At 43.2% G+C, this 1,153,433-nt stretch overlaps 4 protein-coding genes and 2 non-coding genes across 8 annotated transcripts; 2 read left to right on the plus strand and 4 right to left on the minus strand.

The window, feature by feature from the left end:
* Window positions 1–11,851: 11,851 nt before the first annotated feature.
* Window positions 11,852–50,489, plus strand: RARS1 (arginyl-tRNA synthetase 1). The gene is made up of 15 exons (XM_053567491.1): window positions 11,852–11,957; window positions 13,599–13,733; window positions 20,437–20,625; window positions 22,807–22,915; window positions 23,424–23,524; window positions 24,677–24,798; window positions 26,610–26,730; window positions 29,013–29,142; window positions 31,548–31,652; window positions 37,794–37,972; window positions 38,475–38,584; window positions 42,997–43,102; window positions 47,584–47,756; window positions 48,607–48,854; window positions 50,281–50,489. Exons 1-15 carry the CDS (start codon window positions 11,913–11,915, stop codon window positions 50,388–50,390), a joined length of 1,983 nt encoding a protein of 660 aa, XP_053423466.1. The 5' UTR covers window positions 11,852–11,912; the 3' UTR covers window positions 50,391–50,489.
* Window positions 50,490–82,280: 31,791 nt separating this feature from the next.
* FBLL1 (fibrillarin like 1) lies at window positions 82,281–84,860 on the plus strand. The gene has a single exon (XM_053566788.1). It carries the CDS (start codon window positions 82,421–82,423, stop codon window positions 83,390–83,392), a length of 972 nt encoding a protein of 323 aa, XP_053422763.1. The 5' UTR covers window positions 82,281–82,420; the 3' UTR covers window positions 83,393–84,860.
* A 10,774-nt stretch (window positions 84,861–95,634) lies between these two features.
* Window positions 95,635–127,566, minus strand: PANK3 (pantothenate kinase 3). Of its 2 annotated transcripts, XM_053566927.1 has the most exons (8): window positions 127,236–127,561; window positions 126,599–126,672; window positions 116,751–117,103; window positions 113,504–113,757; window positions 110,763–110,939; window positions 107,055–107,178; window positions 104,599–104,724; window positions 95,635–103,156 (listed from the first exon to the last, which is right to left on the minus strand). In XM_053566927.1, exons 3-8 carry the CDS (start codon window positions 117,084–117,086, stop codon window positions 103,106–103,108), a joined length of 1,068 nt encoding a protein of 355 aa, XP_053422902.1. In that variant the 5' UTR covers window positions 117,087–117,103; window positions 126,599–126,672; window positions 127,236–127,561; the 3' UTR covers window positions 95,635–103,105. The 2 variants fall into 2 exon arrangements, with proteins under 2 accessions (XP_053422902.1, XP_053422901.1); XM_053566926.1 differs by lacking the exon at window positions 126,599–126,672 and having other exon boundaries at window positions 127,236–127,566.
* Window positions 127,567–211,952: 84,386 nt separating this feature from the next.
* Window positions 211,953–889,944, minus strand: SLIT3 (slit guidance ligand 3). Of its 2 annotated transcripts, XM_053566757.1 has the most exons (36): window positions 889,317–889,944; window positions 842,714–842,785; window positions 837,037–837,108; window positions 763,699–763,770; window positions 436,672–436,743; window positions 393,454–393,525; window positions 370,001–370,072; window positions 364,327–364,490; window positions 352,152–352,293; window positions 341,622–341,693; window positions 335,606–335,677; window positions 332,046–332,117; window positions 320,187–320,330; window positions 318,745–318,908; window positions 308,823–308,973; window positions 307,520–307,594; window positions 294,542–294,685; window positions 293,285–293,428; window positions 290,521–290,684; window positions 289,287–289,419; window positions 274,737–274,805; window positions 272,504–272,575; window positions 271,853–271,924; window positions 262,596–262,667; window positions 261,037–261,200; window positions 257,987–258,111; window positions 250,881–250,978; window positions 247,510–247,649; window positions 244,483–244,576; window positions 231,748–231,885; window positions 229,913–230,153; window positions 227,593–227,723; window positions 219,376–219,530; window positions 217,381–217,666; window positions 215,675–215,883; window positions 211,953–212,565 (listed from the first exon to the last, which is right to left on the minus strand). In XM_053566757.1, exons 1-36 carry the CDS (start codon window positions 889,511–889,513, stop codon window positions 212,330–212,332), a joined length of 4,572 nt encoding a protein of 1,523 aa, XP_053422732.1. In that variant the 5' UTR covers window positions 889,514–889,944; the 3' UTR covers window positions 211,953–212,329. The 2 variants fall into 2 exon arrangements, with proteins under 2 accessions (XP_053422732.1, XP_053422733.1); XM_053566758.1 differs by lacking the exons at window positions 436,672–436,743; window positions 763,699–763,770; window positions 837,037–837,108; window positions 842,714–842,785; window positions 889,317–889,944 and adding an exon at window positions 393,853–393,913.
* A 90,485-nt stretch (window positions 889,945–980,429) lies between these two features.
* Window positions 980,430–980,536, minus strand: LOC128569366 (U6 spliceosomal RNA). Its single transcript, XR_008375329.1, has one exon. It is a non-coding gene; the product is annotated as a U6 spliceosomal RNA (small nuclear RNA).
* A 98,015-nt stretch (window positions 980,537–1,078,551) lies between these two features.
* On the minus strand, window positions 1,078,552–1,078,654 carry LOC128569353 (U6 spliceosomal RNA). Its single transcript, XR_008375316.1, has one exon. It is a non-coding gene; the product is annotated as a U6 spliceosomal RNA (small nuclear RNA).
* Between the last annotated feature and the right edge of the window lie 74,779 nt (window positions 1,078,655–1,153,433).

Genomic DNA, 1,153,433 nt, shown 5'->3' on the forward strand with positions numbered 1-1,153,433 from the left:
GTCTTGCTCTGGCTCAGGCTGGTCTCAAATTCCTGAGCTCAAGCAATCCACCAGCCTCTGCCTCCCAGAGGGCTAGGATTACAGCTGTGAGCCACCACACCTGGCCTACATTCCCAGTTTAGATTGAGGTTGTTGGGCAGCGCCTGGGACTCTGTGAGTAGGGCACTGGCCCCATATACGGAGGGTGGTGGGTTCGAACCCTGCCCCTGCCAAACTGCAACAACAACAAAAAAAGAGCCGGGTATTGTGGCGAGCACCTGTAGTCCCAGCTACTTGGGAGGCTGAGGCAAGAGAATCGCCTAAGTCCAAGAGCTAGAGGTTGCTATGAAATGTGATGCCACAGCACTCTACCAAGGGCGACAGAATGAGACTCTGTCTCTAAGATAAATAAATAAATAAATAAATAAATAAATAAATAAATAAAAACCTAGATTGAGAATGCTTTCTGTACTCCCCAGCCCTACCCCGCCATCACGGGCTTTCACCCCACATGCTGAGAATTGACTTTACAATTTCTTCCTTTGAGCATCTATCCTTATTGTCCCCAGCTCAGTTGTAGTACGTCCTACAGCATAAGGATTGTGTTCCTTGCTGCTCCTGTGGCCCCTTAAAGCCTACAAAGCTCAGAGCTTTGGGGAGGCTGCAGTCCTTGCCAACCCTGTGGCCTTTTCTGCTTTTCCATTAAGGGCACTGGCCACCACAATGGGGCAGAAGACCCAATGGTCAAAATGACCTATCCTTCAGCTACCATGATTGGACCAAGGATAGGCACAGGGCCCCAACCGAGCTAACCAGAGGCCCTCCCTCATATTTTCCACCTGAAGGTTAGAGCCATGGTTCCAGCTTCATGGGGCCAATGGGATTAGGGGACAATGAGGCCTATTTATGGAGAGAAGAAGGTGCGAGAGGAGGGGGATAAAGGGTGTCCTGGGGCTGTTGGGGGCGGGATTTGTTGACACTAAAGGCAGCAGTATCCTTGCTCTATTTGTGGTCCGTTTGGTGAGCCAAGTCGAGATTGCCGTGGCATTTCCTTTCTGTCACACATCCATCTGTGTTCCGCTTCCCCAGCAAGGGTCAATCCCTGTCAGCCCCACAGCATCAGCTTCTCCTGTGTGTGGAAAAGGCCACATGGAACAAATCCTCCTGCCTGGAGAAGTGTGTCTCGGTGTCACTTCCACCGACGGAGCATTTGTGGGGAGAACCAGACTGCCTCTGCCGAAGGCAGCAGACTCGAATTCTCTGTACGCGCTTCAACGGCAAACCACCAATGCGTTCTGCGTTCTGTTGTTTGCCCCGAGAGAAATTAATAAATAAATCCCCACACATCATTGTGCATGTGTCTTTCTCAGAAGCTTCAGGAAACAAAAGCCCAGAAATGGGAAATGACCTGCTCAGGGTCACACAGGTAATGGCCAGAGCTAGAATGTAAATCTCATCTTTCAACTGCAAAATACCACTTTTCATTCAGTTGCTGTTTTGTGGTGTTATTACCACACCACATGTGTCCCTGATTGCAGGGACTTAGAATTCTTGGTTTTGAAAAATTAAGTCATGAAATCCTGGGGTGTCTCTGCATAGGTGTGCTAGGATACCAGTCTTGCAGAAAAACTCCACAGACGTCACCGAGTCTGGCCCAGTCCTAAAGCCAGCGTTTGCCTTTCTGACTGCAGATCTTTTGCATTATGCAAACTGGGAGTCTGGTGCCTTCTGGCCCTCAGGAAGGCTAACAGTAAGATTCTCCCAGGTAACCCGTGCTAACCAGGCTCCAGCCACACTGACGTTTCATGTCTCCTTCCTACCACCTGGGTTTTGCAATCTCAATTACTTCTGCCAGGTACTTTTCCTCTATGTCTTCACGGTGATTTTATACCGCTGCTCTTTCTCACCCTTCAGAGAACCCTCTGCACCCTGGGCCGCCCCGCCCCTCAAGTCACTCTAACTCAGAGAAAGTGGTTGGTTTGTTACAGGGCACTGTTCGTTCCTCTGTGCAGAATCTTGTTACACCTTCATCCATCTTTCCCCTTTAGAATGTGAGCTTCTAAAGCAGGGTCATTTGCCTTGTTTTTTGTTAGGTCTGATGCACAGTGGGTCCTTAATATTTGTGGAATGAATGAATGAAAAGAAAAGTTCAAAAGTAGTCTATTTCTTTGTCAATCCTAATTAAGAAGCCAGGAAGGTTCTGGGTGAACAGGCGTACTGAAGGCTGGTCTTGTTGGGGGGCAGGGTGAAGGCCCCTCTAATCCAACACAGGGCATCACCCCAAACTCCAAGCACATGTTTGACCCTATAGCATGAAGTGGTTGGGAGCTAACATACACATACACATTTACATTCTTTTTTTTTTTTCTTTAGGCAGAGTCTTTGTCACCCTCAGTAGAGTGTCATGGCATCATAACCTCACAGCAACCTCAAACTCTTGGGCTCAAATGATTCTCTTGCCTCAGCCTTCCAAGTAGCTGGGACTACAGGTGCCTGCCACAGCGCCCAGCAATTTTTGTTTTGTTTTGTTTTCCACTTTGGCGGGGGCAGGGTTTGAACCCGCCACCCTCAGTATATAGGGGCCGGTGCCCTACTCACTGAGCCACCCTGCCTCCCATACTCTTTAAGAATAACTGATGTATTGAAAGCTCAAAAGGGAGAGGAAAACAGCGCAGCAATTATCCCTCCCGCTGCATCGAGGCCAGCATCTGTGTCAGTGTTAGTCCCCACAGCCCGGCGTCTCCCGTTACTGACAGGAGAGGCAGGTCAGATCCGTATGCACTCTATTTCTGCCACACGACTCCTGCAACTTAGACAGCAAGATGCCAGCGCTATGCCCACTGCCCCAACCCATCTTCTCCAAGTGCAGACCAAAAGGCCAGAGCCATACCTACCACCTGGCCTGGAGGTGAAGACACAGCCTGCCCCTCTCCACCCAGGGTGCGGCTCTGCCTGTGGGACACCCTTCTCCCTCCAGTACCCAACCCAAATATCACCTCGAGCAATCTCCCTCCACCACTCACCACCAACACAGGCACATTTTCTCCCGGTCTCTAAAGATTCTTTAAACAGAGGTATCTCCCACCAGACCAGATTGTTACCAGAAAAAGAAGGTCCGGCTGCCTGTCACTGTCAGCCAAATGCAGAGATGGAGATTGGGTCCAACAAGCTTTATCATCAGAAGGCCTGGCTTGGCGCCCATAGCTCAGTGAATAGGGTGCCAGCCACATACACTGAGGCTGGCGGGTTTGAGCCCGGCCAGATCTGCTAAACAACTACAACCAAAAATAGCCAGGTGCTGTGGTGGGTGCCTGTAGTCCCAGCTACTCAGGAGGCTGGGGCAAGAGAATACCTTAGGCCCAAGAGTTTGAGGTTGCTGTGAGCTGTGACACCATAGCACTCTACCAAGGGCGACATAGTGACACTCTGTCTCAAAAAAACAAAACAAAAAAAGGACAGAGATTCTGGAGAACAGTGAGAATAGCCTCTCCCAAACTGTCTGCCCTTCCATTTCCAAAACCACAGTAACCCTTATTTTAAACAATATAAGTTTAATTTAAACATGTTATATTATACATGTAATTATATTAAACATTATATTATAAACTAAAAGTTGAAAGCAAAAACCACATTAACCCTTATTTTAAACAAAATAAACAGCATAACCCACGACCCAAAGCAATATTTCCAGTTCAAAAGTTAATCACTCGAATCAATCATCCTAAACTACTCAACATATACATTTTTAGGTTAAAGCTAAATTTGCAAAACAAGAATAGAAGACAAGACTTGGTGCCCATAGCTCAGTGAGTAGGGCGCCAGCCACGTGCACCGGAGCTGGCGGGTTCGAGCCCCGCCTGGGCCTGCGAAGGAACAATGACAATTGCACCCAAAAAAATGGTCGGGCATGTGGCGCGCACCTGTAGTCACAGTTGCTCGGGAGGCTGAGGCAGAATAGCTTGAGCCCAGGAGTTTGAGGTTGCTGTAGCTGTGACATCACAGCACTCTACTGAGGGCGACATAGTGATTCTCTGTCTCAAAAAAAAAAAAAAAAAAATGGAAGACCTGATGTGAAGGTTACATAGGACCCAAACAGACCAGACCAGCTGTGCTGTGTTGGCCTTAGCCTGACTGACTCCATCTATTCTCACTACATATGCTCTCAAGACCATGAGCTTCTTGTGGGCAGGGACTATGTCTAATTCATCTGTGTCCGCAGTGTCCAGTACCCAGGCACGGAGGATTGGTGACTATGGAAGGACTACGTCTCTGAGTCCCAAGGGTGCCTTTTCAAGCTGGGAGGGGATAGTGCAAGGCAGCCACTCTGTAAGTCCAGGACTTTCTCTGCTGTTTCCTGCCTGTCAGCCCCTCCTGCCTTAGTGTGACACCTGGCCCAGGTAAAATGCTGAACCAGCCATAGGTGAAGAGAGGCTGGGACCCTGTGTGGACAACCCCGCTACCCATCTGAGAGGGAGCAGGACCTATCTCCTACCAGGTCAGGACTTTTTTTCAGCCCTTTGTCTCTCTGGAAGAGTCACTCTATGCTTGGGGCCTTTTCATTGTGCACAAGAGAGTAAGAAAGGGCCTTCTGTCACCCAGAGCCTCCGTATGTGTACTTAGCCCCCACCTTTTAATTTAGATGTTGTTTTCAGTTATCATGTGAGTAATGAATATACATTGTTAAGTAAAAATTATAGGAGCCCATTGTTTCAGACTGCTGGAACAGTTTCAGTAGGCTTCAATAGACCAGAACAAAAATAAAAATGGAGTTACCCAGACTCAAGTTCTAGGCCACCTAATCTAAGTTGTTATCCAAGCTTCTGAGAAATCAGGAGAGAAACAGCTAATTTCCCAACAAGCCAGTTTCAATCTTCTCTTGGCATGATAATGAAGTTACCTCTCCTTTAGTCCTTACCTAAAAAAGGTAGCCTGAAGTAACCTGATGTTAACTAATCAGTTGTTTTGCTATTATCCTGTCTGCCTATCTAGGTCTTATAAGAAAAAATAACTTTGAAAGGACTAATATATTCTTTGTTCTTTGCTTCTTTCGTCAACCCTTCTCTGTCTATAAAGCCAACTTCTTCTGCTCAGCTCGTTGGCACACATTCTATCTTAAGAGTATAGAGTGTTGTCTGATTCTAGAGTCACAAAAGACCCAGTTGAGAACTTTAATTTCATTATAGTTTTGTCCTTGAGAACATGGTAAATAGGCCAGGCAAGTTGCCTGTAATCCCACCACTCTGAGAGGCTGAGATAGGTGAATTGCCTGAGCTCAGCACCAAACAAGCCTGAGCAAGAGCAAGACCCCAACTCTACTAAAAATTGAAAAATTAGCTGGGCATTGTGGCAGGTGTCTGTAGCCCCAACTTTCCGGGAGGCTGAGGCAAGAGGATCGCTTGAGCCCAAGAATTTGAGGTTGCTGTCAGTTATGATGCCATGGCACTCTACCCTGGGCAACAGAGTGAGACTATTTCAAAACAGAGAGAGAGAACATGGTCAATAAACATAAGTGCTAGAGAAGGGTATATGCAATATGCATAAGACACCTTTGCCTTATGGAATCTCCTATTTACAATAGTTATCTGGTGATTTCCACTTTAAAAAATTGGCCTTTACCCCCCTCCCCTTTTTATTTTGGAGACAGAGTCTCACTTTGTCATCCTGGGTAGAGCGCTGTGGCATCATAGCTCACAGCAACCTCAAGAGATCCTGTTGCCTCAGCCTTCCAAATAGCTGAGACTACAGGCATCTGCCACAATCCCCAGCTAATTTTAGAGATGGGGTCTCAGTCTTGCTCAGGCTGGTCTCGAATTCCTAATGTCAGACAGGCCTCCTAGAGTGCCAGGATTACAGCAGGAGCCACCTACTTTACTTAGTTACATTATTATTTTGTATATAGTTTAAGACAGAGTAGCATATTTACATACTGTTCTATAATTGTGTGATCATAAAACTTCCTCTGCTGTGAGTAGATTTGAAAAATTAATAACTAGCAAACAGTATTTATAGATCAATGGTGAAGTAGCATTTCCTTTGGAAACATAGTATGATCAGATGTGGGTCTTTGAAACTGTCATTGGAAGGGAAATTTAAGGATCTAACCATCTTTTCCTTCCCTATAGCTTTCTTTTTTTTCCCCTTCCTTCCTTCCTCCCTTCCTCTTTCTTTTCTTTTCTTTCTTTTTTTTGACTGTGGCCCTGGGTAAAGTACTTTGGTGTCATAGCTCACAGCAACCTCAAACTCTCGCATTCTAGTGATCCTCTTCCCTCAGCCTCTCAAATACCTGCTACCTCAGGCTCGTTTTTCTACATTTTAGTAGAGATGGGGATCTTTCTCTTGCTCAGGATGGTCTCAAACTCCTGAGTTCCAGCAAACCACCCTCCTCAGCCTCCCAGAGTGCTAGGATCACAAGTGTGAGCCACCACACCCACCCACTTTTGAATTTTTTTTTTTTACTTTCTCATAATAACACTTAGCTTAAAACACAAACACATTATACAGACTTACAGAAATATTTTTATACCCTTATTCTGGAAGCTTTTTCTATTTAAAAATTTTTTTTTTGTTTTTTTTGAGACAGAGTCTCACTTTGTCACCCTTGGTAGAGTACTGTGGCGTCACAGCTCACAGCAACCTCCAGCTCTTGGGCTTAGGCGATTCTCTTGCCTCAGCCTCCCAAGTAGCTGGGACTATAGGCGCCCACCACAACTCCCGGCTATTTTTTTGTAGCAGTTTGGCCGGGGTGGGGTTTGAACCCACCACCCTGGGTATATTGGGCCAGCGCCCTACTCACTGAGCCACAGGCGCTGCCCTAAAAAAATTTTTTTTAACTTAAAAACTAAGACAGACACACACATCAGCCTCGGCCTAGAAATGATCAAGGTCATCACGACACCTCTTGGTAACAGGATTTTTTCAGCTACATTACAATCTTATGGAACCACTATGGTGTACGCAGCCATCGTTGACCAAAATATTGTCATGTGGCCCAGGACAGTACCAGAGATTTAGCTCTTGCCTCGTTTGCATTTGCTGTTCTGCCTAGAACTATCCTACTCATTCGATTAAGAAGCAATTGAGGAGCAATACCCTGTGTCAAGCACAGTCTAGACTGAGATAGAAGAACAGCCCAGAGCAGTGTGAAGAAAGGGCAGTGCACAAGGCTGCTCAGGCCCAGACACTTGAGCATGAGACTTCAGTCACGCCCTGCACCCAAGCCATGGGGTAAGGGTTTAAAGGCATTTAGTTTTTTCTTTCCTTTTCTGTAGTTTCAGACTAGCTGAAAAATGATCTGTAATCCTAGCACTCTGAGAGGCCCAGGGGGGCAGACTGCTTGAGCAAGGAGGTTCCAGACCAGCCTGAGAAAGAGCAAGACCCTGTCTCTACTAAAAATAGAAAAACTACCAGGCGCAGTGGCGGGTGCCTGTAGCCCCAGCAACTTGGGAAACTGAGGCAAGAGGATCACTTGAGCCCAAGAGTTTGAGGTTGTTGTGAGCTGTGATGACGCCACAGCACTCAACCCAGAGTGCAGAGTGAGACTGTCTCAAAAAAAAAAAAAAAGCCCTGACCTATAACTGCTGCTAATCAGAGCATGTGTTCAGGGCAACCTGAATCTGTATCTCGTGGGCTACAGACTTAAATCTTGACCCACATAACTCCTTAATTGTATTGATTTTGCTTCCATGTCTTCATTTACATCAACAAAATGAAGCGTCTTCCAAACTGGGCTATTATGTACCTCAGAGTATGGGAAGATATTCTAAGGGTTTTGTGGAACTGAATACATTAGGAGAATTTATTTCTGAATCCTAAATTTTTTTATACCCTTTCCTAAAATTGATTTGCCTGCAAACTCATTTTCGCAATTCTCCTTATTTTCCCCTTCCACAAGGAAAAGGATCACACTGCTCCCATTTCCCTGGGTATAAACTAACAGGAACTGAACCAGGGGCACGTCAAGAAAGTATTTCTCCCGAGGATGTATGCCTGAGCACTAAACAAAGGGAGCTTAGCAAAAAGATGGCTCTTCCCGGCTGTATCTTCTTTTTTTTTTTTTTTGAGACAGAGTCTCAAGCTATCACCTTGGGTAGAGTGCTATGGTGTCGTAGCTCACAGCAACCTCCAACTGGGGCTCAATCAATCCCCTTGCCTCAGTTTTTCTACTTTTAGTACAGACTACAGACGGGATCTCTCTTTCTGCTTAGGCTGGTCTCAAACCCGTGAACTCCAGCAATTCACTCACCTCAGCCCCCCGGAGTGCTAGGATTATAGGCGTAAGGTGGAGCTCTGTTTATTCCTTTGTCCCCTCCTCTCAGCTTATCCATTCCTCTGTCTTTCTCAGAATTTAAAAATAAAATGTCACAGGATCACATACAATAGCCTCTCCTTATCCACAGTTTTGCTTTCCAAGATGTGTGTGTGTGTTTTTAGAGACAGTCTCACTCTGTCACCCTCGGTAGAGTGCTGTGGCGTCACAGCTCACAGCAACCTCCAACTCCTGGGCTTAGACAATTCTCTCGCCTCAGCCTCCCAAGCATCTGGGACTATAGGCGCCCACCACAACACCCAGCTATTTTTTGTTGCAGTTTGGCTGGGTTGGGTTCGAACCCGCCACACTTGGTATATGGGGCCAGCGCCCTACCCACTGAGCGACAGGCACCGCCCTGCTTTCCAAGGTTTATTACCCATTGTCAACCACAGCCTGAAAGTATTGCATGGAAAATTCCAGAAATAAAATTATTTATTTATTTATTTATTTTGAGACAGGGTCTTACTTTGTCACCATAGGTAGAGTGCCATGGCATGATAGCTCACAGTAACCTCAAACTCTTGGGCTCAAATAATCCTCTTGCCTCAACCTCCTGAATAACTGGTATTACAGGTGTCTACCATAACACCCAGCTATTTTAGAGACAGGGTCTCACTCTGGCTCAGACTGGTCTCGAACTCATGAGCTCAGGCGATCTACCTGGCTTGACCTCCCAGAGTGGTAGGATTACAGGCCTGAGTCACCACACTTGGTCTAATTTATTTATTTAGACAGAAACCCACTTTGTAGCTCTAGGCAAAGTGCCATGGCATCATAACTCACAGCAACCTCAAACTCTTGGGCTCAAGTGATCTTGCCTCAGCCTCCCGAGTAGGTGGGACTACAGGCACCTGCCACAATGCCTGGCTAGTTTTATAAATGGGGGTCTTGGGCCAGTGCCTGTGGCTCAGTGGGTAGGGTGCTGGCCCATATACCGAGTGTGGTGGGTTCAAAACCGGCCCCAGCCATACTGCAACAATAACAAAATATAGCTGGGCGTTGTGGCGGGCGCCTTAGACTCGCCTAAGCCCAGGAATTGGAGGTTGCTGTGAGCTGTGTGATGCTATGGCACTCTACCGAGGGCAATAAAGTGAAATTCTGTCTCTCCAAAAAAAAAAAAAAGAAATGGCAGTCTCATTCTTGCTCAGGCTGGTCTCTCGAACTCCTGATATCAAGCAATTCATGAGTTTTCAATCTTGCTCATGAGTTTGAGACCCCGAGCAAGAGTGAGACCCATCTCTGAAAAATAGCCAGGTGTTGTGGCGGGCACCTATAGTCCCAGCTACTTGGGAGGCTGAGGCAAGATGATTGTTTGAGCCCAAGAGTTTGAGGTTTTTGTGACCTATGATGTCATGGCATTATACTAGGGGCAAGAAAGTGAGACTCTGTCTCAAAAACAAAATAAGTCCTGCTCGGCGCCTATAGCTCAAGCGGCTAAGGTGCCAGCCACATATACCAGAGCTGGCAGGTTCAAATCCAGCCCAGGCCCACCAAACCACCATGACAACTACAACCAAAAAATAGCAAGGTGTTGTGGCAGGTGCCTCTAGTCCCAGCTACTTGGGAGGCTGAGGCAAGACAATCACTTAAGTCCAAGAGTTTGAGGTTGCTGTGAGCTGTGACGCCACGGCATTCTACTGAGGGCAACATAGTGAGACTCTGTCACAAAAAAAAAAAAAGAAATCCTAAGTCCTCCAGTAGATTGAATGGACCTGTTTTTGACCAAGAGGACCTCAGAGAAGCCTTAAAAACTCAGTTCCTGGTTAGCATAGGATAAGAAGTTAGACATTATATCTTTATACCCTCTTCCTTGCTGATAGCCATTGGTGTTTTTTTCCTGAGGATTAAACAGAAACCAGCTCTTTCCAAAGATTGCTGGACTCCCTACCTAGATGACCAGTGTTCCTCCCCCCACCCCCCACCGCTTTCTTTTTGAGACAGAGTTTTACTTTATCACCCTGGGGTAGACTTCCCTGGCGTCATCATAGCTCAGCAACCTTGGACTCTTGGGCTTAAACAATCCTCTTGCCTCAGCCTCCTGAGTAGCTGGGACTACAGGCACCTGCTACAATACCCCGTGAGTTTTTCTATTTTTAGTAGAGATAGGGTCTCACTCTTGCTCAGGCTAGGCTTGAACTCCTAAGCTCAAGCAATCCACTTGCCTTGGCTTCACAAAATGCTAGGATTCTCAGCATGAGCCACCTCACCTGGCCCAGCATTCTTTTGTTTTAGAGACCACCAAAGGTAGGGTGGTGCTGGACAGTTTACATAGGCTATGTGCTGAGTGCCTTCGTAGCCTCTGCTGCTTCGCCTTTTGATGTATAGATGTTACTGAAAGTTTAGCATTTATTCCCAAGGCCACATCAGAAGAACAAGTGTTTTGAGGAAAAGGCAAAGGAAGTTTATTAATTTGCCAGCAAAAGAGGAGGTTGGCAGATTCCCATTTTAAAGTACCAATGTCCCAATCATATATAAGCAGAAATACAGACCTTTTATTTTATTTATGTATTTATTTTTTTGAGACAGAGTCTCACCCTGTCATCCTGGGGTTGACTGCCATAGTGTCATAGCTCACAGGAACCTCAAACTCTTGGGCTCAAGTGTTTCTTTTGCCTCAGTCTCCAGAGTAGCTGGACTACAGGTGCCCCCCACAACATCCAGCTACTTTTTAGAGACTAGGGCTTGCTCTATCTCAGGCTGGTCTCCAACTTCTGAGCTCAGGCAATCCGCCTACCTCAGCCTTCTAGAGTGCTGGGATTACAAACGTAAGCCACCGCACCTGGTGTAATAAAAAAGGTTTTAACTCAAATGTTCAGAGATGCCTACTGTCACTCTGTCACAGTAACTTCCTGGCCATTAAAAGTCTCTGAGATCGTTGTCCTTTTTTTGTCTATTATATCCCTCCACTCTAAAATGTAGCCACCACGGGAACGGAGACCTAGTCTATCTTGTTTTCTCTGTATCCCCAGAGTCTGAAAGTGTCTGGCACATCAATGCTGTTTAAACAAATGAATGGATTTGTCCCATGTCCATTTCATAGAGGGGCAAACGGAGGCCCTTGAGAGACAAGCGCTCTAGGTAAGTGCCTTGGTGCAAGTCAATCCAAGCACGGGGCAGCTCTGGCCACTTCGTTCCTTCCTCTGCTCGCCCCGACATCCCAGGGGCTGCAGTCACGCTCCTGGCTGACCGTTTTTTTTTTTTTTTTTGAGACAAAGTCTCACTTTGTTGCTCTTGGTAGAGTGCCGTGACGTCAAGCTCACAGAGACCTCCAACTCTTGGGCTAAAGCGATCCTCTTGCCTCAGTTTTCATTTTCAGTAGAGAGGGGTGGAGTGGGAGGCCCAAGCTAGTCTGGAACTCCTGAGCTCAAGCGATGCACCTGATGCGGCCTTCTAGAGTGCTAGGATTACATGCGTGAGCCACCGCGCCCCGTCCTCCTGGCCGTCTTTCCCGTGGGTTTTCCTCGCAGTATCGCCGGGATCCCGCCAGGAGGCAGCAGGGGTAGAAGCGGCGGCGGCGGCGGCAGCTAGTCCCACCGCGACACCAGGCCGGTGGGGGTTTCCGTTTCCGGGAGCGGCTGGTTGCTTCCGCTTCCGGCCACTTGGCGTGTGAGGCGCAAACGGGAGAATGGACTGGCTGGTGGCTCAGTGCTCCGCGCGGCTGCTGCAGCAGGTCGGGTGTCATGGGACCGGGCGGAAGGGCATGGCGGGGTGGGAGCGGGCCCTGGCACCTGCCGGAATAGCGTCGGGCGAGTGGGACAGCGAGGCGAGGACAGCCTGGTCGAATCAGACCCTGCGGCAGGGTCCCGAGACCCTGACGTGCGCTGCCTTGGAGGCACACGCCTCCCAAGAACTCGGTTGCCGCTTCTGTTGGAGCTGGAAGGGGTGGGCGAGGAAGAGCCAGGCTCGTGTGACTGTGACACTCTGCGGAGTGGAGAGTCCCACCCTCTCCAGACCTCTCTGAGCTGGAGCCTACCATGTTCCGCACAAGTCTCTTCCAGGTCCACCTCCTCTCCTGCGCACACACGTGCTTTCTTGGAGGATGCAGGCGGATAGGCAAGATGCGGTCGGGTCAGGAACCCTGGGTCCTGATTTGCACCGTTTTCTCTGACATCGAACAATGCTCCTGTCCATTGTCAGACAAACGGAGAGTTTGCTCTTTGCCTTCAGCATTGGTGGGGAAAGAACAGTCACAACTTAACGCAGTGGAAGTGGGACGGTTCTATTAGCTATCCTGTTACAAAATAGAGTTATTCTTTCTCATTCTTCATGTTAAGTCAACGATCACAAAGTACAAGTTGGTCAAGTAAATTGGCGAGTTCTTTGCCGTTCCCAGCCACGTATTCTTCATTGTGGGGATGTGAGGACTGGCTTACTTGATCGTGATGCTTATAAAGATAATTTCTGGAAAGTGTTTAACTCAGCGCCTGAATATAATGTATGCTTATTTATGGCAACTTGGCTTTGGCTGTAGCTTTCTCCTGGTAAATATTCTGAAATATCAGGTGAGGAATCTTTCCCTGAGCTTTGCAGTTAAGTTGGAAGGTTTCTTTCTTTCTGAATTGACAAGTCTTTAGTTTTAAGTATTAAAGAACAAAGCCTGGTCTAGGCCCAGCAAATCCTTGACATTTGGTTTTTATTTATTTATTTTCTTTTTTTGAGACAGAGCCTCAAGCTGTCACCCTGGGTAGAGTGACAACCCACAACAACCTCCAAGTCCTGGGCTTAAGCGATTCTCTTGCCTCAGCCTCCCAAGTAGCTGGGACTCCAAGTGCCCACCACAATGCCCAGCTATTTTTTGGTTGTAGTTGTCATTGTTGTCTGACAGGCCTGAGCTGGATTGGAACCCCATAGCTGTGGTGTATGTGGCTGGCACCTTAGCCACTTGAACTACAGGCGCTGACTGACATTTGTTTTAAGAGTCCCAAGTCATAAAATTTGGGAACAAAAGTAGGTTGGTCCCCTTGGAACTTAACTAGTGTCCTCTCTAAATCACAGTAATTTAATTTATTAAGCCAAAGAAGGAAAGGCTATGAACTTATCCCATTATATGCTTAACACTACTAATCCTTTCTCCCAAAACACACATCCTACACAGGGGAGCTTGTACATGCTTTATGCTTTGCACATTAAAGACAGTATGCAAATATCAGCGAAAATCTATGAGGAGAAAAAATTACAGCTTGCCAAAGGGAAAATCCTTCATTCCCCTGGTCCCTGCCATGCCCTAGCAGGGAGGGGAGATGGTACAATTCATCTTATCTTGAAAGTCTTTGACCCTACTGGACTGAACAAAGTGCTTTTCCTTTTATAGGAAAAAGAGATTAAATCTCTCACTGCTGAAATTGACTGGTTGAAAAACTGTGGGTCTTTAGAGGCTTCTCCAAATTTGGAGCAATTGAGAGAAGAAAATTTAAAACTAAAGTATCGACTAAATATTCTTCGAAAGGTGAGTACTCTTGAGTTTCAGTTTTATTCTCCTATTTGAATTACATCTCTTAAAACCTTTGTTACTAAAGATTCTGAATGGAATTTGGAAAAAGGATAGAAACCCAATCCATTTCCCTGTGTGGGACAAGTTAGGACTGAGTCAGTTGGTGCAAATAAGGAAGAAGCTGGCATTATTCTGTGTTTCCAAGAGCCTTTGAAATGTTTAATTATACTAAATGTTTAGCTAGTGGTTTATAGTAGGCTTTAGGTATAGTTGATACATTTCTTATGCTCAAGTTTAAAATTTTTTTTTTTATTTTTAAATCTTTGACTATTTTGAAGGAAATATTTGAAAATACATTGACATACTTCTCTGCCTTAAGTTGGTTATTTTACAATTTCATTTTTATATTTTATAACATCATTTGGATTTTTTCCACTTAATATTTCAAAACATTTCTTTTCTATGAAGCTTGTGCCGTATCTATTTAATATCCTAACATTACCAGTTTTGTCAAAAAAATGAACTTGCTTCAGTCTTTTGGCCGGTCTTTCAGGTTTACTAATGGTATATCCCAAAGTATGACCTCATTCTCATAATTATACTCCTGTGTGTGCATATATGAGTACTACTTCTAGTTGTACTGGCATTAATATCTTTTTCTCAAAGCTGACTCCATTACTAATTTTTTTAAGACAGTTTCACTTTGTGCCCTGGGTCACAACAACCTCAAACTCTTGGGCTCAAGAGGTCCTCTTTGCCTAAGCTTTCCAAGTAGCTGAGACTACAGGTGCCCACCACGACACCCAGTTAATTTTTCCTTGAGCCACAAGTGCCGCCCACCCAGTTAATTTTTCAAATTTTAGGAGAGATGGGGTCTTGCTCTTATTCAGGCTGGTCTTGAACTCCCGAGCTCAGGCAGGCCACCTGCCTCAGCCTTCCAGAGTGCTAGGATTACAGGCGTGAGCTGCCCTGCTTGGCCTCCATTACTTATCTCAGACTCTGCCCTACTCCTATGAACTCTCTGTTCTTTTACCTGTTTGTGATCTACTGTGCTTGAAGGAGCTTGCTCTTAGAGTCTTTTAAAATTCTGAAGATTCCATGGCAAGATTCTATGGCCATGGAAGCTTCCCAAAAGATTCTCACTTTTCTGGTTATATCATGCATTCAGCATTTTATTTATTTATTTATTTATTTGTTTTTTTTTTTTTTTTTTTTTTTTTGGCCAGGGCTAGGTTTGAACCCACCACCTCCGGCATATGGGACCAGCGCCCTACTCCTTGAGCCACAGGCGCCGCCCGCATTCAGCATTTATTTATACTTAATTCTGTTGTATTTATTTTAATTCAAAAGTATTATTGAATACCTCATAAGTGTTAGAGACTATGAGGGAAAAGATACAAAAGGAAACTCAGTGTATTCTAATAAACATTTCTGTAATACAAATTAGCTCTCGTGTACATCAACGTAACATGGAAGGCATGTTGGTTCATGTGCAAAAGCTTTCTCCTACTTAGTGGGCAACTGAATACAAGGTATACAACACACCTAAAACCAGCAAGCTACAGAGGAAAGAGAGTATTGCCTGTGATGGCCATTCAGTCTACCTTCTTTCCCTGGCTCATGTCAGCCACATCCTCTGACTTGGAAGCATCACTTGTGAAACAAAGAAAAAGCATTGTATTGATGATAATCATATTAATTTTCATGGTATAGAAATCAAGTACAGTGGATTTTGTGTGTATTATACCCGCATACATATATAACAGGATCCCTGTCCTTTAAAAATAAAATTTTTTTTTTTTTTTTTTTTTTTTTTGTAGAGACAGAGTCTCACTGTACTGCCCTCGGGTAGAGTGCCGTGGCGTCACACGGCTCACAGCAACCTCCAACTCCTGGGCTTAAGCGATTCTCTTGCCTCAGCCTCCCGAGTAGCTGGGACTACAGGCGCCCGCCACAACGCCCGGCTATTTTTTGGTTGCAGTTTGGCCGGGGCTGGGTTTGAACCCGCCACCCTCGGCATATGGGGCCGGCGCCCTACTCACTGAGCCACAGGCGCCGCCCCAAAAATAAAATATTGAGGCTCGTCACGTGTAACTCAAGCAGCTAGGGTGCCAGCCACATACACCAGAACTGACGGGTTTAAATCCAGCCTGGCTCACCAAACAACAATGACAACTACAACCAAAAAAATAGCCGGGCATTGTGTCAGGTGCCTGTAGTCCTGTAGTCCCAGCTACCTGGAAGGCTGAGAGGCAAAAAAATCACTTGAGCCCAGGAGTTGAGCCCTTGGAGGTTCCTGCAAGCTGTGACACCCTGGCACTATCCAGAGCGACAGCTTGAGACTCTGTCTCTTAAAAAAAAAAATAAAAATAAAATATTGAAATTTATTATAGTAAGTTTTGGATCTTAAGATGATATCTAAATAATTTTAGTATTTGGAAATCTTTAGAGTGTGAAAAACAGATTTGTATTTTTTTTGAGTATGTCAATGAGTGGAGTCAATTATTGATTACTAAAAACCTAAAATCAGGATTTTTGGTGAATTTAGATATAATTTCTTTCTGTTTTTTGAAACTTATCTTTTTCCTTGGGCTTGAGTGCTGTTCATCATCATAGCTCACAGCAACTTCTAACTCTTGGGCTCAAGCAATCCTCCTGCCTCAGTTTCCCAAGTAGCTGGGACTACAAGTGTGCTAGTTTTTCTATTTTAGTAGAGAAAGGGTCTCCCTCTTGCTCAGGCTCAAACTCCTGAGCTCAACTGATCCTCCTGCCTCTGCACCCAGAATACTAAGATTACAAGCTTGAGCCACCATGCCTGGCCTAAATATAATGTCCTGGGGTTTTTGTTTTTTTTTTTCTTTTTGAGACAGACTCTTACTTTGTCACCCTTGGTGGAGTACCATGGTGTCATAGTTCACAGCAACCTCAAACTCTAGGGCTCAAGTGATCCTCTTGCCTCAGCCTCCCAAGTAGCTGGAACAACAGGCACCCACCACAACACCTGGCTATTTTTAGAGATGAGGTCTTTCTCTGGCTCAGGCTGTTCTCGAACCTGTGAGCTCAGGTAATCCACCTGCCTCGGCCTCCCAGAGTGCTAGGATTACAGACGTGAGCCACCGCATCCAGCCGATATCATTTCTTAATTATCTGGGCTTGATGCCATGTGCCTGTAGTCCCAGCTACACTGGAGGTTTAAGCTGGAAGATTGCTTGAACCCAGGACTTTGAGGTTGCATTGAGCTGTACTGACAGTACTGCACTCCACCAGAGTGACAGATCGAGACTCTGTCTCAAAAAAAAAAAAAAAAAGAGTATAATTTTTTCATTTGATAGAGAGGGATGATGAGGAAGCAGAGAACTAGAACTCTCTCTCTCTTTTTGTTTTGAGACAGAGCCTCAAACTGTCGCCCTGGGTAGAATGCTGTGGCATCATCGCTCACAGCAACCTCCAAATCCTGGGCTTAAGCGATTCTCTTGCCTCAGCCTCCTAAGTAGCTGGGACTACAGGCACCGCCACAACGCCCAGCTATGTTTTGGTTGTAGTTGTCGTTGTTTGGCAGGTCCAGGCTGGATTTGAACCCGCCAGCTCTGGTGTATGTGGCTGGTGCTTAGCCGCTTGAGCTACAGGTGCCAAGCCTGAACTCTCTTTCGATAGACTTGAATTTGAATCTGGGCTTTTCTGTTTAATCTTATTATCTTTGACAAGTTCCTTATTCTGTAGCCCATAGGGAGATAGTGAAAATAGTAACTACTTCAATTTTGTTATGTGGATGGATAAGATAATAAGTATAAATAAAGCACTTGACTCAGATCTTGACATAGTACATACTTAAATATTAGCTTTCATTGTTGCTATTAATATTTTACAACATTGACATTTTGACTAACATAAAATTGTAGTTAGTGTATAGACACCATTTATTTGGAGTCTCTCTTTTTTTTTTTTTTTTTTTTGAGACAGAGTCTTAAGCTATCACCCTGGGTAGAGTGCTATGATGTCACAGCTCATAGCAACCTCCAGGTCCTGGGCTTAAGCGATTTTCTTGCCTTAGCCTCCCAAGTAGCTGGGACTACAGGCGCCCGCCATAATGCCCAGCTATTTTTTTTTTTTTTTTTTTTGGTTGTAGTTGTCATTGTTTGGCAGGCCCAGGCCGTATTCGAACCTGCCAGCTCTGGTGTAGGTGGTTGGCGCCTTAGCCGCTTGAGCTATAGGCGCCACCCTTTTTTTTCTTTTTCTTTTTTGAGAGAGTCTCTCTGTTGTCCCAGGCTAGAATGCCAGGTTGTCAGTCTAGTTCACAGCAACCTCAAACTCCTAGGTGGTTCTCAACCTTCCTAATGCCGTGTCCCTTTAATATAGTTCCTCATGTTGTGGTGACCTCCAACTATAAAATTATTTTCGTTGTTACTTCATAACTGTAATTTTGCTACTGTTATGATTCGTAATGTAAATATCTGATATGCAGGGTTGTCTTAGGCAACCCCTGTGAAAGGGTTATCACAGGTTGAGAACCGCTGTCCTCAGCTCTAGTGATCCTCCTGCCTTAGCCTCCTGAGTAGTTGGGACTACAGGTGCCGCCACAATGCCTGGCTATTTTTAGGGATGGGGTCTTGCTCTTGCTCAGGCTTCTCTTTTTTTTTTTTTTTTTTTTTTGTGGTTTTTGGCCGGGGCTGGGTTTGAACCCGCCACCTCCGTCATATGGGACCAGCGCCCTACTCCTTGAGCCACAGGTGCCGCCCTCAGGCTTCTCTTGAACCCATGAGCTTAGGCAGTCCACCGGCCTCAGCCTCCCAGAGTGGTAGCATTACAGGTATGAGCCACTGCACCCAGCCTTTGGTCATATTCTCTTAAAAGCATGGGTGTTTATTCATTTTTTGATAACCTGCCATATGGCAGGTACAGTGTAAGATGCTAGGGAAAGAACCAAGATTTAGATACTTTCCAGGCATTCAGCAGTGTGGTGGTGGAGCTAGATAACTTCGTGAAGGTATGACAAGTAATAGTGATAACTTTATGCTGTCTTAACCTTCTGACTGCAAACGATGGTATAAGCATTCAAACAAGTTATTCATTTGGTGGTAGTGATGCTTTAGGCACATTTGGTTTTTGAGTGTGCAGCAGTCAACAGGTTAAGTGAATATGTTCCATTTCAAAGGAAATGAAAAATAGGAAGTAAGAGAGGTAGGAGTAGGTCTAATGTGGTATTAACAGTAGGACAAAACTACTTATTTTTATGGTATATTAACATGACCTGTTTTGTTCCCTTTCATTTCCTGCAGTCTCACTCTGTCACCCTGGGTAGGGTGCCATGGTATCATAATAGCTCACAGCAACCTCAAACTCCCAGGTTCCCGTGATCCTCTTGCCTCAGACTCCCCAGTAGCTGGGACTACAGGTGCCTGCCAGAATACCTGGCTAGTTTTTCTATATTTTTTAGTGAAGGCGGGGTCTCTCGCTCTTGATCAGGCTGGTCTCAAACTCCTGAGCTTAGAGGAAATACTTGCCTTGGCTTCCCAATGTGCTAGGATTATAAGCATGAGCCACCTTGCCTGACCTATAGGACACATTTTTTATTTTTTTTTTTTGTCCATTGAGTTTTCACTTTTAGTATTTGATGTAAAGTTATTTTGTATTGATTTTATACCTTTTCTCAGAGCTGAGAATTCAGTCAGTTCTTTTTACTCCCTCCTCCCACTTCCTGTTATGCTAAAAGAAATGCAGAAAGTAACACCATGGGACATTTCCCATGGATGTCTTAGAAGCTTTGCGACAGATTCTTTTTTTTTATTAAATCATAGCTGTGTACATTAATGCAATCATAGGGTACGATGTGCTGGTTTTATATACAATTTGAAATATTTTCATCAAACTGGTTAACATAGCCTTGACGCCATTTTCTTAGTTATTGTGTTAAGACATTTATAGTCTACATTTAGTAAATTTCACAGTACCCTTGTAAGATGCACTGTAGGTGTGATCCCACCAATTACCCACCCTCCACTCATCCTCCCTCCTCCCCAACCCTCCCTCTCCCCTTTCCCCATATTCTCAGGCTATAATTATATGAAAGCTATAAATTGGTTTCATAGTAGGGCTGAGTACATTGGATACTTTTTCTTCCATTCTTGAGATACTTTGCTAAGAAGAATATGTTCCAGCTCCATCCATGTAAACATGAAAGAGATAAAGTCTCCATCTTTCTTTAAGGCTACATAATATTCCATGGTGTACATATTCCACATTTGGGGACAGATTCTTTGTACTATGGGTCTCCACAAATTCCAGATATGAGAGCACTACACTATGAATGCATGTTTTCTTTTCTTTTTTTTTTTTTGAGATAGAATCTCAAGCTGTCTCCCTGGTAGAGTGCAATGGCGTCATAGCTCACGGCAACCTTAAACTCTTGGGCTCAAGCAATTCTCTTGCCTCAGCCTCCTAAGTAGCTGGGACTATAGGCGCCCACCACAATGCCCAGCTATTTTTGTTGTTGTTGCTGTTGCAGTTGTCACTGTTGTTTTAGCTGGCCCGGGCAAGGTTCAAACCTGCCAGCCTCAGTGTCTGTGGCCAGCGCCCTACCCACTGAGCTATGGGCGCCACCCCATGTTTCCTTTTAGTTCTTTTCAAGATATTTGAAGGTTTCTTAAAGTATGTGAGGTAATTTTGTAGATGATAAAGTGTTATAGTACTTTATTGACATATTTCCATTCTTTTCCTACAGAGTCTTCAAGCAGAAAGGCACAAACAAACCAAAAATATGATTAACATCAACAGCCGCCTGCAAGAGGTCTTTGGCCGTGCCATTAAGGCTGCATATCCTGATTTGGAAAATGCTCCTCTGATAGTGACACCAAGTCAGCAGCCCAAGTTTGGGGACTATCAGTGTAACAGTGCTATGGGTATTTCCCAGGTGATGTATTATTATGATTTGGCTGTTTGATTTTATTATTATCTTCATTACTATTTATGGAAGTAATAGCACATTATCATATCTATAATGAAAAGGCCAGTTTGGGGCGGCACCTGTGGCTCAGTGAGTAGGGTGCCGGCCCCATATACCAAAGGTGGCAGGTTTGAACCTGGCCCCGGCCAAACTGCAATAAAAAGATAGTCGGGCACTGTGGCAGGTGCCTGTAGTCCCAGCTACTTGGAAGGCTGAGGCAAGAGAATCACCTAAGCCCAAGAGCTGGAGGTTGCCGTGAGCTGTGGTGCCACAGCACTCTGTCTCTAAAAAAGAAAAAAAGAGAGAGAGAGAAGCCAATTTGAAAAACTTGAGAAAGAACAATGTATGTTTTTTGTTGAGATAGCGTCTCACTTTGTTGCCCTCAGTAGGGTGCCATGGTGTCTTAACTCACAGCAACCTCCAGCTCCTGGGCTCTAGGGATCCTTGTGTCTCAGCCTTTCTGTAGCGGGGACTATAGGTACCCACCATAATGCCCAGCTAGTTCTTAGAGATGGGGTTCTCGCTTTTGCTCAGGGTGGTCTTGAACTCTGGCCATCTCGGCCTCCCAGAGTGCTAGGATTACAGGCATGAGCCATCAAACCTAGCCCTAGGTATGTTTTAAGTTTTTGTTGTTGTTGTTTTTTGAGGCAGAGTCTCAAGCTGTCACCCTAGGTAGAGTGCTGTGGCATCATCACTCACAGCAACCCCTAAGTTTTTTGAAATGTATAAGTTTTAATTTTGGGTTAAATTTTATATGTATTCTCGGTATTTGAGGGCAATAGTTGGCACTGTTTTGTTTTGGTATGTGTTTCCTACTGTGCCCAGGATTGCAATGTGGTGTTGATGAGCATTGGAAGGTCAGAAATTAAAAGTTAGCCATTATCCCTATCAAATATTTGATGTACCTGTGGTGCCTTTGAGACAGGCTCATGTATTTTAATTTCAAAAAGAGGAATTCCTCACTTAGTTCAGCACCTGTAGCACAGTGGTTACAGTGCCAGCCACATACACTGACGGTGGCAAGTTCAAACCTGTAGCCTGGGCCAGCTAAACAACAGTGGCAACTACAACAAAAAATAGCCAGGTGTTGTGGCAGGGGTCTGTAGTCTCAGCTACTTGGAAGGCTGAGGCGAGAGAATCGCCTAAGCCCAAGAGTTTGAGGTTACTATGAGCTGTGATGCCACAGCCCTCTACCAAGGGTGACATAATGAAACTTCTGTCTCAAAAAAAAAAAAAAAGAGGAATCCCTTATTTATTTATTTATTTATTTATTTATTTATTTTGAGACAGAGTCTCACTTTGTCACCTTTAGTACAGTGCTGTGGTGTCTTAGCTCACAGCACCTTCAAACTCATGGGCTCAAGTGATTCTCTTGCCTTAGCCTCCCATATAGCTGGGACTACAGGTGCCCATCACAATGCCCAGCTGTTTTTAGAGATGAGGCCTCGCACTTTCTCAGGCTGGTCTTGAAATCCTGAGCTCCTGGGATCCATGCATCTTGCCTCCCAGAGGACTAGGATTACAGGCATGAGCCACCACACCCAGCCACAAATTCCCCCATTTTTATTAGCTATGTTGTCTGTTATGTTTGTGGTTAACTGTATCTGGCTTGGATCTTTTTGCTTTCCTTTCTTTGATGAATAGGAAAAGGTAACTCGAAAAAGTATTTCTTTTTTTTTTTTTTTGTGCTTTTTGGCCGGGGCTGGGTTTGAACCTGCCACCTCCGGCATATGGGACCGGTGCCCTACTCCTTGAGCCACAGGCGCCACCCCGAAAAAGTATTTCTTATTCCTCAAATCTTAATAATCCACGTTTTCATTATTTGAAAATTAGAAATGTGAGTATAATAGGCTTTGTTATGTCTGTTAGTAAGGTGAGCACATGCACAACTCACCTGGAAGTGGAGATCATGTGGTTTCACACTTCGTGTGCACAACTCACCTGGAAGTGGAGATCATGTGGTTTCACACTTTTCTATTCCTCACGGCTCCATCCATGCTGTAGTCTGCCCATTCACAAGGTCTTTGGACTTCTGTGCTTCTGCCTTTTGATGTAAAATGTAAAATGCATCTCTTCTTTGTCAGTTATGTGTTTCCCAGCACTTGCTGAAACCTGCTGTGTAATGAATCATTTTGTATTGTGTTACAGATGCTTAAAAGCAAGGAACAGAAAGTTAATCCAAGAGAAATTGCTGAAAACATTACCAAACACCTTCCAGAGAACGAATGTATTGAAAAAGTTGAAATTGCTGGTCCAGGTATGATACAGTATTATCCTTCTTAATATTTGTATTGATGATGAGTTATTTTTGATATTAAAAAAACCATTTTAAATACAGGGTTAAAACTTACATACTGAACAAGATAGTGAAAGCATTTCGCATTGAGAGTTAGTAAATTCAGGTTGTAGTCTAGGCTCAACAACCACTTACCTGCCTGATCTTGGATAAATTACTTTGCCTCCCTGTTCAGTTTTTCATAAGCAAAAAGAGGTTAGGTAATGTCATATAAGTCTGTGGTAAAAGAGCCCTCTGTTTCTCTATTGTTTGCTGAAAGTTAAAGGGCCTTGAAGTAAGTAGGAAGCTTTCAGGAGAGTGGTAGAGGTTTGAAATAGATGGTCAAGACAGGCACTTAAAAGAGGGCTCAAGTGGTATTGGAATTCTGGAGAATTTCCCTGAAACAGATCAACATCTGGAACAAATCCTTGGGAGTGAGCATTCATTCAAGATAAGAGGCTATCTGATATTTTTTTCTTTTGTCCATTAGGTTTTATTAATGTCCACTTGAGAAAGGACTTTGTATCAGAACAGTTGAGTAATCTCCTGGTGAATGGAGTTCAACTACCTGCTCTTGGAGAGAATAAAAAGGTATGTGTACAATTTTGTACTGATATATTAGTATTTTAGAACTGCGTGAAGCGAGCAGTGGTTTCATGTGCCTATAGTCCCAGCTACTAGAAAGGCTGAGGGGGGAGGATGGCTTGAGGTTAGCAGTTTGAGGCAGGCTGCAGTGGGCCATGACTGTGCCTGTGAATAGACACTGCACTCCACCCTGGGCAACCTAGCAAGACCCTATCTCACAGGAATGGCTTTCACTTTATTATTATTATTTTTTAAATAGAGACAGGGTCTCCCTATATTGCCTAGGCTGGAACTTCTGGGCTCAAGCTGCCAAGTAGCTGGCATGATAGCCACACGCCACCACACATAGCCGGCTTTCACTTTTTATGTTGAGATTTACTCTTTGATACTTGGGATAATAAACATAGTTAGGAGTAAGTAACCTTTCTCCTAGATCTGATATGTGGTATTTTTATTTTTCACTTCATTCCAAAAGGCATTTGAGGTAGCCAAGTGATTTGTTGTTGTTGTTGTTGTTTTTGAGACAGTCTCACTTTGTTGCCCTCGATAGAGCACCATGGTGTCACAGCTCACAGCAACCTATACTCTTGGGCTCAGTGATTTTTTTTGCCTCAGCAATTCTGTTGCCTCAGCTTCCTGAGTAGCTGAGGCTCCTGCCACAATACCCAACTATTTTTCTCTCTGGCTCAGGCTTAGCCAAGTGATACTTATGCAGGATTGCTGAAATGGAGAATGGAAAACTTGTGTAAATTAATTTGATTCTTTTTCAGTTAATCATGTACTAGTAGATCCATTAAAAAATCTGACATAGTGGAATTACAACCCAAGTTAAAGTTTAAGTCTGAGTTAAGAATAAATGTTTATGGCCAGGCGCGGTAACTCACGCCTGTAATCCTAGCACTTTGGGAGGCCGAGGCAGGTGGATTCCTTGAGCTCATGAGTTGGAGACCAGCCTGAGCAAAAAGCGAGACCCTATCTCTACAAAAAATAGAAAAAACTGAGGCAAGAGGATCGCTTGAGCCCAAGGGTTGGAGGTTGCCGTGAACTCTGATGCCACAGACTCTACCCAGGGCAACAGCTTGAGACTCTGTCTCAAAAAGAAAAAAAGAATAAATGCTTATGCCCCCTTAAAAATCTTTTTTTTGTTGTCCTTCCCAGGTAGTTGTTGACTTCTCCTCTCCCAATATAGCTAAAGAGATGCATGTAGGCCACCTCAGATCAACGATCATAGGAGAGAGTATGTGCCGCCTCTTTGAATTTGCGGGGTATGAGGTGCTCAGGTATGTGCTCTTGCCTTATCGTCCTACTTCCTTTCCTCTCATTTTCTTATTTTGGAAAGTTCTATAGAACGTGAAACGTCTCACTTGAGAAAAATGTTATGGGTGGATCATAAGCTTAGTTCTGGTTTATGATCATCCAATAAGCTTTTTAAATATGTCCTAGATCTTTCCTCTGAATTTTTTACTTTCTCTAGACTCTAGAGGTGGAACCAAGGATAAAGCGCCTTCATTCATCCACAAATACTTTATTTTATTTAATAATTAATTAATTTATATATATATATTTTCTTTTTTTTTTGTACAGACAGAGTCTCACTTTATGGCCCTTGGTAGAGTGCCGTGGCGTCACACGGCTCACAGCAACCTCCAACTCCTGGGCTTATGCGATTCTCTTGCCTCAGCCTCCCGAGCAGCTGGGACTATGGGTGCCCGCCACAACGCCCGGCTATTTTTTTTTTTTTTTTGGTTGCAGTTTGGCCGGGGCTGGGTTTGAACCTGCCACCCTCGGCATATGGGGCTGGCACCCTACTCACTGAGCCACAGGCGCTGCCCTATATATATATATTTTCAAGACAGAGTCTCACTATGTCACCCTCGGTAGAGTGTCATGGCATCATAGTTCACAGCAACCTCAAACTCTTGGGCTTAAGTGATTCTCTTGCCTCAGCCTCCCCAGTAGCTGGGACAACAGGTGGCCGCCACAACGCCCGGCTATTTTTGTTGTTGTAGTTCTCATTGTTGTTTCACCTGGCCTTGGCCGGGCTTAAACCTGCCAGCCTCGGTGTATGTGGCCAGCACCCTACCCACCGCCCCCCACAAATATTTATTGATGACTTCCTGTGTACTAGGGGTTTATGTCCTAGTAAAGGTAAGAGGTAGGCAAGAAACATTACATTGGGCCTTGTAGGCCATTGTAAGAAATGGAGATTTTATTTTAAATATAATAGGAAGCCATTAGAGAGTTTTAATTAGGGGAGTGGTGTGATCAAATTAAAGATTACTCTGACTGCTTACTGTGAAGAAGCTAGGCAGAGAAGGGAGACTCTAGTAATAAGTGAGGCGACTATCATAACCCACTTGAGAGGTGATCTGGTGGTTAGCGGTTAAAGAGCGAGAAGTGGTTGGATTGATATAATTTCTTCTCTTTTTTTTTTTGAGACAGGGTCTTACTCTTATCACCCTAGGTAGAGTGCCATGGCCTCACCCCAAATTCTTGGGCTTGAGCAATCCTCTTGCCTCAGCCTCTTGAGTAGCTGGGACCACAGATGCCCACCACCGTGTCTGGCTAGCTTTTCTATCTTTAGTAGAGACAGAGTCTTACTGTTGTTCAGTCTGCTCTCCTCAGCCTCCCAGAATGCAAGGATTACAGGTGTGAGCCACTGTGCCAGCCTGGATTGACATTTTTTTCAAGAACTTTGTTCATTGACGTTTGGAAGCCATTGGTCTAAATTTTATTAAGATAATTGGTTAAAAAGTTAAATTTTCACAAAACTGTGGGAATGGCCAACATTGGCTCTGCTGTCATTGTCCCAGGTAACTACACAATAAACAGTTTATATTCCATTGACAGGAAATTAATTCATTTAGCAAATCCTGAATGCCTGCTATGTAGCCTCTGTTACTGGGTATATAGAGCTAAATATCTCTTTGTCTTTCATGGAGTTTGCAGACCAATTGAGGAAATAACCAAAATAAATGGTGACGTACTGGCAATTAAATGTTAGTGGTTTCAATGAAACATAATTCTTCTAATTTAATGTAAATATCTTTATTGTTTTAAAAGTGATGTTATCTTCTCCGGTTGGTATTAGGTTAAACCATGTAGGAGACTGGGGCACCCAGTTTGGCATGCTCATCGCTCACCTGCAGGATAAATTTCCAGATTACCTAACAGTTTCACCATCTATTGGGGATCTTCAGGACTTTTATAAGGTTTGTTACCATTTATTGCTATCTTATTTGTGTGTTTACCATTCATCATAATCATCCATTTTCTTTAGGGAATTCAAAATGTTTTTTTTTGGGGGGGGGGTTTGAGACAGAGTCTTTTGCCTCCAGTAGAGTGCCATGAGGGGGGAGGAGGGGTCTTGCTCTTGCTCAGGCTGGTCTTGAATACCTGAGCTCAAGTAATCTACCCGCCTCAGTCCCCAGAGTGCTGGGATTACAGGCATGATCCATCCTTCAAAATGGTTTTAAAGCTCGTGTACAATTAAAAGAAAGTTGGGGAAACTTCTGAAAATACTGTGTATATGTGAGAACAGTTTTTAAAAATACAAATTTTCACACATCATCCATAATTTTATATCCTCTGCTGTGGTCATCTTTCTTTGCCTCCTTGATATATGCATGTGCAAACATTTATTACATCATTTTTTCATTATAATATAGCTTCTGTATTACGTTCTGTAACATTTTATTGTAAACATTTGTGTGATGCTTTATGTTATGACTGCACACTATTTTGTTGGATTGGTGTATCAGTGTTTACATTAATCCCCTGTTGAATTTTTTTGTCTATTTTGGGGGCTATAATCTAGTAATAGCTTTGTATAGGTAGGTTTTATTCTCTTTTTAAAACTATCATATGATAGACAACTTCTTAAGAATAGGATCACTTCATTAATAAGTAAACATTTGTAAGGTTTTTTTCTCTTGGTTAACTATTTTCTATAGAAAATAAGTTAAAGGTTTACTGGTACAAGACTGGTAAAATAACTGTTTATGGTCATCTATTAGAGTTCTATAATTAGAATATAAAGGCAAATGTAAAAGATTATAAAGAAATAATCTGCAATAAAGAAAAGCCATTTCTAATATTTTATAAAACAGAATTTGCAGAGAAATACTTGGAAGTGTACACTAAATATTATCATCACTGGTTAGTTTAGGGTACAGTTAACATTAATTTTTTTATAGTATGCAAATGTTGCTTTCAAAATAGAAATAGAACAATGAAAACAACTATCTTTTTATTAAAAAAAAAATAAATGATTCATTTAGGACCAATCCAAAATGGAAATGGCCTGTAGAAAATTCAGTCATACCGGTTAGCTACTCTTCATTAACTGTTCTTGAAATAGAAGTATTGGTGTGAAGCAGACTTTTGTGAATTACGAAATTGAAGGGAGGGTTGTGGTGAAGTTTCTGTGTTTTCAGGAAAATCGATGTCTTTTTTTGAGACAGAGTCTCACTTTGTCACCCTTGGTAGACTGCCGTGGCATCATAGCTTATAGCAACCTCAAACTCTTGGGCTCAAGCAATTCTCTTGCCTCAGCCTCCCTAGTAGCTGGGACTACAGGTGATCACCACAGTGCCGGCTATTTTTAGAAATGGGGTCTTACTCTTGCTCAGGCTGGTCTCAAACTTGTGAGCTCAGGTGATCCACCCACCTCGTCCTTCCAGAGTGTTGGGATTATAGGCAAGGAAAATGATTTCAAAAGAAAGAAGAAAAAAATAAACAAAAGAAATAATAGTGTTCTTTAGCATGTTCATTTGGAACAATATTCTTAACTATTGGTGTAGAGCACTTGTTCTGGTGTTCTGAATTTTCACTCTTTTTGTGTGTATGGGTATGTTTAGAAATGAATACATTTTTATCTTTTCTTTTTTTTTTTTTTTTTTGTAGAGACAGAGTCTCACTTTATGGCCCTCGGTAGAGTGCCGTGGCGTCACACAGCTCACAGCAACCTCCAACTCCTGGGCTTAAGCGATTCTCTTGCCTCAGCCTCCCGAGTAGCTGGGACTACAGGCGCCCGCCACAACGCCCAGCTATTTTTTTTGTTGCAATTTGGCCGGGGCTGGGTTTGAACCCACCACCCTCAGTATATGGGGCCAGCGCCTTACTGACTGAGCCACAGGCGCTGCCCTTCTTTTTTTTTTTTGAGACAGAGTCTCAATATGTCGCCCTCAGTAGAGTACCATGGCATTAGCTCATAGCACCCTCCAACTCTTGGGCTTAGCAATTCTCTTGCGTCAGCCTTCCAAGTAGCTGGGACTACAGGTGCCCACCACAACGCCTGGCTACTTTTTTGTTGCAATTGCATTGTTATTTAGCTGGCCCGGGCCAAGTTTGTACCCGCCAGTCTCAGTGCATGCAGCCAGCGTCGTAACCACTGTGCTACAGGCACTGAGCCAGAAATGAATAAATTGTTTTTCTAAAAATTCAAGACTGCATCTTCTTACAAACTTTCCTTTTTTGTTTTTCTTAAACATAGGAATCTAAGAAGAGGTTTGATACTGAGGAGGAATTTAAGAAGCGTGCATATCAGTGTGTAGTTCTGCTCCAAAGTAGAAATCCAGATATTATAAAAGCTTGGAAGCTTATCTGTGATGTCTCTCGCCAAGGTGGGTTTCTGGTCTTCATTCATTCATCCAGTAATCAGTATGCATACAGTTTCCTGAGTCTTTCTTCAGGATTGATCTTCAACATTTTAAACTTTTAAGTACAGACAAATTGATTTTTTCTTAAATACTTTTCCAAAACTGAAACAACTAAGAAAGTTAAAGAGGCAGGTATAAATTTTAACTTTCTTAGAAGTCAACAAAAATTAATCACAAAGTATGGGCGGCGCATGTGGCTCAGTGAGCAAGGTGCCAGCCCCATATACCGAGGGTGGTGGGTTCAAACCCAGCCCCGGCCAAACTGCAACAAAAAAATAGCCGGGCATTGTGGCAGGTGCCTGTGGTCCCAGCTACTTGGGAGGCTGAGGCAGGAGAATCGCCTAAGCCCAGGAGTTGGAGGTTGCTGTGAGCTGTGTGATGCCACGGCACTCTACCGAGGGCGATAAAGTGAGACTCTGTCTCTACAAAAAAAAAAAAAAAAATTAATCACAAAGTAGAGAACAAAAGAAAAGATTATTTTATAGTGTCAACCAAAGCTCTAAAATACTTAGGAATAAATTTATCTAGAAATATATGGGACCAAAATGAATAGAAATATACAACAGGATGTAATGGAATTTTTTGATTTTTGGGTTTTTGTGTTTTTTTGGTTTTTTTTTGAGACAGAGTCTCCCTTTGTTGCCCCTGGTAGCATGCCATGGCATCACAGCTCATAGCAAAACCTCCAACTCTTGGGCTCAAGCGATTCTCTTGCCTCAACCTTCCGAGTAGCTGGGACTACAGGCGCCTGGCTAAATGCCCTGCTATTTTTAAAGATGGGATCTTGCTCTTGCTCAGGCTAGTCTTGAACCAGTGAGCTTAAGCAATCCACCTGCCTTGGCCTTCCAGAGTCCTAGGATTACAGGTGTGAGCCACCGTGCCGGGCAGTAATAGAATGTTTTTAATAGAGTGCCATGCCAAGTTCCCTACTTCTCCAAAGTAATAGAATGTTTTTAATAGAGTGCCATGCCAAGCTCCCTAGTTCTCCAAATATCACTTACAGTTTTTTTTTTCTTTTTTTTTTTTTTTTTGTAGAGACAGAGTCTCACTGTACCACCCTCTGGTAGAGTGCCGTGGCGTCACACGGCTCACAGCAACCTCTAACTCTTGGGCTTACGCGATTCTCTTGCCTCAGCCTCCCAAGCAGCTGGGACTACAGGCGCCCGCCACAACGCCCAGCTATTTTTTTTGTTGCACTTTGGCCGGGGCTGGGTTTGAACCCGCCACCCTCAGTATATGGGGCCAGCGCCCTGCTCACTGAGCCACAGGCGCCGCCCATATCACTTACAGTTTTATGACAACTTCCAAGTTCTCAAACCTGACAAAATAGTTTTTAAGGTTACTTTATACAGTAAATGGATACGAATAGCCAGTAGATCTTTGAGAAAGACTGGTTTACTGTGCTGGGTTGTAAAATTTTTTTTTTTTTTTTTGAGACAGAGTCTTACTATGTCACCCTTGGTAGAGTGCCATGGTATTACAGCTCACGGCAACCTCAAACTCTTGGACTTAAGTGATTCTCTTGCCTCAGCCTCCAAAGTAGCTGGGACTCCAGGTGGCTGCCACAGCACTCAGCTATTTTTTATTGTTATTGTTATTGTTGTTGTTGTAACGTTGTTTGGCAGCCCCAGACCGGGTTGGGACCTGCCAGGCCTGGTGTATGTGGCCGGTGCCCTAGCCGCTGAGCTACAGGTGCCAAGCCTAGGCGGTAAAAAGTTCTATAATGCTATGTAACGATGATATGTGGCTGGAGAGACAGGTAGGTTGTGCAAATTAGGAAAAACTAAGAAAATTCAGTAAATATTTCATCACTAAATAGGAAATGCATGTAACAATACTTCTTATGAAAACGAAATTATCAATAGTAGAACCCATTGTTAATATTTTGATGTGTTTGCTACTATATTCTTCTCACTTTTAAAAAAATGACAGTATGGAGGCTGGGCATGGTGGCTCAAGCCTGTAATCTTAGCACTCTGGGAGGCCGAAGTGGGTAGATTGCCTGAGCTCTCTGGTTTAAGACCAGCCTGAACAAGTGTAAGACTCCATCTTTAAAAATAGCCGGGTGCTGTGGTGGGCGCCTGTAGTCCGAGCTACTTGGGAGGCTGAGGCAAGAGGAATCACTTAAGCCCAAAGTTTGAGGTTGCTGTGAGCTGTGATGCCATGGCACTCGCCTAGGGGCAAGAAAGTGAGATTCTGTCTCAAAAAAAAAAAAAAAAGACATATGAATATAATGTTCTGTGTCATACATTTTTATGTAATTTTCATCAAAATGTTTTGAATAAATAATAAACTTCTTTTAATGTAAGATGCATGTTTCCTTTTTAAATTCTTGTGCATTTTCTTTATTTGGTGGCGTTTTCCCCTAGAGTTCAATAAAATCTATGATGCACTGGACATCTCTTTAATAGAGAGAGGGGAATCCTTCTATCAAGATAGGATGAATGATGTTGTAGAGGAATTTGAAAGTAAAGGTAAGCTCTCAAATGCTTTTTTTCTTGATTTTTTATTATGGAAATTTGCAGAAATAGGCAAAAGTGGAGATTTATAATAACCTCCAATTTCATGTACTTATCACTCAGCGTCAACAGTTATATAAATACTGGCCAACTTTACTGTATCTGTACCTTATGCATACTGCTCACATAGAATTTCATATATAACTACTTTGGTATGTGTCTTTGAAAGAACAGGACCTTTTTTCTACCCTGAAACCACAGTACAGTTGACCCTTGAACAACAAGGGCTTGAATTGCACTGGTCCACTTACACATGGATGTTTTTTCAACCAAACACTCATCACAAATACAACATTCTTGGGATGTTATGTTGGAGGGCCAACTTTTCACACATGTAGGTTCTGTAGGACCCACTGTAGGATTTTAGTAGGTATGGATTTTCATATATGCAGGGGTCCTACAACCCATCCCTTGCATATACTGAGGGGCAACTGTACTATTATCACATCAAGAAGATTAATAATTTCTAAATACTATTAGAATTTAGATTTCCCAAACTGATTCATAATTTTTTTTTATGAGTCAGAGTCTACATCGCCCTCAGTAGAGTGCTATGGCGTCACAGCTGACAGCAACCTCCAACTCTTGGGTTTAAGCAATTCTCTTGCCTCAGCCTCCCAAGTAGCTGGGACTACAGGCCCCTGCTACAGCACCCAGCTATTTTTTGTTGCAGGTGTCATTGTTGTTTAGCTGGCCCGGGCGGGGTTTGAACACGTCACCCTTGGTGTATGTGGCTGGCACTGTAACCACTGTGCTACGGGCGCCAAGCCTGAATTCATAATTTTTTAAATCAGAGTGTGCACTTCACTTAATATTTGTTTGATTTTTCTTGAGACAGAGTCTTGCTGTGTTGCCATCCTGGCTGTAGTTACAGTGGTGTCATCATAACTCACAGCAACTTCAAACTTGTGTGCTTAACCGATCCTCCTGCCTCAGCCTTTTAAGTAGATGGGACCACAGGCCCATGCCCCCATGCCTGGCTCATTTTATTTTTTTCGTAGAGATAGGGTCTCACTCTTGCTCAGACTGGTCTCGAACTTCTGAGCTCAATCCGTCCTCTTGCCTCAGCTTCCCAGAATTACAGGTGTGAGAAACCATGTGGAGCCCATATACATCTTAAGTTCTGTTAAGTCCATGGGTTTCTCCCTCCCCCTTTTTATTTCTCTTATTGAAAAAGTGGGCCGTCTGTCCTGTAGAATTTCCCATGTAATGTTATTTAACATAATTCCTCTATCTCTGTTTTCTATTTTTATTATTATTAAATCATAGCTGTGTACATTAATGCAATCATAGGACACCATACACTGGTTTTATATGCCATTTGACATATTTTCATCATGCTGGTTAACATAGCCTTCCTGGCATTTTCTTAGTTATTATGTTGAGACATTTACATTCTACATTTAGTAAGTTTCACATGTATCCTTGTAAGATGCACCACAGGTGTAATCCCACCAATTGCCCTCCCTCCACCCATCCTTTCTCCTTCACTCTTCTCCTCCCCCTTCCCCATATTCTTAGGTCAAATTAGTTTCATAGTAGGGCTGAGTACATTGGATACTTTTTCTTCCATTCTTGAGATACTTTACTAAGAAGAATATGTTCTAGCTCCATCCATGTTAGTCAAGCTGAAAAAACAGTCAGGGACTATATTCCGTTCACAGTAGTGCCAAAGAAGATGAAATATTTGGGCATTTAACAAAGGATGTGAAAGATCTCTATAAAGAGAACTATGAAACTCTAAGAAAAGAAATAGCTGAAAATGTTAACAAATGGAAAAACATACCATGCTCATGGCTGGGAAGAATCAACATCGTTAAAATGTCTATACTACCCAAAGCAATATACAATTTTAATGCAATCCCTATTAAAGCTCCACTGTCATACTTTAAAGATCTCAAAAAAAATAATTCTTTGTTTTGTATGGAATCAGAAAAAACCTCGAATAGCCAAGACATTACTCAGAAATAAAAACAAAGCAGGAGGAATCACACTACCAGACCTCAGACTATACTATAAGTCAATAGTGATCAAAACAGCATGGTACTGGCACAAAAACAGAGAGGTGGATGTATGGAACAGAATAGAGAACCAAGAGATGAACCCAGCTACTTACCGTTATTTGATCTTTGACAAGCCAATTAAAAACATTCAATGGGGAAAAGATTCCCTATTTAACTGCTGGGTGAACCTGCTGGTGACCTGTAGAAGACTGAAACTGGACCCACAACTTTCACCATTAACTAAGATAGACTCTCACTGGATTAAAGATTTAAACTTAAGACATGAAACTATAAAAATACTAGAAGAAAGTGCAGGGAAAACTCTTGAAGAAATTGGCCTGGGCGAATATTTTATGAGGAGGACCCCCCCAGGCAATTGAAGCGGCATCAAAAATATATTACTGGGACCTGATCAAACTAAAAAGCTGCTGCATAACCAAGAACACAGTAAGTAGAGCAAGCAGACAGCCCTCAGAATGGAAGAAGATATTTGCAGGTTATGTCTCCAACAAAGGTTTAATAACCAGAATCCATAGAGAACTCAAACGTATTAGCAAGAAAAGAACAAGTGATTCCATCTCAGGTGGGCAAGGGACTTGAAGAGAAACTTCCCTGAAGAAGAAAGGTGCACGGCCTACAGACATATGAAAAAATGCTCATCATCCTTAATTGTTAGAGAAATGCAAATCAAAACTACTTTGAGATATCTACCTCCAGTAAGATTAGTCCATATCACAAAATCCCAAGACCAGAGATGTTGGCATGGATGTGGAGAAAAGAGATGACTTCTACACTGCTGGTGGGAATGCAAATTAATACATTCCTTTTGGAAAGATGTTTGGAGAACACTTAGAGATCTAAAAGTAGACCTGCCATTCGATCCTACAATTCCTCTACTAGGTATATACCCAGAAGACCAAAAATCACATTATAACAAAGATAATTGTACCAGAATGTTTATTGCAGCCCAATTCATAATTGCTAAGTCATGGAAAAAACCCAAGTGCCCACTGCTCCCTGAATGGATTAATAAATTGTGGTACATGTACACCATGGAATATTATGCAGCCTTAAAGAAAGATGGAGACTTTATCTCTATTTTCTAAAGAAGCTTCATTAGGCTCGGCACCTGTAACTCAAATGGCTAAGGCTCCAGCCACATACATCAAGAGCTAGCAGGTTCAAATCCACCCCAGGCCTGCCAAACAACAATGACAACTACAACCAAAAAATAGCCGGGTGTTGTGGCAGGCGCCTGTAGTCCAGCTACTTTGGAGGCTGAGGCAAGAGAATCACTTAAGCCCAAGAGTTGGAGGTTGCTGTGAGCTGTGACACCATGGCACTCTACTGAGGGTGACAGCTTGAGGCTCTATCTCAAAAAAAAAAAAAAAGCTTCATTAGATTCTGATTTATGTTTTGTTTTTGTTTTCTTTTATTTACAAGAATGCAGGCAGTCTAGTTGGCTGCATTTTTGGGATAAGATTGTTTAATGTTTCAGGTATTATCAACCTGATTTTTCCTTAAATTTAATTTCTCCATAGGACTTTTCCCTCATGGGTTTTGTTTTTGTTTTGAGACAAGAGTCTTGCTCTCTGGTCTTGGCTGGAGTGCAGTGGCATCATCATAGCTCACTGCAACATCCAACTCCTGGGCTCAAGCAATCTTCTGCTTCAGCCTCTCAAATAGCTGGGACTACAGGCATGTACCACCAGGCCTGCCTAATTTTTCTATTTTTTGTAGACACAGAGTCTTGCTCTTGCTTAGGGTGATCTCAAACTCCTGACCTCAAGTGATCTTCTGGCCTTTCAGAGTGCTAGGATTACAGATGTGGGCCACTGCTCCTGGCCATAACTAGTGGTTATAACGGTTATTGATGATGATACTGCTTCATTAGAGATTAGAAAACGGTAGTGTTCTGTCATTCCTACTCCTTTGTCACCTGGGGTTTCCTATGCAGATCTTTGTCACATAATTATTTTGGTTTTTCTGAGATAGAATCTGTGTGAGATACGTGTGTTGGCATTTTTTTAGTTCTATTTTTTTTTTCTTTTCTTTTTTTTTTTTTTTTTGAGACAGTCTTGCTATGTCGCCCTCAGTAGAGTACCGTAGCATCACAGCTTATAGCAACCTCAAACTCTTGAGCTTAAGTGATTTTCTTGCCTCCGCCTCCCAAGATTACAGGTGCCCTCCAGAAAAACGCCCTCCGGCTGTTTTTCTGTTGTTGTAGTTGTCATTGTTGTCTGGCAGGCCTGGGCCCGTTTTGAACCTGCCAGCCCCCATGGCTGGTGCCCTAACCACTGAGCTATAGGCGCTAAACCAGTTTTTTCTTTTTAATCAGTTGTCAGAATAATAGGTTTATTATTTAGCCTCTTCCAGATATTACAAAGGAGTTGTTTGAGCATTATTATGAATGAGTTATATTTTTTGTTTTTCAATCAGTTGCCTTTATTATTTCTTTATATGCTCATATTGTCCCATTTTTGGCTAATGGTACTGTCCTCAAATTGGATTTTCTATTTTATATTGTATTTTTCTTTTGTTTTTCTCAACTTCTATAGTCTTTGATAATTTGTTTTATGGTATATGATATTCCAGGCTCGTTTTGTACAAATTCTGCCTCAGATCTGAAATCAGTCAGATCTCCAAGGAGATCTCTTTGAATGGGAAATATTTAGTAATCATGGTCTCTAGGGCCTAGGGATCATGTTCTTAAGATAATAAAATTTTGAAAATGTTTATTTTATGAGAAAACAGGCACAGAGAAATGAATAACTTCCCAAGGTCTCATAGCTAATAAATGATAAGTCTGAGATACAAGCCTAGGCAGTCTGGCTTCAGAGCTTCAGTTTTTAGCCACCATTTTATACTGCCTTTAGCTTACCAAGGTTCACTTTTCTAAACTGGAAGAACGCATAAAATTATTTACAGCGTAGAGTTATCATGAAGGTTGAAGTTAAGACTTAGCATAACATAGTATTGGGCACATAGTAGCACTCAGATACACAACCATTGTTATTATCATCATGTTCTTTTTTGTCCCTTGTATTCAAGAATTTTGCCTTTTTTATCATGAGTGTGTAAACATAATTGTTTTTCCTTTTCTTTCATTATTCCATATGCTAAGTTCTGCCATGTTTATTTGCTGGGACAGTATTAACTTCTTTACAGCATGTTATTAAAAGCCAATATAAGAATTGATTCTTGGGGCGGCGCCTGTGGCTCAGCGAGTAGGGCGCCGGCCCCACATGCCGAGGGTGGCGGGTTCAAACCCAGCCCCGGTCAAACTGCAACAACAAAAAAAAAAATAGCCGGGCGTTGTGGCGGGCGCCTGTAGTCCCAGCTACTAGGGAGGCTGAGGCAAGAGAATCGCGGAAGCCCAGGAGTTAGAGGTTGCTGTGAGCCGTGTGACGCCACGGCACTCTACTCAGGGTGGTACAGTGAGACTCTGTCTCTACAAAAAAAAAAAAAAAAGAAAAGAATTGATTCTTGGCTGGCACCCGTAGCTAAGTGGTTAGGGCGCTGGCCACATGCTCTGGGGCTGTTGGGTTCAAACCCGGCCTGGGCCTGCTAAACAAAAAAATAGCTGTGCGTTGTGGCAGGCACTTGTAGTCCCAGCTACTAGGGAGGCAGAGGCAAGAGAATTGCTTGAACCCAAGAGTTTGAGGTTGTTATGAACTATGATGCATTGGCACTCTACCTAAAGGGTGACAAAGTAAGATTCTATCTCAATTAAAAAAAAAAAAGAATTGTATCTTTTTCAAAGAGGAAAGCCATGCCTCTAGCTTGAAACCAAAGCATGTTCTGGAGGTGTGCTCTAGTGTGGTAGTACTGTAACAAGGTTGGGAGTGAGTGAGTCCAGAAAACTGCCAGGATATCTAATCTGTGCCCTTACAGCCCCATTGGTCCCCAGACAACCTTAAAAGTAGCCATTTTCCCAAGGTTTCTATTAGATCATGGTAGGAAAATAATATGTAATTTCTTTAGCTCACTCATAAATATTTTCTAAAATATTTTCTTAAATGACTAACCATTCATACTCCTTCAGGATTCTTTTAACATTATTGATAATTTTTTTTTTTTTTTTTTTTTTTAGGTTTTGTGCAAGTGGATGATGGCAGAAAGATTGTGTTTGTCCCAGGGTGTTCTGTACCATTAACTATAGTAAAATCAGATGGAGGTTATACCTATGATACATCTGACCTGGCTGCTCTTAATCAAAGACTATTTGAGGAAAAAGCACATATAATTATCTATGTGGTGGACAGTGGACAAGTGAGTTTGTAGATTTGTTTATGTTCTAACATTGTCTGGTTGGAAGTAATACAATGTGAGGGTGGTAGCATTTGGCACTAGAAAACTGTATAAATTTTCCCCAAAGGCTAAGATTCATAACATAAATGTTAACACAGGAGAAAGAACAGGGTTTGGAGCCAGCCAAACCTGAACAGTCCTAAGCTTTTCTCCATGTTTCCATAATTGGAAAAGAATACTTCTCTGAACCTCAACCACTGTTCTTATTGATGAAGTTGTTGAGAGCTAAAATATAATTGATGTTATTTAAAAACCTTTGAGCATAGTAGAAAGTGTGATAACAGCCTTGCTCTTACTATTTCTTTCTATATAGGGAATAATGGAAGAGCTTTTATAGTAATACTTGCCTCTCAAGATTTGTGTTTGAATTTTACAAATCTTTAATCCTAAGCCCAAGAGCCTTTGAAGTCTTTATTATTATTAGAAAACTAGCAAGTAACATTCTATTTTTGTTGCTTTGTAGTCTGTGCACTTCCAGACAGTATTTGCTGCTGCTCAGATGATTGGTTGGTATGACCCTAAAGTAACTCGAGTGTCCCATGCTGGATTTGGTGTGGTGCTAGGGGAAGATAAGTAAGTTTGGAAAATCTGAATATGGTAATGATATACCTGATTTCCCCATTTCCTTGGAAGAGGCTACATTTCATTTGCTATCATGTGAGAATTAAAGTCTAAGATTTTCTTTAATTTTACTTTTTTTTTTTTTTTTTGCAGTTTTTGCAGTTTTTGGCCAGGGCTGGGTTTGAACCTGCCACCTCCGGTATATGGGGCCCGCACCTTATTCCTTTGAGCCTCAGGTGCCGCCCTAATCTTACACATGTTGTAATAGTAAACCCAGAGCATTGTTTTGTATTTACGTCTGCAGAGAAGTTAGCCTCTTAGGGAGATAGTATGTGCAAAGTTGAATGGAAACCAGATTGTAGATTTAACAGATTATAAAGGGGGTTTCCACTCTCATAGATCGTATTTTATAAAATATATAAAGGTACCTGCTTAGATTTCAGAAAAAACAGTCAACAGTATAGTCCAAGCATTTTGTAAATGTCTTTGATTTTTTTTTTTTTTTTTTTTTAATTTGGCCGGGGCTGGGTTTGAACCCACCACCTCCGGCATATGGGACCGGTGCCCTACCCGCTGAGCCACAGGCGCCACCCCGATTTTTTTTTCTTTTCTTCACAGTTGAACAGTTGGTCAAAAGATGTTAAGTTTATTGAGAATTGAATTAAGTTCTAAAATGCACTGTTCACCTCAAATTTATTTATTCATTTATTTTTTTTTTTGTGACACAGAGTTTCACTTTGTGATCCTTGGTAGAGTACAGTGGCATCACACTCATTGCAACCTCAAACTCTCGGCTGAAGCAATTCTCTTGCCTCAGCCTCCCCAGTAACTGAGACTACAGGTGCCCACCACACCGTCTGGCTAATTTCAGAGACGGGATCTCATTCTTGCTGAGGCTAATCTCAAACTCCTGAGCTCAAGCAATCCACCCACCCCACCCCCCAGCCTCCCAGAGTGCTGGGATTACGGACATGCTCCCAGCACACCTGGCCTTTGAAAAATATTTGTTGAGACCTACATGTGAATATCTGTATTTTCAGTTTTTATGTTTTGCAGTTATTTCCCTACATTCTGTTCAATGTTAAAAATGTGAATACAATCAAATATTTATATGCAGAATTCACAAGCACAAATTCTTTCACATTTAATAATGTATTCACTAATCTCTTAAGATTACCTGCCATTTAAATATTACCATCCCACAGAGGTAGTACTACTTCGAATAACCACGTGAATTAGCTCAAAATGTGGCCAGCCAATGTACAGAAGCCTTAACTGAGCATGTAAAAGGCAGATTAGGTGTGTCAGGGTATTATAGATACTAATTATACATGTACAGAGATCAAAGACCTCCTTAGAAACATTTTCTAGGCCAAGCGCGGTGGCTCATGCCTATAATCCTAGCACTCTGGGAGGCCGAGATGGGTGGATTGCCTGAGCTCATGAGTTCAAGACCAGCCTGAGCAAGAGTGAGGCCCTGTCTCTAAAAATAGCCCAGTATTGTGGTGAGCGTCTGTAGTCCAAACTACTTGGGAGGCTGAGACAAGGGAATCTCTTGAGCCCAAGAGTTTGAGGTTGCTGTAAGCTGTGACACCACAGCACTCTACTGGGGCAACAAAGTGAGACTCTATCTCGAAAAAAGAAACATTTTCTAATTATAATTTGTGACTTTTCTGTGGAGCTATACTTTTTTGAAATCAAAAGATTCTGGACCTTACTATTATGTTTATGATCCTAAGAAAGTTATTGAAAACTTGCTGTTGAGTTTAGTGCCGCTCATAGTAAGTATCTACTTTTTTTTTTTTCCCCAGAGTCTCACTGTGTCACCATGGGTAGAGTGCTGTGGCATCACAGCTCACAGCAACCTCAAATTCTTGGGCTTAAGTGATTCTTCTCCATTAGCCTCCCAGATAGCTGGGACTATAGGTGCCTGCCACAGTGCCCGGCTATTATGCTGTTGTTTTTGCAGTTGTCATTGTTGTCTTAGCTGACCTGGGCTGCCAGCCTCAGTGTATGTGGCTGGCGCTCTACCCACTGTAGAGCTCTGTAGCCACAGCTGCTGCCCAGTATCTTCATTTCTTAATGGTTGGTTTTCACACATTTAGGTGATATTCCTACAGTTGGTTGAAATTAGCAAACTTTCTACATGTCTCATTAGTATTTACGTCTTGGCATTTAATTCATGTGTCATGTAATGATGAAGGGATTCTTGACAATTTTTTTCCTGTGCTCAAGTGTCTGAGTATCATGTAATTATGGCATCTTAGTCCAATTTTTTTTGAAGAGAATAATTTAAATGATAGTTAACCAGTGGCAGCTAACCATATTTTAAATACTTAATATTCTCACAGATTGTGCCATCTGTTTTTAGTGACATTTTGTTTCAATTTTTGGTTACATTGAATTATCCTTTTATTTCATCATCACTTTGCTATCCCTTGGCTGCCCTTCTTTGAGTGCCTGGTATCAGTGGCATTGGCTGGATGCTCCACGTGTGTATACAGATAAGTAGAACATAGCCTCTTTCCTGGAGCAGCCTATGATATACAGCAGCCCAGTCTCCCATGGAGCCTGTGTAAATGTACATGCCAAGCCCCACTGCGAGAGTTATTGACTTATTAGGTCTAAAGTGGCTTTTAGGTATCTGTATTTTAAGAGCTCGATTGGTGGGCAATTCCTGTAGCTCAGGTAGGGTGCCAGCCACATACACCAAGGCTGGCAGGTTCGAACCCAGCCCAGGCCAGCTAAATGACAACTGCAACAAAATAATATTGGGGCTTTATGGCAGGCCCCTGTAATCCCAGCTGCTAGGTATGCTGAGAAGAGCTCGATTGGTATTTAGGCATGCATCCCTCTTAGTGTGACCACTGGTCAGAGACTAACACAAGAAAGAAAAATTCAAGGCAGGCACAGGTAAGAAATAACTGAAAGGATCAGTTATGGAAAATAGAAGCATTGGGAAGGCTTCCTTTAACATACTGACTGACTATGATGATTTTCATGCATCAGAGATGTGGAAGTTTGGACACTCAAGGAGGTTTTGGCATAAAGAAAGCCATGCAAATACATAAGCATTTATGGAATGATTTTAATTCTCTGATAAAGGGCAAGTAGATCCTTTCTAAGGCAAGCTCTGAAAATAAAACTTCAGTAGGAAGTATCACATTTACGTATTTTGGTAGGCTTCGTGTTAGAATAGTATGCTTCATTTTTGCCATTGTCATGTTTGAAGGATTTCTCACCTAAAAGAAAAAAGACAAATTATATACTTGGTGTCATGTAACCTTCTGCTCTGTTTAGTAAAATTCAGTTTTCTCAAAATGCCTTTCAATAGTGCAGCTGCCTAGGGCACTGGTTTTGCCACATCCACAGTGATTCTAATCTGAGTGGGACCAGGCATCTTATTTTTTTGTTTTGTTTTGTTTTTGCATTTTTTGGCCGGGGCTGGGTTTGAACCAGCCACCTCCGGCATATGGTGGGCTCCCTGCTCCATTGAGCCACAGGCACCGCCCCCTTGTTTTGTTTTTATTTGAGACAGAGTACTAGGATTATAGGTATGAGCCACTGCCCAGGCCTTAAGCATCTTACTCTCTAGCTGATGCTGATAAACATCCAGGATTGGTAACCACTGAACAAGAAGAATCATTAAGATAGAGAAATGCAAATAAGATTGCAGTAAAGAATTTGCTCACTTTTCAAACAGTTCTAGAAGCAAACTTTTTTTTTTTTTTAAATAACTATTTTTTGAGACAGTTTCACTCAGTCATCCTGGGTAGAGTGCCTGGTATCATAGCTCACAGTAATCTCAAACTTTAGGGCTCAAGTGATCCTATTCCCTCAGCGTCCAAAGTAGTTGGGACTATAGGTGCCGACCACAATCCCTGGCTAGTTTTTCTATTTTTAGTAGAAAAAAGAATAGCAGAGTCTCACTTTGCTCAGGCTGTTCTCGAACTCCTGAGCTCAGGCAATCCACCTACCTCGGCCTCCCAGAGTTCTTGGATTACAGGCAAAAGCCACCGTGCCCACCTGCCCTATTAGTAGTTTTTCTAAAAGGGTAAAACAACTAAACCAAACTTGGTGTTCCAGGAAAGTGAACAAAATTAACAAATAACTTCTTTCTTTTCCTGTTAAGGGATTGTATGAAGTAGACATGTAGAGAGTTCTATAAGAGGCAAAGGCATAGGAGGATCCTTAGAGGTGAGGGGCTAGACAGGAGAGACACTTGATAGCACCTCGTTACTTTTGGCAGACTGCCTGCTTGCCCACTAGAATAAGGCAGTGTTACCATTGCATCAAGCACCGTCTTAATAGTTCCCAGGGGAAACCCAACAGAAACACAGTTTGTGCTCAGGTCCCTCAAAACTTTTCAGGGTTGAAAAGTTCTGTTTCAAAATCTGTTTGACTAAGGCTTTGGAATTTTTTAGGAAGAAGTTTAAAACACGTTCAGGTGAATCAGTACGCCTCAGAGACCTTCTGGAAGAAGGCCTAAAACGATCCATGGACAAATTGAAGGAAAAAGAAAGAGACAAGGTAATTCAAGGCCTTGTTGGTGTACTATGCATTGTGATTTTCCATTTTTGTTTTCATTGAGAGAACTGAGGAGTATTATAAAGTTCACACCATGCAGGACAGGCTTATGTTGCTTAGATTTTAATGCACAGTAAGTTTGATGCATTGCTGAGCACTTCTTTCTTTCTTGGCTACTGCAGAAGGCTGTGGCTTTCTCTTCCTTTGTTAATGTATGGTATCTCTCTGCTTCTTAGTGGCAGTCCCCCATGATGGGAGAATACTGCCGACTGAAGGGGGTTGCTAGTTCAGCTAACATTAGTGTCTACATCTGCTGAGCTCCTTCTCTGGGAGCATTTGTAAAGAGCTGTCGTAGTCAGTGCTTACCCAAGGCCATTGCTGAGCCATCAGAGCAGGCAGCATGATAGCCATTCATGCACCCTTGGAATAGACTTTGTTTTGCATGGCATTTGGAGGAATTATATCAAAATGAAGAAAACCTAACAAAAAAAATTTTTAAGATGAGAGTAGCAGAGGAGAGGTCAGGGATCGAGATGCCAGGGTCTTACATCGTTTTCTCTCCAGCAAGTGAAGTGATATTTTGGAAGGATACACTGAAGAGTAAAACTACAGAAGGGGAAACTGAGTAGGAGGAGAAGGATGAGAGTAGACATGAAAGGACAAAAAAATGATATTTTATAAGGCTGCATCCTCTCTACCTGTTCCCTTTCCTTTCCAGCAAAGTGAAATGGAAAGTAGTTGTTTTTACTGTCAGTAAATGGTGACCAAGTCTTACCCAGCTGGTATTTCCAAAGTAGTTTTGCTTTTTAACCCTGGCTTAGACAGTGTGGCACAATCAGGTGAAAAGTAGGAAGTTTACTCACCTGTCAGTTTTAGTCTTCTTGATGCTTGATGGCATAAACTACGTTGGCTCTTTCATTTGTTTGATTACCCCAGCTAGTTTTGGGGGCCTTGTTTTCAGAGATAGTTCCTGGTTTGTCACCTAGGCTAGAGTCCAGTGGCCCAATTACAGCTCACTGAAGCCTTGAATTCCTAGGCTCAAGCTATAATCTTGCTTCAGCTATCTGAGTAGCGAGGACTGCTGGCATATGCCACTATGCCTGGCTAATTTTTTTTTTTTTTTTTTGGCTGGGGCCAGGTTTGTACTCGCTACCTCTGGCATATGGGGCCAGCGCCCTACTCCTTGAGCCACAGGTGCCTCCCGCTGACTTTTTTTTTTAATATTTTTGTAGAGGTAGAGTCTTAGATTTTTAAGTTTAAGCAGTCCTCCTGCCTCAGCCTCCCTTACCCCCTGAAGTGCTAGGATTACAGACATGAGCCACCTCACCCAGTCTCAACTAGTATTTTTTTTTTTTTTTTTGAGACAGAGTCTATGTTGCTCTCAGGAGAGTGCTGTGGTGTCACAGCTCACAGCAGCCTCCAACTCTTGGACTTAAGCGATTCTCTTGCCTCACCCTCCCAAGTAGCTGGGACTACAGGCATCCACCAGAATACCCAGCTAGTTTTATTTATTTATTTATTTATTTATTGTCATTGTTGTTTAGCATACCTGGGCCAGAATCAAACCCGCCAGGCTTGGTGTATGTGGCTGACACACTACTCACTGAGCTACAAGTGCCAAGCCCTCAACTAGTATTTTTATTTTATAAGTTAATTTACCTACAATAAAATGGTGTAACTTGAGGAGTTTTTACATACATATGTCTTATAATACTACTCAATTAAGATAAATTTCTAGCACCTCAGAAACTTTTACTATAAATCACTTTTGTTTATTCTGGTATTTCACATAAATGAAATCATAAAGGATGTCCTCTTTTCCACACACATGAGCAGTTCGTTTGTTTTTATTGCTGAGTTGTATTCACTTGAATGGATATGCTGCATTTTGTTACATTTACTCCTAGGGTAGGGTCCTAACTGCTGAACTCCTAAGGCTCTTCTGGTCTCCTAACCGTACCTTTCACCCTGCTGCCGCGGGGCCTGCCCAGCACCACACAGCTGCTGACATCGCCACTCAGCGTTCTAATCACCTCCTTACTCTTTTCTGATAGGTTTTTTGGGAGTCTTGCCTTGTGCATGCCAGCTATATGACAAGTTCAAAGACATTTTTCTCATGAGCTTTTCAGTCCTCTCAGTTCCTTCCTTTTGGGATTTTTGTTCTCACTTGTTTGGCAGCCCCATTCTCTGAATTCTGTGGTGCTGACCCAGTAAGAACACTTCTTTCTGCTTGGGGTCTGTACCGCCGTACCCTGCCCAGAGTGATGTGGAAAACGCCCTCGGGGGAAGCCAAGTGAATATGGACTCGCTCCCTGTGCTTTCCTTCTCTCAGGAATTACAGCCCCTCGGACTTTGCTCGCGTTAATGCTCTGCAGTGACTTTCAACAGTTGCTTTACAGATTTTACCCACCTATTTTTTTCTTTTTAAAGCCAGAGTCTCACTCAGTCACACCGGGGTTGAGTGCCGCTCATAACAACTTCAGATTCTTGGGCACAAGTGATCCTGTTATCTCAGCTCCCAAGTAGCCAGGACTACAGGTTCCTGCCACAATGCCTGGATAGTTTTTCTGTTTGTAGAGATGGGGTCTCACTTTGCTCAGGATGGTCTCAAACTCCTAAGCTTAAATAGTCCACCTGCCTTGGCCTCCCAGAGTGCTAGGATTACAGGCATGAGCCACCACACCCAGTCTCAACTTTTTTTTTTTTTTTTGAGACAGAGTGTCAAGCTGGGTAGAGTGCTCTGGCATCACAGCTCACAGCAACCTCCAGCTCCTGGGCTTAAGCGATTCTCTTACCTCAGCCTCCCAAGTACCTGGCACTACAGGCACCGCCACAGCACCCGGCTATTTTTGATTGTAGTTATGGTTGTTTGGCAGGCCCGGGCTGGATTCGAACCTGCCTGCTCCGGTGTATGTGGCTGGCACCCTAGCCACTTGAGCTATAGGTGCCGAGCCATGCCCCAGTTTTTTTTGAAGAGACATGGTCTTGCTCTGTTGCCCAGACTGAGTGCAGTGGTGCCAACAAAGCTTGCCACAGCCTCTGATTCCTGGACTCAAGTGACCCTTCTCACTTCAGCCTCATGTGTAACTGAAACTAATGAGTATGTGTTACCATACCCAGCTAATTTTTTTATGTTTTTATAGAGACAGGGTCTTACTGTGTTGCTGAGCTTGATCTCAAACTCCTGTACTCAAGCAATTCTCTCACTGCAGCTTCCCCAAAGTGCTAGGATTATAGGCATGAGCCACCATGCCCAACCTTTATCCAGATTTTAAGTAGTTGATTTTGGTGGAAAGGGTTATTCTTTCTTTCTTTTGGAGACAGTCTCACTTTGTCACCCTTGGTAGAGTGCTTTGGCGTCAAAGCTCACAGCAACCTCAAACTCGGGGGCTTAAGTAATTCTCTTGCCTCAGCCTCCCTAGTAGCTGGGACTACAGACACCCACTCCATACCCAGCTATTTTTAGAGATGGAGATCTCGCTCTTGTTCAGGCTGGTCTTGAACTCCTGAGGTTATTCTGCTACAAGCTGCTTTATCACCGCCAGCCAGAAATTCTTTTTTTTTTTTTTTTTTAATTTGGCCGGGGCTGGGTTTGAACCCACCACCTCCGGCATATGGGACCGGCGCCCTACCCGCTGAGCCACAGGCGCCGCCCAAGCCAGAAATTCTTGATCACTCACTTGGAGTCTTAATAATGCTGTGGGACTGGGCGGTGCCATGGCTCAAGGAGTAGGGCGCCGGTCCCATATGCCGGAGGTGGTGGGTTCAAACCCAGCCCTGGCCAAAAAAAAAAACATAAAAAAAAATAATGCTGTGGGACACACAACAAAATGTTAGCAGAACAATAGAATCAGTTCTTTGTTTCACCTTTGATAAACTGTTGATTTCAGTTAATTATTTGACTCTAATTTTTCAAACTCTTGGGCTCAAGTGATTCTCTTGCCTCAGCCTCCCAAGCAGCTGGGACTACAGGCACCTACCACAACGCTCGGCTATTTTTTGATTGTCGTTGTCATGGTTGTTTGGCAGGCCCAGGCTTGGTTCAAACCCATCCGCTACGGTGTATGTGGCTGGCACCCTAAGCACTGAGCTACAAGGCACCGAGCCAACTCTTGAGTTTTTATTGTTACTAATATTTTACTCTATTACTTCGTTTCCTATAACCTCAGAATGTTCATGGTGTAGATATGAATAATTGGTGCTTTGTGTTTCATACCTATTGAGTACATCAGGAAAAAGTACTCATGCTGACACTTGGCATTTTACAAATTCATTTTCTCATAGGAGTATGCTTCATTGTGCATAGCTGATGAGTTTTATATCTTCATTATTCTTGTACATTGGCCCATGTCTGTCTTCGTGTCAATGTTTAGTAAAGTTTATTGATAAAAGAGCACTATTAGATGCTTCCTACCCCTCTCTTCTGCCTATGAGACCCAGAGCAATCAGTGAGCTATGAATTAATTGGGTCTTTCCCCCCAAAGGTCTTAACTGCAGAGGAATTGAAGGCTGCTCAGACATCTGTTGCTTATGGCTGTATCAAATATGCTGACCTTTCTCATAACCGGATGAATGATTACATCTTCTCTTTTGATAAAATGCTAGATGACAGAGGAAACACAGCTGCTTACTTGTTGTATGCCTTCACAAGAATCAGGTAATTGTGGGTCGATAGCGCTTTACTTATTTATTGATTTTCAGACAGAGTCTCACTCTATTGCCCAGGCTAGAGTGCTGTGGCATCAGCCTAGCTCATAGCAACCTCAGACTCCTGGGTTCAAGTGATCCTCCTGCCTCAGCCTCCCAAGTAGCTGGGACTAGAGGTACCCACTACGATGCCCAGCCGATTTTTCTATTATTGGTAGAGACAGGCTCTTGCATTTGCCCGGGCTAGTCTGCTAACTCCTGAGTTCAAGCGATCTTCCCAGCTTAGCCTCCCAGAGTGCTAGGATTACAATCACGAGCCACCACACCCAGCTGACATGGCTTCATTTTGTGTTAAATGAAAGCATACTTGAGTTGCCCCCCAATTTTTTTTTCTGATTTATTTTTCTATATACAAGCATCTTTGGAAATATCTCCTCTTTTAGAATTATAGGTTACACTGGAATTCCCATGCCTGTCCTTGTTTGCTCTGACAGATCCTCTCCTAGGCACTCATGGTTGGTTTTTTTGTTTTGTTTTGTTTTGTTTTATTTTTATTTTTATTTTTTTGCAGTTTTTGGCCGGGGCCAGGTCTGAACCCACCACCTCCAATATATAGGGCCGGTCCCCTACTCCTTTGAGCCACAGGCGCCACCCGACATTCATGGTTTTAATTTTTAATAATGCTATAGACCAGCTTAGTCATTTAGCCTAATAGTGTGCCCTATAATAAATTCTTCATTTTATAAGAACTTACTTTTAATTGATGATAATTTCTGATTTGCATCAGTTCTTTGTTTTTGAGTGGAGAAGAATGAGTTTGCCTAACAAAAGGGAACACCAGAGACTGTCTAATTTTTCAGGTCTATTGCACGTCTGGCCAGTATTGACGAGGAGATGCTCCAGAGAGCTGCTCGAGACACCAGGATCATCTTGGACCATGAGAAGGAATGGAAACTAGGCCGGTGCATTTTACGATTCCCTGAGATTCTGCAAAAGATTTTAGATGACTTATTTCTCCATACTCTCTGTGATTATATTTATGAGCTGGCAACTACTTTCACAGAGTTCTATGATAGCTGCTATTGTGTGGAGAAAGATCGACAGACAGGTGAGTGCCTCATTTAGTGGCCACATCGGGGGTGGGGTACCATTAGGGCTTTGAGGGTGGCACCTGTGGCTCAGTGGGTAGGATGCCGGCCCCATATACCAAGGGTGGCGGGTTCGAACCCAGCCCGGGCTAAACTACAACAACAACAAAAATCAGGGCTTTTGAATTGTGTAGGGATGGTTTTCACTATAGTTTTATTTGTGGAAACTCCTTCCTTCCCCTCCTGCCCCAATGATTGCACAGTGAATCATTTAAGCACTTGTGCTTAAAGAGCAGAAATACAATTTTGCCCACCTCGTCTGTTTTTCTACCTTCAGGCACGTAGAACTGAAAGACTCCAAAGAAAACAGTTGTAAGACCACATTTCCAACAAAAGTAGTGTGTCTTTAGGGTCCCAGAATGACTCTTTTGAGTATTCTTGATAATAGAAACTGTTCTTGAAAAATAACTGATAATTTTTCTTACATTAGACTTTCTGTTCTCCTTCATATTACATAATTAATAAAATAGGCTGAATTAATGTATTATAGGGCAAGTAGGCATTTGTGAGGATCATGCTTGAGAACTGAAACTTTATTAGGAAAAAAAAATTATAGTTTTTAGACTTTGAAGCCTAGGAAAGAACTCTGAATTTTATAAAGGTAAGATAGCCAGTTCTAAACATGAAAATCTTGGCTTGGTGCCCATAGCACAGTGGTTACGGGGCTGGCCACATGCACCAAGGGTTGTGGGTTCGAACCTGGCCTGGGCCAGCTAAACAATGACAACTGTAACAACAACAAAAAGATAGCTGGGCGTTGTGGTGGGCACCCATAGTCCCAGCTGCTTGGGAGGCTGAAGCAAGAGAATCTCTTTAAGCCTAAGAGTTTCAGGTTGCTGTGAGCGATGACACCATAGCACTCTACTGAGGGTGACATAGTCACTGTCTCAAAAAAAAAAAAAAAAAATTGCAAAATCTTGTATCTCTTCTCATGATTATCTTTTAAAAACAAATTTCTTCATGCTTAGCACCCGTAGCACAGTGGTTAGTGTGCACTGAGAGTGGCAGGTTCGAACCCAACCCAGGTCTGCTAAACAACGACAGCTGCAACAAAAAAATAGCTGGGGGTTGTGGTAGGCACCTGTATTCCCAGCTGAGGCAAGAGAATCACTTACACCCAAGAGTTAGAGGTTGCTGTGAGCTATGACACCAAGGCACTCTACTGAGGATGACATAGTGAGATTGTCTCAAAAAAAAAAAATCAGAAACAGATTACTTCAACAGAAATGCTTTTTGTTTTGGGGGTTGTCTCTTTTTATAGTTTAAGATAAATGTAGGGCTTTAACTAGAATCATCTTAAGTAAATCACTTCTAAATAAAATGCAGAAGTAAGATTTTTAAATGATTTTCAAAAAGAAAAACTAATAATATCTTTTTTCTTGTCAGGAAAAGTATTGAAGGTGAACATGTGGCGTATGCTGTTGTGTGAAGCAGTAGCTGCTGTCATGGCCAAGGGGTTCGATATCCTGGGAATAAAACCTGTCCAAAGGATGTAATCCTTCAGTTTGAACACTGTTTTTACCAAAGTAGCCACTAGCACTGTTTGCTTTTTTACAATCATGTGGATAAAAAACAAGTAAAGAAAATTTGTCAACTATGTATGCAAAATGTGGTTCTTTATCTTTAATGACTAGAATTCTAAAAAGAAAAAACTTTCATAAATATGCTTGCTGAGCGTTAAACCAGTATGGCTTCATGGAGGCCATGAAGTAACAGGATTTGTGTGTCGCAGAGTTTGTTGACTTGGCAGGGGCCGTGTTTTCATTGAATTTTTTTTTCTGTAGACAGGCTCTCACTGTGCTGCCCGGTTTGCCTTAAACTCCTAGGCTCAAGCAATCCTCTTGCCTCAGCCTCTGGAGTAACTGAGACCACATTTGCCACAGCGCCCAGCTCCTAAATTATAATTACATGAGGAATTCTATTGACTGAGCCCTAGCATAGGCCCCAAGAACTTTACACACCTTTATTGTCCCGTTTATTCCTTAGTTGTTTAACAAACAAAATAAATAACTTAGGCCTGGATTGGTGAGGAAGAAAATCCAGATTCAAATCTATGCATGTCTAACTGTCAAATTTAAGTTCTTAGCATTTTAGCAAAAGAAAACATTGGCAATATAAAAGCCTTGAGTTCAAGATAGGAGATAAGAAAACAGACTCGAAATTTTCCTGATGCTTCAGGTTAATTTTTAGCAGCTCCATGACCATATGTCAATTCTAGCTGCAAGGAGAATATCTAAGCTAAGGAGAAAAATATTGCCATGTTTTACTTAGAACAGTCGAGATTTGTGCCCTTTACTTGTTTTATTGGCTTACTTCATGAAACTGAATTTCTTTTTTTTTTTGCAGTTTTTGACTGGGGCTGGGTTTGAACCCGCCACCTGTGGCATATGGGTCCGGCACCCTACTGCTTTGAGCCACAGGCACTGCCCATGAAACTGGATTTCTTAAGCAAGACAGAAGGTAGAGACTGCTGTTGGCAGCAAAGATGGTTGTAGGGAAAGAGCTCAGCAGCAGTTATTGAGTCAATAGTTAATAGAATCTGCCAACACAAATTAAAAATGAAATGAAAATTTGGGTTCAGTGGCACATAACTGTAGTCCCAGTTACTTGGGAGGCTGACATAGCATGATCACGTTGAGTCCAATAGTTTGAGGCTGTCACTGTCGTCCTACCTGTGAGGATAAAGACAACTGGTTAATATAGATGAAATATACCGTGCTTTATCCAAAGATCTCCAAGCCCCAAAGAACTCAAAGTTTTTCACAAGTTATAATAATATTTATTATTTACAAATAAACTGCTACGTAAAAGCCTGATGCACCCACATTAGATCACCGTTCTCTACAATAAACATAGGGAGGCTAAGCCATTTCCTCTTAATTTTACTAATGGAAAAGATAGTCCATCTAGACTATTGAGTTCATGGGTCAGAATATTTCAGGGCATTTTATAAATTAAAAACAGGATTCAGGGCGGCGCCTATGGCTCAGTGAGTAGGGCGCCGGCCCCATAGACCGAGGGTAGCAGGTTCAAACCCAGCCCCGGCCAAACTGCAACAAAAAAATACCAGGGCATTTTTGCAGGCACCTGTGGTCCCAGCTGCTTGGGAGGCTGAGGCAAGAGAATCGCCTCGGCCCAGGGGTTGGAGGTTGCTGTGAGCTGTGACAGCACAGCACTCTATGAGGGTGACAAAGTGAGACTCTGTCTCTACAAAAAAAAAAAAAAACCGGGATTCAATGAGCTATAGGAGGAAATAATGAAAATCTATGGGAGTATATAACCAAAGGTTATGATTATTTCTTTCTTTTTTTTTAGCGAGAGTCTCACTTTGTCACCCTGCCGTGGGGTCACAGCTCAGAGTAACCTCCAGCCCTTGGGCTTAGGTGATTTTCTTGCCTAAGCCTCCCGAGTAGCTGGGACTACAGGCACCTGCCACAACACCCTGCTGTTTTTTTTTTTTTTTTTTTTTGGTTGTTGCAGTTTGGCCTGGGGCCTGGTTCCAATCCACCATCCTCAGTATATGGGGCCAGTGTCCTACCTACTGAGCCACAGGCACCACTCATGATTAGTTTCTATACTTTTTTTTTTTTTTTTTTTTTGAGACAAGAGTCTCAGGCTCCCTGGGGTAGAATGCTATAGTGTCATCACAGCTCACAGCAACCTGAAGCTCTTGGGCTCAGGGGATCCTCTTGCCTCAGCCTCCCAAGTAGCTGGGACTACAGGCTTCTGCCACAATGTCTGGCTAGTTTTCTATTTTTAATAGAGACAGGTCTCAGTCTTGCTCAGGCTGGGCTTAAACTCCAGTGCTCAAGCAATCCACCCTCCTTGGCCTTCCAGAGTGCTAAGATTACATGCTTGAGCCACCATGACTGGCCAGATTAGTTGCTATACTAACAAATCATCTCTCAACTCCCAGAGACCATTACTATGTATAATTTCATCCCTAGAACATTGTCTTATAATTTATAAAAATATAAATCTCATCCATTAATATAGATAGTATTAAGAAATAATAGAGCTCTGATGAGCCTGGGTATTTTTTTTTTCTTTTTTTTAAGGCTGTGGGAATATTACAAATGATCAGCTTGTTTTTAATGTGCTGTCTTTGGAATAATAAAGCCAGTTTGACTTTAGGTAATCTTTATTTGATCTCAAAGTCTAAGGGCCTTTGTGACCATCAAGTTTGCCTTCATTTGACCTCCAATAGAAGTCAAACCAGTTTTGTAGGTTAATAGAAAAAAAGTCAAGGTGGACAGATGACCATATACGTATAGCATATGTTTATGCTAATAATGACCTTTGTGTGACCCCAAATTTATTGTCTGCCTTCTAAGAAATTAACAATACTTGATTTCATTTGCTCTAAACACCATAGGTTGAAAGATACTATTAATTTTTTGCCACTACTAAGAAGAAAAATTTGATCAATTAAACTGACAGCTTGTAATGTAAGTTAGAATTTTTATTTTACATGTACTGAAGTCTTTTAGACTTTGGTTTTTATCAGATATCACTTCTGTGCGAAGTTAAGGAATATACAACTGAAATTATTTCAGTTGAGATATTCGTAATACTTCAGAATGTCCTACAACTGAAAAGCATTCCATTCTTTTGAAACACTTGTTGGTGCAGAACATCTGTCTTTTCTACACAGTGTCACTCAGTGTCACCAAAAGCATTGACGATATAGCATTTTTACATTCCACTGCTGTTCTCAGGATTACTTTCCAAGAGGTCAGCATCTCTAAATTCTGATGCTCGTATGAAAGCAGAGACAATTATTTTGCAACCATCATCTTATCAGTACTCAGATGTAACACAATTTCAGAGATGTTAAAATACATATCCTAAAATTGATGAAACAATTAGGAAAGTAAAACTGCTAGGAAAAAGTCTGTCCTAGCCCTAGTGCATTGTCCTTACAATATTTAAATTCTCCAAAATTTAAATGTGGAAAATTTAAAATTTTAACTTACAGGGAGCTGTTGGCTGAGGGTTTTGTTTGTTTTATATAAAAGATGGGATCTTTCCCTGTCTCCCAGGCTGGAGGACAGTGACACAATTGGCTCACTGCTGCCTCAAGACTCTGGAGCTTAAGTGATCCTCCCACTTCTAACTTCCAACATTCTGGGATTACAGGGGTGAGCCACCATGCCCAGCCAACAGTTCAACAGTTTCTTAATATGACACAAAAAAACATAAGCAACAAAGGAAAAAATAGATATATTGGGTTTCATCAAAATTTTTAAAATTTGTGGATTAAAAGAATACTACCAAGAAAACAATGCCATACCTGTAATCCCAGCACTCTGGGAGGCCGAAGTGGGTGGATTGCTTGAGCTCACTAGTTCAAGATCAGCTTGAGCAAGAATGAGACCCTGTCTCTAAAAAAAAAAAAAAAATAGCTGGCAGTTTTGGCCGGCGCCTGTAGTCTTAGCTACTCAGGAGGCTAAAGCAAGAGAATCACTTTGAACCCAAGAGTTTGAGGTCTCTGCGAGCTATTGCTGTGGGACTCTACTGAGGGCAAGAAAGTGAGGCTCTGTCCAAAAAAAAAGGAAAAGACAGATCACACAATGGAAGTACAAATCATATATCTGATAGTGGTCTTTTGCCCAGAATATATAAAGATCTGATACAAGTAAGTTAAAAACAAACATACACACAGATAACCCTATTAAAAATCGGCAAAAAGGCTTGGCGCCTGTAGCTCAAAGCGGCTAAGGCGCCAGCCACATACACCAGAGCTGGTGGGTTTGAATCCAGCCCGGGCCCGCCAAACAACAACTACAACCAAAAAATAGCCAGGCACTGTGGCGAGCGCCAGGAGTTGGAGGTTGCTGTGAGCTGTGATGCCATGGCATTCTATCCAGGGTGACAAAAGCATAAGTAACATACGTAAGTAGCCAAAAAACACATGAGAAGATGCTCAGCGTTATTAGTCTTTAGGCAAATGCAAATCGAAACCATAGTGAGATACCTCTTCACACTTACCAGGATAGCTATAATTAAAAACAGTCTGAGGACCAGGTGGGGTGGTTCATGCCTATAATCCTAGCACTCTCGGAGGCTGAGGGGGGTGGATTGTCTGAGCGAGTTCGAGACCAGCCTGAGCAAAAGCAAGACCCTGTCTCTAAGTAGAAAAACTGAGGCAAGAGGATTGCTTGAGCCCAGGAGTTGAAGGTTGCTATGAGCCACAGCAGTCTACCCAGGGCAACAGCTTGAGACTGTCTCAAAATAAATAAATAAATAAATAAATACCATCTCAGGATATAAAATCAATGTTCACAAATCAGTAGCTTTCATATATACTAACAATAGTCAACCTGAGAACAAAATCAAAGACACAATACCCTTTTCAGTAACTTCAAAGAAAATGAAGAAGGTTGGGATATACTTAACAAAGGATGTAAAGGATCTCTACAGAGAGAACTATGAAACCCTGAGAAAAGAAATAGAAGAGGATAGCAAATGGAAGTTCATACTCTGCTCATGGTTGGGAATAGTCAATATCACTAAAATGTAGCCGGCTCCATATGCTGGAGGTGGCGGGTTCAAGCCCAGCCCCGGCCAAAAAAACTGCAAAAAATAAACCCCACACAAGCAATCTACAGATTGAATGCAGTTCCCATTAGAATACCATCATACTTTGAAGAACTTGAGAAAATAGTTCTTTGATTTGCATGGAACAAGAAAAACCCCAAGTAGCCAACACAATTCCATGAAATATAATAAAAAATAGGGAGGCATCAGATTACCAGAGTTCAGGTTATACTACAAGACTATAATAATCAAAACAGCATGGTATTGGCACAAAATAGACATAACATCTATGGAGCAGCACTGAGAACCTAGAGATGAAACCAGTCTCACACCAACATCCAGCCTCATCTCCCCATCTGATCTTCAATAAACCAAACCAAAGCACACACTGGGGGAAAGAATCCCTATTCAATAAATGGTTCTGGGAGAACTGGATAACCACATGTAAAAGACTGAAACTGGGCCCGCATCTCTAACTACTTAGAAAAATTAACTCACACTGCATAAAAGACTTTATTTTTTTGAGACAGAATCTCACTCCAACACCCTGGGTAGAGTATGCTGGTGTCATAGCTCACAGCAACCTCAAACTCTTGGGCTCCAAGTGATCCTCTTGTCTTGGTCTCTGGGACTATAGGCACTCGTCATGACACTGGCTAGTTTTTCTGTTTTTAATAGAGACAGGGTCTCACTCTTGCTCAGTCTGATCTCTAGGAGTCCAGAAAATGTATGGAAGTGCCTTCTGCAGATTGGGTGCAGCCTGTCCTAGCCCACTGCCTCGGAGACCCTTGCTTTGCTCAGATCACACCTGTCTTAGTCCATTTTGTGTTGCTGTAAAGGAATACCTGAGGCTGGGTCACTAGTAAAGAAAAGAGGCTTACTTAGCTCACAGTTCTGCTGGTTGGAAAGTGCATGGTTAGACAACTGCATCTGGTGAAGACTTCAGGCTGTTCCCACCCATGGTGCAGGGGGCAGGGGAGAGAAGGTTATATACAGAGATCACAAAGTAAGAAGGAAGCGGGAGTTGGGGACAAGTGAGGCTCTTTTTAACAATCAGCTCTCCAGGAAACTAACTGAGTGTGAGCTCACTCTCCCCCAAGGGAAGGGCATTTAATCTGTTTATCAGGGATCCACCCACAACCCAAACTCCTCTTGTTAGGCCCCACCTCCAACACCAAACAACCCGTGTCCAAACTGTAGTGCCACCCTTTGTCATGTTACTTGGTTAAGAAGGACAGCCAAGAGCTGAAGAGAACCACCTCTCAATTCAGAGGTGCAGTTTTGTTTCTATTGTCTGTGAGCAGTTTCTATCGTCCACCAGCTGCACACAATTAAGAAACTGAACTAAGAGGGATTGTATTTGTCAAAACAAGAGGCAGGCAACATTTTAATGCTGGAAATCCACATTAGTTTAGCTGCAAATCAAATAAGGCTACATTCAAGAAACTTCAGTTAGATATACTAAAAAAATGCACATTATTTTGTAAAAATTTAACTACTATGTACTCAATATTTTCAAAAAATGAAAACCATCTGTTAATTTTAAAGTTAACTAACCTTTTAATGACTGTTCTGTCTGCTTTTTGTTGGCAAGCACTTTAATATTTGATTGCAGCCTGGAAATCCTCTAGATCAGTGGTCCTCAACCTTCCTAACGCCGCGGCCCTTTAATGGGCCCACAGGTTGAGAACCGCTGCTCTAGATGGGTATCCGTCATTTGTGACTTTCAGGGCATCTTGATTTGGGTTAGGTAGGGGAAGTGGTTTCCCTTGAAGCAGTAGGTTGAAAAGCATTTGAGGGTGGGCATGTTGCCCAAGATGTGAGTATTCTACTGCATTTTTCTATATTTCAGTTGGATCTTTCTTAGCATCAAACAATGACTATAGAATGTCATCTATTGAGAGCTCAATCTATTTCATTTCTAGTTCTTTAGGTACCTGGGTGATAGCAAGTAGGTGAGGCTGAAATGCCAATTTGAGTACGATGTCATGATTTTCAGTGAACCTTTCATTGTATTCTCCAATTAACAGTTCTGTACCAGCTGCATATTCTTCAAATGACTCACATACGCTGCTCATCAGTGACTTTTGCTACTGGAAAAACATCGAAATTCTCTTTTGAAGAACTGTTTTGACAAAAGATAGCTTTTTTTTTTGTAGAGACAGAGTTTCACTTTATGGCCCTTGGTAGAGTGCCATGTCCTCACACAGCTCACAGCAACCTCCAACTCCTGGGCTTAAGCGATTCTCTTGCCTCAGCCTCCCGAGTAGCTGGGACTACAGGCGCCCGCCACAATGCCCAGCTATTTTTTGGTTGCAGTTTGGCCGGGGCCGGGTTTGAACCCGCCACCCTCGGCATATGGGGCCGGCGCCCTACGGACTGAGCCACAGGCGCCGCCCGACAAAAGATAGCTTTTATTGAAATGCTTAGTTTTTTTTCCCACTTATACATAGACTTATTTTTATATTTATTTATTTATTATATATTTATATTTTTTTTGAGACAGAGCCTCAAGCTGTCACCCTGGGTAGAGTGCCTTGGTGTCACAGCTTACAGCAACCTCAAACTCTTTGGCTTAAGCAATTCTCTTGCCTCAGCTTCCCAAGTAGCTGGGACTACAGGTGCCCACTACAATGCCCAGCTATTTTTTTCTTTTCTTTTTTTTTTTTTTTGGCCAGGGCTGGGTTTGAACCCACCACCTCCGGCATATGGGACTGGCGCCCTATCCATTTGAGCCACAGGCGCCGCCCTAAACACTTCTTTTTTTTTTTTTTTTTGGCCGGGGCTGGGTTTGAACCCGCCACCTCCGGCATATAGGACCGGCGCCCTACTCCTTGAGCCACAGGCACTGCCCCCAGCTATTTTTTTCTTTGGTTGCAGTTGTCATTGTTGTTTAGCTGACCTGGGCCGGTTCGAACCTGCCAGGCTGGGCGTATGTGGCCAATGCCCTACCCACTGAGCTATGGGCGCTGCCTACATGACTTAGTTTTAACCTTGCAAAGAAATATTCGAGTTGTTTTGATCTAACACATGAATGTTGTGCTCTAGCCATCTTCTTTCAATAATTCACATTGCTGATTCTGTTCATCGTCAAATTTAACTATTTGTTCTCACAGAAATAAAATTTTGGCTGACACCTGTTCCTGCAAAAACCAATGCATTTTAGAATAATATGGCAAATCCACACTGAATACCTCATTGTTCAATTTTAGCATGTTAAGAAATCAATGATACCATGCTGCATTTACACAAATATAATTAACAATACTTACAACTTATTGCAAAGTCTCACTTGAAAAAGTTTTAACACAGAGATTTTGCTGATGCAAGATATAATAAAAAGAAATGAGAGCATTTGAATCTGTTAATACTTTTTTTAAATCGGTGCAATAAACTCTCCCTGTTTTCCTGTCATGGAAGGTGCACCTTCTATACATGCACACACTAAATTTACCAAATTCAGTCCACCTTCATGACATTTATCTTGAAAGTTGTTGAAGATTGGGCGACGCCTGTGGCTCAAGGAGTAGGGCACCGGTCCCATATGCCAGAGGTGGCGGGTTCAAACCCAGCCCCAGCCAAAAACCACAAAAAAAAAGAAAAAAAGATGAAAGTTGTTGAAGATATCTATTTCCCCTGTTCTATTCACAAGAGTACCCAAATGAGTAACTCTTCATAGCAAAGAAAATCTTCGGTTATCCCAAATGAAGTATAATACCTGGGCCAGGTCAGTAGTATCAGTTGATTCATCCAAAGTGACTAAATAATACATATTTTCCTTTTAGAGTACTACATGAAGTTGTACTAAGTCAAAGGCTAATTCATGCTGCCAATCAGATATGGTGCTCTTTTAAAGAGATAATTGTGGCCGGGCACAGTGGCTCACACCTATAATCCTAGCACTCTGGGCGGACAAGACAGGTGGATTGCCTGAGCTCAGGAGTTCAGACACAAGGCTGAACAACAAGTAGCCGGGCATTGTGATGGGCACCTGTAGTCCCAGCTACTCAGGAAGCTGAGGCAAGCGGATCACTTGAGCCCAAGAGTTTGAGGTTGCTGTGAGTTGTGACACCACAGCACTCTACTCAGCGCAACAGAGTAAGACTGTCTGGAAAAAAATAAAAGCCCCACATAACGTGTAACACCAAGAGCGAGTCCTAACTATGACGTGTCAATGTAGGTTCATCCATTGTAACAAATGCACCACTCCAGAGGGAAGTGTGGACGATGGGAGAGACTGTAAGGTGTGAAGGCAGAGGGCATCTGCAAATTCTCTGTACTTTCTACTCATTTTTGCTATGAACCTAAAATTGCTCTAAAATCCAAAGTGCATTAAAATGTAATTTAAAATAAAAAGGAAAGGCATGAGAGCTCTCTGCTAATGCTGATTTCCTTGAGCCTCTAGACCAGCATACTCTCCTTTGTTTTGTTTAAAGAATTTCTCAAGTATCAAAGATAAACTCAGAAGAGAGTCTGAGTCAACTATTCAAGAAGATCCCAACTCTCAGTGTTAAAAGGGGTTCTTTTCTTCTTCTTTTTTCCAAAACAAATATTTAGTTGCCTCTTGATTGGAAAAGCAGAGCCTTGGTTCAGCACTCTTAGCTCAGTGAGGTGGGCACTGGCCACAAACACCAAGGCTTGTGGGTTCGATCTTAGCCCGGGCCTGCTAAACAATGACAACTGCAATCAAAAAATAGCCAGGTGTTGTCACAGGTGCCTGTAGTCCCAGCTACCCAGGAGGCTGAGGCAGGAGAATCGCTCAAGCCCAAGAGTTTGAGGTGGCTGTGAGCTGTGACGCTACGGCGCTCTACCGAGAGCAACATAGTGAGACTCTATCTCAAAAAAAGAAAAAGGAAAAGAAAAGCAGCGCCTCAGCTTTTTGACCTGATTAAGCTTAAGTAGGTATTTCCTGTCTAGCCCACTGCCCTGGATAATGCATTAGAGAGAAAAAAAATGGAACATGTAGTTTTTTGAAGCTGGAATGTAAATTATTATTATTATTTTTTACCTTCCTTACATTCCCTCCATTTCCATGGAGACCCAAATTGTTTTAATCAAAATTAGGTTCAGACCATGCATAGTGACTGTCACCTATAATTCTTTTTTTTATTTGTAGAGACAGAGTCTCACTTTCTGGCCCTCAGTAGAGTGCCGTGGTCTCACACAGCTCACAGCAACCTCCTACTGCTGGGCTTAAGCGATTCTCTTGCCTCAGCCTCCCGAGCAGCTGGGAAAAGAGAGAGAGGTATTGTTTTGTTTGTTTGTTTGTTTGTTTGTTTGTTTTGTGGTTTTTGGCTGGGGCTGGGTTTGAACCCGCCACCTCCGACATATGGGACCGGTGCCCTACTCCTTGAGCCACAGGCACCGCCCATGTCACCTATAATTCTAACACGTATGGGGGCCAAAGCAGGATAGCTTGAAGCCAGGAGTTTGAGACCAACCTGAGCAAAGCAAGACCCAGTTTCTACAAAAAGTAGAAAAATTACCTAGGTATGGCGGCATGTAGTTGTAGTCCTAACTACTCAATGACTGAAGCCTGAGGATCCACTTTAGCACGGGAGTTGGAGCGTCAGTGAGCTATGGTGAGGCCACAATACTCCGGCCCCAGCTACAGAGGGAGACTGTCTCAACAAAACAAACCAAACAGGACAAAACCAAACTAGCATCAGAGTAACCTGGCTTATTGTACCCTCAATGAATCCCCAACAATAAAAAAAAAAATTAAATTAAATTAAAAAAAAAAACAAAAAAAACCAAACTAGCAAGGCATGGCAGTTCCTGCTTGTCATTCCATCCTTAAAGTAGAGGAGGCAGGAAGATGACAGGTCACTTGAGTCCAGAAGTTTGAGGTTGCAGTAAGTTGTGGATCTCAACACCGCACTCTAGCCAGGGTGACAGAGCAAGACTATCTCCAAAAAACAAACAAACAAACAAACAAAAAACCCCAACTAAACAAACAGACAAAAAGTTCAGATCTAATAGTGTAGTTTTTCTTTTAAAAAGTCTTTGTTTTTGTTTCTTGGTCTGCCTCCCAGTGCCCCTGCCCCCAGCTCTGTACCCCTGAGGCAACAGGCCATCATCTGCGTCCCCAGGAGCCATCAGTGTTGTCCTTCTGCAGGGGCAGCCATCCAGGTCACCCATTACTCCTTCACCCAAGCTTTCACCTTTGCCTCCAAGGATACAGACAAGCAGTTCTTCCTGGGAGGCGTGGACAGGTGCACGCAGTTCTGGTGGTGTTTTGTGGACAGCTTGGCCTGGACGGTGGTGGGGCAGCTGGCCCACCTCCCTCTGCTTGGTCTACCCAGTGGATTTCACCAGCAAGCTCCTAGGAAATCAGGCCAAGGAGGCGTTCAAAGGCTGGAAGACTATTGGGTGAGATTCCCTAGGTCTGATGGCCCTGGGGCTACATCAGGGCTGCAGTATCTTGATGCAGGGCATCAGTGTCTACCGGGCACCCTATTTCCGGTGTGTGCAACACAGCCAAAGGCCAGCTCCCACCCTAAGAACACCACATCGCTGTGCGCTAGACAACAGCCCAGACCGAGACACAGTGGCCAGCGTGTTGTCCCACCCTCCACCCTGACCCTGGGGGTTTCGGCCCACATTACCAAATGTCTTCTAGTGAGATAGTACCCTTCCCCAGTCCCAGATCACTGGATAAAAATTCCCATGTCTGCTTGGTGCTCAGTGAGTAGGGCGTCCGCCATATACACCAAGGCTAGTGGGTTCAAGGTTGGCCCCAGCCTTCTAAAACAACAATGATTAACTGCAACCAAAAAATACAGGGACTGTGGCAGGCGCCTGTAGTCCCAGCTACTTAGGAGGCTGAGGCAAGAGAATCACTGAAGCCCAAGAGTTTGAGGTTGCTGTGAGCTCTACTGAGGTCGACATAGTGAAACTGTCTCAAAAGAAAAAATGAAAAAGAAAATTCCCATGTCTCTACACTGTTTCCAACACTGGTTCTTCGTAAGTTTGTCAGATTTGGTAATGCAAGGTTAATACTAGGAACATTAATCGGTCTACAAATTATTGCATCCTAACTCTGTGTGTAAGAGAAGTGTACATCCTTATTATGAAAAAGTTCACAAAACCCCCAGCTAACCACTGCTTTTTGCCGTGGAAGTTTTTTAATTAATTTATTTATTTTTAGAATATAAAAGTATAAGTTTAGGCAACAAATGTGGCTCAAAGGAGCAGGTGAGTGGGTTTGGTGAGTGGGTTTGAGTTGGTGGGTTCAAACCCGGCCCTGGCCAAAAACTGCAAAAAAAAAAAAAAAAAAAGTATAAGTTTATTTTATATTAGCGAAAGGGAAAAGAATGGGAAGGAGAAAGTGAGAAGAAAGCAGAGAGCAGGGCTATTTTTTTTTTTTTTTTGAGACAGAGTCTCACTATGCCATTCTCAGTAGAGTGCCATGGCATCACAACTCACAGCAACCTCAAACTCTTGGGCTTAAGCGAATCTCTTGCCTCAGCCTCCCAAGTAGCTGGACTATAGACACCCGCCACAATGGTGGCTATTTTTGTTGTTGTTGTTGCAGTTGTAGTTGTTTAGTTGGCACGGGCTGGGTTCAAACCTGCCAGCTTTGATGTATGTGGCTGGCGCCGTAACCACTGTGCTACAGGCACCGAGCCTTGCTGTGGAAGTTTACATAATTTCTCCTTACCTTAACCTTATCTTCCAGCTGTGAGAATAATAGGTATTACAGACTTGATTGTGTCTTCTTCCTCCCAATATATATGTTGAAGCCCTAAGATTCTGCATGACTGTATTTAGAGATGGGTCCTTTAAGGAAGTAATTAAGGTTAAATGAGGTCATAAGGGTGGGGCCCTGGCCCAAAAGTATTGGAGTCACTAGAAGAAGAGGAAGAGACAGTAGATATCTCTCTCCCCCACTCCCATACGTACATGGACAAAAGCCGTATGAGGACATTGCAAGAAGGCAGCTGTGTAGAAGCCAAGGAGACGACCTCAGCAGAAACAACTGACCTCTAACTTGTAATCTTCAGAACTATGAAAAAATACATTCCTGTTTAAGCTACCTGGTCATGGCAGCCTGAGCAGACTGATCCAGTGAGGATAGACAATGTAACATTTGGCTTACAGGCAGAATGCGTGAGGTTGGGTGTATATTTATTTATTATTATTATAATTATTATTATTATTAAATCATAGCTGTGTACATTAATGCGATCATGGGACACCATACACTGGTTTTATAGACCATTTGACATATTTTCATCACACTGGTTAACATAGCCTTCCTGGCATTTTCTTAGTTATTGTTTAAGACATTTATATTCTACATTTATTAAGTTTCACATGTACACTTGTAAGATGCACCATAGGTGTAATCCCACCAATCACCCTCCCTCTGCCCATCTTCCTCCCTCCCCCCACTTCCCCATGTTCTAAGGTTATAACTGGGTTATAGCTTTCACATGAAAGCCATAAATTAGTTTCATAATAGGGCTGAGTATATTGGATACTTTTTCCTCCATTCTTGAGATACTTTACTAAGAAGAATATGTTCCAGCTCCATCCATGTAAACATGAAAGAGGTAAAGTCTCCATCTTTCTTTAAGGCTGCATAATATTCCATGGTGTATGTATACCACAATTTATTAATCCATTCGTGGATTGATGGGCACTTGGGCTTTTTCCAAGACTTAGCAATTATGAATTGGGCTGCAATGAGCACTCTGGTACAAATATCTTTGTTAAAATGTGATTTTTGGTCTTCTGGGTATATACCTAGGAGAGGAATTATATAATTGAATGGCAGATCTATTTTTAGATCTCTAAGTGTTCTCCAAACATCTTTCCAAAAGGAATGTATTAATTTGCATTCCCACCAGCAGTATAGAAGTGATCTCTTTTCTCCACATCCACGCCAACATCTCTGGTCTTGGGTTTTTGTGATATGGGCTAATCTTACAGGGGTTAGATGATATCTCAGAGTAGTTTTGATTTGCATTTCTCTGATGATTAAGGATGATGAGCACTTTTTTCACGTCTGTAGGCCGTGCGCCTGTCTTCTTCAGAGAAGTTTCTCTTCAAGTCCCTTGCCCAGCCTGCGATGGGATCACTCGTTCTGTTCTTGCTTATACGTTTGAGTTCTCTGTGGATTCTGGTTATTAAACCTTTGTCGGAGACATAACCTGCGAATATCTTCTCCCATTCTGAGGGCTGTCTGCTTGCTTTACTTACTATGTTCTTGGCTGTGCAGAATCATTTTAGTTTGATCAGGTCCCAGTAGTGTATTTTTGTAGCTGCTTCAATTGCCCGGGGGGTCCTCCTCATAAAATACTCGCCCAGACCAATTTCTTTAAGTGTTTTCCCTACACTCTCTTCTAGTATTTTTATAGTTTCATGTCTCAAGTTTAAATCTTTTATCCAGTGAGAGTCTATCTTAGTTAATGGTGAAAGGTGTGGGTCCAGTTTCAGTCTTCTATAGGTCGCCAGCCAGTTCACCCAGCACCATTTGTTAAATAGGGAATCTTTTCCCCATTGAATGTTTTTAATTGGCTTGTCAAAGATCAAATAATGGTAAGTAGCTGGATTCATCTCTTGATTCTCTACTCTGTTCCATACATCTACCTCTCTGTTTTTGTGCCAGTACCATTCTGTTTTGATCACTATTGATTTATAGTATAGTCTGAGGTCCAGTAGCGTGATTCCTCCTGCTGTGTTTTTATTTCTGAGTAATGTCTTGGCTATTTGAGTTTTTTTCTGATTCCATATAAAATGAAGTATTAGTTTTTTAAGATCTTTAAAGTATGACAGTGGAGCTTTAATAGGGATTGCATTAAAATTGTATATTGCTTTGGGTAATATGGGCATTTTAACAATGTTGATTATTCCCAGCTATGAGCATGGTATGTTTTTCCATTTGTTAACATTTTCAGCATCTTACAAGGGTATATGTGAAAGTTAGTAAATGTGGAGTGTAAATGTCTTAGCATAATAACTAAGAAAATGCCAAGAAGGCTATGTTAACCAATATGATGAAAATGTGTCAAACGGTCTATGAAACCAGGGTATGGTGCCCCATGATCACATTAATGTACACAGCTATGATTTAATAAAATAAAAAAACATTTTCAGCTATTTCTTTTCTTAGAGTTTCGTAGATCTCTTTATAGAGATATTTCACATCCTTTGTAGATAAACTCGCAAATATTTCATCTTCTTTGGCACTGTGAATGGGATAGAGTCCTTAACTATTTTTTTAGCTTGACTATTATTAGTATATATAAAGGCTAACGATTTATGAATGTTGATTTTGTAACATGAGATGCTGCTGTATTCCTTGATCGCTTCTAAGAGTTTTGTAGTAGCATCCCTGGTGTTTTCCAGATATACAATCATATCATCTGCGAAGAGCGAATGTTTGATCTCTTCTGACCCTATATGGATACCCTTGATCGCCTTTTCTTCCCTAATTGTGGTGGCTAAAACTTCCATTACAATGTTAATGAGCAGTGGAAACAATGGGCAACCTTGTCTGGTTTCTGATCTGAGTGGAAATGATTTCAATTTAACTCCATTCAATACGATATTAGCTGTGGGTTTGCTATAGATGGCCTCTATGAGTTTAAGAAATGTCCCTTCTATACGAATTTTCTTAAGTGTTCTGATCATGAAAGGATGCTGGATATTATCAAACGACTTTTCTGCATCAATTGAGAGAATCATATGGTCTTTGTTTTATAATTTGTTTATGTGCTGAATTATATTTATAGATTTACATATATTGAACCAGCCTTGAGACCCTGGGATAAAACCGACTTGATCATGATGTATAATGTGTTTGATGTGTTGCTGGATTCTGTTTGTTAGGATCTTGTCAAATATTTTTGCATCTATATTCATTAGTGATATTGGTCTATAATTTTCTTTTCTTGTTGGGTCTTTTCCTAGTTTGGGGATCAGGGTGATGTTTGCTTCATAGAACGTGTTAGGTAGTCTTCCTTCTTTTTCTACATTTTGGAACAGGTTGAGTAATACAGGTACTAGTTCCTTCTTAAAAGTTTGGTAGAATTCTGACGTGAAGCCATCCGGTCCTGGGCTTTTCTTTTTATGGAGACTTTGTATGGTTGATGCTATTTCAGAACTTAAAATAGGCTGGTCAAAATTTCCACTTGATTCTGGCTAAGTCTTGGAAGGTGATGTGCTTCCAAGTATTGGTCAATTTCCTTCAGATTTTCATATTTCTGAGAATAAAGTTTCTTTATGTAATTATGTGCTGAATTATATTTATAGATTTACGTATATTGAACCAGCCTTGAGACCCTGGGATAAAACCGACTTGGTCATGATGTATAATTTGTTTGATGTGTTGCTGGATTCTGTTTGTTAGGATCTTGTCAAATATTTTTGCATTAATATTGTAATAAATATTACATAACTGTAATATTAAGGATTTTTTGAATTTCTGAGGAGTCTGTTGTTATTTCATCTTTGTCATTTCTGATTGACGAAATTAGAGATTTTACTCTTTTTTTCCTGGTTAGGTTAGCCAAAGGTTTATCTATTTTATTGACCTTTTAAAAAAACCAACTTTTGGATTTATTGATCTGTTGTACAATTCTTTTGTTTTTGATTTCATTTAATTCTGCTCTAATTTTTCTTCTACTGGGTTTGGGGTTGGAATGTTCTTCCTTTTCCAGTTGCTTGAGATGTCCCATTAAGTTGTTAGCTTCCTCTCTTTCCGTTCTCTTGAGGAAGGCTTGCAGTGCTATAATTTCCCTCTTAGAACTGCCTTTGTGGTATCCCAGAGGTTCTGATAATTCATGACTTCCTTGTCATTTTGTTACAAAAATTTGGCAATTTTCTTCTTAATCTCATTTATGACCCAGCTATCATTCAGCATAAGGTTATTTTTTGTATGAGTATGCAGATTCCTGTTGTTACTGAGTTTGACTTTTATTCCATGGTGGTCTGAGAAGATGCAAGGAATAATTTCTATTCCTTTAAATTTACTGAGGTTAGACTTGTGACTTAAGATGTGATTGATTTTGGAATATGTTCCGTGGGCTGATGAGAAGTATGTGTATTCAGTTTTGTTGGGATGAAATGTTCTGTAGATGTCTGCTAAATCCAAATGTTGGATGGTTAGGTTTAAATCCAAGATTTCTTTGCTCAGCTTCTTCTTGGAGGATCTATCCAACACTGCCAAAGGAGTGTTGAAATCTCTGACTATTATGGAGCTGGAGGAAATCAAGTTGCTCATGTCTGTTAGAGTTTCTCTTACAAATTGAGGTGCATTCCGGTTGGGTGCATAAATATTAATAATTGAAATCTCATCATATTGAGTATTACCCTTAACAAATATGAAGTGACCATTCTTATCCTTCCTTACTTCTGTTGGTTTAAAGCCTATTGTATCTACAAATAGAATTGCAACACCTGCTTTTTTCTGATTACCATTTGCCTGAAATATGGACGACCATCCTTTCACCCTGAGTCTATATTTATCTTTTAAGGTAAGATGTGACTCTTTTATGCAGCAAATATCTGGCCTGAGTTTTTGTATCCAGTCAGCCAACCTATGCCTCTTTAGAGGACAGTTTAAGCCGTTCACATTAATGGAGAATATAGATAAGTCTGGTAAAATTTGGGGTATCAAGTTTTTCAAAAGTCCAGTGGACATTTTTAATCCTTTCACCACTGTGGAAGTTGGAGTTTGATCATAAGTTTCTGAGTGAGTTTACTTTTGTTGTAGAGGATTGGGCTGGTCATTATGGAGGATAGTTCTGAGAATATCCTGAAGAGCTGTTTTGGTTATGGCAAATTTCTTCAACATGTGAATGTCATTAAAATATTTAATTTCTCCATCATAAATGCAACTCAGTTTAGCTGGATACAGGATCTGGGGTTGAAATTTATTTTATTTTAGGAGGTTAAAAGTCAGTGACCACCCTCTTCTGGCTTGAAACGTTTCAGCAGAGAGATCTGCAGTCATTCTAATATTCTTCCCTTTGTAATGGTTTTCTTATGTCTGGCTACTTTCAGAATTTTCTCCTTCATATTAACTTTAGTGAAGTTAATTATGATGTGCCTGGGGGATGTCGTGTTCGGGTTGAGTCATGCTGGGGTTCTGAATCTGTCTGCTATCTGAATTTCAGAATCTCTTGGCATGTCTGGAAAATTCTCTTTCATAATTTCATGGAGAAGGGCCTCTGTGCCTTGCGAAGCCACTTCATTGCTTTCAGGGATTCCAATGAGGCAGATATTAGCTTTCTTCGAATTATCCCAGAGCTCTCTGAGAGAATGATCTGTTTTTTCTCTCCATTTCTCTTTCTCTTTGAGAGTGTGGGAGTGTTCAAATGCCTTGTCTTCAATGTCAGAAATCCTTTCTTCTGCTTGCTCCACTCTGTTACTGAGGGATTCTACTGTATTTTTCAGATCTTTGAGGACTGCAAATTCTTGCTTCAATGTGTCAAAATCTTTGCTGGTTTTGTCTTTAAATTTGGTGAATTCTTGAGACAACTTTTGAATTTCTCCTCGAATTTCTAATTCCAACTTTTGAATTGCTTCTTGAATTCCTAATTCCAAATTTTCCTGCATTCTATTAATTTTGTTTGCAATCCAAATTCTGAATTGATTTCTGACATCTTGGCTACCTGTTTATGAATGGGATCTTCAGTTACATCCACCATATCTTTCCTTGGGTGGGGGGGTTGATCTACTCTGGTTATTCATGTTACCAGAGGTTTTCTGCTGATTCTACCTCATGATTATTTTACATCGTTTGACTTTTCCCCTGGAGCTTTGCCGAGGACTTGTACAGTGCTATGGCCTGAGAAACTGGGGCCTGTTTGGTGTGGTGGGGCTAAGTGGCTTGTTGAAACAGTTACTCTGGGTTGAAGTCTCAGCTATGGAGAAATACCAGCAATTACGGCACCCCGCCCACCACAGGCAAGAATTGGAAAAGGAAAATCAAACCTTCCTTCAACCACACACTCAGGGCACCACTTGGATAGTCCTCGGGCAATTGGCTCACTTCAAAAGGTCCAAATAAATTGTCTCAGTCAGCATCTGTCTCAGGTGGAAGAGTTTAAAAGGTCTCTGGCAACTGGATTGCAGGGGCCTGCTGACAACTCAAATATGACTTGCTCCGGTGCTCCATGAGGTCAGGAGGACCCACCCAGCAAATAGATTAGTCTGGGAGGGTCTATGCCTCCTTCCCCACCTTGTACCTCTGTCATACTCAGTCACTGATAATCCCGCAGGGCTGTGACCCAGTTGCATCCAATGAGGAGATACTCCAGGGGTTTGCACCTGCCTGAATCACAAGGAAATCTATGTGTCCTCAGCCAGGCTGCTGCTCTCTGCCTCTATCCAGCAGGGTGAGGTGAAGCCTGACAACCTCGGTGCTTGATGGAGGCTGGGGGGTGTTAACTCTGTTCCAGCCCCGCCCCTGATTGATGTTCCTGACCGAACAGAACATCTTTGCAGAATTTGTTTCTGTTCTGGCTAAATTCCCTTGCAGAAGAGAAGCTGTTTTGATTTCACAGAACCTGCACCTCAGGCCCTGTCTTTGCTGCTGCAGATATCTATTCACAGCACGGTTAGCTGTCAGTTCTAGCCTCCTGCCCTCCTTAGTCTAGGCTGATGATCCCCTGGGGGCCAGGTGCGTCTTAGGCTCAGTAAAGCGGTCCTCTGGGTCAGCCCTGCCCTGAGAGTTAGCCGGCACTGCACGTGAGTTTTCTAGTCCCCGTACTCCATCCAGGCCGGTACCACCTCAGGCAAACCCTTTACTCACTGGGCCTGTGTTTCCGTCCCAGATCTGTTCCACTGGTGGTTGCCAACTGAGAAGATGCCCGGCCTCCTCTGGTTGCCCAGAGAGACAGGGGGTGAGCCCTATTGTTGCCAAAAATGGCTGCTGCTCTGTGCCTCAGGACACCACTGCTCTGGTGTGGTTCCCTCTCAGCCAACCGTCCTCTCCTCACTCCCATGCCACAGAATCAGCACTGACCAGCTACAGTCCAGGCCCTGTCCACACCCCTCTAGAAATCACCCAGAATCTGGGGAACAGGCCTCTAGACCTTGGAGTGAGAGTGGAGGGGAGTGCTGGAAGCTCAGAATTGCAGGTAGAGAATATATACAGTTTTACACAGTTTTATGCCTGGCAGGAGAGTGCCATGGCACCCTAGTAGGGGAAGTAGGTCCAGTTTTTAGAGGGTGTCTCCCGTGGAGTATAATGGGAGGACTTTTGAACTCTGCTTGTTTGTTTATGGGATACTCTGAGCCATTCTCATGTGGGGGGACTCCCGTCTGCTTGGTGATGGATTTTGTACCTTTTTTTTGTATCCTTGGGGTTGCAGCTTGCCTCAGCACGTTTGATATGTGTTTTCAACCTTCTCTCTTGGTGCAGCTCTAATCCGCCAGGTTACTTGCTAAATTTCTGTCCTTTAACTCTCCTTCTGGATGGGAGCCTCTGTGGGAAGCTGGCTTCAGTCAGCCATCTTGTCTCTGCCTCCCTCGGGTGCATATATAAACCCTGGTTTCACCAGTTATTAGATGCATGACCTTGGACATGTTAATTAATTTCTTTTTGTCTAATCGGAAAGTATGAGAAAATATATACGAAGCTGTCTGGAAAGTATACAGCCATTAATTAATGCTATTTTCCACATTACCTGGCTATATATTTTCCAGAAAGCCATGTGTGTGTGTATGGTTCATATATACGCAGTGTTCAAAAATGGTAGTCACTACTATTACTACTACAACAAATAATTGAGATGACTCTGTGTAAACACACAACAAATGTTAGTTACCACTTACAAGCTGTGTAATTTAGCTTAGAAAAGTCACTTCCATTTCTCAGATCATTAAGTTCCCCATCTGTTCAATGAGAGTAATGATATCCACTTCCCAGGATTACTGTGACAATTGCAGGAAATGAAGCATTTAGGAAGGAACACAGAAGGAAGTTTTTTTCCCTTAGTAATATTTTGGACACATGTCTCGGAAAAATAATGCATAAAGCCTGGCTGAGAAACAGCTTGGAGGGTTTCTTTTGTGAAGAACTCATAAGACCAGGGGCTGCGTGAGTGAGATCTGGTCACAGTGAGTCTTTACCCTCAGCAAGACTCTTTACCTTCCCCCTTGGAAAGAGGGTCCCTTCAACACTTCAGGCCTGATGTCCAGTTGTCTCTTGCTGGGTTTGCCTAGCTGACTGCAAATATCCCAGGAAGGATCAGGCACCAAACTAAGAGGAAAATAAAATAAGACAAGTGGAGGAAGTGAAAAATTCTTTTTTCCAGTGTTCTTGCCTAGGAAATCCCCATTGGGGCTGGGTGGGGTGGCTCACACCTGTAATCCTAGTACTCCAGGAGGCTGAGGCAGGGTAGATTTCTTGAGCTCAGGAGTTCAAGACCAGCCTGAGCAAGATTGAGACCTCATCTCTAGAAAAATAGCCTGATGTTGTGCCTACAGTCCTAGCTACTTGGGAGGCTGAGGCAAGAGGATCCCTTAGGAGCCCACGAGTTTGAGATCTCTGTGAGCTATGAGGCCACGGCACTCTACCCAGGGTGACAAAGTAAGACATGGTCTCAAAAAAATAAAAATAAATAAAAATTAAAATATAATAAAAAAATAAATAGCATGCTTGAGAACTTGCATATTTTTTGGCCAAAATGATTTTGTATTTTGATCAAGGGAATTGAGTAAAAGAATTCAGTTAAGGTACTGTGTCAAGGCAATCTCACTGTATTTTAAATAGACCCATGCCTTCACAGTTAAAATTTTATTTTTATTAAAATGACTTTCAACCATCTGACATCTGAGAGAATGTCCAAAGGCAATTGGAATCATAGAATGGTCAGTGGTACCTCAGAGACAAGATTGGGGTCAACTTGAATCAAATTTCTTTTTTCTGGAAGCCTTTTATTCCTAGAAATGACTTACTAAACCATAAGATACCAAAATGACACTATAAATGAAGCTTAACTACAGTCAGGGTTACTTAGGATTAACAGGGAATCGTGGGGTTATTGGAGAAGAGGCTTTCTCTCATATTCTGATTTGACACAAGGAAGAATTTCTACAGAGTTGAGAGAATCGAGAGTGGCAAGACCAATGTCACAAACAGGCCATTTGGAGTTCAATAGGGCCAAACAGGAGCTGTGAGAGCAGCCAGAGTCCACATGTGTTGTTTTAATTTTAATGGCTAAATTAGGGCTTTTTCTTTTCTTTTCTTTTTTTTTTGTAGAGACAGAGTCTCACTGTACCGCCCTCGGTAGAGTGCCCTGGTGTCACACGGCTCACAGCAACTTCCAACTCTTGGGCTTACGCGATTCTCTTGCCTCAGCCTCCAGAGTAGCTGGGACTACAGGCGCCCGCCACAATGCCCGGCTATTTTGTTGTTGTTGTTGTTGTTGTTGTTGTTGTTGTTGTTGTAGTTTGGCCGGGGCTGGGTTTGAACCCGCCACCCTCGGCATATGGGGCCGACGTCCTATTCACTGAGCCACAGGCGCCGCCAATTAGGGCTTTTTCTACTAACTATCCGACTCATAGAAAGCAGAGGAAATGAACTAATGATACAAATAGAATCATAGAGAAAGTATTCTGAATTTACTGGAGTAAATAAGACTTCATCTACTATCCTCTAGGAGTCGCCTTGATTTTTTTCTCCTATTGAATGACACTTTTTTTTTTTTTTTTTTTTGAGACAGAGCCTCAAGCTGTCGCCCTGGGTAGAGTGCCGTGGTGTCACAGCTCACAACAACCTCCAACTCCTGGGCCCAAGTGATTCTCCTGCCTCAGCCTCCCAAGCAGCTGGGACCACAGGTGCCTGGCCATTTTTCTTTTGCAGTTGTCATTGTTGCCTAGCTGGCCGGGACCGGGTTCGAACCTGCCAGCCTCGGTGTATGTGGCTGGTGCTGTAACCACTGTGCTACAGGGTGCCGAGCCAAGAATAACAAGTCCTTAAAGCAGATTTATACTAGAGCACAAATAGCATCAGTCCCTCAAAGTTAATTTATACCAAAGATGTAATTTTATGTGAATTTTCCCTCCTTAGTCTTTGACTTTCCTTCTTGACCAACGTCAGCTCAATATGGCCAGCATTCACTGTTCTAAAACACTGGTTAAATAATATTCAGTTGATGGAGGCCATTATCTTAAGTGAAATAGGCCAGGAACAAAAAGACAAATATTGCACATCCTCATTTATATGTGGGAGCTGAGAAAATGTGATCACATGGAGGTAGAGTTGGAAAGGTAGAGAGCAGAGGCTGGAAAGGGTGAAGTGGGGGCGGATGAAGAGAAGTGAGTTAAAGGGTACAAACATTCAGTAAGACAGAACTAGCCAGGTGTTGTGGTGGGTGCCTGTAGTCCCAGGAGGCTGAGGCAGGAGGATTGCTTGAGTCCAGAAGTTTGATGTTGTTGTGAGCTATGATGATGTCGCAGTACTCTACCCAGGGCACAGAGTGAGACTCTATCTCATTTAAAAAGAAAAGATAGTTGGGTGACTATACGTCACAAAAACATGTTGTCCCTTAAATACCATGACTTGCTCACTATGTAAGAAAAATTTTCACATAAATTTGTACAAACAAAAAAATAATAATAAAATTCAGTTGAATTATAGAAATTTCATTGAGTTTGTTTTTAGACAGAGTGTCACTCTGTCACCCTGGGTAGAGTGCCAAGGCTTCATCATAGCTCACAGCAACCTTAAACTCTTGGGTTCAAGGGATCCTTTTGCCTGAGCCTCCCAAATAGCTGGGTCTACAGGTGTGCACCAGCACACCCAACTAATTTTTCTATTTTTTAGTAGACACGAGCATCTCGTTTTGCTCACGCTGGTCTGGAACTCTTGAGCTCAAGCAGTCCACCTGCCTTGGCCTCTCAGAGTGCTAAGATTATAGGTGTGAGTCACTATGCCAAGCAAAATTTCACTGAGGTTAATGAGAGTATGGGGGGTCATCTGAGGTTAAAAAACAAAAGAGGTGTTTTTTGCTCTGTTTGGCCTACTTTGCACTTCCATTCTGGCCAACAGTTTGATGTTATTAGTTGGTGCACTCTCATCAAGGTATGCCGGCCTGGCATTATGCAGTAGATATGGCAAAAGCATTTACTGTTCACCAATTATCCCACCCACATGTCTTAGCTGCCTTTTTGCTAGGCAGGGCATGGGACTAGCTCTGGCCAATGGGTTGTGAGTAGAAATGGTTGTGTCAAAGCCTTGGCAAAACATGCCAAAAGGAGGTGAGTTCTCCATGCACTGGCTTCCCCAGCAGGAGCAACGGAAGACCTCTATTTTTTTTTTTTTCATGCTGCAGACACAAGATTTTGGTACCTGAATTCTTCAGTGGCTATGTGGGGCGACCCCTCAATTGACCTTCAATGGACATGAAATGTAAGCAAGAAATAAACATAGTTGTATGTATCCATTGAGATTTGGGAGTTGTATGTTACTGCATCATAGCCTAGCCTATCTTGAGCAGTTACTTGAGAGGCTGAGGCAACAGGATCACCTGAGCCTAAGAGACTGAGGCTGCTATGAGCTCTGATGATGTCTTGGCACTCTCCCTGCAGCAACAGAGTGAGATTCTTGCAGAGAGAGAGAGAATGGGGGAGGGGAGGGGGGGGAGTTATACCGCCATTCAGCTAGTTTTACTTAAATCGTGGCTATTTGAGCAATTTGCTGGAAAATAGAACAAAGTTCCTCACGCATCCTTTTCTTTTTTGTTTTTCCAGGTTTGTGCGCAAGTAGCACAGGTTTGTGACTTGGGTAACTTTATTTTTGGCCCCAGATCAGGTCTCCCAAAGGGTTTCTCAGTAGTCATTTCATAGTCTCCTGCAGAGACCCATCCACCAAGCTCCTTCTTGGGAGGCCTGTCATCATCTCAGTCCTTGACTTCTTCTGTCACCTGGGCTCCAGTCTCTGTCCAACGGCCTCAAAGCATAGCCACCAGTTTGAAGGTGCCCTCAGGGTTGGCAGGGACCACATGGACAAAAGTCTCATAGAGCACAGTGCCCTTGGGCAGCCTGGGGACCAGGTCCACAGCCTCTGAGTCTTTAGGATTGGGCGCAGACTTCCCTAGTATAGTGGACTATCCCCTCTTCCAGGGTGTACAGTCACTGCTTCTTTTCAGCCCCACAGGGGCACCTGGGTGCCAGTGGAATTGGCCCTGAGTTCCAAGACCCATGGATGTTGCCGGCATGAACATAGTAACCTTCCATTTCTTGATGCCAAAGCATCTGCGTGATGACTTTCCCCCGAGGTTTTTGGACCTGCCTCCTGTCTTCTTGGATGTGTGTCTGATGGCAAGTGCTGCAGCTGGAGGGGGGCTCAGCAAGGTCACATCCTTAGCGCCATCACTGCCGTCCATGTTTGCCTTTCATGCAGTGATGTACCCTGTGTATTCTGCTCAGCCTCATCTCTATAGGGCATATCTTATGGAATAACAAGTTAATTGCAAACAAAAGTATAAATGACTATAGTTGTTACTGTTGGTAGTCAGATGGAAACGTACAGATCATAATGCCAACCTCTCCCATTAGGAAATACCTTAGGAGATGGCGTCTACTGCCAGAAACCTTTGGGAACAAGACAGATTTCAATGTTGCCAGCAGCCCCAGATGAAAACTTTAATGGAAAATCTTTTTAAAAAATAATTTATATATATATACTTTTTTTTTTTGAGACAGAGTGTCACTTTGTTGCCCTCAGTAGAGTGCTGTGGCATCATAGCTCACAGCAACCTCAAACTCCTGGGCTTAAGTGATTCTCTTGTCTTGGCCTCCTGAGTGGATGGGACTATAGGCACCCGTCACAATGCCCAGCCATTTTTTTGAGATGAGGTCTCACTCTGGCTCAGGCTGGTCTTGAACATGTGAGCTCAGGCAATCCATCTGCCTTGGCCTCCCAAGTGCTAGGATTACAGGTATGAGCCACCGCACCTGGCCCCTGGAAGAATCTTTTTGGCACCTCAGTTCACTTATGATGCGAACACCCTGCGTGAGTCCCTGTGCCGGTAGCATTCTGTGGGCATTCACGGAAAAGGTGCAATTTGCTTAACTGGACTGAAAGTCTTATGGCTATTGGATGGCCCTAGGCCATAGCATCTCAAACAGAGAGCCTGTAACAAATGGCTACGCCAGAAGGTACTCAGAATCACGGTCTGGAGACAGAAAACTCTGTGGGCATCAAACACTATTATGGTAAAGGATCCTTCTGGCCAGAAGCAAAATTGTAAACTTGGTTTAATCAGTCAAGGCTGATTATCCCCAAGGCTATCACCAGCAATGAGGCAGTGGTAGGAGACCTGAGCAAACCACCGTGGGCTGCCATATCTTTAGCAGATGATTCAAAGTGGCAATAATAATGTGATGAAATTGATAAACAGCTGGGGGCAGTGATGGGAAGACACGGGGAGATTGTCACTACTAGAATCTAGCAAAGTGGCCCAATCCAGTTGCTAGTTTACAGTAATCCCTTTCAAAGAACAACTCTAAATTCATGAAGATGTCATCTGTAATCTCTAGATACCCTTCCCAACTTGGTTGCGTGAGAATGCACATCTCTGAGCATCAGTTCTGAAATGAATAGCAAGTATTCTGGAAAGGGCACTTTAGTCCATTTCAGAGACTAGGAACAGGGACTTGGGAGAAAGTGTAAGACAGAGGTCACAATGGGTCAGTAGGCATGTCCTCTAAGGCTTTTGTCTGGGAATAGTTTTAAAGTTTGACAGATCCCTTGATGTTGGATTTGGTCTCCTCCAGCAGCCTAAAGGCAGAGTGGAGAGGCTTCATTGTGGGAACTGGGCTTTAGAAGCCTGAACAAAAGTTAGAAACTAATTAAATGTAACTGTGGCCTCCATGAAACTTCATTCAGAGTAGAAAATAATAATGCTGTAGACAAAAGCTTCGTAGGGTAAGTTGAATACTGTTAGTATTAGTTATTATTAGTAAATTTATGATATGGCTTTCTTTCCTGATATAATAGACTTCATGAGCTCAAATACATCCTTTATTTATTTATTTATTTATTTTTTTGAGACAGTCTCACTTTGTCACCTTTGGTAGAGTGCTATGGTCTCATAGCTTACAGCAACCTCAAAGTCTTAGGCTCAAGTGATCCTCTTCCCTCAGCCTCCCAAGTAGCTGGGACTATAGGTGTCCACCACAACACTGGGCTATTTTTAGTGACAGGGTCTCGCCCTTGCTCAGGCTGGTGTCAAACTTCTGAGCTCAGGCCATCCACCTGCCTCTGCCTTCCAGAGTGTCAAACACATTCTGATCGTATATGAGACACACTGGCCAAGTGAGAAAGGACTGTCGATGCCTCACTCCACGCTCCCTGGGCCACCTCTGAGTTCACCTGCGGCTGTGGCAGCTTGGAGGTGGCTTCTTCTCTCAGGTGCCTGCTTATCTGCCTTAGGGCTCACCACACTATCATGGGAGCTTGCTGAACCACACAGGAGCAACTTGAAGGGCAGGGGAGTTAAAGCCTCCAGAAACAACTCCCAAAGATAGAGGAAGAGAGGATGTTGATGCTATGGTCTGAGTTTGTCCCCACCAAAACTGATGTTGGTTTTTGATCCCCAGTGTTTGGGGAGGTGGAGCCTAAAGGGAAGTATGTGAGTCGCGAGGGCTCTGTCTTTGTGAGGGCTTGGTGCCGTTCTTGGGGTAGTAAGCGAGTTCTCCCTCTGGTGATGCTGAATTCATTCTTGCAGAGAGAGTGGCTTGCTATAAAGCCAGGACACCTCTTGGGTTTTCTCTCTTCCCACATGTTGGCTTCCCCTTTGGACTTCTCCATACAGCATATATGCCCTTGCCAGAAGTCAAGGCCATACCCTTGAACATCCCAGCCTACGGAGCCATGAGTAAATAACCTCTTTTCTTTATAAATTTCCCGGCTTGGTGCCTGTGGCTCAAGCGGCTAAGGCTCCAGCCACATACACCTGAGACCTGACCTGGCAGGTTCAAATCCAGCCCAGGCCCACCAAATAACAATGACAGCTGCAACCAAAAAATAGCCAGGCATTGTGGCAGGTGCCTGTGGTCCCAGCTACTTGGGAGGTGGAGGCAGGAGAAGCACTTGAGCCCAGGAGTTGGAGGTTGCTGTGAGCTTTGATGCCATGGCACTCTACCCAGGGGGACGGCCTGAGGCTCTGTCTCAATAAATAAATAAATAAAATAAACCTGATTCTTTATAAATTTCCCAGTCAAAGGTATTCTGTTATAAAAACTCAAAATGAGGCTTAGTGCCTTGTAGCATAGTGGTTACGGCACCAGCCACCTACACTGAGGCTGGCAGCTGGCGGGTTCGAACCTGGCCTGGGCCAGCTAAACAGCAATGACAACTGCAACAACAACAACAAAAATAGCCGGGTATTGTGGCAGGTGCCTATAGTCCCAGCTACTTGGGAGGCTGAGGCAAGAGAAGCACTTAAGCCCAGAGTTTGAGGTTGTCATGAACTGTGATGCCACGGCACTCTACAAAGGGCGACATAGTGAGACTCTGTCTCAAAAAAGAAAAAAAAAAAAAAGAGCTGAGACAGTTGATTCACGTGCCAGCCTCCCAGCCTGCAGTGGAACAATTCTGAAATGGGTTCCATATGGTTTCCTGGTGGGTACCCAGGACAATGGAGTCCCCACCGTGCACTGTGGTGATCTGCTCATTAGTGCACCCTTTCTACCTTCTCTGTCTCATTCCCACACCCCCGCTCAGGTGCTTTCTGAAATCACTTCACAAATAACCTGAATTCAAGTACTCGTCCCAGGCAGGGCCTCTACCATTCAACGTTCTCCAGAGAAACTGCATATATATGTGTTTATATATATATATATATATATTATATATATACACTAAACTATATATAAACTGTATATATAAACTATATATAGTTTTTATATATGTTACATAAACTAATAGTATGTATGCATATTATGAGTAAATAACTCATAATAGTAAATAGTATGCATATACATACTATTAGTTTATGTAACTAATATATATAAAATGTATGTGTATACTATTTAGTTTATATATATGTTTAGTTTCCAGAGAAACTATTTATATATAAAACTATATATATGTGTGTGTTCATGTGGTTATGGAGGCTGGCAAAGTCCAAAATTGGCACAGGCAACGTCTTCAGTTCAAAGATTCTCCAGCAGGAAGAGCTGATGTGCCAGTCCAAAGGCCATTGGGTAGAAGTCGCTCTTCCCTGGGGAGAGTCAGCCTTTTGTTTTATTCAAGCCTTCAGCTGATTAGACAATGCCCACCCACACCCTGGCAGGCAAGTGCTTTACTCAGTCTACCACTTTAAATGTTAATTTCACCCACGACCCCCTTCACAGCAGCACCTAGAATAATATCTGACCAAATATCTGTGCACCTCATGGTCAGTCAACACACAATTCACTCTTCACAGGGTCTGATTTTCTGGGAAACCCAAATTAAGACACCAAGTATAGCTCATCATTTTGGAGAACATTCTTCCGTCTGTAGTTAGAGTGTAAACCACTAAGGGGAGGATTTTATGTGAACTACTCACCATGAGAACCATTTCACTCTCTAGCCCCTTGTTCACATCCAAACACATAAACTTCTGACCCCCATTTAGGAGGGGAAACCAGGCTTGGCACTGCTGTCCATGCACGTGAGAGTGGAATGAGAGCTTTACCGTGTGTCCCTCTGGCGTGTTTAGTGCCCCCGCCTGACACACGTATGTTCAGTTCCTCAGGTAAGCTTTGTCTGTCTCTGGATCAGACACATAGTTCCACTAATCAGAAGCTTGGTCCGGTGCTTACACTGCGTACATCGATTGTTTTGGTTGAACCCCCAACCCCTCTGCGGTAGCCCAAATAGCCTCGATTGTGTCGCTGACCCTGGTGCTGACCTCATGCTGACACCTCCACAGGGCACTTTTGTTGCTGTCCTTGGTTCTGCCCAATGATGTGTTTGCTTTTCTTTTTCTTACGTCAGGAAGTTGCGGCAGGTCAAAGAGTAGAATTGATCTTTCTAGTAGACTAGAAATAAAGAATAAACACAACATTTGGGCTCCTGCTAAAGTGTGTGATAGGACTTAGGTGACTGGTTTGTGTATCCCCATTCACAGGGAAGAATCGAGACTTCCTTCCTTGCTGATCAACGTTCCCAGAGCAGGTTCTGGGATTCAGTGCAGCTGATGTAGTAGTGCAGGCCAAGTACAGAGCACCTAGAGCTGAAGTTTTCATGCAGCTCACCACATCAGGGGATTTGCTATGCCTTGGCAATACCTGGCTTTCAATTTTCCTCTTTCTGATTCCCATATGCAATGGATCAGAAAATCCTCTGAACTATATCTTCTTTCTTTTTTCTTTCTTTTTTATTGTTTGGGATTTAATGAGGGCACTAAGAATTAGATTACACTGATGGCATTCGTTAAAGTCCCTCTTATAATTGTATCTCACCCCCAAGAGGTGTGCCCTACACCATGACTCTCCATCCCCCTCCGTCTTCCCCTCTCCCCAATCCTACTTGGTCTTAGACCATCTACTGCCTTCATATTAGTGTATCTTCAAAATATTCCTTGGATTAGTCCATTCCTCACTCCACCACCACTACTAACATCATCACCCTCAGTTAGTTCTAACCATCATCACTTTTCCAAGGATCACTTCTTTAGAATAAAGCTTTCAAAGTGGAATAGCTAGTTCAAAGCATAAATGTGTTGTGTAAGTACCTTAGAAGATCTTCATCAGTTTGCATCTTCAACAAACTTTTTTAAGAGGATGAGTGCCACTCTCTGATAGCAAAACCTGTTAACAGCCATATATATATTTAAAAGAAACCAAGAAAAAAATTGATGCTTTTCATTGTGTGTAAACCACACCTCTTTAACAAGATTGACCAAAAGAAACATGTAGAAATCCAAACAAAAAAGCTAATGCTAATCAGCACCGTGGTTCACACCTGTTACCCTGGCACTGAGATAGGGGGATCGTTTGAGCTCAGGAGTTTGAGGTCAGCATGAGCAGGAATGAGACCCATCTCTACTAAAAATATACCCTGTCTCTACTAAAAATAGAAAAATTAGCTGGGCACCTTGGATCTTATGCACAGAACTTGTAACCATTTGAATCTGTTTTATGCTTAAATCAAAGTGCTTTGATCAAATGCATAATCTGCCATATCTTTACATATTTGTTGGTAGCAATTTGTATTAAAGGAATCACAAGTGCAAAAAAAAAAATTAGCTGGGCAGGGTGGTGCCCACCTATAGTCCCAGCTACTCGGGAGGCGTAGCTGTAGGATGTTGGCTTGAATCCAGGTGCTTGAGGTTGCGGGGAGCTATGATGACACCACCGCGCTCCAGCTTACGCCACCCGAGACTCCGTCTCAAAACAAACACTCCCCCAATGCTTATAAAGCACTTAGCACGCACCGTGCCTGGCGTATGTATGTGCAGCGCTTCGAAACAAACCTTTGAGGTACGTTGTGTTTTACAGACGGATTAAGGAGCTTGCCCAAACACAGACAAGATTCTCAGAGTCAGGAAAGCTTCCCGAGACCACACAGCAAGCAAGTGCTAGTGAGGACGAAGCCGATGCTGGTCTCCCCTCGGCCTGTTGCGAAGACTCTCCCGTCTTCACCGCGCAGGGGACACGCCCAGGCTCCCGGAGAAAGTGGGGCACGAGGCGGAGAAAGGGTCACGGAGGAGCAGGCTGCGTCTGCGCGGGCAGGAAGCGGGGTTTCCGGGGCTGCGGGGTCGCCGAGCGGCTGTGATGCAATCACGCCCGTCGCCGCGTCAGGGGACGGCGGGGGATGCGGGGACTGCGGTAGAGCCGGTCCCGCCCGCCGCCCGGCGCCGCCAACTGAGCGGACAACCACTGCACCAACCTTCGTCCCCTGCGAAGACGCCACCAAGAGCCACCGCGACCCCTGCCCGCCGCTCAGATCCGCCGGTGACCCTGACGACCACCCCGAGCCACCGGTAACCCGACAGCGCCCCCTGCCCCGCGGGCGGCCAGGCGCGCCATGAAGTCGGCGGCGAGCGCGCGCGGGGGCGGCGGCTGGGGCGCCTGGGGCGCGGGGCGCGGTGGCGGCGGTGGCGGCGGCGACGGCGGCGGCCCCGGGGGCAAGAGCGGCTTCGGGGCGCGGGCGCGCAGCTTCGGCGGGGGCGGCCGGGGCCGGGGGCGCGGCGGCGGGGATGGCAGGGACCGCGGCGGCGGCGGCGGGCAGCGGCGGGGCGGCGGGGTCAAGAGCAAGAGCCGCCGCAGGAAGGGAGTCATCACCGTGTCGGTGGAGCCGCACCGGCACGAGGGCGTCTTCATCTACCGCGGCGCCGAGGACGCGCTGGTCACGCTCAACATGGTGCCTGGGCTCTCCGTGTACGGCGAGCGGCGCGTCACAGTGACCGAGGGCGGCGTGAAGCAGGAATACCGCACCTGGAACCCGTTCCGGTCTAAGCTGGCCGCGGCCATCCTGGGCGGGGTGGACCAGATCCACATTAAGCCCAAGTCCAAGGTGCTGTACCTGGGCGCCGCGTCGGGGACCACGGTCTCCCACGTCTCCGACATCATCGGCCCCGACGGCCTGGTGTACGCAGTGGAGTTCTCCCACCGCGCCGGCCGCGATCTGGTCAATGTGGCCAAGAAGAGAACCAACATCATCCCAGTCCTGGAAGACGCCCGGCACCCGCTCAAGTACCGCATGCTCATCGGGATGGTGGACGTGATCTTCGCCGACGTGGCCCAGCCCGATCAGTCCCGGATCGTGGCTCTGAACGCCCACACCTTCCTGCGCAACGGGGGCCACTTTCTCATCTCCATCAAGGCCAACTGCATCGACTCCACCGCGTCCGCGGAGGCTGTGTTTGCTTCTGAGGTGAGGAAGTTGCAGCAGGAGAATCTGAAGCCTCAGGAGCAGCTGACCCTGGAGCCCTATGAGAGAGACCACGCCGTGGTCGTGGGCGTCTATCGGCCCCTTCCCAAGAGCAGCAGCAAATAGCTCTCAGTTGAGGCGCTCCTTGGGGATCCCCCCAAGACTGTGTCTTTGGTGTTGGGTAGTGTTTATATACGTGTCTCCTTTGCGACATTTTGTTTTGTTGTTTTTCTATTGAATGCCATAAAGAGACAGTACCCAGGAGTGACATGAGGCCAGGCTGGATTTTGCTGCAGTAACAATCAATCCCCAGATCTTCTGTTCACATTGGCTATGTCACCTGACCAATCCTGACTCCAGGGTACTGATGGATGGTAATACAGTTGGACACACCCAATGTGTCTGACTCAAAGCCAGAGTCTTAACCACAATCAGTTTGTAATTCTTCAGCTAAGATGCATCCACTGTCCATTTAATCTTCACACTCACCCTGAGATGACTTTGTTACCATGTTTGTATTACATGTGAAGCAACAGGGCTTCTGAAGGTAAGTGAGCTGCTCAAATTTACATAGCCAGTAAAAAGGCAGAACTTAAATTCCAGTCTTTGGGATTCCAAATACACTGCTATTTCACTGGCTGCAGTGGGATTTTGTCTCTTCCTTTCCCCATGGCACACACTGGGACATATGGCCTTTCCATGTTCTCCCCGTTTCCCACAAGGCTACCTCTTTCTTAGGTTTCATAACAGCAAATCAAGGCAGGGGCACAGGACATGGGTCTGCCTAGCAGATGGTCCCACTGCAGGCATAACATACCAAAGAGGCATGACCAAGTGTCTGCAGAACAGCTGGAAAAATTATTCCCAGGAAGTACCTGTCTCTGCAGGGAGAGTCCTGCAGACACTGAGATGCTGGACTCAGTAGGTTGGATTCTGGCTCTCCAAACTAGCTTGAAGGGAACTGGGGAATGAGCAACCCCAGGAGAGTGGAGAATGCCCACATCACTTTAAACCAGAGGCCTTTCATTTATTCCCTCATTCATACACTCAATAAAAAAAAACCATTGCCAACTGGGAAAGTCATCAACATTTAGTCCGGGAATAATAGCTCACTGATGCATCATGTATTTGCCTACCTAAAGATGTGCTTAGGTGGAGATTGTGGTTAGTCTCCTTTATCTGAGGGTGTAAAACAAACAAAAAAAAGGATACATTAGACTTTTGTTTGGGGAGATGCGTGTGGAATAAACCAGACTTTTAAAAGGCAGCCACCCTTCACCACTACCCCACCCCACCCCAAAATTCAGCAAGAGAGCTGTAGTTCAGATTTGTTAGCAAGACTAGCTTTCAGAAAGATAGCAAATGAGGTAACTGTCTACAAAAACTCAAAGCAGTGGTTTCCCTAAACAAGTATTTTCTTTTCTTTTCTTTTTTTTTTGTAGAGACAGAGTCTCACTTTATGGCCCTCGGTAGAGTGCCGTGGCCTCACACAGTTCACAGCAACCTCCAACTCCTGGGCTTAAGCGATTCTCTTGCCTCAGCCTCCCGAGTAGCTGGGACTACAGGCGCCCGCCACAGCCCTGTAAAGCCAGGATCGTCATTCCTATTTAACAGATGAGAAAACTAGCTTGGCACCTGTAGCTCAGTGGTTAGGGCGCCAGCTACATACACCGGGGCTGGTGGGTTTGAACCCAGCCCAGGACTGCTAAACAACAATGATGACTACAAAAAAAAAAAAAAAATAGCCAAGCATTTGCACCTGTAGTCCCAGCTACTTGGGAGACTGAGGCAAGAGAATCACTTAAGCCCAAGAGTTTTGAGGTTGCTGTGAGCTGTGACACCACAGCACTCTACTGAAGGCAAGATAGTGAGACTCTGTCTCAAAGAACAAACAAAAAACAGATGAGAAAACTGCAATTTAAAGAGATGATATGGGGTGGCACCTGTGGCTCAAAGGAGTAGGGCACAAGCCCCATCTACTGGAGGTGGTGGGTTCAAACCCGGCCCCGGCCAAAAACTGCAAAAAAAAGAGAGAGATGATATAAGATCCCTTAATGAGGCACGGCGCCTGTGGCTCAACCGGCTAAGGTGCCAGCTACATACACCTGAGCTGGCAGGTTTGAATCCAGCCTGGGCCCGCCAAACAACAATGACGGCTGCAACCAAAAACTAGGGAGGCGTGGTGGCAAGCGCCTTGTAGTCCCAGCTACTTGGGAGGCTGAGGCAGGAGAATTGCTTGAGCCCAGGAGTTGGAGGTTGCTGTGAGCTGTAAAGCCATGGCACTCTACCCAGGGTGACAGCTTGAGGCTCTGTCTCAAAAAAAAACAAAAAAACGATCCCTTAATGAGGCTCGCAGCCAAAAAACCAAGCTTGTCAATCTGACTCCAAAATCCATTTTCTTTTCACTGAAGTTTATGCTGGTTCTGTTGCTTCGAAAAGCCCTCTCTCCAAATCCTAGGCTCATCAATTGGTTACTGGGATGACACCCTCAGGCTGGGGTGGACTCCCAGGGCATGGGATCTTTTTTCGCAGAGATTACAGGATCAGGGCAGTAGGAGGGAAGGCCTCTGCAGCAACTGGGGCCCAGGGTCTGGACTTGCCTCAGGCCAGATGGGCCTCCACAGGAGGTCTTGGTTCTTCCTTATAGGGTCTTTGTCCTCCCGGGTGAGGGACAGAGTAGGGGAAACTTAACCTCTGTTTTGAGGGCGGACACTCCCCTACTTCCTGCCCCCCCTTCTTACAATACACAGTCCACATCTCTGGCTCCTAGAAGTGGAGATTGTTGGTGAAGAAATGGTATGGAAACAGTCTCCTGGGGAAACCCTCTGAGCTGTAGCCAGGTTCCCAAGCCCAGGGAACGGCATAAGTAGCCAGAGAAAAGCAGGGTGCGGACCACAGGGACGCAGGAGGATGCGGGCAGGAAGGATGGGGCTGTCACTGCTGCCTCCTGGGAGGTCTAGAGGCGGCAGCGACGCTGGCACTACACTGCTAGGAGCTGGGGCCGCATCCCTGACCATTGGCTTGGGTTCCCAGAGGCTTTGAATTTGGGTCTCGTCTCCCAGTGTCTTAGTGTGTTGTAACAAATTACCGCAGAACTGCATGGTTTAAACAAAAGAGATTTATTTTCTCACAGTTCTGGAAGCTAGAAGTCAAAGATCAAGGTGCTGGCAAATCAGCATCTGTTGGGGGCCGGGGGTCCCTTCCTGGCTTGTAACGGGTCACCTGCCCGGCTGTGTGCTCGCATGACCTTTCCTCCACACACACACAGACACGGCGAGCCCTTCACTGACTCTTCTCACAGGGGCACCAAACCTACTGGATTAGGCCCCACCTCCACAGCCTCCTTCGACCTGAATTTGCTTCCTTAAGGCCCTGTTTCCAACTACAGTCACATTGGGGGCTAGGGCTTCAACTTAGGAATTTTGGGGTGACACAATTCAGTTCACAACACTAGCACTAGATGAGAACTCCCAGCTAAGAGGCCCGTCTTTCTGACTGTGAGAAGTGGCTGAGGAGCAAGGTGAGTGGGAAGGCACCTGCGGGGAGCCTCACACAGAGTGGGGCTCTGTGCGCAGCTCCTGCTCCTTATTTTCTTTCTTCGTGTTGTCAGTAGAAGATAATAAGGTAGCTGAGGATTAAAGAGTTCACATAAATGTCAGGGTTGCTTTGGAGTGAGGGGGAACTCAACAGGGCTTCTGCAGGGACTGGTCCAAGCTGGGATCTGGCAGAGCTTGCTGCCAGAAGTTTCAGGAGAAGTCCGGGTTCTACCCAGAGCCTCTGGAGAGAAACCAGTGCATCGTGAGTGCCCTGCTGCAGTCACCTCAGCAGCAATGCACCGAGGATGGAGGCTGGTGTTCAGAGGCCTCGCAAGATGGGACCACGTGCCAAAGGGAGTCAGCAAGAGCCAGCAGGGAAGAGGAGCAGACAGACGAAGCCTCCCACTGCTGCCGACCACCACCATGTCTGCCAGCTGCCCTCACCCAGCAGCCTCCTGCAATGAAGGGAAGAAAAATGGGGCAGGACAGAAGGGCCTGAGGGAATGAACCTTTACCATATGATACAGATGACTAGATTACATGGTTTATATTTGTCAGGTAGAGTCCAAGTTGTAGTTGTGGCCCTCAGCCAGGAGGTGTGCCATATACCCCTACATTGTGCCTGGTAGGCCAGAGCCCACCACGCCCCCTTCCTTCTTCCCCCTCCCCCATTTCAGTTTGTGTTTTTCTGTTCTGTGAGTGTGTATTTGTTTGTCCACTGGTTTCATATTAGTACTGAGTTCATTGGATACTTGTTTTTCCACTCTTGTGATACTTTACTAAGGAGAATGTTCTCCAACTCCATCCAGGTTAGTACAAAAGATGCAAAGACCCCGTTATTTTTATGGCTGAAGAGTATACATATATATAAACATATATCCATGGCATACGGATGACGCAGTTCATTAATCCACGCATGTGTTGATGGGCACTTGGGTTAATTTCACATCTTAGTGATTGTGAATTGAGCTGTAATAAACATTCTAGTGCAAATGTCCTATGGGAAAATAATTGTCTTAAGTTCTTTGAGGATTCTCCATCTTTCTTTCCAAAGAGTCTATATTAGTTTACAATCCCACCGATAGTGTGTAATTATTGCTTTTTCCAAATGAGGCTGTTTTAAGCTGGAAGAAACTGAATTCCATGAAAGTCTCTCTTTTTTTTTTTTCTGTTTAGCAGGCCCTGGCCGGGTTTGAACCTGCAACAATGGTGCATAGGGTGGGGGCTCTAACCGTTGAGCTACAGGTGCCCCGAATTCCATGAAACTGGCAGCTTGCCCTTCCAATCCTAGTATTAAGCCAGATGTTTTAGCCCATCTGAATTGTAGTGAGTACTATGTTTGCACATTGCTACACTATTATTTACCAGGCACTTACTATATCCTAGGCAGAAAGATAAGCATTTCTTTGATTAAAAGGATGACATTTAAATTAATAACAAGAACAAACAGGAAGTGATGAAACATTAACATCTGGCTCGATGAGTGACTGAAATGACCACTGATGTCTGAGCTACTGCCAACACATGTGTGGCCTGTGGAAAGACAATTTCTCAGAGCCCCTGGACCAGGGCCTGCCCCTTTCTCTTCCCACTCCTAGTTCTGCCCCATACCCTGAGTGGCCTCACGGACAGCCCTCAAGCCCGAGACCTGTCCCCCTTCAGACAGCCTATTGTGAGCCACCTCGTGGGACTAGTGTTACAGACTGGGAGTGTGGTCTCTTCTTTGGAAGAGTGGCCTGGGGAAGAGGCTGGGGATTTCTGGGGCAGACTTGTATCCCTTCTCTAAGTATGATTAAAATCAGACCCTTAAGGAGAAGGTCTGCCCGGCTAGCTTTGTAAGGTCTCCAGGTAACATTTTTTATTTTTTTTGAGACAGAGACTCACTGTGCCGCCCTTGGTAGAGCACTGTGGCGTCATAGCTCACAGCAACCTCAAACTCTTGGGCTCAAGTGATCCCCTTTCCTCAGCCTCCTGTGTAGGTGGCACTGCAGGCACCCGTCACAATGCCCGGTTAGTTTTCCTGTTTTCAGTAGTGATGGGGTCTCACTCCTGCTCAGGCTGGCCTCCAACTCCTGAGCTCAAGTAATCCTCCCACCTTGGCCTGCCAGAGTGCTAGGATTACAGGTGTGACCCACCGTGCTGGGCACCCGCAGGTGATTCTCACGTGCAGTCAGGACTGAGGCCCACTATTTAAAATCCTTTATTATTTTTGTTATCAACCAGGACAGGCAGATTGAGAACAGTGTTTTGAATACCTGGAAGATGACAGCTGAGCATATCTGTGTGCCTGATGGTACTTGGGACCTTTGTGACAACACAGGACACTCTCTAAGATCCAGCGCGGAGGGCAGTTGAAGTCGGTGCCTGAGAGCAGAGCTATCAGCACCCGACTGTGCCCTATGTGCCCTTTGTGTTTGACGGGGAGAGAGAGCTGAGCTGACAGGTGTCAGAGTCATAGATAAAGTAACAAGCCCAAGACCCAAGTCTTTAATCACATAGTGCCATGGTATAGGCGAGAGGCTGAAACCAAGGGGGAAAGAGCGCTCACTCCCCTGTTCCATTTCCCACGGGGAATGGTGTACTCATCAGGATGGAGTGGACCAGCGCACTCAGGGCAGTGTTGAAGGAGCCCCAATGCACGACTGTGGCAGTTTCAGTGACTCCGACATCTGTCAGCTCTCTCTCCCTCTCAAACACCAGCAATAGGATTATCTACAGCTCGGCTCTCAGGCACAGACTTTGACTGCCCTTTTTGTTGGGTCTCAGGGAGTATCTTGAGGGAGTTGTCACAGAGGCCTCAAGTACCTGCAGGCACCACAGGAATGCTCAGCTGTTGTTTTCCAGGTGCTATCCTCAATCTGCCTATGCCAGTTGTGAGGGGAAGGGCTAGGAGTAGAGAATTACTGAGCTGATGGACAGTGTTGTCAAGCTTCCTCACTCTTTTTTTTTTTTTTTTGTAGAGACAGAGTCTCACTTTATGGCCCTCGGTAGAGTGCCGTGGCTCACAGCAACCTCCAACTCCTGGGCTTAAGTGATTCTCTTGCCTCAGCCTCCTGAGTAGCTGGGACTACAGGCGCCCGCCACAACGCCCAGCTAATTTTTGTTTGCAGTTCAGCCGGGGCCGGGTTTGAACCCACCACCCTCGGTATATGGGGCCGGCGCCTTACCAACTGAGCCACAGGGGCCTCCCAAGCTTCCTCACTCTTGAGGGCCTCCGCCCAAGGCCTCAGGTAAGGGGGCCTAGGAATGAAGGTGAAGAGGCTGGGAAGAGCATGAGTATGGGAGGGAGGGTGCTGAGGCCTTGGCTGTGACTCCAGAGACTGCAAGGCCTGGGCTGTGCACAAAGTACGGTGCGAGAAGGGCAGCCTTTCTCTGAGGGCACCAGGGAAAGCTTTGCCATTGCGCTTGCTCAGGTCTAAAACAGTCACATGGGTGTGTAAACAGGGGCCGGCTACCCCAGTGCTTAGCTCTTCTTACAGACTCGGAGTAGTGGCTCCCAGCACTTAAGTTGGTTTGAGTGAGAGTTTGGGTCACTTGAGCAAAAGCATTTATGTATCTCTCCAAAATTTCATTTAATTCTCACATTTGCTGTTTCTGTTCCCCGGTGGCCACCAAACCCTGTATCTACTGCTCTCCAGCTACTCCAGAGGCTGAGGCAGGAGCTTGAGCCCAGGAGTTTAAGGCCAGCCTGTGCAACATAGCAAGACCCAGTCTTTGAAAAAAAGATTCCAAGATGGCCTTCCTCTTTTCACAATACTGAGAAGATTTCAGATTAAAGTAACATGGAAATGGGACCAAGATAAAACAGAATGTAATTTCGGTTTGCTTGGCCAGAATTGGTCAAATCATATATTTCATAATCATGGTCCTAAGAGAAAACTGATGTGTTGACCTAGAGTTATTTTGTACGTTTTTAATTTTTTTTGAGAAAAAAAATCACTATGCTGCCTGGGTAGAGTGCCTTGGTGTCATAGTTCACAGCAACCTCACGCTCCTGGGCTCAAGTGATCCTCTTGTTTCAGCCTCCCAAGTAGCTGGGACTACATGAGTCTGCCACAATGCCCGGCTAGTTTTTCTATTTTTAGTAGAAACGGTGTCTCACTCTTGCTCAGGCTGGTCTTGAACTCCTGAGCTCAGGCAATCCTGCCACCTTGGTGTCCCAAAATACTAGAATTATGGGTGTGAGTCACCGTGCCCAGCATATTCTGTCTTTTAAAACAAGCTTTAGGGCAGTGTCTGTGGCTCAGTGGGTAGGTCGCCAGCCCCATATATTGAGAGGGGTGGATTCGAACCTGGCCCCAGCCAAACTGCCGGGCATTGTGGTGGGCGCCTGTAGCCCCACGTACTTGGGAGCCTGAGGCAAGAGACTCAACAAAGCCCAGGAATTGGGCTTTCTCAATTGGGGTGATAAAATAAGACTCTGTCTCAAAAAACAAAAACAACAACAAAAAAAACAAGTTTATCGGGAGGCTGAGGCAGGAGAATCGCTTGGGCCCAGGAGTTGGAGGTTGCTGTGAGCTGTATGATGCCATGGCACTCTACCAAGGGCCATAAAGTGAGACTCTGTCTCTACAAAAAAAAACAAACAAGTTTACTGGCCAGGTGTGGTGGCTCACACCTGTAATCCTAGCACCCTGGGAGGCCCAGGTGGATGGATCACTTGAGCTCACGAGTTCGACACCAGCCGGAGCAAGAGAACCTATCTCTACTAAAAATAAAAAAAAAGCTGAGACAAGAAGATCCCTTGAGCCCAAGAGTTTGAGGTTGCTGTGAGCTATGATGTACAGTACTCTAAGGGCAACAGAATGAAACTCTGCCTAAATAAATGAATGAATGAATGAATAAAGCTTTACTGAGGTCTAGGTACAACACATTGCATATATTTAAAACCATGTGGTGAGTTTTGACATATGTGCACATGTGAAACCATCACAATGAAGATGATGGATTTATCCATCATGCCTGTAAGTTTCTTCCTTTGTAATCCCTGTCTCCTTCAACCCTGGGAGCCACACTGTAATGCCCTAACTCCATTTTGTACATAGAGCCAGACTTACTCAATTTTGCTAAGGAGTTTGCTAAGGGCTTTCAACACTCACCCTTTAAGCTCAGCTGAAAGCTGCAGAATTTAACAAAAACTGCAAAATCCTGTGAAACCACAGCTCTCCCTTGTAAGCACTCCCCTCGCCCTCTAACCTTACAAGTGTTGGCTTTTATGAAACTCAGCTTGCATTTAGGACTCCCCTTCCCCTACTGAAAAAGCACCTTATAAAAAGTTTGTACCCCTGCTTCTTCAAAGTGTGGAGACTTTGAGGCGTAAGCCTGCTCTTGACCACCGGCCAATAAAGGACCCCTGATTCATTCGGACTCAGTGTGCTGGTGTTTCTCTATTCCACTCGCTTTGGGTATAATACCACCACCACAAAGGAGAAAGGATAGTTTTTCCAACAAGTCGTGCTGTTGTTATAGCTCACAGCAACCTCCAACTTGGACTCAAGTCATGCATAGTGTTACAGCTCACAGCAACCTCCAACTTGGACTCAAGTGATCCTCTTGCCTCAGTTTTTACTATTTTTAGTAGAGAAAGGGTTTCAATTTTTGCTCAGCCTGGTCTCGAACTCATGAGTTCAAGCAATCCACCCGCCTCAGCCTCCCGGAGTGCTAGGATTACAGGTGTGAGCCACTGCACCCATCCTGTTTTCCAGTTTCTTATAGTTAAGGAGTTACTATTCAGTCCAGCAACTCACTGTTTATACCAAAGAAAAAAAACATGTCCACCCCAAAACTTGTATGTAAATGTACAAGTGAACAGAAAAATAAATTGTGCTATCTCCATCCAATGGAATATTGCTCAGCAGTAAAAAGAACGCTACTGATACAACATGGATTAACCTCAAAAACATTATGCCGGGCGGCACCTGTGGCTCAAAGGAGTAGGGTGCCAGCCCCATATGCCGGAGGTGGCAGGTTCAAACCCAGCCCCGGCCATAAACTGCAAAACAAAACAAAACGAACAATTATGCCCAGAGAAAGCAGACCCAAGTTGTACTACAGCAAATACATAGGAACAGAAAGAGCTATACAGAACCTAGACAAGGGAAACTGGTTCAATTCATAGGGAAACTTTAGAAAACACAAAATTAATCTAGTGTGGTGACAGGGAGTGAATCAGGGTTGCCTAGGGATGGGGATGGGAGGAGACTCATAGGATGGTCAAGGGAACTTTTTGGAATGATGGAAATGTCTGAGAGTTATATGGGTGTATAAATTTATCAAACTTATTTAAATGTATAATTAAAGTATTATTGTACTTAAACATACTTCAATAAAGTAGGTTATAAACAGGTCTAAAACCAAAATTAAAATCGGTAAGAGTAGTTACAAATTTACTGAGATCATTTTTTGAACAAACAGTTGCCCTTAAAACCTGAAAGTGTTTAAGAAAATCTGAAAACACACGGTATCAGACTAATCTTATTCAAATCATACTACATAACACCTAAAGAAAAACTCCTCTATGTAACATATACAGTATCCAGAGGATTGGTTTCAGCATCCCCCAATACCAAAATCCATGGATGCTTAAGTCCACTATATAAAATGCTGCAGTTGCACAACCCACATACACTACATATTCCTCCCACATATTAAAAATAATCTCTAGATTATTTATAATACCTAACACAAATTTTAAAATTTGTATTTTTTATTGTCATTTAAAATTTTTATTTTAATATTTTCCAACCATAGTTGGTTGAATCCACAGATGTGAAATTCCTGGATGCAAGTTTAGCTGCTTTAATTCTTCCAGTGTTTTTTTTTTTTTTTTTAATTAATTTGGGGTAGGCCAGGGGCAGTGGCTCACGCCTGTAATCCCAGTCCTCCGGGAGGCCGTGGCAGGTTGATTGCTTGAGCTCAAGAACAGCCTGAGCGAGAGCGAGACCGTCTCTAAAAATAGCTAGTCATTGGGCGGCGCCAGTGGTTCAGTGAGTAGGGCACCGGCCCCATATACCAAGAGTGGTGGGTTCAAACCCAGCCAGCCCTGGCCAAACTGTAACAAAAAAACAGCCGGGCACTGTGGCAGGTGCCTGTAGTCCCAGCTACTTGGGAGGATGAGGCAAAAGAATTGCCTAAACCCAGGAGTTGGAGGTTGCTGTGAGTTGTGTAATGCCACGGCACTCTACTGAGGGAGACAAAGTGAGACTTTGTCTTAAAAAAAAATAGCTGGGCATTGTGGCAGCATCTATAGTCCCAGCTACTGGGAAGGCTGAGGATTGCCTGAGCACAAGAGTTCGAGGTTGCTGTGAGATGTAACACCCAAGGCACTCCACCCAGGGTCATAAAGTGACTCTGTGGAGAAGAGAGGAGAGGAGAAGAGGAAGGGGAGGGGAGAGGAGAGGAGAAAAATCTGGGTTAGTTGGACTACAAATTCTTGCTAGAAAAAGCTGAACAAAATGGGCTCTTCACTGCAAAAGAACATACTCTTCCTGGTTTTGGCAATCTTGTTAGTTTCCAGAAACTCTAAATGTTACCTTTAAAAAAGCCCAGGCTGAGAAAGAGCACTTAATTACACATCCAGTCAACTGCACTTTGGGGTATTTTTTAGCCTCTGGGAAAAATAACATTAAAATGTACCAATATTTTATAAGAATATAAAATCCCATGGATAAATCAAGGTTTCCCAAGTTTGTTTTTGGGAAAACCCCCAAACCCAGGCCTACCCTCTCCAACCCAGAAGCCTAGGACTACCTTAAATTAGCAATTTTTACAGGTTAGATGTAGAAACATTCACAATGTTTGCTCAATACACACTGTACTTGAGGACTATGTCTAATAGAAATGACATCTTGTGCTGTCAATAGAACCCAATACAAACTCCCCCCCCACTTAGAATGTCTGTATCAAATGAAGCATTTAGCTTTAAGCTTGTATTAATTTCTGCTCTTTAGTAGCTTACATCTAAGTGCTTGCAATAGCACTACTTCTGTATTTGGATAGGTAACCTCCATTTTGAATCTAGTACTCGTATTTCCACATCAGTTTTTCCCTTCGTCAACATCTCCCATCTTTTTTATCCCAGTTATTGCTTCTTGGATTGTTTTAAACAGAATATATATTTCACACATCAGCATGGGAGTCATGTTCACATTTTGAACCATTCCTACATGTCTGGAGTCAAGACAATCATATAATTGGAAAACACAGGGGTCAAACTTCCAATTTAACCCCTCATATATTAAGAAAAATCAAAGCTTTACTTTTTAAAAAATTTTTAATAGGCATTGCTTATTAAAAAAATAAAATGAAATTTTGGTTTAGAGAACATGTGTATGAAATAACCGTTCCAAACCTAACCCACCAGAGTGCTATGTGTTCCAGCATCTCTCCTGAAGAGCCCATCTAAGACTTGGTAAGAACTCTTGCAAATATTTATTTATGATGTAGAGTATCATGGTCTCATTTCAAGGACAACCTTTTCACATGTTAATAAAGCTAAATCTTACATTTCATGAAAGCCTGAATCTCTCAGACTAAACCTTGTGCTAACGGTAGAGGGAGGTGGGCAACTGTAGTTACATCTACCTTTCTGCAGAAAGACCTAGATAGAGAACACTTTCTCTGCAATTAATTAATTCAGCGAGTACTGATTTATTCAGTGACTTTGCTGTGTCAGGTCCTAGAGATACAAAAGTGAACAGGACTTTACAAAGTCCTTGCTCTCATCGAGTTTACATTCTATTGTAGTTAATTCAGTTAAAACCAGAACCTTACATTTAGTCGGAGTGGAAATGTAGGCATGCAGTATGTAAAATAAATAAAAAGATACACATAGTAAACAACTTCTCAGAATTTATTTAGAAAGTAGAAAATAAAAGGCATGATTCTAATATTTATTTAGAATATGAACAAAATTAGAAAAAGTTAAAACTACAGAAAAGAGGGCAGAGTTCCTGAAGCTGGCTTAATGGCCACGTAATACGAACAAACCAAACCCAAGTTTGTTTCATGCAAATAAGTGTTAAGAATATGGGAATGTTTATAGAACAGGCTGCAACAAATGTTAAAATTCACATTAAGAAACTATACATAAATGAAAAAATAAATTAGGCAAATTTACAAGAAATGTTTTACAGATTACAATAGACTATAACTTAAGTTTATTATGAATAAAATTTTGTAGTACATCATACATTTTTACATCACAGATTCAGTGTTAGAATTCAGACATGATACACCTTAGACTGGACAAGAATAATAATATAAAGAATAAGGCAACTTAAACTGAAATGGTATATCTTGTTAAGTAAAATTAACCCCCAAATTAGAGGATTTCTTAGATTCGAACACAAAAACATCTAGAAGTGATTTAGTCAATAACTGGGCAGACTTAAGACAAATGCTACTCAAGTGCAGTTACATCAGAGTTTAGCTATAGTTCAAATAAAAAATAAATGCATAAGACATGACAAAGCCACCTTAACATCACTTACATCCTAGTGCCATTAATTATATTTGGGACATGGATATTAGGATATTGGTTTTAGTTCTATAAAGTTATCATTTCTTTCCAAATGTTGTGGATTAAACTAAAAGGGGCCACCCAGAGAAAAGTGGCAAATTTCAAAATAGCTTTATACCTGTGACATCTATTGACTGAGCCAGATGGTATCAAGATGAAGTTCAGACGTACATTATAAAGCTAAATTTTATGTAGATTTTACAAATTGTATCAAAACTAAAATGTCTTCTTGGAAAACTACTGAAACTATAAGCATGGCAAGGTATAAAAGACGGTCTAGAAATTAAAAAATGAGCAATATCCTATAATTTAATTAGCTGCATATTTAGCAATGCTTTGTATAGAAATTTTGAGGAAAATAATTAGTTGCATAATTACACAATTCAAGATCTTTTGAGATAAGAGCCTCACTTTGTTGCCCTCAGTAGAGTGCTGTAGCATCACAGCTCACAGCAACCTCAAATTCTTGGGCTCAAGCGATTCACTTGCCTCAGCCTCCTGAGTAGCTGGGACTACAGGTGCCCACTACAATGCCTGATTATTTTTAGAGATGAGGTCTCACTCTGGCTTAGGCTGGTCTTGAACCTGTGAGCTCAGGCAATCCACCTGCCTGAGGCTCCCAGAGTGCTAGGATTACAGGCATGAGCTACTGCACCCAGCCCACAATTCAAAATCTTGATTTTAACCTCATTTACTACTTTGAAAAATACATTCCTTATTAGTTCTTTTAAATACAAAATTAGCTGCAGTTGCAGCCAAAAGACTGAAGATCTAAAAGAAAACTAACCTTTTGACTACAGGTGCTAAAATGTAAATAAAGTATTTTTTAGATTTTCTTAAGGAAAAAAAAAAATCAACTTGCCCCCAAACACATCATACACCCCTAACTGTAGTACCTAAAATCCCATTATCAGCTTATTACTACATTTATTTTAAATAGTAAGGTAGAAATGTGAGATATGTCCATCTGATTATTCCAAATATAAAGGAAAAAGTATTTTAGGTCTTCAATAGATCTGATGAAGACATGACTGCTATGTATGACACATCCACCAACTTTCTTACTCAGTAATGGACTTTGCCCAGGCTGGACTGCAAGTCCTGGGCTTAAGCATTCCTTTTATCTCAACTTTCCGAGTAGCTGGGACTATTAAACTTTTGTTTTATAAATTTTGTGTTGGACAAAAGAAATAAGTAATTCTAGGAGAGGTTCATCCCACATCTATCCCACTGAAAATGATCAGAAATAAGGAAGAGCTTAAAGAAAAAAGCCACTAAAAATCCCAAGTATATCTAATACAGACGGTTCTTGACATATTGTGGTCTAATTTTTCGACTTTACCAAGCAGCAAAAATGATACACATTCACTAGCAACTGTACTTTGAATTTTGTATTTTAATTATCACTCAGGTAATGATATATGGCACAATATAAGATGAACTGAACATCTTAATATAAATTTAGCTTTGGGTTAGATGATTTTGCCTAACTGCAGGCTAATGTAAATGTTCTGAACATGCTGAATGTAGGCTAGGGTAAAAACTACTATGTTTGGTAGATTAGATGTATTAAATGCATTTCAACTTACGATATTTTCAACACACAATGGGTTTACCAAGACATGACCCATTTTAAGTCAAGAAACATCTGTATTCTACTGACATCTGTGAATTCAGTGGGATGTCTTCTTTTGTACAATGATAAAGTTATAACACCCATATAATTTTGAAGTTAATACAGTAAAAATTCCAGATACCTTTACGGATTAAAATACACACACATACACAAACACATATATATATCTCACAGGCAGTAAAATAGTATTATGAGAATAACTAATATCATTCTATTGGTTTGGTAAGAATCCAAAACCTAGTACCCATTAATATATACCAGGAAAAATTATGTAATAATTATGAAAATATAAGCATTAATAACTCCAAACCATGATACTAAATGTTGGGAAAAAAATTGTTTTTGATATCCCACATACTGCCATGAATAAAGCAATGATCTTTCTCAGGATCCTGACAACTGAACTCATTTCCCATTGTAACAAACCAATTCATTTTACAAATAAAGTAACTGTAAAATAACCAGTGACTAGTGCTATTTCTAAAACAACCCAATTATGACACTCTACCCACTGAATATACAGGAAATGCAAATAACAGGGACTGCTGTAAGAAACATTCCATTGTAAAGTAGAAATTATTCAAAATTTAGGTATGGCAGAAAAGTCAGATTTACTTTCACACCACCATTATTTTGAATAGGGTATTCAAATACTTTCAAGGAAGAAAAAAATTTTTTTGGTCTTTACTGATTATTAGACTCAGTAGAAAATATGAGACTACTCTCTTAAATGTTGGAAACAGGCAGGAATATAAAGCACATTATTTTCACAGATTATTTGTGACAGAAACAAAGTTGGCTGAATTCTTTCGGCATTAGATTAAAACACTAGAATAAACAAACATTAGCTTATTTGGAAATAGAACATCATTGCTGTTTCATGGCAAATCACTTTAAATGAGGTGAAAGAGATTACAAAAGGCAATGTATTTCTAACGCTTTGTTTTCACATACCACAGAACGGTTAAATGCAAAATAATGTACACCCATTTTAATTATCCTCTATCAGTTTTTATGTGGCTTTAAAGAATTTCTTAACTATATACTCTCAAATGCGATAGACTAAAAACCATAAAGTGCTCAACAGAAAAAAAAAAACAGTATGACTCAACAGAAAAAAAAACAGTATAGTAAGTGGAGTGGTTATAAGAACATTTGAAAACTATTGTCAACCTAATCTTTCCACTAAAGAATGCAATCTTAAAAATCAAGGCAAGATGTAAGGGACTACTTCTTTTGTTTTTGTTTTTGAGACAGTCTCACTATGTCGCCCTCAGTATAGTGCGCTGGCATCATAGCTCACAGCAACCTCAAACTCTTGGGCTTAAGTCATTCTCCTGCCTCAGCCTCTCAAGTAGCTGGGACTACAGATGCCCGCCACAACGCCCAGCTATTTTTTGCTGCAGTTGTCATTGTTGTTTAGCTGGCCTGGGTGGGGTTCGAACCTGCCAGCCTTGGCTTATGTGGCTGGCGCTGTAACCACTGTGCTACGGTCACCAAGCCTAAGGGACTACTCTTTGAAGGAAAGAATACTACTGGAAAAAGAGGAAGATTTTCATTTTGAGCTGCAGATATGGCCTTGAACTGATACTTAAAAAACAGCAATCAGACGTACAATCAAAGGCAAGAACAAAAACAAATTTTTTTAAGGAGTCCAATATTTGGCAAATAATCCAAACCTCTCCAAGGGCTTTCAATTATCATGTATATAACTGGCAATGATATTGACCTTACCCAAACTAATAGTCCCCCCTAATTTCCCACCTATTTAGAGTAGTTGAGCAAGGAATTGCCATGTTAAAAATTACATGGCAGGTCTAATAATAATACTTAGTCTTTAAGTCTGGGTGTAGAACTAAAAGGCATTAGATCTTCAAGTCTCTAGTTAAAAGGCTATCTTTTTGAGGGGAGTGGTAAGGATGGTGATTCATTCTGGATCTTATGTTCTTCACCAAGCCCCATGGCAAATCAACAACTCTGTGCCTTGACATTTGAAAAAGTTATCAGATTTTTAAGAATGAAAATTAAGTTGAGAATCAGTTATAAGGAAGATTCTTTCCTGTGTAAAGAGTAAAAATGAATTTAAAAAGGTCTCTTTTTAGTCCTTTAGTTTAAAATTGGCTGTTCAACTTTTAAAAGGTTGGCTATTCAAGTTCAATTAGAATTTTAGAAATAAGTCAATTTTAGAAATTAAGTCAATGGAATCATTTCTTTCAAGGAAGGAAAATGTATTTTGAAGACTGTTTAGAATTATCGGGATATATGTCTTGGATAATTTTATCAGCGTCACTAGAAAAATGATACATACTACAGTAAGATGACAAGATAGCAATATGAGATATTTTTGGAATGGTCAAAATATAGCGTGTCTGCATTAAAATAAATGATTTCTTATCTCTCTGCATTTTTTTTTTTTTTGGGCAGTTTCTGGCCGGGGCTGGGTTTGAACCTGCCACCTTCGGCATATGGGGCCAGCACCCTACTCCTTTGAGCCACAGGCGCCGCCCATCTCTCTGTATTTTTAAAAATAAGGTTCCTATTTTTTCCCCTCTGAAATGTTCTTTAAAGAGGCCAAGTTTAGAAAGCTTTGATGGACACACAATAGTTTTCATTTTAAAAAGGTAGCTCTAGAACTGTGCTGTCCAACACAGCAGCCACTAATCATATGTGGCTAATGAGCATTTGAAATAGTTAGTCCAAATTGTGATGTGCTTTAAGTACAAAACATACGCTAGTTTGAAGACTAAGGACCAACTGGGGGGGGGAAAAAAAAGAAAAGTAACACCCTCCTAAATAATTTTTTGTATTGATGACAGGTTGAAATAACATACTGGATATTTGGGCTAAATCAAAATATGTAATTAAAATAAATTTTACCTGTTGTTACTTAAAAAATGTAAAATTACATGTGGTTCACATTTTGTTTTTATTAGATAGCACTACTGAAGAACACAGAGCTCTGGGGCTTTACTATAACTGACCTCTTTACCACAGCATACTCATAGGGAATTTCTTCAGATCATAATAAAAAATTATAATCTTGGCAGCCTTCATACCACAATTCCAGAAATTCTAGGTGCCACATGGTTAAAAGCTAAGAGCAATAGTGGCAAGATGGTTGTTCACTTTACACACAGTTTAGCAGATAATTTCAGTTTCAAAGGACAAAACGTATGAATCATAGTTCCACATTACCCAAAGTACAGTGATCAAATTAAAAGACTTTGACCATTCCATTTTTTCTTAAAGACTGCCCTAAACCTATAATTGCTAATGTATAGTTTGCTACAGGTATAAAACTTATAATTATTACCGTTCAAATAGATTCGTACCTACACAGATGCCCCAAATAGAAACTTTTAAAATAAACCGAACTACTGACATGAATCCAAAGTTCCGAATAGTCTAAGTTCTAAAAAAAAATTAGCTTTACACGCTTCCCCCCAATACTCATTCATTACTTATATATTCATGGTCTTTAGGTAAACAAAACTGCATTTTAAATACTTGAGCACAAAATTTGAAAATTGCATGGAGAAATGCCTTTTCAAGTACCCCTTGATAGTCTACTGAAAACTGCTCTCTACTGAGCAAAATCATGGTTTGTAAAACACATTATTTCCTTTGTATAATATTAACACTTTTAAGTGCTTCAAAGTACACCCAAATTTATTAGTAATTTAGAGAGATGAATCCCCCAAGTCTTTTCACCTAATTAAACCATAAACTATAGACTTGAACTTCATTGAACTACTGGACTTCCAGTGTTATTGCCAACATAAAAATCTGAATTTTTTTTTTTTTTTTTGTAGAGACAGAGTCTCACTTTATGGCCCTCGGTAGAGTGCCGTGGCCTCACACAGCTCACAGCAACCTCCAACTCCTGGGCTTAAGCGATTCTCTTGCCTCAGCCTCCCCAGCAGCTGGGACCACAGGCACCCGCCACAACGCCCGGCTATTTTTTGGTTGCAGTTTGGCCGGGGCTAGGTTTGAACCCGCCACCCTCGGTATATGGGGCCGGCGCCTTACCAACTGAGCCACAGGCGCCATCCAAAATCTGAATTTTTTTTAACATTATACGAATGAAAATAGAGAATAAATTCCAAGGCAAAAGGATGTACAATTTTGGAATTATAATTCTTTTATCACCAGAATGTATGAAACACTGATTCTTTCACAATTCTGTAATATTGCCTCAGATTCCCACCAAGTTTTCAAATTCATTCTTTAGATTTCTGTTAACATTCATGTAGAATAAATGGACTTTGTTGCTGTTTTTAATAGAATAAGATGTTTAGATTTGATGGTTCAGATCTAATAAAAAGAAACTAAGTTTGGACTTAAGTGTTCTGTGTTCTTTACCACATTTAACAGGGTACTCAAACCACATTCCATCAGAATAGACGGAGAACTTCACTGGATCAACCCCCAAATAAGTAATTATAACTTAAAACAGTAAACATTCTACACATGTATTCATTAACTCATAAAATACAAGAAATCCAATGTCACCAAATATGTGCATTTTCCAGGGTTCATTTTAAAATTCAGGCTAAAAGGTAATAATAGTATTTCAGTTCAACTATGGCATTTGAGAAAAGTTACACTTCTGGGGAAAGATCATATAAACATGCTTTTTGGCAGAGGAATATGTTTAAAAAAACTATATTAATAATATTGCCTTCATATTTCTAAAATCACATAAAAATAATCATCTTTGATTGCCATTTCAATAATTTTTGAATACAGGGTATATCCTCTGCTCATCAGTAACCAAAACACATAAGAAAGACTTGTGACAAACATTCAGAATCAATTATCTTCATAAGCTAAACATTTCTGAGACAATTTGTGTTTGAACATACAGTACTACAATGTGGCTACATCAAATAAAAAGAAAATCTTTTGGAGAGAAAGCTCAGTTATAAGAGGCTGTATTGCATTTAAGAATTCAACACTGGCTATATACAATAGGGAAAACATTTCAAATAGAAATACTTCATGTTACCGAGTTCTCTCTTACTATGGCAATATTCAGCAGCTTATGACACTCTTTTATCCTTTGGTTCCCAGTGACAAACAATGTGATAATGCCTCTGGTTTCAGCTCTTCTTGGATGACATTTATTAACAGAGAGACCTGATGCTTTAGCTGAAATTTGGCAGCCCAAGAAGTGCACCAACTGCTCCAAAGTATCCCTGTGTAATTTTAAAGCAATTGTTAATGTAGTGTAGCTTTTAAATTAGCATGCGATATTAACCAGTTAAGAACACATTTCTGTATAATCTGTTTGTTTAATAACATTTATTTGGAAATCTACTGTATTTCACTCTTCCTATATGTGGGTCATTACGAAAGTTTTGAGATACACAAAAATTGAGAAATGGTAATATCCTCCAGGCAACACCAATAAGCCTATCAAACTGAAACTTACATCGGTCAATCAGAAAGGACACTGTTGACCATGTTTCCTGGAAGTGAAAAAACGGACCATAATACTGCCTGTCTCAAAACTTTCATACTGATCTACACAAAACTTTAAAAAATACATTTTTAACGTGTTGCTTTTAGATACCAAAGCTACCAGGACTATAACAGTAATTCTTCACTCCCTTCCTTTCACTCAACAAACTTTCTGCAGCTCTAACCCAACACTCTAACTGCATGTTACCCTGTGGAGTTGCAGAGAGCACACCATTCTGATATGAGAATGGTACAGTGACAATGGAAAAAGGAAGCTTTTTAATGTGTTATTTATAACAATATAATCATCTGACTCTGATTATAAACAAAACAAGTTAAATGTGCTTAATCCAAAACATTATGTTGACCAATAATTGCTCAGATCAGAATTTAACAGGATGTAGTAAATGAATAAGAAAAAAAATCTTAAAGAAAATTTCAAATGCTGGCTGGGCGCAGTGGCTTATTCCTGTAATCCTAACACTCTGTGAGGCCAAGGCAGGTGGATTGTCCGAGCTTACTGGTTTGAGACCGGCCTAAACAAGTTCAAGATTCCATCTCTAAAAAAATAGCTGGACATTGTAGCAGGCACCTGTAGTCCCAGCTACTTGGGAGGCTGAGACAAGAGAATTACTTGAGCCCCAGAGTTTGAGGTTGCTGTGAGCTATGATGTCATAACACTCTACTGAGGGCAACAAAGTGAGACTTTATCTAAAAAAAAAAAAAAGAAAAAGAAAGAAAATTTCAAATGCTAACAGTGGCTACTTCTGGTGGTGGGGTTTGGGGCAGCGGTGGTAGGATTAAGAAGAATTTTTATTGCCAAATCATATAGTTTTGTATTGTTCACATTTAATGTTTGCAATTTTAGGGTGGTGATGGGGGGGGGGGAAGCAAAGAAAAGAAACATTTAAAAACAAAACAAAATACCCACTAAATACACATGTACCTCAGGTATCTGAGGAACTCGACATATTTCCTATTGTTCCCTTGTTCAGAAAAACTGTGAAATTCTAATTTTAATGGGGTGCCTACTAGTTTATAATAACTCCCTTTACTGAAACTGAAGTGAAGAAATCAGTAATCTGTAGTTTCATAAATATAAATAAATATAAAGCAATATATAAAATTTTTAAATAAGAGAACATTAAAAAAAAATCGATGAAATATTTTTCTGTACCTCATGTTCTAGAAACAATGCTTTCAGTTGACCTTTTGACCAATAATCCAGTGCATATGCCAGAAGTTTCATTGAAAGAGTATTGACACGTAAAAAATTTCCAACAAAGACAACTCTGTTTATTTTCTAAAAGAAAAGAACAAAGAAAACAACTTGTAAAAGGAATTATTAGATAAATTTTATAATATAAAACATTTACAAATACAGTCATTTTAAAATGTAAATAACTACCTTTTATTAGCATTACTGGCTCACAGCTCCACTACCCTGAATATTTAAAAGTTAATTCTGGACATACAGAAAGTACAAGACCAAGAGCAAACCCTAATGTGGACTACAGTTCATGGATTTTAACACACTCTGTTGTGGGATGCCAACATTTGTGTGTGTGTGTATGTGGGGGGGAGTGTGTGTGCATGTGTAAGGAATAAGATGGGAACTCTGTACTTTCCACTCAATTTTCACTGTGAATCCAAAACCGTTCCACAAAATAAAGTCTATTAAAAAAATAAAAGGTTCTAGAAAGATCCTAGGAAAGATTATAGGTGAGATTTGTTTTAGAAAATGGCCAATAAATAGGCCACATGTGGTGGCTCACACCTATAATCCTAGCACTTTGAGAGGCCAAGAGGGGCAGATTGCTTGAGCTTAGGAGTTCAAGACTACCCTGAGCAAGAGTGAGACCTTGCCTTTACTAAAAATAGAAAAATTAGCCCGGCATTAAGGTGGGCTCCTAGCTACTCAAGAAGCTAAGGCATGAGGATAGCTTGAGCCCAAAGAGTCTGAGGTTGCTGTGATGATGCTACGGTACTCTAGCCAGGGCGAGTCATAAAAAAAAAAAAAAGAAAGAAAAAAAAGCCAATAAATAATCCATCTAAGAAAGCAATTTGAAGAGATATCATTGATGAGATTAAAGGAATGAAACCAAGTATTTTATTTATTTATTTTCGAGACAGAGTCTTATTATGTTGCCCTCGGCAGAGTGCCATGGTGATACAGCTCACAGAAACCTCGAACTCCTGGGCTTAGGCGATTCTCTTGCCTTAGCCTCCCAAGTAGCCGGGACTACAAGTGCCCACCACAACACCCAGCTATTTTTTTGTTGCAGTTATCATTGTTGCAGTTGTTTAGCTGGCCCAGGCTGGGTTCAAACCTGCCAACCTCGGTGCATATGGCTGTGGCATCGTCAACAATGTGCTACGGGGGCCAAGCCATGAAGCCAACTATTTAAAAATGCATTTAGGGTAAAATAAGCAGTAAACATGTCTGTATACTGAAATACACATTCAACACTGACAAACAGCTGTACTATATTTTTTGAAGAGTAACACTGACTGAGGTACTGGCACACATAGTCAACCCCTTGGATTCTAGCAGTCTCTGTTCCCAGACTGATTCATCAAGTCATTTCTGTTAAAATTCCACACATGCTAATTTTCTCAGGTGCCTCCATGATAACCAGTGTTTCAATCTCCAGAAAATTTACTTCTATTACTACAGTACAGTACTATGTTGACTTTTAAGTAAAAATCTTTGTTCACTGAGTCTGTCAATGTAAACCATGGCCTTAATTACCGTTAAGTCAATTGGGCAGTGGACATGTAGATATACATGGCTAAGAACAAAGGTCCCAGATTAGTACCTGATGCCATTCTCTGTCCCATTCACAATCTTCTTTACCCTGTTTAATTTTCTTTTTTAAAAATACAGGCCTTATCACCTAATACATACTAAACAACTGACTTGTCAGAAATCTTTGTTCCTGGGGTATCTGAGATACCCCAAGTGTCTAGAATAATGCCTGGCATGTGGTATTCTATAAATATTTGCTCAATTAATAAATGAGTGAATGGACAAATAAAGGGTTCCTTCAAAAAAGCAAACTTCTCAATTCATATAGTTTTTGAGTTTTATAAAAATTAAATGGGCAAATGTCTAGTACATGAAGGTGGAATTATATCCCAACTAGATGACCAATCTAACAGTATATGCTTTTCACACTGTTCTTGGAGCAAGCAATACACAAACCCTCAAATACCACATGAAGAACAAGTCTCAATGCCTTCATAGCCCTGTACAATGCTGCTTGATCCATATGCAACAAGGCAGCACTGTAAAGAAGCCGAGGGCAGTAAGAAAACTTCCAAGTATTTCACTAATCAAACACAGTATTAACAGTAAAACGGCTTTCATTCGTTATCTCAAAATGTCTTATGCTTAGAAAAAAAGATTCCTTTACAGCCTCAAGAAATTTAGGTTATATGTTTCTGGAAAGGTTTCTGTATAACTTTAAATTCTAAACATCTTTATATCCTATTCAGTTTGTATTATCGGCTACTTTTGGACTAGATCTCAATCTTAGAGGCCACGTTAAGGAAAAAGAAGTCCTCTAGCAGGGCACAAAACTCCAAATTCACATTTTCATATAATTAAAGTTTTTTTGTTTTTTTTTTTACCTCATTAACAGCACACATTCGTGCCACAGAACCAATGTTATTGGTGATAGTAACTAAAGTAGCTCTTGCCAGATCTTCTTTACTGACAGATTCTCGCTTCTCTTTATAAATCATATTCCCAAAACTGCAGAGAAATAAAAAATAGTCAAATATGCTGGTAACAAGCCACATTTTATGTATTAGCAGACCTATGACCTAGATATTTTTTATAAAATTAAGATCAAAAGAGTAAAAACAGAGATAAGATAAAAACAAATTAACAAAAATTGACACAAAGATACATTAGTACCTTTTAAAGAATTATAGTTAAAATTAAGTTCCAAAAAGTTATATAATTAAGCCTGACACAGTTGCTCACACCTGTAATCTTAGCACTCTGGGAGGTCAAGGCAGGAGGAGTTCACCTCTACCAAAAATAGAAAAATGAGCCCAGCACACACCTATAGTCCCAGCTACATGAGAGGATGAGGCAAGAGGATTGTTTGAAGTCAGGAGTTTGAGGTTGTAGTGAGCTAAGATGGTGCCACTCACTGCACTCTATCCAGGGTGACAGAATGAGATTTTGTCCCAAAATAAATAGGGTTGGGAGTGATGGCTCAGGCCTGTAATCCTAGCACTCTGGAAGGCTGAGGTGGGTGGACTGCTTGAGCTCAGGAGTTTGAGACGAGCCTGAACAAGAGCTGGTCTAAAAATTAACTGTGGCTTGGTGCCTGTGGCTCAAGCGGCTAAGGCACCAGCCACATACACCTGAGCTGACGGGTTCAAATCCAGCCCGGGCCCGCCAAACAACAATGACGGCTGCAACCAAAAAATAGCCAGGCATTGTGGCGGGTGTCTGTAGTCCCAGCTACTTGGGAGGCAGAGGCAGGAGAAATCTCTTGAGCCCAGGAGTTGGAGGTTGCTATGAGCTGTGATGCCACAGCACGCTACCTAGGGTGAAAGCTTAAGGCTCTGTTTAAAAAAATTAAAAAAAAAAAAAAAAAAAAAAAAAAAAGAAAAACCCTAGCTGAGGGTTGTAGTAGGTGCCTGTAGTCCCAGCTACTCAGGAGGCTGAGGCAAGAGTATTTTGAGCCTAAGAGTTTGAGATTGCTGTAAGCTATGATGTCACAACACTCTACCCAGGGTGACAAAATGAGACCCTGTCTCAAAATAAAATGAATAAAAATCTAAGTATTAAAAAACGGACAAAAAAAAAAATTAAAAAAAAAAAATTAGCCAGTTGTGAAGGCATGCACCTCCTAGCTACTTTAGAGGCTGAGGCAGGAGGATGGCCCAAATCCAGGAATTCAAGGTTACAGCTATGATTATGCCACTGCATTTAGCGTGAGCAACATTTGAACCAGTATATACAAATACCATGATTTCAACACATGGCACCAAGTGCTTGCTATGTTGCTAGAGGCTGTCAGAATGGACAATGCAAGCCTAGTTAGAGGGTGAAAGAAAGCAAGAAGTACATTTAACTGTAACGGGAAAAAACTAACAAAATCTAAACCAAATGCCAACTTTAGGAACATAAAGGAAAAAAGATCTTAAATCACCACTGTCGTAAGGCGGAAAAGTTAAGAAGGTATGAGGAAAAGTATTTTTGTAGTAAAAAGACCAGAGAAAAAGAGAAGCACAATCTTTGGGAGAGGCAACTAAAGGTCAAAGGCACACAGAAACGATAACCGAAAATACTCACGAAGTCACAAGTCACATCAAATGTCAGAGTGAGGAAGAAGCAAGACTGAGGAGCCAGGCAAACTCTCCTATTGAAGAGCCCCTGGGCACCTTCACACTTAACAAAGAACTTGGGATGCTCAAGTCACAAGCAGTTAGAAAATAAAATGGTACACAATACAACAAAAAACACAGAAATTCTTAGGAATGATTTAACAAGCAATGTATAGAAGCCTTTTAAAATGTCTGAAAGGCACTACAAAGGTAGCCTTAAACAGAAAGGCAAGCTAAATTCTTTGACAGCAAAACTTAGAATAAAGATGTTATTTGTCCCTAAATTAACATATAAGTTTAATGAGACTGCAAAACTGTTCATATACAAAATTAAGCAAATGGGGAGGGAGAGTAGCTCTTCTAGACATTAAATCATGCTTTTATGCCCTGGTACATCTGTAAGTGTAGTACTAATGTATCAACAGGATAATGAAAAGAAGTCAGTATATGATTAAAAAAAATCTTCTTAAATCAGTAAAATAAAGATGGACTATTAGATATGAGGGCCTTCCGAAAAAAAATGAAAAGCTGGATCTGTACCTGATGATAAAATCCCAAGATAAAAATGGTAAGTAAATGAAAGATCAAAATATAAAACTGGCTCGGCACCCATTGCACAGTGGTTATGGCGCCGACTACAAGCACAGAGGCTGGCGAGTTCAAACCCAGCTTAGGCCAGCTAAACGACAACTGCAACAAGAAAATATCCGGGCTTTGTGGTGGGCGCCTGTAGTCCCAGCTACTTGGGAGGCTGTGGCAAAAGAACTGCTTAAGCCCAAAAGTTAGAGGTTGCTGTGAACTGTGATGCCACGGCACTCTACCAAGGGTGACACGGTGACTCTGTCTCAAACAAAACAAAATATAAAACAAAGGCTTACTTCCTTTATATATTTGGAATGCAGAAGACTGACTTACTGTGAAGCCATAGAAGACTGATAAATTCAACTGGGTAACAATCCAACAGGAAAGTAGAACATAATCACTCATGGAAAGAAAATATGCAAGGTTCTTAACCCCACTATTAGTAAGACAAATGCAAATTAAAAGTACTCTAAGATGCCACTTCTCTATTAGATTAGCAAAAATTTGACAGCATACTACATGCGAAACTATAGATCAGGCATCCTCAAACTGCGGCCCGCAGGCCACATGAATTGGTGTGAATTGTATTTGTTCCTGCTGTTTTTTACTTCAAAATAAGATATGTGCAGTGTGCACAGAATTTGTTCATAGATTTTTTTTTTTTTTTTTAAACTATAGTCCGGCCCTCCAATGGTCTGAGGGACAGTGAATTGGCCCCCTGTTGAGAAAGTTTGAGGATGCCTGCTATAAACAAGCTTTTTCATCTACTGCTGGTTAGGGTGAAAAATAGTTATCACTCCTCTGGAAGGCAATACTACCAATATGCATTTGCAATCCTACTTTAAGAATTTATATCCTAAAAAAAAAAAAAAAAAGAATTTATACCCTACAGATAAGACTACACATTTACAAAATAAGCATGTGACAACAATCGCCGTAATTCTAGGATATACCACTAGTTTAGAGTACATACAGTATCCTACATCATGGTATTTTATCTTTTGTATAGCAAAAGAGGAAGATAATAGGGATATATGTATTTGTATAGGGAAACACTGGAAGGATACTCAAGAATGAATAAAAGTGGTTTCTTATAGGGTGCACTCAGTGTAAACTTTTTAAAATCAGAATCGCACTCTGTCATCTTGTGTACAGTGCCACAGCATCATCATAGCTCACAATAACCCCAAACTCCTGGGTTCAAGGAGTTGAACCTTTTGTCTCAGTATCCCAAGTAGCTAGGACTAGGTGCTTGCCACAATGCTCGGCTAGTAAATACATCAGTGCTCAAAACTTGAACCTAAAACGGTTACCTGAAAGCACCTTTACAACTTCATGGTAGATTGCTCTCCAAAACCTCAACAAACAATTTGAATTACAAAAATTCAATAACATAAATGTTAAACTTACCTAGATGCTACCGCCCAACCTGGCAGACCAAATCTTTCATAATCTCCTCCATAAATATCACGGACCAGCTTGTCAGCTTGGGTGCTGTCACCCTTGGATGCCATTTCAAGAGCCTCTTCAAAACTTTCACAGCCAGTCAATAAACTGCACAAACCCAGAAAGGTACCCCCTCCAAGGCTGAAGAAAAGAAACAAACTTGCTAAGTTGCATTTACACAGTTATTCTTTCTCCAAAGTAAAAGGTAGATTAATAATTTATTTAATAAACACATACAAAAAAACAAATACTAGTGCTAAGTACTAAAATACTCATATAATGAACAAGGGCAAGAAAAACTGGTAAAATCAAACTTGTTAGATCAAAGAATACACCAAAGGGGGGAAAAAATCACTTGATGGAAACATGAAGACAGGAAGAACTTTATAAATATCTTACAAAGTCTTCATCTAATACCTTAATACTTTGTAGTTGCTAAAAATATATTTGTAGCCAGGTGTGGTGGCTCATGCCTGTAATCCCAGCACTTTGGGAGGCTGAGGCAGGTGGACTGGTTGAACTCAGGGATTTGAGACCAACCTGAGCAAAAGTAAGATCCCGACTCTACTAAAAATAGAAAACTAGCTGGGCACTGGGATAGGTGCCTGGAATCCCCGCACCGACTCTACTAAAAATAGAAAACTAGCTGGGCACCGGGATAGGTGCCTGGAATCCCAGCACTTTGCAGGGCTGAGAGGCTGGTGGACTGGCTGAGCTCAGGGATTTGAGACCAACCTGAGCAAGAGACCCCCATCTCTGTGAAAAATAGAAAAACTAGCTGGGCACTGGGATAAGTGCCTGTAGTCCCAGCTACTAGGAAGGATGAGCCCAAGAATTTGAGGCTGCTGTGAGCTATGATGATGCCACAGCACTCAACCCAGGGCAACAGAGACTCTATTTGGAAAAAAAAAAAAAAAAAAAATATATATATATATACACACACACACACACAAATACACACGTGTGTCAGTGTGTGTTAAAAGGGATAAATGTTAAAAATTAGTACCATATGAATCAAAAGGAGAAAATCTGTAATTTTAAATGGCTTCCAGGAAATGATTTTGTGAAAAGCTTACTCACTTAGCCTGAGAGGACTAAAATTAATAATACATGAATATTTAACCTAAGTAAACAGAAATACAAAGAGAAAATTTATATCCAGTTAGTCATCTTGTTAATGGCAAAAATTTACTTGGTTCTATTTTCTTTGAGTATGTTCATAAAATGAAATCACGCCTTTCTAACGCCTAAACTCAAAACCTTTGCTCCCTCATCTTACCTAAATTTCTAGCAGGTCCCATCCCTGAATCCCTGCTGGATTCAGTTAACAGACCAAAGTTCTGTCTTTACCAATGGAAATAGGTAATACTAGGGTGTAATTCTTTGGCAGAGAGTTACAATGGAGGTGGACTTTTAATCACCATGTAAATAAAGTGCTATTTAAATTTAAGTATTATTTAAAAAGCACTACTTTAAAATCAAAATGACTTTGTTTTACAAATTAAACTACAGTATCCCCAAAATCTTTCCTTATAATAGACAGGAGTTTCTCCATGTCCTTAGAAGTTTACCAAGTATCTAAGAGAATAAGAGAATCACAAGGAAAAATTTTAAATATTTTCACATTCATATTTCAAATATTATAGAAAATTTTATGGGCTATTTGGGAACATTAATGTTATTTCCCTAGGAGTTCACATTAAATTCATCCTATAAAAAGTGAAAGACCCCTGTCTCTTGGGCAGCACCCGTGGCCCAAAGGAGTAGGGTGCCAGCCCCATATGCCGGAGGTGGCAGGTTCAAACCCAGCTCCGGCCAAAAACTGCAAAAAGACCCGTCTCTAACAAATATAGAAAAAAATGAGCCAGGTGTAGTGGTGTACACCTGTAGTCCCAGGCACTTGGAAGGCTGAACCAGGTAGACTGCTTCAGTCCAGGAGTCTAAGGTTGCAGTGAGCAATGATAATGCCACTGCAATCTACCCAGGTCGATGAGAGCAAGAAAGAAAAGAAAAGAAAGAAAGAATAGGTAAATTATAGTTTTGGAAGCAATAGAACATTGTCACTTCCAAGTCAATGCTCTTCCATTATATTCTGGGAAAGCTGCTATTTGAATCTTCTAGATAAAAATTCACTCTTACAATTGTGGAAATTGTGACACTTACCACTAAACTGATGATGACCAATAATAAACTTAGTAACTTTAGTTTGAGTCCTTACATATTGATCTTTTTTTTTTTGTAGAGACAGAGTCTCACTGTACCGCCCTCGGGTAGAGTGCTGTGGCATCACACGGCTCACAGCAACCTCTAACTCTTGGGTTTACACGATTCTCTTGCCTCAGCCTCCCGAGCAGCTGGAGCTACAGGTGCCCGCCACAACGCCCAGCTATTTTTTTTTAAAATACTTTTTTTTTTTTTTTTTTGTGGTTTTTTGGCAGGGGCTGGGTTTGAACCTACCACCTCCGGCACGTGGGGCTGGCGCCCTACTCATTGAGCCACAGGCGCCACCCCTTACATATTTATCTTATAAAAAGATACCACCTGCAACATTTTAACATACACTTACATACTTTGCTGTTGCACAAATACATGATTATCTTCCATGAAAATAGCACTGACAACAGGTTGAAATTAGCATTAACAATCTCCCAACTTCTATGGATAAAATAATGTGAATGCTGCAGTAAGGCAAAAGAAGTTACTACCTTGTCCCAGTCACTCGTTTATAGTTGTCTTTGGAATGGACTGCTAAAATACTGACTCCTGAGCCAATATTCACTACCAGCAGTGGATAAGGATCATCTAGGTTAAAAGGCATCTTTTGGCATCGCTCAGGTTCTGAGGCATTAGCAAAATAATAGCACTCTGCTTGTCCATTGAAACTGACAGAATCTATATACAGCAAGCCCTTTACAAGGCAGTCAAGTTCATCCAGTTTGTGCAGGTGGAGGTTTCCAATCTGTTAAAAAGAAAAAAATTTAAGTTGAGAAAAAGGACAACATTCAAGTCAAAATACTTAACTGTACTATGTTATTTTCATGTTAAGTCACAAAATTTGAAGATCACATTTTCACAAGTCTTCTCACTTCAGCCTCCCAGAGTGCTAGGATTAGACTCACCTGGCCTAGAAAATTTCTTTATAATTATGAGCCTAAATAAAGACAAAGTATCTTATCTACCTTGTGTACATACAAGTACTCTTCACATGGTTTTAATAGATACTAAATTTGCTAAGAATTCAACCACCATACCAACTAAGGGAATACTGTGCTGCTTACTGTTTGGAATTTTACTAAGTGTTGCGTGGCATCTTGGAGAGTCATGTCACCAGCAGCAATGCCATTTATGGTATCTGGTTTTCCAATGAAACATACTATATATCAATCTTGCATTTGTAGCTTTGGTATTCACAAATCTAGGCATAGGGGCATACATCTATTTCATTATGTCCTCTGAGTGAACTCACACTAGCAAATCAACCTACTGATACATAAACACCTTAATGTCCTGCCTTTATATTATAGTTTGAGTGTGTTGTTCAAAATTACTAAATTCATTTCAGGCTAATAAAGAGTATGTTACAAAATATCTCAGTTTAGACATCACTTCCTTTAGGTAGCTCTTCAATTCTCTAGGAATTGTTAAGCACCACTCCTCTGTGTTCCCATAGCGCTTTTTTAAAACTGGAATTGCAGGCTTAGCGCTTGTAGCTCAGCGGCTAGGGTGCTAGCCACATACACTGGACCTGACAGGTTTGAATCCAGCCCGGGCCTGCCAAACAACAATGACAACTACAATAAAAAAAAAATAGCCGGGCACTGTGGCAGGCACCTGTCGCTCCAGCTACTTGGGAGGCCAAGGCAAGAGAATCACTTAAGCCCAAGAATTTGAGGTTGCTGTGAGCTGTGACGCCATAGCACTCTACCCAGGGTGACATAGTGAGTCACTATCTCCCAAAAAAAAAAAGAAAAAGAAAAAGAAAAAAATATTGGAATTGTATTAATTATAATGCACTATATTTTTGCTTATAATTTACTTATCTGTGTGATATAGCATATAAAACTCTTTGAGAGCTCCACTGTCTTAATACTGGCTGTGTTCTTCCAGTGTTTAGTACACGTGCTAGATGATTAGATATTTGCCTGATACATGACTATCAACAGCGCCATATTTATAGAACATCATTAGAAAATATAGTTACTTTTTTTCATTTGAGACAGAGTCTCACTGTGTCGCCCTTGGTAGAGTGCTGTGGCATCATAGCTCATAGCAACCTCAAACTCTTGGGCTGAAGCGATTCTCTTGCCTCAGCCTCCCAAGTAGCTGGGACTACAGGCACCCGCCATAACACCTGGCTATTTTTCATTGCAGTTGTTTGGCAGGCCCTGGCTGGGTTTGAACCTGCCTGCCTCAGTGTATATGACTGGTGCTGTAACCACTGTGCTATGGGCACCAAGCCTATTGTTACATATTTAAAAAAAATTAGAACCATATTTGGATACCAGTATCTTCAATGGCCAGGTGAAAGCTGGCTTCAAGGACACTGTTTTTGGCAAGAAAACTGGCAGTCACATGTCTAAACTGGTCTCAAATTTATGAAACCTATGTTCAAATTACCAATACAAAGCAGCAGGTGATTATTGTTTTGAATTATGCGCTGTTAGAGGTTTGCCAACCTCTGGTATTTTCCATTAAATACCAAAGCAATTATCTACCAAAACAAAGAGCAGTCAAATTAAAGTTGTATCCTTAAACAACCTCAAATTATAAGGGCCTCACTCATGTGAGCCAGGTTAAGTGATTACTTATTTCATTAACAGAATTTTCTTAAATTACTTTCAGAATTTAAACATCTATATTTTCCAGGAAAACAAATTTTAGTAGCCCCACATACCAACTTTGAATCTCTATTTTAATGGAAAATACCGAAAGGTTGGCAAACCCCCGACAGCACATAATTCAAACCAATAATTATGGTCTTCTTCCCTTATTCAAGTCACTCCCTTTGAGACAGGAACATGGCAGCATTATGGCATAAAACCAGAAACAAAGGAACAGGGATTTTCATCCAGGTTATCTAGGAACCAAAACACTCTGGCTTCCAAATTTGGGGTTTGGGAAGGAAATGGCTCTGGAAGAAATGACTATATAAATAATATTCTGAGCCTGGTGGTACATGCCTGCACGTGAGAGGCTGATGTGCGAGTATCACTTGATCCCAGGAGTTCAAATCCAACCTAGGCAACACAGCAAGACCACATCTCCCTCTCTAATCAATCAATACAATTTTAAAATGATGAAAACAGGATAATACTAGTGAAAATAATTCAAGATCCATTTATATCTGACTTTATATACTGCCAAATTCACCGTAACCCCCTTTTTTTTTTTTTTTGTAGAGACAGAGTCTCACTTTATGGCCCTCAGTAGAGTACCGTGGCCTCACACAGCTCACAGCAACCTCCAACTCCTCGTGGCCTCACACGGCTCACAGCAACCTCCAACTCCTGGGCTTAGGCGATTCTCTTGCCTCAGCCTCCCGAGCAGCTGGGACTACAGGTGCCCGCCACAATGCCCAGCTATTTTTGGTTGCAGTTTGGCCGGGGCTGGGTTTGAACCCGCCACCCTTGGTATATGGGGCCGGGGCCTTACCAACTGAGCCACAGGCACCGCCCCGTAACCCCTTTTATTTGCTTTTTTAGAACAGTCCTAAACTTGGTAGGCTTTACCAAACATTTTAATGCTACAACATGCCCTAATCTGGCCAATTTTCAGTCATTTCCAAAAGATGTTTAAAATGCCTTAAGTGAAAGACTAGTCACGAATACACACACTTCTCCTGTATCTGCAGAAGCAACTAACCTAAAAACATGCTAAGTGGAAACCTATCCTTTATTTAAAAACTTGAACAGAATGGGTGTCAATTTTTGGTTTTGAGTAACAAACACCTACTGTGCGAAAATCTTTTTCGAACTTGTAAGCACCACCTCCTGTAGCACATAGCACCGTTTGTAACGTTGAGAAGTTTTTATCTCTTCCCATTTGGATAAAAGTAGGCAGGTCCTGGGTTGGAAATCTGATAAAGTGCAAGTTCCCTCTTCGGCCAAAAAGTGTTAAATCCTTCAGTTCAAGGTGTACATCCCGAATGCCAGTGGATCCATACGCTACATTAGAAGTCAAATATTTCCGAATACTTTTTAAGCTCTCAACTTCTTCTTGTTCTTCCTCTGCTGTGATATCAATAGGTTCAAAATACGAGAGCTTTACTAGAGTTCCCCCAATGTCCATGCCAAACCATGGGAAAGCTGTGAATTAAAAATACATATTTATCAAATTTTAGAAACAAGTTAGGAACTAGTTAATGAGCCATAAATTTCCTTTATTATGAATCATGCATTCGGTCAATACTACTTATTAAACACATGTCTTCTATGTGCAATTCATCTTTTTCTCTTCAAAGTTTTATTTGTGTGTTTTCTAAAAATGTGTAACATAAAGACATTTACAGATAGCCCAGGGCCTTTTATTAATAATTCCTGATTTAGTAGGCATTTCTTTTCATTTATTAAATGCTTATCACATGCCGTAGGGGATGGGAAACATTTGGACCAATTTTATTTCAATAAATAGTTCACCATCTAGGGCTTGAAAATCTGTTTCCATAAAGATTTTAATGTAATAAAAATTGGTCTATAATTACTTCAGAAATCTTTTAAATTATCAGGGCACCTGTAGTCCCAGCTACTTGGGAGGCTAAGGCAGGAGAATCACTTGAGCCTAAGAATTAGAGGTTGCTGTGAGATATGATGATGCCATGGCACTCTACCTATGTCTTCCAAAAACAAAGAAACCTTTTTCTTTGATCGCTGAAAGTATTACTTTCTTTGATATTATCTGGCTAAATAAAATTAGCTGTTAATGTTGAAGGTAAGTCTACTTAGGGACGAGCATTTTGGCAGGCAGTGTCTTTTGGGTTTGGAACCTGGCACCCTGTAACTGGGCTGTATGATTTTGGAAAAGCCATTAATTTCTCTGGATCTTAGTTTCTAATCCCCTTCAATAAATACTTACTGAGTACTTTCTCTACACCAGAGAATAGGAATGTGGGTGAAAGTGATAAATTTACTGCTTGAAGGAGAGCTTGATCAAGTAAGGAAATTTAAATACATAAGAATGAGGCAAAATAAAATTATATACAAAGTATAGATTAGGGCGGCACCTGTGGCTCACAGAGAAGGGCGCCAGCCCCATATACAGAGGGTGGTGGGTCTGAACCCAGCCCCTGCCAAACTGCAACTACTGCAACAACAACAACAACAACAACAACAAAGTATAGATTAACAGAATGCTTGTATTAGAATGTAGGGAATACTAAAAGCAAAAACAGCCTGCTCAAGGCAAAGAGGTGTAAGTCAATATAGTGCTTTGCATACTAGGATAAGAAGTTTAGGCCTGAACTGGTTAGACAATGGGATCGTTATTGTTGTTCTAAGCAAGAGAGTGACTCTGCCTACTGCAAATTGGAAAGCTACTTAGGGGCAGAATGTAGAATGCACAAGGGTTGTTTAAGATACATCAAGTACAAGATCAAAATCACCTACATTATCATTTAAAAAATATAGATTCCTGACCCTTCACACCAGAGGTGCTGGACAATAATCTTTAAAAGATCTGAAGTTGGCTAAGGTGGCTCACACCTATAATCCTAGCACTCTGGGAGGCCAAGGGGGGAGGACTGCTTGAGCTCAGGAGTTTAAGACCAGCCTGAGCAAGAGCGAGACCCTGTCTCTTACTAAAAATAGAAAAAAATTAGCCGGGAGTTGTGGCAGGCACCTGTAATCCCAGTTATTGGTGGGGCTGAGGCAAGAGGACAGCTTAAATCCAGGAGTTTGAGGCTGCTGGGCAAGACAGTGAGACTCTGCCTAAAAAAAAAAAGATCTGGGATGCTATTAAAAATTATACATTGTAGGCGGCGCCTGTGGCTCAAGAAGTAGGGCGCCGGTCCCATATGCCGGAGGTGGTGGGTTCAAACCCAGCCCCGGCCAAAAACCACAAAAAAAAATTATACATTGTATACATCCAGAAGATTCTACCATAGACAGCTCTAAATGGCACTTGAGAATCACTGGCTTTAAGACTGTCCTTTCAGGGATCATTTTTATAGTCTGTTAATAGAGAAGTTTCTCTGAATATGTACATAAAAAAAGACACTCACTGGCTTTGGTACTAGATTCCTTCATGTTATGACAATGAATTCTACAGTGAGAGTTCTTTACATTTATTGGCCATAATTTTTACATAGTTACAGGTAGCATTTTACCATAGTTTCCAAAGCTGGGGGGAAAAAATCAGTATGGTAAATGAAATTCTAATTTTTTTAATTAGTTTGAAGCTCAACTAAATTTAGTTTCCACAGAACTAAAAGTTAACATTCACCATGTGCTCACTATCCGCCAGAAATGCTAATCATGTGTCAGAAATGTGGCAATAATCATGATTTGGCTCATTTAATCTTTAATCAATACTCCTTTACTTGTTCTACTGTGTGTACTATTTCACAACATGTAAATGAGACAGGGATTAGAAATTTGCCTAAGGTCAAACTGTTAATAAGTGACAGGGACCAGATTCCTTCTAGAAAGACTGTTTCTATTCTCTGCGATCTTAGCCATTATGACAGAAACTCAAAAATAATTTAACACTTAAGACACATAGATTATAAAATAATGCCTGGCAAAAAAATTAACAGTTTTTATATAAAATCAAAGGACAATTCTAATATCCTACTATGTTTTGTTAAGTATTCACATTTTATTTATTTGACGAGTGTGTGCCATTAGAAAACCAGGGACATACTGTTCAATGAGAAAGGATTTTACACATTTCTGCATTTTAGAATTTACACATTTACTAAAATTACATGTTTTTAAATATGAAAGAATAATTCTCCTTATCTTCTTTTGGAGAAATAGTTCATTTGTTTTTATATTTGAAACCCAAATCACAGATTTTTTTTTTTTTTGAGACAAGAGTCTTATTTTGTAGCCCTTGGTAGAGTGTCACGGTGTCACAGTTCACAACCTCAAACTCTTGGGCTCAAGACATTCTCTTGCCTCAGCCTCCCAAGTAGCTAGGACTACAGGTGCCTGCCACAACGCCTGGCTATTTTTAGAGACGGGGTCTGGCTCTAGCTCAGGCAATCCACCACCTTGGCTTCCCAGAGTGTTAGGATTACAGGTGTGAGTGACTGCGCTCAGCCCCAAATCACAGATCTTAAAAAGAAGTTTTTAAAAAAGGAAAATGACTTTGGACCATAATTTGGGAAAATAGGGTTAGCAAGACCCCAAAGAAGCACTGTATGTTTGTTACCTTTACACTGGTATAAATAAGGAAGAAGCAATAGAAGCAGGAGAAACTGACTAAATTCTCTCCAGTTTGTTGGCTGGCTGCAATAAAGGCCATCTTAAGTATACACTCTTCAAATGAATGGTAGGCCATTTACAGAAACCATACAGTAATATACCCCCACGTAAAAAGAATGTGGTATCACTAAGTTTTGCTTTCCACTTATCCAGAAATCTAGAATTTCCGCTTTAAGAAATTCATGCAAGAAATCACAGATCACCTCCTTGCCTGCCACCCGCCACCCTCTTCATAGAAGCAGGCAGCAATACTAACAGTCACCGAGGAAATTTACACCTAGTGTTCGCTTGAATAAATACACTCAAAGGAAACAATAGAAGCAGATCTAATAAACCTATAACCCAGCGGTTCTCAACCCCTTTAGACTGTATTAAGGAAGTAGGAAGATTGAGAACCACTGCTAATAACCAAAGAGAAGCCTTCAGAAAAGCCCCAGTCTGCTGAAGACATGTTGCTAGGACACTTTTCAGCGGGCATCAGATACATATAAAACAAAGGAATCCTGATACTATATAACCAAAACAAATTATGTAAGTTTGATTCTGTATTTCCAGAGGAAGGGTAGAAATCCCTATTGCCACACTGTACATTTTGAGACACGAAAATTTGTACAAGGTGAGATTTATTAAGCTAAAAACCTTTATCTTCTAAAATTCAAAATATATAGAACCTCTGTAAGCTGACCACTGAAGGAACTGTAACAAAGTGGTGAACACACAGAGGTGGTCAACAGAAAGAATTAGGCCTACTGTGCTGATACGGTATGTGGTTCATGTCTGGTCTGTGAAAATTAGGTCAGCTTAAGGGGGAGGTCAATGCAGGGAGGTGGTCAACTATGCAGGTTCTACTTACATAATCTGCAAGTTTTCCTTCAGTGCCTAGTGCTAAACAGTGTCAAATAAATATAGTTGTCAAAATACATATACAAATATAAAAATGTTATTTGAGAAGCAAACTACAAAGCTAAAGCATTACCAGTTTCAAAGTTCACGCCATTTCTATTTTCACCCAAAAGCAACTGCTCCCAGGTTTCTAAACATCTGAATACTAGCATTCTTTTTTTTTCTTTTTTTGGAGACAAAGTCTCACTCAGTCATAGCTCACAGCAACCTCAAATTCTTGGGCTCAAGCGATTCTCTTGCCTCAGCCTCCTGAGTAGCCTGCCACATCTCCTGGCTAATTTTTAGAGATAGGGTCTCACTCTTGCTCAGGCTGGTCTCCAACTCCTGAGGTCCAGTGATCCAACCAGCTCGGGCCTCCCAGAGGGTTAGGATTACAGGTGTGAGCCACCATGTCCAGCTGAATACTGGTATTTTTTCTTTTTCTTTCTTTTGAAACAGAGTCTCACTACGTTGCCCTCAGTAGACTGCCATGATGTCATAGCTCACAGCAACCTCAAACTCTTGGGCTTAAGTAATTCTCTTGCCTCAGCCTCTCAAGTAGCTGGACTACAGGCACCTGCCACAACGCCCGGCTATTTTTTTGTTGTAGTTGTCCTTGTTTGGCAGGCCTGGGCCAGGTTTGAACCCGCCAGCCCCGGTGTATGTGGTTGGCACTCTAACCACTGAACTTCAGGCACCAAGCTAAATACTGTTATTCTTTAAACAAAAACTCCAATTAACACTTATACAGAGTATTTATTTGCTTTTCTAAAGCTATGCATGAGTACCAAAGTTTCTGACCCCAAATGTGTATCAACAGCCAGTTCCAAAATATACATGATGATCACTCTGTAACACATGTAGTGAAACATTAAAAGACACACATAAAAGGTGATAATATATGTGGGCTGAGTTCCCCTAATCCCCAAATCCCAAAACCAAATGCTCTGAAATCTGAAGCTAGAATGCTGACATGAGGCTCAAAGGAAATGCTCATTAGAGCATTCTGAATTTCACATCAGGGATGCTCAATAGTTAAAATATAATGCAAATATTCCAAAATCCAAAAATATCTGAAATCTGAAACACTGCAGGTCCCAAGCATTTGATAAGGAATACTCAACCTGTATTTACACCCACTCTGGAGCCAGCAATAGAAAGGCTCATTTATATGTAGTAGCCCATCCTCCACTTCTAGAAATCCTGCTTTTAAAGTCCGAAGTATGTGAAAATGTTAATGTTTACTGACTCAGGGTAAGAAAATGACTATTTAGGTGTAATTACTAAAATGATGAAGAAAAACAAGTAAAAACCTTCCTCAGCATCTTTAAAAGACCTTTCAGGCATGTTGCTTACATGACAAAGAGTTTTTTTTTTTAAAGTCCTAAACAAATCTATATACATATTAAATCTCTCATTTATGTTTTAGAAATTATATCACACCCTGAGTGCCTACAGTGCCAGCTACTTGAGGCTAAGTTAGCCTGGGACAACTATAAATCCACCTAATAATTCTGAGGTAAGAAAAACACCACAGTTTCCTAAGTAATCAAGCACATATCTATAATTTAGAGCTTTGTTGCTTCTGGCCAAGGGATAGTTAAAAAGTAGGTCACGGGTGCATAAACAACCTACTTCCTGCACAGAACCTACACCTTTCTTATTACTTTGAGAATAAACACCCACTGCCAAGATGAAAAGAAAAAAACTCAAATATATACATTTAAAAAGAAAAATACATTCCATAAATATAAAAAAGCACTTTGATGATAAATATATAGTATCAGACTGTGAGAATTCCTAGAATCTCTCATCTTCTGTTCATTCAGCCTTCAAAAAATTAACAGCTTATACCATGTCTCCACCGGTCTTAACGAGAATTGATATTAGCTTCCCACGTGTAAGAAAAATATCCCAAACTACCACAAGGATAAGCGTGCTATCAAGAATTATCCTCCTCACCAGAGTATATATGCAAAAGGAGGAATTTGCATGTCTAGTTACCTTTTCAAAGGACCAGTCTCCCCATCCCCATACCACCCTGAAGACACCTGATCTCATCACAGGATGAAACAGCAGAAGATATCTAGGCCACAAGAGCACCCTTAATTTCTAAGGAGATGTGTTAAGCTTGGTATTTTCCTAAGTGCTGGTAAGGAGGTGGTAGTAAAGTCCTAAAAAGCTATTTAACTGCTGTTGGCTCCATGCAGACTTCAGCCCCAAAGGAGCCTGCTTCATATTAAGGTTTTGTTCTTTAGGCATGAAGAAAAACCTAAAATGCTAAAAATATTCAAAACACTATAGGGTATTTTTGGGAACAAAATTCTAAAATGGGCATGTACACTGGTAAATTTCAGACATGTATCAAGTTCTTGGCTAAGACTGTTTCCTCTTTTTGACAATCAATAAAAACAAAATGATGGTATTCTGAAATAGGCTAAGAAAATAACCATCTTCATACCTATACCATTATGCTTTGTATTATGATTCCTCAGGAGAGCACTGGGTACATTTTTTTTTTTGTAAATCAGTTATGTCTAAGGGGAGCTTTATATTAGAAATTATTACCTCTAAATGCAGCTTAAGGTGCATTTATTATCACTGAAGCAATAATAATTCTTATATAGTAACTAGATAATAATTCGTATGTAGTAACTAAATTTACAAACAGGCCACAGGCCAATCAAATTATACTGAGGCAAACTACACATACATGGTACATTATTATCTCTGGTCTTAACAAAAACTTTAAGTACCTTACTACTTCAGTTAGCAAAGCACAAGCTGAAAAACCTACACCTTAAGAAATTGTGTCAGTCAAGTATGAAAGAACACGTGACTGATTTTCTCTTTCTCCTAGGGTTGAATTAACACATAATTTCAAATGTGAATCTTCTAATTATACAATTTAGAGGATGAAACAAATTCCTTTAAAAATTTTCTAGTCATAATATGTATTTGGTAATATATTGGTGATATATCCAAGAGCAGTGTTACCTAACACTTAGCTGAATAATGTAAGAAAATGTGTGAAGCCAAGGCTACTTGTTCACTACTATGATATGTAGCTGCTTCCAGTATTGCTGTAATAGCTAAATGATGCAATGCACAGGACAGATATGTAGATACCAAGTGGTCAATCAATGTTATGAGTATTTTGAAGAATCCCTATAAGAGCATTTAAAAAGAAAACAAGTATATTTTTCACTAACATGAATGGTTTAAAAATTGAATAATTATGGTATTAGAAGTATCCATGAAAAACAAAACAAATTAAAAAAATTAGATTAACACTTTCCAGTTACAAATATTTGCAGGGAAGGCCAGGCACAGTGGCTCAAACCTGTAATCCTAGTACTTCTGGAGGCCAAAGTGGATGGATTGCTAGAGCTCAGGAGTTGGAGACCAACCTGAACAAGGGTGAGATCCAGTCTCTACCAAAAATAGAAAAACTGAGCCAAGAGGATCTCTTGAGCCCAAGAGTTTGAGGTTGCTGTGAGCTATAATGCCACAGTACTCTACACAGGGCGATAGAGTGCGACACTAACTAAAAAATAAAAAAAAACCAAATATTTCCAAGGAAGTTCATTGTTGAAATACCATCTTTTCCATACACACACAAAAATGAGATGCTCTTTTACTGTAAGGAATATAGTAGGCAGTAAAGTTATCTTTTATATACAAGAAACTAGAAATGTTTTGTAGGCTCCAAATCACATTAAATGACTCTTGGGGAGGCATAACTTGCTGTCGCCCTGGGTAGAGTGCTGTAGCATCACAGTTCACAGCAACGTTCAACTCCTGGGCTCAAGCGAGTCTTCTGCCTCCACCTCTGCCTCCCAAGTAGCTCAGAATACCGGCACCCACCACAAAGCCCAGCTATTTTTTGCTTGCAGCCATCATGGTTGTTTGGCGGGCCTGGGCTGGATTCGAACCCATCAGCTCAGATGTATGTGGCTGGTGCCTTAGCCACTTGAGCCACAGGCACGATCTGAGGCATAACTATTTTAAGATTAATAGTTTCACGAAGTATGACAACATACAATAGAAACTTCATAGCTGACCTAATTTCCATAGACTAGACATGCACCACATGCACTAAGCCCTACTTCCTTATGTTGACCACCTCTGTATGTTGATCAGTTTGTTATAGTCCCTTGTGTGGTCAACTTACAGACCTACTATAGTAAGAGTCAACTTACTTAAGAACATAACCACCACCATAAAAGTCAGAATGAGTTTGTCATAAACTCTTCACCAAATGGAAGTTATAAGATAGAAAACAAATGCACCGAGGTAAGCTATCCAAGCATTCTATATAACTAAATCTATTCAAGATGCATTGGTTTATTTCAGCTAGGTAAAGAAAATTAGAAATATTTCTATATTCCTTTTTTTTTTTTGGTTTGGTATTTATTCAGGGTACAAAGAATTAGGTAACACTGACTGCACTTGTTAAAGTCTATTTCTATACAACTTTCTCGTTGAAAGCCTTTACATCACTTGGTTTACAGACTCTTTTTAACAACTCTTCCATGAACTCTTCAGTTATTTCAAGAAATCACCATGAACAATTATTATTTTTTTTTTTTTGTAGAGACAGAGTCTCACTGTACCGCCCTTGGTAGAGTGCCGTGGTGTCACAAGGCTCACAGCAACCTCTAACTCTTGGGCTTACGCGATTCTCTTGCCTCAGCCTCCCGAGCAGCTGGGACCACAGGCGCCCGCCACAACGCCCGGCTATTTTTTTGTTGCAGTTTGGCCGGGGCTGGGTTTGAACCCGCCACCCTCGGCATATGGGGCCGGCGCCCTACTCACTGAGCCACAGGCGCCGCCCCCATGAACAATTTTTTTAAACTAGCAGATGAAACTACCAGATTTAAAAAAAAAAAAAAAAAAAAAAAAGCTTGCTGTTTCTCTAAGTATTTAGACTATGCCCTTTAAGGGCAGGAGAAAGAATACTGGACTATGAGTCAGGCCACATGGGGATCGGAACCTCATGAGCACAGCTGATTGGTGTAGCCTTGGAAAAGTTACTCTGGGGCTCCATAAATTCTATTTCCTTATCTGCAAAATTAAGACCAAATTACCTCACATTTAACTAAATTAGAAGCTTTCAGAGGGCTCCAGCTGGGTACCTCCCAGGTGAGGTTTTTAAGAAACCTAATGAGCTGGTCTGTTTCATAGCTGAAGATTTCTTAAAACAGCTGGGAGATCACATGAAACACTGTAAGAAATGCAAAATACCAACATAACTCTAAGATATTAGCATGAATCTCCACATTTCTAGTTGTTCTGGGAGACTATAATGTACGACAATCACAATGGCTGAGTGATTAAGTAAGTCAATGGTAAGAATAAAAGGGTTTAAAAGGCTAAAAATAAAAGATACAAATAAAAGGCGACCTACTACTTTAAAGCATGGTTAATAATTTTTTTTTGGTTAAGTGCATGCATATACAGTCATTACAAAAAAAAATCTCTACAAGTATTCACCATAGTATTAATAGTAGCTCGCTCCGGTGCCAGGAATACAGGTGATTTTTATCTTCTTTTTGTTTATCTGTTTTCTAAAACAAACGTCAACGAGTCGATATTCCAAATAAGAACAAACCAAGCCAACTATCTACAGACAGGTTACATGCACGTGCGTTTAAAAGCTCCTATAGTAACAACAGTGACAACTCCCAGGAACCTATTGGGATTTAAAGGACATTAAGCAAGAAGCCCGGAAATCAGGAAAAAACGATGGTAACATCTACTCCCCGCTCAATCTGACAGCCAGGACCACCTCTTTTCAACCTGACTGCTAAGGAAGCCAGGAGAGGAGGATGGCAGCTCTAGTTTGGTTTGGCGAAATCCGGATCAAAAATTCCCTCTTGTACCTCCCAGATCTCGAGGAGTTAGTGGGAGGAAAAGGACTAGGGGGCGGCCCGGCGCTCACCAGGCTTGTATAGGGGGATGGGGAGGAGAGGCGCCTAGAAGCAGGTGCTGAAATGGTCCCTCCGCCCCCATCCCGGGCTAGGCGCCGGCGAGGGGCAGCGGACTTGGAACCAGGCCGCTCCGCCAAAAGGCTTCTAGACCGGGCCCAAGTCTGTCCTCCTAACCCGGCAGGCCCGAGCCCTCATCTTACAAGGTTTCTTGGCATCCTTGATCTTCATGGCGTCGGCTGAGGGGCGAGGAGCAGCCTCTAGACCGGAGCACGGAGAGAAGTGGCGGCGACTCCAGAGGTGGTAGAGCCGCGCGGTAGAGGCCCGGCCGGTTCCTCCCCTCAGGCCGGGCGGGGCGGGCCTAGGGCGGGGCGGCGGCGCCCGGGGCGATGCCTGGCCCAGGGGGTGGCCCCTCAGCCCCGCGAGGGGCGGCCGGGACCGAGCTAGCTGGGGAAGGCCGCCGGCCTCGCCGCTCCGGGGCCCCCCGCCGCCGCTCCAAACAAAAGGCCCCGGTCCCCCGAGCCGCCGCCGCCGCACTGAGAAATTGCCCGCCCAGGCCGAACGCCCACGTGACGCAAGCCCCCACCTCATTCCGCTCCTCGCCGGCCTGCTGGGGATTGTAGTTCTTTGGGTCGTGAGGCTCCGCTCTCCGGCTGCAGTTGTGTGGAAGGACTACAAAGCCCAGGATGCACCGCGACCCCCTCCGCCTTGGCCCCTCCGCTTTTGGGGGTCGCCTCAGAGTGGTCCCAGCGAGAAGAGGGCGGGGCCTGAGTCACGCCAGCGAGGAGGTGGCCAATGGTGGCGGAGGTGGGCGGGCTGGGGACGCCGCGGGTTCCCGCCTGGCGAGTCCGGGAAAAGATAAGAAGGGAAGTGAGTTTTTTTTTTGCGCTGGCGGTCATGGGTGTTCCGCCGGTTCCCAATTTCCCCTTGAGGCAGAAAAACCGTTCATATTGCCATGGAAAGCACTAGATTCAGGATTTTGGAGCTACTCGATCATCGGGATTGGGAATTGACAATAGAAGATTCAGCATGCTAGGCAAACAAAACAAACAAAAAAACCCTTTTTACTGAAGAGCCTTACTATCTTTTCTTACTAGATAAATCAAGGGATGTGAAAGAGGATAAGAAGGGATACAGACAACCATTTAAGGAGCATGATCTAAGCTGTTGCTTTGCAAGGTGCTTTGCTTTTAAAATTGTAATTTAAATGGAATCCTCCCAACCACCCTTTGAAATGCAATGATTCATAATTCAAACTTAGGGTCGGTTGCAGTGGCTCTTGCCTGTAATCCTAACACTCCGGGAGGCACAAGCCAGCTGATTGCTTGAATTGGAGACCAGCCTGAGCAACAGCAGACCCCCCCATCTCTAAAAATAGCAGCCTACGTTGTTGTGTGCACCTGTAGTCCCGGCTACTTGGGAGGCTGAGGAAAGGAGAATCATTTGAGCCCAGGAGTTTGAGGTTGTTGTGAGCTGTGACGTCCTGGCACTCTACCAAGGTGAGATTCTGTCTCCAAACCGCCCCCGACCCTCACCCACCAAACCCAAGCGTTAGACCAAGCTTCATTTCTTGTTTGTTTTTTTGTTTGTTTGTTTTCTTTTCCTGAGAAAGAGTCTTATTCTGTTGCCCAGGCTAGAGTGCCATGACATCAGCCTACCTCGCAGCAATTTCAGACTGCTGGGCTCAAGTGATCATCCTGCATCTGCCTCCAGAACAGCTGGAACTACAGGCACTTGCCACCACGCCCAGCTAATTTTTCTATTTCTTGTAAAGATGGGGTCTTGCTCTTGCTCTAATCTAACTCCTGAGCTCAACCACTCCCGCCTTAGTGTCCAAGAGTGCTTGGATTACAGGCATGTGCCACTGCATCCAGTCCAAAGCTTCATTTCCTCAAATAATTAAAAATCGAAGAATCTTTAAACCCAACTATAACCTCTAAGCCTTGCTTTGAGATGGCCCCCATTTTTGGGACAGACCAATGTCCATGCATTGATTTACAACTTTACCTGTAATTCCTATCTCCCTAAAATGTATAAAACTAAACTAACCCGACCACAATGAGTCTACTTGCTCAAGACTTCTTGGGTGTGGCTCTGGGTCATAGTCCCAAATTTGACTCAGGATAAACCTCTTTAAATTATTTACACAATTTCGGGCGGCGCCTGTGGCTCAGTCGGTAAGGCGCCGGCCCCATATACCGAGGGTGGCGGGTTCAAACCCGGCCCCGGCCAAACTGCAACCAAAAAATAGCTGGGCGTTGTGGCGGGCACCTGTAGTCCCAGCTACTCGGGAGGCTGAGGCAGGAGAATCGCTTAAGCCCAGGAGTTGGAGGTTGCTGTGAGCTGTGCGAGGCCACGGCACTCTACCGAGGGCCATAAAGTGAGACTCTGTCTCTACAAAAAAAAAAATAAATAAATAAATTATTTACACAATTTGGCTTTTTTCTGTTGATACTCTGAAATTCATGTTAAAACTTAATCCCTAGTGTAACAGTATTTAGAGGTGGAGCCTTTAAGAGGTATTTGTGTCATGAGGGCTCTGTACTCCTGAATGGACTAATCCATTCATGGATTTATGGATTATTGGATTGGCATTAATGGATTAATGGGCTTTCATGAGATTGAGATTAGTGGCTCTATAAGAAGAAAAAGAGACCTAAGCTAGTGCATTCAGGCCCCTTGCTATGTCACACTATGCCACCCACCTGGGGACTGCATAGTGCCACCAGCAAGAAGGCCCTCACGGCTTGCCCATAGCTCAGTGATTAGAGCGCCAGCCACATTCACCAAGGATGGTAGGTTCAAACCTGGCCCAAGCCTGCTAAACAACAATGACAACTAGAACAAAAAAATAGCTGGGTGTTGTGGTGGGCACGTGTAGTCCCAGCTACTCCGGAGGCCGAGGCAAGAGAATCACTTAAGCCCAAGAGTTGGAGGTTGCTGTGAGCTGTGACATAGTGAGACTCTGTCTCAAAAAAAATAAATAAAGAAAGAAGACGTCCCTCACCAAATGTGGCTGCTCAGCCTTGGATTTCTCAGCCTCCATAACTTTAAGAAATAAATTCCTTTTCTTTATAAAGTACCCAGTTTCAAGTATTCTGTTATAAACAACAGAAAATGGATTGAGATAAGGGCTTGACACATTGCTTGGCATATAGGTAGTGATCAGTAAGTGATGACTGTTTATTATTTTGATTGTTGTTATATTGATCAAGAAGAAAGGTTATTAAACTGTTAGAGTCCATCTATAACAAACCTACAGCCGATATCATATTAAATGGAGTAAAACTGAAAGCATTTTCAGTTACAATTGGAACTAGACGAGGATGCCCACTATCACTGCCACTGCTATTCAACATAGTGCTGAAAGTCCTAGCCAATACAATCAGGCATGAGAAGGAAATCAAGGTTATTGAAATGGGGACAGAGGAGGTGAAGCTCTCACTGTTTGTGGATGACATGATCTTATACCTGGAACCCCCACCCCCACCCCGGGACTCAATTACAAAGTTCTTAGAAGTGATCAAGAAATATAGTAATGTTTTGGGATACAAATCGATGTCTACAAATCAGTAGCCTTCATATATGCCAATAATAGTCAAACTGAGAATAAAATCAAAGATACAATACCTTTCACAGTAGCTCCAAAGAAAATAAAATACCTGGGAATATATCTAACAAAGGAGATGAAGGATCTCTATAAAGAGAAATATAAAACCCTGAGGAAAAAAAGTAGTAGAAATAACAAATGGAAGAACATACCATGCTCATGGCTGGGAAGAATCAACATTATTAAAATGTCCATATTACCCAAAGTGACCTACAGATTTAGAGCAATCCCCATCAAAGCACCAACGTCATACTTTGAAGAACTTGAAAAAATAGTACTTCATTTTACATGGAACCAGAAAAAAAAAAAAAAACCCTCAAATAGCAAATACAATTCTTAGAAATAAAAAAAAAAATTCTGGAGGCATCATGTTACCAGATGTTAGGTTATACTACAAGTCTGTAGTGATCAAAATACCATGGTACTGGCATAAAAACAGAGATATAGATCTATGGAATAGAACTGAGAACCTAGAGATGAACCTAGCCATATATCGTCATCTGATCTTTGATAAACCAAACAAAAGCATGCACTGGGGGGAAAGAATCCATATTTAATAAATGGTGCTTGGAGAAGTGGTTAACTACAGGTAGAAGATTGAAATGGGACATGCACCTCTCACCATTGGCTTTCGCTGGATAAAAGATTTAAATTTAAGACATAAAACAATAAAAATTCTAAGAGAATGTGGAAAAAATGCTTGACAAAATTGACCTGGGAAAATATTTTATGACAAAGATCCCCTTGGCAATTGCAACACCAAAAATAAATAAATGGGATATGATCAAGCTAAAAAGCTTCTGCACAGCTAAGAGTACCACAACTAAAGCAAGAGCCTTCAGAATGGGAGAAGATATTTGCATACCATGAATCTGAAAAAGGGGCTGATAACTAGGATCTATAGAGAACTCAAATTAATCAACAAGAAAAGAGCAAACAGTCCCATCTATCACTGGACAAGAGACTTGAAAAGCATGACTGACAAATGGCCAATAAACACATACTCATCGTACTCAATAAAAAAATACTCATTGTCCCATTATCAGAGAAGTGTAAACCAAAACCACTCTGAGATATCACCTAACTCCAATGAGATTAGCCCACATCATAAAGTCCTGAATCTTCAGATGCTGGCATGGATGTGGAGAAAAGGAAACACTTTTGCACTGCTGGTGGGATTGCAAATTGATACAACCTCTATGGAAGGAAGTATGGAGAATCCTTCAGAAATTAAAAATTGACCTTCCATTTGATTCTGCAATTCCATTACTAGGTATTTACTCAGAAGAACAAAAATCATTTTATCACAAAGACATTTGTACCAGAATGTTGATTTCTGCCCAATTCATAATTGCCAAGTCGTGGAAGCAGCTCGAATACCCATCTATCCATGAATGGATTAACAAATCATGGTATATGTATACCCTGGAATACTATTCAGTTATTAAAAAAGATGGAGACTTTTACTTTGTATAGTTTATGTTTACCTGGATGGGGTTGAAACACATTTTCCTTGGTAAAGTATCTCAAGAAAGGAAAAAGAGTATCCAATGTACTTAATACGAATATGAAACCAATATATAAATAACAACATTCCCACTCAAAAGAAAAAGCACAAGTACATGTATAGTCTAGCATGGGGGAGGAGACAGGGAGGGTTATTGGCCAGGATCTCACCTAAAGTGCACCATATGAAGGTGTTCAGCACACCCCCTGGGTGAAGGGCTCAACTACAACTTGAACTATACCTTAGAAATGAAAACAATGAAAGTGAAACATTTGTAACCTCATATTAATCTCAAAAAATTTTTAAGAAAAAAAAGAAGAAAGGTTAAGTATAGACTGTTTGCCCAAAATAATTACTTGGGATTGGACCCTAGGTGTGATTGGGGCCTTTTGGTTCCTTACCTTTCGTTATGTTGATCCCACATTCCCACATTTGTTGTTTAGAAATATGTTATTTATATTTTTTATAGAAATATCCTTCTAAGCCTCCAGGTATGAGACTTAGCAACTCAGAACCCTCAGTAATAGAGTTACACTGCTCTTCCTCTTTTATTTCCTGTTGTTACTCCATCCCACACAGAAATCTTGATATTCTAGAATGGTCCTGTTTTCCACAATTTTAATTGGCTGAGAGTCATGATTTCTGATCTGACATGGCTTCAATGAGTATTCACCACCTAATAGGGTTCACTCCCTAGCTCTGTAAGTCTTGAGTGTTCACTACTAACATAAATTCTCTACTCATAGATCTTTGGTTGGTTCTGGCTAATAGTATTAGCTTGGAACTTGAGAGCGAAGTGAGACATACCTTATGATATAGGCTGGTCATGGTCTGAGGGGAAGGAGAGCTAGAAATGAGAAGCCATAGAAATTTAGGTAAGTTTTGGACAAAGGATCTTGCTAATTTCTGCAGCCACAGAGATGAGTGTACCCAGGGATGACTTAGCTTAAAAGTTAGGTATTACACTTGTGATGTTACTGGAGTTAATAACTTATACATTGTTTGCTCAAATATGAAACTACTCTTTAGTCTATGGTATGTGCCAGAAAAACACTGAAATTCAAATAGTGAGAATTCTAGCCTTAGGTCAGCTCAGCCATGGGAATTGCTTTGTGACCCTAGGAAAGTCCTTTTTTTCCTCTGGGCTTTGGGTTATCCATTTGCAAAATGAAATTATTGTCTGAGATTCCTTTCGTCTCTACTTTTGGAGGTTCACCAGCCCTTTTTCAGGACCAAGGTGTTTAATCATGTTTGTCCTCAAGTTTTTTGTGGGGAAGGAATCTTCATGACCCTGACAAGAGTACAGCCATTTGGGGAGACAGATAGCAGGCCAGAAACCAAACCGCATGGTTGCAGCAACCCTCTCCCCACACTCCTGGAATGCTTCAAGACCAGTGTTCCTGGAAAACATCAGAAAAGTAATCTCCTACCTCTGTCCTGCTAAGACTAAAGATATGGCCCTGGTAATGCTAAGACTGGTCCCTGACACAGCATCATTCATTTACCCTGCAGAAAAGGATAACTTACCTCCTATCTCATAACCTCCCGGATTCTAACTACACTAATAAATGAAAGTCTTTTGCAACTGTGAGCTGCAATCTGACTCCTGGTCAGACTCCACTCTGCTCTTTACTTTTTTTGAGACACAGTCTTGCTCTGTTTACCCCAGGTAGAATGCTGTGGTGTTATAGTTTACAGTGACCTTAAGCTCAAGTGATCCTCTTGCCTCAGCCTTCCAAGTAACTGGGACTACAGGAACCTGCCACAATGCCTGGCTAGTTTTTCTATTTTTAGTAGAGATGGGGTCCGACTCCTGCTCAGGCTGGTCTTGAACTCCTGAACTCAATCAATCCTCCCGCCTCAGCCTCCCAGAGTGCTAGGATTACAGGGGTGAGCCACAGCAGCCGGCCACTCTCTGGTCTTTTCTAATAAAGAACCTTTCTTTAATCCCTGGACTGGCTCTCCTTAGTTCTGTAGACCCTCACCCTGGCTCTATGCCTAAACCTCTCAGTTTTCACCAGTGTGATTGAAGTTGATAGGTCATCCTGCTTCAGTTTCTGGCCCATCTTTCTTCTGCGGCCCCTGTTGGCTCTCTGCCCCCCTCTCCCACCCCCAGAACTATCTGGTTAATTGCATTTTCTCTCTTTTCTAACCTGTCCTCAAGACCATTCCCAGCACAGTGAGTGCAGCAGCTGGAAAGAGCATCTAAAGGGGTCAAGAGACTGTCTTCCTGTCTCATATTTATTGTCTACAAAATGCAATAAATTCAGCCCATCATGCAAAGTGTTAGAGGAAACCTGACACATCCTTCTTTAGCCTTTACTGAGTGGGTTTCCATGGAGACAGGTGGTGGCTTGTATCTAATGATGACTATGAGGTCTCCTGGTATGAAGTAAAAACACATTTACACGCACACCTTTCAAAGCCCAGACCAAGCTTTTTTTTTAAATAGTGAATCCTGTCACTAATTAGATGGTGAAGAGCACACTCCAGTCAACCCTTGGATCCCCAAACTCAAGTCCACATCTTAGTGTGGGAAAGTGTCATTAACATCAGCAGCATCAGTTATCATCCTTGTCATCATCATCATCATTATCATCACCACCATGATAGCTGAAGCACAATTTCATTCAACAAATATTAATTAAGCTTTAACAAAGTTCCAGACAAAGGAGCACCTGCTCAGGGGGAAGAGGGTAGTGAGCAAAACAATAATTAAATTAACAAATCAATAAATGAGAATAGGCTGTGATGAATGACATGTTGTGGGGAACTATCAGGCTGAGGCGCTAGAGTGCCTGAGGCTGTGGAGGCGGGAAGGGCTCTATTTTATACTGGATGGTCTCGAGAGGGAGAGGGTGCCTGATAGAGATGTGACTGGAAGTGGAGGTAGGTTTGGTTTGAGGAACAGAAGGATCAATATGGGGGGGAAGTAGAGAATGAAAGGTGAAGTAATAGGAGATGGAGCCAGAGAGGTGAGCTTGCTGGGCCTTGAGGGCTACTGGAAGACTTTAAGCAGGGGCCTGACAAGCTCTATGATTCTAGAGGACTATTCTGGATTCTTTGTGGAGAATGGGTGGATTGGAAAGGAGCCCTGACTTAGAAATGGAAAGACTAATCTCAGACTCCTTCCTTGCCCTCTTGGCCCACACGCTATCAGTCCTCAAGTCTAGGGAGCTCCAGAAACATGCCAGGAATTGTACAGAGGCTTGAATCAGTGTGGCAACAGAGATGAGAGAAGTGTCAGATCATAGAACTTCCTTTAATAGTCCTTGTAGTCCCAGTCATTTGGGACACTGCCGTGGGAAGATCATTTGAGGCAAGGAGTTGGAGGCTGCAGTGAACTGAGTGAACTGTGATTGTGCCTGTGACTAGCCTCTGCACTCCAGCCTGGACAACACAGCAAGACTCCATCTCTAAAGAAGCAAAAGGACTATATTTAACATCTGCTTATTGCACTCCTACAATGCACCAGAAACTTTTCCAGGGATTAGGAATATGTCAATGAACAGGACAAGGTCTCTGCCCTCCTGGAGCTTACTTGGCAGTAAGCAAGTCAACAGCTGTGTAATATTGTTTCAGATCATTTAAATTCTGTGAAGATAAAGAAGCAGGAGAAAGAGATGAAGATTGATTAGGGTTGTTTGTGACGAGTGGTTGTTGAAGATGAACTAGGTGAGGTGGAAGAGGCAGGGAAAGGGAGGCAGGAAGGGCAGGTTTTAGAGCTTGGGCTTGAGCTTTGCGTTAGATGGTCATTCACTAAGAAGGGAAGCATGGTGAGTGAGTAAGTGGGAAAGCCAGGGTGCCGCTTGGCCTTGTTTGCTCCCAGGCCACTCCTGTCCTCAGGGTGTGGATGAGATCCATGTGCAGTCATAGGAACCAGCTTGTTTCAACAATTGATTTGCATTTCAGAGGCCCCCAGCTTGAGCAGCATAGACTTCTGCTCTGCCCAGTAGGGAGTCCTGACAGACCTGTGCTGTGGGAATGGGGAAGAGCCTCTCCCCGGAGTGGTCCTCCTCTGCCTGCTGATCCTCCCACCCCCTCTCTATTTTCCTAAAGGTTCCTTCTCTGCCCTGGTACCAGCCACCACCCTCTCGCTCAAGACAGAAGGTTGGGCATCTTCCTGGACGCCTCCTGCCCACTCACAGGCACATCCAATCAGTCACCAAGTCCACGGGCTGTTATCCTAATGCCCCTGCCTTTCTGCCCAACCTCACTCCACTCCCTCAGCACTAGCTTTGCCTCTCCAATTTATACTCTTCCTTCTCCTCCTCCTCGTCCTCCTCCTCCTCTTTATTATTGCTGGGGATTCACTGAGGGTATGGTACATTGATTGCTTATGTCAGATAAAGACCCTCCCATAACAGTGTTCTGCCCCCTCAAAAGGTGTACCACCACTGCCCCGTGATTCCCCCACCCCCTCCCTCCTTCCCTGTCTCTGCTCTCCCCATCCCCCACTCCCATGTGCTAAGTTACTAATTGTTATATCAGAATTGAGTACATAGGATTCTTGTTTCTCTATTCTTGTGATGCTTTGCTAAGAATAATGTGTTCCACTTCCACCCAGGTTAATACAAAAGATATAAAGGTTTTTCCTGCCTCTTGGCCGGCTTTATCTGACATAGTCTTTTTATTCATGCCAGAGAGAATATTCTCAAATGCAAACCAGACTATCATTTCCAAGACTTAGGACTAGGTCTCTCCCTGCCATGTTGTCTTCAAAATACAATTCTAGCCCCCTAGCCTAGGATAGAGGACCAGTCGGGACTGGTCTCTGTGGGCCTCTTGAGCTGACTCTCTTGCCTCTACTTGTGTTGAGGGCAGAACAAAGATGACTTCTCCCACCCCTCATAACCTGCTCATCCTCCTGCTTCACTCTTCATTATACGCTCGAATGAGACAAAAACTGCATATGGTAACCGGAGGGCAAGCTCTTGCCCGATGCCTCCACCCCTTCTGCATGTGGAAGGCTCTCTTTTTGAGTTCCCATCCAACACCTATTCATACTTTGCACCGCAATCTAGAAATCCCCTCCTCCAGAAAAATTTCCTTTCCCTTATGCTCCGTCACGTCCTTGCACATGCTTCTACCTTCACTTCTCACTGAAGAATAATATAGCCATCCGTTTACTTCCTGTCTCTTTCACTACTAGAGGGTCACTTTAAAGGCTGAGATTCTAAATTGTTTTGCTTGATTTTCCCAAGCCTAGCAGGAGATCTGGCCCAGAATGGGACTCACAAATAATTGAATTGGCTGAGGTTGTGCTCCAGGTCCTTAAGATGCAACCTGGAAATTCTTGTTCTTGTAGAAACTTCTAGCAATCAGTAATTAATGACAAAGCAGTTCGGTATCTCTGGTACATGTGAATCATTGTGCTTTATAAGAGCGGTACTAAAGAGAATATGACCTGGGAGCTATATGCTACTTCCTTACGCCAACTGTAATCAGGGGGCAGCTCTAATTACAAGAGGCTTTCTTTCTGGGCCTCAGGCACCTACTCACATATTTATCAACACTTTGACCAGGTTAGAGTGGAGTGAAGGGTTTAAAAACGAAGCATCATAATCAGGCAGAATTAGGTTTCTATTCCTGATCGTTGTCCAGTTTGGGAATGATAATTTTGTTTCTCTGTGACTCAGTTTCCTCATCTATAAATTGGGGATAAAAATGGCTCCCATTCCATTGAGTGTTTGTGAAGACAAAATGACTTATTGAATCTAAAATGTTTAGCTTGGCTGAGTGTGGTGATTCATAGCTATACTCTCAGCACTCTAGGAGGCCAAAGTGCAAGGATCCCTTGAGCTCGGGAATCTGAGACCAGCCTGAGCCTCTCTACTAAAAATAGAAAAATTAGCCAAGCATTGTGGTGGGCACCTGTAGTCCCAGCTCTTCAGGAGGCTGAGGCAGGAGGATTGCTTGAACCCGGGAATTTGAGGTTGTGTAAGCTAGGCTGATGCCATGGCACTCAGACCTGGGCAACAGAATGAGACTTAATCTCAAAGAAGCAGAAAATAAATAAAAATAAAATAATAAAATAAAATACAGTGTTTAACTCAGCACCTGGCACTGAAAACAGAAGGGTGGCCTTCGTGGTGACATTAGAAGAAAAAAGCATTCATGCTGATATTGGAGTTTTTTTTGAGACAGGGTCTTACTTTGTCACTCTCAGTAGAGTGCTATGGCGTCACAGCTCACAGCTACCTCCAGCTCTTGGGCTTAGGTGATTCTTTTGCCTCAGCCTCCTGAGTAGCTGGGACTATAGGTGCCCGCCACAACGCCCGGCTATTTTTTTTGTTGTTGTTGCAGTTTGGCAGGGGCCGGGTTTGAACCTGCCACCCTCTGTATATGGGGCTGGCGCCCTACTCACTGAGTCACAGGTGCTGCCCCCCCTCCCTTTCTTTTGAGACTAAGTCTCACTCTGTTGCCCAGCCTAGAGTGCCATGGCATCAGCCTAACTCACAGTAACCTTAAATTCCTGGGTTCAAGTGATCCTCCTGCCTCAGCCTCCTGAGTAGCTAGGATTGCAGGCACCTGCCACAACACCCGGCTTATTTTCCATTTTTAGTAGAGACAAGGTCTCACTCTTGACCCGGCTGGCCTGGAACTCCTGAGTTCAAGCAATCCTACTTCCTTGGCCTCCCACAGTGCTAGGATTACAGGTGTGAGCCACTGTGCCCAGCCCTCAAAGAAATTTAACGCTTTATTTATAGCATTCATCAGATATTATTTAGTCTGACTTTTTTACTCAGCTCGGCAAGCTCCCAGAGGGCAAGGACTCTGCTCTTTATGTTCACTATTGTGTTCTCCACTCATAACACAGTTCCTGGCACACACACGACTCTGACTGAATAAATATTGGAATGAATGAATGGGCAAACCTTTCCTACTGTCTGCTATGCCTAAAGACCTTGGCATGGTGTATGTGTGTGTGTGTGTGTGTGTGTGTGTGTGTGTGTGTGTGTGTGTGTGTGTGTGTGGTGGGGCTATCTGGTAAGGCTAGCAGGCTGGTAGAAAGCCCTTGGTGATGGAGACCAGAGGCCAACTCTGCTTATTGAGCTCTGCACAGCATAAGGAGGGACTAGGAGCACATAAGGACAGGATCATAGGAAATTTGCATCAAGGGATTTTTTTCCAGCTGTCACTGCCTTAGGCTGTGAGGCCAGTGTATAATAAGAATAGTTTGTATGGGTTTACTTTAGAAACCGGGCTTGACTGAAAGTTTAGCCAACCAGCCAGCAAGAATAGCTTTCTGGAGCTTAGAAACTTGTGCAAATTCCAAAACTGGGGATAATCCCAAAACAATTTTCTTACTGGCTTTGACAAGCAAGCTATATTTTTAAAAATACCTTCTTCATCTATGACACAAGTGATCTGATACATCCTCAGCAGAAGCCCATGGACAGCAGGAAGGAAGGAGCCAGGAGTAAGTCAGGTGCTTCGTACGCAGCCATCGGGTAAGGAATAAGAAGAGTAACAAGTACAGCAGGGCCTCGACAAACGTCCTCTCCCTCCGTATCACTGTTCCAAAACACTGGTGAGAAAAGCAACTGCTTCCTGGCCAAGGCCATGGTCTGTGTACAGTGTGGATGACTTTTTCACGTCTGCGAGGGTATTCTTCAGGTACTCTGGTTGCGTACCACATCCCAGGATGGGCACATGAGGTTAGTTGGGGTGTCCACATGGTCCCTGTGTGTGTACGTGTCTATGTGTGTGAGTGTGCCTGGTCCCCGTGTGTATGTGTCTATGTGTGTGAGTGTGCCTGGTCCCGTGTGTGTACCTGTCCATGACTGTGAGTGTGCCTGTTCCCTGTCTGCATTCGTGTCTGTGTGAGTGTACCTGGTCCCTGTGTGTGTACCTGTCTATGTGTGTGAATATGCCTGGTCCCCGTGTGCGTACGTGTCTATATGTGTGAGTGTACCTGGTCCCTGTGTGTGTACGTGTCTATGTGTGTGAATATGCCTGGTCCCCGTGTGCGTACGTGTCTATATGTGTGAGTGTGCCTGGTCCCCATGTGCGTACGTGTCCATGACTGTGAGTGTGCCTGTTCCTTGTTGGCATCCGTGTCTGTGTGAGTGTGCCTGGTCCCTGTGTGTGTACATGTCTATGTGTGTGAGTGTGCCTGGTCCCCTTGTGCGTACGTGTCTATGTGTGTGAGTGTGCCTGGTCCCCTTGTGCGTACGTGTCTATGAGTGTGAGTGTGCCTGATCCCTGTGTGCGTACGTGTCTATGAGTGTGAGTGTGCCTGGTCCCCGTGTGCGTACGTGTCTATGTGTGTGAGTGTGCCTGGTCCCCATGTGCGTACGTGTATATCAGTGTGAGTGTGCCTGGTCCCTGTGTGTGTACGTGTCTATCACTGTGAGTGTGCCTGGTCCCTGTCTGCAATCGTGTCTGTGTGAGTGTGCCTGGTCCCCGTGTGCGTACGTGTCTATGACTGTGAGTGTGCCTGGTCCCCACGTGTGTACGTGTCTATATGTGTGAGTGTGCCTGGTCCCCGTGTGCGTATGTGTCTGAGTGTGGGTGTGCCTGGTCCCCGTGTGCGTACGTGTCTATGTGTGTGAGTGTGCATGGTCCCTGTGTGCATATGTGTCTATGAGTGTGAGTGTGCCTGGTCCCCGTGTGCGTACGTGTCTATGTGTGTGAGTGTGCATGGTCCCCAGGTGCATATGTGTCTATGAGCGTGTGTCTAGCCCCCGTGTGCGTACGTGCCTATGTGTGTGAGTGTGCCTGGCCCCCATGTGCGTATGTGCCTATGTGTGTGAGTGTGCATGGCCCCCGTGTGCATATGTGTCTATGTGTGTGAGTGTGCATTGCCCCCGTGTGCATATGTGTCTATCAGTATGAGTGTGCCTGGTCCCCTTGTGCGTACGTGTCTATGTGTGTGAGTGTGCCTGGCCCCCGTGTGCATATGTGTCTATGTGTGTGAGTGTGCATGGCCCCCGTGTGCGTATGTGTCTATCAGTATGAGTGTGCCTGGTCCCTGTGTGTGTATGTGTCTATGTGTGTGAGTGTGCCTGGTCCCCGTGTGCGTACGTGTCTATGTGTGTGAGTGTGCATGGCCCCCGTGTGCGTATGTGTCTATCAGTATGAGTGTGCCTGGTCCCTGTGTGTGTACATGTCTATGAGTGTGGGTGTGCCTCGTCCCCGTATGTGTACGTGTCTATGTGTGTGAGTGTGCCTGGTCTCCGTGTGTGTACGTCTATGTGTGTGAGTGTGCGTAGTCCCCGTGTGTGTACGTGTCTATGTGTGTGAGTGTGCCTGGTCCCCGTGTGTGTACATGTCTATGTGTGTGAGTGTGTCTGTTCCCCGTGTGTGTACGTATCTATGTGTGTGAGTGTGCCTGGTCCCCGTGTGCGTACGTGTCTATCAGTGTGAGTGTGCCTTGTCCCCGTGTATGTATGTGTTTATGTATGTGAGTGTGTCTGGTCCCCGTGTGTGTACGTGTCTATGTATGTGAGTGTGTCTGGTCCCCGTGTGTGTACGTGTCTATGTGTGTGTGTGTCTGGTCCCCATGTGTGTATGTGTCTATGAGTGTGAGTGTACCCTGCAATGGGATGGCATCCCGGGCAAGGCTGCTTCCTGCCTGGTGACCTTAGCTGCCATGGTAGGCTATGGCTACCTGGGACCCCAAATTGGAATAATTGAGTAAATAATTTCCTTACTTGTTTTTGTTAATCTTTCTCAAATATGTGTATAACTCACATTTATTTCAATGTCTAATATTAGAAGTATTTTAATCGTAGTAGATGTTTGCTGTTTTTGTGAACAGAAATATGCCACTAGAACTTAAATCTGGTTCATATCAATGAGCCTATGGAAAAATTAGTTTCATTACACATCATTTTGCTTAGAGTTGTGGTTTCTAAGATCTCATTGACAATGTTAAGTGAGGACTGACTGTATAGAGTGGTGGCCAGACTAGAGCAATTCTGTTCAAAGTGTGGACAGTGGGGTACTGATCCCAAAGTGCTATTGGTTTCCAAGGTAACATGGAGCGGGAATAAATCACTTATACCACTAAACATACAGTTTTCAGTTCAGCTGGTATTTCCTTCATAGCAAGACTTTCTCGATGAAGGTAGCAGTGGATTGATTTACATTTTGGCCCAAGTTGTCACTGCTTGGACCAGTAACAAAACAGTTCACTGTCAAGCCACTTTGAGCAGCACTGGTGTACGGGATGGGCTTTGCGATCAGTCAGATGTGGCTCTATTCCCTAAGCGAGTTCCCTAAGCTCTTTGAGCCTTAGATTCCCAATCTGGAAAATGGAGATTTATATGCTCAACAAAAATTTTGAGCATTTACTATATGCTAAGCACTGTTCTGTGAGTTAAGTATATCACAGTGACATTGGCAAATAGGATTATGGCTTTCTTTTCTTTTCTTTTTTCTTTCTTCTTCTTGTGTTTTTTTTTTTTTTTGTTTGTTTGTTTTTTTGAGAGAGTCTCACTTTGTTGCCTTAGGTAGAGTGCCTGTGGCATCACACCTCACAGCAACCTCAAACTCTTGGGCTCAAACGATCATCTTGCCTCAGCCTCCCGAGTAGCTGGGACTACAGGCACCTGCCACAACACCTAGCTATTTTTAGGGGCGAGGTCTGACTCTGGCTCAGGCTGGTCTCAACCCTGTGAGCTCAGGCAATCCACCTGCCTTGGCCTCCTCAAATGCTAGGATTACAGGCAAGAGCCACCCTGATTCTGGCTTTTAAAGGGCCTGCAGATAAAGAAGTGAGATAATGATAGTTTATAGTAAGTGCTTTTTTTTTTTTTTTTGTAGAGACAGAGTCTCACTTTTTCACCCTCAGTAGAGTGCCGTGGTGTCACACAGCTCACAGCAACCTCCAACTCCTGGGCTTAGGCGATTCTCTTGCTTCAGCCTCCAGAGTAGCTGGGACTACAGGCACCTGCCACAACACCAGGTTATTTTTTTGTTTTTGCAGTTTGGCCAGGGCTGGGTTTGAACCTGCCACCCTCAGTATATGGGGCTGGCGTCCTAGCCACTGAGCCACAGATGCCACCCTATCGTAAGTGCCTTTAAGAAAGTTGATAGGGTGAAGTAAAAGAGTAGCTCTTTGCTGTGTGTGAAACAGATTGCATGATAGAGAAGGCCTTTTTTAAGAAAGCTGACTTGAGAAGTTTGATGAGACCGCGCTGAAGTGAAGTAAGGCTGAGTGTTCCAGGCAGAGGGAAGAGTAAGTGCAAGTCTGTGAGGCGTGTCAGAGAAACAAGAAGTTGGCAGTGTGTCTGGGCAGTGTGAGCTGGGTAAAGTGCATCAGAAAGGCTGCTGGGATCCAGTTCATTCAGGGCTCAGTGGGACGTAAAGAAGAGTTTGATTCCATTCCAAAAGCAATTCAAAGCCATTGGGTGGTTTTAAGCCAGACCATAAAGTTTCTTGTAAACTATGTTAAAGAGTTTGGACATTGTCCAAAGGACAGGGACCACACCAAAGCTCTACCAACAGAGGAGTGTCAGGATCAGCACCGCATTTTCTTTTTTTAAAGGTAGCTTAAACTGTAAGGCCTTTATTTTATCACAAACAGAGCAATAAGAGGCAAGTATTTTCTCAGGCCGGGTAACATGGAGAATGGAAAAATCCATCCCAAGTATTATGGCCAGTAAAGTCCATGAAGAAAGTAAACCTCTGTAAGCTACTAGCACAACATAGCTCAAGTCCTCTTAGCTCAAGATAGGTTATGTCCACAATTATACCAAAGGTGGGCATGAAGACCCACAGTAAACTCAAGTGTCTCATGATTCTCTCTAGGGAACTGGAGAAAGTATAAAGTCCTGCCTTCTATAAAGATATTAGAAACTGCTAAGAGTTAAGATGGTTTGACCCATAAACATTGACAGTGACATAACTCTGGCAAGAAACCTGAACAGGTCAGAAAGTGCAACACATTCTCTGGAAGCTTCCGATGTACCTATTACTCATAAGGTATTTCCCTCCTGTGAATGTTCAGATATCTGAGATCAATTTCTGACTGATGAATCTTGTACTGAAAGTATTCCTAAAGCCTACCAGCAGTGTGAACTTTCTGGTGTCAATTGAGGTGGGAGCTTAAGCTGTAGGCTTTCCCACATTTACTGCACTCATAAGGCCTTTCTCCAGTATGAACTCTTTGGTGCCGAACAAGGTGGGAGATTCTTATGAAGTCTTTCCCACATTTGCTGCACACAAAAGGCCTTTCACCAGTGTGAACCCTCTGATGTGCAATAAAGTCAGAACTTCGACTAAAGAATTTCCCACACTCAGTACACTCAAAAGGCTTTGTTTCAGTGTGAATTCTCTGGTGTTTAATAAGTGTGTATTTGTGGCCAAAGGATTTCCCACAGTCACTGCAATCATAAGGATTTTCTCCAGTGTGAATGCTCTCATGCTGAATGAGTGTGGATTTGTGTCTGAAGACTTTCCCACAATCATTGCACTTATAAGGCCTTGCTCCATTGTGAACTCTCTGGTTGACAATTAGGTTGGAGTGATGGCTGAAGTATTTCCCACACTCACTGCACTTATAAGGCATTTCTCCAGTGTGAACTCTCTTGTGCTGAGAAAGGTTATCTTTTCGACTGAAAGTTTTTCCACATTCACTGCATTCATAAGGTCTTTCTCCAGTATGGATTCTCTGATGCTGGACAAGTGTGGCTTTGTGGCTAAAAGCTTTCCCACATTCGCTACACTCATAAGGCTTTTCTCCACTATAGATTCTCTGGTGTTGGACAAGTGTGTCTTTGCGGCTGAACACTTTTCCACACTCACTACACTTGTAATGCATTTGTCCAATGTGAAAGTCCTCCCCATTCTCAGTGCTCCTAGATGTCTTCCTCTTGCAATGAGAGGCCTTTTGCTGGTGATCACTCAAACGAGCTGTGAAGTTCTTTTGGTCCTTTTCACACATAAAGGGCTTCTCTGAAAGGTGAGGTTCTTCACAAACTGTGCAGTTCTTCACAAATGAGGCCTCACCATCATCCTTTCTTAAGGATTTCTCTACACTGTGATGCTGCTGGTGCATGTCTGCACTGAACCAGAGTTGTCTCCCACACGCCCTACATGTGTGAGGTTTCAGTCCGTGGTGTGTTCCATGGTGTTCATCCAGGTGCAAAATATCTTTCAAGTTGGGGCCACATATGTCACAAAAGTGAGGTGTCTGGGTGGATGAACCTGCCTTAGAAGTACGAACACGTGACACCCTGGAGATGCTCTGCTCAGAAGGTGCCTCTTCATTCTCCACCCCACGCCAACAACCAAGGCCCGTCCAAGCCCCTCCTGCTGTGGCTAGAGTCATGCCCTCTTAGTTGAGCACCAGGGTTTTCTCCCCTGTTACAGTTCAGCAACCACAGAGATCTGTCCAGGGTCCATCATCTTGGCCGCCACCATCACAGTCTGGGCCGCACCTGGTGGTGAGGGGAGGAACCAGGACCAGACCCAGCCCCGCGATCGCCCGGTCCTGGAGGCGGAGGCGGAGATCCTCGTGGGAGGCGCCACCGCTAAGCCTCTTTGCAGTGGGGCCAATGACGCCTCCCGTACTTCTCCGCCTCCATCACATTGGCACCACCACTGCTCTCTCACTTCCACTCCGACGGTTTCACCTAACAGGCCGCATTTTCTTTTTATTGTTGGGGATTCATTGAGGGTACAAGAAACCAGGTTACACTGATTGCATTTGTTAGGTAAAGTCCCTCTTACAATTACAGCACAGCATTTTCAAAAGTTCACTCTGGCTTTGGTAAAGGTAACAGCTTCAGCAAAACTGGAGGCAAAGAGACCAGCTAGGGGAAGACATCTTGGTAGCTGAATGAGGAAATAAATGCAAGAATGACTGAATTCTCATCATTAAATAGATTACAAGCTTCCTTGTATAGCAGGAATCTCATCACCTCTTGCTTTGGATTTCCTCCAGCACAAACTTTAGGTCTTTGTGCAAGTTAATTTTTAATTAACATTTAACTAGCTAAATGGACTAGCTAACATACAATTGAAAGAACCAGACCAGCGCCATCTTAGGAGTTAAGTTTCGCTTTCCCCACCATTTCACTCAGTAAGTTTCATTTTTCAGACAAGCCCAGGCAAGCCCTGGCAATTCCCCGAAATCATGAGACAACCGCCCACCAGTCAGGGACCCCCCCCACCTAACCAATCCAGAAGCACCCCCTTTGTTTCGAGCTTTGCACGCCCACCTGCTCCAGAGCTCGAGGCTCCTGGCTCGGATCTGTTGCAGCGGAGTCCCTGGGAGCCTAAGCTCGAGCTTGCAATAAAAGGCCCTTTTGCTTTTGCATTGGACTTGCCTCCCTGGTGGTCTTTGTGGGGGATTTCGAGATCTGGGCACAACACAATCAAACTAGATCATCCCCTCTGCAGGAGCTGAGCCCTAGTGCACAATGCTGACTTTGCCCGCAGTGTAGAAGTCGATCTCCTTTATCTTATTCACCATTCACCTATTTACCTTCACGCCCACCAATGCTCGTGGCTAGAGGATGAGTCAGTTTCCAACAACTGAACTGGAGGGATTTCCATCTGGGACAAAACAAATGGCTAGGCCCTGCTTGAAATTTCTGCTTCCAGAATTATCCAGCCACAGAGCCTATTGCACAAGGCAATCTGGCACCTGACCAGTCTTAGTGCTCTTACGTGGAAAAAACCCCTATGCAGTATCTGAGGCCTTGCCAGCCAACACAGGATCAGCCACTATCAACAATCAAGTAACTGTGTTGAGAGCTGTTTATTGAGCACTTACTGTGTCCCAGGCACTGGTCTAAGGGCTCTACATGAGTTCTCTGATTTTAAATTTCATAACAACCTATGCCATAAGTGTTCTTAATAACTATTTTGAAGAGGAAGAAACTGGAAATTAGAGAGGCTAAGTAATTTACCTAATGTCATCTAACTGATGGATTTCTGGCTAGAATTTGAATCTGATTCATTCTGATTCCAAAGCCCTCTGTCATTTCAATAGCAAATTTTAATTTATTTTCTCTTTAATAATGTTAAAGTTACATATGCTTATTGTGATACATTTAAACAATTTACTGAAAGTATCTGTTCTGGTTATCTATCAGTATTGCTATGTAGCAAATCACTTCAAGGCTTAGGGGCTTACAAAAAGAACAATAATCATGTTATCAAAACCAGAAGGGAGTTTCAGCTTAGATCTGCTTGCCTGCAATTATTGAGACAATGATGATTGCCAAGGAAGAAAGGAATTGTAATGTGAAAGATGTCTGTCAGGAGAACAGGAGAAATAGTCTCAAATCTGTGTCTCGGACAAGCAGAGATCATAGGCTTTTTAAGAAGGGGCCACTGGCATTAGGACATATCACATGCATCAGGGCAGTCATGGGCACGGGGCAGGTCATGAGGGTAGGGTGATTCTTGGCATTGGGAATCTTGCTCAAGGGCCTTTAGAATTTCAATTCCTTTATCTTGTAAAAATTCTGCCATTTCTGGGAAACAAATAAAAAAGTTCACACAGTTAGCTAAGGGGGGAGATTATAAAACACATGTGGGGATCATTGAACTTCATTCATAGAGCTGGCTGCAATGTAATTTTTATTGTTCATGGTTCTGGGGCTTAACTGGGCTCAGCTAGTCACTCAGCATCCCTTAAGTGGTTATATAGTCATTGTGGTTATACTGGCTGGTGCTGGAATCTTCTTGAAAGCTTTCTCACTGTCATAAATTAACACAGCACCTGACGCAACTATAGGCTAGGCGCTCAGTGGGAGTGTCCACTGAAATATATACACCTGGTCTCCCCGTGTGGCCTCGGCTTCCTCACAGCACGATGCCTGGGTTCCAAAAGCATGAATTCCAAGAGGAAGTAGAAGCTGCCCATTTCTTAAGACCTGGCTCCAGAAACCGGTACAGCGTGCTATTTTCTATCGATTGGAAGTTATAGAACCAACATTGAAAGGGAGGCGGCATAGATTCCACTTCTCAAAGGTAGGAACGGCAAAGAATTTGGTGGTCATGCTTTAAAACAGCCACATGCTGAGTGGCTCACACCTGTAATCCTAGTACTTTGGGATGCCAAGAGGAGAGGGTCACTTGCAGTTAGGAGTTCAAGACCAGCCTGGGCAACATAGTGAGACCCTATCTCTAAAAATCTTTAAAAAAAAATTATCTGGGGCGGTGCCTGTGGCTCAAGGCATAGGGTGCCAGTCCCATATGCCGGAGGTGGTGGGTTCAAAACCAGCCCCGGCAAAAATCACACACACACACACACACACACAAATTATCTGGACATGCTAGCACATGCCTATAGTCCCAGCTACTTGAGAGGCTGAGGCAGGAGGATTGGCCTGAGCCCAGGAGTTTGAGGCTGCTGTCAACTATGATGATGGCATTATACTCCAGCTTGGGTGAAAGAAGGAGACTATACCTCAAAAATAAAACCAACCAAACAAACATCCCTGAAACCCCAGCCACAGTATGCCTCTGATCATACATTTGTTTTCCTGTCTGCCATACACCTCCAGGTGTGTATAAGGAATCCTGAGTATGGTTCCTTAATTACAGCTCCTTATGTATGATTCTTATCTATCTGAAGACCTGCAGCTAAGAAGACAAGTTATCTATCCCCTGCATGTAGTGGTAGGGTAGGAATCAGAAAATTGTAGTCAACATTTCCACTCAAAAAGGAGGAAACAGGAGGTGCATAGAAATTTTTGTTCTGTGGCAACTCTGAAGACCAGTCAGCACATGTTGCTGGCTTCTTCATGGGGGTCCAGTTCTAGTCAACAATTCTCTGCAGGTTCTGCTTTCTGAATTTAGCCTTCCTTTCCCTGCAGAGTAACCTGTGTTTGCCACTGAGTACTTTTTTTCAGCTTTCTTCCAGCCTACAGAAGTTTTGAAATGCAAAGCCCTCTTTTCACTTTTTGTGCTATCTCCTTCCCCCTTAGTCCAGGCTGGTTCTAAAACACTCTGAGGATTGTCTAGGATTCTTACTGGGATTCCCTCCATTGGGAAAATAGCCATGACCTTAAATCTCCTTGGCTTATATAAGTCCTTTTAGATCTTAGTCTTCTTTTGAGGCTATGGTGGGACCATGCCCTTAAAAATCTCAGAAATTCTTTTTTTTTGAGACAGAGTCTCAATTTGTCACCCTGGATAGAGTACCTTGGCATCATAGCTCACAGTAACCTCAAATTCTTGGGCTCAAGTGATCCTCTTGCCTCAACCTCCCAAGTAGCTGGGACTACAGGCATCTGCTATAACACCCAGCTAGTTTTTAGAGACAGGGTCTTCTTGCTCAGGCTGGTCTTGAACTCCTGAGCTCAAGCAATCTATCTGCCTCCACCTCCCAGAGTGTTAGGATTACAGGTGTGAGTCACCATGAGGTGTAATACTATTGTTTTAATAAAGAGAGACAGTGAATTCTCTAGAAGAATTTTGTCTGTTTAAATGGCTTGATGAGTTACCTGCTTCACCTTTCTGAGCTCTTAACAAAAGATGCTATGCCCATCCTTTGCTGGGAAGCTAAAATTTGAGAATATTTTCACCACAGGAGAGCCTGTGGGTGAGAAGCAGTTTTATTTTCCAACCCAGAGAACTCTGGCTCTTTTTCTTTTTCTTTTTTTATTGTTTGGGATTCATTGAGAGTACAAAGAATTAGGTTACACTGATTGCATTTGTTGGGTAAAGTCCCTCTCATAATTGTGTCTGGCCCTCAAGAGGTATGCTGTACACTGTGAGCCCTATCCCCTTCTCTCCGCCCTTCTCCTCAGGCCCTCATCTGGCTCTTTGTTTGGAAACTAACCACTTCCTTTTTTCTTTTTAGCTGCCTTTTCTCCTTTGTTGTTTACTATAGGCAATTCATCTAGATCTTTGTGTTAGGTGCCTCTTCTACTTTTCCACATCACAGCTGACAACTGTGTACCAAGCCTCTCACTACCCCCAAGGGTCCCCTTTCCTTCAGCTTCCAGTAGCATTCCTGTCACTTTCCTGTAAAGCAGTATTTTTCAACCTTTTTTATCTTGTGGACTTGAACCTATAGTTTAACTTCCATGGATCAAAAAAAGAGTAAAAGAAAGAATATACTTTGGGTGGTGCCTATAGCTCAGTGGGTAGGCCGCCAGCCATATACACCCAGGCTGGTGGGTTTGAACCCAGCCTGGGCCTGCTAAACAATGACAACTGCAACAAAAAAATAGCCAGGTGTTGTGGTGGGTGCCTATAGTCCCAGCTACTTAGGAGGCTGAGGTGAGAGAATTGCTTGAGCCCAAGAGTTTGAGGTTGCTGTGAGCTGTGATGCCACAGCATTCTACTGAGGGCGACATAGTGAGACTCTGTATGAAAAAAAAAAAAGAAAAAAAAAAAGAATATGCTTTGAACTTCTTTCAAAAATAATTTAATTAGGGAGGCGCCTGTGGCTCAGTGAGTAGGGCGCTGGCCCCATATGCCGAGGGTGGCGGGTTCAAACCCAGCCCCGGCCAAACTGCAACAAAAAATAGCCGGGCGTTGTGGCGGGCGCCTGTGGTCCCAGCTGCTTGGGAGGCTGAGGCAAGAGAATTGCTTGAGCCCAAGAGTTAGAGGTTGCTGTGAGCCGTGTGACGCCACGGCACTCTACCGAGGGTGGTACAGTGAGACTCTGTCTCTACAAAAAAAAAAAAAAAAAAAAAAAAATTTAATTAATGGTCTTTAAAAATTTTCATGGCATACCTAAAATCCTCTTCTGGCACACCAGTGTGCCATGGCATACCAGTTGAAAATCACTGCTATAAGGTGTCAGCAAGACCATTCAGGCCTCACTGACACTTTTATCAAGTTCCCTTAGCTTTAATCTGCTGCCCAGCTACAGGATGAGACCACATGTTTAGGTTTTTGTTGCAGCAGCAATCCACTTCTCATACCAGTCAATATCTGGTTCCTGTTATCTGTTGTTTCATGTAACAAATCACCCAAAGCCTAATTGTTTATAATAAAAACAATAATTTGATTGTTATTGTTTGTGGTCCTCAGGCTGGAGGAGGCTCAGTTAGCTAGTGCTTACCCAGGGTCTCTCAAGAGGTTGAAGCTGTCCAGCTGGGGCCAGAGTCAGCTTGAAGGTTAGCCCAGGCCAAGCCAATTGAATCCCTCCTCTTATAACTGGGATGTTAACAGGTTAACCTGGTTAACTAAGGGGAGCCATGCTGAGAGGCCTTGTGGACTATTAGAGTTAAAATATAGCTGAGCCCACAGGCAAGATGACTGAACAAAAGAAATCATCTCTTGTGAGAGAAAATTGCCATGAAGAGAGGACAGAGACCACAGGGCATAAGTTTTGTTTGCGTTTGGTTTCTGTAATACCTATGTATTCTTATCATGAATTTTCATTTTGACTTGAGTTTGCCTGAGGAAACTTCTGTATCTGAATTGCAACATAATGTCTTGACTAGAACCTTAGCAGAATGTTATGAGGATCTTCCTTATTTTCAAGGAGTAGTGGGGAGAAACAAGCATGGACTTCAGGGCCACTAACTCGTGCACTCATTATCCAATATTAATTTGAGAAAGTCTCTATTGAATTTAGAGACTTAGAATTGTTAGGTACTAACCTTTGCTAGGCACTGGACACAGGGAAGTGAACAAGATGTCAAGGTCCCTGTCCTCAAGGAGCTTATAGTCTAATGAGAATCACTCAGAGTCAGATGCAAATTGCTCCTCTGCCGCTTAATAGCTGGATGAAGCCATCACTTAATTGAGGACTTCATTTTCTCATCTGGGAAATGGACATCACTTTGTGGAGTTGGTTAGAAGATCAATGATGCACATGCGTGTGCCTGTGTGGGTAGATGCTGTGGCACACGGAAAGCCCTGAAATATTTGGGGTTTTTTCCTGTTCCTGTTTTATTAAATCAGGGTTGGCATTTTGTCCTGTACCCGGTGGGATATTTGGCAGCATCCCTGGCCTCTGCCCACCAGATGGTAGGTTCTATTGTAGCTCTACCCTGCCACCCTGAGTTGTGAAAACCAAAGATGTCCCCACATATTGCCAAATGGGTCTTGGGGTGAGGGTTGGGAGCCAAAATCGCCCTCAGTTGCCACTGCTTTAAGTAAAAGGCCAGATGTTTGTGCCTAGAGCTGCAGACCCCAATGTCCACTTCTGCACTTGACTTCCAAACCCATATGACTTCCTTTCACTAGGTTTTTGCCTCCAAGATGACATGAGGAGAAAATTAGACACCAGCACCAATGTTGACACAGGAAGGAAAATCCGCATAGCTTCCTCCCTCCTTCTAGGAGGCCAAATTCAGTCTGGTCCTTTGAATTACCTCCAGCGGTTTCAGCAGACCAGGTCTGTTGATCTCCACTGGTATGAAAAACAATAGGCTTGGCCAGATCTGATAGTGAAGAGAAACTTGAATCTTTCCCCAGTGCCTTTCACAGTGGGCCCCAAACTAGGGGACTCATGGCTTTGGTGGGTCTTAACTGCAACACACTAGTCCTTGCCTGAGAGAGACAGAAGAGGCTCTATTTCTAGAGGCTGTTCCAGAATTTCACAGCAGAGGGGCCATTGGGGTCATAGCAATCTGATTTTGGTAGAAACTGAGTTTGCATGGCAAGAATATGATTTACCTGTAGATTAAAAAAGTATACAAATATCTTAGTTTTCTTTAAAAAAAAAAGGCTTTGTTTATACTTATATAAGATTGAGAAAAAAATGTTCATCTTAAATATTGTGTTGGTAATAATCATTTTACCTTTGTTTATACTTATATAAGATTGAGAAAAAAATGTTCATCTTAAATATTGTGTTGGTAATAATCATTTTACCTTTGTTTATACTTATATAAGATTGAGAAAAAATGTTCATCTTAATTATTGTGTTGGTAATGGTAATAATAATGATTTGGGTGGAGCTGGTATTACGATACCCATCAGACCCTGTTGGGTAGGATGGGCAACGTCTCTCTGACCTTTCGTTTTCGTGCTTTCTCCCCTGCTCATTTACGGGCTATCTTCCTATTTTTTGAGCACAGGGGTCCTTCACAGTCTTTATACTTGATGTCACCTTTTCCTAGAATGCACTTGTCTTAGTCTTCTTGGGCTGCCATAACAAAATACCAGGGAGTGGGAGGCTGAGACAACAGAAACTTATTCTCACAGTTTGGAGGCTGACAAGTCCAAGATCAAAATACCAGCAGGGCAGGTTTCACTCTGAGGTCTCTTCTCTGGCCTTGCAGGGAACACGTGGAGCGATGGAGCTCTCGGGTGTCTGTTCTTACACACTAGTTCCATCAGATCAGGGCCCTACCCTTATGACCTCCTTTAACCTTAATTACCCTTTAAGAGCGGTTCCATCTACAAATGCAGCCACTCTGGGGGTTACAGCCTCAGCATATGAATTTGGGGACACATAACCATTCATTCCACAACCCTTGTTAGACCTTTACTTGCCTTTGTCCCTAACTTGATTTAGCGCTTGCCACTTAAACACATCCTGCTCCCTGCTTTTCCCCCGTTACTCTTTCTCTTCGGCTTTTTCTTCTTCCACTGCCTACAGTTATTTTATATTTAAAAAAAAAATTGTGCAGTAACTGGCTTATTGTACCCTCAATGAATCCCCAACAATAAAAAAAAAAAAATCGTGCTTATTGTCTGTCCCTGCCTCCTATGTTTATTTTAAGGATTAAATGAATTGACCTAAATATTCATTCCATGAATGTCTATTGAGTGCCTACAACATGTAAGGCACTATAGCAGGTTCTGGGGTTGCAGTGGTGAAAAAAAGCACACTTTTTCTTTCCCCTCATATAGGTTAAGAATGTATGGTAGGAATGTTTATTGAATGCTTATTATGCGCCAGGTATGGCGCTAAGAGTTTTATTAAGATTATTTTATTTCATCCTAAAAAGATTATTAAGATTATTTTATTTCATCTTTTGAGGTAGGTCCTATTGTTGCACTAATGTAATGAAAGATGCAGGAGCTCTTAGGGGGCCCAGCAGCATGAGGCCTGAGAAAGAGGGGATTCCCATCTTGGGGGGGCTGTCACTAGGCGGTTTGGCTAGTCTGGTTAGGTGTTCCCCCAGGGGCAGAAATATGCCAGAGAGAGGCAGTTACAGAGGAACAGATACTAAGGATGTTACTTCTGATGGTAATTGATAGAATTCCTAACCTGGGAGCAAGAACCCCGTCCCTGGAGCTGTCTTGAGGGAAAGCTGGACAGATCTAGCGAGAAATGCTATGGCATTGGAGGAGGGAAGATTTGGACTGACTTTGAGCTTCCTTTCTATTTTGGGAGTTTCTGGTTGAATGCAAAAATGTTCGAAAATACCACCGAGCCTGGAATATCAGCAAAAATCCAGTATTTCACTAATAAAATATGCCTTTCATAAGGACTGTGTCTTGTTGACTCCTCCAGCTCCAGTGCTAGCATAGGGCAGGAGGAGGCTGGGTTGTCTGGTGATTAAAAGCAAAGGCCAGGCCTGATGTGGTGGCTCACGCCTGTAATCTCAGCACTAGGGAGGCCAAGGCTGGTGGATCACCTGAGCTCACTGGTTTAAGATCAGCTTTAGCCAGAGTGAGACCTGTCTCCAACTCCTCCACCTCCAGGTATTATGGCAGGTGTCTGTAGTCCCAGCTACTCGGTAGGCTGAGGCAAGAGAATCACTTGAACCCAAGAGTTTGAGGTTGCTGTGAGCTATGATGCCACAGCATTCTACTGAGGGAGACAAAGTGAGACTGTCTAAAAAAAAAAAAAGCAAAGTCCCTAGAGTCTAATCCTGAGCTGTCATCTGCTGGGTGAGTGACTTCACCCTGGTGGGTCTGAGTGTCCTCCTTATAACACAGGGACTCTGTTCCCTGTGCTCAGGGTGGCTGTGTGGTTTGGCCATAAGGCATTTGAAGCACTCGCCTGGTGTGTGGATCACATGGAAATGGTAGGTAGCTCTTACAATAGGTGCTCTATTCCTGCCCATGCAGTAAAGGGGCTCAAGGCTAGAAGCGCCTTGAAGATGACTCCTGACAGCTAGTTGCAGAGAGGAGCTCAGGTGAGCTGGGAGGAGAAAGTGTGGAGGTGAGGAGGGCTGCAGGACGCAATGCTCTGCCTCCTGCTGCTTCCATGGTTTTCATTCCTTGGGAACTCTAGTTTTTTCTTTGCTGGTTAAATTGTACCTGGTTAAGGTTTTCTAGAAGCAGATCTGAGACAGGAAGATGACTTTTGGGAGCCGGAAAAGAGGATGGAACAGGACCAGCTATATCATTTATAGGGCCCAGAGCAAAATGCAAATGAGGAACCCCTTATTCAAAAAGAGGGGAAAGAGCTTTTTTGCTTCTTTGCAGAAGCCTGGGGCCTTCTAGCATCTGGCCCTTCGTTGGTCCTGAGCCTGTGAATCTTGCCCCTGGGGGAGAGAAGAGGATGGGCAGGGAGAAACCAAGAATGCCGCCTCCCCTGGAGACCAGCTTCAGTTTGATCCCACAGGGAAGGGAGTGAGAAGCACACACACATTCGTGCCCCCTCCAGCAAAGGACTGGCTTCTCCTACCCAAGAGCAGTCAGCCAATGGCTGTGTGGGAACAGCTTCCCTGCACAGGTAGCTCCTACTTGACTGAGGGCAATTCTTCAGAGAAAGGGTAGTTTTCAGCAGACACAGATACCAAATACCCAGGACAGAAACACCAAAGGAACCACTATGAGCCACCTGTTGTATCAATTCGAATCCACTTACTTCTCACAATAAGTTTCCTCCATATGGGCATAACCTCCTGGGATCCCTGGTTGGCCACGATTCTGGAAAACATAAAGAAGAAGGTGAGTGGGACAAATCACAGCCCTCCCTTCTGCAGTTGGTCCTCAGGCTTCACAGGCACTCATCATCTTCCTCCTCCACTATTATTTTAGGTTTCCCTCCCCACTGCTGGCTCCTCCTGGGGGGTGGGGGGTGTGAACTCCTGAGTCCAGGCCACTGTCAGGCTGTGGTTGCTGTTTCTTGCCCTTTGCAGCTACACCTGAGCGTGGGCATCCACGAGATGCCCCCGGAGCCTCTGAGTGCCGAGCAAGTTCCTCCCTGCTGCCATGGTGTAACAGTGGTCCTGCCTCCCCCTCCTCACCAGGGACACTTACCTCTGCCAATATGGTAACTCCTTCCTGTGTCTGCTGTTACATGGAGCCCAAAGTGACCAGGTGGCAGCTGTGGTTTTAAGTTTAGTGTGTTTCCATTGTGTCTCTGGGTGAATCATTGCCTCACTCTGATAACCAGGACTTTTAGACCTATGGAGGCTAAAATTTCAAGGACAGAAAGCATACATTTCTCAAGTGGATCCCAAGAGTGGTGACATCCTTTGTTTGCAGACCCATGTCTTCTACTTGTTGGGGACACGATACTATATAATGGCCATTTTTTTTTCTGTCACCCTGAGTAGAGTGTTGTGGTGTTATAGCTCACAGCAACCTTAAACTCTTGGGCTCAAGCAATCCTTTTGCCTCAGTCTCCTGAGTAGCTGGGGCTATAAGCACCCGCCACAATGCCTAGTTATTTTTCAGTAGAGAGCGGGTCTTGCTCTTGCCCAAGCTGGTCTTAAACTCCTGAGCTCAAGTAATCCAGCCACTTTGGCCTCCCAGAGTGCTAGGGTTACAGGCATGAGCCATCATGCCTGGCCTAATGGCCACTGTTTTAAGGTATACACTGTACCCCATACACACAGAGCTTTCATCTCTAAGCTGGTGCTACAGTGGCTCCTTCAAGCCCACTCCATTATTCTATCAGGCTGGCACTTCTGGATGGTGTGACACGCTGTAGGAGCACAGATCCATGGTCATGGGTGCTGGCCACTGGACTTGCTTTGCTTCCAGAGTCCCTTTTTGTGAAGCAGTACTATTCAGGACCTCATGCTGGGAGCTCAGACAGTCTATGAGCCCTTAGGAAGTGGTTCTGGCTGAGGCATTGAGGAAAGGAGAGGCAAACTCATTCTTGGAGTTCTCAGACTCAGTGGGCCCACTGTGAGACAGACCACAGCCAGAACATCAATTACTACAGACCTCCTCTGCTCCAATTCTAAAAGAGGGGTTCGGATGCACTTTGTGTCTGCTTAATATCAGCTTCAGTTTGGACCCTAATAGTCTTTAAAATATTGAGATGCTTCTTCCTTGTATGTGGTTATGCAAATTAATGACTCTAGTCATTAATTGACTAGAGTCAATTTTTTGACTCTAGTCAAAATTTGACTCTTTTTTAGAGTCATTAATTTTTCATTTGGGAAAAATGGAGAAAATTATTATTGGAAATTCTTGTGGTGATTTTGCAGGAATCTTCTTTCCCGGCACCCAGTCTCTCCTTCAGTCACTAAGCGCTAGATCTGAGAACTGACTCAGATGTCAAAACTAAGTAAAGGATTTTGATTACCTATGGAGATCTGACCTCATCCTTTTGCTCATCTATTCTTGATCTCTTTTCATTGTGTATATCAAGCAGCTCCCTACTTGGCTGTCCCAGTTTGCCCCCAAGATGAACACATTCTGTAAACCACCAACTTAGTTCCCCGCAGGTCAGGGCTGCCTGGCCACCATTCTGACCTTTTTGTCTGTAATGGTAATTGCATCTACCTGTTTCTGATGGTTAAGGGCTTCTGTTGGTCTTTATTAGTCTGCAATTTTATTATCAAATTTCTTCTAGAGAACCCCATCCTGTAGCAGCATCTCCTACAGAAGACTGTCATCACTGAGCTGCTTGTGAAGCTGTTGCTGCCTCACCAACACGTTTCTTGAGTCCTCTGGGCCTTCCTAGTGACTTGGCCAGCTGGTGGGTTTTCCTGTCTTGTACAGTAGCTCATTCTAGCATGCACATGTCTCTCAGCCTTTTCGTCCTCCCCTTCAGTTTGCAATGTCAGCTCTAGTATCTTTACATTGCTCAATCTGGGTCATTATTTATTTTAGTCGCTTCAGAGCTATTTCTCTAGTATATCAGAACTATTGAGAACTTTTAATGCCCTTGTCAGGGTGTTAAATCCTATGACACTGGAAACAGCTCCTCCACATCAACCACTGCACCCCCCGGTCCATAACCCGCAGAATCCTCCAGTCACCCCTGCACTCTGAGCTTGTGCATATTGGCCAGGTCTGACATTCAGAGTACCCCAGCATACATACACATTTTAAGAAAGAAAAAAACTATTAAAATTGTAATACTCAAGATATACCAATAATAAAAGATGAATACAAGTCACATTTGACTTCTGCAATTACAACAGGTACTCGACGTGGTTACCATCAGGGTCCAGACCCTTCTGATTACAGTGAACTACTGCTTGAGCGACGTTAACCAAAGCATCCACTTGTATGGCTGTGTGTGCCACTTCACTTTCTTCCCAAAGTGCCACTGGCGTAGCTGGTTTACTATGGTACACCACACCCCTTAAGGTCTCCCATAGGTAGATGTCAAGGGGAGTTAAGTCAGGGGACTGGGGTCGGGGGGACCTGCAGCTGCACCTCTTCATCCCCTGCACTGTCCCGGCAAGTTCTCATCAAGCCCTCATATCTCATTCTATGTGATAATCTTGAGATGAAAACATTCTATTTTGCTGTCTTAAGAATGTGTCATATGTTTGTTTTGCTAACTCCCATCTCACATGCACATTGTTTGGTAGACTTCTGCGGCAAGCGTGCAGCAGCAGGACTTGTTGCTGTGCGAGGCCTCGGGGATCTTCCCTGTGCACATCACGCACGGTACAAAGGCACGCAGTCGTTAGGCTCGTTGGAGGTTCTGTCGTGTCCTCACACCTCCATTGTCATTGTGCTTCCATAATGTTCTTGAATTTCAGATGCCACTTCAAAAGGGTCTTGTGCTCCTCAAATGAAACTGTGCTTCTGCCATTTTCTTTGACTGTCCTGCCTGTCTCATGGTGATTCTAACATTCATCTGATTAATGCCATCTTTTGAGTGAATGTCATACTACACATTGCTACTGTAATTTATTTATTTATTTTTTATTGTTAAATCATAGCTGCGTACATTAGTGCAATCAAGGGGTACAATGTACTGGTTTCATATACAATCTGAAATATTCTCATCAAACTGTTCAACGTAGCCTTCATGGCATTTTCTTAGTTATTGTATGTAGACATTTATATTCTGCATTTAGTAAGTTTCGCCTGTACACATTCTAAGATGCACTGTAGGTGTGGGCCCACCCATTACCCTCCCTTCAGCCTGACCTCTCCCCTCCCTTCCCCTTTCTTGTCCCTTTCCTCATAGTTTTGTGCTATAGTTGGGTTATAGCCTTTATGTGAAAGTTATAATTTAGCTTCACAGTAGGGCTGAGTACATTGGATACTTTTTCTTCCATTCCTGAGATACTTTGCTAAGAAGAATATGCTCCAGTTCCATCCATGTAAACATGAAAGAGGTAAAGTCTCCATCTTTCTTTAAGGCTGCATAATATTCCATGGTATACATGTACCACAATTTGCTAGTCCATTCGTGGGTCGATGGGCACTTGGGCTTCTTCCATGACTTAGCAATTATGAATTGGGCAATAAACATTCTGGTACAGATGTCTTTGTTATATTGTGATTTTTGGTTTTCTGGGTATAAACCTAGTAAAGGAATTATAGGATCGAATGGCAGGCCTATTTTTAGGTCTCTAAGTATTCTCCAAACATCCTTCCAGAAGGAACGTATTAGTGTGCATTCCCACCAGCAGTGTTGAAGTGTGCCCTTTTGTCCACATCCACGCCAACATCTCTGGTTTTGGGATTTTGTTATTTGGGCTACTCTTTCTGGGGTTAGGTGATACCTCAAAGTAGTTTTGACTTGCATTTCTCTGATGATTAAGGATGATGAGCTTTTTTTTATGTGTTTGTAGATCGTGCGTCTGACTACTTTAGAGAAGTTTCTCTTCAAGTCCCTTGCCCACCCTGAGATGGGATCACGTGTTCTTTTCTTGCTAATACGTTTGAGTTCTCTGTGGATTCTGGTTATTAGACCTTTATCGGAGATATAACCTGCAAATATCTTCTCCCATTCTGAGGGCTGTCTGCTTGCTTTACTTACTATGTTCTTGGCTGTGCAAAAGCTTTTTAGTTTGATCAGGTCCCAGTAGTGTATTTTTGATACTGCTTCAATTGCCTGGGGAGTCCTCCTCATATAATATTCACCCAGGCCGATTCCTTCAAGAGTTCTCCCTGCACATTCTTTAAGTATTTTTATAGTTTCATGTCTTAAGTTTAAATCTTTTATCCAGTGAGAGTCTATCTTAGGTAATGGTGAAAGGTGTGGGTCCAGTTTCAATCTTCTACAGGTTACCAGCCAGTTCACCCAGCACCATTTGTTAAATAGGGAATCTTTTCCCCACTGAATGTTTTTAGTTGGCTTGTCAAAGATCAAATAACAGTAAGTAGGTGGATTCATCTCTTGGTTCTCTATTCTGTTTCAGACATCTACTTCTCTGTTTTTGTGCCAATACCATGCTGTTTTGATCAATATTGATTTGTAGTACAGTCTCAGGTCTGGTCACGTGATTCCTCCTGTTGTGTTTTTATTGCTGAGTGATATTTTGGCTATTTGAGGTTATTTCTGATTCCATATAAAGCAAAGTATTATTTTTTCAAGATCTTTAAAATATGACAATGGAGCTTTAATAGGAATTGCATTAAAATTATATACTGCTTTGGGTAGTATAGACATTTTAACAATGTTGATTCTTCCCAGCCATGAGCACGGTATGTTTTTCCGTTTGGTAGCATTTTCAGCTATTTCTTTTCTTAAAGTTTCATAGTTATCATTGTAAAGATCTTGCACATCCTTTGTTAGGTATATTCCCAAATATTTCATCTTCTTTGGCACTACTGTGAAAGGAATAGAGTCCTTGACTGTTTCTTTGGCTTGGCTATTGTTGATATATATAAAAGCTACAGATTTATGGGTGTTGATTTTGTAGCCTGAGACATTGCTATATTCCTTGATCACTTCTAAAAGTTTTATAGTAGAATCCCTAGTGTTTTCCAGATATACGATTATATCATCTGCAAAGAGTGAAAGTTTGATCTCTTCTGACCCAATGTGGATACCATTGATCGCCTTTTCTTTGCTAATTGCAATGGCTATAACTTCCATTACAATGTTCAAGAGCAATGGAGACAATGGGCAACCTTGCCTGGTTCCTGATCTAAGTGGAAATGATTTCAATTTAACTCCATTCAATATGATATTGGCTGTGGGTTTGCTGTAGATGGCCTCTATTAGTTTAAGAAATGTCCTTTATGGAGGAGGAGCAAGATGGCGGCTGAGTAACAGCTTCCTTGCATCTGGGCACCGTGAGTCTGGGGAGATAGGACTCCAGGCATCTCTGGCTGGTGGGATCTGCCTATCATCACCCCTGTGAGGATACAGGGAGTCAGCGAGAGACTTCTGGACCACAAGAGGAGGACTAAAACAGTGGAAAAACGGCAAGTGGTCACGTGTGTTCAATCGGTCTAAACCCGCCCACAACTGTAAGTTCAATAGCAGCGAGACTGCAAAGCAGAAAAGCCTTACCTGTGAACTTTTTTGGTGTCTTTGGACTTGGCACTCAGTTGAACTGCCTTGGGGAGAGCCTGAGCAGGAGTGTGGAGAACTTTGGCCGTTGTCTAGGGCCCCAGTCTGAGCCGCTGAGCCAGACGGAGCTAATAGTGTTTGGCTGTGGGTCACAGGGAGCCGTTGTGAGCGATCTGCCCCAGCAAGCTCTGCCCTCAAGGTCGCAGAGCTAGAATTGGGTGGGGGCTGGTAACCCAGCGACCAAGTAGCCTAAGGGTGGGATCTGAGCCGCCTTGCAGCCCTAACCCTCAGGGGCAGAGTGAGACCGGTTTTGGCACACTGGGTAAGTGGATAGCCACTTCAGCAGTGATTCCAGCGACAAGCACTTTCCTGGGAAAGCTTCTGTTCTGCAAGTTTACAAGTTCAAAGTGCCTTTTAAGTGGGCTGAAGAGAGATTTAGGGTGTCTACCTGCTGGAGTTTGAGAAATCAGCAGCCTCCAGTCATATCAGAACTGTAATTAACATCTTATACCTCAGAAGACCACATGTTGCCCAGACAATATTCAATAACATATACATACTGCTTTGTTTTTGGTTGTTTTTTTGGTTTATTTTGATGTTGATGTTGTTTTGTTTTTTAATTTCAACCTTTTCCATACAGATCCTTTTTCTTTCTCAATTTTTCTAGTTTAATTATAATTTCCCATTGCTGCCTTTTTCAATAACTAGAACTTCATTTTTGCTAGTGTTTCTACCGCTATTATTTGGTTTTTCACCCAATTCTATCCTGTAAACTTTTCTATTTGCTTGTTTTGGTTTGATTTATAGCATTTTTGTCTTTCCTCTCTACTTGGTGGAGGTGGGGGTACTGTGTCTGATCAGGTTAGCAAAGAGCTGCTGACCTCAAGGGAACCACCCAACTGGGCACCCCCAAAAGGTGGGGTTTTTTTAAGGTTGTGTCAAAGTACCCTACTGTACACCTATATTGCTCTGTTTCCCTCTTTCTGTGCCTCTCTTCTTTTTGTCAATATTCCTTTTACCCACCCCCTCTCCTTTCTCTATTTTTCTTTTGTTTTCCTTATCACTCGGTCCTCCTTTCTTTCATCCCTTTTTTGCTCTTCAACCTTCTCACCCTTCTGGTCCTGTAACCCTTAGTCCACAGGCACGAGAACTTAAAGAGCAAGAGGAAGTGAAAGGAAAATTAGGGCAAGGAAACAGGTAAAAGAAATCACTCATGAGGAAGAATCAGCAGAAAACTCCAACATGAAGAACCAGTCCCGAACAACCTTGCCAAAGGACCATGAGGTAGCTACTGCAGATGATTCCACCTATAAAGAAATGTTAGGAATGACAGAAAGGGAATTTAGAATACACAGGTTGAAAACAATGAAAGAAATGATGGAAACAATGAAGGAAACTGCTAATAAAGTGGAAAATAACCAAAAGGAAATTCAAAAACAGAATCAAATAAGAGATGAACAATCTGAAGAATATAAAAAGGATATAGCCAAGCTGAAGGAACAGAAACAGTCAATTAGGGAGCTTAAAGATGCAATGGAAAGTATCAGCAACAGGTTAGACCATGCAGAAGAAAGAATTTCAGAGATAGAAGACAAAGTTCTTGAAATAACTCAGATAGTAAAAGAGGCAGAAAAGAAGAGAGAGAAAGCAGAATGTTTACTGTCAGAATTATGGGACTTTATGAAGCGTTCCAACATACGAGTTTTAGGAATCCCAGAATGGGAAGAAGAATGCCCCAGAGGAATGGAGGCCATACTAGAGAATATTATAAAAGAAAATTTCCCAAATATCACCAAAGATTCTGACACACTTCTTTCAGAGGGATATCAGACCCCAAGTCGCCTCAACTCTAACCGAGCTTCTCCAAGACACATTGTGATGAACATGTCCAAAGTCAAGACAAAAGAAAAGATTCTGCAAGCTGCCAGGAGTAAGCGCCAGTTGACCTACAGGGGCAAATCCATCAGAGTTACCGCAGACTTCTCTAATGAAACTTTCCAAGCAAGAAGACAATGGTCATCTACCTTTAATCTACTTAAATAGAACAATTTCCAACCCAGAATTCTGTACCCTCCTAAGCTAAGCTTAAAAATTGATGGAGTTGGAATTTGATCAAGTTTCTGGGTGGGTTTACTTTTGTGGTGGAGGATTACACTGGTCTTTATGGAGGATAGGTCTGAGAATATCCTGGAGAGCTGATTTAGTTATGGCAAATTTCTTCCATATCTGAATGTCATTGAAGTATTTAATTTCTCCATCATAAATGAAACTCAGTTTAGCTGGGTACAGGATCTTGGGTTGAAAGTTCTTTTGTTTTAGGCAATTAAAAGTTGATGTCCATCCTCTTCTAGCTTGAAAGGTGTCAGCAGAGAGATCTGCAGTTATTCTAACATTCTTGCCCTTGTAGGTGATGGTTTTCTTTCATCTGGCTGCTTTCAGAATTTTCTCCTTCATATTAACTTTAGTGAAATTGATTATGATGTGTCTGGGGGATCTTATTTGGGTTGAGTTGTGCTGGAGTTCTGAAACTTTCTGCTATCTGAATTTCAGAATCTCTTGGCATGTCTGGAATGTTCTCATTCATAATCTCATGAAGAAGAGACTCTGTGCCTTGTGAAGCTACTTCGTTGCTTTTGGGGATTCCTATTAGACAAAATTTGGTTTTCTTAGAATTGTCCCAGAGCTCTCTGAGAGAGTGTTCTGTTTTTGCCCTCAATTTCTCTTCCTCTCTGACAGTTTGGGAGCATTCAAAAGCTTTGTGTTCAATGTCAGAAATCCTTTCTTCTGCTTGCTCCATTCTGTTACTGAGGGATTCTACTGTGATTCTTAGATCTTTGAGGGCTGCAACTTCTTGTCTCAATGTGTCAAAATCTTTGGTCATTTGGTCTTTGAATTCGTTGAATTCTTGAGATATCTTTTGGGTTACTGCTTGGAATTCTAATTCGATGTTATTTGCTATTCAGATTCTGAATTCAATTTCTGACATCTTAGCTATTTGTTTGTGCATGTGATCTTCTGCTGTGGCTGCCCCATTGATCCTTGGGGGAGTTGATCTACTCTGATTATTCATATTGCCAGAGTTTTTCTGTTGATTTTGCCTCATGATTGTTTTTCACCATTGCCTCTGGCTGTCCTCAGAGTTGGGGAGGTGTCTCTCCAAGATTAGACCCCAGCGGGATCACTCTATTGTTGCTGGATCTTTGTAGGGTGTGACCCTGTGTAGTTAGTTCCTCTGGGGCTGCCCCAGCTGGGGAGTTCTGGTTGTGGAAGCAGCTCCGTAGTGTGACACATCCGGATCCAAGAACAGGGTAGGAGGTGTTGCGCATGGTTCTGGAAGTGCCTGGCACCCAGTGAGTTTGCCACAGAGAGCCCAAGGCTGCAGCAATCTCTGGCCAGGAGAAGGGCTCTGTGCAGAGGCAGGGAGGGCTCCAGAGGACCCGCAGGTACCAGAGTCTCTGGCCAGACGAGTGGGCCGGTGTGGAGTCAGGGAGGGTACAGGAGGGAGGAGGCAGGGTTACACGGTTCCCGCGGTTCCTGGTTAGGGCATGCAGAGGCCCAGCGGGTGCAGGTCACGGGTTGGGGTTCGTGGTGCAGCTCTTATGGAGGTCTGGGCGGCTGCCAAGCCCAGGAGTTTGAGGTTTCTATGAGCTGTGACGTCACGGCACTCTACCCAGGGCAATAGCCTGAGGCTCCAGTGTGCCAAAACCAGTCTCACTCTGCTTCTGAGGGTTAAGGCTGTAAGGCAGCTCAGTCCCCGCCTTTAGGCTGCTCAGTCACTAGGTTACTAGCTCCTGCCCGATCCTTGCTCTGCTACCCTGGGGGCGGAGCTTGCCGGGGCAGTTCTCTCACAATGGCTCCCTGTGGCCCACAGGTGAACACTATTAGCTCCGTCTAGCTCGGTGGCTCAGTCTGGGGCCCTGGACATTGCCCAAAGTTCTCTGTACTCCTGCTCAATCTCTCCCCAAGGTAGTTCAACTGAGTGCCAAGTCCAAAAACACCGAAACAGTTCATAGGTAAGGCCTTTCCAGTTTGCAGTCTCACTGCTGCTTATACTTATGGGTGCCGGTGGGATTAGGTTGATTGAACACACGCAACCACTTGCCAGTTTTCCACTGTTTTTGTCCTCCTCTTGGGGTCCAGAAGTCCCTTGCTTACTCCCTGTATCATCAAAGGGATGATTATAGGCAGATCCCACCAGCCAGAGATGCCTGGAGTCTTATCTCCCCAGACTCACTCTGCCCTGTTGCAGGGAAACTGTTACTTGGCCGCCATCTTTGATCAGTTCCCTGCTACTATAATTTAATTCAACTTTGCAAAGTGATTTATAGGGCACCATACACTGGTTTTATATACCATTTGACATATTTTCATCACACTGGTTAACATGGTCCTATGATTGCTTAAATGTACATAGCTATAATTTAATAATAAATTAAAAAAATATATATGAACATATTCCTAAATGCATACATATATGTGTATATATGTATATGTTATATATATATCATATTGAATATGTATAATAAATCTTATATAAATTAAAAAAAGAAAAGTAATTTATAGATAATAGCTCTTAAAGTATATATACATTTTTTTGGCAATGCCAGTATAATTCTCTTCTTTCCAGGGCAGGTTAAGTACTTCCTGAGTTGTTCCATATTGAGCTTTTTTACTGAGTTATCAGTGTGGTGACCAGAAGGACTAGGCCAATCTCTAGGCATGGCCAGCATTGTTATTTAAGGTCTGCATGGCATTTGAGGCCTCTGCATGGCATTCTGGCAAGATGGGGAAGCTGCAGGAGTTATCTTCTAACACGGGATGCAGGGACACTTTCTGTAGTCCCAAAGAGCTCAGGAATAACGGGAGATTCACAATTTCTAAGTTTATCCCCCAAAAGAACCCCTCTGCAGACTCAGGGGATCCTCCTTCCCTGTCAGAGTCTTGCATTTGGTGTAAAAGAGATGTGCCTGGTGAAGCACTGGCATTCGCTCAAGTCCTGCCACTCTTCCAAGGCAGTCCTGTGTCTGTCCTTCAGCCCTGCCAAACCACCAGCTGTGGGACATGATGTCTGTTCACATGCTGCCAAGCAGACCCACAATTTGCTTTAAACTGTTGATCAATGAGTCTGTCATTTTCTCTCTTCAACAAATCAACAGTGTTTAGCACGGGTCATCCAATCCCACAGTCTGTTTGATCACAGTTTCCCTGGACCTCTCAAACGCCAGAGACACCATATCTGCTTATGCACCTCTGCCAGTGTTACCTGGCCTTGTTCACTGTGGATGAAGTCTAAGCCACTGCACTGCTGTGCCTTGCCAGGGACTAATAAATAGCTGCCTTTCCACCAGGAATCAGTGCTTACTGTCATCTCGTCTGAGGGACCCAACTGCAGAGCTGGTTTCCCAGGACCACTCCTGGTACCAACTGCCTTGGGTTGGCTTTCCTAGAAACAGAGCCTGAGTTGGGGATTATTGTTCAAGTGATTTTTTTGAGAGAGCAAAAATGGAAGAGGAATAAAGAAGCAGGACAAGGTTGGTGAAGAGTTAAGCAAGAATATGGTCTTAGTTGGAGTCTAGTTTTAGCCTGATGCCCTGACCCCTTGGGAACACAGATGCCACTACAGGGATGGGACAAGGGGTGCCCTGCCTTACTTTTATATCTCCCAGTGGCAAGTGGTCATTGTCCTGTCCTAGCAAGGAGCACAGTCTGTCTTGTTCCTTTCTCCTTCTCTGAAACCTGTCTCGGGGAAGGAGATCCTTGGCCTTGGGAAATAGAAGCTCCAGGAAGAGGAGTGGCCTTTAGCCCAATTTCTCTGGGAAGCAGTTTCAGCCTTGAAGACATTTTAATTCATTGTAAAGCCAAGTCACAGATACTATGTCTTCTGGGACAGCCATTGGCAGGGGGACAATGAGGAAGCCTGGCAAATGTGGCTGTGGGGCCAGACTTGCCCTGTGGGACCCTATAACTGGGTAATTGTGGATGGCACAGGCATAGTGTTCCTTTCTTTGGATAGTGGGAAGTTTAGTGTGCGTTCAGGAACTATGGACTGAGTTGTATAGTCAGTGTGAAACTTGGAGGAATTTGGATATAAAAACTGATTTTATGCTTTTAAACCGGATGTTTTGCGTGGGCATGAGCGGCAGGGATGACAGGGAGAGAGCAGAGTGCAGTGGCTTTGAGCAGAGTCGTTGCTGGGATTCCAACCCAGGCCTGTCCTTTGGAGTCGGGCAGGCCTGGGTTGGAATCTCAGCAACAACTTTGCATCCAAGCATGACTTTGGACAAGTGACAACTTCTCTGAGCCTCGGGTCCCTCTTTTGTTAAATGGGGATGACATTTGTATGTAATTCATAGGGTTGATGTGAGGATCAAATGAGATGATACGTGGGATGTACTTAGCACCATGCCAGGCGTCTAGTGACTGCCGAGTTAACACTGTTATTGATAGAGAAGCATGATCTGAATTTTGGTGGTGGGGGGCAGGCAGTGGGCATTCTGGAGGCAGCATGTTTTAGTGGAAGAAGCTGGAACTTTGAAGTCTAAAGGAGTTGGCTTACATTTCTCATTCTACCACTTCCTAGCTAGGGGACAGTGAGCAGCTTACTTTCCCTCTCTGAGCCAAGGTGTCCTCAGCTGCCTTGAAGATTTCATATACCTGCAGAATTTTGGTGAGAAAAGCTTCTTGCCCACATCATGGCTCACAGTTGGCACTCAGCTAATGCTCTTTCTTCTTCTCATTTTACAACAACATAATATTTAGCACACGCCTTTGTTTTCTCACATGTGGCTTGAGGCCAAAGATGGCAATCAGCCTTTTAAAGTTTCTCAAGGATGGGAAGGTAGGACACAAAATGAATGAGAACATTCGTTAAATACTCTCTTTGGAAGGCAAAGTACTCCTGTGTTCCAAGAAGCTTAGTGTTAATTGGAACAGAAATAGGCAGGATCAAATAAGCAAAGACAACAAGCTCAGAGCTGCTGTTTTAACAGCAGGAGGTATAACAACCAATCCTTAGGAATGTCTGCTTCTCCTGACCCTTAATTTCAATAAGGATGAAAGAAAGGAAGATGGTGGCAACCAGTAGTCACTGAGCATTTACTCTTTTCTAGGCAAGGGGCTAAGCACTTGACATATCGTATTTCTTTGAACCTTCTTAATCGGAGGTATAATAATAGGAGGTATTCTTAATAGGAGAGATCATCTCCCAATGAAGGAGATATTATTATCCCGATTTTATAGGTGAGAAAAGTGAATCACAGAGAAGGAAACTTCCAGTACCACTAGCTGATAAGAGGCATCATGGCATTAGAAAGTCTACATGGGTACAGAGTTCAGATTATTAGCAACACCTTCATATATGGCACAAGCTGGCCGAGTGTCTATATGCCACAGAAATGCCCTGTGAATGGGCTTCTTAGAGAAATAGTGAATTCTTTACCACTTTTACCAAAAGGGGTTTATCGAGCAGCTATAATTCTCTTCTAAAAGGAATTATTTTGGAAGTCTTTCCTATTTTTAGGAGTTATTTTTATTTATTTATTTTTTTTTGTAGAGACAGAGTTTCACTTTATTGCCCTCGGTAGAGTGCCGTGGCATCACACAGCTCACAGCAACCTCCAACTCCTTGGCTTAGGCGATTCTCCTGCCTCAGCCTCCCAAGTAGCTGGGACCCGCCACAACGCCCGGCTATTTTTTTTTTGTTGTTGTTGTTGTTGCAGTTTGGCCGGGGCTGGGTTTGAACCCGCCACCTCCGGCATATGGGACCAGCGCCCTACTCCTTGAGCCACAGGCGCTGCCCAGGAGTTATTTTTAATTAGTGGAGAAATATTTCCTATGATTAATAAACTAGACACACAATGAGACCTACCATGACTTCTTAGAGCAGCGCTTCTCACCCTATGGGTCGTGATCCCTTTGGGAGTTGACCGACCCTTTCACAGGGGTCACCTAAATGCATCCTGCATATTAGATGTTTTCACTAGGATTCATAACAGTAGCAAAATTACAGTTATGAAGTAGCAACGAAAATAATTTTATGGTTGGAGGTCACCACAACATAAGGAACTGTATTAAAGGATCGCGGCATTAGGAAGGTTGAGAACCACTGTCTTAGAGAGTAATATTGATATATTACTATCCCAATGATGAGAGGAAAAAGAATCACTTGGAAAAAAAAGTTTAGTAGCACCATCTCTGGTTATTTGGGAAGATTTTTGTTTACATTTTTCAAAGATTCTTTCATTTTCCTTTATGATATTGATAAGCAGGAAGAAAAAAGTTAGAGACAATTGGAAAAAAATAATCTTCTATGTTGTTGCAACCAGAGAATCTACAGTTGTATGGAAAATAAACACTTGTAGAACCAAACAATGCATACTGTGGGAAAGGGGCTCAAAAACCTTCGTAACTTTTCTTGTCTATTAATACAGGCTAAACTCATGCACAGTGTGCCTTTAGAACAAGGATCTTTGCTCCAGGATATTTACAATATTCCTTATATAGCATAATATGAGTACAAAGTGACCCTGTTGTGACTACTCAGGGCTGGGATGCCATAAGAGGAAACTGATGTGGGGGACGGTCTACAAAAGTAACCTGTACCCCACAGGTAACAATGCATAGATGTGACATGTATTGACGAAATGTCTGGGAGGACAGCAGACTGCTTCTCACTTGCTAGATTTCTGTATGTCCTCAGAAAATGTAATAATGTCTTCTAATATTTAAGCTCTTAGAAGAAAAAAGAAAAATCTGTTACTTTTCATTGAAGATCTTGGGCTCAAATGCTATCCTTAAAAGAAATTTTAGGGCCAGGCTCAATAACACTCTAGGAGGCCAAGATGGATGGATCGCCTGAGCTCAGGAGTTCGAGACCAGTCTGAGCTAGAGCGAGACTCTGTCTGTAAACTAGCTGGGCGTTGTGGTGGTGCCTGTAGTCCTAGCTACCAGGGAGGATGAGGCAAGAGAATTGCTTTGAGCCTAAGAGTTTGAGGTTGCTGTGAGCTATGATGCTAGGGCACTCCACCGAGGGTGACAAAATAAGAAGTGAGACTTGGTCTCAAAAAAAAAAAAAATTAATATTCTAAAGGCTGATTTTCTGTATACCATTGGGTAAGATAAGGCCTTGGCATTCATAAAGTATGTATTCTAGTTACACCTCAGTTTTTGTTAAGTTAGTGGTTAGAGATTGTATTACTCCAACTATAAATTGTCCTTTGTTTGGCCAAAATGTATCTTATGATACTTTTCTGTCTCTTTCTCTGTCTTTCTTTTTTTTTTGGAGGAGGGGGTATAATTGCTTTTCCTTATATTAATGGTTCATGAGGTGTTTCAATCTTGTCATTTGCTTAGTTTTCAAAGTACTTTCTGCTCCTTATTCCCAGTGTTCCTAAGATCTGTCAAATGCTTATCGAACGGATTTATACACATTCAAAAACATTAGTGTTATAAATTTCAGGCTCTTTCTTGTTTCCCTAGTCTTCCTTCTCCAATCTGAACAGCTGATACTTTGCTGCACATCTGGGTTGGACCTCTTGTTTGCTGGATCCTGACTCTGCCTTTGTGCTATTATATTCCTTGTACGTTCCTCAAACCTTCATTAAGAAATATTGCTTAATAGTGCCCCATGATTGATTGCATTAATGTACACAGCTATGATTTAATATTAATAAAAAAAAAAAAAAAGATTGCTTGGGAGACCCTGCCTGGGCTGTCCTCATGCTTGACTTTGTATAAAGCAGCGGTTCTCAACCTGTGGGTCGCGGCCCACAGGAACTGTATTAAAGGGCCACGGCATAAGGAAGATTGAGAACCACTGGTATAAAGGTTTTGATTGAAAATAATTTTCTCTCAGAATTTTGAAGTCTGTTGAAAAATCTGATGCTATCGTGTCTATCTTTGCTTTATATGTGAATATTTTTTTCCTCTTGGGGTTCTTTTAGGATTTTTTATTTTTTGTTGCCGTTGTCCTTGTTGCTTTTAGCGGCCTGGGCTGGGTTCAAACCCACCAGCACCCTACCCACTGAGCTATGGATGCTGCCTCTTTTGGGATTTTTAAAAAATCCCAGTAAAGAGATATTTCACAATTATGAACCTTTGGGATGGGTCTTAAGTTTATTTTACTTGGTGCTTTGTGGGATTTTTTCAAAAATGTCCTTTAATTTGGGGAAATTGAATTTATGGCAAAAGCTCTGTGAACTGGCCTCTACTTAATTGCCTTGCTAGATTTTCCTGCACCTTCCACATTTGTTATAATAACTATTTAATGTAGTTAAAAATTATATCTTAACAATGAATATGAGTATGAAAAGAGAATTATTACTATAAAACTTTAACTTAAAGTTTAAGCTAAAAACTTTAACTTAAAGTTAAAGTTTAAGCTAAAAACTTTAGCTTAAAATTTTGGGAAAAAATTAAAAAAGGCAAATTGCTTATGTAAAAAACTGACAAAATAGAAATTCTAGAATAATTCAGCACTCAGATTGTTTTAAATGTGGCTTTAAGTTCTTGCTCTTTAAAGAAATTGAAATTCAAAATGTTTTTTTTTTTTTGAGATAGAATCTCACTATGTTGCCCTCAGTAGAGTACTGTGAAGTCACAGCTCACAGCAACCTCAAACTCTAGGGCTTAAGCAATTCTCTTGCCTCAGCCTCCCAGTACCTGGGAGCATAGGCGCCCGCCACAAGGGCGGGCTGTTATTTTGTTACTGTTATCATTGTTGTTTAGCAGGCCCTGGCCCAGTTTGTAGCTGGTGCCCTAACCACTTGAGCTATGGGTACCAAGCCTAAAATTCAAAATCTTTTTTTTTTTTTTTTTTTTAGACAGAGTCTCACTTTGTCACCCTTGGTAAGAGTGCTGTGGTATCAGCAATCTCAAACTCTTGGGCTTAAGTGATTATCTTGCCTCAGCCTCCTGAGGAGCTGGGACTAGAGGTACCTGTCACAATGCCTGGCTTTCTTTTTTTTGTAAGAGGCAGGGTCTCACTCTTGCTCGGGCTGGTCTCGAACCTGTGAGCTCAGGTAATCTACCCACCTCGCCCTCTCAGAGTACTGGGATTACAGGCGTAAGCCACCGTGACAGGCTGAAATTCAAAATCTTAAAAATGCACTGTAGGGAATACATTGGAAATAGCTTTGCAACCCAGTTAGCAGACCCATACTCAGACAAAAAGCCTTGACCTTGAATTAAAAAATTGGAAAATGAATACATATTTAAGCGGGTTAAGGTAAAGTGCTAACATACTAACTTAAAGAGAAAGAACCTGGAAGATAACACCTTAATTAAGTGATCAAAGTGAACATCACCAATATTGGGTCAAATGACATTATGCATTTCCTAATGCACTCCATGTCACTTCACAGGTATTTCTGCCAAAAATGCAAAACTCCAATCTAATCATAAGGACATATGAGATAAATGCAAGTTGAACATTCTCAAAATAACCAACCTGCACAAGTCAAAATATCAATGATGGCTGGGCCCAGTGGCTCATGCCTGTCATCCTAGCACTTTGGGAGGCTGAGGTGGGAGGATTGCTTAAAGCCTGGGGTTTGAGACCAGCCTGAGCAACATAGCAGGACTCTGTGTCTACAGAAAAAATAAAAATTAGTTGGGCATAGTTGCACATGCCTTAGTCCCAGCTACTTGGGAGGCTGAGGCAGGAGGATTGCTGGAGCCCAAAAGTTTGAGGTTGCAGTGAGCTATGATGATAGCACTGTATTCTACGTAGGGTGACAAAGAAAGACCTTGTCTCAAAAAACAAAACAAAGCGGGCGGCACCTGTGGCTCAAAGGAGTAAGGTGCCAGCCCCATATGCTGGAGGTGGCAGGTTCAAGCCCAGCCCCAGCGGAAACTGCAAAGAAAAAAAAAAAAAACCCAAAGCAACACAAAAATGTTAGTGTTAAGAAGGACAGTACAGGGTAACTAAAGGACACTAAAGAGACAGGCAATTAGGTATAATGTATAATTCTGGGCATTTTTAAGGGACATTTTTAAGGCAACAAAGACATTTTTAGGATAGTTGATAAAATTTGATACGGATTATAGATTGGATTATAAATAATATCATATCAATGTCAAAAGTTCTGATTTTGATCATTATACATGATTATATAAGAGAATGTCCTTGTTCTTAGGAAATACACTGAAGTATTTAGGGGCAAAGGGACATTGTGTCTCTAATATATTTTTAAAGAATTGAGAAAAAGGATATAAAAAAATATATAGACAGGATTATAAAGACAAAACAAATGGGGCCAAATATGAACAATTGGCGAATCTGGGTAAAGGGTATGCAGTTCTTTGTATTGCCCGTGTAATTTTTCTGCAAGATTATAATGATGTAAAACCAAAGGTATAAAAATGTTTAAGGTAAATATTTATTATGACAATCCACTATGATTAATTATTTAGATAATCTAATTTTCTCTTAACTGACCAACCTTTGGGTTGGGGCCAAAGACTGTATGTGGGAGAGGGGGACAGAAACCAGATGGTGAAGATGTACTCAGTTTAAAGGACTTGACCTTTGGTGAGCTGCTGAAATATTGCTATGGAGAGTTACATCACCCCATTTATATTTTGTAACGAACACTCTGGCAGCTGGAGTACAGCATGCACAGGAGAGAAAAGATGATGCAGGATTGAGGCTATCGTAGTCATGTAAAAGAGCGGTAATTGGGTCTTGCATTAAATTTGTGGGTGGAGTGAGTGGATCACGATGAAAGTTTAGTGAGCACCGGATGAGTGGACGTGGGGTTATCTGCAGGTCATCACCTCCTCAGTTCATGGTACACCAAGAATATGTCATGTATGTTGGAAATGATGAGGCAGGAAAGTTATACCCAGATTGATTTCCAGTTTAGCTCTGATTTTCTGTCCCATCAACAGTGCAAGAGGGTTGGTGTTCAGTACTGCTGAACAGGTTTCCAAAGTAGTTGTGCCAGTTCACACACACCACCGTCTCCAATGCATGAGAGTTCCGGCTACTCCACATTCCTACTCAGGTGTGACATTTTCCCACCTCTTTCCTGTTCTCACTACCTGTTCTTTCTTTCCCCAGCTTTATTTTGTTTTACATTTAAAAAAAATTCAGATTAATATGTGGTTTCAAACCCAGGTTTATTTTTCTAAACCAAACTCTTTTGAAATCATTTTAAATTTACAGAAAAGTTGCAAGAATAATACCAAAAAATTCTATATCCTTCACCCACATTCCACACTTGCTAACGTTTGCCACATTTGCATATACTCTTTCTGTGTATGTGTGTGTGTGCATGTTGTGCACACCGTCTAACCATTTTCTAGCTTTATTGAGGTATAATTGACAAATAAAAATTATATATATTCAAGCTACATGATTTGATATACATTATGAAATGCGACTACCACAATCAAACTAATTAAGACATCCATCCCCACACATAGTTACCATTTTTTTTTTATTAAATCATAGCTGTGTACATTAATGTGATCATGGGGCACCAGACACTGGTTTTATAGACCATTTGACATATTTTCTTTTTTTTTTTTTAGTAATTATTTATTTATTTTTATTGTTAAATCATAGCTGTGTACATTTGTGCAATCAAGGGGTACAATGTGCTGGTTTCATATACAATCTGAAATATTCTCATCAGTTTGTTCAATGTAGCCTTCATGGCATTTTCTTAGTTATTGTATGTAGACATTTGTATTCTGCATTTAGTAGGTTTTGCACTGGGTGCATCTTAGAATGGGTACAGGCAAAACCTACTAAATGACCTCTCCCCTGACCTCCGCCCTCCCTTCCCCTTCCTTGACCCTTTCTCCATATTCTTGTGCTATAGTTGGGTTATAGCCTTCATTTGAAAGCTATAAATTAGTTTCATAGTAGGGCTGAGTACATTGGATACTTTTTCTTCCATTCTTGAGATATTTTGCTAGGAAGAAAATGTTCCAGCTCCATCCACGTAAGCATGAAAGAGGTAAAGTCTCCATCTTTCTTTAAGGCTGCATAATATTCTATGGTATACATGTACCACAATTTGTTAGTCCATTCGTGGGTCGATGGGCACTTGGGCTTCTTCCATGACTTAGGAATTATGAATTGGGCTGCAATAAACATTCTGGTACAGATGTCTTTGTTATATTGTGATTTTTGGTCTTCAGGGCATATACCTAGTAGAGGAATTATAGGATCACATGGCAGGTCTATTTATATCTCTAAGTATTCTCCAAACATCCTATAAGACAAATATTGGTTTTCTTAGAATTATCTCAGAGCTTTCTGAGACAGTGATCTGTTTTTGCCCTCCATTTCTCTTCCTCTCTGAAACTGTGGGAGCATTCAAAAGCTTTGTCTTCAATGTCAGAAATCCTTTCTTCTGCTTGCTCCATTCTGTTACTGAGGGATTCTACTGTGTTTCTGAGATCTTTGAGGGCTGCAACTTCTTTTCTCAATGTGTCAAAATCTTTGGTCATTTGGTCTTTGAATTCGTTGAATTCTTGAGATATCTTTTGGGTTACTGCTTGGAATTCTAATTCGATCTTATTTGCTGTCCAGATTCTGAATTCGATTTCTGACATCTCAGCTATTTGTTTGTGCATGGGATCTTGTGCTGTGTCTGCCCCATTGTTCCTTGGGAGAGTTGATCTACTCTGATTATTTATATTGCCAGAGTTTTTCCTTTGATTTCAGCTCATGATTGTTTTTCACCATTGCCTCTGGCTGTCCTCAGAGTTGGGGTGGTGTCTCTCTGAGATTAGACCCAGGGGGATCACTCTCTTGTTACTGGATCTTTGTAGGGAGTGACCCAATGTAGCTCTTCTGGGGCTGCCCCAGCCAGGGAGTTCTGGTTGTGGGAGCAGCTCTAGAGTGTTGACACCCCTGGATCCAGCAACAGGGCGTGGTGTGGTACACACTGTTCTGGGAGTGCCTGGTGCCCAATGACTTTGGCACAGAGGGCCCAAGGCTCCAGGTGTCTCTGGCCAGGAGAAGAGCTCCATGGAGAGGCAGGGAGGGCTCCGGAGGGCACGCAGCTACCAGAGTCCCTGACCAGACGAGCGGGCGGTGTGGAGGCAGGGAGGGTACAGGAGGGAGGACGTGGGGTTGCACGTCCCATAGCTTTAATCCCATGAGAGTTGCACAGCTCCCGGAGTTCCTGGTCAGGGTGTGGGGAGGCCCCACAGGCGGGGTAGCGGTCCGGGCACGTGCAGCTCTTACGGAGGTCCAGGAGGGTGCCGATTGCGGGTCCCAGCGCAGCTCTTCCAGAGGTCTGGGAGGGTCCCGGCGCAGGTTTTACTGGGGTCCGGGAGGGTGCAGGTCCGGGAGGGTGCCCATCATGGGTCCCGGTGCAGCTCTTCCGGAGGTGGGAGCCATTTGACATATTTTCATCACACTGGTTAACATAGCCTTCCTGGCATTTTCTTAGTTATTGTGTTAAGACATTTATATTCTACATTTACTAAGTTTCACATGTACCCTTCCTTGTAAGATGCACCGTAGGTGTAATCCAACCAATCACCCTCCCTCCGCCCATCCTCCCCTCCCCCCTTCCCCCATATTCTTAGGTTATAACTGGGTTATAGCTTTCATATGAAAGCCATAAATTTGTTTCCTAGTAGGGCTGAGTACATTGGATACTTTTTCTTTCATTCTTGAGATACTTTACTAAGAAGAATATGCCATAGTTACCTATTTGGGAGGGGTGTGTGTGAAGAACTTACTCATCTTACAATTGAAACTTTGTACCCTTAAACCAAAGTCTTTCTATTTCCCTACCGCTATGCCCCTGCAACCACCATTCTATTCTGCTTCTCTGCGTTCGGCTTTTTCCTTTCTCTCTTTCTCTTTCTTTTTTTTTTTTAGACAGAATCTCACTCTGTTGCCCTTGATAAAGTGCGGTGACATCATAGCTCACAGCAACCTCAAACTCTTAGGCTCAAAGGATCCCCTTGCTTCAGCCTCCTCAGTAGCTGAGATTACAGGCACCCCCTACCCCCCCAACAACACCTGGTTAGTTTTCTATTTTCAGTAGAAAAAGGGTCTCCCTCTTGCTCAGGCTGTCCTCAAACTTGTGAGCTCAGGCAGTCTACCTGCCTCAACCTCCCAAAGTGCTAGGATTACAGGTGTGGGCCACCACACCCAAAAACTAGCAAAGTTGAGTGCTATTTCATATGTTTATTAGACATATGAGGGGAGAATAATGTAATTGTTTGGGTATGCTCTTTCACAAAGAATTCTTTTGTACCTTTTAAAAATTGGATTGTCCTTTCTTTGCAGTTTATTAATAAAGTGTGGAAGCTTTGGCTATTATTTGAGATCTTCTTTTCTGATACAGATATTTAAAGCTATATATTTGCCTTTAAACATTGTTTTAGCTTTATCCCATAAGTTTTGCTGTATTTTTGTTTTAATTTAATTAAAAATGCTTTCTAATTGCTCTTGTGATTTCTTCTTTGACCTATTGGTTACTTAAAAACATGTTTCTTATTTTTCAAATAGTTGAGGAATTCTCATATTCCCCTCACCCCCCAACCCCCTGCTAATATTTCTTTTGGTTAATGACTTCTAATTTAATTTTATTGTGATTACGGAACATACTTTGTGTGATTTTAGTCCTTTTACATTTTCAAGACTTGTTTTATGGCTTAGCATCTGCATCAAATTTTGACTCCCCAAAGCTTTTAGCTTAGTGCTTTAGCCTCCCATATGCCTAGCCCTAGGATTTAGTGAGAGTCTAGTAAGGAAAATCAGGTGTGTCTGAGGTTCCTCACATTCTCAAGTTTGTCACTTGAGCCCTATGCAACAGCAGAAAGCTTTGATGGTTTCTCTTTCCCCTACTGCAGAGACTGCCTGCCTCAGTCAAGTCCCAATTCTCAGCTCATGATCAGATTTGGCAATTGCAACCCCTGGGGAAAGTATCAGTTGCCAATCTAATAATTCTCTGTACTATTCTCTCCTCTCTGGTATTTTTAGTCCTTCTAGTCCTTACTGCTTCCAAGGCCCTCTGACACCTTTAAAATGCAACGTTTATAATTTATTTAGGTCTTAATAGTTTCTGTCAGTGGCAATGTGGCCTGTTTCAACTTCTAACATCTTACCCAGAAGTGGAAGTTCTTTGCCTGATTATTTTGGATACTGGTATACTGTGCAGTGCTATTTACTTGTGTTTGTTTTCCATAAGGCTTATAGTGTTCCTTCCTAAGGATTTATTTCTATTCTTACTGTAATACTACCTATGAAAGTATATCCAAAGAGGATCTTTGAGTGATAAAGGCTTTTTACATAGATTAAAATTAAAATTATGGATCTGATGTTTTCTTCCTTTAAAATTGCATAATAGTATTACAAAGTGCAAACAAACTAAGTGTCCAGCATAGAACAGATGAATAAACTTTGATATACCTGGAATACTTATTCAGTAGTGTTTCTAACTGGGGATAGAAGACATTTGGCAATATCTGGAGATAGTTTTTGGTTATCACAACACGTGGGTAGTGGGAGGCTTGCTACAGGCATCTAGCTTGGGAGGCTGGGCATGCTGCTAAACACCCCACAATGCACAAGACAGTCCTGCTACAACAAAGAATTATCTGGCCCAAAATGTCAATAGAGCTGAGGTTTAGAAACCCTGCTATACAATTCATTATTCAATGAGAATAAAGAACTATTGCTATGCAGATCAATCTCATAAACAACACGTTGAGGTAAAGAAGCCAGATACAAAAGAGTATAAACAGTGCACTTCTATTTATATAAAATGCAAAAAAAATTAAAATTATGGAGTTAGAAGTCAGGATAAGAGTTACCTTTAGCAAGGAAATTGTAACTAGGAAGGGGCCAGAGGGGGCTTCGGTGGTGGCAATTTCTCTTTCTTGATATGGGGGTTAGGCACAGATGGGTTCACATTGTGAAAATGAAACTCAGTTGTGCTTTATAATTGGTTTTCTCTTTCTCTTTATATGCAGTAGAACCTCTGTAAGTTGACCACTCAAGCCACTGTATCACACTGGTCAACATGCAGAAGTGATTAACATAAGGAGCTAGGCCTGCTGTATGGATATGTACATGTGGTGCACATCTGGTCTATGACAATTAGGTAAACTTAAGGGGAAGGTCAGTGTAGAGAGGTGGTCAACTAGGGAGGTTCTACAGTGTGTGTGTGTGAAGCACCTGGTTCAGAGGTGGTGAGGTTGGCACAACATGGGCATTTATTAACAAATATTTGTTGTTGCTGTTATGATGTGGTTTGGGAAGTCCTCTGTGGGGAACTGAGGTTGGTGGTCGGAATTAATAGATCTGAATGTCACTTCCCTGGGGGATGGATGAATAGAGTAAGGAATGAAGGAGGCTGGGGATGTGCTCTGGTGTTTAAGGGTTAACAGAGGAAGAAAGAAAAGAATATGGAAAGGGAAGACGTGTCTGGACAAAAGGAAGAGCCACAGAGGCCAGTGGAAAGGAGACTCAAGCCAGGACCACATGTTCTGCAGAAATCAGCTGTGTTTCTTTCGTCTTGTACTTGGCAGGTAGAGGCTTCTTACTGAATTTAGATCAGTTTTAGTGGAGAGGAGGGAACAGAACCAGATTGCACTGAGTTGAGAAATAAATGGGAGGTGAAGAGATAGGGACAAATATAGACCCTTTCCCTAAAATGCTTGGCTGTGAAGAGGAGCGATTAAGGCAATAGCTGGCAGGGTGTGAAGTTGGAAGATATGCAAGGAGTTTTGCTTCTTGTGGAGCAACAGCCAATTCCACCTCTCCCATCCCTTTCTACCCTTCTTTCTTCTTTCCTCTTCCCTCCTAGTTTATAAGTTTAGGTTTGCATCATTTAAAAAGTGAATCTTAAGTGACTAGTTTTCTCCTTTCTGCAGGAGAAAGAGAGATGACTGAGATGGGTGCTACCTGAGGAGGCGAAGCAGTGTATGGTTAGTGGGGACTTTCCCTGAGAAGGCAGAGCAGTGGGGTGCAGAGCCCAGGCCTTGGACGCTGAGACCAGGAGGAGACAGTGGATGCCAGTGAAGGCAGATGAGTTTGCCATGGGGAAAATGGGGATGGAGTACTGCAGTCAGGGTTTCTTCCTTTGTATTCACTTTGGTTGATGAGAAACCTCAGTAGGCCTGAAATGAACATGTCAGCTTTCCTAGAGACTGAGGCTATTCTTGTCACAGAGATCTGTGCAGAAGTGAGATAAGGTGAGGTGTGCGGGAGGGCTCTGTGACGTGTGAGCCATGTGATGCTGGCAAGGAAAGGCTTTCACTGAAGACCTCCCATTCCACCTGCTTATGGGCTTGGGTCATGCCAGGACTCAAGGCTCAAGCTCAGACCAAGGGACAAATGCGTGGGGGGAAGACCGGCACAGAGAGATTATGGCCAGATACTCCATTTTTGGAGTGATTTTACTGTAATTGTCAGGGAACTACTACTTTTCTGTAAGGTGGCGCTGGGAGCTTAGAAGTAGGGAAGCAGGGAGGGCTGTGCTTCCTCCCACAGCCCAGCAGCGAAGTGAACACACAGGAGACAGCTAAAGGGGCTAGATGGGCCCTAGGCTTGCAATCCTTCCCACTGCCCATCTCCGGGCCAGGTGTCTTTTTTTTTTTTTTTTTTTGAGACAGGGTTTCACTTAATTATCCTTGGTAGAGTGCCATAGCATCACCATAGCTCACAGCAACCTGAAACTCCTGCACTTAAGTGATCTTCTTGCCTCAGCCTCCGAAGTAGCTGGGGTTACAGGCACCCACCAGCACTTCCTGCTATTTTTTAGAGAAGGGGTCTTGCTCTTGCTCAGGCTGGTCTTGAACTCCTGAGCTCAGGCAATCCATCCACCTTGCCTCCAGAGTGTTAGGATTACAGACGTGAGCCACAGTACTTGGCCTCTTTTTTTTTTTTTTTTTTTTTTTTTTTTAGACAAGGTCTTACTCTGTTCCCTGGAGTAGAGTGCTGTTGCATCATAGCTCACGGCAAGCTCAAACTGTTAGGCTAAAACAATCTTTTTATTAGCTAGAGTAGCTGGTTAGCTACTCAAGCAAGTAGCTGGGGCTACAGGTTCCTGCCACAATGCCCGGTTAGTTTTCCTATTTCTAGTAGAGATGGGGTCTCATTCTTACTGAGGCTGGTCTCAAACTCCCGAGTTCAAGCAATCTTCCCACCTGGCCTCCTAGAGTGCTAGGATTACAGGCCTGAGCTACGTGTCTTCACAGAGAAACTGTGACAGGGTATTTTGGGCTCAAATGGTATTAGTGAAAATAACACCTCCCAGTCCACCACCCAGATCTCTTAAACTCTATTTTCAGCTATTTTTTTCATTTCTGTGTTTGTATGGGAGGTGATGTGTATGTGTGTATGTGTTAAGGGGTGGGATTTATCCACTACATTCAGATGTGCAAAAAGAAAAAAAAGAAAAGAAAAAAATGGAAGAAAGTGAAAAGGGTGGGGGAAGGATATTCTTTTATTTATTTTTTATTCTTGGGGATTCATTGAGGGTACAATAAGTCAGGTTACACTGATTGCATTTGTTAGGTAAAGTCCCTCTTGCAATCGTGTCTTGCTCCCAGAAGGTGCGGCACACACCAAGGCCCCAGGGGGAAGGATATTCTTGATTTTCTAATATTCTGCTTATCTTGCTCATCAATACTATATAGCTGAGAACAAAAGGTGGTAAAAGCCCCCAGTTTCTAAAGGGCAGTGTTAGACAAGCTATGCAGAACATGCTAAATAGGGACCCTAAAGACCTGGTCCCATTATGACTCTGGGGATATAAAAGAGGCAGGCAGATGACAGAGAGAGGGCCAAGGACAGGGACTTCTCTGAGAGGCGCTGCATATTTTCTACCCTGCCCACACACACCTTATGTGAAGAGAGGGAGCTCCATGAGAACCACTGAGAGAATGTGACAGAGTGTCCTGGAGTTTAGGAGTGATCTGGAACAGATGACTGCTGCTTCCAAAAACTACCTGAACTCAGCAAGGGGCTGGCTGGCGCCTCCCTGAGTAGATAGAGACACAGTGTGAACAGGTGGAACTTCCACAGAGAAGACAGAGATGGTGTTGGCACGTGTGCGAGTGTGAGAGACATAGAGAGCTAAAGGTTCAACCTCAGCGTCCACAGCTTGGAATGACCCCAGGACTCCCCACTAGTATCCTCTTCTACTTCCAGAACTTTCTAGAGCAGTGGTTCTCAACCTGTGGGTCGCAACTCCTTTGTAACCATGAAAATACACTGCAGCATTAGGAAGGTTGAGAACCACTGTTCTAGAAGGTGACTAGAAAGAATCATGGTGCTTTGCTTAGAGCCGAGATATTTCAGCAGCTTCTCCTCATTCGTAACACTTGTGTGGAAATATGAGGATGGTTGTTGGGCCAGCCTGGGCCTGGTCTCCAGGGATCTGGCCCTTCCAGACCTTCACTCTCCCCAAGTGTCCAGAATTCTTGCTACCCATCACCAGTTCTCTAGCCTCTTATCCCTGGCCAAACAGATGGGATAACAGAACAATGGCCTAAGTTGCCCTGTGCTCGGACTGGTGCCTTGAGACCTGTTGCACTTAGGAGCCCTGGCTTCACTGAGAAAAAACTTGCTGATGTGGAGAAAAGTCATAAGTTATCACACTTCAGACTGTATGAAATCCCAGTACCATAAGACAGCAGACTGCGTGGTCAAAGTTTCTCAGGCTTCCCTGGGAGCTTTCACAGAGCCCATGGGCACATGTACAACCCAGGTCTCTCTTCTCCAGCCAAGACAGGACAGGTCTCTTGTTGACAAAGAGTGTGGACCTTTTGGCCAGGCAGGCCTGGATTCTTAGCCAGGCTTTATCACTTACCACATGCAAGACCTTGGGGTGTGTGTGTTCTGTTCTGTCTCTGAGCCTTGTTGTTCTTATTCCTGGAGGTGATACTATCTATTCTAAAGGGTTGTTCTAGGAATGCATGAGATAGCACAGGTAAAGTGACTCTCACAATGCCTAGAAAGACATCCCCATGGGACAAGTTGCTTTCTTTCCTTGTTATCTCTGGCCTACACACCCATCTTTAATAGTGTTCATGGGGCAACCACTGCTTATTGGGAAGAGACAGGGAGGGAAAAGTTTCTGCCCCACACCTTTGTAATACTGCTCTGATGGTAGAGGAATGGGTTAGGTTCCTCTCAGCCAGCCACTCCCAGTGAGGAAGGCCATCACCTGCAGAACCAGTGGGGTTGAGTCCTTGTGGGACACCAAGGGTCAGGTGTGATGCAGATTGAGAGGAGAAGGCAGAGGCCCAAAAAGACAGACAGAACCCCATGATTGGAAAGGTCTGGTTCAAGGCTCTCTTATCTGGGGCCCCTTTCCCAAGCCAAATGGCCTCTGGACCTGATCCTTTGGGTCCAGTCTCATATGCCTTGAATCCATCTCCCGCACTGCCCTACAGCGAGCTTCCTAAAACACAGTCTGTTCCTGTAGCTCCTCTTCTTAAAACCCATTCAGTAGCTCCCCATTATTTTCAATTATTAATGGCTTATGATTTATTAGTGTGTTGTAAAATCAATTTAGGGATTGTGATCAGCCTTAACAAAAATTTAATAGACTGAATGTCAGCCTGAATCACATGTAAGTATTTCTCTGTGACAGATTTATTTCAGATTTTTTAAAAAAGCTAACTATGTATGCTAAGTGGGAATTTAAGATACTATATTTGACATGTTATTTTAAAGGATGGTTTTGACATACTGTCAAATATGTGATAATTTTGAACAATTTTGTATAACATATATTCAGGAAGGTGCACAAGTCTCAAGTGTACAGCCTGATAAAATTTTACATATGCATTCTCTCATTTCATTACCACCCATATCAGGATAGACAATACAGATGGCACCCCAAAAGGCCCTTGTGCCTTTCCCAAGTCCATACCTTCCATGTGAGATGACCATTACTCTGCTGTAATTGTCAATTAGTTTTGCTGTTCTTGAACTTCATGTCAATGGAGTCTAAGAATGCTTACCTTTTGGGGATTTGGCATCTTTACAGGGCTCCACATTACGTCTGTGAGACACATTCTGGATGTTGCAGGTAGCTGTTGTTTTTCACTTTCATCATTCCATTGGATGAATACACCACAATTTAATTATCCAATTCTCCTGTTGATGGATATTTGGATTGTTTCCCAAATTTTTAGCTACTATGAACAAAGATCCTGTGAACATTCTTGTACATGTCTTTTTGTGGATGTATCTGCTCACTTTCTTTTTTTTTTTTTTTGAGACAGAGTCTCACTTTGTTCTCCTTGGTAGAGTGCTGTGGCATCATAGCTCATAGCAACTTCAAAGTCTTGGGCTCAAGTGATCCTCTTGCCTCAGCCTCCCAAGTAGCTGAGACTATAGGCTCCCATCACAACTCCTGCTATTTTTAGAGACAGGGTCTAGCTCTTGCTCAGGCTGGTCTCAAACTTGTGAGCTCAGGTGATCCACCCACGTCGGCCTCCCAGAGTGCTGGGATTATAGGTGTGAGCCACTGTACCCAGCCTCACCACTCACTTCTGTTCATACTAGCAGGAGTACACTTTCTGGGTCACAGAGTAGATATACGATGATTTTATAAAAAACTGCCAGTTTTCCATTGTAGTTACAGTTGAGATTTATACGTACATCTGTCTATATATTGATGATGTATACACGTATATATATATATGTGGTCCAGGTTGCCATGTAAAATGATTTTGTTATTGTGGGTCTTAGTTCAAAAAAAAAAAAAAAACACAACAACTTTGAAAGCTAGTCATTGGTGGAAAAAGTCCAAATCCTTAGCACAGCTCCGCCTGGTTTACAAGACAGGACGTGATCTGCTATTTCCTGTTTCTACTGCCTATCTCCCACCGACTTGTGCAGGCCTCTTCTCTTCACTTCCCTGAAAAGTCTTTTTTCCTCTTCTTTGCTTGTGAACTCCCACTTGGCCCTGAATGTCATTTGTAACTTTAATTTTCCAAGGAGGGCTTCTCTGACCACACCCTTCTTCACTCCCTTTTTCTGCCTCTTTATACCCGGTTACCCTCTGTCCTAGCACCTTGTATTCTGCCTCTCAACCAACTTGTTCCCTGATCCATGAACTCCTTGAGGAAAAACTGTGGTCCACCTTTGGAATCAGGATGAACATTTGTTCTTTGCCTTCTTACCTCTTTAATTTATCCTTCTTTTAGGAACAGCCTCCAGCTTTAATCTGGGGCCCTACCCTTCCTGCACTCTTGAGTCCAAGTAGCGCAGATGTGGTTCCAAACACCTGCTATGAAAGATGTGCTTGTGAGCAAGGTCTTGGCCAATCAGAATAGCCCATGTGCTCGGCCATACAGCTTGGTTGCCTAGCTACTTGGGAAGGTCTTTGGGAGGCAGGAGCCACGTTGTCTCTTTTCTCTACCCGCTTGCCACCCTGTGGTCTCACCATACACTGGACATTGTGTTAAGGGCTTTATATCTTTAATTTCATTTAGTTTCACAGCAGCCCTATGAAGCATAGAAGCTATTATCATCCCCATTTACATCCCTGAGGACTCAGGTTCAGGGAAGTTAAGTGACACACAGCAATGCATTTTTATAGAGCTGGGACTTAGACAAAAAGCTCAGGCCTGCTTTTGTATAAATGATAAAACATTAAATGTTCTATTGAGAGCAGATGGATAAAGAAAGTAATTTTTATGTAGGGGTAGGTTTCCCACAGGTGTTGCAGGGGTGGACCCTTGCTTTTCTCTAAGTATTTTAATAATATCATATTACTGTTTTCTAGCCTCCAGTATTTCTGAAGAACAATAAGTTCTTTCTCTGACTGCTTTTTCCTCTGGATAGCTTTATAATTTTTTTTATCTTTAGTTGTTAGTAATTTGACTATGATGTAACTAGACGTGTGGTTTTCTTTGTATTTACCATATTCAGGATTTTCTGCATTTCTTGAATTTGTTGATTGAATTTGCAAAAGTTTTAGCCACCATGTCTGTAGATTTTTTTCTTTTTTTTGCCCATTTTTCTCTCTACTCTTTTTCTGAGACTCTAATGACACATATTTCAAGACTACTTCAGGTTGTCTCACTGAGGCTATCTTCATGTTTAAAAAATTTTTTCCTTTATGGTTCAGTTTAGATACTTTCATTTTTTAAAATTAAATTTAATTATTTATTGATTTCTTTTCTTTCTTTCTTTCTTTTTTTTTTTTTTTCTTTTAGAGATTGGGTCCTTGCTATGTTTCCAAGGCTAGATTTGGACTCCTGGGCTCAAATGATCCTCCTGCTTCAGCCTCTTGAGTAGCTGGGACTATAGGTGCGCACCACCATGCCCATCTAATTTTTGTATTTTTTGTAGAGATGTGGTCTTACTCAGGCTGGTCTTGAACTCCTAGACTCAAGTGATCCTTCTGCCTCAGCCTTCTGAGTATGTAAAGCTACAGATGGGCACTTTCATGCCCATCTGGATAATTTCTACTGACCTGTTTTCATTTTCACTTATACTTTCAGAGTATCCAATATGCTATTATCCTATGTAGTGAAACTTGTATTCCATTTACTACATGTTTTATCAACTGGATTACTTTTTATTTATTTATTTATTTATTTTGGATTACTTTTTAAAGTTTTCTTATCTTTCTTGAAATTTGCCAGCCTTTCACCTGTTGCATTGACCCCTTTTTATAAAATGTTAAGAAAAATAGTCACGGCCAGGCATGATGCCTCATGCCTATAATCCTAGTATGCTAATAGTCTGAGTAGATTGTAGAGATAGATTGCCTGAACTCACAAGTTTGAGACCAGCCTGAGCCAGAGCAAGAACTTATCTCTAAAAATAGCCAGGCATTGTGGCAGGAGCCTGTAGTCCCAGCTATTCAGGGGCCTGAGGCTAAAGGATTGCTTAAGTGCAGGAGTTGGAGGTTGCTGTGAGCTGTGACGCTACGGCACTCTACCAAAGGTGACAAAGTGAGACTCTGTCTCAAAAAAAAGAAAAAGGCTCTGCACCTGTGGCTCAAACGGGTAAGGCTCCAGCCACATACACCTGAGCTGGCAGGTTCTAATCCAGCCCAGGCCCGCCAAATAACAATGACGGCTGCAACCAAAAAATAGCCAGGTGTTGTGGCGAGCGCCTGTAGTCCCAGCTACTTGGGAGGTGGAGGCAAGAGAATCGCTTGAGCCCAGGAGTTGGAGGTTGCTGTGAGCTGTGATGCCATGGCACTCTACCCAGGGCAACAGCTTGAGGCTCTGTCTCAAAAAAACAAACAAAAAAACACATAGTCACTCATGGCCAATGATGTTTCCATTGTGATCATTGTAACATCATAGTTCAATTACTTAACACCAGCATCACCCAAAACATGTAAAGAAACCTACTCTGCTGGCAGTGGTATCAAAGTCTAGCACACACAATTATATACAATACATAATTGTTGATAGTGATAATAAATGACTATGTTACTGATTTATATATTATATAAATTTTTATTATTATTTTAGAGTATATTCCTTCTACTTAAAAAAAAATTAAGTAGAAATTAACATGAAAAAGTGTGCCTTGTTATGCCAGTATTAGCCTCATACATCCAGTTTTTACTGTCTTTTAATTGCATAATTTTCTCTTGTGCTTGATCTAATCTTGTGTTGTTTCATCATGTCCCCTAAGCATATAAAATCCATTGCTAATGTTGCCAGTAAGGGATCATGTGGAGTTACTGACATAGAAATGAACTTAAAAGTGATTAAGGACTAGAAGGGTAGAGAATCAGTGCTGGTCATTTTTCTCCAGATGGCATGTCTCATTCCACCATAGCTATTACACAATCTTAAAGAACAAGGGCAAAGTGATGGACTTGCTTCATTGAAGGCGACACAACTAACAAAAATTTGAGAAGGGCCTGGATTGTCCTGGATTGAAAACCAGACACAGAGGCCTGTACAGGTAGGAGTAGGAAGAAGTCAGGGATGAGCCAGATGTTTTTTCAAGAGGTCTTTCTTGATTGCTATGGGGAATAACATACCTTTCCTGTATTTGCTTGTTGATAATGCTTCTGCACATCTTCCTTTTATTGGTGATCTTCATCCTGATATTGAAGTGGTATTTGCCCCTCTGAAATACTGCCACTTTGATCCAACCAAGGGATCAAGGAGCTATCCACAGCAGCTTTTTTTTTAATTTTATTTATTTATTTATTTTATTGTTAAATCATAGCTGTGTACATTAGTGCAATCAAGGGGTACAATGTTCTGGTTTCATATACAATCTGAAATATTCTCATCAAACTGTTCAATGTAGCCTTCATGGCATTTTCTACAGCAGCTTTTAAGGCCTACTTCCTACCTGAGGAGGACCTTTGCCCAAGCCACTACTGCAACAGAGGAAGATGCTGAGAAGACCGTGGTGCAACTCTCTGGAAGGCTACAGCAGCTATGACTGAATCAAGAACCTTGCTTGGGGTTGGTGTGATGTCACCAAGGAGTGTGTGGCATGTGACAATCTGGAAGAAAACAATCAAGAGGTTCATCCATGGACGTCCCAGCTCTGGAAGAGCTGAGCTGGGACCCGTGATTGGCACCCTCCTACCTCTGGAAGAGCTATGCTGCGACCCATGATCAGCACCCTCATGGACCCCGATAAGAGCTGTGCAGGGACTCTCCCAGACCTCTGGAAGAGCTGCTCCGGACCTTCCTGGACCTCCATAAGAACTGTGCCTTCCCAGACCCCGGTAAGAGCTGCGCTGGGACACACTACCCTGCCCAATGGGCCTCCCCACGCGCTGACCAGGAACTCTGGGAGCAGTGCAACATCACCTCCTCCCTCCTGTTCCCTCCCTGCCTCCACACCGCCTGCTTGTCTGGCCAGGGACTCTGGTAGCCGCGTGCCCTCCGGAGCCCTCCCTGCCTCTGCGCAGAGTCCTTCTCCTGGCCAGAGACTTCTGGAGCCTTGGGCCCTCTGTGCCAAAATCACTGGGCACCAGGCACTCCCAGAACCGTGTGCACCACCCCCTGCCCTGTTGCTGGATCCGGGGGTCACACTCTGGAGCTGCTCTTACAACCAGAACTCCCTGGCTGGGGCAGCCCCAGAAGAGCTACACAGGGTCACTCCCTACAAAGATCCAGCAACAATAGAATGATCCTCCTGGGTCTAATCTCAGATAGACACCATCCCAACTCTGAGGAAGGCCAGAGGCAGTGGTGAAAAACAATCATGAGATGAAATCAAAGGAAAAACTCTGGCAATATGAATAATCAGAGTAGATCAACTCCTCCAAGGAAAAATGGGGCAGACACAGCACAAGATCCCATGCACAAACAAATAGCTGAGATGTCAGAAATCAAATTCAGAATCTGAATAGCAAATAACATCAAATTAGAATTCCAAGCAGTAACCAAAAAATGTCTCAAGAATTTAATGAATTCAAAGACCAAATGACCAAAGATTTTGACACATTGAGACAAGAAGTTGCAGCCCCCAAAGATCTGAGAATCACAGTAGAATCCCTCAGTAACAGAGTGGAGCAAGCAGAAAAAAGGATTTCTGACATTGAAGACAAAGCTTTTGAACACTCCCAAACTCTCAGAGAGGAAGAGAAATGGAGGGCAAAAACAGATCGCTGTCTCAGAGAGCTCTGGGATAATTCTAAGAAAACCAATATTCGTCTTATAGGGGATCCCTGAAATCAATGAAGTGGCTTCACAAGGCACAGAGTCTCTTCTCCATGAGATTATAAATGAGAACTTTACAGAAATGCCAAGAGATTCTGAATTTCAGATAGCTGACAGTTTCAGAACTCCAGCACAACTCAACCCAAATAAGACATCCCCGAGACACGTCATAATCAATTTCACTAAAGTTACTATGAAGGAGAAAATTCTGAAAGCAGCCAGACGAAAGAAAACCATTACCTACAAGGGCAAGAATATTAGAATAACTTCAGATCTCTCTGCTGAAACCTTTCAAGCTAGAAGAGGATGGTCATCAACTTTTAATCTCCTAAAACAAAATAACTTTCAACCCAGGATCCTGTACCCAGCTAAACTGAGTTTCATTTATGATGGAGAAATTAAATACTTCAATGACATTCACATGTTGAAGAAATTTGCCATAACTAAACCAGCTCTCCAGGATATTCTCAGACCTATCCTCCATAAAGACCAGCATAATCCTCCACGACAAAAGTAAACCCACCCAGAAAATTTTGATTAAATTCCAACTTCCACAGTCACAAAAGGATTAAAAATGTCCACCGGACTCTCGAAAGGCTTATCAATATTCTCAATGAATGTGACTGGTTTACATTGTTCTCTAAAGAGGCACAGGTTGGCTGACTGGATACAAAAACTCAAGCCAGATATCTGCTGCATACAAGAATCACATCTTACATTAAAAGACAAATATAGACTCAAGGTGAAGGGATGGTCATCTATACTCCAGGAAAATGGAAAGCAGAAAAATGCAGGCATTGCAATCCTATTCGCAGATGCAATAGGCCTTAAACCAACCAAAACATGGAAGGATAAGGATGGACACTTCATATTAGTAAAAAGTAATAATATGATGGTATTTCAATTATTAATATTTATGCACCTAACCAGAATGCACCTCAATTTATAAGAGAAAATCTAACAGACATGAGCAACTTGATTTCCTCCAGTTCCATAGTAGTTGGAGATTTTAACATCCCTTTAGCAGTGCTGGATAGATCCTCCAAAAAGAAGCTAAGCAAAGAAATCTTAGATTTAAACTTAACCATTCAACATCTGAACTTAACAGACATGTACAGAACATTTCATCCCAACAAAACTGAATACACATTCTTCTCATCAGCCCACAGAACATACTCCAAAATCGACCACATCCTGGGCCACAAATCTAACCTCAGCAAATTAAAAAAAATAGAAATTATTCCTTGCATCTTCTCAGACCATCACGGAATAAAAGTTGAACTCAATAACCCCAGGAATCTGCATACCCATACAAGAACATGGAAGCTAAATAACCTTATGCTGAAGGATAGATGGGTTATAGATGAGATTAAGAAGGAAATCACCAAATTTTTGGAACAAAACAACAATGAAGACACGAATTATCAGAACCTCTGGGATACTGCAAAGGCAGTCCTAAGAGGGAAATGTATAGCACTGCAAGCCTTCCTCAAGAAAACGAAAAGAGAGGAAGTTAATAACTGAATGGGACATCTCAAGCAACTGGAGAAGGAAGAACATTCCAACCCCAAACCCAGCAGAAGAAAAGAAATAACCAAAATCAGAGCAGAATTGAATGAAATTGAAAACAAAAGAATTATACAACAGATCAAGTCCAAAAGTTGGTTTTTTTAAAAGATCAATAAAATAGATAAACCTGGGCGGCGCCTGTGGCTCAAGGAGTAGGACACTGGTCCCATATGCCGGAGGTGGTGGGTTCAAACCTAGCGCCGGCCAAAAACCAAAAAAAAAAAAAAAATAAAATAAAATAGATAAACCTTTAGCCAATCTAACCAGAAAAAAAAAAAAGACTAAAATCTCTAATTTCATCAATCAGAAATGGTAAAGATGAAATAACAACAGACCCTTCAGAAATTCAAAAAAATCCTTAATGAATATTACAAGAAACTTTAAGAAATATGAAAATATGAAAGAAATTGACCAATACTTGGAAGTATGCCACCTACCAAGACTTAGCCAGAATGAAGTGGAAATATTAAACAGGCCTATATCAAGTTCTGAAATAGCATCAACTATACACAATCTCCCTAAAAAGAAAAGCCCAGGACCAGATGGCTTTACGTCAGAATTCTACCAAACCTTTAAAGAAGAACTAGTACCTATATTACTAAGCCTCTTCCAAAATATAGAAAAAGAAGGAATATTACCCAACACATTCTACGAAGCAACCATCACCTTGATCCCTAAACCAGGGAAAGACCCAACAAGAAACAAGATATTATAGACCAATATCACTAATGAATATAGATGCTAAAATACTCAATAAGATCCTAACAAACAGTATCCAACAACACATCAAAAAAAAATTATACACCATGACCAAGTGGGATTTATCCCAGGTCTCAAGGCTGGTTCAATATACGTAAATCTATAAATGTATTTCAGCACATAAATAAACTAAAAAATAAAGACCATATGATTCTCTCAATTGATGCAGAAAAAGCTTTTGATAATATCCAGCATCCCTTCATGATCAGAACGCTTAAGAAAATTGGTATAGAAGGGACATTTCTTAAACTAATAGAGGCCATCTACAGCAAACCCACAGCCAATATCCTATCGTATGGAGTTAAATTGAAATCATTTCCACTTAGATCAGGAACCAGGCAAAGTTGCCCATTGTCTCCATTGCTCTTTAACATTGTAATGGAAGTTTTAGCCATTGCAGTTAGGAAAGAAAAGGCGATCAATGGTATCCACATAGAGTCAGAAGAGATCAAACTTTCACTCTTCGCAGATGATATGATCGTATATCTGGAAAACACTAGGGATTCTACTACAAAACTTTTAGAAGTGATCAAGGAATACAGCAATGTCTCAGGCTACAAAATCAACACCCATATATCTGTAGCCTTTATATATACCAACAATAGAGAAGCCGAAAAACAGTCAAAGACTCTATTACTTCCACAGTAGTGCCAAAGAAGATGAAATATTTGGGAGTTTATCTAACAAAGGATGTGAAAGATCTCTACAAAGATACTCGGGAGGCTGAGGCAAGAGAATCGCTTAAGCCCAGGAGTTGGAGGTTGCTGTGAGCTGTGTGAGGCCACGGCACTCTACCGAGGGCCATAAAGTGAGACTCTGTCTCTACAAAAAAAAAAAAAAAAAAAAAAAAAAAAAAAGATCTCTACAAAGAGAACTATGAAACTTTAAGAAAAGAAATAGCTGAAGATGTTAACAAATGGAAAAACATACCATGCTCATGGCTGGGAAGAATCAACATTGTTAAAATGTCTATACTACCCAAAGCAATATATAATTTTAATGCAATTCCTATCAAAGCTCCATTGTCATATTTTAAAGATCTTGAAAAAATAATACTTCGTTTTATATGGAATCAGAAAAAAACTCGAATAGCCAAGACATTACTCAGAAATAAAAACAAAGCAGGAGGAATCACGCGACCAGACCTGAGACTGTACTACAAATCAATAGTGATCAAAACAGCATGGTATTGGCACAAAAACAGAGAAGTAGATGTCTGGAACAGAATAGAGAACCAAGAGATGGATCCAGCTACTTACTGTTATTTGATCTTTGACAAGCCAATTAAAAACATTCAGTGGGGGAAAAGATTCCCTATTTAACAAATGGTGCTGGGTGAACTGGCTGGCAACCTGTAGAAGATTGAAACTGGACCCACACCTTTCACCATTAACTAAGATAGACTTTCACTGGATAAAAGATTTAAACTTAAGACATGAAACTATAAAAGTACTTGAAGAAAGTGCAGGGAAAACTCTTGAAGGAATCGGCCTGGGTGAATATTTTAAGAGGAGGACTCCCCAGGCAATTGAAGCAGTATCAAAAATACATTACTGGGACCTGATCAAACTAAAAAGCTTCTGCACAGCCAAGAACATAGTAAGTAAAGCAAGCAGACAGCCCTCAGAATAGGAGAAGATATTTGCAGGTTATACCTCCGATAAAGGTTTAATAACCAAAATCCACGGAGAACTCAAACGTATTAGCAAGAAATGAACAAGTGATCCCATCTCAGGGTACACAAAGGACTTGAAGAGAAACTTGTCTAAAGAAGACAGATGCACGATCTACAAACACATGAAAAAAGGTCTTTATCCTTAATCATCAGAGAATTGCAAATCAAAACTACTTTGAGATATCACAAAGTATATCTCAGATATCTATTTTTAGAGACCTAAAAATAGACCTGCCATTCGATCCTATAATTCCTTTACTAGGTTTATACCCTGAAAACCAAAAATCACAATATAACAAAGACATCTGTACCAGAATGTTTATTGCAGCCCAATTCATAATTGCTAAGTCATGGAGGAAGCCCAAGTGCCCATCGACCCAAGAATGGACTAGAAATTGTGGTACATGTATACCATGGAATATTATGCAGCCTTAAAGAAAGATGGAGACTACCTCTTCCATGCTTACATGGATGGAGCTGGAGCATATTCTTCTTAGCAAAGTATCTCAGGAATGGAAGAAAAAGTATCCAATGTATTCAGCCCTACTATGAAGCTAATTTATAGCTTTCATATGAAGGCTATAACTCAACTATATCACAAGAATATGGGGAAGAGCCAAGGTAGGGAATGTAGGAGAGAAGTCAGGGTGGAGGGAGGGCAATGGGTGGGGCCACACCTACAGTGCATCTTAGAATGGGTACAGGCGAAACCTACTAAATGCAGAATACAAATGTCTACATACAATAACTAAGAAAATGCCATGAAGGCTACGTTGAACAGTTTGATGAGAATATTTCAGATTGTATATGAAACCAGCACATCGTACCCCTTGATTGCACAAATGTACACAGTTATGATTTAATAACAAAAAAATAAAAGACCAAAAACAAAAACAAATAAAAAAGAGGTTCATCTATGACCTCAAAAGACTTGCCAATGATGAAAAGTTACAAAAGTCAACAAGGCTGTGGTTGAGATGACAACCACCTTACCAACTTTACCCTGGGGGTAACGAGGACTCCTAGAGGGGTTCCTGAGGAACTGACTAATGAGGGGCTTTTGGAATTGGAAAAGGAAGACAGAGCTGAAGAAGAGGCAAGAGAAAGAAAACAGCAAGAGAAGAAAAAGGACCCCCAAGAAAACTCACAGTGCAGGGTTTAGAAGAAACTTTTGTAGATCTTAACAAGCTCCTTTAAAAGTTTGAAAACATGGACCCCAGTACTGAAAGGTTTTCATTAATAGACAGGAATGTTCTTTGTATATTTTCTGCTTACCAGGAATGAAAGAAAGAAACAAATCAAGTAAACTACCACAAACTTTTTTTTTTTTTTTTTTAAAAGACAGAGTCTCACTTTGTGGCCCTTGGTAGAGTGCTGTGGTGTCACATAGCTCACAGCAACTTCCAACTCTTGGGCTGAAATGATCCTTTAGCCACCTCAAACTCATGGGCTGAAATGATCCTTTAGCCTTAGCCTACCAAATAGCTGGGACAACAGGCTCCAGTCACAATGCCTGGCTATTTTTAGAGATGGGGTTTCACTCTTGCTCAGACTGGTCTCAAGCTCCTGAGTTTAGGCAATCCATCTGCCTCAGCCTCCCAGAGTGCTAGGATTACAGGTGTGAACCACCACTGCCAGCCTCACAAACATATTTGTACAAAGAGTGACATCTTCTCAAGAAAAGCAGGTCTTTCAGGAGGTATCCAGAAGAAGGCATTGGCAATGAAAGCTCCATGCCTGCTATTGTCCCTGAAGACCTTCCAGTGGGACAAGATTCTCTTGCCTCAGCCTCCCAAGTGGCTGGGACTACAGGCACCCACCACAATGCTGGGCTACTTTTAGAGACAGAGTCTTGGTCTGGCTCAGGCTGGTCCTGAACCTGTGAGCTCAGGAAATCCCCATTCGGCCTCCCAAGTGCTGGGATTATAGGCGTGAGCAATTGCGCCCTGCCCATGTCTTAGTTTTTACCAAAAAATTTAAAAAAGTAAAAATTCTTTTTAAAATAAAAAGGCTTCTAGAATATAACGATTATGGAGAAAGAAAATATTTTTGCGCAGCTGAACAAAGCGTCTTTTAAACTACATGTTATTCCAAAAGAGTCAAACAGTTATAAAAGCTAAAAAGTTTATGAAGTAAAAGAGTTATAGTAGGCTAAGGGTAATTTATTATTGAAGAAAGAAAAATATTTTAAAAATTAATTTAGTGTAGCTTACAATGTTTATAAAGTCCATAGGAGTGTACAACAATGTCCCAGGGTTTCCCCTTCACTCAGCACTCATTTACTAACTCACCCAGAGCGACTTCCAGTCCTGCAAGCTCCTTTCACGGTAAGTGCATGTGCACCCTTTAAAAAAAGTATTTCAGACCATATTTTTACCATACCTTTTCTGTATTTAGATATGTTTAGCTACATAAATACTCACCATTGTTGTTAGCATGCCTACAGTCCTCGGAACAGTAGCATGCTGGGCAGGTTTGCAGCCTAGGAGCAGCCTGTACCACATGGCAGGTAATGCATTTCTCAGAATGTTTACCTGTCACTAAGTGTGCGAACAATGGCATAGTTATTCCAAGATCCTTGTCTGCCAATTCCAATATTTGACTCAGCTTTGGGTCTGCCTCTACTGAACATTCTCTTGTCATATTTTCCTGGATCTTTGTGTGCCAAGTAATTTTTTATTATACGTGTGCCATACATAACATTCTCTATAGAGTCTCTGGATTCTATTGTCTTTATATGAAAAGTATCAAGTTTTGCCCCCACAGATGGCTAAATCATTGACCTTTGTCCTGTGGAGGCTTCCTTTTCACTTTTATTGGAGAAGGTCTCTTTCAGTTTTGTCCTTTATTCTCAGGATGTAGAGTCCAGGGGTCCTCAAACTGCGGTCCACGGGCCGCATGAGGTGGTGTGATTGTATTTGTTCCCGTTTTGTTTTTTTACTTCAAAATAAGATATATGCAGTGTGCATAGGAATTTGTTCATAGTTTTTTTTAAAAACTATAGTCTGGCCCTCCAATGGTCTGAGGGACAGTGAACTGGCCCCCTGTTTAAAAAGTTTGAGGACCTCTGCACCATTTTGCAGCCAGGCAAGGATGTGAGGAGGATTTTAGGGCACCTCTAAGGGCTCCCTCATTTAAAGAGTTTCTCCCTAAATTTCCAGTCACTCTGTCCCCTGTGCTGAGTATAAAAAGAGATGTGCCTTTAAAGGACAAACCAGTTAAAAAGGCTTTCTTCCGAGGGTTGAATCCCCTCATTTTTGCCTGGTTTTGGTTGCTGTCAAATGCGTTAAGTAGGTTTTTTAACTCTTTTGTCCAGATTATATAATTGTTACATGTGGGAGGGCTAGTTTGATATAAGCTATTCTGCTGTTGCCAGAAGCAGAACATCTCCCTCACTTTTCACCATGTAATCTCAACACCAGTGAGTGTGGGAGAGCTAAGAAGTCAAAGTGGCAATGATGAAGGGGCCTGAGAGAATCTCGTCAGGGCTCATAGAAAAGAGGCAGATGATATAATGGTTAAGGACTTAGGCTTTGGAGGTAATCTTGAATGAATCTCAACTCTGCTACCTATCAGGTGTGCAATCTTAAGAGTGACGCTTAACTGATTGGGATCCCGTATCCCTATATTGGCAAATGGGGATGACAACACTATTTTTATATTTTTATAAGGATTAAATGAAACACCTGCACCAGCCTTGGAACATAGTAAGGCTTTAACCTAAGGTGGTCAGTACTGTTACTAGGGAATTGTCTATGGCCATACCACACTGAATACACTCGATCTCATCTCAGAAGCTAAATAGGGTTGGGCCCGGTTAATACTTCAGTGGGAGACTACTGTTGTTAGAGAATGATATGTTCTTTAAAGGAGCTTGAAGGAGCAGGAAACAGGGCTCAAGGACTCTCATTCACAGACCAGGTGGGAGGCTTCTATTGGAGGTGGAAGTCTGTGTCTCCAACTCCAGACAATCCCAGTTATTTGGAGATAAGCAAAATCCCAAATCTCAGAATTTCCTTCTGTTCCAGTTAAGGCTTATTAAGGACTGGAAGGTCTGAACTAGATACATCAATGATTTTAGAAGAAAAGTGATAAGATGATGGAGTTAAACCAGAAGCTGTCTTGAACAGCATATTCAAGGGCAAAGGCTAGTAGCTGATACCCTCCCTCCAAACCCTGCTCCAATGTGGATTCCTGCCTTGAGCTCTCCAACCAGAGATTAAACGGTCTTAATGACCAAAGTCAATCACATCTGGGTTTTTTTTTTTAAGGAAGCAAAATTCACATAATAATTCAGCATTTTAACAATTATATACTGTAAATGCAGTGACTTCCAGAACATTCATGACATAGTTCAACCATCACCACTACCTAATTCCAGAACATTTGCAGCATCCCCCAAAGAAATGCTACACCCATAAACAGTCTCTGCCCGTTCCTCCTTCCTCCTGTCCCTGGCAACCACTAAGGTACTTTCTGTCTCAATGAACTTGCCTACTGTGGACATTTCACATGAATGGAATCTGACACATGGAAACATACAACATGTGGCTTTTTGTGTTTGGGTTCTTTCACTTAGCATAATGTTTTCAAGGTTTGTCTGTTGCCTGGAATTTTTCAGCTGTTCATTTTTTTAATATAAACTCCTGTGTCTTTTTGACTTTTCTAAGTAAACTATTTCCCAGGGGTTTCCCAAAGGGACCAGGGAGCCTTGACGCAGAGAGAATGTGGGATGGTGGGTGCAGAGAAGAATGGGGCTCTTTGACAAAATTCTGCATGACAGTTTCCATTTCTGCCATCCATCGACAATGCTCTAGGGCAGTGTTTTTCAACCCTTTTTAATCTCATGGTATACTTGAATCTATGGTTAAATTTCCGTGGCACACTTAAATTATGTTAATTAAAAAAAGTAAAAAAAAATACACTTTGCTTTGAATTTCTTTTGCAAGTGATTTATGATCTTTAAAATTTTTCGTGGCATACCTCATAGCCTCTCATGGCACCCGGTTGAAAATCACTGGTCTTGAGGCTCTGCTGTGTAAGAGTGTCTCAGTTTTCCTACCTGAAAGTCTCCTCACCACACTGCAGCTAAAAGATTTTTGTCTTTCTAAGATGCTAATTAAATCCAACAAGGTAATGTTGTGTAGGAAGAAGTACCTGAGCTTTAAAGTCAAATGTGCATTTGAACCCTACTTCAGAGACTGCATATATGGTTGGGGAATCTGAGATTAGAGGACATTGTGCCCACTTTGCAGATGGACGCTGGGAAAGGGGTAGCTGCCCAGATCTCTTCCTGGGCCGCAACATGGCACAACGGAAGTAGAGTAGAAATGGCTGCTACATCCTGTGTCGGAGTCAGTCTTGGGAGCTCCTGTTGCCCTGGCTACGCTGGGAGCTGTAGGATGATCTCCCTGTGTGTCTGAGAGTAGCAAGCAGGTTGGAAAGCGGCCTAGCACCACCTCCTTTCTTATGGGCTCAGCATGGCATAGGGGCCCCTGGATGTTTCCAGCCTCCCAGGGGGAGCAGCGCAGTGGCAGAGTGCCCCCCAAGACCTGGAGAAGACTTGCTGAAGAGACAGGCAAAGGCGGTCGAGATGTCCAGGTGAGGATCAGGCCGTCTCAGCGGCCGGTGTGAAAGAATCCGTAACAAAAGCGAGGAGCAGACATTGTCCAATGATCTGAGACACCTGGAATTGAGATGAGACCCTGGAGACGGGAAACCACGAACACCGAAGTGAAGACTATTCAGTTTTTTATGCACCAGGCTGGGGGCTCCAACAGGAATTATGTTCAATTTAGAAATGAGTGTTTTTACCCCTTCTGAGAATCCTAAATTAAAAAAAGTACATACGTTTTCCCCCACTGTGTTCATTACGCTTCATTTTTCTGCTCCTGAAATAGGTAGGGCCTCTCCCTTTAAAAACATTAACAGAGAAAACCAGTTTACGATTGAGCAGACAGATTGAAGAGGCAGAACTATCTTAGGTTTAGGGGCCACCCAGCTGGCTCAGGGCACAATCCCTGGCCGAGGGTCCCAGGGAAACAGGAAACAGCTCCTGGCACTCAGCCTGAAGCGCTGGTTTGGAAAGGGAAGGGTTAGTTCAGAGCAGGCCTTGTGCTGTGTCTCAGCTGGCTCTGGTGAAAGTCCCACTGGAGCTGCAGGGCTTCCTTCCTCTTCCCACTTCACCCCCTCCTCCCTCCCCCCACCTTTTCCTTTCCTCTTTTCTTTTTAATTGAGGCGAAGTTCACATAACATAATATTAACCTTTTTTTTTCTTTTTAACAGCATACCATTCAGTGCCACTTGGCACAATTTAGTATTGTGTAACTATTACCCTCTATCTAGTTCCAAAACATTTCATCACCCTCAAAGGAGACTCTGTCCCCATGAAGCAGTCACTCCCATTCCTCCCCCGGCCCTGGCAACCACCAATCTGCTTTCTGTCTGTATGGATTTACTCCTGTACGCCCCATACAGATGGGATCCTGCAGATGTGGCCTTTGTGCCTGGCCTTCACTCCTCTTGTACCCTTCAGTCCTGTCTCTTCTCTCAGAAGCTTTGGGGGCCCACCCAAGCATCTCCCAGGAATTTTCAGACTCCACTTTCAAAGAATTAGGCCACAGAATGAAATGGGATGGTGGTGGTGGCTGACAAGTGTAATCTTAGCTCTGTGTTTTTTTTTTTTTTTTTTTTTTTGACACAGTCTCACTTTGTCACCCTTGGTAGAGTGCTATGGCGTCATAGCTCACAGCAATCTCAAACTCCTGGGCTCAAGTGATCCTCTTGCCTCAGGTTCCTGAGTAGCTGGGACTACAGGCTCTAGTCACAATGCCCGGATATTTTAGAGAGAGGAGTCTTGCTTGCTCTTGCTCAAGCTGTTCTTGAACTCTTGAGCTCAAGCAATCCATCCACCTTGGCCTCCCAGAGTGCGAGGATTAACAGGTGTGGGCTACTGCACCCAGCCTTATCCTAGCATTCTAGGAGGCTGAGGCAGGAGGATTGCTTGAGCTTAGGAGTTGGAGACCAGTCTGAGCAAGAGTGAGACCCCGAAACTCAGTCTCTACGAAAAAAAGGAAAGCTGGGCATTGTGGTGGACATCTGTAGTCCACTCCAAGTAGTCCCAGCTACTTGGGAGGCTGGGGCAGGAGGATTGCTTGAATCCAGGAGTTTGAGGTTGTTGTGAGCTAGGCTGATGCCATGGTACTCTAGCCTGGGCAATAGAGGGAGACTGTCTCTGAAAGAAAAGAAATAAGGTAGAGGGTTTGGGGGTCGGAATGAAATGGCTTAGGAAAAAAAGAAACACAGAAGTTTCTGATCATACCCTGGCAGCTGAATGTGGTTTGGGGCCAATTATCTCAGGCCATGAGGATGTAAGTACCATGATGGGGCCTTCTGAGGCAGGCTGCGTGGATGACAGGCTTGCTTGGGCCCTTGACTAGAAACAGATGCTCTATGCTGATGAAGGAAAGTTGAGTTTCAAACCAATGCACCACTGAGACTGTGGTGTGGCTGAATTTTTACAAAGCTGTATTTATAATCGTGCAGAAAAGCATGGAGAAACAGCTAAGGATCAAGTTGCCCCTTAAATTCCTAGTGGCTATACCTGGCTGGTGGAACTGGAGTTGTTTTGGAGACACACATCATGGGGGCAGGCCAGATGGGGGCCTTCCTCTGATTGATATTGCCAGAGGGTTTTTAGACCATAAGTGGAGGAAATTGAAGGGGGCGGATGGCAGAGGTGAGAAGCTTCTCTCAAACTGTATGTCAGGTTAAAGAGATGGTTGGCAATGCACTGTCGACACTCTGACTTCCTTCTCTGGCTGTAGTCATCTATTTTGTGGAGTTAAGCATCTACCTGCCTCTGTTCCTCAGGAGGGAGTAGTATGAGGTGGATTTTTAGGACACGTTTCTGGCAGGCTCCCTCTGGACTTTGTGCAGGATGGGCTTATTTATCTTGATTTATGAAGGTTTGTCCTCTGATGCATGGCCTCTGAAAAATCACACCTGCCTCTTCTCTCTATTATCCTTTATGCACGTGAGAATCACGTAAAACTGTATGTCCTCAGGCAAGTCACTTTCCTTTCCGAGGCTTAGGCTTCCTCAGCTGCAAAAGAAGAGATGTAGTGGGGTCAAATGTGTCTTGCCCCAAGGTCATATCCACTTAGAACCTCAGAATGAGACCTTACTTAGAATCTTTGCAATGTAATTTAGGCAAGGATGGATGTCAGATCATACTGGAGTAGGGCTGGTTCTAAATCCAATGAAAGTTTCCATGAGAGACAGAAAGGGACACAGAGCACACAGGGAAGGCAGAACCTAGAGCGTTGCTTCTGCAAGCCAAGAATTGCTGGCGGCCATCAGAAAGAAGGTAGGGAAAGGCCTGGTTGGTTTCTCTCAGCCTCTAGGAGGAACCAATTCTGTTGGCACCTGATTTTGGATTTCTTCTAAACTGTGAGAGCGTGGATTTGGGTTGCTGTAGGTCAGTTTGTGGTCCTTTGTTACAGCAGCCCTAAGAAAGGAATATATATTAGATACAGGTTCTACAATTGATTCATGGTTTTTACAAAGTATTAATATACTCACATGAGTTTATTACTCATGGTAAGAAATCGCCAGGTGACTTTTCTGGGCTGCAAGTAGATTTTTATCAGCTCATTTTTTTTTTGGCAGATGCTCAGAACCATGACATACACATGAGATACAGCAAGTCAGTAGCAGGACTCTAGTTCTCGTGCTTTTTCTTCATTCAGGATAAGATAGAGGATAACCTTGCTTTGGCCCCCAGCAGCTGAAAAGTTCTAGTCATCCATGAGGATGTGTACAGGCCGTGCTCCTAGTGGGTATGTGCTGAAGGCTGGCCTTCCTGGCTAGGCTTGGCTGATCATAGGCCTACCTGTGAAATGCAAACGACTGCCCTGGACTTCATGGACTAACAATCTCCATCATTCTTTGGAAGCTCTTCTTGCAGCCCCTCCCTCTCACATGAAAAATGTAAAATAGAGATCATCGTTCTTACAACCAACCAAGGGCGGCACGGTACAGTGCAAGAGCATGTGCTTTAAACTCCGCTGACTCCAGTTTGAATCCCAGCTCTGCAGTTCGCTAGCTGTGGAACCTCAGGCAATGACTCTTCTCTGAGATGCAGGTTCTTTACCCACAAGATGGGGGAAGGGGGAACAATCCCTACCTTGCAGAAGGTTTATGACGGTTGGGGATAAATGTGCAAAATCTCTGGCACCAAGCAGTCACTCTGTAAGAAAGAGCTGTTCCCATTCCCCCCCCCCCCAAATAGTTGCATTGGCTTTATGCCAACACTTACACAGGGTCTGGTTTCAGTCTTCCAATTAATTAGTTTGTTAGCTTTCGTTAATCTCATGAGCTCCAGTATCTTGCACAAAACACTCTGTAAGTGGGAAGGCATCCAACAACAGACATTCATCAAGGGCTTGCTATGTGCAAATCTGTGTTACTGTGGAAAGGACTTGGGCATTGAGCTTAGTCCTGTCTGGTTCAAATCACCCCTCTGCTGTAACCTAGCCTTGTGATTCAGGTCTCTCTCACTCACTGGTTAAATAGGGACAAGTGAACCTGCTGGCAGCTTTGCTTTGGTCTCACAAGAAAGGGTGTCTATAAACGTGTCATTGAGTATATGCTTGATGAACATCAGATTATTCCCCCATTCTGTGAATTCACCTTTTTACCTATTAACTAGGAAATCTTTTACTTCTCCAGTCACTATATCATGTGGCCACAATCAAAAGGATGCAGAAGATGAAATCACTTTCATAACAAGGTCATAGGGAAGGGTCACCTTGAGACACTCTCTCTTCAGCTAATTATGTTGTATTCCAGGACTGAGAGCAGGGTTTCACAGCTGTTTTCTTTCTCCCCCTATCTCCCTCCCCCAGTTTAGATGAAGAGATACATTTTAGGCTGCAATTTAAAATTTATTATTGCTACCCTGTTTCCCCAAAAATAAGACAGGGTCTTATTTTAAGGTGTGCTCCCAAAGATGTGCTAGGTCTTATTTTAAGAGGATGTCTTATCTTTCCTGTAAGTAGGTCTTATTTTTGGAGGATGTCTTATTTTCAGGGAAACAGGGTATTTTTTAAACAGGGTCTTGCTCTATTGCCCAGGCTAGAGTAGAGTGGTGTCATCATAGCTCACTGCAACCTCAAATTCCTGGGCTCCAGTGATCCTCCTGCCTCAGCCTCCTGAGTAGCTGGGACTACAAGAGCACACCACCATGCTGGGCTAACTTTTCTATTTTTGTTTGTAGAGACAGGATCTTGTTCTTATTCAGGCTGGTCTTGAACTCTTGGCCTTCAGTGATCCTCCTGCCTCAGCCTCCCAAAGTGTTAAGATTACAAGTGTGAACCCCTGTGCTTGGCCCTAAATTTAATTTTTAATTCCAAGTGAAAATAGCATTTTGAGTCAAATGAAGAAAGTCTCATAGACTTTCAAGAAAAACGTTGTGTTCTTTTTTAGTTGCCACCATGAAAATAACTGTATTTTTCATTTACGTATTTGGTGTGCTTGGGTTTTCCAGCCTTATTGCATCATATCCATATTGTATATTTTTTAAATAACTACCTGTGGTGAGTAGTTGTCATCTGTCATTTTTGCAGGCTTAGCTGCTAGTCCCTCATTTCCTTGGGAAATCCCCTTCTCCCCCCTCACCTCCCTCCCTGTTTTTCATGTGACACCAGCTTGGCCATTCAATACCATTTATTCTCTTGACCATACTGTTTCCATCCAGTGAAGGATGTTTGCCCCAAGCCCAGCCAATCAGAGCCAGTGAGATTGGATCAATTCTGGGCCATCTCTTGGAGGTATAGGGAAAGAGGAGCTCTCTTTTCCTCTTGGCTTGAAGGTAGAAGCATCTACTGCGTTCAGGCTGCAGCTGCTGGGAGTCACTTCTCCATCTGCTCAGGAGAGGCTCCCTGAGAGTGAAGTCAGGGCAAAGGAAAGCCAAGCACGCATGAGAGAGCCCTAGCCCCATCACACTGTCTGAACTCTAGATCCAAACACCCAGGCCTGATGTGATAAGAACAACCCTGGATTTTCTCATTACTTGTGTCAACATGTTCCTTTTTTGGCCAAGTTGGTTTGGATTGCTTTCTGCCTCTTACAATCTACAGAGCCTCGATTATGTCAAGTCTTGCCATCCTTGTTTTCTGGATGGGGAAACTGGAGTTTATAGTGATGTTGCCAAAGTCAAGAAGCAGGGCGGGGGGAAGTCGGGTTGATCTCTGGGCGAGTGGAGATGGAGGAGCTGAGGACGGTTCACTGAGACCCTCTCCTAACTCCGCTCTCAGGCCCTGTGTGCGGCCTGGTCATCTCTCCTCCCGCTGCAGGGGCTAGTAAACAGGGTCATTTCCAGAGCCTCGTTACAGAGCCCGAGTAGGAGCTGAGAGTGTCTCCTGCCCCTGTGTTGCCCTGAGCAAGCAGGTTACTCTGCCAGCCAGTTACTGAAAGTTCACCCAATGTGTCCTGCCACAAATTCAAGTTGGGTTGCTCAAGCCTTTTGGACCACGATGTCTTCACTTACCTTTGACAGACCATAAACAAATCCTCAGCCCTCGAGTCCTGATTTAATAGCCTGACAATCTTTACCTGTTTCTTCTGCCATAGCCTTGATGAAGGGGAGAGTTCAGGAAATAGAAACATAACATTTTTATTAATCCTATTCTTTATTTCTCTGTCACTAGCAGCTCTGAAGATGAGCGTCACATGCTCCACTATATCTTATGTCATCCTAGCATATAAAACCCGAGAACCTCTGCTCTGTACCCATTTGCAGTGACTGTGTAGTCAGAGCAAAGAATGGTAGAAAGGATTATGGTGGTTCCCTATTGGCCAGAAATGTCATCTTGGTCCCAGTTTCTCACTGATAATGGTGTTCTAAGTACAAGTATAGAACACCAGTGTGTTGTGTTTTTTTTTAATTTAATTTAATTTTATTGAAACAGAGTCTCACTGTGTTGCCCTCAGTAGAGTGCTGTGGTGTCGCAGCTCACAGCAACCTCAAACTCTTGGGCTCAAGCGATTCTCTTGCCTCAGCTTCCCAGGTAGCTGAGACTACAGGCGCCCACCGTAACACCCGACTACAGTGTGTTGTGTGTTTCAACTGAGGTACCCTGAAGAGCTATTTGTTGCCTATTTAATACTCCTACCCATTTCTCCCTTGTAAATGATTCCATCCAGGTTTCTAGGAGAGGATCTTATTAGACTGAGCCAGGGTTTCTAATCTTAGCACTATGCCCATCTTGGATAGTTCTTTGTTGTGGGGGGCGTCCTGTGTATTGGAGGACATCTAGCCCACCAGAGGCCAGTAGCACGTCATGTCCCAGGCATCATGAATGTCTCGAGGCACTGCCAAATGTTTCAGGGAGAGGGATATCTCTCCCAGCTCAGGACCTATAAAACAGACTTATACAAAAGGGAATCTCAGAGAGATCAAGTTCCCAAACCTAGGAAGAGTGCTTCTGGTTTAAATGTAGAAGGTGGAGGCTGGAGGTTCTGGGTAGGAGCTCTTCCCGGCAGGGACAAATGAAACTAATGTCAGGGACATGTCTGTTGGAGGCTCAGGGCCCTGGGGCTGTGTGGCTCCCTCTGGCCCCCTCACCAACACTTGGTACATCGGCTGCCTGCTAGCGTCTCGCTCTCAATGGAGTCTCCAGGGGAGGTGAAAGGCCGTCTGCCCAGGAAGTGAGCATGACCTTCAGCCAGCCTCTGGACCCTTAGCAGTCTTCCTTCTGTGAGTCCACAGCCTGGCAGGGGTGAGAGGGTGTGCTCTGCTCTCCCTCCCACACTCACGGCCTGTGTAGTGCTTCTGGTCCAGGCTGTCCTCTGGCTACTAAGATTCTCGGGCTGCCCACTTCCCCTGCATGTCACCTATGCCAGGGCAGCTGTTTAGTGAGTGCTGCATGGCTGGGGTTCTTATCCTTCCATTCCTTGGTACCATCCCCTGCCCCCATGTGTCAGTTCTTCATGTATAAAACACCCCCCTAGCTAATCTGGTGTGTCTCCTCTACTGTCTTACCCGAAGCGAACTTGTCACCATCTGATATTATGTCTGTCTGTGGATTGGCACAACTCCTCAGTTAAACTCTAAATTCCAGGAGAACAAGGACTTTGTCTTGATCCTCTTGGGAATCTTTGATGACTAGAACAGTGCCTGGAACACAGTAGATGTTCCATAAGCCCTACTGAAGAAGAAATTTACTTAGGCAGTGGAGTCCCCAGGGAGAATCTTCCTTCACATCTTAGTAAGTGTTCTCGTTTTTGGAAGCAGAGTGGCCTCCTTCCCCACGTCCTTTGGTACCCAGTTTGCAGCCATATGGACCACATCCCCTGCATCCCTGAGTACATTCAGTCTCTCCTATTCCACAGCCCTGCGGAACTCTGCATCCATTTTTCCCATTTCATAGTCCAAGAAACTGATCCTTTCAACTAATTCCGCATTGGACTTGCCCCAAACCCCATGAATGCAGTCATCATTGTCCCAGGGGCGTGCGAAAGTCGGGGGTGAAGATAAAAGCACACACACGGCAGAGGGCTGAGTTACGGCATTCACAGGAGCCTCTGACAGCTCTTCTGTGACTCATTCATTTATTTTAATGACATCAGGATATGACAATATGTTGAAAAAAGAACACGCATTATTTATTCCATACTGGGGAAGTGGCACTATCACAGTTTTCAAAAACATCTTTGTTGAGTTAGAGAAACAAGCTTTGCCAAATGCCCAGTTCTGCCTTTACTGGTTCTGCTAGCTGGGATTTCTCTCCATATTTCCCAGGTGCTTCCTGTGGCACCGTTTAACTACAAAACATAAATATGTAGCAAGACACAAGACTACGCCCCCAGCTTCCCTGCCAGCTGAGAGTGTGCTGGGAGATGGCTATAGGAAGGCAGGGGACACACCCCAAGCCATCAGGAAGGTGTTGGAGTGTCTATTCCAGGCTTCCCTCTATTTGGAAACCCACTGAAGGGTAGCAGCAAGAACTCTGGCCTGGGTGTAAATGCCTGAGTCTATCCTGCCTGTGGCAGTGATTAGCTGTGTGACTTTGGTCTATGGTCTGGTCACTTTATTTCTTCATTAGTCTCGCCCTCAGGGTTCCTGCCTACCAGTAACCCCCTGTGATTCCTCTAGCGCTAATGTCTTGAGTCTCGAGGGCAGATCACTTGCTGCTGTGAGCTTTTGCTCCCGCAAAGGCAGTAGTGACTGCCTGGCCTTTGGGTTTAGTCTGGCCAAGGCCTTGTCTCTAGCGAAGGGCAAGTATAGGTCAATCTCCATCCCATCCGTTCCTGAAGGGCACACTGGGGGCTTTTCTCCTTTCATTCTCTGGCCCCGGGAGATCTCCCCCTTCGTGCCTTTCTCTTCACCTTTCTGAAGTATCAGACTTGGGTTCCTTGCTATGAAAATGAAAAGGCAAAGCTGTCTTATGAAATGGGCCTTTTGGCGTGTCTATAATAGCAACAACAACAGCAATAATAACAATAGCATCTTACATTTAAGATTTTTAGTTTACACTTTACAAAGAGCTTTTAAATACATCATCTCATCAGCCATTGGAGGGCTCCTTGGTTAAGTCAAAAGAAGACCCTCTTTCCCCTTTCCTGATTCCTGCTCAGGGGGAAATAGCTGGAGTGGCCTCCTCTGTACATGCCTGTCCCCTCCCCCGACACATGGAATCATTCTTTTTTTTTTTTTTTTTGAGATAGGGTCTCTCTCTGTCACCTTGGCTAGAGTGCAGTGGATCATCATAGCAACCTCAAACTCCTGGGCTCATGTAATCTTCCTACCTCAGTCTCCCCAGTAGCAGGGACTACAGGTATGTGCCACCATGGCCACTTTTTCTAACTTTAGGAGAGATGGGGTCTTGCTCTTACTCAGGCTGGGCTCAAATTCCTGGCCTCCCAGTGTATTAGGATTATAGGCATGAGCCACCAAGCCCTGTCCCTGAACCATTTTAAGGTGCAAATTAACTAAACTCTTCCTGCCCTTTGTGTGTCTAGAATTTAGCTGCTCAAGGAAAGAGTTTTAACCTTCATTTGATAAGAAAACATTTTTGAGAGAATTTTATTAGTCCTTGTATTTGGTATTTCTTAAAGATAAGGTTTCCAAAATTGATGAGGAAGGCTCAAAATCTTCCCTAAGCCACACTGAGAGACAAACCTGGCCCCTTGGCTATCCTGGAATTCTAGGGTTAGACTCAGAATTGGGCCCAGGTGACTGACATGGGGAGGCAAAGGGAGGACCTATTGAGGCCTCGCAGTGATCCTGGAAGGGCTCTTGACATGGCAGGCTGAATGGGCTTCATGCTGGGAAGGGAGAGCTGCCTGGGGTGTTGGTGGGAGGATGAGGTTTAGGTCCACCTGCCTGGGGGGTAGGGACAGATCCCGGGATGTCCCTCCCAGGGCAGAGCTTCAGAGCTGCCAGAAGACTTTCGTGATCCTTATGGAACGCAGTGTTTCCTAGCCACCCGCAAGGCCATCTTGGATGACAGACCGCTATGTCCTCTTCCAGGCCTTTCTCAAAGTTGCCCCAGCTCTCTTCCTAACCCAGAGCTTGCCTTGCTAGTCTCCTCCTCACATAATCCTGCTGGTACTCTCCTGCCTCACCTGGTGTGCACAGCCCTGGGAGGCCTTCACATGTACCTCACTTCTCTCTGCCCTCCAGTGTGCAGCTCATACCCTGGACCTCTGACTGCCTCTGCCCGGCTTTCCCTCAGTTCACTGCTTTTCAACAGGCTGTTCTCAAGGAGGTTCAATTCCCTTTTCTGCCCCTGGCAAACTCCTGTTCATCTTTGAAGACCCAGGATTGAAAACTCTCCTGTGGCCGGTCACTTCTCTGTTTATACTGCCATCTAAGAACTGACTGTGTGACAAAGCAGTAGTCCTTTTTCATGGCATTTTCTGCTTCAACTGTAGGATCCTTAAAGTCAGGACGTGATTCTTTCCTACAAGATTTAGCGGGTAAGTGAGCAAGTTCTGGAATCAGACAGCCTGGGTTCAAATCCTGGCTCTACAATTTATTAGATATGTGCTTTTGGGTAAATTCCTTAACTTTTTGGTCTTAGTTTACTCAACTGTAAAATGGGTTAATAATGTATTAATGATATGATTGTTTTGAGAATGAAATGAACACACATATATCACAACTAGAAAGGTATCTGATATATAATGTAAATAATAAATCTAACTATTAATGTCTGAAAAAAGCCATCCTAAGGCACAGTGCTTGGCACATAATGTGTCTTGACAGGCATGCTTTTAGGTAAATTCCTCCACCATCTCCTCTCCCTTCTTCCTCTCGCCTTCCTTCCATCCCTCCCTATCTTAACTTGCCTTACACTCTTCCCTCTCTCCCATCTTTATTCCTGAGTCTTTGGCTACCTTTGGTCCTCACAGAGCAACTCGGCTCCTCTGGGGAATGCCAGAGCTGGAGGCTCCACGAGGTTCCAAATTCTCTCTGAAACCTCTGCAGTGGGGGCTTCTGAGGGAAGGAGAGGAGTGATGAATGGTGAGCGAGGGAGTTGGCGTGAATGGCTGGGACTCTGGGGACTCATACTGACCAGATGGGGTGGGAGGGCGAAATGAGGGTAGGGGACAGAGCTTCCTTCAGGAGTTGGAGCAGGGGCCAGAGGGCTGGCTTTGCTTACATTCCCTAGATACTTAAGACCCTTCCTTAAGAATCTTTCCAGATATTAGGGGGAAGAGGAGGGGGACAAGGAATGAACAGGCAAGAATAAGAATAGGAAAACAAATAGCTGGGAAAAAATCCACTTTCCTTTCTGGTAGGACTTCACTGGTGAATTGTGAACTAGTGGAATCTTCCGTGTTCACCCATTCTAGAGAAAGAATCTAGAGCTTTGAGTCTGGATCCAGGTCTGGGTCTTCCAATTATTAGAAATATGGCTTAAGGCAAGGTACAGAGCTTGAAAGGGTGGGGAGGCGGGGTGGAGGGGGCTGTTTCCTTATCTCTGAAATGGGTTCCACTGTCTCTACCTTCCCCAGGGAGGCAGGGCTTGCGCAGATAAGGTAGTGAGCAAGAGGTCCTTTCTAATTTCATGGTGGCCTGGAGGCTCAGGGGTCAGAGGCCTGTCAGTCCTGAAGGGAGAGCCTCTAGGAACCTTCCAGCAAGGTATGTCTGCAGCTGTGTGTGGGCTTGTTTCCAAAGCCTTCTTTACCCTAGTCGGCCTGGCTGCCTGCTCTCCTTGCACTGAGCTCCAGTGGGAAATTGGCTGGAGGGAGGGAGCCAGGGCTTGTGGCCTGAGGAGACAGCATGCCCTCTCTTCCCTCTCCTAGGGAGGGTTAAGAAAAGAGCAGCTGTTTTAAAAATTGGTAAAACAGTCCTGTAGCTCAGATAGGACTTTCCTCGAATGGAAAGCAAGGCCAGTGGGAAGGGGAAAAAAGGTCTCCCAGTGGGCTCAGACCCTGCGGGGGGCCCTGGGACACACAGGAGTACCAATTGTCTGGGTCACAGTGAGACTCACTCTAAGAAGGCCGAGGCCAGCTTCTCCTGAAAGAATCGGGCATCTTGGGCATTGATAGCCAGGACTCTTAAAAGCTGGGTGCTTTTAGGGAAGAAGAAAAGGGAGTTAAAAACAAGAAGCAACAAAGAAAAAATCTTTTCCTTCTCTCTGTCCCTGTCATACTTCCTTTCCCTGAGCTCCATTAAGCAGGCCTTGGTTTCTGCCAACATGATAATATTTCCTCCACGTGAAGACTTCCTCCTCCTCCCTCGGACAGGCTATCATTCTCTATTCTGACCCTTTTGTTTTAAAACATTTTTATTAGTTGTTTTTTTCTTAAAATTTTTAACAGCCGTTTATAAAAACACAACAAATACACAACACAAAACAAAACTTGGTAAAAATAACTCACTATATGGTACATATACTCAGATGGTGTGATAGATTTATATAATAAAAGATGAAAATAATCACTTTCATAATAAAAATAAGTTCTATTTTTTGTTTATTTTACAATATACTTAATATTCTCTTCTCCTGTTTCCTCTCCGGCTTCATCTCCTTCACTCTGAATTTCGAGGGGTTGGGGGGGTCCCCGTGGCTGTCCTGGCTCCACGGAGCTCGAGTCTGAGAGGCGGTGGGCAGAGGCTCAGGAACACGAGCGGCAGCCGCACTCTGAGTGTCTCTCCACCTCTTCCACGAACGACGAGCCGTCTGTGCACTGGAAGACGTATTTCCGCCGCTTGCTGCGGGTGGGCTGGCAGCACTGAGGCCCGCAGCCCCCGCGACATTCCATTAGGGGCACCTTGGAGGCGGTGGCACATGACGCATAACCTTTCTGGCGGTGGATCACCTCTCGGACCACCTCCCCCAGGCACAGATTCTCTGCAGAGGGCAGAAGGGGTACAGTCAGTGCACGGCAGTGCAGGTGGCTGTCGGGACCACGAGCAGAAGCCAGGTAGGCTGTTCTGACACCCTGTGAGCTGAACACCACAGAGAAGGTACCCATCTACCCATCAATAGATATCAGGTGCCTTTTCTGTGTGAGGCTCTTTACTAAGCCCTGAGGACATAATGGTGATCAAGTAGACTTTGTTCCTGCCCTCAAGAAAATTAAAATGCAAACGGATGAGGCAAACTGGTAGACTGTGGGCTAAAGCCTGCCCCCAGACAAGTTTTGATTGCCCTGCACATGATTAAAACCTAAACTAAATGCCAACATTCACATGACAGGAGATTTCACCTAGGTTTGGGTTGCTGGCTTCTTTGGAAACTAAGAGGTCTGGTTCCTGAACCTGCATTGCAAAGATGGGCTGAGGCTGAGTGGGGCAGGTGGGGCCGAGGAGCTCCCATGTGCCTCAGTCCCTACCTCTCCCAGTAGCCTGTCTCCCTTGGTCCGGACTGTAGACCAATGTTTTTAGACCAGTGTTTTGCAATCTTTTTTTTTTTTTATTTTTAATCTCACGGCACACTTGAATCTATAAACTTCTATAGCGCACTTATGTTGATAAGAAAAAGGTAGAAAAATATACTTACTGTGCTTTGAAATTCTTTCAAAAATAATTTAATTAATCTTTGAAAAATTTCATGGTACACCTAAGATCCTGCCATGGCACACTAGTTAAAGATCACTGGTCTAGATGTGAGTTAAATAATTATTTAAGCAAATATATTTGTGATCAGACACTGAGATAGATGCTACAAAGAAAAGGAAAGTTCATGTAAGAGCACATAGCGAAGACACTTGGCATCAGGGAGGTTTCTCTGAAAAGTGATGCTGGGTTGAGAGCTGAGTAGGAAGCAGCAGTGAAGGGGACGATGAGGCTTTGGGGAGGAGCTTTACCAGAAGTCCTAGAAATAATCAGAGGGAGGGAAAGGGGACCCCTGTTAATCTGCTTAGATTGATCATCTCGAACCCGGTACTGTCCTCACTGCGCTGAGGAAGGGAGCTGTGACCTTGAAGCCTCAGTCCTCGGCTGCACATTCTCGGTAGCTCACTTGTCATCATTGAGCCTCAGTTTCCACGTCTGGAAAAGAACACATTTGCCTTTCCTTCCAACTAACTCATAGGCTGTTATGAGCATCAGAGGAGATTGTGAAGGAGAAAAGGCTGTGCCCATATGAAAGCTTTAGGTGTTTTAAGTTGACATAATGTGAATTATGTTAGGATTAATACAGATCTTTAGGAGATGGCTCTAAGGCTCCGATGAGAAAGAGGCTAATGATAATGGTGTGCGTGCATGTGTGTGTAATGTGGGGGGAGGGGCAGATGTGGCAACAGGGTCACAACTCGGGTAAAGGCAATAAGAGAGTTGTTTATATTGTCCTGATAATATGTTGGTAAGCCAGAAGTTATTGAAAAAACAAGCAGTTTTGGTTAATAAGATTATTTCCTTTTAGGTATAAAATGTGGAAGAGTCCTCAAGTGATGGGGTGGCTTGCCTGGGATTCTGGTGGCAAGATGATGTCTCAGTGTCCTTACAAGAGAAAAAAACTCCAAGGAGAGGCAGAACTATTTTAATGTCAGTATAATTTACTTTTAATTTTCCTTTTTTGAGCTCACCTTGAAATTATACAATAAAGGGGCCATTCACTCAAGTAATTCAATGTTCCTGAAAATAGATCAGACCAAGGGACTGTTGCTGACCTAATAGTAGCAGGAGGGTCGGATGAAGAATCTGGTACCACATCTGCAATGTTGATTCACATGTGAATTGCTGGAATTCAGGTCAAAATGCAGGTTCTGACTCAGACGATCAGAAGGCCTGGGTGGGGCTGGAGGGTCTGCAGTTCTAAGAACTCCCAGGTGATTGTTGGTGGTGCTGGTCAGGGGGCCACCTGTGTGGCTGGGGCGTGAATCAGTTTTGAAGGGATCTCCAGGGCCAACAGCGGGAGAACAGGAGCCAAGAGTCAAGAACCATCTTGATGGTTCCTGCTTCCTCCCTAAAAGAGGTCCTCAGATGATCATTTTTGACACTTAGAATTAATTCAAAGGTGAAACAAGTATTTTTTTTTTTGTATTAGCTGTATCTTTTCTGAGTCATTTATCACTCACTTATGAAATGTTAAAAAGTTCACACTTTAAGAATCTTAACTTTTGGTGCTTTATTTACTAGGACTTCTCTTCTTTAAAAACTATGCAGTAAGTGCTATGAGTTATTTGCACTTTTGAACAAACCGGAGAAGTAAAGTATGCTCTTCACTAAGTGACAGAGCTTGGCCACCTTTGTCACAACAGTGTTGCCTCTTACAAATCTTTACCTGGATTGTTCATGAAAATCGGCTGTAATGTAGACAGCTACCAAACTCTTAGCATGGTGCTGGATGCCAGATACTTACAACAATCCATAAGGCAGAGTAGTAGGCAGCCTCCTGAATGGCCCCAGGGTAGGGAGGTGCTCTATGTAGCCACCTCTCTCAGTGACATGCTCAGCCCATGTAACAGATACCGTGTTTGGGGATGCTGGTCTGATGTCCAAGGTCTATAAAACATCATGCTTCCTCCTTGTGCTATCTTGGAGTGTCCACGCTGAAGGAAGCCAGCTGTGCTGTCTTGAGAATCCTCGAGCAGCCCATGCAGGGACTCATATGGGGCAGAACTGAGGCCTCCTACCAGCACCACAGGAGTGCACCCTATTGGAAGCAGATGCTGCTGCCTTGGGTTAGCCTGCAGATAGCTGCAGCCCTACCTGAATGCAACCTAGAGAGCCCCCAGCAAAGTGCTTCTGAATCCCCAACCCACGAGAACTGTGTGGGCTAAAAAAATATTTGGGGACTAACTTGTTATACAGCAATAGATAACTGATACAGGAAGGTTGAGTGTTGTCCCCACTTTCAAGATGAGAAAATTAAGGCTCAGAAAGTGACCTAAACCAAGGTCATGCAGCCTCTAGATGGCACAGGCAAAACTGGAGCCTAGGCTGTCTGCATGTGGAGTACAACTCTGACCCTGTGTTCTTGCCAGGCCTTCTCCTCATGCACCCAGCAGACCCACCTTGTTGGCAGTGCTCCCCAGTGAAGCCAGGCTGGCACAGGCAGTAGGGCTCCCCACGGTCTGAGACGTGACACTGCCCATGGTGACATTTGAAAGCTGAGCAGGCATTGGCGGAATCATTCTTGTGGTCACATAAGTCCCCTCCATAGCCCTCGGTACACTTGCACACGTATGAGGTCCCGGTTGCCACACATTTCCCGTGGCTGCAGCTGGGGGAAGAGGGGAGTGTGAGAAGGGAATGAGATCAGACGAATGCTGCCGGAGGCTTCCTTAATCCACCCCAGGCAGAACCCAGGCTTAGGCTGGGGACCCGGAATAGCCCAACCAGCCTTCTCCATCTCCTGACCTGTCCTCTGCTAGCCCAGTGGCTGATCATCTGTCTTTTCTTAGACACCCTGTCTCAGTGGCCAAGCAGCTGGGAGCTTGTGAGCATCATCCAGTGTTCACTGCCTGCCTGCTGTCTTATACACCAGAACTCACATGGCCAAGTGGCAAATCACAAGAATCTAAGCACGCACTACGTATTTTCATTGCTCTACTTACTATCATGATGATAAAAACACCACTGTGACTATAGACTACTGCTAGGACCACCACCAGCAGGTACCACTTGCCATGTGCCAGGCATCGTGTCATTAAAGTGCTTTCCACCTAGCGTCACCCTTAATTTTCGTAACAACCCCTCTTCTGCTGCTCCTGTGCAGGTGACAGCCTTGTGCTGCAGGAAAACTGATGGTACTACCTACGTTCTTAATCATGATGCCGGTTCACCCCATTGGGATGACAAAGCCAGGATTCATATTAATTACAGCCTCACACACACACACACTTTCACATACTCAAGAGCAACATGGGAAGCTCAAACCCCTAAAAACTGGCCCTCGCTGCCAATGCAAAGTTTCAGTTCCCAACTTGTTCAGCCACCCAAATTACCAGTCTTGGCTCTAGTATTATTTTTGGCTGAAACAGATCTCTTAACACTGAGAATACTGGAACTCTATATTTTGCATAAGGCCTGGCACATAGTAGGCTCTCAATAAATGTTATTGAATGAACAGTTGATGAAACTATTAAGCGTGGTTTGGCTGTGCATGGTTATACACACCTGGTGCCTGTAGTCAGGTTGAGGCTGAAATTCACCCTTATTGTACTTGCCAAGGTAAGGCCACCCAGAGGGGCGCCTGCTCCTAATTCCCACAGGGGCAGCGTGGGCCTCACTGTGGCTTTGGATGGAGTCTAAGGCCGGGGTGGGGAACCTGTGGCCTGCTAGATCCTTAGTCAGGTGTTTGGATTTGTTTACAGAACAAATCCTTTTATGCTGGTCAGAGACAGGTGTTCAAACAAGGGCCTCTCTTGATCCTTCTGCCAGGATGTGAAAGCTCTGCCTCTAGAGCAGTGATTTTCAACTGATGTGTCATGAAAATTTTTAAAGGTCATTAATTATTTTCAAAAGAAGTTCACAGCACAGTACATATATTCTTTTTTTTACTCTTGTTTTGATCAATATAATTGAAGTGTGCTGTGGAAGTTTAACCATGAGTTCAAGTGTGCTGTGAGGTAAAAGAGGTTGGAAATCAGTGCCCTAGAGGCTTTAAGCACTTATATACGTCCTGTCTGCAACCTGACCACGATCCCTCTGGCATCTGCCACTGCCCACTTGTCAGCCACACTGGGGGGCCCAAGGGGCAGCTCTTTGGGACACTGACCTGTGGCCAAGGCAGGGGTCCTGGGCCTCCTGATCACACAGTGGGCCGGTCCAGCCGGGGTGGCACTCACACACCACGCTGTCCTTCTCCACGGAGCGGCACAGGCCGTGCTTGCACACGGTGCAGGACTTGCAGCCGGGCGAGACTCCCAGGGACTGCGGCGGAAGGGCCTTGAAGTCCTGCAGCTCGTTGTTAATGCGCACCTCATGGATGCAGCCGTGGAAGCCACCCAGTGGCCGGTCAGTGCCCTGGCGCAGGGCGGAGAGGCCCGTGGAGGTGGGGATGCCTGCGGGGTTGGGGGAGCCAGGACAGCAGCCTAGAGACCCTTCCCCTGCCTGCCCTGCAGTCCTGTCCTCAGAGCAGGAGCTTCTGTGCCTGAAACTCTGGGCCTCTGCTGTTCAAACCAAGGTGAAGAACCCAAACCTGGGGCCCTCTCTATATTGGGACATGCATCCTCGGTTCTACATTGAGATGCTTTAAAAAACTTGAATTCAGGCCTGGTGCTATGGCTCATGCTGGTAATACCAGCGCTCTGGGAAGCAGAGGTGGGTGGATTGCTTGAACACAGGTGTTTGAGACCAGCCTGAGCAAGAATGAGACTCTATCTTTACTAAAAACAGAAAAACTAGCTGGGCAATGGGGCAGGTGCTTATAGTCTCAGATACTTAGGAGGCTGAGACAAGAGGATCACTTGAACTCAGGAGTTTAAGGTTGCTAGCCTGGGGCAACAAGTGAGACTATCTCAACCCTCCCCCACAAAAAGCCAACAACCCCCCAACCCCCAGTCTCTTGAATTAGTTGCCAATATTTAAATATAGAAAATATCCCACAAAAATTTGTATTTTGGGCTTCCCTAGGAAAAAAGACCATCTGGTCACCCACTTCCACATGGCCTCATGGGCTGAGCTGAGGAGACCACCCCCTTAGGCAAGGAGGGCTGGTATACCCAATTACCCCATCGCTACCAGGCCCCTTCAGCCCTTTGATCCAGGCCTCACAAGGGGACCCAGGACTGGAGAGCTAGAGTTTGGGAGAGAAAATGGGGCTTGGGGGAACAGCATCGATCACTGGAACACTGAGGTTGTTAGACCACTTTGCTGCTTGATGTGCTCTCTACCCCCCTCCCCGTGTCTCCAGGAGACTCTCAGAAGGCCTCCTGCACTTTCCAATGCAGTATGCTTAGTGTTTCCGCTCGCCTCCTGTGCCGCTCCCTGCCCAGTGCCTGCAATTGGGAACCTGGGACTGGCCTGGAAACTGAAAGCAGAGGACCTGGCTACAACCAAGGCAGAAGAAGGGATGGGGCAAGATCTTCCTCTGCACAGAGTCTGTGCCTTCTGGGATTGCTTTGAGCCAGCATTCTTCCCTGGGACACCCTGTATCTGAACCACCTGTTAACAGCGCACACTCCTGGGCACATGGTAGCCCTCTAGACATGGACTCTCTGAGTGGACATCTCAGGAATCTGTATTCACAAGGGGCTATTGTGGCTTTTTTTTTTTTTTTTTTTTTAAACACATAACCCTTGAGAACTATTGGCCCAGGAACTACATTTCAGGCCCAGACTCTGCCAAACTGGTGGGCACTTCCCTTTTTGGCCTTTGATTTTAATCCCAAATTTGCTCTTCCGCATTCATCAACTGAACCTCGCAGTGTCCAAGGAGTGGCAGAGCAGAGGAAGTGTGACCTGAAGCTGCCAGACTGCAGCAGAACCTGGACTTGCTTCCATCACCCACCTCCCTTCTTCACTCCCCAAACAACTTCTGCTTCCCAGAAGGAGTCTTAATCTCTCTCCCTTCCAAGCATCTGTCCGAAATTATCATCTTTTCCCCATGGCTAATAATAGGCCTGGCTAATACCTGTTCACACTTTCAGGATTGCCTTGGTTGTCGCTTCCTCCAGGAAGCCTTCCCTGACTGGCTTTGGCAGTGGGCGGTGAGAGGAGGGCAGGGAGTCCCTGGTAGTGGGCCTGTGGGTAATAGGGGAGGAGAGCGTTACCTCCAAGGTAGAGAGGGCTGTTGATGCTCACTGCTGGCTGCTTCTGGAGCTTCCCGAGGCTCTTGGGCACGCCTTTGTCCACCACCAGGTTCAGGGTTTGGTTTAACATCACCAGCTCCACGCTGTGAAACTGCCCATCATTCACTGTCTCCACGCTGGGCAGGAGAAAAGGGGAGAGAGCTGCAGAGCTCACTTAGTGCCTTCCGTGGCTGGGCACTGGGCTAGGAATTTGATCTGCTTCACTTGTATTTTGTTTTACTTTTTATTTGGAAATAACACATAACTTCAATCTTACATAAGTTGCAAAAATAACTGTATTGTTGTTTATGCAGTACCCAGATTCTCCAATTATCCCCATTTGCTTTATGACTTATTGCCCTCTGTGATATATACATACATATAAATGTATATATGTGCACATACACACAGATAGTGGCGCCTGTGGCTCAGCGAGTAGGGCGCCGGCCCCATATACCGAGGGTGGTGGGTTCAAAGCCAGTCCTGGCCAAACTGCAACCAAAAAATAGCCGGGCGTTGTGGTGGGCGCCTGTAGTCCCAGCTGCTCGGGAGGCTGAGGCAAGAGAATCGCGTAAGCCCAAGAGTTAGAGGTTGCTGTGAGCCGTGTGACTTCATGGCACTCTACTGAGGGCGGTAAAGTGAGACTCTGTCTCTACAAAAACAAAAAAAAACAAAAAGGTAGGATGCATACATCCTAGCACTTTATTCCTAGTACCTTGGTGTGCATTTCCTAAGGATAGGGGTACTCTTTCTGCTTATGTTCTACATAAGCAGAACAATTACCAACTTTGGCATAGTAACATTGATATTATACGTATATATACATTATTTTTTTTTAAGAGACAGAATCTCACTTTGTCACCCTCAGTAAGTGCCATGGTGTCACAGCTCACAGCAACCTCCAGCTCTTGGGCTTAGTTGATTCTCTTGCCTCAGCCTCCTGAGTAGCTGGGACTGCAGGTGCCCGCCACAACACCTGGCTATTTTTTGTTGTTGTTGCAGTTTGGCCGGGGCCGGGTTTGAACCCACCACCCTCAGTATATGGGGCTGGAGCCCTACTCACTGAGCCACAGGTGCCACCCATTGATATTATGTTTTTATCTAGTCTATCATGGGTATTTAATTTTTCAGTGGGCCCAATAATTTCCTTTATAGCATTTATTTCCTGCCAGTGTAAGATCCGGTCTAGCATCAGGTGTTGCATTTAGTTATTGTTGTTTGTATTCTTTTCTATCATTTCATAGAGTTCAGCGAACTCCATTCTCAGACCACATCTTGATTTCTGCTCTGCCTGCATACCACCTGGACCATTACTCACTCAGCACATTCTTTTTCATTTTTCCCATTTTAGATTTAAATGTCAGTAAAGATACAAGGTTGTCAATGTTCTAAGAAATAAAAAATATTTTGATGTGATTTTTTAAATATATGTTTTCCAGTACATATGAAATAAATTTGTTTCATAGTTACAATTTCAATAGTTTGTCACGCCTAAATTCATCTCATGTACCACCAGTGGTGTTCATACCACATTTGGGGAAATAATGCCTTGTAACACTCAGGCAAGGTGAGTTTGTTATCCCCACTGTAGAAATGGGGAACTGGAAGCTGAGGGAGGTTAAGTCATTTACCCAAAGCCCCACAGTTAGGAAGTGATGGAGCAGGGATTTGAACCAAGGTATAGGTTTCTTATTCTGAAAATCTGAAATGCTTCACAATCTGAAATATTTTGAGTAGCAACATCATGCTCCAAGAAAATGCAGACTGGAGCATTTTCAGATCAGAGATGCTGAATTGGTATGTATAATGTAAATATCCCCAAATCCAAAATAGGAAGCACTTCCAGTCTCAGGCATTTAGGATGAGGAATGGTAAACTTGTCCCCTCCCCTTATGGTGCTGCCTCTGATAGTACCGGTGGCCACTTGCTGAGGGCTTGGAACCAGCAGGGGTTGACCAGGGAGATTTCAAGGAGAGAGGGAGCCTCCATATTTGCCACCCATACCTGAATGGATGAGAACAGAGCTCAGCCTAGTCCTCAGAGAGCCCCTCCTGAACAGCTGGGACTATAGTCATGCACGCCCACATAGGCAACATATCCCTAGCTCTACTGTGATCCTCTGTGGGCTCAACTACTAGGGAAATGTGAGCAGTTATTATTAGTGTTGCTGATAAATAAGAGCCTACCCTTGCCTCCAATGCTGATCTGTGGAAGAAAGTGATGGCAGAGGACAGTGGACCCATTCAGACCTATCCATCCCACCACCACCCACCTTTGCATTTACCCATCCATCCACTCACCCATTTGTCCACCTACTGTCCTACTCACCTATTTATTCATCTAGCTTCTAGCTATCCACCCACCCATGCACCCATGCACCCACCCACTGAGCATCTGCTCTGGGCCACACTGTCCTAGGTGCTGGGAATCAGGGGCAAACAGGATAGGGTCTTCCTTCTTGAGTTTTTCCTCTAAATTAAATGACCAAGTGATCCTTATTAATGTAAGGTCTGGTCAAGAAATAGGCCAGTGGGGGTAGAGTGGTGGGTAAGAGAGTCATCAGAGGATCTGGTTTTGCAATGGGGAGCCAAGTTGCCCTCTGAAGGTAGAGCTGTTCTTTGTTTCTTTTTGGAGACAGGGTCTCACTTTATTGCTCATGCATGAGGGCAACAGTGTGATCATAGCTCACTGCAACTGTAAACTCCTGGGCTCAAGTGATCCTCCTGCCCCAGCCTTCTGGTGGGAGCTACACCACCATACTCAGCTAATTTTTATATTTCTTTGTAGAGACAGGGTCTCACTGTGTTGCTCAGGCTGGTCTCGAACTTCCCATCTCAAGCAATCCTCCTGCCTTGGCCCCTGCAAATTGCTACAAATACAGATGTTGAGCCACTGTTGAGCCCTGTTTCTATTTCAGAAGCCTCCAACTGCTCCAAGCCATGAGCTGAGGACGAGGCAGAGGCTGTGATCCTGCAGAAAAGTTGCTGAAAGCAGGTCGGGGGTGAGGGCTGGTGTGCAGAGACCATAAATTTGTGACTTTGAGTCCTCACACAGTTTTCAAACCACACACACAAAAACATGCAGATCCATCCCCAAACCATCCTGTAAGTGGATGTAAATGAGCTCTGCAGCCCACAGGTGTATAAACAGATGCTGGGGAGCCACCTGTCAGAGAGGGAGCTGTCGGGAGGCTGCAGCTTTGGGTGGGTGGTCTTGGCAGTCCCAATCAACATTACGATTCAGGGAGCTGGGGCAGCTGTTATCCCATTATAGACACACAGACACAGTGGGCACACCCACTGCTCCTTTCCTGGAGGCTGGCCCCGTGCCCATCCCCTTCTTCCTTTCCTGCCGTCCCCAGGTCCTGCTGCATGGCCTCCAAGGCACCTGGCCTGGAGACAGCAGTTTGGCAGGAGCAGAGAGGACTGTGCAGTCACTGGCTCCTGTTCCAGCCAGAGTGCTGAGTACCATGGTGCCCCAGTGACTGGGCCCAGGGAAGGCCTCGCCTGATGCCCACCTGGAAGAGCTCCTAGGCAGGCCTCTTCCTCCAGGTGTAATCTTCAGCCAGTTCACACTGGGTGTGGAGGGAGATATCTGGTATTGATTGTACTGGGTCCCCCAGCTAAGGGACGCTGGCGAGTCATATCACTTCCATAAGCACCATTTCTGCTTCTTTACAAAGAGTTTTATACTTGCTTTACCTTGGGTTTTAATGGGCAATGCATGGCCCCCATTCCTACCAAGTACTCAGTAAAGGTGGAAATGATGACTCTCCGACCCTTATGCTAGGCTGGGAGGAGCTGGGTGTGGCAGGCACTGGGGTTGGGAAATAGATTAGTGAGTCCTCGAGGAGCCTGTCTATTGACTTCTCAAAATGTATAGCTGCCCAGAGCTTTGAGTTGCTATATACTTCTGCTGGTTCATTGCCATCTCTGAGAAGGGCACTCGTGTGAGCCTGTTTTATAGGGAAGGAATCTAAATAACTTGACTAAGGCCCCACTGCTAGGAAGTGCTAAAATTGAGGTTCAAAGTCAGGATTAATTCTAAATTCAAACCTCCCATAATGTTGTCTATGCCATTGGTGCTCATGGGTCAACTGGGTGCCTCTTTCTGGCACATCTTAGCCAGGGTCTTCTGGAAATAAATAAAGTGTAAAGCCAATGCATTTCAAACTGTGGATTCCTGGAGATTTAGGGAATCTAAATTCCCTAAATTTAGGGGGGAGCAGCACTGAAGGCTCTGTTTTTCTTTTTAATAGCCCCATCCCTAAATTAGAATGGCTTTATTTCTTCTTGACTTTTTTTTTTCTTTCTTTCTTTTTTTTTATTGTTGGGGATTCATTGAGGGTACAATAAGCCACGTTACACTGATTGCATTTGTTAGGTAAAGTCCCTCTTGCAATCATGTCTTGCCCCGCCCCCTTGACACACCAAGGCCCCACCCCCCTCCCTCTGTCCCTCTTTCTGCTTCCCCCCCCATAATCTTCTTGACTTTTTTAAAAGTGTAGTCTTTGAAATAAAATGTCAGTGGGAAAATGGCTCCACTGCTATAAAAGAAGAGAAAGAAATAGAAAAAACAACTGCCTGTGTTCACTCTAAAAGAAATGTTCATTCTGTAATCCCAACCCCAGTAATTAGTCTCCTGGAGAGCTATTTAGGAACTTTGGAGCAAAGAAAGGGGCTCTGAGAGTCTTCCTCAAACAGAACCAGGTAGTAGGAGAGTGCTGTGGGTATCCTGCCCGGGGCAGGTGTGACCACAGGCCTTGGACCAGAGTGGTCTGTGGCCCTTTATCTGCTTTTAATAACAGTGGTGGACACATGTTAGTGGAAGCCGGGCATTGAGCTACCTTATGCTAAGCATCCTCTCATTTAACTTTCAAAACCTCCAGGTGAGAGGCACAATTTTTTTCTCCATTTTAGAAATAAGAGACATAAAGCTTAGAGACTTCAGGTGCCTGGCTCAAAGTCTTAAAGTGGAAGTGGTAGAAACAGGACTAGTCTCCTGAGCCCCAGGACCCCCGTGCAGCTGGGGAGGGAATTGTGGGGGTGGTCATTCATCCAGGTGAGAGCTCCAGGTGCAAGGCGCTCTCACCTGGATGCTGCGTGGGGACCACCAGGTGGCGATAGAGCCTCACAGGAACAAAGTGCCTGGGCTCTCTGGCCACAGCTGAGCAGGCTGAGCCTTCATACTTCACTGCAGCAACCCTTACTCCTGCAGCCAGGTGGGTGGAGCGGCCTCCACTCTCTCCTGCCCTGGCCTTCATGCCCCAGAGCCAGCACGGTGGGAGAGCGGGTTTTGGTGGAAGCCTGACCTGGATTTAAATCCCAGCTCTGCCACTTCCTGGCTTCTAGCAGCATCAGGCTTCTCATCCCTAAAATAGGAGTGATGATGCCTTCTTGGGGTCCGTGGAGAGTATCACATGACACAAAGGCCTTGGCAGTGGATAGGATTGTGGTAATTAAGACTCAGGAAGCAGGCACTGTGCTAAACAGAGCTCCCACATGATGTTTGAAAATGGCCAACATTTAAAAACAGATATTTCACATAGAAACCCAAACCTCCAGCTTCTCTTGATAACCTGCATTCCCATATGGCAGTGTCTGGAGCTGGAGCTGAGGTCTGCTGCCTCTTTGGTGGGGTGTGTACCCTGTAGGTTACCACAGTCCCCACCACTCCCTATAGGACCCTCAGCCCACTACCCACATCTGCTGTCTTGTGGCTGCGTTGCCTTGCTGGCAGCTGAGACTGGTCTTTGACAAGCCTCAGTTCCAAGGAATAGTGAAGTCTGTCCCCATTCTGGGACAAGGGCCCCGGGGGCTCAGGTGGGCTATTTTGTGTATTTTCCCTGGGGCGTGGAGTGGAGTCCTGAGGTGCCGTCATCACTATCTGTGACTTCAGCTGGGCAGATGAACAAAGTCAGACACAGACAGGAGGGAGGCCACAGAATCCAGACTATAAATCTCTGCTGGGACCCAGACTGCTTCTCCTCACTTGAAGGGCTGGTCAGTGGCCTTGGCAGGCCTCAGTGGGCCTCAGCAGGCAGAAGGCTGCAGGCTGGCAACACCCCCAATCAATAAGCTTTGATTTGGACCCATGACCTGGCCCTGAGCCCGAGGAGGTCTTTCTGGGTAGCTAGAGGTCACCACAGTGATAATGAGGAGATCTCATGTTTTGTCTGGAATGGCCTCCTGACCCACCTCAGCTGCCAAGTCAGCTCAGCCCATGTCCTCTGCTAAGCCTCCCGCCCTTGGCATGGCTGGTAGGCTCTCCTCCTTGGGGCTGCCTCCCTGCCCAGCTGTGGAAGCACTCTTACATCACAGGTCAAGCCACTCAGCTCAAACACTGTCTCTTCCACTAGGGAGCCTTCCCTGGTCCTCCAAACAAAAATACTTGCTCCAGCTTCAGTGTGCTCACAGTGCGGCTCCAGCATCTCCAGTGAGAACTATTTTATTCTGCTGTGTAACCTCTGCTTGCTTTTATTGGGAAATAGATTAGTGAGTCCTCGAGGAGCCTGTCTATTGACTTCTCAAAACTTATAGCTGCCCAGAGCTTTGAGTTGCTATACACTTCTGTATATGGACTGTGTTTAACTCTGTGTCCCCTGCACCCGGCCCAGACAAGGTGCCTGACAGATGTTTGGTGAGTGAGAGAGAGAGAGCACACTACCAGGGCAGAAACAGGGCTGCCTCAGAGGAAAGTATGTGGAAGCAAAACCATTCTTAATATAGGACTTCTGGAGACTTTGAGCTGGATGAAAGGCACTAAAGATCTGTCACAGGCTCAGCATGAGGACCCAGGCATCCCTCATTTGGTCCCTTCTCATGGCTTAGGGAGAGTGTGGCATCTCCCCAGGGCCACCTGTGACACCTCACGACTACTTGACAGGAGCTGCAGGACAGCACAGGGCTCCCAAATTCCTACCACCAGCATCAACCCTTTACCAAGTTGCCATTCCCAATAGCTAATATCAGCCTAAAAGAAAGGCTGGGCTTGGCTTGGAGAAGGCCCCATACTCAGGACAGAAGGCCCCAACAGTTTCCAAGAACCTGGCTTTCACCTGTTCTCAACGTGCCCATGTAAAGGCTCAATTTGTCAAGTACTTTCTTAAATGTTATTTCAGTCCTCAAAGAATGCCCCAGGAGGTACATCCTGCTATTACCCACAGTATCCAGAGGGAAACTGAGGCACAGAGAGACTGACTTTGTTCCCTCCAACCCTGCGGGGCAGTTTTGCCTCTGTGCATTTAATATACTTAAGTTCAATATATAATTTTGATGGAATAAAAGATTTAGTTAATGGAGATAAAAAGGTCTGCAAATCACTGCTCTTCCCCAATCTCCAGGAAATATGCTTTTGCTTCCAAAGGTCAAAGTGTGGCTTTCTGTGGTGCCAGGGCTTCCCTGGGGTTAGCTCCTGGTCCACGGGTGGTTTCACACCATTTTAGGTGTAACACAGAGAGGCATTTCCAAAATTTGGTAGCTATTTTTATAACTACTATAAAAATATTCATAACTAAATTAAATTATTTTAATAGTTATTTAGTATTTATTTTACTGAAAAGTGGGGGAAAAATCTAATGTATGAAACTAGCATACCTGTGAGTGCCCAGATGATCTTATTTAAGAAGAGGCTAAATTAAAAAAGCGAGCAGGTTGGAAGCTGATGTGAGGTGGCAGATGAAGTAACAGTACAGCTGCCACACAGATCATGCACAATTCAGGGTGACTCTTGGAAAGTCTAAGTCCAGCAGAAACTGCTCTTGATAACAGTTTGAAAGTCACCTAAGGAGCAGCCCTGCTCCCTCGGTGCTCTCCAGTTCTCCCCCTTCGGCTGCATGTTAATCGTCCTCTGTTGTCTTTCTTAAACTAATAAAAGATTAGGATGACATTTTGAAAAGGGCATCTCATTAAGCAGCTTCGTCCCCATGGCAGCCCCCAGCTCCCCATTTATCTCATGGTGATGAGGTGTCATCTTCCTGACACCCCCCCATTCCGGGGGTCTGCTGTCCTCTCCTGCCACTTCTCCAACATCCCCCCACCCCTGCACACTCTGTGCAAGGAGGAAGTGTGCGTGTGAGTTAAGGGAGAAATGGGGGCCAGGAGAGGGGACACCAGAGTCACCTGGCGTCTTCCTGCAGGGCCAGATGGCAGGAAGACATGGAGGCATGAGAGATAGGTGGGCAGGGAGGGAGGTCCTCACCTGTATACCGTGGTTGGGGGGGAGCTCAGGCTGTCATAGACCAGCCTCACGTGGCCCTGGTACAGCTCCAGCGCCAGGGGGTCATTGTCTCCCTTGTAGAGAAGGATGCCGTTGTCCTTGTCAGTGGCCACCTGGAGAGAGTAACCAGGACATGTTAGGGCTTACCTGAGGCCAAACCTCTGCTGATCCCCCCTCACAGGACTCTGCCCCAGGTGGTGGCTTCTGAGCCTGTGTTTGGGTGTGGGGGGGTTGTCTGAATTCATGTTTATCTTTCCTCCTCCACCTAGTTTGCAAGTCCCCAGAAGGCAAGGCCTAGATTCATACTTCAGTAAACACCGACTATTCACATCACTTCCACAGACATTTATTGAACGCCTACCAAGCACCATTAAGTTCCCATATTTATGTGTCAGGAGGCCCAAGCTCTAATCTGCCCTCTCCCACAGGAGCACACTGTAGTCCTACACAAGTCCCTGCTCCTGGGGCCTCAGTCTCTCTGTGTAAGAGTTATCAACAAAATGCTAGTTCATCCATTTAATTCACTGTTTATAATGAACTAAGAATCATTTGGGGAATTTTAAAAAATTCCATCGTCTAGGTCAGGCACAGTGGCTCATGCCTGTAATCCTAGCACTTTGGGAGGCTGTTTGAGCTCAGCTGCTTGATCTCAGGAGTTTGAGATCAGCTTGAGCAAAAGTAAGACCCTGTCTTTACTAAAAACAGAAAAACTAGGCAGGCATCATGGTGTGCACCTGTAGTCCCAGCTACTCCAGAGGCTGAGGATTACTTGAACCTAGGAGTTTGAGGCTGCTGTGAGCTAGACCGAGGCCATGGCACTCTAGCCTGGGTGATATTGCAAAACTCTGTCTCAAAATAAAAGAAAAATACACCCCAGACCTCAGACCAAGTCCACATGAATTCCTCAGGGATAGAACACAGGCAAAGACAGTTAAAAAAGTTCTGCAGGTAATTTTAAAGAATTGCCAAGGCCGAGGGACTCTGGTTTCAGAAGATGCTACCTAGAAGGCACTCATTTGCTAATCACCTGGCTGCAGGGATGAGATTCTCAGATTGGTCCATGGGCTCCCATTGCCAGCATGTCTGGCCTGAGAATAGGCAGTGAGGCAGGGAGGTGTGGTAGGATGTTTAGATGTTGGGGGCACTGGGTGTGCCCTGGCTAGCTGGGACCCAATCATCAGGTCCCTGGTGGGGCTGAGAGAGGAAGGCAGGAGGGGGTGATGGCAGCAAAGCTTCCTTCTCATTTGTGCCACAGAGGCCTGTCCACTGGGCTGTAAGCCCCACAGGAGGAAGCAGTTTGAACTTGTGCATTTCCGTAACCCCAGTGCCCAGAACGGTGCCTAGCAGGCACAGGTGCTCAATAGGTCTTGGTTGGATGAGTCCTCTTTCCATAAGCTCCAGATTAAACCTGGCATAATGTGGCCATAACCCAAAGAAGGGCAAAGCCCCAGTTAGTTCCCAGCAGCACTGACAAGTGTCCAGCTCAAGGGGCAGGGGCTACTGGCTGGCCCATACCCTCTAGCTGTGTCCAGGGCTCCTCCTCCATAGCAAGCCTGTTCGGCCTGTTCTTTCTCCATCACACACATTCCCTGTCATCTCAGAATAACAGTTATGTTGCCCAGAAATGCAGTTAGGAGTAAATGTCATCAGGTCCATATTATTCTGACTGGAAACAGAAAATTACTCAGTTCATACTAATTTTCTGTTCTGCTTGTTTGTACCTCTGGGCCTTTGTACATACCAATTTCTCAGGCTTGAGAGTCCAGCTCCCACTTGTCACCCTGTCCCCTCCGTCATGCACACATCAACCCTGCATCAGGCAAGCTCCTATTCATCCTTCAGATCTCAGCTTAGTCACCACTGCCTCTGAGGAGCCTTCTCTGTTCTTCTGAGCAGGCTGAGACCACTGCCCAGCCTATGTGCTCCCACAGCACCCAGAGCTGTCACTATTCCTCTCCTTGCCATTTTGCCCAAGACTAGGGGCTTCATTTGTCTTTCTACCATTGAATCCCAATTGCCGAACACAGTGTCTGGCATCTAATAGTTGAATGAATATTTTCTAGAGGAATGAGTGAATGAGGCTGGAAGTAGGGGCTGCTGTTTGCAGTGAGAGACAGTCAGGAGTTATCTATAGAACTCTTTGGACAGAGCTGGTCCACATGCCCTCAAGCTGAGTGCTGTCCTTGGTGATGGGGAAGAGTGGGACTGTGAAAACCTGGGGCATCTCAGCTATTCTCTGATCAATCAGAGCTTGGGGGCACACGGAGGTCCTTCAAAAGCAGGGTGGGGTGGGGGAGCGCACCTGCAGGGAGATGTTGGCCTGGGGCCGGACCTTGGCGGAGGCCAGTTCCACATAGGAGTCCTTGCCCACAAAGTTGACAGTGATGAGCTTCTCACACCTGGGGCCAGCGAAACCAGGGGGACAGCGGCAGGTAGGTTCCTGCTGCACCACGATGCACTGGGCCCCGTTCTGGCACTCGTACTGGTCACAGGGGCTGGTCTGCAGCAGGACCATGGGCGGGGGGTTCTCGCAGAAAAGCCCACTAGAAGAAGGGTGAAGAATGGGGGAGGGAGGATGGGAGAAGAGCCAAGAGGATTCACAGTTATTTATTTAGGCCAAAGAACCTCTGACAGAGAGGTGGAGTGACGTGGGACCTGAAATTAGCTCTAGGGTCTCATTCAGCCCTGCCACTGACAGCAGCAAGTCCTCTTCCTTCTCTGAGTCCCTGTCTTCCCATTTTTAAAATAATGGAGTTGGGCCAGGCATGGCTGAGCACCTGCAGTTATAGTTACTCAGGAAGATCACTTGAATCAAAGAGTTTGAGTTCAGCCTGGGCAACACAGTGAGACCCCATGTTTAAGAAAAAAAAGTATTAAAAGTATTAATAACAACAGAGCTGAACTAAAGTACAGGTCCTCAAATTTTAGTGTCATTAGAATTGCCTGGGGTAAATTTGTTAGAAGCTCAGATTCCAATCCATGTTCAGATGAATGAATAAACCAAAAGTTGTATATGCCCATCCAATGGAACTATATTATTCAGCCTTAAAAAGGAAGGGAATTCTGACACATGCTATAACACAGATGAACCTGAGAATATCACGCTAAGCGAAATGAGCCAGGCACAGGGGACAAGTGCTGTATGATTCTACTTACAGGAGGTACCTAGAATAGTTGAAATTTTAGAGATAGAAAGTAAAATAGAATTTACCAGAGCCCTTAGGGAGGGAACGGGGAGTTCTTGTGTAATGGGTACAGAGTTTCAGTTTCACAAAATGAAAAAGCTCTGGAGATGGATGGCTGCACAACCACTCTGAATGCACTTAATAGTATTGAATAGTATCCTTAAAAAAGGGGTAAGATGGTAAATCTTATGTTGTGTATATTTTATCACAATTTTTATAAAAGGGCGAACTCCCAGCCCCTGTTACCCAACCCTCAATTTTAATTCAGTTATCTCTGGGGTGGGGATCAGGAATTTAGGTTTCCATAACCATCTGATGCAGAGAGTTTAAATCAGGCTTTGAAAAACACCAGCCTTGAAAATTCAGAGGTTCCTTCCAGGTACATCTTGAATTTATACCATCCAATGAGTACTGGGGTACGCAGGACTGTCACCAGTCTAACTCTCCATGAGGAGATCCTTACCTCCCTCCAACTGCCCCTCTCCCACAAACCCCACAGACATGTCCTAACTCCTGGCCATGCTCCCTTCTGGCTTCACTGACTCCAGAGGCTGACCCAGATTCTCCCAGTGACCCCCATCTTTCTGCCACTGGGGCAATGTAATGTTCTCTAAACTAGAAAGGAGATTCTGGCCAACAGAGTCACACGGCTGCCCCTGTCCTACAAGCTGGGCTTCCAAACGGTGGCATCTTCCATTAGAAGGAATCACACCCAGGCTTGACATCACATGAGCTGGGACCTGAGCCCAACTTCCATATGGAGTTGCCCTGGGTAGCTCTTCTCCGCATCTCAAAATGGGACTAACAACACCCGCTCTGCACTGTAAGGGCTGAAAAAGATCGGGAGGAATGAAGTCGCTAACCTACATCAGGGCTGGGGCTGCCTGGGCCTGTGTGCCTATCCTGTCCCCTGGCCCAGGCTGTCTTCCTCCTGAGGTGCCCTCGGCCGTACCTGAAGCCCTGGGGGCAGATGCACCTGTAGCCATTGACCGCGTCTGCGCACTGGGCCCCGTGGCGGCACTTGTGGGCCACACAGTCATCATTGTCTATCTCACAGAGCTTCCCGCTGTAGCCAGGGACACATTCACACCTAGAACACAGGCAGAAAAAGGCTGTTCCTCAGGCTGGGCCTGCCTCCAGGTGGCCACGCTCATGCCCCCACGCCCCACCCCCAGCAGGTGGCATCTCCCTCTCTCTTCTATCTAAATTCCTTAAGGCGCTGCAAAGCCTGGCTGCATGTCACGTTCCCCTGGCAGCCCACAGATGATCCCTGAAGTCAGTGCTTGTCTACTGCATGTGTGTGTGTAAGTGTGTGTCTGCGGGTTGTGCGGGGCAGTCCTGTTTTCAGGCTGGATCTACCACTTCCTACATGGCACTAATGTTTGGTGCTTCCTTTGTGCCAGCCACTGTGCCAAGCAGCTTTCGTTGAGGGAATCCACCCAGGAAGGGAGGGTCGTCTTCTTCACACAAGGAAAGGGAGCAGAGAGAGCTCTGCAAGGCACCGCTCAGGCCCCCACTGAGTGATAATATTTAGTTTCTGCTTACTGTCTTGGTTACTATTCTAAGTGGATCAGTCACTCATTACCTGGAGAGTGTTTCAGTTGCATCTTGAAATGCTATTAATGATAAATAAGTCTGCCCCATATGGTTGCTTTAAACATGAAATGATATGCTCTGTAGAGTGCACTGGATAAACATTGAGTAAACAGTCAATATGATATGTAGAAGATGGTAATGATGATGAAGAGGAAAATGATGCTGTTTGCACTCCCCTTGATTTTGTTTTATTGCCTATTCATTTCCCCCAGAGATTTGGACTGGGATAAGAAGGGCACAGTTCTTATGCCTTAATAAATGGCTCGTATTCCGCAGGCAGGAGGTTGGGAGCTGCTGTCCCAGCCCAGGCCCTGCCCGCTGATCCAGCCCTTCCCTGAAGAGCAATGTGTCAGCAGCTCCATACCTATCCCTGCTGGCCCAGGCTTGAAATCTGGCCAGAGAAAGCTGCTCTGGCTGAAACCTGGCCTCCCTGAGTATGTGGGCTGGAAACATGCATCTCTGAGTTCCTCTGTCTGGGGTGACACTAAACCAAAATACCAGGATAGAAACAGACCTGAGGGTGGCAAGGGGCTGAATCATATGCTTACTGGTTCTTCTGCCTCCAGACAACCCTGTGTGCCTCTCTGAGCCCACCAGCTGAATTCGACTGGGGAGAGTAAAAATAATGGCCACAACCTGTCCAAGTGAGAGGAGCAGGTGGCACAGGCAGGAGGAGGTGGCACAGGTGGGGTGTGGGTGGAACAGGGAGCCAGAGCTCTGAATGCTTAGGTTGTCTCAGAAGGAACCTGACTGGGGAGGAATCCAAGCAAAGGGATGGTCCTCTCTCCTCTACTTTCGGAGTAGATAGAAGTGGGTGAAATCTACAAGCAAATCCTAGCATCACAGGGGTTGGCACAGCATGGTGCAGGCTATAGATTTATGGCTAGGGGAGACACTGAGAGGCTAGGGGGCCCCTGAATGGGGCAAGTGGCAGAATCTGAGTATTTACTGGGCCTGTGCTCAAAACTATGTAATCTAGTAAGATCTGACCAATTTATCTTTACCTATTTGACTGGCAACATGTAACCCACCATTGTGCCAGAATTTGCAAACTAAAACATCACATCCCACATTCGGCCACAGACTTTTTTAAAATTTTTTTTAATTTTAGGTTAATGTGAAGGTATAAACAACTAGGTCACAATATTTAAATTTGGTAGGTAGAGTCCATCTTGTAGTTGTGTCCTGCACCCCAAATGTGCCCATTAAGTGGGAGCACACCAATTCCCCCCCACCCTTCACCCACTCTCTCTCCTCCCAACTTGAAATGAATTTTAATCCTATGTGGGTGTGTATTAGATTATCTACTGGCTTCATATTAGCATTGAATATGTTGGATATTTGCTTTTCCATTCTTGTCATACTTTACTACGAACAATGTGTGTAAACTTATAAAGTCTCCATCTTTTTTATGGTTGAATAGTATTCCATGCTATACATATACAATAGCTTGTTAATCCACTCCTGAGTTGATGGGCATTTAGGTTGTTTCAACATGTTGGTGATTGTAAATTGAACTGTAATAAATAATCTAGTGCAAATGTCTTTATGACAAAATGATTTGTTTTTCTTCTGGGTAGATGCCTAGTAGTGGGACTGTGGGGTCAAATGGGAAGTCTAATTTGAGTTCTTTAAGGATTCTCCATACTTCTTTCTAAAGAGGCTGTTTGAGTTTACAGTGTAAAGTGATCCACTTTCCACATCCACGCCAGCATCTGCAACTTTGGGACTTTGTGATGTGGGGTAATCTTATTGGAGTTAGGTGATATCTCAGGGTGGTTTTGATTTGCATTTCTCTGATGACTAGGAATGATGAGCATTTTTTCATGTTTGTTAGCCATTTATCTGTCTTCCTCAGAGAAGGTTCTGTTCATGTCTCTTGACCAGTGATTGATGGAATTGTTTGGTCTTTTTTTGTTAATTGATTTGAGTCCTCTGTAGATCCTAGTTATCAAGCCTTTCAGATTAGCAACATGCAGGTATTTTTTCCCATTCTGAAGATTGTCTATTTGCTTCAATTCTTGTGTTCTTAGTTATGTAGAAGCTTACAGTTTAATTAGATTCCATTATTTTATTTTATTTTTTGTTGTTGCAATGCTGCTGAAGATTCATAAAATCTTTCCCCAGGCTAACGTCCTCAAGAGTTTTTCCCACATTTTCTTTTTTTTTTTTTTTTTTAATTTTTTTATTTTTGGCCAGGGCTGGGCTTGAACCCGCCACCTCCGGCATATGGGACCGGCGCCCTACCCGTTGAGCCACAGGCGCCGCCCTTTTCCCACATTTTCTTTAGGACTGTTATCATTTCATGTTTTAGATTGAAGTCTTTTACCCATCTTTAGTCAATTTTTATAAGTGGTGAAAGGTGCAGGTCCTGTTTCAGTCTTGCATGTGGTTATCCAGTTCTCCTAGAACCATTTATGGAATAGGGAATCTTTTTCCCAGTTTATGCTTTTGTTTGGTTTATCAAAGATCACATCACATGGCTATAAGAGAATGGTTTTGTCTCTTGGTTATCTATTTGGTTCCATATGTCTATGTCTCTATTTTTGTGCCAACACCATGCTGTTTTGCTTGGTAGGGACTTGTAATATAGCCTAAAGTCTGGTAGAGTGATGCCTCTGGATTTGTTTTAATTACGGAAAATTGCCTTGGCTATACAGAATTTTTTCTGGTTCCATATGAAACAAAGGACTATTTTTCCAGTTCTTCAAAGTACGATGTTGGCATTTTAAAGGGGATTACATTAAATCTGTAGATTGCTTTAGATAGTATAGATATTTTACCAATGTTGATTCTTCCCAGCCAAGAGCATGGTATATTCTTCCATTTGTTAATGTCTTTTGCTGTTTCTTTTCTTAAGAGTTTCATAATTCTCTTTGTAGAGGTCCTTCACCTCTTTTGTTAGGTATATTCCTAGGTATTTCCTTTTCTTTGATGCTACTGTGAAGGTAACTGTGTCTCTGATTAGTTTCTCTACTTGGCTATTATTGGTATATACAAAGGCAACTGATTTGTGGACACTGATTTTATAGCCTGAGACATTACTGTATTTCTTAACACTTCCAGGAGTCTTGTGGTTGAGTCTCTGGGGTTCTCTAAGTATAGGATCATATCATCAGCAAAGAGCAAGAGTTGACCTCCTCTGCCCCCGATTAGATGCCCTTTATATCCTTCTCTTGCCTGATTGCATTGGCTAGAACTTCCAGCACTAAGTTGAATAGTAGAGGAGATCCTTCTCTTGTTCTGGTTCTAAGTAGAAAAGCTTTCAGTTTTACTCCATTCTGTATGATATTAGCTGTGGGTTTGTCAGAGTTGGCTTTAGTCAGACTTAGAAAAGTGTCACCTATGCCTATATTCTTAAATGTTCTTGTTAGGAAAGGATGCTGAATTTTATCAAGTGCTTTTTCTGCATCTATTGAGAGGATCATATGGTCTCTGTTTTTGCTTCTATTGATATGGTGAATTACATTTGTAGATTTATGTATGTTAACCACCCTTGCACACCTGGGATAAAGCCTACTTGATTGTGATGTACAATTTTTTTAATGTGTAGCTGTAGTTTATTGGCTAAGATTTTATTGAGTATTCTTACATCTATATTTATCAGTGAAATTGGTTTGTACTTCTCCTTTTTAGTTGGGTCCTTTTCTGGTTTTGGTGATGTTTGCTTCACAGAATGTGTTGGGTAAGGTTCCTTCCTTCTCAATGTTTTGGAATAGGTTCTGCAGTAGAGGTACCAGCTTTTCTTAGAAGATTTGATAGAATTCTGGTGTGAAGCCATCTGCTCCAGGGCTTTATTTGTTGGAAGATTTTTTTATTGTTTCTTTGATCTCAGTGCTTGATATTGGTCTGTTCAAGAGATTTATTTCTTCTTGGTTAAGTCTAGGGAGAGGATGTGATTCCAGGTATTGGTCCATCTCTTCCACATTGTCAAATTTCTAGGCGTAGAGTATCTTGTAGTAGTCAGAGATAATCTCTTGTATCTCTGTGATATCTGTTATTTCCCTTTTATTGTTTCTGATTGAGGTTATTAGAGATTTTACTTTCCTGCTTCTAGTTAATCTGGCCAAAGGTTTATCAATTTTGTTTATCTTTTCAATGAACCAACTTTTTCCCCATTAATTTTCTGAATGATTCTTTTGTTTTCAATTTCATTTATTTCTGATTTAATTTTGGTTATTTCTTTTCTTCTTTTAGATTTGGGATTAGATTTCTCTTCCTTTTCCATTTCCTTCAGATGATTCATTAGGTTGTTGATGTGCTCTATTTCTGTTTTTCATATGTAGGCATCTAATGTGATAAAGTTCCCTCTGAGGACTCCTTTTGCAGTATCCACAAGTTTTAGTAACTTGTAGCTTCATTGTGGTAATGTTTGAAACATTTTCTCCTTTATCCCATCCTTGAATCAACTGTAATTCAGCATAAGGTTAATTTCCATGCCTTTGTGTGGGGATGACAGTTTTTGTTGGAGTTGAGTTCCACCTTAATTGTCTTTTGGTCTGAGAAGATACAAAGTATAATTTCAATTATTTTAATTTCATTGAGGTTTTATTTGTATCCTAGGATATGATCTATTTTGAAGTATGTTTTGGCTGATGAGAAGAATGTATATTCCTTAGCTTTGAGATGGTGTGTTCTGTATATGTTTGTTAAGCCTATTTGTTCTAGGGGCACATTTAAGTCCCTTGTATCTTTGTTTAGTTTCTGTTTAAAGGATCTCTCCAGTTCTGCCAGAGTGTTAATGTCCCCAGCTATTATGGTTTTATGGGATATCATATTGCTCAGACCAATCAAGTTCTGTTTCATAAATCTGGGAGCATTCAGGTGGGGGCATAAATATTTAGAATTGAAATGTACTCTTGTTGTGTTGTTCCCTCAACCAGGATGAAATGACCATTTTTGGCTTTCTTAACTTTAGTTGCTTTAAATCCACTTGGATCTGAAAATAGGATTGCAACCCCTCCCTCCTTCTGATTTCCATTTGCCTGAAATATTGTTTTCCAACCCTTTACCCTGAGTCTTGTTTTATCCTTCAAGCTAGGTGTGTTTCTTGGAGACAACATATGAATGGCTTGTGCTTTTTTGTCCAATCAGCCAGCCTGTGCCTCTTCAGTGGAGAATTCAAGCCTTTAACATTTATTGAGAGAACTGCTAAGTGTGGTTGAGTTCTATTAATTTTATTTTGTGAAAGACCATTGCTTAGTTTTATCCTTTGTGCCACTGTAGAAGCTGGGCTTTGTCCTTTAGTTTCTGGGTGTTTGCTTTATTAGTGTTCCATTTTGATGGTCAGTATGGAGAATAGGTCTAAGTATTTCCTTAGCTGGCCTTGTTGTGGCAAATTTCCTCAATGTTTGCATATCAATAAAGGATTTGATTTCTCCATTGATTTTGAAGCTAAGTTTAGGAGGATACAGAATTATGAGCTAAAAATTGTCTTATTTAAGGAGGTTAAAGGTAGATGACCATTCGCTTCTGCCTTGGAAAGTTTCAGCTGAAATGTCTGTTGTCACACTGATGGATCTGCCCCTATAGGTCAACTGGCGCTTACTTCTGGCTGCTTGCAGAATTTTTTCTTTCCTCTTGACTTTGGACAGGTTAATTACAATGTGTCATGGAAATGCTTTGTTTGTGCTGAGATGACCCAGTGTCCGATATCTGTTTTAAAAGAGTGTGTCAGAATCTTTGGTGATACTTGGGAAATTTTCATTTATGATATCCTCCAGTAGGGTTTCCATTCCTTTGGAATGTTCTTCTTTCTCTTCAGGGATACCTATAATTTGTATGTTCGAACACTTTGTGAAATCCCATAATTCTCTGAGCAAATGTTCTACTTTCTCTCTCTTCTTTTCTGCCTCTTTCACTACCTGAGTTAGCTCACGAACTTTATCTTCTAACTCTGTGTTATTTTCTTCTCCATGGTCTAATCTGTTATTGACACTTTCTACCGCATCTTTAAGTTCTTTGATTGGCTTCTTTAATTTCTTAAGCTTTGCCATATCCTTTCTATACTCTTCAAATCTTTCATCCATTTTTGGTTCTGTTTCTCTACTTTCTCAATTCCCTTTATTGGCCTTACCATCCATATTTTAAATTCCCTTTCTGTCATTTCCATTAATTCTTTATAGGTGGAGCCCTCTGCAGTAGCTGCCTCATGGTCCCTTGTGTGTGTGGGGAGTTTGCTCTGTTTTGGTTTTTCATATTGCCAGAATTTTTTTGTTGGTTCCTCCTCATGTGTGTTTTCTTCTTGTCCACTTCTTTCCCCTACTTTTTCCTTCTCACTACCTCTTTGCTTTAAATCAGTGGTTCTCAACCTTCCTAATGCCTCCTAATGCCATGATCCTTTAATACAGTTCCTCATGTTGTGGTGACCCCCAACCATAAAATTATTTTCATTGCTACTTCATAACTGTAATTTTGCTACTGTTATGAATCATAATGTAAATATCTGATGTGCAGGATGTATTTTCATTGTTACAAAGGGGTCATGATCCACAGGTTGAGAACCACTGCTTTAAATTATCTCATCTCAGAGCTTAGGTATTGAAGTGGCCTTTGGAATAAGGCCAAAAGGAAGAGAAGGGCAATGGTGAGAAGGGAGAAAAAAAGAGATAAAGAGAGAAAAGATATAGGTGGGGTGAAAGAAAAGAATTGAAGGAGAGAAGAGGGACAGGAGGAGAGAAAGGGAGTGACAGGAGAAAGTGTGGTGATAGGCAGGGTGCTATGACCACACCTGCAAATCAAGGCCATTAGGGGGCCTGGTTGGGTGGGTCCCTTGAAGTCAGGAGCTCTTTACTAGTCTGGGCAAAAGCAAGACCCAACCTCTGCCAAATATAGAAGAAAAAGAAAAAATACTTGGCAGTGTATCACAGTGGGGACCTACTAATACTGTCTTTCCATAGGGCAAAGCTAGAAGGACACCCTAGACCATGAGCTCGTGACTTCCTTGAACCAGACTGATGCTGTGACTCCCTAGCCAGAGCGATTCATGACCCTGCAGAACTCAGAGGAAAGGAATAAAAATAATAGAAAATAAAAATAAAAATAGATAAAGAAAATTAAAAATACAAATTTTGATTGTAAAATAAAGGAAAAAAAGGGGATATCTTAGTTGTTATATGAGAAATTTACATGGGAAAGATGAGAAAAGTATAAAAATCTCTACCAAAGGAGAGAAAGAAGTAGTGAAGTAAAAAAAGAGGAAAGAATAAAAGGGGCTGAAAAACTGAAACAAAAATGGACGAGCCCTTACTATTGAAGAAAGTAAAAATGAAAAAATAAAAATATAACCAGACAGAAAAAACAAAGCCCCAAACACCAACAACCACAATAATAAAAAAGATAAAACTAAGAAGAAAATTGTGAAAAGTAGTAAAAAAATAGAATATACTTAAGTGTAAAAATACATATATACTGCAAAATATTGCCTGGACACCAGGTGGCACTGTAGTGTTAGGTGTCAGAGAACACACATGAAATGGAAGCCGGAAACCACTTTCTAGCTGCAAAGGAGATTGGGTCTTTTCTTCCTGCCTTTTTTGGCCTCTATAAGGGCCTGTTTGCTCCATCTGCATTTAGTTCCAGTGTGATTGGGTCCTAAAGCTCTTGCTTACTTCCTTAGGAAGCACATCAAACAATGCCCCTGACAACAACGGGGCCTTCCTGGGGGTGCAGGGTCTACTCAGCTCACCCCAAAGATCGTTGCCCGAGCTCAACAAATGCGCCAGAGCCGGCCCTGCACCAGAACCTCGCGAACTGTTCCTCCAGTGCGACATTCCCACAATGGCAGTGGCCAGTTAGCAGCCAAACTGATGGGAGATCCACCCTGCCTGGTATTCAATCTCCTAAGACGTTTAAGCAGTTTAAACTGTTCACTGGAGCTATTTAGTCCAAAATCAATAAGTTAGAGGACAGGCCTTTCCTGTCCTCAGACTGTATGAGGGCTGGTTGGCTAGCCCCTGCTTGTAGGCAAGCACTTACTTTCTTTGTCAGCTCTCCTCAGCTCCAGACCTCCTTACTGACTCCTGGAGTCAACCACTGCTTCACTGTTCTCTCAGAGTGATGTCCCTGTGTAAGTTTCCCTAGGCAGAGATGGCTGGAGCTCTAGCTCCCCTGTCTCACCACGAGTAGCTGGCAAGGAGCTGTGTTAATATTTTCTTGAAGCTGCTTAATATGTAAACACCACAATGAATTAACAATGAATTAACACCGCTATGAATTAACAATGCTACATCCTGGATACCATAACTTATACCTTATAGTTCAACAACGTACAGCTAATCACTAATGAATGAGAATTCTTGATATTACTGGCTGGCCACCTGTCACTGTGCAGTCAGTATGCAGAGATGGGGATTAGGTTCACAGAACTTTACTGTCAGAAGGCTAGTAATTCATTTTATGGCTTCTGTGATGACCCTGCATCCTCCTTACAGATATTTCTATACCTGTAGGTCACAAGGTGACAGAGGCTGCAGTAGAGACGCCTATACCTTCCACAGTGAAGCAGTAGCAGTCCAGACAGAGTCTTTTAAAAAAATACATTGGGATTGCCCTAGTGGGACATGTGACCCACATGCCACAGCCCTACCTCTGCTGCTGCGTTAACCTGGCCCCAGTGGGCATTTGTGCTTGCGCCTCCCAAATTCCAAAAAGTACCTGCAGAGCAACCGAAGCTATTTGACTTTCTCCAGGGCAATCATAGCTGCTCAGTAGTCACGGAATAATTTCTAACATTTTAAGCTAGTTAAGACCTCAAGGCTATGGATGAGGTTTTTATTGGGAATTAGGAAAGGGAAGATATCCTTACTTACAGCTTAAGTATAAGTCTAGAGGCAAATGTGTTTACATTCTTCTTCTTTTTAATGCCATAGCCCTCTCCACACCAGTGAGGTCTCAAACTTTAATGTTCACATGGAACACCCAGGGATTTTGTTAAAATGCAACTTCTGATTCAAGGAGTATGGGTTGGGTGTCTAGGAATGAGTACTGCTAACAAGCTCTCAGGTGATCCAGATGGACATCACAACCAATAGCTATAGATCCAAAGATCTATACAACATTTCTTCATCAACTAAAGACAAGCAGCTGGTGATACCACCTACATCCCCTATTGCTCTCAAATGTTTGCCTTTATCTTTCTTCTAGCTAAAGTGTAAGGTTTATGCATTTTAATGTGTTGAGATTATTGATTCTGCTTGAGGGGGAGTAACCAAGTGGTATCCTTGGTTCCAGGACATCTGGCATCTCAGGATTTAGCTAAGAAATCAGGCCCAGACTGATTTGCAACCCACCTCTCTCTATGTGCACATGTAGGTGGCTTACTTCACCTCACTGAGGCTCGGAGAATGTGCACAACATTTTCTACTTCTTAAGATCATTAGTTGTTATGAATAATGGACCACGCCCAACACAGAATCAGTTCTTAGTACATGCTAATCATCGTGATCTTTATTTTTGTTATTATTTTTGGTGTTTATAGGCAGGCACTATTTGCCCATATTACTGAGATCTGCTTGGAAGAGCATACAAGATCTCCCAGGAGAAACACTTCCAGCTTGGGCAAACTTTGCCCTGACTGAAAATCTCTTGCTATAGGCTTCCATGGGATATGAGAGTTGTTTGGTGATGGGAGACAAGGGGGATAATGTGACAAAATGTTGCATCGAAGAAGGAATTTTTGATTTAAGTGCATTTTAACAACAACAACAACCCCCAAAAAACTAATACTACTGAGCTGGCCTGTAGCCCTCTCCAAGGTAATGTTTCCTGGTGACATTATATATAAATAAAATTATCTCAAAATTACAAAGCTAGACTGGTATCTTTCTTTCCTATATTGGCTTAGAATACAAGGGGACTTAGTTAAAATAGAGAGTGTGGTTTCTAGGAACAAGAGCCAGAGGATCATGATAACCTGGCTTCCTTAACTCTTGTACTTCTAATCATGAACTTGAACCCTAGATCACCTCTGACCAGAGCTATTTAAAGCCAGCATCCTCTGGACTTGCTGTCCACTCAGCACAGAGGCCATCTACCTCCTCTTCATCTGGTCATTCTCCCCATTCTTCATAGCTCCCGTTCCCCGGTCACACTGACTGCCTTTTGCTGGGTATAACACAAGCACTTTGCTTGCCAGTTGAGTCTGCTCTGCTTTGGCTTCAAGTTTGCATGTCACTTCCCTCCACCCTGCTCCCTCACAATACCCAGTACTTGGTAAAGAGCAGCCTTAACCTGAAATCAAATCCTAGCCGGGGAGGTGGTCCTGGGAGGCATGCTGCACCCTCAGGTAACCAGAGAGCCCACCTGGCACATCTCAGAGGAGGATGGGGGCAGATAAGGTGCATTGGAATGAGGTGGGTACATGCGGCTTCCTTCGGTCTCAGCAAAACTAGAGGCCCTAATATGCATCTTTTGTTGTCCCTGATGATGAGCTCTTGGCTTGGGATGTCAAAATAAAAACGGAAAACATAAGAAAGGACATGCTCATGTCCCCCCGTCACCTTTATTTACTCTGGACTCTTCTCCCATCTGTGGGCTCTCCTTCCTTCTCTCAGCCCATCTAAATCCCAGCCCCCTTCAAGGGCCACCTCTAAAAGGGGAGGGAAGCTTCTTTCTCTGCTCCAGAAGCTTATTCCTTCTTTAGAACTCCAGCAACACTCAGAGCCAGAATCATAGGGCCACCAAATTCCTTCTTTTATAAATGTTCACTCTGTGTCTCACATTCCTCCCTAGCTCTGTGGCAAGGGCCTTAAGGGGAGGGATCAAAAGCATCTGATGATCTCATAGCACTGTGGAGCAACCGTTAGAACCCATGCTTCTTAGGTTCTAGACTTCTTAGAAGTCTAAGTTTCAGAGATCTTACAACTCTAATAGTCCACAATTCTAAATTCCTAAGATTCTGTGATTTTATGTCATCAGCTTTGAGCTTTCAAAGATCCTGGGTTTCAATGAAGTCCTGTGCTTTGTACAGACTTACAGTCTCAAACACCTCAGGATGTGAGAACTCTCTGCCCTATGATTGAGAACAGGGCAGACTCAGGGTGATGACAGCTTCTGAACCCATCTAGACCTAGAGCTTCTACCCTCCATAGGCTGGTCAGCACTCTCTTCACAGACTTGTCAGCACAGGTGTTGAGGCTGAGAACCAAGACCCTCACCCCTGGGGGAGGCTCTGCAGGGTGGTTTCAGGTGTCGGAGGGCCCATCTTGGGCCCCTCAGCTGCTCTGGTCTCTGCATGTTCTCCCAAACTCTGACTTCTTGGTTCTAGAAGCTTCCCTCTGGATGTGGACAGACCCGGCTGAGGAGGAGAGGGAGGCAGCCATGTATAGAAGTGGCACTAGAGATGGGGGGTGTTCTTGGCCATAGAGTTCTGGGATCTTCATCTCGATGTCAGAAGATTGCAGGCCTCCAGATATCCAAAAGAGGCAATGGCACAAGTTTTCATGAAGGAGGGTGAAGGGAAGAGGCAGGGACAGGGCCCAGGAGGGATTTCCTAGGAGTGCCTTTGGTTCTCAGCCTCAAGAACTAGATGGCCTTCTCCATCCACTCTAGGAAGTGCTCATGTACTTCCCTGGCTCCTACTGGCTCCACTGCTCACCATGAAGACAGCTCCACCAATGGCCATGGCTGCTGGACCAATGCTCCTACCCCCCACCCCCTACAGGTGTATGGCAGCTGGCAAACTTGCTGTACCCATGGGGCATGGGGAGAGGACTGTGAAGGCTGCATATGGGGAAGGTGACTGAATACCCTTGGGCTCTGCTTCCTTGGTGGGATTGCTCTACTTTTCTAGCTCTGGAAAGGAGAGAGATGCTGGGGTATAAGGAAGGGGGGAGGGAGGAGAAAGAGGGGATATATATGTATATTTGTATGTGTAGATCTCTACCTATCTATGTAGAGAGACCAGAGAGACACCGCAAAGAAACAAAAGCACACAGAGAAACAGGCAGACATAGACCAGATTCAGCAATACAGAAAAGCACATGGTAGAGAAAGATAGTCAGACACACTCCAGAGCCTCTACCTCCAACCCAGACCACTGCAGGCAGACTTCTCAGGGACTCTGTGCGGGAGGCATGAAGCCAAGTCTTACCTGAATCCTTTGTCCAGGGGGATGCACTTGGCCTCATGCTGACAGAGGTTCATCTCAGGCACACAGTGGTCAATCACTTCATCGCATAGCTCACCTGGTAGGGATGGGGTAGAGGTGTCAGGCCTCAGAGAGGGTCCTGATGGGACACACTGGCCAGGAGATCAGACTCATCTAGCCTGAGTCAGGCGGTCAGGAGGTCATGGATGTCAGGGGCATGGCCTTTCTCTCTGTGGAGGCTTTCTCTTGTGCCTCTGCCTGCTGCCCTCAGCACTGACAGTGGGGAGCTGGCAGCATTTGTCTTGGGCATTGCCACAGCACCTTCATTTGGCTGGTTTCACTTGATCTTTCAGGGGCACCTGTAGCTGAAAGCACAGGACGCCAGACCCTGACTTTGGGCTAAGCTTATTAATTTGATTTTTCATTCTACACCTAATTACTGAGTACCTTCAAAGTAACAGGCATGGTGTCAGGTGCTGGGGACACAGTAGTGACTGAGACCTGCCCTCCCCCACAGCCGAGTCAGGAGACCTACAAGGGAGCAGTCAATGCAACACAGAGTTGCAAGTGCAGACACAGGTCACTCCCTCAGGAGGTTAGGGGAGACTTCCAGACATGGCTTAGCTGCAGAGTTCACCTGCTATAGATAAGTAGGCCCTTTGGATTTTTCAGGGAAGGAAATATGAAAGGAATTTAAGGGTTAGTCTCTGGATACTCTGCCTCTGAAGTGCTACAAAATGCCTAATGGGTCATAAATACCCATGGATGGCCCTTGCAGATAAGCCCAAAACGCTCACACCACCTGAAAATGTGCTTCAGGAATGTGGGGGAGGCAAGACCAGATTTTAAGGTCTGAGTTTTGTGTTTCCTCAAATTCTACCCAATCAAGCCAGGTGGAGCAAGATCCAAGGTGGGGGCAGCTAGAGAAGGCTGCGGACAGGGAGAGGGAGTCAGGAGGGCTGGCTGGGGAGAAACGAATGACAGACACAGCGGTGATTGTGTTCCCTGTTGTTGTGGGGACGAGCTGACCCCTACCCTGGCCTAGGAAGGGACCGTGACCCTCTCCTCTCTACATTCTACCCTTGCCCCTCAGGACCCAGAGGGCACCTTGTTCTCATAATCCTCCTCTCTTCGTCACCTGGAGAGACCTGGAGAGGAAGACAAGTGTCTTTGTAGGACTTGGACGTTTTCTGGGACAGAGAAATCCACCATGCCCCACACCCTCAGCAACACAGTGCAACAGATGAGAAGTGTGGCCTGCTTAGCTGCAGACACCAGGCAGGCCTCAGCTGGGCAGGAAGGCTTCCTCTACATGGTTTCCCCAGCTCTCCTCCCTCTAACCCTCTGCTTCCCATAAATTCAGCGGAAGCCCCTCCTTTGCCACAAAGCCTATTCTGAGCCCCTCAGTTCTCTCCTCTACTGCTGGGATTTTTACTCTCTCTTGGCTGGCACTAAGCAGATTCTCCCTGACCAATGATTTAACTCTACGCAATGATTCCTGTGGGGTAGGCTGGAAACCCCTTGTGAGCTGAGCACACACCTTAGACTTCCCGGGCTCTCTAGCGGCTAATTCAGTGTCCTGCCTACAGTACGTACGGCCTGCTGCTGATGCAACTCTTGGCTGCACCTCCATTCTTTCAAAATACAGGGCACAAAGGAGGCTGCCCCTGCACCAATTTACTCTCAGCCTGAAGGCTTCTATGGGGTCCCAAGAGGCCCAGAACTAATGGAGTAGGTGGCCATGGCACATTCCAGAAGTCTCTTGAGTGTGACTGGGGATACTTGGCTACTGGGCTGGAGGCTTGAGAAAGGCACAGGCTCTGAGAGCCCACAGGAGCCACCCAGCTTCCTTCTCTGCAACGCTGGGGACTGTTTCTCTTCATCTTCCCTGTGTTTCCACCTCCCACTTTGCTTTTGACACAAAAGCCAGGTTCCAGTGGGCCAGGGGTGGGAGTCCCTGAGCCGCCACCATCATTTTCTCCTTGCCTTAGGCTAGCACTTTCTAAAATAGGTTCCCTGCCACAGAAGGCCTCTGGGTTAGTAAAGATGTTCCAGAGTTGAGTAAAAGCGAGCTCCAAGGTAAAATACGTTTGGGACCTGCTGGGTTAAACCAACTTACACAGTTTTCTTTGAAGCAGGAATTTCCAGGACCTCCACTATGTAATTTATATCATAGAGCTCCAAGAACAGGGTTGTTATTGTTATATGAAGTACTTCCCAAACTTCTTTGCCCATGGGGCCTTTTCCTCAAATAACTCATGAAATCTATGAAATTCCAGTCTGGGATATGCCGCTTCAGGTTGGTTTCCTAACAGAGTAGGCTGTGTCTGCACAGTTACTGGTATTTTGCTTCACAATCTAATGGCATATTTAACTGTCTTTATTAGGAGCTGTTAATGCAGGAAATAAAGGTATGTTATTTTGGGAATGGGTGGCCAGAATGATTTTCTGAGGAATAACCTTTTGTAGGGAGACTTGTGTACTCTCCAGCTGGGCTAGGTTCCTCCTGTGATCTCACCCCCGCACCCCAAGGCTTCCAGGTGTTATGTTCTCACTCTATGGAACCCATGTCTGCCTCTACCTGACTTTGAGCTTCTTATGAGAAAGAACTTTGTCTTGTTCATTTTTCTATCCCCAGGATCTGGAAAATGCAGATTTCCAGAGACAGTTGCCTAGACCTGAACAAAGCATGAACACAATGCAAGTGGCTCTCTGCTGGCTGCAAACACCATTGGGTCTCTAGGGTCCCTGCAGGAGGGGCTGGCCATTGACTGAATAAATGGATGCTGGCAAGCTCTGGGGGCTGGTTTCAAAGAGGGAAGGGGCTAGTGATCTTCTGGCTGCTGGCAGGGGAGTGGTAGAGACAGGCAAGCTAACGGACAGGGATTTTGGGCAGCTCCTCATGGCACAGAAGGGGCTTGGGGTCTGAGCCTCTGTCCACAGGGAGAAGGCGGGTGGGGCCCCTGGAAGAAGCTAAGAAAATGGCACTACTCACAACCCCCACCCCACCCCACACACGTGTATGCTCACCTGTGTAGTTAGGTGGGCAGACACACACGTAGTTGTTGATCCCGTCCACACAGGTGGCATTGTTTTCACAGTCATTGTCCTCACAGTCATCTGGGTTGATCTCACACCGCTGCCCCTCGAAGCCCAGAGGGCAGGAACAGCTTTGGGGACATGTGTGATGGGTAGGAGGGGAGCCAGGAGTCAGGCGGCAGGGGCGGCAGAGAGGAAGGGCAGGCAGACAATTAGCCAGGTCTCTCCTCTGCATGGAAGTCTGAGACAGCACTGGGGGCACATGAAGGCTTAGGGACCTGGCAGGAAGTCCCTTATGAGCCTGAGAGGTCATTCATCAGCCCTCCATCCCCAGCCAACACTCTCTGCCTGGCCCTCCAGCAAAGCCACCTTTACCATTCCCCAGCTGGAAGTGGTTTTCTGGATATGGCTTAAACTCTTTCAGCTGTCTTCTAACCCCCCTTTCTTTGTAGACAAAGAGTGCGTGATAAACATCCTCCTTTGAGTGATTTTTTTCACTCTAGGGCAGGCTTTCCATCTCTAGGAGTTGGGTGGGGGTAGGGAGGCACGGCGCGGTGGCCAAGATCCCAGGCTCTGCACCAGGTTTCCTGGGAAGGAAGTCTGGTCTGGCGCTTTCTTGCTTTTGGCCTTGGGTGGTTGTGGAAATTAAATGAGATTACACGAGCAAAACACCCAGAAGGGGACATGGCACATGGAAAACACTCAGAAGTGCTACAAACCACCCCAGCTCCTCCCCTTCCCTCAGCGACGTCACTTCTCCTTGTTGTGTGTCCTACCACTTCTCAGCCCCTTCCGGCTTCTGGGGGATGAGGCGGTGGGAGGGAGGAGAGGATCCCTCTCCTGCCAAGACTGAGGCTCTTGAGTGAACGTGGCTTTAAGTACCGTAAGTCAGCATGACCCATTTCTGTCACTTGTCTCTGGAGTGTTAAATCTCCTGGATAAAAACCTCAACTTCCCTGCCTGCCCCTGGTCATGTCCCTAGGACCAGGCAGGCAGGATGAGTCAGAACAGATAACGGCTGGGCTGGGGAGGGGTGGGAAGCCAGTGTCTGACTGAATAGACACAACCATGGATCTTGCCTGGCAGGGATTTACATCCATGGGAGCGTGTTCCAGCTTCTGACCTGGAAATCCAGGCCTTCCCTACAGAGACTGCTGTGATTTGGGATTTAGCTAAAAAAGTAAAGCAGACTAAACTAAGAGGATATTTCTGGGGTCCTAGAATCTTGCTCAGCCCTCTTTCCTCTGAAGCTTAAAAACCTTGCACATTTGCTACAGAAGGCCAGGGGCTTCTTGAGTCTGAGCTCACGAGGTACTCAGCAAGAGGGCTCTTACTTTTTTCTGTTAGAGACCCTGGGAGTTCATCAAAAAGGCCTACTTCTTCAGAGCCAGGCAGGGGGTAGGTTTTCAAAAGTCTTAAGACTCAGGGTTGCCCCTTTGTTTTCCCAAAGATCAGCTGCTCTGAGCCTCAGAACTCCCTGGCAGGGGTGTGTGTTGGCTGGTGAGGGGGGCAGGGCGTTCGCATGGAGTGAATGGAGCATGAGAGGAAGCTGAGGTCTCCCAGTCCTCCCAGGAAGCCTTGGGGATCTGCGGAGGAATGAGTGAGCTGCAGGGATTAGGACAGGTCCCGTCTCTTGTCCTGGCCCCTGTGTGGTCAACCCCACCAGCCTTTGCAGTTTTTGTGAGCGGGCAATGAAGCAAGATTAGGGAAGTGCCTGCAGGAAGTGGCTGGTGATGCTCCAGAATTCTGATGATGAGGAGGAGAACTGTGTTATCTGGGAGGCTGAGATGGGTAGATTGCCTAAGCTTAGGAGTTCGAGACCAGCCTGAGCAAGAGAGAAAAACCCACTATAAAAACAGAAAAAATGAGCTGACCCTTGCAGCAGGTGCCTGTAGTCTCAGCTACTTGGGAGGCTGAGGCAAGAGGATTGCTTAAGCCCAAGAATTTGAAGTTGCTGTGAGCTGTGATGATGCCATGGCACTCTACCCAGAGCAACAGAGTGAGACTCTGTCTCAAAAATAAAAAAATTCTAAAAATATGTCCAGTTCATTTGAACTCCCTCAAGACTGAGGCTGGGAAGGAGATACTTCTGTTCATTGGCACCTCAGGCTGAGATGGGAGAAACCCAACCACCAGCAGGGGGAGCTCTTCCCTGGTCCAATCCCCCACTGCCTGCACCCCAAACTTGGGTGGTGGGGAGCCAGGCTCTTGGCCCTGGAGGCGTGTTTCCTGGCTGGTACCCTGTGGCTGCTGCTGTGAGATAGATTTCCCTGCTCTGCGTGATTGGGCAGGAGTGGGTGGCTTGGCTGCCTCCAGTCAGGAAAAGGAATTTTGCCTTGAATTTTACTTTTCAAGAGTCAGAGTTTGATGGGGTTGGCTTGGCAGGTGGACATGTAGGCGGGCTGGGTTCCCCAAGGAGGGAAACTGGGAGCCCAGAATTTGATTTCTTTCACAGGCCACACAGCAGTCTCTGGCTGGAGTGCTTTTGATAGTTAATTGTTTGCAACCTGAGCTCTAAGACGTAGGCACAGAGCTCGGCATTGGGTGGCCCCAGCCTTTACTGCTGAGTCGCTGCTACCTATCCCACCAGCTTATTAGTGGTGCCAAAGAAGCCTGCTCCCAGCAGTCTGCTCTGACAGGACCAAAGGCCAGGAAACTGGGCATCTGAAAGTTTATGGGGAAGGTGTGAAGAAGGAATGGGCCTGAGGTTTGGGCCGAGGACAGGGATGAAAAAAGCTTAAATGGCTTCTGTCTTCTGTTCTCCTGAAATCTTAATGGTGGTGGTGGTGGGGGGAGGGGGTTGGAAGATCCAGGAATGAGTGTCAGCATATGTAACCTAGAGGAAAACAATCTCTGCACCTCAATTTCCTCATCTGTTCAATGGGGGTAATACAATACCCACCTACCAGACAGGGATGTCAGAGGATTTAAATCAGGTGAGGCACGACTAATCAGGACCTGTACCTCGTGAGCATGGAATCAATGTCATCTGCTACTGTTATTTAGAACATGGAAACGAGTGGTGGAGCACAGGACTGGTGGTCTCTGCACTAGCATCCTGTCCTTCTCTGACTTAAGCCAGCTGCTGCAGCCTCCCTTGGAGGAGACAGGAGGTTGGTGTCTGGATTCAGATCCCTGCGCTGATTCTTGCTGTGTAACTCTAGGCAAAGGGTTTATCCTTCTGATGCTTCAATTTCTCTATCTGTACAGGAAGTCCAATTGTACTACCCAGCAGAGGTCATGCTCCTAAGTGACTGTGTGGCAGAGAGCAGCCCTCAGTGGACGCAGCTCTGCTTCCTCAGCCTGCCCTGGGGAATCTTCCCGTGAAGCCCTCTGAGGTGATAGCTGGGGTGAGCTTTTACCTGAACCCATCCTTGTGGCTGTCACTCAGGTGACAGGTGCCTCCGTGCTGACAGGGGTTCTGGATGCAGGTGTTGATGGGCATGGTGCAGTCCTTGCCCTGAGGAGCAGAAGAGGGAGAAGGGCCTGGTTAGGGAAGCCTTCAGTGGCTGCCATGGCCAAGGAGACCATGGTGCCTGGTGTCTCCTGGGATGAAAACCGGGGAGGTGGCTAGGAAGAGGCCCCAGGACAAGAGTGCTGTGTAAATCAGGCCAAGCCAAAGGGAGCCTTGTCTTTAGTCACCCCATAGTGAGATGGCCAAGACTGCTGAGAACTTGTGGTTTCTGGCTCCAGCTGTCCTACTTCCCAGAATTCACACCCCCCTCCATCCCAGCTGCAGGCAAGAGCATGGGCTTTGGACTCAAGCAGACCCAGTTTCACATTCTAGTTCCATCTCTTTTGAGTTGGCTGACCATGACCTTGCAAAAACCTTTTGACCTCTCTAAGTCTACTTCATGGGGTTGCAATGAGAATTAAACTAGAGGTTTCATTTTATCCCACTGATATAGTCTGTATACAGTTGTCCCCTCCAAATCTCATTACTGAAATTTAGTCTCTCACGGTGGAGGTGGGGCCTTGGGGAGGTATTTGGGTCAGGGGGCCAGATCTCTCATGAATGGCCTGGTGCTGTTCTCCGTGAGGTGAGAGTGAGCTCTCACTCTATTAGTTCCCCAAAGAGCTCATTGTTGAGAAGAGCCCAGCACCTATCCCCACCCGCTGCTTTCTGTCCTGCCATGTGACGCTGCTCCCCGTCACCTTCCACCACAAAGGGAAGCTTTTTGAGGCCCTCACTGGAATCAGATGCTGGTGCCACACTTCTTGTACAGCCTGCAGAACCATGAGCCAAACAAACCTCTTTTCTTTATAAATTACTCAGCCTTGTGGATTCATTTACAGCAACATAAGCAGACTAAGACCCAGCACACAGAAGGCCTTCTGTAGGTGCTAGCAGATGATCTTGCTATTAGCCTCCCTGAAGATTAACTATAATCCATGGCTCGAGTAGAGTGGACTAAGGCTGACGTGTGGCCACCAGACCTTGTCTCCTTCACAGTGACAGCCCCCAGAGGTTGACCCTTGATTAGTTTGGAGTGGGTCCAGGCATTGGTATTTATTCTCAAGATCTGCAGGTGAGTCCCACATTAGGCCAGGTTGAGACTCCCTGTGATAGAAAGTTTGGGATGGGATGGAGTTCATTTGGAGCTGTACCCTGGGGAAGGGGACATGTGAACTGAGAAGTGGGTAGCCTTTTCAGGTTTGTGGGGAGAAGCACGCCAGGCAGGATGAATGGCCAGGGTAAGGGCACTGAGGCAGGTGGCCCCATGGCAGAGCCTGGAAGACCTGGTATCCCCGGGAGCAGCCCAATTCCTCTTGGCCTTCTGGTTCCTGCTTCTCCTTTGGGACTGACGGGCCAGGGCTGTACCCATGGCTTGGCAAGCAGTCCCTTGCAGGACCTGGTAGTGTGGGGTCTGGAGAAGTGTTTGCTGTGTTTCTGGGCCCTGGGTTCAGGGCCTTAGGCACTGGCCAGGTGGGGATGATCATGGGAGCCCGCCCACTGCCACACCACCTGGTCACCATCTGCTTGAGAAAACTGTTCCCTATTGGGCTGCTGCCTGGGCCTATAACGGAATGGGACTGGGGCTTCCTGGCTGCCATGGCACTGCCAACTGGGCTCGGGGCCTCGGGTACAAGGCAGCCTCTGCTGCGGACTCTCTGAGATGTCAGAGCCTCAGGCCCTGTCTCCAGCAGCCGGAAGGCAGGGGTCCTGTCTGTCTGGTTCCGCTCACGTTCTGTCACAGCTAAGGGGCCAGTGACAGTTTTCTCAGAGGGTAGGGAGAGAGTGTGGCTTGGCATGGTACCCAGGTTTCTCCTAAACCAGAGCAACACAGGGCTGCCTTCTGAGAGTCAGTGTGTGGAGTGGAAACTCCGGTGCTAATTCCCACTCACCTTACTGAGCACATTTTCCATTCCAGGCTGCATGCTAAGTGTTCTATATTCACGACCACAGAGAATGTTCACAACAACCCTGTGAGGTTGGTACAATTGTTATTACACTCATTTTCCCAGACAGGGCAGACAGACTTAGAAAGTAAGATAATATGTCCAAGATCGCACAGCACCAAGTGTCTGAACGCAGACACCCGCGTCCCAAGTGGGCGCCAGGAGCCTGCACAGTGGGCCGCTTGGCCTGCCCCTCCCACTGCACGGTTCGTAGGGGAGGCAGAGCGGGGTGCAAATTCTAGTGAGGCTGCTGTGTGCCTTGATGAAATGGCTCTCTGAGCCTTATTTTCATTCTATGAGATGGGAATAAGTACCTATCCTATGGGGAGTTAACTAGTGATTAGAAATCACACAAATGTAAGGTGCCTAGTGTGTAACAGCAGCTCCGTCAATAACAGAGATGACGACGATGATAATGATCATGGACGTTGATGACCAGGTCCTGAGGCAGGGCTGAATGTGCCTGATTAAAATGTGTTTTCAGGTCTTCGGTTTATGCCAAATAGTGCAAGAGGTACGTCTGTATAGGGGAGTGGTGGTAGACAGACAGACTGAGGGAAGGGCCGGATAACCTTGAGAAGTTTAAGGCAGGGCCTCCCTCGCCCCTGCCTGTGCCAGCCTCTCTGCTCTGGGGAACTGGCAAGTACCACTACTCCTGACAGTGGGTGGGCAGGGGTGGAGGTGGCCGTGTCTCCTCCTGTCTTTTATGCCAAGCACAGAAATCCAGAAGGCAGATCCTAGGACTTGATGACATGGTAATTGGGCCTGGAGGTGGGATTTCTGTCACTTATATGTCCTTGAGAAATAATTGCCATTGCCCATGCCTGGCTAATTAGCCTGATTCAATTCTCTTCAGTCTCATTTTGCTTAAACCCACCGGATTTATAATCTCCTAGGTCCTCCACCACACTTTCCACTCCCCACCCCACCTCCTGTATGTGTGTGTGTGTGTGTGTGTGTGTGTGTGTGTGTGTGTGTACACGTGTGCAGGACACGGCCAGGCCTTTAAAAGACACTGGGAACAGCTAACCTCACTAGGAACTTTCCGATATGGGGCCAGGAGAGCTCTTCTAAGACCTTGCACCTCCAAGCGTGGTCCTTGGACTAATGGTATTGCCTCCCCTGGAAGCTGGTTAGAACACACATGTTTCAGGACTGGCCTTAGATCTTCTGAATCAGAACCTGCATTTTAATCAGATCCTCAGGTGATTCTTGAGCATGTTAAAGTTTGAGAAGCACTGTTTTGAGATACTGAACATACGTGCATGAAAGTAAATGGCTGAAAAAGAATCAGCCAATACATTTTATTTCCCCAGATCTTAAAATAGCAGCAAAATCATTATGCTTTAGGAAGTAACTACTGAATCCTGGCACTGAGGCAGGCAAAGTACACATATAACCCCTTTGTATCCTTACAAAAGCTGTTCAGGTGAGTATGATTATTGTCATTTACAGGTGGGGAAGATGAGGCTTGACCTTAGATCATGAATTGGGTAAGGGTATACTATATACTGTCTTGCAAGAGATAGCTGGGTTCTGGTTTCAGCTCATGTATTTCCTAATGGGGGAGCTTGGCTAACTTATTTGATCTTAGTTGGTTTTTTTTTTTTGGCAGTTTTTGGCTGGGGTGGCCACCACCTCCAGTATATGGGGCCGGCACTTGATCTTAGTTTTTTCAAGGAAAAGAGGATAGTAAAACTTATTTCATAGGACGATTAAGAGCATTCCCTGAGATAATGCATTCAAACTGCTTCACAAAGGCCTGGCATTATAGGAGATTAACAGTAGCTGCTATCAAACATTAAACAGTGGCAGCAATGCTGTTTTGTAATATTGTGGTTTTCCAAGGTCACTCAAGCAGTTGATGGAAAAACTGAGATATCTGGAAATAGGCAGATAAATGGCTCAACTTCGAGCTTGGTTTTGTGGGTGTCTGGAGATTGTGGTCGCTCTGCTAGGGTGGGCTCGAACCCTGGTCAGGAGGAGAGCGAAAGGAACAGACTCAGCATAGGCAGTGTGAGGTAGTGTGGCCACAGCTAAATGACCCTTTTCATTCAACCTGCCCCATTTTACAGTTGAGGAAACTGAGTGAGGAGAAGAGTGGGAGCTGTCCAAGGTCATCGGCATAGGCTCCCGAGGGTCCTGCTTGGGGTTCTTTCTTTTGCCACCCTCTGCTTTTTTCTACCTTGGAAATTGAGACAGATCCTAAATGGTTAGGGGTCCTCACCCTCAGTGCCCACAATCACAGTGCTTGCCAATGGGCAGAGAAGGCAGTGGCCAAGAGTTCTGGAATTGGTTGGGTCCCAAAACTTTTACCTACTGTGCTCAGTTTCTTCAACTGTAAAATAAGGGTTGCTTTAGAAATTGTATCCAAGGGCTTTGATGAGGAGTATGCAAAAAAAAAAAATACAGAAATATATATGTGTGTATATATACCTCATTTAGTCCACTGTCAGTACATAGTAGGCACTCAATAAATGCTGGTTTTTAATATTACTGTTGTTGTTACAATTATTACCATCAGCATCACCATCATCACCACATACCCAAGACCTGCCTGGGCCCATCAGTTTCCTAAAGATCAAAGTCTCCATTAAAGTTCTTCAGAAATTGAAAAGATGGTCAGAATCCTGGGAGCAAAGTTTAACAAATGGCCCTATCCTTGCAGTTGCCCCAGAGATGCTGTCTTTGCTCTGACCATGACGGCCAGGCTATGTTTCATAGTGTGGTCAAGTTTAGCTGGGAGAGGCCTAGACTTCAGCTCTACTATTCTCAGATTCAGGCCAATTTTAAAGAGAGAGAAGCGAGACTCAGTATGTGAAATAGTTTACCTTGTCTTTAAAATAAGCATGATACTAAGCCACCTCATAAGGTGATTATAAAAATTAGAGGAGGGGGCCAGGTGCAGTGGCTCATGCCTGTAATCCTAGCTCTCTGGGAGCCCAAGGTGGGTGGATTTCTTGAGCTCAGGAGTTTGAAAGTATCCTGAGCAACAGCGAGATCCCATCCCTACTAAAAGTGGGAAAACTAGCTCGGCACTGTGGTGCATGCCTGTGGTGCCAGCTACTTGGAAGGATGAGGCAAGAGAATCGCTTGAGCCCCAGAGTTTGAGGTTGCTGTGAGGTACGATGCCACAGCATTCTAGCCTGGAGCAAGAGAGTGAGTCTTTATCTCAAAAAAAAAAAATAATAATAATAGAGGAAGGAACAAATTCCTAAGGTCCAAATGAGTAGCTGGCCCTTTCTTGGTGATTATAAAGAGAATTGTACATCTATGGAATTGGGAATGTTACAAATTCAGATGTCCCAGTTTCTAGGAGAATGAAGGTCCTTGACAGGTCATAGTGTCATAGACAGCTAATTGCTAATGAAACCAGCAACATACCATATGCTACTGATGACCTGATCTACACCCTGGAATGAGGGACCAGCACACAAGGGTGACAGTAAAAAAGCAGCAGTACGCTAGCCTATCGGGGGCTTACTCAATGCCAGGCATTGTCCCAGGAGTATTGCATACCTATCACACCTGTGATTCCCACAGCGAACCTGTGAACAGGTCCGATGTGTGGATGGGAAGGCTGAGGTGGTTACTGGCCCTGCCACGCAGCTAGCGAATGACAAAGCTAACTCCACACCTGCGGATCTAAAACAGCTGGAGTTTTCGCCACTGAATCCACACAAGGGACTTTCAGAAGATTCATACCTCCTAAGTATGCCTGCTCATCAACTCTTCTCTTGCTAATAACAGTGTGTGTGTAGGGTACACGGGTCTGACTGATGAATTTGAGGATTTGGGGGTGGCTGGATTCGAAGGGAATCTCTTGTCCCAGGCCCATAGGTGGCACTCTGACACTATCTGCTAGAAGCCCGACGACAACTAAGACACCAGGTAGCCTTGTTTTCCAGAGCAAACATCTCCGTACACACGCCCTATCCCACTGAGGACAGAGACCCAGACGTACCACCCTCACTCAGCCTACACCAGGTTGTGTGCATGAGGCAAGCTGCAGGCTGTCACGAAACTCTGGGCTTGCCGGTGCATTCAGGTGGGAGCCCAGGAATGCTGGAGCCTGGGAGGGCCCTGTGGAAGAGCCACAGCTTTGCTGGTCCCAGGCGAAGCACAGTGACAGCCTCAGCTATCCAGGAAACCCTCCAGGGGAAAGAGCTTGGGCTGTGAAATCATATGGCCCTGGTGGTTAATCCCAATGCGACTGCTTACAAGCTTTGGGCACTGAGTGAAGTCTCCCTAACGGCCAGAGGCCCAGTTTTCACATTGGTAAAATGGGAATTAATGAGACCTTCTTTATAGGTTTCCCACAGTGTTTAAAAAGAAAAGGTGGGTAAAATGCCGAGCAGAATGCTTGGCATGTAATCTGTGCTCTGTGTGTGTCGGGAGGGAGACACACAGTCTGTACTCCAAGGGAGAATACAGACGTACCCCAGAGGTGTCAGAAGGGGGGCACGACCAAGTGCTCTGGATGGTTCTGGGAGAGAAGAGAGCAAGGACTGTCTTGGAATTAGCCCGAATGTCTGGGGAGGATAGAGGGGAGGCCATCTCCTTGCTGGCTAACCTGGGTCCATCAACAGTATGGTGGGTTTGCCAGCCCCCAGGCCTTTCAATCCCCCATCCCTGTATTCTCAACAAGCTGGAACCAGCACATTTGGGGTTGGCCATTCTAAGGGCAAGGTTGTGGGGCAGTGGTCCTGGAAATCCCCTTAGAAGTGAAGTCAGGACTGTGGTTCAAAGGATGCTTCTACTTGGAAGCAGTTCAACTCTCTCTCTGATACTTCATTTCCCCATGTTTTGTAAGGGAAATACAAAACAAATGTTTCTTTTCCTCCTTATAGCAGGAATCATTGTTAAGACTACCTGGGGTTATCTCTGACTGGCATGACAGTGATGTGACCGGGCAGCACTTGCCAGTTCTGAGATGAAGAGTGTTACTGGAGAGGGCCACTTTGTGGTACAGTGGTCATCCAGGTTGCCCTTGGAGAAGGAAGGATGGCACAGGGCTTGGTGCCCCTCCTTGAGGCATGAAAGAAGGGGGCAGGGCCTTCTGCCGTACCTTGTAGCTGTAGGGGCAGGTGCAACGGTACAGCTCCACAGGGTCCGGGCTGCATGTCCCATTGTTCTTGCACGGGCCAGAGAGGCAGGCGTTGCATTTGGCCACGATGTTGATGTCCACTGGCCCTGGGCAGCAAAACCACAGAGTATTGACGGCAGGTTCTAAATGTACTCACGGTCACACCTCCCACTCTTTCCTCCTCTGCCTTGGTCCCTTCCTCAGCCGGCTACCAGCCCCTACCTACTCCAGACCCAGATGGTAGCTTGCTCTCCTCAGCCAGCACATCTAGTCCAGCGAGTCCCATTAATCCAGCCATTGTCCAGCGAGGAAATATCACAGTGGGACATTATTCACAAGTACTTCTGCAGTCAAATCAATTACTGTAATTAGCCTGATCCGATTTTGGTGCTAATCTGCAAACAATGCACCATAATTAGAAACCCCCTGTGTATCTTTTCATAGTCTAGGAAGCTCTGAGTCCAGGCTCCATTTGGACCACCCATTTCTCTGTCTTCAAATACCCCTTCCATGGAATAGTCTGTGCTGGGCTAAGGAGGGCACGATGCTTGGTCCAAAGGCATACACAGAAGTCCTCCCTGCAACACCCCGCAGGTAAGAAATGAACAGAGGACATGGCAGAGAAGCTGCTGATGGATGGCAAGCTGTGCTCAGGTGCACTCACATCCGTGACAGTTCACCTGCTTTCTTCAGCTGTGAGGGCTAGTGGGAGGTCATGGTTGCTACACAGAGTTTTGCAAAGGCAGCTCTGTCCTGCTGCTGCACCCAGCTTTGACAATGACACCCAGACCGGGATAAACAGGCCCTACTTAACGTTAGACCTGTAAATGATCCTGAGACTAACAGTCATCCACTCGGAGGTGGGTTGGAGATTAATTTATAAATGGTCATTTGTGGGTTGGTGAACGGCATGACCCGATCGAGAGCCTGTACCAGGGGACTCGACTCTGGGTCTGCATGAGAAGAGGGGGACAATCTGTTTCGGTCTGCTTGGAGACACAGCTTTCAGTGTGTCCAGCAAGGTCCAGACAAACCCAGGATAAGTTAGTCATCTTATACCAGAGCCAGCGGTGGTGCTTTCAACAACCTGCACACCCAAGTTGACCCAAGTTGTACCCCAGGACAATTTAATCAGAATCCAGAAGGTGGAACCAGGCATCAGTAAATTTTGAAGATCCTGAGATGATTTCCAAAATATGCAGCCAACATTGCAATCCAAGCTATTCTAGGACAAGGTGGGCCTCTTTAGAATCAGATTAGATAACTTAGTAGCAGAAGGAGGAAAATTAAAATTAGCTTTAAACCAATCGAATGTTTTTCTGCTTTCAGCAGAACTCACATTTTAGGGGGTAAAGTGTATCTATGAATCAAAATTAACATTAAGGTTGTAAGAGTCAAACAATGGACATTAACAGAAAAACGTGTAACACAAATGATAAGTACTGTATTTTTCTGTGTATAATGGACTTTTTTTGCCCAAATTTTTGAGGGATAAAAGAAGAATGTGCATTATACATGTGTAGTATGGCTTAGGAGTGGGAACCCAGTGGGCCTCCTGGGGCCTCAGGGCCCTCCCGTCAGAGCCCGCCTGGTGCATGGGGTTCCAGTCTGGGAAGATCTGGGATCTGGTGGGAGCAGGATAGAGCAGCCTCTGATGACCACTTTGATCGGGGGAGAGGAGGTGGTAGGGCTGGCAAGGTAAGCTGTGGCTATGCCATGTGAGGCCTGCAGCCACTCAGCCTGGCCGTGCAGAGGGGATTGGGAGCCCTGCATGGACTCCAAGAATCTGCCCATGCCTATAGGCTGCGTGGCCTCAGAAGCTCCCTTCCTGCCACCACATGTGGTGTAGCCATCTCAGCTGTGGCCCGACATGGTGGAGAGGGAAGGGCTTCTGGGAGAGAGGGAAACACCAGTCTTCGCAGAGCTGGTGGCTGCATGAGGGAAGTGCAATCTGCACATTTACCAGGAGAGTGTTAACCCTCCCTAGATGTGTCTCTGGTTGAGATCTAGCCCACTTCTTCACATGGTGTTTTACTGAAAGGCTGGGTCAAAAATGTGGGTGAACATTGTACACGGAAGCACATTATACACAGTAAAATACAGTAAATGTTTGACAAAATAATTAAGGACAAAATAAAAGACTTGTTTAATCTATTGAATTAGCAGTGATTACAAAACAAGATAAAACAATGACAGAGTCTAATGAAAAGGGCACTTGAAAGGTGCTGTTGGGAATATAAGTTGGTTATAATCCTTTTTTGGAAATCAATGGCAATATGTGTGAAGACCTTAACAATTTCCCTGAATCTTACCTAAGCACATGATTTCAAATAGAGAAAAATCTTTATGCATCAGTGGTAAGAATAAAAAGAAAATATTCTAAAGATTCAAAAGCAGAAACTGATTAAATCAATTGTGGAATATTATAGCCTGGTGGTCAAGATTGTGCATTCTGGAATAAGAAAGGCCTATAATCTTTCCAACAGTGTGAAGAAGTCATTTAACCTGAACAAGGCCCAGTTTTCTCACTTTTAAAGATGAAGGTAATATTACAATCTATTCTACATCGGTATTACAGAGTAAAGGAAAATAACCATGAATAAATGTTACAAGTGCTTACCATCATTCCTGTTGCATAAGAACAGAGTATTATTGTGATAATGATGCAGTTAATAAAAATCACAGGTACAAAATGTTTTTTGCAGCAAAATGGGAAAATGCTTATGCTCTAATAATGTTGGGTGAACAATGCAGGTTAAAGGTTTTCGTAACCATGGGAAGCTATGTATAGAAAGAAGGCAGTGAGGAGGTGTGTGGGAACACTGGCAGAGACGTGGTGGGGAGAGTGACATGCGGACTCTTAGATGTAGTCCACATCGCTCTCCGCATCACAGTCTCTCTGTGCGACCTTGGAAGAGACAGGATGATGGTTTTAGTAGCCATATTTGCTGAGATGCCCGACTCTGAAAGACTGTTAAAGACAGAGCAGACTCCACAGGGGGCAGAGAAAGGTGGGTGGGGGCAGCACCTACCTTTGCACTGAAATCGGTGGGTGGGGGTGGTGAGCAGGAGCCTGTCAGCCATGGGCTCAGGGCTACTACAGCGGGCAATGCCAGGCTCCTTGTACCCCGCCTTCACCCACTCCGACAGCCACCGCAGACTGCAGTCACAGTGGAGGGGGTTAGTTCCCAGAGCCCTAAGAGGCAGAACAGAAGTCAGTGCTCCCGCCCAGCATGACTCCTAGGCTCTAGATCAGGAGTCTTCAAACTTTTTAGACAGGAGGCCAATTCACTGTCCCTTAAACCGCTGGAGGGCTGGACTATAGTTTAAAAAAAAACAAAAAACTATGAACAAATTTCTATGCACACTGCACATATCTTATTTTGAAGAAAAAAAAATGGGAACAAATACAATCACACCGCCTCATGTGGCCCACAGGCTGCAGTTTGAGGACCCCTGCTCCTTGGCTCTCTGAAAAATCACATTTTCAGACTTTGCCTAGGTTGGGGTATCTAATATGGGGCTCAGAGGAGTAGTCTCCAGTAGGGAAAGGTCCATGTCTCCCAAGTACAGGTCCAATCTCGCAGATGCGTCAACTCTCACCAAGCCCCTCCCACCTCAGAGGCTTGGCTCTCACCTACCCTGGTAAAAGTCAATCCTTAACCCCGTCCCAGCCCTTCTATGGAGCTTCCTAGACTTCTGGCCGTCTGACTGTCTAGCTCTTGTGCCCGATTAAAGTGTCTCTGGGAAAGGTACTCTGCAGAGAAGGCAGACTCTGGTACCCAGCAGCCTACAAGGCAGCTTCAAAGCACTCAGCTTGACACTGCAGGGGACGAGGGGCAAGTCCAGTGCAGACATCTCCAAACTGATGTCTAGGAAGAAAATACTAGAACCTCTGTTTTTAAATACATATATACACACATATATACATTCTTTAACATTTCTATTTTTGAATGTTTTATAATATAGTCTATTATTTTGAATGTTTTATAATATACATAACTATCAATATTATAGTGTATACATACAACAATAATTAAATATACATACAGAAGGAATACAAAATCAAAAATGTTCACTGATTCAGGTGTATAATTTTAAAAATGTAGGGAACTCTGATCTAGAAAAGAGGTCTCGCTTAGGAATTAGGAAACATGGGTTTTAGTCCAATGTCTCACTGACTTGATAGTGACTTTCAGCTAGTCACGTAATATTTATGGACTTCAGTTTTCTCTTGTATAAAATAAGAAGGGAATACCCAGTGCAGGCAGCAGAGCGGTTAAGGATATGCGCTTTTTCATCATGTATAGGAAGGGGATAAAAATGCCTTGTTGCTGTAAGAAATGAGAGAATGTGTCTGCAGTGTTTAGCACATAGTGTCTTCTGCTGATTCTTGTTAAATATTTACATTGTTTACACAAGTGAGGATGCCTCTGAAGGCCGAGGAGGCAGAGTGTGGACAGCCTGTAGTAAGTAAGGTATACTGCACGCACACAGAACATACCAGAAGGTTAGCAGTGAGGACACTGTTGCTGACACTACCATGATTTTCTGTTCTGAAAGCACATTGGAGAGAAATATGGCTACTTACAGATGGGAAAGAGATGTAAGGTCATTGAAGGAGCCTTCGGGAACACTGGAAATGTCGTTGCCATGGAGGGTACTAAAGCAGAAGACGGCGGTCAGAAGGGCAGCACCCAGTGAACTCACCACATGCTCTCAGCCTCCCTGCTGAGCCCCACCAGATAGCAGCAGGGGCCACCCCCTTCACTCGGGTACATACATGTTTCTATGCCTAGCTCAGCCCCAGGGTTGGAGGGAGGAGAGCAGTGATTTTCAACCAGTGTGCTGTGAGAGGATCTTAGGTGTGCCTTGAAAATTTTCAAAGATCATTAATTAATTTTATTTATTTATTTATTATTTATTTAGACAGAGTCTAACTATGTCACCCTGGGTAAAGTGCCCTGGCATTACAGTTCACAGCAACCTCCAACTCCTGGGCTTAAGTGATTCTCTTGTCTCAGCCTCCCAAGTAGCTGGGACTACAGGTGCCCACCACAACGCCCAGCTATTTTTTTTTTGTTGTTGTTGTTGTTATTGCTATTGCAATTGCTATTGTTGTTTAGCTGTCCCAGGCTGGGTATGAACCTGCTACCCTCGGTGTATGTGGCTGGTGCTGTAACCACTGTGCTACAGCGCCGAGCCAATTAAATTATTTTTGAAAGAAGTTCAAAGCACAGTGAGTGTATTCTCTTTTTACTCTATTTTTTTTGATCAACATAATTTAAGAGTGCCATGGAAGTTTAACTATAGGTTCAAGGGTGCCATGAGATAAAAAAGGTTAAGGAACACTGTAGTGAAGGGTTTGGGGAAGAAGAAGATGGATGTTTAAGTCTGATAGGTCTGAGTCAATCCCTTTTAGCTGTGGAACGCTGGATAAGTTATACTTTTCTTGGCTTCCATTTTTGCGTCTGAAAAGTGGCGAGGCATATCTACGCCGTGGGAGCGCTGGAGTTTCAGAGGGGATGTGAAGAACTGGGCTGTGTGCATTTAAATCCTGACTTTGTCACTTACGAGCTGTGTGACTGTGGGTAAAGTGAATTACCCTCTCTGTGCCTAGGTTTCTATTGTAAAATGGGGATAAATTTAAAAAGTTTGCCACAGAAGGTTGTGGATATATTAAATCCACGCAGAGAGAGCTGGCATTTTCTATGTGCTAACCATTATAAATATCTGTGAAAGGGTTTGAAGGATATCTAGTATAGATCAAGGAATTCAATAAATTGGCTCCCTTCATATTTATCTAAAGAGACTTTAGTGCAGTTGTGAAACATGATCAATCTCAGCACAGGGGGCAGGGGTGGTACTCAGCTCCTGATATTTCCTGGGGCCAGACCCTCATCTTTGTGGGTCACGGGTTGGCATCAGCCACACACCTGCATGAGCCTGGCACGTGTGTGTGCATTTGACTGCATCTTCTGACAGTGTGTCCAAGGGGCCAGGTAACCCGCTTGGTATTAGTCATGTCTCTCTCCACCTCAGGGTGTAGGCAGCTAGGAGCTCTTCTTACTTGCAAAGTGGTACTGTACACTAGGCTTTCAATACATGCCTGGAGGGTAGGTCCATGAAAAAATGGAATGAACACTGCTCTGTGCTCAAGTAACAACACGAGCAAATCCACAATTCCTGGATTACATCCACCATTAAAGGATTAATCTACTACATACAAAAATCCCCAAATTGATGATTCGCTTTGGGTCTGGCCTGAGAAATGCAAGGTGAGTGGAATTCACAGAAGCTCAAAGGCTTCTTTAGTGACTGATGGACACCGTCGCCTGTGCTGTTGATAAGGTGCTCTTAAGGGTAAGGACTAGCAACTTTATTGCAGGCAGAGAGCCCTAGGAAAGCAAAGAGATGATTAGCATTGACAATGTGAGTGTAAACAGAATAATAACTAATCAATTTGCTGTTTCTATCCTATCAGCTGAAGTTAGCCTATCCTTGGTTTCCAGCTAAAATACAGACATGAACTTCACTTAATAATAGAACAGTGGCTCTCATACGGAGTGAGCTTTGAATGCTAGTAACTTGCAAATTCCTGAGCCCTCTCAATCAGAGATTCTGATTCGGTGGGTCTGTGATGTGCCTGGGACTCTGCGTTTCTAACAAGCTCCCAGGTGCTGCTGAGACGCTTTCTCTTGTGACACAGGGCAAGGGCCTCATTTCCTTCCCACTCTTGCTCATCTTCGGTCATCATCCTTATCACCATTAGCTCCTTCTCCTCCCCCCTCCTCAGTTCTGTGGTGAAATTCTCAGGGTGAAAGTCATCCTCAATTCTTTTTTTTTTTTTTGTAGAGACAGAGTCTCACTGTACCGCCCTCGGTAGAGTGCCGTGGCATCACCCGGCTCACAGCAACCTCTAACTCTTGGGCTTACGCGATTCTCTTGCCTCAGCCTCCCGAGCAGCTGGGACTACAGGCGCCCGCCACAATGCCCGGCTAACATCCTCAATTCTTAGGCAGCTGGGACAGCAGGATGACAGTAAGCTGTCCTTCTAACGAGTGTTGTGGGTGAAACGGAGCAAGATATGCTTCCAAACATTTCTATCAGCATCGTTTAGTCTCTAATCCATGAGGTTATTTATGAATCACACCAGCCCCTGCCTGCTACTGACTTGGTTGACTTCGAGGCTGCTTGCTGTTTTGCAAATGCGTCCGGCACCACTGTTAATCATTTCTGAATGAATCCGCGGCCCCTTGAGAGGCACAAAGCCCTAATTTAACACCACCAAATGATCCAGAGGCAGTTTTGGCACTGTGACACTGCAAGTCACATTCCCATATATTATGAGTGAAGCCACTGAGATTTCCCTAACCTATAGAGTAACGGGGCTGTAACTTACTAGGATAACTAAAGAAATCTGCCTACACTGAAGGTTCTCCCTCTTTGTTAGGCCCCCAAGGAAGGACTCTTGCATGTCAATCAACCATCCTAAAGGATGCCATGGGAGTGGATGAATGAGGCCTCTCTTCTCCCTTACACCTGACAGGGGCTGGGGCTGGCAAGCAAGTCTCTCAACTCCCTGTGGCTCGTCTTCAAGTGCTTGGAACTCCTTTCCCCCTCCTGAATCTCAAGGAATATTTATGGCAGACTTGGGAATTTTGGAATGCATATGAGGCCAGGCCTAGGTGACCTGAGGGTTGAGAACTAAGGCTGTAGAGTCAGACTGCCTTGATCTGAATCTCCCTGATACTCTCTGGCTGTGGGAGCTGAGGCAGTTGACTTAATCTCTCTGTGCCTCAGTTTTTTCATCTTGGAAATGAAAGAATTCTTACTATCTACTTGTAGTTCACATCTTTTGGGGGTGTGAGGTGCTCAGCATCAGTGCTCTTTCCTGTAGCACTTCTCCCCTTTTCGGCTGGGCAGGCAACCTTCCCCAGCTCTCAGTTCAAGTGGTTTGGCCTCCTGAGTGGAGGTACAGCCCAGGTCTGGCCAATTCGAGTCACAGCGATTGGCTTGAAGTTGAGCATGTGGCCTAAAGTGGGGCAAGGAGAGACATTTCTGGGGCTTTCTCTGGAACTACTAAGTCAGAGGCAATTTCATTCTGTGGGGCTACTAAGCTACTAGAATGTAAACACCCAGCCCCTTAGCACCCACTGTGCCTTACAGGCAGAGAGAATGTCTGAGAGCAAAACCTACTCAGGAAGGTAGGGCTGAGAGGTAAAGAGAGACGTTTTTGGCAGCATCACTGCAGCACCTGCAGCCTGCAAGAGCCCTTTATCTGCTCCTGAATTCTTCAGTTGCCTGACTCGGTAAGTTCTTGATATGCATAAGGTGGTTTGAGCTGATCCCTTTGCCCAGGAGGAGATCAAACATGCCTCTTCATCAGCTAGCTTCCAGGATTAAAAGACAGAATGCCTGTAGTTCAGATGGCACAGGACTCAACGCAGCACCTGCTCACGGCAAGCACTCCATCACGTTCACTATGAATGACTATTGTCATCATGGCCCTGACTCCTCAGTGTTCTTGGATGTATTGTGGGAACCAGTCCTGTCAAGGAGACAGCCACATAGGGTAGAAGCCTGAGCATGTGTAGCCTGTGTGACTCAAAGGCAGTGGTGAGTCCATGACTTGGGTCCAAGACAGGAGAGGGGCTGCATTGGATTTTGGCTGAGTGGCCCCGGGCCCATCACCTGTCCCCTGTGCCTCCCACTTCAGCCCACTCTTTAATTCTCACCACAGGCCTCTCAGAACGGGAAGAAAACAGCTCATTTTTAAATAGGCTATGTCCCGTCAATCTTCAAGGAAAGTGTGAAATGGCTGGGAATAAAATTGGAGGCTGACGTACCCCTGGGGAGGAGGTAGAACGCAGTAGATGGAGCACTGGGCTGGGAGCCAGAGACATAAGTTCCGGCCTTGGTTCTGACCATGCCTTGGGGCTATTTGGTAGCACCTTTTCCCACTCCTACCCCCAGAAGCCACATCTAGCCACACCTGTCCCAATGCACCTGCCCTTCCTCAGTGGCTCTGTCCAGGGCATTTATGGACTCCAATAAATCCCACTGCTTCTGGCTCTCAGCCTTAGAAGCAAACGTTAAGAGGAGTGATCCTGAAAGCAAACAGTTGTGGGTTCAAATCCTAACTTTACTATTGGTTGTGTCACTTTGGGCAAGTTACTCAATCTTGCTCAATCTCTATTTATCTGTGAAATGGGGATAATAGTGGTATATTCTTCACAGGGTGAAAAGTCAATAGGATAACATGAGTATAGTGGTCATGCTGTAGTCATGGTTTAATGGATGTCAATGGTGATTATTCACCTTCCTTTCAGAAAGCCTCTGGCATGGCCAAGACTGGGTTCTGTGCCTCACACTTGCAACCCTATGGCTCTTCTCTCAGTTAACACCCTGTATTGTCATTGCTTATTACCTCTTCTAGACCAAAGGCTCTCTGAGGCTGATGATTATGTCTAATTCACTATTTATTCTTTCCCCAAGAGTTAAGCAAAGCAACTAATCCATAGTAGGCATTCAGGAAAGGATGAATAAAAGAGTGATCTTGAACAAGTCCTAAGACTTTCTGAATCTGCCTTATCTTATAATAAATGAAAAGTTTGGACAGGAAAATTTCCAAGACTCATACTTCAATTCTGGAATTCTAAACTTAAACTCTTATTTATTTATTTTTGTTTTGGGGGTACCAAAGGGCCAAGCCTGGACCATAGTTGGGGAGTCCCCAGACGTCACCTTTTGGCTCATAGGAAAAATTTTCTGACAGTGGGTTAAAAGTAACATGGGGTTGTATGGGAAGGGAGTGAGCTTTTCTTCTTGCAAGTTAATAAAGCAAAGGGCAACTGGAGCCCTCTGCAGGGATGTTGTCGGGAGGATTCATGTCATCAGTAGAATAGTGATGAACAGCCTTAAGTGAATCAACAGCACAATCTTACTTCAGGGACTAAGAGCTAAGAATGGGAGGAGGATGCACGGGCATCCTGCTGGCTCCCTCCTGAGCACACATTCAAACGGCCTCACTGGTGCTACCTGAGTCCAGGTGGCCCTCCTGTGCTGGGGCTGGGGAGTGGCATCTGGCCACAGGTACATGTGTATGTGACTCGGTCTGGTGCTACAATCAGGGAATGCATGGATCCCTGAAGAAGGGCTAGAATGTCCACAAGCATTTCTCTCCTAGCTATTTTTAGGTTAGGAGTGAAGTAGGAAAAGCATCTTGTTTTTCACCATGTTTTATACCTCCGACCACCTCCTATCATATTCTCTGAGAATTATTCATATCCACCCCCAAGTGCACACAGACACACACACGTGCAAACCCACACATGCACACCCACTCACCCACACTTAGTTCTCTCCTTCCAAATCACCTTCTGGCCTTTGTCTACAGCTAAACGTTGATGCACATTTTCCTCCCTGCCCCAGACACCCGGCATCCCTGGGTCTTGGGTCATTTCTGAGATTTTAGTCAATATAATAAAACCCTTCCAAAATGAGCAAAGAATATACAAATATTCAAACGCAGTTGCAGATAACACAATTCCTGACTCAAAAAACAAAACAAAACAAAACAAAAAACAACCCTATCTTTTTTAAACACCCTAAAGCAGTGGTTCTCAACCTTCCTAATGCTGTGACCCTTTAATACAGTTCCTCATGTTTGGTGACCCCCCAACCATAAAATTATTTTTGTTGCTACTTCATAACTGTAATTTTTGCTACCATTACGAATCATAATGTAAATATCTGATATTAGGCAACCCCTGTGAAAGGGTCATTCGACCCCTAATGGGGTTGCCACTCATCGGTTGAGAACCGCTGCTCTAAAGCAGTGAATTTCAACTGGCATGCCTTGAGAGGACCTCAGGTGTGCCATGAACATTTTTAAAGATCATATGAAAGATCATGTGTTTTTTTTTGATCAGCATAATTTAAGTGTGCCATGGAAGTTTAACTATAGGTTCAAGTGTGTCTTGAGATAAAAAGTTTGAAGAACACTGCCCTAAATTGTAAATACGTACGTTACTATCTTCACTCACCTTTAACTTTGCCTCCACTTATTACAGAAATTATAGTAACAGCTAGCTATTGCCGATTGTTTTTCATTTGCTTTCTCACGGTCTTTCTTCATAGGTATAAATGTTCACAAGTTATAATTTTAACATCCATACAAGTTAAGTTTCACTTCTCCATGTAATGCTGATGCAGTAAGCATTGCTACCTTGCCATGTAATTTTCATCTTTTTAAAATAATTTTTGAATTATTTTTGCTTTTTTCAATAATTGTGCTTTTTCACTGACTGGTTCCATCAGTTGCCTTCAACATTTTGCCTCTGTGGCCCTTGTAGGTAATATTCAAAATTTAGGTTAAAAATAACAGTGCAACAAAGATCTTAATGCATGGAACCTTTCTCTGATTTTGGATTATTCTTTAACCTAAATTCCTAGATGTGAAATTACTGGGAGAAAGGATACAAATATCATAAATAAATGGAGTCCATCAACATTTTTATTTTTCCTGAATTGGACCTTATGCAGAAAATGGTTGCTCCCCACTGAGGTAGATGTTGGACTGAGACACTCTTAAGTTTCCTTTTTATCCACCAGATCCCATAATTCTAAAATGATGATGCTAAAAACCTGCTAATTCTTAATTCAAGAAGCAAAACCCAGCAGGTTGTGTGTGTGTGTACTGCTGATGAGCTCCTGAGGGTGAATGGTGGAGCTGGGTGGGAGGTGGATGGTCAAAAAAGGTACTGGGGAGGGACATAGGCAGGGAGACAGGGACAGCCAGACCTTTTCTCTCCCTGCTGCAGCCTGAATTGCCCCCCTGGAACTCTCAGTATGAATGGATATACACAGACTCCTTTAAAACTGGCAGGTCCCTCCCCCAGCAGCAAACCCATGCACATAACTGTTAACTGGGAGACAACAGGGTTGGCTGGAGGTGGGAGGTGGGAGGTGGAGGGGGGATGGTGAGAAAAAGGCAAGCAGGTCCAGCTTCAGCCCCGGCCAATGAGACAAGCCCATCTCCTGCTGTGTTCAACTGGGAAACAGGGAAATGGTTCTGCTGATGTTTCCATTCTCAAACTCCCCAGAGAAGGTAGATAATAAATAAGTGACAATAACAGATTGCACGCTGTCAGTGTGGGCACTTCTTCGCCCCCAGAGAATTGATTTTTAATAACAGTGCAGATGACATGTGGCGGGAGTTGTCGCTGACACCGGTGTTTTGTGGGCCTCGATAAATCACATCCGCCTGGAGGCTCTGAAATGGACGAGCTCATTGGGTGCTATTTGCCGACTGCTGCTGAGCCTGGGAAGGGTCCCAGGGCTCTGAGTCAGGAGTCTGCAGCCTCTTCACTGTTGGACCTTGGCCAGTTACTTCACCAGTCTGGGCCTCAGTTTCTCTATCTTTAAAATGGGCATAACTGTCTCAACCTCACAGCACTGTTGCAAAAGATTAGATGAAGGAATGTTTGTAAAAAGCTCTATAAAATGTGGTGATCACTATTGTACTAATAATGGTCCAGAAAGGCAAAAAGTTGATAGGTTTGGGACAAAGAGTCTGGCATTTCTGTTCTCATAGTAGTATTATTTAAGGATGATATTCAAAAGATTAATCTTCTTTGGTCAATAAAATAGGCCAAAGATGAGAAGGCCCTAAAATCAGCTGACAACTGAACCCAGTGTTCAGGGTGGTGGTTGGGTACCTTCCTGTGCTGGCAAACTATGATGTGAGAATAGTAATAATAAATGAAATTTTTTTAATTAAAAACTTTTTAAAAGACAGGGTCTTAATTTGTTGCCCAGGTTGGAGTTCAGTGGTGCAATCATAGCTCACTGTAACCTCCAACTGCTGGCTTCAAGCAATCCACCTGCCGCCCTGGGATTATAGGCAAGAGCCACTCCACCCACTGACAAATGAATATTTGTTAAGTGTTTATAATGCCAAAGCTGTGCTAAGGGCTTTATATGTACAGTATCTCATTTAATCCTCATAAGACTCTGCCAGGCAATTACTATAATTATCTGATTTTACGGATGAGCACACACTTAGCTACCGATGTGTAAGACAGGGCCCTGAGGGTGACAAGGGTGTGCCAGTGTGAAGGCTGCAGACTGCACAACTGTCCAAAGGCACAGGGCTGCTCAGCCATTCAGGAACGCAGAGGCCTGGCCTGGGATGGCCAGGAGTCTCAATTTTCCAAAAGCGTGTACACATTAGGATTTGTGTAAAAAAGCCTCTTGATACCTAAATATTGACGGCTTATTAAAAATGTGGTTATTTTAAAAGACACTGTAAGAGTCAGCTACAAAATTGCTAACTCATAGCTGTCTGTGAGTGGGACCTGGCCCCCGGGCTTCAACCGGTGATCTCTGGTGTACACACTCTGCTTCCTAGCAGAGGTTCACAGCGTTCATCGGAAGCCTCTCGGAAGCCTGAGGTAGCAACTGCATGCAGAATGATCATCAAAATGTTGCCAGGGGACACACACTGTGCTCAATACCAGAGAGTGGAATGTAATTGCATACCCCAATCCTCACAAAGCAGGGGCTACTGATCCCATTTATATATAACAAGTGGGAACTCAAAGGGGTTGAGTGATTTGCTCAAGGTTTTGTCCTTGGAGAGAAGTGAGCGGCACTCTGGGAATGGTTGAGTCTCAAGAGCAGCTCTCTCTACCTCACTGAGCAAATAAGAGTGCTGGGTGGAGGGTTGTGCTGGGGGGTAGAGCAGGCGTTGAGCAGAGGAGAGTGGGGGAGGGGAGGGCCCCATCTACTTCCTGCTTGTTCTCAGTAACATGTCAGTCAAACCCAGCACATGGGGGTACTCACAGCACTCGGAGAGACCGCAGCCCGTTGAAGGCATGGATGGGAATGCATCTCAGCCGGTTGTAGCTCAGGATCCTGTGGAAAAGGGGCAGGTGCCCTGTTGACTCTTCCTGTTCTCATCTACTCTTGGGAGCCCTGCTCACATTGTGAACCCGCAAGAGTCAATGGTCCCTCAATATACGGACAAAAGTATCCTGCAAACACAGTGCAGGGAAACCTCCATGGCCCACACAGATGCTCACTGGCTTCACTTCCTCCCATGTTCCACAGCTGCCTGACTCTGCCCGGCTTGTCCATCACCTCCCTCCACTGTCGCATGGGGAGTGCTCACAATGTACAAAGCTAATGGGAAAGAAATGGGTCTGAGCAAAATGTAATTGTGGAGGGAAGCCCTCCACTGGAAAGAAAATTTACAAATCACAGAAGGTATTCCAACGAGAGCCTTCCGCAGAGGTGATGAGGTTCTAGGTCCTCTCTAACTGCATGACAGTGGAGTTCTGTCTTACTTTATTTTCCTTCTGATGACTAAGGTCTACTCTAAGCGAGGGCAACTGTGAGGCCCTGAGGATCACTAGAGCAGAGAACTTAGTCTGGGGGGACAGAAAGAGTGGCCATCTTCTGCTAGCCCAGTGGGCATGGTAAACATGTACTCACAGGGTGGAGAGGTGAGACATATTACTGAAGGTGTAATTGGTCAGCATACTGATGCTGTTGTTGCTCAGGTCACTAGGAAAAGTAAAACAGAAAGGACCTGCTTTACTGTCAGTTGAATCTGTAGGAGGCCACTCCCAAGTATCACACATGCCTACAATTCATCCTCCCGTCCATCCACCCGACCACCCATTCATCCATTCATCCATTCACTCACCCATCTATCCATCCACACGCTTATGTATTTATCTACCCACCTACTCACCTGCACACTTTTCTACCCATCTGTCTCTCCATCCACCTACCTGTCCACCAACCCATGCGTCTATCCATCCACACACTCATCTGTCTACTCAAACATCCATCTATCCATCCACCCACCCACTCATCCACCCACCTATCCACCCACTAATCCATTTGTCCATCCACCCACCCACTTGCTCATCCATTCACTTACCCATCTATCCATCCATGCGCTTGTCTATTTATCTGCTCATCTACTCACCTGCACACTTGTCCACCCATCTGTCTATCCATCAATCTACTCACCCACCTACCCATCCATCTATCCATCCACCCACCCACTCATCCACCCACCTATCTATACACTCACCCATCCATCCATCCATCCATCAACTCACCCACTCACTTGTCTACAAACTACTCACTCACCTACCCATTTGTCCACCCAGTTACCTGTCAAACAGCCCATCCATCCATCCACCTACTCTTTCATCCACTTATTTACCCAAATATTCATTTTTTCATTTAAGCACTTATTCAATCATTCAAGCAATGGTCATTCATTCATCCATCCCTCTATGAATTTATTCAGTTAATCATTCAACTACATTCAACCATTCTGCCACTTCATTATACCAACAAAACATAATGCAAATAACAATTTTTCCTTATTTTAGAACTTTTCCCAATTAATTCTTTTTGCTGTCTCTCAACCCTTCTTCTCTTCTGGCATTCATTTATTCCGTGTTATCAGATTCTCTCTGAGGAGGAATGAGGCTAGTGGGGGTGCTGTCCAACTACAGTCTCAAGCTTCTCCTTAAGGATAAATATCCAGAGCAGAGGCAACATTAGCATTAGAATCATCTGGGGAGTTTTTAAATCCTTTGATGCCTGGATTCCATGCCCAGATGTTCTCACCCAGTTGGTTCAGTGTGAGCCTGAACATCAGTTTCTTTTAAAAAACAATCGCTCAGGTGATTCCTCTAATCGGGTGATATTCAGAGCCATTTCTCTAGAGCAGTGGTTCTCAACTATGGCCACTTTTGCTCTCTGAATGGGATTTGGAAATGTCTGGAGACATTTTTGGTTGTCATGCTGGCGGGGAGAGTTCCTGGCATCTGGTGGGTAGAGTCTCCAGATGTACATGACAGCCCTTCACAACCAGGAATTATCTCCCCAAATGTCCATAGTTCCAAGGTTGAGAACTCCTTATCTAGAGGCTGGTTTTGAGAATATCTAGAAGTCCAGGCCAGAGACAGGTGGCTTTCTTTCCCCTCTCAGTGGGCTCTCTACTTTCCCAAGAGGAATGCTCTTTCATTCTGAAAGAGCTTTCACTTTCCTCCTGTGAGCTAGCTCCCTGCCACCCTAAGCAGACCCAGGCATTTTTCAATTACCACTTGCCCAAGGAATTGTTTTGCACTGTCCTGGGTCTCAACTCGGGCTGTTCAGGGACAAAGCCTGCAGGCCGCCTTGCATGATGCCCATGCCCAGCACCCTGCTCTGTATTTATTTTCCTGGGTCTTGGCAGACTTGGAGCCACTAGCCAGTACAAGTGCCACCTGAATGATCCTCACTTCAAACTATCTACCCAGGACATTTTCTGAGGAACTAAACAAGTTGGAAGAAGAAACTACTGTTCATGTTTTGGGCAGACCTAAGTGTGGCCACAGATTGCAAGCAGCTGCAGACTGAGATGTGCAGGGACCAGATGGATCTCAGATGGTTAGGGGCTCACCCACTTTCCCCAAGGCAGGCAGGAGGGGGTTCAGATGGCCTGTGATGCCAGGCTCTGAGTACTCTGCACATAGGTCTCACTGGGTAAGATCCAGCACACCAGGCTGGTCTGTTCCTTCCATCTGCCTCTCCCTTCTCCACTCAGGGAGAAAAGTGTGGAGATGCTTCCCCAGCCTGAAGAACCATTCTCTTACCCTTCTTTACCTTTTTTACCCTAGGAGAGAAAAGTAAATGTCCCACCCAGCACCAGGCTCCTTACATGAGTGTCAGGTGTTGGAGGGCGGACAGCTCTCTGGGCACAGCTGTTAGGTGGTTTCCTTCCAGGTACCTGAAAAGGAAGTGCAGAGGGTAACACTTGGGAGAAACACTACAAAAACTGTCACTCTCAGAGAAGCCTCCCTGACTTTGCAGGCGAGGTCGGGTTCCTCCCTTTAAAGCACATACTACCTTTGTCATTTCGTCTTCATTTGTGTGATTATTCAAATAGTGAGAGTTTTCTTCACTAGACCAGTAAGTTCCATGATGATGGGGCTCTTGTCTAACAATGCCCACTGTTGGACCCCCAAGTCTGTTTACAGAGCTGATACCTAGCAGGTATGTTCAACAAACATTTGTTTAATAAATAAAGCACTCTCCTTATGCTCAGCCCTCACAATATCCTTCTGTGGCAGGAATTCACAGTTCAGGAAGCAGAAGTTTAGAGATGTCAAAATACTAGTGAGAGATCACACAGCAAAGGACTTCAATCCAAGTCTCCTTGACTGTGCTCTTACCACAACTTCAAACAGCTTCTGCTTAGCTAGCAGAGGATGGTGGGAGAACTGAGTCACAATTCATCTTAAGAACACAATTCAGCGTTGACTATCTCTGATGTGCATTTGAAAGCTGAGGAAATAGGGGCCCATCTCTGGTACCTGGAGCACTATGCTATGGTACCCTGCTGGAGGATCAGCCGGTAGGAGGGGACAGGGGTTCAGCATGAGGATGCACCTAACAGAGGGGACCCCTCCTTGACAGGCAAAGCCCGAGCCTAGTTCTACTTACCTATCTATCTAGGGTGAGGACACCTCCTTGAAGACTAGAGTGTGGTTTAAGACAAGAGGAGAAAGTGCACTGTAGTTACGGATTCATGTATTACAAAGGTTATTACTATTGACGTAGGCCAATTCATTCACTCCCACCCTTGTAAATCCCATTCCCTAGGTTTCCTGTTGCTCTCAGGACAAAATGGCAAAACCTTAAGATGGCTTACAAAATCTGCTTTGATCTCCTGGGTGTATTTCTCTTGACCTAAAGCTCCCCTAGTATGCTCTCTCCTGACAGTCACAGGCACTGCTGTTCATTTGTCCTGTGCCTGCCTTAAGCTCCACAAAGGGCAGACAGAGGCCTATGTTTTGCTAGCCTGGTGCTTCTCAGACTTCAACTACCTAAGATTCTGCGAATCACCTAGGATCTTACTAATGATCAGATTCTGTTCTGCGAAAGGCTGACAGCCATAGTTTATCCTCTCCTACACCGCTCATCCTCTGACTCCCGTTTGTCTGCTACAACTACTTAGCAAACCTGAGCCATCTAAGATGCGAACAGAATAAAGTCCCCAGGCTCCAAATATTCTTGCTGAGAGATGTGCAGATGGCCCCGTGACAAGCGCATCTGAAGACAGGCCATGGGTTGGGCTTGCTGTGGGCCTGGAGGCAAGGTACTGAAACTCACAGGCAACTCAGCGATGAGGACAATTCTAAAACCCAAACAAAAGTCACCAGCACCATCTGAAGCTCTGGACTGCTGTCTCATTTACTTCTCTGGAGCTGGGCTCATGGGTATTGTAATGAGTTCAGGAGTTGGGATTTAGACTCAGAGCTATTGGTTCTGGAGCCCAAGAAGTCAACGTGTGCTGTTTTACCTCTGCACCTCGAGCTTATTTTCACCCTCAGTCATTGCAGTCTTGAGAGATACCATACTCTACCATTTATTCTCTCTTTGTACTTTACTAGGAAGTAAACTCTAGGCTTGGAGCGCATAGCACAGGGGGTTACAGCTCCAGACACATACACCAAGGCTGGTAGGTTTGAATCTGGCCTGGGCCAGTTAAATAATTATGACAACTGCAATAAAAAATACCTGGGCGTTGTGGTGGGTGCCTGTAGTCCCAGCCACTTGGAAGGCTGAGGCAAGAGAATTGCTTGAGCCCAAGAGTTTGAGGTTGCTGTGAGCTGTGACGCCACGGCACTCTACTGAGGGCGACATGGTGAGACTCTGTCTCAAAAAAAAAAAAAGAAGTAAACTCCATGAGGGCAGAGATTTTTGCCACTTTTGTTTCCTGCTGTATCTGTAGCATACAGCAGAGGCTCAGCTCGCAACAGAGCTCCACTATTGTTGAATGAATGAATGCAGAGAAGGATTGTTCACAGGACTCTGGATTAAAAAAACAAAAACTTACAGTGTTCTCAAGGAATGCCCTTTGCCTAGTCCAGGCATACCTGTAGGACAAGCCATGCTGTATAAATGCACATGTTTGCTGACCGGAGGTGTACAAGCACAAGTGACCACTGGGATTCAGACATGTCCACAGCATCTGTATCTAAGGCAGGGAGGCTCAGGGCACAGCTGCTTCTAGATCTCCTGGGGCCCTCGGTGCCCATTCTGGGTTCCAGGCTGGCTCTGATCACTACTATGCTAATACCAGTTGAATTAGCTTCCCTGCCTAAGCCCATCTGTGGTTTCCATAACTTATTAAAGAAGGGTGATCCAATGCCAACTCCTGCCTGTATTCAACAAGGCCTGCTGTGGTCTGTTGTCTATCAGCCAAAGGGTTTCCAGAGAAACAGAATCAATAGGACACACATAGACAACATGGGAGGAGGATTATTTATTCGGAGGAATTAGCTCATGCAACTACAGGGCCGGCAAGTTTGAAATTTATAGGGGAGGCTAGCAAGCTGGAAACTCAAGCAGTATTTCTGTTACTGTCTTGAGGCAGAATTCCTTTTTCTCTGGGACACCTCAGTTTTTGGCTTACCTGCTTAAAAGAGGCCCACCTCCACATTAGGGATAGACATCTCCTTAACTTAATATGTCAACAGAGTACAGGTGTTAAATGCATCTACAAATACCTTCACAGCAACATCTACATCAAGTAAGTGTTCGACCAAACAACTGGGTGCCGCAGCCTGGCCAAGCTGACATAGGAGAGTGACCACCACATCTCTTTGTTCTCGCATCAGTCTCCTTTGGCCTCTGTTCCCAACTCCACTGGCTTAACCTTCTTCCAAAGCCCCAAACCCCTCTGTGGGAGTCAGTTCTCTCTCCTTGGCTGGTTAAATCCTGCAGATGCTCACATCTCAGCTCTAGCATCTTCCCTGATCTCACACCTATTGGTGACACTGCAGCTTCTGAAAGCTTTGGGTGTGTTTTCTTCACAGCATTTAACCCCTTGGTGACATCTTTAGTGCAGCTCTGTGATTAATGCTGGCAGACCATGTCTGTTTGCACACCACAGCATTTCTGTACACTGCCTGGCAACAGTAGATGCCCAGGAAACATCATCTGTATGATGAAAACCCCAGAACTCAGGAGAGGTGCGTTTGGCACTACAAAGCTGGGTAGAAGTTGTTTCAGTGTCCCTGGCAACCTGGCATTGCAGCTCAGAAGACTCAGAATCAAAAGGTTTCACTTCAGAAATGCAGATGTGGTTGTGTGGGGAAGTGCTTTGTAGGAAGCCCTTCATGAAAACTCTGAACTCCAAAACTGCCTGCAGCCTGCAGCCCAGACCCCCAGAGGGACCCTTTCAGGAGGCTCCCCTTTTGCCCCCCAGACTCAGAACTGCCAGAGCATTTCTAGCAGGTCACCCTTTGCATTGACCTGCATTTAAATGCTGTTTCCTTCCCAGGGCGGGCACACCAGGACACACCTGCCTCGCATGCAAATCCACACAGCTCTGCTCTGTGAGCAGGTGTCCCGTGTTCGTGTTTGGAGCTCTGCAGTACTGACAGGCGTCACACAAAGAACTCAGACCAGCTGAACGATAAAGGGGAAGGAAGGCAGCTACCTTCCTGGAGACCCCACTCTGGGCCAGGTTTTTCACCAGAGACCAGGAATGATGTGGGGGCAGCTCAGGAGTCAGGCAGCTGAGGCTCACATCCTGGCCCCATTATCTAGTAGCTGGGTGACCTTGGGCAAGGTACTCAACTTCTCTGAGCTTGCGTTTCCTCATCTGTAAAATGAGGCTTTATAATAATCATCACCTCAATGTGATTATGAGGATTAAATGACAGTCTCTGTGAACAGCACTTGGGGGAGCCCCGGGCACGCTAGTGTCTGGCAGATTTGGAATATATATACACTTACACATGGACAGACACACACATACATCTCCATCCAATAATACATGTGATTTATTGAAAGATAATTATGATCCCTTTGCTGTTCATTTTCTAGTTTTCTTGCAGAGTAATATTTCTAAAATGAGAATCAGATCATGACACTTTCCTGCTTAAAATTCTTCCTTGGCCCCTGCATTCCTCCTGGGATAGAGTCAGCCCTTGCCCTGGCCCATAAGAACGTGCATGTCCCTTCTCAAGCTCTTAGCACACATCGTCCTCTTTCTCATGCTATTTGCTCCATCTCACAGCCTTCTTGACTTCTTGAATTTAAGGCCCTTCCACCTGAGATCTTCACAGAACGTGTTCTTTCCGCTTTTTTTTTCTCCTTTGCTTTCCTGGGAAATCCTATGCTACTCTCTTCCCGTGGGGAAGGCCTAATTTACTGGTTAGTGTTCTTACCATGTTTCTCCCCCATTCTGAATTTCTGAGAAGAGGGACCTTGTCTGCCATGTCACTGTTGTACTGCTAGCTCCTATGACAGTGTCCGGCACAATACACTCAGCAGCACTGGCGGGAGTGAAGAGAGACTTCTCAGCTCTCTGCCTGTGCCCAGGCCCTCCCACAGACGGCTGTGCCTGCCTACGCAGTGCTGAGAAGTGTCCTCTACCAATGCCATCTGCTGAGGTCTCCTCTGGGCCAGGGCCTGCGCTGGGACCAGTAAGTACTGCTGTGCCCAGAGCTGGCATGCTCTCCAAAGATGGGATCGACCACTCCAGCTGGCTGGGGGCATATTTTTGCCTTTCTCCCTGGGCCAAAGAAAGGCAAGGATGTCGTCAGTGCTGGGTAGTTGTTCTAGTAAGTGTTCTGGGGAGTCTGTTCAGCATGGGAGCATGGAAGGCAGCAGCTGGCCTTCCTAGAGGAGGCTCAGCTATCAGGATGGACCCAGCCAGAACCACTGGCACGTACCTATAACAATGTGGCAGCGGCCTGGGTTTGCCTGCTCCCTGCTTAAATGCAGATGTCAGTTTTCAAGAGGACCCCACAAGCCAGGCCACTGGGCCATTTGAGGGTTTTAGTGGTCAGCCCTTAGGGTCAGATGTAGCCAGGCTTAAGTCCGTGCTCTACTGCTTATTGGCAGTGTGATCTTAAATAAATTATTCAGTTTTCCTGATCCTCAGTTACCTTATCTGCTAAGTGGGGATGATGAAGCTTGCCCTGCAGAGTTGTTAGCAGGATTAAATGAGAGTACCTATAAAAAAAAAACCCCAGCACAGCCGCTGGCACACAGTAAATGCTCTGTATAAACGGTAGCGGAGGTGGTTTGCAGCACAGGCAAATCTTGCTTTTTAAAAGACCAGGGTGGGCAGAATTTCCTGATTTGTCCTCTCCCAGGGCACAAAATGCTTGTGCCACTCCCTGGGCTTGTCACCTGCTGCTGCTCCGCCCTTTCTCCCCAGCATGTGTCCACTCCCTACAGATGAGGAGAATGCTCTATGAAGCTGCTTTCTGGATCCCAGACTCTTATCCTCTAAGCCTGTCGTCTCCAACCGCTGGGACCAGTCTGTGGCCTGTTAGGGCCGGGCCACACAGCAGAGGTGAGCAGCAAGCAAACAAAGCTTCCTCTGTATTTAGAGCTGATCCCCATAGTTCACGTCACCAGTCGAGCTCTGTCTCCTCTCAGATAAACAGCAGCATTAGATTGTCATAGAAGTGTGAACCTGCTGCAAACTGCCCATGCCGGGTTTACAGTTATACGCTCCTTATGAGAATCTAAGGCCTAATGATCTGAGGTAGAAATGTAATGCCCTTGAATCATTCCCAAATCAATCTCCCCTACCCTTCAGTTTGTGGAAAAATTTTTTTCATGAAACTCGTCCCTTGTGCCAAAAAGGCTACTCAAAGCCCTTGGAATTAACAGTGCCAGGCTAGGTCCCTCCCTTTTCTTCAACCAGATCTCCTGGCAAACTTATTCTCAAAGAGTGGCATCTCAGCCCTGTGCCCTCTTGCTTCCTGGCCAAGCTCTGTCCCTCTCCGGTCTCCTGTCAGCACTGTGTGTGCGTACACACGTACACAGATCTGCACACTGCCAGCTTGCCTTCCACTGTGTTCTCAGACCTCACGTGCTAATCTAGATCCTTTCTTCCAATAATCGTGCCTGGGGAGAGATGCCATCCTTCCCTCCTCCTCTCCTGGGGATAGCAGTTGGTCCTCAGACCAAGTTCAGTGTCAGACACTTTGGATTCTAAGCAGGGCTGGACTATGGGGGAGCACTGTGCACTGGCATTAGATTTGGGTTCCAGCCCTTACGAAGATGTGAGCTTGCAGAGTTTGTTTCCAGAGCCAGGAAGACCTGATGTTTATAAACATTCCCATAAGTGAAAGCATACACATTTTTTAGACTTCAGTTCTTCTGTAATATTGAGGTCAGCTTGGATCTAAAAAGATAGTCCCACAATAATAATTGTACTTTTTGAAGGTGGCAAGGCCCTGCCTTTGCAGAGAGCATTTGCGTTAGCAACTCTGGGGACTGAGATGTTTCACACCTGCTCCTTTCCTGGTTTCAACAGGATTTCATAAACTTGTCTTTTAAGTCAGGAACTTAATGCTGACTTACAGCAGGTGTCTCCCTGTATTCTGATCTGCCAGAGTTGTTCTCAAAGTGTCATCCATGGATGCCTGGGGGGGGGGGGGTCTCCAAAACCTTTTCAGGGGTCTATGAGGCCAAAACTAGTTTTGCAGTAAGATTAAAAGATGTTGACACTTGCATTGATGGAACTTGGATTGATGGAACAAAATTAGTGGTGGATAAAACTGCTAGCACCTCAGCATGAATTAGGACATTGGAACCAAATGATACCAGTGTCACTATATTCTTCATCTCTGTGTACATACAGGTTAAAAAATACAGCCAATTTTGCTTACGAACATAAGTTATTTGTATTAACTGTCAAGTCTTGAGTGTACCTTTCTTTAACGTTCTGTCTGATGAAGTGGGAAGTGTGCGTGCGTGAAGAGCTTCTGCAGCGCATGCTGTACACGGGTGACGAGGAAAAGCACCTGTGGGCATGTAGTCTCTGGGTCAGGTTCTATAGGTTTGTTCCTAAGTTGAATCTGTTACCTATTACCTGTAATAGCTTCCTTTTGTAAGTGTGAGTAGTACTTAAGTCAGATGTTTGTAACTTGGGACTGCCTGTAGTTGAGTTGCAAGCTGAACTAGCCACTTTTAAAATTTTTCATAAAATACTACTTTTACTCAAAAGTATGAGCAAACTGATTATTCAGACGTTGGTACTTAGTAGAGAATTTCTTTCCCGCCTTCCCGCCTGCTTCTTTTCTTTTTTAGAGACAGGGTCTCACTTGGTTGTCCGTGCGGGAGCACAGTGGTATGATCATGGTTCACTGCAGCTTCAAGCCAGTGATCTTCCCACCTTGGCCTCCCCAATTTCTTGAAAGTGAGCAAAGTAAGCCTGTCATGTCGAGAAAAGCAACTGACAGTATCTGTTGCCAGTGATAAAATTTTGGCTTCCAAATAAAAATTAAAAATTTGGAAAACCTGTATGCACCACATTGAGCTTGAGAGCATCCCCGACTTAAAGACTTTTCTGACGATATTGGTGATACTATTAAAGGAGGTGGTTTTTAAATATATGGTATTATAAAATGTGTTCACATTTGGAAGATCTGCATAACTCAGTGAACCAGTACTTTTTTACTGACAAATGCATGATGGTGTAAGACCTGCATGAGGAAAAGTTCCATTCAAAGTGTAAGATAGACTTTGAGTTTTTCAAAGTCTGTAGAGTGTTTTTTTTAACATAACAGAAGATGGTATGGCTGTAGTTTCTACACGATGACTTGGCTTTAAGAAATTACCACTTGGCCAGGTGTTGTGACTCAGGCCTATAATCCTACTGTTCTGGGAGGCTGAGGTGAGCGGATTGCTTGAGCTCAGGAGTTTGAGATCAGCCTAAGCAAGAGTGAGGCCCCTTCTCCACTAAAAGTAGAAAAAATTAGCCAGGTGTCAATCCCAGCTACTTGGGAGGCTGAGGCAGGAGGATCATGAGCTATGACGCCATGGCACTTTAGCTTGGGCAGCAGAATGAGACTCTGTCTCAAAAAAAAAAAAAAGAAAAAAGAAAATACCACTTGTTGAGCTTTGGTGTATTAGATGTATTAAAGAATACCCATAATTATCTGAAAAGGCTGTGCAAATTCTCCTTCCTGTTTCATCCACACACCCGTGTGAAGCCATATTTTCTTTTTCTTTTCTTTTATTTTTTTATTTTTATTTTTTGTGGTTTTTGGCCGGGGCTGGGTTTGAACCCGCCACCTCCGGCATATGGGACTGGCGCCCTACTCCATGAGCCACATGCGCCACCCCATATTTTCTTTTTATATGTCACCCAAAGCAACATATCACAACAGAGAGAATGGTGATGCAGATATGAAAATCTACTTGTTGTCTATGAAGCTAGACATTAAATAGATTTGTAACAACATAAAACAATGCCAGTCTTCTCAATTAAATTTGATTTGGTTGGTTTGTCCTAAAAGTATACTTTTTAAATAAACATGTAATGGGTACATAATTGTAATTTTTAAATGGAATACAAAATGCATATTTCAAAAATTTCTCGGTGTTAATTTATGTCAATAGCTACAATTCAAATAAACACAAGTGATTGGATTCTGAGATGGCTTGATAGGCAAAAAGGAGTCCTGAGACCCAAAAGTTTGAGAACTTCGGGTGTAATGGGCATGACTGTAGGATTTGTGGACAGACAAACCTGTTTTCTAATCCTGAGTGGGCTCCTTACCAATGATAAGACTTGGCCAAGTGATTTTTTTACTTCTCTGAAAGTTCCTTCTCCCTTAAAGAAGGCAACTTCCAAAAGCCCTACATCAACGAGAGCTCAGTTTGGCCCGACTCATCCAAGAAGAGAGCAGCTAGAGGGGGGCCTTGAGTGCTTGCAATGGACTCCCGGACCCTGCCCTTTGGAGAAATGCTGGGCAACTTTGGTTTTGCTTCTTCTCAGTAAATTAAACTTAATTTGGTTTTGTAAACTGGCAGCTGTGCCTGAGGGACCTGGAAAGCTAATATCGGAAGCCTGGGATCTGGACTCAGCCAATGTCTCTGAACCAAGGGCTTCAAGCCACACTCTGGGTCTGCCAGTTTTCACTTTCTCCAACACTCATTTTCCTGCTTACACCTCCCAGGGACCCTCCCCTGACCTGCCCAAGAGATGGTTCAGGGACAGAAGTGAAGGCCACCTGCCTTGGTACCCGCTGGAAGCCATGCCTGGCAGGGGGGAAAGCTAGCATTGCCAAAGCAGAAAAGCAAGCCTCCTCCCAAAGCTGAAGTTTACTTTGTGATTGCATCTAATTATCTTTGTTATCTCAGTTTTTGTTTCATGATGTTTGGGGAAAAGTATCCATGAGTTGTTTTCACAGCATTTTTATCCTTTGACACATGTCACTGGGAACTCAATTTGCCAGGAAAGAGCATGTACCTGGGTCATTTTCTGCAGCCCCATCCCATGGCATGGCACGCAAAGCCTAAGGAAAAGGTATGAAGCTCACTACACGAGGTGCCACTTGTTCCCACAGATCTGCAAAGCACAGCCCCAGCCCAAACCCAGGGCTGACGTGGATTTATAGCGACTGTCAGGACCTTCCTTCCTTTTCCTGGGCTGTCAGTCCTGGTGTCAGTCTCTCTGAGCACTGGGAAATGCTAGGAGCCATCATACACACTCAAGATCTACTTGCGAGTCTCAGAAACTGGCACCCAGGTCCTACTGCAGGAGGGATTGGAGGGGAGGTCAAAGAAACTCTCCTTGGAGAAGCCTGGGTCTCATTCTCTCACTTGTGTCAGAGGGTACAGGCTCATTTTGTTTCATTGCTTTTTGCTTTATTATTTATTATTATTTAGTTGCTTGTAGATTTTATGTGTTTTTACAGATTGAAGGTGAGCCTTGCATGGAGCAGGTCTGTTGGTGCCATTTTCCCAACAGCATGGCTCACTTCATGTCTCTGTGTCACATTTTGGTAATTCTCCCAATATCTCAAACTTCCTCATTATTACTCTATCTGTTACGGTGATCTGTGATCAGCGATCTTTGATTTTACTACTGTAATTGTTTGGGGGCATGGGACCTGTGTCCATACAAGACAGTGAACGTAATTAATAGATGTGTGTGTTCTGACTGCTCCACCATCCGGCTGTTTTCCCCTTTCTCTTCCTTTCCTGGGCCTCCCTATGCCCTGAAACACCACGATAATGAAATTAGCTCAATTAATAGTCCGACAATGGCCTCTACGTGGTCAAGTGAAGAAAAGAGTTCAACAGATCTCACTTAATAGCTAGAAATGACTAAGCTTAGTGAGGAAGGCATGTCAAAAGCCAAGAGAGGTGGCGCCTGTGGTTCAAAGGGTGCCGGCCCCATACACCAGAGGGGCAGGTTCAAACCCGGCCCCTGCCAAAAACTGCCAAAAAAAAAGCCAAGAGAGGCTGAAAGGTAGGCCTCTTGCACCACATAGTTAGTTAAGTTGTGAATGCAAAGAAAAAGTTATGCAAGAAAATTTAAAGTCCTTACTTTGGGAAGCTGCCATGGGTGGATCACCTGAGCTCAGGAGTTTGAGACCAGCCTGAGCAAGATCAAGACTCTGTCTCTAAAAAAATAGCTGAGCATTGTGGCAGGCACATCTAGCACCAGCTACTAGGGAGGCTGAGGCACAAGGATTGCTTGAGCCCACAAGTTTGAGGTTGCCGTGAACTATGACACTACAGCACTGAGGGTGACGAAATGAGACTGTTCCAAAAAAACAGAATTAAAATCCTTCTCCAGTGAACACATGAGTGATGAGAAAGCAAAACAGCCTTATTGCTCATATGGAGAAAGTTTTAGTGATCTGGATAGAAGATCAAACTAGCCACATTCCCTTAAGCGAAAGCCTAATTTATGACAAGGTCCCAACTCTCTTCCATTCTATGAAAGCTAAGAGAGATGAGGAAGCTATAGAAGAAAAGTTAGACGAGGTTGATTCATGAGGCTTAAGAAAAGTCACCTCCATAGAAGTGAAAGGTGAACCAAGTGCTGATGTAGAGGCTGCAGCAAGTTAGAAGATCTAGCTAAGAAAAATGACAAACAGGGCGGCCCCTGTGGCTCAGTGAGTAGGGCACCGGTAAGGGTGGCGTGTTCAAATTTGGCCCCAGCCAAACTGCAACAATAACAACAAAAATAGCTGGGCGTTATGCCGGGCGCCTGTAGTCCCAGCTGCTCGGGAGGTTGAGGCAAGAGAATCACCTAATGCCAAGAGCTAGAGGTTGCTGTGAGCTGTGACACCATGGCACTCTACCAAGGGTGACAAAGTGAGACACTGTCTCTTAAAAAAAAAAAAGAAAGAAAACTGATGAACAGCAGATTGTTCATGGAGACGTAAGATTGGAAGATGCCATCTATGACTATCATAGCTAGAGAGGAGAAGTCAAGCGTGGCTTTCAAGCCTCAAAGGACAGGCTGACTCTCTTTAAGGGCTAATGCAGCTGGTGACTTTTAGTTGAAGCCAGTACCCATCTACCTTTCTGAAAATCCTAGGACCCTAAGGAATTATGCTAAATCTGCTGTGCCTATGCTCTAGAAAAGGAACAACAAAGTGTGGATGACAGCGCATTTTTTTTTTAATATGGTTTACTAAACATTTTAAGCCTATTTTGAGACCTATGGCTCAGAAAATGAGATTCCTTTCAAAATATTACTGCTTATTAACAACACAGCTGGTCACCCAAGAGCTCTGATGGAGATATACAAGTAGGGGAGTGTTGTTGTCATGCTTGCTAACACAACATCGATCTGAGAGCCCGTGGATCAAGGACTAATTTCAACTCTCAAATTTTATTATTTAAAAAATACGTTTTGAAAGGCTAGTGCTGTCATAGAGCGTGAGTCCTCTGATGGATCTGGGCAAAGTAAATCAAAAACCTTCTGGAAAGGATTCACTGTTTTAGATGCCATTACGAATATGCACGATTCATGGGAGGAGGCCAAAATATCAGCATACCAATTGGATGAAGCTAATTCCAACCCTCATGGATGACTGTGAGGGGTTTAAGACTTGAGTGGATGAAGTAGCTGCAGATATGGTAGAAGTCGCAAAAGACTTAGAAGTGGAGTCTGAAGATGTGACCTAATTGCTGCGATCTCATGGTGAAACTCGAATGGATGAAGAGTTGCTTCTAAAGGATGTGCAAAGAAAATAGCTTCTAGAGATGGGATCTCCTCCTGGTGAAGATGCTGCGAACATTGTTGACATGACAAGAAAGCATTTCGAATATTGCATAAACGTAGTTGATAAAGCACCAGTGAGGTTTAAGGGGACTGACTCCAGTGTGAAAAACATCCTACTATGGGAAAAGTGCTATCAAACAGCATCACATGTTACAGACAAATCTCCCGTGACAGGGAGAGTTGATCAGTGTACTAAATATCACTGCTGCCACCCACGCCTTCACCAACCACCATCCTGATCAGTCCTCAGGCACTAACATTGGGGCAAGAACCTCCACCAGCAAAAAAATATTTCCACTTGCTGAAGGCTCAGATGCTCATTAGCATTTTTAGCAATAGAGCATTTTTTTTTTTTTTTGAGACAGAGTCTTACTATGTTGCCCCCGATAGAGTGCCATGACGTCACAGTTCACAGCAACCTCATACTCTTGGGTTTAAGCAATTGTCTTGCCTCAGCCTCCCAAGTAGCTGGGACTGCGGGCGCCCACCACAACGCCTGGCTATTTTTTTGTTGCAGCTGTTTAGCTGGTCCGAGCTGGGTTTGAACCTGCCACTCTCAGTGTATGTGGCTGATGCTGTAACCACTGTACTATAGGCGCCAAGCCCTTTTTTTTTGAGACAGAGTCTCAAGCCGTCACCCTGGGTGGTAGAGTGCCATGGCATTACAGCTCACAGCAACCTTACACTTCTGGGCTCAAGTGATTCTCTTGCTTCAGCCTCCCAAGCAGCTGGGACTACAGGGACCTGCCATACACCTGGCCATTGTTGTTGTTGTTGTTGTTGTTGTTTTTGGTTGTAGTTGTCATTGTTATTTGGCAGGCCTGGGTTGGATTCGAACCCGCCAGCTCCAATGTATGGGGCTGGGGACCTAGCTGCTTGAGCTACAGATGCCGAGTCAGCAATAAAGTATTTTTAAATTAAAGTATGCATATTGGTGTTTTTGGACATGATACTTTTATACCCATTGGGAAATCAGAAAATTCATGTGATTCGCTTTATTACAGTACTCACTTTATGGTCTGGGACTGAAATCATGACTCTAAGGAATGCCTGTAGGTGTTAAGCTAGCCCAGAGGAGGGGCGTGCTGGGGTCTGGGAGACGGTGTCTAAGCCTGAGCACGGGACCTTGTGCACTGTGGCTCTGACGTGGCTGGTGTGGCACCTTCTGTGTGGAGTCCTCCTCTCTCCCTTCCCATCATCTGCTCCTCAGGCTTCAGGTTGTAGCCTCAGGGCCATTTCCCAGCTTCCCATCTAAGTCAAACCTCTCACTTTTGCATGTCCTAGCAACTTGTACCTCTTTTTCACAGCACTTTTCACAGTTATCATTTCACACGGGCATTGGAGATGACTGAGCCAATGTCTCCCTTCCCCTAATAAACTGGGAGCCCCATGAGTGCAGGCGGCATACTTGCTCTGCTCACCATTGTGTCTCCAGTGCTAGCTGAGAGCATGACCCATGAGGGACCTGATCAATGTGTCTGGGGTCCCTCAGGCCCCGTCTGCATCACCCCTGGTGTATTCTAGAGAGGCCCCGTGATGACGGGACCCTGCTTTCTTCACCCGTTTGAGCTTTCCAGGAGACAGAAATAAAGGTGTTCTTCTACACTATTAAGAGCCCTTCAGGAAGAGACCAGCACCTTTCTCACTAACTGGGAGCTGCTAGTGCAGGAACAAGATGTGAGGAGTCAGGAGCAGGAGCTGTGGTTACTCCTAAGAATGAACAGAACTCAGAACTGAGTAAAATGTAAAATGGGACTACACGGGCAGATACAGAGGGTTGTTTCAAGCTGGCCTAGGGTCATATTTCTAAAAGTGCTTTGTGAGCGGCAGTGCCCCCTGAGTGATGCTTTCACAATAAACCTGCAGTCTTGCTGGAGTCAGATTAAGAGGTTCTGAGGAACCTAGGAAAGCAGTGTTCAGAGCAGAGGGTTTGGGGATGTTATAGAAAGTGAGTCAATAATCCTCTCTAGGGAGAACAGGGTCAGTGCTCCTCCCTGCCAGGCAGAGGCATTGGGGACCTGCTCTTCTTATCCCTTGTCAAAGCCCACCGCTGTCCTCTTGAAGGCTCTCCTGCTGCCGCTGTGCTAGGTTCCGCTCCAGTGGGGGGGTCCCCAGGGCATTCTTGCCTGCGGTGCTTAGTGAAGTGTGGAGACTGCTGGTTGCGGTGTGACTGCAGGGTGCCCTGGGGCATGGGGTACTCACAGTTCGGTCACGTCCTTGGGCATGCCTTTGGGGAGTGCACGGAGCCCCTTGTTGCTGCATCGCACCACTGTGTCCACGCAGGTGCACTGGTCCGGGCAGCGCGGGCTCAGCTGGCAGCTGCTCTCGTCGTTGCCTGTGGAGAGCCACAAAGAGGGTGAGTGTGGTGGACAGAGACCCCACGAGGGGTAGCAGGTGGGCCCGGAGGGTGCTCTCAGCAGAGGCCTGCTCTCCCTGCCCCCACCGTGGGCCAGAACAGGGAATACGGTCCCTGCTGGTCTCCCCCATGATTGGAGGGGAAGGATACATGTCTGGGCTTGTTGCCTGCCTTCCACTACTTTTGACAAGCTACGCGGACTGCAATGGGGGCTAACAAAGACTTGGTTAGCCAGAGTAATACACAGGACAGAGATCACTGTTAACCGGAGCAGGAATATGCAAAACTGACCAAAGGCATGGTCAGGAGTGGGAGCAGAGCCCTGTTTTTGCCTTTTTTCTTTCTCCTGTCCTTCTCCCCTCCCACCATGACATAGTCTCTCTGTGATGGTGTGTTCCCAGACCCCATTATGTCTTAATCTCAGTTAATTTACAAACCAATTAACCCATCCCTAGATAATCCAAAGTTGATCAAGTAAAGAATGTGCTGACTTGAATTTATGTAAATAAATATGTCCTCTGGGATCCTGAGACCTAAAGCCTCCAATCTCCTTATGTTCATACCCATTAGCCAATGATAGGATTTTTTTTTGAAGTATGTTTCCTATGAGCACATACTCTAAGCCTCATCATGATACAGACAGGAAGTCTGAGGCCAGGGCCCCCATGTACACTTGTATAGGTTGTGCACTATACAAGGATGCCATATTTTCTAAAGGGCATCACTCTCACTGTGAACATATTTGGTACAACAGTGTTGTCGTAGTTAGCAGTGTCTTGTTGTAATGAGCAAGTGTCTTGTCTTAATGAACTTAGCATATTATGATAGATGTCTGACTGATATAAATAAATGACTTCAGAATAAATGACTTTTAAAAACATGCATGAAAGAGTCCTGCAGGCTGACATCAGATCTGCAGGGCCCTGCGGAGCTCCAGACGCATGCCTGAGGCAGAGTGGAATCAGACCTCAGAGAGTTCTGTCCTGCAGTGACCACCTGTACCTCTCCTTTCCTGTATTTTCTCTACCTTTCCAGGGACCATCATCCTAACCCTCCCCCCCAAACCCTGGGCCTTCTCACCATCGCAGGTGAAGTCCTGGACGGCCACATCTTGGATGGGAATCTCCTTGAGGAAAAACGGTTTCTGGCACCTAGGGTTCCCGCTGACGATCCGCCTCTTCCTCAGCCACTTGCCGAGCCAGGCCAGGTGGCAGTTGCAGTTGAAGGGGTTGGACAGGAGGTTTCTGGAAGGAGAGAAGGGCCTCTCTGAGTAGTCGGCCTCTACCTGTCTCTTGTGGGAGTGGCCTTGGGGTCTGCTTCTGCAACCCTAGGCCCACCTGTCCCGGTGGGGAGGTGGCAGGCAAGGGAATGCAGAGCCTTCTCCTGATGTTGTCTCTGAAAGGGTCTCGCTCCAGACTGCCGCTGCTGCCGATGAACACAGTCGTGGCCACTTGCCATGCCCTTCCTTGTTCACAGAGTTCCAGGGGTGTGAACTATCTTCAGTTTCTTAGCAGAGGTCTACACTGACAGCCTTGACACTAGCTGCTGTGCCTGCAGGAAACACGTCTCTGTACACTGGGCCCTGCTGGCTCCTCGTTTTTCACTGACCCCTCATCAAAGAGGCCTTCCCTGAATCCCCATCCCATCTCCTCCCTCATTCCCCTTCATTTCTTCCCCAGCACCTATCAGAGTGTGTAACGATTTGTTTCTGTTTAATATTTCACCTCACACCTTGGACTCTTGGTCCCACAAGGGTAGGCCCAGGTCTGAGCGCCTCTGTGTACCCAGAAACGAGCACCGCATCATCACAGGCACTTCACACACACCTGTGGAATCCAGTGACTGGGCTGGCGGAGGATGAGGGGATGACAGCAGCCGTCAGTCACCTCTGGAGTGTTTCCTGCAGGCCTGGGACCATGCTAGACACTTTATAAATCCATTATCTCCCACATTCTTGTCACAACAACCCTATGAAGGAGGTAACATTATCCTTGTTTCATGAACGAGGAAAGCAAAGCTTAGGGAGGGTTACTTAGGAGGGGCAGGCAGCCCTTGAGTGGCTGTGGTTTGACTCAATAATTAACAGCATGGGAATCAGCTGTTTGGGGGGGTTGAAACTTGGCTCTGACACTCAGTAGCGGAGTGAAGTTGGGCTACTTACCCCACATTTTAGGGCTGGTTCCTTTAATGCTTTGTGACTCTGCCCCTCTCTGCAAATTATATTTCTTTAGCTTTCTAGTGTGGAGGCTAAAAACAGGCTGAAATGAACCAACGCACTGGTCTTAACTCCTAACCCACTGCCCCTTCCTGCTGATGTCACTTATTCATTTGATTTAATCATTTATTCCATAATTCTATGCTGGGTGATTTCTTACACTCCTGGCACAGATCTAAGCACTGAAGTCACAGCAGTGAACAAAACAGCTGTATGTCCCTGTTTTTCTGGAACTTATACAATGGGAAGCAGACAATATATTACTAATGATAAATGAGTACATTATGTAACATACTAGGAAACGGTTAGTGCTTTGTAAAAATTAGGAGGGCAGAGATAGGAGGTAGTGGTGACGGCAAAGGATGACAGAAGGGGGCACAGGGGTGAGGTGGGTGACACTTGAGCAGAGGGGAGGGAGGCCAAGAGAAGGGCCCTGCTAGGAAGTGCAAAGTCCCAACACGGGAGGGGCTGGGAGTGTGGGAAGACAGTGAGGTGGGCTGTGGAGCCGCGGTGGAGGGAGGGGAAGGGTAGGTCACAAGGGGCCAGATAACATGGGGCCTTTGGGCCTGTTTTTGACTTTGGCTTTTATTCCGAGCACAATAGGCACACAGCAGAGTGACAGCAGGTAGCAATGGGGGATGCACAACAGCCTTTTCTGTCTGTCTTCAAAGGGCCATCGGGGAAGGAAGACATGGGACAAAGAGGCAGCAACTGAGGATAACAGAGCCACATGGAGAGGACTTGGAGCAGCTGCAAAATTCACTGTCGAGTACTTTCTCTATCTCAGGCCCTTGCTGTGTGCTTTACAAGTATTACTGAATTCAGTCCTCCTGACAATCCCAGCAGGTAGATTATGCAGAAGTGAAAATTGAAGCACCAAGAAACGAAATAACTCTTCCAAGATCGCACAGCTAACAAGAGGTACAGCCATGATTTGAACCTAGCCAATCTGGCTCTGGAGTCTTCACCATAGTTCCACACAGCTTTCCTTACCAACACATGAGGTACCTGGGAGCAGCACTCACTTAAGTGCCCAGAAAGCCAGTTCTATCTGGTTCTGATACCCATTGGTGACATCTTTTTTTAAAACCCCTGTCTATGTCACCATTATTAAGACCATTATAAGATATTAAGACCAAGATGGGCCACAGCAGTCCTGCAGCCTGGCCTGGCTTCCCCTCCAGCTTGCCTCATACCAGACCCTCTCTCATTCAGTGCTATGACCACGCTGGACCGTGCTCAGTCCCACATATGCTATGCTCCAATCCACCACAGGGCCTTTGCACATGCTCTTCCTGCTGAAGGAAACGTACTTCCCACTTTCTTCAGTAAGCAAACTCCTACTTACCTTCCACATTGTGTCTCCAGTGTTCCTCACCAAAGCCTGTACTGGGGTTTCCAGTCACTGTGGGGTGCCTGTCCGTGGTAATTCCCTATGCTATGAGCCCCAGAAAGGAGGGGCTCTGTGTAGCCTCAGCACCTAGATGGTGCCTGGCACATACAGGGATCCTGACAAATGTTTATTAAGCAGATAGATGTCCTTGCCCATAGATTGCAGGGAGCTGGGAGGGGAGAGGTCTGTGGAGGAGGACTCCAGAGCAAGTGGGCAGTGGACCTGGGAGAACTTACATGGTAGACAGGGACACAAGCGTGGTGAAGGCTCCAGGGGTGATGGTGGTGATCCGATTGTCATAGAGAGACAGTAGCCTCACTGAACTTAGGCCGGCAAAGGTATCGTTGCTCACACAGCTGATCAGGTTACTCCTCAGCATCCTGTAGGGGATGGAGGAGGGGAATGAGGGAGCAGAGGCATTATCCTTTCTTTCCCCAAATGGTGCCAGTGAGGTGTGTGTGTGTGGTGGGGGGGGAGGGATGATTTGCCAACTCCAAGCCCAGGCTGGACACGTGGCTCAGCCTTGCCCTGTGGTAGCAGGGTCTGGCGCCCCACTGAAGCTGCGTGTAAATGCATGTGTGTGCCTTCTTACATGTGCATGCTTTATTTACGGGAAGCATGTGTCATGCACGTACATGTGCACACGTGTATCTTGTTGGTTGGTAGTACGTGCATGGGTACCAAGGGGGAACGCAGCGGCGGCTGTGGACATGAGCTTGTGTGTCTGTCTGCTCTTGTCCTTCTATGCTTGTCTGCGTACGTGTTTCTGTGCATGCTGCACGTGTCATGTTTAGAGACATGTGTATGTCTGCCTGGGTAAATGTGACTGTGTGCCTCCTTCAGCATGTTCCTGCAGAATCTATGTACATTATAATAGATAATGCTGCAGCCCCCCGTCCCCAGGCCATGGACGAGTACTGGTCTGCGGCCTATGAATAGGGCCACACAACAGAGGAGAGCAGCCGGCGAGGGAATGAAGCATCATCTGTATTTACAGCTGCTCCTGTTTACTCGCATCACCACCTGAGCTCTTCCTCCTGTCAGATAAGCTATGGCATTAAATTCTCACAGGATCGTGAACCCTACTATAAACACTGTATGTGAGGGATCTAAGTTGCATGCTTTTTATGAGAATCTGGTACCTGATGATCTGAGGTAGAGATGTAATGCACTCAAACCATCCCCAAACCCTCCACCCTGTGTCCATGGGAAAATTGTCTTCCATGAAACTGGTCCCTGGTGTCCAAGAGGTTGGGGACCACTGACACACACATTAGAGTGAGTGAGGGTTGTGTGTGTGCCTGTGTGTTGGGAGGTGCTTGGCATGTTAAGTTCTTTCCCTTCCAGGGCTGGGAAATGTCTGATGACTGGCCGGATTCAGCAGACTGAGACAGAGCCTGGGTCCCACTAGCCTTTGTAAATCCCCTTCTGATTCCCCCAGCCCCCACCTCCACCTCCCTCTGGGCCTGGGCCCATCTCAGCCGGGTACTCACAGGGTTTTGAGGCCACCGAGGCCACGGAACATGCGCCCGTGCATGGTCTCCAGCTGGTTCCCCGTCAGCATCAGCTCCTGCACGCTGGCCGCGCCATCAAAGGCTCCCTCTCGCACTTCCTTGATCTTATTGTTACTCAGGTTTCTAGAGGGAAGGGGCAGAGTGGGGGAGAATCAAGGAGAGCAGAGCATCAGTGTGCAGAGAGGGAGCCACCAGGTGTGCGGCAGCTGGGACACTCAGGGGATCGATTGTGGGGAAAGCTTAGTCTTGAGCTCCGTGACATTTAGTTTTCGGCATCTGTGCCGTGGGAGTGGGGACCCCGGTCCTGCACAGGGGGTGCTGCCTTTGTGAAATGGACTGCATGGTCAAAGACGAGTGGATAAAGAAAATTTGGTGTACATACACAATGGAACACTATTCAGCCATGAAAATGAATGAAATCCTGTCATTGGCAGCAATATGGATGGAACCAGAGGTCATGATGTGAAGTAAAACAAACCAAGCACAGAAAGACAACTGTCACATGTTCCTGCTCACACAGGGAGCTCAAAATGTGGCTCTCATGAAGTGAAGAGTAGAAGGATAATTAGCAGAGTCCAGGAAGGGTGAAAGGATGAAGAGAGATTGGTTCATGGGTACAAACATACAATCAGACAGAAGGATTAAGGTCTAGTAACCCAGCAGCATAACTACAGTTGACATAGTGTGTATTTCAAAATAGCCAGAAGAGGAGATTCAAGATGTTCTCAACACAAAGAAATAATAAATGCTTGAGGTGGTGGGTTTCGTAAATACCCTATTATACCCTACACATGCATCAAAATATCATGTGCACCCCATAAATATGGACAATTATTATGTATCAACAAAAAATAAATAGACTGGATGAGATCTGAAGTTTTTTTCTGTGTAATTATCTTTTCAATGACTTGGGGACTGGCAGATTTAAAATAAAGATTCTCACATTTATTTTCTCTATGTAATAGATATTCTCATTAAGCAGTGATTCTCAAGAAAAATTTAATGTGCGCTCCCCACCCCTTGGAGCAGGGCATGTGTGGAACGCTTAGCTCTCTGACAAGCTGAGAATCTCTGATAAGGATAAATAGATGCTTTCTAGTTACTACTTGTTGAATGATTCCTATATAGTAGGTACCCTATGAGAGATCTGACCAACATAATCACATGAAATCCTCAACAGAGCAGCCAGATATTATTACTGTCTCATTTTATGGATGAGAGGACTGAGGTTCAAAGGGATTAGGGAACTTGTCTATAGCTCAAGCTGAGAAAACTGGGATTTTAAGCCAGGTTTTCTGGCACATAAAAAATGCCCCACTGGCTTGGTGCCCATAGCTCAGTGAGTAGGGCACCAGCCACATACACTGAGGCTGGTGGGTTTGAGCCCGGCCTGGCCCCGCTAAACAACAATGACCATGCAACCAAAAAAAAAAAAAAAAAAATAGCTGGGTATTGTGGTGGGCACCTGTAGTCTCAGCTACTTGGGAGGCTGAGGCAAGAGAATCGCTTAAGCCCAAGAGTTGGAGGTTGGTGTGAGCTGCAATGCCATGGCACTCTACCGAGGGCAACATAGAGAGACTATCTCAAAAAAAAAAAAAAAAAAAAAGAAAGAAAGAAAAGAATCGACTGAATCGACTTTTTTTTTTCTTTTTCTTTTTGAGACAGAGTCTTATTCTGGCCCTCGTCATGGCCCTGATCTCCTCTCCTTCCCATCCTGCCAACTAGTAACTAGAACTGGCATCATAGCTCACAGCAACCTCAAACTCTTGGGCTCAAGCAATCCTCCTGCCTCAGCCTCCCGAACAGCTAGGACTAGAGGTACCCACTACAACACCTGGCTAGGTTTTTCATTTTTAGTAGAGACAAGGTCTTGCTCTTGGTTAGGCTGGTCTTGAACTCCTGATTTCAAGCAATCTGCCCACCTCTGCCTCCCAGAGTCATAGGATTACAGGTGTGAGCCACCGGCCCTGGCCTGAACCTCCTCTTTTTCCTTTGGTGATGCGGATACGTCCTCCTTTGTATGAATGCTCTGCAGAATTCAAGACTTGGGATACTGTGGTTTCTTAATGTGAACTTGGTAATATCAAGCCTTCAGTGTGGCCATTTCTGGTTCTGCCCCATGGTCTGAGAGCAGGCCTCCCCTCTGGCTAATGCTGACACAATGCCACAGTCCTCACAACAGATATAAACAGCAGGCACATCCCAGGGAGCTGTTAGCACTGTGAGTTCCCAGTTTTCTCTGGTCGGTAAGGATAGGAGCTCCCATGGACCACCCAAGATAGGAGCTCCCACGGACCACCCAAATGTCTAGGCCTGAAAGGCCTCCCTGGCTGGTGGGTAAACCAAAGGTGATAGTGTCTAAGCAAGCTGAGGAAGAGCCAAACAGTCTGCTCAGGGCCATGCCCAGGGAATTGGCTTCTGTAAACAGGTACACCATGCAGGGCGGGGGCACGGGGACAGAGCCTGCTAACTTGTTGGGCACACTGAGGTTGTTAGAATGGGAGGGCTCACAGACATAGAATAGGTACCCTATTTTATTAAAGGGGAATGTTGAGGCCAAGGGCAATAGGGCACTGCCAGGGACCACACCAAGTCCCTAGTATGAGCTCTGGTCTGACCCACACCAACCTCTGGGGATGAAGCCTTCCCTGGGGACTGACTTGGAGCAAGTGACAAAACAAGGGCACTTGCTCAATGCAGGCCACCTTCCCTTCCCAAAAAGGCACCAAGCTCTTAAGGGAAGCCAATGCCTGCACTTGGTGTGGAGAAAACGTTATCTGCTCCCTCTCTGGCCCTTGTCATGGCCCTGATTTCCCCTCCCTCCAGTCCTGCAAAGAAAACATGAGTGAACCCTCGAGAATCCCTCTCCTGAGGTTCAGGGGAGGCAGGAGACCTGAACTGGATTTTCACTCCTTCTTCTCCTGAAACTCAGCCAGTTTTCTTACAAATCCTGATAGTCTTGGTCTGGTATAACCCAGAAATGAGGGGAACGCTCTGGGGAGATGCAAATTACCCCCAAATTAGACATGGGAGAGAGATAAAGGCTCTCCCCAGCAGCTATAACTCACCCAAATGCCGGAGGAGAAGGATTCTGCTCCAGAGAGCTGGGCTTCTTGGGGGACCAAAATACAAGGGCCGCGCAATGAAGATGAGTTAGAGTAGCTATGAAGGGGGAGGGTTCCCATTTCCTGACATCTGTTTCTTTAAATGAGCAAAATTAACATCACATTACTGTATGGTTTGTGAATTGGATTTCCTCAGGCTGGGAGAATGGAAAACAGAAGGAGAATAAAAAGAGGGGATAGAATTTTCCAGAAGAGCCGGCTGCTACTCTCTCTCGATCCATCAAGGCAGTGGCTGGAGGACAGGTAGGCGTGTGGGCAAGCGCTCCAGAAGCAAAACGAGCGAGCACACAGAGGTTGTGAGAGCGGCGGCACATTTTTAGGGCAGTGTCTAACTGACAACATCCCAGATTCCAGGAAACCCCGACACAGAAAGAGCCACCCGAGGGCCCCTCTCCATCTTTGTCTCTGCAGACCGGCGTCAAGGAAAACTGTGGCCTCATGGCTCTGACTCTGAGGATGAGGGAACCCTATACTTAAGGGGATCAGCCACAAAAACCCCTATCCCAGGACCCGGGTCAGGGCAGAGGGGTCTCAGCCCTGCTGCCACGGTTAAGTGGCCAGTTGTACCTTTCAGAGCCTGCTCTCACTGTTTCCAAGAAAACTTTACAGGCTGGGGGATTCAGCTGGCTACCTCTGGAAAGTCCAAGGTCCATAAAGCAAGCCTTGGCCTCTGCCAGGTCTATGTCGCTTCTGGATTGTAGGTTGGCCTAGTAGCACTGGCAATAGGGAAGGAGCCCAGTCCCACATGGAAATACAGAGGGGAGAGAGCTACATGGATATTTCTGGAAACAGGGGCCACTGAGTCACGACTGGGCGTGTGCTCTGGCACATAGTCAGGGTGGGGTGGTCCTGTCTACTCTTTTATGGGCCTCTCCTTACCCCTCCTAGAAATTCTATTTCAAGCTGGGGTTGAAAGCTCGAGTGTCCACAGGACAGTGACTTAATGGTGACCAGAAGCAGGCCCAGTGAGGATGAAGATGACCAACAAACTCGTGTCCTAGCCAAAGGGGCAGCTGCTCCTCAGCTCAGTTCTACTGGAGCAGTATTGCTGGGTCATTCCCAAAGATACCAGAAATATGGATTTACTTTTTTCTGTGGAAACCAATTTTTTAAAAGTAGACAACTTATTAAAAACACCCTTTTTATTATAATAAAGCACTATTATTATTAAACCACAACCAATAAATCCAACTGTGTCCACCTAATTTTGGCCAGAGAATTGCCAATTTTCAGCCTCTGGTTGAGATTCTTCTTTAGCATAAGAACCCACCTGGAAGTTCACTGAGAGAGGCCACCAAGGTGCTCTGAAAGTGACATCATTTGAAACGCTGCATGGAGTTGCCATAGAACTAATAAAATGTGGAATGTAAAGGTCTTAGCAAAATAACTAAGAAAATGCTAAAAAAGCTATGTTAACTAATGTGATGAAAATGTGTCAAATGATCTATGAACCAAGTGTATGGTGCCCCATGATCATACTAATGTACACAGCTATGGTTTAATAAAAATCAATAAATAAAAACAAACAAACAAACAAACAAACAAAAAAGAACTAATAACCCTTTGCAATAACCCAGCACATGCTTTAGTCTGCATGTGATACTGAGCGTGTGATACTCATGGAACCCTAGGCCAGTGGTTCTCAACCTTCCTAACGCTGCGGCCCTTTAATACAGTTCCTGTGGGTCGCGACCCACAGGTTGAGAACTGCTGCCCTAGGCAGACAGGCTCAGCTTCATTATTCCAATTGGACAGGTAAGTGCAAGGAGGTCCAGAAAGGCACCAGAGTCCAACCACCTGGCTCAGTTCACTCTCCTTTGCCCACAAACTAAATAAGATCAGAGTCAAGAGCAGGTAACCGTAGGGCCCGAGCCTCATGGTCTTTGAAGGAACCTGGCAGGTGCAGGCCTGGGAGTAGTTGGCTTTAACCTTTCTGCTGAGCAGAAATCCAGAGTGACCTACCACCTCCATGGAAGTATAGGGGTGGTGATGGGTCCCAGTGCACAAAGATCCTTCCTTTACTTGACATTAAAAGTTGCCATCAAGTTATTTTAAATCACTAGTTGCAGCTGGTGGCCTTCAGGACTGGATTTGCCCCATTGTGTCATGTGGTAGGCTGGCTAGTGCTGTATATATAGAGTTAGGAACACATGGACACACACACACACTGACCGCCTGCAGCGGGTGTGTACGAGTCCCAGCTAATCCGTACTGTTGCCTTCCTGACTCCTGGTTCTGCCACTTGACTTTTTTTATTTTATTTTATTTTTATTGTTAAATCATACTGTGTACATTAGTGCAATCGCCTGTACCCATTCTAAGATGCACCATAGATGTGGCCCCACCCATTACCCTCCCTCCACCAAAACCTCCCCCCTCCCTTCCCCTTCCTTGGTCCTTTCCCCAAAGTCTTGTGCTATAGTTGGGTTATAGCCTTCATGTGAAAGCTATAATTTAGCTTCATAGTAGGGCCGAGTACATTGGATACTTTTTCTTCCATTCCTGAGATACTCTGCTAAGAAGAATATGTTCCAGCTCCATCCATGTAAACATGAAAGAGGTAAAGTCTCCATCTTTCTTTAAGGCTGCAAAATATTCCATGGTATACATGTACCACAATTTGCTAGTCCATTCGTGGGTCGATGGGCACTTGGGCTTCTTCCATGACTTAGCAATTATGAATTGGGCTGCAATAAACATTCTGGTACAGATGTCTTTGTTATATTGTGACTTTTGGTCTTCTGGGTATAAACCTAGTAAAGGAATTATAGGATCGAATGGCAGGTCTATTTTTAGGTCTCTAAGTATTCTCCAAACATCCTTCCAGAAGGAACGTATTAGTGGGCATTCCCACCAGCAGTGTAGAAGTGTGCCCTTTCCTCCACATCCACGCCAACATTTCTGGTTTTGGGATTTTGTTATGTGGGCTACTCTTACTGGGGTTAGGTGATATCTCAGAGTAGTTTTGATTTGCATTTCTCTGATGATTAAGGATGATGAGCTTTTTTTCATGTGTTTGTAGATTTTGCATCGGTCTTCTTTAGAGAAGTTTCTCTTTAAGTCCCTTGCCCACCCTGAAATGGGGTCACGTGTTCTTTTCTTGCTAATAAATTTGAGTTCTCTGTGGATTCTGGTTATTAGACCTTTATCGGAGGTATAACCTGAAAATATTTTCTCCCATTCTGAGGGCTGTCTGCTTGCTTTATTCACTATGTTCTTGGCTGTGCAGAAGCTTTTTAGTTTGATCAGGTCCCAGTAATGTATTTTTGATACTGCTTCAATTGCCTGGGGAGTCCTCCTCATAAAATATTCACCCAGGCCGATTCCTTCAAGAGTTTTCCCTGCACTTTCTTCAAGTATTTTTATAGTTTCATGCCTTAAGTTTAAATCTTTTATCCAGTGAGAGTCTATCTTAGGTAATGGTGAAAGGTGTGGGTCCAGTTTCAATCTTCTACAGGTTGCCAGCCAGTTTACCCAGCACCATTTGTTAAATAGGGAATCTTACCCCCACTGAATGTTTTTAATTAGCTTGTCAAAGATCAAATAACGGTAAGTAGCTGGATCCATCTCTTGGTTTTCTATTCTGTTCCAGACATCTACTTCTCTGCTTTTGTGCCAGTACCATGCTGTTTTGATCACTATGGATTTATAAGTATAGTCTCAGGTCTGGTAGCGTGATTCCTCCTGCTTTGTTTTTATTGCTCAGTAATGTTTTGGCTATTCGAGGTTTTTTCTGATTCCATATAAAACGAAGTATTATTTTTTTCAAGATCTTTAAAGTATGACAATGGAGCTTTAATAGGAATTGCATTCAAATTATATATTGCTTTGGGCAGTATGGACATTTTAATAATGTTGATTCTTCCCAGCCATGAGCATGGTATGTTTTTCCATCTGTTAACATCTTAACATCTTCGGCTATTTCTTTTCTTAGAGTTTCATAGTTCTCTTTGTAGAGATCTTTCACGTCCTTTGTTAGGTATACTCCCAAATATTTCATCTTCTTTGGCACTACTGGGAAAGGAATAGAGTCCTTGACTGTTTGTTCGGCTTGCTTAATTGTTGGTATATATAAAGGCTACAGATTTATGGGTGTTGATTTTGTAGCCTGAGACATTGCTGTATTCCTTGATCACTTCCAAAAGTTTTGTAGTAGAATCCCTGGTGTTTTCCAGATATACGATCATATCATCTGCGAAGAGCGAAAGTTTGATCTCTTCTGACCCTATGTGGATACCCTTGATCGCCTTTTCTTCCCTAATTGCAATGGCTAAAACTTCCATTACAATGTTAAAGAGCAATGGAGACAATGGGCAACCTTGCCTGGTTCCTGATCTGAGTGGAAATGATTTCAATTTAACTCCATTCAATACGATATTGGCTGTGGGTTTGCTGTAGATGGCCTCTATTAGTTTAAGAAATGTCCCTTCTATACCAATTTTCTTAAGTGCTCTGATCATGAAGGGATGCTGGATATTATCAAAAGCTTTTTCTGCATCAATTGAGAGAATCATATGGTCTCTATTTTTAAGTTTGTTTATGTGCTGAATTACATTTATAGATTTACGTATATTGAACCAGCCTTGAGACCCTGGGATAAATCCGACTTGGTCATGGTGTATAATTTTTTTGATGTGTTGTTGGATTCTGTTTGTTAGGATCTTATTGAGTATTTTAGCATCTATATTCATTAGTGATACTGGTCTATAATTTTCTTTTCTTGTTGGGTCTTTCCCTGGTTTGGGGATCAAGGTGATGTTTGCTTCGTAGAATGTGCTGGGTAATATTCCTTCTTTTTCTATATTTTGGAAGAGGTTTAGTAGTATAGGTACTAGTTCTTCTTTAAATGTTTGGTAGAAATCTGACATAAAAGCCATCTGGTCCTGGGCTTTTCTTTTTAGGGAGATTTTGTCTAGTTGATGCTATTTCAGAACTTGATATAGGCCTGTTCAACATTTCCACTTCATTCTGGCTAAGTCTTGGTAGGTGGCATGCTTCCAGATATTGGTCAATTTCTTTCAGATTTTCATATTTGTGAGAGTAGAGTTTCTTGTAGTATTCGTTAAGGATTTTTTGAATTTCTGAGGGGTCTGTTGTTATTTCATCATTACCATTTCTGATTGATGAAATTAGAGATTTTACGCTTTTTTTCCTGGTTCGGTTGGCCAAAGGTTTATCAATTTTATTGATCTTTTCAAAAAACCAGCTTTTGGATTCATTGATCTGTTGTATAATCCTTTTGTTTTCAATTTCATTTAATTCTGCTCTGATTTTGGTTATTTCTTTTCTTCTGCTGCGTTTAGGGTTGAAGTGCTCTTCTTTCTCCAGTTGCTTGAGATGTTCCATTAAGTTATTGACTTCCTCTCTTTCCGTTTTCTTGAGGAAGGCTTGTAGTGCTATAAATTTCCCTCTTAGGACTGCCTTTGCAGTATCCCAGAGGTTCTGGTAATTCGTGTCTTGATTGTTGTTTTGTTCCAAAAATATGGTGATTTCCTTCTTAATCTCGTCTATAACCCATGTATCCTTCAGCATAAGGTTGTTTAGCTTCCATGTTTTTGTATGGGTATGCAGGTTCCTGTTGTTATTTAGTTCAACTTTTATTCCATGATGGTCTGAGAAGATGCAAGGAATAATTTCTATTTTTTTAAATTTGCTGAGGTTAGATTTTTGGCCTAGGATGTGGTCGATTTTGGAGTATGTTCTGTGGGCTGATGAGAAGAATGTGTATTCAGTTTTTTTGGGATGAAATGTTCTGTAGATGTGTGTTACGTCCAGATGTTGAATGGTTGAGTTTAAATCTAAGATTTCTTTGCTTATCTTCTTTTTGGAGGATCTATCCAGAACTGCTAAAGGGGTGTTAAAATCTCCAACTACTATGGAAGTGGAGGAAATTGAGTTGCTCATGTCTGTTAGAATTTCTCTTATAAATTGAGGTGCGCTGTGGTTGGGTGCATAAATATTAATAATTGAGATCTCATCATATTGAGTATTACCTTTAACAAATATGAAGTGTCCATTCTTATCCTTAATTATTTTGGTTGGTTTAAAGCCTATTGCGTCTGTCAACAGGATTGCAACGCCTGCTTTTTTCTGCTTTCCATTTGCCTGGAATATAGATGACCATCCCTTCACCTTGAGTCTATATCTGTCTTTTAATGTAAGATGCGATTCTTGGATGCAGCAGATATCTGGCTTGAGTTTTTGTATCCAGTCCGCCAACCTATGCCTCTTTAGAGGACAATTTAAACCATTCACATTAATTGAGAGTATTGATAAGTCTTTCGAGAGACCGGTGGACATTTTTAATCCTTTTGCGACTGTGGAAGTTGGAATTTGATCAAAAATTTTTTGGGTGGGTTTACTTTTCTGGTGAAGAATTACGCTGGTCTTTATGGAGGATAGGTCTAAGAATGTCCTGGAGAGCTGGTTTAGTTGTGGCAAATTTCTTCAACATGTGAATGTCATTGAAGTATTTAATTTCTCTGTCATAAATGAAGCTCAGTTTAGCTGGGTACAGGATCCTGGGTTGAAGGTTATTTTGTTTTAGGAGATTAAAAGTCGATGACCATCCTCTTCTAGCTTGAAAGGTTTCAGCAGAGGGATATGCAGTTATTCTGATATTCTTCCCCTTGTAGGTAATGGTTTTCTTTCATCTGGCAGCTTTCAGAATTTTCTCCTTCATATTAACTTTAGTGAAATTGACTATGATGTGTCTGGGGGATGTCTTATTTGGGTTGAGTCGTGCTGGAGTTCTGAAACTGTCTGCTATCTGAATTTTGGAATCTCTTGGCATGTCTGGAAAGTTCTCCTTCATAATCTCATGGAGAAGAGACTCTGTGCCTTGTGAAGCCACTTTGTCACTTTCTGGGATCTCTATAAGACGAATATTGGTTTTCTTCAAATTATCCGAGAGCTCTCTAAGAGAGTGGTCTGTTTTTGTTCTCCATTTCTCTTCTTCTTTGAGGGTTTGGGAGCATTCGAAAGCTTTGTCTTCAATGTCAGAAATCCTTTCTTCTGCTTGCTCCATTCTGTTACTGAGGGATTCTACTGTGTTTTCAGATCTTTGAGGGATGCAACTTCTTGTCTCAATGTGTCGAAATCTTTGGTCATTTGGTCTTTGAATCCGTTGAATTCTTGAGATAACTTTTGAAATTCTAATTCGATCTTATTTGCTATCCAGATCCCGAATTCAATTTCTGACATCTCAGCTATTTGTTTGGGCATGGGGTCTTGTGCTGTTTCTGCCCCATTGATCCTTGGGGGAGTTGATCTACTCTGATTATTCATATTGCAGAGTTTTTCTGTTGATTTCGCCTCATGATTGTTTTTCACTGTTGCCTCTGGCTGTCCTCAGAGTTGAGGAGGTGTCTCTCCAAGATTAGACCCTGGTGGGATCACTCTATTGTTGCTGGATTTTGTAGGGAGTGACCCTGTGTAGTTCCTCTGGGGCTGCTCTAGCTAGGGAGTTCTGGTTGTGGAAGCAGCTCCGGTTTGTGACACACCCGGATCCAGCAACAGGGCTGGGGGTGGTGCGCACGATTCTGGGTGTGCCAGGCGCCTAGTGACTTTGGCACAGAGAGTCCAAGGCTCCAGCAGTCTCTGGCCAGGAGAAGAGCTCTGCGCAGAGGCAGGGAAGGCTCCAAAGGGCACGCAGCTACCAGAGCCCCTGTCCAGATGAACGGGCTAGTGTGGAAGCTGGGGGGACACAAGAGGGAGGATGCAGGGTTGTTTGGCTCCCACAGTTCCTGGTCAGGGAATGCAGAGGCCCAGTGGGTGCGGGTCACCGGTCGGGGGTCGCTGCACAGCTCTTATGGAGGTCTGGGCGGCGCCAAGCCCAGGACTTTGAGGTTGCTATGAGCTGTGACGTCACGGCACTCTACCCAGGGCAACAGCCCAAGGCTCCAGTGTGCCAAAACTGTCTCACTCTGCCCCTAAGGATTAAGGCTGTAAGGCAGCTCAGTCCCCACCTTTAGGCTGCTCAGTCAGTAGGTTACTTTGACCTGCCCAATCCTTGCTCTGAGACCCTGAGGGCGGAGCTTGCCAGGGCAGTTCTTTCACAATGGCTTCCTGCACCCAGCTCAGTGGCTCAGTCTGGGGCCCCAGACAATGCCCAAAGTTCTCCACACTCCTGCTCAAGCTCTCCCCAAGGCAGTTCAACTGAGTGCCAAGTCCAAGAACACCGAAACAGTTCACAGGTTAGGGCCTTTCCGGTTTGTAGTCTCACTGCTGCTTGTACTTACGGTTGCCGGCATGATTAGGTCGATCAAACACATGCAACCACTTGCCAGTTTTCCACTGTTTTTGTCCTCCTCTTGGGGTCCAGAAGTCCCTTGCTGGCTCCCTGTATCCTCAAAGGGATGATTATAGGCAGATCCCACCGGCCAGAGATGCCTGGAGTCTTTTCTCCCCAGACTCGCTGTTCCCAGTTGCAGGGAAGCTGTTATTCGGCCGCCATCTTTTTCTGCCACTTGACTTTTGACAAGTTACTTTACTTTCTGTGTTTGAGTGTCCTTATTAATACAATAAAGCAGAGCCTTTTTGTTGTTCCTGGTGAGGGTTAAATGAATTACTATCAGTGTTAAATGAATCACTGGCACAGAGTGAAGGGCTCCATACATGTTAGCTGCTAGCTGTTATTATTTTTGTGGCCTTGCAACCAGCCACTTACCACATTTGTGCTACTCCAGGGCTGCTCAAAGTATCTGAGCATGCAAAACCTGCTTTTTTAAATTTTTTGTTATTTTCTTTTTATTTTAGATAAATAAGAGGGTACAAATGATTAGGCAATAATGTTTGCATTTGTTAGGTAAAGTCCTTGTTGTAGTTGTGTCCTGCACCCAGGAGGTGTGCCATATACCCTTCTCCTGTGTCCATGAGGTGGGAGCACACCAACCCCCTCAACTTGAATTGAGTTTTTCTCTTGTGTGGGAGTGTATTAGTTCATCTACTGGCTTCATATTGAGTATATTGGACACTTGCTTTTCCATTCTTGTGATAATTTACTAAGAAGAGTGTATCTGAACTCCATCCAGGTTAATGCAAAATATGTAACACCCCCAACTTTTGATGGATGAATAGTATTCCAGAGCATACATGTACTACACATCACAAAGTCGCAACCCATTTTAAATGTATAACCAGCCATGCTCGGTCAGTCAATGCAGAGGCCCTCTTCTGTCTTCTTTCACCCTCTCTGCCCAGGATCATGTGTTCTGTCTTTATTTCCTCATATTTATTTCTGATCCTTATCTGAACTTACAAGGAAGGTGGGTCTCTGTTACATAAATGATGACTTTAAGGAACAGAAAGGCTAAGGACATTTCCACACAGCTGGGAAGGGTAGAGCTGAATTCAGAATGAACAAGGTCTGTTTACCTGCTTTACTCCCACATCTGAATTTCTAGCTGCTTTTAAGAAGCAGGAATATTTTTGGCAGCCTTGACCTTTATTCTAGCAAGACAAACATTGGGATGAGCTGAGTGACATCTGCCCTTTTTGATGCGCTCTGGGCCCACATTTTGCCACAGTCCCCACTATTCCCTTTTGTTCCTTGGTTGCTGAGGTTGGTTGCAACTTATCACGCATTTGTATTACTGCTTTCCTGGGTATACACAAATAGTTTGGTGTACATGTCCCTGTCAAAACTGGGAAGGTAAAGGATAGACCTGAAGTGCTTGAGTTTCCTTTAAAATGGGACAGTTCATATTTTGTCATGGAAGCAAAAACCACCTGATTCTGTTTATCAGGCAAATATGCCCTTGGCCAGCTGAGTGGGGCCACACAGCCCCGCCAGAGAGCAGAGGCTGCTGCCACGTGCTTGCAGTTGACTTACATTTTCCGCAGGTTGGGCAACTTCTTGAAGATCCCAGTGGCCTCTAGAACAGATATCTCATTGTCATTCAGTCGCCTGTATGGGAAGCAAGAAGATGAGGTGGTGAGAGAGCTGTGGACAAGGCTTAATGTCCTGCACCTGCCACTGCCCCCTCCACCCCGCCCATGGCTTCAGCCGAGTGGCTGCCCTGACTTCACACTTAGCAGGAGTCCACAGAACATCAAAAATCTCAGTGTCTGCCCCATCAACGTGACAGGCCGAGCAGAGAGAGGAGACTTATGGATAGGATGGAAAAAGAAAGAAAATCAGCCTCAGCTTCCGCCTGGAGGAGACTCCCTTTTACTACAGACTTTTTGAATATCCCGCATGGGCACATGTGTTTTCAGCACCCCCTCAACTGCCAAGGACCTGCCTTCATTTTGGGGGGGCAGCAGTGGCAACTTGAAACTTCAGGAACTTTTCCCCAGGGTCTCCCGATCCTCCAGACTCCTCAGCTCCTCCTGAACACTCCCCTCTACCAAGAGCAGCTCAGGGGCTGCACACCCAACATTCACGTGTGCTCAAGGCGAGCAGGAGGGCAGGGAAAATCATGCCTTGCTGTGTCCTGTGGTGACTCGTGAGGTCAGAGAGAATAGCAACGATAGTGGGGAACCCAGTGTTCATCCAAAACTTATTCCATGCCAGGATTCAAGATGAATTCTGTGCTTGCCTACTCGTTCTCAATCTTCCCAGCCACCCGAGGAGGTGAGCAGTAGCACCTCCATTTTATAGCTAAGAGACTGAGCCTCAGATCTGAGAAACAACATGCCCAATCTCAGGAAGCCAGGAGGAGACAGGTGTCAGCTCACACACTGTGCCCTCACCCTTCCCTGGGCTATGAGGTTTTAGTTCTTCCTTTTCTGGATAAACCAACATGTCCTTTTATGAGCATGGCTAATTAAAGGCTCAGATATATTTAATCATTTGGTTGTTTTCTCACTTTAGTACAATTGTTTATTTATTAGCATCCATCTTTCTGGCTATACTGGAAGCCCTATAAGGGCTCATAGGGACTGTGTGCTTTGCTCACTGCAGAAACCAGTGGGCCTAGCACCATGCTTGGCTCATAGTGGGTGTTCAGAAAATGCTGGAGCATAAATGAATGAATCATTTGTAACAAGCTGCCCCTGGGGGATACCTGAGTGTCTGTCCTCAGAACACTATCTGGGAGATGGGAGTGTCTTCCAGGAGACGATGCCTGGGCTGGCTCAGCGTGACCAGGTGTGTGTGGGGAAGACAGAGTTCACACTAGGGCTGGACTTACAGGTCAGTGACGTATTCAGGGAGGTGGCTTGGGATGCGGGCCAGCTTCTGGTTGGAGCAGTCCACGATGGTGCCCTCACAGCGGCACTTCTCCGGGCACATGAGGTCCATGAAGCATTCACTGCTGAATCTGCTACGGTAATCCTCGGAGCCTGGGCAGGGCCAAAGAGGGGGCGTCAGCACCACGAGTCCCGCACAGCACCAGAGGTTGCAGGGGGTGGGGAGGGGAGAGTGGCTGGCAAGTCAGGTGCGGGGGCTGTTGGGGATCAAGTGAGAGACATGGTACTGCCTTCAGTTTGGCCGCCTTGCTGGTGCTCTCCCTCTCCCCAGCTCACTGCTTTCAATTGGGTCTTTGTCCCTCACCACCGTTCATCCTCAAGGAAACCTGCCTCGAGATCTGAAGGCCCTTACACTTTATGGGCCACAGATCCTTTTGAGAAGCTGATGAAAGTTACATGGGTATAGAATTCAGCCTGCAGTTTTGTGGGAGCTACCATGGTGCCCACCATCCAAGGAGACTCTTTAAATGTTCATGAAAATCCAAATAGTGAGATTTTGATGGGACTTTGATGGGGTGAGGGGAGAAGACTCCAGAGCAGGGGAATAAGGAATGGAAAGGGCTCATAGACCCAGTTGTTGTCAGGGCCCCAAGAGGTAAAAGCACAGAAGGTCAAGTGTGTGGCAATAAATGACCACTGACACCTCGCTTCAACACTGGGAAGATAATCGTGAGGACTGGGGGCCTGGGAAATGAGCCCACAGTATAATGCTTGGAATTTTTTGGGTTTTTTTGGTAAGAGAAGCCAGATGTATAAACAATATTGGTAATAAATTTTAAAACACCGTGAAGACAAACAAAATGCATCTGAGGGTCAGATGTGGCCTCTGCCTTTGAGAGTAAGTTCTGTTTAACTATAGTAAAAGGTCAGTTCCTGTGAGCTAAAAGTAGGAGCTAAGATTTACTGTTTTGAAATTGAATTTCTCTCGAGATTGCACAGTAATGTTAACAGGACTGGCAATCTGATGTCTCCAGGGGATGGCTGGGGAGTTGTGCTAATGATCAGAAATGATCTCCCAGTACCCAGGCAAACACTTGTGTGACCATGAGATCATTGCAGAGGTGACTGGGAGAGCTCCGGTTCTCCTATCAGACTTGAGCTCATTGGTGGGGCTGGATTTTCATCCTTTTAGCCTCAACATTTCCTTAGCACAATGTTAGGCACAAAATAAGCATTCGGTCGACATTTGTCCAAGGCATGAATGGGGTGTCTTTTGTGCATTTTAGGGGTATCTCAGACAATGTGAATATTATCTGTCTGCTTAGCTTGAGAGGCATCCCCCTGGTGATCTTGCTGCGTTCGGGGTAATCCGGGGCATCAGTAGATGGGATTTTAGCAGCAGAGGGCATAGGTTTGTTCAGGCCTTGCCATTTTCTAGCCTCAGTCTCTCTCTATGGAAAATTGGAATGAAATAACTGCCCCTATCCCACAGGGACTGTTTGAAGGAATAAGGTCAGGGAGGCAGAGAGCCTCTGGAGAGGGTCATGAGTTGTACAGATGCTAGTTGTTTTGGAGAACCTTGAAAGGCATTTGGCATTTTGGACACCACTAAGACATCAGTGTAGCTCTTGGTAATAGCTGCCAGTTACTGAATGTGTCTTCCATGTTCAAAGGGGTGATACCATTTAATCCGCACAATGTGCTGAGGTTACGGTAACTCCATTTTATGGATGAGGAAACTGAGTCCCACAGGGGACTCAGTTGGGACAGAGGGATGAACCCAGGCAGGCTGCTGCCATGGTCCACGTGATTAACACCATGCTTTACTACAGATGTGTCCCCCCAACCTTTATCCCAGTCCCCGCAGGAATGACCATGAAGCTGGACCTGGTGGAGGTGGGATTCCAGCCCCCACCACAGTGGCCTTGGGGAGGCAGGAAGCAGGTATCTCCCACCTTCGTAGCTTCTCACCTCTCGATTGTCCACCTGTGGTAATTTCTGATTGGAAATGAACTTGCTGGGTCTCTGATTCAAAGTGACACCAGCTACCTAAGACAAGGAATCAGTAGCCTGGTCCTCTCCTCCTTTCCCTCTCTGCCACCTCCAATTCCCTCTTTCAGCTCCTGTTCCACCCCTAGGCTTGAGTGAGTACAACCTGTGCACACACTCCCATGGGTACTGGGTGGCTTCCTGGTCCTATATATCATACAAATCTCTTGCCCTTTACTTGCCAGCTGTCATCCCACTGAATATGTCTGACCTGGACCATCTTCCTCCAGACACGTCAGTGTGCTGAGTACTGGGTGAATTTCATTTTGCAAATGCTGCGAAATGACTACCCTCTGTTGCTTTCTGCCAGTGGGTCTACCCATTGATGGCATGAAGGGGCATTTCCCACATACATGGGAAATGTATGTATGTACATGGGAAATGTATGTATACATAGGCTTTTCCTATGATAAGAAGTCTGCTGATCAGAGGCAGGAAGACAAGAGCACACTTTGCTCTTCAACATGAGGAGCCTGAAGGCGTGCACTGGCTGGACTATGGCTAGGGACAACCGCCTATTAAATGCATTTTCGTTTTAATCAAGGTGAGAGCAGACTGCAATTAGCAGGAATCGCTCTCAGTAGCATAGTTAGATTAGAACTGGTGGACCTCTGCAATGGAGCCGCTGACCCTTTTAATGAAATGATTTTGCAATTAGATTTGATGGACTAATGTGTTCTTTCCAATATTTTTTCCCCTGCCATTTTTGTTATTGCCCTGGTTTGTAGTAACAAGTGGGTTGGAATGTGATACTTTATATGAGTGGGAGCTGGAATTGTTAATAACGGCGTATGTACATCACTGAAAAAGTTCGCTCCCCAGAAAGAGCCAGCCTGAAATGCCACCTCCATCACTTCATATTTCATTACCAAAACTACCCAGGGTTTCTCAGAGCCATTTGTTATGCCTAATGCTCATAACTACCCAAAAGTATTTTTAACTTTTCCAGAGCTTTAAAAGTCAATTTCAATCTCTATGCATATTTGTCACTGCCAGAAATACTTAGTAGGAGAAAACCAACTGTAATAGGCGGCTGCTGCTTCTCTTCGGGACGAGTTCAGACAGGAGAGATCCTGGAGGATTTGAAGGGGGACCATAAAACTCAACCTTGGCTAAAACAGGCCTTGGAAGAACTGTTGTCATCTGGCGTTTTGCCTGCTCCTGCCCCTGGAGCCCTCATCCCCTCTCGCGGGCAGCCCAGAACAACGACACTTGGTGTGTGATCACAGACAAGCTTTAATAGATGGAAGTGGGGACAGAAGGTGGAAATTCACAGCAATGCGGTTTTATTATAAATCCCTGCCCTACGGATTTTATTATAAATCCCTGGCCACTCCCAGGAGGATGTATGTGGCATTTGGGTGGTCGGGGGTTGGGGCAGGCAGGGAGCTGAAGCTCTCCTTCTTTGGATGGACTTGGGAGGGTTAGGATCAGAGGCTGGTACGGTGCTGAGACAGGCCAGCACTGTCAGAGCCCAGGACAGGTGCTGTCATTCGTAGCCTGCATCTTTGTGACACCCTTTGGGCAACCAGTTTGTTGATTACCAAGTTACAAATTCATTATTATCTCATCAACATGAAGTTGCCAACTCATGTGTCTAGAGCTCTTCTCTTCTCTTCTCTTCCCAGTATCCCTAGCATGGGTGGGACGGAAGAAACAAGGAAAGAAGCAGAAAGAGAAACGGGTGTGTATGAAGGCTTTCCTGGGCTCATCAGCTTGAAAAGGATGTGACATGATCAAGCGAAGGGCCATAAGTGATGAATGGAACCAAGGGAACACTGGCAGACATACCAACATCCACTCGTGGGCAGGGCTGGGGACCAGCCTGAGGTGCTTGGAAAGCACTGTTTCACCAAGAGTTTGGTGACCAGTTGGGTGGGGAGCTATCCTAGCAAGTTGTTCCCATCTGAGTCTATTATGACAGCAGCCATCTGCCTGAAAGCAGAGGGAAATGCCCACGGTTGGCAGCTGGTGACGTCCAGTCGTAGTCTGCTGCCACAGGAGCAGGGAGGCCCTGATGGAAGGGTGCCATTGTGGACCCCTGCATTCTGGGGGTGGGGACTCAGAACACACCCCTCTATAAGGAGGGAAAGGGAATTTCTCTGGGCTCAAGGATTTACTCTGTACCAATTGGGATGCTGGTATATTTATATTGGACAGGAAGAGTGATTGAATGATGCTTTTTCTTTTTCTTACTCAAGTTATTTGAAAGGGAGCATTAAAAAAAATTTCAACTTTCTATCAAGTCAAGATTTTAAAAATATTCTAATTCAAGACCATGGGACTCTCCATAGCTGGGAAGGCTGGGTATGGCAGCAGAATGGCACAGCTACTTTGGAGTCAGATGACCCTGTGTGAATTAGTTAACTAACCTCTCTGGGCCTCAATATTCTTATCTGTAAAATGGGACCTAGAATGTAGTGAAAGTTAAACAAGGCACTGATATAAAATGGTTCAATGCCTGGCCTGTATAGTAAGTATTCAGCAAATGTTAAGAAAATTTCAGAGAGACAGGACTCCTCACTGCTTGGCAACAGGTGGGCCCCTGGCTGAGGGGTGACCTGCTAGAGAGGAGATAGGAGCAACACATTGTGATGGGAGCTCAGAGCCCAGCTACCAGTTCTCAACCAGGCTTTGGTTCCTACCACTTTAGCTCTCTCTCACAGGATGGGGCACAGACTCCTGGACAGGAATCACCACCACAATCTTCTAGTTACACTGACTCTAGGATACCTTGAGAAACAAGCAAAATAAGAGGCACCAAGATCCCTCTCTTTATTGTCACAGACAGCAGACTTCTGCATACCCTCTCCCTGTCCCCTGGCACCTCTGTGTTAACTATGCTTTCAAAGTTCCAAGCTTCCTCACGGGAATCAGGGTCAAAGTTTTCATGAGGAGTGAGCATCAGGGGGAGCTTCCTGTTAAGTCTCAAGTCCTGACTCACACCAGTTTCATCCATTCTCAAGCTCACAGTCATTTCAAATGAAGTGAAAATCAGTAAAGGTGGTGGTGGCAGTGAGCAGTCTGAATTGCCCTCTGGCTTAGCTACCACTGGTGAAAGGGCCATGGGATGGGACTCTCCCATGGAATGAGGGGGCAAATGACTTGAAAGCAGAGTCTACCTATGACTTGGGTAGACTGGTTCCCTTCCAATGGAAGAAGATACACAGTAGTTTCTGAGCTCAGATCTAGCTGTTAACTCCTTGTCTGGCATCAGGCTAGATTGGTGAAAGGCGACTCCATTGTGGATACAGATCTTAGCTTGGCCCCAACGTGCTTCTCCATACCCATCTATCATCTATCTTCTTTCACCCTGTATCTAAAGCCTTCAAGACTCCCACCCTCCTGCCCTTTGTGAGTTGAGCCTGGGAGAGGTGGGTCTGGCAGGTGATGGGCTGCGGTGCTCCAGAGCAGAGGAGAGGTGTCCAGCGGTGGTGGCTGTGGCGGCGGTGGTGGGCCATGCTGCAGGAGAGCGCGGTGCTTTCCGCGGTGCTTGACAGAACCATGTTCCGTTTCCATCGTTCCACCACATGGTTAGATCAAGCACAAAGGAAAGCCCCACGGCGACTGGTCAGAGTCAAGGTCAGGAAGCAGCGTCAGAGAGAGGACAGGAGCGCTCAGAGGAAGCAGTGTGGAGAAGCAGAAACCGGAGCAGGCCCCCACCGAGCGTGATTAGTACCAGGAGTGGGGTTCCACTGGAATGCTTCCGAAGACAGGAGCCCTACTGCCCTTGTGCCCTGCCCGCGGGAGATAGAGGAGGAAGGGAGAAGAACGGGTGTGTGATCATCAGACACCCATACTCAGGAGCATCAGGGCAGAACGGATCCTTCCCAAGGGAACGAAAGAACACTCAGATGTCTGTGGTCATATCTCAGGCCTAAACTGAGTTTCTAAACTCCAATCCAATCACACCAAGTAGTCTGATAAGACATCAAACTCAACAGAGGGCCAGTCCCAACACCTGGGTGGTTCCATCAGAGTCAATTCCCTTCAACCCTTTAAAGCAGAGAAAGCCCACAATTCCCAGTGGTCTAGCAAAGTTGTGATGCTCTCTTTAGAAGAAAGCCCCCTTTGACTTCCACAACTCAGGAGTTTCCTAAATGCCCTTCAGCGTCCTCAGAAACCCTCTGGCTGACATTGATCCAAGATCATTTAAGGTATAATAAAGGACATGTGTGATATCAAAAGAAAATACATCTCCTAAGCCAGAGAAAAAGAAGGAAAGCAAATGGGCATTAGCTTTGAGACTGAAAACCATACGATCTCACAATGAGGGACCTTTTTCAGACTAAAGGAAGGAAAGAGAAGGCAAGTGTTTTATGTGAGGGGAAGACACCTAATTTTAGGGTCCTTCTTGATTTCCTGATGTCTTCCTTGGCTGGGAATCATGGCAGTGGTTGGAATTGGCCAACAACCACTGTCTGGGATGCCGAGGGCCCAGGTGAGGTGCCCCTTTTTTATATCTCTAGCCATGACAGATAGGGGCAGTTTTCATGTACCTGCCGACTTGGGACTTCCTCCCATGTGGCACTGGGTTGGAGATACTACAGCTGGGGCCAGGGGACTGAGATCCTCCATGTCTGACCTCCACAAGTGTTTCTGGGACTGAGTTCATTGAGAAGATGGTCTTAGCATCTTCACAGGGCATAGGCTCTCGGCGATGATGTTCCAGTTAGGAAGAGCTTGGCCTCAGCTTGGGGGCGGGCCTGTCCTCCTTCCTTACTTCTTACTTACCAGAGCCAACCACGTCATCTGTGCTCAACTCTACCCTGACATCCAGACATGTGGGGCTTTGGAAACACCCTGGTTCTGGGATTTCATATTTGAGTTTGATCAGGACCTCAGCATCCAAGCACGGAAAATCTATCTCTTTCATGCAACACCCTCCCTGTAAGCCTTACAATACCTTTTTCCTTATCTTTGGCTTCCTTCTACAAAAGGAAATGGAGGAACCAGGCAGGGGGTAAATTATCAAGAATCTTCACATGTCAGAAGTCCTGTGTCTCAGATCTTGCCTGAAAATAATACTCTATATTTTTGGTGAGATTTCTCCACTGGGTAGTTGGTCCTTAATTCCTTCATCTCCTGAATAAACTGGATGACCTTTGAGGCCTCTGAAATTCTGTAATTCCCTAAGAGCTTTCTTGCTGTCTGCCATCTTCGGACACATTGCATCACCATCCTCCGGACTGTTTCAACAAGAGAGTTTCTTCTCATGCAAAGTGGGGAGACATTGAGGGAAGAAAGATAGTACCTTACAACTGCCAGGTGGGGTCCCAGGCAGTCAGGCAGTCCCTTTCAAGGAGCACTTAATCTGATGGTCAGATTACCCCAGTCGGCAGCATCCACCCTACACTGATCTTACTGCCCAGGGCGGTGGATGCAGCTGATAGAGAAAGGCAGACCCAAGGCAGCTGGGAAACCAGACGCCCTGCCTCAGGAGCAGCTTTATGCGTTGCTGGAGCAGCCCTCAAATTGGCTCCTAATTACATCAGCTGTCTTTTCAATGGGGGTGCTTTTAGGGAAAGTAAAACGCAGAGTTATTATCTGTCAAATCCAGTCTGTGTCACCTACCCCCCTTCTCTCCTCTGGAGCTTCCTGGAAACAGAGAGCTTTAGATCTATGGTTTAGGTATCGCCCCAAGGCCAAGGCAGGTCTGAACCCTGGTGTTCCTCAAAGCCACGACCTTCGGAGCTCAGGGGTAGCTCTCAGCTACATAAAAATAAAAGCATAGAAAGTGCTCTCTGTTGGGCTTATCACAGCTCCTAATGTGTCTACCTTTATAGGAATAATCTTTCTGCTTAGTATTAATTTGTTTTTTAAGAAAGTACTTTAGACAGGATCAATGCAAGAGCCCAGCCCCTTCTCCCTGTTTGTATTTTTTATTTCCAACCACTCCCACTCCACATAAAAGAAGCCAGGATCCTGCAAATGCAAAGGTAGATGGGTAGACAGGTAGGCAGGCAGGTAGGTGGCAGCAGAGCTAGAGTTAGAACTAAGCTCTATCGTTGCCTTGGTCCACTTTCTATTGACTCTCTCTCCTATTTAATTCTTTCTATACTGCCACTCCCAATCTCAGCCCATAGTCATTCACAAGCAATTGCCCAAATTATGTTCCTGGGAGATGCTTGTCCTTGGACCCCGGGCTGACTCCACCCCTGGTCTGCCGTCCAGGGCCTTAGTACCAACCTGGGGTCCAAGATATTGACAGGACACTATGAGACCAAAGGGTTGGGTTGGCAGATTGTCCTGCTCTCCTCTGACTCTCACTGCCCTGTTTCTTGGGTACCTCGGGTTGGTAGAGCAGATTAACTCAGCTCTGACCAAACGGGTAGAAAGGAGGGGGCGAGGCTGGCATTAGTCATGGGGAAAGGCCCTAGGAAATGATGGTTGCATCTCAGGTGATAGTTCTGGGCTGGGAGGAGATTTTCTGCCCAGAGATGCTGCCAGGCCCAGGCAGGAACCTAAGGAAACATTTCAGGAGATGAGATCTGGGAGGGAAGTCATCTGTTCAGCTGCACCTCCTTTCCAAACACTCCTCTCCTAGACGCTGCGTGCTGTTGAGGAGCGAGCTAGGTCTGAGGATCTGTCCTGCCTCTGCTGTCTGCAGGCTTGTGACCTTGGGGTTCCCCTTCACCTCTGAGCCCTCCGCTTCCTCTGCTGTAGAACAGGGACCTCTCCTGCCAACTTCACAGGACTACTAGAAAAAGCAAATCAAACCAGAAGTGCATAGCACAGCACTCATCGTAAGTGAAAAATCATCCTTGTAACTGACATCACTATTGCGGGGAAGGCAAATTGGCACCAACTCCTCGAGGTGCCACAAAACCCCTGTGTTATCTTTAAGCCCTCTTGAGGTATATGCTTCTGTTAGAAAAAAATGAAATAGATTAAGTTTATCATTTTAGAGACACAGACTGAGGAGTCTGACTTAAAGGACAAGAGCATGTGGTAAGAAGTTCTTCTCTTGGTGACCATTCCACATGTGGGCCTTCTCCCTAAGAAGGCTCGCCTGCACAGAGGCGCCTGGGCAGGGGGAGAGGAACTGCCGTTGCTGACACCCAGATTGTGAGGGTTGGCTCCAGCCCATCACGAGCTTCACACTATCAGTCTCTCACGTTGGAGCACAATGCAGCTTGGTGATGTTTTCCAGTAGAAAAGGACACAAATGATAGCAATTTTTAACTGCCTGTTCCTCTAGCTAGCGTCTCAAGGAGAACTACTTTTCTTTCCAGGACGGGCTGAGAATTTCCCTGCCATTCACCCGCATGTCCTTCCTGGGTGCAGAGGGAGAGAAGTATCTAGAGAGAGCCTGTGCACACGAAAACAGGGCTTTGTTCCTTCTGGAGCACAACTCTCATTATTCTCTTTTGGAGGAGACAGCTAGCAAAAGTGTCTTTCATGAACATGTGAAACCCAGAATTGTAACACAGTGGTTAAAGGTCTGTGCCGTAGTCTGAGTGGGGAGTGGGAGGTCCCCAAGATTGCACACCATCTGCAGCCTGGCCTGTGCTATATTTACTTGTCTATGTATTCTTTCAGGAGTACACTTCGGAAATTAAAAAATAAATCTTAGCCTCTAGAGGGCACAGCTGCAAAGCTACCCCTGCCCCAGCTTCTACCTAGCTCTGGAGTTCTATGGTCCCTGCAACCGCCTCCCCCTCCCCCATGCTCCCATGGTTTTATTTTGTGTGTGTGTGTGTTTGATTTTAAATCCATAAGGTAATTGGTTTTCTGCAGGGCTAACTGCATTTCCCCAATTTAATTTGCAGGAGCCATTACAGCGCTCGCTGTCCTCCAGATTGGATTACTGGCCTCTCCGAGGCTGCTGTATTCTGAGGCAGAAAGCGGGGCCTGGCCCCGTAACCTGATTACCTGAGCAGCGGAACTTCTTGCTCTTGATCTGGCTGATGCGCTTGTTGGCGAGCCGGCGTGGGCTGCTGCAGCGGGCCCCGCTTGTCTCAATGGGGTTGTCCTGGAGGTAGTCGGCCAGCCACTTCAGGTGGCAGTCGCACACAAATGGGTTTTGGGCTAAGTGGCTGTGGGAGGGATGGGGCTGTTAATTAGGAGGGACCTGTGCTGCCTCACTCCACCACCACCCTGCCTGGCCCTGGGACTTGGCTGTCCAGTGCAGGCTCCCTGCTTTCTCGCCCTGGGAGGTCTGGGGGGTGCTGCTTTCAGACAGGACTCAAAGAGGGGGCCCCGGGCCTGTGTCTGCAAAAGACAGGAACAGATGCAGTTGGCATCTGGTCTGGAGACTCTTGTCTCCCAGCTCTTCCAACTTAGAGCAGGATCCACCACTGGTCCCCTCTCTTCTCATCCATGCCAATTCTGATGGGCCAAGCAAGTCATGGGCTTCACACTTGGGTAGAGGCATTTTATTTCTCTAAGCTCAGTGATACCAGGCACATGGAGCAGCTGGCACAGTGCCTGGCATATGGTGGGTGCTCTGTATATAGTCGTGGCTATTGCTGTAATTATCTTCATCATCATGAGAGCACTGTGGGCCTTGCTTTCCTTGGCTCAGTAAGACAAACTTTGCAAAGCACCAAGCACAGGGCTTGGCACATGGTCGGTGTTCACTGTATAGCATCTGCTGTTGCTCTGTGTTGGTTCCTGTCTCTGGCTATGGGGACAAAAAGAGCCAGATGACTTACAGTGTTTTCAGAAGCCCCAAGGCCCAGTGCAGGCCTAGGGCTGAGATCTAAGCCTGAGGCTGGAGCCATCAGAAACTGGGCTGAGATATGTATTCAGATGTCATATGTTTAACTGAAATATTTATGAACATCTGCAGTGCTTGGAAGTAAGGAAACATATCCCAAGGAGAGGGGGGAAATATTCCAGGACTGTCAGTATCAGAGGCTTGGTTTGGGAGGGTGGAGGGGGAGTGGGTTAGTAGCAGAGATGGAGCCTGCTCGGAATATGGTGGCCACAGTGGTCTCAAGTGGGACTCAGGAGTTCCTCTGGATTCAAATCCTGCTCCTTGCTCCTTACTAGTTGTGTGACCTTGAGTAAGTAACCTCTCTGTGCCTTGATTTCCTCACATATAAATTGGGGAAAATGACAGCTTTTACCAAATATGGTTGTTGTGAGGCTTAATGGTTTTAAGACAGGGAAGTAGTTGGCACTGTGCTACGTACTGCGTAAATGCTCAGAACCTGTTAGCTGTGACTGTTTTTACTGTTCTAGCCTCACTGAAGGCTCTAGAACTCCTCCTGGACGGGCTCGTCCTGTCTCCATCTGGGTGTTCTCTGTGATGGGTGTGTGGGGTCTCCTGCTGCTTGGGGACCCGCTGGCAGGCCCGGCAGCATACTCACAGTGTCTGGATGGACTGCAGAGGGGCGAAGAGCCCCTTGGCGATGGTCTGCAGCTTGTTGTCATACAGGGAGAGCAAGGTGAGGTCCTGCAGGTCCTGGAAGGTGTTAACCCGCAGGCAGTTGATCTTGTTGGCATTGAGGAGGCTGCAAGGAGAAGAGAAGCTGGTGACTCCCTCAGCCTGGTCATCGCCCTCAGGGCACGGCCGCACCTGCAGGGGACGGGCACAAAGCTCCCATCACTCATCCTTGCAGCCTTGAGCTCCTGCCATGGAACAGAGAAAGAGAGGGAGCGGCATTCCTACAGCCACCGAACTCCATACACAGCTGGGCACTCGAGTGTGCTGTCACCATGGACACTGTGCCACACACCGCTGTCACCTGGAGCCTTCCCTTGTACCCACAACCTGAAGGAAGACCTAAAACGGCACCCTGGCATGGCATATCACTATCTACTTTGTAATTCAGAGCTTTCAGGAATTGAGAAGAAAAGAAAATCTTTTGCATAATTGTTGTTTGACTCCATTTAATTGACTAAAGGCAGTCTGATTCAGAATTTCCTTAGAGTTCTTTTGGGTCACTGATCTAGTTAAAAATTTGATGAAAGTTACAGGTCATCCTCCTGGAAAAAAGGTATCCATGTGTAGGCCCGTGTGATCTCACCTCTGCCCTTTCTCCAACCGAATCCTAACCCACTCCCCGCTAACTCACTCCCTTTCAGTCCCACCACTGCTTTTTTGTTCCTCCAACACACCGTGAGTGTTTCTTCCCTCTTCACCCTCTCTCAGCAAGGCCGGCTTCTCTCCTCCTCTGCATGGCAGTTTAAACGCCCTCTCCTCAGCGAGGAGGCTCCCTGAGTGTCCCCCACAGTCTCATCAGCAAGCGCCCTGGTGTTGCCTCTCACCCCCTCCTCTGTTTCCCTCCTGGGACTTATCTTGATCACAGGATATTTGTTCAGCATTTGCTTCTGATGATAACTTAAATGACAACTACTCCTTCCTATTTTTAGTGTTTATTAAGATGTACACCCAACTCCACATGCAACTGTAGGGCCTCGCTCCTCTAAGGTGATACCGATCCCCCAGGGTCAACGTTCCCACCCACCAGGGACCCCTTGTGCTGTGGTTGTGGCTCTTCAGACCCTTCCCCCAAATCCCCCATCCTCCCCAAACCGTGTCATAGGAAGTTGCCCTTTGGGTGGAATTCTGGCCCAGCAAGGAGGATGCCATAAAAATTACAGAATTTTCCAGTGTGGAGCTGGCAAATCAAGCAAATTCCTTTTATTAATCTCAGACTGACTAGTTTGCCCTGTAACTAGTGCAAAATCATTTTTCACCCTTTCTTTTTTCTTTTTGCAGTTTTTGGCCGGGGCTGGGTTTGAACCTGCCACCTCTGGCATATGCGGCCAGCACCTTACTCCGTTGAGCCACAGGCACCACCCTCTCACCCTTTCTTGAATAAAAGCAGAACGAGGCTGGAACTCAGCTAAGTAGCACAGATGCTGAATTTTAAAGATTTTTCTGTTCACGGCTGGCTCAGAGCTTCCCTGGTGGGGTGTGACCCATGACATGTGTAACTGGCTGGCTCTCCTCAAGAGTCACTAGATACCAGGATCCAGGGGGACGGCAGTTGGCAACAGTGGGGCTGCCCATGGTGCTAAATCATCAGTGCCGCCTCTCCCTTACTGCAGGCCTATCTTCCCCGGCAGACCCCCTGTGTGCCCTGCATGCAGGCAGGCAGCTGTGGTGGTGACAAGTGGAAGAAAAATTGCCTGTTTAATCTGGCTAATAATGGGCAAGGTCCCAAGGGTTCACACAGATGTCCTCCTGCCTCACAATAGGAAAAAACTCATGCTGCTAGAATATGTCCTGTGTTACCCAAAGGGCTTTACTGAGATCCCATGATTCTCACAATCATCTGGGCAGATGGGCGGACCCAGCCTCATAAGTTACAGGTGAGGAAACTGAGGCAGAGACTTTGGCAGGCTTCTTCAAGGTCACACACATGTGTACTCAAAGTGGTTATGATAATTTACGTCACTAGCGGGCTCAGTTTCTTCTTTGTGAATTTCTTATTTACTCGCCTACCTGCGTATCCCTTTTGCGACATTTTCCCCAAGAATTTCCTGTGCGTTGTGTACTAAATTATAGTCAAGGTCAGTCCATTTGGGGGACATTCAAAGGAATATATTACACTATGGAGCTGAGAAAGTGGAGAAAAGATAGAGGACACAACAGGGCCAAGTAAAACACACACACACACACATTATGGCTACTTTACGAAGTAAAGTATGTGGTAAATGATTAGTTCCAAACCTTGACATTCAGGGCCTTCTGAATGCATCATCTAACCAGGAAATGTTGAATTATTCAGTACAGATCATGTCAGAGGTGTCTGATGACCTGAGGATAGACGACTCCTTGCAACATGCCACGTGCAAATCAGTTCATTCTGTCCTTCTTTTTAAAAGTTGGGAAATTTCATATACTGCCTTACCATCACCCCCTTAAATTTTCTCTTACAAAATTCAAAAGCTGAGGCAACACTGAGTCCACTGGAGGCAGCTATGTATACCTTCCCCTTATATAGGACTTATGCTGTCTGTTTGCCACAGTCTGCAGTATTCCCTACTGAGTACCTTTCACTGGCTTATTTGACCTTCCTTGCCTAATCAGGCATTTCAGACTCCAGGGCAGAAGCATGAGCCCAGTAGTGCCTAGCTCTGGGGAGTGTTAGACCCGGGACAAGGAGAATGGTCACAGGAAAAGAGAATGTTGGCCTGCCTCAAAAGGACACCCCAACTGAGTGCCACCCTGGCCACCCTCTTCACCCACTGGGCCCATCCAGGCCCCTTTTTCTTATCCAGATCCTTCTTTGTTTCCTATTACTCCTAGATCTTTCAGCCTGGGATGTTGTTTCAAAGACATAAGCCATCAAAACGACCCAGGCTGGCAGAATTACTAGGCAGAGATAGTCCCGGTACAGCGCATGTAATGTACGGAGCAAAAGAAAATGCAACAGGGCAGAGCCTGCCGCTCACTCATTCTCTCGCAGGATGTTTGGCACCCTCGGGCGGGATGTGTAGGTGCAGGAAGCGATAAAATTAAGCTGCTTATCCAGAATTAGATGCTGAGGACAGCCTCACTGTCTGATTCCAGGTATCAGCAAGATCTAACAGCCTGTCCCTCTGCCCTCTCTCCTTGGGGAGGAGGGTTGGCAGCTACTCAACTCAGCCTGGCTTCCCGGTACATGGACAAGAGTTGGAGGAGAATTTTAAAAGGACCATAATATGGAGCAGAGAGTAAACAACCATGTGAAATGGGGTTTAGCAATTCTGTAAGAAATCCTGAGCACAAGCCTGGCTCTTTCACCAGAGGGCTGACTCTCCTGTGCCCCTGCCTCTGGGATGCTTGATCTGTCATGGCTCATCCCTTTTGAGGAGCAGCGGTGTAGCTGCCGTGGGAAATGACAGGAACGTGGCATCCTCTCCCAGACTACACTTTTGTGTCTAGGCCTGTGCAGAGGATCTTCTAAAGCACTTTCCATGAGTTATGTTATTCAATCCTCACAGCAGTACTGTGCTTATCTTCATTTTTCTGACGAGAAAACTGAGATTCAGAGTGATGCCTTGACCAAGGTCCCCCAGCAGCAAGTAAAGCTCTAGCCTGACTCCAGAGCTCATCTCTTATCTGTGATGTAAAATCCACGGTCTCTTTACCTGGTTCTCTGTCTGGGGAGTGGCTATTTTTGCTAGCCATCCAATGTGCCTAGGCACGCTTCAGGTAGACAAAGGTCTGGCTGAGAAGACCCTGCTTGCCTCTTGGGAGCACAGAGGCACCAGAAGTCCTGCTGACTCTTGGGAAGGATTTCAGCCTAGGGTGTTCACCAAACTTTTGTTGGCACAAGACGGGAGGTTCTTCACGGAGTTGCTTGTACCTACACAAGATAGGGCTTCTCATCTCAGGGATCATTGACTAAATGCAGATGTGGGGGCTGGTATGCTTGGCTCTATGCTCCTCTCACCCTGAACTTGTACTGTATCTCTCTGGGCAAGCCATGACACAATGATGGCATAGAGATAGCAGCAACGGTGCACCGGATGGGATGTGCCAGTTTGCCTCATTCAAGAGGCTGTCTGGTTCTCAAACTGGAAACTTGGACAACCCAACTAGACCTCAGTCTTATATTCTGTTGAATCCAGTGCATCAGGTAGTTGGGGTGTCTGTGATATTCATAAATATTTCCCTAGAAAATGATCCAACAATCTTGGGGCCACTTGCTCCCAGACCCATCTCTCAAAGGAGCCTCAGAAGTCATATGAATAAAAAGAGAGGGAGGGGCTGAGATGATCAAAGCAGGTGAATGGCAGGGTGCCATTAGGTGCCTAATAGGTGATGTGTGCCACACAGCACATGGCCGGGCACCTGCCAAGCACCTTACAGATAGCGACTCATTTAATCTCCCTACAGGCAAATGCTATCTCCCTTAGACAGGTACCATTTTGAGGACTTGGAGAGCTTAAATAACTTTGACCAAAGTTCCACAACCGGTCAGTGATAGCTTAATATTTGGACCCACGCTCTCATAGTCCAATGACTTTGCTCCCAGCAACTACCCTACCCAGTCCACTCTTACTAAGGGACGGTGGGAGTCACCTGATGCTTGGGGGAGGAGGTGGAGGCACTTTCTTTGTAGCTATTCCCATCTACTCAGAGATGATTTTACGATAAGATACAACAAAAAGAGCCATGCTCTTGTCAGAGGAAATTAAGGAGAGTGGCGTATTCGGAAGCGGGAGCACGTGTGCGGCACCTTCTAAATTTACTTCCAAGTGTGAGCTCTGGAAGGCCCTCTGCCACCCCTCTTCTCGGAGCACTTTCGGCTGCCACATATGTTCCATGTCAAGAGGTATTAGCACTCAGCCCATTGACTAACCAATGTGACTATGCTGCTGAGAGGTAATCCTTTCCAGGAGCTGTTGCCTTCAGGAAAAGCAAGGCCAGAAATGGAAGCCACAGAGAATCACAGACCTGGAGCTCCGGTGGGGGGTCGGGGGTCAGGGGAGGACAAAATGCTTGAGTTGGGGCTGAGAAGGGTTCTGCTGACTCAAGTCTTTCTGCTGGAGGACGGAGACTGGCTGGGGCAGAAAGGGCCCGGGTGTTCTAGTCCCTAGCAGTAAGTAGCTTGTAGCTTCATTCATTCAGGGTTCGGACAGCATGGGAGACAGCCCTCCAGAGGAAAATTGAGGTCCATCCTGATTTGTAAAAAGAACCCACCAGACCCAGTCTCTCAAAAAAGGCCAATGGGGTGAAAGACCGCAAACCACCCCCACTAGCTGCTTCCCTGGCTCAGATCCACTCCTCACTGATGAATGCCCCTGGGGCTCACAGGCCTTTGCTGCAGGGTTTGGAAAACACAAACATCTGGAGTCAGGCTTAATGATAAATTGCATCAGAATCACCTTGGCAACTCCAGCGATTCATATGTTGATTCAGTGGCCCAAAGCTATCACTCCGGGTGGTATTTATATTCTCCACACCTGACCAGGGTCTGAGGCAGACACTGGTTATGTTATGCCAGGCCTCCCACTTCTATGATGTTTGTTTGCAAATACTGAAAGCATTTTCCAAACTCCAGAGCCCAAAGTCTTCTCAGAAAGTTGTGCCAAGAAAGAGTGTAGTAACCCTTTCCAGGAGAGTGGACAGAGTTCTTTCATGAAGGACCACGGAATAGGAAGATGGGCCCAGGCTCTGGCCCAGAGGGATGCTGCATGGACCTCCTTTTACTAAAATAGGGGTGGGGGTTTCTGTTTCATAAACAGTTGGAGGCAGATACATGTTAGGAGAAAGATGGTACCAACAACCGTCTGGCATAACCCTTTTTTCTGATTTCTCAACTAGAAAATACTTTTTAAAAAAGGGGGTTGTAAAAGTGCTTTAGTTATTTTGAAAAACGTGCTCTGTCTGAAGGAGTATTTACCGCCACTACACAGTGGCATAAACCATTAGTGAGGACACCCATTAGGGGAGCCATTCTGGACCCTTGTTAAGTTGCAGGATATAGAGAAAAACTTCCCTCATTGCCATGCCTTCCTTCTTTAGATTTTTCTAGGATTAACCCTCTGCCATCTTGAATTTCTTTATCCATTAGTTGTAATAAGGACTACTCTCTCGCTTTAGAACATTTTATGTTCTCATCCTTCCCCTGGGGAATATGGGAGTTACGTTTGACCTTCAGTAACTTGCTGAGGTCAGTAACCTTGAGATGATGCCTGGGTTACAAACCTCGAGCCCAGGTTTCGAACTCCTGGGCTCAAGTGATGCTCCCATAGTGCTTCCCCATAGTGCTAGGATTGGCTTCCCATAGTGCTAGGATTACAGGTGTGAGCGATTGTACCTAGGCCCACTGAAGAGCTCTGACCCTACCTAGAATCTTCTGTGTACCTGTGGGCAGCTGCTCTAGGCCACACCAGGACAAACCCACAGGAAACAGAAGGAGCCCTCCCAGTCCTAAGTAGGGGCAAAGATGACTTTTCCCTTCTCTCCTGATAATGACTGCACAGCTTGTCAAGGGCTGTGGGTTGTCATGGTGACTCCTGACGCAAAGGAAACTGCTCATGCAGCCATGCCCTTGAGTGGCCTGCCTGAAAAACAAGACTCCCTTCCACTCCAGAGGCACAAGAGGGCCCTAAAACAGGGTGCAAGCAGTTGGGTTTTCCTAAGGGAATAAGAGGAAAGCTGAGATTTTAAGAAACCAGAGATGGAGAGGCATTCCCTGCTTATCAGGAGAGTGACCACACCTCCTGTGACTAGGAGTGCCCTTTCCTTCCCATAGGACTATCAGGGTGGTTACTTTCCTGATTGCCTTAAAGGACTGATTGGTTCTTTAAGAGGGTGAACCATTCTCCCAATGACTGAGCATGGAACGATGAGAATTTAAGTCTCCCCATGGGTTTTCCTTAGGAAGTACCAGCTACCTCTCCCTCAAGAATGTATCACCAAGTCAGTCTACCTCTACTGCTGGAGAGGATTCTCCCTGGCCCCTCTCAACTGAGTCACTAAAAACAAGCAGCTCCTTGATCACCTTCTCGCAGAGATTAGGGCAAACCTTAGTGGTCTAATGGCAGTGAACCACGGAAAGTTTCTTGGAGACAGCAGTCTCTGACTTAAATCGAGGCACACGAACAGCAGCTTCTCCTTGGTTTGCGTTCTTCTTTTTCTTTTCTTTGTTTGAGACACAGTCTCACTCTGTTGTGCAGGATAGAGTGCTGTGGTGTCAGCCTAGCTCACAGCAACCTCAAACTCCTGGGTTCAAGTGCTTCACCTTCCTGAGTATGGACAGGTACAGGGACTATGGGTGTTCACCACAATGCCTGGCTAATTTTTTTATTTTAGCAGAGACAGGGTCTTGCTCTTACTCAGGCTAGTTTTGAACTCCTGGGCTCAAGCAGTCCTCCCACCTAGGCTTCCCAGAGTGCTAGGATTATAGGCATGAGCTACTGCACCCAGCCCAGTGAGGAATTCTTATTCTGTATGTCATAAAACTGGCTCTGTGGATCAGCTGCGACTTGGTAATACAGAAGTCTCTGAAAGGATATGTTGTGATTAAGGGCATGGACTCCAGTCAGACATGGCTCTATTACTGACACACTGGGTTTCAATGACAATGGTCAGGTCACTTCACCCTCAGTTTCCCCATCTGTAAAATGGACCTTTCTACAATACCTTCCTCTTAGTGTTGTTGTAAAGTTTAAATGAGATGATGCATGTGAAATTTCTTAGCACACTCCTGGTGCATAAAGTATTCAATAACTGTTACCTGCTATTATTAGCAGTAGTAGTAAGGAGTCCTTGTGAAACAGCTGGTGAGGGGAAGTGAGCCACAGGGAGGAAAATTGTGCTCACTGCTCTGTAATTGGCATGTTGCTTGGCCAAACTCTAGAGCCTCAAATGGTCTTGTCTGCCTTCCAAGAAAACTAAACAGGTGCCTGAGTTATCTTAACTTATTCCAGCACAAAGACAGTCTGGTTTGGTTTAAGACCTCCTGGAGTGAGTTTAAAAGCTTCCACCTCAAATAACTGTCCTCCCAACTTGAGTGATGTCCCTTTGCATGCCATGCAGTCAATGAGCTCTAAATGATGCTTTTTATTCCCTGGGGAGAGCTGTAACTGTGCAGCTAGCTGCTGTTGGTCAGAGGAGGAAATGACAGCTCCTGGCTGCACACTGATGGCTTTTCTACTTTTAGAGAAGATGGACCTCTGAGCAAGACTTCTGGGCTATACCGGCTGGCTGCCTACACCAGATCACGGTCTCCACAGATGTCCTAAGACCCCAGGAGCTTGGGTGGGCAGGGAATGGAAAGCAACAAGACCATTTGTCTTGAGCACCCAGGGAGGGGGTGGATAGGTCACCTCTGTGGTAATCCAGCTGTTCCCATCCTTGGAGATGGGAGATTATAGGCATGAGCTATTTCACCCAGCCCAGTGAGGAATTCTTGGAGATGGGAATTCCCTGGAGATGGGAACACGTGCCCAGTAGTAACATGTCCTGTTCTCCCTTTGGATTTGGAGATGGCTCCATGTGGGATATTTCAGTGCCGAACACATTTCCTACTGTTTAAATGGGCACCTAACTCACGTAACATCATCCAGTTTTCAGGAGGGAAGTGGATAGACTACCTTGCATCTCCACAGACAATAAGGGTTGCTAGCAATAAGCAATGAGTGTGTGTTTATATAAGAATGGCTGCAGGAACCCAACCTGTCTAGCATTAATTATAGGGAGATATGCTAGCTATTTCAAACACCTGAAGATAATAATAACAGGCTTAGCTGAGTTTCCCCAAAGCCACTACTGACATTTAATACAAGACAGACCTTTCTAACCTTCTAACTATGCAGTGAAGACTTATCACAGAAAGCATCAGCAAATGAGTGACAGGAAGATGTGTCAGAGGGTGCATGGGAAGGGGTCTGTCTCAGCCAGGGAGGAGGCTGTGCTTGGAGCCCTGAGGCTCCTTTGAACTCTATGATTTGGGAACTTAAATGAAAGGGGATAACTCTTGCAAGGCTTGGGACAGGGGGCCATGTCTAGGAGGCATCTCGCAGAACTGCTGAAGCTTGTCCGTGTAGATCTGCTTGCCATAGTCTTTGAGAAACTCTGGGGTATGCTACCAAGAATGGTCAAAAGACCATTCTTGCCTAAAAGAACATGCCAAGAAAACCATCCAGGGGGTGCTGGGTGGGTACCTACTGGAAGCAGCAAGTGTGGTGGGATGGCTGAAAAGTCCAGAGAAATAGGGGAAGAAGTGAGGCAGATAGGACCCCAGGCTGCAATGTACCCACTGTATTACTGGCATAATCCCAGGTGCCAGAAAGGAAACTTCCAGGACCACTTGGTACAGCAGAGACAGCTCAGCTTTGTGATATATCCATAATTGGAGAGCTGGAGTGAGAAGAAAAAATACAAACCTCTCACAAAACGCCTTTGAGTCAAAGGAGAGGAAATTATCCAGACTACCAGAGTATTCTAATCAGAGCCTTCTTATCAGAGTGTCTCCAATCTAACAGGGAGAAATCCAATCTACAGCGGGCTGAACGCTAAATTAGATCTAATCATGACCCGCTTTCCAACTGTGCAACAGCAGGTCAAAACCCAATGACGGCTACTCGAGCCCTAGTTGCTGGTTCTTTCTGGAAAGTCAGGCTGCCTGAGTTGTTTCAATTCTTGGTCTCAAGAGAGGGGGATGCTTTGTTTTTATCTGAGCTACTCAATTCCATCTGCTCAAAATGGTGACAGTAAATTGGGCTTGCCTTCCCAGCCCATGCAAAGTCCTGTTTTATTAATGTCATGAATACCGTCAACTTGGAGCTGGGACACATTTCTCTTTTTCTAAAAAAAAATGGAAAAAAAAATTCAATGTACTCAGTACTACTGTGAAACCAGTTTATAATCACTCACACTTGCATATGAAAAATGAAACAACTATAGCCTAGGATGAAGGAGGGAAGGGGAGGGAGAGGGAAAGGGAAGGGGGTGGGTTGATAGAGGGAGGGTTAGTAGGGGACCACACCTATGGAGCATATTGCAAGTACAAGTTGGATCTATCAGGTGTAGAACACAAATGTCTTAATGCTGTAATTGGGTAAATGAGGTGAAGGCTATGTTGATTAGTAGGATGTAAGCACTCCAATTTGTACAAATAATCAACACATTGAATCCCATAATGGCATAAATGTATTTATGATCTATGTACAAATGACTTAATAAGAAAAAAAGAAAGAAATTAAAAAATGTGTTTAGAGCATCTTTGATACATGGCCATGCACAGTGCTAGGTACTTTGATGCACATTCCGCAACTGTAACGTGTTTAAAGAAGGCATTTTCCTTCCCACATGCAAACCAGCCTGGTGAACACAACATCCCCAAATCTACTGCAAGGTGGCTGCAGTTGTTTCTTCTTTCAGGGGATTAATAGCTATAGTTAACTAGCCTTATGGTGGCAGTTATAACTTACAGTCTCTTTGCTACAAGCAAAGAGTACCATCTGTGAAACACCCAGCTCCCTGCACAGCCCTGGCATGTCCTTCTAACAAATAGCCTTAAAAGCCCAGATTTAAACACACAGATTATAATAAACATTCACACTAGCCTGGCAGAATGTGACACCCCATCCAGCCTTGGGCATCAAGATGTGTTGCCCACGTTCCCCTCTCCCTCTGTGTTCCTGAACCTCCCACGCATTTAGAGACGCAGCTTGCCCCCTGCCCTGTGAACTCACACTGCAGATGGGAAGCAGGGAGACCCCAGGCCTCTTCCTCACTGCCTGTGACTTGGAGGTGATTTTAAAGACACAGATATACACACTCATCGGCACATCTCTGTGAACAGACATTGCATGCTACACGTCCTCAGGGGGCTGGGAGTCCTCTGAACCACACGCCCATTCTACACTCTCTCTCAGTTTCCACACCTATTTTGCAGTGTGACTAAGGGAAAGTCATTTATCTCTCTGCCTCTTGGTATTCCCTGTTGCTCACAGCATACTCAAGATCAGTTCTGAACACCAAGAGGAGCTGTGACGGTCACAGAGCAAATATATACGCATACCTGCATACACACACTCTCCCACACCCACGGTACCTGTGTGTAGACGTTACTGCTGCCCAATCAAAGCAGAGATGATTCTCTTCTGATCACAAAATCTTAAAATATGGTATAAGCTAAATTTCTTTCCTTCTGTCTCTACATCAGAGTTCAATTATCTTCTTCAAACATTTAAGCTCAAATGACCAGAGCAAAATAAATGTAAACAAGTAATCTTGGAGCTTAAAATTCAAGGCAACAACTCTTCCTGTAAATTAAGTAAACATGTACCCCCTCAGCAATGTCTTACCCAGTCGGAGTCACATTGGTGACAATATTCTTGGTAATTCCTTCTCCCCACCCCCACTCTTCTTCAAGGTCACACGTTTATCAGCAGCTCCATCTCAGCTGTAGCGCTGGAATTTGGCGTGTGCTTGTTTTATTTGCACACTTCTGCAAGATGCTTCCCCTCTGTGAGATTCAACACTTTCCTGATTTCTAGCCCCAAACTTGTGCTTAGTAATTCACGCCTGGGCCAGGGTCCTGAGTACCACGTAGGTCTGTGCACACTGACCTTGGCCTTCTTATGGCCAACTCCCCGGTTCTTCTTTCACGAAGGAAGGGAAGATGGAGGGAGTGGGTGCATAGTTTAAATTATGTTTTTTTCCTTTTGGTGTAAATAAAGTCAAAAGTACTCTCCAGAGCATGGTTCAAAGTTTTCAGGTCAGAGTCTGTAAATAGTCCAAGAGACACAAACAAGGACACAGTCCTACTCACAGCAGCTGCAGGGACACCAGCCCATCAAACAGTCCCTTGGCAATCTCGGTGATCTTGTTCCCATAGAGTACCCTGAAAGAGAGCAGAAGACAGCTGTCACTGTGGATGTGAGACCACCAGAGCTCACTCGTGTAAGAGGCTGTCTCCTCGGCCAACTCTGGGTGTGGGACCTCAGGACATCTGCTTCCCCAGACTGCAGATCCCTTTTCCTCATCAGCGAGACAGAGGTAGCCGAGGGCAATCAGGGGCTGGAGGGAAGGCTGTCCGGGAGGCGAGGACAACCGGGCTCCCTCTCGGGCAGGCCAGGCCAATAGGTAATAAACAACAGGAAGAAGCAGTCCCTCCCTGGTGTCTTCCCCAGCTGCTAACATGACTCACACCCAGGCAATAAATAAGCGATGTGGGAGGATAGCCCCTCTTCAATGGTATTATCAGGTTGAGCCCAGCCTATAGAACATTTCCTTTGATAGCCCATTGCCTCTTAGGAATTCCTGAGCGAGTCCTTTAATCTTCCATCTAGAAAGGGCCTGGGGTGTCTGGGGTCATCTCCAGATGGCTCAGGGAATGCTGAGTCAAGGACAGGCTTCAGGAAAAACTCGGGAGCTTCACTGTGTTGGAGTGATGGCGGCTTCTGCTTCCTACTCCATTTTCCTGTCCTTTGATCCCAGGAGCCCAAGAACTCAGAACCCTTCTGCCCCTCTCTCTCTTCGGCCTGCAGTGTCCCTCACACAGGTGTCTCCTATTCACAGTCTTGTCTTTGCTGTCCTGAGGGGCCCAGGGAACAAGTCCACTGGGTCTCTCTCCCCAGGGCTCAGTGGGCCTCTGTGCATGGACCTTGTTGATCCTCACATAGGCCCTGGGGGACCCTGCTGGCCTCTGTTCCTATCCGTAGCACAGACTGCCTCTTTTGTGCCTTAGGACACTGATCTGAGGGCTTGAGATGTGTATGTGTTTCCCTGAGCACATGTGTGTATCTGTTTTAAGTCCCCAATTAGGCTCCGAAGTGCCCCGAATAAATGCAATATTCAATTTAGACTTGGATTGCAAATCCAGGCTGTTATTCTTCTTTGAGGAGACAAAATATTAGGATGCAGAGATAGTAAATGGGAGCCATAAACCAACCCCCCCCCATTTCCAGACACCACTGGGAGTGAAGAGCGAACGTCTCCATCAGCCTGCGGGTGTGTTTCATTAATGTTTCAACAAATTAATGACTAAATAAAAGTCAGCATGATGGCTCAGGCTCACATTTGTAATTCATATTAATGCCCTACTGCTCACTGTGCCAAATGTAGTCATGTCACTGTCTGCTCGTCCTAGCTGATGTCATAGCTTCTAGTACAGCAGGGGATGGTGAATAGCAGGGGTGGGGGCTTGGGTCAGAGGGGCTCTCACGCCACCTGTTATACCTCAGGCAGGCTGAAGCAAGCTGGACCCGCCTCCTGCCTTTGTGTCCACTGAGGTGCGGGAGCTGGGGGGTCTGAGTGTAGTTCTGTCTGATTTCCCACCCTAGCTCTTACCTCGATTACCTTCTCCCTGACTGCCAGGTGTGAGCTAAAACATCTCATCCTTAGGAGACTTCTCTTCAGTAGTTCAGTTAATATGTTACTCTATTTTTACTGCTTCACACCACTTGTCTCTTTATGTCACATTACACTACTTATACATTTATTCAGTTTAAAATTTTTTCTGCCTCCTTCCCCGCAGCTCCCTTGCATGTAGGCTCCATATATAGAGTGACATTATATAGCTTCTTCATGACTGGGTCCCCAGACACCCCAAATAGAATAAAATCTAACACAATACATATTTGTTGAATGAATGAGTACATAAATGAATGAACAGGGAAGGGGTAAAGAAAGCCTCTCCAGCCTTTGACCTTGGTCCCTCATCTGCTGGGATCAGGTGTGCCTGTGTTCACCTACAAGCTCTGTGAGGCCAAGGTCTTATTTGTCCAGCTCCCTGCCACATTCTCAATGCCTACAATATTGCTCAGTATACAGCAGGCACCCACTGAATGGATTGTGTACAGCGGGCATCTACTGAATGGATGAATGAATGAACTGGGGGTGAGCAGTGCTCCATTTAATGCCCAAATATATTTTGCAATTGGCCAGTGGCATGACATTTTCATGTCTGGCCACCAGATTTTGGATTTCTTTTCCTGCAAGACAGGAAGCAGCTCACTGTCCTCAGACTGCCCCCAACTCCTGGCTGAGGGGAAGTAGACCATGGGAACAGGAGGGTGGGGGTAGAGAAGAGGATCCTAGTGGCAGGTGGCCTCTGTGATCTTGAGCACAATGAGCACGCGCTAATCTCACACATAGTCCTGTCTCTGATATCCCAGCCAGATGTTCTATTCGATAAGTGAAACTAATTTACTCTGCAAGCAGCAGGCAGCAGCTGACCCAGAGACGTCCCTGTCCTCAGCCCCTGCCCAGGGGGATGGGGCCAGGTTGGGGGAGAGATGTGTATTCTTTTTACTTGCCCACTTGTAAATTCGGCAAAAGGGTTGCACAGAGAGATTGATCAAAAGCGTGGGCTCTGGAGCCAGGCATCTTGGATCCAAACCTCACGTTTCCTACTTGTTACTGTACACTTTGGAAAAGTTACATTTATTTATTTGACGAGACTCTTTTTTCCTTTTGCACAATAACTGTGTGCCAGGTACAGTCAGTGGTGCCAGACATATAAGCCAGGAACAAAACAGATAAAAATCCCTATCTTTGTAGAGCTTAGATTACCCAATTTCTTCAACTGTAAAAGAGATGACACTAGATTTTGTATTTTAGGTTGATGTGAGGATTAAACCAGTAAGACTCCTAGAACAGTGGTACATCGTCAGTGCTGTTAAGTGCCGCCAATTACTATTTCCTTGTAAGTGTAATCATGATTGAATGGGTGTTAGGCAGGAAATGTATCAGTGTTCCCATGTTGCTTGTGGGGAAACATACATAGAAAGCTCCAGTGACTGTCTTACACCACACAGCAAATTCCACACCTTCTTGTCTCTGGGGGTCTCAGAGGCCCTGGTGGGTGGTTCTACCCAGTGGGCTGCTAAAGGGTTTCAACCTCAAAGAAAGGAAGTGCTATAGTGCTATTCTGGGCTGTGTTCCCAGAATAACGGCCATGAGGATGGTCTGGAGAAAAAGCCTGAAAATCAGGGGAAGAAAATAAGTTCCTGGCTTGGCAAAGTGACATAAATGGTCGCATCGGTTATAAACACGTGTTACAATTCTCTCCTGATATTCTCCCTAGAGAGAGTTCTGCCATGGCCTGGGTATGTGTGGGGGGAGTGAGGTTAGAGTGGAAGATGTATTTGAATTAGAAGTCAATAACTGGGAAAGCTGCTAGGCACGTAATCAATAAAAATAATGCATTTGGGTTGTAGAAATATTCCCCAAGATCAATTTCCTCTGAAGAAATATTTGTTTCTTTTACCAGGTTGCCACAAGCGTGTAAGGGAACATAAAGCCTTGATAAACACCTCCTGAAAAATACAGCCTCGGCCCTCTTCTACCTCCTCCCCCACGCCCCCGCCCCGTTCTGGCCCTACTTACAGCGAGGTGAGTGATTTCAGACCCTGGAAGGCATCTGGAGCAATATCCGATATCTGATTCTTGCTGATGTCTCTGAAAACATCAACAGGAAAGTCTGAGAACACGGCTCAAAGGTGTGATCACGGTCATTCCTAAGTGTGAATCAAACGTTTCAGGCATTCTGCTGGGTAAGGGTTAATCAATAATTCAATCAGTTTTTTTATTCATAGTGTAAGAGAAGGAGTTGACCCTGCAGTTCAACTGCCTCCTGATAAAGTTCACTGCATTTGTATCACTTGTCTTGTTCATCAAAGAATACTCACCCCCGGCATCTTGATTTGGACATGGGGCTGTGCACGTGTGAGACTTCACTTTGTAGGTGAAAAAATGAGCCTCGAATAATTAGGGCCTTAGGTCTCATTGGCAAGCGATTAACAGTGTAAATGGAACAGGAACCAGTCTTGCCCAACCCACTACAGCCCAGGCTTCCTTTAAGCATCATCACTGGCCTCCTGTCTCAGCAAATGCTTACTTTTCTTCCAGGAAGTCCTGAGTCATTTCACCTCCCCAGTGACTTTTCCTCCGTGACCTGAGAGGAGGTTTTGAGCAGTGACTTAAGTCTCTGTCTGGTTCAGTGCATCCTCTTGGCCGTTGATGTCAGCATATCATGGGATTCTCAAGGGACACCTTTGATACGTGGGCTTGTTGCTGGCTGGCAGGAGTTCCTCATAGGGGACCAAGCACAGAGCATGATAATGTCTGGGGATTTGGATAATCGGAGTGAGAAGGATGCTGTGGGCTTGAACAATTCTAGAACACTGGGCTGCAAGGCAGCTAACCACCCCCCCGCCCCCCACCACAACCTGGTTGGTGCAGAGAAATCTCTGACCCTAGCTCCTTCCCCAGGGGCCCTGAGGCTGCCTATTTGTAGCATTCTAGGGACTTCTGAGGACCCGGCCACCAGCTCTCACTAATGTCCTTTCACTGAGGGGGAATTCCTTCTCTCAGAGTCATTAGTGCAGGGATGGCCTCCCTGTCACTGGGAGGAAAGCTACTCCAATTTCCTGTGACAACAAACCTCTCCTGTTCTTTTTCTTTAACAAATAAATCAATGGGTCTTTGCTTTTGTGCTGAAGAGGGAGAGCTGGGGTCTTGGAGGGTTAACGAAAAAGAGACAAGAGAATATGGAGAAAAAAGCACATCTAAGCAGATTCTTTAAGCACTTGCCTCCAGCGAGGCCAGGCACTCCAGCCTCCCAGCCTCCTCTGCAGGTGCAGTGGGAATCTCCTCCAACTGCTTCCTTCCTTCCTTCTAGAAATAGACTTTAAAAGGACCACTTGCAGCAACCTCTGCCCAGGCCTCTGCTCCCTCCCCTCCTTGTCTCCAAAGCCTGCTGGCTGAAAAATACTCTGCAAGTTGAGGCTCCTTGGGCACTGCTGTCTAGTTTATCCCTTTAGCTGGCAAAATGGCCTCTCGCAAATCCGCAGATTGTGCTCACAAACTCGTCAGCTTACACGGGGCTTTTCTGCAGCGCTCCATTTTTGTGTAAGAGTCTTAACAAGCAAATACCCTTGGATTATCCTAATCTTCCTCGCCCTCAGAGTGGCTGCCTAGGCAAGGCGTTTCAACAAGCGCTCAGGATCTGTTCATACCAAACTATTGAGAAAGCCTGTTTAGCCCTTCCCTGTTCTGATTATGGGTTGTCCCTTCAAAGAGCTTAGACCTCTAGCATGCAAGAGGAAGTTCCGGGGCCAGCATGGAAACTCTCTGCTTTAGCTTTACGTGGGGAAACTGGTTTCAGTCCACAAATTGACTTCTGGACTCACTCCTCTCCAAGGAACAAGGTGAGGTGCCTCCTGGTTTGGAGATGGTGGAAAATGAGAACTGGAAAAGTGATAGTTTAGCTGGGGAATTGACGTCGGTGGTCACTTTGCTTTTGTTTTCCCTTTCAAAAAATTATATACAGGGTGGCCATTAGGTTTGGGTACAATTTAAAATAGTGTGCAATTTAAAATTGCTCACGAACTTTATGGCCACCCTGTATATATATATTTGTGTGCGTGTGTATGTGTGTATGTGTATATACGTTTGTATGTGTGTATAGACCAAGGTGTACAACACTCTGTTTTGGGCTATGTATTCACTATGGCTACATATGGAATGGCTAAATCAAGCTATTTAACATATGTATTACTTTACATACTTATCAGTTGTGGTGGGAACACTTGAGATCTAGTCTCAGCGATTTCCAAGTACATAATACGTTGTTATTAACTAGAGTCACCACATTGTACAATGGGTCTCTTGAACTTATTCTTCTTGTCTAACTGAAATTCCGTGTTCTTTGACCAGTATCTCCCGAATCCTCATCCCCACTCCCCTGTCATTCTACTCTGAGAGTTCAACTTTTTTAGATTTCACATATAAGTGAGATCATTCAGTACACTTAGGCTTAATTCTCAATTCTGTAGGAAGGCAACAGCAGCTCTGAGAGCTGAAGCATTTGGAGCTACGGGTGGCCTGGCATAGCTGTTTGGGTACAGAGTGGACATCTTTTTGCTGTTTCACTTTCACGGATGCAGAGGTGGCACTGGTGGGTAGGCAGACTGGGGATAGCTTCGGCTGCCCGCTGACCTCCATGCTTGGTCCCCTCCCCGCCCACAGTGGGCTGGTCTCACAACTGAGTCTGGGCTTTGGTGTCCCTCTTGACTGCTGGTTCTCAAACCTGATCATGAGAGTATTGATTAAAATGTATCCACAAGTGAGTCCTGTTTGGTAGGCAGGGGTGGGGTTGGGATGGGAGCTAAAATATGCATATTTTACAAATCTCTACATGATTCCCATGCAGATAGCTCCTGGGCCACGATGTTTTAGAATGCGACCAATCTAGACCTGCCTCAGTCCCCTAGGGGTTATGAGCCGGATGACCAAGAAAAGGTAGCCTTGCTAGACTGTTCGGAACAGAGGTGGCACATTTAAATGCCTGCAATAGTCAGGCAGGGAATATAAGCCTGAGACAGTAGGAAGTCCTGGAACCCATGGAAAACTGCTCTCCCTAAGAGCATGTGAATGAAAAGCACTCCCAGCACACCTGGCCAAACTCTACTCTCTAGTCAGGGAGAGCTAGAGTTGGCACTCAAACCCAAGTTCTTCTGATTCCAAAGCCCCCACTTGGCTCTCACGTGTCAGGGCTACCAGTTAATCAGCCTGTAAAAGCAAAAGGTTATTTCCCGTGCCTTCACACTCCCTACAAAGGGCTTCTCTACCATGATACAGGTTTAGCATCATTAATCCAAAATGCTCCAAAATTGGAAATTTATGAGTGCTGACATGACATCACAAGTAGAAAATTCCACCTCAGTAGAAAAGCCTGACTTCACATGTCAGGTCAAAGTTAAAATGAAAACTATTTCACACACAAAATGATTTAACATAGTGTATAAAATTACCTTCAGGCTGTGTATATAAGGTATATTTGAAACATAAGTGAATTTTTTGTTTAGATTTGGGTCCCATCCCCAAGATAGCTCAATATGCAAATATTCCAAAATCTGGAAAAATATCCAAAATCTGAAACACTTCTGGTCCCAAGTATTTTGGATAAGGGATACTCAACTTTTACCAGTTTTGCCTGGGAATGTTTTTTTTTTTTTTTCTTTTTTTTTATTGTTGGGGATTCATTGAGGGTACAATAAGCCAGTTACACTGATTGCAATTGTTAGGTAAAGTCCCATACTAAGATGACCACTAAGAATAGGTAGGGATGAAGTCATTCATTCAGAGAGAATTCTTATTCTTTTTTAAGAGATAAGAGGAGGATGTGGTTCAGTCATTGTTAGGGGCAAACGTCCTCTGTTAGCTATTAGGGATAAACTGATCATGTACACAGATCAGCTTACACATTCTCATTGGTGTACGCATTGTCACCAGGAACCCTACTTTTCCCAAGCTATCGCATTTTAGTCTAGATTTCTGAAGTTTCCGTTGGTTGAAAATTTCTAAATGGGTCCTTTTCTCTATTGCCATCCCCTTGGTAGGGGGAAGTGGGCATCATAATAAACATCAGTAGCATCAGAAGTGATCAAAAATTAAATTCACTTTCCAGGTCGTGACTGAGACAGTCTTATGAATTTTGAATGCGCAAATGACGGCAACTCCAATAGGATGGAGGAAGAACAGTAAAACATAGTCAAGCTCTAAATTACCTGGACTTCACAAAAAATTAGAGCAGTAATTTAAATCAGGCAAGAGATATAGGTTGGGGCAGTGACTGAACTTGTCATTTTTTACTGAAATTACTATCTGGCTGCATAATCAAGCTAGGCTTTAAAAATGAATTGGGGGGTGGTGCGTGGAGAGTGAGCTGGGGAAGCGGGGACACCAGGAGATTAATGGCCCGAGGTTTTAAATATTAAGGCCTATATTTATACAGCTCCTCCAGCAGGAATGCTGCCAAGGGGAGGGAAGAAGTACGTGCTTAGAGCTGCCTCATTATGTTGGTCTCCACTTCTGGAATTGCACCAGCTGAAAATCTTGTTTGATTTGGATTTCCAGGGAGATGGGAAGTTGGCTTCCTAAGATCTGAGGGTAAAGCCAACTGATGCCACTGTTTCCCAGGGATGTTTATTTTTAACATAAAAGGAATCAGCAGACACTTAACCTCTTTAACAGAGGCCCTCCCACTCAAGGAAAACCAATGAATCAGCTTCGTGTGGAAGGAAGGAAGTGAACAGCGCCCAGGCGTAATTCTACCTGCCCTCTTTCCTCTGTGATTGGGGGCGGAACAGAGAGAGTAAGGAAGTGGAATGAAAACAGCATCTGGATTACTGGGCTATAGTCAATGATTTCTTAGCCTGAAAAAGCAAAAAAGCTTTCCCTCCAGAATTTTAATATCTATGATGGCAACGGGTGGGCTATATCTGGAGCCTACTGGCCTGTTTTTAGTCCCCAGTTCTGAGTGACTCACAGAGCAGTGCTCAAGGTCATTGTATGGTGAGGGAGAATGATGACATTGTCAGGATGGCAGAGAGACAGCAATGATGCCACAGTGCCGTCAAAGCGGCCCCAGTCAGGAAGGCGCAACAGAGCTGGCGTCACCAGGTACTGACCAGGGTAGTGGTAGAAGTGGTGTGGATTACGGTGGTAGTGGGGGTGCAGAGATTGGTTGTGGTCACTTCCTATGTTGACCATATTTCTGAGGCTTCTTATTTTACTTAGAAAGAACAGAAAGTCCTCCCCATGGTCTAAGGGCCCACGTGATCTAGCCTTACTTGCTGCTATCCACCCCATCCACGCAGGCTCCCTGGGGTCTTTCATTTGCTTTTCCCTCTGCTGGGACCATCTTCCTGAGACTCAGGGCTCGTTCACTCCCTTCATTCATGTCACCTGCACCCAGAGGCCTTCATGGGCAAACCCACCTAAGAGACAACCCCACCATCATACTACATCCCCCCCTTTATTTGGTTTTACTTCTTTGTACTTATCAATTTCTGGTATTTATTTATTTTTTCAGTTCTGCCACTCAAATGTAAGCTCTGTGAGAGTAGACTTCATTTCTGTTCATGGCTGTATCCACAGATCCCTGGCTGCATCGACATTTACTACGTATGTGTTACATGCATGTATGTGTGGTTGTAGGGATGCTGGTGACAGAAGTATAGACAGCTGTGGGGCTACTGTCACTAAAGTGCCTAAATCCCTATTGTACAAACACATCACCAAAGCCAAGGGGCAATGAAAATGGTGCTATGGGATATTAAGGCCAACTCATCTTTATCTCCTATGCAGATAATTTTACTTTGCTCCAGTTGGAGAGGCTCTCATCTCTATGCGTTGAAGTCCACCCGTTTCACAATCTGCATGCAATATTTCCGAATCTTATCTCCCAATCTTAGGAGGGTGTTCCAGGTCTGAAACTGAACTGTTCAGGAGGAATGGATGTGGTTTGATATCTGGGCAGGTTGTCCACTACATGTATTGAATATTACTCCCCATCCTGAAAACGTGTGGGGCTCATTTCACCCCAGGGGAAACTCACATTCGCTTTAGCTTCTTGTACTGGGTGAAGGCTCCTGCTGGGATGGATTTGATGGAGTTCTGTTCCAGGCGTCTGAGAAACAGAGCAGAGAAAGGCCAATTAACAATTAATCTGTTAACTAGTGGTCACTGAGGGCTACTGTGTTCTCTGGACTTGAGGACAAGATGGTCTCTCTCATACGAAGCACACATGTTCTGGTTGTGGGAGACTCTACAAGCATTTTAAGGGCCAGAGAACTCAGGCTTGCTATATGGCCCATTCATCCAAGGGTCTAACTCCTCTGGAGAAAACTAGAAAGGATGGCGTCTGCTTGAGGAGTTTTGATTCTTGCTTACTGTAAACTGCCTTTGGAAGAAGCTGTCTTCTTCTGAAGAAGCTGTGGGAAGTAACCGAGCAGAGTGCTAAATGCACTCTGGATAAAGTTCATTTCTCCAGGGATAAAGAAAAAGAAGGGTTAAAAGAGAGATGGACCAGCAATGCTTGTCTGTCATGGAACCATGCCACCGTTCGGTTACGAACCCAGCTGCCCTGTTAATGGGGCTGAAATGTCAATGGCTCGCTTCATTTCTGGGCTTTTCAATGGGCTGTGTTAATATGGTAGAGGAACAGCCTTAACGTCTTTAGGCCCCAGCCTAACATTCATCAAACTGGCTCCCTGATGTCGTGGAGGCTGCAGGGCCCCAGACTGGACCACTCCTCTGGGTTGCAGCTGGAGTCTGTGGCTTTAACCTCTATGGACTTTCCTGAAACGCTTCCTCTCCTATTAACTCTGCAAAGAACAAGAGATACAGCAGGTCCAGAACCTGGAACTTCCTTGGAAGAGAAGGGACCGTGGGGAGTGAGTGAGCATGTCTGTTCTTTATCCTTTCATCTCTCAAATAACTTCCCAATGCCAGGATCAGGTGTGGTGGGAACAGGCATGAGGGGAAGGTGGGGCCCTCTATTAGAGGTGATGAACGGCGGCCTGGCCCAGGCTGAGGACTCAGCTTCTCATCCTCATCCATCTCCCTTCTCTCTAAGGTGCAGATCTTTTCATCACCTCCTCATCTGCTCCCCAAACCCTCTGCTGGGAAGACACCAAGAAAGGCGTGTGAGGAGGGGACGCGGGGGTGAAGTGGACGTAGGGAACAAGGCCTCATCTAATGGATGCGCATTTCTGGTCAGATTGAACATATTCATCTTGAAGAATAATCCCTGCTGCAGAGTAGGGGAGACAGGCGTATTAATTTGTGCCTCTGCGATCTCATCTTCATTGGGGGAACAGAGTATTTGTTACTGGAACCGCTAATGGAGCAGTTTGCCAGCAATTTTCCCATTTCAAACAACATCTCAGCTGCTAATGTGGAAGGGTTTGTCAGGCCGACCCATAACACAGACAAATCACTCTCCAGGCAAAAGGAAGGGGGAGTGGGAAGGGAAGGGCGGGTGAGAAGGGAGAGGGAGTACCAGAACGGATACAATCTTGGCTGCCAGATGAATAGAGTCTACAAATGAGACTGCCATGGTCTATTAACAGTGCCTTTGTGCCCTGCTGGAGGGGGGCGGGGAGTGTGCGTTACTGGGAACATGGTCACAGGCAGGCTGGACAGAGGCCCGGCTGGCTGGCTCGTGGCCAGCCACAAAAGCTTGCCGGGGGGGTCTCAGGGACCACGGGCTACTGGACACAGCCACCCACAGAGATAGCAGACCTGAGGCAGCCTGCCTTGACTGCGAAGTTCCAAGGACATGCTCATTTTTCAGCTGAGCAGAGTCCAGCAGGGATTTCTCAGCCAAGGCAGCAGCCCCACAGGTCCCTGGGGCTGCCGGTCAGGTGGCATCTGTCCTCCTAGAATCCTGTGATCCACCTGCCCCTCTGACAAGGGATTCCAGCTGCCAGATGCTTCTGGAGAGAGCCACTGTCTGTAACAACAGCAAAAGGATCCACTGCTCCCAGCTGCAGGCCACTAGCCCATGCCAGTCAGGTCAGGTCTGGGTGTGAGGCCCACTGGTGCTCTTGTCTATTAGCCCCCAACTGTAGTGATGGGTACAAGAACTAAGGGAAGAATGAATCAATGAACAGGATGTGACTCAGGCCTGAAGGAGTTTAGTCTGATGACAGAGACCAGCCGAAGTTAGTCTATCACAGAACCAAAGTCCATTGCTACCATAACAAACATGAAGAGCTATGGGTTATGTGGTCTAATTTACTTATATCTTCCCATCCTTACACTTACAAGGTGAGCTGTGTGGGTCCCACTTTGGAGATGAAAAAAGGAAAATCTAGAGCAGGGGCTCTCACTCTTCCTAATGCCTCTGAATGCCGTGACCTTTTAATATAGTTCTTCATGTTGAGGTGACCCCCAACCATAAAATTATTTTCGTTGCTACTTCATAACGGTAATTTTGCTACTATTATGAATGGTAATGTAAATATCTGACATGCAGGATGTATTTTCATTGTTACAAAGGGGTCGGGACCTACAGGTTGAGAACCATTAGTCTAGAGGGATCAAGAGCCCCAGTATCTCTCTATCTCTTGCATACACTGCTGCTATATATGTATCTGAAAATGGAAAAACTGAGGCTCACAAAATGACTTCCTCAAAGTCACAAAAAAGTTTAAGGGATTAAGAGCACAGAGCTCACTCTGAGACACCATGCAGCCTCTGTGGAAGGAGGTGCTTATATAAAAAGATGTAGGAGTTAAGGGAAAATGAAATAAAGATGTGACTATACATAAAATATGCCATTCAAGTGCAGAGCTGTAGTTTTTGAACAAAGAACAAAGAATCCCAGGCTTAGCCTGATAACCCTGGCAGAGACTTTGCTCTAAGCCTGTGCTCCTCAGACCTGCTCACTCGGGCTTTGGTTTTTGTCTGCAGTCTCAGCTTCTTGTGCTGCTGGGAGTCCTGGCTAAACACGTAGCTGCTAGGTTAACCTTGCCCCATGAGACAAAAAGGAATTGTTAGGGGTGGGATGGGGGGTAGTTGTGAATAGTCAGTATAGCTTCATCACCACCACCACCACCACCATCATCATCACCACCACCACCATCATCACCATTACCATCATCATCATCATCATCATCACTATCTCCACCATCACCACCATCATCACCACCACAACCATCATCATCATCACCACCATCATCACCACAATCATCATCATCATCATCACTATCTCCACCATCACCACCATCATCACCACCATCATCACCACCATCGTCGCCACACTCATCATCATCACTATCTCCACCATCACCACCATCATCACCACCACCACCATCATCATCATCACCACTATCATCACCACAATCATCATCATCATCATCACTATCTCCACCATCTCCACCATCATTACCACCACCACCATCATCATCACCACCATCACCACCACTATCACCACCATCATCATCACTATCTCCACCATCACCACCACCATCATCATCACCACCACCATCACCACTATCATCATCACCATCATCACCACCATCATCATCATCACCACCACCACCATCACCACCACCACCACCACCACCATCGTCATCACCACCACCATCATCATCACCACCACCCTCACCACCACCACCACCACCACCACCATCATCATCACCACCACCCTCACCACCACCACCACCACCATCACCATCGTCACCATCACCACCATCATCATCACCATCAACACCATGACCACAAGAACTAAGGTGGATCCAGTGTGCAGATGTCAGACACTGGGCTGAGAGTTTCACATGTTCATCTGACTTAACAGTTACATCTCTAGGAGGCTGATCTCATTAATTATTACCACTCCTACTTTAAACAGAGACGTTTGAGGCTCAGAGAGGTTAAGTCACTTTTCTAAATTCACAAAGTCAGGGAGAGCTAGAGCTGGCACTCAAACCCAAGTTCTTCTGATTCCAAAGCCCCCACTCTCACCCACTGAGCTTTGTTGAATACCATTTGGATCTGAAGCACCTCTGTTTTGTTAGTCATTGCTAGCTCATCTTCAGGGAAAATGGCCCCTCTGCCCAGGAAGCAAGGCTGGAGTGTGCACACATATGTGCCTGTGTATGCACAGTCTCTCTGCAGGAACTACCCCTGGTGGGATTTACACAGAGCCCCATCTTTCAGCCTGAGAAAAGGATGCAAAGATTCAGACCCCCAGTGCAAAAACTCCTGTGGAAAGAAAGAAAAGCAGCATTCACATCTGCAAAAACTGTCACAGTTAGGGATGTGTCTGAAGCCAACAGCTGCTTCAGGTCTTCCTCAACTGGCACGTGTCTTTCTTTGTCTGGCAAACATTCTTCAGGCTGCTAACTGATTTAATAGAACTAGCTTGAAAACAAACACACAAATCAAATATCTGAGCATCCTTCTGCACCAGCAAAAACAATGGGAACATCTGATAGGGATTTCAGCCATTTGAGCTCGGTATTGATTTGCCCTGGTTCCTGTGTGCTTCCTTAATGATCTGTCATTTGCAAACATGCTACCACACACAATCTATTTCCAGCAAGTTGTCATGATGTCAGAAAGACTGGCGGGGGCACAGCCAGTGCAAGGGCATGTCTGCAAGTCACCTGGTCGAGAGGGTCTGGAGCTGTGGTGATGAAATGAAATGATGGGCATCTACTATTTATTGAGGGCTTTTTATATGCCAGACACTGTGCACGTCTCACACTGGCTCATATTGTTCCTTCCAACAGGACTATGAAGTCAGCAGTATTAATATACCCATTTTATAGGTGAAGAAATTGTGGTATGAGAGGTCAATTTGTGTAAGGTGAGTTAGGTAGTAAATGGCAGAGCCTAGACCTGAACTCAGGTTGGTCTGATTCAAGCACTTGTGTTCCCAGCAACTCGGCTATCCTTTTGCTCCCCCAGAAGCCACCTTTGTGGTTTCATAACCCTTTCCCACCTTTCTTAGTCTTTCTTTGGCTTGAGAACTTGTTAGCATGTCCAGATCACGCAAAAGGACATTCCTTGTTTATTCTTCCAAGTCATCCTGGGTCATTTGGTTGGAGACTAGATGACAAACCAGAGCCCAAAGGTTCAGTTTCTGGTGCCTCGAATAGGGCTGACAGGGAAGTTTCCTCTCAAGGGTCTATGTTAGACCCATCCTTGGGGCAGCTCCTTCTTAACCATCCCTGCTTGTGCTTCTTCAGGAAGGCAGCGAGTCCTCGACTCTCCCACTGAGTGCTTCTGCTGGGCTCACAGCAGAGATGAGGAATGTGGGCACATGGCATACCAGCCATTCCTACCCTGCTGTCTGCAGAATGCCTGCCAGTGCCTGCAGACAGCAGAAGCGCAGACGCAGAGCCAGATTTGCTCTTCTTATTCTGTGCATGTGCCCAGATGCCTACAGAGGAAATTTTTTTTCATCTTAGAAAACAAAAGGATAAAGAATAGTGTGGGAACTTGAGACTAAGTCATTCTGTCATGAGACATATGTATACACGTATGGGTATCTGGGCATATGTTTGGACTTTTTATGTTACTTTTAGTGGCTTCCAAACAGTGGGCTAACTTTGTTATTTATTCTTCCTAGGAAACCTCTAGGTGGGTATGACGACCCCCACCATGCAAAGAGTGGAGTACAGATTGTCCTCTCCAGAGTGTGTGGGGACCCAAAAGGATGTCTGAAGACCACAGGACAGAGGAACATGTGGGCCTCCAGCTCTTCCCCCAATCCTTTCCTCCTGGAGGCTAGAGCTGGTTCAGAGCACTGACACGTGCAGGGTGAACTATGCCATTGGAAGGAGCTCAGTTTCGAAGAAAATCTGCAGTGAATCATCTCACTGAGGGTTCTCTGGAAGAAAGCTATTTTTAGAGGAACTGGCTCTGGTGTTCCTGGAGACCAGCACACACTCCTCTGAGCTGCTTTGGCTTTGAAAGCTAAGAGAGTCTGCTAGATTGCTCTGCATGAGACATAGGCTTCCCCATCCTCCTCCCACACCCCAATAGTGGGGAGCGCAGGATACCTCCTAAGGTTAAGGCAGTTTAAGAGAATCATTAGTGGCTAAGCATTGGGAAGAGGGAGTGGAGAGCCTAATATGCCAAGCATTCCTAAGAGAAAGTACAGATCTGGATTAGATGTGGCCATGGACAAGAAGCAGGAGTCTTAATATTAAAATGTCACATCTGTATGACTCTGAGATGACAAATCAGACACTTCCTATTCATCCTGGGGAGCATCGGGCCATTTCGACTCTCTGCTCCCTTTTTTCTCAACTTTCCATCCAGCTGCAACCTCTCTCCCCACTAAGAGGACACATTTTAGTGGCTTTAAAGACTTTTAGGCTAACCTACTAGAACTCAAGCACAGGCTTTGTTGCTCTTTGGAACAAGCAGGTTCTGCCTCGTCCCCCAAGTTCTTTCTTGCATGTCCCCTCTTAGATTGCCCTCCCTAACCACAGAGGCTGATCTCATCTGCTTTAATTTCTCAGCGTCATTTCATCACAAACGAGAATGAAGCAAGCACAGCAAGAGAAGTCCTGGGCAATCCATCTGGTAGACCATGGATGCCCAATAAGCAGGGCAGTCTTATTTCCATGTCTGAATACATTTGCATGAAGATGAGCTACGCCTAGGTTCAAGTCACAGTGAACAATGTAGCGGCTAGCTCGTTACAGAACAGCATCTCTCAACCAGCACCTTTCCAAGAACTAACCTATTTTTTGAGAAGAATCTTTTGTGTAAGTAGCTTCAGTTCCTGAGATTTGTTTTCTAACCCAGTCACCATCCCTAATAAAAGTGGTGGTAATAGCAGTAGTCGTCATCATTGTAAAATAATAATAGTCTTGGCGGGGTGCCGTGGCTCACACCTATAATCCTAGCACTCTGGGAGGCCGAGGTGGGTGGTTTACTTGAGCTCAGGAGTTAAAAAAAAAAATAGCCGGGTGTTGTAGCAGGTGCCTGTAGTCTCAGCTACTTGGGAGACTGAAGCAAGAGGATTGCTTGAGCCCAGGAGTTTGAGGTTGCTGTGACCTATGATGCTGTGGCATTCTACCAAGCCTCAACAAACAAACAATAACAACAACAAAAAAGCCAAAAACCAACGAACCAATAAAAACCAAAACAAACAAAAAAACCCAGTCTTTGCTGACCCAGTATATCATATGTGCCAGACACAAAGCTAAGCATTTTCCTGCATACATTTATCCAACTTTTAGAAGAACCATTAGAAGGTGCCAGTATCCTCTGCATTTTTCAGTTGAGGAAACCAAGGCTCAGAAAAGTTGTTTGCCAATGGCTATTAGGCAGAGCCAGAGCTAGATTGAGGGTCTGCATGAATCCATAGTCTTTACTCTAAGCCACCTAGTTGTTGCTTGTGGCTGCTTATTCTGAAAACATTCTAGCTAGGAAGGTCATTCCCAAACATTTGGATTTCACAGACTAGGTAGTTATAAACCTTTTATTTTGCCAATTATAGCAATACACGTGTGTGTGTTGTAAATTATATAATACACATACATTTATAATCATGTAACAGTTATATATATAATTACACATAACACATACACAGACATACCTGCTTTCAGTGGCTGTCATCTCATAAAATTAAGGACATTCCTTTAAGTTGAATATTTTTGCTCAATGGAAAAACATCACATTTTTCTTGGTTTACCTCCTATCAGGAAAAACGCTAATAATCAGAGACAGCCTTTTGGTAGTTACATTCTAGCTTGCCAATATTGCTTTTAAAATAAAATGTCCAGGTGGATTAAGCTGTGGTATATGTATACTATGGAATACTATTCAGCCATAAAAAGATGGAGACTTTACATCTTTTACATTAAGCTGGATGGAGGTGAAACACATTCTTTTTAATAAAGGATCAAAAGAATGTACTTAATACTAATATGAGGACAGTAGATGATCTAATTCATGCCCACAGAGGAGAAAAACTCAAACTTATAGGGATATATCCAACTCATTGAGTTGGATATATCCCTATATCCCAATGTAGGGATATATCAAACTCAATTCAAGTTGGGAGGAGAAGGAAAAAGGGAGGGAGGAAAGAGAGGGAGGAAAGGGAGGAGGGAGAGCTTGGGGTGCTCTCACTAATGGGCACAATGTAGGGATATATCACACGCCTTTTGGACACAAGACATAGCTCAAGAGGGATTCCACCTAACAAATTCAAATAGTGTGACCTGGTTATTTATACCCTCCCTTTAATCTGAAATTTTAAAAAAGTGAATATCTGAAGTTCCTCTAGCACAGAGGGCTGAGCTCTGCACTTTAGAGGTCCAAGCCAGGGGAATAAAGATGTGAAGTGGGAGAAGAGGAGGCAGGCCTGGGCCCCTCAAATCAGAGCTGGGGTGGGGCCACAGGCTGCCTCCTGGCTACCTGGACTGGCCTCTTTTCATCAGACTGTGGTTTAGAACCTGGCCAAGGAAGGTCTGCAGCTGCCAAAGAGAAAAGATACAACCTGGCAGATGGAGGGGGAAAGGAAGAAGGTGGGGCAGAGAAAGAAAGCAAGGATCTACGGGAATATGAACTGAGGTGAGGGCTGGCAGGAATTCTATCTAGGACATCCTTGGTGGGAGGGCCAAATCCAACCTGCCTACAAAGGAAGCAGAGGGTTATCTGGGGAGAGAAAGGGGTGAATGGGAAGTGAGGTGGGAAGACTGTGGGCAGGGCAAGGGAGAGGGCGAACTGCACTGAGGGAGGGAGGGAGGGAGGGAGGGAGGAAATGATGCAGGGGAAACAGTGCCGAAAGGGAAGAGGAAAAACAGAAGGAGAGAGAGCCGCTAGGGAGGAGCAGAAGGCTGGGTGCAGTCTAAGTGGATCCCACAGAGGGAGACCTCTGCAAAATTAGAGCGAGGGACCAAAGGGACTGAGGAGGGTCACACCAAGACACCAGGGGGATGAGCTGTTGGTGCTTGTGGAAAAGACAACTGAGGACCGTGAGCACAGCTGGATGAAGGCCACCGAGGGCATGGAAAGCAGCCAGACAGGGGTCTTTTTGCCCAGCTTCTGCATCCGAGAATGGCATGGGGCGGGGATGTGTCCACTGTGGCTTAGGAAGAGAGCTTTAAAGGGAATCAGGAAAGCTGGCAAAGTAGATGAAGAAGGAAGAAAGTCAGACGCTACTGGATAAGTCATACGCTTCCCTCCATCTCCGTCAACGCAACACCAAAGTCCTTACAGTACCCCAGGACCTGGCTCCTTGTTACCCCCCTGACCTCATCCCCTGCTATGATCCCGTTGGTTTACTCCACTCCATAGGCACACTCCTGCCTCAGGGCCTTTGCACATGCTGGTCCCACTCCCTATAATACTCTTCCTCCGCATAGCCAATTGTTTCTTCTCTTACTTCAAGTTCTTCCTTTGCTTCCTTTTTCTCCATGGAACCCACCACCTTGTAACATATTCTCTAATTTACTTTGCTTATTATTTATTCTCCCCACCTCTGAAATGCAAGTATGATAAAAGCAGAAATTTGTCTATATTATTCATTGCTGTCTTTCCAAGCACAGAAAAATGACGGGGACACAGAGGGTTCACAATAGATATTTGCTGAATGAATACACAAATGAATAAAGGAGTCAGTGGGTTACCTATTGGTAGAGTTCCATGTATGTATGATGATGTTTTTAATGAAGCCATCTAAAGGCGCAGAGAGAAAATGAAAACAATTGTTGTGATTTAAAGAGTGCTCTAGAGGTCAGTGTTGACTGACCCTCTACTCATTCCAGAATGAGACACTGGCCAAGAGTGGAAAAGATTGAGCTACATGAACAAACAAATTTTACTAGAAGTTTAGACATCTGTACACACACATAGGCATGCACAATTTTGTCTCTTTACCTAGAGCTCTAATTAAGAGGATAAAAGTCAGTTTTGAAATGATTAAGAGATTGGTCCTGTTCTCAGATGGTGGTAACTATGAAATCAAGTCATCATTGGATTACTTACCACCACCACCACCATTGCTATTCCAGAGAGCACTCGCCCATGTGCTGAGGAGTACATAAGCGCTTCACACACAGTATTTCATTTAGTTTTCACGAGGACCCACGGAGGTGTAATGCTATAATCATCACATTAGTATAGGTGAGAAAGCTAAAGATGAAAGAGAAATTATTTCACCTGAGGTCACACAGCTGGAAGATGGGAGAGCCAGAATATAATTGGTGTGGCTCCAGGGCAGGGATCGGCAAACTCACTACAAAGGGCCAGACAGAACATATTTTAGGCCGTCTGGGCCATACAGTCCTCTGCTGCAGCTACTCAATGCTGCCACATGAGAACTACCACACACAGGACACGGTAGGTGTGGAGGTGCTCCAGTAAAATTATATTTGCAAAAACAGGTAGTGGGTATGTTTCATCCATGGGCTGTAGCCTGCAGACTTTGTTCTCAAGTCTATGCTCCTGACCTCTGAGCTATCGTACCCGGGTAAGTTGGAAGGACAGCAAAGAGATTCCTAGTGTTTTTAATGGTCAGCACAACACACAATTGTTCACATGCTGACAGTCTAGCAGGGGATCAGCTGGGACCGAGAGGAGAACTCACGACAGAAGGAGGGGTGGTACTTACATTTCCACAATGCCCTCTGGCAAGTTGGCGGGGATTTCTGTCAAGCCTTTCCCTCGACAGTCCACGATGTTGTTGCTGCAAGTGCAGGGTGAAGGGCAAGAGATGGAGTTGGCGTTGCAGGACGGGGGCTCCGAGTGGGGGCCTGTGGGGTCAGGACATGGCGGTCAACTCATATCAATGTCAGGAGCTACCAGGCTTCTGTGCCCTTAACTAGTGTCCAAGGGGTGCAGCGTGACATGGTAAGCTACCTGGACAATTATCGCCAACTGACATCTCTCCTCCTCTGGCAGACACACGTCCCACTGGCTAAATGTTCAGCAAAGAGGAGAGACTCTGACCTGACTTCACCGACCCTGGACTGTTCCACCTGCTCTGTTGTCTCATCATTCTAGTCTTTCAGCCAAAGAGGAGCCTTTGTAGTCAATCCCATTTGAAAATATGACAAAAAAGCACACACGAGGACCATTTTCTCAGGTGCTTCCTGGGGTTTTTGGTGTTTACCTAGCAATTGGATGCTAAGCGTACACACAGCTTTAGAACTTTCTCTAGGACGTAGAAGCCACTGGAAATATCAAACCAGGCGGGAGGAAAAAAGGTGGCAGAATTTCCCCATCTGGGGCACGGATGTTGTCAAAGTGTCAATACCATCTGTGGTGACACTCAAGGCATTTTCTTTTCTTTTTTTTTTTTTTTGTAGAGACAGAGTTTCACTTTATGGCCCTCGGTAGAGTGCCGTGGCATCACACAGTTCACAGCAACCTCCAACTCCCAGGCTTAAGTGATCCTCTTGTCTCAGCCTCCCGAGTAGCTGGGACTACAGGCCCCCGCCACAACGCCCGGCTATTTTTTGGTTGCAGTTCGGCCGGGGCCGAGTTTGAACCCGCCACCCTTGGTATATGGGGCCGGCGCCTTACCGACTGAGCCACAGGCGCTGCCCCCAAGGCATTTTCAAATGGTTTTTCTGTCCAAGGAACATGTAAAGAAAACTTATTAGGAAAAAAAAGGCAAATGAGTTACTAGGTATTTTTGGAATCAGTTCTTGATTTTGGTTGAAGTAAGAACCACTGTGAATTTAAAGCAAAGTGATAGAAACCCAAGCAAATGCTACTCAAGAAGCTTATTTAGAAAGTCAAACATAGATAAACATATCCATTAGTAACTTAACCCAAGATGCAACAAGTTACCCAGAATCTTAATCACTTTCTCTGGTACTCAAATCAAATCTTGACTACAAGTAAATTTAAACATTTTAATGACATTTTTGTGCTTTGATTTCTACCTCAAAATGAGGGAAGTATCTCAAACACATGGTTGCTTTTTCAAATGTGGATGCTATGGCCCCAAATGGAAATAGAATACAATGGCCCTCTCAGGACCACATCCCACACCTGCTGGATCCAGGCAGCAGGGGTTATTTCAATGTTTTTCCAGATCTCCCTCATGGAGTAAAGAGTCAGGGATGAGACCAAACTCAGACTATCTCTGCAGGTCCTTTCATTGGTTGGGCAAGAGACCTCTGTATGGGGCCTCTTGGATAGGGATTAAACAAAAAACATGAAAAATATCTGCAGGGAAGAAATGGTTTTTAGTTCGGTCCCTATTCACTGGAAAAACTGAGTTTGGGAAGGAGAGTGAGTCTGGGTACAGGGTATGAACTGGAGGATCAGACATGCCCAGGGCAAGTCCTCCTTTAGACACTAAGGCTTGGAGTGGAGGGTCCCCAGCTCCCCATGACCCCAAGGGGGGATTCTTCTATAGGGGCTCCAATTGATGCCATTAGCCTAACTTAGAATTTCACCTTCCCAGAAAGCACCAGCCCAAAGACCAGAGATTCTTACTTCCCTTGACTTCACCTATATATACATGAAACAAAAACATAAAGCTGGCTCCTTAGCTAGGATGTTTGAGGAAATATCCTGTGCAGGGTCACCAGTGTCACACTAGTGGATCTAATGGAGACCATGGAAAATTCCAGAGAGATGATGAGTTCCACTAAAATCCTAGCTGGAACACTGTAGAACATGATGATTCTGGCTGTGTTTCAAACTGGGGAAGCCTTGACAGTTCTGAGGAAGTGGCAACACCAGCCAGCCAGCCTGGATGAGCCTCAGCTCAGGAACGAGAGGCTGCTGTGGCTGAGAGCGTGGGCTCTGGAGTCCCGAGGCCTCTATTTGAACGTGGATTCTACCATTTTATCCTTATTTGTGCCTCAGTTTCCCACATCTGTAAAATGGGAGGGGGGAATAATAATACTTCAAAGCATGGTTGTGTTGTGAAGGCAAAGCACATTAACGCATGAATGGCGTTCAGAAGAATGCAAGCACAGGTTGCAGCTCAGTAGTGCTAGCTGCTGTTACTATCATGGGGTCTGCTTTGCCACTGGTTAGCTGCAAGACCTCTGGCGAATCACACTTCCCTTTCTGAGCTTTTTTGTTACTGTGTCAGTGAAAAAGGAGTTGGAATGCAAGATGCCCTTTCTGGGACTAAAGATCATTTGCCCTTGTTCTTCAGAATGGAAGCACAGGGAGTGAAGACGCCTAATGACATCTTTTCCTCCTCTGCTTTGCCTCCATGTGCAGGCAGCAAAGTGGATCTGTAGCAGGAAGGGCTCCCATCCCAGCACCCTCAGTGGAGGGAGGTTGGGAGCAGTTGGCCTCAGATGTCAGGGCTTTTGAAGTACAGATGGTACTCCCCAAAGAAAACTGCCATGCCTGGCCTTCCACATCAAGGGGAGAGAGCACTGAGAAAGCTGGGGAGAATCGCCTCACCTGGGACACCTCCCTGTCTGGGAACCGTCAGGGACAGGAGTCTGAGCTCCTGCATTTCCATCTGTTTAGGCAGAGGCATCGGGTGGCCACCCCTCTTTTTGATCTGATAAAATACTGCTTAGAGGAGGTGTGTTGGAAAGGGGGAAGGAAAGACAGCACTTCCAAGGGCTTATAATGGCAATGGAAGCTCTGACATGGAGTTTTTTTCAACGTTATTCTCTGACTTCTATGTTGAAATTAATTCTGTTCTAAGCCAGACCCAGGTTGCAGCCCTAAGTGCCCCCTGGAAGCTGGCTGGGTCTCTTACAGGGTGGCTCAGATTCTGTTGGCAGCATGTGCTACATTTCAAGGGATGCTGCCAAGGCAAAAAATAGTATTTGAAAAAGATTCCTTAACCAGGTCATTAACAGCATCTTTAATTACTCAGAGAGAAACAATGGTAATTATAGCCTCTGATAGCACCCTGGGTGGCAGCTCCCCAGCCAGGCATTCACCATCTGAGGACCTTACCTTCTTTTTTGCACAAAACACTTCAGGCTTAAAATGGGATTGAAAGGTGGGTTCATCTTCCCTGGAAACATTCTCTCCTGATCAATGTCAACGGACCAAGCCAGTTTCCCTGCAGGCCTCTGAGAGCTATGTGGCAGAAGTTGCTCCCCTTGGCTGTCTCTGGACACATTGAGACTGGAATGTAAATTCCATAATGGCTGTGACTTTTTCTGTCTTAATCACTGTTGTGCTCTCAATGCCTAAAAGAGGGCTCGACACAAAACACGGACCCATCAGTCTACATCGGATGAATAAGAGGATGAATGCATGAAGGAAACTGTCCTAGAAGCCTGCCAGAAGCTATGGAGGGCAGTGTTCTTTCTGGAAGTGCCCTACAAGGAGGGCTCCTGAGTTCTGAGTATCCTGGACTCTGGGAGGCAGGATCAGATAAGATGGGGACATGGACCTCTCCTGCCTGGTTCTTCTTTCTACTGCTGCATTCAGTGCCGGCAAAAGCCCAGATTGCCTGGGCACCTGTAAGACCATGCCACCCGTGCAGGTCAGGGTGTCCTGGGTACTTTGCTAAGCTCTGCCAGCAGATCTCTCCCTGACAGCCTTTCCTGTCCATACATCTCAATGGAGGCAGAGGAAGTGAATTCCCAGGAGGACAAAGTAAGGAACTACACACGTATTTACCCAGCAATTTACATGACTATAAGCTGGGAGGCAGAGAGGAATGGGAACAGAGATTTTATGCTGGGACAGAAGGAATCTCTATATCTCTGATGGAGAGGGGATATCTAGATATGCACCTGCCCTCAGGCACATGTATGGTCTGTTTGTATAATACATTCTCTTGTGGGAAGGGGTATCTTGTGAATACACACTGTACTTGAGTGAGCCTGTCTACTGGCAAAGAAAGTGGCCTTAAATCAGAGCACAGTGGTGGAGCAGACTGTAGAGCCCTGTAATGTGCTTTCCAAGATGTTCTACTATCGACTTAGGAGTGCCTGTGGATTTGTTCTTCATTTCTTCATTTTAAAATAAGTGCCCAAGCTCTCTGCTCATGGAACTCTTTCAGTGATAGTAAAATGCTGCTCCACTGAGAGGGAAGGTTGTTTCCCTCCAGAAGAGGGAGATGGGGATGTGGCCTAAGTATTGTGTCTCCCCTCTGGGAACCATCTTGATCACCAGTCCAGCTCTGGAATCTCAGTCTGAAGCCAGAGCTACTTTTGTGGCAAATGAGGCAGGAACTAGAATGCTTGGGCTCCCAGTATGTCCTTAGACTCCCAGGACCATGACCTGATGACCTGAAGGACAAAGCAGAGCTTGGGGGGATGGAGCCTGTTCCCCTTCTTCATTGTTCATAGGCGGTGCTGCCCCCAAGCCTAGGGGGCACTTGGTGTGTGAGGAGGGAGGGAGGGTTCCCAGTCTGTCCCCTCACAGACAAAGTCCCCACAGTTGCTAGCATGGGTGCTGTACCAAGAATCTCATCTCTGCTGACCGTGTAACTCCCCCTCAAGTTCTCAGCAGGAAGACGGAGCGATGACCAGGGACCTGGCTCCTGACTAATGGCCATCTCACTTCTGCTCTTGTCCTAATTGGCCAAATGGGGATGACCACCATGCTCAAAGCAAAAGGCCCTAGTTTGTCTGCCCAGGTGAGTGGAGCAAAGATCTCCAAACTTCAGATCGAGGCAGATCAATGGAGACAGAAGGAAATAGAAGCCCTGAGAGAGGAGAGTATTTGGCCAAGGGCACAGTGGCCAAACTGAGACTAACCACCATTTTCATAATGGCAACCAACCAGCATGTACTAGTTGACTATGTTTACCATCTGTCAAATACCACTTCAAGTGCTTTGTATACATTATCTCACTTGGCCCTCATAAAACCTATGATTTATGTTCTTTGCTCTTATTCCCATTAGAATAAGATGAGGAAATTAAAGAATAGGGAGGTTATGCAAACTGCCTAAGATCATAGAACTAGTGAACAGCCATGTTCTAACATTTGGTCCAGTCCTCTTCTTTCTGCCTCCTCTGCCAAAATGACGACTCAAATGTCTCTCTTTATTCCCATGAAATTGAAAACCGTCAGAGCTTTGGAACCTCAGGAGGTAGGAAGAATGGGTTCAGTGGCCAAAATACAGACTGCATAAGCTATACTGGAGGTGACAGAAAACTCTTGTGTTTCAGCCATGTTTCTGTCTTAAAAAAAAATCTCAAGTACAATGAGCTATCACTTCACACTTTTGGCAGTAGAATGGCTACTACTCATAAGACAAAAGATAACGAATGCCAGTATGGATGTGGAGAAAAGAGAACTGTATATGGTGGGCATGTAGACTAGTACAGTCATTATGGAAAACTATAAGGAGGTTCCTCATGAAATTAGAAAAAGAGCTACTAGATGATCCAATAATTCACAAGTGGGTATCTATCTAAAGGAAATGAAATCTGTGCGTTGAAGAGGAGTCTACACTCTACTGCAGCACTGTTGCTCATAGCCAAGATACAGAATCAACCTAAGTGTCTATAAACAGATGAATGGATAAAGACAATGTAGTATGTATACACAATGAATATTGTTCAGCCATAAAAATGAGGAAATCCTGTCACTTGTGGCACCATGGATGAACCTGGAGTACATTATGTTTAAAATAAGCCACACGCACAGAAAGACAAATGCCACATGATGTCATTCATATGCAGAATCTTAAAAAATTGACCCTATAACAGAAAAAAGAAAAAAGAGCAAACAATCCCATCTATCATTAGGCAAGAGACATGAATAGAACCTTCTGTGAGGAAGACAGATGAATGGCTAACAAACATATGAAAAAAGGATCATTGTCCTGAATCATCAGAGAAATGCAAATCAGAACCACCCTGAGATATCACTTAACCCCAGTAAGATTAGCCCACATCACAAATTCCCAGAGTTACAGATGCTGGTGCAGACATGGAAGGAAGGGAACACTTCTACACTGCTGGTGGGATTGCAAACTAATACAGCCTCTTTGGAAAGAAATATGGAGAATCCTCAAAGAACTCAAATAAGACTTCCCATTTGATCTCACAATCCCACTATGAGGCATCTACCTAGAAGAAAAGAACATCATTTTATCATAAAGACATTTGCACAGAATGTCTATCACAGCTCACTTTACAATTGCCAAGATCTGGAAACAACCTAAATGCCCCTCAATGCAGAAATGGATTAACAAGCTGTGGGATATGTATACCATGGAGTATTATTCAGACGTAAGAAAAGATGATGATTTTACGTCTTTTGGATTAACCTGGATGGAGAGGAAACATAATCTCCTTAGTAAAGTGTCACAAGAGTGGAAAAGAAAGTATCTAATGTACTCAATTTTATGATGAAGCCAGCAGATGATCTAACACACGTCCACATAGGAGAAAAACTTAATTCTATTCAAGTTGGGGGGGAGGGGGAATGAGGAAGGAGAAAAAGGAGATGGGGGGATTGGTGTACTCCCACTTAATGTGTAGGGGGTGCATGGCACACTTTTTGGGTGTGGGGCACAACTATAAGAGGGGCTGAACCTAGCAGATTCAAAAATGGTGACCTGGTTGGTTGTACCCTCATAATAACCTGAAACTTCATTGACCTCGAAGAACTAGAGAGTAGAATGATGATTCCCAGGAGCAGAATTGGGTAGCAGGCGGAGGGAAATAGAGGTTGGTCAGCAGGTATAAAGTTACAGTTAGGTAGGAGGAACAAATTCTGGTGCTCAGGTACACAGCAGCATAACTACTGTTAACAATAATGCATTGTTAATACAGCTAGAAGACAGGATACCGAATGATTCATATGCGGAATCTTAAAAAATTGACCCTATAACAGAAAAAAAAAAATCCCATCTATCACTAGGCAAGAGACATGAATAGAACCTTCTCTGAAGAAGACAGATGAATGGCTAACAAACATATGAAAAAAGGCTCATTGTCCCGAATCATCAGAAAAATGATGTAATTGAAGGGTAATAGTTAAATATTTTACTTCCCAAATCAATTATCTTTCCTTTGAATCTCTTCGAACTCATTGGTTTGACCATCCATTTCATTCTTATCTGTCCTTGGCCTTGAATGTGAGCAAATCAATACCTTGATATGATTTACACAACGTATACATGTATCAAAACACCACACCATATCCCATAAATATGTTCAATTATTATGTGTCAATTAAAAACAACACAAAAAATTATACAGAATCTTTTGAAAGTTTAAACAACAAAAAACCTCACCTAACAGAGTGCAAGTGTACAGAATCAAAAACTCAAATGGCCTTGTGAGTATGCAGAAATAAATTAATTCCAATATTCAAATTAAGCATCCGTCCTGGCCTCTGGCCTTTCAAAAGCCAACAACAGACTCAATGACAATGGGACTCAGCAATTATGATGAGAATATAAATGAACGTGATTTAAATACCAGAGGCATGATAATTTTGGGAATGGCTAAATAAACCTAATAATCTCATTCCTGCAATGTCCAATTATGGTATTTTAATTAAAAGCTCCTAAGGAGATGGGTGGCTAGTCATGGCTTAACTTAATTATTTTCATACTTAGTAACTAGTCCCAAATTAAAAAAAAAATAGAAAAAAAGGAAAAGTTTCTCATTTCCAGAAAGACAAGCATATGTCATTTTTTAATAATAAATGAAGAAGGGTTTATGAGAGACTGTTAGGATTAAGTATTATTCTACGAATTGGAGTACCTGAAAAATATAAGACATGGCTCCTTAGGACCAAAAGATTAAGATTAACATCGTTATGAAAAGATATCCCACATTCAAGGCCAAGGGCAGATAAGAATGAAATGGATGGTCAGACCAATGAGTTCAAAGACATTCAAAGGAAAGATAATTGATTTGGGAGGTAAAATATTTAACTATTACCCTTCAATTACAAATTGTGACTGGTAGAAACTCTCTCAGATTAAGGTACCAGGAAATTAACATATAGAAGGTAAATCAGAGAATTTAAACCCCAAAATCGACCCTTTAGACGAGGATGGAGAAAATAATCCCCTAACAATTTCCATGAACATGAACTTTTTCTCTGCTCTATTATTCATGACCTGTGATAATAAAGTTCTGGCCTGGTCCAGGCCACAAGAAGCACAGACCACAGACTCTTCAGCCCTAGGGCCCAGCCTTCCCCTTGCAACAGGAAAAGTTCACAGAAATCCTTTTAGCTGTAGCTGACAGAAACCAAGTAGTCAAGTCATATTAACAGAAAAAGATGTTAATAAAAATATAAAATAATGACATATTCCCTAACCCTTGTGAAAAACTCCCAATTGTCTACCTAAAGGAAGAAAATAAATGTCTTCAAGTGGAAGGGTGCAGTTGATAGAGGAGATGAATTTTGCCAAAATGCACTCCTGGCATTGGTGGCGTGATAAGGAGCCCGCGTCCAGGGCTCCTGGGGAGGAGAGACGGGGCTCCAGACAGTTGCATTTATTTCAAGGGAGATATCAGAGACTTGGGCAGGCAGGGCCCTCACAGGCCAAGCAAGATAAAGCTCTCTACTGTCTCTGCAGTCATGTGTTTGGTGAATTTTTCGATACCATTTAAGGGCTCAGAGAGCTTTCCTTATGCTGCCTTGACAGGGACTGCTGGTAATGAAGCCACACTGAGAAATGGCTTAATTGGTGTCCAATGCCTTTCCTCTCCTGAGCAGGTGACCTCTATTTTTTAAGAGACGTTCTTGCCCTCTGTTCTTCACTGAATTCCTCCTCCTGTAAGTTATCAGGGCAAGAGCTTGAATGAGGAACATCTGTGGATTTGCAGCTTAAAACAACCACAATCATGTCTGCTCAAAACAGCCTCTTCAGATGTCTTGCTGGGCTCTAACATCAGGGCAGACCTATGCCATCAGGGACAGTGTGTGGGGGGTGGCCAGTCCAAGGAAAAAGGCTCCCCTCTTTAACCTCCCTCTATAGGGCTTTGGGACCGACCATGGATGCTCTGACTGCACGCTCACACCATGAGCCTTCTTCCACCAAGGGTGTCCTCTGACACTCTTTTCTTGGACTCAAAAGTGCCTTTAACAATTGTTTAAAGGACAGCAGCAGTTTTTGGAGAGTGTGCTCTTCCTGTACTCCACTGGCAAACTGGTGGGGGTTCATTCGTCACAGACGTTCAATGCACCGGGGCCCCCAGAGCACTGCATATAACTCTGGCCTTTTCAGAAAGTGACTCCATTCTGGTTCTTAACCCATGAGAGAGCAAGCCTGGGAAAGTACTTAAATAATCCCTTATACATCAGGGTCCCAAAATGTCATCAGGGTCCTAAATTCATACCACGGGTGAGAGGATGGATGTCTTGAGTCTTTGGACTAAATCCTCAAATAGACACCTGACTTTATATTCAGAAGCTGCAAGGTCCATCATAAGCAATGGGCTTAATTCCTATAAATAGGAGGTGATAAGCAAAGTCCTGCGTAAGTATTAACTGGTCTGCTAGAGGTAGACGTCAGAGAAAGGTGATATGAGGCATTAGCTTTTCTGGGACTTAAGAGGGTCAGCCTCGCGTGGTGCCTGTGGCTCAGTCGGTAAGGCGCCAGCCCCATATACCGAGGGTGGCGGGTTCAAACCCGGCCCCGGCCAAACTGCAACCAAAAAATAGCTGGGCGTTGTGGCGGGCACCTGTAGTCCCAGCTACTCGGGAGGCTGAGGCAAGAGAATTGCTTAAGCACAGGAGTTGGAGGTTGCTGTGAGCTGTGTGAGGCCACGGCACTCTACAGAGGGCCATAAAGTGAGACTGTCTCTACAAAAAAAAGAAAAAAAGAAAAAAGAAAAAAAAAAAAAAAGAGGGTCAGCCTTTCTCCCATGAGTTTGGGACCTGAGTGTCCTGGGGTAAGCAAAATCTTGTTGCTCTGTTGACCGAAAAGTGCTCCCCTGAAGAAGTGGCATTCATGGTTGAGCACTGTGTTAAACTTGGCACCCACCTATAATGATGTGTTTTAACATTCTCTCTAATTAGTTTTTCTCACTAGCTCTTGGCTGACTCCTGCACTCTCTAATTATTTCTTTCACTGGCACTTATGCCGATATTGTACCTTTTACCTGATAATTACTGTAATTATAGTAACTACATTTGAATTTGGTGCCTGAATGATAAACAGTTTTATTATATAGGTTTGATAGGAAGTGATTTCTAAGTGGGTGTCTCTAGGAAGTTATTCAGGTTCTGTGTGAAACACATTAAAATATTTTCTGATAATAACATGATGAGCAATATCATGATAGGAGGAAGCAGAGAAGAAGTTAAATTCAGGAAACATTCCTGCGAATTGCACATGGAGTCTAAGCAGAAAAGGGCCAGTCTGCGCTCTTGGCCATACTGGGGCCAGACAACACGTGCTGGGCTTCAAAACCCTCCGTGCTGAAGGCTGGCCGCAATTAAGACCCTCCAAGGCTAATCTCCCTGCTGTCTTTGTTCTCTCCTGCACACCAGCTCCCCAGGCTCAGCTTTTAGAGGCCATTGGTCCCCCAGGTCCAGAACTAGCTTTCTGGAAATAGAAAATGTGGTGGGTTTCCCACCTCTTTGGGAAGCTCAACTGAATGATTTCTTTCTTTTTTTATTTTAGGAAGTCAAGGGATTAGCTCTACTTCTTTGCCACCAGAAAAAGAAAGAGTTGGTGGGAATGAAAGATGTCAATGAAAAGTAAAAACGAACAAGCAAACAAAACTTAGGACCAGGTGTAAAAGCTGTATCATTTGGGAAGATCTTGAGTCACTCAGCCACCTCCCATCCCTGGAGATGCAAGCTGCCTTCAGTTATGGGTCTGCACAGTTCTGTTTTCTGTATTATGCAGACAATCTGTGCTTCTATTATACTTCAATTACCCACAGATCAAACTCTTTATGTTTGCTCAGCACATTTTGTGGAGCCACTAAACTATAATAATTAAGCTCCACTTATTTAGCTTTTACCAAGTGCTACGATTATGCGAAGTGCTTTATATGCATTACTTCACTTAATCCTCCCACCCATTCTTTGAGTTATGTGCTATTATTATTTCCATTTTGCGGACGAGTGGTAACTTGCCAAAGTCACACACTAGTAAGGGGCAGAGCCTGGATTTCCAGCCAAGCAGGCTCGTGGACGCCACAGCTTACATTATCCTGTCTCCCGATTTCTACGAACAATGCATAACAAGATCATGCTCACAAAAAAGCTAAAACTCCTCTGTTATGCCTGCTTCTGTATTGAGTGTGGCTTAACAAACATTAGGTTTCTTTGCATCCATAGATTATGGGGCATAGAGAGTGATTCCTGAGTTCCTTCAGCATTTTTCTTTACCAGATGACAAGAGCTTCTGCCTTTAAATCTCGAGGCACACCAGAGTTCTTTAAGTGACCACCGAGTACTGGGGACAACCTATAGGGTTCCTCCCACACCAAGCTCTGGGTCAGGGTGTAGGCTCGAGACCAGGCGGCAGCTGGGGAGAAGCCCTGGGTGGGTGAGTCTGAGCAGGGCAGGGGAGAGCAGGTGGAACATCGCACCTGAGCAGGGCAGGGGAGAGCAGGTGGAACACCGCACCCGAGCAGGGCAGGGGAGAGCAGGTGGAACACCGCACCCGAGCAGGGCAGGGGAGAGCAGGTGGAACATCGCACCTGAGCAGGGCAGGGGAGAGCAGGTGGAACACCGCACCTGAGCAGGGCAGGGGAGAGCAGGTGGAACACCGCACCTGAGCAGGGCAGGGGAGAGCAGGTGGAACACCGCACCTGAGCAGGGCAGGGGAGAGCAGGTGGAACAACGCACCTGAGCAGGGCAGGGGAGAGCAGGTGGAACACCGCACCCGAGCAGGGCAGGGGAGAGCAGGTGGAACACCGCACCCGAGCAGGGCAGGGGAGAGCAGGTGGAACACCGCACCTGAGCATACATACTCCTTCTTTTGCACGTCCGCCACGTTGAAGCCCCTCAGGTGCACTGGAGCCATGCAGAGTGTGAACTGGCCAATCGTCCTCCGCTGTCGCAGCCAATCTGAAAGCCAGGCCAAGTGGCAGTCACAGTGCAGGTGGTTGGAGTGGAGGCGCCTGGGAAAGGGGGTCAGAGGAAAAACGCGGTCACAGAGTAAAGTGGTGAGGGGTGAGGCTGCCGCCGGCCAGCGAGAGCGGACAAAACCTCGGTTGCTCCTTTCCCCAGTGTGACAACAACCCCCTCCCCCACCACCGGGAGCCGAGGGAAGCCTTTCCCTCCACCCTCCTGAGAAGCAGGGGCCTCATCCCTTCCATTGCCAGGCCACACCCAAAGGATGCTCCCAAGGTTCTAAGCCACTGCTGATTTCTTAATAGAAATTCTGCCCCTTTCTGTCCCACTCAAGCAAACCTCAGTACCTAGGAGAGGGAGAGTGTCAGTCCTACAGTGACAATCCTTATTCTAGTCAGATTCGCAAAGGGGCGCTCGTGTGTGCGTTTTAGTACTTTAGCTAGCCCGGGTTACAGCCGGCTGGAAACTGCTTCTTCCCCTCAGTGCCCCATCTGTTGCCTTTACCTGTCGGCTGTTCTTCTTCATTTCCTCCCTAAGTATCCATTAACGAACCCACTGTGTGGTGGGCCTGAAACCAACACCACCGTGTGCACAAGCTGCGGTGAGCAGGGCACAGACCAAAGGGTGTCCCTTCTCTCCGTTCTCCTACATAAATAGGGTGCTGTCCACTCCACACCTTTTCAATTCTCTCCTTCCCAAGTTCAGTGGCATCTGATGCATTCTGACTGATTCAGGTATCTGAAAAGATTTTCTAGCCAGTTCCAGGACTCTCTGGCTTTCCCCTGCTGGCAGCTGTGATTCCAGATCAATTTTTTGCCCTCAAGTAAGAATTCCTGCAGGGGTCTGCATGCACCTGTCACTTTTGGTGGGAATCCCTCAGTTAAATGATTTGAACTTCATTCCACTGCTGGGGAGGCAAACTGAGGCTATCCAGGGGCTTATGAGGTGTTTACTCAAGGTCTCTCTGTCAGAGATTTCCTATGTCCACATTCCCTACAACCGTAGGTCATCAGAAGTGGTAGCAGGTGAATTTCAGTCATATCAGCTTATCATAGACTTGTGTTTCTGATGCAAATTTTAAATGCTTGATTCTGGACATGCTAATCTGCCAGCAATATCTTGGGACTTTCAAGTACTCTGCGTCAGGCCCGTTAATATTGAGTGCCAGCCCAGAGGAGTGGCTCTGGAGAGAGCTGAAGGGCTCTTGATCACACTCCACTTAGCATAAGGTCAACATAGCCAAGCGCTGGCCAAGTGCAGCTAACACTTCTGCCTCCCTTCTACCACTGGGTGGACACACATCTTCGGAAGGCTGGGGCCCCCGGACATGCTGGCTATTTCAGGGGGCCCAGATCCCATTCTTTAAAAGACAGACTAAAGGAATCCATATCCTACCTAAGACACAATTTTCTGCTAAAAAGTTTTTGAAAAGATTTTTATGATTTTGTTTTAAAATTATTAATCTTGATGTAATTCTCTTTGTGTACATGTATCTTAACAGTGGGTTGTGCACATTTTCATAGGCTCCTAGGCCCAAGATACAAAGAGTGTAATGTGACCCAAGTGACTCTCCCCGTTGTGTTTCAGAGCTCAGACTTCCTGAGCTGAGGCAAACACAGCCTCCTCTTAGCCTGGAAATTAGAAAAAGTGAGATCGGAAGGCAGGGGAGGAGGAGGACCTGCATCCTAGGAGGGAGAGCAAGAACTGTTTATTCAGCGAGGACTGGCAGTGGGCCTTCAGCTGGGCACTGTTTCCTAACAGCAGGAAGGGAAGGAGGGGATTCCACGGCCAGTTGGCCTCCAGGGTGTTAGTGTTTCCTGGGAACCTGGCAACAGGAGGTGTGTCCACGGGACACAGTGCATGCAGGGCAGGCTGTGGTGGCCTCCACTTCTTTTGTGTGCCATGAGAAGCAGAATTGTGTTTTGAGAGTTTGTGTTTTATTTGGAAGGTGGTTGGTCTCGTTGGCAGTGAGTCCTGGAAGCTAGGGCAACAGGGATTTGCTACGAGCCAAGGAGCGTAGGTGCATGAGGCGGGTCATGGATCACTGTGAACAAATCCCATCAGTCCCAATCCAGGGTAGGAGATCAATGGCGTTTAGGTAAGTCAGATCTTACTGAGCTGATTAATTTCCAGGATAATAAAAATGTCAGAGGTTTCCCGTTTGGAAGATTGTGTTAGGCTGGTTTTTTCTTAATACTGGCCGGCTGGCCCCAAGCTACCTCTCTCTCTAACTTTGTTACAGATGGCTCTGACCCCTTTGTCCATCTTCATATGAATTTTTCCCCTTCACAAGAGGACTAAGCAAAAGAGGTGACTCAAACTGACTTGGAAGCCATGTGAAGGCTCTTGTCAAAAGCCCAGGGCAGGGTCCAGCTCTAGTTCCTCCTCTTGGAATTTTATAGATTCTTGCCTTTCACAACATGTCTGGGAGAGGAAATGGAGCAATATCCCAAATACTAATACTGAAGGAAAAATAATCACAATGAGCATGAAATTAAAGCTCGCACAGTGCCAGGAGTAGTTCTAATCCTCTTGAATGAGAATTGAATATTTTAATTACTTTCAATGATTTTGGTGCGGTGTGATGACAATGACACAGGGAGGGTGGCAGGCCCGGGCTCTCAGGCTGTGTCGAAGCTCTTGATGTAAGAAGCTCTCCCCTTCCTCTCCTTGTATCTGCTCTTGTGCTTTTGCTCAAGCTGAATGGTGCGAACTCAGGCTCTGATGAAACACTGCCTGAGTGTGATACTGGCTCTGTGCTTTCTGACTTTGGACAGCAATTTAACTCTGGGCCTCAGAGATCTCATCTATAAAATGGGGATATTAATGGCACTTCCTTCCTAGGGTATTCATGAGCATTGAAATGATTCACGGGAAGTGCTGAGTGCAAGGGCTATAGCACACGGCAGCACACTGCAGAAATGTTTGCTATTATTCTTATTATTACGAGCTACAGGAAACTAGCTCTAGACTTCTTACCAATACGTGGCCCTGCCTGTAGAAGGCTATGGTCTCTTATTTAGATATCAAAGCACTCAAGGCAGCTGGGCGGTTTCTGTATGTTGTTCTCCAATCTTTTGCTGATGGACACATCATATTCCATGTGGATGAAACCACCCTTACAAGAACATAAGGTGAATGAATACAAATGTCAATTTTTAAAAGGTGCCTTTTAGCTACAGATGCTAAATTAAATTTCCAGCAAATCCTTTTAGAGAGGGTCAGTGTTCATTTTCTATAAAATGTGGCTTTGTGAATTCAATATAAAAGCTTTCCTTTAGAAATCCCATTTATGACTTCCTTCCTCTCTCCTCTTCCCTCCTTCTCCACCACCACTAGCTGCCTCCCCCCTCACACTTTAATTACAGTGAAGGGGGATTAGTCAGCTCAAGTCTCCAGGGAGTTCTGTACAGAGCCATCTCTGAAATTAAACTAAAGAGAAAATGGCAGCAGGCAGGGAGTGAAGCCAACAGACGAGATTGATTGATTGATCTACACTCATCAGATGGATGTTCAGGACGGTAGAGAAGAACGACAACAGAGACGAGAAGGAAAAAAAAACTGTCACACTCTCTTCCCCCTCCCCCAGCGCACCCCAAACAAAGCACCCAAGATCCATGTTCCCCAACTCCCACAGAACCAGCCCGGCTTCTGGTATTGCTGCTTCTAACCTTAAAATAGCAAAGAGGGGTAGGATAAATCAAGAACAGCCCACAGGGACCGAGAGTCATTCTTCTCCCATGCAACGCGCTTGTGTGGGGTACTGCAGGCCAGCACCCTGAGGCTTACTTTCTGCTTCTTGCCCAGAAGCCCTGGGCTACACTCTTTCCCTGGGAACTTTGAAGAAGTCTTTGAAGACAAAACAGTGGCTCCTTAAAATTCCATTACTGTACCATCTCATGTTAAGAGGGAGAAAAAAAAGAATACGTTTTTCTTGGCTGGGTTGTGCTATCACAGGATGGATCCAAGGAAGAATCTGGGAAGCGAGGGTGGAACCTGGGCTTGGATTGTTATTGTTCTTTATAGTAACCAGTATTTGCCATGTGCACACCAGGTATCAGGCATGGTACAGGCTGGGGTGTACTTCGCTGGCACAACTTACTAACTTCATTGTCACAATTTACTAACCCACTTTCCATGAAGCACTCAGAGATGAGCGACTCCCCAAAGTAAGCGTCAGAGCTCACATGGAAACTCAGGTCTGCCTGACTCCAAACCCTCCGTCCTCCTTGGTGGTACTCTCTATTGCCTCCTTCAAAATGGCCTCTTGGATCACTTCCTCACAGATGCAGTGGTTCTCAGACTTTACGAGCTTTGGAATCTCCAGGAAAGCTTGCTTGCTAAAAACACATTGCTCATGTCCACCCGCAGAGATTCCAATTCCATACATCTGGGATGGGGCCTGAAATTTTGCTTTTCTAATAAGTTCTAAGTGATGCTGATGCTGGTGGTCTGGGGACCCTACTTAGGAAGCACGGCTCTAAGGATTTTTCAAATCTCATGGATTCTGCGTTGCTCGGAGAGCACAGATAAGCTGGGAGCTTGGAACCTTCAGGCCTGATTTCTGGATAACTAGTGTGATAGTAGTAATGGTATAGCAATCAATATTATTTATTGTTCACCACATGGCAGGCAATTTCTGTATCTTATTTCATCGGATCCTCACCACCACCCCCATTTACAGAAAATGGATGGAGCTAATAAAGGGCCTCACAGGAATTTTAGCCTTTTGCCTTGGCCCTAATTGCATTTGCTGGACACCCTGGTAGCTGGCTTTCCCCAACTATTGTGAGGCAAACACCACTGAGGTTCACCAACATAAGCAAGCATCAAGTTTAAGTGTCTTTGGAAAAGCCAACAGAGTCCATTTGTGGAGAACATGACAAAGAGGCTTCTGTTTGAGAACACAGGGAAAACTCCTCAGGTCATGAGGGCACTGGAATTGCTCCTGGTATTTGGTATTGTGAGGCAATTTGTTTCCGGAGTATATACCCTGGTAGGTTTAAGTCTACCCAAAATATTAAAGATAAAGAACCAAGTATCAGAATGACTATATTCTAATACCAGAATACCATCCAGGGAGCAGGCGAGCAGGGGTTAGGTGGAAACAAGAGGAGGAGGGGCTGATACGCTCTCTCCTGCACCGTTCCCAGGGGAAAACCACTGTAACCATTGGCAATATGACAAAACTGCCAATGGTCTGTGACATAGCAAAGAAAACAGTGACTCATGAAGTCATAGTCCTGTGACAATGTAAAACAGATAATTTCTCCCACCAAGATGGAGGACACAGACACACAATGTAAGAAGAATCCCACAGTCCTACGGTGATGAGAATGAGTCCTCCGGATACAGAACGGTGGTTCAGAATCACGGCTGGCACTGTGACCCTTCCCCGCATCCGTCTTCTCTTGCCAACACACCCCTGGGTCACAGCAAGAGGAGGGGGCATTTGAATATGGGACATGTTTGCCAAGGCACAACCGCTTAGAGCGCAGCACTCTGGGTGTGTAAGACACGGGGAAGGAGCAGGAAGGAACAAGGACCTTTTACTCACAGAGTGCGGATCTTCGGCATGTGGTTGAAGCTGGTGACCAAGATACGGCTGATGTTGTTGTTGTTGAGGGTGCTGCGGAGATGGGGAACAAAGGGAAAGGGTCAGCCGGGTAGCAGGACACTTGCAGGAGGTGGAGGAGGGGTGGATGGGACTCTAAGAGAGACCATGGCAGCGGGCCAGCCATAGGGCAGCTGAAGACAAGTGGACAGGTCTCCAGATGACAAGAATAGCCACTGATTGCTTTATTCCCGGGGCCCTCCTTTCCTCTGCTGTCCTCTTAGGACTTGCTTACTCACCTTGCTTCCTGAAATCCTATGCTGAGGGCTTCATTATAATATCTGTAGTCCTTATACCTACAATGCCAATCACGTGTTACTGTCCCCAGGTTAGAGATGGAAACAGATATAGTCATTTTACTTAGAGGCACCCAGATCTACCAAGGTGATGCCCCTGTATTACGCATGAGGAGGCTGAGTGACAGAGAGGTAAACTCACTTTGCCAAGGCCCACAGCTGCTATGCACTCTGTCGCTACCTTCTCCCTGCCCCGTCCCCGGTGTGTATCGCCTCATGCCATGCCACGTGGGACGGGTGATTCTGTATGGTCTAGGCACCTTCTGACTCTCCCGGAGTCTGTGAGCTCTGTGAGCACAGGGACTATGTCTCCTCTGTCTTGTGCAACTCCAGCCCCAGGATGGAACGTCTCTGGTGCCATGTGAGCACTGATGGGTACTTTCAAACAGGGAAAAGCAAGGAGAAACGTGTGAGCTCCATAAATGAACCAGAATGAAATAAGGAGGCTGAAGAATAAAATGAGGCCGCGAGCAAGTCCAGCCTGGGCTGACCCTTCCAAAGGGACCTACTAGGGAAGGCCAGGAGAAGCATGGTAGCCCAGGAAGCCATCTGCACAGGTGGAAACATCACGCAGCAGGGGGGTCTTTTCAGGTCAGTTAGTTTAATGATGACCCACGTGGAAGGACAATATCATATGGGAAGTTGGGCCTAGTGCTCAGCTCCCTGACACCCTCCGCCCCACCTGCCCCACTGAGCAGGAGCCCGGTACAGCCCTTCCTAGTGGCCCCCTTGTTCCTGTGCTCATCTCTCTCTGCTTCTCCCAGGATCACATCAGACATCCACATCTCAATAACCCAATTCCTCTGGTTTTCTCTTGGCCTTCCACTGGCCCTGAAATGATCCTTTCTTTGGAAGCCTTCATTAGTTAAGCAGACTTCTGCTGCCCTTGGCTCATAGTAAACACAGTATCTCTTCCTCTCCACGTGTCCTCTGCATAAGCTCTGCAAAGGCGGGCATGTTTCCTATCTTGTGTATTTCTACAGCCTCATGCCCTGCTCCATATGCAGTTCGAATCGAGCCTTACCATTCTCTAGTTGTGTGGCCTGGGGCAAGGTATCAACACCTCTCATCCACAGGTTCTTTACGTGTGGAGGGAAGCAGGCCACAGCACCTACCTCACATGAGGGTAAAAGGCTTAGTTGTAGCATGTGCTCAGTCAACAGAAGCTCCATTTCAGTGACATTGCTGGAGCGAATCTACTGCTGTCCTGGCCTTTTCTATTCCTCCTGCCACTAATCTCCATGGAGACAGAAGTCCCTCACCCTAGACTATTCCTCAATCTCCCCACCCCTACCCTGGGCTTACTCATCATTTGTTTAGCCAGGAAGTCTGTTTACATAAAGGCACTGGACCTAATTCTTTTGTTCTCCTTCCCTCCCATGTTAATTGTGCACCTGCCATGGGTGTGGCACTCTGTTAGGCATATATGTGGTAAAGAGGCATGAACAGATCCCATATACACTGCCTGCCTTTGCCTGCTTTCTAATTGTACTAACTCACCAAAGTTGATATTTGGCATTTTATGAAGTTGAACCTACTTAGCTGTTTTTGTTTCATGTGGCTTATCTTTTCTGCGTGTGGAGGTGGGGGTGGGGGTTGTATCCATCCTGTCCCTGTCCATCCAGAAAGCTTTCAAAATACCTTATCAGACAACATTGAAGACTTTGTCACTCCTATCAGAACAGGCTGTGCACCCTGTCAGAGAGCTTCCTAGGGGTGGGGTCTGTGCACTCCCCCCTTCTCCACTGGAGTAGAAATGCTTCCAGGGCAGAAATAAAGCTTTCCTTTCCCCTTCTACCCATCTCAGAGTTCTGGGTGCCCGACTTGGGGGATACCAAGTTGGGGTTGTTGACTGACCTCCAGACAAAAAATCTGAGCATTCTCCTTAACTCTTAAAGGGACAAGCAAGAAGCCGCTGCAGAGGTTTCTTTCTGACCACGCCCAGCCACTCAACTCTGGGTAGAGGTCACAGCCCAGCTCTAATTTAGCTGAATACACAGTACGGTTATATGCAGGGGTTCAACCGTAACTGCATCCGGCAGCGGTCCGGCAGCAATGACTTATTAATGTATTACTACACTGATATTTAAATGTGAGTCGTAATGAGAGCTATAAAACATTTATGATAATAGCAATTATTCCAGAGCCCAAATGACTAAACACAGTACTCAGACCTTCATGATTTGCTGCTTGGGGCTGACCAGTCCAGGGATGTCAGAAGGGTTGGCAACCCCCTAGATGCTGATCTCTAGGGCAGCTACAGTTTTTGTTTCTCTAATAAACACAGATTTATTTGATTTCTAGTTTTGGCAGCTTTTGCTCATGCAGGGAGCACTGGGCTCTCTCTGGTTCTTGTGGCCAGGCCTAAGCAACTGGCGTTCCACAGAGAAATTGTTGCTGTAACCCCAAGGTGGCAGAGCAGAGCGGTGAGCGTGGGCCATGAAGGCAGAGAGCTGGTTTAGATTCTGGCTCTGCCACTTACAGCCTCTGCCATGATGGGTGAGTTTCTTACTCTCATTAAGTTCCTTCTTTTGCAACACGGAGATAATATGTAGGTCCTTATGAAAATTTTGAGACAGACTGTTATGATCTATTATCTCATTAACAAGAAACCCAGTCCTCAGCATCCTTTCTGATTCATCCATCCAACTTTCTCAGCTTATTGATGTTCCTGGGAGGGCTTCATTTGTTTCTCTCTGTGAGGATTTTACATTTTTTTGGTGTATTTCAAAACTTTCATAGTGACCCACATAACAGCACTGAGGTCACTGAGCTTTAGTGATGATTAAATGAGATGTTGCCAGTAATTGCTAGCACTGACTGACAGCTGATCGCACGCCAGACAGGCTCTGGGCTAAGGGTGCTACATGGTACCTTCATTTAATTCCTCCAATTACCCCAGGAAGCAGGGATTTTGTTACCATCTACATTTCATGAATGAAGCAAGTGGTGGGGCCAAGATTTGAATTCAAGCAAACCTGGCTCTAGGGATGAGGCTATTGTGGCTGTAACAGATGACCATGAATTTAGTGGCTTAATGCAACATACTTTATTCTGTGACAGCTTGGAGGTCAGAAGTCTAAAATAGGTTCACAGGGTCACGTACCTTTCACGGGCTTCAGGGGAAAAATTTGTCCCCTTGTCTTTTGCAGCTTGCAGAGCCACCCATGTCCCTTGCCTTGTGGGCCCTTCCTGTGCCACTCCAACCTCTTTTGTTGTCACATTTACTATGCTACAACCTCCTGCCTCCCTCTTGCGATGACCCCTGTGATTACATTTAGAGCACCTGAACAAACCAGGATAACCTCCCCTTAATTCAGTCACATCTACAAAGTTGATTTTGCCCTAGGAGTTAGCTGTCACAGGTTTCTGGGGTGAGGATGTGGACACCTTCGGGGGACTATTATCCAGCCAATCGCCTGCCTTCGGGACAAGGCACACAAAGCGCTCAGCACACTGCCCGCTCACAGTCAACCTTCAGTGATCCTTCGTTACTGCCGTCACAGCTTGTGTGTGTAGTCCTTTACAGCTGACAACCCAGCTTCATATTTATCTCATCTGATATCCTATAGCACTCGGAGGTTGGAATGATTGTCCCATTTTACAGATGAGAAATTTGGGGCTGAGAAAAGTTACGAGAATTACTGAGGGAACCACTGGAGCTCCTGGTGGATTCAGGACTTGCTGTTCTTTCTTTACTACCCCTACATCGCTCCCCCCCTCCCCCAGCCATTTTTCCACCATCTCCTGCTTTTAGGTCCAATTTGTCACCCAACTGTGGATAGTCTCTGTTGCCTCTATCCTGGTACACAAAACTAGAAAACATCTGCATAAAACTCCTCTTGCCTCCACTGCTGTACACTTCATTGAATTTCTTTTTCTTTTTTTTTTTGAGACAGAGTCTCACTCTGTCACCCTGGTAGAGTGCCGTGGAGTCATTGCTCACAGCAACCCCAAACTCCTGGGCTCAAGTGATCCTCTTGCCTCAGCCTCCCAAGTAGCTAGAACTACAGGCGCCCACCATAAGACCTGGCTATTTTTTCTATTTTTAATAGAGATGGGGTCTTGCTCTTGCTCAGGCTGGTCTTAAACTATGGAACTCATGCAATCCACCTGCCTTGGCCTCCCAGAGTGCTAGGATTACAGGTGTGAGACACCACACCTGGCCACCTTATTGAAAAGTGACTGACAGCAAAATACAATACTGGGTCTGACAACAGTGCCCTTCCCGCTGCCCCCTCCGGCTTTCTGGCCCATGCTAAGCTATCGTGACCTTGCTGTGACCTTGCCGGTCTCATCTTACTTACTTCTGTCTTCTGGGGACTGTTATCCCAGAATGTGGCTTCCAGCTCACTGCTCTGCTCCTTTGGAGATATTTTGAGAAAATGTGCTTTCCCCCTAAATCATCCAGGTAGTGGTTAGAGGTTTTTACCTAAGTAAATACTCTTAATGAGCACTTTCCATAAAGTCTCAAGCTCAAGTTCAGGGTCAAGTTAATTCTGTACATTTCATGGCTGTCATGGCCTCCCCCTTTTCATGTTAGCACAAGCTACAATATGGGCACTTCAGTATCAACTAGAAATAAAGCCCCTCCATCTCCATGCTATTTAAAAGACAGTCTACTTACCTTCCATTTCTCTTATAAAATCCTTGCCTCACTATAAATCAGCAGTTCTCAACCTGTGGGTCACAACCCCTTTGGGGGTCAAATTACCCTTTCACAGGGGTCACCTAAATACATCCTGCATATCAGATATTTATATGATGATTCATAACAGTAGCAAAATTACAGTTATGAAGTAGCAACGAAAATAATTTTATGGTTGGGGTCACACCAACATGAGGAACTGTATTAAAGGGGTGCAGCATTAGGAAGGTTGAGAAGCACTGTTATAAATACTGCTTTAAGTATTTACACCGAGTCTCAGTTTGACCTGTATAATGTCCAGCTGGTTTTTATCTTTTCCATTATTGGAGTGTAAATGCCTGATGAAAAGCAATCATTTTCCATATTAAAATGATCCATTTGGTCCATGCTGCTCTTACCTACCTACAGATCCTATCCTCTTTCAATTGTGAGCACTCGAAACGGGCATTCAACTTTCTTTTCCAGGCTGCTAGGGATGAGTGAGATTATTGTTTCCATAGTGCCCAAATAGAACCTTGGTGCCCTGAAAGAGTTTATGCCTCCTCCTCTTTCTCAGCTAATTACCAGGGTCCTGAGGCAAGAGAAGGCTCCCCAGAAATGACTAATATATGAGGATTCATGTAATGGTCAGCGCCAGGGGTTGGCAAACAATAGCCCACAGGCCACCTCCCAACTAACGCAGCCTGTTCTCATAAGAAAGGCTTTTACTTGCTCATTTCTCCATTGTCCATGGCTGCTTTTGGATTACAATGGCTGAGTAGTTGCAGCAGAGACCATGTGGCCTGCAAAGCTTAAAATATTTACTATCTGGCTTTTTATAAAAAAATCTTTGTTGGCCCTTGGCTGCTCCAGAACTGGACCATGCTGGTCCTGAGATTAAGTGTGACACATTGGGCAAGTGAAATAGATCCTCCTTCCTTAGAAGCAGAGGAGATTAGGTTAGAGCAGTGGTTCTCAACCTTCCTAATACCTCCTAATGCCACTACCCTTTCATATAGTTCCTCACGGTGTGGTGACCCCCAACCATAAAATTATTTTCATTGCTACTTCGTAACTGTAATTTTGTTACTGTCATGAATCGTAATGTAAATATCTGATATGCAAGATGTATTTTCATTGTTACAAAGGGGTCATGACCCACAGGCTGAGAACCACTGGGTTAGAGGCTTTTAAAACCTAAAACCAAAACCAAAAAACATTTTTAGGAACCCCCTAGGGCAGTTAATAGAACTGGGATTCCAAGCGGGGGGGTCTAACTCTCACCTTACAAGACTGCTCCCAATGCTTCTGGAACCTGCAATGCTGGGATGGAATCAGAACTCAAGAGAAGGCCCCGCTCAAGAGGTAGAACAGGGGAATCCACCTGTGTTGGGTGTCAAGGAACTTGGGCAGAGGTTCTCAAAGTGTGGTCCCCAGAGCAGCAGTAGCACCAGCACCTGGGAACTTGTTATGCACCCGGGCGTGCATATTCTCCACTCCTTCCCACCCCCCCGGTCCCCCCCTCCCTGCAATCTACTGAGTCAGAAATGCTGGTGGGTCCCAGCCTTGTGTGTTTAATGATCCCTCCAGAGGACTCTCATGCAAGCTTATGTTTGAGAACCACTGAACTAGGGAAAAAGCTTAGAGTCTTTACCTAAGTGTAGAGGGTTGTACATAGGATGCTCCCTTGCCACAACTGGGACCCAGAAAGGTCCTTTGGGGGAGGGCATGATGTTTTCCCATTTAGGAAGAGGCTCACATGCTGAAATAGCAGACAGTCCTCAATACACAACTTGCCCAACTTGGCTTCTGGCCCCAGGTCTCTGCTGTTCCTGCAGAGTGTTAACAGGTGGCTCTCCCTTGCATCACTCGAGATAGCCATCTTTGATTCAGAGGAGCTAAGTCCAGCTGCAGCCAAGCCACCCTGGCAACCTTAATAAGGCTGACATTTCCCTCTGTCTCCTCTGATTAGGCCATCGCTTTATCACTCTGTGCTTTCCTGGCTCTGGGTGTAATCTGCGTGTTGTGTGTCCATAACATCATGTAATTGGCTCTAATGCAACAATGTTTATCTGTGAGCAGGTATCACATAACTGCAAAATCAGGCACCTGCAGTAAGTGCCATTGCAGCTTCCCAGCATGTCAACCTTCCTGGCATACTCTTGCAATCCCTCCTCTTAACCTTTACTCAAATGGGAACCCAGACTTCTTGGGTCAGATAGATCCTCTTGGCAGACTGGCCCATTCCTGCCCTCTCTCAAGGTAAGCTGGCTTCTCCCTAAGGCTAGGTAAGCAAGGTGTTCCTCCCTTTAACGGTCCTAGAGAAGGAGACTCTTGGTGAGTCAACAGCTACCATGTCAACAGGATGTCAATGATGAGTGGGCCCAGAGATACCCTGACTTGTCCTTATAAATGTGGGTATCCAATGGCCAGCACACCACGCCTGGAAGGAGGGAAATCTCCAGCAGTGGCTATACTGAATTCACAGAGGTGGACACAATCGAAGTAGGCAGACTCCTTTCTGGAAGAGCAGCTGAGTGTAAATACCGTGGCTGGACCCACAGCTATCTACACAACTGGTGGGGGGATGATGGGCTTAGAGGGGTTCTGGCAGCATGTGGATAAAAGGGGAGAGGTGAGAGCTCAGGGCTGCCCCTCCCTCTTGCTTGGCTCAGGCAGGCAAGGCATTGAGGAATGAAACTGAGGACCCTGCATGTCCTTGGGTCTGTCCTTTAGGAGGCTGTCCTCCTCTCTGGCTCACTGGGCAAAGCAACACTGGCTCTTCTTGGTCTTGCTGGGTGACACCTGGGGCCTACAGAGGATGACCAGGCCTTGAAACGCTGAAGTTCTGGGAATGTGAACGCTATTGGCCAGCTCAGCTTTATTAAAATATGTGTAGATGTCTTCTCTTTGTGGACCTGGTCCTGGGAAACTCACACTAAATTGCCCAGGAGGCCCTCGGAAGCTGAGAGAAGCAGCTCCACGCCTGTTCTCCAGATCAGGGCCCCAGGCCATCCTCATACCTCTTCCTTAGCACCCTGTTACTGTTAGATGAAACTCCCTTCACTGTCTTCCTCCTATCATGCTTGAACTTGCCTTTCCCTCCCAGCTGTGCACTGCTCTGATTTGCTTGGGGGCTCTAGGCAACTCCAGAAATCAGGAAGGAGAAGGATGCAATGATGTATCCTTTGAGAAAACCTAAAGAGAATGTTATAGGTTCTCCCACAAACTCTCTTCTTTCCTCTAATGAGAGAGATGAGGAAAGGATATTGCTTTGAAGTGGTCCTGCCAAGATCTTCCCGTAAAGATGTGCACGATGCCCATTATAACAACAGTGATAATGCTGATACTATTTATTGTTTGCTATATGCCAGGACCAGGCTGAGCACTTTTCATACACTATTTCCCTTAATTCTCCCAGCAACCCTGAGATGCTAGCATCATTTCCATTTGGAAGCCCAGAAAGTTTAACCAACTCTGCCTAGATCACACAGCTTAGGGACAGGTGGACCCAACATTGAAAGCCTGGAGGTGTGACATCAGGACCTATATTTTCAACTATTATACAAAAGTTCCCTTTGCAGGATTATTTTTAGACAGCTGTCCATTTCCATGTCTTCCCAACATGGAGGAGAATCTTGTCAGTGTGTGATGGACACATTCTTTACTGCCTTTGATGTGCGGGGACTGCAGTGCTTGCCCCGCTGTGGGGGCTGCTACAAGGCAGCAGGAGCAGGCAGAGCTCAGCACAGAAAGTCAGGGCAGTGGGAGAGGCTGCATAGAAGAGAGGACAGCTAGGCTTCAAAGCCTTCTAAGGTCAAGGTTTGGCTGACACATCTGAGTGTTGAGAAAAGCCCAGTAGCCCTTATGTGGGATGGGTTGATTAGAATTCTTAAGAATAGAAGAACCGGGTATTCTTAAGAAGAGTACAGCTCTGCTCCTTAAGAACAGCTCATCTTTTGCCCATTTGCAGGGGGCAATGGGTCTCTGAGGGCACCTGAGGCAGGAGGAATTAGAGAGGTGTAGGAAAGAGGGAGAGGAGAGACAAGGTGGGAAGCCACCTCCTTCACACGCTCACTCTCCAGGACTATCCCGGGTGCTACAGATTACTGAGCTCCTTGGTCTCCCTGTGGACCGTTTAAATTAAAGCTCATAACCATTGTGTGGGCATATAATGAAAACAACTGATGCTGCACTGATTAGTCCATTACTCTCAACTGTTAGAAAACATAATGATCTCACAAGGGGCCTTATTCACTGACGTATAGCAGTTGAGCGCTCATTTGACACCTCAAGTTAGCAGCCAAAGCGATAACAGCTGGGGTTTTTGTCTCAATATTTGTACCCGACTCTAAAGTTATTTGGCACCGGGTGAGCGTTATTTTTAAACACACAGCTCTTGCTGCCAAGTAACATTTTAAATGGTCTCCAGGTGTCATGTAAAACCTACAGAAATAAATAAAAACAATCAGCTGCCAATTTGGGCCTTTGATGATATGGATTCCTTAATAAAAGGGCTTGTCTTTGGTTCTTCTTTCATTATACATTCATATGATGACAGGCAGAAATTCATCTCCATCCACTCAGCACAGCCTTGGTGTTAAAAGAAAAAGAACCTCCCCCCAAAATATTAAAAAGTGGAAGATCAAAAGAGAAAGATGAATCCTCAAATCCAGCCACTGCTCAGTCAGAGGCATGATGGTATAAGTATTCATGATGCTCTAGTCTAGTGTTTTGGGTCCCCTGATTCTTAAGAACCCCTTATTCATTCATTGAAATGATTACAGACATTGCCTTGTGGTGATTCAGAATCGTCCAACTGCCTTCCAATGATGGAGTTAATTCTAAACTGTATCTTAAATGACCACACAAATGATATGGCCTTGGCTTCCCAATTCTATTTCGCCATCTATAGCCTGGGACCCTTGGGGCCTTGTCTTCTATGTTATTTAGAAGCCAGTAAACTACTACCCTGCCAAGATGTCCACATGGGTCAAATTTGAAAGAGTGACCACCACTTACATAAGTGGACAGGTGAGTTTGCAGGTGTGAATGGGAGAAACAGTTTCCGCCTCAGCTACATGGGTGCCTCGCTCAGTAAGAGAAAGAAAGAGAAAAATTTTAAATGCCCAATAATGTGTATACTAAGTGAGGACAGACAGCAAGGCTATTTTGTGCCCTGCTGAGTAGCCAGAGTCTGACCTAGTGTTTGGCATGTAGGAAGAATCAATATTTACGGACTGGGTGGGTGAGTTTCAAAATATGAAGAGCCATGTTTTGGGCATCTTTTGAAACAAATAAATTTCCACTGTGAACAGCTTCCGGGCTAATCTGGGAGGACAAATTCAACTGCCTACGGGAGCGAGGCTTGTCACACATACGAGGAAGTGTCCTGCACGGGGACTGAAGTAACACAGCCGTACTAAATGGGATCGTCACCTCTTGTTTTGAGGGACTGTGCTATGCTGGAGACATCTAGAATTTTCCTATGAAGTCGCTGGTTTTGTAAATATTGGCAACCTAATCTCACCAATTAAGGAACAAAACCCACAAGCGAAACAGCCAGGAGCTGGATTTGGCTTGTAGGTGCCAAATTTTTGGTCTCTGAACTAAGCAAATTAATTCAGCAACTGGAATCAGAAAAATATATGCAGCAGAACCTCAGTAAGTCAACCACCCAAGGGACTGTAACAAACTGGTCAACATAGGGAGGTGGTCAACATAAGGAACCAGGCTCACTACACTGGTATGTACATGCGGTGCATGTCTGGCCTATGAAAATTAGGTCAATTTAAGGAGGTGGTCAACCATGGAGACCCTACAGTATTAAGAAAATTCAATATTTTGATGGCACTGTGGTGAAATGTGGCTACAACCTTCCTTCTCTACTTGGTCCCCTGCAGGGCAGCCATGAGCTGGGATACATTACAGGAATCAGCTGTGCAAACGAACTGAGTTTGAATGACTGAAAATGATTCAGTGCCCTCCCCCACCCCCCCATCATTACTTGGGGACAAAGGGCTCCAAAGAAGTTTCTGTCTGTAAGGGAAGGACTGTTCCACCAGGCAGGTGTGCTCTTGCCTGGCTTCGGCATGATACTCATCCGTTTTGTGGCTAAACATATAAGTAACTTCTCACGTACAGTTCAGAACTCAGCCACTGCAGAGCTGTTAGCAGAAAAATCTGCACAGTGTGCATGAGTTCTGTTTCTGGGTTACCTTTTGATACTGGCAAGGAAGGGCTTCTCTCAGGGAACTGGGTGCAATGTACACCTTGGGCTATTGGGGTCAGCACCAATGGACAGGGAACTCCAGTGTTTACTCTCGGGGCTTCTGGTCACCTCTGATAGCTGGGGATCAATGATGTGGAATTTGGTATCGTCACAGATCGCCCTCTGATTGGACAGCAATATGCTGGGGGACGAGGGAGGGCACTCCTCTAAGCAGTGACCAAAAGCCAAGGGGGTGTTGTGCCCATGAAGAAGGCAAAATGTTCCGAAAATGCTGGTGATTAAGGGATGATGGCATCAATAGGACATAAAGGCTGGCTTTACTAATTTTCGTTCCTTGTCTAATGTAGGGAAAAGCAGACAGCAACAACAAGCTTTGGATAAAGAGCCAAAGGACCTGTTTTCTGGCCTAGTTCCTCCATGAATTTTTTTTTTTTTTCTTATGGCTGTGGGCAAGTCATTTAACCTTTGTAGGGGAGTTTCTTTCTTTTAAAATGAGATGGTAGAACCAGTTGACCTCCAGGGTCTTTCCAGCCTACAATTCTACTTCCACTTCCAATTGAGTTGGTATTGGCTCTAAATTGGCATTTCTGGATTGGGAATAATCTTCCAGACGGCAATAGAAGTGGTCATGGATGCCCAGATCCGCCCAGCTCTGCACAAAGGCAGGACATCTGGCCAAACTCTGAAAGTCGCAACCAGCCCCCACTGCACAGCGTGTGAAGTGGTTATGCACAGTTGGCTCTTTTTCTTTCTCTCCTTATGCAGATACCTGGCTCAGCTTCCATGGGGTTAATGGGCTTGCTTCTGCAACTGGCTGCCTCATTTCCAGCTTATGAACATTCGGCGGATGGGGCGATCTTCCTAGCCAGTTGACTTTTTAGAAGTCATTTGCAAGGCTGAGAAAAGTAAGTCATGAGCATCAGGAAACTAATTCATGCAGAGGGCATTTTGCTTTGGTGGGTGATGATTTCAATGATCACAGTCATGGGTTTCAATGGAAATGAGCCTTTTGTGTGCATAAGACCCAGATGTTTAAATTAAGAAAGAGAAAGGAAAGAGTGGGAAGTTGAGGGGAGTGGCAGATATTTCAAAGATTTACTTTTAGACAATGCACTGTTTAAACAGTGATGGGAAATGGCCCGAGTAGTTTGGAGCAGGTAGTTGTGGCATGAAAGCAGGCTTGGTGGCAGCTATGGTGATTTGCAGAAGATGCGCCCTGTCCAAATGGGGCATCCACCAACACTAAGTTTTAAAACCTGACCTGTCCAACATGGTAGCCGTTGGCTACATGTGGTGATTTAAATCAAAATTAAAATTAAATAAAGATTTAAAAAAGAAGATTTCTCAGCTTTATGAGCCACACATGAAGTGTTCTCTGAAATGCTGTGTGGCCAGGGGCTCCCACACTGGACAGCTGGACAGGACAGAGATGCAACGTTTTCTTCTTCAGACAGTTCGGGTGGAGAGCACAGTTCAGCCTCAGGAGATTGCAGCCATCTGGTAGCTTAGGGTGGTCATAGCTTCCAGATAGTCACTGGAAATAGAACTCACGCTTTTACTTGAAATTACCTGAGTTTTATATGTTGGAAATAAATTCTAATTTTTTTAAACACTGGAAGTTTCAAAATAAATTGAAAAATAACCAAACACCACACCTGCTGGTTTCATTCAATCCATGGGCCAACAGTTGAGGTTTTCTAACTTCATTATAAGTTAAAAGAAAAAGGACTCCAGTCTACAGGTTTTCTGATGAGTCTGAAGAATCCAAACATGAGCATGGAGAAATAGAATCTTGTTCCCTTCATCCTTCCACCTCACCATCCCTGACTTCTCAGTGCCTTCAAAGACATTCTCCCCAGCTCTGGGTCTCCACCACCTGCCCCTTGCTTCCCTTCCTTTTATAAAGACAACCAGCAAGAGGGGGCCAATTCCTGCATGAGTTCCAAGGATCCTGGCTGTTAGGACTCAGTTCTCTGACCTCGGGCCTCTGGGATGGGAATGGCAGCAGCTATAGTGGGCAGGCTTGGCTTGGAGCTCAGGGGCTCCATAAGATAAGTGGTGATAAGGAGGCAAGATATTCACTAAACAAGCTCAAATGCTAGCCACTAAAGCCACTGAAGAAAGGGCAGAGGCTAACCACTGGTGCATGGGCAACTTTGCAAATCAGCACAGAAGCTCTGTCTTAGAAGCAAAGTGACCACCGTGTGCATTTGGCAGCTATGTGGCATTTCCTCACCGGCCTTTGCATCCTGCCTGAGAGAAAACCCTCAAGGATACAGAGCTATTTTTCCATTTAGCCTTTTTTTTTTCTTTTTGAGACAGAGTTTTACTATGTCGCCCTGAGTAGAGTGCTGTGGTATCACTGCTCACAGCAACCTCAAACTCTTGGGCTTAAGTGATTCTCTTGTCTCAGCCTCCTAAGTAGCTGGGACCACAGGCAACTGCCACAATGCCTGGCTACTTTTTGCTGTTGTAGTTGTCATTGTTGTTTGGCAGGCCTGGGCTGGGTTCGAACCCACCAGCCCTGGTGTATGTGGCTGGCGCCCTAGCCACTGAGTTATAGGAGCCGAGTCTCCAATTTAGTTTTTGGTGGGACAAAGAAAAACGGAAGGCTGTACCCACATCAAGTCTGTCTAGTCCAAATTTAAGCCCAAAGCTGGTAGCTGGGGTCTGTGGCCCATAGGGACAGCAAGACCTCTGTGACCTGACTCTGCCTAAGTGCCACTCACAGGAGAAGCTGTTAACAGGAGGTTTGTTGATTCAAGATCTTTTGCTGATGGAGAACAATTCAAATCTTCGCCATGGCCTTTTAGCCTTGGAATGTATACCATTCCATGTTCAACTTCAGGGACAAAACTAGCCTTTGGTTGGCAGGAAAATGAAATCAACTGGAAACCATAAGGAATTCCCATATTCTACACACTTTAAGGATTAAAGTGCTGCTTATTTTAATGGAAAAAATTATTTTAGATTTCAAAGTAATTTTTGCTTTTTCCTTAAGCTGGTGCTCTCAAAACCAAGGTAGTCATTTTAAGAGCATGCCTGTCATCAAAGTTTGAATACAATGACCATGAAGTGGGCATAGGTCGTGCAGTACAAGAAACTTACAGAAAACCCAGTTCCTTTCCTGGTATTCCAAAGGCTGCATAGAAGTTACCAATATTTTCTACAACGTGCAATTTTTGAGCAAGACACAATTCAGTATGGTACCCAAAGAATAATGCTCTGGAGATACTTTAAGATTTTCATTAAGCAATGACAGTTCTATACTCAAAACAATGACGTGACTAGACAGTCTGATTTCAAATATTACTGAAACCAAAGGTTCGCATTTTCCCAGAGAAACCCATGTGAAACATTTTGCAAATTAGAAAAAGGAGGCTTTTCTCTGTTAGAACACACCTTTTTTCACCATAGCTCTCATCTGTGATCCTTATTAAAAAGAAAAATCACCATTTAGCTGGAAAAATTCAAAATGAACAAAATCAAAAGTAATGCAAAAAGTAGACTGATTGAGTAAAGTACTACACTGTTCAGCATTTAAAATAATTCTATTGTAACTACAGTCTACAGTTCTGGTTCAGCGACAAGACAGAGGCTCTAGACCAGCGTTTTCCAACCTTTTTTAATCTCATGGCACATTTGAATCTACAGTTAAACTTCCACGACACACTTAAATTATATTGATCAAAGAAAAAAAAAGTAATGAAGAATATCTTACTATGCTGTGAACTTGTTTGGAAAATAATTTTATTAATGATCTTTAAAAATTTTTGCAGCCTACTTAAGATCCTCTGATGGCACACTTCAAGATCCCTGCTCTAGAGAGTAGGGTAGGGTTCGCTTCAATTCAGTGAATTAATTACAACTTAAATAATTGGGTCTACATATTTTAACTGACCACCTATGATGTGCCAGGCTCATGTGAGGTGCAAAGATAAGGCAGTGAAATGGTATAAAGTTCACCAACTTCAATATTTATGAGTATCCTGATTGTGCACCTGCTGTTTAGTTAGCACACACCAAGGATGTCTCCTTTCATCTACACAAATGTCACCAGGTGTGGATATCCACAAAAAATGAAGGTAGATTCTCAAAAGCAGTAGATGCGCAATGAGGCAAGCTTAATAATAATAATAATATTCACAACATATTATTATGAATAATAATATCCACACTGATTATATCATTGCATGATATATTATTATTGCATCATTACTGTTAATCACAGTATCTAGTTCCATACCCCGAGGAAGCATAGTTGTAGTGCCAACAGCCCACCACTTGCATTAAGCTCTGACTTCTATAAACTGCACTGACAATGTCCTTGAATGTCCTAAGACCCAGTGCATAGCACCTGTCAGCCAGGAAGGCCACGGATACCACTCTAGAAGAGTGAGCACACCTTGATCTAGGTATCAGGACTGTTGTCCGTTTACGTTCACTGTCTTCTCCTTACACCAGATAAAGACTTTCTTCTCCATTCACTTTTCTGTTTCTACCTGTGAGGTTTGGTGCCAGGCCATGTTGTACTGCCAGGATGTGGCTGAACTACCCTAAAGGTCAGGTTAATGTTGCCACAGCTCCTTTAACCCCTGACTCTGTCTTTTCTAAATGGGGCCTGAGAGGGAGCTCAGAACACCTGCGGTGCAGAGGTATGGGGAGCAGAAACGGGGCAGGTGCGGTGGCTCTTGTGAAGAAAGTATGGGACTGGATTCATCTCTTGTGTGTCACCCTCATATGCATCAACCCAAATACAACTGCTGTAAAGTCAAAGGGAATTTGGGGACTAGTTTAACTCCTGAGAAGAACTCCCCACAAGATGCTGCATGAGATATTCCTGATTGCCTTTGTGAGTCCCCGACTTCTCTTCACTGGCCTTTCTCTGTGCATACGCCCATTCAGCCACCCTGGCAAGCTCTGGCCCAGAGAGTTGGATCCACCTGAGCACCTGCTCACCTAAAGCTTTACTATGCCTGTCACCTGGTGCTGTGCTGTATATAGTGTGCCCTTGCTGCTAGTTCACTTGAATGGTGAGGGGTTGGTGGCAGAGTGGAGTCTGCACACCCCACTCAAGCAGGGCAGGAGCTGCAGCCACAGCTGATCGCAATGCAGGAGTGTGGGGACGTGGCCCAAGGTCACTAGTGCTTCTAGTTTTTCAAGCTGGAAATCTGGATCTTTATAAAAAATATCCTAATTTTATAATGGGAAAATGCTAACTTTAAATAAATAAAAACGCTCTACAAGACAAAAACATTCTCGTCTGCGGGCACAATATAGTCAGTGGACTAGTTTACAACCTTTGGTTTAAAGAGAGCTGAAGTTTGGAATATCCCTTGATTCTGTCATGGACAAGTATTCGCCCACTCCCAACCTCCTAAATAATATCAAAAACATAATTATGGATTTTGAAAGTATAAACTGTGCTTAGGATTCCCCAGTCTTACTGGGGGTGGGGGTCCCTTTGAATAGCCTAATTGCATAGTGGTACCCAATGAGGGCAGAGAACATGGATCAGGGGTCCGGAGCCCCAAGGACTGGCTCCTCTGCTACCACCACCTTGTTGTTGACCTCAGGCAAGTCTCCTAGCCAGGCTGGGGCTTGAGTGAGCCAGGCGAGGTGCTCAGGGTGTAGAATGTTAGGAGGCACATGCCCGCCTCCACTGCCTACTCTGTGCAACTTATCTGGACAAGAAGAGGTCATCCTGGAGACACCTACGGTCCCGCCAGCACCAGCCAATGATAATGTCACTAAATTTCCAAATCTGGCAAGTGACATAAACGAGAGTGAGTGCTCCAAAACAGCGCATGCTGGTTATCTACAGACCTGTCGGATCTCTGTACAATTTAGCTGGTTCCAGCGATTTATCAAAGGCAGACCACTCACTGAGAGATAAGAGCATTTTCAGGATGTGTTGCTGGTATCTGTGGTCTGGCATTTTTGACAATGTATTTACTGAACTTCTGACTTGCTACATTTGGTCAGGAGATGCTATTTGAAAATACCTTTTCTTCTCCTATACTACTATTGGAAAAAACCATTTAATGACTTATTTTTTATTAACTATGTTTTCTCATTTTTGTTTTATATGTCCATACTTTTAATTTGCTTTTCATTAGAGTTAAGCGTCTTTTCATTCATTCTTTCTTTTTTTTTTGAGACAGAGCCTCAAGGTGTCACGCTGGGTAGAGTGCCGTGGCATCACAGCTCACAGCAACCTCCAATTCCTGGGCTCAAGCGATTCTCCTGTCTTTCACCTCCCAAGTGGCTGGGACTGCAGGTGCTCACCACAACACCCGGCTATTTTTGGTTACAGCCGTCATTGTTGTTTGGCAGGCCTGGGCTGGATTCAAACCCGCCAGCTAAGATGTATGTCACTGGTGCCTTAGCCACTTGAACCACAGGCGCCGAGCCTTAAGCATCTTTTCTAACCCACGATGGCATGTTGGGCAGGGAGGTGTTGCTTTAACCTGAAGTGCCTGGCCATCCTCAGCCCACTGGCAGGGGCTAGAAACCCACCCTCAGCCCTGCCACGGTGACTCCTGACTACTCAGAGTTGGGAATGCCATCTCTGCATATTCAAGCACAGCATAAGCACGATTTATTTGGAGGAAACCAAATTGCTAAATGTATAAAACAGGTGGCAATTAAAGGCAATGATGTAGGTAACATATGGGGGTCTAATTCACAGAGCTTGGGTCCCTCAATTAAGAAACACAAAGTTGAGGCTGTTATTTGGGGGATGGGCAATGTCTGGAAAACAAGGCCCCCAAACTGTTGCATGACAAAGTCCATTGACAATGGCCAGGAATGAGAATAAATTGTCTCTGGGACTACAATGTAATCAGTGTAAAGCAGGATTATTTTCTTCCTCCTGCGTGTTTGTTAACTGTAACTTTGTGGGGACCTATTAACTGGGTAAAGGGAGCAACAAGGACAATCTTACGAGCTTGTGGGAGGCTCCGTCTTTCTCCCCAGCAGGATTGGGAGTCTCTCGGTGGTTTGCCAAGGCCGGTTCTTAGAGGCCGGTTCGCACCATCCCGCAGCGCATGCCAGCCATGCTTTAGGGGAGCCAAACACCATGCCAGGCTCAGCAGCTCAGACCCAAAGGGCAGCTTGGTGGAACGGCTAATCACACAGGCTCTGCTGTGAATTAGTTAAGCAGTTACTTGGCCTCTCTGAGACCGGCCACTTCTTTGTAGAAGGAGGGTGATGATACTAGCAGCTCCACTGAGGGGCTGTGAGGGTGACAGGAGCTAGGGTAAGCGCGCTGGTTACAGGTGAGTAACTGCTCACTGTTACCCCTGCTCTCATTCTTCTGCCCCTGCACTGGCACTGAGCCTTGGGAAGTTTCACCCAAACTATGATTTCTTTGTGCTCCCTGGAAAAGGGAGGGTGGCGGCTCCTTTTCTTGTCTACCAATCTTTGTGCTGGACATACCTCTCCCCACCCCCTGCAAAATGAGGTACAGGTGGTTAATTTTGGTGGTTCCCCCTCGGCCTCACCTCCTAAATTCTCATTCAGTGGAACTGGTGAAGCCAAACCCGGCCTGGATAGAAAGAAGTTTATGGTATTTCCACCCATAGGAAGGGTTATCGTGTTCGCGTGTGACATATTTCTTCTAGTAGTTGATATCCGCAAACTTTCCTTAAGTTAATTTTGAGAGCCTTCCAATTTTGAGGCAGTCTCTGGGCTATGAATAAGATAGGTTCTGTACACTTATTCTTAAGTTGAGTTTGTATGTCAGTTGGAACAGGTACGTTTACGTATCACCATAGCAGCCCCTGTTTGTAAGTGTGAGCTGTACATGAGTCAGATGTTTGTAACTCAAGGACTGCCTATAATTCTGAGTCTTTCCTTGTGTTTTGTTTCCTACTGCCTAATGTCAGAGAAAACACACCCCAAATTTTATATTCTGTCTTCTTAATTCGCAGACTTAACCGGCACACAACACCCGGCTATTTTTGGTTACAGCCGTCATTGTTGTTTGGCAGGCCTGGGCTGGATTCAAACCCGCCAGCTAAGATGTATGTCACTGGTGCCTTAGCCACTTGAACCACAGGCGCCGAGCCTTAAGCATCTTTTCTAACCCACGATGGCATGTTGGGCAGGGAGGTGTTGCTTTAACCTGAAGTGCCTGGCCATCCTCAGCCCACTGGCAGGGGCTAGAAACCCACCCTCAGCCCTGCCACGGTGACTCCTGACTACTCAGAGTTGGGAATGCCATCTCTGCATATTCAAGCACAGCATAAGCACGATTTATTTGGAGGAAACCAAATTGCTAAATGTATAAAACAGGTGGCAATTAAAGGCAATGATGTAGGTAACATATGGGGGTCTAATTCACAGAGCTTGGGTCCCTCAATTAAGAAACACAAAGTTGAGGCTGTTATTTGGGGGATGGGCAATGTCTGGAAAACAAGGCCCCCAAACTGTTGCATGACAAAGTCCATTGACAATGGCCAGGAATGAGAATAAATTGTCTCTGGGACTACAATGTAATCAGTGTAAAGCAGGATTATTTTCTTCCTCCTGCGTGTTTGTTAACTGTAACTTTGTGGGGACCTATTAACTGGGTAAAGGGAGCAACAAGGACAATCTTACGAGCTTGTGGGAGGCTCCGTCTTTCTCCCCAGCAGGATTGGGAGTCTCTCGGTGGTTTGCCAAGGCCGGTTCTTAGAGGCCGGTTTGCACCATCCCGCAGCGCATGCCAGCCATGCTTTAGGGGAGCCAAACACCATGCCAGGCTCAGCAGCTCAGACCCAAAGGGCAGCTTGGTGGAACGGCTAATCACACAGGCTCTGCTGTGAATTAGTTAAGCAGTTACTTGGCCTCTCTGAGACCGGCCACTTCTTTGTAGAAGGAGGGTGATGATACTAGCAGCTCCACTGAGGGGCTGTGAGGGTGACAGGAGCTAGGGTAAGCGCGCTGGTTACAGGTGAGTAACTGCTCACTGTTACCCCTGCTCTCATTCTTCTGCCCCTGCACTGGCACTGAGCCTTGGGAAGTTTCACCCAAACTATGATTTCTTTGTGCTCCCTGGAAAAGGGAGGGTGGCGGCTCCTTTTCTTGTCTACCAATCTTTGTGCTGGACATACCTCTCCCCACCCCCTGCAAAATGAGGTACAGGTGGTTAATTTTGGTGGTTCCCCCTCGGCCTCACCTCCTAAATTCTCATTCAGTGGAACTGGTGAAGCCAAACCCGGCCTGGATAGAAAGAAGTTTATGGTATTTCCACCCATAGGAAGGGTTATCGTGTTCGCGTGTGACATATTTCTTCTAGTAGTTGATATCCGCAAACTTTCCTTAAGTTAATTTTGAGAGCCTTCCAATTTTGAGGCAGTCAAAATTGGGCTATGAATAAGATAGGTTCTGTACACTTATTCTTAAGTTGAGTTTGTATGTCAGTTGGAACAGGTACGTTTACGTATCACCATAGCAGCCCCTGTTTGTAAGTGTGAGCTGTACATGAGTCAGATGTTTGTAACTCAAGGACTGCCTATAATTCTGAGTCTTTCCTTGTGTTTTGTTTCCTACTGCCTAATGTCAGAGAAAACACACCCCAAATTTTATATTCTGTCTTCTTAATTCGCAGACTTTTAAGCTTTTGAAGTTTGAAAATGACCTTTCTGGGAATAGGGTTTTTTGAACTCTCTTGTCTGTCACTGAAAAATTTATTAAGTTAATGTGTGACGTCCTCGCTGAGTCCTCTTTATCATTTCATTGCCAAGATTTTTTACAGTACCTAAACAGTGATCACAGAGAAGTGTTATAAAACAATAACGTGGGGATGAGATTTGGAAGGTCCGGGGGTGGGGAAGGGAGGTTCTTTAAATGGAGATGTCAGCTCCAGCCAATTTCAGAATGGCTCACCATTAAGATGGATGGTTCCAAAGCCATGTGCCTCTGCTGGAAATTAAAAACCCATGGAATAACTGATTATGATTAATTTTAAGCACTTAGCCTTGTGAAGCGAGCATCTTTAAAACAATGCTATTGATCTGGCTTTGTTTGGAATTGAAAAGATAAACTAATCAGATCCTGTGGGCTCTTTGTAATGATGGAGAATGAGAACTTTTTTTTTCTTTTTGGTCACGGGTTTTAAGTTTCAACTCTCTGAGACACCTGGTGGATCTGGATTTTTATATATATATATATATATTTTTTTTTTTTTTAATAGCAAACATCTGAGTGGAACTGTCCAATTCTGTCCTGGGCAGGGTTTGGGTGGGGGCAAGGGCACGCATGTAGGGACGGAAGTTAGGAAGTATAAGGAACAGTGTTTATGGGAGCCCCTCCTATGTAGTATAGAAGTTGTTTCTTCATAAACTTGAGGAAATAGAGAAGTTAAGAAGCTTGACCCAGGTCCCACGGCCTCTGGATTGCACACCCAGGTGTGTCTGGCTGTAAAGCCCTCTCCTCTCCTCTGGGCTGCCTTCCTGGTGAGGCGAGACATCACCACTCCCAGCAGAGAATGAACATGCAGCTGTCAGGTCACCACAGCTGTTTCGTGGCAGCTGGTGACTTCCATCTCCTGGTCTCTTCCCAGGGAATTTTCTCATCTTTCTCATTCTCTCTGTCAAAGGAGGAAAAAGGTGATATGCTCCTAGCAGCCCTTTCTACAACCGCTATTTTGCAGGCAAGGAAAATCATGCCTACCCTTCTCAGTTCCCAACCTCCTGATGAGAGAAGGCCTAGGTTACTAAATTTGGGGCTGGCACCCTCTCCCTGCAGACATGCATTTGACGCCATTTCCAGGGTCAGAGTTTGGGTGAGGAGAGGCCATCCATCTCAGGAAGGACAATCTGACCTCCCTCACTGTGGGTCTTGTCTGTTCTGTACCAGGAATTCTCGGCTTTCATCCAATTTCAAGCAGCTTGCAGCATCAGCATCCCCTTTTATTTTCCGTGATTCCTCTTGGAATCACCTTCCTCTCAAACAACGTGGACAGAGTCTCCCCAACCCGTTGCTGGTGTCTGAGGGGCCAGGTGGAAAGACAGGTGGAGGGAGGACCCTTTTCTCTCTCCTTAAAGTACAAAGGAACATTTGAATGTGTTTATTCATTTATTTACTTTGCGTTCATTCACTCAATCTTCTGGAATCAGAGATAGGTAACTTGTGACTATGTAATTTTTTATTTTTAGAGGGATGCTCAGGAAACTCTACTCTCTTTCACTCACTGGCTAGAATAGTACCAACAGAATTATTTTTAGAACCAAGCGATTATAGGATTTGGAAAGGGGAAGTCACTCCCAAGATAGAGCAACCAACTCCTTCATTTTGCAAGTGAGAAAACTGAGGCTCTGAGAGCCGAAAAGACTTGCCCAAGGTCACACAGCTAATCAGTGGCAGAATCGGAACGGAACCACGCGTCTCCTGACACAAGTCCTACTGTGCTGCACTGTAACCCTCTCCAGGTTTCTCAAAATCAGGGACAGCCAGATTGTGGCTGGCTTTGGTGGGAACAATCCAAATGTTTTCTTACACAATCCAACTTTAGTTTTGAATGACCCCAAGATGACTTCTAGCCGACTTTCCTCCTGAAATCAGGTTTCCTTAGTTAGATCCATTTGAAAATCCAGAACACAGGATAGCTACATGATTTTTTTGCCTAGACAAGGTGCAGAGGGTGTGATTGTGGGGAAGGGGTCACCTCCTGTCATCTTTTCCTCCCTGCCGCTTTAAGGTCACGGTTACTGCTGAAAGTTTGAATTGAAACCTGAGATGAAAGCAGTGGCAATGGCTGGACTTTCCCAGGCTGTTCGGCATCCCCCCATCCTGTGCCAAGGTCCTTTTCTGATTCTGGGTGATTCCAACTGACCTCCGGTGCTCACCCTCTCTCACAGAACCTGTCTCCGGCGTGCCCTCACTCAAACACACTCTCCCTGAACGCTCTGGCTGGCTCTGGGGGGCTGCTCCAGCCCATCTGTCTCTCCCAGCAACAAATACTGCCGGAGCCTTGTGGGGGGAGAAACGCTCAATTGAGACTTAATTAGCAGGAACCCCAGTTTGCAGGAGGTGAGAAATCACACTTTGCTGCCTGCAAACACTTTGGCCAAGGTGAGCCGGAGGGATCTCCCGGTTCCCAATTTTAATAGCACTGCAGTAGGAAGACCAGAAAGGCATCCACACGGACCCCTCTGTACACATACTCCCCGTCTCCTTCCCACACGGGGACACACACACACACACACACACACACGCACGCACACACAAGGCAGGAATCGCAAAATCAACTCACAGGATCTCCAAACCGCGCAGCGCTCGGAAGGCTCCATCTTCAATGCAGCTGATGTGGTTGTTGTCCAGTTGCCTGTGGGAAAGCGAGGGACAGCGTGAAGGCTGAGCGGGCAGCGCCGAGGGGCCCGGCGGGCGGCCGCCGAGCGCCTGTCCCTCCACCCCCTTGCAGGCTCTGCCTGTCCCCGCCAGGAGCTCGCACAGAGCCAGCCTGTCTGCCACGCTGCTCCGTCTCGCCTCTGCTCTCTGACTGTCTGAGAGGACTACACAGACGAGTGAGCGAGCGCGCCAAAGGCTGTCAGGTCTCAGTAAATATTAATTGCGCATTTTTTTTTTTTTTTTTTTTAGGCAGAAGGGAGTAATTTCATTACATTAGGGCATCCAATCCATTACGAGCTCTTACCGTCATGTCACTGAAACAATTTCATTAAGCTAAAGGCCTGTAAATCATTGGAGGTCACTGCTCTGCCCTCCGCGACCTCCCAGAATGCTTTTTTCCTCTCTCCTGTTCGCTCCTCTGCCTTTGACTGGAAGTTGCAGTCTTCTGCTCTGACACCGTGCTAAATCTCAAGGCTTCATCTGCCCAAGAGCGGCGAGGGTGCATGGGGAATATACCAATTCCAAATTAGACCCAACTAATCTAATTTTATAGTCTTTTTATTATTCTAAGCACCAAATGTCTGTGGTGGTTTGATGTCTCTGTGCATTGTTATGGGGCCCATCTGGTAGGTCATTCTCTTGAAGCATTTTCTGACTAAATACAGATTCCCTCAAACTGCACCAAGCATCATCAACATTAAAGAAATTCATTGATGGAAGTGTTCGTGATAGGGGAAAAAAAGAATATCGTTATTGCCTTAAAGATGTACCACTTAAATTTAAATTGGGGAGAATTAAATGCACCTATTTCAAGATTCCTTTTTTATTTCCCTTTCCATCCCATGAGCATGAAAATAATGTCTTTTAAAAGGATGCCTTGACTAATATACGTTCTAGTTGGGGACTGTGGTAATTTAATTGAAGGGTAACAAATAGACACCGTTTTCTCTAAATCAAAATATGTATGATGTGTAGTTAGGATATTTACCTTGACCATACCCTAAGTTAAATACCAGATATTGTATATAATTCGTTTGATATTTTCCTCTTAAAAAACCCAAAAAGATGTTATAAAAAATGGTTATTAACACCAGACTGTTTACTATATTTGTCTGCAGAGCGCACCACGGTTTTGGGAGAGGGCAGGCTTGAAAAAGACGTATGGCTATAAAGAAAAACTCTTTTCTGGATTCTTTTTAAATTTTCTTTTGTCTCAGAAAAAAGGGGGGCTTTCTCATTTTTTGGGAGGTATTTCCTCCTGTTGCTGGAATTTTCATTTGTAATTTGCACTAAACTATCCCGAGACAACTCTCCACAAAAGCTGTGTTAAAGCTACCGTTGGTAACCCTTTCCGATGGCTTTATTTTCTGCCAGGGAAGGCCGAATTAAACTGAAAATACTATTACTACTGGAAAAGTAAATAGATGTAGGATTGTGCAAATGCATACGAAGGAAACACAATTAGAGCGACGCTGTGCATTACAACAAACAGTCTCTGCCGTGGGATTATGGGAAACTGTATCATCTCAAGAGATGTTCACGATACAAGATTTAGATATTTAGAATTCAAAAAATACACAGCAGACAGACATCTCAAGAAGCAGAAGCACACTTTAGGCTGGCGAGTCGGATCTGAAACGTTCAAAGTTCTCACTGACACCCTTGCACTTGAGGCTCCCTGAGGCCTCCCTATCCCTAATTCTTTCGGAGGTTTTCTTAACACGAGTTTCCTGAATGTCTTTTTCCATAGATTTCTTGCAGCATTGGGGCTGCTGATTCCCTGCGGAGGTTCTATGAAGGCAGCCTAGTACTGTGGCCCAGCTTCTAGATTTATCATCCATTTAAAAGGCTGATGAATCAACAGCTCCTGCCCACGGCAAGGCCACCAAACCTTACCAAGCAGAAATGCAGTGGGGTTGGCTTTTGGCTTCAAGAAATTTTTCCATGAACATGCTGAATTCGACAAAAATGGCACCATCCGCCTAAGTAGAAAAGCATCTAAGTCATCAAATCAGGAAGTCCAGGGTGTCCAGAGAGTGGCCGCTGGAGGTGCACCGGCTTTTGTGCAGACATTTCAGAGAGATCTTTGTTATTAGTGTATTATTTATTTGCTGAATCTGTGTAGCATTTTTCATTCCTTTTCTTTTTGAGAGCACCAGAAACCAAACAGGAGACTCTTAAGTGTACAGAATTTTATGAGGAAAAGAATGGAATCTTCAGAGCAGAAGAGAAAGTCATTGAAAGAAGAGAAAAAACGAAATAGTAGAAAGAATGAAAAAGTGTGTTGGGAGAGATGGGCAAAAGTTAAAAAAAAAAAGACCCACAACACATGACTGATATCTAATCAGAATCTTGTAATGTGGGAAACTGAAGTGGTGGGGACAGAGAGTCTTAGAGAGTGCTCTGATTATCTTCATGCTAAACACAGACACATCTAATATATTCTCAATAAATGATGTTTAAATATTTTTAGTGGTTGGCAAAAGTTGACATCTAGTTATTTCTCTGTAATGGGGAAAACTGAGCATCATAAGCATGGTAGGGGTATATTTTATAGTCTATTTTAAAACATGAACTATATCAAAGTTAAAAATAAATATGCATAAGTGTGGCTTTTCTAGAAGATATTTGTTATAATAGAGATTGTCTGCTTTCATTATAATCATAGATAAAACAAAGAGGAACTATATCCCAACCCCGGTAGCAAAGATGCCCCATTCACTCTGGGAGGCTGCAGGGCTGATGGGGGCCCACCAGGCAGTTACCCCACTTCCCAGCTATTATATCTCCATGGCACCGAGCATTACAGCATTTGTAAAAAGCCAAATTAATTGTCCACAAGCATTCCTCATATTTCACATAAATAGTTCTTAAAACCAACTAAAATATGCACTTGGTTCAGACAGGTTTCTGTTTGCTTCCAAAAGTACACCTCAGAGACAGAAAAGTTAGCCCTCAAGCACAGGAGAGGGGAGGGGAAATAAACACCAGCCCAGCATTTCTTTGAGGGTGGTGGAATGGAGTGTTACTAAACACACAGAGAACCTAGCAGGGCCGCCGGCATGTATTCTAAGCTCTCAGGTCAAAGGTCTTTATTGTGCCTTTGAAAGGGCTCATTCAAAGACCCTCTCAAAAACAAATCAACAAAGCCCACTGTCCATCCTGCACCACACACCCCATCGCTCAGGAGGCATGTGCAAAAAGAACTTTGGAAATGTGAGCAGAAAGAACTCTGTGGTCTGAGGACGTCTGAAAGCTCACTTTCTAGCTTTCCTTGGCGACAAGAAGTGTATTTCCCACTGCTGCTGAATATTTGCTCCTTTCCACAGAAAGTAACTTATCCCAACGCCTAGCACAGTGCCTGGCACTTCACAGACGATTGCTGATGGTTGCAGAATAAGTCCATCTATGGAAAGTGCATTGGGGCTGGGCCCAAACTGCATGGGATAAAATTCTATGTCAGAAGCCACACTGTCCTGGCCACAGCCCTGTGGCCCTACTGCGATTGATAACAAATAAGAACTGAGCACACACACTGTGCCCACAGAGAGCTAAGTGCCTTCCCGACTTCCCTATCTTCCTGAGACGCAGACATCTACTTGGGAGCCCCTGAGAAGGAGACTCGGAATAAATGAGATTTCCATGGGCCCAGGGTGAAGATGAATGCCAGGAAGCCAGTGGACTGAGGGGGAGGCTGACTATTTTTTAGAGGCCACTTTTATTGTCCTCTACTTTATATAGAATCCTCAATTTGATTTACATCCCCCTGACTCTGAATAAGCCAAGAAGCCCCCAAACATTTCATGATATTAAATTAACTGCTCTAATTTCCCCGGGAAGCTCAGATTTCGGCCAACAATACGAGTGCTAAAATGATACCAGAGTCCATTTAGAAAGGAATCCTCAGACAAGCACTAAATGCAGACTCTCCAAGAGGAGCTTTCTGACTACTGTATTTTTATACTCTGAGAATATAAACAAGGCGGAAAGGAAAGCCAGCGTGAGTGAGGACTTAATCTCCACAAACAGGCAGACAAGGAAATAGCACTTTTGTAAGAACTCCCATTCATATAAGCATATGCTCTTATTATCACAGTTCATCTCTTTCAATTACATTTTGAAATGTCATAAAAGAAGCTGGATTAGAAATATTCTTGTGTTTCAAAAATTAAAGCAGCACATCTAAATCCTTAAAAAGGGTTAAGAAAACCTCGCTACCATTTTAAAAGCAATTTACCTATCTCCCAACAATAATAAAAAAAAAAAGAGAGAGAGAAAAGGTAAGAAAGAAAAGAAGGAAAAAAAGGAAAGAGAGAAAAACAAGAAAATTTCAGGATTTCAATGATGCATTTGAGTCCCTGTGAGGAATACCTTGAAAACAGAAATCTCCAGAAAGAGGCTTTTGGAATCTGGAAGAACAGTATTCTCAACTAATTATCTTCATGCAAGCTCTATACACCAGGGCGCATCCATCCAGTTGTTCACTCCTCATGCAGATGTTCTGGGGTCCCAGCATCTCGTCAGATGGATGGTGAAACTTAGCCTGAGGGCACTGTCGCTCTGGGGCCCCAAAATTCAGCAGTAGAGTTCTGCGGCAACCGTAGCCGCAGTCTTCCTCCTGCTAAATGGGAGAACCAGCTACGGCTCAGCACTGTCTAAATAAAATGGTTTGCTAATTTCTGAATAAAACTATCTACACAGAATGTGCAAAATAAGTGGGGGACTTCTGCATGAAATTCACAAGAGAAGCCTTAGTAGAAACCCAAAGCAAGTTAATGGTCATTTGATCTAACAATTAATTAACCCATAAGAGCGACGGAGTACTGTTAGGAGCTCACATTGTGGTAGGTACCCGGGATATATCATATACTGACGTGTCAGACAGCCTTGGAAAATATTTGGAAGAAGGTTACCACCTGTGGTTTTTATATCCCAATTATCTTAAAAGATTTAAGATCATTCTAAAGACTAATTTGAATTTGTTGTTGATACAGTATGTACATTCATGCAGGTACCTGTTCGAGGTAGGCTTCCTTTTCTAGACTGAGGAGAAACAGAATGTTACAACTGTTCAAAGGAAAAACCTGGGAAATCCCGCTTTCATGAAACAAGGCGGAAGACTAAGCACGAAGCAGCCTTGACATGCTATTTCTTTTCTCCCCATTATCCAATTGTCCTTAAGCAGAAAATAAGAAATCTAGTAGCACCTCTGAAAGTTGTTTTTTTTAATGACAGTTTAACATTCTAAAACATTATTATTGGAGAACAAATTACAGAAGCATTTGTCCGCTGCTGGCTGGGGTCTTTGAAAAAAAAAAAATAAAGCTCAAGGTGATTTTAACTGGCAAAAGGAAAAGAGTATGTTCACAAGAAATGCATATCCTTCGTATAATTGAGTACCGGTCACACTTTTTAGGCAAATCAAACACTTGATGTAAGCCACAGTCTGCTAATGAACTGTCACTACTTCTCATCATTCGGGAGCTACTGTAATTCCACATTAAAACGACATCTCAAATGAGCAAAAGGAGGTGAATCTCTTATTTTGCACATTTGATACGCTTGTCCACCAGACCAGAGAATACACGCATATAGATATGTTTGCCGATCCATGAATTATTTAAGTATCCACAAAGATCCCTGTCTAGAGAACTGACAACTTTATGCCCATTTTTTGTATGTACCTAGTTATATGCAACATGGTATACATTTAAATACAAATACATATTATAAAATAGGTAAAGCAATTGTTGACCTCTGACATTTAAAGTGGTGTATCCAGTGATTTTTAGAGATATTTAGATAATTGATTTTTAGCATTCAAAGACTCTATCCAACTAAACCTACCATAAAAAGGGTAGAGTCTTATATTAATTAAGCTCTCTGATCAGAATAGCCCGTTTAGAATTAAGTTTAAATTGAACAGGAGTCTATTTTTACAAGCTGTTAGGAATACTTGCCACGTGGCTTGCGTAACACCTCTTATTCAGTATATATCATATCGCTGTCCAACACACATAACTTCTCAGCAGGAGATAAACCACATCCATTGCAGTAGATAGCACCCTGAAAGCACCTCCACAATAATGCAAACACCAGTGACGGATTAGCAACAGTGAGGCATACCAGACCTTGGGGAATAAAGAGGTGTTTTACACATCACCGGGAAATATCAGTAACTCCTCATTTTGTGTTTACATCCTTTCCTGTATGTTGGGCATTTGGCAAATGAATTTGTTTGAAAAATGCAGGGGAGGGGGGAAAATCTCTGCAAACCAGTTTAGCATTAAGGATAGTTAGGGGGAACGAGTGAAGCTCCTGTTTAATTTGGGCAAGTTTAACTTTGAAACAAATTCTGGTATTGCTATATAAATAAAACCATAACAACAAAACAAAAACAAAAACAAATCAAAACAATACATCCTACATTTATTGTGAGAGACCTTCATCTATTTTCTAGCAACTTTTAGGTGAAAGGGATCGAGGAAGCTTGGCTACTGCTTGTAAACTGTGCACCCACAGATTTTGAGGCTTGCCTCAAATCTACCTGTTTTCCTATGGTCAACCTCATGTTTGGGCAAAGGAGTTTATAACTAAGTAGACCAATTCCCCGAGGTTTGCCTGGAACTCTCCCTTGTCTAGTACTGAAACTCCTATGTGGCATCCTGGGAAACAAATCAATCCCAGGCAAAACACAACGGCTGCTCACCCTGTTATACCCCTGGGGCTGACTCAGTGAGAAATAGATTTATTCTCAGAACATCATTCACTCAGCTGTGTCTCTAAACCTTAAAATGTCTGTTGATTCACAAACTCGGCTTTCAGTTATGCTGGTTCTAAAGGGCTCCTCCCTGCATCTTCTGTGAAATGGGCTTTGCAAACACGCCTACAGAGAGGCTGGCAGGAGCCCTGGAAGTCACCGACACATTCTCTTGTGCATTCCCCCAACCTTCCTCGCTGGGAATTAGGATTTCTTTGTAAGAAGTATCTGTGTTTTACTGGCCGGCCTTGCTGATGTCATGAATACTCTGAGGCTGGACAAATAAATGGCTGTCTCCATAGTGATTGGGGCAGGTTTGTGGTTTCCCTAGTTACACTCTTGAGCGATAACCATCTGTGGTTCCTCCCCGGCAGAGACGCAGGAGGGAGGAAGGAGTGAGAAACTGGGAAGATGAAATGTGCTTTTGTTAACGGGATGGAAAGTTATCTCCCACATCTCTGTTTTTTTACTACTTTTTCTAAATCACTAAGCACAAACTGTAGGGAGGTAGTGAGAAGTGTTTTTTTTCTTTTTCATCCCCCAGGGTTTCAGAAATGTTCCAACTGGACTCTAAACATTAAAAAACTATTCCAGTCGTGTGAATATGACCAGCATGCAGAAGCCAGAGGTGAGGTATTTCTTCCTAGACGTGAGGTTGGTGCCCAGGTGAGATGCCAATCAAATGCAGGTTTGTAAGCAACCCCAACCCACTGGGACTCTCTCTCTCTGACAGTGTACCCAGGCAGAGGATGCCGCCACTGCCTTAGACCTGGAGAGATTTTTGTTTTCCTTTAAAAGAATCACGTGGAGGGTGGTGCCTGTGGCTCAGTGAGTAGGGCGCCAGCCCTATATACGGAGGGTGGTGGGTTCAAACTTGGCCCCAGCCAAACTGCAACAACAACAACAAAAAATAGCCAGGCATTGCAGGAGTGCCTGTAGTCCCAGCTACTCAGGAGTCTGAGGCAAGAGAATTGCCTAAGCCCAAGAGCTGGAGATTGCTGTGAGCTGTGATGTCACAGCACTCTATGAAGGGTGACAAAGTGAGACTCTGTCTCTAAAAAAAAAAATAAAAGGAAAAAGAATCACATGGATATCTCATCTAGAAAATTAACTAAGACTTCCTTAAATTTATTCATATTTTTAACCAGCCCTTTGGAGGCTCTCGATATTGGCTACCCATTTTTTGTATGGCTCATGCAATTTCTAGCCGTGTGAACGAAGTAATTGACATCTTTGTCCCTGAGTCTCAGTTTCATCAGTCTCAGTTGTAAAATGGAGATAACAACACTTAGCCCAAAAGGAATTTTTGAGTATTAAAGTAATGAAATGTGTGCACTCTGAAAATGTATTTTTGGCATTGCTTAATTTTATTTGCTTTAAAACAAATATTAAATATAGGAATTTGTTTTTACTTAGGCTCTAGTTTCTTTCAGCTCTGAAGTTATGCGACCCGAGATTGATTTCTTATGAGAATCTTAAGGAAAAGTTCCTGTTGATCTCACTCTTCTGTGATTTGAACCTATCCTTTCTTTTTCCATCTCAGACCAAATAATCTGTTGTTTGAGTTATTCTGGAATAAGGGCAACAGTTCAGACTCATATGTTTTTTATACTGTCCAGGCTGCTAAGAGATTGAAATAAGAGAAGTTGCCAAAAACCTACACAGAAGAAGATCTGAATTTTTCCCTCACCAGGAGAATGATGCCAATACCAGCAGCACATTGTCACATTCCCATAGGGAAGAACCACTGAGGAGAGAAACTGCAAAATTTAACTCCATTTCCTGGTGGCTGTTTCCAATAAATAACCCATCAAGTAAAACATTAAACACCTAAAACAGTAAAATGCTACATAATGTATGGGGTATAATTTCTTTTTTTTTTTTGTGGTTTTTGGCCGGGGCTAGGTTTGAACCTGCCACCTCCGGCATATGGGACCGGCGCTCTACTCCTTGAGCCACAGGCGCCGCCCGGGGTATAATTTCTTAATCTGAACATTCCATAGTCTGTACACAAATCTTCAGCTAGTAACAATAATACCACAGTCACAACCACAATAATAATTGCCCATACCATTTATTTGTCACTTGCTAAACATTGAATATTGAGCTGAGCATCTTAATGTCTCATCTTATGGTCTCACAACAGTTCTTACTTTACAGAAGAAGAAAGAGAGACCCAGCTTTGAACTCAGGTCTGCTCACGCTCATGACTATTAGGGATGCCACTTTTCTAGAAATAGCTCAGACTCTTCAGCATGGCACTGCTTTACACTCAACCCAACTTTTGGGTTGGTCCTTGCCCCCTCTTTCCACTTGGAGAACCCCTTCCCCTCCGTCAGAGCCCTTTCCAAAGGCCACATCCTCTATGAGCCTTTCCTGTACAAACTCCCACAAAATGAACTGCTTTCTCCAAGTTCTCACGAAGAGCCAAACAGTCATTCTGCCCTTCAAGCAGTTATTTCACAGCAACTGGCCTACTAGTGAACACAGGAGGAAACCAAGGTTCAGAGATGTTCTACAGCGTCGCCAAGGGAGCTCAGCTAGTACAGTGGAAAGTCAAGTTCAAAATGGCCTTCCTGATCCGGGAGTCTCAGGGCTCAACCATCATGCTATTTTACTTCTTTCTGATTTCTTTCTAACCTATAATATGACTGCGTGGGAGCAACTGAAGTTATTATAGGCTGGGAAGAGGCTGGTGATAAAAGTCAGCGTTTGGTCTTGGTATCTGTCACTTCGACCCAGTTGCTTCCCGCAGCTTGCAAACATTCTTACTGGCAGGGTGGTGGGGGCAGCCTATACAACACTACCCCATCCCACAGCCTCCCATGTGTCTCTCAAATAGATCCCCTGGGAGTCCCAGTCCATTTGACTTTTAGGAGCACTGGGTGAAGGAGACTAATTTTGGCTCCAGTCACCGAGGACCACAGACAGGTGTCTATATCTTGAGGAGAGGCTTCAATTGCAGACCACCTATTGGGGTCCCAGTGGGGCTTCTGATCAGGCTGGGCCAGCTTAGTCCTTTCCTGAGCAGAGGCATGGCACATCAAGAGAAACGGTTCTCTGCTCCAGGCAAGTTGTAAATTACACGGATCTTAATCCATTTTCCCCGGACATAGCCTTCCCCAGTGGTGACACAGGCTTGCCTTCCACAGGTGCACAAGCCACGGGCGCTGAGACCACTGGGCAGCACTGACCAGACTGTATGGTAGGTGTTCAGGGCGAGTGACCATCAGCGAGGCATCACTCAAAGGTATTTTTGTGGCAGCAGAAGCCAATTAAACATGCCTTGTAAGCTGAGTGTAGGGGAGTATACAGGCCCTTGTAATTAACTGCTGGAAAAAAGGGCATCAAAACCTAGCAACACAGGCTATGCTGATAACTGCATTTGATTGAGCTAATGAGCAGAACAGAAATGCTCTAGGAAAAGGACTTCCTTTTCTTTACTATTACTTTCAGGGAATAAAGAATGGGTGGACCACCAGTAGGAAAGCAGACACAGGGTCTGTTTAGTACACCCTGTCCTCACCCCACCATGCCTGGCACATAGAGGGTGCTTGGTACAAAACCCTAGGGATCACATTAGATACCACTGTACACCTACCACGATGGTTATAATTAAAAAAGATGAAAGTCATAAGTGCTTGGTGAGGACTGGGATACTCCTACATTGCTGCAGGGAATATAAAATGGTAGAGCTGCTGTGGAAAAGAGTTTGGTGGTTCCCCAAAAACTTATGCATAGAATTACCATAGGTCTCAGCCATTCCATCCCTGGGAATATACCCAGAAATAAAAATAGGTTTTCCAACAAAAACTTGGACTTAAATATTGGACAGTAGCATCATTCACAATAGCCCAAAAGTGGAAATAACCTGAACATCTATCGATGGATGACTAGATAAACAAATGGTGGTTTATACAAAAGGTGGTTTATTCATTCAGCCATAAAAAGGGAAGAGGTACGGACCAGATACATGCTACAACATGGATGAACCTTGAAATCATTATGCTGAGTCAAAGTACCCAGACACCAAGAGCCACACAGTGTGTGATTCCATTAATGTGAAAAGCCCAGAACAGAGAAATCCACGGAAACAGAAAGCAGATTAGCAAACGTCAGAGGCTGGGGGATGGGTGGGGGAATGGGGAGTGACCACTAAATGGGTATCGGGCTCCTTTTGGGGTGATGAAAAAGTTTGGCAACTACATAAAAGTGATGGCTGCATAACACCGTGGATATACCAATGCTGATGACTTGTACACTTTAAAATGGTTAATTCTATGTGAATTTTAACTCGGGGGGGGTGGGGTGGGGAAGAGGAGCTCATTCTTCCTGCAGCAGGAAGAAGCTTTATAAAACCACCACATTTCAGGGTAATTTCCCCATGACACACCGCCGTGGAAGGTAGGGAAGTCTAGGGTCAGAACTTACACTGGGCTCGGTGAGACAGCAGAACTCAATCGAAAAGAGATACCCCAGCATTGGAAGAGCAATGAGAATGAAGGAGAAAAACATGGGGAAATTTAATCCACCTGCTTGTGGGGATTCCTCCGGCAAATTTTAAAACTCTTTCTCCTAGCTTGCATTGTGGACACTAATCGCACTCTACACTCAGGAAAAAATAATGTTGGTTTAGGCAAAGAGAAATGGGGAAGGCAAATTTGAACAGAAAGGGAAAAACCACCCACTAGACCCCCCAAGAAAACATAGAAGGTTGTGAGGTTAGCCGTGGTTTTGCCTTTTCCATACTACTGTTCCTCCTTTGCCTCGACAGCCAGCACAGATAACTCAGTAGATTGTATTTGCATTTCTGAAGCCATGTTCTACATTTTTGCCTTTGTTCATATTGGTTCATTGCCGTCTGTCTCTGAGAAGGCTCACCTTCAGGGAGGTGAGAGAAGTACCTTTGGCCAGAAATCCTTTCCTGCCTGGGCCTTTGGGAAGAGGTGGTGTAGAGGCCGGGTGAAAAAGTGGAGTCATTTCCCTAAGGCTGTCTCCAAACTCTCCCAGGACTCTTTGGAGCAGCTATGTTGGTCTTACTGAGCTAAATAAATCCCAAAATGTTAGACTAGAAGGAGGAGGCCAGAAAAACAAAGGAAAGGGAGGGTTGGAAGCCAGAGGAGCCCCACTGAGATGGCTCCCCTCTGGGTACCCCGGTACCTAGGTGAGGTCATTTCTAAAAGATGAGAAGCTGGCTCTACCCATCAGCTGCCATGGCTGGAGCTTTCCATCACAGTTGTCCTATTTAAATGGCCACAATAAGGCTGAAGAAGGTTTCTAATTCCTCCTGATTCCAGAAAGGAGAAATGAGGACATTGTTTACACTTTAGAACTTTACACTTTAAGGATAAGAAGCATTCCTCTGGACTAAAAAAGGAAAAGAGTGATTTTCTTTTTTTTCATTTGCCAGCAATAGAGTTTTTATCTAAGATGGCATGGTTTAGTGGAAAAATAAAAACAGCCTGCTTGGGAATCAGATGACAAGGATCTTCAACCTTGCTGGGTTGTGGCCTGACTTTCCCTATCCCATAAAACAAAAGCATGAAACAGGAATGTCTGTGCGCCGGGTTGCTGAGTTTAATCCAGGCCTGAGTCCTCACATGGGCATTTTCTCACTGTGTTGTTGCAGGGGCTGCCCGAGGAGTCAGATTTGATTTTTAATGCAGTATGTAAGAATGTAAATGTAAGTTTCCTCCTATGTTTGGAACAATAGAGATGAGGACTTTCCCACAGGCTGGAGATCTGAATGGAAGGCAGGAAAAAAATACAAGTATGAAGGCATATGGTATTAACTTTTGCCAAAAGGCTCCATGGAAATCCACCGAGCTCAGAAGCCCTGGGAAGCACCAGTGAGGTAGAGACTAAGGTAGGATGGGACGAGACAAATGCTGAAGCTTCTGGATGTTCACAGGTCAGACACCGGGGTCAGGCTGCTGCCTCCTTCTACTGCAGCTCTTGGAAACGACCCCTGTCTGAGGAACAACTTAATTCCCCCTCCCATTAATCACAGAAACAACTTTTAAAGAGCATTCAATAATTTTCCCAGCATTCAATCATTTTATAGCATTTAGAAAGTTACAATTAGATTCCCATATCCAACGGGGTCGTGGAGAAACAAGTCTAGAAGTGGGGAACACACCCTTATCCCTGGTGAGGCCCCCAAACTGGGTGAGTCATAAGAAGTACCAGAGACGCAAGGGCAGAGAATGGCCCTTCTAGAACTTTCTTTAAGATTCGCCACTGAAGTCCATTAGGAATGGGATCACTTCCTAACCCCGCTTTGCCTCCTCTAGACATGAGCTCTGGACTTGCATGCTCCTTCTGACAAGTCCATCCTACTTTTCTGTCCCTATTAAAGGCTAGTCCCCTTGCCAGCCTTGCTTTGGGAAAACCAAGTTCCTTTCAAGAGAGACTTGAGGGCAAAATAGGCTCATTTTCAAAGTGCTATCTTCTCAACCACCCCCGCTCCACCGTCAGAGTCCTGGCCTGGGTCCATAACCCGCCTGAAGCAGCCTCCAGACTCAGTGGGCGCTCGGTGGCATTCTCAGCTCCCTCTGCTGGTCCTGGCCTTTGGGAGCCTGGGCCTTCTTATACTTCTCAAGCTCTCTAATTCTATTTTTTCTTCTTAAGAAGTTCCCTTTCAAGTTCATCACCCAAAGTTTTGATTTTTCATCCTAGGTTACTCACATGCTTTCTCAGGCATTCATATCCTGGCACTAATCTCAGCATACCTCCATTCCCAATGGGTCCTAGGTCCCTGGCCAGGCTGGGTGGGTGCAGAGGGTCCAAGACTCACATGTGAAGTGTAGAAGAGATAGGTCCAGTGCCCACTGCTGCTGAGTACCTCTAAACAGACAGCAAATGAGGTTTGGGGTGGAGTGAACCCGACAGTCCGGCCACAGTGTGATGCCATCTGTAGGACTTCAAAGTGGCAAAGTCAGAACCCATCTGATCAGAGGAAAGCATTGAATAATCAGAGCTAATGTTTCCTTTGCCTGTGATGGATACCCACTTTGGAAATATTTCCCATCCTGACTTTTCCTTGGGTCAGCACTGTGACGGAAGCAGGGGGGCTGGAAGGATGGGGGGTCTATCTCAGTCATGATGTTCTATACTAACCCCTCCAAGAAGAGTACGGCACCAGAATTGTCTCCGTCCAAAAGGTTTGCATTAACTGTAATGAAGCAAATGACAAAATCAATAAAGTGGGAATTGCGTGGCTGTCATAAAGATGATGTAAATCCAGGGTTCACGATGGTTATGAAGCTATTTAGAATTGTAATTAAAACCAGCACCATTTTTTTCAAGATAAAAGCCCCTTTGACAACCATAAATGCAAGCTACAGGAAATTTTCAACAAATATATTCAAAATTAATGTATGGCACGAAGATGGCATAAATTAACAGAGAATAATCCATAAGCCCAGGCTTCAGAACATTAAGAGCACCGAGTAAAGAGATTTCGATTTCACGTTTGGTTTTCAAGCAATGTGGTTTTCAATTTTAATCAAGTTAAAGCTTGACAGAGCACTTAGAGATTCTGAGTGAATGGCGTATTTCTGACAACTACTTTTCAATGAGACTAAAAATGCTGTCTCTGTATTTGCCCAACTTGAGATCTGATGGCATTTGCTATTTTATGCATCCCACATCTTCCAGAAAAGAATCCAGGGTGTGTGTGTGTGTATGTGTGTATAGGAGAAGATGACCTTTGCTTTTATTCGGGGGTGGGAGCAGGATGAGGTGTGGGAGGAAGGAGATGGGCTAAGGCTTCCAGTCCTAAAGAGAGACCTTCCTAGGACTTATTTCTGAGCTCTGCTTACAAACTATAACACAGAATTCTTAGAAAACATCCACCTACTTATTTATCTACTTCCTCCCTTCCTACCTATCCACCCACCTAAATTCAGAACATCACTATTTTGCCTTTAGGTCATTAACAAAATTGTCTCCTATGAACTTCAACTCTGCTGAAGGAGATTCCAGCCCTCTGTGTGATTATAGCTGTAGAGTTGTAGAATGTCAGTGTTGGAAGTGATCTTAGAGATCATCAGATGCAAGCCCATAATTTTCAACAGAAGAGGAAAGTGAGGATTAGAGGGAGGAAGAATGACTGCAAATCCTAAGACAGCATTTGGCAGAGATGTCAGGACTTGGTCACTGACCCCTTCAGCGCACTGTTTGGGGATGGAGGTCTGACTGATTAGTGAAAAAACAAAGACAATAAAAGATGACTCAATTGTGTCTTCAAGTCTGAAATGCCACTAAAATGCAGGATGCTTGCTTCTTTCAATAATACATTTTGGGCTTCAAAGCAGTCAGGAGTGGGGGCTAATAGGTAGAAACTAAGGAGTCTCAGGAATTCAGGGGTATACTTACTAATCACATGTTTTATTTTCTGTATGTTATTATAGTTTGACATCTTGAAAGTGGGGGTTGCTGGCTTGGACAGACTGCCTCTCCCACAGTTAGCTAATTCCTAGAGATAGTAAACCACTTATCAGCAAGCCCGCCATCCGCATACAAACCAACCAATCCCAAGTCCACGTCCCACCCACTAGCTTTATCTAATTCTCACACACCAAGCCAATGTTATTCACCCTTCTCTAAATCAACCCAGGGCCAGCTACCAGACAACTAGGGCAGCCTCTAAGCACCAAGTCCTGCAGGGATTATTCAAACTGGCCAATCCTAAACCGTTCCTCCCTTCCTGCCCTGCATTCCCACGGAGACCCTAGTAAGGGCTCTGGCCTCTGCTTCTGCCCAACTCTGGCGTGTCCCCTCCCCTGTGGCCCTGCCTGGGATGCTGTGGCTCTCACTGCTGGTGGAGCTGTGAGTAACAGTAAACTTCCTGTCAACAGCACTGGCCGCCGTGTCGTCACCCCCAGTCACCTTTACAAATTAAGATCAAGGGGACCCAGGTTCTGGTTGCTACTCCTGCCAACCGTTTCAATGATCCTGGTCAAGTTTATTTCCACATTTTTAAAAGGAGAAATTTGTATTGTACGATTTATTTCTCAAAGCTCTTTACAGCTTGTTAAATCTATGACTGTCAGTTGAGCGACCTGCATTGCAAACCCCCAACGCAATAGGCAGTGGGGCTGGCTGCAACGGAGGAATTGTATGCCAGCCAGGCCATTTATTGTAAAAGCACATCTCATACCTGCTCTGGTAGTAAAATGGGCAAAGAAAAGGCATTATTTCAGGAAATCTAATTCCATTAAGTAGCTGATTCCAGAAAAGGGTCTTGGCTTGATAGTCTACCAAGACGACTCACCCTCCGCTATGATGAACAATCCATGAGAAAAAAGTGCACATCCACAACTCAATTGTCCTGCTTGAAATCAGGTTACAAAAACTGTATCTGGAAAGTTACAAACACTGTGAAACACCTTCACAATGGACCAAATGGAAATACACTGCTAGTCTTTGCTTTCAGATGGCCTGGGTCACACAAAGAGGGCCTAGGAGGGGACGATTCAAACCTGCCCACCTCTGAGGCACACAAAAAGGAAGCCCTCCCAAATCCAAAGCAAGAACCTTCTGTTGGGGAGCCTTGGCGTTTTGGTGTGCAGGGCAAAGAGGAACACTTTTCACATGAGCAGCTGGATAATGCCAGTGAAAGTATCACTTAATGGGGCTACGGCAGATGCAACCCCAGGAGACCAGTCTTCTCTTTATAGAGAAAGGGCAATTCCTGAAGTGGAGCTGAAGTTGAGACTCTCGCCTTTGTGGTCTATTTATTTTTCATGTAGGTGGAAAACATGCCTAGGACTGACGCAAGGTCAAAGAAATCTCTTGGGATGTTAAAAATAAGGAGTGGGCAGCAAAAGGCAGATTAAAGGGGATGGAACACTCTGATTCAGGAAAATTGGAAAACTCTTTCTTTTCAGTTTCTGTGAAATATCTTTAAAATCAGAGTATATAAAACTCCGAAGTGATGACAGTTAGTTGACATTTTACTGCACGGTGGTGTCCTCTTTGCTGTGACTACTTTGGGCTGAATCACCTTCCTCGAGCCATGCCCCTTTCCCTGTTCATTTTTTATCCTGTCCATATAACTCCTACACATTACTCAAGAGGGAGCTGGGTTTTACCTTCTTCGTTGTCTGTCTGGTTTAGGTAACAGTGTGGGCCAGGAGTAAAGAAGGAAACAAATGCCCTGCATGAGATACCTGTACTCAAACCTGGAGCCGCTCAGAGTCAAGTCAAATGCACTCTGTTCACAACGACCCAAAGTTTAATTTGCCTGATGACTGAATAATGACTCAATATTTGTGTTTCCTCAATGAGCAGATTTCTTTAGTGACCACACAGAGCCAGAAGCACACTTTGAACTTGGGTGTGGAGTCTCTTTTTAGAAAGAAGCAAGCAAACATTTACAGCTTTGTGAGCTAAATATGCCTAAATAGATAAACATGATATTCAGCCAGTGATCTAATTGACATTTTACTTGGGCAAGAGAACTGGGGCCGGCCCCACGGCAGGCAAATTCATTTTCCAAAGGTCATGGGGTTGCTGCTGGTGATTTGTTGTTGAAAGATAGCTCAGAACTGGTCAAGACCACAATCAGAGATACCCATGGAATACAAATATGGGTAAATTTTTGTATTTTAAATTTTGCATTTAAAAAATTTTGTATTTTAAATTTTGTATTTCAAATAGTTCTCCTCATTTGAAACTGGTAATCTCAAGTATGGCTATACTTACACAAAAGGTAATGATCACAGTTTCCAGTTACGGTCAACTCTGGCTGAGACAGAGGGCGTGTGGGGCATGGCCAACTCAGAGTCCTATAAGTTGATGCTGGAAAAGTGCACTCTGGCATCTGGTGCTAGGGAATCAAGTGAAATGGCAACGCTCTCATTCTGTTGGTCGAGTTCAGATGGATTAACTCATAAAAGTTTCTTAATGCATAAACGTATGTGCATGATAAAAGAAAAGTTCAGAGAGATCAGCCTAGAGTTTAGAGTGAGAAGCAACACCCCTTCTGCCCCATTCCCCCAGCCTTAGACTGACATCTGACTTAGACTGTTATTAAAGTTGCCTATGAATTTGTCAATAAATATTCCACATATACAGGGTGGCCGTAAAGTTCATGTGCAATTTAAAATCGACAACTATTTAAAATAGTACACGAACTTTATGGCCACCCTATATAAAAGCAATGAACAAATACAAGTATACTGCTTTAAAAATCCAAAATTTTTTTTGACTCATTTCTTTTCTTTTCTTTCTTTCTTTTTTTTTTTATTATTAAATCATAGCTGTGTACATTAATGCGATCATGGGGCACCATACACTGGTTTTATAGACGGTTTGACACATTTTCATCACACTGGTTAACATAGCCTTCCTGGCATTTTCTTAGTTATTGTGTTAAGACATTTACATTCCACATTTACTAAGTTTCACATATACCCTTGTAAGATGCACTGCAGGTGTAATCCCACCAATCGTCCTCCCTCCACCCCCCTCCCCCCCTCGTTTGCCCCCTTCCCCCTATGCTTAGGTTATAACTTTCATATGAAAGCTATAACATAGTTTCATAGTAGGGCTGAGTACATTGGGTACTTTTTCTTCCATTCTTGAGATACTTTACTAAGAAGAATATGTTCCAGCTCCATCCATGTAAACATGAAAGAGGTAAAGTCTCCATCTTTCTTTAAGGCTGCATAATATTCCATGGTGTACATATACCACAATTTATTAATCCATTCGTGGATCAATGGGCACTTGGGCTTTTTCCATGGCTTAGCAATTATGAATTGGGCTACAATAAACATTCTGGTACAAATATCTTTGTTATAATGTGATTTTTGGTCTTCTGGGTATATACCTAGTAGAGGAATTATACTGAATGGCAGAGGAATTATACTGAATGGCAGATCTATTTTTAGATCTCTAAGTGTTCTCCAAACATCTTTCCAAAAGGAATGTACTAATTTATATTCCTACCAGCAGTGTAGAAGTGTTCCCTTTTCTCTACATCCCTGCCAACATCTCTGGTCTTGGGATTTTGTGATATGGGCTAGTCTTACTGGAGTTAATGATATCTCAAAGTAGTTTTGATTTGCATTTCTCTGATGATTAGAACTGTACAGACCACTGTGTACCTTGTTTTCTTATCTGAGTTCTGTATGCTGTTTCACATCATGGAGAGAGTTACAAGTTTCATTCCTTGTAACTACTCTATGATGGCTCAGGAAAGGAACATACCATAATTCATTTAATTAGCATCCTATTGATGGGCATTTCGATGGCTCCCAAGACATTTTCTGTATAAATGTCACTTATCTATACATATTTGGGGACTTGAATGAGTTTATCTTTAAAGTAAATTTATAGGAGTTAAATGGATAAATCCCAGTAACTCAGGAGGCTGAGGCAGGAGGACTGCTTGAAGGCAGGAGTTTGAGAACAGCCTGGGCAACATAGAGAGGCCCTGTCTCCACAAAAAATAAACAAAAATTTATCTAGGTGTGGTGGTGGACGCTTGTAGCTCCAGCTACTTGGGAGGCTGTGGCAGGAGAATCGCTTGAGCCCAGGATTTTGGGGCTATGATGAGCTCGGATTGCACCACTGCACTCCATCCAGGTGACAAAGTGAGACTCTGTCTCTAAAAAATAAAAAAGTTAAACAGATTAAAGAGTATGTATATTTTCATTTTTGGTAGGTGTTGCCAGATTGCCTGTTGTGGGCTTATACCAATCGGCACTCCCACCATCAGTGTAAAAGACTGCCCCACATCCTTGCCAATTCATTGTCCCATGAATTTTTCCCAAGAACTTTCTCTACCCACACCTAAATTTCATGGGAAGGAGTTGGATACACTGTGTGGAATCAAGACACCCATGGCCAGTATGTACAGATGAAGTCTTTCCTTTCCCAACTTTCATTAGCTTCTAAAACAGCCAAAGAGAGGACATGTTTTCCCTATTCTGTTAATTTGTTGTCATCATTGTTAAGTATTATATGTTCATTATAGAAAGATTGCAAGAGGGACTTTACCTAACAAATGAATCAGTGTAACCTGGCTTATTGTACCCTCAATGAATCCCCAACAATAAAAAAAAAAAGAAATATTAGAAAACAGATAAAGTTAACAAAAACACTCTTAGGTATTTATCCAAGAGATATGAAAACATATGACCACACCAGGGCTCATATAACTGAATGTTCACAGATGCTTCATTCATAATAATCAAAACTTGGAAACAACCCAAATGCTCATTAATGGGAATGGATGGATTAACACGTTGGAGTATGCCCACGGAATGGAATACTATTTAGTAATAACAAAGAACAAATTACTGATAGACAATACACTATAACATGAATTTGAAAACATCACACTGAGTACAAGAAGCTAGTGACACAAGGCAATACATTGTATAATTCCATTATATGAATAGTTCTATGGGCAAAACTACAGTAACGGAAAGTAGATTGGTGGTCACCTGGGTCCACGCATGGGAGAGGACTGACCATATGGAGTTATAAAGGACATTTTAGTGGTAGTGATGTGGCTATTGATTTGTCAAAATAAATTGAGCTATGCAGATAAAAATGGGTGTGCTTTGTTAGGTAGATTAAACCTCAGTAAAGTTGATTTTAAAATCATCTAAATTCATATTACTCACAGCTAACCACGGCTAGCATTTGATTTATATCCTTTGGGCTTTTTTACCCATGTAAATATAAATATATATAAAACTACATTCCAAACTTTTAAATTTACCTTGCAGTTTTTTTAAAATGAAATAGAAACAATAATTAGATAATCTGTTAAAAAAAATAAAATATTGGATTCTTCAATGGTTTATTTCCTTATCTCTACCTGTTTTCTTGTTTCTAATGGAAACAGTGGTCTGTTTCACCCTCTCACCCACCCCAGCTGTGGGTAAAAAATCAGCCTGGTAGAGTAGCCAAGTTTTAGGAAGTTCTCTGAGTCCTGGCTTCTCTTTTTTTAGATGACTTTCTCCTTCCCTACAAGATGTGTGGATTAAACTGGCCCTTGGACAGATGGCAGCTGGCTCAGTCTAGCTGGGGTCACGTTTCCAAGATGCGACGCAGGGCTGACTCTGTCCTCAGCTTGTAGGGCACTCACAGGGAGAAACCCAAAGAGAATCCAAAGAAAACCAGAGGTCCTCCACCCTCCACTGTTTTGTGAAAACAAAAGGCCTCAAAGTAACTGAAAAGGGGGCTTTGTTCCCTGGCTTTGCTCCAGAGGCGGCCCTCCCACTTTCTCCAATCTATTGTCACCCTGTGGAGCCTGCTCCACTGACAACATTCCAAAGGATTGACAAATTAAGAGCAATAAAGCCTCCGAATTAGGCACAATGCAGCCACCACTGGCTTCTCTCTCACTCCCAATCTTGGGCCAATGCCAAACAGCACATGGAAAACCCAACACAGACAAGATGGTGGTCTAGTACGCAGGGCTGGGGGTTCCCTCTTGTTATTCTCCAGGCCTCTTCACTCTCATTTTAATTCTGGATCGATTTCCCCTCATTATTTTAAGAATCGTTAACAGTGTTAAGTCAGATTAATGTGCTCTTATTTTCGCTCTGCTGTGTGACTTTGGACAAACTACTGAACCTTGCTAAATCTTAAATTACTTCAACTTTAAATGAGAGAGATAATCTCACAAACCCCAAAGAGTTGTTGTAACCATTAATTGAGATGTAATGATTAATGCTTGAAGTGCTTACTGTGTGTCAACGCTAACTCCTTTACAAATGTGATCTGATTTAGATATGACCTTTAGCCTCCATGAAGAAACAAACCTTAGAGAAGTGAGTGACTTGCTTAAGACCAGTGGGGAGGCTGGGTCTCAAACACAGAGCTCTCCTCTTTTCTATGACAAGTCCTTATTCAGCATGCCAGTGGTTTTCAAAAGTCATAGAATCAGCTGAGGCACAAGTTAAACATGTAGACTGTTGGGACTTAACTAGAAATTAAGATTCATTCAGTCATTAACAGGGCCCAGGAACCTGCATTCTTTTTTTTTCTCCACTGAGGATGGAGAGCAGTGGTATAATCAAAGCTTACTATAGCCTTGAACTCCTAGACTCCAGTGATCCTCCTGCCTCAGCCTTGAGTAGCTTGGGACTAGAGGGTGCGTGCCACAATGCCCAGCACATTTTTAACTTTTTTGTTATTTTTTTTGTAAAGTCAGGGTCTCGCCATGTAGGTGGTTTTCAAACCACATTTTGGAAACATTGCACAAAGCTCTAATGAAATCATGCAGATACTACTTTATAATTCTTACTTTAAAAAAAACAGATGAAGAAAGTAATTCAAGGTGGGCCAGGGATAGAGTAAGGAAGGGAAACATAGGCCTGGTAAGTTGTGGACTTTGCTCAGTTCTCAAAGAACAGTCAATGACAGAATCAAGATGATGCTGTTGACAGGGAGGCACATAGACAAATGTGCATGTATTGAGTAAACTATCTATCTAAATAAATAATGACGAGTTGAGCTAAGGAACATGTTGGTCCCTCAGTATTCAGAGGCTTTGAGATGGCTTTGGGAGGCCTTGAGAGTAAAAATAACCCGTAGCATGTGACTTTGAAAGAGGTAGGGCAAAGTCCCTCACTTCAGGAGTGGGTCAGGACTATACTGTGATGGAGTAACCCAATTCCTGGCAGAGCATTCAGCCTCAAAGTACAATGGGATATGGTAGAAAAGGAAGTCCAAGTTCAGACTCAGTGCTCTGGTTAGTGCAATTATAATAGCTGGAGGATCTGCTCTCAAATTTCTCTCTCCCCAGCCTTCTTTTGTTTTTTGAGACAGTCTCAAGCTGTCACCCTAGGTAGAGTGTCGTGGCATCACAGCTCACAGCAACCTCAAACTCTTGGGCTTAAGCGATTCTCTTGCCTCAGCCTCACAAGTAGCTGGGACTACAGGTGCCTGCCACAATGCCTGGCTATTTTTTTTTTTGTTGTTGTTCTTGCAGTTGTCATTGTTGTTTTAGCTGGCCTGGGCCAGGTTCAAACCCGACATCCTAGGTGTATGTGGCTGGCACCCTACCCGCTGAGCTACGGGTGCCACTTCCCCAGCCTTCTTTTTTTTTTTTTGCAGTTTCTGGCCAGGGCTGGGTTTGAACCCACCACCTCTGGCACATGGGGCCAGCGCCCTACTCCTTTGAGCCACAGGTGCCACCCTTCCCAAGCCTTCTTAATTGACACTGTTAGAGTTACTCTTGCAAGGCCTTTGGAAGCAGGTGGACTTTAACTGGTTTAAAAATTATGGGATTGGTACTTGCCAGAAAGATCAGATTACTGACACCTGGGGCTGAAGGACAACCCATCAGAATCTTCTATGCTCTTTCTCAGGCATATGGCAGGCTCACCCCAGGAAATGGGAGGCATGATCTATGTCAGAGGCCTGTGGCTAGATCAGACCCACAGATAATTTGATTTGGCCTACACAGAGTAAACACTCAGTGTTTACAAAGATGTTGCATTAGTGCCAGCATCTCAAAATCAGATGATTTCACATAAAAATTTAAATTTCTTGTTTCTTTCAGAAACACTAAAAAACTTAGTGAAAGCTTGGCCTATATACGTCTGCTGGAACTGGCAGTGATGGTTAAATGGCACACATACTCTCCAGTTAGTTACAGTTACTTCCTAAGCAGCACGCAGGCTAAACCCAACTGCCACTTGTCAATTAATGATATTTGAGTTTGCAATCCCCTATCAAAGGGTTTATCTTGAATCTACTGGATCAGAGAAAATCCCAAGACCTCAACAGCAAACCTGAAAACTCTTCCTCTTCTCAATCCCACAAGCCAATAGCCCAACTGTGAGATAATATCATTTTGCACACAGTAAAGGGGGAATGATGCATAAGGATGGGGTGTAGTATCTTGACACCGTATTTATTGAACATATACTTTGCGCCAACCTCTCTCCTAAGTCCTTTCCATTTAGCTCTATTAACTTTCACATTAAAAATTGTGGCGTAAAGGTTAATTATCCTTATTTTACTGAAAAGGAAATGAAAGTTTGGGGAGGAGAAGCAGCATGCCATGTCTAAGGTCACCACCTAGCAAAGCACAAAGAGAGAACCCACACTATTCCATTGGTGACTGGAGGGCTCTAGGGTAAGAGGTACACTGGTAACTCTTCAATTAAGTTGGTTCTACATAATGACAGGACTCTCTGGAAGCTTGGCAACTAAAGAAGCAGGCCTGCTGGGGACAGGAGAACACACACTATGTCTAAGAGGGAAGCTGAGACTTGGCTCAGCTGTTGTCGCTATGGAGTGTGGGGCACGCAGTATTAACACGTCTGATTTCTCTACAGAACACGGAAATCTAGATTTTTAAGCAAAATTTACTGATTTTCTAAACCTCATAAAAAGGAAATCAAACATGTCTAGAGGTGGAATTTGGTCCACAGTTTTTGACTTTCATTAAATATCTTTCTATACTTGGGCAGCAAAACACAGTCCCTCAGGATACAGGGTTATTGATCTCAACTCTCTGAGTTCAAATCCCAGCTCTGTCACTTATTAACTATGTGACGCTGAGTAAATCACTTCACTTTTCTGTGCCTCAGTTTTACCATCGTAATCTGGTGATATTAGTCATTAGATTGCCATGTGGATTAAATAAGATACTAGGTAGAAATCATTAAGAACCATATCTGTCCCTATTCAGGGTTCTGTGACAATTTACAAACTTCTAAGGAGTGTCTCTTAGACCTCACTACTTTTGAGACAGCTTCTGTTTACTTGGTTTACTAGGGAGTGGGGGAGATATGACTACTTGAGAGTAAATTATGGGCTTTAGTAAGAATCTCAGACAAATACTCATCCCTGAGCTCAAGAAATGTTGCTGTTCCTATGAGCAGAAAAAAGGAATGCAATCTTCAGAATAAAAAGCTCACCAGCTGGAAAATCTTACTTAGAACTGCTGCTGTACCATGTACTGTATAACACAATCGGTCTCCACTGGGTGTGTATTTGTCTGGCTGGGTAGTTTTTCTGGCAGGCACAGTACCCACGAACAGATCATCGGTATTTGTAAGTAATTTAGATTTGTGCACTTGTGCCTGGGGACTGGTTATACAGAGAGCTTTACAGGAGAATGTTAACAATGGCAAATCATAGCTGTCAGTGTAAATGGACACGTCGTAGTATGTCCATGTACAGAGCTGAATGCTTGTGGCAGACACGGAAGTGCTTTGCTTTGGCACGGCAGGCGCTGTCGTACGGATGTGTCAGTTCTGATACCAGCCTGCTCGGGGACACCAGCTCCAGTAAAAGCCCCACATGCGTCATGAGTGGTGCTGTGGCTGAGATCTCCGGCTCTGAAAACCACAGCTCTGCACTCTGCACAAATGACTTCTTCATTCACCCAGCAAATATTTTTTGACCACTGCCTGACAATGTCTTCTTCAGCTAAGGCTCTAAGAACTCTCCTTCTAGAACCAACCATTTCCCTCAGATGAAAAGCAGTTTATCTGGGGCTACAAGAGGCAAGGAAGGTTGGGCAAGTGAGCTGGTTCCTCTCAGTCCTGCAGCAGAAACCTGTCTCCAGGATTTTTGAAAGATTTCAAAAGCCCTCAGCCCCATTTCCTAAAATCACTTTCTAGTCAACATCCAACTTTTCTCTGTTCCTTTCCTTGCTGATAAGCCCAACCCAGACCCGGCTCAGAGACCAGAGACATGGTGTTATCCTGATGCTGTCTCCACCTGGGGCCGGCTTCTTGATTCTGTGGCTGAGTTTAGTCTGAGAGACAAAATCTAGTTCTTCCATGATGGAACATAGTCTCAAAGAATCCTCAAACTTTACTGTCTGAACAGAACTGAGAGATTATCTCTGGAGTCCAGTGATTTTTTTCTTTTTCAGGCCTGTTTTTTCCTTTTCCATTAGGCTCTGGGTGACACGAGATCTCACACTATACTCCAATGCCTAAAAGAGGCAATTTAAATCTTTAATATTATTGAAAAAGAAACTTTTTATCTGTGGTCTCTTGAAGCACTAGAGTTTCTCTGAATACAATTTGAAATCCCCTGATCACGTGTCAATGATTTATTTTAATAGAGGAGAAAGCTGAGATGGAGATGTTAAGTTGACAGCAGAGAACAGTGTCAGTGTTGGGTTTGTACGGCTGCTATAACGAAGTACCACAAACTTAGTGGCTTAAAACAACATTAGTTTATTTTCTTAGAGCCTGGAGGTCAGAAGCCCTAGATCAGTTTCCCTGGGCTGATGTCAAGGTTTGAGCGGGGCTGTGTTCCTGCGGGGGGGCTCTTGGGAGCAATCCGTTTTCTCGGCTTTTCCAGGATAGGTGCCGTCCTCATTCCTCATATCACATGGCCTTTTCTCTCTCTTGGCTTCAAACACATGTCCTTTTTCTTACAAAGATTCTTCTGATTGCATTGGGTCTACTCACATAATCCAGGATAACCTATCTGTTTCAAGAGCCTTACTTTAATCACATACACAAAGTCCCTTCTGCCACAAAGGGTACTTATGCACATATACTGGGGATTAGGATGTGGATGTTTTTGGAGGGGTCATTATTCAGCCTCCCCTAGGTAGCAGTTAACAGCAGAGCTATGACGGAAAACACGACTCCTGGACTCTGTGGTACTTCCTTCTTCTCGGTGGGGATAAGGGGAGTAGACAGGGTGGGGAAGATGTATCCTCTTTTTCTCTCATTTATTTTATACCTGTCCCATGACAAGCCAAAATTGGGACTTGGTCAGCACCACCCCAAGAAATAAGAGAAGGAGTGATGAAGTTAAATATTTTTAAAAGTTAGGGTTATCTCGGAGTTAGGACAGTTTAAATACAACCTTTTTCTTTTGAGTATGCATTTGTCCAGGCAGGGAAGATTCAGTCTCTTAGCCATTATACCCCGAGCCAAATTAATTCTTAGAGACAGAACAAAAGAAGCAATAATTATTATTCTTCATAACTACACCACAAAGAGGGTGATATAATTTCTACTACATACTGGGAAAACTGGGGCTAAGAAAGAGATCTGCAATTTGCTTAAGATCATGAAGATGGTAAAAGCCAGGATTGGAGCACTTAACCATTACTAAAAATCCTCAGAGATTACACAGAGCACCATACCAGGCCTGGGCAGTTTCTTTTTTAAATAAAGACACACATTCTCTCTCGGAAGGAAAGACTGTCACCCTTACACCTTACACTGTGCCTGAGAAACTGGGTCTGGTCCTGGTTTCCTGCTGACTTACCTATGGCACTTAAATAAGTGCATGTCACTTACGCTCTTTCAAAGAAGAAAACAGATGACTGTTTTTGCAGACAGGAAAATGGACTAAATATAAGCTGTTGTGAAAAGAGAAAGGGATTCACCCGCATATTGAAAAGCTCACACTTACTTAGGGCTTGAGGAAATGGAAAGGATGGCTGGGTGCAGCACACGGGTTTTTAGGGCAGGGAAAGTATCTCGTATAATAGTGTCATAGTGGACGTGTTTATCGAGCACTTACTATGTACCAGGCACAGGATGAAATCCTGGAAACAAGAGTTCATACAGTTGTCAAAACCCAACCAATGTACAAATCCAAGAGTGAACTAGTCAGCTATGAACTTTGGGTAATAATGTGTCAGTATCGAGTCTGCAATTCTAACAAACATCACACAATAAAGCAAGATGTTCACAGTAGAAGGACTTGCATCTGTGTGTGTTGAAGGCATATAGGACCTCTCTGTACTTCCTGCTCAATTCTTCTGAACTCCTAAAGCTGCTCTAAAATATATATAATTTTTTTTAAAAAGCTCACACTTTTAGACAATCTTCTTCAAAATTCGTTCCCAATTGTGCCCATCACAGCCTGCCTCTGCCTTGGGACTCGGCTGGTGCTGAAAACCAGAAATGCTTTTCCAACATTCTCCACTGATCTGCCTGTTTCTGCTGTTTCCTTCAAGACATCATGCCAGGCTCAGCAAATCTCGAAGCTTTTCCTGAGTAACCACTCAGAAAAGCACCAGCTGAGAGTCCTGACTCACCTAGGGACCCTGCCCTAGTTTTGCCGTGACCAGCTGCGTTGCTCTGGGAAGAGTTTCTGAATTTCTTTCAGCCACAATGTCCCCCTCCATATCTAGATGGTAATGCATTTTCTCTAATGATCCTGCAAGACCGTTGTGGTAGTTAAACACGGTAACACATGAAGGCTCTGTGCGAACCATAAAGCATTAGTAAGGCACATAGTTTCCCTGCCGGACTCCTCACTAGTATCTTCCTCATTTTACACATTAGGAGATGTTAAGAAATTTGCCCAAAGTCACATAGGCAGTAAGCAACAAAGCTGGAAATAAAAAAGAAAAAAAAAATCAAGCCTGACTCTAAAACTCATCCTTTTAATCACTATCCTCAACTGATCCCAGTAAGACAGAGAGTCAGAACATCAGCAATTACTAGAGTCTCAAGGTGTGATCTCCACGGTAATACCCACCTCCTCTCTTACATTTCTCTCTGGAGATGAAAATCTCCAGGCAAAAGCCCAATCCAACGGCAAATGTCTCCTAAGACCCCTGAATCCAACCCTGAGGGGCTCAGAATCACTGTGCCTTCTTGCTAAAGCACAGGAAAAATGGGATTCTATTTTACACACTTGTTTTAAAGCAGAAATAATTCTTCTTCTTCTTCATGGTGTAGCTATGAAGTAAAACCACCTTGCTGATTGTGGATTTAAGGCTCAAAGGGGTTAAATGTCTGTGATGAGTTAAATAAAATTTGGTCCACAACTCAATTGTCCTAGATAATAAATTTTAATGCAGGATTAAGAATGGTGGTCTCCACTTTCCCAACAAAACACAAAGGCTTCTCTGGGCTGGCTCTTGCTGCCTGGATTTTATTCTTCTTTGCTAAGATACAATCTTGCTCTTTCATTCCAGGTTTTAGCTGTTCTCTAAATGCTGGAGTCTCTTTTTTCTCAAAGTCATTCATTCACTTCCTTGTTGTTTATTGAGCACTTACTATGTACCAGATATGGGATGAACTCTTGTACCAGATATGGGATGAACTCTTGAAAACAGCGAACTGGACAGACTTGCCCTCTCCCCTGACGTAACTTACAGGCGACCATGGGAGGGGGGAGAAAGAGAACTGAATAGACCTTTAGAACTTTAGGTACGGCATTTTAAAAATTCACAAAGCCTGCCAGAAGACTCTGATACAATCTATAGAACTGCGTCATCTCGGAGAGGCGGAGCAAGATGGCAGCCGAGTAACAGCTTCCTTGCATCTGGGCACCGTGAGTCTGGGGAGATAGGACTCCAGGCATCTCTGGCTGGTGGGAACTGCCTATCATCACTCCTATGAAAATACAGGGAGTCAGGGAGAGACTTCTGGACCCCAAGAGGAGGACTAAAACAGTGGAAAGCCGGCAAGTGGTCGCGTGTGTTCAATCCGTCTAAACCCGCCCACAACTGTAAGTTCAGTAGCAGCGAGACTGCAAACCAGAAAGGCCTTACCTGTGAACTGTTTTGATGTCCTTGGACTTGGCACTGAGTTGAACTGCCTTGGGGAAGGCCTGAGCGGGAGTGCGGAGAACTTTGGCCGTTGTCTAGGGCCCCAGTCTGAGCCGCTGAGCCAGACGGAGCTGATAGTGTTTGGTGGTGGGTCACACGGATCCATTGTCAGTGATCTGCCCCGGCAAGCTCTGCCCTCAGGGTCGCAGAGCTAGAAACGGGTGGGAGCTGGTAACCCAGCAACCAAGTAGCCTAAGGGTGGGGTCTGAGCCGCCTTGCAGCCCTAACCCTCAGGGGCAGAGTGAGATCGGTTTTGGCACACTGAGTAAGTGCATAGCCACTTCAGCAGCGATTCCAGCGAGAAAGCTGGGAAAGCTTCTGCTCAGCAAGTTTACAAGTTCAAAGTGCCTTTTAAGTAGGCTGAAGAGAGATTTAGGGTGTCTACCTGCTGGGGTTTGAGAAATCAGCAGCCTCCAGTCGTATCAGAACTGTGACTAACATCTCATACCCCAGAAGACCACGTGTTGCCCAGACAATATTCAATAACATATACAAACTGCTTTGTTTTTGGTTGTGTATTTTTTTCTTCTTTTTTTTTTTGGTTTGGTTGTTTTTTTTGTTTGTTTATTTTGACGTTGCTGATGTTCTTTTGTTTTTTTAATTTCAATCTTTTCCACACAGATCCCTTTTTCTTTCTCAATTTTCCTAGTTTAATTATAATTTCCCATTGCTGCCTTTTTTAATAACTTCAACTTCATTTTTGCTAGTGTTTCTACCGATATAATTTGGTTTTTCACCCAATTTTATCCCCGTAAAGTTTTCTGTTTGCTTCTTTTGGTTTGATTTATAGCATTTTTGTCTTTCCTCTCTACTTGGTGGAGGTGGGGTACTGTGTCTGATCAGGTTAGCAAAGAGCTGCTGACCTCAAGGGAACCACGCAACTGGGCACCCCCAGAAGGTGGGGTTTTTTTAAGGTTGTGTCAAAGTACCCTACTGTACACCTATATTGCCCTGTCTCCCTCTTTCTGTGCCTCTCTTCTTTTTGTCAATATTCCTTATACCCACCCCCTCTCCTTTCTCTATCTTTCTTTTTTTCTTATCACTCGGTCCTCCTTTCTTTCATCCCCTTTTTTTGCTCTTCAACCTTCTCACCCTTCTGGTCCTATAACCCTTAGTCCACAGGCATAAGAACTTAAAGAGCAAGAGGAAGTGAAAGGAAAATTAGGGCAAGGAAACAGATAAAAGAAATCACTCATGAGGAAGAATCAGCAGAAAACTCCAGGCAACATGAAGAACCAGTCTAGAACAACCCCACCAAGGGACCATGAGGTAGCTACTGCAGATGATTCCACCAGTATAGAAATGTTAGGAATGACAGAAAGGGAATTTAGAATACACATGTTGAAAACAATGAAAGAAATGATGGAAACAATGAAGGAAATTGCTAATAAAGTGGAAAATAACCAAAAGGAAATCCAAAAACAGAATCAAATAAGAGATGAACGATATGAAGAATATAAAAAGGATATAGCAGAGCTGAAGGAACTGAAACAGTCAATTAGGGAACTTAAAGATACAATGGAAAGTATCAGCAACAGGTTAGACCATGCAGAAGAAAGAATTTCAGAGGTAGAAGACAAAGTTCTTGAGATAACTCAGACAGTAAAAGAGGCAGAAAAAAAGAGAGAGAAAGCAGAACGTTCACTGTCAGAATTATGGGACTTTATGAAGCGTTCCAACATACGAGTTATAGGAATTCCAGAAGGGGAAGAAGAATGCCCCAGAGGAATGGAAGCCATACTAGAGAATATTATAAAAGAAAATTTCCCAAACATCACCAAAGAGTCTGACACACTGCTTTCAGAGGGATATCGGACCCCAGGTCGCCTCAACTCTAACCGAGCTTCTCCAAGACACATTGTGATGAACCTGTCCAAAGTCAAGACAAAAGAAAAGATTCTGCAAGCTGCCAGGAGTAAGCGCCAGTTGACCTACAGGGGCAAATCCATCAGAGTTACCGCAGACTTCTCTAATGAAACTTTCCAAGCAAGAAGACAATGGTCATCTACCTTTAATCTACTTAAACAGAACAATTTTCAGCCCAGAATTCTGTACCCTGCTAAGCTAAGCTTCAGAATTGACGGAGAAATCAAATCATTTACGGATATACAAACATTGAGGAAATTCGCCACAACAAGACCAGCTCTACAGGAAATACTTCAACCTGTTCTGCACACTGACCACCACAATGGATCAGCAGCAAAGTAAGAACTCAGAAATCAAAGGACAAAACCTAACCTCCACACTGATGCAAAAGATAAAATTAAGCAATGGACTCTCACCAAATAAGACGAATAGAATACTACCACACTTATCAATTATCTCAATAAATGTTAATGGCTTGAATTCCCCACTGAAGAGACATAGATTGGCTGACTGGATTAAAAAACACAAGCCATCCATTTGCTGTCTGCAAGAAACACACCTGGCCTCAAAAGACAAATTAAAGCTCCGAGTCAAGGGTTGGAAGACAATTTTTCAGGCAAACGGAATTCAGAAGAAAAGAGGAGTTGCAATCTTATTTTCAGATACATGTGGATTTAAAGCAACTAAAGTCAAAAAAGACAAAGATGGTCACTTTATATTGGTCAAGGGAAAACTACAACAAGAAGACATTTCAATTCTAAATATTTATGCACCCAATTTAAATGCTCCCAGATTCCTGAAGCAGACCTTACTCAGTCTGAGCAATATGATATCTGATAATACCATCATAACAGGGGACTTTAACACACCTCTTACAGAGCTGGACAGATCCTCTAAACAGAAATTAAACAAAGATGTAAGAGATTTAAATGAGACCCTAGAACAACTATGCTTGATAGATGCATATAGAACACTCCACCCCAAAGATAAAGAATATACATTCTTCTCATCACCCCATGGAACATTCTCCAAAATTGATCATATCCTGGGACACAAAACAAATATCAACAGAATCAGAAGAATTGAAATTTTACCTTGTATCTTTTCAGACCATAAGGCACTAAAGGTGGAACTCAACTCTAACAAAAATGCTCAAGCCCACCCAAAGGCATGGAAATTAAACAATCTTCTGTTGAATAACAGATGGGTGAAGGAAGAAATAAAACAGGAAATCATTAACTTCCTTGAGCATAACAACAATGAAGACACAAGCTACCAAAACCTGTGGGATACTGCAAAAGCAGTTTTGAGAGGAAAATTCATCGCTTTAGATGCCTACATTCGAAAAACAGAAAGAGAGCACATCAACAATCTCACAAGAGATCTTATGGAATTGGAAAAAGAAGAACAATCTAAGCCTAAACTCAGTAGAAGAAAAGAAATATCCAAAATCAAATCAGAGATCAATGCAATTGAAAACAAAAGAATCATTCAGAAAATTAATGAAACAAGGAGTTGGTTTTTTGAAAAAATAAATAAAATAGATAAACCATTAGCCAGACTAACTAGAAATAGAAAAGTAAAATCTCTAATAACCTCAATCAGAAACGATAAAGGGGAAATAACAACTGATCCCACAGAGATACAAGAGATCATCTCTGAATACTACCAGAAACTCTATGCCCAGAAATTTGACAATGTGAAGGAAATGGATCAATATCTGGAATCACACCCTCTCCCTAGACTTAGCCAGGAAGAAATAGACCTCCTAAACAGACCAATTTCAAGCACTGAGATCAAAGAAACAATAAAAAAGCTTCCAACTAAAAAATGCCCTGGTCCAGATGGCTTCACTCCAGAATTCTATCAAACCTTCAAGGAAGAGCTTATTCCTGTACTGCAGAAATTATTCCAAAAAACTGAGGAAGAAGGAATCTTCCCCAACACATTCTATGAAGCAAACATCACCCTGATACCAAAACCAGGAAAAGACCCAAACAAAAAGGAGAATTTCAGACCAATCTCACTCATGAACATAGACGCAAAAATTCTCAACAAAATCCTAGCCAATAGATTACAGCTTATCATCAAAAAAGTCATTCATCATGATCAAGTAGGCTTCATCCCAGGGATGCAAGGCTGGTTTAACATACGCAAGTCTATAAACGTTATCCACCATATTAACAGAGGCAAAAATAAAGATCACATGATCCTCTCAATAGATGCAGAAAAAGCATTTGATAAAATCCAGCATCCTTTTCTAATTAGAACTCTGAAGAGTATAGGCATAGGTGGCACATTTCTAAAACTGATTGAAGCTATCTATGACAAACCCACAGCCAATATTTTACTGAATGGAGTAAAACTGAAAGCTTTTCCTCTTAGAACTGGAACCAGACAAGGTTGTCCTCTGTCACCTTTACTATTCAACGTAGTGCTGGAAGTTCTAGCCAATACAATTAGGCAAGACAAGGAAATAAAGGGAATCCAAATGGGAGCAGAGGAGGTCAAACTCTCCCTCTTTGCTGACGACATGATCTTATACTTAGAGAACCCCAAAGACTCAACCACAAGACTCCTAGAAGTCATCAAAAAATACAGTAATGTTTCAGGATATAAAATCAATGTCCACAAGTCAGTAGCCTTTGTATACACCAATAACAGTCAAGATGAGAAGCTAATTAAGGACACAACTCCCTTCACCATAGTTTCAAAGAAAATGAAATACCTAGGAATATACCTAACGAAGGAGGTGAAGGACCTCTATAAAGAAAACTATGAAATCCTCAGAAAGGAAATAGCAGAGGATATTAACAAATGGAAGAACATACCATGCTCATGGATGGGAAGAATCAACATTGTTAAAATGTCTATACTTCCCAAAGCTATCTACCTATTCAATGCCATTCCTATCAAAGTACCTACATCGTACTTTCAAGATTTGGAAAAAATGATTCTGCATTTTGTATGGAACCGGAAAAAACCCCGTATAGCTAAGGCAGTTCTTAGTAACAAAAATAAAGCTGGGGGCGTCAGCATACCAGATTTTAGTCTGTACTACAAAGCCATAGTGCTCAAGACAGCATGGTACTGGCACAAAAAGAGAGACATAGACACTTGGAATCGAATTGAACACCAAGAAATGAAACTAACATCTTACAACCACCTAATCTTTGATAAACCAAACAAGAACTTACCTTGGGGGAAAGACTCCCTATTCAATAAATGGTGTTGGGAGAACTGGATGTCTACATGTAAAAGACTGAAACTGGACCCACACCTTTCCCCACTCACAAAAATTGATTCAAGATGGATAAAGGACTTAAATTTAAGGCATGAAACAATAAAAATCCTCAAAGAAAGCATAGGAAAAACACTGGAAGATATTGGCCTGGGGGAAGACTTCATGAAGAAGACTGCCATGGCAATTGCAACAACATCAAAAATAAACAAATGGGACTTCATTAAACTGAAAAGCTTCTGTACAGCTAAGGACACAATAACCAAAGCAAAGAGACAACCTACACAATGGGAAAGGATATTTGCATATTTTCAATCAGACAAAAGCTTGATAACCAGGATCTATAGAGAACTCAAATTAATCCACATGAAAAAAGCCAACGATCCCTTATATCAATGGGCAAGAGACATGAATAGAACTTTCTCTAAAGATGACAGACGAATGGCTAACAAACATATGAAAAAATGTTCATCATCTCTATATATTAGAGAAATGCAAATCAAAACAACCCTCAGATATCATCTAACCCCAGTGAGAATGGCCCACATCACAAAATCTCAAAACTGCAGATGCTGGCGTGGATGTGGAGAGAAGGGAACACTTTTACACTGCTGGTGGGACTGCAAACTAGTACAACCTTTCTGGAAGGAAGTATGGAGAAACCTCAAAGCACTCAACCTAGACCTCCCATTCGATCCTGCAATCCCATTACTGGGCATCTACCCAGAAGGTAAAAAATCCTTTTATCATAAGGACACTTGTACTAGACTGTTTATGGCAGCTCAATTTACCATTGCCAAAATGTGGAAACAGCCTAAATGCCCACCAACCCAGGAATGGATTAACAAGCTGTGGTATATGTATACCATGGAATACTATTCAGCTATTAAAAAAAATGGAGACTTTACATCCTTCGTATTAACCTGGATGGAAGTGGAAGACATTATTCTTAGTAAAGCATCACAAGAATGGAGAAGCATGAATCCTATGTACTCAATCTTGATATGAGGACAATTAATGACAATTAAGTTTATGGGGGGGGGAAGCAGAAAGAGGGATGGAGGGAGGAGGGTGGGGCCTTAGTGTGTGTCACACTTTATGGGGGCAAGACATGATTGCAAGAGGGACTTTACCTAACAATTGCAATCAGTGTAACTGACTTATTGTACCCTCAATGAATCCCCAACAATAAAAAAAAAAAAAAAAAAAGAACTGCGTCATCTCGGCCTGGAGGGGATTCTACGTGTCACCGATGTAACTTCCAACCCCAGCACAGTCTCTGGGATGCAGCGCTACAGCACCTTCTTGCCTTTAGATAATGATCTATCACGTCTTTTTCAGACAAATGGAGTCTGATTCACCTGTTTCTTCTATTATTTTTCTCATGTCAAGAAATTTACTTTAATTAATTAATTGGTACTTACAGAGCGCTTACGCTGTTGGCCGTGGGGCAGACAGAGGAGAGCACCCTAGGGAGTGCTCATATTATTTGTGTTCCTTGGGTAGCTGTGTGTAGACAAAATTCTCAAGAGCAGGGACTCTGTCTTACTCATCTTTATATATCCAGGACTTGCTTCAGGCCTGATGATGTGTAGAAGGAAGAGTGAAAAAATAAAAGAGTAGAAGGAAAGGAGGAAGCAAGGGAGAAAGAGGAGGAGGAGGGGAAGAGGGAGGGAGGGAGGGATGGGGGTGGGCGAGAAAGCAACGTGAGTGAGGGAACGGGTGCACCCACGCCAGCACCAGGCCGGCCCGACCCCTTTCTGTAGATAGTGCATTCAGGCAGCACTTAGCAGACTGGGATCCAGTCCAACTTCCTCCAACAGCAATTTAGACTAACTAGACGTACTCAACTGGGAATGCAAAGCAGGAAAGGCTGGAAAATGTGCTGCACCTTGGGAAGGTGGGAAATCTTGCATGCACCTTGTTGAGAACAAGCAAGTTTCCCCAAATCCCCCTTCAAAATGCAGCATCACTTTGGTGACCAGAGTTAGGCATCATGGTGGCAACAGAGTGAGCTTGCACTGAAGTCCACTTGCGCCTCAGCTGGATGAGCCCCAGAGACAGGCACTCAACTCACCTACCAGGTTAGTCAACGCGGCACTGTCTCTTTAGGTCTCCTTCATCTGCTTGTCTCAGGCTCCCATAACTTCTGAGCAATTGCCGGCCACCCTGACTTCAGCCTTTTCCTCAGCAATGTGCCTACTGCTGGAGCTGTTCTTTTTTTTTTTTTGGTAGAGACAGAGTCTCACTTTATCACCCTTGGTAGAGTGCCGTGGCCTCACACAGCTCACAGCAACCTCCAACTCCTGGGCTTAAGCGATTCTCTTGCCTCAGCCTCCCAAATAGCTGGGACTACTGGAGCTGTTCTTCTTAAATGAAGATCTGATCATGCCACTCCTCTGTTAGAAGCCCCTCAGCAGACCCTGCTCTAGAGACCACAGGGCTCAAGGTCTTCCCACCCCGCAGTCCCCAGACTTACTAACCTCATCTTTCCTTTTTGCCTCTCTTGCAGGTTGAGCACCAGCCCCAAATCTCTGATGAGCATCAACTCTTTCACACACCTCTCTCCCTTTGCACATGGTGATTTTTACACGTTGTTTCTTCTGCTTGGAATGCCCTCCCCTGGGTCAATGCCTACTGATTCTTCGAGACACAACTCATGCCATTTCCTGAGTGAAGCCAGAATCAAACCTGTCTCTTTGGGCTCCCCCATGTACTTGTCCTTACCTCCAGTGGAGCCTAACCCATGTCCCACACCTGCTGGTGTCCTAGTCTGTCCCCCAGTAGACTGTGAGTTCTCTGGATACAAAGATGACATCTTCTTTTTATAAGTACAGCATATACAGTATATACAATTTCATATTAAACATTTTGATAAATTCTTGACTTCTGGTATGTAATAGATAATCAGCGAACACTTGTGAAATGAACAAATTCATTCATTCAGTACATTTTTAGTTAACTTTACTCTCTGCCATGAACCATTTGGGTACTGGAGACACCACAGGGATTGAAACAAGCACATACATGTTCAATGTGACATCCAGAGACAAGGTGACAAATAAATGAACAAGATAGTTTCAGAGGGTGTTAACTGCTCTGGAGGAATATAACTGGTTAATGGAATAGAGACGGAGAGAAGTGGGGTACAGGAGGTGACATCTGGGCTGGGACCTGAAGGATCAGAAGGAGGCAGGCAGCCAGGCAGAGGTCTGAGGATGTAGCACCAAGTACAAAGATCCTGGGGCAGGCAGGGACGTAGGGTGTTCAGAGAATGCACAGGTATACAAGAAGCAGGAGCTAGTGAGGGAACCCAGCTCAGGTGCGCTTGTGGCTGGTTGCTGTGATTAGTAGGCAGAGATGCTACCACTGAATGGGTGCTGTGTCCTTCCCCACACCTCCCTCACCCTCACACAAGATTACCGCCTGCTCCCCGGGGCGGAGACAGCCCTCATTAATCTCAGGAAGCAGGAGGGCAGACGCGGGCAGTGCGGCAACACAGACTAACTAGCGAACACAAAGGCTGCCTGCCCAGCTTTGTTTTGAAAGCGTCAATTCCAAATTCTGCTAGCTGACAGAGACAGGGGCTATTGATTTTCCCTTCTGGAATGCATGTCCTACAGAGTCCTCGCAAATAGAAACTGAGAAACAGAGGAAAACACAACTGCTGAGAAAGACAGGGCAAGGGGACGGTTTTTAAAAACAATCTATACCGCTTTCTGTCTTTTTCTTATCATGCTTGTTTGGATTGTGGATTGTCATCTCTCTTTTTTCCCCAGTTCATTTCTTTTGGTCCTGTCTCTGTGTCTTCCTGATTATGATTTCTTTGTCTTTCTCACCTTCTCACTCTTTTTCACTGTCTTGTCATTTACCTACTGCGGTATTTGCATACAGTAGGCGTTTCATAGCGGTAGAAAACGTTGGTCTCTCTACTGGTCAGTCTCTCTGAGGGTCTCTTCCTCCAGATCAGTTTGTCCATTTAACTACCTGTCTTTCTTTAAATATAGCACCTCTTGCCCTTCTAGGCAGGCAGTGAAGAGTGAGGTCAGCCCATAAAACCAGCTTTCAGTATCAGCACAGCGGTATCCCCAGATAATTACTTTCTTTCACATCTCTGGAGAAGCAGGAAGCAATTAGCAATTTCTGCTGTCTCAGGGGACAGGGCGCCAAGTCCCTTCATCGAGAGCATCACAGTAGTGGCTCCTCAGCTCCACAGGGCTCAGCCACAGCCGCCTGCTTCCTTTCTCTTAGCTCACCAGAAGTGGCACATTTCCCTACTTGCTTAGGGGAACAGGGACTCCGCCTTCTAGTAGCCTCTTGGGTGACTTTTTCATTGCTCCTGCTGCAGGCACCGCTGTGTGAGGAGGAACTGGGGTAGACAGACGTGTGTATGGCTGGCGTCTAAGAAGATGGTCGGGTGTGTGCCTGATGGTAAGCTAGGTGTGGCGACCTAAGCCTAATTTTGTCTGCTGACTTTTACCAAATTAAACACATTGATAGAAACTTAATTTTATCACATGGAAGACAGGAGTCTGACAGTCTCTTCCTTCTTGAAGGGGAATGTCAGGACAAGCCAAGAAAATCAATGTCAAAATAACAAAATTATTTTTAGAAAAAAAAAAAGATCATGATTTTCTCCTTTTAATAAAGCTTATGGCATCACAGAATGGCCTCATTGGTTGTCATTTCACATTGCATTTATTTTGAAGCTTGATAATCCAATAATTTACCTTCTACTCCTATTTTTCTTATAGTAGTAGTAGAGTTGTGTGAGATTCCTTGAGCTCATACACATAATAGAGAAGGTCTGGGGGCAGTTCTCACACACTGATGACAAGGATGTGCATCTCTGAGATTTAACAACTTGCTATTTATCATTCACAAGGTAGACAATCTCCATGCGGGAGATTGAGGTCCGGTAGAAGGAGGAGTGTTTCCTTATCAGGTTTCGTACACATTTAATTTCTGCAAAGTGCCTCCTATTTTCCATAGACTGATGCATATTTAAATGTACAACTTCATTACCATCTCTGCCCAGACACCTTCCCTCCAGGAATTTGCTCCTTAGCTTCGGTCCTATATCTCTAATTACCCACATGACATTTTTCTCTTAGGGTTGTAAGATTATTTAGTCCCTCTGATGAAACCATGAAAGCTACAGAGATGGAGCATAGCTTAATCGAAGTCCCTCAAGCAGCTGGAACAGGAAAGGATGTCAGATTCACTGGTGTTCTAAGACAGACAAGATGCTCTATGCACAGTGTCTGTCCGTGGAACACTTGCCATCTCTCTACTTTTCATGCACAGCTCTTCCTCGTGATCCTCCCATTTCTATGAAGTAGAAGCTCCAAGAAGGTACAGCTCTCAGTCCTATACATCTGACGCTATGGGCTCCCCCTACAATTTGCTTTGGGTAGGAACTTGAAAAAAGGTCTTGATGAATGTATGAGTGGAGGACTATGAGAATTTGTCCTCATTCTCTATTTGGACTTGGAAATCTGGCCTCTAATATAACTCGTCCATCATCAAGATCCATTGACTTTGTCTCAAGTGACCACTTGCTCTGGACTCCTCCTGCTACCTCCCAAGTGTGAGTCTAACCCTGCACATGAGACTACAGCCTCCTGTCCTGCTGCGGGCCCCTCCTTCCACCACCTCCTCCCATCCTCAGCTCCCTCTTCCTGAATAAGTGTCCTCATCGTGACCTCTCTCAGGTCACAGGCCATCCACCCACCTTCCTAGTACCTCCGTCTGAAGTCCACTGTCCTTTTGGGCAGCGTTTCCCCCCGACTGGTCTCTACCAAACCTTATCTCCTTCCAGTCCACTTCGGAATCCTGCCATTCCCATGAGGTGTCTCTGCTTGTGTCCCCTGAAATGCAACCTTTATATACAGCTCTGCCTCCACACCTTACACACTGTTTATCTGATTTACTCTGTTAATTCTCATTAACTTTCAGGCCAGCTAAAGTCTTTACCAATATAACAACGAAGGAGTGCAGCAGCCACAGTAGCTAAAACTTTCTAAATACCTTCCGTGGCTCAAGCGTAGTACAAAGGCACTCATACGAACTATTTTATTAATTTTTATTCACAAAAACCCTAGAAAGGAAATCCAATTATTGACCTAATTTTACACGGTGGAAACCTAGGCTCAGAAGTGCCAAGTAATTTACCTAAGCTAAGGTCACAGACTCGGCACCTAGAACATATGGAATTCACCTGTAATTCTATCAGAGCTCAAAGCCATGTTTGTAACAGCTAGGCTACACTGCCTGAAGCCGTCTTTCTCCTCTGAGTTCTGACAGCCCCACACTATACACATTTGCCAGCTTTGGTGTTGATGGGTCTTTTGTTAAACATTCTCCGGGATGCCCATGTTTCTTGTCCCCAGTTACCCTGTAAACCAATGGAGAACATGAATTATACTTGGGCAGCCTCAGAGGCTCTGCCACACAAGCACCTGCTGACTGAACTGATAAGAAGAGTAAAGTACTCATCCCCTTAGGTTTCTGGGGTACGTTCATCCTTTAGACATTGAGTTTGCTCCCCTCCCTTCCTCCCCCCAGAACCACGTGCTAGTACTACGTATAAACAAAAGAGAAGGTCCTTGGCTGAGAGCAAGAGAGGTTGGGTCTCACAGTAGATGCTGGAATGACTTAGGAATCCGGCTTTGCAGAATCTTGAGACTTTTAACTCCTGAGGCCTTTGAGTAATTAGGGATATTGCCAGGAAAAGTGAACCAAAACCAAAACCAAATTCAAGAAACCCCAGCAAGTATTGAGAACCATCATTAATCACTTTCTTAAGAATCAAAAATGTAGCTGGGGCCAGGCGTGGAGGCACATGCCTGTAATCCTAGCACTAAAAAGTAGCTGGTCATTATACAGCCCTGCTTGTACATCATAACATGTTATTTTTGTTAACTGATTCATTTAAAATTAGCGTCATGAGATTGAACAGATATATCACTTTAAGTATGGAAAATGTTCATTTTGGGCTCAATCATCAGGAAGCTGGTTGACCTTGAATCAGTCACTGGCCCTCTCTGGGTCTCCATTTTCTCATGCCCTGACATTCTAGGATAGAAATCAAGACAATCCGTTGTTTTTGGTTTATATGCATAGTCTTGAATTCTTAGAATCCAAGGAACAAAATGCTGGAAAAGCACTCTGAAATGTCAGAAGTGCCAGCTCAATGTAAGAGATTTATTACCTTATTATCATTACTTACTTGGTAGTTTTGAAAGTTTGTTTTTCCACATCTTGCTTTTGTGGGGAGATATACAGAGTCAGGAAGTTATTTCCTGGGTGAGGTCTACACCTGTCCTTCGAAGGAACTCACACTGTGTGTGGTTGCAGCTGCTCCGGCCCACCTACTCCTGCTCTGGCACAGACACTCCAGAGGAAGAAGCCTCCTTGTCTTCTAGCCTCTTGCAAAGTCCTCTCTGCCTCCCTGTTCTCCGTGCCCATCAGAGATGCCTCTGCCCTCTGTGTGCTTTGCATGTTAAACACCAAAAGCTTTCCGCTAAGGCCACAGGGGCAGAAGTGGGGGAGTGGGGGGGAGAGGAAGGGGGCAGATCTCCTACATCTGGAAGCCATCACTAGCTTCTTTGGTATGCCAGTAAACTAAAACCCCTGCATTCATTATAGGGAAAAGTGACATGTAGTTTGAAAAAAAAAAAAGCCTCCTTTCAGACTTCTCAAATCGAATCTGGGGCTGTGGAGGCTGCCAGGCAGAGGGCTTGCTCAGCCAACCCAGACCTTCTTCTGGACTCCTCTCCAAAAGCTCGTTCTGCCGCTACCAGCACTTGTTTGGGTAGAAAATACAAGGCACAGTCCTTGTGACAGTAAGGGCCCAGGAGTCACTCACTGATAAGGAGCAAATGGTGGATGCTGGGTAGGAAATGATCATGGTTATCTGGCAAGTTCACGAATGTAGTGATGGAACAGTTCTGCCTCTTGACTGTCGTGATGGGTATATGAATCTAACATGTGATAAAATCTGCAGAGAGCCGCCCACGCCCCAGCTCACACAAAACTGTGCAGTCTGCAGAGTCTGATCTGCAAACTGTACCGGTGCAGATGTCAGTTTCCTGGCACTGACGCTGCGCTGTAGTTATGCAAGATGTGCCCATTGGGGGAAACTGGTACATGGACCTGTCTACTGTTTTTTGAAACTTCCTGTGAATCCAAAATTATTTCAAAATAAGAAGTACAAAGCAAGCAAAACACACCTAGTGCAGTGAAATGGGTCTGGCTGTGTCTGAGTTTCTGGAATACTAATCCCAGACGTCTCTTAGGAGCTGATGGAGGTCCTGTTGCTAACAGTGACATCTTTATCCCCATCATCATGGGTCTGATTTATTGAATACTTACTATGTATAAGGCACTAAGGGTTTTTTTTTTTTTTAACATTTTGTCAGTTGCACACAATGTCCCCAACAAAGCTATCATCCCCATTTGACAGAAAATGAGGATGATGCCAGGAAAAGGTGACTTGCACCTCTACACCCAGGCTCTGACCCAGTGAGTACTGGGTCTCCAATGCTCACATGTGGGGATGGAGAACCAGGGAAGAACAGGGTCCTGTGATGCTGCCATGGCATCTAGCGTGGGTTCCCTGGAAACCACTTCAGCATAGCCCTCCTGCCCCATCCCTCATGCCCCTCTGGTCACAGAGAGCCCGAGTGAGCCACATCTGCAGGGAAGCAATGAAAACAGCACTTACAGGTTCTTTACATCGGTGATGCCACGAAACGCCTTCCTCGGAATCCCCTGGATCTGGTTTTCACTCAGATCTCTAAACAAGAAGAGAAGAGGCACACTGCGTTAGAGACCAGCTAGCCTGAAGCTTGATCTGCATCTCATTATGATAACAAAACCTCTGGGAGGCTTCCTCTGCCATCAAAGTGTTTGGGGCACTGTTGAGTCTCAGGCCCCAGGCTGCAGCAAGCATTCACATTGTTCCTCAAGTGATGGCCTTTCTGAAATGGTTACCAGGCGGGAGTAGCTCGCCTCCAGGGCGGGCTCTGTGGGTGGTCTCGCACCTCCAGGCCAGGAGCCAAGACACTGGATTGTTTGTTGCGCACACTGCAGCCCAATTCCCACCTCCCAGAGACCCCCACTTGCCTCCCCCCAACCACACACAGGGCATTCCTCCACCAGGCAGGGTCAACACCACTCAATCTCCCATCTCTCTAGGCTGTCCTTTGCTGCTCAGGACTGCAGGCCTTTGTCACCTGGAAATGGAACACAGCTTGGCCATTCTGATTTTCTGATGGGGGATGACCGCTTCAGCTTATTCTGCTTATTCTAGAGACCCAGAGACCCCTGGGAGCCTCCTGGATCTTCTTAGTGACAGGCACGATGAATTCAAATTGCGTTACAACAAACCCACCAAAATAGGGATCCCGCCGGCACCTCACTCAGCATTAAGCAGCACCAATGTGGGGCTTTGAGGAAAATAAAGGATAGAGTATCAGATCCCACAGCTGGCTCAAACCTAAGTCCTGTCCTAGGAACCAAGCATCCCCAAAGCTTTAATTTCCTCTCCAAGAATGAAAGCAGGCTTTTTGTTTTTTGTTTTCCGGTTTTACTTTTGCTAGACAAAACATATGTATTTGTTTTCATTCAGACCTCAAGCCCACTTGGGTCTCAGCAAGTTATCAATCTGTAAAGACCCATCAAGCCTGCAGAATGAGCAAAGTGGCCCTGCCAGACACACAGGCCATGCCTCACCCACGGTGGTAGAACACCTCTGAGGACGTGGCATGGAGGAAGGGAGCCCGAAGGGATGGGGTTAGGGACACAGTCGGCTCTTTTTGCTTTCTTCAGATATACAAGTTAAATATGTATGTTATATATGTAAATGTACATATTCATTACCTTGAAAAGAACACACAGTAAAATCCTCAAATATTAAGCACTCAGACTTAACCACTGCTACCAATTAGGAGTAATATACAGAAGTTTCACTAATATGGTTTCATAATATGTAGTCTATTATAACCTATATTTTTGCTTCCTATATTGAAAACATCTGTCCCTGTCATTAACAGTACACCAATGCCAATATTTTTTAACAGGCATCTATCATCCAGTTGTGTGAATAGCTATATGATCCCAAATTGTTGGATGGGCATTACTTACTTATTTACCATTTAAAGAAATGATAGTTTGAATTTCCCTGCCTGTACTTTTTGGGGACGCTTGTCCAGCTGTTTCCTTGCTACCAGGTCCTATAAAGAGAACTTGCTGGTCCTGGGGTAAACGGGTCCTCGCTGAGTTGCCTTACACACTGTGGACGCTCCCATAGTGACTTTCCCAGAACACCCAATCAAAAGCTGTATATGACAACATCCTTCCACTAAAACCCAGGCAGCCAAAATGAACCTTTTGCAAGGGGCCAGGAAGGAAAACAAAAAGCAGAAAAGAAGTACTTTTCCGCTCTCTCCACCGAGACAAGCTTTGTATTCTGAGCAGTTGGCTAAAACTCCTAACACTCGAGGCTTTTCTGGAGTCTCATTCAGGTCCTAAATTAAAACAAGGCTCTGAGTTTGGGTAGGGTGCAGGTGTGAGCATCGGTGGCTTCTGGGGCTGAATAACAGGGTGCTCCTCATCTCAAATCCTGTTTCCTCTGTCTGCAACTGATGTAAGTAAATTTAAATGTACAATGAGCCCTGTCGCAGGCTCCTCTGGCCAGGCCTGATTCAATGAGCGGGGCTCCAGCCTGGAGTCGGGGCACTGAACAAAGCCCACGATGACAGCAGAGGTCAGGCGGTGTCACCAAGGGCACTTGGCTGCTCTCCATCAGCCTCCAGAGCAAGGGGCCCAGGTCCTGTCATCCGACTAATACAATTTCCACCAGGCATCTGGGCCGCACCCAAGTCTCCAGCAGCCACAATGGGCCTAGTCTTTTTTGCCCAGGGAAGGCTGGTCTTCACCTGTGCCTGCCCCTCCCAGGTGTGCGTGCTATCTCTCTGATCTCTCTCCAGTGGAACTTTTTGGCAAATGGCTGATGACCACACTCAGGGGCAGAGGAAGGACATGGGGGAGGGGATTAGAGCTTCCACAGCTGGAAGCTGGATGAAAGGGCATTCCTTCCAGGCATGCACCGCCCTTTCTGAGTAGACACCATCCCCAAACACACTGGAAAGAGTAGCAAATTGTACAAAAGCTCTGGTTTGCGATAAGAGGAGAGCGATATTTAAATGGGAAAATCTGGCTGTGTTGCTGGGAGACCTCCCACACAGGCAACATCTTGTGCTTGAGTGGGGCAGCGCTTTGCTTTCTGCTATTTTCTTGCTGCAAATATACCCAGCCTTCCTTCTTACTATAAGGGGCTCATTTTAAAAGCACGACTTTCTTCCCACATTCCTGTCACTGCTTTTCTCCTGCCCCAATTGAGCAAAACAGTAGATTGTAGGGAATTTATCTGTTCCCCATGACAATCTGCTTGTAAATTTTATTAATTTTATTTTCCATTGAGCCTCTCTTCTCCGGCTAACAATACCACTGCCATCCATCTGCAGGATTGTATATTGATTTCATAAATACCTCCAGTGGGCTGACGAACTGACAGCTTTAATGGTGTTACTGATGGGGCATGGAGGAGGGTTCAGGGCTGGGTGCTTCATTTTCGGTAGCCGTCCCTTCACAATTATTGCAGCGCCTTTGTGAGGGCTCCTAATAGTGTGTTTATCTCAGCGTGATGCCAGAGCATGGAGCTATTGTGAAGCACTATCCTTGAGAGAGACAAGAGCCACCATTTCCCACTGACACTTAAATAAAAATAGCAAAATCTATCCATAATACCCAAGAGCCTAGTTCCGGCCAATTGCTTATTGGGGTTATTAGTGCCTCCCCCTTTATGAGGGAAGTAGCTCAGGGTAAAGAGGGAAGAGATGCTCAGAAGTGACCAGAGAAGGGGACCTTTTAAAAAAAAAATTAGAAGAAAAGTATGAGTTTGGAGTAGGGTTGAGGGTGGGAGGTGTGTTGGGTTTTTCAGGGGAAATAAAGGAAGATGGCTGATGGGAAAGGCTTTCTTGCTTGAGAAGTGGGACTAAGGATAGGGATGTCTTTCTAAATAATTAGGCATCTGAAAGAAAAGAAGAACTGTATTAGCTAAAGTGCATTTTCCAGCTTCTGGAAAATGATTAACTGACTGATTATTCCATCCAAAAACACAAGACCAAAGAGGACTTATTAAGGAGACAGTAAGTCAAATAGGAGTTGGCAAGAACCAATATATCCCCCTTCCAGCCGCCACCCTCCCCCCTTTTTAATTTACTAAAATGCTTTGGACACAGATTAACTTTCTTCGCAAATTTATTATTGCTTCATCTACCTTGAAACGGGAACTGCAGACACTTTGATAAATGGATTGAAAGGCTGTCTAGATCCAGTGGAGCTTTTGAAATGCTTCCTGGGCTCTCCCTGCAATGTCAGGCGTGCTTTATTCTCAGCGGAGCAGGGAATGACAGTCCCCACCTTCACCCCTACCCCTGCAAGACAGGGGACAGGAAAATGTCTTCCTCTTTGCTCTGGTGGGGACAATGCACTTGTCTTGTCACATTCACCCTATCGGGAAGTCTTATATGAATTAAATGGCATTTTGTGGAGGGGATTTGATCCTAGACGTCAATCCCAAATTATCATGAAGTTACAAAAAGGTGGCTTGGCAGCTCAGCTGAAGCTTGGGGAATTCCTGTTTGTGATGTGGGTAGAGCAACCCATGAGCTGGATGATCGTGTAAAATTACTAAAATGCTCCACGCCTCAGTTTCTTCATCTTTATAGTAGGGCTATTGATTTTACCAACTTCATCAGTTAATTGTTGAGAATGGGAGGAATAAGTGAAATGAACAAGTCAAAAAACTTTGTATAACATCTGGAACAATGAGCATTCAATGAATGGCTGCATTTACTTCTTACAGTTTTCCTCTACTTAGCACTAGATTTAAATCGCTGACAAAGTCCTATATCAGCCCCCTCAGGGCACACACCTTTAACTCTGCAAGGAATAAAACACATAAATGTTGCCGTACTCTTTCTGTAAAATCTGATGGAAGGATTAAAGTTTTCCTAATCTATCATCTAGACAGTATTACCCATATTTGATTCTAAATTCTTTTGGATGAAACAGGAGGGCTGATTCAGGAAAAAGGTCTGTCTTACAATGGGGTCTCTGAGAAGCAGTCACTAAAGCCAAGGGCTTGATCAGTGACGTGCTCCCACCAGGGACCAGCAAGGGGTGGAAGTGGGATGGCTTCATGAAGGGGAATGAAGTGCATTTGGGTAAAGTCAATTAGCCCCATACCATGGGGAGCTCCTGTCTCTAAGAAGGGAAGCTGGGCTTTGTAGCCCTGTATCAGGCAGTTCTCACGTAGGGATCTCCCAAGAAAAAAGCAAATTCCCAGGCTCTGCCTGCCCTCTGTCACGCCCAGTGAGGTGACTCTGGCAACCCAAGAGCAGACTGCCGAAGAGGTTCCCAGCTGTGAGACATTTAGCAGTGAAGTCCACAGAGGCAGGGAACAGGAGCCAACACCAGCAAAGGGGACCCAAGTCAAAGCATTCATGAGGCTTTAAGGATAGTTCTCTTGAGTCAGCAAGTTCTCAGCAGATTAAAAACATCACTCTCAGGACCCAGGATCAGGAGGTCCACAGGAATCTAAGTCACCTCGGAAAACTTGAATGACCCAAGCTGCCAGCTGACGAGGTTCGTACTTCTTTGTCTAGTCTCTCTACACTGAGACCAATCATGGTGCCTTTTCAGCAACATTAGAAAAAAAAAAAAAATCCATCAACTCTTGATTAAACTGAAACTTGGGGTGATCTAAAAAGTATTTCTATTTGGAACCAATGTTGGATTTTGAGATCAGGGTGGTAGATTACCATTCTGATTCTCTTTTGCCTGAATATATATTAAAATTACTTTCACATTTTCTTCCTAGTAGGAGGAAAACTGCTCATTGATGTAGTGGGTCTCAATCAAAATTCTTTTAGGGATTTAAAAATTTCTTACAGATAATCCATGAATCTAAAATTTCTTTTATTCTCAATACTACCATCCTATATAAAGCTGAGCTTTTTTTGCTCCAACTCCTGAACCTCAACTCCTAATATGTAGTATCTCTCTGCTCTAGGAACTAGAAGGGAAAGATGCTATTTTGCTTACCTTATTTTATACAGCAGGAGGGACACACACACAGGAAAAATTGTTCCCTGGGGATCTTGCAATGTGGACTTCAGGGAGGATTTATCTTAATAGGTACATCTCTTTTGCAGGCAATTTATCTTAATAAGCAAGATTATATGTTTGCATTTGGGTCACTGTCAAAATCAAATGAGCCCCAAGCTTATGTCCCAGCTAAGAAGCCCTGGGACCTCCAGCTGGGTGTCTAGTCAATGGCATCCTTTGTCCGAGGGGGTTTACAATGGAGTAACTGAATAATTTCCTGCAAGAACTGCCGCCTATCCTAGGGATCCAGTGAATCAAAGTATCAGTGTGGGACAAAAAACAAGCCCCCCAACCCCAGTTATTTCCTGCTGCTCCTGTTCTGTTTCTGAATATTTCATCACAGAAGAAGTTTACTTTGCTTGCTCCTTTGATCTTAAAAAGTTACTGAATGAAAAATATCAATAAGAGGTCCTTCTATTCTGCTCTCTCTGACAAGCTCATTAGAAAAGTCCTCAGTTGGAAGTGAGAACAACGTAATCTAAAGATCTGTATTTTCATATTAATTTGAAATTTAAAAAATGTATACAAAAACCTCACTTTGGAGATTCTAAGGGTTTTAGGAATTGCATGTCAAAAAACAGGGTTGAAGAACAAATACAGCGTGGATATAAAGTTCATGTGCAATTTAAAGTGGTTTAACTTAGAAAATCGCACGTGAACTTTATGGACACCCTGTATATAGATTTCAAATATTACAATTAAAAAAGTCCTCAGTTATACCATTTAGATGTTTAATATTGGCCAATTAAATGTCAGGGTGGGCTATATGTTATGCTCTTTAAGAGTTAAGATATAGAAGCGAACAGTCCCAAGTTTCTGTCTTGGAGCTTACATTCTCATTTACTCCAGACACAAAGAAATAGACCCTCTTACCCATATAAACATAAACATCTAGGTACTTCAAAAAGTGAGCGTAGTAGTTTTACTGCTTTTTGTCTTTCTTTTCATTTTCAGCAAGAAGAAAAGCTACATCTAACTAACCTCACACTGTGGACTGCTCCCAACCACTGAGCAAAAGGTTTTAGTTTGTTTTTAGATTTTGAGGAGGAAAAAGGAAACACACCACTCCGAATTTTGAGGACTTGCAGGAGATGCAGGCTTATCTCATCAGGTACGGTGGTTTTGTACTTCAAAATAGACAGTTCGAGAAAAATCAAGACAGCATAGGGTTTGCGGTCAATTTGATCAGAATTTACTGATGGGGCTTTGGAAAAAAATAGATTCCTGTTAATTTTTTACAAATTAAAGTGGGAATAGTATTGTGATTATGTTTCCTTTCATTTATGTCTTTATCTTTGACAGATATATACTGAAATAGCAAAAGATAAAATGATGATGTCTAGATTTTGCTTCAAAATAAATAACACAGAAGAGAAGGAGGTCTGTAAAGGTATAGATGAAACAAGATTGGCCACGAGTTGATACTTAGTGGAGCTGGGTGCTGAGTACAAAGGAGGTTCACTTATCTGTGTTCTGCTTTTTCACATGTGTGAAAATTTCCATAATAAAAAAATTAATGCAGATTCCTGGGACCCATCCCAGACCTAATCTATCAGAAACCCTGAGCGTGGACTCTAGAGCCTAAATTCTGAACAAGTTTGAGAAGTATGGGTTGAACGATTAGTGCATCAGATTAGGAGTGAAATTCATCTTCCAGTTCTGCTATTTAATAGGCTGTGTGCCTTTAAGGACATCAGTTCAATTCTCTGAGCCTCAAACTGTACTTCTATAAAATTGGAATAGGCACCACAGACAATGGACAAGTGCTTCCTATTATATAATGCAGTATGTAAATTGAAATTACTATCTTCATTTTATAGCATGATGTTAACAACATGACATCCTTAGTTTCTTAAGTGTTTAGGTCAGATTTTAGGGAACTGGGATCCCAGACGCAAAGGCCCCCTTATGTCTCAGGTATGTGACTGATGATGTTGGTCAAAATGCCTATGGGAAAGAGAGTCACAGGGGAAGGCTGACCCAGAGAGAGTGACAACAACTCATCTGTGTGTTAGAAAGCCACTCAGCCCAGGCAAGGCTGACCTAGAAGGTAAGAGTCCCTGGATGGTTATACCCTGCCCTGGGCGCCACAGACGTGGTAGAAGAAAATGAAGCAAGCTGCTCCTGGATTCTCCCCAATGTGCAGAGAGATTGCAGCTGCTGAGCTTAGGACACTCTGATAGAGCTTCACAGACAAGTGATTCTCTGCAGGTTTCTAGGAGGCCTGAAATCTGGGAGAAATTAGGACTGAGCAGCAGGGCTAAGACGTGTGTCTCGGGCTGGGATGGAAGGAGTTCTGTGGCTCATGCACAATGGACCTAAGGCTCTTGTTCCCAGAGAGCTTTCTGAAGGAAGCACACGTGAGGCTGCACGCTGATACCGAGAGCCGCAGATGGTCCGCATTACTGGTGAGTTCTACGATTCGTCACCCAGGAGGAAGCATCTTTGTCTCTTTCTGAGCAGATGTTCTAAAGATCACAAACTTAAGTGCTCCAGGGTTAAGCAGGTAAAGTAAATGAATATGTTGGGCTGCGTGTGGATGACAGGAGTAGTCAGCAAGTGAGTTGGGGGGGGGAATGCAGGGCCTATCTGGATTAATTTCCAAAAAAATCAAAACAATATAGCTCTCTGTGCTGGACAACAGGACACTTCAGCGCTGGGATGAAACTGACCTGAAGGCTTACGCTTGTGATCAGAGAGGGTGCAGAGACTGTCACCCCTCCAGGGTAGGTCTGCTAATTCTAGAATAGTGCTGTTTCATGGCCAAGAATGCAATTTAAAATTTTCCATTAGCCATATGAAAAGCAATAAAAAAGAAACAGTTGAAATTAACTTTAATAAAGTATTTTATTTAACTCCATATATCTAAAATATCACCATATCAACATGTAATCAATATAAAAATTTATTAATGAGATGTTTCCTTTTCACATTCTTTTTTTCACACCAAGTCTTCAATTCTGATGCATATTTTACTTATATCTCAAGTTGGACTGGCCACATTCCAAGAGCTCAACAGCCACACATGGCTAGTGCCTACTGTATTGAATACTGTGGTTCTAGAACCAGGGCTAGGAGCAGACGCTGTAGTTATGTGGCCTCTCATTGTCAAGAGAGGGGAAAGGTCTTCACACGTTACAGCCGATCTAAAGGAGCCTGATGTGACATCTGCACTAGAATGTCTTTTGCAGCTCAATTCACAATTGCCAAGATGTGGAAGCAACCCAAGTGTCCCATCAATCCACTGATGGATTAACAAACTGTGGTATATATATACAATGAAGTACTATTCAGCCATGAAAAGGTGAAGATGGAGACTTTACATCTTTTATATTTACCTGGATGGAGGTCAACCACATTCTTCTTAGTAAAGTGCCACAAGAATGAAAAAGCAAGCATCTAATATACTCAATACTAATTTGAAACCAACAGAAAAACAACTATATGGCCACGTGAGAGAAAAACACAAGTATATTCACTTTGGGGGGAGGAGAGTAAGGGAGAGGGAAAGGATTGGTGAGTTTTCTTTTTCTTTTTTTTTTTTTTGAGACAGATTCTCACTCTGTTGCCCGGACCAGAGTGTCCTGGCCTTAGCCTAGTTCGCAGCAACCTCAAACTCCTGGGCTCGAGCAAGGATTGGTGAGTTGTCACCTAACGTGCACAATGTAAGTGTATAATGAGGGGCTCAACTACAACTTGAACTTTACCTTAGAAATGCAAACAATATAACCTAATCATATTTACCTTCATATTAATCAGAAATAAAAAATTAAAAAATAAAGAACATAAGCATATCAAAAAAATTAAAAAGAGCCTAATGAAGGGCTGCTTTTGGGTCTGGGTCTACCAACAGGACATGTAGAGGGGATCCAGTCAAGACCGAAAGCCCTGGATCCAGCAAAGCAAGCCATGGCTTGAAATAGTCCATCCATTCCTCCATTATTTCTGTGAGCAGAGCATCTCCTTCCAGCCACAGGATTCCACCTGAATCTTTCCAATCCACCACTCTTCCAGGGCTGGCAGGGTTAACCAATACTTTTTTAATTAGCACATGCAACTCCAACTAAGGCTCTTTGTGTTCATGAAATAGCATCGTAATTGACTGATCATCTCCAGCAAATGGTATAGAGGCTGAGCTTCTCAACAGCTCACTAATCCCTGGGACTATCACAGGCAGTTAGTCACATTAGACAGGATTGAGGAGCTCTCATTACCAGCCCAATTATGCCCTCTGTTCTAGTCCAGCCTTCCTGTATCACTTAGTGGTCCAGGTAACATTGGCGGGTCCCATTGATAGGTGTCAGACTCCAGAGTTCACATGTACCTCATCATGCACGCTTCGGGGGTAAACTGTGATATTGGTGTCTTCACTTTGTGTGTAGAAATCTGATGCTGAAAAGCATTTGATTGTAAGGATCTAATTATGGATCTGAGATAGTCCCTTGCCAATTTTTAGGCCCAATAGCATGGTTTGTTTTAATTTATCAATCTTGGTTGAGATAGGAGGTTATTCACATGCTTCAAAGAGATGGAGACTGGTGTGTTCTTTTTCCCCCCTTTGTTTGAAGCTATGTGTCTGCCCAGTGGGATTTGAGAAAGGGAGCCCATTTCTATACAATCCATCCTCCTCGGAGGCTGACATACTGCTCCCAGCCCCTCTTTCCCCTCCGTCCCTCTCCCTTGGCAGCCATCTAAGGCTTTCATCCCTAATTTGATTGTCGTAGCTGACACTGTCAATCTGAAATCCAGTAGCATGTCTGATGCTGGCTGGACTAGGGGAAGGCAGGGAGAGGAGGGGAGACAAATTCATCTCGAGAAGTAGTTTTATGTAAATAGATCCTTTGGCCTGAACACAAGAGCCAGGCATTTACTGATTAATTGGAGAAGCGTCCTTGTTCCCGTGTCTTCTTTAGAGATGGCCCAAATTGAGTCCTCCCTTCTTCACAAAGACATTCCCATGCCAAAAAGCTTTTGCAATTAGGAGATGAAACCCTGTGAGCGAGGGGGAGGTGGCGGGGCAGAGGGAGCGTTTATGGAATTGTTCTGAAATGAAGTGTGTGCACTTGGCCTGCTTCGTGATTAATTGCTGACCTGGGCACCCTCATTTGCCTCCTCATCTGTGGCCTGCTAGCCTAGGTTCAGAGGCATGATACTCCATAGGTGAAGATCTACTTAGGCGATAATTAACAAACATTAAGAGGCTGCAGGAATGTGTGCTTCTAACATGTTTTTTTTAATTTATATTTTCAGTTACCACTTGGGCCCATTTCTGTCATTGTCGGGAGGGAGGGGGGTGTGTCTGTGATTGAGTCAATCTCTTTTCCAAGTCCTCTTACCTTTCTTGACAAAGAAAGCTCCCAGATAATGGCAGACCATCCACCAATGTGGGCCTTTCAACTCCGTAACTGTCCCAGGGCTCTGTTCAATTCCACTCTACCAAAAAGCTAAAGGCTAATTAGCCGTCTGGGTACAGGTAAAAGTAAGTTTGGCTCTGGAGAGGTTGCTCGTTGCTTTTTCTGTATGCTGAGTGTAGGTCGAGCTTATAAGGCAATGTGGTCCTTTATGCTGGTTCTTTCACTACAGTATCAGCTGCACATGGGCAGTGGCTTTTACTGGCCATGAGGCCTGATGCATAGCTTAAAAAAATCTTTGTTGAATGGGTAAAAAAATAAACAAACATAAGAAACAACCATACTTCTGTGCTATTGTCTGGTTCATGGATGATTGAGAATAACTCAATTTATGGGAATTTTTTTTTTTTTCCCTAAAGCTCAGTTTGTTCCTGGGGATTATGCAAAAAGCTGTGGCTGCCTTCCTCTGTCCATCCACCTTCACCTCCCTGGGGGGATGCATGCTTGAGAACCAATGCCCCTAGAACTGGCTTGTGTTCTTGGGAGCCCTAGACAGAGCCTTCAACTGAGAAATGCTTAGTGAGCTGAGCTGAAGTGTAGGGTGAACAGTTATACTGGGAAGTGAGGCTAAGTAGAGAGACAATTCGGTTTTTCTGAGCAGAGTTTCAACGTGGCCTGAGAGGATACACCACCTCAGGAAAATGAATTTAGTCCAGAAAAAGGCTCTGTGCCATCTCCAAGAGCTACTCCTCCCATCCTCCTTTCTGAATTCTGGCACTCATGGAGCCCAGGATAACACAGTAATGAAACTCTGGGGACAGGAGATGTTTTTAGATCAACATAGAGGAGATGTTAGAAGGGATAATTGGCAGTGAGCAAGCCCGATGATCTTTGGGATAATCTAGGCTGTGATCTGACTCTCCCTGGCCAAATAGTCTAAGATATCTGGAAACCTATACATGGGGCTGAGGACATGCAGGAAAAAAGTTGAGGTGGGTCTGCGGGGAGGGGAGGGAAGGAGGAGAAAAGTCTAGAAGTTGAAGCCACTCCCTAATCTATACCCCTTAAATGTTCACCTTGATCAATGAGGAAAGAATCCACTGAACACTTCTCTGTATCCCCCGTATCCCTAACCCTAAGACTTTTTATGCCATGGACTGAATGCCTCTCTTTTACTAAGATACATGGCATCACTCTTATGGGGCCCATTCTGTTCTACTGAAGAAATGTGAGCCTTTGGAGGTAGGGCAGGAAGGGACTGTGTCAGCGGCTACAGCTACCCAGGGGTGAGAATTCAGCAGGCAGGGCCGTAGCTCAAGTGGATGTGGCTTGTGTATACCTGCTCTCGCTTGTAACTTTTCAGAAGCCCATTAAACAAGTGAAACCTCCACGGTGAAGGTGAGACGCTATCCTGGGGCCATCTGCCAATAAAATCAATGCAGCTTCAGAAAGGCTCAAAATTATCTTCTACAGAAGGGGGTAAAGCAATTCAGAAAGAGCTCAGCGCCCTGAGTTGCAAGGCTGGCTTCCAGAAGCCCAGTGTTGAATGAAGTATTTCGCAGCTTAAGCCATTAAGCTATGTTAATACAATAGAACGACATTTCTCATCCTGACCCCTGCACTATTTATTGTTCCATTCAAAGCAATTACAGTTATTGCTAATAACTCACACCTGTGGATGTGCTGTTATTGACTATGGGAGAATAGATGCTGTTTTCTTCCTTATTTATGTAAAACTGGACACAGTTCAATAGATTTACACCAAGTCTGACGTTTACACTAATAATTAATCCCAGATTTGCTTCTGGCCATTTAGCTTGAAAGGCACTAGATGGGGGATGTGAGCGCTAGAAGGACCCAGTGAACTGCGAAGATGAAATTCACTAGTGACAATACAAAAGGGCTGCCACTAGTCTTGTGCCAAATACAAAAACCTGCCCTGTCCCTGGAAAAGAGGAAAGGACCTCCGAGATTGGAGGCAGGTTGAAGACTTCTTCTCAAATGCTTCCCTTGTCTCTCCGGGCTGTTCCCTGACTGTAGCCTGAGCCGTATTTATCCTGGTTACTCATCTCCTCTCTTCTCATGCTCCCAGCCAAGACCCCAGGAGCCAGGGTGAGGCACAGTTGTGAGGACACGGCTAATGATCTGGGACAACCTCGTAAAATGCGGACCTCACAAATACTTACATCAGATAATTATTATGAAATGACTAATGAGTTGAGAGGGTGTTGCACGTTCCCTGGCTTAACATAAAGTACTAGCTGTTATTAGGACTTGCCTCTGTTCAAGTCAGCATTCAAATACAAAGAGTGGAAGAATTAAAAACCTGCCTTCTTACCCCAAAGAATAGTACATAAAACTGCTAAAAACCATGAAGCTGCAACTTCAAGTCAAGTTCAATGGGAAAGAAAGAGGTAGTTGGGTTCCACTCAGCCTGTTGTGCCTCAAAGCTTTCCTGGGTTCTGCAGGGAGACTCCCTCATGGAACCTACTACCATAGCCCTGGGATGGAGAGGGTGTGTGGCAAAGAGAGAAACACAGCACTCAGTTCCCTGTTACCCCCTGGGAAGCTGGCTGGGAAATGGGAACCTGTGTAGAGAAGCTGGCAGGAGACTCCCACATGGAGGAGGGAGAAGAGAGGGGCCTGAAGACGGCTGGTGGAACAGCTGGGAAGCCTGCTCTAAGGTCACAGCTCAGGCAAGGTCAGACCGAGAGGCTGCTCGGCTTAAGCATTGGATCTGGGTAAGGAGCAGAACGTTGGTCCAGCCACCTCTGTTCAGGCTCAGGGCAAGTCAGAGGACCCCTCTGCCTCTCAAAGGGTGCTGGGGACCTGGGTGAGCTTCAAAGGGGTCCAGAGTCATGTAGGAAAACAGCCGTAAGCAGAAAGGCTGACATCAGTTAAGGTGGGGAGGGGAGTTGAACTTGTCACTCCTGAAGCAAGTTCCTTGGAGGTGGTTACTTTCTCTAGAGGATGGAATCCACCCCACCTTGTTCAAACTGTTGTGGAGCTTACATTTCAGTGAAGGGTCATCGTCAATCACCAGGGCAACTGCCATGTACCTAGGAAGGTAGGCACTGTGGGCCAAAGCTAAGAAGATCAGACATAGACCTTGGGAGAGGACAGAGGGGGACAGGAAATGCGATGTCACCTCTGCCAATGGACTCAGCTGCCCAAGGAGGACTCAGCAGGCCCCTTTTCTATTTCCAAACCCAGGGGAGAAAGCTGCTCCGGGAGCCAGGGATGAGCCAGAAAGTCAGCCTCTGAATGCTGGTGCACCTGTGAACAGTCCTCTTTACAGACAGGGAGATGTAAAGACATGAGAGAAAGAAGCAGAGAGAAAAAGACAGATAAAGAGGGAGACAGACCGACACGGGAAGAGGGTGACAATAAAACCAGAGAAAGAAAAAGAGGAAAGAAGAAGTCAGAGACATAAAAACACATACACAGAGATGGTCATTTCACAGAAGAGACGCTGAAAGGCAGCGACACAGAGAAAGAGAGACAGACGGGAGATAAAGAGGATGGAGACAGGTGTGCGCGCAGCACATGCACCCCCCGCCCCTCCACCAGAGACGCACGGGAAGGGAAGGGCAGGCGGAAGCCAGGCAGGGGTCTGTGAGGCTCGTGGACAGAAGATCTTAGAATCTGGGCTCCCCCAGGATGAGGGAACGGAGAACAAGAGGGGAGACCAAGGACCTTTTCCGGAGGCTGCTCTGGGGACAAAGAAGTGCCACCCTCCCTGGATGCAGCACTGACCCCAGGCCCTCATCTTCCAGCCCACCTTTGTCCCCCAAGGTGCCTCCTGCAAGGTGCCCACTGCAGGAGGGGAGCTACCCAGAAGAGGGGGAGGTCTGCCAGGGCATCCCCTAAGCTCCCATCACGTTATTATCGCCCCTGCAGTGCCGGAAGCCAGAGACAGGATTCTGGCAGAGAAAACTTGTGGTGCTTTCAAACTTTTTTACATTACAAAGCGAGTTTTTAAAAGCTCCATAAAATTTCAAGGCACATACTTAATGTTCAGATGGCAGAATATATCGATTCCTGCCCATCCTCTAGTATCTTAAGTTTACCCAGAGGACTGTTTTATTTAATTAACTTGGTGCTTTATTAATATAAATATTCTCCTATTGATCATAAGAGGGCCTGACAGGCACTCAAGCTGGGTATACATCACCTTCCCTCCCAGCAGCACCACTTAGAGGAGTAGCTGGCTTGAAATCAAGGAGAATGGCACCAAGTGGTCCCCTGGGATGTCAAGCGCAGATGAATCTATATTGTTTTTATAGAGGGAAACCTTTAAAAAAAAAAAAAAAGAAATGACCCAGCTCCTCGCTCCTCTTAAAGCAGAAAGCATATGGAAATGAGATATGAAAATGGCCTTGGCTTATGCATATCAATTAAGCATGTCGATACCTTAATTAAATTGTTCAATGAATGAGATTTATACCAATGAATCTGTTTTATAGTTATAATAGCTTTTTTGGCCACTGTTCAAAATGTCAAATAAATTGGGAAAAGGGGATTAAAGAAAAGGACATAATTGACATTCTGAACCAAAGCCAGATTTTTTTTCTTCCTTCCTTCCTTTCCCTTCATTCATGTGATTTTTGGAGAATGTATATAAAGTAATGGGCCCTATAATGACTTGGCATTGTAAGAGTCTTTTTATCCTTCAATTCTAATTCTTCTCACCAACTTTTCTAATTCTCACACCATTGAACCTGCAAACGCCCTGACTTTCTTCTGGTCCTCGGAGTTTGCTTTTAATAAGCCGTAACCGGAGCTCCCTGGTAATGCCCACAGAAAGGAAAAACACACCTCCAAACAAAACAGGGCATGAGGTTAAAAGGCCTTGTGTGAGAAGGCTATTACTATAACATCAAAACCTTTGAGTAAAAGTATTCTTCATCTCTTATGTAAAAGTCAGGCTGAAGGCATATTTTCTCTAGTTAAATGACATGGCAACGAAAGTAAAGATTCTCGCTTCGAGGTGTCCCTCTTCTTCTTCCTCTACTCTTTTTCTCTGTGAGCTTTTCTAAATAATTTCTTTTTCTTTTTTCTACTACTACATTTTTTTCTTCCTTTGTAGAGACCAGTTCTTACTCTGTCATCCAAGCTGGACTGCAGTGGTATAATCATCGCTCGCTCAAACTCCTGGGCTCAAGCAATTCTACCTCAGCCCCCTATTAGCTGGGACTACTGGCACGTGCCACCACATGCTGCTAACTTTTCTTAGTTTTGTAGAGGCAGGGTCTCAGTATGCTGCCTAGGGTAGGCTTGAACTCTTGGCCTCAAGTGATCTTTCTGCCTCAGCCTCCCAAAGTGCTAGGATTATAGGCATGAGCCACCCCACCTGGCCTGCAAATCATTTCTTAATCAATTTATTTCTGTATATAGGTGTACTCTATTCCCATAAGAACAGAAAACAAAAAGAAGCAATTCTAGACAGGCACGAACTTAAAACACAAAAAGTGGAATCACTGAGTAATGGACAGTGGGCATTTGCACTCCATAAGGCAGGGGGAGAATGAATGGAGCTTTGAGCACTGCCATGTAAGTTCAGAATTATCACCTACAGCAGTGATTGCAGAAAAGAGAATGACAGAAAATGAGCATACATTCCTTAGGGTACTTGTGTAAAATATGAAAGTGTATTTCAATTCTTGGTTAAATACTCTAGTCCCAAACCTCCACCAGGCCTTTGGGTGGAATCTTGGTTCAAAGCAGGGTGACAAGAGGTAGGAATGGCAGCCCTGGAGCTTTTGTGCTCTCTAATTCCCCTTGAGGCTCTGGCCTATGAGGCTGTGTCTGTGACCCTAACCTCTTCATAGCTGACCCCCTCTCAGTTCCCGAGGAAGGATGGTTCCAAATAAAGGTGCCTGAGAAGAGGGAAGTGAGAATTCCCATCTTTGATCCTAGGACCTTGTTAGTCCCCATGGTCATGCTGTCATGATGTGGCCAAGATCAGGGGAAAGGACCAAACACTTAGACCAGCATTCGATCCCATTCAAAATAAGGTATCTTTGCTCTGAAATCATTATTGTCAAGACATTTTAGAGCTAAAAGATTTTTTTTTTCACCATACACTGGTTTTATAGACCATTTGACACATTTTCATCACACTGGTTAACATAGCCCTCCTGGCATTTTCTTAGTTATTGTGTTAAGACATTTATATTCTACATTTATTAAGTTTCTAATGTACCCTTGTAAGATGCACCGCAGGTGTAATCCCATCAATCACCCTTCCTCTGCCCATCCTCCCCCCTCCCTCCCCTCTCTTTCCCCCTTCTGCATATTCTTAGGTTATAACTGGGTTACAGCTTTCATATGAAAGCCATAAATTAGTTTCGTAGTAGGGTTGAGTACATTGTATACTTTTTCTTCCATTCTTGAGATACTTTACTAAGAAGAATATGTTCCAACTCCATCCATGTAAACATGAAAGAGATATAGTCTCCATCTTTCTTTAAGGCTGCATAATATTCCATGGTGTACATATACCACAATTTATTAATCCATTCGTGGATCAATGGGCACTTGGGCTTTTTCCATGACTTAGCAATTATGAATTGGGCTTCAATAAACATTCTGGTACAAATATCTTTGTTATAATGTGATTTTTGGTCTTCTGGGTATATACCTAGTAGAGGAATTATAGGATTGAATGGCAGATCTATTTTTAGATCTCAAAGCATTCTCCAAACATCTTTCCAAAAGGAATGTATTAATTTCCATTCCCACCAGCAGTGTAGAAGTGTTCCCTTTTCTCCACATCCACGCCAACATCTCTGGTCTTGGGATTTTGTGATATGGGCTAATCTTACTGGAGTTAGATGATATCTCCAAGTAGTTTTGATTTGCATTTCTCTGATGATTAAAGATGATGAGCATTTTTTCATATGTCTGTAGGCTGTGCGCCTGTCTTCTTCAGAGAAGTTTCTCTTCAAGTCCCTTGCCCAGACTGCGATGGGATCACTTGTTCTTTTCTTGCTCATATGTTTGAGTTCACTGTGGATTCTGGTTATTAAACCTTTGTTGTGTTTAAACATAACCTGCAAATATCTTTTCCCATTCTGAAGACTGTCTGCTTGCTTTACTCACTGTGTTCTTGGCTGTGCAGAAGCTTTTTAGTTTGATCAGGTCCCAGTAGTGTATTTTTGAAGCTGCTTCAATTGCCCGGCGGGGGATGGGGGGTCCTCCTCATAAAATACTCGCCCAGACAGATTTCTTCAAGGGGTTTCCCTGCACTCTCTTCCAGTATTTTTATAGTTTCGTGTCTTATGTTTAAATCTTTAATCCAGTGAGAATCTATCTTAGTTAATGGTGAAAGGTGTCGGTCCAGTTTCAGTCTTCTACAGGTTACCAGCCAGTTCACCCAGCACCATTTGTTAAATAGGGAATCTTTTCCTCACTGAATGTTTTTAATTGGCTTGTCAAAGATCAAATAACAGTAAGTAGCTGGATTCATCTCTTGGTTCTCTATTCCATTCCAGAAATCTACTTCTCTGTTTTTGTGCCAGTACCATGCTGTTTTGATCACTATCTATTTGTAGTATAGTGTGAGGTCTGGTAGCATGATTCCTCTTGCTTTGTTTTTATTTCTGAGTAATGTCTTGGCTATTTGAGGTTTTTTCTGATTCCATATAAAACGAAGTATTCTTTTTTCAAGATCTTTAAAGTATGACAGTGGAGCTTTAACAAGGATTGCATTAAAATTGTATATTGCTTTGGGTAGTCCTTTGTTAGATAAACTCCCAAATATTTCATCTTCTTTGGCACTACTGTGAATGGAATAGAGTCCTTAACTGTTTTTTCAGCTTGACTATTGTTGGTATATACAAAGTCTACCAATTTATGAATGTTGATTTTGTAACCTGAGACACTGCTGTATTCCTTGATCACTTCTAAGAGTTCTGTAGTAGAATCTCTAGTATTTTCCAGATACACAATCATATCATCTGCAAAGAGCGAAAGTTTGATCTCTTCTGACCCTATATGGATACCCTTGATCGCCTTTTCTTCCCTAACCGCGATGGCTAAAACTTCCATTACAATGTTAAAGAGCAGTGGAAACAATGGGCAGCCTTGTCTGGTTCCTAATCTGAGTGGAAATGATTTCAATTTAACTCCATTCAATACGGTATTGGCTGTGGTTTTGCTGTAGATGGCCTCTATCAGTTTAAGAAATGTCCCTTCTATACCAATTTTCTTAAGTGTTCTGATCATGAAGGATGCTGGATATTATCAAAATCTTTTTCTGCATCAATTGAGAGAATCATATGGTCTTTGTTTTTTAATTTGTTTACGGGCTGAATTATACTTATAGATTTACATACACTGAACCAGCCTTGAGACCCTGGGATAAAACCGACTTGGTCATGGTGTATAATTTGTTTGATGTGTTGCTGAATTCTGTTTGTTAGGATCTTGTTGAATATTTTTGCATCTATATTCATTAGTGATATTGGTCTATAATTTTCTTTTCTTGTTGGGTCTTTTCCTGGTTTGGGGATCAGAGTGATGTTTGCTTCATAGAACATGTTGGGTAGTCTTCCTTCTTCGTCTACATTTTGGAACAGGTTGAGTAATATAGGTACTAGTTCCTCTTTAAAGGTTTGGTAGAATTCTGACGTGAAGCCATCTGGTCCCAGGCTTTTCTTTTTAGGGAGATTTTGTATGGTTGATGTTATTTCAGAACTTGATATTGGTCTGTTCAACATTTCCACTTGATTCTGGCTAAGTCTTGGAAGATGACATGCTTCCAAGTATTGGTCAATTTCCTTCAGATTTTCATATTTCTGAGAATAAAGTTTCTTGCAATATTCATTAAGGATTTTTTGAATTTCTGAGGAGTCTGTTGTTATTTCGTCTTTGTCATTTCTGATTGATGAGATTAGAGATTTTACTCTTTTTTTTCCTGGTTAGGTTAGCCAAAGGTTTATCTATTTTATTGACCTTTTCAAAAAACCCACTTTTTGATTTATTGATCTGTTGTATAATTCTTTTGTTTTCAATTTCATTCAATTCTGCCCTAATTTTGGTTATTTCTTTTCTTCTACTGGGTTTGGGGTTGGAATGTTCTTCCTTTTCTAGTTGCTTGAGATGTCCCATTAAGTTGTTAACTTCGTCTCTTTCTGTTCTCTTGAGGAAGGCTTGCATTGCTATAAATTTCCCTCTTCGGACTGCTTTTGTGGTATCCCAGAGGGTCTGATAATTTGTGTCTTCATTGTCGTTTTGTTCCAAAAAGTTGGCAATTTCCTTTTTAATCTCATCTCTGACCCAGCTATCATTCAGCGTAAGGTTACTTAACTTTCATTTTTTGTATGAGTATGCAGATTCCTGTTGTTACTGAGTTCAACTTTTAGTCCATGGTGGTCCAAGAAGATGCAAGGAATAATTTCTATTCCTTTAAATTTACTGAGGTTAGACTTGTGACCTAAGATGTGATCGATTTTGGAGCATGTTCCGTGGGCTGATGAGAAGTATGTGTATTCACTTTTGTGGGGAAGAAATGTTCTGTAGATGTCTGCTAAATCCAAATGTTGGATGGTTAGATTTAAATCTAAAATTTCTTTGCTCAGCTTCTTATTGGAGGATCTATCTAACACTGCCAAAGGAGTGTTGAAATCTCCGACTATTATGGAGCTGGAGGAAATCAAGTTGCTCATGTCTGTTAGAGTTTCTCTTATAAATTGAGGTGCATTCTGGTTGGGTGCATAGATATTAATAATTGAAATCTCATCATATTGAGTATTACCCTTAACAAATATGAAGTGACCATTCTTATCCTTCCTTACTTTTGTTAGTTTATAGCCTATTGTGCCTGCAAATAGAATTGCAACACCTGCTTTTTTCTGATTACCATTTGCCTGAAATATGGATGACCATCCTTTCACCCTCAGTCTATATTTATCTTTTAAGGTAAGATGTGACTCTTGTATGCAGCAAATATCTTGCCTGAGTTTTTGTATCCAGTCAGCTAACCTGTGCCTCTTTAGAGGACAGTTTAAGCTGTTCACATTAATGGAGAATATTGATAGTCTGGTAAAATTTGGGGTATCGAGTTTTTCAAAAGTCCAGTGGACATTTTTAGTCCTTTTGCCACTGTGGAAGTTGAAGTTTGATGAAAAGTTTCTGAGTGAGTATACTTTTGTGGTAGAGGATTGGGGTGGTCATTATGGAGGGTAGGTCTGAGAATATCCTGAAGAGCTGGTTTGGTTATGGCAAATTTCTTTAACATATGAATATCATTAAAGTATTTAATTTCCCCATCATAAATGAAACTCAGTTTAGCTGGATACAGGATTTGGGGTTGAAAGTTATTTTGCTTTAGGAGATTAAAAGTCGATGACCACCCTCTTCTGGCTTGAAAATTTTTAGCAGAGAGATCTGCAGTCATTCTAATATTCTTCCCTTTGTATGTAATGGGTTTCTTACGTCTGGCTGCTTTCAGAATTTTCTCCTTCATATTAACTTTTGTGAAGTTAATTATGATATGCTTGGGGGATGTCTTATTCGAGTTGAGTCGTGCTGGAGTTCTGAAACTGTCTGCTATCTGAATTTCAGAATCTCTTGGAATATCTGGAAAATTCTCCTTCATAATTTCATGGAGAAGGAGGGCCTCTGTGCCTTGCGAGGCCACTTCATCACTTTCAGGGATTCCAATGAGGCGGATATTAGCCTTCTTCGAATTATACCAGAGCTCTCTGAGAGAATGATCCTTTTTTGCTCTCCATTTCTCTTCCTCTTTGAGAGTTTGGGAGCATTCAAAAGCTTTGTCTTCAATGTCAGAAATCCTTTCTTCTGCTTGTTCCACTCTGTTACTGAGGCATTCTACTGTATTTTTCAGATCTTTGAGGACTGCAAATTCTTGCTTCAGTGCATCAAAATCTTTGGTGGTTTTGTGTTTAAATTCATTAAATTCTTGAGACAACCTTTGGATTTCTCTTCGAATTTCTAATTCTGACTCTTGAATTGCTCCTCGAATTTCTAATTCCAAATTTTCCTTCATTCTATTAATGTTGTTTGCAATCCAAATTTTGAATTTGTTTTCTGACATCTCGGCCAGCTGTTTATGAATCGGATCTTCAGTTACATCTGCCATATCTTTCCTTGGGAGGGGGGGGTTGATCTATTCTGGTTATTCATGTTACCAGCGTTTTTCCGTTGATTCCGTCACATAATTATTTTACACCGTTTGACTTTTCCCCTGGAGCTTTGTCGAGGACCCGTACAGTGCTATGGCCTGAGAAACTGGGGACCTATTTGGTGTGGTGGGGCTAAGTGGTTCTGTCTTTTTTCAGCTGGTCTCTGTCCGACCCTAGTGAAACAGTTACTCTGGGTTGAAGTCTCAGCTGTGGAGAAATACCAGCAATTAAGTTACCCCACCCCCCACAGGCAACAATTGGAAAAGGAAAATCAAACCTTCCTATAACCACACACCCAGGGCACCACTTGAATAGTCCTCGGGCGATTGGCTCAGTTCAAAAGGTCCAAATCAATTGTCTCCGTCAGTACCTGTCTCAGGTGGGAGAGTTTAAAAGGTCTCTGGCAAGTGGATCGCAGGGGTCTGGTGACAACTCAGATATGACTTGCTCCGGTGCTCCGTGAAGTCAGGAGGACCCAGGAAATAGATTAGTCTGGGAAGGCTGATGCCTCCTTCCCCACCTTGCACCTCTGTCACACCCAGTCACTGATAGGCCCGCAGGGGCTGTGACCCAGTTGCCTCTTGTGAACAGATACTCCAGGGGTTTGCACCTGCCTTAATCACAAGGAAATTTATATCTGCTCACCCAGGCCACTGCACTCTGCCTCTATACAGCAGTGGGAGGTGAGGTCTGACAACCTCGGGCGCTTGATGGAGGCTGGGGGTATTCACTCAGTCCCGGCCCTGTCCCTGATTGATGTTACTGACAGAACAGAACAGAACAGAACAGAACAACTTTGCAGGAATTTGTTTCTATCTCTGCTAAATTCTCCTGCAGAAGAGAAGCTGCTTTGAGTTCCCAGAGCCTGTGCCTCAGGCCCTGTCTTTGGTCCTGCAGGTTTGTATTCGGTTAGCTATCAGTTCTAGCTTTCTGGCTTGCTTTGTTTATAGGCTGATGATCCCCTGAGGGCCGGGTGCTTCTTAGGCTCAGTAATGCGGTCCTCTGGGTCAGCCCTGCCCTGGGAATTTCCCTGCTTGCAGTCCACCCAGGCCGGTACTACCTCAGGCAAACCCTTTACTCATGGGGCCTGCGTTTCAGTCCCAGATCTGTTCTGTGGTGGTTGCCACCTGAGAAGATGCCCAGCCTCCTCTGGTTGCCCAGGGAGACAGGGGGTGTGGCTTCAGAATATCCGGAAGTGAGCCCTATTGTTGCCAAAAATGACTGTTGCTCGGTGCCTCGGGGCACCGCCGCTCTGGTGTGGTTCCCTCTCAGCTGACCATCCTCACCTCACTCCTGTGCCACAGAATCAACACTGACCAGCTGCAGTCTAGGCCCTGTCCACACCCCTCGAGAAATCACCCAAGAATCTGGACTCCTGGGGTACAGGCCTCCAGAACTCAGAGTGAGAGTGGAGGGGAGTGCTGGGAGCTCAGATTTGCAGGTAGAGAATATATACAGTTTTATACAGTTTTATGTGTGGCAGGAGAACACCGTGGCACCCTAGGGGGAGGTAGGTCCAGGTTTTAGAGGGTCTCTCCCGTGGAGTGTAGTGAGAGGACCTTTGAACTCTGCTCATTTGTTTGTGGGGCATTCTGAGCTGTTCTCATGGGGGAGGCATCTCCCGTCCGCTTGGTGATAGATTTTGTAACTTTTGTTTGTATCCTTGGGGTTGTAGCTCGCCTCAGCGGGGTTGATGTGCATTCTTCAACCTTCTCTCTTGGTGCAGCTCTAATCCACCAGGTTACTTGCTGAATTTCTGTCCTTTAACTCTCCTTCTGGACGGGATCCTCTGTGGAAAGCTGGCTTTAGTCAGCCATCTTGTCTCCGCCCCTCTAGAGCTAAAAGGTTCAATCTTTTTGGTTTACAGATGGAAAAATGAAGGCTCCAAAAGAGAGTGGTCTTGCCCAAAGGTCCCCGACTGGGTGTAGAAGGCTCCTATCCTCCCTGTGTGTTTCTTCTGTATTGTACAAAGAGGGCAGGACAAGAGGGAGGTCTGGTGCAGTAGCTGTCATTTCTATGGCTGCCAGGGTACATCTGGCTGATTTAGTTATCTAGGTAGGTACTCTCCCCTCCTTGGCTATCTCTTTGCAACATGCCTTGTGACATCTGAATGAACAGTCCTCCTAATGCTCTGCCTACATTTGAAGTAAGCTCTCTTCTAGATCCGTCTACATGTCAAACGAACATTTATTTAGGTCCTTCTCTATGCCAGACGTGGTGTTAGGCACAGTAGGTAGGTGGTGAATTTTATAGCTCTTTGTTTATGAAGCTCCTAACATTGCAGGGGAGACAGACATTGGCAAACAATTGTACAGATGAGCATTTATAATTCTAAGTGCTAAGAGGAGAGCAGACCTCAAACCATGCCAGGCGGCCAGAGAAGTGCAGCTGAAGATATGAAGGAGGAGAGGGAATAACATGAGGGAAGAAGGTGTGTCCTTGGGGGATGACACAGTGGTCCTCAGGGTATGGTCTCTAGACCAGAAGTGTTAGTATCACCTGGGAAATTCTTAGAAACGAAACTGCTCAGATCTCATTGAGGATGATCTAAATGAGAAGCTATGAGGCCCTGGTGTATTAAGTAAATACTCCAAGTGATGCTCATACATGCTGAAGTTTGAGGAGCACTGGCTTAGGGCTCAGGGCAAGGTGTGCTGGTGGGCCAGGATGCTGAGGTGGTGGGGCATGTGTTGTATGTCAGCTTGAGGCACGGAGGGAGTGGGGTGTGGTTGGTGCAGCAAGGGGGGCTGTGGTGAGAGAATGCAGCTGAGTGGCAGTTAGATAGGAAGACAGCAGGTGTAGGGGGGCAGATGGGATGAGATGTAGAGAGATCCCATCCAAGGGCAAGGTCGGGCCACAGAAGGGCTGTATGCAGGGCAGGGTGCAGTTCCTCCCTGAATGTTGATGAGAGTCTCTTGGCCAGCATCACAGAGCCAGCAGACCCAGCATGCAGGCCTTCCTTACACTAATCTGGAGAGCCAATTAAAAAATAACTGATATTTTAACTAATTCACATTTACAGGTAGATTTTCATTGAAAAAGCAACTCCCTCTCCAGATGCCTCTTCCTCATTCAGTTCTCTGCAGCGAGTCTCCCCACATGTGTAGGGCTGGGAAGGAAAAGTCAGGAATTCGAAAGCATCTAGGCTTCCCAGGTGGGAACCTGGTGCCCCAAGTTCCTGTTTCAACATTTTTCTCCTGTCAGGGCTTTGCATATTTTGGCAATTTCTGATGAGTTATAAACCTACCTATGGGCACCTCATTGTTTTATTAGAGGAGAGAATTGGGTCCTGTTCTCCCAGGTCAGAGGGCCAAGGCTTTGCCCGAGAATGCCAAGGTCACAGCAAGCCAGGGCAGGACCCCCAGATCGCTCTGTTCTAGCTGCCCAGGCGGAAAGAGGGCACTGTGGGGACATGGAATGAAAAGCACAGGTGTAGAGAGGTACACAGGGAAGGTCCCTCTGATGTGCCTGGGTGGCTGGTGAACACTGGCCTCCCGCTAGCCCTCCTCAAGGTCCCCACCATCTCAGTCCTCTCTTCTTCCCTGTCATGGCCCTTGACCTGACCTCTCCTCTGTGTCCCATGTAAAGACCATGTGTCCCTGTAAAGATTAGAGCATCAGGGGTGGTACTTCCAGCACCGTCTTCAGCGGTCTCTAAACTACCACTTAAATGCATAACTGTTTTGTCAAATGGGCAGTTCCAGAGAGCTCTGATGTACCCAAGGGTGGAAACTGAAGCTCCTCTGAGTGTGTGGGATATCGGGTGGGGGATGGGGAGCAGGCTGGGTTGAACTAATAACCTGGGGGTATTCACACATCTTGAACTTGGCCAACCCCTTCGATTTACTCATGCAGAGGCTGAGGCCCCAAGGAGGGAAATGCCTTGTCTGAGGTGCTCAGCAAAATGGGCCCTGCCCACCCTACTCACTCTTACTACATCCCCAGAAGACTGGGGACATTCAGAGCAGGGGACCACACTTGAGGAAGACTCAAAGTCTTGCTTCATGAGTGCTTGTTGACTACAGGACCATCGTGGGGACCACATGTTCCCGAGGAGAAAAGACATATTTCATTTCCCGCCTGGCCTTTCTTGCTAAGTTTGCTTGGAGTAGAAGACTGGTGAGAAGATGAATACTGAGGAAAAGAAATCCTAAATAATCCCTGGTAATCAATGCTTTGGATATTCACAGTTGTGAATCAGAGTCCCCCTTGGAGAGGAAGCTGTGACATTTCAAAGATTCTGACTCTCTTCTGTGAGGCTCATCCAGACAACCTTACTTTAGAAATAATAAAGTAGTAATAATAATAACATCACATATATATTTAACCAGTACTTATCACAAGCTAGCATTCTTCTAAACATTATGGCATAGGTTAAATTTCCTCTTTTTTAATACAGAAAACAACTCCCAGACCTCACTATCAAATGCTAATTCCAGCTCTGGGGCTGAGAGTAATGTCAGGAGGGTGAATTGCTATGGGGATTCCACGTTTCTGACAGACATGTGTGCACACCTACAGGCACCCAGCACAAGAGGGATCAGACCATCTGATCCCACTGGTGGTGGTGGTGGGGCATTCCTCTGTGCCAGTTTTGGCAGCGTAGCTGGTCCCAGAGTGGCAGGGGTATCCTACCTTTTTTCTTTTCTGCCATACATCGAAAGAATGAGAGTTGTCTTGGGCCACACATTAAATACACAAATGCCGAGGAAAGCCGATGAGCAAGAAAAAAGGCCTATGCATACTTTTTGCAATATCTGACACCACACATAAGTAAAACAGTCCTCAAATAATATGCATGTGGCCCATGGGCCACAGGGTGGACACCCCTGGCTGGGGTTCTTCAATGTTACAGTCTCTCAGCCTTCTTTGCAGAGATGGGGATTTCTAAACCCTGCTCACTGACTGGGGTGTGCCCAGAAAACACTGAGAGATATGCTGAGGAGTCAGGGTTCAGGTTTGACTCACGCTCAGAGGGACGAACATTTAATAAGCATCTACTGTGTGCTCATTTCAACTTTAAAAACTTTAGGAGGCTAGTATTACTGTTCTGCTTTTACACAGAAAGACACTACAGTTCAAATACTTCGTAACTTGCCCAAGGGCACAGGGTAAAGAGGCTTGGGATTAAACACGTCTGCTGATCCCAAACCTCTCCTCCCCTTGCTAAATCACAATCTTTGCTCAAGAAGCCTGATGCCCATTCTACCTGCCCTCTCCTTGCTGCTGTCACCCGGTTATGTGGACTGACTTAGGCGCCCCTGGGCACAGAGATGCTGTCTAGACTTTTTGACCTTGGAAAGAAGAAAGTGATACTGTCTTGATTTAATATTATCAATTATTCCGGAGGTAAACAGTATTTCACGTCAACACTTTTTTTGTTGGGATTATGCTAAGTTTTAGTATTAATGAGGGGCTGGGGATACAACAGAAGTTTAGGAGACAGTCCCTTTTGAGAAGACTTTAAGGATGTCCCATGTGAATGCAGCACAAACTCATGCTTGGAAGTTAAGTTTCTTCCGAGGAAGCTCCTGGTTGAGGTGGCGAGTGTTTGGAAACAAAACATCAAGAGGGGTGAAAGTCTTATGAGGACTCTGCTGAAACCCTAGGAACCGCAAGCTTTGAGTCCTTACTGCCAGAAAGCCCTAATTTCTACCCCACATCCCTCAGAGTATGCAGAAATAGGGTTAGTCTCATGAGGATACTACCACATCCCTCTCCCCACCTTCCCCTCACATTTTAATGTTTAAGAAAGGAAAGAAGAATGAAAAAAAAAATCTTAACATCTTATACCATGCTATCATACTTGAAGATACAGAAAGGATTACAACTGTCAGACCAAATTAAAACTAATGATGGGTTTGCTATGCCCTTCCTTGCCTTGGCACTGTCCACCGTCTCTAGCCATAAAGGGGCAGCACAGGCAATTTATTGGGAGTCATTCTCAAATGAATTGCATTAGATAAAAAAACATTTAGAAACTGGTGATTCATATATGGGAAATATTATTGGTCTGGGAAGAGTTTAAAATAAGTGAGATTTAGAGTTCAGAGAATGAAAAGCCTGAGTTTAAGTTTAATTAAAAAAAAGAAAAGCCTGCATTCATTATGTGTTTGTGTATAGTGATGGATTTGGATTCAAGTGCATCAGGAAAGGGCTGCAGACCCCATGCTGTGGCGGCAGTTACATCTAAGTGGAGGAGCGGGGTTGGAAGAAAAGAGTTCATGGGGAATCTCCCCCTCTCTATTTTTTTCAAAATAGAGGAACAGAAAACTACCTGACCAAAAACATATTCTCTGTAACTCTAACTCTGGATATTTCTGCATTTAAAATCATTTTTACGGTAAAGTATCCATAGATAATTTGTGTGTACTCTGAAGTTAAAACCATAGGGAGTAATTGCACTTTTGAAGCTCCCTTGTCCCTGGGAGCGAGGTAGGGACTTTAAATATTTTCTCTGCAAGTCTTTTAAGTCTCTAGGCTGGTCTCAGTTGCTGAGGGCAGGCTTTATGCTTTGGCAACCCTTGCCCACTCTGAGCCACAGTTTGGGTCAGCTGGGCAGTGGGGTGACCTCAGGCCTAGGGCCTCGTGCTGGCAAGGAGACCTCAGAGCATAATTTCCCTCTGTCCTCCTTCCTCTCCACATTGCTGGTGGATCAGGTGCAAATGTGCCCACATCTTCCCCAGTTGGAGGACTTTTTCATTTCCTTTGATGCTTGTGTGTTCCCACATGCAGCCTTCTTCTGAAAGTTGTTTTTCCGTTATAAAGATGTTCTTAACATTTTGTGAATCAGAAGGCAAATTATTTAGCAGTAGCAAAGTATAATCATGCATATGCAAAGAACAGGCAAGGAAGGTGGCGTGTGAAGATACTGTGCCGTCAACGGCGCGTCCTGGATTCGTGAGACAGTGAGTGATTTTCATGTTCTTCCTTTTGATGACTGGCCAAGTCCAACTTGCTTCAGTGACTTCAGTGGCTATGTATGATATGTGATAATAAAGAAATGTATTTATCATTTCCTTAAAGCAAAGCACAGAGTAGAAAGACATTTTGAAAAATATAGGAAGGTAGAAGAAATTGTCATAGTTTTTCGATTCAATATAACCACTGTAAACATTTACTTACTTTTTTCAGTCTTTCATTGGTGACAAGTTGTGTGTTTATATGTACATGTGTGTGTGTGTAAATATATGGAGAGAGAGAAAGAGAGGAAAGGGTTTTATTTCATATTCTTCTTTAACCTAGCATCACATTACAAATGAGTGGCTGTGTACTCTCCTGGAGTGGCCAGGGGACCTTTCATTGCATAATGTTTTGCGTCTTTTGAATTTGCAATCATTTGAATGTAATGCTTATTTTCAAATAGATTACAATATAATTCCATATTGCAGTATACTCATCTTTCTAAATGGTTATATTCTACTTTTTGCAAACATTCTGGAAAAAGCAGCAATTGTGTCAGATGCCCAGCAATGGCAGAGAAGTCACCCAGGTCATCCTGACCTTCTGGCACCCTTGCACAATCCGTCCTTGTCTGTCCCAACAGCATGCAGTCCACGGTGTGGTCTGCAGGAGACTGAGGGAAGGTTTCCAGCAGAGATGATGTCACTCTGTGGGAATGAATTCTGATGTCCAGAAGGACAGGTGCTGGAGGAGGACAGGAGACACTGGAGAGGCTAAATTAATAGCGTCTCCAATCCCAGACCTTTCATGGCCTGCACTGCTAAACTGAAAAGGGACACGGTGCTCTAGGTTGATGGCTCTTGAGGTGGCTCCAGGGACAACTTCTTGGATCTTATGACAAGGCTTTGGAGCACCTCTCATCAGGGTAATAAACTGTGCAAGAAAACATGGGCAAAACCTGTGCTTTAAAAAAAAAAAAAAGGAATTCCGAAGACTAGTAAACACACTTACTACACATCTTCTTCATCCTGATGTAATATAAATAAAGCAGACTAAATAATAAAGTTCACTGCAGCTCTTTCAACCTCATTATCCTTGTATCACATGCCTGCAATCCTGGCACTATGGGAGGACGAGGGAAGAGGAAAGCATGAGGCCAGGAATTCAAAACCAGGCTGAGCAAGAGAGAGACCTCATTTCTACTAAAAATAGAAAAATTAGCCAGGCATGGTGGTGCTCACCTGCAGTCCCAGCTACACAGGAGACTGAGGCAGGAGGATCACTTAATCCCAAGAGTTTGAAGTTGCAGTGAGCTATGATAATGCCATTGCACTCTAGCCTGGGAGACCAAGGGAGAGACTGTCTCAGAAAAAAAAAAAAAAAATTATGGTTTTCAACTGAAAATGTTTCCCAGGTAAGACCTGAGGAGGAATGGGAGACCTTTCTCATGGAGAAGCACACACCTTACAAGCCTAGTATAAGAGGCTCCTCAAAGACACTCACGAAACCTACCTATCCCCTAATTTGACTTGTGACCTCCCTTACAGGTGTGCAGGTGACCAGAAAACCACGTCAGTTGTATTGTTTCTCCCAGTACAACTCAAGGGCTTTTCCATGCAAATCCAAAGCATGCACACAAACCCCTGTCCTCTGATCACAGATCATCATGTCTATATGGACATGTGAATAAATGTGAATAAATAGCAGAAGCACAGCAGTGGCTGCCCCTGGAGATGTTCTCACACAAAGGACCAGTATTTTGGGCCCAGTCTTACTTCTCGTGGATTCTTTGCCTACAGTACATGTTGGAACAGGTGTTTCATTTGGCTTAGCACATTCTTAAAAAAAAAAGTCTGAGCCAATGTTTTAGAATCAGCAAATTCACATAACCATACAGAATTTTGATTTCTCTTAAAAACTCTGAATATCCATCCATGTAGGCACTCTCTCCCAGGGCACAAAGCTTGGCGGCAGCTGCCGTCTGCAGAAGGTACAGGCAATTCTTATTTGCAGCTCGGTTTCACCTGCAGAACTCCCTGTTGCCTCCTAACACTAAGGCCCCAGCGTCCACTGCCATTTATCACCAAACTTGCACTGTTGTTTTTCCTACCGTAGAGAAATAATTTTATTATGCCTGCACACTTCACTCAATTACTTTACTTGAAGGCATTTGAGTGATAATCCCTGGTCTAGAGTTTTGAGAATGTGGCCTGGAGATGTATTTGTAAGAAGTAAGAAGGCATCGTAAGAAGTTAAGAGATACAAAGAACAAAACGATGCCTCCTGCTCTCCTCTCACCACGGCGACGCCCCACACTGCGCTCCCCCCTGCAGCAAGACCTGGGTTTCTGGGCTGGGTTTGAGCACATCCTACGGGACCAAAGCTCGTGGTCCAGTGAGTTGGGATTTCCAGATTTGTCTGCCTAGATCTGGCTATACTTTCCAGCTGTCTCCCACAAGAAGACACCTTCCTTTCTGCATGATCTGCTGTAAACCTATTAATACATTTGTTACAAAAGTGCAGCGTTCCTCTCCTCGTTAAACATGGACAAATAGGTACATGATTTCAAAGCGGAAAGGAGCATATCATTAATGATTCTGCACAGAACTAAACCATCTGGGCTGAAAACAAGCTTCTTAAAGGAACTGTTTTCTCCTTGTGATGGTGGCTCACATTAGAGTATTTAGTTCTTTGGCTAATTCTGCCGAGCTGCGCCGTGAAGTCTGTGTATTCAAGTAACAGAAACACTGAATGCTCACTGTAACTCACTCTGTTGTCAGAGAGCCATCATTCTCCAGATTAAACTGTTGAAATGAGCAGAATTTCCACTATGTACATTAGCTCATTCCACTTTTTTTCTTTTTTTTTTTTTCTTTTGGAGACAGAGTCTCACTATGTCACTCTTGGTGAGTGGCGTGGTGTCACAGCTCACAGCAACCTCCACTTCCTGGGCTTAAGCAATTCTCTTGCCTCAGCCTCCCAAGTAGCTGGGACTATAGGCACCCGCCACAACACCCAGTTGCAGTTGTTTAGCTGGCCCAGGAGGGGTTCCAACCCACCAACCTTGGTGCACTGTGCTATGGGCGCCGAACCTCATCCATTTTCTCAATCCATTAAGTATTTCTTTTCCACAAACACACATATACACATTTATATAATCACCTATGCGCATGTGTATATTTACACGTTTGCACACACACATATTTAGCCACATATCAATCAGTGAAGGATCAAACCATCGCAGGACACTTGCAAAATTAATGGTAAAAACAAGGGTCTGTGTTCTTGGTAAGAATGACCTCTGCAAAAGAGAACCTCTTTTAAAACACAGTTTAGGCTTTTGTCACCTTAAGAAGGGCATCTGGAGCCTTATCTATGAGACTCTGATGGCAGCCACAGCCCTCATTCCTCTTTTGTAAAGAAAACACTAGATCCTGGAAATAGGGGAGGCATCCTGTTCCGCACCAGTATAAAAGCAAAACTGGAAATGCTGTGTGTTTAAAACCAAACAGCTGGGTGGCGCCTGTGGCTCAGTCGGTAAGGTGCCGGCCCCATATACGGAGGGTGGCGGGTTCAAACCCGGCCCTGGCCAAACTGCAACCAAAAAATAGCCAGGCGTTGTGGCGGGCGCCTGTAGTCCCAGCTACTTGGGAGGCTGAGGCAAGAGAATCGCTTAAGCCCAGGAGCTGGAGGTTGCTGTGAGCTGTGTGAGGCCATGGCACTCTACCGAGGGCCATAAAGTGAGACTCTGTCTCTACAAACAAACAAACAAAAATAAAATAAAACCAAACAGCTTGCCGGTGGGTTTGCTGAATGCCAGCCTCATCTCTTTGACCCTAATGTTCAACTCAGCCTGCTTACTCTCGACATCCCGAGACAGACAATTAAATACCAAATGATTATTAAAAACACTTGTGAAGGAATTATTATGATGTATGTAACTGATCTCTGTATGTTAGACCATAGGCTGTGCATCTTAAATAATTTACGGGGTACTGGAGCTGCAGTAGGTCCTGTTAGCGTCTGCTCCCTTCTGCAAGGTCTCCAAATGTTGTTCGACTGGTACACATGGGAGAACAGCTGCATTGTGGATTTAAACTTATTTTCTATGACTTATCCTTAGCTTTCAGTGAGTATGCTTTTAATGAAGAAACTCTGATGAAAAAAATAACAGGGTTTCACAGTACCTAAATTAAATGCATAGCTTAGGAAATTCTTTCTTGAAACAGTCTCGCCACATGTAAGTCTTGTGAGCATAATGAAAATACATCCATGCACTCCAGCGGCAAGACGTGGCCCTCAAGTAACCGTCCTGGGGTTACCTTTCTAAGTAACTCCAGCTCCTGACTTTGGAATAAAGAAGGCTTACATTGAATGGCATATCAGAGGTCAGGATTTTACCTGGAAAGCTGGTGATTTACAGCATAGCAGATTCAGGTTCAAGTCTGAGCTATAGCACTTGGTAGGGAAAGCTTTCCCTCACTGTTTCATACCACCCATGTGCCCTTGTCTCACTATCCTAAAGACTCTCAGAGAGCATACGCTGTAACAGTGTTTAAAACTGCCTGAACCCGGGTGGTGCCTGTGGCTCAGTGAGTAGGGTGCCGGCCCCATATACCGAGGGTGGCGGGTTTAGACCCAGCCCCTGCTGAACTGCAACCAAAAAATAGCGGGCGCCTGTAGTCCCAGCTGCTTGGGAGGCTGAGGCAGGAGAATCACGGAATCCCAAGAGCTAGAGGTTGCTGTGAGTCCTGTGACATCATGGCATTCTACCAAGGGCAGTAAAGTGAGACTCTGTCTCTACAAAAAAAAAAACAAAAAAAAAAACTGCCTGAACCCTGCAGTGCCTGAGTGAAATGGTGGCATGTTACACTCCTCCCCATTTTTTGCACTGACTTTCACTTGCATGACAATCCATTACCACGTACGAAGGTCAGCTGGCCTCGAACAATACCAGTTTGAAATGTGTGGGTGCACTCAGACGTGCATTTGCTGCTGCCTCTGCTGCCCCTGAAATGGCAAGACTGACCCTTCCTCCTCCTCCTCTGTAGGCTCCTCAGTGTGACGATGACAAGGATGACTTAGGCTCCTCAACGTGACGATGACAAGGATGAAGACTGTCATGATGTGATCCACTTGCACTTAATGACTTGGAAATACACTGTATTTTCTCTTCATTATGATTTTTTTTTCTTATGTAGATGGGGTCTCACTATGTTACCAGGGTTTTTTGTTTTTTTCTTTTGAGATAGAGACCTGCTCTGTCACCCATGCTAGAGTGCTATGCCCTCAGTCTACCTCACAGAAACCTTAAACTCCTGGGCTCAAGCAATCCTCCCACCTCGGCCTGAGCAGCTGGGACAACAGGCGTATACCACAAAGCCCTATTTTTCTACTTTTAGTAGAGGCGGGTCTCACTTTTCTCAGGCTGGTCTTGAACTCCTGACTTCGAGTGATCCTCCTGCCTCAGCCTCCCTGAGTGCTAGGACTATAGGCCTGAGCCACCATGCCTGGTCCTCTGATTTTCTTAGTAACATTTCCTTTTCTCTAGCTCACCTTATAGTAAGAATATAGTATGTAACACATATAACATACAGAACATGTGTTCAGACACTATTTACGTTATCAGTAAGGTTTCCAGTCAACAGTAGGGTACTAGTAGTGAAGTTTTGGAGGAGTCAAACATCATACTTGGGTTTTCAGCTGTGTGTGGATGGTGTGGGTACCCCTCACCCCTATGCTGATCAAGGGATAACTGTATTTATGCAGTGACATTTCCCCCCCACCTTTTCCTCACTTCACAGAAAAGAAAACCAAGGGTCCAGGAGGTAAGGAAGGCTCGTGTCATACAGCTGGGAGGTGGTGACATCCAGGACTGGACCTAGACCCTTGACTCGGAAGTCAGGGCTTTTTGCCAGAGGATGTTTCTCTGCTACCTCTTCCTGTTTCAATTTCTCTTTCTCTTCTCACACACACTTATGCAGAACCAGCAAAGTCTGGGTCGCACTGCTAAGTGGGTATTGTACCTTTGGGTCCTTGTGCTGGCTCTGTGATGTATTTTACAAATGGGGAGACCAGGCTGTAACTCTTCTCCTCCCGAAATCCACATCCGTGAACTTCCTGCACAGCTGCCCTACACTCTGTCATCCTCATTCCCATCACTCTGGTCCTGCCCATCCTTCCGCCAAGCTGCTGTCTGTCCTCTTTGTGCCTGTCAAGCCTGGATGCATTCGGCTATTACAATTTGTCCGGCCTAGGAATCCCACCCCTCCCTGACCAGTCTGCAGATAGCAGATTCTCTTCTGTATTCTTGAAGCACCAAGAATCTACAAGTCATGATCGACATTTAATTCCAGACTCCCTGCTATTGTTCTGAGTCACTCCTGGTCTCCTGGTCTTTTCTCCCTAACTAGACCACAAGCTCCTTACTGCTTGCCTGGACCACCCTTGGCACCAGCTAAGTGCTCAGCAGTGACACTCAGGGCTCAGCAGATACCCATAAAAATGCGGCTGGCTGCTGCTGGTTTGAGAAGTCCTCTTGTTCAGTGACCAGAAATTAGATTTAAAAGAGAAATGCACCATTAGTTTTTCTCTAATCCAGCTGCTTAATTTGAACACTCATACTTGTTTATAAATTTAATATTGAAAATTAATACACTTAAGTGATTTAAAAAAACCCATACAGATACAAAAAAAAAAGTTAAACCGGTATCTTCCTCCCTCACTCTCTTCCTCTAAAAATATTGACTTGTGTCTCTTTCTTCAAAGTGCATATACCTATGCTGGTATATATCACGTTATTTAAAATAGGCACAAATAAAAAATAACACATACACTGTTCTACAATTTCCTTTTCCCCCCACTTAACTGTATACCTTGCAGACCTCATCAGCACATGTAACTCTACCCAACTCTTTTGAATGGCCATGTCCTGTTCCTTCACATAGATGTGCTATAGATTCTTAACTAGTATCCAGTGAAGGTTGCTTCCCGTTTTTCATCAGGACAGTGAACTTCAAGATACACATGTCTTGGAATATTTTTGTGAATATACATCTGTTAAAAAGTTCCCAGCAGTGTAATTGCTGGGTCAAAAATGGTATATGCACTTAAATTTTTGATAAATAATACCCAAGGGGGGGTCTCCAAATTAATCAGGCTATACTAATCATATTTACTGGGAGTAGTTCACATTGACTCTGTAGATCATAGTCCCAAAGGAGGGCCCGGAACTGGAGCTAATGTTGCGGGCAGCATTAGATTCTGCCCAGGGTTGGGGAAAAATTTAATCACGGCCAGGGAGAGCCACAGGGGCTGCAGCATTAAGCTGTCGTCTGCATGTGGGAAATGTCTGCACGGGCGCCTTCCACCAGCAGCTGCTGCTGTCACCTGGACCTTCTGGGAACATCCCCTTGGAAATTAAGGAAGAGGCTGCTGGTCCTCCCAGAGGGGAGGAAACAAGCAGTCTAGTCCCGTTTCTGCCCTCATTTTGCTATTCCACCGCCAGCCAGTCTCTCCTTCTCTCTGTATTTAATTCCTTTTTTTATGACATAAATAAGGACACAGGGTCACAAACTCAAATATTCACAAGGATGGGAGGCAGACAACTTAATTCAGTGTCTGGGTGGGTAGCACACACCCCATCCAAGGATGGAGTCAAAATCCCAGGCTATGTGTCAGGGACCTCCCAGTTTTCATGGGAATCCAGAAATGGAGATTTTTTTTTTTTTTTTGTAGAGACAGAGTCTCACTTTATGGCCCTCGGTAGAGTGCCATGGCATCACACAGCTCACAGCAACCTCCAACTCCTGGGCTAATGCGATTCTCTTGCCTCAGCCTCCCGAGTAGCTGGGACTGCAGGTGCCCGCCACAACGCCCGGCTATTTTTTGGTTGCAGTTTGGCCGGGGCCGGGTTTGAACCCGCCACCCTCGGTATATGGGGCCGGCGCCCTACCGACTGAGCCACAGGCGCTGCCCAGAAATGGGGATTTTTTTAAATGTGAAATTTCTAGATTTCTTTGTCTAAGTTTTTAAATGATAAAAACTAATTTAAAAATGTAAAAATCCTATTTGATTTTTAATAAATAAAAATCCAAGAGATCATAATACTAAAAAAGAGAATGTTTCCTCAAATCACTGGTCAAAAGAGGGAGCTTTTCTACCAAGTCCTCATTCTGAAAAGTGACAGTTAAAAGGAAAGAATCAAGCATTTATCTGGTCTGGTCTGTGGTAACTGTACTTCAGGGGAACCAAATACCCCAGGTTTCTTTACATGTGAATTCTGACCAATGCTTATAAATGATGGCAGAAAAGTCATTTTATGATCTCCAATTAAATAACTAATTCAGGCAATAGTCATCAATTAGGGGTAACATCTTGAAGTTAAAGGTTGATTCATGGTGTGCCAAATTATTAGTCACAGATTATTGTTGGGGGGGTAGAAAAGCAACTTTACGTGGGAGGGATTGATCCATCTCAGCGTGAGAACAGTGAACCAATTAGGATAATTGTGAAGTTGTTTTTCTATCCTAGTATATTAATGTTGTTACAATAGCTTTAAATACATTTAACAATATATTTTTATTATACCTAACATATCCTAAATACTATAATTTCAATGTAACATCTCATAACAGTGTAAAATTGTTGATGAGGCATTATACATTCTTTTTTTGGTATTGTTTTAGTAATCTGGTGTATATTGTACACTTATAGCACATCTTAATTTGGACTGGCCACATTTCAAGTGCTCATTAACCACAGGTAGCCAGAGGCTATTGTATTGAACCGCACAGTTTTAGACCAAAAAAAAAAGATCGGTGGACCGTGTTTGAATTGCAGTTTAAACATACTGATTGTTGGAAAGTGTTTTCAAGACAGTTGAGACACTTGTAACATAGGATGGATAACTGGATGATACTCAGGAATTATTATTCATTTTGTTAGGTGGGATAATAGCACTGTTCTTTTGTAAGAACATAGTTTTGCTTTTTAGTGAGGCATACTGGAATACTTAAGAGTTAAGTGTTATAGGATCTATAATTTAAAATACTCTGCCAAAATAACCACTTAACTCCACAAATAGCAAAATAGTTACAATTATTAAATCTCAGTGATGGGCATATGTGGAATCTAAATTTAAGTGACCTTTAAGGCTCCTTCCAGATAGAAAATTTTAGGATCCCAGCTGCATCTTCTGCCTTTGAATTACATTTTGGTAGGAAGGGAGAAATGGACCAGTAACACGCTTTAACTCTAACAGGGCTCCTCTCCTCTGGAGGGAAGACCTAGGAGAAACCACAGCTGCCAGGAGGCTTTTTACGCCGCAAGACAGGGCTATGTCTAAGGCATCAGCACCCGGAGAAGGCCGATCCCAGTTGAGTGCAGAGACAGAGGGGCAGGGCCCTGCAGGTGCCAAGAAAGCCACTTACCGGACTCAGGCGGGACGTATCCAGCACTGTCCTTCATTAGTGCTAATGGAATTTCAAGGTCAATGACCACTCATAAACATCAGCCGTAAATTAAGTGTCTCTGAGGCTCCTTGCCCAGAAGATTTTTTTCTTTTTTCTTAAAAGCCAAGTTGCTTGGGAGTTAGGAGAGTGTCAAAAATACAGTTAACCTTTCAAGATGAAAACGTTATCAATTCTATTGACTTAGCTCATAACTTCCTTCCACTTAACTCATCAAAAAGGATTGATTGCCAGTTTTAAAAATAATGCATTTCTCAGTCTTATGGAAGTTATTTTTTTTTTCTTTTTCCCCCCTTCCTTCTTTTTTTTTTTTTCCTTTCCTTTCTCCAGGCAACTTTTCTCTTAGTTCCACTGGGGAAACCTCATACAGGGAGATTGACTGGGGTCTGGCTAGATTGCTGACAACACCAAAATGCTGCACACTTCACCCACGGTGCTTTGTATTATTAATAGCAGCTTCTCTGCCTGTCATTCCCCCCCTCTCCTTCTGAACAGCTGGGAATATCCCTGCAATCCTTTGTCATACAACATGACTAATACGTTCGGCTATAGAGATACAAAGGAGACGGAAATAAATGCAGGGATTGCTAAATACGAGTTTGTCTATCCCTCCAGTGGGATGGTAAGTAACTAGGAACAGACAGCCACAAGCATCATAATAATCATCAGGTTTAGGGGCTGAGAGATTTGAGAAGCATCGGAAATCAACACCCTAACAACGGTCAAGTGTACAGTGGGCTGTGGTCCCACCCCCAGGATCGACAGCAATTCCTAGCCAAGTCCTCATCTTACCATATCTGGGAGGAGATACGAGACTCTCAGCTGCTCCACACCCTTCCTGCTGTGCTCTGGGAGAGGATGCTGCCTTCATCCCACTGGCTTCCCTGCCTCCTCCCGAATCTATGTCTGGTACCGCAGGCAAGAAAAGAACTGGTCCCCTGACACAAATCCCAATCAGAGCCCCATATATGTTTTTTACTGATACTCCATGCCGAAGAATTCCAATTAGAACTCCAAGCAAAGCACATCTTCTTGGTGTAGACAGTAATGACAATGTTTTTATGAGACTTTTAAAGCAAGATGGCCAGAGCCCAGCCTCCTGCTCCCAGGGCTCTTCGTCAGCCATCTCTTTAAAGCCTGGAGTCTGTTAAAATGCTTCTTGCTTCCCATCAAAAATGAAGAATTTAGTATTGCTTTTATGTCCATAGTATCTCTAGAAGCATACCCTCCAATCTGGAAGGTTTTGTCATGTTAAAGTCTAATTCCTCTTTGGAGAAGCCAAGGAAACCTTTGCAGTCCCATTGTGTAATCCCCCCCCCCCCCCAGGCTGAAAGGGTTAGCTTTATCAAGCTAATATAATCTTCTTTCCCAGGACAGACTAACTCTGACTTTAAACAATCTGTGAATAAATAGCTGGGCTTTCCCCCAAGTCTCCTTCCCTTCATTTCAGCTGAAGAATGAGGGAACACGGATTATCATTTTGATTACAAATATGTTTCTATCTAGAAGAAGATCTACAAAGGGCTAAAGTCACCTCTATAAATTTAAACAGTCTCTAGTTAGCCCTGAAGAGTTAAATCCTCTCTCTCTTTTTTGTTTTAAACATCCTGGTGCTTCAAAGATGTTATATTAGACAGATGTCAAGTTGATATAATAAACAGCAATGCCAAATCTAATGAATTAAGGGAAAAGAGAACCACATGCTGAGATTTTCAGATGAAATCAGGTAATGACAGGGAAGAAAAATGAAGCTGCATTTAAAAACGGCTTGAGAGTCCGAAATTCAAGGTGTGGAGAGACTCACGGCAGGAGACATTTCAACTGTACCGCTGCATTCATCTTACATATCCGTGCATTTCCGCTTGATGTTCTAACTTGGGCAAAGGGTCCCTGGGGCTAGTAATACTTTGGTAAGGGAAGTTGGTAGATCAGTTGTCACTGAGGGCCCCAGCCCTGTTGTCAATGACTGCATTGAAGTAAGGATTTTTAGAAGATATATTGTAAGAGGTTTGTGAACTCAATTTGCGTTTCTGACAACTTCCTTGCACTCGCCATTAATTATGCTCAGGCGGAAGAATTCAGCTCTTAGGGGTGTGGATCTGTGCACAGACACGTGGCTCCAGCCTCCCTAAGCATCGTGTCGAAGAAAAGCCTGAATGAGGGGTTGTTCTTTCTGAAGTTCTTTAGAAAAGGAAACATCAAACCTCAGTGATAGATTCAATGTTATACATGGATGATAAAGTTCTTTTTGTCCTGCTCAAAGAACTCCAGGTTTAATTTATGCCTGTTTCACTTTTTCTCAAAAATTTTCTGCAGACATATCGACATCCTTCTTGAAAGTCAAAAAACCCTCACCAGAACCACTTAGCAATACCTAGTTAAATATAAAATGTTCAGACCCTTTGTCCCAGACATTCTACTTCTATTTTATCCTTTAAGTACACTCACAGTAATGCACAAGGATACACGAAAAAGGATGTTTACTGCAGCATTGTATTAGCAACACTAGAAACAATTTAAGTCTCTGTCAATGATTACCCAGTTAATGATAAATTGAATCTTAATACATCCAGCCAACAGGACAGCCGTAGTTTATTAAAAAAAAGAATTATGTTTTGAGATGGAAACATAGCCATGATAACACTGTTAAGCAAAGCGGCAAACTTTAAAATGGTATACAGTCTGATTCCATTTGACTATGCTTAGAAACTTCCTGGGAAGATACCGAAGTTTCTACTAATAGCGAGGAATATCGGAGAGCACAGGAACTTTTATACAGCAAAATTAGGGACCATGATTTTAAAAAGCCCCAAACATTATTATTTTGGTAATTAAAAACTAAAAAAAAAAAAAAAAAAAAGTTTAACAAAGATAAAATCAAACTTTAGCCTCTTTCTTTCTACATTAAACACTACAACGGTATTTATTCCTTAACCCTTATAATAATAATAAGTAATAAAGAGTGTGTTTTGGATTCTACACATTTTTCATTTTAAGTTACTTCTTCACTGACAAAAGCTGAGAACGTACAATGAAGAACCTTCCTCCATACCAGTGGTTCTCAACCTTCCTAATGCCGTGACCCTCTAATATTCATTGCTAGTAGCAATGAAAATAATTTTATGGTTGGGGGGGGGTCACCACAACATGAGGAACTGTATTAAAGGGTTGCTGCATTAGGAAGGTTGAGAACCACTGCTCTATACCAAATTTTGGTGATTTACACTCAATTTGATATTATTGATATGTCTCTTCTATTCTCGTACCTTTTTTTGGTGAAGAGTTATGTCAATGTTTAGTACATACAGCACTGAGCTATTTAGAGTGTTAAAATCAAATGAAGGTTTGGCCTCTACTCCACAGAAGTGATTGTGATTTTTTTCTAGCAGGGATCTCTCACACCGGAGTTGCCTGAGCACCACGCTGTCTGTAACAATGACCTTTATTCTGAGAAGCAAAGGCTTTTTGTACATCTAGTCCCCATTTGGACAGAATTCCAGAAGAGGACAATAGAAAGCTCTAGGGTATGGAAGACAGTCTCACCTTTGGGTAAGCTATGCCTGTTACTTGATTAACTCAGTTATTATTTTGGGAGTCCAAGATTTCAGTAAGCTGGAGCCTCTGACCCCTTTAAGGCAGCACCCAACTCTGTGGAGGCTCCTCGTCCATGAACTTCACCAGGTGGCAAACTTACCCACTGCAGGATGCCTCACACTTAAGCAATCACAACAGCTTCACACACCAGAACTCTTTTTGCAGATAGCAAGAGCAACAACTTAACCAGAGGCAGGAAGGATAATTTAAGAATGAATTATTCACCAGTGAGACCATCATGGTTGCAGAGGGAATGCAGATGCCTGCTGGGGGTGGATCTCCCTATTGGGTTTTAATGTATCTTTCCAGCCCCTGTGAACCCAGTGTGTTCACGGGGAGCTTCTGTGTTGCTTCCCAAACTGTTGCTTCACTCTCCTCCGCCTGGTTCAAGCTGACTTCTCTGGGGATGGGTGAACTTGTCTTCTGATTTCAAATTCTTTTTTTTTTTTTAACAAGTTGGTCCTTTTCTGTTTTTCTAGCTTATTTAAATTGTAAGTCTTTCTTTGTTTATTTAAAAAACCAGGAATCAGAAATACCATCCACTAAGCTTTACGGGCTGTAGTCACTGCTATATCAGATAGAAGCCACTGCATAAAAACCTGCAAGGCATTACTGATTCATTCATTCCTATCCTGTACAATCTGTGTTCTCAGTCTCACTAAACTCACACCGTGCTCTGCTCCTTGAATTGTGGAGTAGTTTAGCATAGTGGCTGAACTGGCCCTGCAGTCCGAATGTTTGAGTCAAATTTCCAGTCTCTGATTTAAAACTATTGATTTATTCCCTTAAAAGCTGTGTATTTGGACATCAGGTGTCACCTGACATGTGGAAGGAAAACTTCTATCCAGGAGGACATTTTCCTGCACCTGATCTTGCACAGAAGATAGCTCTCCTTATCCCTGCTCAGCTCTCCCCAACCTTCTTGAGAACTCTTACAGTCTCCCACTTTAGGTTCCAAAAAACCCTCCTTCCTTCCAGCTTCCACTCAGAGGAGCACAAGGGAGCTCAGTCATTCACCTCACGTGCAAAATGAAGAGGGCAATTTTCCATAGTAAAGATATATGGGACAAGCCAACCTCAAGTTCACATCCGTTAAAGCATTTCTCTGTTGGCAACATTTTTACAAGCCTCTCACAGCTATATGCTTAATTAAAATAAAAGGGTGATATACATCATTGCACCAAATCCTTGCTGATATAGAGGAAGGAAGAGAAAAAAATGAGTGTATTAGTTCTCTTTTATTAAAAGAGTTATTTCAGCATGACATCTCAAAGACTAGCCATTAGCAAAATTAAAAATTAGGTAAAGTTGATTTTGGGAAATGTACACATTTACTGCCCTCCTCCTGACTCTGGCTGTGTTTCTTGTCCCAGCTCCAAGCTTTCTCCGCCCCCCCCCCCAACTTAGAGAGCATTCTTGATCTTCCAGTTCCCAAAACTGATTATCATAATGATGGAATGACAAGTAGAGAGAACAGTTTATTTATAAATTCTGCCTGATACTTCTTCCAATTAAGGAAGAACAAAATGGTTAACCTTTCCTGGGCATGAACTATAAGCCAGACCCTGTTTCTAAGCACATTATACATAAAAGCTCATTTAATCATTTAAATCACTCTTAGATAGTGTGGGGGAAGGAAAAAGCAATATTCTTTGAACACCTCCCACATTCTAAGTGCACAATGGGAGTCTTCTCTGTTAATCCTCACATCAACCACGCAAGGTTAATAGAACAAACTCCATTTTACAGATGATCAGACTGAGGCCCTGAGAAGTTAAGTAGCTGGCCACATGCTGCAATGTTAATAAGAGCGAGGTTTCAAACTGAGGTCTTTCCCTATGCAAATATAATCAATCCTGTATAGAACGCAAGAGGTAGAGGGTAGGAACTGCTTTGTGGAAAAATCCATAGAGGTAGATATGAGCATGGTGCATTTGAGGGGAGAGGCTGATCAAGATCAAGGGGTCCTAAAGGGGATGAAAGAGAAAGAAAAGTCACAGACTGGAGCTAGGTTGCAACTTCCGATATTGGAATGCTGGGGTAAGGTCCGGGAGCTTCAGTTTGGAGGCAATGGGTGACCATCAGAGGTTTTACTGGGCTACAGCCACGTTCAGTACTTTACATCTTGTCTACGGCTGCTTTTGTACTTCAGACTTTCATGAAGTCTGATCAGGCAGGGACGTATCAACCCCTGTAAGGAACTCAGTACACTGGTGCGAGGTCTGGCCACAAAGAGGGCTCAGTTAGGGCAGGGTACAGGGAGGGATGACTATGAAATTCTAGGAACGCCTTGCTATGGGAGAGTTCCAGGAAGGGAGGCAATTCTGACAAACAGTTTGAGATTCTTTTGATACCCTGAATACGTGTAGTGAAAGTCTCACCACTGGAACTCAGTAAGTGAGCAGACAAGGAGGACAAAGATGCCTGCGCTATGAGCAGCAGCGTCCCAGGTCACGCGCTTAACTAGATGGGAGTGGGACATTCCAGGAGAAAGGGAGTCAGGGTCATTCCAGCCTGGAGCCTCGGTGACTGGGACAATGACAGTGAGTCCGTCCAAACATGCAAGAGAAATGCTTGACTGGATGTGTTTGGGGAAATGGGTTGCTTTCACAAATCACTGGATGGAATACAAAAAGGGCGAACAAGCCGAGGCCCCTGAATACCAGAGTCCCGGGTGCCAGTCCTGATGCTCCCCCTGCATAATCTTTATATCCAAGCAATTGCCAGATTCTAGTGACATTTTTATTTCCAAATGTCTGTCCAATCCTTCTCTCTAGCTTCTCTACCTTCATGGGCAGCACCCCCACCAAGCCACTACCACCTCCTCTGGGCTGTATAAGTCCCTGTGCTCCTTTTCCATCACCTTCCACCCTAAGTCACAGGACAAACATAAACATGATTAGGTAACCTCCCTCCTAAGTACCTTTAGAAGGTTTCTTGGTCTAGGCCAGGCATTGGAAAGCTACAGCCCCTGGGCAAATCCAGCCTGCTGCTGGACCACAGCTTACTGGGCTACAGCCACGTTCAGTACTTTAGAAAACTACAGCCCCTGGGCAAATCCAGCCTGCTGCTGGACCACAGCTTACTGGGCTACAGCCACGTTCAGTACTTTACATCTTGTCTACGGCTGCTTTTGTACTTCAACGGCAGAACTGAGTGGCTGCAACAGAGCCTGTCTGGTTTGCAAAACCAGTGATATTTGTTGTCTGGCCCTTTCTAGCAAAGGTTTGCCAATCACTCACTGGACTAGGTACGTCCTCACCCTGGTCTGTGAGGCCCTGTGTCACCTGACCCTGCCTACTTCTCCAGTCTCTCTCCACACAGTCAGCCCCCTGCTCTTGTCACTTGCATTGTATTGGGCAACTTCCAGCTGCCCGCAGGTGCCATGGACATGGGGCTCAACAGTCATGGGGCATGGCCTGCTCCATATAATTCAGGGCACAGACTCTGAGGACCTAGGGTACTCCTAACCACAGTCTTACCTAGATCTTTGCCCTACCTGCGTCCTACTTTTCTCCCCCTGCAGGGCAGGGTCCAGTACCCTTCACTTCTCTCACTTCCGGTCCCTCCCTTAAGCCCTCCTTTTAGGAAAGAAACCCATACCAACCACTTATACCTCATTGCAACTCAAGCCGGTACAATGAATATAGGCGTATTGGAGGGTTCTGCCTTATTTTTTAATTGAGAACGTCATCTTCTCTTTTAAAACATCTTCCAGAGATCAATGACCAGGGGGGAGGACTTTGCAGAGTGGAGGGACAGAAGGAACAACGCAGCCCTGAGATCTCATTATGGAGGTGAGCAGTTGCCACCCCCAGCAAGCTGAAAGTCAGCCCCACGTTCGGATTCAGTCAACCAGAGCACCTTCTCTGAGCCAGGAACAGTGCTGGGAATGTGCGCCAGGACAACAGTGCCTGGCAGTAGGTGCTTACTAAGTGTTCAGTTGTCAGCACAACACAACTTTCTGTTGTCCTCCTAAAGCCCATAAGCCAGTCTGGGTTTGGCTGCAGGTTAACATGCTCTACTACAGTTTAGGCAGGATGTCCAACAATTTTGTAAGCATCTGCCAATTGTGTAGCGAATAGATGCTCACAGATGAGCTGGATGGACTGGGACCAGGTTCCAGGGTTCACCTCCAGGAGTGACCTGCAGGAGCAACACTGCAGAACCGACCTGACCCACCACTGAGCTGCTACTGTGCAGGAAGCAGCTGCCTCAGCTGCTGGCTCCAGATTCTTATCATCTTAGCTGCCATACAGATGAGAAAGTTATACCCAGAGCTGCTGGCTTCAGAGCTAAGGCACAGTCAACACCAGCAAGACAGACGCTGGCAGGCCTCCTGTCTTCCCGCCTAACTCAGCCGTGGATTGCAATCTTGGACAAGCCCATCAGAGGGTAGATAGTAAATCACCCCCGGAACCAAGCTGCAGAGGAGGCTGGGGACTTTCAGGTTTAGCTTTTCCATCTCTGCAGGACAGGATGGTAGATCAGGAAGATGCTGGAGTGGATGTTGAGTAAGGCAATCTGCAGTGTCTGCCTCGTAAAAAAGAAAACAGAGCTTGTCACCTGGATTTTACAGAAGCAGAGCAGAGTTTCAACAGGTAAAGTGCTCAATCCCAAAGTCAAGCCTGGGTTTGCCAACTCGAAGCCCCATTGCTTTTTCCAATAAAAGGGCTGTCATTTGTTATGTTCACAGGTAGTAACAAGTGAGGTCTTGGTCCCCTTATGGCCCAAAATGACACATTCCAGAACTCAGCCAGCTGCTGGGAAATTGATTAAAAAAGTCAGTGGATGAGAGTTAGCCCATGGACCCAGTTGGGAGGAATCCTGGAATTTCACCAGCTTTTTCAGCATCTAAACCTACCAGGGACATGTTTTCATCCAACAGGGTGCTAAGTGATAACAATGCTTTTCTCTGGTGTGCAGCAACCTGGAATTCACAACAACCATAAAATTTCAAGCTATAGTTCCCAAAGAACAGGAAGGATGAGTCTGTGCACCCAGCTGTGGGGGAAGGTGTGGATGTGAGGTCTGAGAGGAGCTTATTTCTCTAGGAGAAAGACCGTATCTCCAATTATAGGGGCTTCAGTTTCCAGGAGGGAGCAGACAGAAATTATTAATTTTTCAGATAGTTATCACCACTTCCTTGGCTTCGGGTCTTGTCATGTCTCCACTGGGCCATCATGAAGCCATCTCCCTGGGAGCCCTGCCTTGCATTTCCACCACACAGTTCATCCTTCCTCCTGCCAGACCTGTATTCCCACTGTCTGGTTCTAAATGTGTTCAAGCCCTTTTAGCCTATGATTGCTGAAAAGATAAATCCCACACAACAACACAACCAGATTAAAACATGGGTAAGGGACGTGGACAGTGTTTTCTCCAGAAAAAATACACAAATGATCAACAAGCATCTAAAAAGAAGCTCCACATCACTGATCATTAGGGAAATACAAATCAAAACCACCATGAGGTATCACCTCACATCCATTAAGTGGCTATTATAAAAAACAAAACAAGACAGGAAATAACAAGTGTTGGGAGGATATGAAGAAATCAGAAAGAATCCGTATGCACTGTGGGTCGGAGGAAGATGGTGCCATTGGTATAGAAAGCATACACTGGTTCCTCAACAAGTTAAAAACAGAATTACCATATGATCCGGCAGCTATCTCTGGATCGGGGACGGAAAGCAGGATCTCAAACAGGTATTTATACAACTGAAGCAGAATTATTCACAATGGCCAAAAGCAACCCAAGTTACTTTTGGGTTATTTTTAAGGTCCATTGATGGATGACTGGATAAATACGTGGTCTAGACGTACAATGGAATATTACTAGCCTTGAGAAGGAAGAAGATTCTGACACATACCACCATGTGTGCAGAACAAGAAAGACGCTATGCTAAGTGAAGTAAGCCAGGCACAAAAAGCCAAGCGCTGCATCATTCCACTTATATGGGGCACCTAGAGGAGTTAAATTTATCAAGACAGAAAGCAGAGGGGTGGTTGCCGGGGTCTGGGGTAGGAGGACACAGAGACTTGTAGTTTGACAGGATAGAGTTTGTTTTGTAAGATAAAAATAGTTCTAGAAATTGGTTGTGCTTGTGGATATACTTGACACTACTGAACGGGGCACTTAAAAGTGATTAAGATGGGGCGGCACCTGTAGCTCAAAGGAGCAGGGCGCCGGCCCCATGTGCTGGAGGTGGCAGGTTCAAACCCAGCCCTGGCCAAAAACTGCAAAAAAAAAAAAAAAAAAAGAAAAACAACTGATTAAGATGGTATATTTGATACTATGTGTATTTACTATAATGAAAAAAAAAGATTAAGTCCAAGGTACTTGGTATGGCATTCAATGCCTCAGACCCCTCCAACCTGCTCCGGAACTATCCCCCTGCTTCTTCCTGTGATGGATCAGCTATCCCGGGTGTTCCTGAGGCTCAGTGTGCCCATTCATGTCTCAGCCCCGCTGAGCTGCTCCCCCACTGCTGGCGGAGATGTTTCCTCCATCACACTTACCAAAACTCACAATTGCAGCACATATTTCCTTGACCATTAAGAGTTGGCCTACCTTGCCTGCAAGAATGTAAGTGCTGGGAGGCAGGAACATTAAATATTATTAAACACTGCAGGACTGAGCGCCGATGATTCACTGGATGACTAAGGCATGTTCAACACCTAGTTCACATGTCATTTCCTTTCTCAAGCCTTATTAAGCAGCCCTTAGTAAGAAGCCCTTAGTAAGAATGGATCCCTGAGTAAGAAGCCCTTAGTAAGAATGGATCCCTGAGTAAGAAGCCCTTAGTAAGAATGGATCCCTGAGTAAGAATGGATCCCTGAGTAAGAAGCCCTTAGTAAGAATGGATCCCTGAGTAAGAAGCCCTTAGTAAGAATGGATCCCTGAGTAAGAAGCCCTTAGTAAGAATGGATCCCTGAGTAAGAATGGATCCCTGAGTAAGAAGCCCTTAGTAAGAATGGATCCCTGAGTAAGAAGCCCTTAGTAAGAATGGATCCCTGAGTAAGAAGCCCTTAGTAAGAATGGATCCCTGAGTAAGAATGGATCCCTGAGTAAGAAGCCCTTAGTAAGAATGGATCCCTGAGTAAGAAGCCCTTAGTAAGAATGGATCCCTGAGTAAGAATGGATCCCTGAGTAAGAAGCCCTTAGTAAGAATGGATCCCTGAGTAAGAAGCCCTTAGTAAGAATGGATCCCTGAGTAAGAAGCCCTTAGTAAGAATGGATCCCTGAGTAAGAATGGATCCCTGAGTAAGAAGCCCTTAGTAAGAATGGATCCCTGAGTAAGAAGCCCTTAGTAAGAATGGATCCCTGAGTAAGAAGCCCTTAGTAAGAATGGATCCCTGAGTAAGAAGCCCTTAGTAAGAATGGATCCCTTAGTAAGAAGCCCTTAGTAAGAATGGATCCCTGAGTAAGAAGCCCTTAGTAAGAATGGATCCCTGAGTAAGAAGCCCTTAGTAAGAATGGATCCCTGAGTAAGAAGCCCTTAGTAAGAATGGATCCCTGAGTAAGAAGCCCTTAGTAAGAATGGATCCTTTAGTAAGAAGCCCTTAGCAGAATGGATCCCTCGTTAGCTGGTTTAGCTTGCACTTTTTTGAACTGCCAGCACATCACCTGTCACATTGCATTACAGTCGGTGTGGATGTGGCTATTTCCCACACCAGATTGAGACCTTCAAGTCAGGGTTCATTCCTTATTATCTACTACCTTTCCAGCACCCAGGAGAGTGCTTGGCAAATAACAGGTGCTCAGTAAAGGTTTTCTTTAAGATGGCATTTTCCAAAGTTTTGTCATTTTTTTCACCTTCAAGACTTTTGTCATATTTACTTACACATTTTGCTTTAAATGGGCACACATTTAAAAAATTATTGAAAGAAGTCTGGGTGTGGGGGCTCATACCTAGCACTTTGAGAGGCTGAGATGCTTGAGCTTGGGAGTTTGAAACCAGCCTGAGCAAGAGAGAGACCCCTCTCTACTAAAAACCGAAAAAGTAAGCAGGCCTATACTCCCAGCTGATCGGTAGGCTGAGTTTGAGGTTCCTGTGAGGTAAGATGCCACGGCAGTCTACCCAGGGTGACAGAGTGAGACTCTGTCTCAAAAAAAAAAAAAAAAAAAAAAGATTATTTAAGGAAGAAAATATCAGTCAAATCAAATGCTTAATGTGCTTGGTATACTCTCATTCTACTACACATTAAATTAAATGAACAATAATTAAAAAGTTCTTCCATGTATTCCTAAAATTATGACCATCATTACTTGGAAAACACTGGCTTGAAGAGTTTGTTTCCAACTATAAGAGAGATTCTACCTAACAAATGCAAACATCGTAACACAGTTTTCTGTACCCTCACATTAACCTGAAAAAAAAAAAAAAGTTTGTTTCCTTGATTCCACGCTACTTTGGTATCCTTTGAGGATCTCTGGTAAGGTCTGGATTGGGGGCTACTGTATCTTTCATCTCAGCCCACCTTCCCTCCCTCTGTTTGGGAACCTGCTGCCTCCTTGTGTGTGTGTGTGTCTGTCTTTCTAGAAGGTGTGTTTGACATTCTGTACTTTTCTTTGGAAGCTTAAAAAAACTTTTTAAAGCATTAAATTGGGAATGGTTCTAATTAATAATTTGGGTGCTACTTTACTTAAAATAGCATTTTTAAAGCCAAAGCACTTTCACACCTATTCTATTTTCTCCCCATGTCTCGAAGAAATCTGAGAAATGGGCTGAATTTTAAGATAGAGAAAAAAAACCCAGGCTGAAATAATCCAAACAGGTCTGCTAAAAGTCCCTGGGCTAGTCTGCCTCTGATTCTCAGCGTAAGACTCCATTAGATTACATATCATAGGCCCATACTCAATAATAGACAACAAAAAATTACTCATTAAAATATCAAGTAATAATAATGTTATTATGACCATAAGAAAACACTTAGTGAGCACCTATTACCAGGCATTATTGTAAGGATTTATTCACTCCTCATAACAACCCTGTGAGTTAAGTTCTCTAATTGTGTCCATTTCACAGATGAGGAAACTGAGGCTCGTAGAGGTTGGGACATCTGCTCACGGTTCCATCAGCAAAGGTGTCCTAACTTCCCCTTAAACCCAATACTGGATAAACTATTTGGCCTCTGACTGTGAAGATGTTATTATTGGTGGTGTTGCTATAATGACTGCGGCTAACTTTTATGGAGGGCTTACTACATGTCAAACTTTATGTTAAGCATTTTATTTCAGACTTAAATCACTTAATCTCTATGAACATCCAATGAGTAGGTGCCATCTTGACCTTCATTTTACAAATGAAGCAACTGAGGCACAGAGTTGTTAACCAACCTACCCAACGCGCTCGGTTACCACACAGTGGGAGAGACTGGATTCAAACCCAGGTATGCTCTAGAACTAAAGTCAGCAAGGGCCAGAGAAGAGCAGAAAGACTTATAAATTCTGTGCACTGGAAGTGAGCTTTGCTTCTTGGGATTAAAACTTTGCTCAGTTCATCTGGAGGAAATAGCTGTCTATATTGACTGGCAGGTTATTTATCTGAAGTCTACCCGGGAAGTGTATTTGTACTGAACAGACCACTAAAACTAGCACCTACGGGAAAGGGAAAGCATGGGAAAACCGGTCTGCATAGTTTATCCTGAAAGCTGTGCCACTGAGCAGTGGTCTGGGCTGTCCTTTAATGTAGGGGAGTGGGGACTTCCTCAAAGTCCCATTTTATTTATTCTGGGGGGTGTCCTTCCTCTGGGACCACACCTGTGGCCTTGGGGTCTACACTTGAGGAAGGCAGGTGAGCCGGACGGACCTGCTGCACAAGTCACTTCCCAGAGACAGAAGTGCGGTACTTGTCAGTGCCACATGGGGGGCGGGGGGGGCATGGACGGCAGAGGGGGCCACCTGCACCCCTGGGGAGAGATGAAAGCACACATTCCTGGCATTTCCCCAGATGAGACAGCACCTTCGGGAGTGAAGAGTGGAATTTAAGGGCCTTTCAGGTGGCTCTTTTCCCTTCTATCTTTGATGCCTCCTGGCCTCTGCCTTTGCCTGAAGAAAAGACAGCTGAAACGGGGGATAACCAACCATTGGATGACGGGTATGCAGGACAGTAAACCAGTGCCAGGGAAATGGGGTACATTTAAGCCAACAATAAAGCAGAACATGAAGAGTTCACTATCTGAGGCTCGCAGGTCAGGCAATCTGGTTTCCAGTCTGGAGTCTGCCACTTGTGCTGTGTGACTTTGAACAAGTTGCTCCAACCTCTCCCAGCCTCAGTTTCCTTATCTGCACAATAGAGACAGAGATACTAACTGTTCCTTCCAGATCTGAGGTGTGTGGAGGCTGGAAGGAGGTAACGCGTGGAGAGGGCTGAGCTGAGCATCTGGCACATACCAGGTGCTCAGTGCGCACAAGCCCTTAGCACTGCCCTGCTGCTGCTGTGATTAATACAAAGTCTGGGGCACTGCACTGCTCTCCCTCACGTCTAAAAACAGAACGCTGGAGAGGGGTTGGCAGCTGGTACCTGTGGCTCAGTTCACATGGGATGCTGAACTCCAGTTGCCAAAATTCTCAAACCAGGAGGCCCCAAGAAGCCTGATCCCTCGGGACACTGAATTCTTTGTTCTGCTTCTGGGTGCCACATACAAGAGTGATGTGCCTCTTGGACAATAACTTATAGGTATTGGGGCCCCATGAAGATGAACCATTCTATTTCAGAGGATAAATATGGCAAATCCACAGAGAGCCTGCAAAACCCCCCGGAATCTCACAGGTCTTACAATGCCACTGCCTCCCTCTGCAAGCACCTTCTCCCGACCACCCTTGGAAACCAGGCTCGGCCCAACACTTCCCAGGAAAACTCAGGGGACCCTCTCTAATTGCCTTAGTGGTACTGCCTGCAATTTGGCAGGAAGTAAACAAAGGCATAGATCAAACTCCCCAGGGAAAGCCAGCGAAGCTACTGAAAAAGTGCCTGAAAAAGACGTCATTTAATTTCATTTTTCCATTTATGTTACATATGGAGTTCAGACTGCCTCTTACCTAGTAATTACCTCTACAGAAGAACAAAACAAAACAAAAAGTCTGCAGGATGAGGGAGTTGGAATCACAAATGATTGACTATTCATCATGTAAATGTGCCAGACACTGCGTGAGGATCTAGGGATACAGGGATGAGCAAATAAAAATGTGGTCTCTGGCATCAGAGACTAAGGCTGCAGTGGGAGAGTGGCCTTTACCTCACCTGTCCCTCTACAAAAATCTCATGTCATAAGTCCAGAGCCCTGATCAAAGTTCTCTTGGGGGAAGGAAAGGGCCAGGTGTAGTGGGGGCCACTGGATGTTCAGGCAGTGTCGTGGCCACAGACCCAGCCTCCGGCTGCAGTTCCTCTGTACCTACATTGTGCTAAGTGAGCGTCTGCAGATGACACAGTGACTCGGGCAGGGTGTCCACGGGCACACCACACTGCACGGGAAGAACTGCCCGCAAGAACTGCGCAGGACACTGTGGCCTCAGATGACGCCTGGAGGTTTTCTTTGCAATAACTGCTTTAACAGCTCCCTGGAGATGTTTTCACCGTGACCCAAGAGCTGATGCCAGGCCTTAACAATGCTCTTTGACACTTCCACTCTGAGTGACTGTGGGGAAGGGAACGCTACCTGTCTGCCAGGCTTGTGCCATCACAATGTTTCGGATGGGAGGGGGTGTGATTGGTCATTGCAAACATGATAGGGTCAGGACCAGGCTTTATTTTTTTATTAAATCATGGCTGTGTACATTAATGTGATCATGGAGCACCATGCCCTGGTTTCATAGACCATTTGGCACATTTTCATCACACAGGACCAGGCTTTATAATGAAGAACCACAGACTCTCTGACAGAGGGGCAGATGCCCACTGGGGACTGGGGGCTGCCAAATCCCAGATGTTCCCATCTCTGATACTTTCCTCCTTGATTGAAGCACCCTTATCTTTCAAGTCATTCTTCTGGACCCGATAAGGAAGAGAAAAACGGGAAGAGGAGAAAAAGACACATATACGTGGGCTTTTCCTCTGTAACTTCTCTCTCTTTTCCTGGGCTTGACCTTACAAGGAGGCAGAAGGAACTGGAGGACCAGTAGTCCCCGCTTTCTTGCTGTGCAACATTTCTCACAGACAGCAGAACCCTAGTGTTCATACCTCAGCCAATCCACCGACACGTGGAGGGAGATGGGCCAGGGCCAGCCTGTGATGCAACTCAGTGGGTGGCCAGCGAATTTGGAAGGAAACAGACCTGAGTTGGACCCCTGCAGCTCCACATCCTAGAGCTGTGTGGCCCTAGCCAAATTCTTACCCTCGTAGAGTTTCCATATCTGTTAAATGGGACTACTGCCCCACAGGGTTATTAAGAGAGTACAGTGATGACATGCCCGTCTGAACCACACAGGACATGTGAAGACTTGAGCAGTGCAGGCTACGATTTGGGTAGCACCCCCTAGAGGCTACTGTGAAACATGCACGTCCTGATGGGGTGGGCTGGCCCGTAGGAAGAGCTCAGTAGATAGCAGCTGTAATTACAAGACACCGTCCTTGTCTTTGGAAGCGTAAACTGTAACTTAGTCTTCCACATGAATAATGCCAGCAAGTACCCGAGGCAGAGAGACGGAACTGCCAGCTCATAGGAATGAACAACCTTCGCCATCAGTGGATAAAGGAAACCTTGCGGCACAGGCGAGAACACAGCATAAACAAAGACCCAGGGCAAAGATGTGCAGGGGGTGGTGAAACAGAAAAAAGGGACTGAGATTGCGGGGCTTTCATAGCCATTAGCATATTAGAAAGGACCTTCCAGTTCACTGAGGGTCTCTGATTAGCATCTCTGCTAATTATTAAAACAGCCAGAGAGAGAAGAATCATGATTCTCTTTTTAGGGATGAGGCTTCAAAATCTTCATTAGTAAGTCTTGGAGCCAGAACTCGAGTTCAGGATGTCTAGCTCCGTAGCCCTGATGCGGGTAAAGAGTTGGAGAGAAAGCAACAAAAACGATCCCGGACCAGGCCCCTGGAGGCCATCGAAAGCCAGACAGGAGGGTTTGGATTTTGTAGAGTAAGCACTGAAGGGAAGGAAGGTCTCTCAGCAGAAGAGTGATGGGGTAACAGAGATGACATAGAGGGCGAACCTGCCTAGGAAGGGCTGGGGGGCTTGTGGAGTGGGCAGAACGTTCTGCTCTCACAGGCAGCAGTGGCTCTGGAGTTGTGACAAAGCCTCGAACTGCAGCATTCCTTAGGGAGTGCTGGCTCAACACCTCCTGGAAGCCCACCAGGACTTCAGCTTGGCTGTCCAGTAAAGAGATCCACTTGTCAAAGTGGGCATGCTCTCCTGGCAGATGGCACAGTAATAATCACCTGCCAACAATCCCAAAAGGAATAATTTACCTATTGGAAGAGTCTGCTGGAAGGAAGAGACTGGAGAGCTGAACAGACTGATAATTTTGAGCCACCCAAGCCTGTCTTCCTCCCCTGCTGGTTGTGATTCTACTTAAATAGCCAGCCTTTAAATGATCCACTCTACAACTCACATTTTCTCTGCAGGGAGTGAAACTACGGGAGAGAAATAGCTAATTCAGTCACTCATTCATTCATTCAACTAATAACTGTTGGCCCTATTGTGGAAAGAAACAGAGGTCAATGGGCCTTCAGGAGGTCAGGCTGATGCCAGGCTGAGAAGACAGGGAAGGCGTGAGGCTGCGGCGCACACAGCATTGGGGCAGCTTCTCACTCCAATTGACATTGGAGTTCAATCCTGAAAGAAGAGCAAAGCTGGCGTGTCAGACCGGGAAAGAGTGTTTTAGGAGGGCAGGGAGCCCGTACAAAGTTCTGGAGGCAAGAGGGAGCTGGTTTGGGGAACTGAAATAATGTCATCATCATCAATAAATAATGGCTATGCTTGAGCACTTGTTGTGGGCCAGGTGCTATCTTAAATACTTTATGCGCATTATCTCATTTATCTTTAAAAACAAAACAACAAAAAACAATAACTCTGTAAAGCAGATATTGCCCTCATTTTTCAGATTAGAAGTTGAGACTTAGAGAGGTCAAGAAATTTGCCTAAGGGCACATGCTAAAATGTGATGAAAGCTGAGATTCAGACTCAGGTCATCTTCCACGTCCCTAAGTTGGAACTCCTGTACTGTGCCCTGAGAGCCTCTCTGGCCACACCTCCTCCAGGAAGCCTTCCTTGACTTCATCTGACTGAGGGGATAATCTGCTCCTACCCTGGGTAGCTCTGGATTTCGTCTTCTCTCTACAACCAAGAGTGCCTTCCCCAAAGTCAGGGGCAGCCTCCAGTCTGTTGCTTCAGTGTGTTCACTCATCCTCTTGTTTTCATTCTCTGACAGCACCTCAGTGTTTGTTGACTGCCCATTATAATGTCACAGTGCTATGCTGATGAAATGATCTTTTTAAATGGAAAAGTCTATTGGGTCTGTACATATCTCTTAAGTCTTGGCCAAAGGGATGCCTGAATGCATTTCAGCTTTCATGGTGTTTTCATAAAAAGAGACGTATAGGATTACAACGAGAGGCAAGAAAAGAGAGCTTCAGCACAAATCATGACATTCTGCTCTGAGCTCCCAGGGCCCTGGAGAAATTCAGAACAATCCCATCACAGCACTCACGGACAACTGCGGTACAGTTTCTTTGAGAAACAGCCTTTGTATTTGTGTCTGATTTTTGTTTAAAGAATATTCTTTCCACGATGGCAAACATTGAAGAAACAAATCTGTTTATATTTGTCTGGCAACTGAAAAAAAAATGCATCAGACTGAAAGCAAATTTCAAACAATGAAACGAACCTGGCCTCCCAAGTAAAGGCTCTGGAATCCCGTAATTGTAATTAGTTTCCTCCACACAATTAGGGATGCTGGCCTAGGAAGGCCACATGGATGTGAGATTAGTGAAGCAGAGCAAAGAGATTCCAACCAAAGCTGCCTCCTAGCATGGAGGTACTTGTATTTCATTACTTGTGGATGAGAAGTCAACAACCACTGGGCCAAGACCAGACACTGGGACAGCTCATCCACATGCCCTTCCTGGACCCTAGCTTTTCCACTCAAAGCAAGTGGTCATGAAAGACCTCCCAGCCATAGTGTCTACCAGAAGGAATGAATCTCCCTAGAAGAGATAACATTAACTCTGTGCACAGCTAACATTATGGCAGGATAACAAGCAGCTCAGCTTTCCCGATCCCATGATTTTCTGGAATGCTCTGTTCGCAGGCTGGGGGCCCTGCTGATACCGATCCTCAGTGGATACAGGGTGGTGTTCAGCACAGGGAGGGGCACTGGAATCCTTCAGTCATTTAGTCAAACAACATATATGTATTGAGCACCTATGAGCTGCTTGTCCCATGCTGTGAACTGGAGTGGGCAAAATTTAAATGCCATCCTTGTACTCCTAGAGTTTCCAATTTGGGGAAGATCGAGATTTAATAACTATACAAGTATCTCTTTAATTATATTCTACTGGGCTTAGTGTGATGAAAGTAAGTTTATCTCATGTGGTGGTGTATATAGGGGCAAAAGCACAGTCAGAGAAGGCTTCTGGAGGAAGGAACACCTGAGCTGGGGCCTGAAGAATGAGCAGGACACAACCAGGTGAAATCGGAGGGGAAAGCTCACATGAGGTCTTGGGGCGGGAAGAAGGGTGCTGGAGGGGTAGGGAGAAGGTCAGTGCATCTGGAGCACAGAGGCTGAGGCTATGATGATAACACTGGGGTCAAATCCCCCAGGGCCTGTATAGGGTACAAGGAGGGACTTCCATTACTACCCTAGGAGAAAGGAAAGACCATTGAAGTGCTATAAGCAGGAGAGTGAGGAGGGATTAGAGAGACACCCACTTAAAGGATGAATTGGACAGGGAGAAGAATACAGGGAGAGGTCACTGGAGTAGCAGCAGCCTGGCCTCAGAGGGTGGTAGTAGAGAGAAATGAGATGGACCGAGTGTCCTTTTAGGAGATATAGACTGACACAGGGTTGGGATAAGGGGAAGGTGCGTCCAAACGGCATCAGCCTTATGCAACAGAATTGGAGGTCAAACATTTTCTAAGCCTAGGACATTGGTAGCCACCAGGATTGGGGTGAAGATCATGTGAGGATCCCAGACCAGCCACTCACTAGCTCCATGACCTTGGATGAATTATACCACTGCTCTTGGTACACCTCAGTTTTCCTTCCTGAACAGTGGGAATATTAACAGCTCCTTTCTTAAAAAAAGGACTATAATAAAGCCTGTGTGCAGCACAGTGATATAAAAGATTCTAATAAATGACAGCAGTTAACATCATTATTCGTATTTTCTCTCCCAAAGCAAATGCTCAGATTCACATTAAAGCTTCTGATCAGACAAACCTCAGGTGGAATGTCTGACTTCCAGAATGCAACTATACAATGTGGTCATAAATCTGGGGCTTCAACCACATGGTAGATACCGCAGCTCTGTGTATTTATTACATTCTTTTTTCCCCGAGAATGTGGCAATAAATCTCATTCTAACGTACCAATACATCACAACATTTTCTGACAAGTGGAAGTAAACTACTTGGAGGAAGGGAAAACTTCATCTAACACGTAAAAATTTCTGTGGTCTGTCCATGAAGAGAGAGCATATTATGGCTAAATTCTAGACCAAGAAGCACTCCCCACGCCTCCACGAGTCCTATCAGCATTGAACGCTATTATATGGGTGGACTTTAACAGTGTGGACGGACCTCTGACTTAGAGAGAGAAAGCTTGATTCGAACACCAGCCATTAGTGTGAGAGAAGGGGAGCTGACACAGGAATGAGGGGAGAGGTTATAAAGTACTTAGCGTACTGCCTGGGACCAAGGATGGGATAATACACGGCTGTATGAGGGTGCCGCCGCTGAGGGGGTCATGACGAAGTGGCTGTGTTGCAGGAACAAGCCTCAATTCGAGGGCACTGTAATTTCTAAGAATGCTTTCAGGGTATTTAGATAGTATCTTTGACTTTAATCCTCCTCCCCTTCCTCCTTATCCCTGTCTCTGTATAAATGACTGCAGAAGAAAACAATTTACCCCAGTATGGAAGACAGACAGATATTTGTTCAAAATGGCTGACATAGCTACTGAACCACTGCATGACAATGATGTAGAAAATGTCATCGCTGGATGTACAAAACCCTGTAGGCAACACAGAAATGGGTCCCCAGGGGGAAAGGTGCAGACCTACAGAATAAAGGGGAACTCAGGGAGATAGAGCAGCAGCAGACAGACACAGGCTCTGGCCACCAGAGCAGACTGGCTGTGGGTGAGGACGGCGACTGACCCAGAGGGAGGCACCCAGGGTCACTGCTGCACTTGGGCACACTGTGCGGTGAGAAGTCCCAGACATCAAAGCAGGTGACAGGGCAGAGCGTGAGTGTGCACCTGCCCAGAATTCTGGCTAGAACTGCTGTCTGGTTAGGGTACATCTCCGGAATACAATAAGACATGATTGCAAGAGGGACTTTACCTAACAATTGCAATCAGTGTAACCTGGCTTATTGTACCCTCAATGAATCCCCAACAATAAAAAAAAAAAAAAAAAAAAAAAATCCAAAAAAAAAAAAAAAAAACTAAAAAAAAAGCTTACGGATTCTCACACTTCAGCAATTTGGTATTTTTGGTAATTCAGAAAGCCTTCAGGTGGCCTAAGTAGGTTCCATGAAGGAAGACTTGACAGATAAGACAAAGGGAGACTTAAGTTGCTACAAAAAAGCAACATTGTACACGTATTCAACAACTTCAAGAGCTCTTCTTCCCTTCAGTAAGCTTCCTTAAGCATCTCTATTGGTCACAACTTCACTTTCGGATGTATATAATTTTAAATTGTAGTGAATGGATCTCTTTTTGTAAATGTTCTATAATCGAGATTTTCCATGGATGCACTTTATCTTTGATGCAAGATGCTTTGGTATGCAAGATGGAAAGTAACATTTAAGACCCTGTTTTGTGCTATTGGTATCATTATTCTTGTCCTAATTATGATACCAAAGCTCCACTCACTGAGCACCTTCCGTGTGCCTTGCACTGTGCTGAAGACTTTTCAGGCAGAGCACAGGGACTCAGACCTGTAATCCTAGCACTTTGGGAAGCTGAGGTAGGAGGATGGTTTGAGGGCAGGAGTTTAAGACCAGTCTGAGCAAGAGCAAAACCATGTCTCTATAAAAAAAAAAAAAAAAGAAAAGAAAAGAAAGAAAGAAAGAAAAAAGAAAAACTAGCCTGCATTGTGGCAGGTGCCTATAGTCCCAGCTACACAGGAGGCTGAGGCAGGAGGATCTATTGAGCCCAGGAGTCTGAGGTTGCTGTGAGCTAAGATGACACCACTACACTCTGGCCCAGGCAACAGAGTGAGAGACCTTGTCTCAAAAACAAATAACTTTCATATATTACTTAATTTAATCCTATTTTTTTTACCCTTTTTTAAAAACAAGCAAACTGTGATCAAGAGTTAAAGTTATATGGCTTTAGATACCCAGGTAGTAAGTGGTAGATCTGGGATTTGAACTAGAGTGGGATAACTCTAGGGCCCGGGTTCTCAGCAGATGGTAATACAGTGGGGGAGCATGAAAGATAAATAAAATTGTCACACAATAAATGATAAGTGTCAAATGAGATGTGGGTGATAAATGCTAACAGAGGGTAATAGCCCTTGGTAAGTGCTATTGGCTGGTTTGGTAATAACAGGTTTGCTCTGTTCAAGTCGTCATCTTGAAAAAGTATGATGGCAGCCCAGGGCTTAAGAACAAGAAGACTGAAATGATGGGTGTTTCTGAATGGTGCTTCTATAGTTTGTCATATTGAATGCCATATGTCCCCAGCTCTTTGTGCTGAGTGGGGAGTCCTGAGAAAGGAGGTGATTTCCTATAGCTGCAAATCAACAGTAAAGACCACATCTTTAAATATATTTTAAACTATTTCTATTCAAATAACATCCCTGAGAGCAAAGGGGTGGGAGGATAAAAATGAAAGAAAAAACCCTAATCTCCTAGACACATAAAGTTACAAGGTATCTTTATCATCTGTTAAAAAAAAAAAAAAACACATTGGAAGCAACCAGTCTTCAGATTCTTTTACAGCCTGGCCTATCTTGCAAATGCCAACCGTCATATTAAAGGTATCAACAAGACGAGGGTGATTTAGTCCCAACCTGAAGATGTGAAATAAACTACTAGGCAGGTTGCATTAAATCAATCCTGAAATGAATCTTCCAGATATCAAATCTGGGCTTTTCAGGACAGTTTTATTTGCTAATATGCCTAATAAATTGAAACCTGCCAGTGTTGTCATGAGATGTATACCTTGAAAAGCATAACTGATGTGAGAATGCCAATTTGCAGCAACCAGACCGGGCAAAGGACGGGGCTGTGAGGAGGAGGGTGTGGGTGGAGCTCTGGCTGGCCTGTCCGTATATCCAGATGGAACCACTCAGGATCCCCCAGGACTGTTGTCATTTCTGAGTTACAGGAGCAAGGGAAATGCAAGACTCAGTTAAAAGCAAACCAGCCCACAGGGCTGGGACAATTAAACCCTAGGAAGTTTTACCTTTTGGAAAACTTTAGAAGATGATATTCTGGTTTTAGCCTGCAGCATGTCTGCTAATTTGTTTCTCATTATTTTAAGTTAAGGCCTCTTGAATCACCAAGAATTTATCTAAAATCTAATTTTCTTCCACTTTTTCTGGGCTCCCACAAAGTTTGGGATTGAGGCCTTTCTTGGCACTTACCTCTATTCAGTTTTCTATTGAATTCTAAGAGGTTAGTGCCTGAAATCAAAGGACCATCTCTCGGTAGGAAGGATAACAGAGAGGAAGTCAGAACTAGGTTCAAAATCTGGCTTTGCTTACTTCCTGGGTTAGATCATTTCATCCTTCCCAGACTTATTCTTCTTAGTTGTCTAATAGGTAAAATCTATTTTTCGCAGGGTTGTTTTTAGCATTAAATGTGACATTCCTTGGAAAGTGCTTAGCCCACTGCCTGGCACACAATAAGTGCTCAATAAACTTGAAGTGCAGTATTTCTGCACTTTCACAGTAGGACATACAGTTCTCCTTATCATAAAGGGATTTGTTCCTAAGTGGGGAAGCTGAAATTCAGTCTCTGACTTGACTCTTTCAAGTAGATGAGTGAGGAATTTAATTTTTTTTTTTTTTTTTGAGTCTCACTCTGTCACCCTGGGTAGTGCCCTGGCATCAGCCTAGCTCATAGCAACCTTAAACTCCTGGGCTCAAGAGATCCTCCTACTTTAGCTTCCCAAGTAGCTGGGACTACAGGTGCCCACCACAACACTCAGCTAATTTTTCTATTTTTAGCAGGATAGGATCTTGCTTTGCATGGGCTGGTCTTGAACTCCTGACCTCAAGTGATCCTCCTGCCTCAGATTACCATAGTGCTAGGATAAGAGGTATGAGCCATGGTGCCTGGCCCTAAAATTTTTATGCTAAAGTTCTCACCCACCCTGACAAAAGGCTCATGGAAAGGGTACAGGATTTGGAGTTGGATGAGTTGAAGATCAAGTTGCCAGATCTATTTCAGTTACCAAGCACCTCTGAATATAATTTTCCTCATTTGCACAATGGTGATAATAAAAATACTTATATCTCAAAGTATTTGGTCTGGATCAATTAAGACTTATTTATATGAAAAGAGTCTGTAAACCATTCATCTTTAGACCAATTTGTAACATCTTTTGGCACCCAGCACTAGGCCTGGTCTATGGCAAGCAGTCAAATGAGAGGGTGTCACCTTTCCCTCTGGTCCACCATATTTGCATCATTTTCAGTGTAAGTGGTTTGTGGGGGAGGGAAGGAGCAAGGCCAGGCTAGCCTCCAGGGAGATCACGTGACCCAAGCCTGGCTAATCAGATTGCTGCAATACTTAGCAGCAATGATTAGTTTAGGGATGGGCACATGACCCAAGCTGAGATCACATGACCTAAGCCTGGCTAATCAGATTGGTACATCCCCCAGCAGTGACTGGTTTAGGGAGGGGCACATGAAAAAGCCAGGCCCAATAAGAATAAGCTCCAGATCTTTTGTGAGAACTATTAGAATAAACAGCCCTTTTTGTCTGCCAAACTCCATGCTGAAGAGGTTAAGTGTGAAAATGCTGGGGTGTGGAAAAAGTCCCAATGACGTTATTGAGTCACTTGGTCCAGTCTTGCCTGAAACTCTTTAATTTTTAGTTTTATAAGCCAGTAATTTTTCTTTTTGTTAAAGCCATTTTGGAGTAGGGTTCTAGTATCTTCAAATAAGAATCTTGAGTATATTTCAACAATTGATATTGTTTGTTTTTAACCTTGATCAATACACTGGATTGTGTATTGTAAGTGTAAACATTTATACAAAATATATCTGTGTGTGGGCATTTCTTTTTGAGGAAAAGGAGACAGAGTCATTAGTCTGCAATAGATTTCTGCTTACACAAAAACCTCTTTTTCTTTTCAGGCAAACTGGCTTCTGACCTAATCTTTACTGTAATTACACTCTGAATGTATTCATTTACTAAATCTAAAACGTTTTAAATCATTACACATTCTCTTTGACCTTCCCTGGGAATCCTGAATTGTTGGGTACCAAACGGGATCACACAAATGACATTAGACGTAGGGGAACTTGCTGACTATTTGGGGTGTGCCTTTCAAGGCCTCTGGAGGTTGTGGCATCACCAGAGTGCAGAATCAGAATGGTAAATAGATACTATCTTGCTAGCCAATTGTTAATTCTTGGTGGTGGCTGTTTGGAGGTTTGTTCTAAAACAAGCCCAGGCTAAGTTGAAAAGTACCCACAAATGGAGGCAGAGGATATGAAGGTGCTGCTGGTCCTCACAAACATCTAGAGCTAGGATTTATCTGTTTAGATTTCTAATTCTTACTATCCTGAGGGGGTGTGGGGCCTGAGCGAGTGTGGGGCCCAAGAAAGTAAGTCATACTAAATGAAATTATAAGACATTGGTTGACAATTTACATCTTTCCACTGACCCTAATACCATGTTCCTAATCCCAAGATCTTTAAAAGGAGCTCAGGCATTTGTTCTAGGAAAGTGAAATGATGATCAATTTCCCTCAAAAAGGACAAACCCCCCAAAATAGACTAGAAGTAGATTTTAGGATAATTCCCAAAGAACGGTTCCACGATATTGTCTGCATGAAATATTTTCCTAAGGTCAAGAAGAAGGAGAAAAAAAGTGCTGGGCAACTAAATGAGTGTTGCCATGAGTGAAACACATACTTGATGTTTAAAATACATGTGTAGAAAAAAAAAATACCTGTGTAGTGGCTCATGCCTGTAATCCTAGCACTCTGGGAGGCTGAGGCAGGTGGATCACTTGAGCTCATGACCCGAGTTTAAGACCAGCCTGAGCAAGAGTGAGACTCTGTCTCTAAAAAATAACCAAGCATTGTGGCGGGTGCCTGTAGTCTCCGCTACTTGGCAGGCTGAGGCAAGAGAATCACTTGAGTCCAAGAGTTTGAAGTTGCTGTGAGCTATGACACCACAGTATTCTACTGGGGGCAAGAAAGTAAGACTCTTGCCTCAAAAAAAAAAAAAATGTGTAAACTGATTTCATGTGTGTTTGTAGAATGCTAGTCTAGGAATAACAGTCTAAGCAGTGACTGCAGTTCTGGGACTATTTGGCTGGGTGACCATGATTAGTCTCTCACAGTCTCAGTTTCATTATCCATGAAATCATTATAATAATGCTTGTTTATCCCAAAGCATTGTGGTGTGGGTCAAATGAGAAATGTGAGAGTGCTTTGTGAAGCCAGGGAACATACGCGCTCTCTACCTGTGCACATAGCCGCAGCTTATGAATAATGCAGGAGCTCCCTGTGTCTCCCATCCATTTTGATCAATAATCTCACCTCCACACTCACACAGAACATTAGGGACAAGCATCTTGGATTAGTGCTTTGACAATAACTACAATGGCATTGAAGAATAGTGTTGCAAAAAGGAAAACAAACAGGAAACTGCTGACAGTTGCTTAAAGCCACAAACTCTATCTGAAACAAAACTCCTTGGTGAATCCCTAAGCAGTAATTCAATAAGGAAAGCCATTCACTCGGTCTTACTCCCCCAGTCCTTGGTGGCCCAGCAGCACACATTCTGAAGGTTCACTTTGTTATGCACAGTCCCCCATCTAGGACTAATCTTTTTATAATGAACTTAATCCAGTTAGAACTCCCTAGAAGGGCCACATGTCAAAGTAATTGGATAACGGCCTGAGATTTTGTAATTATTCCCTACTCCTCAAGCAGAGCTGGTCTGAATCTGCCCACCCCTCCTATCACTGACAACCCTTCCCAGTGATAGAGCTAATGCCAAAGAGCTCTGTCTTGTGGGGCAGGGTGTTAGCAGGAGAGAACTCGAGAGAGAAAGGGCAGATAGGTAGGAAGTCAGCTGCTCCTGGTAGACAATCTGTCTCCCTTAATAGGCTGCGCTTTGCAATAAAGAAATGCAGACCTCTGAAGGCGTAGGTGTCTCTGCACCATGGGAAGAACAATTAACCCAGTTGAGAAAATGGTTTTGAATGACTCTGCAGCTGCTGGGCCACTGCTTCCCTCCTCATTTTCCAATTTACCTCCCCCCACTCTCCAGAAAGAATGCCATACTCGCCTCTCCTGTCTCTATTACTCTGCAGCAGACAAAGGTACAGTGTCTCTGTCCAGCCCCAACAATGTCCTGAAGGAGGAAGTACGGGGTGAGTCAATGCTATGGAATAAAGACACCAAAAGTGTTCACTAAAAAGAGAAGATTCAAGCGCACAGTAAAGTTGGAGGGGTGACTTCCATCTCCCAGCTTGTTCTTTGATTATTCATGGGTAGACGTTATTCATCAAGTTTGGGCTTGCCACCCCCAGAGCTATTTTGTATGGGGACTTGATAGTTTTTTTAATGTCACCTGTACCCCTTACTTACTCAGAGGTGAGAGGGGTGGCCCCACTTAGCAAACCTAGGTCAACAGCTAGAAGGGGCTGCACCTCCAATTGTCCACAAGTGTATCAGAACCCGAGCTGGGACTGACTGGGGTCACTTGAGGAAAGGAAGAAGAGGCCCCAGGTGGTCCCTCTCCGGCTCAGCAGATCTGCAACACAGATGCTCAACTTATGGAAGGGAACAGGATCCTGGTAAAACTTGCAACTTACATAAAGGGAAGGAGATGTTGGTAAAACCTGCTCACGCTACCCAATGTCATACCACACCGATTCATACCAAACACTGCTTTAATAAATGACAATGCAAAATTTCATTCCAGAGAAGAAAACCAAAGGGAGAGGAAAAGCTTCTTGACTGGTGTCAAGGAGTGTCCCGCTGACACTTCCTGGCCCAGCTTCTCCACAGGTCTGTGCCCCTCTCTCTCATGGGAGGTTGTGTATTCTGCCTAGAGCACTCTCCACATGCTTTACTTTTAGTATGTTCTAAGTCTGTTTTCAGTTATTCCAAATATATCAACACTCAAATAGAAAAAAAAAATTTCCTGACTGCCTTAGGGCTAAACTCGGGTACTTCTCCCCAACATGCAGATCAAAACACATGCATATGAGGCTCCCTGAAGAGAGCGCCAGCATCTCAGAGAAACCCGAAACCACGTAAAAAGCAAAGAGGGCATTGGTTCCATTAGGCCCGGGCCAAATCTTCCTTGATTTGGTCTAATCCCTGGGTTTGCACTTATTTTCATGATTGGATTAGAAATAAGATTTTTCCTCCGAGGCTATGCACTTGGAAGGTTCTCTGAATACTGTTTCTAAACTTTCTGTTACAATAATAGCTGCACTCTATGTATTAAGTTTTATGTGCAATATTCTCATTGAATTCTTAGAACAATGCTATGGGGAAGCCCTGTTGAATGTGCGTGGCAGAATGAAGGCTCTGAGATGTGAAGCAATTTCTCTAGGTTTATCCGGAGAGGCTGTTTCCAGTGTGGCTGTAATTGGGATTTGTATCTGGGCTCCAGACCACCTAATGAGTTGGCCCTTCACTCTGTCCCACTGCTGCTGACTTGGGAACTTCTGTCCTAGGGCCTGAGAGTCACAAGGGGAAGGGGCTCAGCTGCCCAGCCCCTTTTCCCTAGAGAATGAGTCCTGCTCTAGGGGCAGGTCCAGAGAGCAGATGCTACCATAGGGCAGCACCATGGTAGGGGACAGGGAGCCCTGACTTCCCAAATGCCCACAACGAGGCCAAACTGTGCTTCCTCCACCAAGCCGCCCTTCTCTCCAGGGGCAGCCCCTTCCAGGGAGGGTTTTTCATGGTCCCGTAAGGGTTCCCCAGTGTTGCTCACATAGGACAACAGTGACATCCAGGGGAAAGGCTGGGTGATGGCAGGGACTGCTGGGCCCCAGCATCTTCTGCAGGTTTGGGGGCTAGTTTGCAAGTTCACAGACCCTGAATCACCAGAGGACAGGCTTCTGGGGGCTTATGGAATAGCACAACCCCCTCCATAACCCTGCAGCTTGCCTGGGGTCTTTCTGCACCAAACACATGCCTACTCCCCAGCCCAGCCATCACCCTTCACTCCCACCCCAACTCTCGATGGCTCCAAGGTTAAGGTAAGGCGGCTCCAAGATTCAGGGAAGTCACCTCCAACTTGACCTGGCTGAATATACAGCTATTCCCCTCCCCTCCACACACCTCCACTCACAGAGTCTTATCAGAGATCAGGATTCTAGAAGTAAAAGTTAGTTCAGTCCTTCCCTCAAAGGGAAAAGGATTCACAAGTAGATCTCAATGTGCAGAAGTGTCCTACCAGGGTTACATCCTTCACTAGCACTTTACAGTTTACATTCACTGTGCTGTCTCCTGGGTTCTGATCTAAAGAGAAGGGGTCATCTATCTATAGACGACAGGGACATACCCTGCATGCAGAGAATTAGACAGGACACACACACACACACACACACACACACACACACACACACACACACACACACACACACACACACACACAGGAATACATAAGTATTTAAGCATCTGAACAGAAACCAGGGGCAATGTTGAACTGAAAGGTTAAAAGAAAAATGCAACAGGAGAAAAAAACCAGATCCTTGCCTCTGCCAGGGCCACTTTCTGGGGAAGGAGTTGGACCTATGCTGCCCGTCCCTGTCTGCATCCCATAGGTGCTGTCTCCTCAGATTGGGCTTTGAGAAGTCCCCGGGGCCTTGGGAGCTGTGGGGAGCGCTGTGTCACTGCAGTCTGGGTGTGTGCACGCCACTCCTACAGGCCCTGCTCACTACCATCTATGGCCAGGAGGTGGCAGCACAGAGATGCTGTGTAAGACTGGTCAGAAAAGCAGCCTAGAAAGAAAAACTCTTGGGGGTGGAACACAATTATAAGAGGGACTTTACGTAACAAATGCAAGCAGTATAACCTGGTTCTTTGTACCCTCAATGAATCCCTTATAACAGACAGACAGACAGATAGATAATGCTACAGGTGCCGGGTCCTGGCAGGTTCTCTCTGCAGTCCTGCCCAGGTCTGGGAACTGTACACTGGTTTGGTGGAATCCTCCCAGCGTGTGGTTCGCATCTGGGGCCTGAGGCTGGGCAACAGAGAAGGAGGCTGAGAGGCAGTTCCTGTCGTCCTGGGAGAATGGCGGGAAGGAAAATGCATGGGAAGCTGCTGTACAGAGGAAGGGTGATGAGTAGCCATTCTGTGCCCCTTGCTTCTCGCCCATCCTGATGGGCCACCCGAGTAGCACGCCTGCCTCATCTGGGGCCTGGTGCACCATGTGGCACGTGGCGGGTACTCACCCACCATCATGACTCCAAAAGGGCCCTGGAGCCACCGAGCTGGGCTGAAGCTTTAGGGACTTAGAGGAAAGAGTCAGAGAAAGAAGCAGCTCAGTTTGGAGTAGGCAGATTTAGGTGTGATGTGATTTAGGTCCAAATACAGCACAGAGCTTCCTCTTAGCACCTAAGAGGAGTCGTCACAAGGGTTGGGAGACACTTTGCAGGTCTTTTTGAGAGAGCATTAAGTGGTGGCATCTTCCCTTTCTAGAGAATTTTTTTATAAATGGAGAATCTTGGTGGATTGTTTTACTGCAAGATACAAGGCTCAGAATTTCCCTCCCCATCGCATTAGCAGAAGTTTCTTTCGCCAGCTGTTACTAGCCATGTGAGCCTGATACCTGAAATACACAAACGGACACGTGGGACACAGAGACGCCAGAGCGCTGCTGTGCAGGCCACCCCTGGGGTTGTCATTCTTTCACCCAACTTGGTCTCAAAGACATCTATGAACACCCCAGAGCTCTGCTACAGTGGGTTTGGAAACCGGTGTTGAGGCCTGGTTGTCAAGGCCCAGGATTTGGTCCTGGCTGGTCACCTGCTTCGTCAATTTTGGGTTTGTCTTCCTGAGCCATCAGGGGAGGAGTGTGGACTAGATTAGGAGTTCCCACCCCTGCCATCCATCAGACCACTCTGCCCAGCTTGTTAACCGTGCATATGCCTCTGCCCCACCTGACCTCTCCTGCATCAGCACTTCCTGGGCAGTGTCTGAGCATGTCCACTTTTGATGAGTGGGTTTGGGGACTGTGATGGTCAGGACAGTATGCCACTGGACAAGCTGACCTGTGAGGTGAAGAAAACGTCACTGCGTTCAGAACCTTGTAGTGCCCTTTCTGAATGACCCAAGGTTCTGAAGTCCTGCTTTTAACCCCAGGCAAAGCTGACTGGGCTTGCTCAAGCTAAGCTTTCCTCCCCATAAATGTCCTCAAAGTACAGGCAACAGAGAGTCCCAGCAGTCACAGGGACTGTCCAGCACCTCTACAGACACACCAGGAGAAGGAGACCAGGAGAAACGGAAAGCAGTGGGGCCTCTGAGAAGTTTCATAACTGCAGGATGTCACACGCAGGTAGATCCATAAAACCCCAACCCCAGAAACATGCCTCAGAGGTGTTATCACTCCTACTATAGCTAGCCCATCCTCCAGAGGAAGATTCCCTCCAGAATCCTTCAAAAACATGTGCCATGATGACCACATATAGGAGGCTAAAAATAGCTGACTAGATTGGGTTAACAATAACAACAAACCCCCCCCACATCAATCAAATGAACCACAGTGGAGGTGAGGCTTTGTTTGCCGTAGGTTCGGAAGCCAGTGTGTAAGGAATGGATGGCTCAGGAATCTCAGCTAGTTAAAATTACCCTTGAAAATCCCTTAAACAACCTGTAAAATGGAGTATTAGATGACTTTAAGTATATATTTCTGCTGTGGTCTGAATGTTTGTATTCTTTGCAAAATTCATATATTGAAACCTAATCACTAATGTGATGGCATTTGAAGGTGGGGCCTTGGGGAGGTGACTAGGTCATGAGGGTGAAGCCCTCATAGAAGAGACACCAGAAGAAAGCCAGCTGCCTTGCCCCTTTCACCACACAGCTATACAGCACCATCTATGATTTGAGAAATGGGCCTTTACCAGCTATTCAATGTGCTGAAGCTTTGATCTTGGACATTCAGCCTCTAGAACTGTGAGAAATTTCTGTTGCTACAAGTCACCCAGTTTATGATATTCCTTATAGCAACCCCCTCTGGATAATAATATCTGCATGTTAATATATGAAGCAAAGGCAGTAAAACGTCAGATAATTGAAGGGCTCAACTTCAACTTGACCTTTACCTTAGAAATGAAAACAATGTAACCTAAACCCTCAGGTTAATCTGAAATAAATAAATAAATAAAAATAAAACCAAAAAAAGAAAAGGGGCCAGATAATTACTGTTTTATGCTTTGTGGGCTATATAGTCTCTATTGCCACTGTTCCATTCTTCTGTTGTAGCAAGAAAGCAGCCCTAGATAATACACCAGTGAATGAGCAAAACTACGTTCCAATAAAACTTTATTTATGAAAACAGGCAGTGGGTCTGTTGGCCTATGGGCCACTTTCCCAGGCCATAGTTTTCTTACCTCCATTATAAAACATAACAAAGGAAGATGGCATTTTATAGAAAAACACCTGTCTCAGAACACTACCATGTGGGAAGAACAGATTCACGGTTTCCTTTGCAGCTCACTTTGGACACACATTGACCAGTACAGCAGGTGAAATTGGTAAATGATTTATTGGTCTCTCACTGCTCAGCACAGAGTTGAATTCCTTCAGTTGACTATTACCCTTCACAACCCAATATATGAATCAGTTATAATATATCCGGTAAATTTAGAGTACAACAGGAAGGGGAAATTGTATACAAGTCAGGTTCTGTCCCTTTATCTCAGGAGAAAATAGTCATCCAGAAAAATTGGCCCACAGTAGAGGATTAGGTCAGTATAGCATCTGTGAGGGAGATGGGCACTGCCAGATTAGCATCACTGTTTTCTTTATAATGGTCAAACCACAAAGGTTCTTGGGAAAACCTTACAGATACTTGGCCTAGTATTTAGGGCATAGTGACTTAATGTCAATGGTAAAGCAATGTCTGATTCCCAGCTGTAAACAATGTTTATTAGTAAGAAAAATACTGCTTTAGATAACAGGAAGGAGTTGCACCATTTGATGAAAGAATCCAAGAAGTGAGTTCCTGGCCCACTCCTTATGGAAGGGAGCCCTCTTTATGATAAGGGGATTCCTGCTGGCTAATAATAGGATGACCCAGACCTAGGCTGTTCTTCACTGTCTCTGTCCACCTGTACGACACTATCTTAGGTAGAGACCCCAGACAAAGAAAGATGCAGGGTAAAGGATAAACAGACCTACTACCTAAGGTCTATGACACACAGGGCCATTATGAGTGTGGAAAACAAGCCATGTAGCCCAGGACAAACCTGGTGGCAAAGCCCCTCTGACCTCTCTGGTCACCCTCTGTGTGTCCCCAGCACCCATGCTCAGTGTCCAGGAGCCACACCTTACCCCACTGCTCAAACCTGTCTTGAATCTTCTGGTGTTTCTTGGGAGTAGGAGGCAGCTCCAAAGAGTTGGGGAAATAGATTTAATGAGAAATATTCCCCCAAAGTTCCCAAGTGCTATGGGTTATAAATGAAGCCATGAATCACAGGGCCGCCTGTAATATTTTGTAAGTGGTGTTGGGAAACCGCTTCTAATAAACTTGGGGGAAGATGGATCACCTTTCTGAAAAAGCAAAAAGGGATGTTGCAGGCATAAATATATGCAAAGACCAGATTCTGATCCATCTCAAGTTAAGAAGCCAGGCCTCGCTCCCCTCCTCTGGCGCTCCTGGCGCTCCAGCTGGAAGGGCTTTATTACTGGCGCACGTGTACATTTCAGGCTGATTGTTGGCACCCGGCATCACATCTGGAATTACTTCCCCTGCACCAGGCTGTGTCACCCCCAGAAGTTCCCTCTAACATTTCCCCTACAGTCTCAGGGTCCTCGTCCTCAGAGCTGTCTTTGTGGGGTGAGGGTGAGGGAGGAAGATGAGGAAATGTGAAAAAGGGAAAAGGATAAAAAGAACAAAAGGAAAAAGTCAAGACCTGAAGAGGAAGAAAGGGCAAGGCCAGAGTGGCCAGGAATAGACAAGTGAGAGGGGCAGAGAGAGAGCAGAGAGGATCTCTGCTCGGACACTTTCTCCAGAGCCTCAGGAGTTGTTAGAGATTATTTGTGACTCTTGTTAAAGCAGAGTAAGGCAGTCTTTTAATCAGAACCATTGTGACAGGTACAGAGACCACTGCAATGGCTTTGTCGGAGAGGAGAGAGATTGGGGTCAACCCCAAATATAGCAGCGGGCGCAGGTGGGGCTGATAGGCAGGAACAGAGTAGGGGTTCGTGTATGGAAAATGACTAAGAGGAAACCTCAGGGGTTGGGGGTGGGTCTGGCTAAATCCACGTAGCAGGATCCTTGCTGAAGATGGATAGGTCAGGGTGGCCAAACATCATCTGGGGATGGAGGAGTGAGAACCCCATTAGGTCAGGGGTAGAGGAACCTGATGAAACAAACTTAGCAGGATTTTTGCCAAAAGTGGACAAAGCAGAGATGAAAGTGGATGTCCAAATGTTGAGGGCCAGCTGGGAAAAGGATTCAGAGGAGAGCAATGTGTTTCTCTTCCCATTACCATGGCTGTGAGCAGACTGGCGTGACTTTCATTCATTCAGCAGGTATTTTCTGAGTTTATCCGACCTGCATCATCGGGCTGTTGTGAGGATTTGAAGAAATAGCAAGTGCCTGGCAAAGGGCCTGCTCCTGCTGGAAGGGCTACCATGATGACCCCATTACCCTCAATGAGCCTACAGTTTAGTGGGAAAGGAAGAAGCTAGAGTCTCATTTTATCTTGCTTGGCCTGTGTCTACACACAACTGAGTCCGCAGAAGCAGGGACTCAGCTGCTTCTCATCCGTAAAGTGAAACTAATGGTAACCACTTTGCAGGGTTGTGGCAGTTAAGTGAGATAACTGGTACAAAGCACTATGTGGGTCTCTAGGCGCACAGCAACACTTTGTAGCCTGGCAGCCCTGCTACAGAGCCCAGGGCCCGACACGGCCACAGCAGATGCTCACTGCAGCCTTGCTGGGCGGATGTAGGTGCTGAATGCATATTCACACCCACACTCTCTTTTGGGCTCCATAATTTACTCTCGGCCCAGGGAATTGGGGCAACAGAATCAAACATTTACTGTGCACAAAGAGCTCTCATACATAAATATTTATTTGCCCTTCAAAATGTTTTCCCTGCTGCTGGCAGCTGAGCACCAAAGAAATGCTATATTTAAGCATCTGAGTTGACGGCTTCTAGAATACAGCCATAATGGGCCCCCAAATAGGTTTTTTCCTGTGGAGCTGGGAGCTGAGAAAATTTTACTTCAAAGGTATCATTTCTGCTCCTGGGAAACAGGTGTCACTCCAGAGCCTAACAATTCAATGAAATTTTCTTATTCAAAATGATCAAGCAAAGGAAAGAAGGTGTCAGTGAGGGGTGGTAGAACGCTTTGGCCATGGTTTCTCCAAAGGAGTTGACCTTGGGCAGGTTATTTACCTTCCTGAGCTCTAACCACTCATCAGGAAACTGGGAATAACTACTTGGAATTTCAGTCTGGAGGAGAGGAGCATACACAGTGGACAGGACGTGGGAGAAGTGTATGTGGCACACACAAGGCTTTCCAAAGACTCTTAGCCTTTGTTATAATTATCTTTTAGAAATAGCAGCTTGTTTTGGATGGAGCCTGGGGAGCACTGACACAAGGACTGTCCGAGGGCAGTGATTTTCAGGTGGGCCGCGATATGCCCTGTGAGGATCTTGGGTGTGTCACGAAAAGTTTTAAAGATCATGAATTATTTTTGAAAGAAGTTCAAAGCACAGTAAGTACATTCTTTTCCTTTTTGATCAACACAATTTAAGTGTACCACACAGAAGTTTAACTCTAGATTCAAGTGTGCCATGAGATAAAAAAGGTTGAAAAATGTTGTCCCAGAGAAAAGGACGGACAATCATGTCTAACACCTCTGAGATTCCTGTCTCACAGCTTTAAGCTGGTTAGCATTCTGCAGAGTGGGTTCCTATCAGGTAATAGGCATCATACTTTGAGTTCATCATTATCACCTCCCTTTACAGATCAGACAGCCAGTACTTGGAAGGCCGAATGTAACCTTCCCAAGGTCATCTGAAGCCAAGGCTCTCTGTCTCCAAAGCCTAAGATTTTAGCACTCAGGGAGTTCAAACTCACATACCCAGATGGGGCCTGGTAGATGGGGTACGGGAGGGAAGTGGTTGCCAGGTACAGCAATTGTTTGGTAAACTGATGAGAATAGGGCTTGTTTAAAAGGGCTGGTTTTCTAGCTGCTAGTTGCCTTGAGATGACCAGATCTCCTTTTTCAAGCAAAACCAAAACTCTGGATTTTTCTGGGGACAATTTTAAAAGAAAAACAATTGACTAGGTGTCATATTTGACCTCAAGCCCAAAGCCCTTCAGGTTCCAGCCTCATTCCCTGGACTTTTCCTCGAAAGACTCGCAGTATCTTCAAGGGTTCTGGAGATAGGCCCCAGCCCTAGTCAAAAGGCTCAGCCACTTAGAGGCACTTCTGTCCTTCCCGATGGTGGGGGGGAGGGGGCAGCTCACCAGGTGTTTCCTATTTAATTTTGATGTGCATTTTTTAATAAGAGCAATTTATAAGTCTGACATTGTCAATGGTGGGCTGAATGGCTACTCAGACTAATACAAAGGCTGCCAGAACTCATTAGCAAATCAATTGGGTAGTGTGGCGTTTTTGAAAAGAAAATTAGTTTTCTATTTTTGCAAGTTAGACAGCAATGCTCCCTGGAGGCTCTCCCTGGGGGTATGCTGTGTGCTGCTCGCCCTGTCTAAGTTGTGAATACTTAGGGTCAGGTCTAAACTGCTTCCCATCCTCCCAGGTTGCCAGCGTTGACTGAGCCTCTTCTGTGTGTCAGGCTGGTCTAGGCTCTGAAGTGTAAACACAGGCTCTGGGTATCAATCATGAGGACAGGTGAACTAGGGCCCCGCAAGGGGTGGGCTTGGGAAATGTAGTACTGTTGATCAACTTCCAAACCTTTGCTGAGCTCAGAAAGGACAATGGGCTTATGATGGTGGCCAAAAGTTCAGGGAAAGAGCTGGGATTTTAAAGACTGTGTTGAGGTGAGGGAGGGAGGTGATACCACAGAGAAAAGTAACTACAGGGAAGGGCTCTTTAATGGAGAGTCTGTTTAAATTTTGTTTTGTGACATGTGATGGAGTCTCCCTTCTTTCCTTCTCCCCCTGCCCAATAAATTCTACCATTAGTGGCTATAATTTCAGTCTGGGATGTCATGTCTGTTGAATCTGGTCTTATGATACTCAAGGATGCAGAGGAGAGACTGGCCGGCAAGGATTGGTCCTGTCTGTGCCAGCAAAATGAAAGGGCAGAGCTCTACTGGATGGGTACAGCACAAATGCTGGATGCAGCCACACCATGCTGCACCAGGGAAATTCATTCTGAGTTTCAAAGAGAGAGAGAGAGAAATAGACAAATGGCACCCTGTAAAACTAGTAAAGAAACAATAAATGTTCCTTGAGAGAAATCAAACTCTGCCCCACCTCATTCCAAATGAAATGGTTGTTTATCATTCACTTTACATATTACCCACTAGTTAGAAGTAATATTAGAACGAAACTCATCTCCCCAAACAACTCATTGTTGCAAAGGGCATAAAAAGCAATGAAAGTCTCTGAGAAATCAGACTACAAGAAAGTCAAGGTAAGATGAAGACAATGCCGGGGACCTGTCTATGTTTATGCAGGTTCTGGCAAGACTGATGCAAAGTGTGTTTGAGGAGGTGTTAGGTTCATTTAGAGAAATCAAATTACCTTTGACCTGCAACGAGAAGGCTCCACCAGCTGATCCACAAAGAACCATAAAGGAGGGGTGGCACCTGTGGCTCAGTTGGTAGGGCGCTGGCCCCATATGCTGAGGGTGGAAGGTTCAAACCCAGCCCCAGCCAAAACTGCAAAAAGAACCATAAAGGAGACTGGTCTCTGGATAGCTGGATTTTGCAAAGATTGCTGAGATACCTATAAGGTCAAAGGCCCAAAGTTACTTCATTCTCTTCAGCTCAAGGCAGTTATTTTTGTTAATCTCAGCTCCTTTTAAAGTGTGTTGCTGTTGGAACCGGCTGTGAAGGACTCTGTGTCTTAATGCCCTGTAGATGGAAGTGTCTCAGGCTTTAATTTACGCATGCATCAGTGGAGGATCTTGTGAACCTGCTGATTCTGATTTGGGAGGTTTGGGGTGGGGCTAGGCTCCGAATTTCCTGTAAACTCCTAGGTGACTCCTGTGCTGTTTGCTCCCAGGCACACTTTTAGTAACCAGGGCTTAGCAAAGATCGCCAAGCCTGGTTGTGCATCAGACTCACTTGTGAGGCTGGTTAAAGCATTTAAGTTCCTGGGCCCTGGCCCCGAGGTTCTGATGACAAGGTCCTGAGGTGTATATTCTGTGGTTTCCTGCACCCTCCACAGTGTTGTGTGTGGCAGCCGGGAGCACCCAAGGTGCTGTGGCTTCTGGTCTCACTTCCGCTGTTCCTTCACTGCATCCCCTTGGGAAAGTCACTCACTCACTCTGGTCTCAGATGGTGCAGCTCACACATGGAGGCAGGGTTCTGTATAACCAGCCTAGTTTAGTTGACTCAAAGTTGTTGAGTGCCTTCCTGTTTTAGGATCATCACCAAACCATTCCATTTTCTCTCCCCGTACCCAACTGTCTTTCTTTTTTTTTTTCTTGTCTTCCTTATGCCTAGGTGTCAATGCTCTGTACTATAGAGAACTGTTCAGGGGAAAATACTGAAGGTTCTCCACGTTCAGATGTGACATTGCTTATACAACAGACCAGAGTATTTGCCACCAGCTGGTTCTGAGATATTGGTATCCTTTATCAATAGTGCTAAGAATAGACAATAGTTTGAGAGCAGAAAAACAGCTCAGAGCAATCTGAGCTAGGTGAGGCATGCAAAATTATCATGCTCAGAGAGACAGGAGCCAAAGACTTCAGTCCTGTGCTCTACTCCAACCATGCCTGGGGCCATTGTTTAAAGGCATTTTTGTTCCTGACTAGCTGGCAAAGAATAATGTGTAGCCAATCTATAGCTTACGTCATTTTAATGTAAATTCCTGGTAAACTTAAGAACTGCCTTTTTTTTTTTATTGTTGGGGATTCATTGAGGGTACATTTGAGTGGTTGTTGAGAACTATGTGCTCAAACCTGCTACTAAGACAGTTCTGAGACACTGAGTGCATGGAACATTCGGAGATGTGAAGCAGTCTACTCAGCCACGCACAGTTGCCTTACAACCTAGTGACTTTCAACCAGCATGTTGCAGCACACTGGTGTGCCATGAGAGGATCTTAAGTGTGCCATAAAAAAATTTTTAAAGATTATTATTTTTGAAAGAATTTTAAAGCAAAGTATATCTATTTTTAACTCTTTTTTTGACCAACATAATTTAAGTGTATGTTGCAGTTTTACTATAGGTCAAAGCATGCCATGAGCTAGAAGAGGCTGAAAAATACTGCTCTAAGGCATTTACTCATATATTTGAAGAAATGAGGACAATAAAATACACTTAGTACAAAAAGTTTTTTAAAGCTCTTACTGTTGATTCAGATAATCTTCTAGTGGTGAATAAGGGCTCAGAGGACCTCATTATGCGTGGACATAAGTTATCAAACTGGGAGAATGATAGATTAATAGTCCACAGCTTGGGGAAACTCTACATGGTGCTTATATTTCAAGATATATTCAATGTCCAGCTGGCAGTTTTTTGAGAATTTATTATACGTCGGGCACTGTCCTCAAGGTTTTACATGCATTATTTCTTTTAATCCTCATACAAACCCCCCGTGAAACAGGTATTATCATCTCCACTGTAAACACACAACTGAAGCCCAAAGAAGTTACATAATTTGCTCAGTGTAACTATCAAGTGGAAAGCTGATTCAAATCCAGAACTCTCTGTCTGCAGAGACTATGCCCTTAGCAACTGTGTTACACGCCTATCTTTCTCATCTACAATCCATGATAATTCTTGGACGTAGACTGGGAAGATTTTTACCCCTAGAGAGAGAAGAAAAGGGAGGTTAGACGGTCACCTGCCACGGGCAGTTCAATCAGGAGTGTTTTATAAGGAGAAGGTGTAGGGTCTACTGACATTCTCTTTATTCTGTCTCTCCCCCTCCTGATAAATAATCTAACTGTACACCTTAGGTTTCCTTCCTACCCATGGCTTAGGAATGAAGTTTCACTATGAGTGGTAGCTTTTTTAACTTCCACTGAGACTCTCTTCCACGGGGCAGGCACTGCTAATTGATCATAGCTCTTTCCTGCCCAGAGCTGAATGGGGCGGCACCACCCTCCTTGCAAAGGACTCCAGGCAGGCACAGCAAATTGATTCAGGCTGAGATTTGAAAAGAAAGTGGTTGCCGTTCAGCCTTGAGTCTTGAGGCACTGTAGCAATACAGAAATAAATAGTACATGTCTGGGAACCCGGAAGCCTGATTTTAATCCTGGCTCTGACATGAATTAAATTGTGACCTTGTATATTACATCTCACTCGGGGCCTCCAATTATCCATCCGTAAGTGAGGGAGATGGCCTGTGCCATGGAGAACTTAAAGTCTCCTCTTCAGACAGGCATTTAAAGGCTGGTGGAGCACATCAAGGGAAAGAAAGGCTCTGTCCACTTTGCTATGACTGTGTGACCAAACTTTACCAAACTTGTGAAAGAAAATACCCCCACTACCCTGGAGAGCCCACTATGCCTCATTGTCTGTGCCTTTGCAGGATAAAGTATTTGTAAATAGAACAAAAAGCAAACGGCACGTCATTTGCTCAAATTATGAGACTACCTGGCAGAGCCTCCACCTCTAGGCTGTCTGGGGCAGGTTGTTTCTTAGGAATAGAATCTCTGGTGTGGGGGCCAAGAATTCATCCTAAGTGAAGTAGGAAGAGGGTTTGGAATCTAGAGAGCATAGCTGCTTAGTTCTCCTGTAGCTCCCAAGCCTTCAACTTTTTATTTTCCTTTCTTTTTTTCTTTTAAGACAGAGTTCTGTCTTAAACAGAAGACGGAACTGTTGCCCTGGGTAGAGTGCTGTGGCCTCATAGCTCATAGCAACCTCAGACCCTGCCTCGCTTCCCGAGTAGCTGTAGCTGGGTGTCCGCCACCACGTCTGGCTAATTTTTCTTTTTTCAGTAGAGATGGGGTCTCACTCTTGCTCAGGCTGATCTCAAACTCTTGAGCTCAAGCAATCCTCCATTTCAGCCGCCCAGACTGCTAGAATTATGGGCATGAGCCACTGCACCCAGCCTTTGCAGCCTTTGTTTTCTTTTCTAAGCTGGGAGTCAGCTTGGAGCAGCTTCTCTTCTGTTGAGTTCAGACATGCAAGACCCTGGCTGTGGCTTCGCTTGCCCCACCCCAGATAATAACAGGTAACATTTATAGGAGTTCTCTCTCTGTGCCAGGCACTGTTGGTTGCCTGAGCCCTCCCAACAATCCTGTGAGGTAGGAACACTTACTAGCCTTACTTTGGAGTCAAGGGAATTAAGGTACAGACAGATTAACTTGCCCAAGGCGACGCAGTAGTGAGAGGCAGAGCTAGGGTGCAGTCACAGGCAAGGCAGACTCCAGAGCCCTAATTTTAACCAAATAACATGTCCAGTGGCTCCAGAGAGTCTCCATGATCCTGTCATATATTGTCTGTCTGGCTTGTTTAAATGCCTATCTTCTCTGTTGGATTATAAACTCTAGGCAGGCAGGGCCATGTCTTTCCCATCCCCCACTGTCCCTATGGCACCTGGCAGACTGCCTGGGAACAACAGTTGGAGCTCAGTGACCCTCTGATTAAACGTAGGCAAGAATCAATAGATGAGGGAACAGAACCGAGCAGGTAAGAGTTGAGGAGCAACTCATTCATCCTCCCTGAATGATAAACTTTCTGAAAAGAAAGAATTTTATATTTATTAAATGCCTACTATATGTCAGGTAGGTGTCTCCAATGACTGGTTTCATTAACTGACATGATAAACAAATGAGGTACAATTTCATACCTCTTTTAAGTGTGGAGGAAACTGAGGCTCTAGGGCAGCGGTTCTCAACCCGTGGGTGGCGACCCATTTGGACTGTAATGTTGCAGCATTAGGAAGGTTGAGAACCGCTGCTCTAGGGGCACATCGTCTAACATCATACCAATTTAAGTGGCAGAGCTGGGCGTTACGCTCAGGCCTGACTACAAAATGATACAAATGATGTGACCATTCATGTCATTCCATGGCAGGAGGTGTGTTCTTACTCCAGTGAGTTCAAACAGAAACCGTCCTAGCCAAGGAGACGTTTGTGGGTTGGACGATCTGGTTTGGAAGAAAATAAAGCAGCACATCATAGTAAAATGTAGCTACTATAAGTTGCTGGTGCCTTTACCAAATTAGTTATGTGTTCCCAGGCAAGTGTCTCCACCGTCTCCATCCCCTCTCCCCCATCTGTCCACAGAACTCTCTCCCAATTCTATGGTCTGTGACTCTGGGGGAAGAAACAGCCTCAAAGAGGACAGGAGAGGTAGGGCTGTCCTGCTGTCTGGCCCGCTGCAGGTGGTGCTGGCAAGGGAGCATGCAGAAGGCAGGGACGCCACCCTTGAATTTTTGCTTCTAATTTCTCCTTCCTGCCTGAACCTCGTGAGCTCATGACAGGAGCTGGTGGCTGCTTCTTCAGTGTCCCAGATAATGCTCAGATTCTAAGACAGAGCCAACAACCCAAAGCCAGGTTAGAACTATTGGAAAGAAGCCATTTGGGGCTCCAGAAAGGATCTGTAGTCACAGAACTAAAGAGTATTAAATATTCCAGAATATTTTAGAATAATTAAATATTCTGGAATATTAAATCCAGATGCCTAGAGCATCACGAGGAAGAACCAGGAGCTCACAGGTGTTGCATTTGGCCCATGTGGTACTTTAATAATGAAATTTAAGCAAAAAATCAAAATTCCCAGCTTTTGTTGGGGAAAATGGGGAAGATCTGGAAAAAAAAGGGGCTACGTTACCACAGAGTAAATATTAGATGATGGTACTGCATGGAGTAAAAATCTGGTTATAAGTAAGGAAAATATAACTGACAACTGGAAAACCCCAGAGGTAAATCAGAAGGCAAGGCTGGTTAGACCGAAAGATGAATGAAGTCATCCAAGGCCTGTTTTCCTTCTGCTTTACTTTCTCCTGAGATAGTGGTTTCACTGTAAGGCTGGCTTTCCTCTTGAGGGAAATGGCAGTTGTGTTTCCAAACTTCACAACTGCACTCTGTACCACTGAGAAGTAAGTAGCCTTTACGTGTACCAGAATTTCCAGGAAAGAGTGTGAGCTTTGAGCTGATTGGGCCCCACAATGAATCCTTGTGGCCCTGGGATCTCATGCCCTGGATTTGGCTTAAACCTGGACTATCTGACAATAATATTAGCAAGGTGTGTGGGGTTCCCTTGACTGGTTTAAACCACTTAGGGGAATGGCATGTGGCTTGGGGTGGGTCCCATCCTGTGCACACAGCTGCTACCAGTGGGGGAGGGTGGAATCGATGTGGGAGAGACAGCATCACTGTCCAGTAGATCCTCCTGCTGCCGCCTTTGCTGGGCACACGCTTCCCAATTCATCGGCGTCCCCACTGCCCCCCACTGACGTCTGGCTCATTTAAACAGTGCTTCTCGGGTATTAGGCAATGAATCTATTTCAAGCCCCCCAATTAAATGAAAGAACAGGCAGGCACCAAGAAACACACAAAAGGCAGCTGATGAGTCAGGACCATTTCACAGATGGGGAAGTTAAGGCCTAGAGACTTAGGACATATTCCACAGTTGCCAGTCAGCCAGGGAGAGTGAGCTCCAAATGGCCTGGAAGAGCCAATGCTCGGGCCCAGAAAACTCTGTACCATATATACATGGGTAAGCTGGTCATGATCTTAAGGACGTGTGATCCACACGGATGGGATAAATCCAACTCAAGACTTCACTTGCACTATACGTACTGACAGAAAGTGATGGAGAAATTAAGTCAATCTAGCTTTCAAAAGCAGCGGAAGCCTTTAATACCTGCAAGGCTGCTATTTTAAAAAGAAATCTAGTGCATTTTCTGCCAGAAACAGGGTTGAACAAACAAATAGGGTAAAAATCTCTCTTAATGGTTTGTAACGGTGTCTTGAGATCAAGGTGGTGCCGGGGAGAATGCGGGTGTGAATTTAGCTGTAGCGTACCACATACAAACCGATGAACACAGCTGTGTGGTTTGTTTACCAGCGGAGTCAGCAAAGTGACAGATCCATATTTAGTGGGTATAGGACGGAAGAGTTGTAAGGATGACATTAGATGAGGAAAGGCAGGCGTAAGGGGTACCCCCCTAGAAGATGCTAGGCACCCCTGGAGTCAGAAGGGTTACTGGGTGTGGGGAGAGGCGTCAGTGAGACGGGAGAGGAGGAACCCAGGGGGATGAGGGTGGGTGTGGAAGTGGGTGCTGGAGCTTCACTAGTGTGCTGAGGGCTAATTGTACTGTGAGCAAAATTAAAAGGTGGCCTTGTATTTAGGAAAGTTCTGGGACAGGCAGCAAGGCTTACGGCAAGAAACTGTGCCCTAACAACTGACAACAAGGGTGGTAAGGATGGCTGGTCATCTAACAAGCCATTAACCTTGAAAAACTCCCTTCTCCTCACCTGTGTAATGAGAAAGGTGTCTGTGAGTAATCCCTAACATCCCCTCTGGCTCAGAAAACCTTCATTTCCAGAAAGGACTGTCATTCCTTATCTCCCCTCTCCCTCTTCATTGTTGAAATACCCAGTCAGGGATCAATGCATCTTTGATTGGATAAAAGCCCTGGCCTTGAAGAATCTGCCAGGTAATGGGACATAATTACTGACAACTACACAGGTGCCCACTGTAGGCAGAAACAGCCAGCAAATACACTCATGCATTAAAAATATATGTAATTACATCTCGTTCCAATCATGTACCAGACATCTTTGGTGTTAATGATGAACAAACATATAATGAAAACAAAATTTACAAAATCAGAAGCTATACACAGACCTTGACCTGTCTCTTGCCCCAAAACTGAAAAGGCAGATGAGTGTAAAAGATGAGAACTAACATTAATCAAAGATTAATCAACGTTTATCAAATAATACAAGCAAATATAAAACTATAATAGCAATCAGTGTTTTGCAAAAGAAATACAGGGTGTTGGAGGAGTTTAGAGAAGAGAAAATTGATCTAATGCGGAGGCCAGGCATTTGGGCTGAGAATAAAGTGGAGGGTTACCAGAGAAGGGAGCCTTTCACGCAGAGGGAACAGCATGTGCAAAGACTCTGTGCCTGGAAGAAACAGGATGGGTTGGTAGAACTGGTGGTGCTTAGGGTGGCTAGAGAAGAGTGTAAGGTGAGTCTGGAGAAGAAAAAATCAAGGGGCCTAACTATATGGATACTTTGTGCCATGGTGGGAACTTTTATCTTTTTTTTTTTTTTTTTTTTTGTAGAGACAGAGTCTCACTGTACCGCCCTCGGGTAGAGTGCCGTGGCGTCACACGGCTCACAGCAACCTCCAACTCTTGGGCTTACACGATTCTCTTGCCTCAGCCTCCCGAGCAGCTGGGACTACAGGCGCCCACCACAACGCCCGGCTATTTTTTTGTTGCAGTTTGGCGGGGGCTGGGCCTGAACCCACCACCCTCGGCATATGGGGCCGGCGCCCTACTCACTGAGCCACAGGCGCCGCCCGGAACTTTTATCTTTATCTTAAGAGCAACAGTATACCATTTAAGGTACGCATGTGTGCCTGTGTGTGCTATGTGTGAGAGAGACAGAGTCAGAGACCACTAGTCTGAGCTGGGCTTTAGAAACATCAGTCTGGGTATTGCATGGAGAATGGATGGGGCAGGCCAGGGTGGTGTGACTGAGTCACAAATCCCAGTGATTTTGCTGATCCCCCCCCCCACACCCCCTCCCCCCCCACACACTGTACAGGACTGCAGTCTCAGCATTCTTGCTGGAAGAACTATGGCTTCTGATCTTCTAGATTCCTTGGCTGTCTATCTGCGGGACTCCTGTTCCCATCAGAGATCTCTGACCAGTTTTGGTACTCATGGAGGGTGGGGGTCAATAACCACAGGCCTTGGGGCATCTTTCAAGCAGCTGGTCACACTGGAGATGCAGCTTCCAGATGTAGAGAGCAGAGCATCCTCCTCTCCAGCAGGACCAGATAATGAAATTCTGCCTTGGAACTCAAACAGTGCAGGCGCATGCACACACGCACAATTGTACCCCCCGTATCTGTCAGAGACCTTTCCCCCTAACAAATGATGATTTATGGGAGGCTGCTCCGTTTCCCACCTATCTCTTGCTCTATTTTAGGAGAATATAACCAGACCATGTGTTTTTGCTTAGCCTGACACATTCGGAGCAAGCTTTCTATGTTCCATGTGCTGATGAAAGGTCTTTGCTTAAGAAATAGAAGAGAGGGCGGTGCCTGTGGCTCAGTGAGTAGGGCGCTGGCCCCATATGCCGAGAGTGGCGGGTTCAAACCCGGCCCCGGCCAAACCTCAACAGAAAAATAGCTGGGCATTGTGGCGGGCGCCTGTAGTCCCAGCTGCTCGGGAGGCTGAGGCAAGAGAATCACGTGAGCCCAAGAGTTAGAGGTTGCTGTGAGCCGTGTGACGCCACGGCACTCTATCCGAGGGCGGTACAGTGAGACTCTGTCTCTACAAAAAAAATTAAAAAAAAAAAAAAAAGAAATAGAAGAGAGAGAGAAAAAAAAAGTGAGCTCAATCCCTGTCTTTCCTGGGTGGCTAAAGGTCCCCCAGGATAGTCTGAGCAGACAGTTTCATGGTGAAATTTTGGGGTGGGTCAGACTCCCCACCACCCCACCTCACAGGTGAATCAAGCTGGAAGCACGGCCCTAGTGGTCTTTTTTAGCTTCTTAGATTTCCCAAGCACTTTCTCTCCTTGGGGCCCTTGAACACAGTGCTATTTCTCACTGCCTGAAACCCTCTATTTCCCACTCTACAAGTCTTTCCTGAAACTGTCTGTCTCAACACCCTACTTCCTTCTTTTATGGCAAGGATCACATGTAGTGATTATTATATTTAGTTTCTTACTTATTTTTGCTTCTTTCTTTCATTTAGCCAGGGGTTAGTAAACTACAGTCCATGGGCCAGATCTGATCTGCTGCCTGGTTTTGTAAATAAAGTTTTATTGGAACACAGTCACTTAGGCGTAATTCTTTATGGATTGTCTATGGCTGCATTTGTCATACAGGGCACAGCTGAGTGGTTGTGACAGTATGGCTTTCTAAGCCTAAAATATTTACTATCTGGTCCATTGCAGAAAATGTTTAGTGATCCCTATATAGACAGTCAACTCTGTAAGAGCAGAGACTGAGTCTGTGTTATTCATCCATGAATTACTGGTTCCCCCCACCCAGGGCCTGGCCTATACTAAGCTTGATGAGTATTTGTTGAAAGACAAACTCTTCCAAGGGCTAGAATGGGACTGCTGAGTCAATGACCAAGAGGATGACCTTCACCTGTAAGCTTCAGACTTCTTTCTTCCCCTTTGTCTAAGAACTGCTTTGTAGTTTGTAGTTAAATCAATGAGAAGATATTTTAGTTTCATAATATAGGGTCTTAGAAAAATATTTTGGTTTCATAATATAGGGTCTTTAAAAAAGTAAAAGGCAAAATTTTAATAGTGAAAAAAAAAAACCTCCCTCAAACTGGATTTGAAAAGACTAACAAAGCAATAAATATCAACAGTTCTGATTTATAAGACCTCAGGGAGTTACGTACAAAAGCAAAGTCAAAGAAGGCAGCCCAAATAGACAGGAGTGCAGGAGGCTGCAGAAAAGCGAATATAATAAAAATTAAAAAATTCATTACTTTGGTTTTCCTCCAAGTGGGAAAAACTTCCTGCTAATAAATGGTAAGCATTTGTGCAAATCTTAATAAAGCATTTGGGAAAATACATTTGTAGCACATCAAGATTTTTAAAGTCACCTAGTCATGGGAAAATAGTAGGAACAATTTAACTGGACTCAGTGATGGAATACTTTGAAAATTATATTTTGATCAGAGACATCCAATGTGGATTTATGTGAAGGAGAGTTTAATACTTAACCTGTTGGAAATAATTTTCCTGTATAAATTATTGCCATGGTAGATAAGAGGGAGGCAGATATTTACATGTACTTTGGAGAGCCTGTGGCATAGTTTTACATATTACTGGCCAACAAGACATATGAGGGGAGATGAGAAGCCTGCTGAATACACTGTGCCAAGAAACAGACTCATTTCATTTTTCAAGCTGGACTAAAGGTTATAGGTCAGGTGGACTGGTGGACTTTACTATTTATTAATAGAACACTCACCCAGGGAGTATAAATTAATCGAGTTTAACACAACCAATCTTTGAGGCTTCTGGTGTCCCAGTATTTGTTTCAAATCTTTTGGCCCAAATGTTGTAATGGAAGCAATGATCTAACAAACTGGATGAGCAAAGAAATTGCAGGCAGTCTGAATTGCTAGTGGCTGAGCCACCAGGAAATCGGCGAAGAGGGACCCCCTACCATAACGCATGTCTGTTTTGCATCACCTACACACCCTGCAAAACACACTTCACATCTAGTAGGGGTCTAGATGTAAATTGCCAGTGAAGATGGCTCTAAGAGATAGGTATAGTCGATGTGTGTAAAAACAGTGCAGAGATTGCAGCCAGGACCAGAACCAGGCCCGGTGAGGTGAGTGAGGCATCCAGACACCCCCATTTAAGGATGTACTCACTTGCAGTTGCCAGACCCATACTTTCACATCCATGAGAAGGCGACTCCTTAACTGGTGTGCCCTGGGCACCCTGCTTGTCTCACCAGAGTCTAGGCCAGTGATTTTCAATGGGTGGGCTACCGCACACTGATATGCTCCAAGAGGATCTTAGGTGTGCGGTGAACAGTTTTAATGATCATTAATTATTTTCAAAAGAAGTTCAGAGCACAGTAAACATATTCTTTTTTTTACTCCTTTGTTTTTGGCCAACATAATTTAAGTGTGCCATGGAAATTTGACTATAGGTTCAAGTGTGCTGTGAGATAAAAAAAGGTTGAAAAACACTGGTCTAGGCACTACTTTGGACTTCTTTGTTCTTCTCAGGACAACTGAACTCACCTGGGGCAATCTCAAAGGGGAGAAACAATTTCCTTCATTTAGAGTAGGGTGGTATGAGAGAGACAATCCCTAAGATTACAAATGTCCACTGGAAGACAAGACGGTAAGAAACATCAAGGCAGAAGCCTACTCTTCCAGCATGTAGGAGGTAAGTAAGCAACATTGCTGCTTAGCTGTGTCAATTTACTCACTTCAGTAAGGAAAGGTACTGGGATATTTTTAAGTGGAGCTAAAAAAAAAAAAAAAGGAAGATGAATTTTGAGAACATAATTGGCTAAGCAGCCAACTCACAGGCTTTGATGGGCCTTTGGCTTTAATATGAACTTGAGGTAGTTATACCATACTAAATTACTTTGCCCATATAGGTTCACAATGTACAATTGTGAATTTCACTGCCTTTTGGGCAACATTAAATTAGTTCAGGGAAACACAAATTCTGCCTATTCAAGCATGGGTCCCTTGCAGTGTATCTCCTGGTCATCCAAGATGAACTTCATGCCAAGAGCACCTTGGCATACTAGTGTTACAAATTGATATCATAAACCTATTTTAAGTAGGGACACAATTCTTCTCTATAACTTAACAGCAACGGCACCCAGAAGTTCACTCTCTCTCTCTGAGGGCAAACCTTCTACTTGATTCTGAGTGGATACTTGTGGTTTCGACGTAAATAATCCTGGGATGTGTCTTCCTCTCCAATTGAGAATTCACACCAGCTCTCTCACACTCTCTCTTCCTACCCTGTTTAGTTGGGAAAACAAGATCTGCTTTCTAAGTCGACCAATGACAAGACCTCAGAGCTGAGTAAAACATAAACAATAGCATGTGGTTCTCTTATCTGAGCCAGGCCAGAGCTGAGGCAGTCATAATGTGCAGAAGCGCCTGAAGAGATGCTATATTGATTATGAGATACAATGGTGAATTTTATTACCTCCTGGGAAAAACATAGGAAGCATAACAGCAAGAGTTTCGTGCCAGATGTAAGAACTAAACTCTATGGTTATCTGATTAGCATTGGAGACATGTGCTTTGAATGTGAAACACTTGTATGTCTCCCCAGGTGAGCTCTCCATCTCATCTGCATCGTGGACGTCAGACTTTTACATGCCTGCTCTTCTGAAATGGGACCCAGATGAAGTTCAATCTTTTTCCTAGAAGAGTCTGAGGCGGTCACTGGATTTCTTTATTTGGAAGCAAGCATGATTTTTTTGTAAGAGAAAGGCAAAATGATGGGACCTAGCTTGGAAGCAGAGTGGCAGCCTGGGTCAGGGTACTGGGTGGTATGACATTGAAAGAAGACCAAAGGAAGCCATCATCTTCCTCTTGTATGTCCCTCAGCCTACCAACTTCCTCTCAGTATGCCACCACAGGACCGCCTGCCTTGTCTTTACAATGTCAGCCTGGAGGACAGCAGCTCTGTCTTGATTCTATATATTAAATCGAACAAAGTGAGAGAACCTTCCGGTCACTGCCCTCACTGCCATCTTAAAGGCATCCTCCAATGTGTTGTTTGATTCTGCAAAATTGGTCTCTGGGGACTCTAAATATCCCCAATGCCTACACTTTTTTACTTTAAGAACCACCGGGGATGCACGGCAGAGTCAGGTTCTCCTTTCAGCCTCTCAAGCTTCAACAGTGTCAACTGCTTTGTGAATGAGAATGGAAAGAGACTGTGTGCTCCTGTATTTCTGAAGGAATATAAACTGGTGATGCCTTTCAGTTGGGCAATTTGGTAACATATCTCAAAGGCTCTTAACATGTATGTAACCTTTCATTTAACAACTCCACCTGTAAGGAACTACTCTAACAAAGGCCCCCCGAACGATATGTATAAGGATGTTCCCTGGAGCACTTTGGATGATGGAACATATTGAAAACCACCTGAATTCCCCAACTGTAGGAGTTAGTTATCACGGTGATACACTACAGTGGAAAACCAACGACCTTCGAAAAGGAGAATGCTATTCATAAACTTAGAAAAATGCACTCTTTATAAAGTGAAAAGGTGGATTTCCAAAGAGTATTCAAGAGTGTAATACAATGTTATACATACAAGTGTGTGTACATATAAGACAGAAGAAGATCCGGGGGGAAAATGCACCAAACTACTACTATTGATTATTTCTAGGTGAGGGATTATGAGTAAATTATTTTTAATTTCTGGCATCTCTGTCTCATGTAGTGTTTTTACAGTGACTATATAACCCTTGTATCGAAATTTTTTCTTTTTCTTTCTTTTTTTTTTTTATTGTTGGGGATTCATTGAGGGTACAATAAGCCAGGTTACACTGATTGCAATTGTTAGGCAAAGTCCCTCTTTTTTTTTTATTGTTGGGGATTCATTGAGGGTACAATAAGCCAGGTTACACTGATTGCAATTGTTAGGCAAAGTCCCTCTTGTAATCATGTCTTGCCCCCATAAAGTGTGACACACACCAAGGCCCCACCCCCTTTCCTCCATCCCTCTTTCTGCTTTCCCCCCGCCCCATAAACTTGTCATTAATTGTCCTCATATCAAAATTGAGTACATAGGATTCATGCTTCACACAATGGGAAAGGATATTTGCGTATTTTCAATCAGACAAAAGCTTGATAACTAGGATCTATAGAGAACTCAAATTAATCCACATGAAAAAAGCCAACAATCCCATATACCAATGGGCAAGAGACATAAATAGAACCTTCTCTAAAGATGACAGATGAATGGCTAACAAACACATGAAAAAATGTTCATCATCTCTATATATTAGAGAAATGCAAATCGAAACAACCCTGAGATATCATCTAACCCCAGTGAGAATGGCCCACATCACAAAATCTCAAGACTGCAGATGCTGGCATGGATGTGGAGAGAAGGGAACACTTTTACACTGCTGGTGGGACTGCAAACTAGTACAACCTTTCTGGAAGGAAGTATGGAGAAACCTCAAAGCACTCAAGCTAGACCTCCCATTTGATCCTGCAATCCCATTACTGGGCATCTACCCAGAAGGAAAAAATCCTTTTATCATAAGGACACTTGTACTAGACTATTTATTGCAGCTCAATTTACAATCGCCAAAATGTGGAAACAGCCTAAATGCCCACCAACCCAGGAATGGATTAACAAGCTGTGGTATATGTACACCATGGAATACTATTCAGCTATTAAAAAAAATGGAGACTTTTCATCCTTTGTATTAACCTGGATGGAAGTGGAAGACATTATTCTTAGTAAAGCATGTATTGAAATTTTTAAAAGCCCTTCTCATTCCTCTGGAAGCCCTATCTCAAATCTTTGAGGGGTTTTCACTTCCTTCCTTGCAGCTGGACCACCCATAGCACTGTAAGTACAATATTTGGCATGGTCAGCCTTCACCTGCAGGAAGAATAAAGCCTTGCTTTCTCACTCTACCTCTTACAAAGCTGGCAGAAATGGTGAAATCTGTGCTCTCCATGCAAGTCTCAGACACTCGTACCTCCCACTAGCACCTCTGAGCCTGCACCAGATTCTCTTCCTGACCTCCGCTCACCTGCTCTGGCAGGCGTTCACATTTTTTCCCCATGGCTCTCCTAGGGCCTTGGAAATGAGAGTGGGTTTTTAAGATTCCTCAGCACTCTCCTCCTTGAACATAAAGATTAAGAATAATTTATCTCTCCTCTCCCTTTCAATATGTCATTCCTTCCCTCCAAGCATCTCTCCCTCTGCCTTCTCCAGGCAGTGAAGCTGGGGGTACTGCTCAGCACCATCCTTATCTGCAAGCCCAGCACCTCCCTCTCTCCCTATGCCCTTGTTTGACTGGTACTCTTCTTGGGTCTCCCCAAAGATATAAATCTTCTCATTTGCCTCTCTCTCTGTTATCTTGGAATTCAAGCTCATTCTCTTCCCAAATATGGCAGTGATGGGAGCTCCCATCTCCACACTAGGGCAACAGCAGAGAGAGGAATCTCATCCCTGTCATCACCTTGGCAGATAGCATCCTTCACTGCTATTGTTGTCAACAACCCCACCAACTTTGGAAGGTGTCTTTGCAGTTGGCCCTGCTGGGCGCGTTACAAAGGAAATCATTCTACAGACCTGACTGTATGCCCTCTGGAAGTTACACGTCTTCCAGGGGCATAACACCTAACTGGAGAGGCACGACCCTTAATGGGTTCATCCAGTGGCAATCTGGCTCCCACCTCACCTTCAATTGAAACTAGTCTTCTAAAGTTAGAGCACCCTTTCATTTACCAATCCCATCTCCTACTTTGCAGCATCTTGGCTACACACTTCTGAAGATCTTGGTGTTCATGAGCACGATGACCTGCTGCATAAAACTCAGGGAAACTTAGAGGCTGTGACTCAGACAGACTTAGTATGTTTTAGCTCTCACTCTTTCTAGCTCGTGACCTCAGACAAGTCACTCTACCTCTCTGATCTTCAGCTGTAAAATGGTGACGATATCTACCACATACTGATGCTTTCGGAAGTAGAAGAAATCCCTGTTGGCATCTGTGACTGATGCTTTACTCTTTGGTCTGGAGGGGTTTTGCTCAGAGAGGAAAAAAAAAAATTCAGAATACTTTTCTTCTTTCAAGAGACACCAAACTTGAAATAATAATAATTAATCATTTTGATGCAGAGTCATTCTCATTTTGACCAGCAGAGAGGAACAAAGTCATCTGAGGAATGAAATGAAAAAATTGTTGGGAATTTTTGTGTTTTGGTTTATCTTACCCCCTGAGCCGATTCCTCTATTTTCTCTTTAAACAGACACAGTGGAGGCAGTTAAATGAGCCTCAACCTGAATGCAGACAAGCAGGGAGTCAATTTTAGGTTGTGATGAATAAATTATATGGAGGTTTTCAGCTTTAATTTTCTCTTCAGTTGACATGTTGTACCTTGAGCTGCTCACTGGCTGAAAATAGGCAAAGCTGACCTGTGCGATCCTTGGCCAGGGGTGGTTCTGTGGTTGGCGTCTATATTACTCAAAATTGCAGGGCTTTGTGTGTTTTTGTTTTTCTCCTATTGAGAGAAAGGGCAGCAGAAGGAGAATCCCCCTCTCACAGGTCATCCTGAAAACAGCCATAAAGCTATCAGCAAGAAAAGCAAACGGATGGGGGCTGCTCGGCTCAATCCGGCTGATCAACTCAAACACATCTAGATGGTTTTCTGACAGGTTGGGAGTTGACAGCTTGATAAATGTGAATGAGACACACTGAATTTGTCCGTGACAGGTACAGTTTCCATGAACTTGCTTTCTTCCCCTGCAGCAGCCTGGGCTCCTGGAGAGGGGGAAGGGAATGCTTAGCTCAGGTTCACATTAGGGCTCCCAAAACAAAATTTCTCATAGTGTTGAAAGATCAGGTATCACTCAAATTTCTTCCTCACCATCTTTTTCTGTAAAAACCAAACCAAAACAAAAATCCAACAAAACTCTCCTGAACTGAAAAAATTCAAGAAAACCTCAAAGTAGAATCTTTGTGAGAGCCCAGCACTAGGCTGCTTTCTGTCCAAATTACATTGCTTAAAACTGTCTCAGCAAGTTGTAGCATTTTTTTGTGGGTTATCTTAACTCACTTCCACACCCTGACCTATTCTGTGTTATGCAGTTTCTTATTCCCACCCCTAAACAGAAAGATCTGAAGAGCCTGGATGGTCAGTACTTCAGCAATTCCTGGCTACGTGACCTTGGACAGGATAAGGACATATAATATCTCTGTGTCTCAATTTTCTCATCTGATAAATGGACAGTCATTTGTCAGCAGGTATTTATGGAGGGCTTATTTTATGTTAGGCATTTTTGAGGCATCACTTCTGTGGCAAGGAATCTGACAAGCAAGCCCCTTGCATAAAGAACTTGTGTAGATCCACCATCTTTATCCATATAACCAGCAATTAATTTCTATACATCTTCTACAGGCCAGACATGGAGATGATGACAATTCAGTGGTAAAGAAGGTAAGTTTCCAAAGTCTTGTGTAGTGTATGTTTGTATAGGAATTACATAGATGAGACTAAATGAGATGATCAAGGAAAGTGTACTCAGTATTGGCAGCCTACAAGTATGCACAGTATAGTGACCAGTGCTCTTATTATAGAGGAATTACACAGATGAAACTAAATGAGATGATCAAGGAAAGTGTACTCAGTATTGGCAGCCTACAAATGCACACAGTATAGTGACCAGTGCTCTTATCATCATCATCTTTATTATTATCAATCCTCTGAGGTCATTGTTACAGAGCAGCTGTCCCAACTGTGGATTATGGACACAGGGTTTTCATGCTTTCTGCCTGTGTTAGACACATGTGAGGCTGATTAAATCTAGTCTGAGGACACCCTGGCCTGGGAGTCAGAGGTTCTCTGTTACCATGTTCAGGGAAGCAGAGAAGGATTCAGGGCCTCACACTGCAGGAATCATGTCCTCCATATTTCCCTGTCTCTCTACGTGTTGGTTGTACCTGGTGTCAGCTGAATAGATTGGGTTTTCTCTTTTCCTTGACCACCTACCCCTTTCCACCCCCAATCCAGAAACATAGACTTCATAACGCACCTCAGGGCCAGATGTAAACTTCAGCATATGTATTTCCTCAGTCCCAGGATATCTGTTTTCAATCATTAAGAAGTGGGTTTTATTTTTAATAAAAAATATACAACAAGTATCTGTGAAAGCTAAAGCCCGGAAAAGGTGTTCAGATGCCCACAGCAAGCATAAGTAGAAAACCAGGGCATCCCAAAGCCCTCTGCTTTGCAGAAATGTCTGCTTTGCATCTCCTTTCTCTGTAGGAAAACAAATCCTTCCACCTTCCTTCTTCCCTTCCCCCATAAGCATCTTCCATGAGCAAGCCTCCAGGGCTCCCCTGGGGAATGAGAGAGCTCAATGGACTGAGGAGACAGGGAAGAAATAAGAGTACATGTAAATAAACAGCAAAAAGTAATTTCTGGAACAAGGTAGGTGCTACATAGGAAATAATCGCGTCAAGGAGACGGCATGTAGCTGGAGAAGACCACACTGAATGGTGTAGTCGGGAAGGCAGTAAGTCTTGAGACCAGAAGAGTGAGAAGACCTGGAAAGGCATTGCAGGCAGAGTTGTTCTCCCAGTGGGCTGGGGGAAGAGGGCACGAGGCAGAAAATGGGACAGGATGAGGTTGGGCAGGGCAGGAGGAGCCACATCATGCATGGCCTTGAGAGACTGGGTGTGGAGATTCATCCAACCTGGTTTGCTGATGGGCTGACCGGCGAGAGGAGGAAAAAAATCAGAAAATGAAGGGGTCCTACATTTTTGGTTGGAGCAACTGGGTGGATATAACAGACCCTTTCCCCAAGCTTGCCTTTGGGCCATATTGGTGAAGACACCCTAGATCTTATGCTTGAGTCTCAATTTCCCCACTTGCCAATTGTGTAACTTCTTAAAAGTGACATCATATCTCTAAGCCTCAGTTCCCTATCTGTAAAAGTGGTGTATTATCTTTTAGGGATGTTTCGGGGATGAGGCAGGATGGCTGTTGGAAAATACCCCAGCACGGTATGAAACTCTCCAGGACTTGGGTTTGCTTCTTTCTCTACTTTTTGCAGCCTTCTCTAGACTCATAGCTATCTCTGCCTGTTTGAACTCAGAGCTTGCTAGTTGCCTCTTGCTGGGTGTGAGTAGCATGCAACATCTCACCCACACGTCAGGGCAGCTGTTGTCACTCTGCTCTCTCCTCCCGTTCACCGGTCAAGTGCATTCTTGGCCAAGCCCTTCCTTCCCCTCAAGCCGTGCCATAGATATCCCCCATGTGGATTTGTAGGTCCCCTTCCCCTCCATAGGTGTAAGTTCCTGGTAAAAGCAGAGATTAAGAAGTGTTTGGCTGGGCTGAAATGCTGACAGTGACCAGGGCGTACTTTCCTTAGATGACCTCAGAAATTCTTTCCAACTTAAGGAACAGCTTAACATCAACTCTGGGTTTTGTCTTTGCAGAGCTCAAAGGCAATAACGGGACACAGACAGGTCTCTCGTGTCTTGTTTTCCTGACTGCCATGAACATAACTACAGTTTTCTAACTGTTGGCTTCTGACTCAGGCTCAGAAGAAAATTTGTCTAGAAATAACTTTTCCTCTTTTTTCACTGAAAAATTTAAAACTGCTCTATTGAGGTATCATTCACATACCTTACACTACATCCACCTAAAGTGCACAATTTAGTGGTTTTAAGTGTATTCACAGTGCAACCGTCACTGCAGTCAATTCTAGATGATTTTCATCACTTCATAAAGAAACCCCACCTGCTTTAGCTCTCAGCTCCCATCCCTCCATCTTCTACCCAAGCCTAAGCAACTTCTAATCTACTTTATGTCTCTACAGATTATTCTGGTCTTTCATGAGAACAGAATCACAGATGTAGTATTTTGTGACTGGCTTCTTTCATGTAGCACAAGTTGTCAATGTCCTTTCGTGTTGTATGTTGCATGTAGCAGTATGTCCTTTCTTTTTATGCTGAACGATACTCCCCAGTAGGCCTATACCACATTTTGTCCATCCATTCATCCCCTTGATGAACATTTGAGTTTTTTCTACCTTTTGGCTAATACGAACAATACTGTAATAAACATTTATATATACATTTTTGTGTAGACAAAAGCTTCTGTTTCACTTTAAAAATAAAAAAAATTATCTTTGAATAGGTTTTCCCAATGGGTAGTAATGGTTATATTACTATCCCTACTAGTGGGATAATAATAGCCATTATTACAAAAACTAACACATACTGTGTTACTCAGCTTCAAGACTCATGTGAAGTCTGTTTCATTGAATCCTCACACTACTGGCCTGAGGTAGGTGCTATTATTACCCCTACTTTACAGACAGAGAACATGAGGCTTATATAGACTAAATTTCATGGGGAGAAAGAGAAACATCTACATATTATACAGGTTTGTTTGCTGTCTTTGGAAAACCAAATATAAAAGGCAAAGTTAGACCCTGAATTTTTTCTTCTTCAAAGGGGTCACATCTCCTGTGACACTTATGGCCCCGTGTATTTAGATTCATTCCTCCAGTAAAGAAGTGATGTTTCCCTTCATAGTTTGTATACAAAGCCATCTTCCTGTCCCCTAATGACCCGACTTCAACATGGAAAAATAATGCTGCCAGGGCTACATTAATAAAGACTTATGTCAATAGACAGAGACTTTCAGGTTTGTTTCCTAACCCTGGTAAAAGTGGGGACCTGTGGACCAGATCCTACATGAAGTCACATGTAAAGAAGCATTCAGACAAGCACAGTTGGTTAAAAAGGAACTCCAGTCATTTTTGGAATCTCTTAAATGATACTTATCTAGAAGACGACTTTTCAGACACCCTTTTTCTGCTTCATGTGTGACATACCTCATGGGTACTCTGAACCCTGGCGACATCCCCTCCCTCAGTCAATCCTGCCTTTTGCTACCTTTGGGTCCTCCTTTCTCCCCATTCACTGAATTTTATATTGAAAGAATCCAGGAACTAGGTTGGTAAAGACAGGACTTTCCTTTGGTGGGGTGGGCGTTAGGGGAGGCGACCAGGAATGGTATAAGAAAAGTAAATAGTCAGGGGCTGGGGAGAACAGGAGGGAACAGTTAGGTATAATTATATTTTCTTCTTATAATGAATTCATTTTTTTTTTTTTTTTGTGATTTTTTGGCAGGGGCTGGGTTTGAACCTGCCACCTCCGGCATATGGGATCGGCGTCCTACTCCTTGAGCCACAGGCGCCGCCCATGAATTCATTTTTTACTCTATGTTTTCATTAGAAAGAAGGGGAAAATTCTGACTTGTTCAAGAGGTCACCCAGAAAGAATGTGGTGCAGGCATTTGACCAATAGATGACCACGAAAGGCAAACGTATACACAAGATGTACCGTACACGTGAACAGCAGCGTCGGGGAATGAATCATTTATCTAGTTGTGACTAGCACGCACCACATATACAGGCAATCCTTGTTATTTGAGGATTCCATACTTGCGAGGTCCCCTACTTGATAAAACTAGTAACCGCCAAATCGATACCTGCTGTGCTTTTGTGGCCATTCACAGACACGTGCAGGTTGGCAAAACATCTGAGTCACTGGGTGTACATGTTCCCAGCTAAGGTCAAACAGGCGGTGCTCCACCTTGCTATTTCAGCTCTCAGGCAGAGGATGGCGCCTGTGGCTCAAGGAGTAGGGCACCGGTCCCATATGCCGGAGGTGGTGGGTTCAGCTCTCAGGCAGAGATGACCAGGGGGCGGAGTGTGGGGGCTGGGCAGTGTAGTGCAGGCAGCTGCCACTGCCAAGATGCTCTGATGGGTGTGAATCCCAACCCTGGCGTTTATTAGCGGGGCAGCCGCAGGCAAGTCACTTGACGTTCCTGAACCTCCCTTTCTTCTGAAATAAGTAGAATGTACCAGAGTAAGTTCTTTTCAGGATTTAAGATTACAGCCTATACGAGATACGTGTCCAAGTGTGTGCTCCCCTGCAGCAAGGATTCACCATTCTCTAAGTCAGTGTCTGAGGTAATTTTGTAGCCTTCAACTACTGTGAAAAATGAGAATGGATTCTCTTTTGCTTTGATGGTCCTGAGGTGACTTGGGCGACAGAAAGAACTCTATACCCATTCTTGGAAACTAGAGGAGGGTCAGGCCTTCCGCTCAGGACTCATCAACTCAGATTTCTGTCTCTCTGAGTGTCACCAAAACTTAGACATGGCAGACCTTAGACTTTAAAGATCATCTGTCTCTTAGCTTTCTTTTCTTTTCCCCTCACGATGGACCTGTTCTTCAAATAAAATATGACATGAAAATCTTAATATATAAATCAGATAAAAGTAGAGCTGTGTCTTTGAAAGAAGATGCCCAGGGGACCCTGGAGTCTCAATGCCTAGGATTTCCCTCATATCCTTTCCAACTCACCTCTGGGAAGGCCCCAGGGGCATGTCCAGAGAACTCCGTCAGAGGAAAAGAATTTGAAGGTTACTGATTTAGACCAAGATCCTCAAGATTTGTTAGAGTCATTTCAGACTCATAGAGGTAAATTCCCTAAAGGTATAAATTAACAAAGTCCTGAATAGTAGAGCCCTCCCAATTCTTTTATACAATGTGATTCCTCTGAAGTCGGCTGCTGAGGTTCCAAACAACCAACTATTACTTGCTTCTAATTTACCTTCCTTATCCCCACACACATAGCATCTAGGACACACAGCAAGGAAGGATTTTTCTGAGTTGACCAGGAGGACATTACAAACATTCGCTGATTTCCATCCTAAAAGAGGATATATTTAACACTTTGTATATAAAGCATGGACATTTGTAACCCAATTTGAAAATGACAAGGGGGAAAAAGTTGGATTCCTAGCTTATGGAGGTATCATGAAAAATGCAGATAACTGTAAAACCATAATTGTAAAAGTATCTCGTAACATTAAATTACACCTTTTTATTTTTTAAAAAAGCTGCCATCTCTCTTTCCACCATTTACCTATACATGGTAGAACATCTGTATGTTGACCACCCCAGGGACTGTAACAAACTGGTCAACACGGAGAGGTGGTCAGCTATGGAATTTCCATCGTATTTAAATATTGTCAGAGTTTGCTCTGAAGTTGGGAAAATTAATAATACCCAAAGAAGTGAAGTCTCTTGTTCCAGGTCACACAACTACTTTGTAGCGGAGCTGCACCTCCCAGGGAGGTCTCTGCCTCCTGGTTCACTGCCTTCGCCCTCTCAACACTGTTTACTGAGATACGATGAAAGGCATCTGACCCATGAAATATAACTATATTGCTCAGCATAAAGGGAATTACCCTTTTTTGTTGACCCTGACATCTTCCAAGGTTAAATGAGATCTTGGCCTTCACCACTCCAGGAAAGGCCAGATCCTAAACACCTAGGATTCTAAAAGGTAAGTTCCTTTTTGGCTTCTGAGTTTTGAAGATAACAGATTCCAGAGATTTAAGGGTGGTGGAAGGAATTTTTAAAGGTACATTTGATTGTATAGATTTTCACATCACTGTGGCTTTAGAGTCAACAGCTTGTGTTAAATAGACTATATTGTATTTTCCTCCCAAAGTGGGGCGGGGAGGCGTAGCTCTTTAAAACAATCATGCACCTACTCTCTACCTTGGGTCCCCTTGCCCAACAGGCTAAGGTTCAGCCATGCCAATCTCCCTTCCAGCACATTCTCACTGCCCAACTCCCACCTGTCCGATCCCAGCCACTATGAGGAGTTCAGCAAGTCCCCAGACGTGACCCTGGTCTCCCACATGCTCAGACACTTCTGAGAGTGGGGAGAGGACTGCGACTGTCCCTTCTAGAAATGCTGCTTATTTGCTGGGCTTCCTTCTTAAGCTCAGGGGGCTAGTGTATACAAGGGGCAAATTTACACAGGCTGTAGACTAAATGAAGGTTGTAGATAAGAAAAGAGGTTTAAAAATGAATTTTAAGCATCTCTGTTCTTAAAAAATTAAGCCACCTTTCTCTGCAAGATTCCACCTCTTGCATTCTTGCCTGGATTCTCTCCTTTGCGTCCCTTCTCCAGAATTCAGAAGTCTGTTCCTCACGCTCCATCCTCCCTTTGTATTAGGCAGGACGATTTTACTCAGTCTAACCCCCATCTCCAAGTGGAGTTCCTACTTTTGCGATGCCTCCTGATCTGTCAGCATGTGCCCTGCTTGGGGTCTCATTCATCTCACTCCCACTCCATCCTCTGCAAGCAGAAGGGAGCAGTGCAGAGATTAACTTCTACAGTTGATTCCACCCTATTAAGAACCGAGCAGGTGGGGTGGGGTCCATTTTAATTTTAAACAGCTATAAATTTCTCTCCATAAACTACCAACTAACTTCAGCCTTACAGTGGCCCAGTAGCTCTACCATACTGGAGATACTCAGAATAATGGCAAACCATGGCCAGATACCAGGCGCCAGCTGTGATTCTAAATGATTTCATTTTTTATCTCCTTCACTCCTCAAGCACCCTTGTGGGGGAGGTACTGTCATTACCTCCTTTTCTAGAGAGGGAAATTGAGGCTCAGAGAGGCTATGTAACTTGCCTAAGGTTGTGCAGCTGGACATTTCTCTCAGTGCCCATATTCTTGGCTCTTTTGCTACGCATTTTTTTTTTTTTTTTTTTGCAATCTACAGGTCATTGATTCCACTGGGTCCACTACTGCCATAGCTACAGAACCAAACTTCCTGTGAGATTGAGCACCCACCCCTTTTAGGTGGGTGTGGAGGAGGCACTGTGGCCTCAGATGCTGTGCATACCACTGCCAAGGCATTGCCAGAGAGCCTTTGCAACCTCAGAGAATGTAGCATTCCATGCTAACCAATCATTTGAAATCCCTGCAATAAATGAAAAAATAAACACAGAGCTGAGGATATAAGTCAGCCAACCTCACTCCCAAATGAGGCTGATTCCAGATAGAAAGCAGATTTTCACATTTACTGTAGGTGACAGTTGCCGGAATTAAATGAGTCATCTATCTCTACCGCCTTCTTCCTCCCGTGCTGCGTGCATCTAGCCCTGGGGTTGTCTGTCTTCCCATTCCAGGAAGACAGATCAGTGTAGTTTCAATTATTAATTCCATGTTTGGATCACAGTAACACCAGTTCCAGTTCAGTGACCTGCAGTTCCTATTGATTTAAGTGATGAATTATCTACACTGCAATGTATTATTAACTTTATTTTGTCTCTTATTCCTTCTGCATTCATGCATCAAAATAATAAAGCACCATTCACAGGCTAAAAGGACCCATTTCCCTTCTCACATTTCCCATAAGGGCAAAGCCAACAACCACCAGGGAGGTAATTACACATAGCTGGGATGGGGGTTGGATATTTATTTTACCTATGAATTATTTATCTCAGTTGTGAATTTGGGAGAGGGGGTAGGGCGGGGGCCTGGGTGAGGAACAAAGGGGCCCAGGAGGGAAGTTAATGAAGACAAGTGATGACTAAGAACCTGGGAGATTCAAAGGAAATGAGACCACCTCAACTCAAAACTTGATACTCCTCTGGAAGTCAATCTGCCCATTCTGATAATGACATGAGGACAGGTGTGGATTTGTCCCGCTTGCTGCCACAGCAAGACCTATCCAGCAAGGTCAAATCCTAGTGAGGTGTGGATTTGTGGGTGTATGGCAGAAATTTGCAAGCTTTTGGCTGCCTACCATGGCCACCTTCTTTGGATAACAACACACCCTCCTATTAACTTTTGAGGAATTGCTTGCTTTTCCCTGGATGCAATCTGGTAGGACCATAATCAAGATGCCCTACTGTGCCCTGGCCAAACCCACGGCCCAACCTGGGCCCATGAGGTTCCCCCTCCAGGGCATTTGAGTTATAGGCAAAAGGAGCAGGAGACGGAGTGTCGGTGACATCCATTCATTAGAACTGGTGCCTGGTATTGCTGCTGTGTGTGCAATACCCTCTGAAGATGCTCTGCAGGCCTTGTTTTCTGACCTTCCCTTTGATTCTAGATGCCCCACCCCATGGCCTTTTATTAAATGCCCTTTTAGAATTTAGTTAGGATTTAGGTGTGTTTTGTTGCTTTCAACTGAGAGAAATCTGGCTAAGCAGCCAAAGGACCTGGCTTTACCTACTGTCTCACTGACCCTTGAGAGCTGGAGAAGCAGGAGGTGCTACAGCCCTTTTCTACCCCTCTCACACCCACCAAATAACCACATGAATGGGGTGAGGGCAGGAGGCAAGGGGAAAGCATTTGTCTGTTCACTTGTTCCCTTTTGTGGTTAGAACTGAACCCAAACTCCTAGCCTCCAGTATTCCTGTTGGGGCAACTCCTAGTGCCGGGGACCCTAAAGAGACACCCCATCAGGCAACCCCCCAGCACAAAGGGAAGACCTCAGAGCAGCTTGCATGGGGTCAAGCACCTGCCTAGGAGCCAAACAGAGAAGGAAGGTGAGACACCCAAAGACCTCCCAGCTTGAAAGTGAGGGGGCAAATGTTAAATGTGTAAAAGTTTCCATGTGTAGACAGTTGGGAGTATTACTGAGAGTCTCATTCCGAACTCTATTAGACACAGAAACTACCTCACCTAAGACTGCTCCCATTCCGTGACTCATCACTGGTCATGCCGCGAAAGGCTTGAGGCAGATGTCACAAATGCTTTATTGTAGTCTAATTGCCATCCTTCATTCATCTGGCTCAGACATAAGAGCCTTCAGCCTTCCTTTCTCCTTCCCTGCTCCCCAATTTTAAAGGCCTAGAGCTGAACATCTACCAGGTGGGATGTGATTCCACCTGTCGACCCAGCCCTTTACAAGCACTAGAGAGCCACTCTGGGAAAATGAGCTCTCTTTCTTTTCTCGAATTTCACCAAATAAGGAGAGGAGGAGCAGAAAACCACTGTGATTAGATTATATGGAAGCGGGTCAAAGATTAAAAATCCTCTGCCTCTCATTATTAGAGGAGGGATGACAGATTCAGACCAGAGCACAAAAGAAAATACATTATTTCAAAAACAGGATATGAAACCCAGTCCCAGGCGATTAGTCTCTGTTAAGTAAATTTACTATCTAATCTTTTAACTGTCTCCCAAAATTGCTGGTCCAACATTCTCTCCCTCCTCAGTTGGAAGCTTAACATCGGGCGGTGCTGTCATCTGCCCCTGAGCTCCATCAGCATGCAATGGGACAGAGTGCTCCTCTCACAGGGTGGGGGAGCAGGGGGTGACTGGGCCGGAAAGATCTGTGAGCAAACACACCTAAACACATAAAAACAGACTGTGAGCACCATGGGCCCAGCCCCCCTTGGAGGATGGTCAGGGTTTCAGAGCCAGGCCCATCAACAAAGAAGCTATTCTTCAACATCACCTTGGACCCATCTAGGGGAAACTGGACTTGCCTCTTTCTACTCAGCCCCAAGGGTCCCACAAGCCAAAGAATCCCATGTTCCAGGTTTGTTCTCAAACCAATCAACCTTCAAAGCTGTGGTTTTAAATGAACTCTGCTCCACAGGCCAAATACCACAGTCCCGCACTGGGGACTAAGAGTGCAGGATGTGCACTTGGAGGCCAGACAGGCTCCCGGCACCATCCAAGTAGCAAGAAAACAAAGAGAACACAGGACGCAGTGAAAAGGAAGATCTGGTTCTCAGCATCTCTCTTGGGCTTGGGTACCACTGGCAACATGGGCTACAAGAATCAGAGACACAAAAGAGATCAACCCCCAAACAACTCTTTCCCTTCTCTATTTACCAGAAAGAACTCCTTTTCCCCCCTTCCCATACTTTGCTGTTTTTCTCTGTCTGTTTAGTCTAAAGGGCTGAGCTACTGCACAAAGAAAGTTCTCTCCAAGAATGAGTTTTCCAGAGAAAGTGCTTCAGACAAGGGTAGTGTGTGCAGCGCTCCCCACAGCCTGGAGAATGGGGCATGTGTTTAAGAGGAGGGGGCTGGGGCCGGCCGCACTCCCCGAAGGATTCCCAAGGTGCTCTGTTTGTGTGATTTATCCCTTCTGGAAAATCCAAACATACAAATGTGCCTGCTGCAAGAGCTAGGGCAGGCTTGGGACTCAGGCTCCTGCACAAAGCCTGACCCAGAGGTTTCCTCAACTTTAACCTTTGTAGGTTGCAGCCATCTCTGATCAAAGAGAGGTGTATGTAGTTCTGCTGGGCATCAGCCACAGGACTCATTTCTCTCTCTCCCCTTTGCCCCCAACTCGCCTCACAAAGAATTCTTAGGAGAGCAGGAACAGGGCACGAAGGGGCTTCCCTCAGCTGCTGGGATTTCAGAACTAGACTGTCATCCTGCTCACCAAGGAGCCAAAACACACCGCTCTGAGGCCCCACACTTCAGAGAATAAGATACAACCCTCAGAAGACTCAAATCCCAAACATTTTTCATCTAGTAACCATTTGTTCGTGGAAATTTTACTCACATTATATAAGAGCTAGACCAGTTCTGCAAGCCTCTGAAATTCCAGCCCCCGCACCCTCCCTCCTCTGCCTAGAATGTACTGTGGAGTGGTGCCCAGGCTCAGAGGCGTGTGTAAAACTTGATGGAGATGGCAGACAGAGTTAAAAATGCATCCTTGCTCGCACACTATTCCAAAATGACCGAGGGAAGGCTGCTTCCCACAGGTTTGAATGCATGATTTGATTGGAACCTCAAAACAGTCCTGCAAAGTAAATGCTTCTTACTTTCATCCCTATGTGATGTGAAAAAACTGAAGCTTAGGGAATGCCAATCCTTGGGCAAAGCTCACCCAGCTTGGTAAGTGGCAGAGCAAGGGTCAGGATCAAGGCCTGTTTCCCTCCACACTCCAAGCTCTTTCGACCTTCCATACCATCTTTCAACTTGGGCAATACTGGTAAGCCTTCAGGAAGGCCCTAGAATATTCTATGCCCTTTCATCCAGTGCTACAAGGCCATGGACTTAACCCAAGGAAATAATCATAAAAGTAAGCAAAGATCTATTTACAACTGTATTAGTAGTATCACTATTGATAACAGCAGAAATTTGGGAGAAAAACATTTAATTATATTAAGTGCAATATTATAATCCATACAATAGAATACTGTGTAATTATTAAAAAACACTAGTATAGAAGAATTATCAAATGACATGGTAAAATGTCTGCAATATAATATTAAGTGAAACACTCCATCAAAAGTAATGCTTACATCCATTTTGCTATTTCTGTACAATAGAACTCTAGGAAGTTAGAGAAAGGAATGATTTAATTCTCTATGAGTACTGACTCATGTAAAGAAAAGTTTCTTCTTTTTTGCTAATTTATTTTCTGAAAAGACATTTTTTTTAAAATAAGAAAGCAAAATTATTAAAAATTTTTAACAATCACACACAGGGTACTACTTAAAAGCTGCCACAATATGTGACTCACATATGTGTGATGCTGACATTACACAGGAGCAAGTCAGTGGTATTTATCAACATACATGTAGTTTGAACCATATACTGGTTGATTCATTCACGTGAGCTAGGCGGCAACAGGGATCGGACTATGCCAAAAGTCAGATTTCAGTGAACATGTAGGTCCAAGGCAGGTGGGGATAGGATGTGGATAGAGACAGGTGGAGAAGACCACTGATTTCCAGGGTCGTGATGAGCTTAGGTCCTAGAGCAGTGGTTCTCAACCTGTGGGTTGTGACCCCTTTGGGAGTTGAATGACACTTTCACAGGGGTCGCCTAAGACCATCCTGCACATCAGATATTTACATTACGATTCATAACAGTAGCAAAATTACAGTTAAGAAGTAGCCACGAAAATAATTTTATGGTTGGGGGTCACCACGACATGAGAACTGTATTTAAGGGTCACGGCATTAGGAAGGTTGAGATCCACTGTCCTAGAGGGAGGAGGGGAGAGGATCACTCACATAGTACCAACAGTGCATACAGTGTGTGTTTTACAAGCAGACCCTCCCTTAGGCCATCAAAATAAAATAAAATAAATTCTCAGCCAGATGAGCCAAGGGCAGACCTAATCAGCAGGTGTTGATCCCTGCCAACACCCCACTACTTTAATTACTGTAGATTGAATTGAACGGGTTATCTAGGACCCAAGGCATGGCAGCCCCCACTCCTCCCACCATTTACTATAATAACCATACATCTTAATTTCTTCTTTGATCAATAACTCCATGCCTGAATTCTAAAATACATCATCTTCTCTTGTATTCCTCTGATAAATGGTTTGAATTAATGTAAGACACATTATTCTTAGAGCTTTGGCTTATTGTATCAAAGACATCTGGTTTCCCAAAAAGGCTTCTAAGGACCCTGGATATTTAAGCACAATGCAGGCTGGAATCTTATTAACTCTTAGATGATCACTGCCAGTCCATGAACTGTTGGTTACTCGTCCCTGGAGGCTTAAATGCTGAAGTTGGATTATCTAGAAACTCTTATAACACTGACATTGCCACATTTATGTATGTGCTACCAGTCACCTTTATATACCCTTTCTATGACCCTCATTAAGAGTTTTGTAATTCTTTTCCTTTTGTCTAATTACATGTATTCTCCTTGTATTTTTTTGAAATGGAATTTTGTGCCTATTAATAATTAAATATTTGGGTTTCTATTTTGTACATCTGCTATGGTTTGAATATTTGTTCCCTCCAAACCTTATGTTGAAATTTAATCCCCAGCATGGCAGTATCGAGAGGTGAGACCTCCAAGAGGTGGTTGGGTCATGAGAGAGCTGTCCTCCTGAATGGATTACTCCATTCATAGATTAATGAATTACCTTGGGAGTGGGACTGTGGTTTCATAAGAATAGAGACCTGAGCTAGTACTCAGCCCTTTCACCTTGGGACTCTGCAGAGAGTCCCCACCAGCAAGAAGGGTCCCACCAGATGTACCTCCTCAACCTTAGACAGCCCAGCCTCCTAAGAAATAAATTTCATTTCTGATAAACTGTCCATTTTCAGGTATTCTGTTATAAGCAACAGAAAATGGACTAAGACAATGTCTCTATTTCATTTTTCTAGTAAGCTATTTTTATTATATTTTACAAATGTACTAGTCTATAGGTTGGAGATTTCTTTTTACAAGAAAAATGTCCATTTCCACAGATAATTGGAGAAGCACTAAGTAGGTTTGGGCATATGACTCAAGTACTTAGTTCCCTCAGACTTTTTTTTTAATGTAGATAATCACGAGTTGAATAGCACTGGCATATGGGGCGCAGTTGTGCCTCTGAGCTAGAACAGCAGCTGAGTGTTGCTGCAAAGCATTTTAGGCCCCGCCATGAATCTCTTTTGACTAAGCTGATAGAGGGTCAAAGGACTGTGAGAATTCTGGAGCATAATCTTGTTATTTTATTCCAAGAGTCTCCTGGTTATTACATTGGCTTTAATATCCTTATTTCAAATAGTTATTATAACCCCTCCACCCTGCTGACTTGTAATTTCACCCAAACTTTTTGATCTACTTAAACGTGCCCAATAACATCAACATGTCATTTAAAATAATCTGTGTTATAAGAAAATTTATAAAAAATGCAGGGCAAGGCATAAGATATTGCTGTCGGTTTCTTTTGAGAAAGGATAATCACGCAGTCTAAGCCATGTCATGTAAGTCGCAGAATAATCAAAACTGTAAAGTGAGTAGTGATCATATGTTGACCTGGATCCCTGGGCGAATATAGGCTCCTGTCTCAAGCCACACTGCCATTCTTCTTTGAAAAGACTAACATCAGACTTCCTGATATCTACTGGCTCCAGAAAATTTAGCGATCAAAATATTGCTCTTTGCACAATAAAATGCTCCTCACTTTGTAGAGATCTCACTGGCCTTATCCCCCAGGTAAATTCCCCAAGATTACCTAAAGCCAGGGATTTCCCTGTCTGGTGCCAATTTATCTTTTCACATAAATCAATAACAGGTTAGTGGTACAGTTTTCTGCACCTAAGCCCTGCAATCCCTGGGAGAAAATATCCTCTTTATCAGAAATATTGCAAACCCTCAGTGGGACTTGATGTCTCATTTCTCTCTGGCTAAGATTCTTCTGGGGAAGTGGCGCAGAGTAGCGGGAAGGGCAAAGGCTGGCATCCGTTCTTTGCCCAGTCACCTCTAAGCTGTGGGCCCTGAGCAAAATCGGATAACTTCTCTGTGCCTCAGTTTTTTCATCTGCAAAATGGGAGAAATTAACTCCTAGGATTATGGTTAAAAATTAAATTATAACACATCTAGTGCAGTATTTAGCATATAGTAAACATCAGCTGCTATAATTATGTACTTATTTAGAAGAGTATAAGCTATTTCCAAAATGGTTTTTGAGGTTCACGATGTGGGCAGAGAAGTCGTAACAAATTTTTCCTCTCTTAAAAGAACCAAAGCTTCCAACTTGGAGTCTTGGGTTAAAACTATGTTAGGATATCATTACTGTCTTAAAAGGAGGCCAAGAAAGAAAGAAAAAAAGAAAAGGAAGAATGAGAAATGGAGAATTTGATAGGATAAAAGAAGGACAAACACTGTAAACTACACTCGTACAACTAAAAGACTGCCTGATTTTGAAAATGAGCATCATAAAATTAAAAGCAAAAATTAGACCTTTGAACATTCTCAAGAGAGGAGGGAAACAGAAAGTCTTAAGTGGGTTTAAAATGCTGGTGAACATGAGTAGAGACAAAAACCCAGGGTTGGGACTGGCTGGGTCATCAGTGCCCAGCGTGGAGTTCCTCAAATTTTGTCTCCCTCCTTAATGAGGGAGCTGGTTATTCAATCTGCATTTCCTAAATGAGAACCAGCTACCCCATCTGAAGTGCCCAAACTCAATTAAGTCACCTGGCATGCTTCCAGTCAATACTCTCTCTCTTGGCTAGCTTTGTCTTTTAACCATTATCGCCTCTGATCATGGTGAAGTTAGGGGCCCACCAAGCTGTCTTTGTAAGGCCAACAACAAAAGAAAGCTTTTCCCAGTCACAGTGAAATATCAAGGTGATCCTGGTGGGGCCTAAGGACCTCTTGCTGGGATAATGTCATGATACCTCTGAAAACCAGTTTCCTGCCCTACTTTTCCAAGAGGTAGGGTCCCCTTTATACTATTATCTACTCCTTAATGGGCTATTTCTAGAAGTTAGAGGAAAATAATCAGAATATGAGACTGATTTCCAGTAAAGTGTTGATAAAGTGAGTTACAGGGGTAATTTGCACATGATAGAGCAGCATTCCAAACTTCAGTGGGCTTATCAACTCAGGGTAGTTGCTAAAATTCCTGTCCTTTTCACATCCCATTCTGAATCAGAAGATCTATGGAAAGATCTTCAGTTCTGCACTCTGAAGAACCCAAAGAATCTATTACTTTGATTATAGTAATAAACATTAAGAAGTAACGATCCAGAATTACCAAGCGTAGGAGAGCAACGCCAAGAGACCAGTAAAGGATTCATCTAAAATTTTCAGGTCACTTCATAGAATTACAGTGAGTTAATCCCCAACTGTATTCTTTGCTAGACACAAATTCCTTAAGACCAGGGATGTTCAGAGTAATTTTCCGCTGCCACCTGGGCTTTGCACCTTGCAGGAAGAGTTCTATTCCCAGGTGAGGAATTTAACTGCACCTGAAGTTGAAGAGAACTTTTTTCAACTGCTTATTTTTATAGATGTTGCAAGATCTTAGTTGAACAAGATTGGGCTTCAGTAATTCTGAATTGATGTCCTCAGAGGGCAAGCAGGTTGCAGGGGATTTGTTTCTGGGTGTGTGTGGGGGGGAAATCTACGTCCTGGTGACCAAAATCCGAAGAGGAAGGTGATTGTGGTGTGCATAATCAATCTAGAAGTGGTAGAAGGGGGTAGTCCACCTCGCCAGCATTTCTTCCCATGTTTCACTGCAACAGTCACCATTACTGTTTGCAGACCCCCTCCTCCTCCATTTTTAGTTCCTGTGCATGGGCAAGTGCAGCACGAGGTCCTCGGCAAAGACCATCAGAGGTTCTCATTCCAGGTGCCACGACTGTGCTGAAGCCCATGGGAACAGATGTGTCTGCAGGAAAGCTGGGACAAAAGTGCTTCACTTGAACCTGGAGGCCCTGAGGTTTGGCGCCTTGGCGGCCACCTGGACGGCCACCTTGCTGCAGTGAGGGAGCACCTGTCTGTGAACACAGCCATCACAGAGACAGACTGAGGGTGGTGGATGTGTGTTTGGACCCCTCACTAAATTATGTGGGGGTGCCCTACTTCTGAGCCTTTTCAGATCCATACATCAGTCATCTCTTTTTAAAGTAAACTTGGGTTTGCTTTTCCAAAAACTTTATGACTGAGAGACATTGAACCACATGGCAATGCTTTTCAAATGAAACTTCCAGCCTCACAAAGAAGTGTCTCTATAAGCGGTGCATCTTACAAGGGTACATGTGAAACTTAGTAAATGTAGAATACAAATATCTTAACACAATAAGAAAATGCCAGGAAGGCTATGTTAACCAGTGTGATGAAAATGTGTCAAACGTCTATAAAACCAGTGTATGGGGTCCGATGATCGCATTAATGTACACAGCTATGATTTAACGATAAAAAAAAAAACTAAACGATTCAAGTCTCCTCCAAAGGCAGATGCATTCAGTTTAAGAACTCAGAATACATACCAGACTTCGTATGCTTTCACTGTTCTTACATGTCTTTCCTTTTCTTTCTTTATTTTTTTTTGACACAGAGTCTCACTCTGTCACCCTGGGTAGAGTGCTGTAGTGTCATAGCTCACAGCAACCTCAAACTCTTGGGCTTGAGCAATCCTCTTGCCTCAGCCTCCTGAGCAGCTGGGATTACAGGAACCTACTACAACGTCCAGCTATTTTTTTTCCATTTTTAGTACAGATGGGGTCTTGCTCTTGCTTAGCCTGGTCTGGAACTCCTCAGCTCAGGCAATTCACTGGCCTCGGCCTCCCAGAGTGATAGGATTATATGTTCATATCCTTTCTTAAATCTGATTCTCACAATTTCCCCTGCAACAGTGCTAGATGCTAAGTAGGTAATTCCATGATTTAGGGCCAAAATGATGATCACCACATCAGAGATGAATACAATGAAGCTAAAGAGAGGGGAATTAACCTGCCTGAGTTGCTCAGTCAGCAAAAGAGTCACCCACTGCATGTTGCGGTGTTGTGGATGAGAGAAAGCATGCATCTGGACTCGGGCGGGGGGGGGGGGTCGGGGGTCCTTCTTGGTTAGGGTCCAAAGCTCCCCTTTTCCCTTTGGCAGCAGAAAGATGGTTCTTAGCCCACATTGGTAGCTGGAGAGAAAGGCTTTCAGTATATTCATCACCTAACCCTGACCTGACATCTAGGCCCCCATGTGAGTCCTGGCCATCCTCCTTAATCATGGCCTGCGTGACTCGGATGTACACAGACACACTGTGACCATGGCCCTCCCTGCCTTGCACAGCTTTAGCTGTGCTTAAGAACATGCACAGATCTTAGCAGAAGCTTGGATGGGTTCAAATTGTGACTACCTCTCTTATTATCAATATGATGATATACAGCTCAGTTTCCTTACCTATCGATTGGGGTTATACTAATACAGACCTAATTCATTTTTGTAAATGAATGAGATACGTACAAGTTCTTTAATCTGTACTTAACTGATAGATCACATTGTTAATAGAAGCTGATACTCATTTAACATGGATGCCGTCAGCACATCATTTAACAGCCACTAAGCTGTAGCTCTGTGTATCTGATCTCTACCTGTCCTTCAACAGCTATTCCATATGCCTCCTTCTCCTTAACTTTAATCCTGACAACCCCAGTTCTTTCTTCTCTCTCTCCTCTGGATTTCACTGCCTCGATGTCAGAGCCACCCCCTGCTTTGCGTTCATCCTCTCTGCCCACCAAGTTAATTCCTCCCATATATTCAGGATGGCCTATTTCTCCCATCCAGACCATCTGTGCCATCCTGCTTTTCTGCTCATGCTAATCTCCCCTCCAGTATAGCCTAGCCCCAAGCAATCCTGGTTTCAAATCTTAGCTCTCTGCTTTGTCACCTTAAAAAAAAGTCTCAGTTTCCTCATCTGTAAAACAGTGATGATATGACCTCCCTCTTGAAGTTGATAAGCACACCTTAGGAGATACCGCAAAGAACTAGCATATTCATTTAGCAAGTGCGCATAGTAAAGTTCTACCCTTGGTTAGGGTCCAAAGCTTATGTAGTCTTAGCTACATAAGCACTTAGCTCACTGCTCCATACCCCAGAAGAGCTGAACTGACTTTAGCCCGTAAGCATTTCCTTCTCTGTGGTTCTCTGCACTTTCCCACATTCCCCTTCAAGGCCAGAAGGTGGCAGCCTATCCATTATAGAGGAAGCTGCTATTTTCTGACCAGGAAAAGGATGCCATGGTTTCTTATCGAATGTGTAGATGATTTATTTTTCTTTTTCCTTTGTGGGGGTGGGTGGGGAGAGTCTAAAAATCCTCACAGGCTCCTGTACCATCTTCTCTGAGTTTACTATCTGTACACAGAAGGCCAGGGTGACACGTTTGAAACAGATCAAACAAGTCAACTCCACGGGAAGGTGCTCTCTGCTGAGGAATGCGGCTGGCACCTGTCCCCTTCATTCCCTCAGCCAGACTCCATCAGAAAGCCCTCTGGCCTTGGAAATCCCCTCCGGCTGGGCTTCCCCACCCTGCACCTGTGTTAAGGTGTCAAGGAGGCTGGTGGAGGTACCTATGTGCACTGAGGGTGACTCTTCTCTGGGACTTTCTCTTTCTCTGGGACTTCTCTTGTCTGGGACTTTCCTGGTTTTAAAATGGGAAGTCCTATGTACTGAAAAACCCTTAAGTGGTAGGCAAACACGAGGGCTGACCACCCTAGGACATCTCTGCTGCGTTCTTATTCTATCTCAACACATGTGGTTTTCCTTTCTTTTTCAGTGACATGGACACCCAATTTGCCAAAGCCCTAGAAATCTATAATTTTATATTTGGAAGGAAACACAGACAACACTTAAATTTCCCAGGATGGAGAGCATGAAATGGGCATGGCTGGGTCACACCGCCGGGCTGGCAAGGAGACGTCTAGAAACCGAGTTTCATTCTCAGTTTGGAGCCACGGGGTACAGAAGGGGGGGGGTGTACATGGCTTCCTGGGCATTCCCTCCAAACAGCTTCTGGGAAAGGGCAAAACCAGGTGGAACACGTCCAGGGAGACTGGAAGATCTAACCTACTACAAACTTCGAACCAAATACTTAGGAACGCAATTAATATGCTTCACAACTCACACACGTTATGTACAGGGTAAGGAGTGGGATTTAAATGTAACCAGGGTGGAAAACCTGCACTGATCTCTCTTTGGCAGGCAATGAGAGAGCTGGCTAGGATGTCCCCCAGGGGTCAGCAGGGCTAGAATTGAGCCAGGACTGCTTTCCTGGGTTTTGCCTCCAGAGAAAAGAATGCAGCAACCTTCTCCTGGGATCTCTTTGGCACACTTCACTCCCATCTCAGCCTCGCCAGCTGTTTGTCCTCACTGTTCACTTCAGACAGCAGAAGTTTCTGGATTTATTTTCATGAGCAAATCCTGCTAAAGCAAACTTCTGCTCTCAAATGTTATTGGACATTTACCTCTTCACAGTCTCAACCCTGGCACTAAATAGATTTGCTGCAGAGACACACCACTGAACTCAAGTGCTTTATTAGAAAGTTAAACTTAACATAGGAAAGCTTTCCAAAACAGATCAGGGGAAAATGCCTCTGCAGACAACTCCATACATGACTGACTAGGGTAAGTACACATCTTGAAGAAATGATCTTTTGTTTTGGTTAAAAATCCTCACAAAACAAAATTCTTATTAATAACAAAAAACTTCTAAAAACCAAGTGTGCAGGGAAAAGGTATCTATGTAAGGAAAGAAGAAACCCAAGGGGTTCTTCTGCAAAACAGAAGATGAACTGCAAACTCAGGCACAGCCACCTGGAAGGAATCTGCTAAAACATGGGACACCCGCAGCAAATGTCCCAGTGTCTCCTTCCTGAGGGTCAGGGAGGAGGAGAACCCAACCAGGGGAAGGATGTGAGGTGACCAGTCCCTGCTAACCTCTATGCCTCTGAAATAATTCTGAAAGTTCTATGTGTAAACTAGCTATATCTTCAAAAAGCTAGGCAAATCGAAGCTTTAACCAACACCCACAGGAATGGAAAAAGCAGATACAAACTAGTAAAGAGCAGGGCAGGTGGCGCCTGTGGCTCAAAGGAGTAGGGCGCCGGCCCCATATGCTGGAGGTGGTGGGTTCAAACCCGGCCTCGGCCAAAAACGGCAAAAAAAAAAAAAAAAAAGCAGGGCAAAAGACCCATAAACTCATTTGGTAGTCACTGTCCCTAAAGCCACCCTAAAATGAAGGATCAGAGAGAAGGAGCTAAGAAATAGAGAAAATCAGCTATGAAATCTGGAGTTTCATACAAGGACATTAGAACCAGGATGAAACCCTGAACGAGTTACTCACCTGTCTGAGGTTCAATTTCCATTTTCCGTGAAGTGATGGGGTCAGGCTGAATGCGCTCTAAGGTGCCTTTTATCTCTAACAGTCTGTGAATAAATGTTCAGTTGGCACATTATGGCCAAGAGGTTAAGCTAAGTAGACAAGAAAGTCCAGGTCCACACCATAAAAATTCCACGGCCGCCTCTCCTGCTATTTATGTGGATTCAGAGCAGGGCCCTGTTCTCAGATCAGGCTGGCTGACTCTGAGCTCCTTTCCCCTGAAGACCTGGGGGGAGGGGGGCTTAGAAATGAACTCACAATGGTCCAAATGCATCGGGTTTCCACACTGGGACCCCTTGGTCCAGATGTCCATCTCTCGCCCTTCACAACGGCACCTTTTGAGGCCTTTCGGTCAAAGTCAAGCGTTACCTTCTCATCTCGCTATCTCTTCTGCCCCTGGCCCCGACCCCAAGGGGAAAGATGAGGGTGGGACAGGGCAAATAACTCCAGCCCCAGCTCCAGAATATTTAGGGAAAGGTCTTGTTTTTATGCTAGACACCTGCTGATTTGTTGTAAGTCAGATCGTATGAAATCCCCTCAATTCTACTTTGCCTTGATAAAGAGGTCATCATCTCTCAGCTTCCTATGTCACACCCCTAAATGCATTATCTTTATTCAATTTGATGAGAATAGCAAAAATTAAAAAGAAAATTATGCCTCTGGCCCGGCTGAGAGCCTGAGCAACATCACTCCAAAGGGAGAGTCAAGGAGACCCAGGAAAAGGGACCTTGGAATGCCCTGTGCCTCTCAGGAGTTAGCCCCTATAGGCTGACAACACTTAGGACACACTCTGAGGAGGTTTAAGAGAAACACAAAGCTAACACCACACTGCCTACGTTCTCCCTGGAGAACACCACACGAGAGCTAACCTTCATAGTAGCATCTGTCATTCATTCATTATTTGCTAAGCACCAGGCCTTGAGCTAAGCACGAATTCGTATTCTCTCAATTGTCACCGTTGCCTTGGGAGATGGGAACGATCACCTCTATTCTGTGAAAGGGAAAATGAAGCTCAGAGAGGTGAAGGAATTTGTCCAGTGGCACACAGCTGGCAGTGGCACAGTGGGGATGTGCTCCTACTAGTTTGTCAGGTTAGAGTGCTTGTTCCCACTGAGAACACTTAACCAAATGAATAATAGCTAATGTTTTTGTGAGTGGTCACTGCGTGCCAAGGACTGAACTGTGGGTTTCACAAAGATTGTCTTCTTTGGTCCTTCCAAAAGCCTCCTAAAGCTGATTCTAGTTTATCCCCATATTAGAACTAGGGACACGGAGGCTCAGAGGGCTGGGGAAAGGCTTTGAGTCACTGCAGGGCCACAGCTCTCAGCAGCAGGTGCAGGGCTAATGCCTGGCTGTGAGGCCAGTGCTGGTCTTGCAGCCCCAGGCTCAGGAGGGGACAGAGCAGCCTGAGCCATGAACCTGAGTCCCCTAGGTGCTGAGCTGGGTCACAGGCATCATACACAGTGTCTGCCCATCTTGATCTTTTTACCCAGCACCAAACCTGTAGCCAGGAATATGCAATGCCATGGTCACGTGTTAGGAAGAACCAGGCAAAGGCTCACCCTTCTCTCAGGGGTTATGATTGGGGCCCTATGAAGATCCTTGTCAGTCTTTCTGTCAGGTAATTGTTTTCAAGGACTTGCCCCAGAGTCAGGAAGGAGAAAGTCCCTTTTTGTCCTTTACCATGCAGAAGCAGCCCATGTCCCATGCTCCCTTCTACCCCGTAAGTTTCCCTCTTGACACTGAGTTTGCGATTCCCATCAGTCTCTGAGCCAGGAGCCTGGGAGTGAGGGCAACACCCTGAAGACCCTTCCAAGGGCTGAGAGGCCCCCTGGCAGGCACATATTTTTTTCTATTTAAAAGCAAAGTTAACAGCAATATAAAAAGGCCCATATAAAAACTAGGCGTGCAAGGACGACTCGCCTCAGGCAAACTTTTCTAATTTTCCTGAGCACATGGATTTCACCCTTTGCCCCAAAGCCACTGGATTTGCTCCTCTACCCCAACCCCTCTCCTGGGCCACCATTCCGTGGTTAAGAAGTTGTCCCTTGCAATAAAGAGCATGGCGTCCGACATTTTATTCAAACACTTGCTGGCGGCTGGTGGAGGCTTTTCTGGATTTGCTCAGGCTCCAGTTCCCGCCAGTTCCTCATGCCCGGGCAAGGGGACCTTAGGAGCTGGCCCTAAGAGGGTAATGACAGACTCAGGACCCTCAACAACATCCCCAGGAGAGAAAAGGACTCCTATGACTCAGAATCCTGGAGAATTCTGCTGAGGTTTACTTTCCCTTTATGCAAGGGCTAATTAAGCTGGATTTGTAAATGGGTTTTTATTTATTTTTCCCTGTAAATATAATTATAGCTTGAACCCTGTGGATAGAGCCTCTGAATCAGCCAGAGGTCTTCAAACTTTTTAAAAGCGTGGAACTCTCTGTCAAATGGAGTTGTTTGTAGAATCTCAACATAAAGAAAAGACGGAAGCAGAAGTTCTCTGGTTAGAACGGAGAGGGAGGCTGGGCCCTCTCACTGGGCTTCCCATCTCTCTGCATACCCCTGCTCCTGCCCCATCCAGTCCCTCTGTGGAACCTCAGAGTTTCTAAGGGACACAGTTTGAAAAACACTGTTCTAAATACATTAATACTCCTTGGAACATAATTTCTAGCCACTGACTCCCAGGATTACTAAACATGGAAGGGGTGCCACGCTCTCATATCCCAGGGGCATTAGCATTTTCCCTTTCATGGGAGTTGACACAGTGCTGCCCTTGTACTAGAAAATGCCAGTGGGTGTTAGCAAAGGCCCTTTACAGGCAAAGCACTGACCCAGAGCTAGGCGTGAGCTTCAAAGTGCCTTTATTGGAAAGGTTGACACGGTGTAAGATTTACCTCCCAACCTCTGCAGGAGGGTCGGATTGTGAGCCTGATAAGGGGGGTGTTTGGGGACTGGGACACCTACATGTTTGGGTCAGCTCTTTCAGGACCCAAATGAAAATAGTCCTCCAAACTCACTCTGAATCTCAGATCTGACACTGAGAGATTTATCTTCCTTCTCAAACCGAAAATAGACATTTCCTCTCCATCTCCTGAGAGATTGAAGAATGGTGAGATGTCAGCCAGTGCAGCACTGCCAGGTCTCTGGGGAGCAACTGCCAGGCTGCAGTAACCAAGTGGAAATCAGGGGTCTGTGCTCTTACTGAGGCTCTGGGTCAGGGAGGAGTGTGCCTACATGCTCATCCTCACTCACCCAGCTTCTGCACCTGCCACCGCACCTGCGAGGGTCCTGGACTTCTGAAACAGGCAGGACAGTCACCTCCTGCACAGACGCAGGTAGCAGGGAGAAGGCAATAGGATCTGGAAGGCCAGACAGCCCAATGTCCAGGGCTCAGTCTCTCTCCACGGGCTCACCGTGTCTGCAGTCTGCTCTTAAGGGTGCTTTAGGCTTAGAAGGATTTTCCACCTTCAGTGACTTCAGGCTTTTCTCCATCCTCAGCAAGGTTTATGGAAAGAGTTCCTGTTTTCTTTCTTTTTTTTATTAAATCCTAGCTGTGTACATTAATGTGATCATGGGGCACCATACACTAGTTTCATAGACTGTTTGACACATTTTCATCACACTGGTTAACATAGCATTCCTGGCATTTTCTTAATTATTATGCTAAGACATTTACATTCCACATTTACTAAGTTTCACATATACCCTTGTAAGATGCACCTTCTTGTTTTCTTATATACTTTCTAAGTAGGGGGAAAAAAGTCTTAACCAAATGGCAAAAGGCAGAAGAAAAAAAGCAAGAAAAAAAGTGACAACTTGCCTAGAAATCGGTCACCTTGTTTCTACAAGAAGCCACCTTCTCTGCTGAGTGAATGACAGAGCCACATGATCAGATCATCCTACCTTCCCCTTGATATTCTGATATTAATAAAACAAAAGCAAGACACAGAACCTATAGAATGTCAGTTTCTAGCAGAGGCTGCCGAGGGGTTTCGCAGTCAGAGCTGCTGGATGCCTGGGATGGTTGTAGGGATGCAGGGACACTGGGAACCAGGGTCTCAGTTGTGACTTTGCCTAGCTGGCTTGTTATGTGGCTGTGGCAAGAGCTGGTAGAAAAGGAAAGGACTTTACTGGGCTGCCTGAGGACCCCCTGTCTCCAAGGCACTGGAATGTGACAGCTGTGTGGCTTCTTGGAAGACTCCAGCACCTCAAGGATTAAAAGAATTATGACCCTAAAGAACAAACAGGGTAAACAGGACCCTCAGGACTGGGCTGGGGGAGGATAACGTTATGCTCCTGTGACGGGTTAAGACCCTATCTCTGGGCTTTGGGATATTCCAAGAATTAAATGCATCTTCTGGATTCCTACCTATTGATCACACCCCAATAGGAGTAAAAGGTACCATCCTAGGACTCAGTCATCTGCCCATCTCAATGCCTTCCCACTCCCTAAATTAGTTATTTACACACCACACAAATCCCACCTCACCTCCAAGATTAATAGCCCTTGCCACCTCCCGGTCAAGGTGGCGAGGAAAGAATAATGATACCTACTGCTATTAAGATCTACTACTGTGCTACAGGTCAGGAATTCTACTTTGCATGTACTGCCTTCTGTAATATTTATAATAAGACTGCGAAGTTAGGGCTAGTGTCATCCTTACTTTTACACAAGGGACCCAAGGCACAGCAAAATCTGGTGATTTCCCTAAGCTTATATAATTGGTAGGGGGTAGAGGCAAGGTTCAACCTGGGAGATCTTACTTCAGATCCCCAGATTTTAGCCATGTCACTCACATGCAGCCTGCATTCTTTACCTGGAGATCTCCATGGCACAGCCAAATTGACAATGTGAGATCAAGCAGAGCCTCCCTAGCCTCCCAGCAGACAAACATCTACAAAGGAGCTATGTAAGGCTGGGCTACAAAGGGGGGTCATGTAGGATAGAACAGGGAAAAATTAATGTCATCCATTAGGAAGGCACTTCAAGAGTCACTCAGAGTCTCCCACCAAATTAATGACATGATTTTAGTATACAATGTTATTTAGGATCTACTCCTAACTGTGACACCTTAGTCATGGGTTGCACAAGTTAATCCTAAACCTAGCTTGTCTTTTCTGGGTGCTCCATGATTACGTACATGGTGAAAGAAAGGGATTTGTGTTAGTTGGTAAGGAACAGCAACAGCGACAACTACTTAGCTAATCTACTGTCAGAAAACTGAAAATTATGAGTCTCAAGAAGACTCTTTTCCAGAGGGGATCCACTTGACATATTTGCAAAATAAATAATTCTCCTTAGTCAGATGAAGACACTTCCAATGGGTCAGGAACTTACCTTCCCAATGGCAGTGTCCCTTGCTCCTGCCCCTCCCCCAGCTGGGTCTGATATTGGTTTACCAGGCATTGCTCACATGGCAAACCAGCACCTGCTGGGACCTTCCAACTGTGCACACAGCCCAACTCCCAGGTGGTAAGGCCAGCAGCCCAGCAGACATCTAGGCTTCTGCCCTTGCACAGACCTTGCGAACTGTGGTTGATTTCCCAGGAAAGGAGGCTGTTATTCTTTCTGCCTCCCCTTCATCAACGGTGAGTAAACCCACCCCCCTTTCTATCCCCAAAGATTCAGGTGGGGACTGTCAATAGCAACGTCTGACACTGAGATGATCAATGTTCACAACAGCACTTAGCACGGGCCGGCCACAGAGCAAGAGCTCCACAGAGCTTGTAGAAGGTGGGCAGACTTCTGCTGCTGGGGTAGCTCCTCCCTTAAAGGGAGCCATTGCCCTTTCAGACAGAGTGAGAATAAACACAGAGGCCTTAGGTCCACAAGCACAGCCCTCTCAGAGCTTGGCCTGCTGTACTTCTTGAGACACATGATTTACGTAGGCTGAAGTCAATAGGGGGTCATTTGAGCTACAAATATTCTTTCCCATTTCACACCAGGACAGCATAAAATGGTTCTAGTTTCAGTAGATGGGGGAAGGGATGATAGAAAAATGGAGCTAAAGTTTTATTTTTAATGAACGCCAGTAAAGCATTTTTTTCCCTTGGTAAATACAGCCTTTCCTCAAAACCTATGCAAAAGTAATGATCTATCACTTTGGATGACCCCAGGTTGGTTTAGATATATTTGGGGCCTTGGCTACAATGTCAGACTCATCATGAGGCCAGAGTTTGACTTCTTTTCCCAAAATGGTGAACTCAGCAACTGTCCATTCTCAACAACTCTCATCCTGTAGGAATTTACCTGATGGATGCTGCAGCAGGCGGTATTTTAATGGCCCTTCACACATGGCCATGTCCCCGGGGCCTGGTCAGTAACTTGGCAGTAGGCCACTCCATCTAGGCCCCAGACAGGGTGTCAGGAAGTAGTGCTCCCGATGGCGAGAGGCCCTGGCTACCAGTGTTTTTCTGGCTTCCGCTGGGATGTAAAAGCAAATGGGACTCAGGCCTGTCTCAGGAGGTGGGTGGCCTGAGCTGTGGAGGAAGGGATGTGCAGCAGAGGCTAGCCAACGGTCTGTGCAGGTTCGGGATGCCTTCAGTTTCTGCGTGCCTGTCAGGTGACATCTGCTATGCGAGCAGGTTGTCCTTACAGGCACGAGGCAAGGTCAGTGCACTGCCAGGAAATCATGGTGGGAGAGGACCAACCACTGACAGGAGCCCTCAGTCTCTTTGTGGCGCCCATTTCTATCCCAGCGGCCTTTGGTTTTATGCCCCATGCACTAGGCAGATGGGACACATTGCCTGGCCGTTCTCTGAGATGACACCTGTACTCTCGCAGACATCGGACCTGGAAGTGGGTCCCAGTAGTCTGGGAAGAACTGAGCCCAGTGGCTCCCTGAAGGTACTGCATGGTTAGGGAAGGGAATACCCTCCTTCTGAGAACCACAGCTCTCATCTAAGGGCAGCCACCTTGTTTTAGTGTCAGATTTGAGCTCTGCCGTCCCCTTCCCCCCACCTTCAGAGGGAGAGAATGCAATTACTCTTCTGTACCTACTGAGAAGAAGGTTTGGGGCTCTGTGTCTAGGGAGCATCAAGTCCTACTAGGACAGATCAGGATTTCAGGGAGATGAGGAAGGGGAGGTACACATGGGTCCCTAGACCATGGGAGAGGCCCTGCTCCTTGCTGTGCCTAGGAGAGGTGGGGAAAAGACCATAGGGAGCCCATAGCTACGTGGCTTTCTAGAAGGCTTGCCCAAATCCCCTTTCTCATCAAAGTTCAGAAAAAGCAGAGCTGCTATATTCCCAGACACCTCAGTGGGCCTGTGCAGTAGGGGACCAGGGACGGCCATGCTTTCTTTGCTTCTGGGCACCTTGCAAACTCCCAACTTTTGGGGGGTGTGGGGAGAGGGCTGCTGGAAGGGAAACGGGAAAAATGAATCAGGTTCAAGGGAGTGGTATTTCCTGCACACCTGAGTTTGTCCTCAACGCTTCACAACCACCAAAGCACCCTGTTAGGCATTATCTTTGGCATCTATAAAAAGACCAGGGGCTCTATTCTTTACCTGATGACCTTTCTCAGAATTTAGAGACATTTTCTCCCTCTCCCTGCCCACCTCCATTCCTAGTCAAAGGCAGGTGGAAGCTCTGAGTAAATAATTGTGCAAATCACTTGGGACGTTGGGGATGGCTTCTAGTCTCTGAGTGTCATGAGAAGGAAAGTCCTCCAGACTGACTCTAGAACAAAAGGTCACCAGAAAGTGGATCTGAAGAATGAACACCGTGTCATGGCTTTTACAGTGACACAGCCATTCACCCTTTCCTTGGTTCTTTCTAGCCATAGGTACTACAACTACTGCCATCACCACCGACCCCAAAATGCCTTCACAGGGTTTGCTTTGTAGGCAAGATCATATGTATTGTAGTTGAAAATTCAGTTAAGCTTACTCTTCTAATTCAAAGTTTTGCTCCAAAATTCAACACCAGCCCCATGTACTGAAGGTTAGAAATAAGAAAGGGCCACTGAGCAGTATGAGGGTGAGAAAAAAGCTCCCTGTGGTCCCAGACCAGCAGCATCAGTGTCACCTGGGAATTTGTCAGAAATGTGAATTCTTGGGCCCCACCGCCAACCCACAGAATCAGAAGCTCTGGGATGGAGCCTAGAAATCTGTGTTTTAAGGAGTCCTCTAGGAGATGCTGCATGAACTTCCAAGCAGGAGAGTCTCTAGTGAGGGGCTGGAGACCTCTGGCTCTGGAGTCAGGCAGACCTGGGTCCGAAGAGCAGATGCGCAGGCCGTTTACCTGTGCTGCTGGCCCCGCCTTCCTTGGCCTGGTTTCTCCTCTGGCCAACAGCAGTAATAATAGCCATCCATAAAGCTGCTGGAGCAAATGAAACAACACGGCCGTGCAGAGTCTGGTGTGGGTATTGAGGGGCGGTGCTGTGTGATAAGTAATTGTACCCACATCCCCCTCCAAGTCCAGACCAACGTGAAGCAGGCAGATGGTGACCAGAATGCTGGCCCCATTGCTGACAAGGCTCCTTTGCGGGGCGTGACACAGGTCTCCGGCCACCACCCATCACTGGGCTTGCTACTACTGCCTTCCACAAACTCTGGACAATGTCCCTGCGGGGAGTGAGGGTTGGGGAGTGCTGAACACCCTCCCACTGTGCACATTAGGTGAGATCCTGGCAATCACGCCCCCTTCTCCTCCCTCCCCTTTCTACCCTCTCCACCCCCCCCTTGCTAGACTATATTTGTGTTTTATTGTGTGGGCTACAGTTGTTATATGTTGGTTTCATATTAGAATTGAGTATATTGGATACATTTTTTTCATTCTTGAAGTACTTTACTAAGAATGTTTTGCAACTCCATCTAGGTAAACACAAAAGATATAAAGTCCCCATCTTTTCTTACGTTGAAGTCTTTCTTGAATTAACTTTTCCTGCCAATCTGCCCTTTGAGCTGCTTCAGAAACCTTTTAGAGAATTCTATACTGAGCAGCGCCGGGTAAGAAGTTTATTACTTCTTTTTTTTTTTTTTTTGTAGAGACAGAGTCTCACTGTACCGCCCTCGGGTAGAGTGCCGTGGCGTCACACGGCTCACAGCAACCTCTAACTCTCGGGCTTACGCGATTCTCCTGCCTCAGCCTCCCGAGCAGCTGGGACTACAGGCGCCCGCCACAACGCCCGGCTATTTTTCTGTCGCAGTTTGGCCGGGGCTGGGTTTGAACCCGCCACCCTCGGCATATGGGGCTGGCGCCCTACTCACTGAGCCACAGGCGCCACCCAGAAGTTTATTACTTCTTATTTGTTAGGAAAGTTGTCATATGTCATATGTCAGAGAGACACACAAGTAACTCCATTTAATGCGGGAAAATGCTTTTTTGCAAGTCCATTTTTCACATTTCAAACTACTTTCACATTTATCCTAATGCTTTACTGTTTTTTTTAGCGAGCGTCTGATAGGAATGAAATGCAAAAAATTTCAGCCAACCTTTCAGAAGTTTTTCAGCATCTGTTTTGAACCTGTATCCTCTCTCCTTTATCCTGAGAAAATGAAAAGCTCTCAAACCACCCCCACTTACTAATTTGCAGCTACCTTTTCCAACTATATATAAAATTATTATATTTAAAATTCACCTTCTGGGCAGTGCCTGTGGCTCAGTGGGTAGGGTGCTGGCCCCATGTTCAGGGGGTCTGGCCAGCTAAACAGCAGTGGCAACTGCAACCAAAAAATACCCGGGCGTTGTGGTAGGTGCCTGTAGTCCCAGCTACTTGGGAGACTCAGGCAAGAGAATCACTTTAATCCCAAGAGTTGGAGGTTGCTGTGAGCTTTGACGCCACGGCACTCTACCGATGGCGACAGCTTGAGACTCTGTCTCAAAAAAAGAAAATGTGTGTACTAAAATTCACCTTCTGCTTGAAAATGAAAGGGGAGGTCCTTGCCTTTTGAGTTTGGCCTTAACGATAAAAATATTCAGATAAAAACTCCAAACAATGACAAGAAGTGGAGACACATACACTGCTTATGTCTATTTTATTTTTTTTCCTCCTTAAATGTTTACAATGGAGCATTTCAACTTGTTATAAGAGTGGGAATGAGAAAGTGAAATAGACTAGAAACAGACCAATTTCGTTTTTCTGTCAGCATCTCATGACAGGCCAAAGATAAACCTCATAAACTGTGAAAAATGAACAATTCTTGGTTTTGATAACCTAAGCTGGGATGAGGACCAAGGAGTTAATATCTCTGGAACCCAGGAATTTATCTCGCTTATTTCTCAGTGATTAATCCCAACCTTATCCCATTTTGTCAACAATTTAAACAAGCCAAAAGGGAAGTTTTAGACTCCTGACTGCAGCTCCTCTCTTAGCCTAGGCTTACGGGTGCCAAATGAAGTGGTTATTAACCAAAGTTCCTCTTCTCCCCCAACATATGGAATTGCAAACAGCAACACTCCAGCAAAGGGAGACATTGGTAAGACCTGCAAACAGCGGATGTTTAGAGTGGGGGGAGGAAGCGAATACGAGGCATAGCAAGGGTGAGGCTATGGACGTACTTGCAGGGAAGAGCAATAGGGCAGAGACGGGCACAGATCGGGGGTTTGGGGAGGTCAGTGAGAATGGTCTGGTAGGTGAAGAGTTTCAGAATAGGAAATAGGAAGATAATACAGGTGAGAGGTGGACTTGGAACCCCAGTTAGACTTTGCAGACATAATGTGATGTACACAGGGAGCCACTGTGTGCTCTAGAGCAAGAAAGCCACAGGAACCCAATGGGTGTTAGACGGCAATGGTGTGCAGGCACCAAGTAGAGTGGACTAGAATGGGGGCGGGGGCAGTATCATTTAGAAACATCTTAACAACTCACACCAGAAGTGAAGAGGGCTGGATTCGTCCACGTTTTTCCTCCTTGATCAAAGTGCCTCTGTAACTGTAGTCTCTTCTTACTATTAGCGAATTTTGCCATGGATGCCCAGAACTTGCACTTCTGCTTATATATTTTATTCTTGTCCACTGATAACAGGACTCTTAATGTTTACTTAAATATGTTTCACCCTTACCTCGACCTGCACTATCTATGAAATCACAATCTTGATCTATTAGTTGCATATATGTTTTAACCACATGAAGACAAATGCATGACTAGTAAGATAAGAAGTCTGACTCTTACCTAAAATCAGCACAGACCCCCAGTGGGATATTCACTCTTCAGGGAAGGCTGCCTTACATTCACAGATTCTTAAGCTTACTGGGATCACAGATTCCTTCATTTACCTACTAAAATCTACAGGCCCCTTTTCCCAGTAAATTCAGTGTATGTCCAAGAATGTGCAGAATTTTGCAGTTGTCTGCTATTGGTACTATCTTTTGTATTAAGACCCTCTTGACTAATCTGAGACTTACAGAATATGAACCTTAGCTTCTGGGCAGGCCTGGTCACTTGGCAAATCTTCCTAAAGCTCACTGTGGCCTTACAGAAGTCCTACCGTGAGTCTGGAATACCCTGTGGGGGAGACTGACCCCACTGAGCTTCTAGAATGTTCTCTGGGGGAAGCCATTTCTAACGGGTTGCTAGATGGCTCTTTTCAGAATAAAGAAACTCTCTCTATGGCACTGGTCTGCATAGGCCAGAGAGGGTGAGAGTGTGCACATGTGTGCATGCATGTGGGCATGTACACACACACACAGACACACACACACACGCTCAGGGCAGAACCTGGAGGGGTGAGCTGTGTAGTTGTGTCTGTTCCCAGCCTGTTGCTGAGAGGAGTTTGGTCTCACCCGTGGCCTGTGATTGCTCTGTCAAATCAATTCAAAAGACTATAAAGATATAAGAGCTGAATAGCACCAACAAGGGACTCTTTTTTTTTTTTTCCTTAAGGCTCCTTGCCAGATATAACAAGAAAAAATATGAAATGGCTTCATATTCCAGGCATGAACTAATGTAATACTGGGGTTGCGGCTGATAAGTAAGGAACAGCTAAACAGGCTTTGACACGGTGACTCTGGAGAGGGCAACGTTCTCACTGGAAATGGGGGTGTGGGGATTTATCAGGGCTGTTGCAGAGTGAGCTGTCTGGAAGAGGTTCCTTTTTCATAAAAAACCCGGCCCCTGCTGACTGATTCTCACGTTAGGAAAACATGGGTAAATCATCAGCATAATCCAAGAATTATTCCCTTCCTGTGCTCTGAGCATGAGGCCCTTTCTTTTCTTATCTGTTTCTAATTTTCTTCATGGGTGCTGTTCCTAGTCCATTAATTGAAAGGATTTTTGGCTAGAAGCTCATGGTCCATTTGGGAAAAAAACAAAAGCATCAGGGCTGATACTGCACACATCATACTGCACGCGTCTTCGTGGAATAAAAGTGGATGGGAAGGACTCCTTTGGGAGTCCCAGCTCGCCCAGGTTCTGCTATGTCCTGTGGCCCAGGTAGGGAGACGTGGCTGCCTGGACATCTGCCCCTGGCTGGGCAACCAATGGTAAACCATTGGTTTGCAGAATGTCCTCTGGAGAAAACAGGGTCATTACAAGGCTTTTAAGATCAACCACAATAGACTTCCTACAATTTGTTTTTCCTCAGCTGCTTTTACGGACCCTGCTGAGCCTTCCTCCAGTGCTGAGTCTGACATGGCGCAGCATGAAGAGAAGGGAGAGAAGGGGCTTTGCAGTAGGCCAGACAGACCTGAGGTAAGATACAGCCTCTGTGTCTTTCTAGCTGTGCAGCTTTAGACATGGGGGTTAACCTCTCTGTGATGGACTAAATCTTTGTGCTGCCCCATTCTCACCCTTCTTATGTTGAAAGCCTAATGTGATGGTTATTTGGGGGTGGGGCCTTTGGAAGTGATTATATGTGGAGGAGGTCATGAGGGGTGGGGTCCTCATGATGGATTAAGGCCCTTACCAGAAAAGAGCAGAATGCCTGCTTTCTCTCTCACTCCACTCCATGAAGCTACATCTAGAAGGCAGCTATTTACAAGCCCAAAAAGGGCCCTCGCCTTTGGGGGGTCTGACCATGCTGGAACCCTGATCTTGGACTTCCCAGTCTCTAGAACTGTGAGAAGTAAAAGTCGGGGGCTTAAGCCATTCAATCCGCAGGGCAGGGATACCCTGTTTCATTGCACTTTGCTTTATTGTGTTTCTCAGATACTACATGCTTTTATAAATGCAAAGTTCGCAGTATCCTGTGTCAAGCAAATCTGTCCTCACCATTTTTCCAACAGCTTATGCTTACTTCCTGTCTGTGTCAGCCTTTTTTAGCTACAAAGTATTTTATAATTAAGGTGTGTTCATTTTTTAAAGACATAATGCTATAGCACACTTAACAGACTATAGTATAGTATAACCGTAACTTTTATATGCACTGGGAAACCAAAAAATTTGTGTGACTCATTTTATTGAGATATTCCTTTTATTGTAGTGGTCTGCAACTGCACCCACAGTATCTCTGAGGTATATCTGTATTCTGTTATAATAGCCTGAGCTGACTAGGATAGTGTTTGAAGTTCAGTTTCTATAAAATTGAGAATCTAATACCTGTACTGCAGAATGGCTATAAGGATTTGATGAGCTGATGCACATAAAATGTATGAGACCGTTTCTGGCCCACGGCAAGCTTAATGGCCAGCATTATAGGCCTCGGAGTTGCTATGATGATCTTCATCACCAATACCACCAGCATCATCTTTGATGACTTGGGCCAGAGATGAATGAGAACAGAGACACTGAATTCAACTCGATGCAATGCCATTTAGAATGGATTTATAAACTACCCACATCTATGTGTGCAGTTTCATCCTTAGGTCCACAATCAGGATATAGTAAAGGACATAGCTGTAACATTTCATTCATTCATTTAACAAATACTTACTGTGCCTACAATGTTTAAAACACTCATAGAATTGTAGGTACCACTACAAGCAGGGCAGACAGACACAGTTCCTTTGAAGAGTACAGGAACCTGTGTCACTCAGCCTATGGGGGGGGGTGAGGCAGAAACAACAGCCTTCACAAACACAGTGCAAAGGACCCCAAAGACAGCCTGAGGTATGGTTGAAGGTTCAGTGTTGCACCCAAATTTCATGGCATAGAAGTCATCAGGGCTGCAGGAACTTAGGGTCTATATTTTCTCAAAATACCGACAGAAAATTCAATAGGTGTTTACCAACATCTCAGTATCTGGCACTGTTTTGGTCCCAGGAGTGCCATGGTGGATAAGGCGTGCCCAGTCACAGCCTTGCATGGGTTTGCAATCTAAGTGAAGGGGAGAAGACAGAGGGAAAGCAATCCTCCTACCCCGTGGTCACGCCTGATGCCTAAGGCAACTGCTCTATCACTGTGATTCACAGGGCTTTCCAGCATAATCACCAACTTCAGAGCTAAGTATATGGTAAATTTTAAACCAACTTTGCATTCTCTTCTCTAATCACCTATTTCATTTACAGGACACTATTAAATGTGAATTGTAGTAGATGTGAATTGTATTCTGCCTGTAGGTATGGCTGGTTCCTCTTTCCCCTAACAAGGTGACTCCCCACAGGATCCTTAGCAATCTGGCCCTCACCCCCACTTGTGTCACTATCACCCAACCTCCCACATTGGCTCATAAGTTGTAGTCTTTGACCAAGGGGGATTTGTTCTTTAAATGGGTAAATCCTTCATTGTGGGCCAATTAAAATTTAAAGATGTTCTCTTTTTCTTTATCTTCCTCTCTCTCTCACAAACACACACACACACACACACACACACACACACGCCTCTTTGAGCACAGAGATACCAACTTTGTATTCATGACAACCTAGTATTTACTATTAGAAACAAGATTTGAAAATTCAAAGCAAGAATACCTAGTTCTTCATTCCATTTGTTTTCCCCTCCACAAAGTTCCCTAAAATGAGAGATTGTTCTACCAGGAAGGCTGAGCGCCTCCCACCCAGAGCTGGAAGCTGGAGCCATGACGCCCTTGACCTTCTCAGCTGCCATTCCCGGGCAGCAGAGTGTGTGGATACACATGTGGCCCTGAGATGTGGTCTGGGCACTCAGTGAACCCCACTATTCCTGTCACACAGCCCTGCCCACACCACTGCCAGCTGTATACCACCAGGTCTCAGAATTTTGGATGTTCTCTTATGCTATCATGATGCCTCACTGACATTTCCAGGGGCTCTCCCCTGATCACCAAGGATGAGTGGGTGGGACATTAGGCTGCCTCCTTTGTGTTCTTTGACCTAAAAATGATAGACGTTAAAATCAGACTATAAAGTATCCAGGGGACTCCTATGGAAATATAAATACATTCATTTACATTACGCCTGTGCGTGTATATGTACTTTAAAGTGTGTATTTTGGAGTGTACAGTCTGTGCACATTTGCGTACATATGCAACGAAAGCCCGACTGCTTAACTGACTATATGGCAAATAAGTACATGAGCTCGTTCAAGAAAAAGTGCTACATACCTCATTGCTGACTATCACTTGGAAGAGCTCCCCTTGGGAAGCTATGCACACATGCCAGCACCTAGTCCACCCTGCAAAGCAATGTTGGCAGTCTTCTTTCAGAATGGCCATCAAAACTGTCATTGCATTAGCCTTCATGTCTTGCATGTCATCGACATGTCTCCCTTTCACTATTTCCTTTAATTCTGGGCAAAGAAAAAAGCCACTGGGGGCCAGATCAGGGGAATAGGAAGGTTGTTCCAAAATAGTTATTTTTTTACTGGCTAAAAAATAATCCCTCACTGACAGTGCCATGTGAGCTGGTGCACTGTCATGATGCAAGAACTATGAGTTGTTGGCCAAGAGTTTGAGTTAAGATTTTCCTGTTTCTCTACTGACATTTACTTTGTCTGTCTGCTATGCTTCCCATAGGCAGCTGATGATTTTGATGTACGATTATGCAAATTTTTGCAATGTTTTCATCAATTTTGCTTGTTACTGGCTGCCCTGACCTCTCTTCATCAGTGACATTTTCTCTCTCCTCAGAAAAACATTTAATCCATTTGTACACTGCTGTTTTCTTCATAGTTTTATCCCCATAAACTTGGACTACCATGTTTCTGATTTCACTTCCATTCTTGCCAAGTTTTGCAAGAAATTTATGAACGTTTGTTCATTGCTCTTACTTAAGTTCTGACATTCTTGTGACAGCACACAAAAACATGCAACAAAAATAATACATGTTGCTCAGGAATTCACTGCCACAGATCAACACAAACACAGTTGTGAGATGCTGATATACCAAGGTGATGAAACTTTACCAAGTTGTTTGCACAGTGCTGCCAACGTAAGTGCAGGGTGGCAAATTCACGAACTTTATTGTCAGACCTCATATATTGACTTGTTCTGCCACAATTTTAACCATCCTCACTTTCTCAGAGTAAAAAGCTGCTCTCAATCACTTCTTTTTGCAGGATTTACCAGAGTTGAAGAGGGCTCCTTCCCAATGCAGTTATGATGTGCATACACAAGCACATGTGCGCGTGCACACACAACTGCAGTCTTTCCCTTTAAGTTTCTGGGTGTACTAAAACACCCAGAGCCAAGGAAGTCATCTTCAGATGTTAATTTGGACATCTGTCTTCCTAGTTAATTTCTCTTTTCCCTGTTGCTCCACATGACATCAAAAAATGATGCCTTCACAAAACAGCCATCCTGCCTGAAGGTTTGGTCTTGAGCTTCATGGAGCCCAGACCCTGAAGAACTGGCAACCTTTTTTTTTTTGGAATTACCAGGTAGAAGGCAATCATTCTGCCGTGATGTTGGGTACAGACTCCCAGCTCTGTATCTTTGTATCCTCCTCCTGGGTAAAGTCCACACAAGGAAAGATTGAGATTAAAAAGAAAAACAAGATCTATTCCTTGTGATAGAAAAAAAAATCTTTGGTAGGATGTGAGTTAAAATGTTTGGTCCCTTAGAATAGGGGATCTGAAGACTCCAATAAAACAAAGCAAATGATTCCTGAGGGCCCTCATATTTGGGTCACCACATAATTTGTGAGGCTGATAGGATGCCCTAAGACAAGGAGAAAGGCATGGAGTTGGGGCTGGTTTCCCCAGCATGAAGAATAGCAGAGCCTAGGGAAGAGGCCATAACAATAGCCACAGCTGGCATTTGGAAGGAGCCAGAGAGATCATAGAGCCCTGGGGTGGGCAGGTCAGGGAGCAGACCTGCAGACCCGGGTAGGCTCACCTTTTCATTGCGAAAGAGGCTCCCAACTCAGCTACTGACTTCCCTTGTGAGTCTGGACAAGGCACTTGGTCTCTCTGTATCTCACCATGCCCTTTTTTTCAAATGGGAAATATTCTTTCCTCTCCTTTGCCTCATAGGAAAATAATTCCAAAAAATGATAAATAATAGCAAACATTCGCCAGTCCCTTATTATGCGCCAGGCACTGCAGCTAAAACTTGAACACATTTTCTCATGTAAACTCCACAACCACCCTATGATGAATGCATTTATGTGTTGTCATCATTTGCAATGAAATGATGAGGAAACTGGAGTTCAGAGATTCAGTAACTTGTATAAGGTCACACAGCTGACAAGTAGGGGAGCTGGGAATTGTGCAAAGGCAGTTTGGCCTTTCTGCATCCAAGGAGGCATTTCAATGGGAGCAAAAAACACAGTTCCTTTTAGGAGAAACCAGGAAAAGTTAATTAGGAGAAAGAGATCACCTTGAAGCACCAAGCAAGTGCAAATGGTCCTTGAAAAGTATTAAAGTAATAGATGGTTTTCCTCCTCTTAAAACTTCCATCCTACATCCATGTACTCCCCTCCACCTTCAGAGACCAACAACCTGCTAATTCACTTTCCAGATCCCATGTAACCAGGTCTCTAGGTAGTCATAACTTGGTTGAGTCAGCAGACAAGCTCTGCAAGGCTCTCAGAAAGATATCATTAGTTAGAAATGATGACAAATGTCACATGGGGGACAAATGGAGGAATCCATTTACAAACAGTCTTTTCCCTCCTTGCTAAAGAGCATTCTGTGCAGCCACCAGTTTCTTTATAGGTCATTTTTCTGTGCCATCCGCCCCAGCCCTACCCAGATATCCACACCAATGAAGAACAAACCCAGAGTGAACCAAGGAGGTGACTGAGACCAGGCAACTTTCTTGAAAGGGACTTAGGAACCAGACAGTGACAGCCTTGCAGCTGACTAATGCTATATCCCAACATCACACTAAATAGCCGTAAGCCACCAAAACAAGTTCTGTGAACATGCATGGAGCACTTACTTCAGGTAAGATATCCAACATAATAAACTGTGTCCACCCCTCCCCAAATTATAAATGTAGGGCAGGACAAGGCCAGAGAGAAATGCTACAATACATGGTCTAAGTAAACACATGCTAGAAAAGCATCATTTTAATTACGGCTGGAACATATTTTCAACTATTCATTTGTATTTTTTTTTTTTTTATCTATTTTTCTCCTTTCTGTTCTCTTTGGTCAGGCAAGTTGCCAATCAGCTCTGTCTTCCCTGCCTTGGGGACGGTGCCTTGCAGAAGAGAAAGGAGGAGGAGCATGCAAGGCTTCCTGGCTTTGACAGTCCCAAAGCTGATGCCCACTATTGAACCAATGGGATTTTCAGAGGAGGAAGGAGGTAAAAGAAGGGTTGTGGGAAGAAGCAAAGTGAACCGAAGAAAGCCAAGCTAGAGAGAGGCTTTCACCAAGTATAGAAAGAAATAGCCCTGGGCTGGGGAAGAGGTTGAGGAAAACAGGGAGAGTGACAGGGACAGAGACAGAGACAGAGATTGAGACCCAGATGAATGTTTCTTTTTTTTTCTCTTTCACTGATCGGTGTTTCACAAAGAAGACCTAATATCATGATTCTTGCTTGGGAAAGACCCCCAAAAGAAATGGTAACACAAGACCAGAGGTGATGTGGCAAAAAATTTCTCAGGTCCCTATGGTGACCACAGAAAGCCCAAGGATGTCCTATGAACAGGGATCGGGGGCACTGCAGAATAACCTGCTTGGCTGCTCTTCCATGTTGACACTGCACGAGTCCCTGAAGTATGGCCCAGACAGAGGGTGGAACCCAAGCACTTTCCATCACAGTTCCCTGGTGGCCTGGAGGGATGCCAATATAGGCGTCCTGCATTTTTATTTACTAAATCTGGCAACTTCAGATGGGGCTTAAGGTAGACATTAAGTTGACAAAATGATGTGGACACAAATTCAGACCTGAGTTTGTAAAACGGAATTTGTGAACTAAGATTCATCCCCATTAGAAAATGATGCTTTTTCTTTTTAGAGTGCTGTGCAGTTCATGAAGCTTCTCCACAAAGGCTGTGTCATTTGATTCTTCCCATAACCTGGTGAGGTAAGAAGCGTGAGTGTAATTATTTCCAGAAAAAGAAGCAGGGATCAGGGAAGCCAAGCCGGCTGAAGATTCTAAGTCCACATGAGCCATAGCTGCACCTGACACAGCAGCCAGCCCAGCTCTGCCCGGGGACCCTGATTCTTTAGAGTCTCAGCCTGGCCCAGGCTCCAGCATCCCAGAAATGACCTCACTGAGTTCAGTTCCAAAATGCCCCTCACAAGCTTTTGCGAACCCTGGAGTTTTCAGTGTGTCTGACTTCAGATTACCTCTCTCTGGTCTATAGGAGAGCCAGAACTATGAAAAGATTTAATTTGGCAAGATGAGCATGGTTAAGTCCCCATTGCTTGCGCTTCTAGAAAAAACTGTATTAGGTCTAGCTACTAATCAATCCTTTGGTTCATCGCTTCCAGAATAGGCAACACCCACCCACCAATAAAAAGACGTCTTGTTTCCTCCACAGCTCAATGAGGACGGTGTAGATGGTGATTTATAGAGAAGGGAGCAGTGCAAAGAATGAGGCCAGACTTCCGGGGGTGCCTTGCAGACCCCTGAGGCGGCAGGCTGAGGAATGTGCTGTCCAGCACAGTCAGACAGTCATCTGCTGCGGGGAGGGGCCCACTCTGTCAGAGCTCAGGGTTTTACACATCCTAAAATCTTTACTTATGGACATCAGGTCAAAGGGAAGGGAACAAACTCCAGGAGATTTGAAAAGTTACCTGGTGCTATTGTCCGCAAATGGGCTGCAGCTGTTTTTGCCATTACAAAAGCTGATGTCCTTTTTTTTTAAAGTACGCATCTGATAGGAAATAAAGAAGATAATTCTGGAGAAGCCTCATGTATACTGCTGCTCACTTGGATAAAAATTTCACCTTTTCACTCTAGAGAGAGGGTTTCAAAAGCAAGGAAATGTTCTTATTTTTAACTCGGTGTTGGAAGATAGGGAACCGGTCTTACTATCATTTTTTATTCTTTATATCTTGATATATTATCAATAATATCTACTAAATGGTGAACAATAATTCTTCATTGTTAGGGAAAGCATTTCTTCTAGATTGGGAAATGAGACGGGGATTTTAATGATCACCAAGAAGGCTTCATTCTGCAGTGATTCTAAAGCACAATGTCATGGAGCTGTGCTGACCTGGGATAGCCAGGTCCGAGACTCTCCAGAATCTCACTGACTGGCAGCCATCTACTACTTCCAGCATGTTCTGGAAGGATGCCACCTCTAAAGAGAGGGGATCAACTTTGTGGGGAGGATTCTAGCCACTTTATCTGGGTGCTCACTGTGACAAGCCTGGCTCGCCTGAACTCGTGAGGTCAGCAGGACTCAGCTTAGCGCCAGGAGTCCAAGTTCCTTTCTTCCGCCCTGGCCCGGCAACTTGTAAACGTGGAGGCTCAGCTAAGCACTGGGATTTCATTAAGGGTCTTGTTAAAATTTACTGGAGTCAAATAAGGAAAAGATCCAGGGTTGGAAGCCACTCTCCTCCCGTGCCTCCTCCTCACCTCTTCTCGCCCCTACCCTCCTACGGCTATATTCGCCCATGAAACCTTTAACGATGGAGCAAATTCTGGAAAGCTGCCCAGATTAAATATCTTTAAAAATCACTCCAGAAAATGCCTTGAGGAAGGCAGGTCACTTGTTTCAATCTGTCACAGGATGGCAGGTCTGGAGCTTACGCAGAAGCGGGGAAGCAAAGGTGTGAAGAACTCAGACTCTTCAGCCAGACCCGGATGGGTCCTGCCTGATGCCTACTAACCGAGCAGCTGGGAGACTTATTTAAACCTCTCTGAGTCGCACTTTCTGTGTCTATAACGTGGACAAAGTTCTACTACCCACTGTAGAAAATGTCAGCCTAGTTAAGGCAAGTAATGCCTGCAACTGCTCAAGCCAGTGCCTAGCATTCAGGAGGCACCAAAGTACGAGCGATCACAGGGGTCGCAGGCCGGCCCTGCCGTGTCCCCATTGCGTTGCTCTATCTTGTGTCTAGCAGAGGCTCTGCTGCAGCGGTCCAGGGAGGGGAAGGACATGTTCCTGCTCCCAGAACTGACTGTCATCCCATCTTCCTGTGATGTCATAATTTGACTGCTGACCACAGACGTGAACTCCATCCACCCCTGGACCCAGTCCTCCCTCCCACAGGCCACCCAGCACCTGCTCACACGCCACACCTGAGGTCTCTGCTTCCACCCATCACCTTATAAGCCTGGCCAGCTCAGGCTCTGTGTCCAGCACTGACCCAGGGCAGCCGGATCTGCATGAGGTAAGCACAGCAGGGGCCCCCAGGGCCGAAGACAGGAAACTCACTTCTGGGGGAAGCTGAAATTCTGCAAAATGGGACCTAGGAAGGGGCATCTCTTTGGTTTCATAATTAAAACTGAAACCTGACCCCTGTACTCTGGGACACCTGAGCACAGGTTTCAGTTTTCCAAGGGCTACCTGGACGCTTATTAAAGGCCGACTTGTGCCTGAGATTGGGTTACTCCACTCTCAGCAGCTGCTCGACCTCTACCTCTGACACCATTCTGTGGTGAAGAATCATGTGGAATTAATGTCAGGCTGAATAGGTGGCCCGGGGCAGCTCCTCAGATAAATGTGTTCTGAGCAAGGCTGACTCCTCCTCAGTCAGGTCCCTGCCCAGACATCCTTTCCGCAGAAGCCCTGCTCTGGCCTCCGAACACAGTCACATAGCTCTTATGTGTCCCTCGCCATTGTCTTTTCTGCCTTCTTACGCCACTTACCCCAGAGCATCTCATTTATAGATTTGCAAACCTACTTTTGCTTGCAGCCTCCAAGGCTGTCACCTGCACAGGAAGAGGGGCTGCCTGTGTGGTTCAGGCAATAGTCTTTGCAAGCGACAGTCACTGTACTGAGTGGATGTGGAAAGGACAAGAAATTCACAAAATGCCACATGAAAACTGAGAGGCCAGCCTGCCTGCCTGCCAGTGGGGCTGGGGTGACAGAGAACGTTCTGTTGAACGGAGGAAGCAAAGAGTGAAGGAAGTAAGAAGGGAAGGGAAGAAGGGAGGACACTTGTGTTTTCAGTCTCAATGTCCCAAAACGTTATGACACACACATGGAGTGAAAATAATCTTTATGACATGTATGAAAGGCCACAATCACTCAAGAAGTAATGTTTATCGGAGAGTATCACGTGCCATTACATGGGATACCCAATTCTCACTCATATTCTCTCTCCCTCCCTTTCCCTCTTTTTCCAGCTGTATTTAATCACTATTCTGAACCCAAATTGGCCAAGGCCTGCATATATAGGTAAATACAGTGGAAAATCGCTATAAATTTGATGAGAGCCAAGAAATCCTAAGCACTGGTGGGGCAGAGGAGGTGGGATGGAAGGGGAGGAGCAGTAGCCAGGCGCTCCTTGGGCTAAGTCAAGATCAATGTCAAACCAGTGCCTTCACACGGACACACGTGTTCTCCTTTGCTCCTTGAGCTGGCAAACGGTGTTTTCTGAACACAGGGGTGAAGGAAGAAAGACAAACAGGGCAGAGCAGGTGGAGCATCCCTGCTTTCAAGAGTATCAGAAAGTAACCTCAGAAGGCTGCAGTGACTTTTTAGGTTACAGAAAGAAAGTTTTGGGGTTGGAGGTACAAAAAGCAAAACCTGATCACTGATAAGGGCTACTCATGCTTATTAAATATACTACAAACCTTCAATATCATCTATAAATTCATATGTTTGGCTGAGACTGGCTTTTCTGTGTATTAGGAAAGGACAAAACAAGTGCAGCTCTGGGCCAGCCCCTTGTCACGGCAAGGTTCCTCCCCCTGCCTCTTTCCCTGCTCCTAGGGGGCTGTTTTTATGCTCAGGATATAAAGTCTCCTGCAAGGGCAGGTTCAGGGCTGCTTTCTGGTGACCCTGCCTCTAGCAGGGAAGCTCCTGCAGGTCTGTGTTAATGGCCGTAGTACCTCTGCATAGGGATGCTGGAATTTTGAATTCCAGGAGTCAGTCAGCGGTGTGTTCGAAAACCCACAGTTGAGCAACATGTATGTGTTCCTGCAAGGATGAACAGGCTGCAGAAAAGTTTCTGCTGCATTGTCCAAAAGTGACACATAATCTAAAGCTGTGTAACTTTGTGCAGTTAACTTCTCTGGCACTTTCTAACCTTGTTGATCGTTGAAATAGATACTCTGTAAGAATATCCCAGTTAAAAATCCTGCAAGAGAAGGGAACACTAACACACTGTTGGTGAGACTGAACACTCATACAGCCTTTTTGGAAGGAAGTATGGAGAATCTTCCAAGAGCTAAATGTAGACCTTCCATGTGATCCCATAATCTCATTACTAGATATTTGTCCAAAAGAAAAAAAAATCATTTTCCCATCCTTATGCATTTTACCATTTGCATGTCAATGTTTATAACAGCTCAATTCACAATTGCAAAAATGTGGAAACCACCCAAGTGCCCATCAACCCATGAGTGGATTAATCAACTGTGGTGTGTGTATACCATGGAGTACTAGTCAGCCATAAAAACGATGGAGATTTTACATCTTTTGTATTTATCTGGATAGAGTTGAAGAAAATTCTCCTTAGTAAAGTATCTCAAGAAGGGAAAAACAAGCATCCCATGAACTCAGTGCTAATTTGAAACTAGAAGATGAACGATGATAGAGTTACATGAGAAGAAACACACAGTGAAATTCAAGGAGGAGGAGAGGGGCTCAGTAAGCCCCCACCTAATGGATGTAACGTGGGGTACATGACAAACCTGGGTGAAGGACTCAAACACAACTCTGACTTTTCCTAACAAAAGCAAATATTATAACCTATTTGTATGTACCCTTATATTATTCTGAAATAAAAATTCTGCTCTTTGATGAAAATCATTACTCTCTACACCTCGTTGTGCCTCTCTCTCTTCCTCCCTCTGTCTTTGCCATGTCTCCTTCATCTGCCTCACAAGACTCTGAAAGCCCTGACAACAGACCAGGAAGCCAGCAAATGAGGAATTACTTTCACAAGGTTTGGAGTAGCTGGTAGCCTGCTTACGTCTTAGGCTGTGAGACAAATCTCCACGTCGCCTGTTGAGTGCTGGATAAGAAAAGCCAGGCAGTCAGCAAGCAAAGGCCTCTGGGGTAATTCCCAGGAGGCACAGAGCAATAAATTCAGCCCCCCTGCACCAAGGTTTGGTCTCATGCAGAAGCCCATGTGCGTGAGGAAATGCACCCTTTCTGTTGAAGACATCAAAAAGGAGCCAGCGGGTGCAGCAATGGCTAGCAACTAAAGCCTGGTGCCGATTCATCCTTCCCAGGACAGGGGATGTAATGTGCAAGTTTAGCAAAACTGATAGTACCATTGTTCATTATTAAGTGCATTAAATTGAGAAATCAATCCTTTTGGGACAAACCCTTGCAGTAAGCATTACCTGTATAATACATGTCATTATCATTTATTTAGTACTATCTGCTAAGCTCCTCATACACATATCTCATTTGATCTTCACAATAAAATAGGGGACCGAGGTTAGCACAGGGTTTAGGGCATGCTAGCTGTCACACTGGGTCCACCCTTCTGTGCACCTCAGCTTTTTCATCTGCCAAATGGGACAAATAATAGCATATACGTAGGCTTGGTGTGATTTTTTTCAATTAAAAAATGATATAAAGCACTTAACAGGAGGTTAATAAATGCTTTATATTGTTGTTAGCGTCATTTCCCCCCACACAGCTACTTGAATGCCTGGATAGCCTAAGTGACTGTGGCAAGGTCTCGCAGCTGCAGTACTATTTGAAGCCAGTTCTGTTGGGCTCTAACCTTCAGGATGTGCCATCCCATGTGCTGTAAATGATCAATGCAGAACTCAAGTTTTCTTGTTGGCTATTTCTTGAAAAGTTCAAGTCACTTTCTGGGTGATTTGTCCTGCAGTCCACCTTTAAAGGTCATTGTAGATCTGCAGTTCGAATCATTTTACCAGGGAATGAGGTCCGGTAAATGTGTGGCATAGACAGGCCTTAATCAGTCAGAGACGCCTACGGTCTCTACCTTGAGGCAGGTGGCTTGAGCTGGTTCGTTTACTATTTATTATCTGTGATTCCAGTAACTTGACCTCTGCACCCAGCCCCCATCTTGGACTTTCCCTTCCTCTCCTTCCCTAAGGACCCAGCTGACACTGGACACTGGGGGGCCAAGAAACACAATGGTATGAGATGGTGCAAGAAAGGCCCAACCTGGGAATGCCGGCTGCTCTCAGAAGGCAGCTTCTAAGGAAAGGAAAGGCATGGCACTGCCTGGGCAGCGTGGGGACATTCATAACACTTCATGCCAGGCCTTGCAGGTGGCAGGGCTGGCGGGAGGAGGACCAACTGCACACGACCTGCAGCCAGGTCTCCACCATCAGCTGGCACTTCCCATGAGCCTCTGCACAGCAGTGGGGCCACATCCCCTGTAGACATGGGTGACTCCCAGGGCTTGCTGCAGTAGCAAGTCTAGAAAAGTTATCAGAAGGGCGCAAACAAGCTGGCCTAGGAGGAAGTTGGTCTATTGGTTGTCAAAGCAATTTTGTCTATAAGGAAAAACTAAAAAGCCTAAGGTATAATAGCTTAGCATGTTCAAGCATCTCCAGAGTCTTATTTGCGTTTATGAGGAGGCATCTGATAAGTAATCTGGAGCCACTGAGGTTGGAAAAAAGGGCTTGCATGAGGGAAATTTCCAGACAGACAAAATAAGTCCTTTTTGAACACAGGCTGGTGAGACTGCTAGATGAGGTTATGATTCCACCCAAAAATCTTCAAGAAGCAATTCTAAAACAAAATAAATCTATCTCCCTTCCCTCAAATCCTATATGCTTCCTATTGGTAGAGCTTGTTTCAGAGTTATCCATGTCATTTATACCGCCTGCATCAGAATTACCTGAACAGCTTATGTGAATTCAAGTTCTCAAGCCCCACCCCAGACTACTGAGTCAGACCCCTGGGAAGGCAGTGCCCCACACCCCACATTTTTAACCAGCTCCCAAGTGATTCTTACCTATCCTGAAGTCACTGAGCAGTCCCTGCTTGCATCTGGGGAATGAAACAAAGCTGGTGCACACCCCTTTCAGCCTGAGTTTTTTGAATGTATACATTTTACCAAACGCATCTGGAAAGTGCACTCAAGTAAAAATGAAAGCTTCCTTCTCCAGGGAGGTGAGCTGCTCAGCTGCCAGAGCATGCTCTTGAGTCCAGGGCAATACCAAGCTGCTGGGTCAAAGAGGGTCTAGCTTTGGCAATCCATTTCCACAGTCAGGTGAGAGGAGGCTGCAGACCTCATCCCAGGGAGAAACACGCAGGTCTGTCCAGTGGCAAATGTGCATGCCATGAATCTGACCTGAGTGCAGGACTCCTCTCCTCCTCCCTCTTATCTGGGTTGGGTGGTGAACTGTGGAAACACACTTAATGATTCGCTCTTCATTCTGTAATGCCTTGTAGTCTTCTTGCAAAGTGAATTTAAAATATCCCCACCAATTCCTATGGTAGGAGATTGGCTAGTTCTAGAGAAAAACAGGGCTTGGTGGTTACTTTCTTTTTCCTCCTATTTTTACTACATCCTTAGGACCTGAACACAACACACAGGCTGCCATCGGGGACTCCCTTCCCTAGGCACTCCTGCAGTGGCTTCCTCAAGGTTACTCAGGATGTTTTTTGCTTCTCTCTGCTGGGGTGCCCGTTATTACCCTGCATTGACAATGAGCCCCTCCCTGAGTCTTCCAGGCCATCTGCCTTCTCCCGTGCTAGATTCCTGGGCAGTGGACAGGGCTAAATATTTCACAGACTGCAAAGGGAGACCTTTCAGCTGTTTCTTGGGGAGGGGAAGGAAAGTGGCATGGCATTAGAAAGTGAAATCTTCCAACTATGTCAGCTCATTCTACGAGACCAGGAATCTTTCTTGCCAGGCCAAGTGCTGTCCCTGCTCAGACTTGGGGGTCAACATTTGCAGAGGAGGGAAGCAAGTCATGGAATGCCTGACAGAAGCCAAACTGCCTGCCAGGTCACGGCCTGGTTTGAAGTCTGCACTTTCTCCCCCTTGCTTCACGTTCGATTGTGGGTTGCACCATAACACAAGTCAATACTAACTTAGAGTTCCAAGTTAATGCACTTTAAAAAATGAGAACTTACAAGAGCACTCACACTCCCTTGCATTCTGATAGCTTCCTTGAAGGAAAATGAAAAGTATAGGCTTACCCAGATCAGGGGCTTCACGTCTGGGCTTTATTTTATTTCCTATGTGTTGTCCTGCAGGCTTATAACTGGTCGTATCCACAAAAGTCAGAAAGACTTAGCAGGTGGCAGTATTTAGCAAATTGTGATCACCCATCACTTCTACCACCTTTTTAAAGCTACCTTAGAAGCGCACAGAAAATGCAGATCCCTGGGCCCCAAAGATACTGAGGGTAGAATCCTGAAATCTACATCTTGAATGAATGACCTCTTCTTAGCTCTCACTCCTTTCCTTTGAAGCACAACTGAGTACCTTTCTCTTTTAGAAAGGATTAATTAGATATGTCCCCGACTCCTTTTATGTCCTCTCAACCCATTTTCTTGCACTGCCTCCAGCACTCAGAGAAAATAGACATACTTTTCTCAGTTTGTTGCAAATAGCCTAAAATGTTCTCATTCTGTTTCACTTGGGAGCAAGTGTTTTCCCTGGGCTAGAACAGAGGCTGACAAACTACTGTTATTGGGCCCAATCTGGCCACTGCCTGTTTCTGTAATGAAGTTTTACTGCAAGTCCTGCTACTTTGTGTGCACACCGTCCACGGCTGCTCTCACAGTACAGCGGCAGGGGGAAGCTGTTTACGTGGACACAGTATGACCTACAGAAAAAGTTTGCCAAATGATGTTTTAGAAGGGTGGCAGAGTGTGGGGTTAGCTGAATAGACCTATTTTCTTGTCCTCCTGGAAACACACCTGGACTCTATTTCCCAACCTCCCTTGTAGTAAGGCATGATCGTATGACTGATTGTGACCTAAGAGATGTGAGAAGACATGGTAAGAGTCTGGCTTGGCCTTGGATCAGCCCCCCCGCACTGCAGACAAGCCTAGCATTGAACCTGGGAAGCTGCCTGCTGAAGGTGGCGGGCTCTTAATCATTACTCATCATCATTACTCAACCAAAGGCATTTGGGAATTTTTGGAGCCAAGCCACCTACCCCGTACAAAAAGCTGTTTTGATCTTTATATGAGAGAGAAGTAAATCTCAATCAATCTGAGTCATTATACATTAAATTCATTTAACTGAATTAATTTAACTTAAACATGGGACTTCCAGCCTTAGGTTAGAAGTTAGAATTAAGGAGTGAATCTTTTCCTTATTCAGGATGAGATGTGTGGAGACTACTACCTATGTACAGGAGATGGAAAAGGATGCAGAGGAACCAGAGAAAACAGTGGTCATGGAAACTGGTTTTGCCCAAGGTCTCTACTCACATCCTCCAAACGCCAGCATAGTGCGTCCTCCCTATGCTGTCCAGCACAGGCCCTACCACACACAGCACTAGAGCAGGGCAAGAATGATCTCCAGGGGAGGTGGAGCAGGCTAACATCAGGTTGGAACCCTCCAGAAGACTGTGAAGCACAGGGGACAGAGTTCTGAAAGCAGTGTGGCAGACCCGGCTCTCCGATATTTCCTACAAAAATTAGTTGTGTAGCTTACGGCAAGTCACCACCCCTTGGAAGTCATGAGCTCCTCATCCACAGAAAGCTACATCTTAGAATGTCAGAACCACACTGCATTTTGTCTATAACTAGCTCAGTGATTCCAGAGCATGTTCCCAGGACACCTGAGACCTTTCAGAGGGGCCTTCATATCTTCGGCGATGGGCAAGGGGGAGGTTCAGGGTTGTCTACTGATTTAAGTGGCACTACATGATGTTTTACATGTTTATGGTGGGATAGTGTTTTGAAGTAGTAACTGGTTTGTGTCACACTGCCCCTTCCAAGACATGCTCACTCCCTTATATGTGGGCACACAGGGTATATCCCACCTGTGCCACGGGGACTGACTGTCCCAGCATCACATAGACATCGAAGACATTCATTGTTGGTTTATAAGTTTCAAAAATCCAGACCTGTGTTGTCCAGCATGGCAGCCACTACTTGTGCTAGACAGAGTTATTTGAATGTTAGTCAATTATTAATAAAAATGAAACATTCATTGGTTATACCATCCACATGTGGCTGCGGCTACTATAATGGAACATGTCCGTCATTATAGAAAGTTCTATGGGATGATGTGGATCTCAATCCCAAGTGTACTCAGGGTGTAAAGGATTAGTCAGAGTTGGGAATCTCCTCCCTCCAAATATTTCTCTGGCTTGGGAAATATGACAGGTGGAAGGAGCTGAGATGCAGGTGGATCCTGATGAGAGATCCCAACCTAACCTCCCACTGCCAAGTGCAGGACTCAAAGTGAGTCACACTGAGGGGAATGGCAGGAGCTGAAGTCTGAGGAGACACATGTCCCTCTAACCAGCTGGAGTCATGCGGGCCAGCAAGGCCTCCCAGGATTCCCTGGGCTCCCTGTTGGTGCAGGAGCATTGGAGGAATGATGGCGTCATGGAGACAGGTAGCAGTCTGGCCTGAAAGAAAGTGTCTCTCAGAGCCTCTGAGGAGCAAGAAAGTCAGTCAAGGATGATTTTCTGTGCCCTTGAGCATCATGGGGAAGAAACAAATTGAGTGAGAAGAGGTTGTCTCATTGGATGCCAAAGTGGACAGACATAAGTTCCAGGAACCAGATACGCATGGCTTCCTACAGTGTGCTGCTGGGCACCCCGAAACATGGATGCAGCCTTGAGAGAGGAGGCAGAAGGACCCACAAGTGCCTGTGATGTAGTATTTGTAAAAAAGTAGAAAGAGACATGAGTGGGAAATTGTTCCAACAATAAGTCACCTGTCTTGGAGACAGATGCTCATAGACTGAGTTCAGGCCCACTATGTCTTCCTTACACTTGCCTCGTACAACAGTCCTGTGGCTACAAACAGTGCAATTGGAAACTCCATGAAAGGCTAAGTCAGAGATCAGCTTCATGCTAGCTATGGTGGGTTTGGGGGTAACCGGAAAATACAGGAGGAGGGTCCAGGCCTCTCACTGATTTTGATGGAACACTGGGTGTGCAGGAGTGGTGGAGTTCTCCAGCCTGTGCTCTCACACCCCTAATGCGGACAGCAAGAGCCAAGCCAATGAACAATTAAGTGTGTGCCCTGAGTACACATGTAATTGCATGAAAAGAGAACATACCCAACCTGCTTAAAACCCTGCTTTGTTCCACAAGAAAATGGACAAAAGGTGAATGGGCCTGAAGCACTTCAGTAAGAGTCCTGCACAATTTGGACTTCTAGTGCCACCCAACCTGCCCTGCCTTCCCTTGTCAGAGCATGCCTACTTCTTAATCAAGTTATTTATTGTCACACTAGCCACATTTCTGTCACTTTGGATGTCCATTGCTTTTAGTGAATTGTATGAATGTTCAGATACACATTACCACACACAGTGAAAATCCTGAACACCTGAGTTCCTGTGTGAGGGCCAAGTGCCGCTATGTGGGGGAGAGAGCACAGCTGTGTGGGTAGATTTGGTTTTCTCTGTTTCCATGAAAAATTGTTTTGTGAAAGTGGGTTGTGTTCTTATAGGACCATACAAACAGAAAAGGGGGGATGGAGTTTTCATGAAAAGAATAATAATTATAAGATGAAAACTATCACCTACTTTAAATGTAGCTCTGGGCCTCCGGCTTAGAGGCTGTGGGCATTGAGAAGAGGCCTACTGTCAGCTGTCTCCAGATGTCTACGAACATGTGAGACTTCTAAGCTCCCAGGTCATTCTCCTGGCCCTCTTTCTCACTCCTCTCTCATTTCTAACCTCTATTCCCTTTTCTTCCCATGCCCAGCTACCTTCTTTCATTCTTCTCTCCTATAATCCTCACCTTACCATCTTCTTTGCCCTAAATTACAGGCTCCCCCAGCTGCACTGCCACCTCACTGAAGGGCTTTGCTGCAAGGTGCCAGCGGAGGGAATAATGCTTGGACGGGGGTGCAAGTGTGAGAGGGGTGGGGAGAACAGGGATTGGATTTTCTACCTGGGCCATCTAACAAGACAGGGGTGAGCTGGTGAGCTGGTGTATAAGGGTGATGCACCCTTCAATGCATCTTCAGAAAGGGACAGAGGATTGAGTCTAGGGAAAGGGAAAGAATGGTTTCTCTTCTCTGTGGGGACCATTTGCGTCCTACAGTTGGACAATGTGATTCTGCTGGCAGCTCGCCCTGAGGTGCCCTAAGTGAAGGACCTCGTGTATGCTATCTTATTTATCCTCAAAATCCAGCCACAATGTAGGCATAATTATTCTTCTTTAAAAAAAATAACCAGTAGGAGGACCAGAAAGGTGAAGAACATCCCAGTCACCCATATGGCAAGCCTCTGTGCCAGGAACTTCAGCCTGAGAGCAGAGCACTGAACATGAACACAGCATTGGAACTGAGCAATGAGGTGACTCCAGGATGGCCAGTCCACCCTGCGTGGAAGTGGAGGGGCATTCGAAGGGGACAGGGTGACAGCTCTTGTTTATTGGCTATGTGCATTATCTAGTAAGCAGCAGGGCGGGAATTTGGCTGAAATTCTGGAGTTGGAGTCTTCATCTAATACACTACCCTGCTCCCAACACGAGGCGTGGGCAGATATAAATTCTGATTCCAGGAGGCAAACTTTTCCACTGGGGGAGGGAGAAAGCTATCAGTCAGAACCTCTCACTGGGCAGTGCAGTGTCCGTGGATGCACGTTTTTCCTGCTAGAAGTTGCTGAAATGTCTGTGAGAGTCTTAAGGTCGATGTGGCCATGATCCCACTCCAGATCGTGCTGCTTCCTTGGTTTCCAGAGCAACAGCACAGGGCTGGGAGAACATACGTGGATCAGATTTGGACCAGGAGGCGAGCAGCACTGTTTGTCAGTGGAAATGGAGTGTGTGACACAAACAGCCTGGGATCTGTGCCTTGCTCAAGCTGTCACACATACCACATCCTCCAGAAGCAAACTGGTAACAATCCAGAATCCACCAACCCCTTGCTTGCCTTTAAAGGGGAGTATCAGAGAGACAAAATAAGGGAAAAGAAAGAGAAAATAGAGGTAATTGAGGCAATTCCTACCCAGGTGTACAGAACCCCCAGTGGGACCATACGATTGGAGAACTGTGACTCCTAAAGTCTCCGGATACGGCCAAAATCTCTTGACTTGGAAAATACTTTATTTCACAATGGGACAGTGTTCTTCATTAGTAGGGATGGTACTCTGAATGGAAGTACAGGTCTGGGCAAAGTGCTGGAAATTTTAGGAAATAATTCTATTCTCTTCTGCTAATACGCTGGACCAAAATTAGAGAAGAATGTTTAAAAGGGACCTTTCTGGATATGGTTCTAAAATCAGTTAAAGAGTTAAGAGAAAATGATCTTGAATGCATCTGGAGTCTTAAATAAACTATTACTCAAAGAAGAAAAGGGGTGAATTCAAGAATGCTTCCAGCCACATAGAGAAAAAGCAACTTGAAGTCTTGAGTTTTTGGCTCGTACCAGAAGGTCACACTTACTGCAACTTTCCTTCCAGCATCTGGGCCCTGCGGAGGATTTTGTAGATGTGAAATGTAAGAGACCACATCAGTTGGGCCCGGAGAAGTAGAGAGGCTCAAAACCATTTTCCTGGAACAGATGGTAAATTCTCCACCCTTTTTTCTTTTCTTTAGTCTTAATGCTCCCATGAGCTCTTTTGCAGGATAAATTACGGAAAATCTAGGAGGCTCATTCTGCACCTAGTAGAGACTGGGCATATAGGACACCTGGACCCTTCTGTCCTGAGCAATCCAAGAGATGGCTGAGATGACTCTCTTACTGGGAGAGAGAAAAGCACACAGCTCCAGGGGGTCTCCTAGAGTCATGGTATGCAAATAATTAAACAAATGGTTTAACAGCAATGTTGTCAGAAAAAGAATTTCCAATTCCATCACCATGGTGACAGTTCATCAAAAAAAATTCTAAATCTAAAAATTGCTTTCGCTTGGCTGACAGAAAATAATATACACAGGGCTTCTGATGCCTGCGCTTGGGATCGTCTTCTACCACCACCTTGAACTCTCCCCATTCCACCTTCACACCTGGTTTAGTCCCAGCATAGCCAGAGTCACCTGTGATTCTCCAGGGTGCCCTGGAGCTCATTAACTTAAAAAGTGAGGGACTTATTCCCCAAGGCCCCAAATCACCAGCCTTGCCTCCTCTCCCCATGCTCTTGCTGGCATTCATTAACCTTTGAACCCAGGTTTACTGGTTGCCCATAATAATTTCATAGACAGGGTATTTGTGAAAATGACTCTAACTCCTAGGTATGGTGACTCCCTGGGATAGAGTGTTCAACAGGAGAGGACATTAGGATGCTCTGAATCAGAAACAGGCATATGAAAGTCGAGTTCCTAACAGTAGACGAGGTAAAGGCACTGTCCCTGTGTGGGGCACATTTGGGAAGTGCCCACCTTGACCTTTCTTCATTGCCATTCCCACGAAGGGTTCTGAGAAGACAGGTGTGATTTAGAGAGAAGAAAGACTGCCTTTTATTGTAATATTTCATGATGCTCACACTTAGCTATCTAGCTTTTGAAAAGATACTTCCTCTTGCTGAAGTGTTTAAACAAGTATTTAAATTAAATGGCACTCATTTTCCCAGGAACATGGAAGTCTGGCCCACATTTTTCTGGCACAATGCAGTTTTTATTGTTGTGCTTAATCTGTTGCTGACTTAATCTGTTGATGGGGCCAATCAATGACTCTCCCTCCTTTCCCAAGCGAAAGACCCCCTTCACTCCAATCAAAAGGCACCTTTAATCTGATTCCTTTTCACTCATCTCTCTACCATGGCCCATATGCCATTCCATTTCTCCTCCCCCCTTGTGAATGTAATATGCCTGGTCTAATTTGCTTGTATAAACAGAAAGCAGTGCCGGGCAGGAGGGAGGGGGGCGGGAGTGGGGTGGATGTCACTTGGCCACAGCGGTTCTGCTTTTTAGACATTCCTCCTGTCTTGTTTCCTGAGACCTTTCAATAGAGCCAGACTTGGAAGAGAGTTATATTAAACAGTTTGACTCCAAACCTAAACAGCCCCTGAAGCATTAGTGGTTCAAAGATCTCCTGGTGCATTTATGAAAAGCCATTGATCTGGGAAGAGGTGTTAGAGGACTTGAAATGCACTAAGAAAACTCCTTTGCTGGCAGGAGGCAGAGTGGTTTTCATTAAGGAACTGCCCTTTATCTCATCACATTATTGACCTGCTGGAGCCAAGATGGGCTGCTTCCCCTTGCCTTTAAAGGAAGCTGCCTCTAGTTGGCAACTATGATAAGAACGCATTCATTTTTAAGACACCCGAAAAGGACAGAAGTGTGGCTTTATGGTGGCTTGCTTTTCTGAGTTTGATCCCCAAGTATCCTCTACATTCTAAGCGCAGTGACCATCTCTGATGCACAGAAGCCTTGAGAACACCATGTAGTCTGGTAATTGGGGGAAAAAAAAATCTGTGAATTCTGGACTTTGGAGCTCTGGGGAACTGGAAATATCACGTAGGACAGGGTCCACTCTTAACTCAGGGTAATGCATGCACAGGGCACCATTCTTCAGCTTCAGGATAGTGTATGTGCCTCAAAACCTACTGTGCTGCTAACCAGCTGGAGAAACGAGATGAATTTCTCCCCCTGTCTTGGCATGGGGGTTTCAGCTAGCAACTGGGCATTTCAGCCTCAGTTGCTACTGCAAGGATTAAATATGGCAACACATGTAAAGTGCTTTGGACAGTACCTGGCACAGAGCTGGCACTCTACTAGGGCCAGTAATTTTTATTGCTTATATTATTTAGGCAGTCCAAAAATTGTAAGCAATATTTTACTTTATGTGCATGTGTATATCCTCCTGGGACAGGGCCCCTACATTCCATTTTCATTTTTTTCCCAAAGGGGAAAAACCACCAAGTTAGTTAGATTCACTCTCTCCTTTAACTGATGAGTAAAAACCTACCCAGGGGTTTAAATGCTTTTTTTCGCCACAAACACATGGTAAGCCAGAGTAAAGGCCAGAACTAAAACCCAAAATGTGTAGACTCACTGTCCTGTGCTTTGCAAAATTTTGAAAACATTAGCAAAAGCAGCTCAGGTCTTGCAAGGAAGTGATGTATAAATAAACGTGGAATGGGACTGGATACCGCTTGGTGGCCTCTAGGCAAAGGGACTGTCCAGAGTTCTGGAGGTATGATGACTGAAGTGACAATAATAATCAACAGAAGAGAAGGGTGTGCAGACAGAAGGAACAGGCGGGGTCCCCCAAGAACAAACCACTCCCATTCCAAACACCAATGCATTTCCCATGCTACAGCACAGTATACTGATCCCCTAAGCCATCCCTAAGCTTTATAAAATCCAAGAGAATCTATGCATAGCCGACTTAGGGAGTACATACAGTAAGAAATTTTTCAGTTCTGAGAGACTTCTAAAGCAGCAGTTCTCAACCTGTGAGTCGTGAGCCATAGGAACTATATGGCCATGGCATTAGGAAGGTTGAGAACCACTGTTCTAAAGAGACATAGCCACGGTTTGGGGTTTGCTTACCACTCTTTGTGTTGAACGGATTCTTGAAAATGCTTTGATGTTTTCCCAGTACATTGGTTCTCAAGTGTGGTCCTCAGCCAGCACCATCTATGTCCTTTGGAAACTTGTCAGAAATGCAAAATTTGGGTCCCTTCTCAAAACTATAGCATCAGAGACTGGAGTGGGGCCCAGCAACCTGCTTTTACAACATCTCCCAATGATCCTGATGTGCATTCAACTTTGAGAACTACTAATTTAAATGGAGTGGCAGAGAAACCAAGCAAAGCATGAGGGCTTGAAAAAGACTTCCCGAAACCTGAATCCCTACCTTTTTTTTTTTAAGGAAGAGTTGTTTGAAATAAACTGGAACTAGATTTGTAATCTAGATCCTCTTGTATTTTGCAAACAAGAGATCTTGGAAGGAAATGTAAAATAAATTTCAAGGCCTTTCATCTCAGTTACAATGACACATACATTTTAGCATTGTGTGGGGAGGGAGGGAGAGGAGGAAGGCGGTGGTTACGTCTGTGGAGAACACACAATTCCAATGGAATCCACTGTAATTTTGGGGCAATTAGTGTCTGCACATTCTCCATCCATGAGGCTCCATTAATCTAGTTAATCCTCATCTTCTAATCAAAAACAAACATCCTTGAGTATACTTGGGATCCTTTTAACAGATCCTGACCACCTGGACGCTGTCTTCTGCCTTATAATCCAGAACTTTCAGGAACCACCTGAACTCCTGGAAAGGGAGGAACAATTCACCACCCTGGCTGGGTCCTGCCAGTCCCTTGGAGATCAGCCTTCGCCTGGGTTGCACCCTCGCCTGCAGCTCCTTCTCTGACTAGACCTGCCCTCTCCTAGCTATTATTCAAGTCATTCTTGATACTTCCTTGCTGTTCTGGCAGCCTTCCCTAAAAACTTCTTGACTGCCCCTTGGCTAAATATACAAATGCTTGGATAATACTAATGCCTTACATTGCTAAATCACTTCACTGTTTGCAAAGAACTCTCCTAGTCAAATTTTCATCCATTTCGCCACTTCCCACCGACTCTACCCACCCCTACAATTTATAGATAGGGCCAATGAGGATTCCAAGGATTACATGACCTACCAAACACACACAGCAAGTGAACAGAAGACAAGGTAGCTTCAAATCCAGGTCTTCTGATCCACAGGTGGAGATATATTATACTCATAGAACACTGTCTCTGACCACCTACCTAAATCCGTAACACCAATGAATAATGCATTTGTCCTTAAAGCACATATATGTCTTTGAAATGTCTTTGTATCTATGGAAATCAGTGCATCTTCCTTAATTTAAAAGCCTGTAAGGAGGAGAAATCCTATCTGTGTAACTCAGGCTCACATAATAAATGTAAAGTGTTTGTTCAAAATATTTTCATTTTATCTTCTTTGATCTACAACACAATGCAATGAGCTAAGGAGAATAGGCAATATTACACCTATGTTAATGGTGAGGAAACTGAAGTATGACTAATAAAAGTGACTTATTGGCTAGGTACAGAATATAGAACTCCAATTTCTGGTGCTGTATTATCTGCTTGATATGTGGCTTTGGAAGTTCTTGCATGCCTCTTCACAGAAACATTGGCCAGGTGAGGCTCAGGGTGTTCTACCCAAGGGTTTAACTAAAATGGTCTCTCCATTAAAAAGTAGCTTAAAAACACCAGATGGGTCCTCATTTCCTTCCTAGAGCACAGTAGTCGGTACTTTCCAGGCCTAAGGAGTGGCTGCAGGACTATTGTTACAGGTGGTCCTGATCAGTTTTCTTGAAGTTACTGTAAGCATTTCACACCTCCTGGCTTGCAAGCAGTGTTGGAAGGAAAACTATTCCCTGTCCTCAGGGTGGGTGAGCTACCCCTCAACCATTTCATACTCTGTTCATTAACTCAACAGATATATGTTGAGTTACTATGTGCTAGCAGCATTCTGGGGTCTGGGACTAGAATGGCCCTCATGGAGCGCACCTTCTGGTTAGAAGTGACATATTATCACACCAATAAATGATTCCAAATTGTAAGAGCTATGAAGGAAAGATCTGTCTGTTATGTGAACAAGTACGGGAGGGGCTCTCATCCCATTAGGAGATCTGTGGAGGTGACTCTGAACTGGGTTTTCTTGAGCATTCCTGTTGCAGGGAACAGTGTTTCTGAGGCATGAAGAGACTAGTACCTGGCCTAGTTGAGGACTCCGGAGGTGGTACAGCTGGTGGGGCCCTGTGAGCAAAAACAGAGTAGGTGGAGATGGGAGATGGGATCAAGGGAGCAGGGCTTTGAATCTACACAAAGCAAAATGGGTAGCCATTGCAGGGATTTATGTGTGCAGAGGACTTTGTTGTCCAGGGAGCAATCAGAGTTGGTCAAAAATATAAAGGAAAGAGACCCATGAGGACACAACAGGTGGTTTTCCTTTGTCACCTAGCTAGAGGCAACCTTGAGGGGTTTTATTCAACACGGAGCAGACAGCAGGCCACATGGGCAGGACTGAGAAGAGTGACCGTAGGAGAAATACAAAGTGCTGCCTTGGGTTTAGTGGCTCCACTCCTGCACCCCCACACCCTGGCTGTGGACTGTGGGAGAGGCCACGGCACTAACCCTCTGGGCATCATCTTCTCCATTTGTGGCCAGTAATGGAATCTCAGCAGCAAATTAGGAAGCCCAATTAAATAGTGTCCGTGACAGTGCTTTGTCAATGCGAGGCATTATGAAAATGCAGGATGTCATTATCCTTAACCATGGCAATATATGGGTATATAAAGTAATTACAATTACAGTTCTGAGTCAATATGGAATAACATTCTTTAATCTCTGCATCCTGAAAATACTTCGCTAGAATCCTAGAATTATGTGCTCTTAGAAGTTTTATTGTTTCATAAAATCTATGTTTATATTTTTTAATGCTGAAATTTTATAACTGCTGAATAAAGTCACTTTAGTCCTAAGAATAATCACATTTACTGAGAATTAATAATTGTATTTGGTTCATATGATGTTTCTCAAATCTTAGTCATTTCATTTATGTGCTAAAGACATTTTTTTCACCATAAATGTATAATTATTAACTTGGTATTTTAAGTCTAACTTATATATACCCCTGCACCACGCACACATTTTTAAAAATAAATTTCAACCTTAAGAATGTTTCCTGTGAAAAGAGAGTTGATATGCTAGTTGTATTTTTTCCTAATTCACGGTAACACAGCTGCAGGACTAGTAACATATAAATAATCTAAACTATATAAGAGGACCTCACTAACACTCGCAGTAAATGCTATACTTGGGAAACGATAGCATATACTATTCATGTTTTTCTAAAATAAATTTTACTGTGTATATTTAAGGTATACAACACGAGTTATGAGATGTATTAGATGGTAAAAACAGTTACTATCCATGAAGCAAATTAACATATCCATCATCCCACAGTTACCCTTTTTTTTTTTTCCCGTGGCAAGAACAGCTAAAATCTACTAATCCATCCTGAGTCCCAAATATCTCACAGTATAGTCCTTCTGGTGTACATTATATCTCTAGCCTTGTTCAACCCTGTATCTGCTACTTTGTGTCCTCTGACCCAGCCATCTCCTTCCCCTCATAACCACTGTTTTGTTCTCTATCTCTGCACATAATTATTTTTTTTTACATTACACTTATAAGTGAGATCATATAGTGTATTTCTTTCTGAGTCTAGCTTATTTCACTTAGTATAATGTCCTCCAGGCTCATCCATGTTGTGGCAAATGGTAAGATCTCATTTTTATTTTAGGGCTGATTAATATTCTAATCTTTCTACACAGAATACCACAGTTTCATATGCATTTGTCCACTGACTGATGCTTAGATTGTTTCCATATCTTGGCTATTATCAATAATGCTGTAATTAACATGGAGGTACAGACAGATTTATAAGGCCTGATTGCATTTGCTTTGAATTTATGCTCAGAAGACAAAAGTTCTTTTTTTAAATTCTTTAGAAACCTCCTTACTGTTTTCAATCATTGCAGCACCAAAATCTACATTTCCACCAACACTGTACCAGCAGTTGCCTTTGCTCCACACCCCCACCGACATTTGTTATGTTTTGACTTTTATTTTTTATTTTTTTATTAAATCATAGCTGCGTACATTAATGCGATCATGGGGCACCATACACTGGTTTTACAGACCGTTTGACACATTTTAATCACACTGGTTAACACAGCCTTCCTGGCATATTATTAGTTATTGTGTTAAGACATTTACATTCTACATTTATTAAGTTTCACATATACCCTTGTAAGACGCACTGCAGGTGTAATCCCAGCCATCACTCTCCCTCCGCCCACCTCCCCCCTCCCTCCCTTCCCTTTCCGCTATTCTTAGGTTATAACTGGGTTATAGCTTTCATGCGAAAGCCATAAATTAGTTTCATAGTAGGGCTAAGTACATTGGATACTTTTTCTTCCATTCTTGACATACTTTACTAAGAAGACTATGTTCCAGCTCCATCCATGTAAACATGAAAGAGGTAAAGTCTCCATCTTTCCTTAAGGCTGCATAATATTCCATGGTATACATATACCACAATTTATTAATCCATTAGTGGATCGATGGGCACTTGGGCTTTTCCCGTGACTTAGCAATTATGAATTGGGCTGCAATAAACATTCTGGTACAAGTATCTTTGTAATGATGTGATTTTGGTCTTTTGGGTATATGCCTAGTAGAGGAATTATAGGATTGAATGGCAGATCTATTTTTAGATCTCTAAGTGTTCTCCAAACATCTTTCCAAAAGGAATGTATTAATTTGCATTCCCACCAGCAGTGTAGAAGTGTTCCCTTTTCTCCATATCCACGCCAACATCTCTGGTCCTGGGATTTTGTGATATGGGCTAATCTAACTGGAGTTAGATGATATCTCAAAGTAGTTTTGATTTGCATTTCTCTGATGATTAAAGATGACGAGCATTTTTTCATATATCTGTAGGCCATGCGCCTGTCTTCTTCACAGAAGTTTCTCTTCCAGTCTCTCTCTTTTTTTTTTTTTTTTTTGTAGAGACAGAGTCTCACTTTACTGCCCTCGGTAGAGTGCCGTGGCATCACACGGCTCACAGCAGCCTCAAGCTCTTGGGCATATGTGATTCTCTTGCCTCAGCCTCCGGAGCAGCTGGGACTACAGGCACCCGTCACAACACCCGGCTATTTTTTTGTTGTTGCAGTTCGGCCAGGGCTGGGTTTGAACCCACCACCCTCGGCATATGGGGCCGGCACCCTACTCACTGAGCCACAGGCGCTGCCCCTCTTCCAGTCTCTAGCCCAGCCTGCGATGGGATTACTTGTTCTTTTCTTGCTTATACGTTTGAGTTCTCTGTGAATTCTGGTTATTAAACCTTTGTTGGAAACATAATATGCAAATATTTTCTCCCATTCTGAAGGCTGTTTGCTTGCTTTACTTACTGTGTTCTTGGCTGTGCAGAAGCTTTTTAGTTTGATCAGGTCCCAGTAGTGTATTTTTTGAAGCTGCTTCAATTACCTGGGGGGTCCTCCTCATAAAATCCTCGCCCAGACGGATTTCTTCAAGAGTTCTCCCTGCACTCTCTTCTAGTACTTTTATAGTTTCATGTCTTAAGTTTAAATCTTTAACCCAGTGAGAGTCTATCTTAGTTAATGGTGAAAGGTGTGGGTCCAGTTTCAGTCTTCTACAGGTTGCCAGCCAGTTCACCCAGCATCATTTGTTAAATAGGGAATCTTTTCCCAATTGAATGTTTTTAATTGGCTTGTCAAAGATCAAATAACGGTAAGTAGCTGGATTCATCTCTTGGTTCTCTATTCTGTTCCAGACATCTACTTCTCTGTTTTTGTGCCAGTACCATGCTGTTTTGATCACTATCGATTTGTAGTATAGTCTGAGGTCTGGTAGCATGATTCCTCCTGCTTTGTTTTTATTTCTGAGTAATGTCTTGGCTATTTGAGGTTTTTTCTGATTCCATATAAAATGAGTATTATTTTTTCAAGATCTTTAAAGTATGACAGTGGAGCTTTAATAGGGATTGCATTAAAATTGTATATTGCTTTGGGTAGCATGTACATTTTAACAATGTTGATTCTTCCCAGCCATGAGCATGGTATGTTTTTCCATTTGTTAACATTTTCAGATATTTCTTTTCTGAGAGTTTCATAGTTCTCTTTATAGAGATCTTTCACATCCTTTGTTAGATAAACTCCCAAATATTTCATCTTCTTTGACACTACTGTGAATGAAATAGAGTCCTTAACTGTTTTTTCAGCTTGACTATTGTTAGTATATATAAAGGCTACCGATTTATGAATGTTGATTTTGTAACCTGAGATGCTGCTGTATTCCTTGATCACTTCTAAGAGTTTTGTAGTAGAATTCCTGGTGTTTTCCAGATACACAATCATATCATTTGCGAAGAGCGAAAGTTTGATCTCTTCTGACCCTATATGGATACCCTTGATGCCTTTTCTTCCCTAATCGCGATGGCTAAAACTTCCATTATAATGTTAAAGAGCAGTGGAGACAATGGGTAGCCTTATCTGGTTCCTGATCTGAGTGGAAATGATTTCAATTTAACTCCATTCAATACGATATTGGCTGTGGGTCTGCTGTAGATGGCCTCTATCAGTTTAAGAAATGTCAATTCTTAAACCAATTTTCAATTGGTTTCAAAATGTCAATTCTCTATACCAATTTTCTTAAGTGTTCTGATCATGAAGGGATGCTGGATATTATCAAAATCTTTTTCTGCATCAATTGAGAGAATCATATGGTCTTTGTTTTTTAATTTGTTTATGGGCTGAATTGTACTTATAGATTTACATATACTGAATCAGCCTTGAGACCCTGGGATAAAAACGACTTGGTCATGATGTATAATTTGTTTGATGTGTTGCTGAATTCTGTTTGTTAAGATCTTATTGAATATTTTTGCATCTATATTCATTAGTGATATTGGTCTATAATTTTCTTTTCTTGTTGGGTCTTTTCCTGGTTTGGGGATCAGGGTGATGTTTGCTTCATAGAACATGTTGGGTAGTCTTCCTTCTTTTGCTATATTTTGGAACAGGTTCAGTAATATAGGTACTAGTTCCTCTTTAAAGGTTTGGTAGAATTCTGACATGAAGCCATCTGGTCCCGGGCTTTTCTTTTTACGGAGACTGTGTATGGTTGATGTTATTTCAGAACTTGATATTGGCCTGTTCAACATTTCCACTTGATTCTGGCTAAGTCTTGGAAGGTGATGTGCTTCCAAGTATTGGTCAATCTCCTTTGGATTTTCATATTTCTGAGAATAAAGTTTCTTGCAATATTCATTAAGGATTTTTTGAATTTCTGAGGAGTCTGTTGTTATTTCGTCTTTGTCATTTCTGATTGATGAGAATAGAGATTTTATTCTTTTTTTCCTGGTTAGGTTAGCCAAAGGTTGATCTATTTTATTGACCTTTTCAAAAAAACCACTTTTTGATTTATTGAGCTGTTGTATAATTCTTTTGTTTTCAATTTCATTCAATTCTGCTCTAATTTTGGTTATTTCTTTTCTTCTACTGGGTTTGGGGTTGGAATGTTCTTCCTTTTCCAGTTGCTTGAGATGTCCCATTAGAGGCGGAGCAAGATGGCAGGCGAGTAACAGCTTCCTTGCATCTGGGCACCGTGAGTCTGGGGAGATAGGACTCCAGGCATCTCTGGCTGGTGGGATCTGCCTATCATCACCCCTGAGAGGATACGGGGAGTCAGCGAGAGACTTCTGGACCCCAAGAGGAGGACTAAAACAGTGGAAAACTGGCAAGTGGTCGCGTGTGTTCAATCCGTCTAAACCCGCCCGCAACTTCCACAGGCACGAGAACTTAAAGAGCAAGAGGAAGTGAAAGGAAAATTAGGGCAAGGAAACAGATAAAAGAAATCACTCATGAGGAAGAATCAGCAGAAAACTCCAGGCAAAATGAAGAACCAGTCCAGAACAACCCCGCCAAGGGACCATGAGGTAGCTACTGCAGAGGATTCCACCTATACAGAAGTGTTAGGAATGACAGAAAGGGAATTTAGAATACACATGTTGAAAACAATGAAAGAAATGATGGAAACAATGAAGGAAACTGCTAATAAAGTGGAAAATAACCAAAAGGAAATTCAAAAACAGAATCAAATAAGAGATGAACGATATGAAGAATATAAAAAGGATATAGCAGAGCTGAAGGAAATGAAACAGTCAATTAGGGAACTTAAAGATGCAACGGAAAGTATCAGCAACAGATTAGACCATGCAGAAGAAAGAATTTCAGAGGTAGAAGACAAAGTTTTTGAGATAACTCAGATAGTAAAAGAGGCAGAAAAGAAGAGAGAGAGAAAGCAGAACGTTCACTGTCAGAATTATGAGACTTTATGAAGCATTCCAACATACGAGTTATAGGAATTCCAGAAGGGGAAGAAGAATGCCCCAGAGGAATGGAAGCCATACTAGAGAATATTATAAAAGAAAATTTCCCAAATATCACGAAAGATTCTGACACACTGCTTTCAGAGGGCTATTGGACCCCAGGTTGCCTCAACTCTAACTGAGCTGATGAACCTGTCCAAAGTCAAGACAAAAGAAAAGATTCTGCAAGCTGCCAGGAGTAAGCGCCAGTTGACCTACAGGGGCAAATCCATCAGAGTGACCGCAGACTTCTCTAATGACACTTTCCAAGCAAGAAGACAATGGTCATCTACCTTTAATCTACTTAAACAGAACAATTTCCAGCCCAGAATTCTGTACCCTGCTAAGCTAAGCTTAAAAATTCACGGAGAAATCAAATCATTTACGGATATACAAACATTGAGGAAATTCGCCACAACAAGACCAGCTCTACAGGAAATACTTCAACCTGTTCTGCACACTAACCACCACAATGGATCAGCAGCAAAGTAAGATCTCAGAAATTAAAGGACAGAACCTAACCTCCACACTGATGCAAAAGATAAAACTAAGCAATGGACTCTCACAAAATAAGACGAATAGAATACTACCACACTTATCAATTATCTCAATAAATGTTAACGGCTTGAATTCCCCACTGAAGAGACATAGATTGGTTGACTGGATTAAAAAACACAAGCCATCCATTTGCTGTCTGCAAGAAACACACCTGGCTTCAAAGGAGATGTCCCATTAAGTTGTTAACTTCCTCTCTTTCCATTCTCTTGACGAAGGCTTGCATTGCTGTAAATTTCCCTCTTCGGACTGCCTTTGCAGTATCCCGGAGGGTCTGATAATTCGTGTCTTCATTGTCGTTTTGTTCCAAAAAGTTGGCAATTTCCTTTTTAATCTCATCTCTGACCCAGCTATCATTCAGCTATCATTCAACTTAACTTTCATGTTTTTGTATGAGTATGCAGATTCCTGTTGTTACTGAGTTCAACTTTTAGTCCATGGTGGTCCGAGAAGAGGCAAGGAATAATTTCTATTCCTTTAAATTTACTGAGGTTAGACTTGTGACCTAAGATGTGATTGATTTTGGATTATGTTCTGTGGGCTGATGAGAAGTATGTGTATTCACTTTTGTTGGGATGAAATGTTCTGTAGATGTCTGCTAAATCCAAATGTTGGATGGTTAGGTTTAAATCTAAAATTTCTTTGCTCAGCTTGTTCTTGGAGGATCTATCTAACACAACCAAAGGAGTGTTGAAATGTCCGACTATTATGGAGCTGGAGGAAACCAAGTTGCTCATGTCTGTTAGAGTTTCTCTTATAAATTGAGGTGCATTCTGGTTGGGTGCATAGATATTAATAATTGAAATCTCATCATATTGAGTATTACCCTTAACAAATATGAAGTGACCATTCTTATCCTTCTTTACTTTTGTTGGTTTAAGGCCTATTGTGTCTGCAAATAGAATTGCAACACCTGCTTTTCTTCTGATTAGCATTTGCCTGAAATATGGATAACCATCCTTTCACCCTCAGTCTATATTTATCTTTTAAGGTAAGATGTGACTCTTGTATGCAGCAAATATCTGGCCTGAGTTTTTTTTTTTTTTTTTTGTAGAGACAGAGTCTCACTTTATGGCCTTCGGTAGAGTGCCGTGGCCTCACACAGCTCACAGCTAACTTCCAACTCATGGGCTTAAGCGATTCTCTTGCCTCAGCCTCCCAAGTAGCTGGGACTACAGGCGCCCGCCACAACGCCCGGCTATTTTCTGGTTGTTTTGCATTTTGGCCGGGGCCAGGTTTGAACCTGCCACCCTCAGTATATGGGGCCGGCGCCCTACTGATTGAGCCACAGGCGCCGCCCTGGCCTGAGTTTTTGTATCCAGTCAGCTAACCTGTGCCTCTTTAGAGGACAGTTTAAGCCATTCACATTAAAGGAGAATATTGATAATTCTGGTAAAATTTTGGGTATCGAGTTTTTCGAAAGTCTAGTGGACATTTTTAATCCTTTTGCCACTGTGGAAGTTGAAGTTTGATCAAAAGTTTCTGAGTGAGTTTACTTTTGTGGTAGAGGATTGGGCTGGTCATTATGGAGGGTAGGTCTGAGAATATCCTGTAGAGCTCGTTTGGTTATGGCAAAATCTTCAACATATGAATGTCATTAAAGTATTTAATTTCTCCATCATAAATGAAACTCAGTTTAGCTGGATACAGGATTCGGGGTTGAAAGTTATTTTGCTTTAGGAGATTAAAAGTCGATGACCACCATCTTCTGGCTTGAAACGTTTTAACAGAGAGATCTGAAGTCATTCTAATATTCTTCCCATTGTAGGTAATGGATTTCTTATGTCTGGCTGCTTTCAGAATTTTCTCCTTCATATTAACTTTAGTGAAGTTAATTATGATATGCCTGGGGGATGTCTTATTGGGATTGAGTCGTGCTGGGCTTCTGAAACTGTCTGCTATTTGAATTTCAGAATCTCTTGGCACGTCTGGAAAATTCTCTTTCATAATTTCATGCAGAAGGGCCTCTGTGCCCAGCGAGGCCACTTCATCACTTTCAGGGATTCCAATGAGGCGGATATTACCTTCTTTGAATTATCCCAGAGCTCTCTGAGAGATGATCCGTTTTTGCTCTCCATTTCTCTTCCTCTTTGAGAGTTTGGGAGTGTTCAAAGGCTTTGTCTTCAATGTCAGAAATCCTTTCTTCTGCTTACTCCACTCTGTTACTGAGGGATTCTACTGTATTTTTCAGATCTTCGAGGGCTGCAAATTCTTGCTTCAGTGTGTCTAAGTCTTTGGTGGTTTTGTCTTTAAATTCGTTAAATTCTTGAGACAACTTGTGAATTTCTCCTCGAGTTCCTAATTCCGACTTTTGAATTGCTGCTTGAATTTCTAATTCTGAATTTTCCTCCACTTTATTAATCTTGTTTGCATTCCAAATTCTGACTTCGATTTCTGACATCTCGGCCAGTAGTTTATGAATCTTCAGTTATATCTGCCATATCTTTCCTTGGGGGGGGGGTTGATCTTTTCTGGTTATTCATGTTACCAGAGTTTTTCCACTGATTCCGCACCATGATTGTTTTATACACTTTGATTTTTCTGAGCTTTGTCGAGGACCTGTACAGTGCTATGGCCTGAGAAACTGGGGACCTGTTTGGTGTGGTGGGGCTAAGTGGTTCTGTCTTATTTTCAGTTGGTCTCTGTTCAATCCTAGTGAAATAGTTACTCTGGGTTGAAGTCTCAGCTGTGGAGAAATATCAGCAATTAAGTCACCCCACCCCCCCAAGGCAACAATTGGAAAAGGAAAATCAAACCTTCCTACAACCACATACCCAGGGCACCACTTGAATAGTCCTCGGGTGATTGGCTCAGTTCAAAAGGTCCAAATCAATTTTCTCAGTCAGCACCTGTCTCAGATCGGAGAGTTTAAAAGGTCTCTGGCAACTGGATCACAGGGGTCTGGTGACTACTCTGATATGGCTTGCTCCAGTGCTCTGTGGAGTCAGGAGGACCCACTCAGCAAATAGATCAGTCTGGGAAGGTTGATGCCTCCTTCCCCACCTTGCACCTCTGTCACACCCAGTCACTGATAGTCCCGCAGGGCTTTGACCCTGTTGCCTGTAGTGAATAGATACTCCAGGGGTTTGCACCTGCCTGAATCACAAGGAAATGTATTTCTGCTCAGCCAGGCCGCTGCGCTCTGCCTCTGTCTAGCAGGGGGAGGTGAGGCCTGACAACCTCGGGCACTAAATGGAGGCTGGGAGGTGTTCGCTCAGTTCCAGCACCAGCCCTGATTGATGTTACTGACAGAACAGAACAGAACAACTTTGTGGGAATTTGTTTCTGTCCCTGCTAAATTCCCCTGCAGAAGGGAAGCTGTTTTGAGTTCCTAGAGCCTGCGTCTCAGGCCCTGTCTGTGCTCCTGCAGGTTTGTATTCAGTTACCTGTCAGTTCTAGCCTCCTGTCTTCCTTTGTCTATAGGCTGACGATCCCCTGAGCGCTGGGTGCGTCTTAGGCTCAGTAAAGTGGTCCTCTGGGTCAGCCCCGCCCGGGGAACTTCCTGGTGTGTGCATTTCTAGTCCTTGCGCTCTACCCAGGCTGGTACCACCTCAGTCAAACCCTTTACTCACGGGGCCTGCGTTTCTGTCCTAGATCTGTTCCATGGTGGTTGCCACCTGAGTAGATGCCTGGCCTCCGCTGGTTGCCCAGGGAGACAGGGGTGTGTGGCTTCAGAATATCCAGGAGTGAGCCCTATTATCGCTAAAAGACGGCTGGTGCTCTGCGCCTCTGGGCACCGCCGCTCCGGTGTGGTTCCCTCTCAGCCGACCATTCTCTCCTCACTCCTGTGCCCCCGAGTCAGCACTGACCAGCTGCAGTTTAGGCCCTGTCCATATCCCTCAAGAAATCACCCAAGAATCTGGACTCCTGGGGGACAGGCCTCCAAACCTCAGAGTGAGAGTGGAGGGGAGTGCTGGGAGCTCAGAGTTGCAGGTAGAGAATATATACAGTTTCATACAGTTTTATGCCTGGCAGGAGAAAGCCGTGGCACCCTAGTAGGGGAGGTAGGTCCAGTTTTTAGAGGGTCTCTCCTGTGGAGTGTAGTGGGAGGACCTTTGAACTCTGCTCATTTGTTTGTGGGACACTCTGAGCCGATCACATGGGGGTGGGGACCCTCATCCAGTTGGTGACGGATTTTGTACCTTTTGTTTGTATCCTTGGGGTCACAGCTTGCCTCAGCGGGGTTGATGTGCATTCTTCAACCTTCTCTCTTGGTGCAGCTCAAATCCACCAGGTTACTTGCTAAATTTCTGTCCTTTAACTCTCCTTCTGGACAGGAGCGTCCAATCCACTCTGCGTACAACTGCATGGTGCTGCACATGCGTAGTAGTCACCTTTTGACTTTAAATAACAGCCATCTTAAGGGATGGTAGATGATATCTCACTGTAGTTCTGATTTCCATTTCCTTGATAATTAATGATATGGATCACCTTTTTATATACTTATTGGAGATTTTTATGTCTTTGGAGTAATTTCTTGTTCATGTCTTTTGCCCATTTTTCAATCAGGTTGTTTTTCTGCTACTGCATTGTGAGAGTTCTTTATAAATTTTGGATATTATCCCCTTATCAGATGCATGGTTTGCAAATAATTTCCCCAATCTGTAGGCTTCCATTTCATTTTGTTGACTGTTCCCTTTGCTGTACAGAAGCTTTCTAGTTTGACATTTTTCGTCTATTTAATTTTTGCATTTGTGGTGTATGGTATAAGAAAAGGGTCCAATTTTGCTGCTTTGCATGTGTAAATCCCATTTTCCCAGGCTCATTTGTTGAAGAGACTATACTTTCCCCATAGTGTCCTCCTAGTTCTCTTGTCAAAAAATTAGTTGACCATTAAACCATTTGTATTTCAGTCTTTTTTCAATATCAAACTTAACAAGGTCTTCCACTGGCCTAGTGTACTTCACATGTACATCACCTGGAGAGCTTTTAAAACTCTTGAGTCCTCACTGGATTCCAGAGCAATTAAAATCTGTGTGCTTGGGTCCTATGCACTAGTATTATTTCAAGTTCACTGAGATGACTCTCATGTGAACTGAGCCTGAAAATCACTGACTTAGGTTCTTGAATGCCTTCTAGAACTATCTAGGACTCCTAGGATTCATCAGATATTAAGGGTAGGCTATAAAGGGAGAGCCTGGCAGTAGTAGAGACCATCACTGTTACTGTCTCACTTGGGGTGTGGGGGAGGGTAGCCATCCTGATAAATAACATAACACTACTCTACTCCTACTAACAGGTAGCATTGAGGGCTAACTTTATGTCAGTATTTTTCTAAGAATTATTTTACTTAATCTTCACAGCAATACTACAAAGTAAGTACCATAATTATATATTTCTAAGACAAGCTATCAGAGGCCCAGACAGTTGTAGCAACTTTCCCAAGGTTGCATAGTAGTAAGTGGTAGAGATGGAAAAAGGCTCCTTGAAAGTTACCACACACTCCCAACCTTTCTTAATGGTTTTCTGCTTAAAACACATGGCACCTGAGGGTCTTAGAATCCTGTTACATAAACTCCACCATCTCCTTTCTCTGAGGCTTTTTATTAGACTTCTTTCCTCATCTATAATTTTACAGATGAGCACATTTTATGGATCTGAAAATGAAGACCTATAAAAGCTGTCCTATTTCCCAGGTCATATAACCAACTACATGTGTGGTCTTGTGAAAGAGCCCCCTAACTGCTCTTGGATAAGGGTTTTCTCATTTGAATTCCAAAAATAAACCCAGGTGCCTTGTAGCCATTAACTCTGGAAGAAGAGGAGGCACCCAAAGTGTTGAGTTCCCACTTCCCTTGCCCTGGAGAAAGCTCTGAAGGGAAGGGACAGAAGGGGCCCCAGAAATCACTTTACTCCTTTGTATGACCCAGTTACACCCAACTGACTTCGGTGCGAATATGCAAAACTTGATGAACAGACCTGGGGGGTCTCTGAGCCCAGTCTCGGTTTCCAGCATCCAGCTACGGGGAGGTGAGAGGAGCATTGGCCTATTGTTTTCTAAAGGAGAGATGAAGAAACCACCTTGCAATTATGCAGCAGATCCTTCTTCATATTTGAATAAAGGGCACGAGATTGGATGTTTCTCAAAGCTCAAAATAAAGCAGTGGAAAACCTACCTCTTCTCTCCCTCCATAAAGAACATCCACACACACAGCATCTATTCCGAATAGAGCGACGTTCTTTTTAAAGGAGATGTTAAGCAGGGATTAGAGACATGATGGGCTGTAACTCTATCTTCAGCCCTTTCATTTTTAATAGTATTTTTGTTGGCGGTGTCTCTGCAGAGATGCAGGAATAACCCGAGTCTTATGTAAATGAGAATCGAGGCACGCTGATAAACCAAGTGCCAGACCTGAGGGCTTAATTACACAGGAGTCTGGATGTCAAAATGAATGCAGCTTATTGATGCCCACAGATTTCACTTGGTATTAAATTGGGTGACCATCTTCTTGAGCGGAGAGTAAAGCACAGGTTTCTAATTAACATCGGGGCTGTGTTCACAAATGGCATTGAGTTTTGGTCATGTCTGGACACTTTTGTGGGGGGAATAGGTGCCTGAACCCCAACGCTCACACCTGCTTATGGCGAGACAAGCAAATAAGATGTTTTTAAGCATGGGGCGAACTGCAGCTAGTTAACCAAGGTCTCTTAAAAGCGGAGGTCTCTAACTACACCATCTCCCTCCACCATTCCCCCACCTCTATCCTGTCCATTCATGCAGTATCTTTCCTTGCATCTAAAGTACTATCACAGTTAGTATCTTAATCCAACAACTAATATCCTTATGAGACACATAAAAGCATTAGTAGCCACTTTTTATTGCTACGAAACCTCAAAGTCAATAATAATTAATAAGCATTTATATAGCCAAAGATAATGACACTGGGTGGGCTTCACTAGTTCACACAGTTTGCTGCTGAGACTATGCTCATTATCCTAGAGGATATATAGGCTGGATTTATTTTTATTATTTATGAATTTATTTATTTATTTATTTTTGAGACAGTCTCACTATGCCACCCTTGATAGAGTGCTGTAGCATCATAGCTCACAGCAACCTCAAACTCTTGGGCTCAAGTGATTCCCTTGCCTCAGCGTCCCAAGTAGCTGGGGTTATAGGTGACTGCCACAATGCCCAGCTATTTTTTGTTGCAGTTGTCATTGTTGACTGGAGCTAGTTGGAACCTGCCAACTTTGGTGTATGTGGCTAGCGCCTTGGGTTTTTTTTTTATGGTATCAATCTTCTTATTTTTTTATTTTTATTCATTCATTCAAAGACAGAGTCTCACAATGTTGCCCTCAGAGGAGAGTGCCGCAGCGTCACAGTTCACAGCAACCTGAAACTCTTGGGCTTAAGCAATTTTCTTACCTCAGCCTCCCAAGTAGCTGGGACTATAGGCGCCCGCCACAACACCCGGCTATTTTTTTGTTGTTGTCATTGTTGTTTAGCAGGCTGAGGCTGGGTTCAAACCTGCCAGCCCCAGCGTATGTGGTTGTTGCCTAAACCACTGAGCCATGGGTGCCGAGCCTATAGGCTGGATTTTTAAAGAGACAAGGCTGCTTTCAGGCATGGGTATCAGCAAGCAGTTCTCAGTGGGAGTTAGGGTCTTAAAAAATAATACATTTTTTCCCTCCACCCCGCACTAATTAAAGTGTTAGGATGGAGCCTCAACACTGATTTGACACATGACATGATGTCCTGTGTAATCGGATGTGTTTCACGCTAACATCAAAGCTGCGTCAAGGATGATGGAGCGGGATGTTTTGTGTGTGCCTGTTGCAGTCTGACACCTGACTCCATCCAGCTTCATTCACAGGCTCTCACTCACCGGGAGATTAACCTGCCAGGCTGCCGAGTGAGAAGGGACAGAGCAGGTCCTGACAGGAGGCTCAGGATGCAGAGGAAATCAAAACAAATCCACCTGCTCAAGGAAGACTCTCCCGACAACTGCGACACCATGGCTGCATCCTCCTGCAGAAATCTGTGGCAAGTTTTAGGGCAGCCGCTGATGTGGCACTGGGCCGTTTACGACTGCCTTATGACGTTCTTTCTTGTGATTGTGTTCCTGCTGTTCTTTAACAACTTTGTGTGATCATCCCCTCCCATTCCAAATAAACCTTAGCACCTAGAAGGCAAGGAGCCTCTTCAGTTGTGTGTCTATCCTGGCGAGCTTCTCAAATGATCCAGAAAGGGCAAGGCTGCTGTTTTATGGTTTGCGTAGTTTCAAGAATTTCCAATCTATCATGCACCAATACTTCTGCGGACTATAATAAAAATTATCAGAAAAATGAGCATGGGCTAGGATGTCTCAGTAGTGCCAAATTATTGTGAAGGCGTCTAAATGGGTTACTTCCAACTTCTTGTCACAGACCATAATACATAGTTTTCCCACTGTCACAGTCTGGATATCTTTTTAATATGTAACTGATGATTGAATAAATGTTTATATATACATATTACACATACACATATATGAGATATATTCATACCAAATACAGGTATATACATACATATTCAATCAAATTATACTTTCTACCATACATTAATACCTAGGTTAAAAAAAAAAAAACAACCCACATTAGTTAGCAAGTTGGCAGGAAAAGTTACATGTAGACCTGGAATAAGGATTGTGTGCTCCATGCTTTAATTCTCATAAGCTCTCTTTAGGATTGGGCCTCATACCCATAATTTTACCCAAGAGGCAGTGAAAGCCCATTGAGACTAAGTAATTTGCCAGCTATTCAAATACAGACACGTGTCTGGCTCCACTGCTCAAATTCTTCCTACTGCCCATGTGAGTTCAGTGATGTCAATGGTAGCTTCACCGTGGTCATATTACAGAAGATATAGAGAAGATGGGTGTGTTCCCACCACCACCTCTAAGCAAAGATGGCCATAAAATATGCAGTGGGCTGGCCAGGGTAGATTTTGAGTGAGAGTAAGTCTACCAATGAGCTTCTAGGAAATGTTTACTCCTTCCTAAGAGAAGGGCAGGGAGAAGAGATGAGCCCCTTCTTCTTCTGCTAGAGATTGAAGTGTCAAGACTTTGTGCCTATGATGGCTGTGACATCCCATGGCCAACTTGGACCCAATTAGAGGATGGTATCAGTGCACTGTGGAAGGCAATATACCAAGGGAACCCCACAGAAGCAGAGCCAGTACCCTAACATCCTATACCCGGAGCACCCCTTGCCTAGAGACTCCTTACCATGTGAAATAGATATTATCTTATTAAAACTAATTTGAATGGGGATGTTCTGTTACTTACATCCAAAGGCACACCACCTAATGCAAGCTCCCCACATAACAATATGAAGACCCTGAATTGTACTGTCTCTTTCAAGAAAGCCAATGTTGAGTGAAAAATTTCAAAGGAAACTGTAATTTAATGTATGGCAGCAACATATATTTTTCAAGTCACCCTTTGAAATAAAATTTAGATGCCATAGAACCATTTGGATTAGATCATGAGGGGTTTAACTTGGAAATATTAATTTTAAAAAAGGAGAGAAAACTCACAACATGTAATGTAATTGCTAGTGACTACACCCAGGGTTTAGTTCAGCTTTGGGGGTGCAGCACATGAAGGCCTGTGCAGTCACAGCCCGTCAGGTCTGTTTAGGAATGCCCCTGTTTCTACCCGCATGTTTGCATAACTTTAATACTTTTCTATATTGGCCCAATAAAGCATTTTCTATCCAGGTGACATTGCTCATTTGTATTCATCCCACAGCAAAGAGGCTAAGTTATCTTAACATTCCATTTTAGTAACTGTAAAGTTGACAAATTATGTACAAACACCTCAAATATTACTCAGGAAATAAAATTGGAAAAAAAGGGGTTTTTCCTTCAACCATTTAAAACAGTCTTGCATATTTAGAGATTAAGGCTAAGGTGTGGGTTTCTGCTTTTAGCTAAACCTTCATCCCCCACCCTGCCCTTGACAACTTAATTTCCTGCCCTCTTTGGGAGACAGACAGATGAATATTTAGTGTAGAACATGATTGTGATTAAGCTTCCAAATGTATCTTCATCTGGATTCCAGCTGGTGTGGCATCTCAATTACTCCTCCATTCCCCTATGGAACTGTCTTATAGATGTAGTAAGCTTTGCCTGATGGCACTGGATTAAAAATCTCCCAGGACTCTCCAATCTTCTGACCTCAATCAATTATCCTCTAATGAAGGGGGCGGGGGAAAGGTCTTGTGCATACACATTATGACCTGGGGAATCCTACCTATTAGCATCAGACCGTTGATGATTAGCTACTCAAAAAAGGGCAGAAATCTTTCTTATAGCCAGCTATTTCTCCTACTCTCCACCTCTGCAAATGATGATCAATGCATTACCGTGAGGCTGATAAAACTCTGATGGAGGGGGTGATTAATAGGTGTACTGTCAATACAATATGAAGAGAGTTGAAAAAAAGTTCTCATAATCTTCTTCCTGGACCAATATTCCACATCTATTTTCATGATTCTTGGTACCATAATCCCCAGACTCTGGTAAGTTACAAGAGTATAGTATCATTTGAATACCTGGGCTATTCATCTGCTGTTTTTCAGTATCACTTCTTCTGAGATGAGGTTCCCAAATAATTTACATGGCTCTTTCATTCATTTGCTCAATCGTTTACTCAACAAAGGTTAACTGAGCACTAAGGCTGTATGCTGGAAACTGGGAGTAAATGTGCAAACAGGACAAACACAGTCCTTGTTCTCATGAACCTCAGTCTAGTGAGAGTGACAGACACTCATAAAGGTAATCATAACTGAGTGTGATGAGTGCTGGAGGAGCCAAGCTCCAGATACCATGGGGGTGCACAGGAGCGCCATCTACCTCAAACTCCAGGTAGTGGAGTAAATAAGTAAATGTCACACACACACATATATGTGTGTATATATATATATATATATATACACACACACACACACACACATATATACATATATTTATTTTTATTTTAGATTAATCTGATGGTATAGACTATTAGGTTACAATGTTTGCACTTGTAAGGTAAGGTCCATGCTGTAGTTGTGCCCCTCACGCAGAAGGTGTGCCATATACCCTTACACTTGGAGAGCACACCAAGATATTTTTCAATTCTTGCAGTTAGGACATAATAAAATGTTGGGAAATAAAGGAAGGCTAAAAGCTATTCTCTACTTTTCTCTGCTGCAAATATATAGTATTACAGGAGTTTGGAGAATGAAGGCAATCATTGTAGAGTATTTGGAAGATGCTTCAGAAAAATAAGGAGGCTGAGTTTGCTTTCCAACTTAGGCTAACAATGAAGACCGTGCTTTCTACTTTTGTTAGATAAGACCCTAGTTCCAGCAACCAGACTCATGAAGGTAGATCCTTTTATGAGTCCACACGTGTGCGTACAAAAGACTCTAGATCGCTCCTAGACATGAACAGGAAACAATGAGCAATCAATCTCGCCCCTTATCCAGCTCTTGCAGTCCTCAAGAAGGTAGTTCTCTCCAAGAGTGAAGTGTGCTTCTCCCACTTACCTTCTTGGTTTGATGACTATGTACATATAGGTACTGTGGTACACATGGCATATGCAGGGAATATGGAAGGTGAAGAAAGTATATTTGGTAGCAAAGTAAGATAGTCCAACTCATAAGGGCCCACTGGACAAGTCTCAAACTCCCAGAGATAGTGACCAATGAGAAAATAGAGCTTCTCAATACCTTCTTCATATCAAGATGCTTGAAACATATCACACTACACATTAAGGAAAAAAAAAGTCCTGAGAAACTAGAAGAGACTGGAACAGTAGACTGGAGCCCTATGAACTCATAAAAGATTAATGCAATCCTCATATTCAGCACCAGTAAGGACTGTGATACATAACAAAAAAGTTCTCAGTTGCTTATTAAAAACATGGCTGTGGAATGACCAATTAGTTTCAAAGGGACCAGTCTTTGCATTAGAAATTATCAAAGATAGATGTGCTAAAAGGGTTCTCTGTATGAAGTCCAGTGCCCATTTGCTCTCCCAGGGTTATAATTTAGATCCCTACTATGGTGTTAGCACTTTTGCTTTCATTTTAATCTAAACTTTTTTTTTTTCTTTGAGATTTCCCTTAAAAGCCCAGTGGAGAACAAGGTTAATGAAATCAACCATTTTCTCCCAAGAGTCAGTAGCTTCTACTCAGAGATCCTGGTTTTCCTTACACGCTATCCTCACAGCAAGGGGGTTTGTTGTTGTGGCTGTTTGTTTGCTACTCTAGCATCTGCCAAAGTGGGAATCAAATCGTGACATTTTTTGAGCGGAGATGAAATGAGGCTGCTTAGGATTCCAAACAGGTATATTCCATTTGAAAAAATCCTGCTATTCAAAAATAAGATGATAAAATGAAAAATTAGAAGCAATTTGTCCATTTAGAAAAGAGAATTCAATTATGAGGTCCCTTAAAAGTTATTTCCTTCATCTAGATAATATATTTTACTATTCTCAAAACAAAAATAAAAGGGCATTTACTTGCAATGTTTCTGGAATACATTTATTATTTAAAGAATGACACACATCAATTGTATTACTACTACCGCCTCCTTCTGGTGAATGCCTGCTACTTGTGGGACTGTCCCTGTACTAACACTTAAGTAATCTCATTTGCTTCTCAAACAGCCCTGTAACCTACATATAAGAATCTCATTTTATACTGGAGAAAAAATGACTTGCCCAAGGTCACATAGCCAGTGCCGAGGTGTGATTCAGAGTCAAAGTCTGTTTTGCTTTGCTTTCTACTCTTCTGGTCTTGCTAGTAAGATTAGATTCAATGGTCATACTCTAAAGCTTCATTAATTTGGCCTGGTGGAGATGCATGACAGTTTAAATTTGCTAGAAAAGCTTGAATTATAAAACCACCACAGATTATTCACACGTATACACAATGAGTTAGTAATTTCACCATTTGATAGAGATCTTTAAGGACTTTAAGACTTAATTTAATGATAAGAATAATTAAGTCATAACCCCAGTTTATAAAGGAAATAGAAACACACATCTAAAATACATGAAAATACTTTGTTCCCTTAAGTTGGTTAAGTATAACTTGATAACTTGCTTATCAAACTCTCTTTTAAAAACACTATATATGAGCTTGTGTTCAAGGAATCACAAATTCTTGAATAGTAGGCCTTGATGTGGTCATGCTCTGATTTTAATTTCTTCCGAACTAGAGTTCTTTGTATAAGCCATTAACCTCTTGGTTTAGAAATAAAGAGAAGAGATTGCAGGAGAAAGTAATGCATTTCTTATCTTTATTTTCCAGTTGCCTTGGGAGGAAGAGTGGCTGGTGTAAAAGGGAACAGCCATCTCTGCCTTACCAAATTCAGGCCTTATAATTAGCAGATACAACAGTCAAAGGCATCCAAGCTGGAAGCTCCCCATTGAGAAGATGTAGATTCTGGCCAAGTCAACATTGAGAGTAACGTAACTCTGTGAGGCTCAGGTGGGTGGATTGCTTGAGCTCAAGAGTTTAAGACCAGCCTGAGCAAAAGCATGACCCTTAGCTGGTATTTGTGGTAGGTGCTTAAAGTCCCAGCTATTTTAGAGGCTGAGGCGAGAGAATTGCTTAGGTCTAAGAATTTGAGGTTGCTGTGAGCAGAGTGAGACTCCAGCTCAAAAAAAAAGAAAGACATAACTTGACAGACTCAAAATATTAGAATCTCCATGTCTTCTTTTCTATTTTAGGAAATACTCCGGGTCATAGATTGGAGAAACGTCTTATAATAGGAGCGCATTCTGGGTAGAAGCGGAAAAAGCCTACAGTGGCCTCAATCAATACCCATAATAAAAGGCCCCACTTCACACCCACTAGGAAAGCTATACCAAGGAAAATACATAAAGGACAATAATCATTGTTGAAAAGGATGTGAAAAAGCTGGAACCCTCATACATTGTTGGTATGAATACAAAGGGTTCAGTCATCACGGAAAAGTTTGGCATTTCCTCAGAAAGCTAAACATAGGATTACCATGGGACCCAGTAATCCCACTGCTAGGCTATACCCAGGACTACTAAAAACAAACTTGCACACAAAAACTTCTACACGAATGTTTGTAAGAGCATCATTCATAACAGTCAAAAGGCAGAAACAACCCAAATGTCCGTCAACTGATGAATGAACAAACAAAATGTGGTACGTACAATGGCATGTTATTCTGCCATAGGAAGGCGTGAAATACTGATACACGCTCAGCCCAGATGAATCTTAAAAACATGCTAGTAAAATAAGTCAGGCATCCAAAGATGCAAGCTGCATGATTCCATTTCTATGAAATACTCAGGATAGGTAAACCCAGTGGGACACAGAGCACGTGAATGACTGCCAGGGGTGGGCGGGAGGGAGTGAGAAGGGGCAGGGACTGCCAAGGGGGAGAGGGTTCCTCTTTGGGTGATAGAAATGCTCTAACATTAGTGGTGATGGCTGCATACTAAAAAGCACTGAACTGTGTGCTTTAAGATCCTGAATTTTATGTTATTTGAATCATATCTCAAGAATAAAAGAAAAAAAGAAAGGGCAAGAGGTTTGCTGGAAAGAGAACATCCCTGAACAGTTGTGCTTTACCATCGTTTAGTTCACTGGGGCTGGGGAGCTGTCCTGGACCCAGGGAAGGACGCTGTTCACTGCTGCATTTTTGGAGCACCAGCAATAGTGATAATGGTAAGCTACGTAAGTGCCCCACTGCCCACGCTTTTCTCCCTGAAGCAGCAGACTTCTGTCCCTATGGGATAGGCAGGGCTCCCCCAGCACTCACGGGTTTCCCTGGGAACCCAGAGACACGGGGTGCTAAGCTTCCAGCTGAGTCACCAGTTTGCATTCTCCTCCTTGCTCTGTGGCTCTGGGTGGGCGTGGGCCCGAAACAGCTGCAGCCAACCTATAAAGTAGACCTGTAAAGGAGCCAGGCCAGGTTCCCTCTGAGGAAGAGCTCCTGGGAGAGGTGCGTGGTGTGTTTTATTTACATGAACTTCAAGTACTGGGTTGTATAACTTAAAGGTTTTTCAAGCATTTTGGACACAGAAGAGGACAATGCATTCCTGTGTGCCTCGTCACATGAAGCAGATCTTAATTTCAGATGCGTGTGGGAGGGGTGACTCCTGTAGGCCAGAGCGGTTGGTGAGATGAAAATCTAAAGTGCAAGCCAGGCACAGCCTCCCTTGCCACCTGCCCACAGCCTGGCCTTCCCTTACCCCCTAGGGAAGTCTTCTGAGTTGCTGCTTCAACAGGCAGCAAAGAACGTCTATTATTATTATTATTTCAACAACTTTCAGCAAGTATGGTCCATGCAGAAGGAAAGAGCTGAGATGACGTCATTCATTTCCTAGAAATAGTGATAATTTTTTTCAAGACCTGTGAGCCCCTCCACATGTTCAAGGGCATTGACCATGTGTTGACCAACACATGGTCGGTACTCAGTAAATATTTAGCAAATGGAGTGAAGGAACTCTGCTAATTGAGCACTTTCTACGTGCTAAGGGCCCCACTACCTTTTTCATTCATTCTTACGTTTTGAAGGCACGGAGGTGACTTGCCTACAATAGTACAACTTGTACACAGTAGACCCAGGAGCCAAACGCTTGCAAGCTCTTCTGTCCTCTAAAAAGCATTTTCTGCCCAGTCAGGGTGATTTAGGGGCCTGCACTTCACAATCTCATAGCATGTAGTGCATACCCTCACCTTAACACCCCCTGTATCAAACTGCAAGCTTCTGCTCACTTTCATTCATCTCACCCCCCAAGTGAGCTCCCAGATGCAGTGAACAAATGAGTGCGTTTTTTCCATTGCTGTAGCCCTGGGGGGGATACAACGAACACAGGACTTAATGTACCACTCACTATAGACATACTGAATTTAGTGACTGAATTTATGACTTGGTGAAGGAGAGTTATCCTGACTAAACGGGGAAGGTAGAATATGAGAAGGGTTTGGTTGTCAAAGGCAAAGCAGTAGGAGGCAGTGTGTGGAGGAAGCCCCCATTCCCAGGCCCTCAAAGTACCTTATTTTTGTGTTTAGTTGCAGGTAAAGAATAGTAACTCTTAACTAGAAAGGAATCGCAAAGCAAATTTGAGGGCACCAGGGTCTGGCAGAGGAACATCTGTACAGCACATTGTGAGCACCAGATGAAAGGCATGCATAGAAAAGCAAAGATCACAGCACTATTTTTATAGAAATGAAACATTCCTAAATTAATACAAGAAGGGAGGTAAGGCTCCCAGAATCGGATGCAACTGCAAAGATATGGGTTCCCTTTGACGTTGCTTTAAAAGCAAGTCAGTAAGTAGGTAAGTAAAAAATATGCACCTAGAGAACACCCCTCTCTTTTGCGTATGTGAAGCTTCTCCAAATCTATAATCCCACACCAAGAGCTGATGGGAACTGAGAGGTGAATTGCACATTGAGGAACGCAGGAAGAAGGCATGAAAGGGGCGGGAATCACTTTCTCCCTGCTCTGCACCAAACCTACATTCCTTTGAGCACTGGAGACTGTTGAGCAGAACACAACAGCGCCATGAAGGGAGGCTCTCACCCTTATCGCTCCATCTCGCTCCACTGCCCAGCCCTGTTCTCGCAAGTATTACGAGCCCATGTGTGTAAAATTAAAACCAAAAGTGATTTCTTCTTAGAGATAATCCACCGACCCTCCTTTTCTCCACCTTCCCCCAACAGCCCTCTGCTCTAGGTCCTCTCTCTCAGCCTGTGCCCCCACTAAGCAGCTGGGGGCCTGTCTGAGCCAAAAACACCATTTGCTTTCTATATTCTGGGTTCTTGCCACAGGGGGTCTACTCCAGCCACAGTCAAGACACACTAATTCCAACATTATTTTTGCTGGCAGCTTCTCGTCTTTAAGGAGGATTCAAGGTCTATTTGTAGCCTAGAGAAACAAAACCCCCAAAACGCAACAACACCTAGCTGAAAAAATATACTTCCCCACCTGGATGTCCTGCAGGCACCTCCAGCTCAACACACCCAAAACTGCACTCACTGAGTCCTCCCATACCACCTTCCCGAGTCCTCTCAGCATCCCCACTGCAGGGCCCCCATCCATCCTCCTGGCTCAGCTACAAACCCCAGATTCACTTTCCCCTATACCTCTCTTCCCCTTTTCGAATGTCTCCAAGTCCTGCTGATTTTACCGCAGTAATGTCTTTTGCCTCTAACCCTTTATGCCATCTCTGCTAACCACTGTCTTATCACAGGCCCTGTTCCCATCTTTATTGGAGTCTCTGCCTTTGGCAGCCCCCGAAGGTCTCGCAGCATGACTCTATTCCACCTTTCCTTTTAGCCTGATCTTCATCATCTCCCAAGATGATTCCTTCAACCCAGTTAGGCTGACGGAATTCCTGCTGATCGCTCTGCCACTCTCTGAACGGGTTTTGTGCTTTCAGTTTGCGGGGCCTTCCTGTACCATGCTCGCTCGCTCGTGCTCTCTCTCTCTCTCTCTCTCTTCCCTGGGATATGTATTACTCCTACTTCCCCACCTGCCCTTCCCTGTGCTCTAGGAGACCAGGATTCAACTCCAGGTCTGTGACACCCTCAGTCTGCTGTGTTCCAAGGACACACTGTCACACCCTCTTCCAGGTCCTGAGCAACGGGAGAGCAAGAACCAGGTGACTCACAGCAACTTACCTAATCAGTGTTCACGGAAGGAAGGGAGGGAGGGAGGGAGGAGGAAGAAGAGAACAAAATGAAAGAACAGAAGCCAAACTGCGCTATCTGCTCTCATGATCCTTTCATTGCTCCAAACCTCATTGAGCTTCACTTGATGCCCCTTGAATGAAATTCAAGCAGAAAAGTGAAACTGATGCGCCCTGAAGCACAGACTTAGCAGCAGACAAAAAGGTCTCAACCCTCTCTGCCCATGGGTGGCCTTGGGCGGCTTATCTAACCTCTTCAAGCCTCAGTGTCCTCATCCTCGGACAGAGAATCAGAAGTTCATCTACACAGAGCCTTCCTTTTTGACGAGCAGGATAAGGTCTAAAACACCCTGCTAAGAAAACCAGGCATATGAGAAGCTCAACAAGGATTAACTTTTATTATTATTCCTAAACACTGACTGTTCTTTGTGACCTTTTACCGAATAGAGCTCCTCAAGCTCTAGGACAATCTCTGTCCTGACGAACATAGTTAGGGTGACAGAACAAGTGTGACAATAAAATATAAGACGACGACTCATTTACTTAAAGCAGACAACCCAGAATTTAGGCATCACCACGGACATGGCCGTTTGCACAGTAGTTATTTAGTTTGCTTACAGACTTTCGGTGTTGCTGCCAAGTACTCAAAATGGTTTGTACTTTAGATCTTCGGATATAAAAAGCAACATCAGATCTGAGTTCCAGTATAGTAACACACATTAAACACCATACAACATCTTTGCCTCAGATAATAATAATAATCGTATTACATTGTTATAGACATTGTCTCCACCTCATCTCTGGAGGTGGCAAAGGATTCTTCTGGAAAGAATTATAGTCAGGAAAAGGGAACTCAATTGCCTTGCTCCATTGGTTCAGCTGCTTGGAAAAATTCCCACCTTAGTTAAGATATTCTTGAAACATGGAGTGTCAGATTAGACTGAGCAAAAAAGAGGCTAGAGCTCTGGCTAGCCCACGGAAATTGAGTGACACAGTAACAGGGATGATATTGGACATTTAGTGGACAATTGACAATCCTGGATGACTGACAAGAGAGAACAGTTAGGTTGTGCTTTTAGAAAAGCCAGAGCCTAGGAATGGGGCCACGAAAATTTCCTTGACAGGCAGGTCCCATTTCTTATGTTATTCAGGACCCAAGTCATGTGAGCTCTCTGAGGGGAATATATTGGTCCCAATATACAAAAAAAGGTAATGCAAAATTGTAAGAAATCAAATGACAAAAATTATTTTAATTTTTCTGTCAATCCATTATATCCAATGTGTGACAGAAGTGTAGTTTATCACATTTGATATGGTAGGGGATGGGACTCCTGCAAAAGTAAGAGTTTTCAGTGGTTAGGGCGCCGGCCACATGCACTGGGGGTGGCGAGTTTGAACCTGGCCCCGGCCTGCCAAACAACAATGTCCCAGGTACTTGGGAGGCTGAGGCAAGAGAATCTCTTAAGCCTAAGAGTTTGAGGTTGCTATGAGCTGTGACACCATGGCACTCTACCGCGGGCAACCTAGTGAGACTCTGTTTCAAAAAAAAGTAAGAGCTTTCAGGGCTACAACAGGTGCTAAGAGTGGGTAAGTAGAAACCAGCTCACACATGTCCTGGAGCCAGATGCAGCTTTTGCTCCCTTAGGCTGCATTATTAACCTCTCCTCTGGCCCTCCCTCCACCAAGAAAATGGACATAAACAACAAAAACCAACCAAGAACAGAAGCGGAAAAAATGGAAAGCACTATCCCAAATGCAGAGAGCACTGCAATTTTTCAAATAGCTGGGAATGGAACATCAGAAGTTCTCCAGTTTCTCCCCCACAAAGTCCAGTCTCGGGCCCGGCCTCCCTGCAGGATGCTGGGAAGTTTCTAATTGTCTGAAGATTTATTGTAGTGGTAAGAAGAAGTGACATTAAGATACATAACCTGGCATTTGGGGTTGACAAATGATAGGCAACACACTTACATCTGTTAGACTTCGGAAATGGGGGAAAGAGAAACACAATAAAAGTGTTCTGTAGCTCCCAGGGTAGGTTTACAGGACTGTTTCTATTTGTTGTTGTTGGCTCCATTTTGGCCAAGAAATGCTGCTATGAGCATTTGGTTTTTACCAGGGGGTGTGGGCCTTGCAACATCAGCCCTGGTCACTGGTTTTCTAGTCTAGTGGAGCCATCTAGTTTTTCTTTACTGCTTTAAACCGCCCCTCCACCCCCATTTCTCCTCTAAGTAAACGGAATGGCTCCAGAAAGACAGATAAAAGAGAAGGTGTGTGCGGGCCCATTTTCTGTAGCGAGTACAAGGCTGGCTGGACTACACTGCTTGATGTCAAGGGCTCTCTCGCCATTCTTCTTACTTATTGCCCAAACCTAACTAAACCAGAGTCGCTCCACAGTTAGGAATGCGGTGCTGTGTCTCCTCATGTACAAATACCCAGAGTCTACGAGCTCTTTCTTGAGAGTGAACACTATTTCCCCATTAACTGTTATCTCTTATTGTTTATCCAAAACAAAAATCTCACTTCATTTCCCCTTATCCAATCTATCTATCCAACCATTCCAGAATTATTCTATCTGCCCAATACACCTAACTCAAAATTGGCCCGTGTTTCCTTGCCAGTATTGGGTCTGGGCCCAGAGAATTGGTTCACTCAACAAATATCTACCTAGTGCCAGTGGCCTGCTAAGCACTGAGCTAGGGTGCTGAATGTGGTGAGCAGCAGGACCAACACTGTGTCTGCCCTTATGAAATTCATAGTCAGATAAAATGCCAATTAATGGTAGAATTTGCCTAACCACTGCCTCTTTGAACTGCATACTATGCAGCCTCTGATAGCACTTTTTTTGTTCTTCTGGCAACCACATATGAACACTGTTTATATGGTGGTTGGGGCCAACTGTAACACTTGGGTTTCCCCCCTGATGAGGAGGAATACACGTGGAATGAAGAGGATGCCGCAGGTACTGAAGCCAGATCACACTGACTCCTTCTAGAAATTGCAGCGTACTTGGCACACAATAGGCAGAAATGCGTGTTGAAAGCAATTGTTGGCATTAGGCCTCACGTTTCATATTTAGATTCAACACCATGCTAGCACACTGTCTGAGCGACTCCGCTTGTTATCTGACATACCTTCTTTTTTAACTTGCTTTTGTTTTATCTGAAAATGTCACTAGCAAACCATCAAAATTTCCATCTAAGTCACTGAAAAAAGAAAAAAAAAAAAAAGATGAAAAATTGAAAGTTGGCTGTACCAGGAAGTTCATGTCAACTTCTAAACATGTCAGAAGGAATAAAAGTAGAGTTCATGGGTCCTTCAGAACCAGAAAAGAAAAGGAAATCAAACATTCAAGGGATCAACTTAGATTCACAAAAAAATAGAAAGGAAAATGAAAGCCAACAGAATTAAGTCTACTTTGGTTCAAAAATAATCATTTTTAAAATTTCTAGCTTTTTTTTTTTTTTTAATCTTCTATAAGACACTGTGAGGCTGTGTATAAGAGTAAATCTGAGCTGTGGGTGCTGAATCTCAATTCTCTATTTAAGTTTCCTTCAGCCCAGGAGTGACTCCAAGAAGGAAATGAATTCTCAGTGGGGGATCCTGTAGTTGATTAGGTTGTACCTTCCAGAGGAGATGTCAATCATGTTAATTGGAATCAATAGACAGCTGTTCAGGGCCCCCCCGGATAATTAAGCAGTCATAAAGGGTAGAATTAGAGTTCCCTTTAAAAATTAAAAGGGATCCCACTGTTTGCTAACATTTTAAGCCACTTTGGCTACCTAAGACCCATTCTGATTTAAACTCACTGATCAAAGAGCAGGCAACTTTTGTATGGGGGAAAGAGGCTTACACTCATCCTGTGGGAAAGTGGAAACTGCACCCTTCAGACGTGAGCTTCCACCGCGTTCCAAAGGGAGTCTAAATTTGTGGGTGTAAGGGCTTATGAACCAGGTCCTTCTCTAAAAGAGAGAGAGAGAGCACTAACATTCTGGACTCTGATCCACTTCGACTTCACACACTCTGGTGACCCCTAACCAACCTACAGAACCCATAATCTGTAACCCGGGTCTTCCCGGGGGGCAGCACAGAGAAAAACTTCATAGCACCAGAAAGAAGAAATACTGATGCTAAGTTATAATAACCGGACATCCCAGGCCCCTTCAAAACAATGCCCCCTGTCAGACAGTATCTTCACAGAACGCATGTGCATTGTCACGTCCCCTTTAAAACTTGAAAGGGAGCTCATATACCCCCAGCCCCACATTTGCTTAAAGACAGAGAGGGCTCCTTCACCCACATGGCAACATGAAAAGAAAATGAAATTCGGTCCCAAGTCTTGTGATTTTTTTTTTTTTTCTTCCTTTTCCTGAGTCAATGAATGCCAGATGTTCTCACAAAACGTCTTCATATCTTCAGGACAGCCTGCAAGAATACTATTTATTATTGCTCAGAGGTCACGAGGCCATAGCAGATTTATAAGAAGGCTGTGGTCACTCTTTGTGTCTCCTCCAGTTAGGAGATATATGTGGCAAGAGTCAGAGACAGCTCTTCTTTCTACATAATTTACTTCCCCAGGGCCAATTAGCTGGGTCAGATTAAGAGCAGAGGTGGTTTTCCCCCTTAGGCAGCAGAAAGCTTGTCAGAGCCAGCTAAGCCACACAAGACTTTTCCAACTGTCAGACATACAAGGAGGAGGGAAAATGTCAAGAAAAACATGGACTGTGAGCTTGTCGGTAGACAATCTATAACACGTGGCAGGTCACATCCTTTTTGGCCATGTCCCTGACAATTGTCTCAGCCCCAGTAAGCCATGATATTGTTGAGGGTTTTCCAAGGTTGAATTGGTTTCTGAGTAGGAGGAAAGGTGGATTTCATTCCATCCCACCCAAGCTTCCTTCCAGACCACTGCTGAAATACTGAATCATCACCTCCGTCTGGGGCCTACAAATTCAATCGGCCTTTTCCTGGGGAGCAGTCACCCCCCTCCATCCCACTCTGTTTCAAACGATAGGCGGATGTCGCAAAGAACCAACCACGTAAACATGCTGAAAGGCACCAGTGCCCACAGGAAAGTGGGCTACGTTTGGTCTGGACATCAAAGAGCTTCAGCAATAGGTATCGGATGAAACCATGTTAGGACAAGGCCCTGGATTATGAGGCCCAAAGAAGAGGGCGTTGTACCTGTGGAGGCTGCCGTTTCTGGCACATGTTAATGCCCTTCCGAAATAAGCTCGCCAGCTACAGTTGGCCTCTATTTTCTCAGGACTTCCAGCCAAACAAGATGCTATTTATTTCAACCTGGCTCCAGAATGAATGAAGGGTCCACAGATTAGGCTGGGAAAACAAGTTTCCTTCCTTTTCCTCCATAAGGAAAACTCTGCTTGAGTCTCTGACTCTAGCTTGCAAGAGATCAACTGAATGCAGAAGCTTGATGTTTATTTCCGCTTCTAGTCTGAATTTGGAGGAAGAAAATGTTCCCTCTTGCTCTACTCATGTTCTTGCCTTCTTTGCCATTTCTTCCTGTCTAAGGGAGTTCTTCAGGCCCTTGAAGATTGCTTGGCAGAATGTGCTCAGTGTTTGTAGAAAAGAAAACAGGATTGTGGGTTCTAAGCCTTACATGACACATTCTATATTTGAATGGATTGCTTTACCCTTTTCCTGATTGCACAAATCCCAAACATGGGAATCTTTTTAGATTATCCTCTTTCTTTTAAAACTTTCACATCTGCTTAGCTTCTGAGACTTGCTGAATCCATCTCTATTCAACTCTGGAATCCTTCCTTTTCATTCCATTTACTCCCTGTGATGGGTTGAATTATGCATCCGCAAAGATATGTTGAGGCCCAAACCCCTCAACTAATTTTAAAATAGGTTCTTTGTAGATATAATCCAGTTGAGGTCAATAGGGTAGGCCATTATCCCACATGGTCTGCTAATAAGAAGAAGTTGCCAGACGGAGAGAGAGACACACACAAGGAAAAGACGACCACATGCAGATGGAAGCAGAGATTGGAGTGATGCTGCCACAGACCAAGGAATATCAGGGGCTACCAAAAGTTGGAAAAGACAAGGAAAGGTCCTTCCCCAGAGGCATTGACCTGGATATTGGAACGTGAAAGAATATAATTCTGTTGTTTTAAACCACCTAGTTTGTGGTAATTCACAGCAGCCCTAGGAAACTATAATGCTCCCTTAGGCCAGGAGAACAGGGTCTCTTTATAAACACCAAAATGATTTCTAGATGGCCTCTCTGTCTCTTTTGTTTTCTCCTGTGATATATCCTGTCCATCGTGGACAAAGAGATCTTCCGAAAACACAAGCCTAGAGTCACTCTCCTTCTTAAAAGTTTATAGTTGTTTCAAGATAAAGTCCAAAACTCCTTAATGTCCTAAAAGCGCTTCCTAATCTAGCCAGCATCTGCCCCTCTAGCTGCAGGGTCTCCATGATGGGAATCCTTCACTCCAGCCACCAGGAGTGACGCCTGTTAGGCGCTTCTGGGCTTTTGTTATTTGCTTTTCCTATGCTTGAAATACTTCAACCCCTGGTTTACCCAACTCCTGTATAGCCTCCAAGATACAGTTTAAGGTTTATCTCCTTTTGAAGGCCTTCCTTGAAACCCTTGACTCCAGGGAACCCCTTTTTTGAGTACAGGATGCACACCTTTGTTCTATTTCTTCCGATATGGAACAGGTATCATGAAGTTTTCCAGATCTTTTATTCCTGGAGGTCAGGCACTGCTCTGTGGCCTCAATGCCTAGCGCAGGGGCTGGAAAACAGTAGGAAATTAGTGACTGCTTGTTGAACAAATGAGTTTATAAAAATGAATGACTGGGTCTCTGGTAAACTTCAGTATGGCTGTTGCACAACTGATAATGGAGACCATAAGTTAGAGGGGAAAAAAGGAATTGGCCCAATTGATTATCAAGTTTCACAGTGATGCCACTGTCAACCAAGTAGTCCTCTAGGTATTGTTAATATAGCTGTGAATAAGGCAAAGTCTCTTCCTTCTGGAACCTTCCAGTGTAGATGAATGAGATGGGTAATCATCAAGTAAATAAGTATACTCCAGTAGAGATGTGTGTTCAAAGTCAAAAACCAGAGGAATACAAAACAGAATGCGTAGGGAAGGTCTTTCTTGGGAGTTGACATTTGAGATCAGACTTTGAATGATGTGCAAAGCCACAAGAAAGACACTAAGGCACAGGTTGAGGCCAAGACCCAAGGTGGGAACATCTTGACCTATTCGTGCAGGAGCAAAAAGGCCAGAACAGGCTGCATCTTAGAAGCCAGTTGGGTGAAGGCATAAAAGAAGTCAGAGAAGTAGAGAGTGGTCAAACTCATAGGGCTTCACAGGCCATGACAGAAACTTGAATTTTATTCTAAATACAATGGGAAACCAGGGGAGACAGACTTCACCTAAGATTTATGACATGATCTGACTTTGGTTCTCAAAAGACCAGCCTGGGTTATCCTAGAATATAGACTCCAGAGGGCAGAGTGCAGTCCAGAAGGCTGATCAGGGCTGGAGGAGGCAATGGAATAGGGTATTCAAACTTTTCTTCTCATGTAAAAAGCATTATCAAAAAGAGGTCTGAGAAGTTTCAGATCCTTTGCTGTGAACAGTGGGACCCTCACTCTCTCCTAAGCTCAGTAGATGAGGAGGGGGTGCCTACTTGATTGAGGGGCCTTGTAGATGCTTGTCTGGGTTTCCCAGCAAGGAACAGGGCAACGCACAAAACATTCCCTAACTATTGTGCCAGGTTTAGCTCCTTCCAAATGCCCACACACTTACATGTCCCTGTTCTGCCTTCCCAAACTACCTTTGGAGACAACATGAGTTGTTGAGTTGAGTGATTTTGCCATCAGTAGAAGAGGTTTGACTTGCAAATTATTTAGTGCTTATAATGGATCACTGGCCACCTCCTAGACATTCATAGCTGGCAATCTCTTAAAAAAACAAAGATTAAATGAAGCTCATAGTGACTTCAGCATTAACTGCTGCTTCCAGGATTTGTGCCTATTTGAGGCAGAATTCCCACTGTTCCTGCAGCTGTGGATTTCATGGTTTCTACTTTATAATCACTTTAAGAGACAAGCGAGCAGATTGGAGGAACTGATGGTGCCCCACGGCTGACTTCACAGTCCTGTGGAGGAAAACGGCACCATAGCAAGGGAGGAGACCCACTGCCACAAGAGGAGCACTCACCCCACTCATGTGTACTTATCAGCTGTGCCCCCCACAAGCTGTGTAACCTTGCAGGTCCCTTAACCTCTCTGAGCCTTATTTTGCTCTGTTGTAAAGTAAGAAAATGCTACCTGCCCTACCCGTTCTCATACTGACAAAAGCAAGCATGCTGTGAGTGAAATGGTGTCGATGTTAAAAAAATATTTCTGATTTATTTCCCTTTTTTCCTGTTAAGTAAGATCTTGCTTTTGTGTGCTATCTGCCATTATATCCACGCATTGATTTTCCAGGAAAGGGAAGGGCAGCTACTGCATGTGACCTAGGCAGGGTGAGAGAGGATGTGGCATTGTGATGAGTTCCCTTCAATCAGGAAGGAAAAGCATGCTTCTCCTAGGGAGAAATTCAGAGGGGATAGGACTTGGGTGAGGAGGAAGATGTCCCATTTCCCCATAACCCTATGCTGAGCCCTGGAAGGATGCATTGAGGAGAACAGCTCAGGTGGACTGGGAAGAGGCCCTCCTTTGTGTTTTCTGGGAGAAGTTTGCCTTGCCAAGTGCCTTGGCACCAGCATGGGGCAGGCAGCCAGGGAGGACTGGAAATGGTGGTATAGTGGCTTAAGCAGAGAGAATCCAGAATTAGAGCCTCAAGAGTGGAAAAGCAGAGTCTGAAAGTACCCACGAGCTCCCAGAGGGAGATGTGGAAGGTGGCTAAGATTAGGAAGCCAGAGGGTCCACTGTGGAAAGAGGACTCCTGAGCAGAAGCAGAGGGAGGGATGAGGCAGGGGCCTTGGAGAAGAGCTCATTTCAGACACACAGAGCCTATGGGACGGAGGCACAGCCCAGGTGCAGAGGCACAGCGGGGTCCTCATGAGTCCCCATGTGCTAAGAGGAGAGACCATAAATGCCCTTGACTATGGACCTCAGCATAGAAAGATAGGCGTGACCCTGAAATACTGAGTACTCACTCCAAACAGACTATCTGATCCCAAAGAGATACTTAACAATAAAAAGGCAGCTTTGCTTTTAATTGGGAAGGTTTGGGGGTTTCCCCCTTTCCCATTCAGCAGGATAGAGGCTTGGGATGAGATGAGATTAAAAAATAATAAGGGACCCTGGTTATTGGCCCCAGCATGTAATGAATTATTAAATGGTCAGCCCCCTTTTGTAAGGTGTAAAGCATGGGCTTTCCAGCAGTGTCAAGGGAACAAGTACGACTGTGAATTTGGGAGTTGCTGTGTTCTTGCATGAAAGGTTCCCCGAAACACATACAACTTCTCAAACATTCTGTGCGTGAAAGAGCTACCCGTCAGATGGTCTATCGTGGAATGCTGATGTGGATATATCCCCAGCCTTTCACCCCATATGGCTCCAATGTGGATTCTTTATCTGTCTGTCTGATCATTGTGCTGCTTAGGACTGGGGGTGGGAGACGAAGACCAGGAGAAGCCAGGAAGGTGAGCCTGGTTTGCACTGAAAGGACGGAGTTTGAAAGAAACTAGACGGCAAGGTAGGACTGTAGGTCCAGGAGGTAAGAGCAGCTCAGGATACATCTGGATAAACACTGGGGAGAACCTGGGGCACATGACATGGGAGATAACAGACAGGATTCAGAGGGTTTGTTGTTTTGAAAGGCTGATTTAGGGCGGCGCCTGTGGCTCAGTTGGTAAGGCACCGGTCCCATATACTGAGGGTGGCGGGTTCAAACCTGGCCCCGGCTGAACTGCAACCAAAAAATAGCTGGGCGTTGTGGCGGGCGCCTGTAGTCCCAGCTACTCGGGAGGCTGAGGCAAGAGAATTGCTTAAGCCCAGGAGTTGGAGGTTGTTGTGAGCTGTGTGATGCCATGGCACTCTACGGAGGGCCATAAAGTGAGACTCTGTCTCTACAAAAAAAAAAGAAAGGCTGATTTAAAGATTGAGATGGTGCCACTGTCACAAAAGCATTCCTTGTGTCTGCTGGTCTGTGGTTGTGTCTGGATGCTTTGCTGAGCTGGGCTAGGCAGTAATATGGTTGCATTCATTTTTTTAAAATTTCAAATTAATATGAAGGTACAAATGATTAGATTATTTTATTTGTGTTTGTTCGGTAAAGTCCAAGTTGCAGTTAAGCCCTTCACCCAGGTGTACCATATACCCTTACATTTAGACATTGGCACTAGAATGTTTATCACAGCTCAACTCACAGTCACCAAGAAGTGGAAATAACCCACGTGTCCTTCAACTCACAAATGGATAAACTATGGTGTATGTATATGATGGACTACAACTCAGCCATAAACAAAGATGGAGACTGTACATCTTTTGTATTTATCAGGATGGATTTGGAGAATATCCTCCTAAGTAAAGTATCACAAGAATGGAAACACATTAATTTCTAATTTTTGCCTACTTTAAATATACTACACCTTAGTGCATAAGTCTTCCACTGGCTTGTTCCCCTTTGATGATATTCAGACTAGACTGAAACAAGAAGGAAGAGTCAGATGCCTCATGTTTGGAAAATACATCTCCCCAGGGAAAGGACTTTGTGCTGCTCCAGAGGGTAACAAAGAAGAGCTGCCCAGAATATTCCAGGCCATGAGGCCACCATCTCAGGCACCTTTGCAATGGACCAAACACAGTGAGGATGTTGCAATGTCCAAAGCAAGGGACTCACATGCTGGAGAGTTTGTCAGAAGAACTGAGGAGAAATCATGAACGAGGGGCTTATTTAAAAGCATGTCCTCTGAGAACACCTGCTTTCATCCCTGGTATCCTCTGATTTCTTGGTAACAAACAGAAACCTGCAATTGCTCTGGCTCTAGAGGAGCCAAAGGCACCTTCTCCCCTTTCTAGGAGCAAAGTCAGAGTCAAGAGGCCCATCCTTCACTATACTTGACAATAGGGATAAAAATGAAAACCATATTCTTTAAGCACATATTACTTGTTAGGCACCGCACCAGGAATCCTGTAAACACCACCCAGACAAGCCCACCAAGTGAGACTAAGATCCCTACTTTATCCAGATGTCAAGCCATTCACTTGTATTGCATTGCTAGAAAGTAGACGAGCAGGGATTTGAATCCAGTGCTGTCTGTCCCAAAGTCCTCATTCCATTTGGCTGGTGCTATGGCCTGAATGTTTGTGTCCCTCTGAAATTCATACTTTGAAGTCCTAATGCCTAAGGTGACAGTAGTAAAAGGTGGGGCATTAGGGAGGTGACCGGGGATTAGGACCTAAGGGTGGGGCCCTCAGTAATGGGATTAGTGTCCTTATAAAAGAGACCCCAGAGAAGGTTCTCATCCTCTTCCTACCATGTGAGGGCGTAACAAGAAGCCAAAAATCTATAGACAGGAAGTGTGGTCCTCATCAGAACCTCCCCTGGCTGATCTGCGATTTCCAGCTTCCAGAACTGTGAAAAATACTTTTCTGTTGTTTCTAAACACCCAGTCTATAGTGGCTCGAATGGACTGAGACAGCTGGGTTCCATCACTCAGGCAGCCTGCCCAACCCCACAGGTGTGTGACTTGTATGTTGTGTTGCCCTAACACTTCCCAGAGTAAGCCACAACTACACTGTGAGCATCCCCAGTGAAGTCTGCATCCAGGCCTGCGTGCTTCCTCCTCTTCCATACCACCCAGAATGACACAGGCCTGGCCCCAGCTCCAGGTGACAGTCCAGCCCATAGCTGCCCGTGAGCAGAGCTGAAGGCAGAGCAGCACAGTGGACACAGGGAAAACAGTGTTCCTCGGGCAGTATGAAGCAGGGACCACACTGGGTCTGAGTCCCCTCGGGGCCAGTGTTAAGAGGAATGAATGGCTGTCCAAGTGCCACTGGGAAAACTGCACCACCTTTAGTATCTGAGTATGAAGAACCTCCACCACCCTCAATGGGAACTTCAATGGTGTCCACAGGAGCGGTGGGACCAGAGACACCAGGACTCAAGTCTCATGCAGTCGCTTCCAAATCTATGTGTTTTTTTAGCAACTCTGTCACCTCTCCGAGCCCCAGTTTCCTCATTTGCAGAATATAAATACTAACAGACTCTATCTCCTTGGGATGCTGTGGGTATTTGATGAGGTAATGCACCAGCATGGTTCTGGAATAAATGTTCAATAAATAGAAGGGACTCTTAGGCTGGGTGCAGTGGCTCACATCTATAATCCTAGCCCTCTGGGAGGCTGAGTGGGGAGGATCCTTTCAGCTCTGGAGTTTGAGATCAGCCTGAACAAGAGTGAGACTCCATCTGTGCTAAAAGCAGAAAAGTTAGCCGAGCATGGTAGTGGGCAACTGTAGGCCCAGCTATTTGGGAGGCTAAGAGAGGAAGAGCGACTTGAACCCAGGAGTTTGAGGTTAATGTGAGCTAGGCTAATGCCATGGTATTGCAACCTGAGCAACAGAGTGAGACTCTGTCTCCATTAAAAAAAATAAAAAACAAAAATTAAAGAAGAAGTGATTCATCATGTTCTCAGGAGTATTTCCTTCCTGGCTGTCTCAGAGGGATCTTTGACTTAACCAGGGTGGAGAATGACCCTTCACAGTGGTGTCACTGAACCTCCCTCAGCATAAGGTCCATGGGGCCAAGAATAGCAAAGCTCTGGGTGATGTCGCCCATGTGCTAGAAGATGCTGTGCATGTGGCAGATGCTGACTAGGGACATGCTCCAGACCCGAACCCAGGCCTGCTTACCCCTCAAGCTCTGTAGTCATTCTGCATAATTCTCCCCTCCATCACCCATAACTATGAAGGCCATTCTTCACGACAGGGCCCACCTATCTGCCACTAGTGCCTTATTATCTAAGGCGAGGACTGATGGAACAACTCTCCTAAGCAGCATCTGATCTCCTGTTCTACTTATTGACCTAACTGAGCCCTACCTAGGATGCTGGGAAGGCCAAGCAAGGCTGGCTTACAAGCCACATACATTGTAGCACAAGGATCCCTGAGTGCTTAGACTAGGAAGACTCTGAAGCAAACCTGAACAGGCTGCTTCCAGCTATTCCCAGGAACGTGCTGATCATCATCCATCTAAGGTCATGACTTAGGCTTTGAGAAATAGCCCCACTTCCCTCCATCTAGAGAGTGTCATGATGATAGAATCATTTCCCCGCCTCCAGAAAGAAAGGCGTCCAGAGAGACTGAGTCTACCCCCTGCGTTTGGGACAGTTAGAATCTACATCACCCCAGAAAGAGCTCCAGGCAACTAATGTGAGAGACATTCACCAACCTTTTAAGATGACTCTATGTTGATGTAAGATCAGCCCAGCCAATTTGTTCAGTGCTCACTAAGGCTTTGGGAGCCACATGAGCCTGTACAGAAGTCTAGGAACAGACCAGTAACTAACCATTAATCCTTCATAGTGTAGACAAGGACTCCTGTGGGGTAGATGTGGCCTCTGCCTCTGATTTTATCTGCCTCCTGCCCCTTCCCTCACCCACTGTGTTTTGGCCACACTGACCTTCTTTTTGTCCCTTGAACTTGTCAGGCCTGTCCTTGCTTCTTGCCCCTGCCACCAGACACTAGTATACCATCCTATTCCATTTTCAAAACGCTTACTTTATACTTTTCTGAAAGTAGAACCCCTGTAAGTTGACCACCCAAGGAACTATTACAAACTAGTCAACACATAGAGGTGGTCAACGTACATGTGGTGCATGTCTAGTCTAAAAATTAGGTCACCTTAAGGGGTGGTCAATGTAGAGAGGTGGTCAGCTATGGTGTGTTTTGTTTACTCATGTGTTTTATTTGTATATTTATTTTATTTATTTGTATATTTCTCTCCCCAAGACAATGTAAATCCCCTAAGAGTCTTCTAAGAGGAAATCTCACAGACAGAATCTCTGCCCAATAAGTTGTTGTTGCCACCATTTCCCCATTCGTGTTCCTTCCCGGCCTCACCCACGTGAAGAGGTTCTCAGCACAGCTGGAGCGGAGAAACACCTTTCACCATGAATAAAGGGAATGTCCGGGAGGGTGAAAAACACAAGCTGAGGCTGTGTATGTCTGCGTATGTGTGGGTGTGCATATAAACCTGTTTAAGCCTTTTCTAAGATGTTTCTTACATTTTGGAATAAAAACCTTTCTTGTTTGAACTGTTTTAAAAATGTACCTGTTGGTGCATTTGGTACATCTGTTGGTCCGCCACGCTTAAATATGAAGCTTGGACAAATTAACATATTGTCGGATGCAAATAACCACAGGAAGGAAGTTTGTAATCCTGAAGGCCAACCAGGTCCCCCAAAGCCAGCCGTGCACAGAGGGCAGAGACTCCCAGGGGCAGCACTCTGAGGGCCTGTTCTGTATTCTTCACAGTCAGTTTTGACTGCCTGGGTGTTCATTTGAGCCAGGTCTGGAAGGAGGGGCTGGGGAATTCTTCCCTATCAGGAGCAGAGTTTCCCCTTCAGAATGTCTTAAGTATCCCCTCCCCCATTCTCTCCATTCTCTTGTGGCTGGCAGAAAGGGGAGGGACACATTTCCTGCATCTGAGGCTCCCAAATACTCCTGCACCCCACTAACCTCATGGGTGTCTCTACTTTTCACACCCAGCTGGGGACTACTTGCTCACAATCTATTCCACCTGTGACCACAACTGACTTCCTCCCGTGTGTGTGTGTGTGTGTGTGTGTGAGAGAGAGAGAGAGAGAGAGAGAGAGAAACAGGGAGATCCTAGTGAAAGTTTTATGTGTGTGATGCGGACATCATAAATCAGGACCCTGGCAGTATTTAAATCTGTGAAATGCGAAGGGAATTTAAATAACAAGTCAGCCACACAGGCAGGTGGCCCCTGAAGCTCCAGAATGTTCATCTCACGCTAACAGCTTGCACATTTATATTACGGTACTGGAAGCACTGAGCAGAAGAAGTGGAAGGTGTTAACAACCACTGCAAAATATTTCTTTAAGGATACATTTCCTCCATTTCCTCTCAACATAAATTCTGACAACGCAAATGCAGTATTTATCCATGAAATCATGTATCTGGGAGGACTGCTTTTAATTTATAGAATGATTTGAAAAAGCAGTGCTTTAATCTATACTGGGAGTAGTTGGTTAATATGATGTAATTAGCAGGATAAATTATTTTCATAAGGGAAGGGCTTAAGGCACGAAACCAGTCCATTACAAATGAACACCTTTCCATTCTGCTTGGTGCCAGAAAACGGGATTCCGTTGCTCTCTTTTAAACAGATAAACAGATGTACTTTCTTTGATTATCAAAATCCTGGGATTCACCTTTTGACTTCCTGAAAGGGCTCTCACCGAAGAAAAGAGGAGATGGGGGACAGAACAAACACATTTTGCCTGCTCAAATATTTCTTGGCTCTGGGCCACAGGCTCTTGATTCTCTGGGTGGCTGAAATGGAAACTTGTCTTCTCTGATGTAGTCCAATAAAAGCAATGGCGGTCACGTTGGTGAATGCCCACTATGTGTGAGGCCCAATAATATGAACATATTTTTAGACGCATGTTCTTATTTGCTATTCACAAGACCAGCGTGAATATAGTCCTTTACATCTTTTCCTCCCTGCCCCACAGAGGTGGAAACTGAGGCCAGCGATATAAAATGACTTATTTCAAGTTACATAGGCAGAAAGTAACCAAGTCAAAATTTGAACTTTGGTTTTCTGCTGCCAAATTTAACATACTTTTATCTTTTATGCCATGGCTGGCTGTATACTTAACATTACTGCCTCTTGTGCCTGACTGCAGCTACCAGAAATGTCCGTCGAGCCCTCTTCAGTGCACCTTCTGTCCCATGAAGCAGGATTTCCTTCACTATTAATTCAAGCCCTCTTCAGCGCACTTTCTGTCCTGTGAAGCAAAATTTCCTTCACTATTAATTCAATTCCAGGAGCACTGTCTATGTTCTAGGGATTTGCTTTTGATGAATCCTTTTGAATAGTTCATGTAGACTCCCAGAATGGTATAGCTATGAGGGACCAAAGAGATTTTCCTGTCCAACCCCCTCAATTTAATGAAAGGGAAACAAGAGCTTCAGAGGGCTTTTCCCTGGAAGTTTTGAAACTAGAACCCAGCCTAATTGCTTGCCTTGACATTATAAGTTTTGACCTTTCATTCCTACTATTTAATTTTATCCTCAAAACTTTTCCTTTGAGGAAGGTGTGGAAATTATTAGGATGGTCCTTGAAGAAACAGGAGCAAAGTTCATGTGGTTGAACAGCCATATGTAATACGGGTAGAAAGGTTCAAAGCTAGACCTGCAGATAGCACCTAAAACGTTCTAAGAAGATTCCTTAGAGAGACTTCGCTGTTCATAAGAAGTCAAACTCATGCCCCCTCAAACCCACTTCAAATGTAGTAACATCTGTTCTCTAACTACCCTATGAATATTCAGCATCTACACAGAGAGCAGCCACTGGCTAGAGTGTCATACCACATGCTACAACCAAAAGGACAGAAGAAACACTCCCCACCCCATGCCAAATGGACAGTATGGAAGCTGTCTCACAGAGCAGGGCCCTAGGTTTACATCAGGGCCCTTTTAAATCCATTCACCTCCCCTGCACGGCCCTTCTGGAGCATTTGTAGAGTTAAGACTACAAATTTATCCTGCTGCTCCTGGAAATCCTCTGCCCGTGTCTCTTGGGAATGGATGAGAGGCGCCACCCATCTTGGCCACTAACACCACCCTCTTTTTAAGTTGACCTTTGCCCTGACCTTTGACTTGACCGCATCAGGCACCCTGCTCATTGCTAAGGAATGTAGGGGCAATGTCACCCTCCCCAAGACATCCTTGGATTCTGGGAATGCTTCTATTCCCATGCCAGTGTGGGCCAGGATGAGTGGAGATCCCTGCAAATACCTTAAGGTGGACCATTCCATAGGAGCTGGAAAGCTCCTTCCTAACATAGTAGCCACCTCTCCCCCGAGTCCCTCCAGCAAAGAGGGAAGAACAGGTAAGGGAGATCCCGATAGTTCCATCCAGCCTACTCAAAAGTGACACACTTGAGCACAAAAATAGACATCATTCTGCATAGTCTCTTAAACAATAATAATGGTACATTTTGATGGCTGCCATCTCATTATGTTTTATGAGCTTTCTCACATTTGTAATGGAGAAAACTCTGGGATGTAGGTGTCAAACTCTAGTTGACAGAGGAGGAAACTGAGGCTCAGAGCAGTAAGGCGATCTGCGTTCAGCTCACAAAGCAAATAAAGCTGTCAGGAACCAAACACAGTCTGACTATAATAACACAAATAAAACCAGAACTGGTGATAAAATGTAAAGCACACCTCCTGTCCCATGAAGCTGGATTTCCTTCACTATTGGGCAGTCTGAAATTTGTTACATATATTATACTTTGACTTGATTACAGTGGTATCATTATTCGAGAACTGACAAGGATATAAACTCATTCTAGAAAAACTGCTACATATTGATGAATATCACTATGTTCATCTTCAAAGTACTCCTCTTAGGAAGCTATGCACAGGCACCAGGGCCTAGTCCACCCTTCAGAGCAATTTTGGAACTCTTTCTGGAATGACCATCAGAGTTGTCATTGTATTACCCTTGATGTCCTGAATGTCAAAATGTCTTCAATATTTCCTTTATCTTTGAGTAAAGAAAAAAGTTATTAGGGGCCAGATCAGGTAAGGAGGGTGTTCCACAACAGTCATTTGTTTACTGACTAAACACTGCCTCCTAGACAGTGCTGTATAAGCTGGTGCATTTGTTGTGATGCAAGCGCCATGAGTTGTTGGTGAGAAGTTCTGATCATTTTCATCTAGCTTTTTTACACAGCCTTTACAACACTTCCAAATAGTAAACTTGGTTGTTTATCCAGTTGATACAAATTTATAACAAATAATGAATAATCTCTCTTATATCAAAAAGGTGTAGCAACATTATTTTGACTCTTAATTTGAACTGACAGAACTTTTTTGGTTGTGGAGAATTGACTGACTTCCACTGCACATTTTGACACTTTCTTTCAGGCTCCTATGGTACAATCAAGTTTCATCACCAGTGATAACATGGCCTAAAGCATCATCCTGTCTTTCCAAAAGGTAGTGGCAAACTTTAACTCTCTTTTGCTTTTGTTCATTGGTGAGCTGTTTTGGGAACATTTTTGCACATATCTTTTCACGCCAAGATTTTCAGTTAAGATTTTCCTGTTTCTCTAATGATGTTTACTTGGTCTGCTATGGTTCTCACAGTCTGCCAATGATTTTGTCACACAATTCAACAAACTTTTGCAATGTTTTCATCAATTCTACTCATTATTGGCCTTCCTGATTGGTCTTAATCAGCTACACTTTCTTGTGCCTCAGATAAATGCTTAATCCATTTGTACACTGCTATTTTATGGCATTATCTCCATAAACTTGGACTAACACATCCCTGATTTCACTTCCACTCTTGCCAAGTTTAAAAAGAAATTTAATGTTTGTTTGTTGCTCTAATTCATGTTCTGACATGTTTGCAAAGGCACACAAAATCATGCAGTAATAATGAATGCTACTCAGCAAGACACTACCACATGTAGACATGAATACAGCTGTTAAGACACTGAAATGCCAAGGTTTTGAAACAGAGCTGTTTGCACAGTGCTGCCAGTGTAAGCACACAGTGGCAAAATGTGCAAACTTAATTGTCAGACCTCGTATTATCCCACTTTCAAACTTAGAATTGATCCTATCTTTGCTTTTAGCATGAACTAATACAGGGTAGACATAAAGTTCATGTGCAATTTGAAAGAGTTTAACATAGTAAATTGCATACAAACTTTATGGACACCCTGTATACAGTAAGGGAGGAACATTATTTTTGGAAAAGTGAGATTATTTATGCCCTTTAAGATAATCACATTAAAATTAACATCACAATACAATGTGCAAATAAGAAGAGGCGATCTTTAAAATATGAAATTAAAATGAATAATACATGCATGAAAAAATGTTCAACCTGACTTGTATGACAAAAATAAGGTGCAAATTAAATCAGCTTGACCACATCAGGTACCCTGCTCATTGCTAGAGCGTGTAGGGGTCATGTCACCTTCCCCAAGGCATCCTTGGATCCTGGGAAAACAGGCATTGCCTGTGGTTTGAAATTTAGAAAAAAAATATGAATCATACAAATGTTAATTCCCAGTGCTGGAGAACATATGAAGAAGTAATCAATCCTCACACACTGCTAGTGGAGGTTTAACATGTTCCATCTTTCTAGAAGGCAGTTTAGTATTACACAGCCAAACATTAAAATTCTCCACTTCTTTTGACCAGCATTTAAAATTTCCACCAAAGCAAATGCTCGTGGTATGTTCAAATATTTTCCAAAAAGGATTATTTCTTGATGTGTTGCTTATAATAATGTGTCTTAAAATCATCTAAATATTCAAGAAAAGGCTGAGGTTAATAAATTATGGTACATTTATATAATGACTGACTTGGCTGATCTTAAAAAAATGATTTTGCCAAGGATGATTTAGTGACATGGAAAAATGTTCATGATCTATTACTAAGGCAACATCATGGTGCCTTTTCTGAAAAAAAAAAAAATACGAAGAAATAAACATATGCCTGGAAGAGGGAGAACAAATATATACAATATTAATTAAATTATGATTAATTATTACAAATTATGATTGTATTCTTTCTCTGTTAGGCCTGTTCCAAAATTTCCATAATGACTATTATCTTTGTTTGTTAAATATACATTTTTAAAAAGGTAAAGAATGAGGAATAATTACCCCACATAGGCAATGGGGCTCCCAGGACAACCTATCCGCTTCTGTACCTCTAAGGCAAGAAAACTGGCAGGGAGAGAGGAGGATGCTGCCAGTTTCAACCCTCAGAGCAATGGTCGATGGTGGTGCTGATGGCAGAAGAGGCTTTGAATGAGCCATCTGCAAGCTCATAGACCTCCTGCTAGTCGGCTGTCCCAACTTACATCCCAACTAGCAACCTAAAGATACTAGGGAAAATCCAATTAGGTTAAGCTTCTAGAAGACTCTGACATCAGAGGAATGGAGTGGAAGGTGTTTAGAGCCACACCACACAAAGCACAAAGCCCTCTGAAAGCTTGTTCTTTCTGTCCCCTGTGCCTTCCTGTGTCTGCAGACTGCCCAGCCTCCCACTCAAAACAGCAGCTCTGTTGTACACCGTACAGAAAAAGAGAGGGGCTCGGGCTAGCCACTGCTAACACTCAGGGCATCAAACTGGGCTGCAACACTTGAGGAAAATTAGTTATAATCATTATTAGCTGCTTTTAATCACAATAATGAACTAATACAGCAGTACTTATGCTCGGGGAAGTCAAAGAGGATCCATTAAAAATCTAATTAAAAGCTAGTCCTTAAGAAGAATCATGGCTTATTTATCTCTCTATTAGGTAATATAAACTAGTGAGCTGTGCAGCTTGGAAATTTCCCACCAGTCAAGCTGGTAAGCACTATTCCCCTTTCGGTTGTAAAAGCACGATAAATCCCGCTCTACGGAAACTCTCACTATGTTTTAAGAAGAGAAATGTTGAGGGACGGAGAAAAAAGAAAGGGAGAGAAAGAAAAAAAAGAATTATTAATAATAACATTCCTTCATTTATATCTGAAGCCTTTTCCAAAAGAGTTATGCATGTGCGCTTTCATAGAAAAAAGTATGAAGAGTATTAGTCTGTGGATAATGGACTTTGGGAAACAGACTGTGGGTAATAACTTTTTACTACAGGCCAGGTTTTGAGCTAGGTGCTCAGGTAAAGAGATTAAAGTTCAGGTAGGCCAGTAAGATGAAACCTGGGGTGAGGTTAGAAGATGATTTTAATCACCAGAGGGATTTGTTTAAGGTGGGCTGCAGGTTATACTCTGAGCTCCCTGCTAGGCAAAGCAAAGAGAAATCCACAAGTTCCAAACATAGCAATTATTCTATGGAAATACGTCCTTTCTGGCCATGGCAGGGCTGGAAGGAATATCTCCAGTGAGTCCTCAAAAACACAATGTCCCGAACCATGCACCTATGCCAGACCTGAGCACATTTCCGGGCACATGTGTGTACTGTGCACACAGCCTGGCCTGCTGGGGAAGCCCTCCCACAGTGCCTTTACCATACTCTTCATGGGAAAACCTCCTATTAAACATCCGATTTTAAAAGCCTCAAAACAAAAAGAGCACAGAATCCATTTGTTATGATCCCATAGGAAAAGGTTTTTTACCTTCTAAAATTGTGGTAACGCACTGGCATCCAATTTTAATTTGTAAGTTTTGGGGGGTTTGGTTTTAGCCTCTACAGAAGACAGGAGGAATAGGGGAGAGGTATACGCCCTAGTACAAACAAGTAGAAGGTGCAGACAGCAAATAACAAAAGAGAAGTGGCTGCCCTTTATTGAACAGCAAGGTGTAGGTTGTGTGCTTTACGCAAATTATCTCACTTAATCCTTGTAACAACCCTTAGAGCAGTGGTTCTCAGCCTGTGGGTCGCGACCCCTTTGGGGGTCAAACGACCCTTTCACAGGGGTCGCCTAATATCAGATATTTGTCTTACGATTCATAACAGTAGCAAAAATTACAGTTATGAAGTAGCAACGAAAATAATTTTAGGGTTGGGACTCACCACAACATGAGGAACTGTATTAAAGGGTCGCAGCATTAGGAAGGTTGAGAAGGTCAGAGGGAGTTAGAATACCACCCTCAATTTACAGAGGAGGAAAGGGGGTTAGGCACATGTTTTGAAGGGACACATAAATTCTGGGTGTCAGGGAGGAGAGGTGAATACAAGCCTGACCCCAGGGATGATCTGTCACTACTAGGTTCAGCCTCTCAGATGCGTCCTGATGGCAGAAGGGGAGATGGGGAAGAGTGACACGTGGGTGACAGGTAAAATATGTAGAAGAACTGCCTAGAAAGCCTGTGCCAAGCATCTGGTATTACAGTTGCCTTAGGGTCAGAGTCAGCAGGATGAGCAGGAACCTTGAAGGCATGTTCAATCCCCAGTTGTCCCTCAGGCAGGTCACGTACTGGGTCCTCGGCCACTTAAGAGAAGAGAGAGGGCCCTACCGTCCTTCCCTGAGGAACTCAGACGTGTAGGAATAGTCCCCCAGAGGCACACCCAGGGAGCTATGGGAATGTGGAAGAGAGACGGATAACTCGCACTGGACACTCAGCTTGCTCGGTGCGCAGGAAGATTACAGGCAGAGGCGACATAACGTGCAAATGTATGGAACAGCGACATATTCAGGAAGCGCCACGGGGTTTGTTATGAGAAGAGGGACTAGGGGACGAGGACGGACGGATGGACAGAGTGAGTAGGAAACAAAACACGAGTGGGCAGTGTGCACACCACTGAACCAGGCAGACCTCAGAAGAAGGTGCCTGCAGTCCTCAGAGCCCGGGCTTTATTCTGAGGGCAGTGGGTTGCTCAGAAAAATTAAGGATTTTAAGCAGGGTCAGGTCAAGGTCAGATGGAGTTTTAGAAAGGTTACTCTACCTGCAGGGTGGAGAGTGCACAGGAAGGTGGGATGAAGATGGGACAGTTGTAACCGGCTAAGCAAACAGCTACGGAGGTGAATGAGGCCAGAGGCAGTGGGAAGAGAAAAGGTAGGAAAAATAAAAATCAAGAGATTTGGGGTAAAACAGATGGTTGAGCAGAGTCCTGGGTTCCTGTTGAAGAATCACAAGTAATATGGTGGGAATGGGGTTCAGAGGGCGGTATGTGGGGTTGGTGGTATATTCAGGTGATGTACCCATGAAGTAACTGGATGTTCCTGGGGCTCCCGGAGGCATCCTGGGGACTCCACGGAGTGGACAGAGAAGACATTCCCTTTGGAGAGGCTGCCACTGTCACCGTGTTCCTGCTCCAGTGTGAACGTCTAACTCCAGTTCTGGCCCAGATGAAAAAAAGATTTTGATCACCGCACATTCTATATTGGTATAATCTCGGGTTGTCTCCTGTCACCGACCATATGTTGCAGAGAAGACTAAAATTTGAGGTTTCGGCTAAAACTCCCATCAGGGAAAAGCAAAAGGCAAACTTGAACTAATTACTCTGCTGGTTGAGATGACCTTTAGAAACAAGTCTGAACTTTTGTCAGCGCGTTATCGGTATTTCCATCAGGAAGTATTTCAACCAGCTAATGTTTGCCAACTGGGAGGACCAAGTGTTGGGTCAGCATCAGGGTTTCTGTGCTAATCTGACCTTCCAAGTTATTTAAAGATGCAAAGGCCAGATTCATCACTTGAGTTCCCAAATCTATCGGCTGAATGCCATAGTGCTGTCTACCAACATTTGCCTAGATTTTCTACCTTTTCCTTTGGAAAAAAATTTAAAAAGCCAGAAGCCCGAATTTTCAGATTGACTTGGAAAACTTCAGAATGGCACATTGCTGGGCCTCTTTAGCTATCATCAACCTTTACTCTTAAAAGGAAACACCTGTAAGGAAGCACGTTGGTCTTTGGAGACAGAATATTGGGTGTGAATCTTGGCTTCCCCACTTCCTAGTGTTAGCACTTTGACAAACCACCTTGTGCCTCAGTTTCACCCTCTATAAAATGCAACTTATAAGAGAACCTGTCTCACAGGTAATATAACCATGAGGCAAGATGGGATTAGTCTTGAGATTGTGCTTGAGGCCATGCACGTGGTTAGTCCTCATACATGTGGCTATCACAGTCAAAAGTTTTCATTACACTTAATGCCGCAGCAGGTACTTTGTTAACTACAGTCACCAAACGGGGCTTGCTTCACTGTTTTTCTTCTTTATAAACAGAAGCAACAGATAAAATCATTTCTACCTAGCCCACTGCCTTCCAATACATTTCTCTGCTCTAAGTAGCAGTAGAGTTTAATTAAACTCTTATTTGGGGCAAAATAAAGAGGAGAAAGAGCCTTTGAGGGAAAGGTAGTCCATAAAACACTGATTAATGTGGTTTAATGTGGAGGGCAGGGAGAGTGATAAATGACGAGAGTGGAAAAGCAGATTAGAAGAGGGCTTGTTTCCCTCTAGAAGTTTTTTTTTCCCCTAGGTCTCAAGCTCCTTTCATGAAGCTGGACTCCCCCAAAATATCTTAGGTTCTAAATTTTCCTCCAACAACACCAGCCTCCACATTAGGGGGCTTTTTTAGTGGCCTTTTGACATAAAATCATAGCTGTTAGTAAGTCTAGAAGAATCCAAAATCGCCATTAGAACTGAAACACTGTCTGGCCTGTGCCTTTCTACCACATAGACCTGGTATTCTTGAGTAAACGCCATCACTGACTTGGCTCAATAGCCATTCTTGCCTTCTCTACCCCTTGTGTGAAGGTTTGGGGAGGGACCAGGTAGGCTGGGGAGAAGTTTTGGGTCATTATGGGCAGAGAAGGAAGGGGAGAAATGACAGGTGCAAAGCTCTAGGAATGTCGGTGGGAAATGCTAGATGGGTAACAAAAGGTCCTTTTAATGTTGCTTGGATCTAAGTTGGCGTGAGTTTGGCCTAGCATTATAGCTCAGTTTTGAGCCACCAATAGCCAAAGAGTCTTTTGTGTATGAGAATGACCACATCAAGATTCCAGAAACCAATTAGGAAGTGAGGAAGAGGGCCCCCACATGAAAGTATTGCACCAAGATACAGGGGTCTTCCTACAGTGATGGCTGCGGTATGGTGGTGGCAGAGTCCAGACATTCAGGAGTATGTCAAAGCATGGCAGAGAATAATAGTAAGCATGAAAATGCACGGGCAGGGAGCCAGAAGACCTGATGTTAGTCATCTGCGTGCTCCTACTGTGACCTTAGCGAGGTCTCATAAGCCTTAGACCCCAAGTAAATGCTAGGGGGTTGAAAGGAGCAAATGACCTCAGGCAGGGATGACTCTATACAAAGTCAACTCTCCCTTTCTTCACATTAGGTCTCTCCAGGTCTGAAGGGACTGTGATGAAAGGTGAGTGCAAATGAAGATGTGACTTATTATTCAAGGCTAAAGAGTCTCAGATGGATACAAGGAAGCCACCGCACAAGTGCTGAGGCTAGCCTGTCGGGAAAGGCTTTATCATCCTGACACAGCCACCCACAGAGAGAGTTAGGGATGTTTCCAGACTCCAGCTGGGCCAGGATCAGCAGGGAGCACTGGGGGCCTGGCCATGGAAGATAAAATTCACACCAGATCTTCTAAAATTCACTGACCAGAGTAATCCCCCCGGCACACTCACGCCCCATCCTCCTCTGAGCATCCGGAGCTGCTCCTGCTGCCTCCAGACATACTCAGTCCCCACCTCCTCCCCTTCCTGCTTAATAGACTTTCACTCTCCAGGAGCCCCAGCAGTTCCAGTAAAGGTTGCCTGCCACTTGCTGAAATCCTGCCAGCCTCCACAGCAGATTCCAGCCTATATCCAACCCAGGGGTAGCTTCAGGTGGCCAGAGGGTTCATCCTATAATTATGATGCATTCATTTAATATTTATCAGTAAGTGCTCATGCAAGGCAGGGAGTGTGTAAACCATGGGAAATTTGCCCACTGTTTCAAGTTCCGTTGTGATGCTTTTCTTTTCTTTCTTTCTTTTTTCGGAGACAGAGTCTTACTCTGTTACCTGAGTGCCATCGTGTCAACCCTCAAACTCTTGGGTTCAAGTGACTCTCTTGTCTCAGCCTCCTAAGTCGCTGGGACTACAGGCACCTGCTACAATGCCTACCTAGGTTTTCTATTATTAGTAGAGAAGGGGTCTTACTCTGGTTCAGGCTGATCTCGAACTCCTGAGCTAGGCAATCTGCCCACATTGGTCTCTCAGAGTGACAGGATTACAGGCAGGAGCCACTACACCCAGCCCACGATGCTTTTCTTTTAAGGTACTTTGTCTTACACTGCACCTCCCTTCCCCCAGCACCCTCCTTTTTCTCCAGGGAGGGGGAAGACCATGTGCTTCCAGAAGCATCAGCAATATTGCAAGAGGGGGAGGGCAGTCCTTAATCCTGCAGGATGACTATCTGATGGTCCAACGTCAAGCTGTGCCATAGCAGGTGGGCCCTGGATATATGACCATCACTACCATGTTCATGTCCTACCTTGCACAAGCCCCATCAGCAGCCTTCTCCCCTCATCAATGAAGAATTCTCCAGTCTTTGGGTCCTGGTGGACGGCAAAGCCCCCTTCTACCATAGAAGCAGACAATGCCAATTGTACTTTTCGTGACTGTCTTGCAGGAATAAGAGGGACACACAATTGGGTCTCTACCAACCAGGTGAACGGGGACTGAGTTCCTCAGAGGAGTGGGGATTTGAAAGACTCCTACCTAAAGGTGGCAGCTGATTGAGCATGATCAAGTTCTGGGAAGTAGTGGCTGGAGAGAGCAGTGGTGCTCAGGCACCCAGGCTTGGTGATGTCTAATACGCACCACCTGATATCCCATGGGACTGGGTTGGGGTGCAGGGTTACCATCACAGGGCAATCTGCAGGGTGCTTGGGGTACTGTTGCTGATTGGGTGGGCTCTGGGTCTTATCTTCCAGTTTTGTGAAGCATTTTTGTGGGTCATCCAATATCATTTTTTAATGCATGCTTTTTCTGCTTAAATCAGCCACTTCAGATTCTGTGGCTTGAATGTGCATCCTGAGTGATACACCTCAGGTATAAATGACACTAATCATAATAGTAGTAACAACAATAACAATGGTAGCTGGCATTATTCAGTGTTTTCACATTCCAGGCACCGTCCCCAAAGTGTTTCACACAATAACTCATTTAGGCCTAGAACACATCCTACGATGTAAGTACCATCAGCCACCCAATTTTACACTTGAGGAAGCAGCCACTGGGAGAGGTAAGTAATTTTTGGAAAATCTCTGCTTTCACCCTTTCCTTTTATTACCAACTTAGAAGCAGGCTTCAGTATTAATTCAAAATTAAAGTCATCATACCTGGGATTTGTAACTCCAGCTCTTTCATGTTTGGCCTGGGGTGGGTATTCTTTAAGGGGGAGCATTTGCACTATTTGGGTGTCCCCTGCTGTGAAACTGAAACTCATACAGAGTGAGAAAACAGTGGACTTCTTCTTTGCTCAGGCTTATTGCCAACAGCTGAAGTTGGGGCCCACAGTGAGACAAGGCCCCTGTTGGCTCTTTTGGTTCCAGAGCCACCCAAGGGGTTTGGAGCCCTAGGCCAAGCTGGCTGCCATGAAGACAGAAGGTTCTTTCGGGAAATGTCACCACTGGCCTCTTAATCACCATCCTGTGACTGAATTAATTAGATTGCAGGCTCTGCCATTGAGTGATTCTCACATCTGGAGCAGTTTCATAATACAGAAAATTGACTGCAGAAGTCCAACTGTCAAGAAGGGAAGTTAGATATAAACATAATACTTCACCACGAGGCTCTGCCCATGGCTGGGTCATGATTCCTAACCTGGGAGTGATTGATTGTCTTCTCCTTGTTCTAATTTTGGACCAGACACTTTAGGTGGCTGGGTTTGGCATCTTAGTCCTCTTTTCTCATTCCATGAGGACTTCTAAAGTAACTACAACTACAGCGCAGGATGAGGAGGAAGGAGGGGCTCTGTTGATGCCTGGATCTTTGCATTTATTTTTCTTGAACCAATCACAATGAAGTCCATACTTGGGGGAAAAAAGTGTCTCTGTATCAGGGCTCATTGGGGACCTGGAGTTTTCTCTGCTGGTATGTTTTTGGTGCTGTGGTGTATATGCCTCTAAATCCTGGAAAATAATAAAAGCTGAGTCCTAAACTTTTGTGATGTTGAAGGTATTCTGTTAAGAAATGCTTCTAAAACTGCAGAAGGAAGAAGTGCTTACCTAAATTTTAGCAAAGCCGGAGTGGTCTATATGAAAGCTTTCTTTGCAGAAAATCTCGAAGTGTTGACTGAATTGGTTCATGCCCAGCAACATTCTAGGCAGAAGCACAAGAGAGACTTAGCTTCTTATATACAGATAGAACATTGGAGACAAAAATGATTAATCACAGCACTCTCTTCAGAGAGTTCCCATAGCCTTTCATTCAAATTTATACGTGATCAGGCTCTTATGTTTCTTTCAGGCATGTCCAATCCTTTTCTTTTCTGCTGTAAATTGGAAGAAGAGTTGTTTTGGGCCACACTTAAAATACACAAACACTAATAAAAACTTATAAGCAAAAAAAAAAAAGCCTCAAATGATCTACATGTGACCTGTGGGCTTCAGGTTGGACACCGCTGATAGCACTTTCTCCAGCCATGCTAGAAAAGATAGTCTGTCTATCTATATCCATCTGTCTAAGTTTGTCTCCCAGACTTCAGTCCAGCAAACCCCTACTGGAAGAGTGGGATGAAGGCACCCACATCTTCGGGTGGGGTGACGAGTTCTATTCCCACTCTTTGAGAATCTGCAGTGTGACAAGAGGCATCATAGGAAGTCTCCTTAGCAAAGCTGAACTGCTGTGTCCTCTGTAGGAGTGTCCTGAAGAGGCCCATCGACACGGGGGGACCCTCAGGGGAGGTTTCATCCAGGATGCCGTGCCGACCATGGGGCTTTATTTGCCACCTGCTGAAGCGAGCTGCTAGGGATCATGGGAAAGAAGATGTGATCAGACCTCCAATAGTTTACTGTGAGTGCTATTTAAACATCCAACAGATTGAGGGCCTTTTCTGACTTAAGAGATCAAAGAGACCATAGATTAGAGGCAGGGTTTGTTCAGAAGGCTCTGATTATTACCCAGGACTGGCAGATAATGGGCATTCAATAAATATTTGTAAGATGACTACTCCAAGTCTTACAGCAGAAGGGAACAGTACTACAGATTGCCTCTCCACTAGAAAGAATGTCCCTCTTTCTTCTACTATTTCTTTCTTCTGTTTCTACCTTCATTTCCTTCTCTACTTTTCCTATTTTCCCCATCTCTCTCTTGCTTGCTAAAACGTCTTTGTATAGAACACATCCAGAAAGAAATGGTCAAAAAAAATTTTTTTCCTGATCTCATACTTAGGGAGAGAAAGCAGAAGAAATTCATCTTGGGAGTGTAAGAGCCACAGGGAACATTTTATGACTCAGTTCTTAGAAATTATAGACTTGGTTGTAGGGCACTGCTAACAATCTTTTCTAAGAATATTCTTTTTAAATTCAAAGACTTGAAAAGAGATAATCAGAATACACTCAAGTTCACTTCATTGAGGACAGGACTTGATATACAGTTAATTATTATTGAGTTGAGTCTTGGAATAATTATGTACTTAAAATACACATATAACACAGATATGCCCCAATTTTACACAATCCTACCACAAAGAAAAGTATGTGGGGTAGCACACACACCAACACTTACACACATAACCCTGAAGGGATCTACAGGTGACCCTTGAACAGATTTGGACTACATGGGTCCACTTATATGTGGATTTTCTTCTGCCTCTGCCACTCCTGAGATGGCAAGACCAACCCTTCCTCCCACGCCTGGTCTTAGCCCATTCAATGCAAAGACAATGACTCTGAAGACCTTTATATGATGATCCACTTTTGGTGTTGTCTCTTCCTCATAATGTTCTTAATAACATTTCCTTTTCTCTACTGTGTTTTGTAAGAACACAGTATGTAATACATACAACCTATGAGATATGTGATAATCACCTGTTCATGTTATCGGTAAGATTTGTGGTCAGCAGTAGGCTATTGGTAGTTAGGTTTTGGGGGAGTCAAAAATTATGTGTGGATTTTTGACTGTGTGTGGGGTCAACACCCCGACTCCTTGTGTGATTCCCTGTCAACTGTGTATCAAGATGTCAATGATAATTATCTCTTGATGTACTTATATTCTTTCCTATATTTTCCAAAATTTCCAGAATGAATGCCCACAACTACCTTAATTATTAAAAAGCATCATATAAAAAAAGTTATTTAAAGTAATAATACATTCTAGGTTGTCCTTTCTTAGGCTGTGCCCATCAGCATACAGCCAGTTAGCTACCCGACTTGCTGGTTCACAGATGATCACAACCTCCACCTCACACAGGATCAAGATTCAGCTTGAGTCGGCAAGTTGGAGAATCCTAGGAAACCTCATTTTACTTCCCATGAGCATGATTTTGCTTCACCCATAGAGATTATATGCCATGCATACATCACCACTCCCAACTTCAACTGTCTGCTGCTTCAATTTAATCATATCAAGTTACAAAGTATGGGATTCATCAGGAAGGTGTTTATGTTTGAGTGCAGTGACTTCCCAAACACAAGACCAACACAAACCAGCCAGAACATTCCCTTGCTTCACATTTTCTTTGTTTCTGGATTTTTCCCACCTTCAGGTTTCATGACATTTTGCATCTAAGGCATGCTGGGAACTCTGGGGACTGCCTTCACAAATATATTTCTCCTTTCATATACACCCCCAGAAAAGTAGAGGCTTGTATTTCAATCTTACAGAAGAAAAACCTGAGGTTCAGAGTAGTCAAATGACCAAGCAAAAAATCACAGACCCAGTGAGAGATCAAGGCCAGTCTCCTGCAAATCCACCTCTGCCCTTTTCCATCTTCACTTATTCTCCAGTTTCTCTAGGCCACCATCATCCTTTCTTTACCTTCATCCTTCTAAGGAGCATGTATAATTAGATAAGGAAAAACACAATCAAAATAACTGGGCTTTCATGCATAGTATCTCATAAAAATGTCAGCAACTCAGTACAGTAAGTGGTATGTGTTCATTCAAATACTTGTTGAACACTCATGGTGTAGTCGATATCATACTAAACCCTCCAAGTGAAATAAATTAAAACAAACCCAATGCCCGCCCTCAAAGACCTATAATCTAGTGGATACTTCCATTATTGTTTGCAAAAGGTAAAAAAAAAAAACTGATGCTTAGAGGAATTAGTCTCCTTAATGTTATAGTTCAAACACATAATACTTTTTGACTGTTGGTTTTAGGCACAGAATTCTAAAGGCTATCAGAAAAAAAAAAAATAGCTTTCCAGAATCAGCCTTCCCCCTTAGCTCACTAAATGAGAAAGGCGAGAGGAAGATGGAGATAGGAAAGCAGATCCTAGAATCACTGATGAATTCCTTCCTTTTCCACTTGGAAGAGAAAATGCTTCGAGGAGCTCAAGGCTCTTAGGCCAGGGTTTGCCCAGGTGGTGGGGTAACCAGAGGACTAAATCAAGGAACCCTGCCGTCTACACTTGCCTCCTTTAAGCCTTGCCTCTTCTGTTTTCAGATTTTATAGCCTCTTGCTAAACAAAAAAAGCCTTACCTTCCATCCTCAGTCTCTAGGCAGAGACAAGGTCAATTTCTTCAGGTAAAAAGGAAGACTGTCCCTGTACAGGCTGAGAAAGCAGGGTCAGAGCTGAGACCCTATACTTCAAGGCAAAGGGAGAAAAGTGGGGAGGAGGGGGAAGGAGAAGAGGAAGTGGAGGGGGGAAGGAGAAGAGGAAGTGGAGGAGGAAAGGGAAGAGGAAGAAGTGGCGAAAGAAGATCATCATGACATTTATTAAAATTGGTAAGGAAGACTTTATTTGGTGGGGTGCTACAACGGGGGTTTGCATAGGGGAGAGAGATTGGGCCCTACCCTGGAACACAGTACAAGTGCAGATTTATATATAGCCAAGGAGGGAACTGGGGGTCAGTGAATGGAGAAGGACTTGGAGGGAAGATCAAGGCTCGGGGATACCTGTCAGACCCCCTCAACAGGATTCTTGCTAGCAATGGACTAAACGGGCCAATGGACAAGTCAGGGCCTAGTCAAAAAGAGACTCAGAGGAGACTGACTAAAGTGTGGCTGGAGAGACAGTGACAATCACACGGACGACAGCAATGACGTTTACTGTTTATATGTCACACATAGTACTAGTAAAAGTACAAAAATCTCATTTAATCCACAGTGCAAGTCTTGTGGGGTAGGCAGCATGGCTATCCCCACTGCACAGGCGAGGAGTCTGGGGCCAGGGGACAGGACAGGACTTGCCCCAGGTCTCATGATAGGCGACTTCTCCCAGATCATCTGGCTTCAGGGCCTGCACTGCCCGGCTAGGCGATACTGCCTCCCAGGTGAGAGGTACAGGCTGGTAGGCGCCCAGTAAATATAAATATTAGCTCTCTTTCCTTTTTCAAAAAAAGGAAACTGTTAACTGTTTCTCCCCCCCCCCCAAAATACCCCCCATCAGCCATTCTACCACACAACCAGCCTGCAGTCAGGGAGACCTTCCTCCTGTCTCACTCCCATCCTTCACACTGCAGTGAGTGCTCAGCTGGCCGCTCTACCTAGATCCCCCGCCACATTAACCTAAGAACCTCTGCTCTCACAGCATTTATACTCAGCTTCCCCGAATAACCATTTATCTATCATATTTCATGGTTTTAAAGACAGAAAAAAGCACGTTAAAAAGCTAGGTACGCTGGAGGAGCCCAAAGGTTAACCCCTCACCTGCTGAGTGCCAGGGGAGCAGATGCACAGATAGCTACCCCCCGCCCTCCCCAGCCTCCTGGCTGTGTAGACTTGTTTGTGGCGGTGGGTGGGGGGAGCAGAGGGGCGCAGGGGATGCTCTGCACAGTCACAAAAGGCGCAGGCCAGGCCCCATCAGCCAGGTGCCTGCCTCTCACAAGAAAACAATTTTCTCAGGCTGAACTCTGCCTCTTGCTCTGGGGTCCCCTGGAGGGGTGCAATGCCTTTCCCTTTCATTAAATGAGGGTAGGGGGTACACAGTGGGGTGGGAAGGGGGCTGGGACAGGGAAAGGAAGAAGGCTTCATGCAGAGCAGGCAGGGGTCGGCTGGGCCAAATTGAACCCACCGGTTCAGGTTCATAACTCATCTTAATGAAGGGTCTCAGTAAACATGCCATGCCCTGCGGTGTTTGCAGGAAGCTCCTGGCCATTTTGCTGACAAGGGTCCCCAAATGTGCAGGTGCTAATGGGGCTCTTTACCCCTGGGGTTTTTATGGCCTGCTCTGGAGCAACTGAACACTTCAGAATCTTCTTCTGTCATGGTCCTGTGGAGGAGGGGATGCTAAATTTCAGGGCCTGCTCAGGGAAGGTCCCAGAAGCCACTAGAAGCTCCTCCATTCAGCAGCACGTAGCCCTCTGTAGCAGACAGATGGGGGAGGAAAGCCTGAGCCCTGGTGGTGGCAGGAGGAGGTTGGATAGGACAAATTACAATACATTCAAAGCAGGTAATAAAGTCCAACATTTACCAAAGAAATCTGTGCTTTCCTCTTTCACATACACTGTCTCCCTCTTCATAACAACACTGAGAGGCCTCATCAGCCCTGGTGTTCATTTGAGAAAACCAAAGTTCAGAGAAGCTACATGATTTCCCCAGGGACAAACATCAGAGTAGTTGCTGGGACAGGATTTGAATCCAGGTCAGTCTGATCCCAGTGCTGGCAAACCATAACATTTAGTGAATATTATACCAGGTAGCATGTTCATTTATTTATTAACCCCTTTGAGCACAAACAACTTTCTGTGAGATCCTTATTAGTAGTACAATTGCAGATGAGGAAAACAGAGGTCAGAGAGGTATAGGGTTACACACCAGTTAGGACAGGGCACTTGTCCTTAGCTAGGACTCCATAGCCTGTGATTCCACAAATAATCCTTGAGTGGAAGGCTACATTAGACAAACCACTATTTTTTATGGTTAGCTTAAAACCTTCCACCTGTTGTAGCTTTTTTCTTTTGCCCTTATACAGACACAGGGCTCATATTTTATGCTTTGATTTTTTTTTTTCCCCAACCTACAGAGCATCCAGTTTAAGTTTTTGGCTAAATACCTAGTTAGAATGATGCTGGAGTAATTGTTTTTTAATATCCTATGACTCACTTATTTCCAAATGAGTAATGAAATAGCTTATTTAAGAAACAACACACAAGCCTCCTCTATTAATTATAAACTCCTCTTTTTTTTTTTTTTTGCAGTTTTTGGCCGGGGCTGGGCTTGAACTTGCCACCTCTGGCATATGGGGCTGGCGCCCAACACCTTAAGGTTGGATGTTTGTCCAATTTACTCTCTGACTCCAATGCTCCTGGTTTTGGCAAAGTACCTATAAGTGCCTGTCTATCTAGAATTAAATGGTACAATGGGAGAAATGACTACACCAGAATCAAAAGTTTAAGAGTTACCACAACTTGTCATTTAACTGGTTCAGCATATCTTGGCAATTACAGAATAAAGTGGAAAAATGAGAGATCAAGATATGATGTCGTTGGGAGGCACCTGTGGCTCGAAGGAGTAGGGCACCGCCCCATATGCCAGAGATGGCAGGTTCAAACCCAGCCCCAGCCAAGAACTGAAAAAAATAAAATAAAATAAAAATAAATAAATGTTTAATATTTCTCTTTTGAAACAGCCATTGTGTATCTTTTGGCCACAATCAGTACCTTACATGAGCAAGTGCACATGACTTCACACACACACACACACACACACACACACTGCTTTGGGCTATGTATCCCTGCTCCCTCCCTGCCTCAGTATCACACAGTCATTGACAAATGTGTTCCCAGAAGTTCAAAACAGAACAAATTCACAGTTTGAACTTATCCATTTTTCTTATAGGTCCAAAGCAAATAAAGTGATTGCAGAATTAGAAACACTTATTTTTAATAAATGCCTACCATATGTAACATATCTTATTCAAAATTAGAATTTGGCCTCCTTGGTTGCTGGTAAGAAGAATCATTCTCAAGACTATTTAAAAACCAGCCAGTCATCCCAAAAGGGGAATAAGACAAAGGTCCTAAACCAAACTAACTTCATTGTTAACTCTGTTTCCATAAAGAATTATGTCTATTTGTATTTACCCATCAAATCCATACGGTCATCTGGATATATGTGTGAATATACACATATGGGCAGAGGATAGATAACTATTCCCTAACAGAATAGGGTCAAGCAAAGACTTGAAGCTTTACTGGCCCAATGTCCCCGTCCCCCCTACAAAGTACACACACCTGGAAATGAAATGGGGTGGGGGTGGGGTGGGGAGGGAGAGATCTACACCAACCCAGGCTGAGGACATCTTGCAAAAGGTGATGTGTTGAGTGCCATCAACATGCCTTAGTTAAATTTAACACAATCCCAAACTGATGAGATTGGGGTTGCTAACTGGCAAACAGGAAATTGTCCCTGTGATCTCCAGCTCTTCAAAGGGGAATCTCTCCAGCATGTGTGTTTGTCAGTTCAGAGTTTAATTAGCCATCTATATGCGCTCAATCTGGGCGCAGCAGGGAAGACCAAACACTGTCAGGGCTGCAGTCGGCCATCACAGCCTCCAGGCAGCACACAGGGCCTCCAGGCAGGACACAGCACTGCTCCAGGCTACCCACTGTGGACTGGCCGGCCAGCCACCCTCTAGGTTTGCTCCTTCCCTTCCCAATTCTCAATGCCCCAGGGGGTGACCTGGAATTCTTCCTGTTTGGCAATTAAAGAAGCAAAGCTCACTATAAGCCACTTAAAATATCCACCTGGAGGAACACTGCCATTCCTGGTTGCCTCTGCCTGCCTCACTTAATAAACCCCCTGTCTTAGGGGCCCTGCACCTCACTTTCCCTGCCTTCCAGGCTCTTCTCTTGGAGAGCAGGCTCTACCCACCAGGGAACAGGAGCATTGCCTTCATTTGTTCTTTTCCCCAGGTGTGCGCTTTGAGTGTGAGCATCAAAGAGAATCCTGGAACCCTCAACTATGGTTTAACTGTGCATGTGGAGGGGTAAGGTTAGGGAAGTAGGAACTCCTTGCCAATATAGTGCCAGAGCCTGCAAACTTGCAGTCCAATCCTCCTTCACACATGCCTTGTTGGCTGACTACAAAAGTATTTAAGAGAAATAAAGAATTGAATCATGGCTTATAATTAAAATTGGGATATCTCACAGCATCAGATTTTGTGTTTCTTTTGAAAGACAAAAAGAAAAAAAAAATGCCAGAAGCTGTAGCAATGCTGGGTCCATACCCTGGCATGACAAACTTTGTCCTGAGCTGAGTGGGGCTGCCCTGTTTTTGGGAGGAGGGGTGGGCTACGTCTGGCTGAGTAGGCTTTGCCTGCTGAGAAGGGTCCAGAGGGGCTGAAATCAAAGTAGAGCCGTGTTGGGAGGAAAGAACCTCTCTTTCTAAACCACACAAAGGCTCCCTATGGGCCAGGGGAGCCCAGATTCCTGGACTGGCCACCCGACCAACCTCACCCATTCATGTTGCCCGTGTTTCCCAGCAGGAGCATCTAATCCCTGCCACAGACAACAACAACCTACTGCCATAAACTTTTTACAAGTTCAACCACACCAACATGTGGATTAGATTTCTAAACCAGGCTTTCAAAAAAATTCCTACTGGGTTACTGTCACGTCCAATTCTCCCTGAACCCCAGGTCTCTTGCTTTCTTAAACTCAGGCCTTCCAACTTCTGCTCAGGTTTACTTGCTTCCTAAGCTCCAGGAAAAACACAAAATCTGACACTCAGAGCCAATGCAGGTCAGCTGGAAGCGCATGTGGCTTGTTATACCACCGGTTATAGAGAATGAGAACGGCTGGTCTAATACCCTTGCAAAGCAGACTGTCTGAGGTTGTCAGCAACCTTGGGCTTCTGCTTTTATGACATCTCTGACCCAAAGAGCAGATCTGGGTAAGAAAATGTAAATCATTCCAGCAGCCAATTAATCCCACTGAAATCTCTTCAACTAGCAGAGCAGGAAAAAGGGGGCGAGGGGTTCTCTCTGGTCTTGCTCTACTCAGAGATAACCTGCTAAACTTACAAGACTTAATTGTCCCTATCCATCCCAATTCCCCAAATCCAGGCCACACGAATGCCTGTTTAAGGTTTAATGAAAATCAACAAAATTGAAATAAGGAGATAACTTCTGTGAATCAGAACTGTGTGGTGTCAACGCACATACCCAACACAGCCTGCCCTAGCTCAGCAAGACAAATCACGGTCTTAACAGGATGAGCCAGGAACATGCAAAGCCTAGCCCTCAATCCTCTCTCTAGTTTCTGGAATAATGAAAGGTTCATGAGTTCATGAAAATTCCTTCTGTGATATTCACGGCTGGATGGATACAGTGTTCCAACCACAGGCAGAAATGACGTGGGTGTTGCTAGGCAGCCCTGTCTTACCATCCTTCAAAGCTGGTCCAATGTTGGCATCTTTGATCTCCAGCTACCTCAGCCACAGAGTACCAGCTCCGAGAATCAGTGTAAGGACCAAGTTAACTCCATTTTGTTAAAACTAACTTCATCTTGTCCCTCAGCCTTCATTTTGCAGCTGCATACCAAAGGCGTTAGGCAACCTGCTTCCTCCCCTGCCCCCTGTCCTTGCCCCATGATCCGCACCCTTGCACAACGTCTGCTCCGAGCCATAGCAACACTCTCCCAGACAGCCAAGGACAAGCACTGCTCAGTCCCCTGGACCCCCTATCAGCTCACCCCAGCAGCTCACCTCACACCCCCTCCCTTTTTTTTCCTTTCTGTACCCTTAAAAACCTCCCTCCTTTTTGAGATCGGGGCTTCTCTGCTCTCCTGCTGCACCAGGACCAAGAAGCCCAGGCTCGAGCTTGTAAATAAACAACCTTTTGCTTTTGCATCGGACTTGAGTCTCTGGGTGATTTATGTGGGGGATCCCATGACTTGGGCACAACATTTGGGGGCTTGTCCGGGAGAACCCCCCCCCAAATCACCAAGTACCTGCTCTGGAGGTGAGTGTGTGTGTGCCGGCATTTGTCTTGTCCTGTTCCGTGTTGCTTCCATTTGTTGAATCTGTAGTTGGGACTTGGAATCCCTGGCAGAGTAGAAGCGGGGACGCCCTGTGGATGGGGGACTGGGACGTGAAATCCCCAGTCCTTGGTCAAGAAGACCATGGAGAGGCAATCCTTCTGGTTGAGAAACAAGGCGGGTCGCGACTGCCAGACAGGGTTACACCGTTGTCTCATTTTCAGTTTTGCCTGAAAACCCTCAAGGGCAGGCTTCTGTCTTCTGGAGGAATCTTAGGTGTTATTTGTTTTGTCTGTGTTTTATTATATTTGGAGGGTGACATGGGACAGACGCAGATAACCCCCCTCTCCCTAACTCTGACTCATTTCCAGGACTTCAAAGACAAAGCCCGAGAGCTTTAATGTGTCTAGAGGTAAACTTGTGGGTTTTTGCAGGAATGAATGGCCGGCATACCACGTCAGATGGCCACCAGAGGGCACTTTTCATCTCCCCATTATCTTTCAGGTCAAAGATATAGTCTATCCATCTGGGACAGGGCACCTGGACCAGATCCCATATATAACTGCTTGGCAGGACCTCGTGGAGAACCAGCCATCGTGGTTAAAACCCCTCTTTCCTCTGTCAGGCAAGGAAGTAGCTAATCTCCTAGCCTTTAAGGAGAAAAAGGAGAAGTTCCCTGAACCCACTGCCCCTCCCCTGGTCCTCCAAGGAGGAACTGATCCAGAAATGCTCTTCCCCCCTCCCTATCAACCTCACCTCGGGAGGTACCTGTTCCTCAGAGTCCGCCAGGCAGCGAGGCCACTCCAGCCCCAGGTCCAGAGGGTAGCCACGGGAGCCCACCTCACACCCACTGTAGAGCCCTGCGTGATCCAATGGCAGACTCTGCAGTGTTGCTTCTCTGTGCAGCGGGCCCCCCTCATGGAGCGGACCCCCTGAATCAGCCGCACCACTATTGGCCCTTCGCCACAAGTGATCTGTATAACTGGAAAATGCAGAACCCTAAGTTCTCCGAAAAACCTACTGCCTTGATTGACCTCTTAGACTCAATTCTTTTTACCCACCAGCCTACCCGGGACAATTGTCACCAACTGTTACAGGTTCTTTTCACCACTGAAGAATGGAACCACATCTTGGCTGAGGCCAGGAAGGCTGTCGAGGACACAGATGGAAGCCCCACCACTAACCAGGCTCTCATCGATGCCACCTTTCCTCTTACTCGCCCCGATTAGGACTTTAATTTGGGAACAGGTCAGGTAAGACTCGAAGTCTACCATCAGACTCTAATGAGGGGTCTCCGTAAAGCGGTTAGAAAGCTGACTAATTTGGCCAAAGTAGGTAATGTACAGCAGGAAAAAGCAGAATCCCCAGCAGCTTTCTTAGAAAGAATTATGGAGGCATTCCGCATGCACACTCCCCTAGACCTTGAAGCTGAGGAGAATAGAGCAGCAGTTGTCATGTTCTTTGTTAATCAGTCAGCTCCAGACATTAAGTGCAAGCTGTAGAAAATAGATAAACTAGGCAAGAAGGCTTTGCAGGACCTCCTGGAAGTTGCTGAAAGAGTCTACAACAACCGTGAGACCCCCGAAGAAAAGCAAACGAAGGTGGCTAAAAGACAGACCCAGGAACTAGCAGGATCCTCCTGGCCTCCACGGCCGCGACCTCGGAGTAAAGAAACAGGCGGCTGCGCTGACTGGCAGAGCTCCCCAGGCGGAGAAAGGCTCTGCCTCCAGAAGGACCCGTGCGCCTATTGTAAGGAACATGGACACTAGCCCGGTAGTGCCCCAAGAAACCACCTCCCAGACCTTCTTCCCCCCTCTTCAGTGCCAGTCTTGGAACTGAGCGGGCTCGATGGGTAGGGGAGTCAGGGCTCACCTGCCCTCCCCGAGCCCCGGGTAACTCTCAGAGTGGAGGGGACCCCAATTAATTTCCTGGTAGATACTGGAGCCCAGCATTCAGTCCTGACACAGGACCATGGCCCTATGGATGCCAGGAAATCATGGGTCCAGGGGGCCATGGGCATCAAACAATATTCATGGACTACCCGAAGAACCGTGGACTTAGGTGTGGGCTAGGAATCCCACGTGTTCATGGTCATCCCAGACTGCCCCTACCCTCTCCTTGGGGGAGACCTCCTAACCAAGGTAGGGGCTCATCTTTAATGATGAAGGACCCCCTGTCACAGACCAGTATGAGGGTCCAATACAAATACTCACCCTACAACGTGAAGATGAGTACAGACTGCACCAGCAGCAGCCTCAGGGCCATCAGCCGACAGATATCACTGTATGGCTGAAAACCTACCACTTGCCTGGGCTGAGACTGGAGGAGTGGGGCTAGCTGCCCACTGACCACCAGTCATCGTAGAGCTCAAGCCAGTGGCTGAACCCGTACGAGTACGACAGTATCCCATGTCTCAAGAGGCCCGGCGGGTCATCACACCTCACATCCGGAGGCTTTTTAAGAGCGGGATACTAGTGCCCTGTAAATCTGCATGGAACACTCCCATTGCCTGTAAAAAAGCCACTGACCAATGACTATAGACCAGTCCAGGACCTAAGAGAGGTCAACAAGCGGGTACTAGACATCTACCCCACCGTCCCAAACCCTTATACACTATTGAGTGCTCTCACCCCTGATTGAGTATGGTACACTGTTTTCGACTTAAAAGATGCCTTCTTTAGCCTCCCGTTAGCCCTCCAGAGCCAGGCAATGTTCACCTTTGAGTGGAACGATGAAGAGCAAGGGATCCATGGTCAACTTACCTGGACCTGGCTGCCGCAAGCGTTTAAGAACTCCCCCACCATCTTTGATGAAGCTTTACATGAAGACCTGAGTGAGTACAGACAGCAGCACCCTCACCTAACTCTTTTACAGTATGTAGATGACATTCTGATCGCAGCCGAGACAGAAGCAGAATGCCACCAAGGCACCCAGGACTTGCTGACTGCACTAGGAGTTCTGGGGTACTGAGCCTCTGCCAAGAAGGCTCAGATTTGTCAACAAACTGGGAGTTATCTGGGGTACATCCTTAAGGATGGGCAGTGGTGGCTGTCCCAGGCAAGAAAAGAAAGTTCTGAAATCTACCCCCCTCCCCCCCACCACACAGCGAGGAGTGTGGGAGTTCCTTGGGTCAGCTGGGTTCTGCCGTCTGTGGATTCTGGGGTTTGCGGAAATAGCAAAGCCCCTCTATGAAGCCACCCAGGACAGCTTGCCTTTCCAGTGGAGCGCAGAACAAGAAAGAGCCTTCCAGGCCCTGAAACAAGCCTTGCTCTTGGCCCCAGCCCTAGGACTCCCAGATTTACCAAGCCCTTTCATCTGTATGTAGATGAGCACAAAGGCATAGCAAAAGGGGTGCTTGCTCAATTGCTTCGTCCCTGGACCCGGCCGGTCGCCTACCTGTCAAAGAAACTAGACCCTGTAGCGGCAGGCTGGTCCCCATGCCTACGCATCATTGCAGCTATTGCATTGCTGGTTAAAGACGCAGATAAATTAACTTTAGGGCAAGAACTGTTGATCATGACCCCTCTTGCCATTGAGGGAGTCCTCAAACAGCCACTGGACTGGTGGTTTAGCAATGCCCGACTCGCCCACTACCAGGGCCTTCTGCTGAACCCTCCACGAATCCGATTCCTACCAAAGACCTCTCTCAATCCGGCAACCCTACTGCAGAATCTGAACCTAGACGCCCCCCTCTATGACTGTGTTAACATCCCAGCCCAGGTTCACAGAGTACACCAGGACCTTATGGACCAGCCCCTCCCTGACGCAGAGGCCACCTGGTACACAGATGGGAGCAGCTTCATACAAAATGGATGCAGGTACACAGGAGTGGCAGTGGTGTCTGAGACCAAGACTGTATGGGCAGAGCCCCTCCCAGCTGGGATGTCAGCTCAAAAGGCTGAGCTCATAGCTCTCACACAAGCCATGACCCTGGGGAAAGGCTTAAGACTTAATATCTATACCAATAGCTGATATGTCTTCGCCACTGCCCACATACACAGGGCAATTTACTAAGAGAGAGGACTCCTTATGGCGGAGGGAAAGACTATCAAAAATAAAGATGAAATACTTGACCTCCTAAAGGCCTTATGGCTTCCCCAGAAACTAGCCATCATTCATTGCCCTGGTCATCAGCAGGGCGACTCCTCTGTAGCCAGAGGCAACCGGCGGGCCAAACCAGGTCTCCAGGACTATAGCCACTTTGGCTATCCAAGAGCTTCCTATTACTACATTGCCAGACCCTGGACCCCCGACACTTCCACAATCCCCAGAGTATACTCCAGAGGACCTAAAATGGATAAAGCAGATCTCACAAGCCCACTCCCCCCCAAAGTACAACAGATGGTACATCATCTGTGATGGCAAAGTGCTTGTGCCAGCAAAACTAGGACAGGAAGTCCTCCATAGGATCTATTCATCCACCCACCTAGGGTCACACAAGATGAAAGACTTGCTGCGCCACACCAAAATCAAAATACAAAACCAGAATACTAAAATGGACTAAGTTGTAGCTTCATGCAAAGTATGTATTGTGACTAACAGCGCATCTAGCTCCCACAATCCAGGGACCAGAGACCGTGGGACGGAGCCAGGTACGTACTGGGAAGTGGACTTTACTGAAGTTAAGCCAGGTAAATAAGGATATAAATAGCTCCTTGTTTTCATAGATACATTCTCAGGATGGGTAGAAGCATTTCCAACCAGAAATGAGACTGCGCCGGTAGTAGCAAAGAAAATACTGGAAGACATAATGCCTAGGTTTGGGATTTCTAATCAGATAGGATCAGATAATGGCCCAGCCTTTACTTCTCAGGTAGTGCAGAGTCTAGCGGAAGCCTTAGGGACTAACTGGAAATTGCATTGTGCCTATCGACCCCAAAGTTCAGGGCAGGTAGAGTGGATGAACCGCACCCTTAAACAGACCCTGACTAAATTAATCATGGAGACTGGCGGTGACTGGGTGTCTCTCCTCCCCTTTGCCCTGTACAGGGTGCGAAACTCACCCTATCTTATAGGAAAAACTCCCTATGAAATTCTCTTTGGAAGGCAACCCCCTATAGTCCCTAAGTTGCATTACAATGCCCTCACTTCAAAGGGCCCGGATCTTAAAGCTTGGAAAGATTATGCAGTAACTTTACATTTTTATCAAAAGGCATAACGAGCTGATTAGGAGAGGCTTATAGCCCTCTACAGCTCAGGACCTGTCCCTGAACCACACACTTTCCAGACTGGAGACTGGGTGTACGTGAAATGTCACCGACAAGAAACGCTGGAGCCCCAGTGGAAGGGCCCATACGCCATGGTCCTCGTTACTCCCACTGTACTCAAGGTTGATGGCATCACCTCCTGGATACATCACACACGTTTGCCTAGCCGACCTGTTTGCCATCAAAGAAGACTCCACCCCCCAATAGAAACTCCAGCGGGAGGACCCTGATAACCCACTGACGCTCAAACTGCAGAAATGCCAGGATCCCTGATGCCACTGTATGTGTACCACTTACTGACTTATTCTGCCTTACTGATTATACCCCTCATCGCCCCATTAAGATAACGTGGCTAGTTACTTACGCTAGCAAAGGGACGGTGCTCAACCAGACCTCTGGCGTTCACCCTAAGGGTACTTAGTTCCTGGAGCTCTTAGTCGACCTATATGATCTAGTAGGGATTAGACCCTGCCCCTCAGGGTGGCAGTCACATTAGTCCAGAAATACTCTAACCAAGTACTTTTATGTCTGCCCCGGTCACCTTCCTAGTAAGTGTGCAGGAGCAAGTTCATATTTCTATAACTCATGGAACTGTGTTTGCACCGAGCAATTATGGTGGAACCCCCCGAGACAAGGAGACTTGATCCAAGTAAAGAGGAAGGGTGTTTGGAGAGAGCACATCTGTGCAGGAGGCCCCAAACCTGACACAGTCAGTATCACCTTTACGGAGAAAGGAAAGCAAATGCTGGATTAGGAACTCGGCAGATGGTGGGGCGTGAGACTGTACGATGTGCACAGCGCAGATCCAGGTAATGTTTTCCAACTCAAAATCTTATACACCCCTATTAATAATAAACCTGCTGCAGTGGGCCCCAATATAGTGCTTAAACCTCCCCCTGTAGTCACCCCTAAGCTCCGTGACTCCCCTGACTCCCCGGACCAAGCATTCAGTACCCAAATTTTGATTCTAAACCCCACACCTGTGCCTACCACAGATCCCGATCCACTTTGGAAATTGGTCATTGCTACATACCAAGTCTTAAATACTTCCAGACCAGACCTTACTAAGTCCTATTGGTTATGTGTAGAAGCCAGACCCCCATACTATGAGGGAATTGCCCTAATAAGCAAACCTAAAGTCAGCTCCCAGGCTAACAACTGCCGTTGGCATCAGTCTAAGCCCCCAGTCACCCTACAGTCCATTATAGGACAAGGAACCTGTATAGGTCAGACACCCCTCCAATACCAACATCTATGTAATCAAACTCTCACCTGGTATGGTACTGGATATATAATTCCCACCAATAATTCCTGGTAGGCTTACTCAACAGGGCTCATCCCATGTCTACATGGGGCAGTCCTTGATTTAACCCAGGGCTTTTGTGTCTTAGTGCAGCTCATCCCCAAGCTGATCTATCACTCAGAGGAGGACTTGTATCAGGCACACGAGTCAGCTGCAGGCACACTTACAAGAACCAAGCGAGAACCAGTCACAGCAATAACTCTAGCCATGCTCATGGGACTAAGTATAGCAGGAGCAGGCACAGGAATTTCCTCCTTAGTCCTATAAGAAAAGAACTACGGAGCTCTGTGCGCTGCTATAGACTTAGACACAGAATATGTCTAAAAATAGAAAACTCCATTTTCCACCTTCAGGAGTCCCTAACTTCCCTCTCTGAAGTGGTACTCCAAAATAGGCGGGGGCTAGACTTACTGTTCCTCCAGCAAGGTGGGTTATGCGTAGCCCTAGGAGAAGAATGCTGTTTTTATACTGACCACTCAGGAGTAATCAAACAGCCCATGGAGTTAGAGGGAGAAGGTCTCCACAAAAAAAAAAAAAAAAAAAAAAAAAACCTGAGTGGGAACAGTCTCAGAGCTGGTATGAATCTTTGTTCAGCAAGTCACCCTGGCTCACAACTTTAATTTCAACCATAGCGGGCCCACTTGTAATCCTATTACTACTATTAACTTTGAGCCCCTGCATAATTAATAAATTACTGGCTTTCATCCGAGCTAGAATTAATACTGTTCAATTAATGGTCTTACAGGCACAGTATACCCCCCTCAGCACTGAATGCACCAGCAATGGTATAGAGCTAAGGCTCATAAAATGCACTAAAGACCCATGATTGGATCTTCTAGGCCCAAGAAAAGGGCGGAATGTAAGGACCAAGTTAACTCCATTTTGTTAAAACTAACTTCATCTTGTCCCTCATTTTGCAGCTACATACCAAAGGCATTAGGCAACCTGGTCCCTCCCCTGCCCCCGTCCTTGCCCCATGATCCGCGCCCCTTGCACAATGTCTGCTCCGAGCCATAGCAACACTCTCCCAGACAGCCAAGGACAAGTACTGCTCAGTGCCCTAGATCCCCATCAGCTCTCCCCAGCAGCTCACCTCACACCCCCTCCCTTTTTTTTTCCTTTCTGTACCCTTAAAAACCTCCCTCCTTTTTGAGATCAGGGCTTCTCTGCTCTCCTGCTGCGCCAGGACCAAGAAGCCCAGGCTCGAGCAACCTCTTGCTTTTGCATTGGACTTGATCTCTGGGTGATTTATGTGGGGGATCCCGCGACTTGGGCACAACATCAGCACCACCCCCTGTTCCATGTAGGCTCACCAATCACTTCTTAGGCCTCTATTTCTCTATAGCTAACATTCTCAGCAGAAATGCCAGCCCTCCCCTAAAGCCAACAGTATTTCCATTCACAGCCCCGAGGTGTCCTTCAGAAGCTCTTGCAGCCTCTATATAATCAATTTTTATTCTCCTGTGAGAATGGTTAAGACCAAGGTGCACAGATACCCTTTTTTAAGAGCTTAGAGGTTACACAGGCTAACCACCCCATTTTACACATGAACAAAATATAAATGACTTATAGGAAGGTAACAGAGAGGATCAGAACCTAGGAATTGGCAGCCACTATTTTAAGTTCTAAAAGTGTGTTGGGGAATCAACTGTTTGGATCTCAGAATAACAATTTCTTAAGGTTTTGACAAGTGGTGTCCAGACTCCCAACCCATAGATACCTGTCTAGTTGAAGTGTGTGTTCTGAAATATAAATTCATTTATCTATATCTAATTGCTGGTTAGGCCATTGAGTCTGAAAATTCCTTTGTAAAATTAACAGATGAACTATATTCAACTTGACTAAAAATCAAAGAAATGCAGATTAGAACCATACAGAGATAATATTTTTTGACTGCACATACAGCAAACACAAAATAAAAAAAAATCATAAAACTGATGTCAATATTAGGAAGGTTTCACGTAAAGTTGAACCTCTTAATTTTTGCTGGTGAGAAAGTGCAAACTTTCTGGAAGTAGTTTGGAAAACACATCAAGAGCCTTAAGAATGCTCAAGTCCTTTGGCCTTTAATTCTTTGGGAAATCAATCCTAATCAGAAACATGAACTAAGGTTTAGGTCCAAATGTTCATTTTAACACTACTAGTATAACTACCTACACCACCAACTGCCTCTGAAGAAGGGGACTTGGAAAGGAGATGTCTTTGTATGTTGGACACGATGGTGATGTGAGAATGAAAGTTTGAAGAAACTAGGGAAGGAGCAATGACTCAACTAGCATAAAATGAAGTGCTGAAGATTAGCTTTATTCAAGTGTGGTCCCTGAACTGCAGTGGATCCTGCAACTAGTTACTAGCCAGAGTAAGAGCGAGCAATACAGAAATGGTGTAAGGAAATGGAGTAAATATTTAAAAGTCTGACATCTTGCACCCTCTCAGCAAGTTACTTTATATTTTACAACAAAACAAAGCCGCCTTCCTCCCACAGACAGTCTGCAGAACACTAAGGGCTAGTAGGAAGGCATCCTGACAGGGTGGCAGGAAGGGAGAGAGGGGAGGGGTGAAGGCAGAGCCAGAGGCAAGAGAGAGATGACAAAAACAGGATAATGAGAGGAGAGCAGAAATGTCTCCTGGGCATTTTTTAATGCATTTTGCTGTGAGGTCAGTAATGCTGCCAAATCCTTGGTGAACCTCAGGCATTTGTAAGCAGGTCCCTATTGGGTGCTGTTGATTCTTGTAACTGGGTTCACCATTTATGGGTGTGAGGTAGTGATTCCTTCTGCTGATTCAAGAAAAAAGTGAGGTCAAAACTAAGATTCCTGTGCCGGCCTCTGCACCTCTGGGGAGCTTTGATTTCAGTTCAGAAGTAGGAACTACCTACCTGCTTAACGCAGTTAGGTAGGCCATGCTGTAGCCGCCCTGTGGAATTCTGCAGGACCATTTAAACTATTTTCAAAAAGCTTTTAATGATATGACTCAGGCCAGATGTGGTGGGTCACTCCTGTAATGCTAAGCATCCTGGGAGGCCAAAGCGGATGGATTGCTTGACCTCAGGAGTTCGAGACCAGGCTGAGCAAGAGTTTTATCTACCAAAAATAGATAAAACTAGCCAGAGTTGGTGGTGGCTGAGGCAAGAGGCCTACTTGAGCCCCAGAGTTTGGGGTTTCTGTGAGCTATGATGATGCCACAGCACTCTCCTGAGAATGACAGAGTGAAACTGTCTCAAAAAAAAAAAAAAAATGATATGACTCAGTGTCGTTAACACTGAGTTAACACTGAGTTAACATTAACACTGTCATATAACATTTTGTTCAACAAAACTTCAGAAAACCAGCAAACATATTTATAATATAGTTACAACCAATAAAGGAAGAGAAAGAAGCCCATATTAAAAACTGACAATAGAACAAATTGCTAACAGTGGTTGGTGACAGAGGAGTGATTTCCTCTACTTTCTTTATACTTTCTATATTTTCTATAATTTTCACAAGGAGGTATGTGCACTTTTGATAATCAAACAAAAATCAATCTCTATGGAAAGAAAAGAAATCGCCTCTGGAGACCAACAAACTGAGTTGTGAGTTGGCATTCCCTACTCCCCTCCATTTTCCATACCCTCCGACCCTCCCAACCCGACGTGCTGTGCCCAGCCGTCCAATTCTGCTTCCACATCACCAATCTACAGTTACACATTCTGAAAAATGTCTGCTCACTTGGTTTATTTGGGGACCTCCAATAGCCTCTCCCCAAAGCCTCACTGTCTCAGTACTATCACCACCTGCATTTTTAGGACAAACACTTCACAGCCTCTTTCATTAACTGGCTGATTGAATGACATTGGCCTGGCAGCCACCCATCTCTAGGAAGAGCACAGGGCACCCCACCAGGAGGAAGGACTGTCCTTGTGAACAACCTGAGGGTAGCTGCAGGCCTGGGGGAGAGTCACACGGAGCCAGATAATGGCACGAGGCAGTGGGAGTCAAGGCGAGCGGAGCCAGCCTTTGGGTGTTCCCGAATTCTCCACGAGCCCAGCACACTTGGGTCCTTGGTCCAGCAATAAATGCTCAGATGGATGGTGAGGCTTCTGGTTACCAAAGGATCCCCCACAAGAGGCTTTTGGGAAACATCCTGACAGCAATGACATTCATTCTGCCAGGCCACATTTGATACGAATCTGACTTATGTAAATCTGAACCAGAGTCCTACAGAATATAAAGTTTTACATTGCAGGAGAAAAAGAAAAGCCCTGTGGGCCAGGACACGCCTCCCTTCTGACCGTGAGAACAGTGGAGGCAGGAGGGCAGGGAGGCCCCAGATGTCACCATCTCACCGTTCTCTGCATTCACAGACGCCCTCTAGGCCAGTTAAGCCACAGATTCTCTAAAGTAGGGAACGAAGGATGACTGCTTTAAAGACCACAGGTCCTCAGTGACTCTATCTCTTACAGTGCGGGGCTGGACTTATGTCCGGTGTCTTCAGGTAAAAAGAGCTTCTCCTCCCTCCTAAGTTGCTTCCATCTTAGCCAGGTGGCTCCCTGTGCTTCAGAAGTTCCGGAAGACGCAATGTGTGTTACAAAGCATCCATTAGGGAGTTTGCACAATGCCGTCATCCCCACCGCCTCCTATCTCTCTGTCAGAGTTTTTTCTTAGAAGGAGCTATTTTTTGCCACAACAGCAACAATAAGGATGACAACAAAAACAATTGGCACGGGAACAGCAAAGCCAGAGAGAATCAGTACAAGGCCTTTTCCATGGCAACAGCATCTCTGAGCCTCAGATGTGTGTGCAAGGCAGGTCAGAGGGACTTGGTGTGGAGGGAGCAATAATCACACTGAAAGCCAGGCTTGAGGAAGGGTCTTTCAAAGACTCAGACGTGAGCACCAGTTGCTGCACCTGGCTGTGCATCACCATCTCCCAGGGCCCTTGAAGAATACAGTCTCTGGCCCTCTCTCTGAAATGCTGACTTCTGAGTCTCCAGGGGTGAGGCCAGGGAATCTGTATTTTGAACAAACGTGTCTAGGACTCGGAGGCAGCAAGCTCCGTTACCACTGGTCTGCACACAAGTGCAAAGGAACCTTAGGACCCCTCCTCAGCCACAGGTGATTCCTCTCCATGCTTCACTCTAGCCATCCGCCATCACGCACAAGTGACTCTTTGGGAGGGTAGGAGGTGTCAGGTCCCTCTGTGCTGGAAACTTTTAGAAACCTCTTCCTGCTATCCTAATCCTGAGGTTCTCTCATATGCCTTCTATATGTCCGTGATGTGCTGCCTCACTTCTGGAGAAGAAAATCAGCTGCTCAAACTGCACAGCAAGGTTGGCAGGGCCTCATGTCCCCACTCTCCTGTGGCCCAGATAAGGTCTTTCTAACCCAGATTACATTCCCTTCTGCTCCAAGCAAACAAAACCATTTCATTCCTTTTCCCCAACTCACACCCAGGCACTCTCTTCTGTCTGTACCTCCTGCCCATAGTGATGAAGGCTTCACTGGGCTATGGGCACTCCAGCCACACTGACCCCTCAGACCCTGGAGAACTCTGTCCTGCATCAGGACATTTGCAAATGTCACCCTCTGTCTCCAGAAGGGGCCTCCATCAGGGGATTCCCGCTCAGATCTCAGCTCAAACATCACTGCCTCTGGAAGCCCTACTGACCCTCCATCCTGAATTCAATGTCCCATCATCACATTTCTCTAAAGACAGCCCATTTCTCTGTCATACACTTGCCACTGTTTGTAATCATGTAGGTATTTACTTGGACAATGGGTTGCTCAGCATCCGTCTTTTCCATCCAGCCAAGGTTTCTGAAGATACAAGATCTGTCAGGCTCATCACTGTAACTCTTGGGACAACAATCCTACCCTCTACCCTCTCCCATACTATTCACTTTTGAATCTCAGCTTGGCATTGCCATCACTCAGGCTCCTACCAAGAAAATCAAAACTACTTCAAGTATTTGCTGCAGAGAGAATTTAATGCAGGGGAATGGGTTATGCTGCTGATAGAGGAGCTGAAAGCCTGAGCAAGGGTGCTGAGACAGCCCATAGATAAGCAAGAGCAGGAAGCTGTTCCCACCTGGCTGGAAAGACAAAGGGGACAGGTGGTGTTACAGAGCCCAGGGAACTGTCTGCAAGGAGATGGAACAGCTAAGGATGCTGTTGAGGCAAAGATGATGATGAAAGGGGAAGAGAAAGAGAAACGATACCCCAGCTTCTCCCTTCCCATGCCCCCCGCCTGTCTCTCATGAATGACTCCTGCTAGCAGAACCCAGATGGAAGCCAGTTTACAGGGCCTGGGTGCAGCCGCCTGCTGGGATCGACCCCAGGACACAGAACCAAGCAAGAAGAGAGAAGAATGGGCCTAAAGCAGAAGCCCAGGACCAACAGTTCTTAATTCCCAGGAAGCCTGTTGTACCCCAGCCTAGACTCAATTAAGGATGCTGACAGACTGAAAAACGGCCTTTCAGGAAAATATTCACTTCCTAATCTCTAGGACCCATGAATATTACCTTGTATGACAAAAGATAGGTGATTAATGCCAAAATGTGAAAACAACCTCAATGCTTACCAGGAATGGATCAACAGACTGTGGTATACATATACCATGGAATACTATTCAGCCATTACAAAAGATGGAGACTTTACATCTTTTGTATTAACCTGGAGGGAGTTGAAACATATTTTTCTTAGTAAAGTATCATAAGAATGGAGAAGAATCCAATGTATTCAATACTAATATGAAGCCAATAGATGATCTAATGTATCTCCACATAAGAGAAAAATTCACATTAATTCAAGATGGGAGAAAGGGGAATGGGGGGGAGAGGAAAAAGGAGGGGGATGGGTATGCTCCCACTTAATGAGCACAATGTTAGGGTGGATGGCACACCTGTTGGGGTGGGGCACAAATATAAGAGGGACTCTACCTAACAAATGCAAACCTTGTAACCTAATTCTTTGTATCCTCAAATCACGCTGAAACAATAAAAAAAAAATTTTTTTTTAAATGATAGGTGATTAAATTAAGGCTCTTCAGAGGAGACCTTATTTTTCTCTTACTACAGCTATTATACGTATCCTTATGAAAGAGAAGAAAGGTAGACACACAGGAAGGAGATGCCAAGATAGAGGGAGGCAGAGATTACAGTGATGCTGCTGCAAGCCAAGGAATGCTGGCAGCTGCCCGAAACCAGAGGAGACAAGGAGTGAATTCTCCCCTAGAGCCTGCCCACACTTGATTTCAGAACTCTAGCTTCCAGAACTGTGAAAGAATACTTGTCTGTTGTCTTAAGCTACCAGTTTGTGTGCTGTGACCTCCACTGTGGTCCCCAAACAGCACCCCCTATTTGTGTCCCACGGCCCACTGTCCCTTACTAGATTGTCTTTTCCTTCCTGCTGGAAGACCTTTTTGCGGGTAGGACTATGTTCTGGGGAGACAGTTTCCCAGTTCCCAGGACACTGACTGGTACATTATGAGAGATTCAGTTTCTACTAAAAACATAAAAATTAGTTATGTGTTGTGGCGGGTACCTGTGGTCCCAGCTACTTGTGAGGCTGCGGCAAGAGGATCACTTGAGTCTAAGAGTTTGAGGTTGCTGTGAACTAGGCTAATGCCATGGCACTCTAGCCTGGGCAACAGAGTGAGACTCTATCTCAAAAAAAAAAACAAAAAAAAAACGTTTTAAGTCATATTTGATCTTTGATCTCTTATTTCTTCATATTTCCCAAATTAAGAATTAATACATTCTAACATTTATAGCCGTCTAGCTAGATTCTATACTGCAGATATCTCTACCCTATAAGACAACTCCCACATCCCAAGGCCCTGCAAGGGATACACCCTGCTTTAGGTGGCAGGAAGTCTCCCCAGTGGCATTGCTGGTCCCACCCTTGCTACCCATTTGACCCATAGTCCTGAAAGTAATGGGGAGCCATGAGGGAAAAGCGACTCTTCCAAGCAACTTTTCTCCTGAGTCATTCAACTTACGACTATGGGCCAGGTCAAAGTTCCTTTGGAGTCCCCCATGTTAACAAGCTGGAAGCTAACAGCAGTGTTGTACAGCATTTTTCTGAGTAGTTAATTAACGAGGGGATAAGCTACCTTGACAATCACTGGAGCAAGCAGCCTCACTGTGCAGTCGTCAAGAGGGACGGGATTAGTTTCCAGGGAGACCACAGGGAAATGACAAGGCAGGCAGGCTTGATGGGCCTCGGCCTCCCCAGTGCAACACCTTGGCCCAGCTCTCCTTCTCCCCACAGTGCGGATGTATGCGAGCCTCACAGCGTGGCTAGACTAGCCTGATAATTTGTCAGCACTCAGTGCTCTGAGTAGGTTCAGAGTCTGCTTGCAGATGGCATGGGCTGGGCCAAGGGCCTTCTGGAAATCACACTGCCGGAGGCTGACAGCCGGGTTGGTAATGTGTCCCAGAGAAATCAGAGTGTTCCAGAAAAGTGACTCCAAAGTAGGTGGGGTTGGTCAAGTCACGGATTCTGCTTGATCCACAGTGGTCTGGGGCTATGGTAGTGGCTGAGGGCTAAGGGCAATAAGCAGATAGTCAACAGGGGTGGCAGCATTTCTAGGCAAAGTCCTGTGGACCATCATCATGGCTGCGTGCGTGCCGTGCGTGCCGAGCCGTGCCGTGCCGTGCCGTGCGTGCCGTGCAGTGTGTGCCGAGCGTGCCGTGCTGTGCCGTGCCGTGCCGAACGTGCCGTGCCGTGCCGTGCGTGCTGAGCGTGCCGTGTGTGCCGTGCTGTGCCGTGCTGTGCCGAGCCGTGCCGTGTGTGCCGTGCCGTGTGTGCCGAGCGTGCCGTGCCGTGCGTGCTGAGCGTGCCGTGCTGTGCCGTGCGTGCCGTGTGTGCCGTGCCCGTGTGTGCCGAGCGTGCCGTGCCGTGCGTGCTGAGCGTGCCGTGCCGTGCCGTGCATGCCGTGCCGTGTGTGCCGAGCGGGCCGTGCTGTGCTGTGCCGTGCCGTGCGTGCCGTGCCATTCCACATCGTTGCATTCCATTTTTTTGCTACCCTAAGTCTCAGGAGGTGGCATATTTTGCCCTCTACTCTGGAAGCGAGAATGGCTGTGTCCTCCCTTTCTCACTTCCTTTCCTGCTAGGGTACAGGTCACATTCTGTGACCTGGGCTCAGCCAATCAGATGCACTAGCCTGGGGGTGTGAATCTGATGGAATTCTTACAGAGATCGTACTACAGTTCACTTCTGGGTCAGCCGTCTAGAGAGAGTTGTCCATGTCCAGGACCATGCCCAGGACTGGTAGGGGCAGTGGCCTTCTCTTCTCCCTGGCCCTTTGTGTGGTCTTGTTGTACCAACTCCCCTTGTTTCTATCCCTGTGCTAGCCCCCAAATTAATTTGCCTTCTATATCAGCTAGCATGTGCGTATATTCCTTAGAACTGTCAACCTAGCCTGATTCGGAGTGTGTAACAGCTTATTTCTAAGTGAATGGAAGAAGTACAGGGAATTTGCTATTTTTTTTTTTTTTTTAAATCTAATACAGAGTTCTGGAAAATATTTTTTATTTTTTTTTCCTGCTGTCACAACACAAAAGGTTGGATATATTTTTCAGGTCTTTTTGAGGTGAAGTAACAGAAACTGGTTTGAAAACAATGGGAACTTATTTATAACTATAAATTCTGAAGGTTAGCAGGATTTAGGTAGAGCTGGATCTGGTGAAGTACATAATGTCAAGAATTCATCTTGCTTTGCCTTTATCAATTTCGTTTTTAAGTGGGTTCTATTCATGTACTGTCTCTGGTTCCTCCAGCTTAGCAATTCTAGTAGGTTTATGAAGGTTCCCAAAAGGTCCTACAAAATCTGGTTATAACTGGCAAAACTCAGCCACCTGTCCATTCTAACCTATAGCCAGAGTTTGGGAGAGGTGGGGTACCAGGCTGACTGGCCCAGGTCTGGATTGTGGGTCAAGTTGATCCCTTCAGTTACATGTTCTCAGATTTGACTGAAAAGACTGGCAACTCTCCCTGCCTAACTTATGAGAAGTAGGATTTTACAACGAAGTGACTTATGGGTTTTAGTTTTCTGTTTTTATGACAATTAATATATTATAGTTAGAATTTAGTTACTTCCCCATTATAGGAAGGGGTTATGCCTGATATAGGACAGGACATGAATTATAAGCTGATACTCCATTAATTTGTGATACTCTCAAAAAAAATCTATCACAATACAAGTGATTAAGAATTACATTATAAGGATGGCTATGGATCAGCTTTAATTTATTAATTTCAATCCATACAAAATTTATTTAAAATAATATACTTAGAAGAAATACTTGAGTAGAAGTAGTATCTTACTACGTACTTGATGTTTATTTAGGGTATACTATATTCCTAGCGCTGTTTTAACCCATTCCTGTCTGTGGACTCACACCATAATTCTAACGATACTATGAAGTAAGTATTATTTATTTCAAAATGAAGAATAGAAATATTAAAAAACCGGTCCAAGATCACAAAGCTAATAAATACTGGGCACATTGTATACCTTTTTTAAGTTCACTTAATATTTAAACAAGTCCACAATGAGGTTTGTGCTTTTCCTATTTTACGGATTAGGAAACCAAAATTCATGAAATTAAACCATCTGTCCAAGGTCACAGAGCCTATAGGGGCTTTGGGTCAGAATTCAAACCCAAATTGTTTTTCAAAGCTATTGACCTTAACCACTCACTCTACCACCTCCAAACATACTGCAGGCCTCGGGGGAAACAGAGTGTTGGAACATCAGTGTGTAAAGAACAGGGTTTGGGAACCTGCAGCCTTAAGGTCACAAATGAATCCAAATTTTACAGAACACATCCTTTTATTTTTATTGATATATTTTTGTTCATCTTTTATATTTTTATTTTTTAAATGAGCATGTATTTAAAATACCCTCAAAATAAGATTCAACAAAATAATCCTCCCAGATTCATCTGTACAATTAGAACATTAGTAAGCCATAAAGGCTAAACGGACAGCTGTTATGCTCATGATTTAGTTCTAACTTCCCCGCGTGACTGGTGCCACTACTGCCAGAGGCGGCTGAGTACACCAATTCGTTATCAGCTTTTGACAATGGTGCCCTGCCTTTCTTTTTTAGGTGAAATTTGTGAATAGTCACACAGCTTTAAAGTATATTTAAATTCTGTCTGCTTAACGGTCCATCATGTCAAAGAAGACCAAGAGAATGCTGAAGGAAGAAAACAGATTTTTTTTTTTAATGAGGACTAGGAATTGCAATATTATGTTGTTTCTGCTAATGATAAGATGATTTGCTTGTTTCTGATACTGCAATATCAACATTAATGCTCATTAGCATTGTAACACTCATAAGGACCACAAATATCTCAAAATTAAGAGGGAGGGGTGTAAAACGTTGTACTGCAGAAATTAAAAGATGAAAAGCAAAGACAATTCTTTCACGCAGCAATAAGATCCAGAAATAATGCTCCTGAATCAACTTACAAAGTAGTTTTATATACTTGGGGGAAAAGGGAAGCCATTCAGTGACACGGAAATTGTGAAAGAATGCTCTGTGGAAGTTACAGGGTGCTGAGGCCCCGATAAGGTTTCAAAGTACAAACAAGGGCCTCTTTCAAGAACTGTAATCAGCAGTGTGAATTAGTCTTCGACTTAACAGAACAGCTTCATGCAATATTTCAAAAGGAAAATATATATTATTCAATCACTGTGGATGAATCAACGGTACCATTTACTCAGCAAAGGTTTTATACTTCATTTGGGTCATACAGAAGATTTTTTTTGCTATGAAGAGTTATTCACCCTGGGCACTCTTGTGAAGGGAATAGATATCTTCAACAACTTTCAAGATAAATGTCATGGATTTGGTAACTTTAGTGAGTTTATGTACAGATGATGCACCTTCCATGACAGGAAAACATGAAGTTTATTTCACAGTTTATTGCACAGGAAAAAAAAAAAAGTATTAGCAGATCCAGATGCTCTCTTTTCTTTTCATAGTATCTTGTGTCAGCAAAATCTCTGTGCTAAAGCTACTATTTCAAGTGACGCTTTGCAACAAGTTATAAGTATTGTTAACTATACTCATGTAAATGCAACGTGGCATGGTCAGTTTTGTAATATGTTAAAGTTGAAGGATGTGTTATTCAGTGTGGATTTACCATATCATTCTAAAGTGCATTGGCTATCATGGGGACAGGTGTTAGCCAAAATTTTATCTCTGTGAGAAAAGATAGTTAAGGAACAGAATCAGCAATATAAATTATTCTTGAAAGAAGATTTCTTTAGGAATGTAGCACTTATGTGTGATATCATGTCAAATCAAAATGACTTGAATATTTCTTTGCAAGGTAAAACCAAGTCTATATGTGATATGTGCCAAACAATACAAGCATTTCAGAAAAAGCTATCTTTTTTTCAAAACACTTACTCTTCAAAAGGAAATTTCGGATGAATGTTTTCCTGAGTTAGCAAAGGTCATTGATAAGCAGGATGATATATGCAAACCATGTGAAGAATACACAGCTGTTATAGACGTATTACTTGCAGAATACAATGAAAGATTCACTGAGAACCAGGACATCACACTCAGATTAGCATTTCAGCCTCTCCTAATTGGTATCACCAAGGCACCTAAAGAACGACAGATGGAATTGACTGAGCTCTCAGTAGATGACCTTGGAAAGTCTTTGTTTAATGCTTAGAAAGATCCAGTTGAAATATGGAAAAATGCAGTAGAATACTCACGCCTTCAGCAATATGCCCTAAAATGCTTTCTTGCTTTTCAACCAGTTATTGCTGTGAATCTACATTCTCCTACCTAACCCAAATCAAGACTCCTTTAAGGTTGCAAATGACTGATACCCATCAAGAAGGTCAACTGAAACTGCGAAATTCCATGCTGCAATAAACATGCTTTCCTACAAAAAGGAGATGCAACAAAGTCATTCAAAGGTTAACTTTAAAATTAATAGGTTTCTTTCTTTGAAATGTTTAAGTACATAGTAGATTTTTACAAAATAATGTACATTTTTTAAGTATATCTAAAGTTTCTTAAATGTGGCCATATTTGATGATAGCTAACTTAATGCAGCCTTCCAATGAGAAAAGATTATTATCTGTCTGTTGCATATTTTTCCAGAATCCTTGTTGCATGTCCCCAACTCTCTGGTGTAGACTCATTGTTTTAAGACAACAGCAAACTATGTTCCATGGGCCAAATCTAGACTGCCACTGTTTTGTAAATAAAGTTTTATTGGAACACATCCACTTCCATTCATTTAAGTACTGTCTACACACAACGGTAGGACTAAGTAGTTGTAACAGAGATACCTGTCCTACAAAACGTAAAATATTTATCACAGTATCTGTTGCTCTACAGAAACAGCTTTCTGGCAGACTCCTTCCTGGCGAGGACTCAAGATGGTTCATGACTCATTGGTTCTACCTTATGCCATTGGTTCTACCTTATGCCATGCCATGGGGACCAGGAGAGGTATGGCAATGAATGGTAGCTTTCCTTACACCTAATCTCTGAGATTAAATGTGAAAATAATCTCTGTAGCTTCAAAACTTTATTTCCCTATTTACATCTTGTTTCTGCCAAGTATTCCTCTGCAATGCATACCCTTGTTTTAACAAAGAGCTCCACCCACATCTGGCTCTTCATACTTTCTTCCTGTTTAGTGCATAATACTGCTGGCTCATCCCAAGAAGCACATGTAAATTCTCCTCCAAATGTGTTGATTTCCTACTGTCAAAAGAATGAATGCAGAGTTAGCTTGTCCCAAACCACATCCAACTAGCACTTTTACATGTTATGCTATGTCAGAAACAGGCACCTTTACCTCTAATGCTGGAAACCAAATTCAATGTCCAGTCAGTTTTAGGAAGCCCTGAGAAGGGCAAGTTCTCTGGTTCCCTCTTGTTAGGACATACTCTGAAGAGATTAAAATTAAGGGGAGTGCTGAGAAGAGTTAAGGCCAGAGTCTTGCAGGCCAGATGGATGCCAGGGCTCTGCCCGGCCTCCTTGTACATGTTCGTGGCCTTCCCACCTGGTGCTTCTCTTAAGAGTGGCCTGCTGTGGCTTGGGGTGTTAACACTTTAATTCCCCTGGGGGCCCCCAACTGTGGTAAGTTACTTCCCTCCCACTCCTCACCTTCTCCTGCCTTTTATGGGCCATGTCAGTCAGTGTCCCCACTGTGCAGTGGCATCACTAACTTTCCAGTCCCCACTGTCTTACATTTACAGTTCCCCCGCTGGGTGTCATGTTCCTAGTCCCTTACATGCACCTGTCAGAATTAGACCCATCCTTCAACCTTCTAAGTGTCTTACATTTTATAAACAATACTTTTAAAATAAATTTTAATTACACAAGAAACACACGAATGCATTCTCCTGGTCATAATGCATTCTCTGAAAGCATTACAGATATTGCACCAAAGTCTCTACTGACAAAAACCTCCACGCGCCAGGCTTCCCTCAAGGAGAGCATTATTAACTGTGTGTTGCATATTTTTCCAGAATCCTTGCTATGCATTTGCATATTTACTGGTAGAAAATATACAATATGTTTTGCACATTTTAAACAAACAGCAACATCCTTGTCTCTTTTTTTACTCAGTAGTCCCTACAGGAGATTTTTCCACATTACTCAGTACAGACAGAATGCATCTTTTGCAACCACCATGGTGTAAGTATAGCATTCCTCTTCTGATTGACATTTAGATTGTTTCCAGCTCTTTGTGAGTAAAATAATGACGTGATAAACATCCTTGTCTATGGCTTCTTGTGAACTTATGTGTTTTTCCAGGGTAGATGCTATGTTATTTATTGTTTTCTAATTGTTTAGAGCAGCATTTGGCAAATGTTTTTCCGTAAAGGGCCAGACAATAAATACTGTAGGCTTTGTAGGTCTTAAGGTCTCTTTGACACCTGCTCAGCTCTGCCCTGGGGGTTCAAAACAGCCCTGGATACATAAATGAATAAATATGGCTAGGACCTAATAAAACTTTATTTACAAAAATAGCTACTGGATGGGATTTGACTCAAAGTCGTAGTCTGCTGTCCCTTGGCTTAGAGCATACTTTCCAACTAGTGCATCTGTGTTTATGCATCATGGCCATTTCCAGGATATCATGTTACAGCACTGGTGATTGCTGTTATTTACAAAGCCACTCAGATGTGCCCTGCCCATTGCAAAATGCTCCACCTGCATTATCTCATTCAGTCCATTCAATATTTCTAGTAAGTAGTAGAATTAATATTCCTTTTGAAGCTCAGGGATATTAAATGATACTTGAAGGTCACACAACTGGTAATGGGAGGAGCTGGGCCTTGTTTCCAGGTAGCGGGGCACCAAGCCTGCAACTTTCATCGCTGTACTACAATGCCTTCTCACTATTAAGAAGAGGTAGTGGGCAGATGGGTAAAACATAGCAGTCCTTCATTTAAGTCCCAGGTGGTTCTAACAACTAAGAACCTGATAGTTCTGGTGGACTGTCACCCTCGGAATAAGCATAGAAGGTTTGCCTACAATTTCAGGGCCACAGAGCTCCTGAGTGCCACCCACGAACCTCAGGTTAAGAGTCTTTACATTAGGACCTGGTACGGCTGGGGGCCTATCCAATGGTGAAAAACCACCACTCGCCTTCTCTATCTGAAGCACACACTGTGCCCTGCCACATGGCTGAGAAACTGTAGCTCTCCTAATTCCCCTCTTTGTCTAGAGATCCTCACTTTCCTTTCCTACTCGGTCCAGTAAGTTTGAGATGCGGCAATAAAGTTTGCTTGTGTTTCACTCACTATAGTATGAAAGAAGGATGGATGGATGGATGGATGGATGGATGGATTTACAGATGGATGAACAGGCAGAGGGAAAGGAAAGGGGGGATGGGAGGGGGACAGGGGAGGAGAGGGGGGAGGGGAGAAAGGTGAGGGGGAGAGAGGGAGGAGGGGGGGAGGGGAGAAAGGTGAGGGGGAGAGAGGCAGGATGGGGGAAGGGGACAGGGGGAGGTGGAAGGGGGAGAGAAGAGGAACCTAATGAATCTCACTGTGAATGTATATATACTTTTAGAATTGTATTTACCCAATATACTGTCATTTTTCAGGGATAACTGGGGACCTGTTAAGACTATCAAGGGCAGACTGAGATGTCTATTTTGAGAACAGAGCAGTTACAGGATAATGTGGACAGTTCTGACCACAGGGGCTGCTAGGGAAGCAGTCAGTGGGGTAGCAGGAGCAGCTGCAAAGCTGTCAGTGTGACATTGGTACTTTGCAGCTTGCTCTGGACACTCCTCCCACTGAAGCTCCCCAAATGCTGCTCCTCACCTGCCCTGAGTTAGGCCCAAGCCCAGCCCCATGAAGGGCTCTGGAGAATCTGGTGTTTTCTACTCCATTTCTTGACAAATGCAAAGGTGAGACCTCCCAAGGCCTAAGCTTTAAAATACAAACGTGGTGACCACCAGGGGACCTGAACCAAGGGCATTCAGAATGTTCTTTAAAAAAAGTTTTTAAATACACTTGACAAGTGCTTTCTGCCCTTTGGGGAAACCAGTCAAAAGGGATGCCCAGAGTAAGTGGGAACTCTGCCTCTGGGCCAGCTGCTGAGCCCTCCTGATGGCTATCACTGGGCCCCTCCTTTGGCTTCATTTGTTTTGGAGAGCTGGCTTCTTCTCCCAGCTAGTGTTCTCATGCCTTGGGGTTCATTATTCAGCCACCAGTTACTCCAGGAACAATTCTCTTTCCCTGAGGCCGAATGACCAAGTATTTTTCTGCAAAAGGAACCTCATCTTATTTAATGCAGGCACCCCCAGTCCCTGCACACACATCACACTCACACAGCCCACCCTGAGCACTATCTCAAGCACACTTGTGGCCTGGGCGTGGATCCATTCCTAGCAGATGCTGGAGGTTTCTGCTTCTAAGCCCATGGGCTCAGGGGAGATTACATTTATAGTATTAAGCTGGGATCTGAATACATGTTGGTATGCACTGAGGATTCCATTTTATCAGTGGGTTCCCCATCTACTCTCCACACCACGTGACTCTAGCCAGATACTGACAACTCTGACAGTGTCAGAAATGGGGATGATGTGTACAGCTTGGTAGAGGGAAACTAGTTCAGCAAACACATAGGGCAGCAAAAGTGGATGGTAGGGGTGACATTGCTGTGCTCATCTATGAATGTGTCAGGTAGTATAAGCGTTATTCACATACGGCTCCGGACAAAGATGTCATTCGATTGCTCTTCTTTCCTGGGCACATCGTGACAATGGGCCAATTGTTCAGCACAAGAAGCAGGACTCACATTCTTCCAACCTGTTTGTGCTTTTCCCTCCCAAAGGGGGTGTTTCCTGAGAAGCCAGAGGAATTCTGCTGATTACAACTCCAGTACAGCCACATTCCAGGGGGTAGGAGGGTCACACACCTGGGCAGACAGGCAGAAGTCTGAAGCGCTGCTCAGAGGTCACCCTTCCGGCAGCATGAAGGCTGAGAGCCAGCTCCCAGCAGCCTGGTGAAGGCTGCATCCATCCACGGCCTCTGTTTGACCTTCCAAAAATTGCCTGGAGGATTTTAGCAAGCATCTTCCTCACAAACTCTTTCTCCCCAGTTTTCTGCCATTTTATCTTCTTTAGAACTATCCTTCCCTATTTCTGGAGGGATAAAGCAACCTCAGGAAATTCTCCACTCAGCGTGGAATATGCCACTCAGGTTACAGTTTGTGTTTGCACAGAATAGGTGCTCTACCGGCTCACCAGCTCCAAGAGCTATCAGGCCAGTGGGAAGGGCTCGGGGTATCTCTGGGGGCTCTTCCTCCTGCCTGGGAGACTTGAGACTCGTCCATCATCCCTTCAGTTGCTCCTCAGTCCTTACCTCAATCAACTTTCCCTTCCTCCTAGGTTTCCTTCCTGCTCTTTCCTCCTCCCTCCCTTTCTTCCCACACACACTTAGCAGACACTGGGGATGACAATAACTAACATGTGCTGAGCACCTACTGTGTGCCCTTCACAGTACTGAATGTTCTCTAGATTTCATTTTATCTTATAATAACCTTTTGATTAGAAATGATTCTTAGCCCTACTTTACAGATAAGCCTCTAAGTGTTCACGTAGCTACTAAGTACTTGGAGTTGATATCCAGGCCTGACTTTACAGCCCATCCTAGTCCTAACCGTGACAATGGCCTGCAACAGAATGCTGGTCTTGACCTCCGCGTGTTCAAGGTGTAGTGGGCAAGGTGGCCCCAGTAATGTGGGGATTGCAGCCTGATGTGACAAGGGCTACCGACAGATTAAGCAGTAAAACCCAGTCTGAGAGCAGGGAAGGCAGGCAATGTTCCAAGAAGGAGGTGATGTCTGAGGCGAGTCCTGAAGGCAGGCAGGTCCAGGCCCCAGGCTGGGCTTACTTAATCAAGCAGACTGACCACAAGCCAGAAAGCAGCTTCTTTCCTGGGGAGATGTCAGAGAGATGACTGGCCGTTAGCTGGAAACACCTTGTTTTGCTTCATCTCCACTTACCTAATCGCCCTGCCAAGCCCTCCTTTGGCACTGCTAATGCTTGGGAATTCAGTGATAAAACAGAGCAGAGCGTACAGCCCAGAGACAGATGGGTTCAGTCCTGTAGCAGAGCCAGGCAGAATGCTGAACCCAGACCAAGGCTCAAAGGGCCAAAGAAGAATGGCAAATATGGATCCCCCTGGGCCCTTGGAGACAATGATAAATACCAAGAGTCATCCGGGGAAGGAGAGGGCAGCAAAAAGCCCTCTCAGTCCTGGCATGGTCACATGGAATATTTGTGAACTTGGGTCAATTCCTTAAACTGAGTGGGCCTTAGCTCAGTGGAATGGGGAAAATACCGACTTCCCAGGGTTGTTGTAGGCCCGAAGGTGTGAGTGGCAAGAAAGGACCTGCAGGAGCTGGTCAGTAAGGAGCTCTCCAAAGTGAAAGAGTCAGGAATACGGGTCTATGTATTGGAGAGTAATTGGTGGCTCAGCCAGTGGAAATGATGCCAGGTCATTCCTTCAGACGCCGAGGGCAGGGAGAACAGGAACAAAAGACACCCAAACCATGAGCCACACTGCCCTGGGCCATCCGCTCCAGAGCTTCCCTCCCTGAGCCCAGGGTGGTGCCTAGCAGACTCTGAGTCATTCTGTCTTCAAGTTTTCATGTGACCAATTCCAGATGCCTCCATATCACCAAAGGACCAGGGATGCCTCACGGTTTAAGACACTGACTCATCAGGGTTCTCCACGGTCACTGGAAGATGATGAACTGACACAGGGAAATCCCAGTTATCAACAACCCTGTTGCCAAGAAGATGCTAGTTGCTGCCTCTCCAATGTCCTGTTTTTTGAACAAGTAGCCCAGCATGGGGGCCAGAGTGAAAGCTGATCATTGGAGTCCTCATCCCTGGGGCTCATCCTGGGTAACTGGTTTTAAGTTCTGTTTGTTTGGGGAAAGGCATGGTTTGTTAATTTTGAGTGCTCACTCTCATCCTGAGTGCCACAGATGTCTGAAATTACTGTTTTCACTCTGAGGATCTTAGGGAATAATGGAAAACTGGCTGTGACTCTCCAGGATGAAAGGCAGGAATGTGGGCACCAGGAGCAATGAGACCTCTGGCATTTTGCACAATGTTTAGTTAAGAAGAACAGCCCCAAGGGTCCCACCCAAGGTCATACTGAGCATGATCCCCATTCACAGGATAAGACTGGGGCAAAATCACAGAGGAGGGGAAGTTTGTTGTCAATGCCCTAGTGGCCTCTACACCTCTGACCATGGAAAACTTACTCTTGGGGAAAGTCCCTGGACTCACTGACACTGAAGTGTGATCAGAGATTAAACTCTTACCCGGTACACAGTGTGACAGGGATGTAAGTTTTAACTACTAGAATGAGAATTATAGACTCCCAGAGGTCTCCTTGACTATAACCTGTGTTCTCTTAATTCATTTTCCACAATGCAGCTAGGAAAGCTTCCTAAAATGGAAAGATAGCACTTATCTGTCTGCTAAAAACCCCTCAGTGGTCTTTAGCCCTGATGATCTTACCATGTCCTCCCCCTCTGGCCTGCACCCTGAGTGCCAACATACACATACTCTGGCTATGGTGGGCTATTCTATAAATCCTCACCACAGGGCCTTTGTACATGTTATTCCTATGGCTTCATCTTCTCTTCCACCTGTCTAACCTTCTAGACAACCTTCAAGACTTAGCTCAAGGATTCCCAACTTTTCAGTGGGCTTGATTAACATCTCCAGACTAGATAACCTTGGAGATGCTGCCTTTACCTCTGTACAGCCCTGACCACTCAACACTACAGTTTTCTACTTGCCTGTCTTCCCTGATGGACTGTGAGCTCCATAAGTGAAGCGACCCATCTCTTATTCACCTTGACTCTGACACCCACTCATGAGTACTGACAAACTAAATAAATAAGTCCCGTAATCTGGAGGGCAGTCGACTTGCCCAGTATCCCTCAAAAATGTGCACCACTGCCTACGTGGAACTGGCTAAAAGGGAATGAATACATGTGCTGGGGTGGGTGTGAAAACTGAGGACCCCAGGCCCCATCTGAAGGGCACAGCGGAAATCACCTTCAGGCAATGATGACACTGCAACCAAATCTGATTTTTCAAAGAAGCTGAACATTTAGATTATTTATATATCAATATTCATGAAGATATATACAGTTACCCTCAGTATCTGTGGAGAATTGGTGTCGGGACCTCTTGCAGATACTCACATCCATGGATGCACAAGAAAAAAATACATAGTATATAACTTAGGCTCATCCTCTAGTACACACTTAAATCATCTCTAGATTACTTATTTATAATACCTAATACAATGCAAATTCTATGCGAATAGTTGTTATACTGTATTTTTTATTTGTATTATTTTCTGTTGTTGTACTGTTCTTTCTTTTTTTTTTCCGGCACATTTTCTAACCTTGGTTGGTTGAATCCATGGATGTAGAACCCGTGGACAGGGATACATATGGAGAGAGAGAAAAAATTATTTTTATTCATTTATTTATTTATTTGTTTGGAGTCAGAGTCTCAAGCTGTGGCCCTGGGTAGAGTGCCATGGCGTCACAGCTCACAGCAACCTCAAACTTTTGGGCTTAAGTGATTCTCTTGCCTTAGCCTTCCAAGTAGCTGGGACTACAGGTACCCATCACAATGCCCGGCTATTTTTGTTGTTGTTGTTGCAGTTGTCATTGTTGTTTTAACTGGGGTCGAACCCGCCAGCCTCAGTGTATGTGGCTGGTGCCCTACCCACTGAGCTACAGGTGCCGCCCGAGAGAGAGAATTATTATAAGAAATTGGTTCCTATGATCATGGAGGCTGGAATGTCAAAAATCTGCAGAGCCAATGTCTGAGTTCAAGTCCAAAGACTAGAATCTGTGATAGAACCAAGAAGAACCGATGTCGCAGTTCAGCTCCCTGAGCAGAAGCACTTGCTTTTCCTGGGGGGTCGGGGGTCAGCCTTTTGTTCCCCTCAGGCCTTCACCTGACTGGGTGAGGACCACCCAGGTTGGGCAGAGCAATAAGCATTACTCAGTCAACAGATTTAAATGTTCGTCACATCCCAAAACACCCTCGCAGACACCCTGAATGATGCGTGACCAAATATAGGGACACCCTTGGGCCCACTCAAGTTGACAGGAATCACAGTCATCCCTGCTCCAAATTATTGGATTTTAAACTTGTCTTATCCTCCAGGTAACACCCTTTTTCTCAGGCCCAATTTTCCCCACAACTATGATAAAGAAATAATTCTCATAAATAGTAGTAATGTTTTTGAGTGATTATTTTATCTATGGCGTCTCATTAAATGTTAATATATTTAATCTCCACAGCAACCCCATGAGATAGACACTATTATTATTCCTCCCATTTTACTGAGGTGGAAACTGGGGCACACAGAATATTTAGGATTTGTATTCAAAGTGAAACAGCTTGTCAATAGTGCTGCTTTTGAACCCAAGCAGTGGGATTTTATTCACCCATCATGTTACTGGATATGGACAAATCAAGCCTGTTGGGTGGGAAGCCCAGGCTCAGTCTCCCTCCAGGCAAGGTCCTGGACTGGCAGCCTCTGAGTCCTAGGTGATCCTCAGAGACTGAGAGGGTAACCAAGCCCAGGACATGAAATACTGTGGTCCCCAGTGAATGAGAAGTCAGCTCTGGCGAGTTTTGAAAGTAAGTGCCTCTCGAGGCCTGGCCTCTCTCCCTGGGCCAGGACCTCTCTGACTCTGGGTGGTTCTTTTTCCCTTTGTAAAATGCAGGGGTGAAATCCCAGGTCCCCAAGCCCCTTCCCAGAGTGGGCATGCTGTCACTGGGAGATGGTAGGATCTGCTGCTATTCTAGGCCCACAGTGGCGTCACCTGCGGCACAGCTGCATTCTGAGAGTATGGTCTGCCCCCCCACTGTCCCCCCATCCCTCAGGACAGGGGCAAACCCACAGGGGCCCTGACACAGGTACTGCTCAGGGGCTTTGTCCCCAGCCAGGTCTCTCACCAACAGGAAAGGCAGTGAGACCAGGGGAAAAACAAGTCCTTGAAGGCTCCATATCCTACCCCTGCCACTTGCCTTGCTGCTGTTCTGTGTTGGAGTTTCCTGGAGACCGGTCTGTGAACTCTGGAGACGCTCGTTACCAGGGCCGGCTACAACTTGTCAGGGATCCTGTTACTCCCGAATCCAGTTCCAAAAACAATATGGGGCCTGATATATTAACCCTGATTAAACTGGCCCACAACATGCTTCTCACTTAATTCACCTATTTTTCTTCTTGCTTTTCCTTCTCTGGGCTCCACCTCTCAAAACTCAATTTGGAAATATCCCCCAATTTGATCCGAAGGTGGGGTCCCCTGCCAAGAGGTGCACCCAAGAAGCTGTGGCAGCAAGGAGCCGCCATCCACGGCATCACCTGCTTTTTATGCATTTTTATATCTAAGCTTCTATGAGGGGGAAATGGCCAAAGAGCAAACAGGCAAGAAATAAATAAGCCCATGCAGGACTCCAGGGTAGAGGAAATGCGTGCTCCGCTCAATCACATTTTCCAATTTCCTCTTGTGTATTTTTCCTGACATCTTTGCATAGGGTAATTCTGATGAGGTTTTCACCTGTCAAAATGAAAAGTCTTTAAAACTAACAGGCGATTTCACACAGGGAGCTTATTTAATCTTAAGTGAAAGAACCATTGAACGCATTGATGAACTTGAGATCACGAATGGACGCAGGTCGGCTTTCTCCCCCGGCTCAGTACAGGCATTTGCTCCCCCCACCCTCCTGCTCCAGCCTTATCACCTTTTCTCATTTCTCTCCTCTTTTTCAGGCTGGGGGGCGCTTCATGGATCCATCTACCCACCTTGTCTGGTCTCCTGGCAACCGAAGAAGCACCTGGGAGCCAGACAAGGTTGTCATACCCCAGTCACAAATCAGCGGCTCAAAAGAAAACTCACAGGAAGAGTAAGGGAAGAAAGCCACAGAGATGTCTCAGTTTTCAGGAGCTGGGCTAACGTGCCCTGCACTCTGTGCCTGCCCCTCTAATTGTGTGCCCTTCTTTACGGGATGTGACATTTTGTAAGAAACATGCACAACATTTAATGTCAAGAGAAGAATTAGTGTCTCAGAAAAGCCTCAAGTACGATCATATGTAATTGTTTTATAGATGCTGGCTCAGGTTCAGGGAAGAATGGGTTTTTAATACCGAATCTTTCCATTTCCCTTTGTTTGCTTGTGATTTGTGGGCTCTGTGAACGGCAGGTTTCTGGCAGATCCACAATTCCGATTTCCCCTTTGTTTTCTCACGCTCGTGGAGTTCAGGGTTCCTTTTATTTTCTTCCATGCGTCACAAATACCACTTAATGCGGGTGGGGGACAGCTTCGCCCACTCTCCCCGGGAGACACATCATTTGGTTAAACCACACATAAATTTAACCTCTCTCTAGAGAACCATTAATGATTCCAATGCACATATATGTACAAGCTGACACAGATCGAGAAGGCTTTTCTTTTTCTTTTTAAAGCAAGGGAATACCCAGCTTCTTTCCCCCATCTTCATCCTCATGGAAAAAGCAGTCAGTTTCAGGCAAAGGCATGCAGAAGGGACACTGACTGCATTGACAACACAGCTGCCCAAAGACGTGCCAAGTGGCACCAAGGTTGGGCATGCCTTATGGGCAGACCTTCAGGGGACATCAGACCTGTGACGATTAGATTAACTCACCAGATAGTGTCCCCCAAGGACACCCTAGGATAAACCAACATGTTCCAGAGCAGAGGGAAGGAGAGAGAATAGGATTCAGAGATCAGAGTCAGCAGCCTTGGGTTCATATCAGGATGTGGAAGCCAAGGGTCCTCTTTTTAAACAAGTGTGTTTCAAAACTTCCTTTGGTTGCAGTAGGAAGGACAGATCACTGAGTGGCTAGTATGGGGGTTGTTACAGCAGGATGAGAGGGTGATGGAGAGGGCCTATGCCAAGGCCTAAAAGAGGAGGACAGATGAGGGAACTTCATGGAGAATTCTAGCAAACGGACTCTTCCAAAGTATCGCCAATACAAAGTAGGTAATTTTGATGAGGTTATCTTGACATAGAACTGTTATGTCAACATGCAAAACACTCTTTAAAAGAATCACCAGTATTGAGTATAACCATCACCTTATCTCCAGCACTCGGCCATGTCTGACTTCCACCTTGTTCTTTGTCTCAGTCTCAACCTCTCTAATTCCTGAAGCTACCACAGGTGTCCCGCCACTGCCCTGGCCCCCCTGCAGCATGCTAAGGCACCCATCTTGCTAGGTATCACAGCAGACACTGTGTGATGTGTCTGCTACAACTTACTACACTACAACGTACTAGTTTGTATCTAAGTCATGTCAAAATGACCTGTGTCAAAACAGCTGGGCCAAAATAGCATCTCTCCCTGTGCTGAACTTCTGGAGCAGAAGTCCTTCAGCTTTTGCAGACAGACAAACATTCAAAAGACAGAGCTGGGGAATGGCTGGGGAGACCATAGCTCCCCACAGAGTCTTTAGCCAGGACCAGCTTTCCCAAACATTCCAAGGTCACCCGCATCGAGGGACGAGCTGCAGGAGCAGGTGAGAGGCTGCCAAACTTGTCAGAGGAGGCAGCACCTGGCCGCCCCTAATCCAGGGCTACCTGCCCTGTGCAGGAAATGGTCGCCGCTGGGTGTCCTTACAGCCACTTCAGCCAGGCCTTAGTTTGCTTCCAATTAGCATTGAGCAGGCTCCACAGTCCCTGCCTCCTCATGACTGCCCATATGGCTGGACCCTGCTCCTTGCTGCTAGCAGAAAAGATGAGCGAGGCTGTCTGTCCCCCTTTCTCTCTTTTACACACCAACCCTACAGCTCACACGCCTCCCAGCTCAAGCTTGTATTCTCAAACCCTAAGGTGTGTGTGGTGGGGACGGGGGAAAGGGATAGGGCCCAGTGGAAAATCAAGCTTCTCTCTCAGATTTTCCAGACCCAGATGCACTTCTGGGTTTTATTTCATTTCCTAAGTGCCACGTCCTGCATCCTTCCTGGTGCCAAGAGCTGTAACGCTGGTCTTTCACTCCAAGTTGATGTGGATTTGACATTTCTGAAGGCTTGAAAAAAAAACTGTTATTATTCTAAGCTGTGTGCCTTGAGCATGGTAAGGGGATTGGTCGGATTTCTGCGTGGTGATAACCTCTCCCAAGGGGTGACAGCCCCAGGGAGGAGGCATGGCAGGGCTCTTCAGAATGATAAATGGGAGGCCCTGGCCATGTCGGGATCACAGGGAGCCTGGGAATGCAGCCTGCTTGGGGCCTCTTCACTCTGTCTGTGGATTTGGCTGCCCGGCTCCAGAGGCAGTCACAACCGCCACCTGGCTCTCCTTGCTCCAGCCCAAAGTGCCTCCTCCCCATCCCTCTGAACTCTTTCCGCTCAGGGCCTGTGCCCACGCTATGCCCTCTACCTGGACTCTCTTCGCCTGCCTTCCATCATGCCTTTGGCTTAGCTCACTTTCCTCCTGATTCCAGCCCAAGGACTCCTGCTTCAGAGCAGCTATTCCTGACCTCAATGGCCCCTGGGCTCTCCTGTCACTGTGTACCACTGGCCTGTAATATTTATTACACCTGTGGTTTTTATGTACACCTGTGATGGCTCATTAGGGGCAGGAACTCTGCTTGCTTGTTTTTGTCCCAGGGTCTAATACTGACTAGCTACTCCATGAACACTGGCCTAATAAATGGAAAGTCCAAGTTTCTTCAGATGGACAGCAAGGCCCATGTACTCTCAGTCCCAGACGGTGGGGTCCAGTGGAAAAGAAGAGACTTCAGGGTCAGGCAACTTGGATTAAAGCCCCAGCCCTGACATTTGGACGCTGGAGTCGCTACATTTGAGGACAGATTTCTGGCAGACACAAGACACAAGCCTGCGTAGCATACTCCAAGGACCACAGCACAACAGACCGAAAGGAGGCGGCCTACTGCTGGTCTAAAGTCCAGAGGAATATCCTAGAAAGATGCTCCTGTGGGCTAGGAAGAAGCCAGATGGAGAAGTGGGAGAGGCAGAAGGGGGCACAGGCAAAGGGGGACTTGGCTCAACTGCTATGAGAGCATACGATGGCAGCTCCGGCAGCTAGAGACACCTGGAAGCTTCTGGAACCCCAGAGGGCTCTGAGGATAGCTAAAGCAATGTCTCAGTCAAGGGCTGCTCCTCTAGGAGTCCTTGGGACAGGGCAGCTTCTGAGAAGGAAGTCCCTCCACATGTCCTGTTGACAAAGGAAGATGCTCAGAGCCCGTGGCCGGGAAGGCTGCCTGCCCCGCACTGCACACTCCAGCTACTTCTAAATGAGACGCTCCATGAGCTGAGACGCTCTGTCTGCCTTGTTCTCTGCACTGAACATAACAGCTGCATGGAGTGGGAACTCTCTCAATCCCGGCTGAGTCAAGGGAGGACCCGTTAAGGTCCTCTCACACACACATGCTCTCAGGCCTCCATCTGTGGTAGACCTCAGGAGGCCCCCAGTGGTTTTCTGCCAAGTGGTATCCGTGTCTACTTGTGATCCCCTCCACTTGAGGGAGGGTAAGACCTGATATTTGCTTCTCACCAAGAGAGTATGGCAAAGGTGATGGGCTGTCACTTCCTCGATTTGGCTAAGTTATATAGCAAAGGTGGCAGGTGATCACCTCTGTGATGATGTTACCTTCTGCAGCCAAAGTAATACAATGTCACTCCTGTGATTACGTTAGGTTGCATGAGGCTGTGTCTTAGTGATATGAAGAGAGATTCTCCCTGCTGGTGTGATGCAGCAAGGAGAGGAAGCCCACCTGCCAAGAACAGTGGGGTTACTGCCAGGACATGAGAGTGGTCTCCAGCCAATAGCCAACCAAAAAGTGGGACCCTCAGTCACACAACCACAAAGAAATGAACTCTGCCAACCACTCAAATTAGCTTGGAAGCATATTCTCCCCTATTCAAGCCTCCAAATGAAAAGGCAATCCAATTGACATCTTAATTGCAACCTTGAGAGACCCTGAGCAGAAGACCAAACCACATGTTGCCCAGTTGCATGTAAACATGAGCTGGTCAATGTGCGCTGTTTCCAGCTTCTAAGTTGGTAGTAATTGGTTAGGAAGAAATAGAAAAATAGTACACAGTCCCTTAATTTGGCTGGATAGAACTAAGAGACTCATGAAGCTAAGTTTAGGCACTACCTCGTCGAAGAAACCTTCCCTATTTCCCTCTGCTCACCTCTCCCCCTCTCAGGAATCCCTGGTCTGTGCTCATACAAAGCTTCCCAAGTTTGCTCTAAATAGCACTTTTGACACACTACATTGTCGGTTTCTCTTTCTGCTTGATTTCACTCACTGGGCTCTGAGATCCTCAGGACAAGGGCCCTGACTGCCTTTCTGTTTTGTTTCCATCCTTCTCCTTGTCTCTGGCAGATGGTTTAGGAGGGCTTATTCAGTGCTAGGGAGTTTGCTCATTGCCAAGGTTCAATGAAGGTGAACTATAGCAGCAACATGAAGATCCTGTTCTTATTCTCATGGAGTACTGGATCCAAGGACCAGAAGACATGGCAATCCCAGGATCACACACACTCACGGAGCACTGCAGCTGCGGGCAGATGTCAGGAGGATGCATGGGCTGATCATAGTGTGTGCGACGTAGGGAGCAAGTGCAGGGAAGGCTCCCTGGGAAAGGGATGCTCAGGAAGGAAGATGAAGGCTGAGAAAGAGTTGAGCAGGCAGAGGCTATGTTGGCAATGTCCCAGGCAGAGGGGCAGGTATAGCTGAGGCCTGTGGGGAAGGTTGTATGGCTGGGTTGAACAACTGAATGAAAAGTCAGAAAGGCTGTAGGAGATGGAGGGTGAAGGCCTATGGGGCAGGAAGAAGCTGGCAGGGTGGTTTAGGCAGACCATGTCCAAGAGCTCGTGTTATAACATGAAAAGAGGCAGCAGGCCCATGTGACCTGCCCATGTAGCTTCTGGACTCTGGTCTAGGTGATAGAGGTGCAGATGGACAGAGGATGGTGTGCAAGGTATCTGGAGTACCCTCCCTGTGCATCTCGGGTCTAACTATGTCTAGTACAAAACGGGCACCAGCCAGGTGCTCAGGCCATGTGGAATCTGGATCTGAACTCATATGAGACCAACAGGTCCCTCTGGCCCAGGCGGAGTGAGGGGGTTTGATCGATGGTTTTGAAAGTCTCTTTTAGCACCAGCATTCTGGTGACTATGGGTGGGAGACGAACAGCATTTCTGTGTCCCTGTTTAGTGTGGCTTTTTACAAAGTAAGCACCCGGCCTGGGGCCCAGGGGAGGCGGGGGAGGTGCTGGCTCCGTGCACAGTGGCTTCCTTTGTCCCGGCACACAGCACAAGGCAGCCCCTGCTCAGTCCCTGCTCCTGATGCTGTGATAAGAGTGCTGACAGTGAGGGACCCTCAGCCTGAAGGTCACTCTGTTGGCAGAGAAAGTTCAGCTTTACTCTGGAATCCTGGATCTGTCCCCTATCAGCTGCCTCACCTTGGACAAGTTACTGAAATTCTTTGAGTCTCTCTTTTTATTCATCGGGGTGAGGAGAAAGCACAGTGCTAGGCACAGGATAACCTTCACTCCATCCTAGTTTCTCCCCTTTCCTTTCAGAGGCTCTGGGGTGTCAGCCACCCCAGGTGCAAAGCCATCTCGGTCCACTCACTGTGTTTCCCTGATCGAGTTATTTCACCTCATTCCCCTTCAGTTTCCGAATATATATAAAATGGGAATAATGGGCACTGCATGGGATATTTTATGGTCAACTCCAAGTCCGTTCCTCACCGTCAGCCTCTCTCTGAGTCCTGGGGAGGTGGACGTGTATGGCGGCACTGCCTCCCCGGGACTGCTGATGGCAGCTGGGAGTGTGGCCAGTGGGAGTCACAGGCAGAAGTACAGCATCAGGTGTTGATCCCGGCTTCCTTTCTGCTGGCTGTAGTTTGGATGTGCTGATTTCTCAGGCCTAGGGTAGACAGAGCTTCCTGTGGGTGCTACTTCCTTCCCGTTTAACCATCACTCACTTGTACCTATGGGCCATCTGCATCTGTGTAAATATCCCCCTTCCTTAAAGTCTCTTTTAAAATAATTGTGATAAAATGCACATAGCCTGAGATTTAACATCTTAACTATGTTTAAGCACACAGTTCAATAGCATTAAGTATATTCACATAGACAGGCAACCATCATCTCAGAGCTCTCTTCGTCTTAAAAAACTAAAGCTCTGTATCCATTAAATAGCAACTCCTCACTTGCCCTTCCAGCCTCTGGCAACAATCATTCCACTTTCCATCCTGTGAGTTGTCTACTATATGTATCTCACATAAATGGATTCATATTATACAGTATTTATCTTTCTTCTGACTGGTTTATTTCACGTAGCAAAATGTCCTCAAGGTTCATTCATTTTGTAGCATGTGTCAGAATTTCCTTCCCTTTCAAGGCTGAGTAATATTCGACTGTATGTCTATACACACCACATTTGGTTCAACCATCCATCCAGCCATGGACACTCGGGTTGCTTCCACCTTTTGTCTATTGTGAATAACGCTGCTAGGAACCTGAGTGTATGCGTACTCTTAAACCCTCTTTAATTGTCCTTTAGAGGGTTCTGTTTGGGTTCCCACCAGGACCCTGATTGGTCCTGTATTAATGACATAAAACATACCCAGTGTCATTATGTCATTGCGAGTAACTGAGTTAATCAAATGAACATGTCAGAGCCTGACACACAGAGTATTCCATAAGTGTCAGCAAGGCTGATGATCAGGAAGGTCTCTGCATGTGCCAGAGACTGTACAGTGATCCCTCTTCATCCTCAGCAGCAGCTCAACCACGCTTGCCTCCATCTGTAGCTAGGCTGGGACCATGCCCTAGTAGGGCACACTCCTCCTAAGCATGCCTGGCCCAGAAAACCTCCTTACCCAATCCTTTATCCCTTTTCCCTTCTTGTAGGCTGGATGCCTACCTCGCACTAAGGTCTTGGGTGCCACATGTTAAAGATGGCAGAGCCTCCATTGGCCAGGGTCCCTCAGTGTGCGCAGAGGCAGGGATTAGTATTAACACCCCTGTTTTCCAGACGATGAAACTAGGGAACTTGGTAACTTGCCCAGCAAGTAGCAGAATCTAGACTGGAACACAGGTAAGCAGTCTGGCCCCCAAGTCTGCACTCCTCGCCACTACGCTATACCGTGTCTCAAACAGGAAAAGGACTTAATTAGATTTTCCTCTTCCCAAACACCACCCCAGGGCCAGGGTGACTTGGGGTGACGCTTAGATTCACTACATTCATTCTCCAGTGGCATGGGCTGGGGAGGGGTCTGAGGAGGGACACGGAAACAAACCCATGCTTGCCGAAGCTTTCTGGGATCCCTCTGCCCTGCTCCGTGCGTGGTGTCCTTCCCTGTTCGAGCTGGTGGCCTGCTCTCACCATCTGGGAAGGGGTTCGGAGAAAGACGGGTACTCCCTGGCTCTGCCGCAGCAAAGCCAGAATTACCCACTGACATTCCAGCTGGCAGCCTCGGGCTGCTGGCACCCTTTAAAAGAACACGATGGCAATTTTCCAAGTAAATTCTCCCAATTAGGCAGTTAGAGAAACATTATCCACCCCAGGATAAAGCTGATGAAATGTAGGGGGAGGGCCAGAGGAGGTGGAGGGGTGCTAATCTGTCTTCAAGGGATCCCACAGCCCTACACATACGTCCAGGGGTGCCCAGTGTGCCAGGGTGGCGGTGGGCATCTGAAGAGCTGCCCAGGGGCAAACAGATGAGCCGATACAGGTTGGCCACTTGAAGGGCCCAGTCATTCTAAGCCAAGAAGACGAACCTCTCTCCAAAATTACAAAGCTTTCTCCCTTCTGGTCTGGGCTGGGCAGGTCAAGGGAGTCAGGAGAGCAGAATTATACAACATCAGAGCCAGAAGGAAGCTTCTCTTCCCCACCCCACATGGACCCAACATAGAGTCTGGGGAAACTGAGGCTCAACAAGGAAAGCTAAAGCTATGACACAAGCCAGAATTCCCTAGTTTTCTCATTTATTCAGCCTTTCTTTCCTAAATGTAAAGCATTTTGCATCCATCATCACATGTAATTCTTACTATAACCCCAGGTAGTGGGTATTCTATTATCCTGATTTATATGTGAGGAAACTGAGGCACAGTCATATTTATGGAAGGCAGGCCAGGGAGAAGTCCCATAGGAAGGACAAGCCAAACCTTCAACCGCTCAGCAAGGTGCCAGATCCTATTACCAGAATTCCTAGTCATCAACACACGTGTATTTAATGATAACGATACATGGAGAGTTATGCCAAGTGCCCAACTCAGAATATCGAATTGCATCCTATCAACTGTTCCTGTAAAATAAGAGTCATCACTCCCCACATTGCAAATGAGGAAACCCTGGCCCAGAGAGATGAAGGCAATTGCCTACAGTCACCTACTGCGGTGGGATTTAATCCTCCTGCCTGACCACAGTGTAAAGTCCACCTCCACTTTGGACAAGACCCACCCAGTATATGAGACACAGTGGGCCCTGCAAGAGGCAGGGGACAGTCTTAGAACAGTCCTTGCCTTTAGGGCAGTCTGTAAAGCACATGAACCATTTGATCATAATACAAAGCAGTGAAAATAAGTCCTCAGCTGCAAATGCTAGGAGAGAGGGATGGGTAGAGACTGACTCTGACTCCCTGGGGTTGTCAGAGATTCTCTGGGAGGGATGAGGATTTGAAGGGATCATCACAGAGCAGCCCGGCTGAGAGAGAGCAAGCATTGTGAGCAGAGACTCGAGCAAACAGGTGTCTGAGGGACCAAGACAGAAGAGTGGGAGAGGAGGTCGTAAACTCGGGTGGGGCCATGCTGTGTGGGGCAATAAAGCTCGGACTTTACCCTTGGAAGATAGGGGATGATTGAATGTTTTGTTTTGTTTTTTTAAGGACAATCATTACTCTTGTTTATTTATTTTTTTATTTTTTTGCAGTTTATGGCCGGGGCTGGGTTTGAACCCGCCACCTCTGGCATATGGGGCTGGCACCCTACTCCTTTGAGCAACAGGCGCTGTCCCTGATTGAATGTTTAAAGGCTAAGTACCAAGATATCTCTCCAGGATCTCTCTCCTGGTTATGACGCTCAGGATAGATTTGAGGAAAGAAAACTTAGAAGCCTAAAGACACTGTTAATGAAAAGAAGAGGACGTTGTGAAGGTGGTGCTGAGAGAACATGAGGCTGACTGGAAAAATCTAGGCAACCAGGCCAATTAGCATCATTGATAAGGTAACAGTTCATGTGCATGGTCTTTCTGTTAATTACGTTTCCTTCTTCCACAAGTATTTCTTCCCCTCAATGAAAGATTGAGGGCTGAGAGAGAACCAGGCTAATCAAGGCTGCCTTAGGAGAAGAGACTCCAAACGCTTGGCACCAGCATCGGGGAAACGTCCTCAAGCATGAAGCAGCCTCCTGTCCTCTGATTCCCACTGCAATCATGGCCGAATTGTTTATAGGGAATCTAATAAAAAGCAAGGGATAGCTGATTTGTTGAGGTTTCCTGGGGCCAGCCTCAAAGTCCATGGAGCCTTTCAGATTTACATATCCCTGCAGGGAGGGCTTCATTCTCTTCCTTGGGTCACTGCCACCACATCCAGGATAGGGCTGGGGGCTTGAAGGGGTTAGCACAACCAGGGACACACAGCAAACCAGAGGCTGCCCTGGGTCCAGAAGGAGCATGGTTTCCTGTGAAGGGGCCGGGGGTGGCAGTCCTTCTTGGGTAATCAGAAGCAGCATAGAAGGGGAAGGGACCAACAAGCGTGTGTGTGTGCTGCACTGTCCTGGGGCACCAATAAAAATAAAGAAAACACCACTTTACAAACTGCCAGGATACATAACTCCACAATGGACTTACAGTCCATAAAAAACACGGCTCTGTGCCCGGCCTGAGGAGCTGGGAGAGCCAAACAGGAAGTGAGTGAGCAAAGATCACGTGAAATCACTTCCTCCATGTGGATCCACCTCACTGAGCCATTGGCAACAACTACCATTCACCGTTCTCCCCAGACTCCCCATCCCTTGCCAGCCTGATTTTACTTGTAATTTTGAAAAGCCATGGATATGTTTCATTGGGACTTGGCTCAAGTCTGCCAGGAAAAGCAAATTCAGGTCAGAAATAGTAAAATTTGGACATGATGGCAGAGCCAAGCTGCTGCCAACCCGAACTCTGCTTCAAGTTTGATGTGGGGAGGAGGAATGGAGGATTTCTAGGGACTAATAGGAGGTGTTAGCCAGAATTCTGTTTGTTTAAGAAGTCTTACCCAACCCACACCAAAGGTTCTCATTCCCTGGAGATGTCTGACAAATTCTGTCCTCTGCCATTCAAAGAGTTCTCCATTCTCAAAAAGAGAATGCTCTTACTCGCTCATGCAAGGTGAGCTCCAAATATTGCCAATGAACTCAGAAGTAGACTGAATAGATCTGAAAATTCTGGATTCTGTCACTGACCTTTTATGGGGCACTTGAGAACACTCTGCGGGCTTCCTAAGCATGAGCTGACATAACAGAAAAAAGATGCACTGATGTAGACCCAGGATCACACACATGGGACAGGGTTACAGTTCTTAGATTCTATGATTTGTGCTTTCTGCCTCATATTTTTGAATTATGTACAGTTGCAATGCATACATGTTACTTTATTTTCTCAGTAATTTGTATTAGGTAGGGTGTGAGTTACATTCAATGGGGTCGTAAGTGGGGGACACACATGTGCTGTGGGAAGAGCAAGACATGATGGTCTTCCTTTTAAGTTTGTCTCAGTGACAGTGGCTGGACGTGCCTCTGGCTCGAATTCTCCTTTCAGTCTTTGAAGGCTCTTGGACTTCGGAAAGGCCAGGTGAGACTAAGGAGGGGAAAGAAAATTTTGAGCAAGTGGTTTTGTCCTGCTACCCTCTGGGTCCTAGGCAGGACCAGGTCCAGACCAGGTACTGACCCTGGAGAAAGGGGCCAAGGAGCATAGCTCAGACTGGGCCTTACACTAAAGGGTAAAATTAGCTTCCCAACTGGTGTGGTCTGGTCCTCTGGGGAAGAGGTGGCCCAGGAGTTTGAATGGAGCACAGGTCAGGGGGATTTAGGACCTTGGCCATCAGGAGCAGATGAAACTGCTCATGTAGCATTTGCAAGAGCCTGTTTATGTGCAAACCCGCCACTCTGACACTGACTGGCACTGAGAGCAGGGAACACTCTAGCCACTTTTTCTCCTGAAACGGAATTTAAGGCATTCCTTCGTTTGTTTCTTTCCCTTAGGATATAGCTGCCAAAGCCCCAGAAAATAGGCTGGAGTCGCGTGAATTTTTTTTTTTTAAACAATTTCAGTAATGTTCTCATCTTTTTAACAACCATTTATGACCACTTACTGTGTGCCGATCGCTATGCTAAAGGGTTCTACATAAATTATATTTATTCCCAAATATTAAGTTTTTCTTAAGTTCCCACAACCAGTTAGTCTAAGAGCTCATATTTGAGCCCAAGTCTGTCATATCCCTCTGTCTACTAAACCATGATACTTGGATAGCTTCCACGGCTTTTAAAAGCATCAAAACCAACACACACGAAGTTAAAGGCACTGACCGACCCTTAACAAGTGTCTTCAAGTTCCCCTAAAATAGACTTCTACAACTTTGCTGTGCAGATGACCCCGGGAAGCCTCCAAAATTAAATTCCCCAAACGAACTGAGTACCTACAGTTCTCCTAGGAAATAGCACCCACCATAGGATGAGGTTTTGATCTTCTTGATGGTTTGATAAAGAGATCTCCATGGGGACAAAACCTGGTTATCCCCGTTAATGACTAGGAACTGTTATCATGCTGATTAATGCTACCATTGTTCAGAACAATAATTAACCTAGCAGGAAGCACCAAAGGGAGTGAAATGGTGACTCATCAGCCTCCAAGGAATTGTCAGGTGATCTTTATTTCAGGAGAGCTGGAAGGAACCAAAGACACAATTATTTTTTTCTGACATTGACATTTTCTGCCCACCAGGTGGGCAGCAACAGCAGGGCCCTTCCAGATCCAATTTTAGGTGTATAATCAGGAAATCCTCACACACGGGCAGGAGGAAAGGGACAGCGGCTCTTGTCTTTGGCAGAGCACCCAACTATGGTGCACTGCCTCTGTAGGTGTCTGTCTTTCCCCTCATCTTAACATCTTTCTAAAGAGCCCCTGCTCACCTGAGTTGCTAATTAATTTCCTTGTTCATCTGATTTGGATGGTTTTCTTGCAGTATTGCCAAGTGGAAATGGCTCTTAATTATGTCAAGTCATGAAACCCCACCAAAGACAACTGTATCAGAACCCCTGTTTGCCATCTTATGTAAAGAGTGAAAAAAGAAGATCAGCTAATGCATGGAGGCCAATCAAAGTCCTTTTTTTTTTTTTTTTTATCATAAAGCTCTCCATGGCTGCATTCATTGGCTTTCAAATCCACTCTTCGATAGGCTATTTAAAACCCTAGTCTGTGTGCAAGAATGGAACAAAACCAAAAGGATATCTTCTTGGTTTTTTTTTTGGAGACAGTCTCACTCTGCTGCCTTGGGTTAAGTGTCGTGGGGTCACAGCTCACAGCAACCTCAAACCCCTGGGCTCAAGAGATCTTCTTGCCTCAGCCTCCCAAGTAGCTGGGACTACAGACGCCAGCTATGACAACCTGCTAGTCTTTCTATTTTTAGTTTAGACGGAGTCTCACTCTTCCTCAGTCTGGTCTCTGAGCTCAGACAATCCACCCACCTTGGCTTCCCAGAGTGCTAGGATTACAGGCATGAGCCACCACACCTGACCAAAAGACAAATTCTTAAGTAGAAATGTGAAGGGTGTAAAGCTACCTTTCTTCACATTTAAAATTAGGCTTAATCTGATCTTATAAAAAGTGCAATGGATCTTGATATAAAGTCACAGTGCTTAGCTTTGGGGTGGTGCCTTAGGTTCAAAAAGCAACAGGACCTAGTTTTCCAGACCTTCTCCATCCTCCTCATATGGTTGCTGTGGGAACATATGTTTGGAGAAATCTGGCAGGAGGAGTATGATTTCTGTGTAGTTTAGCCCAATAGAAGTTCAGCCCTGGCCCAGGAAGACAGAAGGTGATGTGATGACAGGGCAGAGGGTGAGGTTTGAAGACACTACACTGTGGATCTGAAGATGGAAGAAGGGGCTAGGAGCCAGGGGATCTAGAATGTGGAAGAAGCGAGGGAATGAGTTCTCCCCCAGACGCTTTTGCGAGTGTGGCCCTACTGACAACTCCAGATTTTGGCCCAGAGAAATCTGTTTCAGACTTCACTCCAGAACCGTAAGATGATCCGTTTGTGCTGCTTCGTGTAGCTTTTACAGCAGCAGTAAGAAATTAACATAGCATGTGACTTGGACTTGAGCATATACCTGTCTGTGCCCACCCCCGGGGGCAGCCTCCTATCTTGTTTTCTCTGCCATGGCCTTGGTCTACCTGGCTCTGCTATCACTGGCCCCCACCCACATGCATCCCGCTACCCGACTTCTCCCTGCTGCAGTGCTGCAAAGTATAATCCTGGTCTTATGTTCTCAGGATGAATGTAGGATCCTTTCGTGTAAGCATACGCTCCGCTTCTTGGGACTTTACCATGGGATCTCTCTTATCTCTTGTAACTACTTGCTACATGAAACATACTATATTTTCCCCATTTAGTAACAAGGAGGCTAAAGTTAGAGCAGTGTTAACTTGCCCAATTTATACACATTTAAGTGGTACAGCCAGCATTATAACTCAGATCAGCAAAATTCCAAAGTCTATGTTCTCAAGGCCTCTTCTGTATGGTCGTTTCCACATACTGCCCCGCTGGGAGACCTCAGGAGCTGTGGCCCAGAGCCTCATCTCTTAACCCCAACAATTCAGAATGAACTTTAGGACTCCAATACCTACAACCTTTCTGGTGACAGTCAAAACCGACTTAATCTCTATGTGCTGCCATTGGAGGGAGAGCCAGATGACGTCAAGTCCTGATGTTGCAGACCTTGTGTAGTGTTAGATTCACTGACAAGAGAGAACCCCCTGGACCCGGAGGACCACCCGACTCTTTTAGAGATGCTCCCGAACCTAATGTCCTGTCTGTCCCAACTCTCTACTGCCTCTGAGGCTCTTCCATTCTGCTAATATTCAGAACTCAAAGGGCTTACTTTCCACAGTCAACCAATGTTCAAGGGATCATTCATCTTGATATTCCTTATTGCTCTATATTTAGTTTTGGAGGCCTTTCTGTGAGGTGAAAATCATCTCATCAATGAGCTTTAAAAGTATATTATCAGCAAAAATTGGAGGCTTTTATACTGGAGGGAAAGAAGGAGGGCAGGAGAGAAAGAAAATACACACAATCAACACTCCTTTCTGGCTGGAGGCCTTTTCCATGCAAATAATGTTTCTGTAAGGCATCCCTTAGTTAGTGATTCCGTTAGTGAAGCATGGGTGTAATAGCAGGAGGGGCCCCAGCTATGAGCCGGAGATGACAGTATCTAGGACGGTGACACTCTTGGGATTACACAAGAGCTTCTGTGAATTCCAGCTTAACCTTCTTCCTCTATCCCAAGTTACCACCCAACACTCCAACTTGACTGATTTCTCAGAGAATTCCAGAGCTATTCTAAAGCTATCCTGGGTCATGCACTTTGCTTACCTAATGGTAATTTCCTCCCATCATCCCCCAAAGTTGAGGTTGGGGGTGTCTTTCCCTTTCTTTTCCCTGAGCTTGAGAGTGAAGAATTAACCAGCTTGGCTCCAGACTACTCTGCAGATAAGCCTGTTTCTAAATTCTGCCTCACTTGGGCCTGTGTGTAGGTGCTCCCAGATAGGAGAGTGTTCTGAAATAGACCTCAAAGTGAAGGCTGTCACAGGATCACTGGGGACATGCTTAGTTATTACATACTTAGACTACACAAACCAAGGTCTCAGACCACACTCTCAGGAGGAGAACCCAGAATAACTATTTGGTTGTTCATAAAACTGTCATTATTCCAACCCTGAAATTAAAACAAGGCAACCCCAGACTCTGGGGGTCAGAGATGCTATTTCTGGAACATGCCAGCCATGCTCAGGTTCCCAGAGAATGTATGGCCTATCACAGCTTTCCTCCGACTTGAGGAAAGAACTCCAGGAGCCATTTGGTTCCATCACTTCATGTTTACTGGGTATCTCGGGCTTACCGGGTGTTCTCTCTGTTAAGTGAAATCAGTTTCTCCCAAAATCACAGAAAGATGCAGACTGAAAAGAAAATGAAAGAATTTTACCATCTCCCACCCTAAGGCATAGCCATGTGGTTGCCATGTCCCCTTATTTCAGGTGACACCATCACTACCTCCTGGAACAGTGAAGGCTCCTGCATCCTACTGGCACCACTAGGGTCTTCTGTTGGTCCATGTGTACTACTGACCTTTCAAAGTCAAATATTCTTGCCCGCCCCCCCCCCCCCGCAGCCTATTCCCATCCCTTAGAAATATAAGCCACATTACTAGATAGTAGAAAGGCCCAAAGAATTTAGGATTTAGGCACATTACTGGATAGTAGAAAGGCCCAAAGAAGTTTCTCCTTCTGAAAAATCCTTGAACTTTACCTACTCCCATAGAAAGCTATTTCTAAAATCTAAACATGAGTATAGAGAATCCTCATACATTTAGACTATGAAATAATTCCCCTTTATAATACAATATGATGGTTATATATAATAGCCAAGATGTTTAACATGGTATGCACACATACACAGACAGATAGACTAGCAGGATTGCTGGGAGCAAATCCAGTATCACTGTGTGGATTAGAAAAAGATAGCTCTTTTAGAAACATTAGAAAAAGGCTCCCTTTCCTCAGGGCAGATCTGGACCACCCTGGGGATGGTTTGATCAAGAGATTCATTTCAGACCCCTCTACACCTTCTAACCAGGTGCTTTTGCACAGTGCACAATCTGAGCTACTGTACACGGTGACTCTGGAGAGAATTATAGATGTAGATATGGATAGGGTTATCTATCCATAACTCTGTAGGTAGAGACTGCTACAAGAGTGATTACAAATCAGCTGGAGGAAGAACTTAAAATGTTCCTTATTTTTCAAGGAAAAAGATGGAAAAAGAAAAAACTTCAAGGGAAAAGTCCTTCCCAATAATATCATTCCAAGAAATGATTCCTATTTAAATCTTTGTTGTATTGTTTTCCACTCTTCCTTTTAAAATGTATGCAAACAGAGAGAATACCAATACGGTACTGTACCATTTTATGGCCTCTTATTTTTGCTTATTATAGTCTGCCCTCTTCACATGTGTACTAATCATGTCCCTAGCGTTCCATGCAATGGAAATACAATATTCTCTTCCTCTGTAATGCATTTAGTACATCCTATAGTAGGAACATCAGCTTACCCATGTTTCTCAATGCCTGTCTCAGCCACCTGCTTGCCATGAAAAGCCCTCTGGCTGGAAACAAAGCAAAGGAAACTCTAAGTCCCACAGTTAGGACAGACCTATGACAGATTAACAGCAAGGAGTAGAGAAATGCCCCTTTTGGAAAACATGCCCAGGCTAGCTAGTTCCTGACCTGCAGTAAAGGTTTACCCCATTTCCCACTGGTCCCTCTGCCTTCACCATGAGCCATGCATGTTCTCAGTCTGCACCCTCCCTGAGCCAGATGCCACTGCCAGAATACATCGACAAGCGACAGCTGGTTGAAGCCAAGGAGGCTTCTTCAGCACACTTCTTCCTTCAGAGCATCCCCTCCTACCACATTTTTCCCCCCCAAGCAGAGAGAGGGAGGATAGGAACGTGACTTCCATTTGTGCCTGGGCACTATCTAATTCCTGCCAACAAACGCATTCCTTCCATACCTATCCATCAGCTTGAGAGGAGTGGGGGCCTGGGAACAGAGGTTCACATTTCCTGAGCAAAGTTCTTTATCTATCCTCAGGTGGAGACAAAACCAGCTTGCTAACAGCTCAATTGTGCTCCCAACGTGCCTGTAGCAAGAGTACTCAACTGGAGTCCTGGAGTTCACAATCTTCCAGGACTTCATTTTGGAAGCTTGCTTTTCAGCTCATCTCCTGATGGCATGTTTGCACTGAGACCCACAGAGAGAAGGCACCCTGTGGCATTATTGCCAGACACATTGCACCTACTTTAGGAAGACTGGCCTGGCTAGCTTCTAGCTCTTCTACAGCACAATGTGGGAACTCCAAGGACCTTGTAGGAATATCTTCCCGTGCAAGACCCTTTGATTAGTGTTTCTTTTAAAAACATCATACATTTTGGACATCTTACATAGGTCCTGAAGTGACAAGTACTCAGCAAAAGTGAAAAAGCAAATGCACACAGAGAAAGAAGAGCCAGAGAGAGACAGAAGCAGAGAAAGAAGGAGACTGGGTGAGGGAAGGAGAAAGCCATGCAAGACCTCGCCTAGGCAGCACCATGATCTTGCTAAGGGATAAAATGTTTTATAATCCTCCGAGCCTCTCTCCTTCCTTACTACCAATTAACAAAAAACGTCAGCATAAAGAGAAACAACTTTGATCCAGAGCCAAGTGACTTTGTTGATGACATCATTAAAAGCCCAGCCTGGGCTGGACTGACCCTTTCCAATGACATCATGGTTGACGCAGAGCCCTGCTGCTCACAAGACTGGGGAATTGACCAAGATGAAATATCCCCAATACTGCCTACCCTAAGAAAGCAGTTGGCTCACATCAGCTCTGCTCACAGACACGGGCTCTGCTCACCCAAGATGCATGAACCTGCTGGATTGTCTGGAGCTTTCTTTTAATCAGGCAGGGGAAGTGGGCCCTGAGGAGTCACAGCTCCTAGATGACAGAAGGAGACAGCATTTGCCACAGATTAGGCCACAGAGGGGAATCACCCCAAATTCTATCTGTGGTTGCCCAGCTTTTTCTCCCCAACTTAACCAAATGACCCCATGATCCATTAGTCACTCTTCACTGAGGTCCCCTGGGAGTCAGAGGGACTTCACCATCCACGTGACCACAATGACAAGCCAGAACTGACTTCCAGGATTCAAGAGATTTAGACAGAACACTCCCCCAGATCACTGACCATCGCTTGACCAGCACAGAGCTAGCCTGACAGTTACTCTGATTTGTGTGGGAACAGAGTTAGATAAACCCCTTTGAAAACACCCCTAAAGAAAGTGGCCATCTTTCTCTAAAATCAGAACTGCTTAGTTAGAAAGAAAAAAAGCAGAAGACAGTCAATCAGCATTCCACCACCAAGCCTCTGTAAAAAGAGGTGTTTTTAAAAGGGTTTATCTAACTCTATTCTCTACCAAATCAGGGTCTTCCAGAGATAGGTGCCACTGAGGACACCAGGGGCTCTGAGCATACTGTCCTCAGCATCCCATGGGGTACTTGACACCTAGACTTGTAGGTGAATGAATGGAAGAAATGCAGAACTCTTAGTTTTTGTGGCCAAGTCAAAGTTCATGTAAGTTCAAAGAGGAAGCAGTGACATAGGACAAATTAAGGAATTTCACAGTATCACTTAGCTTGTATAGAGCTTGAACATCAACGGTTCCTTCTCAATACCAAAATGTATCAAAAGCCTTAAAAATCCTTGTAATCTTTGACCCAGTAATCCCACTTTAGGACTATATCTTATAGAAATAATCTTATAAAGAGAGAAACATTCAATTTTCAATAATATTTATCACAACAATGAAAATTCACCAACTGTCCCATAGAACGATTAAGTGAACTGAAGATTGTTTACATGGGAGACTACTATGTACTTATACAATAGTTATTCAAAAGAAATAGATTAAATTTTTACTTAACACATGACAAGCATTTTGAGTATAAATATACTAAAAAAGCATAAATAGAATAGAAGAGAACAGGCAAAATATCAATATAATCGTCCGAGAAGTGGGTCATGAATAATTATTTTTATAATGTTATTTTCTGAAAAATTTCTGAAATTTCTGCAGTAGAGATTATTGTATAATGAGAAATGAAAAAACATACATGTATGTGTGAATATAAGACAAAATATCCAAATACTGCCCACCCTAAGAAAGCAGTTGGCTCTTTAGTGGGTTTTAAGAATGAACCCTTTGGGGGCGCTCTTCTATCCTATAGTGAAAGACTATAACTCCTTTAACCAGCAACTTGGATATTACTTCAAAGAGTTCCCCAGTCCCTCCATGTTGCCAGCTAAGATGGACCATGGGTCTGGCAAATGTAATAATTAAATTCTCTCCTGTGACAGCGTCACAGAACCCAGGCAATTGTGGCTCATTTTCATTCCCTTGTGACTGAAGGAAGGCTTGTATTTGGAGTCATCAGAAATAACAAGTGACTTCTGAAAGACACACATAGTCCTGAGAGAAGACAGATCTGGGGGGCTACCTGGCCGTGTTAAATTGTAGTTACAAGACACTTGAAATTGGACTTGGACATTGTGAGGAGATAGAATTTAATTCCTTGGTAAGCTTCTGGTTCATCTAAACCTGTCATTTGCCATACTGAGCAAGCTCCTGGCCCCTTTAGCCTTCAGACCACGTGTCACTCCATTGTTTCTCCCAAACTGTGTCTTTGCACCAGGAGAGCACCCAGGTGAAGGTGTGAAAAAGATGCCCCTTTCTAATGTGCTGAAATAGCAAGGAAATCCTGCCTCTCCAATGATGATCACGGTTCTTTGCATTTTGATACTGTCTTGTTTGGACTTGGGATATAGGTTTTCTCTATATTATCTTTGAAACTTTTTTTGTAAATCTAAAACTATTCTAAAATAAACAATGTATTTAACAACTCAAGCCCTCCAGAGAAAATTCAGAAAATAATAGAAGTTAACTGTTACTAGGTGCTCTAGAAATCCTGGTGGAGTGGAAGAGATAGTGGAGGGATCAGAGGGCTCTCCGCAGTGTGAACTCACATACGCAGAACTTTCAGTTTCCTCATTTGTAAAATGTGAACAGCAGCACCTGGCTAATAGAGTTGCTGCATGTATCACATAAATAGGCACCATGAGGGTAGTGAGGTTGTACATTTATTGCTACATCCCCCTTGCTGAAAACAGTGCCCGGCCCAAAATAGGCAGCTCCCAAGTATTTGTGCCACTATAAAGACAGGAAAAGGGTTCAAAATGGCATCTACTTTGATGTATTGTTGCTATTAATAATAATATCAAAGCCTTATTAGTCCCATTTAAAAAAACCACCCTGCAACCTGAGTGAAGGATAAATACCTTCTTATATTCCATATAAGAATATGGAATCCTACAAAGCGGTTAAATAAACTAGACCAGTATGCATCAGTATGATGAGCCTGCCATAATGTTCAATGAAAAATGTAAGTTGTTCTAGAAAATGTCTAAAATGTTACCACAGGTGCCATACAGAGAGGATGCTTTACATGGCAGGGAAAAATCTAGAAACATGGACCAGAAAGGTTCACTAAATGCATAGTAGTGGTCAGCTCCAGGGATGGGCTGGGTGGCTGAGGACACACTTCTGTCCATCCCCCTTAAGGCACAGCTGGGCATAGGTACAAAGAGCCTCTGAGTTCGAAGCAACATGGTCACAGACAACTCTAAGACTGAGTCGGGCTCACCCCTCAGCTATGTCTAATACTACGTTGTTACTTGAGCTTTTTAGTGTGTCCTTGCTCCAGGCTTACCCTCTCCAGGCATCCCTCCTCAGGAAGCCCACTGGGCTCTCTTTAGCCCTTTGTCCTACTTGGCCACTTCCTCCTCCTCCTCTGCTTCCTCTTCCTTCCCCCTCACCCTCGCTCACAACTGGTTAGCAGGGTGGTTCTCCAAGGGTCGCCTGGCCCAGCAGCATCAAAATCATCCAGGAACTTGTTAGAGACGCAAATTCTCAGGCCCCACCCCAGACCTACTGAATTCTGAACTCTAGGGTAGGACCTATTCACGGATGTTTAAAAAAGATTAACAGATTCTGTTGATGGGAATCAGCAAGTGGACACTGATGCTTACTCCATATGAGAACCACTGAATGTACACCGTCTGCTGGGAGGGGTGCTTGTCCCACTGAATCGTGATTAAATCCTTATTATCTCTGATTTCATTTCTTTCTCTCTTAAAACATAAATTGGGTCCAATTCTGTAAATTTAGGATCATGCACCAACTTACTGTTAGCTTTTAATACATACTTTTTCAACTTGGAGAAAGGAAGGCCAGAGATCATTATCTGTACTACTTACTATTCTCTTCAGCCAACTCTGTGCTACCCCGAACCATTCACAACCCTCTTCTCCCTTGTCGTCCTCTACTGTTGAGGTGAGAAAACTAAGACACACATGCTCTGGCTCTACCTCCCTTGCAGCTAGGTATGCATGTGAAACAGTTCTGGCCAGATCTGAATCAAAGGGTTTAGCTTCCTAAATATAACACATAGTCTGGAGAGAAACCCCTTCACAGGGAGCAGCCTTCGTGCCCATATGAAGATGAAAGCCGACAAGGAGCCAGGGACCTTTATGTCATCCTAAAGAGCCACACCAGCTCTATTCTGCCTTCTTTAGGGCTCAAAGCCCTGTTTCTCTAAGCCACGGCAGTCAGCTTTTCTGTAACTGCAGCTACACACCTTGGTGTGTGATGTGCCCTGCGTGCCCAGCGCTCAGGAGGCTCCAGCACATGCCTGTAGTGACAACAGGGGAACAAAAGAGGGAGGAGGAAGAGGAGGCAGCAGACAGGAGGAAGAAGTGGACCAGCAGGACAAAGAGGGCTGAAGAGAGTCAGGAGGGATTCCTGAGGACAGGATGCTCAAAAGGGGGAAGTTTTGAGCAAGTTTTAAGGCCTGGAAGAGAGGGGAAGGAAGGCACGCCAAAGCTGTATTTACACAAGGAACTTTATTACATCCATTAAAATGCGGGTCTGAGGTGCTGGTTAGACATATTTTAATGTACAGTAAAATGAATACATCACTATTAAAATTTTTTAAAACATGGTGCATGTGCCACCAAAAATCATCTTGTGAGCCAACAGAGACTTGCCTGGCAACCACGGGAAATGCTGACATAGGCAAATTCCTGGGCCAGAAGGTGTGCAGCTTCATGAGGTCTGGCATAGCGAGACATAAGCCCAAAGCCCCGAATCTAAGATGGCCCGAACTGGGCAGGAACCTGTCCTTCTTAAAGAAGACATTCCACACCCTGCGGAAGGTCTTTCTGTCAATTCTCTTTATTTCCTGGAGGGTACCAAATTTCTTGGCTAACCCCATGTGTCCAAGGAAATACAATGAGCATAAAGAAGGAAGAACAGCTCCTGCTCTAGCCCTGGGAGGCTCTGTAATCCCTCTGGACATTTGCTTTATACCCAGAGGAGGGCTGCGTGAATACATCTTCATGCACGTTTGCTATCTTTGGGACACACAGTCCTATCATGAAGCACTTCTTTTGAAAAAAGAAAATGCCTTTTAGGGTTCTGGTGGCTTTCATTTCTAAGCCATTCCCTTTGTTCTTGTTCTATTCTCACAACTTCTTTTCTCTTTTCACCCAGCTTCCTCCAGTAGAGAGGCACAGACACCCTTTCCTATTTGTAGAGAAGTGTTACAGACACATCAGCCAAGATGACAGGCTATGGTGAGAGATGGCTGAGCTTTAAGATCTGGGTCTCATCCACCTTTTCCTCCTCTTATCCCAGTTGAGATTTTATATTTCTGCCCGTAGGCGGGAGCTTCCTGTCTCTCCCATCCTCTGCCCCCACTCCATCCCTCAAGACCATCTCCGTAGGCATGGCCTAGGCACAAGTCAGCTCAACTTTACAGTGTTTGTCAATATACTTCACACCACAGCCTTGGCCCGGTTGCTTGGAATTTTGAGTGGTGAGCCTGCCTTTGCCACCTCCTTGTGAATGCAAAGCCTGGAGCCTGCTGGTCTACCGCCCACAGCTGCTGAGCCACGAGGTGTATGCATGGAGCCACCGGAGCCAGCTTGCCAACAGTCTCCATGGAGAAGGGCTGCAATCACAGGAGAAGCTACCCAGAGATGCACTGACGTATCAAAGGATGCTCAAGGTTGACAGGGATCACCTTCCTTCTTGAAGAGTGAGAAAAATAAAATAACATCTTTATAGTAGGAGCTAGATCAAGGGGGAGGGAGAGGCAGAATGGGAGGGTGAGGATGACATCTGTGTCAACTGTTTATTTTGGTGATTGTCTGCAACTTGCAGGCAACATGGCTGAGCAAAGCTGTCATGGAAACACGATTTCGGTGCAGATGACAAGTTGGCACAAAGACAATGTAGGTGCAAAAGAGGTACGGGAAACAAAACTACCTGTCAGGCAGGCAGAGGGAGGAAGAAAATCTACCCTCACATGCTTTCCTGTAATTAAATGTCAGATGTACACACAATGCAGTAAAATAATTAGCATGGCATAATTATGTTCCGATGGAGTCGTGTGTGTATGCCAAGCAAATTGCTGTACTAGAGCACAAGCTGTTAAAACAAATTGAGTTACTTAATTTTTACATGTAGCAGCCTGTTTCATCATTTCCTAAGATGCAAATGTTTCATTAATAATGCAGTCTTTCTAAATGTGCAAAGCTCTGCTCTGGGACATAGCAAAGACAGATCCATTGGCCTTCCTCTAGAAACTACAGACAAAAATCAACCCATTTCCCTCTTTCTATATTTGTCCCTCCCAACATCTTCCCCACATGGTAGCCAACAGGATATCTTAAAGCCATAAATTATTATTTTTGAATCAGATTAATATAAGGGTATAAAAGATTAGGCTACAATGTTTGCATTTGTTAGGTAGGGTCCCTGTTGTAGTTGTGCCCCTCACCCAGGTGGTATGCCACATACCCTTACATTGTGCCCATTTAGGGGAGAGCACACCAATCCCTCTCCTACTTCTCCCTACCCCTATTTTGAATTAAATCGAAATTTTCTCTTGTGTGGGCATGTATTAGTTTCTCTACTCTTAAAGTGGTAAATTAGATCATGTCACAGTGGCTAATCACTGACCTTAGAAGAAAGTCCAGTAAGGCCTAACAGGAGCAGGCTTCTGGGTCTCTTTCTCTTTGCAGCTAGTCAGGGCCTCTTCCCACCCCACCCCCACCATGCTCCCACCACACTGGCTTGCTTTCAAGGTTCAGGTTCAATGCATCTTTTTGACCTAAGGTCTTCCTACTTGCCACTATCTTTGTTCAAAACACCCATCTCCACTCCTCTGACTCCTGTCCTCCTGTCTCCCACCTCTCCTTAGCTGCCTCACTCTCTTCAGTAGGACTTGACTTAAACTGACTACCCTGTAAAAAGCAGGCCTGCCCCTCCCCGCCCCACCTGGTTTCTACTAGAGTCCTTTCTCCATCGTACGTATCACATCCTGTACTAGAATTCTGCATGTAAGTTTGTTTTCTTCGCTTGCTCATTGCTACCTCCCCCATGACACTCTATCTTGAGAACAGAGGTCATACCTGTTTGGGTCTCCACTGTACAGCCAATGCCCAGTCAGTTCCTGGCACAGACCAGCTGCTTGGTAAGTACATACAGACTGGGTGACCCTGGGTAAATCATTTCTCTTCCACTGTGCATTTGTTTTCTCCTCTAAAACATGAGAAGGTAAACTCAGTCAGTGGTTTTTTTTTTTTAAATCTATGAGTTGTTCCTTATGTCTGAATTCATGGAACCAATTCGATGGTTGTAAGGACTAATACTTTCAAAACATGAAATAGCACAGAAACCACCAGAATCATGGACACAATACGAGCTCTCACCATCAGTAATACCTCATCACTGGTGGTGAGGACCAGTATTGGTTCATGCCATTCAAATTCTTTTGGTATTTATATACATTCATACACACGTATGTGTGTGTATACCATATATATACATGCATACACACATATATACATATTTGTTTACTAGGTCATGATACAAAGTACATACATCTCTTTCTGTGTGGCATACACCAAAAATATTTAAAAAGATAAAAAATAATAAATCAGAAACCTCTAAAAACACCAGAAGCTGAAAAATGAAACACATGATGTCTATGGTCTCTAAATCTGCTTCCAGCCTTGGCCTTGCAGAGTCCTTCTCCCCACTCCCGTTCATCACTCAGGGTGGGTCAGGAAGGCCTTTCTACATGGGACAGAGGTACTCTTTGCCCCACAGAGCCTGAGAGAAAATTTTACCACAGCCTTGGTACCTAGGAAAGGTATCACCATCCTGTGCTATCTCTACCACTCTTCCCTCAACAGAACAATGTCCTGTATCCCAAACAGAGGCAAACTCCCCTTTCCCACCCCTGCTCCCTCCCAAATGCAAGGACATGGACCAGAAGGCCAGGCAGTTATGTTTACATGGATGGAGCCGGAACATATTCTTCTTAGTAAAGTATCTCAAGAATGGAAGAAAAAAGTATCCAATGTACTCAGCCCTACTATGAAACTAATTTATGGCTTTCACATGAAAGCTATAACCCAGTTATAACCTAAGAATATGAGGAAGGGGGAGAGGGAGGAGAAGGAGGGGGGAGGATGGGCGGAGGAAGGGTGATTGGTGGGATTACGCCTGTGGTGCATCTTACAAGGGTACATGTGAAACTTAGTAAATGTAGAATGTAAATGTCTTAATACAATAACTAAGAAAATGTGAGGAAGGCTATGTTAACCAGTGTGATGAAAATGTGTCAAACGATCTATAAAACCAGTGTATGGTGCCCCATGATCACATTAATGTACACAGCTATGATTTAATTAAAAAAAAAAAAAAAAAAAAAAGGAAGGCCAGGAGGGGAGAACTAGGAATAAAGGTGATTCTTCTCTTCCCTACCACATGGAGAGGAGTGAGGCTGGACATTCCAGTCAGAACCCAGCTTGGGGGTGTAGGAAGATCGCCTCCCAGAGCAGCCCTCAAAACTCATAGACTATTCAGGGGTTCATAATGATTTAGGAAACATGAGAAAAAGCAGCATGAACTATGAAATCGAAACAGCAGTGGTGAACCTCCATAAAGACCTCCCTTGAATCAAAGGGAGTCAGTAGGTTTGCTACCTGACCCAGTAAAGGGCAGGAAGTTCTCAGCATCTCCTCCCAGCCCATGTCGCTCAGTCCTTGCCACGGCCTTACACAAGCCTCCCGCCACCAAGGTGGCTGCTCCGGGCAGGGCAGAGGTGGTCGGTAACCACCTGTAACCACTCCTATGACTTTGGAGAATCCCTGGGCCAATCTCACTCCTGACATGGCAGGAAACAGTGCTCCAATGATGTGTCACAATGCTGTGGAGGGAGTTACCAATGTGACTATCCTGGAGATTAAACTGTGTGATCTTTGGCCTTACCTTTAAATTACTAAAAATAAGGCTGTTCCTCCTTAGAATGTATCTAGGCCTGGATTCAGCTCTCCTAACTGAAGAACAGGCCAGAGTGTTCTTCGGGGTAGGAGAAGCGGATGTGCATGTGTGTATGGACATGCATAAACACGTCTGTGCATACATACATACATACATAAACACGTCTGTGCATACATACATACATACATAAAACAACTTGTACATACATACACATATAAAACAACTGAGTCATGACAGCTCAGGGCTCAATCCTGGCACCTGGGGCCAACTTTTGCTTTTAGGCCTCTGGACTTTGGATCCTAATCAGCCTCTTTGCTTCTTACCCAGAAAGTTTCACCAAAGGACACGATTATTTGTAAGTTTCATGACTCTGGGTATCCCAACAACTTCTAATGTCAGGTCTGTAGAAGATTCCTTGGATTCAGATGAGCAGGCCTTTCAAAAGGAACCTATTTCCCCTTGCCCAAGCCCATAGATGTGACAGAAACTGAAAAGGACATTTCCTCAGTGGGTTAATTCTAATGTACATCCTCCCTTTGTCTCTCAATTAATCTCCCTTTCTTATCTCTACACACGCGCACGCATGCGCACACACACACACAGAGCAAAACAGCTTGCTTCAAAGCAGGAGGCAGGAGAAGGGTATCTATTTCTGGCAAACACCCGGAGGAGGCCTCTGGGGACTGGTAACTTACTCCCTCACCTTCTTCAGTCAATGCAAGTCTCTCCTCTCATTAGCCTGCCCTGGATCTGAGACCACCCTCTGCTCAGCTCCTGGCTGGCATACCCTCCTGCCAGAGGCTTTTCCTGGCTCACCCCCAACCCTACCAGCTCCATCCTCCAAACAGCCACTAGCTGAGATGACTGGGACTATGGGATCCCTGGGGAAGGACACTGCTGACTGCCTTTACACAGCCTCACCTGGTGCCACACGGCACTGTCAACACAGACCCTCACATCCTTATCCTGCTCCTGGCCAGGAGCATAGGCTAACCAGCCATTCTCACTGGCCCAGGACTGACTGGGGTGGGCTGGGGGGGGGGGGGGTGTGTGTGTCCCAGCTTGTGGGACTTTCAGTGCCCAAACTGAGAAAGTTCCCTGCAAAGCAGGATGAGAACAGACCACTACAGCAGCCTAAAGTCTGGTCTTGGTCCTTGGGCTCCTTCTGTAACCTCTTCCTTATCTCTAGGATGCCTGAGCCCTTGTGTCATCTGTCACTGGTTTACTATTTAACAGGGGAGGGAGTGTAAGACGCATGACACCACAGCCTCTGGAGACAGATGCCCGGGTTTGAGTCCTGGCTCCACACATCTGTGGGGTGATTATCTAAACATTCCAGGCCTCAGTTTCTTCATCTGAAAAATAGGTACATGCTAAGGGTGTCCTGTCCAAGTTCCCCTTTCTGGGTTGGTAACCCCACCCCCAAATGCTATCTGGTTTAGCTGCTAAATAGCTCAAAACAACCCTTGAAATATGGGCAGTATGCCCCACCCTCTCTGGGAGACGTGACCCACTGCCAATAGAAGATTGACCCAAGAGAGCAGAAGCAGGAACCTCGCAGCTCAGGTGTGCCACGCACATGAGTGCTCCTGCAGAATCAGGCCGAGGCTAGACTTCTCCTGCAGCCACATCTTTGCTGGGTTTCTTCCTGGTCCTATTCCGCTACCCTCACTTCCTTAAGGCCTTCCCCTCAGAGCACTTCCACGGCAAATCAGTTGCACAGGATCCCTGGTTGAACCTCTGGAAAGTGAGCTAAAACACCTGCCTTGCAAAACTGCTAAGAGAATGAATCAGATAAGGTACAAGGAAATGTAAGTCAGAGCTTGGCACGTGTTAAGTTCCCACAATGTGACTGCTTTGGCCTGACCCCTAGGACACAGCTTGTCCCATGGAACTGCGTGAAGGTTTTACCCATTGTCCCCTCTGTGACTCCACTCTTATTATTGAATGCCCCCACACCTGGCACCCTTGCATGCCATATTCAACAGTGTGCCATGTTCTGGGTATCCAAGCCACGACAAGGGAAAGAAGGGCTTCAGAATGGGGATGTCACAAGTGTACTATCATGGGGGAAACTGCCCTAAGTTTTAAAACAAGCATTTGAAAGTGTCAGTACTTAAACCCCAAAGGTATGAAATACATTCCTTAAATGTAATATAAATGCTAGTTTAAAAATAATTCTTAAACTTTACAAACTGATGTATTAAATAGAATCCCCCAAATAAAATACAAAGGGTGCAAAAAAATACATATTTTAAGACAGGAAAAGCCTCTATTAAAATTGCAATATTTAATATATACCGCTAACAAAAGATGAATACAAGTCACATTGAGCACCTCTTATAATTGAAGTCTTAAAATGTGTATACTTTTTTTGGCACTGTCTGTATAAACTGATTAATTTCCTTGCTCCATACTTAAAAAATAACATACTACTTTTGAATGTATGTGTACATATACATGTAAAGAAATTACAGTACAGTGATTCATACCAAAAAAAAAAAAAAAAAGTGTCAGTACTACTGTTAAGTAATAGGTCACTCAAGATTGAGTGCAGTGGAGAACTACAGGGCATATCTAGCCCCGCTGCTCCAGCCCTCCCTGGAGACCATCTGTAGATGCAGGCCCTCTCTTTCCAACTTTCCAAAGAGGGCAGAGCCAGGATATTCCTTCCTTTATTTTTTACTCTCCAGGCCTGTCCCAAGACCACAGACAAGCCCTATGCCACTTGTGACTCCTCCCTACGTTCACTGCTCAGCTGTGAGGGCACAAGCCTTTGATGAAAGCCCTAAAGTGGTGGGTGGGCAGCCTTCCCAGTGTACTCTGCAGTATGCGGTTGGAAGAGAAATAGAAAAACTAAGAAAGAAATAGAAGATTTGGTCCTTGTCCTTGAGAAACTTAGGGTAGGGAAAGGATCAAAGAAGCAGTAATTTATTTATTTATTTTATATATTTCAGATTAAAATGAGGGTATAATCTACCTTTGTAAGGTTAAAGTCCAACTTATAGTTGTGATACTCACCAAGGAAGTACGCCACATACCCATGCATTGCACCTACTGGGTGAGAACTTACCCAATCCCTTCCCCACTACTTGAATTTAATTGAGTTTTTCTCTCAAGTGAGCATGTAGTTATTAATCTACGAGTCTCAATTTAGTACTAAGTACATGTGACACTTGTTTTTCCATCTTTTTTTTTGAGACAGAGTCTCACTCTGTTGCCTGGGTAGAGTGCCATGGCATTACAGCTCACAGCAACCTCCACCTCTTGGGCTTAAGTAATCCTCTTGCCTCAGCTTCCCAAGTAGCTGGGACTACAGGCACCCACCACATCTATCTTTAGAGGCAGGGTCTCGCTCTTGTTCAAGCTGGTCTGGAACCTGTAAGCTCAGGGAATCCACCCGCCTCGGCCTCCCAGATTGCTAGGATTGCAGGCCACAGCCACTGTGCCCGGCCTGTTTTTTCCATTCTTATACCTTGCCTAGGAGAATGTTCTATAATTCCATCTGGTTGTTACAAAAGCCACAAAATCTCCATCTTTTTTATGGTTTTACGCATTATGAATATATTGGAATATATTGGAATATGTATTATGTGAATACATATTCCACAAACTATTAAACCATTCATGTTATTGAATAAAAAGAATAATGATTAAAGGATGAAACACCTATTGAACACGTACTATGCATGAAGGTTTTGCAAACTGTCATCGTGTTAGTGAATCCTTACAGCCCTTCTGTCACCATCATGCTCATCTGGGACCAGGAAAGGTCAGGGAGCAGGCCCAGGGTCCGCAGCTGAGCGGTGAGAGCACGATTCATCCTAGACCATCTGATCGGGGCCCCACACCCTCAGTTACTAAGCTCTACCCTGTGTAGCACTAGCCTGACCCTCAGGGCTCCCAGACGAGTGACTGAAACAAACATGGGTATCAGGAACAGAATTCCAGTAAAGCTGCAATGGGGGAACTATACCAGGAAATAGTTAGTGAAGGGGAGAAGGTGAGGCTCTGACAACAGCACACAGTGCCAAATCGTGAGAGCGAGGCACTTCTGGGAAAAACAGGGGCTCTTTTTCCACTTCTCTTGTCGACAGCTAGTAACCCCCTCCCCATCCCTGCCAAAAAAGAATGCCATTGAAGAATGCTACACAAGAAGGCAATGTATCTGCCGGCGTCCCAGGAACCTGCTCTGTGTCAGATACCCTCCCGAGCAAATATTGATGCATTAACCGCAGCTCAAACACTGTAAGTGCAGCAAACATGCCTTGGCAGGGAGGGGTGGGCTGGCCTGCTGCCACCTCTCTGTGGCCTGCAGCACAGGCAGAGGCAGAAATCGGTCCTTCTTCCTGGAGGAAGAATCTCTGCAGGGCCTTTGAATCAAGGCTGGCTGGAGGTCAGAGTCCAGGAGATACTAAAAAAAAGACCCCTCCCAAAGATGGGTAAGTGGCACAGGCGGCTGGGGATGGAGCCAAGGTCTGCTCATAAAGAGCTCTGGGACTGCCATCATCTTCCATGTGTAGGCTTCAGGGATGTGCAAATTAGGCCAAGAGCAAGGACCTGGAGGATGAGGAGCTCAACAGATGAGATCATGATGCTGTCAGTCTACATGGAGACCCACCATGGAGTTCTGCTCAGTTACGGCTGGTGTGACTCTTGCTTATATTGATAGAGAGAGTAATCAAAAACAGAACCCTGGTTTACCCCTTTCTCTTTTTGCTCCATCTATCACTATAGAGTGGAAATTTTTTCTTAGATTTGAAATGGTAATAATTAATTAGATCAGAAGATGCTGGAGCTGGAAGGGACCCAAGACACCATTTCATCCAAACTATTTTAATGATGAGGAGAGGGAGCCTCAGGGAGGTTAACTACTTTGCTCAAGGTCTCAGTTAATACCATAAATGGCATGCTCAGAATAGGACATAAGTGCCCTGTCTTCTGCAAGCATGTACCTTTGCACGTAACCCCTGTCCCTTTACCATGGCTCCTACCCTGCAACGTCACATGCTTCCAGCTGTAGCCGTGTGTCTTCTCAGCTTTGAGTGAGTGCAAGAAGGAATGGGTGGGTGCAAAGATGAAGTGAAAGGGCGTGGCAAGCGGGATGGGGCACACATTGACTGTAGGCATGCTGGCCAGTGAAGGATGCTGAGGGTCACCAAGTGGTGTGCAGTAAGGCAGTAAGACTGCTTGAGGTTGCAATCTTTCTTTCCCTCCAAGAAAATCTTTCCCTCCTATTACGTGCTTGCATAATGCCTCATTATGTAGCACATAATGCCTACACTTGGCTTGCATAATGCCAAGCACGTAATAGGAGCATAATAAATCAATTTGTTAGAAGAGAGAAAAGAAGAAAGGGGATCCCAGTGGTACTCCTGGCATCTTTTGGAGTCCTGCTTCCTTTAAAAACTCCCATCTTTACTCCTGGACTTCTCTTCTCTCCAAGACTCCTACAGAAAGATCCCCAAAGAACTGTTCCATCTACTAGGGGCTAACGTTTACTGAGAAACTGCTGCAACGAAGAGCAGGCCTTGAGTAAGAAATTCAGAGCCTTTCCACTTCATGGGGACCTTGAAATTGCCCCCTCCTTCCTCGCAAGAGCACTCCTTCACACAGAGGCCCCTCTCCCCCTCCCCCGAGGCTGCTGCAACCATAAAGGCCAGGAGGAAGGGTGGGGTGGGGTGGGGTGAGAGGCAGCACAGATGAGGGCAGGGCATTCTTTTAGGGATCAGGGGAGATGCCAGTTATGGGGACAAGGCCTGTTTCTGAGGGTTGGTACCAGTTGGATGAAACTGATGGGCATCAAGAATCATCTAGGCCAAAGATGTGGAAACAACCCAAGTGCCCATCAACCCAGGAATGGATTAATAAACTGTAATACATGTTTACCATTGAATACTATTCATCCATAAAAAGGTGGGGACTTTACATCTTTTGTATTAACCTGGATGGGGCTGAAGCACATTGTTCTCGGTAAAATATCACAAGAATGGAAAAGTAGGTGTCCAATGTACTTAATACTAATTTGAAGCCAGTAAATGATCTAATACACATCCGCAAAAGAGGAAACATTTAATTCCATTCAAGATGGTGGGGAGGAGGGACAGGGATGGGTGTGCTTCCACTTAGTGGGCACAACGTAAGGGTATATGGCACACCTCCTGGGTGTGGGACACAACCACAATAGGGACTCCACCTAACAAACACAAACATTGTAACCAAATTGTTTTCACCCTCACGTTAATTTGAAATAAAAAAAAAAAATCAGCTAGGCCAAAGTTAAGTCCAATCATGCCCCTCCTCCACTCAAAGAATCAGCACATCCCTAGTGCCTTCTAAATTCAGTATAAAGCTCTCTAGATCTGGCTGTCATCTCACAGCTGGGCCCTACTCTCAATTACAAGCTCCCTAGGGTCATCTTCCTGCTCCGTGCAAACCTATCTTCTTACGATATCCAGAACAACTTTTTACCCCATTACCATGAAGCTGACTTATGTTTTTCCCTCCTTTTTGCTTCTGAATTCATCAGAATCTTCCACAACTCAGCTCAGTGCTGGTTGTTCAAAGAAACCTTCCTTATTCCCCTTCCACGAAGAACTCTTCTCTCATTCGAACAGAGATAGACCTAAGTCTATCCTAATTTCAGCCCCCCAATCATGGAACTGTACACAGTGACATACTGCCTCCTACGCTGCTCCACTAACAAACAAAAACAAAAGGAAACTTTACAGGGTGGCGCCTGTGGCTCAGTCAGTAGGGCGCCGGCCCCATATACCGAGGGTGGCGGGTTCAAACCCGGCCCCGGCTGAACTGCAACCAAAAAATAGCCGGGCGTTGTGGCGGGCGCCTGTAGTCCCAGCTACTCGGGAGGCTGAGGCAAGAGAATCACTTAAGCCCAGGAGTTGGAGGTTGCTGTGAGCTGTGTGAGGCCACGGCACTCTACCGAGGGCCATAAAGTGAGACTCTGTCTCTACAAAAAAAAAAAAAAAGAAACTTTACAAAATAATCCACTGAAACAGAGTTGATTTTAGGATCTTCATTCTGCTTCTTCCCTCTCCACCTCCTCCTTGGAAAAGGTTTTGTCTAGGCCTCAGGCCTCAGAGACCTTGAAGAATTTTGTATTTCTTTTTTAAATAAAGTCAGGTCATGAGTGTGCATAATTCCATGGTGAGTTCCCATCCATTGTATATTCACTGTGAAGACAAACTAAAACTTAACCAGTTAACTTTATTTATACTCTGGATGGAGCCTTCTCTTTTAATAAAACAGAATCCGTTAAGGATTATAAACAAACAGTGTTTTATGAACTAAAACTGCAGTACACTCGTCACTCAAGGGCAAAAATCGGGCTGTGGGTGGCTCAGCCAGCTATAAATAAAGATAAGGCCCTGCCAGGCAGGGGCCCGGGCAGAGTAATTGCTGACTCCATAATCAGCTTCTCCACTCTTCCTTCAGGCCCACAAATCACTTGGGTGTTGGGTCACTGCCCACTGGATTCAGCCCAGAGAGAAATAGCAAAGTAGTTCGTTAGCTCCGAGACTGAGTGTAAACTGGGACTTCTGGAATGTCCAGGTTCCAAGTCAAACTATGTCGTGCCAACTGTCTCCTCCGCCCCCTGGAGCTCGCATGACTGGACAAGCTGGCCCCATGGCACTATCAGGTTAAGCCTGGGCTACACTTGGGCATGTCCCCCACAAAAGGGGGTCTCCCCACCCCCAACGCCTACTCCTCAGCTCCAACTATGTGGTGAGGGCTGCCAATTCAGATCCCGGGGCCATGCTGATTGCTTCACATGATGGGAATGAGTTTCAAGCTGAGTCAGTAAGAGCCCATGATGGGGGCTGTTCACATGGGAACTGGAAGAGAATGTCCCTTTCTAGGTGGGCTGGAAGAGTATGTCTTTGGAGCTGCCAGAGGCCACTTTTAATTCTGTGTGAAGGATCACCCCCAGGGAGAATGAGACTCAGAAAAAGCAGCAGAGAGGAAAGGAGGATGAGCCCTTATAGCCAGTAGTTCCCCATTTTTGTTTATGTCTCTGCCTCTTTACCACAGAGTCCTGATTAATACCATCTTAGATTATAAAACATTGAATAACTATAACATCGTTTAATGAGCACCTACTAGGCGTCAGAGATTGTACTGTGCCACTCAGTAATAATAATGTGATCACAGTTGTTACTATTTATGGCAGATTTACAGTTTGCTAAGGGCTTCCCACATCCAATCAACACCATCAACGCAGGTGCTCTTACCTTTCTTTCATAGATGTGGAAACTGAGGCTTAAAGAGGTCAAGTACCTTTGTCAAGGCTGTGTGGCCAGAAATTTGTATAGCTGGCATGTAATTCAGTCTGACACCAAAACCCATGCCCTCACCCCACACTATATTGCTACAGTGTGATTTCAGTTTTGTTTACACAATATGTGTGTGTGTGCCTGTGTGGGGAGAGGAGAAAGAGAAAGTGAGAGGGTGTTCAACACCACCAGAATTACATGGGTTCACGGGGAAAATGGGGAAAGGATACAGAAATATCAAAATAGAAAGTCCTGCTATATCACATTGCCAGCATTAAATAATGTCATTCAGTTGAGAACTGTGACTCCAGCTCTGACTCTCCACAGAAGAGAAAAGCCAGCTGCATGGTAGGTTTTCAACAAATGCCTGTGCAGATCACACAGTCATATATGGCTGGTCTCTCACTTCATCCTCCCCACCTCTCCCTGGTACCCATAAGAGAAGGGAACACCCCTTTAGTTTACGGATGGGACTAGTGAGGGCCATTGCGTTACCCTGCTTCTTCCCATTACTCTGTGACCTTTCTTTTCTATTCTTTGAGGACATCACACTCACTCCAGTCTCAAAGGTTCTGGGCATGCTGTTTTCTGGGGGCCAAAATGCTCCTTCTCCCCATGTCGACCTTGCTGAGTCCTACGCCTGATCACGGCTCCAAGTCCCTTTCCTGAGGCCACCTTCTTTGACCACTCTGATGGTCCCCACTATCTCTGTACTTTTCCTTCCTGGTAACGTCTCACTGCTTTTCATTACTTCTTTGGGTTGTCATTTTATTAACGTCCAACTCTCCCTTCTGATTATAAACTCCAAAAGGCATGGAATGTGTTTGTTTTGGTCACTATTTCATCCCAACAGTCTAGCACAGTGTCTAGAATGCTCTCAACAAACGTTTGAGAAGTGACAAGCAAATGAAGGCAAGGGGCATGAAAACAGCCTAAACACCCACCAACCCAGGAAGGGATTAACAAGCTGTGGTATATGTACACCATGGAATACTATTCCGCCACTAAAAAAGACGGTGGCTTTACATCTTTGGTATTAACCTGGATGGAGATGGAACACATTCTTCTTAGTAAAGCATCACAAGAATGGAGAAGCAAGAATCCAATGTACTCAATTCCGATATGAGGACAACTGATGACCAAGTACATGGTGGGGGTGGGGGAAGGGCAGAGTGGAGAGAGGGAAGGAGAGAGTGGGGGTGGGGATCAGGTGTGTGACCCACCTCTTGAGGGTGGGACACAATTATAAGAGGGACTTTACGTAACAAATGCAAGCAGTGTAACCTGGGTCTTTGTACCCTCAATGATTCCCCAACAACAAATAAAAAAAAAAAAGAAAGGTGTCTGAGCAGGACATTGAAAAAGCATGTCCCTGACATGTAGACTCCCGAGGAGGGTTGTTCTCTTTGGGAGGCCATGCCCACCGCCCAGGGTGCAGGCCACTGTACCCCATCCAGGCCCTATAGTTGATGTCTATGGCAGGAGATTGCCAGTGGGCCAAGATCTCAGAGCCAAAGACCAGTAAGATGCAAAGTCCTGTAACCTGACACAAAAAGGCTTTGTCCTATATCCTACCCTGCTGCAGCAGAGGCAGTTGTGAACTGAGAAAAGAAAAAACAAGAAGGAAAAAACATGGCCCGGCTGGGACACAAGCTTCTTCTATCCCTTGTTCCTTAACCTGCCAGGGAACACCTTTACATCAGCCTGATTATGTTTAACCATGGGCTGTTTTCCTTGCCTTATAATTACCACCTTTTTAAACCAAGTCACAAAATTAATTGCCCCTTAATGAAGCAGGGTAGCAATTAAGGGCAGCGAACCTTGTGAGGAAGGAGAAACACATGCTCGTTCGAGGTGCACCGTCAGGAGCCCGACTTGGGAAGCATCGTCATTACGGTTGTAATTATTTTCCAAGGCTGCACTGACACCTCCTTAGACCCAACCAGAAGTGCCAGGCTCTGGAGAAACCCTTTGTTTCTTCAGAGTTAATTAGAGTCCAATTTGGAGCTTCCTGTGTCCTGGACTAGAGAGGAAAAACACTTCATTATTGCTCACCGCCCACCAGGTCTTTTGAGGACAAGGGGTCTTTCCCATGGAGCCATCACAGGACACGTCAGCTTCTCCCCAGGTCAAGGTTGCTCCTAAGGTGCAGCCTTGCAGATGCTGGAAAAGCCAAGCTGCAAGCAGGCCTGCAGCCCCCACCCCACCCCTTAATGAGGCCCTCCATGCGAAAGGAAGGCCACCTATATCACCAGCCTTCTGGTAAAGCAGCTGCAGTTAAGTTCTTCAGAGCTAAGGGTCTAGGCCACAGTTGTTGGGCTCCTTGTCATCCGTTACTGGAGCTAAGGACTTTGTGAGTTGAGAAGCAGTGGGAGATGCCTTGTATGAATAAACCTTCATACTTTTAGAAAGTCTATTCCCACCAGCTTCTGAGCTCTGGAATGATGCTTATGTCTCAAAGCTGAAGATGTCAACATAACGACAGTAACAGCTAACACATCTTGAGGACCTACCACATGTCAGGCACTTTTCAGTTCTTACAACAGCCCCACGAGGAAGGTACTGTCACTCCGTTTCACAGTGGGAACAAAGTAAGGCACAGAGTTGAGTTACTCCTCTGAGGACAGCATGGCAGAACCAGAGTACCAACCCAGCAGCCTGGCTGTGGGGCCTTTGCTCTTTACCACATATTACATTCCCTCTCCAGCAAAGGCCACTGCCATTGCAAAGTTAACAGCGAGGCAGTGCTGGCCCACAATCCCGCTGACTAACAGCAGTTTACATCTTAAAGTGAGGGGTCTGCTACCTGATAGAGCCAGATGCCTCCCGGGTCTCTCAGCTCCGGGGCTTTAATCCCTTCACATCCCCTCACTCTGGTTTGACAACAATGGCTTGAAGTATAGGGTCCTGGACACAGGAGCCAGCTGGCCCCCACCATCCCTCCTCCCCTCTACACACCCAGCTCAGGCCCCCTGCACCTCCTGCCTCTAGGAAGCTCTTCTGCTTCTCTAGATCCTTCCATCCACCTGACACCCCCCCCCAGTGGACGCCTTTGCCAAACACCCAGCTCATGGCGCCCCCTTCCTTCTTGAACCAATTCGGCTCTGGGTGTTTTTAGGTTTTACTTGTGTCTACATTTGCCTACTTGATATTTACATATGCATATGTTTTTTCATGTATCTGTTTATGTAGTAGAATCCCAGAGCTGCCGCTTATTAGCTAATATATCCCAGGCAAGATGCTTCTTTGCACCTTAGTTTCCTTGTCATACAATGGAGAGAATGGTTGTGCCTGTCTCACAGAGTTGTGTGCAGTTAATACAGGAAAATTACTTAATAAAGTGCTCAATAAATACCAATTGTTGTTATTTGTATGCTGGATGACAGCACCTGGAGAGTGCAACCACCCCTGACATTCATGTGGGCCTGGCACAGGGCAATTTCAGAGGCTAAACACTCCTGTTACGGGTAGACCTGCCATTTCCCAAATTTGTTCTAACCACCCATTGTGGAAACATGTCAGCAAGTCTGGCACACAGTACGCCGTTAACAAACATCTGTGGAATTAATACACAAACGACCACTGGATCTTACTTTGTACATTGCACGACATTATCCACAAAGTTAGCTGATTTTATTATTTTTTAGCATGATGAGTACTGACTTACAAGTATATATGTTTTTGTGGACTAGTCTGAGATTCCTGGTTTCTGCTCCTTTCTCTCTAACCCAGCTTCAGAGGGCCAAGATCAGAATATGGAACAACTCCGTGCCCACCCTTAGGGGGTCTGGTGCAGCCTTCCCTGACTATCCAGTGTCCCTCGGCCTTGGGGGTTTTAAGAACCGGACCTTCCTGTTGCTGAATCATCATCCCCACTCTGTCCTCCACAAGGCAGCATCCCTGAAGCCAAGGGGAGCCCCTATGCTTCAAAGATTTTAAGTTGATACATCCCTGTCTATTTTTGCAAGAAGAGGCATGGGTCAGCAGCGTTGGAAGTCAAACATCCCACCTCCTTGTACCAAGTTGTAGTCTACACGCCTCCTCCATGAAGCACCCAGGCCTCATTTGCTATTGCCACTGATGTTCAGGGTCAAAACTGCTCACATTCAATTTTGATGCCACTGGAAAACCCCAATGGGGTTTGAAAAATGGAGACGGTCCCAAAAGCGGATGCTGGGCTCACATTTAACCAATTTAACTTTGCAAAATGTTCCAACTCTGCACATGCTTGGTCTGCTGCTCAGAGCCTCTTTTTTAAAAGGCCAGGGAGGAAATAAAAATGAATGATGACAGAATGTCCACATGGATAGAAAAACAGAATAGCCTGAAAGCCCCAGGGCAGGAACTGACACAATTTAATTAACTATTTGGAATAAATATGTTTAGTGCTGCTAGCAGAGCTGTTTGTTTGCCTTCACAAGATGATGTTCTTAATAAGTCTGAGATTAGGCCTTCTAGAGATTAATTAAATGCAACACCTTTACTTGAAATATTAGGAATGGCCACGCAGGCATAATATTTTCTTTGCACATCGATTCGGTGGCTACTGTCTCGCACAAACAGATCCCAACCTCTGTTACGTGTTGTATTAAAATTGCCATTGTGATTTGGCATTGGCACTCAATATAAAATTCGTATTTCTTAAATAGTCTAATAAGTGTTTAACAAGGACTCAAGGTAGAAAAAATTTCAACCACAACAGGTGCAGTGGGGGGATGGTGACACATTTAATAATATCCTGGAAGTCACGAGCTGCTCTCTAAGACAGATCAACGATGTGTGAAACTAACAGTGTCACTTGAAAAAAACCAAGTAATCATAATCCCTGCCATTTATTGAAAAGCTATCATATCCCAGACATTGTGCTCACTGTATATGTACTATTCGTTCACAGAAGCCCTTTGAAGGAATATCATTATTCTCATTTTTAAAAAGGAGAAAATTGAGGGTCAGAAAGGCTACCTGACCTGCCAAAAGCTACACACCACGCTTCAAAATGAAGCAAGCTGGGATTTGAAGCCAGATCTCTTTGAAGTCCATGGCCGCCAGCCACTCAGCTTCCAAAACCGGAAGAGACAACAGCCTGGGAAATTCTAATCACACACTAATTGTAGATAAATTAAGAGGAAACGACACTAACAGATTTTATTTGATTGCTTATAGAAAGGCATTTTGTAGTCAATGATTGTTTAGGGATAAAATAATTGTAATTGGTCTTGTTAGGAAAAATGATAGAGCCTAACCTTACGAGAGAATATAAAAAAGGCCTTTTTTTTTTTTTGTCTTGTGGTAAGTCCTCATGATTAATTCCAGCTCCAAAATTCTCTTCCTGTCATCTGCACTGCGGTCAGGCTCTTCACCTCTGACGTTCTGCAATTGTTGACTTTTGACTTTTCAAATCCAAGCACCAAGAGATGGGAGCCCCAGAAACCCCTGGTGCACCCTCTAGTGGTTGTCAGCACCAGTGGGAGAGACTGGGAGCAGCGAGGGGCCACCATTTAACTACTTTCACAGGTGCCAGTGAAAGCCGAGAGGGGCAAATTGTCGGATGTCACACAACTTGAAAAAAGGCCATGAGTGATATACAATTGTTCTTAAAATCTGGTTATGCAGGAGTGCCCTGAACTAGGACCATCTTGGAGCACATCCTTAGCAATCAAATTCTAACAGATTCTTTTCTCATGAGTCAGGGGTGACCAATGTTAGATGTTTCTACTTCAACAGCAACGGGAGCTATAGGTACAGCGGATGCGATTGGACATGGCCACAGCAGGCTAGACGGGACACCATCCTTTTTTCAAACTCTCTCTGAGCCAGGAATTACCATGAGTATTTTCACTGTGTATCTTATTTAATCCTCATTTTATCATTTACAGATGGAGAAACTGAGGCTCTGGCGGATCGAATAACTTCCCCAGGATTATCCAGTGAGTGTGTGGGAGTCTAGCCCTGACTGACAGATGTCAAAAGCGGGCTCTTCATCATTACATTTTAAAGTGCAACTGGATATTATAAATATTCCTCATACAAGCAACAAATAAATAATTGGTTTCTGTTTTATGAAGACTTCTGCAAATTAGCAAAGGCTCTTTGGATTCTGCCCCTCCAACATCCTGTTGTAGTCAAGACTTCAGAGTTAATTACTGTGCCAGACTCTTGCAGCAGAGATAAACATCAGAGCCCCCTGCCTTATGTGCCTGCCACTGTGATCTGGCCCAGGCTAGGCCCACAAATGGCTAATGAGATTAAATACAAAATAAGATAAGGATAAAGCTGTGAGGCTGTGCAGCTTCTCTGGGACAAGCACATGACACTTGGGTCTAAACAAAGGTCTAAATAAGGAAGAAAAAAATGTTCTCTGTCCCAGACTGGGATCAAGGAACAACTTCCCATCCTACTACCATGCACACAAGCATGCACACACCCCTTCTACTATCCTTCACATGTGCACATCCTTACCTCACAGAGATGGACAGACTTTGCATAGTGGGGTGATCTTTCTTCTAGCCACTCTGCCATCTCTTTGTCAATGGAGGCACCAGGATGCAGGCAGAGAAAGGGCTGGTTTAGGAATCAGGTAAACTAGCTCCTGTTCTGTGTCAATACTAAAGCAGTGACCTTGAACATGACCTCGAACAAGCACTCCCATTTGCACAAAGGATCTGGGGATACAGAGCTGCATCCACCTATCACTCTGTAAATTACATGTTGTTCTTAAAGCACTATCCCCACATGTGGCTTGGGACTCAGAAATCTGAACTCATGCCAGAGGCGCTGAAAACATCTAGTGAAACTAATTTCTGTATGTAGCCATTTGGAGAGAGCAAAACTCAAACCTTTTCTGCCCTCGAGAAAGATGGGCCTAAGTTCTCAGCAGCTGGACTTACAGATAAGAGGAGACTAGTAATGGAGAAAACAAAACAACACGAAAGGCAAAACAAAAACTCCAGCACACTTGGGACTTGGAAGCCAGGTGGCAGGTCAGGAATCAGGGCTGGGACAGGGAGAGAAGGGAAGTGTAAGGGGCGCCAGGATTGACGCTTTAAACGGAAGCAGTTTTGCTCCCTGCTTCCCACTGGGCAAGGGATTCCTTGCTTCGCATTGGCCATCTCTCTCTCAGCACAGCAGGTGGCCATTTCATTAAATGCTCCATTTACAGCCCCGAGTGCACTTCCCTCCACCCTGCACGGTCTTGCTCCCCCTCATACTGGGATCAAACTTCCTGCCCTCATTTCTAAGACTTCTCTGAGCTCCATCCATAGCACCATCGGGACCAGGTTTCCTAATGGCCCGTCACACTGAAAGTACAGCTCTCCACAGAGCTAACTTGCTTTAAAAGCCAGCCTGGAATAAAGGCTTTGGCAGGAGAAAAATCACTGCTGGGACAAGCCTCCTATCAGGGACCCAGAGGAGTTTCCTTGAGAGTTGAGCGTGCCAACTCTGAGCACTCTGTCAGCACTGGGAGAAGGCGTGCTGGCCATGTGTTCACTTGGTATTAGTGTCATCTTTCTTGGGAACTTTACTGAATCAGATGACAGGGTTATCTGCTACTGACTTCCCAGGTGCATGTCAGAGCAAGCCAGAGATACCATCCAGCCCCATTAAGTATGAGGGTCTATTCCTGCTAGCCCAGAAGTGATCCCCTTCCTCACAGAGCAAGTGGACACACAGCTCAGGACTCAGGAAAAGGTTGAGGAGACGAGTACGTGGTTAATGGCTCGGGTGCTCATGCTGCCCTGGCACCTAAAAGCTCAGTGTCTTTGTTCAATCTTTCTATGCCTTAATTTCCCCATCTATGAAACAGGGATGATCAGCACACCTGCCTTAAGGGGCTGCCTGAAGAGCAAAGGAAATAAAGCACAAGATGACACTTCAGCGCTTGCTGTGGCCATCTTCATTGTCAGTAGCACTTTTATTATTACTGAAAGGTCAGTGGAGAAAGGCTCCCTCGGCCAGGCAATAGTGGATGAAAAGCAGCAGTGTGATTGTGGTATAAACATAGGGTCCCAGGTTGGAAGCCAGGGGGCCTTGGCTTGAGCGCCTCCTCTGTAACTTCCAGCACTAGCACAGCGCACACACGTTTAGATCGGGCCCATTCAACTATGTGCATCTGTCACAAAAGAGAAACAGAAAGTAAAACCAGTGAAATAGTTGTCTGCCACATCACTCAGGAAGCAAAGGCCGATTCCTTATACACTCCCGGTTCCTTGGGCGGCGCCTGTGGCTCAAAGGAGTAGGGCGCTGGCCCATATACCGGAGGTAGTGGGTTCAAACCCAGCCCCAGCCAAAAACTGCAAAAAAAAAAAAAAAACCAGAAAGGAAAGAAAACAAGGTCTCTAAGTGCATGTTGACTGCTTCTGGCCAGTAGTGCACTGGAAAGTTGACGTTTTCCAGTTCTGGGGAGCAACTGGCATGGGCTCAGCTCTCGAGGGAGGTCTTACAGTATTTTTATGGGTCATTTTGAATACATGCTTTTTTTGTTTGACACAGTCTCACTCTTTTGCCCTAGGTAGAGTACCATGGCATCATAGCTCACAGCAACCTCAAATTCTTAGGCTCAAATGATCTTCTTGCCTCAGCCTCCTGAGTGGCCAGGAATACAGGCCCCTGCTACCACACTCAGCTATATTTTCAGAAGAGATGGGGTCTCACTCTTGCTCAGGCTGGTCTGGAACTCCTGAGCTCAAGTGATCCACCTGCCTTGGTGTCCCAGAGTGCTAGAATTACAGGCATGAGCCCCACATGCTTTTTCTACCTTACATGCAGAGGGTAGCAGCCAAGCATCTACTATAGAGCTGTGTGGACATGTCACATGAACCTCAGGATCCTTGGCAGAAGAGAAGACAACAACAGCTTTGCCCAGCACATCCAGTGCTATCAGGGGTAGAAAAACTGCCCACGTGTTTTGAAAACCACACTAACAAATACAGGGAAGAATTATTTCCCTCCCTGACACTGTGAGTGTCCTAGTTTCAGGCTCAACAGAGAGAGTGCAGGGGCTGTGATTACAGCCACCCCTGCATGTCACATTCCCAGAGCATAAAAACAGACACTCCCCCTGCCACCCCCCTCAGGGCAACAGGCCAAGGGGGCTTCCCCTGAATGAGAGATAGCCTGGTTTCACTGAGCACCTTTCTCACTTCATGGTCTCCAGAAGGGTGGCACTTTCCTTTTTTGAGGTTAAAAGCATTCTAAAAATACCTTTAGAAGGCTCTGATGTCCCCACAGCCATCCCTGCTCTGATTTCAATCCAGTTCACATTTCCTGTGGTGTGAGTCTCTATCAGACATCACTTTTGCTGATGTGGGCCCAAGTCCAGAACTCACAGTGGGATATTGACAAGTCACCTCACATCGAGTTATGTCACCCTCTCCCCACTCCATTTGTGCCCAAGAGGAGAGCAGCAGGACCCTCCTTACACACACACCCTACTGCTTTCACTCAGAACAAATCCCCCATATTTGGCAAATAGATAAACAATGATTTTTCGCTCCCTGAATAACCCCTGAAGTCCAAGACCTCCATAAGCAACTTTTAGAATTTAGAAAGCAATGGGAGTTATATTAGGCTTTACAGTGTTTTTGTAGCAATTCCATTCTCTTGGCAAATAGTATAACCTATAAACTGTGGGAGCAGACAGTGTTTGGGTGACAGCAAGGTGGTCCTGCAAAACTCAAGTCTGCTCTTTTCACACCTTCACTAATGACCGTCAGATGATAGTTAGATACTTGGATATATTTTTAAAATGCCTACGGCTAGGTCCTCTCTCTGGCTGTAGGTCAGACTGGGTATCAGGCATAGGCTGTTTGCAGTCTGCCTGAGGGCTTGTCCTGAACCCATATAAGGTGTTCATCATCACAAATGGGTAGAGGATCTTGGGATCTCTGCCTTCTATGTTGGGACTCCCTACCCTGGTTCTCCTTTTTCTGTTTAGCTCAACTTGCTCCCTCAGTTCCCAAGTCCATCCTTGAACTCGAGTTCTGGTTATTGGTTCCAGACATGTTTCTCTGGCCTGACTCTATCAAGGTGAACTTCTTACCTTGTACCTTAGTTCAAGTTTACTTGTGGGGCCCTACCTCCAAAACATACCCACCCAGCTGAAACCCTAACAGGTAGGAGCCCCTGATGTCACCAGCCTTTCTACATCTCTGGGTGATGCAGATTCTTGACTTCTCTTCATTGTGTTCTGCTCCTGCCACTCCTTATTGTATGCTGACAGCCCTTGGCCATGCCCTCTAGCTACCGGGTGCTGCTTGCGACCATCCCACAGTGGTCATGACTCTACCCGGTCTGCCTATTTCTAGGGGTCTATGTGAGGCTTTTGCCTGAGTCATCTCACTGCTGAGAGCAGGGCCATGCTCAAGTGTGTCTTAAGAGACCACAGCCTCATTGGCTATGCAGCCTCAAACATGCTCTTCAATCCCTGTGTGCCTCAGCTTCTTGCTAAAGTCAAGACAGCTTCATGGAATTATGGAAAAATTAAATTTTGTAATGTAAATCATTTTACCATAAGGACATTTGCACTAGGATGTTTACTGCAGCTCAATTCACAATCACCAAGATATAAAATCAACACAAGTGCCCATCAACCCAGGAGTGGATTAATAAACTGTGGTATAAGTATACCATGGAATACTATTCAGCCATAAAAAATGGAGACCTTATATCTTTTATATTAAATTGGATAGGAGTTTAAACGCATCCTTCTTAGTAAAGTATCACAAGGATGGAAAAGCAAGTGTCCAATGTACTCAATACTAATATGATACCAATAAATAAACAACTACACACCCACATGAGAGAAAAACACAATTAAATTCAAGTGGGGAGGAAGGAGAGGTGGGAGGGAGACCAGTAAGCTCTCACCTAATGGACACAATGTAAGGGTATACAAGACACTCCCCAGGTGAAGGGATCACGGATAACTTGGACTTTACCCAACAAATACAAACAATATAACCTAATCATTTGTACTTCATATTAATCTGAAATAAAAAAATAATTTTGGTAATAAATATAAAGGATAACACAGTCCTCGGTAGTCTTTATGGGCGCTATAAATGTTAATTATTATATTGTGTGGCATGGACATTCAGGAATCATAAAACTTAGTTTGAAACCCACAGCAAACAGAATAAGGATGAAAGAAAAGTAAGAATATTCTTATATTGAAGAATATAAGCTCACCAAGCCTTTTCCAAATTAACCCTCAAAGTTATCTTAACCAAACCATCTTGTGACCACATCTCATGATAAAAAGAATGTTTTCCATAAGAGCATTAACCAAAGTGATCTTCCAAAAAGTAGCTCTAACAATCTAACAGGATGACAAAGTTACAGACAGTCATCTTGTCCCTGTGGCTTCACCAAGACCTGGTTAAATAATGGTAATGTACACAAACAGCTGCAGCTTTTGGTAACCCAGTGTCAGCAGCTGGTGTTTGAGCTGATCAATCCTGTGCCTATGATTCAGATAAGAACCAACTTGCCAAGCACATCCACATATTTGCTCTGTCCAAAGGACAATGCACTCACGTCTTCCCTCTCAACAGTGCACTTTCAGAGGCTGCATTCCTATTCAGACAAAGCAAGACTGCGCCAACTACTGTCAACACCACAGTGTCTGTAACTGATAGCAATCCGAGCCTTTCTCCTGTCCCAAGTCACGTTTTCCATAATGTAACATCACGAACAATTTGGATCTGAAATTAATTTATTGAAAACTTCACTGTCCCACAGCTGCTAAAGATAGAAACCTTTTTGTCCTGGGTAAAATCAAATACTTGAAGCAAATGGTCCCCAAATGAGCAGAGACCTCAATTCTAATAGAGATACAGGGCTGGGACTGACAGAAGGGAGGGAGAAAATATGAGCTGGAGTCTGGAATAAGCCCTGCACCTCTGGGTAACCTGAGGGACTTGGCTCTTTGCGGGAGACCCAAGGCAGCGTCCTTAGGACTTTTTCTTTCCTTTGAGATAAGAGCATAGGCTGGGTGTGGTGGCTCATGTCTGTCGGTCCCAGCACTTTTGGAGGCAGAGGCAGGAAGACCACTGAGGCCAGGGGTTCAAAATCAGCCTGAGAAACACATGAAATCTCATCTCTACAAAAAAACAGTATCTAAATAAATTAGCCAGATACGGTGGTACACGCTTGTAGTCCCAGCAACTGGGGAGGCTGAGGCAGGATCCCTCGAGCCCAGGAGTTAGAGGCTACAATGACTTAGGATCTCACTACTGTACTCAAGCCTAGGTGACAAAGTAAGACCCTGTCTCTTTAAAAAAAAATGGAAAAAATAATAAAGGCTTACAGAGGACATGGTTCTGACTAAAGCAGAGCTTTCTCTCCAGTTCTCCAAATGAAAGAAGCAAATTGACATTGTCTTTCTGAAAGCACGCAAGTGACCAATGATGGGAATTGTGAAAGCGATGGTTAGAAAGGCCATCACTACTCCTCTTTAACCGCTCAACCTTGTAGTATTTCCCAAGAACTGCCTGCGCACAACACCTGTCCAGAGCAGTGTTCTCACACAAAATGGACCCGTGACTGGACACATTTGGCAAATGCTGCAGATTTGCAACACCACACAGCAGCACATTAAGGGGTGGGTCTTCGGGGGACCCACAATAGTTATTTTACTTATTTTAACCTAATATTTCTCAAAAGTTTTTGGTCATAGAACCTTATTCATTTGCTAACCTGTAGAAGCTTTTGAAAACATTCTAGAAGATGTTAGGCTCATTCTTATAAGCTGCCTAGTTCACTCTCCTGACTTGGTAAAGGGAAAACCTATGACTTTCATCCCATCTCATTCCCTTCTGACATGAAGAAGTCAATATGGTAGCATAGGGAAGCCTCCAAAAACACATTTTCCTCTGAGACAGGTGCCTCCCAGAAGGGCACAGGGTGTGCGCGTGCACTCACGCACACAGAGTCAACACCATCTTTAATGGTCCATATGACCCTGACTGATCTCCCAAGCCCAATGGCTAATGTGACAAGTCACCTCTCACCTTCCTGCCTAGCAGCCTGACTCTTACAGTAGAAGGAACATTCCCTGGCGGTGGAGGTGGGATGGTACATCTGTGCCCATTCTCTGGCCCATCCTTGCATGAGAAGTTTGAAGAGCACCAGGCAGAATCACTAAAAATCCTCACTGGGGGACTGACAGGTGGATTCATATATGCACAAACTATGGCACAAACCACCAAGTGGCACAGGTCTACCCTTCAGAACCCTCAAGGTAGATAGGCTTAAAAAGGCACCTTAGAGGATTTCCACTTGTGGGAAGATGGAATAGACATACTTTTACTTGCTCAGCCCTCTAAGATGATACAAAGCTCTGGGCATTATACATAATATAAATACTAGAAAACCCTAAAAGAGGGAGAGAAGAATGCAGGCTGGCTAGGAACTGGGGACCTGGGGAATGACACAGTTGGTGGTGAGTTCCCTGGGTTTTCTTTTTGCCTCATATATTCCCAATTTGTCAGCTTAGTAAACAAAAAACTTTCAAACAATAATGACTTGACTCCAACAAAACACCACGGAGAAATCTGCAGCCCCATCCACCAGCACTGGCTAAATGGGGAGCTATGCCAAGTACTCCAAACCCCACTGGGATAGTATCAGAGAAGGCCAAGTAGTGAACTGGGACGTGCGTAATACATGGTTAGTAGAGACCGTGTAAGGGGCAGCTCTTTACACTCATCTGACAGTAGGTAACAGCTGCCCCTCCCCAATGATGTGACTGCTGAGTGGTGTCAGAGGAGCCCTAGGGAAAGTCAGTGCTTTCATTACAATCCAGTAGTAATGAATGCGGCCACCCTTCCTCTCCACCGCTATGTGTTGGGGAAGCCATCTGGGGAATAGCAACAAGGCATTTTTGCCCTCCCCACCAGGTGGTATCAACAGAAACCCAGGGAGAGCAGAAATTCCCACTCCTTCTCAGCAGTAACAAGGAGCCCCTCTCCCCCAGGTATCAGCAGAGGCCAACTGGGAGATCTGGACTTGCACTCAACCTGGAATAACAAGGCAATCCTTCCCCTTCCCATGCCAAAGCAGTGTCAAAAGCCAGCTAAAACAGAAGATTTAATAAGATCCAGAGTCTAAATATACTACAAAATGTCCAGTTTCAATAGAAAAATCACTCATTGTGCTGTGAACAAGGAAAAATAATGACTTACATGAGAAATTAAAAGATGCCAAGACTGATCTGGGTTTTAAAACAGTCATGCTAAAAATGCTTTAGGAAAAGTAAAGAACATGTTTGATACAAATGAAACACTAGAAAGTCTCGGTGAAAAAATAAAAGAAAAAAGAGAACCAAATGGAAATTTCAGAAATAAAAAAATAAAATAACCAAAATTAACCACTCAACGAATGTGTTCCATAGTGAAATTTGAAAATAGAGTAATAAAAATTACCCACTCTGAACAAGAAAATAGAATTTAATAAAATGAACAGACCCTCAGGCTTCTAACATCTCTATCACCAAATTATCAAGAAGAAAAAGAAAAGGGGAATGGAGTTAAAATGTACTTGAAATAACAGTGGTGGGAAATGACCCAAATTTGGGGGGAAAGTCAGAAACTGATAGATTCAATAAGGTGAGAATATGCCAAACAGGATAAACCCCTAAAAATCGATGCCAAGACACATCAAAGTCAAACTTCTGAAAAACAAAATCTTGAAAGCAGTGAGAGAGAAACAACACTTCACCTATTTACCTAAAGGGGAAAAAGAATTCAAAAGACTTCAGATTTCTCTTTAGAAACAATGAAGTCCAAGGGCTGAGAAAAAGAACTATGAACCCATAATTCTATATCCAGGCAAAAAATATCCTTTAGGATAAAGAAGAAATCAAGAAATTCTCAGATGAAAAAAAACTAAGAAAATTTGTCACTAGCAGATTTCCCTTAAAAGAATGATAAAACAAACAAAAAAAGCCCTAAAGAAAAACCAAATAAACATTAGAATATCAGAAAAAGATAAAGAACAATAGAAATAGTAAAAGTATGGGTAAATATAGTATTTCCCTCTTAAATTTTTAAAATCATGTTTGGTGATTAAAACAAAAATTACAGCATTGTCTGGTGTGGTTCTCAATGCATGAAGAAGCAGCATTTAAGACCAAAATATGCTGGGAGAGAGTAAAGAGACATGAAGGGAAGTAAGGTTTCTATACTTCAGTTCAACTAGTAAACTGTCAACACCAGTAGATTGGGAAACGTTATGTATGTAAAATGTAATACCTAGTGATACCACTAAAAATGCTATACAAAAGGAGAAACTCAAAAACCTACCAATGAATCAGAATGGAATTCTAAAAAATATTCATGTAACTTATAAGAAGAAAAAGAAAACATAGAAACAAAAGAACAGAAAAAAAAAAAAAACCAACCAAACGTCAGACTTAACATACCAACAATTACATTAAATATAAATGATCTTGTATACCAATTCAAGGACAGAGATTGATAGATTAAAAAAAAAGCATAACCCACTATATGCTAACGTGATATAGCAAAAGTATTATATGGCTAGTTCCCGTAAAATACAACTGGCACAGGCCCTTTCCTATTCTTGATTTTTTCTCTATTTCTGCCTCTTAGGAAATGTACCCATTATAGCTGCCACTCCAACTTAAGACAATTGGGATAAGGCCACGACACAGACATAAGAGAACAAAAAGCTAAAGCAACCTAGATCTCTGAGCAGTTGGTAGAGCAGTGCTGCTACACCAACTGTGGACTCCTATCTGTAGATTCTAAGTTTGTAGAAAAATAAACCCCTATCTTGTTTAAGCCTTGTTACTCTGGGATTTTCTGTCCCTTACTGTTGAACTTACTCCTCACTGATCCCAAAGAGTTATTCTTACTGAGGGCTACCTAACTTTATGCCAAGCTCTTCGTAAAGATTATTTTAATGATACCAGGCACTACCATTATTCTCATTTTATAACAATGAGAAAATTACTGCTTAGAGAAGTGACTTGCCCAAGGTCACACATTTCAACTGCCCAGTGCAAACGTGACTCGTCTAACCCTAAGGGCTAGGCTATTAACCTCACAGTGTACTGTGAAATCCAGTGAAATCTCCAGAAGAGAGAGAGACCATTTCCTCTAGACAGAAAGGTTTATATCTACAGTCACCTGGGACCATGATGAGCTCAGAGAAAGCTTTTATTCGTCAAGCATTTCTAAAGAATTAGTTGAGATTCTTTTTTGAATTTATCATCCATTTGGACATTATTCACTAATTAGCTAATGAATCCACTCATTCTCTCAACAATCATTTATAAAGCTTTCATGGTGTCAGGCCTTGAGATGACCTAGAGGAACATAATTAAGCAACATAATTCCATCCCTCACAGGGTCCTTGGTGCAGGCTGGACATGGAGCTCATGTTCTCTCAAAGTTGATATTTTCATTGCTCAGCTCCAAGCTCAAAATGTCAAATGAGCAAGCCCCATGAATTCCATTCTCCTGGAAACCTCATTGTTCTATCCCACCTACACTCTGAGGGATCCAGGTCAGTGTTTCTCTTTTAGGTCTCTTAACATGTAAACGGGAAACTTTGATGTCTCACCTTGCAGAGAAGAAAGGGCAGAAATGCTTCAGAGATGGTGGCCAAAAAAGCTTTGAGATCATGCCAAGCCCCGGCGGCATAGTTTGGTCTTTTCTCTATGTTCCCTGGAATGAAAAGCGGATTTTTCTAGCTTCCCTCTCACTCCCACGTCCCCACCCAGCTCTCAGCTCCTGGCAGTGCCAGCATTCACGTCCGGGGATAACAGTCAAAATCACCTTTTCCTTCTCTGACAATAAAACACGGCAAAAACCATTTGGCATCCCAGAGGTGCCCCAGCCTCCTGACCCCTGGCAGGGTCCCAGGGGATTTGTGGTCGGCCGCTAATCAGAGCCCTGGCCATAGCCATTTCCCATGACATAGCTGGAATTCTCCCACTGCCTGTCCTCTCAGCTTCAGTTACCCGGCCAGGCTGAAACTATTTGCTCCCCTCCCACCCTGTCCATCACTGTCTCTTCCTCAGGCTGAGCGCTGCGCCCGCCGGCTGCCCAGTCTCCTGAGGGCCCACCATGGGGGAGCTGCAAACCTCTCTTCACTTTTATTACTGACCCGCAACCCACCTCCTCCACTCCTTCAGCCTGCAGGCTCCTTTCAAGCACTGTCCTCTTGAGCAATGATAAACCTCAGTGCCAGAGAAGTTTAAAGAGAAACAACCACTCCTGACTGACCATATTGGTTATCAGAAGGGAGGCCAAGCGTGTGATTTCCAAGCGGCAGTCATAAAACAGTCATCTTCCTTTTGTCATGTATGGTTAATCTGCCCAGGAGCTAGAAAAACAGCCTCTTTGCCCTTCTGGACAGCCCATTCTTAGTGGACCTGGGAATGTGGAAGAACTTTTAGCTAATGGCAAGCCAGGTACTCTCATATTACTTGAGAGTGAAGACTCAGACAGGTTGCCTGGATTATAGCCCAGCGCCACAGGCTTACTAGCCAGGTGACTTTGGGCAAGTTGAGAACCCTCTGGGCTTTGCTCTCCTTTTCTGTACAAAAAGTAAATAAAAGGACTATCATACAGATTTGTTATGGGAATTAAGTGGGTTCATATTTATAAAGGGTACCAATGTGTGCCCAGCACATAAAAAGCACCGTATCTGTGTTTGGTAAAGAAATACTATGCCTATATGTGTACTTGATATCCAGTTTTCACAACGTGATGACAGTATTATGCTTTCTTTACAGAGGGCACTATTGGATCTTTGAGAGTTTAGACACTTGTCCATGGTCAGTAAGCTGAAGAGATAGGTTTGAATTTGGGCTGTACTTCCCATTATGACAGCAGTTCTCCAGGAAGGAGTCCCAGACTACCTGTGAATTTGTTAGAAATGTAAATTACCTGGCCCCATGCAGACCTACTGACTCAGAAATACTGGGAGTGGGTCCGGCAATTGGTTTCAACAAGCCCCCCCAGGAAAGCGGGGTGTACGTGTACAAAGTTTGCAATGTGCTGTGTATTACCACGTTCCCCTCCTAGGAGGAGAAATACCTTTCTTTCCTATCTCCAGGTTATCAGCACAAAGAGAACTCAAGCCACACACACCCCTTGACACAGCCGTGCAGGACTTCTGCACACAAAGTGCTATGTGAGATGTCGTGGAAACATCAAGAAGTGTGACCTCCTGCCTATTCCCTAATTATCAAGACCAGACAAGTGTGCCCACAGAGTTATCCAACAGCACAGCCCAGGCTTCAAGGGAAAGCAGATTCAGTGTTCAGAGGTTTGGGGTCAGACACAGCTTGTGCCGCTCCTGGCCCCTTCCTACGAGTGGGACTTTAATTAAGTGACTTGATCTCAGTGGGCCTGCCTCCCCTTACCTTTTCACGCTGCTCCAAGGATGGAATAAAGTCATGCCACCACACAAGGTGGTAGCTGGCATATGGCCCAGGGCTTAGTTACTAAATATCCAGGGTCATCATTAAATACCCATGTGTTAACCAGGTGATACCATGATACACTGCCAAATCGTGCTAGGCAGGAGAAGGGAGAGAGCTCTCAGACAGGAAGACCTGCAGAGAACAGGAAACTTGAGTTTGATTTCAATGCAGAAAAATCTCAGTAGATGGATAGGAGAGAAAAGAAGAAAATGGTGCCACTGATCATTAACAAAGGAAATTAAAGGTTGTCAGGCTAATAGTAAGCAGGTAACACCAATCTTGTTTCCCTGACCTTCACCTTGAACATGCAGACTCAAATACACAAAGCCCAGTCTTGGACTGTGAAATACAAACTGCACTCAAGATCCAAGACTACTTAGCCACAGACACAGGTTTTCAGAGCCAGGGTTTGCTTCATCACTGGGGGGTTGAGATGAAGGCTGTGGACATCACTATGGCTTCTCTTTTCCTGGAAACTCTCTGCAGAAACATTCAAATTCATGTGCTGGGAAAAGTAACTTTAAAAAGTTTAAATTCTGACTCTCTTGTATTTCTCCTCTGCTGTGGAAGACCGGAACATTGTCAAACAGACAGCATGAATTTAAAGCCAGGGCAGAAAATCTGGGCACTTGACCTTTGTAAAGGTAAAAAACTAAGGATGTCGATGAACTTCTAGGTGTCATCCAACTGCATGACAGAAGGAAGGGTGACATGATCACTCCTGTGCTATTCCATTCTTAGTTTTTCTGCAAAACTCGGCGAGGCAGATTCCTCAGACTTTTGCCTAGGCCTGGGCCTGGGCCTGGGCCGAGGCAGTGCTGTGGCCACAAGGGACAAAGGGCAGAGTGCAACAGGAAGACCACAGGACACAGTCACTAGGCCCATCTCACAAGATGCCCTGATGGTCCCCAACCCCTCCCTCACCTCTGAGATACATGTTGTGAAAGAATTTTAGCAAATCAAGATGTTTTAGATTGCTCCTTTTCAAAGCCAGGGGAAAGCAACCCAAGACATCTAAACAAGACCAACCACACATTTGCAAGTCTAGTCTATTGTTTTAGAATTTCTGCTGAGAACCCTCCAAGTACAACCCTCAGACTCCCCACTGAGCCCCGTAAATATAAATCAATAGGAGGGAAAATGGGATCTTAAATATTTCCAACTAATTCAAGTCCAGCTCCAGGAGGAGGGAGTGGGAGGCTCAGGACCTCATCATCTTTTCCTGAATAGACGGCAGAGTCTGTGGTTTCAGTTCATTCCATTGTTTTAAGTAAAAATTATCCTTGAGGCTTCAGGGTGTGCTCCCACTCTGGGTGGGATAGTGAAGGGAGTGTTTGTCTGCCACATTACTTGGCCTCAAAAATATATGCACTGAGGTCAACTTGGCTTGAGCATTTCCCCACTCTTTCTGGGTTGTTGTGTCATCCCTGTGACTCAGTCTCATCCCGCACCTTCCCTAGCCAGTGCTCCAGGCCCTGGCAGCTGCTTGCTTTGGGGCAATGACAGTGCCCTTCCCTGCTGGTATGTGGAGCAATTGTTCTCTAGGTCCCTGGCTGCTTTTATCTCCAACATTCCTACAATCAGGATTAACAGATCTGGGCCTGTCTCACTGGGTTGCTTTCCACTTCACTTCAATTGAACTACAAGCCAAACACACACCCGTTCCCAGGCTTCCCAAGCAAGGCTGCCCCACTGAGGTGGCACCCTAGGGCTTCAGGACAAAGAGGGGACAGGCTCACTGCTGGAGCCACAGATGATAGCATGCAACAGGAAGCTTGGGTTGAGCCCCAGCAAGTCGCTCACTGCTGTGCCAACCTGGGCTAGCCACAGCCCGCACCTTGGTTTTTTTATCTTTCCAACTCTAACTCTGATGCATGTGTCCTGGACTCCACGAACAGTTACAGGAGGCGCTACATATATGTATGCTTTGTGTGTGTGTGTGTGTGCGCGCACACACATGTACAGCATCTAGCAGAGGGCCTGGCGCATAGCCACTGCTCAGGAAATGCCAGATCCCTTTGCCTTTCCTAGGAGAGGGGGAGGTACCTGGGAGGCACCCACCTTGTCTACTCCACAGGGCTGTTGGAGGAACAAATGATGCAAAATATGCAAAAATATGGAAACCTCGGAAGGGCTGCACACACAAGGGAATTTTTTTTTCTTTTGAGAGAGTCTCACTCTGTTGCTCTTGGTAGAAGGCCATGGTATCACAGCTCACAGCAACTTCAAACTCCTGGGCTCAAGCAATCCTCTTGCCTCAGCCTCCCTAGTAGAAGTGATCCACCTGCCTCAGCTTCCTAGAGTGCTGGGATTACAGGCATGGGCCACAGCACCAGGCCCCGTGTAAGGGAATTTTATGATTCAAGTACCTATGATGAGTTTTCACTTGTGCCCAGGCCAATCTGAAAGACAGGTCCTGTATTGTTAAGTAGTTTGCCAAGAGAATCGTATTCTAAGTTCAATGCATTTATCATGATCACATTTCATCAAAAACCCTATTCTTTGGTTCATTTATTCATTACTATCACTCTTTCTTCAGATATCCATGTGACTCCCTCCCTCACCTTCTTCCAGTCATTACTCAGATGTCAACATCTTAGCGAGACCCACCTCACCTTATCTAAAATTTACCCCATGGTCCACCATCCCCAATTTTTCTGTACTATTCTTCTTTTTAGCGCATATCGCCATCCAACATACTCAGTTGCTTTATCTTGTTTATCAACTATATCCCCACCAGGCTGTGAATCCCACTAGAATATAAGCCCCCACAGACAGGCATTTTGCTGTTTCATTCCCCACTATGTCCCCAGCACCTAGAACAGAACAGTGTCTGAATGCTCAGCTCAGAGCAAACGCTCAACAGACTGAGACCTAAGAGGTAGGTTCTATTAGCAGGCCTACCTGACAGTAAAGAAACTGATGCACACACAGGTTAAATAACTTACCCAAGGCCACACCGTAAAGATCAAAGCCAGGACTCGACTCCAGAAACTAAGCACTATATTCTTTTGCCTTTTGATGGAGGACGTGCATCTGCACCAACGCTACCATTTTTTTTTTTTTGGTCCTCCTCCTCTTCTGGGGTCACTGCTTTTATTTTCCAGCCTTCTTTGCCATGGAGACCAGTGACTCCCCACAAAGTTCTTGTTCATGCTGAGATAGAGAATCATTTGCTGACACATGTTCTTAATGAGAAAACTGCTGCCTGGTGAATTATTCACTCAACATGTTCATGCTCAGATGCTTCATTTAGTAGAGGGCACACCAAGGCACATGAGAGCCATATTACTGTTCGTAGGGCAGTGGAGATGCTCTTGAGCAAAAGAGCAGCAATGTGAGGTGGCCGAAACTGCCTGGGTCCCAGAGCCATGCACCTCTCAGTCTGAATCCTAGTGAGACCTGATTACGGTGTCGCCATGGGATCGCAATTGAGTCAGTTCACCTCTCTCAGCATCCATCTGTGGTTGGGTTAATTGGATAAGCACTAACAGAGAGCTGGGCCCGTAGCAGGTGCCCTGGTATTAAGTCCATGCCTTCCTCTGCCCACTCCTTGGTTCTCAATATTACCTTCCCTGTGCTACAGACCTTAAAGTTTCCAGTTTTTGCTTTACTTATGTAATTGCAGCAGAAGTACACGTGAGACAAACTCAGGAATGGAAGAAGTGAGAAGAATGATACTTCCTATCTAGGTATGTCTCTACATATTCCCATATCACTCGGGCCATTTGGAATATTCTCCAAAGTGACTTTTCCACCTCCCTTCTCCTGCTCCCGTGTTAATAACAACATGAACTAAATGCTTTCTTGATTTCAGGCACTGTTTTAAGAACTTATATGCAATAACTCACTTCATCCTCACCATAGTCATATGAGCTAAGTACTATTATCATGCCCATTTCACAGATGACAAAATGGAGGCCCTGAGAGGTTAAAATAATCTGCCCCAGTAAATAGCTGAGGATTCACTTCCAGGCAGGCTGGCTTTTGCTACCTGTCCTTCTCCTTCCCCCAACCACCTCCTTGCACCCTCTACGCCCACCTGCACCTGCTACCTGGCCTCCACTCTGACACTCTGGCTGCACTAGCTAGAGATGAGTGCTGGGGAGGAAGGACAAAGGGTGTGGATTCTGGAAGGTGCCCAGGCCTGGGGTAAGGCATGTCCTCAGCTCTCTTAGAACGCTACCTGAGAATTTCCTGCCCCATCCACACTGGGGATCTGAACTTGAATGTTCTGTTGAGGTTTTTGGCAACAAAGACGGACATGGACATGGGATTTCCTGTGGGAGTTCCTCTTCATCTTTTCAAGCATTTCCTCTTTTGTAGGTCAACAGAACCCAAATCCCTCACATCCTCCTGGGCCATTCATTCTGAACACAGGTCAGACCCTTCTACAATCTCAAAGTAATGAAAACAGTTTCTAGAAAGTAGGCTATGTGACTAACAAAACCATGATTTAGTACTTATCTCCAAAATTACTCACTGAAATCATTTTTATTAGTTTTTTTATTTATTTTTATTTTTTTGTAGAGACAAGGTGAAAAATAACTTTTAAAAAATAGCAAGTATTCTACAAGCTTGTTTTCTATCGTTCCTGCAGAGCTCTGAGGCTGCTCCATATAATTTGGCTTTACGTTCTCTGCCTTTGAGCTTTCTGACGGGGGAAAATGCTCTCCACTCGTCAGATGATAAAAATAGCAAATGTTTACCGAGACAGTGTTAATTAAATGCTGTGCACTGTGCTAGGAGCTTGATGAGCATCATCTCATTTAATTTTTACAACAGTTCTAGGAAGGTGTTAGTGTCCCTACTTTAAAACCAAAACAAAACAAAACAAATTGAATCTCTGGAAAATTAAACAGCTTGGACATGGCCACGAAAGGTCAACGTCAGGATTCCAATACAGATGTGGCTTCTATAGTCTTAAACCATTCAGTTACATATTATCCCCTTTAAGTCTTTATTGATGAGGAATCCTAACCGCTGAAGGCTGAGGTCTGACTTATGTGCATCCTTCAAGAGGAACAATGGGAAGTGGAGACAAATTATGAAGATGCTCCTTGATCCCTGGCAGTGGCCTTGGCCAGAGACCCCGGTGAGGCATAGGATGGGGGGCCACCTAGTTCTATGCCTCTCCTTACTTCACACAGCAACAGGGAACCTGCTTAAGAGTCATTCACTTACGATTCCTCCTGAGCCCTGTGACTCCGGAGTAATGTCAGCCCATCCTTTTCTAACTCACACAGAGATAGTATAAGAGCTAGTGGCCCCCTGGTGGCCTCCAATGTCTGGACACAGGTTCCTCACCTGTAAAATGGGGATGTGATCTCCGTCAGAGTGGCGGTATCTATGGAGTTTGCTGCCACTCCATGTCCTAGGGCCGTTGCAGCCAAGCACAATATATCCTGATGGTTTTCTGAGCTTGGATGGGCCTCAGAATCCTTTCCAAAATATTACCCTGGGCACTATTTATCTCATCAGAGTTGGCATTCAAGATGTAATCTATTTGCCATGCCTAAATTAGACGATCTCAAAGGGCCCTTCCAGATTAATATATCATCACATGGTATGTCTACATATGAAGTGTATGAAAACACACATTTTTTTTTCTGAAATAAATAATGGAATCAGCTTTCCATGACATAACTCAGGAAAATAAATTCGTTGGCTTCTCCCAGCCTTTCTATGCAAGAAGGTCCTGAGCCCAGGCGCCCTCGAGATGTCAAATTAGAGAGAATGGTAGAATTTTTCACGGTTCAGAAAATGAGAGAGGGGACCCCTGGCCAGGGAAGTCTCCTTACCACAAATTGGCCCCTATCAGAGAATTCTGCTCGGTTCAAATGATAATTAGCACGCTCCAAATTGCTGGCCGGCAACAATATAGCTAAGACCTGGAAATATGAGAAGCCTAAACTTGAGAGAGAAGCTGCATCACCACAGAAACAGGCCCCGACCAAGGAGATGAAATGAAGTAACTGTTTCAATTAAAAACAGACCTAACCATTTCTCCAAACCCCTTATTTGCAAAGCCCCACCAGGCAGAGAAGCTACAAGGCCTGATCTTGACCGTGTGACGCCAGAGGCTGCAGGGACTAGCCACAGAGGCCATGTCCAGCCCTCTGTGTGGAGTGGGAGGCCTGTGACATGGGGCAGGCAGATCCAGGGTGCCCTTCCTCAGAGAGAACAGTCATGTAGGCAAAGGGCTTCCTGAATGACTGCCAGGCTGCAGGCCTCTTGGTGTTCCCAGCTGAGGAGACAGGACTTGCTGGACTGGAGGTGGCAAATGTGCTGTGAAGGCCCACAGACCACAAGGAGCCCCACAGCTGAACAGCTCATTCCACCTTCCCACCCACCAGCTTCCAGAGCCCCAAGAAGAGCATTTGAGGACCTCAACATCGCTGGTGCCCTATCGTATGGGATGGAGACCTCAACGTCCACTCTGTCTACTTCTCAGGCATAAAAGGACTGTGGAAACATCAAAAGTCCAGGAGAATCTTCAACAATTTCCAAAGGCAGCCAGGAGAAAGTGGATCCTGCACAGGGCTGCTTTCTGTCCTGAGGAAGAGGCCTAATGGCCACCCTGTTTTCACGGCATGAAGAAGGCTGTGCTTCCAAACGTAAAGGACTATAAGGTTAATGAAAGTCCACGTGCAGGGCTCACGTGGGAAGCAGGAGTGAAGGGAACTGGGGCAAACTGCACACAGCACGGCCCTCTAAAGGGGTGCCTAGGACTTGGCTGTGTAGACTGGGACCATGTGGGACTTCAGGCCTGGGCTGATGCTGCCACTGCTGCCAGAGCTTGCAACTTGCGGGAAGAACAAGCAATCTGGACTTTGATATGAAATCGTTCAGTTTTAAATTTAGTCAACTCATTTTTCAAAAAATGGTGTGGGCCAAACATAATATGTCTGTGGCCAGGATGTTACCTGTCAGGCCATCATTTTGCAATCTCTAATAACCCTGAAGACGAAGAGCAGTCCATTAAGACAATAACAAAAATGTCATCAATGGTACGATCCCTGGGTTATAATGGCCATGCTCAGGAATTTGGGGGAAAGATGGATGGAGAGATTTCTGTGGAGAGATGGCCATGAAGTCTTCACCTAACACAGAGAACTTGAACCTTGGGGTTTAGATAACACAGCTTATGTTTACTGAACTCCAGGTACTGTGGTAAATGCTTTTTAAGAACTACCTCATGTAAAGCTTGCAATAACCTTCTACCTTAGATCCCTCACTCTCGAGAACCATATGGCAGTGTCTCTAGCCTTAGATGGTCCTTGAGAAGGCATAGCATCCCAGGCCAGGGGAGTGGTCCTGAGTCCTCTCAGCTGGTGTGCCAGGAGAAGATCTTAGGTATGCCATTAACCTTTTTAAAGATCATTAATTAAATTATTTTCAAAAGAAGTTCAAAGCACAGCAAATTTATTCTTTTTTCTTTATACACTTTTTGACCAACATAAGTTAAGTGTGCCGTGGAAGTTAATGGGTTCAAGTGTACTGTGAGATAAAAAATGGTTGAAAAACACTGGACTAGAGCTACACTGGGCAAAATTAATTGTGTGTATGGGGGGGGGGGGAGTATGAGTGTGCATTACAGGTTGCCCTCGGAGGGTGTGTGTGTGTGTTTACGAGAGTCCAATGCCAGATTCCAGAGGTTGCAGGTTAGCGCAGATTCCCTGATCTGAAGCCTCAGGAAGGAGATGTCAGCCAATGATGGGCTCTCCCTGCTGGAGGCCCAGAGACCAGACCTCAGTGTCAAGGAAGGGGTGGTCGAGCAGGAGGGGTCCCTGCCCCCAGGCTGGCCGGCAGCCCACCGTGTGAACGTATGAACACACACTGCTTTGGGGGAGTTGCTAAACACCCCTCAAAGGACCCAGCTGGGAAGTATTTGTACTCCACCTCAGCAGAGAAATGGGGTGGGGTCAGGAGTGGGAATGTCAGATTCAGAAAGGAACCTGAGGCACCAAGAAGACCTAAGGGACAGCTACTCTCTGTCCTTGTGGAGAGGAACTCCCAGACACGGAGTGAAAGGGGATGAGTTAAGGGTGGTAGGAAGGAGCAAAAGGGAGGACCAGGGGGTTTAGACAGGGCAGGTGTGGAGGGAAAACCAACTTTCTTCCTGCAAATTAGGGCTGCTCTAAGGGAGAGCTGGGTGGTTGGGTGTTATTAAAGAGAAAGCCTCTGAAATGCTTCCTCAGAGGAAGAAAGGGCCTGGAGAGAGAACATGGCACTGTCAAAAGACCAATAACAAGAAGGCCCTCGAGGGCCAAGTTGAGACAGCAATAGAATGGGGCCTCAGAATCACGAACTGAGATGGACCAATCTGGGGCCCATTTGGACCCCCATGGGGTTCCCAGGGGGAAATATTGGATTGTTCTCAGATATATATTTCAGGGTCTTTTCATGACCCTTTTACCAATGAGTTAACCTAATTTTAATAAGTGCTAACTTCCCATTTTCTTAACATCAGTCTTATAAAGTTCAAGTCCCGCCAAATGCACCAGGACACACAGATTATACTGCACTCAAAAAAAGTGTCTGGGAACTAGCTGCATATTTACTTTGACCTCTTGTAAACTTACAGTGCACATTAATGTGGTAAAGACACCGAAAAGTCCTGCAACCAGAAAGCCTTCCATAAACTTCCTTTAGCACACCATTTTCCAAATACAGCTGATCAAGATTCTTCTTTTGCTGATGGAACACATTTGGGAAATGTGCTTCTAGCCGTTTGGGAAGCTGATGTTCACATCCTCCGCCTCAAATACCTCTGAGGTAATGACTTCCATAAAATCAACATCTGCTCTTATGGCACGACTTCCCATTCATTCATTTTTTCCATTTTTTTTTTATATTTTAGCACCATACTAAACCCTGCTAATAAAATATAAAAATATAATTCCCCACTCACAAGTAGCTCACGGTCTGATGGGGGAAGTCAGTCAAGCAGCAGTCTCAGGATAACAGTTCATCCAGGAGGCTAAGGGTGGAGGAAGTCTTTCTAAAACACAAGACACGCCAGTGCGGCCATGGAGGGCTGCCCAGCCAAGGAGCGATGGAGGATGAGTTTGAAAGGTATCCTTGGACAACAGGAAGTGAGAACCACCTTCCAGGTTTGAGTAAGAAGGCATAGAGGTGCAGAGAAAAAGCATGGTGACTTTCTGAACTGTGAAAGGCTAGGACTAAAAGCAGTGTTTAAGAAGTAAAAGCTGGAGAGGGAGGCAGAGGTGAGGTCTAGAACCCCATCAAATCCCTCATTTTCCTAATGTCCTGCCAAGCTTTAAGGATCCTGCCTTCTCTTAGATCTGATAACAAGGGCACATCCTTCCTGAGCTCACATCCCCTTCTCACCTAATTCTCCCAGCCTTACAAATTCTAATGTTCTGAGCCAGCCTTACACCCCCTCCAGTGCGTTAAATGTCCACTCTTTCACTCCCTTAGGTCATTCCTGAGAATAGCTGCAGGTGTGCTTTGCATTTTCCCTGTTTTCAGAGGAGAGCGAATTAAAGCACAAGGAACCCTAGGCGCCTTGTGCTTTAATTCGCTCCTCCTCTGAAAACAGGGAAAATGCCAAGCACACCTTGTAGCCGGGGGTTGTGGCGGGCGCCTGTAGTCCCAGCTGCTCGGGAGGCTGAGGCAAGAGAATCGCTTAAGCCCAGGAGTTGGAGGTTGCTGTGAGCTGTGTGAGGCCACGGCACTCTACCGAGGGGCATAAAGTGAGACTCTGTCTCTACAAAAAAAAAAAAAAAAAGGCACCCTAGGCCTGATTTGGGGTGTGAAGAAGCCTAGCGTTCCAGGTATAAGGCTAACAGTGATCTTTTGCTCGTGTCATGACCAGAGCTCCTCCCAGCTGAGGTGTTTGCTCCCGTCTCTGTATGTGTGGAACCCACCCCACTTTTTTCTGGTAATTGAAGGGGAGAATGTGACCCAGGCTGGCTCATCCTAGGCCCCAGGCTCTGGCCACAGTGAAGGTCCAGGGAAGAGCACATGGCTCAAGCCCGGCCCTAAGGAGGCCTGCCCTGAGAATGTGCTGATACAAAGAGCAGAGAGAATTCCTTTCTGTCACAAAGCTGTAAGGATACAGTGCCAGTCTGCTGGCTCCATCACAGGGGACCCCTGAGGGAATGAAGCTGCCAGACAGATAGAGAGATGAGACCTGCACAGAGACAGAGACCTATGGGCTGTGCGCCTGGGTCCTCGGGGTCTTTCCGTCCCCTTGCTTTGCATTGCCATCGTTGTTGCTGTTTTTCCTTAGTCTACATTGTTTTAGGGTTTTTTAAAAACCCAAGTTCTCTAGGGTAGAAGTACTCCGATTCCATGAGGCACGGCCCCTTGACTAATTTCTAGAGTTGAAATGATTTCTAGAGTATCTGCAGGCATCAGGGTGTCATCAGAAACGTGGAAGAAGTAACGAGAGCAAGTTTCCCACCCGGAGTGAAGTCAGGGCATCCAGTATGTGTGATGAGCTTCAGTGCTGGAAAGACTTGGGTTCCCGGTTTCCTGTCATCTGTTCTTAGCTCTGAGACCATGAGTTCTTTACGTCTTTTCCCTTGATAACAAATGAGATAAGACTACTACCTACCCCGATAGGGCTGGGAAGATAAACTGAGAATGTGGAAAAGGAACTTGCCCCTCACAGGGTACAATACAAAACACTGCTCATTCTCTTTCATTTTAAGTTCTATCGAAGGCCAACTTATCAGACATCAAAACCTATGTGAATTCCAGGAGAAGAGCTGTCTGAAGAGCCTTCCCAGCTCATCATGAAAGAGTAACAGGTTGTCCTGACCTGTCCCTTAAGATTTAGTCCTCTAAATCTCTCTCTGCTTTGTATCCCACAGAGTTGAGGCTCAACAAACATGAATGAAATGCAAAACGATCTTCCTCTGAAATGAAACTCTCCTTGGCAGGCCTATGATATGAAGACCTTCTGTTCCTTTCGTGCTTGGCTGGCTGCTCCTGCCCTGGGTGTGTGGTCCATAAATGCATATCCATTTCAGATGGCAAATGCCTAAGGAGTAGAGGTTGGTGTGTACCCTACTTCCTGCAGAGCTCAGCAGAGTTATCATGGACAATGATGGTGTGGTAGAACACCTGCAGTTTGTGCCTTAGTCATGGGAAGAAGGGAAAGAATGGACAGGGGATTGCAGAGTTCCTACCATGAGTCAGACAACAGATACACACTTCAAATACGCCATCACCTTTGGCTGTCTCCACATCTCTGGCTATAGTTATATCCATTTGTACACTGGGTACTAATTCTCAAAAGAACAAAATCACATACCCCCATGGAGGAAGAAGGATAAGGTAGTTTGACTCTAAGCCTGTGGTTTCACACCTTCAGTAGGCAGAATGGTGAAGGTGCCCAACAGATTGGGTTCTCAGTTATACCCCTTACGAATTAGCTTGAGCAAATCATTTATCATCTCTAAGCCCCATTTCCTCTTATAGAAAATGGCATAGTAATATCCACTTCACAGGATGATTATAAAAGTTAGATGAGATTCTGATGATCATGGGGTTTAGAACAATGCTCGGTGCTTTGCAAGCATTCAACAAATGTCAGGTGCTGCCACACGGCTGTGTTATTTCCAGTACATCTTCTTGTCTTCCTAGGTTCAGAGCCCAACAACTATTTAGCAAGAGGTGCTCTTGGTCGCTGTTTTCAACCTGAGACATCTACAGCTTCCATAGATATGCTGGTTACAGTCTTCAAGCCTATGAACACCCAACTCTTTTCACACGCCTTTCAGAAGTTCAGGGCAAGAGTCTGGCTCTAGGCTCTCCATAAGCCTAGAGAACTGCTCCTACAAGGCACAAGAGCCAAAGCTATTTTTCCATGCTGGCTGCAGGACAGCTGGTAACTTCCATGTCCCCCATAAGGAAGCCATATGGACCATGCTCTCTCTCTCTCTAGCAACTGGTATTGCACAAGAAACAAAGGCCATGAAATAAGCTTTTTATCACCTAGATTTCTCTCATTGCATGAGAAACATTTCTTGTTTCCCAACATGCAAAGTACTCTTGGGCCTGCACCACCTCTCATCCCACAGCGTATGTGGAATGAAGGAAACAAGATCCCCATACTCCTTCCCTTGCTCCGTCTTTCCCATAACTTGACTGGTCACATCCCCCTCCCAGCAGCCCCACTGCAGAGAGAGGCAAGGCCTAGGCAAATCCTCCCTGACTGCCAATGCCTTCTTCCTTCTTTTTCTCAGGAAACAGCAAGGCTTAGCTGAAAGAAGATAGAATTTAGAGCCAAACAGGCAAGGTACGAATCTTACTTCTCCAATGTCCTCACTGAAAGAGCTTCAGCAAAACACTTCCCTTTCAGAGTCTCAATTTTCTTTTTCCTCCTTCCTTCCTCCTTTCTTCCCTTCCTTCCTTTTTTTTTTTTTTTTTTCTCATTGAGACAGTGTCTTGCTCTGTCGCCCCAGCAAGAGCACAGTGGCTTCATCATAGGTCACTATAGCCTCAAACTCAGGGGCTTAAGCAATCCTCTTGCCTTAGCTTCCTGAGTAGCTGGGACAACAGGTGCATTTCCATACCCAGCTGATTTTTCAACATTTTGGTAGAGATAGGGTCTCACCATTGCTCAGGTTGAACTCAAACTCCTGGCCTGAAGCAATCCTCCCACCTCAGTCTCCCAAAGTGCTAGGTGTGAGTCACCATACCTGGCCGCAATTTTCTCTTCTGTCAAATGGGTTTCTAATATCCATTAGGCCATCAGATTGCTGAGAGAAGCCACAACAAATAGAGGCAAAAGCAATGCAGAGTGAGTGATACCTGTTCTAGATACCTTCAAATTTCTTTACTGGAGGACTGAAAGAAGAAATTTAAGAAGAGTGATCTAAATTAATTTCTCCATCGCCATATAAATTATTTGTTGACAGCTCTTCTTCTAATAGAATAAGGAACAAGAATCAGCAACATTTTTCTGTAAAGGGGCAAATTGTAAAAATAAATAATTAAAGGGACAGATTGTAAATATTTTTGGCTTTAGGGGCCATACAGTCTCTGTCACAACTATGCGACTCTGCCATTGTAGCACAGATGGGGCCAAAGATCATATGTAAATGACAGGTGTGGCTGTGTTCCAATAAAACTTTATTTACAATAACAGGTGGCAGTGGGTTACTCTGGCCCCACAGGCAGTAGTTTGCATGCCCCTGGCCAAGCAAACCAGGGCGCCATCCTCCCTCTTTCTGCCAGCACCCTCTTAGAATTCTACCCTGTGTGCAGGAGGCAGAACTCAAGCAAGCTGCTTAAATTCTCTCTCTGCCTTTGAGAACTAGAGGTTTAGATTTATGGGCATGACAATTTGTTTCACATAATTCTGTCAGTAATTACATCGACTTCCACCAGCGGCCATTAGGTAAATGATTTGGCCCTTCCCCTGAGTAATATTTCCCCCACTGAAATAAATGGAGGGTGCATTTCTCTCCCATAAGTTAAGCATATTATTTGCCTCATCACACAAGGCAAATGCGGTAGCTCTGAGCTATTAGTCAATCACTGCAGCAATCAGACGGCCAGGAGCCAGAAGTAATTTACAACAGGCAAGTAAACAGGGCCCCAGATAAATAAATAAGAGGCCTGGGCTGGTCTGGGGCCTGAAAAGATTAAGTAATGAGAGTATCTAACCAGAGATTTAGTGCTAAGTGAGCTAGGACCAAAGCAGCATCCCATGGAGGAATCAAATTATATCGTTGCAAAGAGACATTACTGAAGTCCCTCATGCTGAGCCGGGAAATCAGCACTTCTTGGGAGGGGAGGGCTGCATCATTAGCATAGCAATTTGGGACTTCACACTGAAGTCTGGCTAATTACCTGCAAGTAAATGAGTTATATATGGTAGGTAAGCCAGTGCAGTGACCATACCCACCAGGAAAACCTGGTCAGTTTCTCGGTGGCTAGGAATTGTAACTACCAGGCTGGAGACTTTTTCCTTAATTGCACAGACTTCTTATAAAGAAGTAGTAACTATCTGAGATAGGAGAGAAAATGATGCTGTTACAAAGCTGACTTTTAGCTTTTTAACTTTCTGAAATTACTTACAGGGTGGGGATTCTGATGTGGAAAGGCTCAGCTGTCCTCAGCTCCATCACCCCACCTCAAGGAGTTGTTCTCTTCTCTTCCTTCTGCTGGTACAACCATGCTTGCAGCACCAGGATGGAAGCGGTAGGGAGTCAGCCTCTGCTCCTTCCCTCTGATTGCCTATTTTGTTGATTCCATCCTTGGAATGGTTCTCAGGTGAGTTTGGACTTTCAGTTCACATGACTGTGACCAAGCAGAGGCAGCCATAGTATTTGGATGGAACCATCACCAACCCTTTCATAGGTAAGAATTGCTACTTCTCAGTTTCTGCGGCAAATCTCTCACCAATACCAGCTCTTTCAAACATCAGTACACCTTTCCTTAATAGATAACAGCTACCCCAACCAGTCCAACCTAAGAAAGTTATCAATCTTTGGCTTCTGACAAGCTAATGTTTCTTTTTCCATGGCTTCTTATCACTTATTGAAAAAATCATGGCCACGGTAAGCAAGTATCTTTGGGTTGTGCCCACAGCACAAGCCCAGAAATCTGAGGGCTGGTGTTTGGGAGTCCCCTCCTGCTCTGTGCTTCAGTTTCTCCAACTATAAAATGAAAGCATTGGTCTCCAAGTCCCAGAAAGTGCCATTCAGCTCTGGCATTCTATGACAATGGCTTCTTACCCACTGAGAGGTTGTTGTAGAGACAAGAGCTTACCTAGAACTTGGCACAGACTGGAGAGTCACGTGTGTGAACAAAAATTCTTCCAGCTGCCCTGGGAGGAGCCAGGAAAAGACAAAAACAAACCCAAGGTTATGTCTTCCCTCTCTGAAAGATTCCTATTTTCTTTCTTTCCTTTCTGTTTCCTCATAGCACCCCTATTCCATGTTTAATTTTCTTATTGTTGTTCTTCCTTCTTCCCCCTCTTCCTTGCTCCAAGTTTTCTCCTCCTCGCTCCAAGTTTTCTCCTCCTCTTTCCATCCTATCACCCACCTGCCAATCATTTAATGAATATACCCTCACTGAAAAGACACTTCCTATCTTCCACATGACAGACTTAAGGATGGTGATGGGGTCAGGTAGTTCCTAACAGCAGCATCTCTTATTAACATGGGAGTAATAAGAGTCTCAAGAGCCTACAATGCATGATGAGTCCATTATTGGATGATGCAGGTTTGCAGAAAGGACTGGTGACAAATGGGGTAGGGTGCAGGATGGGAGAGAAGAAGAACGCACACTAGGCTGGCAGTGCAGCTTTATACAATACCAAGCCAGAGTCTCAGAGCTAATTTGGAAAACATTAATATTTTGATGTCCCAGTGTGGTTCTGGTTCAATTATTTTAGAAGATATGGTTCATTTCTGGTTTGGACTAATTCACCAGATGTCTTTCAAACAACCTCTGGTTTAGATCTCAGATCAAAAAAAATAATAATTTGGAAGTTTAGGTCAATGTTCACTAAATTAGTGTAATGTATTCCTCTCTCTCTTTCTGTTTTTAGACCAAGGTTTGGTTTTTGTTTGAGTCTCCATAGGTCTTTTTTTGTAAAGTCTTCACTGAGCTGAGGCATCCAATAGCTAGACAATCCTTTTCAATGCCCATTAGAAGTCAAAAATCAATGAGGCCTGGAGATGAAGCCAACACAGCTTATCTTTTCATTTCATTGTATCACAGGATATTATTCCCAGATCTTGAAATAACCATCAAAAACAACATTCCCCTCCCCAGCTCTCAGTCTCACTGGCTTACATCTGCTCCAGGAGGATTCTAGCATGAGCTGTTTCTCTCTCTTTGGTGAAAGATCCACTGTTGGAATATGAAACCCTGCCACACTATGGTACTTTTAACCTCATTCTTGTCTGTGTTTGTGTGAGTGTGTATGTGCGTACACACACGAATGCACACGTGCACACATGCTATTAACCAGTCATTTGGGGCTTTTGCAGGGCGATGAGAAGAGTGTTCTGCTTTGAAACAGAAGGTGCCTTTGACCACACAATGAGAGGGCAAAGCAAATTTTTCAGAGACCAACCTCCTCCTGCCATTTGCTCATTTCTAAAGTACGTATCTAGTGTACAACCTGTGGTAGCCACGGTAGTTAGTGATTTATTATAGAGTTAACAAAACCAACAAAATCCCTGTTCTCAAGGAACTTACATTCTACTGAGGGATGGGGAAGCAAAATCAAACAAATAAATAAAATCAAACAAAGTAAATCAAAATCAAACAAAGTAAATAAACAAATGAGCAGGAGAATTTCAGGTAGTGGTAAGTGCAATGAAGAAAATAAAGGAAGGTCATTCAGCAGACAGAGACCAATAAGGAAGGGGACCCCACCTATAGATAGGTGGTCAGGAAAGGGCTCTCTGACAAAGTGATGGAGACAGAACTGAACCCATGAGAACTTGGTAATACTGATGTTAGGGATCGGGATGTTCTAGCCAGAAGGAATAGCAAAGCCAAGAAGCAGCAGGAGTTGCTGGAGCAACAGGAAGATGGCCCACACCGTTGCAGTGTGATGGATGTGGGACACTGGCCTGGGATGGCATCAAGGGAAACTCTGGGAGTCAGACCATGTAATGGTAAGAGCTTGGGGTTTCTTCTCAGGATGATGTAAAGTCACTGGAAGGTTGAATTGGGGGAAATGAGGAGATCTGATTTGTCCTAATCATGCAGCTAATGGATGACAGGGAATAGGGAGAGAAGGAGGAAGATTAGTGAGGAGGTCCTCACAATTTTCCAATCAATAAAGAAGGATGGAGGTCCAAGGGTGAGAGAGGGAAGGAGGTGGACATATTGTTAATGCACAGTGAAGACAAAGATGATAAGTTCTACCCAATCTCTGCACCACTCATGTCAACAACCATCTGTGCAGAAAGAAACTGGAGAGTAGATTATTCCCTGGGCAACTCTCCCTTTCTCTGCTGCTGTTTTATCCGGTTTCTTTAAAACTAATGCCCTCCCATCCTTTGCTCTCATCTAAATGAAGGAAAGGCCACACACAAGGGAAGAGGATCTGCAGGGAACACCATTAGCCATGGAAGCCATAATAATTATTTCCTTGGATAATTTTGTTCAATGGCTGAGCCCTTGGGAACTGGTGGTTGTCAATGCTCTTCTGAGTTATAAAATGAAATGGAAGTCCCCAAATGTCTCGGGTAGAAGACTGACCCATGCACATCTCTTCCAGGGAAAAGAGAAGCTCTCTCTAGAGACTAGAAAACATTAACAGTAATCATTTACTGTCTCTGACACAGATCTTCCACTACCTTCACTATGCACCAAAATCTCCAATTATGAACCCAGGAGACAAAGAGCTTCCCACCACCACCACTGCTGCCTTCCTAACCCCTGATATCTCCTCACAGCACTGCCCAATAATTTGAGTTAATTTAGCAATCAGTTATCTTACACTAAAGTGAAATTATATCTGTGCTTTGATTCTGCAACCTGGAAAGGTTCTTCATTTATCTGCCTGGGATTCCATTACAGAGAGAAGGTTTTAAGTGTATGTGTGTGGTAAGTGAGCACGCATGTGTGTGTGTGTGTGTGTGTGCACGCTCACGTTTGCTTTTGAAAAATGGAATAGGCTCAGCACCTGTAGCACAGTGGTTATGGCACCAGCCACATACACCAAGGGTGGCAGGTTCAAACCAGGCCAAGGACAGCTAAACAACTGCAACCAAAAAATAGCCAGGCACTGTGGTGGGCACCTGCAGTCTCAGCTACTTGGGAGGCTGAGGCAAGAGAATCTCTTAAACCCAAGAGTTGGAGGTTGCTGTGAGCTGTGACACCACAGCACTCGACCATGGGTGACATAGTGAGACTCTGTCTCAAAAAAAGAAAGAAAGAAAATAAAAAAAGGAATAAAGAATAGGAGGCAGAGAGGTAAGGGAAGGAGATGATTAGGGCAATGATATCAACACGACTGACGATCCTGCATTTCTTTCCCTATTGTTACTGCCGGATTTCATCTTTATTTTTTTTCTATTAAATCATAGCTGTGTACATTAATGCGATCATGGGGCACCATACACTGGTTTTATAGAAACATAGCCTTCCTGGCATTTTCTTAGTTATTGTGTTAAGACATTTATATTCTACATTTACTAAGTTTCCCATGTACCCTTGTAAGATGCATCACAGGTGTGATCCCACCAATCACCCTCCCTCCGCCCATCCTCCCCTCTCTCTCCCCTCCCTCTCCCCCACCGGATTTTATCTTTAAAAAAATTATTAAAGTTAGGTTTCTCAGAGCATCCTGATCCACAGAATAGAGTTTCACAAATGCCAAATATAATGAGATGGAGACAGAAGGGCTCAGTTCAATGGTACCCTTTCACCCCCCTGGAAATCTAGTTTTCTTCCTTAGACCATTTTGACCTCCAAAAAGTCAAGATGCTCCCTTTGCTTGCAGAAATGTTGGCATGATTCAATATATACTTCAATTAAAAACTGACTCATTGACTAAAAGTTTAAGTCCAGAGCCCTGGACATGCCAGTGAGAGGCCAAACCATCAGTTCAATAGCAGGGTATCCCACTTGGCCAACCATGGGGAGAGTTTTTGGCCATGCAACAGGCAATGCCAATAAAGTGGAGAGCACACTTTCAAGCAGGCTTCATCACCACAAGTAGGGTGAGGAGTATTAGAAAAGGAATGATGAGGAAAAGAGAAACATCATGAATAAAACATTCAAAAATTATTCTAAACCATGAATCAAAAACTCAGATCCAGCACACCAAATTCAGGCAAAGAGCGTGAAATTGACTTACAAGTCTCCGTTTCCATTTGGTTTGGACACTGCTGTGTTATCATACCTCTGCTGCTGCTAATTTTGTGTCAACACTGTCCTTACAGGCCCTGACCTCCAGGACTTTGTAAACAAACTGCAAACCTTACAAATGGAAGTGAATGTTCAAATCCAGGCTACTGAGCCCAGAGGAAAGCCAGAAGAAAGTTTACAGATTTTTTTTTGTGATTTGAAATGATGCTAGAATTGGGAGTATCAAATTAAAATTCTATCTGTCCCCTGGAGAGATTCCCAAATGTTGGTTGAAAATGAGAGATGATTAGGCTTTTTAGAAATGTTTCTGTTGATGCTAAGTGTGGCTCAAGAAGAAATATTTCAAGATTATTAGATGTGAGTATATTTGCATCATTCAGATAATTGAAGAATGTGTGTTTGAGGTCTGCCCTCCTTAAAAGACTGATATTTTCTCTGTACACAATGTGGCATTTCCCTGATGTTTAACTCCAGTTTCTAACTCCAGATAAGGAGAATGAAGAACCCATAATGTGGGTGAAGGCTGGGTTCTGGTTCTCGTTATTAACAAAGAGCACACTCTTCATTTGAGCACCCTTGGTAATGGCCACAAAACCCTGCCTGGGTTGGCCGACCCCCACCACATGCCACGGGTTGCTGAGAGCAGTGCTGGTATTGTGCAAAAAGGGCTTGGCTGTCAAAGTTCCAAGTCCACAGGTGGGTCCCAGCCAAGGAAGTCTGAGAAAGAGCCAGGTGGCAAGAAGCCCACACTCACACCCTCTGGGCTCAGATTAGACATTTCTGGGTTTACTCAGCATCCCAACAACCAGCATGTTGGAGTGACACACACAATAGGTATTCAGCAATGCTCAGGTGTCCCTGCTCACACAGTTCTCTTCCTAGGGCTTGGGCAGAAATGTTCCAGGCATCAGGTGGGTGTTTTGATTTTCCATTTTCCTACATATTTTCATACATAGCAAAGAGAATGCACCAATGTACAAAGGCTTTCATTCGCATGTATGTGGAGGTAAGTTTGTTGTATTATCAGCTATTCAATGCACCACCTGTGATAAGATTCAGGCGGTTTTCTGAAGCCCTTACACATACATATAACTCTTTCTTCATATATATATAAAGCTATATATATTCCTTTCTATATATATATATATATATTTGGGGGGGGGCAATAATTCAGTTGGTCCCTGGGTTTTTACCATTATCACCACTAATCCGATACTGTTTATCAAAGGTGGGTGTGATTCCTTGGTGCATTGCTTTTTTCACCCTTGTCCATGGCACAACTCTAAAATGATGCAAATGTCTTAAAACCATCTTAGAAGCCACACCAAGTAAACCAGCAAAATCCCTTACCTTCAAACCAAAGAAAATACTAAATCCATGAAATCTCTTAAGCCACCCCTCCAAAGAGAAGGAGACTCAAAATGTTTTATGCAGCAACCTATAAGAAACTCATTTTGTGGGATGTTTCACATTCCAACCCATGGTTTATTCCCCCATATATCCCTGCCAGTAATATCAACCAGATGTGGCAAAGAAGTCTGTGCAGAATTGTAAAAATTACAAGCATATTCTGTAATTCCAAAGCATTGTAAAGTCACAGCTTGTTTTTTTTTAATTCTTAAAAAAAAAAAATTTTTTTTAAACAATTTCCAAGCTGGCAGAATGTTCTCAGTATTGCCTGATCATTTTAGAAAACTCTTCTGCTGGCCTAAAAGGCTAAAAGATTAAAAATATAAAAGCCAAGTCTACTTTTGATAAATTGTAGGAAATTTAGAAAGGTCCACTTGCTAACATGTATTTAAGTCTATAAATTTTTCTCTTTTAATGTTTCAAGTCTTAATATCCTAGATCTCAGATAGGACCATGTGCTCATATATGTTCATATGGGTATATAAGTTTAAAATACTGAACCATGAAAGATTCATAAATCTGTTTATGACTGGTTTTGTCTCTCTTTAGGTGTGTTTTGGAATAGGAAATTTATGATAAGGTAAGGAAAAAAACTCAGAGAATTTGGGGTCAAAAGTACCTGGGTTTATTCCTGGTGAGTTAAACTCAAGCCTTAGTTTTATTATCTATTTAGTGGGCACACTAATAGCTTCCTTGCAGGATTCCTGGGAGAATCAAAGGACATAGTACATAGTAGGATCTCAACAGATGTTTGATTCCTTCCAAACTTCCAAATCTGTAAGCAGTGTTTCTTAAAGTATGCCCTACTGGTGACATACACCAAAGTCATTTAGGGTGCCTATTTACAAAGTCAAATCCTCTGATCTCTTCCACATCTAATGAACCAGACTTCTTGGCATATGGACTGGGAAACAGCATTTTAACCATCATCTCAAGTGCTATGCTACAGTTAAGAACCAACTTAGATCCTTGCTCTGCAAAAGTGTGGTCCTAGCCCAGCAGTATCCCTTGGGAATTTGTTAGAAACCCAGATTCTTGGGTACCACTCTAGACCTATGGAATCAGAATGCACATTTTAATAAGATCCCCAGGTATTCAAATACACAGTGACGTTTGAGAAGTGCTGGCCTAGATAACTTTTATTCCTAGCTCAAAAATTCTATGGTATAAAAACCTACAGAACAAGTCAAAACATTAGTCTTGTACTCAACTCTACAGACAGCCCACAGGCTTCTGTGCTTAGGTGGACATATTCACTGAGGATATGTGTGACTGAGCAGAGAAGATTCATTCCCAGCCTCTTCTCCCGGCTCTGGCTTGAGGACCTACACAGAGAGTGCAAGCCACACTTAAGAAAACAAGAGAAAATAGAAGCCAAGAGTGACATGGCACCCTCCCACTATTATCTGTCCACACTCAGATTAAAACAAAATATGTCTTCAAACACGTGATGAACCTTGGAGCTGATGAAGCATGCTGGAAAGTAAACAGAAGACTGAACTCACTGCAGGATCCAGAGCTTGGGGAAAGGGGGGAAAAGGAAATGGGTGGCTTGGTTTGCAGGGGTATTCTCCATGAGCTTTGGTGGGCTGCGTTCCTAACAAAGTGACCCCCTGTCTGTGACTGTGAGGTGGGTCTCACTGTGCCCCAGCCTCTGAGAGTTAGGCCAGGACCCAGCCCCAGGCAGGCGGGCAGACTCTGAAGCCCCCAGCATCCTGGTGGGTTGTTTTCCCATTGTGCTATTATTGTTTCACCACATCAGATAACAGCTCCACTGGAAAATTGGGTAGTGTGGTTTTTGTTTTCTCCACTGGTTTTTCACTTTTATAGCACTGTTCCACATCAATGCAGAGTTTTATAGAGACACATATTGCATGTAGTTATGCTTTAAAGTTTAGTGCAGAATTGGAAGTCCAAGGTGGCTGCTAAGGGATCTGTGTGCAGCAGACAGCACTATGTAGACAGACAGGGCTGCAGTCACTCAGCAAGCCAAGCGATAAGGGAGCTAGCGCTAAGAGCCTACTAGGCACCTGGTATCTTAACCAGGTATTAACTACTCCTACTACAGTATAGAAATCATGATTAGTAACAAAGGCTCTGGAGTCAGGCCAGAGCCTCCATACTTAGGATTTGCCAGTCACTGGCTCTGTGACTTTGGCCAAGCTGTCTAAATCTCTAGACCTCTGCTTTTTCTTTTTATTTCTAAAATGGGAATAATTCCATATTTAGTTCCTAAATCTGAGATCAAGTGAGAATATATGTGAAGTATTTTAAAGAGCACCTGGCCCATGTAATATGTAATACATACTTGTGAACCGATAGGAGCTGAATTGTGTCCCCCTCGTATTTGGAAGCCCCAAGTCCAAGTGGCTCAGCATGTAACTATTTATGGAAACAGGGCTTTCGAAAGCTGATTAAGTTAAAATGAGACCATTAGGGTAGGGCTCTAATCCAATATGACTGGTGTCCTCATAAGATAACCAGACACCAGGGGCGGTGTGCAGAGAGATGACCATGTGAGGAGACAGCAAGGAAGGCAGCCACCGGTAGGCAAAGGAGAGAGGGCTCAGCAGAAAACAATCGAGGGGGCTTCCCACTTGGGTTCCCCTGCCTCCACTGCTGGAGGTTCTGTTTCCCCTCTTTTGCTTATCAATCTTTCCATCAGTAAAGTCTGTCCTGTTGCTTAAAAAAAAAAAAAAAAGATAAAGAAAAGAAGAAACCAATTGGGCCATCACCTTGATCTTAGATTTCTGGCCTCCAGAACGGTCAGAAAATAAGTACCTGCCATTTAAGCCATTTGGTCTATGGCATTTCGTTACAGCAGCCCTCGCAAACTAATACAGAAACTACTTAACCCATTGTGCTGCTAACCAACATGAGACAGACAAAGTTGCAGTCACTTGTCCAGGGTCACCGAAAAGTGGGATTCAAAACCAGGTCTGTATGGCCCCAACATTCCTGAGCTCTGCTCTAATAGTGGGCTGCCTCAAAGAGATGTGGGATCACGTTTCTGAATGTGGCTCAGAGCATGTACACGTAACACCTGTGATAACAGGAGAAAACGGTAAATACAAAGAAGAAGTTCAAACTAGCAGTAATGAGCATTCAGGGAAGACTTGTGCATGGGAAGCAAGTTCCCTGGATGCTGAGGTCTGACAGTCCTTAACTCATCGGAAGGGAAGCTGATAACAGCCTCAGTGACTTGGGGCTAAGTTGGTTGGCCACATTTCATATTGTTTTCAGCTGCCTGGGGATTAATTTTCCAAGTCCCTTGCAACTCCAGCTGCCCCAACTGAGCAATAGTAGGTTTACCCTGGTGGCATTTTTCTTTTAAAGCTGTCAAATGTCTTGCAGAACTGAAGAGTAACTGGAGCCCTCTGCCTGGCTACTGGTATAACTGCGCGTGCAGCTACAGACATTAAGCCATTAATTACCAAATACTGAGCAGACGCTGGACCTGAATCCAGGGCAGGCAGGCCAAAAGGAGCCCCATGGTCTACTCATCCTCAGAGGGCTCAAAGTCAGACTCAAAAAAATAGCTGTCAACCATGTGTTCCTCAGCCCCTTCAAAGCTCTCTAATCCAGTAAAATGCAGAGAGTTTTTAATCACTGTTTGCACCTTGCCTTCTGCTCCTTCTAAGGAATTTCTGGCAACATGTCACCACTCAGTCTTTAAATAACCAGAAATCTTTCACTGCCTCTTTCATGGGTAGGTGGAGGGAAAAAACTGGAAGGAGATGCCAACGGGAGAAATCGGTAGCCTACAGTCCATGCAACAGAGAATGCTTGCTCCGTCCTGTCCTCTCTAAATGAAGTTCAGGGAGGCCAAGCAGCATGCCTAGGGCCATACAGCTTGTGGGTGGCACAGCCAGCATGTGGACCTAGGTCTTCCAAGTCCAAATGCCCCATAAACCCTCATCTGTTTGAGAGCCTGGGCTCTTCCCTAGGTGCCAAAATGTCTATACTACAGAACTCAAAGCTCCAGCATGCATACCACTCCCACCAGTTGGCTAGCCAGAGTTAGCCATAGCCATTTTCCACACAGCACTCACTGCGTGCTATATTCAGTACTAATCATAGTTCCTGAATGACTTGCATTTATCCTCCCAACCCTGCCGAGAGGTAAATTCTATTGTTGTCTGGTAAAGTTAAGTAACTCACCCAAGATCTCAGGGCATGCAGCTGGTAGTCCCTTAACACTTTCACTTCACTGCATCTTCCCATCCTCAGCTCTGGGCCAAAGGGAGCTTAGAAAGAGCAGGCGCACCAACTTGAAGAGTGCAACCCTGCACTTGCCAACATTAGGATCTACATTAGGATGATAGGGTGCTAATATTTATTGAGTGCCCAAGGCACGGAAGTGACCTTGCTGGGTGTTTTGTACACCACTGTGATATTAACTAAAGCTTGGGTCACATCCAAGCTCTAGGACTCTATGGCACATGCTCTGTGCTTGGAAACAGAGCAAGAGGACAGGTTCACCACTAACACACACGTGGATCAGATGCTGCCGGCTCTGAGGTGGGTTGGTAGGGTAACTAGCAAAGGCCAGACAGAAGCACTGACGGTCAATTACCGGTCTTTTCTAGCACAACTTCAGCTCTCCACAGTAGTTAGCATGGCACTGTGGAATGGTAGGAAATGGGAGGACTTTGCAGAGACACAGGTTACCACCGAGACCCACTTCCACTGCATCCTGGTTATACAGCTAGGCGTGAGTTAAATAACCCTTCTAGGCTTTAGATTGATGCTCTTTGTAGGGCTGGTATGAAAGTTGAATTTGAGTGTGGAGGCAAAGTGTCCCATGCTGCTTCTTAGCTATATGGGATATATGGACAGGTAATCCAAACTCTCCAAGTTTTAGTTTTCTCATCCATAAAACAGGAGCACTGACTGGGGTCTAGGTAGAGAATGGTTACAGCTCAGACTCTGGAGACAGGTTACCTACACTTGAGTCTCAGCTATGTCTCTAAGTAGTTGTATTAACCATCCTGTGCCTCAGTTTCACACCTACAGAATAATACTTATCCCCGGGGGTTGCAAGGATAATCAAATGGGCTAACAGACGTCAAGTGTTCAGAACAGCACATGGCCCTCAATGTGTTTGTGAATGCCATTATCTTCAGGTGTTACTGTGAGAACCCCAAGGTCTCAATGAAAACACAGAAACTGTGTAGGGTCGATGCTCAACAAACTTGCAGATATGTGCTGTTTTGACATTTTGCATCCCATATCCTACTTTTAATAACAGAATTAATCTTCCTGGGAGGAACCCCTTCTCCATGCAAGTGGGATGACCACATACCCTGCACACCCTTGTATCCAAACAAGGGTGATGAACACATGACCCAAACCTGAAGGATCACAGGACATCATCTGATTAGCAAGAGGGATTTGCGTGGACATTTGCATGAGACCAAGCCAAGTAATCAGAGCAAACCTTCAGTTCTTTTCTCCAGGACTAGTGACAGTCACTCTTCACTGGAATTGCTGAGTTAACATGTCATAAGCCCTCTGCTTTTCTGCTTTAACTTGACAACACACCCACTGTTCTGAGGAATGGAGGGAATGAGGTGAAGTCCAAATGACATCACTGAGCCCCTGGATCCAGCTACGCCTAAAACCATAACTCCACTGGACTTCAGTTACATGAACCGATATGCTTCCTCTTTACTAACTTTAGTTGCATTTCTGTGGCTTGCTAGTTAGTAGTGTTACTATCATAACATATGCTCTCCATACATACTATTTCCCTTTCCAACACTCATTGAAACCCATTTATTACATGAACATAGACTTTCCAAAAGTTACACAAGGTATTTTTTACATAAACACTATTAGCCAGTTTTTCCTATAGGACTAATAATAAAAAGAAAAGTTGTGTCCAGAGTTGCTGTTGATTCCACATGGCACACTGTGGATAGTTGGCCACGCAGGGTCCACAGTTAGCATGAGCAGACTCACTGCGTCTGTTGAGATGCAGTGCTCTAAAATGCAGCCAGTGGCATATGTACACACACTCAGGATTGCACATTCATTGATTTCTAATGTGTGCCCTGCTTATTTCCAAAAAAGCTCTGGAGTGGCTGACAAAATAAGACAAAGACACAAGAGGATCATTAAGGAAAATCAAAGATCGAGCCCAGAGAGAAAAAAGGAATTCCTGATTATAGCCTAAACCTGGGTTATATAGCCAGCTGCTTCAATAAAAATTGCATAGATATATTTAGCTCTCAGCTTTTTGGCAGACATTCTGAATGTGTCATTTCAGGCACACAGAGAACTGGACATCCTTCATGTCCACAGCTCAACACCCAGCACAAAGGCTAGGCTGGAGCAGGCACGCAGGGAAAAGTCCACTGAATGAGTGAGTGAGTGAGTGAATGAATGATGGATAAAAGAACCAAAGCTCCCTGACAGCACTGTTTATATCCTCAGGCTGATATCCTCAGGCTCATTTATTCATCTACCCATTCAGCCATCACTAAGTACCTATGAGTGCTAGCCTCTGCCGGGCCAGGGACTCAGGAGGGACAAATACCAAAATGAGTCAGACGTCATCCCTGCCTTCCCAGATGTAGCTCTATGGCTTGAAGCTCAAAGTAATCGATCTCAGTGCTCATTACAACTCCTAGTCTCTTCAGCCCTGCTAGAGAAAGATCTGAAACTCAGGCTATAAAAAAGGAAGGTGTAAAAGTAACAATAGTTATGTTGGTGCTTACTGTTACACGGCACTTTACATCCCAGAAAACACACACACCATGATCTCATTGGATACTTACAGCTTCACTGCAAGGGAGACAGAAAGGAGGAGGAGCCCTCTCCTTTCACTGATGAGGATATTCGGGCAGAGGAGGCAAAGTGACTTTCCCAAGCTCTCTCAGTTAGAGAGTGGCAGCTAGGACATAACTCAGGGGCTTCCCAGGCCTGGCCCCTAGGATCTCAGGGACCTATTAGCACCTCCTGAAATTCCTCCTCTACCTAGATCAAGACTAGCCCTGCACAAAATGAGCACCACCTAATGGCCATGGGGAAGCCTCTGTGAGCAAGAACCTCCAGGCAGCCTGACCCGGGAGTACACAGACCCCACCCACACAAGGCCATCCAGCAGCCCCACCCTGCTGGCCCCTTCTGTGTGCCCAGAACTGGTGCTGAGATTCCAGATGAACAGCACCTACTGTGCTGTAGTGCTTAGTTAAGAGAGGGTGAAAGGCACAACAAATGTAGGGCTGGTGGACAGATGGCTATGAGGGACACATTTGAGGGACAAACTCTCCAGGTAGAGGAAGTTCAAAGCCAAGGTGGTTTTAGGCACTGCATATCTAGCTCTGCTCCACTGGCCTCTCGGGCTGCTGAATGGCACTTCCTCCACTCCCATGCCCATCCAGGTGGATGCAGACTGGAGGAGTAGAAGGTCAGCATAGCCCTTCCAACCTTTAGCAACTCAGCTAGACGGACTGAGCCAGGGAAATGGGGTGCATAGCAGGAGGAGGTATTGACAAACGTGTGTGTCCTTGAGAAGGCAAGTGAGACCACTGCATTGCTGAACACCAGCGAACCCTGTTCTTATTCTAACAAAGTGCTCCTTTTAAATTTAAGAAAAAAAAATAAATTTAAGTGTCTCATCTGTCTGTGTGTGTGTGTAGCTATATGTACTGACACATAAAAATGTATTTTCCTAATGCAGAACTCATTCTTAAGTGCACGCACTGACATGTGTTTCATATTTCCCAGTTTATCCCAGAGCCTACATGCAGTGCTTGCCTACATAAGGTGGGCTTAAACACAGCTCTTGGGAATGAAAATGGTGGCCACACCGTTGGAACCTCCCTCCCCAGTAACGTTAGAGCTGTTGGACAGGCTGTAAATCTCAGCACCTGACTGCTAAGCAATAGGACACTGTGTCACTCCATTCAGAGCGGAGCCTTGGGCAACCCAGTTCACCCAGGACCTACACAAGTCATTGCCAGTAGGATTTCAGGTTCACTGTCAATAATTAGCACTTGCCTGACACCCACAACATGTGAATCCCAGTCCCCACCCTGACAAGCATCTTTAACTCCTGAGCTTCCAAATTCTCACACTAAACTGATGTGTACAGAGTACCTCTGGCCCTCCCCGCAGCATTGTATTCCTAACTATTGCAGAAGATAAGGTCAGATTCAAGGTGTTTCTTCCTTTTCCCACAAAATCATAGATCTATCCAGGCCCAGAGTTCCTGGACGGGCAGTGGTGGGAAGCAGGAAAAGGGCAGGAGCTGCTCTGGCCACCAAGGTTATGAAGCTGACATGTTGAGTCCAAACCCACACCCTCTGAGACCACTGGCAGTCTCTATTTTTTTTTTAGAGACAAAGTCTCACTTTGTTGCCCTCGGTAGAGTGCCATGGCGTCACAGCTCACAGCAACCTCAGCTCTTGGGCTTAGGCAATTCTCTTGCCTCAGCCTCCCAAGTAGCTGGGAATACAGGTGCTCATCACAACACCTGGTTATTTTTTTGTTGCAGTTTGGCCGGGGCTGGGTTCGAACCCACCACCCTCGGTACATGGGGCCGGCGCCCTACTCACCTAGCCACAGGCGCAGACCCCACTAGCAAGTCTCTTGTGAACAAACTCATCTCATATCCCCCTCAAGGACTTTCCCTGAAGTGAGCTCAGAACAAAGTCAAATTAAAGAGCTTCCTCCTGTCTTGCAAGGGAATGATCCCCTACCACAAGTTGCTGGTTCTCGCTGGCCACTTGTACTCTGATCTCAGAGAGGGAGCCAGACCTGAGGGCTGGAGGTTTGTATCTGTGCAGAGGGATGGACACCAGGTCAAACCCCTGCTCCATGAGAGGGTCTGACTACCAAGCTCCACACAGAACAGGACTAAAGCAACCACATTCTCCACATCACCAACGCCAGGCAAGGCACGAGGTATGGAATGTAAGTCAACTCTACTCACAGTCTGGTGAGCTTCAGATTGCTCTGGAAAAGCATTTCTGGAAGGACTTGGAGCTTATTCTTGTTCAGACGCCTAAAGAGGGGGAAAAGAAGGAAAAGAGGTCAAGAGGACATTAAATCACATCAAATGTATTCAGATGCCCCTTTAATCAATCATCAATCAATCACTGTGTATGAGGACACTCGCTAGATCACTCAACATGGATGCTCAACACATGTGAGGCACATTCCGTCTTGGTGGAGCTTGTAGTCAAGTTGGGAATGAAAGGCAAAGGTCAGTCACAAGCAAAATACACTTGTGCACTGCACTGCCATTCCTCAGCAGGAGTCTTTAACAAAGATCACTAATTAATGACAACATGCTTTCCTGTGAACTCCAGACAAGACTTTGGAACTTTTCTTGCCATGAGCTCCAAGTAGCTCTTACCAAGTAATGGAAGTTGGCATGAAAAATAGGCTCCTAAAATATAAATAAAATATCGGAGAAGGTATTTCAGATCTGAAATTGGTGGTGGTAGCAGCAGATAGGAATTGCTATAAGAACAGAGAGAAAGGCACAGCAGCAGGTCACCGTGGGTTAAGGGACCAAATGGAACCCAAGCCATCCCAGCTCTTTGGACCAAAGCAGGGCTTCTCTGTGACTTGACATTTTTACTTTTGTGGACTGCTTTCTCCATAAAAAATTTTTACGTATCATATTTTACAACAGTGTTGGTATAAAAACAAATACATTAATTTTATATACCATTTCCACCTAAATGTTCATTTTGTCTTTTAAAAGAAATTAAAATATTTTCCTAGGCTCCTTGAACAGTATCATGGGTCCTCAGCACTGTCCCCACTGGGAGAAATCAGCCCTGGGTCAGTGACCAAGTTCTGGGCAGGAGGTATGGCTTAAGGCAGAGAACTTGGCCTAGTAGAGATGGTTGGTGTATGTCAAAGGGTGGCAACAGAGCTGATCAGAATCTCTCCTAAATGCCCACAGAAAAGAAGACCATCAGAGGTTTCAAGGGCCACTGAGCTATTGTCATGGTGTTCGCAAAGGCTACTTTCTTGGGAGTGTTAGGCCAAGAGGGGCCCCTGCACATGCCAGCCCTGTGGCCTCTGCCCTCGCAACTTGACATGGCCTAATATGGGAAAAGGGAAACTACCCAAGCCACTGTTAAAGTAGATACCTCACAGTGCCCAGAATCTTTGAGAGTCAGGGTAGTTCACAGCCCTAATAAATTTTTCTACCTAGAATGAACCTTACACACGTTTGTCCTATTACATGAGGTAACTATAGAATCCCCATATGAAATGTAAGAAAGCTAAAGGAAAAAGACGTGAGGTTCTCTCCAGCTTCTGGCTCCAAAGCACAATCCTTCACACAGCCCCCACCACAAAGCAAACATGGTTCCCTATTTGGGATTTCATTTCATCTAAGTATATTGATAAAAACTCTAGAGAAACAGGGGACTAGAGGCAGATAAGATGAGATGGAGCACGTAAGAAAGGAGCACTGTAGGACATCAGAAAGTGGGGCACTCAGCCCCAGGGGGCCAAGCTGTGGGTGGGCAGGTGTGGGTCAGAACAGTGCCTGTGAGATTCAAGATTAGAAAGAGACAAGATGGCTGGGAAGCTGGGTAAGACAAACTCCTCTACGGTGACCTTCTGCCTACATTAGTGTTCTTTTTCATCTTTTCTTTTATTTTTTAATGTTTTACAATTGAGGTAAAATCACATACAATTTACTATCTTAACAATTTGTAAGTTAGTTCAGTAGTGCTGAGGCTATTCACATTCCTGAGCACCTCATCTCCAGACTTTCTAAATCTGCAAAACTGGTACTCCATACCCCTTAAATGACAGCTCCCCATCTCCCTTCTTTCTGCTCCCAGCAGCCACTGTCCTACTTTCTGTCTCTGTATATTTGACTAGCATTCTTTTGGCACTATTGGTATCCACTGTGTATGTGTGTGTGCGCGTGCGCCTGCCTGCCACCAAAGTGGGAAAAAATGGTAAGCTCAGGGAAGATGAGGAAGATGAGACAGAATCTGCTCAATATTTCAAGCAGTTGCCATGTAGTCAGTGGTAGCCTGTCCTGGAGAAGGTCTGGTGTTATGACTTTGGGGTCAGGTAAGGCAGGGCTCAGGTCTGGCTCTGTCACTCTTTCACTGCAGGATCTCCAGTAAAATTACTATCACTTTGAGCCTCAGTTTTCCATCTGCAAAAGAACCTTACTTCTTTGGGTCAGAATGAGTCTTGAACAACACAGTATATATGTAAGTGCATTGATGTGCAAGGTAGACAGGCTGATCTCTCTGTATGCCCACCTATTCAGGTTAAAGCACAAAGGTGGGCTATTCCTCTAGCTCCTTATCCAGACCACTGAAGATGAAAGGAGCCCAGAGACAGTCCAGACAGGATAATGGCACCAAGACCATCTCTGCATGGAGAATCAGCACACAGGCAGGCTGAGACCTTTGGACTCCTGATTGGCAGTTATATTATTAGCGAAGCTGGGTTGTTTGCCCTCTGGAGATGAAACTTCTTCCCCTCCCCCTTTCTAAATGCATTATCAGCCACTGTTTTACACAACTTTCTGTGGGGCTTGGGATTCTTTTTAAATCCTACTTTTGAATTTTGACACCTTTGCATTTTTTCACAAATGCTTTGTTTTAGAGATCAATAAAAGGTTTCTGAGGAGTTGGGATGGTGATGCTCTGCCTCAAGCTGCCACTAAGCTTATGTGACAGTGTATGCCTCTCCAGGCTACCCAGACTTCATACATTAAGTTGGTGTGAAGTCTCTTCCTTCCTTCAGTGCCATCTCCCATGTTGTTCCCCAGCCTCAGGGTCTCCCCCAGAACCCTGAGACATTGAGAGCATAATAATGGTAATAAAAAGACACCCATGGAGTCCTGCTTGCATGTCAAACAGTGAGCTCCATGTTGTGTGCAGCAGTGGTGCTCAAGGTAGGTGTTATTATTAACCCTGTCTTACAGATCAGGCATCTAAAGCCTGTGGAGGTCAAGGACATGCCCAAGGCCACAGCATTAGGAAGTGGTAATGGCAGGATTAGGAGCCAGTTTGACTCCAGAGATCTGGGTTCTTTTTATTTATTTATTTATTTATTTATTTTTATTGTTGGGGATTCATTGAGGGTACAATAAGCCAGTTATACTGATTGCAATTGTTAGGTAAAGTCCCTCTTGCAATCATGTCTTGCCCCCATAAAGTGTGACACACACTAAGGCCCCACCCTCCTCCCTCCATCCCTCTTTCTGCTTCCCCCCCCATAACCTTAATTGTCATTAATTGTCCTCATATCAAAATTGAGTACATAGGATTCATGCTTCTCCATTTTTGTGATGCTTTACTAAGAATAATGTCTTCCACTTCCATCCAGGTTAATACGAAGGATGTAAAGTCTCCATTTGAGATCTGGGTTCTAAACTACCGTGTTATTTGAGAAGCCATTCAAATGGCTTCCCCTTTCCCTGCTTCTTTTCATCCAGGATTGCCTCCTCCACCCCAACCTGGACAATGATCCATGCAGGGTATACTGCTCTCCCTGAAAAGGACCCTCTTTGAGGCCCCCAAGGCATGACCCTGGTCTCTATGTGAATCTTTCTGGAACCACCCAGTATTGTCACAGCTGTGCAAAGCCTAGTAAGAGTTATAGTCAAATAACTGAGTCTCCAGTCTTGGCAAAATCCTATAATCTGACCCACTACTGCCTGCAGTGAGTAGGGCGTTTAGTGTGCTAAAAGCCCAAAGCCAGTGTCCAAGCTAAAAATAAATCCAGCCTGGCTCTGAGGGAAGGGAAAGGAAGGAATTATTTTCAGTTCTTTGCCGGTGTTTGTGGCTGGACAAAAATAAAAATGTAACCAAATTTAGCCAATTGTGCTCTGCCCACTGCTTCATAAACTCTTAAGTGAGGATCCCAGAGCTGCTGGGTTGGGCTCTGCTCCACAAAGCTTCGGGGCCTTTCCAATTCAACTTGGGTGGGTAGCCTGCTGCTTCTTTATATTAGAAGGAGCTAGATATTAATACTATATTTCCAGGTCATTCCATTTATTCATGCCTATGTAGTGAGCAGCTGGGCTGAAAGATCTTCCTCAAAAAGCTGATGAAGGCTCTGAGCTGCATGAGGTGCCCTTCCCATGTGGCTGAAAGAAGCAGGGAAAATAAGCAGAACAAGAGGTGCTGTTCTGCTGATGCAGAAACAGGTTAAGGGCTGGGTTGCAGACAGTGGCTATCGGCCATGCCATCTGCTGCTTCATTCTGGGCCCAGAGGTGGAAACCTCCTGTCATAGTTCAAGGTGGAAGTAAACCCATGATTCCTGAATGGAGAACAGGATTGAATGAGACTCATATGAGGACAGAACTGAGGAAGTCAGCAAATGGGACATGAGCCAGGTCAATGATGACATACAACCCACCTAGGTATCTCCTTTAAAATCAAAACTCCTTCTTAGCTTTCCTGGTATAACAATGGGGAACTAAAGGTCAAAAACCCACTGGCTGCTGAGCTTCAAGGTCAGATTGCTTTCCAGACTGAACTATGAAGCTCCAAGAAACAGACTCTGGTCTTCATGGAACTACTGAAGGCCGTCCTGGATGTACCTGGGCATGAGATATAATTAGAAGTTTTTGCCACTTTGTTGAATTCATCCATTTACCCATCATCCACCCCCTACACACCCCATCATGCATCCATCCATCTGACCACCACTGATCCATCCATCCAGAATGTCATATGCTAGAGGAGGAAAGAGACACAAGAACAAAAAAATTGCACCAATATCCTGTAAGTAGCGATGTTGTGGAAGCACAGTGGAGGGGTAACTAACCCTGTCCTGGTTAAAATAAGGCTTCCCAAAGAAAGCAGTTTTGAATTTAGTCCTGAAAGATGAGTGTGACTCTTCAGAAGGCAGAGACAGAGAGTTCTAGACAGAGAGTGGTATGTTCATGCCCATGGAGGGGCAGGAGACCGAGGGGCACTTAGGAGGCAGGCTTACAAGGCTGGAATGTGGAGGTGACATGGGGACACAGTAATGAAACTAGGCAGAGGCTGCATAAAGGGGAGCCTTGTGGTCATAATACAGGATTTGCCACCAAAAGGGTTTGAACAAGGGAGTGATAATCTGGTTCAGATTTTAGAAAGTTCTCTCAAGCTGCAGTAAACCTGGTTAGAAGGGACTGCAGTGCTGTGGCCATGCCCAGGCCCAGGAGGCCCCTCACCCCTAGTCCTGGGATCCACCCTTGTGGATCAGCTGGGCCTGATGACTGAATGAATACGTGTGAAGACTGAGGGGGTTACAGGAGTTGAGGTATAAAAAGAACTTAAACTCTGGAGAGTCAAAAGAGCATTGAACCCTGATTTGGAGCTATTTCCACCAGTTATTTGCTGCAGCCACAGCATGAGCATGGCCACAGCACTGCAGTCTCTTCCTTTCCTCAGGAAGGTGTGGAATGTCCAGCTGCCTGCTAAGGCCTGAGTGAGCTAACCCCTGAAGGGCACCAGCCCTGCTCCCTTTAGTAACTGGCTCCTCATCCCAAGGCAGTTCCTTAAGGCTGGATTTTCTCTTAGTCTCCTAGTACGTTCAGTAACACCTGCACATCTAAGCAACTAGGGCCAAAGTGGCTCCATGCCACCCAGGGGAGAGAGGGAGAGACGCAAGGCTTCCTGTGAGCTGCAACTCCAGGCCAGCAAGCCCCAGGGATAGCAGGGCAGAACCAAATTGCAAAGGCCTCAACCTCAGCTTGGAGGTGGCATCAACACCCACAAGGACATACAGATGCCGCTCACAATCAGAGGGAAAGAACTTAAACTCTGGAGAGTCAAAAGAGCACTGAACCCTGATTTGGAGCTATTTCCACCAGTTATTTGCTGCAGCTACTGCTGGCCTCACACGTGTGTGGTTTCCTTACCTGCCAAACAAAACCAATTCTAGCTTTTTCCTGCCATTTAAATTTTCATAAGGCAAACCAGATGTCACCTGATCAATTCAGTAAGGAGCCCGATTTGGGATGGCTGCTAGTATACCACTGTCAACATCAGGAATGGCACCCACATGTGTGGCAAGAAACCCTAAGAGTCTATAGCAGCAGTTCTCAAGTGGGTTGCAACCCCTTTTTAACAATGAAAATACATGGCGGTTTTAGGAAGGTTGAGAACCACTGGTCTATAGCCTCAACATCCCTGGCCACATTGAGTGACCGCTATTCTTTGCCCTTGAGGCTTTGTGTTAGGGAGGGGATAAGCACATTTACGGAGATACAATGGGGCTTCCTTTTAATAGCAATTATGGATCAACCCAGAATTTATTCCTATAGTTTACAAGGAAGTTGACCTGAGATTTGTCTTCCTTGGTTTTCAGTATTTGCTCTATGACTTTTAGGTTGGCTTATGCCAGTTCTGAAAATCAGTTTAATTTATAATTTCCAAAGTCCTAATAGCAATTACAAGTCTTTATATTTGACATTTCTGTAGGAGAAATAACTCTGTGGTCTTGCCCCTGAGCAGTCTGCACCTCAATGAAGTTGTTTACCAGAACCTTTCAAAATATAATGTAAAGACTTTAGCAACACGATTGTTATGTAATAGCAAAACATGTACTTCCTGGGATACCTGAGAAGGCCGAATGGTTTAACATCTGCAAAGGGTTTTGCAGTGTTTCTCAAGGGTTCAGAAAATGGTAGTGCTTGCAGCTACTGTTTTTATCATTATCATGGTCTCTGGATGTCCTAAGAGCACAGAGATACAGGATATTTGTTTCTCTTTCATAGATAACTGCATGGGTCAGCAAGGCAGTAACAAGTGAACTCCAAATCTCACTGGGCTGACCCAATAAACTTACTCACTCCACACTCACATAAGGGGCTTGTCCCATCACAAATGCCACTGTAGAGGACACTTGGCTTCCAAGGCCACTGAGCTGGGGGAAGAGAGAAAGGGAGAGGGTATAGTAGCTCTTAACTCCCTCCACCCAGCCGTGACTTGTGTCCTTTCTATTCTCACACTATTGGCCAGGTCTAGTCACTGGGCACAAACCTAACTGCACAGGGAGCTGGGAGAACTACAGAGACAGCTGGATGTTGGGTGAGGACTATGCTACCAAGCAACACGCCTTCATCATCAAAGCAGCAATCATCTCTTTCTCTTTTTCATTCTTTGCTGTAGTTAATATGGGGCACTTAGCATGTGCTAAGTGGTATGTTAGGTGTTTTATCTGCAGTATCTCACTCTTCCCTCAAAGCCACTTTTTTTTTTTTGAGACAGAGTCTCACTTTGTCACCCCCAGTAGAGTATGTGGCACCACAGCGCACAGCAACCTCAGACTCTTGGGCTCAAGCAATTCTCTTGCCTCAGCCTCCCAAGCAGCAGAGACTACAGGCACCTGCCACAATGCCCGGATGATTTTAGAGATGGGCTCTCGCTCTAGTTCTGGCTGCTCTCTAATTCATGAATTCAGGTGATCTGCCCACAGGCGTGAGCCACCGTGCCTGGCTCAAAGCAACTCTTGAAGCAGACATTGCTAAGCTTGTTATTTTAGAAAAGGAAACTGAAGCACAGCAAGGTTATGCTGCTTATCTAAAGTCACACAGCTGATAAGGCTTGAACAACAGTCTCTCTGACACCAAAGCCTGTGATTTACCATTCTGCTTCCTTAACTTTTTGATGCTTGGCTGCCCAGAAGGCTGCCCAATAATCCCAGAAGGGAGGTGAAAACAAGGAATATTTGCCCATTTTATACCTGGAAAAACTGAGTCAAACAGATTAGTAAACGGACCTTGATCCCATTGGCCTTACTCATCCAAGATCTACTTGCTGGCCCTGCCTCGCTAAGATTTCATATTGGAAAAATCTCTGAAGAACCCAGGAAATCACTACCCAAATATGCAGTTCTACAAAACCCTGGGTGTGCCCAGCTCACTTACTGAGCTCCAGCACAGGACCCCAGCATGAAAACAAAGCAAGCACAAAGCTCTCCAAACAAGCTCTTCTGACCTTCCCTGCACCTCACATTGGACTAATTTTCCCCCAATTACATGGCTATTAGGGAAATGCAAGGCACATCAATGGCTGGAGCCTGTCCTGCCTCTGATCCATGCCCCAGCTGCTGCCATATGCCCAAGGACCCCTGAGTCCAGAAGACCTTGATTTCAGGAGGAAGGAACTGTGGGGGTGGGGGAGGATAAGAAGAATATCCTGTCTATCCAGCTAGAGTAGAAAACAACTAGCTTGGCAGGGAATGAGCCCAAAGGCTCTGAGAGTTCCCTGGTTTCAAATGAGCCAATCTACAGGCCTAAGCCATATATGCCTAAAATGATGCAGGGGACCCCAGATGCTCCACCCAACAGGCTGCTTGATCTAGGACTAAAGTCACATGGTTGGGTCTCTGAGGCCCAGGAGATGGTACATGGAACTATCTGAGTACACTGAGACCTCAGACTCCAGGAAAACATGTCGATGTTGGGAGAAAGTACACCTTTATGCATGCAAATGAATTCCATAGACACGCAACAGATGTGGTGCACAGCAACTTAACAGAGTCATTTACATCTTCAGAGCTGGCCAGATCCATTTCAAACAATCGGACCACTTGTCAACAACCAAAGTTCAGATCTTCACAATGACCTCTTCCCCCCATGTCACAGTGGAGCCAAACAGGGCTGGCAGCATCCCAGGTTCAAGAATCATGCTGGGATCCCTTCTCAGGTACTGTCTTGCAGCTTTGCCTGGCTCAGGGGTTTTGCGTATGCTGTTCCCTTCTCTGGTCATGCTCTTTACCCTGCTGCCAGGGTAGCAGCTACAGAGGTGTTAAAAAGCAGTCAAACTCTGGAAATAATCTGAAAGTACAGCAGACAGTATCTGCTGATAGACAGGAGGTGAGGTATGCGAGAACAGAGTCAAGGATAGTGCTGATGGTCTGGGCTATAAGTCTAAAATTCTAGAACCACACTCTTCTGAGATGGGGAAAGACTGTGGCTAGAGCAGGGTTGGTGGGACAGGGAACAGATCTGGATATGTTAAATTTGACAGGCCCCCACATATCCAAGCATAGATGCCCAATAGACAATGAGATATACAAATCTGAGGTTCAGGGATGAGGCCAAGAATGAGAGACATAGGTGACATGAAAGCCAGGAACCTGGATGCAGTCACCATGGGAGAAGATTATAAAAACAATAGGCGGAGCAGGGACAGACTCCTGGACTGCACCAACCCTCAGAGACCAGAGCAAGAAGGAAACGGCACCCAGTGTGGTGGGAAGAGAAACAAGGGAGTGGAGCTATGGAAGCCAAGAAAAGAAAAGGTGCAGAGGAGGCAGGGAGGAAGGAACTGGTTTGTCAAGTACTGCTGGAAAAGGTGAACAGCTGAACACTAGATTCAGCAATGCAGAGCTCACTGAGGACCCCAGAAAGAGCTGCTTGGTCTGGAGATGGCATGAACTATTAACTGGAGTGGTTCAAGAAAGAGTAAGAGGAGAAAATAGGGAAAAATAATGATGTTGAGATGTTTTGCAATAAAGGGTTGAGAGAACATGGGGTCAAGAAAGATTTTATTGTTGTTTTGTTGAGACAAAGGAAATTGTGATATGATTATATGTTGATGAGCAGGATCTAGAGGAGAAGGTAAACTGATGATTTGGGGTATGGGGGTAGAGAGGAGGTTTTGTAGAGTGAGCCTCCTGAACAGGCAGCAGGGCCAGAGCCAGATCACCTGCAGCAACAGGAGGCCAGGGGCCAGCAGGTAGCAGAGGCGCTGGTGGAACTCTATGGAAGTTCTCTTCCCAGGACTTCAGTTCCCTCAGTGAAAAAGGAAGCCAAATTATCAGCAGAGACCAAAGTAAGGGAAGAGGTATTTGATGACTGAGAAGAGAAAGTAAGAAATCACTGTCTAGGAAAGGCTAGAGCATTGCTGGGGGGAGGCGAGTGGCCACTTGAGGTCAGTGAGTACCAAGTGAGATTCGTCCACAGAAGTACATGTTTTTCTTCAGCCACATTCAAGTTCCCTGGATGAGAGGATGCAAGCAACAGAAGGTTGAATTAAGCCAAAGTTAGGGTGTGTCCCAGTCACTGTGATAGAGGAAGAGAGGGGATGGGGACCCAGAGAATATGCTGATAGTTATTACAAATATGGCTGTAAAATCCATACTGGGAAAGAGGCAGGTGTCACTAGGCAGATGCAGGACAGTGACAAGAAAGCCTCTGAATTATCAGCCCCCTCAGGGTCCAAGAGCTCTTGGACAAGGGAGAGGACTATGGATTACAGAGGCTGTGCTATACAACACTTTCTCTGCCCCAGAGCTGTGTGACTTTGTGTGTACCACGGCACCTCTCGGAGCCTTGGTTTCCTCCAACAACAGAATCAGTGGATTGGATGAGAGAGTTACTAAGAAACCTTTTCTACCCTCCTCCTTCTGAGAGCTGGACAGGATACTTGGATCCTAAAGTTGCATGGCCTTAGGATTTAACACATTAACTACTAAGTAAGTTGCAACCCATGCAGTTTTGAGCCCAGGACCTCACAAAGCTTATGTAACCCACACATCTTTTTACCCTGGGTACCTTGGGAGCTTTGTGGGCCCCAAGGGGAAAAACAATTGTTTTCTAGCATAGCAGTCAATATGTTAACCTCCCTATCTCTTGGGTTCTTCCTGTGAAAAATGGGAATAACGATACCTACTAGAATATCCATTCAAATGTTCAATGCCATGAGAGAGGGAATTTGGTCTTTTTGTTCACTGCAACTCACAGCCTGGCTACTAGTAGGTGTTTAGTAAATATTTGCTGGTTGCTTGATTGAAAGAATGAATGATAGAATAACAGAGAAACAAATGAATAGGGTAAACTTTGTAGAAAACTGACAGTACTATAAGTTGTTGTGCAGTACTGCCCAAGCACCCCTGTTCCAGCTATCTCACTTCAGCTATTAAAACCACAGTGTTCCGACAATGGCTCCCTGAGGCCCACAGCCGAACACTATTAGCTCTGTCCAGCTCAGAGGCTCAGTGTGGGGCCCTAGACAATGCCCAGAGTTCTCCACACTCCTACCCAAGCTCTTCCCAAGGCAGTTCAACTAAGTGCCAAATCCAAAAACACCAAAACAGTTCACAGGGACTCAACGGCGGCTGAGCGGCGCCCGCCCAAGTCTGTACTCCCGCCCCAGCCTGAGACTTGCCAGCGGCCGTGCAACACTGCGACCCACACCACACGCCCACCAGGCCTCTGTACGCCCTGACCAGGAACTCCAGGAAGCATGCAACCCCACATCCTCCCTCCCGAACCCTCCCTGCCTTCACACCGGCCTGCTCATCTAGCCAGGGATTCTGGAAGCGGCACACCCTCCAGAGCCCTCCCTGCCACTGTGCAGAGCCCTTCTCCTAGCCAGAGATGGCTGGAGTCTTGGGGTCTCTGTGCCAAAGTCACTGGGCACCAGGAACTCCCAGAACCGTGTGCATCACCCCTGCCCTGTTGCTGGATCCAGGTGTGACACACTCCGGAGCTGCCCCACAACCAGAATTGCCTGGCTGGGGCAGCCCCAGAGGAGCAAATGAATCCAGCACTCCCTACAAAAATCCAGCAACAATAGAGTGATCTCGTTGGGGTCTAATCTTGGAGAGACACCTCCCCATCTCTGAGGACAGCCAGAGGCAACAGTGAAAAACAATCATGAGGCGAAATCAATGGAAAAACTCTGGCAATATGAATAATCAGAGTCGATCAAGTCCCCCAAGGAACAATGGGGCAGACACTGCACAAGATCCCATGCACAAACAAATAGCTTAGATGTCAGAAATCGAATTAAGAATCTGGATAGGAAATAAGATCGAATTAGAATTCCAAGCAGTAACCCAAAAGATGTCTCATGAATTCAATGAATTCAAAGACCAAATGACCAAATATTTTGACACATTGAGACAAGAAGTTGCAGCCCGCAAAGATCTGAGAAACACAATAGAATCCCTCAGTAACAGAATGGAGCAAGCAGAAGAAGGGATTTCTGACATCGAAGAGAAAGCTTTCGAACGCTCCCAAACTCTCAAAGAGGAAGAGAAATGGAGGGCAAAACAGAACTCTCGCAGAGAGCTCTGAGATAATTCGAAGAAAACCAATATTCATCTTACAGGGATCCCCGAAAGCGATGTAGTGGCTTCACAAGGCACAGAGTCTCTTCTTCATGAGATTATGAAAGAAAACTTTCCAGACATGCCAAGAGATTCTGAAATTCAAATAGCAGACAGTTTCGGAACTCCAGCATGACTCAACCCGAATAAGACATCCCCCAGACACATCATAATCAATTTCACTAAAGTTAATATGAACGAGAAAATTCTTAGCAGCCAGATGAAAATAAAACCATAACCTACAAAGGGAAGAATATTAGAATAACTGCAGATCTCTCTGCTGAAACCTTTCAAGCTAGAAGAGGATGGTCATCGACTTTTAATCTCCTAAAACAAAATAAATTTCAACCTAGGATCCTGTATCCAGCTAAACTGAGTTTCATTTATGATGGAGAAATTAAATACTTTAATGACATTCTCATGTTGAAGAAATTTGCCATAACTAAACCAGCTCTCCAGGATATTCTCAGACCTATCCTCCAGAAAGACCAGCATAATCCTCCACCACAAAAGTAAACCCACCCAGAAACTTTCAATCAAATTCCAACTTCCACAGTCACAAAAGGATTCAAAATGTCCACTGGACTCTCGAAGGGCTTATCAATATTCTCATTAATGTGAATGGTTTTAATTGTCCTCTAAAGAGGCACAGGATGGCTCACTGCATACAAAAACTCAAGCCAGATATCTGCTGCATACAAGAATCACATCTTACATTAAAAGATAAATATAGACTCAAGGTGAAGGGATGGTCATCTATACTCCAGGCAAATGGAAAGCAGAAAAAAACAGGCATTGTAATCCTATTTGCAGATACAATAGGCTTTAAACCAAACAAAATAAGGAAGGATAAGGATGGACACTTCATATTTGTTAAAGGTAAAACTCAATATGATGAGATTTCAATTAATATTTATGCACCCAACCGGAACGCACCTCAATTTATAAGAGAACCTCTAACAGACACGAGCAACTTCATTTCCTCCAGTTCCATAGTAGTTGGAGATTTAACACCCCTTTAGCAGTACTGGAGAGATCCTCAAAAAAGAAGCTAAGCAAAGAAATTTTAGATTTAAACTTAACCACTCAACATCTGGATTTAACAGACATCTACAGAACATTTCATACCAACAAAACTGAATACACATTCTTCTCATCAGCCCACGGAACATACTCCAAATTCACCACATCCTCGGCCACAAACCTAAACTCAGCAAATTTAAAAAAAGAGAAATTATTCCTTGCATCTTCTCAGACCATCATGAAATAAAAGTTGAACTCGATAACAAGAGGAATCTGCATATCCATACAAAAACATGGAAGCTAAATAACTTTATACTGAAGGATAGGTGGGTTAAGGACGAGATTAAGAAGGAAATCACCAAATTTTTGGAACAAAACAACAATGAAGAAACGTATTATCAGAACCTCTGGGATATGCAAAGGCAGTCATAAGAGGGAAATTTATAGCACTGCAAGCCTGCCTCAAGAAAACGGAAAGAGAGGAAGTTAATAACTTAATGGGACATGTCAAGCAACTGCACAAGGAAGAACACTCCAACCCCAAACCCAGGAGAAGAAAAGAAAAAAACAAAATCAGAGAAGAATTAAATGAAATTGAAAACAAAAGAATTATACAACAGATCATTAAATCCAAAAGTTGGTTTTTTTGAAAAGATCAATAAAATAGATAAACCTTTGGCCAACCTAACCAGGAAAAAGAAAAGAGTAAAATCTCTAATTTCATCAATCAGAAATGGTAAAGATGAAATAACAACAGACCCCTCAGAAATTCAAAAAATCCTTAACGAATATTGCAAAAAACTTCACTCTCAGAAATATAAAAATCTGAAAGAAATCGACCAATACTTAGAAGTACGCCACCTACCAAGACTTAGCCGGAATGAAGTGGAAACGTTGAACAGGCCTATATCAAGTTCTGAAATAGTATCAACTATACAAAATCTCCCTAAAAAGAAAAGCCCAGGACCTGATGGCTTTACGTCAGAATTCTACCAAACATTTAAAGAAGAACTAGTACCTATATTACTAAACCTCTTCCAAAATATCAAAAAAGAAGGAATACTACCCAACACATTCTACGAAGCAAACATCACCTTGATCCATAAACCAGGGAAAGATCCAACAAGAAAAGAAAATTATAGACCAATATCACTAATGAATATTGATGCTAAAATACTCAATAAGATCCTAACAAACAGAATCCAACAACACATCAAAAAAAATTATACACCATGACCAAGTCGGATTTATCCCAGGGTTTCAAGGTTGGTTCAATATCCATAAATCTATAAATGTAATTCAGCACATAAACAAACTAAAAAATAAAGACCATATGATTCTCTCAATTGATGCAGAAAAAGCTTTTGATAATATCCAGCATCCCTTCATGATCAGAACACTTAAGAAAATTGGTATAGAAGGAACATAACTTAAACTAATAGAGGCCATCTACAGTAAATGCACAGTCAATATCAAATTGAATGGAGTTAAATTGAAATCATTTCCACTCAGATCAGAAACCAGGGAAGGATGCCCATTGTCTCCATTTCTCTTTAATATTGTAATGGAAGTTTTAGCCATTGCAATTAGGGAAGAAAATGTGATCAAGGGTATCCACATAGGGTCAGAAGAGATCAAACTTTCACTCTTCGCAGATGATATGCTCGTACATCTGGAAAACAACAGGGTTTCTACTACAAAACTTTTAGAAGTGATCAAGGAATATAGCAATGTCTCAGGCTACAAAATCAACACCCATAAATCTGTAGCCTTTATATACACCAACAATACCCAAGCCGAAAAAACAGTCAAGGACTCGATTCCTTTCACAGTAGTGCCAAAGAAGATGAAATATTTGGGAGTATACCTAACAAAGTATGTGAAAGATCTCTATAAAGAGAACTATGAAACTTTAAGAACAGAAATAGCTGAAGATGTTAACAAAAGGAAAAACATACCATGCTCATGGCTGGGAAGAATCAACATTGTTAAAATGTCTATACTACCCAAAGCAATATATAATTTTAATGCAATTCCTATTAAAGCTCCATTGTCATATTTTAAAGATCTTGAAAAAATAATACCTCATTTTATATGGAATCAGATAAAACCTCAAATAGCCAAAACATTACTCAGAAATAAAAACAAAGCAGGAGGAATCACGCTACCAGACCTGAGACTGTACTATAAATCCATAGTGATCAAAACAACATGGGATTGGCACAAAAACAGAGAAGTAGATGTCTGGAACAGAATAGAAAACCAAGAGATGAATCCAGCTACTTACCGTTATTTGATCTTTGACAAGCCAATTAAAAACATTCAGTGGGGAAAAGATTCCCTATTTAACAAATGGTGCTGGGTGAACTGGCTGGTGATCTGTAAAAGACTGAAACTGGACCCACACCTTTCACCATTAACTAAGATAGACTCTCACTGGATAAAAGTTTTAAACTTAAGACATGAAACTATAAAAATATTTCAAGAAAGTGCAGGGAAAACTCTTGAAGGAATGGGCCTGGGTGAATATTTTATGAGGAGGACTCCCCAGACAATTGAAGCAGTATCAAAAATACATTACTGGGACCTGATCAAACTAAAAAGCTTCTGCACAGCCAAGAACATAGTAAGTATAGCAAGCAGACAGCCCTCAGAATGGGAGAAAATATTTGCAGGTTATACCTCCGATAAAGGTCTAATAACCAGAATCCACCGAGAACTCAAATGTATTAGCAAGAAAAGAACAAGTGATCCCATCTCAGGGTGGGCAAAGGACTTGAAGAAAAACTTCTCTAAAGAAGACAGACGCACAATCTAGAGACACATGAAAAAAAGCTCATCATCCTTAATCATCAGAGAAATACAAATCAAAACTACTTTGAGATATCACCTAACTACAGTAAGAGTAGCCCACATAACAAAATCCCAAAACCAGAGATTTTGGTGTGGATGTGGAGAAAAGGACACACTTCAACACTGCTGGTGGGAATGCACACTAATAAGTTCCTTTTGGAAGGATGTTAGGAGAATACTTAGAGATCTAAAAATAGACCAGCCAGTCTATCCTAGAATTCTTTTACTAGGTATATACGCAGAAGACCAAAAATCACAATATAACAAAGACGTCTGTACCAGAATGTTTATTGCAGCCCAATTCATAATTGGTAAGTCTTGGAAGAAGCACAAGTGCCCATTGACCCACGAATGGACTAGCAAATTGTGGTACATGTATACCATGGAATATTATGCAGCCTTAAAGAAAGATGGAGACTTTACCTCTTTCATGTTTACACGGATGGAGCTGGAACATATCCTTCTTAGCAAAGTATCTCAAGAATGGAAGAAAAAGTATCCAATGTACTCAGCTCTACTATGAAGCTAATTTATAGCTTTCATATTAAAGCTATAACCCAACTATAGCATAAGAATATGGGGAAAGGGCCAAGGGAGGGGAAAGGAGGGGGGACGTTGAGGTGCTGGAAAGGTAATGGGTGGGCCACACCTACGGTGCATCTTAGAATGGGTACAGGCAAAACTTACTAAATGCAGAATACAAATGTCTACATACAATAACTAAGAAAATGCCATGAAGGCTACGTCTAACAGTTTGATGAGAATATTTCAGATTGTATATGAAACCAGCACATTGTACCCCTTGATATCACTAATGTACACAGCTATGATTTAACAATAATTAAAAAAATAAAAATAAATAAAACCACAGTGTTCCGTTAGGAACCTTCCAGAGTATTACAACCAGGTCATGGTCACAATCACAAGAGCACAAATCAAACATGTGACACCCACAGTGCTTGAAAGAGGGTCTTGAGAGTTTTCAGTATGAAGACTACAGCTCATCTGTGCAGTGGACTGAGGAGGGAAGCGGGGCAGCTTCAAAACAGAGAGAAGCCGGAGTCAGGGCCAGGGGCCGTCAGTCTGAGGTTTCTGCCTCAGCCAAGTGAGGGCGCTAAAAAGAAAAGGCAGAAGGCCCCAAAGGCTAACTTCCTCTCTTCCATGCTGCCTGGGAATGAATATGGAAGAGCAACATCAGGGCAGGGAAACAGGACTAAGAATTCCTTAGAATTTGGCACTGCTCTGCAAAAGCTTCTTTGTCAAGACATCAAGCGCTCATTGAGCAGCCTGTGGGCTATGTGCAGTCCAGTTCTACTCACCGGCCCTTTAAAATTCCCAAAACAATGCAGTGAAGCTGGTCCTAGATAGGACTGCATGAGCAGAGCCCACCACAGATCCTCCACATTTCCTCTGGCTTATTCTACGGCGTTTATCTGGGTCTCTATTCCCTTTGACCCACAGGTAGGAAACTGATAGATGCAAATTGAAAGAGAAATACTCTAGCTGACAGGGAGGGCAGGTGCAACTCAGCACAAATTTTCTAGAAGTGTACTGCTTAAAATGATCCTGCTGGACCCCACTGGCCTTTTCTTTTGTTCTGAGTTAAGTTCAAAATGAAAGGGAGGGAAAAGTCCTGACAGTAAAAGATTCAAACATTCCTAGCTTGTGAATGACCAATGTCTTTTTCATTTTTCTTCTAAATACTCACACTCTGCAAGATCTGTTAATGATGGTGTGCTTCTCTGTTTATCTAGGCATTTAGATCTATATTTACATAGCTAGCAAGAAAAAGAGGTCTTTTCAGCCTTCTCTTGCATGAGCCAAAGAATGTAGAGTAATTGTCTGTGACCAATTCTCATCTATAACTAATTAGAATGTTACTTTCTCATAGCGTTTCCTTCCTGATTTAGGTCCAAGTTTGGTTTTTTCCTTATTTTTTCCTAGAAAAAAAGAAGATACCTAGCTATTATAAGACTTGTAGAATGGAAAAGAAACAGGATAAAGTGGGGGATAGGGGCACTCTTCAGATTGCATTATCGCTTTTATCTGACGGAATGAATCTTCTTTGTTCATTCCCTTTTTTTTGAATGCTTTTCCACCACGGGAAGGATTTCTCAACCCTCTGGCTGTTGCATTTGAACTGGAATCTGCAGAAACAATTTAAGGGCCCCCACTCACCTCTCCCAGTCCCACCTCAGGCGAGCAGTTCCACATCTCAACCACAGCTTCCCGATCCCATCCAAACTTGTTGGCGTCTCAAACTGAATCCCAGATGTTCACTTAGTGAGAAATAAATGAATAACCCAAGCTGTGGACTGAACCGGTGTTCCTCACAAATAGATTCCAGGTGTGCTGGCCTCAGGACTGCTATCTCTCTCTCTGTTTTACACACACACACACACACACACACCACCACCACCACCAATTCCATCCTGAAAAGAATTCAACACCATCTCCAGAGATAGAGCTAGCACATGTGGGACAGAGCAAGCTACCTAATGTTGAATTACACCTTTTCAATTGTGGATGAAGGCAAGGGGCCCCAATTTCCTTCAGTGATCAAAATCATGATACATTTGGTGTTCAAATGTAATTTGGGTCTGAAAAGAGCTTAGAATTGCTAAACTATCTGAACTGTCATCATTTTTCATTATCAACCTTAGCTGCCTCTGGTGTTCCTATGTGCTATGGTCTGAATGGTTGTGTTCCCACAAAATTCCTATTGAAAATCTAATCCCCGGCAGAGGCGGAGCAAGATGGCAGCCGAGTAACAGCTTCCTTGCATCTGGGCACCGTGAGTCTGGGGATATAAGACTCCAGGCATCTCTGGCTGGTGGGATCTGCCTATCATCACCCCTGAGAGGATACAGGGAGTCAGCGAGAGACTTCTGGACCCCAAGAGGAGGACTAAAACAGTGGAAAACCGGCAAGTGGTTGCGTGTGTTCAATCCGTCTAAACCCGCCCACAACTGTAAGTTCAGTAGCGGCAAGACTGCAAACCAGAAAGGCCTTACCTGTGAACTGTTTTGGTGTCTTTGGACGTGGCACTCAGCTGAACTGCCTTGGGGAGAGCCTGAGCGGGAGTGCGGAGAACTTTGGCCTTTGCCTAGGGCCCTAGTCTGACCCGCTGAGCCAGACGGAGCTAATAGTGTTTGGCTCTGGGTCACAGGCAGACATTGTGAGCGATCTGCCCCGGCAAGCTCTGCCCTCAGGGTCGCAGAGCTGGAATTGGGTGGGAGCTGGTAACCCACCGACCAAGTAGCCTAAGGGCGGGGTCTGAGCCGCCTTGCAGCCCTAACCCTCGGGGGCAGAGGGAGACCAGTTTTGACACACAGGGTAAGTGGATAGCCACTTCAGCAGTGATTCCAGCGACAAGCACTTCCCTGAGAAAGCTTCTGCTCAGTAAGTGAACAAGTTCAAAGTGCCTTTTAAGTGGGCTGAAGAGAGATTTAGGGTGTCTACCTGCTGGGGTTTGAGAAACTAGCAGCCTCCAGTCATATCAGAACTGTGATTAACATCTCATACCCCAGAAGACAACGTGTTGCCCAGATAATATTCAATAACATATACATACTGCTTTGTTTTTGGTTGTGTTTTTTTTTTTTTGGTTTGGTTCTTTTTTTTGTTTATTTTGATGTTGTGGATTGTTGTTTTGTCTTTTAAGTTCAACCTTTTCCATACAGATCCTTTTTCCCTCTCAATTTTTCTAGTTTAATTATAATTTCCCATTGCTGCCTATTTCAATAATTAGAACTTCATTTTTGTTAGTGTTTCTACCGCTATTATTTGGTTTTTCCAGCCAATTTTATCCCGAGAAGTTTTCTGTTTGCTTGTTTTGGTTTGATTTATAGCATTTTTGTCTTTCCTCTCTACTTGGTGGAGGTGGGGTACTGTGTCTGATCAGGTTAGCAAAGAGCTGCTGACCTCAAGGGAACCACCCAACTGGGCACCCCCAGAAGGTGGTTTTTTTTTTTTTAAGGTTGTATCAAAGTACCCTACTGTACACCTATATTGCTCTGTCTCCCTCTTTCTGTGCCTCTCTTCTTTTTGTCAATATTCCTTTTACCAACCCCATCTCCTTTCTCTATCTTTCTTTTTTTTTTCCTTATCACTCGGTCCTCCTTTCTTTCATCCCTTTTTTGCTCTTAAACCTTCTCACCCTTCTGGTCCTGTAACCCTTAGTCCACAGGCACGAGAACTTAAAGAGCAAGAGGAAGTGAAAGGAAAATGAGGGCAAGGAAACAGATAAAAGAAATCACCCATGAGGAAGAATCAGCAGAAAAGTCCAGGCAACATGAAGAACCAGTCCAGGACAACCCCGCCAAGGGACCATGAGGTAGCTACTGCAGAGGATTCCACCTATACAGAAATGTTAGGAATGACAGAAAGGGAATTTAGAATACACATGTTGAAAACAATGAAAGAAATGATGGGAACAATGAAGGAAACTGCTAATAAAGTGGAAAATAACCAAAAGGAAATCCAAAAACAGAATCAAATCAGAGATGAATGATATGAAGAATATAAAAAGGATATAACAGAGCTGAAGGAAATGAAACAGTCAATCAGGGAACTTAAAGATGCGATGCAAAGTATCAGCAACAGGTTAGACCATGCAGAAGAAAGAATTTCAGAGGTAGAAGACAAAGTTTTTGAGATAACTCAGATAGTAAAAGAGGCAGAAAAGAAGAGAGAGAAAGCAGAACGTTCACTGTCAGAATTATGGGACTTTATGAAGTGTTCCAACATACCAGTTATAGGAATTCCAGAAGGGGAAGAAGAATGCCCCAGAAGAATGGAAGCCATACTAGAGAATATTATAAAAGAAAATTTCCCAAATATCACCAAAGATTCTGACACACTGCTTTCAGAGGGCTATCGGACCCCTGGTCGCCTCAACTCTAACTGAGCTTCTCCAAGACACATTGTGATGAACCTGTCCAAAGTCAAGACAAAAGAAAAGATTCTGCAAGCTGTCAGGAGTAAGCGCCAGTTGACCTACAGGGGCAAATCCATCAGAGTGACCGCAGACTTCTCTAATGACACTTTCCAAGCAAGAAGACAATGGTCATCCACCTTTAATCTATTTAAACAGAACAATTTCCAGCCCAGAATTCTGTACCCTGCTAACCTAAGCTTCAAAATTGATGGAGAAATCAAATCATTTACGGATATATAAACATTGAGGAAATTCGCCACAACAAGACCAGCTCTACAGGAAATACATCAACCTGTTCTGCACACTGACCACCACAGTGGATCAGCAGCAAAGTAAGAACTCAGAAACTAAAGGCCAGAACCAAACCTCCACACGGATGCAAAAGATAAAACTAAGCAATGGACTCTCACCAAATAAGATGAATAGAATACTACCACACTTATCAATTCTCTCAATAAATGTTAATGGCTTGAATTCCCCACTGAAGAGACATAGGTTGGTTGACTGGATTAAAAAACACAAGCCATCCATTCACTGTCTGCAAGAAATACACCTGGCTTCAAAAGACAAATTAAAACTCCAAGTCAAGGGTTGGAAGACAATTTTTCAGGCAAATGGAATTCAGAAGAAAAGAGGAGTTGCAATCTTATTTTCAGATACATGTGGATTTAAAGCAACTAAAGTCAAAAAAGACAAAGATGGTCACTTTATATTGGTCAAGGGAAAAATACAACAAGAAGACATTTCAATTCTAAATATCTATGCACCCAATTTAAATGCTCCCAGATTCTTGAAACAGACCTTACTCAGTCTGAGCAATATGATATCTGATAATACCATAATAACAGGGGACCTTAACACTCCTCTTACAGAGCTGGACAGATCCTCTAAACAGAAATTAAACAAGGATATAAGAGACTTAAATGAGACCCTAGAACAACTGTGCTTGATAGACGCATATAGAACACTCCATCCCAAAGATAAAGAATATACATTCTTCTCATCACCCCATGGAACATTCTCCAAAATTGATCATATCCTGGGACACAAAACAAATATCAACAGAATCAAAAGAACTGAAATTTTACCTTGTATCTTCTCAGACCATAAGGCACTAAAGGTGGAACTCAACTCTAACAAAAATGCTTGACCCCACCCAAAGGCATGGAAACTAAACAATCTTCTGTTGAATAACAGATGGGTGAAGGAAGAAATAAAACAGGAAATCATTAACTTCCTTGAGCATAACAACAATGAAGACACAAGCTACCAAAACCTGTGGGATACTGCAAAAGCAGTTTTGAGAGGAAAATTCATCACTTTAGATGCCTACATTCAAAAAACAGAAAGAGAGCACATTAACACTCTCACAAGAGATCTTATGGAATTGGAAAAAGAACAACAATCTAAGCCTAAACTCAGTAGAAGAAAAGAAATATCCAAAATCAAATCAGAGATCAATGAAATGGAAAACAAAAGAATCATTCAGAAAATTAATGAAACAAGGAGTTGGTTTTTTGAAAAAAATAAATAAAATAGATAAACCATTGGCCAGACTAACGAGAAATAGAAAAGTAAAATCTCTAGTAACCTCAATCAGAAATGATAAAGGGGAAATAACAACTGATCCCACAGAGATACAAGAGATCATCTCTGAATACTACCAGAAACTCTATGCCCAGAAATGTGACAATGTGAAAGAAATGGATCAATATTTGGAATCACACCCTCTCCCTAGACTCAGCCAGGAAGAAATAGAGCTCCTGAACAGACCAATTTCAAGCACTGAGATCAAAGAAACAATAAAAAAGCTTCCAACCAAAAAATGCCCTGGTCCAGATGGCTTCACTCCAGAATTCTATCAAACCTTCAAGGAAGAGCTTATTCCTGTACTGCAGAAATTATTCCAAAAAACTGAGGAAGAAGGAATCTTCCCCAACACATTCTATGAAGCAAACATCACCCTGATACCAAAACCAGGAAAAGACGCAAACAAAAAGGAGAATTTCAGACCAATCTCACTCATGAACATAGACGCAAAAATTCTCAACAAAATCCTAGCCAATAGATTACAGCTTATCATCAAAAAAGTCATTCATCATGATCAAGTAGGCTTCGTCCCAGGGATGCAAGACTGGTTTAACATACACAAGTCCATAAACGTTATCCACCATATTAACAGAGGCAAAAATAAAGATCACATGATCCTCTCAGTAGATGCAGAAAAGGCATTTGATAAAATCCAGCATTCTTTTCTAATTAGAACACTGAAGAGTATAGGCATAGGTGGCACATTTCTAAAACTGATTGAAACTATCTATGAAAAACCCATAGCCAATATTTTACTGAATGGAGTAAAACTGAAAGCTTTTCCTCTTAGAACTGGAACCAGACAAGGTTGTCCTCTGTCACCTTTACTATTCAACGTAGTGCTGGAAGTTCTAGCCAATACAATTAGGCAAGACAAGGAAATAAAGGGAATCCAAATGGGAGCAGAGGAGGTCAAACTCTCCCTCTTTGCTGATGACATGATCTTATACTTAGAGAACCCCAAAGACTCAACCACAAGACTCCTAGAAGTCATCAAAAAATACAGTAATGTTTCAGGATATAAAATCAATGTCCACAAGTCAGTAGCCTTTGTGTACACCAATAACAGTCAAGATGAGAAGCTAATTAAGGACACAACTCCCTTCACCATAGTCTCAAAGAAAATGAAATACCTAGGAATATACCTAACGAAGGAAGTGAAGGACCTCTATAAAGAAAACTATGAAATCCTCAGAAAGGAAATAGCAGAGGACATTAACAAATGGAAGAACATACCATGCTCATGGATGGGAAGAATCAACATTGTTAAAATGTCTATACTTCCCAAAACAATCTACCTATTCAATGCCATTCCTATCAAATTACCAACATCGTACTTTCAAGATTTGGAAAAAATGATTCTGCATTTTGTATGGAACCGGAAAAAAACCCGTATAGCTAAGGCAGTTCTCTGTAACAAAAATAAAGCTGGGGGCATCAGCATACCAGATTTTAGTCTGTACTACAAAGCCATAGTGCTCAAGACAGCATGGTACTGGCACAAAAACAGAGACATAGACCCTTGGAATCGAATTGAAAACCAAGAAATGAAACTAACATTTCACAACCACCTAATCTTTGATAAACCAAACAAGAACATACGTTGGGGGAAAGACTCCCTATTAAATAAATGGTGTTGGGAGAACTGGATGTCTACATGTAAAAGACTGAAACTGGACCCACACCTTTCCCCACTCACAAAAATTGATTCAAGATGGATAAAGGACTTAAACTTAAGGCATGAAACAATAAAAATCCTCCAAGAAAGCATAGGAAAAACACTGGAAGATATTGGCCTGGGGAAAGACTTCATGAAGAAGACTGCCATGGCAATTGAACCAACAACAAAAATAAACAAATGGGACTTCATTGAACTGAAAAGCTTCTGTACAGCTAAGGAGACAATAACCAAAGCAAAGAGACGACCTACACAATGGGAAAGGATATTTGCATATTTTCAATCAGACAAAAGCTTGATAACTAGGATCTATAGAGAACTCAAATTAATCCACATGAGAAAAGCCAACAATCCCATATATCAATGGGCAAGAGACATGAATAGAACTTTCTCTGAAGACGACAGACGAATGGCTAACAAACACATGCAAAAATGTTCATCATCTCTATATATTAGAGAAATGCAAATCAAAACAACCCTGAGATATCATCTAACCCCAGTAAGAATGGCCCACATCACAAAATCTCAAAACTGCAGATGCTGGCGTGGATGTGGAGAGAAGAGAACACTTTTACACTGCTGGTGGGACTGCAAACTAGTACAACCTTTCTGGAAGGAAGTATGGAGAAACCTCAAAGCACTCAAGCTAGACCTCCCATTTGATCCTGCAATCCCATTACTGGGCATCTACCCAGAAGGAAAGAAATCCTTTTACCATAAGGACACTTGTACTAGACTGTTTATTGCAGCTCAATTTACAATCGCCAAAATGTGGAAACAGCCTAAATGCCCACCAACCCAGGAATGGATTAACAAGCTGTGGTATATGTATACCATGGAACACTATTCAGCCATTAAAAAAAATGGAGACTTTACATCCTTCATATTAACCTGGATGGACGTGGAAGACATTATTCTTAGTAAAACATCACAAGAATGGAGAAGCATGAATCCTATGTACTCAATTTTGATATGAGGACAATTAATGACAATTATGGTTATGGGGGGGGAAACAGAAAGAGGGAAGGAGGGAGGTGGGTGGGGCCTTGGTGTGTGTCACACTTTATGGGGGCAAGACATGATTGCAAGAGGGACTTTACCTAACAATTGCAATCAGTGTAACCTGGCTTCTTGTACCCTCAATGAATCCCCAACAATAAAAAATAATAATAATAAAATAAAAAAAAAAAGAAAATCTAATCCCCACTAGGAGGTAAGAACTTTGGAAGGAAATGGGAGTGGAGCCCTACACAAATGGATTAGTGCCCTTATATAAAAGACCCCAGAGAGTTTTCTTCTCCCTTCCTGTACATGAGGAAACTGTTAGAAGGCATAGTCTGTGAATCAGAAAGCAGGTTCTCACCAGATCCTGAATATGCCAGCACCTTAATCTTGGACTTCCCAGTCTCCAGAACCATGAAAAGTAAATTTCTGTTGTTTATAAGCAACCCAGTCTATCATATTTTATGACAACTCAAACAGACTAAGACCATGTAGCTCATCCTACTGCAAATTTAAGAAGCACCTACTGTTTCCCTACTTGGGGGGAAACAATCTAGGGAAGAAAAAAGAGAGAGACAGGGCAAGATCTGCTCTCAAAGAACTCATTGTCCTATTAAAAGAACAAATTTCAAGTCACCTAATCATAAATTAAGAAATCCAATGTTTACTAAGTGTCTATCATGTGACATGCCCTGAGATACAAAATCCGACAAGACCTCCCCCTTAAGGAATTTACAATCTGAGGGTGGAGGAAGATGAGTCCATCAGTGCCACAGTAACATGTGATGTGTACTAAGAAAGAATGAACTACAGGAAGCTGAGGGCTTTCCAGGACAGTACACAGATGGGGTGCCACCATGACCCAGGCAATGGATCTATGCAGAGATGACAGGGAAGACTAGACAAGTGGGATGATGGTACAGCAGCTTGTGGGAGGTCAGCAGGTCCCAAAATGCAGCCAACCCACCTCTTGAGATTTCTTGAGATAAATGCACAGGCACTTTTATTCGAATCATGTTTTCTATTGTTTTTCTTTTTCTTTTTCTTTTTTTTTTTTTTTTTTGCAGTTTTTGGCCGGGGCTGAGCTGAGTTTGAATCCACCACCTCCGGCATATGGTGCCGGGGCCCTACTCCATTGAGCCACAGGTGCCACCCATATTTTCTATGTTTTTACAAACATGTGTAACTCTTTCATGGTCATGATTGCTTAAGGAGAGTCTAAGGAACAAAAAAGGACGTGAACTTACAGAAAAGAAATAGTAACAGGTGTCACATGGACAGAGAAAAACTGTAAAGAGGACACAGAACATACTGGCACCTGGGGAACACTGTGTTGCTTAGTGGATGGTCACTGAAGTTTCCTTGTCAGGACAGGCATGAAGAAAGCCAGATAGTAAGAAGAGACGTTGAGCAATGGCACACCGGATGTGTCGGGAGTTGAAAGGGTAGGTGACAAAAGCAAACACAACAGAGATCATTGTGTGAGTGAAAGGGAACCAAAATTAGGAATGAATGAAAGAAACAACAGGTGACAAGGCCAGATTTCGTGGCACCATAGATGAAGATAATCAGAAAGAGACAGGGTATGGTAGACTGGTTCATTGTTTCCAGTTTTTCCCTCCTTGCCATGCGCCATGTGCCTTTGTACTATCTCCCGTTAAAGTGGGAAGCATATATTTCCTTACCCCAATGATCCTGGCTTATTGGTCATGTAACTCAGTATGGTCAATACAAGATTGATGGATGTGATGTGAGCAGAGGCTTTAAATACTCATCAAAAAAATATGCCTCCAACAGCATAGAAGGAGAAGGAGCAGTGACAAGGGAGATTCTGAACCAACCCCACCTGAACTGAGATCAGGTGAAATCAGCCAAACCATGACCCATATGCAAGGAAAATCAATTGTAAGCCACTAAGATTCCGAGGTTGCTTGGTTAGAAGGGGAAACTAATATACAGAGGGGGAGGATGGGGTGAGGCCGTCAATGGTCTCACTGCTCCTACTCTTTCTACCCCATTCTCCCCCTCATGGCTATTGTGATCACTTCAAAACCCATCTTGAGCATCATTCCTTTGCTCAAAAGACCCCAGTGACTCCCAGCTCACTTGGAGTGAAAGTCAAAGTCCCTTACAATGGAACACACATTCCTACATGATCCATCCACCTCCCTGTCCCTTCACCCCTCAAAATTCACCTTCTCCTCCTCCCCCACTTGTTGCAGCCATGCAGCATCCCTGCTACTTCTGGACCACATCAGGGTGCACCCTCTTTGGGCCACCTCCTTGCTTTCTTATTCCTTGAGTGTATGTTCCTCGTGCATTCCAGTCGCCGATATCATCCCCTCTCTCAGATCTCTGCTCACACATCCCTTCCTCCAGGAGCACTTCCCTGGCTGTCCCGCTGACATTGTAACTCCATCCCTGCTCTCTCCGACTCCTTCTTCTGGTTTATTTCTTTCAAAGCATTGATCTGACCTCTTAGAAAGTTCACTTATTTTGTTTACTGTCCATCATCTCCCACTGGAATCCACGTAGATGCTCCATGTGCGGTAAGGTTTTTTTTTTTCTTTTCCCACTGTATCCCCAGCATCAAAAACGGTGCTTGGCACAGGACACAATAAAGACTTGCCAAATAAATGAATCAGACAAACAACCAGATTTCCATCCAAGGACAACAGGCATAACAGTGATGGCTTCAAAGGATTTGGAAGCTTGGAAGGAGAAGTAGGTGTGGAATGAAGCAAGGGTAGGCAATTGAAGCTACCAAGATGGCAAGTGACAGGTAAAGACCAAGCTGGGCATGGTGGCTCAGGCCTGTCATCCCAGCAGTTTGGGGGCTGAGGCAGGTGGATTGTTGGAGCTCAGGAGTTTCGGACCAGCCTGAATAATAGCAAGATCCTATCTCTACCAAGAATAAAAAAACTAACTGGGTGTTGTGGTGGGTACCTATAGTCCCAGGTACTGGGGTAGCTGAGGCAAGAGGATTGCTCAAGCCCAAGAGTTTGAGGTTGCTGTGAGCTATGATGATGCCGTGGCACTCTACCCAGGTGACAGAGTGAGACTCTGTCTCAAAAAAAAAAAAAAAGTAAAGACCAAGGATATGGAGAGCAGCATGCACTTGGCAGGAAGTGCCATGAGTGTTGGGAGAGTATCATTTACTGCTCAGCACAATTGACTAAACTCACCCAGTCTCAGTCTTCCCCTGTGTTAAATGGAAAGAATACAAATACCTTCCTCCCAGGAGACCCATGAGGACTGACTGAGATAACAATGGCTCAGTATCCTGCCGGATGTAAAATGAGTGCTCCATGCCTGGCTGCAAGTAAGAAGCACCCCCTCCATGGAAAGCCCATCGGAGGAGAGAGAGGACAGCCCAGGCAGGTCTCAGGAGAGCTGTGGGTGAGGCCGGGATTGTAGAAGGCTCCCCCACAGCCTGACAGGGGAATTGGGGTGTGCAAAGAGAAGGGCTGCAGAGGGAAGCCCGGGAAGCACCGTGAGGAAGTGGGAACAGCTCATCTGGGAGCACGCCAGCATGGCTGCAGGGGCTCTGCGGAGAGTCACAGTAAGGTCCCATAGGGAGGGTGGGGTGGGAGTAGAGGTGGGGTAGCAGTGGAGCAAACTGGGGTTTTGGGGGAGTTCTCTAACATTGGTCTCCTGACTCGGAATCACCTGTATTTAAAAGAAAACTCCTGTTGTCCTACAGCATGGAAAGGATGAATCCAACCTCACATCTCCCTGTGGGCATCCCCAGGACACCATCACCTCCCTCCTCCCTGAGCCTGGTCCCTGGCCTCAGGGACAGCTCCTCTTTCATGCCCACATGTGCTGAGTTGCTACACACTGTGAGCTCTGCCTCTTTACACTCATCTTCAGGTCATTCTCTTCTAATACCATGGTGACTTCTACAGTCCGGGCCACCAGGGTCTCCCTCTGCATCAGCGAGATGGGCTCCCATTAGCCCCGCCTCTGGTCTCCCCCTCTTGCTCCCACTCAACTCTGTACTATAGATGGAACAGTCTCCCTATAATAAACCTAATTATGTTGTTTCCCTCCTGGAAATCCTTCTGTAGCTCCCCCTTGCCCTCAAAAAATTATCAAAGCTGGGCAGTGCCTATGGCTCAAAGGAGTAGGGCGCTGGCCCCATATGGCAGAGGTGGTAGGTTCAAACCCAGCCACGGCCAAAAACTGCAAAAGAAAAAAAAAAAATCAAAGCTTCTTAATACTTGCAAAGCTCTATGTCATGGGTCCCTCTGCCTCCTTGTCCCAGCCAGGCTGACTTTCATTCAGTTCCTGTATGCACCCCATATTCTCTTGTCTCCAGGCTTTTTGAATGCTGTTCCCTCTATCTGGAACACTTTTCCCTTGTCTTCTACCTCATTAACTCCTATTCAGCCTCCAGGTCTGTTGAGAAGTCATGTCTTCTAGGTCTGTGGGATGCCCCTGTGTACCGCCAGAGTTCTTTGTTTATTTTACTACACTGCAATTTCCCATTTGTCTTTTTCACTAGCAAGCGAGTGCAAGGCGGCAAACACTTCTATAAAGAGCAAGACAGCAATTGCTTTGGGATTTGTAGGCCCTACGCTGTCCTTCACAACTACTAGATTCTGTTGATGTAGCATGAAAGCAGCCATAAACAATACAAAAATGAATGAGCATGGCTGAGTTCCAATAAAACTTTATTTATAAAAACAGGCAGTGGTCAGAATTTGACTCACAAGCTGCAGTTTGCAACCCCCTGCTCTAGATTGTTATTCTATCACTGGGCCTACAAGAGTACCTGGCACATCAAAGGGGCTCAAACCAATTTCTTAAATAAAAAAGGAAAGGCTGAACAAATACATGAATAAATGAATGGTACATTTCAAAGGCCAAGCTAATCTTGTTTGAAAAACTTTTCCTAGAATCAAATTCATGTTTTAGGAACTATGCCTTTTCTTGTTCCTTCATATCTAAAGTCCTGCCTAGGAATAATCCTAATATTTATTGAGTACTACTCTTTTTAACACTTTGTAATGATTAATCTATTTCATTCTCAAAATAACTCTATGAGATATGAACTATTATTATCCCTAATTTGCTTAGGAAGAAACCTCACAGAGGTTTCTCAAAGATAGAGATATGCCTTGCTCTTGGCAGACCCCCCCTTCCCTAGGGACCCTCATTTGGCACCTGGGTGCCTTGGTGGGGTTTCTTTCCCCAGTGTCTTTGAGATCAGCCTAAGTCCATGCCTCCCCTAGCCCTGCTCAGCCTGTGCAACATGCCACCCAGCCTGGGCTGGCAGCAGGTGCAGACGGCCTGCCCACCTAACCGTCTCATTCCCTTATCCACAATCTCCAGGGCTAATGCTTACCCCATCCAGTGGGTTCATCTCTGCTTTGGGCCCCACTGACCATTTGAGCTCCATTCTATTGCTCTTTCCTTCTCTCACCTTTTTTCTGCCCTCTGAGGAAGTTCTGATACCAGCCCCACACGTTTCAAAGGCCAACGCACAATAGATTACATCTAGAACTTAAAAAGTGTGAGAGGAATCCAGGAGATGAGAAATGCTCTGATAGAAGCAGTAGCAAGCTCAGCGGTCTTCCTAGGGAGATTCGGCCAATTACCGAAAACGCTTCCTTTGGCTGAAAAACTCACCATTGAATCAGAGTTGGGGAAGAACATGCTGTAATGCTAAACCCCAAAGGGCCGCTCTTTGCTCTGAGGCCTTGATTTCATCTGCAATTCTTCGATGGTTATCTGAAGTATGCTACCCTTGAGATGTAAGGGCTCCCAACAAAAGCAGATCCCTCATTGAGAAGCGAGAGGCAGCCTGAATTTGTCTTTTCTCTCTTTTTTGGACGTGAGTCTTTGCCTGTCATCCTGAAGGGAGCAGCCCAAGGCAGTGCTGGTTTGAATCTGACTTTTGAGCCCATAGGTACCGCTCAGGCAAAATGCATGGCTTGGATGTTAATTGCCCATTAGCCATCTGTACATGCTGCACATCGATTAGAAGACAAGAGAATGAATGTGAGCCACTAGATACCTGGGAGTCCAGCTACCGACACACGTGGAAACCATCCAGAGAGACCTCAGGTTCAATCTGCAGCTTGGCCACATATTTATTTCTCACTAAAATAACATCTGGCTTTCATTTTTTGGTGACAACTCATTTGGACAAGACCTTGAGTAGGTTTAAAAAAAAAATTAGACTTTTCACCCTTCCCCCAGCCTTGGGGAACTAAACTTTGTTTAAGCTCTTTTGTGAGCCAAGGGTGTGAATAAGGAATTGGTGTGGGGACTGCAAGCCGGGTGTAAACAAGGAGTTATTTGTTTCTTCTTATTAAAAGACAATGGCTCTCTTAGGAATTCACACACTCCCCACTTGTAAGTAGGGCAGAGTTCCTGGGGAGAATATATAGCAAATTATGTGTAGGTCCCAGGAGCTCATAGCTAAAGTACTTGGCAATCCTAGAGCTCAACTTGTAGTTGAGAGTTGGGACCTCAGTGCAGGATGACTGGGCTTTGGAGCATGTCTGAATTCTGCAGTGATCCAGGAGAACATGACACCACTCCACAAATACTCTGCGGGTCCGATGAAGGGCTAGTGGCCTTGACCCAGCCTGGGATGCTTAGGGACGCTCATTACAATACAAATTCCACGAAGTCAGGGCATTCATCTTTCTTATTGTTTACTGCACCAGAGCATCTGCTGCAGCAGGCAACAGACAAGCGTTCGCGGATTCAATGAGCAAACACAAACTCTAATAGGCTATGCTGTGATTCCAGCCCCTACCTGTGGCCTCTTCCCAAATAAACCCAGAATATTGCCCTAATCCTGAGGGGTGGGAGGTCACCAGCCGTTTGGTAAAAAAGGATCCTTGAAACAAAAGACAAGATTCCTCCCTGACTGATGTATACAGAGCAGAGATGGAATGGGAGCTCCTGTTTCCTGGCTGTCCAGATGGGGCCGTTCTGTATAATATTGCACAGGCAGCAATACCTTGGCATCTCACATCCAAAAATCTGAAATGTAACAGAGCATGGTGCAAAATGCTTTGGAGACTTCCAAGAGTAGGAAAGGAGGTGGAGCACATTTGCTCTTTGAAGTCCTCTCATAAACCAAGTTCCTTTGTACCACAGGCCATTTGCACAAGCAAGTTGCTTACTGTCTACCTTGCCAGTCAACCCACATTCTTCCGGATAGTTTCAGATTGTGCCTTAATCATTACTATCTCAGGAAAGCCTTCCCTGACACACCCCCTGGACTTGATCAAATCCCCCCAATACTCCTTTACACAACCATGGACTTTGACACAATATTTATTATTGTGTAACTGTAATCGTCTATGTTTTTGTTAATTATTTGATTCACAGCTCTCTACTATGACCTGCACTGCCCTGCACTACATAGTACCTAGTAGCCACATGTGGACATTTAAATGTAATTCAAATTTTAAAAAAATTAAAAATTCAGTCCTTCAGCTTCATGGGCCACATTTTAAGTGCTCGGTAGCACATGTAGTCAGAGGCTATCATATTGGACTGTCTCCATGACTGCAGGAAGTTCTATCAGGTAGTGTTGCACTGGACTGTACCCTCCATGAGGACAGGCACCATGGCAGTCATCACCGACCTCACACTGCTGCCAGCAAAGGCCTTCCACATAGGAAATGCGCATGAAGTGGGGAAGCTTAGAGTTGAGTGACAGACACAGAATTGTATTTGTAAACTAACAGCAGCATGATTCAGTGCTACATGGGAGTCCTGAGGACAAGAGGATCATAGAACAGAAAGTTCTTCTCATAGATAAGAATGTAAAGGTTTAGCGGAAGAGGCAACATTTCTGTTTGACAGTCGAGAAGAGTTAGGACATTCTAAACAGAGAAAATAGCACTTGAGCAAGGCTATGGGATGCAGAAAGAGTGTGTCATGCCTAGAGGAGAGCAAAAATTCCTCTGAGTGGTACACGAGTACGTAAAACCAAAGTCTTAAATGGCATGGTAAGGAGCCTGAATTTAATTCACATGCCATTTCAGGTAAGATACTGTACACCTACTGTGCACCAGCGCTAAGTGCTTCATACATGATCTGCAATATCCAGTATTATAGGTAGGACCTATAATATTCCCCACTTCTCAATGAGAAAACTGAGTTTTACATGGACCATATGTGTATGAGTCATATGAGCTAAATAACCTCATACAATGCCCCATGGCTAATAGCCATGTAAGTAGCATTAATGTGATCACTGAAATGAAACTGCATAAATGCAGAGAGCGTGTCTGTCTGACTCCCCACTATACCCCCAGCACCCAAAACAGTGCTGGAACCAACTAGAGGCTTAACTGATAGTGGTCAAATGATGAAGTAATCAAACACTTGATGGAGATGCTTCTAGGTGTAATAGAAGGTGGATGGAGAGGAGAGAGGTGGCATTGCAGAGGGATATGAGCAACAGCACTGGGTTAGACTCTGGGCTCAGGAGTCTGGAGCAAAAACTCATTCCCTGTATGACCTTGAGAAAGCCTCTTGACCCTCATGTGCACCAGACCAATGGCAATAATAATAGCACCCTTGCTGGATGCTGGTAAAGGCTTAATCAAGTAGAAAATTTCCTAGCTATGGTATCAATTGGTGATCAGAGCCTTGTCACTTTCTCTAGGTTTTGAAGGGAAGAAATGGCAGAGATATTATACATTCTAGGACTTGACAACAAAAGGAAAACTAGGGCTAAGGAAGGAATCAGAGACTCCTGGAAGAATTTAAGCCTGGGAGCCATGAAAGAAAAATGATACTGTGATCACCAGAGGTGAAGAATGTAAAAGGGGAAAGGATGGAGTACAAAATAAAGGTCGTGCTGACTTCCCTGGAACCTCAAATCCAGAAGCCCAGCTGAGACTAGGAAGGCACGGGAAACAGAGACACATTCTGGACGGCAGAGGAGTCCTCTCTCTCAATCAAGTAGGATTAGTTTGATGCAGAAGTGAGAGGAGCTACCCACCTATAATACGAAGAGCAGAGGACCCACTTCATAAAGCACACCCCCCAAAGCCTGGCAGGGATCAGCTGCTCACTTGCTGAGAGCCTCACAGGACACCTTTATCATGCCTTAAGTCTCAGCAAAACGGACAACAAATAACCAAGCCAGCTAAGGCTATGGGGCTTCCTGGTTTAAAACCTTGTCACTCAAAGCATGGGCCAGGGACCAGCAGCAGCAATGTCTTCCCAGACTAGAAGCACCAATGCCTTCCTGGAAACTTGTGAGAAATGCAGCTTCCTAGGCCATGCCCTGGCTTTGCTAAACCTCTGTCAACCATATCTCCAGGTGACTGTGGGAATACTAAGGGTTAAGGATTTAAAGCTCTGCAGATGGACTGCCTAAATTGTAGTTTTGCAAGTAATTTAACATCCCTCTGCCTCCATTTCTCCATCTAGGCAGAGGGGAGAACAAGAGAACAATTCACTGGGTAGTTCTGAGGCTTAACCCAAGATCATGTTTATGGAAGAGGTTGACACAGACCTTGGAGCTGGTAAGTGGTTATTAAAAACTCAATATTCAAGGCAGGAGGCAGAATGCTGAGTCCAATTGACCACTCTCTTTAGGTAACAAGAAGTTCAAAAGGAGACAACACTGGTAAAATTACGATGAGGCTGCCACCAACCCAGCCACCCTCCCCAGATGCACTGGTTTACCATTCAAATGTTGGAAGGCCCCAGCTCTGCACAGTACTTGAACTAGATCTGGCCCATCCTCTTGGATTTACAGTTTAAGACAGACAAGATTAGGCCCAGAGCCAATGTAAACAGCGAAATGGGCCCTGAATCACTCTCCTGATTAGATCAGCAAACACTCCAGGGCCCCCACCTGAGGGCATATTCCCTGAGGACAGAGGCAGCGGGCTACATCCATCAGCCAACAGAGGGTAGTGCCGCTCACAACAAACACACTGGACCTATCTCAATCCTGCTACCCTTGGCTTCACTTCTTCCACAGTCCCTTCTGGTGGCTGCCCCTTCATGTGGCTCCTAATTCTGGCCTGCACTGTTTGTATTAAGCAACTAATATGGTTTCTTGGGACAAAGCACTTTGCCCTCAGGCTTTCCCTTAAGAATGGGACACTCCTGAGACTCCTAACCCAGAGGGTCCCACCCCAGACACTGCAGGGGGTCAGGACTCCAGAACTCAACCTTCGCTATCAGGCAAAGATGTCTTTGGACTTGTTTCGGTATAATCAAACTTAAGCACTTTTAGAGCTCAAAGCACAAAAGGGTATCTACACATCCAGGTTCAAAATCCTGGCTCACATTAACAGAAGAAAATCTCATGATTCACTCCGAGCAAATATGGCTCAGAGAATTTGTGCTTCCCCTCCGGCCCAGGCTATTTTGTTTACGCACTATTCTTTCCCATTCAACAGGCTGTTCATTATGTGAGTGCCAATAACCGTGTGGAATTGTGGACACAGTATATCACTGTCGAGCGCTGCCAGAGTTGGAACATAAAGACCACTTAACTCAGAGCAAAACGCGAGAACCCACCAATTAGTCACCAGAGAGAAGCCAAGACAACGTTCAGTGCTCTCAACAGCATCACATTGGAACAGGGGTAATGCTCCTCTGGGGGCGCCTGGTGGGGGCTATTCACGGTCTGTTGCAGGGGGTGGGTAGCCACCAGCTAGCTCCCCTTGGCAAGGGTGAGCACAACTCCAAACATCTCTGTCCCTCCTCTGACCTCTGGCCATCAGCTCCTAGTGCTGTGTCTGCCTTTACACGTCTCTGCTATCTCTCTTGCAACGCTAAAGCACAGAGTGGGATGTGCACAGTTAAGAGGGATAGTCAAGGTTGCAGGGAGTGCTTTACATCTTAATGTCACCATGGAGTGGACAATGGGAAGGACACAGGACGCGTGGGGGAGCAATTTCATTAAAAGTCCATTATGGCTTGGCTGTGTGGTGAGCCGAGTGAGCTAATGAGCAGGTTCTATCAAATACTCAAAGGCCCTCGGCTCACCTCCCTGAATAACAAACTGACTTGCTTCCTCAGGGACGTGTGTTTAAGTGCTCCTAGGGTGGAGGCATTTGAGATTTTTAATCATTCACTTACTACCTAGGTATCATCTATGTTATTATTTAGTACACTTCTGTAAATCAAACTGCCTTCTTGATTTTTACTTAAATGTTCCCTATACCCTCACCCCTAAGCAAAAATATATCTAAGATCGTATATTTGAAGAGCTATTTATCTAACACACATTACCACCAAAAAAAAAAAAAAAAAAAAAAAAATCCATGAAAATATTATGCCTGCCACCCCTCAAAGCACTTGGAAGAAAAATAATCACTCAGAAGTCAATACACTCCATTGTGCCTTTTTATTTCCCCACCATTACTAGCAAGGAATTTTGCACACAGTAAATGTTCAATATCAATTTGGTGATCATTGATTTGATCTCGGGTGCTGATTACAGGTAAGAACCACTTGTCAGGATTGTGATGGAAGAAAAAAGATACTCCAAGATCTAAGCAAATTATTTCTCTGATTTCTAGGCCTTGAGACTTAGAAGTGACTGAATAAACATCTCAGCCCTGAACTTTTTTGGTTCAAGTAGAATAGTTTCAGAAAACTGCCAAAGTTATACTGTAGCTTATTCTTAGCAAAATAAGAAAGCAAGGGGGAAAACAAGGCTTGCAAAAAATGATGCAGAATTTTTGCGCTAAGTGTCCTTAGGAGGAGGAGGAGCTCAGGATCCAGACCTTTCACGCAAAGCTGGTGCAAGCGTGGCCAACACTTATGTCAACGTAGCATTGGGCCACTGTCATCCATATAGAAGGGCCAAGAACCATGGGGAAATCTCTCCAGCCACCATTGATCAAAGCTGGTTCTTGCTCAAAAGAACCAGGAGCTCATACAAGGAAACGAACAAAACCAGGAAGGTCTGCTTCTCACCGAAGAAACTAGACTCTACATGGAAAATTCCACGCCATAGTTCAAAGGGGCATTGTGACCTAATAAATTTAGCTGCATGGGTTATTAAAGGCAACTGTAAATTCAGCTTGGATTTTTTTTTCCCCCCTGTGCTTTTCCCACAGCTGAAACACATGTTAAACCAGAATGAGTTCCCAGGGAAGCTTGGTGCTTGTTTTGATTGCATCTGATGTGCCATGTGCTGGAATGAGAAATGTCTCTGCAAGTGACTTGCTGCCAAAGCTGAGACCCCAGGAACTCTAGCCCAGAATATTGCAGAAAGTTTTGGAGTGGTGTTTCTTTGACCTCCAGGTAAAAAAGACCAACAGTAACTGAAGCTGCAGCCTGCAGCTAGTGGGAGCAGGGAACCTTTCCTTCTGTTGTTTGGCTGGTTCTAACACCTAATCTTACCAAAGAACCCATTAGAGAGTGAATAATTCATGTGCTCTTCCTCTACGGGTTTAGCAGCGTAGGTGTCCTGCCAAGTCAAACAAAAGTGATAGAGACATGTAGTTAGGGATTAGTGCAAATCAGGACTCTTACCTGATAGGATTTAGCTCTTTTCAGTCCCCTATTCTGCAACCTGTATAATTTCAGGGTAGGAAAATCAAGTGCAAAGGCAGAGCTCGGGGTTTAGAAAGCATCATACTGGAAGTCACATATGTAATCTTTCTTTTATTTCTGCTTAGGCTTTTAAAGAGAAACCTTTGGAGATAAAAAAGATTTTGAAATTCCAAAAATGATGTATAAAATGGGTCCTTGTCAAATAAATCAACTAAGAAAAACAAAACCAGCAAAGAGATTGCTTTTTTTCCAAGGGCTGACTCAGAGATCCGTTTCTGTAGAAGTGCCTGTGAGTCTGTCTTCCAGACCATCTGCAGGAATATCATGGAGGAAAGGGGGAGGCTGCAGAGAATGAGCAAGGCTGAGAGTTGGGTCCTTCACCTTTGGTTCTGGCCCCAGGACTTGTTTACAAGGTACACAGAACAAGCAGGCTCTTGGCATTGTAATCGCACCTGGTTTCTCACTGCTTACATTTTTAAGAAGATACACAGGATTAGGAAACGGCAAGCTCATTAGCCTTGGAGGGGAAGACAGATGCTTGCAAATCTTGACTGCACATCTCACAGCAAGGAGACCTTGGTCTTATTTAGCCTCACTGAACCTCATTTTCCTTCCTGGTAAAATGGGATGATAATATGTACTCCAGGAATAAACAAGGCTACGTACACCAAGCACATAATGGGATATCACTACAGCCATTAGATGGTATGTAGAAAATTGTCATGCATAGGAGATTACCCGGCTTACCAACATACTATATTTACTCCACCTGACTCTAAATGGCTTACCTATTTTTCAAATTAAATGTATACTTTAAATTAGTAAACACTTAAAATTATACTTCAGGTAAAAAAAATTGCTACTGATAAGGATAGTCAAAGTAGTATGGTGCTGGGCATTCAGCAAATGTTCTCAGAGTAGCTGGTAGGTGGCAAGTCTTACATCACAGCCTGGGAGAGGTCAAGGCAGTTCTAAAAGAGGTTTCACCAATGGATTCCTCACCGAGACAGAACTGTGACCTCACAGTTACTACTCAGGAGGTTCTTGCCATTTCCCTCGGGGTGGGTGGAAAGGGAGCTGGCTGAAGAACAACCCAGCTAAGCCTATCCAAGGGGAGATGCCAGGACAGGGGTGTGGGGTAACACGGGGCGCTCAGATCTGGCCACCCCTCTCTGTGTTCTAACTGGAATCCCAAAGCAGGACACTGTTCACTCATACAACAAATATTAGTAAGTGCAGATCTGGCCAGGAATGCTGTCAGCGGCCAATGGTGGTGTGCTTATCACAAACACGTGGTTTCTACCTCAGGGGTCTCATGGTCTAAAGAGGGGAACTAATGAGAACCCAGCAGCACTCACGAAGGCATGAACACAGACTGAGAGGAGTGAAGGGTCACAGTTCCATGGGAAAGGGAACTTTGGAGTGGCGTTTCTCTGACCTCATGGCTAAGTGGACTATGTGCCCAAGGCTGAGGGCTGGAATGGCCTCCCTGACGAAGTGACCATTCTGAGAGTTGAAGGATGAATGCCAGCTACTGGGAAAGTAAAGGTGCAGCCTTGTGAGCCTAGGAATTGAGGTTGGTTTTAGGGGCTGAGAAAACCAAGGAAGGATTTAAGCACTATGAATGTTTGGGAGCCTTGCTTTCGCTGTTCTAGCTTGAAGCACACTATCTGTAGGGCCAGAGTAGAAGCCAACAGGTAAGAGTGGAAGTCTGTGGTCCTTTGAGCAAGATAGGACAGCAAGGATGAAGTCAGCGGCGGTGGGGAAGGAGGCTATAGTAGAGGGTAGCCCCCATTTCTGAAGCTCCACACGTTCCAGTCTCCGCCAGCCCTCATACCTGCAAGTCACTCAATGGACAGGGGGAGCTCCAGAGGCACCAGATGAACCAGAGCTCCAGGGGGCTGGCAGAGGATGAGAGCCAAGGCCAACAGCTGGGCCTCCGTGGCCGAGGGCCTACTGCTAGAGGTATCTTTGGAAGGCCAAGTGGACTATCCTCAGCGCTTTTCTTCCCCAACCTTTCCCCCACTTCAGGGATAGAACAGAAAGTGGCCTTAGAACCACCACCACCACCCCTCCCATTCAGTCCACTCACAAAACCAGAGTCCCTGGAGACCCAGAGCACATAAAAGGCTCCTATACTTTGGTCTCAGATGTCAGCCTTTGCTCTGTATGACTGAAAACAAGTTATGTACTCTTCCTGAAAAAATTCCATTTTCTCATTTGTAAAATGCTGACAATAATCCCCACCTTGCAGGATCACTCAAGAGAATGAAATCAGAGTAGACTCTAAGCACCAAGCGCAGTGTGTAACACAGAGGCATCATTTAATCAATGTTCGTGTTGTTCATTCATTCCAAGGATGAGGCTGAGGCCCAAACCAAAGACACCACTCTGTACGCTATCCTCACTCCCTTTGCTCACTTTGTCACAGTGATATAGTGGGTCTCCAATAAGACTCACCTTCAATCCTTGCTAAAATCCTGGCCTAGAGTCTCTGGGACAGCATATGATATGGGGTACAGAGGAGGGTATTTTAACATCCTGAGCCAAGGGGGATACCTCTATGAGACATGAACTAAGGCTGGACTGTCAGTGACTTTATCTGAACTCCCCTACACCCCTCGCCTCTGCCTCCTTCAGTGCTGTCACTAAAGCCCTTGCCCTGCAGGAAGTGGGTACTAGCATGGAAAAGGGTGGGTCTCAGGCAGCAGCAGGTCTGCAAGGTCATGGCTAAGTGGAAGGCAGGAATGATGCTATACTCAAGGGGCTGGGCTGGCTGTCCCTGGAAGGTACTGGCTCATATGGGAATGGGATGCACATATTTGAGCATCCATGAGTTAGGGAAAAGCTGAATAGTCCATCCTCAAATTTACACATGTTTATAGTCTAGGAAGAGATTTTTAGTAAATTATGTCGCTTAACTCTGATAATCAGGAAGGTGACGTAATTAACAGTGAATGCATATTGCAGGTACTTACTTCATGCCAGGCACTTTGCTAGACACTTCATATGCATTACCTGAATCTTCTCAGTAACTCTGGGGTAGATAATGCTTCCCCCCACCCCCAGCCTTTTGCAGATGAGGAGACTAAGGCACTTGCCTATGTCTGCACCGCTGGCCAGTGGAGGAGCTGAGATTCACACAGAGGTAGCCTAAGGTCTCAGCCTGTGCTCCTAATCGCCAAGCTGATCTCCAACAAAAATTAGCATTTTAGCAGTACTTGTGGGTAGCAAGCTTCTACAAAAGTCTACTGTCCAAACTTTATCTTATTTGATCTCATAGAAACACACCTGAGTAAGTGCTCAGGTTTCCAGTGGAGGACCTTACGGCATGCTTTGTCTAGAAATGACCACAACTGCTCCCACTTAATCAATTATAAATGGTATATTTGTATTCTGCACAGTATAATGTTTTCTAGTGGGTATGTACAAATACATAAAGCAGTACAAGAACGAACCACATAAAATTGATTGCACTTTATTTACCTAGGCACTCCTGGGAGAAGAACCTAGAAGTGCTGGGGAGAGGAAACTTCTGGAAGAATCTTAGGGACAAAGTGTGAGGCCACAAGTTAAGGGAGTTGCCACCTAAGACAGATTTCCTAAAGTCACAGAAGAAGGGCATACGTGAAAAACACAAAGGCTACCAGGGAATGAAGTTATGGGTGACAAGGCGTGAGGACCACGAGGAGAGAATCTCTGGGTATCGGCCCGGGTGCAGTTGTCAGGGGCCTCTAAGGCTTGGAAATAATTGCAAAAGAAGAGCCACCCCAGACTCATTTGAATTCATTTGTTTAACATAACAGCCTCCTTCCAGCACTTGCCTCTGAGAGGCAAAGTGTTTAATACTGTATACTCCGCATATGCTTGTTCTGAGCTGTTTGGTCTCTGGGCCCCTAAAAGCAACGTAGAACATTCAAAACATAAATTTTAAAAAATATATGAAAAGCAAATTAAGGCATAGCCTGGAATGTCTTTCTTCATTTTCCTCACCAAAAGCTCCTAGGGATCTTCCTAGTTAGAACGTTAATTATGGAAATTCTCACTTATATTATGTGATTTATTTAAAGCCCTGTCTTTCCAAGAGAATAAAATCCTGGTTTCAAAGCACCTCTCAAAACAATTTATTCTTCTCCACTGACTAACTGTTTTGGCCAGCAATCGTGAATTTATAGTACATTATGCCAAAGCAAAACACTCTAATAACTTAATCAAACATTTAAAATCCAGCTCACAGCCATATAATATACAGAAGCAGTTCTCTTAGCTCTCTCGTTAAAGGCCAATTACCATCTTTATTCCAAATCTCCACATCTTTGAGAAGCCACACAGAGAGAGAGAGAGAAGGTAAGTATTCTGAGATTCAAAACTCAGCTGACATACACCGGGCTTAAAACAATTCTTCCTGTTACTCTTCAAAATACAAAGACTGATCTTTCAGCTATTTTTTTTTTTTCAAATTCTAGCAAAAAAAATAGGATATTAAAAAAAGAAAAAAAAAAACAAAGAAGACCACAAAAATTTTTTCTTTTGATTTTCAAGGCATTGAAGGTAAAAAGCTGGGTCCAACTTCAACAAGTTGTATGCCCTTACCCACCATGGACATTAATACAGAAATGATAATGACAATTTGCATTATTTTGCCAGTCTACTTTTTTAGAGTACTTTAACAGATACATACCTTCTGACAACACCCTCACTCCTATGAGACAGAAAATGCCATTAAGCTGTATTTGCAGATGAGAAAAAGCATGCGTCAGCTCCCAACTTTTAAAGGAAGAACTAGGAAAGAATGACACTTTGGTATGTATTTGGCATGGGATGTTTGGCCTATGAGATGGAGTAAAGCCAATGAATGAAAACATAGTCATTTGGTCCGCTTAGTCAAATAAATTCCTCTCTTTATTCATCATCTTAGCCTGTGAGGATGACAAGGGGAAAGAGGAGGGAGCTAAATTCATGGTGTGATGACTGCGCCCATCACTGCGAGAAGCACTTCATATGGGCAATCTCGTAAGAGCCTCATGAGTGGGTTAATGGAGTCATGACCTATGTGAATTTAACCCATAAGTGAACCTGAGTATAGGCACTCAGTGAAAATTGAAAGAGTAAAAAAAGGTGAAACGTTCCAGGTGTCTAAAGTTCTACAGCCACTTTTTTCAATGAACCTGTGCCCACCATGCCCCTGAGATGAGGGATGTAAATCTGCTCTTCCTCCAGTATCTCAGTCCTCATGTTGTGATTTCAGGGTTCACTGGTACTATTCAGCATGAAACCGCCCCCACACATCTTATTTATGGGAGGTACACTTGCCATTTTGAATATTTCCCATTTTTATCTCCCATGCTGACTTCAAAAAACAAGATTCTCAAGAGGCAACTTCACTCAACAATGATTAACCCCATTTAACAGATGGTACTCAGAGCTATTAAGAAACTTCTCGTAGTTGGTAAATGATATGGGAAGATCTATCCAAGTTCAAATCCAGGTCTATATTAACTCTCAAGTTCATGCTCTTATCTCTAAATAGTTAGGCTAGTGCTCACCACTCACTCTAAATTAGTGGATGTAAGAACCTGTAAAAACTTCAAGAAAGCATCCCTGCTGTTCCTGCCCACTATACCGAACCCCAAATTCACAATTTTTTGCCATATCAGAAGTTATGGTGTGAAGTCCTGTTTGAGCTTGAAGATCCAGTTCAAGTAGTCCCTCCTTGGTGAAGCCTTCCTGGATCTCACAGGTAGAGGCAATCACTTCCTCTCTGCTCTCAAGAGTTTAGTATCTGCCAAGTTACAAGGTATGTATTTGCATGCCAGCCTTCCTAGCAGACCCTAAGCACCTTGAGGGCAAGGGGTCCACTGCATTCCTCTAAAAAATGCTAGTACTAACATAATATCCAGCATGCAGCAGGTACCCAATAAATGAAATGAAATGGAACTGTTCAATACACAGAACAAACAAAATTCCCACAACCCCTCTCTGAAGGTAGGTGAGCTGCTGAGGAGGGGGTGAGAGAAGAAATTGGTGGGGAAAAGTTTGAAAGTGCCTGTCTCAGAGATTTCCCAAGAATACTTGAGGGACTACAGTCAAATGCTTAGGACCATTTACTATGGGCCAGACAACATCCTAATTTTTTTTTTTTTTTAAAGCAGGGAACAAAGTTTATTAAGGAAGAGAAAGGTAGGTTTACAGAGTAAGAGCAAGATACAAGCCTACAGAGCAAGGTACACTCACCACAGATAGCGATTGGGCCTCCATTGCTAGGGCAACTACGCAAAGAGGCCAGGAACCATCCCATGTCTTTTGTATGTAGGCTATCTAGTTCCCCCAATGATGCTATGAGGTACATATGTTTTATAGAGAGGCAATAGAGGCTCAGAGGGGCTCATTTATTTTCCTAAGGTCAAACAGCTGGTCAGTGTGGGCCAGCACTCCAGAGCCCATGCTCTTATCTGAATTTCCTCCCTGCTCATCTGCTTAAATTCTTGTCACCACTAAGCCTATTTCCCAAGTTAACAGCTCTTAGATGACACTTTGAAGGTTTTAGGCTGAAATTTTCCAACAATTTCCTCCACATCTGCCTCAGTCTTGTCAATGCATCCAGGGAAGAAAGAGTGTGGAGAAAACTCAGCAGGGTTGGCCCGTGGCTGGAGGCCCACCACCCTGCCGGGGCCTTCTGAAGCCTTGATAGCTCCAGCTTTGATGCTTCCCCTAATATTTCTCAGTTTTATGGCTTCCCTTCATTCTGACTTGCAATTCTTAAGGGACCAAAGGCGACTATATGCCAAGATATAAGTTACTATTTACAAAAAAAAAGAGGGAAAAATAAAATAAGCTAATAAAATATCATATGTCAACAGTGGTATTTCTGGTGCTGGAAGCTTACACTCACACAGAAAATGGGGTGTTCATGGGCTTAGAGTAATTTAAGTATACTAGACACCGCAGGCGATACATTTCACAAAGAAAAGCCTGTCCATAATTCTGAGTTAATAACAATGGTCAGGCTTTGATGTTGATACGAATGAGGCTGAATGAAGAAAAACCCACATTCATGGGCTGCTTGGGTGTCTGGCCTCTGAATGATCAGTTTAAGGAACATAACACACATTAGTGTTGGCAGGACAAGCAGAGTTCTATACACTGGGAATAAAATAACTCTTGCAGCAACTTAAGACGATATATTTGCTACACAAATGCCATTAAGTATGTAATCTTATTATTTCTTTCACATATAATTAATGAGTAAATGTGAATTCTCATAGCTAAAGACACCAGTTTCTCTGTTCTTTGGTAAAACAGAGCTAACACCAAGGCAATTCAGGCTTTCAAACATTTGCACACTGCATTAAAATTTCAAGAAGTCTGACTTCTTTCTAGCTTATTTCCTTTTCTATAAAATGAGCACATCAGATAATACAGTGACTCGATCTCTTTCCAGTTCCTGAAAGGTTATGTTTTCTTGTCCTGGCACCTGCATTCAGAACAGTCCTGGATTCAAAACTTACCATGGCAAGTTACTTGCTAAGCTTCAGAATTTTTTTTTCTTCTGTGAAAACAGCCTAAGATTTAAAAACACATCTTTCTAAAAAAATTATCACAAATATTTAAACATACAGAAAAAAGCCCAAATTATTTTTACTACCCCTATACTCAACAATTAGATCTAACAATTCTTTTCAAAGTTACTTTAATTTTCTGAGCTTCAGAATTTTTTCTTCTGTGGAAAGGATGTAATTTTTAAAAATATCTTCAAAAAAATTATCACAACAATGTTCATACAGAAAAAAACAAATATTTTGAGGATCTCTATAGTTACCACTTAGCTTCAACATTTTCATTTTGCTGTATTTTTTAATTTTTTATTAAATCATAATTGTATACATTTATGGGATACAATATGATGATTTGATTAACATAACCATCACCTGTATTTTGTGGTAAGACCTTTATAATTTATTCTTAGTTGTTTTGAAATGTCTCCTTGCATTGTGCACATTAGGCAAGATCCCAGCAACGCCCTCCCCCCTCTCTCAACTCACTCTCCCCCCTCCCCTCTCCTCCTCCTTGCTGGACCATATTTGTGTCTTATCACTTGATGATTGATATGAAGTGATTATATATTGGTTCTTGGATACTTTTTTCCCATTCTTAAGATGCTTTACTAAGATGAATATGTTCCAACTCCATCCAGGTAAACATAAAGATGTAAAGTCTCCATCTTTTTATGGCTACATAGTATTCCATGGTATACATATACCATGATTTGCTAATACATCATGGGTTCATGGGCATTGGGCTGCTTCCACAACTTGGCAATTATGGATTAGGCTGCAATAAACATTCTGATGCAAATGTCTCTTTTGTAAAATGATTTTTATTCATCTGGGTAGACACCTAGTAATGGAATTGCAGGATCAAACAGTAGATCAACTTTTAGTTCCTTGAGAATTCTGCATACTTCTTTGCAAAAGGGTTGTATTAGTTTGCAATCTCACCAGCAGTGTAAAAGTGTTCCCTTCTCTCCACATCCATGCCAACATCCGCAGTTTGGGGATTTTGTGATGTGGGCTAATCTTACTGGAGTTAGATGATATCTCAAAGTGTTTTGATTTGCATTTCTCTGATGATTAAAGGTGGCCATGCACCTGCCATCTTCAGAGAAGTTTCTGTTCAAGTTTTCTTCTTATTAGAGTTTTCTATAGATTCTAATTATCAGACTTTTGTCAGAACCATAACCTGCAAAAATCTTTTCCCATTCTGAAGGCTGTCTGTTTGCTTTACTTATAGTGCCCTTAGCTGTGCAGAAGCTTTTTTGATCAAATCTCAGTAATGTATTTTTGGTATTGTTTCAACTGCGAGGGGAGTCCTCCTCATAAAATATTTTCCCAGGTAAATATCTTCAAGCATTTTCCCTGTACTCTCTTCCATTATTTTTATAGTTTTGTGTCTTAAATTTAAATCTTTTATCCAGTGAGAGTCGATTTTTGTTAGTGGTACCCAAGGTGTGGGTCCAGTTTCAGTCTTCTATAGGTCACTAGACAGTTCTCCCAGCACCATTTGTTAAATAGGGATCCTTTCCCCAATACATGTTTTTGTTAGGCTTATCAAAGATCAAATGACTATGTGACTGGGTTCATCTCCAGATTCTCTATTCTGTTCCATACATCTGTATTTTTGTGCCAGTACCATGCTGTTTTGATCACTATAGATTTGTAGTATAACCTGAAGTCTGGTAACCTGATGCCTCCAGAATTGTTTTGTTTTTTTTTGTTTGTTTGTTTTTTGAGACAGAATCTTACTTTATTGCCCTCAGTAGAGTGCTGTGGCGTCACAGAAACCTCCAACTCCTGGGCTTAGGCGATTTTCTCACCTCAGCCTCCCAAGTAGCTAGGACTACAGGCATCCGTCACAATACCCAGCTATTTTTTTGTTTTGCAGTTTTAGCTGGGGCACAGTTTGAAACCGCCACCCTCGGTATATGGGGCCAGCAACCCTACCCACTGAGCCACAGGCACCGCCCCAGATTTGTTTTTATTTCTAAGTAATGTATTGACAATTCAGGGTTTTTTCCTGATTCCAGATAGAAGCACTATTTTTTCAAATTCTTTAAAGTATGACATTGGTGCTTTGATTGCACTAAATCTGTAGACTGCTTTAGGTAGTATGGACATTTTAACAATGTTGATTCTTCCCAGCCACAAATATGGTATGTTTTTCCATCTGTTAACATCTTCAGCTATTTCTTTTCTCAGAGTTTCATAATTCTCATATTTGTTAGAGAAATTTCCAGGTATTTCATCTTCCTTGGCACTACTATAAAAGGTATAGAGTCCTTGACTATATTGTCTGCTGACTATCTTTGGTATATATGAAAGCTACTGATTTGCAAGTATTGATTTTGTATCGTGAGACACTGCTATATTCCTTGATCATGTCTAAGAAATTTGTAGTTGAGTCCCTGGGGTTTTTTGGTATAAGTTCATGCCATCCACGAAGAGTGAGAGTTCGATCTCCTCTGACCCAATTTGAATACCCTTGATCCCCATCTCTTACCTGATTGTGATGGCTAGGACTCCCACTACTAACGTTGAATAACAGTGGTGACAATGGGCATCCTTCTCTAGTTCCGGATCTGCGTGGAAATGTTTCCAATTTTTCTCCATTCAATATGATATTGGCTATAGGTTTGCCGTAGATGGCTTCCGTCAGTTTAAAAAATGTCCCATCTAAGCCTATTTTCTTAAGGGTTCTGATCATGAAGGGATGCTGGATATTTTCAAAAGCCCTTTCTGCATAGTTGATAGAATAGTAGGTTGTTTTTTACTTATGTGGTTTATTAAATTTATAGTTTTACATATATTGAACCAACCTTGTAACCCTGGGTTATTACTATATTTCTTTTATTTTATTTTATTTTTATTGTTAAATCATAGCTGTGTACATTACTGCAATCGCCTCTAGCCATTCTAAGATGCACCATAGATGTGGCCCCACCCATTATCCTCCCTCCACCAAAACCTCCCCCATCCCTTCCCCTTCCTTGGTCCTTTCCCCATAGTCTTGTGCTATAGTTGGGTTATAGTCTTCATGTGAAAGCTATAATTTAGCTTCATAGTAGGGCCGAGTACATTGGATACTTTTTCTTCCATTCCTGAGATACTTTGCTAAGAAGAATATGTTCCAGCTCCATCCATGTAAACAAGAAAGAGGTAAAGTCTCCATCTTTCTTTAAGGCTGCATAATATTCCATGGTATACATGTACCACAATTTGCTAGTCCATTCGTAGGTCGATGGGCACTGGGGCTTCTTCCATGACTTAGCAATTATGAATTGGGCTGCAATAAACATTCTGGTACAGATGTCTTTGTTATATTGTGACTTTTGGTCTTCTGGGTATAAACCTAGTAAAGGAATTATAGGATCGAATGGCAGGTCTATTTTTAGGTCTCTAAGTGTTCTCCAAACATCCTTCCAGAAGGAACGTATTAGTGGGCATTCCCACCAGCAGTGCAGAAGTGTGCCCTTTCCTCCACATCCACGCCAACATTTCTGCTTTTGGGATTTTGTTATGTGGGCTACTCTTACTGGGGTTAGGTGATATCTCAGAGTAGTTTTGATTTGCATTTCTCTGATGATTAAGGATGATGAGCTTTTTTTCATGTGTTTGTAGACTTTGCATCGGTCTTCTTTAGAGAAGTTTCTCTTTAAGTCCCTTGCCCACCCTAAAATGGGGTCACGTGTTCTTTTCTTGCTAATAAATTTGAGTTCTCTGTGGATTCTGGTTATTAGACCTTTATCGGAGGTATAACCTGAAAATATTTTCTACCATTCTGGGGGCTGTCTGCTTGCTTTACTCACTATGTTCTTGGCTGTGCAGAAGCTTTTTAGTTTGATCAGGTCCCAGTAGTGTATTTTTGATACTGCTTCAATTGCCTGGGGAATCCTCCTCATAAAATATTCACCCAGGCTGATTCCTTCAAGAGTTTTCCCTGCACTTTCTTCAAGAATTTTTATAGTTTCATGCCTTAAGTTTAAATCTTTTATCCAGTGAGAGTCTATCTTAGTTAATGGTGAAAGGTGTGGGTCCAGTTTCAATTTTCTACAGGTTGCCAGCCAGTTTACCCAGCACCATTTGTTAAATAGGGAATCTTTCCCCCACTGAGTTTTTAATTGGCTTGTCAAAGATCAAAAAACGGTAAGTAGCTGGATCCATCTCTTGGTTCTCTATTCTGTTCCGGACATCTACTTCTCTGCTTTTGTGCCAGTACCATGCTGTTTTGATCACTATGGATTTATAGTACAGTCTCAGGTCTGGTAGCATGATTTTTCCTGCTTTGTTTTTATTGCTCAGTAATGTTTTGGCTATTCGAGGTTTTTTCTGATTCCATATAAAACGAAGTATTATTTTTTCAAGATCTTTAAAGTATGACAATGGAGCTTTAATAGGAATTGCATTCAAATTATATATTGCTTTGGGCAGTATGGACATTTTAACAATGTTGATTCTTCCCAGCCATGACCATGGTATGTTTTTCCATCTGTTATCATCTTCGGCTATTTCTTTTCTTAGAGTTCCATACTTCTCTTTGTAGAGATCTTTCACGTCCTTTGTTAGGTATACTCCCAAATATTTCATCTTCTTTGGCACTACTGGGAAAGGAATAGAGTCCTTGACTGTTTGTTCAGCTTGCTTATTGTTGGTATATATAAAGGCTACAGATTTATGGGTGTTGATTTTGTAGCCTGAGACATTGCTGTATTCCTTGATCACTTCTAAAAGTTTTGTAGTAGAATCCCTAGTGTTTTCCAGATATACGATCATATCATCTGCAAAGAGTGAAAGTTTGATCTCTTCTGACCTTATGTGGATACCCTTGATTGCCTTTTCTTCCCAAATTGCAATGGCTAAAACTTCCATTACAATGTTAAAGAGCAATGGAGACAATGGGCAACCTTGCCTGGTTCCTGATCTAAGTGGAAATGATTCCAATTTAACTCCATTCGATACGATATTGGCTGTGGGTTTGCTGTAGATGGCCTCTATTAGTTTAAGAAATGTCCCTTCTATACCAATTTTCTTAAGTGCTCTGATCATGAAGGGATGCTGGATATTATCAAAAGCTTTTTCTGCATCAATTGAAAGAATCATATGGTCTTTATTTGTACGTTTATGTGTTGAATTACATTTATAGATTTATGGATATTGAACCAGCCTTGAGACCCTGGGATAAATCCGACTTGGTCATGGTATATAATTTTCTTGATGTGTTGTTGGATTCTGTTTGTTAGGATCTTATTGAGTATTTTAGCATCTATATTCATTAGTGATATTGGTCTATAATTTTCTTTTCTTGTTGGGTCTTTCCCTGGTTTGGGGATCAAGGTGATGTTTGCTTCGTAGAATGTGCTGGGTAATATTCCTTCTTTTTCTATATTTTGGAAGAAGTTTAGTAGTATAGGTACTAGTTCTTCTTAAATGTTTGGTAGAATTCTGACGTAAAGCCATCTGGTCCTGGGCTTTTCTTTTTAGGGAGATTTTGTATAGTTGATGCTATTTCAGAACTTGATATAGACCTGTTCAACATTTCCACTTCATTCTGGCTAAGTCTTGGTAGGTGGCATGCTTCCAGATATTGGTCGGTTTCTTTCAGATTTTCCTATTTGTAAGAGTAGCATTTCTTGTAGTATTCGTTAAGGATTTTTTGAATTTCTGAGGGGTCTGTTGTTATTTCATCTTTACCATTTCTGATTGATGAAATTAGAGATTTTACTCTTTTTTTCCTGGTTAGGTTGGCCAAAGGTTTATCTATTTTATTGATCTTTTCAAAAAAACAGCTTTTGGATTTACTGATCTGTTGTATAATTCTTTTGCTTTCAATTTCATTTAATTCTGCTCTGATTTTGATTATTTCTTTTCTCCTGCTGCGTTTGGGATTGAAGTGTTCTTCTTTCTCCAGCTGCTTGAGATGTTCCATTAAGTTATTGACTTCCTATCTTTCCGTTTTCTTGAGGAAGGCTTGCAGTGCTATAAATTTCCCTCTTAAGACTGCCTTTGCAGTATCCCAGAGGTTCTGGTAATTCGTATCTTGATTGTTGTTTTGTTCCAAAAATATGGTGATTTCCTTCTTAATCTCATTTATAACCCATGTATCCTTCAGCATAAGGTTGTTTAGCTTCCATGTTTTTGTATGGGTATGCAGGTTCGTGTTGTTATTTAGTTCAACTTTTATTCCATGATGGTCTGAAAAGATGCAAGGAATAATTTCTATTTTTTTAAATTTGCTGAGGTTAGATTTGTGGCTAGGATGTGATCGATTTTGGAGTATGTTCTGTGGGCTGATGAGAAGAATGTGTATTCAGTTTTTTGGGGATGAAATGTTCTGTAGATGTCTGTTTAGTCCAGATGTTGAATGGTTGAGTTTAAATCTAAAATTTCTCTGCTTAGCTTCTTTTTGGAGGATCTATCCAGGACTGCTAAAGGGGTGTTAAAATCTCCAACTACTATGGAAGTGGAGGAAATCAAGTTGCTCATGTCTGTTAGAGTTTCTCTTATAAATTGAGGTGCATTGTGGTTGGGTGCATAAATATTAATAATTGAGATCTCATCATATTGAGTATTACCTTTAACAAATATGAAGTGTTCATCCTTATCCTTAATTATTTTTGTTGGTTTAAAGCCTATTGCGTCTGCGAACAGGATTGCTATGCCTGCTTTTTTCTGCCTTCCATTTGCCTGGAATATAGATGACCATCCCTTAACCTTGAGTCTATATTTGTCTTTTAATGTAAGATGCGATTCTTGGATGCAGCAGATATCTGGCTTGAGTTTTTGTATCCAGTACTCCAACCTATGCCTCTTTAGAGGACAATTTAAACCATTCACATTAATTGAGAGTATTGATAAGTCTTTCGAGTGACCGGTGGACATTTTTAATCCTTTTGTGACTGTGGAAGTTGGAATTTGATCAAAAATTTTTTGGGTGGGTTTACTTTTGTGGTGAAGAATTACGCTGGTCTTTATGAAGGATAGGTCTAAGAATGTCCTGGAGAGCTGGTTTAGTTGTGGCAAATTTCTTCAACATGTGAATGTCGTTGAAGTATTTAATTTCTCCGTCATAAATGAAGCTCAGTTTAGCTGGGTACAGGATCCTGGGTTGAAAGTTATTTTGTTTTAGGAGATTAAAAGTCGATGACCATCCTCTTCTAGCTTGAAAGGTTTCAGCAGAGAGATCTGCAGTTATTCTGATATTCTTCCCCTTGTAGGTAATGGTTTTCTTTCATCTGGCAGCTTTCAGAATTTTCTCCCTCATATTAACTTTAGTGAAATTGACTATGATGTGTCTGGGGGATGTCTTATTTGGGTTGAGTCGTGCTGGAGTTCTGAAACTGTCTGCTATCTGAATTTTGGAATCTCTTGGCATGTCTGGAAAGTTCTCCTTCATAATCTCATGGAGAAGAGACTCTGTGCCTTATGAAGCCACTTCGTCACTTTTGGGGATCCTTATAAGATGAATATTGATTTTCTTCAAATTATCCAAGAGCTCTCTGAGAGAGTGGTCTGTTTTTGCTCTCCATTTCTCTTCGTCTTTGAGGGTTTGGGAGTATTCGAAAGCTTTGTCTTCAATGTCAGAAATCCTTTCTTCTGCTTGCTCCATTCTGTTACTGAGGGATTCTACTGTGTTTCTCAGATCTTTGAGGGATGCAACTTCTTGTCTCAATGTGTCGAAATCTTTGGTCATTTGGTCTTTGAATCTGTTGAATTCTTGAGATAACTTTTGGAATTCTAATTCGATCTTATTTGCTATCCAGATCCTGAATTCAATTTCTGACATCTCAGCTATTTGTTTATGCACGGGGTCTTGTGCTGTTTCTGCCCCATTGATCCCTGGGGGAGTTGATCTACTCTGATTATTCATATTGCTAGAGTTTTTCTGTTGATTTTGCCTCATGATTGTTTTTCACTGTTGCCTCTGGCTGTCCTCAAAGTTGAGGAGGTATCGCTCCAAGATTAGACCCCAGCGGGATCACGCTACTGTTCCTGAATCTTTGTAAGGAGTGACCCTGTGTAGTTCCTCTGGGGCTGCTCTAGCTAGGGAGTTCTGGTTGTGGAAGCAGCTCTGGTTTGTGACACACCTGGATCCAGCAACAGGGCTAGGGGTGGTGCGCACAGTTCTGGGCATGCCAGGCGCCTAGTGACTTTGGCACAGAGAGCCCAAGGCTCCAGCAGTCTCTGGCCAGGAGAAGAGCTCTGCGCAGAGGCAGGGAGGGCTCCAAAGGGCATGCAGCTACCAGAGTCCCTGTCCAGATGAACGGGCTAGTGTCGAAGCTGGGAGGACACAGAAGGGAGGATGCAGGGTTGCGTGGCTCCCGCAGTTCCTGGTCAGGGAATGCGGAGGCCCAGTGGGTGCGGGTCACCAGTCGGGTGTCGCTGCACAGCTCTTATGGAGGTCTGGTGGGCGCCAACCCAGGAGTTTGAGGTTGCTATGAGCTGTGACATCACAGCACTCTACCCAGGGCAACAGCCCAAGGCTCCAGTGTGCCAAAACCATCTCATTCTGCCCCTAAGGATTAAGGCTGTAAGGCAGCTCAGCCCCTGCCTTTAGGCTGCTCAGTCAGATTGACCCGCCCAATCTTTGCTCTGAGACCCTGAGGGCGGAGGTTGCCAGGGCAGTTCTTTCACAATGGCTTCCTGCGCCCAGCTCAGTGGCTTAGTCTGGGGCCCCAGACAATGTCCAAAGTTCTCCACACTCCTGCTCAAGCTCTCCCCAAGGCAGTTCAACTGAGTGCCAAGTCCAAGAACACCGAAACAGTTCACAGGTAAGGCCTTTCCGGTTTGTAGTCTCACTGCTGCTTGTACTTACGGTTGTCGGCATGATTAGGTCGATCGAACACACGCAACCACTTGCCACTTTTCTACTGTTTTCGCCTCCATTTGGGGTCCAGAAGTTCCTTGCTGGCTCCCTGTATCCTCAAAGGGATGATTATAGGCAGATCCCACTGGCCAGAGATGCCTGGAGTCTTGTCTCCCCAGACTCGCTGTTCCCAGTTGCAGGGAAGCTGTTACTCGACCGCCCTATATTTCTTTTCTTATAGACCATTTTAAAGTCCAGAAGTTCCTCAGTAATGTTGTTTCATTTAATGTCATTTTGTTGTAACATTGATGAGGAAAAAAAATGTCTTCCTAGCATGGCCACTGCCTGTATGGAGTCTGCGCATGCCCTCCATGTCTGTGTGGGCTTTCTCTGGGTACTCCAGTTTCCTCCCACATCATCAAGAGGTGTATGTGAGATGAACTGGCATGTCTACACAGCCCCGGTGTGGGTGTGAGTGCCCCTGGCCATGGGCTGGTGTCCTGGCCAGTGCTGGTTCCTGCCTCTTGCCTTGAATTTCCTGAATAGGCTCCCACCACCCAAGACCTTGAACTGGAATGAATGAGCAAACGATTATCTTGTTTTATTAACCTTTCTTAACCGCATGCACAGTTCACATTAATTTTAATGTTTATTAGAAGTGTTTTAGTCTTTGTTTATTAGTTTGGTACTGTTTTTATGATCAGAAATATGTTATTAGGAACTTAAATTGTGTTTATATCAATTAACCTATGGTTAAAATTGGTTTCATTATAGTTCATTTCACTTAAAGTTGTGGTTTCCAAGAACCTATCCACAATTTCAAGTGGGGACTTACCGTAAATTACAGACATCAGGACACTTAATCCCAAGATACTACAACACGCATCTCAAAAAATATGTCCTCCTACATATAACTAAAGAATAATTTTCACATGTAAAATTAACTATAATCCCCTAACATCATCTGATATCTAGTTTACATTGGCACTTCTCCATTTGTCCAAATTTTATACAGTACTTCCCTCAAAGCAGGCTTCAATTAAGAACCATGCATTGAAGTTGGTTGTTCTGTCTCTTAAGTATCTTTATAATAAATTATTTTTTGAAGTAAAACACATCTACAGAAAAATTCACAAATCAAAAATTGCATGGCTAGAAGCATTTTCACCCAGTGAATGAATTCATGAAACCTCTACCCAGATCAAGGGCCGGAACAGTTGATGAACACCGTGGAAATCCCATAATGTCCCCTTCCATTTGCAATTCTGCATTGCTAATCACTATCCTGACTTTTAATGCCATAGATTAGTTCTGCCGCCTATTTTTTTGAAGTTTATATAAACGGAAACAGGTGATTATGTGTGTGTGTGTATGTGTGTGTGTGTGTGTGTGTATTTTTTTTTTTTTTGAGATAGTCTCATTCTGTTGCCTCAGATAGAATGCTATGGCATCACAGCCCACAGGAACCTCAAACGCCAGGGCTCAAGTGATCCCCTTGCCTCAGCCTCCCCCCAGTAGCCAGGACTACTGCTACTGCCATAACATCTGCCATAACACCCTGCTAGTTTTTTCTATTTTTAGTAGAGATGGAAAATCTTACTTTTGCTCAGGCAATGAACTCACCTTGGTCTCCCAGAGTGCTAGGATTACAGTGCTAGGAGTGAGCCACTGGGCCTGGCCTGATATATATTCTATGCCTGGCTTTTGTCACTCATGTTTCTGAGAACTCCCATGAGGTTCCATGTAGCAGTAGTTACCTTTTTGTTTTCATTTTCCATCAGTCAATTCCATTAAATGAGTATATAGCCCATAGTGGTGTTTTTGCATCTTGAGGTCCATGTGTGTTCAGCTCTAGTCCATACGGCTAGTATTCTAAATTAATCCTATCAACTATCCCCACAGCAGTATGTGATAAAAAGCAGTTGTTTCACATCTTCACCAACACTTGACACTGTAAGTCTTAGCCATGCTAATGGGTGTGCGGTATACATTGTGGTTCAATTCTACATTTCCCTGAAGACTAATAACACACTAATCTGCTTTTCAAATGACTATCAACCATTTAGATCCTCTTTTCTGAGAAACTCTTACCCATTTTGCTGCTTGGTTATTTTTCTTTTTCTGAATAATTTGTAGCATATCTTATAAATTCTCAAGTCTTTTTTTTTGTTTTTCTGTCAGTTATACATGCTGCTGACCTCTTCACTCACTCTGGAACATGTATTTTTACTCAATGCGTTTTGATAAGAAGTTATTTTATTAGAGTACAAGTTATCTATTTTTCTTTAAATTCAGTGCCTTGTGTGTCCTGCTTACAAAATGTCAACTATCCCAAGGCTATGAAGATATTCTATATTACTTTCTAGAAATGTTCTTAATTTTTGCATTTAAAGCTACACTCCACTTGTCCTTGATTTTGTGAATAATTTGAGGCTGGGGTCAAGATAAGTTTTTCATATAGATATTCAATCACTCTAGCATAATTTATTAGACCATCCATTCCACGGCCTTTGTTACAAATCAAATGTCCACCTTTATCTTAGTCATTAAGACTGACTTTGCAGTTGTTCGTCATCTGCATTTCCATATAAATTTTAGAATCTCAATTTTCATGATAATCTGCTGGCATTTCTATTAGGATTGCACTAAGTCCATATGTCAATTTGAAAAGAATCGACAGATTTACAATACTGAGTTTCTAATCCATAAACATAATGTAGTATTCTATATATTTGAGTCATCTTTAATTTCTCCAGTAATGTTTGTCATTTTCTGTGTTAGGGTCCACACATATCTTTTATTAGACTTATTATTAGGTGTTGATAGATTTGGTTCTATCATAAATATTTCTTAACTTCATACTTGCTTGTTGCTCATATAGAGCAATTATATAGAATTCTTGAAATACCGAACTTGTGTTCAGTGATCTTAAGAACTCTACTAAGAAATCTGATATTTTCCTTATAGATTACTTTGTATTTTTCAAGTTTAAGGCTTGAAAATTAAGATCCTGAACTCAACCTACAAAAAGCACTACATATCCTCATGGCTGAATATCAACATGATCACCTTTGAAGTATTCCCTTTAGGAAGCTATGCATGAATGCCAGCACCTAGTCCACCCTTCAAAACAATTTTGTAACACATTTTAAGGAATGACCATCAAAGCTGCCATATTACTTTTTTGTTTATGAAATCACAGCTGTGTACATTAATGCGATCACAGGGCACCATACACTGGTTTTATAGACTGTTTGACACATTTTCATCACACTGATTAACATATCCTTCCTGGCATTTTCTTATTGTGTTAAGACATTTACATTCTACATTTACTAAGTTTCACATATAACCTTGTAAGAAGCACCACAGGGGTAATCCCACCAATTACCCTCCCTCCACCCAACATCCCCCCTCCCTCCCATCCCTTTCCCCCTTCACCCTATTCTTGGGTTATAACTGGGTTATAGCTTTCATGTGAAAGCCATAAATTAGTTTCATAGTAGGGCTGAGTACATTGGATACTTTTTCTTCCATTCTAAAGATACTTTACTAAGAAGAATATGTTCCAATTCCATCCATGTAAACATGAAAGAGGTAAAGTCTCCATCTTTCTTCAAAACTGCATAATATTCCATGGTGTACATATACCACAATTTATTAATCCATTCGTGGATCAATGGGAACTTGGGCTTTTTCCATGACTTAGCAATTATGAATTGGCTGCAATAAATACTCTGGTACAAATATATTTGTTATGATGTGATTTTTGGTCTTCTGGGTATGCCTAGTAGAGGAATTATAGGATTGAATGGCAGATCTATTTTTAGATCTCTAAGTGTTCTCCAAACATCTTTCCAAAAGGAATATATTAATTTGCATTCCAACCAGCAGTGTAGAAATGTTCTCTTTTCTCCACATCCATGCCAACATCTCTGATCTTGGGATTTTGTGATGTAGGGAAATCTTACTGGAGTTAGATGATATCCCAAAGTAGTTTTGATTTGCCTTTCTCTGATGATTAAAGATGATGAGCATTTTTTCATATGTCTGTAGGCCATGCACCTGTCTTCTTCAGAGAAGTTTCTCTTCAAGTCCCTTGCCCAGCCTGCGATGGGATCACTTGTTCTCTTCTTGCTTATACGCTTGAGATCTCTGTGGATTCGGGTTATTAAACCATTGTCGGAGACATAACCTGCAAATATCTTCTCCCATTCTGAGGGCTGTTTGCGTGCTTTACTCACTGTGTTCTTGGCTGTGCAGAAGCTTTTTAGTTTGATCAGGTCACAGTAGTGTAATTTTGAAGCTGCTTCAATTGCCCGGGGGGTCGTCCTCATAAAATACTCACCCAGACGGATTTCTTCAACGGTTTTCCCTGCACTCTCTTCTAGTATTTTTACAGTTTCATGTCTTAAGGTTAAATCTTTAACCCAGTGAGAGTCTATCTTAGTTAATGGTGAAAGGTGTGGGTCCAGTTTCAATCTTCTACATGTTGCCAGCCAGTTCACCCAGCACCATTTGTTAAATAGGGAATCTTTTCCCCACTGAATGTTTTTAATTGGCCTGTCAAAGATCAAATAACGGTAAGTAGCTGGATTCATCTCTTGGTTCTTTATTCTGTTCCAGACATCTACTTCTCTGTTTTTGTACCATTACCATGCTGTTTCGATCACTATCGATTTATAGTATAGTCTGAGGTCTGGTAGCATGATTCCTCCTGCTTTGTTTTTATTTCCGAGTAATGTCTTGGCTATTGGAGGTTTTTTCTGATTCCATATAAAACGAAGAATTATTTTTTCAAGATCTTTGAAGTATGACATTGGAGCTTTAATAGGGATTGCGTTAAAATTATATATTGCTTTGGGTAGTATGGACATTTTAATGATGTTGATTAGGTTAGCGAGAGGTTTATCTATTTTATTGACCTTTTCAAAAAACCAACTTTTTGATTTATTGATCTGTTGTATAATTCTTTTGTTTTCAATTTCATTTAATTCTGCTCTAATTTTGGTTATTTCTTTTCTTCTATTGGGTTTGGGGTTGGAAAGTTCTTCCTTTTCCAGTTGCTTGAGATGTCCCATTAAATTGTTAACTTCCTCTCTTTCTGTGTTCTTGAGGAAGGCTTGCAGTGCTATAAATTTCCCTCTTAGGACTGCCTTTGTGGTATCCCAGAGGTTCTGATAATTCGTGTCTTCATTGTCATTTTGTTCCAAAAATTTGGCAATTAACTTCTTAATCTCATCTCTGACCTACCCATCATTTAGCATAAGGTTATTTAACTTCCATGTTTTTGTATGAGTATGCAGATTCCTATTGTTATTGAGTTCAACTTTTATTCCATGGTTGTCCGAGAAGATGCAAGGAATAATTTCTAGTCCTTTAAATTTACTGAGCTTAGACTTGTGATCTACGACGTGATCGATTTTGGAGTATGTTCCGTGGGCTGATGAGAAGTATGTGCATTCACTTTTGTTGGGATGAAATGTTCTCTAGATGTCTGCTAAATCCAAATGTTGGATGGTTAGGTTTAAATCTAAAATTTCCTTGCTCAGCTTCTTCTTGGAGAATGTAGCCAACACTGCCAAAGGAGTGTTAAAATATCTGACTATTATGGAGCTGGAGGAAATCAAGTTGCTCATAGCTGTTAGAGTTTCTCTTATAAATTGAGGCTCATTCTGGTTGGGTGCATAAATATTCATAATTGAAATCTTATCATATTGAGTTTTACCCATAACAAATATGAGGTGACCATTCTTATCCTTCCTTACTTTTGTTGGTTTAAAGCCTATTGTGTCTGCAAATAGAATTGCAATGCCTGCTTTTTTCTGATTACCATTTGCCTGAAATATGGACAACCATCCTTACACCCTGAGTCTATATTTATCTTTTAAGGTAAGACATGACTCTTGTATGCAGCAAATATCTGGCCTGAGTTTTTGTATCCAGTCAGCTAACCTGTGCGTCTTTAGAGTTTAAGCCATTCACATTAATGGAGAATATTGATAAGTCTGGTAAAATTTTGGGTATCGAGTTTTTCGAAAGTCCAGTTGACATTTTTAATCCTTTTGCCACTGTGGAAGTTGGAGTTTGAGCAAAAGTTTCTGATTGAGTTTACTTTTGTGGTAGAGAATTGACCTGGTCATTATGGAGGCTAGGTCTGAGAATATCCTGAAGAGCTGGTTTGGTTATGGCAAATTTCTTCTACATATGAATGTCATTAAAGTATTTAATTTCTCCATCATAAATGAAACTCGGTTTAGTTGGATACAGGATCCAGGGTTGAAAGTTATTTTGCTTTAGGAGATTAAAAGTCGATGACCACCCTCTTCTGGCTTGAAAAGTTTCAGCAGAGAGATGTGCAGTCATTCTAATATTCTTGCCTTTGAAGGTAATGGATTTCTTACGTCTGGCTGCTTTCAGAATTTTCTCCTTCATATTAACTTTAGTGAAGTTAATTATGATATGCCTGGGGGATGTCTTATTTGGATTGAGTTGTGCTGGGCTTCTGAAACTGTCTGCTATCTGAATTTCAGAATCTCTTGGCATGTCTGGAAAATTCTCTTTTATAATTTCATGCAGAAGGGCCTCTGTGCCCAGCGAGGCCACTTCATCACTTTCAGGGATTCCAATGAGGCAGATATTCGCCTTCTTCGAATTATCCCAGAGCTCTCTGAGAGAATGATCCCCTTTTGCTCCCCATTTCTCTTCCTCTTTGAGAGTTTGGGAGCGTTCAAAGGCTTTGTCTTTAATGTCAGTAATCCTTTCTTCTGCTTGCTCCACTCTGTTACTGAGGGATTCTGCTGTATTTTTCAGATCTTTGAGGGCTGCAAATTCTTGCTTCAGTGTGTCTAAGTCTTTGGTGGTTTTGTCTCTAAATTCATTAAATTCTTGAGACAACTTTTGAATTTCTCCTTGAATTCCTAATTCTGACTTTTAAATTGCTGCTCGAATTTCTAATTCCAAATTTTCCTCCACTTCATTAATCTTGTTTGCAATCCAAATTCTGATTTTGACTTCTGACATCTCAGTCAGTTGTTTATGAATGGGATCTTCAGTTACATCTGCCATATCTTTCCTTGGGGGGGTTGATCTTTTCTGGTCATTCATGTTACCAGAGTTTTTCCGCTGATTCCGCCCCATGATTGTTTTACACCATTTGATTTTTCCCCTGGAGCTTTGTCGAGGACCTGTACAATGCTTTGGCCTGAGAAACTGGGGACCTGTTTGGTGTGGTGGGGCTAAGTGGTTCTGTCTTATTTTCAGTTGGTCTCTGTTCGACCCTAGTGAAACAGGGTCAGGTTTTTACTCTGGGTTGAAGTCTCAGCTGTGGAGAAATACCAGCAATTAAGTCACCCCGCCCACCACAGGCAACAATTGGAAAAGGAAAATCAAACCTTCCTACAACCGCACACCCAGGGCATCACCTGAATAGTCCTTGGGCAATTGTCTCAGTCAGCACCTGTCTCAGGTGGGAGAGTTTAAAATGTCTCTGGCAACTGCATCACAGGGGTCTGGTGACTACTCTGATATGGCTTGCTCCAGAGCTGTGTGGAGTCAGGAAGACCCACCCAGCAAATAGATCAGTCTGGGAAGGTTGATGCCTCCTTCCCCACCTTGCACCTCTTTCACACCCAGTCACTGATAGCCTTGCAGTTGGCTGACCCAGTTGCCCATAGTGAACAGATACTCCAGGGTTTTGCACCTGCCTGAATCACAAGGAAATCTATTTCTGCTCAGCCAGGGCACTGCGCTCTGCCTCTATCTAGCAGGGGGAGGTGAGGCCTGACAACCTTGGGCGCTTGATGGAGGCTGGGGGGTGTTCACTCAGTTCCAGCCCCGCCCCTCATTGATGTTACTGACAGAACAGAACAACATTGTGGCAATTTGTTTCTGTCCCTGCTAAATTCCCCTGCAGAAGAGAAGCTGTTTTGAGTTCCTAGAGCCTGCGTCTCAGGCCCTGTCTTTGCTCCTGCAGGTTTGTTTTCGGTTATCTGTCAGTTCTAGCTTCCTGTCTTCCTTTGTCTATAGGCTGACAATCCTCTGAGGGCTGGGTGTGTCTTAGGCTCAGTAATGCGGTCCTCTGGTCGGTCCTGCCCTGGGAACTTCCCAGTGCATGCATTTCTAGACCCCGCGCTCTACCCAGGCCGGTACCACCTCAGGCAAACCCTTTACTCACGGGGCCTGCGTTTCCATCACAGATCTGTTCCGTGGTGGTTGCCTCCTGAGTAGATGCCTGGCCTTCTCTGGTTGCCCAGGGAGACAGGGGGTGTGGCTTCAGGATATCCGGGAGTGAGTCCTATTGTTGCTAAAAGACGTCTGCTGCTCTGCGCCTCAGGGCACCGCAGCTCCGGTGTGGTTCCCTCCTAGCCGACCATCCTCTCCTCACTCCCGTGTCCCAGAGTCGGCACTGACCAGCTGCAGTTTAGGCACTGTCCACACCCCTCAAGAAATCACCCAAGAATCTGGACTCCTGTGGGACAGGCCTCCAGACCTCAGAGTGTGAAGGGGAGTGCTGGGACCTCAAAGTTGCAGGTAGAGAATATATACAGTTTTATACAGTTTTATGCCTGGCAGGAGAACGCCGTGGCACCCTTGTAGGGGAGATAGGTCCAGTTTTTAGAGGGTCTCTCCCGTGGAGTGTAGTGGGAGGACCTTTGAACTCTGCTCGTTTGTTTGTGAGACACTCCGAGCAGTTCTCATGGGGGAGGGGCCTCCCGTCCGCTTGGTGATGGATTTTGTACCTTTTGTTTGTATCCTTGTGGTTGCAGCTCACCTCAGTGGGGTTGATGTGCGTTCTTCAACCTTCTCTCTTGGTGCAGCTCAAATCCACCAGATTACTTGCTAAATTTCTGTCCTTTAACTCTCCTTCTGGACAAGAGCCTCTGTGGAAAGCTGGCTTCAGTCAGCCATCTTGTCTCCGCCCCCAGTATTTTTTTCCCATGTTACCTTTTATGTATCCTAAGTATCATTAAAATGTCTTCCTTTCAATATTTCCTTTATCTCAGGGTAAAGAAAAAAAAAAATCACTGGGGACCAGATCAGGTGAGTTAAGGAGGGTGTCCCAATACAGTTATTTGCTTATTGGCTAAAAACTCCATCACAGATAGTGTTTGTGTGAGCTGGTGCACTGTTTTTATTCAAGAACCATGAGTTGTTGGCCAAAATTTTCACTTACGATTTTCCGTTTACCTGGTCTGCTATGCTTCTCACTGTCAGCCAATAATTTTGATGTGCAATTCAATGAATTTTTGTGATGTTTTCATCAGTTCTGCTCTTTACTAGTTGCCCTGACCTCTCTTCATCAGTGATGCTTTCTGTCCCCTCATAAAAACATTTAAATCATTTGTGTGTTGCCATTGTCTTCATGAGATTATCCCCATAAACATGAATAACATGTCTGATTTCACTTCCATTCTTGCCAAGTTTAATAAGAAGTTTATGACGATTAATTTGTTGCTCTAATTCATGCTCCAACACTCTCATGACAGCACAGAAAAGCATGCAACAATAACAAATGCCACTCAGCAGACACCATTACACACCTACATGAACACAGCTGTGAAATGCTGATACACCTTGGTTAAGGTAAGAAACCCTACCAAATTGTTTGTACAGTGCTGCCACATAAGTACATGGTGGCAAGTTTGTGAACTTAATAATCAGGCCTCATATTCAATCACGTTATGTACAAATAATTACATTTATTCCATCCAAGTTTTATTATTTTTCCTTGGTTCTTTAGTCCTATGGTTCCTTGGTTCTTCTCTTCCTCCCTTTTGTTTTTTAACCATTGCCAGAACCAGAATTTCTAATAGAATCTGAATCACAGTCATGATGGAAGGTGTCTAGGTCTCTCAGGAGTAAAATTTTTAATATTTCACCATCAACTATGAGGAATGTTCTAGGGGGTTTTTTCGATAAAGAAGTTCCCTTTTATTTTTAATGTGTCAAATGCATTAAGTCATGAATTAGTGTTGAATTTTATTAAGTACTTTTTTCTGCATCTATGGAAATGAATTTTTTTGTTTATTCTGTTAAAGTGATGAATTACACTGTTATTTTTGAAACAATAAAAATACACATCTTGTTCATGTCACAGCCAAATGCATGCCAGCAGGGACTCAAAATGCTTGCATTTTGTGCTTCTGTATCACTTAGCTTCTTAGAATGCTGCCAATCCAGCCAGCTTAGAGAAAGAAAGAAAGCACATCAGTTCTACTCTCATTCTGTAGAATTCCAGAACCTAGTCACATGTTTCCACCAAACTTCCAGGGTGTTGGAAAATGTAGGCTATATCTGTCCTTATGCCAATGTTGCCACAATGTTTTGGTTGTGAGGAGCCTATTCTCTGGCAGATTTCTCAGGAAGGGCCCCTGGGAACCACAATGCCCAAGTTCTTGAACATTCACAATAGTCAGACAGCAGTCATTACACTTTAATGTCAGTATAGCTAAATGTAAAATCTGTAGTTCACATTTTCTTTAAAAAGTTATTTAGTTGTATTCTTATATAAAATTCTGGCATCAAATCTGTTTTTCTTTCCATTAATTATAAGTTTCTGATTGAATGCTTAAAAATTTTTTCAGAATTGGTAACTCATAACCCCTGTGGGAAACAAATTTATCAACTAGAATACAGTTCTTTGGTGTGGTTCCTTTTGTCTTTCATCTCACAGAACTGTCACAATATCTTAGGTCAGCACCTTTTCCCGCATCACCTTCAAAGATGTTGGTGCATAAATTCATCACAGTTGACGACGTTCTATCCTGGGATGCCTAAATTCCTAAATGATTTTTAAGTTTACACACATTAAGCTTCACTCTTTGTGCTGTAGAATCCTAAGGATTAAATGATAAATAACAATAAATGCACAGTGCTGGGTACCCACCATGTATCAGATAGCAGAGCTTCACCAATCTAACCCCCACGCCCAACTGTGCCTTACTTATTAAATGTCCTGCTCCATCTTCCCTGAACACCTACCAACCACTGATCTAGACTGTATTCTAGTTGATAAATTTGTTTCCCACAGGAGTTACAAGATACTAATTCTAAAAAAAAAAAAAAAAAATCTTTAAACTTTCAATGAGAAACTTATAATAGAAAGAAAACAGACTCCTACCATACTTTTTGATGCCAAAATTTTATGCCAGAGTACAATTAAATAACTTAAAAAAATAAATGTGAACCACAGATTTTATATTTAGCTGTACTGACATTCAAATGTAATGATTGCTGTCTATTATGAACATTCAAGAACATGGGTATTATGGTTCTCAGGGAGGCTTTCCTAAGGAGTCTGCCAGAGAACAGACTCCTAAGAACTAAAACACCACAGAGACATTGGCATAGGACAGATACAGTATATATTTCCCAACACCTTGAAAGTTGGGTGGAGATGTGACTGGGCTTTGGAATTCCATGATAACACTATGTTTAGTTTTGTAAGAAACTGCTAAACTGTGTTCCAAAGTAGCTGTACCATTTTGCATCACCACCAGCAATGATTAAGACCTGTTACTCCACCTCACCAGCAATTAGCATGGTCAGCTTTTTGTATTTTGGCCATTCTAACAGGTATGCAGTGGTATCTTATCATTTGATTTCCATTAACTTTAATGTTGAGTATATTTTCGTATGATTAACTATAATACCATTTAAACACCTTGTTTGGTGAAATGCCCATTTGAATCTTTTGTCCATTTCTTTCTTAGGGAAAGTGGGCTATCTCTCATAGTTTTTGTTTCTTTGTTCATTTGTTTTTACGAGACAGGGTCCCGCTTTGTTACTCAGGCTGGAGTGGACAATCATAATTCACTACACCCTTGACTCCTGGCCCCAACCTCCCAAGTAAAAAAGTTATTTGTATAGGGTGGAGCCTGAGGCTCAAAGGAGTAGGGCACCAGCCCCATATGCAGGAGGTGGCAGGTTCAAGCCCAGCCCTGGCCAAAAACTGCAAAAAAAATTTCAGATTGTATATGAAACCAGCACATTGTACCCCTTGATTGCACTAATGTACACAGCTATGATCTAACAATAAAAATAAACAAATAATAAAAAGTTATTTGTATATTTTATATACAAGTCCTTTATCAGATATGTGTTTTACAAATACACTCTCCCAATCTGTGGCTTTTATTCTTTTAATAATGTTCTGTGTAAAAAAGTGTTTTATTTTAATGAAGTTCAATTTATTGATCTTTCTTTCATGGATCATGCTTTTGGTATTACATCAAAACACTCCTCCCCAGGCGCAGCACCCGTAGCTCAGTGGTTAGGATGCCAGCCACATACACTGGGGCTGGCGGGTTCAAACCCTGCCAGGGCCTGCTAAACAACAATGACGACTACAATAACAAAAATAGCTTGGCATTGTGGCAGGCGCCTGTAGTCCCAGCTACTTGAGAGGCTGAGGCAAGAGAATCGCTTAAGCCCAAGAGTTTGAGGTTGCTGTGAGCTGTGATGCCACAGCACTCAACCAAGGGTGACATAGTGAGACTCTATCTCAAGAAAAAAAAAAACAAAAAAAAACACTCATTCCCCAAAACCCAAAGTCATGTAAATTTTCCCATGTTTTCTTCTGAAAAGTTTTGTAGTTAGGTCTACAATCTATTTTGACTTAAATTTTGTGTAAAATGTAATGTTTGCATCCAGGTTCATTTTTCTGCATATAGCTATGCCCAATTGTTCTAGCACCATTTGTTCAAAAGAAATTGTTTCTCCATTGAATTATCTTTACACATCAGTTGACTATTTTTGCATGAGTTTATTCATAAGCTCTCTATTCTGTTCCATTGATTTGTGTGTCTATTGTTTATTTCCCAATACCATGGTGTCTTGATTACTGTAGTAAGTCTTGGATAGTTACTTCCTAAAAGTTTATTTATCTTCAGTATTGTACTACCAGTATATATTTTGAAATGACTTTTTATTGTTAAATTCTTTTTGAGCTCTTCATCCCTCCTTTCAAATCCTACTTTACATCTAATTTCAGTTTTTAAAATTCAGATTCATGCTGTTACAATTTATAAGGTCTTATATACTTATAAGCTAGTTTTGAACTATTCTATTATTCATTTATTTTATGGGTGTCTCTTTTTGCATGTTTTCATTGTTTCTAGGGAGGTTATTATGTTTATTCTTTTTTTAAATTCTTTTATACAAAAAAAAATATTGAAAGCCTTTACTTAAAAATAAGCAACCAAAAAGAATCTAAGTTAATTTCCCTTTAGTTATAGGAGGGATAAGTGGAAAATTAAAGCTTTTTTTGCTTCAAGATTCTAGAGCTCACTCTTGTTTGCTTTTGCAAAATGATAAAAAACATGACCTTGTATTTTCTCGGATCTGACATGAATTTAATATTTTAATCAAGAAGTTTTCTTTCCTTTTCCATTAGTGTCTCTATTCAATCGTCTACTTGCAGAAATTTCCTATCAATACTAGCCTTTCCTACAACAGAGCCTTGTTTCTGTTCGAAGAGTTTTCCAGGGCCCATAAAGTTCCAAGTATTATTCATCATTATCACATCACTGTTCCTTTATACTTACCAGAAATCGGATATAGTAGAACTCACTTCTATTTTTGGCAGCTTTTCTCATATTGATCACTGTGTTTCCCAATGAGTTTAGATTGGCAATTTAAGGGATTTCCTTCCTGTGCTCAGACCCATAAGAAGTTCAGCTGCTTTCCCTCTGCTTTTTCCCACACAGATGAGATACCACTAAAGTCTTACCACCATCTACTGGGACATAATTGGGATACTTTGCTCCCTAGTTTTATCATAGATATTGTCTATGTGTCTTTGGTTTTGCTATCCTAGTTGTTCAGCATGTATTTATCTAGAAGGCAGAATTTCTTAGTATTAAGCCAACCTTGCCTTCCTTGTAAACCAAGCTTACAAAACAAATTTTGTTGTAATATACTTTCCACGTATCAATGAATTCATTTTGCTTGTATTTTGTTAGGAAATTTGCATAAATATGAATGAAATATATTGGCTTATAATTTTCTTAAAATGTCTTTACTGAATTTTGGTGTCAAGGTTATGCTAGCAAATAACAAATACTCATTCCTTTTATACAATGAGTATGTTAAATGAATATTATTCATTTCCTAAAATGTTGGTAGAATTTACTAGTAAAGCCATCTAAACCTGGATTTTTCTTCATGAAATATTTTAAGATTCAATTTCTGTAACATATGACAGATTTCCTATCTCTTATTGATATATTTTCAATTTCATTTAATCTTTAATCACTGGGATAAAGTTGTTCAAAATCTGTTCTTACCATTTTAATATTTGTAATATTCAAAGTTATGTCTCACATTTGAACCCTCATATTAGTAATTTCATCTTATTTCTTTTTTGTCTTCTGTCTTTCTGATGTTTATAATTTTATTGTTTTAAGAATGAAAGTTTGGTTTTTCAGAGGCTTTTCTATTATTCTTTTCAATTTTATAGACATCTGCTCTTAATGATTTCCTTTCTTCTTTTTTGTTCTTGCTCTAACTCCTTAAGATAGTATAAGTTTCACATACACTTGAAAGTTTATTCTACATTTGCTTGCAGTGTTCTCTAAATAGCAATTAGATCAGATTTATAAATATTGTTAGTAAGATCTTCCATATGTTACCAGTAATTTGGTTCACCAGTTACTACAAAGGTATCTTAACAAAGACTATGAACTTGTCTACTTATCCTCTTCCTTCTGCCAATACTTGCTTTCTGTATTTTTAGGCTGGTTTTAGACACACACAAACACAGATTTGCTATTATCTTCCTTGTGTGTTTACTACTTTATCAGTATGAAATGCCTCTTTTCTACCTAACAATGTGTCTTTTTTTTTAAAGTCTATTTTATCTAGTATTTATAGGGCTCCACCAACCTTTCTGTTAGTTTTTCATGTTATCATTTTCTATTCCAGGCGTCCTCAAACTGTTTAAACAGGGGACCAATTCATTGTCCCTCAGACCATTGGAGGGCCGGACTATTGTTTAAAAAAAAAGAAAAACTATGAACAAATTCCTATGCACACTGCACATATCTTATTTTGAAGTAAAAAAACAAGATGGGAACAAACACAATGACACCACCTCATGTGGCCCACAGGCTGCAGTTTGAGGACCCCTATAATCTTTTAGCTCGTCTCTGTTGTTATGTTCAGTATGTTTTTTGTAAAAAGCACATGGTTGTGTTTTTTAATCTATTCTGACAATCTATGTCTTTTAGTTAGAGGATTAGTTCATTTACATATAAAGTAATTACAACATATTTGTTATTAAATATATAATTTACTATGTTTTTCTATTTGTCTCATTTGTTCTATGTTCTTTTTTATTCCTTTTATCCCTACATGTTTTTGTATCATATCATGTCCCTTTTCTATTTGGTTATTACAATCTTTGCACTATTCTTTTTAGAAGCTATCCTACAGATCATAGCATACATTTAACAAGGCAATAAACTTAAGCATTATTGTTACTTCCTAGATAATTCAAGGATGTAGAACTCTTTAATTCCATTGACCAACACACACAATTTTTGTGCTACTGTTTCTATCCTAAGCTTTTTTGAAGCTAGAACAGTCTGTTCTCACCGCCCCCCCCCTTTTTTTGACATTGACTTTTTTTTAAAGAACAATACAGTTATCTATAGAATATCCCATCTACAGAATTTGTTTCCTTTTGGTTTCATTAAACTTTTTCCTTTATCTTCTTTACCTTTGGGAAATCAGAAGTGACATCTAGTTAAATTTGATTTATCGTAAACATATTTAGCAGCAATACTCATCAGGTAATGCTTTGAGTTTTATATCTTATCACATTAGGGACAAGGATAATTCTAATCTCATAATAATTCTTGTGTAGATTAAAAGAGGTGGCACATGTAAAGTGTACCATACTACCTGACACATAATAGCCAAAGTTCACAATTTCTCACCTTCGGTCCTAGTAACACTTTAGGCCGGATAATTCTTTTTTTGTGGGGCTGTCCTGTGCATTTTAGGATGTTTAAAGATATTCCTGGCTCCTATCTGCTAGGTAGCATCTCCCAATGTGACAATCAAAAATGTCTCTAGACATTACCAAGTCTCCTCTGGGGGACAAAATTAGATCCAGCTTAGAACCATTGGTATAGAACAAAAACTCAAGTATTTTTTGATAAATATTTCTCAAGCACTTACTATTATGCCTTGTTTAATCTATGCAATTAAGAGCTACATAGATCATGAATACCGATGTACACATATTTATAGTTTTGGGGAGAAATAATCAGGCAAATAGGGAATTAAAATACAGTGTCATTAAGTTTCCTGCTAGAGATAACCTCATGGTGCTATGAGAGGAGAAGCATCTAACTAAAGTCAGAAGTGAAGCTCCTTTCATGGAAGAATAAAGAATTCTTAGCAGAGACTTGGAGGACAGCCTTCCTTCCTCTTTCCCAGTAGGGCCTCAGGAGAACAAACCAATAATGACTATTCACAACAAAAATAACCCCTCCAAAAAAATGAATAATGAAAAGCCATATTATTTCCAGACTGTATTTCAGAATATGATCAATAAAGATGAATCTACTATCAACATAAAGACACAAGTAAGGTGAGCTGGGAGTGAAACGCAGGGATAGTACCCTCCATGAAGGAGTACCATGTCCTCCTTCAGTTATTAATGGCAATGATATGGCATTTTCCCATTCTATATTTCTCAGTCTGTTTGGAGACACACAGAATACCCACAACCAGATTAACACCAGTCAGGATTAACGTCTCTCACACACACCCTTTTTTACCAACACTGCCTTCCAGGATGCTAATCCAGCTGTGCATACAAATCCAGCTGTCTATACTTCCAATCTTCTTCCTGACCAAGAAGAGTAGGTCTTCTGCTCACTCACAGTAGAATTCAGATGAGGGCTACATGGTCACTAAGCCTGTTTTCTTTACTTCCTGGGCACACAGCTCAACTACTTCCCTCCCCTCTACCCCGGCAGTTTCCCGTGGCCATACGACTGAGTTCTAGCCCAAAGGATGTAAGAGTGGATGTGACATGTACTTCCTCCAGGTCTCGCCTGTGAACGCCTCCCATGTGCAATCCCTCAGGTTCTCTCCCCTCTGCTGGCTTGATGGAGACACACATTGGTACCTTGGAAGCTGAGATTTAAAGATTGTGAAGTCAAAGAGTAGAAGGAATCCCTGAGTCTCCACTTGGAGCACAGAAGCTCTATCAGGAACACCCATATTGGGTTTTCCATGAATGAGAAGTAAACATTCACTGTGTTAAGTCACTAAGATTTGAGCGTTTATCTTGTATAGCAGTTAGCATTACCCACCTAATACACAAAAGTAGAGAAATAGCCCGCTTTCCTCTGCAATTGTAATCCCTTTAGTTCCCCACACATGAATGGTATTTCAGCCTTGTTCACCAAGCCAAAGAAAAGATCCTTTTGCCAGAATATTTCACTGATATTCCCTGGAGTTAAATGGGTATGTGAGAGGCTATTTGCAGGGCCATTGCTAAAGATCACACTTCATCTAATGTCTGCGGCACAGAAGCATGAAAGGATGCGGTCTTTGATGTCACACAGATGTGGCTTTGAATCTTGGTTCTCTCTTTGGCTCCTTTCTTTGGCTCAGTCTCCCTGAGCTCTGTTTCTTCATCCGCAAAACGAGGGTAATAACACCTCATAGGAATTTCATGGGGATAAAAGGACAGACAGCATGTGAAATACTGGCATAGTTCCTAGCATGTCCAAGGTACTCAATTAGTTCTTTCCCAGCAACCATGAAATTAATGAATTGGGAATTTTTTACCAATTATTATTATTATTTTTTTAATGTTCTAATCAGAAGTTCAAACAAGAGCTGCCCTTTTCCACAAAGGACCATGTATTTATCTTTCCTTGTAAATGATGATTATCTCATACAAAGTTATCAGGTTCAACAAATACTTTTATGTTTTCTCTGCTCTAAACAAGGAGAAGAATTTAAGTTTAAAGAGATTTTAAAACAAACACGTAAACAGAGGCAACATTCGGTATTTTTTCCCACTATTTTCCCTTACAAGAAATAAATGCCATATTTTCAAACCAACAACAGCAGGACATACTCTGGGATTTGATCCAGAAGGAGAGCAATAAACAAGACAGTTCCTATGACCGAGAGGGAGGAAAGCATCTTCTGGGTAATACTAATAGACATCGATGAGGACCTCCCTGTCCCCATCTAAGGAGAGACTCCACGGGAAAAGTTGGCACATCGCAGAGCTAACAAGGCAGGGGCAGGCACGCCACCTTACCCAAGCCCGTTTCTGTAAGGGAGATTTGGCAACAGGACAGGTAAACAGAGGACAATTCTAGGTGAGCTGGCAGAGCTGAGAGCTGTCACCGCCTCGTGCCCCAACTACTGCGGAAGGACGCTGAAATGTCAGGGCAACCAGGATGCAGAGAGAGGGCTTGATGAGTGCCGCCCACCAGCATGACTAAGTGCTCCTGGGCACAATCCCCACTCAGAGGGCAGAAAGCAAATATCCAGATGCTATGAGCTGCCAGATGTGATTAACTGAGCAAAGGTGAAGTCGCCCACTTAACCATCTGAGCAGCCTTCCTCAAAGTGACCTAAGGGTTTTCTGCAAAAGTATTCACCAACAAAACGAACGCAGGCACCATCCGACTCCCATCCCTACCTCTTCTCCTGTCTTCCTCCCAGGGAGTCAGAACACTGGCCTATTTTTAAACCACTGGCAGTGCACTCTCTCGTGGAAACGGGGCGAGGCTGGGGGGCCCTCCTGACACAGGCAAACACTCACTCAGAGGCTACGCCCACTCGCCCGTCCTGCCTATCCCCCAAGAATGGGGCAGAGGAGCCTAATACGAGAGGGCTTGAGGGCTCGAGGAGGGAGCTTCTGCCGGTGCACAGCAGGAGGGAGGATCTGACATTGGTTCCCAGGACAGGGATGATGTGGGCCTCCCTCCTCTGAGGAAGGGAAGACTGAGGCTGTGTGCAAACCAGCCCCATGTGCGGATACCCAGAAAGAGCTGAAGGAGAGACAAAGCCCAGATGCGGATTTTAGCATCTTTTAAAGACTTAAGAGCATTTCAGTATCTCTTTAACAAGCATCTAACATGCTCTAAGCATAATAACAAACTTTTTTAAACATTGCAGACTTTCACAAGGTCACAGGATGATTTACCAAAAAAATAAACTAAAAACATAAAAACAAATCTCCAAAGCAAAAACATATTTTTTAAGAAAGGAAGTGTGTGGTACTTACAGTCTCTCCAGCTGCTTTAGGTCCTGGAAGGCACCTCTCTCAATAATGCTGACCTGGTTGTCCTCCAGATGCCTAGAACCACAGAGACAACGGTCAAGGACAAAGCTGAACTCAAGGACCCTTGTGCTAGGCCTCAGACCATGCAGGGGTAACCTGTCCCCCTCTCCCCCGGCTTTTCTGGGCCCCTCCAAGGAGGATCAGTTTGGTGGGACAAGATAATTCACATCGCGGTTTGGTGTCACGGTAACCAGGGTTTGCCGCCTGCACACTTCTACCTGACAGATTGGTTTCCATGCCTCTATTTTAAGAATGTTCTCAGCAAATGTCCCCCCAAGCACTGCAGGATGTTGTACAGAAAAAGAAGAGGTAAAAGCTGCTCCTTATAAAAACCACACATATATTCAGCACCTCTTTCCTCAGAGCTCCCTCCTCCAAGGAGTCAAAAATATTTCATTGAACAGGGCCTTCCTGCTCACCCTAGTAGAAAGGGTGAAGTGATTGTGAGACAATTGGCTGTCACCAAGAAAACCAGCCTGGTCCTGGGAATGCCTCTCACCCAGGGCCCGGCTAATCCTCAGGTCACAATGATGGTCACCAAAGCCTGAGCTCCCTGCCCCAGTGTCAAGCTGCACTCACCCTCTATGTCCTCCAAGGAAGTGACTAAAAATCCTAAACATTCTGTTTCAAGTGAGTTCGACTCTTACATGTGCTATACCTAAGAATTGAGCATACAATACAACATTTATTTTTCTAACTTAAAAAAAAAAAAATGGCAGCTTAAAATGGATTAGCTGAACAGTAGGGGAAGGAAGCCATGAAGCTTCAAAGCCTCCGTCTGGGGCGATCTTGGGCTAAGAAATGACATAGGTTGTACTTTGTGGCTGAATGAGACTTGGGGGTGGGAGGGATGTGATTGTAATTGAAGGATGTTTCTTTGGAAGGTGGAGGATAAGAAGGGCCTGGGCTTCTCTGGATTAAGCAGGAGGAGAGGTGCCCTAAGCACCTTGAAGGGCACAGAACAGAGGAAGGCTGCATCTCACTTCCAAAATGACCCCTCCAGAGGGCTTCCTCAGCCTGACACTTGACCCCTTGTGTTCCCACTGTGCCTAAGAAGCAAGCAGACAGATCTCTGGTCCGTCATCATACTCCCAGCTCTAACATGGTTGTCTAGCTGAGCAGCCACTTTTTAAATGCTCACTGAATGAATGGAAACTACAGGAGACTTGCAAGGGCCTTAGCACATACTGGTTCTATATTAAAGAAAAGCCTAGTCTAGTCTAGGACTTATGAAGTTTCTATCAGAGTGGGTAGCAGTATATTGTTTGGGCTCAATGATATTTTATTTCTTGTGGACGTGCTGCAAACAGTTAAAAAAAATCAGGATATTTCTCCCCCCCCCACACACACCTTACAAAAGAAACTCCCTTTGAAAAAAATCAGCTCTTCCATTTTGGAACATCAATTGGCCAGAGAGAGCAGTGGACGTCGGTCAGCCAAGAGCTCCTGGCTCTGCTGTTTGCCACATTCTGACCCTTACACTTCTGGTAAGGGCTGGTACTTCTAGCCCACACATGCTGACTCCTCACATTCTCCTCACTTAATAGATATGAAAATGATTGAACAGAGACTTTCATGTAGAGCAGTGATTTTCAACTGCTGTGCTATGAGAGGATCTTAGGTGTAGCATGAAAACTTTTAAGATCATTAATTATTTTTGAAAGAAGTTCAAAGCACAGTTTTTTACTCTATTTTTTGGATCAGCATAATTTAAGTGTTCTGCAGAAATATAATTATAGGTTCAAGTGTGCCACAACATTAAAAAAGTTGAAAAACACTGATACAAAGTCTCACAGCTCAGTAGGGTGGACCTCTAACCCCAAGTCAGTGTACTTTCCAGATTTAGTTTTGAATCACTTTTTTCTTTCTTTTTTTTTTTTTTTTTTGATAGTCTCACTTTGCTGCCCCTGGCTAGAATGCCGTGGTGTTATAACTCTATCCTGATGGTGTAATATTGGACTAGCCGGTCAACCTCTCTGAGACTCAGTTTCCTCATTTGTAAAACAGGGAAAATAAAACATTGCATACAGTCTTATAAGAATAAAAATGGAATAAGTAATTAAATTATCTAACCCAGGATCTGGAGTTCAATTAGAAGCTCAATAAATGTTCTTTCCCTTCTCTTTTCCATTCTGCCATATGCAAATAGCCTTACACAAGCACATTGTGTTACACAGAGAACCAGTTCAATACTAGTGGCTGGGGGTTTGCTCAGCTAAGTTTTTACTGCTAATCAACTGATCCCAGAACTTGCAGTCATTATTTCCCAGTTGTAACAAAGACCATCTCTGGGGCCCTTGAGTGTCACATTCTGTGTTTCTGAAGAAGCTTAACTCCAACCTCCAATGATGAATCTCTCAGTTCTGTACTAATTAATCTACCACTACGAGCCTCTTCCAAAACAGGGAGAAGAAATGCAAGCACATCCTATGAGATATGTGCCCAGCTAGAGCATTTATTCCCCTTCCTCCCTGCTAAGATGCTTCATGATATGGTCCGTGGTCCTCCTTTAGGGAACGGTGCCGTCTCCTCTAGGTTTCTCCTAACCCTGCCCACACATCTATGAATAATTCTCTATTTAGCTCTCCTCATTTGCTCCATGTTAAGTATCATCTCTTTCCTGCTGTGACCCTGACTGACAAGCTCCCTTAAGAGCTACTTCCTAGATGTAGCAGAGACTAGTCCAGTACCTGGTGTTCAAAGGCTCAATAAATAATACTTGATGGACAAATAAATCAATGAATGAACATGCTATGACTCTCCCATCCAGACCTGTAGGCTGCAATACAAGCCAGGATTATGCACCAAAGTCATTCACAACCCCTTCAACGTTAGGACAGGAGAACCAGGAAGGGCTGGATGCCCAGAAGTGCTGTCTGTGGCTGGAGTCTGTTCTGAGTTAGAGGGACACAGATTGTATTCATTTTCAGCTCTTTCGGCATTTTTTTTTTTTTTTTTTTAAGTTTTAACACTGGATCAGAATCGGAAATCCTCCCCCCTCATATGATGATAGTTGGGGCAGAGTTTAACTTTTTTATTAACCTCATTTGGGATAAAGCTGACTCCCACATTGCGAGCGTAGCAGAGTTCTTAAACAGACTAAGAAGGGAATATAACTGACACCACCAGAAAAGACATTTTCCTACTCCCCTCTTGTGGGAGAAAGAAATGACATGGACAATCTTTATATATTATCCTTGGATGCCCTTCATTTGGGGAAAATTGCCCCAGGATGAGACTGGAGAACCCCAATAACCATTTGATCTGCTTTCACTCACATTAAAAGCTCTGCATGGGAATGGGTGGCAAGCTCAAATTATCCAACACTATTGAGTCTTTTTTGGCTTCTCTAGAAACTGTAAATAAGAAACAGATATGGGGAATGTGCCAAGGTGTGAAGAAAGCTTTTCTAAAAAGATAGTTGTCTAGGTTACTCAGCTAAAAAGAATAGACTGAAGGAAAATATGGTAAAAATGTCTGGATATTTTATTGGTGTTACTTAGAAAGCATTTCAGCTATTCCACCTAGCAGATCCTTTTACAGTAATAAAGGGCTACTTGGATAGGATTGTCTTTGAGTTGATAAGGAAGATAACGAAACACCATATATAACAGAGTCTATAAAGTGGTGTAGGGTAAGGCTTTTTGGTATTGCTTATCAAAATAAAAAGAATGTACCAATTAACCGAAAAGATGAACTGTAGTCAAAGGAATGTTGTAGACCATCCAGAGGATATTAATACAATTTTTTGTGATTCCTTTAAACTTTCTATTACATTTTCAGAGAGTAGAGATGAAAATTAGAATTTTTATTAGTCTTTCTAATGTAATAGTAGGAAAATCAAAGAGTTATTTTTTGATGTTGTTAGAAATTAAGGAATTGGGTGAAACTTCTGATTTGTATGAAAGGAAACCTCACAGACACAGGAGGAAGAAATGCAAACAAAAAAAAAATAGAGAAGTTAAACAAATGTCTTTTATCCTAGCAAATGACATGGAATACTGAGTTATTGCCTTTATCTTTTCAATAAAAATCACCCTAAAACTGAAGGACAGAATCCCCTCCCCCTCATTCCAATCTCAATTCTGATACACACATCTTGTCTGAGCTGCCAGTCACTTGACAGACCCATGGATGCTATGGCAAAAGAAAGCTTTGGCACACAGTAGGTCCTCCCTCCAAAGGCAGGGAGAGAAGTGTGAGACCAAAGCCTGGAGAACACGCCAGTGGGGTGAGCATCCGCTCGCTGGAGACCCAGCATTCAGATCCCCAAGTTCCCACACGCTGGAGCTCAGAGAAGCTCAGGCAATCCCTTGCACATCAGAGCTGCGCGTACAGAACAGGGGGTCTATGCCTGCCTTGGTTTTCTAAGCCCCCTTGATACACATGGCAGCACTACAGGAAAATCAGAAAGCACACAGTCTGACTCCTTCCATCACCTGCTAGATGGCGTCAGGACCACTTAACCTATCCAAGCCTTTTCCTTGCTGCATGGAAGGGTTGACAGTGATGCCTGCCGCATGTTACCTCCATGTAACACTGTGCTGGGCCCGTGGAAGGTGTAGCATGAACAAGTTGGTTACCATCATCGTCAACACTCCTAATTCTTCTCAATCATAAAAGAAAAAAATGTTATGAAAGTAACAAATAACAATTCACAAGTGGTAATGAGAATAACCAGACCATTCATGAAAACATTAAGTGTGAATGTACATGTGTATATATATGTATGTATAACTACGAGAGCTGAAAAGGTTTCAAACAGCTCATTCTCTGTACTACGGATGAGAAAACTAGAGCCCCAAAGGGTACATGGATTTGCCCAAGGTTACACGGGCAGTAATGATTTCCTAGCCAAGATTTCACAACACAAAAAACACCAAGGCAGTGGCAACTTGCCCAGGCTGTACTCCATCCAGGTCTCAAGCCACACTTATGCATCAACATCAACCAGTGAATAGAGGAGGAACCAAGATCTAATTACTCTTCTCTTATATCCCTGGATGTCTCAGACTTTTCAATGAGCAAGTACTTGGGAAGCTTCTTATCACCCACAGACTTAAGGAGGGATGAAACTCTTCAATATTCTGCAATGAAACCCAATATTCCTTGTGCCCCTATTCCATCAACGTCCATCTCAAATTTTGCTACCTGTCCACATAGCTGTGGGTGTTCAGCAAGCGCTCTGACCCTTTCTGACTCTCTCTCCCCCTCCCTCCTCTCCATCAAGCAACAAGATAAATAACTTTTGTCCTGATTGGTCTTCTAAAGCACAGGCTGGAGAAGAAATTATCATCTCTATGGAAAGGAAGCATGGTTAGTCAACCTGACATTGCTGTCATCTGAGATGCTGGGCAGGTTGATTTATTCATTTATCGCCTTCTGTTTTCCCTGTCACTTGAACTAAGTTCTTCCATCGATCTAGCTCAGCCAGCAGCATCAAGATACAGAATGTGATACCTGTGAGCATTTGGCTACACTAATGATGAGGTTTCTGCTGCAGAATGGTGAGTTCCTATTATCTGGTGCTTGGCAGTGCAATGTTAAGGCAGTAGATTTTTTTTTTTTTTCCTGAAGAGTTGAAAAAAGAAAACGCACTGGAGAACCACCTCCTACTTACAAGACTCGGAGATTCTTGAGCCCAGCAAAATCCATCTTGGAGATCCTGGTGATATTATTTCTGTCCAGGTCACTGCAATGGAGAGCAAATCCAGGTCAGGCTTTTGCAGGTTATACTTATGGTCTATTCTATCCAGACTAACTTGAACTGGAGGGATGTTGCTTGTCAAGGAGAAGGCAATTTCAGTGATTAATGATATCCCTCGAGCATGCCCAACTAACCTTAAGGATACTGTATGGAATAAACCATTCATTATACATATAGTAGAACTCTGTTATGCTTAACTGCCTGGCTTCTGTGGCCCCCTCGTCAGGTAACAAAGTTTTCTGTGGCAGTCTCCCCTCCTCCGACTCTCAGCTCTTGTCATACGAGGTGGGGGATAATACCTCTTCCCAGCTCCCAGGATGGGTATCTGAGCCAGGCCAGGCTTGTAAGTATTTTCAACCCCTCTGACCACAGCAATTGTTTCAGAGATGCATACATAACTCGAATTCCCAATATCTCTCTATCCACTGGGATTGATAAACCGCTCAGGGTTGCCAGTAGCCATCTTGCCACCAGGAAAAGAACCAGCAGATGGGAAGAGCCTGAATCCTGATGCTCTCCTGTGAGTGCTGAAGCCACTCATGCCTGAAGCCAGATACCTGAGAATTTTGAACTTACACAAGCTATTCTATCCCATCTCTTATATATTTTGGTTTAAAGCAGTTTGAGTTGAATTTCTTATCACTTGAAACCAAAAGTTTCTTAACTGACTTTGGTACATAGCTAGATACCAATTGACAGGATGTAACTTGTCCATTTCCTAGCTAGTCTGCAAACTCCTGGAGTGCAAACTCTATATCCTATTAACTCCACAACCCAACATAGCAGAGTACATGCCTGGCACACAGCAGAGGTACCTCACACACAAAGACAGCTCCCTGACTTACTTGGCCTCAGCTTGGAGGTGTAAGCACCAAAAAGTGGCCCCAAAGAGGAGACATGGCTATAGAGGAGCTGAAAGCCTTTTGGTGATGGCACTTGGCCAGAATGGAGGGGACAGGATGGATGGTAGAAACCAGGTGGAGGCAAAATTGAAGTCAGCAATGAACCTGTGAACAACTGTATGAATTTTCTGTGTTCACTAAAATCATCAAGATGGGATGTGTTACAGTTTTCAAGAATGAATGCCCAGTAATCAATTCCTATATATTCCGCCTTATGACAAACTCCTCTGGGTTCAGGCCCTTGGAGATTCAACAAGGTGTCTGTAAACTAGCTTTTCTTTCCTCCAGAACACATTTATGTACTAAGAGGCCATTGTCCCAAGGATGAGACAAATGTTCACCTGTTCTTTGGTTTTCCTAGTCAAATCCTAAAATTTCTCTTTTAGAATTTATTATGCCTCAGAAAAACGAGTGAGTTATACAGTTGCCTAAAGGAACAAGGGAGCAATTTTCAGATTCTAGCACTTTTAATGAGGAAAAAAAATCAACTTTGAGGAAAGATTACTCTCCTGATGTCAGAAATGATGCAGAAATAAAAATCAAACGAGTCCTTGAATAACCTCACCTGCACACCCCTCCTTTCCTCATCCAGTTTTCTAACAGCTAAAGCAGCCATCAGAGTTGTCTCATAACCGTGATAGAGAAAAGAAATACTTAGACTTCTCAGACTAATGTGAGTGCTGGTTAATAAAAAAAAAAGAGAGCAAGCATTACACAGGAAAATAAAGGGTTGCCCATGCCAGGATGAGAAATCAGCAGATAGAAGCCTGCAAGCTCTCAGTCATCACAAGCATTATCCTCAGCTTCCGTCTGAATCGGGATGGATGTTTGGGGACCTTGACAACTGTGAATATGACAATGCAACTATGGCTTTAATTACTAGGACATAGCATGGTGTGTCAGCAGCTGTGCTAGTAGCTGTGGCACTGATATTTTCAATTAATATTTATTATGTAAAAAGGCACAAAGTGTGCCACTAAAATTCTGAGGATGTTGCAGGGGCAGGGTGTGCTGTGAGGTTGTCCCAGGCACAAAGTCAGTGTTTGGGGGCCAAGTGTCAGAGGCCAGCGGCCCTGGGTTTGAATCCCTGCCCCGCAGCTTACTGGATGACCTAACGCCAAACCACTTCCTTTTGGGGGCCAGGTTTTTCCGTTTACAAAATAAGGCTGACAATCTGGAGCTCAGGAGTTTCTAGGAGGGTTAAAGGAGAGGACATACACACAGCGCTTATCTGACACTTGTTAAATGCTCAATTGTGGCAGCTATTACTACAACAGTCACCTCTGCTCTGAAATTTCAACTCACCAACAGAAGCTGACTGCCCTGGCCCCAAACTTTGTGCCTGCAGATGAATCCTGGGATCCCCAGGACACTCCTGTTAGTGTAGAATCTTTCTATAGGTAAGAGTAGAGTGCTGGCACCAAGAGCAGCCGCCTCGTGCTGGGCTTCCTCTCCTTTACAGCATTTCTATGAAAACTATTTCCATGGTATCTGCCTGCAAAGTGACACAAGGGCCCCCTACTCCTCAACTGGGCTCTGTTGCCCCCCTCTGAAACACACTGCCCAAGAGAAGGGCAAGGAGCTCCTGGGCTTCAAACTGCAACAGATCTGCAACAAATCTCGGTCCCACCTTTCATCATCCAATCCCACACAACTGGGGCTGTGGGAGTTTGAGCAACTTACTTAACCTCTCTGAGCCTCTGTGCTTTGTAATCCTCTCCTATTCACAGACCACAGAATGATGAGAAACCCAAAGCATGGGCTTCAGCTTGCTTGGCTGAAAATGGAAATTAATTATATTGATAGTGAGCAAAGGCTTCCCATCCCACCACCAGCCCCCGCAGGGCCAGCCCAGGCTCTTGTGGACTTTTACAGCCTTCAGCTTTGGCCTTGGAGGGAATCAGCGTATGACAGGTTAGGATGATTTCTAAACTACCAGCAGGAGGTGAGATCTGGGCTAGACAGCAGGAATGGTGTCTAGATGCACACGTGGAAAGTGTGTTTTAATATATCTGTAATTTCTTTATTTGATGTATTTCCCATTAAGAGGTAAGGTCTATACCCATTTCCCTTGAACCTGAGCAGGCCTTTGAGACTGCCTGGACAAACAGGATGGGTGCAGAAGCAATGGAACAGAACTTCTGAGGCTGGGTTAGAAGACGTAAGGAAAGAGAGGCACTCCCTTTCTCTCTCAGCACTTTCACTGGAGCCTGGAGCTGCCATACAGAAAAGCAGATAACCTGGAGCTGCCATGTTGGTGAGACCCTGTGAGAGGACGGGGAGAGAATGAGGTACCTAATGAGAAACCCTAAGCCAGAATCACCTGGCTGAACCACTCTAGACTTCCTTGACCCACAGACACTGTGCGAGGTAATACATAACAACACATTGGTCAGTGAGGACCACATACATCATGGTTGTCCCGTAAGATTATAATGGAGCTGGAAAATCCCTATCACCCGGTGACATCCCAGCCATCATAACATCATTAGTATGTGTTCCTCACATGTTTATGGTGATGCTGTTGTAAACAAACCTACTGCACAGCCAGTAATATAGAGTATAGCACTATAATTACAAGCAGTCCCCAAGTTACAAACATCCAATTGATGTATGACTTGCACTTATGAACAGAGGCTGTTACAGGTAGGTCCTGTACCCATTCCCGTTCCAACTTACATACCAATTCAATTTAACAACCTACAGAACCTTTCTCATCGATAACCCCAAGACTGCCTGTATGCTTGATATATAATATCTGATAATAATTAATGACTACACTACTTGTTTATATATTTACTATACTATTCTTTCTACCTTAATTTAGGTGTACTACTTCTACTTATATTTTTAGGAAAGCTAACTCTAAAACAGCCTGAGGCAGGTGCTTCAGGAAGTATTCAGAAGGCGGCCCTGATACTATAGGAGATGACAGCTTCATGCGTACCATTGTCCCTGAAGACCTTCCAGTGGGACAAGATGTGAAGTTAGGAGACAGTGACATTGATGATCCTAACCCCGCGTAGGCCAAGGCTGACCTGTGTGCTTATGTCTTCATTTGCAGTAAAAATGTTTAAAGTGTAAAATGTAAATTAAGTAGGAAAAAACTTATTTATGGATACAAAGAAAATATTGCTGTAAATCTGTATAATGTGTGTTTTAAGCTAAGTGTTACTATAAAAGAGTCAGAAAGTTTAAAAATTTTTAAAGCTTACGAAAGTAAAAAAGTTACAATAAGCTAATGTTAATTTGTTACTAAAGAAGTTTTTTTTAAATAAATTCAGTGTAGCCTCAGTGAACAGTGTTTATAAAGTCTACTGTACAGTGATGTCCCAGGCCCTCACATTCACTCTTCACCTTTGACTCCCCCAGAGCAACTTCCAGTCCTGCAAGCTCCATTCCTAGTGCCCTGTACAAGTATGCCATTTTTGATCTTTTATTTGTACTATATTTTTACTGTACCTTTTCATATTTAGAAGTGTTTAGCTACCCCAATACGCACCCTTATGTTGCCATTGCCTGCAGCATTCAGTACAGTAACCTGCTGTCTAGGAGCCATGGGCTGCACCCTGCAGCCTGGGTGTGCAGTAGGCTGTGCCATCTCTGTTTGTGAAGTGCACTCTGTGATATTCGAATAATGATGAAAATTGCCTAGCAACGCATTTCTCAAAAGGGATCTCCATCATCAAGTAACACATGACTGTACCAAAGCGAGTGCTGTATCTTAAGCCGTAAAGTTTGGGGGTGATTCATGTGCTACAATAGAGAGGCAGACCAGAAATGAAGAAGAAGCTACCTTCTGAGTATTTAATTGGCCATTAACAATGGAAACCTATTTACTTGGTTCCCCATGGCAAGTCCTTTCTGAGACTTGCCTGCCACCATTGATGCCCTTAGTTCTGTCATTATGCTCAAAGAAGGCTCAAAGGGGCTACAGGAAGCCATAGCATTCTGGAGGCAAGGTGAGAACTGACCCTTCTCTCAGGCTTGAAGGAATAATGATTACATACATAATTAGGGGTGCCCATTCCTCCAAGAAGTACTAAGGATACCATGGGTATCACTATGATGTTAATGTTGATTAACATTCATTGAATGTTGTGGCAAATAGCTAAGTTGTCTACCAAACTATTTTCACTGTCTCGAGTGTACAGATAAACTACGTTTCCCAGCACTCCCTGCACATAGGTTGCAACCATGTGATGAGTTCACATCACTATCTCAGGGGCAGAAGTGCTGCCCAGTCTTCCAGCTCTTTCTCTTCTCTCATCTAGGGCTGGGCTCAGTAGCTACAGTGGATTCCAAGGATGACAAATGGAAAGAATGACAGCACTCAAGAGCAGATACCTTGTCCTCCCTTGCCTCCCCATTTACACACATGAGACTCAGACATCCACAAGAAAGAGCTCCTAAACCACTGAGACTCCAGAGCTATGCTATAGCAATCTATACTGACAAATGGAATATCTTTAAGACAGTAGCTTTCTATTCTTTTTTTCTTTTCTTTGTGACAGTTCTGAAAGGTAGGTATTATCTTACTCCAACAGATAAAATACTGTGGATCAGCCTTAAAAAGAGCTGATACTTGTTGGACCTATACTATGCGCCAGGCACTCTGTTAAGGACTTTGTGTTCATCTTCTCTAACCCAGATAGCAATCGTATGTTGTAGAAACTATTATTATCTCATTTTTCACATGAAGAGGCTGAACCCTCCTTCAGCTTAAAAAAATTTTTTAACTAGTAAAGAAACTTGCTATAAGGTAATACCCTAGTAAGTCGCAAAGCTGGGATTTGAATCTAGGCTCTCTGAATGCAGAGGCCACTGGCTTTACCCATCATAGCATTCTGCCCATCTACAATTAGAGCATTTTCTGTTGCATCAAGTTATTAACTGAATGGGAAGAAAAGAATGCATGCATAAATGTCCTAAGAACTAAATAAATAGAACAGAACACATTTCCTGTCCCCACACCTTGAAAAAAAATCAAAGGCATCCTCCTAGTGCAGCAGCTCTCAACCTGTGGGTCGCGACTCCTTTTTAACAATGAAAACACATTGCAGCATTAGGAAGGTTGAGAACCACTGTCCTAGCGGATTTGCGGCCCCTATTCATCCAAGATGGCACACTTCCTCCCCAGGTACCCAACGAGTCCTGCCCAGGAGGAGTGCTGGGCCCTGCTACAGGCTCATACAGGAAGACTATCTCGCTGTGTTTGCCCGTGTCTGGTTCCCATGATGTTCCTCATCATCTGCTGTGCTGCCTCCATAAACAGGCATCACCATGGCAATATCCTGGATTATTTCTTCCTTTCCCAATCAGTGAATCACATACTGAGACTTGGAGCTTTGTGGTATTTTCACATCTGTTTGACACTGTGGGTGGGGTGGCAAGGAAGAATAATTCAGAAAAACATGGAAAAGAATGAAACAAAAATGAGATTTTGTAGGGCAGGCCACCATCCCTATCTTGACACATGTATATTCATATCCTTCTTTTGATTCAATCTGTGGCATTCCTGAAAATTTTTTCGTCTTGCTGTGGCACATCTGGAAAGAGGGAGGAGTAAAAAACAACACAGTGTGGAGACAAGGGCTTTGACTGTAAATCTAGTAGATGCGAATTTGAATCCTTGCTTCCTCCCTTCTTAGCTGTGTGGTTTTAGGAAAGGCACTTAACTAAGCCCCAGTTGTCATTCTGTGACTTCTATAAAAATAGAACCTAAACTACCAGGCCTATAGGAGTATCAGGAGGTTCCACAGATAAAGTATGTGAGGAAATGCTTTCTAAATAGTATTCAGAAGAGTCCATTTTTCAGCCACAGTCAACAATAGTTAGGGAGAAGATGCGATGATGCAGATTATAATGGACTTCAAAAAAGATGTTTATCTGTGATGGTGAGATGTATATAGAGAACACACCACTAGTCCATATCAAACTTTTAAGACTATCTGCCCCCATACACCAAGGATATATAGAATGCTCTGTTCATGGGAAAGATGAGGGGAGCTCCCTCTCACAGGAGTCTACAAGCACAGATTAGTAGCTAACCCATGTTGGGCATGATGTCTACCCGTGATGGGTAGGAGGGTAGACTACATGACCTATAAAAAGTCCTGTCAATTGTGAGATTTATAACAATTTTGAGATCTATAATTTCGTATTTTGGGAGCACATTACCAAGTAGATTTTTTAAAAAGTTAAAAGAATATAGATTTACTTCTTCGGCTCAGGGAGCTTGGAGTCCAGCTGAGATGAGCCAAGACTAAAAAGCTCCCTGGAAAACAACATAAGAATCTACAAAATCCCATATTAAGAGACATGGTCTAAATCCCACAGGCGCAATGGAATTGGCAATCTGAGATGGGAGGCAGGAACTCAAAGGGCCTCCTGGAGGAAATGGGACGGAAGTGCATCATGGTGGCACAGTGACAGCAGGGAGCATGGGGGGATCACAGAGAAACGTTAAGAGCTGAGGATGAGGGCAGGTGTTCCTGAGTAACCTTTCAGATGTGTAATGCCTCCATATCCCAGTTCCTGTAGTATGATCTAGGAATTCCTGCTCGTGAAAGGGGTTAAGAGGGGCCAGAATTAAGCCCTGCCCGAACCATGTACCACCAGCAAAGAAGAGCTTCCAACCAGACCAGAACAAACTAGCAAGAAGGCTCTGGTTTCAGTTTCAGCTCTCTCCACCCTTCTCCCCTTCCTATAGGAGAGGTAGGGATGGACCAGCCCGAGGTCAGGGTGTTCGTTCTCCAGGTTCATTCTCCCTGAGTGCTCAGTTTCACCAAAGTCTACCACTCCTCTTCACAACTCTGTCCATTTCCGTGGTTTCAAAACACTTTGCCTCCTCTCATCTCTTCTGGCTTAGGAGGTGGCAACAGCTCAGCTGCTCCTAGTCCTGGGTTCTACAGTATCCCTTGTGGTTCCCCTGAACCATACCCACAATTCTAAAATGGTCCCTTTGTTCCACCTGCTTTCTGTTACTTACTGATATATCATTCATTCATTAAACAAATATGTCTTGACCATTTACGTTTCAGGAGCCATACTAAATGCTGAGATACAGCTTTAAACAATCCTAGTACACTCCCTGACCACATGGAACTTAAAGAGTTTAGTGGGGGCAGAAATAAACACAGGGGCAAATATCATAGACAGTAATATACACTTTACACCATGGGTTGGCAACCTTTTTCTTTAAAGGCCAGATTATAAATAAATTTTCTAACCATGTTTCCCACTGCAACTATTCAACTCAGCTTTGCAGTGTGAGAGTAGCCACAAACAACATATAAATACATGGACGTGACTATGTGCCAATAAAACTTTATTTACAAAGACAAGCAGAATGCTGATTTGGCCCAGGGGTTTTAGTTTACATACTCCTGCTCAATACTATACCAGGGGCCTAAACAAAAGCTTACAGGAGAGTATAAGGAAAGGGATTTGGTGTAATTGGGTTGTAGGGTCACGGGAGGTATTCAGGAAAAGGTGACATTTTAACTGAGACCTCAAGAATCAGTTGGCCACATCCAGGTTGGCATGGAAATATACGAGAGGGAGAAAAAGAATTCCAGGTTAAAAAAAATAGCATGTATAAAATCCCAGAGGCATTGCTTGGAGTGCAAGCAGATTTATTTAGCTGTTAAAGCATAACCCGCAAGGGAAAGAAGGTCTGTCTGTTCATCGGTCCATCTGGCTGGCCTCTGTCCAGCCTTCATTTTTTTCCTTCCTTCCTTCCTTCCTTTCCTTTCTTCTTTACCCCTCCTCCTCTTCATCCTTCTTTTCTTCCAATAAACCTTTATTGAACACCTATTCTGGACCTGGCACTGTGCTTATGGCTAAGGGCAGAGCCATAATAGCACAAAGAAGTTCCTTTTAAGGAACTTTTATTTCCTTGGTGAGTGCAACAGATTTATTCTGAGGTGGTTCCCAAGATCAGAACTTGCTTCTCCCCTTGAGTGTGGGCAGACTCTAGTGGCTTGCTTCTAACCAATAAAACACAGCAAAGGTGGCAGGATGTTACCTTTGTGACATATCATTGCAATGCTCATCTTGTTAAAGGACTCTAAACTTGGCCAGCCGGAATAAAAAGAGTGGCTACACTAGGAAATCCCCCTAGCAAGGGAGTGAGAGAAGCCTCCACCAACAACCAACTAGGAATGGACAATGACCAGGAGGAACCTGAAGCTCTCTAACAGGCTGTGAAGAACTGAATGGTGCCAACCTCAGAGCTTGGAAACAGAGCCTTCTCCAGTCAGGCCTTGAGATGAGACCACCTCCTCAACCAACACCTTCACCCCAGTTTTGTGAGACCCTGAAGCACAGGATGCAGCTCATGATGAGGGGATGAATGAGTATTGTTCTAAGGCACCAAACTTGTGGCAAGATTATTATGCAGCAAGAGAAAAGCAATATGGTGGAGACAGACAATCCCAAACAAACAAGATCACAATAACAACACAGCGACACGGAAGTAATTAGAAAATAGCAGCACGCGGAAGCAAAGAGAATGAAGATGAGGTGAGAGGGAGTGGTGGTCAGGAAACACATCTCTCAGGGGGTCTGATCCCAAAAGGAAAAGGATTCAGTTAAGGGAGAAGTTGAAGAGAGAAATTCCAGGGACAGGAAGAGAAACAAAAAGGCCATGAGAGGAGAAAGCATTTAAACAGTCTAAACAACAAAAAAGGATATTCTAGTGACTACCACATAGCAGCATCAAATGGGATCACAGAGGCTGGTGGCACCTACCCTGGAGGATGCATCCAGAGGGCTGGCAATTTGCCTGGAAACCAGAACCATAGCAGGGCCAAGAACTGATCTGATCACCACTTGGTCCTTTCTTCTGACATCATTCCTGCCTTGTAACCAGATTCATTTCCCCCAATACCCATTCCATTCCACAGCTCAGCAGGGAGGGTCTCACCACTGTCCTCAGCTTGCCCCATTTAATTCTTCCTTCTTTATGTTCAGACATTTATCGAGCACCTACCAAGATCCAGGAGTTGTGCTAGGCACTCCATATATGCTCATGCTGTCTGCTGGCCCTGAAAGCTCTCCACATCCCATATCCATCCAAATCCTGCTGGTTATGGGCTGAACTGTGTACCCCCAGAGAAAGGCTGAAGTCCCAACCTCTGCTACCTGTGCATGTGATCTTATTTGGAAAACAGCCTGTTACAATTGTAATCAACTTAAAGTGAGATCACTAGGGTGGACCTTAATCTGATGTGGTTAGGTCCTTCTAAAAGGAAGAGACTGAGACTCAGAAAGATAATACAAAAGAGGCAGAGACGGGAGTAATGCACCTGCAAACCAAGGAATGCTGAGGAGGGCCGCAGCAATTCTCCTTAAGGATTTCAGAAGGAATGTGGCCCTGTTGACACCTTGATTCCAGCTTCCCAGACTCCAGAAATGTGAAAGAATATATGTGTGGTGATTTAGAGCACCCAGTTTGTGGTGCTTTGTTATGGCAGCCCCAATAAACAGAAATACCCAATTTTCAGGTTTTGTCAAGCCTCTGCACATCCCTTACAGTTGCGCCCCGACCCCCAAGCCCACTCCACCACATGCTGGCTTCTCCCCCGCCCTGAACTTGTGAACTTCTGGCTTACGCAGCCTCTGCACAACTCACTTTGATCACAGTTCCTTCCACCTTGTGGCACCTGTCTGTTTCTTGTGTGTACCTATCTCTCTAAGGCAGTGGTTCTCAACCTTCCTCATGCTGTGGCCCTTTAGTACAGCTCCTGTGGGTTGCGACCCACAGGTTGAGAACCACTTCTAAGGACTGTGAAGAGTGCATTCCCCACACATCCTCCCAGACACCTCGGATGAAGAAAGACCAAGTCAGAGACACTCGGAAAAATGTATTACAGTTTTCTCAGGGTGGTGGAACAAAAAGGGTTTTGTGGGTTTTTCTTAACATTTCACATTTTGTTTACTAATATCAACAATGCTTTCTGGAATAGATAGTTTCCTCATACACCTTCCGCCCACCCAAAGAACGCTGCAAAAAGTGGTCCAGTTGACCTAAGAGTCTCCCCACAGCTAAAGAGACCAGGAAGAATTAAAGCCACGTGAGACTCTGAAAATCCGGCCATCTGGCTCACAGGAAGATGCTTCTTGGTGAGCCTAAGGGCACTTGTCAGGAGCTGCTCAGATTGCCCAGCCCTAAAGGGTATCTCCCTGTTTCTTCTCCCCAGTCCAAAAGACCTAATGCCATCCATCAGCTACCTTGATGGAAGAGGGGAAAAAAAGCACATGTTCAAGAACCGTCAAAACACCCTCCCGTTAGCCCAGCAGTGGTGTTTCCCTGTGGATCACCCTCCCATATCATGCTTTACCTCTCTAAACTCACAAAACAGGAGGCTTTCTTAATTATTCTCTGATTTTTGCACTTTGTTCTCAATTATATAACCACATACAAGTTTAAAAACACATACACGCATTTGGGAGAGAAATGAACTCGATTTAAAAAACTGGCTTCACACTACCTCAGTTGTTTGAGAACTAAGTCTCCCTGGGCTAAATTTTGGGCTTGGCAACACTCTCGCATATATAATTTTACACCTGCAAAAGCTTGCAGCCAGCCCTGTGCAGACAGTTACCTGCCGGGAGGAAAACAGTCCAGACAGAGGCGCAACATGCATGGTGGTCATGAGAGGGCCTGCAAGGAGGATGGTGGTAGGTGTGGGGTCTCCACTCTTTCTCCCTTTGCAGCAGGAGAGCTCCCTGCCCTGTCTTGCTCAGTTCAGCCTCATGCATCAAAACAGGGCATACATGGGACAACTGGCTCTTTACTGTGGGCAGTAGAGTAGAACTTGCAAACTGGTAGGTAGCCCACCAGTAAATTCTGGCCTGCAGACTAGTTTGGTTCTGTGATTTTCACATATGCAAATTAATAGCCAATATGGGGACATTTCATACACAAATCTGTAATTCCGGCTTGTCTCCAAAAATCAGATAACCTTGGGCCATAAACTGCTAGTAAAAAGCAACTGCCTGCTTTGAATAAGGCACATGCTCTGCAATTTACCCATCCATCTGATCTGATTCCCTCACTCTTATTACCTGTTTAGTCCTTATGGATGCTGGGGTTTGAGATCCCTGCTACTGAACACTATGCTTAAGAAAGCAGACCCTAGAATCAGATAGCCTGAGCTCAGATTTCAGGAGATAGTGTGAGTTTAGGCAAATTAGCTTAACCCATTCCTAAGCTTCTATATCTTCATCTTTAAAATGGATACAGGACCAAGAGTGGTGGCTCACACCAGTAATCTAGCACTCTGGGAGGCTGAGGAGGGTAAATCGCTTGAATTCAGGAGTTTGAGACCAGCCTGAGCAAGAGCAAGACCCTGTCTCTACTAAAAATAGAAAAACTAGGCAGGCATTGCGGGGGAAGGGAGGTGTAGTCCCAGCTACTCAGAAGGCTGAGGCAAGAGGATCTCTTGAGCCCTCGAGTTTGTAACAATTTGAGGCTGCCGTTAGTTACGATGATGCCACAGCACTCTGCCCAGGGCGACAGAGTGAGACTCTTGTTTAAAAAAAAAAAAAAAAAAAAAAGGAGGCGGAGGGACTGGTCTTTAGGGGCGGTGTGCGAAAGGGGGCGGGGCAAAGCTGGTCGTTAAACCTCACCTTCTCTGAAACAGAGCACAAGGGCCCAGTGCAGGTGACCCACGTAAGGGGAGATACAGTAATGGTGTTGATGGACGGCTCTCTGCAGCTGGTGAGCCCAGAGGGAGCACCAATACGGGGCCTTCGCACACAGGAGATCTGGTCAGAGGTCAGCTTCAAGCTTTTTGGAAGCATGTTGTACAGGTGTGGGCTCTAGGGTCTTACCAGCTGCTGCAGGAGCTGAGAAATACCACCCTCACCTTTCGTCTGCTTGGCTCTCCCAAGTCTGTAGCGGTGGAGACATGCCCAGCAGATGATCCTACTGCCCCCAGCAACCTCTACATCCAGGAATGAGACCCGAGGAGGATGTTAGGAACTAGTCCCTACATCTCCCTCTTTAAAAAAAAAAAAAAAAGGAATAATCACAATCTGCAATCTCCTACCTCCTGGGAGATTGTAAAAATTAAGTGAGATGATATATATATAAAGTGATTCTAGCCCAGGGCTGATCATGTTTTAAGTAATCATTACTGTCAATCAGCTGATGATTATTCCTGCAAAGCACGAGCACAAGTAAGAAGATGATGATGTTAGCAGGACCTGGGTGCTTCATTAACAGTGAAGGGGGCACATGGTCTAATCCATGCCCTTTCCCCCCCAGGCACACCCTTAATAGAGCATGTGAAGAAAGAAGTGACATGCTCAGGATATCCCAGCTCCCAGGCTCAGAAATAAAGAAATAAGTAATCCCTACCAAATTCTTCTTGGGATGATATAAGGCAACTTATTCTATCACCTCCAGGTGATGACTATCAATCCGAAGATTCACCTTTTATACCCCTCTTTATCAGGCCCAGAAACCACAAACCCTTCCAAACGCCTCAGAAGTTTTGGCGTGTTGCCAAATCTCTTCCCTACACAGCAAAGGAAAATAGGTGATGAAATGACTCCCCCAGTAGCCAGGAGTCAGCAAACAGAAATCCCCAAAGAGACTGGGGTCAGCCTTTGGAAATACAGTGAGAAATGTAGGAGATATGGCATGTTGGGGACAATGCTTTGTGTTCACAAACTGTTTCATTTTCCCCCTAGGCAAACAACATGATTAGATTTCCTGCACCCTTTGCATCTAAGTGGGACCATGTGACTCATTTCTGATTGAAGGAACGTGGATGGAAGTAATATACGCCATATCCAGGAGAGGTTGTCAAACATCCTGCATTTCATTGCGTTATGCTCTCTTCCCTTTTCTTGTCTTCCTAGCACATAGAGGTCATGTGTCAAAAATGGTATCCCAAGATGGAAGAAGTCTGGGTTTCCAAGTGACCATGAGCAACATAAACCACCCACAACCAACTGTAGTGAACTACAACAAGAGGAAGCCATATAGTTTTATGGTATTTTTCCTATCAACTCATCTGGGTTTATTTGTCACTGCAGCAAAGCCTTGCCTATGCTGAAAGATACACCTAACAACATGTCATAGAGAGAAAGACCAGCCCAGAAGCTCGACATCTGTGATCTTCCTTCATGCTGCCTTTCTGACTCATAACAGGGCCTTGCAGAAGTTACACTCCCCATCTTTAAGAGGAGGAAAATAAACTCTCTTAAGTGTCAAAATCTATAATTCTCACTGGCTTTGGAGTCTACTAACACACATTACCTTAAACAATCCTTCTTTTAAAGGTGGCCTTAACCACAGTTAATAGAGCCAGCCTACATTAGAGTCTAAATAAATTTCTGCTGACTGAGCTAATATTAGGCAAGAGCCAATGTGCACCAAGTGTTTACCATGTGCCAGGCACTATGCTAAGCACTTCACTTGGAGTCTCTTTTAATCCTCACCACCAGACCATGAGGTTAATGGTATTATTAGACCCAATCTATAAATGAAAACAAACAGAGGCGCAAGGAGATTAAGACACTCATCTATGTTCACAAGCTGGTATCAAATGAGCCTCTCTTTACATCCAAGCAGGTAAGTGTCAGTACCTGAAAATTTAGTGATCAACCTGCAAGAAATAAATACAGAGTCCTGAAGGGTGAAAAATTGAAATGATCTACTCAGAGAATTTTAGGAAAATTCTAAAAATTTTAGCTAAATTAATAAACTCTAACTTCCTGGGATCCAGGACCATATGTTATGTTTGAATTCCCAAGGCTCAGAGCAATGCCTGGCACTTGAAAGGCACGATAAACATCTTCTGAATGATTGAATGATCTTAACTTGAGCTCCTTATTAACAGTTTTAACTGAGTTCCATGTACCCTTCACTGACAACAGCTTGAGATCTGGAGTAGATGTTAATATTTCATTTTACCAGTACATCTGGGCATCAGTTGGAAGCAGAATAACTGTAGAATTTATGTCTCATCCAAACATGAATACTTTTGTGAGACAAAGGGCATGTCACTAATTATACCAGGAAAAACAGACAGAAATTGGAAATATCCCAGGAAAAACCAATACAAATGCTTAACCTAGAGCCACAAAATACCCACGACAGGGGTGAATGACAAAGGAAGTACTCATCGGGGGGCCTGGTTGCCCACATCTTTGTGGTTAAGGAGCCCCTCTTCCTGTCCACTTGGGCTGCAGGTCTCTGCTAAGTCTGCGGTTATTTGCAGGACACTTCATGGTTGAGTGTCATTCTCTGAGTGGTGCACACCACCTAGTCCAAACAGCCATATAGCACATACTATTAACTTTTAATATAGGCGCAGTAATCACTTTAAGAAAACTAGAAGGAGCAGCCTGAGGAATGCAATGATTGCTGCAGGAATATAAACACGGATTGCACTGGAACAGACTACATACTTTGTATAAACACTAATAAAGTGAGTTCAGGCTGAGCTGTGACTTTAAAGGAAATTCTTCCCCATAAACATGTTCTGCCATGTACTAATAACTCTTTAATTTGATGCACATTTGGGATGGATGATGTGAAGTAATCACAGAATAACGTTAAGGTCTCTTGCGAAGGAGGAGTGGTGGAGGGGGTGGGGATTGTGATGCAACTTGGAGCTAACACCATTCATCAGAGAGTTGGCTTCGCTGCTCATTTCACACATGGAGGGAATTTGCTGAGTGACGTGCAGGAAATCAGAGACAGGTCTCCACAGGTTCAGCAAAAGGAAATTCTGAGTGTCATCTAATGGCACCATGTAAGACGCCCAGGTAGTCAATTTCTGGCCTGTCTTCCCTCCTGGAGATAGCAAAAGTGGTTCCCACTTACAGGATTCTCTGCTTTCTAGACCAAGGCTCTTCTGGTTTCAACAAGACCGTAAGCTCCTCAAGAGCAGAGAGCCCTTCTTGTGCTTCTGGGTATCACCCACAAAGCCAACATAGTCCCATATCCCTGAAAGAGGGCAGAATAGCACAGGGTTGATGATAACTAGACTGGGGCTGTAGCATCAAGGCATGGATCTCAGTTTTGTAACTCATTCGTGTGGCTTGAACAAACCACCCTTATCTTCTGCAAAACGGGTTAACAGCACTTGCTGAACCTCAGCGGGCTCTTGAGATGCTGAAATGAAGTAATACAAGAGAAAGGGTTTTACAGATTAAAGAGTTGTACAAATGTAGGAAATTATTACTCCTTGGAAAGTACAAAATCATGATAAATGATAATCGTTTTGCCTGTGTTCTCAAGATGTACTAGACACTATCCATCTCCTCCAAATCCTTACAGCAGTCTTACAAGGTAGATACTATTACTATTATCATTGCCATAATAGTATGGTATTACAAAAACTAAAAATAGTACTTAAGTAACTTGTCCCAATTCACACATTTTCTAAGTATCACCCTCAGGATTGAGCTCCCTGCTCTTTGCTCCCAAGCTCTTAGGGAATTGAAGATATCCAGTTGGTCTCTTTTATTAATCTGTAAGCCTTGAGGACAAGGGCTGTATGGACGTTTCCTCCACATCTCCAAGAACCAGGGAGTTAAAGCTTGTGGATCAAATGACCACAGTTCCTCTTCCTCCCTAACCACACTCACTCAGTATACCAACTATTGTTGGCCACACACAATAGCACTTGGCCAAAGACACAGCTGATGCTGACTTTCAGCTAGGACATAGCACTGGGCTCCTCCACTCTCACCAAAGCACGAGGCCTCATCCTCATGCCCTAACCATCTAAAAATATGGCCCAAACACGTCCACCCCGTCAGGCCCTCTGTACCCACCACACTTGATCCAAGGACTGTGACTTTGGCCAGGTAAGTCCCTCATCTGCAATCAATGCCCTCTCCTGGGGAACAAGATGAAGTGCCACCGTCAGAAAGCTTGGCTGAATGATAGGGGCCTGCATCAGCCAAGTGCTAAAGAAGAATTGGAAAGGAAGGAAGAGAAAGTTTTGTTTTTTTTTTTTGAGACAGACTCTTACTCTGTCACCCTGGGTAGAGTGCTATGGCATCGTAGCTCATAGCTCACAGTAACCTCAAATTCTTGGGCTCAAGCCATCCTCCTGCCTCAGCCTCCCAAGTAGCTGGGACTATAGGTGCCTGCCACCACACCTGGCTAGCTTTTTTTTTTTTTTTTTTTTTTTAAGTAGTGAGTGGTGTCTTGCTCTTGCTGATCTTGACATCTTGAGCTCAAGCAATCCACCTGTGTCAGCCTCCTGGAGAGCTGGGATTACGGGTGTGAGCCACTGCTCCCAGCCTAGAAAGAGAAAGTCTTTACAGTTAGATGGTAGGACCAGGGTGGGCCTACCAGCCCCATTCAGGCAGCAGCTACTCTCCTCCATCTGTCACTGATAAAATGTCAAGGGACAGGACTGAGGCAGGGAGGAAGAGGGCGCATCTGATTCTCTAACCAGGACTTCAGGTCCCATCCCAAGAAAGGCAAACCTTTCATCATCCATGAAACCATATCTTGCTTATTATGACAATTTTAAAAAGTTCTCTGATTATTCCTTTGAGAATCCAATTTGTTTCCTTTGTGAAGAGGAAACAATTCTCTTCTCAGTTTGGGGGGTGGGGACATTCCATTTATCTTGAGGGGGGAAATCTGTTTCCTATTACAAATCACGTTCTATAAGTCTATTTGTGAAGAATGAATGTCTACACTTTACATGGGGGGGGGGAATCTCTTTCCTCTCCTACAAACGTCCATGAAAACCCACAAGAGGAAAGCTCCCACCCTCTTCTCAGCCATTGTGACAAAGATTGGATTTCTGCCCCTTGCTTTAGGAAGGGAAATGTTTTAGGAAAATCAGCAGTATCCCCAAGTCATCCAGCATACCTGAGAGAGCCCCTATGAAGTAATCCAATCAGCATCTATGGGTGGTGACGCAGTGCCAGGACCAGGCCAGGTCCCAGGAAGGCACCGATTAAAATAAATGCATAACCTTCCAAATGCCTGCGCTCTGAGACAGTGGTCAGCAAACAGGACCCACGGGCCAAATTAAGCCTGTTTTTGTATGGACTAGGAGCTAAAAATTGCTTTTATATTTTTAAATAGTTGGGAAAAAAATCAAAGGATAATACTTCGTGACACATAAAAATTACATGAAATTCAAATTTCAGTATCCATAAATACAGTATTCTTGGAACACGGCCACACTCATTGGTTTATACATTGTCTGTGGCTGTTTTCACTCTCCAGGGGCAGAGTTGAGTAGCTGCAACTGAAATAGTATGTTACTCAGAGCCTACATATTTATTATGGAGCACTGTATACAAAATGCTGACCCCTGATCTAGGAGTTGATAGAGTCCAGGAGGGTTGAAATCAAGGAAATGGCAGTCAAAAAAACAATCACTACCACCACAACAATGCATGTTGGGTGAAATAAAATGGTTACAAGTTTGGACACAGGCCGGGCGGGTCACGCCTATAACGCCAGCACTCTGGGAGGCCGAGGCAGGTGTATTGCTTGAGCTAAGGAGTTGGAGACCAGCCTGAGCAAGAGCAAGACCCCCATGGTGGCGCATGCCTGTCACTCACGAGGCTGAGGCATAAAGATCACTTGAGCCAAGAATTTGAGGTTGCTGTGAGCTATGACACCAGGGCATTCTACCCAGGGTGACAGAGTAAGACTCTGTCTCGAAAAAAAAAGCTTCTGCCAGTCGGACTGAAGCTTATTCTACTTTTTGTAGACAGACGTAGCAACGAGACTCTGTGCCACCGTTTCCTCATTTTTAAGTTTGGATTTTCTGTACCCGGGGGTCCGCCTCCTTGGGCTGAGAATTAGGCAAATTCATAGAAGCCACGTGTATGAACTAGCTCATAGGTGCTGGATCTCTCTTTGCTCTTATTACCAACTTTGCCACCTGCACAACTCTGGGGGGCGGGGCATTGTTCAATGGTACACAGCAAGAATGGCCCCCCTGGAGCACATAATATGAATGGTGACCCAGGAATTCGGCCCTGTAGTGGCCCTGATTACAGCCAATCTTACAAAGATGCCTGTGCAGAGTTGCAGAACAGTGGGGGCAGACAGATATTCCAGATGGAGGGGCAGGCCCCATGTATTTTTATTGCCACATTATTCACTTTTCCATTATTAAAGAGATCTAAGAGGACAACTTTAAATGAGCTACATGGAACCCCAGCTCAGACCCCCCCCATAATCCTAGGCCTTCCTCCAAGACCCTCCTCCCACGGCCCCTGGGCCCCTGTACAGTCATCCTGAGATGACTCCCAACCACCCATTCCTGTGATTACACCTTGCTCCTGGGTCCCTCAAACTCTCAGACTGTGGGCTATTTTAAGCCCAAATTAAAGACTCCTCTCTCTGAATGGCTGCAATTGCAGTCTGTGGTTTGTTTACTCTGATGCGGCTCAGGGCCATAGTGTTGGTACAGGGGCGCTGCAAGGGGGTGGGTAGTTTCAAGGAGGCGGCAAGGGGCTTTGTAGGAGCCATTTCACAGCAACACATTCTCTGGGGAAAATACAAGCACATGAAGATAGGGGTGGACAATTAAAAAGAAAATAACAGTGGGAGAGTCCTGTGTATCTGGAGATGGACGCTAAAAATAGCACCACGTCAGAAGTAAGACCGCATCAGAAGCTATGTAGTGCTGCAAACCCAAGAAAGGGACTTGCCATTCTCGTTCCAAGAGCCCAAGCCCCTGGTGTTCCTTCTTCAGCCTCTCAAGGAATGCCCCTTTGAGGCTGACACAGGCATCTACAGAAAGCTTGCTGTTGACACTGTCATCATGGGGTAGAATTCTGAGGCTGAGGCCACTGGCAAGGCCTCTAGGGGCTTCCCCCACTCTGGAAGCTCTGGGTCTACAGTCTGGTGATGAGGAAGGTGAGGAGAAAGGGAAACCAGAGGAAGCAGGGTAGACACAGGGCAGAGACCCATCAAACTCTCAGTGTCACTGTCCCTTGCCTGAGCAGGGCCAGCACTTACAGAAGGATGGGCAGGGGGCTCAGGATCCCACTTTGCCCCTTCTCTTTGTCCCTCCCCTCTCTTGTCCACAAAAGGACAGAAAGAAAGGAGCTTATGTATCGTATCTGGAGGGCAGAGTCACTGCGGTTCCTGCCTGTCCCATTAGCAACTTGATTGTACACCTCCACCCCTAGACTTGTCTAGCTGTTCTGGAAACTTTCTCAGCTGCATACTCAATGTTGCCTCCATAAGCAGCTGTTGTTAGTAGTCTAGGTTCTCCAGCAATTAATACATCCAAGGTCAAGAGCCCCTGGGGCCTTGAGTTTGCAGAGCTTCCCACATGCACAAGGAAGCTCCTGGCCCTGCTCACCACCCAGAGTGGCTGGAAGCGAATGTCACACTGGCTGCCCACCACACAAATTCTCTTTTCTTTGGGTGGCAAAGGGGGTTTTATAAAGATGCCTTTTGGCTGGGCATGTAGTCGCCATGTCACCAGGGGTCCTATTCCTCCCTTCCTATGACTTCACGGGCAGCCCACTTTAGCCATTTATATCACCTGTCTGGTCCAGGTAGGTCATTGGTTTTGACTGCAGACGCCGTAATTATGAAATGTCTCCCCACCAAATGCGAAAGCTGTGTTAGGAAAGGAACCAAGTCCAGGAGTCAGTGCCCACTCTGGTGCCTAGCAGAGTGCCTTACCCAAGCTACTGCTCAAACAGCAGCAGGGATTTGAATGGACTGATGCAATCCTGTCTCTCACGCTCAGCTTCCAAGGCCACATGAGAAAAGAGAAGACAAGGGAAGGGAGGGAGAATTGCTCACCTAGTCACCTCTCTGGGAGACTTGATCCTGCAGGTCTACCGATGCAGAACCCCAGCTCCTAGGGACAAAGAGCTCCAAACCTTGGCTCCAGAAAAATTGAGAGCAGCTGGCACTTTTGAGTACTCTGGCCCCCGGGGACATGGGCTGAGTGCGCCACAGGCAAGCACCAGCCCTTTCCCCTTTTTCTTCTTGTCATGCTTAATTACACCAGGATTGTGCTGAGTCAAGCAGCCTGCTGGGGTGGGGGCCCAGGCATGACCTTTCCCATTGCTCTCAGCCAGCTCCTGGGTCTCAAGTAGCCGTGTGTGTTTCCACCAAGAAACCCAAGAATAAACGCAGCACTGATACACATGGTGCCAAATGCTAAGCCCCACACCTCAGCCCTTGGGAAGACGGCCCCTTCTGAACTCACGGAGAACAAAAAGGCCTTTGGCGGCAGCCATACCACCTGCATTCCGCCCACAGCACCCTGCCTTCAGCCTTGAAACAGAGCCCACTCTCCGTGAAATGTGGCAACCAGCAGTCGGCCATGGGAGAGGGAGGCAAGCAGGCAGGCATCCCTGATGCTCTCAAGTGCCCTCTGGCTTTGCTAAGCTTTGTCCTGATGCTGACTTCTAGCTCCTCGCACCCTGTACCAGAGTCAGAGAGGGATACTCACTCAGTACTGCTCAAGTGGCATGCTTAGCTCCCCACTTCTTTGCAAATGTGTACACCCACATACACATGCAGCACTCCCTCTGTAAATGCCCACAAGAAAAGCATGCAGCCAAATGCTCCAGCTCCATGGTTCCCAGCCTTGACTGTACCTTAGAAACACCTAAGAGAGCTTTAAGAGTTGTGCTATCCAAGCCACACTCCAGACCAGCTAAACCAGAACTCTGAGGATAGGTATCAGGCATCATATAATGGTATTATAAAGCCCCCAGGTGATTTCAATGTGCAGTCACAGTTGACAATCATTGCTGGAGGTGAACTGCAAGCCTTGGAAAATTCCATCCACCAAATTTTGCTTTGAGGCTGAGCTCCCAAGTTGGAACTAACCGGGATCAAGATGCCAGGGAAACCCTCAGGCTATTGGCTACAAAGCTGCAGAGAGTGGTGTTAGTCATTCAACAAACACTACTGAGCACCAGCGATGTATTGGCCCTGTTCAGGTATCTAGAGATTGTCTCAAGAGCTATTCTCTCAGAGCTCAATGGCTTACAATTTGGGTCATAGTGAGGTGAGGCTCTGAATCAACCAACCAACCAGCTAATATTTACCAAACACCCACTGTGAGCAAGCCACCACCCAAGGTGCTAACAAGTATCGTGGGGAAGTCCTGACCCAAAGAGTATAACCCTAAATGGCAAAGCCTAAGAATTTGCACATTGATATAAAAACACAAATGGCATATAAAGGTGAAATGAATGTGCAATTGAAAAATTCACAATAACACATCATGCAGCCGCTGTGTCCAGGCATCATAGTAGGGAAACAGCAAACACAGGATCCCTACCTTCAAAGAGCTTAGAGCAATGATCCCCAGAACATCAGCGTCACCCGGGAACTTGCTGGAAGCTCACATTGCTGGGCCTCATCCCAACCCACTGCGTCAGAATCTTTCTGCGGGCCTATCAATTGTGTCTTAACAAGCCCTCCAGGTGATTCTGGTGCCTGCTTAAGTTGGGAACCTCTAGTCTGGAAGACTAATTAATGCTATAGAAATTGGGAAAAGGAAGACATCTCCTTGGTCTAGGGTTGATGAAAGCCTTAAGGATCTGAATCCTGGCTATGACATTTACATTTTGAGGAAATCCAAGGCAACTACTTTAGCCTCCTTAATAATCTGTTTTGTTAACTGTAAAGTAGTAATAAACAGTGAGCCGTTAAGAGACCTACTGTGCATAGTTGAACAAATAATAGACAGAATAGTACAAAATATCACTAGTGCAGTGCCCAGGGCCTGGTCAGTACCCGATAAATCATCTCAAACACTAGAATGATAGTGCAAAGCTGTTAGTCAGCAAATGATTGTTGAGGGAATGAGTGAAGGAAAGCAGGAGCTAACTCACACATGATTGATGGGAACTGGATTTGCCAAGCCTGGAAAATCAACATTCTCTGTGCAGACGGGGGGATGTTCATAATAGGACAAAGGCTTCTAAAACTGAGTGGTCAGAACACATCCCTGATCTTCAGACTGGTATCTTCTTGGCTCAGCCTCCTTTTTTGACACAGCACCCAATGTGCTGGTTATGTACTCAGGCTCTGCCGTCAGACTACCTGGGTTTAAATACTTACTAGTTGGGTCATCTTCAGTAAGTCATCTAAATCCATTAAGCCTTGGTTTTTTTCTTCTGGAAAAATGTGTATAATAATAGTACCAACATCACAGGGTTGTTGTGAGAACTAAACATGATAATATGTGTAAATGAGCTTGATGCTTTAATATAGTAAATGATCTATAAATATTAGCTCTCTGTATCATGGCACACAGCGGGCTGCTTATCTCACCTCTGTGAAATCATGGCTGGTTTGGATGTTTCAAGCTGACTGGCGCCAGAATGCTCTAATGCCAGATCCAATTAACACAAAATGGTTGTTTGGTTGCTTCGTATTAGCAGTTGCTACTGAGGATGCGGCAGCTGCTTATATGCAGGCTGTACATAAGTGCTTCTCATGTACAGGGGCTATACTCAGAAATCCTAAGACAGTAGGTGTTACTGCATCCATTATACAGATGATGTAATTGAGGTTTACTGACTCATCAAAGTTACATAACTGTTAAGACTCAAATTCACTCCTAATTCTAAAAACCATAGTTTTTCTACCTCTGTAAAATCACCCAGCCTTCCCTCAGAGGCTCCGTAATGAATTTTCCAGATAGGGTTAATCCCGCTGTGGTATCAGAGGGACAGGCTTTTTCCTGGTGTCACTGTGTTTCACAAAGTGTTGGAAGGGCCCATAGCTCAGAATTTGGTCTGGAAGAAGCAAGTCATAGGTGGGCTGGGCACAGGATGCCGACCTTGCAGAAAAGCAGACTTTGGGATTCTAACACCAATCCCACTCCCCAGTGATGGCGCACGTGTGTGTGTGTCTGTGCGTCTGTCTGCGTGGGGGGCAGGCTGGGATGGAGCACAGCCTTTCCTTCCCAATCCAAAAATGGTGATCTAAGTCTAATCACACGGAGAATACAAGTGAACGCAACACAAAATTCACACCAGCTTTTGGAAACCATTTCCTTTTTCTAAAAGAGGCATTCTGGCCTGTGAAACAACATAGTTAAGATGAGTCCCTTTTATTTCCTCCCAGGTTTATTTCCTTAAAGCCCAAATTGGGCTCTTCTTTCTTCTTCCCAGATACCAGTTGTGACTCTGCTAATGGGCCAGAAGATAGGTAGACCCTTAACGGCTCTTCCTGAGCATTTGAACAAGTGGAGAAAAGTGTGGTTGGCCACCCGGCTTCTTGAGAAAGCTTCTAACAAAGCTTCCTGGAGTCCATTACCAACTTGGACTTCATCCTCTACCCCAGGGGTCCTCAAACTTTTTAAACAGGGGGCCAGTTCACTGTCCCTCAGACCATTGGAGGGGCGGACTATAGTTTAAAAAAAAAAAACTATGAACAAATTCCTATGCACACTGCACATATCTTATTTTGAAGTAAAAAAACAAAATGGGAACAAATACAATCACACCGCCTCATGTGGCCCACGGGCTGCAGTTTGAAGACCCCTGCACCCACTTTCCAAAGGGTTCAATTGGTCCACAAGAGCCACCTGGATGCCCCCAACTGGAACAAAGAGGACACATCCAGGTGGAGTCTGAGTTTTTATAGCAATTACTAACAATGCACTCTCCCTTGACTCCTGCATTTACCTGTAAGGAGGCACGTAACCTCCAGCTGACCCCGTCTGCCAAAAATATGACTGCATTTTCATATTTATCATCTTTGTGTTCCACAGTTGCCATGGTAGTAAAATTTACACTCAACAGCCTCACTGCCATTTTCAACTCTAAATAGAATTATTGTGTTCCCAGTTTGGCTCAGCAAAAACAGAAATGTGCATCTCCTGTGGGCCAGGCTGTGTGCAAGGCAGAGGCCTGGGGGCTGAGGGGAATAAGGGAAGAATTCCTATACGATTTTCCTCCATTATAAAGCAGACTTTCTATTTCTCTTGTGAGGAGATTGTAAATTTTTTTAATTGTGGTAAAATACATATAACATAAAATCTGCCATTTTAACTATTTTTAAGTGCACAGTTCAGTGGCACTAAGTATATTCACAATATGCAGCCATCACTCTCTATGTATTTCTAAAACATTTTTATCACTCCAAACAGAAACTCTATACCCGTTAAGCACTAACTCCCCTTGTTCTCCTCTCTCCAGCCCCTGATAACCTTTAATTTGCTTTCTGTCTTTATGAATTTGCCTATTCTGAAAGTAGTCTAGATATTTAATATAAGTGGAATTATAGAATATTTAACCTTTTGTGCCTGAGTTATTTCCTTCAGCATAATGTTTTCAAGGTTCATCCATGTTGTAACATATCAGAACGCCATTCCTTTTTAAGGCTGAATAATATTTCATTACATATCACATTTTGTTTATCCATTCATCAACTGATGGACACTTGGATCATTTCTACCTTTAGACTATTTTAAATAATGTTGCAATGACACTGGCATATAAGTATCTGTTTGAGTCTCAGCTTTTTATTCTTTGGGGTATACGCTTAGGAGCGGAATTGCTAGATCACATAGTAATTATATGTTCAACTTTTAAGGATATGCCATACTCTTTTCCCCAGGAGCTACACTGTTTTCCATTCCTACAGCAATGCAACAGGGTTCCAATTTCTCCATATCTTCACCGTCATTTATTATTTTCTGGGATTTTTTGTTTGCTTGTTTTCATCATAGCCATTGTAGTAGATGTAACAAGGTTGTTTTTTGTAAGAGCAAATTAATGAGGTAAGACATGGCTTGTTCATCATGGCATTAAAGGTGCACATGGGTGCACTGACTATAGCTTTGTCAAAGAATGAATAAATGAGCTTTCCTGTTTATAATATTGTACTATTCCCTTGGATTTGATGTCCTGCCCAACTTTTCCCTGACTCTCCTGTTGGATTTGGAATTACCCATCCCTCCCATTGTTCCTCCCCCCACCAAAAAAAAAAAGCCAGCGCCACTAAAGAGACCCAGGCAGCAACTGAGATCACAAATATGAGGGTGCTTTCATCCTCAGGTACCATTTGCACCATATTTCTGCATTGTTTTTACTCCTAAAACTCAGTAAAACCTATTGCTTGAGAATTAGGGAGCCTACCTGGTAGCACCTGAAAAGTGAGGCTCCTACAAGTGTTGTGGTTAAGAAACCAAAACAGTGGGCTAAAGAGACTGTCTTGAATTACAGTTTTGCCTCTTGCCACATGTGTGTCCATGGGCAACCTATTTGTCCTCTCTGTGACTTAATCCTGTTCTTGTGAGCATTTACATGATCCATAAAAATCATGTAGCACAAGGTAAGTTCTTGGTTGAAGTTAGCTGTTATCATTACACTAAAGTTCTAGTGTTAATGAATAGACCTAAACTAAATTCCTCCTTTAGTTATTTCTTTTGAGCCTGCAAAACCCCTGGAAAAACAGAAGGGGCTCCAGAAGGAGGGGCAGACTCTTAACTTAGTTTTCTTCATTATCTTCTAGCTGGCTGGAAAGACAGAGAATAACCTCCAGATGCACAGCCAGGGTTTGATGTGAAAAACTCAGCCTTGTTTCTTTTCTGCTTGGGCCACCAATCCCTCCAAGTTCATTTTGGCAAGGGGCATGGGGTGAAAGCAGGTCCATCACTACAAGGCTCTCTCACAGTCCAGAACTCACAGCCCAAGGGATGAAACAGAACTTTCACTATACTAAAACCCATAGATGAGACGAGTTCGGTACAGTTTCCAAAGAGAAGGTGGATGAACAGGCCGAGAATTCAATAAGAACAGCAGGGGCCATACCATGTGGAGTCCAGAGGAAACCCAGAAGGAATGAGCCAGGGGCTGGGCAGGATGCTATTTTATGTTGGCAGTACCATAATTCTTAGATATGTGGAAGGCAGCAGCATTTAGTTTTGGCTTGACAGGAAGCTTCGTATTAGACTGAAGCATATTGAAGATATCAAAGTCCCATGGAATAAAAAGTAGCTCCTAGGCCCAATACTTTACCTGTATGTAACTTAAAAGTTTTATTGGACATGGAGACCCTCAAACCAAAAGCCAAGACAGAGGTAGGGTGAAGGAAGAAATATGGAATAGCAGGACCCTGCAGGTGCGTGTAGGGCCATGGCTGTGACCATCTCATAACAGTGAATCCTCCCTGAGCTCTGTGTTACCTGCCCCCACCCACATGCTATCTCGGTGACATGATAAAGCAGCATCACACATTAGGCAGTGTTAGCACCATCTTATGGAGGAGGAAACTGAGGTTCAGAGTTAGGAACTTGCTGAGTCTATATGTAGATATTGTTTTAAAAGGTAAGAGACTTACTGACTTACGTACAGTATTATACACCAGAATGAACTCTAATGACTACCACTCAACCTTTGCTACTGACAAAAATGCCAGTTTCATGGGGTGCAACCTAACATAACACAGTGTGTGAATTATTTCATATGTAGTAAATTATAAATAACTTATACATAAATGTCTTATTTGTTCAGGATGTACTGTTATCTCTAAAGTATATAATACGTTCAAAAGGCAAAATGCTTAGTGTTTGAGAACATGGATTTTTGAATCAGACTGCATGAGAAACCTGGCTCTGCCACTTACGAGCTTAGGAACATGGAGTAAATAATATATCCTCTAATGCCTTTGTTCCTCAGCTACAAAATGAGCTAATAATAGTACAACCTCACAAGACAGTTGTAAGAATTTAGAAAACACCGTGCTAGAACGGTGCCTGGCACACGGTACTTATTCGCAGCCATTACACATGCTTTTGTTCACTAATTCCTTGAAAAAAATCCTTGGCAACAGTCAACACTACCTTCTTTTCACAGCGAGAAGCCCGAGGATACTCAGAGATTTGCCCAAAATTACACATCTAGCAAGATGCATCAGGAATTCAAACTCAGGTCCTTCTGAGTCCCAAGCCCTGCTATTCCCTGTAAGCTTCAGAGCATCCCTTGGTGGTCTTCTTGAACCTTCATTCGCCATTCGGTGAAAGGAGAGGTTGGATCCAGCTGACCGTATGGTTCCTTCCAGCATCCTCAGGCAAGGAGGCTGTATCAAAGCAGCAGCATGAGAAATAACAGGATCAAATGCTTTGCAGTCCCACTGAGCACAGTATTCTCAGCCATGTGGCCAGAAGCATTCTGGATTGAGGGTTCCAATTTTTTTTTTCTTTTCTGCTATTTCTTTCCAGCGTCCTCAGTACATTTCCTAATTAATCACTCCCACTTAATTTCCTAAAGCAATCACATCCTCCCCACAGGCAAGCGGCTTCGTCTCAGGCAGAAGCACACACACCAGCTGGCCCCTCGGCTACGTGGGAGTGTGTGAGCAGCTCTTGGACACAGCCCAACGAGTGGCGCAGACACAGGGAGAAATGCAGCTTGGTGAGCTACACGCAGAGGACACACTGGCCATTCTGGTGACATGTGGGTTTCCTGGTGAGCAAAAGGGATACTGAGAAATGGTTCTTCAAGGAAAAACAAGAGATGTAGGAGAACTCGCTAGAGCAGCTCAGGATGCTGGCAGACTCCACCAGCACTTCTCTGCGATGCCAGGCAGGGCTATGCTGGGGAGGGCAGGAAGAAGCTCAGGTCTCACTCCCAGCTGGGTGACTTCAGATGAGTGCTTTTCTTTTGTTGAGCCTCAGTTTTCCTATCTTTACAATGAGAACCATGTGGGTTGTGAGGCAGGAGCCACAGATACCACAGCCTAGCGAAGCCAGGCAGATAGCACCAATGAGTGCAGCTGGGCTGAGCAAAAGAAAATGAACACAGCATCACACGGCAGCTGACATAGTCTCAGTGTTGGAGTCACGATACGGAGTGACAGGGGACACACCTAATCTAAAATTTAGCAATCAATTACTGCTGTAGAGCCAAGCTGACCTCCTATTGTCAAGAGTTTTTATTTTTTTTAAAAAAAGAAGCTAGAACAGATTTGTATATGTCTTTACCCAATCTTAAAGTGTTGGCAGAAAACTGACATTAAAATGAACAATTACATGAGCCGATAGCAGGATGGTTATTAGTATTACCATAAACGTCTCTGTAACTCAGAACCCCCATCTGTAACAATGGATGTAATATATGGTAATTCCCATAGCTGTCTGGTTCATGGACATGGGCAAAAATCTCTAAGGCACTGGGAGATGAACCACTGTGTGCACACAACATTTATACTGCTTCATTAATTTAAACATACTTCATTACGATTGAGCTAGACAGTGTTGCTCAATTGGAGGTGATTCTGTCACCCAGGAGACATTTGGCAATGTCTAAAAATATCTTTTGGTTGTTACAACACAGGGGTGCAATTGGAATCTAGAGCGTAGAGGTCAGGGATATTACTAAATATATCACAATAAACAGGACAGCAACCTCCCTCAACAACAAAAATATTGAACCTAAAATTCCAATAATACAGAGGTAGAGAAACCCTAAGCTAGATGGAAGCTTCCCCTGGCATCCTATTTACATAAAAGACTTTTTGAAGCTAGAGGTTTGGATAAGTTTTGCAGAATTTGGGAGACACCAGCAGGTGGGAGAAACAGCATCTATAATTATCTCCTCTGTGAGGTTCAAGGCCCTGCTTTCATTCTGCCTCCTACAGCATCTCCTAATCATTGTCTCAACAACTGTCACCTCAATGTATTTCCTTAAAAAAAAAAAAAATTGCTGGAGATGTTCAGATTGGGAAATAGGCTCTAGGGAACTGAGGACGTAAGAGTTGAACTGTTTGGGCCAACAGCCCTCAGCAGGTTGCAGGAAGATCTGGGACAGAATCTTTCTAGGTTCTGGTCCAAGTACCTCAAGAAGACATAACTCCATTTTGCTGTTGCCATGGTAATTATAAATCAATTTTATCTATGCATTACAGCAGCTATTCCATAGAATGCTCTCACACAGCATTGTTGAACTCACCCTAGTTATTCCACGGATGTGAAAGTAATCATATTTTTCTATATTCTGTAATTCAGGCTACTTAACGATTGCCCTTCACCTCAACATTGTGCCGTGATTGTCATGCATTGCTATGACTACTCTAAACAAAGAAAACTGTGCTCAAAGCCAAAGCAAGTGATTCTGCTTCACCTTAAGAAAGGGAAGGAAAGGAGAGCAGAATGACTTTTATCAATCCTTACATTATGCAAAGAATTCTACATATTGTACCTCATTATTCTTCCCAATAATTTGAAGGATCTTTTTAGGTCAATTTTCTCAAACACTGCTGCATATTAGAAACATTTGCAAGGTTTATAAAATCCCAACACCCAAAAAGCAACCCAGAACCATTAAATCAAGATCTCTTGGGTATGGGCCAGAGTATCAGTAATTTTTAAGTCTCCCCAGGTGACTGCAATGTGCAGGCAAGTTTGAGAACCAGGATTCAGAACTCATTATTCGCATTTACAATGATGTTGACATCCTAAGGAAAAAATGAGCTCACCTAAGGGCACCCAGCTGGTGAATGGTAAAACTGTGATTCAAATCCAGGTCTGTCTTTCTCCAAAGGCCATGCATCATCTTCCTCTTTGTGCCACTTTCTCCCCAGAACTTTGCTGTCTGTGGCTTTCTTATTTAGGGTGTTTTGGTTGCAAGTTTGTAAACTTGAGTGAATGGGAATTCTTTAGAAGGCTGTCAGTGATTTCTGCATTCAATGGGCATCTTAAGAACACTTGGGGGGGGGAGTGGAGCAGGGCATGGTCTGGTCATTGCGCAAGTGTTTAGATGAAATGAAAAATAATCATGTCCAATCTCTTTGTCTCTGTGGTCAAGATTTTAATTCCAGGAAAGAAGCACGTGCTTGACCTGATGTGGGTCATGAGTTAACCTCTTGACTAGGAAAGGGCCGGACTCCTGATCACAAATCTACCATACTATATCACCAGGATACAGAAGATGATATTCCAATAATGTAAGAAAGGCTGTTGCTAGGAATGGAGAGTGAACGAATCTTGGGCACCCAAAATTTATCTCTACAACAATGAAGGAGACTGAGGGACCTGTAAAAGCAAAAGGCATATGACAATTTCACAAGTACACAATGATTTGGCAAAAACCCAGAAGCCCATGCAATCAAAATCACTAAGACAGTCATTCAAAAGAAATATGCCACCTGGGGAGGCAGTATGGAATGACCTCAAAATCATTTTCAAAATATCACGGGTTTGTGCATTTTTCTAAGGACAAGGTCAATGTCTTTTATCAGATGACCTAGACTCTATTTAAAAAAAAAAAAAAAAAAAAGTAAGGTTAAGGCTGTTGGGAGATCTTAGGGAGAAAATGTAGAGCTCATAGTCAATAGTTCCTAACAGAACCTCAGGTCCCAGGAGCTACCTGGAAAAGTGAAACCCACTGTCCTGGCTTGGGACCACAGAGACAAGGACAAATCTGAGCCAAGAAAACAATGTTTTTAAAAGGCACCAACCAAACCTGACACAAGGTAAGAGATAACATGTTTGCCAATAGTTGCATGGCAGCGAGGGATAGGATAGATCCAGTGTGAAAAAGAGATGTGGATCTCTGAGAAAAACAGCCCGAACTAGAGGAAGCTGGGAGATGTCTGGGGTCAAAAGCAAGCAGGAACAATTACAACTCAGTTGTGAATGTGTTCAAATAAAGTACCATCCCAAGCAGCGTGCCTGAGGTCCTGAGCTTCTTTCCAAAGGGCCTCTTCTCTGTCCCATGAGGTTATCTTCCCAGATTTAAGCACTAATGGACCCATGGACCCTAGCATGCAGGAACTTGCAAAATGAGGCCATTGTCAATGCATAAATCCATGGATGAATTTATCTACAAGCAAAACAACAATTGCTAACTGTGGTACTCGATTTACAGGTACTATGTTTAAGTCCCTATTACGTGTCAGGAACTAAGCTTTACATGACTACTCCTCATCCTTACAATAACCCTAAAAGGGAGTTTTTATGATACCCATTTTGTAGATGAGCATCCTAAGACACAAAGAGATGAAGGGCCATCTTCTGCAGCACAACAGTAAGTGACAGAATTTGAGGCCAGATCTGTCTGACTTGAGCATCTCTGTGCTGGTCACACCACCACATGCTGCCTCCCAGTATCCATAATTTAGTCGTAGCATCAACTGTGTGTCAGGCATTTTGATTATACCATCCCTAATTCTTACAACAATCCTTGAGGTATATATTATCATCTCCACATTTTTATGAGAAAGAAAAGTAGTCTGCCCAAGAGCACATTTTGAATACAGATTTTTTAATCCAGATCTCTTTGGTGCTAAGCTCAGAGTCTTTCTTCCAAACCTGCTGCCTCTCAAACTCAATTTGATTTTTAAACATGTATTGACTTCATCTTATTTTCACAAGCATTATACTAAGCTTCTGTAGAGAAATACACAGCTCCTTCCCTCAGGAAGCTTTTATATATATTTTTTATTGTTAAATCATAGCTGTGCACATTAGTGCAGTCAAGGGGTACAATGTGCTGGTTTCATACACAATCTGAAATATTCTCATCAAACTGTTCACCGTAGCCTTCATGGCATTTTCTTAGTTATTGTACGTAGATATTTGTATTCTGCATTTAGTAAGTTGGAAGCTTTTAATCTATTTAAGAGACTAGACTATATGGGACAAAAAATAATGATGATAATGATATGGCTATGGAGCTTTTAAAACATAACTACAACTTCGGAGAGACTTCTTCCATGGGGAGAAGGCCCCCAGCCTTGAATCTGGAATACCTTGCGCTGTTTAAAGCAACTGAATAGAGCACTAGAAATACTGTTATTTGTAAGGCTAGTTGATAAAAAGCCACCTAACTGCTGAGTTGTTGCACACCTCCTCTAGGAGTCCTGAACCTCCATGTAAGAAGTTAGACTATTCTGAGGCGGCCATGCTGCAAGGAAGCTCAAGTCACATAGAGGTTGCACCCATAGGCACCCTTGTCAACAGTCTCACCTGAGCCCAGCCTTTAAGTCATCCCATCCTTGGTGCTATGTATGAGTGAACAGCCTGCACATGACTCTTAACACCCAGCTATGCAAGTTTCCCTTCATCATTCCAGACTCTCCAGCTGATGTCTCAGCCATTTTAGAGCAGAGATAAGCTGACCCTACCGAGTTGTGTCCAAAACCCTGACTTAGAGAATCACTGAGCATGATAAAATGGTTGTTACTGTACAACACTAAGTTTCAAGGTGATTTGTGAAGCAGTGAAAGGGTAGTGATAATAATGGTTTTTCAAAAGGTTATTTAGTGCCAGCAACTGTCCTCTAAGCTTGACATGTATTTCCTCGTTTGATCTTTAAAGCAAGCTGGCAAAGCAGGTTACAGTAAAAGAACATGCCCAAGATTACTCAGCTAGCAATGGCATTCAAACCCCAGTCACAGTGACTCTAGCATCGATAGTCTGAACTGCTGTGCTATAGGGAAAGGCAAATTATGTCTTTGTATAAAACCTACAAAGCCCCAAGCCAATCAGTTTTAAGAAAACACCAACTGCTATTTTTGAAACTAAACATCTTTTTCTTTCTTAATTTCAGAAGACTTACTGTGGAGCTGAGCTAATTATTTGAGCCTTAATCAAGGACCAGCCACTCCCTGAAGCAGCTGTCCTGGCCTCTCTCTTGCCTCTAGAAAGTCCCTTGGGTTGGCTGTATGTTGGCTCAGGTCTAAACCCCAAATCCCAGCCCCCAGAAGTGAGGATGCAGGGGCTGAAAGGATCCTTGGAGATCATCCAGTTTACTCCCTTCGTCTCCTTTAAAGATGTGGAAACTGAGGCCCCGAGAAGCCGAATGACTTGTCCAAGGTCACATGGTGTGTTAGAGGCACAGTCAGGTCTTTCCACTATACCATGCTGAAGTTGCTAAAAATTCCCCAAAGCCGCCTCCCTCGGCCCTCCTCTTGACAAAGCTGTCTCCCCTCACACAACTACACACAGTCACATTTGGCAAGAGGTGCGATCAGCTCTGCTCTGCTCCTGAAATGCTGTTTTGCAACGAGGCCTCTTTGTTCGTTAGTGACACAGACAAAAGAAAACTGTAGTGCAGTCTTCTTGGAAGGGGATGTTTCTTGTTTCAAAGAGGGGGAGAGAGCTTCCTGGCTGAATATGGCTTGAATCAGCATGCAGCTCCAGTCGGGAAGGAACCCAGATGAGATTTAGGGCTTTGCAAAATTTCTAGAATGTACAAGGAGGGCACGTGGCAGGGAGAAGCTTATGGGAAATGTTTCAGAAAGTATTAAAGTATACAGCTAAACAGAGTCAATACAGCAGATTGGTTACCATCTTGTGCCGTGGAGTAATTAGGAGGGGCTGGGGATGAGGAACTAGACTCATTAAAAGCTCCCATGAAGCCATTGGCCTTGCTATTTCTGGGTTCCCACACCGATCCTGGTTCCCGGTGTCCTTCCCTTGTTTTCTTCAGCTGGGATCTTCCCTCTCTAGACCCCAAATGACCTACAGCCTTGGGGCTGAGAGCCCTCGGGATTTAATCTGCAATCCCAAATGGCCCGTCTGGCATCTCTCTCATCTGGGTCCGCGTTAGTCCTTATTTCGGGGGCTAGCTTTCATCCCTCTCGTGTCTCCCTAGCTTCCCAGATTGGCAGAGGCTTCCTATGGCTCTGAGTGATCTTTACAAAGGACCAATATCGTGAAGGAGGCTAACATGAAAGCAAAACTTCTCATGGTCCCACCAGAAAGCTGGGGTTCTCTCTTATGACCTCCCTGAGACATCGATCTTCTGAGATGGGCTGAGATCAGTAGGGTGGGAGTGGACCAGATGATCTCCAGAAGATACCTCAAAAGCTTGAAAATCTCTTAGCCAGGGAAGGAAAAGAGAGGGGGAGGAACAGAACTGAGTTCTGTGGCAGAAATTCAGAACTTGTAAGCTGGCAGCAGATGGGAAGGAAAGTGCCACCTTCTAGCAGGGGCGCGGGGGGGATAGCGGGGATGCGTGTCTCAGGGCTGCTACAAGCTAGGAGTCCTGCACCCCTCAGGACCAGGTGAATGTCGCCTAGGAACCACTATGACACAGCTCCAGACATGAGCCAGCAAGATTTCCAAAAAGGAACTGCAGCAACCAAATGAAGGTTCTCAGACCTACCCTAAGAGACAGTCTTCCCCACCGCCTACCCAATCAGGCAAACCCAGCCCAAAGGGCAAATTTCATTCCAAACTCCCTCCTTCATTTTGCTCTTGGAAAATTCCTTCTGCTGAGTTAAACCTAACAGAGAATAATAAAGGAATTACTACCTCAGGGAAACAAGGTCTCCCCTTGCAGCCCAGCCAGGAGGAGAAGGGAAGGCGCCTCCCCCAGGAGGCCCTGTATCTCCTCGTGGCCTCAAATGTTGCTGCGCTGTGTGTCCGTGTTTACGAAATGCTTCTCGAATAAGGTCAGTGTTCTACACAGAGTTAGGACTCTAATAAAATGCAGAACTTGCACTGTTTGCCAGCTAGCTGCGGAGGCATCCTTGAATGCTTTCTCGGATACAATTGTTCTCAGATTAATATTTTCCCCATGAGTTTTTTTATTCCACTTGTACTATTTTTTATGATGTGTGAGTTTTTCTACATATTTGTAGCCACTAAAAGGGATGGGGGGCGCTTGTTTCATCAATGATTCCTGAGGGGTTGACTCTGCATCCCTTATGCAATCACCCTAACCCATAAATCCCCCTCTGAACCTAGCATGGTAGCTTCTGTCTCATCAGTCACTGGGTGAGAAAGGACAGTCCAGACTGATTTTCATGTTATTTTGAGCTGTTTTGGTTATGAGAACATTTTACTTGCTTTATTCGTTGTGGTAAACACTCAATAAATGGCTCCCTAAGTATCTCCATCCTTCACGGGTTCCCTTATATGCTCCTACCATCCTGGATAATGTCATTAGTTACCCAGTGAGGCAGAAAGTCCTCTAAACTCTACCTGGTGGGTAGCTGACATGGCTGGTGTCACAATGCATTTGCATTTATAATAAGATGCATCTTGATAAAAGAGAAGCCGGAGCAAGAGTTTTAAGACATGGGTGACTCTGAGCAAGGCTTTGGAGCTCCCTGAGTTTCTTCCTATGTAAATGAAAACTTCTAAAATATATCCTGATCATCTTCCAGATCCAGGATTTAGTGGTTCAAATCAGATATTGTGGGTGGACTCATTGAAGTAGTCACATAGCACTAAAATAAAAAGACATCTGCAGACATCTGATCTTATTTAAACCTTGCATCAGCCCCATGAGATGAGTGTTAGTCATACCATGCCAAAGGTCACAGATGGGACAGTGGGGATTCAGAAAGGTGCTCATACAGGTTGGGCAGTTAGGAAATGATGGAAACCAGGATTCAGTTTAGGTCTTTCTACTCATTAAGGTCATATCTAAATTGTATTCCCCATTGGTTTCCCACTAATACCACTGAAAAAACCCATATACAGAATACTTTCTACCTATATTCTACAGCTGGACAGAGATGGGGAGGAAGAAAAAAGAGAATGTCAGTGAAGTGCTAGATAGTCCAGAAACTTTTGCAACCCATTTCTGAGCTGGATATCTCTCCAATGAAGTCACCACTGCTACACTTCTTAATTACAAAATCATCTGCTCTTTTCTCTGTTTGGGATGCAGGGAGCTTGGAAGTATGTCTAAGTAATTTATCATTTATAGAGTCCAACCCTGGAGCACCCTTACACACTACCCTACACACTATATGACCAAAGGCTTCAGATGGCCATGCAGTCTGATGTTGCTTCCAGGACAAAGCCATGTGTGAGTTGCATGTGTGTTTCTGGACCCCAGTGAAGGTCTAGTCCTTGAAATCCAATCTTAGGACCTGGGGCTCTAATGGTGATGGTCCAAATTCAGTGCCAAAGCTATAGGAAGCTACAGAGGGCAAGAGAGGACAAGAAGCCAACCTAGAAGGGTTAAGGCAGGAGCAGGAGCAGCTCAGGCCCAGGGAGTGATGCAAAGATGCCCAGTCCCGTGGTAAAGACATAAGCCTCTGATTACAAGAGAACTATGGCCTTCATCCCCATGCAGACAAACCTGAGTTAGGGCACATGCTGATTCTAGATGGCAGGAGAGCAAAGAGTGGGTATGCCTTATAGCAGACAGGAACTTGGGAGGCCAAAAAACCCAAGAGGTAGGCAAGGTGGGTAGTTCACTGTGCTGGCAGAGTTTCAGGAACCACAGTATTCACTGCTACCAAAGTGTAGGATGAATCAGGGGTCAGGAACCAGACTGGCATTTCAGACAAGACAAGAGGAGCTTGAGCTCACACACGATGACATGGCCATGATAAGTGAAGTCACGTTTTTCTACTCCAGCCAGCATGCACCTTGTATACATCTCGTTCTTATAGGCCTGATGCCAGGGTGGGAGGAGCCCAGAGATCACGGCTAAGAGAAAGCAAGTGGTACCCTTGACTGGAAGGAAGAGAATCCCTGTCAAAATTTGAGAAGATACTTAAAAATAATAATGGGACACATACCATGGTGAGGTTGAGTCTTTTTCCTCGGCCCTAAACATCCGTATTAGATGAAACTTCCATAAGTTCAGCTCCCTTCATTTTGAACTGGGCTCAGGCCCAGCCTATCTCACCAGGAACTTATGCTAATCTGTACCACTTTCCCATCTCTACTATGAAAAAATTCTATCCTACCATTCTTCAAGTTTCAATTCAAAGGCCACCTCCTTCCCCAAATTGGCCCCAAAGGCTCTCTTCCCCCAGGTGTTCAGATCACATCTTTAACATTCCTCTCTTGATGCCAGGCAGCAGTGATTCAAGTTGGACTCAGGTTTTCATCTTCTAGTTGTTTTTTGAAAATCAAATTTGGAAAACAGAAGACAAGGCTGACTTGAAAGATCTGGGAAGGCATGACAGGCCCAGGGCTGGAGTGACACTCTGAGGCCAGCCTGCTGGAGGAAGCCTGCTGCAGATCCCAGACCTCACTCCACCTCTCCAAGGTTGTTTCCTCATCAACAAAATGGGGGCGGTATTCATACCTATCTCCCAGAATTGTTAGAATATTAAACGAGTTCATGCACGGTAAGGGTAAGAGCAGTGTGGGGCACAAAGAAGGGCCCAATAAATACTAGCTGTTTCTGTGGTGTGATTACTGGCATTGTTGTTACTGTTCACAGAGGTCTGGGAAGCCTGGAGGCCTAGAGCTTTTCGCTTCATTGTCCATCATATCTTTTCCCAGAACCATTCAAACAAATGTGCCTCTTGCCAACAGGCACCCAAGACACTAAAGGAGGTCACAGTGTGTAAAAAACTAAAGTTACCCAAGCTCTGCTATTGGCAGAAAGGCCCTATTCCTCAGGCTAAAACATAAGGTGTCCCAAAAGTCACTCCCAAGGTCACCATATATAAAATGGGAAATTGTACCTAAATGTACCTTTATTTACAAGACATTCATTACAAAATCTGGCAAAATACTGTATCAACAAAATATTCTCTACATGATAGCAACCTCTTTAGAAAATTATTGTAAGTAAAAGTACATTTAGCTAGAATTTCCCATTTTCTCTATGTATGGTGACTGTAAGAGTGAATTTTGGGATACCCTGCATTTGCCAGGAGAAAATAACACACACGCACGTAAACACACATCCTATGCTGGGGTGGGGGGCTTCTGGTATCTGCCTAACAGATAAAAATAAAGCTGAAGTCATGACGGGAAGTTCCATGAGAAACCAAGAGTTTAGAGAAAATTCAGCAAATGGAAGCACTAAGTATTATCAGAGAAAACATGAACAACGGAATCCCAAGGAAAGAAGATGCTTCAGGTTAATAAGACCTCAACATTTTCATCCACCTCAGCCAGAAAGAATAGGACAATAGATTTGTGTGATCCACATGCCAAACCACAGGAAGGCTTCAAAAAATCAGCAGGGAGTACTCTGCAGATCGTACTGACAACTCAGAAAAAGATCCATGAGACAAGCACACTAAAATTGCAAAGGGGATACAAAGTGGGGAACAGAGAAAGGAGTGGTTAACTTGCAAGGTGATGAAATCAAAATACAAAATGTGCCTGAAAAGCTGATGAAATAAAACAATTGGACAACATGTAATTAGGATAAATGCAAAGTGTTGCACTTAGACTGCAAAAGTCACATACACAAATCTAGAATAAGGGACAACAAGATAATAGCCGGGAAGCTTGGGGAGATGGCTGGATGCGGGACAACCTAGTCAAAATGGGCCTGCCCAGCAGCCTGGCTCTCCAAAGCCAAAAGTTGCTTTTGAATAAACCGACAGAAGTCAGTAAGACAGCAAGGGTGCAGAAGGTCTGACCGATGCCATCCAAAAAGACTAACCTACGCAGAGGAAGAGAACTAGGAATGGAAGACAAAGGCCTTTCACAAAATGTTAACACATACAGGAAAGGTGGGGTAATCATAAAAGCTCAAGGAAGGAAAAAGAAGACTTGGGTAAGTAGATGGTGAGAAAAACAACAATAACATGATTTTTAAAAACATATATTTGAAAAAGAAAATGATTATACTTTTTCTGGGTAACAAGCACCAACAAGAGGTAAGTTCAACACCCACACAAAGAAAGTTTTCTTATTAGGACTATTTTTATTAATGGAATAAACTGCTTTAGAAAGAAGTGAATTCCTCGTCACTGGATGGAATCAAGCAAAGAAGGCTGGCAGTCTACTTTCCCCTAAATTGTGATGATGAAAGACCAGTCTTCATGTGGCTGGGACTTGAACAGGAGGACCTATTCCAACCTTGAAAATCTATGTTTTTCTAAAGCAAGCTTCATCCTAAGGATGCTCTGAAAATAGGGCTATAGTCTGTAAGAATTACAATAATAATGATAGGAGAATTTATGGAGCTGGCACTAGGTTCCAGTCAGTCTATCTACGTTCATTCAATACTCTCAGCATCCTATGAAAGAGGAATTATTATTATTATTATTATTATTACTCTTCCCATTTTACAAATGGACAAATGGAGGTCATCCAGCTAGCAGGTGGCAGAACCAAGACTTGAGCCCCAAAGTCTGGCTCTGAGGCCACACCTTTCACCATGAAATCCTTCCTTTTCCCACATTCTGTCCACTCAGTATTGAAAACTTTTAATCACACTCCTCTAGGTGTCACATCAAATATGGCACTGCTAACACAATTACGACAACTACAGTGAGTGGGAAAGAAAGGACAGGCCTTAGCAGATGGCAGTGATAGTAGTTACAAAACCGTCCAGGCCTGCACAACAGAGATGCAGAGGATTGCTATGGTGAGCTTTCCCACCTGGGCAAGGCTGAGTCAAACTTACGGACTGGGGGACAATGAATAATGGATAGCCTTGGAAACTCAGCACTGTGCCGCGCCACCTGCCATATCTGTCCCATTTGGGATTAGCCGTTGGTCCAGAAGAGCTCTCTGGGAAGCCTTCACTCCTTGTTTCTTCTTTCTTTTTAGCGGTTCTAAAAAGGGCTAAGACCACCTTACATAGTGAGGGTGGAGCACACTAGTAAATACAGCTGTTTCAAGTAAAAGCAGCAACTTTTAGAGGCAGATGCGGGAAGTCAGTAAAAGAAGGTATTTAGGAAAAGACAGAAGGAATGAGCATTGAAAAAAATTAAAAAGCCAGGGCTGAAAATGCCCCATGAAAATCCAGCCCCCAAAAATAAATAAATAAAATGCATTCCTTATTTAAATACACCACAAAGCAGCATGCCCATGGAAAAGATATAAACCACTTCAACTGTAATCCCCTTTTTATGGAACAGAGGCCAACCTGGGCTTAGCTGCAAGGGGCAGAATGGAGAGAGGAGAGGGAGAAGGGCAGGGGGCCCAGACAAGAGGGTGTCGAGAGGGAGAAGGAGGGGCCCAGACAAGAGGGTGTCAGGCACAGCACCATGTGGGCCGGGAACAGGGCTCTGAGTTGGAGCAAACTGAAAGCAGGTACCTCAAACTACGGTCAGGATCACTGATAGTACGCAGAGGGCCCCTGTGTGCCAGGTACAGTCCTGTGTCAGTTAACAACAGGGATACATTGTGAGAAACCTGTTGTTAGGTGATTTTGTTATTTGCAGACATCACAGAGTGCTTGCACAAACCCAGATGGCATCGCCTACCACACACTTAGGGTACAAGGAGCAGCGTATTGGTCCCAGGCTACAAACCGGCACGGCGTCTTACTGCGCTGGATACTGTAAGCAACTGCAACACAAGGGTATTTGTGTATCTAAACACATTTAAACACAGAAGGGTACAATAAACATACAGAATAAAAGATGAGAAGAGGTGTGCCTGCGTGGGGCATTTTACCATGCATGGACCTCACAGGACTGGAAGTTGCTCTGGGGGAGTCGGTGAGTGGTGAGTGAATGTGAAGGCCTATTCTAGGCCTAGGGCATTACCGTTCACTGCTATAGACTGTATAAACATTATACACTTAGGCTATGCTAAATTTATTTTTTTTAAAGTAATTGTACTATGATGTTACTATTACCTTGTCATTGGGTAATAGGCATTTTTCAGATCCATTATAACCATATGATACCACTGTTCTATTCGTGGTCTACTGTTGACTAAAACATGGTTATGTACTATGTTAAGCACCTCCTGCACATCATTTCATTGACTCCTCCCAAAAGGGAACATTTATGATACATACCTAACAATTAAGGGATCATAGCAGTATACCAATCACAGCAATAACAATGAGCCAGGGCATGGTGGGCAGAGTGCTGAGCACACTGCCTCAGGCTACTTTCACAACATTCCTGGGAGGAGATGTGAGGATCATCCCGTATTACAGGTGTGGAATGAGGTACAGGGGATTAAACAGACTACAGTCCAGAGCGATGGTGTAACGTGCCTTGGGTGCAGCAGCAAGGATGCCACAGAGCTGGAACTCCTGCCCAGAGCTGTCTGTCTCTGGAGCCCAGGCCCTAACCACAATGCTTAAATCTCTGAAACCTTCTTGCCACAGCATAGTTGAGATTCCCATGGCTTCAAACCACTATTCATTCTCACTTTCCAGGGGAGAAAGAACTCAGTGACAACAAACAGTATTGGAGAGGAACAAAATAACAAGGAAGATGGCAAAAAAAGGCCAAAAGAACAGAAGACCCAGATAATAGGCAATAGCAGAACTTAATGAAGCTACAAATACACACCAATTAATTCAAGAAGAGCAACAATCAAAAACAACAGAGTGCTCAGGATGCTGCTGATGAGTTCCTGATTAGAAAGTCCTATGGTTTTAAGCGTTTAGGATTTCTAGCTCTTTTCATGGGCATGTGCACAGTAGGAGTTTTGCAACGTTGCTAAGCAACCAGACTCCAGAGTGGATCACTCAACAGAAGTCCTTGGTAACTCTAGTAAGGCAGTAATTTTACTTCATGAAATCCAAATTTTAGATACTAAATATCTAGAAGATTTAGGTTCTTTTTTTTTTTTTTTTTTGGCCAGGGCTGGGTTTGAACCACCACCTCCGGCATATGGGACTGGCACCCTACTCCTTGAGCCACAGGCGCCACCCAAGATTTAGGTTCTTAATAACTCATATATTGGGTTACTAGTAAACAGCCCTTAGCCATATTATCAAAATGCAAATCTTTAATTGTCCATTTAAATGAAACTTGTAAGAAAAAAGAGTTGTATTTTTAAGACTCATTATCCCCTCATTTAACACACATTTGCTGAAACTCTCCAATGTGCCTGACACAGTTCTAGTCACTAGATCCTGACAGTTCATCAGCAGACAATAGACTAAATATAGAAAACCACTAAACCACTAATACTAATACTAGAGTTCAGCTTTCAAGGAAATGAGGCCCAGAGTAGTAAAGCCTTCTGGTCAAAGTTGCACAGCACCTTGCAGGCGGGTGCACTCAGCTACCACCAGAGTCTCCAGGAGAATGCTGTGATTTCCCAAAAGGCCACATCACCATGGATGGCCCAGAGACGCTCCATGATTCATCAGCTTGCCCCTTCCTCTGAGCTGGACTGAGGCAAGGAGTACCAGGATGCAGGGCCTGGCTGTTGAGTATCTTGGAAAGTCTCCCACTTGACCTCAGGACCTCTGTGGTCAAGTGAGGGAAAGCCTGTGACATGGTGTTGGTTTTTATTGGACCCAACCACCAGCAAAGCTCACCATCATCTGGAGTGATGGAGAAAATTAAGTTACCACATTCTCACATTTCAGCCTTTCGCCCGTTTTCCTTCGCAAACAGGAAATGTTTATTTAAATACAGCAGTCTCCTGCGTGTTCTGGAGCCAAGTGAAAACCAAAGATGTCCACTCTTGCCCCCACTCTCCCATCTGGGCCACCAGCTCACTGCAGTGAGAAGTGGGCCCCTGCCTGCCTCCTGGCCGGACACCGGGCCCAGGAGAAGAGGCCCCACATGAGAGTTCATTTTCATCTGTCTTCTTTTTCCAGACTGAGATTGTGGTTAGAGAAGAATTACATCTGTGGGCTCCTTTTGTACTCAGAAGGGTGAATGCAACATCTGTTTACTCTCTGCTCCACGGTAAATGTTTGGGTTCGGGCACCACCATTCACTTCCTCTCCTCTCGTCCGCTATCTTTGCTGCACGGATAATAAATTACACTGAGTTCTCCTCTGTGTTTATTTAGCTTTCTTGCGGGTGTCACCTCCTCACTGAGGGGGAAAAATTGTCAGTAGTTTATAAAAGACATAGAGTTTCTTTTTCCGTGTGATATGTTGACATTATAGGGAAGATCTTGGAATACAAACCCCGGACTCCGATACTGGCTTAATTGCAAACAATTCAGGCCCCATTCCAGGCCTGAGGCAAAGTCCAAATGGCGAGCACGTGATCCCCACTCAGGTTTTCCTTAATGTCATACCGCAAGGTTTCCTAAGTCAAAAGCATCCAGAGAAGCAACAAACACACACACACACAGATACACAAATTCCTACATAAAAGGCTCTTTGGGAGGCTGAGTACCAGAAATGGAGAATGGAAAAAATGCTTCTCCTTTGTTTTAAAACACAAGTTAAACATCTGAGATCAGAAAACTGGATTTTTAGGAAGGTCCTGGGCTTTTTGTGCCCCATGATAAAATGGACCCTGGGAAGTTTAAAAGGCTCCCCAGAGGAAGTTTCTTTCTTCTGTCCTTTGCTTGTGTTCTTTAAGGTGAAGCGCTGGTTTTCTTCTGCATTTGCAATGATTTCATACATGTACTCAGGTACCGGAATATAGTAGAGACTCAAGGAATGTTTGTTGAATGAATAATGGGAGGAATTAATGAAAAATTCTTGCATGAAGAAATCCTTAGATAGAGTAGAAATGCCAAAGATCGCCCCAGGAGTTTGCGGAATTAAAGTGTTACAACTGAGTGGACTGACAGAAGGTGTGGGCTGGTAAAGGATTGTTGGTGGTCTTCCCTGACACTCAGAGGTGACCTTGACCCAGCTTGCTCCGAAAGGCTGTTTCCCCCACTCCCAGGGAGGAGAGAGATTAGAATGGAAGACCAACCTAGGCAGCCCCCTCATCACCGTGGCACCACTGACTGGGACCGAGACCAGTGATTTCAAAGCAGCTCCTACTCTGATATACCACGACTGCAGCAGGAGGCTCACAGGGATGTTCAGGCTTCCACCCGATTTTTCAGTTGTAGAGCAGATGGGCTGCCCTGAGCTGCCTGGATCTCCCCCCACCCCCACCCTGCGGCACCCTGGCGTTGTTGGTGATGTGCTTACAGATTTAGAAAACTTCCTACATACCAAGAGGAGAGGTGCTCACTCTCACTCTTTTTGCTTTCCCAAACATGCAATATGATTTTGAAGACAGGGAAGAAGACGTCTCAAGACCTGGAGCAGGAGGTCCAAGTGAACTAAAGCTTTCAGGGTCTACCCAAAGCAATAGCAACAATGGCTTATTCTAAGACTCAAGCCCAGCCCAAACCCTCCCAGGAATGTTTATAGATCTTGGCCCAAACAGATCCTTGTTGTAAGGATGTACAGCAGAGTGGTAGGGGGTGCAGACTTAGAAGCTAGGCAGGCTTAGATTTGAACACTTCACTTGCTCCAGGACTTTGAGCAAATGACAAGACAGCTTAACAGTAAAATGGAGCCATAGGCATTTTCTATGTAACTAACAAGATTCTTGTACAGATTCAGTGAGACAAAAGAGACACACAAATCAAGGCAGGTAGAGTATTCATTAAACAGTAGCTACAGTTATTATTTCACTAACTCCTGTGGCTAGCATCACTGTAAGGAGGAGGGCAACTTAGTTTGTAAGTTATAGATATCTAAACATTTTTTTCCCAAAATAGAGGAATACCATGTCCAAATTAAGGTGTGAAAACCTGGATTCTGGCCCTTTTTAAATCATCAACTTGTTGAGTTTCCTTGGACAAGTCATTTTACATTTACAAGCCAGGTTTTCAGTGAGAATTTAATGAAGATTCAGCTCTAACCCTTTAGGACTGTGTGGTTCCATCCAACAGAACAAATGTTGCACTTGGGGAAAAAAAAAAATGTTTTGAGCTGAAGCACCAGGAATAAGGAAGGCAGTTATGTTGAGTCTTTGCCCAGAGATGCACAGAGTAAGTGGAAGAGCAGAGGAGGTGGGGTGATAGGAGGTGACTAACAGGAATAACATACTAGGAAAAATCACTACTCTCTTCCAGCACCAAGTCAAGAAGGCAGAAAGGAAGATGCATTGACGTAGGGAAGGAGAGGAGAGTCTGTCACACTACAGCCAACGGGTACCCGCGGGGTTCCCAGGCCGCTCCCACCCCCTCCCCAGTTCTCCCTCCTTCCCCACACCCCTGACTTCAGATTAAAAGGAGCCCACCCGGAGTCCAAGTTTTGAATTTGGTCCGAGGATCAAAATGATAAATGTTTCCAAAACGTTGACATATGAAAAGTAAATATTTGGTTGCACAATTGGGGTTAAAACGAGGGTCAATCCACCCCACTCTCCAAGCTCCTCTCCACTCACTGCCAAACCGAGGCTGAGTGCGGTTTGTAAGATTACAGCGCTAGGGCTCATTTGAAGGGCTGTCAGCATTTCCATCCTCTGGTCCGTGTGGGGAGGCATTTATAACGAAGCCATAAAAAATTCACCCCGTTGCAATTTGGCATCTCCCAGGCTGCGCTCCAGGCAGGGCGGGTTTTGTGAGCACCCACTCAGAATCTGGCCGTATCCTCAGAAGTTAAACCTTCACCTACACTCTCAACTTTCCTTGCAAGGGCAGCCAGAGAGCGACGGGCCCATCCTGATCTCCAAGCCCTCTCAGGCCCTCTCTCTCGCCACTATGCCCTGACATCCCCTCATCCTAGAGCTTTCTCCTTCGTCACCCTTTTTAATGAGCGTGAACCCCTTACCCTCACCCCAAGACCTCGCTCGAGGCTGCAGAGTTCTCTCCTCCCCTCGCCTCCTGCCTCGGAAGCTGTCAGCGGGCCCTGCGTCTGAAGCCCGGACCCCTGGAGAGGCACTCCTCTCTGCCCATCATAGAGAGCTTTGAGACCTCTCTCCAGATCTGCCAAAAGCCAAAGACCCCCCAACTCCAAGAGAGAGGGATCGGACCAGGGAGGGGGTGAGAACAGAGTGCATCCAGTGCAGCCAAGGGGAAAGGAAGAAATCTGGCGCCTGGGGGCCCCTCTCAGGGACCCAGGTGGGTGGCCCTCGCGGGGCGGGCCGGGGCGGGGGTACTCACAGGCGCTCGGCGTTGCGGGGAATACCCCGAGGAACAGCTCGGAGGCCCAGCCCGTGGCAGTCCACGCTGGCGGCGGAGCAGGTACACTTGGTGGGGCAGGCGACGGCAGGGGGCCAGCTCAGGACGCTCGCCAGCGCCAAGGCCAGCGCCAGGCGGGCGCGCACGGCGGCGCCGGCCCTGGTCCGCCCGGGGACCATGGTGTGCAGCGCCCCCCGCCCAAAGGAAGCTGCTTCTTCGGGGCAAGACGCGTGGAGCCCTAGGAGGCGCGCGGGGAGCGCAGGCGGCCTGGGGAGCGGGCGGCGGAGTTGGCGCGGAGGAGGGGCGAGCTCAGCGCTCAGGCGCACGGGGCGCGGGCGGAGCGGGGCGCGCCGGGAGGCGGCAGCGGCAGCGGCAGCAGCAGCTCCATCCGCGAGGCTGGCGGTGCCCCGCCGCGCATCGCTGGGAGCGCCCAGGTGCCGAGCGCCCTGTGGCCTCGCTGGCCCGCGGGCCGGGTTGGGGACCCGCGGCGAGCGCAGTGTGGCGCGGCGCCCGGGGAGCTCCGGCTCCAGGTTGGGCTGAGGAGCTCCGCCGCGGCGGCTGGGGCACGGGGTGGCCGGGTGAGCTGGCCGGCGCTGGCTCTCTCCATTCACTGAGCAGGGCAGACACCCGAGACGCGGGGCCCACCCCTCCCGCCCCCCCAAAATCGCCAACTCCGCCTCCCATTGGCTGCGCCGCGCGTCATGTGGACTAAGTTGGGAACTTTGCTGGAGCAACCGAGAGCTGGGAGGGAAGAGGCAGCAGAGGAGTGAGAGGGAAGGAGCTGGGAAAGGAAAGGGACTCGGCCAGCAGTGTCCCAGGAAAGAAACCTTGGAACTCATTCACTCGTAGGGGCCAAGGACTGATAAGGCTTCTGACACTTTTTTTTTTTCTTTTGGAGTTCTGGCCCTGAGCTGGGCACTCTGCGTGTATTATTCCCTTCGGTCCCAAAACTATCTCGCAAGGGGGCGTCTGAGTATCCCGGTTTTTTTTGGGGGGGGGAGTACACTTTATTTATTTATTTTTTTTGGTGTGAGTATCCCGGTTTTATAGATAAAAATCCAAAGCTCAGAGAAGTAAAATGACTTGTCCGAGATCACACAGCTCCTAGGGACGCCAAAGCAGAGCATCTCACCCAGGAAGCTGTGTCCCTGCTGCAGCCGGTACTCTTAGCAAGGATCTGCATTTTTTTCTTAGAGGACCTACTTTATTGAAAAACATTGAATGCACTCTACAGTCATACAAGTCGCAAAAAATGGCCGTCCCCATTGTTAAGGTCGCTGCTGGCAAACTCTACTCGAAGGGCAGAACTCACACCCGGTGGGCTGCTAAAACCAGTTGGTGGCAGTGACTTGGATTGACAATGCAGTGTGGTCCTAGGGCTTCCGCCTCCCGACTGGGTGACTCTGGACCAATCATGTCACTTCTGGGCCTTTATGTCTTCGAATCAAGGGCCTCAGCCCTGTCTGGACCCACCTCCCTGGGTTGTTTGGAGCATCAAAGAAGAGAAAGTGTTTTTGCAAAACAGTCCTTCGCACGTGAGGCATCGCTTCTGCCCCCAGCGCCTTCGTTCTTGCCTGCGCCCTTTAAATCGGCCAGGTCTGAGATTTTCCAGATGCCGGTGGGGAGGGGCGCGTGCAGAGGCTCCATAAATACTGTTGGAGTGATTTTGTTTGTTTGCTTGAAGAGGAAAGGGCAGAAACTAGAGGAAGTATTGCCCAGACTTCTTCGAGGTCCCCTCACATTGGAAAAGCGTGAATGAGTCCTGTACACGTACCCATTCACACACACATACACTTACGTCTGTGCAGGCTCAGACACACACACACACTTTCACACATTCAAGCTTGCACGCTTACACACACGATAACAGTTTTTCTCCTGAGAGCTCTTCCTTCTCTTTTGTATGAATGCCATTCTGAATCCCTCCACCTCGTTTTCCTTCAGGGAAACTTTGAACCATATCCAGTGAATATATAGTAGGAGGCGCAGGTTTTATTTTATTATACTTAGCAGTTTTCAAAGTCTTAGCTCCAGGCACCCAATTGTACACACACACCCCCTGCAGTCCTGCATCATTCATAAACACATTAGGTGCAATTTACTGCTGTTATTCTTGGGAAGGGCTTTCTGTACAGATGCTGTTGTCATTGCCCCCTGGTGGCCAGAGAGGGTCTACACTCTGGTCCTCAGAATGACTTCAGCATTTAAGAACTCTAAACATCCTTTCCCCCTTTCCTCTGAAGCTTTCCTCCAAACCTTGAACCAATTTAGTACCAGGAATGAGGCAGATGAGAGAACCGGGCAAGGGCCCAAGGGCACAAAAGCGTCTCAGGCTGTCTGGAGCAGAAAGGAGTAGAGTTTTCTTTGTTTTCCCAAATGCATGCTAGAGCCTGTTTGCCTCAAGCCCTTCAGGCTGGGCCTGGTCTGTGCTCCTGGCACACTGGGGGACAGTGTTTTCCATTTAAGCCGCTGGGGGTGCAGTGGGGGCTCATGGGCCTGACTGACTCTTTAAGTGACTTCACAGGCATTCAAGTGTGATTTTTTTTTCCTGGGAGAAGCCCCCTAGATCAGATCTCAGAGGTCCTTCAGAGCCAATCATCCCCAAGGAACGGGCAACTGGAAAACACAGGAGAGGCACAGAACACTGGGCAGGAACAGCCTTAGAAATCACATGATCCAGCATTTCTACAAATATCTTCTGATGACTGCTATTTCCACACATTTCTTCATGGGGGAAAATTTTTTCCTTGGGCAAAGCTAGATAAGCAATGTTGCCCACATTCACCCCTCTTGGACATTTGCATCACAGACGGATGAGTATGTTTAACACGCTGCCAAGTACTGCAATCAGTGAGGAACCCCCACACACACACACCAATGAAAGTTTGTTTGACACAGTTTCCCAATATGTTCGACTCCAATATAATTAAACCTTTATATTTCACTAATAAGGAAACTGAACTTCAGAGAAAGGTGGGCATTTATGCAAGTTTACCCAGCTAGTGCATGAGAAAGCCAGAGCCAGGGCCCAGGGATCCCTGCACTATGTGGCTCTGTCCAGTCCCTGAATGATTCCAGAGCACCTTAAGAATGTGACAGCCTCCCCATGGAGGAATTCCTCTCTCTGACTATATCTTTAGGAGGTAAGCCTGTTGGATAGAAGTTTCTATGTCCAAGGATCAGAGAAGGCTCTACTCTGGGATGATTTTCAGATTTCTACAACAGCCTCCCTACCCAACTTTTGCATTTTTCCTTAAGGTTTCTGATGGCCAGCAACAGAAAAAATAACTGTAGCTCATTGAAGTAAAAAAAATCATAACTTTTTAAGAAGGCCTTGGGTAGTGTACAGAATCAAAGGAAAGAACTGAAGGAGGATTAGAAAAGGAAAAACCTACGGTAGGATCTAGGTACCAGGCCCAAGATTTCCAAATTCCCAGAAAGGAGCAACTGATTGGCCTGGTTTGGGTCATGTGCTCACCCTTTTGGGCAGAGAAGACAAGAACCTGTGGGGGAAATTCCCATGGAGACTACACTCAGTTGGGCAGGCAGGAATCCTGCTCTCAAAGGAAAACCAGGACCTAAAAAAGTGAGTGGAAGTTTTGAGAAGGCATAATAGCTTGAAAGCACCTTCTCCATCTCTCATACCACAGCCACTTAGTTCTTTCGTCCTGTTGATTCTTACCTACAATCGTCTCTTGAATCTGTGTCTTCTCCATCTTTGGTCCTCCTGCCGTTGTTCAGATCCTAGTTGCATGCCTGAGTATTGCTCACATTGGCCTCCAACATTTCTTTATTTCTTAAGTTTTTCACTTCACCAATCTGTCCTTTGTCGGGATAATCCAGGGATCTTTTCAAATGCAGACCTGATAATGCAATTTTGAACCTTGGAGTAGTTTTTAGCCTCTGCCACCTCATCTCCTATGTGTTCACGCCCACTAAAATCCCCTCTGAGAACCTCCTTTCTTCCTTTCTTATCTAACTAGCCCAGAGTCGGTTTAGCAGTCAATATCTCCAGGAAACCCTGCTGGTCCAGACTATTAGATTCTCAAGGACAGCAACCCTGTATAATAATCAATTTCTTCCAAAACATTATAAAAAATTTCAAGCCCACAGAGATGTCTAGTCCATTTTTGCATGCTTGATGCCAAGAGGACCAAATAAAGGTTTGATGATTGATAAATGAACGAATAAATAAACTAATGATCTTCTCAATTGGCTAACTTATTTGACATTCTCCTATCAAAGGTTTATTTCTTTTAATTAGGGTTACTTATTCTTTGGGGGAAAGAAGGTGAAATTCTTCCAGGATGTTTTTGCAAACTATACACATCCCCACTCCATTGTGTTACATTTGCTTTCACCCCATCAAGCTAACCACTTGTGCTCATCATTCTCTCATGGATCTCCAATTCACTCTCTGCCCATTGTCTGGGTCAGTTCTAGTCTCTAGGAAATGAACTTCCACTGACAGTATCACGTGCATTCCCTTGTGTCTGGCCATGTGGGGAACTAGCTCAGGGAGCTAAAGCAGAGAAGCCAGGGCTTCCTCCAGCAGAACTGCAGTTTGGCAATGGATGCATCTCCACATTGAAGGTTATAACTCGTGTCCAGCAGCCCTCTCCTCTGGTTTCCTTCAGGAACCATGCCCATCTCCTGAACCTTTAGAGGACAGGAATAGAAACAGCTTTCCACTGTTGCTAAACCTTCAGAAGTTCCTCTGCTTTGTTGATTCCTTAAACCCTATCTCACTTTTCCATACAGTTTATTACACAATCTTAAGTTACACCTTTAAGGTGTGCTAACCATTTCGTCCCAGGGACCCTGAAAGTGATATGCTGTCTCACTGAGCTACCAAGTTAGATCGTTGCAGAGTAAGTAAACAGGAAGAGTAGAGAGAAAGATGAAAACTCCAACTTGCAAGTAAGGCTAGGCTACCTATTAAATCCTCCTTGGAGGAAGAATAACTCAGCAATGTGTATTTTGTGTCATTTCTGGAAAGCAGGGATAAGGAAAAGGTATCATCAGCTGGACCTGGCAAAGCATCATTTTCAATGCAAATGTTACTCTCTCTCCTCTGAGAAAGAACAGTAAAGGTTTACTGCCAGTTAATTTATTGAGCCTCTCCAAGAAGCAGGATCTACTCTTGACTAGATAAATGTTTGATGAATGAATATGTGATTTAAAAATACACAAGCTATTCTGGGCAAGAAGATAGAGCAACAAAACCTTCCAAATTCCAGATCCACCTGCAATGGGTAACTATTAGTTGGCCTTTCACTTTAACCATGTGATTGTGGTTTGGAACTTTCTTATTTTTTATGATGCTGCCTCCCCCAATACACTAATTTTCTGGAGGTAGGACCATGAATGAAATGACAGGAGAAAGAAATCTAGGCCTTTTGTGATGTTGAAACTGGGACATGTGAGGGACAGGAGTGAGTGGTGATATTTTCAGCTATGTGACCAAAGCTGGTTCAGATAATATTTAAGTTGATGCAAGAGCAATTGCAGTTTTTTCATTGTTGAATTTTTCTGTCTGATATTGGAATGCATTCATAACTAAGTGTGGTTATATTATACATCATTTTAATGCACATTTCTTGTTTTATGGTTTTTTACTAATGATTTATTACATGCTGTTATTTTGTATTCATTTTGACTATAGAAATGATGTTAGACAAAAAGCAAATTCAAATGATTTTCTTATTCAATTCAAGTTCAAAAGGGCTATAAAGCAGTGCAGACAAGAGGCAACATCAATAATACATTTGGCCCAGGAACTGCTAACAAACATACCATGTAGTGGTGGTTCCAGAAGTTTTGTAAAGGAGATGACAGCCTTGAAGATGAAGAGCATAGGTGCTGACCATCAGAAGATCCTTCCACCACAACATGAGAAGTTGCCAAAGATGTCAACATAGACCATTGTATGGTTGTTTGGCATCTGGAGCAAACTGGAAAAGTGAAAAACCTTGGGTTCTTCATGAGCTGACCAAAAATCAGAGCAGTAGTAATTTTCAAGTGTTGTCTTTTCTTACTCCACACAACAAATCATGGGACATATGATAAGCAACAAACAGTAGATTTCATAGGACAACCCGCAATGACCAGCTCAGTGGTTGGACCAACAGGAACTTCCAAAGCACTTCTTAAAGGCAAACTTGCACCAATAAAAGGTCATGGTCATTGTGTGGTGGTCTGCTGCTGGTCTGCTCCACTACAGCTTTCTGAATCCCAATGAAACCATCACATCTGAGAAGTCTTGTCCAGCGAATCGATGAGATACACCAAAAACTGCAATGACACATGAAATTGGTCAACAGGAAGTGCCCAGTTCTTCTCCACAACAAAGCCCAACCACACATCACACAACCAACACTTCAAAGGTTGAACAAATTGTCTATGAAGTTTTGTGTCACCTGACCTCTCGCCAACTGATTACCATTTCTTCAAGCATCTTGACAATGTTTTGAGGGGAAACACTTCCACAACCAGCAGGATGCAGAAGCTGCTTTCCAAGGGTTCCTGGAATTCCGAAGCACAGATTTTTACACTACAGGAAGAAACAAACTTATTTCTCTATTGGCAAAATTGTGTTGATTGTAATGGTTCCTACCTTGATTAATAAAGATGTGTTTGAGCCTAGTTATAATGATTTACAATTTGTGGTCCAAAACCTCAATTTCTTTTACACCAATCTAAATAAATTTTACCCATTTTCCAGAAGTATAAGTGGTATTCAGCTTAATCTAGCAATCAAATGCTTATTGAGAGCTTCATATATGCCCAGAAGAAGATACAGCCACAGCTGCCAAGAATCCAATTGGGAAGATAAAATTAATATACATAAAAGAAGAGAAAATAGATGGTATATAACTAAATGCTAATTGAGGGGGGCCAGATAGTAAGTAAGTGCTACAAAAATTCTAAAGAGGGAGAAATCTCTTTGAGCTGGATTGAAAGAACTGGGGAAAGCAGTCTGGTTTTTGAAGAAGGCATGTGTTTGATGACACTGCTGAGAGGGAGAAGGGTGCTGGCATTGAGGGAAGTAAAACCAAGGAGGTAGGAATAGAATTGTGTTTGGGGTGGGAAGGAGGCTTTTGAGCGTGTGGAATATAAGAGAGTTAAGGGCATGTTGCTATTGGCCTAAGAGCCAATCTGAGAACAAAAGAAACATATAAAAGCTTTGATGCCTGATTCACCCTTAGCTTTGGCTTGGCCACCTTGCTATAAGGCTCTGTGTAGGGCAATGACTCTGACCTTGAGAAGTGATACAGATTGGAATCCTCAGAAGGAAATCAGAAGTCTGCCCCCATATCAACTTTGTTCTGATCTGAGAAGAAGCCAAACAATGAGAGGAGCTCTTGTTTCCCTAAACAAGAGGCAACTCTGCCAGGTGGAGAGTCAGTCTCCTGGTACTCGGGGCCAGAGTGACAACCTGGCAGACAGAGGAGTGTGATCATGGGCCTCTCCAAATTATACGATGAAGCTTTGTCTCATATTTGAGCAAAATGAGAACTGTCACTGGGGAAATGGCTCTCCAATTTGAGAAGTATTAATCACCTAATTAACCAGAACACCTGCTCTTAAAACTTATCTCACACAGGAATCAAATTAAACAAAGCATGAGGATGTGCCACACAGACTTGGCTGCGGCATCTGTATCCCTGTCTCCCTGGCTGGCCTCATTGGTTACAGGGGCTCACAACACTCTCCAACCAGCTGTTGGGCTTGACAGAGGCTTCAAAACATCAGCCTTGTTTAGCAAGCAGCAATTAGTGCAAACTCAGAGAAACTCCTTTTGCAACTTCGCTGGAATTGTGGATGCCCTGGAGAGTGCTGGGCACTGTTCTGAGTATTTTGCCTACATTAACTGTCTAATATTCACAATGGCCAAATAAAATCCCCTAGGTGGCTGGGGCTGGCTCGACGCTTACAGATTCAGTTTCAGAAGACTACGTTTCCCAGCCTCCCTTGCAGTTAGGTTGGGGCCAAGTGCCTTTTGCTGACCAAAGGAGCATTATGCAAAAGTGATGCTTGCCACTTCCAGACTTGATCTTCTTAAGCTCTTATGTAATTAGTCAAGCCCTCTCTGCCTATTGTCTAAGTCAGGGGTCCTCAAACTGCAGCCTGTGGGCCACATGAGGCAGTGTGATTGTATTTGTTCCTGTTTTGTTTTTTTACTTCAAAATAAGATATGTGCAGTGTGCATAGGAATTGGTTCATAGTTTTTTTTTTTTTAAACTATAGTCCGGCCCTCCAACAGTCTGAGGGACAGTGAACTGGCCCCCTGTTTAAAAAGTTTGAGGACACCTGGTAAGTTCACAGAAGGGGTCCAATGAAGGATCCCAGGATGTTCTGAGAGGATGATAAAAGACACTGGAATGCCTGAATCTCCATGTACAGGGCAGTGGCCAAATAGTCGGTACTATGAGAAAAAAACTAAATTTCCCACTGAGGTTGGAAGGTTGTTTATTATACCCACAAGCACACAAGCATTAATGACCTAGCCTGATACATCAATGCAAACTTGATAGTTATATTCCCCCAAATCACACATGACCAATCTTAGGGAAAGCTGCTACCTGTGTGGCATAATTTCAGAACCAAGAGGAAATTCTCCCATCCCAAAATAATACCTCCTTCTGTTGGTTAATCATTGGCATGCTTTTATTTTTTGTTTTATTTTATGTTTTAAATTTTAGAATATTACCCAGGTACACATGCTTTGGTTACATGATTTGTTTTGTACATTTCGGGTCAAAGTTATAAGTGTGCCCTTCACCTGGAATGTGTACATTGTACCTGATAGGTATGAGTTAAATCAACTCTTCTCCCCTTTTCACTCACTTGCTTTCCATTGAATTTTACTTCCATATGTGCACTTAAGTGTTGATTGACTAGTTCCAATTTAGTACTGAGTACATGTGGTGTTAGTTTTTCCATTCTTGTGATACTTCACAACCAGTTCCATCCAAGTTATTACCAAAGATATTAGATCACCATTTTTTTAGTGGTCAAGTAGTATTCCATGGTATAAATATACCACATTTTATTAAACCACTCATGTATTGATGGCCATTTCCACATCTTTGCAATTGTGAATTGTGCTGCTATAAACATTTGAGTGCAAGTGTCTATGATAAAATGTCCTTTATTCCTTGGGGTAAAATACATTGTAGTAGAATTGCTGGATCAAATGGTAGGTCTATTTTTAGTTCTTTGAGGTATCTCCATACTACTTTCCATAGAAGTTATACTAGTCAGCATACTTTAAATGGTAACCCTCCCCATCTACCCTTTCTGTACCTCTTATTCATTCATTCACTTGACATACACAGAAGATGCCAAAAAATGTAGACAGCTTTTACAGAAAGAAAAAAACTGTATTAAAATTGTAACACTCAAGTCATATTTGACCTCTGCAATCTCAAGGCATACAAGATAACAATATACAAGAAAAAAAATGTTATTGGTATATATTAAGTGTTAACAATTTAAATACAGTTTCTTTTCCTTTATTAAAATTTGTATATATTTTATTGGCACCCTCTGTATTTACAGAGCACTCTCCAGGGCAGGGAGTGCTTGTGATAAGTATTATGATGAAAACAAAGGGAACATGGTTGCTATTCCTAGGGAGTCTTACATGGGCAATCATTGTAAAGCAATCAATTAAACAAGAAAATATACAATTGCAAATTATAAAGACATGAGAAGAGAATTAATAGGGTAATGTGATAAAGGCAAAGAGAGGAGCAAAATTCTTTTTTAAAAAGTTGTCAAGGAAGGAGGCCTGCAGAACAAAAAAATCTAGTTATGACGTAATAAGAGGCGTATTGGGATAGGTCACTATTCCAAGAGAGAAAACAAAACAGTGCATGTGAAGGCCTTCAAGTGTGACTTGGATAGTCGGAGGAACATAAAGAAGGACACTCTGGCTAGAGCCTAGACAGTGAAAGAGACCTGCCTGGAAAGGTTGGAATGATTTCTCCTTCACTGTGGCACTGTATTTAATGCATGTGCAGTACAACCAGGAACATCCCCCTTTCTTTTGTGTATATCAAGGGAAGCCTAAACTTTCAGATGAATCTGTCCTGACATAGAGTCTATTGCAGTTCCAGGGCTATTTGTATATGGGGCTGGTAAAATGCAATCTAGTTGGGGAGCTGCTACTAAAGCTATCTTGTATAGGCAGCATCATTATTTTCCCACAACTTTTCAGTGATTTGATGTGGCTGGAGGAGAGGAGGAGGAGGTTGAGTTAATGAAGACAACTAGGGTATAAAATTAAAGCCCCTTCACCCCAACACTTGGAGCCACCTACTTCACTGAAGGCATGCACATTTTTGTAAAATGTTTTGTTGTGTAAATGTCCATTTTCCAGCGTTTACCTAATGGCAACATCATCTGCTGATATGGCTAGGCCAAAAACCTAAATGTCATCGTTGACTCTTCCCTTTCATTACTCTTCACCTACCTCATCTATTAGCTCACCAGGACCTTTGTGAGACCCTCAAGTGCTCTACCCCCTCTGCCTTCGCGTGGTCCCCAGTACTTCTCACCCAAGCCCCTTACTGGTTTCCCTCAGAGATTCAGAGCTGTGGTCCCCAACTCCTGGGCTACAGCCCAGTCCCAGTCTGCTGCCTCTGTGTTTATGCCTCCCCTCATCACTCGCATCACAGCCTGAGCTCCGCTTCTCGTCAGCTCAGTGGCAGCAGCATCAGATTCTCAATAGGATCTTGGGCCCTTCTGTAAACTGCATATACCAGGGATCTTGGTTGCATGCTTCTTATGAGAATTGGAAGCCTGATGATACAAGGTGGCAAAGTGATGTGCTTGAATCATCCCCAAACCATCCCCACCCCTCCTGGAAAAATTGTTTTCCATGAAACCAGTTCTAGTGCCAAATAATATTGGGGACTGCTGCCTTAGAGTACTGTCCATTACTCCCACTGTGTGAAGTCTGAAGACCTCACAGCGTTAATAAAAGATCTTAGTCACTATTCTTGTCCCTGCCTGTGGCCCCTACTCCATTTCTTCATTAGTCCCCAGTCCCACCTTAGGCTGAGCTGTGAAGATGTGAAATTCCCTGAAGATGTTGAAGTGTTTGCCATCTGTGAACTTACCCCATGCTGTTCTCTCTTTCTGCACCTCCCTTGCCCACATGATTGTGCTGGGAGAGTTGCCCTGCCTCCACCCTACCTTGACTGGTGCATCACCACTCACTAGTCTTTAAATGTCTTCCTCTGATCTGTGACTACATAAAGCTCTGTCACTGCACTCCTTCTACTAACATAATTACTTCCTTCCACATTTCTTTCCTTCCCCAGCTAGACTGTGAGCCCTTTAAGAAATGAAATGTGACTTATTAAACTCCTTGGAAGAATTGTCTCTCCTCACTGTGTCCATATCCTCTCTTCTCCGTTCTGCTTGAAACTGCCCTGCCAGAATTTCTCCCTAAAAACTGTTCTTTTCAATCTCCACATCTTCTAGTTACTTGGGCCAAAAGTCTTGAAGTCATCCTTAATTTCTCCTTTCCTTTCTTACTCAACATCCAGTCAGCAAATCCTGTTTATTTTTCTTCAAGCCCAAGAAACCAACCATTTCCTTTCATGTCCACCATTACCTCAAATGACTGTCATTTCTGGCCTGGATTATAGTCGTAGACTCCTAACTCTTTGCCTCCACATTCCCTTCCTTCTGTAGTCAACTTTTAACCCAGCAGTCCCGTCGTGTTAACACGTGTCAGATCACATCATTCTTCTGGTCCAAAGCTTCTGATGGAGAATTTAGCTTCTAGCTGTGATGGAGTAACAGGAAGTAGGTTTGCTTTCCTACCTTAAACAAGTAGAAAACTGGACAAACTATGTGAAAAAAGTGGTTTCCAACATGGGAAAATTGGAAGTGTATTGCTGTGCTTCCTGATGTGATAGACAGATGAGGCGAGCTGTGATTATGTGGATAATTCCCAGAGTGTGTTGCAGGGAGAACCTGGCATTCTCTCTGAGTTGAGCAGAGAGTAGAGGGGCCAATATATCTGGAATTGTAAGACTGCATACCTCAGAGGTGGGAGCTGAAGGTAAGAGAGTTCCAGAAATCAACAGAGAAGTTCCCTGGAGTCTTTGCTGAGTATTTGTGAGAGAAAACTATATGAGCCTGAAAGAAAAAAATAACTGAAGATCAGTAGTCTTAACAATTCCCCAAACTCACATGTGACTGGGGATAGTCGGTGTTTTCACAGAAAACAGAAAGTCCTAATAATACTTTGCACTTAGGACAGTGTTTTTCAACCTATTTTATCTCATAGCACATTTGAACCTGTAGTTAAATTTCCATGGCATGCTTAAATTATGTTGATTAAAAAAAAGAGTAAAGAATATACTTACTGTGCTTTGAATTTCTTTTGAAAATAATTTAATTAATGATCTTTAAAAATTTTCATAGCACACTTAAAATCTTCCTGTGGCATACCAGTTGAAAATCACTGATCTAGGGTCTTGAGTTAAAGTCTCAGAAGACTATTGCCTTTCATTGGAACTAAAGACACCTTGGACTCATCCTTAAAAAGCTTCAAAATAAGCCTTAAAAGGTTGCACCTGATGCCATGCAACTTAATTGTGAGACAGAATGCAACTCCATACTCCTTAAAGAAAAATAAAAAGATCAAGCAACAATGTAAACTTCACAGTGACTGACGTCTAATCAAAAATTATCAGGAATATAAAGAAGCCTAAACATATGAAAAAGAAAAAAATAGAAACAAGTTCATATATGTTAAAGATGATATAATTAATAGACAAGGATGTTAAAGCAGCAATTATACATGTCATAAATTTAGAAGGCAAGAAAAATGGAAGATATTAACAAAAAACTGATAAATCGTGTCATACGCAAAAACATGAATGAACCTTGAGGACATTATACTAAGTAAATAAGCTGGTCACATAAAGACCGACACTGCATGATTCTATTGTATTAGGAATCTAGAGATGCGAGAGAGTGTATTTCATGCTATCTGTTTTTATTCCACAGTAAAAAAAAAAAAATAACGAAATGGAACTTCTAGAGATGTAAAATGTAATACAGGAGATGAAATTACACTGGCTAGGATGAATAGCAGGTAAAATCCTCTAAAAGGTCTCATACCAGGATTTTGTTCAAAAAAGCAAAAAATCTTACAACTTAATTGTAAAAAGACCAACAGCCAAATTAAAAATTGGGAGTATTTTGAAGGTAACTGTAGTGGTATTCAGCAATGAAGTATGTAGCAATTTTTCTAGTAGGAGTTCATGAACTTAATTGTCCAACCTTATGCATTTGTCAAAACTCATCAAACTATACCCTTAAAGAGGGCAAATTTTACCATCTGTAAATATTTCAATAAAACTGACACCACCCACGATTGCAAGAGGGACTTTACCTAACAAATGCAATCAGTGTAACCTGGCTTATTGTACCCTCAATGAATCCCCAACATTAAAAAAAAAAAAAAAGAAAAACAGAAAAAAAAAACTCAAACAAACAAAAAAAAACTGACACCACTACCCTCACAGAAAGCCCAAACTCAAAAAATCCTCAGTTCCCTCATTTATAAAATTCTAGCCACTGTTATTTTTTTCTTAGAAATGACCCTTTTCCATGGAAATATATGATTCCTGAGTCAATGCTTAAATTGGCATTTGTCATTTTGTGTCATTGATAAAGATAAAACACATACATAAATTGAAATTACACGTTAATTTGCAAAATACTTAAATGCGTTTGAAATTTAATAAAAGAGGCTGAAAAGAGTCAATATCTTTTCAGAATCTGACCAGACACCACACCAGACTCCAGACCGTGGTGAGAACAATTTGCTTTTGAATTCGTGCCCTGCCCTCTTTTCTTAGTTTGCAATGGAATGTTTGTTGACTGGGTTGACAAAAGAATTCTCAAAATTGTTTGTATTTAGTTCTCATGGCCTAGGAGGTATCTGGGTTCTGACAGAAAGCCTTGTGACTTGTAGTAAATGCATTTTCATAGTTGACACAATTAGACTCAGAGTAACTGTGATTGTTCTGTGATTTCTTCCCTTCCATTTCCACTTGGTCTCAGAACTCAACCTGTGTTTACATCCTATTCCAATTTTAACAGGAATTTCTGTTGCCTAACCTTAATGTCTAGCACCTTCACAAATTTTCAGTCCCTAACTGTCCTGGGTGTCTCATCCCATGGCCCACATTCCCAGTCATTAATTTCAGCTGGAGACAAATCCTATAAACCTACCCAAAGCTGGATTTTCTAAACCAGTCCTATTTGTGAATTGTCCCCCGTGGTCATTATTTTCCTTTTAATAATAATAAAAACAACAATAATAACAATGATTATAAATGTAGCAACCTTTGCCATAAATAGATGGCTGAGCCCAGGGCAATGCTAAATACTTACCACTAACCCTCACAATTATCACATGACATGGGTAGGATCCCCGTTTCATGATGGAGAATTGAGGCACAGAGTGTCTCAAAGGCTTTGTCCTGACTGTATATCCAGTGAAGGGCAGAGCTGGGTTCCAGCACAGGTGTGACTCAAGAGCTTTTGTTCTCTCCTTGGCTGAGAAGGATCCAGAGCTCACCTGCCTATCAGCAAAGATAGATTGGCCTCACGAATTAACTTAGGCCAAGTATTTGGAAAGAAAGAAAGAAAGAAAGAAATGAGACTCCAAAAAAATTACTTTGCAAAACTCTCTGCTTAAGCAAGCCACTGAGAGCCGTATGTTACAACAGGGCCCAATCTCTATACAACTGCTTTTCTTGAGACTTGTGGTAGGAAACTCCTGGCGGCAGATGGACAGTTATGCACCCACGTGACCTTTACCTATATCTAACCTCCGGCAGATATCCTTAATCAATCATACCAGTTTTTGCCACACAGCCCATGGATGGTTCCCAGTCATTCCCATTATTCTTCTGAGACAGCAACAGATGTACCATCAATAGTAACTGAAAAATCATTTCTACTGTCTCTGTCCTAGCTGAACTTGTTTGGCTTGTATTTTGATTCTTCCGTTCTCCAGGTAAAAGCAAAGACAAAGGTCTTTGAAGGTGACTTGAAAAGGTGTCACCTTGTGACTAGACTGCTTTGACATCTCTCTTTCAAGATTCCACGACTGCTATCAAGATCTGTCAGCCCTCAGAACACTCAGGCAGCATCTTTGGCACACAATTTTATGTATTAGAGTCTACATTTGCAAAGCAAAAAGGTAGGCAAGAATTCTACTATACTTGAAAAGGATTAAACCTAGAGCAGCAGATCCCAATCCTGCCTACATGACAGAGTCACTCGGGGGAGGCTTAAAACTGTACAAATTCCCAAACACCATTCTAGATTACTTCATTTCACACCAAGTTCTACATCCTACAGAACTCAGCAATTCCACTTCTAGATGCAAATGCACACAGGTGCACAAAAGAAACACGTAAAAGAGGCTAATTTTAGTCTTGCCTAGATGTCTATCAAAATGATACATAAGTAAATTATAATTATGCATACACTGGAAAACTATGCTGCTGTTTAAATTAATGAACACATCAGGTATCAACATAAATATACTTTTAAGACACTTGTGAAAACCAAAGGTTAAAAATGCATGCACTATTATGCTATTTATATAAATCTTAAAACAAGCAAATATAATTCCTTGTGTTCTTTTTTTCTTTTTCTTTCTTTTTTTATTATTAAATCATAGCTATGTACATTAATGCAATCATGGGACACCATACACTGGCTTTATATACCATTTCATATATTTTCATCACACTGGTTAACATACCCTTCCTGGCATTTTCTTAGTTATTGTGTTAAGATATTTATATTCTACATTTAGTAAGTTTCACATGTACCTTTGTAAGATGCACCATAGGTGTGATCCCATCAATCACCCTCCCTCTGCCCATCCTCTCCCCTCCCTCCCTTCCCTCTCCCCCTTCACTATATTCTTAGGTTATAACTGGGTTATGGCTTTTTTTATTAATATTAAATCATAGCTGTGTACATTAATGTGATCATGGGGCACCATACACTGGTTTTATAAACAGTTTGACACATTCTCATAACACTAATTAACATAGCCTTCCTGGCATTTTCTTAGTTATTGTGTCAAGGCAATTATATTCTACATTTACTAAGTTTCACGTATACCCTTGTAAGATGCACCACAGGTGTAGTCCCACCAATCACCCTCCCTCTGCCCATCCTCCCCCCTCCCTCCCCTCCCTTTCCCCGTTCCCCATATTCTTAGGTTATAACTGGGTTATGGCTTTCATATGAAAGTCATAAATTAGTTTCATAGTAGGGCTGAGTACATTGGATACTTTTTCTTCCATTCTTGAGATACTTTACTAAGAAGAATATGTTCCAGCTCCATCCATGTAAACATGAAAGAGGTAAAGTCTCCATCTTTCTTTAAGGCTGCATAATATTCCATGGTGTACATATACCACAGTTTATTAATCCATTCGTGGATCGATGGGCACTTGGGCTTTTTCCAAGACTTAGCAATTATGAATTGGGCTGCAATGAACATTCTGGTACAAATATCTTTGTTATAATGTGATTTTTGGTCTTCTGGGTGTATACCTAGTAGAGGAATTATAGGACTGAATGGCAGATCTATTTTTAGATCTCTAAGTGTTCTCCAAACATCTTTCCAAAAGGAATGTATTAATTTGCTTTCCCACCAGCAATGTAGAAGTGTTCCCTTTTCTCCACGTTCACGCCAACATCTCTGGTCTTGAGATTTTGTGATATGGGCTAATCTTACTGGAGTTAGACCAGTAGTGTATTTTTGAAGCTGCTTCAATTGCCCAGGGGGTCCTCTTCATAAAGTATTCGCCCAGACTGATTTCTTCAAGAGTTTTCCCTGCACTTTCTTCTAGTATTTTTATCGTTTCATGTCTTAAGTTTAAATCTTTAATCCAGTGAGAGTCTATCTTAGTTACTAGTGAAAGGTGTGGGTCCAGTTTTAGTCTTCTACAGGTCGCCAGACAGTTCACCAAGCACCATTTGTTAAATAGGGAATCTTTTCCCCATTGAATGTTTTTAATGGGCTTGTCAAAGATCAAATAACGGTAAGTAGCTGGGTTAATCTCTTGGTTCTCTATTGTGTTCTATACATCTACCTCTCTGTTTTTGTGCCAGTGCCATGCTATTTTTGATCGCTATGATTTATAGTATAGTCGTCTGAGGTCTGCTTTGTTTTTATTTCTGAGTAATGTCTTGGCTATACGAGGTTTTTTCTGATTCCACATAAAACAAAGTATTATTTTTTCAAATCTTTAAAGTATGACAGTGGAGCTATTCCTTGTGTTCTTTATTAACACATTCATATGATCAAAATAATTAGAAAATAGGAAGGTAAACGTTTAGTTCTGGACAATTTTCCTCACCTATAAGGAAGAAAGGAATGCAATGGGATAAGGAACTTTGGGATTTCTTTAAAAAGTTCTAGAATAAATAGAGGCAAATATTAAGATTTAACAAAGATGTTCCATTACTTTAAGGCTTTTTTCATATTATTTTAAAGTTATTATATATGCCAAACTCTTTCAGCACAAACATTACATTTTCTGCTATTAATATCATCAAATAAGATGCATGAAAAATTATTTGCACAGTGCAACTTAACTAGTAGTCAATAATTGGCCATTAAATGGTAGATAGCCTTGTTATGAACACATCAATTATGCTTACATATGCTCAAAGACATCCATTGTATTTTAATAACATATTTGAGGCCATTTAAATGTCTAATAACTGCTTTTTCAGCTTGACTGTTATTGGTATATATAAGAGTTACTAATTTGTGAGTATTGATTATGTATCTTGAGATGCTACTCCTTGATCACTTCTAAGAGTTTTGTGGTTGAGTCCCTGGAGTTTTCCAGGTATAAAATCATATCATCTCAGAAGAGTGAAAGTTTGATCTTCTCTGACCGTATTTGTACACCCTTGATCACCTTCTTTTGCCTGATTGTGATGGCTAAGACTTCCATTCCAGTGTTAAAAGGCAGTGGAGGCAATGGGCAACCTTGCCTGGTTTCCGATCTGACTGGAAATGTTTTCAATTTTACTCAATTCAATATGATATTGGCCGTGGGTTTGCTGTAGATGGCCTCTATCAGTTTAAGTCCCTTCTATACCTATTCTATATCTATTTTTTAAAGTGTTCTGATCATGAAAGGTTGTTGGATATTGTCAAAAGCTTTTTCTGCATCTATTGAGAGAATCATATGGTCTTTGTTTTTTATTTTGTTTATGTGATATATTATATGTATAGATTTACATCTATTGAACCAACCTTCAGACCCTGGAATTACACCCACTGGGTCATGGTGAATAATTCATTTGATGTGTTGCTGGATTCTGTTTGCTAGGATCTTATTGAATATTTTTTGCATCTATATTTGTTAAGGATATTGGTCTGTAATTTTCTTTTCTTATTGGGTCTATTCTTGGTTTGGGGATCAGGATGATATTTGCTTCATAGAATGTGTTGGGAAGTATTCCTTCTTTTTCTGTTTTGGAAAAGGCTAAGTAATATAGGTACCAGTTCCTCTTTAAAAGTTTGGTAGAATTCTGATGTGAAACCTTAAGGTCCCAGACTCTTCTTTTTTGAGAAATTTCATATAGTTAATGCTATTTCAGTACTTGATTTAGATCTGATCAGCATTTCCGATTCTTTTCAGTAAGTCTAGGAAGGTGGCGTGCTTCTAGGTACTGGTCAATTTCTTTCAGATTTTTATATTTCTGAGAATAGAGATTTTTGTAGTATTCATTAAGGATTCTTTGAATTTTGAGGTGTCTGTTGTTATTTCACCATTGTCATTTCTGATCGATGATATTAAGGATTTTAATTTTCTATTTTTGGTTAGGTTGGCCAAAGGTTTATCTATTTTGTTGAATTTTTCAAAAAACTAACTTTTTGATTCATTGATCTTTTGTTTTCAATTTCATTTAATTATGCTCTAATTTTAGTTATCTCCTTTCTTCTTCTGGGTTTGGGATTGGAATGTTCTTCCTTTCCCAGTTGCTTGAGATGTCCCATTAAGTTATTGACTTCCTCTCTTTCTGTTCTCTTGAGGAAGGCTTGCAATGCTATAAATTTCTGTCTTAGAACTGCCTTTGCAGTATCCCACAGGTTCTTATAATTTATGTCTTCATTATTGTTTTGTTCCAAAATTTTGGTTATTTCCTTATTAATCTCATCTCTGACCCAGCTATCATTCTGCATAAGATTTAGTTTCCAATCATTTTACAGTAGTGTCAAAGAAGATGAAATATTTGCGAATTTACCTAACAAAGGACATGAAAGATCTCTAAAAAGAGAATTTTGAAACTCTGAGAAAAGAAATAGCTGAAGATGTTCACAAATGGAAAAACATACCATGCTCATGGCTGGAAAGAATCAACATCGTTAAAATGTCCATATTACCTAAAGCAATATACAAATTATTGCAATCCCTATCAAAGTACCATACTTTAAAGATCTGGAAAAAATAGCACTTCATTTTATATGGAACCAGAAAAAACCTTGAATAGCCAAGACATTACTCAGAAATAAAAACAAATCAGGAGGAATCACGCTACCAGACTTCAAACTATACTATAAATCTATAGTGATGAAAACAGCATGGTATTGGCACAAAAATAGAGAGGTATATGTTTGGAATAGAATTGAGAACCAAGAGATGAACCCAGACACTTATCATCATTTGACCTTTGATAAGCCTATCAAAAATATAAATTGGGGGAAAGATTCCCTATTTAACAAATGGTGCTGGGTGAATTGGCTGGCGATTTGTAGAAGACTGAAACTGGACCCACACCTTTCACCTCTAACAAAAATTGACTCTCACTAGATAAAAGACTTAAACTTAAGACATGAAACTATAAATATTCTTGGAGAGAGTGCAGGGACACACTTGAAGAAATTGGCCTGGGAGAATACTTTATGCGGAGGATCTCCCCCACCCCCCACCAGGCAATTGAAACAACACCAAAAATACAGTACTGGGATCTGATCAAACTAAAAAGCTTCTTCAGGGCGGTGCCTGTGGCTCAATGGGTAAGGCGCCAGCCCCATATACCAAGGGTGGTAGGTTCAAACCCGCCCTGGCCAAACTGAAACAAACTAACAAACAAAAAATAGCTGGCGTTGTGGTGGGCAGCTGTGGTCCCAGGTACTTGGGAGGCTAAGGCAAGATAATTGCTTAAGCCCAGGATTTGGAGGTTGCTGTGAGCTGTGATGCCATGCACTCTACTGAGGGCAATAAAGTGAGACTCTGTCTCTAAAAAAAATAAAAATAAAAATAAAAAGCTTCTGCACAGTCAAGAACACAGTAAGTAAAGCAAGCAGACAGCCCTCAGAATGGCAGAAGATATTTGCAGGTTATGTTTCTGACAAAGGTTTGATAATTAGAATCCACAGACCACTCAAACTTATTAATAAGAAAAGAACAAGTGATCCCATTTCATTGTGGGCAAGGGACTTGAACAGAAGCTTCTCTGAAGAAGAAAGGTGCATGGCCTACAGACACATGAAAAAAATGCTCATCATCTTTTTTAATCATCAGAGAAATGCAAATCAAAACCACTTTGATGTATCATCTAATTCCAGGAAGAATGGCTCACATAACAAAATCCCAAAACTACAGAAGTAGGCATGGATGTGGAAAAAAGGGAACACTTCTGCACTGCTGGTGGGAATGCAAGCTAATATGTCCCTTTTGGAAAGAAGTATGGAGAATACTCAGGGATCTAAAGGTCAATCCTGCAATTCCTCTACTAAATCACTTTATAACTAAAATCACTTTATAACAAAGATATTTGCACCAGATTGTTCATTGCAGCTCAATTCATAATAGCCAAGTCATGGAAGAAGCCCAAGTGCCCATCAACCCATGAATGGATTAATAAATTGTGGTATATGTATACCATGGAATATTATGCAGCCTTAAAAAAGATGGAGACTTTGCCTCTTTTATGTTTATGTGGATGGGGCTGGAATATATCCTACTTAGTAAAATATCTCAAGAATGGAGGAAAAAGTATCCAATGTACTCAGTACTGTTACAAATTAATTTACAGTCACTCACACTTTCATATGAAGAACAGATCACAACTATGGTCCAGGATGAAGGAGGGAGAAGGGGATGATGGGCGGGGAGGAGGGAGGTCAGATCGAGGGAGGGTGAATGGTGGGATTACACCTATGGTGCATATTGCAAGGGTACATGTCAGATCTATTAAGCATAGAGTATAAATGTCTTAATACAATAATTAAGTAAATGAGGTGAGGGATATATTAACCAAAATGATGTAAGCATTCCAAATAGTATATGAAATCAGCACATTGTATCCCCAAATGCATTAATGTGCACATGATCTACCTCTTTTTGATTTAATAAAAAAAGAAAAATATATAAATTTGCATTGTTTAAAAAAATAAAATAAATGTCTAATAAATTATATAGAACATAGTATATTTATTCATTCATAACTTTTCATGTGAATGGACACATGGAAAATTATGCAACCACTGAAATGATGATTTCTGAAGATTAGCATAATGTTAAATGAAAGAAACAGTATTTAACATTGGATGCATATGTGAAATCCAATTATGAGGAAACTGCCATAAAAATTACATTCCAAAAGCAAAACACCAGAAGAGGTGATAGAATGAGTGATTTATCTTATTTCCTCTTTTTGCAATTTTTTAATTCTAATTTATTATAATTTAAACAATTGAGAAATAAAATGGAATTCATTCATTAGATGATACGAGCAAAGAACTTAGAATGGTGCCATTTACTTAGTACACTAGTTACATGTTTGTCGGTACTGTTAGTATTTGTCTTTTGTCAATAATTGTGATGTTCATTATAGGGTTTTGTAGAAGTATTGTTGCTAAAGGACTGAATGCTTTCTCAAGAACAAAGTAGGGATATTCACTCACATGACTCCTATTCAACATTGTAGTACAGGTCTTAGCCAATGCAATAAGGTAAAGAAAAGATTTTCACACTAAAAAAAGAAATAAAACTCTCTATATTTACAGATAACGTAATTGTTGTGTAGAAAATACTAAAGAATTTACAAAATTTACTAGCACTGATGTGCTGTTATAGGATGAAAGGGCTAAAATAGCAATTGTTTTTCTGTATACTAGCAATGAAAAAAATTACAATTTTATGTAAGCAGTATAATTTACAATATAATCAAAAACATTAAATTAATAGTATACATCTAACAAAATTTTTGCAAGATCTATATGCCAAAATAAAATAAAACTCTGAAAAAACATTTTAAAGGCTAAAATAAGGAGATATGTGAAGGTCATGGATTGATAGATTCAATACTCTGAAGATGTTAATCCTTTCCCAAATTGACATACAGGTTTAAATAATCCCAGTCAACATTATCATTGTAATTGATAAATTATAATTTGTATATAAAGGCAAAAGAATGAGAATAGTCAAAATAATTTGAAAAAGAATAATTTGAAAAGTTACAGAATGTATGCTAATTTAAAGACTTAATATACAGCTACAATAGTTAAGACAGTATTGGCACAAAAATAGACACGTAGATCAATGGAATGGAATAGAGATTTCAATGTGTAGAGATGTATATGGTCAATGTATATGGTCAACTGATTTTCACAAAAGTGTAAAGACAACTCAGAGAAAAATAGTCTTTTCAACAAATTGTGGCAGAAAATATAAAAAATCAAGATCAAAACCAAGAAACCTCTACCCATATCTTGAACCAAGAGCATCAATGAATTCAAAGTGAATATGGACTTAAAAATAAATTCTACAACTGTAAAATTACTAGAAGAGAGCACAGGGGAAAATCTTTGTGATCTTAGCTTAGGCAAAGATTTCTTAAATATGATACCATGAGCATTATATACATAAAAGAAAACAACTGATAAATTAGGCTGCATCTAAATTAAAAGTTTTGCTCTTTAAGATATAGTTAAAACAATAAAAAATAAAACGTTCAATCCAACCAACATGGGCACATAGTTGAATAACACTTACCAAAAGAAGAATACTAATGGCAAAAAGCATATATGTGAAAAGGTACAGATGAAGTGAAATGCAATGAAATATCACTACACAAATATTAGATTGGGAGAAAATATTGATAATACGAAGTGCTGATGAGTGTGTGGAGCAACTAGAATTCTCATTGATTGCTGGTAAGAAGGGCCACTTTATCTTTTTAAAACTTTATTCAAATTAATATAAAGGTACAATATTTTGGTTATATTGTTCTCACTTCCAGGGTAAAATTCCATTTGTATAAGAGCCCCTACTTTAGAAAAAAATTTAGACAGTTTCCTCATAAAGTTAAACATACACTTGCTATCCAACACAGCCATTCCATTCCTAGATTATTTATCTAAAAGAAATGAAAACATATGTTCACACAAAACCCTTCTTCCTTCAAAAAAGAAGACAATTCTTCTTTTGCTATAGACATTCAGATGTCCATAGCAACCCTATTCTTAAATAACAGACATTGGAAACAACCCAAATGCTTTTCCACTGGTGAGTAGGTAATTAAGCTGTATTGCATCTAGCTGATAGAATACTACTCAGCAATAAAAAGTGACCTACAGAGATACGCCACAGCACAGATGGATCGTAAATGCATTATATTAAGAGAAATAAGCCTGTCTGAAAAGTCAACATGCTGTATGATTCCATTATATGATTATAGGCAGAAAACAGATCAGAGGTTGCCTAAGGTGGGGAGGGGGTCAACTACAATGTGGCATGAGGAAATTTTTTGCCTGTGATGGAACTATTCTGTATCCTGACTATAGAAGAAATTGCATGACTATATCCATTTGTCAAACCTCATAAAACCATACACTAGGGCAGCGCCTGTGGCTCAAGGAGTAGGGCGCTGGTCTCATATGCCAGAGGTGGTGGGTTCAAACCCAGCCCCGGCCAAAAACCACACACACACAAAAAAAATACACCAAAAAGAGAATTTTGCCTTATGGAAACTACACCTCAACACACCTGAGTCAGAGAAAACAAAACAAAACAAAACGTGTCTGTGTTGACTGTTGTGTTTCTTCCTCAGCACTTAGAAATTATACTTCACTGCCTTCCATCCTCTATTGTTGTTGATTATATTTTTTGGTTCAGCTACAACATATCAAGGTACGTTATTTATTTTCAGGTTGATTTACCAACTGCTTTCCAAATCTGAGGAGTCAATACAGTTATTAGGTGAGGAATATTCTCAGCTTTATCTTATTTTCTCTCCATTCTCCTTATTCACTCTTTGTGGGACTTCTGTTATAGATGAAGTTGATCCTTCTCATTTTAAGATTCCTTTTGATATTTTCCATCTTTGTGTTTTCTAGTTGCACTCTGGAAAATTTCTTCAGATTCATTTCTCAATTTTCAATTCTCACCTCAGTTGTGTCTGACCTGTTTCTTAACCAATCCATCGCCTTTTTAAAGTAAAACTTTTTATTGACATACAGCACGCATACACAAATATGCACGAATCATAAATGTCAACTTGAATAATTTTCAAAAACCACACCGTGAAACCAGCACCCTGATCAAGAAATTGAATGTTGTTCACACTCTGTAGTCCCCCTTTGCAGCCCCCATCAGACCCCCTGCAGAGGAAACCACAATTTTGATTCTAACACCATGTATTAGTTTTACTAGTCTTTGAACTTATCATAAATGGATTTTCAATCTGAATTCTATTGCCTTCTTTTACTCAACATTATATTTGTGACAACTATTACATTATGTATGTGACCTTCATTGCATATTGTGGTTTAGTATTACATTACATTAAGAAGCTGCGAATGATCTATTGTACATTTATGGAAATTTGGGCAGTTTCCCATTTGTGGCAGATATGAATAAGGCCCTGAGAATATTCTTGTACATGTCTTTGGTGCACTTATCTCTGTCTTTCTGTTGGGTATATATCTAGAGGTGGAATTGCTGAGTCATAGGAGAGATAGGATTTTTTCCATTGCTGTGACAAATTGCGATACATTTAATGGCTTAAACCCACACAACTTTAATATTATACGATTCTATAGATAGGAAGCCCAACATGAATCTCACTGGGCTAAGATCAAGGTGTTGGCAGGGCTGTTCTCCTTTTTGGAGGCTCTAGGAGATATTATAATTTTTTTAAATTCTTTTTCAGCTTCATGGAGTAGTTGAGCCCTTCTCCCACCTGCTTTTCTTGGTTCATGGCCACCTTCCTCCAGCAATTTTGGTCTGAATTGTTCTCACACCTTCATCTTGTTGTCTCTTCTGATTCTGTCTTCCATTTCGGGGGATCTTCTAAGCAGGCCCACCCAGATAATTCAGGACAACCTCCTCATTTCATTTCCCTAATGACCAATAATGTTAAGCATCTTTTCAGATGCTAACTGGTCTTTGGAAAGCTTCTTTTTTGAAGAGCCTGTTTGTGTCTATTTTTCTATTGAGTTTCATATCTCTATTATTAATCTGTATGAGTTCCTGACCCATTGGATTCTTGTCCTTTGTCAGATAGATGTGCTGTAAATGTCTTCTCCCGGTGTACGCCTTGCCTTTTCACCCTCACAGTGGAGTCTTTTGATAAATAGAAATTCTTAGTTTTAATGCAATTCAACTTTCTTTTACTGTTAGTATTTTATGAAGATTCTACTTAAGGAATCTTTATCTAAAGAGATTCTTTCATGCATTCCTTTACAAACTATTTTTATATTTAGATCTGTAATACATCCAGCTTTTTGCATAATGTAAAGTATAAATCAAAATTCTGTTTTCTCATGTACGTATCCAATTGATGCAAACTTAATTTTTTCATAATTCACTTTATTTTCCACTACATTTCAGTTTTACCTTTGGCATAAAAGGAGTAAATATGGATATGTGTGTATTATCCACTGACTTTTCAATTTGAAATGCAATAGTTCTTTTTCTTCATTTTAAAAGATTTACTACTTTATTTTAAATAGTTATTTTTAATTTCCCAAATGGTACCCTGTGTTCCTGTACATGGTATTTTAAATATTCCAAATGTACTTTTATTATCGTTTTTATCACATGGTTCTAATGTTTGAGGCTCCTGAGCCACTAATTCCTGGTTTGTTGTGTCTGCTGTTCCCCTGTTTGTAGATTGCCTCCCTGGGCAGTTTTAGTTTTTGTATGTGAGCTTATTTTCAATGAGCATTTTGTGTGTGTGTGTGTGTGTGTATGTGTATATAAGAGTCACACTCAACATGAGTTGTGGCCTAATACATGAAAGTTTATTTTTCTCTCGTGCCAAGTCTGCAGCTGCCTTCCAAACAGAGATTCAGCAATCCAGCTGTTTCCATCTAGTGGCTAAACTATCTCAAGATGCAGCTGCCCCTATCACTGAGGAATGAAAAGGGAAAGCAGGAGATCTCAAGCCTCCTCTTTTATGCTTTAGCCCAAAAGTGACTCTAACAATCCATTGCCTAGAAAGAGTCGCACGATCCTTGCTAAAATTGCACACGGCCAGAAACGTGGGGATACACATCCATATTTGCCAAGCAGTAAATGTCTCTGCTTTCCTAATTACTATTCTTTTGCCCCCTTCTTCCCAGTCCTGGAAAATACTCAAGCCCTCCTGCCTTAAAGGAAGCAACCTAAAGGCTCAACTAGTTATTTTACCGAGTGTGGACTCTTTTTAGACCCAGACATGTCTCCTTTTTGCTTTGAGGCCTATGAAGAAAAAACACAAGCTATCTCTTCCTCTAGGAAAATACACATATTTGTCCCTTTCCTCAACACGGTAGTAGAACACCAGCAGGATAATTTCTGTGAACATATTTAGAAAGGGTGAGAAGGGAGACACGTAGCAGTCATTGGTCTAAAGGGGCACTGGGCTGATGTTGTAAGGGCCCTGCAGCGGGAATGGGAACTCCTTGACTACCATGTAGTTTCCTTAGGAGTGTTCCACGATATCAGGTTTTGGGAAAGCTGATTCTTCTGTTAATGACGTCTGCTGCCTCTTTCTCATGATGGCCTACCTTCTAGTGTGTTTTGTAAGTTTTGTATGTGAGCTGATCATCAGTAGAGATCTATGCTTGTGCTAGTTAGTCTCATGGACACCAGGTTATGAAAGTGTTTCTGAAAGTGCTTCAGGAGATTCATCGGTCTAGGACTGCTTTCTTGTTTATAAAATACTAGTTTTTCTATGCCAGGCAGGTGGCATAAATTTAGACTCATATTCAATTAAGCATAAATTGGGAATTTGATTTCTTGTTGGAAATTTCTGACCTTTCTGAGCCACTGGGCATTCAGTGAAAGCCTCTTTTGTGGTCTTCCCATTCTTATTCCTAATTCTCTTCCCCAGAGGTAATTAGGATTCAGAAGAAGGCCTATATACTTCCCTTCCATGTATTTATACTCTTATTATTTATGTATGTGTATAAATCTTTGTAAATAGTATTGATACTTCATTTCAAATTTATACTAATGGCAACATATTGTGGTAATTGTAAAAAGCTTGTTTTTTTCCTGTTTAAAGATATTTTCAAGCTTAAGATATGCTGATAAATACAGATCTAGAGCATTCATTTTATTTGTTATGTAGTATTCCCTTGTAAAAACAATCCAACATTTAAAAATTTTGCTATTAAAGGAAATTTAAGTTATTTTCAGTTCTTCACTATTACATATGCTGCTGCATGAATATTCTCTGTACACTTTTGTGGAAGTGTATTTGAGGTATATATTTAGTTATGGAATTACTAGATTGTAGGATATGGACATCTTTAGCTTTACTAAATATTGACAAATTATTGTCCTAAATGGTTGTGCCAATATATAGTCACTTTGATAAAGGATATGATATTGTCTGTTAAATATTTAAGCCAAAACTTGGGTCTTTTTAGATCTTTTCATTATTTTCCACAAGATAGATATAAAATGTTATTTCATTGTAGTTTAAATTTTTAGTTATAAGATTACCATGTAGTTAAGATTTTTTTCATTATTATTGGCTGTTCAGGTTTCTTCTGTAAACTATTTTTCTATCATGATTTGATCTTCCTCTATTGATTTATGAGTAAGTTTTATATTTTTTGGACATACGCCTTTGGCAGCTTTGTATATTTTAAATGTTTTCTCACAGTTTTTGTCTCGGATAACATCCTTAGAGTCTTGGGAACACTTTACTTGGAGGTGTCTGGAGTATGTTGGCTAACGATCCATTGTTCATTCCTTCCTTGCTATGGCAGCATGGAGTTAGTGACATTTCCACGTTCCTTGGAACCCACACAGACACTGTACTTGCTGCTAGATTGATTTTCCCTGATGACTTGGATCTGTATTCATGATTGCTCAGAGTTCTCAGGTTCACTGGTCACCCTGGACTTCCTGGAACCCTGTCACCTGATGCTAGAAGTTAAAAAACAAAACAAAACAAAACAATGTAAGTGAAAACTCACTCGCAGCGAGGGGAAAGACTTCAGACTTGGATAAGCCTTTCACAAACTGGAAATGGTGTCCACATTCAGGACCAATGAATAGAACGCTTTTCATTTTGCAGAGAAAACCAGCTATGAGAATCACTGTGGTAGGTCTATTTCATTTTGAGGGAGCTTCACTGAAGCAGAGGAGCAATTTCTTTTCTTTTCTTTCTTTCTTTTTTTTTTTTGCAGTTTTTGGCTGGGGCTGGGTTTGAACCTGCCACATCCGGCATATGGAGCCAGTGCCCTACTCCTTGAGCCACAGGCACCACTGCTGGGAACAATTTCTATTAGAGCATCTCCATAGAATGAGATATCTCTTCATGGTTATTTAAAGAGCACTGAAGAGCCACTGGCAAGGGCCCTTGTGCCCATGGCAAGGGCTTTTTTCTCTGCAAACCTCATTCTCTCTACACACAAAACCAGAGAAAGGGATTTGGTATCTTACATTTTACCATTCTCTTTTCCTCTGACCCAAAATACGTGCCTGCTGGTCCCACGCAATTTCTATCATACAACTAGTACTTCTGTGTTTCAGTTGTGAGTCTCAAATTTAGGTCTTCGAACTCTAATGGAAGATTCCCCATAAGGTCTGGGGGCAGCTCCAAGCATCCTACTGTAATGTAACATATTTGTAAATTGTCATGTTTTATCTTAAAATTTCAGATGAATTTTTCAGTCTGCTCCATATTATATCTGGATTTATTTTAATAACAAGTAATGTGATGCATTTGAAATTTAATTTTCAAGTAAGTTGAAGCTCTGGGAAGAAGTATCATGTTTATCCCCTGACTTTGAATAGCCTCTAGTTTGTGTATAAAAATACCCATTGGCGGGTGGCGCCTGTGGCTCAAGGAGTAGAGCGCCAGTCCCACATGCTGGAGGTGGTGGGTTCAAACCCAGCCCCGGCCAGAAAACCACCAAAAAAAAAAAAAATACCCATTGGGGACTACAGTCCTGGAGCAAAAGCTTCCCCTAGTTGTATATACCAGTGTTCTCCAAAACACATACAAGACACCCCAGTCATCTTACCTATTTTGTTGTCCTTTGAACTTGGTATGCTATTTCTCACCTAGAGGTGCTTATTAATGTCATTTTCCAAAACAGAATACTGATTCTTCTTCTTTTAGTGTCTCTGAGAATTTGAAGGCCCTGCTTCTCGGATAAGATTTCTTAAGTTCACAGAGCTTGTTCCTTATTCTATGTTCAAACAATGTGTACCTTTTGGATTGAGAATTTAGAGCTTCTTATATTTGGGTACCTATACTATGAACATTTGTCATGCACTGGGAGGCAAGCTCCCCTGGGTCAGCTGCAGGTCTCAGACCTCTTTGTCTCTCCTGGATTTAATTAGGACAATCCTTGTAGTAGAAAGCATCTACATCTTTGACAACTCTGTAAGTATTGGTAGACCAAAGTGAGTTACCCTCATAATAATAAAAAATAACTAAGTAAATAAGAGGAAGGGGAGAAAGGGGGAGAAAGAGGAGGAGAAGCCAACATTGAGGGGGTGCTAACTATGTGCTGGGTGCCATGTAAACACATGGCACATCTCACTCTCCCTCTTTATAGCTCTGTGAAGTAGGTGTCATTGTTATCCACCTTTTATAGATAAGAACAGTGAGGCTCTAAGAGGTTAAATAACTCCACAAAGGTGAGATCTGGAACACCAGCCCCTAATGTCCTGATTCTGGATCATAAGTTCATAACTGTTAAGGAGAAGGAGGGGTGAGAGCACGGAACAGACTCACTTAACACAGGTGAAGGGAATAGAGCCACACAAGGTATTGTCAGGGGTGGGACGTGATGTTCTTTCCAGTACACAGAACTAGTTCTTTCTAGTAAGAAGGGAAGGATTGTTCCAATTAGGTCCAGGAGATACAAACACGCCTGAGACCTGGACCTAACCTTGAGGAGCATGTGGTCCAATTGGTGGTAGATGGGTACAGCACAGGAACCAACAAATAAGACCGTGCCCCAGGCTCCACGGCTCCCCTGAGCAGCAGAGAAGCCTGTGGCACTGGGGACAAGGCACGAAGAAAGTGCAAACAGCATGTATCACCCCATGTCTTCATCAGCTGGCCTCTGGCTGTTTTGTCTGTCCTGGTCTTCTCTCTCATGTGGCCATCCACAGAGAACACAGCCAGTCCCCTATAGCACCTGCATTCCCCCCAACCTGTCGGCTACACCTGGCCACTGCAAGAATGCCTGTTCAGTATTCCCACTGGCGGACAGGCAACAATAAGCAGTTTATAGCCTGTAATCTAACACAAATGATGTGACTCAAGCCCCAATTGATGTGACTCAAGCCCCAAGTTGTATGAAATTTGATGTGACTCAAGCCCCAATTGTCAGTGCTTAGAATGGAGTGTAGAAAAATGATTTTTTTTCTTCTGCCATGATAACATCCCCCAACTGGATGGGGGGACGGAGCTGGGAACTGGTATTTTACAAGATCACACTTCATTTTCCCTGGCTTGATACAGCTTGGGACCGAGGGCTTGTTTTCTGAGAAGTCAGTGGGGACGCTGGGGGCTATCTGGTGGGATCTGTGCCCTCAGAGTTCAGAGACTCCTATGCAGTGTACAGCTAAGTGAGAGAACATAAAATTGTGCAGAGAACTGGTATAACATCCAGCCGGCAAGGGAGGACTCGAAATATCAACGAAGGCTAATTCTGAGTGTTCCCTGCTGGGCTTCCTAATGCACAGGGACACTCAGCTGAACTATCTATTAAGAATATTTTTCTAAGTCATTTGTGTTAGATTACAGGCTATAAACTGCTTATTGTTGCCTGTCCGCCATAAATATAAAGCAATCATTTTTAATGCAAGCAGCTGTTGGGCTCGCTTCCCTGAGATGCTTTGCCTGGGGATGCAGATTCTGCCATGTTCTCCTTCATCAAGTGCATTTCTGGTTGTTTCTCTGCTCCACTGCATACCACATGGATGGGGGTGGTGGTGGTGGAGATATGTATCATCCTTGCAGAGCTTTGGTTGGTTACAGGAAAAACGAATTGAAGGCTCAGTGGGGAGGGGGGGTTAAATTAAGTTGTATGAAATTTGATGTGACTCAAGCCCCAATTATAGCCCTATTAAAAAAAAAAAAAGTGGCCTTCAAAGAAGCATGCCATTTTTTGACCTCCAACAACAAAATATGGAATTTCAGATTCTACTTATTGAAGACACACGTATGTTCACATACAGAACAACCTTGTAAGTTGACCACTCAAGGAACTGTAATAAGCTGGTCAGCATAAGATGCAGTCAACCTAAGGAACCAGGCCTACCGTACTGACATGTACACGTGGTCCATGTCTGCTCATGAAAATTAGGTCAACTTAAGGAGGTGGTCAACCATGGTGGTTCTATTGTATATTGTATTCATTGAAGATAAACATTTTGAGATTTTTTTTTTGGAAGTTGGATTATATTTATTACTCAAAAATTCTTCTGGGGGAGGGTTGCAATGTACTAGGGCACCGTGCTAAATACTGAGGATACCAAAGTGAGCCCACATCAATATGGTACCTGCTCTCTGGTTTCTCGCCATCTCGTAGGACAGACAGACTGATCACATAATTACATAAATTGTGATATGGGATGAGAAGGATGATTTTTAAAACTAATAAAATGCCTAATCTACTGATCCATGAAGATTTTCCTAAACAGCATGTGAGCTGAGACACCAAGGGTAAGTGGAGTTAACTTGGCAAGGGAAGAGGAAGAATGGAGAGGAGATTTCCAGGAAAACAAAAAGGCGTATTCCAAGGCTAGAAGTGAGCATCATGCTTTACAATAGGAGAGTCTAAACATTTTTTTCTGTTGCACATTGGAAGAGTAGGAGTTGTCTTGGGCTATATAATGAATACACAAACACTGATGAAAGCTGATGAACAAAAAAAGTTTTTTCACACTTTTTGTGATATCTGGCACCACAGATAAGCAAAGCAAGTCCTCACAAAATCTGCATGAGCCCTGTGGGCCATAGATTGGACACCAAGATACCAGGCCAGGGTATAAGAACCAAGATACAGGCCGGGGTACCTGACGCAGAGGAGAAAGAAACAGCACAGGTGAGGCTGGAGAGGTGCATAGAGTCAAGATCTAGCAGGGCCGTGGGGGTGTCTTAGTCTATTTCCTGTTGCTTATAACAGAATACCTTAAAGTGGGTAATTTATAAAGAAAGAAATTGATCCCTTATAGTTACGGAGGCTGAGAAGTCCAAGGTCGAGGAGCCCCATCTGGTGAGAGCCTTCTCACAGGTGGGACTCCCTGTAGAGTTCAGGTGTCATAGGGCATCATGTGGAAAGGCAGCTGAGCATGCTAGATCAAGTCTCTCTTCCTCTATAAAGCCACAAGTTCCACTCCCATGATAACCCAGTAATCCACCAAGCACCCCTTAACCCATTAATCCAGAAACAAATTAATCCATTCACAAGGGTAGAGCACTCATAACCCAATCATCTCTTAAAGGCCCCACCTCTCAATTCTGCCACCTTGGGGATTAAATTGTAACCTGAGTTTTGGAGGGGACAAACCATAGCAGGGGGCTATGTGAAGAGGAGTTTGGTCCTCATCCTGAAACTGATAGGAAACCACTGGAGGCTGTATCAGTTATGGTCTCAGAGGGAGACTGCTGATTTCCTCGAACCATACTTAAGTGAAATATCATGGACAATTTAAAGAAGCATTCTTTTCGTAGGTGTGGGTGTAATTAAAGAAACTAAGAAGGGATAGAGAGACACCCAACCAATGCAACAGCAAGGAGCCATCATCCCCTCTTGGCCAGAAGAATCAAGGGAGGGGACAGGGAGAGCTGGAGCCAGAGAAGGGCCACCCTGTGGGAGCAGTGGTTACAAAACGCCACTGCTGGTGACAGAAATGCAGTGCTCATGAGGGAATAGGGACCTTAAACTCTCCTGGCTCTTGCTCTCCAGTTTAATGGATCCTTTGATTGGCTGAACCCACACAGAAGCCAGGAGGAGAGAGCTATTAAGATCAGCAAGCCCTCCCCTGAGGACCAGGCCACAAAGCAGGGCAGAGAAGGAAGAGGAGCAGCACTGGAGGGGAGGGGACAGTCACCAGCACAGAAGCTTTTAGCAAGAGAATCTCTAAGCCCAGGAGTTGGAGGTTGCTTTGAGCTGTGTGATGCCATGGCACTCTACCGAGGGCCATAAAGTAAGACTCTGTCTCTACAAAAAAAAAAATAGAATTGTGTTACAAAGTGGATCATTCCAAGCGCCCTGCAGAGAAGTAACGAGTAAAGATTAACAGCAGGAGGACCAGTAAAAAAGCAAGTATAGTAATCAAGGGAGCAATAATGAATTACAGCCTAAGCCAGGATGGGAACCAAGTTGATGGAGAGAAGTGGACCGATTTAGGGATTTCTAACTTTGTAGAGTTTGGCCAAGACCTGAAGGAAATTGGCAGCCTTCTCACTGCACCCAGCCATTGCTGTGAGATGACTGAAGCTTGGAGAAAAGAAGGGATTTGAGTCAGAGGTAGAGTTCGGCCCCCACCTCCTTGACCTTACGGCCTCTGTCAACATGCCCTGCCTGGATGGAACCCTGCTCCTATTGGCCAGGACAAATTCCTTCTTTCTCTAAGACCTCTAAGGGTCACCTTGGCAATACTCACTCTCAGAGCCTTGACTTTATCTTCCTGACCTGAGTTTCTGCACTCCATGTGCTCCTTGCTGGGAGACCCTAAGCATTAGCTGCCCTGTAAGGCTGTAGGCCCTGAGCTCACTTCAGGGGCTGGGCCAGGATAAACAAGGGGTGCTGGGTATGAAAGGCACAGCCCCTTTCCACCTTTATTTCTATTAGTAAATAATTATTAAGTGCTTACTGTTCTCCAGGCAACACTTAAATCCTACAACCATCCATGAAAACGTATATACACACACACGTATATTTTAAGAAATAAAAATGGTGTTAAAATTGTAATACTCAAATCACATTTGACTTCTGCAACTACAAAAGGTGCTCAGGTGCAACTTGTATCCATTTTTTGTTAGCAGTATATATTCATTATTAGAATTTTAATACCATTTTTCTTTAATTAAAATATGTATACTTTTTTGGCACCTTGTATATGTGTGTATGTGTGTGCGTGCGTGCACACATGTGTGTATGAAACCACACTTACAAATGAGCAAAGTGAGGCTCAGGTGGGTTAAACAACTTGACCAAGGTCCATAGTTGATAAGTGAAAAAGCCCAGACTCAAACCTGTGGCTTCCTCCCACTAAATGCTCGTGTTCCTAACCCCTACACAACACTGCCTCTCACCTGCTTGGCACTGCATTGTGCTTGGCTCCTGTCTGAAGTGTGAGGTTGAGGAGGTGGGAGTTAGAGGCATCAAAAAGCAAGAAGTGGTAGACAGTAGCAGACGTGACCATCCATCTCTGCCCTCCCTGTGAATATGTAATTAATGCTCATTGTGTCAAGAGAAGGAGTCTAATTTCTCCTCTTTTTGAGTCTGGACTGATTTCGGTGATTTTGCCTTAACCAACCCAAATCCAAGATTTCTAAAAGGCTGTTCCCTTTTAGAAGCCAGCTGCCAGCCATGAAAAGCCTAACCCACTGGAGAGGCCATGTACAGATGTTCCAGGTGATAGCTTCAGCTGCCTCTCTGCACCAGCAGCCAACAGTCCCTGCAACCCACACAAGTCAGCCATTCCGGGTACCAGGCCAGTCAAGCCTGCAGATGACCGCAGCCCCAGTCACTGTCTGACAAACAACCACATGTGAGAAATCCAAGTGAGAACCACCCAGAAGAGCCCAGTCAGCTCATGAATTGGGAGAGATACTAATAATTTTGCTTTAAGTCACTTACTTTAAGGCTGGTTTTTATGTGTTAATAAGAGTCAGAACACAGGGTAAGGTCTCTTGTGGGAACACTAAATAAGGGGAAACATAACCATACCACATACACTTCCAGTCTTACAATTGCCAGTGAGAAGTCATTTTTCTGAAAGCTTTCCCTCCTCTGCACAAATCTACATCCTACTATTTCTTGAGCCAAGCCTCTTGCTTTAGTCTGCAAGGGTTTCCTTCCTGTGAAGATCTCAGTGGGCAAGTTAGAGGCCAGCAGGGAAGATGGAAGCTCTTTGGTCCACACCTCTCTGCCTTCCCCTCCTTGCAGCAGGTGTGGTTTCCTTCTGCAGCTACCTTTCATCTGCTGTTCCCAGCATACCCCCTAACCCATCCCCCCCAACCCTCCAGTCCCTAGTCCTCCCCTGGCCAGATGGCACTTGAGCTCTCTGGAGGGCGTTTCATGGACAAGAAGAGGTGTTGCAGGCCTAGTTCGTTCTATACTCCAGACTAAGGGTGACACAGACCAGATTAACATATGAGTCACTGTGCAGCTGTTCTCAGCACCAATCTATGGGGGTGACTAAAATGTCCTTGGAGTAAAAGTGGAGTAAACAGCCAGTTAACTCAGGTCTCTACACGTGACTGCTAACAAAACTGGTGAATCAAAGATTGGCTTGGCTGCAATTAAACACCTCCTAATGCCGCCAGCCTATCTCTGTGGGTAGTTTTGTGTTAAGTACATGCAGTTTACATGGTATGTCTCAGGCTTCACCACTCACTTTGCGATTGGCCCTCTGAGATCCCTGTAACTGTCTAGCCCACTGACGTTCTGAAACCAGAACATTCACAATGCTGTCTGTGCTCTTTACTGGGAATAATTTATTAGAATGTCTGCATTTAAATAGTTTAATATGCCTCTTAAGAAATTGTCTAGTTCAGAAAAATCACATGTATTATGTAGATGGAAAATAAATCTTTATTTTGAACATGAATTAAACATGTATGTTAAGCCAGGCAGGTGGCTCATGCCTGTAATTCCATCAACTCGGGAGGGCTGAGGCAGAAGGATTGCTTGAGTCCAGGAGTTTGAGACCAGCCTGCACAACATCAAGAGACTGTCTCTGAAAAAAGGGCGGAAATTCAGGAAAATTCAGGAAACCTTCTTTCCACTCACACTTATTTCCATGTAAAATCAAATCAAAGGGAATATTCAAAGTAAACAATGTGGATATGAAGTAAAAACAAAACAGAAATAGTCTGAAACACAAGTCAGGACATGGGGGAGGAAGAGACCATCTATTTGGCCTTGGGGTTTTGAGAGTGAGGCTGGGTGCTGAGGGTGTGTGTAGGAACCTCAGATCGTTTTCAGCTCCCCTAGGTAGATTCAGTGCCTCCTGCTCCAATTGAAGCTTCCCTCATTCTCTGGTCAACAACTCCCCTTCCTCTGCAAGTAAGGAAGTACTTGCCAAGCCCTGGGGTGGGAAAAATCTCTCTGTAGCATGTGTCCCATATGCAGTCTCAGAGGTGTCACTCCTGGTTGTCTGAGAAGCAGAGGCCAAGATTGGGGTAGGCAGCATGGGTGAGGAAGCAGGAAGAGCTGTCAGACTGCAACGCGGGTCTGACTCCGAGAAGGAAGGAGAGGGGGAAGAAAGCAGGTTGGCTGCTAAGATCGTTTTGTCCAGCCTTATGAGGGGTTCTAGAGCCAACTTATCCAGGAGCTCATAGAAATGGGCCCGCCTTAGTATCCTTCTGGCACTCAGTTATTGGCAGGGAGCAGCATAAGGGAAGCAAAGTCTCCCAGCATATGCTATCATGGATGCAGAGCACAGCAGCTGGGGTGTCTGTCAATTACAGTCTCCAGGGTGCCAGAGGAGATCTGAGTGGCGCATTTTCATGGCCTCCATACCCATGCAAGCCTCAGTGTAGCAGAAGTCCGCAGATGAGCAGGAGGAAGGAGGGAAGGAAAGAAAAATTCCAGCAGGTGAGATGATACCAGACCCCAATTTGACCCAGTTTTGCCTTGGGCCCAACCCCCATGTCAGATGAAGGATGCAACTATGTTTAGGCCTCTGACTTTTGAATCGCAGGGGAGCACTAGTACTCACTAGTTCTGCATGCTAGCCCAGGAAGCAAGCATCATTTTTTAAAAGAAAATGCAATCCAGTTCCGAAGCAATCAATTTTCATTTAGACTTTGGGGGCATGCAGACATTCAAACACAAATTATTATCTACGATAAAATATTTTGGTTCTCATGATGCTGTAGCCAGCAGCAGCGAATGCTAAAGAGAAGGATAAGCTTTCTACCTTTTCAGAACTGATACTGCTACATGGCTGAGAAACGATTGCAATCACTTCCTTTCAGAAAGATTTTTCAAGTGCCTTATGTGTTGTCTGGAATTGCTATAATCATAGATTTATTTAGGGTTGTCCAAGAATGAAGAAGAAAGAACATGTGGGTGGAAGTCATCGGGAAATAGATTTAGGTTAGAAATAACAAAGAATATCTTAAAATTCTTCAAGAATTCTCAGACTGAACACATGTCCCCTTCCACTGTGCTTGCAAGAGCTTTACTAAGGTGGCTGTTGTTCCATGGATCACAATTTATGCCAGTTAGCTATTTAAAGATTTAGTTCCCCTGATAGTGTGCAAAATTACCCAAGGACAAGGAGCACCTGTATTAATTAAGTAACTAAATAAATCACTCATCATTCACATTTTTATTCAACCAAGGTTTGTGAGTGCTTTGTCTGTGCGTGCCATTGGTATCTGGGGAAACCAAGATAAATAAGACATAATACCTGTTCTCCAGGAGCTCCCGGTAAATTAGGAGGGGAAATGAGAAGATACCAATGTAACCCTGAATGGTGTGTGCTGTAGTCGAAATATTTACTGCAACGAACAAGAGCATTGAGAAAGAAGTAACTAACTCTGTCGAGAGAGCAACAGTCAAGGAATTCCCCACACACATGATGATTCCCGAGCCACCTCATGAAGGATGAGTAGGTTGTCTAGAATTCAAAGCCTAGTTTCAAGCACAAATAAGTCCTCAGTCCATCTCTGCAAAGCGTTTATAATGAACAAATGAAGATGAACAAACAGTGTGACCGAGAGAATACTTTGCTGATCACCATCAGGAAACACCCTGGTAGCACTCCATGCACCTCCGCCCGGGCTCCAGACATGGTTGCTTTGCCGGTTGGTTCAGGAGTATGGATGTGCTTGAAGTTGGTCTGATGAGACTCATCCCAGGACTCGGTTGAGTAGTAGGAAGATGCAATCTCACTTTCTGCTGGAACTGGAGCTGTGAGGACATCAGCCTGTGGCTGCTGGGGGCCACATGATATGGAAAAAAAATCTACCTGAGGATGAAACCACAATGAAATAATAGGACTAAAACTGGAGAGAGAGAGAAATTGAGTCCTGATGACATTGTTTTGGCTCCTGGATCCTGTAATGTAAGAAGTGAGTTCATCCTTCATCTACTCTTTAGATGATCATTACATTTACTTTTGTGGAGAGGGGTGGTGTTTAGTTCAGTTTTTTGAGCTGACTTTTCTATTACTTACAGAAAATGGCTTAGGATCCTTCACCAAGTATTGAGCTCTTTATTTCCAGAATGATTCACATAAAATTATGACTTGCCTAGCAAAGAAAAAAATGTTGTGTTTCTAGGGTCTTTCTAGGGTAGACCCTGGAAATCTGTGTCTAGTATCTAAAGCAGAGCTCTGTACCGTAGTATCACCCAGACTGCCCTGCCAGCTTTTAATAAAGGCTTCATATGTTTACCTTAATGTATCATTTCAGAATGACTATTTGTTTGCTGTATTTTGAGTGAGAGACAAGATTGACCCAAACTAGGGAGAACTGACACACACAGTTGTTAACAAGGAATCAAGTATGCAGGTCTGTGAAGAGAAAGAGGCATGGCTGTTAAGATGCAGCACCTGAGAAAGGAAGTTTTGTATGTCTCTTTTCTAAAATGTACCATCTAGGGAGGAATTACCACCAAAATTCAAAGTCTCCCCAGTGTATCAACAAACACAAACATCCTCCTCATTGGGCCAACTTTGGTAGGGACCAGAGGAAAAAGTGCCCTCTGTCCCTGGTCCAGGGATTTGAGTCAAGAGGCCAATCTGTTCAGCACATCTAGGGCAGGAGGGCACATGGTGAATGGGACAAAAGGCTGGAACTGGACAAAATGAATTTCGTGAAGTAGAGACACAAAAAAATAGCTGACGCCAGAAGAGAGAGCATCTCCTGACTAGTGACCACTGGACCCAGCTCTACTTAAAAAGACAGCATGTCCTACGAAACCTGTTTTCCCTGTTCCACAGATTCTGCTGCAAGTTTTGCCAACTGGTTATTCAATACCGAACAACTTATTTAACGTCTCTGAACCCTTGTAAAATGGGCTTAGATAAAATGCTTTCCCAGTTTGTGTTCCTCAAAATATGAGGAACTTGGCTGCATGTGTGTGTACTGAAGATCTTGACATATATTAGAGTAAAAAAACATATTTAACTTGGTTTTGCCCAGTATGGCTCAAATTCATTTGAGAACAAAACTTCAAAAAAAAAAAAAAAAAAAAGAGAGAGAGAGAGAGAATAGAGCCACATTTTGCTATTCCATATAGGTTGGGAAAGGCTGGTTGTGGCAGATACTCGAATTCATTTTCTCAACTTCCTTTTTACCATATTTCTATTTAGAGAGGTTGGGAACAAAACTGTGTTTCTCAGACTTCCTTGCCGTTAGGGCTCTGCACTTAGATTGCGTTCTGCCAATTCTGTGTACTCATGTAATCACATGAGATGGAGGAGATTTTTTGATTTCTTGCCCAATCTTGGTGATACGCTGGCTTCAGCAATCTCTCAAGTTCAGTTCAGTTGTATGGGACATCTATGTCTTCTCTCCTAGCCCTGTCTGCTCTTAGGAAAAGAGCTTATTTAGATAAAGTGTGTATAGCCCATTTCTTCTGAGTTGTAATAAATCCCCAGAAATAGTCCCAGGATAGATCAGTGAAGGGTAAATGCTAACTGGGATTCATCTTTCTCTGCAGTTCCCATCATCTTTTACAATTCTTTTCTGATTCAGTAGGTCATGGTTCATCTTCCAGGGTCTTACAGCAATTCTAAAAAGAGAGACTTGCAAGATTTAAGGCTGTAACCATGGTGTCCCAGGGATCCTCTGACAACTCTGGGGCTGGATTGAGCTGGGCACACAGAAACTTTCCCTTCTCAAAATGTTCTATTGTTAATTTATAGGGGTGGTTGTATTTCTTATAGCATTCCAGGATCATCGTAAATGGTGCTACTATAGAAACGATAGCTCTGAGAGGGCAGAAACCTCAGGAAAAACAGCCACTCTGTCGCTTAGATTTCTTAAACTGAAACTGGCAAAGCAGCATCTTCCCTGGCTTACGATACTTTAGACAAGTAAGAGATCCTGTAGTGCAATGAGCTTTAAAACTGAGTTGTTAAAGTGGTTGTTAAAGTGGGAAGGACTGCCCTTGACTACAAAGAGGTTATGCGTTAGAAGTCAGACTCACCAAAATAGGGGATGAAGAGACTCCCCTAGGTGGTAAATTCTTTGGAAAACTGTAAGGTGGTTAAAACTAGTCTTTTTCTTCTTCCAAAAGAGAAAAATTCCAACTTTCAGCATCAGAACCCTTTTTCAGTCTCCTTTTGCCCCACCCCACCACCCCGAACTATGCATCTTTGAAGCTCTGCCTTCCTCCTCAGAGAAGGAACAAATAGAAAGCTCATTTATCCCGAGTCTGGCTCTCATCAGCCCTGGAGAACTTCAGAGAGCACAGGTGCCAGGCCAGGGCCTCACACCTAGAAACCCCACTCAGTTGGTCTTGGAAAGGGTCCAGGTATACTAACTATTCAAAACCTCCCAGGGGTTAAGAACCACCAGGATATTGTTACCTAAAAACACCTCTTCACCTAAGATCACAGAAGCAGATCCAAAGATGAATTCATCTTGCTCCATCCCTACTCAAGTTTTCTATAAAGCATATTTTTGCCATTCACTTTTACTTGTAAACTTCAAGGTAGCCAAACTCAGAGTTTGGCTCTTACCGTAAATAAGAAGCTCATAAGATCTTTCAGCAATGCCAAGGATAGCTCAATGTGGAATTTCTGTTTAGTAGCCAGCACCCTGTTCCTAAAATTCTGTGCCCATGCTGGGTACCTGCTTGATTACGGTCAATTATTCCACATTTGAATACCTCCAGAATCTCATTCTCATCTAACCCTCCAGTACTAACCTAATCACATAAAACAATGACAACTTATGGGCTTTGAGTTACACATTGTTCAAGCTTTGAGCCCATCACTCCATAACTCAGGATACCTTGGGAAAATTATTCAGAGCCTTGGTGTTTTCATCTGCAAAGGAGGATGATACAAGTCTCACCTATTCTGTTCAGTGTTGGGCTTGACACACAGTAAATACTCAATAAATGTTAGACCCCCTACCCCCAATCCATGAACCTCGTACTTACTTCCACCTATTTTCTGTGCCTCTTAGACATCCAGACTGTGATCAATAACCTGAAGATATCTAACGTAGCATTTGGAGTATTGTCAGGAAGATGTTTAAGGACAGCAAGACATTTTTGTTGCAATTAAAATGACAAGTTCCTAGTCCTCACTAAATCTCTCTTAGTTCCTACCATAGGAGCTGAAGCCTCCTCAGTTATGGAATTGGAAGAATTAATGGATATAGTGGGAGGAGTGAGCTGAAGAAACCTTCCAATAGTCACTTGTAGGAGGCTGAAATATAAATCCAGAGAAGATGGGGAAAAGACAGCCCAACAGATGTCCAACTGGGAAGCAGAAATCCTGGCTAGACTCTGCTTCAAACCACAGAATCTGAATTTTTGGAAGGAAGCATTAAAAACAATAAATTACTCAAAATGGCAAAGTTAGAATTCAACTGCCTCAAACCATAACAACTTAGGCACTTAGAAAAAAGAAGTATTCCAGATGGCAAAGTGGAAGGATGAATTATGGAGAAGGAAATGGTTTATATCCTGTGTAAGACTTTGAAGCAACGCGAAGGGAGAAGAACCTTCCCTGACGGAGCAGGCTGGGGAGCCTGATGTTTCTGGGAGACAGAAAGGGGGTGTCATTCAAACAGGGTCAGCTGGTCCCATGGCAGCTGTGGGTGCTCAGGGCTCAGGTATGATTTTAATTTGCTTTCTGTTTTCCAAATGGTTCGGGAAAAATTGGCTCTGGTGGCCTCAGAAATGTGTCTGGAGTAACCACTTGAAACTTCTAGGGCTTTGATTTGACATGGTCCAGGTGGGCTTATTTGCCTCTGTCAGGGGTCCATGGGTCCAGGTATAATTTTAAATAGTTCCTGGTTCCTTTTCATCTTCTACCTCCCTTTACACAAGGTCACTCCAGGCCTCGGATCAAGATGATTTGATCTAAAAAGCTACACTACAGGCGATCTAAGCACCTTGGCTGTGTCCTCATCAAAGGGGCTTCTCAAAATGTAGTCCTCAAACCCATAGTCCTGTCACCACCCAAGAGATGACTGGAAAAACAGCATCCCAAATCTACCAAATAAGAATGATCCACAGATATTTCATATGCATGTTTTTGAGAAATAATGTGCAAGTAGTTTTAAAGCAAAAAAGCATGTAGGCCTACACAAAATCCCTGTATCCACTAGAAACAACATGGCCTATAGAAGTTGTCCAGTCTTTTCAAGGAGTCTACTCGTTTCCTAATAGCACTAAGACCTTTCCCCCGAACTGATAATAAAGGCCTTTCAGCCTGAAGTTGGCTCCATGACCAAAGGGCCATCAGGTGCTCAATCTCAGTCTCAATTACTCTCCTGTTCCTCCTCCTTCTCTCATGGGGCAATCCATCCCCGCTGGAGGGACGTTATGTAAGGAAAGATAGTTGCGTAAACCACCTACTGGTTTCCCATCACACTCGAAAAATTTAAATTCCTTATTGTGGCCTTACAAGGCCCTTCATTGGCACCTGACTACACCGTAGATTTCATTTCTTGCCCTGCCCTACTTTGCTCCAGCCACTCTGGCCATCTTTCTTCCCTGAACACACCAGTTCATTCCCAGTAATGATCATTTGCAGTCACTTTTCCCTCTGAGGGAATGCTCTCCCTTTCGTCACATCTCATCACTACCAAATTCTCATCCTGTAGGTCTCAGCACCAATACAGTGTCTCTAGAAAGACCAGCCCTGCCACACCTTCTAAAACCCCACTACACCTTACCCATCTGCACCACGTTATTTTGTATGATGCTCTTCAGGGCACTTCACACTAACTGGTAGTCTTTTGTTTCAAGGTACAGATTTATTTTTGAGAGCAGGGAACAAGTTCCTATTATTGATTGCTATGAGGAGATTTCAAAATATTCCTGGGGAAAAATGGAACTAAAAGATAAAAATTTAAAAAACCATACTTTGTCAAGGTGGGCTCCATCAAGTTCCAGACACTTCTGAAAATAATGATGCCAGCTGTTTTAGTTCATCCCTAAGGAACGGAGGGTCTTGGGGATCAATGCAATCTTTGTTACATTATAACTGAAGGAGAGTGGGGTGCCCTTTAAAGATTTTTTTAAGACAAGGAAACAAAAATAAGTCAGAAGGGGCAAAAATAGGACTGTAAGGTGGATGTTTAATAATTTCCAATCAAAACTTTCCAAAAATATTGCCCTTGTTTGATGAGGGGAATGAATAAGGACATTGTTATCGTGGAGGAGGACTCTCTGGTGAAGCTTTCCTGGGCATTTTTCTACTAAGCTTTGGATAACTTTCTCAAAACACTCTCATAATAAGTAGATGTTCTTGCTCTTTGGCCCTCCAGAAGGACAAGTAACAAAGCCTTGAGCATCCCAAAAACCTGTTGCCATGACTTTGCTCTTACCAGTCTGCTTTTGCTTTCACGGGACCACTTTCACCTTTGGGTGGCTATTGCTTTGATTGTGCTTTGTCTTCAACCATGGTAAAGCCACGTTTCATCCCCTGTTAAAGTTATTTGAAGAAATGCTTCAGGATCTTGATCCCTTTTCTTAAAATTTCCCTTGAATGTTCTACTGTTGTCTGCAGCTGATCTGGGCACAAGTGTTTTGGCACCCATGAAGTGGAAAGTTTGCTCAGCTTTGTGTAAACTGACCTAACTGAGATGTCTGTGGGGTTGGCTATTGTTTGTGCTATTAATCACTCATCCTCTTCCATTGGGGCATGAACAAGATATGTTATTTTCCACTGTGAGTTTCATCTTCAACATCATCTCATCCCCTCTTAAAAAAAGTTATTCATTTGCAAACGGCTGATTTCTTTAGGGCACTACTCCCAAACTTTTTGCAAAGCATCAATTATTTCACCATTCTTCCACCTAAGCTTCACCATAAATTAGATGTTTGCATCTGGTTCAATTTTAGCAGAATTTATGTTGCTCTGATAGGAGTTCTTTTCAAACTCATATCTTAACCTTCTTAGTAACTCAAACTAGATCCTGTTCAGATATGTTATAACAAGTTAATATGAGTTTATTTTGGTGCAAAACAAAATGAAATTCATTCATAGTATTTTCATAGTAAGAAGTTTCATTTGAAGACCCTTCGTACAGTTCAAGTGCCTAGAGCAATGCCTGAAAGAACATTTATTCAATGGATATTTGCTGAATTTGAGCGAATGCTAAGGCCAGGGTAAAACGATTGACTTTTGCATTACCCGTGCATTCCTGCTTTTCCTGCTCTAACCTTTTTACACATGACCACAGATAGCTCAGAAGAGCTAAGATGGCAGAGCCTGAGTTAGTGATGCTTTCAGTCTGGCTCATAGCATTAAAACAGGTCATGTTATGGTCATGTCAGAGCTATGTAGTGGTCACTTCAAACCTGTGTGGTACTTCAATTCAGCATAGTTGGGTAAACCCTCCTGACTGCCTGCCCATGGACAAGGCACTGAGAAATATAGACGGGAAACTTACAAGCTTCCTGACCTCAAGGGCCTCTCCTTAACCAGGAAAACAGCAGATAAGCAAACGATTTTCACGCAATGTGCAAAGAAAGTTCAAGCTATCGTGGTAAAAAGGAAGAACACAAGTTTCATGAACGGGGAGAGTTAGAGTTAGCTTCCCCAAAGTAGTGATGTCTGTTTTGGGGTTTAATACATAAACAAGAGTTTTGCAGAGGCACCTAAAGGTATTCCAGGCAGCCAAAATGGTTTTTACAAATGTACAGAAGCAAGAAAGAGCTTGTGCAAATCGCAAATATTTTAGTAATACCAGAATGCAGTTTGGGCTGGCAGAAGAAACAAGGTTGGAGCAGGAGCCAAGGGACGTGGGATAGGACATCTCCTTGAGGTGCCAGTCCCACTTTATATTTGAGGTCAGATGCAAATATCTTGACTTTTTTTTAGTCCAAATGAACCAGCAATGAGTTTACCTGAGAGCATATTGCAACCTCTAGGCCTCCTCTGTGCTCCCCTTGGGCACCTTGAGCACTATACCTAGTGATCCCCAAAGCCCCCACATGCTGGACCCATTAGGCATTGCATGCCCCACTGTCTGAGTCATTTCCCACTCTGCCAGTGGTGAGCAAACCCAGAGGAACTCTCCAATAATTGAATTTGAGATGACTCACTCTAAACCAGGGACTTGAAACTTGAAAACCTCAACAGCAATACCTTGGCAGTTAAGACTCTTGGTTCAAGTTGTCCAGCTTATTGTCTGGGGAGCCAGTGGGAGTTAGTGGGTGGAGTGGGTGTAACTGGGGAGGAGGGAGGTTTGAGACAGAGTCAGAGAGCTGGAAAGGGCAATAGAATTCATTGAATGTCATTTCTGGTTTGAGCTCCAGCTGGTAGCCAAGTGCTAAAAAAAAAAAAAGTCTCAAACATGTTTTATTTGGCACACCTAGTTTTGTTTACAATTTTTGATGCAATATTTTAAAAATAAGGAACTTTCCCATTAAATACCAGATTTCTGGTTTCTGTTAAAGGTTTAAAAGACTTGCCACAAATCCACTGCAAGTGAAGAATGAGTACCCCTAGCACAGGCTGTGTGTCCCTAGGTTCCTGCAGTCCTCACTCCAACTTTCACATGCTGGTTGCACTAATATTGAGAATGCTTGCACTAATATTGCACTAGTGTTGAGATATGCACTAATATTGAGAATTATTCATAGAATTATTCATATTTCCTGTTCCTTTTTTTTTTTTTTTGCAGTTTTTTGACTGGGGCTGGGTTTAAACCCACCGCCTCCAGTATTTGGGGTCGGCACCCTACTCCTTTGAGCCACAGCCTCTGCCGAGTTTCCTGTTCCTTTTTGGCCTCTTTAGGCAATTGGGTTTGCAACCACTATTCTGAAGGGATGAAATCTGATGCCATTAACAGTATAGAGGAATGGATCTGAAAATAGTATCTCTTTGGCAAATTTCTTATGTCAATGCCTAGGAATTCATTGGAAAATAATGTAATAAAAGGGGGTGAAAGTCACCAATTTCCACCTTTCCCACTTTTTCTTTTAATTTTTTTTATTAAATCATAGCTGTGTACAACAATGCAATCATGAAGTACAATGTGCTGGTTCCATATACAGTCTGAAATATTTTCACCAAACTGGTTAACATAGCCTTCAGAACATTTTTTTAATTATTATGTTCAAACCCTTATACTCTACACTTAGTAAACTTCACCTGCACCCTTCCAAGATGCACCCTAGGTGTGGACCCACCAATCACCCTCTCTCCACCCTTCCTCCCCCTCCCTTGCCCCCTTCCCCATATTCTTGTGCTGAGATTGGGTTATAGCCTTCATATGAAAGCTATAAATTAGTTTCATATTAGGGCTGAGTACATTGGATACTTTTTCTTCCATTCTTTGGGTACTTTGCTAAGAAGAATATTTTCCAGCTCCATCCATGTAAACATGAAAGAGGTATAGTCACCATCTTTCTTTACGGCTGCATAATATTCCATGGTGTGCAAATACCACAATTTATTAACCCATTCATGAGTTGATAGGCACTTGGGTTTTTTCCATGATGTAGCAATTATGAATTGGGCTGCAATAAACATTCTGGTACAAATATCTTTGTTATAGTGTGATTTTTGGTCTTCTGAATATATACCTAGTAGAGGAATTGTAGGATCAAATGGCAGATCTATTTTTAGATCTCTAAGTATTCTCCAAACATCTTTCCAAAAGGACCGTATTAGTTTGCATTCCCACCAGCAGTGCAGAACTGTTCCCTTTTCTCCACATCCACGCCAACATCTTTGGTTTGGGGATTTTGTGATGTGGGCTAATCTTACTGGAGTTAGATGATATCTCAGAGTAGTTTTGATTTGCATTTCTCTGATGATTAAAGATGATGAGCATTTTTTTCATGTGTCTGTAGGCCGTGCGCCTGTCTTCTTCAGAGAAGTTTCTCTTCAAGTCCCTTGCCCAGCCTGCGATGGGATCACTTGTTCTTTTCTTGCTTATACGTTTGAGTTCACTGTAGATTCTGGTTATTAAATCTTTGTCGGAGACATATCCTGCAAATATCTTCTCCCATTCTGAGAACTGTCTGGTTGCTCTATTTACTGTGTTCTTGGCTGTGCAGAAGCTTTTTAGTTTGATCAGGTCCCAGTAGTGTATTTTTGATGCAGCTTCAATTGCCCAGGGGTTCCTTCTCAAAAAATATTCGCCCAGGCTGATTCCTTCAAGAGTTTTCCCTGTGCTTTCTTCTAGTATTTCTATAGTTTCATGTCTTAAGTTTAAATCTTTAATCCAGTGAGAGTCTATCTTAGTTAAAGGTGAAAGGTGTGTTTCCCACTTTTTTGGTTGAGGCCAAATGCATGTTGATATGTTTGAGGCTGACTTTATGTTTATTGCTGTTTCCCATCATCATTTCATCATGATATATATTTAGTGGAATCTCAATCAATGCATAATGGATGGAATATCATTGCTGGTCCAAGTATGTGCACTTGGTGCTCTCTTCCAGGGACCTGGCACCCAGGACACTGCATGGAATGTTTTGCTCTTTTCCTCATCTATTCATGTTTCAATTCTCCCCTTCTGGCTGAGGTGGGTGGATTGCCTGAGCTCAGGAGTTCAAGACCAGCCTGAGCAAGAGTGAGACCCTGTCTCTACTAAAAATGGAAAAAAAATTAGCTGGGTATGGTGGAGCATACCTGTAGTTCCAGATACTCTGGAAGCTAAGGCAAGAGGATCACTTGAGCCTAAGAGTTTGAGGTTGCTATGAGCTATGATGCCATGGCACTCTACCCGGGGTGACAGAGTGAGAAACAAAAACAACCACAGCTCTCCCCTTCTTTCCATCTGTACCCTCATAAGCCTGCTCTTCCAAGAAGCTTTCAATGACTTCTTCAGCCTGGAAACATTGGCTTCCTCTTCTCTATTCTAAATTAGTACACATTTGTTTTTGTTATATAACTTCCTGATTCTTTGTTTCCTTCATGGGAAAAATAACATCTACTCATAAGATGACTATATACGTTGTATCAGGAACATGGGGAAAATAATAATGGCAAATACTTAAACATCTATGCCAGGAGCCCTTTCGAGTGTTTTGCATTTTTTTTTTTTTTTTTTTTTGTTGAGACAGAGTCTCACTTTATGGCCCTCAGTAGAGTGTCATGGCATCACACAGCTCACAGCAACCTCCAACTCCTGGGCTTAAGCGATTCTCTTGCCTATTTAATCCTCACTACGCTGCTGTAACATAGGTATTGATGTCACCCCCATTTTACAGATGAAGAAGCTGAGGCACAAAATGGTTAAGTAATTTGTTCAAGGAACACAAATAATAAGTGCAGGAGATAAATAGCGAATAGGTCTTCAAACCCAGGAGCTGGACCCAGAGTCTGGTTTTGACCAGTGTATATAGCACTGTCTCTCTTCTGAAGTGATGTCTGCATACATGGTAGTATCCTTTGTGTTAAATATTGAAAATTGTCTTCAAATATCCATCCTATTTTGCATTTTCAATCACATGCAGCCTGACTGAATCCTACATGCTTTTAAAGCTTGATTTATCTAGCCAAAGAGAAAGGCAAGAAAAAGAGGTCTCAAATAATACAAATAAAGCCTTAGAGGTGGGATCTTCTGTCTCTCTTCCTCTTCCCTTGTTTAGGTTCAAGAGTGTTCAGGCAAAGAACTCTTAGAGAGAGAGAGAAAGAAAGAAAAAAGAAAAATAGCTTTATTAGCAGATCCTTCTGAGAGCTCTCTGCCTTCCAAAAGTATTACACATCTAGCACAGATGAAAAACATCCCTGAGGCCAAGCAGACTTGGAGCTATCTCAATATAAATGGTATTGGTTTTCTATTTCATAATATTCAGGTATTCTCAATTCTAACACTAACTTACCTGTACAATGTTGGTACAAACTCTCTTGTATTTGTCCTTTGTTTCTCCATCTATAAAATGAAGGATTACAAAACACCACAAATGAAAAACAGGAGAGACAGTGGGCAGCCTTGTTTGGCTCCTGATCTGAGTGGAAATGATTTCAATTTAACTCCATTCAATACGATATTGGCTGTGGGTTTGCTGTAGATGGCCTCTGTCAGTTTAAGAAATGTCCCTTCTATACCAATTTTCTTAAGTGTTCTGATCATGAAGGGATGCTGGATATTATCAAAAGCTTTTTCTGCATCAATTGAGAGAATCATATGGTCTTTGTTTTTTAATTTGTTTATGTGCTGAATTATAGATTTACGTATATTGAACCAGCCTTGAGACCCTGGGATAAAACCGACTTGGTCATGATATATAATTTGTTTGATGTGTTGCTGGATTCTGTTTGTTAGGATCTTGTTGAATATTTTTGCATCTATATTCATTAGTGATATTGGTCTATAATTTTCTTTTCTTGTTGGGTCTTTTCCTGATTTGGGGATCAGGGTGATGTTTGCTTCATAGAATGTGTTGGGTAGTCTTCCTTCTTTTTCTACATTTTGGAACAGGTTCAGTAATATAGGTACTAGTTCCTCTTTAAAGGTTTGGTAGATTTCTGACGTGAAGCCATCTGGTCCCGGGCTTTTCTTTTTAGGGAGGTCTCCATTGCTCTTTAGCATTGTAATGGAAGTTTTAGCCATCGCAATTAGGGAAGAAAAGGTGATCAAGGGTATCCATATAGGGTCGGAAGAGATCAAACTTTTGCTCTTCGCAGATGCTATGATTATATATCTGGAAAACACCAGGGATTCTACTACAAAACTCTTAGAAGTGATCAAGGAATACAGCAGCATCTCAGGTTACAAAATCAACATTCATAAATCGGTAGCCTTTATATATACCAACAATAGTCAAGCTGAAAAAACAGGTAAGGACTCTATTCCATTCACAGTAGTGCCAAAGAAGATGAAATATTTGGGAGTATACCTAACAAAGGACGCGAAAGAGCTCTATAAAGAGAACTATGAAACTCTAAGAAAAGAAATAGCTGAAAATGTTAATAAATGGAAAAACATACCAAGCTCATGGCTGGGAAGAATCAACATTGTTAAAATGTCCATATTACGCAAAGCAATATACAATTTTAATGCAATCCCTATTAAAGCTCCACTGTCATACTTTAAAGATCTTGAAAAAATAATACTTTGTTTTATATGGAATCAGAAAAAACGTCAGATAGCCAAGACATTACTCAGAAATAAAAACAAAGCAGGAGGAATCACGCTATCGGACCTCAGACTATGCTATAAATTGATAGTGATCAAAACAGCATGGTACTGGACAAAAACAGAGAGATAGATATATGGAACAGAATGGAGAACCAAGAGATAAACCCAGCTACTTATCGTTATTTGATCTTTGACAAGCCAATTAAAAACATTCAGTGGGGAAAAGATTCCCTATTTAACAAATGGTGCTGGGTGAACTGGCTGGCAACGTGTAGAAGACTGAAACTGGACCCACACCTTTCACCATTAACTAAGATAGACTCTCACTGGGTTATAGATTTAAACCTAAGACATGAAACTATAAAAATACTAGAAGAGAGTGTAGGGAAAACCCTTGAAGAAATCAGTCTGGGAGAGTACTTTATGAAGAGGACCCCCCAGCAATTGAAGCAGCTTCAAAAATACTGGGACCTGATCAAACTAAAAAGCTTCTGCACAGCCAAGAACACAGTAAGTAAAGCAAGTAAACAGCCCTCAGAATGGGAGAAGATATTCGCAGGTTATGTCTGACAAAAGTTTAATGACCAGAATCCACAAAGAACTCAAATGTATAAGCAAGAAAAGAACAAGTGATCCCATTGCAGGCTGGGCAAGGGACTTGAAGAGAAGCTTCTCTGAAGAAGACAGGCGCACGGCATACAGACATATGAAAAAATGCTCATCATCCTTAATCATCAGAGAAATGCAAATCAAAACTACTTTGAGATATCATTTAACTCCAGTAAGATTAGCCCACATCACAAAATCCCAAGACCAGAGATGTTGGCGTGGATGTGGAGAAAATGGAACACTTCTACACTGCTGCTGGGAATGCAAATTAATACATTCCTTTTGGAAAGATGTGGAGAACACTTTCCTTTGGAAAGAAGTGGAGAACACTTAGAGATCTAAAAATAGATATGCCATTCAATCCTATAATTCCTCTACTAGGTATATACCCAGAAGACCAAAAATCACATTATAACAAAGATATTTGTACCAGAATGTTTACTGCAGCCCAATTCATAATTGCTAAGTCATGGAAAAAGCCCAAGTGCCCATCGATCCATGAATGGATTAATAAATTGTGGTATATGTACACCATGGAATATTATGCAGCCTTAAAGAAAGATGGAGACTTTACCTCTTTCATGTTTACATGGATGGAGCTGGAACATATTCTTCTTAGTAAAGTATCTCAAGAACGGAAGAAAAAGTATCCAATGGACTCAGCTCTACTATGAAACTAATTTATGACTTTCATATGAAAGCTATAACCCAGTTATAACCTAAAAATATGGGGAAGAAGAAGAGGGAGGGGAGGGAGGGAGGAGGTGGGGCAGAGGGAGAGTGATTGGTGGGATTACACCTGTGGTGCATCTTACAAGGGTACATGTGAAACTTAGTAAATGTAGAATATAAATGTCTTAACACAAAAACTAAGAAAATGCCAGGAAGGCTATGTTAACCAGTGTGATGAAAATATGTCAAATGGTTTATAAAACCAGTGTATGGTGCCCCATGATCACATTAATGTACCCAGCTATGATTTAATAACAAAAAAAAAGAACTGTACCTTTAAAAATGGTTAAGGTGGCAGATTTTATGTTATGAATATTTTAACACAATAAAAATGTTTCAAAATAAAAATAAAATAAGATAATAAAATAAAATAAATGCCATCAAAAAAAAAAAAACAGAAAAGAAAAAGAAAATTTAAGCTGAGAAGCTGATTACTAAGGATGTTCAGGGCAAAAACTGCCTAACTTTCATGGCATGAATCTTACCTGTGACAAAAAATTGGCAGATTATGATTGAAGCTCATGTTGATGTCAAGACTACCGCTGGTTATTTACTTTGTCTGTTCTGTGTTGGTTTTACTAAAAAAATAAATGCAACAATCAGTATACGTAAGTCCTCTTGTGCCCAGAACCAACAGGTCTGCCAAATCTGGAAGATTATGGAAATCATGACCAAAGAGGTGCAGACAAATGACTTAAAAGAAGTAGTCAATAAAATTATTTCAGACAGCATTAGAAAAGACATAGAAAATCCTTGCCAAGCTATTTATCCTGTCCATGATGTCTGTGTTAGAAAAGTAAAAATGCTGAAGAAGCTCAAGTTTGAACTGGGAAAACTCATGGAGCTTCATGGTGAAGGTTGTAGTTCTAGAAAAGCTACTGGGGGTGAGAGACAGATGCTAAAGTTAAACAGGCTGATGGATATGAACCACCAGTCCCAGAATCTGTTTAAAATTCAGGCTTTTAATAATGAAAAATAAGGAGTCCTATTTGGGGGTGGTGGATATTTTATCCTTAATGGAGAGCATTTTGTCAATGGGCATTTATGAACACTTGGTAGGTACATGGCCCTGTGCATGAGTCAGCCAGGACTCCTGCCTGGAACAGCTCATTACAGATGAGCATGAAATACTAACAATAAAAGTTATGATTTATTAAGTGCTATCTGCATTCTTGGCACTGCATGTGTTATATATATGTGTGTGTGTATGTGTGTCTGTATATATATATGTATGAATATATATAACATAATTTACTTATCTCATTAATTCCATTGATAGCAGAATTTGAGATGTTATTTTATATTTGTGTGTCCACCATTTTTCAAGAGGAAGGTCAAATCAAATCATACAGCCACCATGAAATCTTCTATACACATGTATATGCATATATTCATCATTCATTCATTCAACAAATACTTAGTGACATCATCTAATCAGGCCCAATGCTAGATCCTGGGGTAAATGATGAGAAAACCGGATGAGAATCCATTCACATGGAGCATTCAGCCTAATTGAAGAAACTGGTGTTAATCAAGTAATTAAAAGCATTTGGAATTGTATGTGTCCTTGGCGAGGGCTACAAAGGAAAGACACATCTTGCTTTAAGACCCTATGAGGAATTTAAGACCCTAGTCAGGGAATTGGAGAGGGAAAGTTTCACCAAGGAAGTGACCCGTAATGGAAAGAAGGAACTCCAGGAAACCCATGAGCAAAATCTATGTGGTGGCAAGAAGCATGACAACTATGATAACTAAAAAAGAGCCGTTGTGGGAAGAGTAAAGAAGGTGCTGCAAGATGAAGCTGGAAACGAGGAAGAGCCAGGACATGCCAAGTTTTGTGGCCCATGTACAAAGTTTTATCTTAATCTGAAGATCAAGGGGAAGTCTTTGGAAGGGTTTGAAAGAGTAGTAGCAATATGATGCACTGCGAATTTTCAATTTGTTCTTTTTCTTGCCTTCTATAGTCAGAGCTGTTCATGCATGTGCCTCACTTATATTCTGTCATATACTCTTTACTATGCCATCGAATGACAAAAATCTATCTTTCAAATTAAATAATTCAATAGGAGATTTCTTGAAGGTTGCAGCCGCTTCTTAAATCAATTTTTATTGGGTCTAAGACACCCAAGTAAGATATGTTCATGGTTATGCTGCACTAAAAAAGGTAACACACTGGCAACTGGACACGCCATCATCTGTAAGGAGCATCTCTACTCCACAGACTCGAAATGTGAAATAACATGCATTTTTAACTGCAAGAAATATGATACCTCCTTTGGTTCTCTTGTAGCCTCTGCTATGGAGCTGGATTTGTCATAAATGGAGTGAGAAGAGCACTAGACTTCAAATGAGAAGACTGAGTTTGTGACCTGGTTCTGACACATCCCACTCAGGAATGATTTGACATCTTTGGATGTCACTCTGCTCCTCTGCAAAATGACCGTATGACTCATGGGGCTCATCCCAGCTCTGCTGCTTCTCCGCACAATAGTTCCGGGTCAGTAGCACTAGGAAGCTGCCTTCAAGTCCATCTTTGTTGAGGCGAGCTCCCAGCAGGGAGCTGGAGTTCTTTCCTACTCTTCTCCAGGCAGAAGACTGCAGAATGAGCCTGGAAGCCACATGGCCCTGGATTAGAGACAGAAAACTGAGGCCTCAAAAAATCCTTTGACCAAGGAAAGTGTATGTAGTTCCAATGTTAAGAAGAAGATAGGAGCAAAGTATGTGCTGTGTTGTGGGTGGAATTGTGTACCCCTAAAATGGTGATTTTCAATCCGCATGCCACAGCACACTGGTGTGCTGCTGTGAGAGAATATTAGGTGTTCTAGGAAAAAAAATTTTTTTTGAAACAAAGTTTCACTTTGTCAGCCTCAGTAGAGTGCTATGATGTCATAGCTCACAGCAACTTCAGACTCCTGGTTTCAAGTGATCCTCTTGCCTCAGCCTCCTGAGTAGGTGGGACTACAGGTGCCCTCCACAATGTCCGGCTACTTTTAGAGACAGTGTCTCGCTATTGCTCAGGCTGGTCTCGAACTCCTGAGCTCAAGATGCCTCAGCTTCCAGGCTGCAAAAATTTTTAAAGATTATTAATGAAATTATTTCTGAAAGAATTTCAAAGCACAGTGAGTATATTTTCTTACTCTCCTTTTTGATCTTAAGTGTGCCATGGAAGTTTACTATAAGTTCAAGTGTGCTGTGAGATTAAAAAAAAAAAGGCTAAAAACACAGCCCTAAAAGATACTAAAGTCCTAACCCCTAACATCTGTGAATGTGGCTTTATGTATGTGTATGAGTTAAAATGAGGTCATAAGTGTGGGCCCTAAGGTAATATGGTTGGTGTTCTAACAAAAAGGAGAAATTTGGACACAGAGACAGACACATGCAGAGGGAAGAGATGAGGACGCAAGGCAGTGTCATTTGCAAGCCAAGGGATTCCCAGGGTTACTTGGAGCAGGAAAAGAGACTCAGATGAGTTCTTCCTTGCAACTCTCAGAAGGAACCCACCCCACCGACACCTGATTTTAGACATCTAGTCTCCACAACTGCGGGACAATACATTTCTGTTGTTTGATCTGCCCGGTTAGCTGTACTGTGTTTTAACGGCCTCAGGAAACAAATACAGGCCATTTCCTAAAATAACTCACTGTGATGAGTTAGGGTCTTTGACATCCCAACATCCTCTGATGCTGAGAGGGCAGTGGATAGTCCCAAACCAGGGGGTGGGAATAACATAACATTGCTGAGAGGGTAAAATTCATTCTCAACACTCTCCCACATTTGCTCCTTGCACCTAAAAATTCCTTCCTATGTGCTGGCCTCGAGCATTCAGCATCCCACGTTGCCTCCCAGAGCCAGGAATACCTGGGGGCTTTCCTCATACTGACTTCTCACGGCTAGAACTTAGAGTGTGTTTGCTTAGGAAAATATCCTTCCACCGGGAACTTGAACCAGTCCTGAAAATTAGGCAGGCATTGTGGAAATGATGTTTCAATGCTAGAAGTCAACTTAGAGACTGTCCATCTGAGGGTTTGTGACTGATCCAAGATTTGGACTCGGGCCTGAGAATTTCCATTTTTACGTTCTCATAGGCTATTTCTGCTTCTCTGTACTATAGCTGCCTTCTGAAACTGCATTTTTCAAACCCAGAGGATGCTATACATCAGGTGAGCAGACTTCTTCCCCTGTTTGCTGAGAAGAATTGATTGCATCCTGATACAATGGTTCTTACTCTCGTCTGCACATTGGAATTGCCTGGGAAGATTTAAAAACCCACCATACACTCTGACTTAATTGGTCTGAGGAGTGGGGTAACCACTATTTTACAAGCTCCTGATGTAATTCTGATGTGTGGTCAGGGGTAAGAATCATTGCCTTAACGTTTCTAATGCTCTCTTTTTTTTTTTTTACCTCATGGCACACTGGAACCTATAGTTAAGCTTCTGTGGCACACTAAAATTATGTTGATAAAAAAAGTTTAAAAAAAATAGCTCCTGTGCTTTGAAATTCTTTCAAAAATAACTTAGGTAATGTTCTTTAAAAATTTTCAGGCATGTGGGCGGCTCCTATGGCTTAAAAGAGTAGGGCACCGGCCCCATTTGCCGGAGGTGGTGAGTTCAAATCCAGCCCTGGCCAAAAACTGCAAAAAAAAAAAATAATAATAATAAATAAATAAATAAAAATAAATAAATAAATAAAAAATAAAAAATGTCTTCAGGCACACTTAAGATCCTCTCATGGCACACCAGTGCACCAAAGCACACCTGTTGAAAATCACTGCTCTAAGGGATAACACAGTCTGTCTCAAAACTTTAGTAATGACTTACGTATAAACTCTCAGTCTTCAGTTTTTCATCTATACAAAGAGATCATAACAGTAATTATTATGATTTTGCAAATATTGAATGAATTAGTCAATTCCAAACATTTAGAACAATGCCCAGCATTTAGAAAATGTAGATGTTGTTGTCATCATTGTATATGTGGTTGGTGTCTCCCTTCCTCTTTCCCTTTTTTCTGCATGCTCTGATGTTCATAGACTTTTACATATGGGCAAGACTTTCAGTCTCTCCCAGAATGGGCTACATTAAAGCCACCAAGATTAAGTAGGGTCATTTAGTGCCCTTCAGCTCCACCTTGTATCCACCAAGTGAACAGAGGCTGCTCCATTCTTTCAGTCACTATTGTATTGTGGAAAGAGCAAAGGAGTCAGCAATATGGATGCTTCTTCATGATCTAAATTCCAAAACACTCTAGTTGAAAATCAAGTGACTGCAAATGTGGTCAATTTTACCTCAGAAGTCTTGATTCCATTCTGCTGAGTTATGTGTTTCTCCTTATTCTAGTGCCACATTGTTTTGATTAATGTCACTTTGTAGTAAGTTTTAGAATCAGAATGTGTGAATCCTTCAACATTGTTCTTTTTCAAGATTGTTTAGGCTATTCTTGTCCCCCTCTACACTTTCATGTGAATGTAAGAATGAACCTGTCACTTTCTGAAAAAGTGCAAGCTAGCATTTTAACAGTGATTACATTGGATCTGTGGGTCACTTTGAGAAGTAGTGTCATTAAGTCTTAATGATCCAGGAAGATGATGTGTTCTTACATTTATTTAGGTCTTCTTTAATTTCTTTGAATAGTGTTTTATCCTTTTCAAAGTACAGTTTTCTATTTCTTTTGTAGAATTAATTTATAAGTATTTTAGCCTATTGTTTTGGATACCATTATAAATGGAATTTTCTTAATCATTTTTAGATTATTCATTGCTAGTGTATGAAAACACATTTCATTTTTGTATATCACTATTATACCCTACAATCATACTGCATTTGTTTATTTTTCTAATAATTTTAGTGGGTTCCTTAGGATTTTATAAGATCTGAATACAAGATTATGTCCTTTGCAAAGAGAGGTAGTTTTATTTTGTCCTTTACACCTATATGTCTTTTAATTAGCTTCTTATCTAATTACATGGCAAGAACTTCCAGTACAGTGTTGAATAGAAGTAGAAAGTCTTGTTCTTGATATTGGAGGAAAATTCACTTAGTCTTTCTCAAGGCTGTATGATGTTATAGCTATGAGCTTTCTGGAAATGCCCTTATTGGGTTGAGAAAGTCCCCTTTTATTGTTAATTTGTTGGGTGCATTTTATCAAGACATAGTGATCGGATTTTTGTCAAATAGGTTTTCTGCATCCTTTGAGATGATCATACAGTTTTTGTTAATTTGTTCTATCAATATGTATTAATTGATATTGAGATGATAACCCAACACATTTTTGGTCAAAGCTTTTACATATTTTAAAAAACTATTAAGGAAAAATTTAAGATACTAAAACGTAGGGAGAATAAATATAATATATGGACTTTCATATTCAGCTATTATAAATTCCAGTGCCAATTTTGTTTATTTACACTTCCTATTTTTTTCACTACATTTTTGAGGAAATCCCACAATTATGTTTTTTTGTCTGTTAATATTTAAGTATAAGACTCTTTTAAGAAAATCATAGTCACAATGCCATTGTCATGTTAAAAAACTAATTCTTTAATTTCAAAAAGTATCCAGTGAACAAGTTTCTCTAATTATCTCTTAACTTCCCCGCCCTCCCCCCCGATAAAAGTGTGGTTGAGTCAAGATCAAAATAAGGTCTATACATTAAAATTGAGTTATGTGTCCCTTAGGACTTATTTAACTTATTGGATCACTCCGCCATTTTTTTTCTTTTATGTGAAAAAATTAGGTAATATGTGTGGTATTGCCTTCCATAGTCTGAATATTCCAGATTTCATCCTCTTGGTAGAGTTTAACATGGTCCTCCAGCCCCTATATTTCCTATAAAGAGCTATTTCTATTTAGAGACTTGATCAGACTCAAGTTTGATTTTCTGACAGTAATATGTTTGCTTCCATTTGGAGATACATAATGTCTGATTGTTTTATTTTCTGAGCTATGAAAACTATGTAGATTCATTATTTAATTAGGGGTTTCAAAATGGTGGTATTCTAATTTTTCCTCTGGTTTTATGTAGCACTTTTCATTCCCTACAAGTTAAGAAAAAATTAAGGGTAATTGTAGTAGAGTTGGGATTTTTAAAAGGATTTTGGGATATCTCCAGGAGTCAAGGTTTTATGAGGGACTACCAGAGGCTCAAAATCTATATGGAAATATGTTGCTTCTCTTTTTCATCTTTTTCCCCATCCTTGACCCTATGCTAGGTTTAATGGGTTTACCTTTAACTGCCCTATACTAATTGACTTTGTATCTCCAGAATCCATAAACCTACAGAGATACTATGTGATGGTTCAATCTCAGATTCCCTGGCTGATATTAACTGATTGATTCAGTTTAGGCCAATTGGCTATTGCCATTAGGGTAGTTGGGCAGGGTCACACAGTACAAACATGTCCCAATGGAGGTCAGGTGAGGTATAGCTCTTAGAAAAAAATGTGCTTGAGTTGGACAGACACTTCAAGATACTGGTATCTGCTTCTCCCATGTAAATCTATGTCTTCAAACCATCATTTTTATACATCAATGAACTTTGATTACTGCCACAGCCTCCTTCTGACTTGATTTCCTGGGTTTCAGAATGGGTCTTTTGCTAATTATCCTCCATAATTCTCATTAAGAATCCCTTTTCTAAAATATGGTTAAAATCATTTCACTTTGCTGAATAAAATTCTCCAATGGACCTTCTAACTGTAGCTTTCAGGATAGAGTTCAAACTCCCTATCTTAGCAACCAAAGTCCTTTACCATCTGCTGTCTGACCACTTGTCCAGATTCCTCATCACTCTCTCTCTCTCACAGTCAACATATTATGTGGTTTTCTGGAAGCATTTGTAATTTTCCCAAATTTGACAAGTCATTTTATGCTTCTCTGATTCTTCTCCCTCCACTCTTCACACTATCTAGCTTGCCTTATGCTGTTCACCAATCCTTTTCATGCAACCCATTTCTAGTACCTGCTCAAGAGTCAACTCAAGCACCACCTTCTGTGAGAAAGTTCCTAGGGAAAATGTTCAGCATGACTATGAATCTCTAGCACTTAGCCCAATGCCTAGTATAAAGTACATGCTTAATGCATGTTTGTAAGATCCATTAAATGAAAATACATAGTTGAATCTTTGGGCAAAAGTATCTGGTTAGCATGAGTACCTGGGCAATGACTCAATGACTCCTGTTCCTTAATATCAAAGGATTCCCCACAGACTCCACTGATGACTTAGCTCACTGTGTCTCAGGCATTGACCACAGCCCAGTAGCAATAAACAGATAGCCTTAAGAGTCAGCTTTGCTGCTGGGCACCAATGCAAACAGAAGAAAGACCAGACAAACATGGAACAGTGAAGGAGGGTAAAGACAGATTCCTGGTATCTCCTTGCTTGATTGTGGAAAAGTCCAAAATCCAAGACTCACATCTTGGAGTTTACTCTGAGTAAACTCCACTGATACCTATAACCCATATTCACCACTTTCTTGACTGTCTTGACTGTCTAGAACATTTATGTATTCCTATCATTCAACTTAATACCTCACTAAATTTTTATATCACTCTATAGTTATTGTCTTGTTTCTCTGGGTATCATGTAATCATTTTGAAGGCAGAAACAAAAACAAAAAGAAAATGCCTTGTCAGTGGGAGAAGTGCTAGACACCTGGATAAGGATAAATGTTCTAATTTTTTTTTAAGACAGAAGAGATGAACTTAAAATTTATAAACTTATTGTTCACAAAGTAAAAAAATGGTAATAATTTTTTTTTTGAGACAGACTCTCAGTTTGTCACCCTGGGTAGAGTGCCATGGTGTCATAACTCACAGCAACTGCAGACTCTTGGGTTCAAGGGATCTTCTTGCCTCAGCCTCTAGAGTAGCTGGGACTACAGGTGCTCCCCACAATGCCTGGCTATTTTCAGAGACAAGGTATCATTTTCGCTCAGGCTTGTCTTGAACTACTGAGCTCAGGCAATCCACCTGTGTTGACCTCCCAGAGGGCAATAACTTATTGAAAAGTGATTCGTGAGTATAGAAAAAAGGTGAATTTGTAATTACCTGGAGGCCACTAGGTTTACTGGGACAAATAGCAGCAAATTAACTTAATTTTCTTACTCAGTAGAATTTCTAACTGGTAAACTAAACTATAATAACAGTTCATACCAATCTGGAGTTTTACAATACAAAATACTTTCACATACATTATCTCAGCAAGGTACTATGGCATTGTGGAAAGATAACAGATTTTTAAGGTAGATGCAAGTTTGACTTTTGTTGCTATTTTGCTTCTCAGAGCCTCTTTTTTTCATTTGTGCAATATCTTTAAGTCATATACCAGAGTAAAAGATAATCATTTTTCAGTCATTTACTGAAGTACAATATCTGCATTTTATGGAGAATTTACTATAATTATCGCCATTCTTAGTTTTATCAAAAAATGATGAGGAATGTATTCGTGTTGTCTTCTTTGAATATGAGCACATCAAGGCTGAGTTTAAGAAATTATCCACAAGGTACACAACAAACATGTTAAAAAACAGATTTGAATCCCTGTTCTCTGCTCTACTCTTTGCTCTGTGCCATGGGAGAATGAGCTCACCTTCTCATTTCCTCATTTTGCAAGACTGGGTGCATGAAATGGTGACGAACCATGAACTTGATGACATTATCGTGTGGAGAGTTCATAGTCATTGATCAGACCACCATAGGTTGATCAAAATTAGCTGGATGGTGGTGGAGTAGTTCTCTTTCAACAAATGGGGCTATGGCTTCACCTTCTCACCAACAATTTAATTAACTAAAATGAATAACAAGTGTTTGAGTAAATCCATAAATGGAGATAGTGACAAGTAGACAACAAGCTGGATATCAAAAATCCAGATTTATTTTTAAAGAAACTAGACAAGAAAAATGGGTCAAAATAATAATAACAATTTTATCAGAGATTAATAAAAAACTTAATGTAATGTAAAGCATGGTGACTATAGTCAATAGCAGTGTATCATATACAGCACTTGATATTTACTAAGAGAGTAGATCTTACATGTTCTCACCACACACACAAACACACACAGTAACTATGTGAGGTGATGAATATGTTAATTAGCTCAGCACGGTAATCAGTTCATAATGCCTATGCATATCAACACATCACACCATACAGTTTAAATATATATAATTCTATTTGTCAGTAATACCTCAATAAAGCCGAAATGAGTAAAAAAGGGAACAAAAGAAAAAGGTCCTACATTTGTGATTGAAACATTAAATTTCATGAGTATAGAGTTGGAGAGACATGGCTAAATAGCAGTAAATGTGAAAATAACTTCAGGATTTAATTTGATTACAAGCTCAATATGAATCACCAATATGGCAAGTCTACCACTTAACCTTTGGCTGTATTCAAAGGAGCTTAGCATCACCCGCAATGAAATCAATGGTCTCAAGTTTCTCCAGGCTGATCATTTGACATCTGGAGTTGCACATTTAAATCTGAGCATCATATTAGAAGAGGAACATTGACAAACTGAAAGTCATCTGGTCCCAGGATGGTAAAACCATGTGAGAAGTGCCTTAGAGATACTGGGGAGGTCTGAACTAGAGGAAGAAAAACTCATGGGAGATATTACAATGAAGGGTCCACCTAGAAGAAAGATTTGGCTTAGTTGTGATAGACCTAAAAAGTGTGCCACACACCTGGCAAGAGAGATGGCTAATGAAGTCTACCACTTACCAAGCCAGAGGGGAGGTCCAGCTCTGAGCTTATACATGACTAAGATACTTTGATTCTCACAATACTTTAAGTAGCAATCGCTATCCACCCCCATTTTAAAGATAAAAACATGGAAGCTTTGAAAAATTAAAATAACTTGCCCAAGTTCCTAAACCTAGTAAGTTACTGAGCAGGGAGGCATCCTCACAACCCTGTGATTTTGGCATTCTTTCATTTACAAAGGGGTCTGAAGCTACAAAATTTGCCAAAGGCCAAAAGTGACCGCATAGTGGAACCAGTTTAATAAGCACCTAGTTGGTGCTAAAACATGGGTAATACTTTTTTCAAACCTAATATCTTTTAATACAATAATGGTTTGTGATGGGCTTAGTTATCCCTTTTGTACAGATGAGGAGATAGGTAATCAACTTGCTTGACATCATACATACAGTAGGTGAATAAGGTAGGATTAAAACCCAGGACTACGTGGCTTAGCCACTATTCTATGCCTTCTCTCCCAGAGAAGCAGAATTTTCCATTAACAAAACCTCTTCAAAAATGCCTCAAGAAGCAATCGACTCTTTAACACTGAAGTGGTCCAAGTAGAGACTGGGAGTCTCCGTGTGAGGATAAAACTGTGCACTGGGGTGCCTGGACATTGTGAACCTTCATGATTCTGTCCCTTTGTTCTTTGGAATCCATCCTTCACGGGGTGTGCTGAGCACCAGTGAGGAGTTGTTGACCTGAATGGAATAGAAGTCCCCTCTCCTGAAGGAGACCAACTCAGAGCATTGCTGTGGGAGTTGTGGCTTTGCAAGTGAGCTTTCTAGCTATTTGTGTCAAAGCTGAATTAGAGGGAGGACTTCCTAGCACAGCCGGCAATTACAGTCCAACCCAAAAATTCCTGCACTGGCCTGGCTGCTTGCGTGGGAAGGACAGGAAAGGAGGCTTTTTCAAGGAGCAGCAGGACAGAGCAGGGGCAGCAGTGGGCAGCCTGGGAGCTGTGGCCACAGAACAGCCTGGACAGCTGGCCTGGGGCTTGATTTGGATTAGATATTTATTCTGCTCTGCCTCCCAGGCCTCTCTCTTCTTGCCCTAAGGGCCGTCCACTCTGGTGACTGACAAGGTGATTAATTGGATACAGACTCATAGACCCAGCCAAGAAGTGTTCTCTGACTGAGATTCACTTGGGGGGTTAGAGATACTCTCCCAGCGATACTATGCAAAAATACCCTCCCTTTGCCCACTCCTATATGCCAAAGGTCATGATCCATGAAAAAAATCTAAATCAAATGCTTACCACACAAGCTGCTGCCTAAGTACAGAATTAGCAGTCACTGACTGTGGAGATGGTGACATAGGGAGTGCCCTGGAACTCAAGACTTGACAAGGAGGGTGTTCCCTGGGAGCAAATGCCATCAGGAACAGGAATAGAGTGTCCATTCAAGTTTTGAAGGGAGTATAAAAGGTCCTCTTTCTCAACACCCACCCCACTGGTTTATTAAAACAAAAAAAAAGGTATCACTTCCTTGGGTCAAAAAAACCATTATCAATGGCTTTACACTCTTAAAAATTATTGAGAACCCCATTTAGTTTTTGTGTATATAAGTGGTCTCTTTCAAAATTTACCATATTTCAAAATATAACTGAGAAATTTTTAAAATAATAATTTATGAGTTCCTTTAACAATAATCCCATTATATGTAAACATAAATTATGTTTTTCTGAAAATCAAGGGTATCCACATAGGGTCAGAAGAGATCAAACTTTCACTCTTCGCAGATGATATGATCGTATATCTGGAAAACACTAGGGATTCTACTACAAAACTTTTAGAAGTGATCAAGGAATACAGCAATGTCTCAGGCTACAAAATCAACACCCATAAATCTGTAGCCTTTATATATACCAACAATAACCAAGCCAAAAAAGCAGTCAAGGACTCTATTCCTTTCACAGTAGTGCCAAAGAAGATGAAATATTTGGGAGTATACCTAACAAAGTACGTGAAAGATCTCTACAAAGAGAACTATGAAACTTTAAGAAAAGAAATAGCCGAAGATGTTAACGAATGGAAAAACATACCATGGTCATGGCTGGGAAGAATCAACAATGTTAAAATGTCTATACTACCCAAAGCAATACATAATTTTATGCAATTTCTATTAAAGCTCCATTGTCATACTTTAAAGATGTTGAAAAAATAATACTTCTTTTTATATGGAATCAGAAAAAACCTCGAATAGCCAAAACATTACTCAGCAATAAAAACAAAGCAGGAGGAATCACGCTGCCATACCTGAGACTGTACTATAAATCGATAGTGATCAAAACAGCATGGTACTGGCACAAAAACAGAGAAGTAGATGTCTGGAACAAAATAGAGAACCAAGAGATGAATCCAGCTACTTACCATTATTTGATCTTTGACAAGCCAATTAAAAACATTCAGTGGGGAAAAGATTCCCTATTTAACAAATGGTGCTGGGTAAACTGGCTGGCGATCTGTAGAAGATTGAAACTGGACCCACACCTTTCACCATTAACTAAGATAGACTCTCACTGGATAAAAGATTTAAACTTAAGGCATGAAACTATAAAAATACTTGAAGAAAGTGCAGGGAAAACTCTTGAAGGAATGGGCTTGGGTGAATATTTTATGAGGAGGACTCCCCAGGCAATTGAAGCAGTATCAAAAATACACTACTGGGACCTGATCAAACTAAAAAGCTTTGGCACAGCCAAGTACATAGTAAGTAAAGCAAGCAGAGAGCCCTCAGAATGGGAGAAAATATTTGCAGGTTATACCTCTGATAAAGGTCTAATAACCAGAATCCACCAAGAACTCAAATGTATTAGCAAGAAAAGAACAAGTGATCCCATCTCAGGGTGGGCAAGGAACTTGAAGAGAAACTTCTCTAAAGAAGACAGATGCGTGATCTACAAACACATGAAAAAGAGCTCATCATCCTTAATCATCAGAGAAATGCAAATCAAAACTACTTGGAGATATCACCTAACCCCAGTAAGAGTAGCCCACATAACAAAATCCCCAAACCAGAGATGTTGGCATGGATGTGGAGAAAACGGCACACTTCTACACTGCTGGTGGGAATGCACACTAATACGTTCTTTCTGGAAGGATGTTTGGAGAATACTGAGAGACCTAAAAATAGAACTGCCATTCGATCCTATAATTCCTTTACTAGGTTTATACCCAGAAGACCAAAAATCACAACATAACAAAGACATCTGTACCAGCATGTTTATTGCAGCACAGTTCATAATTGCTAAGTCATGGAAGAAGCCCAAGTGCCCATCGACTCACGAATGGACTAGCAAATTGTGGTACATGTATACCATGGAATATTATGCAGCCTTAAAGAAAGATGGAGACTTTACCTCTTTCATGTTTACACGGATGGAGCTGGAACATATTCTTCTTAGCAAAGTACCTCAGGAATGGAAGAAAAAGTATCCAATGTACTCAGCCCTACTATGAAGCTAATTTATAGCTTTCACATGAAGGCTATAACCCAACTATAGCACAAGACTATGGGGAAAGGGCCAGGGAAGGGGAAGGGAAGGGGGAGATTAGGGTGGAGGGAGGGTAATGGGAGGGGCCACACCTACGGTGCATCTTAGAATGGGTACAGGTGAAACTTACTAAATGCAGAATACAAATGTCTACATACAATAAATAAGAAAATGCCATGAAGGCTACGTTGAACAGTTTGATGAGAATATTTCAGATTGTATATGAAACCAGAACATTGTACCCCTTGATTGCACTCATGTACACAGCTATGATTTAACAATAAAAAAAATCAAAATCAGAAAGAGAAAAATGAAAATCAAATATATTTTCTAAAACAAAAATGTTTGGTGAGGAGATGGGCATTGTTTTACATTTTTGAAAATCTCTTTAATGTCTGGTTTAATAGAAGGCAGCTGGATTCTAATATCTGCTTCTGCTTTTAATCCATTGCGATATGTTGTTTGGGTTGAAGGTTATAAAGAAAATCTGGCCTCACACAGTATGTAATTGGAAAAGAGAAGAGTATTTCAATATGCTTTTTAGAAAAATGTGGAGTTTTTTTTTTAACTGCACCAAAACAGGTGAGTTGGGATGTGAAATCTACACTCCATCAGTGAGTTTTTATACTATGCTCATTAAAATCTGTTCATCTATCTTAAACTTTTTTGTTTGTTTGGAGATAGAGTCTCACTTTGTTGCCCAAGGTAGAGTGCCTTGGTGTCACAGCTCACAGCAACCGCAAACTCTTGGGCTCAAGTGATCCTCTTACCTCAGCCTCCCAGTAGCTGGGACTACAGGTGCCCACTACAACACTCAGCTATTTTTAGAGACAAGGTCTTGCTTTTGCACAGGCTGGTTTTGAACTCCTGAATGGCAATCCACCAGGCAATCCACCCTCCTGGGACTCCCAGAGTGCTAGGATTACAGACGTGAGCCACCTCGCCCAGCCTTGTCTTGAACTTTGAATGGATCTTTTTATCCAGGCCTCACTTTCTAACATCACATGTTGGTCATTTGGAAACTATTTTTTTCCATAATTATACAGATCTTCCAAATGTATACTTTATTATACAAAATAAAAAAATCACTTCTATTAATATCACTGATCTTATCAGAAAAATCTGTAAGTATTGGAAACCTGCCAAGCCCATGGAAGTAGATACAAATTTTTTAAAATTCTAATTTTTGCCTGAGTGCTCACATTTTATCATTGACATCAATGCTGTCAGTCACTTCCCTTGAAATGACAAGCTCACCTTGTTCCTTTTTGAGAAAATGTCTGCCAAATATCCAAGTCTGAATAACCAGTTTGTCAGTCATTTTTTTCAAGAAAAAATAATATTCCGTTATAATCGTGGCTAGGTCAACTCAACAGCTCAGTCACAGGAGTGCTTTCCCTTGAGAATTCAGCAGGCAGCAGAGGTGCTGTGTATGCTGTTCATTTTGTCACAGGAAACATTGAAAAGTATGAGTACTCAAGGGTCAAAATTTAATAAAATTTACAATATTTATTGCTTTGTCATAAATATTCCTAAGAAAACTGACTTTTTCACCCCGTGAGGATGGTGTTGAAGAGTGCAGTGACAATGGGGTACGACTACCTTGATTTGCTCTAAAATGCTGGCAGTCCCAAACAGCATTGCTTTTCTACCATCAGTGCAAATGTTAACTCAGTGAAAATGGAAATAACATCTTAATGTTATTGTGAACACAGTTTTGACTTTACAGACCTCCTAAAAGGTTCTTAGGGCCCCAGAGGAGCCCGGGCTGTACTTTCAGAACCATTGAGCTATAGTGTTGAAGGACCTTATTAAAATGCAAATGTCATCTGGGAAGGGTGGGTAAAAAAATAAATTGTTGGCGGTCATTGTCAGCTTTGTGGGGAGACAGGAGAATTTAGCAAGTCTGGATCCTCTGTGAGTCTAATTTTTGAGGTCTTGTTTTCTTCCATCTGTAAATGAAAATAATGATCCTAAACTTTTAAATTTGCTATAAGGATTTAATAGTATAAGTAGGTAATGCACAGTATATACTCAATAATTATTAACTGGTTTTAAAATGTATGATCTTATAACCTAGTAAGAGTGGGATGAAAGATGGGTTTGGGGTGGAGGGTAGGAAGCCTTCTGGAGGCCACAGGGTAGATATTTCCTGAATATTCACAAAGATCAGCCCTCTAGGGGGTACTCAAAGAGATGAAGGGACTAAAGACAGTCTTCATTTCTTCATTCATTCACTCAACAAACATTTGATAATAACATACTGCATGCCCGTCTCCAGTCTGTACTAAACAGCTACAACATGATGACAGTAACCAGTAAGTGGGATGTGGGATTCAAATCAGAGGACCTGGCTTTTGCTCCCTGTTTTGTACTGACTGTGTCAGCTGGGGAGTGCCTGTTAAATTCCCTGAAATTTAGCTTTCTTATTTAAAAAATGGAAAGATAATAAATGTTTCAAAGAATAAATATAAAACCATGGGTAAGATGGTCTTTAATTATTTTGGTGCCTGTAATTCTCAAAGTGGTCGCTTTTTAACATCTTGAAAAGCAGCACGCTACAGAGGAAAGAATCCCTTCTGATTTGGGTTCTCTTTTATTGTAAATTAGAATAATAAAGCCTGCCTATTTCTGAGGGGTCTCAGGATGTGCAGTGACAATATAGTTACTCTGTGGCACATAGTAGTGCTCCACAAATAGCAGGTGTCATTTATGACTTTATGGCGGGATTGATATACCTCCCATGCAGGCCAGGAAAATAAATGGAAGAAAAGGACTTTTAGCATAATACCAAATAAAATAAACACCAGCAAGGATTTAATATTGATAGAATGAAAGGTCTGGTTATGATTTATAGACTCACTCTGGGGCTAAACTGTAGCCAGGGCATCTTCTTGCCTTTCAACCTCCATTCTCAAGGTCTAACGTCCCACCTTTAAGCTGTGTTGGAAGCAAGAGACCTGTCTGAATGAATGTCTGCACTGGTCAGACCAGATGATTAGGCAGAACCTGGGTAAGGGATAAAGAGTGAAATATGAAACAAAGGAATTGGGAGTATTAAGAAAATATGGAAGCAGAAGAATGATGAAGTATCCACGCAGGGATGTGAGGTGCCTCTGTTAACCACTAGGGGATGCTACCAGGAGCACCCCTAGCCCCAGGCCTGTTGGATGAGCCGAAAGACGGCAAGAACAGACAAGCAGCCTTCTCCACTCTCCATCTCATAGTAGAGTGCATAAGAGATGGGAAATGCTACCAAGCTCAAAGACAGAACATTTTCCTGGATTCCTTGTGGGAGCTTGGCAATCCAGCAGTTAATCCATTCAGTTGTTGGCTTTATTTTATGGTATTTTGCAGCAAATATTCATATAGCATTTGCTAAGTCTCAAAAACGACTGTAATTTCTTTACCCGTGTTGATTCCTTTAATCCTCTAACAACCCTATGAAATATATTATAGTGTCCATTTGATAGGTAGGGAAACTGAGACAAAGTATCTTGCTTAAAGTCATTCTGTTCAGAAGGGGCAGATTCTCAGGAGCTAGGGAGGAGGAAGCCCTAGCATTCAGGGGCCTAACCATACAACTCTACAGCTGTCAAGGGAGTCGATTTAGAAATACAGTGATCGCTGATAACAATGATCAGGGGTCCTCAAACTATGGCCCATGGGCCACAAGCGGCCTGCCGAGGACATTTATCTGGCCCGTGGGTGTTTTTGCCGCAGCTGCCTGTCTTGCTCAGCAGCTGACTCATCCTGGGATGCAGTGCACATGTGTGGAATGTGCGCTGCACTCTCCAACATCCCTGCTTCTCTCTGTCACCTCTCAGTCTCCGGGGTGATCGAACTAGTGACCAGCTTGCCTGTGCAGAGCCTGCTACTGCCTGAGGACTGTGGTAAGAACAAGTTAGGATTTATTTTTTTTTTTTGAAGTTAAGAGGTCTATTTTTTTTTAATTTTGCAATTAGTAGGGCCTTTTTTTGGCGGTTAAGGGGGGCCTTTTTTCCCTGAAGTTAGGAGGTCGTTTTTTTTTTTTTTTTCAGATAGGGGGTGCCTTTTTTTTTTGAAGTTAGGAGAGCTTTTTTTTTTTTTTGTAGAGACAGAGTCTCACTTCATTGTCCTCAGTAGAGTGCTGTGGGGTCACAGCTCACAGCGACCTCCAAGTCCTGGGCTTAGGTGATTCTCTTGCCTCAGCCTCCGGAGCGTCTGGGACTACAGGCGCCTGCCACAACGCACTGCTATTTTTTTGTTGCAGTTTGGGCGGGGCTGGGTTTGAACCTGCCACCCTCGGTATATGGGGCTGGCACCCTATCAACCGAGCCACAGGTGCCACCTGGAGAGCCTTTTTTTTAAAGTTGGTTAGTTGGTTGGGGGTGGTTTCTAGGGGGGTTGCATCACAGTGATAACGCAAATAGTCAGTGCTCAGTGCTAATGCAAATTGTCAGTGCTCAGAGGTAATGCAAATGGTCAGCACTCAGTATTAATGCAAATGGTCAGCACTCAGTATTAATGCAAATGGTCAGTGCTCAGTGTTATCGCATGGGGGCCCCAAACTGGTAATCTGCCTAGGGCCCCATGAGAACTTAATTTGGCTCTGCAGAGAGCCAAGGAGTAGGAAATCCAATTTAATTGACAGTAAGTGCATTTATATTCTGATTGCTATTCAGTTGTGTATGATGTTGTATGTTGTGTGCTGTGTAAGCCCCGGTTCACACTGTTGCGATCTCTGAGCAGTGTGAGTTCAGCCATACAAGCATATGTATGATTTGGAAGAAAAAAGGCATACGTGCCTTCTTTTTTCCTGCAGTGGAATCTGATTGCATGGGTCTTCTCAACCATGGGATCAGATTGCTGTGTGAGTTCATAGATCGCAGTGTGGTTGCACAGGATAGTGTGTACTGGAAAGGTGGTGGAGGAACTGGCTCTGTAATCATGCCAGTTACTGCACCACACCACTGTGAGCCTGAGGTAAAAGCGGACTTCCACCAATATGGGCACTGATGAGGCTGAAATGATGTGGACTGGCAAGGCTGCATTGATGGACACTGATCAGACTGCATTGATGGGCACTGATCAGACTGCATTGATGGGCAGTGCAGTCTATATGTCTCTGTGTGGGCAAAGTTATTGCTGGCATATTGTTTTTGTAGCGCTGTATATATATATTGGTATTTTACTAATAGAAATTTGAAATCCCTAGGAAACAATGACATCAAGAAAGGGAAAAATTGAGTCAGAGTGTAGGGTATTCAAAGAACAGTGGACTTATGATTACTTTCTCATGCAGTACAAAGAAAGAGCTGTGTGTTTGATATGTCAGAATATAGTGTCTGTGTTCAAAGAAGACAATTTGCGTCAACACTATCAAACTCAACATAAAGATAAATATAATTGTTTGGTCAGAGAAGTGAGAAAAGATAAAATATTAAAATTAAAAAATACATTGAAAACTCAGCAAAATACTTTTGTGAAGCAGAAGCAGCTAAATATTTCATCAATGTGAGCAAGTTTTCAAGTTGCCAAGCTAATAGCATACCCTGGCAGACCATTCGTGAAGGGAGAATTTGTTAAAGAATGCCTTCTTTCTGTTGCCAAAGAGATGTGTCCAGAGAAGGCCGATTTATTTAGTACAGTGAGTCTTTCAGGACCTACAATTACAGGAAGGATTGAAGAAATGGGAGGCAATTTACATCAGCATTTGCAAAATTCTGCAAAAAATCTTTCCTATTTTTCCTTGGCACTCAATGAAAGTAATGATGTTCGTGATTCTGCACAACTTCTAATTTTTATTCATGGAATGAATGACTATTTCAAAGTCACAGAAGAGCTTGCTGCATTGCAAAGCATCAAAGGAACAACTACAGGAGAGGATATCTATGAAAAGTTTTGCCAAACTTCGAATGGTTTGGAGCTGAACTGGGCTAAACTAGCCAGTGTGACAATTGATGGTGCTCCTAGCATGGTGGGGTCTAAGAAAGAATTAATTACTGGGGTGGCACCTGTGGCTCAAAGGAGTAGGGCACTGGCCCCGTATGCCAGAGGTGGCAGGTTCAAACCCAGCCCTGGCCAAAAAACAGCAAGAAAAAAAGAAAGAAAGAAAGGGGTAATTGCTTGCATTAAACAAGAGATGGACAAACATAACCATTATCATCAAATAGCCATACACTGCCTCATCCACCAACAAGCGCTGTGTAGTAAATCACTGTGGAAGTGGGACTCTATTATGAAAATTGTGGTATCTTGTGTTAACTTCATTAGAGCTAATGCACTAAACCACAGACAATTTCAGGAATTTCTGTCTGAGTTAAATGTTGCCTATGAAGATGTTCTGTACCACACAGAAGTCCATTGGCTGAGTCGAGGGAGAGTTTTGAGACATTTCTATGACTTACTTCCACAGATTATAGCTTTTCTGCTTTCAAAAAACAAAGAAGTACCAGAGCTCAATGATGCAGAATGGAAATGGCACCTTGCCTTTCTGACAGATGTAACAGAGCTACTCAACAGTTTCAATGTGCAACTTCAAGGAAAGGGAAAGCTCATCTGTGATATGCAATCACATGTGAAAGCATTTGAAGTAAAATCAGGCCTCCTCATCAAACAAGTGAAGGAGGAAAATGTCTGCCATCTCCCCAAAACTCAAAATCTGTGAGCGGAAAAACCACTGGTTGCATTCCGAAACAAAACATGTGTGGATTCACTGGAAAAGTTGCAAAAGGAGTTCCAATTTAGATTTAAAGAGCTTCATCTCCATGAACAGGACATACAGCTTTTCCATAACCCATTTTCTATTAACATTGAAAATGTGAATACGATTTACCAAATGGAACTGGCTGAACTGCAGAATTGTGACTCTCTGAGAGATGCATTCAAGTCAAGCAGCCTTCCTGATTTCTATGCATCTCTCCTGTCTGAGGCATATCCTAATCTCAGGAACCATGCACTCAAAATGGCAACCAGCTTTGGCAGCACTTATGTCTGTGAACAGACTTTTTCCAGATTGAAACATCTGAAATCTCTAACCAGATCTAGACTAACTGATGCACACTTGCATCACTCGTCACAACTAGCAGTGACAAATATGAAACTGGACATTGACCATCTCCTTAGCCAAAAGCAGACCCATAGTTCTCATTGAAATACTGGTAGGTTTGTTGATTTAACTTTACCTGTTCTTCATTTTAAATATTGTATTTGTTCCCATTTTGTTTTTTTATTTCAGAATAAGATATGTGCAGTGTGCATAGGAATTTCTTCATAGTTTCTTTTTTTAAAACTATAGTCCAGCCCTCCAACGGTCTGAAGGACATTGAACTGGCCCCCTGTTTAAAAAGTTTGAGGACTCCTGACAATGATCAATGACAATGTGACACCTACAAGGAGTAGAATGCTTCCCATTGTCAAGGTCATCATTACACACAGGGTAAGATCTGCAGACTATAAACAATATGATTCTTATTCCCATTTTGTAAAATGAAAAGTAGTGTGTTTCAATGTCCAGTTTTATATACTAAGAGATCATCTGAAGTCTACATTAGGGCAGGTCAGTGGAATAAGAAAGTGAGAGAAAAGTGAATGAACTTATAATATTTTCTTCCCCTATCCAACCCTTATCCTTAACTCGACATCCTTTCCCCAAGTTCCCTGCAGGACTTAACCAGGCTTGCTAAGTTACTGACAATGAAGGCCCTAGAGATGGATGGAGCCTTACCCTCCCAGAAGCAATCCTGCTGGAAAAAAAAAGAAGAAGAAGAATGGAGGATGGTAGAAGAGAGATGGATTTTTAGAGTAGACATAAAACTATGGTTCATGTGATCCTTTGTAACCAAATAGCCTTCAGAAAACCTTATTTATTGTAACTGGCTCTCAAAGAACTCTCTTATCCAAGAACACCACTCATGGAGTGCTGCGGTCAGACTCCAGTCACCCAGCACTAAAACAGCCTGCTCACCAGGGAGAGAGATGAGAATAAAACCCAACAGGATCATCTTGACCTAGAATCAGCCATATCTTTTTAATACTGCAAGACAGAAACACTTAGAGCACATTTAAAATATATAACTGGAGCCCCAAATCCACCACAGTTCAATTAAATCAGACTCTTGGCCAGTAGAGATGGACCACCCTTCTTTTACATGTTTAAAAGCTATGTGATTCTCCTATGATACCAGGGTTGACAGGTGCTGATATTTAAGTTTAAAAATTATCTGCACAGCCAGGACTGGACCCACAGCTTTCTGGTCACTAAGGAAGGCTTCCTACTAGGAGAGGACATATCATGATAATAGCATGAAAAGAGGCCAGGCTTTGGAGTTCTGGGTCCAGGTCCTGGTTCTAATAGTTATAGTATTGACACATATAATTTAAGGCAGTATGTTTTCTGGGTACTAAGCAGCACAGCAGAAACAAATCCAAGCTGGGATCTGTCTGGGAGACAAGGAGGCCTGGAGTGAACCCAGGTTCTCTCAGTCACTAGCTGTGTGACTTCACCTCTATAACTCTTCAACTGTATAATGGGTATGTGAATTCCTTCCTTGCAAGGGATTGTGATTTGAGATGATATATTCTATTAGTGTAAGTACAGGGCTGGGCATATGGCACCATAGCTCACAGCAACCTCAAACTCTTTGGTTTAAGAGATCTTCTTGCCTCAGGCTTCTGAATAGCTGGGACCACAGGTGCTCACGACAATGCCCAGCTAGTTTTTCTATTTTATTTAGTAGAGATGGGGTCTCCTTCTTGCTCAGGCTGGTCTTGAACTCTTAATCTCAGGTGATCCACCTATCTTGGCCTTCCAGAGTGCTAGGATTACAGGTGTGAGTGCCCAAGCCTGGCCCAGTGTCAGAATCTTTTCATGTTCTTCCCACTACAGCCTAGTACTGAGCAATCTGGTGAGGGCTAAGATTTCTAAGAAATTGGGGGTGGGCGAGGGCTAGATCTGAGATAGATTTAAGTAGACCATTATAATTGCTGTGAATATTATGCTAATTGATGCAAAATAGGGAAAGGTCTAATTTACACTTTGGGAAGACCACCATGACTAATAGGTGGTAGGTGGGTGGGAACAGAAGCAAAAAGACCATCAGGATGCTAGTATAGTAGTCCCGGGAGATGGTGGAGCTTCAGAGTAGGGTAGTGCAGGAGAGATGCAGAGACTGATGTCTAGTGAGATGGATTCTGAAATTGCCGGTGAGAGGGAAAAGGCATCTAGTATGCCTAGTATGACTTGGACTCTCTGGTAAAATACAGGTACAATCGCCAAGGAGAAAGGTTTCAAAGAACAATTGGAAGTTGAATTTTACACATAGGAACTTGGAGATTCACATGAGTCATTTAAGGTGAGGACACAGAGAGTCACACACGTGGCTGTGAAGCTCCAAAGTGAAGACTGGACAGGTGATACACAAGGGTCATGAAAAGTCATAGAAAATACATGTTATGGGAAAAATATGTATGATTTCAAAATATTTTTCACCAAAATAAACTCATACTAACTAGTTATAACAAGTCTGAATAGGATCTAGTTCAAAGTGCTAGGAAGAATAAGACAGGAGTTTGAAAAGAGCTAAAACTGAATCAAGAAAAAATCATCAAATTTATAGTGGTGGAGAGTGGTGCCTATGGCTCAAAGGAGTAGGGCACCAGCCCCGTATGCTGGAGGTGGCGGGTTCAAACCCAGCCCTGGCCAAAAACAAAACAAACAAACAAAAAAAATTAGTGGTGGAAAATGGTTAGGTCATTGATGCTTTGTGAAAAGTTTATGGGGACAATGCTCCAAATAAATCAGTTTACAAATGGATAGTTCATTTTAAGAAAGTATATGATGTCAAAGGTGAAGCTCACAGCAACAGACCATCATCATCCATTTATGGGGAACAAATTCATTTTGTTTGAGCAAGAATTGAAGAGGACAGATGATTAACAGAAGCAACAATAGCCAACACCATTGATTCAGTTTACACAATTCTGACTGAAAAATTAAAGTTGACCAAACTTTCCACTCAATTGGTATCAAAACCATTTTACTCAGGTCAGCTGCAGAAAAGAGCAGAGCTCTCAATGGAAATTTTAAACAAATGGGATCAAGATCCTGAAGTGTTTCTTTGGAGAGTCATAACAGGAGATGAAACATGGCTTTACCAGTGAGATCCTGAAGAGGAAGCACAAAGCAGTGGCTACAAAGGGGTGGAAGTGTCCAATCAAAGCAAAAGTGGACCTGTCAAGAGCAAAGGTCATGGCAACAGTTTGGGGGGATGCTCAGGCATTTTGCTCACTGACTTTTTAGGAGGCCAAAGAACAATCACATCTGCTTATCATGAGAGATTTTGAGAAAGTTAGTCAAAGCTTTGGTGGAAAAAGCCTGAAGAATGTTTCACCAGAGTCCTTCTCCACAATGACCATGCTTCTGGTCATTCCTCTCATCAAACGAGGACTATTTTTTTGAAAGATCCAATGGGAAATCATTAGACATCCACTCGTTACAGTCATGTTATGGCCCCTTCTGACTTCTTTTTGTTTTCTAATCTTAGAAAATCTATAAAAGGCACCATTTTTCTTCAGTTAATAATGTAAAAAGGAATACATTGACATCTTTGAATTCTCAATCCTCAAGATCCTCTATTCTTTAGGAATGAAATAAATGGTTGGGTAGCATCACTTATAAAATTGTCTTGAACTTCATGGAGAATATGTTGAGAAATAAAGTTTATATTTTCATTTTCATCTTTTTTTAAATTTTATTTTTTTATTAAATCATAAATGCATAGCTCATGTATACATTAATGCATTTATGGGGTACATTGTGCTGATTTCATATAGAATTAGGAACACTTACATCACACTGATTAATATATACCTCATCTCATTTACTTAATTAATGTGTTAAGACATTTATACTCTATACTAATAGATCTGACATGTACCCTTGCATTATACACCATAGATGTGATCCCACCATTCACCCTCCCTCGATATGACCTTCCTCCTCCCCTCCCATCCTCTCTCCTCCCTCTTTCATCTTGGGCCATAGCTGTGATCTTTTCTTCATATGAAAGTGTGAGTGATTGTAAATTGGTTTCATAATAGTACTGAGTACATTGGATATTCTTTCTTCCATTCTTGAGATACTTTACTAACTAGGATATATTCCAGCTCCATCCATATAAACCTAAAAGAGGTAAAGTTGCCATCTTTTTTTTAAGGTTGCATAATATTCCATGGTATACATATATCAATGGAATTAATAAATTTTACAATTTATTAATCCATTAATGGGTCAATGGGCACTTGGGCTTCTTCCATGACTTGGCTATTATGAATTGAGTTGCAATGAACAATCTGATGCAAATAACTTTGCTATAAACTGATTTTTTTTTTTTTTGGATATACACCTAGTAGAGAAATTGCAGTATCAAATAGTATGTCTACTTTTATATCCCTGAGTATTCTCCATACTTATTTCCAAAAGGGACATATTAGCTTGCATTCCCACCAGCAGGGCAGAAGTGTTCCCTTTTCTCCACATCCATGCCAACATCTGTAGTTGTGGGATTTTGTTATGTAAGTCACTCTTATGTTAGATGATATCTCAAAGTGGTTTTGATTTGCATTTCTCTGATGATTAAAGATGATGAGCATTTTTTCATGTGTCTGTAGTCCATGAGACTTTCTTCTTCAGAGAAGCTTCTGTTCAAGTCCCTTGCCCACAATGAAATGAGATTACTTGTTCTTTTCTTTTCTTTTCTTTTTTGAGACAGAGCCTCAAGCTGTTGCCCTGGGTAGAGTGCTATGGCATCACAGCTCACAGCAACCTCCAACTCCTGTGCTCAAGCACGTCTCCTGCCTCCGCCTCCCAAGTAGCTGGGGCTACAGGTGCCCACCACAACGCCTGGCTATTTTTTGGTTGCAGCCATCATTGTTGTTTGGAGGGCCAGGCTGGATTCGAACCCGCCAGCTCAGGTGCATGTGGCTAGCACCTTAGCTGCTTGAGCCACAGGCACCGAGCCTACTTGTTCTTTTCTTACTAATAAGTTTGAGTTCTTTGTGGATTCTGGTTATCAAACCTTTGTCAGAAGCATAACCTGCAAATATCCTCTCCCTTTCTGAGGGCTGTCTGCTTGCTTTACTCACTTTGTTCTTGGCTGTGCAGAAGTTTTTTAGTTGATCAGATCCCAGTAATGTATTTTTGGAGTTGCTTTAATTGCCCGGTTTTGCGGTGGGGGGGTCCTCCTCAAAGTATTCTTCCAGGCCAATTTCTTCAAGCGTTTCTCCTACACTCTCTCCAAGAATATTTACAGTTTCATGTTTTAAGTTTAAATCTTTTATACAGTGAGAGTCAATTTTTGTTATTGGTGAAAGGTGTGGGTCCAGTTTCAGTCTTCTACAAGTTGCCAGCCAATTTTCCCAGCATGGTTTGTTAAATAGGGATCTTTTCCCCAATTTATATTTTGATGGGCTTATCAAAGATAAATGACGATAAGTGTTTCAGTTCATCTCTTGGTTCTCAATTCTGTTCCATATATCTATTTTTGTAACAATACCATGCTGCTTTGATCACTATAGATTTACAGCATAGTCTGAAGTCTGGTAGTGTGATTCTTCCTGATTTGTTTTTATTTCTGAGTAATGGCTTGGCTATTCGAGGTTTTTTCTGGTTCCATATAAAATGAAGTACTATTTTTTCCAGATCTTTAAAGTATGACTGTGGTGCTTTGATAGGGATTGCATTAAATTTGTATATTGCTTAGAGTAATATAAACAGTTTAACAATGTTGATTCTTCCTAGCCATGAGCATGGCATGTTTTTCCATTTGTGAACATCTTCAGCTATTTCTTTTCTCAGAGTTTCATAATTCTCTTTACAGAAATCTTTCACGTCCTTTGTTAGGGTAAATTCCCAAATATCTCATCTTCTTTGGCACAACTACAAAGGGAATTGAGTCTTTGACTGTTTCTTTGGCTTGACTATTATTGGTATATATAAAACCTACAGATTTGTGAGTATAGATTTTGTATCCTTAGACGCTACTGTATTCCTTGATCATTTCTAAGAGTTTTGTGGTTGAGTCCCTGGGATTTTCCAGGTATAAAATCATATCATCTGCAAAGAGTAAAAGTTTGACCTCCTCCTATCCTATTTGTATACCCTTTATTGCCTTCTTTCTCTCTTTTTTATTATTATTAAATCATAGCTGTATACATTAATGCGATCATGGGACACCATACACTGGTTTTACAGACCGTTTGACACATTTTCATCACACTGGTTAACATAGCCTTCCTGGCATTTTTTTTTAGTTATTGTGTTAAGACATTTACATTCTACATTTACTAAGTTTCACATATACCCTTGTAAGATGCACTGCAGGTGTAATGCCACCAATCACCCTCCCTCCACTGACCTCCCCCCTCCCTCCCCTCCCTTTCCTCCTTCCCCCTATTCTTAGGTTATAACTGGGTTATAGCTTTCATGTGAAAGCCATAAATTAGTTTCATAGTAGGACTGAGTACATTGGATACTTTTTCTTCCATTCTTGAGATACTTTACTGAGAAGAATATGTTCCAGCTCCATCAATGTGAACATGAAAGAGGTAAAGTCTCCATCTTTCTTTAAGGCTGCATAATATTCCATGGTGTACCTATACCACAATTTGTTAATCCATTTGTGGATCAATGGGCACTTGGGCTTTTTCCATGACTTAGCAATTATGAATTGGGCTGCAATAAACATTCTGGTACAAATATCTTTGTTATAATGTGATTTTTGGTCTTCTGGGTATATACCTAGTAGAGGAATTATAGGATTGCATGGCAGATCTATTTTTTGATCTCTAAGTGTTCTCCAAACATCTTATCAGTGTTCGTGTTGACTGGGACAATTGGTTTGGAACTCTTGACCCTGGCCAATCACCTGGAGATCTACCAAGGTTGTACCCTGGTTGTGTTTTTGTGGGAGTGTGGGACTCTCCCCTTCCAATTGTCCCTGGGGTGGCGGGGCAGGGTATCTTAGTTGCTTATATATTTCCACAGCTGAAATTTCAGCCCAAAGTGACTAATTCACTAGGATTGGACAGAGACTAGTTGAATACTGGTCAGTGTCATCTATCCCCACCACATGGAACAGTTCCCCTGAGTTTCAAGCTGTAGTTCTAAATGGGACCTTTGTAAAGCTCTAAGGGAAAAGCCACAATCACCAGTCCCAGTTCTTTGGTAAAGGGCTGATTAATTACAACTCCAGGAGCCCTTAATTGAATTTCACCTTGCCAGCTTCTCAAGCCAAATGGTGAAAGATAATCATGGGGCAGAATCAGTGGAAAAACTCTGGCAACATGAATAATCAGAGTAGATCAACTTCCCCAAGGAATGATAAAGGAAACACAACAGAAGATTCCATTCATAAACAAATGGCTGAGATGTCAGAAATTGAATTCAGAATTTGGATTGCAAATAAGATTAACAGAATGAAGGTAAAGATGGAATTAAAAATTGAAGGAGCAATTCAAAGCTTGTCTCAAGAATTCAATGAATTCAAAGACAAAATCACCAAAGATTTTGACACATTGAGGCAAGTACTTGGAGCCCTCAAAGATCTGAGAAATACAGTAGAATCCCTCAGTAACAGAATGGAGCAGGCAGAAGAAAGGATCTCTGACATTGAAGACAAAGCTTTTGAATGCTCCACTCAAAGAGGAAGAGAAGTGGAGAACAAAAACAGATCATTCCCTGAGAGAATTGTGGGACCACTTCAAAAGAGCAAACATTTGCCTCATAGAAATCCCTGAAGGAGAAGAGAATGGTCTTAAGGGCACAGATACTCTACTCCAAGAGATAATTGAGGAGAACTTCCCAAGCATGGCAAGAGATACTGAAATTCAGATAGCAGACAGTTTTAGTACCGCAGCATGCCTCAACCCAAATAAAGCATCTTCTAGACACATTGTAATTAACTTTGCCGAAGATAATATGAAAGAGAAAATCCTTCAAGCAGCCAGACATAAGAAAATCATAACCTACAAGGGGAAGAATATTAGAATGACTGCAGATCTCTCTGCTGAAACTTTTCAAGCTAGAAGAGAATGGTCATCGACCTTCAATCTCCTAAAACAAAACAACTTTCAGCCCAGGATCCTGTATCCAGCTAAATTGAGCTTCATTTATAACAGAGAAGTTAAATACTTTAATGACAATCACATGTTGAAGAAATTTGCCATATCCAAACCAACTTTTCAGACCCATCCTCCATAATGACCAGCACAAGGCTCTACCAGCAAAGTAAACTCACTCTAAAATTCTTGACCAAAACCTAATTTCCACAGTGGTGAAAAGATTCAAAATGTCCACTGGAATTTTGAAAAAACTTGACACCCAAAATATTACCAGGCTTATCAATATGCTCAATTAATGTGAACAGCTTACACTGTCCTCTTAAGAGGCACAGGTTGGGTGACTGGATACAAAAACTCAGGCCAGATACCTGCTGCATAGAAGAATCTCATTTTTACCTTAAAGGATAAATATAGACTCAGGGTGAAGGGATGGGCATCTGTAATCCAGGCAAATGGAAATCAGAAAAAGCAGGGGTAGCAATTTTATTTGCAGGTACAATAGGCTTTAAACCAACAAAAGTAAAGAAAGACAAGTATGGTCACTTCATATTTGTTAACAGAAACATTCAAGATGATGAGGTGTCAATTATTAACATTTATGCGCCCAACCAGAATGCTCCTCAATTTATAAGGGAGACCCTAACAGACATGAGAAATTTAATATCTTCCAGCACCACAATAGTTGGAGATTTTAACACTCCTTTGGCAATGTTGGATAGATCCTCCAGTAAGAAACTAAGCAAAAAAATTTTGGACTTAAACTTCACCATACAACAATTGAATTTAACAGACATCTATAGAACATATCATCCTAAGAAAACTGAATACACATTCTTCTCATCAACCCATGGAACATCCTCCAAAAATTGATCACATCTTAGGTCAAAATCCTAACCTCAGCAAATTTAAAAGTATAGAAATTATTCCTTGTATTTTCTTGGATCATCACGCAATAAAAGTTGAACTCACCAATAACAGGTATCTGCATCCTCTTACAAAGACATGGAAAGTAAATAACCTTATGCTCAATGATAATGGGTCATAGATGAGATTAAGAAGGAAATTGCCAAATTTTTGGAACAAAACCATAAAGAAGACATGAATTATCAGAACCTGTGGGATACTGGAAAGGCAGTCCGAAGAGGGAAATTTATAGCATTGCAAACCTTCCTCAAGAGAACAGAAACAAAGGAAGTCAATAACTTAATGGGACATCTCAAGCACCTGGAAAAGGAAGAACATTCCAAGCCCTAACCCAACAGAAGAAAAGAAATACTAAAATTAGAGCAGAATTAAATGAAATAGAAAACAAAAGAATTATTCAAAAGATCAATGAATCAAAAAGTTGGTTTTTTGAAAATTCAACAAAATTCATTTCATCTTTTAATGCCATTTTTTCCATTGACTTTTTGATGTCTCCTCATGTATTTATGGGTCATCTTTATGTAACTGTTGTGAATCTACAAGAATGGTCAATCACACCTATGTGAGACAATGAACAGAAAAAAAAAAAGAAACAAAGGAAAAGGGACTCAGGATGCATCCCTACAGAACACTAAAGGAAACCTGCTGGGTTTTCTTCTTGAATGTAAACCTCCCTAAGACAGGAACTATCTATCTTATATGCCCCAGTCCCTAGTGTTTGACACACAGAGGACACTTATTAGATGTCAAATGAAAGAATGAAAGAGTGGATCAATTAATGAATCAATTAGGTGGGTGAAATCCCAGTAAGTGCCTCTGATACAGATATTCCAGACTCTGGGTGTCTATGTGCATGTGTGTATTTTTGGTGACATAGGAGTAGAGTTTTTGGAAGGACGACCCAGCCCCTGGGGAAATATGAGGACTCTGTCTTACAGAGAACTCTCACTACTGAATCTTCCTGGCTCCCACACTCTTTTGCCTGAGGAAGCTATTTGATGTTCAGGCCTCCAAACAGATATTTAAGGCATTAAGAAGAACAAAGTGTTTAATTACACACTTTCAACCCATTGGTTCTATTTAATGAAGTTCATCTCCTGAGACACTTTAATCAAGATGCAAAATAATCCTCTCTGAAAGAGACTGACATTTCTGAGGAGACGGAGATGGAGGCTAGTGTATCTCTGATAGCTGTGACCTCCACATCTCCCTGGTAACTTCTCCATGCCCTCTCTGAGCCACTGCCTTGCTCCTCTTTAAAATTCAGTGAACTCTCCCATTACTTCTCCTGCAGCTCTGACTCTACCAGGGAAGGATGAAGAAGTAATTCCTCTCCCTTGGGCTCTCTTTAAAAAAAATCTACCAGCCACCTGGTTTTGATTTGCCAATAATGGTATCCTAGAGACCCAAAAGTAGGCTGTTGTGACACCCTGAAAAAGAATAAAATTCCTAATGAGAAATGTTCCAGCTGGTTTCTTCTCCTGCCTCTCTGGGTGGGAAGGGAGGAGGCATAGCTCAGTGCTCAAGCCAGCAGGGTAAGCAGCTGGCTGTCCTGATTCTTGGCCATGGTGCCTGAGAACATTGCTTTGTCTCCCTGTACCTCAGTTTCCTAGATGCAAAAAGAGGAAAATAAAGTTACTTATAGCCTAAGGCTTGGGGGGAGGGGAGAAAATGAGATAATGTATGCAATGTGTATAGCACAATACTAGGCGAAAGCAAATACTGAAAATGTCCCAGTTTCCTCTGTTCCTTAAGTCATCAGTTGTGAGCACCTCAACTTAGCATTCTAGGTTACTCCACAGCTGCCTACAGAAATGATGAGCAGTGGACCAAAACTGGGGCTTTCCCAAGTGGTTGTTACCACTATGGATCTCTCTGATTGCTTTCTTATGCTTCAAAAGTCCAAGTTGCATCTTGACATCCGTAAGTAATCAAGCATAGATTAAAAGTATGTGTGCAACATTAATAGAACTTTTCCAAGAAACATGCAGATTAAGGAAACATGTTCATCACTTAGAATGAAGCTGTGTGCCCAAGGTGTCTATATCCCATCACTGGTGCAGAATATTTCTTGGAGTAACAAGTAAGGATTCTACTGGTGCATACATATGTAAATTAAAACTCTAGCTGCTTGAAACACCTTGAGGGATAAGAAAAAACAGACACCGTGTTATTCATGTTTGGCATTTCTATTACATGCAGGGCTCTATTTAAGCACCTTTTGGGAACTCTATCAGGTACGTTCTTTTTTATATTACTAAAGCTGTTTTCTCAGACCTTGCCATGCTCTTTCTGCCAGTTTTATTCTGAGAGCGATATTAACAAATAATGAGAACATCTAGGAGAGAGAAGGGTTGAAATCATGTCATAAATATGTGGCAGGGGCCCTGTTAGGAAGATAATTTTGTTGTTTAGGAAAATAATTTAATAAATAGCTTTGGTGTGGAAGATCAGCCCCTGTGGGCATAGCTTTGAAGATGAGAGGTCTGTATAGGTAATGAGCAGGAATATGAATGTTGTTAGGAAAAAAAGTAGGAAGTGGAAGAGTAATGAAGAGAGGGTACTAGGGCAAAATGCTAGATGACAAAGCCTGAGGGGAAAAGGGACATTTGACAAGTTCCTGTTGGTAGGATGAATAAGGAATTTGAAGAACTATAATACCAAATTTTTTTTTGTTTGGCAGCATAAATTACCTCTATTACCACCATTGGTAAACTCTTCCATGTGGCCAAATGTTATGTGTGTGTGTGGTTTAGGAATTCAAGAAGCTAAGTACCATGTGAAGATGATCAGCTGGAGAGTTGAGAAGATCTAAGGCAAAAAAAAAAAAAAAAAAGAAAGAAAGAAAAAGAAAAGCCATATATGAGATAGAGTTCTGTGGAATTAGGAATTTAAAGCCATAGGTCACCTTAAGAACATAAATGCCCAGGAATTCATAGAAACCTTGGGTGGGTTTTGGATTTGCCACAGGATGTGGTATAGGAGGCTCTGTCTAGCCAGTTTTATTTAAATCTCAAAGGACAGACTGTCCTCATTGACATCTGGTTTACATGAGGAATGATGCAAGTTGCTGGCATATCTGTGCTGGAATGGAAGGTACCAAGCAGATCCATGAGCTTTGAGCTGTAGGGCAGTGTCTGAAGGAAGAGCACAAGTGCGGAGGGAGGGAGAAATACTCCATCCACCTCTGAGGGCAGATTCTGAGCCAGCACTCTGAATGTATAGATTATTTGCTTTAATATAAAGGAAGAACTTTCTAAGAATAAAAATTCTTGAACAATTGATTGGGCTGCCTTGTGAAAATGGTGAATTAGTTGCCCTTCCTCTTTGGCGGTTCCCTAAGGAAGGAATCCTTCACTGAGTCATATTGTATTAGGTGACATCTAAGGTCATTTTTACCTCAAAAGATTTTAGCAGGCACCAATACTGTACCTGACACTAAGTTAGGTGCTGAGATATTATAATGGTCAAGATAACACACCCAAAAGGAAAAGCAGAGAGAGGGAAAGAGAGAGAGAGGTGAGGTCTTGGTGTGTGCCACACCTTTAGGGGGCAAGACACGATTGTAAGAGGGACTTAACCTAACAAATGCAATCAGTGTAACCTGGTTTCTTATACCCTCAATGAATCCCCAACAATAAAAATTAAGAAAAAAATAACACACCCAAGGAAGAAAATGGTCTAGTGTATTCTATAATTTTATAATGTATCTCTGCCTATGTAGGCAACTAACAATATTTAATGTCTACCACATGCCTGTATATTACATAATTATCTTATCAAATCATCCCATCAAAAATAATTACTATTTACCCATCATACAGGTGGAAAATATAAACTAAGAAATGCTAGTAGAAACTCACTAAATGATTGCATTTGGATTACTAATTAAACTTTGTTTACATCCATTTTTTCATGAATTTGTTATGATGATCATAGTGAGTTAAAACATGTAAAGTTCTTGGTAATTCATCCCAGTGATTATAGCAATAACTTTATTACTATCATTATCACATAGTTTTAGTAGTGGATCTGTAATGGAACATAGACCTGGTATTTTCAAAATGCCTGGACCTCACACAGGATGGGGTGGGATAAACAGTGAAGGAGCTTAGTATCCCTTATTTCTCATGAACAGAAAAGCAAAAGCCAATAGAGCCACCAAATATAGGAGGATAGGTCTCTGAATCTCCAAACTGATACCATCTCATTTCAAGTGTCACAAAACTTGGCTGCCACTCACACCTGTAGTCCCAGTGCTGTGGGAGGCTGAGGTAGGTGGATTGTCTGAGCTCAGAGGTTCAAGACCGGTATGAGCAGCAGTAAACCAGAGTAAGACCCCGTCTGTACTAACAACATCAAAAACAGCCAGCACCGCCAGAGGAAGAAGAAAATCAACAAAAAAGGAGTACTTCAAACAAAGAATAATGAACAAGCAAACTGAAATTAAAAAATAAATAAATAAATAAATAAATAAATAATAAATAAATAAATGTCTTAGCAGATGTAAAAGAAGGAAATTAAAGTAATCCATAGGCCTCATGGCCTTTTGCTCATTCTTTCTTTTGAGAAATCAGTGCACTGGGTTGCCTCTCCTATAGAGCATGTAATCTTGGAGAATGTTAAACAGATGAAGAGTAGAAAGACCAACAGAATTTATTTTTTAGCAGATATGGAAAATAAAATATACAGACAAGATACAAAATAAACCTGACAGACGTCACTTCCATAATCAATGGATAATTAGCTGAAACTGTTAGAAATGATTTTTCAATGGTTTCTACCCACCCTCTTCAAGTTATTTTAGCCATAGAAATAAGCCTGGACTGAAAAAATGCTTTCTTTCCATTTGCATAACTTGACATTCTCAAAGGAATGCTAATTATATGATTATTTTTCCCTCCTAAAAATAATTTTTTAAATTCTCAAAGGAATACGTAAAACATCTCCCCTTAAAAATATCAAAGAGAAATCCAGTTACTGTAGAATTACTAGGAAAAGATGCTGGGAAAGTATACATCCAAAAAAGTGAGCCTGCATTTTGTCCCCTTTTGCCCCTGGGCTATCTACTACACGGCAGAAGTGGCGGAGAGTTTGAGCAATATCTTTTACAGTGTCATACAAGTTTAGGGAGACAAAAGTTGAAGCACAGTGTGACAAAAGTTGAAGCCCAGGGCTTTCCAAAATTAGGAGTCCTAATATAACATTCTACACCAAGAATTGGGACATGGAAGGACTAGATCCTAAAAATAATCACAAAATCATGTTCATATGGAGTGCAGTTTGTTTGTAAGTCATCTGGACAGCCCAGAAAACTCTCAATCCCTAAAATTCAATTCAGATAATATTTTATTGCTAGCACTCTCAGGTATGTGGAAAAAACAAATGAGATTTATCACTAGACAGAGATAACAGCATGATAGTAATCAAATTATACTATTTACAAATTAATTTGTATTTATAATAGCTAGCTCACAATCAGGATAACCACACCAGGAAGAGAAAATAAAACATAAACGAAAACCAGGTAAAACAATTGAAATACACCACAAAGACTTAAAATAAGTCAATTTTCAGTAGTCTGAAAAATAATTAGCTTACTATTTCCATAGATATGAAAGCTGAATTTAATATGTTCAGCAAAGAACTAGATATTATGAAATGTGTTTTTGAAGATTTAGAAAATGACTAGAAACTATAGAATTAGAAAAGTAACACAACAGCCTCTTAAATATAGCTGAAGAGAGATTATGCAAACTGGAAGAAAGGTTAGAAGATATCAGAAAATACTGTGGGGGAGAAAAAAATATATAAATAGAGAAGAGAAGGTAAAGTCCTGGGTACTGTAAGGAAGCCTAACATACCTGAAACTGAAGACCCAAAAGACGGAAAATGAGAAAGATGAGATGATGGCTGAAGATGGTTAAAAGCTGATGAAACTATTGATCTACAGATTTGTGATATGTTAAAAAATCCCAAGTGTAATAAAAATAAATTCACATAAAAACACATCAAAGGAAAGTAGTCAAAGGAAAACACATAATCTTCAAAAGAATAGCAATAAGAGTCACTAATAATTTTCAACAGACATAGTAGACACCAGCAGAATGAAATAACACTCTGTTTTTTTGTTTATAAAAACAATTGTATCATAAAACTCTATATCCATCAAAAATATTCTTCAAAAATAAAGTGGGAGAGGACTAATGGAAAGATAGCTGTAGTGACCATGGAGGGTGTTTTTTCAGTCTACCTAAATCACTCCCACCCCCGCAAAAAAATTATACAGGGCAATGAAGATTGCAGAACTAAGTGAGTAAAAACAATACCTAAAACAAAAATAGAGTATAAGATCTTCTTAGCTGCCCACAACGTAACAGATTTGGATGAGTAAAGTAGCTACTGGAAATGTATGGCTTGGGCATGTATGTGAGAGAAAGCGGAGGGAAGCAACAGAGTGTTTGATTGTCTTGTAAAGAAAGATTTCCAGTAGTTATTCTTTGAAAGTGTGAGTCTAATAAGAAATTTAGGAGCTTTAACTAGGAGGCTGTTTCCACATATCAATTTGCAGTTGAGGATAAGGGACTTGAGGTAAAGTTTGAATGGGTGGAACAGCTAGACCCCTACCCTTTTTCAAAACTAACCAGCTTGAGGTTCCCACATTGGAGAGAAAAGGCAGTAAAAGAATTTAAATGGAGGGCCAGTTGCAGTGGCTCATGCCTGTAATCCTAGCATTCTAGGAGGCCAAGGTGGGAAGATCTCTTGAGCTCAGGACTTTGAGACCAGCCTGAGCAAGAGTAAGACCCCATCTCTAACAAAAACAGAAAAATTAGCAGGGCATTGTCTAGCTACTTGGGGAGCTGAGGCAGGAGAATGGCTTGAGCCCAGAAGTTAAGGTTGCTATAAGCTAGGCTGACACCATGGCACTCTAACCTGGGCAACAGTTCTGTTTCAAAAAAAAAAAAAAAAGTTGAATATGACAGGTTCAAAAAAGACAAAGATAAGTGAAGAGTCAGATAAAAGTGAGGAAGGGGAAAAATACCACAAGGTCTCAGAAAATGTAAGGCCATACTTTTTAGCACTTTAGGAAAAACAACAGAAGGAGGAGGTTTTGTGTAGCAAAGTTGGGCAACTATTCTGATTCACCCTCCTTCCTAAAAGCTCAGTAACACTAATTTCATGTGTGTGTGTGTGTATACATGAAACAGGAGGGAGCCTTGATCATTACCCATATGAAGTTATGATGGAGAAAAAGAAAATAAAGAGCAGAGTAACAGTCCTACAGATGCTGAAGATAACACCACAGAGACATGTCACGTTTATCAAACCAAACTAAAAGAGATTGAGAAAATTATCAAAGATGTAAGAGAATAGCATACATCCAAAATTTAAAAATTCAGAAATGAAATGACAGAATTCAAAATGAATGCAAAAAGAAAACAAATATATTTCAGAAATAAAGATTAAACTAGAAAGAACATAGCAGTAAACAAAATATACTAGATAATGCCTTTAGAACTAGAAGGTAAAATGAAGGAAAATTTTAAAATCAAACTTAAATGAAAAGACTAAAATTATTTGAGAGGAAATAACGGAGAGTGTTGGTAAAGAATCCTATTAAACCATAATTCAAGAAAACTTGGTGGAAATTGAAAAAAAAGTAAGACATACATAGTGTGTGATGCACCTTTTGGGGGCAGGATACAATTAAAAGAGGGTCTTTTCTAACAAATGCAATCAATGTAGCCTTGTTTTCTGTACCCTGAATGAATCCCCAACAACAATAATAATAATTAAGACATAAAAGTATATATTGAAAGGACACACTACTCGGGTGGGAAAATCAAACTTGAACAAATACCAAATGTATTGTAGAAAAGCAACTGAACTTTGTAGAAATAGAAAAATTCCATTGGAGATCCAGGAAAAATTACCAAGTCATGTATAAAGAAACAAAAATCATATTGCCATCTAATTTTTTAATAGCTATATTTTATTCCAGAAGACAATGGTCTAACATATTCAAAATTCCCAAAGAGGAGAATGTGAAGTGACTATATATTCAGCAAACTGTTTTTCACGGATGAAAGCCACAAACAAAACATGAACATGTAATAATATTATTCTATTTAGTACTTTTGAAGAAAGTATTAGATGAGAAATGATAAATTCGTAAAAAGTTATTGGAATAATACATTTAGATAGACTGGGTCAATAACTTCTGTTATCCAAGAAAAGGGGCAATTGAACATTATGTACTTCCTGATGGAAAAACTCAAAACTCTGCCTAACTGGGAAGGCTTGTGTTTTATATTTAGGTCTCTAAACCACCTATAATTGATTTTTGTATATACTGTGTTAATACAGGAATCAAATTCATTCCCCCATGTGCATATCTAATTATCCTAGCATTGTTTATCAAAAATGCCATCCTTTCCCCTCTGCTCCACAATGACGCATTAGGAACAAATCTAATGTTCATATGTCATGTAAATTTCCTTCTGTTATGCCCAATAATTGACTCTGGAATACTTCACGAATTTGTGTGTCATCCTTGCACAGGGGCCATACTAATCTTCTCTGTATCATTCCAATTTTAGTATATGTGCTACCAAAACAAGAACCCAGTAATTGAATCTGGATCCAATGAATTTCTTAGCTCTAACTGCCAATTTGTGGAAAATATAGGAAAGAGAGGAACATGGTAAGTGACACTCCAGAGATTCCATCAACAAAACTAAGTTTATGGGAAACTCTGCCAGATAAACAGTGACAGCTTCAACAAATAAATTGCAGGGGAAAAAAAGTGGCAATAAAACTACAGGTTAAAAGAATTAAAAATTTTATTAGCCAATGATGATGTGTAAATTTTATTAGCATCCTGATTCAAACAACTGGAAAACATGAAAATGAAATATAGACATTTTCAGATCAAAGACAAATGAAAGCATTTGCCAACAGTGGGGCTGTACTAAAGGAAATGTAAAGGATGCTCTTCAGACAGAAGGAAAACAAGGTACAAGAAGAAACAACGGATTATGAAAAGGATACATATATAAAATAATAAAAATGAATGAATAAACAAAGTAAAATCATCAATGTCAAAATAAAAAATCAATTACATTTCCAGATTCATGTGGCACTTTGAAAATGAGCTTTGTAAAATAATACCATTGATAATATATTCAAAAACATCAAATTCCTAGGAATAAATATAAATAAAATACCCACAAAACCTCCTCATAAAAATTACAAAATATAATAAGAGAAATTTTGAAAGTTCTTTTTTTTTTTTTTTTTAATTGTTGGGGATTCATGGAGGGTACAATAAGCCAGGTTACACTGATTGCAATTGTTAGGTAAAGTCCCTCTTGCAATCATGTCTTGCCCCCAGAAAGTGTGACACACACCAAGGCCCCACACCCCTCCCTCTGTCCCTCTTTCTGCTTCCCCCCCCATAACCTTAACTGTCATTAATTGTCCTCATACCAAAATTGAGTACCTAGGATTCATGCTTCTCCATTCTTGTGATCTTTACTAAGAATAATGTCTTCCACTTCCATCCAGGTTAATACGAAGGATGTAAAGTCTCCATTTTTTTTAATGGCTGAATAGTATTCCGTGGTATACATATACCATAGCTTGTTAATCCATTCCTGGGTTGGTGGACATTTAGGCTGTTTCCACATTTTGGCGATTATAAATTGAGCTGCAATAAACAGTCTAGTACAAGTGTCCTTATGATAAAAGGATTTTTTTTTCTTCTGGGTAGATGCCCAGTAATGGGATTGCAGGATCAAACGGGAAGTCTAGCTTGAGTGCTTTGAGGTTTCTCCATACTTCCTTCCAGAAAGGTTGTACTAGTTTGCAGTCCCACCAGCAGTGTAAAAGTGTTCCCTTCTCTCCACATCCACGCCAGCATCTGCAGTTTTGAGATTTTGTGACTTGGGCCATTCTCACTGGGGTTAGATGATATCTCAGGGTGGTTTTGATTTGCATTTCTCTAATATATAGAGATGATGAACATTTTTTCATGTGTTTGTTAGCCATTCGTCTGTCATCTTGAGAGAAGGTTCTACTCATGTCTCTTGCCCATTGATATATGGGATTGTTGGCTTTCTTCATGTGGATTAATTTGAGTTCTCTATAGATCCTAGTTATCAAGCTTTTGTCTGATTGAAAATATGCAAATATCCTTTCCCATTGTGTAGGTTGTCTCGTTGCTTTGGTTATTGTCTCCTTAGCTGTACAGAAGCTTTTCAGTTTAATGAAGTCCCATTTGTTTATTTTTGTTGTTGTTGCAATTGCCATGGCAGTCTTCTTCATGAAGTCTTCCCCCAGGCCAATATCTTCCAGTGTTTTTCCTACGCTTTCTTTGAGGATTTTTATTATTTCATGCCTTAAATTTAAGTCCTTTATCCATCTTGAATCAATTTTTTGTGAGTGGGGAAAGGTGTGGGTCCAGTTTCAGTCTTTTACATGTAGACATCCAGTTCTCCCAACACCATTTATTGAATAGGGAGTCTTTCCCCCAAGGTATGTTCTTGTTTGGTTTATCGAAGATTAGGTGGTTGTAAGATGTTAGTTTCATTTCTTGGTTTTCAATTCGATTCCAAGTATCTATGTCTCTGTTTTTATGCCAGTACCATGCTGTCTTGAGCACTATGGCTTTGTAGTACAGACTAAAATCTGGTATGCTGATGCCCCCAGCTTTATTTTTATTACTAAGAACTGCCTTAGCTATACGGGGTTTTTTCCGGTTCCATACAAAACGCAGAATCATTTTCTCCAAATCTTGAAAGTATGATGTTGGTATTTTGATAGGAATGGCATTGAATAGGTAGATTGCTTTGGGAAGTATAGACATTTTAACAATATTGATTCTCCCATCCATGAGCATGGTATGTTCTTCCATTTGTTAATATCCTCTGCTATTTCCTTTCTGACGATTTCATAATTTTCTTTATAGAGGTCCTTCACCTCCTTTGTTAGGTATACTCCTAGGTATTTCATTTTCTTTGAAACTATGGTGAAGGGAGTTGTGTCCTTAATTAGCTTCTCATCTTGTCTGTTATTGGTGTATACAAAGGCTACTGACTTGTGGACATTGATTTTATATCCTGAAACATTACTGTATTTTTTAATGACTTCTAGGAGTCTTGCGGTTGAGTCTTTGGGGTTCTCTAAGTATAAGCTTATGTCATCAGCAAAGAGGGAGAGTTTGACCTCCTCTGCTCCCATTTGGATTCCCTTTATTTCCTTGTCTTGCCTAAATGTATTGGCACTACGTTGAATAGTAAAGGTGACAGAGGACAACCTTGTCTGGTTCCAGTTCTAAGAGGAAAAGCTTTCAGTTTTACTCCATTCAGTAAAATATTGGCTGTGGGTTTTTCATAGATAGCTTCAATCAGTTTTAGAAATGTGCCACCTATGCCTATACTCTTCAGTGTTCTAATTAGAAAAGGATGCTGGATTTTATCAAATGCTTTTTCTGCATCTATTGAGAGGATCATGTGATCTTTATTTTTGCCTCTGTTAATATGGTGGATAACGTTTATGGACTTGCGTATGTTAAACCAGCCTTGCATCCCTGGGATGAAGCCTACTTGATCATGATGAATGACTTTTTTGATGATAAGCTGTAATCTATTGGCTAGGATTTTGTTGAGAATTTTTGCATCTATATTCATGAGTGCGATTGGTCTGAAATTCTCCTTTTTGTTTGGGTCTTTTCCTGGTTTTGGTATCAGGGTGATGTTTGCTTCATAGAATGTGTTGGGGAAGATTCCTTCTTCCTCAGTTTTTTGGAATAATTTCTGCAGTACACGAATAAGCTCTTCCTTGAAGGTTTGATAGAATTCTGGAGTGAAGCCATCTGGACCAGGGCATTTTTTGGTTGGAAGATTTTTTATTGTTTCTTTGATCTCAGTGCTTGAAATTGGTCTGTTCACGAGCTCTATTTCTTCCTGGCTAAGTCTAGGGAGAGGGTGTGATTCCAAATATTGATCCATTTCCTTCACATTGTCAAATTTCTGGGCATAGAGTTTCTGGTAGTATTCAGAGATGATCTCTTGTATCTCTGTGGGATCAGTTGTTATTTCCCCTTTATCATTTCTGATTGAGGTTACTAGAGATTCTACTTTTCTATTCCTCGTTAGTCTGGCCAATGGTTTATCTATTTTATTTATTTTTTTAAAAAAACCAACTCCTTGTTTCATTAATTTTCTGATTGATTCTTTTGTTTTCCATTTCATTGATCTCTGATTTGATTTTGGATATTTCTTTTCTTCTACTGAGTTTAGGCTTAGATCGTTCTTCTTTTTCCAATTCCAGAAGATGGGTTGTGAGATTGTTCATGCGCTCTTTTTCTGTTTTTCGAATGTAGGCATCTAAAGCGATGAATTTTCCTCTCAAAACTGCTTTTGCAGTATCCCACAGGTTTTGGTAGCTTGTGTCTTCATTGTTGTTATGCTCAAGGAAGTTAATGATTTCCTGTTTTATTTCTTACACAAGATTGTTTGATTTCCATGCTTTTGTGTGGGATTGAGTGTTTTTGTTAGAGTTGAGTTCCACCTTTAGTGCCTTATGGTCTGAGAAGACACAAGGTAAAATTTCAATTCTTTTGATTCTGTTGATATTTGTTTTGTGTCCCAGGAGATGATCAATTTTGGAGAATGTTCCATGGGGTGATGAGAAGAATGTATATTCTTTATCTTTGGGATGGAGTGTTCTATATGCGTCTATCAAGCACAGTTGTTCTGGGGTCTCATTTAAATCTCTTTTATCTTTGTTTAATTTCTGTTTAGAGGATCTGTCCAGCTCTGTAACAGGAGTGTTATACAAGTCCCCTGTAATTATGGTATTATCAGATATCATATTGCTCAGACTGAGTAAGGTCTGTTTCAAGAATCTGGGAGCATTTAAATTGGGTGCATAGATATTTAGAATTGAAATGTCTTCTTGTTGTATTTTTCCCTTAACCAATATAAAGTGACCATCTTTTTCTTTTTTGACTTTAGTTGCTTTAAATCCACATGTATCTGAAAATAAGATTGCAACTCCTCTTTTCTTCTGAATTCCATTTGCCTGAAAAATTGTCTTCCAACCCTTGACTCGGAGCTTTAATTTGTCTTTTGAAGCCAGGTGTGTTTCTTGCAGACAGCGAATGGATGGCTTGTGTTTTTTAATCCAGTCAGCGAATCTATGTCTCTTCAGTGGGGAATTCAAGCCATTAACATTTATTGAGATAATTGATATGTGTGGTAATATTCTATTCATCTTATTTTGTGAGAGTCCATTGCTTAGTTTTATCTTTTGCATCAGTGTGGAGGTTGGGTTCTGTCCTTTAATTTCTGAGTTCTTACTTTGCTGCTGATCCATTGTGGTGGTCAGTGTGCAGAACAGGTTGAAGTATTTCCTGTGGAGCTGGTCTTGTTGTGGCGAATTTCCTCAATGTTTGTATATCCGTAAATGATTTGATTTCTCTGTCAATTTTTAAGCTTAGCTTAGCAGGGTACAGAAGTCTGGGCTGGAGATTGTTCTGTTTAAGTAGATTAAAGGTAGATGACCATTGTCTTCTTGCTTGGAAAGTGTCATTAGAGAAGTCTGCAGTCACTCTGATGGATTTGCCCCTGTAGGTCAACTGGCGCTTACTCCTGGCAGCTTGCAGAATCTTTTCTTTTGTCTTGACTTTGGACAGGTTCATCACAATGTGTCTTGGAGAAGCTTGGTTAGAGTTGAGGCGACCAGGGGTCCGATATCCCTCTGAAAGCAGTGTGTCAGAATCTTTGGTGATATTTGGGAAATTTTCTTTTATAATATTCTCTAGTATGGCTTCCATTCCCCTGGGGCATTCTTCTTCCCCTTCTGGAATTCCTATAACTCGTATGTTGGAACGCTTCATAAAGTCCCATAATTCTGACAGTGAACGTTCTGCTTTCTCTCTCTTCTTTTCTGCCTCTTTTACTATCTGAGTTATCTCAAAAACTTTGTCTTCTACCTCTGAAATTCTTTCTTCTGCATGGTCTAACCTGTTGCTGATACTTTCCATTGCATCTTTAAGTTCCCTAATTGACTGTTTCAGTTCCTTCAGCTCTGCTATATCCTTTTTATATTCTTCATATCGTTCATCTCTTATTTGATTCTGTTTTTGAATTTCCTTTTGGTTATTCTCCACTTTATTCGCAGTTTCCTTCATTGTTTCCATCATTTCTTTCATTGTTTTCAACATGTGTATTCTAAATTCCCTTTCTGTCATTCCTAACATTTCTTCATATGTGGAATCATCTGCAGTAGCTACCTCATGGTCCCTTGGCGGGGTTGCTCTGGACTGGTTCTTCATGTTGCCTGGAGTTTTCTGCTGATTCTTCCTCATGAGTGATTTCTTTTATTTGTTTCCTTGCCCTAATTTTCCTTTCACTTCCTCTTGCTCTTTAAGTTCTCGTGCCTGTGGACTAAGGTTTACAGGACCAGAAGGGTGAGAAGGTTGAAGAGCAAAAAAGGGATGAAAGACAGGAGGACCGACTGATAAGAAAAAAAAAAATAGAGAAAGGAGAAGGGGTGGGTAAAAGGAATATTGACAAAAAGAAGAGAGGCACAGAAAGAGGGAGACAGAGCAATATAGGTGTACAGTAGGGTACTTTGACACAACCTTAAAAAAAACCCACCTTCTGGGGGTGCCCAGTTCGGTGGTTCCCTTGAGGTCAGCAGCTCTTTGCTAACCTGATCAGACACAGTACCCCACCTCCACCAAGTAGAGAGGAAAGACAAAATGCTATAAATCAAACCAAAACAAGCAAACAGAAAACTTTATGGGATAAAATTGGGTGAAAAACCAAATAATAGCAGTAGAAAGACTAGCAAAAATGAAGTTCTAGTTATTGAAAAAGGCAGCAATGGGAAATTATAATTAAACTCAAATAATTGAGGAAGAAAAAGAATCTGTATGGAAGAGGTTGAAATTAAAAAACAAAACAAGGTCAACAACATCAAAATAAAGAAACAAACAAAAAAAAACAACCAAACCAAAAAAAAAAAACAAAAATAGCAAAAAAAACACAACGAAAAACAAAGCAATATGTATATGTTATGAATATTGTCTGGGCAACATGTGGTCTTCTGGGGTATGAGATGTTAATCACAGTTCTGATACGACTGGAGGCTGCTGATTTCTCAAACCCTAGCAGGTAGACACCCTAAATCTCTCTTCAGCCCACTTTAAAGGCACTTTGAACTTGTAAACTTGCTGAGCAGAAGCTTTCCCAGGAAAGTGCTTGTCGCTGGAATCACTGCTGAAGTGGCTATCCACTTACCCAGTGTGCCAAAACCGGTCTCACTCTGCCCCTGAGGGTTAGGGCTGCAGGGTGGCTCAGACCCCACCCTTAGGCTACTCGGTCGCTGGGTTACCAGCACCCACCCGATTCTAGCTCTGTGTCCCTGAGGGCGGAGCTTGCTGGGGCAGATCACTCACTATGGCTCCCTGTGACCCACAGCCAAACACTTTTAGCTCCGTCTGGCTCAGTGGCTCAGACTGGGGCCCTAGACAACGGCCAAAGTTCTCTGCACTCCCGCTCAGGCTCTCCCCAAGGCAGTTCAACTGAGTGCCAAGTCCAAAGACACCAAAACAGTTCACAGGTAAGGCCTTTCCGGTTTGCAGTCTCGCTGCTACTGAACTTACAGTTGCGGGCGGGTTTAGAAGGATCGAACACACGTGACCACTTACCATTTTTCCACTGTTTTAGTCCTCCTCCTGGGGTCCAGAAGTCTCTTGCTGACTCCCTGTATCTTTACAGGGGTGATGATAGGCAGACCCCACCAGCCAGAGATGCCTGGAGTCCTATCTCCCCAGACTCACGGTGCCCAGATGAAAGGAAGCTGTTACTCGGCTGCCATCTTGCTCCACCTCCCCCGAAATTTTGAAAGTTCTAAACAGATGGAGATATACCTCATTTGTGATTTGGAAGGCCCATTATTGCAAAAGGGTTCATTTCTCCCCAGATTGATTTTACATAAAAATCTCCAACTGTTTTCTGTAAAAATTTTCAATATGATTTTAAAATATAAATAGAAATTCAAAGGGACAAGAATAGTGAAGACAATTTACGAGAGAGAAATAAGATGGAAAGATTTATTTTATTGGACATTGAGATATGTAATGAAGTTACAAAAATTAACTTCATTAGTTAGCACCAGACTAGACAAGTAAACAGATGACACATAATAGAAGCTTATCTATACAATATATGGACATTTCATCTATACCAAAAATGTCACTGCAGAGCAGTGGGAAAGGATGACATTTCCAAGAAATTGTGTTGGGATAATTAGATATGTGCATGGGGAAAAATAAATTCAACTCCTATCCGAACACAATACACAAAAGATCAATTATCGTTAGATTATGGATCTAAATATGAAAAACAAACACAATTTTAGAATATAATAGAAGAGGTTATTTTTATGACTTTGGTTGAAGACAAAAGTTCTCAAATGTGACATATAAAGCACTAGGTTAATAAATTGACTGTGGCTGTGCTCAATGGCTATAATCTTAGCATTCTGGGAGACCAAGACAGGCAGATTGCTTGAGCTCAAGAGTTTGAGACCAGCCTGAGCAAAAGCCAGAGTCTGTCTCTATTAAAAATGAAAGACTAGCCAAACTTTGTAGCGTGTACCTGTAGTCCTACCTACTTGGGAGGCTGAGCCAAGAGGGTCACTTGAGCCCAAGTGAGCTGTGATGCTGTGATGCTGTGAGCTGTGATGAAGCTCCAGTACTCTACCCCGGGTGACAGAATGAGGTTCTGTCTCAAAAACAAACAAACAAACAAAAACGACCACATTAAAATTAAGAACTTTATAATTTCCTCAAAATGTACCATTAAGCAAATGAATAAGCATACCATAGAATGTGACTGTAAATTAAGGAAGCACATAATCCTCAAAGGGCTCATAGCCAGAATATAAAAAGAATTCTTATAAATCAATGAAAATAAGATAGCTAATCTAGCAGAAAAAGGGGCAAGGGGAAAAGAGCAAGATAGAGAAGAAAAGAAAAATGGAAAAGAAACTCTAGCAAGTCTTTTGCAAAAGAGAAAATACAAATAATTCATAAATGTATGGAAAGGTATACACCTTAAAAGGCAAATTAAAACCAAAATAAATGCAAAAGTGCCTGTGGCTCAGTGAGTAGGGCGCTGGCCCCATATACTGAGGGTGGCGGGTTCAAACCTGGCCCCGGCCAAAACTGCAACAAAAAAATAGCTGGTTGTTATGGCAGGCATCTGTGGTCCCAGCTACTTGGGAAGCTGAGGCAAGAGAATCGCCTAAGCCTACAAGCTAAAGGTTGCTGTGAGCTGTGATGCCACAGCACTCTACCAAGGGTGACAAAGTGAGACTCTGTCTCTAAAAAAAAAAAAAAAAAAAAACAAACAAAAAAAACCCAAAATGAAATATCACCCACATACTAGAATGACTAAACTTGAAAAGTGGACAACATCAAATGTTGATAGATATGAAACCAGCAGGAATTCTAATACTGCTGGTAGGATTATAAATTAACACAGTTTGGAAACACTCTGGTGTTATGTAACGAATTTGAAGATTTGTTACAAATCTTCAACCCCCAAATTCATACATGCATGCACACATAACCCAAGAGACATGGACAAGACAGTCCACGCTGCAAACTGACAAAACCCAAATGACCATGCAACCCGAATGTCCGTCACAAGTGGAACGTCCACATCAATTGTGGCATATTCATACAATGGATTACTACACAATCACAAAATTAACGGATTATAGCTACAACGCAGCGGCTGAATCACACAACATAGTAGAGGAAAATAATCCCTGCACAAAAGAACACATACTACAAGAGTTTCATGTAGCTGGATTCCAAACAGGTAAAACGAATGATAGTTTAGAGATATGTAGGTGGAAAACTAAAGAAATGCTAGAATTTGTTAGCACATAATTCAGAACTGTGGTGACATTTAGGTAAGGGGGTAGAGTGAGAAGGATAAGGAGCACAGGAAAGGCTTCTAAGGTCCTCGCAAAATTCATTACCATGCCCTGATTGGTAGTGGCCTGGATGCATTTCTAAGAATCCAGGGCTGGGTGGGGTGGCTCACGCCTATAATCCTAGGACTCTGGAAGGCTGAGGTGGGCAGATCGCCCAAGCTCAGGAGTTTGAGATCAGCCTGGGCAAGAGCGAGACCCCATCACTAAAAATAGCCATGTATTGTAGCAGGCTCCCGTAGTCCCAGCGACTCAAGAGGCTGAGGCAAGAGAATTGCTTAAGCCCAGGAATTTGAAGTTGCTATGAGCTATGATGCCATTACACTCTACCAAGGGTGACAAAGTGAGACACTGTCTCAAAAGAAAAAAAAAGAATTCATTCATGTTTTATACATTTTTATATGCCTATTTCATATTATACAGTTTTAAATGGTTTTAGAAGTAAAATAGGAAACCAAGGCTCAGAGATTTTTGTTGAATTTTCCAAGGTAGTAAACCCATCAACTCAAGGCTTCCCTGGCCTCCGTGACCCCAAAGCCTGTGCTCTGAGCACTGTCTAAAAGTTAGTAGAGCATATAAGTCCATTTATACAAGAAAGAAAAGATACAGTGATATCACAGAGGTAGAAAGAGAATCAGACCAAGGAAGAAATCTTATCCAGTCCAACTATTGCAGCAGGCTTCATGGAAGTGATGCAACATCTATCTATTAAGTCCAGAAAATCATGGCTTCTTGAATTCTCAAAGCTTCCAGGCCTTATGGATGTGCTCATCCTGACTTAGAAGGATAAATATGGTGCCGGTGTTGCATCTGGTAGCCTGGAGACACAGCCTTTTCAGCCTTCTCTGGAATGGATATAAGCCTTAGTTGCAAGAACAGGAGGCCTGAAGAACAACCATCTCAGACCTGAGTGCCCAAGTGCTTCACAAACAGGAAACCGTGCCTGCCAGAAGTAAACTCTGAAGAATTTGCAGCCACAAAATTGTTCTCATTAAACAACAGCTTGATGACTTTAATGAATGAGCCCATACGGATTAAATTTCTCCTGCAAATTTATAGATGGCCTCAAAGAGCAAGAGGGAAAACACATGAGAATAACCATCTCTAGAGAATTGATCAAACCTCATGAGACTGGAGGGAGGAGACTGAGAGCTTAATCCCATTTAGAAATAAATCTGGCTCCCCAACTCAGCTTCCCCCCTTCCCCTCACTCCCAGCCTGATCCCCTTCCCTAAGCCTCATATTTCTTCGTAGGCAGCAGGAGCTTCTGTATCCTCCATCTGGCCCGCAGAGAAGTGACTCACAGCAATAAATACCAGGAAGAAAGGAGCCCTTCATAAATAAAAGGGAAGGAGCAGAACCAGCATAGAGCGTTCAACTCTCCTTATAAAGCAAATAAATAAAGCAATGCCAACAACTTAAAAGTGATGCGTCTCCTTTCCACACTGCCTGTCACAGGCCCAAGTGTCTTCACTGCATCTGATAGCATGACAAGGCAGAAATGCTCACTCTAGCTCCTATCATTCTGGGCAGGCAGAGACATGGTTATCATTCACAGAAACTTCCCCAATGCCCCCGCCCACCCTCTCAAGCCAGCACACTTGGCCAACCTCCTATGAAAGAAACACTGCCTATAACTTATACAATGCAGCCGGGTTGGAGGGTTCCACCTTGATTTTCTTCTGGTAATCTCAGACCTCTGGACACTCACCGAGGCAGCCTTTGCAGTTTCTTTCAAATTAGTTAGAGCATTTAAGAAGAGCCAGCTCTGTCAGGTTCTCTGAAAAGTGGTGTGGGCATGACTTGGAACCACGCACATTCTCAGGAAGGGCAGTGTAGCAGGCAAGAGGGCCACATGAACGCATTTGGAGGGATGGGCATTACAGTGGAGAAAGATTAAAAGATGCTACGAGAATGGATACACTTTACCTGGGAGAGCAGGGGCGGTATCCCAGAAGAGATGCCATTTGAATTGGATCCTGAAGGATAATTTGGTGTCTACCAAGGATCCAAGGGGAAAGGCCAATACAAATGGAGGCAAAGAATATGTGCAAAGATGGATGCCACTATTGATACTCATCCTAATTTGAATTTCAATTCTAACTGGTAAAGCGCATGCTAATACTCATATTCTATTTTTTTTTTTGAGACAAAGCCTCAAGCTGTTGCCCTGGTAGTAGAGTGCTGTGGCAGCATAGCTCACAGCAACCTCCAACTCCTGGGCTCAAGCGATTCTCCTGCCTCTGTCTCCCAAGTAGCTGGGACTACAGGCACCCACCACAACCCCCGGCTATTTTTTGGTTGCAGCCCTCATTGTTCTTTGGCAGGCCCTGGGTTGGATGCAAACCCACTAGCTCAGGTGAATATGGCTGGCACCTTAGCCACTTGAGCCACTGGTGCCGAGCCGCATATTCCATTTATTGAGGAGTGTTGTGAATTAGATGTCGTACCATGTTCTTTACACTAATTGTTTTGTTTAAGTCCCATTAAAACTTTATGATGTAGAAATCATTATCACCCCTTATTTAAATGAGGATGGATGATTGAAGAAGTCACACTGCTGGTCTTGGAGAGAACCCAGATAGTGAACCATTGAAGCACACGTTTGATGGCTCCGTTACACTGTCCTTGGGGCTCTAGGCACCAAGAATAGAGTACAGATTCAGTAAGAAGATAATCTAATGTGCAGAGACTTTCCATTTCTCCTGAAACATTGAAAACATTAGAAGAGAGATGTGTGAATGGCTCTTTATACAGGTATCTGTACTTGTCAAGAAGTTCGTTCCTGCAGAGAACCAAAGACAGGTGTATGAAATCATGCTGGGCGCTGGTAGGGTGAACAGAGACAGGTTGGTGCAATTCTGGAAAACTATATCTCCAGGGCAGCAGCTGAAAAGCTACTTTACAAAGCAGGCGGAAATCCTTGGATTCATTAGCTTTTGAACCTAGAAGTAACTCTAAAAAATGATTTCGGTAAACTGCTGAACAAAAAGCAACATGTTTGGTATATGGAGCTTACATCAACAACATCCATGTCGACCTTGGCCCCAGAGACCCTGGTCCCTACTAGCCTGTCCTACAGTGGTGGAGAAATGAGAGACTGGGGAAGGCAGGCTTCCAAGGATTCCATAGGATAAGGCTCTGTCTTTAATTTAGGACATTTTATAAATATTCACTTCTTAACACTCCTTTTGAATTTATTTTTAACTAACATACAATAAGTCTACGTATTTATGGGGTACAGGTGATATCTTGATACAGGTATACAAGGTATAATGATCAAATCCATTTTCTCATTTCTTTGTTCTGGGAACATTAAAAAAATCCCCCCTCTAGTTATTTTTGAAATATACAATAAATTGTTGTTAACAATAGTCACCCTGTTGTGCTATAGAACACTAGGATTTATTTCTCCTAACTGTAATTTTGTACTTGTTAACAACTCTCTGTATCCTCCCTTCCCTCTGCCCTCCCACTCCTCTGGTAATCACTACCCTACTCTTTACCTTAACGAGGCCAACTTTTTCATTTTTTGCATATGAGTGAGAACATGTGGTATTTGTCTTTCTGTACCTGGCTTATTTCACTTAACGTTCTCCAAGCTCACCCATATTGTTGTCGATGAAAGATTTCATTCTTATTTTTATGGCTGAATAATATTCAGTTGGGTATATGTACCACATTTTCTTTATCTATGCATCCTTTGATGGACACTTAGGTTGTTTCCATATCTTGGCAATTGTGAATAGTGCTGCAATAAACATGGGATAGATATGCTACAATAAACATGCAGATATCTCTTCAACTACTCATTTCCTTTTCTTGTGATATATGCCCAATAGTAGGATTCCTTGACTATACAGTATTTATATTTTAGATTTTTGAGGAAACTCTATACTGTTTCCCATAAGGGCTGTACTAATTACATTCCCACCAACAATGTATAAAAGTTCCTCTTTCTCAGTATCCTTACTAGCACTGCTATTTTTTGTCTTTTATTAATGGCCATTTTAACTGAGGTAAGATGATATCTCACAGCAGTTTTGATTTGCATTTTCCTGGTGATTAGTGATGTTGAGCATTTTTTCATCTATCCATTGGCCATTTGTATGTCTTCTTTTGAGAAATGTCTCTTTAGATCATTTGCCCATTTTAAGTTGGATTATTATTATTATTATTATTATTATAGCTTTTGAGTTGTTTGAGTTCCCTATACATTCTGATTGTTAGTCCCCTGTTGGGTAGAGAGTTTGCCCATTATTTTCTCAAATTGTGCAAGTTGTCTGTTCATGTTGTTGATTCCTTTGCTGTACAGGGCTTTTTAGTTTGATATAGTCACATTTATCTATTCTTGGTTTTATAGCCTGTGCTTTTGAGGTCCTATTCAAAAAAATCTTTGCCAAGACCAATGTCCTGAAGTGGTTCCTCTACGTTTCTTCTAGTAGTATTACATTTGGGGGGGGTCTTACATTTAAGTCTTTAATCTATGTAGAGTTGTTTTGTATATTGTGAGAGATAGGGGTCTAGTTTCATTCTTCTGTATTACATAACCAGTTTTCTCAGTACCATATATTGAAGAGATTGTCCTGATCCTATTGTGTGTTTTAATGTCATTGTCAAAAATCAATTGGCTGTAAATACCTGGATTTATTCTTGGGTTCTCTATTTTGTTCCATGGCTCTGTGGGTCTGATTTTATGCCAGTACCATGCTGTTTTGGTTGGTATCACTTTGTAGTATATTTTAAAGTTAGGTAGTGTAATGCCTCCAGCTTTGTTCTTTTTGCTTAGGATTGTTTTGGATAGTTGGGTTTTTTTGTGGTATCATATGAGTTTTAGAATTTTTTTTTCTATTTCTGTGAAGAGTAATGTGGGTATTTTAATAGGGATTGCACTGTCTATACATTTCTTTGGAGTATGGACATTTTAAACAACATCATTCTAATACATGAACATAGAATATGTTTCCATTTTTTGGTTCCTCCTCAATTTTTTTCATGACTGCTTTATGGTTTTTATCATAGATACCTTTTACCTTTTTGCTTAAATCTATTTTTAGGGTTTTTTTTTTAAGCTATTGTAATTGGATTGCTTTCTTGATTTTTTTCAGATTGTTTGCTATTAAGCCTGATTAACATAGATGAAAAAATCCTCAACAAAATACAAGCAAACCTAATTCAACAGCACATCAAAAAAATCATACAACATGATCAAGTGAGATTTATCCCAGGGATGCAAGGATGATTCAACATACGCCAATCAACAACTATGATTCAGCATATCAACAGAATGGGGGACAAAACCCATCCAAACATCACAATATACACAGAAAATAATTGATAAAATTCAACAACCCTTCATGGTAGAAATTCTCAACGGATTAGGTATAGATATTGAAGTAATGTATCCCAACATAATAAAGGTCATATATGACAAACACACAACTAACATCATACTGCATGGGGAAAAGTTGAAAACCTTTTCTCTAAGATCATTCTAAAACAAGATAAGGATGCCTACTTTCACCACTTTTATTCAACATCATATTGGAAGTCCTGGCTAGAACAATTAGGCAAAAGAAGAATAAAGAGAATCTAAACTGGAAAAGAGGAGGTCAAATTGTCTGTCTTTGCAGACAGCATGATCTTATATTTAGGAAAACTTAAGAACTCCAAGAAACTTTTAGAACTGATAAAGAAATTTGCCTATTTAACACTTAATAACCACAACAACAGCTAATTGCTTGTTATCTTAAAAACAAATGACCAATTGTTTACTGGGAACCAACACATATTGAGCACCACCCTTAGGTTTATTGCTCACTGACACTTCCCACAGTCCTATGTGGTCACAGGGTCACACTGTGTTCAACCCACTGACTGCAAAGCCCACTCTTCTCACCTCAGTGCTAAGGGAAAGTGTGAGAACAGAAAGTGGGTCCTGGAGAATAGATAATCAGCAGCCCTGGCCTACATGGATTCCAGGAAGCTGAACTGAGAGCCAACAGAGATCTTACACAAATGCTAACTACATTTGCCCATTTGCAGGTGTCAGAACAGAGAGCATTTACTCTGTATGCAGGCCATGGGGGGATTTGAATGTAATTCCTCATAGGATTTCCACTCCATTTCTAAAGCATTGGCGGAACACTCTGCACACCCAAGATTTGCAAGGGTATAAAACTGACTTAATCCCATAAAGCCCAGACTTGACTTAGCAGCCAGGAGATGCTCACAAGTTTATCAGTAGACAAGAAGCATATGGGATTACTCATGAAACTCTGTTCTTTGTGGTAAAGGCTGGCAAATGGGGAAGATTCATTTCTGGATTCCTCATAAAGGGACGTTGAGTTAGCTCCTGGGGGTGTTTTGAAGGAAGAGGAACATTGGTCCACTAGCCCAGTCCCTGGACCTATCTCCAGGAAGGCAGGGAGTGAGCAGAAGGCCAAAGGAGTCTCAGAGGAGATGCAGACTCTCTTGGACCTTGCAGTAGGATGAGTGAAAGTTCTGTGTTCACCAAGGTAACCTACTGACAGAGGCTATAGATACAAGTATGGACTCCCCTGAATGGATCCTTTTAAGCCTTGTAGTCTAGGTTGGTGACCTCTTCTCTGCATAGCCATAGTTACTCATGCTTACCTCCGTCTGTTTCTGTGTCAATCTGCAACTCAGGGCATTAGTCAAATTACTTGGGTTCATAAGCTAGCTTTGCCTGTTACCTTGGACAAGTTCCTTTTTCTGTTACAATGGGCAAGTTCCAATTCCTCATCTGTAAAATAGAGATAATAAAAGTAGGCTTCTTTGTCAGGCTATGAAGATTAAATCATATAATACACATAAAGTGCTTACTTTACCATCTGGCATATTCACCTTCAATGCCCATTTATTTCTTTTCACTTGTTACTGTCACCTAATGTTTAGGTACCTCTTTGCCTCTCTTTCCCATGAGCCTATATCCAAATTCAGGACTTGGTCTCTGCCTTCTATTACTGTATTACCATTTAGCATAGAACTTAGCATATATCAGACATTTGATCAAGTTTATTGAGTTAAAAGGGATTTTAGTATGTCATTCATTCATTAATTCTTAATGAAAAACAATAATACTGAATTAATCAAGAGGAGTCCAGAGTACATGGTCTCAGTTGCAAGGCTCCCAAATAATAATTTGATAGCAATCCAGAGTACAATTTTCTCTCCTCTCCCACACCATTTGAGCCCTGAAATGGGGCAGAAGCTTTTCATTTTAAAATATCAAAAGTCATATCACTGTGAATCTATAATCAACCCAGAAGAAGCTTTGATTCTACTAGATTGATTCTGTGAGGAAGAAATCCTCTTTGTAGATTTTTAGTTCTTCTAGCATTTATGTTATCCCATATAATAGAAATTTCTCTCTTTTCCAAATTATTTGGAAGACATTTCCTGCCTTCTTTTTAGATCCCTCCTCCACCATGCAACAAGGATATAGGACACTGTTTGATTCATGAGATGGAAAACTTGAATAGAATTTTCAGGGCTCAAGCTCTTTGGGTTGACTCCTTGGGACCTGTGAACAAAGCATGTGTGTGCTGTCTCACTCATCCTATAGAGCAGGGGTTGTTTATCATGCAAATGGGGGGGGTTCATTTGTTTAATTTTAGGTGGAGGGGGGGAGCCCCTTCTCAATTAGCAGTAAAGTTGAAACCTTGATTTGTCAGAATTCTCTATGTCTATTTCTCAGTTGGCTCCAAATTCAACAGAGGAGGCTGAAGACTAAAAGACTTCTCTAAAAAACTGACAATGGTGGGGAGGCAACATGTCTGCCATGCAGTAATCTAAAGGCATAGCTGGGGAAAGGTAAGGAAGATGGAGATTTTACACTTGATCTCAGCCAAAAGGCCGAGAAACGATGAAGCAATAAAAGCAGGAGATTCTAATGTAAGAAAAGTACCATTTCAACGTAGATCTCCTTTGAAAAGTAACTAGTAATAAAATGTACAAAAATCAGTGTTCTTTTAAAACTGACTTTTATTCAAGGTTTATTCTTTCAGAGAGGACTCCAACAGGCCCCAAGGCACACTCAATGTAGCATAATTTGAGGAAGGTTTATTTACAAAAGCTGTGTGGAGAGTTCAGGGGAGTATTCATGCTGCCTTTTTCACCTTCCACTCTTCTTCTCTATTATAATTTTGGACAAGTCTTGTAAATAGTATTAGAAAATGTAGCTTACACTAGGTGTTCCATTTGATAGAGATGGCTGGGTCTTCTCTGAGTTCATTCACCTCATAATTTGCATAGCTACAGATACAATCTGTGTAGCACCTATATGTCTGCTGTCTGTGAACACAGCTGGTGAGAGTGTCCTGACAGAAAGAGCTAAGTCCTTATTCTCTGTACTCATGGGAACACAGAGTGAGACTATGGAAGAAGAGAGAGGAACTTTAAGACCAGACCCTACAGTGATACACAGCTCAGTGATTCTCTCCTGCTCCATTAGGAACGAACTGTTTATGAAACAAATGACAGGCTCTATTAAAGAGCAGATTATTTTCATAAAGGAAACTCTTCAGGTATAAGAGGAGATGAAAATAGGTATCTCCTATTATAGTGAGTCCCATACTTTTGTATTCTATTGGATAGTGAAATGGCCTAAAACATTTTCAGACTGACAGAGAATAGTCAACAGCTTATTTTCCAATTTAGGATATTATTGTAAAAATGCAAAAATAAATAAAGGCCATTTGTAATCATCATTATTTCATAGTAGAAGGGGCATTTTAATACCAAAATGAAAGAAAGCTATAATTTTTCAATGAGTTAAGAAACAATGGTTGCTCCTATTTATGTGGTAAATCACATTTATAGATTTGTGTATGTTAAACCATCCTTGCATCCCTGGGATGAACCCCACTTGGTTGTGGTGGATTATTTTCTTTGATATACTTCTGAATTCAGTTTGATAGAATTTTATTGACAATTTTGCATCTATATTCATAAAGGATATTGTCCCTACTACCTAAAGCAATCTATATTCATAAAGGATATTGAATTAATTGTTTAAATTAAATAATTTTTATTTATTTTTTATTAAATAATAACTGTATACATTTATGGGGTACAATGTGGTGATTTGATATAAAATGTGGAGTGCTTAAATCAAACTGATTAACATAACCATCACTTCACTTATTTTCTGTGGTAAGACACTTATTTATAATATACTCTTAGTTGTTTTGAAATGTACCCTTGCACTGTGCACCAAAGGCAAGATCCCACTAAATACCCTCCCTCCACTCCCCCTCCTTCTCCCTCTCCTCCTCTTCCTCTCTCCCCCCTTCTTGCTGGACAATATTTGTGTTTTATCATTTGTATGAATGTATGATTATATATTGGTTTCATAATAGTATTGAGTACATTGGATATTTTTTTTCCATTCTTGAGATACTTTACTAAGAAGAATATAGAACAGCTCCATTCAGTTAAACATAAAAGATATAAAGTCTCCATCTTTTCGTGGCTGCATAATATTCCATGGTATTTGTTAATCCATTCATGGCCTGATGGACTATTTGTTGTTTTTTTTTTTTTTTTTGGAGACAGAGCCTCAAGCTGTCACCCTGGGTAGAGTACCATGGCATTATAGCTCACAGCAACCTCCAACTCCTGGGCTCAAGCAATTCTCTTGCCTCAGCCTCCCAAGTAGCTGGGACTACAGGCGCCCACCACAATGCCCAGCTATGGACTATTTGTTAATCCATTCATGGCCTGTTTCCATTCATGGCCTGATGGACATTTGTGCTACTTCCATATTTGGCAATTATGAATTGGGCTGCAATAAACATTCTTGTGCAAATGTCTCTTTTTTAAAATGATTTTTGTTCAATTGGGTAGATACCAGTAATGGAATTGCAAGATCGAACTATAGGTCAACTTTTAGTTCCTAGAGAATTCCCCACACTTCTTTCCAAAAAGGTTGTATTAGTTTGCAATCTCACCAGCAGACATATTCTCTTCTCTCCACATCCATGCCAACATTTGTAGTTTTGGGATTTTTTGAAGTGGGCTAATCTTGCTGGAGTTAGGTGATATCTCAAAGTGGTTTTACTTGCATTTCTCTGATGATTAAAGATGATGAGCATTTTTTCATGTGTTTGTACGTCATGCACCTGTCATCTTCAGAGAAGTTTCTGTTCAATTCTCTTGCCCACAAAGAAATGGGGTTGTTTGTTCTTTTCTTACTGATTAATTTGAGTTCTCTGCAGATTCTCGTTATCAGACCTTTGGCAGAACCATAACCTGCAAAAATCTTCTGTTCTGAAGGCTTTCTGTTTGCTTTACTTGCAGTGCCCTTAGCTGTGCAGAAGCTTTTTAGCTTGATCATATTCTAGTAACATATTTTTGGTATTACTTCAATTGCTGGGGGATCCACCTCATAAAATATTTTTCCAGGCCAATATCATCAAGCATTTTCCCTGCACTCTCTAGCATTTTTATAGTTTCATTTCTTAAATTTAAATATTTTATCCGGTAAGAATCAATTTTTATTAGTGGTGAAAGGTGAGGGTCTTCTACAAGTCTCTAGCCCATTCTCCCAACACCATTTGTTAAATAGGGTATCTTTTCACCAATGTATGTTTTTGATATGCTTATCAAAGATCAAATGAAGATATGTGTCTGGGTTCGTCACCAGATTCTCTATTCTGTTCCACATACCTACACCTCTATTTTTGTGCCAGTACTATGCTGTAGTATAACCTGAAGTCTGGTAACGTGATGCCTCCAGTTTTGTTTTTATTTCTATGTAATGTATTGACTATTCAGGGCTTTTTTCTGATTCCATATAAAATGAAGTACCATTTTTTTCAAGGTCTTTAAAGTATGGCATTGGTGCTTTGATAGGGATTGCATTAAATCTGTAGATTGCTTTAGGTAGTATGGACATTTTAACAATGTTGATTCTTCCCAGCCACAAGCATGGTATGTTTTCCATTTGTTAACATCTTCAGCTATTTCTTTACTCAGGGTCTCATAATTCTCATTATAGAGATCTTTCACATCCTTTGTTAGAGAAACTCCCAGGTATTTCATCTTCTTTGGCGCTACTGTAAAAGGAATAGAGTCCTTGACTATATTTTTGGTTTGATGGTCATTGATACATATATGAAAGCTACTGATTTGCAAGTATAGATTTTGTATCCCGAGACAATTCTATATTCCTTGGTCACTTCTAAGAGCATTGTAGTTGAGTCCCTGAGGTTTTCCAGGTATAAGATCATGTCATCCACAAAGAATGAGAGTTTGATCTCCTCTGACCCAATTTGAATACCCTTTATCTGCTTCTCTTGCCTGATGTGATGGCTAGGACTTCCATTACTATGTTGAATAGCAGTGGTGACAATGGGCATCCTTGTCTACTTCCATATTCGAGTGGAAATGTTTTCAATTTTACTCCATTCAATACGATATTGGCTGTGGGTTTGTCGTAGATGTTCTCTATCAGTTTAAGAAATGGCCCATCTAAGCCTATTTCCTTAAGTGTTCTAATCATGAAAGGATGCTGGATATTACCAAATGCCATCTCTGCATCAATTGATAGAATCGTATGATCTTTGTTTTTCATTTTGTTCATGTGGTGTATTATATTTATAGATTTACATATGTTGAACCAACCTTGTAACCCTGGGATAAAACCAACTTGATTGTGGTATATAATTTTTTTGATGTGTCATTAAATTTTGTGTGCAAGGATCTTATTGAATATTTTTGTATCCGTATTTATTAATGATATTGGTCTATAGTTTTCTCTCTTTTTGGATCCTTTCCTTGTTTTGGGATCAAGGTGATATTTGCTTCATAGAATGTGTTGAGGAGGAGTCCTTCTTTTTCTATGTTTTGAAAAAGGTTATGTAATATAGGTACTAGTTTCTCTTTGAAGGTCTGATAGAATTCTGATATAAAGCCATCTGGTCCCACACTTTTCTTTTGGGGGAGATTTTGTATAGTTGATGCTATTTCAGTGCTTGATAGAGGTCTATTTTGAATTTCTATTCAAAATTTATATTTTTTTCTGGTTAGGTCTGAAAGTGGTGTGCTTCCAGGTATTGGTCCATTTCCTCCAGATTTTCATATTTCTGAGAATAGAGTTTTTATGTAGTAATTTTGAGGATTTCTTGAATTTCTTTGGTATCTGTTGTTATTTCTCCTTTATAGTTTCTTATTGATGTTATTAGAGATTTTACTTTTCTGTTTCTGGTTAGGCTAGCCAAAGGTTTATCAATTTTGTTAATCTCTTCAAAAAACTAACCTTCTGTTTCATTGATCTTCTGAATGATTCTTTTGTTTTCAATTTCATTTAATTTTGTCCTAATTTTTGTTATTTCTTTTCTTCTGCTGTGTTTGGGGTCGGATTGCTCTTCTTTTTCTAGTTGATTAAGATGCCCCTTTAGGTTATTGATGTTTTCTCCTTCTGATTTCTTGATGAAGGCTTCTAGTGCTATAAATTTCTCTCTTAGGGACTGCCTTTGCAGAATCCCACAGGTTTTGATAATTTGTGTCTTAATTATCATTGTGTTCCAAGAATTTGATGATTTCCTTCTTAATCTCATATTTGACCTGGCTATCATTCAGCCCAAGGTTATTTAGTTTCCATGAGTTCATTTTTGAGTATGAATATTTCTGTTGTTGTTTTCAATTTGTATTCCATTCTAAAAATAACTAGTAACACTCTCAAAGAGCATTCTGGACAAGATAAGGAGATACAGGGAATTATTTGTATTCTTTTAAATTTGTTAAGGTTGGACTTGTGTCCTAAGATATGATCAGTTTTGCAGAATGATCTATGGGCTGATGAGCAAAATGTATATTTAGTTTTATTAGGATAAAATGTTCTGTAGATGTCTGTTAAGTCCATTTTTTCTAGTGTCAAGTTTAAGTCCATTATTTTTATTTAGCTTCTTCTTGGAGGATTTATCCAGAACTGACAAAGGGCTGTTAAAATCTCCAATGAGTATAGTGCAGAAAGATATCAAATTGTTCATATCCATTAGGGTTTGCTTTATAAACTAAGGTAGTGCTCATAAATGTTAATTATTGAAATGTCCTTGTGTTGAGTGCTTCCTCGACAAAGATGTAGTGTCCATCCTTGTTTTTCTTTATATGTATTGGTTTAAATCCTATTGTATCTTCAAATAAAATTGCAACCCTGGCTTTTTTCTGATTTCCATTTTCCTGTATTATAGAGGTCCATCCCTTCTCCCTGAGTCTTTTTTATTCTTTGAGGTAAGATTTGTCTATCATAGGCAACAGATAGTTGGCCTGAGTTTTTGTATCCAGTCAGCCAAACTCTGCCACTTTACAGGACACTTTAAGCCATTCACATTAATTGAGAGAATTGATAGGTATGGTAGTGTTTTGCCTGTCATGTTTTTCAAAGGTCCAGTGTATATTTTTAATCCTTTTACCATTGTGGAAGTTAGGATTTGTTCAATAAATTCTGGGTGAGTTTACTTTGGTGGTAGACCATTCATTATGGAAAATGAGTCTGAGTATTTCCTGGAGAGCTGGTTTAGCTATGGCAAATTTCCTCCACATGTGTATGTCAGTAAAGTATTTGATTTCTCCATCACAAATGAAACTCAGTTTAGTTCAGTACAGGATCCTGGGCTGAAATTTATTTTGTTTTAGAAGATTGAATGTCAATGACCATCCTTTTCTGGTTTGAAAAGTTTTGGCTGAAAGATCTGCAGCAATTCTAATATTTTCCCCTCTGTATGTAATGGTTTTCTTATGTCTGGCTGTTTGCAAGATTTTCTCCATCATATTAACTTTAGAAAATTTAATTACAATGTGTCTAGGAGATGCTTCATTTGGATTGAGTCTTTCTGGGGTTCTGAAACTATCTACTATCTGAATTTCTGTATCTCTTGCAATGTTGGGGAAATTCTCCTCCATAATATTTTGGAGTAGAGCATCTGTGCCTTTAGGACCATCCTCTTCTCCTTCAGGAATACCTATAAGTCAGATGTTTGATCTTTGGAATGACCCCCACCATTCTCTCAGGAAACATTCTGTTCTTGTTTTCCATTTTTCTGCCTCTTTGAATGGTTGGGATCATTCAAAAGCCTTGACTTCAATTTCGGAGAATCTTTCATCTGCCAGATCAACTGTATTAATGAGGGATTCTACTGTATTTCAAAGCTCCTCAAATAACTTTTTCACTTCCTTACGCTCTACTATATCTTTTCTCATTATGTCCATGTCTTTGGTTACTTTGTCTTTGATTCGTTAATTTCTTGAGACAACTTTTGAACTACTCTTTAGATTTCTATTTCCATCTTTTCCTCCATTCTATTCATCTTGTTTGCCATCCATATTCTGAATTCTGTATCTGACAAGTCATCCGTTCGTCTATGAATGGCATCTTCTATTGTATCTCTTTTGTTATTCCCTGAGGGAATTGAAATACTCTGATTATTCATGTTGCCAGAGTTCTTCTGCTGGTTCTGCCCAATGAGTATTTTCTAAAATTTGGCAATTAAAACAGATAGGCTGAGATTGGATTGGGGGCTCCAGGAAGTGGAATTAACCAGCCCTTTACCAATAAGCTGGGGTTTGTGATTGTGGCTTTTCCCCTACGGCCTTACAAAGATCCCCTTCAGAGCTGCAGCCAGAGACTCTGAGGACCTGCTTTGAGATAGTGAATCTGGCTCTGTCTTGAAGTCAGCCAGTCTCTACCCAGTCCTAATGAATCATGGTATTAGGCTGAAATCTCAGGGGGAGAGATACAAGCAACTGTAGTACCCCACCCTCCACTGGCAATAGCTGGAAGAGAATCAGTTCTTTCAAAAGAAAGAACACCAAAACAACCACCACTCAACCTCAGAGGATCCCTGGGTGGACAGCCCAGGTTGAGAGTTCTAATCAGAGTGTCCTGGGCTGTACAATCACTGCTCAACAAGGAGAGTTCAAAGGGTCTCCAGTGGCCTGATAGTAGAAATCCACAGACAATACCATCTGCAAACCCAAGAGGATGGAGCATAATCTCCCATGGTGAGCCCCTGAGTCAGAAAATGCTCACCAAAGTCAGAACAGGGTGTCAGCACCTCTGTCTACCACACACCTTCCTGGCACATCTCTTTCTCCCATGCTTCTCTCTCTTCTTGTGCCCCCCTGCTTCCACTCGAGTCATTGTTTCTGGACTGCTGTCCAGCATCCCACATAATGCCTAGGCCTCTAAGAGAACTGCCAAACACTCTGGGCTCTATAGGGGGCAGATCATCAGACTGCCAGGTGAGGGGGGAAGGGTAGACTGGGTGTTCAGAATTGCAGGGAAAATATTTGTTCAATTTTATGTCAGGCAGAATGATGCCTAGGCCCATAAGTGGGACCTCTCTGGAGGAGGCCCCATGTTTAGCGACTCTCTCATACGTGGTAAAATGGGAGGTCTTTTGTTTCCTGCTCACTTGCAGAGAGCCCAAAGCAAGCCTCCCACTGGAGGGAGGGAGGTCTCTCATCCCCTTGGTGATGAGCTTTGTACCTGGAATTCATTTTCTTGTATCCTCTTTCTTGGAGTCACAGCTTGGCTCAGAAGAGATGATGTGCACTTGTCTATCTTCTTTCTTAGCTCATTTCCCTACCTTTGGCTTTACTGAGTCCACTCTGTCCAGTATCTCTCCCTCTGGACAGGAGCCTCTGGCAAAACCTGCCTCTAGTCAGCCATCTTCCTTCCTCCTCCTTTCTCTACCAATTCTTAAAACTATAGTTCTCTTTTTTTGTTGTTTCCTTTCCTTCCTTGGTATCAAGGTGATACTACCTTTGTAAAGAGTTGACGAGGATTACTTCCTTCTTGATGTTATGAAATGATTTTTGCAATATGGTTACCAGCCCCTATTTGTAGGTCTGGTAAAATTTGGCTATGAAACCACCTGGTCTAGGACTTTTTTTCATCGGAAGTTTTTTTATTGCTGCTTCAATTTCATTACTTAAAATTGGTCTGTTTATGAGTTCCATTTCTTCCTGATTGAGCCTAGGGAGGTTGTGTTTTTCTAAGAATTTGTCCATTTCCTTAAAGTTTTCCAGTTTATGTGTATGTAGATTCTTACAGTTTTCAGACACGACATTTTGTATGTCTGTGATATCAATTATCATATTTCCTTTTTCATTTCCTATTGAGATTATTAGGGTCCTTTATTTCCTGTTTTTTTGGCTAATCTAGAAAGAAGTCTGTTGATTTAAGAACTTTTTTAATTTCATTAATCTTCTGTATAATTGATAATCATGTTCGAATTCATTAGTTTTGCTCTGAAATTAGTTATTTATTTTCTTCTGCCAGGTGTGAGACTGGTTTATTCTTACTTTTCTTACTCCTGAGAGGATTCATTACATTGTTGATTTGCAATCATTCCGATTTTTTAAGGCTATGAATTTTTCTCTTAGGAAAGCTTTGCTGAATCTTACAGGTTTTGAAAACTTGTATCCCCTTTGTCATTTAGTTTGAGAATCTCATGATTTCCATCTTAATTTCCTCCTTGACTCAATAATTATTTGTCAACAAGTGAAAAAAATGTTGGAGAAACTCTGATAGGCATCAGGCTAGGCAAAGAATTTATGAAGAAGACCTCAAAGGCAATCACGGCAACAACAAAAAATTAACAAATGGCACATGGTAAAGTTAAAAAGCTTTTGCACAGCCAAAGGAAACAGTCAATAGAGTGAATAGACAATCTATATAGGGGGAAAAAATATTTGCATGCTACACATCTGATAAAGGCCTAGTAATCAGAATCTGCAAATACTTTGAGTAAATCAGTAAGAAAAAAAAAAAAACATACAAGCCCATAAAAAAGTAGGCAAAAGACATGAACAGAAGCTTTTCAAAATAAGATAGACTAATGGACAGTAAACAACAAAAACATGCTCAGCATCTCTAACAACGGGGAAATGCAAATCAAAACCACGATGAGATATCATCAAGCTCAAGTGAGAATCCATTTCATCAAAAAATCCCCAAATAACAAATGTTGGTGTGGATGCAGAGAAAAAGAAACAATTATATGTTGTTGGTGGGACTGCAAGCTAGTACAACCCTTATGGAAATTTGTATGGAGATACATCAAGGAATTAAAAGTAGACCTTCCATTTGATCCAGGAATTCTACTATTGGATATTTACTCAAAGGAGAAAAAGTAATTTTATCAAAAATACATGTGCATTTGAACATTTATTACAGCATAATTCACAATCACAAAGATGCGGAATCAACTCAGGTACCCATCAATATAGATGGATTAATAAAATGTAGTATATGTATACCATGGAGTACTACTCAGCAATAAAAAACAGTGAACTAGTTTTCTGTTTGCTTGTTTTGGTTTGATTTATAGCATTTTTGTCTTTCCTCTCTACTTGATGGAGGTAGGGTACTGTGTCTGATCAGGTTACCAAAGAGCTGCTGACCTTAAGGGAACCACCCAACTGGGCACCCCAAGAAGGCGGTTTTTTTTTTTAAGGTTGCGTCAAAGTACCCTACTGTACACCTATATTGCTCTGTCTCCCTATTTCTGTGCCTCTCTTCTTTTTGTAAATATTCCTTTTACCCATCCCCTCTCCTTTCTCTATTTTTTTTCTTTTCACTCGGTCCTCCTTTCTTTCATCCCTTTCTTGCTCTTCAACCTTCTCACCCTTCTGGTGCTGTACCAAAAGGACTCATCTAACCCTTAGTCCATAGGCACAAGAACTTAAAGAGCAAGAGGAAGTGAAAGGAAAATTAGGGCAAGGAAACAGATAAAAGAAATCACTCATGAGGAAGAATCAGCAGAAAACTCCAGGCAACATGAAGAACCGGTCCAGAACAACCCTGCCAAGGGACCATGAGGTAGCTACTGCAAAGGATTCCACCTATAAAGAAATGTTAGGAATGACAGAAAGGGAATTTAGAATAAACATGATGAAAACAATGAAAGAAATGATGGAAACAAGGAAGGAAACTGCTAATAAAGTGGAAAATAACCAAAAGGAAATCCAAAAACAGAATCAAATCAGAGATGAATGATATGAAGAATATAAAAAGGATACAGCAGAGCTGAAGGAACTGAAACAGTCAATTAGGGAACTTAATGATGCAATGGAAAGTATCAGCAATAGGTTAGACCATGCAGAAGAAAGAATTTCAGAGGTAGAAGACAAAGTTCTTGAGATAACTCAGATAGTAAAAGAGGCAGAAAAGAAGAGAGAGAAAGCAGAACATTCACTGTCAGAATTATGGGACTTTATGAAGCGTTCCAAAATACAAGTTATAGGAATCCATTAAGGGGAAGAAGAATGCCCCAGAGGAATGGAAGCCATACTAGAGAATATTATAAAAGAAAATTTCCCAAATATCACCAAAGATTTTGACATATGCTTTCAGAGGGATATTGGACCCCAGGTGGCCTCAACTCTAACTGAGCTTCTCCAAGACAAATTGTGATGAACCTGTCCAAAGTTAAGACAAAACAAAAGATTCTGCAAGCTGCCAGGAGTAAGCACCAGTTGGCCTACAGGGGCAAATCCATCAGAGTGACCGCAGACTTCTCTAATGACACTTTCCAAGCAAGAAGACAATGGTCATCTACCTTTAATCTACTTAAACAGAACAATCTCCGGCCCAGACTTCTGTACCCTGCTAAGCTAAGCTTCAAAATTGATGGAGAAATCAAATCATTTACGGATATGCAAACATTGAGAAAATTCGCCACAACAAGACCAGCTCTACAGGAAATACTTCAACCTGTTCTGCACACTGACCACCACACTGGATCAGCAGCAAAGTAAGAACTCAGAAATTAAAGGACAGAACCTAACCTCCACACTGATACAAAGATAAAACTAACCAATGGACTCTCACAAAATAAGATGAATAGAATACTACCACACTTATCAATTATCTCAATAAATGTTAATGGCTTGAATTCCCCACTGAAGAGACATAGATTCGCTGACTGGATTAAAAAACACAAGCCATCCATTTGCTGTCTGCAAGAAACACACCTGGCTTCAAAAGACAAATTAAAGCTCCGAGTCAAGGGTTGGAAGACAATTTTTCAGGCAAATGGAATTCAGAAGAAAAGAGGAGTTGCAATCTTATTTTCAGATTCATGTGGATTTAAAGCAACTAAAGTCAAAAAAGACAAAGATGGTCACTTTATATTGGTCAAGGGAAAAATACAACAAGAAGACATTTCAATTCTAAATATCTATGCACCCAATTTAAATGGTCCCAGATTCTTGAAACAGACCTTACTCAGTCTGAGCAATATGATATCTGATAATACCATAATAACAGGGGACTTTAACACTCCTCTTACAGAGCTGGACAGATCCTCTAAACAGAAATTAAACAAAGATATAAGAGATTTAAATGAGACCCTAGAACAACTGTGCTTGATAGACGCATATAGAACACTCCATCCCAAAGATAAAGAATATACATTCTTCTCATCACCCCATGGAACATTCTCCAAAATTGATCATATCCTGGGACACAAAACAAATATCAACAGAATCAAAAGAATTGAAATTTTACCTTGTATCTTCTCAGACCATAAGGCACTAAAGGTGGAACTCAACGCTAACAAAAACGCTCGACTCCACACAAAGGCAGGGAAATTAAACAATCTTCTGTTGGGAAGAAATAAAACAGGAAATCATTAACTTCCTTGAGCATAACAACAATGAAGACACAAGCTACCAAAACCTGTGGGATACTGCAAAAGCAGTTTTGAGAGGAAAATTCATCGCTTTAGATGCCTACATTCGAAAAACAGAAAGAGAGCACATCAACAATCTCACAAGCCATCTTATGGAGTTGGAAAAAGAAGAACAATCTAAGCCTAAACTCAGTAGAAGAAAAGAAATATCCAAAATCAAATCAGAGATCAATGAAATTGAAAACAAAAGAATCATTCAGAAAATTAATGAAACAAGGAGTTGGTTTTTTGAAAAAATAAATAAAATAGATAAACAATTGGCCAGACCAATGAGAAATAGAAAAGTAATATCTCTAGTAACCTCAATCAGAAATGATAAAGGGGAAATAACAACTGATCCCACAGAGATACAAGAGATCATCTCTGAATACTACCAGAAACTCTCTGCCCAGAAATTTGACAATGTGAAGGAAATGGATCAATATTTGGAATCACACCCTCTCCCTAGACTTAGCCAGGAAGAAATAGAGCTCCTGAACAGACCAATTTCAAGCACTGAGATCAAAGAAACAGGACGGAGGGAGGGGGGTGGGGGCGTGGTGTGTGTCACACTTTATGGGGGCAAGACATGATTGCAAGAGGGACTTTACCTAACAATTGCAATCAGTGTAACCTTGCTTATTGTACCCTCAATGAATCCCCAACAATTAAAAAAAAAAAAATCTTCCAACCAAAAAATGCCCTGGTCCAGATGGCTTCACACCAGAATTCTATCAAACCTTCAAGGAAGAACTTATTCCTGTACTGCAGAAATTATTCCAAAAAATTGAGGAAGAAGGAATCTTCCCCAACACATTCTATGAAGCAAACATCAACCTGATACCAAAACCAGGAAAAGACCCAAACAAAAAGGAGAATTTCAGACCAATCGCACTCATGAATATAGATGCAAAAATTCTCAACAAAATCCTAGCCAATAGATTACAGCTTATCATCAAAAAAGTCATTCATCATGATCAAGTAGGCTTCATCCCAGGGATGCAAGGCTGGTTTAACATACGCAAGTCCATAAACGTTATCCACCATATTAACAGAGGCAAAAATAAAGATCACATGATCCTCTCAATAGATGCAGAAAAAGCATTTGATAAAATCCAGCATCCTTTTCTAATTAGAACACTGAAGAGTATAGGCATAGGTGGCACATTTCTAAAACTGATTGAAGCTATCTATGACAAACCCACAGCTAGTATTTTACTGAATGGAGTAAAACTGAAAGCTTTTCCTCTTAGAACTGGAACCAGACAAGGTTGTCCTCTGTCACCTTTACTATTCAACATGGTGCTGGAGGTTCTAGCCAATACAATTAGGCAAGACAAGGAAATAAAGGGAATCCAAATGGGAGCAGAGGAGGTCAAACTTTCCCTCTTTGCTGACGACATGATCTTATACTTAGATCTTATACTTATACTTATAAAGAAAATTATGAAATCGTCAGAAAGGAAATAGCAGAGGATATTAACAAATGGAAGAACATACCATGCTCATGGACGGGAAGAATCAACACTGTTAAAATGTCTATACTTCCCAAAGCAATCTACCTATTCAATGCCATTCCTATCAAAATACCAATATCGTACTTTCAAGATTTGGAAAAAATGATTCTGCGCTTTGTATGGAACTGGAAAAAAACCCTGTATAGCTAAGGCAGTTCTTAGTAATAAAAATAAAGCTGGGGGCATCAGCATACCAGATAATAGGCTGTACTACAAAGCCATAGTGGTCAAGGCAGCATGGTGCTGGCACAAAAACTGAGACATAGACACTTGGAATCAAATTGAAAACCAAGAAATGAAACTAACATCTTACAACCACCTAATCTTCGATAAACCAAACAAGAATATACCTTGGGGGAAAGAATCCCTATTCAATAAATGGTGTTGGGAGAACTGGATGTCTACATGTAAAAGACTGAAACTGGACCCACACCTTTCCCCACTCACAAAAAATTGATTCAAGATGGATAAAGGACTTAAATTTAAGGCATGAAATAATAAAAATCCTCCAAGAAAGCATAGGAAAAACACTGGAAGATATTGGCCTAGGGAAAGACTTCATGAAGAAGACTGCCATGGCAATTGCAACAACAACAAAAATAAACAAATGGGACTTCATTAAACTGAAAAGCTTCTGTACAGCTAAGGAGATAATAACCAAAGCAAAGAGACAACCTACACAATGGGAAAGGATATTTGCATATTTTCAATCAGACAAAAGCTTGATAACTAGGATCTATAGAGAACTCAAATTAATCCACATGAAAAAAGCCAACAATCCCATATATCAATGGGCAAGGACATGAATAGAACCTTCTCTAAAGATGACAGACGAATGGCTAACAAACACATGAAAAAATGTTCATCATCTCTATATATTAGAGAAATGCAAATCAAAACAACCCTGAGATATCATCTAACCCCAGTGAGAATGGCCCACATCACAAAATCTCAAAACTGCAGATGCTGGCGTGGATGTGGAAAGAAGGGAACACTTTTACACTGCTGGTGGGACTGCAAACTAGTACAACCCCTCTGGAAGGAAGTATGGAGAAACCTCAAAGCACTCAAGCTAGACCTCCCATTTGACCCTGCATTCCCTTTACTGGGCATCTACCCAGAAGGAAAAAAAATCCTTTTATTGTAAGGACACTTGTACTAGACTGTTTATTGCAGCTCAATTTACAATCACCAAAATGTGGAAACAGCCTAAATGCCCACCAACCCAGGAATGGATTAACAAGCTGTGGTATATGTATACCATGGAATACTATTCAGCTATTAAAAAAAATGGAGACTTTACATCCTTCGTATTAACCTGGATGGAAGTGGAAGACATTATTCTTAGTAAAGCATCACAAGAATGGAGAAGCATGAATCCTATGTACTCATTTTTGATATGAGGACAATTAATGACCATTAAGGTTATGGGTGGGGGGGAGGAAAAGCAAAAAGAGGGACAGTGGGAGGAGGGTCGGGCTTTGGTGTGTGTCACACTTTATGGGGACAAGACATGATTGCAAGAGGGACTTTACCTAACAATTGCAATCAGTGTAACCTGGCTTATTGTACCCTCAATGAATCCCCAACAATAAAAAAAAAAGAATAAAAAATATATATATATCAAGTTAACATTCCTGTGAGGAAGAATGGAACTCAGAGGAGGTAAAGGAAACTTCTACTTTTTATGCTTATTGGTATGAATTAATGACATTTTCAATTAAAACAGTTAAAAGTTAATGGAACCAGAATAGAAACGAGTTTTAAAGAAGCTAATATAAATAAAGCAAGTCAGGGAAAAGAAACAAGAATGAGATTCAGAAAAACTTTCAAGGAAAAGTTAAAATGTATGATTTAAGTAAATATGACCATTTTCCATCTCAATATTCAAAGCAAAACAGACCACTTGAAAAATGGGCAAAGAACAGGCAAGTTACAATAGAAAAATGTGTATCCAATAATCACATGAAAAGATTCTCAGATACATTAACAAAAAACTAAAAAGTAAAATGAGAATTTTTTTAACCTATTAGATTTGCAAAGATAAAAAGATTGATAATTCTTGGGATATAGGGAAATGGGCACTTTTAAGCTAAGAGCATCAAAGCAATTCATTACAGTTTTGCTCAAGAAGGATCTGGGAACATGAACTCAAATTATGCATGCCATTCCTAATTCTACTCCTGGAAAATTTATACTAAAGAAAACATTGGACTTGTACACAGAATGTTTCTTGAATCATCGTTTATGTTAGCAAAAAAAAAGGACACAACCTCAATTTATGACCCAGGGATTGGTGAAATGAATTTTATCTCATTCATGCCATGAGACATTATGTAGCTATTAAAAAGGATAAGGTGGATCCATATGTGTTTATACAGAGAGATTGTCATGATATATTATTAATTAAAAAAATTATTGGTAAAAAAAACAAAAACAAAAACAAAAAAACAGTGAACTAATACCTTTTGTAAGAACCTGGATGGAACTAGAGACCATTCTTCTAAGTGAATATCAGAAGAATGGAAAAAGAAACATCACATATACTCACTATTAAATTGAAACTAATGGATCAACACCAGTGTGCACATTTGCCAGTAAAACCCAATGGAGGGCAAGCAGGTGGAAGAGGGATGGAGAAGAGGGGTAAATTCACACCTAACATACACAATGGACCCTATCTGGGTGATGAACACACTTATAACTTTGATTCAAACTGTAGAAAAGCAATTCATGTAACCAAAATATTTGAACCCCTTAATATTCTAAAATAAAAGGGGAAAAAAAAAAGAAACAACGGTTGGCCTAAGTACAGTGTTTTTGTTTTCTTTCTTAAAAAATAGAAATTTAAGAACCTTTCAAATGCTGGAAAAATGCAAAATACAATTTAATTTGTGATGTTATTTTGCATGTAATTTATTTTTTGGTACAAGTTTGATCAAGTTAGGAATACACATTTGCCAGAAGTACACAAATTGGAGCTAAAACATTCCATTTTTGTTTTGATCATGAACTTTGTTTGAAATCTAGGTTGACATAGGCATGTGGACCTAAATGGAAGCAATGTACCCCAAATAACACAATTTTCTTTCAGTAAAGACTGTTGTGGGTTCATTTCCCAAAGAGATATGTTGAAGGCCCCACCCCCAGTTCTTTTTATAAGGAAATAAGGGGGACATGGCGACAAACAGAGCAGGGCAATATCCATTGGTTGGAATTGTAGTGATGTGTTTATAAGCTAAGCAATGCTGAGGATTGCCAACACCACCAGAAGCTATGAGAGGCAGGGGAGTGTTCTTCCCTAGAGTCTACAGAGGGAACATGGCCCTGTCAACACTTTGATTTGGAATTTTTGCCCTCCAGAACTTTGAGACAATAAAATTCTCTTGTTTCAAGCCACCCATTTCTTAATATTTTGTCACAGCAACCCTAGGAAACTAATACAGAAACTATTCTGGGTGAACTAAAAGACGCCAAGAAAAAAAAAAATAAAGCAGACACAGCCCCTCTCCTTTTAGTTGTTTGCTCTGCCTTGTTGCTACATGGTCCAGGAAAGACCAGGAAAGATGAGCTGGTGTCTCAACATTGGATGTTGGAGGACAGTGTGCTCTATTCAGCAGTGGCTTACATGGAGATAGGGCTTCTCACTCAGAAGAAATAGAAATTTATATAAAAGGACTGCCACCAAGTTCATCCCAGATCAGCATTGATCATAAGAGTTTTCCCAGTGAATAAAAAAATGTAGCAAGAATATTGTGCATTTGCAAGTTCTCATTTTCATGTAACAGCTTTCCTTGAAGCAAAGCATCCTTTAGCTGAAACATTACATTGACCTGAAAGTCTTTTCTGGAAACCTAAGCTGAAGTGACCAACACTGAGGAGAAAACTCTGGAGTTTTTGGCCTTATTAGTGAAGAATTATCTTCCTCTGCCTTCCAGGCTCTTTAACTAAGTGACCCAGAGTTTTCTGCAGGGCGCAGATGTCCCCAGTGGTGATGGGGCAATGTTCTCTAGGCAGATGATTGTCCAGGCCACTCAGAGCACTTAACACCCATCAGAGAAGTTCCTGGACCAAACACCAGAGTTCCCATCTGTCTTTGTCCTCCTCTACTCTTGCTTCCAGGCCTAGAGAGGGTGGTGTTTTTCCAATGGTCCTGGGTTATGGAATGTATTTAAATGCCTGGTTCAAAACCCTTGTACGCTCCTCTCAAATTTGACAATTGTTTAAGCATTATTGCTTGAATGGATGCAGATGTTTAGCTCATCTCTTGTTGGGAGGAGAACTTCTTTAGAAGAAGGGGTGGGGGGGGTAGAACTGGCTTTTTTCTTTCTTTTTTTTCAGACACATATTTTATCTTTATGTTTGTATCAAAGGCTGCCAAGAGATGCATCTGGTCCCCAAATCAAGAATCTCACACTCCTCCTCCCAACTCACAGCTTTCCAAGCGTCTTTCTTTGTGATCTCTGCCCAAACAAGCTGTCGGCAGAGCTCGGTGGACAGATGACCAACACCTCCTGGAAGAAAAAGAATCCTTTTCTCATCAATGCCAGGAAGAATGGCACCCATGGCATTTTTAAAGTCATTCTCCTGCCTTTTACTTTTTAAAAAGTGCAACTCATTTTCTGATTAATATTTTCAGCAACTAGAGCAAATGCCAGTTTAATTAAATTTCCACACCATCCCCCCTTTATGCAATTAGTGGGTTCACTGGCTCCTCATCAACCTTCAGCGTCTGCGTTTTCAGTGAATGCTCTGTTGCTTCTGGTCTCGCCTAAAAAAATCTGTTACATATTAAGTTATAATAAGATATAGGCAATTATAGTAGCAGCAGGACAAATAGATTTGTATGGTTCATTACAAGGGATTTTTGGAACATACGTAACATAAATAACCAGTTTCTGGGGCACAGCATATTTCGAAGGAAAATATAAAAGGGGGGGAGGGGAAGGGGATGAGGCCATTGTCAGTTGCTCTAAGAAAACCTTGAATCTATAAAGAAATCCTAGATCAGTAGCTCTCTGTTATTTACATGAGCAACATTTCAACACAGGAACTACAAACAAAATGAAAGGTGAAGGGATTCTGCATGGAAAATGGGTGGTGACCTGTTTTTCACTTTCCAAATGAAAGAATAATACCATTGTCATTGCATTCAAACAGGCAGAATAAGCAAAGAGCATCTGGTATGTGACAAGCCATGTGTACACACTTTGCACACCTTGTCTTACTTAAGTTTCGTGACAACCTTGGGAGATATTAGGTTGAGGTACTGAAATCTCACAGCATTCATTCTCATTTTATGAAAGAGAAAACCAAGGCTCACGAAGTAGATAACTGCTCAAGGCCACCCAACTAGTCAACAGCTGAGTCAGAAATACAATGCAGATCTTTCTGGCTCCAAAGACTGTGCTATTTCCATGATACTATTCTAGGCAGAAAGATTATTCCAGGGTCAATGTATAAATAAAGTGGAAGAGGAGTCTTACTGACTGCAATGATTTCAGAAATGCCAGAGAAGTTGCCTCCCTTAAGATAATTAATGTATCAGCTGACGAACATTAGTGCATTTTTGACGTCTAGTGGGTCCTGATAATAGACTATAGGGATGGTAATCCCACTTGAAGGAACAAAAGGGCTTCCATGATGGGAATTAAAAGGTACCAGAAGAAATGATGGAATATGGAAAGCATGGTTGCCTGAATTTAAAATTCCTTCTTTGTCGACTGTGAAACTGATTGATCTTAATGTCACAGCTCTGTCTCAAGGACTTAATTTAAAAAAAAAAATCCAAATTGGGAAGTATAGTGTTTTCTTCTTTACTGCCTTTAAGAAAGGTATAACTTCCTAAGAGCTGCACCTGAACAAATCTTAAGAATTCTTGCTCCTCCTGTCATACAACTTAACTCTAAAAATCATACCCATTGTTGTGTTTTATCATCAAAACCCTCCAGGAAGGTGGTTCTTCAGCACTCTTCTACATTCCATATGGATAACTATTTTTTAACCAATACCACTCTGCAGAATCCATTTTATGACTCCCAGGATAAATGCAAGGCATTTTGCCTAATTCTTCAGCCCAGATTGGAAAGCAGGGTTGAAAAATTCCATATAAGTAAATATTCTACAAGTTTATACAGGCTGAAGTCCCTGAGCTCAGAATATTATCCAGCTCCCCAGAGAGGCTACAGCAGCATGTGAAATGGTTTTAGCGCGACGTGCCAAGATGTTGACCTCCTTCCCTTTGGGAAACAAGATTGGGAAGGAAAGATTCTGAGCCAACACTGGTCACTGGGGTGGGTAGTAGAGTTGGGCTGAGCCAAGCCTGCATGCGGCCTTAGAGTGAGGGTTGCCAGCAGCCAGCAATGAAGTAGCAATCTGAGAAGGGAGCAATGTTTTCTGTCTCTTGGGGCTTCGTGGTGTCCTGGCGGGCCCATCTCATGTCTTTCATGTTCTGTGTGCCCACCTTCACTGGCCTCTGAGTTGCTTGTTCCTCCCACAGCAGTAGTGAAGCCAACTGAGGAGTGCCAGATTTGGAGTCCCGGCAAGTGAGTTTTGTCCGTCTCGCTGTTATGTGCTTAGGAGATTTTTAATCACTCCACTTCTAAAGTCTCCATTTCCTCATCTCTAAAATGCGGAGGTCAGGAAATCATGACCCATGCTCTTGTCAAATACTAAGACATACGAGTGTATTCTCTGAGTCATAAAGAAGAAAGGCCAAGGTCAAATTCCAGGATTCATGGAGGCTGTTCTCATAGAAATATGTGGTAGAATTTAAAAGCTGCAAACTGCACATCACAAATAATAAGACAGAGGGGCTATAATTGTCATCTCTGGACTCAAATCCATGGGCAAGAACAAAGCAAAAACAGTTTGTATCAGGCATGTCTCCTAGAGGAACTGTCCCACCCATGTCCCTAATGAAAGGGCCAACTTGGGTTATTGTGTTTGATGCTATTGGGCCCCAACCAAATCTAGCCATAACTGGCAGTACAAGAACTGAGTTTGCAACCACAGGCTGTCCAGTGAAACCCTCACCCAATCACAGTCCTCTATCAAGAATTTAAAATATCTGAACTGGATGATTAAACCAGTAAAAAATAGGGACAAAAACTGAAAGAGTGTTATGGAAAAATATCTAGAGAGGCCCGGGGCTGAGGTCAGGATGAACCTTAAGCAAAGTTAAGCCCAAAACTAGGAATGAGCAAAGAAGAGGTCCCGTGGTACCTTGTCCTCCCAGTCCACTAGTCCTCTTTATATTCACGTCCTTTTGCGCTCCCCTCTTAAATTGGAACTGACCCTGCTACTAGCTGAATCTGGTGTAAGTGACAGAGTGTGGCTTCCAAGGATAGACCATAAGAAGCCTTCCAACTTCCACCTGAGTCTCTTGGGATAGTCTTCCTTAGAGCCCAGCTGCCACACCAAGAGAAAGCCAAGCCACATGGAGAGGCCACAAGTAGCTACTATAGCCAGCAGCCAGCATGAACACTGGCCACTTTGGAAGTCCCGCCAAGTGGAGGTTCCAATCACTCCAGCCCCAGCTGCCATCTGATTGCAACTACAGAAAACATTTGAGTAAGAACTGAAGAGTGTGGTCAACCTTGAGAACCATTTAGAGAACGATAATTGTTATTTTGAACCACTACTTTGGGAGTGGTTTGTTGTGTAGCAACAGTTGCTTAGAGAAGGGATCAGGTAGACAAAGGGCACCATCTCCAAGAGAGATATTGGTGCCCAAGATTTCTAGTCCCCAACAGAGCCCTATCTCATCTTCAAAACACCATTCTGTTATCTGAAGCAGCCACTTAAGGAGATCTCTTTGCCTTAGTAATGTGAAAAAAAAAACAAAACCTAAAAATTCAACTAGAATGAGACAGAAATGGATACCCAGTAATAGTGTAGGACAGAGGTGTGCAGCAGCTAGTCTGTGCATAGTTACTCATTAACAAGGTCTTCACAACTCTGCAGTAAAGTGGGAAATACAGGAACAATGTCAGAATTTACATTCATGAAGCTAAATTTATTCAAGCTAATGAAGACAGCCTATGGAATGAGCTACGCTCACAGTCTCAAATGTAAAGCAGAACAGCATCAGTACTAAGTATTAATCACCATACTCTTCGTCCTCAAGACATGGGGTTAGTCATGCCTCTCCCCACCTCTCCTCCCTCCATTTTCCTCCTCCCGGTAATCTCCAGCATTGAAATGGTTGGGAATTGTTTTACCTCCCTTGCAGGCCAGCCTATATTTCCCTTAAGGAAGAACTCTTACTTCTGCAATGTCATTCCTTCCGGTCCCCTACCCCAGGATCCAGGCCAAGGGCAGATAGCAAAAAAAGGGTGTGTGTGTAGAAAGTGCAAACATTTGGGGAGTAGGAGGATGTGTGTAGCTTTATCACGTGCAAAGAAAGAAGCCCCAGTATGACAGGTGGAGAATCTATTATTTCTCAAAGCCCTGGCCTTGTTTTTTAAGCTTAGCTACTTAACCTGTATTTGAGTAAAAATCAGTAAATGGATAAAATCTTTTAAACAAGGTGCTGTCTCTGATGTCTCTCATGATGTAAATGACCAGAACTCGGGTAGTTTCATCATTGCTGCTACAAATTATGTTTCCCTTCTGCAGAGTGAAAGGAAAGACCACAGGCTCCAGCTCACCCAAGGTTATGGAGACTCGGATGAACAGGGAGCAGGCCCCCAGCATTCCCTTCTAGTCTCCTCCTTAGGAAGGAGATCAAAGCCTGGGCAGAGGGCCCGCTGACTCTGATTTGCATTGTGAAAGTCACCTGTCCAGCTCTGCCCCAAAGGCAAAGAGATCAAAGCTTCAAGGGGAGCCAGGAGCAGGGAGGAAAGACAATATTGATTTGATGAGATGCACAGTAATTCCCCTTCATCCACCTTTTCCATAATGAAAGTGAAGCTGTGAAGTGACCGTCATCCATGCTCCTTCTCTGAACTCACATTATGACTCCCATTTGCTCTGCCAGATAGGCCTCACACAGCTTTGTGCAGAAAAGGAAAAACAGGAGGGAAAAGGAAGCCTGAGAAATATCCTCCAATCAGAACATTTCCCAAGCACCTCCACCATCTCTGTGCAAGGAGGTGAGTTGCGAATTAGTTCCATCCCAGTTCAAAAATAATTACATGCAGAAGCTCAAAATCTAAAACAGGTTAAAAGAAAAAAAAAAAAAAAAGAGGATCTGCTACTCTTAAAAAGAGGTGGGGGAAGGTTATCTAAGACCCCTGATCCTGCCTTCCTGGTAACTGATAAAACCACAGAGGACAAATGGAAAATGACTTTTCTAACTTTGAAAATGTCTATTGCTGAAGGGCTCGGAAGGTGACCATACTTGAGCCGGGCTTCAGTGAAATCAGGTGGGCATGGGGGGAGAGGGGAGAGAATAAGAAGGGGTGTCCGGCTTGGTGGCAAGCTGAGATACTGGAGTAGCACACAAAACTCAGAGGAGGGGCACAATTTCTGGCTGGGAAGGCAGCCGGGACAAGAGACATATTGATTGCGAGGTCCTTGGGGGAATTTTGCCTGAAACTCCTACCGAAGATGATGTCTCTGACCCTCCTCAGAGGCCAGGCCCCAGGGAGCTGTGGCTCACCACAGAAGCAGCCACAGTGTCTGTGTGAGCCGAGCCGGGGCACCTTTGGCCCTGGTTGCAGAGTGTGGGTGGGCAAAAGAAGATATAAGGATTAAGTTGTGAAAATGTTAAGTGAACATGGGCTTCTTATTCACTGTCTGCATCTTACAATCTTTCAGCCTTCTTACCTCAATACTCAAGGATGATAGTGCAACAAATTTGTTTGCCACATTTTAAAAAATATGATAAAATTTGTCTTAAAAAAAAACAAACAAAAAAGGTGGTTTCTCTCCACATGACAGTTGCCCGCTGCAGCCTGGTCAGTCTGGGCTCCAGCTGAATCTTCCCCACTCCCCTCAGCTGTAATGAGCTTACTGTCCCCAGCCATGGCTTGTCCTGGATGACAGATGTTTCATCCTCTGTCCTGTGCATGAACATCACTGCTCTTCCCAGATGGCCTTTCCACCCCCCCCTTTTTTTTCTTTTATAGCAAAGTACTATCGCCAAGAGCAGGGAATTTGGGGTTCTGGGTTCAAATTCCGGCTCTACTACTTACTGGTTATGTGACTGTGGGAGATCATTGAAATTCTCTGAGCCTCAGCTTACTTTATAACATACGGCAAGGTTGAAAAGAGCTCCTACAGCTCCTCATAGGTCCCTCCTGGATTTCAGGCTCACCTTGCATTTTCAGTAAGCCATCAGCCTCAAACACCTGGTCCACAAAACATCTGGAGCAGCTAACAAGTACGCAGCCAGCTCTGTGTCCAGACAGGGCGTGTGCTTGTGGAGAACTACTATCTGCCTGGCAAATTGCAACTTCATCCCTGAGTAAGTAGCTCTAGGGCAGTGGTTCTCAACCTTCCTAATGCTGTAACCCTTTAATACAGTTCCTGTGGGTTGGGACCCACAGGTTAAGAACCGCTGCTCTAGGGAAACAAGCCCTGAGAACTGCAGGTGACTGGGGCTCGCTTCTTTCCAAGAAAACCTCTGTGTTGTTTGCAGAAAGTTGTCTTCATATTGCAGCAAAACTCACTTCCACCAGCAGATCCCGAAGAATGAGAACTCCCCACTTCAGGTCAAGGAAAATGTTTTGTGCGCATTGCGCTGTATAGGCAAGATAGAGGATGTACCTCAATGTGCCTGGCTTCCTTCAGGTGGAGGGAATGAAATTTTCCTCTTCTAGGCTCCAGATAGATCCAAATGGAGGAAGAGAAATTCTCTGAATATCTCCTCTTTTCTGTCTCTGGACCCAACCCAGCCCATCTCCACTGAGGCAGCAGCTTGATGATTTTCAAGCCCCGTTACTTCAAACACCTTTCATTTAGGCCTAAATGTCCCTTCTTTGCCAAGACCCCACCCAAAACATCTGGAGCTCTGAATGTAAAGTAGGTATATCAGATGGTAGAATCTTATTGAGGCATGTGGGAAGAAAAAGCCCTTGAGATAGCCTGAAGATTGGCTGTGATCCAGGGATCTGATGGACTTGTACTTGTGGGGTCTCAGGATAATGGGACAGAATGTATCAGTGGGCAGGAAATGAACGGAAGACAGGTGCAGTCTGCAGCATTCAGGACATCTGTCCCCAAACACAGGTCCAGCAAGAGAGGGAGCTAGAATCTCCATAGTATGAAGCCAGACAAGGAAAGAAATTCAGTAGAAATGGGCCTGCAAATATGTCTCAATCAGAGAAATTTCCCTGGCTCCTGCAGCTCCTCACAGGCCCCTTCTGGAGTTCAGACTCACCTAGCATTTTCAGTACGCCGTCAGCCTCAAATACCTGGCCCACAAAAAGACATCGTTCATTCATTCACAAATGATGTATCACAAGTCCAGTACGCTCTAGACCAGTGTTTTTCAAACTTTTTTTTATCTCACGGCACACTTGAACCTATAGTTACATTTCCACGGCACACTTAAATTATATTGATCCAAAAAAGAAAGAGTAAAGAAAGAGTATACTTACTGTGGTCTGAACTTCTTTTGAAAATAAGTTAATCATCTTTAAAAATTTTTGAGGCACCCCTAAGATCCTCTCACTGGCTGAAAAACACTGCTCTAGACACTGTTCTAAGTTTTTCAGATAAAGTTAAGAAAAAAAGAAAGAAAGAAAGAAAGAAAGAAAGAAAGAAAGAAAGAAAGAAAGAAAGAAAGAAAGAAAGAAAGAAAGAAAGAAAGAAAGAAAGAAAGAAAGAAAGAAAGAAAGAAAGAAAGAAAGAAAGAAAGAAAGAAAGAAAGAAGGAAAGAAAGAAAGAAAGAAAGAAAACAAATAATAATTCCTTCCCTCTTGGAGCTTATATTTGAATGAGGCATTTTTTTTTTATTAAATCATAGCTGTGTGCATTAATGCAATCATGGGGCACCATACACTGGTTTTATTGACCGTTTGACACATTTTCATCACACTGGTTAACATAGCCTTCCTGGCATTTTCTTAGTTATTGTGTTAAGACATTTATATTCTACATTTACTAAGTTTCACATGTACCCTTGTAAGATGCACCGCAGGTGTAATCCCACCAATCACCCTCCCTCCACTCACCTTCCCCCTCCATCCCCTCCCTTTCCCCCTATTCTTAGGTTATAACTGGGTTATAGCTTGCATGTGAAAGCCATAAATTAGTTTCATAGTAGGGCTGAGTCCATTGGATACTTTTTCTTCCATTCTTTTTTTTTTTTTTTTTGTAGAGACAGAGTCTCACTTTATGGCCCTCGGTAGAGTGCCATGGCATTACATAGCTCACAGCAACCTCCAGCTCTTGGGCTTAAGCAATTCTCTTGCCTCAGCCTCCCGAGCAGCTGGGACTACAGGCGCCCGCCACAGCACCCAGCTATTTTTTTGTTGCAGTGTGGCCGGGGCTGGGTTTGAATCCGCCACCCTCGGCATATGGGGCCGGCACCCTACTCACTGAGCCACAGGCGCCGCCCTTCTTCCATTCTTGAGATACTTCACTAAGAAGAATATGTTCCAGCTCCATCCATGTAAACATGAAAGAGATAAAGTCTCCATCTTTCTTTAAGGCTACATATTCCATGGTGTACATATACCACAATTTATTAATCCATTCGTGGATCAATGGGCACTTGGGCTTTATCCATGACTTAGCAATTGTGAATTGGGCTGCAATAAACATTCTGGTACAAATATCTTTGTTATAATGTGATTTTTGGTCTTCCCTAGTAGAGGAATTATAGGATTGAATGGCAGGTCTATTTTTAGATCTCTAAGTGTTCTCCAAACATCTTTCCAAAAGAAATGTATTAATTTGTATTCCCACCAGCAGTGTAGACGTGTTCCCTTTTCTCCACATCTTGGGATTTTGTGTTATGGGGTAATTTTACTGGAGTTAGATGGTATCTCATAGTAGTTTTGATTTGCATTTCTCTGATGATTAAGGATGATGAGCATTTTTTCATATGTCTGTAGGCCGTGCGCCTGTCTTCTTCAGAGAAGCAAGGGACTTGAATGAGGCATTCTTATCTGACTAATGTTCAACACAACATTGAGATTCACAAGTCCCCCCCACACACACACACACATACACACAGTGGCTGGACAGGTAGTACTATGAACAGAGTGAGCCAGCTGCAAGGCAATAGGGAGAGGTGGTGGCTTGGGAACTCAAGACCCCACATCTCATCTATAGGAGGAAGCTGCTGTTTAGTTCCAGACAATTGTTTCTGTGTAAGACAATTGTTTCTCCATTTCATGGCTTCCAGATTTTCTGGGTTGTCAGTAAAAATCAGAAATCAAGATTTTTTTTTTAATTCTCCAACTTTTAAAACCTACAACTAGATTTTTTAAAACCTAGAATTTTTAGACCTAGAACAAAATCAACCTAAACATATCTTATAGCGAGGTCCCATCTGAAGCTCATCTACTTGTAACTTTCACTCTTTTTTTTTTTTTAAATTTCAGATTAATATAAGGATACAAACAATTAGGTTATAATGTTTGCCTTTTTCAGGTAAGGCCCCTGTTGTAGTTGTGTCCTGCACCCAGGAGGTGTGCCATGTTCCCTAACATTGTGCCCATTAGGTAGGAGCATACCAAATGCCCCCCTTCCTCTCAACTTGAATTAAATTCAGTTTTTCTATTATGTGGGCATGTATTAGTTTGTCTACTAGCTTCACATTAGTATTGAGCAAATGGGATAGTTGCTTTTCCATTCTTGTGACACTTACTAAAGAAATGTTCTCTAACTCCATCTATTTTAATACAAAATATATAAAGTCTCCATCTTTTTAATGGCTGAATAGTATTCCGTGGCCTAAACATGCCACAGTTTATTAATCCATTCATGGGATAATGGGTACTGGGGCTGTTTCCATATCTTGGTAATTAGAAATTGAGCTGCAATTAATGATTATTTTTTTTCTTCTGGGTAAATGCCTAACAATGGGATTATGAGATCATATGGAAGGTCTATTTTGAGTTCTTTGAGGATTCTCCACACTTCTTTCCAAAGAGGCTATATTAATTTATAATCCCACCAACAATGTATAAGTGTTCCTCTTTTTCTCCACGTCTGCCCAGCATCTGTAGCTTTGGGACTTCATGATGTGGGCTATTCTCACTGGGGTTAAGTGATACCTCAAGGTAGTTTTGATTTGCATTTCTTTGATGAGCATTTTTTCACATGTTTCTTAGGCATTCATCTGTATTTTTCAGAAGAGTTTCTGTTCATGTCTCTTGCCCAGTGATATATGGGATTGTTTGCTCTTTATTTTTATTGATTAATTTGAGTTCTCTGTAGATTCTAGTTATCAACCTCTTGTCAGATTTGTAACATGCAAATATCTTTTCCCTTTCTGAAGGTTGTGTATTTGCTTTAATTGATGTGTCCTTAGCTGTACAGAAGCCTTTCAGTTTCATTAAGTCCCATTTGTTTATTTTGTTGTTGTTGTTGCCAGTGAAGTCTTCATAAAATCTATCCCCAGGCTGACATCTTCAACAGTTTTTCTCACACTCTTTTCTAGGATTTTTATCATTTCATGTCTTAGATTTAAATCTTTTATCCATCCTAAGTCAATTTTTGTAAGTGGTGAAAGGTGTGGGTCCAGTCTTTTACACGTGATTACCTAGTTATCCCAGTACCTGTTACTGAACAGGTTTTCTTTTCCCAGTGTATGCTTTTGTTTGGTTTATTGATGATCAGATGGTTATAAGAGGCTGGTTTAATCCCTAGGCTTTCTATTTGGTTCCATATGTCTATGTCTCTATTTTTGTGCCAATACCATGCTGTTTTGATCACTGTGGTCTTGTAATATAACCTGAAGTCTGATAGAGTAATGCTTCTAGCTTTGTTTTTATTACTAAGAATTGCCTTGGCTATAAGGAGTTTTTTTGGTTCCATACAAAGTGAATAATTATTTTCTCAAGTTCTTCAAAGTATGATATTGGTTTTTTAATGGGGAATGTATTAAATCCATATGTCGTTTTGAGTAGTATAGACATTTGAACAATGTTGATTCTTACCAGCCAAGAGCATGGTATATTCTTCTATTTTCTAACATCTGCTATTTCTTTTCTTAAGATTTCATAATTCTCTCTGTAAAGATCTTTCATGTCCTTTGCATATTCCCAGGTATTTCATTTTCTTTGAAGCTACTGTGAATGGTATCATGTCCTTGCTTTGCTTCTCAACTTAAACGTTATTGGCATATGCAAAGACTACTGTTTTGTGGACATTGATTTTATATCCTGAGACATTACTGTGTTTCTTGATCACTTAGTTTTGTGGTTGAGTCTCACTGAGTGTTTGACTTATGTCCTACTTTGGATGCCCTTAATATTGTTCTATTGTCTGATTGCTTTGGCTAGAACTTCCAGAACTATGTTGAATAGTAGTGGCGATAGTGGACATTCTTGTCTGCTTTTAGCTCAAAATGGAAAGCTTTCAATTTTACTCCATTCAGTATGATATTAACCATGGGTTTGTCATAAATGGCTTCAATAAGTTTAAGAAATGTGCCATCTATGCTATTTTCTTAAGCGTTTTTGTTAGAAAAGAAGGTTGAATTTGTTGACTGCTTTTTCTGCATCTATTGAGAGGATCATATAGTCTATATTTTTGCTTCTACTTATGTAGTGACTTACATATTCATTTTCCTCTGTTAAACCAATCTTGGATCCCTTGGATAAAGCCTACTTAATCATGATGTATAATTTTTTTTAATGTGCAGCTGTATTCTATTTGCTAGGATATTATTGAGTATTTTTGCATCAATATTCATCAGTGAAATTGGTCTGTAGTTCTTTCCTGGTTTTGGTATCAGGTGATGTTTGCTTTATAGAATGTGTCGGGGAGGGTTCCTTCCTCCTCAATATTCTGGAATAGGTTCTGCAGTATAGGTACCAGTTCTTCTTTGAAGTTTGGGTAGAATTCTGATGTGAATCCACCAGGCCCAGGGCTCTTTTTGTTTGTTTGTTCATTAGAAGCTTTTTTATTGTTTCTTCAATTTTGGTGCTCCATATTGGTCTGTTAAAGAGATCTATTTCCTCCTGATTAAGCCTAGGGAGGTTGTGTGAGTGACTCTCACTCTTGATATCAGAGTGGGCTAGTGGGAACTTAGGAGTTGAGTAAATCAATCACAAAACCCGGATCAGAAAGGCATGGTCTTAGACCAGTTTCAGCCTTTGCTCCTGGGGTACTAAGGCCAATTTTTAAAGGCAAGTTACTTAAACTCCTGAATCTCAATCTTTTGTCCTTAAACTCCTGAATCACCATTTTTTGTCTGTAAAACTGGAATAAAATCATAGAAAGTTTACATTGAGCAATAAATGATAAATGCATTGCACCCATGTCAGGTACATAGTAAGAGCACAATAAATGTCAATTGTCGTAAGTGTCCCAGTCCTGACAGGAAACAGATGCACTTTCAAAGGTTTCAACTGAGTTTAATTGTTCTTTTTACAGAGGCATAGATAAGGGTTTGGGGGGAATATTCAGGACTGATGAAAGACTCAGAGACTAGAAATACCAGGAAGCCATTACCATCCCTGACCTGAAGAAGCAAAGGGAAAAAGAAGAGTTCCCAGGTTCTGGTGAAAGAGACAGCCATGGAGGAAGGAGACTTGGCAGGGGCTGTGGTCCTAAAGGGATGCCAACACTGCCAGAGTGGGGGAATAATGTCCCTACCTCTCTGTCTAATTTCCTGCTGCTGCCTCCATTGGCCAAATGATCTAGAAGCCAGAAGGCAAGAAAGGCGTGGTAGTGAAATCTGCAGAACTCAGTCTCCCAGGGCACAGGCCAGGCTGGGAATGAGCAGAGCGTGGGTCAGTGATCTGGAAGAAGACACACTTGTCCTTCATGTCCACCGAGGATGCACCAGCCTCTTTCTCACTTTCACCGCAACCCAGGGGCAAGTAATCCAGCAGAACCCTCTCCACTCTATTTTGAATATGCTCCGGAATTTGAACTTGTCAAGCAAACCAAGAAGTACTCAAAGGCTGATATTCTAGGAAAGGCTAGGCCATCTATACTGGGCGCCCCATGGAAGGGCGCAATGGTTATGGGCTGTGTACAATAGTTAAAGCCAGGGTTAGTCTCCAGACTATTAACAATCAGGCCTCCTCTTCTTTTCATGTCACCGGGATAGGAAGTTTGCCAGAGAGAATGAAGACAAGAGCAGTCTCAAAGGGAGGCAGGCTGGCCTTCTCCATGACCACTGTGGGCTGAGAGTGGGGGTGGAGTAGGAAAAGGGGTGGTCAAGAGAAGCTAACCCTCAAGCAATGCTTTTAAAATGACCTGACAGCACAGGTTAGGCTGCAAGTAACTGATAACTCACTCATGTAAATAAACAAGTGCAGAGACAAGACAAGGACCAGGGTGGCTTGAGCAGATCTGTGGGACAGTGACTCTGGGTCCTGCCTTAGTCTATATGACACACATGTCCTGCCACTCACTATGGAAGGGCAGCAGCAGGGGCAGCACTCAATCCAGACATGACGATGAGTGAAAAGAAGAGACTCAGCTTCTGGTGGCTCAGTCAGAAAAGAAAGCCCTTTTCAGTGGCATTCATGAATCAATTTCTATGTCCTAGGAAACGCCACATGACGATTGGCTCAGGTCTGGTTATAAGGAACAATTTCTATGGCAACAAGGGTAGGTGGGATTTCTCTGATCAGGTGAAGGTTTTCTCCATTCTCTTCCAGCTGGTACATAACTAGTACCATTTAGATATGCAGGAGAGAAAATAATTAATTGCCTTTGAGGAACACTTTAGGGCTTTAACACATGATCCTCTTGATCAGCCTCATTAAAAAAAAAAAAACCCTCAAATTTCAGCCTTTAAAAAAAAGTTTGTTTCTCATGTAGGCGCAGCATCTAGCGAGGTTGTTGGGAAGCTTTCTTTGCTCTACACGTCCTCCTCAGGGACCCAGGCAGACAAGCTTCTACCATCTGAAATGCCACTAGTTGTTGAGGCAGGAGGGAAAAACCAAATTTTCACCCTGCCGTGCAAACTCCCCCCCTGGAAGCAATACATGTCAATTCTGTGCATATTTCAGTGACAAAAGCAAGACAGGAGAGAAATGTAATTTTACCTTATACTTGAAATGAGGAGAAAAAGGAATACTTGGGAATAGGTGGGACAGACACTCAGAGGTATTGGAAGCAGTGCAAATTGGCATAGATTTTCCAGAAAGCAATTTGGCGATACATACTAAGGATCTAAAGCAGCAGTTCTTAACCTGTGGGTCGCAACCCTTTTGTAACAATGAAAATGTATCCTGCATATCAGATATATGCATTCCAATTCATAACAGTAGCAAAATTACAGTTATGAAGTAGCAATGAAAATAATTTTATGGTTGGGGGGTCACCACAACATGAGGAACTGTATTAGAGGGTCGTGGCATTCGGACGGTTGAGAACCACTGATCTAAAGGAAAGTTTGATGCATGTTAAGGATCTAAATAAATGTTTATACTCTTCTTTGTATAACCTCTCACATTCAGACATGACAAAGTAGAAACATATATGGTCAAGTATTACATATATAAACAAAAAAAACTCAGAATCCACCAGAATGTCCAGCAGGAGACAAACCAAAGTCTAGCCATATGATGGAAAATTCTCTAGTATTCTAAAATGTTGCTTTTGAAGAGTATTTAATGATAGGGAAAATTCCTAATTTTCATCAACACTGATGCAGAAAGAAAGATTTATGCTGTTCTATTAATGTAAAAATAAAATACCAAGAAAACAGACAAAGGAAATACACTAAGATATTAATGATGGTTGTCTGTAGGTACATGTTATTGTCTTATTTATGTTTTTCTGTATTTCTTTGGTTCTCGGTACATGAGTGAATTTTTTTAATAATCTGTTTTAAAATATTATTTAAAAATAGAAATATTATGACATTTGTTATGGCAATTTTTATAATAGCAGAAATGGAAAATATCTAAACTTCACAATAGGGAGTTGGCAAATAATATGACAGATTAGTCAAATAATAGATGAGACTGAAGCATGTAAAAATGAAGATCTATTTGATCTGCTCAGGAACATTTGCTTGACATTATGTAGGAAAAGTGAGACAGAAAAGTAGGTATAGTATGCTGACATTTTTTAAAGCATGCATATATATATACACACACATGTTTTGAAAAGAATGCATAAGAAACTTCTAAAAGTGCTTGCCTTAGGGTGGGGAAAATTAAGAGAATGATTATTCATAGCCATGAAAGGATGACTTTCAGTTCTAAGTCTTTTACATTATTTGATTTTTGAAAACCTCATGTGTGTATTATTTATCTGGAATCACATTTCATAAACAAATAAATAAATCAGGTCTGGCTCTGTCAGAGGCATCATAACTACTAATTACCTCCCCTGCCCTATTCCTGTCTTTGGGTCCATTTGACTCAATGCCTTGGTCTTAGGCTGGGCTGAACAAAGCTCAGGAGTTGAAAATGGATTTCACTGATCTGCCTGCCATTCTAAGCGCCAGTAACAGAGGGTCTCCCAAGAGGGCCTGACTCAGGCGCAATGAATACAAGTTATCTTTTTACCTGGGCTACAGGCAGCTGGCACCCTTCCCAGGGAACTGTCTATTAAAAACACAAAGGCCTCCCCTGGCGCTGATATTGAACACTTCCTGCCCCCAGTTGATACCTTGAACCCAGGTCTTTGTGTCTGCCTGGGGCTATTTAATTAGGGGAGTTAGTTATATTCCTGGATATTGAGCTGGACCAATCACTGTGGACAATCTCACTGACAAACTTCCTAAAGAAAGAGAGGCTCCAACACTGATGCAGAAAAATCCAGCTCCCAACTCCCCAGAGCAAGGTATTAGAGCAGTGCTTTATAACCTTTTTTATCTCATGGCACTCCCAAAACTATATACTTCCACAGCACACTTAAATTATATTGATCCAAAAAAGAGTTTAAAAAAAGAATATACTTACTGTGCTTTCAACTTCTTTAGAAAATAATTTAATTAATGATGTTTAAAATTTTTCAAGGCACACCTAAGATCTTCTCATGGCACTCTGGTTGAAAATCACTGCATTAGAGAGTGGCTTCTTGTATAATAATTCCATCACACAAACTTGGTGAGAGGACAGTCAAGAGTAGGAGAGATTTTCCTTCTTAACTTGATTCTGAAATTGAGCTTTATAGCTCCCTAGACTTCTGCCTCCCAGGCCTTCTTCTGGTTCCTCCAATGCATATGTTTCCTCCTTCCCATCTCCACTGGGAATGGTCTGTGACCCATGTTACTAATTCATGCAGCAAACGCACAGTCTGGGTACTAGGGATACAGACACGAGGAGAACTGAACAAGCTTTGCTCACATGGAGTTTACCTTCAAGTAGACACGCGCGAATTATAAACAAAATTTTAAAAGTAAAATGTATATACATATATATACATGATACAAATGCTATGGAGAAAAAAACAAAGCAAGGATGTGGATAGGAAGCTAAAGAGAGGCCTCACTCCAAAGGAGAAGCTCCGGTGAAGTTCTGAAGGCAGCAGGGAGGCCCCAGGTGGCTATGTGGGCTTAGGACAAAGTGGCTGAGTTTTACCCCTAGATCGGCAGAAGATAGCAGTAGCCCCCAGCTGAGATACAGGAATACTGTTCTAACATTTCTGCAATTAAATATTCCAAAATTTATTTTCAACAGTTATGAGAAGCAACATAAATGTCTAAGAGTGGTTATATTATGATACGACCATGAAATGGATTGTAACCATGGGTTTGCAAGAATGTTGAATAAAGTGGGAAAGCACACTCAAATGAAATGTTAAGTGGGAAAAGCAGAATGCAAAATTACAGCCAAGGATAGTACCGAGAATTATGGTTGTTGCATGGTAGATATGCAGTCGATATTAACAAATAGCTGCTAGTTAAATTAATTGTTTGTAATTAATGTAAGTGTGGTGAGAAAATAATTAGAAGAAAATGCATCAGGTTGTTAACAGTGGTTGGCCCTCAGTGATGCAATTCTCCATCATTTTCATCAGTATATTTTAAAGCTCCCCAGATGATTTCAACATGCAACTGGGGTTGAAAATACTGCTTTAGGGATCTATGATTTTATCCTTGATTCTAATTTCAATGCCCAATGTGTAGCTGAGGAGCTGAAGCTAAAAAAAGTGAGGGTCAGCTTGCCCAAGGCTGTAAGTGAGGAAATGGGAGAGCAGGTGATGGAACCCCAGACCTGATGGAAACCACTTGGCCTGGTATTTTCATTTGATGCAGCTGATACCCAAAGAAAGCATTGAGAGGCCTTACCCTCCAGGAGTAGGCTGGTTACTTGTGAGTCAGTACTCAGCCTGAGCTTCCTACTTACTGTTTGGGATTCATTCCAGATATTTCTGTGCTGCAAAGACAGGGAGAACAGAAGACAAAAAAACTTACACAAAAGTGTGACCGGGAGTTCTAACTCTGACCCAGGCTCAGCAAGAATTCCAGGCCTGGTTCGATCTAGTCCTGCCTTAGTGAGAACACAGTCATCAGTCTCTCACGATCGCTCTGTCTTCTTTTCCCTCAATCCAACTGCTTTATTTTCAGTCTTAAGTGGGAAAGGTGATCTATAGGTACCCACTAGAACCCTCCTTCCAGCTCAGCTTTTGGAAATAGAGGGTATAGGTTTTGTGGGTGTTGCTTCCCGGTTCTGCAGTGGGTGAGTTGTGCCTTGTGGCAGGAACAGGGTGGAGGAGAGAGGAGCCTGTGGCTTATATTCATCTTGTCTTATTGATCCAGAATGCAGGACACATGTGGAGGGGAAACCAAGGCAAACGATAAAGAAGACGTGCCACGAAGCTCACTGCAGTCTTTACAATGCTTCTTTTCACCTTAGGGTGAATGTATGTGAAAGTGGATGGGGTGTTATTATTATTGCAACTATTAGCTTTAGTCTGCCTACTCTAGGGCTTAAAAGAAATCTTCCAGCCAGAAGCATGCCACTCGAACAACTGATTTCCTTTTTAGGCAGTCCAAAAAATTTCCTTGGAAGGCTGCATAAACTACCAAGCACTCTGGCACCAATGCAAAAGGTCACCTTTGGACTTGGCTGAGCTGGTGAATGCCAATAAGCTGAAACTCCCTGACATTCAGCATATGCATGTCGGGCAGTGAATTTCACCATCATGCCAGAGCCCCCGCCTCTGTGGCCCACACTGACCTAGGTTGTCCCATTGGGAAACCCCTTCAGAATTGTTCACATGAGAACCTGTCTGCCAAGGGTTCTCAACATAATTAAAGCTCAGGCCAGCCCCTTTTGCCAGCTAGCTTTTATTCTGCATATAACCATTTACAGATTGATTTGTTCCCTCCGTGACATGAAGGAAAACAATAACAGAGAGGCTCATGAAACTGCAGAATCGGGGAACATAGCTCTCTGTGCCTTTCTACAGGCCAACCCTCTCAGCTCCATGTAGAAGCACAATTCTCCATCATTCCCGGGGCTTTTTGGCCAGAAATGAACTTCAAAGTAATAGGAACACGAAGATCCACATGCTAGCAGATCCAGGAACATCCTGAGAACCTCATGAACTAGGAGGCCCAATGTACCCTAGATAGTAACTCCCCCACTGCATTGGCTTAAGCTAGTTGTGAACTTGGCCTGTTGCTAAAGGGTGTACCTTCCTGGGAAAGGTGTACTCCTGGTGAGGTAGCAGCATCTCTTTGGGAATCTGTAGTGTGTAGAGCAATTTCCTGCATTCAAATCTAGGTTCTAGCACTTGCTAACTAGTTGAACTTTGACCAGCTTACCTAACTTCCTTGGGCCTCATTTTCTCCATCAGTAAAATGGAAATGTTAGTGATAGTGACCTCATAACGTGTTATGTGGATTAACTGAGTTAATCCATGCAAAGTTTACAGCACCCATCATGCAATTAATGCTTAATAAATATTTTGTTCCCCCAAATTAGGTTCTGATCAGGAGAGGCACTTAGGCAGAACAGGATCCTTCTAGGAAAAAGCAACAAAGAAGGCAGAAAGGACACACAGAAAGAAAAGCTGGGGATACTAAAGTTGAAATGTCATCTTGAAATTGTGCCCTGGGATCTCCTGCAGACAGGTGGATAGGCCAAGTTAGAGACAGACACAGGTGCCATAGGAAGAAACACAGAGCACTGGCAGGGCCCAGGGAGTGTGTGAGTTGACATAAATGACAAAATCATAGCTGTGTACGTGAATGCCATCATGGGGCACCATGCACTGGTTTTATAGACCATTTGAAATACTTTCATCAAACTGGTTAACATAGTTATTGTGTTAAGACATTTATATTCTACATTTAGTAAGTTTCTCATGTACCCCTGTAAGATGCACTGAAGGTGTGGTCCCACCAATCACCCTCCTTCTGCCCATCCTCCAGAGGTTGAATACTCAACGACATTAGGAACATAATAAGGATTTCTATATAAAATTTGGAAGAATGCAAATAATGTTTTTAATCAATATTTCTATCCACTGACCATTTTGATGTATTTTGTTTCAGACTATTTTTTTGTCATGCATACCTTATGTATATATAATATTCATTTTGTCCTACTTTATATCCAATTTAAACCATATTTGGGGTCATATTTTAAAGTCCTTTTTTTCCCCTTGAAACATCTTGAGCACTTTCCCTCATTAAAGATGGCTTTTAGGGACTATGTATATTCATCATATGGATTCATTTATCCAATTCACTGTAAACATTTAGGCTGTTTCTAATTTTTTATTGTTATAAATCATGCAGCAGTAAGCATCCATGTACATAAATCTTCATGTGCATGTCTGGTAACTTCCTTAGGATAAATTCCTAGAAGTGGAATTACTGGATCAAGAGTTATACACATGGCGAAGGGCCTGGATACACAGTGCCCTCTGTCTCGCTATGAAGCTACACACAGGCACGGCACCAGCATCATTCAAACACCCTCTCTGTCTTCCTCTACTTTCTTGCCTTGACTAAATCTCATATATCCACACTCAGCCTGCCTCCCCAGTCTTTCCAGACTAGTTTAGATGATCCTTGTCTATACAGGCAGTCCCCAAGTTACAAACATCTGACTGATGTACAACTTGCACTTATAAATGGAGGGTATTATGGATAATAGGCAAATGTGCCTGTTCCAACTTACATACAAATTCAACTTAAGAACACGCCTACAGAACCTATCTTGTTCATAGCCCGGCTACGGCCTGTACCTGCTGTAGCCTCACCCTTCCCCTCTTGCATTGCATTTACCTATTACGTTGTACCTGCTGATCTACATATACCACTAGCTGGCTAAGCTAGAAATACCTTAAGGGTAAAATAATCTCTATAGTGCTGGCACCTGGCACCTTCTAGATGCTCAATGGATTGACGGTGGCATGTAAGGGCACATATGGTGCATGTCTCTGGGCAACACTCTGGACTTCTTCTGTCTTCTGAGCCTACAAAAATGCTGGTCCAGGGACTACTATGTTACTGCTCACAGAAGGCTGACCTACAGGCAAGATTGAGTTTTGTTTAGCAGAAGCCAAGGCTCTTGACAACCTTGACTCCTGGTCAGAGGTGTCGGGAGAAAAGGACCCTACCTGGCCCATAGCAGGCCATTAATGGGATCACAGATTCTTAAATTTGAAAGGAAACTGAGAGACTACCTTGGATTACAGCTCATCTCACCCAGACCTGGAAAAGCATAGATAATGATAATTATACATGGTATAGCTGTAAGTTTTAAAAGAATAACAAATGTTAAGTCCCTGTAAATATCCAGTAGGTTATATTTGCTCAACTAATGGGATGCATTAGTTCATTCAGTCAGTCATTTGTTCAGCTAATTCTTATATGTCACAGTCCAGCAACTATTGAATAATAGTGCTCACTCCCAGTTGAACTTGTTCTGGGAAATGATAAAAGGACACTTGGGATGAGATGGAACAATATCCTTTTGATCATTGTGGGGTCTCTATTCTCTCATTATTCAAGGATGTTCCCTGCTGCAAGATGACAAGCTATCCACTCATTCCTTACTACAAGTCACCACCAGCAACTGGCACAGAGATTGTGAAAGGAAGCAGATTTCTGTCCCAGAAAGAGCAGGCACTTCTGAGAGACATAGACCCACGTCTGAGTCTTAGATCCATCACTTACTAGTTCTATGACTGCTGGAAAGTCACTGGTCTCTCTGAGTCTTGTTTTTATTCATCTGTAGAATGGGGCTACTTGACATAGTTTTATGGTAAGCAGAAAAATGTCTCATGAAAAGAGATGAGTTTGGGCTGAGCACAGTGGTTTATTCATCCCTATAATCTTAGCACTTAGGAAGGCCGAGGTGGAAGCTAAAACCAGAAGTCCATGGCCAGTTTAGACAACATAGTGAGACTCTGTCTCTACAAAAAATTTTAAAAATTAATTAAACATATGGTGTGCACTTGCCGTCTCAGCTACTGGAGAGGCTAAGGCAGCAGGATTGCTTGAGCCAGGGGTTTGAGGTTGTAGTGAGCTGTGATGACACCACTGCACTCTAGCCCAAGTGACACAGTGAGATCTTACCTAAAAAAAAAAAAAGATAAGTTTGCTATTTGCTTACTACAGTGACTATCATATATAAACTTGCTAATAAATGGGATCCATTCTTCCAAAAAAGTAAAAGGAGCAGTAAACAAATTAATAAGTATGTATATACACATAAGACATATTACACATACAGAGGCCAGGTGTGGTGGCTCACGCCTGTAATCCTAGCACTCTGGGAGGCCAAGGTGAGTGAATTGCCTCGGCTCAGGAGTTCAAGACCAGCCTAAGCCATAATGGGACCCCGTTTCTAAAACTATCCAGCCATTGTGGTGGGCACCCTATAGTCCCAGCTACTTGGGAGGCTGAGGCAAGAAGATCACTTGAGCCCATGAGTTTAAGGTTGCTGTGAGTTATGATGCCACATCACTCTACTGAGGGTGACAAAGTGAGACTCTGCCTCAAAAGATAAAATAAAATACAATAAAATAAAGACATCTATCACATATACATATAATATATATACATTGTTATAATTAATCTCATATGTAGAAAACATATACATGAATAACTTTCCTCTTTTCATGCTTTGACCAACCATATAAAGGAGGAATTACCCTTAATTCTCAGGAGAGAAATCCAGGACTGACAGAAGTGCAATGATTTCCTCAGGTTATAAAACCAAGTAATGGCAGTCCCGAAACTTGAACCTAGGGCTAAGTGACTGGCCCAAGTGTGTGCTGAAGCAAAAGGTATCCATTCGTGAGTTTCCATTCAGTGTGGGGGAGGAGATGTGTGTCCCTAGAGAGAAAGGTGCAGGCTTCTACACACACAGATATGTGCGTAACACATGAGAAATAAGTTCTAGGGCTTATCTTTAAGTTTTTCACAGTCCAGTAGGGATGGGACAAGCAAAAGAGGCAATCATAATAGACTGTATTCTGTGCACAGACAGGAGAAAGTGCCCAGTGTTATGGTTTCAGAGAGCAGATGCAACCAGACCCAGTTTGAGCAGTTGAGAAGGGCTTCGGTGTGAAGTCCCTTTAAAATTGAATCTTGCAGGACTAAAAATTATTCTCCACACTAAAAATGGTGGAGAATAATTCACCAGAAGAGATGAGAACCAAAGAAGAGAAAAAAATTGATGAATAGGAGGCAAAAGTACTCCAGCCGTAGAGTTTTTGAAAGAATTTTTAGTAAAGATTTAAATTAGTTTCAATGTTTCCAACTATTACGTCTTTGAATTTGATTCTATGCCAACATTGGACTTTTGGGAGCCAGTTTGAAATAGTTTTCACATCTATATATAAATCTGAACCTTCTCTAGTCAGACTATTTTATTAGTATTTATTGTTCCTTCAAAATACCTGTCTCCGGCCCTTTACTTATGCAGTTTTCCCTGTCTGGAATGCTTTCCCTGCTTCCCAAAATTCATCCAACTCTTTGAGGGTGAGTTTAGGCTCTATGGGTCTGTAAAACATGCCCCAGCCCAGAGGAGTACACCTTTGATGAATTTAAAGTATTTGGTTCTGTATCATCGACTTAGTACGTACCTTACAGAAAATCTTCCATAACATCAAAGAAAAATGCATGGCCCCTTAAGACTACTGCCCTAAAGGAAAAATTACTTATCACAATCTTTTCCGATCCTTTACTATAGGTATAGGCAATCAATAATACTGTATCATAGTAGGGATTTTGATTTCATCTCCTTGCTTTTGGCCTTACAAGGTTAGTGACCTTTGATGCACTGGCTTTCATACAGCGTGGAGTTTTATAAGATTATAATCTTGAATCCTTAGTGGAGAACAGGGTCTCAAATAGAAAAGATGCTCAATAAACATTCATCGCTCCCTTGGGTAGTTTTTCCTTCTTTCTTTCAAACCTCTCCAACAACTTTACCTAGATCACCAGCTCAAAACAGCTCTAGGAGCTGAGCAGATTCTGTAAATGAATAGAACAGATCAGGTGTACGACACCATGGGTAGATTCTGTAATGTGCCAAGTGGCTGTTAGTGATTTGCAAGAACTAGCTGTTATACAGGGTGAACATGAAAATTCACGTGCGATTTACTATGTTAAATTGCACACGGACTTTATGTCCACCTTGTTTTGTCAGAAATTTTGTGAATTAGTTTAAATAAAATGTTTATTAACTTCCCATTAAATAAATTAAAATAAAAACAAAAGTAATAAATACTCAAAAGTCATCACTTGCTAATTATCTTACTAAACATTGCTCTTACTGTGCTCTGGAGGTTTTTTGTGTCTATTGCATCTGCATGATGGAATTGCTGTATAATGCTGTGTAAATAATTCCACAAATCCCTTCTCCATGCCTCATTCACAGATGTCAGTTTGCCAGGGTGAAGTATATACGTTATGGAAATTGGCAAATACTACAGATCAAGGCTGGCTTTATAATTTGTTGATTTTCTGGACTCAAGAGAGTGAAGGAGAAAATATCAAGAATGAAGATCAAACTTAAAATGGATTTATGTGGATAGTTGTTACATTCTGAATAACCCAGAATAATTGAGAGAATGTTCTAGTATTAAAAAACCGTCATGTGATTCAGCATTGACTTTATGTCATTGAGGAACGAGTGAAGTTCTTCAGAGCTGGATTCAAGACAGGCTGCTCAGTTAAATTTGAATTTCAAATAAACAGAGAATATTTTTTAGCATTAATTATACCAACTATGAGTACACTCATACTAAAAATTTAGTTGTTTTTCTGCCATTCAAATTTAACTGAGCTTTTTGCATTTTTATTTACTAAGTCTGGCAATCCTAGACTTACCTTCGTTGTTTCACTTTCACCTCATTTGTTAAACAAAAATATCATGTTGGAACTACACTTGTTTGTTACTTGTCACCAGAAGTTGTCTGTGGCTGCAAGAGATTAATAGAAATCAACAAAAGAACCTCATAAGAATAAATTTGCCATATGAACTTTACAATAAAGAGTATTAAATATTTTATTATTGTGGTTTATGAATTTTATGCTACATGTTCTTTATATTAGTAAAATTTATAATAAACTTATGTGTGTATGTATGTGTGTGTGTATATATGTATATATACACATGCTCTTTAATTTTTGGAGAGCTGGTTATTAAATATTCATCAACAAACCACTGGAGACATTGAGAGAATGGTGAATCACCCCTTGAGAATGCACACAAATTCACTTTTTAAACACTGTTCTACCAAATAAAACTTCACCCACCCTCTTTCAACTGTCATTTTGTTGTGTCAGACCCAAGACAGGTCAATGTCAGCACCCAGTTGAGTATTAATGACAGAGTTCACACTATAGAGAAATCAACCATCTCCTAAGCAGCTAACCACAAGCAATTGAAGTAAGTTATCTCCCAGTGTAAACGTTAAGTTTTAAAATAATAAAAGGAGGAAGACCATTGTTTCTCCCCAGACCCCTGGCCACCCTCTTTGTGAGTCCTAATCTAATCATCTGAGCTATTGCACATCCATTCCCATTTCCACCCAATTTTCCCACCCAAGCTGGGTGGCATCTCTGGGTGCCATCAGGCTCTGACATATGGGACTCATAATTGTAAGCAGAGAGCATCCCCGTTCTTGCCAGAGTAATGTTACATCTTGGAAATACTGATGCAGTTGCAAGCCTGCCCAGTTATACTTCTGCTGCCATCCTGTTGACCAGAGGCCACATGGACCATGCTTAGGGCAGTCTTAGAGGTCCCTGGAATGAACAGTCCCTCTGAATCACAGTTAAACACACGACAAGCAGGAAGCACGTCAACGAGGGACATCTTGAGGCCGTCCCATCCCCAGAGAGGCGGATTGGCAAGGGCAGAAAGGAAGACAAGCTGAGCCTCCAACCCAGACGCCTGGAAACAGCCAGGGGCTCCAGACAGGCTGGGTTCCCACATTCCAGGGTTTAGCTCAGCTTCCACTTAGTTCTTGTGCCACACACTTGTATTGTGTTAGTAAGTAGCGAGGGAAAATTAGCAAACTTTAGACCAATGCATACTCTATTGCTCTAGTGCTTATTTTTAAAAACGTGCTCTCACTTTTTCTGTTCTTTCTCAGCCTCTTTTCTCCCGCGCTCCCCACCTCTCTTTAGAGTGAGCAAAGACACAATAGAAAAACATACAAGAACAGAATCTCAAGTTTTAATTAGGCCAAAGAAATTAGTAGAAGCTTGGTCCCAAATGTAGGACATTAAAGTTATTCAGGCATAATTGTAGTATTAAATACCCCCGTGGACATATTCCCAACTGTAACTCAATGCTCTAGGACAGCACTTCCCAAAATGTGTTAAGGCAGCTGTTTATGCATATTTTATGGAAAAATGGGGAAAGAGTTCCACCATCAAATAAGTCAGGGATATTTCAGGTTTAAATCTTTAATTAGATTTGTTTGCCGCAGGACTTCTCTAAGACTTGACGTGCAGATGTCTTTGGGAGACTGTTCACTCCCAAAGGGAGGAAAGTTCGGCACAATTTGCAGATTTATTTGAGCACGGAATCTCCCTTTCATGGAGTATATTGCAGAACTAGAGTCCTGTAGAAAAGATTTTTCAAAATTCGTGATGTCACCGTGATGGTGTGGAGAAAGCCTTGCGCAAGGAGCGAAGAGGATGGTGGGGGCTCTGAGAACACAGCCAGAGGGGTGTGAAGAAAGAGACATCCTTTGACAGTTGGAGCTGAGGGAAGAGAGTAGGTAAGTAAAGTCATGGAAATGTGAATGCCAACCGACTGTTGATTAATGAGAAGCTATTGAAAATAGCTGGACCCAACACCAGCACCATCACCACACGCTTCTAGAAGGCAGAGAGCCTTAGTGGGGAGGGTCAGGGGTCAAAGTGCAGCCCCACATGACTTCATTTAGGCTACTTTACCTTCTACAGCTTCAGTTTCCTATTATGTAAGATGGGAATAATAATATTTTTATCATAGAGCCTCTGTGAGAATCCTGTGAGAAAGGGTTTCATGCAAGTGCTTTGCTATCATAAAGTGAAACTGAAAAATTATCATTAGCTTCATTTTTCCTAAATCTTCCTTAACAAGAGAGTCTCCTGGTGCACTTATTAAAAGAGAAATTCCTCTGAGGAGTCTGTTTGCAGGGTTAGGACTTAGAATCCGTCATCTTAGCAAGCGTCCCAGTTGATGGTCACCATTAGAACAATTTTGAAAATACTGAATTATCTGAAAGAAATGAGGACCAAATGGTGAATTAGACAGCAAATGCCATAGAAAAGTGGGAGATCTTTGGCTAGATGATGGGAAGAGGCAAACGTCACAAAGGGTAGGACACTACAAGTCTCCTACTGATGACACCAGGTAGGCACGTACGGGTCCCTATGTTGGGCGAGCGAGGCTGGCTATTTGACATTTGTAGAGAGGTTTTGATGTATACACTCCTGAAGCTATGCTGTCAAATACCCCACTGGTCAGGATTTATCTGCAGTGGGCCTGATTACTTCTTTATTTGAATCTTGGTCTTCCTTAGAAAATAGTTATAGCCTTGTGGATCATGATAAATGGAGATCTTCTTTCAAAAAATCAATCTCACTGCATTTCTTTATTAAGGATAATTTGGACCCAAGAGAAAGAACAACAACAAAAAAATGCATATCTATGCACTTCCTGGTGCTACATTTGGCATCCATAACTCTTTACTTATGAATGACCAAAAAAGAAAAAAACAGTGACTCCATTTTTTAAATAATCTCTCTGTTTGGATGTGTTCTTTGCATAGTATGCTGTCTTCATTGAGGAGCTGGGATTACTTAGGGATTTTATTTTTTCAGCAGAGGAGCTAGTGAATAAAAAAGATATTTGCTTTATTAAAAATAGAATAAACACCCCCAAACAAAAACTCATTATTTCTAGCACATCTCTTTTCATGTGGAACCACCAAGGGAGCCTCTACTGCAACTGATTTCTTGAAAAAGTTCAAATGAAAGCAAGCAAATCTTGTAACCATTAGACTGTAATCTCTGTGAATCACCAATTTGTTTTTCATGACTTTTCCTGCATTCCTTCTTTATTTTGTAGTTTATTTTGTTCAATGTTTTCAGCAACAGCTGTGCCAAGCCCCAGAGTCCAGAAGTCATCCAACAGGGAGTGTGTGTGTCCTACTCTGCAAGCTGCTTGCTCAAGTAACAAGACACACATCTGACTTCTCTCCCACCCTGTTCCTTCCTGTCTGGTTACAGACAGGCAGAAAACAGACCTACACACTCATGGAATAAGGCCTTCAATGGTAGAGGATGCCATGAGCAAGTTACAAGGATTAGGATCCTTTCTTTCCCGATTACTTAGAGTGTTTTGTATGGACACTGAGGCCTTTAAGAAAAAAGAAAAAAAAGCAACTGGATTTGTGACCAGTTGGCAAAGGCCACCCTGTGGCTCAGTGCAATAAATAGTTTACTTTAACTTAGCTCCAGCTTACTGAGTCTCTCCCTGTTCTACTTCCATACACAAACAATCCACTTTTCATTTACAAACATTACACATCTGCATGTGAAACCACACTCTCTTGTTAAATAGATATTTATTTCTCTTTCTCCCCAACATGGGGAACTAGTTTTAAAGGAAGTTAACCAGATCAGTGCCTTTCAATCCTGGTGGTGGCAGCAGGGTGGGTATCAGATTTATTCATTCAACCACTCATTCATTAAACCACTCACTCATTTATTTATTGAGTAAATATTATTAAGTATCTATTCTGTGAGGCACAGGCATTGGAGTAGGCACTGGGGGTGGGTCATGGTAATTAAATACACTCAGTCCCTGCCTTGGTGGGACTGTATGAGCTAATGGGAGAGACAGACATTAAGCAAATTTAAAACTTTAATTTTAATAAGGGCTACATGGAGAATTAAAAGGAGCTATGAAAGTTAATAAAAGGGAAACTAAGGACCATGTATTATATGATCTCATTTGTAGGAAATGTCCAGAATGGGCAAATCTAGGCAGACAGAAATGGTGGATTAGGTATTGCCCAGGGATGGGGGAGGACCCAGAGGGGGCAGGATGAGGACTAAGGGGAGCAAGGATTCTTTGGGGGGTAATAAAAATATTCTCAAGGGAATTGTGGTGAAAGATGCACAGCTCAGAGCCGTTGAATCTCTCTGTCTCCATTCAGCATTATCTTCTTTGGCACTGGATCCATTCTCTAAGAGTGTGTCCACCTACCTCATTTATTCCACCAGCCTGGCACCCAGGGACAAGTTGGGGCCTCAATTCTCTGCTCCAGCAGAAGTCCAAAGCAGGGCTTCATGCGTCCAAGCCAGTGACATGCCTGCCTCTGCATCATTCACTGGGCAGGAGGATGTGGTGCCAGAGTGGGTCACGTGCCTGCCCCAGAAGGCAGGGTCAGCCCTGCCAAAACCTGTGCCCTGAGATTGGGGGAAGACATGGTTCTGACAACAGATGGGGAGAGGCTGGGCAGGCACAAGCATCTGCTGCCCACCTCAGCACTGATCAGTTGCCTCGTACAGCCTTGAAATAAAGCTTTTGTCTTGAGCGACCACGACCTCCCAGGAAACAGACTCACTATACTTCAACTATTGTATATTCAGCCTGCAAATGCAAATTGTTCAAAGTGTCACACAGAGACTCTTCATAGATTTTCTTACTTGAATATGAAAGCAACAATGACACAACAGTCATTACGTATAAGGTAAGATTCATAAAAACTCAATGTTTCTACAAATTGACTTATATAAACATACTTAATTCACATTAATATTTCTAATCAGCAGTGTTGAGGTGTTGAGGGGATTTGTGGGGGAAGGTTGTGAGTTCGATTTAGTTTGGTGTTCTTCCTTGGTGCCTACATCTGCTTCTGGGCACCTTGAAGGTTTAAGGGGTGTGTCATAAAAAGTAGTCCAGTAACATACATCTTGAGATGTTGCCACTAACAAATGCAGAGGAGTTATAGATAATGCATTTATCTGCAAATTACTGTCATGTGAAATGCTCTGCTAGCAGGAAAATGTGATCACACTGCGATGGCAAACTCATGGCAGGCAAATCTCACTCCCCTCTCACATGCAAACATCATGTGTTAGTCACAGTAATTTTTTTCCACTGTGATAAGAAGTGACCTCAGAATCCTCCTCAACACAATGATCTTGGGACCCACCACCAGTCACAGGAACTCAGAGAGCACCATGAGCTATATGAGACTGGACATTATTTAATCTTACAAGGAATTAGTTAACTTGCTTGTACTTATGCTTGATAAAAGGTGGTTGTGATGATGATGATTGTGGTCATTGTTGCCTTTGAATTATATCCAAAGAGACCTGTCTTGGCGGTTTCTCTCCATAGCTTAGTGGTGAGGAGGGCAGCATCAATGTTTCCTTTTCAATGCCTCAGAAAGAGAATTCCTGGTTCCTAGAAAATGTATGCTTTCAGGTTGTCAGGATGTGAACATCCAGATGAAAAACTGTAAGAAAGTCAGGGAGGGAGCTACTGTCCCTCAGTGTCCTTCACACAATGACTCGTGATAAATACCTACATTTGGTTCCAGGAAAAAGTTTGTCTCTAAGAAAAATTTGTATGTTTTCCATTGTCAGAAAACCAAAAAACTGAGCAACCCAACATGTTTCCACTTTGCCTTTGATGCCAGGAAGCTTGTGCCAAAATGTATTAGCCAGGAGCTATAATTAGCCCAGATCAGGTGCCTAAAGCCATCAACTTCTGCATCCTTTGGACACTCCTGGTTTTTCTTCAGACATTTCCATGGTTTATTCTATACTGATTGAATCTGTAAGCTTCTTCAATCTTCCTGAAAGAGTTGGATCACTTGAACTTTTAATGTCTCTTTCGACTGTAAATGTCTATGAAATCTTCAATAAAACACAATCATTAGAGCAAAATGATTAGGTTTTTTTTTTTTTTTTTCAGACAGAATCTCACTATGTCACCCTCAGTAGAGTACCGTGGCATCACAGCTCACAGCAACCTTAAACTCTTGGGCTTAAGCAATCCTCTTGCCTCAGTCTCCCAAGTAGCTGGGACTTCAGGCACCCACCACAATGCCTGGCTATTTTTAGGAATGAGGTCTCGTTCTGGCTCAGACAATCCACCCACCTCAGCCTCCCAGCATGCTAGGATTACAGGTGTGAGCCACTGCGCCTGGCCTCAAAATGATGAATAGGACCTATGGCGTCCCAATAAATGATGGGGATGCAAAGGAACGTAAAATGTGTTAAGATGATGCTGCAGACTGAACGCTCTAGTGTTTCCAGGCTCACCAGCCTATGAGTACAGATGTGCCCAGTTTGGCTCTCACAGCCACATCTGCAGCTTGGCACCCCACCACCCTTTGCAAAGCAGCAGAGCTTCTGAATGCCCCACTATTCCTGGCAGTCACTAGCAGTCTCTTATTATGGTATTCCATGTTCTTGGAATGCTTCTGGCATGAATATAGGATTGGTCAGCTGAGCTTGTCCCCATTCAGTCAACCCCTCCTGCTCCTCTGGGAGGCTCTGACCTACCTGGAGTGATGTCTTCTAGAAAAATCCCAAACCTGAGGTGCTAACATATTACTATACATCTCCTTCCCCTTGGTTCTGTTCCATGAAGGAATGGCAAAACCACCTCCCTGCTTCTCCCAGTGGAGCAAGAATGGGTACGGTACGGGTGGAACCAGGGAAGCAATTGCTCCTAGATCCAAGTCTTGATGAGCTTCAACTCCACCTGGCCTAGGGGGGAGCAAAAGAGACTGAGGAGGAAGACTCAGAAAGCTAGGAACAAAATGAAGAAGAGGATGGCAGTGAAAACCCCGAGAGAAGAACACATTTCACAAAGGAGGATCATCAGACCCTCACAGCACTGGGAGGCAGATGTTATTGCTCCTGTGTTTTAGACGATGAATCTAGGATCAGAAAGAGAAGTGTGATTTACTGGAGAACACAAAGTTAGTCAGTGTCTGGCTGAGACTCCACACCAAGTCTGCCGTGCTTGTTTCGTGACACACCTGTGTACAATGGATGGCAGAACATGCCCTTCCTGTTCCTCTAATCTTGTCAGTGTCTATTTCCCAAACCTAGTATAGACTGTGTTTCTATTATAATGCTTCCAAAGTCAACTTCTCACTCTGACAAAGGCCAAAGACAGCAAGCAAACGGGTTGAGAAATCAGACTCCCATCCTCTTATCTGGCCCATAGCTGCAAGAGGGAAGGGCTCACAAGGCAGATTGGAAACAGGGTTTGGAAGTTTTACTTTTTAATGTTGTTTTCTACCAATATTCAAATAGGTGAAACCATGGATCATAAAAATTATAAAGCATATATGTACTGGAGCATGAGAAGGGAATGAATCCTATGGGATTCTGTATTTGCTTATTTTAGCTACAAGCCAACGTCAATACATAAAAGAAGATTGAGAAACTGTATAATAATATTGCCTTTTCATGAGAGAAATCTCTGCCTATCTGTGTCATCTGCGTGATTGATTTTTCTGGGTGTGAGGTGTATTAAAGAGGCTACAAATATTCTGAGAGGAGATAATTTTTTTCCTTTTTTTATTGTTAAATCATAGCTGTGCACATTAGTGCAATTGCCTGTACCCATTCTAAGATGCACATATTTTTTTTTAAAAAAAGAACAGCATATTATCTGAATAGTTTTCCAGACTCTGGCCTTCTGGTACCATAATCTCCTTAACTCTTAGAAAACAACCAGGAATGTCTTCAAGTTCCTGGGAATATGCTGAAGGGGGCCTTGCCAGAGATGCCCAACACAAGCATGTCCCAGGTTCTTCATTACACTAAGATTTTCACAAAGGCATCTTACGCCACTGGGAAGCTTTACTTTCCTGAGATCATAGGATACTATGTATTTTAAGGGTAAAAACACTGTGAAGACCTGGACAATGTTTTTAATATTTACTTAAAGATATGGAACACTTTGTCTGTATATATAAATATAACACATTGAAAAAATATTATCTTGACACTTGACATCTTAATCCCTATAAGGGAGGAAGCTACCATGTTCGGAAAGTACCTTGGTAAACATGCTTGGACTATGACATCAGTGAGAGTGTAGACCTCAGAGGAGAAAGAAGACAAACTATTTTTTGGTTTTGTTCTTGAATAAGAGGTGGAGAGTGAGGAGGGAAAAAATGAAGACAGGAGTGAGAGGAACCAGAAATTAAAATAATAATAGTAGTGGTCTAACACAATATCATATGTATGAGATCTCCATATTATCTATCAATTATCTACCCATATATATACTACCCCTGGCACTGTTCTAATCGGTTTGCTCATATTAACTAATTTCATCCTCATATCAATTCTGGGAGTAGATATTATTCTAAGCCCCATTTGAAATATGAGAAACAGAGACACGAAAAATCTAAGTAACTTGTCTAGATCCCACAACTAGCAAGTATGGAACTGTCCAGTAGTAGGGGAAATTGCCTCTTAAAAACAGTAATGTCTACTGTTGAAGTTAATTTGCCTTGCTAGAAAATAAAATTTTTTTTTCTTCCTTCCCACACCCTTCCAAAATATGACTTCTGTAAAGTCTACAAATGTTTGGGGTGATTGGGTTAGTTTTTTATGGAATTCAAAGAAAGGATCAAGTCTCTTGTCTGGGCACAGTGCAAAGTCAAGGAGTTATTCAGCAACCTGAAAGACAGAGAGAGTGTGGAAAAATGTGTTTCAATTCCAGGAACTCTCAGAAGCTTCCTCAGAATTTTGAACTTTGGAATTAGTGGATTTTAACCAATTTAAATGGGATCTCAGAAAGCAAGGAGAACCCAAGTGACACCTGGGAACGTGGATGGACACAGAGCTTCTCTGGTTGAAGTTGGTAGTGTAGCATCTGTCAGGATGTCCTCTCTTGTTCCAGCAGCAGCTGAGGTCACTGCAGACCCCAGGCCCCACAGAGCTGGGCTGTCATCTTACCAGCAAACCAGAGGAAAGAAAGGATGTTTTTTGTACCCGAAGAGTCTGCAAACTGGCTTTTGTTTAGTTTTGCCAGATCAGTTTTTCTAAACTTTGACTAAGTCACCACTTAAATATTAAAATTTTTATGTTTGAAATAAGGAGATTTTGCATTTTAAAGGTCACAATTTCTTGTTTGTGTTGGAAATCTGGGAACCTGTGTGGTGTCTTTCAGCAGAATGACACTCAGGAGAGGTGGGTCTCACCACCTTCCTTGTGTGGGGCGTGAAATTTCTAGAGTGACATGTTCCCCACCCCACCTGCTGCACTCATTTACTGCCTGATCAAGGGTAGAATTTGAAGTCCCTTGACTTAGTGCACAGTGACAGAATTAGTGCCAACTTGGACTTGAACCTACATCTCTGGCTCCTATATTCAGAGTTTTACTGGATCATAGTGATTGTAGAGATCAAATCCCAGAACTCAAATTTTTTTCACTAAAGTATTCCAGCACCTATTATAGTGCTCTGCGCATTAAAAGAACTCAAAGCATATTTCTTGACTCAAGGATAAAGGGATGAAGGAAAGTGCATAGTAGGCAATGAGCAAAAGGAGGTATGTCCCTGTCTCTTCCTCCTTACCACTATTGCCATCACACAAGAGCAAAGTGGATAGGTCAAATGTCACTGTTGACTCTGTCTCTTTAAAGAGAATCTGCCAGATACAACTACAGTGGAGCCTCCATAGTTGACTACCTCCCTCGGTTGACCTAATTTTCATAGACTGGACACACATCACGTGTACATGTTTGTAGCCTTGTTCCTTACATTGACCACCTCCGCATGTTGACAGTCCCTTGGGTGGTCAACTTACAGAGGTTCCACTGTATTTTATCATGACCTGAACCTCTCCACCTCAGGAAGAAATGCACCACCTCTTCTTATGCATCAGAAGTTCCAGCCATTTCCCAAGGTCATGCTTCTTAGACTCTGGACCCGAAGAGTGTAAGCTAACCCAAGCCAAATGCAGGGGTGTGAGCAACTTAGAGAAGTTTCAAAATATGGGGTGGGACCCAAGGAAAAATCTCTCAAAGGAATCAGAAGCTGACTCATTAAGATAAAGCCCAGATCCCAAGGCACGGCCCTGTGCAACTTTGGTGTTGGCTGGATTGGATTTTAAGCCTTAATCATTATTTTTTTTATGCTCACGGTCTCAGAGCCTTACTATTAAAGTGCTTTCAAATGTTTGGGAAGTCAGTCATGTTTAAGTTTATCCTCTTACTGTTTGGATGACAGGAACTATTTGTAAACGGAGCACCCTGCCAGTTACCCACATTTATTTGCAGTTATATCACAAATGTTTTTGAAACTTGTGTTTATCTATAATTTGACACATCAAGAGGACTTTTGCTCTTGGCCAGAGCTCTTGCCAAAGCAAATGGTTATGTGCTAAAGTTGCTTTCATCAGACCTTTCCAGACCTAATGGCTGACTTTCCCATCTCCCTTGCATCAGGGTTACCCAAGCTGATGTTAAGAAAGCAATTGAACACATATGTGACAACTTGGAGAGCCCAAGTAAGAGAAAAGGGGTAGGGGGCGGAGGGCAACCTCCACTTAGAGTAATGTTTTAAATAAAGGGCTGTTTTCAGAGAAGCTGGCTCTGACATCCACAAAGGCAATTTGGCAGAGGGCCTAGTTACTCTCTTATCCACCTCTGCACTGATTACGATGATTGCTCTTTGCACTGTTGAGAAACTCAGAGGAAGATGTGTCCGCACCCAGAGGCATCTGCTTCCCTCTGCCTGCTCACCGCCATTTCAGTTTAAGCCCTGGGAATCCCATCTTGGCCAATATATGGAGAAAATCTCTCATTTGGAAAGACAAATGATTTTTGTTATGGATTTTGAAAATCACAGTACTTGATAGCTGGAAGGACACCCTCCAAGATGAGCTAGTCCAAATGCCGGCATATCTTATTCATGTATTCATTCAACAAATGTTTGCCAAGCGGCTTCCACACGCCAGGCACCATTCAACACGCGGGGGAGGGGACCAAGAAGGCAAGGCTCCTCTTTCCTGGAGCAAGTAAACAAATAGCCTCATTTCAGGGGAAGGCAAAATGGGTGATGTGCTAAACAGTGGTTGGTCAAGTGGTTCTTTAGATAGGAAGACACTGACAGGGCCAGTGTTTGACCTGAGACTAAAGGATAAAAAACTAGCCAAGATCTTTGGCAAGGCAAACAGCAAGTGCGACTGAATAGAGTAAACAAGCACTCTGGGGAATAGAAACTTGAGCTTATCAGGTAAAGCTGGTGAGAATCCAGGCCCTGAAGACCCACAGAGAAAACAGTAATGGGACTGACTTAATGGTTGTCATAGCAGACAAGCACGGGTCTCTCCACCCCTATTTGGGACTTTACAATTAGCACACGTTGTCCCTACAACAAAAGCCACCATCCTTTCTGTCATATTTTCCCATAGAATTCATGTTTGAGGAGGCAAAGGATATAGGAAAATATGTCTTGATACAACACAAGGATTATTCCACGAAGGTATCACTTTCATAATGAAAATTACTCTTGATTAAAACGATCACTCCCCCTGAGTTGTTTTATGTTCTTGTTTCTCCATGTGCTTTTCAATATTTTCCATCACCTCTGATCCAGGTTCACAACCCCTCTGATCCAGAGAAGAAAATCCTTATATCCAGAATTTCCCAAACTTCACTAATTTGTGGATCACCTTCAGAACTTTTGTCATGTCCATGACCCGCTCTACATCATTTTACTTAACATCTTTATTCAAACTTATATTATTTAAAATTTTTTTCTACCTGCTCCAGTTGATAACACCCATAATTATAAGAAGTTTGATATGCTAACTAGATGTTTTTATATTATTATGCAAGAAATAAACATAATAATGTATTAAAGTTTAAAGGTTTTGACTTTTTTCTTAAACTCCTAGCCTCAAACAGTCCTCCAGACTTGCCCTCCCAAAGTGCCAGGATTACAGATATGAGCCTCCAAGGCTGGTCCAAAAGTCGTGACCACTTTACCACCTAACATCATACCCTCACTGTTTTTTCTTAGGGGAAAAATCTCACTTTCTGTATCCAATAGTGAACATCTATCTCAGAAGTTTAGCCATATAAAGATTACTTTTCTGTTTCTTTCTTTTATGTTCGTTCCTCACATAAACATTTATGCCAACTTCCATTTGCTGCTCTTATTTCAAAAAATAAAATATTTACAATCACCAGAATGTCTTCTTTCTGAAAAGAATAAGATTCCTAAATGAGAATAAGTAATAAAGCCATCAACTCTTTCAGCTCCCTTAGAAAGTGCCACCTGTAAGTGACTACTATAGGTCATACGGGAGACGAGGAGGTAGAATTCCCTCTGGAAAGCCATCCTCAATGCCAGGGCATGAATGTGCCACTGGGCAAGGGAAGTAAGACATATCAACAGCCAATATTTGTCAAAACCAAGCACAGTTAAAAAATCTTTAGTGTGAAAATTCAAACATTTGTCAAAAGTTAGGAGAATAGTGTCTCATGTACCCATCACCTACTTTTATTTAAAACTGTTAACTCATGGCCAACCTTGTTTCATCAACACTTATACTCATCACTTCCTCACCAATGAATAATTGAGAGGCAAATCACAAACATGGTTTCATTTCACCTGTAAATATTTTAGTGTGTGTCCTTAGAAGGAATCCTTTTTTTTTTTTTTTTGCAGTTTTTGGCCGGGCTGGGTTTGAACCCACCACCTCTGGCATATGGGGCCAGTGCCCTACTCCTTTGAGCCACAGGCGCCGCCCCTTGAAGGAATCTTATTTTGACTACAATCACTATACCAGTAGCTTGCAACAAAATTAATAATTCTTTAGTGTCATAAAATAATTAACATTCAAAGTATAACTTTTTACCATTATTTTGTCCAAATCAGGATCCAAATAAGATCCACATTATCCACTTGATTAGTGTATATTATAAGTAATTTTTATTCACACTTAGTTGTGAAAGGAACTAGGTCATTGCCCTAAAGAGTTTCCCACATTACGGACATTTTCCAGTTGCATCCTTGTGGTGTTCATCTCTATATTTCTATGTCCTCCGATTGTCCTGAAAATTGGTGTTTAACTCTACAGCAGTTCTGTCCAATATGGCTCCACTAGCCACATGTGCCTACTGAACACTTGAAATGTGGCTAGTCTGAATTGAAATGTTCCAAAGACTTGGTTAAAAAAAAATTAAAATATCTAATTAATAATATTCATATAGATTACAGGTTGAAATGACAGCATTTTGTTTATGTTGGATAGAATAAAATATATTATTAAAATGAATTTCTGCCTTATCTTACATTTTTAATGTGGCTGTTATAAAAATTAAAATTATGTATGTGACTTACATATTTCTATTGGCCAGCGCTGCATCAGGGACTTAATGAGGTTGAGATCCGAGGCTTTGGCAAGACTATTTTGTGTATACTCTGTTGTACTACCAGGGGACATTAACAACTGGTCGACTCTTTCCCTGTGAAATATCACAGGGCATTTGATTGATCAGTGGATCCAGATATCTTCAGCCTGATAACATCTATTCTAAAACTACTGATCAGGCTTTCACATAACAGTCTTAGCAGCAATTAATAATTATGTCTTCACCAGGTTTCTCAGCCTCTGCACTGCTGACATTAGGGGCAGTAGGATTCTTTGTTGTGGTGCCTTCCTGTGCATTGTAGGATGTTGGGCCATTTTTTTAATCTCTACAAGATGCTCACCTCTAGCTTTAACAATTAAAAAATGCACCGAGGTATTGCCAAATATGCCCTATAGGGCAAAATCACTCCCCACTCCAACTCTTCACCCCCAGTTTGAGATCCATGCTCTAAACACCATTATCTCACTAGGACCAAACACAAATTTAACCTCTTCACAATAGTTTGGTCCATGACCCTCACTAGAATGTGAACTCTTTGAGGGTAGCCTTCTCTTCTGGTATTCTTATTGCCTGGAGGAAGACCTCAATGTGGGATCAGTGAATGAAATGACAAAAAAAGTCAAAATGCAAGATTGCTACTAGTGCCCTGATCTCGAGTGGAAAAGCAGGACCACCCAACTGGTTGCTCGGTAGCCATTTGGGCAGTTTGCCATTAAGAGGGCACCTTTGCAGAATGGATGGTTTGTGAGAAGAAAATTGGAGTCAGTGCTGCCATCAGACCTGACGATTTATTTATTTTTTAAAAAAAAACATCTATTGAGCATCAACCCAACTGGACACACATTTTTTCTCAACATTACAGATATAATGAAGAATGTGCTAGAGAAGATTCTCCCCTGAAGAGGTTATAATCCAAATTAGTAGTGGGGTGGCACTGCAGGGTCAAAAATCAAATACAGAAATAAATACACAAATAAGCAAGAGAATCTCAACGTGGGATACAAGTGTATAAAGAAAATAATGTGAGTTGATAAAAATATGGAAGGGGCTGAAACTCTAGATAGCTTGAAAGAAAAAAATGGGGAGCACCAGGGGCAAAGCAAGGAAGGGCATTCCAGGCAGAAGAGAAAATGCCAGGACTTTGCAGCAAACAAGAATGATCTGTGTTCAAAGCACAACTCACAGGTCAGGGTGCCTGCAGCAGGCTGAGCAAGGGGCCCATGGAACAAGCCTGGTCAGAGGCACAGGTAGGGCAGTGTGCCCATGGTTAAGCTTCGGGCTTTATTCTAAGAGGGAAGAGAAGCTATTTGAACCACTTAAAACACTAATGTGGAAGGATATGATTTGTGTACTTTCAAAATAACAACTTTATTGAGATGTAATCTACTTACCATAACATTCATCCTTTTAAAGTGTTTTTAGTATATTCAGAGAGTTTTGCGGTCGTTTTTAGTATGTTCACAGAACTGTGCAACCATCACCACTATCTAATTAAGAACATTTTTTTGCCACCTTGAAAAGAAACCCCATACCCATTAGCAGTCACTCCTAATCTCTCCCCTCCCAGACCCTAGCAACTGCTAATTTGTTTACATTCTCTATGGATTTGTCTATTTTATAGGAATCATAGAATCATAGAACATGTGGCCTTTTTTGTGTCTGGTTTCTTTCACTTAGCATGAAGTTTTCCAGGTTCATTGTAATATAGCATGTACCAGTTCAGTACTTTATTCCTTTCTGTGGCTGAAAAAATACTTCATTGTATAGAGATCCCATTTTTATTTATCTTTTCATCTGCTGATGGACTTTGTGTTTTTTCCCACTTTGGAAGTATTATGGAAAATGGTGCTATAAACATTAGTATACAAGTTTTATGTAGGCATATGTTTTTGTTTCTCTTGGACATATGTTTAGGAATGGAATTAGTGACTCATATGGTAACTCTATATTTAATTTTTTGAGAAATTGCCAAACGATTTTCTAGAATGGCTGTGTGATTTCACAATCCCACTAGCAACATACGATAGCTCTAATTTCTTTACATCTTCACCAACACCTATTATTGTCCACCTTTTTTTATTTCAGCCTTCTTAGAGGGTAATATCTTATTGGAGTTCTAATTTGTATTTCTATAACGACTAATGATGTTGAGAAACTTTGTGTGTGTTTCTTGATTTTTACATTTTTGTAGAAGAAATGTTCTTTCAAATTATTTGATCATTTTTAGTTGGGTCTTTTATTTTTGAGTTGGAAGAGTTTTTTATATTTCTAAATACAAGTCCTTTATCAGATAAATAATTTGTAAATATTTTCTACCATTTGGGGATTGTCCTTTCACTTTATTGATGGTGTCCTTGGAAGCACAAAGGTTTTGGATTTTGATGAAGTCCAATTTTCCTATTTTTCTTTTATATATTGTACTTTTAGTATCGTATCTATTAAGGCTTTTCCCAACACAAGGTCAGAAAGATTTACTTCTATCATTTCTGCTAAGACTTTTAAAGTTTTAGCTCTTATACTTGGGTTTACAATCATTTGCATAAATTTTTCGATGTGGTGTGAGAAGAGGTCCAAATTCATCCTTGACACATAGATATCTAATTGACTTAGCACCATTTGTTGAAAAGACCATTCTTTTCCCATTGAATGGTCTTAGTATCTATGTCAAAAACCAGTGGACCATAAATTTGAGAGTTTGTTTCTAGATTGTCAATTTTATTCTATTACCTGTCTATTTTATGCCAGCACCACACAGTCTACTAAAGATTAGTAGTTAGTTTTGAGTAGCATCATCCCCCAGTTTTCTTCTTTTACAAAATTGCTATGGCTTTTCTGGTTCCTTTATACTTCCATAAGAATTTTAGGTTCACCTTGTCAATTTCTTTAAACGGTTATCTGGGTTTTTGCTGGAGATCATGTTGAATCTGCACATCAATTTGGGGAATATTGCTATTTTAAATCTTCCAAGCCATAAAAAATGGGACGCTTGTTTATTTTTTATGTCTTTTTAAATATTTTCAACATTTTCCGCTTTTTAGAGTGCATATTTTGTACTTTGTTATGATCATCCTTAAGTATATTTTTGATGCTCTCACAAGGGGAAATTTTAAAATTTAATTTTGGATTTTCATTAGTAGCATATAGATATATGCATAAGTGTGTTTATTCCTTCAGATTTTCTATACATGAGATCATGTCATCTGTGGACAGAGATAAGTTTTCCTTTTTCTTTTACAATGTAAATGCTTTTTCCATCCCTATTTTTGGTTAATAGTCTTTGCTAGAACCTCTAGAACAGTGTTGAACAGAGCTAGGAAGAGTGGACATTTTTGTCTTGTGCCTCACTTCAGGGGTAAAATTTTCATTCTTTTACCATTAAATATCATGTTTAAAGTATGTATTTTATAGATGAACTTTATTAGGTTGAAACAATACATTTCTTTCTCTTTTTTTTTGGTAGAGACAGAGTCTCACTTTATCACCCTGGTAGAGTGTCATGGCATCACACAGCTCATAGCAATCTCCAACTCCTGGGCTTAAGCGATTCTCTTGACTCAGCGTCCCAAGTAGCTGGGACTGTAGGCACCCACCACAATGCCAGGCTATTTTTTTTGTTATTGCAGTTTGGTTGGGGCCAGGTTTGAACCCGCCACCCTTGGCATATGGGGCCAGTGCTCTACCCGCTGAGCCACAGGCGCCACCCAGAAACAATACATTTCTATTCCCAGTTTGTTAGGTGTTTTTAACATGAAGAGGTATAGCATTATATTTTTGTCAATGTTTTTTTCTGAGTTAATGGTATTATCATGTGTTTTTTGTTATTTATTATATTAATATGGTTTATTACATTGATTAATTTTCATATGTTAAGCCAACTTTGCATTCTTGAGATAAATCCCACTTGGCTATGGTGTATAATCTTTTAAATATGTTGCTGGATTCCATTTGCTAGTATTTGTTGGGAATTTTGCATTTATATTCCTAAGGGATATAGGTCTGTAGTTTTCTTGTGATGTTTCTGTCTGATTTTGGTATCAAGGTAAAATTGGGTTTATAGAATGTGTCAGAATGTAGTCCTTCTTCTATTTTGTAAGAGAGTTTATAAAGGATTGATATCAATTATTTTTAGGTATATGCTAACATTAAACATGGGCTTTTCTTTGTGTGAAGGTTTTTTATTTACTTCTTATAGGTATATTTAGGTTATCTATTTCTTCTTGAGTCATCTTTGACAATTTGTGAATTTCTAAAAATTTGTACATTTCATCTATGTCATCCAATTTGTTGACATACAATCTTTATAGTGTTATCTTGTGATACTTTTTATTTCCTTAAGTTCAGTAGTGATTTTCCCTCTTTCTTTCCTCAGTTAGTAATTTGACTCTTCTCTCTTTTTTTCTGTCTTGATTTGTTTCTCAATTTTATTGGCCTTCTCAAAGAATCAATTTTGATTCATTGCCCTCAATTGTTTTCCTAGTTCTTTTTTGCCAATAATTTTCACACTCGTCTCATTATTTTCTTCCTTTTGCTAGCTTCCAGTTTAGTTTGCTTTTATTTTTCTAGTTTCTTAAGATGGACAGAGTAAGCTATAAATTTGAGATATTTTTAAATATAAGTATGTATGGGCAAAGTTTCCCATTACATACTTACTTTCACTATATTCCAGAAAGCTTGGTATATTGTGTTTTCATTTTCATCTCAAAGTATTTTCTAATTTCCTTTGTGATTTCTCTTTATCCCATTGGTTATTTTGGAGCATGTTGCCTAGTTTTCACATATTTGTGAATTTCCTCAATTCCCTTCTATTATTGATTTCTAATTTAATTCCATCATGGCAAAAGAACATACTTTGTATGGTTGCAATCCTTCTAAATTTGGGGTGTGTATGTTTTATGGCCTAAAATAGGGAATATTTTGGAGAATGTTCCATGTGCCCTTAGAAGATTATCTATTCTACTCTTGTTGGGTGGAATGTTCTACAGATATACATTATGTCTGGTTGGTTTACAGTGTCAAGTCTTCTACTTCTATTTGATATTCTGTAAAATTGTTCTATTATTAAATATGGAGTATTGAAGTCTCCAGCTATAATTGTTGAATTGTCTATTTAGCCTTTTGATTCTGCCATTTTTTTTTTTGCTTCAAGTGGTTTAGGCTCTGTTGTTAAGCACATATATGTTTATAATTGTTGTGTATTCCTTATAGATTAACACTTTTATTATTACAAAACCTCTGTTTATGCCTCTGATAACATCTTTTGTTTAAAATTGTATTTGGTCTGTTATTAATATAGTTCCTCCACTCCAGTTTTCTTTGGTTATTATTTACACAATATCTATTTTGCATAATTTCATTTTCAATCTAGTCCTGCACTTGAAACTAAAGTATGCCTCTTTTAGACAATATATAATTAAAACATGGTTTTAAAAAATCCTTTTTTCAATATCTGCCTCTTGATTAATGTGAAATTGGCTAAAGGTAAATGTAGATTGGTTAAATGTAAATGGTTTTATTTAGTTTACATTTAATGTAATGTAATAAAGTAAAATTTGCATCTGACATTTTGCTATTTGTTTCCCATATTTTTCATGTCTTTTTGTTTCTCTGTTCCTTTATTACAGCCTTTTCTTTTGTGAGAAATACATATTTGCTAATATACCGTTTTAATTCCCTTTCCTTTTTTCTTTTACTGTACATATTTTTAAGTAAGCCTTAGTAGTTACCCTGGTACCTAAACTTAAAACAGTTTAATTTAGATGAATAGTAAATTATTTTCAATAATATAAAAATCTTTCCTCCAATAGAGCTTCATTTTCTTTCTTCTTCATGTCGTTATTATCATACAAATTAACATTTATACATTATAAGTCCATCAACACAGTTTATAATTATTGTTGTATGGATTCATTTTAAGTAAAACAGGACAAAAAGAATTACAAACAAAAGTACATTTATATTTTATTTTATATTTGTTTATGTAGATGGTAACACTGTAGTTACCATTGCTGGTGCTCTTAACATCTTTATGAAAAGCCATCTTTATAATAGGTCTGCTAGCAGAAAATCCTCTCAGTTTCTATTTATCTGAGAATATGTTAATTTCTCCTTTATTTCTGAAGAATACTTTTCTGGTTATAAAACTTTGGTTGATAGCTTTTTTCTTTCAGCACTTTGAAAACGTCATCCTCTTATTTTCTGGCCTTTGTAATTCATAAAGAGAAATCAGTTTTAACTATCATTAAAGATTCTGTGTACATGATGAGTTGTTTTTCTCGTGTTTCTTTTAAGATTTTCTCTTTGTCTTTCAACAATTTGACTATTATATGTTTAGGTATGGATCTCTTGAACTTTTCCTCTGAATTTGTTGAGCAGCTTGGATGTGTTGATTAATGTTTTTCATCAAACTGAACTATTTGTTCTTCAAATATTCTTTCTTCCTCTTTCTCTTTCTTTCTCTTTTTAGGACTACCATTATGTGTGTGTTGGTAAGCTTGATGTTTCCCACAGGTTTTTGAGGCTTTGTTTATTTTTCCATTATTTTCCTCAAACAGTTAACTTCAATTGACTTATCTTCAAATTTGCTGACTCTTTCCTTTGCCAGCATAAATATGCTTTTGTGTTCCTCTAGTAAATTTTCCATATCAGTTATTATACTTTTCAACTCCAGAATTTCCATTTGTTTTTAAAAAATAATTTCCATTTTTGATTGATATTTCCATTGGGGAAATATCATTTTTATACATTCTTTTACATCTTTCATGGCCTATTTTATTTCTTAGAGTGTTTTATAATAGATTATTTAAAGTCTTTGTCTAGTATATCCAATGTCTGGCATTCCTCAGGGACAGTTTTGCATTGATTGCACTTTTTCTTGTATATGAGCCATACTTTTCTGCTTCCTTGAATGTATCAAAATTTTTTAGTCAAAAACTTGGCATTTTAAATAATATAACATCAAAACTCTAGAAATCAGATCCTGCTCCCTTCCAGGAGTTTGTCATTATTGACTTTCTAGGACTAATTTTGTAAAGGTTACGTTCTTTATTGTGTGCAGCTGCTGAAGTCTCTTATTAGCTTCATATTCAACCAATAATTGGACAGAGATTTTCTCAAATGCTTTGGACAAATATGTTCTTCAGCCATCACTAAGAGGTTCTGTAGGTGTGTTAGGACATGCTTTCAACACTCTAGCAAGTGACTTGCAACTCTTCCTTAGCGTTCACTTACTGATTGTTCAACTCCTTGAGATGAGCCAGCAGTATGAGATTAGAACCTTCTCATGTCTTTGCTGGGCATGTGAACTGCCCTGCATGTATATGTGACCTTCTAGATTCCCAAGAATTTTTCAAATTCCCTGTATGGGCATCTCATTTCTCAATTTTTTCTTTTTAGCTTTCTGGCTGTGATCTCTTGTTAGCCCCAACTGATATAGATACCTCAAGCAACTGTGATGTTAATCAATTGCACCTCATTATTTTTGACAAATTCCCCAAGGATAGGGCTATCCACACAGAGTAGAGCTCTGTATCAGTCAAATAAAGATAAGCTCTAAGATTGGAGTGTTTCACATTTTTTAAAGTTATGTTTATTATGGCTTATTCAATGAATATGTAATTCAATCTTTTTAAGTGTTCAAATAGATGACTTTTGGCAGTGGATATACTCTTATAGTTAATGTCGTAATAGAGATATAGAGTATTTCCATCACCCTCCAAAAGTTCCCTCTTGCCCCTTTGTAATTAATCTCCAGCCTTCCTGTGACCACAGTCCTAGAAAACTGTTTACTTCTAGTTTTGCCTTTCTGTAATGTTATATACATTGATAGCCTCTGAGGAATATACATTTTTATAAGTAAATTCCTGCTGCCTTGTGAAGAATGAATTGGAGAGAGCCAAAAGAGGAAGCAGTGAGAACAATTAGAAAGCTATTAACCTGGTTCAAGTGCAAGCTGATGGGACCTGAGGTACACTGGTAACAGCAGATGGTTGTGGTTTTTACCAAGATGGAGATAGAAGGAAATACCAACAGTTCTAATTTAATCGCACTGGAAACCTTTTAGGTTAAAGAGGGGAAAATCGTGCTTTTTATACAAAGCTATCAGAACTTACATACTTTAAACTATAAATCCATTCATTTTTTCCTCATAGGCACTCAGAATTACCCATACAAATACCTACTTCTAAATGCACTCAAGAAAATACTACTGTCAGGAAGCTTGGACTATAGATCTGTGGGCAGAGTTCTAAGTAGAGCTTTCATCTTCCCCAGTACTGACAAGTTGCACAGGAGACGCTCAGCTTTGCCAATCTTCCACTTAAGATAGAAACCTAATTTTCGTCTTCTGGCTTTGATCAGAGAGGGTCTTTGGAAAGTTTAACGGGTCCGAATGAACTCAATTTCCAGTCAGAAACCAGTGTGCCAAAAATAAAGCATTAACCAAAGCCAAAAAAGCATGTTGGCTGAGGCATGGCTTGGTCTTGGGGCTCTAGGTATTTCAAACAGCAGGGTTTGATGGAAGCAATTAGGAACAGCAGTAATTGCCTGTCAGGCAACATTGCCATTTGCTGAGGACAGAGCTGATACATTTAGACACAAAGGCTGCCAGCCCTCCATTGTAGCCTTTCACTTTTGGAGGTTGTCTTCTGGTTTCCATTACAATGAAGCTCAAACTGCCTGACCCCATTAAAATGTCAAGGTGGGAGGGAGAAGGTATGAAGTAGGACTTTCAAGGCTATTGCTATGGTTGGTTTTATTTATAGAATAGGGTTCCTGTACACACTTATGTTACCTTTTCTTTCCTTTAAGGAATGACAGCACCAACTCCCTCATCCCCATCACCAGGAAGCTGGGAAACCAAATTTCGTTCTCTGTACTCTGTATGGGGGTGGGGACCAGGGTGGAGATGGCAGAGAGGGGCATGGCCAGGTTATAGTCTACACTTTTTCTCTTTGTTTTTTTTTTTTTTTTTTTTTTCTCACACCTGGAAGAGTAAGTCCAGGTGCTCCATAGAAACTTTTTGCAAATGTTCCTTAACCAATGACTCCTAAATCCTTCATAAGGCTTTAAGTACCCAGTTCTGCAAACAGAATTCTCATCTCATTCTGGAATTCCCATTTCCCTTCCTCTGTTAAGAAATGCACCCCTCATAAGCAGGTACTTTTGCATCAGATTATTTTAACCAAATTCTGGGTCAAGGAAAAAAAGAAAAGACATCCATCCATAAGGCTAAAAAGGCTGTGATGATACATGAAGATAATTGGAGGGAAATATAAGTTCATTAGCAAGGATTTCGCTGAGATGTCTGAGACGTAGGCACATTCACATGCAGTATAAGCATTGTCAATATGAGAGTCACTCCTTACTTAGAAAGGATATAATTAAAATAAACCAAAACAGAAATGGTGATCTGGGTTTCATTTTACTTGTCTCTAACAAGATGTGTACCCCTGAGTATGATTTTAACTTTGTTCTGGTGCGCGTTGAATACCCAAGATCCGGAAGACCAGCTGACAAGGGGGCTTAAAACAACAGAAATTTACTCTCTCACAGCTTTGCAAGATAGAAGTCCAATATAATGCAGGCCATACTCCTGCTGAAATCTGTAAGGCAGAATCCTTCCTTGCTTCTTCCTAGCTTCCAGTGCTGGCTGTCAACCCTTGGTGCATCTTGGTTTAAAGCTGCATCACTCAAGTTCTGCCTGTCATCACATGGCATTCTCCTGCATGCCTGTCTTTCTTTCTTTTTCTTTTAAGTAGAAAAGATAATGAACCCAGTGAGAAGATTTCGACCTCAAGGTTAGTCTAGCTTCTAACTTATTAAGTAGGGCTGAAAAACCAGAATTCTTGATTGCCTTTTTATTCCATTAAACATTTCTTTTGTATAAATTTAAAAAATACAACACAGTTTTGTTACATAGATATATCTCATAGTAGTAAATGTTGGGCTTTTATTATAACAATTACCTGTATAATAATGTACAATACACCCACTAAGTGATTTCTCATCCCTCACCTCCTCTCCCCCTCCCATCCTTTCAAGTCTCTGATGTCTATTATTCTATACTCTATGTCCATGTGTGCACATTATTTAGCTTTGACTTACAAGAGAGAACATGTGGAGGCCGGGCATAGTGGCTTACACCTATAATTCTAGCACTCTGGGAGACTGAGGGCGGTGGGGTGGAGTGCTTGAGCTCTGGAGTTCAAGACCAGCCTAAGCAAGAGTGAGACCCCGTATCTAAAAATAGTCAGGCACTGTGGTGGGCACCTGTAGTCACAGCTACTTGGGAGGCTGAGGCAAGAGGATTGGTTGAGCCCACAAGTTTGAGGTGGCTGTGAGCTATGACTCCACAGTACTTTAGTAAGAGACTGTCTCCAAAAACAAGAAAAGAGAGAGAGAGAACATGTGGTGTTTAATTTTCTGTTTCTAAGTTATTTTACATAAGATAGTGATCTCAAGTTCCATCCATGTTGCAGCAAACAACACAATTTTATTATTTTTTATAAGCAAATAATATTCCATACAAACTACATTTTATTTATTTAATCATCAATGAATAGACATTTTTCAAAAGAAGACATACTAATGGCCAACAAGCATATGAAAGAATGCTCAACATCACTAATCATCAGAGAACTGCAAATTAAAACCATAATGAGGTTATCATTTTACACCAGTCAGAATGGCTATTATTAAAAAGTCAAAAAAATAACAGATGTCGGTGAGGATATGGAGAAAATGGGATGCTTACACACTCTTGGTAGGAATATAAATTAATACAACCTTTATGAAAAACAGTATGGCAGTTTCTCAAGAACTACTATTCAATCCAATAATCTCACTATGGAGTATCTGCCCAAAGAAAAACAAATCTTTATATCGAAAGACACCTGTATTCTTATGTTTATCACAGCATTATGCACAACAGCAAAGTTAGGCAATCAATCTAGTGTTTGTCAACAGAATGCTGGATAAAGAAAATATCCTCTTTTCTTAAAAGGACACTGGTCACATTAAGGATTGGATGAAGGCTTCACCCTACTTCAGTATGAACTCCTTTTGACTAATTACATCTGCAACAACCCTATATCCAAACAAGGTCTCGTTCTGAGATACTAGGGTTTAAGGACTTCAGCATATCTTTTTGGAGAACACAAACAGGGATAATTCCAGTTGTCTAATCAACTTCATCATTGAACTAGGGTAAACTAGGGTAAACATGAAAAAACTCTTTAGAAATAAGAGATTGATATTCACATGCATGAGTTTCTCCTTACCATTTACCATGAAGATATAGTAATATATCATAAAACCTAAATTGTCATCTTGGATACTTAATAGTCCTTCACAGTTTATTAATCCCATAATGTTACATTATCCCTTTTTAGCATGCAAGATGTGCAGGGAAAAAAAAAAACAACTATTATTCCATTTTAGAGGTGAAAAGAAAAAAGCACCTAAACTGGAGACTGAGAAACTAAGTTAAATGGTACAATTAAAGACATGATATGCAGAAGAACTGGCACTAGGTCCTAGGCTTGTCACCCTTTTGATTGTAACACTTTTTAGCTCACCATGATGCTGAGATGACAATTTTTTCCTGAAGACTTCATTTTTTCATCCTTAGGTGTCCTGTTGCAGAGAACCAAAGGTATATCTCCTGATCCACAGAGACTCACTGGTGCTCAGAGATTTCTCTTCAATTGGATCTAATGTCTGTATTGTGGTGCTGGAGATAGAAGGTGAGGAGATAGAGAGTGGTGAGAAAAGGGATTGGGGATACACAGTAATACCAATAAGTAGGCACACACTCAACTCAGCCAACAAGGCATGAATTAAGTGCAGTGTGTAGGATAATTAGCAGTCCTTTAGTGCAGGAAAATTGCTACCAGACGTTCATAACCCAAGACTTTGGGGATGGTCTGGAAATGGTTATCTGAATAACCAGGAAGGCATCTCCAAAATGAAATTGTGCCCTAGGGCGCAAAGGCTACACTTTACTCTTCAGAGACAGCTTTGCCCTGAGATGACTCCATTACAATCATGAATTGCTGTTACACAAATGTCATGCTCTGGTCAAAAGCACCTAGAGAACATTGGGTTAAGGGTCTGTGAAAGTTAAACCAGATAGGGAACAGGAATGTGGGATCCCTGAAATGAGGGTTGCTCCTCGATGTGTATCTCCCACTTTCTTTTTGTAACCCAGTCAACAAACACACTCCTATGCATCATCAAGGTTCATTTCCTCATTGTATCCCCCTTCCTGCTCCTTAGTGGATTAACATAGGCAATATCCCAAAGAGTTTGCCATCTCTCTTGAAATTTGTACCCCAGTGGAGCTGCACTTCTGGGTTACCTGGAAATCTTCAGAACAAACACAAAAGAAACATACAAGGCAGAAAATGTGTAAGATGACCCCAGCCTGGTTTGTCACTCTGACAGCAAGGACACCATCAAAAACTGAGGGTCATGACAGAATGTCAAGAATCAACTAAACAAGGCTTCCACAGATGAAAGAGTGACATTTGTACATCAATATGAATATCATACCAAGGAATTAAATTACCCCAAATACATTAAAAATTCATGACTTCATAAAGATGCTAAAAACAACATGCTTTTTCATCTTTGGAACTTGTTGGGGGAACGCACTTTGAAGGAAAGAATCAAGCTCTGTTTTTTTGTAGGAACTGTTCCTCTGATAACATGGAGGAAAGTTTTTCTATTTATTTATTTTTTCTTTTTTTATTGTTGAGGATTAATTGAGGGTACAATAAGCCAGGTTACACTGATTGCAATTGTTAGGAAAAGTCCCTCTTGCAATCATGTCTTGTCCCCAGAAAGTGTGATACACACCAAGGCCCTACCCTCCTCCCTCCGTCCCTCTTTCTGCTTCCCCCCGCCATAACCTTAATTGTCATTAATTGTCCTCATATCAAAATTGAGTACATACGATTCATGCTTCTCCATTCTTGTGATGCTTTACTAAGACTAATGTCTTCCACTCTCATCCAGGTTAATACGAAGGATGTAAAGTCTCCATTTTTTTTAATAGATGCATAGTATTCCATGGTGTACATATACCACAGCTTGTTAATCCATTACTGGGTTGGTGGGCATTTAGGCTGTTTCCACATTTTGGCGATTGTAAATTGAGCTGCAATAAACAGTCTAGTACAAGTGTCCTTATGATAAAAGGATTTTTTTCCTTCTGGGTAGATGCCCAGTAATGGGATTGCAGGATCAAATGGGAGGTCTAGGTTGAGTGCTTTGAGGTTTCTCCAGACTTCCTTCCAGAAAGGTTGTACTAGTTTGCAGTCCCACCAGCAGTGTAAAAGTCTTCCCTTATCTCCACATTCACGCCAACATCTGCAGTTTTGAGATTTTGTGATGTGGGCCATTCTCACTGGGGTTAGATGATATCTTAGGGTTGTTTTGATTTGCATTTCTCTAATATATAGAGATGATGAACATTTTTTCATGTGTTTGTTAGCCATTCGTCTGTCATCTTTAGAGAAGGTTCTATTCATGTCTCTTGCCCATTGATAAATCGGATTGTTGGCTTTTTTCATGTGGATTAATTTGAGTTCTCTATAGATCCTAGTTATCAAGCTTTTGTCTGATTGAAAATATGCAAATATCCTTTCCCATTGTGTAGGTTGTCTCTTTGCTTTGGTTATTGTCTCCTTAGCTGTACAGAAGCTTTTCAGTTTAATGAAGTCCCATTTGTTTATTTTTGTTGTTGTTGCAATTGTCATGGCAGTCTTCTTCATGAAGTCTTTCCCCAGGTCAATATCTTCCAGTGTTTTTCCTATGCTTTCTTTGAGGATTTTTATTGTTTCCTGCCTTAAATTTAAGTCCTTTATCCATCTTGAATCAATTTTTGTGAGTGGGGAAAGGTGTGGGTCCAGTTTCAGTCTTTTACATGTAGACATCCAGTTCTCCCAACACCATTTATTGAATAGGGAGTCTTTCCCCCAAGGTATGTTCTTGTTTGGTTTATCGAAGATTAGGTGGTTGTAAGATGATAGTTTCATTTCTTGGTTTTCAATTTGATTCTAAGTGTCTATGTCTCTGTTTTTGTGCCAGTACCATGCTGTCTTGACCACTATGGCTTTGTAGTACAGACTAAAATCTGGTATGCTGATGCCCCCAGCTTTGTTTTTTATTACTAAGAACTGCCTTAACTATACAGGTTTTTTTCCGGTTCCATACAAAACGCAGAATCATTTTCTCCAAATCTTGAAGTACGATGTTGGTATTTTGTTAGGAATGGCATTGAATAGGTAGATTGCTTTGGGAAGTATAGACATTTTAACAATGTTGATTCTTCCCATCCATGAGCATGGTATGTTCTTCCATCTGTTAATATCCTCTGCTATTTCCTTTCAGAGGATTTCATAATTTTTTTTATAGAGGTCCTTCACCTCCTTCGTTAGGTATATTCCTAAGTATTTCATTTTCTTTGAAACTATGGTGAAGGGAGTTGTGTCCTTAATTAGCTTCTCATCTTGACTGTTATTGGTGTATACAAAGGCTACTGACTTGTGGACATTGATTTTATATCCTGAAACATTACTGTATTTTTTGATGACTTCTAGGAGTCTTGTGGTTGAGTCTTTGGGGTTCTCTAAGTATAAGATCATGTCGTCAGCAAAGAGGGAGAGTTTGACCTCCTCTGCTCCCATTTGGATTCCCTTTATTTCCTTGTCTTGACTAATTGTATTGGCTAGAACTTCCAGCACTATGTTGAATAGTAAAGGTGACAGAGGACAACCTTGTCTGGTTCCAGTTCTAAGAGGAAAAGCTTTCAGTTTTACTCCATTCAGTAAAATATTAGCTGTGGGTTTGTCATAGATAGCCTCAATCAGTTTTAGAAATGTGCCACCTATGCCTATACTCTTCAGTGTTCTAATTAGAAAAGGATGCTGGATTTTATCAAATGATTTTTCTGCATCTATTGAGAGGATCATGTGATCTTTATTTTTGCCTCTGTTAATATGGTGGATAACATTTATGGACTTGCATATGTTAAACCAGCCTTGCATCCCTGGGATGAAGCCTACTTGATCATGATGAATGACTTTTTTGATGATAAGCTGTAATCTATTGGCTAGGATTTTGTTGAGAATTTTTGCATCTATATTCATGAGTGCGAATGGTCTGAAATTCCCCTTTTTGTTTGGGTCTTTTCTTGGTTTTGGTATCAGGGTGATGTTTGCTTCATAGAATGTGTTGGGGAAGATTCCTTCTTCCTCAATTTTTTGGAATAATTTCTGCAGTACAGGAATAAGCTCTTCCTTGAAGGTTTGATAGAATTCTGGAGTGAAGCCATCTGGACCAGGGCATTTTTTGGTTGGAAGATTTTTTATTGTTTCTTTGATCTCAGTGCTTGAAATTGCTCTGTTCAGGAGCTCTATTTCTTCCTGGCTGAGTCTAGGGAGAGGGTGTGATTCCAAATATTGATCCATTTCCTTCACATTGTCAAATTTCTGGGCATACAGTTTCTGGTAGTATTCAGAGATGATCTCTTGTATCTCTGTGGGATCGGTTGTTATTTCCCCTTTATCATTTCTGATGGAGGTTACTAGAGATTTTACTTTTCTATTTCTCGTTAGTCTGGCCAATGGTTTATCTATTTTATTTATTTTTTCAAAAAACCAAATCCTTGTTTCATTAATTTTCTGAATGATTCTTTCGTTTTCAATTTCATTGATCTCTGATTTGATTTTGGATATTTCTTTTCTTCTACTGACTTTAGGCTGAGATTGTTCTTCTTTATCAATTCCATAAGATGGCTTGTGAGGTTGTTGATGCACTCTCTTTCTGTTTTTTGAATGTAGGCATCTAAAGCGATGAATTTTCCTCTCAAAACTGCTTTTGCAGTATCCCACAGGTTTTGGTAGCTTGTATCTTCATTGTTGTTATGCTCAAGGAAGTTAATGATTTCCTGTTTTACTTCTTCCTGCACCCATCTGTTATTCAACAGAAGATTGTTTAATTTCCATGCCTTTGTGTGGGGTCAAGCGTTTTTGTTTTAGTTGAGTTCCACCTTTAGTGCCTTATGGTCTGAGAAGATACAAGGTAAAATTTCAATTATTTTGATTCTGTTGATATTTGTTTTGTGTCCCAGGATATGATCAATTTTGGAGAATGTTCCATGGGTGATGAGAAGAATGTATATTCTTTATCTTTGGGATGGAGTCTATATGCGTCTATTTTTTTTTTTTTTTTTTGTAGAGACAGAGTCTCACTTTATGGCCCTCGGTAGAGTGCCGTGGCCTCACCCAGCTCACAGCAACCTCCAACTCCTGGGCTTAAGCGATTCTCTTGCCTCAGCCTCCTGAGTAGCTGGGACTACAGGCGCCCGCCACAACGCCCGGCTATGTTTTGGTTGCAGTTTGGCCGGGGCCGGGTTTGAACCCGCCACCCTCGGTATATGGGGCCGACGCCCTACCAACTGAGCCACAGGCGCCTCCCCCTATATGCGTCTATTAAGCACAGTTGTTCTAGGGTCTCATTTAAATCTCTTATATCTTTGTTTAATTTCTGTTTAGAGGATCTGTCCAGCTCTGTAAGACGAGTGTTAAAGTCCCCTGTTATGATGGTATTATCAGATATCATATTGCTCAGACTGAGTAAGGTCTGTTTCAAGAATCTGGGAGCATTTAAATTGGGTGCATAGATATTTAGAATTGAAATGTCTTCTTGTTGTATTTTTCCCTTGACCAATATAAAGTGACCATCTTTGTCTTTTTTGACTTTAGTTGCTTTAAATCCACATGAATCTGAAAATAAGATTGCAACTCCTCTTTTCTTCTGCATTCCATTTGTCTGAAAAATTGTCTTCCAACCCTTGACTCGGAGCTTTAATTTGTCTTTTGAAGCCAGGTGTGTTTCTTGCAGACAGCGGATGGATGGCTTGTGTTTTTTAATCCAGTCAGCCAATCTATGTCTCTTCAGTGCGGAATTCAAGACATTAACATTTATTAAGATAATTGATTAGTGTGGCAGTATTCTATTCATCTTATTTTGTGAGAGTCCATTGCTTAGTTTTATCTTTTGCATCAGTGTGGAGATTAGGTTCTGTCCTTTAATTTCTGAGTTCTTACTTTGCTGCTGATCCATTGTGGTGGTCAGGTTGAAGTATTTCCTGTAGAGCTGGTCTTGTTGTGACGAATTTCCTCAATGTTTGTATATCTTTAAATGATTTGATTTCTTCGTCAATTTTTAAGCTTAGCTTAGCAAGGTAGAGAAGTCTGGGCTGGAAATTGTTCTGTTTAAGTAGATTAAAGGTAGATGACCATTGTCTTCTTTCTTGGAAAGTTTCATTAGAGAAGTCTGCGGTCACTCTGGTGGATTTGCCCCTGTAGGTCAACTGGTGCTTACTCCTGGCAGCTTGCAGAATCTTTTCTTTTGTCTTGACTTTGGACAGGTTCATCACAATGTGTCTTGGAGAAGCTCGGTTAGAGTTGAGGCGACCCGGGGTCCGATAGCCCTCTGAAAGCAGTGTGTCAAAATCTTTGGTGATATTTGGGAAATTTTCTTTTATAATATTCTCTAGTATGGCTTCCATTCCTCTGGGGCATTCTTCTTCCCCTTCTGGAATTCCTATAACTTGTATTTTGGAAGGCTTCATAAAGTCCCATAATTCTGACAGTGAACGTTCTGCTTTCTCTCTCTTCTTTTCTGCCTCGTTTACTATCTGAGTTATCTCAAGAACTTTGTCTTCTACCTCTGAAATTCTTTCTTCTGCGTGGTCTAACCTGTTGCTGATACTTTCCATTGCATCTTTAAGTTCCCTAATTGACTGTTTCAGTTCCTTCAGCTCTGCTATATCCTTTCTATATTCTTCATATCGTTCATCTCTTAGTTGATTTTTTTTTTTTTTTGATTTCCTTTTGGTTATTTTCCACTTTATTAGCAGTTTCTTTCATTGTTTTCATCATGTGTATTCTAAATTCCCTTTCTGTCATTCCTAACATTTCTTTATAGGTGGATTCCTCTGCAGTAGCTGCCTCGTGGTCCCTTGGCGGGGTTGTTCTGGATTGGTTCTTTATGTTGCCTGGAGTTTTCTGCTGATTCTTCCTCATGAGTGATTTCTTTTATCTGTTTCCTTGCCCTAATTTTCCTTTCACTTCCTCTTGCTCTTTAAGTTCTCATGGCTGTGGACTAAGGGTTTGATGACTCCTTTTGGTACAGGACCAGAAGGATGAGAAGGTTGAAGAGCAAGAAAGGGATGAAAGAAAGGATGACCGAGTGAAAAGAAAAAAAAAATAGAGAAAGGAGAGGGGGTGGGTAAAAGGAATATTGACAAAAAGAAGAGAGGCACAGAAAGGGGGAGACAGAGCAATATACGTGTACAGTGGGGTACTTTGACACAAGCTTAAAAAAAAACCCACCTTCTGGGGGTGCACAGTTGGGTGGTTCCCTTGAGGTCAGCAGCTCTTTGCTAACCTGATCAGACACAGTACCCCACCTCCACCAAGTAGAGAGGAAAGACAAAAATGCTATAAATCAAACCAAAACAAGCAAACAGAAAACTTTGTGGGACAAAATTGGGTGAAAAAGCAAATAATAGCAGTAGAAACACTAGCAAAAATGAAGTTCTAGTTATTGAAAAAGGCAGCATTGGGAAATTATAATTAAACTAGAAAAATTGAGAAAGAAAAAATTGTATGGAAAAGGTTGAAATTAAAAAACAAAACAACATCAACATCAACGAAAAAACAGCCAAACCAAAAAAAAAAAAAAAAAAAAACACAACCAAAAACAAATCAGTATGTATATGTTGTTGAATATTGTCTGGGCAACACATGGTCTTCTGGGGTATGAGATGTTAATCACAGTTCTGATATGACTTTAGGCTGCTGATTTCTCAAACCCCAGCAGGTAGACACCTAAATCTCTCTTCAGCCCACTTTAAAGGCACTTCGAACTTATAAACTTGCTGAGCAGAAGCTTTCCCAGGAAAGTGCTTGTCGCTGGAATCACTGCTGAAGTGGCTATCCACTTACCCAGTGTGCCAAAACTGGTCTCACTCTGCCCCTGAGGGTTTGGGCTGCAAGGCGGCTCAGACCCTACCCTTAGGCTACTCAGTTGCTGGGTTACCAGCTCCCACCCAATTCTAGCTCTGCAACCTTGAGGGCGGAGCTTGCCGGAGCAGATCACTCACAATGGCTCCCTGTGACCCACAGCCAAACACTATTAGCTCTGTCTGGCTCCGCGACTCAGACTGGGGCCCTAGAAAATGGCCAAAGTTCTCCGCACTCCCGCTCAGGCTCTCCCCAAGGCAGTTCAACTGAGTGCCAAGTCCAAAGACATCAAAACAGTTCACAGGTAAGGCCTTTCTGGTTTGCAGTCTCAGTGCCACTAAACTTACAGTTGCGAGCGGGTTTAGACTGATTGAACACACGTGACCACTTGCCTGTTTTCCACTGTTTTAGTCCTCCGCTTGGGGTCCAGAAGTCTCTTGCTGACTCCCTGTATCCTCACAGGTGTGATGATAGGCAGATCCCACCAGCCAGAGATGCCTGGAGTCCTCTCTCCCCAGACTCACGGTGCCCAGATGCAAGGAAGCTGTTACTCAGCTGCCATCTTGCTCTCCTCCGAAAGTTTTTCTATTTAAATGGTTAATTTTTGCACAATGTACCCAACTGGCCTATAGTTGCTCTTATTCAGTTAAGGTAGGAAGACTGGTCAGTAGTCTATTGCTTAACCATATTTATCTTTCATGCTGCAACACAGTCTGGAAGGAGGAATTGAGGGAGAACAGGCCATTTGTAAAAAAATATTTGAAGCATATCTTGTATCATTTTATCTTATATAAATTTGTAAGTATATTTTGTAAAGCACAATAAATGTCACAAACTGAATGGCTTAAAAGACAGCAATTCATTTCCTCAAATCTTTGGAGGCTAGAAGTCCCACATCAAAGCATTGGCGAGGCTGATTCCATTCCAAGGAATGTGAACGGACAACTTCTCATTTTTGTGAATGGACCACTTCTCATTTTTCTTCACATGGTCTTTCATCTTTCTGTGTGGCTTAATCTCCTCTTCTTACAAAGACATCAGTCCTCTTGTATTAAGACCATTCACATGATCTCATTTTACCTTCAAATTACTCCCCTTAGCCACCTACTGACCACAGTGATACGCAGCAGTGAGGTATACAGCACTTTTTTCTAAAATGGGTTTGTGAATTTAATCATCAGACCTGATACAATGACAGCTCTGATGGCCATTCCAGAAAAAGAGTTACAAAATTGCTTTGAAGGGAGGACTAGGTGTGAGTGTTGGTGCAAAGCTTCCCAAGGTGAGTACCTCAAAGGTGACCATAGTGATATTCAGCAATAAGGTATATGGCACTTTTCTAGGATGAGTTTGCGAACCTAATTATCTGAGCTTGTAAGTTATGGATTGAATATACCCCCCCAATATTTGTATGTTGAAATCCTAAAAAAAGATTTGATTTGGATGAAATCCCATCCAAAGGATGATGTTGGGAGGTAGGACTTTGGGGAAGTGATTAGTTCATGAGATTAGATCTTTCCTGAATAGGGGAAGTATCTTTATTCTTAGTAAAGCATCACAAGAATGGAGAAGCATGAATCCTATGTACTCTATTTTGATATGAGGACAATTAATGACAATTAAGGTCATGGCGGGGTGGGGGAGGAAAAGCAGAGAAAGGGAAGGAAGGAGAGGGGTGGGGCCTTGGTGTGTGCCACACCTTCTGGGGGCAAGATGTGATTGCAAGAGGGACTTTACCTAACAATGCAATCAGTGTAACCTGGCTTATTGTACCCTCAATGAATCCCCAACAATAAAATAAATAAATAAAAAGAAGAGACATACCTGAAAGAGCTTGGTGCTTCTGTCTCTGCTCCCAGCTATAAGATACAGTGAGAAGACAGCTCTCTGCAAACCAAGAAGAGACCCTCATGAAACACTAGCACCTTGATCATGGACTTCCCAGTCTTCAGAACTGTGAAAAAGAAATGTTTGTTGTTTAAGCTACCCAGCCTATGAGATTCTGTTAATAACAGCCTGAACAGACTAGACTATACTTACAAATTTATATAAAACCCCAAGAAGGGGAAAACCTCCTCCCATCCCAAAATACTCCCAAAAATTGGCACCACTACAATCACAATTGCAGATGAAGTGAAACCAAAGGAAGCTGATTTAAGAATAAGAAAAGAGTGAAGTATCTAATTTAACTCCTAAATTAATTTTAGTTCCCAGTGTTTAGAAGCTTGAGTACCGAAGACAAAAAAATACATCATCTGGCACCTAGAACACAACCCTTTACTCTTATGGCAGAGAAAATTAGAGATTTTTTTTTTTTTTAATCATTGTCACCAGGTTAAAATCTTTACATGGAATGTTTCTAGCCAGAACTTGTAAATGGCAGAGATGGGCATTCCTTACCAGCAGCTCTTCTGCAAGAACGAAGACTGCTCTTCTAATTTGAAGTATTTATTCAGGTCCCCAGTCTCTTCCCCTTCAAGAAGTCCTGAAGAAGGATGTGGGTAGTTGCCATTAATTGGTAGGACCTGGGAACCAAACACTGGGAGGTGGAATATCAAATGTTTGTTCATCCAAAGACAGATGTGCACAGTTGAATCCCTTAACTTTTAAGGGAAGAATTTTTTTTGGAAGATCTGCAGCCTGGAATATGGTGAGGAACATGTGAAAAGATTCTCTGCTGTAGGTCTTCACTTTTCTGCCAGAGAAAAACAACTGGGAGAAATCCTAAATGCTGGGGCCACACTCAGCTCTCAGCACAGCTCATAAACTCAAACCATCAACTGAAGAAATTCCAGACTACTTCAATTAGAAGTCAATCCAGAAGTTGCAAGTGTGTAATGATCTCTCTCATCCTAAGAACTTCATATCTTATATAAACTACAGGAGATCATAATTCCAAAAATGGCTACCGCAATATTTCTGGTCCTACATACTCTTCCAGAACCCTGTCACTCCCACTCAAGAGGTGTGATCTATTTCTCCTCACCTTGAAACTGGGCAAGACCTTGTGACTGATGTGATGACCACAATGCAGTGAAGGCTTCTTAGGCTAATTTATAAAAGATTGTGTCTCTCAAGATGCTTATGTTTGGAACCCAGTCACCAATGCTGTGAGAAAGTGCTATTAAGCCCAGGTGGAGAGACCATTTGGAGGCCCACCTGGAGAGCAACTGAGGTCTCCAGCCAACAACCAGACAAGTGAGTGAATAAGCCTTCAGATGACTCCAAAGGCTCCAGCTCACAGACTATACGTCTCCCAGATGAGGCCCCAGACACCCTGGAACAGAGCAAGCTATTCCTTTTGTGTCTGTGTGCATTCCCAACACACTGGATCTATAAGAAAATGGAGAATTAGTATGTAAACTCAGCCTCTGAATTTCAAATCTCTCAAGGACCGTCAGCCCTCTATTGCTTTCCTGTCATAGTCATATTGGCCTCAGCAATATGTGAATAAAGTGACCAGAGGACTCAGTCCAGGTTGGAAGAACCTTCAAGGTGATGCTGTGAGGGGGTAAATTGTTGCCCCTTTCGAAGAAAGTACTTGGAGGGAAATACACTGGGGAAGTCAAGACTGCAACAGCAACAGCAACAGAAATTTAGCTCATACCACATAGGAAAAGCCTTCTAAGGAAAGGGTAACAAGAGTGGAATGAGAGAAGACAGAAGAGAACCAGACACTCACCTGAGAAGCATCTGTAAGCTATCAAATAAATCACTAAAAATTCTAACCACTGTAGGTTTGAATCTCCAAGAAGAATTAAACAGTGCAAAAAATAAATTGTTTTTCTCAAGGAAAACCAGGTGCTCCAAATTATCACCAATGCCAAACATTTTTCTTATCATTTTCCCACTTTGTCTTTTATCATATGAGTTCCATTGTGAAAAAATATATACATATATATTATCTTACCTAACTTGATCAGGTCTGGAAAGTACCTACTGTTAACATCTCAAAAGTACTTACCAGTATACTACATCTTTGTAGGGATACCATGGGTGTCTACATCCTACTGGAACTTTTTCTTCCTATTAACAGACTTCTATATTTATACATGTATAGCTGTTTAAAGAACATAAATGAAATTATACTGTTTTTGTAATGCTTTTTGCTTTTGCAGTTAATAATATTTTGTTTACAATTCCCCTTATACGGTGCTATCTAATTTCTTTTTAAAAGATTTTAGGTATTCTAAAGCATGGCTAACCCATGAATTATTCAGTTTTCCACTCCTTAATGAACCTAACTTTAGGTTATTACACATAAAACTGCAACAAGTGTCTTGTACATACACTGTTAGACACATGTGGGAGTACTTCTATATGATGGATTCCTGAAAGTTTGATTTCTGGACCAAGAGCTTGTGAATTTTAAATTTTATATTATCCTAATTTTTAATATAAAGAAACATATTGAGAGGTTAAGAAAAGTGACCATGGTTACAAAACTGGAAAGTAACAGAGCCAAGATTCAAACTGAAGTCATCTGATTCTACCAGAATCACAGCCAATGCCTGTTAGATCAAACCCTGCGTTTTCTTAAACCCATGTCTATTCCTCAGAAACAAGAAGGCAGAACAAAGCCCTAATCACTTCCTGCATGACTTTTAAGCAAAAAGACTCACTTCGTATTAGTCAGGGCACACCAACAGTTATCGTAGACAAGCTCCCAAATCTCATTTGAAAATGCACCAAACATTTACATCTTGCTTGGGTCACAGTTAAAAACAGAACAGAGGTGGAGGGAGGGGCTCTGCTCCACACAGACACTCAGGGAGCCAGCCCCTTTGCACATAGTTGCCTAAGTTTCTGGAGCTCCACAAAGGACATAGAGAAAGAACCCCTTTTTCAACCACCTTGGCCTCCATTCATATTTCATTGGCAGAACTTAGTCAAATGTCTAGACCAAACTGTAAAAAGTTGGGTATTAAAGTCTAGTTGTGTGCCCAAGAGGGGGATAAAATAAACCACACTATGGTTTTGATGAACACAGCATTGTTCCCACCACAGTATAAAGCAACCACCTTGTGTTGAATAGTTACTACATGTGTAAGGACTGTATTGTATGATTGCTTGTAATTCTCACAGCAATTCTGGGGGGGGGGGGGCTATTTCCTCTTCCCATGTTATATATGAGAAAACTGAAGAACAAGGACATTAAGTTACTCACCTAAGTTCACAAAGCCCCAGGAGCGGTAGAGCAGACAATCAGATGAACTGGCCCAGGATCCACTTTCTCTGGACCTTGTCTACACAGCCGTCTAGATTGCAAATCAGCTGCTCTCCTGTTGAAAAAACAAGCAGCCCTACTCGTGTTACAAAAAGTTTTACACTCAACTTTGTTTTTTCAAGTAAATGTATTTGAATTTTTGCCATGAATGTTCTTTATGGCATCCTGGTGTTGACAAAGGGCCAAATTAATCATTTCTTTGGGTCCCCCATTATCCAGATTTTTGGCAGCCACAAATCTGTCTCTAGAAAGAAGACCTCCAAGTCTTGCCCTAAGAAGGAGGCTGGGGGAGGAATGGAGGGGCTGTGTTCCTGTTTGAATCAATTGTTTACTTAACCCTGCGGCTGAATTATAAACAGAGTTTTTTTGTTTTTTTTTAAAGGCTAAAGAGATAATTAAATTATTTCAGTCTAATGACTTGGATGGGATGGGATTGGGCCCATGTCTGAACAGGGCTTTGAGTGTGCAGGAATATATCCATTTTTTTCATACCCTTTTTCTTACATACTGTGTTAAAAGTAGTGAGGAAGAGAAAGCAGTAGGGGGAATGGTGGAGGAGGAGGAAGGGCTGAAGAATGGGGAGAGAGGAAAAGTAAAAGAGGAGCAGGGGGAGGCAGCTCCAGGCACTTTGCCCGACTCCTTGGAGGTAAGGTTCATGTTTGTTATACTTGGGGAAGAGCAAGTCTGATACTCATCTGATAGTCTCAGCTAAGGCAGTATTGAAATGGTTATGAAGTGAAAATGTTGAAAAAACTTCAAACTAGTTGGTTAATATCCCTCGGTCCCAGCTTCATAAGTGCCACACCCATGTGCTTGGTCCATTCCCCCACGACCAAGACTCCACCACCCTGCAACCAAAGGAGCATGCCTGATACTGCAGGAGCTCTGGGCACCTGCTGTGGTTCCAGTGTGGCATTGGCCAATCCTCTGGTTCTACAAAGTTGTCAAATATTTTGACTGCCTCTGGGCAAAAAGCCATGCCCTGTAGCTTGGGAATGAAGCTGTCATTATGCCCAGCCATCCTCTCTTTTTTTCACCCCTGATGGTCCCAGGCTGAGCATTTAATGGTTTGAGAACAGCAGCCTCCAGGGCCCTCTGATGTCAACAGTCAACTCGCCCTAGGCCACCCACTCAAAGCAAACTTAGCTAGAGGGAGTGTGTGCTGTCTCTGAGTTGGGGGTAGAAGTGATGGAAAGGCCAGGAGAGAGTGCAGAATGAGGCAGAGAAGAAAAACCAGAAACCTTTTTTTTTTTTTTTTAATAGGGAATGCTTCACAAATTTGCATGTCATCCTTGTGCAGGGGCCATGCTAATCTTCTCTGTATCGTTCCAATTTTACTATATCTCCTACCAAAGCAAGCACAAAACCAGAAACCTTTTTGTTCACATGGAAAACAAAAATTCATATGCTGGGTGGCACCTGTGGCTCAAAGGAGTAGGGCGCCGGCCCCATATGCCGGAGGTGGCAGGTTCAAACCCAGTTCCAGCCAGAAATTGCAAAAAAAAAAAAAGAAAAAGAAAAGAAAACAAAAATTCATATGCTGACTCCTTGCTGTACAGTTTATCTGCTATTACACAGTTTGCAAGACTCTTTCACATGCATAATCTCACCTGATCATTACACGGGATCTTTTGGTAAGCAGACCAAGGGTGAGGAGTCCAGTTTCCCAGAGAAAGAAATGTAAGTCCAAAGAAGAAATATGAATTGTTGAGGTCTTGGAGCTTGGATACACATCATGGCATGTAGATGCCAAGTCCCACTCTCCATGGTGCCTTCTTACTAACAAGCACTTGTGGGCTGTTTTTCTCACTTCTCAACTATATTTCTCACTTCCCTGCCTCTTCTTCCTGGTGGTTGTAACTCTACCACCTCCATTTCACAGCAGCCCCTCACAGCTTCCTCTATACACTGTCCTTGGAACTTGAACGGGGTCGCCAGATAACACTGGCCTAAGTTCTTATGGATCTCCAAATGTCCTGGCCTTGAGGTTTCACCTTCACCTGGAGCCAGGCTTGACCATGACACAACTACAGAAGTGGGGACTGTCCAAAGTTCTTAAGAGGAGGAATGGTAAGCCCAGGACTGACATTGATCAAAATTTCTGGGTTTGCAGAGAATGTTACTTGTTTTGATTTTATTTGATCCTCATTCTTTCATAATAATCATGTGAAACATCAGAGGACACGTTACTGAGATTTTATTAATATAATGAGAAATGGGATCCCAACAACATTCCGTGATTAAGAAGGTCACACACATGGTAGATGATGGCAGGGTCAGGCTGGGGTTCCAACAACATTCAGGGTCCCTCTTCAGCATCAATCACTGCACTGCACTGCACCACCTACGACCACACATGACCTACATCCTTCCAGGGAGGCAAAAGGTGTTTGGATAAGAAAATGGTGAATCATCAGCTGCTGGAGCTCAATCATCACAAGGAGACTGACTGGGAATGCAGATGATCTGTAGCACCAAATAAGCCAAAAAGGAATCATTTACTGTTAGAGAGTATATTTTCAGGTAAGAAATCTACCCATTCCATTCTAGTTTGTTCTGTTTAAATAAGAAGAAAGGAGGCTGAAAAGAAATGGCTATTTACTATTTCCTGTACGTTATCTCGCTTAACAACCCACTGTAATGTTATGCCTGAGTATTATTATCCACTTGGCATAAGTGAGGAAAACAGGGTCTGACATGTTATGTAATTTTCTTAAAGTCATACAGCTAGGAATTTACCTCCCCAAATGCTCATGAACGTTAGGGAGGGCTCCCGTTAATGCAGCGCAGTCTTGCCTTTTGGAAGGAAGAGTATAAATTCTGGCTCTCTACTTTGGTTGTGTGATCCAAGCCAGTTTTTATTTTGGTCCCTGAGAATCACTTTCCTCATTTCTAAAATGCAGATAATATACCTCCTTTTCAAGAAGGTCCTGAGAATTCATATCAACAGCTAACATTTGTTGAGTGTTTCCTAAATGATAGCTACCGTTCCACTTACTATCTCATTAGCTGCTCCAAGCATCTCTACAGGAGTGGGTACTGCTTTGTGAGCCCCATGTCCCAGGTGAGAAATCTGAAGCACAGAGCATGTGAGAGATGCGTCTGAGTTAGGAGCTGAGAGGCCCCCATGGTACAGTCCAGGCTCCCCACCACTGTGGCTGCTGCTCCTCTGATTTAAGATGACTGACATGTAACAGGAGCTCAATAACTAATATCCATTTTATCATCATGATGGCTTATAGCTAAAGTGAGCTAAGTGACCTTGGCACAGGGAATTCTCCAGGACCAATCCCCTAAACAGCTTAAATTACTCACATCAGAAACATAAATGAGAGAGGGGCGCTGAGTCCTTCACAGACAGCAGAGGTGACGTAGACATTGACAGGCTTTAAATGTCTGGTGGAGGCCAGAGAGAAGGATCTCATCATCCACATGGTGCCCCACTCATCTGTGCAAAGTTTGGGCCTCCCACGCTGTACGTCTCTTTCCCAGGCTTTAGTGGGAGAATGATCTTAAAACAGCTGAGTTCTAGAAACATTAAGAAGACAAAATCCTAGCACTCTGGGTGGATTGCTTGAGCTCAGGAGTTCAAGACCAGCCTGAGCAAAGTGAAACCTTGTGTCTACTAAAAATAGAAAAATTAACCAGGTAGGCACCTGTAGTCCCAGCCAGTCGGGAGGCTGAGGCAGGAGGATTGGTTGAGCCCAGTAGTTTGAGGTTGCTGGTGACAGAGTGAGACTCTGTCTCAAATCAAACAAACTAACAACAACAATAACAACAAAAAAAAAAACAGTCAGAAGACAGAATAGTATGTTCACTTATTTATTTATATTTTTAGAGACAGAGTCTCATTTTATCACCCTCAGTAGAGTGCTGTGGTGTCACAGCTCACAGCAACCTCCAACTCCTGGGCTTAGGCGATTCTCTTGCCTCAGCCTCCCAAGTCGCTGGGACTACAAGTGCCCGCCACAACGCCCAGCTATTTTTTTGTTGCACTTTGGCTGGGGCAGGGTTTGAACCTGCCACCCTCAGTATATGGGGCTGGCACCCTACCCACTGAGCCACAGGTGCTGCCCAGAATAGTGTGTTTATTAAAGAACAAAGTATTTGTAAGAAATAAATTTGATGTTACAGGGACACACCCAGACAGATACACAATTCTTCTTTTCTCTTTCTCTCATATGTTGCAAACAGGCTCCTCAGCAGCTGGTAAGCTGTTCCCTGTCCTCCCACTCAGCCAAATGTCACTTGTCCCTGCATCCCAACCTAGGCTCTAGTAATGGTTTCATCTTCCAAGAGACAGCTTGACTCAAAATGCCATCCAGTCCCATTGCCGGGGGAGAACCAGGGACTCATCCAGCAAGTAGGGACAGAAAACACGACAGCAGGGTGGTGTCTGTGGCTCAGTGAGTAGAGTGCCGGCCCCGTATACTGAGGGTGGCAAGTTCGAACCCAGCCCTGGCCAAACTGCAACAAAAAGAAAAAAGAAAACATGACAGCAGAGCCATCATCCCAGAACAGCTCTCCACGGTGAGCATCTGTGAGGTGCCTTGTGCCAGAGGTGGGGCTGTGACCTCAGAAAAATGGTGGCTTGTAAGGGGTTAGGGTGTTCCATGGGGCATGAGGGGTCTTCGGTCAGTATTAGCCTCTGGTCTCAGCCTCCCTTTCCAGGAGTTAAATATATGAGATAAGCCAGGCATTTTATGTTACTTGTTCTTCTCACTTAATAGTGCTTTGTAAGTACCTCACTTTATTTTACTCATATTTTAGCAAGAAACCCAGAGACCCAAGAGGGGCAGAATCTAAAAGTCTGAGAGTTATCTGACTTCCCCTTTCTTTGATTCCTTCTGCTTGTCAATTTCTGGTATGTACTCATGACACTCCTCTGTGGAAATGTCCATTTTGCCTCTGTAGGATAATATTTAGAAACAAACATATCTTACATCAAGCACACAAAGTGAACTCCGTGTGAGTTTAAAATGGCTTGCTCTTCTTTATCTAAAAACAGACCTGTCTCTACCCACAACCCTGGGAGTGGATCAGTGACCTCAGCTGAGCCAGTCGGGGCTTATTCCCTGTCTACAGAGCTTAGGTAAAAAGGTGAGCACATGACTCAAGCCAGCCAATTAGAATCCTTTCCCTGGATTTTTCAAACCAACTTGCATTGAGAAGTGCCCTTCTCATGTAGTTGAACCATGAGTTGAGCACTGCCCACAGCCATGGTTCCTGTCTACTGACAAGAGCTTGTCACAGAAAATGGAAAGCTAATAAGCTGCAAGGACGAGTTCAGTGGTTTCCTGCTTCTCCACTTTCTGGTTTTATGAACTAATAAATCTCCTTTTTTTTTTTCTTTTGGTATAAGCCAGATTGTTTAAATTGGGTTTCTGCTGTTTGACAAAAATAACGGCCAGTGTTTGAAATGTGGTGGTGTAGGGGAAGTATTAAGCCATCTAGCCTCCCAAATCTTGTGATAATATAATATAGTAGCCAAGGAGGAATGGACTTTTAAGGTTTACAGCACAGGTAGTGCAATGTGTTGCCAGGTTACCAAAAGAAAACAAAAATCCAATTCAAAATGGCTATTAAGAAAGGGAAAGTATTGACTCATGCAGCTGAAAAGTCCCAGAGTGACTCTCACAGACAGAAAGTCTAATCCAAGAGCTCAAATACTGTCACCAATAAAACAGGTTGAACCCTCCCATCTCTCCTGTCTGCCTTCTATGGTGTCAGCTTCATCCTTGAGCTCCATTCAGACCCCCAAGAAAATCACTGAAGGCAGGCAGACTCCTACCCCAATTTTGTCACCTGCAGCCACAGTTAGTTGTGAAACAAAGTAAAAAGTTCCAGTATGATAAGAATTAGAATTGTGCTTCCATTTCTTCAAATAATCTCAAAATCATCTATCAGCATGTGTGTGTGAGAGAGAGAGAGAGAGACTGTATAAGCATGAAAATGCATGAAAGGGTACCTATCATCAGACCATTAAAATTGTTTATATGGGGTGTGGAAGTGAAGACAAGGAAAGGTGGGTGAAAAACTTGGGGAGGAAATGTTCTTGCTAATGACAGTATTTACAGCATGTATTCGTTTTCCATGGCTTTTCCAGCTATTAGAGGCTGCCCACACTCCATGACTCATGGCCCTCTTCCATTTCTAATGCCAGCACTTTCCCACATTGCATCACTCTGGTCCTGTCTCTTCTGCCTCCCTAATCACATTTAAGGACCCTTGTGATTACACTGGGCCCTCTTGGATAACCCAGGACACTCTCTCCCACTCGGAGGTCAGCTGATTAGCAACCTTAATTCCATCTGCTACTTTAATTCTCCTTTGTCATGTAATGTAGCGTATTCACAGGTTCCGGGGATCAGGATGGGGACATCTTTGAGAGATCACTATTCTGCCCTTCTATACATTATGATCCCATTTGTGCAAACGTGGATACATAGATGCATAAAATAATGAAGTGGAAATGTATATATAAAGTGACAAGGTGATAAAGTGGAAGATGGGTCATTAAAATGATAGAGGTTATCACAGGAATAGAAGCCAATTCTCTATACCTTTTTCCTCAAATTTTTATGTATTGTTTTATCTTTCTGAATACTTAAAAACCTATGTACAGCAAAAAGCAATAATGCTAGTTTTGTTGGTGAAAATTATCGATTTCAGTGGGGCATGTGACCTGAACTGCCTTGGGTATCTGAAGCTCTAGACCCCAGAGGTCTATGAGAGACAGGAGGAGAAGCCCCAGAGGAAATCTGTGCCAACTGCATCTCCCTCCCATCGAACACCCTTCTCTGTACACAATAGAGGATGTTGAGCCAAGGCAATAGAAAAGCTCCCATCTGCTAATAATCCAATTAGAGAGATTCAAAGCCAAGTAACACATGCAGACTGATGGCTGTGCTGAAACATACTTTGCAGTGGCTTCACATAGAGCTGGGGAGGCAGGGAACGAAGGCAACTCTGAAGGTCTCAGATTATGTGTCCCAGAGGAAGTCACTTCCTCTCCTTGTCCCCACAGCCTACACCAAAATGGCTCCTCATGTTCGAGCCCATTCAGCCATCCCATACCACATTCTTGGTCACTCTCATGGACATTCCTTTCAACCTCTCCATTTCCTGGTCCCAGAGGGTCAGCACAACCAGCAGCCCTGCAAGAGCCCCCTCTCACCATTAATTTTTGCTCTCTAGAAGACAATCTGTAACATTAGCATTCCCTGAATCATGAGATATTTGTTAGATGATTAGTGAATCATAGAATTCTATGGTCCAAACTTGGGAAGGTGGAGCTAACAAAATTAAATCCATTGTTTCTCTGCAGGACCCCCCAGAGGTGTGGACATGCTAATGTGCCCTGCAGTGTGCTGTAATACTTCAGGAGGCAGCTGTAGTAAGCACTTAACTATGGGATCATGTAACTAAATATAATTGATGAGACAATTGCTTCATATGTTAGAAACAATGTTTAAAACCTTTGTATGATGATAGGGCAAGTTAAGAACTCGGCCCAAAAGAGCTTTAGAGGTCAACTAATCCAACTACTTTACTTTAAAGCTGAACAAAGGCAGAGAGGGGAAGTAACTTGCCTGAAGTCACATAGCCAGTTAATAGCAAATGTAAAAATCTCTTTCCAGTGTCCTTCCCTGCTCATTATTTTATGACATTCCAATTTACCTCCACTACACACAGAAAGGAGGTACACTTTGTGTGGCAGATCACAAATCATCCTTTGACACTTTAAACTAGTGGTTCTCAACCTTCCTAATGCCATGGCCCTTTAATACAGTTCCTGTGGGTTGAGACCCACAGATTGAGAACTGCTGCAAGCGTTACGGAATACCTGTTGTGTTGTCCATTGTAGGCATTTTAGGTACCATTGTCAAATGACTTGGGTTGTTTTGATTTGTGATAGTGATTAGGCAGCAAGATGTGTAAAATTGTAGTGCACCTTAAGGATCTCTTTATCTGACATTCCACCTGGAGCATAAATTTTATCTATGGAAATCCAGGAAAAAATGATTATAGGGTTTTAAAAAACTGCTTTATTAAATTTTGTTATATAATAAAATACATATTATTAATAAACTACACATTTACAACTTACAGCTTTGACATGTGTATACAACAATAAAACTATTACCACAATCACAATAGTAAGTTTATCCATTATCCCTGAATATTTCTTCATGCCCCCCTGGGATCCTTCCTTGTCACCCTTCTGCCTCCTCACCCCCAGGAAACCACTGATCTGTTCCCTATCAGTGTGGATTAGTTTGCATTTTCAGGAGTATATATGGGGGGGAAGCAGAAAGAGGGACGGAGGGAATTGGGGTGGGGCCTTGGTGTGTGTCATACTTTATGGGAGCAAGACATGATTGCAAGAGGGACTTTACCTAACAATTGCAATCAGTGTAACCTGGCTTATTGTACCCTCAATGAATCCCCAACAATTAAAAAAAAAATACAAATACAACATAAAAAGTACTTGTTTGGGGGGGGTCTTGCTTTACTGAGCATAATTATTCTGAAATGCACCAGTATAGTTGCCTATATTAATAATTTGTTCCCATTTACTGTTAAGTAGTATTCTATTGCATGTATGTACCAAAATTTGTTTGTGCATTCACCTGTTAATGAACTTTGGGGTAGTCTTTAGTATGGAGATATTACAAATAAAGCCTCAAGGAACATTCATGTCCAAGTCTATATGTGAACATATTTTTTTCTTCTCTTGGGGAAAACTTAAGAATGGAATGGCTGGGCGGTGCCTGTGGCTCAGTGAGTAGGGCGCCGGCCCCATATGCCAAGGGTGGCGTTCAAACCCAGCCCCGGCCAAACTGCAACAACAAAAAAAATAGCCGGGCGTTGTGGCAGGCGCCTGTAGTCCCAGCTGCTTGGGAGGCTGAGGCAAGAGAATCACATAAGCCCAAGAGTTAGAGGTTACTGTGAGCTGTGTGAAGTCATGGCACTCTACCCAAGGACAGTACAGTGAAACTCTGTCTCTGCAAAAAAAAAAAAAAAAAAAAGAATGGAATGGCTGACTAATCTTTTAGATGTATATTTAATTTTTAAGAGCAATGGCAAATGTTTTTCTGAAGTGATTATAGCATTTTGCATTTGCAACTAGAGTATATGAGAGTTCAAGTTCCTCCACATCCTTGGCAGCATTTGGTAAGGTTTAGGTTTCAGAATTTTAGCCATTCTAATAGATATCTAGGAACATTTCATTATGAGTGTAAATTGAATTTCCTTAATAATTAATAGTATTGACCATTTTATGTGCTTTTTTGTTATTTGGATATCTTCTTTGATGAAATGTCATTTCAAATCTTTACCTATTTTTAGCTAATTTTTTTCTTTTTCTTTCTTTTTTTAAAAAATGTTTTATATTCCCTTATATTCCTTTTCTTTTTTATTACCTTTTTTTTGAGACAGAGTCTTACTCTGTTGCCCTCAGTAGAGTGCTATGGTGTCATATCTCATAGCAACCTCAAACTCTTGAGCTCAAGCTTGCCTCAGTCTCCCAAGTCACACCTGGGTAGCTTTGTTTATTTTTGTTTCTTTTGTTTTCTACTTTTAGTAGTCTGAAGTCTCATGGTTGCTCAGGCTGGTCTCAAACTCTTAAGCTTAAACAACCCACCTACCTCAGCCTCCAAGAGTGCTAGGACTATAGGCATGAGCAACCATGTCCAGCAACTGAATTTTTTTTCTTATTATTGAGTTATGAAAGTTCTTAATATAGCATGGATACAGATACTTTGTGAAATATATGTTTTGAAAATATTTTTCTCCCCATTTGTGGCTTGTTTTTGATTCTTTTATCAGTGCTTTTAAACAGGCAAAAGTTTTCTAATGTTTATGAAGTCAAATTTATTGAGGTATAGTTTTCTTTCTTACACCTCTGTCTTATACTGGAAGTCAAGGTAAGAACAGTGTCAAAGAATAAGAAAGTATTCTCTCTCCTCAATTTTTCTGGAAGAGTTAGTATAAAATTGTATTATTTCTTCCTGAAATGTTGGGTAGAACAGCAGAGTCATATAGGTCTGGATGATATCTTTGTGGGAAGATTTTTGATTACAAATTCTGTTTCCTAAATAGATTTAGGCTAATTCAAGGCTATATATTTATTGCTTCTTGAGTGAGCCCTGGTAATTTGAGTCTTTTAAGACAATATGGTCAATTTATCTGGACATAATTTTGTTTATAACATCTCCATTATTATCATTTGAATATCTGTAGAGGCTTTATTAATGCTACCTCAATGGTTCCTGGTACCTGGTAATTTGTGTGTTCTCCCTTTTTTTCCTGAGCAGTTTGGCTACAGTTTGTCAATTTTATTGATCTCAAAGAATGAGCTTTTGTATTCCTTCTCAATTGTTTAATATCTTATATTAAACAAAAACACTGATTTTTGCTTTAATTTTTACTACTTTCTTTTTATACTTACTTTGGTTTTAATTTGCTCTTATTTTTCAAGTTTCTTATGGAAGAAGATGAATGTATTAATTTGAGGCCTTTTCCTTCTTCTAACATAGCCATTAGTTCCCATAAATTTTCTCCTAAGTACTTCTTTTATTGCATTTCACAAATGCTAATATGTTTTGTTTTCATTTTCATTCTGTTCAAAATAATTTTTTATTTCTCCTTTTATTTCTTTTTTGTCTTGCTAAACTTCTGAACAGATGTTCTACTTCATGAGATAATGAAGGAGAACTTCCCAGACATGCCAAGAGATTCTGAAATTCAGATAGCACACAGTTTCTGAACCCCACCACGACTCAACCAGAATAAGACGTCTCCTAGACACATTGTAATTAACCTTGCCAAAGTTAAAAATGAAGGAGAAAATTCTGAAAGCAGCCACACATAAAAAAAACATAACCTACAAGGGAAAGAATATTAGAATGACTGCAAATCTCTCTGCTGAAACCTTTCAAGTGAGAAGAGGGGGGGTCATCAAATTTTAATCTCCTAGAACAAAATTACTTGCAACCCAGGATTCTATACCCAGCAAAACTGAGTTTTATTTATGATGGAGAAATTAAATACTTTAATGACATTCACATGTTGAAGAAATTTGCCATACCTAAAACAGCTCTCCAGGATATTCTCAGACCTGTCTTCCAGAATGACCAGTGCAATCCTCCACCACAAAAGTAAACTCACTCAGAAGCGTTTGATCAAATTCCAACTTCCACAGTGGTGAAAGGATTAAAAATGTCCACTGGACTTTCAAAAAACTTGATACTCAAAATTCTACCAGGCTTATTAATATTTACAATTGTTGTGAATGGCTTAAATTGTCCTTTAAAGAGGCACAGGTTGGCTGACTGGAAACAAAAACTCAGGCCAGATAACAGCCGCATACAAGAATCTCATCTTAACCTTAAAAGATAAATATAGACCCAGGGTGAAGGGATGGTCACCTATATTTCAAGCAAATAGAAATCAGAAAAAAGCAGTTGTTGCAATTTTAGTCACAGATACAATAGGCTTTAAACCAACAAAAGTAAGGAAAGATAAGGATGGTCATATCATACTTGTTAAGGGTAGCACTCAACATGATGAGATTTCAATTATTAACATCTATGTGCCCAACCAGAATGCACCTCAATTCATAAGAGAGACTCTAACAGACATGAACAACTTGATTTCCTCCTGCTCCATAATAGTTGGACATTTTAACCCTCCTTTGGCAGTGTTGGATAGATCCTCCAATAAGAAGCTAAGCAAAGAAATTTGAGACTTAAACTTAACCATTCAACAATTGTATTTAACAGACATCGACAGAACATTTCATTCTAACAAAACTGAATACACATTCTTCTCATCAGCCCATGCAACATACTCCAAAATTGATCACATCTTAGGTCACAAGTCTAACCTCAGCAAATTTAAAAGAATAGAAATTATTCCTTGCACCTTCTCGGACCACCATGGAATAAAAGTTGAACTCAATAACAACAGGAATGTGCATACCAATACAAAAACATGGAAACTAAATAACCTTATGCTGAAGAATAGCTGGGTCACAGATGAGAATGAGAAGGAAATTAACAAATTTTTGGAACAAAAGGACAATGAAGACACAAATTATCAGCACCTCTGGGATACCACAAAGGCAGTCCTAAGAGGGAAATTTATAGCACTGTAAGCCTTCCTCAAGAGAATGGAAAGAGAGGGAGTTAAAACCTTAATGGGACATTGCAAGCAACTGGAAAAGGAAGAACACTCCAATCCCAAACCCAGCAGAAGAAAAGAAATAACCAAAATTAGAGCACAATTAAATGAAATTGAAAACAAAAAGATTATACAACAGAACAAGAAATCAAAAAGTTGGTTTTTTGAAAAGTTAATAAAATAGGTAAACCTTTGGCTAACCTAACAAGGAAAGAAAAGAGTAAAATCTCTAATTTCATTAATCAGAAATGGTAAAGACAAAATAACAACAGATTCCTCAGAAATTAAAAAAAATTTAATGAATATTACAAGAAACTTTATTCTCAGAAATACGAAAATCTGAAGGAAATAGACCAATACTTGGAAGCACACCACTTTCCAAGACTTACCCAGAATGAAGTGGAAATGTTGAACAGGCCTATATCAAGTTCTGAAATAGCATCAACTATACAAATCTCCCTAAAAAGAAAAGCCAGGACCAGATGGCTTCACATCAGAATTCTACCAAAACTTTAAAGAGGAACTAGTACCTATATTACTCAACCTGTTCCAAAATATAGAAAAAGAAGGAATACTACCCAACACATTCTATGAAGCAAACATCACCTTAATCCCCAAACCAGAAAAAGACCCAAAAAGAAAATTATAGACTGGGCAATGCCTGTGGCTCAAAGGAGTAGGGCACCAGCCCCATATGCTGGAGGTGGCGGGTTCAAACCCAGCCCCAGCCAAAAACTGCAAAAAGAAAGAAAGAAAAAAGAAAATACTTACCCAAAATCTTAAATTCTTCACTCAAAATCTGAGGATCAAAGAAAAAAAAAAAGAAGAAAATTATAGACTAATGAATATTGATGCAGAAATATTTAATAAGATCTTAACAAACAGAATCCAGCAACACATCAAACAAATTATACACCATGACTAAGTAGGTTTTATCCCAGGGTCTCAAGGCTGGTTCAATATACATAAATCTAAAAATATAATTCATCATATAAGCAAATTAAAAAACAAAGACCATATGATTCTCTCAATTGATGCAGAACAAACTTTTCATAATATCCAGCATCCTTTCATGATCAGAACCCTTAAGAAAATGGGTATAGAAGGGACATTTCTTAAACTGATAGAAGCCATCTACAGCAAACCCACAGCCAATATCATATTCAATGGAGTTAAATTCAAATCAAATCATTTCCACTCAGATCAGGAACCAGGCAAGGTTGCCCATTGTCTCCATTGCTTTTTAACATTGTAATGGAAAGCTTAGCCATCACAATTAGGCAAGAAAATGTGATCAATAGTATCCACATAGGATCAGAAGAAATCAAACTTTCACTCTTCACAGATGGTATGATTGTATATCCAGAAAACATCAGGGATTCTACCACAAAACTCTTAGAAGTGATCAAGGAATACAGCAGTGTCTCAGGTTACAAAATCAACACTCATAAATCTGTAGCTTTTATATATACCAACAATAGTCAAGCTGAAAAAACAGGTAAGGACTCTATTTTGTTCACAGTAGTACAAAAGAAGATGAAATATTTGGGAGTTTATCTAATAAAGGACATGAAAGATCTCTATAAAGAGAACTATGAAACTCTAAGAAAAGAAATAGCTGAAGATGTTAACAAATGGAAATACATACCATGCTTATGGCTAGGAAGAATCACCATTGTTAAAATGTCCATACTACCCAAAGCAATATGTAATTTTAATGTAATCCCTATTAAAGCTCCACTGTCATACTTTAAAGATCTTGAAAAAATAATACTTCATTTTATATAGAATCAGAAAAAACCTCAAATAGCCAAGAGATTACTCAGAAATAAAAACAAAGCAGGAGGAATCACGCTTCCACACCTCAGACTATACAATAAATTGATAGTGATCAAAACAGCATGGTACTGGCACAAAAACAGAGAGGTAGATGTCTGGAACAGAATAGAGAACCAAGAGATGAACCCAGCTACTTATTGTTATTTGATCTTTGACAAGCCAATGAAAAACATTCAGTGGGGAAAAGATTCCCTATTTAACAAATGGTGCTGAGTGAACTGGTTGGCAACGTGTAGAAGACTGACACTGGACCCACACCTTTCACCATTAACTAAGATAGACTCTCACTGGATTAAAGATTTAAATTTAAGACATGAAACTATAAAAATACTAGAAGAAAGTGCAGGGAAAATCATTGAAGAAATCAGCCTGGGCAAATATTTTATGAGGAGGACCCCCCCACACACCGGGCAATTGAAGCAACACCAAAAACACATTACTGGGATCTGATCAAACTAAAAAGCTTCTACACAGCCAAGAACACAGTAAGTAAAGCAAGCAGACAACCCTCAGAATGGGAGAAGATATTTGCAGGTTATGTCTCCAACAAAGGTTTAATAACCAGAATCCACAGAGAACTCAAATGTATTAGCAAGAAAAGAATCAGTGATCCCATCACAGGGTGGGCAAGGGACTTGAAGAGAAACTTCTCTGAAGAAGACAGGCACATGCCCTACAGACATATGAAAAAATGTTCATCATCCTTAATCATCAGAGAAATGCCACTCAAAACTACTTTGAGATATCAGTCTAACTCCAGTAAGATTAGCCCATATCACAAAATCCCAAAACCAGAGATGTTGGCATGGATGTGGAGAAAAGGGAAAACTTCTACATTGCTGGTTGGAATGCAAACTGATAAGTCTCTTTTGGAAAGATGTTTGGAGAACACTTAGGGATCTAAAAATAAACCTGCCATTCGATCCTACAATTCCTCTACTAGGTATATATCCAGAAGACCAAAAACCACATTATAACAAAGATATTTGTACTAGAATGTTTATTGCAGCCCAATTCACAATTGCTGAGTCATAGAAGAAGTGCCCTTCAACCCATGAATGGATTAACAAATTGTGATATATGTACACCATAGAATATTATGCAGCCTTAAAAAACGATGGAGACTTTACCTCTTTTGTGTTTACATGGATTGAGCTGGAACATACTCTTCTTAGCAAAGTATCTCAAGAATGGAAGAAAAGTATCCAATGTACTCAGCCCTACTAGGAAACCAATTTATAACTTTCATATGAAAGCTATAACCCAATTATAGCCCAAGAATATGGGGAAAGGGGAGAGGGAGGGGAGGGGAAGGAGGAAGATGGGTGGAGGGAGGGTAATAGATGAGACCACACCTATGGTGCATCTTACAAGGGTACATGTGAAATTTACTAAATGTAGAATATAAATGTCTTAACATAATAAGAAAATGCCATGAAGGTTATGTTAACCAGTTTGATGACAATATTTCAAATTGTATATAAAACCAGCACATTGTACCCCATGATTGCATTGATGTTCACAGCTATGATTTAATAAAAATTTTTTAAAAAAGGAATAGAAAAAAAAAAACATGTTTTCATGTTTTTCACTCCCCTTCAGGAGCTTGAAGTACATGTATGTTAGGCATCTTATAATTTTCCTAAAGCTCACTGATGTTCATTTTATCTTTTTAAATTTTTTTCTTAGTATTTCATTTTGGATAGTTTCTATTGCTGTCTTCACGTTCACCAGTATTTTCTTCAACAATATCTAATCTGCTGTTAATTCTATCTAGTGTATTTTTTGTCTCAAATTCAGACACTACAGTTTTCATCTCTAAAAGTTTGAATTGGATTTTTAAAATATCTTTTATGACTCTAATTTATATATTCAATCTTTCCTCTAGATTTGTGACATATGAGATTTAGTTATACTAATATCACTGAATTGTCTACTACTGTTAGACATTTTATTGTCTGTGTTATTTCTGTATTATTTCTGAAGCAGTTTTAATTGATTATCTGGTAATTTTGATTAAATATAAGATACGGTGGATTTTACATTATTGAATAGTGGATTTTTTTTTCCTATAAATATTCTTGAGTTTTGCTCTGTGGAATTGTTAATTGTAGAGAGTTTGATCCTTTTAATATTAGTTTTAAAATATTTTGGGTGAAGCTAAATCAGCATTTACTTTAGGGCTGAGTTGCCACACTACTAAGGTAAACTCCTTTTGATTACTCTCCCTTATTTCTAATTAATTATGAGGTTTTTCACTCTGGCTGGGAGTCCTATATATGAGCTCTGAGAAATGACTTCTTAATTAATTTCAGATGATTCTTTCCTTGGTTTGGGGTAGTGTCTTCATCTGCATGTGCTGGTAAGTACCATCTGAATACTGAAGAAGCAACCTCTAAAAGTTCTCTTCCTGCGCAGTTCCATCCTTCTGATATTCTGTTCTGTGAGTCCTAGCTACCTGATCTCCCGGACTCTCCACTCCATCTATTCAGCTCATCAAATTCAGGGAGCACTGCCATAGTTCCCTTCTCTGTGCTGAAGCCCTAGAAACTTTCTCTAAGCAGTAACTTGTGACAATTTTAAGACTTAACTTTGTTTTCTATCCCATTTGGATCATTGTACTTTGTTTCCTGACATCCAGAGTCTTGAAAACTTATAATATTTTTCTGTTACGGGTTTATTATTGATGTTGTTTAAAGTGAGAGAACAAATCTTATCACTTTTACTCTATATGAATTGAACATGGAAGTTCCTGATTATATGGTTTTGGTAAGGCTGGTATTGCTTCTGTTCACTCTTTAAAATTATATGTTTTCCAAAAAAAAAATAATAATAAAATAAATAAATAAATAAATAAAATTATATGTTTTCCATGCAATTATTCCTCACTTCACTCCTTTCTCCCTGACAGATCTCATTACAAAGTTTCAAACAAATCCATATGTTGAATCACAAATTTCCATCATCATCTCAGTCTCCCCCCATTCAGAGACCTATGTATCTAATGATTTATTGGCCTTTTTGTAGATGCTCCCTTAAGATGCTTGAACTCAACATGCAGAAAATGAATAACCCTCTCCTACAAGGTCCTACCACCTGCCTTACTTAAATCTCTCTGCAGCATTCATCACAGTATTTGCAACTCACTACAGATTGTAGCAGATACTATGTTTTATCATGTTTTTAAGCACCTCACAGACCTCCTGAGCTAGTGAGCTTATCAATAAATATATTGAATTAAATTGAATCTTACATACCAAGGGAAACTGACCGAGAGAGGCAGAGAGAAATACTCTAAGCTGAAAGATTTCACATTGAACAGGACCTATCATGTCCCTGAAAAGATAGACTGGGAAGCGGAACCAGTCTGCGTCACTGGCTGACCTCCTTTCTCTGGCCTCTGTGAAGGAGATACCTGGAGATAAGTAATGATAGAAAATTCAGTAGAAAGAATGGAAGGAAGCCAACTTTCTGTGTTCCTAAATGCTAACTATTGCCACTTAGAACTGTGTCCAAATTAACCACTTATATTGCTCCCTTCTGTGCTGAATGTGTTTATACCAAATGCATTATACATTGCTTTTAGAAGTGTTTTCGAGTTGTTTTACGCAAAGATGTTTCATCTCATCAATCACATTATAAATTTCAACTAGGCAGAACAGCGCCCATTTTCTCAGTAGTTTGGGAAGATGTTAGGAACAAGGACTGTGTCTCTTAGGTCAGACTTGGTACAGCCCAAGAATAGGAACCAAGACTCTTTCTCCCAGAGAAAAATAGTCTGCAAAAATAGTCTTGCATATTATCTATGCAAGAAATGGAGATACAGGACAGTTTTGGGGTCTGCAGCCACATGTGGCCATAAGCCTCATTGTCACCACCCTTACCCTATCTGTGCAGCAACTCTGCTCCCATCACACTGAGGAGCTGGGTTGTTTCACATTGGCAAACCTCCTTCAGCTTTGCCTAAAGCTTGTTTGCCAGGGAAGTCTTGGCTCAGCTCCTCTGGATGCAAACTCCCTGGCAAAGCATGTTTGTCTGTCTTTAGGGAAGGTTCTCAGCATTCTGTGCTTCTGTTTAAACTGGCTGGGTGGAGCTAGAATCAACAGGGGATTTGGAGAACAAGCCAGACAGGTGTGAAAGGTGTCCAGCAACCCAAATATTAGAAAGCCTGATCAATCATCATGTCTGATGCCCATGTCTGGTTCCTCTCAGAGAAGGGTTGGAATGGCTCAGCCCTCCAGATTCCAAGACCTAGTGTTGTAGAAAGTGTGAAGTGATTAGCCCCAGCTTAGAAGTTATAAGGAACAACCCAGCTTCTCAGCAACTACACAGTACTCATCACATCCTGTTCTAATAAAGTTTAATGAAAATTTTAAAACTGGAGAGGCAAGGTCAAAAGAGGCTTAACAATTTTAAAAAAATGATGTTTAATAAATTGAAACAACCATAAGATATCCTGTTTGCCCAAATTGAAAAGTTTTTGAAACTGATAACACGCAGTATTGGCAAAAGGCATGAAGAAAAAGTAATTCTCTCATGCTCTTGGTAGAAATATAATTGGGACACAATTTTTATTTATTTATTTATTTTTATTAAATCATAGCTGTGTACATTAGTATGATCATGGGGCACCATACACTTGGTTCATAGATCGTTTGACACATTTTCATCACACCAGTTAACATAGCTTTCGTAGCATTTTCTTAGTTATTTTGCTAAGACCTTTACATTCCACATTTACTAGGATTCACATATACCCTTGTAAGATGCACCGCACGTGTAATCCGATTAATCCCCCTCCCTTCACCTACCTCCCCCTCCCTCCCCTCCTTTTCCCCCTTCTCCCTATTCTTAGGTTGTAACTAGGTTATAGCTTTCATGTGAAGGTCCTACATTAGTTTCATAATAAGGGTGAGTACATTGGGTACTTTTTCTTCCATTCTTGAGACACTTTACTAAGAAGAATATGTTCCAGCTCCATCCATGTAAACATGAAAGAGGTAAAGTCTCCATCTTTTTTTAAGGCTGCATAATATTCCATGGTGTACATATACCACAATTTATTAATTCATTCGTGGATCGATGGGCACTTGGGCTTTTTCCATGAGTTAGCAATTATGAATAGGGCTGCAATAAATATTCTGATACAAATATCTTTGTTATGGTGTGATTTTTGGTCTTCTGGGTATATGCCCAGTAGAGGGATTACAGGATTGAATGGCAGATCTATTTTTAGATCTCTGAGTGTTCTCCATATATCTTTCCAAAAGGAATGTATTAATTTGCATTCCCACCAGCAGTGCAAAAGTGTTCCCTTTTCTCCACATCCACGCCAACATCTCTGGTCTTGGGATTTTGTGATATAGGCTAGTCTCACTGGAGTTAGATGATATCTCAAAGTAGTTTTGATTTGCATTTCTCTGATGATTAAAGATGATGAGCATTTTTTGATATGTCTGAAGGCCGTGTGCCTGCCTTCTTCAGAGAAGTTTCTCTTCAAGTCCCTTGCCCAGCCTGCGATGAGATCCCTTGTTCTTTTCTTGCTAATGTGTTTGAGTTCTCTGTGGATTCTGGTTATTAAACCTTTGTCAGAGACATAACCTGCAAATATCTTCTCCCATTCTGAGGGCTGTTTGTTTGCTTTACTGACTGTGTTCTTGGCTGTGCAGAAGCTTTTTAGTTTGATCAAGTCCCAATAGTGTATTTTTGAAGCAGCTTCAATTGCCCGGGGTGGGGGTCCTTCTCATAAAAAACTCGCCCAACCCAATTTCTTCAAGGGTTTTCCCTGTAGTCTCTTCTAATATTTTTATAGTTTCATGTCTTAGGTTTAAATCTTTAATCCAGTGAGAGTCTATCTTGGTTAATGGTGAGAGGTGTGGGTCCAGTTTCAGTCTTCTACAGGTTGCCAGCAGTTCACCCAGCACCATTTCTTAAATAGGGAATCTTTTCCCCACTGAATGTTTTTAATGGCTTGTCAAAGATTAAATAACGGTAAGTAGCTGGATTCATCTCTTGGTTCTCTATTCTGTTCCAGACATCTACTTCTCTGTTTTTGTGCCAGTACCATGCTGTTTTGATCACTATCGATTTGTAGTATAGTCTGAGGTCTGGTAGTGTGATTCCTCCTGCTTTGTTTTTATTTTTGAGTAATGTCTTGGCTATTCGAGGTTTTTTCTGATTCCATATAAAATAAAGTATTGTTTTTTCAAGATCTTTAAAGTATGACAGTGGAGCTTTAATGGGGATTGCGTTGAAATTATATATTGCTTTGGGTACTATGGACATTTTAACAATGTTGATTCTTCCCAACCATGAGCATGGTATATTTTACCATTTGTTAACATTCTCAGCTATTTCTTTTCTTAGAGTTTCATAGTTCTCTTTATATGGATCTTTCACGTCCTTTGTTAGATAAACTCCCAAGTATTTCATCTTCTTTGGCACTACTGTGAATGGGATAGTGTTCTTAATTGTTTTTTAAACTTGACTATTTTTGGTATATATAAAGGCTACCGATTTATGAATGTTTATTTTGTAACCTGAGACACTGCTGTATTCCTTGATCACTTCTAAGAGTTTTGTAGTAGAGTCCCTAGTATTTTCCAGATATACAATCATATCATCTGCGAAGAGCGAAAGTTTAATCTCTTCTGACCCTATGTGGATACCCTTGATCGCCTTTTCTTCCCTAATTGCGGTGGCTAAAACTTCCATTACAATGTTAAAGAGTAATGGAGACAATGGGCAGCCTTGTCTGGTTCCTGATCTGAGTGGAAATGATTCCAATTTAACTCCATTCAATATGATAATGGCTGTGGGTTTGCTGTAGATGGTCTCTATCAGTTTAAGAAATGTCCCTTCTATACGAATTTTCTTAAGTGTTCTGATCGGGAAGTGATGTTGGATGTTATCAAAAGCTTTTTCTGCATCGATTGAGAGAATCATATGGTCTTTGTTTTTTTATTTGTTTATGTGCTGAATTACATTTATAGATTTACGTATATTGAACCAGCCTTGAGACCCTGGGATAAAACCGACTTGGTCATGATGTATGATTTGTTTGATATGTTGCTGGATTCTGTTTGTTAGAATCTTGTTGAATATTTTTGCATCTATATTCATTAGTGATATTGGTCTATAATTTTCTTTTCTTGTTGGGTCTTTTCCTGGTTTGGGGATCAGGGTGATGTTTGCTTCCTAGAACGTGTTGGGTAGTCTTCCTTCTTTTTCTACCTTTTGGAACAGGTTCAGTAATATCGGTACTAATTCCTCTTTAAAGGTTTGGTAGAATTCTGACGTAAAACCATCTGGTCCCGGGCTTTTCTTTTTGGGGAGATTTTGTATGGTTGATGTTATTTCCGAACTTGATATGGGCCTGTTCAACATTTCCACTTGATTTTGGTTAAGTCTTGGAAGGTGACGTGCTTCCAAGTAACGGTCAATTACCTTCATATTTTCGTATTTCTGAGAGTAAAGTTTCTTGTAATATTCATTAAGGATTTTTTGGATTTCTGAGGAGTCTGTTGTTATTTCGTCTTTGTTATTTCTGATTGATGAGATTAGGGATTTTACTCTTTTTTTCCTGATTAGGTTGACCTTTTCAAAAAACCAGCTTTTTGATTTATTGATCTGTTGTATTATTCTTTTATTTTCAATTTCATTTAGTTCTGCTCTGATTTTGGTTATTTCTTTTCTTCTACTGGATTTGGGGTTGGAGTGTTCTTCCATTTCCAGTCTCTTGAGATGTCCCATTAAGTTGCTTACTTCCTCTCTTTCCGTTCTCCTGAGGAAGTCTTGCAGTGCTATAAATTTCCCTCTTAGAACTGCCTTTGCGGTGTCCCAGAGGTTCTGATAGTTCGTGTCTTCATTGTCATTTTGTTCCAGAAATTTGGCAATTTCCTTCTTGATCTCATCTCTGACCCAGCTATCATTCAGCATAAGGTTATTTAACTTCCATGTTTTCGTATGTGTATGCAGATTCCTGTTGTTACTCATCTCAAGTTTTATTCCATGATGGTCTGAGAAGATGCATGGAATAATTTCTAGTCCTTTAAATTTACTGAGGTTAGACTTGTGACCTAAGATGTGATCGATTCTGGAGTAAGTTCCGTGGGCTGATGAGAAGTATGTATATTCAGTTTTGTTGGGATGAAATGTTCTGTAGGTGTCTGCTAAATCTAAATGCTGGATGGTTAGATTTAAATCTAGAATTTCTTTACTCAGCTTTTTGTTGGAGGATCGATCCATCACTGCCAAAGGAGTGTTAAAATCTCTGACTATTATAGAGTTGGAGGAAATCAAGTTTCTCATGTCTGTTAGAGTTTCAAAATTGAGGTGCATTCTGATTGGGTGCATAGATATTAATAATTGAAATCTCATCATATTGAGTCTTACCCTTAACAAATATGAAGTGACCATTTTTGTCCTTCCTTACTTTTGTTGGTTTAAAGCCTATTGTATCTGCAAATAAAATTGCAACCCCTGCTTTTTTCTGGTTACCATTTGCCTGAAATATGGATGACTATCCTTTCACCCGGAGTCTGTATTTGTCTTTTAAGTTAAGATGTGACTCTTGTATGCAACAAATGTGTGGCCTGAGTTTTTGTATCCAGTCAGCTAACCTATGTCTCTTTAGAGGGCCATTCACATTAATGGAGAGTATTGATAAGTTTGGTGAAATTTGGGGTATTGAGTTTTTCGAAAGTCCAGTGGGCATTTTTAATCCTTTTGCCATTGTGGAAGTTGGAGTTTGATCAGAATTTTCTGAGTTAGTTTACTTTTGTAGTAGAGGATTGGGTTGGTTATTATGGAGGATAGGTCTGAGAATATCCTGAAGAGCTGGTTTGGTTATGGCAAATTTCTTTAGCATAAGTATGTCATCAAAGTATTTAATTTCTCCGTCATAAATGAAACTCAGTTTAGCTGGGTACGAGTTCCGGGGTTGAAAGTTATTTTGCTTGAGGAGATTAAACGTTGATGACCACCCTCTTCTGGCTTGAAAAGTTTCAGCAGAGAGATCTGCAGTCATTCTAATGTTCTTCCCTTTGAAGGTAATAGATTTCTTTTGCCTGGCTGCTTTGAGAATTTTCTCCTTCATTTTAACTTTGGTGAAGTTAATTATGATATGCCTGGGGGATGTCTTATTGGGGTTGAGTCGTGCTGGGGTTCTGAAGCTATCTGCTATCTGAATTTCAGGTTCTCTAGGCATGTCTAGAAAATTCTCTTTCATAATTTCATGCAGAAGGGCCTCTGAGCCCAGTGAGGCCACTTCATCTGTTTCAGGAATTCCTATGAGTCGGATATTTGCCTTCTTCGAGTTATCCCAGAGCTCTCTGAGTGAGTGATCCATTTTTGCTCTCCATTTCTCTTCCTCTTTGAGAGTTTGGGAGCGTTCAAAGGCTTTATCTTCGATGTCGGAGATCCTTTCTTCTGCTTGCTCCGTTCTGTTGCTAAGGGATTCTACTGTATTTTTCATATCTTTGAGGGCTGCAAATTCTTGTTTCAGTGTGTCTAAGTCTTTGGTGGTTTTGTCTTTAAATTCATTAAATTCTTGAGACAGCTTTTGAATTTCTCCACGATTTCCTAATTCCATTTTGTTAATCTTGTTTGCCATCCAAATTCTGAATTCGATTTCTGACATCTCAGCCAGTTGTTTGTGAATGGGATCTTCAATTACATCTGCTGTATCTTTCCTTGGGGGGGTTGATCTATTCTGGTTATTCATGTTACCAGAGTTTTTCTGCTGATTCTGCCCCATGATTGTTTTACTCCCTTTGATTTTCCTCTGGTGTTTTGTCGAGGACCTGTACAGTGCTTTGGCCTGGGAAACTGGGGCCCTGTTTGGTGTAGAGTGGCTAAGTGGTTCTGTCTTGTTTTCAGCTGGTTTCTATGTGACCCTAGTGAAACAGTTACTCTGGGTTGAAATCTCAGCTGTGGAGAAATACCAGCAATTAAGTCACCCCACCCACCATAGGCAACAAATGGAAAAGGAAAATCAAACCTTCCTACAACCACACACCCAGGGCACCACCTGGATAGTCCCCAGGTGAGTGACTCAGTTCAAAAGGTCCAAGTCTATTGTCTCAGTCAGCAGCTGCCTCCGGTGGGAGAGTTCAAGAGGACCCTGGGAACTAGATCACAGGGGTCTGGTGACTGCTCTAAAATGGCTTGCTCCAGTGCTGCATGGAGTGAGGAAGAGCCACCAGTAAATAGATCAGTCTGGGAACATTGATGCCTCCTTCCCCACCTTGGAGCTCTGTTACACCCCGTCGCTGCTAGCCCCACAGGGCTGTGACCCAGTCAGTTGTCTGCAGTAAGCAGATACTCCAGGGGTTTGCACCTGCCTAAGTCACAGGGTAGTCTGTGTCTGTTCGACTAGGCTGCTATTCTCTGTCTTTATCCAGCAGGGGATGGTGTGGCCTGTCAACCTCGGGCACTTGATGGAGGCTGGAGGTGTTCACTCAGTTCCAGCCCCACGCTTAGTTTATGTTACTGGGTGAAGGGAACAACCCTGTGGGAGTTTGTTTCTGACCTTGCCAGATTCCTCTGCAGAGGAGAGGCTGATTTGAGTTCCCAGAACCTGTGCCTCAGGCCCTGTCTTTAGTCCTGCAGGTTTGTATTTGCAGCACAATCAGTTGTTGGCTGTAGCCTCTTGGCCTCCTTTGTGTATAGGTTGGTGATCCCCTAAGGGCCAGGTGTATCTTAGGCTCAGTAGAGCGGTCCTCTGGATCAGCCCCACCCTGGGAGTTTCCCGGCTCTGCGGGTGTGTTTTCTAGTCCCCATGTTCCACCCAGGTCAGTACCATCTCAGGAAAACCCTTTACTCACGGGGCCTGTGTTTCAGTCCCAGGTCTGTTCCATGGTGGTTGCCATCTGAGAAGGTGCTTGACCTCATCTGGTTGCCCAGGAAGACAGGAGGAGAGGCTATGGGATATCTGGGGGTGGGCCTTGTTATTGCTGAAGACGGCTGTTGCTCTGCACCTTGGGGCACCACCGCTCCAGTGTAATTCCCTCTCAGCTGACTGTCGTCTTCTCGCTCCTTTGCTACAGAGTCAGCACTGGCCAGCTGCAGTCCAGGTCCTGTCTACACCTCTCGAGAGTTCACCCAAGAATCTGGACTCCTGGGGGGGCAGGTCTCCAGATCATGGAGTGAGAGTGGAGGGGAGTGTTAGGAGCTCAGAGTTGCAGGTCGTAACACCAAGCTCATTGAGACCAAATGAAAAAATAAACAGATACAAAGGTTACAGGCACATGGGCCCATAGATACAGAGACAGACAGAAACACATAGACATACAGGTAACAGCCACGACAACAGCAATATAAGAAAAACCGCAATAAAAATAGTGATAATCGTAAAATTATTGAAAGAAAGGAAAAAAAAGAGAGAGAAAAGTGGTGTTAGAAGGAATGTTAAATGAGAAGAAAGAAGAAATTAAAATTAGAAGACATGGAAATAAAAAATATATCTATATAAAAAGTAATAATAAAAAATTATCAAAATCTCCTCTAAGAAAATGGTGAGGAAAAAACAGACAAAAAGAAAACAACAACAACAACAAAACCCACGAAAACCAAAAAAAAAAAAAAGGCACCAACTACAAAAATATTCTTGTGTGTAGAATTATACCTATAAATATCTATATGTCTGCTATAGGGATCAACTTTCGTAGGAATATACATACTGCAATATACTTTCTGGACACCAGGTGGTGCTGTGCGTGGTCCCGAGACCTATACCTGATTTGCAGTTTATACCATTACCATGGTAACCACCTTCCATGGCCGATCGCCATTTTGGAGTTTCTGTAAAAGTTTGTCGCCTAAGAATTGTGCAGCCTCGGCTGTTCTTTTCCAGACAGCACTTGCGACTGACCTTCCCACTCAGTGCAGGTGTCCACGCTTCCTAAGTCCCTCCACTCTGTTCCCAGATTCCCCCACAAACTGGTGACTGCAATTGGCCATAAGAGGAGCCGTGCTGAGTTCGAGCAGCTCTATCTCCTGTAGCTGGTTCCCCCAGCTTCAGCAGCCAAAGCCGGTCCTCGGCTTCAGTAGCTTCATGGCTCCAGAAGCCAAAGCCGGGTCCTAGGCTTCAAGCCCAGTTCCCATGGTTGGAGCACTCGGGGGACTTATTCTGAGTTTTATGGTTCAGAATTTTCCTTTTGGATGGGCTCCCGCCAGATCGCAGCACAGCCTGAACCGCCAGCCCCCTCCAACACCTGAGGGAAAGGTACCGCCCTTTTGGGTAGTTCAAAATGTCTGTTTCCCAGGCAGGATCCCTTCCCTTCAATTGTCCAACAGTTTGCCCAGCTCCCCGTGGTTTTGAGTGGCTCTCCTTTCGGATGCCTCCCTCAGTTCAGGATTAATTATTTGTCAATTGGATTTTGTCAGCATTTACAAGCTGCTGACCTCTGTAGGGGAGGGGCCTGCTGGCCAGCACGGTGAGCAGGGAAGAATCTCTACAACAGAGTCTGTGATTTTAAATTACCCCTCATATATAGCAAACTGCCAGTTCGCTGGGCATCTCCAGCTGTTTGTCCACTCCAATAATCCACACACAGGGAAGGTCCAGACTGCCTTTCCTCTCACCTGGTGGCTTGGGAGAGGTGAGCTACACGTCCATCCTGTCCGCCATCATGCTCTGCCTCCTGGGACACCATTTTAAAAGGACATTTTAGAAGTATCTGTCAATACCTAATGTGAGTATGCCTTTCAACCTTATTCTAGTTCTAGCTATCTGTCCTTGAGAATTACTTTCATCTGTGCTCAAAGATACGCACTAAAAGATGTTCAATTCAGCATTGTTTTTAATGTCAAAAAGTTACAAGCAATCCAAGTCTCTATTAGCAACTCAAAATAATAAAAAAGAACTTTGTATTACGAATATGTCTGAGAGATATGTCATTATTGTTAAATGACAGGACAAAACAATACGGGGATAGATGATCATGCTCAAGCAAAAAATAAAAGAAACTTGAGCCTTTTTGTTTACCTATGAAATGCAGTTCTGGAAGGCAACACATTGAATTATTTACAGCAGTTAATTCCAGGACTCTGAGAAAGTGAGTGGATAGGGAATGGTGAGAAAAATTACCTTTTGAATACAATGTACCCAGGGTCAATTATTTGGCTGATGGAGACCTTAAAAGCCCAGACTTCACCACTATACAATTCATCTATGTAACAAAAGAAAAGACACGTGTACCTCCTAAATTTATTGAAATAAAAAAAGAAAGAAAAGTGAATGGTAAAGAGAGACTTTTACATTTTGTTCTATACTTGCTTTGAAAAATAAATAAAAGAAAAATATGGTAAGAAAAAATTCCTTTCTGTGTGGTGTTCTGAACTCCCATTCATGTCTTGTTCAGAAGCAGTATTCCTCAATTTTGTCTATATCATAGAATCACTTGGAGAATTAAAAGAACAATCTGTCTTAACTGGATTCTGTAGGAAGCAGAGCCTGAGGCAAGGATTAAAATGCCAACACTTTATTGCAGTAGTATAATCCCAGGGTAATAAAGATAAGGAAATAAGTGGGCCAGAAAAGATGCTAAGTGTTCCATGTATTATGCGGTATTACCCTGCTGGCCAACACTTCATAAAAAAGCACTGGTTTTTTTGTTTGTTTGTTTGTTTTCTGGGGGTTTTTTTGTTTGTTTGTTTTTTTGGCGGGGGCTGTGTTTGAACCCGCCACTTCCAGCATATGGGACCGGTGCCCTACTCCTTTGAGCCACAGGCACCACCCATAAAAAAGTATTAAAAACACAAAGCAGTTGCTCAATAGGACTTCCATGTACGGAAACGCCACACCTTGGGGCAGCCTACAGAAGAGAGAAAGACCAGGAAGATCCACCCAGTTTTATCCCATTTCTCATTTGTCAAGGTCTTGCTCATGGTGAGCTGCTCCCTGCCTCATCAAGCCAATGGCTGATCTCCGGAAGTCAAATCTTATGTCTTGGAGGTATAACATTTTATCAAAAGCAACAGAAAAAGAGAGATGACTTGAATGTGGGGCATAAGAACCATGCTCCCTAGGGTTTTGCCTTAAGCTCCAGCCAGCTCATGGGAGGTGAGGGCTGCAGAGTGTGGGGGTCAGCATATATCAAGCAAAAATAGAAATAGTGGAGCATGGTCTGAGAGCCAAGAAGAACCTGCCAGAAGAGGGAGGAGATCAAGGGAAGCTAAGAAGATGCACAAAGCTTGTGTCAATTATAATTCTGACCCTACCTCACCCCCAACCAATTAAATCAAAATGTCGAAAACTTGTTTTATTTTAAAGAATTTCCCTAGATTATTTGAATATTCAGCCAGCTTTAAACCACCGCTTTAAAGTACCGATCAAAAATAACCATCTGATGCAAATTTCATATCATGGTGCTTCATTTTCCTTCTTTCAACTAAAAATGGCAAAGCCACCTGACATCTTAGACAGCCATTGTATCTCAGAAGTTTAAGTTATTTCAGAGTAGGTTCTCGAAGATGCCAGAATTTCATGACCTTGACTTTCTGTTAGACAAAGGCTACAGAAATGCTTGATGCAAAATGACGAGATGTTCTATTCCACTACATTTAAACAGCAATTTTGCAAGGGTAGGAAGGAACAGCAGGTTCCTCAGTCAGATTAAATGGGTTTTGTTTGAAGAAGCAATAATCAGTTCACTGTCTTGGATGTAGAGGGCACATCCTTCCTCAAAACTAACAATGTCGCATTTTATTTTCTGCTCGCACATAAATTGTGCTCTAACCATGTGTATCCAGATGAAACCAAAACATGAATAAAGTGATTCCTTGCGCTTTCCCTAGAAATGTATTTGCTTGTATAAACCTCCAGTTTTTACATTTTCTACTCAACTTATTTTGTGCTGATTTATATATGGATAAAGAGCAAAAAAAAAAAAAATCTGCTCAGAAAAGGAGTTAAATATTGCAATCAAAAGCAACCTTCTTCATGACCTAATACTGTTTGAATGCCTCAGCCCCTCATTCCATTTCTTCACTCAGCTTTTTCTTAGCATAGCCATTGGACTAAAAATGATCATAACTGATAGTGAATTTGGAGTCTGGTAGGAATAAGGAACAGTGCCTGAGAGAGCATGTGTTCGTGGGTACCCCACTTCTCCTATCTGGTCACAGATTCCCCATCTACAAATAAGAGGGTGTCTCAATAATGTTTTCAGTCTGATAATGTTTCCAATTTTGAGATTTTTACATTTCTAAATTCTGGACAATTTCCCATATGCCTCTGTCAATATGTATACTCTTGGCTGTGAATTCTGCCCACAAATGTTCCAAAGACTTAATAGTAAAGAAAAAAATCATCTCAAGTAAAATGATCAAAATGCCATTTGAAATGAGCTCACATATCGGGTGCACTAATATGCTACAAAACGATGGAGAAAGATATGAAACCCTCCCTCTGGGAACGTAGAATTCATTCTGTGTTACTGGCAGATAAAGGGAAAAGTGATAACAACAGAACCCAGATGTTGAGAAGTGTATGCCAACTAAAATTTTTTTAAAAGACATATTATGGTTTAGGGGCTTTGAAGATTATGCTTGTTGATGATGGTCATGAACCAAATATGAATAAATCAAAAAATGCCAAATAATAATGAGGACCCAATTCTTCATTTGTAAAGTATCTCCTTTAATCTATGTCTACACATGTATCAGCCAAAGAACATGTTGATATCTGCAACTCAGGTTCAGGGGGTGATAGAAGCCTTGTTATAGACTGTGTGCATGAGGACCATGGATTCCTAGACTTTCTATTTTACCCTCTCATAGCACCTTCTTCTTCTCTTTACTTAATAATTTAAAAAATTACCTGTAAAATTATTTGATACCTGTCCTATACAGTGGATTATGATAATCATGAGAATGGAGCCAGAGGATCTTATTTACCTCAGGTTTTTCTACATCTGCTTTCTGTTTGCATGGAATATCTTTTTCCATCCCTTTGCATTTAGTCTATATGTGTCTTTGCTGGGAAAATGAGTTTCTTGTTAGCAGGACAGAGTTGAACCGTGTTGTTTTTGATCCACTTAGCCATTCTGTATTTCGAAGAGAACGTGATCTGTTTGTGTTCAAGGGCACTATTGATGTGTGAGGCTTTGTACTTATCTTACTGTGCCTTGTTTTCTGGTTGCTTTGTGTATTCTATGTTCTTTTCTTTTGCTCTTATAGTTTCTCATTGTGGATTGGTGGCCTGTTTCTGCTAAGAAATCTACTGTTAGACTGATGGGGTTTCCTTTATGAGCGACTACATGTTTTTCTCTTGCTGTCTTTAGAATTTGCTCTTTAACTTTGCCTTTTAGACAGCTTGATTATAATGCACTATGGGAAGGGGAGGAGTTTTTCCTGAAGATGCAACTATGGTGGGGATGGGTAGGGTATTTAGAATTTGATTCTGCATGTGTGCAGTAGCATAGTCTCGTTTGATTTCTTTAGCTGTACACTGTGTTAGTCATATCTGTGATTTCTCAGAGGCTTAGGGTGAAATTATTAGGGGAGGCTCTGGGGAAGTTATGCTGGAGACTGGGATGGCTCCGGTGGTAGCAGCAGTGGGCTGAACATACCTATCTTTGTACCCCAGGCAGAGCATGCTGTCATCTGTGTTGGAAGTTACAGTGGGTCAATCCTTAGTCCTTCAGGTGGCTCACTCAGATGCCAGTAGTGACAGTGCTGCACTGGAGGTGTAGGCATGTTCTTGGGCCCCTAGGCAGCTGCTGTGGCATGGGCAATGGGGGGACAATTCTCTGAGTCTCAAGAGATGTACATTAATGTTGACCGTTGCTGCAGAGGGCTGGGAAGGACAGTCTCCAGGCCTGCAGGTAAGCAGTTGCAGGTAGGTTCCAGGTGAGATGATAATAGCTGGGAGTTTAAGCCAAACTTCGGGCCCCCTGGGATGTAGCCAAGGTAGTGGACTGGGTTGGCCAGGACCTATGTGCTCTGTCTGGTGTGGGGGGCTGGCAACGCCAGGTTAGGTGGGTTTGTGCTTAAGATTCCCCCTAATGGTGAGACTAGGCACCAACCACGGAGGATGGAGACAGAGCCCTCTTCAGGCACCACTGGAAAGGTCACAGGCTCAGTTGTCACAGCATGGGCTGGTGTGCAGGGAGTTCATGTCACTTTCACACCCCAGTCCTAGCAGGACTTACCCCATTCTCCCTGGCTGCAGGAACACATGCCCAGCTCACAACCAAGTCCCAGATGCAATCTGCATTCCACTGGCGTCCTTATCTTAGATCTTAGCAGTGTAGAGCTTGCTTTTCAGCATTGGCTACTACTGACCATGCCTCACCCACCTCTTAGCCACAGCTTCAGGGGTGCTTCCAGCTTGCTCCCTTGTCCCAGCAGTGACAGCCAAGTTTCTAAAATGCTCCAGTCCCAGTGCCCCTGGGACCCAAAGGACAGCATGCAGTTGCCAGAGGCTAGTTTCAAACATTCCCCTTGCTCTTGTCTCTTGGACCTCAGAAAAGTTGTGGGATCCAGTACAAGCTCCCTCCTTAGAGCAATCCCCTCCATGTTCTTCCAGCAGTTTCATGTGTTAGTTTCAGGGGCTGGGTAGGTCAAGGCTTCTTCGGCTGCCAGGTTTGCATAGTCAGGATGTAGGCCATCGGAAATCTCTGACTCATCCTTTCCCTGCATTGAGAAGTCATCCTGGCTCCCAGCTGATCCCAGCCAGAAAGGCTGCCTCCCCTCTGCTTTTTGTGTCTCCTGTCACATTTCTGTTGAATTTCAATGTTCTCTCTTGGGTAATATAATCAATGACTCTCTGTACACTACTCTGATTCTGCTAAGTGGAGAACACAGACGTGAAATGCTTCTAGCTAGCCCTCTAGAAGACTCTCCCTTAGTTTTCTGCAAATAGCACAGTGTATGATGTACACCTGCAAATATTTGTTGGGTAGTTGCGTGAATGAATCAAGCATAAAAAAATCTCTACTTCCAAAAGAAGATTTGAGGTGACTTACCATAAAGTATACGCTGACCATTTTAAGGACATAAGATCAAGGACTATGTAATGGTGGAGAAGAGAAACAATTTCTTGCCTACAGCTGCTTACTACTGTTAAAATGTTAATCCTAGGATTTCTGGCATCTAAGGCATAAAAAGTAAACTTGATAATGAGTATATAAAAGAAGCTTACTGTTCTCAGCCTAAATGGAAGAACATTAAACCAGGACTCTTCTACAAGTATTCTGGGAAACAATAGATGACCTAATGGAAACATCTTCACTCACTCCCCCTGAGCTCACAGAGCAGCACTTGGGTATCTGACAGTGAGCCAGTTTTCATCCACATTTGCCCCAGGTGAGTTGTGAGTGGCAAGTGTTCCTTCAGCCCTGCACAGGACTCTGTTCAATCCAAATGGTTTTAAGCCCCAGCTTTTGAGTTGGCAATATTTTCAAGGACGTTGAAATCAAAGAAGTGCCTTTCTGATACAATAAAACTGAGGCTTATCATTTTAAGGCTTTTGTGCCAATTCATTTCTTAGCACATCATTGAAAACCAAATGTCCATTTCCAAATACTTCACAAATTGCAATTTATGCAACAGGGCTCATCTATAACTGGTAATCACTCCAATGCTCAAGATCCCTAATGTCAAGATCTTTATCTAAGGTAGGTTAGACTTTTACGGGTAAGATGGAACCCTGCTTCAATGAAATGTTTAAAATAGTTGTAAGTAGATTCACGAATGAATCTACTTACAAAGAAAGTTGTAATGTTACATATAGCACAATAACTGGTGGCCCATAGGAAAACCTCAATATTCTTACTATAAATGTAATTTTATTTACTCCTTTCAGTAATCTTGGCACACATGAAGATTATTTATTTCCGTTTTACAGATAAAAGAACTGAGACATGTGTAGATTAATTAAACACCCCAGGGTTACAGATCAGTAAATGGCATTAGGTATGTAAGCCCAATTATAATAGACTACAGATTTTATGCCCTTTTCACCACAATATTTCAGCCTCCAAGAAGTACAAAGTCTATTACTTTTGAAGTCCCAGAGTACCTGGAATGATCACCTTGGAAGATTTAAAGTGCTATCCTTGACTTTGAAGCTCAGTTAATTCTTTAACAAATGACTAATTTCTTAAGATCAGTTAGTAGCGCTAGAAACAATGGAAGCCTCTGGGGATGGACATCATGCCTTTACTCAAAAGAGTAAATGGAAATGTATCAGGAAGAATGATTTCTGTTACAGGTAATAAGTCCCAATATAAGTATCTTCACCAATATGAAAGTATGCATTATCTCAGAAAGCAAGATGACCAATGGCAGGCAAGTGAAGGTTTATAGTTAGGGTTAATTTAGCAGCTCGGCAATATTGTCATGGTAGGAGCCTTCATCATTCAACTCTGCTGTCTTCAGCATAGCCGATATTATTGTCCTTTGCATTTATCACCATAATAATGATAATTTATTAACACCTATTTTGTTCCAGACAGTTGTAAATTTTTTATAAATGTTTTTTAGTCGAGCCTCTCAACACTCTGGTGAGACAGATTCCAATATATTGATGTAGGTGGAGGGCCTTCACTGCCAGAAGATAGTTGCTACAGTGCCATCACTCAAATGCAGATCATGGGGCACCTAGCAACAAGGAGAAAATGCATTGTCTCCCACATACCTCTCCCTCCCAGACGCCACCAACCAGACTCTCTCTAAGGTCCATGCTCAAACCAATACAATAAGAAAAATGGACGTTGGGGTGGTGCCTGTGGCTCAAGGAGTAAGGCACCGGCCCCATATACCAGAGGTGGCAGGTTCAAACCTGGCCCCAGCCAAAAACTGCAAAAAAAAAAAAAAAAAAAGAAAAGGAAAGGAAAAAAAAATGGAAGTTATCACAATTACTTTAAGTAAGCCATAATTCACGCGAGCTCCTCATAGCAGGGTTCCCTCTTTCTTTATGCCCATGGCCAGGAAAAGAAGCGTACAAACAAATCTGGACTCTGACAGAATGTCTACCATATTATCACTGACTTCTTCATCTCCAGCTGCAAATGGAACATCCTTAGGCATTGCCAAGGTGGATGGGTTTTCTTGGGAAAGCAAGGAGGGAAGCTAGACATAAAGGGCTTGCTAACTTTTTCAGTAGGTTTAACAGTAAGTGTCCTGCATGAGCAATTGTAGAAGCACTAAGCAAAGCTGGGAACTGGGTGGAAATATACGAAAAGCATTAGCTCTTTCAGGAGACAAGGTCAAGGTCTGAGTTTCACAAGTGAGGCATTACATGAAGTAATAGCATTTGGAGTTTAAAGACATGGGGAAAGAAGGCCCAGGGTGACTGTGAAGAGTGCTAAAAGGCAGGAACATTCCTGGTGGGCTGCATCACTCCAGGTCAGGTAGGATTTACTGCCTGGTCCCCCAACATGCCTCCAGCAGTGGCAGAATTCCTTCAACCTTTGCTAAGGTGCACGTGTATTTTTTGGGCAGCAGCTAAAAACATGTGTGCCTCCAGCAGTAGAGTGTGTGTGTTTCTATGCATGTACATGTGTGTAAAAATTTGCCCAAACTGCAGATGCCTTCATGATTTGGGCTGAATTGTGTCCCCTGCAAAATTCATGTGCTCACCCTAACCTCCAGTACCTTGGAATGAACTATATTTGGAGATAGTACCTGCAAAAGGCGTAATTAAGGTAAAATAAGGTTATGTGAATAGGCCCTAATGCAACAGGATTGGTGTCTTTAAAAGAAGAAGAGATTAAGACACAGAGAAAACAGACCAAAGGCCACGTGAAGAAAAAGGAGAAGATGCCATCTACATGGCCAGGAGAGAGGCTTGGGATGGAATCGACCCTGCCAACAGCTTGATTTGGGACTACTAGCCTCCAGAGGTGTGAGGAAGGGAATTTCTGTTGTTTAAGCCATTCAGTTTGCTACATTTGCTGTGCCTTTCACAGTACACTTAGGGATTTGTGTGATATGAAACAATAGATGAAATGCTTCAATTTTTTTTTCATAAATGACTGACTCTTCCTTAATTCCTCCTTTCAGACTGTGTTGCAGCATAAAGATAATGCGGTTCAGAACAGCCTACTGACTAGTGTGGCTACTTAAAAGGAATCAGAGCAACACTAGACTGGTTGGGTACGTTGTGCAAAAATTAACCATGTAAATGGGCCTAAAATGTGACCTAAAGCAGCTGCTTCACTACGCTGTGGCTCCTGCATCTACCAAAGCAATTTTGGTCATCAACATGGGCATATGGACTCACCTCTTCTTCCCCCTCCAAAACTGGAACATTTCATGGGAGACATGGGGGGTGAAAACTTGCTTTCAGCCCTTTAATAGTTTCTTAATTTTTTCCCTAAGAAGGGCAATTTTGAAAGTCATCACTCTCCTTTCTCCAACAGTACTCACTCTGAAGACGCATCCCCTCTAGCTGCCCTTCCCTGGAAAAGCCAAATCCCAAATCCCCCTCTCTTCTACTTAGTAGCAAAGTCTCTCTTTCATCCTTTCAGAACCTGGATACCAGATGATAATACCAAGTCCCTGGACCCTGAAGTGAATTTATCACAGCATTTTCTCAACAAAAGCCAAAGTTTCACTATAAGAAATTCTGACACCAGGTGTTGAGAGAATAAAATTATTTCTCTATATGAGAGAAAATAAAATAAAAAGAAAGCAAATACAAGAAAGAAAAAGTGGTTGAATACAAGAATCCTAGATCCTCTGATTTTCTTTTGTCAGGGAAGAGAGCCTGGTGTTTTGTGGCCTGAATAACTGGAGGAGTTTATCAGCCTCGAAAGACTAGACTGTGAAAAATCATATAGCTCTCCCTGTTAATCCTGTTCCCAGAGAGAGAAACATTTCTGTTTTCCTTTTGAATTAACATTAACTTGCATTAAACACACACACAGGAGTAAAATTATATTTAGAAATGTTTTAGCTCTGACTTCTTCACAGCAAGAGTAAGTGCCTCAATTTCCTGCAAATCATTGTCAAGTGTCTAGACAGGAGAAGTGGAAGCAAAGATAAGAGATCCTGAATTTCAGCAGAGGAGCCATCAAGCTAAACTGAATTCAGCTGTGCTTTTTCACTTGGCAACAAGTGATAACCCTCTGATAGCTGTGTATCTTATACGTTGCTTTTGACTTCTGATAAGAGGAAAAGTGGGAAACAATGATGAGCAGTGATGATAAACACCCTGGCTGGGCATTTGCCTTGGTCTTTTCAAGTGAACTGAGCCCTGGAGGAATCTCAAGCCCTATAGGCCTATCTAGTATCTAGAGAGGTTTATGAGCTTCTGAAGCTACAGATTAAAATGAACAATACTTTAAAGGGTTTGTGAATTGTTTAGTGCCTTAATTTTAAATACACCTCTAAGTCAATCAAATACACTTTCAAGAAATCCCTAAAGCCTCAATGCCCTTTCTGAAAGTGGGTTTTACAATCTCCTAATCTCTTAGAACTGAACAGGAGCAGAGCCGTCAGCAACACCCCCATATGCACAGCGTACACTAGATTTCCTCTGGGAATACGTGAGATCAGTAGCGAAGTTTCTTCCCTTGCAACGATTCTGGGAATAGGGGAGGACCTCATCGCTCTCTGTGCTACAAGGCTTAGACGTGTCGTTTGCTGGATTCCAGTCCCCATTCATTCAGACATCTATCAACTGCTTCTTTGAGTTCCTTCTTAAATAGGGTGGGGGTTAAAGGAGTGTTCTGGAATCAGGTTGCCTAGTTTGGAACTCTAACTCTAATAGTCACACAGCTGTGTAAACTTGATCATGCTATTTAACCTCTTGGGCCTCTCGTTTCTTATCTGTAAAATGGGAGTAATGACAAGACTTACCCTCTTAGGATTGTTGTGAGGGGTAGAAAGTTATACATGTAAAACACTCAGAACAGCGTTTTGACATATCAGAAGTGTTTAGTGAACACTCTACGGGCCAAACTTTAGTCTTTGGCTAGTCAGAGGGTGATGAAAAGAACATTTTAGAGACGATGGTGAAGAAGAGTTTCCTGCCAACTGCTGAAGAAGTAAAAATCAGTCAGTGTGGAGGTACAGTGTGGAGGTACAGAGCCAGAGCCTAACCCCTTTCAGGCACAAATATAAAGAGCTTCAGCAATAACTTGTGAGACACAGCTAAGTTAGGAAAAACTTAGAGCAAATTGTCAAACAGCTTGATTTGAAGGACTATAGGAGGGCAAAGAGGGAAAGATCACTGTGGATCAAAGCAGCCAGACAAGATTTCATGGAGGAGGCTTGTCCTGGGTCATGGGCACGTAGGATGTCGATAGAGGAGAAGGTTACTGGGGGACCAGCACCCTCCCCACCACCCCACCACACTGCTTTCAGGCTAAAACCCAAACTCTTCAGTCTAACACTCAAAGCTTTTCAGAATCTGAAATTAAACTATTGTCAGTTGTATTTCCCAGGACACATTTCCCTTCCTTTTTCTCACAATTCTCCCACGGAGCCTTCTATTTCCTATTTCCACCAGTCCAAACTTCAAATCATTACCTCCATTCTCCTCCTTAACCATTGAATTCATCATCATATTTGCAGACAATTTGCTTATAAACTTTCTGATTCTTCATCAATGTTCTAATTCTTTATTATTATTATTATTGTTAACTTTCTGATCGCTTTTACTTTCCTAACCCATCACATTTTCTTTCTCTTTTGAACTCGCAGAAAATGTCTGTTCCACTTATCAGGCAAGGGAATTTCTAATATTCCTAAAGGTGGAATTTTACACTACTATTTTAATTAGAGGGAAGTTAGCTACTTTTTTTTTCTTGAGAGCTTAGTTTTCAGTCTGAACTGTTAAGTTCCTTAAGATCAGGTCTTGTAGCTCATTCTTCTTGTAAGCCCAATAGTAGTTGATTGAGTAATTGCTAGAGAGTGTAGGAACCAGGGATGTCAACTTACAAGGCGAATTTAAACTACCTAAACAGGGATATGCAAAATATCAGAAATGGTTGGATTTCAAGGTTGGGAGGTGTTTTAGATCAGGATTCCTGGAAAACAGACCATGAGACCGTGAGGGTTTTGTTGTCGATACTGATGATGATGTTTTGAGATTCCGAGACTTGCATTCAGGAAGTCATTGCTCTCAGAATCAACACCTCCGGGGGATGAGGCATGGGAACGAGGGGAGGGATAAGGACTGGAGGAGAAAGAAATATAAAGTTCATCTGTAATGTAGTTTTCACAGTTTTTATCCAATCTCATGGGGAGCTCTGAACTTGGGGTGACCCTTAAATTGTCTCAACTGAAGCAAAGAGGCCAGGTCTTGGTATGTCCACTTTGGCTACTCCTTGCATGTGGGTTGTACTGGGAAAAAGGAATAACTTTGAGCAAGGCAATTGCTTTTGAAAATTCCTGGGGAGGAATGCAGCTGTGAGCTGTCAGGAGCCAGTACCCCCAAATGCCACTACTCCAAGGAATAAACACCTTGGTCATAAAGGCAGAGTCTGGTGCTATATACAGTACCCACTCCAGTTGGGTAGCATGTCACCTGAGCTGTTGGCTTTCTTATCTTAACCTGTATGGTTGGCACTCAGCTCTACCTGGGGTCATGTGGCTATCAGGAGAGTCCAACCTTGTTTCTTTTCTTCCATACAGTATAAGAGTTGTCTTGGGCCACACGTTAAATACACAATTACTAACAAATGCTGATGAGCATACTTTTCTCAGTATCTGACACCAGAGGTAAACAAAACAGTCCTAAATAATCTGCATGTGGCCTGCCCATTACATGCTTGATCTGACTTTAATTATGTTAGTTTGTAGATCAAAGATTTAGTCCTTTATAAATTCTCCCTTCCTTGCAGCTTCTTTTACCCCCAGTTAGTGTCTAAACCATCTCACTTGCTCTGGAATCAAATACGTAATAACCCATTATATGACTCCTAAAATCTCAAGTGATTCAGCCTTCCTGGGATCCATCCGAGGCAAGACTGGGAGTATAGCCTGGGGGTTGCTGCATTTCCCAGAAACACCGAAGGACCAAGGCCTTGCAAGCATCAAGAAACCAAAAACAGGCTAGCACTAACTTAACATGCAAAGGAAAACTGACTTAGCAAAGGACAGCAGAGGGTATCTGTACTCATCTGCTGATGCCTGACCACTCTGAAGAGCTGCTGCGTCCCTCAGGAAGCTTCAGAACCCTGACACTTCTCATGCTCAGTTGTTGTTGTTGATGATGATGATTTCAGAAATTTAACAAATACAGAAAATATGGCTTGGCGCTTGTAGCTCAGCACCTAGAGTGCCAGCCACACACACCAGAGTTGGTGGGTTCAAACCCAGCCTGGGCCAGCTAAACAATGACAACTACAAGAAAAAATAGCCAGGCGTTTTGGCAGGCACCTGTAGTCCCTGCTACTTGGGAGGCTGAGGCAAGAGAATGGCTTAAGACCAAGAGTTTGAGGTTGCTGTGAGCTGTGATGCCACAGCACTGTACCGAAGGTGACATAGTGAGACCCTGTCTCAAAAAAAAAAAAAAAAAAAGGAAAGGAAATAAAACCCAAATACAGAAAAGAACCAAGGATAATAAAACGGACGCTTCTATATCACCTTGCCAGAATTTGCTATTGTTAACTTTTTGTCATATTTTCTTCTGTGTGTTTGTTTTAAAATAAAAGATATTATAGGAAAAATTCCAGTATGGTTTTACTTTCCATAGACAAAAGGGATCATGATCTTGATGTGTATTCTCCCAGTTCATTTTTAAAATTTTATTATTGTTTCAGGTTAATTTAAGAGTGTGAAGAATTAGTTTACAACGTTTGCATTTGTTAGGTAGAGTCCCTCTGATATTTGTGTCGTGCCCCTAGAGGTGTGCCATACACCCTCACATTGTGCCCAATAAGTGGGAGTGCGTCCCCTACGCTTCTCTCCTTTCCCTGTTCGCTCATTCCCCTGGCCCCCACCTTAAACTGATTTTTTCCTCTTATGTGGGCATGTACTACTGGCTTCATATTAGTATCAAGTACCTTAGATTCTTGCTCCTCCATTCTTGTGATTCTTTACTAAGAAGAATGTGTGGATCCACATTAATACAAAAGATGTAAAGTCTCCATCACCCGTTCATTTTTAATACTTGTAATGCATATGTTGATAGCCATGACAAACACATAAGGTATAAGATATTGTTGTGTATGGCTCTTAAGTTTACATAAAGGGTATGCCATAGCATTCTATAACCTCATTTTTTTAATTAACTCTTTTTGAGAATTTTTCATGTTGCTGTGCATAGATTTGTCCATTCTGGACTGCGTGTGAGGGTCTGCTAAAGAACCACACTCCATTCTATTTATTCAGTCTCCCAGTGACTAGCATTTAAATGACTTCTCGGGTTCCTCTTTTTGTGCATTTCTTTCCTGACTTCCTTGACAAATCAACATGAATGAAATTCTTCTTTTTTTTTAAATTTCTTGCTGAGATTGACCAGGCCTCCAGGAAAGGATTCCTGCTATATCTTTGTTCTTTCCTCTCTGCCTCTGCTGTGACAAGCTCCAGGCGCTGGTTCCTAGAATTCCCATTGTTTGCTGAGTTGGTTCTGCCAATAGATTGAATTCCTAGGCAGACCTAAGGAATGGATTTTGGAAGTGACAGATATAGGAATAATCAATATAGTTCACTGGACCTCAAAGTAAAATTGGAGGTACTTCGAAGAATTTATCCCAAGAAAATAATGCAAAGAAGGAAAATAATCTGTAGACATGAAGATTCTTATAATAGAACTATTTTAATGTGAAAAAAATGAGAAATAACCTAAATAGCCAAGAGTGCAGTGTCCTTGTATACATCCCAGTGCATTGACTTTAGAGAATATTATTTATTCTTTTACAGTGATGATTCTGAAAACTATGTATTAGGTGGAATCATGTGAAATTGCTTTTTCTCACTCAAAATAGTTGACTATCAGCAATTTCATGACATTTATCTTAAAATTAACAGAGGAAAAGAGATGATGGTATAATGTTAGATGAAAAGATATAGATAGTAAAATTATATCAACAATATGTGAAAGTATCTTTGAATTTGGACAAGAACTTGAAGGGAGGACAAAAAAATTAAAAATAATTATGTTGAGGAAGGAAAGTAGGAAAGAGCTAAAAACTCATTTAATTGACATGCCCAGGACCTTATAAACTTTATTCCTTTAATTCTCTTTTCTCTCTCTCTCTTTCTCTCACACAAACACACAAACACACACACAGAAGCTTTTATCATTGCCAGACAGAGATGAAGAAACTGGTTCAAAGATTTAAAGAGACTTAGTAAATTACTCAGCGACATAAGTTGACATAGTAGCAAGGTTGGAATTTGCATCCAGGCCTCACTGATTCTAAAACCTAAGTGTGGACCATGTCCTTCTCTGACAATATTATTTGTGTAATAGAAACTCACATGGAAACTTCCCAAAGGTGGAGGAGGTAACGAAGAAGAGTAACGAGGCATCTTTCTCTGTCCCCTTCAGGTGCAGAGCGGCAGTTCTCCCACAATGGTAGAAAACAGGCTCTGTCCACTCTCATTTCATCCCACTGGCCAGCCTGTGCAGCTCTGCCCCTGCCATTAGGCAGAAAGCAGGCCAGGTCAGCTGGTATATACTTCCAAGGGAAGACCTGGAGTTCAGCCCCCTTCCTCATTTTCTCTCTCTCCAATTACTGGGTAATTTAGGCTATAGCTTTCCAAAACACTGGCTACCTAAATATCAGCTGTGCAGATCCCAGAAAGGACATCAGAAGTTTAAACTTAGGACATGACAAAGAGAAAGAAGTGAGAAGCTCCCTTATGACCTCAAGATTCACTTGTATATTCCAGAACAGAGGACTGGCAGCCTCAAATTTAGAGTTAAATACGTCTGATCCTGAAATTTGATCATCTCCATTCTCTGTTTGGCACTAGTAAAGAACCTAGAAGGGAAAATGAACAGATAACTGGCATCCCTAAATCTCAAATGTGGAACCAAAGAATGGAAGAAATACAAGCCCAGGATCAGGTTAGCCTCTTCATCAGATCAAAGGGGGTCAAAGGAGAAAGAAAAAAAAGTGGTGGATGGCAGAACTGGAATAGTTCCACAGTTGAGCTTGTCAAGAGACAGAGCTGAGTTAAAACAAGAACACCAAGCCCTGAATTTCAGGATCTAAGGGAATGTGCAGATGTAGATGAGTAAGCCAAAGCCATCTAGGGATGTGTCCTACCTCCCTGGACACCAACACACGCAGAAACAGGGCAGAGATAAGATATGTAACTCTGTAGAGTTATACTTTGGAGGGAGCAGGATGGATAGGTGGACCTCAGAGTGCCTGAAATCAAATGCCACCGTCACCAGTTTTGTGATTTGTAAATATAGGCAAAGCTAAACCATTCACACCCTGACTGAAAAGCAGGATTCATAATATGCCCACCCCCCACCACAGGGTTGTTAGGAGTATTTAACACAATAATCCATGTAAAGTACTGGCTTATCTCCAATGCTCTACAAAAATCCAGGATCCCCTCCTAATGCACTAGCTCCTAAGTGCTAAGAGGGCAGAGACCACCGCTGCCGGATCCCAAATGGCTAACACAGCATCTCAGGAAATACTTACTGTTAGTATTGACATAGAGGAATTTATACCCACTTCATCCTCCCAGACCACCTTCCCCCTTATTTGAAGCCAGCTAAATATATTGCTGAGGATGACCCTACTTCTTTCCCATCTAAAGATTCTATTTCTTAGGAATCATCACTGTATGGAAGATGCGAACCAACTAAACCAGGGGTTTGGTCTGATTCTTGTTCCCCAAGATTGACCTGTCAGACAGCGTGCTAGACTTGCATTGACGTGACTGGTATTGTCTGATTTTGTTAACCTGATTTAATTTGATTAATTTGTAAATTCTTTTGTTATTTTTACCCCAACTTCCTAAAGTTCAAGGAAGAGAGAATGAGTGGGTAGCAGGAGATCTCCAGTCATCTCCTGTTTTCTGTGAAAACAGGGACTGTGTTAGAGGGAAGAGCAGAGAAAGAGATGCTTTTTCCAACTTAAATAACTGAAGTTTTGGACAATAAAATTCACCCACTTTCTTATATCCAGACTAAACAGTTGGTATTGAGGCTTTTTGGTCCTGGAATCCTGCCAATTAAACGGAAAATTAAGTTTCATTCATGGTAGACCAGAATTAGTAGCCTAATCAAGTTCCCAGTTGTCATTGTAGGGTCTGGATTCGATGTAGGCCATAGGTAGAGTTTTTCTCACTATCTTGGAGTCCCGGAGTATCCACAACATCCTTGGTGGCCACTCTCCAGGTGACCATCTGCAGGCTGGTGCAGCATCAGGAGCGTCTCGGATGATTAGCAGATGTGCAGTGAAGTTTAAACATAAAGATTGTCTGTCTAGACTCTAGACAGCCAGGCCAACCTCCTCACATTTCCCACGAGCCCTGCCCCGACTCTCCCTCCCTTCAGCTGTGGAGATGACTGACATCCTGGAACGCTCGGGGATGTATACTTTCCGAACATGGAGCCTTAAAGCAAGAGAAACGGAGAACTAAATGGGGACTGTAGGACCTCCCTGCTGCACAGCATCCACAAGCGGGAGGCCCTGCAGTCTGTGACAGAAGAAGAATTGGAGCCCAGGTCTTTGGACTCTGAGGCCAGTGCTATTTCCATCCTGTGGCTTAGATATTAAGAAATATTTTGCCACATTCCACACTTAGAGTATAGACATTCTGTGAAAAGGGATCTATTAAGCCATCTTAGGCACCTGCATTAGAAGCACTTAGAGGCTTCTAGTCTTACGAAGCCAACATCTCAGAGATGGCAATAATCCTCCATGAGACAAGTGGTTTCAAGCATATGAAAACAAATTCTGCATTAATTTCTTGGAGATACTGTCACAAAGCCCCATGAGCCAGGTGGCTCTGGAGACTGGAAGTTGTAGACCAAGTTGTTAGTAGGGATGCTTCCCTGGGAGGGACGTGAGGCAAGGGTCTGCTCTAGACCTCTCTCCTGAGCTTGTAGGCGGCTTCATTCTCCCTGTGCTGTCACGTTCTCTCTATGCGCGTCTTCTCTGTATCCGAATGTCCCCACGTTTTAAGGAAACTACTAGTCATCCTGGATTACTGCCTCCGTAATGACCTCATTTTAACTTGATTTTGTCAGTAAAGACACTATCTCAACATAAGATCACATTCCGAGGTTACTGGGGGTTAGGACTCCAGCATATGAATTTGTGCAGTGCAGGGCACAATTCAACTCATGGCAAACCCTGAAAAGGGTTTCTCAAGTTCCAGCCCTTCGTGTTATCGTCATCATACCTTTGCTGTTTCCATATATCATTGACGTGATTCCCCCCTTAACATTTACAAATCCATTTGTTTTACTAAAATAGATTTATTTTAAAGGGTAACTTTTACTGTTGTATGATAGTAAATCAATACTTTTCTAATATACATTAAAATAATTATTAAAATGAAAAGGACTCACACCAATGCATATAATCTCATGTATCGCCATTGGTATGCATATCTTTCTTTGGGAAAAACAAATACAAATGGTTTCTGATTGTGCAGGTTTGCACATATTCCATGTGAGATGGGGTCTTAAGAGTATTTCTTGAATGAGGCAAAATCGATTTAATTTAAGAGGTATTGGTTCCTGCAATTCCCCGTGCTCTGAAGCAATTCCCTGCATCTCTCCCACCTTGTAGACACAGCCCACGTAATCTTCTGCTTGGTAGGGGAATGAGAAGATCTAAAAATGGGAAAGCCGGGTTACCATTCCTTACTTCCCTTTCTTCAGGGACTTGTTTACCTGCTACAAGTGACACATAGGAGAGCTATGGAATAACTTTAGAGAGATATTAAATAAATTAAGGTGTGGGCAAGCCTGCAGCTCATAGGCTAAGTGGTTTCTGAATGAGTTGTTGACCCTTCTGCTGTGAAAGTCTTGGAATGGGTAGCAATGGGCTGAGGCATCATCCCCATCCTCTTCCCGACTCACCTCCTGGACCTGAGGCTAGTGGACCAATAGATCTGGGAGAGTCAATGTATCCCCAGAGCTCCTCCACTCCTGTGGCTGATATGACCAATTTTTTCATGGACCACTTTACCATTGAGCCCTTAAGGACTTCAAAATTATTTTCAACACAACACTCTGGGAAGCCACTACCAATTTTTCAGCACTTGCATACAGCAAGAAAACCAACAGGCAAGCCCCTGTTTGGCGGTCTGGCTGCTTCCTCTGGTCCTCATGAAGGGCTAGTCCTAGAAGTGGCCTTGGAAAAGCTCATCACTCTAGCCCCATTCACCTGCCCTGTCCACTCCCTTTTTACCACCACCTAGGACTCAGAATAAATGCACCTCCCCAAAGAGACCTTCCTACGTAGATCTCTGCTAATAAATGCCTCTTATTATTCTATATCTCAGGTGTCTGTTGGATTCCTTCCTATCATTTATTATGGCTTCTGATTATTTGTTTGTTTGTTTGTTTGTTTGTTTGTTTTTAACAGTTTTTCCCACTGGAATGGAAGCTCCTTGGATGCAGGTTCACACCTGTCTTATTTACCATTCTATCACCAGCACGCTCTCAGCACTCAATAAATATTTGTTGAAAGGAAAAAATAGAAAAAGGGAATAAAACCAAAAAATTACAATGGAAGTGAAAAGGAAAGGAGAAAGAGGAAGGAAGGAGCGGGGAGAATGAGGAGAGGTGGGGAAAGGCTGCTGCCTAGGCCACTGATGACTGGCCATGGAACAGAGATACAAAGTGGTGGGTCAGCCGTTTATTTGGGGGAGTGGGTGTGATTTAATAGAACCATTTTCCTTTGCCCAGGAAGGAATGTTTCCTTCTTGGAAGTATTAGGGTAGGGGATGAGCAGCAGACTTCTTCCCTCCTCTCTACCATCCCCTGTGAAGAGGAGTGACTGATATGCTTAGAAGGTGGTCACTCTGGCATTCACTGATGTGCCATTCTCTACCAGTCAGGGCAAAGATTTAAAGTCAGTGTTTGCATTGGGCCCAGTCTCTGTGCCTTGTTTTCAGGCCTCTGACCTCAGCACAGCGTGAGCCTGTGCCTGTCTATCCCTTTGGCTGGGCAGAGGACCATCTGCTGGATGGACCCTCTTTCTCCCCGTTTATCCTAAGTCTAGACTTGGTGGGAAAGAAGAGGATGCCTGCTAGGCCCTCAGTCAAGTCATGTTCCTCTGCCAGCTTTGCCAGTTAAGATAGGGATATTTTGGTCCCTGTCTAACTCAGCTATTTCCCCAAAAGCTTAGAACTCTGAAGGGAGAAGGGCAAGATTAAGTAGCCCCCTCAAAACCTTCACAGGCAAAGAGAAAGAAAGATGCCGTCTAGTCCTAAAAAGCCATATGATAGAACATACAGGCCAACAAGTATTTCAAGACCACTCATTGTCATCATGCTTCCTCTTCAGACCCTTCCTGAGCTCATGATGAGAACCCTCCAGCATCTCATAGATCAGAAACGTCATAGGAGAAACAGAGAGGAACAGCTGTGGAGCCAGGTGATGTCATTTCAGAGGGGCCCTGGCTCGCTGCAGGACGGCTTTGTGGACGAGTACCACCAAGACGAACGTCAGTCTCTCTTAAGGCAGGCGCCCCTGTCAGATAGTAAGAACATTAACGCACACGTGGAATATTCCCAGAGTGACTTGCTACAGCACTTTATAGGATATGGGAATACTGTTTATGGTTTTTAGGGATTTGGGAAAGCTTTTTGTATGGAGGCCTTCCCCCACTCTGTGTCTCTAAGGATGCACAGAGCTGTTCCTACAATAGTGTTTTCTTTTATCTTTCTAGCTGTGTTATGCATTTATAGATACATAAGTGAGACAAACTGAAGACATTTCATAGGAAGAAGAAAGTGATTTGAAAAAAGGAGAGGCAGAGTGACCCTCACCCATAAGCCTTCTCTGTGGACACAGAAACTACTGACTTCCTTAATCTTTTGCTTCCTGGTTTTTAGGGCCTTTTGCATTCCACTGGCATCTTTCTTCTACTGGTGAGGGCAGTCAGCCTCCCCAGTTAGATGTCGGCTGTTTGCATGAGGGAATTACAACATTTTTTCTTACTCAGCTTAGTGCTACCATAGCATCAAGCACTTTGTCTGAGAGACATTAGAAGTCGTCTGAATCACTGGTTTTTCTTTCTGATTGGTACGTTCCACATGCTAAAAAGAAGTTATGTTCATGAACTTCGTATCTGCAGATTGCCCACTATAAGCCAGGTACTATTCTGGGATTTGAAGTTACCACAATACTGAGGATGACCAGGATACTACTAAAACCACTCAAATTCATGATGGTCATAACAGTTAACAGTAATTGAGTGCTTCCTACTATATTTTGGCATAATGTGCACCATATTTTGACCCAAACTTTCAAGAAAAAAATATTTTAATTTTTTTAAATTCAGATACAAAGCTTAAAGTTTGCAACATATGAAAACAGTTCTGACATTTTCCAAAGGATTTTCCAATAATTTTTATAAAAATATCAGCTACACTGCTAAGTCCCGCCTCAAGTGTATCAAGAGAAATATAGTGTACTTGCTCTTTTGGCCAAAAATGCTTTTATTACAAGTTCGTGGTAAGTTCAACAAAATCATTTGCCATATTCCAGGATGTTATTTTGCATATGGATATCATGGTTGCTTTCTAGAGTTACACTTTTAACACATGAGCACAAATAGAAGAATTAAAAACATTTATACAGATAGGGAATTAGTACTACCCATGCATAATGCACATCCTTAATTTTTCCCTCAAAAATTTGGTCAAAAAGATATGCATTAAACATGGCAAAATGTGGTATACATCAGGCACCATTCTAAGTGCTCTATGAGTTAACCACCCAAGGGTCTATACCAAACTGGTCAACATACGGAGGAGAATTAAGAGAGTAGAATGAGGCCTACTGTACTGATACGTACATATGGTACATGCCTGGTCTATGAAAATTAGGTCACCTTCTGGGTATATGCCCAGTAGAGGGATTACAGGATTGAATGGCAGATCTATGAACCAAGTGTATGGTGCCCCATGATCATATTAATGTACACAGCTATGATTTAATAAAAATAAAAAAAAAAAGAAAATTAGGTCACCTTGAGGTGGTCAATGTAAAGAGGTGATCAACTATGGAGGTTCTACTGTATTATGTCATTTTATCCACGTAACAACCCTATTGGGTTATTATCAAGCCAATTTTTCGAATGAGAACACTGAGGCACAGAGAGAGTATCTAATTTTATTTTTATTATTTTTTTTTTATTAAATCATAGCCGTGTACATTAATGTGATCATGGGGCACCATACACTAGTTTCATAGACACATTTTAGCAGTTCACTGATATGGGGGCGAATAATCATCCTTCAAGTCATTCACCGTCTGTGGGTGAATTAGAATGTAAACTGGAGATGATGATGATGATGGTATTCATAATATTAATAATGATAATCATTTAAATACAGTTTTAATTAAAAAATTAGGAGACCATCCATAAAACAAAAGAGGGCATGGCAGCTATGACTGGGGGTGGTGTGTGTAAGAGCGGAGAGAAAGAGAGAGGAGATGCAATTTAAGTGCAATAGGGCATCTCAGTCAGATGAATATATGCTTCTTTTCTGCTTAAATTTAGTGGACGTGACCCAATGATATTCATGAATGTTTAACAGCTAGATTTCTAGGTGTAGCTCCTAATGAATGGTGGTTGATATTTTCATTTACATTAATAAGATGAAAGTGACATAAATAATGGAAACATATGTCAAAACTTCATTTGTTTGTGCAGAGTATGAGCAATATCTTTGCTGAATTGGGCAAAAGTTTTCAAACATTGGGAGACTATTTCCTCCATGTTTTCTGCTATTTACACTGTAAAGACTATATACTACATATACAACCATTTTTAAGTGACATCTGCATTAGACACATGCTCTCTATCACTTTTTTTATGTCTAAACCAGAGATTAGTAAACTACCAGCCCATAGGCCCCTATTTCTGTAAAGCTCGTTAGCTGACTATTTTTTGCCCCTTATTTTTAAAAAGTTATAAAATGGGAGGAACAGGGGCAGGAAGAAGAGGAGGGCTACGTGCGTGTTAGGCAGAGCTGTATATGCAAAGCCTAAAATGTTTACTACCTGGACCTTTATAGAAAAAGTTTTGCCAACCCTTGTTCAATACATCAACAAAACAATAAATCAAGCCTTTATTTTTTAGCACTGCTGGATTGGTTTCTGTGGTGTGAATACTCCCTCTGTGACTAATTCCAGGCTAAGAGTATAACACAGAGTTGGGAAGAGATGTATAGTCTTGTACCATTTGTTAATATTTCCACCTCATAGACACAGTAGCCAATAGTAAACCTAAGAGCAGAGACCATGGTGAAGTGTATTGAAGTATTTAGGAAATGAGGAGGTTGAGTATTTATTACCTTCTAAAATATAAATTATTCCATTGTAAAGTTATAGAATTTTATCTTTTCATAATGACTATGTTTGGTAATCACAAAACTGAAATTATTTATATATATAATTATATATATACATACACACACACACATATATATATATATATTTTTTTTTTTTTTTGAGACAGAATCTCACTTTCTTGCCCTGGTAGAGCGCTGTGGCGTCATAGCTCAGGGAAACCTCAAACTCTTGAGCTCGAGCAATCCTCTTGCCTCAGCCTCCTAAGTAGCTGGGACTACAGGCTCCTGGCACCACACTGGCTATTTTTAGAGACAGGGCTTCACTCTGTTCTGACTGATCTGGAACTCCTAAGTGCAAGCCATCTGCCTGCCTCTGCCTCCCAGAAAGCTGAGATTACAGGCATGAACCACCTTGCCCAGACTAAAACTCCTGAAATTTTAATTATCTCCTCCAAACCAAATGAGCTGGCCCCTGCCCAGCAAAGTGCAATCACAGAAGCAGCTGGTTGCCCTTATGTTCATGTTGATGCTACAGTAGCCACAATTTCCTGTAAAGCCAGCAGGTCTTTACAGAGGATGTTCATTATGGCCTCATTTATAATTATGAATATCTTAATATCTTAATAAACACATATAAATCTCCAGCGGCAAAAGAATGGGTAAATAAAACATATGTGTGTAGTAAGTATAGGGTTCATTTGATGGCACCATTATCATGCATTAACTACCTCGGCATGCATCGACATGGATAGTTCTCAAAAACAAAATGTGCAACAAAGGACCTCAGAGAAACATGTACAGATGGTGCAATGTATGTTGATTCAAAAGTCAAAGGAAAGCCTGGCTGAAGCGGCTCATGGCTGTAATCCTTGCACTCTAGGAGGCCAAGGCAGGTGGATTGCTTGAGCTCAAGAGCTGGAGACCAGCCTGAGCAAGAGTGAGACCCCATCTCTCCTAAAAATAGAAACACTAGGTAGGCATTGTGGTGGGCACCTGTAGTCCCAGCTACTTGGGAGGCTGAGCGATGAGGATTGCTTGAACCCAAGAGTTTAAGGCTGCTATGAGCTATGATCAAACAGCACTCTACCCAGGGTACAGAGTGAGGCTCTGTCTTAAAAATAAATAAACAAACAAACAAATAAATAAAACGAAATATCCAAGAGCACTAACCTACCTATTGTTTATAGATACATCAGTATGTATTTAATAGTAAAGGTATAAAAATGGCGGGGGATGCTTCCCATATGTGCTATCAGCTGCCTCTGTGGGGTTAGGGAAAGCAGCGGAGAAACAGGCTGGGAAGAGTGAGCTTAATCTATTTACAATATTTTGTTCCTTTTTAAAAATCTAAGCAATTAAAGCAAATGGTGACAACTCATATGGTGGGAGTAAGGGTGTTTGTTATTTGATTTTGAAATTACACAAACATAATTTTTAAAAACCCTTTAAATGCCATTTAGAAGATTTAAACCTGTCACTGTAGGTCCTGGATTGTCCAGTGTGCATCCTCTGAAGAGTTTCCCTGCCATCCCACAGGATCTGAGCAGGGGGACACAGACGTGCTCCCTGACGCCAGAGCATAGTGCAGAACCTGCTTCAGGCCATGGCAGATTCCTCACAGACCTGCCATCATATTCTAATTGTGAAAATATTTTGATTGGAGTACCTGGTTTTACCGGTTAGGTTGTGAATGGTCCACATTCCTCACCCCGTCATAGTCCAAAGTACAGCAAACTCTCAGCCTTCCCCTGGCTAAGTTTGGCAGGGGACTTGCCTCGTTCCTCTCCTCAGTTATGTCCTAAGAGTACAAACTACATGGCACTTGTTCATCGTGATCCAAGATCCAGACTTGCTTGCTGTCGCCTTCTCCAGAACTCCCCTTATGGTCCAGGGCCACCATTCACTCCCAAGAAATGCCTTCTTGCCACAGATGCCGCAGTGTGAGCTGGGATACTATCCACTGTAGTCCCGCTCATTGCAGAAATCTGTATCCAAACAGGGCCATAAGGATTTGGGATATCTCTCCTTGTTGCTACCTGGGTCAAAATTCCAGGAAATCCAGCAGTGTGCAGAAACGTGGTTGGAACTGAGGTTCTTGTTCCTGTTTCTGCCACTGCAGCTGTTGCAAACCACCACCACAGTGTGATGGCACTGGCCCGATTTTGGCCTGTTTGGATTCGTGCCCACCATCCGTGTTCCAGGACCACAGTTTGATGCATTCATCAGGACGAGTTCTGGTGTGTCTGTTAACTTATGACCCTTTTGGCCCCACTGTCCCTAACTCATTCTACCACCAATATGATTTTACTCCAGGGTGTAATGATGCCCAGACCTGGAGAAGACCAACTGCAATCCATCTTGATGGATTTCAGTTTCTTTGGGTGTCTGGTAAGGAAAGTTCTAGATGCTTTTGTTTCAACAGTGCTTAGGCTCCAAATGCAAATATACCCATCCTGGTCTGTAAACCTGGAAGCTCCAACCAGAGCTCTTCTTGCAAAGCAAACACTAAAATATTTTGGGTGCCAGCTCTAGAGTAAGGACTTGACTTGCATCTTTTCATTTAGTCCTCACAACAATCTTAAGAAAGGCATACTCTTCATTAGCCCCACTTCACAAAGAAGAACGGGATACTGAGAGGTAAAGTCACATTCTTAATAAGTGACAGAGTCAAGGCTTAAACTCAGCAATGGCCCTCTTCCTGTCCAATTTAAGCTGCCTCATCCTTTTAGAGTCACTTCTCTGTTCTTCATTTCTTACCTCTGAACTTTTTCTGAGTTTCATTAAAAGTTAGTTAGGTTAAACCTCTGAGTAATTTCCAGGATTCCAGCTCCAATTGAAGGTAAAGTCATTTTTTTGTTTTTAAATTACTATGAAGTAATTCACACAGAAGTATATATATATATATAATATATGTAAATTATGAAGAATGGTACTTGTATTAGTCAGGGTCCTCTAGGGAAGCAGAACCAGTAGGAAATTAGGTCATGATGGTCAAGAAATCCCCTTCACACAGCCGGCTTCACACAGTCTGCAATTTGGAGAACAAGGAATGCTGCTTGTGTTATTCAGTCTGAGGCTGAAAACCGTAGAATTAGGGAGGGGAGGCAGCACCCGTGGCTCAAAGGAGTAGGGCACTGGCCCCATGTACCGGAGGTGATGGGTTCAAACCCAGCCCCAGCCAAAAACTGCAAAAAAAAAAAAAAAAAAGAGAGAGAGAGCGAGAGAGAGAATTGGGGAGGAGAGTGCAATGGTATAAGTTCTGATCTGAGCACAGGACTTCCCAAGAACCAGGAACACCAATATCTGAGAATATGAGAAGATGGATGTCTCAGCTCAAGCAGAGAGGGCAAATTTCCTTCCTCTACCTTTTGGTTTTATTCAGGTCCTCAACAGATTTTATGATACCTACCTGCAATAATGAGGAAAATTTTCTACTGATTCAAATTTTAATCTCTGCTAGAGACACCTTCACAAAGTCACATGGAAATAATGTTTTACCAGCTATCTAGGCATCTCCTAGCCCAGTCAAGTTGCAATTAACCATCACAATACCAAGGCTAGAATATTACCAATATCCCTGTTCTCTCACCCAATCCAATCCATCTGTACTTCCAAAAGTAACCATTACTGGGTTTTAAGCTTATCATTAAAAAAAAAAATGCTTTAGGCATACATCTCTAAACAATTTATTCTTATGAGCTTCATAAAAATAACATACCCTATGTCTTCTTTTGTGACTTTTTTTTTCACTTTCATTAATTCAACATGTAGATGGTGCCAAGGAATAACAGGTCTCACAATACCAAGCATCAATGACAATTTAGAGCAACCTGTTCTGCCGATAGTAGTGTAAATTAGCATAAGCACTGCCATGGTTTGGATGTGGTTTGGTTGTCCCCACCAAAATCTCATGTAGACATTTCATCCCCAGTGTGGCCATGTTGGGAGGTGGGACCAAAAGGATTGTTTGGGTCATGGGGTGCATCCCTCATGAATGGCCTGGTACCATCCTTTCTGTAATGAGTGAATTCTTGCTCTCATAGCACTGAATTGGTCTTGGGGATTAGGATATTTCCTGCAAGAGTGGGATGCCTCCTGGGTTTGGTTCCTCTTCACACAAGCTGGCTTCTGTCTTTACCTGTGGCCATGTTGTGATGCAGCACTAAAGCCCTCACCAGAAGCCAAGCAGATACAGGTGCCCTTGGAGAGCCTGCAGACCTATGAGCCAGATAAACCTCTTTGCTTTATACGCTGCCCAGCCTCAGGTAGTCCATCACAGAAACACAAAATAGACTAAGACAAGCACTTTGAAAAACAGTGGAACATTATTTTGTAAGGATCAACAGATATATTTCCTACTTTCCAGCAATTCCTTTTCTAAGCCTATATGCCAGATAAACTCCTGCATACATGCACCAGGAGACACAGGAAAGTGTTCCTAGCAGCACTGCTCATGATAGCAAACACTGGAGGGGAAGTATTTTGATCTTGGGGATTATTTCTATAATCTACCTCTGAAGAAACTATCCTTGAACAAAATTAACATATTATTTGCTTTAGAATAAGACTTACAAAAAAGATTGTATCCATTTTATTAATTGTATAGCAATTTGGACTGATACTAGAGTATGATTTATACGATGGCATCGTGTCTTTAGGCAAAAACATTTTTACAATGCTAATTTCTAACTCTTGGAAATCAATATAGTTGATGTCATCACAATGTAGAAGCAAGGCCTCTGAATTTATATGTCAGAGGTTGGAGGGGTAGAAAGGTGATAGAGAGGCAGATTGAGAGAAAATAAAAAGCTCATTGATTTAAGACCCAGAATCACCCCCCCGACCCCCATCTATCCATCCATTGAGCATCAAGATTTGTCTCAGGTGCAGAGAACCATGCTGTTGAGTCTGAAAAATCATTAGATTAATTTTTTGGCACTCGTAACCTGTTTAGAAGTATAGATATTTTGACTTCGTATTCACCCTCAAAGGGTCTCTTCTTTGGAAGAACAACTGAGATAAATTTGAGGTTTGACCTTTCCCCTCAAATGATGTCTTGTAAAAAGAATAATTCTTTTCAGACCCTCTGCAAATTATCCACAGAAGTGCAGAATTCCCGAATCTGCTGTCTCTTCAGAAGGTATATTCTCTGGTTAGAGAAGCTGAACAGAGACATCACGGTTGGAGTAGAACAGATCCTCCAACCTGCAAAATGAAGCCCAGCTTTCAGTAAACCCCTTCCCCTCTAACTGCCACGAGAAACCCCAAGACACCTGCCCCAGAATTCACACCAAGTTGTCCCTGCCTTTACTTCTGAAGTTCTACAAAAGAAAAGACTCAGCTCTTAAGAGGCCGAGTGGTCTGCCTGTGTCTCTGGGTGAGTATAAGGCTTGAGACCAAGACACAGACCCGAGGAAAACCTTTGTTCCTGACCAGGCTGTTTCCTGTTCCTTCTGCGGTTTTCACATACAAGCTTCAGAAAAGGAAATGCTTTGTTTTTATTTGTTGTTTTGTCGCTACCACTTCTCAGAGTGCTTTGAGAACTATTCTTTATTTGGCTCCTGGGAGGCATTGTTTGCATTTTCTTCAAATGAAAGGGAGGCCTGACTAGTTCTCCTGATAACCCAACTTGGCAAATGAGCTAATATCAATTCCCACCCTGAAAAACACCAGCTTCCTCCAGACTGAAGGGAAAACATTCGCAAACCCATGCCCCTTCCGCTTCTTGCCCTCTCTGTCCCCTTCCAAGTATAACCAAAGACTTAGCAGTCTTTTACATACCAACTGCCCGGAGCAGGCAAGGTGGAGAGCCTCCATGAAAAATGGCAAGAGGGTGCCTCTAGCCACTCTAATGACTTTGGCTTTTGTCTGCAGAGGACACAGGGAATGAGGAATTCTCATTGTCCTAGAGAAGAATGTGACCTTTTAGTGCCTACCCTACCCACCGTACATACAAGTATGCACGTGCACACACCCACACACTCCGGATTGCAACTAAACTGTACTTCAAGGGGCCGGGCGTGGTGGCTCATGCCTGTAATCCCAACACTCAGGGAGGCTGAGGCAGGTGGATTGCTTGAGTTCAGGAGTTCAAGACCAGCCTGAGCAAAAGTGAGACCCTGTCTCTAAAAATAGCAGGTGTCCCAACTACCAGGGAGGCTGAGGCAAGAAGATCACTTGGGCCAAAGAATTTGAGGTTGCTGTGAGCTCTGATGCCACAGCACTCTACCCAGAGCTGCTGAGTGAGACTCTGTCTCAAAAACTTCTTTGCTTTATACACTGCCCAGACTCAGGTAGTCCATCACAGAAACACAAAATAGACTAAGACAAGCACTTTGAAAAACAGTGGAACATTATTTTGTAAGGATCAACAGATATATTTCCTACTATCCAGCAATTCCTTTCCTAAGCCTATATGCCAGATAAACTCCTGCATACATGCACCAGGAGACACAGGAAAGTGTTCCTAGCAGCACTGCTCATGATAGCAAACACTGGAGGGGAAGTATTTTGATCTTGGGGATTATTTCTATAATCTACCTCTGAAGGAACTATCTTGAACAAAATAATATTATTTGCTTTAGAATAGGACTTACAAAAAAAGAGTGTATCCATTTTATTAATTGTATAGCAATTTGGACTGATACTAGAGTCTGGTTTAAACAAACAAACAAATAAAACCACTGTTCTTTAAGCTGTGGAATGGTAGAACCTAATACTTTCACTGTTATCTGAGAACCACTGCCCTGCAGGAGAGTCTTCATGGTTTAAAAGGAAAAAAAAAACTTTTCCCTGAAGGTAGACCTACAGTATCCTGGGGAGCACAGAATAAAGAAACTAGGGCCCTAGGGAATTCCTGGAAGATTCAGGGAGATACCTTGAGATCAAGACAAATTGGTAATTTACCTATCAGCTGATCTAGTTCAATATTCTTTGCATCTTCATACACTGTGGCAAAAGAAGTCTGTGTACTTAGCCCATGCCAGGAAGGACTTATGCATCACACATAGACCAGGCCACAGCAAAGGAGAAGACCAAGCATCCCTCAGGTTTTCAGAGAAGAAATTCTCCCAATGTCCTGAGAGGCCATAGCCTGAAGATGCCGAAGCAGCCCTGGAAACAAGCTAAGAAGCCTTCAGTTCTAGAGGCCACCCTGGGCCACACCACATCATCCATCCTACATTCCCCAGAACACAGTGCCCCAAATCCAATAGCCTCATGTTCTCCTGGAAGCTTCCAATATGCTGGTGAATCAAGCAGAAGCAGAAAGAATTCAAAGAGTGCCCTTTGTGTGGGCAAATAAAGCTGAGGAGTTGAATGTCAAAATCAGAGTTCAAAGATCAGAATATGACATCCGCAGGCTGTAAGTGAGTGCATTTGCAACTGTGTTCAGAAACTTCTCTCCCAGGAAAGACTCACTGGGTGACACCTCTGAGCAGGAAGCCAGCCCTTCTACCACAAAAGGTTGTGTTATTCCTGGAAAAAAAATCACTGTGGACACAGATTCGTATTCAAAGGAGGAAAGGTTCTCCCAGCTCTAGGCTTTAAAAACTCATATTCATGAATTTCTTGAATGCAGAGACCCTATCTTCCTTCTCAGTGCTTCGTGTACTTGGAAGAGAGTGATAAGGGCTTCCTCAGGGGGTTTTAGTGATTAAAGGACATACCAAAGGTAATGATGTTTCAAAAAGTACAAGGTGCCACAAAAACAGAACTTCTATGATCTAGAGCAGGAGTTTTGAGCTCTGGGTTCTCAGATACACCCCAGCTAACCAAGAGCAGCTTCGTGGTTATGTAGAGAGGGTGGCCCCCTCGGACAAGCCACCAGCTAACAGGGGGGCATGTCCACTTTTACTGAAAGCCCACTAATTGTCACACATACACTGGGAAACTTTCACTCACCATCTTCATTTAGAACAGGCAAAACTCTCAACTTAATAGATGAGAACTGAGGCTCAGATTGGAGAATGGCGTGGCAGCTGAAGCAAGCTAGAGTCACCGCCCTTTATAGAGAAGACTCAAGTGCCAGGTGCTAACTTTCAACCCCTCCATGTGACATTCAGCGGTCATCCCACAGCCATGATGGAATCAACCACTGATGCCGAGATGAGGAAACGTCACTGTGATGACACACACGGGGACAGAGGCAAACAGGAAGAAGCGTGGCCCGTTACTCTTCTCCACTGTGAAGCTGCCCTCTGGTGCCGAGATTGGCAACATCTACAGAGAGCTGCTGCAAAGCAGAAATATGATTTCAGAGTCCTGGCCACAGCATTCCAGAGCAGAACGCAGAAGGGAGGACCTGAAGCTTGGAGACAATAATCAGTGCAAAAGGTGTGCTGCTTTCTAGGACTGCTGTAACAAATTAGCACAGATTGGGTGGTTTTAAGACACTGGAATTAATTTCCTCATAGTTCTTGAGGCTAAAAGTCTGAAATGAAGATGTTGGCAGGGCCATGTGCCGTTGGAAGCCCCCAGGGAAGAATCCTTTCTTGCCCTTTCTGGCTTCCACTAGTTGCTGGCAATCCTTGGCATTTCTTGGCTTGCAGCCGTGTCAAGGCAATTTCTGCCTCCGTCTTCACGTAGCCGGCTTCCCTCTGCATGTCTACAACTTTACATCTCACACCGCCTTCTCGGGATGACTCCCATTTTTGGATACCATTCTAATCCAGTATGATCTCATTTTATCTACTGGACATCTTCAAAGACCCTATTTCCAAATAAGGTCAAATCCTGAGATTCAGGTGGGCATGAATTTTAGAGGGGATACAATGCATCCTAGTATAAAAAGTGTTTAGTCTTTAGTGGCAAGATTGAGCCTGGGAGGCCCTCGAGGCTGAAATGAGACTCCATCCATTTGCTGAATAATCTGTCTGAGTAAGAGGTCAGGGATATAACGGACCCAGAGAAGAGAGGAATTTCTATTTCTATGAGAATACAAAGCCCTTCTTAAATCTGTTCAAAACTCAGGATGTTAGCCCTTTCAAATGGATTATAATGGTCATTTATCTTCTAAGACTAAAGCTGAAAAAAAAAAAGAATTGATCGATTAATTAAATAGCCAAGTAAATATTAGCTTAAAAAATAGAGTACAGATGGAAGAAATGAACTCATACTGAGAATCCACTATGTGCCAGATTTTTTGCATAGTATCTTGAGGTCTGGCTGGTTCAAAAGCAATGTCAAACCTGAAATATGCACCAGGTAAGGAGACAGGTCAGAAAGAAGTGGAGAGCATGGGATAGGAGCTGGTAACTCTGCAGTGTGGTATAAGCAAGGGACACAGAAGACATTAATGAATTAACTTTAATAGTAGAAGATACTGTATTTCATGTATTTATTTTCAAAGGAAACTTTTTCAGACTATCTGGCTTCAAATCCTGACTCTGACTTCTATTTCCTGTGTACAAGTGCCTTAGACTCTGAGTCTCAGTTTTCCAATCTGTAAAATGTGAATAATAATAGTATGCACCTCACAGGGTTATTCTAATACCTCAAGTTAGTTAATATTTATACAATACTTAAAACAGTGCCTGCTACATATTTTTTGTCAGCTAAAATTGTTTTTGTGAAAGTGTTATGGTAGGTGACATCAAGTAATTTTCTGTGATGTTAGGATGAGACCCTAAATAATTGTAATTTCTTGGCTTTTCCATATTTATTTATTCTTTTTTTTTAAATTAAATCATAGCTGTGTACATTAATGTGATCATGGGGCACCATACACTGGTTTTATAGACCATTTGACATATTTTCATCACACTGGTTAACATAGCCTTCCTGGCATTTTCTTAGTTATTGTGTTAAGACATTTATATTCTACATTTACTAAGTTTCACGTGTACCCTTGTGAGATGCGAGGACTAGCCAAGTGGTGCCCTGGGTGTGTGGTTGTAGGAAGGTTTGATTTTCCTTTTCCAATTGTTGCCTGTAGGGGGCGGAGTGACTTAACTGCTGGTATTTCTCCACAGCTGAGACTTCAACCCAGAGTAACTGTTTCTTTTTTTTTTTTTTTTATTAAATCATAACTGTATACATTGATATGATCATGGGGCATCATACACTCGTTTCATAAACCATTTGACACATTTTTATCACAGTGGTTAACATAGCCTTTCTGGTGTTATCTCAGTTACTGTGCCAAAACATTTACATTCTACATTTCACTAGGGTTGGACAGAGACCAGCTGAAAACAAGACAGAGCCATTTAGCCCCACCACACCAAACAGGTCCCCAGTTTCTCAGGCATTTGCACTGTACGGGTCCTCGGCAAAGCTCCAGGGGAAAAGTCAAATGTTGTAAAATAATTATGGGGTGGAATCAGCAGAAAAACTCTGGTAACATGAATAACCAGAGTAGATCAACCCCCCTCCAAGGAAAGATATGGCAGATGTAATTGAAGATCCCATTTGTAAACAGCTGGCCGAGATGTCAGAAATCGAATTCAGAATTTGGATTGCCAACAAGATTAATAGAATGGTGGTAGGACTACACATATTTATTTATTCTTATCATGAAGTTTCCTTTAAAAATATTTTAGTCAATGGGCAGCGCCTGTGGCTCAAGGAGTAGGGCGCCGGTCCCATATGCCGGAGGCGGCAGGTTTTTTGGCCAGCCCCGGCCAAAAAATATATATATATATTTTAGTCAAGTCTAGAGCAAGATGTGTGTGTATGTGGATGCCCATGCTCGTGTGTGTGTGTGTGTGTGTGTCTGTGTGTGTGTGTTGGGATGGGGCAGGGCAGGTTACAGGACAGAGTGGCATAGAACTGACAGAGATGGGTCAGTCCAGTGGATTTTTGCACTTCTGTTCCTCTAACACCTTTAGGAAAACCATCCATTGACATTGTCCATGTGGGTCTGTTGGCATTATCACTCACAGAGTCACAGAACTCTTTAAATTTTGATAAAGACATGTTAAGAAAAAGGAGGTCCTTCTCTTCCTTTGGATCCCTAAGTTATTAAGATGAAAACAAGGATTGCTAGCTGCCATCTTTCCCACAATGTATAAGAAAGCCTAGCTGAGACCATCTATTGGGAATCAAAAGTGAGTGATAAGAGAAAGAAAGAGATCATTGATATCCCTGGATCAGACTGTACTTGAAGCTTCTCTTTGGGTCTCCAGTAACGTCACCCATCAATTTTCCCTTTGTGTCTATGCCAATTTGAACTAGATTTCTATCTTTTGCTACTGAAAGAATAGCATTGAATTTATTGAGTCATTCATTGAAAATATTTTAAATTTCCAAATGGCTTGAGTAAATAAAAATTAAGTAAATAAAAATTAAGGTGTGCTTAACAGATAACCAAAGCCCAATCAAAGAATTTCAAACCAAGTTTCCCACAATCTGGATACAAATTCAGAATTTGGTTTCTTCATGGAGGACTTTCTCAGATATTCTGTTTTTCACGGAGTTTGCATTTACCTGGGGGCCACTGTGAGGTGATGTCCCTGCCCAATCAAGCCATGACCTCAAGCCCCAATTCCTGCAGCAGCCCACTTAGCAGTCCAGGTGGGCAATGGAGCAATCAATGTCCTGACTGACAGACTTGAAGGGACTGCTCCTAACTCCCGGACCCCATCCATCTTCACAGAGCACTGAGTTGATTTATGAGAAAAGGTTATTAAAGCATGTAAGAGCTCCTGCTGGAGAGAAAATTATCTGTATAAACAAAGTATTATTATGGGAATCAGGGAGGCTGCATGCGGGAAAGGTCATTAAAATAAGAAAAAAAACCTGGTACTTCTAAATCACTAAACTCAAATGAGAGAAGCTAAATATCTTTATATCTTACAGATTTCTTTTTGATCATTAGTCCTTCCAGCTCAGAAGGGGACATTCTCTGATGCTAAAATGTTGAGTATTTTAAATTAGAAGGAATTTCTAAGACATAACTTGTGAAGTTGGATTTTTGAAGGAGAGCTCAATTAGAGATTGCCTAGTACCACAGAGCAGGCTTTGGAGTCCCTGGGGTGTTATTTTCTCTTCTACAAATGAAAGACTAATTTTTTTCCTTTGCTTCACTTGACAGAATTTGATATTTTCCACTCTTTCTCCTAATTAGGGGAACACAAAACACTCACACTATATACGGTGGTGTACTTCACAAAAATGGTTTTCAGGCTTTAGGTTAAGAAAACAAATCCCCTTAGTAGATTAGTTTGTATTAAAAATTTTTTTTTGAGCTGGGGCCAAATTCCTCTCATGGAAATCATATTAGTAGACAGTTGGTTCCATTAAGACGGTTTACTCAAGTTTGGTTCTCTGAGCCAGATTCCTTTGTTCTTAACAAGGGCTTTGACAGCCTCGTTCAGACTACTGATCTATATTCTTCAGGCACAAGAGTAATATAATGTGCCTTTGATTTCCCTTTATTTGTTCTTTAGATATTTAGTTTTGGACCTGAAAGACAATAATACTACAACTAAATGTTCTCAAAAACTGTGGTTGGAATGTATAATTAAGTACAATTAAGTGGTGATATGAAGATATTATGGTGGTATTTTAGCCAAGGGTCTTAGCACTACCTGAATTCTTGCTTGGGTATACCGTTATTTCTTTTATAATGTCTCCAAGGGAGATATTAAACAAAGGAAGCAAAGAACAGGGGCTTTGACCCCAAATGCCAAAGCAGAATCCAAGAAACCTGGGCTAGAAGCCACAGAAAGTTCCCACAGCCAAGTGAAGCAGGTTTGAATGGACTGGAAATGGAAAGGCTATTCTATCTCAGCAAAGCCCAACTAGTATGAGTGCTTATCCCTACAAAGCTTTTAGAGCCTAAAGCTGAACAGAGCATTCTTAGACTTGATCCACATCCAAAGGCTTAGGCTGGTCTACATCCAAAAGCAATGAACTGGGCATTTTAGGATCTAGTGGAGAAGCAGCATCCAAAGAGAGATGTCTGGACCTGCTCCTAGTGTAGTAGGACCAGGCCAGTGTATCGCCCAGGAGAGGAGATGGACCTTTCAACCCTGTGCAGGGATTCCACCCACAGTGACCAATTCTATTACTCTCGTATTCTCTTCTCATAATTCTTTCTTTTTAGGTAGAGGAAAGGGGTTGAATGCAGAAACAAAAAGCCTATACCCGTCTCTATTCCTGGCAACTAAAATGTCATATTATTTCATACCCCAGCTTTACATATGTAAATATATGTCTTCTTGGTCCATTTAGGAGAGGCATCATGTCAACAGCACTAGAGTTGTCTTTATATAATCACTGCCTTAGTTCATATATGACCCGTAGTTTGAACACACGGGAGAACAGGACAGAAGTTCTGGTATAAAGTATGCTAAAGTTCTCACACATGCCAGAAATTCTCCAAATCTACTTAAAAGGTAATCATGCCATGAGAATCTATTATTTCATGGTCTGGAATCTCTAACCTATCTTCTGGTAGCTAGGCCCCAACTTCCCCACTTTTAACCTATGTACTTCTAGGTTGAAATGGAGTTGATTCCACCTCTAATTTAAGAGTGGGGTGGATGCCTCAGCCCTGACCAAAGTTCTGAATCCTTACAGCATCAGTAATTAAGACGAGGGCAAGGACATGGACAAACTCAATCCAATCATAGTGAACCCTAGAATTTTTTTCTAGAAGTGGTGGAATAAAGATGCTCACTCTTTTTCATTGGATTTCAGCCTAGAATCATGAAGTTATGAAAGCTGATGACAGCTGTCTTTCAACCATGAGAAGAAATCACCAAGAATAGAAATGACATCAGGGCAACGTAGCTGAGAAATGTACAGGAAAAAAATTGAGTTCTGGTGACATAATTTGGGCTCTGTATCAAGCCATATTTGAAGCTGTTATGTCCCTGATTGCTTGATTTATAAGAGACAATAAATTCCTTTCCATATTTAAACCAGTTTGGGTTGCATTTTTATCTTTTATAGACAAATAGATGACATAAATGTACATTTCATAAAAATTACTTAGGATAAACTAATAGTAAATGATTAAGATAATTCCATAAACTACCCACCTGATAATAAGAATGAATGCTAAAGTTAGTTGAGTGCTTCCTGTGACCCAGGCACTGTTTTAATTTCACTGTATCCTAACTCATTTAATCACAGCAGGGAATCTATCAGGTAGGTGTTACTATTTTTTTCTGTTTACAGACAGGAAAATGGGGCATTAAGAGGTTAAGAAAACTTCCTGAGATCACTCAGTAGTAAGGTGACCTCGAATCCTAACCCAGCCAGTCTGATCCCAGAGCTTATATGCCTGACTGCTATGTTCTGCTGCTAGGATCCCCACCCCCACCCCCAAAAGATTCTTTCAACACACATCAGCTATAAATATGTCTGCATGGGAGTTCAGAGTCACCTTAATAGTGTAAAGACCAAAAGGTAGCCTTAATGTGAAAATGAACAGCCTTTAATATATATCAATAATTTGCAATGTAACTGGAGTCCATTCTCCATGTTAGGAGAATGTTAGCATGGCCTTGCACACTAGTCATTCAGCCATGGGCACAAAGATAGCTGTTTTAAGGTCTTTCCCTGTGGATGGCTGGGGTAGGGGGCCAGGGATGGAAGGGGTATATCAGCCTGTTTAGGCTGCTATAATCAAACACCTTAGACTAGGTAATTTATAAACAACAGAAATGCGTTGCTTATAGCTCTGGAGATGGCAAAATCCAAGATCAAGACACCAGTAGATTTGATGTGCAGTAGGGACCTATTCCTCACGGATGGCACCTTCTGTGTGTGATCACATGGTGGAAGACGCAAGCCGCTCACTCAAGCCCCATTTGTAAGGGCACTAATCTCATTCATAAAGGCAGAGCCTTCATGACTTAATCACTTCCCAAGGATCCCACCTCTTAATATGAATATGTTGGATGTTAGGTTCCTGCACATAAATTGGGGGGGGCCACAGACATTCCGACTATAGAGGGTAGAAGTCAGGATATCGGGTAATTGGGGCACATATGTAAACCAAGGCTTGACTTTTGAGCTGACTTCATATTCAAAGGGATCCCTCCCTCATCATAGGATAGTTCAGGACACCAGTGCATTCAAGCAGGGCCAGCAGTGATAAGCAAAAACTGACAGTATTCCTGGAGACCTGAATAATCGATTCATCGGCAGTAGACTCCTAGTCCCTGTAATGGTCTGATTGTGTCCTCCCCAGATCCACACATGTTAAGGCCTTATACCCCCCAGTACCTCAGAACATGACTATTTGGAGATAGATCCTTTACAAAGGTAATTAGGTTAAAATGAAGCCATTTGGTGGACCCTAATCCAATATGACTTGTGTCCTATAAGAAGTAGAGATGAGGACACACAGAGAGATACCAGGGATGTGTGGCCAGAGAGAAAAGGCTATGTGAGGGCACAGTGAGATGGCAGCCATCTGTAAGCCAAGGACAGAGGTTTCAGAGGAAATCAAACCTGCTGACACCTTGATCTTCAACTTCCAAACTCCCAAACTATGAGAAAATAAACTTTTGTTGTTTAAGTCACCTAGTCTGTAATATTTTATTATGACAATCATACCAAACTGAAACCATTCATATTTAAGCGTTTAGGGTCAAAGGTACAGTAAACTTCATAGGTGGGAGCTCTGAATCTATGTGGGCAAAATTTATTAAAATCTAGGCAGGAAGCCATTGTTCCCAGCCAGAAAGGCAACTAGAATGCTAGACAGTATGTCTAGGTAAAAGTAAAATTACAAGAACAAGCCAATGGACAATGTTTTGAGAGGCATTGGGTCTGATATCTAGAATAAAATCCTAGCTTCTCTGACTACTGTGGTGGTTCTAAACCTTCCTAATGCCACGACCCTTTAATACAGTTCCTCGTGTTGTGGTGACCCCAACCATAAAATTATTTTTGTTGCTACTTCGTAACTGTAATTTTGCTACTGTTATGAATCGTAATGTAAATATCTGATATGCAGGATGTATTTTCATTGTTACAAACGGGTCGCGACCCACAGGTTGAGAACTGGCTTATTAGCAGTGTGAAATTATATGCCTTTAATGACTCTGCACCTGAGTTTAAATGGAAGGTCCATGGTAGGTGAGTTTTGGCAGATGGTGGGTGCCAAGTATTCACCCTAGTTAGACCCTACAACATCTTGCCTCACTCATTGCACAGCCCTGGCTGGTGGGCCCCACCTTTCTGGCCTCTGTCTGCCTTGGTGGGCGTTAACTTCCCTGCTGAGCTGTCCTGGTAGGGTCCACATCTCAAGGCCCATAGCTGAGCAGGCCGAGGAAACCAGAGCTGATATTTCTTCCTCCATCCCCTCACACAGAGATAGGGCATCTTTGTACAAAAAAGGACAATAACAGGCACAAATTCAAGCATCCTGTTTGGTGCCCCCTTCAAAGCACTCGAGTCCTCTAGGCCTCCCTTGAATATTAGTAGGTGAAAACTCCCAAGGGAGAAATTTAGTGATAGTATTCAAGGGAAGAATTGTTATTTTGATATGTGGGTGGCACTTGCCTAAAAAAATGCTTTTGAATACTTCTAAACAAACCAAAGAATAGCCAATTAGAGCTGCACATCAAAAATGCCCGAGATCAACAATGAAATTTAAAAGACACTTTTAGTCAATTATGATTCTAGAAGTTTTTTGTTTTTTTTTTTTTAATGGAAGCATCATTTTAGATTGCTTCTTGAGACTCAGTCACATTGTGTGTATGTGTGTGTGTGTTGGGGGGATCTTTTCTTAAGATGCTTCTATCAAAGATGACTTTCTTTACTCTGGCCAAAACCATGAGATGAATCCCAACACTGTTATGACAAATATGATTGCCCTGGCCAATGGTCCACTCCTTACAAACAGTATTTAATAATAAACATTTCCAGAACCACCAAAAATGTAAAACAACAACAACAGTGAATGTCATTCCCTGTTCAAAGACCTGAAGCAAGCTGAATGGGAGACCACACTACAGAAGGGTCTCTGCTGTTGAACTTGGGTGTGCACTCAGTACATCTTAACAGAGGATGGCTGGAGACATGGGAGAGTCGAAACAGTCACCAGGAAAACAACAGCAGGTGTTAAAAAAGAAGGGTGAGGCAAGAAAAGAAATTGGAAGGTGGGCGACTGCCTTAGCAGATATGTCTACCAAGTTAAAGCGTACATGAGGGAGAAGTGTGAAGTCAAAACTGGGACAGTGAGGGGTATACACTGTTTTTTTTTTTTTATGAGGTCAACTAATAAAGTGTACATGGCTGGACATAAATTGAAATCTGCTTCCTGACATACATTGATAGGAAAGGGTGTCTTATGGAAGAAGACATTTAGTGCACAAAACCATAAAAAAGAATTCTAAGTGATATGCTGAGTTTCTAGAAGAGTAAAGAAAATTTCATTTGTTGTATTTATGCCTACAATAATATTAGTGCAATTTTTGGTCTTAAAAATTCCAATGAACCGGCTCAGCTCCCTCCTGTAGCACAGTGGTTATGGCACTGGCCACATACACCGAGGCTGGCAGGTTTGAACCCAGCCTGTGCCAGCTAAACAACAATGACAACTGCAACAAAAAAATAGCCAGGTGTTGTGGTGGGCGCCTGTAGTCCCAGCTACTTGGGAGGCTGAGGCAAGAAAATGGCTTAAGCCCAAGAGTTTGAGGTTACTGTGAGCTGTGACACCACAGTACTCTACTGAGGGCGACATAGTAACTATCTGTCTCAAAAAAAAAAAAAAAAAAATCCAATGAACCAATGAATTTGTGAACAGAATCACTATAAACCAGTCATTTGCATAGACACCAAATTTGCAATGGATGGAATCTGTCCTTGCCCTGCACAGCATTTTAAAGAATGAACTAATTGCTATTAAGGTAGAAATTTCCTTCCCCTGGCCCTATACCACAGCTCATTTGATTGATTGTACTTCACATTGCCAAGTTTCACAGACACTGCAATTTTTACAAATTGAAGGTCTGTGGCAACCCAGTGACAAGCAAGTCCCCAGTGACATTTTTCTCATTTGTTTCTCTACTAATTCTCACAATACTTTTCTATTGTTATTATGTTTGTTATAGTTATCTGTGATCAGTGATCTTTTTGTGATCAGTGATTGGAAAGTGATCTTTGATATTACTGTTGCAACCCTTTTAGAGCACCATGAACCATGCCCATACCCAACAGACTTAATTGATAAATGTGTGTGTTCTGACTGCTCCACCAACTGGCTTTTCCCCCATCTCTTTCCCTCTCCTCAGCTCTTGCTACTCCCTCAGACAAAACAGTGTTGAAATTAGGACAATTAATAACCCTAGAATGGTTTCAAGTGTTCAAGTGAAAGACTTGCATGTTACTACTTTAAACCAAAAGCTAGAAATGATCCAGCTTGGTGAGGAAGGTACAACAAAAGCTGAGACAGGCCAAAATCAAGGCCTTTTGTCCTCAACATTGAGCCAAGATGTAAATGTAAATAAAGAGTTCTTAATAGAAATCAAAACTAATACCCCAGAGGACACACATAAGAAAGAAAACCAGCCATATGGCTGATACGAAGCAAGTTTGAGTGGTCTGAATAGAAAACCAGACCAGCCACAGCATTTCTGTAAGCCAAAGCCTAATGCAGAGGGAGGTCCTCACTCTCTCCAACTCTATAAAGGCTGAGAGGTGAAGAAGCTACCGAAGAAAATTTGGAAGTGAGCAGAAGTTGAGCCATTAGGTTTAAAAAAGGAAGCCATCTCCATAACATAAAAGTGCAAGATTGGGCTTGGCGCCTGTAGCTCAAGCCGCTAAGGCACCAGCCACATATACCAGAGCTGACGGGTTCGAATCTGGCCTAGGCCTCCAAACAACAATGACAACTACAACCAAAAAATAGCTGGGTATTGTGACAGGCACCTGTAGTCCCAGCTACTTGGGAGGCTGAGGCAAGAGAATTGCTTAACCCCAGGAGTTGGAGGTTTCTATGAACTGTGACGCCACGGCACTCTACCCAGGGCAACAGATTGAGGCTCTGTCTCAAAAAAAAAAAAAAAAAAGTGCAAGGTGAAGTGGCAGGTGCTGATGGAGAAGAGGCAGCAAGTTATCTAGAAGATCTAGTTAAGCTCGTTGATGAAGTCAACTACCCTAAACAGCAGATGTTTAATGTAGACAAAACAGTCTTCTATTGGAAGAAGATGGAATCTAGCACTTCCATAGGAAGAGAAGAGAAATCAATGCCGGCCTTCAAAGGTTCAAAGGACAGGCTACTTCCTATTATGGGCTACTAGCAGCTGGTGATTTTAGTTAAAGCCTATGTTCATTTATCATTCTGTAAATCCTGGGGCCCTTAAGAATTATGCTAAATCTACTCTGTCTGTGCTCTATAAATATAATTAACAAAGTCTACAAACACATATATTTACAGCATGGTTTTACTAAATTTTTCCCTTCCTTCCTTCCTTTCTTCCTTTCTTTCTGTCTTTCTTCTTTCTTCCTCTGTTTTTGAAATGAGGGACTCATTACATTACTCAGATTGTTCTCCAACTCCTGTGTTTGAGCAATCCACCCATCTTAGTCTCCCAAGTAGCTGATACTACAGGTATGCACAAAGACTTAGCAAGATCTACTGCTCAGAAAAGAGTGTATATATGTATATGTGTATATATTTTATATATAATATAATATTATGTGTGTATTATATATAATATAGTACTGATCTATACATATTACATATGTTATATATGTAATATGATACTACTCTACATATACTACATATATTATATATGTGTATTACATATAATATAATATTGCTCATTGACAAGGTACCCGGTCACCCAAGAGTTCTTATGGAGATGTACAAAGAGATCAAAGTCATTTTCCTGCCTGCTAACACAACATTCATTGTGCAGCCCATGGAGGTCAAGGAGTAATTTTGACTCTCAAGTCTTATTATTTAAGAAATATTTCTTAAGGCTAAAGGTGGCATAGATAGGGATTCCTCTGATGAATCTGGGCGAAGTAAATAAAAACCTTCAGAAAAGGATTCGCCATTTTATTTATTTTTATTTTTTTTTTATTAAATCATAGCTGTGTACATTAGTATGATCATAGGGCACCATACACTTGGTTCATAGATCGTTTGACACATTTCCATCACAATAGTTAACATAGCTCTCATAGCATTTTCTTAGTTATTTTGGATGCCATTAAGAACATTCATTATTTGGCAGTGCCTTGTTTTCCCAGGTGGATGTCCATTCCTTGTCATTAAACATAGCCTGACCCTCTCCCAGTCTCGTTTCTGAGTACACCCCTTTAATCTGGTGCAGAACAGCCAGGCCTGGCGCATAAGGCCTGGAACCCACTGCACTGACCCGCCTGTCGAAGATTTTTAGAGGATTTCATCCCACTGCTGTTTGAGGGATTGAAAACTGTTGAATTATTCCAGGAGAGTTGGCTCACGTCTGTAAATCCCAGCACTTGGAAGGCCAAGACTATGGACTATGGGAGGGCGGAGACAAGATGGCTAACTGAAGCCAGATTTCCACAGACGCTCCCATCCAGAAAGAGAGTTAAAGAACAGAAATTTAGCAAGTAACCTGGTAGATTAGAACTGCACCAAGAGAGAAGGTTGAAGAACGCACATCAACCCCACTGAGGCGAGCTGCGACCCCAAGGATACAAACAAAAGGTACAAAATCCATCACCAAGCCGATGGGAGTTCCCTCCCCCATGAGAATGGCCCAGAGTGCCCCACGAACAAATGAGCAGAGTTCAAAGGTCATCCCACTACACTCCATGGGAGAGCCCCTCTAAAAACTGGACCTACCTGTCCTACGAGGGTGCCATGGTGTTCTCCTACCAGGTATAAAACTTTATATATTATCTACCTGCAATTCTGAGCTCCCAGCACTCCCCTGCACTCTCACTCTGAGGTCTGGAGGCCTGTCCCCCAGGAGTCCAGATTCTTAGGTGTTTTCTCGAGGGGTGTGGACAGGGCCTGAACTACTGCAGGTCAGTGCTGATTCTGCGGCATGGGAGTGAGGAGAGGACAGTCCACTGAGAGGGAACTTCACGGGAGCAGCAGTGCCCCAAAGCGCAGAGTAGCAGCCGTTTTTTGGCAACAATAGGGCTCACTCCCGGATATTCCGAAGCCACACCCCCTGTCTCCCTGCAAAACCAGAGGAGGTTTGGCATCTTCCAAGGTGGCGACCACTGTGAAACAGATCTGGAACACAAACATAGGCCCCGTGAGTAAAGGGTTTGCCTGAGGCGGTACCGGCCTGGGTGGAGCATGGGGACTAGAAAATGCACGCACAGAGCCGGGAAATTCCCAGGATGGGGCTGACCCAGAGGACCGCTTTACTGAGCCTAAAACGCACCTGGCCCTCAGTGGATCGTCAGCCTATAGACAAGGAAGGCAAGAGGCTAGAACTGACAGCTAACCAAATACAAACCTGCAGGAGCAAAGACAGGGCCTGAGGCACAGGTTCTGGGAACTCAAAACAGCTTCTCTTCTACAGGGGAATTTAGCAAGGACAGAAACAAATTCCCACAAAGTTGTTCTGCTCTGTTCTGTTAGTAACATCAATCAGGGACGGGGCCAGAACTGAGTGAACACCCCCTAGCCTCCATCAAGCACCCAAGGTTGTCAGGCCTCACCTCCCCCTGCTGGATAAAGGCAGAGGGCAGTGGCCTGGCTCAGCAGAAATAGATTTCCTTATGATTCAGGCAGGTGCAAAACCCTGGAGTATCTGTTCACTAGAGGCAACTGGGTCACAGCTCTGGGGGGCTATCAGTGACTGGGTGTGACAGAGGTGCAAGGTGGGGAAGGAGGCATTTACCTTCCCAGACTAATCTATTTGTTGTGTGGGTCTTCCTGACTTCACAGAGCACCAGAGCAAGTCATATCTGAGTTGTCACAAGACCCCTGTGATGCAGTTGCCGGAGACCTTTTAAACTCTCCCACCTGAGACAGGTACTGACTGAGACAATTGATTTGGACCATTTGAACTGAGCCAATTGCCCAAAAACTATTCAAGTGGTGCCCTGGGTGTGTGGTGGTAGGAAGGTTTGATTTTCCTATTCCAATTGTTGCCTGTTGGGGGCAGAGTGAATTAATTGCTGGTATTCTCCACAGCTGAGACTTCAACCCAGAGTAACTGTTTCACTTAGGGTTGAAAAGAGACCAGCTGAAAACAAGACAGAACCACTTAGCCCCACCACACCAAACAGGGCCCCAGTTTCTCAGGCATTAGCACTGTATGGGTCCTCGATAAAGCTCCAGGGGAAAAATCAAACAGTGTAAAACAACAATGGGGCGTAATCAGCAGAAAAATTCTGGTAACATGAATAACCAGAATAGATCAAACCCCCCCCCCCGGAAAGATATGGCAGATGTAACTGAAGATCCTATTCATAAACAGCTGCCCAAAATGTCAGAAATCAAATTCAGAATTTGGATTGCAAATGAGATTAATAGAATGGAGGAAAATTTGGAATTAGAAATTCGAAGAGCAATTCAAAAGTCAGAATTAGAAATTTGAGGAGAAATTCAAAAGTTGTCTCAAGAATTTAATGAATTTAAAGACAAAACCACGAATGATTTTGACACACTGAAGCAAGAATTTGCAGCCCTCAAAGATCTGAAGTACAGTAGAATCCCTCAGTAACAGAGTGGAGGAAGCAGAAGAAAGGATTTCTGACATTGAAGACAAAGCCTTTGAATGCTCCCAAATTCTCAAAGAGGAAGAGAAATGGAGAGCAAAAATGGATCATTCCCTCAGAGAGCTCTAGGATAATTTGAAGAAGGCTAATATCCGCCTCATTGGAATCCCTGAAAGTGATGAAGTGGCCTCACAAGGCACAGAGGCCCTTCTCCATGAAATTATGAAAGAGAATTTTCCAGACATGCCAAGAGATTCTGACAGCAGACAGTTTCAGAACCCCAGCACAACTCAATCCAAATAAGACATCCCCCAAACATATCATAATTAACTTCACTAAAGTTAAAATGAAGGAGAAAATTCTGAAAGCAGCCAGAAGTAAGAAATCCATTACCTAAAAAGGGAACAATATTAGAATGACTGCAGATCTCTCTGCTGAAAACTTTCAAGCCAGAAGAGGGTGGTCATCGACTTTTAATCACCTAAAGCAAAATAACTTTCAACCCCGGATTCTGTATCCAGCTAAACAGAGTTTCATTTATGATGGAGAAATTAAATAGTTTAATGACATTCATATGTTGAAGAAATTTGCCATAACCAAACTACCTCTTCAGGATATTCTCAGACCTATCCTCCATAATGACCACCCCAATCCTCTACCACAAAAGTAAACTCGCTCAGAAACTTTTGATCAAACTCCAACTTCCAGAGTGGCGAAAGGATTAAAATTGTCCTCTGGACTTTCAAAAACCTCGATACTCAAAATTTTACCAGACTTATCAATATGCTCCATTAATGTGAATGGCTTAAACTGTCCTCTAAAGAGGCACAGGTTAGCTGTCTGGATACAAAACCTCAGGATAGATATTTGCTGCATACAAGAGTCACATCTTACCTTAAAAGATAAATATAGACTCAGGGTGAAAGGATGGTGGTCAATATTTCAGGCAAATGGTAATCAGAAAAAAGCAGGTGTTGCAATTCTATTTGCAGACACAGTAGGCTTTAAACCAACAAAATTAAGAAAGGATAAGAATGGTCACTTCATGTTTGTTAAGGGTAATACTCAATATGATGAAATTTCAATTATGAATATTTATGCACCCAACAAGAATGCCCCTCAATTTATAAGAGAAACTCTAACAGACATGAGCAACTCAATTTCCTCCAGCTCCATAATAGTCAGAGATTTCAACACTCCTTTGGCAGTGTTGGATAGATCCTCCAAGAAGAAGCTGAGCAAAGAAATTTTAGATTTAAACCTAACCATCCAACATTTGGATTTAGCAGAAATGTACAGAACATTTCATCCCAACAAAAGTGAATACACATACTTCTCATTAGCCCATGGAACATACTCCAAAATCAATCACATCTTAGGTCACAAGTCTAACCTCAGTAAATTTAAAGGAATAGAAATTATTCCTTGCATCTTCTCGGACCACCAAGGAATAAAAGTTGAATTCAGTACCAACAGGAATCTGTATACTCATACAAAAAAATGGAACTTAAGTAACCTTATGCTGAATGATAGCTGGGTCAGAGATGCGATTAAGAAGACAATTGCCAAATTTTTGAAACAAAATGACAATGAAGACATGAATTATCAGAACTTCTGGGATACAACAAAGGCAGTCTTAAGAGGGAAATTTATAGCACTGCAAGCCTTCCTCAAGAGAATGGAAAGAGAGGAAGTTAACAACTTAATGGGACATCTCAAGCAACTGGAAAAGGAAGAACATTCCAACCCCAAACCCAGTAGAAGAAAAGAAATACCCAAAATTAGAGCAGAATTAAATGAAATAAAAAACAAAAGAATTATACAACAGATTAATAAATCAGAAAGTTGGTTTTGTGAAATGGTCAATAAAATAGATAAACCTCTGGCTCACCTAATCAGAAAAGAAAGACTAAAATCTCTAATTTCATCAAGCAGAAATGACAAAGACGAAATAACAACAGACTCCTCAGAAATTCAAAAAATCCTTAATGAATATTACAAGAAACTTTATTCTCAGAAATATGAAAATCTGAAGGAAATTGACCAATAGTTGGAAGCATGTCACCTTCCAAGACTTAGCCAGAATCAAGTGGAAATGTTGAAGTGGCTGAAATAGCATCAACCATACAAAATCTCCCTAAAAAGAAAAGCCCAGGACCAGAAGGCTTCATGTCAGAATTCTATCAAACGTTTGAAGAGGAATTAGTACCTATATTACTCAACCTGTTCCAAAATGTAGAAAAAGAAGGAAGACTACCTAACATGTTCTATGAAGCAAACATCACCCTGATCCCCAAACCAGGAAAAGACCCAACAAGAAAAGAAAATTATAGAACAATATCACTAATGAATATAGACGCAAAAATATTCAACAAGATCCTAACAAACAGAATCCAGCAACACATCAAACAAATTATACACCATGACCAAGTCGGTTTTATCCCAGGGTCTCAAGGCTGGTTCAATATATGTAAATCAATAAGTATAATTCAGCTCATAAACAAATTAAAAAACAAAGTCCATATGATTCTCTCAATTGATGCAGAAAAACCTTTTGATAATATCCAGCATCCCTTCATGATCAGAACACTTAAGAAAATTGGTATAGAAGGAACATTTCTTAAACTGATAGATGCCATCTACTGCAAACCCACATCCGATATCGTATCGAATGGAGTTAAATTGAAATCATTTCCACTCAGACAGGAACCAGACAAGGCTGCCCATTGTCTCCACTGCTCTTTAACATTGTAACGGAAGTTTTAGCCAGCGCAATTAGGGAAGAAAAGGCGATCAAGGGCATCTATATAGGGTCAGAAGAGATCAAACTTTCGCTCTTCGCAGATGATATGATCGTATATCTGGAAAACACCAGGGATTCTACTACAAAACTCTTAGAAGTGATTAAGGAATACAGCAGAGTCTCAGGTTACAAAATCAGCATTCATAAATTGGTAGCGTTTATATATACCAACAATAGTCAAGCTGAAAAAACAGTTAAGGACACTATTCCGGTCATAGTAGTGCCAAAGAAGATGAAATATTTGGGAGTTTATCTAACAAAGGAAGTAAAAGATCTCTATAAAGAGAACTATAAAACTCTAAGAAAAGAAATAGCAGAAAATGTTAACAAATGGAGAAACATACCATGCTCATGGCTGGGCAGAATCAACATTGTTAAAATGTCCATACTACCCAAAGTAATATACAGTTTAATGCAATCCCTATTAAAGTTCCACTGTCATACTTTAAAGATCTTGAAAAAAATAATACTTGGTTTTATATAGAATCAGAAAAAACCTCGAATAACCAAAGCCTCCTGCTTTGTTTTATTTACTCAGAAATAAAAACAAAGCAGGAGGCTTTGGCTATTCGAGGTTTTTTCTTTACTCAGAAATAAAAACAAAGCAGGAGGCTTTGGCTATTCGAGGTTTTTTCTTTACTCAGAAATAAAAACAAAGCAGGAGGAATCACGCTACCAGACCTCAGGCTATACTACAAATCGATAGTGATCAAAACAGCATGGTACTGGCACAAAAACAGAGAAGTAGATGTCTGTAACAGAATAGAGAACCAAGAGATGAATCCAGCTACTTAACCGTTATTTGATCTTTGGCAAGCCAATTAAAAACATTCAGTGGGGAAAATATTCCCTATTTAACAAATGGTGCTGGGTGAACTGGCTGGCAACCAGTAGAAGACTGAAACTGGACCCATACATTTCACCATTAACTAAGATAGACTCTCACTGGATTAAAGATTTAAACTTAAGACATGAAACTATAAAAATACTAGAAGAGAGTGCAGGGAAAACCCTTGAAGAAATTGGTCTGGGTGAGTATTTTATGAGGAGGACCACCCAGCAATTGAAGCAGCTTCAAAAATACACTACTGGGACATAATCAAACTAAAAACTCCTGCACAGCCAAGAACACAGTAAGTAAAGCAAGCAGACAGCCCTCAGAATGGGAGAAGATATTTGCAGGTTATGTTTCCGACAAAGGTTTTAATAACCAGAATCCACAGTGAACTCAAACGTGTAAGCAAGAAAAGAACAAGTGATCCCATCGTAGGCTGGGCAAGGGATTTGAAGAGAAACTTCTCTGAAGAAGACAG

Source organism: Nycticebus coucang, chromosome 17, assembly GCF_027406575.1.
Source record: "Nycticebus coucang isolate mNycCou1 chromosome 17, mNycCou1.pri, whole genome shotgun sequence".
Lineage (NCBI taxonomy): Eukaryota > Metazoa > Chordata > Mammalia > Primates > Lorisidae > Nycticebus > Nycticebus coucang.

What these genes read in the sequence shown, in the direction of transcription:
- RARS1 (XM_053567491.1), top strand. Translation starts at nt 11,913, where the DNA reads ATGGACTGGCTGGTGGCTCAGTGCTCCGCGCGGCTGCTGCAGCAG. An exon ending in CCGCGCGGCTGCTGCAGCAG is followed by an intron (nt 11,958 to 13,598) that starts GTCGGGTGTCAT and finishes TTCCTTTTATAG; the next exon opens with GAAAAAGAGATTAAATCTCT. An exon ending in AGAGGAATTTGAAAGTAAAG is followed by an intron (nt 31,653 to 37,793) that starts GTAAGCTCTCAA and finishes TTTTTTTTTTAG; the next exon opens with GTTTTGTGCAAGTGGATGAT.
- FBLL1 (XM_053566788.1), top strand. Translation starts at nt 82,421, where the DNA reads ATGAAGTCGGCGGCGAGCGCGCGCGGGGGCGGCGGCTGGGGCGCCTGG.
- PANK3 (XM_053566926.1), bottom strand. Translation starts at nt 127,263, where the DNA reads ATGAAGATCAAGGATGCCAAGAAACCTT. An exon ending in GGTTGGGCGGTAGCATCTAG is followed by an intron (nt 107,179 to 110,762) that starts GTAAGTTTAACA and finishes ATTTCTCTGCAG; the next exon opens with TTTTGGGAATATGATTTATA. An exon ending in CATTGTTTCTAGAACATGAG is followed by an intron (nt 103,157 to 104,598) that starts GTACAGAAAAAT and finishes AAAATTACACAG; the next exon opens with GGATACTTTGGAGCAGTTGG.
- SLIT3 (XM_053566757.1), bottom strand. Translation starts at nt 889,513, where the DNA reads ATGGTCCCCGGGCGGACCAGGGCCGGCGCCGCCGTGCGCGCCCGCCTG. An exon ending in TACAAGAAGCTAAAGCGAAT is followed by an intron (nt 335,678 to 341,621) that starts GTGAGTTTCCCC and finishes TGATGTTTTCAG; the next exon opens with AGACATCAGCAAGAATCAGA. An exon ending in CCCCCAACCACGGTATACAG is followed by an intron (nt 219,531 to 227,592) that starts GTGAGGACCTCC and finishes TCTCCTGCCCAG; the next exon opens with CGTGGAGACAGTGAATGATG.